Source organism: Saccopteryx bilineata, chromosome 7, assembly GCF_036850765.1.
Source record: "Saccopteryx bilineata isolate mSacBil1 chromosome 7, mSacBil1_pri_phased_curated, whole genome shotgun sequence".
In the NCBI taxonomy this organism is placed as follows: Eukaryota; Metazoa; Chordata; class Mammalia; order Chiroptera; family Emballonuridae; genus Saccopteryx; species Saccopteryx bilineata.
The window spans coordinates 85,950,237-87,103,669 of NC_089496.1; the positions used below are offsets into that span (position 1 = coordinate 85,950,237).

A 1,153,433-nucleotide genomic window follows, 5' to 3' on the forward strand; every position below is an offset into this window, starting at 1 on the left:
GTGCTCTGGTGGTGGGGGCCCAGCAGGAAGATGGGGATGCTTACTGGTTCCTGGGACTGTTTGGAGTCCATGTTGTGAGAATACTGAGTCTTCCAGACAAATATATAACCCATCTAATATCACATAGGTATGCAATGATGTTATTACATATTACCTATTCTACTAATATTAGAGAAAAATGCAAACCATCTGTATAAAACATTGTTTTTTAATAAAACAAAAGCAGTTTATTCATGAAGTCACGGGTACAAGATTAACCAGTACTGAATGCAACTTCAATGTTTTTTTCTGAAATAGTCGCTTGAGCCTTGTGGACTGTCTGCTTCAAGCCCTAGCCTGGGAAGATGACCCAAAAAGCTCAAGGGCGAGTTCTTCTTCCTGGGTCCGAGTCATGTGCTCTTGAGGTCTCCGAAGACCACACGGGCTGCATTGCGTCCAGCTGCTCCCATGACACCTCCTCCTGAAAGGGAAGCTCCTGTGAACCAAAGCTGTATTCCCCTGACGCCCCACTCAGGGAGCGGCAGGTCAAAGCTCGCAGAGCGTGGGCGGCCAAGCAGAGGGGGGCTGTCTGAGGGAGGTGGTCCGGCCGGGGGCAGGAGAACCACCATGAAGACCATGAAGACCAATTCTGGGCACCCCGGCAGGTGTCCTGCCTCAGAGCTCTGGGGAGGGGGCTGGGAGCGCCATCCAAGCAAGTGTTCCCTGTCAGCCGGAGAGCCAACGTGCTGGATGGCGAGACTCTCAGCCCAGGAAACCAACGGGAGACCGAGGGCTGGAGGGGGGAGATGTGGAAGCACAGAGTCTTCCTGGGCGGCCACTCCCGCACAGCGCCGAGTGTCAACATGAAACAGCAGCCTCAGCTGATCCTGGGGCGGATCAGCCTCAGCAGTGTGGACAGATGGGAGGCCAGGCTTGTGGGCAGGTCAAGACAACAAGACCAACATCTGGGGGCTGTCACCAGGGGGATGTCTTTCCAGCCAACCCTCTCAACACGTCTCAAACTGATCTCGTCCTCATCCCTGTCTCCTCTCCCGTGTCCCCTGCTTCAGAGGACGACGCCACCCCCTTCTCCTCGTCCTGTGAAGCTTGGGGTAGGGTCGATACAGGGAAGATTTTTTAAACTGAGAAACTTCCCTGATCCTTACTGGTCTAAACTGTGGCGGGGGAATTCAGGGACATGGATCTCGCACGATCCCAAACGAGAGTTTGGAGAGATGCCTCTGGGACAGGCACCCTCAGACGTCATGAGGAGGTGGTGGGCTAGCCGCCCTGCGGGCTCAGCCAGCCTGGCAGAGGCCACCGTGTTTACCGAGCTCTGAGGATTCTGCATATCGGAGTGGCTTGTTCTTGGGGGGGCTCTGCCCCAACCTCCCTGCCTCCCTCACTGCTCATTCCGTTCCCCTGTCTGCATGCCTCTGATGTCGGCCAGGCCTCGCCACCCACACAGGGCAGCTGGACCAAGGCCCACTCACCGGGATGGGCCCCACTTCCACAGAGATACAGGCCCGGGAGTGGGCAGCGGTAGCCAGAGTGCCGGGGCACGGGCCGGGCAAAGTAGAGCTGGTCCAGGGTCATGGCGCCGTGGAATATATTCTGCGGGAGCGGGGGGGGGGGGGGGGGGGCAGGGCCCCAGCTGTTATCACAGGAGCGCTGTGGGGCTTCCTACCCTCCCCAAAGCCCCTCCCCTGTTCTCGGAGGCAGGTTCTCCTTCCAAGCTGTTTTCTTGGTTCTTACCGTGCAGAAAGGGGAGGGGAAGAGAGAGGACAGGTGCATGTTCTAGGGCTGAGGGTGAAGTTTTCTGGAGACTTTTTTTTTTTTTTTTTCAGGAAGAAAGAAGGGTGGGGAGCGTCTTCAGAGTGTGAGGACTTGAATGGGAAATTTTAAAAGGAGATTCTAGATGTTCTACTTTGGACTATGAATCCTGCTCACGCTGTTTGAAAATAGAGGACTTTGACTTATTTGGCTGCTGACACATGTTTCTTTGACTAAGACACCCCTCTAAGCCTGGGCCCCTGGGTTCCAAGCTCCAGCAGAATCACAGTAAGTTGCAAAGGGCACTGGGACCCGAGCTTGGTTCTGCTCCAGTGGCCTGGGTCGGATCAGCCTCAGCAGTGTGGACAGATGGGAGGCCAGGCTCGTGGGCAGGTCAAGACAACAAGACCAACATCTGGGGGCTGTCACCATGGGGATGTCTCTCCAGCCAACCCTCTCAACATGTCTCAGACTGATCTCGTCCTCATCCCTGTCTCCTCTCCTGTGTCCCCTGCCTCAGGGGACGACACCACCGCTCTCTCCTTGTCCTCCAGACTGAGTCCTTCACGTCCCCGGCCCCGGCCTCCAGCTGTTACCAAGACTGCTCGCTTCGGCTGGCCCCGTGCCTTCCACACCCACCCGCCCCTTTCCCTTCCCGCTGCCTGGCCGCCTTTGGTCTAAGCTGGACAGTGTGGGCCAATAAAAATATAACATGGCCACATATGTAACTTTTATTTTCCAGTAGTCCCTTTAAAATTTTAAAAAGAGATGGGCAAAATTAATAGCAATCCATATTTCATTTATCCCAGTAGGTCCACAAGGTTATCCTTTCAGTGTGGGATCGACACAGCAATTACTGAGACTTTGCACAGTTCTTCACGCGAAGTCTTTGCGGTCCGGTGGCCTGCTACCCTTGCGACACGTCTCGTTTCGTCCCAGACCCACTGAAGCCATCAGTAGCCGCATGAGGCCAGTGGCTGCTGTGCTGGAATTGGCCTCCTCACTGGCCTCCCTGCCTCCAGGCTCAGTGAGGTTTTACTCTATTGAGTAGGAGTCTGAGGCATAGTGCCTTGGGGAAGGGAGCGCCCCTTGAAGAAATTCAGATGCGTAGGCTGACAGGGACGACCAGGAGGAAGGGCCACGATCTCAGCAGGCGCTGTCTCTTGTGTCTGTTTCTCCCAGCCCTTCCCCTACTCCCGAGGTTCTCGGTCCCCTCTCTGCTATGGTCTCGGCCGCTGTTCCCCCTTCTGATGAGGGCTGTGTGTGGAGGGCACACCAGGGAGTGGGGGCACAGAGAGAAGAACGTGATGAGGGACCCCCCCCCAGGTGTATTCTTACCCCTCCAGGAAGCCCAAAAATTCTCTCCAGATCAGGTGGCGTGAGGATGTCTCTGCCCACCACGGAGCCCTTGAAGCCCGGGGCGTAGGCCTCGACGCAGTCGAACACTGGTGGGGCGGAGTCGGGGGGGGAGGGGGCGTTACGGTGCACAGCCGGGCAAAGCTACTATAACTCATTAAACTGTACACTAAAAATGGGTTTATTTTAGCACATGTAGGATGAATCTCAATAAGTGAAAGAAAGAAAGAGAAAGGGAAAGGAAGGCAGGGAGGAAGGGAGGGAGGGAAGAAGGAAGGGAGGGAGGGAGGGAAGAAGGAAGGGAGGGAGGGAGGGAAGAAGGAAGGGAGGGAGGGAGGGAGGGAAGAAAAGAAAAGGAAAGGCAAAATAAAAGCAATCCACAGGCAAATACAAAGCCTCTGGATCCCAGGCTAGTCCAGCGCTCCCACTCTTTCCCACCTCCTTACCCCAACCTTAAACACAAAGGTATTTGTGTCCCTTGATCATGCAATGCTTTCTTCATCTGATTGCTTTGCTCAAGCTGTTTCTTCCACTCGGAATGCCGTTTGCTACAAGCCTAACTCCTAGGCCTCCTTTGAAGCCCAGCTCCAACGTCCCCTCCTTTGGAGAGCTCTCCTTGTCTCCCAGCTCCCAGCACCCTCCTCTCGCCCATGCACCACCTCGCACTGTAAGACTGGCTTCTTTAGTATTCAATCCACTAGCTATGAGCCAGGTGAGGGCAGGAAATGTGTCTTGCTGACGTTCTCAGCCCAGTGTCTGATCCTAGTAGGCATTTACTATGTTGACTTAGGTTTCCTTGGGTACCTCTCCCTTCTCAGAACAGAACCTGAAGGTATTCATCCCAAGGGGTGGTCAGAAGGAGACGGGTCCATTCAGACCACACAGCCCGCGGACCCTCTGGGGACAGGGCGGTCTAGCTTTCTTTTTTTTTTTTTAATATTTTATTTATTGATTTTTAGAGAGAGAGAAGTGAGAGAGAGAGACAGAGAGAAAGAAGAGGGAGGAGCAAGAAGCATCAACTCCCATATGTGCCTTGACCAGGCAAGCCCAAGGTTTCGAACCGGCAACCTCAGTGTTCCAGGTCGATGCTTTATCCCACTGCGCCACCACAGGTCAGGCCTAGCTTTCTTTACCTTTATCTGCGTAAGCGTTTTTCTCCTGCTCGTCCCAGACTTTGCCTCCAGCCAGAGTGTAGGGAGTGTACTGAGTGAAGAGGGAGATGACGTGGCAGCCGGGAGGAGCCAGGGTGGGGTCCAGGGAGGAAGGGATGCAGAGCTCAATCATAGGCCTGTGGTGGGAGAGACGGTCAGATCTGAGGAAGCAGCTGCCCCGAGCGAAGGGGCGGGGCCGCTCTGAGATGAGGGGACAGACGAAGGCATGGACTGAGATGACCCCCAGGCCGGGCTGATTGTCTATGGGAGGCCATGGTGGTCCTTCACCTGCATGGGTTCCGTGGCCACTAGGAGAGTCCACCTCCTCCTGAGGGGCTCCCCTAGCCCCAGGCCCCAGGGTCTCTGGTCCCACCCTGCCCCCACTCTGAATGTGTGGTTATTCCCTGCCTTCCTCAACCATACAGCCTGTAAAACAAGCAAGGTCTCCAATGTCAACAGGGTCCAGAGAGCTAACAGGTGTGAAGGGGTCAGGCTAAGACAGCACGTGCTCAGGAAGCCAGATTTCAACCAAGTTGACCCCTGCCTGATGACCTTTCCTGAGCAGGCCGAGCCAGCCAGCTGCTGGGGCTGCAGGAACTGCTTCCTGCCCCGCCCTGGTTTATACCACCTGTCCTACCTGAGCACCTTCCTCCTCTGGCCTCCAAATATGAGTATCCTTAAGGCCACGTGGAAAGCCCCTCCTCCCTGCATCCCTCGCTGGCAACATTTCATCTGAACTTGGATGTCCACTAGGCATCTGCAAAGTAACTCGTCCAAACTTGAATGCCTGGTGTCCCCTAAAACCTGCCCCTCCCTGCACCCACCATCTTCCCCTTTTCTTTTTTTTTTTTTTTTTTTTTTTTTTTTTTCATTTTTCTGAAGCTGGAAACAGGGAGAGACAGTCAGACAGACTCCCGCATGCGCCCGACCGGGATCCACCCGGCACGCCCACCAGGGGGCGACGCTCTGCCCACCAGGGGGCGATGCTCTGCCCATCCTGGGCATCGCCATGTTGCGACCCTCCTGGGTGTCGCCATATTGCGACCAGAGCCACTCTAGCGCCTGGGGCAGAGGCCACAGAGCCATCCCCAGCGCCCGGGCCATCTTTTGCTCCAATGGAGCCTTGGCTGCGGGAGGGGAAGAGAGAGACAGAGAGGAAGGCGCGGCGGAGGGGTGGAGAAGCAAATGGGCGCTTCTCCTATGTGCCCTGGCCGGGAATCGAACCCGGGTCCTCCGCACGCTAGGCCGACGCTCTACCGCTGAGCCAACCGGCCAGGGCCTTTCCCCTTTTCAACAAAGGGAGACACCATCTTCTGGTGGCTACTCTTTCTCACTCACGCCCTACTTCCTGCCCAACAGCAAATCCTGGCAGCTTTAAATACCCACTATTTGGCCACTTCTCATCACTTTCACTGCCCCACCCTGGTCCAAGCCACCATCCCTTTTCCCCTGAGTTCTGTAATAGTAATCATTGGCAACAGATGCCCTTTTCTCCATACAGCGGGCACAGTGATTCTTCTAAGATGTAAGTCATGCTCCACACACCCTTTCCTGAGCTAAAATCCAGGAGTGGTCTACAAGGCCCAGCAGGATGTAGCAGTTGCAGATCAGACCCCACTTTCTACCTTTTATTTCCAGGTTCTGTTTCTCCAGCCACTCTGGCCTCTAACACAGCAGCATCCTACTGCCCCAGGGCCTTAGCACCTGACTTTGCCTCTGTCTGGATGTTCTTCCTCAGATACTCCCCAAGACCTGTATTCTTGCTTCCTTCAGGTCTCTGTTCAGATATCATGTTATTAGAGAAGCCTTTTCTGACCCCCTAATAAAGACTAGCACACCCCTTGACCTATTTTTCTCCATCTCATCAGTGCATGTTTTTTGACCATCTTATCTTCTACCATTAAACATCAATGACCTGAGGGCAGAGACCTTGTTGACTCTGCTTGCTGCTTTGTGCCCATGTCCATGAACTAAGCCCGGCACAGAGTAGGGGCCCCAAAATATTTATGAACTAATAAATGAACTTTTCCCTCTACCCTCTCTCAGGGCACACATCCTCTTTACCTCACCTATACATATTTATGTGCCTGTCTTACGATGTTTTGTGTCTATTTCATGCCCCTACCTAATCCCTGACTTCCCCAACCTGAGCCTTTACAGAGCCAGGCACAGAAGAGGTTTTCAATAAGTTTTGGTGGACAGTTAACAGTAGGGAAAGATGCCTGCTCCTGCCACACCCGGCCTGCTCCTAGAAGGATGGAGGTGCAGCCGCCGTGTGGTGGGAGGTGGAAGAGGCTCTGACAAGGCTGGCATGAAGGCAGCTCATCAGAGACAAGAGGGAGCATAGAATGGGATGAGGGCGTGCCTTTGGACAGCCACTGACTTAGAGAACTACCCTTTGTCTCCCAGAAAGCATTTTCTCTGTTTCTCCCCACATGCCAGCACTGTTCTCTCTGCAGTCTTTGCTGCTTCTGCTCACCTGTGGCACGTGGCCGAACATGTTTGATTTTTCACCCCTTACCTGCCCCAGCCCACATTTTTCTTGCCTGGGATGCATTTCCTAGCCTTAGATCTAAGTATGGATTTAGGCAGATCCTACCTCATTGTGGATGTTTAACACCCGGAGGAAGAGGCAATCCCTAGTGTGTCTGGGCAGTCACCCCCACCGCCCCAGGGCCACATGTGAGAATATCCCAGGGGACTGAAAGCCCGGGACCACCCACCTGTGGGAGGGCTGGCCACCCATGGCGTCTTCAAAGGCTTGATGGAGCAGGTGGGTGTTTTCACAGTTCAGGTGGATGGAGCACTGGTGATGGGGCAGCGGCCGGCCCCCGGGGGCATTGGGGGCCGCCAGGAAGTCAGGGAGCCTGTCGGTAGCCACTGAGAAACCAAAGCAGGAGAGGGGTCAGGGCCCAAGGCTGGTGTCTTCAGACCCCTGGGAATCTTCCTACTCTACCCATCACCCAAGTGTTAGACTGGGGAGAGAAAGTATAAAAAAGCGTTTCACCTTCAAACTGAGGGACAGGCTGGAGGCCGGGGGATAGCAATGATGAGATAGGTTAGTTTTCCCAGACCTGGACATCGCTCACTCAGATGATATCAAAGAGATGGCTCTGCAATTGAGTGTGCCTCTTACCGTTGATCTTGGTGACAGGTGACTTGGTGTCCAGCTGAGAGATTCTCTCCACGAACTCTTTAGGAAGCCACTCCTGGAAGCAGAGGATTCCATAAAAAGCTTGTGGATGGCCAAGGCCCCAAGTGGCTGCCTTCTTCTTTTGTTCAGACTGGTCTCTTGACCTCTACTTCTGGAAACCCTCTCTACCCTTCTGAGTTCAGCCTAACCACCTCCTCCATGAAGCCCTCCCCTCCTGCTCAGCACTAACCACTTCTTTCTCTGTGATCTGCCCGCAGTCCTGACTGTAAACGGCCCATCCTAACACTTGCTGTAGACATGGCCAGTGGTCTGCAGGCCTCTTTTCTCCTTCAGTCTGCAATCTCTTGGAAGTCTTGATGACCTCAGAAGTGCTTTAATAATATGCTTTTGAACTGATGCTTGTTGGATTTTTATTAGTGGACTCGCTCAGAAAAAGTGGTGCTTGTTGCAAGAATAGCCCCAAGAGTGGTGGGGAGCTCCCTGCTCGTGCACATATTATCATTTATTGTAGAGACTGGGGAGGTGTGGTCAGTTGCAAAAATTGCTCCAAATCCTCCCCCTTCCCTGTAAGCATGCCCCTCTGTAATGTCCTCCCATTCAGACTCTGGTTGGCCACGAGGCAAGACCGATGTTGGTAAGCAGGATGCGACAGAAGTCTGAAAAGCACTTGCACGGTTGACTCCTTGCTTTTGCCTCCTGCCAGACGCTGAGACCATGCTGGAGGGTGAAAGACAGGTGGAGCCGAGTCGAGTCACCCAGTCCTTCCAGCAGAGACCGCCCTGCACTCGCCACCACCCACTGACCCCCTGGCGTGAGAGCGAGCCCAGCCACGGTCAGCAGGGCCCACTAGTTGACTCAGAGCTGATGGCAGGTGTACCAGCAAGCCCCAAGCAGCTAACTCTGCCAAGATCCACTGACTCCCCCAGCTCTCTGTGCTAAATCAGTATTTCTCATCACGGGCCCAGAAGTCATATGGCCGATCGTTGTGTGGCATTCATACGGAAATAGATAATTGACACAGATTAGGGATGGTGAGAAGGGAGAAACTGGGATAACAGGAAAGTTGTATAAGTGACTCTGGGCTGGAAGTCACACCTGGGTTCCAGCTCTGGCTCTGTCCATTGCCACCTGCATGGCCCAGGGTACCTCACCTCTCGGACCTTCCTCCTCACCTGCGAGCCTTCTTTCCTATTTGCTGCCTGCCTGGTACTGGCTTCCCCAAAGGGGGGCTGACTTGGCGCTTGCATCTGCCACTCGATATAGTCCTGGGCCCCTTGGTCAGCCCGTTTTTCAGCCCGTCTCGCAGACCCCTTCCCCTCTGCCTCCCAGGCCTCACCTGTGGCGTCAGCTTCAGGAAGGTGATCTGCGGCGATGCGTTGGACAGCACCACTCTGCTCCTCACTTCTGAGCCATCTTGCAGCACGACCCCTTGAACACGTCCTCCACTGCTCACCTTCACCTTCGCCACTGTCTAGACCCCAGGAAGGAAAACTAGCTTAGATCTCGAAGAGTTTTTGTCGTCCTGGCTGCTCCTAGGCATTCGCAGGTTCCTCATCCCTAGCCCACCCTGCGGGCTCTGCCGCCCTGGGTGAAGCTGTAGCCCGCCTCCTCCAAGCGGGGGGCTCAGCCCAAGTCTGGGTTAACGGTGGTGAATTAAAAGGGCAGCAGAAGGACTGGGGCTGGCTGACAGCTGCTAACGGGCTGCAGAACCCGAGCCCCTCGGCTCTGAGTCCCGCCTTGTTCATCAGTAAAATGAGGGAACTTCCGAATGAGGTTTTGTTCCATCTAGGACCTACCCAATAAGCAGAGTTGGGGGTAGAAAGGCCATTCACCTTTTCGGTGAAGATACTTGCTCCGTGCGCAGTGGCTGAGCTTGCGATGGCGTCAGAGAGGGCACCCATGCCGCCCTGGACGTAGCCCCAGGTCCCCTGCTCCCCCTCCAGGCCCCCCATCACGTGATGTAGCAGCACATACCTAAGAGCAGATCATCAGAATCAGCGGCCGGAGATGGGATTTAATCTCCCCAGAGTTCAAGGTGCAAAGATCTCATCCTGTCTTGAACCTCCAGCCTCCCCCTTCCCCAGCGGCCCTGGCCCTCTAGCCTGTCAGTGAGCTCTGGGCTCCTGCAAGAGCCCTTTGCTTCCCACGCTGCCTTCTCTCCCCATGCCAGTGTGTCTGCGAGCAGCTCTGGTACCAACAACGTGGTGGCAGTGCCCAGACCCACAGCGCCGGCTCTCTCCTGAGCTCCAGCCTGCTTACCCATCCACCCACAGAGAACTCCACCGGGTGGTCTCTTGATGGGCATCTTAAACCCATTCCTCTCTCCCATCCTCCAACCTGTTTCTCCTTCCAGCTTCCCTGTCCCAGTGAGTGGCATCTTCAGTTTCCCAAAGAAACCTGGGTGTCGATCTCGCCTCCGGCTAGTCTCTCGCCACCTGCACCCCATCGCATGCTGTTAACTCTGCCCCTGAAGCACTTCCCACGGCCTGCTCCCTGCTGCCCCCGTCCCCAGTCCAGGCCACTGTCCTCTCTTCCGGGAACTGCTGCAGTCCCGCTTTCTAATCGGACCACCTTCCCCCCCGCTCTTTCTTCCCTGCTGACCCTCCACCCTGCAGAACCTGGGCCTGACCTCACGGCCCAGCTGTGCTCCTGTCCCTTCTCTCCTTTCGAGGCTTCACTGGCCAGACTCTGAAAATGGTTCCCAGGGCCCCTGCCCCCTTGTCAGCCTCATCCCTCACCAGGCCCCCCAACAGCCTGCATGCACACTTTTACCCAACCGAACCCCTTGCAGTCCCGAGAATAAATCACATGGTTTCTCAACTCCCAACATTAGCACACACTGTTCTGGCGGCCTAGAGCCCCCTCCTCCCTCATCTTTTGCTGAACTAACTCCCCCTGTCCTTGGAGTCCCAGATTGAACACCTTCCTCCTGGAGGCCCTGGCCCGAGGGCCGCTGTGCCCTGCTCGGTCTCCCCACCACGCCACTAGGGGCGCTCCGCCACCATCACTCGCTCTGTGTCTGCCTCACCCACAGGGTTTCAGCTCCATTTACCGCTGTTGCCCAGCACCTAGCAGAGGCAAGTGCTCCATCAATATTTATTGAAAGAATTAATGAAGAAACAAATGACTTAAAGGCACATTTTACGACCTGAGCAGTAGCTAAGCCTCGTGGAGGTCCACAGAGAAAAGGAAACAAGGCCCCAGCTGCGAGATCCACACCGGCCGTTTGATCTGATCACAGAGCTTGGCCAAGGTGTGGCAGCTGCTGCCAACCCCTTTCTGCGGCCCTGGGGAACGCGGGGCTGGTTTAGTGAATGCTGAAAACCACTCCCAAGGGCTGCTCTCATCCCTTGAGAAAGCCACACTGACAGCTGCTAGCTGCCTCTTCTGGTGCATTGGACATGGCCCAACACCTGGCAGGATCTTCTACCCCAACACACACACACACACACACACACACACACACACCCCTTCCTGCTCCGACAGGCGCTCATTAAGTCACACCACAACTCCAGACTCCACTGTGTCTGACTGCCCCCTCTCGGATCAGGCTGTCAGCACAGCCCCAGCTGCAAGGGAAAGGCAGCTTCCAGCCCTTACAGAGATGTCTGTCTGCGTGTGAGTGTCCGGGACCCAGGAAGGATTGGTGGGAGAGGGAGGGGCAACAGGGCTTCTTGGGAGGGGAGGACAGAGGAAGAGAAGTGAATGGGGGAGAGGAGAGGAGAAAGTGGGAAGAAGATATATTTATGTGAGATGTAAGAGGTGGGTGAGAGGCTTTTCTTACTGAAGAATAGAGAGTAGTGGTTAAGAAGGAAAAATTCGGGGCAGGTGGCGGTTCAGACAACTTGGGCTACAAATCAGCTTAGCCACTTACTAGCTGTGTGACTTTGGGCAAGATACTTCTCCTCTCGGAACCACGTGCTCTTAGACATTAGCGTGAGGGTTAGATGTGGCGTGTGGCTCTGTGCCTGGCTCGCTGGGTGAGCTCCGTGGGTGACTGTTGTTAATGCTCTTTTGGGGGAACCTGCTCCACCTCCCGCACTCACCCACTCCCTGGAGTGTGGGGGCTTGTCATGGCTCCAATCACAGCATCCGTCGCTAGAGTGGCTTTTAGAGGCTCAGACTCAAACCACTGGTCCAGCACCTGGGACAGCAAAATGGCAGGAGAAGAGTGTAGGGGTCTCCGGGGGAGAGGACTCCTCCCTGCGAGGCTGGCCCGAGGCTGGGGAGCCCCTCACCTTGGTAATCGGAGCCGTGAGGACCTGGAAATACTGGGGCAGCTGGGCTCCCAGCGTGCGGCCTGCAAGAGAAGACCCACGAAACATAGGCGAGAAGGAAGCATTCTGACCTGCAGTGTCTGCACTGGCTTCTTTGTCTGTAAAATGGAGTCTGTCAGGCTCCCACAGCTATTGTGAGGGGTAAATGAGACATGTAGAACATTTGCAAGTTCCTAGGCACTTAATACATTTCAGCTGCTGGAATTATTTTTGGAAAATTTTCACTTGTACCTTATTCCCTTACGTTGAACTCTGTAGGGCCGGTGCCCTAGGAGGTGGCTGGCTTGGCTAGTCCACTGCTCTGATCAGTGGTGGGATTCAAATAATTTAGTAACCGGTTTCTGCCCTAATGACTGTTTTAAATATAAAAAAAATACACCAAAAGGTAGCTTATTTCATTCATTTAATACCCAAATAAGAACAATAAAAGAGGTACACAAAACTAGATTGTTATAAGAAAGTTTAAAATATTAATGAAAAAATATTAAATAATACCTGACAAAAAGTAATAAAACTGTTATTTAAGATATTCCCATATTGCTTCTTCTTTTTTTTTTTTTTTTTGTATTTTTCTGAAGCTGGAAACGGGGAGAGACAGTCAGACTCCCGCATGCGCCTGACCGGGATCCACCCAGCACGCCCACCAGGGGCAACGCTCTGCCCACCAGGGGGCGATGCTCTGCCCCTCCGGGGCATCACTCTGTTGTGACCAGAGCCACTCTAGCGCCTGGGGCAGAGGCCAAGGAGCCATCCCCAGTGCTCAGGCCATCTTTGCTCCAATGGAGCCTCGGCTGCGGGAGGGGAAGAGAGAGACAGAGAGGAAGGGGGGGGGGATGGAGAAGCAAATGGGTGCTTCTCCTATGTGCCCTGGCCGGGAATCGAACCCGGGTCCCCCGCACGCCAGGCCGACGCTCTACCGCTGAGCCAACCGGCCAGGGCCCATATTGCTTCTTGATTGGCATCCTCACTTCCTGCTGAAGTAACAAACGCGAGGGAATTAAAATGTAGTATTTAATCAAAGTTATAATGAGTTTTATGAAATGAATTAATAAATATTACAAGTATAGTTCTGTCAAGTTTTTTTTCACCTATGGACGGAATGAACATTACCATGGGCACTTAGTATATGCTGCTATGCCGATGAACATGAAAAAAGAGTCAGGAATATAAAATTATGATTTCCACATTGGATGACTGTCCAGGTGCCCATCTTAGAGGGAACCCTGATTACAAGTGCCATTTGAACAACCAGTTTGCTGAACTCAACAAAAAGGTATCAGGTTCTGCCGAACTGGTACAAATTGGCGGAATCCCGCCGCTGCCTCCGATACCGACTAAGAGTATTTCAGGGAGTGGCTGGGCAGTAAGACTATGAGGGCAGGGATCATGGTCTCTAGCTTAGTGTCCGGCACATAGCAGTTACTCAATAAACGTTCATCACATTAATATTTATTGCATGTTGATTGGACAAAACTCTTTGGACCATAATCTGAGAGGCAATGTTTGGCATCTGTGAGAGATTCTACCGGCTCTGATCCTTCACCTCTCCTATGTCCACTCACTTTGCCATGTAACTGCAGTGCCTCTCACCCTAGCTGGGTTGTTCCTGCCCTGCTCCTGGATTCTGGACTCATCCACATGGTTTGCTTGGCCAGTGGAATGTTTGAAGATGTGATGAAAATAGCAGCTTGAAACTGGCCTGCACATCGGGGCTTACCCTCTGTGCTTCTGCCGTTGATGTGAGAAGGCCCCTCCTGGATTAGCCTGTAGCTTCCAAGAGGAGGTTGAGAGGCACTTGGAGCAGAGCTGCCTTAGCTGGTCTGCCCCTGCCACAAACACATGCATGAGACCAGACCAGATCAGCTGAGCCTAGTTGAGTAAGCTAAGCCATGCAGATTTGTAAAAAATACATTTTTATTTTTATATGCCACTAGAGTGTGCAGCAATTTTGTGATCACAGCTAACTATTTCTTTTTTTTCCCCTGGAATATAGAAGCTTGATTAGTCTTTATACCCCAGAAATATAGTCAAAAAGAATAGCATGCTTACCCAAACTTTCCTTCTCATAGCCATGGCAGATATCACTAATTGATCACAGAATTTTTTCTTGCTGAGCCCAAGTCTACCATCCTCTCTGCATGGGGCCCCTATCTCTTATTCTAGCTGGCTATGGTGACAACTTCCATGCAGGCTTCGATCAGTTTCTCATGGTGCCACCAACAGCGGCTCACCTCACACCTGTAAGGTGTGCCTCTTCATTTCTGCCTTGAGGCTTCTCTAGCACCATAACAGGACACCCACAAAAACCCAGTTGGCACCCACGGATGCACAGTTCTATGTGGGAGTTAATATCCTATGGGGTAACCTTTGATCAATGGGAGCTAGAACCCAATGGAGAAATGCTTCTCCTTTCTCCTCTTGGGAATGGTCCTCACGTACATTTCATAAGCTGTAGAAGGTCCTCTCGGGACCCAGCACCTTGTTACCCACATGGTAGCCAGCACAGCAGCACACCCTGGCATTGATGCTCCCCCTTTCCAGTGTTACTCCTCCTTTCCCTGAGTCATTCTTCAAAATGAATTAGTGGCACACAAGCCTTTGGGTGGGGCTCTGGTTTTAGGGCACGCCAGGCTGAGACCTCCTCACCACATGCTCCAGCAGCCCCAATTGATGGATGGCAGTTGGCAGGCTGTCTTGGAGGTGCGAGCTTACGTGCAATCACGGGGCAAACGGGCTTAGCTCCATGAGGGTCACTCATTGTGCCCGAGGCCGGCACTTTGGACTCACCTGCCTGCAGCAGAGGTGTGAGGGTGGAGAGTGACTTGAGCCTCTGCAGCAGGGAGCCCCGCCAGAAGGCCTCCACGTCCACGGGGGCTGCGTCCAGCAGAGGGTCAACGGCTAAAGCCAAGTGATTCATGAAGGCCTCGTATTTGGGAAAAGCCTGGAACAGAGCCTCAAGTCAGGGCCCCACAGCCTCGAAGGAGACATGGTCCCCATGCTCGTCCCTCCGTGCTGCCCATGTGGCCTGCCACCCCCCGGCCGGGCCTCCGGGCCTCCTCTGGCCTGGTGCGGAGCCGTCTCAGCGTGGCTGTGCGGAGCTACTCCCTGTTCTAGGTCTGTGTGCTGATGTCCACACGAAGGGAGGCCATAGAGAGCCTGGGAAGTGGAGGAGCCACTGGGTGGTGGCAGGCACAAGGGGTTAATGCTGGTCAAGGCCAGTTGACAGCCACAGGACACAAGCAATTACCTAGGATGTGGTCTCTGTGATAAGCCAAAAGCCACTTAAAAGTTTCTTCTTTCTCTCCTGTCTGTCCATACAGTACTGATAAAAGTAAGGTCTCTTTCCCATATTCCAGCATGCTGACGGTCCCTTCCTGGTCTGCAGACCTCCCATATCCTCTCCTGACAAGCAGGAGCAGTAGTCCGCATCCGTTCAGCCCACCAGCTCCCACGACAGAATCCACTTGGACTCACGCCTCCTTCACTGCATGGGCGACAGGAGCTGGGACGGACGTCTACACCACTGGAAGCCTCATCTTTATTTTCAGCCCAGATTTTTTTATTCTTGTTTCATCTAGACTCATGGATATACCCATGGAATTTTAATAACTGTTACACAAAGAGAAGTTCTGTGTTGAAGTATATTTGACAAGTCTTGATAACAATGGAATTAAACAGCTTGCTCTGCACAGGCCTTTAATATGCAATGTACAGAGACAGAAGTCAGGCCCCTTACATTCCACACTGGGACGTGCGCCCCCTGCCTCCCCCTGCAGCACTCGAGGCCACAGCCACTGTCCTGTAGGTCCAGGGACCGGCTTTGTCCTGAATTTTCTCTAGCATATCTGAGACGGGCAGGATTTGGAGAACAGGGTGTAAACAGTGGTCTCCAACTTGCTGCACAAGAGTCACTTTGGGAGACTCTTGACAGTCACCAAGGTGATTTTGACTGTCAGCCAGGTTTGGAAGTTGCTGGTTGAAGAGATACATCGTGCGCCTGTGGTTCTCTTGGTTTTACCCAATACTAGATGAACACAACAAAAAACAACGCATATTGATTGTATTAACCTAGGTTCTTTAATAAAAAGGTCTCCACCAAGATATGAGTAAATGCTATGCCTTCAGCTTATATCTAGGTTCTGTACAAAAAATAGCCATTCAAGGACACTTCTTATATCTGCAAACCAATCACACCTGGCCCATTACCTTCAACAACTCATTAGACACAACCACCCAACAAATTCCCTACAGTGCAATCCCAGGAAAAACAAGCATTCGCTATCAGATGTGGGCACTTCATTTCATCAGACCTGCATGCCATTGTGGACAATTTCTTGCCTTGGGCTGTCAGGGGATTAATGCCCAATCGAATAAATATTTATTACAACTCTCCTGATTCAGTTCATTCTATCCTTAATTGTCTCTGATCTGCCCTTGATCCTTCTTTTTGGCCTTCATGTGCTTGAATATTGATACCCACTTGGAGTTCTGTCTGGAAGCAGGAAAGGCAGAAAGCACAGGCCAGTGGATTTCCTTTTGAAATTCAGCGGGCAGAGCCCACCCGAGCAGTGACCTCACACTGAACACGCACAGGTTGGAGGGGCTCCGGTTCCATGGGTCTTAACCGCTGACCTCCTTCCCCTCTCTTGGCAGTGCCCCAGGCTAAAGGCCAGCACAGGCTGGAGCCCTGCCAGGGCAGGTGGGTGGCCCAGGGACTCGTGCTCTAGGACGACCCGCCCCAGGCCCGTTTCTTTCAAGAGCCGCCCGCAGGCTGGCGTGGGAGGACATCAGCCGCCAGTCACTCTCCTACCTGGGCATCCTTCCAGGAGAACTGGGCAATCTGCTTCTGGTTTTCTGCCAGGTCTGTGCCCAAAAGTAGGGACCTGGGCACCCTGCTCCCAGTGCCTTCTTCCAGCATGGGGGTGAAGGAGTAAGGGTCTCGAAGATGGAGCCTCAGCCCATGTTTCTGTGGAACACGGACAGAACAAGCAGCACTTGAAGGGATTTGCGGCCTTTGCCCTTGACCCTTCTCTGATTATGTTTATGACCATTTACGTACCTGCATGCAGGTTCCCAACGCCTTGATTCCTACGTTTTAGTATGAGCCTGTGAGGCCCTCTCGCCTAGGCACTCTACGGCAGACCGTATCACACCACACCGTGCCACGCCACATCATGCCATCCGCACCATGCCTCCCTGCATCACATCTCCTCAGAGCACACCACGTCACACCCCACACATCACTTTACAGTACACCGTGCCACAGCACGCCACCCCGTGCCAGGGACTGCACCAGGGCACACCACGTCACACCCCACACATCACTGTACGGTACACCGTGCCACAGCACGCCACCCCATGCCAGGGACTGCACCAGGGCACACCACGTCACACCCCACACATCACTTTACGGTACACCGTGCCACAGCACGCCACCCCGTGCCAGGGACTGCACCAGGGCACACCACGTCACACCCCACACATCACTGTACGGTACACCGTGCCACAGCACGCCACCCCGTGCCAGGGACTGCACCAGGGCACACCACGTCACACCCCACACATCACTGTACGGTACACCGTGCCACAGCATGCCACCCCGTGCCAGGGACTGCACCAGGGTTCACAGTGGTTACCTTCAACAGCTCCGCGTCACTGCATTGTACAAATACAACAGTAAAGGCTCCGAGAAGTTAAATAATTTGGCTGAGGTCCCATGGGACGTGGATGTGGGTTTCAAAACCACTCTTCTGACTTCCAAGCCCTGGCTCAGCCCCAGCACTGACTCCAGGTGCCCTCAGTGCAGAAATAATTAAAATTTGGAAAGACACAATAAAGCAACAATTATGTGAAAATCCATACTTACAAGGTAGATAAACTATTCTCATTAAAAAATTTTATTTACTTTGCAGACTCATTTACCCCACGGTCACCGTCACTGAAGTCCCCTTGGTGCATTTCAACTATAACTTGATTTATTTGACTGGCACGTGGAACTTCTCAGGAGCACACTTTTTTTTTTTAATAAAGAAAATAATCATGTGAAACTTTCTATTCTGTGACTCTTAGTTTTCAGAAGCTAGATTTTTCAAAAGGAGGGTCACACACCCACACATCGGCCACTGATCATAACTGGTGCATCTGCAAACTGCCTGCAGCTACAGCCCGGTATGGGCTGACCAGAAAGCCATTTCCAGTCCGTGGCTAGGTTGTATCCAGCCCTGTTTGGTGACAGGCTCCCCACCCCTTCCTCTCTCATTCTTTCTCTCACTTTCTCTCTCTCTCAGGGGCTCAAAAAATAATTTCTCTAGTGGTTCTGTAGTTCTCTAGTTCGGAGAAGTCCTCTACATGGGCCAGTTCAAGCAGCCAGAGAGCGGTGACAGTGGCTCAGTGTCTTACTAACTTCAAACTTCGATTTAGAGCAGGGTCTGGGCTCCAGTGTGCGGCGGCTTCCTGTACAGATGGCACAGGGGGCCTTTTCTCTTGGGTGATGGAGACACCAAGCGGTAGGAGCTACGTGAGCTCCAGGGACGCAGTGGCCAGAGTTTATAAAAGAAGCAGTGAGGGGAGAAAGGGATCTGAAAGGTGGGGAGCGCTGGCCAAGACTGTGGACCAGGGTTAAGCTAAGAGACACCCACAGGGGCAGACTGGGGGGGTCTCAGACCCCTCACAGCAGCCCAGGGGCCAGAAGAGGTGACATTTCCTCCGATGTCCTGCTCAGGCTTCCAAGAATGGGGACGGTATCTCCAGTTCAGCTGGGCTTACGTCCTGAGGCAACTTTGCAAACTCAGAGAGGCTCAGGGCCCAGGCAGGTTCGCTGTGAGGGCCGGGCAACACCCCAGAAAGTGATAGGGCAGGAAGGACAGGGCTGGGACCCCCGTGCCACGTAGGGAAACAGACAGTGTTGCATTTAGAAACATTCGCCTGATGGTGACAAAGCTCATTCATCAAAAAGTCTGATTTTTATGTGAAATTTTCTAATTTTTAAGACACTGGGTGGGCTACACAAAATACTGCGTGGGACAGCCAAGTCCTCAGATGGAGGGGGGACCTCATCGGGGAGCACACACGGAGCCTCCACGCCAGGTGGGAGGTGGAACACACCCACACACACACCCACACACACCCAGGCTGCAGGCGGGCTCTACCTTCATCGGGGGTACACATGGAGCCTCCACGCCAGGTGGGAGGTGGAACACACCCACACACACACCCACACACACCCAGGCTGCAGGCGGGCCCTACCTTCATCGGGGGTACACACGGAGCCTCCACGCCAGGTGGAAGGTGGAAGGTGGAACACACACACACACCCACACACACCCACACACACCCAGGCTGCAGGCGGGCCCTACCTTCAGTTCCAGGTCAGAGTAAATCTGCGGCCTCAGCAGGCTGAGAAGGTAGGATGCTCGGGAGAACTTAAACCCTGAAACCAGATCAGATGAAGACAGGCACCAGTGGTCCCTGGCGGTCACCCCCTGCTCCCTGGCCCCACACTACCTCTAGGGCTCACCTGGAATGATCTCCTCGGTGACGGCTGCGCCCCCGATCACATGGCGCTTCTCAAAGACAGCCGTGCTCACCCCCAGTATCTGCAGGTAGGCCGCCTGGGGGGACACACAGGCCCTCCCTCATCCCTGGGGCCGACCTGCAGTCTCAGGTCCTCGCCGCGGGGCCAGCCTGCCACCCCTCAGCTCTGCTCGCCTGTTGTCCCCTCAGAGAGAGCGGTCCTCTTGCTGTCCCTGTAAACTCTCACTTTCCCAAATGTCAGAATGCTCAGACCCAGCATGACTGCTCCTTCCCCTCTACTTCCCAGCTGAAGGTGACCTTCCCTCCTGCCAGGCCCAGGTGCCTCTGTGACCTCAGGTCCCTCTCCTCCGGGCGAGGCCCGCTTACCCCTCCTCAGCAGCCCTGAGAGGCCAGGCAGCACCCGACCAAACGCCCTCGCCTGCCTGCGAGTGCTGAGCCAGACCTCCGGCTTCCACGCCTCCCGCCTTCTGCCAGGGCCACCTCCGCACCAGCCCACCTGGCCTCCCTCTTCCTGGCACAAATGGGCTGACCAAAAACAGTCCCCACCTTGCCTGCGTCATGGGCTGCTGCGAGGGCTCGCTGAGCTGACCCTGGCACACAGAGCATGCCCAGTAAATGAAGCTAGCTCCACACTACAGCTTTATTTGTAGGAACAAATGAGGGAGGGTTTATTAATTTTTCTCTAGTACTTAGTTGGAAATCAATACATATTTGTTAGATAGAATTAGTCGGATATTGAGTCTATGTTGGTCCTGTTACCACCACCCAGGTGACAACAGGGAGGGTGTAGTTCAGAACTTAGACTTAAGAAAAAAAATTTACCTGGCAACTGCTATGTGCCAAACACCAGACTGGATCATCTCCTTCAACCCACCCCCGTACCCTAGAGGTCGGACTATGATTCTTTTCATTTCACAGATGAGAAAAACCGAGGCTTAGTGAGATGAATCACTTTCCTCAGGCTCACAGAGGTGCTGGGAATTGAACCTGGCTGGTCTGGACCAGGATCTACGCTCCCGGCACATTTAGTGAGAAAGGGGAAAGGGCGGTCCTAACGTTGGGCGGCCAGCCTGGCTCTCGGAGGTGAGCCGTGTGGCTCTTCTGTTAGAATGACCACCCGACCAGGGTAGTTTGAGAGCAGGTCCCTTCACAAGCCTCCCTAAGCACAAACAAAAGCGGGGGCTCCGGGAGGTGCACAAAATACCAACCGCTCCCTTTCTGGGCCGAGTGACTGCGGCTTCCTCACCAGTTCCCGTTCCCGTCTCCCCTCCCTACGGACCAGGCTCATGGAGAGGCCGAGGCACAGAGCTGCCCCGTTTTCTGACAGTGTCTGAGAGCAAATCCCTGCCTCTTAGACTCTCCCTCATGTCATCCGACAACAGCGCGGGTCAGAGAATCAGCGCCCCTAGTGCCTCCTCCCCGAGCGCCCGGGTTCCCCAGGGCCTGTGGCTTCCTTGCTGCGTGGAGTCACCACCCAACCTGGCGAATGGCAGGGTGCCGGCGGCCCAGCGGGAACCGGCCGCAGTCAGTCCCGTCGGGGTAAGGCTGCACCTGCCGCACCCTCAGAGCACATCACCGGCTCCCTTCACAACAGCTCTGTGCGGCTGGGCATCGTCACTCAGGTTTTACTGGGGTCCGAGTGACTCGCCTCACCCTCCACAGGTAGAACGTGGCTGGGAGGCAAACCAGGTTTATATTGATATAAAATTGATGTTTTAAATTACTGATTGGTTGAGTTTCAGCATGACCCATGTAAAATGTTCAAGTAAAACTATATGTCAGGGAAAGTATTGAGATTTAACACACGTCCCCTTGTTCCCCGATGTAGCTAAGTCCCCTCTATTGATATTCTAGAGCTGTCACTGCTTCAGGGAGATGCTGAGTTTGTCCTGAATGCCCTCTGCACATCATGGCCTCCCAGGAGTACCTGGACTCGGGTGTGAGGAGCAGAGCCATAGGGTGACCGGCACAGCTCGGACAGGCCCTTCCTCTGCCACGCTGCTCCCTTGCTGTCTCCAGGGTGCACCTGGGACCACGCGGCTGCTGTGCGCCCCAGGTCGCTACATGTCCTAGACCCAGCCGGGAGCACAGGGCTCCCTACACAGGGCTGCCCATAACCTGGGGCCACAGGGCTGCCATAACCTGGGGCCTATAGCCAGCCGGGAGCACAGGGCTCCCACACAGGGCTGCCATAACCTGGGGCCTATAGCCAGCCGGGAGCACAGGGCTCCCACACAGGGCTGCCATAACCTGGGGCAGAGGGCCCCCCAGCCGGGAGCACAGGGCTCCCACACAGGGCTGCCCATAACCTGGGGCAGAGGGCCCCCTAGCCAGAAGCACAGGGCTCCCACACAGGGCTGCCATAACCTGGGGCAGAGGGCTCCCCAGCCGGGACCACAGGGCTCCCACACAGGGCTGCCCATAACCTGGGGCAGAGGGCCCCCTAGCCAGAAGCACAGGGCTCCCACACAGGGCTGCCATAACCTGGGGCCTATAGCCAGCCGGGAGCACAGGGCTCCCACACAGGGCTGCTATAACCTGGGGCAGAGGGCCCCCCAGCCGGGAGCACAGGGCTCCCACACAGGGCTGCCATAACCTGGGGCCTATAGCCAGCCGGGAGCACAGGGCTCCCACACAGGGCTGCTATAACCTGGGGCAGAGGGCCCCCCAGCCGGGAGCACAGGGCTCCCACACAGGGCTGCCCATAACCTGGGGCAGAGGGCCCCCTAGCCAGAAGCACAGAGCTCCCACAGAGGGCTGCCATAACCTGGGGCCTATAGCCAGCCGGGAGCACAGGGCTCCCACACAGGGCTGCCATAACCTGGGGCTTAGGGCCCCACCCAGCCCCAGTTACCTGCACCCAGGCTCGAACATGTCTCCCAGACTATGCCAGTTACCTACTTCCCAGCTTTTCATCATCTCATCTCCGAAAGTTCCCTGACTCTCCCGAGGACAAGGGCCAAATCCACGCGCATTAGGAGAGGAGAGGAAAGGGAGCCCTTGATAGCCATTCCATCGGCCGCTGGCCAGCACCAGGGAGGCAGCACTAGCCTGCCTTTCCTTCTCTCCCGTGGCTACTGAGAGCTGCACGCCCAGGGGCCAGTGAAGCAGGGCGGGGGGATGGTACTCACAGCCACCAGCCCGTTGTGACCTGCAACGACACAAGGAAGAGGGGAGGAAAGCAATACTGGTCAGCGGCAGACAGACACACTCCTTGAGTAGTGTGGTCACCCGTCCCTGTCCCCGTGCCTGTGCAGATGCTGGGGATGTAGCAGAAACGTGGGGGAGCCCTCTAACCCTGTACCTGGATGTTGGAATAGCATCTAGCTTGAGGCCGTCAAACACTACTGGTCTTTGGAGAGTCAGAAAACCCTGGATTTTGCCCTGGCTTGAAAGATATCCTTTCACCCTGGCTCAGCCAGGGAACCCCTGCTGGAGTGAAGTGTGAGGGGGAATCCATGGTCATCAGATGAAAGCTCTCTCACAAAACCTCGAGTTGCTGAGCGTATGTCACTTGGGGGTGAGCGGGTGACTGGTGGGTGAATGTCACAGTTTCCTTGGCAGGGAAGAGAAGGGAAACATGGCTGACACACAGACGCTGAGGTTCCTGCCTGACACAGAATCGGTGGCCGCCCAGCTGAGGTCTGGTCACGTGGACGGCTGCTGTCAAGCCTGGCTTCCTTGGCCGTGTGGTTCACAATAGTGCCCCAGGAGGCTTTAGGCACATGGGTTTGTCTTTGTCAATCCGCAGTGCTCCCGACATAAAATAAGCACAGTTCAAAAAGTAGCTAAACACACACAGTTCCCATGTATGCTAGAGTAGCTAGTATGCTTCAGGGGTGCCGGAGACTGGGCACACTCCCCTATCTTGCATATAGAGTTTCTTTCCAAAAATCTTAGGGGGGCTGACTTTGGGGCAGGAGCCCTGGACTTGGCTTGGGATCCCAGTTCCACCCCAAGCACCCTGGGAGCAAGCGCCTCTGCAGCTGTGAGAAGCTTCAGCATCACGAGGACTCGTGTAAATACGAGACTGCAGCGCCTCCCAGAGTCCGCACAGCAGGTTGTTGTTGGGGCCGGCAATGGGGTTTTCCACGAGCTCCCCCGTCATGCTGAGGCGGGTGGTCCCTGGGGCGGAGCGGCCCCCTCTCCACTCTTAGGAGAAGGTGCAGCGGCTGCTGGAGAGTCCTTGCTGGGCAGAGGACAGGCCCCAGTCCTTTTCAGGGAAGGAGCCCGGCTTGGTCTGGACCACTTGGCATGTGTCTGTCCTCGGTGATAAAACATCGTTCCGTGTCTTCAAAGATGTCAGAAGATGATTGTGTCAGCTGGGCACCAACCTGAACCCCGTGTTGACTCAAAATGCTCAACCGATAATTTCACAGACATCCATAAACAGGGAGCAGCATTGACCCACGTGATGGATTTTGTCTCAGCTGAGCTGCTTCTGTTTCACATTTTCCCCATAATCACCCCCAGTTTTAGAGGTCACTGAGCCAAACCCTGATTTACTAAGGAATCTCTACCGTGGAGTTTTCAAACCTCTCCAACCACGATCCACGGGAGGAAATGCATCTCACGCTGTGGCCTGGCACACCCCCCACACGCAAGTGTATTGCACAGAAACAAAAGTTTCACGAATTAATATTAATTCATCGTGTGACAAGCAGGTGATGATCTATTTAGTAATATTTTTTATTTTTTTAAAAGAAAAATGCTGGTGGATATACTATTTGTACAGATTTTTGAAAACTCTTTTAAGAAAATTTAAAATTATTGCTGGGTAGGACTCATGAATGGTTGCAACCTGCATTTGAAAAGCCATGCTCTCCAGTACACACAACCTAAAGGCCAGCTGTCCTGGGCTCAGTGGGCTTCTGCCACTTGCCAGGCATGGCCCTGAGAGAGTCCATTTAATGGACAGCCCCTCCCCTTCCTCATATGTGAAGCAGATAGGATGCTGGGGTCCTTGCAATGTTGCTGAGAGAATAACCAATAACATATATAAAGTACTGGCCCTTAGCAGACCCATAATACATGATAGCTATTTGTCCTTTAATTAGTGCTGATTAGAAATCCTGGACAACTAATAAAGGTTTCTAGGCAACTGGGCTTCAGTTCAATCATCAAAGATAAGCTCACAAATGCACAAACACACCTCCAATAACAAAGGTTGAGGAGCTGATATCCCAAGACCCTCCTCTCTCCATCCCTCACCTCCTTGCTGAGCCCTCCTGGGGCTTCTGGTGACCTCCTCTTGTCCCTTGAAGTGGCCCGAAGCTGCATGCTCTGCTAGTCTGCGGGCCTGACTCCCGGGACCCTTAGGTAGCAGGTGCACAGGGCCCTACAGAGAAGCTGCTCTGAACAGGGCTCCTGAACGTTAGGCTGCAGCTGCCTGCATTGGGTCTGCTCAGTGCTAGCTAGACACGCTGGTTAGACACGCTAGCCTCCAGAGTCACCTTCAATCCTGAGAATCCTAACCACAAGGTCCAGGGCCCAGGACCTGCATTTTCATAAGCTCCTGGGTCATTCTTAGGCATATTGAGTTAGATGACTAAATCAGGGTTGTCTTCTAGGTGGCTCCCACATACTGGTGTGAGTTCAGGGATGCAGAAATAAGACCTAATCTCCCTGCCAGGGGACAGCAGAGGGGTGAGCTGTCACCAAGGACAGAAAAAGGCAGGGGTCTGAGGCTGAGACCTGAGTACTTCCATTTACTGAGCTGTCAGTGGGGGCTAGAGCTGGCTTCCTCTGGCTGGGAGGTGTGTGAGCGGTTGTTAAAACAGCCATTGTTAAAGAATTAAGTTATATAAACTTAAAACAGGCCCTGGGTGGTTGGCTCAGTGGTAGAGCATTGGCCCGGTATGTGAATGTCCCGGGTTTGATTCCTGGTTAGGGCACACAGGAGAAGCGACCATCTGCTTCTCTATGCCTCTCCCTTTCCCTTCTCTCTCTCTATCTCTCTCTTCCCTTCCCACAGCCATGGCTCGGTTGGAGCAAGTTGGCCCTGGGTGCTGAGGATGGCTCCATGGCCTTGCCTCAGGTACTAAAATAGCTCGGTTACCTAGCAATGGAGCAATAGCCCCAGATGGGCAGAGCATTGCACCATAGGGGGCTTGCTGGGTGGATCCTGATCAGGGCACATGCAGAAGTCTGTCTCTTTGCCTCCCCGCTTCTCACTTAAGAAAAAAATAAATAAACTTAAAACAAAATAAATTATATTGAGAACAAAGATAACCAAAACTGAGCACTGTTGCTTCTTCATTATTATACTGTTTACTATCTCTATGCTCTTGCAGTAATTTACCTCTATGTATCCATATAGTGGCCACATCATACAACAGGCTGCTGTGTATCCTACCCAACTTCACATTCAGGCACGGCATGTGGGTAACGAAAACAGGCCATGGCGGACACCACGGACATCAGCAGGCATTAGATACCAGGTTTGATTTATTATTCTGTTGACAGACTTGAGAAAGTAATGAGAAAAATGCTAATAATGCAGATTAAGCTGAACAGTGTCTGCGTCCAGAGCTGTAACGCTGTGAATAGCACCAAAAACGGAGGAAATATTCTAGCATTCAAAAATATTGAGGAAAGTCGGCCCCATCATGGAAGGAGTGAAGTTCAGACATAAACCTTGTTTCACTTATTTCACTTTTGCTCCACTCTTTAAAGTAAATGAAAATATCAAACTACATTTTCTTGGGGGAACTATTGTCATTTGTTAATTGCAACCACAGATTGGCTACGGAGTTTGGCAAAAACCACAGAAATTCGGTGGGAGTCAATGGGCTCCCTGGAGTGTAGAGTACGGTCATTTTGTCTGTACTGTGTGCTGCACTGCTTGAACGTCAGCATCTCTACTGCACCGGTGTACGTACACACATCGTCCCCTGGAGGGGTCGCTGTTAAACGTTCCCTGCACACGTCCGCTCTCGGAGCGCACAGACATGAACGCCAAACACCAGGCAGCTCCAGAGCTGTCTGACGGGCACACTCTTCATTCAGTCCTGTCATGGTCTCTCTGTATAAGCGCGGGTGGAAATAATGCAAAAGCTGAAAATCAGGCCTTTTCTGAGTGTGAATGGCAGGCCCGGAGGAAAGGCAATCTGGCCCTAGCCCGCAGTCTCACGGTCACGCGGTAGAACTGGGTGCTTCACAGCAGGGGGTCCGTGGACTGTGGTGGGGCCGCGGTGGCAGATTCCACACCTCAGATGTGCAAGGCAGTGTGCACTGCCACCCTCTGCCACGTACGCGTGGAGCTCTGGGACTCACTTCTGTTTTTTCCTAACTCCCCTTTATGAAACAATTCCAGTTTCCTTTGGGGGTGGGTGACCTCAGTCTTGAGGTTGTGGTGACCAGAACTCAGGGCGCTTGGGGTGGCTGGACTTCCCCAGTCTGTTGTCCCAAGGCTCTTTCTAACCGTTACGTACCATGCGCCGCTCACGAATGTTGTGGCAACCAGCAATGTCACAGGAGATAGAACGGCCTAGTCCTCCCTCATAATTTTAGATGGGAAGACCCAAACCCACAGAGGGCGAGAATCTGCTCTAGACCACACAGCAAGTTGACAGCACAGCCAGCCCCAGAACCCTGGCGCCGGCCTGTGCTGCTCACCACAGCCCCTGTTCTCGCTTGCCCCGACTCCTGGCTGCTTGTGCCCGGGAAGCAGGGCAGGTTGAACAGGGGCTCCCCAGGCCTCCGAGCAGGGCTGCCCTCCCCAGCCCTCGGCACAGACTCAGCCCACTTTACCTGCTCCTATCACCACAGCGTCGTACTCAGGCTTCAGGCGGCCCCTGGCTTCCCAGTGAGCTTGTCTCCACGCAGGGCAGGGAGAGGCACTCAGGGCCCTGATGAGACCTCGGCCTCTTGCAGCCATTTCTGCCCAGTACTAGACCAATTTGCTTGCAATCAGCTTTTTGTACCTCCTCAGGCAGGGAAGGAGGAGGGAGAAAGCAGGAAGAGAGGAGGAGCTACAGTCCCGTGGCCACACTTGGCCTTGGGCCACGACTAAACAGAGGACGCTGAGCCGCAGAGTCCACATAGGGCAGTTGCAGGCGGTCACCTGTCCACCTGGAAGGAGTCATGCCACCTCCAGCCCCCCAGAGAATAATCTCTGAGCTCCTCATTCTCCAGGGCTCCCCTGTGCCAGGCACTGAGCTGGCCACAGCTGTGCCACCTCTCACGTGAGCCCCAGGACCCCCAGTTTACAGGCGAGGGTGCTGAGGCTCAGAGAAGGGTGTGTGAGAGCAGTGACTGCTCACTGTGCTGTCCTGCTTCCCACTAGGGAATTAAATGTCCAGGATGTGCTGGGTGGGAAAATCTGAGAGATGAGGGTCAGCTCTGCATCTCACTCCCCGTCCTGCCAGCCTGCAGGGTGGTGAGCCCTCCAGGGAGTCTGCTGGCTGAACACCCGTCAGCATTGCCCTGGCCAGGGCCCCAGCAAAGCTGCAGGGAGGCCACATCTGTCGCTGGGCCCTGGAGAGAAACAAGTTCTCCCCCAGATGCTCAACCCTCATGAGCTTGACAGGCTTGCAGCGGCCTGGAGGGCTTGGGGCCCACTCACTTGTCTGTAACTCTTGGGGTTCAGTTTTCTTTTGAAGGCCTGGACATTTCTGCCTTTTGGCATCTTTCCCAGGAATCCTCAGGGATTAAAGATCACGAGGTAAATATCGCGCCTTCTTGCTACCCTCTGGCCTGCTCTGAATCAGGAGCCCCTTTGTTCTCCGCTCCTTAGTTAGCAGGCTGCGCCCTTTGCAGGAAAAATGCAGCCAGGAGTTGGGAGTGTCCCTATTGCTCTGACGTTGGTTCTAGAAACCCTGGTTAGAAATTCATCTCAAAATTGGGAGACTACGTTTAGAAAGTGCTTCTGAGTAAGGGGGTGTCCCCAGGACCCTTCCCCTCTCAGAGCCTACTGCAAACATCATGGAACGTTTGCCCTGCCTGAGAAGCTTTGCTAAATCCCACTCAGGACACCCACCTGGTGTCAGAACAGACTCAGGGGACTGACTGGACCGAGCCTGTCATACCATGCACCTGCTAAAACTTAGGGGAAATATTAGGTGACTGAAGCAAGGACCTAGAGTGGGAGCGGCTTCCTGACTTAGTTTCCCCTTTGTGCTCTTCTGTATTTTCCACAATCTATGTTTTAAATTTCTGTCCATTAAATCATGATATTGAGGAGGAATGCAATTCCCATTACCTCTCGCGCCTTGTCCCTCACTGCCACCTTCTGAGGACACTGGCCTGAGGCATGGTCCTAGTTCTGTTAGTACCTAGTGCCCCCAGGCTGGCCCCTTAACCTGAAAGGTCAGTCTTGTTGGCATGGGTTTTGGCTCCAGACTGCAGACGCAGAGGGCCCAGCTGCTGTCCGTGTATCATGGACGAGCTCAGGGCTGTGCTGCGCTGGGGGCTGACTTCTGCCACGTCGCTTTTCCCCAGATCCAGTGCTCCAATGGTCTCTTGTGCTCGTGTCCCTCCTGGAGGGAGAGCTTCGGGGTTGGAGGTGGCCCCCCTCGGGTGGCAGTTCTCAATCCCGGGCACACCAGGATGAGCCGGGAGCTTTTACAAAACTCAAAGCCCGGGGTCCACGGCTGCAGTACGTGTATCCCTGGGTTGGGGCGAGGGCAGGAGTCGAGAACTGCGTGGGGCACCAGGCCAGGACTTGCCCGGGCTTCTAGGCACCAAGAAGAGTCAGGCGCCCAGGTGTGTTGTGGACAATATCAGTGACCGTAACCAGCATTTATTGAGGCCCTCAAAGACGCCCTGGGAAGGAGGTGTAGTTCAGGAAACCGCCCAGAGCCAGAGAGGAAGCGGCGGAGCTGGAATTCACACCCAGCCCACGGAGCACCTTTCACTGGGCAGGAAGACGACTTCCCGAGGCTCGGCCAGCGCGGGACGTCTGCCGTCTCCTGGGGACAGATGGAGGCAGCTCTGGAAGAGGGACTGCTCGGCACCCCGCTCACAGCCACGGCTGCGTTATGGAGACCAGAGCAAGCTCCTGGCCTCCCTGCGCCCCCAGAAAGAAGAACCCGGGGCTTTGGTCGCTGCCTGGAGTGGAGGCAACTCCGGGGGAACTATCTTTAAGAAATCCTGTGGGAGGGAACAGAAATAAACAAAGGGGGAAAAAAAGAGATTCTGGGGCTGTCCTGGGGACTGTCCCATCCTCAGGTGGCAGCCAGGGACAGGAGGCTCCTGCCACGGGGACGCCTGCAAGCGGGCGGGGGCGGGGGAACTGGGTGCCTAGAGCAGGGGCACGCGGGAGGCCTCCCACAGGCACCGGGCCAGCTCGCCCGCCTGCTGCACTAGCACGTCTGTGGGGATGACTGACAGGTGGAGGGCCAGCAGCTCATGGCACCTGACGGCCTCAGCTGGGTGGCCCTTGCTGTAGTAGCGGAGGAGCTTCCTGTGGGAGGAAAGGGGGGACTGGACTCAGCAGACGGCGCTCCCCCCTGGCACTGTGCAGGCACCGTCTCCCCAGTCCCCAGCACCGGGCCAGGGCCCCCGAGGCCTTCCCGGCCCCAGGCTTCCGTGGTCATCCCTTTGTCCTGAGCCCTGTGCGGGGCCTGCTGAGGGCTGCGTTCTAGCTAAGGGGCCACAGCCAGCGGGGAGCTCGGGGCCCCGGCCACGACACCTGCACACACTGCCAACAGCAAGATGGGCAGAAACCCCAACATGCTCCCCATGCACCTTCTCACCGGATGCCAGGCCGGGACGCGAGGGGCATCTATCAAGGGTTCCTAGGTTCTTGGGGGGCATCCTGGGTAAGGAGCTGTCCCCTATGGGGCAGCTGTCACTTATCACCCAACATCTGTGCACCCACAGCCCCACGCCTTCTGATGCGGCAGCACCTGTAGTAGTCTCCTCCCAGCATGCCCACGGGAGCCGAGTCATCGGAAAGGACAGGCACATCCATTATCTGGAGCTTGTACCCCTGAGGAAGGAGAAGAGGCTCTTGACTGGGGAGGCGGTGGGTGCAGTGGGAAGAACACTGTGGGTCAGACACACAGGTTCAGAGCCTGGCTCAACCCCGCCGGGTGAGTGCTTGGTGCTGGGAAAACCTGTGGGCCTCTTTTAACCTTGTTTTCTCATCTGTGAAGCGGGAATAACAATTATCCCGATGAACATCAGATAATGCACAGAAAGTTCCGAGCACTATGGAGTGCTCATCCCTATCAATGAATGGACCCAGGTCCCCATGTTCAGCAGGGCCACTGGGAGGGTGAGCCGGTGTCATGAAGAGTAAAGCATTACCAGAAGGCCCACATCTGTTCGAAAACACCGGTAATTCCAGGGTAGGAGCTGGAGGGGAAGGGACTCAAGACCCACGGGCACCCGCTGTGTGCCAGGCCCGGTCATGGCGCCTCAGAAAGTGCACGTGGGCCTGTGGGCTTGCCTGCAGCTGCGAGGGTGGGCCCAGCAGTGTCAGGTGGCTACTCAGGAAGGCACAGGTGCAGCCAGACCTCACACTTGGTCTGCCTCCCCACTCTTCTACTTGAGCCCATCACCCCGTGCAGCCAACCAAGCACACAAAGCCTGTCTTCCTCTAGAAACTGAAGTCAAGGTCACACACATATTGAGAAGTTCCGAGGACAGAAAGGACATGAGTTCCCAGGCCATATGCACTGCAATAACAGTGAGGTTTAGAGACGGGCCCGGGAGGCAAGATGCCTGGCCACACTCTCAGCTTTACCTCGGGCAGGCTGGTTAATTGCTTGAGCCTCAGTGTCCCCACCTCGACAGTGGGAACACCCATGTCAACGCTTTATCGGTGCAGTGGACTTGAGGAGGACCACTGAGGAAGCCCGTGGTCTGAGCAGCCCTTCTCACACAGGCCTGCGCCCCTCTGTTCACACGTTACCTGAACGCTGCCTGAACAGTGTGGCACGAGTGTTTCAGACAGCTGGTTGGGAGGGTCAGAGCCGGTGTAAAAATGGGACCTCAGAGTTCTGGGTCCCAGCCTGTTTTTCTCATCTGCCAGCTCCACCAGGGACAAGAACAGATGAAGAGACAGACTGAACACAATCCACCAGAAAGGAATCCAAGCGTTACAGGAAAGGAGAGCCACACCCACCGTCTCGTTCTGGAACCACAGGAAGTAGGAGCAGTAGAAGTCCCCCTCCTGGAACAGCAGCGTGGTGTAGCCCTTCTGCAGGTACCTGCGCGCCCGCCGGATCAGAGACCAGACCTGGGGGGAGAGGGGGGCCCAGCTCGGGGGAGCTCCTGCAAGGCCGGGGCCTCTCCCGCTCCCCTTCGCCCTCCGTGCCCAGGCACAGCCTTGGCTCCAAGTGGGAGCTCAACACCAAATCCACGTTGGAGGGATGGGTGGACTATCCCCACAGTCACCATGAAGATAACGCATATGTAAAAACACTTCATATAACTCATTGTGCATACAAGCTATGAATCAGTCAACTCATCGTTCAGACCAGAAACTAGCCACGGACAATGTTAACTGCTGCAGCAGGAGATGACGGGGTGGCCACCTGGAAACTCCTCCTGCCGTCTCGGGCCAGCTGCTCACCCGGGCCCCTTTGGGGATGGAAACCTTTGACACGGGTTCTAGGCCTGGGAGGTGCTGGGAAGGTGTTTGAACGTGTAGCACACCCTGATCCAGGCACGTCCCCTGCTCCAGGGGTTAAGTCCAAACTCGGCTCAGCAGGGTCCGGGAGGAAACGGTGCCGAGCACTAGTGACTCAGATCCCCTCTGCCCACGGCTGTTCTCTCGCCTAATTCAAGGACTTTCTGATGCAGACTGTGACCTGCCTGGGGGGAGGCAGGAGGCTCAGCTCCACTGCTCCGCTCCCAGGGCTGGAAAAGGCCCGCTGAGCCCCCTCTCCAAAAGCCTAAGTGGGTTCACTTCAAACCTGCCCGCGGTGTAACGTCTAATTCAAACGGCAAACCGATACATGGGCTTGCTATGATTTCAGGGAAGCAATTTGACAATGTGTATCAATAACCTCAAAAACATTCCTCCCATTTGACTTAGTAATTCCATTTCTGGGAATCTATGGTGAGAAAATAATCAGAGATGAGGACAGAGACGGATGCGCACAGGTGTACGCTGTGGAATTATTTATAACAGAGAAAGCCTGGAAACTAGCTCCATGTTCAACACCGGGGAAATGGCTAAGTAAATTATGCTACATTCACATGATGGACTATTGCGGAGCTGTTAAAAATCATGTTTATAAAGAATTAATGATGAGGAAATGTACCCGCTATGAAGTGAAAAGGTGGTAAACACAACTGCGTAGACAGAAAAGCTCAACTACGACAAAATGCACAGAAAGACAGAGGGAGGAAGGTGCCAAGAGAACCCCGCTCGCTGTCCTGGAGAGCAGAACGGAGATGGAGATGACGACGACGATGAAGGTACCAGCAAATACTCACTAAATTCTATCTCTGTGTTGCGCCGCACACGGTGCTGAATAAACTGCACCGCTGCACGCATCTGTCATCTCTGCAGTGATTCCGTGAGGTCAATGTTACGTCCTCTTTCACAGATGAGGGAACTGAACTTCGACCCCAGCCACACAGCTATCGAGAGCCAGAGCTCGGTTTCCAACACAGGCCCTCTGTCATCATCTCATTTTAACCATTATGACACTTTATTCAGATACAAAAGCGTGTGTGTCCCTGTGTGTATGCATATAGTTCAGAGAGTGGCAGAGGGTCTTCCCTCCTGGCAACCCAAAATATGTTTGTCATGAAGAAGAGTCAGTGAAAGCAAATAAAAGAATCCCAGAAAATGAATGTGTCCTTAGTAGAAATCACTGAGTTCTTTGTTTTGATAGTTAAACCGATTAATCTGTGTTTTCTCTTTCTTTTTTGTTTAATTCAACAAATACTTATTGGGCATTTGCTCATGCCAGGCACTGTGGTAGGCTCTGGCCATTTCTTCCCCTGACCTCACTGACCAGTCTCTGTTAATCCAGGACATCAGCACATACCCAGGAAGGCCCCCTGGCAGTGACCGAGGCCCACGTGGCCCCAGTGCTGGTCAGGGCCCTGGGCTGACAGAGACAAGTTGCTATTCTTAGGTGCCTGCAGAGCTGGGCACAGACGCTGACAGAGGAACCGCAGGGGTTAAGGCAGGTGAGCCAGAGCAGGGCACTGTCCTGCCCAGGCAGGGCCTGGCAGCATGGCCTGTGGCAGGCAGTGAAGGGTGCCCAGGCCAGGCAGCGGTTACCTTGGTTTTGATAAAGGCAGCCAGGGGCCCCTTGCCCAGCTCCGATGACGTCCTTTCACTGCTGCTGAGGGAAGGGGCCACCATCTGGCCGGTCGTGCGGTCCACGTAGATGAAATGCACCAAGCCTGGGAAGTCTTCCAGGTAGGTTAAGGTGTGAGTTAAGGTGCTTGCAAACCAGGAACCAGGGAGATGCTTCTCTGTCTCTGACCCAAGTTTCTACAAGGCTGAGCAGTGGAGTTCAGGCCAGGTCCACCGTGCCCCCTGCCCCCCGTAGGCTAACATTTCAGCCAACCCCCAGGACCCCTCTCCAAGATCTCCCTTTACCCTGCACTCCCAACCCGAGAAATCCTCAGGTGCAAGTACAAGGGACCCCTGACACTAGCACATTTAATACGGGGAGGTCTGGACGCAACAGGAACAGCGTATATTCACCTTTTATGATTTTCACGAGGGATGAGTTAAAATTGTGCACACGTGAGGCTGGTGGAGAAGAGAGCCACACAGGTAACGAGTGAGCCTAGCCGACCCACCTCCAGCCCGCGCACCTCACTGCACCTGTGCTCATCTCTACGCTCAGGAGGCTGGAAGGTGGGGAACAGACACCCATGGAAGGGCAGGGGCTGGTGGCTGTCACCCCTTTCACCTGCACACTGAAGACAGAAGTGTCAGGGGACTGGAGACAAGACCCTTTAGAAATTTTAATATAGGCAAAGTTCTAGAGTGTTCAATGAAACCAGTGTTTCATAATAAAAGGGTCTAGTAAGTCTTGGACATGGTTTTACAACAGGGATAAACACGTTAGTGCAGGCCTTCTCAGAGCCTTCATGCTCTGCTGTGAACTTAACCACTGAGGAGGACATGGCTCTCAAACCACCGTCCCCGGGACCTCGCCCCTCACAGAACGCCCTTCGCCACTTTGCTGGCTGCACAACACTGACATAATTGAATCCTAAGGCTTTTACGCAGTAACTTAGGGGCACCGGGACTTCAGCAATTCCAGCCTTGGTGTGGTCCTACAGACAGGACACTTCCTACTGCTGTGGCTCAGAGTAAAGCAGCTGAGGGGTAGAGGTCACTGGGCAAGGGGCCCCTGGCTGCCTTTATCAAAACCAAGGGAACCGCTGCCTGGCCTGGGCACTCTTCACTGCCCGTCCGACATCCTGTCCTCAGACTGGGCAGGGGGAGGACAGGCAAACATAAGGGCTCTTCTGGGCTGGCTCAGGGCTGAGACCTCAGGATATGACACCATGGTGACGTTCCTCCTGCTCTTCACCAACAGAAAGTCCTTCCAGTCCATCAGCTTCTCTCTGCCGGGAAAGCAGGGAAGCAGGGAAGCCGGCAGTGGGGAGGCGTGCCCAGCCCCACCCACCCTGGCCTGCAGGGGCCGGACCACACTCACTGCATGAGCATCTGGACCTGGTCCTGCAGGTGCTGGGGCAGCTGCGGGCCTCCCTGGCCCGGCGCCGTGCTCAGGAAGCTCAGGCGGTAGATGGCGCAGAGCTGCCGCTTCACCTTCCTGCACCCCTGCAGCAGCCTGGGCGCCAGGGGAGCGCGTCAGGCGGGAAGGGCCCAGCACGCCCGCCCGACCTGACCCTACCCGACCAGACCCGCACTGATGATTGACAGCTGACGAAGTGCACCTCACCCCCACGACCCAGAAGGTGCTTCCCCGTTCTCCCCCAGAGCAGTGCTCCGTGCACTTGCGATGAAGTTCATGGGGTTTCATCCAGTCCCTGGTTCGTTTACCAGGAACTGGGCAGTGACGTGGGAGGGGCCCTGACTCTGCTGGAGCTGCTGCAGGCGGCCAGCCCGTCCCGGTGTCGGGTCCTCACAGCCCTGCTGTCCCGGTGTCGGGTCCTCACAGCCCTGCTGTCCCGGTGTCGGGTCCTCACAGCCCTGCTGTCCCGGTGTCGGGTCCTCACAGCCCTGCTCCGCAGCTCCTAGCATCTCTGCTTCCCAACTTCCCTCCAGCACCTGTGGGCTGGGCCCCACTCTCCCAGGACCCTTCTCCCTTCAGAAATGCCTTCCTGAACATTCTCTCCCTCTTGGCAACAGCCCCTCTGTCCAAACTCCCCCCTCCCGCCCCTTGGTCCTCAGAACCCGTCACTCACTCCTGGGACGATCCAGGTTCACTTCTGGAGAAGGCCTTGGTCTTGAACTCCAGCCAGGTGCTCTGCGGGAGGACAGGACACAGGTCAGCCTCCCGACGACGCCAGGCTTGAGAGGGCGCCTCCCGAGGGCTTCCTCAGGCGCAGCACACGTGTCCCTGCACAGCCATGCCGGGGGTCTCTGGCGGGTACCCCCGATCTCTGCACCTGCTGCACACCACATCCTAGTCACATAGCAGGGGTTTACTTAAAAAGTTTCTGTGGGCCAAGTACCAGGCTCACTGCCTGGCTGGCACGAACAGGTACACTAATGCTATCAGAGTGACAGGTGAGTGACTCAAGGGAGGGTGGGCACAGGGCAGGCACTGGGCACTGAGGTGGAGCCCTGGGCAGTCCCCTTAAAAAGGAACTCTGTATCTCCTAACACAATGTCATTGCAGTGGCCTGAACACTGAGCCGTGCTGCTGGAGCGGAGACTCCGGGTCTGTCCCGTCTGGGGCTTCCGGCTGCTGGAGCGGAGACTCTGGGTCTGTCCTGTCCGGGGCTTCCGGCTGCTGGAGCGGAGACTCCGGGTCTGTCCTGTCTGGGGCTTCCGGCTGCTGGAGCGGAGATGCTGGGTCTGTCCTGTCTGGGGCTTCCGGCTGCTGGAGCGGAGACTCTGGGTCTGTCCTGTCTGGGGCTTCCGGCTGCTGGAGCGGAGACTCCGGGTCTGTCCTGTCCGGAAGTCTGGGTCTGTCCTGTCTGGGGCTTCCGGCTGCTGGAGCGGAGACTCTGGGTCTGTCCTGTCCGGGGCTTCCGGCTGCTGGAGCGGAGACTCCGGGTCTGTCCTGTCCAGGGCTTCCGGCTGCTGGAGCGGAGACTCTGGGTCTGTCCTGTCCGGGGCTTCCGGCTGCTGGAGTGGAGACTCTGGGTCTGTCCCGTCTGGGGCTTCCGGCTGCTGGAGCGGAGACTCTGGGTCTGCCCGTCTGGGGCTTCCGGCTGCTGGAGCGGAGACTCTGGGTCTGTCCCGTCTGGGGCTTCCGGCTGCTGGAGCGGAGACGCCGGGTCTGTCCCGTCTGGGGCTTCCGGCTGCTGGAGCGGAGACTCTGGGTCTGTCCCGTCTGGGGCTTCCGGCTGCTGGAGCGGAGACTCTGGGTCTGTCCTGTCCGGGGCTTCCGGCTGCTGGAGCGGAGACTCCGGGTCTGTCCCGTCTGGGGCTTCCGGCTGCTGGGGCGGAGACTCCGGGTCTGTCCCGTCTGGGGCTTCCGGCTGCTGGAGCAGAGACTCCGGGTCTGTCCTGTCTGGGGCTTCCGGCTGCTGGAGCGGAGACTCTGGGTCTGTCCCGTCTGAGGCTTCCGGCTGCTGGGGCGGAGACTCCGGGTCTGTCCTGTCTGGGGCTTCCGGCTGCTGGAGCGGAGACTCTGGGTCTGTCCTGTCTGGGGCTTCCGGCTAGCTCAGGCCCCTCCGGCCTTGTACCCACTTTCAGGCCAACACACACTGTGGCCCCCACCGTGCACCTCACCCGCTCCTCACACAGACCCGAACCCGCTGCGTACCCCAAGCGATCTACGGTTACTTCTGTAGGCTACAACTACCCTGTGCCGTTCCTACTGCCTACACACTGCCCCTCTGCACTGTCCCTTATCTCCTGGCTGCCAAGCCCTTTAGGGGAGCAGTGGCCTCTGGGAGACCTGCCATGCTGTGAGGATGTCAGGACTGACCATGGCTTTTACTGAGTCCCGGAGTCAGGCTCCGTTCGCCCAAGGAACCCTGGCCGAGTTGTGATCTAAGTCCTAGTTCCCTCCTTTAAAAAATGGGAATTATAATCTGTCCTGCCAAATTTACACAAAAATGTTCTGCAAATGTCATGTCGTTTTAGGTTGTGTTACAGTTTCCTCACCGGGAAACGGACCACACAGCTGCAGGCAGAGGCGGGCCCGGAGCGTGGGCCCGGAGCGTGGGCCCCTCGCCAGTGCGGACTGAGCAGGCCCGGCCGCTGCCTCCTCTCCCCAGGCGGGCGCACTGAGGATGCTGGCCTCACCTGAATCTGCTGCCCCCTGTGGTTCTTGACAAACTTGTCCATCCTCTGGCGGAGGTCCACCAGGAGCGGGTGGGACCGCAGGGAGCTCCGGGCCTCCTGCCCCTCCTTCAGCTTCTTCTCCACGAGGGAAAAGCCGTCCAGCAGCTGGTACAGGACCAGGGCCAGGGGCGCGCTGGGGCTCTAGAAGAAGCAGAGGCAGGGACGGGCAGCGTGGGGAAGCCGTCCCGGCCGCAGCGTCGCTGGGGCAGGTGGGGGCACTCGTACCTTGGTCAGGAGCACCATGTTGATGCCCGGCCACAGGGGCAGGCAGTACATGGTGTGGGGCACCATGGGGCAGTAGTTCTCTTTTATACTGGCATCCAGGAAAATCCTCCTGGGGCAGGAGGGGGCTGGGAAGCCAGGGATCAGCGTCTGGAGTGTGTCTTCAGCTATCTGTGGAGGAAGAGGTGCCGTTGCGGGAGGGCTGGGGGCCCTGCCTGGCCTCCTCTCCCCACTGGATCACCCACGGCTGCCCATTCGCCACCCTCGCTGAACCACAGGGAGCAAACATTTCAGCTCCCAGAAGTCCCAGCTCTCACTCCCTGCACTCTGCTGAGACTGTCCTAGCAGCTCCAGTCCTCAGCGCTGCCTCACTGGCAGCTTCTTCTGGGCAGTTCCCAGGGTCAGGACTGGATGCCAAGCAGGGCCATGGGTGGTAACAAAGAAACAGAAAAGGCAGGAAAAACAGACAGGGTGGAGCGAGGCGGAGGCTCCCTCCCCAGGTCGTCACATAGATAAAGGCATTCAAGTTAAATAACATGTCATGTCAACAGCATGACAGCCATTCCAGTGGGGGGACCTGAGAAATAAAACGACACATAATGACAAAATGAGCAAGCCTCCAGCCTCTCAGAGGCAGTGACTAAGAAAGCCTCTAGTGGGCAAAAGCAGAGAATTAAGGAATTCATTAGAGATGCCAACAAGACGTCTCTGTAAGGATGTCTCTGCAGTTCTACGATAACAGCAAAATGCTGTCCTAGCTGCTCTGGGGATTTGCTAAGCAGGTAACAACACAACTGCAATGGCCTCCTGAACAGCCGTCAGCCACACACTGAAGAGCGCCCAGTAAATGGGAACATGCTTAAGGAACCAAATGCAATAAAATACGTGAGGAAGCCCTGCCGGTTGGCTCAGTGGTAGAGCATCGGCCTGGCGTGCAGGAGTCCCAGGTTCGATTTCCGGTCAGGGCACACAGGAGAAGCACCCATCTGCTTCTCCACCCCTCCTCCCTCCTTCCTCTCTGTCTCTCTCTTCCCCTCCTGCCGCCAAGGCTCCATTGGAGCAAAGTTGGCCTAGGCGCTGAGGATGGCTCTGTGGCCTCTGCCTCAGGCGCTAGAATGGCTCTAGTTGCAAAAGAGCAACGCCCCAGATGGGCAGAGCATCGCCCCCTGGTGGGCATGCCGGGTGGATCCCGGTCGGGCGCATGCGGGAGTCTGTCTGACTGCCTCCCCGTTTCCAACTTCAGAAAAATACAAAAAAAAAAATACATGAGGACTCAGATTTGGTAAAAGAAAAAATATAGATGGAGTATATGGATGTGTCTACACACACACACACAATAGAGGGAAATTTTTGTTCCTTTACTTTACTTTTGTATTCCTCATTTTTCCACAATGAATTCATTTACATTTTTATTTTAAAAAAACATTAAAAATTAAGTTGGGCTTCCATTCCCATGACCAGTGAGAAGAGTAGGGATTTCTTGGGAGTTGAGGTCACCCTGTACGCCTCGCACCCCGGCCCCTGCGCTGCCAGCCCTGGAGGTGGCAGGAGGTGCTCAGTCCCCAGCGAGCCCTGCAGCGTCTCAGAGGAGCTGGTGCTCTGGCACAGGCTTCCCTCCCCCAGGAAAAACTCACCTGGACCAGGGAAGCATCGGTGGGTGGGGTTCCCTCGTCCAGCCAGACGGTGCTACCTGCAGGCCACAGGTAATAAAGTAACAACATAAATGATTGGGAAATATATAAATCATGGCCCAGGAGCACGTCAGAGCGGGAGGGTGGAGCAGAGATGGCCCCGCCCCGTCTACTCACAGCACTCAGTATGGGCTGGAGCGGTACCGTCCGCCCAGCCTACCCCAAGCTGGCAAGTACGGGCACACTCTGCAGTTCCAGGGTGAGAGCAGCCTGGGTTGGAGAGAGAAGCTCCCCCAGAGCCCGGTGCTGGGAGCGGGCGCCTGAGGATGCGGCTGGCAGTGTGGGGTCATGCTCCTCAGCTCCCCGCTTTGCCCAATCCTCCCCTTGTTTCTGCCGTTTTACTCCTGCGGGCCCCACCTGGCTGTCACCGTGCCTTTTCACCAGGAAGAGCACACAGGCTACACTTCCCCAGTTGTTTAGACAGTCAGCAAACTTTTACTGAGCACCTACTACGTGCTGGGAATTGAGCTAGACTTCCCTTTCTAGTTTAGCTTACAAAGGCCTACTGAACTCTTTAAAAGTTGGGGATGTTATATGTTTGTAATAAGTGTTCTCTCATGGTTTATTGCAAATAACTACCATTTATAACCATGTTTCTCTGGGGAAAGTCTGTTCTTATGTCTCAAACACCTGATTTACAAACGGAGGAGCGAGACTCGAGCCATTTGTAAGCTGTGAGTTCTGTGCACAGTGGAATGGCATTATTTACAGCTCCGAGGCATAAAAAAAATGCCCACTGTGAGAAAAGGGTGAGGAGGAGGACTGTGATGAATGAGGGACGGGAGCAGTGACAAGAAACGGGGACTTAAGCAATCACCCCAAACAGTGCTCCTCAACATGTTTCTGGCTCACGGAGAAGCTTCGAGAACAGCTAGGAACCCTGGCCTCAGAGAAACGTACAAGCATAAACGAATTGGCACATGACCCCAGGGGGGCCCAGGCTCCTCGCAGCCCACCGAAGGACCTAACATTAAGAATTTCTCACCCAGCCCTGGCCGGTTGGCTCAGTGGTAGAGCATCGGCCTAGCGTGCGGAGGACCCGGGTTCGATTCCCGGCCAGGGCACACAGGAGAAGCGCCCATTTGCTTCTCTACCCCTCCGCCGCGCTTTCCTCTCTGTCTCTCTCGTCCCCTCCCGCAGCCAAGGCTCCATTGGAGCAAAGATGGCCCGGGCACTGGGGATGGCTCTGTGGCCTCTGCCCCAGGCGCTAGAGTGGCTCTGGTCGCAACATGGCGACGCCCAGGATGGGCAGAGCATCGCCCCCTGGTGGGCAGAGCTTCGCCCCTGGTGGGCGTGCCGGGTGGATCCCGGTCGGGCGCATGCGGGAGTCTGTCTGACTGTCTCTCCCTGTTTCCAGCTTCAGAAAAATGAAAAGAAAAAAAAAAAAAAAAAAAAAAAGAATTTCTCACCCAGTGGCTTTTCCGTGTGGTTGCGCACGAGACCTTTTAAAGATCCTGATGCCAAGGCCACACCCCAGGCCAGCCCAGTCAGAATCTCTGGCACCGGCCCAGCTCTAGCGGTTCTGAAAGATCTCCAGGGAGCCCACTGTGCAGCCAGGGGCAAGAACCACGGCTCTAACCTAAATCTGCACGGCACTGTTCTCACCTGAGGCTCATTGGCCTTACAGGGAAACTTCTAGAAGTACTCACGTCTGGACTCCGGCCCTGGGACTACAGTTTAAATGGTCTGGCCGAAGCTGCCCAGGCCGTTACGCGGTCCAGCGGGGTTGAGAACCACCGGTCTAAGGAAGCGATGTTGTACATTCCCTTAAAAACTCAGTCCCTGCGAAGTCTTTCCTTCTGAAGCTTTGGCCTTTTTTCCTTTGTCAGACGATGTCAGCGGTCCCTTTCCCCAGACTTCAGAAATAAATGTGACGCCCACTCACAGTGATGACAATGATCTAGATTTTGGTTCCTCTATGTCTTTAAGCAATGTTGTCTTTCTTGTTTTGTTAATAGCATTTCAAATGCTTTGTTTATTTTTGTTGTTTACCCACATTCTTTGAAAAATCAGGTAAGGTATAAACTATAGAGACTGAATATTTATATTTGAAATCACTGTATTTGAAATCACATGATTACTACTTCATTTTGATTACCTGATTACTTATTACAAAAAAGAAAGGCAGAGAAAACACATGAGAGATGAATTTTTAAATGAAATCAACTTGTTATATAAAGTTGTAGCAATCACTTGAGTGGCCTAAGTCCTTGAATTCAAGCTGGAGCTGGCAGGGTAGACAGAGGGTCGCTGCGGACGGTGTCCGGTACCCTAGAAATCTGGACGTCTGTGCCTGGCCCGTACAAGGCAGGGGTCTACTGAACCCTAAGGCAGGCTCCCCAGAGCCGCTGCTCGGCATCTGTCTCCCTCCTCCGCCCTTCCCCCCACTCCCAGGTCTCACCTGAGCCTGAGCTCTGCTCCCCGGGGGAAGCAGCTGGGGTGAAGTACTCCTCAGGAAGGGAGAAGCTGTCTGTCTCCTGGGGGGAGAGGGGGGCAGCTTGGGCAGAGGGCTCAGCCCTGGGCCCCTCCCCTCCCTGTGGGGACGCAGCGCGGCACGTACAGTCCCTGCAGAACTCCGGGTGCGGCCGGAAGGAGGAGGGCTCCAGGCTTGCTGCAGGGGGATGTTCTGGCTGCTCCACCGCCTCGGTGGGGAAGGCTGCAAAGGCACAGGAGACCATGGTTAGGGCATGTCTGACCAGCTTGGACCTCCTGGTCCTCCACCTCCCAGCATCCACAGCATGGCCCTGGGGCGGAGGCACAGGCATGTGCCACTCCACCACAGAGCCCGGGCGGGTCCTCACTTTCCAGGGACATTTCAGTTCTAGCGGTCCAGTCTTTCTCTCAAACCACTGATGTTCCACTACACTGACTTCCAAACCACCACTGAAGATACTGGGGACGGCGACAGTGGTCGCCTGCACTTACTCAGCGTTCCCTGTGCCCCTGGACTGCTCGGCTCTATGGAACTGTCTCCTTCATGCCTCAAAACTACCCTGAGAGGTAGATGCCATCATGGTCCCATTGCACAGATACGGCAATCGAGGCTCAGAAGGGGCAAGTACCTGCCCAGCTCACACAGCTAAGTGGAAAAGCAGGGACCATCTGACCCTCCAAATCTGCACTGTTAACCACACGCATTCTAGAATTCTCCTTCTCTCTGAAGGCAGCAGGAAAAGTGTCATGCCCAACAACATGCTGAGAACTGTGACTCAGGAGCCACGGCATCCCCAGCAGCCTGCCGGCCACCCCACAGGGTTTTCGGGGCCGTCTCCCTGACGGCCTCCCGCAGCCCAGGGAGCTGCCCGAGACCTGTGTGTCGTCGTCTTCTGCGGAGCTCTCGCTGGGGTAGAGGTCCTGGGCCAGGAGAATGAGGGTGAGCAGGTCGGCGGGGCGCAGGGAGCTGGCACTGTGGCTGCAGAGAGAACGGGCGACGGTCAGCCGGTGCCCGCGACCCCGGCAGGCAGCGCTCGGGGACAGGTCGGTTAAGGGGGTCTAGAGCACCGTCCCTGTCCTCGGGTTTATGAAGGTGCCAGCTGACTTTATCCTTCCTGGAGAAAGGTGAGCTCTAGATAAAACTAGCTCATCAACTGTAAACAAAAACTCGGTTCTGTTAAAAAAGAAAATGACCGATGGGAAGCCACCAGGGACCGGTAAGAGCAGATCGGGAAGTCCTGAGTTCAGACTCTGAAACAGTATTCCAGGGAGAAAGAGTTCAGAGGAGTGAGCGGGCTGAGGGGCTGCAGAATTGAAGAATCTGAGAAGTCTCCATGAAAAGAATGGGGCATGGCCAGGGAAGTGAGGGGCGAGGGGCCTGGACCTCGGGCTCACCTGGAGTAGAAGGCCAGCAGCTTGGAGTGCACAAGGAGGAAGGCGTGCAGGGCCTCCTCGCCGGCCCGGGCGGGGCTGGAGTTGACAGCCTGGACCACATGCCGCTCCAGCGCCTCTATGCACAGCTCGCAGAGCTGAGGGTGAATCAGCCGCTCCACAGCCTGGCCACATGTGGGCGGGGAGAAGAAACCATGTCATCCACCACCCTCTCCTGCTCTAGGCCCTGGCTGGTGGGCACATTCATTCGGTCCACACTGAGCACAGACTATGTGCCAGACATTTGGGAACGGAGAGACTCAGACCTGCATGGTCCCAGCCTTCCTGGGGCTTATAGTCTGCTCACTAGAATCTAGTGGGTTATTCAGACACCATGCAAGGAAGCAGACAAACTAAGTGCTGTGTAGGAAATATGCAGTACTGGACGAGAGAAAGTAGCAGGCACCTACTTGAGTAGACAAAGAAAGGCCATCTGAGGTGACCTTTGAACTGATAGAAATCAGTTGAAGAACAACACGCAATCCTGTCAGAGAAAGGGGGGGGGGTAGAGGAAAGAGCATAAGCAAAGGCCCTGAGGTAGAGAGAGAGAGTTTTGAGCAGTGCTGTCCAACTAATATATTTATATAAGACAAGCCTTATGCACAATTAAAACTTTTCTAGTATCTATGTTAAAAAGTAAAAAGAAACAGGTAAAAATAATTAAAAATTTTATTTTATCCAATATATATAAAATATTATTTCAACATATCATATAAAATCATTAATGGATTGTTTGACATTCTTTTCTGTACTAAGTCTTCAAAACTCAGTGAGTAGGTTATATACACAGCATAACTCAATTTAAACTAACTACATGTCAAATTTTCAATGGTGTTGTATAGCTAATAACTACAATGCTGGACAGAACGAAACAGAATACTCAGGAGATGGAAAGAAGTCCCAGGTGTCCAGAGCACAGAGAGTGAGGAAAAGGAGACCTGAGACGCGGCGGAGGCAAGACAGGCAGTGGCAGATCATAAAGGGTCTGGTAGGCCTGGAAAGAAGTTTGAATTTTATTTTAATTGCATATCACCTACCAAAAGCCCTTCCTAATCTCTCAGAAAGAGTTGATCATGACATCCTTTGTACCACCACGGACTCTGATGAGAAATTCATTATGATGACACCCCCTCAAGGGCAGAGATTGTGTCTTTCTTTACCTCTGTATTCCCAGGGCCTGGCCCATTTCTGAGCATAGATGAGGTGCTATACATTTATTGGAAGAGTAAGTGGGCTTTGAAAATGAATTCCTTCAGCTCTACTTTCCAATTCACTAAATCTCTTTCTAGCTATGTCTCATCTATTATTTGACCCATCCCGTGAGGTTTTCATTTTAATAATTATATTTTCATTTCTATACTATCTACATGGGTTCTTTTCTAGCTTTTATGTTTTTAAATATTTCATAATTATTTTATATTCTGTGCCTAATAATTCCAGTATATCAAGCCCCTTGGGATCTAATTTTATTGGCTATTCACTCCCCTGACTCTCAGTCATGGGGACTTATTTCCTTAGGCACCTGACATTAACTGTAAACTTGTATTTGTTTGCTATTAATCTGTCATCCAAAGCAGTGGCTTTCAAAGTCTAGTTTCTGGACCAGCATTATCAGCATCACCTGGAGCCTCCACCTCCACTGAATGAGAAAAGTGACCCAGGCCCAGCAACCTGTATCTAATAGGCCTCCAGGTGATCCTGATGCACCCTGGGGTGTGAGAACCCCTGATATGGAGAGAATCTGCCATTGTCTATATAAAGGCCAGAAGTGCTGCTGACAAGGGTCACTGCGGCTCCTCAGGTCTGGGCTGAACAGGGCAGCCGCAGCCTCGCGCCCCTCGGGCCTGGTTTTCCGGCTGTAGAGTTGGTACTGCTGTCTGCACTCAGGTAGTCCTGTCCTCAGTGCTGCGTATTTTTTAGTACTTTCCACTCTAGTTTCAGCTGAATATAATTTTTTGGGGGGAGGGAGTCAGAGTTGAGGGGACTATTTTCAAAGATCTCTATAATTTTCTGTGAGCCCCAAAACAGCATTAAAAAGTCTTTCTCACTCAGGAGCTAGTGTTTCATTGTAGAAAGGCCTATCAGAGTACCCAAGCCATTACGTGGTCAGAAAGAGCAACCCTCTGAATGCCTGAGTTTGGGGGTCTGCCTGTGCCCTCACTCATTAGCGGGATCAGAACAAGGTCTTAAAGCTGCATGGCCCTTCTGACCTGACACTTCCACAGCCCGAGGACACACCCCATAGTCACCTCCACAGCAAAACACTGCTCCTGCTCCCGCAGGCGGCCGTAGGTCCACAGCAGGCTCTGGAAGCGCTCCCACACCTGGGCCCGCTGCTCCAGGTCTGGGGGCCGCAGCCTGGGGGCAGAGCAAAGAGAGTCATGACATTGCTGGATGTCCCCAAATTCAACCTGAGGAGCACAGTCCTAGATCACTGTCGGGGCCGGGAGCATTCATGTGACCTGACCCAATAATCGGGAGCGCCCACAAAGCACAGGGGGGCCGTGTTCGGGTTGTGAAGTGGAACGGGATGGACAGGGAAGCGGGAGCCAGGAGCTGAGAAAATCGCCGCACTTCTCAGTCTCTCTCACACAGACAAGTGACACGGAGTCAGCTAGAGACCCAGGAAGGTGCCAGGAAGGAGCCAGGGGCACAGTATGGACGGGCAGCTTCACAGAGGCTGGTACACACTGCCTGGCTTCAAAAGGGTGCTTAGCAAAGGATCGGAAGGGACCAGCCACGAGGACTCACTCCTTCCGGATGAGCTGGCTGTCCACCGTGACCAGCCCGAAGTGCACCTCGAACAGGTACTTGAGCACACGCAGCTTCTGCCGCAGGTCCCCCTCGCCCTCTGTGTGGTCTCCATTGATGGCGATGAACAGGCATTCTCCAAACTGTAGGCACAGTGGCTGATGTCAGCCATCCCTAGGGACTCCCCACCCCTGCCCTGCTCCCTGGGGACACTGAGGTGAGGATCATGTCCCATGGGATTATGATAAAACTTGGCTCCTGCCTTCTACAGGAGTGTAAAGTTCCAGATAAAAGAGAGGTAATGAGGGCCGCCCCCAGAGCCAAGGGAGGAGCTCGGGCCCCAGAACACGCTCACCAGGTGAAGGACGTAGAGGTAGTTGCCATTTTCTGTTGAGAAGCAGGTGTATGTGTCTGAGAGCTTCTCCAGCATGGTCATAGAGGAGATGATGACCGGGGCAAGGAGGGTGCTGAGCTGGTCCTCCAGGGCAGGGAGCTGTGGAGGGGAGGAAGTTACACTGCTCGAGTGTGCCAGCCACGGGGATGAAGAAGTGGACAAGATCCAGGTCTTGCCACCAAGGGTCTCCAGAGCTTTAGATCGGCCTGGGAGGGTACCACTCTTCTGGCAGAGAGGGGGGGCCAAAAGACATTGTCTCCAAGCCTTGAGTGGCAGTTAGGAAGGCTGGGAAGGGCTGGCCAATGAATTGTGCTGCTTAGGCTCCGATGATGGAAGGAAACGTTAAGGGGCTAGGCCACATTTCCACAGAGGCGTGCTCGGGGCTTTTAATGGCAAGCTGGCCAACTCTAGGAACATTCGCTACACGTACTGGAGTCCGTGCCCTCTGCAGCAGCAGGTCCACTGCGGGGGAATGTACCCTAAGAAACATGATCAGAGAGGGGGCAAAGGCACACGCACAAGGTGCTCACTACATCATTTACAGTAGTAAGCAACTGGGAAAATGTAAATGTCCACTCCCGGGGGAACAGTTAAACAAATAGGAGTCCATCTAAATGAGAGGAGACCAGACAGCCACTTAAAATAGCGGAGTGTTTCCACGGCATGGAACCTTCCTCTGATACAATGTTATCTTCAAAAAAGTGGTGGGAGGATGGGGGAGGGGGAGGGACATAAAGAGGGACAAATATAATATAAGGTGACGGAGGATGATCTGACTTTGGGTGATAGGTAATGCAGCATAATCGACTGTCCAAATGATGTGGAGATATTTGCCCAAAATCTATGTACTCTAGTTTACCCTGTTAAATTTAATCGTCTAAATAAAAATTAAAAAAAAAAAAAAAGTGGTGTGCATGCTCTGTACACTAAACTGCATAAAAAGAATTGAAAAATATTATGAATTGTTAAATTCCTTACTTCTGGACAGAGGGATTGTGAGTGATTTTCCCTCCTACTTTTTATATATTTCTGTACTTTCTCTATTTCCATAATAAGCATACTGTTAGAAAAACAGCTGTGTTAGCCTTGCTCACTTGCACTTTGCATGATTAGTGCTTGAGCACATGGCAGAGGCATGTGTGCATAGCCTATGTAAGGCCATGGGTGCTTTGGCTCAGGGTGGTGTTTGGCGGATTGCCTGCCTGCCTGCCACTGCAAGGGACCATTTCTCCTGCTCGTTCGCCTGCTGCCAGGAGAAGCGGTTTCCCTGCCTGTTTGCTCATCTGCTGTTGCTCATCTGTTAAACGGAATGGCCCAACGCTTTCCGGCTCTGCGGCTCCTCCACCGTCTGCCCGAATCCCATGTGGACTGCCTGGCCCCCCACCGGCAGTACACATACACTTTTCTAAGTCTCCCCATTCAGCCTCTCTGCCCTTCAAAATAAAGAACCAAACAAACAAAAGAAAGAGTCTGGACAAATTAGTTGAAAATCTGCAAATGAAATGGGATAAAGCCAGTGGGATGGTCATAGTTCAAGTTCACAATACTGAATGAAAAGAAAGGAGGAAAACGGCTGACCTTGCCCAGGCTGATTTCAGGAGACGTGACTGAAATACGGAGAAAGCGAGTCCTAACTCTGAGCCCGTGAGCGCTGCAAGCAGCTGGGTCAGACCTTGCCTCAAAAAGCTAAACAGGCCGCTGGCCTGGGGCTGCGTGCAGCATTTAGTACCCGCGCGGACACAGCGCAGGGCAGCTTTTCTTCCCATACGCTCAGCGCCAGGAACCAAGGTCTGCCTCCAGCTGCTGCAGAGTCTATCCAGCTCAAACAGTAGTCCCTCTCGCCACGCGGGTCCCGGCTTGGACGGCCCCTCACTGCCCACCCTCAGGCCACCCTGCCCCAGTCACTCCCCATCCCACAGCCCGGTCCACTTTTTCTGCCCATTTATTGATATCGCTCCCTGAACTCAGGGTGTTTATCTGGTTCACTGTATGATACCCCTCTTTCACCTCCAATGCCATGAGAGCAGGGTCCTATTCACTGCTTCACCTCCAGAGATTGGCACACAGTAGATTCTCAATGAATACTTGTTGCCTGAATATCCCTCCAGATAGGCAAATGTTTGTTGAGTTATTCACATACCATGATTTTCTGGAACTGTCATGAATGAGGTATGTTAATAGAAAAGTCACAAAAATCTAGATTATATATAGCAACTAATTGCAGAAGTAGTTAGTAGCTTTTCCTGCAGGTGTAGCAAGAATTTTTTTCTTTTTGGTCGGGGGAGATGAAAACATTGGGGTGGGCAGAGTGTAAAGGGACATTCTCTCATTGGTGGAATTATCAACTGGTACAGTATCTTTGCATGGCTTTTGAATTGATGCTTCTGTTTTTAGGAGTTGATCCTAAGGAAAGAGTAAGGTGTGGGGTCAAGTTCAAGCACAATGTTCCCTATAGCAACAGTCACAGAAAACTAGAAGTGATGAACAAGTCCAGTAGTAAGAAAATGGTTCAAGCCTGACCTGTGGTGGTGCAGTGGGTAAAGCGTTGACCTGGAACACTGAGGTTGCCGGTTTGAATCCCTGGGCTTGCCTAGTCAAGGCACATACATGAAGCAACTACTATAAGTAGATGCTTCCTACTTTTCACTCTCCTTCTCTCTCTCTCTCTCTCTCTCTCTCTCTCTCTCTTTCTCTTGCCCCCCTCCAAAAGTCAATAAATAAAATCTAAAAAAAAGAAAAGAAAATGGTTCAAGAGATGGACACATTTATTCATAGAATATGTTTCTGTTAACACCTATGCTTTTGAGAAGATTTAACAAAATGGAATCATGCTTTAGATATACTGGCAAGTGAAAAAAATTAGGAAACAAAACTGAAAATGTGGCACAATCCCAACTACTGTATATATAAAAGTTAAAGACCCAAAGAAAACATATTAAAGAGCTAATAGCTATTGGGTAGTAAAATTATGGGTCATTTAAAAACAATCTTTCTATGTTTCCAAATTTCCTATGGCTAATTCATGTTATCTATAGGATCAGGAAAAAGTGTGTTGTCTACATAAAAAAATAAAAATTTAAAGACTCTTTTCTTCACACCAGTCATGTAGACACTGAAAAGTCGGAGTTCGTTAGTATGTTCCTTTCCCAGATTTTTATTAGAGGGAAGAGAAACATTACCAAACAGTGAGTTGAAATAAAAGCTTAAGAACTGAAATACTTAAAAACTTCTTAATGCAAAAATTAGATGAGGCCCTGGCCGGTTGGCTCAGCGGTAGAGTGTTGGCCTGGCGTGCGGGGGTTCGATTCCTAGCCAGGGCACATAGGAGAAGCGCCCATTTGCTTCTCCACACCCCCTCCTTCCTCTCTGTCTCTCTCTTCCCCTCCCGCAGCCAAGGCTCCATTGGAGCAAAGATGGCCTGGGCGCTGGGGATGGCTCCTTGGCCTCTGCCCCGCCCCGGAGGGGCAGAGCATCACCCCCTGGTGGGCAGAGCGTTGCCCCTGGTGGGCGTGCCGGGTGGATCCTGGTCGGGCGCATGCGGGAGTCTGTCTGTCTCTCCCCGTTTCCAGCTTCAGAAAAATACAAAAAAAAAAAAAAAAAAAAAAGAAAAAAGAAGAAAAAAAAATTAGATGAGTTGACTGCTAAAAAATAAAAGAGCCTAACAGAGCTGCTTTTAGTTTCAGTAAAACCAGTTAAATGTCCATGATCTTGGATATTTGGCTTTCCACCTGCAGACAGTCACCAGAGTATCAGCGACACTGAGGTGAGTGACTTTAGCACACTGGCTCACCGACTGGCCCATTAGCGCGGGAAGGGTTCTGAGGCGGCCAGTCTGTGCTGCTGCGGAAACACAGGAACTCCTCTGCTCATCCCCAACAGAGTTTGCAAATCCAAAATAAATCTGGAAAAAATTCTCAGGTAAGTGACTCCTTTAAAATGTACTGTGGAAATTAAATGAGTGAAAATAACAACTATCTTTGAGTTATTATATTAGTGTTAAACTGGATGTCCACATGCAAAAAAATAACTTTAATCCATATCTGATACTACATAAAAAATTTAAGATGGATCATGAGACCTATTATAAGACCTACAACTATAAAATTTATGAAGAAAATAGAGGAGGTATCTTTGTGATCTTCGGTTGGGTAAAGATTTCTGAGATATGGCATCAGAAGCATAATCCATAAAAGCAAAAAAAAAAGAAAAGAAAAAAGAGGATAAATTGAAATTATCAAAATTAAAAATTTCCGTCTTTGAAAGATACTGTTATGTAGATACAAAAACAAGAAACATCTCTCCTTGGACTTATACACAAAAATACCTAAGAAACTCTCAAAACTATATAAAAATAAGAATCAACTTTATAAATTGGCAAAATATCTGAAAAGACACTTCATTAAACAAGATACAAAGATAGCAAACAAGCACATGAAAAGATGCTCAAATTCATTCATCACCCTGGCCGGTTGGCTCAGTGGACAGAGCGTTGGCCCAACATATGGACATCCTGGGTTTGAGCCCCAGTCAGGGCACACATGAGAAGCGACTATCTGCTTCTCTCCCCCTCCTTCTCCCTCTTCTTTCCCTCCCACCCTCGCAGCTAGCAGCTTGATTGGTTGGAGCTTTGCACAGGCGCTGAGGATAGCTCAGCTGATTGCATTGGCCCCAGATGGTGGTGGCCAGGTGGATCCCAGTGGGGCCACATGTGGGAGTCTGTCTCACTATCTCCCCTCCTCTCACTTAAAAAAAACTCATTCATCATTAAGGAAGTAAAAATTAAAACAGTGAGATTCTGTCATGAACAAATTATATTAATAGAAAAGTCACTTTCTATTAGGCAACTATCAAAATAACTAAATTTATAAAGATTGACCATAGCAAGTGTCAGTCAGGCTACTGAGGAAATGGAAGTCTCATATAATACTACTAGCAAAATACAAAATGCTATAACCTCTTTGGGAAAGTTGTGTAGTTTCTTAAAAGTGTAACATACACTGATATGATCCAGCCATACTATCCTCAAGTTTTCCATGAATAGTGAAAGCCGATGTCCATACAGAGAAAGGCCTGTATGTGAATGTTCACAGCCGCTTTATGTGTAAGTCAAAACCAGCAACAACCCGGATGTTGTTGTCGTCAACAGGTAAGTGGATGGACAAACTGTGGCGTACCGACGAACAGACGCTTGCACAGCAGCGAGAGGGAATGGACTACTGATCCACAGTACGAGAGGGGTGAGCCTCAGAACCCTCAAACTGTGTGACAGGAGCTAGACCAGACCAAAACCAAAACCCCCCTGCGTACCTACTGTATGACTTCATCACGTGGAAATCTGTAAAATACACACTCACCGTTGTGACCGAAACCAGATCAGGGTTGCCCGAGTCGGGGAGGGCGAGGAGGGTCACAAATGTGGGGGATGGTGGATATGTTCCTTTTATTGACTGTGATGGAATCACAGGTATATATAAGTATCAAAGTGTATCAGATTGTACATGGTATGTTCAGGTTATAGTATGTCAATTATACCTTAATATAGCTGTTACAAAAATTAATGCGTTAGGCTTATGCTAAGTTTTTAGGTAAAGAAACTGGTAACATCAAGTTTCTCTGCTGTGAGATTAGAATTCTACCTCTTCCTGCCCTCTTTTGACCAAGTAAGCCCTGGGTAGAGTATGGGGTGTGCTCACCACACTCCAGAGCATCAGGGGGCCAAGCCCCGAGGAGGCAGGGTGGGTGTGAAGGGCGCTCGACCACACTCACTGCCTTACCTCCTCGGGCTGGGCCAGGAGCAGGTGCACGGTTCTCCCGCCTCCTGGCCTCCCTGGAGCTCTGCGCTATCCCTGCCCGCCCCTCCCCCCCTCCTGTCCTGTACTCACCTCTTCTCCCTCAGTTTCTGACTGCCCAAACTTCAGCCGCAGACTCTCTTCAAACTCCTCGTCTGTCCAGTAAAAGAGGACTTCGGCGCCCTCCGTGGCCACCAAGACACACTTCATCTGCCAGGGAGAAGCAAGCTTCAAGGTCACCTCCCAGCCCCCAAATCCCCAAGTGTGGCCTGAGTAACAAAGAGGATCATAATCCCATCAAGCATCTACTGAGCCCTCCCTGTGTGCCGGGCACCACCGCGGGGCCCTGGCGTTACTTCCTCACATCCTTACAACAGCCTGACCAACAGGAACCCTCAGCTGCTCCCGTTTGTAGAGCACGATGGGTTATAGCTTGAAGTGGCAGAGCTGGGCTCCCAGCCCAGGCTGGCCTGATGTCTGAGGCTCTTTCTTCTGTGTCTTTGCCCCCTCTAGAGCATCACACCTACCACGGGCCTACTGGAACCAACTGTAAGAAGGACCCAGCTCTCGATCTGCACATGGGTCACCCGCACAGGGAGGCAGGCCATCTCTGGGCTCACAGCACAGTCAGAGCCTGGTCTGGAAAGGAGGGCAGCTGCCGAACCTCCCCTAGGCAGCCCTCCAGTCAGAGACAGCCCCACAAGATGAGCTTCAGAGCCCACAGCATTACAGGGACTTCACTCACGCTCCTCCTGCTCCGGGTGGAAAAAGAGGCTGCCTGACCTTGTCCACATTCCTTCTCACACCTGCTGGGCTGCCACATCCTCGGCCACACCCACCAGCATCTCTGGTCCTTCCAAACCTCCTTCCCCACCCCCAACACGGCTCCTCTGCGCCACACATTTTCACGCTTAATTATATAAAATGTGTTTTATTATTCACCAACTGGTAGATTTTTTTTTTTTAGAGAGAGAGAGAGAGAGAAAGGGAGTGACAGACAGACAGGAAGGGAGATGAGAAGCATCAACTCATCATTCCGGTACTTTAGTATATTGATTGCTTTCTCACACGTGCCTTGACCAGGGGGCTCCAGCTGAGCCAGTGACCCCTTCCTCAAGCCAGCGACCTTGGGTTCAAGCCAGAGACCTTGGGCTTCAAGCCAGCAACCTTTTCACTCAAGCCAGTGACAATGGGGTCATATCCATGACCCCACGCTCAAGCCGGTGACCCCATGTTCAAGCTGGTGAGCCTGCGCTCAGGCTGGTGACCAGGTTGACACTCTATCCACTGTGCCACCACCACCTGGTCAGGCCCAACAGGTAGATCCTTAATTCAGAGCTTCCCATGCTGTGTCTTGGCCCCCTGGGATATAACAAGACACTGATCTTCTTAACCTTGGAGAAGCCTGCCCAAGCCTGGTAAGACCAGAGCTCTCAGGCCAGCTGCATGCAGCTCAGAGAGCACCAGGCAGGAATTTCAAACATTCTTGTGTACCTCAGTGTGCGACACAGACACAATGATGTTGCACGTATGATAAGACATGACAGTGATTAGGAAACTCTGTTCTGACTCTTCCATGTGAAGGTCCAGTTTCAATAGGATCATAACATTTTGAGGTTTCTGACTCACTTGCACTCTCTAGGATGCCCTATGTGACAAGCGTAGTGGTACTTACTGAATTCCCCCCAAACCTCCAGTTAGTGTATCAACTCCAACTTAGAGCACCCGGCCTGAGGGTGTTCCTAGCACAGTGAAAACCAGAATGCAGCCACGGAATGGCTGAGAACAAGGCAGAGACCGGGAGAACAGCAGAGTGTGAAGAGGATGCTGGACGAGGGCAGGTGGACTGGGAGAGCTGTGGGACCCCCAGTGAGAGGGACACAGTTGGGGGCTTGCGGGGCCAGCCTGATGGGAAGGGGGTGTGGGTTGGGGCATGGTGGGCTATGGAATGGAGGTCGCGGTCAAGAGCAGAGCCCCTGTATACAGGCTGGTGAGGGTGTGGGAAGTGCCGTGCTGGCCCCAGATGGGTGAGGTTAGGTTGTGGAGACAGGTTAGCCTGGTGTGGGACAATGATGGCCCACTCCTTGGTGGAGGCCAGAAGTGGAGCTTAGAGACAGAGCAGGCCTTGGTGACTTCCTGGCTGCAAGGGAGGAAGGAGAGGACAGGCAAAGGTGACATCAGGACACAGAGCTGGGCAGGGGTTGAAGAGAGGGCTCTGCAGAACCCAGGAGAGCTCAGTCTACTCCCTGCCTCACTCGGTCCCCTCCCACAGCCCCAGAGCAGCTCCAGAGTGGGTGCTGCCTGCCCCCATCCACCCCATGCAGGGCGGAATCATCTACCTTGGCAAGGAGCACAGCAGAGCTTCCAGAGAGACACAGGTTCAGAGAGGGCTGCAGTGGGCGGACTCGGTGACCAGCTCATGGAGAGCAGCATAGCATCCCGGGTCCTGCAGATGCTTAAAACAGAGAGGTCATGAGGGCAAGCAGAAGTCCTCTTTCTGACTGTTCCTTGTTCTTGGACAAGGTGGTGAAGGACTGAGTGGTCAAAGGTCTGCCTCTAGCCCCGGGGTAGTCTGCTCAGAACATTCTCCCCACAGTCAGGAGCTGAGTGCCCTATATCCCTCCCATTCCCACCCTCAGACACTTAGAACAGGACCGCTGCCAACAGTCATCTGGCCATAGCAGGTGCCCACAAACATGAATTCCCACGTCCTGTTTCCTTCCAAGCACTCTCATTTCACCGTAGGTCACTCAGAGCCACGGTGCGGTCAGCAAACCCACCCTGAGCAGCCCCAGGCTGTCCGGAGACAGCACAGCATCTCTGATGGATAGGGGAGCAGGCCCAGGAGAGAGGAGGTGTCCTGGGATGATGGATGAGTGGCAATAAACCAACACAAGAGGAACCTGACACCTAGTTTCAGTTTTGGCTTTGCCTAGGCAGTTCAACTTCACTGAGCCACAAACTCCTGCTGTGAACGGCAGGAAAAATCCCTCTCCACCTCCCTATAAGGTTCGAGTGAGAGTCAGAGAGTAACCAGGCAGGAGAGCCAGCAGCAAACTGCTTCCTTACATAGACGGGATGTGTGTGGGGTGTGTGTGTGTGTGTGTGGGGGGGGGGTGTCTTTACTCTTATTTCCCAGGTGTCCTTCCTCAAACAGGATGAACTAAACTGGTTTTAGATCATTCACATTTTGATGATAAAAGGAAGAAATAATAGTAAAGCTTTAGCTTCATTAGGAAACCAAACACACTGTAAGCAAATTAGAGGCAAGAAAGGGTTTTTAGGGGCTCAGTAATTTTTTTTTTCTTCAAAATAACAGACTTAACTTCATCATCGTCATGACTGGCCTTAATGTCATATTAGCAGAAAAATGGGAACGCTTCTTGGTCAACATTAGGTTCTACTTTTCTTATTCCAAAAGGCTGCTCAGAGAACGTCACCGCGTCATTCCCCGTTCTGCCAGCCCGCGCTCAGGGGGAACACAGGGCTCATCGAGCTCCCGATGGCGCCCGCCCGCTGGGGGAACCCCGGAGCCCATTTTCACTGTGCTGCCCAGCAGGCTGCCCTGCGGCCGCCGCTGCGGCCCCGCAGCAGCCGCGCCCCGGGCCGGAGGACCAGGAGGGAGGACCCAGGGCACGAGGAGCCGCTCGCCGCCGCGGGGCTGGCGACCCCTGCGCGCTCCCAGGGTGCCCCGCACGGGCCGGTTGACGCAGCAGCGTCGCCCCCACGTCCCCTCGAACCTCACGGCCACCCCGGGAAGAAGGCGGCTCGGGGAACCCGCCCCACTTCGTAGCTGCCGACACTTGGGCTCCGAGAAGTGGAGTGACCGGCGCACGGCCACTCTGACGGGGCGAGGGGCCCGCGCCCCACTGCCCGGAGGCCCGCGCGGGGTCCCAGGAAAGCTCCGCTGCCCACGAAGGGGCAGCCGAGGGCCCCGCCGCGAGGGTCTGCGAGGCCCACGTACCGATCGTAGCCCAGCGGGTCCCGGGCCCTCGGGCGCGCTTCCGGGTGGTGCCACGTGACCTCCCACGTGATCGCGCTGCCTGGCGTCTCTGCGGGCGGTGCAGTGGGCTCTGGCTGGGTGGCTTGGCTCAGAGAGCTCTGACTCCTGCCGTCCGCGGTCACCTTCCTATTGTCGTTACGGATGGCTCCCGAGGTCCAAAGGCTTGGGGGGCCTCGCCCCCAGCCATCAGGGGCAACCGCTGCATCCGGCACTGTGCTAACCCTTTCCCTTGTGATTCCCCACGGAGGCACTGGGAACATCCCCGTTTAGCCCCATTTTACAGAAGCGGAAACTGAGGCCCAAAGAGAAGAAATAACTTACTTAGGAGGCCCAGTTAGGGTCCCCCTGTCTGGCTTTACTTGCTGAACTGCATCTCTGGGGCAAGCGCTGCGTGTGTCCCTGGCCTCCTGGGGATGAGACAGGCTGCAGGAGGGCGCAGTTGCCCCCCAGAGTGCCAAGGCCGGAATTTCTTTATAAATGCTCTCAACCCATGGGAGGGGAGAGTTGCACATTACGGACTTTGTTTTGAACTCCATGTTTGCAAGATTTTCTTAAGTTGTGTGCACATTTGTAGTGGCTGAAGGTAGGGAATAAATCCCCACCCAAGCCACCCCTCAGTGCCCTGGAGTCTCCTGGGAGCTTTGCGCACAGCCCAGTAGGGGATGACTTTCCAGAACTGCCTGGGATACAGCGGATGGAACACTCCCCCCACAACCAAAGGCAGAGGCCACGAATGAATGCCTCCACCTCCCACAGATGAAGGAAACAACAGCACCTCCCCTCCCCCTTTCACTGCCCACCCCTCCCAGCCCACCTTAGGGCCCATCCCTCAGCTCCCCATCTACAGCACACATCTCACCACCGGCATCTCTTTCCCGCCCATAGTTGAAATCTGGCTGTGCACCACTCAACACGTTTCTCTTTTGGGTCAGACTCTTCATAAGCATTAATTCCAGTAGTTGAATAAATTCCATCAAATGTATGCTGCTATTTACTTATCACTCCCCCACTAGTCCATTTCCCATCAGCAATGTATAAGGCTCCCAATTTCACCGCACTTGCCAAAGCTTGTTGTCTATTTTAACCTCGCCGTTCTAGTGGGTGTGAAGAGGTATCTCATGGTTTTGGTTTGCATTTCTCTAGTGAATAACGTTGTTCAGCATCTTTGCATGTGCTTTACAGTCATTTGTGTATCTGCTTTGGAGAAATGTCTAGTCAAACCCATTGCCCATTTTAAAATTAAATTAATTATCTTCCTTATCATTCAGTTGGAAGAGTTCTTTGTATATTCTGGATACATGTCCCTTATTGGATAAATAGATGATTTGCAAAGATTTTCTCCCATTATGTATTTTGTTTTTTCACTTATCACTTATAGCTCAAACGTTTTCAATTTTGATGTAATTCAATTTATCTATTTGTAATTATGTTAGGTTTTTTGTGTCAAGGTAAGTTTTTATTTCCCTTGGGAAATACGTAAGAGTGGGATGGCTGGGCCGTAAGCAAAGTGTGTGCTTAAGTTTGTACTAAGCTGTTGAACTGTTTTCCAAAGCCCATGCAGCATTTTACATTCCCCCTCGCAATATTGAGGGTTATAGTTGCTCTGTAGCCTCCTTAGCATTTGAAATAGTCTATTTCTAGCTTTAGCCATTCTAGTAGGTATGCGGTGGTTTTTCTGTATGTACCTCATTGTGGTTTTAATTTCCATTTTCTAATGACTAATGATGTTGAACTGCTTTTCATGTGCTTACATGTCATCTATATCTCTTCTCTGATGAAGTATTCAAATCTTTTGCCCATTTTTAAATTGGATTGTCTTGCTTATTATTATTTATATGATTTCTTTATATATTTGGATACAAATTCTTTATCAGGTATGTTTTACACTTTTTCCAGTCTGTGGCTTTGTCTTTTCATTTTGTTTACAGTGACTTTCAAAGAATAGAAATCTTCATGCTTTTTTTGTGTACTGTCTAGAAAATCTTTGCCTAAGCCAGGGTCACAAAGAGTTTCTCCTGTGTTTTCCTTCAAGAAGCTTTATAGTTTTAGGCTTTGCATTTATGTGTAGGATCCATTTCAAGTTGATTTTTTGTAGATGACGTGACAGAAGGGTTCATTATTTTGCATAGAGATGTTTTCTAACTCCATTTGTTGAAAAAATATTCTTTCTCCACTGAATTACTTTGACATATTTATCTCAAATCAGTTGACCATATATGTGTGGCTCTATTTTGGACTCTATTCTAGTCAATAAATTTGGAAGGGTTCAGGTCATATTAAGGGTTTTACTGATTTTCTCAAACAGCTTTTGGCTTCATGAATTTTCATTTCACCAATTTCTGTACTGGTATTTACTATTTCCTTTCTTCCATTTAGCTGGAACTTAATTTACTCTTCTTTTTTGTCATTTCTTAAGGTAGAAACAGACCTGATTTGAGACCTTTTGTCTTTTCTAACAATGAAGTTTACTGCCGTACAATTCCCTCAAGGTACTGCTTTGTCAGCACCTGCAACTTTTGATAATGTTATAATTTTCAATTAGTTTAAAATGCTTTCCAACTTTTCTTTAGATTTTTTTTTTTACCCATAGGTTGTTTAGAAATGTGTTATTAACTTCTAAATATTTTGAGGTTTTTTTTTTAGGTATTTATAGATTCCTAATTCAGTTCCATTTGGTCAGAGAATATGCTTTGTGTGACTTGCCTCCTTGTAAATTTACTGATGACTAGGATATGGTCTATCTTGGTGATGCCTGTAGCCATCTTAGGGGTTAAGTGCTGAAGATGGCAAACAACCCACCTAGTGTGGACCTCTAAAGGACTACACGGAATAGAACCCACCTTAGCCCCATTACCACCAACTGAATTTTACATAATCTATGAGCAAACATTAAACTTCAATTGCGTTAAGCCATTGAGATTCCGGGGCTTACTTGTTATGGCAGCTAATAGTTACTTTAACTAAAATAAACAATGACATCTAACTTGAATAATACAATTTAATTTCCATTTGAAGGACTTGAAGCAAAGCTTGAGGGGGAGAGGGAAGAAGCCGAAGACCCCAGCACGTGTTCGTTCAGCAGGCAGTCAGTCTTAAGGTCAAGGTGCAGCATGACAACAGTGACCCCCCTTTCCCCAAAGAACACCCCAAAACAGAGTTCGAGTATTCACATTTTATTACTTACAAAACATTACCTCAGTACAGAAACTACCTCCTGAACCTGAACTTTCTGCAATCATCAGGCTCATATAAACCTTAATATAATCTGTTTTCTGGAAGAAAATATTAACACCTGTTAAATCCCCTGCTCAGAGAAGACGCTTGCCCTGGGAGGTGTTCCCGCACTCATCTTGCCAACTTCCAGATCAATAAAACTAAGGTTTCTTTTTGCTTCTTCCAAAAAATATAATTTATCACATAACATTTACAACTTGAAAAAGACCTAGGAGATTTTCATGAATATTAACTAGGAGAGTAATGTTAGTGACGGAGGCTGCTGCGAGGAAGGGGCCTTTTTCTCTGCTGCGTGTGTGGGACGGGATTGAGTCACAAGCCAGTCGTTTGGAGCTTGGTCAGCTCTTCCCAAATGCTCGTGCTCTTCCCAGGGGCTGCTCTGGTGTTTGGAAGGAAGTGGTTCCAAAGCACTTAATTTGCTGTCTTTTGGTATTTGGGCTTTCTTGTTTTAGAGCGGTATTTGTGAACACTGCCCATAGGGCAACGAGGAATGGATTTTTAAAATTTAGTCTGGGAAGGTGAAGAGAAACTTCCAAACATGTGTGGGCACTAACTAGCTCTGCCACTTACCTGCAAGACTTAGAATATCAAGGGTCAATGTCTGTGGTGGGTGGTGGTGGTGAGAGTGGCCCTTTAAATTGTTCTCCAGGAAAACATGGAGGGGGAAGAGCATGCCAGGAGGGCCACTGGTGGGCCAAGGCTGGCCACAGCCTGACTCAGTACGCATTAGAGCTGTTAGCTGGCTTCCCCGAACCCAGCATCAAGTGTCCTGGGTGAAGGCACTACTAGGGATCTCTGTAGATACACCCAGGATGTTAAGAAAACTAGCTGTGGGCATCGCAGAGATGAGAAAAAGCTGGCATACCCAGGGCAATGAGAGGGAGAGAATGATATAATGAGAGCGGGCTTGGGAATCCAGCAGGGCTGGGGTCAAGTCCCAGTCCTGCCACTCTGCTTATCTGGATGGCCTCGGACATATGACTTCTCTGGTCCTCCCCAAATACTCACTATTCCGGACTGAGCTAGGAAGGCGGTTACGGACGCCTCTGTGTTTCTGTTGGTAGAACTGAGCGACAGTGATTGCAATCCTCCCGTTCTTTGGGCCTTATAATAACTGATTCTCTTTGAGAACCCCTTACTATCTTATCCCAATTGTGTTACATCTAAGAAAAGATTGCAAACATTTCTATAACCAAAACTCAGCCCCCTCTGTGCGCAGATGGCCCTGGGCTCCGGTGGAGGAGAGTGGCCGGAGGGTTGGGGCTGCGGGACTGGAGAGTGTTAGCGATGAGAGCAGTGTGCAGTGTCCAGGCTGGGGCAGTGGGGAGGCTGGGAAGAAGGGGAGTCGAGGGAGCCATGTTACCTAGACGTTCATGCCCACTCTTCCCTTGCCTTCTCCAAGCCATATATCTATTATTTTTGGGTTGCTCTATTGATATTTCAAAATTTTAAAGTCTTTCCCTGTTCCAATGTTTTTATCCACCTGGGTTCACCTTTGCTCCTGCAGTGATTAAACACTGCCCTTCTGTTTTCAGAAATAAAGCTGCTCAGAGGGGCTCTCCAAGGTGAGTCCTGCAGCTGTGTCCATCCCAGCACGGGGCCGGAGTGCACACGGAGGAGCACACCTGCAGGGGTCGGGCCGGGCCTGGGCCTCCGGTAGCTTGGCAGTGCACCATCCTGCCTCACCCCGGGAGGCCGCTGAGAGCCTGCGGGGGCATCTCAGGCAGAGCCCACCGACACCTCTGCCCTGTCAGAGATGCAGGGCATGAGCCCGCCTGCCTGGGGAGAGGCTGGGGCTGCAGAGGGTGAGCAGGCCTCGGGGGACTGTGGTTCTGGGCCCGTGTCTCACTGCAGCCCAGTTCTGGTAGTCTCAAGCTCTTCTCCATCCGGAGATAACGCTAACATCCCACAACGCGGCCTTCTCAGGCACTACAGAATTGCAGCACTCTCTCCAAAGAAAAATGCTCACTGGTCCTGAGCCTTTGTGATAAGAAAGGAGAAAGAAAATCATTCCTAGAGGCAGAAGGAACAGAAAATCACCTCAACAAAAGACACAGACATCTCATTACACATTATCAGGCTTTCAAACAAGCACTTTGGAAGCCCATTCTTTGGTTTAAAATAAAGTGATTCTTAAGTCTTAGGTTATCTCCGCACGTCTTGTTTTAAGAGGAGCTATCTGATCTGAGCCCAGTCAGGAATCTTTTGTCCCCTGGCCCAGCCTGGCAAGCTGCTCCCCTGACGATGTGGTGGGTGATATTGAATTTTGCCACATGCTGTCTTTTGTGGGACGTGTGATAGGGGAACCCACTGTACAGAGCCACCCCACTGATTTAGTCACCCCAAAACGAAAAATCCAGGATGGGTGCTCTGCACTAAAACCTCCACAGGATGTGATTTTATAGTGAGTTTCTTGGTTTCCTTTGAACAATACTTCTTCCGTGAGACAGTTTTAAAGTCAGAATTACAGGACTCCAAAAATAAATCTCAGTGATTCCATTCTCCCTTTTTATTAACCAAAAACATAACAAACCTCTTGGGAGCAGCAGTTAATATGCAGAGAAGGGCAGAAGAAGCAGGGACTGCCCACCTTCTGCACATGGAGAGGCTTAGGGGAGAGTCAGCACTGGCAGAGTGTGTCCACGGCAGCTTTGGAGGTCCTGGTTGTACTGAACTAGCAGAAACTACGAAGAGGCCAAGGGCCAAGTCTGTGAACTGGGCAGCCGTGAGCTTCACGGCGAAAGGAACAGGTTCTCGATTATTCCGAACTCAGCAACCCAGTGCCCTGGGTGACCCTGGGAAAACTGGATCCTCTGCCTGCCTTATAAAAAAAAGAGGGGGTAACTGTGTACCTAAAGCAAACTAGGCCGGGCCTGCAAGGACCTCCGATCGCTCCAGTCATTATCGGGGGCCCTGCAGCTCCGCTGCACCAGCATATGGAGGCGAGTTTGCGATCTGCAGAGTTGAAAAGTTTGCGGAAACAACCTCTGGGTCTTACATTTCTCTTTCCCGCTCTCTTCCTCACTTGGGCTGTCCTCTCACTTCTTTCTCCTCCTTTCTGTCTCCGCCCCTCTCAGAGCTGAAGCTGCGGTAGGAGGAGCCCGCTTCCCAGCAGAGAAGCTCACGGCTGCATGCCAGCGCCCGCTCCTCCCTCTCCAGCTGCTCCCGGGCTGAGCCACCCACTCACCGGGTCCTGCCGTCCCGGTGTCCCCTTTCCTGTCGCTCCGCCTGTGTGCTGTGCCTTCTGTACCTAATAATAAGCCTGTCGAAACCGCATCCACTCTCTTCCTTACACATAAAACGAGCCTGTCATCTCTCTCCCCAGCTCCCAGCTCTCCAAGCCAAGCCGAGAATCCTCTTTCTACGGCCCGTTGAAGCCTCTCCCCTCTCTCACCTTACCGTTCACTTGCAGGCTCGCCCTGGTGTGCTCAGCTCCTTGGCCATCATCGGCAGCCTCTGGCCTCAGCACCTCCCTACCCTTTCACAACAGCAGAAATTGTGTTGCTCCCTTAGCTGGAACTCTGTGATATTGTCAACATTCTCCTCCCCCCCCCCCTTTTTTTAAAGCATCATCCGTGTCATTTATCCTGAGAAAGAAATCACATCTACAGAAAAGGAAGTCATTGCAGTCACAGGTGGTTTGCCAAAACCCCATGGCCCATACGGAATTTCCTCATGGTGAACTTCGACTCACTCCACTTGCCCCCTGACAACTGGTCACTTCTAATGTACCCTTCCAGTTTCCCCATCAGTCCTGCCTCTAGATTCTGCCTTTCCCAGGATGGCTACCTGAAAGCTTTGTCCGCTGCTCAAGTAAGCCCGTGTGTGCCGAGACAGACCTGGTCACCTTGAGATTAGAGTTCTGCCCAGCAAACGCACTGAGAAGCCCACAGCTACTTGTGAAGAGGCAGAAAGATGAGAGTCAGTTGTGCCTTATGGTGAGGACCTTTGATTTACAACTCTATTTTTTTTTTTTTTTTGTATTTTTCTGAAGTTGGAAACTGGGAGGCAGTCAGACAGACTCCCGCATGTGCCCAACCAGGATCCACCCCACACACCCACCAGGGGGCAATGCTCTGCCCATCTGGGGCGTCGCTCTGCTACAAGCAATCAGAGCCACTCTAGCCCCTGAGGCAGAGGCCACAGAGCCATCCTCAGCGCCTGGGCCAACTTTGCTCCAATGGAGCCTTGCTGCCGGAGGGGAAGAGAGAGACAGAGAGGAAGGAGAGGGGGAGGGGTGGAGAAGCAGATGGACGCTTCTCCTGTGTGCCCTGGCCGGGAATCGAACCTGGGACTCTTGCACGCCAGGCTGATGCTCTACCACTGAGCCAACCAGCCAGGGCCACAACTCTATTTTTTTTAATGGTTTTGGCCAACCAAACCATTAAGGGCTTACCTTTAATAAATATTCTTTCAAATTTGAGGCAGGTCTAATGATTTGCTTTGTTCATTTGGGGTGTGTGTGCACGAGCGTGTGTGTACACGTGTGGTGATGGTTTGGTGTACTTTCTCTTCGTACTAAAACTCTTTGGCTCACAGCCACATGACGGATGATGATTGCTTTTCGTGGCGCCTAATACATTGCTCTCCACTCAATGCATATTGTTACCTGACTCCCATTCCAACCCTGGGGGAATGCGGATTCACAGAGGAATAGAAGCTTCTTATAAGATCTGGAGTATGATTGCAATTTTACTTTTGAAGCACCCGCTTCCCAGAGGACCAGCCAGTGATTGATGCCACTGTCAGACACGCAGATGCTCACAGTCATACATCAGCCAGGAAATGACACAAACAGCTCACCCAGCAGGCCAGCGCCGGCGCACCCACGTGCTCCCCTCTCCAGAGAGAGCTGACAGGAAACCCAGCACAACAGCAGGGAACAGACAAAGGAAGGGAGCTAGAAGAGGATGGGGTTCTCAAAGGCCCACCAGGATTTGTCCTCACTCATCTTTTCTTCTGAGGGCAGCGGCCCTCATCTGAGGTCTGCAGTGACACGGCTGTGCGACCAGGATTGTGGGCAGTTGTTCCGTTTGTCTGGGCAGTGTGCTTCAGCTTGGTGTCCTGGCAAACATACAAGGCTACATACAGCTCTACACACATACCTTCGTCCTTACATAGGTACAGATGACGGCCACTTTTTCCTTTGGGGTGGATGCGACCTACCTAGGCTAAGCTTGTGCTATCTTGGGAGAGCAAGTCTGTGTTCATGGCAGCAGGATGGGGCAGCAGAGACTGGTTTGTTGCTAAGAAGATGTTTGAAAAATAAGGATGCTATTGGGGTAGGAGAGTGGAAAGCAGTCCAGCAGGCCCGGTGGCACGTGGTGAGCATGAGGGTGGTTCATCGGTAGCGGCAGGCCAAAGCGTTGACATTCTTGACCACATAAAAGCCCATGGTGACTGGAGGAATGACCAATGTCCGGCCGGCCCGCAGGGGACGGGGCTTCAATTCTGGGAGGGTCCCATCGTCCACCATCACTAAGGGCTGGCCATTCAGCTGCACTGACCTATGGTGAGAAAAACAGCATGGGCCTCGTTAATGCATTATAAGGGCACGTGGCAGCAAAGCCTGGGCAGCCCAGACTGCTGCCTGTCTGTCCGATACAGACACAGCTATCGCTCACCCACCCTTGCTGTGCCCAGGGTCTCGCCGAGGGTCTTTATTTTGATCACATATTCTTAGCAACACTCTGAGAAAGACACTGTCATCATTCCCAGTCTACCTGCAGTGGCTAAGTGCCTTGCTCAAATCATATAGCTTGTAGGTCTGGGAACCAGGATTTGAACACAGGTCACCTAGTTCCACAGATACATCATTTAGGCAAATGACAAGTCTCTGTTAAAGCAGAAGCTGAAAAGTGTCTCATGCTTATATTTTTAAAAATCATAATAGCACTTTAGTTAGACCTGTGGAATGATGCTCCGGCTTCAAATGATTTCATAAATCTTCTATTTAACTTGAACTTTTCATTAATTTATTTGACAGCTTAGAGGATTGACATCATACTACTTGTATAGGATTGTTCTGAAGAAGGACAGAGCCATAGCTAACAACTCCCCTTTTTTTTCTAATCTAAGAATGAGTTTTCATATCTAATATCTAATGGATGTTTCCATGTTTAGTAACACAATGAAGTCTAAGGTGATAAAAGTGGGCATTTGTGATCCCCATTCACCTATCTTGCCTGCTTTCATTCTTCCCGAGAGGCAGCCATCTTCAGCCCTGAGGAGGGGGCCACATAGCAGTGCACTCAGGGAGCAAAGGGAAACAGAGCACCCCTCCCAGCCTGGGCCACAGAACCCACAGCTTCCCAGCTGTCCTGAGTGGGGAGCGATGTGCACAGCCACGACCCAGGGCGGAGCTTGGTTTTATGGGTCGGTAGAAGGAGCCGGAACCAGGCCACCAGCTAGACAGAAGGCTGTGAGTTACCCTCAGAAAGTCAACATGACACAGTGACGACTGTTTTTGGGCCTTGCCAACCTTCAATGTGATAACATTGCGGCGATACCATCTGAGCTGTAAAGAGAATAAAATGTTAGCAATTGATACGAAGGTCTTCGTTTAGTGTCCCTTCTGTGCTGTGAATGATAGACAGGTTTAGAGAGAGATAATCAAACCCATGCCCAATAGAGCAGTGAATTCCCAGAGATAAGTGTGTTGTAAATGGCTCCCAATGGAGAGTGAGGCAGAGAAGCAGCTCCAGGCCTGGCCCCCACATGAGTAAGTTTGGGCCCAGTCCAGATCTAACAGGCCGGGGGGCAGCCCCCCTCTTCTCATAGGTATGACTCAGGAAGGGATGAACGAGGAGGAGATGCCTGTGTAGAGAGCCAGGCCTGCCTCGGGAAGGTGTAGGGGTGGGAGAATCAAGATCTGAAGATAGGCGTTGACCTCATCAAATACGCAAGGAGCCCGTGCTCCAAATCTGAGCGATTCCCTGGTGAAGACAGCCTACTCGGTGGAGTGGGAGGCAGTGTGAAGACAGGTCTTTCTTTTGCAAAACAAACAAAAAACAAAAACCCAGACAGATCTTAACAGTGTATTTTTATTATTTTGTTTACGGTGGTATGGCTAACCATCAGCTAGACCTATGCACGATCAAATACAACTTCAATAATACTACTTAATCTTTCCAAAGCAGGCTCAAATGTATATCACGTCTGCTTGAGAACTCCAGTGTCCCTCTTACATACAGAATCAGATGCAAGCCCTCCCCTGAGGAATTAGGAATTGCCTCTTTAGATTCAGATGATGCCAGAGTACTGACATCTTTGGCTTCTAGACAAAGCAACATCAAGTATGACAGTCAAGCCTTTTAATTTTTTTTTTTTATAAATTTCATTTATTGATTTTAGAGAGAGGAGGAGGAAGGAGTAGGAAGCATCACCTCATAGTAGTTGCTTCTTGTATGTGCCTTGATCAGGCAAGCCTGGGGTTTCGAACTGGTGACCTTAGCACTCCAGGTTGGCGCTCTATCCACTGTGTCGCCACAGGTTAGGCGAGTCTTTTCATTTCTGTACTAACAACGGGTAATTATTCTGGAACAGGCCCCATTCCGATTTCCTTACTGGTTGGTTAAGAAGCTAACTTGGAGTGGGCGGAACCAGGGAGTGTGGTTAAGATACCGGCCTGATCTCTATCTAATTCAGGAGCCTGACAGCTAACTTGCTAGATGCTACCGCAAATCTCTCAACCACACTTCCTGCAGCGTTTGCATCTGTAAGAATGCTATACGGGCTGTAGTGTGAATGCAATGAAATAAAAATATGAAAGTGCCTTGAAAGCATAATGAGCCATGTAAGTGGGAAATGGTGTATTTGTTATTCTTTTTATTGCCTTTATGGGTAGATAAACTTTTTGGTCCTTATCCTTGACTGCTGTGGCGCTGACAGGTTTCACGGCACCCCGCCTACAGCCTTCTCTTCTGCTCCCGAGTTCTCTCTCTCTCTGGGTTTCCCTCCTGTATTTCCCTTTCAGGGGGACTGCTCCCCTCTACCTGCCTCTCAGAGGTTGGGGTTCCTGGTCTTTGTCACTGGACCCCTTCTTTTTTTCCGTACCACGTACTCCCACACCCAGGACTTAATTATCCACATGTCGCTGCTTCCCACACCTGCATCTCTAGCCTGGATCCTTGCCTTATGAATCTCCACTCAGCTGTCCCCACAGGAACTTCAAAGTCGCGGTGTCTGAAGAAAAGCTCTTCTACTCAGACCCTGTCCTCTGCTCCGCCTTTCTGCCTCCGTGCTGGCACTGCCGTCTGTCCAACCACCTGCGCCGGAAAGCTGGGAGTCATCTGCTGTTCCTCCCCCAGTTCCTGTATCAAGGGGCGCTCAGTCCAATCAGTTCTATCTCTGAACATTTTTCAAAGCTGGGAGTCATCTGCTATTCCTCCCCCAGTTCCTGTATCAAGGGGCGCTCAGTCCAATCAGTTCTATCTCTGAACATTTTTCAGTTCTGCTCCTTCCTCTCACTGCTATTCTCTTAGTTCAGACTCCGCCCCCACACCTGCCACATTGTTGGCCTAGTGATCTACTGCTGTCACTGCTTCAAGTTTTCCAGTGACTCCTCAGCCCTTCCACTGGAATACGGACAAGAAGCCCAGCTCCAGTTACCTCTCCAGCCTCGGATCGTGCCAGCACCCTTGCCCCAGTGCCAATTAACTGTGGGTCGTAGGCCTCTGGCTCTGTGTGGGGGGATGAGTTGGCAGTTATTGTAAGGATGTCACCAATTTATGCATAAACAAAGATTGTTTTACAATGAGAAACTAGTGAGTCTTGCACATAGATAATATTTCTCAAATGAAAATGTCAGTAGATACTGTTGGGATTAAAACATACAGGTTCATTTAAAAGTATAGTAAATATTTTTCAATGCCAGTAGACACTGTTGGGATTAATAAGACACAAGTTGATTTAAAACTGTAATAAAATTCCCAATTAGATTTTTTTGGAAGGATGAGGGCATCGTGTACTTTTTTTTTTCAAATGAGAGTTTTTGAAAAGACAAGTACTATAACTCTGACATTACAAAGGAAGCCTCCTGCTTCCCCCACAGGCCTGCACGTTGCCTCAGCGTGACCAAAGTACATGGCTGCAGCTCAGCTTCTGGTTGTCGCATGGGAGCTCTCTCTGTCGGGTCAGCTGCTTGGGTAACCGTCGAGCTTGCTCAGGTGTTACTGGCCCCTGGGAACCTTTTCTAACCCTGGGTTGGGAGCCCCACCTCCAGGCTCTCCGGTACCCAGAACTTACCTGTAATCATCCCACTGAATTGTACTGATTTACTTGCTCCATCCCTCACTGGACTCGGTGCTTCTGGAAGGGGATTGTGTCTTAATCATTTATTTATTTTTAATGTTTATTTTATTGATTTTTGAAAGAGGAAGGGAAAAAAGGGAGAGAGAGATACATTAATCTGTTCCTGCACGTGCCCTGTTTGGGGATCAAACTGGCAACCGCTGTGCTTCCGGACAGTGCTCTAACCCACGGAGCTATCTGGCCTGGGAGGGTGCACGCTCTTCTGTCCTTAAATCCTCAGTGCCTAACAAGATGTTTGGCACAGAGTAGGGACAAGATATTTTCTGAAGAACAAAATAGAAACAGAGGCAGGGTCGCTGGGAACAGATGGACAGCTGTCAGAGGAACGGGAGAAGAGGGGATGGGATTAAAGAAGGTGAAGGTATTAGCCGACGTCATATATATACAGTGTGTCCGTAAAGTCATGGTGCACTTTTGACCGGTCACAGGAAACAACAAAAGATGATAGAAATGTGAGATCTGCACCAAATAAAAGGAAAACTCTCCCAGTTTCATACCTATTCAGTGCAGTTCAATGTGGGCTCATGCACAGATTTTTTAAGGCTCCTTAGGTAGCTAGCCCGTAGAGCCTCTACAGACTCGTCACTGACTGATGGCCTACCAGAACGGGGTTTCTCCACCAAACTGCCAGTTTCCTTCAACTGCTTATCCCACCGAGTAATGTTATTCCTATGTGGTGGCGCTTCGTTATAAACGCGCCGATATTCACGTTGCACTTTGGTCACGGATTCGAACTTAGCGAGCCACAGAACACACTGAACTTTCCTCTGTACCGTCCACATCTCGACTGGCATGGCCGTGGGTTGCTCCGCTGTATACACGGTGTTCCGTCATCATCTGCGCATGCGCGCATGCTGACACATCATCCTACAGAAACTGGGAGGGTTTCCCTTTTATTTGGTGCAGATTTCACATTTCTATCGTCTTTTGTTGCTTTCCTGTGACCGGTCAAAAGTGCACCATGACTTTACGGACACACTGTACATAGCACACATATACAGACAACAGGGTAGCAACAGCCAAAGGAAAAAAGAGGGTGGAGGTAGGGGAAGGGGGGAGGTGGGGGGAAAAGAAGGTGGAAAGAGACTTTGCATGGGGCATGGGGGGCATGATGGGGTGTGTAGAGGGTCTTATACTGAGTGGGTCACTTGAAACCAAGTCAACACAATAAATTAAAAAGAAAAAGAAAAAAGAAATTACAATAAATAAATGAAAAGTTTTTTCTGAACAAGTGAATGGAGTTTTGAGGCCTTTTTGCATTATTTCTGGTCTTCCTGGGTTGAGCGTCTCCAGTTCTACAGAGGCTCCCTGGAGGCCCTCTGAGAGTCTTACCACGGATTTCATTACCACGGGGATTTTCAACCGTCCTCATCTCATGGCACACGTGAACTAATAATCACTGAAATTCTGTGGCAGGCACACACAAAATATATTTTTTGTCGTCGATCTGACAAAAAATATAGGTTTTAATAGATTCACTCACCCTGGTCATCTATTGTGTTGGCTGTAGTCATTTTTTTTTATTTGACAATCTAAGGGAAAAGAGGTCAGTGCCTATTTTAAAGATTCTTGTGGCACACCAGTTGCAAATTGCTGTATTAACATACCAATTACTCTGGCTCTCAGAGGCTCTGGAGATGTTGGATAAGCCCTGAATTGTCACTGATTCTCAGTCACTCACCAGGTAACCTTATCGCAACCTGAAACAAGGCCATTGATCATTGTTAGTGGTTTTTATCCTTAAGAAAGATCTAGATGACCGTCTATTAGTTAAGCCAGCATAAGTTAATTTTATGAGCCCTCAAGTCCTCATAGGTCCTCATCTACAAAGTCCCTTCATTATAAAGATGACCGTGTGCTTATCACCTTTATTCTATTTTTCCTCGCTTACATTTTTCTTTTAATATTTACCCTGTTATCCAGTGGCATCATATTTTGCTAAATATTACAATATTTTGTTTTTATGCATTGAATAATTTGCAAATTTGAAAAGACAGTCATGTTAATGATAAAAATCACTTATTATTGAGCACTGTCTATGCAAAAGCCAGTACACTAAGATTTACTTAGATTACTGCACATAGTCCTTACAGCTACTAACTGAGGCAAAAGTTAGTGTCCCTATGAGAAAGACAAAGCGTAGAGGGGTCTAAAGCTCACCTAAGTCACACAGCCAGGAAGTGGTAGGGCTGAGATAGCACTGCTGCCCTTTACCATGGTCCTATCTGGCCTTCCTTGTGTTTGCTAAAGAGCCCTGTGAAGTACTTAGGACAAGGATTACTATTATTATTATAATTGTAAGTTTACTATTGAGGCAAGGTCAGAGAGGTTAAGTGGTCTGGGCAAGGTCATGTAGCTAATAGGTAGCTGAGCTAGATCTCGAATTCAGGCCTCCTGACGCCTCTACTTCATGTTGCTCTCCAATTCCAGATGGCACTCAGCAGGATCGTGTTCCTTTGAAAACCTTTCTTACCATTTTTCATCATATTATGGGGCCTCCTCACAGCCCATGACTTTTCAAATCAAACACTGAATGGTCCGGCCTATGTTGAACTATTTCTCTTAATTCCCTAGCTGTTGAGAGCATTTAAACTATCCAAATATTAGGACAACTGGGTTTTATCACCATCTGTTTTTACAAAGTCTGAGTTACTTTGCAATTCCTAAAGTTGTTTTCTTTATTTTGTAAGCTATTTGAAATGGGATTCAATGTCTCAATTTGGAGTCAAGCGCTCTGGTCTCTAAGGGAGCCTCTTGGTCTGGCCACCCTCCTTCCCCTCCCCGGCCACCTGTCTACAACCTCTGGTCCTGATGTCTTACCATGTTTCTGGCTAGCAATGGACACTGGAGCAAGCTTTCCACTGTTCTGAGGTCTCAGAAGCCAGTCTGGTGAGCATGCCCTCTGACAGTCTTGAAGATAATTTACTAGACTCTGGTCTGGCCCCGGTGGGGTGGACTTTTGTAGGGGTAGAGACAAGGGAACCCTGTGTACTATTGGATCAGCCTTGGGATCCAGTGTCTGGTTCAGGCTGGCATATTTGGGGCCTTTAGTAGGAAGTGGAAGGACTTAGATACAACCAGTTCTGCCTCAGCCACTTTGAGAAAGTGATTTGCTTTCTCGGAGGCTGAGTTTCTCAATCAGTAAGAGAATAGATGAACACTGCTCTGGCTTGAATATTTTTCGGGTGGCCCGTAGCCTAACAGCTAGCCCGAGGCAGCGTTTAATGTCAAATTCAGAGTGATCCTGCACTAACAGAAATCTGATCATGCCATCCACCTACCTAGTTGTCCAGTGGCTCCCTGCTGATCTTAGAACATTGTCCAAAGTCCTTATCAGACCCTATAAATAAGGCCTTCTCCTCCTCCAGACCCTCAGAGACTCACTGTAGCTATTCCCCACCACCCACTACCTCCTTTCATTCTGTGGTGCAATTTCCCCAATCTCAATCTCTCTACTCTCAGGGGTTTTGTGCATGTTCTTTCTGCCTAAAACCCTCTGCATACTCTCTCCCCCCTTTCTAGCTTCCAATTCCTGGCTAACTCCTACTTTCTGCAGGCCAGGTGCCGCTTCCAAGTGCTCCCACAGTACTTAGTACTTCATGGGTCTCAGCACTCATCACCGCATTGGGATTTCTGAATGCTTGTGGGTCCCTGCATTAGACAGGAAGACCATGTGTCTGTCCATCATCCTGCGCGCTCCTGTTCACCAACTCACAAAGTAAATTCTGGATAAAAGAATTAGATTTAAATATGTAGGTAGGAAAAAAGTCACTGGACCGGAGGCCAGAGACCGACCGGAGTTTTAGTCTAGACTCTGAGCATGATGCATGCAGGCCTAGATACGCGTGTCATTAGTCTCTCTGGTTTCAGCTTTTGGATTGTCAAATGAAAAGGGAAAGGGAAGGAAGGAAAGAAAAGTGGAGGTTGAGGGAGAAGGGGAGAAAAGAGAACGAATAAGAGTGTGTGTGTGACTGGGGGTGAGTGGGAGGGTATCAACCCCCTTTGCTCTTCAGTAAGCCTCACACCGCCTCGTTCCGACACTTCCCCAGGAGCCACTAGAGGGCACTCTTGTTCTACACAACGGTGCCGGAGAGCCCGACTGGGCGGTGGCTCCCCGGAAGCCCGAGTGCGTGGGCCGGCCTGCCCGCACAGACCGCTCTCCCGTCCGGGGCAGGCTGGGAGGGGAACCCCGCGCTTCGTCTCCGGAGGAGCAAACCACAGAATCAATCAAATCCCAACAAAAACTTCTCTGCGGTCCACTTGGCAGGCGGTCCAGCTGGAAGGGGCTAATATTAAGGAAGCGTGCAAAGCCGGACTGAGATCCCTGCCAGGGCGCGGGACTCCCGGCCAGTGTGCGGGGAGGAGGTCCGCGCAGGTGCGGGCTGGGGGGGCCTGTGCGCTGCGCGGGTTCTCCCGGCCCCGGCCCCAGGCGCCCCGCCCGCTCGCCAGCCGCTCGCCAGCCGCGCACCTGCGTGCGCTTTACGGGGCCCAGAGGCCTGAGTGCCCCCGTGAGGCCCCTGGCTCAGTCAGAACGCTGGTATGTGCATTGCCCTCCGCCAGGTCAGGGGCAGGTTAGAGCCGCGAGGGAGCCCGGCCGGCGGGGTCTGAGGAGGGACCTTTGTCCCCTCCCCTGCCCTGGGAGGTGCTGTGCATCTGGGGTCACTTAGAGAGGAAGTTCGTTTGAAACAGCCGTGAGTAATCACAACTCCTGGGAGAGGGCTGCTCAGGAGCGGCCACTGCGGGCCAGTGTCCCTGGGCCCGTGTGCCCAGCTGCAGCAAGGGCTGGAAGATGTTCATGACCCTCTGTGGGTCGCTCCCACTCCTCAGGGGCCATGGGAAGGATGACTTCCTCCCAAGTGTGTCCTGAAGTTTTTCTCCCGTGTGCGTTTTGCTCTGCCTGGAATCTGGTGGAGTCTGTCGAAAAGCACAGCCTTCCTTCCAGGCCCCATCGGATGTGGCCTCCGCCTGGGGCCTTACCTGAGAGCCCCAGCTGGAGGAGAGGCACGGGCTCTGCCCTCCCTCTTAGCTTGCGTCCTTCTCAGCTCTGTTTTATCCAGGTGCCGGAGTCATTATGCTTGCTAAACAGAATTGTTTTCATTTCTTAATTTTCAATACCACATGGTTCAATGCTTTCTTGCCTATGATGGTAGTTCAAAGTAATCCTTGAGTTCTCCTCAGTCAACCTCTCTAGGAGTTCTCATGTGGCCGGTTAAACACTGTAATCCTTTTCTCTGTTGTTAAAGAGAGGAGACCAGCCTGACCTGTAGTGGCGCAGTGGATAGGGTGTCAACCCGGGCCACTGAGGTCCCAGGTTTGAAACCTGGTCGCAGGCTTGAGCGTGGCTCATCTGGCTTGAGCGCGGGCTCACCAGCCTGAGTGCAGGATTGCCGACTTGAGTGTGGGATCATTGATACGATCCCATGGTCACTGGCTTGAGCCCCCTGTTACTGGCTTGAGCTCAAGGTTGCTGGCTTGAGCAAGGGGTCTCATACCAGTCAAGGAACGCATGAGAAGCAATCAATGAACAACTAAAGTGCTGCAACTATGAGTTGATGCTTCTCATCTCTCTTCCTCTCCCTTTCTCTCACAAAGAGAGAGAGAGAGAGATCAGATGACACAGAAAAAATGGAGATAAAAGCTTTCTGTTTCCTTCACGCCTCCAAAAGCTCACACCATATATGAAGTTCCTAGCCACTGAGACACTGGGAGGCTGATGAGATCATTCACCCTTCTACTCCTTGAGGTCCTATCGACACAATGAGGAGTATGGATCCAGCTTCTGGATCACCGGGCAGAGAAAACACCAGGACTTCTTTTATGCAAGCAGAGCTGGGGGATTTTATAGGCAAGTTGTTAGGAACACAGGCTTTTCCTATTTGCAGTTAGGTTGGGGGTCCTGATTTGACCTATGTTCTATTCAAGTATGTGTAATAATTGTCCAAGCCATAATGAGATTCTACCATGTGCTTCGACTGGCTTAAAATAACAGTGCACTTGGCAAACAAGATGGGAGCCCAGCCTAGGAACCCAGGCTTAAACTGATAGTAACTTCTAGCAGATGAGAGAATTGTCGGAGGGCAGTTTGGGAAGATAATTTGATTCTGTGACCATCTCAAAGCTCCGTGGCATAGGCATATCGATTGCCCTCATACCACAGGACACTACAGGAACTGGCAATGAAACTCACGGGGACGAATATGTGGGTAAGTCTGCTCCCTTCACCGGCATTCGCAGTAGTGTGTCAGAGGCATTACTCATATTCCTACTGTTCTTTGTGTTGTACAGATTTAATTATAACAGATGTAGTCCTTACCCACTAAGACAGAAAACACAGGAACATGCAAATATGTGGTGAGACACATTATAATTAACACATTATACAAGGAGAGAGACAGAAGGAAGATCAGCTTCTGGGCCTGATTTTTGAAGCCTTCTGAATTCTGGCACTAATATATTTTGTGGCCTTTCCCTTCACCACACAAAACATCCTCTATTATTCCAGTCACCTGAGATGATGTGCCACATCCCCAAACAAAATGGCCATTGAACTTCTGTACTCCCAAACCTTTAGTAAGCTCTCCTTCCGGCCAGCATCTCCTAGACATATGGCCCATCCTTCCAGCTCCTGCTCGTGGCTCTCAGCCTTAAGGGTTTCCCGGATTCCCAGGGCCGAATTTATTCCCCTTCCTTACACTCCCACTCCCATATATTTACCCTCTTGTGGTTTGTCTTCAAGTGTCCTCTGTGGGGAGGGACCAGGTGTCCGAGCCCTAACTGTGGGGTCTGGAAGTGCGGCCAGGGGCGGGGTGGGGGCGGGAGCCCCCTTCACAGGCAGTCAGCAGGAGAGATGAAGAGTCAGGCGAGACGGCGGGTGTGTGTGTGTGTGTGTGTGTGCATGCACACATGTGCACAGATAGGCTTTTCCATATGAGATCGTGTCCAGAAGCCATGCCCAAAATTCATTTCATGACTATAAGGTCATGGCTCCTTAGCTATCTATTCAAATACGCTCAATCAAAGGGATAAATATATCAGTTTTATCAGATTTTGGCAGTGTTACCTATAATGTCAAAGTGCACTCTTGTACCCTCATTAGGGAAAAATAAGACAATCCCAAGCGGTACAGGATCTGTTTCAGGGTCCACAGATGTCAAAGTGCAAAAGAGTGTGGTGACTGAGAATCAGTCTTGCAAAGATGAGCAGGGAGAGTTCATCTACTAGGGATTGACAGTCAGTACACAGTTTGGTACTCCAGCTCTTGTCTGGAAAGAACCACATCTTGTCGTGGGCTCTCAAAGCTTGGCAGCCAAAGAAATACCAATCCAGGGCTCAGGCCCTGCTATAGGGATGAGGTGAGTTTGGATTTTTCAGTTCCTTGGGCCTTAGATTTGTCCATCACTCTGAAGGCTGTGGAGAAAGAAGAAGACAGGGACCACTTCTTTTCAGTCTACCAGAACTGCCTACATGTTCTGCTCTTGCCCCTCAGTTTGGAATCAACTGCTTGGAAATGTCATCTTTACCTTAAAGTGTGCATTTACCAGTGTTTCACCTGAGTCACTGAACAGAAGAGCGATGTCTGTAACAAGGGTCCCCGAGTGAGTGGAGGTGCAGAGGGGAGACCGCAGCCTTGATGGACAGCTATGCAGAGAGATTGTATCTGCTTGGAGTGGGCTGGGAGGAAATGTATTCCATAGCCAGAAACAAATGAAAAACCCTCAGAAAACAACAGGGAAAAAACCCTGGTTTCCTAAACATCTTGGTTTAAGATGTCTAGTCACTGTAAAAAATAAAAGCATTTTATAATCCTCTAATCTGCATTGTGATCTGTACATTACTAATCAGGGAGTTAAAACAAAACAAACAAGAAAACCTTGGGGAGTTATACACTCAGTCACAGAGAACTCCCGGGGGGCTGATGGCATGTTCACACCTTTGGCAAAATGGCTTAGTGCCTGAGTGAAGAATGGAATCTGGATGAAATGAAAGATGTAAACCAGCAGGGCTCTTGTTCCAGCATTGGAGGACAATGGTTTTCCATGTTGGCCGCATGTGTGAATCACCGGGGAGCTTTAAAAGTACTGGGGCCTGGGTCCAAGCTTAGAGACTTCGGCTTAATGGTCTGGGGTAAGGCTTGGCATTGGGGGTTTTAAACTCCCCAAGTGATTCGAAGTGCAGGCACGACTGAGCATGGTGGGTAGAAGGAAGAAGGGGAGTATGTTTGCAGCTGGGGGTGGAGGGGAACCAGACAGCTTTCTAACCATTCTGTCCTGAGTTTATTTGGAATAAAATAAGCTTTTCTTTACTCTTTTAGAGTGCCATGTTAGGAGGTCACATTTTTTTTTAACCTGAAAGGAAGATGTGAACTTTTGAAAAGCATGCTTTTTATTGAATAGTCTGAAATGAGCATTTTTGCTATTTCAATAGAACTGCTTTATTTAATGTTTCTCTTGTATCACGTACACTAGTAATAGGAACACGCTTCCCAACACGTACCCGGGGGTGTGTTTAGTTCTTTACAGCACAGAGTAAGAACCGAGTCAGATGAAGCATTCACAGAGCGAACAAACTAGGCATTTCTCTAGCACTGAAAGGGGAAAACTTTGGTTCTTTTCTTGAAGTTCAAGTTCTATAAAGTCACTTAGATCTCTCTCAAGCTGTTCACAGCGATTTCCCTACAGAGTGCTTCAAGCTCTTTAGACAAGAGGAACAAGGGGATTACATATATCATCCAGGACCCGTACTCTATTTTCTAGATATATATGTAATTATCTAGATAATGCTAGCTACCTTTGTTATAACTACCATCTCCTTAGCCACAAACACCTTCAAACAAGTGCAGAGTTAAAAGAACCCAAACTCCTATAAATTTCAGTGAGGAAGCTTACAATGACTGAAGATTTTAAAGGCTCATTTCTCTATATATTTGCTTCTTATTTTTTTCCTACACCTGACTAAGAGCCTTATGTATAAGTATTCTTATAAACAGTCTCATATATTATCTTTACTTTTTTTTTTAGGTGAGAGGAGGGGAGATAGTGAGGCAGACTCCTGCATGTGCCCCAACCAGGATCCACCCAGCAAACCCATCTGGGGCTGATGCTCAAACACTGAGTCATTTTTAGTGCCTGAGGCAGTCTCACTCCAATGAGTTATCCTCAGTGCCCACAGCTGATGCTTGAACCAATCGAGCCACTGGCTGTGGGAGGGGAAGAGGGAGAGAAGGGAGAAAGAAGCAGATGTTACTTCTCTACCCTCAGCTGACTAGAATAGAACCCAGGATGCCCATATGCTTGGCTGATGCTCTATCCACGGAGCCACCAGCCTGGGCCTATATCTCACGTTTACAGCATCTATTGCAGACTTTCTGAACTGGAACACTAACTGGAGTGTTGCTGGTTAAAGTAAATACCACCTTCCTGTTCCTTCCAGCAGCTCTGCTACCTTCCCCTCATGGGCACCTTCCTGCCCCTGACTGCTCCCAGCCTCTGCAGCTTGTCTTTGCTCCTGGGGGCTCTGAGTGGCCTTTCAGAAGGGCTGCAGCTGATGTGGCTGCATCTGCACCAGCAGGGCCTTTTCCTCCAGGTAAGGGGCCTCTATTCTAACCTTATTATTTTTTTATTTATTTCAAATGTCATTTGAAATCATCACCTGAAGCCCACATGTTACCAGGTTTCTGCACACACTCACAGCTGGAACAGCACAGCTGTCGCTGTTCTTTACGTCTTTCAGGTCCTCGAAACCAATTCCAAGCGCATTAAAGAAACACATAAAAAACACAACAGAAAAGAAACTAATAAGAAAATAAAGATACATATTTTTCTGATTCCAGAACTATGGATACATAAAAGATATAAATGAAATGGAAGAAGTCACAAAGCAAAAGATAAATAGATTTAACCATATAAAAAGGGAACACTTCTGTATGTCAAGATAATACTCTAAAAATTAAATAGTTGGAAAATAGCAAATAAAATACTGGAGAAAATATGTCAACACATATAACAGATAATAGAGGAGAAGTGCCTTATATTAAAAATACGGATGCATCATTAATAAAACAGGTAACACCCCAGTAGAAACATAAGCCAAGGACATAGAAAATGCATAAAAGCAATATAATACTAACAGTAAAATTTTCCACCTCACAAATACTCAAAGAATACAAATTAAATAAGAATACCATTTTTCATTATGAAGTTGATTTTAAAATAGTACTGTTTTTGTTGAGGTAAATTGTGAAAACAAAATGTTCTCATTTCCTATTTCTACTCAGACCTCTACAAATAAGCTTGTCTGAGGTAAGAAAATTGAACTGTTAATCATATGAAATAAGGTTCTAAAACTCAATGGATTCCAAGGCAAAGAGGATAGTGAGTAATTTCTAAACCAGAATGGTTGAAAGAGCTGAGAGTGTTTAGCTCAGAGACTAGAATTCTAAGGGGAGACATATTGAGAAATTGTTAAAAGGAAGGTACAGGTTTACTCTGCTTTATTTTTCTAAAGTAAGGGGAGAAATGGGAAGAAAACACCCTTTGGCCACATTTGAAGAGGATCTTTCCTACAATCAGAGCCGTCTAGTCCTAGAGTGGGCCAACTCATGAGGTGAGCAGTCTCACCAAACAGAAGCTGACAAGCTTCTGTCAAGGATGTTAAAGATGAAACATCTTGATCTCTATAAAGTCAAATTTCTTTCTTTTCTTTTTTTTTACAGAGACAGAGAGTCAGAGAGTGGGATAGATAGGGACAGACAGACAGGAACGGAGAGAGATGAGAAGCATCAATCATCAGTTTTTTGTTGCAATACCTTAGTTGTTCACTGATTGCTTTCTCATATATGCCTTGACCGTGGGCCTTCAGTAGACCAAGTAACCCCTTGTTCGAGCCAGCAACCCTGGGTCCAAGCCGGTGAGCTTTGCTCAAACCAGATGAGCTCGCACTCAAGCTGGCAACCTTGGGGTCTCGAACCTGGGTCCTCCGCATCCCAGACCAATGCTCTATCCACTGCTCAACTGCCTGGTCAGGCTATAAAGTCAAATTTCAATAAGTATAGGGCTTCCATAGAGTGCTTTATTTTACAAAGAAACTAATTTAAATCATCCGTACAAATGAAGGCAATGGAAACCTGTAGGGAGTACAGGTGGTTAACCAGAGTTCAAAAACCCCAGGTACCAACTAAAGTCAGCAATATAGAGACTCAACACTTAGATGTCTTGAGTCTGCTGAGACAAATGGGGTAATGGCCCTCTGGCCCAGAGAACAGGTCTCCAGCTTCTGTTGTGGGGTGTGTAAGAAGTCCTGGTAGGGAATTCTTGGGTGAAGATTTCCACCAAAGCCCCTTTTGCCAGATCTGTTCGTGTTCCAGAATAAATGTGGTGCCCCCAGGGATCAGCAGAGAGAGACCGTGGTGGGTCAGTTGGTGGCCAGTTCAGCCCGAAGCACTTTCCACACTAGCTAAGATCTGAATGTGGAAATGAAGTGTCAGAATGTGGTCTGTTCCAACATGGACATGAAGTTGTGTTTACAGTCTTAGCACCTAAGAGTTACTTGAGTATTTTCAGAACCAATTTGTCATTTAATGTTAATCAAACATAAAAGGACAACTCTCTAAAGATGCCAATGTTTTTCTTTTACATAAAATTTAATGGGGGTAAAATCAAAGCAAAAATTGTAACTCAGAGCAATGAGGGAAAAAAAAGTATGTAGAGTAATAGAAAAAAGAAGATAGTCATTTCTTCCCAGAATAGGCATAAGATTCTTTTTTTTTTTTTTTTGTATTTTTCTGAAGCTGGAAACGGGGAGAGACAGTCAGACAGACTCCCGCATGCGCCCGACCAGGATCCACCCGGCACGCCCACCAAGGGGCGATGCTCTGCCCACCAAGGGGCGATGCTCTGCCCCTCCAGGGCGTTGCTCTGCCGTGACCAGAGCCACTCTAGCGCCTGGGGCAGAGGCCAAGGAGCCATCCCCAGCGCCTGAGACATCTTTGCTCCAATGGAGCCTTGGCTGCGGGAGGGGAAGAGAGAGACAGAGAGGAAGAAGGGGGTGGGGGGTGGAGAAGCAAATGGGCGCTTCTCCTATGTGCCCTGTCTGAGAATCGAACCCGGGTCCCCCACACGCCAGGCCGACGCTCTACCGCTGAGCCAACCGGCCAAGGCCGACATAAGATTCTTGATTCATAGGATCCTTGGGATTCTTTCAGCTAAAATCAAAGCAGCTGAAGGAGAGGCTCCTGCAGATATGAAATTCAGACATTTAATATGGAACCTATTACCCCCTGGGCAGAAGTACTCTGCACCTCTCTCAAGGCACCGTCCACAGGCTGCTCCCTGCAAGTTTGTTTCTAATAATAGAGATGCACTCTTTCAGGGCAGAGACCTGAGAATCCCTTCCCCGCCTCCCCCAAACCTCCCACATTAAATAGCTTTGGAAGGCTGGGTGCTGACACGGCCTGTCATTAGGTTGATCAAGAGACATTCTGGTCTGAAGCATTCACATTAAAGTTTATGTTCAGACTTTTTTTTCTTAATTTGTCTACTTGGGATTCCTGAGTTCTTACAGTTATGGGACCACAATTCATTTACAAATTTAGCCCGATTAATCTCTATTGCAAGTTAGACTGCTGAAGAGGAAGAAGTTATGTCTGGCACCAAGTATGATCTCAATAAAAGTTGATGAATGGTTGAAGATATATATACTCTCCAGTGTCCCTGGGAAACCTTCCCTGCTCACATCTTTCCCTTGGAGACAGACCTCTGGGGTGGCTCTGTTAGGTGCAGAGAAGCTGCTAGTGTCTGGGTCTGGGTCAAAATATAATATGTTGAGAATGATTTTTTAGAGACCGCAAATTAAACCATTCTACAATGACTCCCAGTATTTAACAATCCTTTTGAGAAGAGCATAGAAGAAATAGAAGGGAATCACCCAATTTTGCTAAGAAAAAAATTTTGCTTTTACTAAAATTCTGTGACTGGGAAGCAGAATCGTAGAAGTAGCTCAGAGAATTTTACAGAAGAATCTGAAATCAGGACTGGTGGAGAAAATTTAATGGACTGGGATGAGTTTGGCCTCAAGGAGAGAACATTGCTGAGTAACCTAATACTTTAAAAAATTATTCATTATATAAAGAGCCCCAGATGAAATTAACCAGAAAGTACCATGGCAGAGTTCAGTTATCCATACCATTATAATTTTATATTACTGGACCCTCAGGGTGGTACAGTGTGAAGATTATGCCAAACGCGGAGTCAGAACTGAATGCTAGATGTTTCCTAGTGCTGTCACCTAATAGTTGTGTGACTCTCAAGTAAGTGACTTAATGTACTGAGAGCCAGTTTCTTCAACTCTAAAATGGGAGAGAGGCAGGAATCGTTCTGTTTGTTTCATGGTGGTGCTTAGAAGGTTAAGTGAGATAATGGCTATTAAAGCTCTTTATTACCTATAAAGTCCCAGCCACAGGCACAGCAGGCCCCAGTGTTCTTATATAATTAGGTGTTCTTATACAATTCAGACAGACTTGAAGCTGCGGGCACTCCTTCCCCAGAGGTTACTAAACACAGAACATCTTCTGGCCCAGATGTCCTAGCCACAGAATGTCTGACGGCAGGAAAACACCTTGAAATGTCATTCCACTCCAGGCTTCTTCGCATCTGCTGAGCCCCTCGGGTTAGTGTGTCACAAGAGGACAGCCAATGTGATCAAAGTTGTTCTCTTCCTTTTTAATTTTTGGATAGTTTTCCCTCCAAATGGAATTGAACAAGACACATAGGGAAGAACCCTGGGATCTAACCAAACACCTGCTCCTGGTTTGACTCCCCCCCCTCCCCCCAAAGTGAGTCCCTGTTTTTCGGTATAAGTTGACTTGTTTGGCCTGACTTCATGTTGCTTCTCTGTTGAAAGACATTGGAGATGTTTCCGTCTGGGGCAGAATTGATTCCATAGAGGACAATGTTCATTGATATGTGATCATATGAAGCCCTGGACAGATTCTCTCCTGTGCATATGGTAGAGCTGCCCCCAAAGGCCGACTTATCCAGAAGAGGAACTATTGGCTTCGGTGCGAAGGGTCAGTCCACCTCACAGAAAGGTCAGAAGTCAGGGAACAGGACAGGGAGGGCCCTGCGCTGATTTTTTGGAGAACTAGCTTGATATTTAACCCCCCCCCCTCCTGGCACAGTCTCTGTGTGTGGCCTTCTAGTGTCTTGAAGAACTACTTTGCTGCTGAGCACAGAGACAAATGCTCCACACGTGAAGTGGGAGTGGGGGGAAAGGAATGGGAGAGAATGGCAGAGTTTCAGAGTGTGATGGGAAGCAGTCATTGTTGACCTTGGCCTCCCGCGGAGTGAGGAACCGGAACCAGCGCACCTCCGAGAAGGCCGGGCGCTCGGCCTCTGGTCAACAGGCTGCGTTCTGAGAAAGCCCACCCGCCCCTGGTCAGGCGGGGCAAGCCTTGGGAAAATGAGCTCATTTTGTGGTGAAATCTTTCTCTTTTAAGTCGCACTCTCTGCTTTTCTGTCATTTTAGGGATTCTAGGCCAAATCTGTGCCCTTTCAGTGAGCAGTCTTTTGATTATTGAAGAAAGCCCTCATGACTTACCTAACTTTTCCTCTCTGAATCAAACCTGCCGTTTCCTCCAGTCCTCCCTGAGGACTATGTACTATAGATACAGGGAGTACCCACTTTTTGTCTGGGTCCTGGAATGAGAACTTTGTCTTATATAAAGAGTGGAGAGTTGATGGGTGGGTCTTATGATTTGTTCCCTCACTGAGATGAGAAACAGGAACCTTCACTGTGGACCTGGGTGCTTGGATGATGCCTGATCAGTGTCCCCAAAGGTGCCTCCTGTGCAGTAATACCAGAGGTGCATGAACCTGAGTTCACACGGAGATGTCCCATCAGAGATTCCAAATATCTCCAGCCCTGCTGGCAATTTTATGAGAAGGCAAATTCTCAGACGTTCTCTAATCAAAAACCTTTGCCAGTGTCTCCCTCCTCTTGAATCCCCAGGCCACAATGCCCAACTGGTGGCTCGAATGAAGCACTGACTTACTCTATATCAGGGGTCCCCAAACTTTTTACACAGGGGGCCAGTTCACTGTCCCTCAGACCATTGGAGGGCCGGACTATAAAAAAAAACTATGAACAAATCCCTATGCACACTGCACATATCTTATTTTAAAGTAAAAAAACCCCAAAAAAACCCCCCCAAAAAACAGGAACAAATACAATATTTAAAATAAAGAACAAGTAAATTTAAATCAACAAACTGACCAGTATTTCAATGGGAACTATGCTCCTCTCACTGACCACCAATGAAAGAGGTGCCCCTTCTGGAAGTGCGGCGGGGGCCGGATAAATGGCCTCAGGGGGCCGCATGCAGCCCGCGGGCCGTAGTTTGGGGACCCCTGCTCTATATCCTCTTCCAGGTTCCCCCCGACAGGAGCCACGCCTGGTTCCCCTGCTCCCAGAGCTTTCCATCCTACCCTGAGCAAACGTGGCTTCAGGCTGCAGCTAGGAATGAGCAGACACAGAACACGGAGTCTGGCCCCAGAGGCTTATAAAAGAGAGCAGGAGACACCACAGGCTGAGGTCACTTCCTAGCATTTCCTTCCATCTTGACTGCAGAGTCGCTGCGTCGGAGCCACACCCTTCCTTGCGAGACCCCGTCCCAGCACCAGCGAGGGCTCTTGCTCTTACTAGTGCGTAGTTAGCAGAGTGCTGGATGTGGCCCTGAACGTGAAGGTGGCAATCCCTTCCAGTCCGAGATGGCAGAGCACAAGGTCAGAGCCACTGAGGTCTCGGATGGAGAGGTGCTAGATTAGCAGTAGTTTACAGGAGAGAAACGGGTTTGGAGAAGTGAGTGAAGGGCCCAAAATTCCACTCTGGAGCAGTTGCAGGGTTATAACTGGAATCCAGTTCTGGTGACTTCCAATCTGCAACTGTCTTTAATATGAAATAGGTAAAATCATTTGTGGTATCTGTATTTATGCTTATACATGTATGTGTATGCATGGACGTATACAATTTTCTTTTGTATGAGGCTTACTTTGATTCTTATAAAAAGCCCATCTGATAGGTAAGGGAGCTGAGGTTTGGTCACACATGCAAATGGTAGCAACTGAGTTCTTTTTGTTTGTTTATTCAGTGAGAGGAAGGGAGACAGAGACAGACTCCTGCACGGGCCCTAACTGGAATTCACCCGGCAAACGAGCTAGGGGGCAATGCTCTGCCCATCTGGGATGTTCCTCCGTTGTTCAGTAACCGAGCTATTCTTAGCACCTGAGGTGGAGGCCATGAAGCCAACCTCAGCTTGGGGCCAACTTGCTCTAATTGAGCCATGGCTGCAGAAGGGAGGCAGAAAGAGAGAAAGAGAGATAAAGGGAGAGAGAGGGGGGGGGAGAGAGAAGCAAGAGGAGGAAGGGTAGAGAGGCAGATAGGTACTTCTCCTGTGTGCCCTGACCAGGAATTAAACCCGGGACTTCCACACACTGGGCCAATGCTCTACCACTGAGCCAACTGGCCAGGGCCTGCAACTGGGTTCACATCCAGGCCTTCTGATTCCAGTTCCCTTTTCTTCCAGTGGCGTGACATTGTTATTTGACCTCAGTAGGTCTGACCAAATTCTTCTTCAGGATCCCTGTGGAATGGCTAGGCATTTGGTCAGCTCCTTCTGCGTGGTACACATGGTCTTCCTGACCCTGGGCAGGCTCAGTGCCTAAGCTCTTTGGTTCCAGAGGACTCTGAACTGCCACAATCAGTGCTAAAGAGTCAGCCCCTCTGTCAGACCTGACCTTTAGGTCATTTCTGAATGACAGTGGGAGACTTACACAAACTTGTGGTCCTCAGACTATCAGAAAAGTATGAGAATTTTAGAGCTGGAAAGGGTCTTACCAAATATATAGCAACTCTTGAATCTTGCAGATAAGGAAACTGAAGCCTAGGGATTAGCATTAAAGGATTTTCCCAGCTCAGATGATTCTTTAGTAAACCAGAACCAAGTCTCCTGCCCAAGATGAAGACCAGGACTCAGCACCCCCGTCATGAACTACTGGGACGGTGAGAGGGAGGGGCTGAAACACGGAGGAGAGTTCTGTGATACACTATAGGTAGAACTGAGAGGAGAGAAAAGGAGACACAGCAGACACGTAGCCAGAAACCAGAGCCAGAATGTGACCCAAGACTGAAAACACAGATCTAGGGTGGGCTCACCAAACTCAGGAAGTGCCTTCCCAGATTGTGTTTTGTTCCATTGCACAGACAGTTGGGAGCCAAATGCAAACCACCAAGGTTGCAGTGCAACAGTGAACAATTAAAGCGCAAATAGTTGTGGGCAGCTGTGGGAGTGCAAGCCACCTGCTCCAAGTTTACAGCTTTGTTAAACTTGGTAAACATTAGAAATGCAACGGGAACGCTCCCAGTCTGAACAACATCCCATCCCCTTCCTGGGAGGCCTTCCTTGGGGAGCTGGGGTGGCTTTACCCTTGACCAGGCCCTTCTCACTGTGGCCCAGAGCTGCTTTCTGTTGATAGAGGTCACTGTTGTCAATCGTCTGTAGTAGAAACCGAAGGAGGTAGGGAGAATTGCAGAATCGTATATTTATATTTATAGTTTGAAAGGACGACAAAGGCCCCAGGATAAAATTTCTCTCCTGTTGTTCAGATGAGAAAAATGAGATCCAGAAAGGTGATGTGCCCAGAGTTACAAAGTTAGGGGCAGAACTGACTTTTTTTTTTTTTTAAAGATTTTATTTATTCATTGTACGAGGGGGAAGAGAGAGAGAGAGAGAGAGAGAAGAGGGGAGGAGCAGAAAGCATCAACTCCCAAATGTGCCCTGACCAGGCAAGCCCAGGGTTTCGAACCGGCAACCTCAGCGTTTCCAGGTTGACGCTTTATCCACTGCGCCACCACAGGTCAGGCAGGGGCAGAACTGACTTTTGATGTCTGAACGACCTTTGTTGAGTGCTCCATCCTCGAAGCTGCACAAGGTTTATAAACGATGACAAACAGGGAGGTACAGCATTGCAGAATGTTACTGCTGGAAGGGACATGGTTCTCAATACCTGGTTTTAGGTTCTCACATGTCTAGGGGTGCTATTGGCATTTAGTGGGCAGGGGCCAAGGATGCTAAAGAGCTTACAAGGTGATCATCCTGCCTAATGAAGAACTGTCTTGCTGAGACTCCTCGAATGACCTTGTTGAGAAGTATATATACTTTGTTACCATTTTACATTACAGTCGAGGGTTCCAAGCCCGGAGGCAGAGATGCTTGATGAGGGTCCCAAAGGGAGTCAGTAGTCCCCTGACTCCATCCCACTGAGCCCCTGAGTTAGTTAGCGGCACCCTTGGTGCCTTCAGCAAACGGGCGAGTCCAGCGCCCTCCTACCCGGCCCCTGCTGCCCTTGAACCTGAGGACTTACTTGGACTTCAGGCCCTCCTGTCCGTAGGGCTGCAGCAGATACTGGTGCACAAGCTTGTCCCTCAGAGTACCAGCCAGCTTGATTTTCTTTCTTGATCTGTGCAGGTTGATGATGAAAAGTGTAATGGACCCTCGGACATAGTTGTGGCTGAGATTCAGAGAGAGAGAGAGAGAGAAGGAAAAGATGGAAACAAAGTGGTCAGTTAAATGCTTCTAAATAATTTACAGACTGCACGAAACAGGACTACCTCAGGAAAGGGCACTTATTTTATGGGTCTTGGCCACCCTCGACCTTCAGGGACAGGAAGGGCTTGTCACTGTGGTTTCCTGCAGAGAGGATGCTAACTTCTCACCATGCTCCTTTTGTTTTTGTTTAAATGTACTGCAATCATTTGAGAAACAAAAAATGTTTTTCTGAGTATGGAAGTAAAACATGCTGATTGCCAAAAGAAAAGAAAAAAAAATATAGAAAAAAGCAGGAAAAAAAATTCCCATAATCCAAGTATTTTGAGATATAACAACATTTTGGTAAACATCCTTCCATTATTTATTTTTTAGTTTATTAATTGGACAAATACTTACTGAGTATGTGGCACACACATATATATATTTCTCAGTTTTTACATAATTGGGATCACATGGTTTACACAGTTTTTCCAGTTCATGAACATCTTAAACATGTTCCCATGTTATTATATAATATTGTACTTATAGAAGAATGCTCATTTTTTTTCAATCATAGAACTGTTAACAATTTATTTAACTAATGCCTTACTTTTGGGGACTTAGGTTGTTTTCAATTGTTTGCCATTATAAATTATGTGATGAAGCACTTCATTGTACTTAAACCTTTTGCACATCATGATTATTTCTGATGGTTAAAGTCTTCGAACTGGAGGCATTAGGTCAAGGGGGATGTGCACTGTGTGATTCCTCACCCAATAGTCTCAGTGATACCCTTTCTGTGGAATATTTTATGTCCCTGCCCTGTTGAGCCCTAGAGTGATCACATGATTAGCTTTGGCCAATGACATGTGGGTGGACATGTTAAAACCTCTAAGCAGAAGCTTAAAGAGCCAATCAGTGTTTTGCCCCGTCCTTTTTCTCTCTACCAGAAGACCAGCAATGTTCTTGACAGAGAGTGACTGTTGGTCTGCACCCTGGAATAAAGAAAAGAAAAAAATATAGAAAAAAGCAGGAAAAAAATTCCTAGACTATCAGATGATGGGGCAGAGGCTATCGCTGGGCCATGACGGACAAGTAGTGTGAATGAGAAATACATTTTCTTATTGAAAACCATGGGTATTTGAAGGTCCTTTGTTATAGCATAATCTCACTGATCCTGACTGATACACACATTTTGATAATATTAATATTAACTCTCTAGAAAGTTTGTACCAATTTGCTCTGACTGGCTATGTAATAAGAACAAGTATTTCCGTATTTCCTCATAACCTTAAGAACACTGGATATTAACTTTTCTCAGAGAGGTGATAATGCGATTTCAATGTTATATTATTTTATATTTTTTAAAAATTCATACTGAGGGGTAGCATTTTTTTTTTCATTTGCCTGTTTGCCATTTCATTTCTTCTTTTGTAAACTGACTATGTCCTTTGCCTATTTTCTACTGGTTTATAAAAACGGTTTGTTTATTAAAGATAGTGATCCTTTGGACCATGTATGTTACAAAATTTCCCCCAGTTTCCTTTGATCAGTTCAGTTTGTTTACATTGTATTTCATGTATAAAAGTTAAATTTTTCATGAAGTCAAAATAATTGATCTTTTTGACTTCTGCTCAGCTGTTTTACCTTCCCCTAGATTATAAAACTAGTCACCCTTTTGGAATCCTTTTAAACCAGTACAGGATGTTCAGAAGCCTGGGAGAACTATATGCCTACATAGCCTTTCAGCATGTATCAACAAACCTATAATGATTTCCTTCTTTCTTGTAGGAAAAAGATTTTGTTTCTAAGGGGTCCCTTAAGGCTCCATCTGGATGGGTTAATGAGAGGAAACAGAAAAAGTGACCTGATCCTGCCTTCAATGGAGGAGTTCAGAGAAATTCTCTGTCAACTTTGCCCAGAGAAAACTCTCATTCCTTGCAGAAGCAGCATTGTTAGATTCTAGCTCACTGTCTCTGCTCCTAAAGGTGATAATAAAGAGCTGAGTGCCCATGGGCAGGGCAATATGGTAACTTGGATTGTTTATTTGTTGTTGTTGGTTTTTTGTTTTTTTTTGCATTTTTCTGAAGCTGGAAATAGGGAGAGACAGTCAGACAGACTCCCGCATGCGCCTGACCTGAATCCACCCGGCATGCCCACCAGGGGCGATGCTCTGCCCATCCTGGGCGTCGCCATGTTGCGACCAGAGCCACTCTAGCGCCTGGGGCAGAGGCCAAGGAGCCATCCCCAGCGCCCGGGTCATCTTTGCTCCAATGGAGCCTTGGCTGCAGGAGGGGAAGAGAGAGACAGAGAGGAAGGCGCGGCGGAGGGGTGGAGAAGCAAATGGGCACTTCTCCTCTGTGCCCTGGCCGGGAATTGAACCCGGGTCCTCCGCACGCTAGGCCGACGCTCTACTGCTGTGTTTATTTGTTTTTAATAATATAGTTTTCAGGGCTCATCCCTGGATTTTTTTTTTTATTCAATCCATTTGTGCATGGGGCTTGGGAATCTATATTTTGATCTCTCTAGGGTATTTGGCAGAGATTTGGGTTTGGAAATCACTGCCCAGAGCAATCCATTAAGGTTATGAGGAGACTGACCAGAGTAAACCCCACTGGCTGTGTGTCATGATTTGTCTTGCATGTTGAGGGTCACATTATTGTGTTGAAAGCTTTTTGTTTGCCTACATTGATATTCTGAAGAATTATTAAATGACTCTTCTATGTGGTCCCCCCTCCTCGGGTCCTCCTTGGCAGTCCCCTGAAACATGTGAACTAGCTGGTGGAGCCAGCCGAGTTAGGTCGGAAGAGAATGCCATTGTATTTGAGCAGACTTGTATCACCAGAGCTCTGAAGCGAGATGCTGCTAGCCTGTCAGCATTTACCATCACTAAAGAACACCAACTATATTCCATTGATGGGCTTGAAGCTTAACTTGGCTTGTGCAGAATTGAGGAAGACACCATAACTGCTGCTACTCTGGGCTTCCGAGTGCGAATGGAGGCATGCCTGGGTACCCACTTGGCCAACTCTGGTAAGCCCTTTCATCACCAATCATCAAACAGTCTTCTCCAAAGCCAGCATGGAGGAGAGAGAGCCTCGTGCCTGCATTGATGAGAGTTTCTCTTCTGCAGAGCTAGGGCACAATGAGGCCGCAGAGACTACAGAGCAGAGGACTGGGAGGTGGGGAGTGGGAGTGGGGAGAGAGGCCTGAGATCCCAGCATTGCTTCAGGGAAAACTGCCTTCTCAAGCTGCTGGCGGTGGCCTGACTTCCATTTATGTCCGGTATTCTCCCGAGGGAGACAAACCAGCACCGAGAACCAGCCCGGAGACCAGTGCGCAGAGGCTCTGACAGGACCCCTGCAGCCTCCCCAGGTAGGGACTGGCTTGAAGACTGCCTAGCCTGACCAGGTGGTGGCGCAGTGGATAGAGCGTCGGACTGGGATGCGGAAGGACCCAGGTTCGAGACCCCGAGGTCGCCAGCTTGAGCGCGGGCTCATCTGGCTTGAGCAAAGAGCTCACCAGCTTGGACCCAAGGTCGCTGGCTCCAGCAGGGGGTTACTCAGTCTGCTGAAGGCCCGAGGTCAAGGCACATGTGAGAAAGCAATCAATGAACAACTAAGAAGTCGCAACGCGCAACGAGAAACTGATGATTGATGCTTCTCATCTCTCTCCGTTTCTGTCTGTCTGTCCCTGTCCATCTCTGCCTCTGTAAAAAGAAAAAAAAAGACTGCCTCAGTCAGACCTGTCCTTGCGTGGCTGAAGGTCAGGGGCATTAAGCAGAGGTCTTCTGGCCGTGAAGACACATGTTTGACTGGGTAGTTCAGCACTAGCTTGAAAATAATGTTGAAAATCCAGAATGGATATCCTCTGCCCACAGAAAATTAAGCTTGGAACAGTATCCGCTTCCTAAGAAAACGGGGTCTGATGGAAGGCATGGCCTGCAGGCAGTCAGTGCAGGTGGTTCTTGGTTCTCTTAATGAATGTCCCTTTTTGTCTGGTTAAACATCTGTCTTTCTCCATGTCTTTATCACAAGCAGAGAATCCACGGATCTGGAGTTCATCTTTCTGGCTGTTCTTTTGCTGTCTGACGTCTCGTGTTGCCATGGGAGGAGGAGGAAGTGAGTCGGGGAGGGAACGATGGAGACGGAATAGCTTGGATATAACAGGTGGGGAGTGTCATGTGGGGAGGTGCATCTTGACTTCCAGATAAAAAACAGTCACTGTTCTAGAAATGTCTCCAGTGAATCTAGGAGACTAGGAAAGGGAAGGGAGGGTGGGTCAGCTTTGGAATCACAGTCATTCTCATGGAAAGTCAATGTGCTTGAAAACTGGGTTGGTCCATTGTCTCCAAATCTAATTCAAAGTTTTTGGGTTCGGTAAAAGTCAGGCCATGTTTTGCCAAACATTTTTCCCCCTAATTTCAAAGCCCCTGTGTATTTTAAGGGAAATTTAATCCACATGTTTCTGATTCATTTACACTTAACTCATCAAAATATTGTTTTGTAAGAGCCATTTGATGTCCAAGAAGCCTCAGGAACCTTTTTTATGAGTCTTAAAAAAAAAGTCTTCTGAAAAACAGGAAGTCATGTTTTGCCAATAATAAGTGAACTTGAACCCCAAAAGGCTCAGTTTTGCTTCAGCATCCACCAGGTTCCAATTGGTTCTGAACTTGGCAAAGGACCGCAGCTCCTCCCCAGGAACACACAAAGCCTCAGCGGAATGGTTTAGAAAATGGTTTTCCCCACTCAAAACGTACCAGCTCTCTGACCACGGAGACCTACGGCGAGAATACCACACTGCCACTGTCCTAATCCGTTCATTAGGACTCCAAAGCAGGAAGCGGAAAAGCACCCGCTGCTGTTGGTATGAGCACCTAACTTTTGCTCCTAAATCTCCCGTAAGAGACCATGTTCTTCTAGGTCAGAAATGACCCACAAGGCCATGAGAGACAGTGAGATACTCACGGAGAGGTCGAATATCTGCCCGGGAGAGTGTAAAAGAAATTTCTGTGCTGTATAGGATGCTAGACCAAAGATCTCTAAGGGTTCTTTCCAAATGTACAACTGTTTGTATTATTAGTGGTGTTATTTGTATATAAGGGTGATGTCACAGACCTGTGGAATTCAATATAATGTAAGTGCCAATTGCGGGCAAGATTCTTGGCACATAGCAAATGTTTAACACATGCTGGGGTGCAGGAGTAGTGTTAATAGACACTTTCTTTGGGTTGTTCTAATGGTAAGTTTATACTTTCTCACCCAAGCCCTGATTTGACCAAGGATATATATTTTCAGAGTACTGGTCAGGACTGAATAGAGTGAAGTCAACATGCCCATTCTGGGACATTTTTGTGACCTTGGCCTTGTTGGCTACAGATAAATTAAGTGAGTCAGTGGTGTTTCCTCATGACTGTTGTGGAAGATGAGGGGGACTGACATGACACAGGGCTTCCGGAGAGATGGAGCAGAGACATTTCTCTCTTTGTGCCTGCCTGTCTGGGGTACCTGGCACCCGCTGCCATGGCAGAGACCTGCAGTCTCAGTGGTGCAGCGCCTTAACTGAGGACTTTATCTTTTCTAACAGGAACAAAGAGACCTTCACCACAATGACTATCGTTAAGATCGTGTGTGGAATGGATTCAGGCTTGGGGGCCTTCTTCTTTCTTTCTTCTTCTTTTTCAGTGGGGAGAAGGAGGAACAGCACTGATGGAAGCACAGTGGCAGCATTTTCCCAGAGAGGTTCTGGAGTGACTCCCCATAGAAAGTAGAGGAGAGCCGCGGAGGCAGAGAATATAGAAACTAGGTGATTTGAGTAACCTGTTGGAGGCCTCATTCTAGAGAATGTAGAATTATTAACCACTAACCACCCCTTCTCCTTCTGGCTGATGTAGTGATATCAAAGCAGAAGGGAGCTGAAACTCTAGGTCGGAAGTAAGGTCAATGCCCTATTTATGCATTCATCCATCCATTCATTCATTCATTCATCAAATATTTACTGAGAACTTCTTTATGCCAGTCACTATATTAGACACCAAGAATACAGAAACAAATGAGACACTGGCTCTGAGTTCATGGTATACGCTGAATATTAGTGACAACTTCCGTGAGAACATAAAGGAACGTCAGGATGAACGCTGGCACGAGACTAACTGAGGAGCCCGCTGGGAAGACAGCGGAGTCCTGGTGAGCCCATGCTGCTGACATTCTTTCCCCCGAGTCCTCAGACTGATGGTATAAAGGCCACAAACTGATGCGCTTCCCAAAAGAGACAAAAGGTGCCAAGAATAATTTTTCTCTCTTGAAGCCCGGAGTCCACCTTTTGGGTGGTTACTTCAGGGCCAGGGTGGAGACAAGGAACACAATGTTTCCTTGTGCGGGTGATCAGATAACTCCGGGCCAAGGCCATAAAGCAGTCACTCTCTGTCAGGTATTGGATTGAGCTTCCTGTTGAGCAAAAGGGACGTTGAAAACCTCTGGCCTCTGCCCAAACCATCCTCCCCTCATCCACAATAGGTACTTGTATCTAAAGACAAGACAACTGGCCCTTGGCCCCCTATGCTCAGAGTGATTCTTTGAAAAATCTTATCATGAGAAATTAATTGGCTTGGCTCCTCTCTCATCAAGGAAGGGGAAGGCGCGTCTGTTGTAACCTGACCGCTGGGCTCTTTGTGCTATCCACTGCCCACGATCAGCCCCTGATGGGCCTGCTGGAATGAGGTCAGGCTGGAGGCATTGTCCCCCCCACCCCGTTTCTCTGCATTAAGAGAAAGAGTTCTCTTTTCAGGGGCTGCCTACTCTACTCCTGAAACAGGAAATTATGTAAGAAAGCCGTTTATGGTCTGAAGAGTTTTGCCTTAGGCTCAATTTTTACCTTATTTTTATGTATTATTTTTGACAGAGACAAAGAGAGATAGTCAGAGAGAGGGACAGATAGGGAGAGACAGACAGGAAGGAAGAGAGATGAGAAGCATCAATTCTTCATTGCGGCACCTTAGTTGTTCATTGATTGCTTTCTCATATGTGTCTTGACCGGGGGGGCTACAGCAGAGCAAGTGACCCTTGCTCAAGCCAGCGACCTTGGGCTCAAGCTGGTGAGCCTTGCTCAAACCAGATGAGCCCACGCTCAAGCCGGTGACCTTGGGGCTTCGAACCTGGGTCCTCCGTGCCCTAGTCCAATGCTCTATTCACTGCACCACTGCCTAAGTCAGTTTTTTTTATAAACCTCATGTTTCAAAATATTTTATCTGTCAAGCTTTATTTACTGATAACTATTTTTCCTGTTTGTTTTAAAGACACCTCTAATGGCAACTACTGCTTCAGATCAAAATGAGGAGGATAACTACATGTTACCATGTTGAGTTGTTGTAGGTTCACCCTTCTAAAACAGATTTTGTTCAGCTTCTTAATCCTAACATAGCTGAAAAGATTTTTGAAATTGAATATGGCTCTAAAGCTGACATGACTATGTTTGGGCACACCTTTCATCCTGGGGACGCACTTGGTCTGGGGTTAAGTTTTCAGCATGCGGCTCTCTGGCGTGCGTCTTAGAAATGCTGACTGGTTTCCGCAAGCCCTGCTGGTGGAGCGCAGGCACAGATGTTACATCTCTCACCTTGGTTTAGCCAGAGGCGTACAAAAAAAGCCTCTTGAGCATTACATCAACTGGCACAGAGAAAAAGCTCAGTAAAAATTTGTTGGATGAAGAAGTAAATGAACAAACGGCATGTATTTTTATGGACCTTACATGAATAAAATCCTCTAAATGTGTGAGAAAGGGCTTACTTGGAGAAAAGCTATTTGTAAGAAATCAATCGAAATCCACAAAGAGCAAACAGAATGGGTAATTCCAGAGGCACTTTGCAGTAAGTGTTGAAAAGAAGCCACCAAAAGTGAGGAATCCGAAGAAGGCCCCCAAACCTGAAGCCCCTGGGTGGCTTTCTGTGCCACCTCTCAGAAGACTTACTTGTGGTGGTTTGTGCAGTGAGCATAGATCCTTAGTTTGTCCCGGATCACCCGGCCTGGCCGTGGCTTCCTCTGGAGCCCTGCCACGTGCACAGCCAAGACTTTGGGGCCGATCAAGCGCTTGTAAAGCAGAGAGAGCCAGTAGTCCTGAGGAGAACAGAGAGATGGAGAGTCAGGTATTGAGTGCCCATGACAACAAGTTCTTAGCAGGGGAAACCTTGACCAATGCAGCTAACCCCCTAAGCATGCTCACCCTGAGGAGGCGCTCACCCGGAGTTGAGAGTGAAGCCAGCACTGTCTAAAGTGGCCTTTCAGCTGACCTAGTGGGGGAATATCAGTGGAAGAGGGGCCTCAGAGCCACATACAAACAAATGAATCAAAGTTTCATTTGAAATAATAGTTAGTTGGGGCCTTAAAATTTCAACTTTATTTTCTGATGACTATACTTTCATACTGGTTTATAGCTTCTTTTAATTATAGGATAGAAGATTTCCAATCATAAGAATTGCCACCAATAAGAGACTCCAGAATGTCATTCTCTGACTATTGTCACTGAGGACGCCTAGTGCGGTGCAAGGGAGACAAAGCTCTTCCAGGTCAGAGACCAGAGTCCTGGATTCAAGGGCAGTAACAAAAACAGAAGAAGCATGTTTGCAAACCGTGGTGCTGATTCTGGGTCATCCTCAATAATTCTAAAATAAAACAATAATTTTAAACTAAAAAGAACGTGACTTTTTTTTAACTATTCCAGGGTCCATTTGGAACTGATTAATAAACATTCAATTTGTAACCCACACATGTAGTTGAACTTACAAAACCTATTCATTAACACCTTAATTTGTATGGTATTTGCTATTACTATATTTTTTTGTATTTGATACAAACATAGAATTTGCATTTGCATTATGTAAGTGCTTATCACCTGTTGGGCTAATGGCTTACGATGTAACACAAGACTTTCTCATTGCTGTCAAGGGGCTTCCCCACCACTGCAATTCTGGGACTTAGTGAGCATAGTATTCAGTGCCTGCTATTCAAGGTCTTGAAGACATCAACCATGTCTTCTCAGCCTTCATATTTCCAGGAAGAAGCCTCTTAATAATCTTTTTGTTTTCTTGTGTAGTCACCTATAATATCAGCTGCTTAAAAACATCTGATGAGTTGCATGAATCAGAACAAAGTCTCCAAGTCCCTTTGCCACTGGAATAGATCCAACTCTGCCTTGTGTAGTGGGCTCTACACTTTGCTGGACCATTTACCTTAATTAACTTTAAGTGGCCTTAAGATGGCTATTAAATATAGTCTCCTGTTATTGAAACTGGCAAATATTTCATCATGTCCCTCATATAGATAAAAAAATCTTATTGGTTCCATTTGTTCTCACTTGATTACAATGCTGTGTTTTGATTATTACTTTGTGATGTGTTTATCACAATCACCCATATTTCCAATGAGAGAAATGTCCACCTTTTCTTTGCTGATTTGTAATGCATTTTTAAATGTGAGTGGGAAGAATTCTTTTGAATGTACGTAGAGCAAATGTTCTGTCCAAGTTTGTAGTTTGCCTATTATTACTTTTTATAATTTTTTGACATGAAGAATTTAAACAATTTTTACAGGAAAATATGTCAATCCCTTTTTCTCTCAATTTCTCTCTTTTATTTTTAGAAAGTCCTTCCTCACACAAAGATCAGATAAATCTTCAATTATATTTTTCTAGTTCTTGTTATAATTTTAAATTTTAACCTTTTAGTTCATTGAACAATATTTTAGTGTATGATATCAACTTTATTATTTTCTGAATAATTTACTGGTGTTTCAGCATCATATAGTGAATAATCTATCCCTAAGTCCATCTTTATCAGAGACTAAGTTTTGTTTTTTGGTTTTTTTTTTTAATTTTTTTTTAACTTTTATTAACTTTTAGAGAGGAGAGAGAATGAGAGAGAGAGAGAGAGAGAGAGAGAGAGAAGGGGGAGGGAGGAGCAGGAAGCATCAACTCCCATATGTGCCTTGACCAGGCAAGCCCAGGGTTTTGAACCAGCAACCTCAGTATTCCAGGTCGACGCTTTATCCACTGTGCCACCACAGGTCAGGCTAGAGACTAAGTTTTATACATGTGGAAATACATAGAAATATAAATAGTATTATATATTATACAGAGTTATTCTATATAATGTATGACTAACTTATATATAATATCATACATGATACATTTAATTTTAATATATTACATTTACACATGTATTTATAGAATATGTGCATTATATTATATATGTAATACAGATTAAATACATGTAAATATATGAATATATTATATAATGATATTTTATGAAATGTACTGATAAGAAATGCTATATATAATTCTGCATCTGGATTTTCTATTCTCTTCCACTGAATTCTCTACTTCTTTATCAGTTTCACATCAATTTAATGATTAAAATTTACATTTTAATATCTACAGGTTCAAGTCCATTTCATTATTTTTCTTTCTTTGTTCAAATTTTCTTAATTAGTCATATCCATTTACTTTCCCAAATAAACTATGAAATCACTTTTTACAGTGTTTGATGTTTCAGAGAAGTTTGAAACTAACATAGATTTTATTGTTTGGTTAGTCTGTTTATTTTCTATCTTTTGTGTTCTGCCAGGATGCTCAGAGGAGTCACGTTTTTTCCCCTGATATCTGAACTTTTACCAGGAATGTATCAGTCTGGGTTTCTGCATTAGTTTGCTGCTATCTGGGAGTGCTTTTGATAAGCAAGACTAAGGACTTTCTCCAGCCTGTGTGAATGTTCTTTGCACACAGCCTTAGTCTTATTATTTCCTGTTTGCTCTAGCCTCTGTTTCAAGAGTCTGTTAGATCTCCATCCTCAGTGCTGAGCAAGTAGCATCTCTTTTCTCAATGTTTTTTAATCTTTCTGTTTTCTCTCTTCAAGAAGAGGTTTCAAATTTGTCCTGCACACTGCATATCTATTTTCTCCAGGATCTTTTCTGTCATTTACTAGTTTCCTTGTAATATTTCCTTATCTCCTTTAGGTTACTTGATTGGCACTCATTTAATATATGTTTCCGTTTTATGTGCACTATGTATAATTTCCATATAAGGAGAATACATGTAACTTACATGACAATTCTGAACCTGCCTTAAAAGCTAAAGTCATACCCACACTGTTGTATCTAGCTATGGGATTATTCTCTTCCCCATTTTTGTGCTTTTCATTCCATTGGTTCATATTTTAATTTTCTCTTAAACGATATATTATTTAATTTGTTAGCTGTTAAAAAATGGTATCATGCTATATGTAATTTTCTATGACTCACATTATGCTTCTAGGATTCTCCAGGTTGTTCCACCTACGCACAGTTCATTTTTGTATACTTCATTGTGTGAACGTACTACAATTTATTTATCTATTTTTCTGCTGATGGATGTTTGGGTTGTGTCCAGATTTTTGCTATTATGAACAATGTGGCTTTCAACATTCTTGTTCCTGTCTCCTCCCAAGACACAGGTGAAGAAATCTGGAGAAACATGACTCCAATTGTGATTCGAAGGCAGCGGCAGCCTAGGAACTTGTGTGCTTTGTAGAAATGCAAATTTACAGATTTTATCCCAGACTTACTGAATCAGAATCTCCAGAGGTGGGACCTCCGAGCTGCCTGGCTCTTCAGGTCACTGTGTTGCGTATTAAAGTCAGAGAAGCACCGTAGCACCATTCTAGAGTAATACCCAAGAGGGGAGTTGCTGTGTCCTGTGCAGGTATACAGACATTCAACTCTATAGGATACTGCCAAATTGTTTTCAAAAGTGATTCTAATGATTCCAAAGTATACTTCCTTCAAGCAGGGTCTGAGTTCCCTTTGAGCCACATGCCAACACCTGTTATTTTCACAGTTCATAATTTTTGTCAATCTAGGGGGGTATGTTAAGAAGTCCCTCTCATATCTAGTTCATAAAAATATTTTATATTTTCTTTGAAAACTTTTAATTTTTTTTCATAGTTATATCTTTAATCAATCTAGAATTGTTCTGGGATATGGTGTGAGGTAAACATCCAATTTCATATTTTTCCATATGAATAGTCAATTATACCAGCGTCCTTTATAAACGGTCTCTCCTCTCTTCAGTGATCTACATCACCCTCTGCATCATACATCAAACTTCCATATACTCATGGGTTTGTTTCTGGGCTCTCTATCACATCCCATTTTTCTGTTCTGCACCAATAACTCTCTGTTTTAATTACCATTGTTTTATATGTGTCTTGAAATCTCATAGAGGAAGTCCTCCTGTCTTATTCTTCAGTAACGGCTTTGCTAATCTTAGGCCTTTACTCAGTCATAGACATTTCAGAATCAGAATATCAAGTACCTAAACAAAATCTACCGTGACTTTGGAATTTCATTGAATTTACAGATTAAATGAAGAGAATTTATGTTTTTAATAATATTGAGTCTTCTTACCAATTCATATAAAAGGAACTAAAAAAACAAAAAACCTATTCAGGGATCTTTCTTCCTTCCTTCCCACTGTCCCTTTTTCTTCCTCTTTCCTTTCTTTGGAAGTGAAGGTTCATAATCATGTAGTTTTCTTTCTATCAAGAAAGTATCCTAGCTCTTTTATAATGAAAGCAAATCTTGAAAGAAGAAAACATGGGAAACTTTGCAATTCAGAGACTGAAATCAGAACACATTTTATGTTTAGAAATTTTTATTCACCATTTAGTAGTAAGCATAGCAATAAAGAAAATACGGTATTAAGCCCCCAAGTTTTCTGTTGTTGGATTCACTGATTTTCCAATTCTAGAGAAAGCCCGTCCAAAGTGCTTTTACATCCTTTTCCCTCTGCCCATCCTTTTGGTACTATATGAAAATGATTTGTGACAGATTGCTTCCCTTCCACTCAGTGGACACAAAGCCTTTATTTCCCTTTCCCTTTCCTACCCCCTCCCAGAATTCAAGGACAGTGTGTTCACATGAAGCATGTTCTAGGTTAGGCCAGGGGTCCCCAAACTACGGCCTGTGGGCCGCATGCGGCCCCCTGAGGCCACTTATCCGGCCCCCGCCGCACTTCCGGAAGGGGCACCTCTTTCATTGGTGGTCAGTGAGAGGAGCATAGTTGCCATTGAAATATTGGTCAGTTTGTTGATTTAAATTTACTTGTTCTTTATTTTAAATATTGTATTTGTTCCCGTTTTGTTTTTTTTACTTTAAAATAAGATGTGCAGTGTGCATAGGGATTTGTTCATAGTTTTTTTTTATAGTCCGGCCCTCCAACGGTCTGAGGGACAGTGAACTGGCCCCCTGTGTAAAAAGTTTTGGGACCCCTGTTCTAGGCAATAGTTGTGTTTCTTGTATGGTGTAGGCAAATGTGTGCTTTTTTATTTTAAATATATCTGTTCACTTTTAGGTCAGATATGTTGTTTAAGCACACATACATCTGTAATAAAATTGTGTGTTTAAGCCTATAAGCAATATGTTGATAAACATGAAATTTGGGATAACAGTTCCCTTAAGGGGAGCAAGAGAAAGTAGGAAAATAGGATATGAGAGAATTTATATTTTGGTGGGCATTATCAGCAATGTTTTAGTTTTGGGGTTGGGTGGTGGATTCACAGGTGCTGGTTATATTATTTTTGCTTAAAAATAACATGTAGGCATATAAATACTCTTTTGAATGTCAAATAAAATATTTAAAAAGATAGTAAAGAGTAATTATGACTGCATTTGTTAATCAGAGCTTCCTGTCTGAAGATGACATTATCAATCGCCCCATAGATGACATCTCTTTGAATTATTTTACCCAGAGAGAGATGGACTTATGGTGACTTCCTTTTAGTTTGTCATCTCTCCCCTCAGGGGAATGGTGGATTGTGGTTGGTAAGTCAGTTGATGGTAGGTTAAAACCCAGGTGAGTGTAAAATTTTCATGTTTACTGAGCTCTGTGCACCATTTGTGGTCTCCTCTCTCACCTGTGTTCTTTTCTCAATATCTGATTTAACATCCTCCTCCTCCTTCTTCCAAAATCTCCATCCTCCTTTTCTTATCCTTATTTCTCCCTCATATAAATGAGCTCTTAGCTGACTCAAATTGTATTTCCTTCCTCCCTCTCTCCCTGCTTCGGTCCCTCCCTCTTTCTCCTTTCTATTTTATTTTACTATGAATATGTGTCATTTATATAATCATAAATAATTAAACAAGTAATATATTTTCTAAATATCTTTTAAGAAAATAACATGCAAAAGCAGAAAAAAATGATCATTATGAATAGAACAGATAGTTAAGAAAAAAAGAATGCACACACCTCTCTAACAATATGAAAAAGGACATTGTGTGAAAGATGGAATACAGTGAGAAGTTTTCAGACAATAAGCACCATCAGGAAGGAAGGCATACAATGGCTTTTTATGTCAATAATAAAATAATTCACAGCAAAGAATGCGTTGCAATTTTCAAGGGACAAAGAGAGACACAAAAGACATTCTTTAAATGTATCAGACATGAGAAGAGATTGAAGGAAAATAGTGTCCATTTATTACTTGGAGAGGGGAAACTAATAACACATGACACTGAGAAGACAGAGGTTTTAAATCTTTTCTTTTTCTTGAGTATTTGTCAAAAAGTCAATTGTCTGAAAGCTAGACAGTGCGGTATATGGAGTAAGTAGAACCAAAATTAATGGGAAAAGAGAAAGAAGCTGACAGAGGGTTGCAGAATTTACTGGATTAATCGCTGAGCCACGTGTTCCTCGAGGACTAAAATTATTTACCCATTCCTACAGCCCGTGCCTAGTGGAGTGCCTGGCCTATAGCAGGTGCTAGAATTCAATTATGAAATGCGGACTGTGTTTAAGGCTCTGTGCTAGGCGGCATTGGGGATAAGGTGGTGAATAAGGCACATACAGTTCTTGCCATCATGAAGAAAAGAGTCCTTAAACCAATGAGTTAGGCAATTAATTAATTTTAATAGTACTAATGGTAATAGGTGGAATCTTTGAGATCATATAATAGAAGATATGACCTAGTCTGGGGGTAGGGGACAGTCAGGGAAGGAGTCCCTCAAAGAGTGACATTTAAGATTTGAGGAAAAGATGGAGGAAACAGGAAGTGTGTTGGGCAAGAGAAAGAACTCGTGCAAAGGCCCTGACATGGGAAGGTGTTTGGAATGTTTGAGAATTGGAAAGCGGACCAATTCAGCTTAGAGCTCAGCAACTGAACACAAGATGAGGACAGTAGGGCCAGGTTGATAATAGACCTCAGGGTTTTAGAACGTCTTAAAATAAATGGGAAGCCACTTCAGAATTTTCAGAGATAAAGTGACATTCAATTTACATTTAGCAAACTGACTTTCGCAGCTGTGCAGAAAATGGATTGAAGAAAAACTATTTAGGAAGTTAGTTAGTAGAAAGATGATGATAGTTTGATTAAGGTGAGGAAATTAAATTAGAAAGAAGACAAGAGATTTGAGAAATATTTAGGAGATAAAATTGATTGGACATGGTGATTGACTAGATATAGAGATTGAGCATTAAACAGGATTCATAGCATTTAAAATGTTCAAATCCTTAATTCCAGAGGATGGGGTGGCTTCTGGCAGCACATCAAGGACTGTATTTCCCTTCTGTCCTCAACATCCCCTCTTCCCAACCCAACCCCCAGCCCACAAAAGATCAGTGACATCAAGTTCTGCCAGGATAAGTAAAGAACATACCTAAAAGAAAACAGAATCAATCAAACAGCAGCATAGTAATAACTAACAAATGTGCATTGGTAAATCTTTCCTAACGTGTCCCCGAACTTTAGTTCTGAAGTTTCATTTTGTCATTTTTAGTACGTATGAATTCAGTGCCTATTTTTGAAATGTTTTGTCTTTATACACTCACCACACTTGTTATTTCTCATGTTTGCTGTTTCCCCTAATCTAAGAGCTGGCAGGCGGCCCTTGGTTGAGAGAGCCAGGCTCTGCCCTCCCTCAGCTGCACCCCTCTCCACGGGGTAAGAAGTCCACAGAGCCAAGGACCTCTGCCTCTTTCCAGATCATGTCCTGAGTCCCCATGAGCTCAGAATTCTCTGCTCAGATACTCCCTCACTTGTTGCTAGAACCTGTGTGGACTTGACCTGGAGTCTGACTTCCTTTGAGTGGGCTGTAGCTCTGGACTTTGCACCACTAGTCTGGAAAGGTGACAAGGGGACACTACTTATGGAGGTGTGAGCAGGCTGGGGCTTGCCAACTAGGTTTTCATGCTGCATGGCCAAAAAACCCTTGATACATTATACTACAGAGCTAGGGGTGGGAAGGGGGTGTTTTGCTATGACCCTAGGCTCTTATCAACCCAGCGAAAGCTGTGAATACATTCTCTCATTCTATAGGCATCTTATGAGCACACATTAGTGGTATGCAAGGCATTCTGTTCAGCCTATGTGACACAAAGATGAACAAGACATCTTCCTGTCCTCAAGGAACTTAGGGGCCAAGATACATGTAAACAACTCTTTGTAAAATGAAGCTCACTAAAGTAAACACCACATGAGCAGGAACCACTTATATTCAATACTTTGGGAATTAAGAAGGAGAAACAATCAATTATCACTGGGGGATTGGAGAATGCTTCACAGAAACAAAAAAGGAAAAATAATTTGTTTACAGTTGAAAGATATATACTCAAACCCTAGGAAGTTATTATATCCAAACTTTAGTTTCTTCATAGGGCTTTAATGAGATAATACACCTGGAAGCATCCATCATAGTGCCTGATATATAAAGTTATTTAACACATGTTGCTTATTCTTCTCTTTATTCCTTAAAAGAGTGTTTTAGCCTCATGAAGATAGTAATGCCCACAGTTATGCTTCAAGTTACCCGGAAACATAAACTTAACTGGTGTGTGCATCTGCATGTATGCATGATTTAGAAAGTTTAATAATTGTTGGAAGGAGCTGAGATCAGGGCTTAACTCTGGATCCCTAGTGCTTGTGAATGAGAATACTGGTATTCAGGAAGTGTTCTTTGATTGAATAAATGATCAAATAAAGATTCATCTCCCGAGGCCAATGGAAGGGGCTCCAGAACTGGATGAGAGTGAAATGATAACTGTGGAAGGTTTGAAGGCCCTGGGCTTCCTGAGCACTGGCAGGCCTTACTGCAGGCACCTAAACTTGTTTAATTTCACTATTTTCTGTTTGTGGGAAATATACATGTACTTTGAAGTCATGTCAGCAAAAAGGACAATTTTTCTTTCATAGACTCTGACTTCTAAAGTTACAAGAACCTGGTTAACTCTAGTGGGTACAGATGCTATACCATTAGCCACTCTCCATCTAGATGTCTGACCTTAGAGAGCCACAGGGAAATGAAGTGGAACGTGATCGTGCGTTTTTGCATTGGATGTGGCGGTGTGCCTGAGCTCACATGTGAGGGAGGGAACTCTACTGCTCTGCACAGATAGGGAGCTGCACCCCCCAAATTTCCATGTGACCACAGCATCTTTGGAAATACTAAAAGCTACAGTATGCCTTGCTGTACTTTCTATAGGGAATGAAGTCCTCTAATTCCCATTGTTTGACTACTTTACTTAAAACTGTCAAATGGCTTCCTATTGCTCAAATGAAAGAAACCTGAGATCAATGGTTTTAATCCAAATTAGGCCCTGAACACCTTGCCTTTCATGCTCAAGGACACAGATTCTTTCCCTCCCACCTCCCAGATTTCCTTCCCTCCCGGGCAAGAACCTCTTGCTTCTCTAATTACTTCCCACTCTGATCCCACACACACCTCTCCAACATGCTTGTGTGTACACACACACACACACACACACACACACACTTAACTCTCATCTCAGATGCTACCTTTAGGGTCACTTTCCCAGCGATGGCTTGCTGGACTGCCGCCATCCTCTGCTTGAGCTAAATCCCATTTTTGTGGTACGTGTTCTCAGAGAAGCATCTCTTTCTCTTAGGACGCTTGATTTAGTCTGCGTTTGCACATTTACTGGTAGGGTTTCTGATTCATATGTCTCTTCCCTTCTAGAGTATGAATGTCATGACATGGGACTGTGTTTTCTCACTAGTGTATTCCCAGAACCTAACACAGCACCTATTTTCCCTTTGGCCTGGCCCCTGTCCCTAGATGGACTTTAGGCAACCTACCTGAAATAAAAAAGTTACGGAGTTTTTCTGTACTCAGCCCCATCAATCCCAGACCTAAGCAAACGTGGAGGGGTGACGGCTCAGCTGGGGCTCTGTGGAGCAGCCAGTGAGGAACTTCCAGTCAATACAATGGGATAACGCCCAGAGAACTGAGTGAAATTGCAGCCCATGAAGCCCCCAGCCTAGAAATGCAGGCCAAAGTGTCATCACACAAAAGGCACCAGAAATACTGGTGCGTGAGGTCAGGATTCCAGACATATTGCAAGTACAAGCAGTCACAAGCTTGCACAAAGAATCTAAAAGGCTTGCCTTCATTTGCTCACCGGGACAAGGTAGGTGACGTTGTCAGGCTTCAAAATGCCAGGGGCAGAATTGAGGTGTGTTGTAAAAAATGCCAAGCTATAAGGTTTTAATGAGAGTTATTTTTGGAGAGCATTTAAACTATTCTTGTTCAACAATTTGGATAGTCAAATCATGATGGGCTAGCATGCCGATGAAACATTTCTTAGTTTAGTATTAAGAACGGATTGCCAGATGGTGCGGCCACTGTGGGAAAGCTGGGCAGCACCACAGAGAGTTAAACAGACTCGCCATGCGACCCAGCAATTCCGCTCCTGGTACATACCCTAAAGCAGTGGTCCCCAACCCCCGGGCCGTGGACCAGTACCAGTCCGTGGGCCATTTGGTACCAGTCCGCAGAAAAGAATAAATAACTTACATTATTTCCGTTCTATTTATATTTAAGTCTGAATGATGTTTTATTTTTTAAAAATGACCAGATTCCCTCTGTTACATCCGTCTAAGACTCATTCTTTTTTTTTTTTAGGAGAGCCCTCACGGTCATGTTTTATTTTTATTTATTTTTTTAATAAATTTTTATTAATGGTAATGGGATGACATTAATAAATCAGGGTACATATATTCAAAGAAAACATGTCTAGGTTATTTTGTCATTAAATTATGTTGCATACCCCTCGCCCAAAGTCAGATTGTCCTCCGCCACCCTCTATCTAGTTCTCTGTGCCCCTCCCCCTCCCCCTAACTCTCTCCCTCCCTCCCTCCCATGTCCTCCCTCCCCCCACCCCTGGTAACTACCACACTCTTGTCCATGTCTCTTAGTCTCGTTTTTATGTTCCACCAATGTATGGAATCATGTAGTTCTGTTTTTTTCTGATTTACTTATTTCACTCCGTATAATGTTATCAAGATCCCACCATTTTGCTGTAAATGATCTGATGTCAGTATTTCTTATGGCTGAGTAGTATTCCATAGTGTATATGTGCCACATCTTCTTTATCCAGTCTTCTATTGAAGGGCTTTTTGGTTGTTTCCATGTCTTGGCCACTGTGAACAGTGCTGCCATGAACATGGGGTTACATGTGTCTTTAGGTATCAATGTTTCTGAGGTTTTGGGGTATATACCCAGTAGAGGGATTGCTGAGTCATAAGGTAGTTCTATTTGCAGTTTTTTGAGGAACCACCATACTTTCCTCCATAATGGTTGTACTACTTTACAGTCCCACCAACAGTGGATAAGAGTCATTCTTGACGCTTGTCTCGGTCACGTGATACATTTATCTGTCCCACCCTAAAGGCCTGTCCGTGAAAATATTTTCTGACATTAAACTGGTCTGTGGCCCAAAAAAGGTTGGGGACCACTGCCCTAAAGAATTTAAAGCAGGAAGTCCAAGAGCAGCACAGCATATTCACAATAGCCAAAAGGTGGAAACAATCCAGGTGGTTATCTGTCTCTACCTTCAGTTCCTGCTTATATTTGGTTTTACTCAAGTTCCTGATACAGAGCTCTAAAATCCCTTGGAACTTCCTGGATAACAGGAGTAGCTCTTGTTCTAATGAGGCTCCTCTTTGTTGAGTTCCTGGGTCAGGACTGCTCCTCAGAAAGACAATGCATGATTAGAAGCTTGGGACTTTCAGCCCCACCTGCTTTATTCTTTAAAGAGGAGAAAGGCTCTGGAAATTGAGTTAATAATGGATTGTGGCTACATGAGATAGCCTCCATAAAAACTGCAAAAGTACCAGATTTGGAGAGCTTTTGGGTTGGTGAACACAGTCATGTGTTAGGAGGGTGGTGCCCCCAACTCCACAGGGACAGAGACCTCACCTTGTGTATCTCTCTATCTGGCTATTCATTTGTATCCTTCATCATACCCTTTCTTATATAACAAATCAGTAAACTGAAATAAGTGTTTCCCTGGGTTCTGTGAGCTATTCTAGTGAATTATCACACCTGAGAAGGGAGTGCTGGGGACCCCCATCTATAGCAGGTAGTTGGTTGGAAGTGCAAAAGTGGGTGCAGTTGTTGTGGACTGAGCCCACAACTATGGGATCTGACACTATCTCCAGGCAAATAGCGACAGAATTAAATTGAATTGTAGGACACCCAGCTGGTATTGGATAGTTGGTTGGTATAGGAAAAAACCCACACATCTGGTGTTAGCAGTGTTGGGACTGAGCCCACAACTATGGGATCTGACATTATCTCCAGGCAAATAGTGACAGAACTAAATTGAATTGTAGGACACCCAGCTGGTGTTGGATAGTTGGTTGGTAAAGGAAAAAACCCACACATCTGGTATTAGCAGTGTTGTGAGTGTGGCAATAGTGTAAGAGTAAAGGAAAAACAATGAGTTTTTCTTAGATTCCTGGTTCCAGGCACAGTTTTTATCCGGGATGCAGGGAAATATACTAGGGACATTTCCTTCTCTAGAATCCCAGGCTCCTAGGAGAAAGTCTAGCATTTGTCTGATTCTAAAACCACGGGCAGGGACTTTCAGCCGCAGCACTGTGGGTAGCTTGGGCCTGACAGCTCTCTGCTGTGGCTGTCTGGCTGTCCTGTGCATTGTAAGATATTTAGCAGCGTCCTTAGCCTGCAACTACCAGATGCCAGTAGGTCTCCCTCCCTCCAGTTGTGACAACTAAATATGTCTCCAGACGTGGCCAAATCTCCCCTGGGGGTCAAAATCACCTCTCCTTGTTCGGCAAACCACTGACTTAGAGTGGGGCAAGTGGTAATAACCGACGAGTCACTCTTCCACATGTCATAGAGCACCTCATAAATATACATGTGGACATACATGTTTTGTTGATTTATGTGAGGTGGAAATAAAGAGTATCCCATTAACCTAACATCTTATCTTTGATGGTGATATGTAAGAATGTCTGCCATCTTGGATTAATGATTATTTAAGAACTTTCCTTCCAGTCACCTCAGTCAACTCAACTAATGTCTCTGAGCACAGAAAATGTGTATGACAATCTTTGCTTTTGACATGGAACTGGCTCCCTGGATCATTGTGGATTTCTGGACACTTGTGTATGCTCCTAGCAGAGGCAGAAAAGCATGGGTTTTGGAGTTAAAACTCACTGATCTGGCCTGACTGGTGGTGGTGAAGTGGATAGAGCATTGATCAAGGATGCTGAAGACCCAGGTTCAAAACCCTGAGGCTGCAGGCTTCAGCATGGGCTCATCCGGCTTGAATGCGAGGTTGCTGGCTTGAGCCCAAAGGTCACTGGCTTGAAGCCCAAGGTTGCTGGCTTGAGCAAGGGGTCACTGGCTCAGCTTGAGCTCTCCAGTCAAGGCACATATGAGAAGCAAGCAATGAACAGCTAAAGTACAGCAATTATGAGTTGATGCTTCTCATCTCTTTCCCTGCCTGTCTCCCTCTCCCTCCCTCTCTCACATGCATGCTGGTGTGCGCGCGTGTGCGCACACACACACACACACACACACTCATTTATCTTAGAGTCAGACAACTGTTCTAAGCCTCAAGTTCCTCAGCTGTAAAGACCTGCCTTGCTTGAATATGGTGACCATGAAGTGAGACCTGGTAAATGCCTGGCCCTAAAAATCCTGGTCAATAGAACCAATTCCTGCTCAAAATTGTTTTCTTCCTTTGGTGTTTGAATATCACCCAAGAAGTAGGAGAAAGGGAAAGCTTCCCTCCCAGTGTCTAGTGCCCAAGAATATTCCTTCAGCTCTTCACAGTGCAGGCAGGTGGCAAAGTCAAGGTGCAATGATCAGGGAAGGTTCTTGAATAGGACTTAAAGCTTCCCCTGGAGTTGTCTGGAAATAACTCGGGAGGCAGTCAGTAAGGACTGGCTTGAGTGGGTAGAGCTTTGTCAAGGTGAGTCCTCACAGCTGGGGGGGACTGTGGGCACACAGGCTTTGTTTCACTCAGGAGGCTTCTTCAACGACCTTTGCAAATTATATGTGGACGGCAGTAACTGAAGTCAGACAGGTTGAGTTACACTTTACCACCTCCAGGGTGAGACTACCATAGTGGACAAGTTACTTTCCCTCTAAGCCTCAGAATTGTCATCCATAAAATAGGATAGCACTATGCCTACTACATGAGGTTGTTGTGGGAATTAACAAGGGATTAAAGAAAAGGGAGACACTGAGAAATATCAGCTGAAATAACTATTAACAATCATCTGTAAATGCCTGCGCTTACATGTATTATAGCTGAATACATTAAAAGGATGAACAATGAGGCAAACGAGATCCAAGGTAGATAAGACAGAACTCAAACAACTAATCAATTAAAAGAGAACAAGCAGAGGATAAAGTATATATGGGAGAAAATGCAAGAACAAGATAGAAAGAAAAAGTAGGTAAAAAGACAAAGTTAGAAATGGATAGTGGTACTTTTACTTTTATGTAAAAGCTAAGGGCAGTTACACGGTGCAACAAAGTCTTAGAGAATCAGGCTAGGGCCAGGGCCAGAGCCAGGGCCAGAGCCAGGGCCAGGGGAGGGTCCTGACTTCAACAGAAGTGAATGGATAAAGACTGGAAGGACTTTTTGTCTACATATCATCATCATCATAAGTCATCATTTTCTGAGCACCGGGGATGCACTGAAAAAACCGAAATAACCAAGACGGTCTCACATTTTGTTCTGTTTTTTTTTTTTTTTCAGAGACAGAGAGAGAGAGTCAGAGAGAGGGATAGAAAGGGACAGACAGGAATGGAGAAAGATGAGAAGCATCAATCATCAGTTTTTCGTTGCAACACCTTAGTTGTTCATTGATTGCTTTCTCATATGTGCCTTGACCGTGGGCTTTCAGCAGACCGAGTAACCCCTTGCTCCAGCCAACGACCTTGGGTCCAAGCTGGTGAGCCTTGCTCAAACCAGATGAGCCCGCACTCAAGCTGGCGACCTCGGGGTCTCGAACCTGGGTCCTCTGCAGCCCAATCCGACGCTCTATCCACTGCACCACCGCCTGGTCAGACCGGTCTCACATTTTGAAGAGCTCATAGTTTAGTTGACCAACAGCCAGTGTGGTCTCTCAGAAGTTCCTGAGCTAACTCTGAGGTCCCACCTCTTCTCCCCTAATTGACTCATCCTTTGGGTGTTGGTAAGCAGAAGGATGCCAACTCCTAAAGGTGTAAGCAGGTCTCCCCCCCCCCCCCCATCCCCAATCTTGCTTCCTATTACCAAAGTTTTTCGGTACAAAGAGTAGTTGAGAAAGTTGTGAAAGTTCAGTGCACGTGCGGTACTTAGAGAAGAGGCTTTATAATAACAAATTTCTAGGCAGGCTACAGAAGCGGAGTTAGTGGAGACATTTCTGGAAGGACATTTGGAGAGAAATTGATTTATTCCTTTGTCCATGGTGGTAAAATGCTAACACCTTTCAGATTACAAAGAGTAGACTCAAGTCTGAAGTCAGCCACAGTCAACAACAGTTTCAACAGGCCAACAGCAGGGTCAATCAACCCCAGAGGAGACATTTTCTTGACAGCTTCTGTGACATTCAGGGGATTTAAAACACAAAACTGAAGGTGGTCTCCAACCAGACAGCTCAGGAAAGCCTGTGGGGCATTGCATTGCCCACACGCTCTTCTGCAGCTGCTTCAATTAGAGACTTAAACTGTATCTGAGTAGCAACAACATCCGTGAGAGCCAAATTGGACTTCTCCTTGGAAAACAAGCTACAGACCACATCTTTATTGTGCAGACACTCATTAACAAATATGTAAAAAAAAAGAAAAAACAGTCACAGAAAGATGTTTTCCTGCTTTGAAGGCTTTTTATTTTATGTTATTTTTAATTGAGTTTATTGGGGTGACATTGGTTAATAAAATTATATAGGTTTCATGTGTACAATGCTATAACACATCTGTATATTGTACTGTATGTTCACCACTCCCAAGTCAAGTCTCCTTCCAACACCATTTATCCCTCCATAACCCTCTTCTACCTCCCCCAGCTCCCGTCCCCTCTGGTAATCACCATGCTGTTGTCTGTGTCTATGAGGTGTTTTTTTTTCCTTAATCCTTTCACCTTTTTAACCCAGCCCCCTCAACCCCCCTCCCTTCTAACAGCTGTTAGTCTGTTCTCTGTATCTATGGGTATGTTTCTATTTTGTTTGTTAGTTTATTTTGTTCATTAGATTCCACATATAAGTAAAATCATATGGCACTTGTCTTTCTCTGATTGGCTTATTTCACCTAACATAATACTATCCAGGTCCATCCAGGCTGTTGCAAAAGGTAAGAGTTGCTTCTCTTTAATGTCTAAGTACCATTTCATTGTGTAAATGTATCACAGCTTTTTTTTTTTTTTTTTTTTTTTTTTATCCATTTATCTACTGATGGGCACTGGGCTGCTTCCAAATCTTGGCTATTGTAAACAATGCTGCAATGTACATAGGGGCGCATATATTTTTTTGAATTAGTGTTTCAGGTTTCTTCAGATATATTCCCAAAAGTGGAATTGCTGGGTCATAAGGCAGTTCTATTTTTATTTTTTTGAGGAATCTCCATTCTGCTTTCCATAATAGCTGCACCAGTCTGCATTCCCACCAACAGTGCACGAGGGTTCCCTATCAACACTTGTTGCTTTTATGGATTTATTATTGATAGCCATTCTGACAGGTGTGAGGTAATATCTCATGGTTTTAATTTGCATTTCCTCTTCATTTTGTTGATGGTTTCCTTTGCTGTGCAAAAACTTTATAGTTTTATGTAGTATCATTCATTAATTTTTTTCCTTTGTTTCCCTTGCCCAATGAGATATATCAAAAAAAATATTGCTGCAAGAAATGTCTGAGGTTTTACTGCCTGTGTTTTCTTCTAGGATTTTCATGGTTTCAGGCCTTACATTTAAGTTCTTAATCCATTTTGAGTTTATTCTGTGTATGGTGTAAGAAGATGGTCTAGTTTCATTGTTTTGCACCTGTCAAATTTTACCAACACCATTTATTGAATAGACTATTCATTACCCCATTGTATGTTCTTGCTTCTTGTTTATATTAATTGACCATAAAGGTGTGAGTTTATTTCTGGGCTCTCTAATTTGTTCTATTGATCTGTATGTCTGTTTTAATGCCAGTACCATGCTGTTTTGATTACAATGGCCTTGTAGTCTAGTGTGATACCAGGCAAGTAGCATGATTTCTCCAATTTTCTTCTTCTTTTTCAAGATTACTGTGACTATTTGGGGTCTGCTATAGTTCCCTATAAATTTCTGGAATATTTTTTTCTAGTTCTATGAAATATGCCATTGATATCTTGATAGGAATTGCATTGACACTACAGATTGCTTTGGGTAGTATGGACATTTTAATGATGTTAATCCCTTCTATCCATGAACAAGGTATATGCTTTTATTTATTTATATCTTCTTCAGTTTCTTTCTTCAGTGTTTTATAATTTTCTGAGGACATTTGTCTTTTCCATTCTTTGTTTAATTTATTTATAGGTATTTTTTTTGGCAGCCTCTCTCTTTATAGTAATTTTAATTTGACACTTAATGTTGTTCTAAGTAAAAAAAAATTAAAAATTTAATAATTAGCATGAATTTTGCCATCTTTATACTGTGCATGTGAGATTTAAAAGCTAATATAGTCAATTATGTTGTATGTCCAAAGAATGTGAAGATGTTTTCTCTAAATCCATGTACTCTGATTGACCAATATCACCCTGTTAAATTTAATTGTCTAAATAAAAAAAATTAAAGCTAATATAAGAGTATAAGTTGTATGCATATTACCAAAATTATGCAATTTGTATTTCTTTGCGTTTATATGCACGTGCATTTTGTTCTTACCAGAACTATGGAAACACTGCCCAAAACCAACTCAACTGTTTTTATTTCACTCCTGCAATGTGCACGTTCTACCAATACTCTTTACTCTTGGGTTATTGATAAGTGAAGACTGAAAAAAAAGGAACTATGTGTTTCTCTACCCTTCCCTTTCCTTCTGTTACCATTTTCAGCAGAAGTCGTTGGCTAATACAATAGAAAAGGATATGATAAGGTTCTTTTATATATTTTTAAAATGCTATTGCCTTCTTTCTGTGTTCAAACATGTTCTGGTGTGAACAGAAAGTGTGGCCTTTCAAAGCTGTTAGCTCCTCCATTCTCCCTACTTTACACACGCTCACCTTGCATTCAGTTTGAGTCTCACTGAACTCCTACATAGCATGCATCCACCCGAACTCGGTGCTCACAGGCATCACAAACACTGTGGGTTACATGAATAGCAGAGAACTGCAGACCTCCATATTATGCATGTCCCCTTTGGTTAGCGCATGCTCTATTGTCTCTTTAGACTTCAATTACAAAACAGAAGTTCAAAACAAAATTATTAAGAATTTCAAGATGGCATCAGTAAAGCATTAAAGCCAAGTGCTGTTTTCCTGCTTTGGAGGCTTTTATAAAAATCATTTAATTCAATCTGGCACAGACGGCTGAACCTGAAATGGCTCAAGTGTGTCGCTGGTGGGAAAGCATGACTGAAGCAGTTTTGTGGTCAATGTGCCCTCTACAGGGCAAAGACACTCAGAACGCCCCTGGGGTTAGGAGAAGGGCTAGCTCCCTTCACTTTCCCTGAACACCAGGAAAGGGTTTTTTTTCTATCTTGCCTGAGGAAAAGAAACGCTGGCTGAAGGTAGAGGGTAGTCTCTCCATCTCTCTCTTGCCCCCTAGAAGCACTTAAATTTCTGGGCAGGTCACACGAATAGACCCTAGAACCATCTAGGGTTTTAAAAACTGATTTTCAGGAAATAGTCCCAAATAACCGCACATTACTTTTTTAAGTGTAGAATATGAAATATGCTGTCTGTGCCTTATGGGGCCCATTAAAGTTGTCTGCTCTCCAAATCCTCCCTACAGGCCTGTACGCAAGTGGATCTAGGCTTCCCAGCAAAGTGGGCTTTAAGATGGAAGGCAAGATTCGTTCTGTAATAAGAAACTCTATATAATGGCTTTTAGGATATGTTCATTGATATCAGGCTTTATGTGATTTTAAAAGAATATTTAACTTTGCACAACAAAGTGAATTTATTGTATCTCAAAGCCAGGGAAGGTGTTAAGAACTTTGTTATTTCTAAAAAGCAAAGAAGTGTACGAGGTGTGAGGCATTTCTAGGATGTGAGAAAATAGGTCTTGTGGAATACAGTCCACCTCCATCAGGGAAACTCAAGGAGGAGACAGAGGCAGTTGGGAGGAAAGGTAGAGGACCTACACCATCCTGTGCCCTAAATAGAGTTCTCATTACGGTGACCATTCTTATTGACGCCAAGTGAAGAGGAGGACTGGCTATTAAATGGCAAACCCACACTGCCAAACCGAATCATTCCAAAAGAAACTATATGAGAAACAAAATTAACCAAGGGCTCATCCACACATAGGATTTTTCTGGATTGTGGCTCAATTTTTCCTGTATGAACGCTGTCCTATGACCAGGGCCACACACAGTTGTCTTGGCTGGTCATTGGAAAAGGTTTGTATTTTCAGCCATCACCTCATCCTTACTATTCAGCGAATAACTGAGGGTTAGTGACAGGAACACTCTGGAGCAGGTACTTGGACAGTATATGTTATTATTTTTAATAAGTGCAAACGAGAAGCCACAATACAAACTCATAAGTACCTTTGATACTTTTGTATGTAATTCCCACATATTGGAAATCAATCATTACAAATCCGAAGAGCGTCATTTACAAGGTTTTATAGACTTTGCATGAAGAAATATTAGTTTATGGAGAAGCTGGAAAGAACAGCAACGTTGGCACAGAAATTCAGTATGAAATAGAAGGCGAATTCTTTGAAATGTATACAAATTTTCAAAGTTCAAAGGAAAGTCCAATTCCAGAAAACTGCCACCTGGGAAACAGCTTATTGAATCTTAAATGGAGACATTATTATAAATCTCACTACATAATTTGCTAATTCTGACATTTGCAAAAGTACACTGACATAAGTCTTGATTCTCACAAAGTCAAATTCTCCACACAAAAGAGCTGGTGGGAAATTTTATCCTAATTTTGCTTTGATCAGCATTCCTTGGTTTTAAGTGACAATAGTTGCTTTAAAAGTATAAGTGGGACACTGACAATGCATTTTAAATTGTTCTTTAAGGTTAGGAAACAAAGTCTGTGGCATGCAGGTTCACTACCTGGCCTATCAGTGAAGTTGCCTTGTTAGCTCAATAAAGACAGGCAGAGCTCCTTTTATCTTCTCTACCCCCTTAAGCAAAGATAGAAACAAAATTTTCTAGTGTTTTTGATGGAAACTAGACCAGAAACTCCAATAGGTTCAAGGCCTGTCATAATGTAATAAGGAATTTTTTTTTGGCACAGTCATGGTTCTGTTTTGCCTACTTTCTCCCAACCACCCAATCTCAGTCTAACCCTTTTTTCAGTGCCAGGGTGGGTTGTGGGCATGCAACCTATGCAACTGCACTGGACCTGGTGCTCAGAAGGGCCCTGCCTTCGGCTTTAATACTGTGCTGTTGCCATCTTGAAATTCTTAATACTTTTATTTTTGAACTTCTGTTTTGTAATTGAAGTCTAAGAGACAATGGAGCGTGCACTGACCAGAGGGGACATGCGCAATATGCAGGTCTGAAGTTCTCTGTTATCCATGTAACCCACAGTGTTCGTGATGCCTGTGAGCACCGAATTCGGGTGGATGCATGCTATGTGGGAGTTCAGTGAGACTCAAAGTGAGTGCAAGGTGAGTGTGTGTAAGTAGGGAGAATGGAGGAGCTAACAGCCTTGGGAAGCCACATGTGTTCACACCTGAACGTATTTGAACACAGGAAGAAGGCAATAGCATTCTAAAAATATAAAAGAACCCTATCATATCTTTTCCTATTCGTGTTACTTTCCTGTATTTGCCAACGACTTCTGCTGAAAATGATAACAGAAGGAAAGAGAAGGGTAGAGAAATCCATAATTCCTTTTTCTCAGTCCTCACTTCTTTATCAATAACCCAAAGGTAGAGAGTATTGGTAGAACGTGCCCAGAGCAAGAGTGAAATAAAAATAGTTGAGTTGGTTTTGGGCAGTGTTTCCATAGTTCTGGTAAGAACAAAATGCATAGGCATATAAACACAATGAAATACAAATTGCATAGTGTTGGTGATTTGCATACAACCGAAAGGTTCTTATACAAGCCCTTACGGCTCACATACACAACATAAAGATGGCAAAATCCATGCTAATTATTTAAATGTTTAATCTTCCTTTACTTAGAACATTAAATAACAAAAATAATGTAAGTGGAGAGAGACTGGCAAAAAGGAAAAATGCTTTTCATTTTAGTTCTTTTCATGTCAATTTTTTGAAGTTGAGGTTCCAAATTTTCATTTTGTATGGGGCCCTACAAATGACATAGGTGACACGATCAGTTCTTGCTTATCTTAACAACTCTAAAGAATCGCAATATCCCCTTCCAGTCGTTTGCTTCATAGGCATATATCATAAAATAAGGTGAGAGTCCAAGAAACAGAGAGAGCCTGACTGTACAGACAGTTCTAAGGGAGAGCCAAAGTGGTTTTTGGCTCTAAAAGGAAAAGCTGGAGAAGAAAAGATGGCAGCTGCTAATTAGAGAACTAGAAGGTCCTTCCTCTGGTGAAAGCTGTTTGATGGGTGAGACCCACAAGTTCCAGAGAAAGCAGGGCAGGCTGTAGGCTGCTGTAGAAACCGGTATCTGACCTCTATGGCCTCTGGAGCCTAAGGGCAGGAGGTAAAACACAGGGGTGGGGTTGTCCAGGAACATGCGAACTCAGAAGGGCGAGACTGGTAGAAAGATTCAATATTTTATCTCCACAAAAGAATCTGGGTATTTGGCAGCTTTTAACACCAACCATGAATAATATTTCAGTGTAACCTTTTCTGACGTAACTCTCCAGTGAGAGTACCTATGTGGTAGGTTAATCCTCCCAGTAGTGCAAGGCAACATTATATGAAGTTCTGTCTAAGAATGCATCATCTAAGATGTAATTTTCCAACATTACACAGCCTTAGTCACCCCACAGAACAGGGACATAATGACTGCCATTGTACCTCAGGCAAAATCCACAGTCTCAGCCCTGGCTGGTTGGCTCAGTGGTAGAGTGTCGGCCTGGCGTGCAGGAGTCCTGGGTTCAATTCCCAGCCAGGGCACACAGGAGACACGCCCATCTGCTTCTTCACCCCTCCTCTCCTTCCTCTCTGTCTCTCTATTCCCCTCCCGCAGCCAAGGCTCCATTGGAGCAAAGTTGGCCCGGGCACTGAGGATGTCTCTGTGGCCTCTGCCTCAGGCACTAGAATGGCTCTGGTTATAACAGAGTGATGCCCCAGATGGGCAGAGCATCGCCTCCTGGTGGGCATGCGGGTGGATCCTGGTCGGGCGCATACGGGAGTCTGTCTGACTGCCTCCCCATTTCCAACTTCAGAAAAATACAAAAAATAGAAATAAACACCCCCCCCCAGGCTCAGAAGCTAGAGTTGCTGCTATTTCTAGCCTTCTTGTATGGTTAGATGTAGAAAACAGCTCTGTGTGCTACTGAAGGACTGGGGGTAGGGAAGGTGTGGGAGACTCATGCAGCAAGGGGAATGTCAGCTCTGTGAGTACGAGGATTAGAAATATGGTCCAGATAGAATCTTTGTCTTTCACTGTGAGTTGTTTGCACGGGGGACAGAAAATTACTGACCGTTCTTATAAAGAAAACTACAGCTTTGGTGTGGCTGTGAAACAGAAACGTGCATAAATCATTTATACAAATGTCATCTCTCTCAGAGCATAATAAAATCACATGCATCAGATGTATCAGATCAACTCTGATGTTTTGATTACAACATCAACTCCAATATGAAATTAAGCTCTATAGTATGAAGCTTAGCACTAGTCATGGGGAACCAGTCTCATTCTAAAATTGCATTTCCTTGGTTCAAATTTCAGTGCCTGTGCTTATGCAGCATGGCCATCTGCTCACAACTTCAAAAAGAAATCCAGAGAACATTGTTTCTGAAGGACCTGGAGGCTAAAATACAGAACATGGTCATCATTAAGTTTATAGATGACACTAATGGAAAGAAGGGTGGGTTAGGAATTCCAAATAGGAATAAATGCAGGGTAGAGGCCTAGAGAGAAAATCCTACTCATAAAAGTCAAAGCTGGTGAAGGACTGCTGTTCTGTCGTCATGACTAGATTAGGATCAGGGCTTATTGGGGGTGCAGAGATGAAGTAGGTAAAAATTTCTGGGGTCTAGCATTCTGTAAGAGTGCAGCTAAGCCAATATCAATTCAGGTCTCTTGAAAAGATTTTCAGCCAGCCCACCCTTGCTTAGAAAGGAGCAGAGAGCTCAAATCAACTTGGGAGTTTGTATAGTATTGATGTGGTTTAGGATGATACTGTCTGAGGGTTTGTATAAAAGGAGTTAGAAGATAAAAAGTGGTTTCTCTCTTCTCCTTACTCCTTCCCACATGTCCCTTCATCTCTACCACCTACCATATCTCTCAGCTGTCCCATCTGCCCTCTTCATTGCCTTCACCCTATTCTGAGCCATCGCTGTTTCTCATCTTCTCTGCAACAGGTTTCATTTAGGCTCCCTGCCTTTGCTCTTTACAACCCTTTTTCTACAGAGCAGTTAAAGCCATCCACCTAAAACTTATATCCGATCATCTCAGTTCCTTGTTAGATCCCTTCACCGGCCACCCAACATTCTTAGGCTCAGATCTATGCTCACTGTGGTGCCCTGCATGCTCTGCATGACCTGCCTCTTGCTTAGCTCTCTAGCCCCATTCCCATCACTCTTCCCCAGCTCAGCGCAGGCAGCTCTCTTTCCTGTTCTTTGAACCCTGCAGACCCTCTCCCTCCGAAGGCCCCTGAGCAGAAGGAGGCCATTTCATTCTCACCATCCGGGTCTCCTTCACCAAGATTATCCAAACCTTGTGTGCATTTCTCACACTCTGTACTAATTATCTAATTGATCAGGTTACTTATTATTGTCTCTCTCCTGGAAAGACTCTGAGCTTCTTGAGTGCAAGAGGTTATGCCTGTTTCCTCATGGCTACCTCCTCAGAACCTAACCCAATGTTAACACAAGGATGGTGCTCAATAAGTATGTACTGAGTAACCAAACTTGTCTCTGGTCACAAGGCGACTGCTGTACCCAACATATTCTAATGGTGGATCTCTGGATCCTATTGTCACATCTGGGGAAGGTATCTGCACCTCAGAGCTGAGGGATGTACCTGGGAGCCACATTTCCAGCTCCCCCGTTGTTATACTGAGGTCCTTCAGGGGTGGGATAGAGGAGCACTGTGCACGCCGGGTGATCTCTGAACCTTCTAGTACAGCAGTGGTAGCTTTGGAAAAACCATTTTCCTCTTTTGTGCACTTTTCACCTAAATTTTCTATGCCCCGGAGAATGCCTCCAATTTAGCATCACCTATATTCTCACTGAGGTGGCTTTTACATCTGCCTTCTAGATCAAGAAGGATGATGAGAGAGACGACAGTGAAAGGGCTCCTCCCCTGACCACCTCACGGCAGGCATCCCCCCCGTGCAGCCGGAGTCGTCATCACTCTCCTGCCTTTCTCTCCCCCCAGCCAGCTTGAGTTCATTTGACTGGCTACAATTCAACACACTTAAGTTTTGAAAGCTAAGTTTATGAGATATAATTCCAGATACTTACATCCTCTGAGTCATGTCATTTTTATCAAAAAAGCATATGATGCAAGTTTTAGAGGGCATTTCCAGAGGCACAGCTGGAGTTAAGGAAAGAAGAAAGAGAGAGCAGGAGAAGGAAGGGTGCTTTGATCCACTCTCATCCCCCAGGCCACATGGTGATTCCATCAGTGGACCAAGTGTGTGCAGATCAAACCGTGAGAGCCAGTGGAGGACAGACACCCAATTAGTTATAATGACCTTTGACTGGTAAGTGGAAGGAGAAAACTATGGAAACGTGGACACCCAGAAGGAATTTTGGGACCAAACCACTCTGAGTTTCCCATCTAACGCGTCGGCGGAAGAGCAGTCCCCCTGAGTGATGTGCTGTGTGTTGACTAGAACTCGGGGAGCCAAGTGATTGGGAAGCAGCAGCCCCAAATGAGCTTTACAGTGATTGCAAATGAAAAAGGGAGGCCATATATTTTTAAGAGAAAAAGCCATGTAAATCTGACAGCTCCACCCCAACTCAGCAAAATTCCAATCATGTCTAGCCAAACCACTCTATTTTCCTGACAGGGACTTAACAGTGGCAAGACATCATGAAAAATAAGTACAAACAACCGCAAACCTCTAACGGTGCACTCCGGGCTCAGTTATAATATCCTTGGGCTCATTCAGGGGAAGGTAGATAACCTTCCCTTTTAAACACACACACACACACACACACACACACACACACACACACACACACACACCCCAAACCATTACTCAACTAACACACATTCAGCAACAATCTTATACACACAAGATGAATTATGCAAGTAAATATTTTGTTTCTCTCCTTAAATTGCATTAAACTTTTCTGTATGTTTTGAAAATTCTGAGCTATTGGTCTTCATAATATTATTATTTAGTGAGTGCTTTTGTTTTTGTTGTGTTAAAAAAAAAACTAACAGGGATGAAAACAGGTTTTTAAAAAAAGTTTCCAGCTAAATCAGCAATATATTGATTGAAAATAATATCTATCAATGATTAGTTCCCTTGAATCAGCAATTTTATTTCTAGGCATATTCACTACAGACTTACAGCAATACATAGACACCCATCACTGCTCTTCTTCCCCATTTTTGTACCCAAGCAGCAGATGTGACCAGACAAGAGCACACAGCAGGCAGAGAAGTTCACTGTGAATAGGATCCCACGCCCAGCTGTGCTCTCAGTCCTACCTATCGTGCAATCCTATGATGTTCTCTCCTTTCTTCATCGAGCTTGTTTTCCTGTTCTCTGAAATGACTATTTCGTACATTTGTTTTCTGCTCAAATCTTCTTCTCCATTCACTTCCCTTCCTCTCAGTCAATGACCTTGTCTTATGCTTCAAGCAATACAAGAAACCATGATATGGGAGCTCCTTCTCTTCTCATCTCCCAGTCTCTGCATGGCTGCCTTTGTGCCCTACACTCACTCTCTTTCTGCCCAAGTCAGAAATGCTGTATCTTCTAGGGAAGGTTAGTCTCCTTCATCTTCCATCCTGTTTCTCTCCTGCACAGTCAATCCTCGTACTTTCACATGGCTTTAAATATGCTGACAAATTTAGATCTTCACGCAAACATCTTCTTTGAGCTCCAGACTTGTGATTAATCTGCATACTGATACTTCATTTGGATGTCTCCTAAGCATCTCAAAATTAACATGTTCAAAGTGTACACCTGATTTATCCTCCCTACAAACTTATTCTTCCCCTGGTGTTCCCGATGCAGTGAACAGCTCCACCACTCAGTAGTTGTGCAGGTTTTTCTTCTTCTGTCCCCACATCCATTTCTGTTATCCATGCCAGTTCTGCCTTTTAAATATATCTTGAATTCCTCTTATCTTTATAGCTACCACCTGGCCAAAACCATCCATCATCATCTTGCCTATACAGTATTGCTGAAATTGTGTCCTTCTTGGTCTTAGCCTTACCCAGTTACAATCTCTACAGCAAGCCAAGCAGTCCTTAAAATATATGTATTTATACCTATATCTGTATCTGTGTATCTATACCTGTAATCTACTCACATTATCTCCCAAATAAAATTCTCCAGTGGCTTCCCCTAACACTTCAGATAAAACCCAAACTTCTTACCATGACTTACAAGATATATTATGATTGGTTTCTGCCTACTCCTCCAATGTTATTTCTTTTTTTTTTTTAATTTATTTTTATTTTATTTATTCATTTTAGAAAGGAGAGAGAGAGAGAGAGAGAAAGAGAGAGAGAGAGAGATGGGGGGAGGAGCAGGAAGCATCAACTCCCATATGTGCCTTGACCAGGCAAGCCCAGGGTTTCGAACCGGCGACCTCAGCATTTCCAGGTCGACGCTTTATCCACTGCGCCACCACAGGTCAGACACCAATGTTATTTCATGTGACTCTGTCATCCATCACCTTTTAGCTATATTGGTTTCCTTTTAATTCCTTGAAAATGCCAATTTTCTTTCATTCTAGGGTTTTGTAATGCTCTTCCCTATGCCTGAAACGTTCTACCGTTCCTGGGTCCCAATTTAAATATCAAGTTTTCAAAAAGTCCTTCCTGGCTCTGCTGTTCACATAAGTGCTCCCAGTTAACTTCACATTAGGATACTTTACTTCCCTCATAACATTTATCACAATCTGTAATTATATTACACCTGCTGCTAGACTGTGCGCTCCACAAGGTGAAGGGTGTTACTCAGGTGTGTATGCCTAACCTTTCCCATAGCAGGTCACACAGAGAGACGTCAGTGAATATTAATGAATATTCAAGTAAATGAATGAATACACGAATGTTATAATAGCAAAAAAATAAATGACTTAAGTATCTATTAATAAGTGAAAAGTTATATGAACGATTGCAAAAATCTTAGAATATTATTAATACATAGAACAACTTGCAATGAGACAGAAATCTGTCTAAGATATAATAAGAGGAAAAAACTGCAGAACATGGCATTTAAAAAGGTTTATGCTACACATAAATATATTAGTGCATATACACACAAAAATTTTAAAACTAACATGAAAATCTGTTATATGACAAGCTGATATTTCTGTTTAGAGGGAATCCTTTATGTTTTCCTATAGAGCTTGAATTTCTTAACATAATTACGTTACTTTTATAATTAAAATATTTTTTTCTTTTTGAGAGAGAGAGAGAGAGAAAGGGAGAGAGATGAGAAGCATCAACTCATACTTGTGGCACCTTAGTTGTTCATTGATTGCTTGTCATACATGCCTTGATCAGAAGACTCAATCCAAACCCATGACCCCTTGTTCAAACCAGCGACCTTGGGCTCAAGCCAGTGACCTTGAGCTTCAAGCCGATGACCTTTGGGCTCAAGCCAGAGACCATGGGCTCATGTTGAGGATGTTACATTCAAGCAGAGGACCCCTCATTTAAGCTGGTGAGCCAGCGCTCAAGCCGGAAACCTCAAAATTTCGAACCTGGGCCTCAGCATCCCAGGTTGACACTCTATCCACTGTGCCACCACCAGTCAGGCCAAAAACAAAAAAGAAACTTTTAAAATTAAAAATCCAAACACAATTAATTAACAAAAACTTAGCCAAATATTATGTTCCTGCTCCAAGAGCTACTATGCCTTGCTTGCTAGAAGTTACCAGGGTAGAGAACTCATGTGTAAATAACCACTTCCATTAATTGAGAGCAAACTGCTTTGCCTTGATCCAAAGAACTAAGTTGAGGTGGCTACAAATAACTGTGTTCAGTGTGACAGCTAGAAACTGAATTTTTAAACAGACCAGAGAAGCCTTGTATGCAGAGCATGTAGTCTGCATTTAGATAGACAGAAACTAGGAGGTCGTAGGAGACTTAGAGCTTTAAAAAGTCCAATGTGGGCATCTAGAAGATTAATCTACTGGAGTAAATTTAGCTTCTTAATAACATCTTATTATTTAAAAACCATGAACCAGATAACACTCCCATTGCTCCTCTGTTAACAGTAATAAGATGGAGTTGCCTTTGATTATAAAGTGCTTAGGTGATTAGAATCACTCCTTATTCCTCTGGGTCAGATCTCCTTAAACCTCACCAGTTGCCAGGGCTTCATCTTATTTGCAAAACCTGCAGTCCACCCTGGTGCCCACTGGCTCCTTCTGGCTGCTTCATCTGTATCTTTGGACAGACATAATGCAGGGGTGTGCAGAGCTGGTAGCGTGAATTACTTGCTTTCTCCTGCTCAGAGCTACGAAACCCAGCCAGACTGATTTCGGTTCACTTGTGTGCTCCGTCCCTCACCTGGAGGCCTTACATCCTCATGTGACTGTCACATTTTAGCAGGCAAACAGAATCACCTCAGGGCTTGTAGAATCCAGATTCCTGGGCCAAGGCCCCCAGAGATTCTGACTCAGTAACACTGGCGTGGGTGTGAGTATTAGCATTTCTAACAAGCTCTCCAGTGATGCTGGTAGTCTAGGCACTCTGTGTTGAGATCACTGCTTTAGGGGAATACCCGATCCTCCTTTCTCTGTACACAGAGGTTCTGAGGCACGTGACATGACGTCATACAGGGGCGCACCCATCCCTTCTGTTACTGTTCAGTCCAAAGCCTTGATTTCCCTGCCTGACAAACTCCCAGCAATCTCTGCTCTTGGAGACTCTTCCTAAGTCACATCAGCTCATTTTAGCCTCTCATTTCACCTTTCAGAGGGCAGGACAATAGCCTTCTCTCTCTCTGGAATTCAGAGAACAGACTGAAGACCCTAGAAAAGCTTCTGTTTGTTTAGTTTGACATTTATCACTTCTGGCCTTAGTGATTTTCAATGACAAGGGCTGACCTGGTTCTTTCTCTCTCATGAGTCTGAGTCAGTTTTCATTTCTGCAGATGTGCTGGATCGAATCCCTCGGTATCTTGATATCCACTGAGGACCTAGGACCAGGTACGGCTCCTTTGTGGAACTTCCGTGTTCTCAGTTGTAGGGACTGGATGCTCTTTGAGTTCTCTTCTAAACCCAGTGTTCAGTAAGTCTGCAGATCTCTCCTGGTACCCTTTCTTCAGTGGATGCTTGGCTATGACTGCTACAAACTGGATGCATTCAGGGCAGTGTAGGCAACAAAGATTTCAGCCAATGGGCTAGACTGCAAACGAAGCAGCTGTGATGTCAAGAAGCATTGCCATAATTTGAGGCTCAAACAGTGTAAAGTAGAATTTTATAGAAGAAGGTAGGTTTTCAGAGGTATTTATGGGAGTCACAATGGGACATTTTGAAGGTATAATAATGCCTTAATACAAAATTTCCTGGCTTTCTTCTGAGTCACTGGAACACAGTGTTTATGTTTCGTAATGTTAATCACATGCAATTCTTCTAAATCTGGGATCTAATGGATGCAAAAATTGGTCCAAATGTCAATTTTAAACATATGTGTTTTATATTGAATAGACCTGTATGGTTCTAAACACCAGTTAACTCTTTGATGAAAATAGGGTTTGATTTTTCAGAGATGGTTCTGATTGGCATGCAGGATGGGGAGAAATCCTTAGCTCAGTCCAGCAACAGGGTCAGCAGAGGAACTGGAAAGATACTTCCTGAAGTTACATGCAAGGCATAATGGCCTTGCATAGCTCGGTGAATGGGGCTCCATCTGAGAAATGGAGGGAATTAGGAAGCTGTCCGGCAGACTTTGGAAGGATCTGGAAATTTCAGAATTGGACAGAACAATGAAATCCAATGTGAGAACCCTTTCATGGGGACTTTAAATACAAATGGAGAACACACTGATTTTGTTGGTCATTAATAGTCATTCTGAATTTCAAAATGACCATCTTCATTTTTTCCAGTGATGCGAAACAGTTTCCCTTGGTCCTCAGAGAGCAATTAACCAGATTGTTCACTGGTGTCCAACAACTGTGCGTGTTGTTTTGTCTGAAAAATGGGGGCTGGGAGACGAATTAGCTTTATAGGACAAGAGGAAAATTATAGTCAAAAAATAACAGAAACAGGGTTAGACGTAAGACTTTAAATGCCAGGACATCCAATTATAAGAATTGGCAAAAACCATACCGAAGGGTGGGTGACATCTGCTCTGAAGATTGACACCTGTTTTGTCCTACCAGGAGACTCAGGACAATTGGATTCCGAAAGCTAAACGCCAACTTGATCATGTGGTGCTTCCAATAACACGCGATGACACAACCATTTGGATACTTAAATTGAATTCCCTTTTAGGCCAGTAAAAATCATGGGAGAAATCCACTTCACAGTCATGACCTGGGATTTCTTTCACCTCATGTAAAATTTCTCAGTTAAATTCTCCACTCTATTCATTTGGTTCAAAATAACAGTTTGTTATTTCTGAATATCTAACCCATACCCAAAGGATAAAGATTAGCTATGGGTAAGATATCAAAGAATGTGCCATAAACTCACAAAACAATTTGTAAAGAGACGTTTCACAGGTATTTTGAGGAAAGACATTATCCGTAAAAGAACTGCAGAGTCTTGTGAAGTGACTGTCTCTTAAGAGAAATCCCTTCATTTGGAATTATAAGTTCTGAAAGTTTCAATAAAAAGGATCGTGTTATCTCCTAAACTTACTTCATATGTGAGGTAGTTTTTTGCCCCCTTCCTAGCACATTAGTTGTTAAGAATAAAGGTATAATGATTTATTGAAAGGGTTCAACTTGGTACGATATTCACAGAAAACAACTTTACACTTTTTTTTTTTTTTTTTTTTTTTTTTTACCATTGCTTTCAAACCCACTTTCTTGAGTGTCATCTCAAAGCTGATTTCTTAGCTTTTGGATATTAATGAAAGTTTTCATTATCAGGTATTAAAAAGTCCAAAACAATCTTATATCAAAACTTCAGGTTTTCTTCCAATTCCATTCACATATTGGCCAGTTTAAGCTTCTTGACATCTGGATCAGAAAACTAGTGAAAGAAGAGAATACATATTTTTGTTTGCTTGCTTTTTATTTAATCTTTTTCTCTACCAATAAGGAAAGAAATGGAGGCATTTCTGGTGTTACTGGAATCTGGCTTTGGTGCACCCTCTAAGGGAGATGCCCAAGTCACGGGTCCTCCTCTTGTGGGACACATGTCAAGTACTCCTGGGAACTCTCCTTATAGTCCTCTTGTAGTGCTTCAGGCCGAAGAGGCAGAGATGCTGGGGAAGTCGGCAATGAAAACAGTGGGCTTACAATCCCAAACTAATGGATACCTGGTCCACCCTCTTACAATCTCAATCCTGCCTTCCAGAGTGTATTTTAAAATGACCATGAATACAGGCAAGTCCATGCAGGGTCACTATCTAAAGAAAACCTAGCAGAACTAAGCATTGATAATAGCACTGAGTAACTCAGCCAGATGCTCCAGCCTCTGCATGTTCACTGCAAGTCACCGCCCATCTCCAAATTATACAGTTGTCATTTTAATAGTAACCAATAAAGATAAATGTTGTCATAATTGGGAGGAAAACAGAAGTTGCTTTCAGGCATTCCTGACAAATATTCTGGATGTTACGAGAAGTTATTTTGAAGTTTAATATGAATGCTCATATCAAATGGATATGAAATTAATGTTAGCAAGAACAGCTTAATAGAAAGGAACACAATTATAAGAACTAACTGAATGACAGAGTCAGATGTAATGTTCAACTATTTCCTTTGGCTTGCTTAGACCTAGCCTTCTTTGTTTCTGCCCTGTACCTATACTGTTCACATATGTGACAGCAGTATACTATTAAAACAATAATGACATCAGAGAAGTGGCATTATACTTTTAATCAGAACCCTATAAGTATTGATATAGTTTTAATAAAAAATGACACATTATGGTATTGACTTAAAATATATTGATACTTAAAATAAAGGTCATTTTTACTCAGGCTTAATATAAATTAAGAGATTCATTTTCATCTGACATAAATAACCAAGAAGTAGTTCAATATTTGTGAAACATGCACCATAGAAGGTAGGCCTTTACTTAGGCTGTGGTTCCTAGGCTTTGAGTTTTAAACATCCATAAATTTGCAAAAACAATTTGGAGTAGAGAGGAAGAACCTTCTTCCTGTCTCTACTGCTAGGCTGATACAACTCTCTTCCTCAGACACAAACACAATCTTCCCCTCATCAACCTCCCAGTCCCCACTTACATGTAGACAAGAAATGAGCAAAAGATCCTGTTTGGTTTGGGTCCAGAACTGATGTGAGAAGTCTTGTGTGGGTAGTATAGCTCTAACCTCTTTAGATGTATGGCACTTTTACACCGATTGACCTTAGCTTTGGGGCCTCGGTTGAAATAGACAAAGATAAGTCTAATTTGTTATAAAAGCAAAGGCTCAAGGAGAATCAAAGCCAAAGCAGAGCTGAAATAATATTCTCAGTTTATTCATTAAAAAATTCATTTCATATGTTAGTATTTCTTTATTGCATTATTATTGGTTGGTGGAGAACCCCAACAAAACTGCTAAAAAAGCAAGTCTGGTGGAAATCACTGAGGTGATGCTGGAAAGAGAGAGTGCTTCTAATGTAAGCAGTGAATACTGAATGTCCTTCCTAATGAAGTATTAAGGCAGAGTAAAGTAGAGATGGATCTGGTTACCAGAGAGGCAGAAGAAGAGGGAAGGTCAGCGTTGGTGGTGAAACATCAGGAAGTAAGGTCAAGAGCGTAAGAGGCAAGAATCAGGTTTGTTATGCCAAGGTCAAGAAAAACACAGATCAGAGTCTGGTAGGGCAAGAGAAGGATTATTATTCTGAAACAAGAGATTAGTTCTGGTGAATTAGCTCACTATGAGGGAGGAGAACATCTGAGGCTTTAAGTGACTAAAAACATATTCAATCTCTCATGCACACATACTCACAGGCCACAAGTGCTTCCTGGGTTCTTACTGTGTCAGGTACTATAGTAAGGGCTGGAATTACAGCAATGAACACAACAGTTTACCCAGCGATGAGAAAGAAAGAAACCACTTTCAAGGAACTACAGTAAAAGAAATCCAATTTGGCTGGAGCACAGAGAGCAAGAAGAAGGGTGTCAGGAGATGGGGCTGGAGTTTCAGGTAAAGACCAAATTATGCTTCCTGGGCCTCATTTTAGTGAATCTGAATTTTATTTCAGAGGCAATGAATTAAAGGGTTTTAAGCAAGTGTTAACAGGCATTATATTTTAGCAAACCACTTTGGCTGTAGTATAGAAAATAGGTTAAAGAGAGGAATGGCAGAAGGTCAGGGACAAATTAAAGAGGTGGGGATTGAGATGAAGAAATAAGTCAAGGTTTGTAGCTCAAGCAGTTGGGTGGATGGTGGTGCCATTCATTTATACATTTAGATACTTAGAAGGACATTCAAACTATAGCTAGGGAATGGAAGAGTACGGGAATTGAGATTTTGAGTTTGCATTTGGATATATTTATGAAACAAATAGTCAGATATATCCAGTAGGAAACTCAAAGTCAGGAGAGAGAAATGGGCTAGATGTATGTGTTTATAATTGTCAGACGGAAGTTGGAGCTATCTGAGTGGTTGAGCTTACATAGGGTCTATGTAGAATATGAAAAGAAGCAAGCCTTGGACAAAACCCTAAAGAATATTAATATTTATAGGATGGGTAGAAAAAGACTTAGTTCCCCTTAAAAGGGAATTAAGTGTCTCAAACGAAGAATGGTGTCTCAAAGTCAAGCATCTATCAGCCCCCCTCCCTCCACTGGGCTTTCTTCAGCTTCCTGTGGTCCTGACAGTGATGAATCTTACGGAAAACTGGTTTACCTAAGCTTACCAGTAGATTTGGGAATGTATTTATTAATGGTTTACATTAGTTTCTTGGGACAGCTGAGAGAGAACAAGGCAGATTATTTATCCTCCAGGACTCTGTAATGTTCCCTAGTATAGCTCATTAAGAAGGCCCAGGTCAATCGTTCTGAACCATGGTTGTACACTGGAATCATCTGGGGAGCTTTAAAAATACTGATAAATGGGTCCTATCCCCCCAAATTCTGATTTAATTGGTCTAGAATGTTGCCTAAGAACTGGAATTTTTAAAAGCTCCCAAGTGATCATAAATGTGTAGCCAAGGTTGAGACCAACTGACCTTAATCACGATGGCTTCTGATCTTGCATCAGTGTTTCCTAATAAAGTCCGTACACTCATCTCCAGAGAACTGCTTGGTTGAACTGAACGGTGTAAGTGAAAAGCCTGAGCAGGCATCTGAGGAACGCAAATGAATGGAGTGAGCTGCCTATTTGTGAGGACGGTGAAGGCACTGGTGGGGCCACAGCAGATGGTTTCTTTATGTACTGCCAGGTACTTTGAAAATCTTGTCTAAGTTGTCCATAGTTGGCCAGCGACATGGGCTGCTCCTTCTAGTAGCACCAAACAGAGAACTAGAATATGGTTCTCCAGAATCACTGACCCATTGCATCAGGAAAGCAATAGAAGATTGCTTAACACTAGGCTCAGGAAAGGGGCGAAGAGGTTGAAGTCAGTTTTTGGTGCTCTTGTCAAACCATTTAATTAACAAATCAACTCCACAATATTTAAGAGCATGGTGCTTACCCTTCTTTAAAAGGTATGTTAAGAAAGCTGTTTGCGATCCTATTTTAAACATTTTACTCTTATTTTTAGAAGAGTGTGGGTGGCATTCTACTTCAGCAGCTTCCCCACCTACAGTACTTCTTTCCTGATAGTGCTGCATCTCCTTTCTCGGTTCCGGCTCTCTCCCTCCCACACCTCCTCTCCCTCTACTTCACTCTTTCCTTCTCTGTCTCCTGCACACCTGCCTGTTCCAGTTTTTTAGCAAACTGCCCTATGCTCTTTGTCTCATTTTCATGTTTTAACATCCATATTCATTCCTGGTTTTACTTCCTGTTAACATACCTTTCTTAGTTCTGTCTCCCACAATTCTCCCGTACTCTTGAACAGTCTTCCTACATTTTTTTTTGTAGTTCTCTGAAGTGAGAAATGGGGAGGCAGAGAGATAGACTCCCACATGCACCCAACTGGGATCCACCTGGCATGCCCACCAGGGGGCGATGCTCTGCCCATCTGGGGCATTGATCCATTGCAACCAGACCCATTCTAGCGCCTAAGGCGGAGGCCATGGAGCCATCCTCAGCGCCTGGGCCAACTTTGCTACAATGGAGCCTTGGCTGTAGGAGGGGAAGAGAGAGATAGAGAGAAAGGAGAGGAGGAAAGGTGGAGAAGCAGATGGGCGCTTCTCCTGTGTGCCCTGGCTGGGAATCAAACCTGGGACTTCCACACACGGGCAGACTCTCTACCACTGAGCCAACTGCTTCCTACATTTTTGAAAGAAGACATTTTGGGAGAAAAGCCCTTGAAGGGAGAAGTATGAAAGTTGAACTTTGGGCTCCACTCTGATGGTTACATTACCTGGAATAAGCCTCAGTTTACTCATCTGAAAATAAAGTTGGTGTGGATCAGTGGTTCTCAACCCTGACTGCATAGAGTAGCATCATCTGGAAAGCTTTTTTTAAAATTCCAGTGTCGGTACCAACTGCAGATCCGTGAATTCAGAGTATGTGATAAGGGAACGGTGGCCAACCCTACTTCTCTGCCAGTCAGGGGCATGTGGAGACTGCTCTCTCCTTCAAAATTCTGTCCCATCTTGACATAAAAATAAGACTCAGAGACATGGACAAGAATGTGATGTTAACAGGGGGTGGGGTGGGACGGTGGGGAGGGGGCGAGGAAGGATAGAGAGGGGGTGAAGGGAGGGGAGGGGCACAAAGAAAACCAGATAGAAGGTGACGGAAGACGATTTGACTTTGGGTGAGGGATATGCAACATAATCAAATGTCAAAATAATCTGGAGATGTTTTCTTGGAACATATGTACCCTGATTTATCAATGTCATTGCATTAAAATTAATAAAAATAAGATTAAAAAAATTCTGTCCTATCTTTTTTTTTTTGCCTGTATCAAGTCTGGCTCTCCTTTGGAGAATCTTTTTATTTTTATAGTTCCAAGGTCTAGGTTTTTAAGGCTGAGTTAAAACAAATGAGAAAGAGCAAATTGCACTACGGATGCAGTTTAAATGGAATCTGAAAGAACTGGCTGGAGGTCACATTTAATTTAACCACATCAATAATGACTTGTGTGAGGCAAATGTCACACTAGAGTCTAGGTATGTGCATGGAGAAATTTCAATAAGGGATGGTAAAGTACTAATCTAAGTGCCAACCAGATATGTTAACATGAATAAAAAGATGAAAATGTTAAATAAAAACCAAGAATTTCAGTTTTATGGAATTATTAATACAGAGACCTGGACGAACTGCTATGGACAGTCCAATTCAGCAGATTTCAAAATACTCCCTTTTCCAACTACATGTCTGTACAGGTGTAGATTTTCTTCATATAGTTCAACCAAAACAATATATTGGCACAAATTAAATACAGAAATAGATGAAAATACAGCTAACTTCTATTAAACTAGGGAAGAGATTTGCAAAACTATAAAACAATACCACTCTTTCAATTACTTTTTTGTTTTACAAAACAGAGCTATTTTTATAAGCTATGCTATTTAATTAACATGTAATAGAATTTATTGTCATTTTTGAAATAATACATAAATATTTTAAATGTTTTCTCAGTTTTAATTTCTATAAGGTAAAATATTGATAGATATAACCCACATATCTTTGGGTACTTCAGTAAATTTTAAGAGTGTACAGGGGTTCTAAGACCATAACTTTGAGACCCACTGGTCTAATATGACAAGCTACTGGAGGACAGGGGATGTGTCTGTTTAACTTTACATATCACACTCAGCCTTAGGGGTTTGGTACAGTATTATGTATGAGCTTTATGATTAAATAGGGGAAAAAAACCCTGAAGAGTCAATTAGGCAATTAATTCTTTGATTCAACAAATATTTACTGTTCCAGGCACTGGGAATCCATTGGTGAAGAAAATAGAAGAAAGTCTCTTTCTTATGGAGCTTTCATTCTGGGTTCTAGTCCTAATCCTGTTCCTAATTCATTGTGTAACTTGAATAGATCATTTGATATTCTTAGGGCTTAGTTTTCCCACAGGCAAAATAGAGAACTTGGAAAGAGTAATGTCTAAGGGCCTCCTGTGATATTATCATTTTGACTGGGCTTCTTGATGTGACCCTACTGATTCCCTTGAAATACTGCCTATCATTGTCACCTAGCCAACTCTTTATCCATTACATCTCATTTTAAATGCCATTTCTTCAAGGAGATTTTAGGACACTGATCAGACTGGTAATTGCCTGTTCATGATCTGTCTTAACTACTGGACTGTGAGCTCCCTGAAGGCAGGAACTGTTTCTACCTTTTCACCATATGTATAGGACACAGCAGATGCCCAAAAGCTATTCACAGAGATGTCACCCTATTGAAAAATTTACTTTTCTCTCTAATACTTCCTAACTATCTTACCTGCTTTTTTAAAAAAAAGTCCTTGGCAACATTATACCTTATGCAGTTATCATGTTTATTATCAATGATGGGGTTGAGGATCTGTAATAATGAAAATCCCTTGAGGGCTAGAATAGTTGTATCTCCAGTAACTAAAGGAGTACATGAAACATAAGAGGAAGTCAATAATTTTTTGTTGAATAATTGAATAAGTGCTGCTTGAATAAGCCATTAGAGGTAGAGCACATACACTGGACAACTGTTTCAACAGTGGGGTTAGATTTGGATTTATTTGTCCATGTTTTCCCCTAGTTTCACTTGTGCCTAAAAATAAACATATGTGTGAATTTGGAACAAAGTCCTGAGCAAGGTCTGCGATCTGTAAACGATGTGACATAAACTGACCTATGTGGTAAAAAGCTAGTAACCTTGACCATTGTTAGACCATGAAGATGTAGTTGCCAAATGCAATTATGGTTGGCTTACCTATTCTCTAAACCCATTTAAAAGTATGTCTTAAAACACATATTTGAGGAAATCAAGCACATATGAAGAAAGCAATTTTTTAAAAATAGGCTACACAAACAAAGAACAGAGTACACAGGGTTTTGTAGCAATAAACTAAAGACATAAAATATAAACTCCTTCAAAAGCACATAAATAACTTAAATAGATAATGCTTTCTGAAAATACAGTTTTCAAAACTGAGGGAAAGTTAAACTTCAAGAAAATTAAATAAGCAAAGGCAACTAAATCACAGCACATTAAGAGTTATAATCACATAGGAAATAGCACATTTGAAATGCACAGCCATTTCAGATGCATTCACTATGGTATAATTGGATTACAGATGTAAAAAAAAAATAAGAATAATTAAATTTAAGATTGTATAGACTAAGGGTTATAACATAAATAGCAAATTATAAAGCAGAAGCAAGAGCAATGTGAAGAAGATGAATAGTTGTTCTTTTAGGAATAATCTTTATTTAGGACTCAGATGATTCATTAGAAAAAAAGAATTAAAAAAATAAATATCCTTTATGTAATTAAAAGGCAAAACTTTAACATAATAATTTAGTGTAGAATTAATGTTTAACATCATTGTAGTCAGAAAAAGTTTTCTACTGTTCAATTATAAATTAAAAAGGCTTTAAATGTCAGGATATCTTCATATTGCTACATCAGAGTTTAATTATTTAAATTTAATTTTTTTAAAGTTAAACTTTACTTCCCTGAATTGTGCTGGATACATCAAATTTTGAACCATAGAGAAGCATTAGATTTATTAAAACATTGCAATGATCTCCACAAATTACTTAAATAAAAACCAAAGTGAGGATATTGGAACTGACTTGTCCATGTGAAAGAATTCACTTAAATTCAGACTTATTCAAATTAGACATGATTTCCAAGTTGGGCAAGAGGTCTTTCTCCTCTACAATAATTCAATTTAAAGACATTATTTATTTATGAGATTCTAGGCTCTGGAAATACAAATATGGACAACACACAGTCCCTGCCTTCCAAGCTGATGGTCTCATAGGGGACAATAAACACCCACAGATAATGAAATTTATGTATTTCATAAGAGGAAAAATCACTAAAACCATAGAAAAGATGCATCACTCACATCTAATAGCTCTTATAAAACTTTGGCCATAATCTTGATTCTCTGATGACTTAGTGAATGGTGTTGACAAAAAAGTATATTGTTGACAAAGGATGGACAAATTTCCTTTCCCCTCTCTCTTCTGGTATGATTTCAGAGATTCAGAGATGGATACTTATTATTTTTAATCTTCAGTGATAAAAGCTCCTTTGAACACTGTCATAGGCATACAATTGTAGGAATCCCTTTTAGCAAAGTGAGAAGCTGAGATGTTAGACCCATTCCCCCACCCATAGTTCCATAATAAAGTAGTTCAGCATCTGGATCCATCTTGGAAAGGTCAAGAAAAACAAGCACAAACTTAATTGTACTGTGATACTCATTTTTCTCTCATTATGATAGGTAAGAAGGATACAGGTCTTTTGATGCACTTCTTACTAGATTCCTACCGAATTTCTTAAAGTAGATTCCTAAACCAACCCTGTTCCTATAGAGTTCCTAACTCACCTTCTTTTGCCCACCTGGGACAGATGACTTCAAATCATTTTACTGAAGTTTTAAGTCACCTGACACACATGTTCTAAAGTCCCATCCTAGCAACCTGAAAACCTTTATAATCTTACAGTGTACTAACTGTTTTAGAGTGATTTTGGATCAAGTTACTTGGAATTAAATCTTGCATACACAACTTACTTGCTTTGAAACCTCAGACAGGCTGTTTAAAACTCCAAGCTGGGCCCTGGCCGGTTGAGTCAGTGGTAGAGTGTTGGCCCGGCGTGTGGAAGTCCCGGGTTCGAATCCTGACCAGGTCACACAGGAGAAGCACCCATCTGCTTCTCTACCCTTCCCCCTCTCCTTTCTCTCTATCTCCCTCTTCCCCTACCACAGCCAAGGCTCCATTGGAGCAAAGTTGGCCCAGGCACTGAGAATGGCTCTGTGGCCTCTGCCTCAGGCACTAGAATGGCTCTGATTGCAGTGGAGCAACACCCCAGAGGGGCCGAAAATGAGAAAAAAATAGTTCTTATCTTATAGAATTTTGATAAGGTTACATTAAACACTTATAAACTATATATTTAGAATAGTTCCTGATACTTAGAAAAAGACCAAAGTAACAATACTTGTATTATTATTATTATTCCTTTGCAGAGAATGAAGTGTTCTACTACTTGTTCAGGATCCCCCTTCCCGCCAGTTTCCTTCAGAAGCTGACTCCTCTGATTATCTACATCTCATATCTTGACTTATTTCCATTAAGTCTCTGCCCTTGCTACTTCAAAATCCCATTTAAAGAAATCTATTTCCTCATTCCTGTGGCTCTCCCTCAAAGGATGGACAATTTGAAAATAACATCTGCAACTCCTGATTTCTTATAAAATCACCTACCTACTAGTTTCCTTCTCATCAATCTAATGCAAGTATTCTTCGTCATCGCCAGTGAGCTTCTCATTACCGAACATGAGGGCGTCACTTAGTCATTATTTTTCTCTACCTCTGCATTTAACATTGGCAATTTAATACTCACCAACAACCTCCTTCTTTTTTTTTTTTTTTTACATGGACAGAGAGAGAGTCAGAGGGAGGGATAGATAGGGACAGACAGACAGGAACGGAGAGAGATGAGAAGCATCAATCATCAGTTTTTCGTTGCGACACCTTAGTTGTTCATTGATTGCTTTCTCGTATGTGCCTTGACTGCGGGCCTTCAGCAGACTGAGTAACCCCTTACTTGAGCCAGCGACCTTGGATCCAAGTATCCCAATCCAAAGAACCTCCTTCTTGAAGCTCTCTTCTTTGCTTTCTTTGACCCTCTACAGTTTGAGTCTTCCAACCTCAGACTGAGCCTTCTCCTTTATCTCTCTTACATGTGGTTCTTTCTCAAGTTGTCCTTAGCTTGCTGGTACTAGATCTCCTTCTCAGCGTTATCATCTACCCCCATGGTTCAGCTCTGCACCTGACTCCCAAATCAATATCCCTGGCCTGATATCTGCCCAGGTCCATTATACTATTGTTTCCAGCTGAGTACAGGATATTTGCACCTGCATTTTTTGTGGTACCTAAAACTCAACGGGTCCAAGTTTAAGTATTTTTCTTCCAGTGGAAATCTTTTTTGACTTTCTTATCCCTGTTGGTGTTTGTTACAGAATGAATGTTTGTGTCCCTTCAAATTAATATGTTGAAGCTCTATCCCCATCCCTGGAATATGATGGTATTTGAATGTGGGCTCTTTGAAAGTTATTAGATTTAGATAAGGTCATGAGGGCGGGGCCCCATGGTGGAATTACTGTCCTTATAAGAAGAGGAAGAGAGAGCAGAGGTCTCTCTCATCATCATGTGAGGACACAATGAGAAGGCAACCATCTACAAGCCATGAAGAGGGCTCTCACCAGGAACCAAATTTTCTGGAACCTTGATATTAGACTTCTCAGCTTCCAGAACTTTGAGAAATGAATTTCTGTTACTAAAACCACCCAGTCTGTGGTGTTTTGTTATAGCAGCCTGCACTAAGACCATGGTTCTTCCTGTCTTTTAAAACCTGTATTCTCTCTGTTTCCACCCCCACTTAGTTGACAAGTATTGTAGATTCAAGTCCTGTAGATTCACAATGTCTCGTGCTCATCTTTTCTATTTTTGCACTTATTAGCTATGTCCTTGGTCAAGTCACTTAACTTCCATATAGAATAATGAAGAAGGAGGAGGAGGAGGGGGGGGGAGGAAAAGGAGGAGGTTACTTTTCATAGGGTTTTTAGGACACTTAATATAAAACAGAATGCTGACTAGGACGTGATAGTTACATAAGTGTTAAATAAATGAATGAAATAAAGTTAAATTAATGAGTGAAAGTTTAAAATAAATGAATAAAATAAAGTCAGCTATCAGGGCCTGCATTTAAGGAGAGAAATTCTGGCAGGAGATGCAGATTTATGAGTTATGATCCTAGAGGGAATGACTGAAGTCATGTGCATGATCAAAGAAAGTGTGTAGTATATAAAAAACAGAAGGACCCCTGCTTGGTGGTCTTTTTCTCTTATTTCAACTTGTCAAAATTCTTCAATGACCACATTTCATCAACTCTAGATGATTTTTTTCCCCACATTTTAAATGTCTCTAGAACATGGATACCTCTTATAATCAATAATATGTCATAGTTTAATTATCACAGTTCCTTTTTTCTTAGTGGTGCATAAAATAAAGGTGTGTCTTTCAACTGACAGCATCTTAGATTTGATGAGCTATGAGAAATGTGATCTTTCTTTCTTTGAGCCTCCGAAACATCCCACATAAGCTTCCCCTGTAACATTTATTTTCTGCCTATATTAGTAATATCTGTCAACTACTACATTGTAAAGTCCCCAAGTGTCAAGAAAGCTTTTGATTCTTTTTGTTTCTCTATGTGCACACTGACCAGTTCGGCCTATAGAAGGACATCAATACAAATCACTTGAATTAGATTGGGTTCCAAAGCAGGATAGCAATTACTTTTAGAATTTCTGGTATTTTGTGATTAGCCTCATCACTGTTCCCATCCCTAATCTGACATGCATAAACACAATTTGTTTTCAGATTACTGTACTAACATTACAACTGATTCAAAGCAACTGTCACATGAATTCATGTGGAATTGATCGCATGAACTATTTAAAAAAAAACAACACATTGCTGGCATTCCTTAGGAATATCTAAAAGTTATATCAAGAACAGAGAACAATGTTCACATATATATTGATTAGTAACTATAGAACTGCAGTAGATAGTTATTCTTTCTGAGTGATCTTGGTTTGCATTATATTTTCCTCTGTGTGTTATTGAAGATTTACTCCTTTTCCTGTTGACAGGTAGAACTTTGGGTGGCCCCTACCTGTGCATTAATCTCTCAAGATTCTCAGGGGTCAACGACATGCTCAGACACGCACCCTTGTTCATATAAAGGGCTCACCTCTTCCCCAAGCCTACCCTTTGTGCAAGGATACCATCTTGGCAATAGCCAGGTAATTCTCTTGGTTTTCCCTAGCTGATCTTTCTATCATCCTTCTCTCCACCACTGCTAGCCCTGCCATCTATTGCTTAAGCCCTAATTTTACCTCTTACCTTCTAGATTCTCAGATCACATGAAGTTATTAACCCTCCTTCTTTTCTAAGGCCAGAGGTTGCTGAAACCTCTGTGGTGTCACAATAAGATAGAGAAACTTAACTGTTCTCACCAATGGTTTCTAGTTTGTTTCTCTCTTTTCTGTGGCTCTTCCTGCGCTGATTGAGGAGTTGCTTTTCATCCCCATTGGGACTCCTTTCCTCCAGGTATGTAGTCACCTTTGTCTCTGTCTTGTAGATCCTCTAACCCCTGTTTCTTTTATAGTACAATCTGGCATCATGGTTTGTTCATCAGTGCCCTCCCCACCTCACAACTCACCAAGGACTCAAGAGTACTCTTAGTGTCAAGTAAGTAGAGATATAGGCATGTAATAGTCACTGTAAGAATATGTGATTCCTCGGTTCCATTACCTTTTTCCATCATCTAGAAAGTAAAATACAAATTTCTTGGCACTGTATCCAGTGCCCACGGAAACTCAAGACTCATTCCATCCTTGAAGCCTTACCTCTCAGAACATCTCACTCACTGCCTCCTCTACCTAGTCCCTCAGTCTTTGTTCCTGCTGTTTAACCTGAGCCTGAAATGTTCTTCCTTCCTTCTTTTTCCCTCCGATTTCTTTTATTGTAGTAAAATAACACATAACATAAAATTTTATGATTTTAACCATTTTAAGTGTACAGTTCAGTGGTACTAAGTACATTCAAAATGTTGTACAACCATCGCCACCATCCACCCAAAGAACTCTCATTTTGCAAAATAGAAACTCTATACCCATTAGACAATAGCTCCCTATTGCTTCTCTCCCAGACTCTGGCAACCACCAAGTACTTTCTGTCTCTAAGACTTTGACTTCTTGAAGTACCTCATTTAAGTGGGTTCATATGGTATTTGTCCTTTTATGACTGGCTTACTTCATTTAGCATGTGTCAGAACTTCCTTCCTTCTTAAAGCTAAATAATATCCATAGTATGCATACACCACATTTTATTCATCCATTCACTTGTTGCTGCAACTGGGTTGCCTTCACGTTTTAACTCTAGTGAATAATGTTGCTATGAACATGGTGTACAAACATCTTTAGGTGAACCTCTCCTTCCTTTCATGCCCATTGAAATCCTAGTCATCCATCCAAGCCTAACTCAAGTAGCACCTTCTTCATGAAGTCTCTCAGTCACCATGTGGAAATAATTGTCTTCTCTTCTTATACAAGTATCATCTTGTATTGCTATGTTTAGCAATTGCTATCTTACTTTATTGTGCCTTGAATAATTATTTGTACTTAAACATATCATTCCTCATAAAATTTAAGTTCTTTGTGGTCAAGAACCCTATCTTCTTCTTCTTTTTTTGACAGAGAGAGAGAGAAAGAGAGAGAGAGAGAGACAGGGAGAGAAACAGATAAGGACAGACAGAGAGGAAGGGAGAGATGTGAGAAGCATCAGTTCTTTGTTGCAGCACCTTAATAATTCATTGATTGCTTTCTCATATGTGCCTTGACTGGGGGACACAGCAGAGCGAGTGACCTCTTGCTTAAACCAGCGACCTTGGACATCAAGCCAGCAACCTTTGGGCTCAAGCCAGTGACCATGGGGTCATGTCTGTGATACCACGCTCAAGTCAGAGACCTCATGCTCAAGTTAGTGAGTCTGTGCTCAAGTCAGTGACCTTGGGGGTCTCAGACCTGGTCATCTGTGCCTTAGTCTGACGCTCCATCCACTGTGCCACCACCTGGTCAGGCAAGAACCTTATCTTCTTATCTTAGTTTTCCTTACATCCCTTCTTACAATGCTTTGTTTGCAATTATACAAATATCATAGAGGTAAGTGGGCAGCCAAAAGGGTAAATTAAATATGTAGAAACTCTTCCAAGTTTGAATTCTCTTAAGTTAATTAAGAAATCTTATTGATTGCAAAAGAAAGCACACTGATCTGGGAATTAAGAGATTTAGGCATTTGTCTTGGTTCTGCCTTTTGTAGGTCATAGCTCTTCTCTAGCTTAGTTTCCTCTTAGTTAAGATGAGGGGGGTCTAGATCCGTTCCCAAATCATCATCTTTTTTTTCAATATCAGTGCATAATTGTTTTTCTTTAAATCAACTCAGGCTTAACATTCCTACCAACTTTAGACTCATCCTAAAAAGGGATATCTGTGAAATTGTGGTTTCAATGTGTTAGCAATAACTCTTTTCTAACACAAAATAAAATATATATGTAACTATCCCAGTAAAAATATCTAGGTAATATTAAAAGAACTTCCTATGCCAGTAGTGGCACAGGAACCATGCTTTGGAAGTATTGGTTTAGAGTTTCCCTAAGGTCCCCTCCAGCAATAACAGCTCTGTTTTCTCTGGGGAAGTCCTGTCCCCTCTCGAGCCATTTAGCAAAATGCATTAAATGAAACTTTAACTGGGAATGGTTCAGCATTAGCCCCAGGGAATGGAGTGTAACTTAATAAGCCTTCCAGCACCTCTAATGCCTGGGATTCCACCCTCTTTATGCCTCCCTTCTGAGCGGTGCTGTTTTCACATTCTGCCTTTCCTGCAGCCTCTGCTTTCCTGCAGGGCCTTGTCTGTGTTTGCCTGCCCAGATCGCCCCTCTGAGGGCTGTTTATGTTTGCACACTCGGCTTGTCTTGTGGACTTGTCTAACTAAACTCCCCTTTGAGGGCTGTATATTTTGGCACAGTCTGACTCTCTAAGGGATTCTTTTGTCCATTAACACCTCTTGTCTTGCAGTTTTACCAAATCTTTGCTGCTCTTGCCTCAAGCAAATAAGCCCACATTATTCTATTAACAATTCTTTTGTGTGTTTCTATTTATTTTCTATACTTTCTACAATAAAAAACAAAACTTTAGTTTTAAAAAAATATAAAGGGACATCTGGTTGCAGATGATGTAATAAAGGCATTTTAACTTCACTCCTCTTCTTCAAAACCCAGTTGAAAACTACAAAAAGAATGAAAAGCAGCATTAAGAAGGCACATTATCAGTGAAATAAGGAAATAGACACAATACACCATAATTAGCACCCTTACCAGGTGTCTGGTCTGCTTGCTTGAGGCAGAGCAAAGAGCCACATTTTTCAAAGCTACTCTTGTTAGCACTAAGAAATCTAAGAACATAGGTGGGATATCAGAGAAGTAGAGAATGTTCCTACTAGACACTTAACTGCCGACCACCGAAAAGATTGACTTGAATAAGAAACCATGTTGATTTCCTACTTTTATTGTTTATCACATGCGCTTGTAGCCAAAAGAGACTGCTGGTAATACAAGGAGGGGCAAGCTTACCAGGTAGTAACAGAGAGTCTCTCCTTGGATGCAGAGAACAGAGGAAGGAACACACTTCCAGAGCATAGGAAATATGAACTTAATGGAAGGAGTGTATATGAACAACTCCCTCTACAAATAGCAGATTGCCCTGGTAAATATACTTCTTTAGCAAATAGATGGCCTCAATCAAAGATGAGTAATTATCAGAATAGGAAAAATAAAACTTTTTATTGGCTAACAATGTTATGTGTATGTAGGAAAATCCAAGGAAATCTACAAACTATTAGAATTAAGTGAATTTAGCAAGATCACTGGATATAAGGTCAACATACATAGAAAATAGAATTTTACAAAGATATAACTTAACAAATATCAAATACCTAGGAATATATCTAATGAAAAGTAGGTAAGACCTCCTCCCTGAAAACTATAAAACATTATTCAGAGAAACTGAGAAGTCTAAATAAATAAAGAGATTTACCATATTCATAGAATGAAAGACTCACTGTTGTAAAGATGTTAATTCTCCCTAACTTAAAGTACAGATTTAATGCAATTGCTATAAAAATTTCAACAGGTCCATCTTCAGAAATTAACAAGCTAGTTCTGAAATTTATATAAAAATACAAAAGGCTAAAAATATCCAATGTAATCTTGAAGAAGGAAAACAAAGCTGGAAGAGACTTATACCACCAGATATGACGACTTATTATAAAGCTATAGTAATTAAACTCTGAGATTTTGGTGCAATAATAGACAAACTAACAAATGAAATGCAATACGGAGTCCACAAACAGGTCCTCATATGCATGATAAGCTGATTTATGACAAAGACAACATTGCAGAGCATTGGGGAAAGAATAATCTTTTTCAATAAATGGTGCTGAGACAATTGGATATCCATATGGAGAAATGTTTATTGACCTTACCTTCTACCATACAATAAAACAATTCCAGATGGGCTGCATAACTAAATATGAAAGGTAAAACAATAAAGCTTTCACAGGAAACATAGGACATCTTTGTGACAGTGGAGTATGCAAATATTTTTTAAACAGGACGCAAAGAATGTTGATCACAACGAGAAAACTGATAAATTGGACAATGTTAAAGTTATGGACTTGTTTTTATCAAAAGACACAAAGGAGTGAAAAGACGGGTGACTGAGTGGAAGAAGATATTCATAGTGCATACATGTATCTGTCAAAGGATTCATATCCGGAACATATAAAGAAAAGGACAGACAACTCAATAGAAGAAAAATGAGTGAAAATAAATCGGTCACCTCATAAAAGAGGCTATCTAAATGGCCAAGAACATAAGCCAGGGAACAACACTACCCATCAGAGCAATATAAGTCAGAACCACTATGCAATACCAACACACATCCATGAGAATGGCTAACGAGAAAGAAAATCAGTGCTGACAAGGTTGTGGAAGAACTGGAACTTCCACGCACTGCTGGTGGGAAGGCAGACCTGTGCAAACACACTGGCAGTATCTGTTAAAGTTGGACATGCACATATTTTATGATCCTGCTTCTTCATTCCTAGGTATATATTCAGTGGAGATTTGCACATACGTTCACTAAAAGATGTCCTTAAAAGCACTATGTGTAATAATTAACACCAAAATGAAATGTCCTTCAGCAGTAGAATGGACATATAAATTACGGAATATTCACACAGTGGGACATATACAGTAATGAGAATGTGTAATCCACTCCATCCAATACTACAAAGTTTCTCACAAGCAGAATGTTGAGTGAAAAAACCCAGACACACAAAAAATTAAACACTCAATGGTCCCATTTATATAGACTATAAAACTGGCAAAGTTATTTTATAATATTAGAAGTCAAGATAGTGGTTACTACTGAGACATCAAGAACTGGAAGGGAGCATATGGGGACGTGCTTCTGAATGGATAATATTCTGATACTTGATCAAAGTACTAAATGCATGGGTGTATTTAGTTTGTGAAAACTAAATGTATCACTTAGGATATGTGTACGTTTATGTGTCTGTGTTATATTTCTATAAAATCTTTTAAAAACCCAATTAGTTTGTAAAATTTCACGAATGGGACATTTCACCAAAAAATACATATTTCTGGATTTTCTTGAAAATATTTCAAGATCTGTCCTCGGTGGCTCACAAGCAGAATCTGCTGGAGCTGAGAAGAGGCCCTGGCCTTCAGAGGATACGTGTTACTCCCTACTCACTGCACTCACTGATCCTCCCCATCCAGCACCTGTAGTGATCTGTTGATTTATTGTATTTTCATACTTAATCACTTTAGACTTGTTTCTTTAAATTGAATGACATTGGTTAATGAAGTTCATGGGTTTCAGGTGTACCATTCCATAAGCCAGGGGTCCCCAAACTATGGCCCGCGGGCCGCATGTGGCCCCCTGAGGCCATTTATCTGGCCCCCACCAACACTTCTGGAAGGGGCACCTCTTTCATTGGTGGTCGGTGAGAGGAGCATAGTTCCCATTGAAATACTGGTCAGTTTGTTGATTTAAATTTACTTGTTCTTTATTTTAAATATTGTATTTGTTCTCATTTTTTTTTTTTTACTTTAAAATAAGATATGTGCAGTATGCATAGGGATTTGTTCATAGTTTTTTTTATAGTCTGGCCCTCCAACGGTCTGAGGGACAGTGAACTGGCCCCCTGTGTAAAAAGTTTGGGGACCCCTGCCATAAGCCATCATCTGTACACTGTACTGTGCACTCACCACCCCAAGTCAGGTCTCCTTTCGTCACCATCTATCCCCCTTTCCCTTCTTCTACCTGCCCCCATCCCCTTTTCTCCCTATAATCACCACACTGTTGTCTGTGAGCTTTTTTTCTTTGCTTAATCTAGTTTTTTTAGCTCAAGTCTGAGTCCCCAAGATAGAGCTCACTCTGTGCCTCGCACACTTTCTTCCCCTCTGCCCACCCTTGCTCCCCACCAGGCTCCACGCCATCTGACTGCACCTCAGCACTTCTTTAGCCATCTCACCTGGAAGCCTTCTCCTCTGGCCCACACCGGCACTTCTATTCCATTCATTCATCCACCACTGATTTAACAAACATTTATTGCATACTTATTAGGTACCAGACTCTGTCAGAGGCAGGTGAATTAAGGCACAGTCTTGCCTCTGAGAGGCCTACACTGTGGGAGAAATAAAGACAACCTTTAAAAGTCACTATACAGGTAAAGAACTATATGTACTCTGGCAAGTCTGAGATTAATTCTGTTTGGGAAGGAGGGCGTAGGGGTTCTGGAGAGTCATTGTGGAAGAAGTGGTTTGTGAGCTGGGCTTTGAAAAGCTGGCAGTTATTTGGACACACAGAGAGTAAAGAAGGTAAATCCAGATAAGGGCTGGATTCTGGTTGAAGTTGGAAGACAGTGAACACTTCAGCGTGGCTGATGTAATGAAGGGGAGCAATGAGAAGCAAGGTTGGAAAATTAATCGGGGGTCCGGCCATGGAGGGTCATGGGTGCCTCACTGTAGACTGCACGTATAGGTAGTATAGGCTATTGAACGGTTTTGAAAAATGCAGTGCAGAGCTGAGGTTATAAAGAATCTGTTTCATCCATGCTCACCTCTCCCACACTCTCTAAATCCCTTGGGCACGTCCTTAGCTCTACCTTTCCTCATTTCCAATAGCATCCCCAAATCTCCTTGAAAAATCTCCTCCCCTAACCACCAGAGCAATCCTAAGCACTGGGGATGATGGTCACAACCTACTTCTTTCTCCCTCATTCTTTAAAGTGTAACTGCGTGTGCTGCTTGCTTTTCCCAACCGGGTTTTATCCAGACAAAGAGCAAGTGGAGGAAGGGGCAAGGCCACACAGGACTCGTCTCTGTCCTGAGACGCACCTCCTGCACCGGTCCTGGGCCCGGCGCTCCCTCCGTGGTTACCGAGGAACCCGGAGCAGCCAGAGACCAAAGCCTAGCGCTGTCGCGTGAAGGCCCGCCTTCCTCTTTGCCTCTCAGGCCTTTTCTTCTCTACTTAGTGTACTTTCCTGGTTAGGCTCAAGAAGACTTTGCCTCCCTGAGTGCACTCTTTCCTTACTGAACAGACAGTTACAGTGTATAAAACACTTGATTTGGCCCTGGCCGGTTGGCTCAGCGGTAGAGCGTCGGCCTGGCATGCGGGGGACCCGGGTTCGATTCCTGGCCAGGGCACATAGGAGAAGTGCCCATTTGCTTCTCCACCCCCCCCCTCCTTCCTCTCTGTCTTTCTCTTCCCCTCCCGCAGCCAAGGCTCCATTGGAGCAAAGATGGCCCGGGCGCTGGGGATGGCTCCTTGGCCTCTGCCCCAGGTGCTAGAGTGGCTCTGGTCTCGGCAGAGCGACGCCCCGGAGGGGCAGAGCATCGCCCCCGGTGGGCAGAGCATCGCCCCTGGTGGGCGTGCCGGGTGGATCCTGGTCGGGCGCATGCGGGAGTCTGTCTGTCTGTCTCTCCCCGTTTCCAGCTTCAGAAAAATACAAAAAACCCCACAAAAACAAAACAAAACAAAACAAAAAAACCCACTTGATTCCATTAGAGCCTCATGGACACTCTTCAAGACAGCCTGGAAAGGCAGGGATTAGATCTTCTGACTTCAAATCCACTGGTTCATTCTTTTATATACAGATCCTCAAAAAATATTTGCAGTATGAACAAATGATACAATGATACAACGTATACATATCAATCTTTCTTGAGGATTGGTTTCTTATTTTTTTCTATTTTTCTCTTTCTTAGTTGGATGATTTAATGTTTTAAGAGGCTTGACATGGAACATCTAATTTTAAAATAATCTTCCCTGTTCCAACTATCATATAAGTGGTTCCTGAGGCCCTGGCTTTAAAAATACTTTAGAGAAATGAAAACATGTGTGCACACAAACACTGTACATGAATGTTCATAATAGCTAAATAATACACACAACTCAAACAGTCATCAACTGATGGGTGGATAAATAAAATGTGCTATATCCATGTAATGAAATCTTATTTTTCAATAAAGAGAAATAAGGTACGGATACATGTTACAACACGAATGAACCTTGACAACATTGTTCAGTGAAGAAGCAATTAACAAAAGACCATATCTTATATAACTCAGTTTATATGAAATGTCCGGAATAGGTTATTCTATGGAAACAGAAGACAGATTAATAGTTATTTAGGGCTGAAAAAATGGGGGGTAAACAGAGAGTGACTGCTAAGAATTATGGGTTTTCTTTTTCAGGTGATGAAATGTTCTAAAGTTGATTATGGTAATGGATGGTTGCACAACTCTGTGAAGATACTAAAAATCATTGAGTTGTACACTTAAATGGGTGAAACGTATGATGTGTAAATTAAATCCAAGTAAAGCTGCTACAACAATGACATTCATTAGCAAAATTCAGAAAATACAGCAATATATACAGAAGAAACAAATTACCCATTTATGAACTACCCAGAGACAATCACTGTTGACATTTTTGCTATACTTCCTTTCTTATACTTTTTCCTATAAAATACACACAAAATAAACTAGGGTCATTTTTTAAATTCAAGCCCGCAGCCTACATGTTTGGCTTAATAGTTATCACAGACACCCTACACAGATGTTCAGCACAGGGGTTCCAAGCTAAGACAGGGTTCCTGAGTCAGAATCTTGCTTTTGCTCTTCACTTACCGTGAGTCCTGGGCAAACTCCTTAACCTCTCTAAGCCCTCACTTCCCTTAACTGGGGAATGAAGACAATGATACCTACCTTCCATGGATGTCGTCAAGATCAAACATCAAGTTCTATTTCTCTCTTTTTTTATTTTCTTTGTATTTTTCTGAAGCTGGAAACGGGGAGAGACAGACAGACAGACTCCCGTATGCGCCCAACCAGGATCCACCCGGCATGCTCACCAGGGGCGACGCTCTGCCCACCAGGGGGCGACGCTCTGCCCCTCCGAGGCGTCGCTCTGCCGAGACCAGAGCCACTCCAGCGCCTGGGGCAGAGGCCAAGGAGCCATCCCCAGTGCCTGGGCCATCCCCGCTCCAATGGAGCCCTGGCTGCGGGAGGGGAAGAGAGAGACAGAGAGGAAGGAGGAGGTGGGGGTGGAGAAGCAAATGGGCGCCTCTCCTATGTGCCCTGGCCGGGAATCGAACTCGGGTCCCCCGCACGCCAGGCCGACGCTCCACTGCTGAGCCAACCAGCCAGGGCCAAAGTTCTATTTCTCTTAAGGTTTACAAACATATATACTATTTTTCTTCATTCATTCCTCAGTGAGGATCAGTTTGTTTCCCTCAGTTGCAAGAGTCTGTTCTCAACAGTAGGCAGCTCAGGTAAACAAGAAACCAGGTGGTGCTGCTGTTCCCATCTCATTCTAACTAAAACGTTCTCTTCTTCTGGGGAGCATTAGTGGTGGAAAGCACAGGTTCTAGATCCAAACAACCGGGGACAAACCGTGACCCTGACTCTAACTTGAGCAACTTTCTTAACTTTCTGTGACACAATTTTCTCATCTGTAAATATGTATCTTAGCACTAAATTCACAAGGTTGTTTTTGAGGATGGAATGTGTTCATATCTATAGAGTACCTGGCACATTGCTAACTATTATTAAAATATTCTTCCCTAAAGTAGTAGTCTACAGTTTTATTTCAAACTTTTTGTTGCCAAATAATTTGTTAACTTCCAAACCTACAGGATCTTTTTTCTACCATCTGAGGCCTAATAACTGGCACTACATTCATAATGGTTGCTCAACCATACCCACTAGCCCACAGCACAAAGTCATTTTTTTGTTTGGCAAATTGAGTAGTTAAAAATGTTGTTCCCATTACTTTTACTACCTACGTACCTCCTGGAGGCAGGGCAAGGCAGTTTAGTTAAACCAAACCAAACAAAGCTTTTTAGGGGCTTATAAATGAGTACTTACTTCCAGTTGTTCTAAATCAGCCCAGCCAGCTGGGCATGTTTTAAATATTTCCAAAGAGTAGATTTCACAAGCTCTCTTAGAAACCTGTTTTAATGCTTCCAACCCACATTGAAAGTTCTGAAAATCTAATGTCTGGGGCAGCTCAACAATTTATTATCCAAACTGGGACATTTTCAGAACATTAATAATTACCACAGGAACAAAGTGGAACGATTCTAGGCAGACCGCTGGGACATGCCGTCATCTCACTTACGGCAACCCTTCCTGTGAGGAGTGCTGCCCACGTCAGTCTCCTTGGTACTTGGTGGGGAAGAGCCACTGGTTCTCATGGTCTCTGCCATAACCTTATATTCCTAAGCTTTCATTTTTTGTCAATTTATGGAATAGGAACAAAAGAAAGAGAAGGCCAAAACTTGAAGAATTTCTTTCCTTGCCCTCTTCCCAGGCACTCTTGTGAGTGCTTGATATGTATTATTTTATTGAATTGTCAGAAAAACTTATGCTATCATCATCATTATTATCATCCTTGTTTTGTGGATGAAGAACTCACACGAAGAGGGAGTGCCTTGCCAAAGGGTATACGGCCAGAACCTGCCCTCGTAGGAGTCCAGAGGCTGGGCTTTTCACCAAGATGCCCAACAGCAGCCTTCTGCAGGACCCTCGCAGGTCCAAACCTCTTACTTCAAAGTCCCGCCCTGACTAGCTATACTGGTCAAGTGGGTGGATCCGGTTCTCTGCTTTCTGAGATAGGACACACTGGGTCTGTGATAGATGCTCTCCATTGGTAGGAAGGTGACTAAATCCCTGTGGCTCCAGAGGAAAAAGACAAATGGGAAAAAAAGTGGATGATGATTATAGAAGGTCAAATTCAGCCTAATAAAAGAGAGCTTTTCCTTCGTTATAGACATCTCACACTAGACTTAGCTGCCCAAGGAAGTAGGTGGGTTCTACGTGACAAAATGTACTCACACAGGAGTAGATGGTTTGTTTCTTGGGGCTGTCACAGGGAGTCTGTTGATCAGAAACACCTACTGGGGAGCTTTTGAAATGCAGATTATAGGCTATGTCCCTGTAATGCTGAACCCAGGAATCTAAATTTTTATTATTTTTTTTTATTTTTTTTTCTGAAGCTGGAAATGGGGAGAGACAGTCAGACTCCCGCATGCGCCCGACCGGGATCCACCCGGCACACCCACCAGGGGCAACGCTCTGCCCACCAGGGGGCGATGCTCTGCCCCTCCGGGGCGTTGCTCTGCCACGACCAGAGCCACTCTAGCGCCTGGGGCAGAGGCCAAGGAGCCATCCCCAGCGCCTGGGCCATCTTTGCTCCAATGGAGCCTTGGCTGCGGGAGGGGAAGAGAGAGACAGAGAAGAATTAGGGGGGGTGGAGAAGCAAATGGGTGCTTCTCCTATGTGCCCTGGCTGAGAATCGAACCCAGGTCCCCCGCACGCCAGGCCGACGCTCTACCGCTGAGCCAACCAGCCAGGGCCGGAATCTGAATTTTTAACAGGTTTCCTCCCTGACTTTGAGCAGGTAGCCCAAGCAAGACTGCTGTAAAGGATTCCTGCTGGGAGTGCAAAACAAGATGAAGTGGAAGGCAGGGTGAAGGGATAGAGAGAAGGGCTGACACATCCTTTCTGAGCTGAACCATATGGTTTGTGTGAACTTTACTCTTTTAGTCTCTCTAATATTAATCTTCTTTTTGGATGTTTATTCCTTGGTTTCCTGACAGAGAATGCTTGAGTGACATATGAGGTGAGAGATCTGGGGTGTAATAATACCATGTCATGGAAACACTCATAAAGCCATGACCCTATGGCATATGAATCCTACGTGGGGTTTGCGCAGGTATTAAATGTTCTGTGGTTGGCTTTTGGAAGCCTGCTCTATCCTGACACCAGGATTTCTAAGCTGGCCTGGAGGGAAGCAAGCCTGCAGCTTCCTGGTGTTTGGAGCAGATGGGGAAAGAGTCTGAAATATTCCTTGTCATCACCTCCAGCTGACAGACCACAGGCAAAGGAGGCAACCGGGAGAAGTTAGACCAGTTGATCTGGGAGAAAAGAGAAATCAATGGTGATGTCTTGTGAATGTTCCCTTCTTCGTGTTCCTCTCCAAATGGGTGGTGGTGTGCGTGTGTGCGTGTGTGGGTGTGTGGTATACCAAATTGTGGAGCACTTGTCTCTGGCTAGTGACAGTAATAAATCAGGGGCTACAACTCCACTAGCCACCTCCTGCAAGCCCTGTCAAAGAACAGGCCTTCTCGAGCACAGCTGAACTGGCAGGATCCCCAGTACTGTGGCCCCATTGCATGGAATGAAAATAACACATCTGGGATCCAGTGTGCCAGATGTGCAAAGGGCTAACATAGCAAAGACACTGCTGGGAAGACCACATCGCTCTCAGAAACATCAATGATGCATTCAAAGATTTTAATAACCTTTCTCATCATAGCGCTTTTATCAGGCTTTGGTGTAGACTTTTTCTTCTGCCTTGGTTCTCTGTCCTGGGGTATCAAGAAGGATGCAGAAGGATATTGATCCCACGGAGGCAGTCACACTCAAGATCTAGCAGCTAAATGAATCCTAACTGGAGTCTTAAGTTTGAAATCCACTCGGCACTTACCAGGTGTATGACCCTGGGCAAGTTACTTGAACTCTGTGAGCTTTAGTGTATCAATCATCAATCTCCAGGCTGGGGTGGGCCAGCCTCACTCAAGGGCAGTACCAGGCCCTTCTGAGGTGTCTGACCCAGAGCTGAGTTTCCAACCTGGTTGGCAGGTCAAGCCCTATGGATGATGCGAACACACCTAAGAAAAACTGAGAAACAAGCTAGAGAGAACCTAAAAATGGTGTTTTAGAATGAGCTTTAGTGATTTTCATATTGTGTATGTCTTTCCTAAGATGTTAAGACATTGTTAGAACTGATATATATATATATCTCATATATAATATATATATATATTTATATTAGGCTTGTCATTTTTCTTTAAATATTTAGAAGTGTTTTTAATAAATTTGCAACCAATGTTTTAAAAAAAAAGTGATAGCCATACTTACCTCACAGGGCTGTGGTAGAGAGTAATGACCTCAGTGAGATAACACAGAGAGTGTCCCTAGCTCAGGGCACGGCACTAGCAGCAACATGGCAGAAAGCGGGAGGGAGATGAGCATTCTCAACTGCTCCAGGGAATACAGGTAGATAAGGCAAATGACTTCCTGCTCAGGCAGCCGGAAGGTCTGCGATAATAGAACAGTTGCAAACCTGTCCTGTAGGATTCTCACATTACTAGGGCTTCTGGGAGAAGTGCTGCTTTCTTATCTGCTCCACAGCCTTGACCCTGGTCGGCTTCTCTTTTCCTAAGAGCCCAACAACTCCCTTTCCCTCCCTATAGAGCAGGGGTCCCCAAACTTTTTACACAGGGGGCCAGGTCACTGTCCCTCAGACCATTGGAGGGCCGGACTATAAAAAAAACTATGAACAAATCCCTATGCACACTGCACATATCTTATTTTAAAGTAAAAAAACAAAACGGGAACAAATACAATATTTAAAATAAAGAACAAGTAAATTTAAATCAACAAACTGACCAGTATTTCAATGGGAACTATGCTCCTCTCACTGACCACCAATGAAAGAGGTGCCCCTTCCAGAAGTGTGGCAGGGGCCAGATAAATGGCCTCAGGGGGCCGCATGCGGCCCACGGGCCATAGTTTGGGGACCCCTGCATAGAGGTTCTAAATCCTTCCTTTCTGGGATCCAGGACCTTTTGTCCCCACCCTCTCCAGCGTAGCCACATCGGGATGTTTTCTTCAGAGCAGCAGTGACATGGAACTTGAAGATTAATGAGAGTCATTTAAGGTTTCTACCCAGCTTAGACAAAGAATTCCTGGCAATCAGACCTCCCGTTCACATTGTATTTGTGAGTTCAAAATTGAAAATAGGGTTCCTTTTGGGAGTGTTGAAATGTTCTAAAATTAGAGAGTGGTGATGGCTGTACAATTCTGTGAATATACTAAAAACCACCAATTATATACTTTAAACAGATGAATTTTATGGTATGTGAGTTATATCTCAGTAAGGCTGTTATAAAAAAATAGGTTAGTTAGCTTTTCATTCTTCTGCCTTCTCTAGTTTTAATTGAAATATAAATTGTCATTTAATTATTAATTTAAGTTATAAAATGTAAACTCAAACTATACATATAAAAAGCCATAACATACCATATAGTATTATGCATCAAGATTAAATACTACCTCGACTGCAAATCTATAATCCTTCTCATTCTCTCTCTCCTCCCAAAATACTATTGTACCTGTCAAAATTCACTCATCTTTCCAAATTTATCTCATGAAGCTCTTCCTGGTTCCCACCAGCAAGTCCCCTCTCTCTAATCAGCACCAAATCTGTGCTTTTTTACTGCTATCCATTCTGCATGGGACCAGGCTCCAAAGTGCAGAGATGAGGAGGTGAAGGAGGAGTTGGACAGGATCACTCTTGGGCACTCTTCCACCCAGAAGTCTCTCCCATTCACCCATTCTGGGAGAGCTCCTAGATCTCTGATTCAGACCAGGACTGATGCCCAAAAGACCTCTCCTCCTCCTTGGTCCTCCCATTCCACTGACTCCCAAACTGCGCCACAAAGCGAACCTCCTCACATGCCAGTTCCATTTACGCTGCTCTTTTAAGAACTCAACATGATCGCACTTGTTCACTGAGTTTGTCCGTCTAAGTGCTAAAAGGCCTCTGGACCAGCTGCTTTATATCTCACTGGCATCTCCTGCCACTTGCCAACATGCCCACTTGCTGTCTTCACAAGGGTTCTTCCTGGCAGGTGAAATCCTCTCCCCAAGCCACTCCCTCCTTGTCCCTCAACTCTTTCCAAAGCCAGATCTGAACCGTCCTTGTCCTTGAAGGCAGACCTCCCCTAATGAGTGAATTCCAGTTACCTGACCTTCCTTCATCCAGCTTATGGTCAATTCTTTTGCCATTACTGACAGTACCTGTTGGCATGGTTTCTATCACTTTTATGCCCTCATTACAGTACACTGGACCCAGTCAGTACTCAAGAATTCATTTGCTGACCTAACTTTTCTTCTTTATGAGGAAGCTCCCGACTGCTTAAGAGCTCTTCCTCTAGACCAGGGGTAGTCAACCTTTTTATACCTACCACCCACTTTTGTATCTCTGTTAGTAGTAAAATTTTCTAACAGCCCACTGGTTCCACAGTAATGATGATTTATAAAGTAGGGAAGTAACTTTACTTTATAAAATTTATAAAGCAGAGTTACAGCCAGTTAAAGCATATAATAACTACTTACCAAGTACTTTATGTTGGATTTTTGCTAAGTTTGGCAGAATAAATCTTTATAAAACAACTTACTATAGTTAAATCTATCTTTTTATTTATACTTTCGTTGCTCCACTACCACCTGCCATGAAAGCTGGAACGCCCACTCGTGGGCAGTAGGGACCAGGTTGACTACCACTGCTCTAGACTATGAAGAAGTTTGTTTTGTTTTTTAACAATAAACTGTTAATTAATGAATTGTTAATTGTCCATGTGCTAGGCACTGTGGGAACTATCTCTTTCCTTTTTTGACCCAGTCATTAGACTAGAATGACAAGCACTTAGTGGTGACCTGGTAGCTGGATTCATTACTCTGTCTGCTCAGCCCCTACTTACTGGCTCCCTGACCTTACACGTAAAGCAGAGTCACCACATGGCAGGATCCCCAGTACTGTGGCCCCATTGCATGGAATGAAAATAACACATCTGGGATCCAGTGTGCCAGATGTGCAAAGGGCTAACATAGCAAAGACACTGCTGGGAAGACCACATCGCTCTCAGAAACATCAATGATGCACTCAAAGATTTTAATAACCTTTGCTATGGTTACCCCAGCAGCATCCCTTTGTACAACATGACCCTGTGGTCACAGATGATGGCTCCAGGGCTAGACAACTAACTAGGATAAACCAACTGGAGTTTCTCCTTTCAAACTGCACCTTGAATCTTCTAAGTCTGAGGCTTAAAATAATCTATGGTGTATAATTTAAAAGGCACTGTTTCTTTCCAGATTCTGTTTTCAACCGTACAGTGTTAATTATTGCATGTTTAAAAGTTCTAGTACTGTATAGTGTAAAATCACAAGTGTATAAATCTAATGAAATATGCTTGTTGAGGGCAGTGGGTCTGCAAAACTTTCTTTTTAAAATATAATTCAGGCAAATAAAGGCATTAAGTTATATGAGTGCAATGGAAGATTTATAATCTAAACTTGGAAAAGTCAGGCAATTTCAGACTCGGATTCCAAGAGAGGTATTTCTAGAAAAGAAAGTGGATAAGACCTAATGTGTGTCAGTGCTTGGTCCACTTGCTGCCAGGTAGAATAATCCTGTGGACTGAGCATGGGGACCACGTCGCACAGACTCCAGCCCTGTATCTTACACAAAGGAAACCCACACCTAATGAATGATTGCTGAATGCGTTTCAAAAGAATAAAACAATTTTACATTTTTAAAAGCATTTATTTTGAGGTAACTGACCAATAAAACTGCATTATCTCCATTACAAAAGGAAAAATTGAGGAACAGAAAAATGAAGTAACTGACTCATCTGTCCTAACATACCCATAGTAGCCTTAGGGCTGTATAATAATATAATATATTATATTAAAAGTAACAATAATAATAATAACAATCACCATTTATTGAGTGCCTAGCCACTTGTGCTAATAAATTTTCACAAGAACCCCCATGAGAAAGGTGTCATATCTGTTTATAATTGAGGAAAATAAGGTTAAGTAACTAGCCCAAAGTCATCCAGATTTGTTGCCCCAATGCCAATGCCCTTTTTACTGCATTGTGTCTTCTGTGTATTTAGCCTTGAAGATCATGCTAAGGATCTAAGAGCTCTTTGAGGTCGGAGGCCTTACTCATCAATCTCTGTCTCGTGCGCCAGAGACTGGACTCCAATTCTGAAGTTGCAGTGTTCATGAACTGTTGATTTATTTCATGAGATGAAGAAATAGCAGAATCAAGAGCATTCAGGGGCGTCTCCAAACCAAAGTTCCATACAAACCTCACACAAAATAACTGCTGGGCAAGGGAGGGTCCTGAGGCCCCGCCTGATTCATTTCAGGCACTGGCTGTTGGGACAGGCTCATTTTCATAGCTGTCTGTCTCGTGAGGACTTTTGTTTATCTCCACTGGCCTCCAGGTCCTAGACCTCTAACCCAAGGAAGAGAATCCTCCATCTCCTTTCCGTTCTCATCTGGTCTTACCTCTAACCTCAAAACAAAACTGTTTTCCAAATATAGTATCTCCCTTCCATTGAAGCAAGAACATATAATTGATATACATATACATACATATATATGTATGTGTATGTGTGTGTATATGTAGGTATATATATGTATATGTATATATATGTATGTGTATATATGTGTGTATATATATACAGAAATGTGAAAAAATATATATACACAGAAATGTGAAATATATAGAAATGTGAAATCTGCACCAAATAAAAGGAAAACTCTCCCAGTTTCATACCTATTCAGTGCAGTTCAATGTGGGCTCACGCACAGATTTTTTTAGGGCTCCTTAGGTAGCTATCCCGTATAGCCTCTACAGACTCGTCACTGACTGATGGCCTACCAGAACGGGGTTTCTCCACCAAACTGCCGGTTTCCTTCAACTGCTTATCCCACTGAGTAATGTTATTCCTATGTGGTGGCATTTCGTTATAAACGTGCCGATATTCACGTTGCACTTTGGTCATGGATTCGAATTTAGCGAGCCACAGAACACACTGGACTTTCCTCTGTACCATCCACATCTCGACTGGCATGGCCATGGGCTGCTCCGCTGTATACACGGTGTTACGTCACCATCTGCACATGCTGCCACATCATCCTAAAAAAACTGGGAGGGTTTTCTTTTTATTTGGTGCAGATTTCTTATTTCTATCATCTTTTGTTGCTTTCCTGTGACCGGTCAAAGTGCACCATGACTTACGGACACACTGTATATGTATATATAGATTTGTCTAGAAATAGTAGCTGTGTTCCAGAGGTCATTTTATTTTTTTGAATTAATTAATTGATTGGTTGATTGATTTTTCAAGTGAGAGGAGTGGAAATAGTGAGGCAGAATCCTGCATGCACCCTGACCAGGATCCACTAGGCAACCCCATCTGGGGCTGATGCTTGACGCAACCAAGCTATTCTTAGTGCCTGAGGCTGATGCTCAGACCAGATGAACTATCTTCAGTGCCTGGGACCATGCCTGAATGAATCTAGCCACTGGCTATAGCAGAGGAAGAGGGAAAGAACAGGGAGAGGGAGGAGGGGAGAAGTAGATGGTTGCTTCTCCTGTGTGCCTTGATCTGGAATTGAACCCAGGGTGTCCATATGCTGGGCTGATGCTCTATCCACTGAGCCACTTGGCCAGGGCCCATATTTTTTTCTATGAACATGTAGCCATATCTCAATGTGAATCTTTCTGTTTTGGCCACTGCTCTAATTTTCTCCTTCCCTAATCTGATCCACACATGCTCATGTGCATTTGGGATGACTGGAATGGAGTTTCTTCCTTCTGAAGGTACTTTGTTAACTCTTGTACCTGTCATGTGTATCCTGCCTATTTCATCCTCCCCATCTCTCTCCACTTCTCTGCTTTCTTGAGAATGAACTCACCTTCCATGACTAATGCAATCCGTAAGCAGCCTTCATGCCGATTCCACAGATTTTAATTTCCTAACATTTCCCTTTAGACCCTTCTTAACATCCTCTTTTTCAAAAGAAAAACCTTGTCCTGAAGTCAGAGGCTGCACATGGCCTCCTGTGTGAACCCGCCACAGGGAGCTCAGACACCTCAGGTGGTACATGGCTGTGCTCAGACAAGACCTCCAGATGCACTAAAGCAGAGGCTCTAAGGATGCATTGCTCCTGACCTGCACTAGGAACCAGCTGTGTGCTGAGCACCCTGCTAGGGGTGGCGCACGAGACAGAGATTGATGAGTAAGGCCTCCGACCTCAAAGAGCTCTTAGATCCTTAGCATGATCTTCAAGGCTAAATACACAGAAGACATGATGCAGTAAAAAGGGCATTGGCATTGGGGCAACAAATCTGGATGACCTTGGGCTAGTTACTTAACCTTATTTTCCTCAAATATAAACAGATATGACACCTTTCTCATGGGGGTTCTTGTGAAAATTTATTAGCACAAGTGGCTAGGCACTCAATAAATGGTGATTGTTATTATTATTATTGTTACTTTTAATATAATATATTAAAATATATAATATATATAATTAAAAAATATATATATATGGCAGCATTTACTAGGGCCCTAGAGCCAGAAATATAAAATCTGAAACTCGACTCTATTGTAGGAAAGCCCTCAGAGATGCCTTCAGTTCAGAGAAGAAAGGAACCGTTCCAGCTCATTGGTGAGCCAGACGCTTGAGGCCAGCATAGGGAGCATCTTTCTACTCCCAAGAGGAGGGCCCATTTTTTATAATCAGGCAACTGGAGGAGGACTCCTTGGGAACCCCACTCTGGGAAGTGTTGTTTATTCCTCAGGACCGCAGATGAAAAGGAAGACACTGAATCTGCTGTGTTGCATTCTAGATTCATGGTGAAATGGGGAGAGAGCAGACTTCTCGCTTGACTCTTGCTCTCAGGATAGATGACGGAAACCGCCAGGTACTCTGCACTGCTCAGCCCACCTACCTCTCCCCTTCCTTTTCCCACAAAGGTCAAAGGTTACATAGGTCCTGGCTCAGACCTAAAAAACATCAGCTGCTAAGGAAATTGTACTTGTCACAGAACATGCTACTTGCATAGATGAGGAACTGAGGTTAAAAACCACCAGTGTTATTCAACAGTTCCTATAACCTCTAATTTAATTATTCCTGGTAAAGCAAACCTAATGAGATTACTACTACTTTTTCTTTTATACAGCTTTATTGAGATGTAGTTCACACACCATACAATCCATCCATTAAAGTGTACAATTCAATGACTTTTAGCACATTCAGAGTTGTGCATCCATCACCACAATCAATTTTAGAATATTTTCTTTTCTTAAAAAGAAACCCTGCACCCTTCAGTCATCACCTCAAAACACGACTCTTCCTTTCCATCCCCAGCTCAGGAAACCACTAATCTACTTTCTGTCTCTGTGGATTTGCTTATTCTGGACATTTCATATAAATGGAATTATATAATATGTGGTCCTTTGTGACTGGCTTCTTTCACTTAGCACTACGATATTTCTTGATGGCAGAGGTATCTCCAATGTTTGTCAAAGGGGAAGTGCTAAATAAACCAGAGTGCAATCAAACTGTGCATTACTACAGCACTTAAAAAATTATATATATATATATATATATATATATATATATATATATATATATATATATATAAATGTCCCTAATATATGCATGCAAGTATAAAATCTAGGAGAATACACATCAAAATAATAAAAGTAGAGAGTTGGAGAGTGCAATCAAACTGTGGATTACTACAGCACTTAAAAAATTATATATATAAATGTCCCAAATATATGCATGCAAGTATAAGATCTAGGAGAATACACATCAAAATAATAAAAGTAGAGACTTGGAGACCCCCCGAGTAGGACAACAGAGGAATAAGAATATGGATGGAACATAAAAAAGATCCTCCTGCCTGACCAGGTGGTAGCACAGTGGACAGAGCATCAGACTGGGATGTGAAGGACCCAGGTTCAAGACCCCAAGGTCGCCAGCTTGAGCGTGGGCTCATCTGGTTTGAGCAAAGTTCATCAGCTTGGACCCAAGGTTGCTGGCTTGAGCAAGGGGTCACTCAGTCTGCTGAAGGCCCACGGTCAAGGCACATATGAGAAGGCAGTCAATGAACAACTAAGGTGTCACAACAAAAAACTAATGATTGATGCTTCTCATCTCTCTCCATTCCTGTCTGTCTGTCCCTATCTATCCCTCTCTTTGACTCTCTATCTCTGTAAAAAAAAAAAAAAAAGATTCTCCTTATTTGTAATATATTAATTTTTAAAATATAACTTATTCATGCATTACTTAAAAATTAATTTAAAAGAGAACATGAAACTTCTGATTTCCAGTTCTGCAGGTAAGAAGCTTGGAAGTAGTCACTCATCCTAACAATAAGTAAAAACCTGAACAGACTTAAAGAATCAACAACTCTTTCTGTATCCATAAGAGAGAAAAGGACACAGTGCAACTTGCCTCCCGATCAGAGTCAGACAGGTGAATACAGGTTATCACCATTAACGGGAACAGAAACCCGGGAGCAGAAACTGCCGTGGGAACTAGCGCCCAGGGAGGGAAACCCGAACTTTATTTGTTTTTATTTTTTTTAATTTATTTATTTTAGAAAGGAGATAGAGAGGGAGAGGGGAGAGGAGAGAGAGAGAAGGGGGGAGGAGCAGAAAGCATCAACTCCCATATGTGCCTTGACCAGGCAAGCCCAGGGTTTCGAACCGGCTACCTCAGCATTTCCAGGTTGATGCTTTATCCACTGAGCCACCACAGGTCAGGCCTGGAAACCCGAACTTTAATTTAGAGTTAAAAACTCCAGGGACCCATTCATGGGGGTTCTCCATAATCTGCTCCCAGGAGCTTGATCAGGTTCCCACAGTAGCTATCAGAGACAAATCGCCTCGAGCTCCTGGCAGGGGACAGAGAAGGCGCCGGAGCACTCTGGTCTTCTCAACAAGGCCCGCCTCAGAGGAAAAAAGTTAACCAGAACCTAACTGTGGTGTTTTATCAGAGCCTAACTGACCTGGGGAAGAAAAACAGCCAATCCCAACTCACTCTAGCCATTCTGTCCCCACCTAAGGGGAGGAAAAAAAACCTGGGACACAATTTGAGTTCACAGTCCAGAGGCACAGGCTCTCCAAAAGAGACCTAACCATAGGACTGCAGAGCTGCTCACTCCCCACCCCCCATGCCCTGTACCTCCATATTACTACAGGCCTGTTTAGGACGGTTCCCTTTGCCCAGTATGTACATCAAGTCCATCTGACTAGGAAGAAATGACAAAGCATATCAAAAGTAGAACAACACAAAAAAACACAATTTGAAGAGGCAGAGCAAGAGGCAGAGCACCAAGACCAGACTTGGCAGGGATGTTGAAATGATCAGACTAGGAATTTCAAACGTTTATGATTAATGTATTAAGGGCTCTAAGGGATAAAGCAGATAGCATGCAAAGGCAGAGAGGCCATGCAAGTGGTGAGACGGAAATCCCAGGAAAGAACCAAAAAGAAATGCTAAAGATAAAAAATCCACTCTACAGAAATGATGAATGCTTTTGAGGAGTTTAGTAGTAGACTGGACACAACTGAAGAAAACAATCTCTGAGCTAGCAGATGATACAGCAGCAGAATCTTTGGAAACTAAAAAGCAAAGAAAACAAAGGCTGAAAACGAGAACATCAGAAATGATAAAGAGATGCAGAAGCTTTCCTTGGAAAGCCCCAGAAGGAAGCTAGACAAGAAGTATTAGGTGCCTTGACACCCCTTGAAGAACCTGGAGCCTTTGGGACATCACAGCCCCATCCCGTTGACCCAGTGTGCACACAAACTCCTTGGATGAGACTAAGGCCCAAAGCAGAGACCAGGCAGGGATGATCTCTTTCATGCACTGGAGTCAGAACAAGGTCTACTTCCACCTCAGTACAGGGTTAAGTTGTCCTGAGTGTCCTACTAATTTAAAGGGGAGAGGGAGACTGGGCCTGTGAACACAGAGACTGTCAAGCTCTGGAAACACTGTGAGGGAGACAGGAACATATCATCGAGCATGGTTACTCAAAGGCCAGAATCTAATTTCTAGAACTTTGGGAACTGCCTCAACCTTCGTAGTCTCCACAAAGATTAGTGTCTCAACAGAGACTCTTTTTTTCTGTTTTCTGGGATAGCGGGAAAGAGAGAGGCTAGGCTGGCTAATCTGCAGCCAGTCATTGCCGGGGAGGATCCTTTTTTTTTTTTTTTTTTTTTTTTTTTGTATTTTTCTGAAGCTGGAAACGGGGAGAGACAGTCAGACGGACTCCCGCATGCACCCACCGGGATCCACCTGGCACGCCCACCACAGGCGATGCTCTGCCCACCAGGGGGCGATGCTCTGCCCCTCCGGGGCATCGCTCTGCCGTGACCAGAGCCACTCTAGCGCCTGGGGCAGAGGCCAAGGAGCCATCCCCAGCGCCGGGCCATCTTTGCTCCAATGGAGCCTTGGCTGCGGGAGGGGAAGAGAGAGACAGAGAGGAAGGGAGGGGTGGAGAAGCAAATGGGCGCTTCTCCTATGTGCCCTGGCCAGGAATCGAACCCGGGGACCCCGCACGCCAGGCCGACGCTCTACCGCTGAGCCAACCGGCCAGGGCCCGGGGAGGATCCTTAATAAAACAAGCTGAGCAGCCTTGAAAAGGGAAAGATATCAGATAGGCTCCTGGGATTAAGCAACTAACTATGGATCATGAGAAGAATTTAGGTTCATTTTTATTAGACTCTGATGTTTCTGAAGATCTAAGTATGATTGAATTTGCTTATATAATAACCTTAGAAGGAATGCCATCTATCTACCTATCTAGGGAGACAATACAGGCCAGCATACAGTTGTGATAGTCCATGGTGGATCTTAGGTGGAAGAGAGCTGAATTAGAGTGTCACATAAAACAGGGATAAGATAGAACTCATTTATTCTAATATGCACAAATAGTAAAGTCACTTGCTTAATGGTAAATTAGCAGTAGCAATAGTCATAGGCACACTAAGAATAAAATAGTTAATATTTATATTTAAGTGCTTACTATCTGAAAAGCCCCATGCTAAGTGTTTCGTACTTATTATTTCAATTATGATGTAGATGTTACCATTATTCTCGTTTTATAGACTACAAAATAGGAGCTCAGAGAGATTAAGAAATTTGTTTAAGGTCACACAGCTAGTCCATCTGAAGCTAGAACTACACCTCCTGTCTTCTTCTAGTCTAATATTACTGCCATACCATAATGCCAATTCTTTACTTTCTCACCTGAGGCCTCCTACAACCACCAAAATCTATAATTCCCTATAGCTCCAGGTTACTTAATCTTTTCTTGTAATTTTAAATTGTATATGAGCTAAATTAATCTGAACTTTATATTATTGTTACTGTGTGTGTGTGTGTGTGTGTGTGTGTGATAGAAAGACAGAGAGGGACAGATAGGGACAGACAGGCAGAAGGAAAAGAGATGAGGAGCATCAATTCTTCATTGCAGCACTTTAGTTGTTCATTGATTGCTTCCTCATATGTGCCTTGACCGGAGGGCTACAGCAGAGCAAGTGACCCCTTGCTCAAGCCAGCGAAGCGACCTTGGGCTCAAGCTGGTGATCCTTGCTCAAACCAGATGAGTCTGTGCTCAAACAGGCGATCTCAGGGTTTTGAACCTGGGTCCTCCGCATCCCAGTCTGACACTCCACTGCGCCACCGCCTGGTCAGGCTGATTTTTATTATTAAAGCCAAGACTTTTTTTAGTAAATAATTATCCAATAGGATTTTGCTAATCTTGTGCGAACCTCCCCTTAGTCTTTTCGTATGCTGACACTTATAATCTAGGTCAGTGGTCCCCAACCTCTGGGCTGCGGACCGGTACTGGTCCATGAGCCATTTGGTACCGGTCTTCAGAGAAAGAATAAATAACTTACATTATTTCCGTTTTATTTATATTTAAGTCTGAACGATATTTTATTTTTAAAAAATGACCAGATTCCCTCTGTTACATCCGTCTCAGACTCACTCTTGACGCTTATCTCAGTCACATGATACATTTATCCGTCTCACCCTAAAGGCCTGTCTGTGAAAATATTTTCTGACATTAAACCGGTCCGTGGCCCAAAAAAGGTTGGGGACCACTGATCTAGGTGATGATTGTCACTGTTTACCTAAAAATTGAAAGTGAATCTTAAGAGTGTAAGGGAAATGAAATCCCTGCTTCACTGTTTAGTGGAATAAATATATGTGAAGGTCAAAATGAGTTCAGAATAATTTGAATATTATATGCTAAGCTACAAAACCTATAATATCACAGATAAAACCTTTAGCAGGTTAAAATAATCAGAGGTGTCATAGAAGAGCACAAATCACCTGGGAAACAATAAAAATTCTGGCATATGAGAAGGTGGATTATATTTACTCAAGGGAATAGTGTAGGCTGGGAGGAGGGGGGAGGGGCGAGTCTTTCAAGACCACTCACCCACAGAAAAAGTAAACCGAAGACCACAGAGAAATAAAAAGCAACTCAATTTGGTTTAATTTTTTTTTCCTGAGAAACAGAAAATGTTTAACTCATCTGCTTTTTCAATTATGAACAGGAAACATAAAACTATAGTCAATAAATACACCATAACTTGCAATAACGCCTCCAGGCCTGTGTTACAGCCGGGAAAGAGGAAAGGGCAGTGGAGAGGGAGGGCGTGTAGGGGAGAGAAGAGAGGATGCTCAGCCGCGTCCCAGCCACCTCTGCATCTGTCAGTGCCAGACCCCTCCGCTCTCCCAGAGTGCTCTCCTCAGAACCGTTCTATTTCTGTTCTCTTGCTGCCTCCACTTCTAGAACACTCCTTAGCTTCCAATTTCTCTCCTCTCCCAGGTTCTCCTCAACTCCCCCAGCACCACTTGGAGAAAACTTGGAGATGGTCGATGACCCCTTCTCTGAGAAAGCCCTTGCTCTCTATAGTCTTTCTACCACGGTTTCACTGGCTAATTAGCCCTGCCTTCTTTAGCCTTTTTTTAAATTACGAAGTAATATATATTCACATGGTTAAAATACCAAAAGGCATATAACAAAGAGTGCTGCCTCTCCCACCAAACATATTACTATTTCTTAATTATCAATTTAAAATCTATCTCCTGATGTGAGAATTTTAGCTCTTTTAAATCCCAGACCCTCTATTCCTTCCTTCTCCCAATAGCATTAAATTATATTCTCACTTCCTCCACTATTCACCTCTGTAATTTCAAACCACATAGTTAGCAACCACACAGTTACTTAGTGATATCCAATGAAGAAAGAAACCAGCTTCTGTCTTTGTTATTTCACTGTCTTCATCTGTGTTAGACAGTTAGACAGACATGAGCAAAGCAAAAACGATGGGCCAGGTACAAAGGTAACCAGGGCAGAAAGCTCCAGGTGCCTCGCAATGGGTAAACAGAAAAGGGCGAGCTTTCTTCCCCTAGCATATTGCTGGTCATGAGGTTCAGACCCCCTGACCTTTCATCTCCTGGCATGTTGCTAGTCACGTGCTAGACCCCCTTTAAGGAGGAACAAGGGGCTGAAGAGTGGCCTCATGTTGAAACAAAGAGACTTTTAGCACAACTTAAACCAGGGGTCCCCAAACTTTTTACACAGGGGGCCAGGTCACTGTCCCTCAGACCGTTGGAGGGCCGGACTATAAAAAAACTATGAACAAATCCCTATGCACACTGCACATATTTTATTTTAATGTAAAAAAACAAAACGGGAACAAATACAATATTTAAAATAAAGAACAAGTAAATTTATTTTATTTATTTTTATTTTTATTTTTTTATAATAATTTTATTTTTTTAATGGGGTGACATCAATAAATCAGGATACATATATTCAAAGATAACAAGTCCAGGTTATCTTGTCAAAGAACAAGTAAATTTAAATCAACAAACTGACCAGTATTTCAATGGGAACTATGCTCCTCTCACTGACCACCAATGAAAGAGGTGCCCCTTCCGGAAGTGTGGTGGGGGCTGGATAAATGGCCTCAGGGGGCCGCATGCGGCCCGCGGACCATAGTTTGGGGTCCCCTGACTTAAACTTTCTCTAAAACAGGGGTTGGGAAACTTTTTGGCTGAGAGAGCCATAAACGCCACATATTTTAAAATGTAATTTTGTGAGAGCCATACAATGACCCATGTACATTACGCATTATCCAATAAAAATTTGGTGTTATCCCGGAGGACAGCTGTGATTGGCTCCAGCCACCCGCAACCATGAACATGGGCGGTAGGAAATGAATGGATTGTAATACATGAGAATGTTTTATATTTTTAACGTTATTATTTTTTTTATTAAAGATTTGTCTGCGAGCCAGATGCAGCCATCAAAAGAGCTGTATCTGGCTTGCAAGCCATAGGTGCCCGACCCCTGCTCTAAAACAAAAACTTTTAGCAGAACTTACTTTTTCTAAAAGACTCCTTATCCCTGGCCTTGGGGCTAGTTTTGCAGGCTGTGTGGCCTTGGGTAGTTTTGCAAGGTTGCAGATGTTCCCAGAATGTTTCTCTCTGAATTAATCTTATAGATAAACATTGTAACTGAGTTTGTTTCACTGCTTAGTTTTACTGCTAGGCTTCCCCTCCTCCTCATACCCTGGTCAGAATATAATTTTGCCTTTAAAAACTTGCTCCTGAGTGTGTTTGGGGCCACGAGTTTTTGCAACAAGTTTCCCTTATTGGTCCTCGGTTTTTGAAATAAAGACTCCTTAATTGATTATTTAATTGTGTGGCAAACGACTGTTTCTTGCTGTTCAAATACGACAATGTATTGCCCATGCAGGCCCTTGCACAACTGCTTCCTTAAGCAGTAAGAAGACCCCAGGACAATGAGATTCTGACCCACATCAAGTAAATCTAGACCTCAGTTGTGTTCTAGCTCCAGGCCCAGAGAAGCAGCAAAACCAGACAAGAGATGACCAAAGCTGACCTCAGAATCATCTAGCTGCATTAAACAATGACCTCTGCCTTGGTGCTGACCAATCCGTGGAGACTATACCCTGAAAAGCTGCACTTGGAAAGCTGATGAATATTCTATCGAGATCTTTCACTTGGACCTCCTCTAAAATCCCCACCCTTAAATACACTCATACCGGTCACGGTGTGGCTTTCTCTAGGAGCGTACCAGCGTCTCTCCCCACCCCCTTCCCTCCAGGTACGAGTCCCTTGCTGCTTTCTCCTAAGCTTCACGGGCCCTTCTTTTGCCCTGGTAACTTGTTTCCTGAGCCCACTTCTTCTCCCACTCACTTCTACCTCTGTGAGTTTCTAAATAAATTTCCTCTTATAGTTTGAGTATTGGCTCTTGATTTTTTTCCTAGCCACAGCTCAAACACTGAAGTTACTGAATCAAGGTCTGGTCTGACCTCACTGGCCTAACACCTGGTGTTGTTTTTACCACCAACACATCAATATGATTTCTGTATTCCAGGAAGCTCTTGACCAGGAAGATACAATTTGAGATTAAATTTATTGTTTGTTTCAGGAACTTCCTGAAAACCAGTTTAAGCAACATCAAACTGCTCAAGTTTTCTATAAAGAGTACCAAATGACTTTTCTTCTCTAAGACTCTTTGAAACTGCCAAAATTAATGACTGAGACTTTTTAAAATTCTTATTTATAAATTACTGCATTATTTTTAATAGAATGTATTGTGGTGACACTAGCTAACAAAATTATACAGGTTTCAGGGGCACAATTCTACAGCACATCTCCTGGAGGCTTTATTCTGTGTTCACTCCATGACAGACTTTAAGGCAGCGATCAGGAAGGCCTGTTGGCAGAGCTCTCATACCCTATATTGGTCACAAAAGCCCCAGGAAGAACTCTATGGTTTTAACACCCCACACACTTTCTCTTCCTGTCTATAAAAGAACTTTCTCTACTCTGTTTTGCAGGACTTGTATGTGGCTCACTATGGCAGTATATATCCGATTGCAATCCTTTTATTCACAAATAAACCTTTTTTGCTAAAGGAATAGTTGGCCAACTTTTTGTACGTAGTCAACAAAATCCTTGTATCAAAACGTTTGCTTTGCTGCATCCACCAATTTTAAACTATTATGTCATACTTACCCAAATCCTAATCAAGCCTACACACTGAAAGACCTACTTCAAATTAAACTTTGAAAAACCCTCATAAATATCCAGACTTTGTCCTTACCTTTCTGAGATGCTACTAAGACTTGATCAAGGTATTTTCTTACTCTGGTAAGCAATAGACTCAATCTTGCTTTATCAACAGGTCCATGTGTGGTATTTTGGAGCCAGCCTTCAAGAGTTTTGGCAGTGCCATTGAGATCCGACTGAGACTTCTTCTTCATCAGGACCCAAGGCTCTCAATTCAAAAACAGTGTTCCACAGAGTTTCTCGGCCTCCTGCTGGGATCTCTTCAACACTGACCCTTAAATTTATAAATCCTGCATTGGGCATGGCTCTAATTTATTTATTTGTTTTTATTTTCTTGAGCTCCTCCAATACTGAGTTTATTTTGTACCCTGGAATTAAGAAACCCATTTTAGGAATCCTTTGAATATATATGATCAGAATGGAAAAACTTTTACCTGTGTTGTAACTGCCTTATTAGTAAAAACACTACTATTTGTTTCTAACTGTTCTTCCCATTTCTTATTGTGCATCTTTAAGATAAGAATTTGAAGGGGAGAGGACAAAGCTCTGAGTTTATTCCTCAAGGTGGCCTCAAGGTCTAAGAATTTCAGGAGGTTTTGTCAGAGAGGAAAATTTTCCTTGACTTTCTTAGGTTCCCTGGCTAGATCTGAAAGTTAAACTAAGACAGATTAACAGGAAAAAAACAAACAAATTTGTTAATGTAAGTTTCTACATTAATACTTACACAGTGACACAGAAGCCTTATAAAAAAAATGAAGACCCAAAGAAACGTTCAAACCTTAGTATTTTTATGCAGGTTTGATAAAGCTGTGGAGAAATCTGACGGTTTAAAGCAGGGGTCCCCAAACTACGGCCCGCGGGCCGCATGCAGCCCCCTGAGGCCATTTATCCGGCCCCCATCACACTTCCAGAAGGGGCACCTCTTTCATTGGTGGTCAGTGAGAGGAGCATAGTTCCCATTGAAATACTAGTCAGTTTGTTGATTTAAATTTACTCGTTCTTTATTTTAAATATTGTATTTGTTCCCGTTTTGTTTTTTTACTTTAAAATAAGATATGTGCCGTGTGCATAGGGATTTTTTTTTTCTTTTTTTTATATTAATTTTTAGAGAGGAGAGAGAGTGAGTGAGAGAGAGAGAGAAGGGGGAGGGAGGAGCAGGAAGCATCAACTCCCATATGTGCCTTGACCAGGCAAGCCCAGGGTTTTTTTTTGAACCGGCGACCTCAGTGTTCCAGGTCAACGTTTTATCCACTGCGCCACCACAGGTCAGGCTGCATAGGGATTTGTTCATATTTTTTTTATAGTCTGGCCCTCCAACAGTCTGAGGGACAGTGAACTGGCCCCCTGTGTAAAAAGTTTGGGGACCCCTGGTTTAAAGGTTATGAAGTGTAGGACAGGGGGAAGCTTAGCCAGGCCCTTTTGTTTGGCTTCCTTGCTCAGGAAATAAGGTGGGAGTAGGGGAAAAAAGTGTTCTGCTGTTGTCTCAGACTCCTTCAGCTTAAAATATTCAATACGACAAGGTGCCATATTTGGGGATAGTGTGTTCTGAATCCTGTCAGTTTCTTCTTTAGCACCATCCTTTGGAGAAACTGTTTTAGGTAAGTTTTCAAAATCTTGTAAAAACTTGGTCTCACTCTTACTGTCTTGTCTGTGAGATTGATTCTGGAAGCGATCTCCTCTCCAAACTTTCTGTCCTATGGGAACTGGAAATCCAAGTTTTCCAATGGAGATAGCCCAGACATTTGGATGGGAATCTAATCCTGACGTACACAGTGACATGCAACCATTTTCAGCCTCTCAGGGGTTTGTCTCAGTCTAAATGTAATGATTCAACTTTCTGGGCTATAATCTTGTTTCTTACCTGTACTTAAAAGTCCAAATTCAGTAACTTATTTTTTAAATGGCATAATTTCACCAAGGATGATTTAAAATTACAGATTTTTTACATGAACAAAAAGTGTTTGTATGAGAAACATCTTCAAATAAAAGGAAGTAAATATTAAATGGTCTACATTTTTTTGGTTGATATGAAGAGCGTCAAGAAGAATCTCAAATTCCACAATTGTTTCTTTAAGCAATTCCTTGGCCAAACCAAAAGAAAAATGTGAAGCACTTAAAATGATAATTTAGACACTCCCCCCCCCCCCCCCCACACACACACCTCACAACCTGGAACAAATGATGCTCACCTTACAATTTCTCCTCCCCTATCCTGTCTTCCATTTCTCTTCTTTACCCACTCTCTTTCTCTCCTGGCTGGTCAGAAACCCTCAAAACTCAATCACCTCTTAAAGTTAAACCCCTTTTAGAACAAGACTTTTAATTCCTGGTCTCAGCTTGAGGTAAGAACCATTGAAAAAGACCTTCCAAAATCTAGACAAGACAGTGAAGTTTGCATAGAGATTCAGAAGAGTTTTAGTTGTGCATTATCTAGGGCTCCCAAATCTGCATCTTTTAGTTCATATCTTAGTGGGAACCTCAGATACAAACAATCACATGAAGAAGGCAGAATGAAAAGGCCCTGAGAATGACTTAAAAGACAACCCAGAACTGCATCAGAAGCTCCTATTCAGCAGTCCTATAAGAAAGAATGAGTCCATCTGAGACTTCAAGGATAAGCTTTAACACCTTTGGACAGCATTCTGAATAGATTTTGAAGCTGAAATTACTCTAGCTCTCTCCTCACTTTTTGTGAATGGCCTTAAGCCAGAAACAGGGGATTTAATATGCAAGGAAAATCTAAAATGGGCAAGAGTCCTATTGGCAAACCATCAATACCTCACTGTATATTTAAAAAAGAGTCTGAGAAGGCCCTGGCCGGTTGGCTCAGTGGTAGAGTGTCGGCCTGGCGTGCAGAAATCCCAGGTTCGATTCCTGGCCAGGGCACACAGGAGAAGCGCCCATCTGCTTCTCCACCCCTCCCCCTCTCCTTCCTCTCTGTCTCTCTCTTCCCCTCCCGCAGCCGAGGCTCCACTGGAGCAAAGATGGCCCGGGCGCTGGGGATGGCTCCTCGGCCTCTGCCCCAGGCACTAGAGTGGCTTTGGTTGCAACAGAGCGACACCCCGGAGGGGCAGAGCATCGCCCCCTGGTGGGCAGAGCGTCGCCCCCTGGTGGGCATGCCGGGTGGATCCCGGTCGGGCGCATGCGGGAGTCTGTCTGACTGTCTCTCCCCATTTCCGGCTTCAGAAAAATACAGAAAGAAAAAAAATAAATAAATAAAATAAAAAAATAAAAAAGAGTCTGAGAATAAGAATAAAATAAGATTTTCCTAGGCAGTGCCCTCGATTACTGCAGGAAGTGATACCACTCATCTTTGGTATATTAATAAGCTATTTGGGTGGTATTTTCAGGACACTCAACTCCACTTTGTAAAAGAAGGTCTTTAGTTCTCCCATCATTTCCTCCACTTCTCTCCTCAACTTCCACCTCCCAACTTCTGTAAGCTATGCCCTGACTTTTACATTTTCCAAGGCTGACAATATCTATGGTCTATTCTATAACCATGGTTATCTCCCATTATTTGTTGACGGGTGTATTCTAAATACTGAAACCACCTGCTGAAAGTCACATCAACTTTTAATTTGCTCATATTTGAATCATGATTTTATTTGGTCTTCTTCCCCATCCTCATGTTTCTACTCCATTGTAAAATGCCTTTCTTTTATTCTTGAATTGTATGCCTTTATCATATTCTCTGTTTTTCTGAAAATTTCCAACATTCTTCCTGTTTCATCAAATTGCCATTTTTCTCTCTTTAAGCCTTTCTCCTGGAGTCCTCTATCTTTCTGTTTCAATCTGCACTTTCTGTTCTATAAATTTTCTACACAACTGGTGCTTTCTGGGTTTGCCATGTCTAAAATTTTTTGAATTTGTCCTCGTATTTGATTGAAAAATAGATGAAGTGTAGATTTCTGAGTTAAAAACAAACTTTTCTTAGAACTTTGAAGGTATTGTTCCTTGTATTTTAGCTTCCCATTGTTGCTGATGAGAAATTTGATGTCAATCTAAGCCTTGTTCCCTTTCTCTCTGGAAGCTTTTTAGTATCTTCTATTGATTCTTGTTTTTGTTTTTTGAAATTTTACAATGATTTCTATAGCTGTAGATTATTTTTCTTTCATTCTTCTCAGAATTTTCTAGACCCTTAAAAATATCAAAATTTCGGCCCTGGCCAGTTGGCTCAGTGGTAGAGCGTCGGCCTGGCGTGCAGAAGTCCCAGGTTCAATTCCCGGCCAGGGCACACAGTAGAAGCACCCATCTGCTTCTCCACCCCTCCCCCTCTCCTTCCTCTCTGTCTTTCTCTTCCCCTCCCGCAGCCAAGGCTCCATTGGAGCAAAGATGGCCCGGGTGCTGGAGATGGCTCCTTGGCCTCTGCCCCAGGCGCTAGAGAGGCTCTGGTCGCAACAGAGCGACCACCTCGGAGGGGCAGAGCATCGCCCCCTGGTGGGCGTGCCAGGTGAATCCCGGTCGGGCGCATGCGGGAGTCTGTCTGACTGTCTCTCCCCGTTTCCAGCTTCAGAAAAATACAAAAAAAAAAAAATCAAAATTTCATCTCCCTTCAGTTCTAGAACATACTCAGTTCTGGGATATTTCTTTGTATTATTTCCTTGATCACTTCCTCTCTTCCATATTTGCTTTGTTCTCTTTTCCAGGAAACTTACTAGTGAAATTGGGGGCCTCTAGTTCTCTCTACTTGATAAGTCTTAGCTCATATTTTCTGTATTTTTTTTTCTTTCTGTTCTATATTTGGGTACTTTTCTCTACTATATTTTTTAATATTATAATTGCTATTATTTTTGAGAATAATACTTTTAATTTTGAAGAGGCCCATATATTTTAATTATTCCCTTTTTAAATATATAATAATATAGCCTACTGTTTTTTTTTCTGGAGCTGGAAACGGGGAGAGACAGTCAGACAGACTCCCGCATGCGCCCGACCGGGATCCACCCGGCACACCCACCAGGGGCGACGCTCTGCCCACCAGGGGGCGATGCTCTGCCCCTCCGGAGCGTAGCTCTGCCCCGACCAGAGCCACTCTAGCGCCTGGGGCAGAGGCCAAGGAGGCATCCCCAGCGCCCGGGCCATCTTTGCTCCAATGGAGCCTTGGCTTCTGGAGGGGAAGAGAGAGACAGAGAGGAAGGAGGGGGTGGGGGTGGAGAAGCAAATGGGCGCTTCTCCTATGTGCCCTGGCCAGGAATCAACCCGGGTCCCCCGCACGCCAGGCCGACGCTCTACCGCTGAGCCAACCGGCCAGGGCCTGTTTTGTTTTTTTGTATAATACACTAGAGACTGTCTTAGCTAATTTCCATCACCCAACTAGCTGGATTAATGGACACATTCCCTGCCACCTAAGAAACACAATACTGGTGCTCATGACTTACTGCATGCTCATGGTTATTAGGCCACTCACTGGTTTGCTCACATTCCTACTCCCATCAGTCAAGTTGAATACCTATCAAGATGAGATGTGTTTTTTTCCCCAAAATCTGTTATGCCTATGGTGGTTGATTTTCATATACTGTAATATATATGAAAACTAATGAGATATAAAGAGAGTTGTTATTTCCATGAACACTGAGTTGAATGTTTTGGAATGACTCGATATAGGAGAGGCTTACTAAAAAGAAAACTGCTGTTTATCTAGATGTAGACAAGAACTGGGGAAAAATATCATAAAACTATATAAAAATTCTGGTCTCAGATTTTTCTAAAGTATCTTAAAATTTGGCTCTAATTTAAAGAAAATGAAATTGGAAAAGGACAAAAGGAGTTATGTTCACTTTGGATCAGCAACTTTTGTGTTCTTTTTCAATTGTATAACTACTGAAACTATAAAAATGATAAGCAAATACACTTTGACCTGCAGATTTTTCTGAAGAAAACACAAAAATACTTTGAGACCTTCAATTTTTTAAGCCCTAAAGCTCCAGATATAACTAGTATAGGCTTTTATAAAGATCCTGAGTTTAATCTTAATATTCAAATAGGTAATTCATGTTATTTTGGCTCTATAACATTTTTGTCTATATAAATAAGGAATTAATTTTACAGAACTACAAATGGTTATTTCATAAGATGATGTACTATCTAGTAAATTCAGGTGGTTAAAACTGTCAATTGAATAAGCCATGTGAAATTCACTAGTAAAATATGAACAGAAGCTTAAGTTTCTGGCCTTCACAGCTAAGCTGGTTCTACTAAAACCCAGATGGAAGAGCACTAAAATTGGAAGAGATGGCCCAGTTCCAGAATCACCTTAGCCATGTGGCTGTAGGCAAGTCAAAACCTTTTCTGAGACTCAGTTTCCTCATTTGTAAAATAGGGATAAATATCAAATACTTACATGCCTAACAAGATCATTAAAAGAGTAAGAAAAAAAACTCACTAATTTTTATATATTTTGAAATTATTAGAGATCCTTAGGAAGTTACAGTACAGACAGTATAGACTGGTCTCATGTATCCTTCACTAAGTTTCCACTAATGGTTATACCTTAACTAACTAATACAATATCCAAACCAGGAATGTGACAGAGGTATAACGTGTGCATAGCTGGATGCCATAATACTTCATGTGTACATTTGTATAACCACCACCACAATCAAGATATAGAACTGATCCACTAAAAAGATCTCCTTCATGCTAGCCCTTCATAGTCATGCCCATCCCACAGCCCGTGCCACTTCGAATCCCTGACAACTATAAATCTGTTTTCCATTTCTATAATTTTCTTATTGCAAGAACATTATGCAAATATAATCCTACATGACTTAATACTGGCTTTTCTTACTCAGAATACTGCCCTTGAAATCCGTCCGAGCTATACGCGTCAATCAATAGTTCATTTCTTTTTATTGCTCAGTTATAGTTCATGGTATGAATGTGCCACAATTGAACCACTTACCCATTGAGAGACATTTTGAATGTTAACAGATTGTTAATTATTACTAATGAGGTTTCTGGTTTCTGTGAATAAGAGTATGTTTTAATGTGGACAGAAGTTTTCTCTGGGATCAATCCCTAGGAGTACGATCACTGTTTTGTAGGGTGTTGCAATGCTGGTGGCTGAGGCTGAGCGGGTCCACACTGGATTTGAGCAGACAGTAGGGAGACTGTGGAGCTGGGAAGCCTCGGGCCATTCTGTTTAATAAAGTCTCACAACAGCGGACAAGCACACAGGCAGGGGCACTGCCTCTCAGGCAAACAAACCGCAAACTGGCCCCTCACAGTGGCGGACAATCTGCACAGCCGCGGTCCCCACTCTCTCTTGAGCGCAAGCACCCATGGCCTAGGCTATGCACACATGCCTCTGCCACATGCTTACCCACTAATCAAGCCAAGAGCTTGCAGCTGGCAAACCAGCGAGCAAGCCTAACACAGCTACCCCACAGGTGTGCATTTAGTTTTCGAGAAACTGCCAAACTTTTTCCAGAGTGTCTGTGCTGTCTCACAGCAGAGTGTGAGAGATCCTTTCTCTGCAGCCTCATCAGGAGTAAAAAGCTTTTACAACAGTAAAAGGTAAACAAATCAGAGGTAGGCTGTTATTGTTAACAGATTGTGGAAGTGCTAATTTTTCTCTCTGTTCTAAGCTCTTGAAATTTATGAGTATCGGACCATTTTCCTAGGTTGACCAACAGGAAAACTAGAATGACAGGAGACCGTGGTTATGTTGAAGCCAGGTGGATAATGGGGCGTGTCCTGCTGAGTAGAGTCAGGAAGTGGGAGGTGGAGAAGAGTGCCCAGTTCAAATCCTGGGGTGACAGTCTGACGGGTGGGGTTACCTTCAATCATTCACATTAGATTCCCTTTGCAGCTCTAAGGCTCCCAGCCCCATGAAAGCACTATACTACCAGGAGGGGCAGAATAGCTCAACTAGCGCCCACTCACCAGCCTCAGATGTGAACACAGAAGGCATGAAGAAAAGAATTTAGGTGACATTTGCCATTACAGTGTGTCCTACTTAAATTAACCAGACACAAACCTAGAAATATAATAAAATATTTGTCATGCAGATCCACATTCTAGGTCATATGGATTTATAAGTTAATAGTATCAGTTTAATTAAGAAAATGTTAACAAAATAATTACAGGAACCCAAAGGCTGAAGACTAGAACCAGCTGGAGACACTTTTACTCAGTGATCTGGTGGCTAATGTTAGCTGTTAGCTGGGACCTCAGATGGCCTGTTGGTTGAAACATTTACGTGAAAGTGAAAGCTCACCAGGTGGTCTCTCTGTAGAGGCTAGTTTGTGCTTCCTTGCTGTATTGAGGCTGGAACACAAGAGTCAGTGTCCTGAGAGAACAAAGCAGAGTCCTCATATGTTAATGAACTAGCCTTGGAAGTCGCATGGTGTCTCTTCCGCTGTTGTGTTAGTGGAGGCAGCCACGGGGCTATGCCCAGATTCTGGGAGAGGGAACACAGCACTTTCTCTACTTTACACCAGGTTACAGCCTAAGAAGAGCATTGAGATGGAAGATAGAGTTGTGGTAGCTGAGAAAACAAGGCACAAACACACTTCCGGATTGAGTGAATTTTCATTAAGTCCATGTGGGAGCAGCTCTCTTTCTGAGAAGCAGCAGCTCTCCTTTTCTCAACTGTCTGATTTTGCTGTCGTTGGAAACTTCAGGGGCTGGCAAGGTAGCCTTTAGATGGGCCAGAGAGCGCTTCTTCCAATGAGGCTGAGCAGACCTCTGCCCTGAAGAAAGGGGGTATTTCTGAGGAAAGGAAGTGCAAGGGGTGTACAGGTTGGGGGTCGGGTGGTGGAGGTGCTTCCCTAACCCTGTTCTCAATGCAGATAAGCGGGGCAAGCAAGTGTTATACCCCAAGTCATGGGCTATTAGAATTAATGGGACCCCTTAAACCTGAAAGATGAAGATGGGAGAAAAATAAAGTACTACTTGTCCAAAACTCACTCTTGTGTATAGAAGGTAAGAATTCAAATTTATGAAGATCCTATCTAAGTGAGCTTGACAACCTGCTCTATAAAATCAGTTAATGATTTGTAAACTGTCAATAATCCAGGAATTTCCTGTTAGTTGACTGTTGCACATATGAGGTACTCAGAAAACATTAGGAATAAGTTTTTAAATCACTTCAATTTAAAATTGAGGAACAGTAGAAGAAAAAAGTAAAATAAGTCTCAGACTCTGACTGTAGAAAGTCTTTGCTCTGCTCCCCACACCCACCCTACGCAAGGACGTCACCACCTGGAACTCTTTCTCAGCTCATACACTCGGTGTGATGTCAGCTCCCGGACAGAGTTTCTCTCTGCCCACACCGAGCTCATCACCTCTTTCTTGGTGCTCCTGCACCCCTCTGTACGTTCTTATACTGTAGCACCAAGCACACTGAATTATCGTTCAGTCATCTGTGTGTCTGTCTTTGCCACCAGACTGAGAGACTTTTGAGGGCAGAAATAATACCATTCATCTTTGCAATCCACAAATCACAAACCTGTCTGGGATAGAAAAGAACTGAATGCAGAATGAAAGCAATTGGAAGTAAAGAGGGCAGAGAGCCAGGCAGGAAGGAAGGGAAGAGAAGGTATGGATAGGTGGATGGTGTATTTTAGTTCTCCAAACTTTAGATCTCAAATATATGAGTCGATTATACACAAAGTCTCTAGAATTCTTAATGATTTATATTTAGTGTCAATTGGTTTTGTTTTCATTATATATAGTTCTCTTATATTTCACAGCACCCTTCTGTTGAAAAAAGAGTAAACCCAGACAATAGGCCATTACAAATTGTAGTTTCAAATGCTTTTATATAGTATTGTTGTAATTGTTTGCTTATTATTATTTTTCCCCTTTTCATGTTCTATTTTCTTATATTAAGAGTTTCAACAATTAAAAACAATATGTGTTGGGTGCCCCAAGAACACAACATCTGGCTATAAGTAATTTATAAGTCAGTCTTTTCTTCTTAATGAAGAAAATTGATTTTTACCTTGAGAAACTCATTTTAACTTATTACAACTAAGTATGGGCTTTAGAGCCTCCATGAACTCAGAGGTTTTATAAAAATTAACTTTTTAATTCCAGTGCTAGGATTATATAACAGACTTAGAGCAAATTTATATTGTAATGACAGTTTTTTACTTTTGGGTTAACATATTTTATTTATAGTAATTATGGGTGTTAGACTATTAAAGCATCATTTACACATGATTATGCGACTTACCGTCAGTGGTGTTCCATATGTAGGGTGGTGGGGGAGTCTGCCCTAGGTACAGGCATCGAGGGGGTTCATTATGTGTAGAGATTTAAAAAACAATAATGAAACCAACTACAAATCGGTCTGCTTTTTATTATCACCATATGCCAACAATTCTAAACATAGCCAGTGATAAAATACTCCTCCCTGAAAAAGTCTTTTGTTGGTCTAACTGAAACAAACTGCAGTGGTTACTGTTAAGTTTTAATAATCTATATGAAAGCTTCAAATTAGCACATTTATATAATTTATTTGTTAGTAAACACTGTATTTTACATGGACGTTAATCCTCCTAACTCCGTTATTCGTTCCCCACATAGAGCCAGCCATACACACTCCCGAGACTGTCCCAGTGCGCATGCCCGCTTCCCGCCAGCACTTCCCACCTCTGCTCCCGTGGGACTCCATGGTCCTGAATTTAAACCTGAGCTTTTAAAGAAGCTGTGACTGTTTGGGATCTTACAGATGAAAAAACAGAACTAGTGCTATTTTAATCCTGTCATTTTATGTGATCACTTGAAGCTTTTATGTTTAAAATTTAAACAGTAAAACAGAGCTGTGAGGTGTACTATTCCTATTTGACAAATGCACATTTTAGTTTATATTTAAATATTTTACCGAATTTTTTAAAATAGAAATAGCTTTAAAATAGAAATGAATTTACTTTAAAAATTTTTAACTATTTAATACTAAAAACGGAATTAAGAAAATAATGTTATTACTGATTGTCACTACAAATAACTGTCACACTGAAGAATGGAAACGTTATAAATGATCTCGCTCTGGGTGCCATATGCGCGGAGCATGCCCTGTGAGGCGTGGCTGCTAGGGCAAGCCCAGGCCCTGTCTGCACCAGGCAAGGGCAGCTGTGCCCGTTCATCCTCTCCACAGACACCTCCTCTTCCAGGACCTCCCCTTCCCAGTCCCTGTCCCATTGTTCCCCAATCCAGGATTCCTTTTCTGAGGTTTTGCTCTCTGCCATCAGTTAATGAGTTAATGGATTCTCTTATAGCTTGACTCTAATTAAAAACTATTTACATATTATGGGAACCTTTTTCCTGCCCTTCCTTCCTTCCTTCTTTCCCTCCCTCTCTCCTTCCCTCCCTCCCTCCCTCTCTCCCTCCCTCCCCCTCCTTCCCTTCCTTCCTTCTTTCCTTCCTTCCTCCCTCCCTCCCTCCCTCCCTCCCTTCCCTCCCTCCCTCTCTCCCTCCCTCCCTCCTCCCTCCTTCCGTTCTTTCCTTCTTTCCTCCCTCCCTCCCTCCTTCCCTCCTTCCTCCCTCCCTCCCTGCCTCTCCCTGCCTCCCTCCTTCCTCTTTCTTTCTTCCTTCCTTCCTTTCTCCCTCCCTCTCTCCCTCCCTCCCTCTCTCTCGCTTTTCTTTCTTTCTTCTTTCTTTCTTTCTTTCTTTCTTTCTTTCTTTCTTTCTTTCTTTCTTTCTTCCTTCCCTTCCTTCCTTCCTTCCTTCCTTCCTTCCTTCCTTCCTTCCTTCCTTCTTTCTTTCATTCTTTTTCTTTCCTTCCTTTCTTTTCTTTTCTCCTTCCTTCCTTCCTTCCTTCCTTCCTTCCTTCCTTCCTTCCTTCCTTCCTTCCTTCCTTCCTTCCTTCCTCTCTCTCTCTCTCTCTCTCTCTCTCTCTCTCTTTCTTTCTGTCTTTATTTCTTCTTTCTTTTTCTTTCTCAACAGCTTTATTGAAATATAATTCCCGGGCCTGACCTGTGGTGGCGCAGTGGATAAAGCATTGATCTGGAATGCTGAGGTCACCGGTTCAAAACCCTGGGCTTGCCTGATCAAGGCACATATGGGAGTTGATGCTTCCTGCTCCTCCCCCTGTTCTCTCTCTATCTCTCCCTCTCTCTCTCTCCCTTCTCTCTCTAATAAAAATGAATAAATAAAATCTAAAAAAGTAAATAAATAAAAAAATATATAATTTCCATATCATACAATTCACCCATTTAAAGTGTACAATCCAGTGGTTTTTAGTATGTTCACAGAGTTATACAACCATCATCACAATGAATTCTAGAACATTTTTATCACCCCATAATGATTAGTAGTCACTCCTCATTCCTCCAAATTCATCCTCTTTTTCCCACTCCAAAACTCTAATTTACGTTCTGTCTCTATGGAATTGCCTATTCTGGATATTTCATATAAATGTAATCATATAATATATGGTCTTTTGTGACTGGTTTCTTTCACTTAGCCTAACATTTTCAATTTCATCCATGTTGTAGTATGTATAATAATTGGTCCTTCTATTGCCAATAATATTACATTGCATGAACATATAACATTTTACTTATCCATTCGTGAGTTGATGGATATTTGGGTTATTTCTACTTTTTAGCTATTAAGAATAGTACTGCTATGAACATCCATGTTTCAGCTTTTGTGTGAACATATGTTTTTAATTCTCTTGGGTAGATACCTAGGAGTGAAAATGCTGGGGCATATGGTAAATCTATGTTTAACATTTTGAAAAACTATAAAACAGTATTCCAAAGTGGCTATAGCATTTTACATTCCCATCAGCAATGTATAAAGGTTCCAATTTCTCCACATCTTAACAGAAGCCTTTGAAAGCAGGGAGAGGAAAAGGAAGGTAAACGGAATGATCACTTACTGAGCACTATGCTATCCAAAATATATCCACTCCAAAACCTGGGAATTTCTCATTGCGCTACCTTGAAAGCCAAAAAGCCTTCACCAGGATGGATCTCCTGACACATAAGGGCCGAAACAAAGAACCTGGTGGTTTTAGTAAGAACTAAAACTTTCTATACCTACAAAGCTTACTGTCTACAGCAGGGGTCCCCAAACTACGGCCCGCGGGCCGCATGCGGCCCCCTGAGGCCATTTATCCGCCGCCGCTGCACTTCTGGAAGGGGCACCTCTTTCATTGGTGGTCAGTGAGAGGAGCATAGTTCCCATTGAAATACTGGTCAGTTTGTTGATTTAAATTTACTTGTTCTTTATTTTAAATATTGTATTTGTTCCCGTTTTGTTTTTTTACTTTAAAATAAGGTATGTGCAGTGTGTATAGGGATTTGTTCATAGTTTTTTTTATAGTCTGGCCCTCCAACGGTCTGAGGGACAGTGAACTGGCCCCCTGTGTAAAAAGTTTGGGGACCCCTGGTCTACAGGAACCCAACTTTGCCATTCCACTATCTTCATCAGTATGACTTTACTGATCCAAGAAATTCTTGTTCAGAAATGACAGAAGTTGGAAATAATTTAATTGTGTATTCCAGGCCTGGAAGACTTATCAACCTGTCAAGAGAAAACAGCAAACAACAGGTTTATACCCCAAGACTCCTTTGAACCTCTCACCTTAAAATCCTCACCTGGCTTTGGAGATATTCTGGGAAGCTAGCATGCAACAGTGGATATTTGTGAAAGGAAGCCAGAAACCCCAAGTTTATATATAAACAGGTATCTTACCTTTCTACCTGAAAGGCTTGATTTCAAGACCTGCCTTGGAATGAGTAATAAAAGGCTCCCCTATTACTAAGGAGAGTGTAAAAGATGTCACAAGCCCTGGCCGGTTGGCTCAGTGGTATAGAGCGTCGGCCTGGCGTGCAGGGGACCCGGGTTCGATTCCCGGCCAGGGCACATAGGAGAAGCGCCCATTTGCTTCTCCACCCCCGCCCCCCCCTCCTTCCTCTCTGTCTCTCTCTTCCCCTCCCGCAGCCAAGGCTCCATTGGAGCAAAGATGGCCCGGGCGCTGGGGATGGCTCCTTGGCCTCTGCCCCAGGCGCTAGAGTGGCTCTGGTCGCAGCAGAGCGACGCCCCAGAGGGGCAGAGCATCGCCCCCTGGTGGGCAGAGCGTCGCCCCTGGTGGGCGTGCTGGGTGGATCCCGGTCGGGCGCATGCGGGAGTCTGTCTGACTGTCTCTCCCCGTTTCCAGCTTCAGAAAGAAAAAGAAAAAAAAAAAAAAAAAGATGTCACAAAATACTGTGGTAGTAAAATGAGAAAAGCAAAGACAGAAAACAAAAGTCTTCTATAAGAATACAAGTTCTCTTAGAGATCTCCAATACCTCTAATGGCTCTCAATACCCGAAACAAACAAGCAAACAAACAAACAAAACTGCTTGCAGTTTGGTCTGAGGCTACTGAGTGGTGGTAGTGTGACAAAGCCATGAATAGAATGCCTTAAGTCACATGGTTCACCCTGAATTTTGGGTTGTTACAAAAAAAGTTATCACTAGCAAGAAAGGTGACAGATTGTACTGTATGCACTTCTTTTTTTTTTTTTTTCTGTATTTTTCTGAAGCTGGAAACGGGGAGAGACAGTCAGACAGACTCCCGCATGCGCCCGACCGGGATCCACCCGGCACGCCCACCAGGGGCGATGCTCTGCCCACCAGGGGGCGATGCTCTGCCCCTCCGGGGCGTCGCTCTGCTGTGACCAGAGCCACTCTAGCGCCTGGGGCAGAGGCCAAGGAGCCATCCCCAGCGCCCGGGCCATCTTTGCTCCAATGGAGCCTTGGCTGCGGGAGGGGAAGAGAGAGACAGAGAGGAAGGAGGGGGGGGTGGAGAAGTTAATGGGCGCTTCTCCTATGTTCCCTGGCTGGGAATTGAACCCGGGTCCCCCGCACTCCAGGCCGACGCTCTACCACTGAGCCAACCGGCCAGGGCCGCACTTCTTTTTTTTTTATTTAATTGTTCTATTTTCCGTATAACAGACTCACAGCTGTCAGAGGGGATGGGAGATGGGGAGGTGGTTGAAAAAGGTGAAGGGATTAAGCAAAGAAGAACACACAGACACAGACAACAGTGTGGGGATTACCAGGAGGACGGGAGTGGGAGGAGGTAGAAGAGAGGAACTGGGGGATGAATGGTGATGCGAGGAGACCTGACTTGGGGCGGTGAACACACACCAGATGATGTGTTAGAGAATTTTACATCCGAAATCTATATAATTTTATTAATCAATGTCACCCTAATAAATTCAATAAAAAATGAAAAAGCTGTTTTAAAGCGGTGTCTTTTAAGAGGAACAATTACCTGATATTTATTTGATGATGAATGTTTATATAAAGAGGTATATTTTGTTAAGGGACAATTTGTTAATGATTATCGTATTTTTCGCTCTGTAAGACACACCTGACCATATAAGACACACCTAGGGTTTTAAGGAGGAAAATAAGAAAAAAAAGTATTCTGAACCAAATGGTATGTTAAAATATTTAACAAAAAAACATATTTTTTGCTCCATAAGACACATGGGCATTTTCTCCTCCACTTTTGGGGGGAAAAAAGTGCTTCTTATGGAGTGAAAAATATGGTAAATGAGGAGGGCAAAAGGTGCCACCACCTGGGGTGAAGTCATACCTCTGCTTTGAGCTTTACTGCTTTTTTAAATTATTTATTTATTTATTCATTATAGAGAGGGGAGAGAGAGTGAGAGAGAGAGAGAAGGGGGGAGGAACAGGAAGCATCAACTCCCATATGTGCCTTGACCAGGTGAGCCCAGGGTTTTGAACCGGTGACCTCAGCGTTTCCAGGTTGACGCTTTATCCACTGCGCCACCACAGGTCAGGCTTTACTTCTTTTTTTGTCCTCACTCTTGAACATGGCTCAGTAACAGTACATGGGGATATTATTATTTATGGCTTTTGCTATATTTCTTTTTCACCTCACCTAAGGAGCTTGAATTAATTAATTTTTTTTTTTTTTACTATTATTTTACTTGAAATAACTGAGGGTAGAGGTTTGGAGAAAGTCAGAAAATTTCCTAAAAATACATTTCTTCAAGGAGATGGGCATACCTTACTTATGGGAGCATATTTTTCAACCTAACAACAGCCTCATTCCTTTCTGAGAAATTTATGATAGGTCTTATTTGCTTACAAGGCATTTGTCGGGAGGAACAACTTGACCCTCTTTAGTTCAGCATCTGGGGGTTTGCAAATTAGACTGACAAAAGACAGACTGATGGGAGAAAGGCACACACGTTTTATTTGGTGTTAATATTTTAACTTTTACATGCATAGAGGTCTTCTTAGGAAAGAAGACCCAAGGAAGCATTTAGACTCAGAGGTTTTACAGGATTTTGACAAAGGGTGATACAGTTGTGGAGAAGTGGCAAGATTAAGGAAAAGGATATTGGGCTTCTAGGAGCAATAAATGGTGGAAAGGTAAGTATATATGGGAAACGAATGTATCTAATAGAAGATAAGGGTTATTTTAACAAGGCTTGCTTTGCATACCCTTCTAGGTGCTGACTTACTGTTTCCAGTGATAATCACTGTTTCTCTTCCTCCTGACGTGGGTGAGGAGAAGGGGAAGACCTTTACAAAGGGAAATTTATGGTCTGCTTTTAGGCCAGAGTGAGGCAGATAGTTCTTTCTGAATTTTTTTTTTTTTTGCTGCCTTTTAACTGCCGTTAGCCCCAAACAATTTATGCCAAAGTGATGTGTTTTGGGGTGACATGTTCTGATTCTCTGCATCTTCATCTCTTGCTTACCTACACAAAATGAAGCTTTTTCTAATTTTTAATCAAGATTATGGCACTTTTTTTACAAAAAGGAAAGGCGAGTTCACAATGGACAACAAAAAAGACAAGGCTGCTACTTAACATCAGTCACATCTCTATTATAAATGATAAGGTAAAGGATTCATGTATAGTAACATTACCTGTTTCGTGTCTCTATATCCACCATGCATATCTTAGCCCCCCATACAGTTCACTGTTCCCAAATAGACCATATTTTGACAAGCTTCTCATTTTATGAGCCGTTCCCTCTCCTTGGAGTGCTCTTCCCTTTACCACCAGCAATTTCCCACCAACAGTTTACCAGTGAGATACTCGGTAAGGTGCAGTGTGCCTTCACGTCCCAAACGTCACTCACAGAGGCCACTGTCACGGACTTACCATCCATCTGCACTAGTATTTTCCCAATATTTAAAGAATACTTTTTAGAGTAAGTGTATAAATTGGAAACCTCATATCAAATTTTGTAAAATTTTAAAAAGCACCATTGTCCATAATTATAAAGTAACTATCAAAATAAGTACAATGAAAATAAACCATATTAAATTCTAGCAAGAATGCTACCAAAGGCTCTGAGCCCAAGGCTCTTTGTAAAACAAGAGACTGGCAAGATTGAAGATGGTAAGAACGTGTTTCACCAAACTGAAACTTCCTCTCACATTTGAACAGAAAAACGAAATGGTAGTAATTCCCCCACTAGGGGATTCAATGTTACGTCCCGTTATGCCACGGTTCTCCTATTCTCATTCACAGCACACCCAGGTTCCTCCCTGCTATGGGAGTGTGGAAGTGGCGCCTGCCCACGTTTTAAACAGTGGTAGAGGAGAATGAAGGTGGGCTTCGGAGCCAGATTGTTCCAGGCTCACATCCGAGCTCTGCCATTTATAAATTTGGCCTTGGACAGGTCACTGAACCTCTGGGGGCTCTACTTTTTTTACTTCTTTCTAAGTAAACAAGATCTCTCTTCTTGGATGCTATAGACTAAATGTTTGTCTCCCCTCAAAATTTGTACGTTGAAACCTAATGTCCAATGTGACAGTATCAGGAAGTGGGTCCTTTAGGAGCTTGATTGAAGCTCTCATGAATGGACACACAGAAAAGACAGCCAACTAGGAACCAGGAAGAGGGACCTCATTAGAATTTTCTGACACCTTGATCTTAGTCTTCCTCGCTTCCAGAACTGTGAGAAACAAATTTCTGTTGTTTATAAGCCATTCAATCTACAGTATTTTTGTTACAACAGGACAATAAACTAAATGGGATATTTTGAGAATTCAAGACAATGTATATACAAAGTGGCTAGCACATGATAGTTCTTCACTAATGGTAATGTATATTAATATGTTTATCATCATTACCATCTTTCAGTGTATAAATCAAATGTCATCCCTCCACAAAAACGCCACTCTTTCCCCCTGCATTTCACAGTACTTTAAGCATACATTCATTTTGATAAAATAATTTTTCTGTCTCAGTGGTTGTTTGGTACGTTTTTCAAAGGCAGGGCCTCTTTTTCAGCCCAGCAAAACAGACATTGGTTGAAAACCTGTGTTCAAAGGTTTTGAGCCATATAATTTTTTGGAAAAAATTTGCAAATTTAGTTATCAAGAGAAAGAGTACTTAAAGTGGGTTATGGCCACATCATTAGAACAGTTGCTCAGAAAGCATTCAATTACATGCTGAACAGAGACACTGGTATATTTTCCCACTTATAAATTAAGAGAAACTTAAAACCTCAAAAACTTCCACTATGGTCCTAGCATGTCCTTGCTCCCACAGCTGTTCCTCTCTATTCTTAATAAAATTTAAATTGCCGAAGCAATGGCTGCTAACTCACAAATACAATTCCTCCCTCTTCTGAGAACTGTCTTGATCCAACTATTACCGAAACTAGCTGGACTTCAGCTAACCCTTCCTACTGAAGTCCTGTTAAAAAGTTCTGCCCTCCCTCCCCAAGATAGAACACTTCTTTCTAGAACCTTATTTCTCCTGGCAGTTTTGAAGAAAGGATTATGCTAATGTACTCTGGTTGGTTTCTTTATAGAGGGCAGTGAAGTACACTGTGAATAATATATTTTGAGATCTAAAACCAATGTATTTAAATTCTTTAAATTATAAAGCATTTCACTGAAACACAAGAATATATAAAGGAACCAATTTAACTTTCATTTTCTATAAATCTTGTTGCCCTTCAACTCTTTATATATTTGAATATATAATCAAGTACATTCAAGCTGCTTCTTTAGAAGATCAGGTACCACTTACAACAGAAGGGTCAGAGCTCAGCTTTGAGTTTCAAATCAGCTTCAACAAACTTAGTGAGGCAAAACCTTAGAAAATAGATTATATTAAGTCCTCTCTCCCAATTCTTAAAGTTTTTCTTAATGTAGCAACGCTTAGCAGTCTGAACACGTAGTTGCATTGAAAGCCTTACTATAGAGAGGATTGAGGATATTGACTGACACTGGGAAGGTTTGGAGGGGATAAGACCAGGGTTAGGAAGTTGCCTGGATCACAAAAAAGAATTCACTATTCAACCCCCCCTGCTCCCCACTCCCCTACATATGCAGCAGTTCTCAGGCCAGGAAGAGGAAGAAATTCAAAGATTGTACATGAGTCCTACTTTTCATATGGATCTCAGAAGGAGACATCACATCCAACCAAGGGCAGCTGCAATGGCACAGAAACAATGGCTTGGTGTGATTCTGCAAAGGGGGGGGGGGTCTCAACCAGTGCTTCCCATCTGCCACGGCCTTTGCTTTTCTGCAGGAGATCCACAAGTTCCCATGGGCTCTGTGAGGCCACAGAGAACTACTGAGGGGACTGGTGTTTTGGAATAATCTTGGCAACAGTACAAGAAAATACCAGAGTACGGGGAGCTTAACATGGAGCAACAATAATGCCCATGCTCAACAGCAGGTGCCAACACTGAAAAACATAGCCCAATTTCCAAGTCCAGAAGTTGCCTATAATGACTATATGTTAGTTTGGCCTATTCAGATGGATTGCCGACCTCTTTAGAAAGTATTTTCAAATGATAAGGAAAGATAAAACACTTCTAGGAAGGCCTCCTGTGGATGGCCCATAATGCACTTATATGACTGCAAACAAAGATTGTGTTCTTCTCGAGTATATGTTTCCATTTGAGCTTGAGTATGGGTTTCTCTTGCTTTAGAATTCGGACTCCATTTTGCCTCTGGACTCTATGCTCAAAGATGACAGTCTTGACTTTGGTCATTTATTTCCTTGTGTTATGTAGAAAGGTTAGTTTAATTTTAGCCAAACCTTTCTTCTGTGAGGTAAAGCTTGATATAACCAAAAGCAAAAGCTTTGTTTACATTCTGTGGGCCATTTCATATTAAATAGTCCAGGGCCTTTTCTCCTGCACCCTCAGGACTTAGAATGATCACCCTTCTATCACACGAGCCATGCCAACTAGAATTCACCCTTAATGTCTTGTAGTCTCCATAACTTTATTGGGTTTTCCCTCAAACAGAATCTCTCTGTTTCTGATTATTTTGCCCCAGATGTACCTAGAGCATACTTTCAAGCTGAATCTCATTTTCTTATTTCCTGACCGTATTTCTAACCTCCCCAAACCCCCTGGATAATTTATCTATTGCACTAATATTTGCAGTTAAAGAAGTAAGTATAGACCTGCTCCTTCTTAGTCTTTGGGCTCAAGGAAATATCTCCAATCATTTTTCAATCATTTCTGGTCCACAGAGAGCCAAAACATGCCTTTTCTGGGGAAATTTAATCCACGTGTTTATGATTAATTTATATGTAAGTCATTAAATTGGTGTTTCTAAGACATTTCATTTGGCAAGCTACCTCTCTCTCACCCCTCACATCCCCTCTCAAGTCTTATTTGAGTTGGTATGGAACCACTGCATCCAGGTGCTTTTCTGAGCTGGCAGAACACTTATAAAAGTAGTCCTGAATATAGCTAAGATTCCATTCTATTCATGCTATGGTTGATATACAACTGCATGAATGGTGGGTGTGTTTCAATATACAGAGTAATTAAAGAATTTATAATCAGTGTCCTTTTAGGCAGTAGCTATAACTGCTCCTTGGAGTTGGGGTATGGCCTCTAATGCCCTATTCACCCAAAATTCAAGTTCATCTCAATTTAATCCCAGCCAACTTCATAAGCTTTTCTTATGCACCTACTATGTGCTAGGCATAAGTCATAATATTCCCTATCTTCAATTTGTCCATTTTCTGAAAGGAGAAACTAACCTGTGTATTTATAAACATATTAGACAGCATTGTATAGTGAGAACCAAGTATAACATATAATCAAAATGCTACAAAAGAATAAGAGTGAGAGATTTCTGTTGGGGACATTCGAGAAAGTTGAACCAGGAATGGGCTGTGAAGCAAAGTATGGAGTTGGAGTAATAATGGGTCAGTGATTCCAGTGGAAGATATAATCTGGGAGTGACTAGTTGGAAATAGGACTAGAAAGGCAGAGCATGTCCAAATTATGGAAGGCCTTGAATGCAATGCTCAGGAGTCAGAGGAATAATGTAGGCAATGGAGATCCAACAAAGGTTTCTGAAGAAGGGCAATGGCATGACCATTCTTCAACTGATGCTGTGGAAGACTTCTTTGAAGTAGAAGAAACTACAGGCAGGGGAACCATAAAGAAATCACTGTGATGACTCAGACAAGAGCTAAAGAGCCTCTGAGCAATTGATTACAGGGACGAGAGTAATGACAATGGATGGCTTGGCTTCAAGACAGACAGTTACTGAGAGGGACTTTGAAGGGCTTAGAGATAAGCAAGGTATGAAGATTAGGTACCTTGTGAGTGATCTCTAGGTAAATTACCTAAACTCTCTGGGACACTATTTCCTCAACAGTAGATTAAACATAGCATCTCCAGTTGTTTTAAGGATTAGAAAATGTGCTATGAAATGACCTAGTTCCTGGCATAGAGCAGGCTCTCATTTCATGGTAACTCAAAAGATGAAGCTGATACCGATGTGTATGAACTAGGATTTCTAGAACAACTCAACACTCATGATTTTTGGATCTCTGAAAGTTTTGCTTATCCTACACACAGGTTTTTCACATGTATGCTCTCTATAAACATCTAGTTATTGGCTTATTTTAAAGGCAACCAATCATTACAGAGATGTATGGCAGTTAAAGTGGTCATTAACAAAAAGGCCGTGTTTCCTAAAAGAAATCCGAACTGCTAACTAATAATCAGAAACACCTTTAGGACCAGCTGTGGGTAATTAGCTAGCACATTTGCACCAGTGACTCCCTACCCTGGCTTGAGTGAGCCCAATTCCCCAGAATGGTTTTTACTATCTATTAGGTGCCAACTGTGCACCTGGTACTAGAGAGGATTTAGGGATCAGTATACCAAATTCCTACACTGAAGGACCTTATAATCTAGGACAGAAAATATGACCAGTTAGCAAAAGATTAAAAATATTTATAGCTAATACCATGCAACCAAATACATAAAAAGATACAGATTCAGAGTTAATGAAGTTTGGAAGCTGGAGAGAAAACATTATCTTAGGAAAATTCCAGAAAACTCTAAGAAAGAGTCAATCTGTGAGACAGATCTTGAAAGATAGCTAGGTTATTTTGTTGAATGGATTGAATGTAGATATTAGGGAAGGCAACTATGGAGGATTGAAGAGATCTGATCATGCACTCACACACTTAGCCCCTCTTTCATTCAACAGGCCTTTACTGAGTGCCTACTAGGTTTGAGGAAGACAGAGTTTATTAAAATAAAGTCTAAGCACCCAAGGTTTCACAATCACTTTCAACTCAAGTGTTTCTCCTCATCATGAGAGAGTAGGAGAAAGGGAGACGAACAGATGAAATGCAATACAATATGGTCAGTAATTTATAAAAGTCCCATGGATAGTAGCCTCAATTAAATGTTGTATGTATTAGTCAGGGTTCTCTAGAGAAACACACCAATAACCAGTAGGATACGTATGTTTACATCTCTATCCCTATCTTTATCTATCTATCTATCTATCTATCTATCTATCTATCTATCTATCTTACTGATTTTAAGTAATTGGCTCATATGATTATGGAAGCTAGCAGGTTCAAAATCAGCATGGTAGGCCAACATGTTAGAGACCCAGGGAAGAGGTATGTGATAGTCTAAAGGCAGTCTACTGGCAGAATTCCTTCTTGCTTGGGGGTCAGTCTTGTTTCAGTGAAAACCTTTAACTGGATGAGGCTCATCAATATTATGGAGGATAATCTGCTCTACTCAAAGTCTATTGATTTAAAATATTAATCTCACCTGAAAAAAACACCTTTGTTTAAAAGTTAAAAATAATACTTAACTAAGTATCTGCATACTATAGTGTAGCCAAATCGACGTACAAAATTAACGATTACATGGTATGAGACAAAGTTGGTCCCAGGCTCTGTCAGATTCATCAGAGTGGTTGATAGCATGGCACACTGGCACAGTCACGTATAAATATGAATTCAGCCAAGAACATATAGGGCCAAGGGGTAGATTGTTGGGAGAAGCAGCGGGCCACGAGTCCTCATTGTTCCTATACATTCTTGGTGTTTGTGCCAGACTGTGAGGCTTATCTGTCTTCTGATAAAAAGCAGTTTATGCAGTTAGCCACCAGGCAACTAAGTAGGTCAAAGTGACCACAGTGTGACTACCATATCATTGCTTAACCCTGAGGTGAGGAAGACTGGCTTGTTTGCAGCTTGCTACAATGTTTGTTGCTTGCTCAAAAAATGCTGGGCTTGGTTTTTAGTTCCTCAGCTACAACTCAAACCAATTATCTGTGTAGCATTCATTTGGGTTCATTGCATTACCCTAGTGCAACTTGGCTTCCAGAAGAACCAATGGAACTATGCTAATGCTGATACCACTTACTGTGCACGAGCATATAAAGTCTTTGTCTCTAACCCAGGAAGAAATCTTGTCTCTTCGGCCTACGTCTATAAATCAGCAAAAGCGAACACACTAGCTTGCAAGCAGGGTAAAATCTCAGGTCCTTCGCAGTTCTTGACAGCTTTGGCAATGAGCATGGGATGCTGACAGTGACGTGACTTTCCAGATAAGGAAGGGCAAGGGCTTTGCAGGCCAGGTTCGGGGATATACAAAGATTTCCCAGGATCAAGTAATGAGCGCTCTCACCCAAATAGTGGGTGAGGTTAGTTAATAAGAGTTCCCCAGTGTACTGATTGTTAACGAATAAATGTTGAATTACTGTGTAGAGGTTGAGCAGTGATAGGTAGATTGAAACATTCCACAAAAATGGCACCCTGACTGTTGTTTACACTCCACAAGTGGGTGAGGGAAAGGATATTAGCGTGACAATGGGGCAGCAAGCCCTGTGACCCGGACATAAAGTCAATGTGTCTGTTGTCACTGAGCCCACGAATTCCTAAAGCTGAAATAAATGGTGTCAGCAATAATGACCTTGCCACCTGATAAGGGGCTTGAAGTAACTGTAAACTGGAAGTTCATTCAGTTAGCTATGAGCAGCTGCTGTACCACCCCAAACTGAAAGTAGTAGCTAAAACAATCTTGAAAAATAAAGAACATTTTCTTTTTGGGACTCACACATCACAACTTCAATTTATTTTTATTTTATTTTATTTTTTTTACAGAGACAGAGAGAGAGTCAGAGTGAGGGATAGACAGGGATAGACAGACAGGAACGGAGAGATGAGAAGCATCAATCATTAGTTTTTCGTTGCGCATTGCGACACCTTAGTTGTTCATTGATTGCTTTCTCATATGTGCCTTGACCATGGGCCTTCAGCAGACCGAGTAACCCCTTGCTTGAACAAGTGACCTTGGGTCCAAACTGGTGAATTTTTGTTCAAACCAGATGAGCCCACGCTCAAGCTGGCGACCTCCGGGTCTCAAACCTGGGTCTTCTACATCCCAGTCTGACACTCTATCCACTGTGCCACCACCTGGTCAGGCACAACTTCAAAATTTACAGCGAAGCTACAGTGAACAAGATAGTAGGGTACTGGCATAAAGAAAAACATATAGATCAATGGAATAGGATTGAGAGCCCAGAAATAGACCCTTACATTTATGGTCAATTGATCTTCAATAAGGGTGCAAAAACAATTTAATGGGAAATAAATAATCTTTTTAACAGATGATGCTGGAACATAAAAAAGAATGAAATTGGAGGCTTACCCTCATTCCATACACAATATTAACTCAAAATGGACCAGAGATCTACTTGTAAGAGCTAACTATAAAACTCTTAGATGAAAACACAGAAGTAAATCTCTGTAGCCTTGAAATAGAGATCAAAAGCAAAAGTGACCAAAAAAAAAAAAAAAAGACAAATTAGATTTTGTCTAAATTAAGAAATTCTGTGCTTAAAAGACATCACTAGAATGAAAAGATAGAATTGGGGAATATGTTTGCAAATCACAGATATGATAAAGAATTTGTATTATAAAGAACTCTTATGGGCCTGACCTGTGGTGGCGCAGTGGATAAAGCATCAACCTGGAAATGCTGAGGTCGCCAGTTTGAAACCCTGGGCTTGCCTGGTCAAGACACATATAGGAGTTGATGCTTCCAGATCCTCCCCCCTTCTCTCTCTCTGTCTCTCCTCTCTCTCTCTCTCTCTCTCTCTCTCCCTCTCCTCTCTAAAATGAATTAAAAAAATAAAAAAGAAAAAAAGAACTCTTATGACTCAACAATAAAAAGAGGAATAGCTCCCCTTTAAACATGGCAAAGAATTCGAACAGACATTTTTCCAAACAAGATTCACAAATAGCCAATAAGCATATGAAAAGATGCTCAACATCATTAGTCAGTAGGGAAATGCATATCAAAACCATAATGAGATACCACTTCACATCCACTAGGATGGCTATAATCAAAAGGCAGACAATAACAAGTGCTGATGAGAATGTGAAGAAATCAGAACCTTCATCCATTGCTGGTGGAAATATAAAATGGTGAAATCACTATGGAAAACAGTTTGGCAATTCCTCAAAAAGTTAAACACTTGGCCTAGCAATTTCTCTCCAACGTATATACCTAGGAGAAATGAAAACATATGCCACATAAAAACATGGACAGGAATGTTTAATAGTGGCATTTTTCATAATAGCCAAAAAGTAGAAACAACTGTAATATCTATCAATTTATGAATAGATAAATAAAGTGTGGTATATCCACACGATGGAATATTATTCAGCTATAGAAGAGAATGAAGTTTTAATACATATTATTCAATACAATATGGATGAATCTTGGAAATATGGCCAGTCACAAAAGGCCACATATTGAATAATTCCATATTATGAAATATTCAGAATAGGTAAATCTATAGAGATGGAAAGTAGATTAGTGGCTGCCAGGGGCTGGGGGAAAGAATTGGGAATAACTGCTAATAGGTTATGGGTTTTCCTTTTCAGGTGAGTTTAAAATAAATGTGGTGAAGGCTGCACAACTCTATGAATATACTAAGTAGATCAACTGAACTATACACTTTCAAAAAGTGAATTTTGTGGTAGGTGAATTTTATCTCAATAAAATGGTTATTTTAAAAAAAACCTAAATTAATATAAGTGCAAAACCTTGCTTACTAGCATGAAGCTATCCTCTCCTTCACCATCCTGATTCCCTCCCTTCCCCTTTATCCCACCTTGAGCTGCTTTAAGGATAAGGATGACTAGATGTGGGGCTGAGGTCTCCTTCTCTTTCAGAGACCAGTGGCAGTTTTAATAGTGGCACCCATACAAGTATACTGAGAAAGTTCAGGGAGAAAGTAACCCAAACTTTTATGGCTCTATTGGATAGAGATGACCAACTCACCATCCTCCCCATTTTGTTGGAGAAGAGGCCTCCTGAATTTGTTTAATAAGGTTTGGGCAATGTTCTCAGTAGGAAAAATGGTTGAGAGCCCTTTGGAACAATCTTGTGGTTGAGAGCCCTTTGGAACAATTCAATATCCTCTTGTCATAGCTTCCAAAATACATTCCCTACTGAATGCATATTGGCATTTATGTTTTACATGATTGTGCTGTGAATGTTCATAATGTCCAGAGGGGATCTTCCTCATAGAGAAGGGTCATATGCAGAGAAGTAGTGGGGCATGTAGTGGAATGTTTACACAGAGGAGGGGTATTCACCCACCTCCCTATCTCATCTTGAGTGGTCCCAAGAATGGGAAGGGAAGTTACAGCATTGATTAAGGTCTAAAAGGCAGCAGAGATAGAGATAGTAAGGGACATAATATCCCATTATGACAGCACCGTATGTCCAGAAGAATGAGAACTGGACATGTACGGTGAATTCAGTTGTTACTCCCACAGCCTTAGATGTCCCAGACATTGCAACTGCAACTGAATCCACTGTACAGACTGAAGGTACTTGGTACGCACTGTCTTAGACATTGCTGACACCTTTCCTAGGCCACTGGCCCCTGAGGGCAAGAGTCAAGATCAGTTTGCCTTCTTGGCAAAGCCTCCACTATATTTGCAGTACCTCCCTGGAGGTAAAATTAATGAAGAGCCATTAATTATCCTTTGTCTTTCAGAGCACTGGAACCTTTCTCAAGAAGGGAAACGCCCTGGGGTGGCTCTCACCAACAACTGAATTGACTCCTGGATCTGTCATCCATCATCACAGGGCTAAACGTTAGGGGATGGTCCGGGGATGGTCCGGCTCCTGCGTACTCAATGTTTCTGGGGAGAAGTTCTGAGTGGTCCCACATTCAAGGAGGTAGACATATACATATATCAAAACAGGGGGAAGTGGTAACTGCCATAAGAGTGGGTGATACAGTATTTTGCTCTGTTAATATATTTAACTTATAAGCAGTGAAACCAACTTCTTGTTGCATGAGGTTGAAAATGTGTTCCTTTCTTCCTTTTGCTTTCATTATTCAGTGAAAATGTCAATGTACAAGAGTCAGACATGGTTACATCCCGGGTTTTATCTCCTGGATCATTATTTTACCCAATTTCCTGCTTCCTCGTGGCCATTTTTATCTGCTTTGGCTGCTATGGGATACAGATGACCTGAATTCTTGACTTGATAAAGCCGTGGCAGAACCCACCAAAGAGAATCCAAAGCAGTAATGAGGAATCATGGAACTCAGAACCACTGGCTCTGCCTTGCTATGTTGCCTTGAGTGAGCTGCTGGACCTCTCTGGGGCTGTTTTCTTCTTGCCTAAACGGAATGGGTGTCTTTATCCTACCTGCCTTATCAGAGAGCTGGAAAGGCCAAATGAGTTAATGGGATGGAAATAAGCTGTGGGAACTGACAGTGGAAACTAGAGAATAAAGTCAAAGAAGCCAAAGACAAAAACTATTATACAGGTTTGTGGAATATGAAACAAAATGGGGAGGAATTTGAAGGTTCTAAAATGATCTACATGTGCCAAATAGCATTACCGTAACTAAAATATTTACAGTATTTTACAAAATGTTGAGATGACTGTTTCCCAGGTGTTCCCATTTCCCCCCAAGATGTTGGAATTTCATTTAGTTGAAGGAGTAATTTTCATATATTTAGAATAGATAACAATGGTCACATTATTAAGTACTTAAGTGTCAAGCAGTGTCTTTAGCACTCACAGGAAGCGATAAGATATGGAGTATTATTAGCATCCTTATTACACAGATGATAGAAGATGAGGGAGTCTGGCCGGTGAGACCCAGCAAGGATCCAGGTCTGTCTGACTCCGGAGCCCAGTCTCGGAAGCACCTGGTCTACTTGGTACACTACCTCCCTGTACTCAGCGTGCACACAGGACCCGGCAGGGAAAGTCTGCCTTCCAGATTCCACCACTGAGCAGGCACTGCAGCCCCCTGAGTCCCAGTCACTGAGCATCCTTAGAGTTTTGTAACGATTGACTATGAACAGGCCATTATGGAAAACAGAAAGATAGGAGAGACGGCTTTTGTTTTTAAGGCGCTTACACTCAAGAGAGAGGAAACGAGATGTACCCGAACAACTTTAATAACCAGAGTCATCACACTGCAATGGGGCTACGAGAGCCTTGAGAAAAGAGGGGTTGCTTCCTGAATGATTGAAAAGTGAAAGAGCACAGTTTAATTTTATTTTTAAAGTTTGTATTAAGATAAGCTCAGCTGAGAAGTCTGTCTGAAGATACTGGCATGGAAACCTTGAAGATGAATCAGAGAACATGTCAGTAACGAAGGAGACCTCAGATCATCTAGTTTACCCCACACTTGGGATGGGCCCAGGGTCCTGTTTCAGGATGAGTGCATTGGCGGGAAAACCTGGAATCGGACCCTAGAACTCCTATCTTCCTTCTGTCCGCAGGCCCTCCTTCCGTGCTGCTGCTCAGCATGGCGGTTCCCTGGGGGCAATGAACTCCCTCAGGAGCAGGTCTTCTTTGAGTAACTAATATACCACTATCTTGTTGCACAAGCCTTTACCAATTCTCTCCTCTAGATCTTCCCCTCTAGCCAGTAGTAATATCCCCACCTCAGAGATCTAAAAACCCCAATGTCTATTGTTCATTTGGAATCCTTCCTTCCTCCGTTCTCTTAAAAAATATTTAGAGAGAACTTCCTATACAGGTGACTTCAGGTTTGGCTCTGGGAATACTGCTTGAATAAGACAGACCTTATCATGTATCATCTATTAGGTATCTCTCCAAAGCTCTATGTTTTTGTCACCTCAGAGAGGTTGTAAATATGGAAAGAAGGAACCTGGCTTTATTCCTGATATCCCACAGCACCTGAAAGAGTACTTGTTGTTAATGTATGTCATAACACCCTGTCATGGGGACCTTAAAAAAATATCATTGACATTTTTAAGCATACACAAAAATAAAATAATATGACCAACTCCCAAATATTTGTCAACAGCTACCAAAGTACTGTTCTACTATTCTTGTTTCACAGCTTGCTGAGAGGTGGCAATGGGTACACACAGAGACGGCCAGGTCAGTGATGGGGAAACGCAGAAGGCACTAGGCTCAAGCAGGGATCCCAGATGGAGGGCAGGCAGTGGGATACCATTATCTACACAAAAGGCAAGAGACAGGAAGCAAAGCAGTTTGCCAAGTGCTGGTGGCACCAGCTGGGTATCATCTACAGGCAGCCTTAGAGAAATAGTACCAACCAATTTGCCGGCCACCTGTGCGGATGCACCAGGCCTCAGGGGGGTTTGGGCGCCACCGCCTGGCCTCCCATGTGGGACTGAGTCTCCCCCTTGTGACCTATGCAGATGCTACTCCCTCTGAGAACTCTGCTCCTCACCAGCTTCCCCAGTGACTGCCTCTTCAGTGAAGTATTCCCTGGCCACATCTTATAAAAAGGTATCCTCTCCTTGTCACCCCTCAACTGAGTGGCCTGCTTGTTTCCTAAACAGCATTCTGAATTTTGTAATTCATTATTTGTTAATTTGCTTGTTAATTTTTATCTCCTCTTCCATACTGTCAACTCCAGTGAAGGCAGGGATCTTGTCTTTATCTTGTCTTCACCTGTATTTCCTCAGAAACTAGAACACACGTCTATATATGTCTGGCACATAATAGATACTCAAATGTTTTCCAAATAAATTAATGATAGACAGTACTGAATATTTTGTTAATGTCTTGAAGCAAGGATTGAGTACAATAGAGGGGGGCAAAAGGTAATTTCTAATATAATCAGGGCAAGTGAAAATCTCTAACACAATGGTTCTTAATTCTGGCTGCATAATCATATCACTTGTGGAGCTTTAAAAAATACCAGCACCTGGGCTCCTCTACAGACCAACTGAATCAGACTCCCTGGGGGTGGTGCCTCCATGTAAGTATTTTTTAAAAGCCCCCAAGGTGACTATAATACGCAGCCAGGTTTGAGAATCACTGTTTTAATGTAGAAAGGTTGTAAGGATTATGAACCCAAGATGAGGGCAGTGAGTTTGAGAGTAGAAGGCAGGTCTGCCCAATTCAGTTTTAGTGTGAGCTAAAACAGTGTGCTCCAGTCATCCTTCCAATGCTTGAAACCAAATCAGAGTTAGAAGAAGCAGAGACTGACAGTAGGGAATTAGAGAACAAGAAATCTAATACCTGATAGATTTCAAAAATTTAGTGTTTATAAAAACAAAATAACTTTGCTTTATTTCTATTTTAAAATACTTATGCTTTTCTTTTTAAAACTAACAAAGACATGATGTGTTAGATTAGAAGAAACGTAATGTATTCTCTTTGGCTTTCATCTCGCCTTCTGTTGGAGGTCTATGTGTTGCCCGCCACAGGGCATTCCATGTCTTCTCTCCCCACATTTTCTTCCTCCCCCCACCTTCCTCTCTTTCTTCTCAGACTAGTTTTAGATTATTTTCCAGTGTTTTCGGTGAGCTGAGGAGGTAAAGCTCCTCTCACTTCCAGAGCTGGCCTTGCTCCTCCCTCATCTGTAGGTGGCCTGGAGGATGGCATGCTCTGCTCCTGCAGTCACATCCAGTGAAGCTATAATTGCTTCTTCTCCTTAATTTATTTAGGTTGCCGCACAATGTGCTATAGCTGTAATCCCTCAGTGCTGCAATCTGGGAACAATATCCATGGTTGATGGCAGAGTAGATTTTCAATTGTTGCATCTCAGTGACTCACATAATGTGCTGTCATTAGCACTCTGGTTTGACATATCATGGTTTCCAGGGCTTAGCTGGCCACTTACAGATACCAAATGAAGGCATGGAGCATGAATTGCAGTGTGATTACTGCCTTAATTGCCTTCACTGGGAAAGGTTGGCAGTATCTTCTCTGGAGGAAAATAAAATGTAATTTTTAGTTTGTCTTCACCATTTGTAGTCAATTCCTCTCAAGTGCAGGAATCACAGCTTTCCTTTTTTGTTCTTTTAATTTTCTAGTAAAAGCATTTTTACAAAAACGATCTACTTTACTTTTCATACATTAGTTATAACTTGAATTGATTTCCAGATATCTGTGCAGATATTCAAATGTATATTATCTTGCCACAGTTATATTCAAGTTACTAATAATTACAATGACTATAGAATTTTATATTTTGTATTTTACAAAGTGTCTTTATAAATGATAGTAGCAGCTAACAATTATTTAGTACTTACTATGTAGTAAAAGCTACATATGCATGGGCTTAGTTAACCCTTTCCAGCTCCCCTCTGAGATCGACTATTATCGTCTCCATTTTAAGAAGGGAAATCAAAGTTCATTGAGGTTTAGTAATCTGCCCGGGACACAAAGCTTATAATTGGCAGAGCTGATTGGAAACTCAGGTCAGTCTGATTCCAGAGCTAATCTTACTTTCAAGCACTACATTAAAATACCCGCAGTGCCCAATCTCAGCACAGTTCACCCCGTTTTAGAGCTGAAAATGAAGACTCAAGCCGATGAAACCTCTTGGTGCTGCACTTCCAGCCCGCAGCCTCTGACTGCAGCCTCCCTCCCCAGGGGCTTCCATCAGGACCACCCCTTACAAATGGCTGATGCCTGTTGCTGACATCCCGCACACAACACTCAGGTTATTAAATAAGCAAAGGATGAGGACTGTAGTAAAAAATCAGAGGGGCTTCTATTTAAAGCATTAGGAGCAAAAGAGTTGCTTGTGTCAGATAATGCGGTCCCAGACTCTGAGCTGAGGAGCCAGGCTGTGGAGGCACACAGGAGGAAAGAAGCGAGTCATGCCCGCTGGGCAAGCAGCCCAGGAGCTCCAGCCAGCCCGAGTCCCAGTGATTGATCCTGCAGCCCAGGACGCCCTTCTCTCAGCAGCTGCGGGTCTCCACAAAGGAAGGCTGTGCACGGAGAAGTTTCTGTCAGGCCTTCTAATGAGAGGATTGGCTTTCACATCACAGCTATCCTTAAACAGGTACACTCTGCTTCTTTCATCTTCCTGATGGCTCCCACGGGAAAGAAAAGAAAGAGAAAGGAAGCTACACCAAGAAGCAGGTCACAGGCAGGTTTGGCTGGGTTTCATACCTCCCCTGCCTCGCCACCTCCAGCTTTGAAATCCTTGAATTTTCACTCACCCTGTGTGGCCACTGGACAGCAACGGGAAACGCTTGCCTAAGCAATTTTTCATAATTCATCCTCCATGATGCTCTGGAAAATTAACACTTCCATAACTTTGCACATGCTATTGCCTCTGTTTGGAAGATCTTCCCCAGACTCCAAACTATTCTCATTCTTATGGTTAACTCCTTCTTCCTCTTCAGGACCCAGCTCAGGGGTTCTCTTCTCCAAAATACCTTCTTGATGCCTCATACTAGCCCATCGCAGGCTGGTTTCTGCTCCTCTCTGTCCTGACAAAGTGCTTCTGCCACAGTTCCTGCTGACTTAGCTGTCTCTCATCCACACTATAAACTCCCTGAGGGCAAGAGAGTGCCTCTACTGCCCAGCACAGTATCCCTCTAGCACAGGGATCCCCAAACTTTTTACACAGGGGGCCAGTTCACTGTCCCTCAGACCGTTGGAGGGTCGGACTATAAAAAAACTATGAACAAATCCCTATGCACACTGCACATATCTTAATTTTAAAGTAAAAAAAAAAAAAACAAGATGGGAACAAATACAATATTTAAAATAAAGAACAAGTAAATTTAAATCAACTAACTGATCAGTGTTTCAATGGGAACTATGAGCCTGCTTTTGGCTAATGAGATGGTAAATGTCCGGTTCCATATTTGTCACTGCTAGATGTAACAAGTGATATGACGCGCTTCTGGAGCCCTGACGCGTGCATCCTGCATCACCGGAAGTAGTACTGTACGTGAGCGACGCTCTGCTTTGCAGTGCCGCCACATACAGTACTCCAGGAGCTCCTCTCACTGACCACCAATGAAACAGGTGCCCCTTCCGGAAGTGCGGTGGGGGCCGGATAAATGGCCTCAGGGGGCCGATGGGGACCGTGAGCCATAGTTTGGGGACCCCTGCTTTAGCATGTAGCACGAATGTAATAAAGTGTTTACAAATGAATGACTCAATGAATGATGAATGGACTAGACGGGGATAATATTTGCTGAACTATTTAAAGCACTTAATCTTTTCAAAGCATTCTTTTTTTTTTTTAATAGCCTTTACTTTTTCGGATTAATAAAAGCAGTAATGCTGATTATAGCAACTTTATACAAAAAAAAATCCACAAAGAAGAAAATAAAAAATACCTGCAATCCCACTACCCCTCCAATATTGCCTTTAACATTTGGGTGTAGCCTCTTCTGCGTCATTTTCTATGTGTACATGTATACACGAAATCAGAGGTTTATTGTCATATCTAATCTCCTCAAGGGTTGTGACAGCATCTTTCGGAGGTAGATGGAGGAGACATTTTTTATCACAACTGAAATGATGAGAAAACTGGAACCCAAAGATACACATCTGATTAATGGCAGAACCAGGACTAGAATCCCGAGTCTTGTCACTATTACCAGGCTCCTGCTGCTCCCCGGGAGCACTTTAATTAGGTGGTATTCTCCATACAAGAAGACATTTTGCATCAATCAGATATGGGTTTATAACTGGAAATTCTTCCTCAGCAAAGCGGCAGATTTAAACTGATCCTGTGTCCATGTCATGGCTGTACGGTGCATAAGGGGCACTAACATTTCAAAAGGAAACAAGAAGGAGCACCTAGGATCTTAGCCCTGTGATAGGCTAACTAGCGAAGCTAGGCAGGCACCATTAAGATTCCATTTCTTTCCAGTGGCCAAATGACATGCGAATAGTGGTGGCTTGGCCCAGATCCTGTTGCTATGGGAACCACAGCCATAGGTTTAATCCCACCATAGAATAGTAAATTGTACTACAATCCATGACCACTGACTTCATTCCAGAACAAGTACACAGTGAGTGTTCAATAAGTGTGCACTGGGCTGAACAGAATGTTTACTATTATTCAGCAGGGGCAGTCAGCAACAAAGAATGCTGACAGCAAATATAAATATTCCACCACTATGCTCAGTATAGAAAAGGCAACCCAGTGTGAACTGCCTTTCTATTTTATTCTAAATAGAGGATAAATTATAATCCCTCAAATACAAACACATACCAGATTGTTAGCTCTGCAGATGAGGGGACCATATCTTATTTATCTGCATGTCTCCAGAACACCTAGCCCAGAAACAGACACATCTGAAGTGTCAATGTTTTCTGAATTGAATTATATTTGTTAGGCTGGAGTGGGAGTTAAGAAGATGTTGATTAGTAATTCACCATTCCTTTCCCTGAGAGCTCTGTAAATCAAGTTCTTAAAAAAAAAGAAAGCAGAAAGCTAAATTCCAAAATCCTCTCTTAGGAGAATGCCCATGACTGGTGGGGTCTGGACTATGTCCACTGAATGTGCAGATCCCTTCTGCACAAACATCGCTGGCTCCCAAGGGAGCCCGCGACTGGCCGGCTGGCTGTGGAGGCTCACACGTTCCCTCTTTCCCAATGGTGCGGGGTCAGGGGAAATGGGTGGGAGGGAGCAGGGATGCGCTGCTGCACCAACTGTTCTCCCCTTCCCAGGAGAAGGGACTCTCACAACAGGAGAGTTGGCACTTTTCTGGAGGAAGAACCATAAAGAACATGGATGTAGTTGAAAATGACCTTTCTGAAAACAAGTTTCTCTTCTCTTCTCTTCTCTTCTCTTCTCTTCTCTTCTCTTCTCTTCTCTTCTCTTCTCTTTTCTTCTCTTCTTTTTCTTTTCTTTTCTCTTCTTTTCTTTCTTAAAGGGCCACCCTCATATTCTCTGGTGCCATGGGAATAGCCTTGTCAGAGCTGGGCTGGAATCCCTACAATGTTGACTAGGTTGGTGACAAGGTGATATAGGATATGGGTTGAGGAGCCACTCTGCCATGATCTTTACTTATTAAAAATTTATCCGAGAACATTAACAAAACCAAAACAGTATTTTCTGATAAAAATCTTTCCTGAAATATACTGAGCTAGGTTTGAAGGAGCTGGAATAGAAAATACGGGTTTTTCTGGGAGGCAACCAAAACAACTCAGTAATTCCCTAAACTCTTAACAGATTCTCTTGAAGATCTGATCACAACATCAAACCCACCCGTTTTTATTGGCAGTGCTTGGTTATCTACTGTATGGCTCTCTGAAGTGGCATCCTGTATAACTCCCAGGTCTGTCTCTATTACACATTCCAGGGGGCAGCTGCAAGGTCTGTCGGATTGGAGACCTGGTTTAGCCTAGTAAATTCTTTCCAGGGGACTTAGGACACACTTTCCCAGCTGCCACATTCTCGACTTATAAGGTGCAGAATTTATTAGTGTAAAGAAAGATAAAAAGGAAAGCATGCTACCTTTCTAAGTGTTCTTACATAAGGTTTCTTTATTAGAGCTTGGTGTTTACAGAAATACAGTTTCCCAGCTCATTTGTGCTAAATCAGTGGGATTGGTTTTAGCTTCCTATGCACTTCTGTGAGCTCTGCTGTCTCCATGCATCCACCGAGGTCTCTGTGCCATGCTTTCAAAGGAAGTCACCTACAGCCACTCTCGGGAGGGAGGGGGAAACAAAGCCAGGAAGACTTGCATCTTTAACTACACTTGGTCATGCTTTGGGATCCAGATTTGTCCAGTTCTGGAAATCAAGCTTGTCTAGTCACCCAAAGATAATCTTTTTCTAGCCTAGGTTTTCTTCCCTCCAATTCCTTAAAATGTCTGTATCCCTTTCCAGAACTATGCAGTTCTGAGGCCAAATCTGGCTCAGACCACAGCACAGAACAATAGAGTACTAAGAATAGTGCAGCACGGTGAAAAGAAAACAGAATTTGGAACTGAGAACCTAAGAATTCCAGCTCTTACTACTTGTCTGACCTTGGATAAGTCACTCAATAACCTTAGTTTTGAGGAAGGAAAGGTTCAAAGGGCTGACTGAGTTAGTTTGAAAAAGTAACAAACCATGACTGTGCAGCCCTTTATCAAGCTCCCTGAGATAACCTGCAACGCAGGCAGGAAAAACGGGATACGTGAACAGTCAAGGACGAAAGGTTCGAACCTCCTCTCATACCCTTCCCCTCCCAGAGACACAAAAGTGACCTAGGTCTGCAAACAAAGAAGTCAAAGAAAGCAGGCACTTGCCCCATGCAAACTAAAGCTGTAAAGGTACAGTGTGTCCGTAAAGTCATGGTGCACTTTTGACCGGTCACAGGAAAGCAACAAAAGATGATAGAAATGTGAAATCTGCACCAAATAAAAAGAAAACCCTCCCAGTTTCTGTAGGATGATGTGGCAGCATGTGCGCATGTGCAGATGATGACGTTACACCGTGTATACAGCGGAGCAGCTCACACGGCCAAACCAGTCGAGATGTGGACGGTACAGAGGAAAGTTCAGTGTGTTCTGTGGCTCGCTAAATTCGAATCCGTGACCAAAGTGCAGCGTGAAAATGTCGTGTTTATAACGAAGCGTTACCACATAGGGATAACATTACTCGGTGGGATAAGCAGTTGAAGGAAACCGGCAGTTTGGTGGAGAAACCCCGTTCTGGTAGGCCATCAGTCAGTGACGAGTCTGTAGAGGCTATACAGGATAGCTACCTAAGGAGCCCTAAAAAAATCTGTGTGTGAGCCCACATCGAACTGCACTGAATAGGTGTGAAACTGGGAGAGTTTCCCTTTTATTTGGTGCAGATTTCACATTTCTATCGTCTTTTGTTGCTTTCCTGTGACCGGTCAAAAGTGCACCAAGACTTTTCGGACACACCGTATATAAGACTCAGAAAAGCTAACTTCATGGAGCTCTGTTTTGTTGCCTTTTCTGGGTCACGGTGCTGCTGCTTCACCAGCTAACAAACCCTCCTTCCTCTAGCACTTGTCTGAGAGTCTTTGTCCTCCGGGAGTCGCTTCCTCTGTTTCCTGCAACAGTTTCTCTTCAGCAAAGTAAGTATGAGTTGTCCTACTTATCTACTCTCTTCAGAGCAATTATGTCAAGATGTAATTCTTTTGTTTGTATGTTTATTTATTTTCTATTTCTCAGTATGCCTCACCAGATTATAAGTGCTATGAGTTCCTTATCTTTTTGATTCATCACAGTGGCCCACTGTGCATGACCACAAAGAGTAGATAGAGAAGGAAGGAAGGAAGGAAGGAAGGAAGGAAGGAAGGAAGGAAGGAAGGAAGGAAGGAAGGAGAAGAAAAGAAAGAAAAAAGAAAGGACAGACGGAAGGGAGAACAGTGTTCAGAGCACTATTGACGCACCATATATAAAAGTCATCTGTAAATTAAATATTATCCATATTATTAAACAAATTATAACTCACATTTGATGCATTAATTACACCAGGGTGATCTTTTAAAAATGTTATGTTCCCTGCATAAAACCATCCAACAGCTTTTCATTCTACTTACAGAAAAAAATCAAACCCCTTGTGACTTAAAAAGCCCTCTGTGATCTGACTCCAGCAGAACCTCATGTCCAACCAGGCCCCCATCACTCCACTACTCTGTGTTTCCTCAAACACGTGTGCTGAGAAGCCTTTGTGCTAGCCTCGTCCCTTCTGGAAGCTATTCTGCAAAATCCGCATGGCTGGCTCCTTCTTGTCATTGGACTCTTAGCTTAAACATCACCTTCTCAGAGAAGACTTCCTTGTACACACACTCTAAAGGAGCCCTGACTGTTATAGGACCCTATTTATATATATATTCATTTAACTATTACTAGTCTCCTCCTCGCTACCTGATAATCCATAAATATCTTTGTGTGGCATTATATTTGTTTAAGATACTTTTCTAATTGTTATTTTATCTCTACAAGTTTATGAGCTCAAAAACCCCCCACAACATCCTATGGTTCTGCACTGAAATTTTCCTCTCCACCCCTCCATACCCAGTCCCACATACACTTTGAAGAGGTATCCTGACCCAGTGAATAAAAGTAGCTTATCTTTTTGATTCATCACAGTGGCCCACTGTGCATGACCACAAAGAGTAGATAGAGAACTGTGCCCGTAGATAGTAGACTGTGCCCGTCAGTTTTAGCATATGATTTAAGTGGAGTGAGGTGCAATCAGAGATACAATAATTGTTTATAACTCTTGACTAGAGGCATTGTTTTGAGACCTGGAAATGGTGCTCTTGGGTGCTAAGCTGTTCTCTGTTCTAGGTTCGAAGGCCTCTTTGCTCAGACCTGGGAACAGGCAGAGGGAAGCAAGTGGCAGGAACACTCACTGGTTCCATTGGGTTTGTTTGCTGTGCATCCCAGCGAAGCAGTACTTCTGCTGAAAGAACACTGGACCAGGGCACAGGGACAGTTTCTAGGGCTGGCTCTCCCGGCTCTCTTATTCCAACCCTGGGCTATCAGTCCCTGTTATGTGAGATGGAACTGGATCATCTTGAAGGGAGATCCTAGCTCTGGCATTCTCTGCATTAATGAGAGGAGTCTGACCTTGTATCATGACGCAGACATCTGTGAAAAGAATGGCCCTTGTAATATTTCTGATAAGCACAGCCTTTCTGGACTATGTGGGATTTCTTCGACTGCTCTGTCACCAAACCCAGACCTCTGCTTTTGCCATTCTTTAGTTTTTCGTTTCCTTTGCTTTGCTAGAGAAGTTGGTGCTCTGGGCAAATCCGCTCATTGTCACATAGGGACCAACATCTAACTGCAAGTGCACGTCATTCATCCACTCTCCAAGAGACGTTTCCTACTGTATCTGATCTTGGCCAGTGCTCTCCCATCTGCTTTCAACATGCTGCATCTGACATTAACTAATGTCTCCTATTAGCGTTAAAGAAAACAATCTGGAAAAATTCACTCTCAAGCAGAGTTCAAACAGGCCACAAGTAGATGTGGAATCTCAATTGCACAAGGTTTCTTCAAATTATAGTAGTAAATAAATGCATAAGTATGTTATATATAAATGTATAAGTGTGTGTGTGTGTTTGTGTGTGCATACATGCACATATAGGGGTGTGTGTAGGTGATGGTGGATATAGCCAAAAGTCTGTGAAATGGGTCAAGAATGCTTCGGTCCAACTTTATGAAATTAACTGGTAACAGAAAAAGAAAAATTCTCCCAGGGTGGAACAAGACACAGTCAAAAGAACTAAATGACATAAAAAAAAGGCTGGGAATCTTTTATCTCACACTTACTGGTAATGGGTTAAAATTCTGGTCCACGAGGTGATTGTATCCATGGTCAAAGAATGAGTGCCGTATCACCACATCAATGCCCTGATTGGCCAGCATTCCTAAGGTGTTCAACCATCTAAAAAGCAGGGGGGAAAAGCTACATCAATACATTTTTAAATGGCATATAACAAGCTGTACAGTGACTGGCTAACACACACACACACACACACATACATATAAATTAACTCCCCACTACCAAATTTACATCATTCCTTAAAGGGGAAGATTATTTTAAGTGTTGATTACACAGCTGGAAGAGATTTTAGAGATGATCAAATCTAACCTCTCATTCTATAGGAAAAGAAACAGAGGTTTAGGAGAGTAAAATGAATTTCCCTTGGTCATAAATGGATTGTTGCTAATGACTTATCTCTTATTCCTGTAATATTAAAAAGAAAACAAACACCCTAGCCACTTGTAAGCCTAATTGTTACCCCCCCCCCCGCCACAGGATACACAATCCCAGGAGCACACACACTATACTTTTCGTGACTTATACTCTCCTGCTTACCCTATCACTGTACAGGTACCTTTCATGTGTCTCTAACTCAGTACTCCTATGACCTGTGCAAGAGTGGTCCAGTCATTTGCATCCCTCATATATTACCAACAGTCGATGCAATAATAATTGTCCTTGGTACTACAACTAACTATAGAGGGATTCAAGTATGCTACCATCACACACACGTCACAGTGGAGGACCTGTATTGTTCACACGCTTATCACAGAACCTTCTATGCCCAACACTCACTTTCTAGCACATACTGTCCTTCAAAGTATGGTTCTCTTTGTTCTTCCAACCACCATGCTAACTTAGCCTTCGTTGTTTACAAATTTAGTTCATTCATTCATTCATGAATTCATTTACTTTTCTCTTTCTCCCTGTAGTCTTACTTCTGAAACTTATGGAAACTTCTTAATATATGTGTAAGAAACGTGACGGAGAACTTCAGTCTTCTCAGTATAAGAGACAAGGCATTTTGCAATCTTTCCTAAGCATATGTGTATAGTACTCTTGGCTGCCCAAATATACCATGCTTTCACAAGCTTTCTTGAGTCTTCACATATTTTAACTTCTGCTTGGTATTCCCTAACTCTCTTCCTCTAACCCATCCCATCTGGCAAATTTCTTTCCATCTGTTATTCCCAAGTCAAGTGTCGACTCCTTCTAACTTCTGCTGCCCCAGTCAATAGTGGCACCTTCCTCCTCCGTACTTCCCAGAACTCTTATTCAGAGCCCTTGCCAGCCCACTAAATGACAATCACTTGCTTATTTCTCTGCCATCTCCCAGTTGGTTATAAACTCATCAAGAACAGACATATGTTTTAGCTTTGTATCCCAAAACACCCATCACAGTTCCTAGTACACTGTAGGTGCTCAATATTCTTTATTATTTGAAATTGATCTGGATCAAATTAGATTCCAGGAACTTTAAGAATCACCATTCAGCATACTGGGACAAATTATGCATAGTTATAATTTCCCAAATCTGAAACCATGTGAATCTCCAAACCAGTGACTTAATAGAATTAAGGTTTTCCTTACTGGAATAAAAACCATTGCTAATTTTTATATTATGAATGAATATCACTGGTGTTTTCAAATACTTTTCACATTGACAATTACATTTTATTCTCATAAAATTAGCAAATATTTATTGATAGAGTTACAAACATAAAACAACCAAACAAAACAAAAGTTTTAAATGTAAAAAAAAAATTAACAATAATATATTAGAATATTTTGTGTTATTGTTGTTTAGATTGGGATGTTATAACCCAGGGAATAGAAATTACTTTTAGAATATCACATGCCTAAGCTACTTGCCTTGATTATTTTTATTAATTTAGCAACCCTGTGAAATCAGGATAATAAGTTTAGTTTTTCCTTTGAGACACACTATTAAATGTCTTATGGTAGAACTATAATATAATATGAATTCTGGGCAGATGCCTCCTAAATCAGTGTTCTTTCAATATGAGAATAGCACAGATATAATAGGGTCTATATCTAACAATTATTTATCTATAAAAACAAGTGTGTCTTACTCTCCTTTCTATACCTGTCCTTGTTGAATAAATGAAGAAACAGAATGATGAGTAAATATGTAATCACATATATGTGAGTCCCTATATCCAATAGGATCTGGATGTCAACACAGACCAAATTTTGTTATTTTTATATTTGAAAAGATCCCACTTGTTCACTCATTACTTATTCAAGAATACTAATAAACTATAAATGCAGGCCTTGTTCTCAGCAGTGAGTATTTTAAAAAAATGCTTACGTGACCATGTAAGTCATTTGTTGAACACTGGGTATGTGAATACCTATACATAGACTTTTATAGGCATAGTATCCAATTCCTACTTGTGACCTCTCAGTCTCACACAATCAACTGCAAAGATTGTATATATAAAATTAACAAATACATATTTATTAGTAAATCTGATTTTTTTGCTGGTATATGGGGAGTTTCTGAAGGCACTCTAACACGAGGGGGAAGAATATGCATCCTTCTCCCAAGCTCACACCCGATATGCACATCCCGACAGCGTTCAGAAAGGACTACAGCCAGAACTGCCGCTTCCCCACGGCTTTTCAGAGTGGAAGGTTAGTACTGAAGTTATCTTTGTCTTTCTTCTGTAGTAGTAAGTCCTCAGAGGGGGAAATAAATGATGTTCCAGCTCCCCCTTTTATGCTGAAGTAGAGAAAGGCAGTAAGCTGACTGAAATATTTCACTCAGGATGTTACCGTAGTCATTTTCCATTCCACAAAAGTTTACTGAATATCTTCTACATACCAGACACTAGGAGAAGCTGGAGACACAGTAGTATGCCAAGGGCACATTGCAATGCATCAAAGAATCTCAAAGCCCAGATGGGGAAAAGTACTTTTGAATAGTTGGCAGTAAATAACTCCGATTCATGATTGCATGATACTAGTAAGCTCACAGTTATGCTATATATTGAAAAAAAAAGCTAAAAAAGGCCTTCTTTTCAATGTCTTGCTAACTTTCTGAAACTTACTATAATGCTTTACTTTATTTCCCCTAGGAAGCAAGTTATGCCCCTTGAAGAGAACTGAACTCAAAGGGCACAATGCTGGGTAGCTGTCAGCGGAGTTGAGAGCAAATGGCTGATCAAGAGGTAAGTAAGGGCCCTGGCCGGTTGGCTCAGTGGTAGAGCATCGGCCTGTCGTGCAGAAGTCCCGGGTTCGATTCCTGGCCAGGGCACACAGGAGAAGCACCCATTTGCTTCTCCACCCCTGCCCCTCGCCTTCCTCTCTGTCTCTCTCTTCCCCTCCCGTGGCGAGGCTCCATTGGAGCAAAGATGGCCTGGGCACTGGGGATGGCTTCTTGGCCTCTGCCCCAGGCGCTAGAGTGGCTCTGGTCGCAACAGAGCGACGCCCCGGAGGGGCAGAGCATCGTCCCCTGGTGGGCAGAGCATCACCCCCTGGTGGGCGTGCCGGGTGGATCCCGGTCGGGCGCATGCGGGAGTCTGACTGTCTCTCCCCGTTTCCAGCTTCAGAAAAATACAAAAAAAAAAAAAAAAGAGGTAACTAAGAAGACCAGGAGCAGAGTGTGCCAACCAAGCAATGGGAGTCTGAACTAAACTCTGTTTATCAGTGCTCTACAGAATGACTGTAGAGATCTAGGGATATCTGGCTGACATGCATAAAAAGACAGGTCTGTCTCCAGCTCCCTCCATGAAGGTCTTTGGTATCTCTCATCGTGAAAACACTTATTGCATTTGGGCTGATTGCTGGGCCCTGCAGCAGGGTTCTTTAGCCACAACTGAGCTAATTAATGCCATTCCATTGATGATTACAAGAGGTCCTCTATGGTACTGACTGCCAATCTGGCTTCTTACCCTTGCCCCAGGGCTCAAAGTGACACCCAGTGAGGAGTATATTTTTGAAAGAAGACTCTCAGCAACAATGAGTCAAATGCTGATTCACTTCATTTCATTCATTTGAACCATGCTCACTGAACAACCACTCTGTGCCACGCAGTGTTAGGTGCCAAGGACCACAGATGAAAGACCCAGGGTATCACGGTGTATTACAATGACTCAGTATCTTCATCTGCACGTGCAGGATTCCATCTGTAAAGGCCATCTACTTGGTTGGTCTGATCTGTCCTCCACAAATGTATCAAAGAAGCTTCTTAGTAGGAACTTGTTTTCAGCCGAAAAGGCAGGCCCACAGAACTAGACGAATCCGTGGTCCTGAGGGTCTGTCCCTGCTATGGAACACTGGCAGGCCAGTCAGAGACCCTTATTTTTCTGGCTTACATTGTTCTCCAGACACTGCATGTATTTGAATGTCTCCCCATCCCTTGCCTCTCCAGACCCTTGAGTGTGCTATTGCTAAAGCCGACGTTTTAAAATACAGGTCAGATGGTGTCTCTCTCCTCCAAAATCTTCATTGGCTTGTGTCTAAGTATAGACAAGGCCTCATTTCCTCTGCCTGCTTTCCAAGGCCCTCCATGACTTGATGGTGAACCCCTCCTTCGTCTCAGCCCTCCTACATCCTTGTGGATGCTGAAGGGTCTGTCACACGAATCACTTCCTCTCCCCTCCTCCTTTGCCCATACTGTTTCTTCAGCCGAGGTGCTCCCCATCCCATCACCACCATGCCCCACCTACAGAAACTGGAGTCATCTCTCTACGTCCCATTCAAATGCTACTTTTCCCACCCAGCCCTCCCCGATCCTCCCAATCGGAGAAATTCTTGATTCCTTTGCAGGTCTATCACTTTTCTTTTCTAGACAGACCTTGTGAAGCAGAAAAAAAAGGTGGTCTGATGTAACAGCAAAGAGGCTGGACTCTGGCGCACACTGTCTGGGCTCAAGTCCAATCTCCGCTGCTAACTAATAACAGCATCTCTATCACTGAGTTGTTATAAAGTAATAGCATCTATTTCATTGGCTGTTAAATTAATAACTGCATATAAAGCACTTTATATAGAGCTCCACACATAGTAAACAACATAGAGGTTAAAATTATTATCATTATGGCACTTACGTGCTATGACTTTACTTATCTCTTGTCTTCCTCCATTTTTGCCCTGGAGGGCAAAATGCTTGTGTTACTCTTACCTGTCTCCCAGGACCATGGTGAAAATTAAATGAGAAGATGTATGTTGTCAGCACTATATTTTGCACTGGAGACATTATATAAACTTACTACTTTGATGATTACTGTTGCTGCTATGTTGTTCTGATGCCTGTGCCTGACACTTTAATATCTAGCCGATTCCCTAATTATGACTGTTTAATGGTTCAACACATTCACAAATCAATGGATGAAGATTTTTCAATGGGAAACAACCTCCCCCACCCCCCCACCCATGGGCAGAATACTGAGCAACTGGCACAGCTTCACCGTCCTGTTTCCTCAAAGCCCCTGGGAGTGAAGTTACAAGCGATACTCACAAGAACCCAGCAGCGTAGGAATCTGATAGGTTGTTTGTGCCTCCTGCTGACGTGGTTACTACACCTTCAAGCCAAATCTTCTTTCCCGGAGTGTATGTATTAACCACCTGTTCACACAACAAAAGGGGATAGTGACATTTTAAAAAGCAGTGCCCAGATGAGAAGATACACATATTCCCTTAAGGAAATGCCCCAATCTCTTGCTTCCAGGTGGTAATGACCTGTGCTTTGTTTATGTTGATGCCCTCCGTATAGTGACCTGACGCATACGCATACGCATACGCGCACGCGCACACACACACACACACACACACACACACACACATACGCGCGCGCGCGCACGCGCACACACACACACTAATATTGATACATGTCCACTCAAAGAAATGATCATTTTTTTTCCTGTGCAAATGCAACATGACAAAAGAACAAGTGCATATTCCAGAACATAAACTGACCGCAGCACCTTTCACTGGAAAACAATCTATGATATTTTTATGTTAACGAGCATTGAGAAGCAAATTTTCTTAATACTCTAGCACAGCTCATCTACAAATGAGTGCTCTGTTCATGCGTGAGAAGTTATGAATCATGAGAAAGGGCAGAGATCAATGTTTGGGAGAATTTTATAACTACCAGGGCATGTATATATATCACAACCACATTTTGAAATAACTGTAGTTAAATGTAAAAGGAAAAATCACTGACCCATAGGTGAAAGATCCTACACAGGGAGCAGTGTTCCAAGCAAAGGCAATGCCTCTAGTCAAAAGATGACTCCCTGAAGCTTTGAAATGGCCCAGTCTTTGATCCACAAGTTGGAGATTGGCCAAAGTACCCCGATCAGAGCTCAGATCCTTTCAAGAGCAATCTGGCAGTACTTAGGGATGATGTTGTACACTGCATAGCTTATTAAAGCAGAGCCTGAGACAAAGGCTTGTCTATAGGTAGTTCATTTGGGAAGTAATAACAGCAGGAATGAGGAGCGCGGAGACTGAAACAGAGGAGAAGGAACAACCCGCACAAGGAAGCATTTTCAAGTTGGCAACCAATGTTGGCAACTTGTACTCAATCCAACAGGGATCTCGATAAAAGTCTTATCAACCATGTCTGAGGAACTGTCACTCAAGAAGGAACAAGGGGAAGTATTAATCCCTTGCCTCATATCTTCCAAAGGTCAAGAGCAGCCTCGGAACTGTTGACCTCCTCTCCCCATGACCTCATTTTCTTGTGCAGGCACGAGTGTTGAGCAGGTTCCCTGCGTTCCATCTCTTTGCCTTAGAGAAGGCCCAGCACAGAAAACGTGGGGCGAGGCCCTACTGCACCACACCAACACCATTCTGGTTGTAGCCTGTGCGCCTGCCTATCTCTGGTCTCTGCAGAGATGGCTAGAGCAGAAGTTGGGACTGAGGAGACACTGGTTATGCACAAGAGGTGCTGGATAAATACAATCATATATTTAGTTAGGTCCTATGGCCCAGCAATTTCCCCTTAGGTTCTAAGGAGACAAGTATGAGAATGTTCACTATGTCTCCATGTGTGGCAGGTGTCCATTGCTAGAAGAAGAGAAAGGTAAAATGTGGTGGATACATGCCATAAAATATCACGTAGCAGTTAGAGCAAGAAATTCAATGTAAAGCCAGCAAGATGAACAGGTTTGAAAGCTTTAAACCTGTTAGTGGTAAGTTAAAAAAAGAAAAGCAACAGAATGAGATTTATTGCACAATATTATTTATGTAATTACTCATTCACACCCGATAATACTAAATACTGTAGTATATAAAGATACATGTCTCTTAAAGATATGTATCAAATACATAAGAAAGGCATGTATTTGAGGGAGAGGATGTGAGTGGGGATAAAAGATGAAGGTGAAAATGGAAACAAAGCAGGTCTCGGCACGAACTGATGATAATAGTTCACTGTAGTTCAGGATATGATTTTAATTCATTCTCTGTACCTCAGAACATATATAATTATATATGGGGCACAGCATATATGTCAGAACTTTCCTTCTCCCAAACCCATGGGCAGACAGCAGATTGTTTTTAAGTCTCTTCCTAGGTACAGTCCCTGCCATTTGCCCCCATCTACTAGAGCATTTGTATCATTTGAGACCTATTTTAAAATCCAAGCGGGCAAAGTTGTAAAAATATTTTAAAAATTTCAGATGCAAGTAAGATAGTGATCCAGAATGGAACAAAAATCTTGAGAATTAATAGTGGCAGTCAAATTAGAATGTTCAGGATTAAATAAGAATTCCCCTTTGCACCCAGAAAAAGAAGAGTCATTGAGGACACTACAGATCCTTCTCTTTCTCTTCTCAACACTACTCATAGTGCTTGACCCAAATGGAACTAAAAAATGACTAACTAAAGATGAATAATATGATGGTGTTTTATTTTTTGTCTTTAGCTTCTAGGATATTCAGAATTTTATTTTTGCTCAGACAGATATTGAAATGAGGCACTTGGAGAACAGGAGTTTGGTTAAACAAAACAAAACAAAAAGGTAAATACTACATTATGATGAACCTTGAATTCATTAAACTCAGTGAAAGAAGCCAGACACAAAAGGCTGCATATTATGATTCCATTTATATGAAATACCCAGAATAGACAAGTCCATAGAGACAGAAAGCAGATTAGTGGTTTCCTAGGGCTGGAGAAGGAGAAGGAGATGAGGAGGGGGAGGATGGGGAGTGACTACAATCAGGTATGGGATTTCTTTCAGGGGTGAGGAAGATGTTCTAAAATTAAATAGTGGTGATGGTTTCACAACTCTGTAAATATACTAAAAGCCACTGAACTGCACACTTTTAAAGGGCGACTCTTATGTGAGTAATCTCTTAATAAAGCTGCATATGTACATTAAAGGTGAAGGGATTCAGCAAAGAAAAAAAGAATGTATAGACACAGACAACAGCAGGGTGATTAGAAGAGGGACAGCGTCCCTGGCCAGTTGGCTCAGTGGTAGAGCGTCGGCCTGGCGTGCAGAAGTCCCAGGTTCGATTCCCGGCCAGGGCACACAGGAGAAGCGCCCATCTGCTTCTCCACCCCTCCCCCTCTCCTTCCTCTCTGTCTCTCTCTTCCCCTCCCGCAGCCGAGGCTCCATTGGAGCAAAGATGGCCCGGGCGCTGGGGATGGCTCCTTGGCCTCTGCCCCAGGCGTTAGAGTGGCTCTGGTCGCAACAGAGCGATGCCCCGGAGGGGCAGAGCATCGCCCCCTGGTGGGCAGAGCGTCGCCCCTTGGTGGGCAGCGTGTCGCCCCCTGGTGGGCGTGCCGGGTGGATCCCGGTCGGGCGCATGCGGGAGTCTGTCTGACTGTCTCTCCACGTTTCCAGCTTCAGAAAAATACAAAAAAAAAAAAAAAAAAAAAAAAAAAAAGAGGGACAGCGGGATGGGTAACAGGAGAGGTTAAAGGGGAGATAAACAGTGATGGAGGGAGACTTGACTTGGGGTGGTGAACACCTAATACAATATTCAGGTAACATATTATAGAATTGTTCACCTGAAACCTATAGAATTTTATTAATCAATGTCACTCCAACAAATTCAACAAAATAAATATTATAAAATTATTTATAATGCATTTGGAAAAAAATATCTAGTATATATGGCAAGGTCTTAAAGTAAAAATCAAAATGATCTAGACTACTCTCCTTGTCCAAAACATATATAATTATGTTTGGATCAATCTAACATTAGAGCTGGTCACTTTTCTTTTGGACACATGCTTGTAGTGGTAGGTAGTAGGCCAGATGCATGTTGAGTAGCAGAGAAAGGCCTATTTAAAATTTAAAAGGCAATCAACAGTTCAAATACTATGGAAATGTTTACCTGTAACCATTAAATTTACCATATTTTTCGCTCCATAAGATGCACCTGACCATAGGACACACCTAGGGTTTTAAGGAGGAAAATAAGAAAAAAATATTCTGAACCAAATGGTTTGTTTTATTTAATAAAATACCGTGTTTTTTGCTCCATAAGATGCATTTTCCCCTCCACTTTTGGGGGGGAAAAGTGCGTCTTATGGAGCAAAAAATACGGTAATTTCTAAATAAAAAGATATTGATAAAAAATTAAATGCACTTGGATCATTCACATTAGCATAATTAGTATTCAGAACAGTTCATTTATCTAGTGGTGACCTACAGTGTATCCGTAAAGTCATGGTGCACTTTTGACCAGTCACAGGAAAGCAACAAAAGATGATAGAAATGTGAAATCTGCACCAAATCAAAAGAAAACTCTCCCAGTTTCATACCTATTCAGTGCAGTTCGATGTGGGCTCACGCACAGATTTTTTAGGGCTCCTTAGGTAGCTATCCCGTATAGCCTCTACAGACTCGTCACTGACTGATGGCCTACCAGAACGGGGTTTCTCCACCAAACTGCCGGTTTCCTTCAACTGCTTATCCCACTGAGTAATGTTATTCCTATGTGGTGGTGCTTTGTTATAAACGCACCGATATTCACGTTGCACTTTGGTCACGGATTCGAATTTAGCGAGCCACAGAACACACTGAACTTTCCTCTGTACCATCCACATCTCCACTGGCATGACCATGGGTTGCTCCGCTGTATACATGGTGTTATGTCATCATCTGCGCATGCGCACATGCTGCCCTCATCCTACAGAAACTGGGAGGGTTTTTCTTTTATTTGGTGCAGATTTCACATTTCTATAATCTTTTATTGCTTTCCTGTGACCGGTCAAAAGTGCACCATGACTTTACGAACACACTGTATTTGGGAAGTAATAACAGCAGGAATCAGGAACAGGGAGACTGAAACAGGGGAGAAGGGAAGACCAGGACGAGGAAGCATTTTCAAGGTGGCAACAAAAGGAGCAATCCCGTCTTTTTCTAGAGAAGCCACATGAACAAAAACACACAGTGAAGTAGAAGTTTGATATAAAACCTAAACGAGTTACATGAAATGTTCTGTGCAAAAGAGAGCCCTAGAACGTATTCCTATGAAAGGTTCTGCGAGTAGTCACAGGTCCACAGGGATTTTCTGAGCACTGACTGGAACAGGGTGAGAGGCTTGATGAACTGAATGCCTGCCACAGGCGGAGAAATCTGTCGCGGTGATGTGCTGGGGAGGGACCGAGGCTGGTGCCTGCGGGGACCTGGGAGGAAATCCGTACAGGCAGAATAGGAGAGGAAAAAACCCACCCCAGATGGAACCACCTGCAAAATTCCCTTAGAAAGTGAAACTTGAAGAAACTGAAGGTATAGTTCAACACTGTGGTTTTCTCCGTAAATCTGATTCCCCCTGTGCAGGAAGAGAGAAAATTTCAGGATGGGAAAAAACCCGGGTATGTTTTTGGTGAGGAATGATGTGCCAGTGAAGGTCATCTTAAGGAACACGCTGTCTGGGGAAGAGAAGCGCAGTGCTGAGAGGACTGAGGCGAGGGTGGAGGGAAGGGGAGCACTGGCTCCCTTTCAGGAGCTCTTTGTTCCAGAAAGGCTTCCGCCATTGGGCGCACTCAGACAAGGGAGTTGGAAGCACCCACAGAACAGCTAGCTCACCAAGTGGCTCAGGGCTGATCAGAATCCTTGGGCCTGCTGTGGACGGGGTGGTATGGAGGAAACCCAGCACCCTTCCCTCACATTTCAGGGCTCAGGGCATCAGGACTATTTCATGCTGAAGGGGGAGGAATGAGAGAGAAGAGAGAGGTTAGGAAAAACAGCACTGATTTTTTTTTTTAAGTTTTATTTTCTCTACCTCTTTGAATGCTTTTATAAAGGAAAAAAAGGAAAAATACAAAAATAACCATTTACGTTGCACAGTTTCAAACCCGGACTTCCCTTTCCTGTTTCTCCAAAACTGTGACCTGAGTCTTTAAAAAAAAAAAAAAAAAAAAAAAAAGACTCCTGAGACCTGGTCTCAGCAACTGGCTGTGCAAGAGATAGTAGCCTTGTAGCAGCAGACATGTTGTTTATGGTTATCCAAGCCCAACACCTTCCTTAATGAGAAAGGAAGCAATAAAACAGGAAGAGTGGACAGGCCAGCTGGGCTAATCAGCCCTGGCAGGAGGCCCACCCTCCAAAAGAAGCTGGAGTCCATTAATTCCAGCATCTCATCTACGCAGAAATCATCCTTCCCCAGGACCTCGGGAAGAGTCGCTCTTTAATAAACCAGTACTGGTCCCCTGTATCATCAGTTCTAAGCTTCTGGGAGCTTCTTAAACCTTACCTACATACAGAGTTCCTCTCGGGCTACCTCTGCCTCACTGTTGCATATTATATTTATAAGAGGTCCTGGTTAGAGTTCGGTAATGTTCCTATGTTTCTTTCCATGTTTCCTATGTTTCTTCTAGTGTGTTTTTTACTTTAAGCTACCTACTATATTAGATGACGGGGTCATTCCATTCGCCTTCTCCTTCCTCACTGCCTCTCTCTGAGAGCTGGGTCTTAACATTTCTCTCGCGGTCTTCCTGCCAAGTCCACCCCTCTTTAGTTCACGCTCCACACTGCTGTGTGTAATCACAGAGAGAGGTCTGTGTGGTCAGTTAGGAGATGTGCTTACAGTAACTTGTTTCTAATGAAATCAAAAGCAGTACTCTGGAGAATGATTTACAAAAAGAAAAAAAAAAAAGAATTCACAGTTGTCACAGTAACATTCTTTTCATTTACCAGAATTATGAAATATTTCTTTATCTTGGAGAAAAACTAAGGAGCCAATAACTACACACAATCCATGGTCTAATTTACCCATTTGTTCATGGAGCATGCTAGACATCATGAAATGACAGTGAGAACCACTGACCCACTGGGATACAATGCCAACTGCTTTAGTTAACTTGGTATCTAAGATCCTTTATAATTCCCCTAGCTACCTCTTCTGCCCTTCCTCCCCACAACACCTGTGGTTTACAACATAGAATGGACTCACCTCTTCAACAACACAATCTTCTTTTAGGTGTTCACTGATTACCTTCTTCCCTATACATTCCTCGGCCATGTTGTCTGACCTTTTTTCATGGCTTAATTTGCTTGTTACCTCCTCTGTGGAACTTTGCTCAACCTTTCAGAAAATTATTTCTCTCCTCTGGGCTCCAAAGTTATTTGAGTCTGTCTCTGACCCTAACCTTCTTATATGAGTTGTAATTTCTGTTTGCCTATTTGTTTTCCCTCCTATACCATAAGCAGCTTGAGAAAGCCACATTTTTTTCTCACTTTTTGCATACCCTATAGAATGCTTATTAAGTACCTATAATGAGACAATAAAATAACTTATGTGTTAATAAGTGAGATGATATTTACTGATACAAAGGCTGAGTTTCAGAGACGATAGCTAACAGCCTCAAAACCGTAACAGCAAAAATCAAGTCCTTCCAGTTGCCGTTCAGGGCTCTGCCCACTTTCTAATTGAATTTTCCTGTTTGAGGAGACCTAGAAGCTTTTGGATGACTAAACTGCTTCCATATTTAATATGTCCTTCTGAGGTCAGACAAGCTGGGCTATTCTAAGCTCAGTCATTCCAATATCTCATCGCATTCTTCTTGATTTATTTCTTCTGTCTAATGTACTTCCTGTCAGTTTCATTAATTTTTTTTCTGTATAATTTCTTTTTATCATCTCCCTGTTCCGGAGTGCCACATTTGCCCATTTTCTTCTGGTATTAGATCAATTTTTAATTTGTGGCTTCAGTGTCATTTTTAGGATTTAAAATTGCATTCTCTGCTCTTGTTATCTCAAACCACAGAAAAGCAATTGAATGTAATTGCAAAAAAAACGTAAAATTAATAATAAGACATACATAGAAAAGATAAAGTCACTGGGGAGGCAAGGAAATTATGCAAGAAAAGAAAGAAGGAAGTTTCACAGAGTCTCAAAGCCATGTTCAAGAATGAGTGCTGGTGGAGATGACATTGGAAAGAAGCTATTTGCACGTAAATCAGTCTTCCTCCCTTCCCTAGTCCTTTTGTATCTAATCAACTCCTCAATCTTACTGGACAGCCTATACACAGTTTGTGTATAGGGTCCCATTGACAAGGGGTAGGTTCCGCCAGCCTCAGAGCTAATTTCCTCTCGCTTAGAACAAACCCTATAATCTCCCCACTCCCGTGTGGCAGCACATAGCTCCCTATTGTCATTGCCTTGCACATAAGAGGACCAAAAGCATATGAAACATATTAATGGAGTCTAGTGAAGAAATGCAAACCACTTCCTGAACAAGCCTTGTCCTCTTCCACTATCTAATTTTGTGGCAACATTAGATATTATCTAATTTTGTGGTTTTAGCTTTCATTCAATCATGATTTCTAGACATCCACCGTGGTTATATCAACTGATTTGGGGATTAAATTGCTATTCTTTCACTAGGAATAGTCAGTATTCTTCTTTAAAAGCTTTCCTAATCCTGGGTGGTTAGGAATATAAATATTATGTGGATTATAAAATAAATGCTTAACAAGTATGGGAGATGCAGATAAGAATGTGGGCTCTGCAGTTAGATGGGCCTAGGTTTGAATTCTAATTTTACTACTTAGCAAGTGTGACCTTGAGCAAATCACTGGTTTCTTCAATGGGTTAGTAATATATGATGCATTTCATAAATGGCATTTATAACTAAAAGTTAATACAATTATAATGTTGAAAGTTAATAATTCATTTTTTTACACTTTAATGGTTTTGAAATCAGGATGTTTTTCATAATATCAAAAGAAACTTGTCAGCTATTTACCTTTTCCCCCAACTGTTACAAAATTGATGGTATATTTTATAATTATTCGTGTTTAAGAATCAAGAAAATATGGCTTGTGAAATGACAATGACCTCAACTTTAAAGCTCTGTTGTGGTAAACATCCTTTCCAGCTAGTCCCTGATTTATCATTAGTGTCTTCCATGTGAAGAGCACAGCCAAAGCTTCCCCGGGTCACACTCTCCCGTTTGCAGATGCACAGCCAAGTGAAGTCACAGAGGCTAATTTGCTGGGAAGCTCATGAAGTTTAAACTTCCAGCTCTCCACTTTCACAGGCCTCTACTAATGCCCTAGGCAGCCCCTCGTAATGTGTCCATTTGATCAGATGTATTTCTGAAATGTGCAAATTTGTTTTTGTTTCTTTTCCCAATTGTATAAACTTCTCTCTGTATAAAAGTTAGAATCACACAGGAACGTCACTCAAGGAATTAGAGTGACATACAAGGAAATAAAAAATACACAGTTTGTGTCTAGGGTCCTCTGCCTCTCCTGAGTACGTCCTTGGCTATGTTTCTCCTCCCTTGATCAAAATGGATGCTTGGGAAAGCCCTCCTATTTAATATTAGCACCACTGTATCACTTTAAACCTGTGTAGTTTACCTATTCTTGGGTTATTTACATTTTATATCCTTATTCTACTGTAGAATAAAAGATTATTTTTCTAAAATAAAATATTCAGTATTAGCAAATAGAGCACAATATTATTTTGAGCCACAAAGAGACCATTCCTTCATCCCTAAACACATATCCAGAGGACAATCTCCCACTAATCCTCCGTGTAAGCATAGCCCACTTACAGCTGCCTAAATCAATTTCTATCTATTCAACACTATGCTAGAAAGTTAGGAGCAGATTAGAGTCTTCTGCAATTAGATCCAAATGTGAATGAGACAGACATTATTTACCTTCCATTACACTTCTTCCACTATTTGACCTTGCTCATTCACCTTCCCTCCCAGCCTGCCTTCCTCCCTCTAACATTTATTGACCACCTGCCAAATGATAAGGTCTGGTAGGACCTGGAACATGGAAATAGACACTGGATATTATTGAATGAATGAGTGAATCAGTGAACCAATCAATCAAATACTGATTTCTGTGGTGATACTATAGTTCTTACCTTAGTAATGTGTTTTCATTTTGCAGTTTGCTTTATTAAAGGTAAACATTGTTATTGTCCTCAGTTTTCCTTATAAATCTAGTTCTTGTCATAATCCTGGAGAATAACTATTTTTCTTTTACCCTCTTCCCCCTTGATATCCTAAGAAGCTCGAATAAACAGGTATATCAGAATGTTGGTTGAGAACAAAAGTTTCTTTTTTGGTCTGTTAATTAAAAGAATTAAATATTCCTCTACCTTACCTACTTTCATGACCCTGCAACTAAGATACACTGGGAAAAAGTGGCATAACATTACTGCATTTATTGGGACTTCAAAAGAGTTCATCTTTATTAAATATTATAAGCAATCATAAGCAATGATGTTAGTAATAAAAGAATGATCATGGTTATATTATGAACCATATAAACCATAACCTCTACCATGTACATCTATAACCAGGAGTCCTCTGATCACACTTTAGGAAGACCATATAAATATGAAGTTGTCTATCAATTAGGTGTTAGCCTAAATGTTACTTCCTCTGGAATGGCTTCTTATATTTCTCTTCCATTAGAAGGTAGGTTCTTCTCACTATGAGCATCTGTAGCAACCTATATGTCCCTATCATAGGAGACATCACATCTTATTACCAATGCTTGTTTCATTAACTGTTTTCCCATTAGACCAAAAGGTCAATGAGGACAACCACCACATTAGTTTGTTTACCATTTTATCTCAGGGGTCTGGGAAATACTAAGAATGCTATAATCAGTTGATAAATGAAAGAAGAAAGGGAAGAAAGAAAAAAGAGGAAAGAAGAAGGAACTTTTCAACTATTAGGGAAGCCAGTTGTTCAGTTTATTTAGTATTCAAAATGTAATCATATAGATAGTACTCTTGGAAATACTTCCCTTATGATTCAGATTTCACCAACTCCTTCCTGTGCTTACTGAATATAATATCAAAAAATATTATGCCGAAAATAATATCAAAAAGTGTTATTTCCTCCTCTGACTCCTCTAGGAGATGAAGACACAAATCACTGAGTCCAAGTGACTTCAGCCAAAGTGGTTCTTCTTGGTCCTTATGTCATTGTTTTGGAGTCAACCCAGCTATCCACATTATACCGTCTGTACTGTATCCTAAATATCTCCCAATTTCCCATCTGACTCCTACCTGTACAGTTTGATTCTCAACTCTTTTCCCTTGATTCATCTCCTAAAGTACAGATGATTACCCTCATTCTAATGGAATGGAGAAAGTCTGGATCATCCAAAGAAGGGTTGTTCAAACACTATCTCTGTTTAGTTTTCAAAAGCATCATGTAGATTTTCATATTACAAGAACTTGCCCACTGCTCAGAAAACTGATAATTCTTATAAATGGCAATTTAAATTTGGAAACCACAGCTGTTTTTAGCAATTGAGTTACTGCATTTCTGGTGCCAAAAATATCACCTACCATATTCTCCAGGGTTCAAAGAAAGAGGAAAGAGGGGAAAAGCAAACAACAAGTTGAGGATAAAGGTAGCATGAAGCTTTTCTAGTTACATAAATTATTAAAAATAACTACAGTAACTGAAACCACAATAATAATAGCCTTAAGAGCTAGCATTCAATAGCAATTAACAAACAGAGCTTACCATGACCTTCCTAATCTTCCTGAGAGGGAAGGAAGATGATGTTTTTAGCATCCTCCCTTTAGAGAAACAGAATCAGAGAAAGTAAGTAATGTCCTGAGGTCACACAACTAAGACTAAGCTCCAACCCAAGCCTCCAGATTTCCAATCCTGTATCCTATCTCTTATTCAAAGAGCTTTACCACTAATTTATCTAATCAATCCCACGTGAGTATGTTTTGGTGGGAATCTGTCTTTTTCCTTCATTGTGGGTCTGGGGGAAGACTTCTCTGAACTTGCCAAAGTACAGAAAAAACCCACAGATTTCATTTCTGTCTTTTAGATGAGGCTTCAAGTTATGTACATATTAAAATCTTACTTGGCTCATTTCTGAATTGTTTTGGGGGGCTCACAGAACAAAGTTTGGCCACTCTGCCCCATTAGCACCTTAGGCTCTAATTTCCCATACTCCCTTTCTATCCACAGGAGACTTCAGTAATAGGAAAAGCAACTTTTCAATTGGCAAAGTATGGTGACCCTTCTCTGGTCTTCTCTCAAACCTCATCTCCCTAGGGCAGGCCAGAACCTAACATACTCTGGGCTGTGGTGAATGGCTCATCTTGAAGGCCCTAACAATCGGGTCCAGGCTGCTGCAGCCAATGGAAGTCTAGCCCATGAATGTCAGGGAGTGTGATCCAGTAACACTTCCAACAGATGCCCATTGATGGCAATAGCTGGTAGGAACTTTGTAAAAAAGGACTGAAAAAAGAAAACTAGTGAGGGCAATCACTGAAGGGCTACTGAATGAAACAGGGAGGATGGAACTTTGGCAGACAGTATTTTCCAAAAATAACTGCAAAAATATTCCTGGTCCTATATGCTCATCCAGAACCTTACCACTCTCCCAACAAGAAGTATATTATGGCCCTGGCCAGTTGGCTCAGTGGTAGAGCATTGGCCCGGTGTGTGGAAGTCCTGGGTTTGATTCCCAGCCAGGGCACACAGGAGAAGCGTCCATCTGCTTCTCCACCCCTCCCCCTCTCCTTCCTCTCTATCTCTCTCTTCCCCTCCTGCAACTAGGGCTCCATTGGAGCAAAGTTGGCTCAGGTGCTGAGGATGGCTTCGTGGACTCCACCTCAGGAGCAATGACCCAGATTGGCAGATCATTGCTCCCTAGTGGGCTTGCTGGGTGGATTCCGGTCGGGTGCATGTGGGAGTCTGTCTCTCTGCCTCCCCACTTCTCATTTCAGAAAAATACAAAAAAAAAAAAAAAAAAAAAAAAAAGAAGTGTATTACCTTTCCCCTGGAATCTCTATCAGTCTTGTTGATTGTTTTGCTAAATAAAGTATAGTTGAAGTGACACTCTGTGACTTCTGAGAGTAGGTTAGAAAAGGTGGTCCTCTCTTGGGCATCTGACTTTAAAAATCTGGGAGGAAGCCCAGGCTATATAAAGAGTTTATATGTAGGTATCCCAGTTACCAGTCCCACAAAGGTGCTATTTGACAGCTGGCACCAACAAACTGCCACACACATGAGGAACAAGCCTTCTGATGATTCTAGTCACCAGCCTTTGATTCTTCTAGTGGAAGCTGAAGACATCATGGAGCAAAGACAAGCTGTCTCACAGTTCCCTGTGGAAATTTCTGACCCAGAGAATCCATGAGCGTAGTAAATGGCTGTTTTAAGCTAGTTAAGTTTTGAGGGTAGTTTGGTACACAGCAAACATAACCAGAACAGGAACCAAGCCCTAAGGGGATTCTGGGTATGTTCTACCAGGCCCTAGTGCTAATTCTGGCTGTCCCCTGTCTGTATGTAGGTCATCTTTCTTAGAGGTTCCACTATCCCTTCCTGCAGCTGTACTTTGCCCTCTCCATTCAAGTACATCAGACATGTTTTTATAGGACTGAATCTTAATTGTATACAGAGTTTGAGCCTTTTCCTCTAAGTTTCTTAGACCCTGCCTACACAAGTCAGGAGGCAAGCTTACTTATTAATTTGAGTCTTTGAACACTCTGTGATGGTGAAGCAGTACGCAGTGGTGGGGGCCTGGGTGGTGGAGGGAAAGGAAAGAACCTAACCTTTGGTTCTGCCTTAGAGTTTTTTGTTCTACTTTAAAAATTAGATGAGCACAACCAGAACCTCCACTGTCAGTGCCATGGCACCACTGAATCATGTCATTTCCACTTTGATCAGGTCAAAACCAGAGAGGGGAAAAAAAATGAGACCTATCTTGCACACAGTTGTAATACAAACACTTGAAATAGTGCCTTGAACACAGTAAGCACTCAATAAATACGATTGAAAGAAATAATGTACAAATAAGTAAATGAGAGAAATCCCCCCCCCCTATTTAGAGAGCAATACTGGATTAGCATAATGTATTTAGAAAACTGTAGTGTTTGATAAGTTGACATTGTATTGCACTAGATAATGTGTTTCTCAACCTGCTCAAAGTAAGCATTAAACCTTAACAGTGTGAGTTCCTCAAGGGTAGCCACCATGTCTTACTCCATTTTGTATCCCAGCACCTGGTACATTGTGTGATATGTGCTAAGTGCTCAGTAAATATTTAAGTATATTAAATATTTAAATATGAAAAACTAAACGAGTGTCAAACACCGGCAGATATATTTCAAGTCGTTTAGTTCTCCTAGGCTTTGCCTTGTAGAAGGCCGTAACAGATAAGGGTGCTGACCAATGCACCTCATTCTCAGAGAGATCAGACTGGGATGTACAGTGCAGAAGTCCTGAGACTTCCCAGTCTCTACAACCCTATGAGAACAAGGGACTCAAAAAGATATTTGTAAGCTGAGTATGACATTGGTATAAATGCAAAACAGGATACAGACTTCCACGTTAGCAGTCAAAAGTGCTCTCCTGTGATTGCTATAAATAGGGTTTTATTTCACAGCTAATTCTGTACATGAGCCGTTCATTCATCTGGTCACTTATTTATTCATCCCATATTAATGGAGGCCTACCTGTTGCTATTTTCCTGCAATAGTTGAGTGTTTAAAAGGTCCCTGTTCCTTAGAAAAGGACCTGACTAGGTAGCAAAAGATGTAAAATCACCATTTTTTAGAGGCAGATGGAAATTGTAGATGTAAGATCCTCATGATTCAGAATTAACTGATCCAGTATATTTCAAAATGTGATCTGCATTGGGTAGGATCACTTAACAGATGAGTATTGAACATAGAGATGTCTGGAATCCACTCCAGATATACTAGATCAGAATATCAGAAGTGAAATTGGAAACAGTCTCAATCTATCAAGTGGAAACTTGATGAGCAAGCTCTGGTAATTTTGACTATAGTAGTCAGTAGTTTGAGAACTACTGACCAAAGATATCTTGTTAATAGGACCTACCTGTAATTGCCTGATATAATATGGTTTCCTCACATCTCTACAAAAGTAAGATGTTATTTAACTGATTCTAAGACATACAGAAATAGTGTAAAGATGGCTCAGAGTTGCCAATTCCCCAAATCAAAATTTCATTGAAAAAATGTAATCATTCTCTTCTTAAGCTGACTCAAAATAAACCGTTGCAAAAAAAACCCCCAGAAAATAAAGTAAACCTATCCTTAAGAAACTCACAGTTTAGAAGCAAATTATTACAAAAGATTTGTTATTAAAATAGAGGCTTTTAAATATTGGTATATCACATTCAAACCCTTCTCAATTTGAAAAACAATTAACAATCATCAACCGTGAGAGGGAGCTCTGGACCATGCAATCTGGACTGTATGTTTTTCTCCCCAGTCCCACAGTGCTGATGTCCAACTGAGCCCCTGGGACTTTTCCTTGCCTTACCCCCAAACTGACTTCTTCCCAGCAGCCTTTTACTCACTTTCTGAATTTTCCTAATCTGGTCAGAGAGTGTATCTAACAGGCGAGTTTTCAGGAAGTCCATCACCTTGACCACCCGGCCATCAATGTAGCAACTAGAATAAAAATAAAATAAGAATCAGATAAAATCTTGAGCAGGAGACTACATACACTTCTCTAGCCAGAGGTCTCTGTTGACTGAAGAAACAGACCAGGGTTCCCTTGGGTTCTTATGTCCTAAAAAGTTTGACCCTGGGTACTTTTCAAATAAATAATATACTTCTTCTTTTTTTCTTCTTCTTAAAAATTTTATTAAATTTATTAGGGTGACATTGGTTAATAAAATTATATAGGCTTCAAGTATACAATTCTAGATGCATCATCTATATATTGCATTGTATGCTCACAACCCAAAGTCCAATCTTCTTCCATCTCCATTTGAGGGCTAATATTGTGATATTTTTCAACCTTTGTCACATGAAACTATATTGCCTGCTCTATAAAAGTAGACAGGAATCCATAAAACAAATTGGATAATGGAGAAAAGCTTACATTTCCCCTTAGGGAAAATAATTTAGTATCCATCCCATACCCATACCTTAAAGTGATAAAAGTATGATAGGTTTGAAAGAATACTCAACCATGTTTATACATCTCCACACCTTTAAATAAGAAATCAAACACCAACCACAAAAATCTGATTTAGTACAGTGAGTGAGTCTCCTCTCCTGCTCACCTCCCTGGGCAAAACACCTTGTGGTCAACCTTCTCCTACCACCTCCAAATTAGATGAAAAGTGAATGAATGAATAAACTAGTAAGTAAATCACACAGATTAAAGTCCAGGAGCCCTGTTCTAAAGTAGTAACAAGTTTGGAACTCATGGTTGTGGTGGTGTCCAGGTTTTGTTGTAGTTTCAGTGAAGTATCAAGTTGTGTGGATACTATGCTATGAACATTTGACTCAAACAGTTCCATTCAGCTTTGTGAGGACCCTCTTTGTGAATTCTTACTCTGAAGTCTAAGCTGAAACTGGTCCAGGGTTAGATGAATTTCATTACCTAAAACCTCTTTACCCCCATCTTTACAAAATTCCAAATTAAATCAACTTAAATCAATGCTTATAACTCACAGGTGCCTTTTTCAACCCATTCAGGTTTTCTTGGCAGATGGCTAATGATAAATTAATTCATTTTTAAGAAGACATCAACCCATCAATACACATTATAGAATTATGTGAAAATTCTTTTGTAATTTTAAATTCCCATACCAATAGATGACATAGACATTTTTTTTTTTATGGTAAAGCAGATGCTCTGGTTGCAGTGATGAACTTCACCCATGGGGGATGAACTGCACTCATTCAGCCTTCACTTTGGCCTCCTTTACTACCTAAGACATTTCCACAGAATACAACTGTGTTGTAAAAGAGCATGGGTTTTGAAGCCAGAGATATCTGAGTTCAAATGCAAAATCGGGTATTGCTATGTATGTAATCCTGCACGAGACAGCTGGCCTCTATCAGTCTTAGCTTTCTTATTCTTAAAGGAGGGGTAATACATCTATTTTGCAGTACTAACTAAAGCTTAAGCATACAAACCTAAAGTATCTGAACAGAGTAAGAACTCAACAGCTCTTAGGGTTTTTTTTTCTATTTTCTCTAATTTTCAACTCACAAAGATGGCATCATAAACAAGACAGGATTGATTAAATTAGTGTGAGCATAGAATTCTAAAAGTGGGATTGTATAAAAGGGTACATGCTTTTGAAAATTTTTGTGGTTACTTATATTGGGGAATAAAACAAAACAATGACATGACCTTTTACTTCATTCCTGGTACAATGCTAGACTCAGACTCAATAAACATTTATTATGTGCAACACAGAGTGCTAGGCATGTCCATTACCTCCTATTAGTACTTCATTATTAGCACCTCTAATTTTTTTTCAGGTGAGAGTAGGGGAGACAGTGAGACAGACTCCTGTATGTGCCCCAACTGGGATCCACCCAGCAACCCCCATTTGGGGCTGATACTGAGTAGCAAGATATTTTAAGTGCCTGAGGCTGACTTGCTAGGACCAACTGAGCTATCCTCAGCACCTGGGGCCATGCTCAAACCAAATGAGTCACTGGCTGTGGGAGGGGAAGAGGGAGAGAATGGGGTGGGGGGGGGGAGAAGCAGACGATTGCTTTTCCTGTGTGCCCTGATTAGGAACCAAACCCGGGATGTTGGGCCAACATTCCATCCACTGAGCCATCAGCTAGGGCCAGCACCTCTAATTGTTAAAAAAGTTGTGATTAGACATCATACTACATGAAAGCTAGGCATATTAAAATGCAGTATTAAAATAAAAAATAATTCATGCAGTATTAATCTAAAATACACTGAAGGATATCAATACTTGTCACTATTTTACATGATGACTAGGCATATGATAAAAATGCACTGTAATAATCAGGGTTCTTTTATGCTTTAATCAAATATATTATAGTTTTCTCTTTTCTCTTTGTTAGCTCCCACTAACTATTTTTAACATCAGAATTTATAAATTTTGCTGGCAACACATATAGTTAAATACTTATTGAGATAAAAAATGCCAGTTGTACTCTTTCATTATATATGATTCTCTGAGAACACAATCCCACACAATCCATGGTCCAGGGTTGAGGGTCCTTTCCCTCTCACCTCCTTCCTTTTGTTTCTTTTCTTAAGTATAGTGAACGTGGAGTTAGGAAACCTTACTTCGATCTCAGCTTGGCCAATTATTACTTATATAATTGGGTTTTTCCTTCTTTAAAAAGTTGACTTAAAAAGAAATTACAGTATTTTCACAGGGTTACTGTATGAATCAAATCATAAAAAATGCTAGGCACAGAACCTAGCACATAAAAGGAAGTCAATAACCAAATCTAGCCTCCAGGTTACTAAAGAGCCCAAGGTAGAAGTCACCTGGACTGAGAGCCTTGGGGTGGGGTGAGCAGGGTGGCATCTGTCTGGGGCAGGAGAGCATGCTCATCCACTGTAGAATTTGGAATGAGGAAAGTGTGGAGCAACAAGAAGACATTGCCAGTAGGTAGGAGGCAGAGAGTGTTGGGCTGTGATACATTGCAAAAATATGGAGCTTGAAAAGACCTTTACGGTCATGTGATCTAAAGCAGTGGTCCCCAACCTTTTTTGGGCCACGGACCAGTTTAATGTCAGAAGATATGTTCCATTATTCCATACATAGGTGGGACATAAAAGTGAGACTAAGCGACATTGATAAGAGTGTGGTGGTTATGGGGGGAGGGGGGAGAGGGAGAGGGAAAGGGGGAGGGGGAGGGACACAAAGAAAACTAGATAGAAGGTGACAGAGGACAATCTGACTTTGGGTGATGGGCATGCAACATAATTGAATGACAAGATAACCTGGACATGTTATCTTTGAATATATGTATTCTGATTTATTGATGTCACCCCATTAAAAAAAATAAAACTATTATAAAAAAAAAAAGAAAATATTTTCATGGACCAGCCTTTAGGGTGGGACAGATAAATGTATCACGTGACTGAGACAAGCGTCAAGAGTGAGTCTTAGACGGATGTAACAGAGGGAATCTGGTCATTTTTTAAAAATAAAACGTCATTCAGACTTAAATATAAATAAAACGGAAATAATGTAAGTTATTTATTATTTCTCTGTGGACCGGTACCAAATGGCACACGGACCGGTACTGGTCTGCGGCCCGGGGGTTGGGGACCACTGGTCTAAAGCATGTTAGCTTGCTACATCGTCCTCAGAAGTGATTATTTAGCACAAGGCACCCACTTGCATATACTACTAGTATTGTTCCATTCTACTACAACTTGAATCCATGAAAGGCTCTTCTAACATGGGTCTAAAATTTACTCCCTGTTACTATCCACTCAACACCTATTCTCTTAGACCCAAGAAATAGTCCAATTCCTCCATTTAGCAAGTAGGGGAATAATTCTCATTAAAACTTTGGTTTAAGCTTTTTAGAGCCTGTTCTTGGCCCCACATTCAACCTAACAAGTTGGAATCAACCATTCTCAGTTGGTCTCAGGCTTTTCTGTGGGCTGTAAATTATACAGTGTGTCTGTAAAGTCATGGTGCACTTTTGACCGGTCACAGGAAAGCAACAAAAGATGATAGAAATGTGAAATCTGCACCAAATAAAAGAAAAACCCTCCCAGTTTCTGTAGGATGATGTGGCAGCATGTGCGCATGTGCAGATGATGATGTAACACCGTGGATACAGCGGAGCAGCCTATGGCCATGCCAGTCGAGATGTGGACAATACAGAGGAAAGTTCGGTGTGTTCTGTGGCTCACTAAATTTGAATCCATGACCAAAGTGCAACGTGAATATCAGTGTGTTTATAACAAAGTGCCACCACATAGGGATAACATTACTCGGTGGGATAAGCAGTTGAAGGAAACCGGCAGTTTGGTGGAGAAACCCCGTTCTGGTAGGCCATCAGTCAGTGACGAGTCTGTAGAGGCTATACGGGATAGCTACCTAAGGAGCCCTAAAAAATCTGTGCGTGAGCCCACATTGAACTACAGTGAATAGGTATGAAACTGGGAGAGTTTTCCTTTGATTTGGTGCAGATTTCACATTTCTATCATCTTTTGTTGCTTTCCTGTGACCGGTCAAAAGTGCACCATGACTTTACGGACACACTGTATTAGAGCAAGGGAGAGTTCCAGGCAGGAAACGAGTGTGGTAAGGTTATCTTATCTCAATGGTGCAAGTAAGAAAGGGATCTGGGTCTAAGTAAGGGAGGTCATGGAAAGCAGTAAAAGCGAGAGCTTGTGAGGGGAGAACTAATAAAATAAAGCTTCTATGGAGTGTAAGAAAGAGAGGAAGGGAATTAGTGATGACAGTGCTGTTGCCACAGATATACAGGCCAGTCAGTCTAGGTTTTAGGTTTGTCAAAGAAGGATTCTGTTTGAAATATCAAGGATGCAGAGAGCACCTAGGAGGACATATACAACAGGCAGTTGGAGATATAAGGAGGAAGTACAGAGAAGAGCTGAGATAGGTATTACTACTGAGCTGGGTGTCTTTCTTAGTTTCTAAGCAATAAATGAAGCCATGCCTGCACCTTGGAAATGAGCTCTCCAAGAGAATGAGAAAAGTTAAGAGATGCCAGACACCCTCTAAAATGCTTTTTAAATATGGCCCTGGGCATTGCCTCTACCTTTAACCCAGCTACAAATCCCTTCCTTCCTCCACCTGCCCAACATGGTGTCTTTTTAATAACCTTAGTCTCACTCAAGTTTACATTTGGATGTCAAGGAAAGCCCCATATTATAGTGTGAAGTTTCAGCGACTTTCATTTGCACACTTCATTGCGCAACTTAAATCCACATTTCTATTGTATTATGGAAATAGGAACGTTGGTCCCCTAGAATTTACTATCACTTTTAAGGGGGGGATAATTTAACCATAGGTATGAATCTGATAAATACCTAAGCCCTTTTTCTGGGAACCTTGAACTTGCTGTACTTAACCCTTCACAAGCTGCTAACAAAACATTCAACGTCAACAATCTGTGGCTATTTTAACAATTCCCGCCTGTTCCAGAGCTTTGGTTCTCTGACGGTGGCTGCTTGTAGTAAAAGGCCTAGGATATCATTGAGATTTGGGTATGAAGGAGCTGGGATGGTCTGTGGTAAGCATTTGGTAAGAGTTAATAGTATTGGCCCTGGCCGGTTGGCTCAGTGGTAGAGCATCGGCCTGGCGTGCAGAAGTCCCAGGTTCGATTCCCGGCCAGGGCACACAGGAGAGGCGCCCATCTGCTTCTCCACCCCCCCTCCTTCCTCTCTGTCTCTCTCTTCCCCTCCTGCAGCCGACGCTCCATTGGAGCAAAAAGATGGCCTGGGCGCTGGGGATGGCTCCTTGGCCTCTGCCCCAGGTGCTAGAGTGGCTCTGGTCGTGACAAAGCGAAGCCCCAGATGGGCAGAGCATCGCCCCCTGGTGGGCGTGCTGGGTGGATCCCGGTCGGGCGCATGCGGGAGTCTGTCTGACTGCCTCCCTGTTTCCAGCTTCAGAAAAATATAAATAAATAAATAAAAAATAAATAAATAAACATGGAAGAAAAAAAAAAGAGTTAATAGTTAAAAATGATGAAGATGGTGATTTCTCACTAGGACTCGGTGAAAGAAGTAGACCTGGATTCCAACTGACTGTCCAGTGCCCTGGGGGCAACTCTCTTCTCTGCTTTTCTCACTGGGATGATAAAGATGATTCTTAACTGCCAACCAGTCTCGCCTCAAGTATTAGTTCATTTAGTAATGGCTACAAGGGTGTCATAAGACTAAATCAGAGAGGAGAGGAAGGATTGAGGAAAGAAAGAAAGAAGGGAGAGAGAAAAGAAATTCATCAATTAGAAGGGACTTTGAGCCCTGGCCGGTTGGCTCAGCGGTAGAGCGTCGGCCTAGCGTGCGGAGGACCCGGGTTCGATTCCCGGCCAGGGCACACAGGAGAAGCGCCCATTTGCTTCTCCACCCCTCCGCCGCGCTTTCCTCTCTGTCTCTCTCTTCCCCTCCCGCAGCCAAGGCTCCATTGGAGCGGGGATGGCCCGGGCGCTGGGGATGGCTCCTTGGCCTCTGCCCCAGGCGCTACGGTGGCTCTGGTCGCGACATGGCGACGCCCAGGATGGGCAGAGCATCGCCCCCTGGTGGGCAGAGCGTCGCCCCATGGTGGGCGTGCCGGGTGGATCCCGGTCGGGCGCATGCGGGAGTCTGTCTGACTGTCTCTCCCTGTTTCCAGCTTCAGAAAAATGGGAAAAAAAAAAAATAAATAAAAAAAATAAAAAAAAAAAAAAAAAAGAAGGGACTTTGACATTTTCCACATAAACCCTGGCAGAATGGTTGGTTCTAGAAACCCTAAGACTGACACTTTTAGGTAAACTGTAGTCCTCCTCCAAGCTGTCTTGAAATTTCAGAGTCTCTTAGGATCACACCATAGTGGCTGAGCTGTTCAATTAAGAGTTGAAGCCAGGAGAGACTGTGCAGAAATAACCTTTCTGTGAACTATTACAAATGCAATGAGGTTGAAACCTTTCTGTGTGGACAAATGGTCTGTCTGGCTCAATGCCAGCAACTGTCACCCGTTCTGCTGTCCTGCAGATTGGCAGGTCATATCAAGCATACATCTGGGGAGGCAGCAAAAATGGCAGAATATACAAAAAAAAATGAAATCACTTACCAATTTATTCACAAACTCTCTTGCCCTCCTTCATTTTAAATTTTATTTCCAGTTTATTTATTTATTTATTTATTTATTTATTTATTTGCATTTTTCTGAAGCTGGAAACAGGGAGAGACAGTCAGACAGACTCCCGCATGCGCCCGACCGGGATCCACCCGGCACGCCCACCATGGGGCGACGCTCTGCCCACCAGGGAGCGATGCTCTGCCCATCCTGGGCGTCGCCATGTTGCTACCAGAGCCACTCTAGCGCCTGAGGCAGAGGCCACAGAGCCCTCCCCAGCGCCCGGGCCATCTTTGCTCCAATGGAGCCTTGGCTGCGGGAGGGGAAGAGAGAGACAGAGAGGAAGGCGCGGCAGAGGGGTGGAGAAGCAAATGGGCGCTTCTCCTTTGTGCCCTGGCCGGGAATCGAACCCGGGTCCTCCGCACTCTAGGCCGACGCTCTACCGCTGAGCCAACCGGCCAGGGCTTTATTTCCAGTTTAATATCTTTCATCTTATGTAAAGTTTTGCCCTTTATTTATTACAAAAGAAATAAGGCTTATTATAGAGAAGTTAGAAAATGTACATAAAAAACATTAAAATATAAAAATGATTGGCTCAGCGGTAGAGCGTTGGCCTGGCGTGTGGGGGACCCGGGTTCGATTCCCGGCCAGGGCACATAGGAGAAGCGCCCATTTGCTTCTCCACCACCACCACCCCCTTCCTCTCTGTCTCTCTTCCCCTCCCGCAGCCAAGGCTCCATTGGAGCAAAGATGGCCTGGGCGCTGGGGATGGCTCCTTGGCCTCTGCCCCAGGCGCTAGAGTGGCTCTGGTCCCTGCAGAGCAACGCCCTGGAGGGGCAGAGCATCGCCCCCTGGTGGGCAGAGCAGCATTGCCCCTGGTGGGCGTGCCGGGTGGATCCCGGTCGGGCGCATGCAGGAGTCTGTCTGACTGTTTCTCCCCGTTTCCAGCCTCAGAAAAATACAAACAAAGAAAAAAAAAAGAAAAATCACTGGCCCTAGACGGTTAGCTCAGTTTGTTAGAACATCATCCAGAAACACCAAGGTTGCACGTTCAATCCCGTCAGGGCACATATACGAAATGACCAATGAATGCACAACTAAGTGAAACAACAAATGAATGTTTCCCTCCATCCTTCTCATTCTCCCTTCTCTCTCTGTCTCTTTAAAATCAATCAATAAAAATTATATATAAAATAAAAAATCACTGATAAGCCCAACACCTAGAGAAACCTATTGTTAACATTTTGCTGGTAGTTTTTCCTTGTAATACACATAAAATTTCCCATAATTAACCATTTAAAAAATCTTATTCCAGATCCATTCTATGAGCATATAAATTCAAAACTATTCCAGACTAGACTCCCAAATCCATCTCACTGGGATACTGACAGAAACATTAGAGACTCTGGGCATCAAATCGTCTTCTTCTTACTTTAATTCCATTATGTTCATTTAGGGACCCGCTGCCAAGGGCAGGTCTCATCTCCTCTCGGTCTCTGCCTGCCAGCTTTTAACCCTGGTGCGGCTTCTCTCTTTCTCCACGTCCCCAGCTTCAGTCTTCAGCATTGTACTACAATTAGCCACTTATGCCCATTAGCCTCTTAAAACATTTAACGAGGGGAGCTCGTTGGCTCCAGTGGCAGCTGGTTTTGTTTACCTGGCTCTTTACTTTAAAAGGAAAAACCTTTGCCCCTTATTATCTGACCCTTCTTTTATTTCAGGTAATTGCATTAGTGCTGGCTTTCCAATGCTCAGGAATTTCCGGACCTATTTTGCCGCCTGCTGCTTTTAGGGAGGAGGGGCAGTCTCCTCAGAATTCTAACACCCGGCCTGCTGACTGGGCAAGTCATTCCATAAAAATGGGGCCTTCCCCACTGAAGGGGGAAAGGCTTGAGTAATCATTAGGACAACCCTGTTGACCTATAAAACCTATTCTGACACCTGGAAGTCAAACACTGGAGAGGTTGACCTGAGTCTCTCTAAAGCTTTATAAATTATATTTGCCCTTCCTCCAAAGGCACTCACTCTGGTACCCTGCTGAGCACATTTTTGCACTTGCCTTTAAGTTTTCTTTCTGAGGCTACCTTATTTTTGATCTTTGCAATGGGTCAACTCTTCCATCTTGTGTTCAGAACTACTTTGGGCAAGTAAAGCTTGGATGGAATAAACACTGTTACAAAAAGAAAAAAAAATCTGACAGAATATAGATGTTTCCTTGGTTTTCTTAAACCAATTCCTATAAATTCATACAGGAGTCACCCAGCTAATTAAAAAGAATTGTGATTCAGGAATTCCCAAGAGTTGGTGCTCTAAAAAGATGTTATCATTGAAAAATGGTACAAGTAAAGGTCAGGGTTGTGGGCAATCTCACAGGCACATAATGGATGTTCAAAAAATTAATTTAATGAGCCTGACCTGTGGTGGCGCAGTGGATAAAGCGTCAACCTGGAATAGTGAGGTTGCCAGTTCAAAATCCTGGGCTTGATAGGTTAAGGCACATACGGGAAGCAACCATGAGTTGCTCCATGCTTCCTGCTCACCCCTCCTCTCTCTCTCTCTCTCTCTCTCTCTCTCTCTCTCTCTCTCTCTTATCTCTAAAATGAATAGATAAAACCTTGAAAAAATACATTTAATGAAATCATGATTGCCTTATAATTCAACCCATAATGAGCCAAAGGGTGGCCCTGAGGCTTAGGGGTTCTTCTAAGGGCCCCATTTTCCTGATCTTTCTCTCCCTCCTGACTCCTTGCACACTTCTGGTCCTGAGTCCAGGTCATTCTCCGACATGCACCCAGTCAGTGTGTGTGGAGAAACACTGTCTCTTGGCAGAGGCCCAAACACCTGGCCCTTTCTGATCCTTGCGGCGCTGAGGAGAACTCTATGGGGAGCACAGAAGGACGGGGTGGAAAAGCCACCTGCGACTCCGGCCACTGGAATGGGCTCTGAGGAGGGCACCTCTGGGGATTTTCAGAGTAATAGTGGGTGATGGTACCCAAAGTGTGGGCAGCAGTGAATCCATGTGTTTTGGGGCTGAAACGTAAGTTGTGGGACCCTCCTTAAGAAAAAGGAATCAAAAGTACAAAACACAAAATTAGGTTCAAAAGTAAGCATTTATTTAGGATGACAAAATAAATCACAACAAACTCCCAGAAACTTAGAGAATCAAGGTCCCTCCACCTTTTTTTTTCTGAGAGCTCTTCAGGCAAATTACCAGAAATGCTTACAGAACAATGCTACGTGGTAGCAACCTGCCCCTACTGCCTTAGCACCTAACTTCTGTTTGGAAAAAAAAATCTGCTTCTCTTAGTAATCTCAAGGGATACTTTCTGGTTCTAGTATGATCCTCAGAAAAGGTAAAAAATATGAGCAAATACAGTCATACTCCACATTGGTCAATGGAACACATATATGATGGTGGCCCCATAAAATAATGGAGCTGAAAAATTCTTATCACCTAGTGACATCGTAGCCAGTTGTAACATTATAGCACATTACAGTACTCATGTGTTTGCGGTGATGCTGGTATGAGTAAACCTATTGCACTACCAGTCTTACAAAGGTATAGCACGTACAATTATGTATAGTATGTAAAGGTTAAGAATAATATATGACTATATTACTGACTTATGTATTTACTCTATACTATATATTTTTTATCTTCTTTTAGAGTACTCTTTCTACTTATGAAAAGAGTTCACTGTAAAACAGTATGTAACAGTGTGCCATGTTACTCTGGCAGCAGCCTCTCACATCTCATGTTTAACGAGTCTCATGATCGCATTATTTTCTCTTATACTGGATTTAATCTTGGTTGTTTTGTACAGTAACATGCTATATAGACCTGTAACCTAGAAGCAGTAGGATATACCATATAGCCTAGGTGTGCAGTGGGCTATACTATCTAGGTTTGTGTAAGAATACTCTATGATGTTCATATAATTGTGAAATTGCCTAATGACACATTTCTCAGAACATATGTCTTTTGTTAAGTAGTGCATGACAGTACTTCATAGCCTTGTCTCCTGTAGGTAAAGTGCTATTTTCCTTGGGTTTCTTTCAAGATTTTCTCTTTTTCTTTGGTTTTCTGCAATTGGAGTATGATATTTCTAGGTATAGTTTTCTTAGTTTTATCATACTTGTTATCTATGAGCTTCCTGGATCTATGGGTTATTTTTTTATGTCATTAATTGTGGAAACTTTACAGCCATTGAATACTTCAATACTTGAATTACTTCAAGTCATGATTACTTTATTGTTCTTCTGATCTGTTCTCTCTTCTTTTTCATGTATTCATTTTCCAAATAGGTACGTTATATACTTTGAAAATGTCCCACAGTTCTAGGAAGTTCTGCTCAGTTTTCTTTTGTCATTCATTTCAGTTTGGAAAAATTCCTATTGATATATTCTCAAGCTCACTAATTCCTTAGATGTAACCAGTCTCCCGATGAGCCCATCAAAGGCATTCTTCATTTCTGTTACAGTGTTTTTGACTACTAGTACTTGATTTTGATAATTTTATAAAATTTCCATCTCTTGGTTTACAATATCCATCTATTTTTACATATGGTATACTTTTTCTATTAAAGCCCTTAACACATTAATCATAGTGATTTTTAAATCTTTGTCTAATAATTCCAACATCTGTGGCATATCTGACTCTATTTCTGATGCTTGCTTTGTTTGTTCAGACTGTGTTTTTCCTTGCCTTTTGGTATACTGTAATTTTTTGTTGAAAGCTAGTATGCTGAATTGGATAACAGAAACTGAGATAATAAGACCTTTACTGTGAGGATTTGGGCTAGAAATTGGGAAATATTATGTGTTTGTTGTAGTTGTGGGTATTAGAAGCTTTAAATTTTTCTAATATCCTTGTTTGTGAGTCATCTCTTGACTTTAGACTTCTCTAACTACTCTTCCTTAGGGAGAATCTGTGTCTTGCAGCTCTTTCAGCAATAATTCACTGTTATTGTATTAGCACCTGCTGGTATGGTGGTTGGAATGGAAGAAAAGTATTCCCTACGTTTATGATTCCACCTCAGTCTTTTAGTGGGTTTCTATCTCTGGGCTACGAATGTCACTTCCCGCCCTCCTCCAGTGGGACAGCTATTCCCTCTTAGGTGAGACAGGAAGGCTAAAGAGGTTACAGTGAAAGGAAAGCCTTTACCCAAAAGGAAAGAGACTCTGGTTATAACTTTTCCCTTGAAGAGTTGGCCTTTGTTATAGAGAATGCTCTGGTTTTATATTTCACAATGATAACTCTTGCCCTCCCTTGGTCAGAGCTACTAGTGGAAGGTGAAGGGCTAAGACTGAAGCCACCAGAATTTCCTCACTCTCAAGCTAGTCCACAACTGAGTTAATTCATCAAAATTACCATTTAAGTGTTCCTACCGGTTTATAACAAGTATTTTCTGTTTCAAGTAAGAAAAATTTGGTGGTGGTAACTCTGGATTTACTGGTTTTTCCAGATTTGGTTTGCCTGATGATCATAATTCTTTGAGACATCCAAGAAAATTTGCTCTTTTCCAAACTGTTTATGTTGTTCTTGCTGAATGAATAAGAGTAACAACTTCCAAGCTCTTTACATGTTGGGGTTAAAACCAGAAGTCCACTAAAAGAGTTTTGATTACGTATGCCAGCACTGATCTTTAGGCAGTAGTTGCATTAAGGTTGTGTTGAAAAATAGCCTTATCTCCACTGTGCATTGTCAATGAGTATATTAATGTGATCAATTAGTAATGTCTGTTATGGTAATGAGAGTAAGAAATGAAGGCACATGTGCCACCTATTTGCCATTTTTGAACAAAATAAGTTTTAAGGCCCCTTCCATATCCAAGGCTCAAGGTTTCCTCTTTGACACAGAGTCAAATGGCAGCATCAGGTATACCCTCAAAACCTATGACAATCTTATATTTTAGTGGGTATTAATAAAATTACATTTGCATATGATGTCTAACCGACGCACACAGGAATCTATACAAAGAGAAAAGCAAAACAAATGACTTGCCCAGAGGTCTCATGTAAGTTTCCTATGTGAACTTGATCTTCTACACTGTCATTTATACGAGATTGAGAAATTACTTTTATTTATTTATTATTTTAAATTTTTATTTATTTTTATTTATTCATTTTAAAGAGGAGAGAGAGAGAGACAGAGAGAGAGAGGAGAGAGAGACAGGGGGGAGGAGCTGGAAGCATCAACTCCCATATGTGCCTTGACCAGGCAAGCCCAGGGTTTCGAACCGGCGACCTCAGCATTTCCAGGTCGACGCTTTATCCACTGCGCCACCACAGGTCAGGCGAGAAATTACTTTTATTTTACGCTTCCTCACTCCCTATGTCATGTTCTTTCCTTAATGTGAATTTTGCACCCATGTCTTTGAAAGGCAAAATAAGATAGGCAAAAGCTGTCTATATTACATGTATGTGTGTGTTTGCATAAAATAGCATCTGTGTCATCATTCAGTAAATTTTTTAGAGGACTTACCAGAAAAATTCATTTCAAGGCTTATTGTCAGAAAAATGATGTCTCTTATAAAAACTTAGCTTTGTTTTTGACTTGGGGACACTAGATTTTATTTTCCTCTTTGCTTTGGCTACTCGGAAACATAGAACTAAATTTGTAGCCCATCTCTAATGAGAATAGAACAAGCTGATCAACATTTAGTGTTCATCTTTCCCACTGTTTCATTGTTCTTCTGACTCTATTTACCATTCACTCTGACTTCCTTATTTATTTTTTATCATTTTGCTATTGGACAGAAAAGTAACCAGAAGGAAGGCTGAAAGAAACTGTGGGGGGAAAAAGGCACTCAATAATTCACAAACTATATATTAAGTCCTCTATATATATGAAGCAAAGCTCCTTAGTCGTATTTCCTGTTTTATTTTGTCTCCAAAATCAATCTTTTATCTTATTAATATTTAAGAAAGCTTCAGGAAGTCATATTTACTTATCAAGTTTAAAAACACTCTTTTCTTTTTCAGATCAAATGTTTTAGTTGCTACAATATAGTTTAAGGTTGAATCACGGATCTGTTAACCTTTAGTCTATCATAAATGGATTTTCCCTTCTAAAAATCTTTAGACATTTTTATGTTTTCTTGGGGCTAGAATTGGCTCTCCTAAGTGGCACCAAGAGTTGGTAAGGACTAAATGAATATAATCAGAGTTACCTGATATTTCCAGAATATATTTCCCTAAAGATCACAAAATACTTCACAAGTAAATTTTAAACAGGAACAGGACAATTTTGCTTTCTTCTTTCAAAATGAAGAAGATAGTCCAGGGCTTCACTACAGAACATTTCATTGAGGTTTGTGTGAGTGTGTGTGCATGTGTGTGTGTTTGTGTTGGGTGTAGGGCGGAGGAGGTAAAGAAATAAACATAGCCATGGGGTTATGTGGTGACAGATAGGCCTGCACTGAGGCAAAGGCCTATCACCTTGCCCAGGGACCTACAAACCTTTAGGCCGTGGAGCTATGCGGTTTCTGCTGCATTTATTTTCTTTTCTTTATTTTTATTTATTTATTTATTTATTTTTGTATTTTTCTGAAGCTGGAAACGGGGAGAGACAGTCAGACAGACTCCCGCATGCGCCCGACCGGGATCCACCCGGCACGCCCACCAGGGGCAATGCTCTGCCCCTCGGGGCGTCGCTCTGCCACGACCAGAGCCACTCTAGTGCCTGGGGCAGAGGCCAAGGAGCCATCCCCAGCGCCCGGGCCATCTTTGCTCCAATGGAGCCTTGGCTGCAGGAGGGGAAGAGAGAGACAGAGAGGAGGGGGGGTGGTGGTGGTGGAGAAGCAAATGGGCGCTTCTCCTGTGTGCCCTGGCCCGGAATCGAACCCGGGTCCCCCGCACGCCAGGCCGACGCTCTACCGCTGAACCAACCAGCCAGGGCCTATTTATTTATTTTTTATTCATTTTTTTAGAGAGGAGAGAGTATGAGAGAGAGAGAGAGAAACAGAGAGAGAGAGAGACAGAGAGACAGAGAGAAAGGGGGAGGAGCAGGAAGCATAAACTCCCATATGTGCCTTGACCAGACAAGTGCAGGGTTTTGAACCGGCGACCTCAGTGTTCCAGGTCAACACTTTATCCATTGCGCCACCACAGGTCAGGCCTGCTGCAAGTTCTTAATGGCTACTATAATGCTAAAACAGTCATAGACAATTTGTAATATAATAAGCATAGTTGTGTTACAATAAAACTTTATTTATGGACACTAAAATTTAAATTTCATAGCATTTTTTTTTTTTTTTTTTTTTAATTTTTATGAAGCTGGAAACAGGGAGAGACAGTCAGACAGACTCCCGCATGCGCCCGACCGGGATCCACCCGGCACGCCCACCAGGGGCGATGCTCTGCCCACCAGGGGGCGGTGCTCTGCCCATCCTGGGCGTCGCCATGTTGCGACCAGAGCCACTCTAGCGCCTGAGGCAGAGGCCACAGAGCCATCCCCAGCGCCCGGGCCATCTTTGCTCCAATGGAGCCTCGGCTGCGGGAGGGGAAGAGAGAGACAGAGAGGAAAGCGCGGCGGAGGGGTGGAGAAGCAAATAGGCGCTTCTCCTGTGTGCCCTGGCCGGGAATCGAACCCGGGTCCTCCGCACGCTAGGCCGACGCTCTACCGCTGAGCCAACCGGCCAGGGCAATTTCATAGCATTTTCACATCACAAAAGTATTATTTTTTAATTTTTTTCAACCATTTACAAGTGCAAACAATATTTTGTAAGGTTTGCTGGCCATACAAAAACCCATGATGGGCTATATTTAGTTTGTGGGCCATAGGGTGTTAGTACCTGCCATACCAAACAATTAAAATTCTCTACAGCTAGAAATATATAAGCTATCCTCTTGAATTAAGCATAATCTGCAAGATTTTTTAGAGTTGATATAAAACTACCACTGGTTGTTGTATAGCTGTCTCTGGCATGTATCTGTAATGATTTCACACTTTAGTATATGAATCACCATCCTAGAAAGCACGTCAAATGTAGATTCCCTGGCTCTGGGTGGAGCCCTTGAATCTACATTTTTAATCAGTATCTCAAGTAACAGGATTTGTGAGTAGATCCAAACTTTGAGAGTTACTTACTGTAACTGACTTACTGTAAATTATTATATCCTTTGCTTATACAAAACAAAAACTCACCAGGTGCCCAGTGACAAAACCCAAGTGCTCAAAATCAGTTCAACAGAAGAGAAGGTGCTAAAGTACACGAGCTATATAAACCTCCGGGTCCCTCTGTTTCACTCTTCCTAGTCTAAATAGTTTCCTTCTCTGTGAACTCTTCTAATCTACTGTGCCCGCAATGATTTATAGTAATATAAAGTCATGAGTCCAGAAACAATCCAGGGCCATATCACCCACTCTAATCTAAACTGACTTCAGAAAAATGGAATTTGTACTTAAGTAAACACACATGACTGAGTAGATGCTAGGAATCCCCCATCCAATCATAAACATGTAGAAATGCAGCATAAGTGAAAGAAAGAGTATTAACTAAACTTGAAATGGAAGGACTTCTCCAAATAGTAGAAACAAGTAGGGATTCAAAATCAGAATGGTAACTGAATAGAATCAAGAGAATCTGGATCAAGCATAGACTTGGGTTAGAAGTGGGAGCTACAATTTACACTGCAAATCTCAGAGGGCCGCTCCATACACGGAACTGCGTATTCTGTGAAGCACATCTGCATGTCTTTTGTTCTTGTTAAGATGAAATTCCCTGTCTTTTGTAATTGATTAGTAGGAGTAGTTTATATATTCTGGATGCAACTCTTTTGTTGTATATATAAGGCCAATGTCCTCTCTCAGTTTGTGATTTTCCACTCTGGTGTGGCACATACATTTAATTTAATGAACACATACTGTTAATTAAAATGAAGTCCAGTTAATCAATCCTTTTTACAGGGTTAGTGATTTTTAGATCCTATTTAAGAAATAGTTGCCTACTTCAAGGTCATGAGAACACACTATGTTTTCTTCTGAAGCTTTCTGATTTTACCTTTCACATTTAGGCTTGTGATCTATCTTGAATTAACATTTGTGAATATCTTAAAAGCAGCCAAAGGAAAAATGGCTTTGCCTCCAAAGGAGTGACCATATTATTTGCATTTGACTTATTAACACAAACTATGGAAGGTAGAAGATAATAAATGACAGTTTTTCAATTGCTCATTATGTTTTTTAGCAGAATGACAATGATTTATCTCGGTGTGGTTTTCTTTTTCTCTCTCTCTCTCCTTTTTTTTTTTTTTTGTATTTTTCTGAAGTGAGAGGCAGGGAGGCAGAGAGACAGACTCCCGCATGTGCCCAACCAGGATCCACCTGGCATGCCCACTGGGGTTGATGCTCTGCCCATTTAGGGTGTTGCTCTGCTGCAACCAGAGCCAATTCTAGCACCTGCAGTGGAGGCCATGGAGCCATCCTCAGTGCCTGAGCCAACTTTGCTCCAATGGAGCCTTGGCTGTGGGAGGAGAAGAGAGAGATAGAAAGAAAGGAGAGGGGAAAAGGTGGAGAAGCAGATGGGCACTTCTCCTAGGTGCCCTGGCCGGGAATCCAACCTGGGACATCCACACACCGGGCCAACGCTCTACTACTGAGCCAACCTGCCAGGTTCAGGTATGGTTTTTTTTTGTATGTATACTTCCTGTAATTTGCTGAGCTTCTTCTCTAAATGTTTTCCAATTGAGGAAAAACTGCGTTAAATAAAATGAACCATTTTAAAGTTCAAAATTCATTGGCATTTGGTACATTCACAATATTAGGCAACTATCAATGCTATCTAATTCCAAAACATTTTCACCCCAAAATGAAACCTCGTGCCCATGAAGCAGTCTCTTCCCAGTCAGTCCTCTCCCAGAGCCCAGAAACGACTAATCCTTCTGTTCCTATGGGTTTATCTATTCCGGGCGTTCCATATAAACAGAAGAATATAAATTCAGTCCTCTGTGACTGGCTTCTTTCACGCAGCATAATGTTTTTGGAAGTTCATCCATGTTGTGTCATGTATCAGTACTTATTGCATTGCATAGATATACCATATTTTGTTTATACATTCATTCATTCATACACATTTGTCAATAGTGTCGCTATGAACATTCATTTTTAAGTATTTGTTTTTAAGAAAAGCCATTTCCAATTTAAAGAATATCTGTCTCAGTTCTTCGGAGTACATAACTAGGAGTGGAATGGTAATTCTAGGTTTAACTCTATGAGGATGTGAGCTTCATAAATTTGTGGCATTTTCTTGGTCATTTTGTCTTCAAAAATTGCTTCTGTTGCATTCTCTCTTATCCTTATGGTATTACAATTCTAAGTAACTGTATCTCACAATTTCCATATACTCATTTTTTACCATTATCTCCCCCCCATGCTTCATTTTGGATATTTCCTACTAATCTGGTCTACAAGTCAATTTTATTTTTTGCTATATCCAGAGAGGATATAAACATATCCAGAGAATTCTTAATCTCAGATGTTTTTGTACCTCTAGACTATCTACTTAATTTAGTAAAATAAGGCTCAAAATCCTCTATTTTTCACCTTTTATTCATATTTTCTAAACATACTTATCAGAGTAATTTAAAGTTCCCTCTCTGATAACACGCCAATGCCAGAATCGCCTGAGTGTGTGTGCCTATGTGTGCGGGTGCACACGTGTGTGTGTGTGTGTGTGTGTGTTTCTCCTCTGTTAGCTTCTGGCCACTTAATTCCATTTTTTTAGCATGCTTCATAATTTTCAAGTGGATTTAGACATTGTAAATGAAAATTTTTAAAGGCTATGGATGATTTGCCATTCTCCAGAGATGGTTATGATCTCTTCTGGAATATACAGAATACGAACAGATCACCTTGATTCTACATTGCTCTGTACCCTCCGGACTCCTCCCTCTACCTGCCATAGTTTAAGGCTGTGGTAGGTTTGGTCTATTTCAAATTTACCCCCACTTCTGAGACACTCTCCTTATTTCTAGAGCATGGTCATTATTCCTAGGGTTAGAACCTTGCAGAGTCTTAGCGGAAAGCTGGGAGAGTTTATTGAAGCCCCTTCACACGACCAGGACTCCAGCTCTTATCTCTGTCTCTCTATCACCATGTGGTTGCTGACATCTTTGTGCAGCATTTTAGCCTCTCGGCTGCTTTCTTTCTGCTTGGTTTCTAGGGGGTCTCATAATTTGTACATGAAGATGAGTTGGCCAATGACTTGTGGGAAATTTGTATTCATATTTTTGGAATCCTTCTCTGTGCTTTGTTTTTCTCTAGGATTTTACTCTTTAATACCTAGCTACTGGCAGCCCCAAATTCTGACTCTGTTGCCCTAGCCCAGTAAGGATGCTATTTCTGCTTAAACTCTATTCCCCTATGCTGTAATGTGGAAAATGAATTTAAGGGGGAAAAAAAAATCTAGGGATGGTGTTTATATGGGATTCATTTCATGAATTTACCTCTCTTTAAGGATCCTGGCCCCTCAAATCTCCCTGCATTAGTTATGGCTTAGCAAAGTTACTTTATAATGTGATCAGCTTTTAAAATTGTTTTTGGTGGGAAGGTCAGTCTAATACAAACTACTCCATCATGACCAGACCAAACAAGTTTAATGAATAATATCTATATTAAATACATTGTTGCAAAGAATAGACAAAGAAGGAAAACTACTCAAGTCATTCTATGATAGTAGAACCCCAATTCTAAAAGCCGTAGGGAATAGTACAAGAGAACAAAATTAGAGAATCATTTCACCTATAAATACGGAAACAAAAATCTTAAAATAAAATATCAGCAAATACAATTCAGTGATGTATTAAAAAATACTGCAGTCTAGATAAGGTTTATCTCATAAATGGAAGGATAGCTCGATATTAAAAACTCTGCCCTTGTAGTACACTATCTGAACGTTAAAGGAGAAAAAAAAGATGATAGATACAGAAAAGAAGGTGGATAAACACTGATACTTTCCATTACGTAACAAACATAGTAAAACAACTCTTTTAACAGGCTAGGAAGGTAAGATTTTAACCTGATAAAGGCCATCTACCAATAACCCAGAAAAAACACCACACCTAAAGTGAGAATTAAGTCATTCCCAAGGGATTAGTGAAATTATATATACATAACACAAACATACAGATAATAGGACAGCAAATCCCAGAGGGAAGAGGGAAGGGAGATAGGAGGAGGGGGCAAAGGGGAGTGTAATGGGGGACACAGGTGTGGGGGCTGAGGGTGTTATATTAAGTGGGACACTTAAATCCATATTAACACAATGAATTAAAATGAATAAAAATTAAAAATATTAAGTCATTCCCATTCAAGTCAAGAAGAGACAAGCATGCCTTCCATCACCCTTAGCATTTAACACTGTACTAAAGATCCTAACTAGTTAAAAAAAAATTAAAGGTACATAACTATTAAAAAGAAACTAATTTATCATTATTTGCAAGCAATATAATGATCTATAGAAAAGCTAGAGAAACTATAGAAAAATTTTGAGAACTAGTCAGAAAATTTATTACAGTAGTTACATAAAAGATGAACATATAAAATCTATAGTATTCCCAAATACTAAAAACAACTAGTTAGAACTGTATTAAAAGATGACATTTAGCAAACCTGTAAGAGTTTGGAGAGTTAATCTATTCAAATGTGCAGGAATTATATGAAGAAAATTATACAATCAGATTTCCAATTCACATCCATAAACAAAAATATATTCCAGATGGAATTAGACTTAAGTATTAAAAAACCCTTCAAAAGTCTCAGAAAAAAAGCAGAAATGTTTTTCATTATACTATATAGCATAAAAAATAAATGAAATAAATTTATATGTAACTATAAATATAGATCTTAAAACCATGTTGAGTAAAGGAAGTAATTTGCAGAATATGAGTATTATCATTTATATAATTTTAAATTATATACTTTATGTAAATGTTTACAGCATACAAAGCAATACAATTATAGGTTCTCATGGCTGTAGTAAAAATATATAAATAAAATATATAAATAACTATAGACTGGAACTATGCAATCGAAAGTTATATAAATGGTTATCTCTGGGAAATAATGGGACTAGATGGCAGAACAGATAGACTTCAATTTTATATCAATGACATTTTGTTTTATATCAATGATATTTTTTATATAAAATATCATAAGCAGAACCTAAAAAACATTAATACTTACAATGAGTTGGATGCCAGTATGTTTTTGTATAATTCTTTCTGCTGACATTTCTGACTTTGTAAAACAAGACAGTGGGGAAGTCCTATGGATGGTTCTTTTTAAGTCACCCTTTCACCTCAGGAAAAGAGTCAAGAACCCCTCTGAACAATTTTACATACATAAAACTTTAAAAGACAAAACAAACCCAGGCCTAAGGGAAACGAATTTTACTGGGAAATGGGTCCTGGTTCTAGAAGTATAAAGGAGAGCTGACAATACAGTGTGTCCGTAAAGTCATGGTGCACTTTTGACCAATCACAGGAAAGCAACAAAGGATGATAGAAATGTGAAATCTACACCAAATAAAAGGAAAACCCTCCCAGTTTCTGTAGGATGAGGGCAGCATGTGCGCATGCGCAGATGATGATGTAACACCCTGTATACAGCAGAGCAGCCCACGGCCATGCCAGTCGACGTGGACGGTACAGAGGAAAGTTCAGTGTGTTCTGTGGCTCGCTAAATTTGAATCCGTGACCAAAGTGCAACGTGAATATCGGTGTGTTTATAATGAAGCACCACCACATAGGAATAACATTGCTTGATGGGATAAGCAGTTGAAGGAAACTGGCAGTTTGGTGGAGAAACCCCATTCTGGTAGGCCATCAGTCAGTGACGAGTTTGTAGAGGCTACGGGATAGCTACCTAAGGAGCCCTAAAAAATCTGTGCGTGAGCCCACATCGAACTGCACTGAATAGGTATGAAACTGGGAGAGTTTTCCTTTGATTTGGTGCAGATTTCACATTTCTATCATCTTTTGTTGCTTTCCTGTGACCAGTCAAAAGTGCACCATGACTTTATGGACACACTGTAGATGCAAGAGTGTTAGCATTTTCCTCCCTGAGACTGGGGTGTGGCCGAGTTCACTGAGTACTTGTGAAGCATTAATGGTCTAAGAACGGGAAAGTTATGAATCTTTGTTCAATTAAAATTTGGTTGCAGCATCATTAAAACTAAGCTGTTCCACCTGCTACTAATTTCATTCTTGGCTACTAGGCGGGTTATTTATTTGACTGTCTGAATGAGGAAAGGAAGTGCTGCTGGTGGGGCAGATCAAACTGAAGAGCACAGGAGAGGAAAAAACGGTCATGTGTTAGCGAACAGGAGAGCTGATCTGGAGTGTTTCTCACTGCAAATTTACTGTCTAAATTCGATGACAGTTTGAATGCAGAATTGCACAAATGCCTGGGATTTATGTTTTCTTTTTTCAAGTTGTGCTAGGTAGTTTTCTTACTTTAGAATTGGAAGGGGCTATGTGGTCCTAAGGACCCTTATTTACAGACTTGGGAACCGAGACCCAGAGAGGTGAAATCATTGGTCCAAGGTCATGCAAGTCATTACTGGTCTCCTTCCAATGCCTCTGAAAATAATTCCATGTACTACTTCTAAAATTATTCCAGTCTGAATAAAAAAGGCAGCTTTTTAAAAGGCACCCTTCACTCACCATTACAGCTCTTGGCCACAGGAAAGACCTTGGCAAGGGCTGGCAAGTGAGCCCATGTGAACAGGGTAGGTCATTCCTGGCTGCGTCTCCAGACAGCTTCCCCAATGTCCTTTATACACTCAGGGAAAGGTTCCAGAGCTTGAAGAAGATATGGCCACTTTCTGCTTCCTTTATGAGGGACGGTGGTGCAGCCACCAGGAATAATGCTGCTTCATTGTCATTTTAGTGGATGCACCTGGAGCAATTTACTCTCTAACAACAAATCCCTCTCCTTCCACATACATGGAACCCATTGCATTTGCCAAGCACATTTTCATCTATAATCTCATTTGAGGCTCAAAACCTCCATGATACAAGTAAATTATCCCAATTTTCCAGAAGAGAAAACTGAAATGCAAGGAGGGAGTATGCTAATTTGGCATCACAGACCAGGGCTCATCTCACGATGTCCATCTTGAATCTGGGCTGCTAGCCATTCCCTGACCCCGCCTTGCCCACAAGCCTTCCTCCCAAGTTGCATTAAGCTTGGCAGACACATAACAACCGCAACTGATGCTCCACTGGGAATCACAAGCTTGTATTGGAGCTGAGAAGTGGGAGAGGCAGGAGAATGGAGGGGGGCATGTTATCTCTTTCAGAAGATGTAAAAGGGAAGTCACTGGAGGTAGCGTGGGGCAAAATTTGGACTAATAAAGTTTCAGAGTATTCTGGTCTAGGACAACACATAATCCAGTGTTTTCCAACTCCCTGACTCATTAGGATTACCTTATGTTGCTTTTTATTTCTTAACTAGCTGTACCTGGTCACACGTTGCTGTGACTCAGTCTGGTTAAATGGAAAAGAAAGAAAAGAGAAAGCGCACATTTCTAATATGTTTAATTTCACAATGCTTGTGGGTATACAATATTTTTTGTTGTTCTATTGTCTGTGCAGATATAGAGATTGTCTGGTTTGCCGACTCTAGAACACACAACATATAACTGTCCATGTGAGAAGCAATCTTTGTGTCGATCTAAAGCGCACAATTCTAAAGATTGGCCCTGAGCTTTGTTGATGGTGATTGCAAACACCAATCAAACTGGGAACTGCAATCTCTTAAACTGAAATGGCATATCCGTTGGAATCATAGGAATGTGAGGAATGAGGACATCTTCACCTTTGAAAGGTCCTGTCAAGACTGTTGCTTCTATGACATTGCTCATTAATTTTTTTACTGCAAGCTGTGTGCCGTTGCAAAGCTTTGGCTGGTTGATATTTCACATGATAATTGGTATGCCAATTTTCAATTGCAGTATGTGCCGTGGCATCCCTGGCACATCAAGTGAATTCAAAAATTCTATTGGATAATTAACCGCTTCATCTGCTTCCACCACAGTGTCAACGGACTTGTATGTGACTGCCTCGCTTTGAATGTTAGACTGAATAATATTGTTAAGTTCGTAGACGTCTTTGTTCTTGGCTGCAAGAATAGCTCATTCACTCAGCCAATCGTGATTCTTATAATTGGTTTGAATATTGGGAAATACTCTTTCAATCAATTCTTTTGATGTCACTAAGTTGCAGAAATTATGAGGCAATGAAATTCATTCCGAGGTCAGAAAAAACAGCATCCTTCTGTTCCCAATTTCCAGCAATTGAGGTGAGAATATCTCAGCTGATCGATTTGCAGCTGGACACACATATTTGTAGTTAATTTTAATGTCTTTATGTGTCGCCACAAAGTAGAGTATTTCAGGCAAGCATTTATTTCATCCACTGGTGTCGATGGAGGAATTACAGGTAATGTTTGCCTGATATCTCCTGCAAGCAATATTAATGCATTCCTAAATGGTCTGATGTTTCCACGCAAATCTTGCAATGATCAATCAAGAGCCTCGAGCAATTTTTTGTGTGCCATTGTGCATTCATCCCAAACAATAAGTTTGCATTTCTGCAATACTTTGGAAATGTTGCATGTGGGAGTTTCAATGAATTGCATGTTCAATGGCAATTTCAAAGTGGAATGAGCAGTTCTTCCACCTGGTAGCAATGTTGCAGCTATTCCAGACAACACAAGAGCTAAGGCTATGTCATTTTGGGATCAAATTGCTTCCAGGCTCAATCTATCAATAATTAGGAACCAGTTCCTCCTGGCGCATCTAAGAAGAAGATTTCTCCAACTCCGTTATTGACAGTTTGTATTATTTGATCATAAATGCCTTTTTGCTCAAGTGTTAGCTTAGGAATATTTGATTGCACATAAAACAAAAGACCGCTCATGTTATAATTTTGTTCACAACGCAATTCTACATCGAACAAAGCACCAGCAGATCGATTTGGTGATGGCATTTCCAATTGATTGAGAACTTTGTTTGCGATTTCTAAGCACAAATCTTCAACCATTATCAACGCTTCATTGTAGATTTCTGCTGTGAAATCCATGTTCATATTTGAATTTTCCTTGCGTATTCGACAGAAAATATCTTCAGCCATGTGCGATTTATATTTCTCCCATAACATTGAAATGAAATTGTGGGTATATAAAAACATAAAAACATGCACGTATTCGAATGCACCATTGTGTCAAAATTTCAAAGCAATTGGTGAAGAACTTTCAGAGATTTAAGATTTTGAACAAATGAACATTTACATTTTTATTTATATAGATTTTTTGTTTTTGATAGGTAATAGAGTTACCAGGTTCAGAAATCAAAAGGAACAAATGGTATACAGTGAAAAGTTTCCCTCCCACTCTCTATGTCCTAGTGAGTCTATTTTCCTTTAAGGCAAAAAATGCTGTCAATGACTTTCATTTAAGCACATATAAGCAAAACATATCTCCCCTCAACACATAATTTTTGTTCTTGACTTTTTTTTTCACTTAAATAATATATCTTGAAGACTGCATCATATTAATACACAAAAAGCTTCCTCTTTTCTTTTCAAGCTGCATGATATTCTTTTATGTACATATTCCATAAATTTTATTTAACTAATTTTCTCCTAATAAATCATTAGGTTATTTTCAATCCTTTGCTATTACAAAGTTGCAATAAATAACTTTGTGCAATGGATGTGTAAAAAAACTGAGTTTTAACTGTGGTAAAATACACATAACATAAAATCCACCTTCTTAACTATGACAGACAATAAACATGTAAACAAATAAGAAATAAAAGAAAACCGAGCTTTACTTTAAGCTCTATGCAATGAATGCAGGCATGTACCCTTGGGCAACCCAGTTAGGATTTTGACATTTTAGAAATGGAAAGACTTTTGGTCTAGCACAGAAATTTTCAACTGATGTGCCACAAGAGGCACACTAGTGTGCCACAAGAACTTTTAAAATATGCAGTATCTGACTATTTAGCCCAGGGCACTGACCTCTTTTCCCTTAGATTTTCAAATAAAACAATGACAGTAGCCAACACAGCAACAGTCATCCAGTATGAATGAATCAAAATTATACCTACTTTTTTTATTGTCAGATCAGTGAAACATATAATATATATTTGGTGTGTCACAAAATTTAAGTAATCAGTTTATGTGTGCTAAGAGATGGAAAAGGTAGAAAATTGCTGGTCCAGCATTTCCCAAAGTATGTGTTTGGAACACTTAGTCCCAAAGGGTACATACACACCCTGAAAATTTATAGTACATGTAAGACTTTGAGAAGACCACAGTGAACAAACATTAATTAATCCAGGGATTTACAAATTTATTTAATAATAGGGTCATTTTTTTCAGAGACTGTGATGGTTAATTCTATGCATCATCTTGAAGAGTATTTTTGGATGAGATTAACATTTAAATCTGTGAACTCTGAGTAAGCAAACTGCCCTCCATAATGCAGGTGTACTTCAACCAACCATTGAAAGCATGATTGAACAAAATGGCTGGCCTCGCCAAGTGAGACAGGGCAGAGATCGTCCACCAGATGTGTTCGGACTTCATAGTCACCATCAGCCTGCTGGCCCACACTTCAGAATTCGTCTTGCCAGTCTCCATAATCACATGAGCCAACTCCTTATAATAAATCTCTTCTGTATATATTCAGATCCTATTGGTTCTGTTTCTCTGGAAAACCCTGATTAATACAAGGGCCAACTATTCACGTGGTATGGAATTAATGTTCTTTAGGACACTTAAAATCAGGAACAAGACAAGATTGCCCACTCTCTTCACTCTTATTCAATATAGTTCTGGAAGTTTTAGCCATGGCAATCAGGCAAGAGAAAGAAATAAAAGGCATCTATACTGGGAAAAATAAGTGAAGGTATCACTTTTTGCAGATGACATGATCCTGTATATAGACGACCCCAAAGACTCCACCAGAAAGCTATTAGAAACAATAAATAAAGTTGCAGGATATAAAATCAATATACAAGAGTCTATTGCTTTCCTATACGTCAACAATAAAACCTCAGAAAATAAACTATATAAAAAAAAGAAATCCTTTTACAATTGCAAAAAATAAAATATATCGGAATAAACTAAACAAAGGATGTGAAGGATCTATATACTGAAAACTACAAAACATTATTGAGAGAAATTGAAGAAGACACAATGAAATGGAAAAATATTCCATATTCATGGATTGGAGAATCAACATAGTAAAAATGGCCATATTACCCAAAGCAATATACACATTTAATGCAATTCCTATTAAACCCAATGTTACTTTTTAAAGAAATAGAACAAAAATCACCAGGTTTGTATAAAACCATAATAAAACCCAAACTGCCAAAGCAATCCTGAGAAAAAAGAATAAAGCTGGAGGTATCACATTATCTGACTTCAAATTATTTTACAGAGCCACAGTAATTGAAACAGCATGGTTTTGGCAGAAAAACAGACATTCAGACCAATAGAACATAACTGAGAGCCCAGAAATAAAACCACATACATATATATGGGCAAATCATATTCGACAAAGGAGCCGAAACACACAGTGGATATAAGAAAGCCTCTTCAATAAATGGTACTGGGAAAATTGGAAAGCCACATGCAAAAGAATGAAACTTGAGTACATTTTGTCCCCCTGCACAATAGTTAATTCAAAATGGATCAAAGACCTAAATATAAGATCAGAAACAATAAATTACATAGAAAAAAACATAGGTACTAAAGTTATGGACCTTGGCCAAAGAGGATATTTTATGAATTTGACCCCAAAGGCAAGGGAAATAAATGCAAAAATAAATGAATGGGACTATATTAAACTAAAAGCTTCTGCACAGCAAAAGAAACTGTCAACAAAACAGAAAGGCAGCCAACAAACTGAGAGATGATATCCACAAACAACAGCTCTGATAAGGAGTTAATATCCAAAAGATATAAAGAACTCACCAAGCTAGCAACAATCAAGCAAACAATCCAATTAAAAAATGGGAAGAGGACATGAACAGACACTTTTCCTAGGAAGAAATACAAATGGCCAACAGATATATGAAAAGAGGCTCATCTTCGCTAGCTATTTGAGAAATGCAAATCAAAACTACAATGAGATACCACCTCACGCCTGTTAGATTGACTAATGTCAACAAGACAGATAATAACAAGTGTTGGAGAGGCTGTGGAGAAAAAGGAACACTCATTCACAGCTGGTGGGAATGCAAATTAGTACTATTATGGAAGAAAGTATGGTTTCTCAAAAAATTAAGAATAGGATTACCATATGACTCAGCAATCTCTCTACTGTTTATCTACCAAAAAAACCCTCAATAACATTGGTATGTAAAGACACATGCACCTCCGTGTTCACTGCAGCTTTATTCAGTGTGGCAAAGACATGGAAACAACAAAAGGGTCAGAGAATTGGATAAAGAAGATGTGATACATATAAACAATGGAATACTACTCAGCTGTAAGAAATGATGACATATTCCTATTTACAACATGGATGGACCTTGAGAACATTATATTGAGTGAAACAAGTAAATCAGAAAAAGCTATGAACTATATGATTTCACACATAGGTGGATATAAAATTGAGATTCATGAACATAGATGAAAGTGAAGTGGTTCCTAAGGGTAGAGGGTTGTAGGGGATGAGGGGGAGAGGAGAGTAAAGAGGAACAAATATACTGTGGTGGAAAGTGATTTGATTTTGGGTGATGGGCACACAACATAATCAACAGTTCAACTGCTATAGAAATGTTTACCTAAAACTTATGTAGTCTTACTGATCAATATCACCTCATTAAATTTAATTTTCTAAATAAAATTAAAACATAAATAAATAAATAAATAAATAAAAACTTGAGTTTAGTTGCTAAAAAAAAGTTAGAGGAAGTGAGATTTAATATGAATTACAAACAATAAACAAATTCAAAACAGAGGTATGAATTAGACATTCTAAGAATTCAGAAAATATAAGACATGTTCCAGGTATAGTGAAAACCAGTGTGATCAGGCCTTCAGTCATTACCAATATTCCTTTAGTTCTCTCATTCAACAATTTGTTATTGAGCACCTACTATGTACCAGGTATCAATTTAGTTACTGGGAATACAGCAATGAGTAAGACTGACAGTGCCTTTGCTGTAACGAAACATATTCTAGGAGAGGGAGAAGAAATAGAAATAATCTAAAAATGTATCAGATTGGGGATAAATACTATGAAAAAAATAATAAAGCAGGATGAAGGGGTTACAAGGATGGGGGGGATCACTCTTTTTATAAAAGATGACCATAAAAGGTCACTTTGGTTAGGTGACATTAGAGTCCTTAAAGAAATGAGAGTTGTGCAGATTTCCAGAGAAAGAACATTTTAGGCAAAGGGAAAAGCAAATGCAATGGACAGGGGCTAGGAGAATGGTAGCAGGAGATGAATGCAGAGAGCCAGTTAATGTAGGGCCTCAGTCCAATTTAAGGGCTCAGGTTCTTATTTTAAATCTGATGAAAAGATATTGAGGATTTTGAGCAGAGGAATGATAGGATCACTCTAATTGTTTATTGAAAATAGGCTATTAGGTGGGAGCAAGGAGATCAGTTAGGAGGATATTGCAATAGCTTGGGGAAGAAATGAAAATTGTTTTGAATGTTTGATGGCAGTAGTGGAAATGGTTAGAAGTATTTGAAATCATATATTTTGAAAGTAGAACTAACAGGATTTGCTGATGGGTTGCCTGATGGTAGTGCACAGTAAAAATCCTGGGTTCTAGTCTCTCTTGCTACTATTTGGTTATGTGACTTTGAGAAAGCCACACAAATCCTTTCGACCTTATTTACTCACCTGTAAAATGGGGTAATTAACTTCTTGTTTGGAGTTAAGGGGCCAAATCAAATGGTCTTATGAAGTGCCTTCACTTAATTTGGTTTAGTCTATGCCTCAGAAATAGCACTCCATTATCTACTCTTTTGTATTGCTCACTGTAGTTTCATGTAAAGAACTGTATCTTCCTTGCTACACTATAATTCTTTGGATGCTGGGACCTTGTCTCTTATGGGTATTATCCCTACATATCATCCAATGTTAACTGTTTGAGAACAACCAATCCTCAAATAATAACCTCAGTGAATTATAGTGCTGTATTTAGTTTGCTAATAGATTTTGCAATTCTTCACCCCCCCCATTCTTTTACTTTTCTTGTGAATCTTTAAATTTAGTGCTTCAGAACCCCAGTTTCAAAGGTCAAGAAAGGGAAGGGGTAGAGGAAGAGAATTACAATTCAATAGTTGCTATGTGTGGTAGGTTAGTTAAGAGAAGCTTAATAAAGAAATTAAAAACTTGACATGGGAGCTCAATTTAAAAAAAAAAGAGGTAAGTTTTTAAAGTCAGAGAAGGGAAAGAAAGGCATTGCAGGGAGAAGAAATAGCAGCAGCCTGGAAGTTTATGCTGTGGAAGAAGAACCATTGCCCCAGTGACACAAGGGTGAGGTAAGGAGGAGAGTGAACAGGGACAACACTGGAATGATACATGCCGTCCAGACTACGATAAGCTCTACATGTTGTTCGGAAGTGTTGCTATTACTGAGGGAGAAAAATGGAAAAGTAGTTTCTAGAATGTAATCACCATTGCAGCAAGTCCTTATGACTATCTTGTTCTTCATTGTATTCCTAGTGTCTATTATATGCCTGGCACATAGTAAGGGTCAATAACTAGCTATAAATGAATCACTGTTTTTAAATGAGAAAATGATATAATCGGATGTGTATTTTAGAAAAATAAGTGGTGACACTAACGAGAAAGGACTGGCAAGTGAGATAACAAGAGGGAAGAGGGAGGGAGACCTCAGTTAGCTGATTATTGACATTCTAGATGAGATTAAATTGGTCAGGTATACAATGGTCTTTATTATAATCAACAGGAACTTCATTGAATAAAATTTAAATAATCAAATGTTAATAACTACTATATTTTCTTTAAAGATATTAGCATGTAGGATATTCAATAAATATTTGTAAAATTAATGTAGAAAAGGTATCAATTCTACATTATCAAAGATGTTTTGTTTTAGCCTGACCAGGCGGTGGCACAGTGGATAGACTGGGATGCGGAGGACCCAGGTTCAAGACCCCGAAGTCACCAGCTTAAGAGCGGGCTCATCTGGTTTGAGCAAAGCTCACCAGTTTGGACCCAAGGTCGCTGACTTGAGCAAGGGGTTACTCGGTCTGCTGAAGGCCCAGGTCAAGGCACATATGAGAAAGCAATCAATGAACAACTAAGGTGTCACAACGAACCTATCCCTCTCTCTGACTCTCTGTCTCTGTAAAAAAAAAAATGTTTTGTTTTTCTGAGAAGTCAATCACTATGCATAATAATGATTCTAAAATTGCTGTAACTGATTAGTTTATTCTGAAGAATACTTTCTATCATGCAAACTAAATAGTAATTGCTATTCTGTAATGATAGCTGGTTTATATAATTTTTATTTATAAGATAATATTGAAGTCATAAAATTGCAAAAGGCAAAAGGGTTATTTGTTAAAAAGTTAAGGATATAGGGAAATTTATTTACAACAAAGCAAAATTTTTGTCTGACCAAGTGATGGTGCAGTGGATAGAGCGTCGGACTGGGACAAAGAGGACTCCGGTTCAAAACCCCGAGGTTGCTGGCTTGAGCATGGGCTCATCTGGTTTGAGCTAGGCTAACCAGCTTGAGCCCAAGGTCGCTGGCTTGAGCAAGGGGTCACTAGGTCTGCTGTAGCCCCACAGACAAGACACATGTGAGAAAGCAATCAATGAACAACTAGGGTGCCGCAATGAAGAATTGATGCTTCTCATCTCTCTTCCTTCCTGTCTGTCCCTATCTGTCCCTCTCTGTCTCTTTCTGTGTGCCTCTCTCTCTCTCTCTCTCTCTCTCTCTCTCACACACACACACACACACACACACACACACACACACAGAATTTTCATTAAAACCACTGAATGAGAGAAAAAGGGAAGTCCAGGTCTAGAAGGAATAAGAACTGAGGGAAAAAAGGAATGAGAATATGGGAAAAGAGAAGAGGTAAGCCAAAGGAAATAAAAAAAAAAACAAAGTATCGTTCAATAGATGACTGGATAAAGAAGATGTGGTACATATACAAGGGAATACTACTCAGCCATAAGCAAAGAAGAAATACTGCCATTTGTGACAACAGAGATGAATCTTGAGAATATCAGGCTAAGCAAAATAAGTCAGATGGAAAAAGTTAAGAATCATGTGATTTCACTTATACAGTGTGTCCCTAAAGTCATGGTGCACTTTTGACTGGTCACAGGAAAGCAACAAAAGACGATAGAAATGTGAAATCTGCACCAAATAAAAGAAAAACCCTCCCAGTTTCTGTAGGATGATGTGGCAGCATGTGCACATGCGCAGATGATGATGTAACACCATGTATACAGCAGAGCAGCCCACTGTCATGCCAGTTGACATGTGGACGGTACAGAGGAAAGTTCAGTGTGTTCTGTGGCTCGCTAAATTTGAATCCGTGACCAAAGTGCAATGTGAATATCGGTGCATTTATAACGAAGCACCACCACATAGGAATAACATTACTTGGTGGGATAAGCAGTTGAAGGAAACGGGCAGTTTGGTGGAGAAACCCCGTTCTGGTTGGCCATCAGTCATTGATGAGTCTGTAGAGGCTATACGGGATAGCTGCCTAAGGAGCCCTAAAAAAATCTGTGTGAGAGCCCACATCAAACTGCACTGAATAGGTATAAAACTGGGAGAGTTTTCCTTTTATTTGGTGCAGATTTCACATTTCTATCATCTTTTGTTGCTTTCCTGTGACCAGTCAAAAGTGCACCATCACTTTACAGACACACTGTATATGGAATATAACACTGAATATAACACATGAACACACAAGAAAACAAAAGCTCATAGACACAGACAATTGTATGGTGGTTACTAGAGGGAACGAGGGGTGGGAGAATAGTAAAGGGTAAAGGACATCAAATATATGGTGACAGATGAACATTTAGCTTTGGGTAGTGGGCACACAATGCAAAATAGAGATGATGTATCACAGAATTGTACACCTGACACCTATATAAGCTTATTAACCAATGTCACCTCAATAGATTTAATTAAATTTTTTTTTTTTAAAAAAAAGACAGAGGTCAGAATTGAGAGATATTTAGAAATAATTCAAATGGAACTAAATATTGGTCTTACATTAAAAATGAATCTTTGTGTAACTGGGGAAGAGATACTGGTAATACAAACAAATGAAACAAACAGACAGACAGACCTGGCTTGAAATACCAAGCAAGTTAGGAAGGCCCTCTGAGCCTTGCCTTCCTCACCATGATAAAGGTATAACAATACCAACCCTCCACGATTGTTGTGAGGATTAAACGAGGTGGTGCACATGAAGTACAAGATACAGAATAAGTATGTGACACATGTAGCTATTAATTCCATTAGGGAGAAGGCAAAGAGCTAGCTAGCTCTATAGTCAATAGGACTTGAGTAAGGTTAACCTGAGGTAATCTTCAGAAAGGGGCATTTGAGCATTTGACATTTTGGAAGTACAGCAGAATCACACTGAATCATGCTATTCCCTTCTTATTCCTTCTTGCCCCTTCCTGCACCATGTTAGATAGGTATTTGATGATTTTCCCAACAAAGTCAAGCATTTTCACGAAAATTTTCAGAAAAAAATAGCCTAAAAGTGATTATAAGGAATCAGGACTGGCTACATAATTTGTGGGGTTCAGTGCAAGATGAAAATGCAAAACCCCTTGTTAAAAAATCATTAAGAATTTCAAGATAGTGACAGCAGAACATTCAAACAAGTACAAGTCCCTTCTGAGCATGGAGCCCGGTGTTACTGCACCAGTCACATAACCAGGAAACCAGCCCTGTAAATAATAAACCACATTGGCATCCAGGTGGCAAAGATCATGTCTTCATGATCTAAAACCACAAGCATGGGGCTGCCCTTGGCAATGAGTAGGTAGGGGCGTGTCAATTAACTGTGAAGGTGCTGGGGGTCTTGAGACGCATGGCAAAGAGAAGCTAGTCACAGGACCATATAGCCCTCTGAAATGCGAGTTGATGGCCAATTGACATTAGAAGGTTGGCACTAATGGATTTTGAGACCTACATGAAATATAATCATTTCCTGCCTCCTTGATTTTTCACATTTTAGTTGATTAAATTACCACATGAAGACAGAAAGTAACCCACCGACGTAATGTTTAAAAAACTCTTCTAGGACATGTAAACTTTATTTTGGACCACTTGAGATGGATACATTTCAAACTAATTTGAGAGAGGTGGCTATTTCTCCCCAAACCTAATATCCCCTATAATGTACATACTGAAGGCAGGCTCAGCCTTGGAAAACTGGTCACATTTTAAGTTTGTTTTTATCTTTCTTTAACTGTCTTCCTAGTAAATGTTAAAAAATAGAAAATCCTTTTTAGAATAAGTATTATAATAGTCATATTAACTAAGTATATTAATTATTATATTATTAGATATAATGATAAAATATTAAATTATTTAATCTTTTTCAATGTATTTTTCATCATCTACAGAATAGAATGTTTTGACAAACGTCACATAGTTCCAGGAACATGATTCTTAATACATGTGCTTTTAATACATGTGCTATTCATAATTAAATAACTATATAACTTTGGCAAGGTTGTTGGAGGGTTAAAAAGTATTGTATTTAAGGTTATTATTTCCCGGAGGGCCTGAAAACCATCTCACTATCTTACACTATGGTCTTGAAACTTTTTGTACTTTATCCTTAGGGGAAGTTGAGATATGGAATAGACCTGAATCATCTCCCCAGAACTGTTAAGAGTGTTCTTCAGGAATAAAGCATGCTTCTTACTGTCTTATCAGGAAAGGTATCTGAAAAGCAGCCTTGTAATTATTATTGGTTCACTTTTGCTTCAGTTGAATCAGGTTCAGACTCAACATTTATTGCCTGTCTCCCATTTTCAATGGTCTCTATTTGACACTAGTTTGAACCACATGAAATTACCTTTTTTTTATGGGTCAAAACCAGTTGAACATTGGACATTTCATATAGTTTAAATAAATACTTTAACATATGTCAGCTCCCTTTTCTTTTAAATTTATTCTAGATGTTCTCTTCATTTTACATATGAAGAAATCAAGGCTCAGAAGAATTAAATAGACTTTCTAAGGCCCTACAACAGTAGAAATCTAAGATCTCTAAATTGTTACACCAGAGCTCTGGCAAATATCAGTCCAGGAAAAATAAAATCAAATAAAATGTCTTTATATAGTCATATGTGTCTTTTCTGTGGGTCATCTCCAGTTCTCTTTACAGTGATTTAATGAACATTAATCATGTATAAAACATTGACGGTAATAATGGAGGGGAGCCTAAATAACCTCTTTCTCCTGTTACCCACAATCTGTGTTTCTTGTTACACAAGAATATTAATTTACATTAATATTTTTGGGTCTTTATATATTCTACTTCAAAGATTTTTTTTTTTCATTTTTCCTAAGCTGGAAATGGGGAGGCAGTCAGACAGACTCCCGCATGCACCTGACCGGGATCCACCCGGCATGCCCACCAGTGGGGGCTGCTCTGCCCCTCTGGGGCGTCGCTCTGTTGCATCCAGAGCCATTCTAGCGCCTGAGGCAGAGGCCACAGAGCCATCCTCAGTGCCCAGGCCATCTTTGCTCCAATGGAGCCTCGGCTGCGGGAGGGGAAGAGAGAGACAGAGAGGAAGGAGAGGGGGAGGGGTGGAGAAGCAGATGGGCGCTTCTCCTGTGTGCCCTGGCCAGGAATCGAACCCGGGACTCCTGCATGCCAGGCTGATGCTCTACCGCTGAGCCAACCGGCCAGGGCCTCAAAGATATTTTAAAAGAGGACTTGGGGACATGGGAGTCAGTGTGGTATTAAGACAGGAGGATGAAATGCCCTAACCTAGTTCTTAACATGGGTGTCTTAGGATTCCTTGGGAGGTCCATGGATGGACTCTGGGAGATTCATAAAAACCTTGAATTCTTATGTAAAATTTTGTGTGCGTGTGTATTTCTGTATATACACATGCATTTTTTCCGAAGGAAATCAATGGTTTTTATCTAAATTGTAAAAGACTTGATTACCTTAAAGAGATCCTTAAACCCAAAGAAAGAGCAGTGAAGACTTGGCACCTGTGGCAAAGTGGAGAAGGGTCTGGGAAATCTTTTAAGACCCGGAGGTCTTTCCTGGGACTTTGAGTCCTACCAGCCCATGATCTGGCCACTCATGAAGCTGGTGATGTTACCAATTTTTCCCTGTCTGGAACAAAGTTTTTCTGCTCTCTTTATGGCAAAACTTGGTTCTTCATGAAATAAAAATGTCCCCTGAGCCACAGGGAAATCACTATCCTTTCACTTGGGGTATATCAAATATCCAAAAAGGAAGGGCATTTTCCAACTCCTTCTCTACCCCCTTCCCAGCCTGTATGGCTAACACCAAATTTACAAAATTACACAGAACAAGAAATACAGATGTTGAAGCACTCATAATGTTTAACCACATTTTTCATGTGATTCATTTTAAAGCATCGTATGTAAAAGTTGAACAAGCATTGTGAAAAACTATACTAATTACACACAATGTAGATTAATTTTTTTTAAATTATAGAAAGCCTAGATTCCTTGATTTCTATAGGCCAAGTGTAGAACTGAAGTGTTTGTGGATGGTGGTTCTTTTGTTACCCTTCACTTTGTTTCTTTTTATTTATATAAAATGAAGTGAGAAGAGAGAACAAAAAGGGACAAATGACAGGAAACAGCTATCCAGGCTCCACACCAAATACCAGCAAAAACCACAGTTATGCTGCCATCTAACAACAATATTTTCTGTTTAGAAAACTTCCTGATCCCAGAAACAGCCGTGTAACTCTAGACAATAATGAAATTACATCTTGCACATGCTCAAAACCATCCTCCATAGCTTCTAATGACATACATTTTTTTCCTCCTTTTTTTTTTTTTTCTTGAACTCTCTGAGATTTTGTTCCTTAGAATGGAGCCTAACTATGACTTTCAGAGAAGGTAGTAGTGGTAGTCATGATGGTGGGTGTAGCCGTGGTAATATAAGTTTAACAGGATCTCCAGTGTCAGCCGCCATAAATTTGGGAACTGGGATAAGAGCGTTTGACCATTTCTTACCAAAGACAGAAGAGAGCAGCCCCTTTCCTTAAGGAGAACAAATGTCCGTCAGGGTACATGATTCACTCAGAGTACTCAGCCCTTTCTTCTGCAACAGTACGTAGGCTCACTCTCAGTTTGTCATCAAGAGACAAGTCACTTCTAAACTTTTTAAGAGAAAATATTTAGCTGCTCTTGCAATCATACAAGTGTATTCCATTTTACTCTGCAAACCTTCACATGGTGTCTCTTGCTCAATTTTTCCAAGAAAAAAAATTAATACTAAATAATAAAGAACTTTTGTATCAAGTTTGAAAAGTGTTGCTCACAAAGACCACCTGAGATGATAATGTGGATTATATTACAGAAATTGAAAAATGGGCCCTGGCTGGTTGGCTCAGCGGTAGAGCATCGGCCCGGTGTGTGGAAGTCCTGGGTTCGATTCCCAGTCAGAGCACATAGGAGAAGCGCCCATCTGTTTCTCTACCCTTGCACCTCTCCTTCCTCTCTATCTTTCTCTTTCCCTCCTGCAGCCAAGGCTCCATGGGAGCAAAGTTGGCCCAGGTGCTGAGGATGGTTCCATGGCTTCTGCCTCAGATGCTAGAATGGCTCCTGTTGCAGTGGAGCAACGGCGCAGATAGGCAGAGCATCGCCCCCTGGTGGGCATGGCAGGTGGATCCCGGTCGAGCGCATGCGGGAGTCTGTCTGTCTGCCTCCCCGCTTCTCACTTCAGAAAACACACACACACACACACACACACACACACACACACACACAAAAGAAATTGAAAAATGGAGATGACTTTGACTATATGTATGATTTTCCCAGATACTCTCAGGTACCCTGGAAATCAGAGCTCTGATGGTGCTAAATATAATGGCAGGTCTCCGAGAACCTGGGATCTACTCACCTGTGAGGTTCCATGTTCTGTAATCCTAGAATCCAAACTCCCAAATGGCTATAATCAACATTCCATGTAATCTGAGGAATACAATCAAAGCACTCACTGCACAAACTAAGTCTGAAATTCAAACATCCACATTGAGATAATACAGCTCTCCAGGGGATCAGATGACACCAGGGACAAATGTATCAAGTTGTTTTGCAACAGATCCAAAGTGTGGTCCAGCTGTTCCCAGTCTGTTTTCCCAACATCAGAGGCTATTCACTCAAGGCAAACCATAAAAATACCTCCTTACTCATAAAAATAGACATTCCCTGATTTGTACGCCAGACTGTTCGTTTCCTCAGGCCATGGTCTGCCGTTACCCATTCACTCTTGTGTTCTGCTCATCAGAGTAGGATTTGGGGTGACTCTTGCCAACAGTTACACTTGAATTCCCTAGTTCAACAGAGAAGCAGGTTATCTTAGAAGAATAGGGAGCATATGACTCATTTACCTACAGTCACACACAAATTCAAGTATCATCTTCTAGGCCCACCTCTTTAAACTAGGTGTTTACACTCAGCCTCTCTGGGCAAAGGCTTTCAAAGTACCTTCAGGTGGAAGCTGACCTATTTACGGAGATAAACACGATTATTAAATACAGCTATTAAAAATACCTGTGAGGGATGTACTCATCCCTGTGTACAGATCTCAGTTAAATCCGGGATCTCTATTTACTAGCTGTGAGTACTTATACAAGTTACCTGCTCTCTCTGAAGCTTACTTTCCTCACTGAGAAAGATGGTAATGATGTTTGTCTTCGAAGGGCAGTTCTCCTCAGACTTTAATGTGCATATGAAACACCTAGGGGTTGTATTAGACTGCAGATTCTGACTCAGTAACTGGTCTTGGGTAAGGCCCAGGAGTCTGCATTTCTAACCATTCCCAGGCAGTGCTAATTCTACTGGTCTGGCTACACACCTTGAGAAGCAAGGCAGTCAGGTCTTTCAGGTACTTAATTTATATAAAATAGCCACGACAGTAATTGGTAGATGTAAAGTTTTCACACAATACATTACATTAAACATTAATTATGTAATCAGAGTTTCAATTCCTCCAGAAATTTGGAGTTAGAGATAGCCAAGAGTTTTATTTATTTATTTATTTATTTATTTATTTATTTATTTATTTAGTGGCAGAGGCAGAGAGAGTCAGAGAGAGGGACAAACAGACAGGAAGGGAAAGAGATGAGAAACATCAATTCTTTGTTGTGGTTCCTTAGTTGTTCATTGATTGCTTTCTCATATGTGCCTTGATCGGGGGGAGGCTACAGCAGACCGAGTGACCCCTTGCTCGAGCCAGCGACCTTGGGTCCAAGCTGGTGAGCCTTGCTCCAACCCGATGAGCCCACACTCAAGCTGGCGACCGTGGGGTCTCAAACCTGGGTCCTCTGCATCCCAGTCCAATGCTCTATCCACTGCGCCACCGCCTGGTTTAATAACCAGGTTAGCCAAGAGTTTTAATAACATAAAATTTCCCATTCTTTTCTTCAAAATTGCAAAGAAACATGGAAGGGAAAATTGTTAGACTGTCTGGAAATATTGGAAAGTCTCCCCCAGAGGTGGCTGTGTTTTGACTGTAGCAGCCTTTTAGATAACAACCACCGAAAGACAGCGAAGCAACTGAAGACCAGGAACAGTGGTTACAGCTCCAGTTTAGCTCAAAATAAATTTTATTATAACACAGTTTACACCTTTTTCATGACTCTTGCCAAAGAAATAGGTATTCAGAGATAATAAATGTATTTTTTCACCTCAAAGTATTATGCATAAATGTCAAGAATAAAAATAGCAATTTCAAAAGGCACCATTCCATTTAAGTGCTATGTGGATCAGCTTGAAAAGACTCTACAACAAACTGGACATTTAGAAATGTGACTGTAAAAACGATAATAATCAGCCTGATCAGGTGGTGGCACAGTGGATAGAGCGTCAGACTGGGATGCGGAGGACCCAGGTTCGAGACCCCGAGGTTGCCAGCTTAAGTGTGGCTTCATCTGATTTGAGCAAAGCTCACCAGCTTGGACCCAAGGTCGCTGGCTCGAGCAAGGGGTTACTCGGTCTGCTGAAGGCCCACAGTCAAGGCACATATGAGAAAGCAGTCAATGAACAACTAAGGTGTCACAATGAAAAACTGATGATTGATGCTTCTCATCTCTCTCCATTTTTGTCTGTCTGTCCCTATCTATCCCTCTCTCTGACTCTCTCTGTGTCTCTGTAAAAAGAAAAAGAAATGATAATAATCATAACTAAAACTTACTAAACAGAGTATTAAGTATTATTTTCAATGCTTTACATGCGCCATCTCCTTTATACTCACAATCCTATGTGGTGGGAACTAATACGACACCTTAGACCCACTCCTGTCTTGAGCTTTGGTCTAGCTGCTCCCTCTGCCTGTAGCACACTTGCTCAAGGTATGTGCTTAGCTAAGTCCGTCACCTATTTACATCTTTGCTCACTTCTCCCCTTTTTGAAGATAACTCCATTTAATACTTACAGACATTTACTTTATTCCAACTTCTGACCTTCTAACAGACTTCTTAATTTTATTATATATATCGTTTATTGTCTTTACCCACCCTTCTCCTTCTTGCCAAACCCCACCACAGTCACCCAGAAAGCAAGCTCCATAAAGGCAAGGACTTTTGTCTGTTTTGTACACTAATCTATCCCAAGCATGTGGAACGGTGCTTGTCACAGAGTGGATACTCTGTAAATATTTTTTGAATGAATGAATACCTATTTTACAGATGCATAAACTAGACTCAGTACAGTTAAATGACTTGTGCAAGATAATAAACATTAGCGTCAGAATTCAAAACCTGACAGTTTGACTCCAGACTAGCGCAGTAATTATTTAACAGAGGAATAAAGAAAATGAGGGTCAGGAATTTCTAAGTCTAAGTCAGTCAGACCCTCTGACTTTCCATAAAGTAACAAGATTAATGAACATAACTAACCAGCACTTCTCCAGGGTGGGCTCCAGGGTAATTAAAACAAGGACAGTTGGGACCTGGCACAAAGATAGAAGACACAATCTTGGGATTTCAAGTCTAGCAAGTCTTTAAAATGTGCCCCTTTAATATCCATACATTTAGCAGATGCCTTTGATATAATGCTTCTAATGTGCTTGAGCAACTTTAATTAATGGCAGATGCTACTAGCTATGTGCAAGACCTGGGCCAATGTTTCTTAAACTTTCCCTCCTTAGGCAGAGAAGACACCGGTGGAAACCTGCAGATGATGCCAGATTAACCATTCTTTGGGGTTTTGTGTGTGTGTATACACTTTGAAATGGAAACAGAGAGTTGCTTACTCTCTGGCCCAAATGAACAGGAGACAGCTTTCACAGAAATGACTGAGGTGAAGGGAGATACTAACAGAGACTATGCAGCATTCCGGAATAATCAGGCTGAGAGGAAAGCCACAAGAACCCCTGGGGCCAATGGTAAGGACACAAAAGAAGGCACCGAGGCTCTGTGAGGTACTGAGTAACCTGCCTGAAGTCACAGACAATCGGCGTTGAAGACTTAAACTCAGTCTGTTAGAGAACAAAACCTACGCTCTGGATCTCTTTTATAAAGAACTTGGCATAGTGCCTGATTCCAGAAAATGCTTGCTTAAAATGTGTTACACACACACACACACACACACACAAGCTATACACAGTATACACATACACACATATATGCATATTGGTGTGTGGATAGTCTTCTCTTTCTTAAAAAAGGGCTCTTCAATTCTTCTACCCATTTTTAGAAAATTCTTTTCCATTTTTAGAAAGTTCTTCTCTCTTTCTTCTTTTTTCTCAGATTTTTTTTTGTGCAGCCACACTCCACATGTCATTTATGGCTCCCTTCCCTCCTTAGCCTTTCGAGAGCCTCTGCAGCAGGTATCTGTGTAGGCATAGCTCTCTGGGGCCCACGAGGACTTCCTTTTTGTTGTGATTCTTACTTCCTCCACCAGGAGCCCCTCTCCTTTCCCACCTTCCCTCCGAAGCAGGAGAATAGCAGGGCTTGCAGAAATGATCACTGGAGGCATCAATTCCTTGCTAACTAGAAGCCCATTAGGTTCCCCAGGAAGAATCTTATCTCTCGCTCTCTCTCTACTTAGTTTATCTATAACATCTAGTACAGTGCCTGAATATATTTACTGTGCTCAATAAACACCCTTTGAATGAATTAATAAATAAAACATAACAGGTTTCCCCCAAAGAACCACCCAGTTTTATCCTTTGGCTGAAAAGACTACAAGCAAAAGCCTTGAAGCATCTGCAGAGTGCTATTAAAATATTCTGTAATGGAATATGTACTAAACATCTGTATATTCCATAGTGAGACAATTCATAAGCAGATTGGAAGGGATCGTAGAAGACAAAAGGAGAAGGGAAAGGGGAACATTTTGTGATGGCTCAGTATAGTGCATATACTTACTGAGCAGAGAGCTTTCCGTGTGTCACCTCACTGAGTCTTCACAGCAGTTCTGGGAGGTGGGCCTTTATCCTACTTTGCAGGTGGGAAAACTGAGTTGTGAAGGATTTACTTTCTCCCCAAGGCCACAAGTCTACTAAGGATAAGGATTCTGTCCAGGCCTGCTTGACTTTAAAGCCCTTTTTCTTTCTATCAAACCATAATGCACAGCTCTATGGGTTCTTTTCTTCAAAAACAGGGTTTAAAAATATGTTTTAGCCCTCTTGTGAATTACTTACATTGTTAAATCTTTTTTCCAATTTTTTATAAATAGGGTCCACATTTTGCTTGAACTCTTTTCTCTAAAATTGAGTATCTATGTGATGGATTCTTTCAGCTTTTCCTTTTAAGCAGAATCTCTGCTTAATAAGTTATTCTAATGTTCCATTACCCCTGGCAATGCTCATGAATTTTCAATAGAGGCTCTTTGCAGAGTCATTTGCTCACATTTACTTATATTGCAGGCAAATCCAGTTGCTCTTGCAATGGTTTTTTTTTAAATGTTCGTTTTTATGCTTTTAAATGTAGCTAAAATTCTAAATTTTAAAATTGATCTTTTTAAGCCTACGGCAGTAGAATACTGCCATATTTCATTTTTCTGCAACAGAAGTGAGGAATGATGTCTGTAAGTGTAGGCTAAGACCAAAGAGAGAAAAGTGCTGACTTTCTACGAGAAAGCTTATTGAAAATTAGATGACTTGAAGCTTTGACTGTGATTACAAGGAACAAAGAATTTCCTAAAGACCAATTCCCAGTATAATTTTTCTTAAATCTTTTCTCACATCCATATATCAATGAAGAAGCTACTAAAGGAAGTTTTATGCCAAAAATATAGTGATGAATGTATTATTAGAAATCAGATCCAGACAGTCCTCTTCCGTGGCTATGGCGCTCAAGCTTTAGAAAGATCGGAATCACCTGGAGTGAGTGTTAGAACACATCCTTGGGCTTGAGAATTTGTATTTCAAACAGGTCCCCAAGTGCTGTTGCTGCTGCTAGTTTAGAAGCCATATTGAGAGTGCTCTCTGGAGTGTACCTGTCCAGGGGTGGTCAATCAGAAGACCGTAGGCCTGTAGTTCTCAATCCTCACTAAATATCAGAATCACCTAATAAACGTCTTAAAAACACTGGTGTCTGGGCCACACAGCCATAGCTTTTTATTCTGTTGGTCTCTGGTTGGGGGTCAGGCATTGGGAACACCTACCTTTGCCTAACTTGACAAATATGAAATAAAAGTAAATTTCAAATATTTTGGAAATCAATTTTAAAATTTTGTCTTATTAAAAATAACCCTAGAGGAACAAAAAAAGCAGTCAACCGGATTTCAAACTAAATAAAGTGGTTTAAAACAGGAATTTACTAGGTTCCCTTCCCAAATCCCACTAAACAACGATAATGGACCAAAAATAAAAAGGCATTAACCTATAAGGTCCAAGAGAGTAGAACAAGAAAACACCACAATAAAAGTGTTGATATTAGAAAACAAGAAGGAAGAGTGGTAACTGACTTAGCTGACCAGATTGGGCTGAATTCTATATCTGTGGATTCTTTTAGGGAAGCCTGAAAGCAAGCTGCTTCTTGCTGGGAAACCCCAGAAAATCTCAGGAGCTTGAAGCACCATTCCCTGAGAATGGGGTGAATAGGTGGACTGACACAGGATTACTGAGAAGCAACTAGACCCTCAGATCCCAACCCCTATTCTATATCAGTGGTTATTAGAATGCAAGCCAGGAACTCCTGGGGGTCCCCAATACCTTTTCATGGATCCATGAAATCAAAACTATTTTCATAATAGCACTAAGACACTTATTTGCTATTTTAACTCTCATTCTCTCACAAGTGTACAGTGGGATTTTCCAGAGCCTAGATGACATGTGACAATGTCATTGTTCAGACAATTAATGGAATATATGCTTGTATATTCTTGTTTTCTAGAGTCTTCTAAGGTATGGTTTTGGGGTGTAAGTACGTGTGTTTTCAAAGGTTAACTCAGTTCATTCTTAATACATCTACTATGTTCTTACAAGCCTTTTCTATTATACCTGCTATAATTTGTATAACCCCATAAGAACCCAAAAAGTTATTTTGAAATTTTAATGTTTTTCTTATACCTGTATGAAAATAAGAACATTTTTTGTCTTATTTTGCAATAACATTTTAAAATTATTTTGAAGGTCATTGAACTTAAAAGAGTAGGTTATTGTACTACATTGGCTAGAAAGGTACATGAGGTAGCCAAAAGACTGGTAGAGTCTTCTATGGTTAACATTGTTGAATGATGCTGGCTGAAAACTCAGTCAAGTTGGTAGAAGAAATCACCCCAGTGCCACTTCCCAACAATACAGTAACTTAAATGAAAGATTTTTCTATAAGCATGAAGACAAAGTTAATATTTCAGTATATTAATATCTGAATAAATCTACAGACATAATTTCTTTTCTTGTATCCATTCAACATCAACACCAATTAAGATCTTTTATGTGAGTGGCACTAAAATAGTTGGTGTATTGGCACTAAATACAATGCTTGGCTTTAAATACAAATGGTGATGCAATATATAAAGAGTGAAATTGACTGGACTCACACAGTTTGCACAGGGAAGACTATGTTGACATTTGGACTGATGGTACAAAAGTAACAGTGGGGAAAGATGCTGGCAGCTTAGCACAAGGCAAGTCAGGTGTCAAACTGTCCTGGTCACTGGCACATCTTGCAATAAAACAAAAATGCCAGTTTTACTTAATAATTTTCCTGACAAAATAATAAAAATGATTAATTTTATTAAATTTTAACCCAAGCACACATTTAAAAAATCAACTTTAGCCTGACCAGGTGGTGGCACAGTGGATAGAGCATCGGATTGGAATGCAGAGGAGCCAGGTTTGAAATCCTGAGGTCTCTGGTTTGAGTGCAGGCTCACTCTCTGAGCTGTAGCCCCCTGGGTCAAGGCACATATGAGAAAGCAATCAATGAACAACGAAGGTGCCACAACAAAGAACTGAGGCTTCTCAGCTCTATCCCTTCCTGTCTATCCATATCTGTTCCTCTCACAAAAATCAATCAATCAATCAATCAATCAATCAACTTTATGACTAAATGAGGAACATACATAAAAGACTTCACCTCTACAGCAAAGTATGATAGTTGTCCTGATTAAGTGCAAACTGAATTGGTCATTTCCTTCATGAGACAATATTTTTTCTTGAAATAATGACTGACAGACCAATTGTAATTATTCAGACTTGACTATTTAAAAGATGTTTTCCTAAAAAATGAACAAGGTAAGCCTCACTGACAGAACTTGCTGATTATAAATTTTGAGCTGTTTTTTACTCTTAAACCAAAACAACATATTGCCACAGAATATAGACGACGATGTGAGAATCTATACATCTTCAGTTGAGCTATAGATACTGAACAATTAGGAGTCCCATAATGTAATAACTCAGCCAGGTCACCCTACATAAACCCCCACTAGTTGAGAAGAAATGTCCATGAACAACAACAAAAAATCCATCAGCTCTCATATCTCTCAAATATTAGTGGAGACCCAATGACCATTTGTCATTTAGGAAAATCTATAATGTAAAAGACAGAAATAAAAATAAAGAAATGGGAAAGGAAGAGCATAGAGGACCAAATGTTTAATTCAGAAACTGTAAGAAAACTATTAAACAGATAAAGAAAGGAAGACAGAGAGAATGGAGGGAGGAGAGAAAAAAAGAGCAAAAGAAACTATATAAACAACTCAAATTAATATCCCCAAAGAAACAAGGAAAGAAGCTATAATAAACCATAAAAAGAGAAAAATTTGAGGAATAAAAAGAGCTTTTGGAAATTAGAAATATAACAGAAATCAAAATTTCAACAAAAAATTTAAATAATTAAGGGGATTTATCAGCAAACAGAAGAGAAATATATATAAAAATTAGAATACTGTTTGAGGAGTTTGGATATCAGACTAGAAGTTTCAAAAAGAGAGAAATTAAATAGAAAATAAAAAGAAGAAAATTATCCAAGAAAAGAAATCAAAAAAATTTTTCTAAACTGAATATATGAATTTCACATTGGCATGGTCCATCACGTACCTACCAAACAGAATAAGAAGAGAACCGCATAAAGAATCACTTGGCACAAGAAGATATTAGAAGTACCAATATAGAAAAACAAACAAACAAACAAACAGGGCAAATAGAAGGATAGGAAATAAAAAGGTATCAGATTTCTCAATAGTTACAAGGAAAGCTAGAACAAAATGGAGCCAAAGCATCAAAATCTGAGGGAAATCTTTATGTATCCAAAATATAAATCAAACTCTAACACAAGATCTCAGTATGTTTACCTCTCATTTATCTTTTCTCAGGAATTTCCTGGAAAAAAAAAGTTCCACCAAAATAAGGGAGTAAACCTCAAAAAAAGGCATGGATCCAACAAATAAGAGAGTCAAATGAATCCCCATGTTGCTGGTGAAGGGAGATCCCCGGACAACAGCTGTGCAGGAAGCAGAGAGATCAGCTAGTCCCAATGGGACCATAGAAAGGCCTGCTCCCAGAGAGTATCTCCCAGGACAAGATGAAACTGATGGCTGCCCGGGGTGTTCGCATACAGAGAGATTTACCCCTCTGGTACAGAGCTGGGGATAGATTAATAGGAACCTAGGCAAATGAAAAAGACTGTTATTAACTCCAGGGAAAGCCAAAAAGTTGTGAAAGAAAATGTAATCATAGCGCACGACATACTCTGCTGTGAATCATATTTATATAGTAATAAAAATGTGAGCACTGAATTCTGATCTCACCAATACTTAGGATGTAAAATATTGGAAGATGGGCAAAGGTAAATAAATATGTTTCAGTGTGTGAGGAGTTAGGGAGGTAAGAGAGCTAAATTCTTACCTTCCATAGTAGGAAATTATATATAATATATGAATTGAAAGAAAAATCAAGAAACAGCAGCATCAGACTGTTATTTAAAAATATGGAAACAAGTATCAAAAGTGCTAAAATTGTGATGATTTTTTTCTAGCAAGGAGGAATTGGAAATGGGAAGGGTAAAGCTGGGTACTGATGGTTCGTATTATAAAGAAAAATGCATTGCATGTTTATTGCAGAAAAATTGGAAACAAGAGAAAAGTAAGAATGAGAGTAAAAAAGTCCTATACTTCATACATCTAAAGGTTAACACTATGAACCTATTTGTGCCTTTTCTTTGAGTTTATATGCATTTTATATTATTGAGGTAGGACTTGTATGAATTTATTTTTTACTTTATTCACTTGACAAAAGCTTCTCTTCCTTTATTATGTTTTTCATACATATTTTCACAGCAATATATTATTTCATGATGAATAATATTATTTATTTAGGCGTAACAATTTAGGCCTGTCTTCTAGTATTTTATTATAAAAATTTTTCAACAGAGACAAGTGGAAAGAATTATATAATGAAAACCAATATCCACCACTATGTTTCTGCATTTAATACTTTGCTATATATACATCTTCTATCACATATTTATCTATCTATCTATCTATCTATCTATCTATCTATCTATCTATCTATCTATCTATCTATCCCCTCTATCCATTCATTGATCTATTTTGTGTGTTGAAGCATTTCAAAGCTAGTTGCAGACTTTGGTATACTTTGCTCTAAACTTTTCATAAGGCATACTGTTAACTACAGTATCTGTTCATGGTTCTTTTTCTTAATTTTCACACTCAATGATATGCAAAAATATTAAGTGTATGATTTGATGAGTTTTGACAAATGCATCCTCCTGTGTAACCCAAATCCTCATCAAGATGTAGATTACATTATAATCACCCCAGAAAATCCCCTCACGCACCTTTTCCTCTCAATCCACATCCCTCCCCTCTAAACCCACAGAGGCAATGTTCTAATTTTTTAAATTTTTCTAGAATTTCATATAATTGGAATAATACAAGTGTGCTTTTTTATATAAGGCTTTTTACATTTAGCATAATAATTTTGAGATTATTTTTTTTTTTTTTTTTTCTTTCTGAAGCTGGAAACAGGGAGAGACAGTCAGACAGACTCCCGCATGCGCCCGACCGGGATCCACCCGGCACGCCCACCAGGGGCGACGCTCTGCCCACCAGGGGGCGATGCTCTGCCCATCCTGGGCGTCGCCATGTTGCGACCAGAGCCACTCTAGCGCCTGGGGCAGAGGCCACAGAGCCATCCCCAGCACCCGGGCCATCCTTTGCTCCAATGGAGCCTTGGCTGCGGGAGGGGAAGAGAGAGACAGAGAGGAAAGCGCGGCGGAGGGGTGGAGAAGCAAATGGGCGCTTCTCCTGTGTGCCCTGGCCGGGAATCGAACCCGGGTCCTCCGCACGCTAGGCCGACGCTCTACCGCTGAGCCAACCGGCCAGGGCTTATTTTGAGATTAATTTGTGGAGTGTATCATTAGTTTGTTCTTTTATCTTGCTGACTAGCATTCCTTTGTATAAATATACAACAGTTCATTTAATTTATTCTCTTGCTGGGCTGTTTTTAGTTTTTGCCTATTGTTAATAAAACTGCTATGAACCATTCTATAAAAGAATTAGTACAGTATTAAGTACACATTTTCATTTCCTTTGGGTAGATACCTATCAATGAAATTGCTTTGTCACAGGGTAGGTATATATTTAGTTATATGAGAATTTGTCAGATTTTCCAAAATGAGCCAGGTATATAGAGATATTAAGAATTTTTAATCTGTGTAATTTGTGATAAATTGTATTTTTAAAGGAATTTGTCCATTTCAATTGTCAAATTTATTGAAAAAAATTGTTTATAATATTCCCTTATTATACTTTTAATATCTGTGGGACCTACTCTGAGAATCCATCTTTCATTCCTAATACTGAAGATTTATGTTATTTCTCCTTTCTCCTTCTCTATCTCTTTTTTTTCCTCTCTTTCATAGGGCTTTAAAAAATTTGTTGAGCTATTCAAAGAAACACCTTTGGTTTTGTAAATGTTCTCTATTGTTTGTCTATTACATGTTTTAGAGATTTGTTTTCAGTTCTGTTATTTTCTTCATTTTACTTAGTTTGGGTTTAATCTATTCACTTTCCTAGCTTCTTAAGATAAAAACTAAGATCATTGATTTCAAATGTTTCTTCTTTTCTAATATAAAGATATTAAATTATAAATTTCTCTCTAAGCTCTGACCTTGGTGAATCCAGAATTTTTTATAAAATGTATCTTCATAATACTTCAGAATATTTCCTACTTTCCCTCATGATTTCTGCTTTGATCACAGATCATTTTAAAGTATGTTAAGTAATTTCTTAATATTTAGGTGTTTTACAAGTATCTTTGTTACTTAATTTCTATCATCAACAGAACATATTCTGTATAATTTCAATTCTTTCTAATTTATTGCGACTTTTTTTTACAGTTGAGCGCATGATGTCTTGGTGAAGGTTTCATGTACACTTGGGAAGAATGTGTGTTCAACTGTAGTCCACAAATGCTGATTAGGTCAAGACGATTGATAGATAGTGTTATTCAAAACTTCTATATCCTTCCTTTTTCTTTGTAGATACTATACTAGTTATCTATTGCTGCTCTAAACAAATTATTATTAACAGTGGCTTAAAACATCTCAAATTATTACCTTACAGTTCGGTAAAATAGAAATTAGCATGGGTCTCACTGGGTTAAAATCATGGCATTGGCAGGGCTGTCTTCTTTCTGGAGTTGCTAGGAAAGAATCCATTTTCTTGCCTTTTCCACCTTTAGAGGCTGCTCATATTCTGTGGCTCATGATCACCTTCCCCCATCTTCAAATCTGATGGTGCAGATTAATTCCTTCTCACATCACATCACTCTGACCTCCCTTTTTGTTGTTAGATCTGCCTTTCCTCGTTTCTGCCTCCCTCATTCACTCTTATGGTTACACTGGGTTCATATGAATTAAACTTCCCTACTTTAGGTCAGCAAACTCAATTCTCTTTTGTCATGTAATGTGACATATTTACAGGTTCCAGAGATTAGGACACATACGTCAAGGGGGGAGAATTCTGCCTACCACGAATGTCGATAGTTATGATTATTATGTCTTCCTGTTGAATTGACCCTTTTGTCATTATAAAGAGTCTCTCCTTGTCTCCTGTGATAATCCTATTTTGAAGTCTACTTTGTCTGATTTTAATGTAGCTTTGCCAACTTTTAATGATAACTGTTTGTGTAATTATGTCATTCCTATGCTTTTATTTTCAATTTATATATGTCTTTATAGTTAAAGTTTGTTTCTTATATGCAGAGTATAGTCGGGTCTTATCTCATCTAGTCTGACAATCTTTACCTTTAATTATATTGTTTAGAACAATTACACTTCATATATTTATTGATATGGTTATGGTTAGGTCTACCATTTTGTTACTTGAGTTTTTTTTTAACTTATTTTTTGTTCCTCTGTTCTTCTTTTATTGCCTTTTTGAAGTGAATTCAGTATTTCTTAGTATTCCATTTTATTTCCAATATGACTTTTTAGCTATACCTTTGTCTTATTTTTTTCTGACACACAGAGAGAGAGAGAGAGAGAGAGAAGAACAAATAGGGACAGTCAGGAAGGGAGATAAGAAGCATCAATTCTTCATTATGGCTCCTTAGTCTCCTTAGTTGTTCATTGATTTCTTTCTTATATGTGCCTTGATTGGGGGGGGGGGCTGCAGCAGAGATAGCGACCCTTTGCCCAAGCCAGCGACCCTGGGCTCAAGCCAGTAACTTTGGGCTTCAAGCCAGTGACCTTTGGGCTCAAGCCAGCAACCATGGGGTCATGTCTTTGATCCCACGCTCAAGCCAGCAACCCCGTGCACAAGCTGGTGAGCCCACACTCAAGCCAGTGATCTTGGGGTTTCCAGCTGGGTCCTCTGCATCCCAGTTTGACTCTCTATCCACTGTGCCACTGCTTGGTTAGGCTATATCTTTGTCATCTTTTAAGTGATTGCTCTAGGAATACATTTTGCAACCTTACTGATCATAATCTTCTTATAGTAAATACTGTACTACTTCACATTAAAAAATCTTGCACGTGTTTTTGTGTACCAAGTGTTTTCAAGATTTTTGGGTAGATACCTAGTAGAGGAATTTCTGGGCCATATAGTAATTCTATTCTTAATTTTTTAAGGTACCCCCATGCTGTTGTTCATAGTGACTGTACCAGTTTACATTCCTACCAGCAGTGAATGAGCGTTCCTTTTTCTCCACAGCCTCTCCAACACTTGTTATTACCTGTCTTGTTGATGATAGCTAATCTAACAGGTGTGAGATGGTATCTCATTGTAGTTTTGATTTGTATTTCTCTAATAGCTAATAAAGATGAGCATCCTTTCATATATCTGTTCACCATTTGTATATCTTCTTGGAAGAACTGTCTGTTTAGGTCCTCTCCCCGTTTTTTAATTGGATTGTTTGCTTGTTTGTTGTTGAGCTTTGTTAGTTCTTTTTTTTTTTTTCAGAGACAGAGAGAGAGAGTCAGAGAGAGGGATAGATAGGGACAGAAAGACAGAAACGGAGAGAAATGAGAAGCATCAATCATTAGTTTTTCATTGTGACACCTTAGTTGTTCATTGATTGCTTTCTCATATGAGCCTTGACCGTGGGCCTTCAGCAGACCGAGTAACCCCTTGCTCGAGCCAGCGACCTTGGGTCCAAGCTGGTGAGCTTTGCTTAAACCAGATGAGCCCGCACTCAAGCTGGTGACATTGGGGTCTCGAACCTGGGTCCTCTGCATCCCAGTCTGATGCTCTATCCACTGTGCCACTGCCTGGTCAGGCTATTAGTTCTTTATATATTTTGAATATTAACTCCTTATCGGAGCTATTGTTTATAAATACCACCTCCTATTTGGTTGGCTGCCTCTTTGTTTTGTCTCCCATGTTCATTGCAGCATTATTCACAATGTCCAAGATATGGAAAAAAACAAACAAACCAATGTGTCCCTCGATAGAGGACTGGATAAAGACAATGTGGTACATATATATAATGGAATACTACTTAGCCATAAGAAATGATGACATATTCTTTAGTTATTAGAGAAATGCAAATCAAAACTGCAATGAGATACCACCTCACACCTGTTAGATTAGCTATTATTAACAAGACAGGTAATAGCAAATGTTGGAGAGGCTGTGGAGAAAAAGGAACCCTCAATCACTTTTGGTGGGAATGTAAAGTAGTACAACCATTATGGAAGAAAGTATGGTGGTTCCTCAAAAAACTGAAAGTATAACTACCTTATGACCCAGCAATCCTTCTACTGGGTATATACCCCCAAAACTCAGAAACATTGATACGTAAAGACACATGCAGCCCCATGTTCATTGCAGCATTGTTCACAGTGGCCAGGACATGGAAACAACCAAAAAGCCCTTCAATAGATGACTGGATAAAGAAGATGTGACACATATACACTATGGAATACTACTCAGCCATAAGAAACAATGACATCAGATCATTTACAGCAAAATGGTGGGATCTTGATAACATTATACAAAGTGAAATAAGTAAATCAGAAAAAAACGAGAACTGCATTATTCCATATGTTGGTTGGATATAAAGCGAGACTTAGGAGACTAAGAGACATAGATAAGAGTGTGGTGGTTATGGGGGGGGGGGTAGAGGGGAAGGGGGAGGGGGAGGGGCACAAGGAAAACTAGATAGAAGGTGACAAAGGACAATTTGACTTTGGGTGATGGGTATGCAACATAATTGATTGACAAGATAACCTGGACATGTTATCTTTGAATATATGTATCCTGATTTATTTATGTCACCCTAGTAAAATTAATAAGAGGAAAAAAAAGAGTAACAAGTAAAACACAATGCAGGCTATAGGCTCATAATATGTAGCTTCTCTAATGATCCTCCAAGTTTTAAAATTTGTTGGACATAAAAGCGGTGCTAATCTGATTAGTAACTGTGATTGAATAAATCTACTGTAAAAATGGGGAAAAAAAAGAAATGATGATATATTGCCATTTACGACAACATGAATGGACTTTGAGAACATTATACTGCATGAAATAAGTAAATCAGAAAAAGCTAAGAACTATGTAACTTTACACATAGGTAAGATATAAAACTGAGACTCATGGACATAGATAGAAGTGAAGTGGTTACCAGAGACAGGGGCTTGGGGGGAGAAGAACAAAGAAGGACAAATGTATGGTGATGGAAAATGATCTGACTTTGAGTGATGGGCACATAACATAATCAACAGTTCAAATGCTATAGAGATGTTCATCTGAAACCTATGTATTCTTATTGATCGATGTAAACCCATTAATTTTAATTTCAAAATTAAAATTTTGTGGTATTATTGGCACATATTTTTACATCTATATAGGTTATAAACTCCATAATACAATGTTATATTTTTGCATTAAATAAGTTAAGAGAAAAAAATAGTTTTTTATGTTTATCTCCAAGTTACCATTCCTTACACTTTTTATTACTTTTTTGGGATTCAAGTTTCCTTCTGATGTTACTGTCTTTCTGTCTGAAGACTTTCTTTAGTATTTCTTGTAGCATAGCTCTACTGGCTCCATTTATCAAAAATGTTTGTATTTCAAACATTTTTTTTAAAAGAATTTTTGCTAGATATAAACTACTGGCTTTACTCTTTTCTTTAGTAATTTTAAAGATGTTCCATTATCTTTAGTCCTCCATCACTTCTGATGTCAAGTTAACCATCTTCTGTGTCTTTGTTCTGAAATGTAGAAACACCATCTCCCTGACCATAGAACGAGTTTTGCAAGATTTGCAGATGAGTAAATGAAAAGAGTTGTGTAAAGCCATAATGTTAGCTCTGTAAAGACCATTAATGTTCCCTGATGTTTAGATTCTGGACAAGCCCTCAGGATGCTGCCTTAACAACCTCTGTAAAAGGCCAAGATAACCAAGCACATTCTTGATATTCTTTTGCTTTTTGTAAAATGCTTCACTGAGCACTCTCTCCCTAGATTGTTCCAATGATAACCGAAAGCCTGTTTCACTTCTGTAAAACTGCTTTGATTAGGCGCCCCTCCCCACTTCTTTTTGCCTTTAAAACTAAACCCCTGAGTTCATTCAGGGCCGCATGTTTGGTAACTATAGTTCCTGTGCAGTAACCGGCATTAAAATAGACTCTTTGCCCTGGCCGGTTGGCTCGGTGGTAGAGCGTCGGCCTGGCGTGCAAGAGTCCCAGGTTTGATTCCCGGCCAGGGCACACAGGAGAGGCGCCTATCTGCTTCTCCACCCCTCCCCCTCTCCTTCCTCTCTGTCTCTCTCTTCCCCTCCCTCAGCCAAGGCTCCACTGGAGCAAAGTTTGCCCAGGTGCTGAGGATGGCTCTGTGGTCTCTGCCTTGGGCACTAGAATGGCTCTGATTGTGGCAGAGCGACGCCCCAAGATGGGCAGAGCGACGCCCCAAGATGGGCAGAGCATCGCCCCCTGGTGGGCATGCCGGGTGGATCCCGGTCAGGCGCATGCGGGAATCTGACTACCTCCCCGTTTCCAGCTTCGGAAAAATACAAAAAAAAAAAAAAAAAAAAATAGACTCTTTAATTTGCCTACTTAATTGTGTGGCAAAACGTCTGTTTCCTCACTGTCCAGATATAACAGTTTCTTGTATGTAAAATGTCATTTTCATCTGAATATTTTGAAGATTTCTTCCTTATAATTTTTTTCTCAGAAGTTTGACTATGATATATTGGGTATGATTTTCCTTATATTTATTCTTCTTAGGGTTTGCCTAGCTTCCTGGTTCTATAAGTTAATTTTTTTCTTTGTTTTACAAAATTTGGAAGAAGTTCCGCTTTTGTTTCAAAAAAAAAAATCTGCTCCCTCTATCTCACTTGTCCTCTGGTCTTCTAATTACTCAAATGTTAGACCACTTAATATTAGCAACGAAGTTATTGAAATTTCATTGTTTCCCAACATATTCTCTCTGCTTTAATTGTATAATTTTTTGATCTGTATGCAAGTTGACTAGTCCATTTTTCTGTAGTTTCCAATCTCTTATTAAATATATCCAGTGAGTTTTTCATTTTACTTATTCTTTTTATTTCTTTAAGAATTTCATTTGGGCCTGACCAGGCAGTGGTACAGTGGATGGAGCATTGGCCTGGGATGCTGAGGACCCAGATTCAAAACCCCAAGGTCACTGGCTTATGTGTGGGCACATCCTGCTTTAACACAGGCTCCCCAGTTTGAGTGTGGGATCATAGACATGACCCTATGGTAGCTGGTATAAGCCCAAACATCATAGACTTGAAGCCCAAAGTCACTGGCTTGAGCAAGGGGTCACTGGCTCAGTTGGAGCTCCCTGGCCAAGGCACATATGAGAAAGCAATCAATGAACAACTAAGGTATCACAACTATGAGTTGATGCTTCTCCTCTCTCTCCCTGTCTGTCCCTATTTGTCCTCCCCTCCCCCCTTTCTCTCACAATCTTGCTAAAAAATAAAAAAAGAATTTTATTTGGTTCTTTTATTTTTTTACATATATTGTTCCTATTTCACTGCTGATATTTCCCTATGTGGTCACTCAATATGAACATTTCCCCCCCTTAATTATTTGAATATATTTGCAACAGCTTCTTTAAAATCCTTGTTAGTGAATTCTATTATCTCAGTCATCTCAGGGCTTCTATTTATTGCTCATTCTCTTGCCTTGGGTCACATCTTCCTGTTTTCTTTGCATGTTTAGTAATCTTTTAATTGTATAATGCAAAGAGTGGATGACATGTTGTGGAGACAGAAAAGTGATGGTTTTGAATTTACAGGAGGCTGAGTGAATGGCTGATCATCTAGTTCTTGTAGCAGCTTCAGTTTACGCCTTGTTGGGGTAAGTCTGTTTTGGTCATACATCAGACTAAGAGCAAATCCTTAGTCTTGGGACACAGACTTTACTCATAACTCTTTTCATTTTCATTGGAAAGCACATGATGTTTATCAAACCCCTCTAAAATTTGCGATTCAAATTCTAATCTCTGTCCCTCAGGTGACAACAATTAAAATCTCTGTTTAACTTTCTCTAGCATTCAGCTGTTGCTTTTACCAGGCTCTTTTGAGTCTCCCTTGCAAATGCACATTTCAGGGGTCAGGCAAAGATCTGAGGCAAACTTATATGCACATGTAGCATTTTGCCCACAGGTCCTTCTTTCTGAGATTTCGGTCTTTTCACTGCTTCATCTGAAACCTCAAGCCAATATAACCATGTATTACATTTGGATTCTACTGACTTCTTCTGCATGGATTGTTAAGTAGCCACAGACATTACCAGCACCATTCACTTCTTTCAAGACTTGAATAATTTCTAGTTTTTGCTTCCTTTCGTTCAATCTTCAGTGTGTGTGTGTGTGTGTGTGTGTGTGTGTGTGTGTGTTTCTCCAGATTTTTCTTTGATTTCCGATACAAACTACTCCACCATTCCTGTAATTGCAACCTCATCTCACTAACTTTTGCCGAGTTTTCTGCATGGTTTGGTGGACAGTACCAATCATCAAGTCTTCAAGATCCAAGAGCCTGAACTTTCAAATATAAACTGTGGCTTCCATTTCAGTGGCTCTTTCCCTTCAATCACTTGCTTTGGGAGAAGTCAGTTTCCACTGTGTAAGTAGCCCTATGGAGAGGCCATGTGGCAAGGAACAGAGGTCTCCTGAGAACAGCCACATGAATGAGCTTGGAAGTGAATCCTCCATTCCCAGTCAAGTTCATGCCTTGACTGCAAGCTCATGAGAGAGCCTGAGCCAGAACCATTCCAATAAGCCATTCCCAGATTATTGACCTCCAAACTACATAGTAAATGCTTGTTGTCTTAAGGGACTAAGTTTTGGGATAATCTGTTACACAGCAATAGATAATACAAAGAGGTATACCAATAATTAGAGAAGAGAAGGGCAGCATTAATCTGTAAAAAAATGTTGGAGGATTTTGTAGGCTTTGCTCATTCTTAAGGCATTTCTCTTCTGAGATCCAATCTTTATGGAAAGAGGCTTTCTGCTTCCTCATCTGGAAAGAGACTGGGGAGGTTCCCAAAAAGGTAGCAAAAATATCACAATAACTATGTATAAAGCAGGTGGGTCCTTGAAATATTCGGGGGACCACTCTGTAAAGTATGTAACTGTCTCACCACTATGCTGTACATCTGAAACTAATACAGAATAATAGTGCATGTAAATTGTAATTGAAAAATAAAAGGATTTTTAAAGATAAAAAAGAGCCTAACTATATAGATGTTTATTTACAACTTCCAACTCAAAGTTCTAGCTATTCAAGCTCCAAGCTCAGCACCCCAGTATTGAATTGATTCTTTTGCATGCCCATAGATAGGGATATATTGACAATTCTGTTATTTTTTTTTCTTGACAGTGATTCTTGATTTTCTTTATATTACTAAGAAAATTTCACCTCAGCATTCCTCAGGCTTAGAGAAACATGGCATTGGCTCTCATTTTTACTGAGTCCTCCGGGCCAGCATTTTCTGGAATTGTTCCACGACCATTCCAAATCTGGACTGAAAACTACAGCTGGAAGGAACACATGGCAGGTTCCAGGTGCTAGTTGTTTTTCTCAAATGAGTTAAAAACTTCGGGGGTATTTTTAGAGTAGCTGAAAACATATGATCTCTATCTTGCGAGATGGCTAATATTTTTAAAGTTGTTAATAAACAAAATGTATTTATAAAACAATGTATTACTCCATTAAAAAACAAAAACAACTGTGCTCACATCATTCCATTACACTATGAAGAGTGCTCCACTAGGGAAGAAAAGCTTTCTCTGATGCCACCCTGTCAGCCATGATAATTAAGCAAGCCTTATACTCTTACCCATTAATATTTGTATACTTGTCTTTTATTTCTCCCTACAAACACTACAAATTCTTAAAGCCTCAGCCTTTATTCTACATTATCCACATAGCCTTTGGTGAGGGCACCAAAAAGGATCTGAATTCCCCTACTAGAATGTAATACTTTCAGTTAAGGATCATTTCTTGTTATCAAAGCAGTTAGAGTTAAGAAACTAGCCCTTAGAGTGAGACAGACCACACTTCAAGTGCAAAATCTGTCACTTTCTATGCAAATTTTGGATTTTCTACAACTTTCTGTAAACTGTACATAATTAGAGATAAAAATAATCCCTACCTCATTTGGTTGTCATGAGGATGAGATATGGTAAGGCATATAAAACTTTGTGACAGTTCCTGCCATATTGTTATTATTATTATCATTGTTGTTATCTTGTTCCACAGAAAAAGCCCAATAAACAACAACCTAATTGAGTGTGAAAAAAGCAAAGAGATTAAGAAGTACAAACTAGTAGTAATAAAATAGTCATGAAGATTTAAAGTACAGGATAGGGAATATAGTCAATAATAATGTAACAACTAAATATGGTGCCAGGGGCGTACTCAAAATATTGGTAGGATCACTTTGTAAATTATGTGACTGTCTAACGACTATACTCTACATATGCAAATAGCATAACATTGAATGTCAACTGTAATTAAAAATTATTTTTTTAATAAGAAAATTGAGTCTTATAAAGAGTTGCAAAGACCACAAAGACAATAATGAAAAGAACTGTGATTCAAACCCAGGTCTTCTGACATCAATGCCCATGTGCTCAACCACTAAACCATATGGATGTCTGGTTTTATCATACTTTCTTTGTTTTAGTTTGAATATGTCATTTCACTTTTAATTTCAGCAATTAATAAAATGCAAATGTTGTCTTAGAAGAAAAACAACTGCTTACATCAGCATTCATTGAATTATGTGCTATTTTGGTGGAAGAGAAAAACACAAATTATGAAAGCAAGTTATAATAAAAAATAATAATTATAAGAAGCACTATGAAAAAAAAGCTAAGAAAGAGAATCAGTGAGGAACCTGTTTTTGATAGGGAAGGCCTCTTGAAGATGATGACATGTAAGTTGAGTCTTAAGAGATGGGAAGCATTCAGTCACATAAAAAATGGGGAGAACAGCATTCCAGGCAGAGAAATAGCATGTATAAAGGTCCTAAGGTAGACAGGTATGTGAACCTTCTATGAACTAAAAGACCACCAATGTGTTGGTGCAGAATGAGTAAGGGTAGAGTAGCACCAGATTCAATCAGAAATAGCAGAGGCCAAACACAGAGTAGAAAGTTTGACTTTTTGTCTAAGTGCAAAGAGAAGACACTAAAGGGCTTTAAGCAAAAGAATGACAAGATCTTCAGACCTACTCAATCCATGACTCACAAAAACAATTTGAATTTGAAGGAGGATAAGAATTTCTGAAAATATCTGGAACTTGTTGTTTAGAGAAACTAAAAGTGTACATTGTAGAATAAAATACTTTCCATTATGACTGAAGTTATTGATTGCCAAAAAACCAAAAATCCTTTTGGCATACTTAAAGATTTCATCCATTTCTCTTCCTTTTGCACATGTCATGCATAGGTACGGAATACTGAGACCCACTTAAAACAGAAAAAGACAAGAGTCAGTGAGCTAGGGAAGAAGAGTACTTTGGAAAGATGGCATGATGACAGCTGTGAGGGCACATTACGGGAGTGCATATCTGAGCTATGAGGACCACATGAGATGAGAGATGATTTGGAAGATGTTGCAGGAGAAATGTCTTACAAAAAGCAAGGGCAGGATTCTAGTACAAGATCGTGAGATGTTGGACATTCTAACATAAATGCCATAAGGAGACTTAAAAAAAATGTGAATTTATATAACAGGTAATTATCTTTACAAGGCAATTTCCCCTAAGGGAGACATATCTTTGCCATTGGAAAGTTCTTCCTAGAATGTTGGGGCTTATTCTCTCTTGAAGCTGCTTCTCTCCCTTTATATTCTTTTTTTTCTTTCTTTAGTTGCTTCATATCAGTGACTCTCTTGGTACCAATTAAGGCCATTGTCATTAATATCATGAAGTGTTTCTATTTTCCCATGATGTACTAAATAATTAACAATATTTCCTCCCTCAAAGAAATTTACTCCTAAAGAAAAGCGTATGGAGAAGTGGTGGCATGTCACACAGCAAAGTCTTACTAGCAATTCCCCTTTACCTGTTCACTGATGACAGACTGCGTTAAAAGTCTACATAATAGCTGGGCTTTCCCAAATGTGTCAGGGTTGTTGTTTTTATGTTTTAAATTGTATTACTATGAGATAGTATGTGTCACAAGAACAGCTTTGGAGTTAGTTTTAACATTTTTTTCTTGAAGAGTGAATAGCTTATTAAATGTCAGCTATAAACTTTATGACAACTAATATCTTTCATTTCATAGCAGCTGATAATAAGTAAGAGCAAAAATGGTGAATACCTACTGTTGCCAGGTAACTGCATCCACTGTGCTTCCTGCCACCTTCATGAATCTGTAAGAAAGAAAAAGAACAGATATTGTGACTTGAAGTAAACCATATCCCCAGGGTTAAAATGAAATAAGCTAAGACATAGATCAGGCCAATGCCTCGGCCACTATGCTTTCTGGGAGGGTCCACAGCCACAGACGGCCTATGCACAGCTATTGAAAGTTAAACCGTGCAGAAAGTGAAGGTAATTACTTTCAGCTATTCACACATCTTCACCATCTGGAGCTTAACCCCATAGGATATTTCACCTATGTCTGTCTTCCCAAGACCATGCCTGATAGCTATCACAATGCTTTCCCTATGACCAAAGCTTACCTGTCCCATTTTGTGTTCTTGAAGAACTCTGAGATCCACTAGAAAATAAATAAATGATAACATTTCTCAAGGATGGCAATACAATAAATGCCTCTGAAATACCTCAGACTTTTCCTTTTGAAGAGAGCATAAGAAAGCCCAACTTACGTATACAGGTCTAAAGCGCTACTATCAGATATACCCCAGTGATGGTTGTTACACCTGTCTGAATGCAGACACCTGAGCACCACACAGAGAAATCTAACCATTTCTAGAGCAGCTGAGTAGAGAAGTGAGTGTCATCTGACAAGCATGCTCAGTTGAAAGGGAAATCAGACCTGTTCCCTGCAAAGCATACAGCCAAGTCTTGCTAACAGTGTCCCATGCTTCTGTGCTACTGGTGGTTCCATAGAAACCAAGGCCAAGGAGAAAGCACCTGAGGCCTCACAGATGTCACAGGGTATCATAAACTGTAAGTCTGTGAATAACTTTTTTAGTGAGCTGCCTCCTTCTCCCATCCACAGGTTGTGAGAGCATGCACTGACATGGCTATTATTATTTGAAAGAATTACCACCCAGACACAGGAAATCAAAAAACATCTTAATTCTTCAAGGTATTCCTTTCAACCCTGAGACCCTGAAGGAAACATTTTCTTCAGACAGAAACAACCTTCAACCAGTACTTCGTAATTAAAGAACTCTTCCACTAGGAAGGGAGATGGTGTTTTGTTAGGAAGGCCCTATATCTGTTTTACCCCAGGATAACCTTGCCAGGTGTACTCATGGGCAAAGGGGGTGCTGTATGTTGCCCACACAGAGGTTCTGCTTTGCTATGAAGTTAAAAGAGGACTGATTTTCTGTAGGACTAGGTGAGAGGTAGAGAGAGAATACCAGGACTACTCTTAGTATCAGAGTAGAGTTTATAAAAGAATCTGAAGAGGAATGAGAGGAGGGAGAGAGGGATGGAGATGAGGAAAGGGGAGAGGAGGAGAGAAGGGGAGGAGGAGGAGGAGGAAAAAGAAAAGGAAATGAAATGAACAGGAGGAGGAGCAAGAGAAGTGGAGGAAAGTCTTGTGTATTCTATTTTCCACTTTGCATTGCTGCCTCTGAGTCAGTAAGTATGCAATCAGCTAACTGCTTGCATGGTGGGGGGGGGGGGATGAAAGAACACAGGGAGAATCAAAACAGGTTAGCATCCAAAATGCTATCCCTGCCATATGTATATTCTCAGCAGTGGGGACCTGATAATAACCTACAAGTTGGATCACCCAAAAATGAAGAGGGGGAGATAAAATTGCACACTGCTTCCCAGGATTTTTTTTTAATTTTTAAATTTTATTTAGAAAATTAACTTTAACATGTTGACATTGATCAATAAGAGTACATACGTTTCAGATAAACATTTCTATAGCATTTGAACTGTTGATTATGTCAACAGTGTTGACCCATCACTCAAAGTCAATTTTCTGTCATCTTATATTTGTCCCTCTTTACACCCTTCCCCTCACATCCTCTTCCCCCTGGTAACCACTTCACTTTTATCTATGTCCATGAGTCTCAGTTTGCTATCCCACCTATGTATGAATCATACAGATCTTAGCTTTTTCTGATTTGCTTATTTCACTCAGTATAACGTTCTCAAGGTTCATCCATGTTGTCATAAATGTCACTATGTCATCATTTCTTATGGCTGAGTAATATTCTATTGTATATATGTACCACATCTTCTTTATCTAATCCTCTATCATGGGACATTTTGATTGTTTCCATGTCTTGGCCACTGTAAATAATGCTGTGATGAACATGGGAGTGCATGTGTCTTTACATACTAATGTTTTCAAGTTTTGGGTGTTTATACCCAGTAGAGAGATTCCTGGGTCATATGGTAGTTCTATTCTTAATTTTTTGAGGAACCACCATACTTTCTTCCATAATGGTTGTACTAATTTGCATTCCACCAGCAGTGAATGAGGGTTCCTTTTTCTCCACAGCCTCTCTAACACTTGTTAGTACCTGTTTTGTTGATAATAGCCAATCTAAGAGGTGTTAGGTGGTATTTTATTGTAGTTTTGATTTGCATTTCTTAAATAGTTAGCAAAGATGAGCATCTTTTCATATGTCTGTTGGTCATTTGTAAGTCTTCTTGGGAGAAGTGTCTGTTCAGGTCCTCTCCCCATTTTTAAATTGGATTGTTCACTTGATTGTTGCTAAGCTTGGTGAGTTCTTTATATTTTTTGGATATTAATCCCTTATCGAAGCTGTTTTTTACAAATATCACCTCTCATTTAGTTGGCTGCCTGTTTGTTTTGTTGTCAGTTTCTTTTGCTGCGCAGAAGGTTCTTAGTTTAAAATAGTCCCATTCATTTATTTTTGCCTTTACTTCCCTTGTCTTTGGGGTCAAATTCATAAGTAGTTTTCTATGGCTATTTTAAAAATTAAAAACCTAGACAAACTTATATATGAGTATTATTTTTTAAAAGAAATAAAATACTTAAATTATATTTACATGAGATTTACTCTTCCAAAATAATTTCTAAAGTCTCTGAAGCAATAATACTTTATGTAAAACTGTCTCCATTTACATAGAAAAATAACCATAATGAAAAATAACACTGACATTAATAGCGCTTTTTTGTTATGTTTTCAGCTTATGTGTATAATTTCACATAACTCTTAAAACAACGTTGGTAGGCACATATTCCTAATTTATAGTGGAGGAGGCTAAGACTTACAGAGGTCATGTGACTTGCTCAAATTCACAGAGTGAGTATGGACTAACCCAGGTTCTCTGATTCCAAACTCTACCCTTTCAAAGACCCTGTGCTACCTCCAAAGGTGTTTTCACTGAGGCCGCAAAGTATAGTAGAACTCTTAGATGTAAAAAATTAGTTGCATTTTTGTCTTGAGAAAATACTACCATATTTATCAGAAAAAGCAAAAAGGCCCGAGCACCTTCTTTGCTTGTTGGCTTCCTCTTACAGACTTGAGCATTTCAGTGCCTGTTTATAAGACAAGGTGCTAAAGCAGGTTTCGTTTTTTCTTCTCTTTTCTTATTATAAATTTTTATTAATTTTAATGGGGCAACATCAATAAATCAGGGTACATATGTTCAAAGAAAACATCTCCAGGTTATCTTGTCATTCAATTATGTTGCATACCCATCACCCAAAGTCAGATTGTCCTCCGTCACCTTCTATCTAATTTTCTTTGTGCCCCTCCCCCTCCCCTTCCCCTCTCTCTCCCTCTCCTCCTCCCCTCCCACTACCCCCCCCTGTAACCATGATACTTTTGTCCATGACTCTTAGTCTCGGTTTTTATGTCCCATTTATGTATGAAATCATGCAGTTCTTAGTTTTTTTCTGATTTACTTATTTCACTCCGTATAATGTTATCAAGATCCATCCATTTTGTTGTAAATGATCCGATGTCATCATTTCTTATGGCTGAGTAGTATTCCATAGGGTATATGTGCCACATCTTCTTTATCCAGTCATCTATTGAAAGACTTTTTGGTTGTCTTGGCCACTGTGAACAATGCTACAATAAACATGGGGCTACATGTGTCTTTACGTATCAATGTCTCTGAGTTTTGGGAATATATACTCAGTAGAGGGATTTAAAGCAGGTTTCAAAAGGTGACTGACTCAGGGCCTCTGCTGTAAGACAACCACAATAAAGTCAGGAAGAGAGACGCTGAGACCATTAGCTATCAGAGTCCCCGTATGCACACTGCTGCTGTGAACTAACTGCTGTGGAAGAGCAGTCCAGGGAGCAGGCAGCGCTACCTTCTGTGGCATTAGAAGCAGGCTAAGCATTGAGAAAAGCTTCACATCGCAGGTGACATTACAACTGTCACTGAAAGAAGAGTAGACTTTTGCCATGCAGAGCAGGTGAGATGTAGGAACAGCTTGAACAAAGCAAGGAAGAATCAAGGTGAGTGTATTCCCAGGAGACCAGCTTGTGATGCTAACATGTCTGGCCTTTATCCTGTGACAATTAAGTACAAGTCCACATTCTATTTATCTTTCTTTTACTAGCACTCAACATATAAATTATAAAATGTAGCTGGCTTGTCCTTCATGTATATTTGTTAGATATTATTCTGTGTTTAAACAAGAGAGGGAGTGTTAGGATCAGATACGAATTTTAGGAAGCTCATTCTGGTTAGGGTACAGGTGAAAGGTACTGGTGTGGACAAACTGGCAGGAGATGAATGTAGAAGTTGGGAAACTTTGAAACATGAGAATAAAGGACAACAACTGAGAAACACTATTGGAACACTTAAGAGGACTTGGCAGGTGTGTTTAAGTGGGGGAAGGTGTATAAGAGAGGATACTGTAGTTTTTTTAAACTTTAAAAAAATTTTAAATTACGGTTTACATTCAATATGATTCTGTATTAGTTTCAGGTATACAGCATAGTAGTTAGACAATCATACACTTTATAAAGTGTTTTACCAATATTTCCATACCCATCTGATACTATACATAGTTATTACAAGTATTATTAACTGTATTCCCTATGCTTTACTTTACATCCTTGTGTCTCTTTTGTAACTACCAATTTGTACTTCTTAATTCCTTACCTTTTCATCCAGTCCCCCAACCCCACTCCCCTTTGGGAACCGGACCCTGAAGTTTGAATTGCCATAGTGCCATTGCCCACATAGGCAACACACAAATAGACTTTTGAGGCTGATGTTGGTGAACTTATTCAAATCCTCCTGACTATGTCTCAGAACTTAAGGTAGATAGTTACTGATGATAAGCTATGTATTCACAGAAAATTAGGAGGAAAAATAATTATTAATGCTTTGTTTGGCTAAAAGGCTGTAGGCAGGCAATTAAAAATATATCAAAGGCAGGGTACAGGGAACAGATGGACAGCTGTCAGAAGGGAAGGGAAGAGGGGATGGGATGAAAGAAAGTGAAAGGATTAGTAAAAAATGTATATACATAACACATATAAACAGACAACAGGGTAGCAATAACCAGAGGGAAAAGGGAGGTGGAGGTTGGCGGAGGGGGGTAAAGGGGAAAACAGGCGTGGGAAGAGGCTTTGCCTAGGGCATGGGGGGCAAGATGGGGTGTGTAGAGGGTTTTATATTGAGTGGGACACCTGAAACCATGTCAACACAATAAATTAAAAACAAAAATTAAAAAAAGGGAAAAAAGATGAATGCATGAATAAGTGGAGCAGCAGAATAGGAAAATAAGAATATATCTAATTTGGCATTTTAGAAGGTGAAAAATGGTTCTTTATGGTACTAAATTCTGAAGATCTTCATATGCATTGGATAGTTTGTCCTGCTATAGGTTGACAATTAACTCCTTAAATAACCTTACATTATCAAATGTGGCATTATATATAGAATGAGAAAACTAGAGTTAAAAACATTTAAAGTAATGCTATTTTCTCCTCACATCCCTCAAAGAAAATCTATAAAATCTATAATTAAAAATAAAATTTAATGAACCCACATATAGAATACTATATAGTTTACAGAGAAATATTTTAAAATTGAATATAAGAAAAGACCTACCATTATCCTGGACAGGAAAATCAATTATTCTTCTTAAACTAATTTATGGGTTTAATAAAATTCTAATAAAAAAATCCCAGCAGATATTTTGAAACTTTATTAAATCATTCTAACATTCATCTGAAGAAGCCAAGAAAATTCTGAAAAACTGGAATAATGAAGGGACATCTATGTGATCTACCATTTATTAAAATATGCCATAAAAGTTGCAATGATTAAAATATCCCTAGCTCAGAAATTAGTACAGAGATCTATGGAACAGAATTTTTTTTTAAGATTTATATATAAGAATTTATTACAAGGAAGAGTTTAGTATATGAAAAAGTCAAAGCATTTTTGAAATATGGGACTGTGACTATTTGAAAAAAGTTAAAGTCATATCCTCACCTAATATCTTATTTTTTATAAAAATCAAAATAGTAAAATATAGTTTAGTTTCATTATATTTTAAAAAAATACTTCAATGATAACTTAATATTTTTAAACAAATGATATTATCTTCTTAACTTTAGTAGTATATTGCAGCAGTGAAAAAGCTGTTTTTGCTAACTTTGAGAAAACACCATAATTAGATGTGTTCACACGAAAATTGCTATAAACTATATTTTTGCTCTTTCCCTTTTAGCAAAATGATGAGACCAACTTCAAACATATGGAAAGATTTCTGCACTTATTACAAAGAGGAAAAATCTAATATGCAAATAATGTCAAAAAATATGCATGTCCAAGTACTACCAGGATGACCAGACAAACCCTTGCTTTCTGAGATGTATGAAAAAACTCATCTAAAATGGAGCAGATGTTTTGTTTTAAGACAGCCTCAAATGATATTAGTGAAACCCTAGAAATACAAAAACCAACCACAGAAACAACATATAAAGGAAACTGATCAGACAAAACTCCAACAAGTGGATATTATAGCCAAAGATTTTGAGCAAAGATTTTGAGGAATTCTCCACACCTACATTCTCCTTCCCTAAGAATTAAAGCTCTCTATAGCTACCCTGCATCTATATTGTTTCTATATTTTGTTTTCATTTTAAATTAAAGTATGGTTGGCATACACTATGGCATTAGTTTCAAATGGTTTTGTATCTATACTGGCAGTGTAGAGGACAAGTGCGAAAAGATCATAATTTTCTTTGTTCAAATCTAACATTGATGGATTCTTCTGCTCTCTAATTCTGCCTGTTTCTCAGAATTGGCCCAAACCACATAAATGAATAACTTCAACACAGCTGCAGAAAGCTCAGCAACAGTAATATTAGAGGTGGAATAACATGCACACTAGACTAGTGCTGTCAGAAGTAAAATACCATTGGGAAAGTGAAAATTCCATTTAGGGTCTGGTATTATCCAAGGATTTTCCACCATCCACTTTCATTCTAACCCCTAGATTTAGGTCTATGAAGGTACAAGTAAAAGATGACCCAGGATGTGAATAATGACAAGAGGGGAAGATCTTGGTTTTCCAAGGTTGGATGTCTCCACACCTGAATTATGAAGACTGACATTCTGGATGATTATCTCAGAGAACTGGCGGTGTTTGCCCTCATGCTGACATTCAGTTGTGCAAAGGAGGATAAGAGACAAGGGGCAGGGACCTGTATCAGAGGAAATTGGCCAGTGCCAGGCAGACCTTTCAGTATCGGGAAATCTTTCTCATTGGAGCCAATCTGCTGCTATGGAAAAGAACACAAAATATCCCCTTTCATTGTGAGAGTTCCTTTCCTCCCTCAAGAGACCCCAAATCTGGGAGAATTTCTTTCCTTTGTTATCCACCTGCACATATGACGCATCTGAAATACTGTTGAACCTTCTCTCCCAGGGCATATCACAGCTCTCTCTTATAATAAGGCACATCTTTATTCATGGTCTTTGGGGTTTGATTTCTACTTCTGGACCTCAGAGTGCAACCCTAAAAACTGGATTCTATATTTTTCTCCCAGGAAAGAGGATAAATCCTTCCCAGGGAACTAGATGTCTAAATGAGTACAAACTTCAATGAGAGGGGGCAGCTGATCTTCCTTCCCTTGTCTACAGGAGAATCTTTGGTTATGTAACTAACATGAATAAGATGTGGCAGCCATTCCACACAAAAGCCTAGAAAAAATTTGTGAGTAAAATATTCATTTAGAGTTAGAGAAAACCAGGCATCTTCCATTTGGTCCAAAGCCAGTTAGTTTTCCACGGCTAATTATATACTGAGCTACACTAGGTACTGCATTGAACAAATAAAATATTCACACCTTTCTTTCTCTTTCTCTTTCTCTCCCTCCTTTCAAGCCTCCCTCCCTGTTCCCTGTATTCCCCCTTCTTTTCTTCTTTTTTTTTTTTGTATTTTTCTGAAGCTGGAAACGGGGAGAGACAGTCAGACAGACTCCCGCATGCGCCCGACCGGGATCCACCCGGCACGCCCACAATGGGCGAAGCTCTGCCCACCAGGGGGCGATGCTCTGCCTCTCCGGGGCGTCGCTCTGCCGCGACCAGAGCCACTCTAGCGCCTGGGGCAGAGGCCAAGGAGCCATCCCCAGCGCCCGGGCTATCCTTGCTCCAATGGAGCCTTGGCTGCTGGAGGGGAAGAGAGAGACAGAGAGGAAGGAGGGGGCGGGGGTGGAGAAGCAAATGGGCGCTTCTCCTATGTGCCCTGGCTGGGAATCGAACCCGGGTCCCCCGCACGCCAGGCCGACGCTCTACCGCTGAGCCAACCAGCCAGGGCCACCTTCTTTTCTTCTTTTCCTACCCCTATTTATATATAATTGTATATTGGCAGGAGGTTGATAGGTTTCCCTTCTAGCTTAAATCCCCTTAATTTTATACATTTATAGAGCTGTTCATGTACAGGAACTAGAGATGGGCAAAGCTCTTCAACCAATCTCTCTTATGAATAAGTTACACCCATCTGGTTTAATTTAAGAAGGTTCTTGAATGAAGAAAGGAAAAAATAAGTTAGCTACCACTTGCCGACACACACTTGGTGAGCAGTTTATATAGTATAAAACCTTATGAGGTTGGTGTTGTCACTTTCCTTTTATAGACAAAGAAACAGTGCTCAGGATCATCCAGGTACAAGGCTGCAGAGCTGAGATTCAAACTCAGTTCTGATTCTAAAGCGGAGAGGACAAATTTGTGATATATGTGGTACTGCTCCCTTTTTCTGAGACCACAGTAGATAGTGGTAATAAATCCCAATACTCTCTCACTAATCTCAGAATTGGCCCAAAAATCCTTCCCAAGACAGGGTTCCAGGCACTTTTACCAGGAACTGGCCTCCAAGATGAAGCCTATTTGCTGCTAATGAGGGGGTGGTAGGAGAAAGGAAGCTACATAGGACAATGTCTGGAACTAAATGGAGGCAGATGTGAGACAATAATACACAAAGGACAATGGTTTACTTGATGAGAATGAAGACAAATGGCAGGGATGTGGGGGATGATGAGAGAAGATGTTGAAACAGCTCTGGAAGCAATGGCCGGAGCTGGAAGATGCTGGTTAGGGGAATATTTTGACAGACGTGTTCTGACAGTCTAAAATGCTCCTGAGGAAGTCATAAAGACTTGGATACAGCAAAGAAGGCTATAACTGACCTGATATGATTTGCCCTGGCTGTGGAGCCTGGTAGGAAGGGGGAAAAATGCATCAAGATGTTACGACAAATTTCACACGGAAAAGCAAACTTTCCAAAAGCTCAAGCCCTGTAATGAAGTTGTGTCTAAGAGAGTGAACACTGTGGAACTAAGGTGAGGAAGAATTACAGTTTTCTAGTTTGCTGGACTGAGTGGCTTCATTCAAGGATGAAGATTCAAACAAACAGCACCTCACACATGGTCCCAGAGTCAGACTGATGTCTAATTGAAGACCTGGCACCATAGCTTATTAGCTATGTGACCTTGGGTGAGTTGTTTAACCTCCCTGAACCATTTCAAACACAGAGAACAGCAACTACTTCCCAAAGGTTTTGTGAAGATGAACTAGATGACATACATGAAGGAACACAGGTACTGACAGTATATTGTTGGCACTCAATAAATGTGAGCTTGGTAAATAATTTAACGTCTGTGCATCTCCATTCCTTGATCTGTAAAATAAAAATAATAAAACCTGCTCTGCCTCTCTTACAGGGCAGTGGTTCTCACACTTTGATGTGCAAAGAATCTCTTTGGGTCCCTGTTCAAAATGCCAATATCTAGGAGACTCTTGTCTCCTAAATCCCATGTGACTTTGACATTAGAGGAAAAGAGGAGCAGCATCCTTAATCACAACGGCAATAACTGATAACTTTGGGCTTGGGTAAGTAATTAAGTTGTTTCTCTAATCAGGAAAGAAGTCCTTTCCAGAAAAAAAATATGTATATATGAAAATAAGTTTAGAAGTAGCCATTAACACAATTCTCAGCTAGGGAGCAGACCTCTGCAGTAGCCAGTGTCCTTTTGTTAATGAGCACTGAACAGCTGCTGGGAGTCTTTACTTCCCTAGAGCCTTAGATAAAAATTCTCTTCTTATGTACTAGGAAGAATAAATTGTTCTTTCCTCCTGTATTTGGTCAAATCATATAACTTTCATAGTTGAAATAAAACAACAGTTACTAGGTAGGACATTGTAATAATTTGTGCCATCAAATTGTCCCTAGCAGTACATCTTCCCACTACAAACTAGAATTTGGTAGCTAAGCAGGCTTCTAGGCAGGAGGCAGAGTGGTGATCACTCTCGTTATACTGACGTGTTATTGTAGCACATATTTCTAGTTTCAATCCTTTCTCAGTTCTCAGAACTACTTAAAAGGCTATATCAAGCCCTGGCCGGTTGGCTCAGCGGTAGAGCGTCAGCCTAGCGTGCGGAGGACCCGGGTTCGATTCCCGGCCAGGGCACACAGGAGAAGCGCCCATTTGCTTCTCCACCCCTCCGCCGCGCTTTCCCCCTCTGTCTCTCTCTTCCCCTCCCGCAGCCAAGGCTCCATTGGAGCAAAAATGGCCCGGGCGCTGGGGATGGCTCTGTGGCCTCTGCCCCAGGCGCTAGAGTGGCTCTGGTCGCAACATGGCGATGCCCAGGATGGGCAGAGCATCGCCCCCTGGTGGGCAGAGCGTCGCCCCTGGTGGGCGTGCCGGGTGGACCCCGGTCGGGCGCATGCGGGAGTCTGTCTGACTGTCTCTCCCTGTTTCCAGCTTCAGAAAAATGAAAAAAAAAAAAAAAAAAAAAAAAGGCTATATCAAATCATACTCCAAAAAAGCAGTTAGAAAAAACCAATCGTTTCATTTTTGAAATACATTTCTTAAAAATGGTGGCTAACATTTCTTTATGTGTCAACTGTCCCAGAAACTGTGCTGAGTTCTTTAAATTCGTTATCTCATTTAACTTCACAACAAGTCTAAGAAATAGGTAATTTCATTAGTCCCATTGTACGGCTGAGAAAACTAAAGTTTTAGAAAGATTAAGTAATTTCTCAAGATGACCTAGCAAGTGGCCAGCCCAGGTTTTCAAACTGCATGCCCTTCACCAATCTGCTTAGTTCTCTTCCCCCAATCCTGCTATATTGATTCACCACAGTAGAAAACAGAAGGCTGCTGTTTCAAAAGGTCTTTTTGGAGGAAGAGATCTATGAAGTAAAAAATCCCTATGGCCCACAAAAGTCACAAGGAGAGCCTGTGTATAGGAACATAATGAGTTTCCATTCTCATCCACCCATACAACCTTCATTATTATCTATGCTTTGGGTGTAAGTGGAGTCTACAAATCAACATTAGGCACTTAGTAGAAGTACTGGTAATTAGACACAACTGAAGATACAAATTCTGGATTAAAAAGCATTTTCTTTTCCATTTCTGGTTTATAGACGATTGAGCAAATAACAAACATCTGCGTGCTTTTTGTTTTCTCATTCCCTTCTGCTTTTATCTTCTCTGCCCAAAGTAGAATGCTTCCCATAGCTCTCTGGGCCATCATGGGAGCTAAAGGCCCTGTCTAGCTTTCTGTTCTAACACAGGTTCAGATTAGAATATTCCACTAGCAACTCTGCAATGTTAAGATAACTTCTATTATTCATTCATTTATTCAACAAATTTGAGCACCTACTAATACTAGGCTTTTTGCCAGCACTGCATATATATAGGCAAATACAACAAACAAATTTACCACCTTCATGGAGCTCATAATCTATAACCAACAAATAAATAATAAGTATGCAGTTACAGATTGTGATAAATGACATGAAGAGACCTGACCGCGTGAGCTGATGGAGAATTACGTAGCTAGCTTACTCAAGAAAGGACCCTGACACAGGAGGAGAAACCTGGCATGTGGCAAGCAGAGAGAATACTTTGGAGTCTAGGTAGAAAGAAGAGCCTATGGCAAGGCCCCCCAAATAAAGAGAAGCTCAGCACACACTAGGTCACTCGGGCCTGAGTGAACTAAGAGAAAAGGAAAGCTGGAAAAGACGAGAATGAAGAGTTGGGCATTGCAGAGCCTTGTCAGACATGGTAAGGAGATTACATTTCATTCTAGAAGTAATAAAAAGTCTTTAAAGAGTCTTCAACAGTGACTGACATGTGAATTATTTTATAAAAGATTTTCTGGCAACTGAGTGGCAAATAGATTGGAGAGGACAAGAATGGAAGCAAAAAGAACCAATAACGAAGCTATTGAAATGGCCCAGGTCGTGAGTTCTCCAAATTGTAATTCTTTTGTTGTTATCTGTTCTACTGCCTCCCCTCACGTAAAGCAGGGCTCATACTCCAACTCAATGTGGTACAAACATGTTAGTGAAACACTGGTTCTTCAAGATGGTCTCTGAAAATAAGACTCCGGTCAAATAAACTTAAGAAATTCTGCATGCTAAATCCCCTTCTTAGAGATTCATAATGTAAACCAGTGGTCCCCAACCTTTTTGTGGGCCACAGACCGGTTTAATGTCAGAAAATATTTTCATGGACCGGCCTTTAGGGTGGGACGGATAAATGTATCACGTGACCGAGACAAGTGTCAAGAGTGAGTCTTAGAAGGATGTAACAGAGGGAATCTGGTCATTTTTTAAAACATTGTTTGGACTTAAATATAAATAAAACGGAAATAATGTAAGTTATTTATTCTTTTTCTGTGGACCGGTACCAAATGGCCCACAGACCAGTACCAGTCCGTGGCCCGGGGTTTGGGGACCACTGATGTAAACTAATGTATTAAAAGTTCTAGGAAGCATTTCAGTCAATTTGTATATCCCAGTATTTCTCAAACTTACTTAATTATGGAATCTTTTATTTTTTCCCCTCCACATGTTAATATCCTACAGAACTGATGTTCTCCAGAGCACACTTAGGAAATGCTACTATAAGTCATTCTAACCAAGAGTTAACCCCATGTTGCTTGGTTTACTGGGCCTCCTCTTCTCCTCCTCCCTATTATTTCAATGATTTAGACAATATTTTCTGACTTCACATATATTACATGAGGACATCAGCCTTTGTATGTCTTATTTTTTCTCATTTGTACTATTTTCTGTCAACTGTTCCTTTACTTTTACATTATAAAGGTTCATGAAGCTCTAAATCTTTTCAGTAAGCATAATTTTCTTCCTCTATGGATTAATTCCTCTATGTCAGTAATAGTTTGTCTCAAATTTTCTGTCTCTGTCTAAGCTCTGTGTATAAATTTTCTTGATTTTATCTTCCAATTCTTTTATTAGACTTTTTCTTTTGAAAGTTTTTTGGAGATATAATTTTATACCATATAATAAACCCTTTTAAGGGTTTAAATCAATAGTTTTAACATTATTTTTACAGAGTTGTGCAACCAATATAATCTATTGATAATTCTAGAATATTTAATTTTAAAAAGAAACCCCATTATCGATGAGCAGTCACTCTCCACGTCTGCACAATCTCCACCGGCCTCAAGCAACTACTAATCTACATTTTGCCTCTACAGATTTGTCTATTCTGGACATTTCATATAAAGAGAATCATGCAGTATTAGGCCTTCTTACAGTTAACATGTTTTCAAGGTTCATCCATTTTGTAACATGTATTGGTATTTCATTTCTTTTTATTATCAAATATTATAATATCCTCTCCTGACTCAGAGCCTATCTGCTAGGCAGATTGGCTGTCTCTTCCTAGAGCCCATATTCTCTGGGTTGCTGTTTCCTTACTCTGCTTAATCTGTTGCCAGGCTTCCATGTGTTTAGCTGTCTTATAGAAATCTTTCAAAATCTCTCATCTGTTGATGATCCCTCTTTTGTGCGTTTATTATTAGAGTTTGTTTTTTTTTATCAGTTTTTAATAGGAATTAGAATGTGGTTTCGGGAGAAAGTGAAGGAGCGTGGGCTCAGATCACTATCCTGAACTTGAATACCTAATATATCTTAAAACCATCCTTTGTTGTTCCAGAGATACTGAGCTGAGTATGAATGTATTTCATTTTGGTGTAACTTGCTTTTGAAAAGCTCTTTTCCTCCTCCACCATAATGGCATTTGAAAGAGAGATAACTATCCAAAGGGTAGAAGTCTTCCTTTATTAATTCCTTCCTTTGTCTCATGGCACTTTGCTGAGATATCCAGCAATAAATCATGACTGCCTTAACTTTGCTCCTCTCTTCTGCCATTTACCTTAACTCAGTCCTCCATCATCTCCCAGTGAAATAGACTCCTTACTGAGCTCTTCGATCTCTTACTTTTGACTTCGAAATCTATCTGGCACACAGAGTAAGTTAAGTAGACTCTAGTATATGTGGCTACCCTTGTAAATATCCTATAAGGGCTTTCTATTGTTCATATAATAAAATACACAATTGCTTTACCATGGTATACATGGTCCAGTAATGACGAGGTCCTTGCTTGCCTTATCTTATCTCCTATTACTCTCCTTTCGCTCACAATACTTCCCCGTTTTCTATTCCTCTTCCTCAGATGCCTTAAACTTGTTTCTGACTCAGGACATTGACAGACATAACTTAAAACCTCTACCTAGAACGTTCCACCTTCTACTCTTTGAACAGCTAGGTCTATCATTCCTTTGTTCCAGGCTTAATTAAGTAACTTGTTCCTCAGAAAAGTCTTCTCTGATCACATTGTCCAAATAGCTCTCCTAACCCAGGGTACCCTGATCATTTCCTTTGTAGAATTACATGCAATTTGTAATAATTGGTTTTCTTATGTACTATGGCTCTCTCTTGGTTTTATTCATCAACATATACTCAGAACTTAAGCAAGGATCAAGCACAAAATAGGAGTTCAACAAATATTTATTGAGAGGGAATTTAGTACTCATCTCCCTGTGATTTAAAGTTCTCTTTAAGGGCCTCAAAAGGAGCCTTAGTAAACATGCTTTCAATGAATATTTGTTTTTCTTGACACTACTGCATCATCATCATAAAAAAAAACAGATTAGGTCTTTATTGTAGCAGACATAGCAATGAACTCCAAATAAGTTAAAAAAGCTTAACATTGAAAATTAAAACATTTAAAAAGTCTAGATGAAAAAGAAATAGTGCCTTTATCCTAACTGTGTAAAGAAAGAAATAGAAAAGACTATCAATAAGAAAGCAGACAAGACTAATTATAGAAGTAATAAACTTCTGAAACAATAAAACATGTTTCAAATAAGGAAGCAATTGATTAAGATAAAATTGTAATTACATAGATGATGCATAAAAGTTTACAAAGGAAAAACAGAGGAAACTGTTCTAACCCTAAAGAGCAATTCTTCATGCCTTTAGATAAAATCAATTACTAGTGCTAGTACTAGCCAGTTCCCAAATGAGGAAATGAAAATAATAAAACAGGAATTTTATTAAGTATTTCCCATATTCCAGGCAACACACTAGTCCCTGAAGATGCAAACATGAAGATTTTATCTCTGTCCTAGTGAGTTTGTATCCGAACTGGAAAGATAGTCCTGTTTGGTCCTGTAAAAAGCTTAGGTAAAAATTAGTTTGGCTCTATAAAACTAAAGCTAAACATTATGATTTATATAAGTAATCATAATTTAGTTAAATCACTATTTATACAATGATCTAAAATGCTTCACAATCACATTTATGCATACTGTTTTTGGGTCATATAAACTTAGAGCCAGTTGTTGAATAAGACAGTATTTATTCAACAAGCACTTTTAAGGCACCTATTGTATTCCTAGGTTTTAAGGCTACAGAATGAATAAAACATAGTTTTATGATATTAGTTCACAGTGTATTAGGGGAGGCAGATATGTAAATAAATAAATTACCATCAGTTTGATAAGTGCTAGAGCAGAAAAATAAACAAAGTGCCATACTAGGACAGAGGAGGTGATAAGAAATATTGCTTTAAAATATCAGAGAAAATCTATTGGAAAGAAGAAAAATTAGGGGAGAGGGTGGTATTCCAAAGAAAAGACCACAAGATAAAAAGATACAAAAGTAAAAAGTATATGGTAAATTCAAAATTTACATATACTTTGATAGCTAACGGCAGGTTGTGCAAAAAGATATAGCTATACACTAGCTTCAAAATGAGGCAGGCACCTGATCTTAAAGCCCAGAGGTACATGATAAAGGGTTTGGATTCCAAGTAGAAGTGATTTGATCACATGTTGTATTTTAAAAAAAAACACCAACACTCAGAAATCTATATAAAGCAATTATTAGAGTCTGAGACTAGATACGGAAAAATCATTTAGGAGGAAAAATGATAAGATTTAAAATTTAAAAAAATGACAGGATATGAGTGATACTAAGATGTCAGAAATAATAGAACTTAATAAGTAACTGATGGAGTATGTGAACGAAGGAGAGGAATGAATCTGAAATGGCCTCTTGGTCTGTGCCTAAGGCAAAATGGAATTGCGTCATTAACCAAACCTGGGATGCGAGAGAGGAGACAACATAAGGACTTGGAAAATGTTCAGTTCTTTTCATAGTTAACAGAATTCAACTTTAAACAACTATGAGAAATCTTGCATCAATTAAAATAAAGTAAATTAATAGAAATGATAATACTCATTGTTGTGGGCTATTGGGGAAAAATTCACTATACATTGCTGCCCTGCAACCTGATGAAATTGTTCTGAAAAAAAAAATCTGGCAACAAATATAAGAGTCATAAAAATTATCATATACATACTTTGTCCCAGAAACCCAACTTTTTGGAATATAGCCCAAGGAGGTAATTCAAAAGAAATAAAAAACCTATTTGTATAAAGATGTTTATAGCTGTGCTATACATTACAGAGAAAAACTGGAAAGAGTCCACATGCCCAACTCAAGGGAAGGCTTTGGTACATTACTGCAATGGACTATTTTATTGCTATTAAGAAAGACAAATATGAGAACTATGTAGAAATAAAGAAAGGTATAAATATAAAGCAATAGGTAAACCATGCAGAACTCAAAATGATACATATACAGTGATCACAACTATGTAAAATTATATCTGTATAATCAAGAGAACTGGAAAAGACTACAGAGCTGGTAATTTAGAGTGCTGACATTTTTGTTATTGTTGGTTGAGTTGCTGGGAACGTTTATGTGTTTCAAGTTATATTTCACTGTATAGTTAGTACATATACATTAAGAAAGATAAATCTTTATTTTTTTCCTGGCAGAGGATAAAATAAAGTGCTCACGAGGACCTTTCCTTGCCCTAAGTGATTTTCTCTAGTCTCTTGAGTATTGTTAGTTTTTGGATGTATAGGGAGGTGAACTCCACCCCTTGCTACCACAGCATCCAGTTACTGCTCATTTCTTTTATCTGTCACTTATTATTGTATCCAAATTTCCTGACTTATTCATAACAAACCAGCATCTCTGCTCACATTTACAGCATGTACGCAACTTGGATGCTCTAACTATACCTATTTATTGGGTAGAAGTGTCTCCTCAGTGTGACTTTTTAAACTCTGGTCTAGAGAAATATTTGTTTCTTACCTTCTGCTACCCTGGTGGAATTAATTAAGGCCAATCCTCTGGATTCCATTTCTTCTAACCTTAAAGGACTCCTCACTTGGTAATATCTTTGATCTCTGTATTTTCGAGCTCCACTCCTTGACCCCTGCATCTCCCTTAGCTTTTCTGCTCTCCTTCACAGTAAACATTCTGCTAAGGATTCTTGTCCATATTATTGTTTCCAATCTCTTACCCCCTGTTCACTCTTCAAACTATTGTGATCTGCCTTCTGTTCCCACCATTCCACTGAACTGTGTTATTCAAAGTTATTAATCTGCTTGTTGCCAAATCTAATGGCACTTTTCTATCTTCCTGTTATTTGACCTCCTGGCCTCCTAGCAACACTTTCCCCTTACTTAAAACTTTTGGTTCCTGTGACACCTCAACTCTCTCTTTTCTCTTACTTCTGAGGTCATTCTTTTTTTCTCCCTCTAAATGTGAGAGTTTCTCTGGGTTATATCCTAAGCCTTTATCTCTTCTCTTTCCACATTCTTTCTAACTGATCTCCTTCATTCCCAGAGCCTTAAATCCTATTTGTATGCTAATGACTTCCAAAATTAATATCGGTAGAAGAAATCTTAATCCCTTGACTCATTCAGTGATATACTTGACATCTTCATTTAGATTCAAATATAGTAACTATTATATAACATAAAAACTATAGTCATGATTTTCTTCCTAGATGTGTTACTCCACCAGTTTTCCCATCTCTGTAAATAATACCATACACCCAGTTGTTTACACATTCCTATGTCATATCACTATACTCTTATTCAATATATCAACACCTTTGGATTTTACCTCCAACAATATATTCTATTGCTGCCATCTTAGTCCACTGCTTCCTCTTCAATCTATACTGATCACAAAAATTATGGCATATTTCAAAATGAATATGAAGCGATAAAATATCCCCTAATTTTTGTGAGCAGTATATTTTGCATAAAGTAGAGATAACTTTTTTTTAATGAGAGAGAAAGACTGAGACAGAAACAGGGACACAGAGAGACAGAGACAGACAGGAATGGAGAGAGAGAGACGAGAAGCATCAACTTGCGGCATGTTAGTTGTTTATTGATTGTTTCTCATATGTGCCTTGACCAGGAAGTTCCAGCATAGCCAACAATCCCTTGCTCAAACCAGCAACCTGGGCTCAAGCCAGCAACCATGAGATTTTGTCTATAATCCCACACTCAAGCCAGCAACTCCGTACTCAAGCTGGTGAGCCTGCACTCAAGCCAGATGAGCCCACACTCAAGCTGGCAAGCTCGGGGTTTTGAACCTGGGTCCTCAGCATCCCAGGTAGACTCTCTATTCACTACACCACCACCAGTCAGGTGAGACAGTACACTTTTTGTATAATAAATCAAATTGTTTCTCCCCTTCCCCCCAGCTTAAAGACATCCACTATACTTAGAAGAAATTCAAAGTCCTTCAATATGCCCGTAAGTTCCTATATAATATGACCACTATAGTATTTCCCCATGTATACATATACAGTGATCACAAATAAGATGCACCTTATTTTGGGGGCCTGAAATTTGAAAAAAAGTATATTACATCAAGTTACTGAACTCAAGTTTTACTAATCATAAAGTTCATACAACTCCTCATCAAGCGCGTAAAAGTGGGAAGAGCAAGTAAAAAAATCTACAACCACTGTATAAGACACACCCAGTTTTTAGACCTCAAATTTTTCCCAAAAAGGTGCGTCTTATACATGGGGAAATACGGTCATTATTTCTCTAGCTATTCCTTTCTTTAGCCAACCTGGCCCTCTTTGCATCCTTGGGGGGCCTTGCACATGCTTTTCTTTCTAGCAAGAACACTATGTTAATTTCTTACTTTGTCTAGTTAACACCTAGTTATTTAGATTAGACTACAATGTAAATATCTCTCTTCCTATTATTTGTGATTTCATTAAGGAAATTTTTCCATGACCTCCCATTCAGTCAAGTCTCAGCCCTTGGATTTATTCATAGTACCATGTACCTTTACTTGGTATTGTCTCAGTTTTAAGATCAGTTGCTTAATGTCTATGTCTCTGCTACTATATTATAGACTTCATGAAGCAGAGAAAGTATCTGGTTTTTCTTTTAAAATTTTATTTATTGATTTTAGCTAGAGAGGAAGGAGGAGAGAGAGAGAGAGAGAGAGAGAGAGAGAGAGAGAACTTCAATCTGTTCTGTGTGTGCCCTGGCCGGGGACTGAACTGGCAAACTCTGCACTTCAAAGTTCTAACCAATCCAGTTATCTGGCCAGGGCAAAAGTATCTGTTTTGAGTATTACATATCCAGCTCCTAACATGGTACTTGTCACATATCAGTTACTCAAGAAATATTTCCAGAATGAATGAATAAGTGATACTGGGTCATGTTTCTGAGAAGATACTGTCAGCCTCATGACAATACATCAATCAAATCATTAAAGAAAAAAGATAATCCAAAAGCATTACTAGATGGACATAAATGACAGTTACTGGCTTTGCTTGATTATATATTATGAACTGAGAATAAAGTTCTACACATGTGATTTCCCTAATTATAACAAGTAAAAGGAAACCAACTTCTCTCTCTCTCTCTCTCTCTCTCTCTCTCTCACACACACACACACACACACACACACACACAGAGGTTCATTTTAAAGTTAATTTAAAGTATGCAAAGGGAAGCCCAGAGCTGCATTTGTGGGTGGGTGCCAAGGTCATGAAATTGTTCTGCAAGAAAAGAGGGAAGTTGTTACTGAGAGAAAAGGGGATAAAAGGATGGGAAAAGCACAGGAGTTGAAGTAAGGGCTTTAGGATTCTTTGTATAGAGGAAAATGTCTAAAACCAATTTCAGATTGTTAATGTTACTACGATGTAAATCTTTCTGCCTTTCCAAATCTTTAGTAATATCTGCTATGTTAATTAGCTTAGATCAACACTAATCCACCAAATAAGGGATCAGAGAGAGTCACAAGAGCCCTCAAGCCACAAAGCCCATCTGAGGGGTTGGCTAAAGGTTTCTTTTTCTTCAGATACCTGCATTTGTAATCACATGGCATTTATCAAACCTATCTTGGGTTGTGCATTTCACTGGAAAATGTCTTACTCATCTTTGAATTTGCAGGAATATCAATACCTATCCAAGAGTATAACAAGCTGCTACATAAAAGGTGTGCCTTGGTGCATACTCTGTTCCAGATGAAGTCCTGACTCTCCCAACTTCATTGTTCCTACCCTTCCAGCTGCAGCTGACTCTCCACTTTCGATCTTGGATTCAACACACGCTTTCAACTTTCCTCGTGCCATTCCTTCTGACACAGATGCTCACTATTTGATCTGGACCTGGCCTACCAGCAGTACTAGGAAGAGAGCTTTTAATATAGTGCTTCACCTATAATCAATGCTTCAAAAATGATTATTGGATTCAGTCAAAATTAAGTAAGTCACAGCCCTGGCTGGTTGGCTCAGTGATAGAGTGTTGGCCCAGCACATGGATGTTCTGGGTTTGATTCCTGGTCAGGGCACACAGGAGAAGCTCCCATCTGCTTCTCCTCCCCTCCCCCTCTTGCTTCTCTTTCTCTCTCTCTCTCTTCTCCTCCTGTAGCTATGGCTCGATTGGAGCGAGTTGGCCCCTGGCACTGAGGATGGCTCTATGGCCTCCGCCTCAAGCACTAAGAGCTCAGTTGCTAAGCAATGGAGCAATGCCCCAGATGGGTAGAGCATTGCCCCCTAGTGGGCCTGCTGGGTGGATCCTGGTTGGGGTGTATGCAGGAGTCTGTCTCTCTGCCTCCCCATCTCTCACTGAATAAAAAAAAAATCAATTAAGTAAGTCACATGACAGCAATTCTCCAGAATACCTGTTACTCTATTGGTTAAGTTTTGCTTTAATCTACAAGTAATTGTAGTGTATCTCAACTTTTTGAACCCAGCTCTAATGGCTAGGATTTTGTCAAGTTTTACTTTCTATAAGAGGACACAAGAATAAAGTAGATAATGTTTTGCTTTTTAAAAGACATAAAAGGATGCTATAAAATCCTGCAGTATTAACTGTGCCTTTAAAAATAATGCATGCTTTCCAACCTATCTTGGAGATTGTGATGTCGCTCCTCAACCCTACTGCCTTCTGCTGGCTGTGGAGGGTCTAGAGAGATGAATGTTATTCCACTGCTTGATGGAGAATCCCTGATTTACAGTGGGGGAAATCACTATGGAAAAAATCTCTCTGTCCTCTTACACACAAAATAACCACGAAAAATACAAATACATTAATTCATTACATTTAATGAACAATGTTATAAGAACTGCTAAATAATCTGACCTACCCATCTAGGAGGGCGATGACATTCTTCCTGGGCCGCCCAATATTAGGGCCATACAAGCTGGCTCTCGAGTAAATCCGGATGGGCTGCAACAGGCTCTTCAGCTGGATGTAATCCTTTCCCAACTGGCTGCCATTTACTGCCCGGCCATGCATGGTCCGATAATTATTTGGCTCTACATTAAAAGAAGACACACAAGTCAGAGTTCAGAGGGTAAGGCTCCGCCAACCCTTTCCTGTCCACAAATCTCTGCCTTTTTCTTAACAATGTGAATAAAATAATCAAAATAGGGTCTGAACTAGTTTAACTTGAGGAACCACCCAAGAACAAAGTCAAATGGCATCTTGCCATTCTATTCATTTTCAAACTAATCTTCACAAAATATCACCTAATTCACAACAGACAAACAATATTAATTTTCAGGTGATATTTTATAATGAGTGCTATACTGGGTTGAACAGTGTCTCCCTAAATTTATGTCTACCTGAAACTTCAGAATGTGACCTTATTCGGAAATAGAGTCTTAGAAGATGTAATTAGTTAAGACAAGGTGATGAGGGATTAGAGTGTGCCTTAAATCCAATAACCAATATCTTTATAAGAGAAAGGAGAGGAGGTTCAGGTACACAAACACACAGGGAAGAAAGCCATTGGGCAGCAAAGACGGGAGAGATGCGGCTGTGCCAAGGATTGCTGGCAGACCAGAAGCTGGGAGAGAGGCACAGAACAGATTGTTCCTCAGAGCCTTCAGAAGGAATCAACCCTTGCAATCCTTGGATTTCAGACTTCAGGTCTCTTAAATAGTGAGAGGATATATTTCTATTGTTTTATACTACCAAGCTCATGGTAATATCTTATGAATGGCCTAGAAAACTAATACAAATGGTAGAAAAGGAAAGTGTCATAAATATGGTCCTTGTACCAAAAAGTTAGAAAATTTTATTAATGTTTAATAATAATAAAATAGCCAAGTGAAGTAATTTAGAGAAAAATCCTCTCTTTTAGTTTTTCTTAACTTGGTAGTTCTAAAGGGCAAGGAAAGTCATAAATACCAGCAGCTCAACTGCAGGAGGGGGCTAACTTAATTTGGAATGAAGCACATAATCCAAGAAGATATATAGGCTAGATTGAGGTTTTGGTACCGGTAGGGGCAAGAAACAGACCAACAGAGTTAAAAGAAATGTATCAGGGAGATCTGGAGAACAAGACAGCCACAGTGGTTGATAAGCTCACATATACTCCTTATAGTCCAGAAGGCTGTGTATGCTTAGGAGAGACTGGAGAGGGCATTAGTTATCTATGCATTCCCAGATGAATGCGAAACCTGGTATGTTTATATAAGAGACATGAGAAGGTGTGTCAGAAAGTAAAAGTCAGACAGACTTGTAAACTGCCTAAATTTTTAATGTGTCCCCCAACCCACATACAGATCCATTGGAAAAGGGTGGAAGCTTTGCTGGCTCAATGTAAGCATAACCTCTGATGAATCATTGACACACTATTAAGCTATGTTGACTCAGAGTAACCCTTAGGAAGCTGGCCTTAAAAATAAAAAAAACGATTTAAAAATAAAAAATTTAAGTGATATTAGCAGGTACACAATGTAAGAAAGACAGACACTACAGAATTAGTCCAGACAAACAAAAAGAAACAATAAAAATTACCTCTGGGGTGGATGATTTGCAATTCAGGGTTGCTCTTCATATTATATAAAATTACTTTTCAACAACAAAAAAATTTATAGCATGCAAAGAAATAAGAAAATATGACCATACATAAGAAAAAAAAAAGCACTAAATAGAAACTCTCTTAGGAGGTCCAAATGTTAGACTTAGCAGATAAAGATTTCACAATTGCTATTATTAATACTTCATGTTCAAAGAACTAAAGGGAACAATAAAAATTAAAGGAAAGAGAGATTCCAAGATGGCAGTGAAGTAGGCAGATGCACAGACTGCCATCTCCCACCACCAAAATGGATTAAAAATTAATTTAGAAACAACCATTGTGAAAAACCAACTTTGGACTAAAAGAACAGGACTAAAAAACCAAGGAGCACAGAAGAATCCACACCAATCCTGGTAGGGAGTGTGGGGGCACAGTGGGGGCTCCCTTGCTCCCAAGTGTGAGGGGAGGCTGAGTTTGAGGTCCAGAGGGCTCTCATTACAAGGAGAGAGACCCTGAGAGGCGAGGGCACTCAGTCTCAGAACCGGAGACCCAGCCTAGAAACCCAGGGACTGGAGGAGACAGTTGGACAGCATCGAGTGGGGAGAAGAGCGAAAGTTCTATACGAGGAAAGTGGTTAGGGTGCCTTAAAGGAACAAAGCAGAAAATATCACTCACAGCCACTTGCCTAGGGCTCCGGAGGCGAGTAGGGCTGAGAGGATTGACTGGTCATGCATGAGAAAAGTGGGGAGAGCAAGACAAACGGTGATGGGGAGAAGAGTGCCTGGGCTGACCTGAGTTAAGCTGACTCATTCTTCAGTGTGGTGGTGGCCATAGCTGGGGGAGGGGCTGATTCCCCTGCCCAGCACAAGCTTAAATAGGATCCAGGTGTCCCACCTCCAAAAAGCTCTCCAGCTCCAATCAGCATGAAAATCACCACAAAAAAGAGGAAGTAAGGAGGGGCAGTGATTCAGGTTTCTGGGGAGAACCGAGCTACACTTCGCCCTTCATACTGACAACCAGCCCCACTCACAGAGAGTAACTGGTAGAACACACCTTCAGATTCACACCCACTGCATTCCTGGATACAGTTTCAACTAAGCCCCCTGCTGAGATCAACAAACAAGCTCCCTGATGAGTTAAGCAAACAGACGGCAGGCAAATCAAGACTTTAAAGTGGCTCTACTAGTTAAGAAGACCGCATCTCAAACAAGCCTGCAAACCACACACAGAAAAAATGGGAAGACAGAGGAACGTAAGCCATATGAATCAACAAGAAAAATTCCCAGAAAAAAACTGGATGAAATGGAATTAATTAAATTACTGGATGCAGAGTTTAAAATAATGATTGTTAGGATGCTTAAGGCTCTCAAAGCTACAATAGATGAACTTAATGAGCACCTAAATAAAGAAATTGTAAGCATCAAAAAGGACAGTGAAATTATAAAAAAGAACCACACAGAAAAGATAAACACAATATCAGAAATGAAGACTACACTAGAAGAAATTAAAAGCAGGATGGATGAAGCAGAGGATCAAATCAGCAACTTAGAGGACAAGATAAGCAAAAGCAGGGAAGCAGAACAGCATAAAGAAAAGAGGATCAAAAATGTCTAAAGAAACTCTAAAAGAGCTCTGTGACAACATGAAGAGAAACAATATCTGCATAATAGGGGTTCTTGAAGGATAACAGAAAGAACAAGGGATAGAGAACCTGATTGAAGAAGTCATAGCCAAAAATTACCCTGAATTGATGCAGGAAAGAGTCATACTAGATCAACTGGAGTTAATCGATATCTTCAAAACCTTTCACCCTAAAGCAGCAGAATACACATTCTTTTCAAGTGTTTATGGTACATTCCATAGGATAGACCACATGTTAGGGCATAAAATGAGTCTCAACAATTTTAAAAAGGTTGAAATCATATCAAGCATCTTCTCTGATCACAATGGCATGAAACTAGAAAATACTACAATAGAAAAACTGACAAACATTCAAACATTTGGAAACTAAACAGCGTGTATTAAATAACAAATAGGTCAACAATGAGATCAAGAAAGAAATAAAAAATTTCCTTGAAAAAAATGAAAATGAGCATACAACAACTCAAAATTTATGGGATACAGCAAAAGCAGTCCTGAGAGGGAAGTTCATAGTATTACAGGCATACTTTAAGAAGCTAGAAAAAGCTCAAATAAACAACCCTGCAACTAAAAGAATTAGAAAAAGAACAGCAAGTCAAGCCCAAAGGATGTAGAAGGAAGGAAATAATAAAGATCAGAGTGGAAATAAATGACATAGAGGCTAAGTAAACAATACAGAGGATCAATAAAACCAAGAGCTGGTTCTTTGAAAAGGTAAACAAGATTAATAAACCTTTAACCAGACTCACCAAGAAAATAAGAGAAAGGACTCAAATAAATAAAATAAGAAATGAAAGTAGAGAAGTAACAACAGACACAGCAGAAATACAAAGGATTGTAAAAAAAAATACTACAAAGAACTGTATGCCAAAAACTAGACAACCTAGATGAAATGGATAAATTCATTGAAACATATAATCTTTCAAAAATCAATTGAGAAGAATCAGAAAACCTAAACAGACCAATTACAACAAATGAGATTGAAACAGTTATCAAAAACTCCCAACAAACAAAAAGCTCTGGGCCTGACAACTTCACAGGTGAATTCTACCGAATATTCAAAGAAGAACTAACTTCTATCCCTCTCAAGTTCTTTCAAAAAATTCAAGAGGAGGGAAGACTTGCAAGCTCCTTTATGAGGAGACCATAATTCTGATTCCAAAACCAGGCAAAGACAATACAAAGAAAGAAAACTATAGGCCAATATCTCTGATGAACTTAGATGCTAAAATCCTCAACAAAATATTAGCAAACCAGATCCAGCAATACATGAAAAAAATCATACATCATGATCAAGTGGGATTTATTCTGAGGAAGAAAGGCTGGTACAATATTCACAAATCAATCAATGTGATTCATCACATAAACAAAAGGAAGAAGAAAAACCACATAATATCAATAGATGCAAAACAAGCATGATAAAATCCAGCACCCATTTATGATAAAACTCTCAGCATAGTAGGAATACAGAGAACATACCTCAAGATAATAAAAGCAATCTATGACAAACCCACAGCCAACATCATCCTCAATAAAAAAAAGTTAAAAGCAATCCCCTTAGGATCAGGAACAAGGCAGGGGTGCCCCCTTTCACCACTCTTATTCAACATAGTTCTGGAAGTCCTAGCTATAGCAATCAGACAAGAAGAAGAAATAAAAGGCATCCAAATTGTAGAAGAAGAGTAAAACTATCATTATTTTCTGATAATATGATACTGTACATAGAAAACTCTAAAGTCTCAGTCAAAAATCTACTGAACCTGATAAATTAATTCAGTAAGGTGGCAGGATATAAAATTAATATTCAGAAATCAGAGGAATTTTTATACACCAACAATGAACTGTCTGAAAAAGAAATTAAGAAAACAATCCCCTTCACTATTGCAACAAAAAAAAATAAAGTACCTAGCAGTAAATTTAACCAAGGAGGTTAAAGACTTGTACTCAGAAAATTATAAAACATTGATAAAAGAAATCAAGGAAGATACAAACAAGTGGAAGCATATACCATGTTCATGGAAAGAAAGAATAAACATCATTAAAATGTCTATATTACCCAAAGCAATTTGTAAATTCAATGCAATTCCTATTAAAATACCAATGACATATTTCAAAGATATAGAACAAATATTCCAAAAATTCATATGTAACCAAACAAGAACATGAATAGCCTCAGAAATCTTGAAAAGGAAGAATAAAGTGGGTGGTATCACACTTCCTGAAATCAAGTTATAGTACAAGGCCATTATACTCAAAACAGCTTGGTACTGGCATAAGAACTGGCATATAGATCAATGAAACAGAACAGAGAACCCAGAAATAAACCCGCACCTTTATGGACAATTGATATTTGACAAAGAAGGTAAGAGCATACAATGGAGTAAAGACAGTCTCTTTAACAAATGATGTTGGGAAAATTGGACACGTACTTGCAAAAAAATGAAACTAGACCACCAACTTACACCATTCACAAAAATAAACTCAAAATGAATAAAAGACTTAAATGTAAATCATGAAACCATAAGCATCTTAGAAGAAAATATAGGAAGTAAGCTCTCCAACATCACTCTCAGCAATATATAAATATTTGCTGATTTATCTCCACGGGGAAGTGAAATAAAAGACAGAATGAGCAAATGGGACTATATCAAACTAAAAAGCTTTTGCACAGATAAAGACAATAGAAACAAAATAAAAAGACAAACCACACAATGGGAGAACATATTTGACAATACATTTGATAAGGGGTTAATAACCAAAATTTATAAAGAACTTGGTAAAACTCAACACCAGGAAGATAAACAATCCAATCAAAAAACGGGCAAAAAAAAAAAAATGAATAGACACTTCTCCAAAGAGGACATACAGATGGCCAATAGGCAGATGAAAAAATGTTCAACATCACTAATCATTAGAATAATGCAAATTAGAACCACAATGAGATATCACCTCACACCAGTCAGAATGGTGCTCATTAACAAAACAACACATAATAAGTGCTGATGAAGATGTGGAGAAAGGGAAACACTCTTGCATTGCTGGTGGGAATGCAGACTGGTGCAGCCACTGTGGATATCAGTTTGGAGATTCCTCAAAAAATTAAAAATGGAACTGCCGCCTGACCTGTGGTGGCGCAGTGGATAAAGCGTTGACCTGGAATGCTGAGGTCACCGGTTCGAAACCCTGGGCTTGCCTAGTCAAGGCACATATGGGAGTTGATGCTTCCAGCTCCTCCCCCCTTCTCTCTGTCTCTCTTTCTCTCTCTCTCTCCCTCTCTCTCTCCTCTCTAAAAAAAAAAAAAAATGAATAAAAATGGAACTGCCTTTTGACCCAGCCATCCACTTTTAGGAATATATCACAAGAACACCACATCAATGATTCAAAAGAAGAAATGCACCCCCATATTTATGGCAGCATTGTTTACAATAGTCAAGATCTGGAACAGCCCAAGTGTCCGTCAGTGGACAAGTGGATTAAAAAGCTATGTTACATATACACAATGGAATACTGTGGAGCCATGGACAAGAAGGAAATCTTACCTTGTGCGACAACATGGATGGTCCTGGAAACTATTATGTTAAGTGAAATAAGCCAGGCAGAGAAAGAAAATTATCATATGATCTCACTCATTTGAGGAATCCAATGAACAATATGAATAGAGGAATGGAGTAGAGACAGAGTTGGGATCAGTGGGACCAGAGGGAAAGCGGACAGAGGGAAAGGGTATTATAAGATGGGATCAGAGAAGGGAAAGAGATTGGTATAATTATATACACATAACACAGCATTATAGAGAGCAGAAAAGCAAATCCTGGAGGGAAGGTGGTAGGGCGTTGTGAGGAGGGGGGCATGGTGGAAATTGAGGGGAACACGGGGGAGGGGATGCATATGAGGGGACACTAGAATCTATGTAAACACAAAAAATAAATATAAAAATAAAGAAAATTAAAGAAAAGTATAAACATATTGACTGGCCAAATACAAATAAAGTAATAGAAATTATTTTTAAAATGATCAAATGAAAATCTTGGTACTGAAATGACTCCTCACATAAAGAAAGACACAGTAAAATTATCAGCTGAATTTTTATCAGAAGTGATGGAGACCTGAAGACAGTAGAATGATTGAAGGAAAATTACTGCATTCAAGAATTCTATATTCAGCAATCAATCCTTCAAAACTTAAAGCAGAATTTATACCTTCGCAGAAAACTAAAGAGCAGAATTTGTTGTGAGATAAATCTGCCTTAAAAGAAATAAAATAAAAAATAGAAATCTTTTAGGTTAAAAGGAATGATACCAGATTGTGACTGAAAACTACATAAAGAAAGAAAGAACATTAATAAAGGTAATTACATAGGCAAATATAAAAACATTTAAAATAGTCATTGCTCTTAACTAAGTCAAATAATAGTTTCATAAAACAAAACCTATAAAACTGTATTGTTGGGCTTACAACATATAAAGATATATTTAGAGTAATAACAGTACAAAGGAAGTAGAAATAGAGGTTTATTGGAGTAAAGTTTGTACATTTAACTGGAATTAAGTTAGTATTACTCCAAAATATATTACAATGAGTTAAAATGCATTATAAAAAGAAACTACTAATAAAATAATTAAAATAATACTTTCCAGGGGTCTCCAAACTTTTTACACAGGGGGCCGGTTCACTGTCCCTCAGACCATTGGAGGGCTGCCAAATACAGTGGTCCTCTCACTGACCACCAATGAAAGAGGTGCCCCTTCCAGAAGTGCAGTGGGGGCTGGATAAATGGCCTCAGGGGGCCGCAGTTTGGGGACGCCTGCTTAGACAATACCTTTTTTTGCATAAATGGCAGATAGTAAATGAGAAACAATATGAAAAACAGAAAGTAAGAATTGAAAAAAAACAAGTTGACAAATGTAAATTCAACTATATCAACAACTGCATTGAATGTAAATGAATTAAACACTTCAAATTATAAGCAGAAACTATCAGGCTGAAAATAAATAATATCCAATTAAAATAAAGACACAATTTTAACATCAAAGGTACAAATAAGTTGAAAGTAAGAGGATAAAAAAGATGCTGTGCAAACACTAATCATAAGAGACTAGAATGACTATACTACTAGCAGACAAAACAGACTTTAAGACAAAACTGTCACTAGAGACAATGTGGGACATTTTTATAGTAAGAGTCAATTTATGAGAAAGATATTACAATTAGAAATATACACATACCAATAACAGAACATTAAAATACATAAAATAAAATTGAAATATTGGAAAGTAAAAAATTCGACAATAATAGATGGGGACTTTAATACCAAATTCTCAATTATGAATAGAACAACTAGACAGAAAATCAGCAAGGATACAGAAAACCTGACCAATGGTACCAGCTAACTTGACCTGATTGATATGTACAGAACACTCTTATCTAACAACAGCAGGATACAAATTCTTTTCTAGTGCATATATAATGTTCTTCAAGACAGACCATATGCTAGGCCATAACACAAGTCTTAATATATTTAAAGGAATTAAATCATATAATATATGTACCCTGACTACAACAGACTCAAATTAGAATTCAACAACAGAAAGAAATTTGAGAAATCTATAAATATTTAGAACTTAAAAAATAATCCAAGAGTCAAAGAAGAAATCACAAGGGGAGTTAAATACTATTTTTAATAAAGTGAAAAAGAAAATGTATAAAAACATATGGGATGATACCAAAGGCACAATACATGAAAGAAATAATAATCTGGACTTTATTAAAATTAAAAACTGCTGCTCTGCAAAAGACAATATTAAGAGAATGAAAGGACAAGTCACGGACTGGGATAAAATACTTGTAAAATACACATTTGATACAGACTACAATCCAAAATATACAAAGAACTCTTACAATTAACAAACAAGATGATCTTAACAGCTATCTCACCGAATAAGATACACAGATGGCAAATAAGTATATGGAAAGATGCTCTACATCATATGTCATTATGAAATGCAAATTAAAACACTAAAATATCAGTACTACTCATTAAAATGGCCAAAATCTGTAACAGTGACAATGCTGAATATTAGCTAGAATGTGGAGCAACAGAAACTCTCAGTCATTGCTGGTGGGAATACAAAATGATAGTCACTTTGGAAGAGTTCGGTGGTTTCTTACAAAACAAAACATTCTTACATAAAATTCAACAATCATGCTCTTTTTTATTTACCTAAACTGGCTGAAACTTAAAATCCACACTTTTGTCTGCACATGGATTTATAGCAGCTGTTCCATAATTGCCAAAACTTGGAGACAACCAAATGTCCTTCAGGTAAATGTATAAATAAACTAGTACATCCAGACAATGGAAATTATTCAGCATTAAAAAGAATGAGCTATCAAGCCATGAAAAGGCCACATCCTATATGATTCTAATTATATGACATTATGAAAAAGGCAAAAATATAGAGATAGTGTTTTTAAAGATCAGTGGTTTTCAGGGTCAGAGAGAGAAGGAGTGGGGGGGAGTGTCAATAGGTGGAGCACAAGGCTATGAAAATACTCTATATGATGTCATAATGATGAAATACATGTCATTACACATTTGTCCAAACCCAAAGTATGTGCTCTTGAAAAGTGAACCAAAATGTAGTATGGATTTGGAGTGATTATTATGTATTAATTTAGGTTCATCAGTTGTAACGAATGTACCACTCTGGAGAGGGATGTTGATAGTGGTGGCGGTTATGCCTGTATGGGAGCAGGAAATATATGAGAAATCTCTGTAGCTTCCTTTCAATTTTGCTGTGAACCTAAAACTCCTTCAAAAAACTCATAAAAATGAAGAAAACTTGGATATACATAGAGATACTAGGGTTGCACACACAAGGAAGGACATGGGAGGACATAGTGAGAAGATGGTCATGTACAAACCAAGGAGAGAGGCCTCAGGAGAAACCAGATCTGTTGATACCTTGATCCTGGGCTTCTAGCTTCCAGAACAATGAGAAAATAAATTTTTGTTGTTCAGGGAAAAAAGCAACAATTACAGAAATTTATAGCCTTAGACTCCTGTATTAGAAAAAAAGGAAGATCACAAATCAATAAAATGTTTCTATCCTATGAAATGAGAAAAAGAGAACTAAACACAAAGCAAGGAAAAGGAATGAAATAATAAAAATGAGAGTGGAAATCAATAATAAAAAATAGAGAAATTCAATAAAAGCAAAAGTTTTTTTATTGTAAAGATCAACAAAATTGAAATACCTTTAGCTAGACTGACCAAGAAAAAAAGAAAGAAGTCAAAATTAGGAATGAAAAGGAGAACACTACTAAGGACCTCACCTTAATAAAAGGGATATGGAATGACTGTGAACAACTTTATGCCAATAATTAACACAACTTAGATAAATTGAAAAACTTTCAAAAAAGACAAATTACTAAAACTGACTTAAAAAGAAATAGAAAATCTAAATAGACCTATAACAGAAAAAAAATTGAATTAGCCATTAAGAATATTCCACAAAGAATGCATAGACCCAGATGAAGTCATTGGTGATTTATATAAACTATTTAAAAAATAATAATACCAATCCTTCACAAACTTTTATCAAAAAATGGAAGAAGAGGGAACACTTGCCAGTTTATTTTATGAGGCTAACATTCCCCTGATGCCAAAGCTAGAAAAAGATATCATAGGGAAAAAAACCTATAAATTAATGTTCCTCATAAACAGAATAAAAAATTCCTAACAAAATATTAACAAACTGAATCCAGCAAGATATTAAAAAGTATTATAAACCATGACCAAGTGGGATTTATACTAGGAATAAAAGGTTGACTCAATATGAAAAGCCAACTAATATAAAATATTATATTAATAGAATAGAAAACCAAAAACACATTATCATTTTCAATATATGCAAAAAAAAAAAAAAAAAAAGCATTTGGCAACATCCAACACATATTTCTGATAAGTACTCTCACAAACTATGAATAGAAGAGAAACTCCTTAATCTTATAAACAATACCTAAGAAAAATCTACATACTTAATGGTGACACATACTGAATGCTTAATGGTAAAACATCATATTTAATGGTGAAATATTGACTGTTTCCTCCCTAAGCTTCAGAACAAGGCATGAATGTATGTTCTTGCCACTTATAGTCAACATTTGTATTAGAGGTACTAACCAGTGCAATCAGGCAAGGAAAAAATAAAATAAAAGGCATCTAAACTGAAAAGAAAGAAGTAAAATTGTCTTTATTCTGAGACACATCTTTTATACAGAAAATTCTAAATAATTCACAAATATGGGGGGAAATATTAGAGCTATAAAACAAGATTAGCAAGGCTTGACAATAAAAGGTCAATACAAAAAATCAATTCTATTTCTGAGCACTAACAATACATGATACAAATATGAAATTAAAAATAATTTCATTGTCAATTGCATCAAAAAAATAAAATACTTAAGAATAAACTTAACAGAAGACTAAAATTTGTACACTGAGAACTATAAAACATTGTTGGGAAAAATTAAAAATTAAATAAGTGGGGAGATTATGCTCATGTATAGGAAGACTCAATATTGCTAAGGTAGCAATTCTCTCCAAACTAATCTAGATTCTACACTATTTCTATTAAAATTGAAGAAATTACAAACTGATCCTAAAATTGATATAAAGATGCAAACAACTAGCCAAAACAATTTTGAAAAATAAGAACAAAGTTGGAGGACTTACACTTCCCAGTTTCAAAATTCATTATAAAGTTGTTGTAATCAAGATAACATAGTCCGAGTACAAAACTAGACATACAGATCAGTGGAAAAGAATTAAGAGTCCAGAAATAAGCTCTTTTATAGCCAATTGATTTTTGACAAACGTGTCAAGAGCATTCAAGAAATAGTGCTGAAACAAGTTGAGATTCACATACAAAAAGATAAATTTAAACTCTTACTTCATACCACAATAAAAAATTAACTCATAATGAATCTTATGCCCAAATGTAAGAACAAAAGCTATAAAAACTTTAGAAGAAAATATAGAAATTGTGATCTTCGGTTAGGCAAAATCAAAATACCAAAAAGCAAGATTCATAAAATTAAAAATTGATAAATTAAACTTTATTAAAGTTCAAAACTTCTGGCCTGACTACGTAGTGGTGCAGTGGATATAGCATCAAACTGGGACAAGAGGACCCAGGTTTGAAACCCCGAGGTCGCTGGTTTGAGTGTGGGCTCATCCGGCTTGAGCACTGGGTCACTGGCATGAATGTGGGATCACAGACATGACCCCATTGTTGCTGTCTTGAGCCCAAATGTAGCTGGCTTGAGTGCAAAGGTCAGTGGCTTGAGCCCAAGGTTGCTGGCTTGAGCAAGGGGTTATTCGCTTTGCTGCCCCCCCCCCACGTCAAGACACGTATGAGAAAGCAATCAATGAACAACGAAGGTGGTGTGACAAAGAATTGATGATGCTTCTCATCTCTCTCCCTTCCTGGCTGTCTGTCCCTGTCTGTCCTTCTCTCTGTCTCTCTCTCTCTTTCTCTCTGTCTTGCGCTCTCTCTCTCTCTCTCTCTCTCTCTCTCTCTCTCTCTCTCACACACACACACACACACACACACAGTTCAAAATGTCTATATTTCAAAAGATGCCACAAAGAAAATAAAAAGACAAGTTATAAACTGGGAGAAAATATTTGCAAATCATATATTTGATAAAGAATTTGTATCCAGAATATATTTAAAACTTTAACAATTCAATAAAATAAACCAATTAAAAGGGCAAAAAATTTGAGTATACATTTCACCAAAGAAGATGCAAGAATGGCTGATAAGTACACTAAAAGATGCTCAACATCATTTGTTTTTAGGGACGTGCCAATGAAAGCATATTAAGATATTACTTCAGGCCCTGGTCAGTTGGCTCAGTGGTAGAGCATCATCAGCTCAGTGTGTATATGTCCTGGGTTTGATTTCCTGTCAGGGCACACAGGAGAACTGACCATCTATTTCTTCATCTTTCCCCCCTCTCCCTTCTCTCTATCTTTCTCTTCCCCTCCCACAGCCAAGGCTCCATTGGAGCAAGTTGGCCCTGGTGCTGAGGTTGGCACTATGGCTAAATGGCTAAAATGGCTCCAGTTGCAACAGAGCAACAGCTACAGATGGGCAGAACGTCAGCCCCTAGTGGCCTTGCTGGGTGGATCCTGATTGGGTGCATGCGGGAGTCTGTCTCTCTGCCTCCATGCTTCTCACTTAAGAAAAATACCAAATAATAATAATAATAAAAAAATGATATTACTTCAAATTCACTAGAATGACTATTTAAAAACAAAACAAAATAAACAAACAAAACAGACTAAACAAATACAGACTCATAGAAACAGAGAGCAAAGGGATAGTTATCAGAAGAAGAGAGTGATGGGATGAGTGGTAAGGGGAAGGGGAATATAGTCAATAATATTGTGATAAGTTTACATGGTGACAGATGATTACTAGAATTAGTGGGGTGATCATATTGTAAGGTATAAAAATGTCAAAACACCATGTTATATGCCTGAAACTATACTGCTCACAAAAATTAGGGGATATTTTATTGCTTCATATTCATTTTGAAATATTCCCTAATTTTTGTGAGCAGTATCATAAAACAAATATATGATTGTGTACCAACTATACTTAAATAAAAAATACATTAAAAAAAGACAAATGTAAAGTGTTTCCAAAGATATAGAAAAACTGGGACTCATACATCTCTGTTGAAAAAGCAAGATGATACAGCTACTTTAGAAAGTAGTTTGGCAGTTTGTAAAAAAAAAAAAACAACAACATAAATTTACCATAAAAACTAGTAACTCCAATCTCCTTCAAGGTTATCTTCCTAAAAGATATAAAAACATATATCCATACAAAGACTTGTATGTGAATGTTTATAGCAGCATTATCTATCATAGTTTAAAAGTAGAAACAATCCAAATGTCCTTCATCTGGTGAATGGATAATAAGCAAAATGTGATATGTATTATATTCATATGTTGGAAAACTCTTCAGCAATGAAAAAGAAAAACTATTTTTACATTCTATAACATGGATAAACCTGAAAACACACTAAATGAAAGAAGTCAGATGCAAAGAAGCCATATTGTATATTTCTGGTTCTATGAAATGTCAAAAAATAAATACCTCTATAAAGACAGAAAGCAGTTCAGGGTTTCCTGGGACTGGAAATTGAAAACTGGCATGAGGGGTCTCTCTGGAGTGATGAAAATGTTTTAAATTGGACTGTGGAGATGGCTGTACAAGTCTGTGGATTTACTTAGAATCACTGAATTGTAAAATGAGTAGGAAGAAAAGGAGGGTGAAATGGAGGAATAGGGGAAGGGAGAGAGGGAGGGGCATATTCATTGTTAGAAAAGAAGACGGTCAAGTTGATTATTTCAATTTTAATTACTAAAGGTGAAAAATGTGAGAGACGATAATGATCAACTTTTTAAATCTTATTCATTATCTGTCTCTTTTACTAAGATGTAGGAAGGAATATTTATTATTTACTGGTTTATCTCTTGAAACAAAAATAGTATCTTTGGTATACACTAGGGAGTTAAGTATTTGTTGAATACAAGTTGAATAAAGTGAAGAAAGCCAAGAAGTTTTAATATCACTTTTTAAAAAAAGCAAAGGGTAGTAGAAAAAGTACCTACTTCCCTTTCAGTTAGAAGTCTCAAGTTCCTAACATAGATTTAGCACTTACTGTTGCCTTTAGAAATTTGCTTGATTTTTATCGATGTTTCCGCACCTGCACAATATTTACTTATTTAGCATTTTGAGGTCCAAATAGAAGAGTATTAGGAAGTGCTATGTAAACTAAATAACATGCAAATATAGGATGACAATATTGTTACTAATTACAAATGTAAACCTCTAAGGAAGTAAATCTAGGTCTTTCATCACCAACCAGTGGCAGGAAATATGCATTGCCTTTAAAATAAAAATAAAAAAGATCCTCACAACATTTTCTCTCTCTCTCTCTCTATCTCTCTCTCTCTCTCTCTCTCTCTCACATTCTCTGATAACAGCAGTTTTAAGATATAGTTGACATACTATAGAATTCACCAAGTTAATGTGTATAGTTCAATGGTTTTAAGTAATTCAGAGTTGTGCAACCATCATCACAACAAATTCTGGAACATTTTCATCAACCCAAAAGGATTATCATCCTTCAGTTACTGCTCTTCCTCAAAATCACCCCTATGGATAGATAACCATTAATTTACTTTCTGTCTATTTAGACTTGCCCATTCTGGACATTTTATATAAAAATAATCACACAATGTGGTTTTTTGCAACTGGGTTCTTTCATTTAGCATAACCTTTTCAAGGCTCATCAATGTTGTAGCATATATCAAAACTCCATTACTAGTTATGGCCAAATAATCCATTGTATGGGTGCAATGCATTTTATTTATCCATTCATTCAGTTGATAGACATTGTGTTGTTTCTGTTGTTGGCTATTATGAATAATGCTACTATGAATATTTGTGTAAACATTTTTCTTTCTTTTTCTTTTTTTAAATGAGAGAAGTAGAGATAGAGATACAGAGTGCCACATGCACCCTGACCAGGATCCACCCAGAAACCCCCATCTGGGGTCCATGCTCAAATCAACAGACCTATTTTTATCATCTGAGGCTGACATGCTCAGACAAACTGAGATATCCTGAGCGCCCAGGGCCCACGCTCAAACCAATCAAGCCACTGGCTGTAAGAGGGGAAGAAGGAGAGAGGAAAAGAGAGAAGGGAAGAGAATCAGATGGTTGCATCTCTTGCATGCTCTGACCAGGAATCAAACTCGGACATCCATATGCCAGGACAATGCTCTGTCCACTGAGCCATCTGGCCAGGGCCATGTGCAAGTTTTTGTGTGGACATTGTTTTTTTTTTGTTTTATGTATTTTTCCGAAGCTAGAAACGGGGAGAGACAGACAGACTCCGGCATGCGCCCGACTGGGATCCACCCGGCACGCCCACCAGGGGGCGATGCTCTGCCCCTCCGGGGCGTCACTCTGCCGGGACCAGAGCCACTCTAGCGCCTGGGGCAAAGGCCAAGGAGCCATCCCCAGCGCCCGGGCCATCTTTGCTCCAATGGAGCCTTGGCTGTGGGAGGGGAAGAGAGAGACAGAGAGGAAGGAGAGGGGGAGGGGTGGAGAAGCAGATGGGCGCTTCTCCTGTGTGCCCTGGCCGGGAATCGAACCCGAGACTTCTACACGCCAGGCCGACGCTCTACCACTGAGCCAACCGGCCAGGGCTGGACATTGGTTTTTATTTCTTATAGGTATAAACTAGGAGTGGAATTGCTAGGTCATATGTAATTCTATGTTTAACTTTTTGAAGGACTGCCAAATTATTTTCCAAAGCAGCTAACCATTTTATATTCCCACCAGCAGTGTGTGAGTCCAATTTTTCCACCTCTTTGTCAAAGTTGTTATTTTCCTTTTTTATTATTATGGCCATCCTAGTGGGTGTAAGTACTATTTCATTGTGGTTTTGATTTGTTTTCCCTTGATAGCTAATGATGTTGAGCATCTTTTTATGTGTTTAATAACCATTTATATTTCTTCTTTGGAAATCCTTTGCCCAATAGTATTCTTTTAATTGATTCTTATGTTGTCCTTAGTATGAAGTGAAACAACACATAAAGTAAAATTCATAGTTCCAAGAGGTAAGTTTATACTGTGGCTTCATATTCTTTTTCATTTTGTAACTAATAGACTTAATTTTTATCTTTTAGAGCAATTTTCAGTTTACAGAAAATTGCATAAGTAGTACAGACAGATCCTATATACCCCATCCTCCCCATCCACACACTCAATTTCCCCCATTATTAACATCTTGTCCTAGGGTGGCACATTTGTTACAATTTATGAACCAATAATAATATGTTATTATAACTCAAGTCTATGGTTTACATTAAGATTTGTTCTTTTTTTTTTTTTTTTTTTTTGTATTTTTCTGAAGCTGGAAACGGGGAGAGACAGTCAGACAGACTCCCGCATGAGCCCAACCGGGATCCACCTGGCATGCCCACCAGGGGCGACACTCTGCCCACCAGGGGGCGATGCTCTGCCCCTCCAGGGCGTCGCTTTGCCGCGACCAGAGCCACTCTAGCGCCTGGGGCAGAGGCCAAGGAGCCATCCCCAGCGCCCGGGACATCTTTGCTCCAATGGAGCCTTGGCTGTGGGAGGGGAAGAGAGAGACAGAGAGGAAGGAGGGGGTGGTGGTGGAGAAGCAAATGGGCGCTTCTCCTATGTGTCCTGGCCGGGAATCGAACCTGGGTCCCCCGCACGCCAGGCCAACGCTCTACCGCTGAGCCAACCGGCCAGGGCCTAGATTTGTTCTTTATATTCTAAGGTTGCATGGGATTTGGTAAATACATAATGTCATATATCCATCATTACAGTCTGATGCAGAATAAATTCACCCTCCAAAATCTTGTACTCCACCTAGTCATCCTTCCCTCCATTCCCCTGAACTCCTGGAAACCACTGATCTGCTCACTCTCTATAACTCTACCTTTACCAGAACTTTATGAGGTTGAAATCATGGCTCACAGTCTCTTAAATGGGATATGGAGTTTGCCTCATAGGCTGTGAACAGCCACTGCTGGTGCATGCCCAGTACCCATTGTCAAAAAACAACCAAAACAGATTTTCTAGCTTTGTCAACCTAATATGGACAGAGAAGTCACTGGTGTGTCAATGAAATGAGTCAGAACAACAGATTCCACCTTAGCTTTTACAAGTTACAGAAGGGACTTAAAGTATTTAAGAAGATCAGGCAAGAGAAAGAGTTAGAAGGTTTTCTTTCAGTATCCTGCTCTAAGCAAACAAAGGTGAATGTTTAAAAAAATGAGTAAAAGGTGATAGTTATTTGTTCTGTTTCTTAAAGAGTCAGTTGCACCTCAACGGTGGGTCATACCAGTGACAACAATAAAATAAATGACTTTGGTGGTATCAATGACTCATCCAATATCTACACATTTAACAGCTACCCCACAAGTGCTTTTTCCACTATCTAAATATAACACTGACCAGGTAAGCACGGTAAACTAGAACACTAAACCATGCTCATGAGAGAAATGGTTCTCCACACTGACAACAAACTCAAATAAAGAACTGATATAATTTAGACATCACTACGTTCCATCAATAATCAAAGAATAGAATTAAGTAAGCTATGAATTTATCACAACTTTGTGCATTATTTATATTTTTATCTTATATTATTTATTATTATATTATCTACGTCTCTGATTTATTCTATAATCCTTTCAAATTATAGTCTCCTTCTAATAATATATGAGGGTCCGGCGATTAAACAGTTGTAACTTTATCCTGCCTTTACCTTTAGATAACAAGCTCCAACAGACTAGGAATTCTTTGTTTTGTATAATTACTCTCCATCCAGTATTTTCTACCAAGAAATACAGTAGTGGGAAAAAAAGGACTTTAAGGATGTCCTCCAACTCCCACTTGAGCACTTGGCATATTTTGCATATAAGGTGTTCAGTAGTACATACATATTCATTGCAAGAATGAGTAAATAGCATGGAGATATGTATATGGTTGGCTGTATGCAGAGAAAGAATTGAGGAGATGAAGGTGATTAAGATCAGGAGCAGACAGGGGGAAGGAAAGGAGAAAAGTAAGCAGGTTTTAAAAAAACTACATATGATTTTTCATCTTCTTCTTTCCTCCTCTTCTATCCTCCTCTCCTTCACTAACCATCAAACTTTATCCTATAAAAATACAGTTCTCTAAAGCTGTGGGCTATTACCTACCCTCATAAACAATTCGCAATGTGTTTGAAAACAATGGCTCAACCCTATATTTGGTCTTCTCAAGGCTACACACACAAATATATACAATTGAAATGTATAAATGGCTATATATAAGTACATCATACAATAATCCACACAATCACAGACTGAAAGCTTAATAACTATTGAGTGAATGAACGACTAAATAAAGCTGGGCTGACAGAATCATCATCTCTAAGGAGCTAAATTTTACAAGGGCAGAAATTTGGTTTTATGAAATTGTTCGGTAGATATCAGATTCCAGGGAACTAACTCATGTAACTAAAATCATAAGAGAAATTGGTAAGTGTGTAGGTCAGGTGTAGGGGTGAATATATGATACTAATTAAGTAATTATAGTAGCTTTTGTTCACAGAAGTAGGCAGATCTATTTAGGGACTGCACTTAATTTGAAGAGCAATTCATAATGTAGAGTTCAGTTAGAAATGCTGCATTATTTTCAGAAGACTTGTGTTAAGAATAACACTTTAAACAAGAAACATCATGTCCTTGGAGCAGAATATATTCTACACATCCAGGGTTTGATTACCAGCTTCAAAATTTCCACAGTTCTTTTTTACTTTAGATTCGCCAATGATTAACAGAAGTGCAAATAATTATAATCATCACCTAGCATTAAGCAAATACAGAGTTTACAATTTATGACATTTAAGGAAACATTTTATATCGACAGAATATAGACAAAAATCTGTATCAAGAAGGTCCTCCTTTGACAGGTTTTGACATCCTAAACTTTGTAATTTTCACCTCTTAATATTGTGTATATCTTGCTTTTGTTGTCTATAGTGCACAATATTCACTAATTTCAAAGGAGTGAAAAAAAAATTAAGTCAGTCACTTGAAGTTTAGCTACCTTCAGAGAAATAACCAAAGAAATGTCTACTTTGGTTTTTCCAGTGCTAGATTTGCTTTAAAGATAAAATATTTGTCAACAGGGTGTGGGTATATGGAAGGATGAGAGATAAGAGGACTGACCAGTTCTGTTGTTCCTCCCTAAATCTGGGCAGAATGATTAAACTATTACCTCTGTCCCAAAAGATAAGGTTACAAAGGAGAAAATAGATAAAAGTTTGGAAAGACAAGTCTAGGCCAGGAGGATGACCGTGCAGATAATTTTTGAGGGGAAAGGGCCTGAATGTACAACACAATAGTTAAGAGACATTTAAAAAGATGATAATGAAAATAAAAAATTGTATGGCTACAGCAACTAAATAACATTTTAAAAATGTAATTAGTTCCATCTCCAAACTATTTAGCATAATTTGGAGTAAGAAGGTGGGTAGAAAGAAAGATTCAGTTGTCTGGAATAGGTGGGTATATATAGAAAGATGCATATACTCTCCTTCCCTACCCACCCCCACTACCAAATCACTGCTGTTATCCCAGTTAAAGATTTATTTAGTTTAGGGCCCTGGCCGGTTGGCTCAGTGTTAGAGCATCGGCTCAGCATGTGAAAGTCCCGGGTTTGATTCCCAGCCAGAGCACACAGGAGAAGCACCCATCTGCTTCTTTACCCTTCCCCCTCTCCTTTCTATCTCTTTCTTCTCTTCCCACAATGAAGGCTCCATTGATGCAAAAGTTGGCCCAGGTGCTGAGGATGGCTCCATGGCCTCCTCCTCAGGCACTAGAATGACTCTGGTTGCAACGGAACAATGGTCCACATGGGCAGAGCATTGCCCCCTGGCGGGCAAGCCGGGTGGATCTTGCTCGGGTACATGTGGGAGTCTGTCTTTCTGCCTCCCTGCTTCTCACTTCAGAAAAATATAAAGAAAAGAAAAATACTTATTTAGTTTAGCAAGCTCCCACATTCATAGATGCCAAAAACAATGAAAGAATTTGCCCATCAATCACTTATAAGAAAGTTTAACTGATTTGGGTTTATCCACAGCTAGCTGAGATTTTTTAAGAACCAATTTTATCTAGGTAGCAAAATATTTTAAAAAGAAAGCAAATAGCCTGACCTGTGGTGGCACAGTGGATAAAGCATCAACCTGGAAATGCTGAGGTTGCCGGTTCAAAGCCCTGGGCTTGCCTGGTCAAGGCACATATGGGAGTTGATGCTTCCTGCTCCTCCCCCCTTCTCTCTCTCTCTCTCTCTCTCCTCTCTATAATGAATAAATAAAATCTTTAAAAAAAAAAAAAAAGCAAATAAAGCCTCTAAGCAGAACATGTATTCACCAGTTCACCAGAGGCCCTATCAGTCCTTGCTGTCTTATTCTTACCCATTTTAAATATTATACATAATTGGTCCTTCAGAACAGTTCTGATGCCCTGTTTGGGAAATGCACTGTTTGAAGAATATTTTGATCTGGGGAAGAAAGCTAAGCTGTGTGGAGTCTGATGTTACAGCAGGTTAAGGTGAGGTGGGTAGTCATGAATAGATAACATAAGATACTAAAGAATGTGAAGGAGTATAAAATAGAAGATGGGAAGGGGAGAGGCCAGGAAAGGACTTTACCTACTATGTAATAATTTTCCTAGTTCTAAGCTGATCACAGCATTCTTGCTTCTGTCATGGAATGTACAATACCCAGACAGGATGGGAAGATGAAAAGCCTCACATTACCCCAGTCCATTCCCCTACAGCAAAAGCATCTTTGGTTCAGCTCAGTTGCTCTCTGTCTGGTTTCTATCTCCTCAAATTCCCCCAACTCCGGGGGAAGAAGAGAGAAAGGAAGGGTAAGGGAACTACATTTCAGTTAAAGGCTACAGATAGAAAAATAAGATACATTTCTATAAGGCCCTCGTTCCTTCTTATCTTATTATGAGGACTTCCAATTCCAGAGTGCAATAAATTCACGTTCATGAGTACATGCATGTGCTCCAAACAAATATAGGTTAGCTACTGATACACAAGGCCATGGACAAAAATGTTGACATCATTTTGTTACAGTAACTTTAGGAGAAGTCTTGGTTTATTAGACTCAATTGTCTTGTTCTAAGGTTTATCAAAATGTCTTTTGTTTAGAGAATCAGAATATTTTCAACCTTATACTATCCATAATTTCAACTAAAACTGATATTAATTGCCTCAATGATATTAGACAGTCATGGAATCTACAGAATATTACATATATCAGGGATTGGGAACCTATGGCTCGTGAGCCAGATGTGGCTCTTTTGATGGCTGCATCTGGCTTGCAGACAAATCTTTAATAAAAAAAATAATAACAGCGGCTGACGTCACGAAGATGGCGCCGTGAGCAGCGCGACCGACAGATCTCCCCAAAATCTCAACAAATTTGTCAACTAGAAACAGAAAAATTTATCTTCGGAGCATCCTAGAATTCCACACACACACTGAAAGCAAAAGGACTGTTGCTGAGGAGGGAATACGCCTGTGGTGAGTCAACCCACGCGTGCAGCTGCCCGCGCCCCGTCCTGGGGAGTGCCAGCAAACACCAGCCTGCTCTGAGAAGCCGCACGCCCCCCGCACTTGCCGTGTCCCGGGGAGTGCCCACAGCTGCGGGCGTGCTCTGAGAGGCCACGCGCCCCCCCCCCCCAACCGCGTTCTGAGGGGCCGCGCGCGCGCGCCCCGAGCGGCCACATCCGTGCCGGCGACCTCCGGAGTGCTCTGGGAAGCCGCGCGCGCGCCCCGAGCGGCCACATCCGTGCCGGCGACCTCCGGAGTGCTCTGGGAAGCCGCGCGCGCGCCCCGAGCGGCCACATCCGTGCCGGCGACCTCCGGAGTGCTCTGGGAAGCCGCGCGCGCGCCCCGAGCGGCCACATCCGTGCCGGCGACCTCCGGAGTGCTCTGGGAAGCCGCGCGCGCGCCCCGAGCGGCCACATCCGTGCGGGCGACCACCGGCGTGCTCTGAGAAGCCGCGGGCCCCGTGCCATAGTCTGGGAGGGGCGCCAAACCTGTCTTTCCTAGTCAGGAGATTCTCTCCGTGAACGGGGCACCTTACCCAGCCATTGGAGCTATCAATCAAGCGTTGGGCGAGGGGCGCGTAGGCAGCCTGAAATACTCTCTGGAGCACAGCTGCGACCCAATCACTGAAATTAGCTTAACCCATAAAATGTGCGCACCTTCGGTTCTAATTGATAAGATCTCTCTCAGTTCAGCGATCCAAGACAAGAGGCGTGATATTTTTTAAGTGCCTCTCGCTAAAGGGGCGGGGGCAAGTCCTGATTGATAGAGCCCCCATATTCAGGGATAAACGCTAACAAGAAGGACTTGGCAGATAATAAGGTCTATAACTACACTAGTCGCAAGCAGAGACTAGTGCCTCCTCTTCCCTGCAAAAACAGGCTACAAAGTTTGGAAAGCCTGGGTTGAGAGGTCCAACTAAATGATAGGCGCTGAACAGTCACCTTGATAACAATTGACCCCCACCCCCGCCTGATTACACTGGAGGCCCTGACTGTCAGAGCCTTTCCCAAAGCCTTGCACTGAGTGGGGATAGAGTGGGGATTTCCCAGCTCTTTGAGCCTCTTACTCCCCAGGCAGAAGCAGTTGCAGCCTTATAGCTGGATCAAAAGGCTGCTAATTCAGAAAGGGGGGACCAGGAGGGAGAATCCAGGAAAGCAAACTCTCTCATCGTTGGACCCTGCAAACGCCAACAAGCCTTTACTTCCAGCAAGACTAAAGCCAATTATATGACATTGCCATAGAATCCCATCAACTGCAAATCCCTACCTAAGAGTGACACAGGGGCAGAGCCTGGGGTACAGAGTCACCGACTAGGAAGAGGGAGAGAAAAGAAAAAGGAAGAAGTTAACCTCTCAAAATCAAGAAAAACCCACAGACTTTACAACTTGATCCACTAATTTTTTTTATTTTTTATTTTGTTGTTTGTTTCTTCTATCTTTTTGCCTTTATTTCCTCCACCTTGGTCCTTCTATTCTCTGCCCATCTTATGCTTCCCCTTTCTTGAACTCCAATACCCATGAGTGTTGCTTTTTTTTTTTCTTCTTCATCCTCACCCTCCTTTAAGGTTATACTCCAAAACACTTAACTCTCACTCTCTCCTCTTTTGTTTTTTTTTGTTTTTTTGTTTGTTTGTTTTGTCTTGCTTTATTTTGTTTTTTTCTCCTCCTATTTTATTTCTTCCTTCGTTTTTCTCTTTTTCTTATTTTTTCCTTTCTATTCGTTTTTTTCTTTTCTCATTTTACTTTCCTCCCATGTAATCCTCAATCACGAACAAATTAGTTAATTTGGGACTCAAGGCTTTTTTTTTTTTTTTTTTTTTTTTTTTTTTTTTTTTTTTGGCTTTATTTCTTTTTTTTGCTTTTGTTTTTATTTTATTTTTTTTTCTCTTGGTTGTTTATTTTTGTGGCATTTTGGGTCCTCCCAACCCAAGGTCTCCATGGTATTTAGTCTTCGCTCCACTTAATACAACAGATTTTTACTTATTATTTTTATTTTTTCTTCTTTATTATTCTTTTTTGGTCCTTTTTTCTGATTCCCTCTTATCCCTCTCATTATATCTCTTAGTTGACCATCACTTACAAGCAAATCATCTTATGCTTGTCTAAGATTTTCTTTCTTTTTTTTTTTTTTTTTTTTTTTTTTTTTTTTTTTTTTTTTTTTTTTTTGCATTTAGTAGGTCCCTACTCCCTTTTTTTTTTTTTTGCCCCTTGAACTCTCCACCCCAAATCAGGCCCTCCATTATAGGCATGATATTTCCCTGAGGAGGGGAGAGGAGGGAAAGAGAAGAGAGAAAAAAAGGGGGAAATAATAAATTATTACTGTTTTTTTTTTTTTGTGGGGTGTTTTACCCTTTTTTTTTTTTTTTTTTTTTTTTTTTTTTTTTTTTTTTTTTTTTCTCTTTATTAATTCTAATTAGTGCTATCAATAAGACCACCCTCAGATGCCGATAAGAAAGAGGAAATCGAATATTATGGATACAAAAGAAAGAGAGGTAACACAAATAGATGTGGAAAAATCTATGGAGAAAAGACTTAACATATTGGAAGCCTTGGAGCTAAATGACAGAGAATTTAAAATAGAAATCTTAAAAATACTCAGAGATATACAAGAAAACACAGAAAGGCAATATAGGGAGATCAGAAAACAACTCAATGAACACAAAGAATATATTACCAAGGAAATTGAAACTATAAAAACAAATCAAACAGAAATGAAAAACTCAATTCACGAGCTGAAAAACGAGGTAACAAGCTTAGCTAACAGAACAGCCCAGATTGAAGATAGGATTAGTGAAATAGAGGACAAACAACTTGAGGCACAACAGAGAGAAGAAGAAAGAGACTCAAAAATAATAAAAAATGAGAAAGCCCTACAGGAATTGTCTGACTCCATCAGAAAGAATAACATAAGAATAATAGGTATATCAGAGGGAGAAGAGAAAGAAAATGGAATGGAGATTATACTCAAACAAATAATAGACGAGAACTTCCCAAGCCTGTGGAAGGAACTAAAGCCTCAAATTCAAGAAGCAAACAGAACACCAAGTTTTCTTAACCCCAACAAACCCACTCCAAGGCACATCATAATGAAGATGACACAAACCAATGACAAAGAAAAAATTCTCAAGGCAGCCAGGGAAAAGAAGAGTACAACATATAAAGGAAGGCCTATTAGATTATCATCAGATTTCTCAGCAGAAACTCTACAAGCTAGAAGAGAGTGGACCCCAATATTTAAAGCCCTGAAAGAGAGGAACTTTCAGCCAAGAATACTATACCCATCAAAGCTATCCTTCAAGTATGAAGGAGATATAAAAACATTCACAAATACAGAAAAGATGAGAGAATTTATCAACAGAAAGCCCCCACTCCAGGAAATACTAAGGGGGGTTTTCCAACCAGATTCAAAGAACAAAAGAAAACAACACCACAAGTAACAGCTCCACCAAGAACACAATAAAACCAAACTTAAACTGTGACAACAAAGGAAAAAAAGGGGGGAGAAGATGGAGAGTAACAGTAGTGAAGGATGATGAAGTGCAGAAATACTTACAAGATGGGGTACTACAATGAATATGGTAGGTACCCTTTTCATTACTTAATGGTAACCACCCTTAAAAAAACCACCACAAAAACACTTGACTTAAAAAAGATAGCAACAGAGGAAAGAAGTATGGAACACAAACAAACAAAAACAAATGATAGAAAAACAAAAGAGAAGAATCAAACTAGATACAAAACTAACAGAAAGCAATTTATAAAATGGCAGTAGGGAACCCACAAGTGTCAATAATTACACTAAATGTAAATGGATTAAACTTACCAATAAAAAGACACAGAGTAGCAGAATGGATTAAAAAAGAAAATCCAACTATATGCTGCCTACAAGAAACACATCTAAGCAACAAGGATAAAAACAAATTCAAAGTGAAAGGCTGGAAAACAATACTCCAAGCAAACAACACCCAAAAAAAAGCAGGCGTAGCAATACTCATATCTAATAATGCTGACTACAAGACAGAAACAGTACTCAGAGACAAAAATGGTCATTTCATAATGATTAAGGGGAAGTTGAATCAAGAAGACATAACAATCCTTAATATATATGCACCAAACCAAGGAGCACCAAAATATATAAGACAGCTACTTATTGACCTTAAAACAAAAACTAACAAAAATACAATCATACTTGGAGACCTCAATACACCGCTGACGCCTCTAGATCGGTCATCCAAACAGAGAATCAATAAAGATATAGTGGCCTTAAATGAAATACTAGAACACCTGGATATGATAGACATCTACAGGACACTTCATCCTAAAGCGACAGAGTATACATTTTTCTCTAGTGTACATGGAACATTCTCAAGAATTGACCATATGTTGGGCCACAAAGACAATATCAGCAAATTTAGAAAAATTGAAATTGTACCAAGCATATTTTCTGATCATAAAGCCTTGAAACTAGAATTCAACTGCAAAAAAGAGGGGGAAAAACCCACAAAAATGTGGAAACTAAACAACATACTTCTAAAAAATGAATGGGTCAAAGAAGAAATAAGCGCAGAAATCAAAAGATATATACAGACAAACGAAAATGAAAATACGACATATCAGAATCTCTGGGATGCAGCAAAAGCAGTAATAAGAGGAAAGTTCATATCACTTCAGGCCTATATGAACAAACAAGAGAGAGCCGAAGTAAACCACTTAACTTCACACCTCAAGGAACTAGAAAAAGAAGAACAAAGACAACCCAAAACCAGCCGAAGAAAGGAGATAATAAAAATCAGAGCAGAAATAAATGAAATAGAGAACAGAAAAACTATAGAAAAAATCAATAAAACAAGGAGCTGGTTCTTTGAAAAGATCAACAAAATTGACAAACCCTTGGCAAGACTCACCAAGGAAAAAAGACACAGGACTCAAATAAATAAAATCCAAAATGAAAGAGGAGAGATCACCACAGACATCATAGAAATACAAAGAATTATTGTAGAATACTATGAAAAATTATATGCCACCAAATACAACAATCTAGAAGAGATGGATAAATTCCTAGAACAATACAACCTTCCTAGACTGAGTCATGAAGAAGCAGAAAGCCTAAACAGACCAATCAGCAGGGAGGAAATAGAAAAAACTATTAAAAATCTCCCCAAAAATAAAAGTCCAGGCCCAGACGGTTATACTAGTGAATTCTATCAAACATTCAAAGAAGATTTGGTTCCTATTCTACTCAAAGTCTTCCAAAAAATTGAAGAAGAAGCAATACTTCCAAACACATTTTATGAGGCCAACATAACCCTCATACCAAAACCTGGCAAGGATGGCACAAAGAAAGAAAATTACAGACCAATATCGCTAATGAATACAGATGCTAAAATACTAAACAAAATACTGGCAAACCGAATACAACAACATATTAAAAAAATAATACATCATGATCAAGTGGGATTCATCCCAGAATCTCAAGGATGGTTCAACATACGCAAAACGGTTAACGTAATACACCATATCAACAAAACAAAGAACAAAAACCACATGATCTTATCAATAGATGCAGAAAAGGCTTTTGATAAAATACAACACAATTTTATGTTTAAGACTCTCAACAAAATGGGTATAGAAGGAAAATATCTCAACATGATAAAGGCCATATATGATAAACCATCAGCCAACATCCTATTAAACGGCATAAAACTGAGGACTTTCTACCTTAAATCAGGAACAAGACAGGGTTGTCCACTATCTCCACTCTTATTCAACGTGGTGCTAGAAGTCCTGGCCAGAGCAATCAGACAAGACAAAGAAATAAAAGGCATCCATATCGGAAAAGAAGAAGTAAAGCTATCACTTTTTGCTGATGATATGATCCTATACATCGAAAACCCGAAGGACTCCACAAAAAGATTATTAGAAACAATAAACCAATACAGTAAGGTCGCAGGATACAAAATTAACATACAAAAGTCCATAGCCTTTCTATATGCCAACAATGAAATATTAGAAAACGAACTCAAAAAAATAATCCCCTTCACGATTGCAACAAAAAAAATAAAATACCTAGGAATAAACATAACAAAGAACGTAAAGGACCTATATAATGAAAATTACAAAGCATTGTTAAGGGAAATCGAAAAAGATACAATGAGATGGAAAAATATTCCTTGTTCTTGGATAGGAAGAATAAATATAATCAAAATGGCCATATTACCCAAAGCAATATACAAATTTAATGCAATTCCCATCAAAATCCCTATGAGATTTTTTAAAGAAATGGAACAAAAAATCATCAGATTTATATGGAACTATAAAAAACCCCGAATAGCCAAAACAATCCTAAGGAAAAAGAATGAAGCTGGGGGCATTACAATACCTGACTTTAAACTATATTATAGGGCCACGATAATCAAAACAGCATGGTATTGGCAAAAAAATAGACACTCAGACCAATGGAACAGAATAGAAAGCCCAGAAATAAAACCACATATATATGGTCAAATAATCTTTGATAAAGGGGCCAACAACACACAATGGAGAAAAGAAAGCCTCTTCAACAAATGGTGTTGGGAAAACTGGAAAGCCACATGCAAAAGAATGAAACTCGACTACAGCCTGTCCCCATGTACCAAAATTAATTCAAAATGGATCAAAGACCTAAATATAAGACCTGAAACAATAAAGTACATAGAAGAAGACATAGGTACTAAAATCATGGACCTGGGTTTTAAAGAACATTTTATGAACTTGACTCCAATGGCAAGAGAAGTGAAGGCAAAGATAAATGAATGGGACTACATCAGAATTAAAAGTTTTTGCTCAGCAAGAGAAACTGATATCAAAATAAACAGACAGCCAACTATATGGGAACTGATATTTTCAAACGACAGCTCAGATAAGGGCCTAATATCCAAAATTTACAAAGAACTCATAAAACTCAACAACAAACAAACAAACAATCCAATAAAAAAATGGGAAGAGGACATGAACAGACACTTCTCCCAGGAAGAGATACAAATGGCCAACAGATATATGAAAAGATGCTCAGCTTCATTAGTTATTAGAGAAATGCAAATCAAAACTACAATGAGATACCACCTCACTCCTGTTAGATTAGCTATTATCAACAAGACGGGTAATAGCAAATGTTGGAGAGGCTGTGGAGAAAAAGGAACCCTCATTCACTGTTGGTGGGACTGTAAAGTAGTACAACCATTATGGAGGAAAGTATGGTGGTTCCTCAAAAAACTGCAAATAGAACTACCTTATGACCCAGCAATCCCTCTACTGGGTATATACCCCAAAAACTCAGAAACATTGATACGTGAAGACACATGTAGCCCCATGTTCATTGCAGCACTGTTCACAGTGGCCAAGACATGGAAACAGCCAAAAAGCCCTTCAATAGAAGACTGGATTAAGAAGATGTGGCACATATACACTATGGAATACTACTCAGCCATAAGAAATGATGACATCAGATCATTTACAGCAAAATGGTGGGATCTTGATAATATTATAAGGAGTGAAATAAGTAAATCAGAAAAAAACAAGAATTACATGATTCCATACATTGGTGGAACATAAAAATGAGACTAAGAGACATGGACAAGAGTGTGGTGGTTACCATGGGTGGGGGGGGAGGGAGGACATGGGAGGGAGGGAGGGAGAGAGTTAGGGGGAGGGGGAGGGGCACAGAGAACTAGATAGAGGGTGACGGAGGACAACCTGACTTTGGGCGAGGGGTTTGCAACATAATTTGATGACAAAATAACCTAGACATGTTTTCTTTGAATGTATGTACTCTGATTTATTAATGTCATCCCATTACCATTAATAAAAAAAAAAAAAAAAAAAAAAAAAAAAAAAAAAAAAAAAAAAAAAAAAAAAAAAAAAAAAAAAAAAAATAATAACATTAAAAATATAAAACGTTCTCATGTATTACAATCTATTCATTTCCTACCGCTTATGTTCATGGTTGTGGTTGGCTGGAGCCAATCACAGCTGTCCTCCGGGATAACACCAAATTTTTATTGGATAATACGTAACGTACACAGGTCGTTGTATGGCTCTCACGGAATTACATTTTAAAATATGTGGCATTCATGGCTCTCTCAGCCAAAAAGTTTCCTGACCCCTGACATATATCATACAAACATATAGGTCATTAGGAAGAATACTGTAAATTTAAGCAATATTTCTCTAAAGTGTGTTCCATGGATTACTGTTCCATAGGATAATAGGTCACTTATACACACACATATTTCCATGCTTAAATTAGACTGATCCCTGTGAAAAAAAATGTGAGTCCCCTTATTAAAATATTAAGAATTTCAAGATGGTAACAGGAGAGCAGTAAGCCAAGCATGGGTCTCTGTGCGACTGTATGGATTGTCCACCCATGAAAGCAATCCTAGTTAAATGGCTTAAGAAATGATGGGTTAAAAAATGTTAAACAAATTTCATGGTAGCAGGACTTCTCAGCATTTTTATATGCTAATGTGCCCCCTAATATATTTGACTAAGCTCTTTGGAATTATTATAAGGATCATCTTGTAGGACCAGTGATCCATAGAACACACACTGGAAATGCAGCTCAGGCTGTGCAGACAGGTTTTATCTGGTTCAACATCAATTCAGTTACAAATTACATAGGATATTTCCTCATATTTGGAATGAGGTAACTAGAGATCACTAGAGATGAAAATGGTGTGAATTTACTAAATCTACTATATCGCAGGACAATTTATCTTTTTATCCTTTATTTTCTCTATTGGGAGAAATAATATCCTTACTTACCATTACCCAGTTCCCAAGAAATGTTGTACTTTTTGCTGGCACTGTACTTCAACAGACTCAGGGCACTAGAACTGTTCCAGGAGTTATTGGGATTACGACGCAGTGCATTTAGAGCAAATATCAGGTGGAGTCCAGAGCAATCAGCAAAGTTATAAAGTTTGTCTAGAGACCTGGCTGGGAAGAAGCAGAGAAAGGCTTGTAACTTTCAAATCAACATTCCAACAACAGAAAAAATGTTAGCTACAGAAAGCCTTTCTATGAGCTTCCTAATAGGATTTTCACAGGGCGGCATCTGAAAGCTACCATTACCTTTGGTTCAGGAGGCAGGTTCAGGGTGATTTTAGAAAGCAGCATACACAATTGCAGATAGAGGTTGCAAACTGGCAACCAAGTCTAGTCCACAGTATGTTTTATTTGTTAACCAAAAAAACTGAATTGCTAACATTTAAAATGGAAAGATATCACAAAGTAGCTAGATTTCTAGCTTTTCTCAAAAAGGTCTGGCACTGGTATGTCTGTAGTCCTTCATGAAATGATAGGAATAGTGTCAGAACGCAAGACCAGAAAAGGACTGGCTGGTGAGTCTTGGAAAACAGGTCAGCCTAGCAGCACCTCCAAAAAAAAAAAAAAAAAAATCACGCAATTCCACATGTTCAATATCTCTGAGAGTAAAAGTACTATAAACATTAGTAGTGATATGTTCATTGTCAGATTGATCCCAGATACCATCAGCTACTCACCATGTGTTCCATACCCATCCCATTCTACATTTCTGCTACCACCATTTTATTCTGGTTTTCATTTCCACTTGCATAAATGATCACAATATCTGCACTTGCATGTCTACTTCTAGATTCTTCCCATTCTGCCCAATTCATCTTCCCCCAATCACTCGTATCAGTTTTACTCGCATGTCAAAACCTTCGCCTTGGTTGGCAAACCATGGTTCGCGAGCCACATGCGGCTCTTTGGCCCCTTGAGTGTTTAGCAAAGGCCAGCTTAGGAGTACCCTAATTATGTTAATAACAATGTACCTACCTATATAGTTTAAGTTTAAAAAAATTGGCTCTCAAAAGAAATTTTAATCGTTGTACTGTTGATAATTGGCTCTGTTGACTAATGAGTTTGCAACCATTGCGGGATATTAAAGACCATTTTCTTCCATAATTCTCCCCCATCAACTTCAGTTTTCTATTGGTGTCAATGAGCTCTTTATTGGTGTCAGCTGGTTATATTTATTAAAGAATCCCCTATCCCACTGGCCTTTGTTCTAATTATTCTCCTCATTTGGCATGCCCTTTTCCCTCTATTAAACATATCCAGATCTTATTTGTCTTTTAGGCAGCATTTCCCAAGGTATGAATGGACATGACTTTTAAGTGGTATTCAGAATGAAAAAAATGTAGGTTAATAATTACAAACAGGTGTTCACATTCTCCTAGTATTCATTATTCAAGTTCCTAGAGCAGGGTTTCTCAAGTGGGGTTCTTGGAATACTAAAAGGTAAATCCATAAGATATCTCTAGGGTGTGTTCCACAGAAGATGATGCAGAGTGACCAAGGTGTCCCATTAGTAATTTCTTTATTTTTTTATTTTTTTATTTTTCTGAAGCTGGAAACAGGGAGAGACAGTCAGACTCCCACATGCGCCCGACCGGGATCCACCCGGCACGCCCACCAGGGGCGATGCTCTGCCCACCAGGGGCGACGCTCTGCCCACCTGGGGGCGATGCTCTGCCCATCCTGGGTGTCGCCATGTTGCGACCAGAGCCACTCTAGCGCCTGAGGTAGAGGCCACAGAGCCATCCCCAGGGCCCGGGCCATCTTTGCTCCAATGGAGCCTCGGCTGCGGGAGGGGAAGAGAGAGACAGAGAGGAAGGTGCGGCGGAGGGGTGGAGAAGCAAATGGGTGCTTCTCCTGTGTGCCCTGGCCAGGAATCAAACCTGGGTCCTCCGCACCCTAGGCCGACGCTCTACCGCTGAGCCAACCGGCCAGGGCATTTTTCTTTTCTTTTCTTTTCTTTTTTTCATTAGTAATTATTATAGGTCTTTTGGATCTATAAAGTGAGACCATGGTCATTTGATTGAGTCCAGTGTCTGTTTTTAAAGTGGGATATAGCCCTGGCCTGATAGCTCAGTTGGTTAGAGCATTGTCCCAATATACCAAATTGTGGGTTCCATCCTGGGTCAGGGTACATACAAGAATCAACTAATGAATGAACAACAAATTTATGTTTCTCTCTCTCTCTCTCCCTCCTTCTCTCTCTAAAATCAATAAATAATAAAATTAAAGTGGGATAGAGAGGGGCTTCCATTTTCATCTTATTTGTATGGGAAAATATTTTTAAAGAAGAATTAAGTCCAAAAACAGAAATTATCTCATTTCAGTTGAAAATAAAACCATAAAAACTTATCTCACATTCAACTCAGAATCAAGTAACTAGGCAATAACAACAAAAGGCATTGGTTTCACATTAAAGAAATAAAATCTATTTTAGTTTCCAAATGGCAATTAAAATTAAAATTCATTTATAGGTCTACTAAAATCATCATGAAACCAACATGTTTATATTAGTTTTATAATTATCTATGAGGCTGACCATGCCATTCAATAAGAAAATAATTTCAAAGTTTTATATAAATTTTTTCTTAGGCTAGATAATATTATTTATATTGCTTTGACATATAGCTTTAGTAGCTTTACTATTAAATATTGTTAATTTATTTTCATATTGAAAACAACATTAATTAAATTCATAAATTTTATTTAAATAAACCTAACAAGCCTACCATTAGAAAAAGTATATCCCATTTTGGCTTAAATCAGTTACTTAACAAAAACATATTTTGTTTGCCTTGTAAGTTTACAAATTAATAAAAAGGAAAGAAATGGATTAATTCTAAGAAACGAAGTTAATTGCTTATTTTTGTTTTCTTTTCAAGAAAGGTGCTTCAAAGAGTTACTTTTTAGCTTTAAATAGGAGCTAACAACCTATACCTCAATAGCATTTGTATAATATAAATTTGTGATAAGACTTTTAGCTCTACTCAGGTAAGGTATCCAAAAAAATTAAGTAATGCATTTTAAAAAGGAAAAACTGAAGTTTCTTTTTATCAATGCTACTGACCTATATGAAAGTTGGTATCCTTTGTGGAGAGGGGGTACCTACAAAAAGACAGGCTAAGAACTTGGCCAAACTAAACAAATCCTCAAAAAAATCACTCTTTTTAAAAGATCACTGATGGGGAGATGGAGGAGATTATGAGGAGATAGTGACGGACAAAGACTTGACCGGGTGGGGCAAGCACACAGTATGGTGTACAGAGATGTGCTGTAGAACTGGGCACCTGAAACCTATATAATTATGTTAACCAGTGTCATCCCAATACATTTAATTTAAAAAAGAAAAAAAATTCAAATGTAGAAATAGAGAAGATTCACAAAATAACAGATTGGTTAGTTAAAATTCTAATAAAATTAAAAATAAATAAATAAAATATAATATAGCATTGGCAATTATTATTGAACTATAATATCTAAAACTAAATTATCACACTGAAATACTATAAACTCTAAACATAATTTTTTATCTAGAGATTCCCTGAGACCTGGGAATTATTATTTCAAGTGTTTCTCCAGTATAAAAAGTTTGAGAAAGCTGTCATAAAGTTAAAGGATGTATAGGAAAATAAAATTTGTCCTAACACCAAGATATTCACTGTTGAACTGAGAACTGACTTAAATAATCCTCCCACTAATTAAATAAATGATGTTTTCAATTTCTTCAATATGATGCAAACCCAGTATAAATTTATTGGAAAGTCAGGTTACAAATGTGAGCAAAAGAAGCATAATTGCATGAGGTTAAAAAAAAATGATAATTGCTCAGATCACATGACAGTCCACTAACAAATTAGGATCTAGAAGGACAAATCAGCTACTTGAACAAGAGAAAACTCACAAGGATGAAAACTAAATAGATTGCTTATAAAATAATTTTAACATTAACAGGTCAAAAGAGGTCTATTTTAAAGTCTTTTAATATTTATGATTGTGTCACAAGTTAAATTATTTTATCAGAAAAATACTATTCAACTAAATAATATTTTGTTAATTCAAATTGTTCATAATTGCAACAACTTATAATTTGTTAAGTATGCAACGAAATACCTAGTTTCATAATTTTTAGTTTCATTTATAAATTAAAATCCTAATCAAACTTTTGCTTCAAAAATTAATATAAATAACTGATATTTTTTTAGGTAGATTGATTCCCTTTAAATGGACTTTTTGTGGCTCATCAATAGATGACTGGATAAAGAAGATGTGGCACATATACACTATGGAATACTACTCAGCCATAAGAAATGATGACATCGGATGATTTACAGCAAAATGGTGGGATCTTGATAACATATATGAAGTGAAATAAGTAAATCAGAAAAAACCAGAAACTGCATTATTCCATACGTAGGTGGGACATAAAAGTGAAACTAAGAGACATTGATAAGAGTGTGGTGGTTACAGGGGGAGGGGGGAAAGGGAGAGGGAAAGGGGGAGGGGGAGGGGCACAAAGAAAACAAGATAGAAGGTGACAGAGAACAATCTGACTTTGGGTGATGGGTATGCAACATAATTGAACGACAAGATAACCTGGACTTGTTATCTTTGAATATATGTATCCTGATTTATTGATGTCACCCCATTAAAAAAATAAAATTATTTTTAAAATAAATAAATGGTCTTTTTGTGGAACTTGAGCAGGTCCTCAATAACATTGTTTTGTTCAATGTCATTCTGTTATAACATTGATGAGATGTCACAGGAACTAAACTCTTGTTTATATAACTTAGTCTATGGTAAAATTGATTTCGTTATCGTAGTTTCACTTAAAGTCACAGAACCTATCAGTGATTAAGTGAGGTCTTACTGTAATTATCTCCATATAATAAGGATTTCCTGTGTTTGTCTCACGTAATTTAGAGAAACAAATATATAACAAACACAAAAGCACATTAAACATGTGGTTTCAAGGATTTGATCATTTAAAACAAGGCAAAAGTATTCCCCCCAAAATAAAAAAAGTGTCAGTGTAAAGTGTGAAGAAGTAATAATATAGATGGTTTTCTTAACATGGCAAAATAGAGAACTAGAGTTCCAGAAATTTTGGAAATACTTTGCTAAGGATAAATTAAGTCCTGCCTCCTTCATGAATTCATTCCTGAACACACCGACCTCCTTACAGTAACTTGAACCTTCTCTAAACTCAGCATCTATTACCACCTATTGGTATTTGAGTGCCTAGTGACACTGTCTTACCTTGGGATTTACCTTGATTTAGTCACTTCCTTAGAGTGAATGTCTTGGTTCTCAGTTACATTGTTGAATTACTTAAGGTTGATTCTGTATCTCATTACATCCTTCACAGCATCTATCAGAGAGCAATTTCCTGCCTTAAAATCATGCTGAAGAGTTCTTACAATCCGAATCCTTTTAGTTGCAAATAAGTGGTCTAGTAAGATATTAAAAGGTCCCAAAGAGAGATCTAATAGATATTATTGCCAGCTCAAGAGATGTACTCTAGAGTTTTTTAGAATATTACATGTTTGAATAGAGAGCATTTAGTACATGCTCAACAAATGTAATCTTTGTTGCAAAGATTCCGGACATCTGCTGTCCGGTTCCATCTTTAAGCAAGCAGACACTTAAAGATGACTTTCTACGCTCTCCAGCAGAGGGTGCCAATGCCTCTGTGTCCTATAGTCAGGTTCCCTGGCATCTCAAGAATATGATACTAAGGAGCCTTATCTAGTGAGTAGCTAAAGATGAAGAGCTTGTGCTTGAGATGTAAGATACAGTAGGCTTGGGAGTCCTGTAGTACAGTATATTGTGCTGATAGTTAATGCTGTAAAAGTTCTTGAGGCTTCTGAAAGACAAAACCTTAAGAAATGTATACAAATAAATATCAGGGAAAAGGAAAAGAAATGTATTCTTAAGGAACCAAGAATAATACAGTTTCAAGGAGATGCTGGTCAGTGACAGCAGGTATTGGTGAGAAACTGAGGAGAAAAAGGCCAGAGGCAAAAACATGGTGGCAGTTAATCAATAAGTGAATTTAGAAACTAGATTTAGGATGGGAGTATGAATTTAAACAATGAGTGGTAGAGAAAAAGGAATAAACTCTGGTACATTCAATTTACTTGTTGAAGCTCTGTGGCAATAACAGGAAGCAAAGAAATAAAATAGTTACTAAAGTAATACCAGAGATAAGTTTTTAAAAATCAAGATCTAAGACCTCATTTTGCCAAAAGGCCATTTCTTCAGTGAGAATAATCTCAGCTTTATGTTACAAATAGATAAAATCATTGAATTCATGCTAAGATATGAATGACAGTCATTTTACTTACTTTCCGAAGAACTTGGCACTTTAAAAACAAAGTAGCACCTGGTGGCTAGAATTTCTAGTAGGTTTCATTCATTCACAAATATTTACTGCAAATATTTACTGAGCACTTACTATATGCCAGGTAATATTACACACTCTAGGGTTATAGCAATGAACAAATAGAAAACAGGTCCTAGCCGGATGGAGTTTACATTTAGTGTAACTGTGTTGGGTGTTGATGGGATGGTAAAGCAGGGTAGAGGATAATAGAACCAATGGTTGTGGTATGCTCTTTTAAATAAGCCTCATGGATAAGGTAACATTTGAGCAGAAGGAGCCGAGGCAGAAGTCAGTGGATAACTACAAAAAAAAATTCCAGGTGCAGTTATAGCAAAGGCAAAGGCCCAAGACAGTTCTGAGACTGATGAATGTGAACAACAGAATGGAGCCAGTGTGGCTGCCCCAGAATGAGTGAAAGGAAGAGCAATGGGAGATGAGGTCAGAGTGGTAGCAGGGTCAGATTGTGTAGGACTTTATTGGGCACTGTAAGGACCTTGGTTTTCACCCAGAATTTCACAGGAAACTATGGGATGGTTTTGAATATGACCTGACTCACATTTTAAAAACATCATTCTGGCTACTGAGTTAAAAAGAAGCTAGAGGAGAATAGAGGGAAAAGGTGAAAGCAAGGAAAGTAGGTAGGAGTCTACAGCAATAATTTAGGCAAAAGATCATATAACAGTACAAACCAGGGTGGTAGCAGCAGAGTAGTGGAGGTGATTGGCGTTCTGGGATGTTTCACGGATAGAGCTGACAAGACTTGGTCAAGGGTTGGATGTGGGTGTGAAAAAAAGACTTCAAAGTTTTTAGTTTGAGCAACAGAAAGATGAACTTGACATTGATGCAGGAAATGTAGAAGAACAGGAGAACGGAGGCGGAGAAGGCAAAGATCAGATTTTGGTTTGGGGCATATTACATTTGAGATGCCATACAAGATATATTAAGTAAAGAATCTGAGTGGGCAGAATACATAAATTCAGAGTCAAGGGAGACCTATCAACTGAAGACATAATTCCAAGTAAAACATCCTGAAAGGCTGGGACAGGTACAGAGCTGTAAAGGAGGATGAGTGGAACTGTCACAGAGATTTTCTGGTTTACAAACATTCATGTGCGCAAAGCAGCCTATCCAGCCCTTCCCCCTGCTCATTTTTTGCGAGCACCTAGAGTTCTTTTATCTTATTTTTATTAATTTTAATGCAGTGACATTGATAAATCAGGGTACATATGTTCCGAGAAAACATCTCCAGATTATTTTGACATTTGATTATGTTTCATACCCCTCATCCAAAGTCAAATTGTCCTCTGTCACCTTCTATCTGGTTTTCTTTGTGCCCCTCCCCTCCCCCATCCCCTCTCTCCTTCCTCGCCCCCTCCTTCCCCTCCCCACCCCACCCCCTGTTACCATCACATTCTTGTCCATGTCTCTGAGTCTCATTTTTATGTCCCATTTATGTATGGGTTCATATAGTTCTTAGTTTTTTCTGATTTACTTATTTTGCTCCGTATAATGTTATCAAGGTCCATCCATGTTGTTGTAAATGATCCAATGTCATAATTTCTTATGGCTGAGTAGTATTCCATAGAATATATGTACCAAAGCTTTTTAATCCACTCGTCCTCTGACAGACACTTGGGCTGTTTCCAGATCTTCGCTATTGTGAACAATGCTGCCATAAACATGGGGGTGCATTTCTCCTTCTGGAGCAGTGCTATGGTGTCCTTGGGGTATATTCCTAGAGGTTTTTGATTCTTGCCTTCTTTCACTCCCGTCCAGGATTAGTTTCTCCCTCCTTCATCCTGATTTTGTATGATATATTTCCCCTGAAGTAATGGTTACCCTAATCTCTCCCTACCTATTCTTTAATAGGGACAATTAACATTTTGTTGAAATTAGGTAAAGTGTTTGTAAGGTTGGTGGATAATGGGAAAGGTCAGACCCATGAACTTTGGCTAGGACCGCCCACAACCAAGCGCGCCAAAAGAAACTTCCCAGGAACCCTTTGGAAAAAAAGCGACCGTCTGCCAGCCAGTGAGATTTCACCACGTCATATTAGCTCGACCACCCTAGGGACCCTTTAAATATCCCTCACACGGGTCACCCCTTGCAACTTCCCTGGCCTCCATCTCCTCCATCTTTTTTTCTTTGGGGCCAGGGAACCTTGCCAGGCGGGATGCACTGTACTCAATAAAGCCTTTTGTTATTCCACACTTGGTGGCTCTGGCCCCTCCTTCCTTCTCGGAGGGGAAAAATACCTTACAGTGTTATACAAACAAAGCTTATAAACATGGCCCAGTCCCTCACTTTCCAAACAGACATCATCTCTAAGTTCCTCTTCTAAACGCCAATCACTTCCACTACTCTGCTGCTACCACCCTGGTTTGTACTGTTATATGATCTTTTGCCTAAATTATTGCTGTAGACTCCTACCTACTTTCCTTACCCTCTATTCTCCTCTAGCTTCTTTTTAACTCAGTAGCCAGAATGATGTTTTTAAAATGTGAATCAGCTCATATAAGTGTCACCTGGGCATTAAATGGTGATTGGTTGGCTTCTACTTGTGCTTTTTGAGTTCAATAAAGGTAAGTCATTAAAACTTCTCCATAACTTCATACTCAGGAATAAATCCTCCCCCAAACAGACCCCTTTCCATTACAGTTGGTTCCTTTGGGTTGGGGGGTAGGGAAGCTACCTCAGATAACTGACACCACAGTATTGACTGAACGCTGCTCAAGTATGACTAATCTCTACATTTTGTTGTTTGTGTGATTTTATAATATGTTCATATTTTCATGTGCTCACAATCAAGACAAACTGACATTACTCTATGGTACTCAGCACCAACTTCTTTTGGAGTCAACAATAGACACTTTTAAGAACTAAGGGTAAAGACCATGTGTCCAAGTCCTCAGCCACACAGAAAAAGCACTTAAACACACACACACACACACACACACACACACACACACACACACACACTAGTCACAAAGGGGAAATTTAGCCCTTTTTGCCAGTTTAGAAATGAGTGAAATTGGACGAAGTCCTTAAAACAAATAAAAACAAATATGCAATATGCAATGTTTTCTGTGTAATATCTGCTTATACTTGGTCAAAAGTTTCTCAAACGCTAGTTTGATCAACTTTGGGCCACATTAGAATTCCCCATCATTTCTCAACAAGCACATTATTCCATGGCTCCCTGTTGTTCTAAGCTTTAAATCTTTGCATGGGATATCTTTTTTTTCCCTCTTTTCTTTACTCTTCATAGCCTAGATCAGTGGTCTCCTCTGTGAGGTCTTCCTTGACTCTGTAAGGTAGAGACATTGGGGCTTCCCTGCCTCTGGTCTCTCCCAGCTATTAATCAACTCCTGTATCAAGCAACAGCCAACTATGTTATCAATGTTCATCTCTGCCTCCTGTTCTAATGGCAGACTGGAGCAGCTGCCAAAGAGAAGGTACTATGTCTGCTTTTTTAGCATGCATTTCAGTGTCTGATACACAATAAGCTCTGATAAATGTGTAACTCATACAGGTGTTCTTTAGGCTCATTCAAGGCCGCTTAGGGACAATCTGTCTGTATCCTAAACACTCAGCCTCAATTATCATTATTCATTGTAACAAATTCCCTCTAGATTATGTTTATTACATCATGCTGTTAAGTACATTCAAATAATATCCTCATTGCTTTAACTATTCAGTTTAGAATGAATAATACAGGGGAGGCATAGGTTATGATCCAACAGAAACGGGAAAAACAGAAATTTCTAGGGGAAGCCAGAGAAGAAATGTAAGAGTGAAACAGGGTAAGATGAACTCTGAACCAACTTTGCCTCTTGTAGTTCAGAGAAACCATCAGTTAATGAGAAACTATTTAAATTACTGAGTACAACCAATAAGGGGGGAGCATTTTAATTGTAGCTATTAACAGAATAGTTTGAAAATCGCCTAGGAGGAAAACACAGACATTTTGTAAAGAGTGAAGATATCTCTAAGCTAATAGTGGATTTTAATATAAAGAGAAATATCTCCAGTCTAGTCAGGGCAATGAAACTTTAACTAGGTTATAAAGAAATCAGCATAGATGTCTATAATTTGACTGAAGCTGTTGAAGCATAACGAGACTTGAGAAATGTCTATGAATAAAAGTTACAGCACTATTGGAAGGTTCTGGACTAGAGACTAATGACTGCATTAATCAATGTAACTAGATTAAAGGGAAAATGAAATGCCAGTGAGTATACTGGGACCTCTGGATACCATCAGAAGTTGATCAAAATGGTGATAGGAAAAGAGTAAAAGAGACACTAACATTAGCAAACAGGCCAGGATTGCTTTAAGAAAGCAATCCTGCTTTAAGGCCAGGATGTGCCCTTAAGAAAGTGATTTTAAAAGATGAAAACAGGCTCTGGCTAGCTTGCTCAGTGAATAAAGCATTGTCTTGGCACACCAAGGTCACCAATGCAATCCCCAGTCAGGGCACAAATGACAAGCAAGAAGCAATAAATGAGTATACAACAATGAATTGATGCTTCTCTTTTTCTCTCTCTCCCTTCCTCTCCCAAAGGAAAATAATAATATTTTTTTAAAAGATGCAAATACTACTTTAAGAGAATAGTTTGGAAATATCTATAAGAAATTTAAATGTTTGTCCCTGGCCGGTTTGCTCAGTGGTAGAGTGTCATCCTGGTGTATGTAAGTCCTGGGTTTGATTCCCGGCCAGGGCAACACAGGAGAAGTGTCCATCTGCTTCTCCAAACCTCCCCCTTTTCTCTCTCTATCTCTCTGTCTCTCTTCCCCCCATCCCACAGTCATAGCTCATTCGAACAAGTTGGCCTTGGGCACTGAGGATGGCACCAAGGCCTCACCTCAGCTAAATATCTTAGTTGCTGAGAAACAAAGCAGCAGCCCCAGATAGGCAGAGCATCAACCAGTCAGGGGTTTGCCGGGCAGAGCTCGGAGGTCAGGACATATGCAGGAGTCTGTCTCTCTGCCTCCACACCTCTCATTTAATAAAAAAAAATTTTTAATATTCGTTTCTTTACACCAAGTAAGCCCACTGCTAGACACTTTTTTCCTATATAGATACTTATCACTACAAGATATATGTACAAATATTATCACTACAGTACTCATTTTAACAGCCAATAACTAAAAGCAATCTAAATGCCTATCAAATGGGGACTGGTTAAACCAAGTATAAAGAATCTGTGTTGCCCTGGCCGGTTGGCTCAGTGGTAGAGCATCGGCCTAGTGTGCGGAGGACCGGGTTCGATTCCCGGCCAGGGCACATAGGAGAAGCGTCCATTTGCTTCGCCACCCCTCCACTGCGCTTTCCTCTCTGTCTCTCTCTTCCCCTCCCGCAGCCAAGGCTCCATTGGAGCAAAGATGGCCCGGGCACTGGGGATGGCTCTGTGGCCTCTGCCTCAGGCGCTAGAGTGGCTCTGGTCGCAACATGGCGACGCCCAGGCTGGGCAGAGCATCGCCCCCTGGTGGGCAGAGCGTAGCCCCATGGTGGGCGTGCCGGGTGGATCCTGGTCGGGCGCATGCGGGAGTCTGACTGTCTCTCCCTGTTTCCAGCTTCAGAAAAAAAAAAAAAAAGAATCTGTGTTACAGAAACAGATTCCAATAATAAAGAGAGAAGGCTAGAATAAACCCTGTAGAACTGGATTAGAATTGGTGGTATCAATATAACTGATGGTTTTGAATATTGTACAGATGGATAGATGTAGTAATATAATATAGATATATATATGGGTGATATATACATCTATAGATATATAATATTGTCTGCTGATCAGGCCTGGAAGTAATGACATTCCAGTATTAATGAGCTCACCTAGCACCCAGATCTTGGGTTTCTAAATACCACTCTCTAATAAAAGGAACCAGGGCTCCTTGGATAAATGGTTGATGCCAGAGATAAAACACAGAAAAAGCCTAGAACATTTGGTACCAGAATATGAGGAAGGTCTCAAAAATGATAGAGACATGTCAAGAGGACATAGGAGCCAACCTCAGGGAGCTCCCAATGGTCAAAGCTAAGACAACTTGAACAACAACAAAAATAATGGTAGCAATACATTATAACCCACAGAATAGAATAAATATCCTAAAGTCATCTTGTATACATAAATAATTGCCTAAATAAATCAAAGGGAGAGAAAGAAGAGCTGTTCTTCACAGAATACCAATTCATATAATGTAGAAGAACAGACATAGAAAATCAGCATTAGGGCAATGCCTCAATAGTAATTGTTGCAGTCAAGACCATTAATGGATGCTAAAATTGTTATGTGAGAGTATGACAACAAAAAAAAATAGATATTTGGATCACCTCAAATTATCTCCCCACAAGATATTCATTAGTTACAAAGACAAAAATAGTAATTTTATCGAGAAGAAACCTGGCTGATACCATCTTACCCTTGTTATCAAAATTAACCTTAGTTTTGCTGAGCATGATATTCTCAAGATCCATCCATGTGGAGGGACAGTAAAAAATAAAGGGAGTCAAATATATGGTAAAGCAAGAAGACAAGACTTTGGGTAGTGGGCACATAATGCAATATACAAATGATGTCTCTTAGAATCATACACTTGAAACCTACATAATCTTATTAACCAACAAATGACACTGTATGGAGAAATACCCATTTCTTTTTAATTTTCCTTCTTTCTCTTTTCTCTCCCAGTCCTTCTACAGGGCTAGCCAGTGGAGAGTTTTATGGATGTGGCAATGATGACACAAGTACCTAAAAGTCTAAGAAGACTCATTTCTCTTGATAAGGAATTGAGAAACAGGCCTCAATTGCCCAAATAATGGGGAGGAATTCTGAGTTTTTGGAGGGTGGGTTCTTCCTTAACAGTTTGCCCATAAGGTGATAAAACCCTGAGAAAAAGCCATCATTTGGGACAAAAGGACTGAGGAAAAGAATCTTTTAGATCCAGCGCGCATGCGTGTGTGTGTGTGTGTGTGTGTGTGTGTGTGTGTTGTAAAGAAGGGAATTCCCAGAAGAAGAGAGTTGGAAAAAGAGATACACCTAGTTCTAGGTATGAAACAGCATAAATCCCAGATTACCCTGGCGTTTCAATATGTTAAAGAGACCTAAAGAAGCATAATAAAGTATTTTTTAAGAATAAAATATATAAATCATGACCCATGTCCAAAATAATCCCTACTGGCCGATGTACTGGGCAGACCCAAATGACAGATTTGAAAACTGAACTGACATTAAAACCACCACTCATGGCAGATAAGATAGAAATTATAGTCTGAATACAACCAGGTTGAATGTATGCCAAAAAAAAAAAAAATAGGACCCTGTGTCTCATAACATAAAATTCAAAATGTCCAGAATATGATTCAAATTAATCAAACACGAAGAAAACTAAAAAAATCAAACAAAAAAAAAAAAAGGAAAATCTGATCAATTCTCAAGAGACAAGGCAATCAACAGATGGCAATTCTGACATGCCCCAGACATTAAAATTATTAGAGAAAGCTTGGAAGCAGCTATTAGAGCCATCATCCATAAGTAATGATGAGCATGCTTGAAATGAATAAAAAGACAGGAGTTTTTGGACTACAGTCTCTCCCCCTGTACAAAAATTAACTCAAAATGGATCAAAGATCTAAACATAAGACCTGAAACAATTAAGTACATAGAAGAAGACATAGGTACTCAACTCATGGACCTGGGTTTTAAAGAGCATTTTATGAATTTGACTCCAATGGCAAGAGAAGTGAAGGCAAAAATTAATGAATGGGACTACATCAGACTAAGAAGTTTTTGCTCAGCAAGAGAAACTGATAACAAAATAAACAGAAAGCCAACTAAATGGGAAATGATATTTTCAAACAACAGCTCAGATAAGGGCTTAATATCCAAAATATACAAAGAACTCATAAAACTCAACAACAAACAAACAAACAATCCAATAAAAAAATGGGAAGAGGATATGAATAGACACTTCTCCCAGGAAGAAATACAAATGGCCAACAGATATATGAAAAGATGCTCATCTTCTTTAGCCATTAGAGAAATGCAAATCAAAACGGCAATGAGATACCACCTCACACCTGTTCGATTAGCTGTTATTAGCAAGTCAGGTAATAGCAAATGTTGGAGAGGCTGTGGAGAAAAAGGAACCCTCATACACTGTTGGTGGGAATGTAAAGTAGTACAACCATTATGGAAGAAAGTATGGTGGTTCCTCAAAAAACTGAAAATAGAACTACCTTATGACCCAGCAATCCCTCTACTGGGTATATATCCCCAAAACTCAGAAACATTGATACGTAAAGACACATGCAGCCCCATGTTTATTGCAGCATTGTTCACAGTGGCCAGGACATGGAAACAACCAAAAAGCCCATCAATAGATGACTGGATAAAGAAGATGTGGCACATATACACTATGGAATACTACTCAGCCATAAGAAATGATGACATCGGAACATTTACAGCAAAATGGTGGGATCTTGATAACATGATACGAAGCAAAATAAGTAAATCAGAAAAAAACAGGAACTGTATTATTCCATACGTAGGTGGGACATAATAGTGAAACTAAGAGACATTGATAAGAGTGTGGTGGTTACGGGGGGGAGGGGGGAATGGGGGAGGGAAAGGGGGAGGGGGAGGGGCACAGAGAGAACAAGATAGAGGGTGACGGAGGACAATCTGACTTTGGGTGGTGGGTATGCAACATAATTGAACGACAAGATAACCTGGACTTGTTATCTTTGAATATATGTATCCTGATTTATTGATGTCACCCCATTAAAAAAATAAAATTATAAAAAAAAAATAAAAAAAAAAGACAGGAGTTTTAAATAGAGAAATAGAAACTATAAAAGCGAACCAAATAAAAATTTTAGTTTGGAAAAAAGTATAATATACAAAATTAAAAATTCACTTGATAGACCCAATAACAGAATTGGGAGTTATATATGAAAGAGTAAGTTAATTTGAAGATAGAACAGAATAAATATACAATATAAAGACAGAAAAGAGAAAAAGACTTAAAACATGGACATACTCTCAGAAAATTGTGAGACAATGTCAAAACTTCTAACTTTCATGTCATTGATATCCCAGAACCAGGAAGGAAAAGTACATAAAAAACATATTTGAAGAAACAATAGTTTAAAACCTCTCAATTTACAAAAACAAAAAATAATAATAATAAATTTAACAGATTCAAGGTGCTCAAGTGAATCCAAAGGAATGTAAAGAAAACAAAATAGAGCAAAACTACCACATTACTGAAAGATTGGGAAGAAGTGACATTGATCAATAAGAGCACATAGGTCTCAGGTAAACATTTCTGCAGCATTTGAACTGCTGATTGTGCTGTGTTGGGGGTTAGGGGACGGGAGAGACTGGTTTCTTTAGTCATCAAGATATTTTCTTCTTAGGAAGAAATTTCTTTAGTTGCCATGATGATACACTAACCAGCTTTTTAGCAAAGGTCCCCTTGAGCCTGTGAGAAATCTTACTGTATGGCAGTAAGAAATATAACATTTCTTTATTGACTTAAAATCATTTTGCTCTAGGACAGACCCATCTCTCCCATGAGTGGCGGGGGTTGTGTACTAACTAATGCAGGGAAAAGAAATGATTATACAGAGATATAGGGCATCTCTCTAAAGATTGTGGTTCTAATGGGGAACAATAAAGAGCTGGTCTAAGAAAGACAGGAGAGGGTTAAGGAAAGAAGTCACTAAATACTTGTTGGCACTGAATTAGTCACTTGGGTATTGAGTGTAACCAAAGATGAGACATGGTCCTTGCTTTAAGGAATTTATAGGCTGAGATATAGTAATTTGGATATAACCAGCATATTATTAACAGAATAGAATAATGAGACCAAAACATATATAATAGTCATGTTGGTCACATACATAAACCACACTTATATTACATTATATATTTTTTGGATGTGAAGGTGAACTGTTGTTCAGCTTGAAGGCTATAGAAAAGTCCCTTTGTCAAAACCACTGAAATAGTGATAGAGCACATACTTGATGATTTATATGTCAAGGTGCCCAGGAGGAGTTCTGGTTGCCTCTCTTGGCTACAGGGAACTCTCAGTTTATAATCTTGCTGTGTTGCAAAGACATATCAGTCAGCTATGAGAAACTTGATACATATTGTCACATAGAAACAAAGACATGAATGGCAGGTCGTTTCTTTAGACTGACTAAGAAAGTTTGTACAAATCCATTCTGAATAAGAAATTATAAGCTAATGGTATGGTTGAGTCGATTCTTAGGTGTACTATCTGTGTGTGTATTGGTATATTTTGAATTTGCATCAGAGATACCAGAATCCCCATTCTTGGGATACAGCCCATCAGACACTCTCATCTGCTACTATTGCACATGAAGATTTATGGATCTTAAGCAATGACTGTGTGTGCACGCTCATGGACACCATACTATGAAATATGTCACGCAGAAATCCTGCGACAGGAAGCTTAACTGATTATTAGCTCTAGCTACTGCTCTTCCACATTCACCACTGTGTTCATGCCAAGGGCACACCTCCCATCGGCTGTTCCCAGTCAATGGCCAAAGGTACTAAGGCAAGTTTATTCCAGCAAGTTGCAGGACACCTACAAATTTAGCTTAAGGACTCCCCATCACCTGAAAGAATATTTTTTGGAACTGTGCTGTAGTCTAAGACTCCTCCTACCCTATTATTTCTTTCCTTTTTCCACAGACATTAGACTAGTCTGAAAACTTCCTTCACCTTTGCCAACTTCCCCATCTCCCATCAATCTCTGGCACATCTAATCCTATCCTCCTTTCTACTTCTTAGCATATGATGAGAACAGTTCAAGGAAGCAGGCAGTAAAATGCAGACCTGGGACTGACTCACTCACCACCCAGTGGAAAAAAAGGATACCATCTTGAGTGGGGTAAGTGGGTGCTAAAGATTTCAATGGTGGTGACGGGAGAAAACAGCCAGGTAGAGAGATACACTTGAAATAATTTTAAAGATATGGGGATGGGGGTATTCTACAAAGACAGCAGAGTGGCAGATTATTACAAATATGTATTGAAGTTCTGATGAAAAATAATGAGAAATTAAGGGCCATAAACAAGTAACTAATGGCTAAGTATGAGAGCCAGATGATTTCTCTGGTCATTTATAAAGGTGCCCTTATATCCTGTAGTGGACAGGCACACAACTCAGCAGAAGACTGAAGATCTGACCGTTTTAGGGCTTCACAGACATCTGAACGCTCAATCAATAAAGGTCTGTTATGGAAATAATCAAGGTTCTGGCTGGAGAAACCTAGTAAGTTGAAAAATGGGATGGAGACATCTGGATGAATGCCCAATTACTGGAGCTAAAGACCCCCCCGATCCCTCAGAGCTAACAATGTGGCCTACTTTTCTCTAGTAAGAGGTAGCATTTGCCCTGTGTTGGAAAACACTGCAGAAGCCTCTCCCTGCAAGATAGCAGGTGCCCTCTCAGGAGCTCTGACACCTCCTCTCCTGGCTACCAGGCTAATGTCCAGGACAAAAAACCAGCATTACCTAGTGAACAGACTGTGTAGTCAAGGAGTTGGTGATTATTTTTTTTTTGATATTTTATTTATTAATTTTTAGAGAGAGAGGAGAGAGAGAGAGAGAGAAGGGGAGGGAGGAGCAGGAAGCATCAACTCCCATATGTGCCTTGACCGGGCAAGCCCAAGGTTTCGAACCGGCAACCTCAGTGTTCCAGGTCGACGCTTTATCCCACTGCGCCACCACAGGTCAGGCAAGAAGGAGTTGGTGATTATTAGCTAGCATGTATCTTAGGAACCAGGAATATACCTCTGGAATCAGATTTTGAATATGCCTGATCAAGGGGGCCAGAATATAAGATGAGTAATCAAGAATTCATTGACTTGTGTTTGCTTTCTTGGGACAGGAGATTTAATATTCTGGCAATGATCCCAGGGGATGGAGAAAATTCACTGCTGGGATGACATTTAGAATCCTAGAAAAAGTAATAGCCATGCTGAGCAAAGTAGAAATGTCCAAGTTGCCCTGGAAGATGGTAGAGGAAGGAATAAAACAGACTGAGGGAAATGGCCATGCTAAAATGAATATATTTATAAGGCCAAAAAATTCACCAGAGGCTTATGGTCCAGAGGAGAACCCAAATGACACCATTTCATGAAGGCCATTAAAAATGTGCTGGTGAGAGGGGCCCAGCACTGGTAAGTTCAGTGGTGGCTCTTATTTGCAGCCAGGTTTGAGCTTGTCAATAACCACAAGGATGGGGTAATAGGGCCCAAAACTATAGAGATCAGTGGCAATGCTTAACTATAATAAGCCAAAAAGTTTCAATTACCATAATGGTCAGCAAGATTAGAGGGGTAGCTAAGTGGGCTTCACCAGCAGGGAGTTGTAGAGATGGATAATGGAGCATGACATCCTTAGAACAAACAGATGGGCAGCCACAGGAACGTTACTTAATAACCACAAGACAAAAATGGATAAGCAGGAGACTGAGAATGTCTGTTTCATTGAAAAGTCCTAATCCAGCCTGACCAGGCAGTGGTACAGTGGATAGAGCATTGACCTGGGATGCTGAGGGCCCAGGTTCAAAACCCTGAGGTTGCTGGCTTGAGCACGAGCTCGCCAACTTGAGCGTGGGATCATAGACATGACCCCATGGTCACTGGCTTGAAGCCCGAAGTGGATGGCTTAAGGCCAAGGTCACTGGCTTGAGCAACAGGTCACTGGCTCAGCTGGAGCCTCCTGGTCAAGGCACATATGAGAAAGCAATCAATGAACAACTAAAGTGCTGCAACAATGAATTGATGTGTCTCATCTCTCTCCCTCCCTGTCTGTCTGTCCCTGTCTATGTCTGTCTTTCTCTCTAAAACAAACAAAAAAAAAGTCTTAATCCTTTGCTACAACATTCAGATCCAGAACACATTGACTGAAGCAATGGCCATTTCTTTAAAAGGAATACTGTAGCATTATATATTATAACCCTTAGTCCCCAAACGAACCCATAGTCATTTGCTCAGGGACTATACATTGAGGGAAAGGGAACATCCAGATATTTGGAGGAATATTTTGCAGTGGGACCAGAGGGGAAATGATACCTGGAGACCAAAAGTGTCAGTATGACCTTCATATTAGAATGGAGATTATAAAGGTCAGATAATAAATGAAGTCCTAGAATTGTGCCTAATGCTAATTAGATGTCTACTATTTGTTGACTGATTTGATTTACTACAAGAACGGGTGTGGAAAATAAGAAAAAAAGTTCTATCCCTAGGACATAGCTACAGAAAGTAATCTTCCATGTATAAATTTTAGAGACAAAAATATCATTAGCAAAAAGTGCTGAGTATGAGAATTACTGCTCGGAGGTTGGAATTCTGAATAGAAATTTATTAAACAAAAGAGGTGTCTAGGAAAAATGAGAATTGCAAGAACAGTTCTTCCATTAATCTGCAGTAAGCTAATGAAGCCAGCAAAAAATGAGGATTGATTAGGAAAGACTTAACTCCTTTACTTGTGAGGGCTGTTAACTCCTACTTTGCCTTCTCTCCATTTGAAAGCTTATTTATGATAGCCTGTTTCCAAGACCCTAGCTAGAGGTATATAAACCCGCACTCGGCAGTCAAGGGTATACTGTATATCAGAATTATTTAATTCAGTGGACATAGCAAGAATCTATTCTTTCACAGTTTAATTATTTTTCTATTATACTATTATTTCCTTATATACAGTGTGTCCGTAAAGTCATGGTGCACTTTTGACCAGTCACAGGAAAGCAGTAAAAGATAATAGAAATGTGAAATCTGCACCAAATAAAAGAAAAACTCTCCCAGTTTCATACCTATTCAGTGCAGTTTGATGTGGGCTCATGCACAGATTTAGGGCTCCTTAGGTAGCTATCCTGTATAGCCTCTACAGACTCGTCACTGACTGATGGCCTACCAGAACGGGGTTTCTCCACCAAACTGCCGGTTTCCTTCAACTGCTTATCTCACTGAGTAATGTTATTCCTATGTGGTGGTGCTTCGTTATAAACGCGCCGATATTCACGTTGCACTTTGGTCACAGATTTGCATTTAGCGAGCCACAGAACACACTGAATTTTTCTTTGTACCATCCACATCTCGACTGGCATGGCCGTGGGCTGCTTCGCTGTATACACGGTGTTACGTCATCATCTGCGCATATGCACATGCTGCCACATCATCCTACAGAAACTGGGAGGATTTTCCTTTTATTTGGTGCAGATTTCACATTTCTATCATCTTTTGTTGCTTTCCTGTAACCGGTCAAAAGTGCACCATGTCTTTACAGACACACTGTACTTTTGGATTTTTACGAGACTCTGGGCTTTTAGTATTCTTTTTCTTCTTTTTTATTTAGAAAACTAAATTTAATAGGATGACATTGATCAACAAGAGTACATAAATTTTGGGTAAACATCTTCACATTTGAATAGTCGCTTATGTTGTATACGCATCACCCAAAGTCAAACCATCTCCATCACCTTATATTTGTCCCTCTTTATACCCCTTCTCTCAACCCCCTTCCCCACGTGACCTTCCTCCCGGTAACCACTTAAGTCTTATTTATGTCCCTGAGTCTCAGTTTTGTATCCCACCTATGTGTGGAATCATTTAGTTTTTAGCTTTTTCTGGCTTTTAGTATTTTAATATTCAGACACTATGAATTCATTTAGACATAAGCACTACATAGACATAGATGAGTGCACCATCAATAGAGAATCAGAGGCCTAATTCTCAAATTAGCTGTATTTCTCTGAGCCTCTCCAGAAGGTAGAGAGGACTTACTCTTGCTGAGTCTTCAAATAACAACTATCCTGATTAGTTTGGATGAAATACTTCTAGGATATACAGTAATAACCTCACTTGTAATGTGTAATCCCCTGCTCTAAGTCCCAATCTGTTTATTAAGATTTCAGATTATATAATCCTTATAAAACTTTAAAAGCTCCTCTGAAAAGAAACATTTGGCAAAAGATATTAAAAGCTTTAAAAATGCATATACCCTTGGACTCAAAAATTCCACTTCTAAAAATGGTCTCTGAAAAAAAATAAATAAATAAAAATGTTCTCTGAGGGCATATACAGAACTGGATGCAAAAGTGTATAAAACTGTTCATCATAGATTTATTTAATGGCAGAGGGAGAAAAAGAGAGAGGGACTGATTTTCCAATAGGAGTGTGAATGAATCAATCCATAGGATGGATTCAATAAATGTACTATAGAAAAATATTTTTGACATGAAAAAATATTAATATATTGCTAAGTGGGGCTCTGGCCCATTGGCTCAGTGGTAGAGCATTGGTCCAGCATATGGAAGTCCCAGGTTCAATTCCCAGCCAGCGCACACAAGAGAAGCAACTATCTGCTTTTCCCACCCTTCCTCCTCTCCTTTCTCTCTCTCTTTTCCCCTCCAACAGCTAAGGCTCCATTGGAGCAAAGTTGGCCTGGGTGCTGAGGATGGCTCTGCCTTTGCCTCAGGTGCTAGAATGGCTCCGGTTGCAACAGACCAACGTCCCAGATGGGCAGAGCATCACCCCCTGGTGGGCATGCTCGGTGGATCTCGGTGGGGTGGATTTGGTAGTCTGTCTCTCTGCCTCCCTGCTTCTCACTTCAGAAAAATACCAAAATAAATTATATATATATATATTGCTAAGTGGAAAATAACAGCTATAAAACTAACATAATATCTTGTCTCATTCCAGCCTAATGGAGATCTTTCAGGTTAAAATTAACATCTGGAAATCTGCATCATCTTTTGGATAACTATGTAAATATAGAGGCACAGTTATATACAGGAGAGGCAAAAGTAGGTTTTGAGTTGTGAGTCCACGATACACAGCAGTTATTCTTGTATTATTTATTAATTATTGCACTATTGTGCATACAAACTGTAAACCTACTTTTGCCAATACCTGTACATATATACACACTCATATTCTATTCCAGTTCTTAATGTCTTCTCTGCCTTCACAGTATCTATTTGGGTACATACACATGTATGTATGTATCTATGTACACAAAAAAATTACAGTGAAGGCAGACACGACATTAAGGACCAAAAGAGAAAAAAAAATGATTGAACATAAGTCCCCTGATCAACTTTTACAGTTCTCCTTGGCAAGGCCAAAATAATATTTAAGAGAAAAATTACTTTCTGCTCCACCTATCGAGCAATGTTGGTGATTCAAGAAAGCAGAAGCTAGATAACCATCATCAAACCATTAAAACCACTATTAAACCAGCAACACCAACAACAACCAAAGCAAAATGTAGCATTATGTTTAAATGACTGGGCCAGCTCTCACTCTTGCTTCTTGGTACTTGACTATATTATTAATGTGTGTTACTGTGGGGGAGAAACCTCTTAAGTCAGCTGCACAATCAGATCAGAACTCTCAAGAGCTTCCCACTCATCCCAACCCCCACTCAACTGCTAATTACATCCTCCTTTCTTTTAGCTTTCATGGGTCTGGCTTGTGAGGCGTAGGCCTGATCAGGGGAGAGAAGCAGGGCAGATGCTGCAGTTTTAAGTGAAATCAGGTGTTGCCTTCCCTGATGTGAGATCTGGAAAATGTCAGTGCGTAAGTAACAGGTATTGGCAACTGAATACTCAGCCTTCCCGACTGGGCTCAGCCTTCCCTTTTCCTGCAAGAAGTACTACTTAGGCTTTCCCTTTTCCTCTTACATCATCAAGCTCCTTCATCTCCTCTTTAGAGGCCATTGAATAAGAATTTCCATTGTGTAGATATTCACCTGACATGAGTCTAAGCATGTTGGGAATGGAAAGGTTTTTGGTAATAGACCATCAGTATCACTAAAGCACTGTCAAGCATTGCTGGTGGATCAGGTTTCTACCCATGGAGAAAATAGAAAAGATTTTTCGGAGGAGTGGGGAGGAGTAAATGACTCTCTTTTCTCCATATGCTGAGAGCTACAGGCAGAAACACAGCACACAATTTCAATAAAGTCAAAGCATTATATGGAGCTGGGAAAACATTCTTTGTGTTTCCTTTCTTTTTCTTCTGTTAGGTCAGTCTGGAACTATTTCACTGCAAATTGCAATCCAGATTGCAGAAACACACATGTGCATATGCACAGCTGATGTATGATCTTCTTGATTGTGTTTGGTTGATCTGCATAATGTGCCTCATGTTTCTTTGGTTGAACCAAATAACAATGGGGGAGCCTCCTCATTCAGCGCCCTTCAATCCCATCTCCATATTACAGTCCCATCTTCAATAGAGTGTGGCTCCTTTGGAAGAGACAGCCCCACACTTAACTATGGTACCTGGATGAAACATGGGTCATTATAAGTTTGCAGTCAGTGCCAGTAATTCTCTGGATTAGTTGGGACAAATGCAATTTGTGATGAGGGCCAGAAATTCTGAATTTAGTTGGTGACTAAAGACAAATCAGTGGAACAACCTAAAACTTAAAATGCTGAAAAACTAAACAAGAACTCAGGGAAAGAGCACTGAATTAGGAGCTATGGCTAAGTCTTAAAAAAAAAAAAAGCTCTATCACCCCATCATTCTTCACCTAATACTTTCTCTAGGTCATCTGATCCATCCCCATGGTTTCATCCCACTATCATTCACCCATATAACTGCCATAGTCTCCCCAGTTAGCACCCTTCAATCCTGTCTTCATACTACAGCCCAGGGAGTTTTCTTAAAAGGAGATATACATAACATCTATGCCGTAGTCTTGCCAAAGATATTTAAGCAGAATCTAACCATAAGGAAACAATCAGATAAATCCAGATTTAGGTGCATTCTACAAAATATCTGGCCTGACCTCTTGAAAAATGTCAGTGTCACAAGAGACAAAATATAGTTAGGGAATTGCTCTAGATTTTAAAAGATTAAAGAGCAAGAAAAATAAAGGTAAACACGATCCTTGTTTGGATCCAGGATTGAAGGGAAGGAGGTGAAAATAGCTACTGTGAACATTATAGGTATAATTAGGAAAAGTTAGAATGTGAACTGTGGCCCTGGCCAGTTGGCTCAGTAGATAGAGCATTGGCTTGGTGTATGGATGCCCCGGATTCAATTTCCAGTCAAGGCATACAAGAGAAGCAACCATCTGCTTCTCTTCCTCTTCCTCACCCCCTTCTCTCTCTCTTCCCTTCTTGCAGCCAGTGGTTTGACTGGTTCGAGTGTCGGCCCTGGATGCTGAGGATAGCTCAGTTGGTCCGGGCACATCAACCTTGGGTGCCAAAAATAGCTTGGTTGAATTCAAACATTGGCTTCAGATAGGGGTTGCTGGGTGGTTCCCAGTCGGAGTGCATGCGGGAATCATCTATTTCCCCTCCTCTCACTTAGAAAAAAAGAATATGAACTTGTATTAGATGATATTGAATCAATAAATGTCAAATTTCTTAGATATAGTAATACTATTGTGGTTATGCAGGAGAAAAATCTTGTACCTAGGAGATGCAGTCTAAGTTCTTTATGAGTAAAATGTCATGATGTCTGCAATTTACTCTCAAATGATGCAGCCAAAAATTACATAGGTTCGTAGGTAGGCAATAAAAAGAAAGCAAATGTGGCAAAATATAAACAATTCATGAATCTAGATTTGCAACTTTCCTTTGAGTTTAAAATTTTTCAAAATAAAAAGTTGTGGAGGATAAAAGAGGGAGAGCAGCCAGTCACTATTACTAAACTGTTCTTCCAGGAGACAACTTCCATGTTACAAAAAGAATTTGAATTTCTTGGAGATTAAAAAAAAATGATAGGGAGATCATTCAGGTTGAATCACTAAAACCATTTACCCTCATCCCCAGCACCTTGGGCAGGCTTAATTCCCAAGTTCAAGTTGACACAAGACTTAAAAGCTATATATAAAAGTTGCTAGGTAGTTCAACAGACAAATGGAATTTAGCCAGTCATTTTTATTTACACAAAAGAAGAGAAAAACAATTACAAGCAAACTCTCTTTAAATTCTCATAGTAAGTAAATGAGATACTTAGCTTCATTTTTAAAATGGGGAAAACCAGTTTGAATTATGTCCTAGAGTTTTTATAACTATCAAACCGAAAAGGCCATTATTATGTGATAGCAGAAGTTTGCAAAGAATAAACATGTTAACCTTTCAAATACAGGATAGTTGAATCATTGTTTTCTTTTTCTAATAGCATTACTAATTGGCTGTTTGTGTGTTATATTATAGTTTTCTTCTGCTCCACAAAAAAATGAAACAAAACTTAAAAAACCCTGATAAAATCATTGTTGCATTTAGAGTAGGAATCCGTGTCTCCCAGTCCTTTCTCTTCCCTGTCATACCCCCAGTTTACCCTCTATAGCCATATCTAATTACTTAGGCTTCTTTGAAGCATGGGTTCTCTTATGCCACCTGGATTTCAGTCAAGGGAAATATGATGTGCTCCTTCATGCTACAGTTATGCCAACTGCAAGCATACCCAACACAGGAACAGCTAAGACCAAATCTAAACAGAGAGGGAGTCAGGAGACCAGGATTCTGCTTCCAGCGGGGCTACTAATGTTGCTCCCTATCCTCGCTGAGCCTCAGTTTGTTCATCAATAAGAGCAGGTTGTTAAATCAGATGATCTCCAATGTCTGTCTGCTCTCTGCTCTCACTGTCTGTGAATCTATAAAGTTGCTCTAGAGAACTCACAAGGGAACTTGTGTAGTAGATTCGGGTACAGAAGCTTTCCTCCTCTTAAGAAAAACCATCTCAAAGAAGTTGCCAAAGTCAAATAAAGGATAAAGTTCCAAATCATAGTCAAGTTTAATGGATTTCAATCATGATATAACCAAAATCCACAACATGTCATTTTTGAGATTTATATCAAATTACACATGGAAATTTAAATAATATGGCAAAACAGATGTTAAGTGAGACATTAATTTTCAGCTGCAGAATGAGCTTTAGCTCCATTTTTATTACCGGGCTGAAAACAGGCTCAGGGGCAGTAAGTCTACGTAAATACATTTATATGAAGCCCACAAAGGAGAAAAGTTAGTTTCTTATGTCTTATTTTCCCTCATTTGTTAGATACAGTCATAAAAAGTGCTGAGGAAGCTCAGTTCCTGAAATCACTAACACAGGAATACCTAAAATTATTTACTCTCTCCCTTTCTCTTTCTTCCAGAGCTCCTTCCACACATTGAAACGGATACCTAGGTGGGCTGAAACCAACTGTAATAAAGCTAGAGGAAGAAGCACTCCTGTATTATTCAACCCACTGAACATGAGGAGTGGAAGCCCAACTGAGGGAAGAAACTCCTTTCCACAATTCCACTCCTTTATGCAGGGGGAGACTTCATGCAAGTGGTAACACACAAAAAAGTTGATGTTTACACACACTATGGCTCTGTTCTACCCTCCCACACCCTAACTGGGAATTATCTTGAGAATTAAAATATTAATATGTATTGTTGTTCAAAAAGTTTTATATTAAAATGTGTTTTAGGTTCAGAATCAAACCAGCAAGAATCTTTTAAGAAGGTTCTAATATTCATTTATTAATTCAGTCAACATTCAACATTTATTGACTACTTAGTCAAAGCATACACTGAGTGAAGTTGAGAGAATATCAAATAAATAAAACAAAGTCCCTAATCTTGAAAACCTCACAAACTAGAAATCAATCTTAATGCTGCCGATGTCTTTAAGGATATTATCTTCACTCATGTCCAAACCATTGGAGTTGACTTAGAAGGCTTTTGTCAATAAGTTGACACCAAAGGATAGTTTGGAAAAGAGCCAAAGACTAGTTGCCAAGCATGGGAGTCTCTGTGATATATATATATATATATATATATATATATATATATATATATATATATATATATATAACTTTTTTTCCTTTAAGGTAAAATTTTCTGAGCAAATTTTAAAAAAATTACATTTAATTAAAATCGTTTCCTCTACAGTATTAGGTTTCTCTGTTATAAAGCTAGTTTTCCCATCTCTTCATACTCCTTGTAGGGTGTTGCTCATGAGAGATTATTCTATTCACCCCAATTACTTAGTTGTTAAATAATTTATATCAGGCCCTGGCCAGTTGGCTCAGCAGTAGAGTGTTGGCCCAGGGTGTGGAAGTCCTGGGTTTGATTCCCGGTCAGGGCACACAGGAGAAGCAACCATCTGCTTCTCCACCCTTCTTCCCCCATCTCCTCCTGCAGCCATGGCTCTAGTGGTTCAAGCAAAGTTGGCCCTGGGTGCTAAGAATGGCTCCATGGCCTCGACTCAGGCACTAAAATAGCTCAGTTGCCAAGCAATGGAGCAGTGCTGGGTAAATCCTGGGTCGGGGCATATGCGGGAGTCTGTCTCTGCCTCCCAGCCTCTCACTTAAATAGATAGATAGATAGATAGATAGATAGATAGATAGATAGATAATTTGTATCAATATTAAAAATAAATGTTTCCTCTATAAGAATAAAAGTGGGAAAGGAAGGGAGAGTGAAAGAGGGAGAAATGGTATGTGCAGGAAGGCAGAATTAGAAAGAACGTTCTGAGAGCTATTTACAAAGTGCCATCTTTCTGGTTAGTTATAGGCTGATAGTTTAAAAACTGAGGGAAGCTCACCCAAGTGCTGATATAAAAAATGAAACCACAGTCAAACACAAACATAGAAAATCTCTAATTCTTAGAATATTTTTTATCTAACTGGTAATAACATAATTAGCTAGGTTTTTTATTAGAAAGGTATTTCATTTGTACTTGAGTTTTATTATTATCTTGCTTTTCATTAAAACTTTTAAGACATGTAAATAATAGTAAATAGTGGAAAAATCACAGATGCATGGTTGGGTTTCTTACATGATTAAAATATTTTTTAAGGGAAAAGAATATATCATCAGGATTTTTGCCTTAGAACTTTCACTTTAGCTGTGGCATGGAAGATGGGTTATGGGCTGGAGAGTGGGGAAGGGTTGTATATAGAAATGAAATATATGAGATTATTGCAATAGTATAGAGAAGAGTTAGACTTTTGATTGGTCAGACATAGAAGATAAAAGAACACAATACCACACACTTTCAACATAAAAGGGGCTGTGAGTAAATAATGTATTTGAAACAAACATCTTAAAATAGATAAAATAGTCTGAAAAAATTCCTTCAAGTCTTATACAAGTGTCACTTTTTCAGTGAAGACCTGTGTCAGGAAACAAAAGCAGTATGACCACCACACCATTCCTTTTCCTAGGCAGACTGGAGGGCATATCCTGGTTTTCCTTGTACTTAAGCGTGGGAGCATGTTACTTAGTTTTGACACGTGGGAATGTGGGCAGGAGTGATGTGTCACCTCCAGGCCAAGGCACCCATTGGTTACTAATCTATCTCTGACTCTCTCTGCCCTTAGAAAAAAAATATATATATATCTCAATGTGGCACCATCACAACATGGAGGAAACGTGGAATCCTGAATTGCTGGATGGAGTAATGAACCATCTATAACAGACGGCCTATGAGTAAAATCTAAAATTTTGTTGGGCTAAGTCATTGATATCTAGGTTTATTACTATAACAGAATATAGTTGATTTTGATTAATACACTTTCCCTGACCACTATATTAAAAATTTCATCTGCTCTGTCCTCCAACAAAAAACCCAAACACACATATACACACTTCCTATCTTCTTTCTTGCTCTTTTATTTTTTCTTGGTGCTTGTCACTCTATAACTGATATGCATTTCATCTATTTATCTTGTTTATCATTTGTATTCCCCAGTAGACTGCCCTCCATATGGCCGGATATTTGTGTGTTCCACTGATTGTTATAAACCCAGTGATACCATGCTCGAAACATGGTAGGCACTTGAGATATCTGTGGGATAGATAAATGAAAGGTCATTTCAGTTCTGTCTGGAAAACATCCAGACCTTCAAGCAGAGAGGTACTCTGAGCAGCTGTGACTTCAAATACAAGAGACACACAGATACATGTTTAGGAGACATCCACTCAGTTGGAGGGGTCACAGATGAAGTCATAGGAATGGGTTCTTGAAAAGGATGAGTTTTGCAGATTGGGTTCTTCCAAAGCAGAACCTGAGACAAAGTCTGGATATTTGGGTAAAAGAGAAGGAAGCAGATTGGGAAGTGGAAGAAGTCAAACTGCAATGCAGGCTAAAAACGCCTTGGCCAGTCTGATGGGGAGCTCTGAAGTCAAGACTGCCTGACAGAGTTGTCCTACATCAGACTCAGTTGGCTGCACTTTGTACCCCACTCCTTCAGTCACTGATGCGGGCTGCCCTGATAGGGGCTGACCCTGGACAAGAAAACACCTGAAGACGCTGACAGATGAAGGCTGTATGCTAACTTCAATCCCCACCCCGGGGCAATCCCTTCTTTGCAGGGAAATCTGAATAATATGCCTCCATATCTACTACCAGTGAGAAGAGAAGAGAAGGCTAATGGCTAGATTTAACAAAAACAAATAATATTTTTAACTAATATAAGCATGTCTCATGTAATATTTGAGATATACTTAGGCTAAAAAATTATTTGTTGCTTATTAGAAATTCAAATTTAAATGGGTATCCTGCATTTTATCTGGTAACTCTACTAAGGGCAAAGTTTTAGAGGAGAGTCACAGCTGTCAGAAAAGAAGTAAGTGGAACTGTCAAGAAGAGATAAGAGGAAGTCATAGAATGATCCAGAAACCAAGATGAAATAATAGCCATGAGATCCAATAAAAGCAGGTGATTTTTAAAATAAGGTGATAGAACTGAGCTTTGAAAAGAAAGAAGATAAAGACTGAGAATTACTGCAGTGACTCAGAAACTAAGGATATAAAAGTTTCAAAAATGGACTCCAGTGTCAAATGATACAGACAGGTAGAGCACAGCTAACATACTGAGCGGCATGATAGCAAGGTGTGTCAAATCAAATGTGGTAGGGCATGCCTTGCCACAAGATGGCACTCACAGTTGCTTTTTCTGAGTTTCTATCAGACATTATGCACATTGTTTATTGTCATAGAACAAAGAGAATATCTTATGTTCTTATATTACATATAGAATATTTTATGTTCTTCATGTTCTATCATTTCCCTGTAGCTTATAAATGGTTTCTTTTTAGAATGCAAAGACATAACGAATGTTGGAACTGACTGTGGTATTGGGACAGGCATTAGAACCTGGGGGAGGGAGCAAATGTAATGCCATTGCAGATACTCAGTACAAAGACCTAACAAGAAGCTGTTGAACTGGCCATTAGATGTTGACTGATGAGCTTCAAGCAAACTAATACTGTTGGAAATGGACGCCAGACTGCCTGGGTTTGAGGACTGATAAAATGCTGAGAAAGTAGACAGACTATGTGTTTGGCATACATGCTGTGAAAGATAGGGTTGCCTTAGAAGGAATCCCTTCTCAAAAATGATTTAGGTGCCTTATTCATAAGTTTCAAATAATTGACCAAAATACCTAATAAGTGGAAGTCGGCTTCACATAAAAAAATACCTTTACAAAACAAATGCGATTGTGTTTTAGAGACACTTCTACTTAATTAAATAATCCCCTTAGTTCCCCGATGTTATAGCACTTATTTCTTTTCAAAATAATTCCATACCTATTTCTCATATTATACTACCTATAGACTGAACGTTTGAACTGAAGTCTAGAGAGATCACAGAATTTGCCTAACATGCAGAGATAGAAAGAAACAGAGCCATGGGCCAAAGTTTTCTGATGATTAATTCCATATCTGTTCAACTGAATTCTTCTTCTTGTCACTTAATTTCTATCTCAGGTTTTACACTTATTTAATTTTATTTTTCTGGCATACATAATAGATAGTGGCTCTGAAATTACACTGTTTTGAATATTTTCCATGTTATCTCAGATATGAAAGAGTTAAAAATTACCTGTCTCCAGAATAGTATGGGAAAATATGTTCATTATCATCTTTCTGCTTCTTATACAGCTAAGTATAACCTTGAGATGAACTTAAAAAAAAACTTATAAATTAATGTCCCATTAAAGAGGTAAAATCCCATGCCTACTGTTTCAGGTATAAAGGTATCTCTGCTGGAATATGGTCTCACCACACAATCGAAAATAGTTTTCAACCAATAAACCCAAGTATTAGCCAGGCTTCCATGGGGAACAATTTTCTCACTGAGATGGAAAGAATAAAGGATATTTTTGAATTTATAAGTATTTGAAAACATCAGGTCTGCAAAGTGTGGTTGGCATTTTTATGCATTTTAAGAGTAAAGCCCAGTTCCTTACAAATTCCTACCAAAAATAAAGACAGAAAAATTGTTCCAGCCATCCAGAGGTCAGGGTAGTAGTTATTGTCTAACCAATTGTACAAAGGAGACCTGTCATTTAGAGATAGTTCCTAAGTCTTATGTTAGCAAGAACACATAAAGACTGGCCCTCACCCAAAGAATTTCTTCAGAGAGACATTTAATATGTAGTAAATAGAGCCTCAAAGAGAACAGCTTCGAAGAAAGGCTTTGAAAAGGTCATAAGAAGATGAAATGAGGGATGTTGTTACTCGGTGCCCTTATTAGACAACTGCTTGCCTCAGCTCTTCTCCAGCATGTCTCAGGATGTAGCAAAGAGCATGCCCATTCACGGACAAAAATACAACTTGGAATGTGAAATTTTTCATTAGAATGGTCCCTCAAGCCAATGGGTTATTCTCAAAAATGTGTGAATGCCTTATTTTCAAACAAATGGAGATCACTCTTCTCTCAGGAACATATCTACTGCTCTGTGAACAGTCCAGGATAGTTTGGATCTTAGATGTTCTCCCCTAATTGTTAAGTTTGAAAAGTCTGTTCTCCTCTATCTTTTATTTTTTATTTATTTATTTATTTTTTGTATTTTTCTGAAGCTGGAAACAGGGAGAGACAGTCAGAGAGACTCCCGCATGCGCCCGACCGGGATCCACCCGGCACACCCACCAGGGGCGACGCTCTGCCCACCAGGGGGCGATGCTCTGCCCCTCCAGGGCGTCGCTCTGCAGCGACCAGAGCCACTCTAGCGCCTGGGGCAGAGGCCAAGGAGCCATCCCCAGCGCCTGGGCCATCTTCGCTCCAATGGAGCCTTGGCTGCGGGAGGGGAAGAGAGAGACAGAGAGGAAGGAGGGGGGCTGGAGAAGCAAATGGGCGCTTCTCCTATGTGTCCTGGCCGGTAATCGAACCCGGGTCCCCCACACGCCAGGCCGACGCTCTACTGCTGAGCCAACCAGCCAGGGCCTCCTCAATCTTTTAATCAAGTCCTATCCCCTCAGGCCCTGGCTTTAGGTAGAAAGTAATCAGTCACTGCTATTATTGTAGACAAAACTTTAGGTATTAACCCTTTGGAGTTATGGGCACTTTCTATTATGAAATCAACTGACTCATGGAGTTGAATAAATTTTTTAGTTATCTATAACATCCCCCTACAACTGACTATTTTTTCTGCTGCTGTTTACCTCTAGTCTTTGTACATATAAATGCATTCATCCATTCAACAAGTGTAACTGAGTACGTGTTATGTGCCAGGCATTATTTGTAGCAGTCATCAAGACGGTCTCTGCTTTCATCGATCTACATTCTAACTATGTAAGAAAGGAAGAGTGGGAGCAAGGAGGTGACAAGCAAAAATAAACAAGACAAATTCAGAGAAACAGGTTAGTAATTGAGACTATGTGGAGAACTGTTTTTGTTTGAGTAGTTAGAGACTGCTGCACTGAGGTGAGGTGCTGACGTGTCACATTTGAGACAGGGTCCAACCATGACAAGCAGCCAGCCACGTAGTTAACTGAAAGGAGACTGCTGTACGCTCAGAATATAGAAAGTACAAAATGTTTTAAGGCAGACCAAGTATACGATGCCTGAGGAATAGAGAAGGCCAAGGCTGTTGAATCCTAGTGAGAAGAAACAGGTAGGACATGAGTTCTGAGAGACCCAAGAGGCGGGCAGGGAATGCTGAATCATGATGTTATCGGTCTGAGAACTGTGGAGACATTTTTAATACTCCTAAATAATGCAGTGCATTTTTCTTAAGATCAAGGATAATTATGAAAGTACAATGATCAAAATCAGGAAATTTTCACTAATATAACAAGTATAATTATCAAAACCAGAAAATAACATTAAAATATTATTATTTTAATGTTAAAATATTAAAAATATTGTTATCTAATTAATTTAAAATATTGTTATCTAATTTCTTTAGCCTTTTTAAATCTGGAACTGTTTTTCATCCTTTATCTTTCATGACATTATTTTTTTTTTGTATTTTTCTGAAGTGAGAAGCAGGGGGGGGAGGCAGACAGACTCCCACATGCGCCCAACCGGGATGCACCTGGCATGCCCCACCAGGGGGTGATGCTCTGCCCATCTGGGGCATTGCTCTGCTGCAATTGGAGCCATTCTAGCGCCTGAGGCAGAGGTCATGGAGTCATCCTCAGCATCTGGGCCAACTTTGCTCTAATGGAGTCTTGGCTGCAGAAGGGGAAGAGAGAGATAGAGAGGAAAGAGAGGGGGAAGGGTGGAGAAGCAGATGGGCACTTCTGTGTGCCCTGACGGGGAGTCGAACTTAGGACTTCCACATGCTGTGCTGACGCTCTACCAATTAGCTAACCTGCCAGAGCCACATTAACTTTGTTTTTAAAGTACTGGCTATTTGTTTGTAATAGGGTTTTTTTTTTTATTTTAAGTGAGAGGAGGGGAGATAGACTTCCATATGCACCCTAACCTGGCAACCCCTGTCTGGGGCTAATGCTTAAATCAACCGAGCTATCCTCAGTGCCCGGGGCTGATGCTCAGACCAACTGAGCAACTGGCTGTGAGAGGGGAAGAGAGAGAGAAGGGGGAGAGGATGGGGAAGAAAGAAAGAGAACAGGGAGAGAGAGAGAGAGGAAGAGAAGCAGATGGTCGCTTCTCATGTGGCCCTGATGGGGGATTGAACCTAGGACATCTGCACGCCAGCCTGACCCTCTATCCAGTGAGCCAACTGGCCAGGGCCTGTAATATATTTTAAAATTAGAGTTTGTCTGATGTTTCCTTGAGATTTGATTTAGACTATACAGGTTAAGAAAAGTTTATCTTTTTTAAGGAAATCTTACTTTTTGTGACAGCATGGATGTACTTGGTGATCATTATGCTAAGTGAAAAAGGCCAGTCAGAGAAAGACAAGCATGATATGATTTCATTCATATGTGGAATCTAATGAACAAAATGAACTAACAAGCAAAACAGTCAGACTTATACACAGAAAACAAGCTGACAGCTTATGAGGGGTGCAGGAGGGCTGGGCAAGGGAGGTGGAGGAATAGAGAAAAAAAGACACACACACACAAAAAAAAACCTTATGGACACAGACAACAGTGTGGTGATTGCCAGGAAGGGGGAGATGGAGGAGGGGATGGGGGCATAAATGGTGATGGATGAACACTTGACGTGGGGGGAGGTGAGAACATATAATACAGTGTACAGAAATGTGTTATAGAATTGGACATCTGAGACCTATATAATTATATTAACTAGTGTCACCCTAGCAAATTCAATAAATGGAAAAAAAATTTCTTATTCGATGTAGGATATCAGGAGGTATACAATATCAGTTTTGTTCCATTACTAATATGCTAGGAAGGGTGGAAAGAAAAAAAATATGTATGTTTTGCTAGACAGAGATCAATGTAAGTTTATGCATTGATGGTAACAAAATTATAATGTTAACTCTAAAAATAAAAGTTTTTTCCCTGGCTAGATGGCTCAGTTGGTTAGAGCATCATCCCAAAGCACAGAGGTTGCTGGTTTGATCCTCAATCAAGGCATATAAGGGAACAGATCAACATTCCTATCTCTGTCTCTTTCCCTTCTTATTTCTCTAAAATCAATAAAATTTTTTTTCTTCTTTTCCATGTGAGAGGAGGGTAGATATAGAGACAGATTCCTGCATGTGCCCCAACCAAGATCCACTTGGCAACCCCTGTCTGGGGCTGATGCTATGCCCATCTGTGGCCATGCTCACAATCAAGCTATTTTCAGTGCCTGAGGTGGAGGCTCCATAGAGCCATCCTCAGTGCCTGGGGCCAATGGGCTCAAACCAATCAAGTCATGGCTGCAAGAGGGGAAGAGACGGAGAGAGAAGGGGGAGGGGAAGGGTAGAGAAGCTAATGGTTGCTTCTTCTGTGTGCCCTGACCAGGAATCAAACCCAGGACATCCACACACCGGGCCAACACTCTACCACTGAGCAAACTGACCAGAGCTAAAATAAAATTTTTTAATAAATAAATAAAAATAGAAGTATAATATGGATTAATTGCTACAAATTAAATGTAAATGCAAGAGGCTTTCCCTTCTTATTCAAAACTATGAGTGTAGGACTTTAAAAAAAACCTCAAGGGTCACTAAAAATTAAGAAAACAAGAGATGGAAAACATAATGTGACTTATTAATAAGGACAAAGATGTTTATAAATTTCCAACAAATAAAAAGAACTGATTTTGAATATAAATCTATATAGCTTAAATGAAATAAACTAAATATATAGGTGAAAAAATTAGTTGCTTTTACAAAGGAAAAGAAATTGTTGAGCATTTATAAAATTGAAATTAGTTTAGGCACAGTGCAATCACAAGGGTCTACATACACTGCAGTGTAACTTTTCTTCGCCTGTAGTGTAGTATTGTTTGTTTTACCACAAATACTAGCTAAACACAAATGAACATGAAACATGTGGTTAGAAATGTTGTCACTAAGAATAATGAAGAAGAAACAAACCAGAGAACTCAGAGTCTGTATAGAAAATATAAAGAATGAGAGTGGGTAGAGACTGAACAAGAAGTTTTATAATATGAATTTACCTAGACCACTGGATCATAACAGTCTTTAGGGCATGTACTATGACTGTTCTCTGATTACATTTTTTTTTTTTTTTGTATTTTTCTGAAGCTGGAAACGGGGAGAGACAGTCAGATAGACTCCCGCATGCGCCCGACCGGGATCCACCCGGCGCACCCACCAGGGGCGACGCTCTGCCCACCAGGGGGCAATGCTCTGCCCCTCCGGGGCATCGCTTTGCCGTGACCAGAGCCACTCTAGCGCCTGGGGCAGAGGCCAAGGAGCCATCCCCAGCGCCCGGGCCATCTTTGCTCCAATGGAGCCTTGGCTGCGGGAGGGGGAGAGAGAGACAGAGAGGAAGGAGGGGGCGGGGGTGGAGAAGCAAATGGGCACTTCTCCTGTGTGCCCTGGCCGGGAATCAAACCCGGGTCCCCTGCATGCCAGGCCGACGCTCTACCGCTGAGCCAACCGGCCAGGGCTCTGATTACATTTTTTAAAATCAATGTCTATCTCCAAATACGGTATCCAGGAACTAAAATTAAAACTCTCTATATAACCTAGCACATACAACAGGACTGCTGCTTCCCTTTTTATTTCTATACCTCTACTTGTGCCTAAGTTATAGCCATCCAATCTAATCTGCAGAACTTTAGAGATGAAGAACCAAGACTGTCATTTAGTTCAGTTTCTTCATTTTAGTTAACTGACTTACCCAAAGTTACCCAACAGTTTACACTCCTAATGAGCTGACAGTTCAGTCTTGGAGCCCCAGAATAGTAAAGAGGTCATAAAGGCATCACTATCAAATAACAGCACCCAGGGAGCACAGGGAACAGAGCACTGGACTTGTAGTCAGAAAGCTTGTATTCAATAATTTGAATTCCAGGTCTGCCTCTTACAAGACCATGGGCAATCATTGCAATTTTCTGTAAAAGGGGAATGATAAGACCTACCTCAGAAAATGTTATATATAGATATATGCAAAGCAGAAGTTCTTTATAAAAAACATTGAATATTAAAACTATTAGGATGTACCATTAGATGATGATCTCATAGTCAGAATTTGGTTAAAAAGATGTAATGCTTCTCAAGTAAGTAAACTGTTATATGAATGTTGTACAACAGGTAGTTTATATACTCAATTCTCATGCTGCAGAAAAGATAATGTATACATTTAAATTTGGCTTTAAAGAGTCTTAATTTTTGAAACTTTTGATTATGGAAAATTTCAAACATACACAAACTAAATAGAATATAATGAATTGCCATGTACTTATTACCCAGCTTCAATATTTTCAAAATTCAGCCCTTCTTTTTTTTATTGTGGTAAAATGCACATTACAAGTTTATCATTTTAACCATTCTTTATTTATTTATTTTTTTTACGGAGACAGAGTCAGGGAGAGGGATAGATAGGGACAGACAGACAGGAACGGAGAGAGATGAGAAGCATCAATCATCAGTTTTTCGTTGTGACACCTTAGTTGTTCATTGATTGCTTTCTCATATGTGGCTTGACTGCGGGCCTTCAGCAGACTGAGTAACCCCTTGCTCGAGCCAGCGACCTGGGGTTCAAGCTGGTGAGCTTTTTGCTCAATCCAGGTGAGCCCGTGCTCAAGCTGGTGACCTCGGGGTCTCGAACCTGGGTCTTCCACATCCCAGTCCGATGCTCTATCCACTGCACCACCGCCTGGTCAGGCTCATTTTAACCATTCTTAAGTGTACAGTTCAGTGCTGTTAATTCCATTGACATGTTGTGTCTGCCATCCTTATATCATCTAATTCTCCACCTACTCCCTACCCATCTATGCCATGATTATGAGACTCTCATTTTTTAAATCAGACATCTACACTTCAAAATTCATTCAAATTCAAATGCGATTTTTTTTAGCCTTAAATAATCAGTTCCCACAGCCTGAGAATCATACCACCTCTTTCTCAACGTTGCAGTGAACGTTAAACTATGCACTGTAGAGGCAGGTAGAGAGGGGATAAACAGTGATGGAAGGAGACTTGACTTGGGCTGATGAACACACAGTACAATATACAGATGGATGATGTATTATACAATAGAATTGTACACCTGAAACCTATATAATTTTATTAATCAATGTGACCCTGATAAATCCAATTAAAATAAAAAGAACGCACTATAATGCCACATAGCAGGCACTCAAATGTTAGCTCACTGCTGGCACAATTCATGTGGTCTGACTGTTCCCAGAAAAGCTGTGCTGATAACAAAGTGAATTCTATTTCACTGATGTGATGACTCTCAAGTTTTATTTGGAGTATTTTCTTGACATTTCTTCATCATTCCTTTATACCTTATCTAGATGAGACATATAAACCTAATTAAGTTTCCAATATGATAATGGTCTTGGTAGAAAAGTAATGAAGTTCTTTATATCTTGGTGATAGTATTTAATTATAAAGGTAATAAAATAAGCTCCAGTAGCATAAGTGAGGAGTTTCTCAACTCCTTGCAGCCACTTACTCAAGTGTTTTGTTAGGCAAATCAAAAAGTTATGGCTTCTGAGTTACTTTGAAGGACACAGGAAAGCACTGACTACTCTCTTCTGGGTCACTGCTCTGACCAAGCTCTCTCATCTCTCTGCCAGTCTTGTCAGCCTCATTTTATCCTTCTGAAGTAAATGGCAAGATATTCTAGATCTACTCCTCAGCCTTGAGTTCTTTTACAAGCTCCAATAGACAACTCATTTATATGACCTCAGCCTACATCTCTACATGAGCTGCTCTAAAATCAACATCTCCAGCCCATAATTCTCCAATTCCAAGAATCTTCTGGACTCATCATCATCTTCCAAACTCTTTTTTCCCTCCCAAAAATCCTGTTTCTATTAATGGTACTATCACTCTCCTGGTCATCCTGTCTTAAACTAAAGCCTCATTCTTATATTTTAAAAATCCCTTTTTCCTTGTCTTTTTCTGCAAAGAGAGTGATTCCTCCTTAGAAGGATTACTTATTCCTCCACTCTTTTCCCAACTCCACAAATTGGGGACATTACAACTCCACAACCTAATTAATGCAATAGTTCATGTGGTCGATCAAATATAATATCTAGCATATAATACTTAATCAAGGAACCAGAATTCTGAACTCTTTCAGGAATTAAGTGAGAATCATGCTTCAGCATTCTTAAAACTAACACTTAGGAGAGTTTAAAAAGACATAAATCCTTTGTCTGAGCCAGTAAAACCAAAGTTCTCTTTATTGGTAAAGCATGTTATTTTTATAACTAGGTCTGAATAATGCAAACATCTGATAATGTTCAGAAAAATCACACAAAATCTGAGTAAAATCTGGGCCCTCTCAAATACAGCTCACATTTCCCTAATTTTACAGTCTCTCTATAAAACTTATACTCCCATTATTACATCTAGAAAGCCCTTCAAAGGTGCCATAAAGTTCCAATCTTGATAGCCTCCAATTAGTGCCCTCGCTGCATAGCTCTGAAGTTCCAGTTTACTAGCTTAACATGCAAGCTAGAGCTTATCTTAACTAAGAACATTTATTTCTAATGACTGGTTTCTGTTCCAAGTCCCCAACTATACAAAACAGCTAACTTCCAACTTTTAGTTTTCTTTTTAGTTTTTCTCTTGCAATGTAGTATAGTCCAAACCTTCCCATGTGAGTCTTCCATCAGAGAAGACAGTCACTCACTTCAGAGCTCAAAGTTTTAATAATATGCATGCCCAGATACATTTACAGATATATTCACTATAGTTTCATTTGTTTAGTAAAATCTTAAATACACCTTAGTGTCTATTTACAAGTAGGTAGAGAGTGGGTGAAGGTATAGATGAAATACAACTGCATGAGTTGTTAATTCTTAAAATCAAGCTATGGTTTTATTATACCATTCTCACTTATTGTTTCCTAGGTTTAAATTTTTTTAATAATTTTTTTTTAAATTAAAGGACATACCTACTGTGAATACAGGGTGTGGAAAAAGTAAATTTACAGTTGTTCATACAGAAAATAATATAATAATCAGTAAATAATACAAGAATAAACTGCTTTATGTACCCATAATTGTAAACCTCATTTTGCCAACCCTGTATAATGTAACACCAGAAATAATATCCATCTACCTGTACTCACAGAAATAGGGCTATGATATGCTGTTAAGTGAAAAAGAACAAGTTAGTAAACATAAACAGTAAGTAAAGTTTGGCTCCATTTGAGGGTTTTGAAAGCTCTGTGTGTTTATGAATAGTTTGCATACCCACCAGATAAAGGGCTGGACAGAGACCCACAAAACTAACCCCAAAATTAGGAAAAATAAGATTGGATGATGTGTCTTACTCTATATACTATCATAAGATTTGAATTTTTAATAGTATCTGCAAATTTAAAACATAAAAAAATAATAATATTAATAATATTAACAACTAAAATCTCTAGTGCTACAAAGACCTGGAAGCTGAATTCCTGAGAGTATTGAATATTAAGGAATCTGAAAGGGATACATCTATATTTTGAAGCATATTGAAAGTAAAATTCATTTATCTGATCTACTACTCTCTCAAGGCATTGACTTTATTTTATTTTATTTTTTACAGAGACAGAGAGAGAGTCAGAGAGAGGGATAGATAGGGACAGACAGACAGGAACGGAGAGAGATGAGAAGCATCAATCATCAGTTTTTTGTTGCTACACCTTAGTTGTTCATTGATTGCTTTCTCATATGTGCCTTGACTGTGGGGCTACAGCAGACTGAGTAACACTTTGATCAATCATCAGTTTTTCGTTGCTACACCTTAGTTGTTCATTGATTGTTTTCTCATATGTGCCTTGACAGTGGGGCTACAGCAGACCGAGTAACCCTTTGCTCGAGCCAGCAACCTTGGGTCCAAGCCGGTGAGCTTTTGCTCAAACCAGATGAACCCGCGCTCAAGCTGGCGGCCTTGGGGTCTCGAACCTGGGTCCTCTGCATCCCAGTCCGACGCTCTAGCCACTGCACCACTGCCTAGTCAGGCTCAAGGCATTGACTTTAATCAAGTGCTTTTCCTACCAACCTTATCTGAAACTACTTCCTGTTATGTCCTGGCGAAGTTTTAGGTAATTCTTTGTTCTTTCCTTGTTATAAGCAGAACAGATGGAGAAAAACCGTAAAAAATTTTCTTGCCTTTTAGTCTGGTCCAAATTCATAATTTTTTTTTCAAAAGCATGATCAGAATAAATTTTTGTTTCTATAGCAACTAGTAACTGCTAACCTTCTGCTTGCCCCTAAGACACTCCTACTAGTCCTCTATTTGTACTATAGGATCTGCACCTCTCTTGTTTTTGTCCCTATTAGTTCTTCTGACTGTCAGGTACTAGCTTTCCTGCCTTTCACTACATCCTCACACATGTCTGGGTCCGGTGCCTTCCTCCATCATAGCACTTGTCATATTACACTGAAATTGTTTACTTATCTGCCTCCCCTGTAAGACTGTGTAAGAGCTGCATCCAAGGATGGAGCCAAGTTTTGTGGGACCTGAAACTAATACAACTTATAGAGCCTTCTTTAAGAAAAGAATATAGGCCCTGGCCGGTTGGCTCAGTGGTAGAGTGTCGGCCTGGCGTGCAGAAGTCCCGAGTTCGATTCCCGGCCAGGGCACACAGGAGAGGTGCCCATCTGCTTCTCCACCCCTCCCCCTCTCCTTCCTCTCTGTCTCTCTCTTTCCCTCCCGCAGCGAGGCTCCATTGGAGCAAAGATGGCCCGGGCACTGGGGATGGCTCCTTGGCCTCTGCCCCAGGTACTAGAGTGGCTCTGGTCGCAACAGAGTGACGCCCCGGAGGGGCAGAGCATCGCTCCCTGGTGGGCAGAGCGTCACCCCCTGGTGGGCGTGCCGGGTGGATCCCGGTCGGGCGCATGCGGGAGTCTGTCTGACTGTCTCTCCCCGTTGCCAGTTTCAGAAAAATAAAAAAAAATTTAAAAAAATAAAAAAAGAAAAGAATATAAATACAAAATTGTTTACAAACATGTATGTTTATTTGTAAAGAGAAAAAAAATCACAACATATTACTGAAGTTTTAAAGAGTAAGATTCCCCTTTTCTGAGACTTCTTTAGACAATTTATTAGACATGACTGCATAGAAATGTATACTGTACTACTGCAATCTGGCTTTCCTTCCTCATTATTAGCACTCGGGGCTGTGAAAATAGTGAGTCCCAAAGTCTAAACTTCACTGGTTTTAGCATAAATCTATGTCTGGTTTCTTCACTGATGAATTCTCAACAATCAGATTAGTATGTTATACATATTAGGTCTTCAAATATAGCTGTGATGCATGAAACCAGGGATAGAAGGATCAATCCTCCTTTTACCAAATTCCTGTTGGCTTTACAAAATGAAAGACTACTGCATAATCTAGCCCTTGTCTTCCTCTCCAATAGCCTCCTGAATTTCTCTCTTCTTTCCTTTATATACCCGGTTATATTGGCCTTCTCTCACCACTCAGGACCTGTTCATAGGCAGTTCCTTCTGTCTCGCCCACTCTAGCCCGCCTCTTACCTCCGTTCTATTGCTATTCTGTCAAGGAAGATTCTAGCCTTGGTTAAATCTCCCAGTCATCTCACTCAGTATTCCCTACTTCTTCAAAACACCTTTCACAGTCGTTAATTATAGAGTTTTATAAAAAGTAATTTAATATATATTTTTGGAAGTAATGAAAACTTCCTGTAGGTAAGGGTCATAGTGTGCTTATTTATTTATTGTTTCCTCAGTTTACCTCAACCCTGTGCACATAGTAGGTGCCCAATAAATATTTGTAGAATGAATAAAGAAATGAATGGATGAAATGAATGCCAAAGAAGATACAACTCTTGATATTTATTAAAGGAAATGTAGTGTCTAAGTCTTATCAAACACATCCACTGACTAAAGGAAGCAATGCATAATAGCAGGTAATGTTTATTGATTACTGTATGCTAGGCTTTGTAGTAAACTTTTTTTTTTTTTTTCATTTTTCTGAAGCTGGAAACAGGGAGAGACAGTCAGACAGACTCCCGCATGCGCCCGACCGGGATCCACCCGGCACACCCACCATGGGGGGGCGCTTTGCCCACCAGGGGGCGATGCTCTGCCCATCCTGGGCGTCGCCATGTTGCGACCAGAGCCACTCTAGCGCCTGAGGCAGAGGCCAAGGAGCCATCCCCAGCGCCCGGGCCATCTTTGCTCCAATGGAGCCTTGGCTGCGGGAAGGGAAGAGAGAGACAGAGAGGAAAGCGCGGCGGAGGGGTGGAGAAGCAAATGGGCGCTTCTCCTGTGTGCCCTGGCCGGGAATCGAACCTGGGTCCTCCGCATGCTAGGCCGACGCTCTACCGCTGAGCCAACCGGCCAGGGCTGTAGTAAACTCTTTATATATAATTATTTAATTTGATCATCAGAACAACCTTATAAGCAAGTAAACATTAGAATGAACTTTTTAATTTCTATAAAAAGTCCTGGATTTTGATGAGTATTGCATTCTCTCTACAGATCACTCTAAAGACCAGACTGACATCTTAACAGTTAAGTATTGCAAACCATAAACACTGCAAATGCCCCATTTATTCAGATATTATTTGACTTAGTGCTTTATAGTTTTTTATTAACTTTAATGGGGTGACATTAATAAATCAGGGTACATATGTTCAAAGAAAATATCTCCAAGTTATCTTGTCATTCAATTATGTTGCATACCCGTCACCCAAAGTCAAATTGTCCTCCATCACCTTCTATCTGGTTTTCTTTGTGCCCCTCCCCTCCCCCCTCTCCCTCCCCCTCCTCCCCCCGTGACCACCATACTCTTGTCCATGTCTCTTAGTCTTGTTTTTATGTTCCACCTAAGTATGGACTCATGCAGTTCTTAATTTTTTCTGATTTACTTATTTCACTCCATATAATGTTATCAAGATCCATCTATTTTGTTGTAAATGATCCTATGTCATCATTTCTTATGGCTGAGTAGTATTCCATAGTGTATATGTGCCACATCTTCTTTTATCCAGTCATCTATTGAAGGGTTTTTTGGTTGTTTCCATGTCTTGGCCACTGTGAACAATGCTGCAATGAACATGGGGCTGCATGTGTCTTTACGTACTAGTGTTTTTGAGTTATGTGGGTATATTCCCAGTAGAGGGATTGCTGGGTCATATGGTAATTCTATTTTCAATTTTTTGAGGAACCACCATATTTTCTTCCATAGTGGTTGTACTACTTTGCATTCCCACCAACAGTGGATGAGCGTTCCTTTTTCTCTACAGCCTCTCCAACATGCAGATCTTACACATATTTTGTTAGCACTATATACAATTGTAACATGTTTTGAAATACTACTCTAAAGAATACTACTTATAAATATCAATTTCCAATTGTTCTTCATTAGGATATAGAAATAAAATTTTTATGTGAACCTTATATCCTGCAACCTTGCTAAACACATGTCAATTCCAGTGGTGTTTTTGTAGGTTCTTTAAATTTTTCTATACAATCATGTTTTCTGTGACTAGAGACAGTTCCTTTTTAATCTGGATGTCTTTTCTCTTTCTTGCTTATTGGCTTACTGAATCGAAGTGGTTAAAGTGGAAATTCTTGCTGTATTTTTTATCCAGGGGAAAATATTTAGTCTTCCAGTATTAAGCATTACAATGGGTTTTGAAGATTCTCTCTATGAGGCTGAAAAAAAAAATCCCTTGTATTCCTAGCTTGCTGAGAGTATTTATCATTAATGGATGTTGAACTCTATCAAATGCTTTTACTGAATCTTTTGAGATGACCATATGGTTTTTCTGATTTACACTGAGGAACATTGTTTTTTGAACATAGAACCAACCTTGCATTCTTGGGATAAATATAACTTGATCTTTTTTATGTTGTTGGATTCAATTTGCTAATACTTTGTTAATAATTTCTGATTCTATGTTAATCAGGGATAATAGTCTGTAGTTTTCTTTTCTTGTAATGGTTTTGTTTGATTTTTGGTATCAGGGTAATATTAGCTTCATAAAATGAATTGAGAAGTGTTTTCTCCTCTATTTTCTTGAAGAGTTGGTATATAATTTGTGTTATTTTTTCCTTATATATTTGGTTGAATTTTCCAAGGCAGCAATATGGGCCCAGAGGTAATCAATTTTTTCTTCAGTGAATTTTGGTAGTTTAAGTCTTAAAAAAATTTGTATAAGGTCTACCGGCAAGTTCTGTCCGTTTCTATCACAAAAAGTTTCAACACGTAAGCACATGTTTATTTGGCACATGTGTGCCTCTCTATTTTTATCACTTAATGTATACATACTGACGTAGCAAATTAACTAAAACAAAGTTGATTCATGTTAGTCTTATGTGTGAAACAATACTGTACCCATGGCTACTGATAAAGTTCATTTACGCCACTGTAATTTTTATGAATTTCAACAAGGAAGAAATGCTACAGAAGCATGTCTGTTGCATCCACCATATTCCCCGGACTTAGCACCCTCCGACTATCATTTGTTTTTGTCCTTAAAAAATTTTTTGAAGGGCAAAAAATTCAAAAATGAAGATGATATCAAATAAGCACTGGTTCAATTTTTCGCATCAAAAGATAAAACATTTTTCGGCCCTGGCCAGTTGGCTCAGCGGTAGAGCGTCGGCCTGGCGTGCAGGGGACCCGGGTTCGATTCCCAGCCAGGGCACATAGGAGAAGCGCCCATTTGCTTCTCCACCCCCCCCCTCCTCTCTGTCTCTCTCTTCCCCTCCCGCAGCCAAGGCTCCATTGGAGCAAAGATGGCCCGGGCGCTGGGGATGGCTCCTTGGCCTCTGCCCCAGGCGCTAGAGTGGCTCTGGTCGCGGCAGAGCGACGCCCCGGAGGGGCAGAGCATCACCCCCTGGTGGGCAGAGCGTCGCCCCTGGTGGGCGTGCCGGGTGGATCCCGGTCGGGCGCATGCGGGAGTCTGTCTGACTGTCTCTCCCCGTTTCCAGCTTCAGAAAAATACAAAAAAAAAAAAGATAAAACATTTTTCAAAAATGGGATATACAAATTGCCCTCACGCTGGCAAGAAATCATTAATAATAATGGCAATTATATTATTTAATAAAGTTTATTGACGGTAAGAAAAATTTGTATTTTGTTTTATTCCAAAAATGAACAGAACTTTCCGGTAGACCTTATATATTTCAAATCTAAGTTTTTGAGTTTGGAAGCATATAATTTGTGACCTATTTTTTTCTCTCTCTCTCTTTCTTTCTTTCTTTTTTTCTTTCTTCGTCAATCTGGCTAGAGATTTTTCAACTATACTGATGTTTTCAAAGAACCAGCTTTTGATTCATTAATTTTCTCCATTGTTTTCTGTTTTCTATTTCACTGGTATTTGTTTTATCTTTACTAGTTCCTTCTGCTTGCTTTGGATTTAAAACTTTTTCTTTTTATAGTTCTTTAATGCAGAAGCTTAGGTAAATTTTCCTCAAAGCACTGCTTTATCTAGCTCCCACAAATTTTAATATGTTGTATTTGCATATTTGTTCTAGTTAAAACATTTTAAAATTTACTTCGTGATTTTCTCTTTGACCTGTGGATAATTTAGATATGTGTAGTTTAACTTACAAGTACTTGAGGAATTTCAAATGTTTCGAGAATTATTTCAGATATCTTTCTGTTATTAGTTTCTAGCTTGATTCCATTCTAGTCAGAGAAGGTACTTCATTTGATTTCAGTCCTCTTACGTTTATGACGGTTTGGCCTGGGTTTATGGCCAGAATATGGTCTGTCTTGGTGAAGAGTCTCTGTGCACTTGAGAAGAGTGTGTATGGTGTTGCTGGTGGTTTGAGTAGTTCCAAAAATCTCAATAAAGTAAAGCTGGGTGATACTATTGTCAAGTATTCCAAATCCTCATTAATTTTTGGTTTACTTAGCTTACCAATTAATATCAGACAATCTCTTGGGTAATTCTTGCTCCATACTCAATCTACAAGGAATATTATTTAGGGAGGATTTAGTTACCAATGAGAAATTATCTGACAATAATCTAAATTGACCTGAATTGGACAATACATAAAGCCCAATATTCATCCAATTACCTACCAATTTCACTCCTAGGCATATACCCTAGGCATATACCCAATACTGTTTTTAATAGCCCCAAACAAAAAAAACCCATAAATTTTCATCAATAACAGACATATTTAAATAAACTTGGATACTCAAACAATAAAATACTATGTAGCAATGATAATGAATCAACTATAGCTATATGGAACATTAAGTCACAAAACTAATACTGAGTGAAAGAAGCCAAACATAAATGAGTATATACTATTTCCATATAAATAAAGTTCAAAATCAAGCAAAACTAATTATAGTATTTAAAGTCAGAACAGCAGTTATCTTCAAAAGATTAAGGTTCAGAAGAGTGGGCATGGTGAGATCAGCTCAGTGCTAGTAATGACCTACTCCCTGATAGGATGGTTGTAATATAGTTATGCTTACTGTAAAAATACACCTAGCTATTCACTAATGTACGTTTTAACTAAACAAAAATTTTATTTAAAGTAATTCAAAATATATCCCTTAATTTTTACTTTCTGTGGTACTTAAAGATTTTGTGTGTGTGCCCATGTCTCTTACTATCACAGAGACCTAATGAGGTGAACAAAGTGACTCTTCATTGACTTATCTTTAAAATTAAGGAGTTAATCATTACATGACCTCAGATATCCACCTCATTTCTAATCATTTATGATTTTATAAACTAGGGGAAAGATTCAGTCACATCCTGATTCTCATACTAAAATTATTTTATTCCCTTAACCTATTCATTTGGCCATCTGAAGACACAGTTAAGTGATGAGTATTGTCTAGAATATCAAAACTACTTCATGTGTCAGCTATGTTTCCAAGAAAACCCTTCAGGCAGAGTTAGTTGTTGTTATTTTTGCTTAAAACCATTTTAATATCTTCTTACTTTTAGTGTAGCTCTTAGCAGGCTGCATTGAAATTGTTGGCTTATTTCTCTATCCGCCTTAGGAGCTTGTATGTTTCTTAAGGATAGGAATTTTCTCCATCTCTCCTTCCCTTTTATTCATTCAACAAACATTATGGAACACCTACTATGTGTCAGGCACTGTGCCACAATATTATATTAAGAATATTGGAAAAAATTGATATGATAGTCTGTGTTCTTACATCCAAGGTATAGTATGAGTCTCATACACTACTCAAGTTATACTCAAAATCTTTGCTGTAATAATTACAACAAAAGAGAGATGTGTATCTTACAAAAATGCACAGTTCTTTACAGTTTATAAATCCAAGAAGGTTTGATCTAGTGTTTGGAAAGATGTGAGGTGGGGAAAGGAAAGAAGATTTTCCTGAAATCTTCAACAATGCTTGAGCTGAGCTTTCCTAAATAGAAAGCAGGTACTGCTATGATGAAAGAAAATAGAGTATACAATCACTGGGAGGGTAATAAGGAAAGGCTGAACTGGCTACATGCATAATTATTTGAGAAAAAGCTGAAGAATTATTAAAAGACATATTACACAGCTCCTTAAGAGTTTCCTTTTCCTCAAGCAAGGCTGGCTTCTTCCTGTCATTCAGATTTCAGTTTCAATGTCCTCTACTCAAAGAAGTCTTTCCTAACCTCCTAAATTAAACTTCAGTCACTGAAGTTAAAGGCACGTCTTCTTTGTTAACAAAACCCCAATTTTATTTATCCTTCCTCGAGTAGACAATGCTTGTGGGGAGACAGACACTATTTCTGGGAGATGAATCCTATTGTCTAAGTCCATTGTGGTGGTCTCATTACCATTATTAGGATTGGTCTAAGCATGAGCAAGTGACACAACTCTAGACAATAAGAACTCTACCTCTGGAAAAATTACCCTCACTTATGAGAAAGGAAGATGTGCATACACATCCCTTCTTTTTATCTTTTTATAATGGGACATAGTCATGAATGCATGTGATGCCAGAACAGATGCAGCATTTTGTAAGTATAAGAGTGGAAAGATGGAAAGCACCTGGGTTCTTGATGACGTCTCTGACCACTAAATTAACCAGACAGAACCACTCTACTTCCAGACTTATTATCTAAATTACTCTTAATTAATTGCAGCTGATACATGCAGCTGAAAGCATTCATTTTTAGTCACTATATCACATAATTATAGTTTAATTCTCTGAACAGTATCTAAAATTATTAGATTATCATGTATTTTTCCCCACTAACATGTATGTGTCAAAGAATTTGCAAAGATCTTGTCTCTGTTGTTCACCATTGTGTTCCAAGTGTTTAGAATAGTGCCAAATACATAGTAGATGCTCAGTAAATACCTGTTGAGTGAATAAATGGGAAAACTCTGAAGGATATTAACAGCTGGTATTGTGTAGAAGCAAAAAACCCAAAATGATTCTATTTTTAATGTTTTTAATACTCATTTTACTGCACTATAAATTTTTAAAATTCAAAATAGAAACTCTGAAAAGCAGGTAAAGAAAGACCCAACAACAAGATTTACAGAAGTATCTTTGTGGCAGATTTTAAACTTGGCCACAAGTTCTTTAACATTCCTCCCACTGAAAAGTGGAGTCTCCTCCTATCCTTTTATGTAGACTCTGTGACCATTTGACCAACAGTATTCTCCAGAAGTAACAATGTGTCAGTTTTTAGGATCAGGCCTCTTAGGAAAGTGGCAGCTTCCACTTCCTGTCTCTTAGAATGCTCACTCTTGGTACCAGCTATCACACCATGAGAAAGAGCCTGTGAAAAGATCCATGTGGAGAGAAACCGAGGTCCCTAGCCCCTCAGCTCCAGCAAGAATTGTGCTAGCTCCAACTTACTGGCCATGTGAGTCAGCAATGTTGGAAGTGGATCTGGCAGTCCACAGGATAAGCTGTGCAGCTGGTTGATACCACATGGGGCACAGATGAGCATTCCCTGCCAAACACTGGACAAATTAAAAACCTGATATAAATAATTATTATTGTAAACCACTAGTTTTGGGAGTGGTCTATTATTAAAAGTAATAGATAACTATAATAGCCTTCAAAAAAAGAAAAAGAAAAAGAAAAGAGAGATGCTTAGAGAAGAGCTGTTTAAATTTAGTTATAAAAGTAAAACAGTAAGAGTACAAGGGGTCCTCAGGTTACAACACAGTTCCGTTCCTATGATAGTGACTAACCCGAATTTTGGTGTAAGTTGAAATACACCCTAACCTAAGTCACCTACCTATCCTAAAACAGCTGTAAAATCATAATTTAGAACATAAAAACACAGCTGAGCCACAGAAAAAGGACAAATGTGCTCTGCACACTGTACTGCATATTCTTCTGGCGTGTGCAACAAAAGTAGTTCACCACGTAGTCTGTAAGTACAGCACTAATGGTATAAGCCGAAACACTCACATCTCGATTTTTTTAAGTTTTATGGGAGTGAGTGTCATAAACTCGAAACATCATATGTCGAGACTATCGTAACAGTCCCTGTAGTTATAAGTAATGGTAGTTAAAGGATAGGGAAATGAAAGGTAGAATGAATTATATATTTTATCATGTGGTAAAAATAGTTAAAAGCTGCTTTAAGATTGTTGGGCAGTGCTGCCACCAAGGAATCTATATTCCATCACATGTATCACCATGTGATGATTAATTTTATGTGTCAACTTTGCTAGGCCATGGTACCCAGATTTTAGGTTAAACATTATTCTAGATGTTTCTGTGAAAATATTTTTTTAGATAAGATTGACATTTAAATCAGTATACATTAAGTAAAACCGATTACCCTATATAATGTGGGTGGGCTTCATCCAGTTAGTTGAAGACCTTAAAAGGTAAAAAGACTAACCTTCCTTGAAGAAAAGGGATTTGCTTTTGAACCGAACTGGAACTCCTCTACAAGTCTTTAGCCTGCCATTCTTCATGGACATGCCAACCTTCATGCCAGTCAGAACCAATTTCTTAAAAATCTCTCTTTCTGGCCCTGGCCGGTTGGCTCAGCGGTAGAGCGTCAGCCTGGCGTGCGGGGGACCCGGGTTTGATTCCCGGCCAGGGCACATAGGAGAAGCACCCATTTGCTTCTCCACTCCCACCCCCCTCCTTCCTCTCTGTCTCTCTCTTCCCCTCCCGCAGCCAAGGCTCCATTGGAGCAAAAGATGGCCCGGGCACTGGGGATGGCTCCTTGGCCGCTGCCCCAGGCGCTAGAGTGGCTCTGGTCCCGGCAGAGTGACGCTCCGGAGGGGCAGAGCATCGCCCCCTGGTGGGCAGAGCGTCGCCCCTGGTGGGCGTGCCGGGTGGATCCCGGTCGGGCGCATGCGGGAGTCTGTCTGACTGTCTCTCCCTGTTTCCAGCTTCAGAAAAATACAAAAAAAAAAATAAATAAAATAAAATAAAATAAAATAATCTCTCTCTCATCATACACACACATCTCATTGGTTCTTTTTCTCTGAAGAACCCTAACACACACTGCTTCCTCCTTGCATAAAGCTCTGTTGTTTTCAAAAATATTCATATGTATTTTCTTATTAGATGCCCACAATCTTGAAAGGTAAGACCAGTGAAATTTTCAAGGATGCTGAAGCTTGGAAGGAAAAAATTTAGAACAAGTCATAAGGCTGCTAAGTAGTAGAGCCTTGGCTAAAAGTCATAATTATCTAATTCTTGGTTCACATTATTGGTGCTATATCATCCTGCCCTTTTTTGAAGTTTGACATATTATTATGAAAAAACTTCATGTACTCTTATAACTCAACAACAACAAAACAAACAACACAAGTCAAGAAAGGGCAAAGGATCTGAACAGACATTTCTCCAAAGAGGATATACAAATGACTAATAAGCACATGAAAAGCTGGTCAATATCACTAATCATTAGGGAAAAAGCAAATAAAAGCCAAAAGGAAGTATCACCTTCATACCCATTAAATGGCTATTATCAAACAACAACAACAAAATAAACACAGATAAAAGATGGCAAGAATGTGGACCAATTGAATACTCTGCACTGCTGGTAGGAATATAAAATGGTATAGCCATTATGGAAAACAGTAAGCAGGTTCCTTAAAAAATTAAAAATAAGAATTATCATATGAATCATCACTCTACTTCTGGATATATGCCTAAAGGCATTGAAAGCAAAGACAAATGTTTGTACACATATTTATAGCAGCATTATTCACAATAACCAAAAGGTGAGAGCAACCTAAGTGTCCATAGAAAAATCAATGGATAAATAAAAAGTGGTATAAACATACAGAGAAGTATTATTCAGACTTAAAAAAAAAGGAAGGACATTCCAATAAATGTAACATGAGTAAACTTTGAGGACATTTTATTAAAATGAAATAAGCCAGTCACAAAGGGTAAATATTATAATGATTAAAGTCATATAAGGTACTTAGAATAGTCAAATTCATAAAATACAGAAGAATGGTGGTTATCAGGAGCTAGTACAGTGTTACTGTTCAATGGGAAAAGAGTTTCAGTTTTGTAAGATGAAAACAAATTCTCTAGATGGATGGTGGTGATGTTGTACAATAAAGTGAATGTACATACTGCAAGTGAATTCTACACTTAAAATGATTAAAAACAGTAAATTTTAGATTATGTTTATCACAACTAAAAATAAATTTTTAAAAAGTGAAAACCAGCCCTGGCCGGTGGTTCAGTGGATAGAGCGTTGGTCCAGCATATGGATGGTCCTGAGTTCAATTCCTGATCAGGGCACACAGGAGAAGCAAACATCTGCTTCTTCCTCCTTCTCTCTCCCCCTTCTCTTCCTCTTCCTCTCATGCAGCCAGTGTGGCTCAATTGGTTCAAGTGTGACCCTAGACCAGTGGTTCTCAAAGTGTGCACCAGGGTGCACTGGTGCACCCTAGAAGATTTCCAGGTACACCTTATGGTATTCCAAAGAAATATGTGTCTGTTGGGGACTAAAAAACCAACAGGGTTTTTGGAGTTTAGATTTTTAGGGGACAGAGGTGTGGGGAATTGGCTGTAAGCTGACAGTCTGCCCAACCCCTACCTCACTTGCCTGATTAGGTTGCAAGAGGCTGTTAAGCTGTGGTGCTGGATTGTTTACATTACCCCCCATGTTCCTCAGAAAGACTGGAGGCAAGTTTCTTCTATCCTTTGTTTGGTGTAAAGTTAAGATGGTATGTATGGTGGAGGTATTCTGTGCTCAACACAAGAGTAAAAAGAGAGGAATTCTTCAATGTATTGATGAGGAAATGAGAGTTTGCCTTTCAAATATATACCCAAACATTGAAGAAATTGCTAGGACATATCAGGCTCATGTTTCTCATAAACACAAGAATGAAAACACTTAACACATTCATGCCAGGACCTGCCGAAATTACTAAATCTTACTAAGAATATATCTATATATATAAAAAGATAACTTTTGGTCATTTAAAAAAAAATTTTTAACCCCTCTTTTTTACGAATTCTAAAAAGCATAACTCAAAAAATGTAACATAAAATGTTTTTTTAATGTCAGAATAAATTTAATTTTGTCATATTTATTTCATTTAATTATCATAAAAGCATGCTTGGACTTTATATATTTTTTCTTTAATATTTGACTTAATTTTTATTACATATTTCTCAGAAATTTGTATATAGTGCACCTACAATTATTTGTAGGATTTTAAATGCTCCCTGACTTCAAAAAGTTTAGACCCACTGCCCTAGACACCGAGGATAACTCTATCAAGCACAACAGCCTCAAGTGCTAAAAATAGCTTGATACTCAAGCATCATCTCCAGATGGGGTTGCCCGGTGGATCCCGGTTGGGGTATGTATGGCCAGTGGCCATGCCATCACCACAGCCACCTGGCCCATGCTGGTTCACATTAGATTTGGACAGACGATAATGAAACAATGGAGCCAAGAACTGGTGGGCCATTAGCTTTAATCTTAGCTTTCACCCAGCGGGCAAGAAATACACACAGTGGGAAAACACTTCCCTTTTCATTCAGGGCTCCCAAAGCCACTGACTTATCCAAGTTTCCTAGAATCAAAGGTTTCTAACTTCACCAGTCTCATTCACCTCTGTTCCTCATCTCCTCTCTGCACAAACTCTGCACAAACTGGCTTCTTCCTCAGCTCTCCACCATCTTGGCTGCTTCTTCTGGCCTCCTCCACATGGCCTTTCTCTGCTCTCCTCTCTAATGCTAATCTCAGGAACCGAGAGAGAGCAAGCTCCCGGTCTGCCCCACTTTATAGTGTAGAAATTAAAACCTTTAATCCAATATACAAATAAGAAAGTCTCTGATACAAAGTCACTTATCTGAGGCATAATAAGATTCCTCATGAGAGTGCACCACCCCACATCAAAAAGGGTGGGAAAGCTACAAGGATCCTGCCTGCTCACAGCCTGCCCCCAACACACATTAATATAATCATGCCCATCCCAAGCAAGAAGGGCAATTAATATTATCACCTGGGCAACGGGCTTCCACGTGGGCAGCGCCGTCTTTAACAAAGTGAGCATAATATATTTTATCTTCCCAACAGGGTACGTGTGGAAGTCTGCCTCACTATCTCCCCTACTCTCACATAAAATAAAATAAAAATAAAATAAAAAATAAAATAAATTAATGAAATGAAATAAGGTAAGATAAGATAAGATAGTAAAAATCTACCAAACAAAACAAAACAACCCCCCCACCAAAAAAAAAAAAAATCTCATCTAGCCTTTAATATAAGCCGTGGTTCTCAAACTTTTTGAGGTGGGAGGTTGGGCAGACAGTCAGCTTACAGCCAATTCCCCACACCTCTGACCCCCAAAAATCTAAACTCCAAAAACCCTGTTGGTGTTTTGGTCCCCAACAGACACATATTTCTCTGGAATACCATAGGGCGCACCTAGAAATCTTCTAGGGTGCACCAGTGCGCCTGGGCGCATATTTTGAGAACCACTGAAAAGGGCTTGGATTGCATTTTCAAAATGATTTTCAACACCATTTTGAATTGTGAAATTTTTACCACTCGCTATTTTCCAATATCACTGGGAATTTTAAATTACTTGCTTCTGGATGTTCTCATTTATTTAATTAGGCAGTCTTTCAAATAGTCAATAAATACTGTCTCCTATATGTCAGGTAAAGAGGAAACAGCAGTGAATGAGGCAGATGCAATTCGTGTCCTAATAGAGACTACATTCTTATGGGGAAGACAGAAAACAATAATAATAAGTGTAATGGAAAAGGGGAGGAGGAGAGGGAGGGGAATTCAAAGGCCAAGGGGAAGATGAAGAAAAAAAAATCAGGGTAAGGAATAGGACTTAATAAAGAGACTATTTTTACTTCTCACTATTTTCAGGATCATGCCTTTCTCTACTTAATGGGCAAATGGGTAAAAGACACCTTTGATTCAGAAACAAAAGACTTCAGTCTGAAAACAGTAAGTTCATTGACTACCCTGAACCTCAGGGGTTAAACCCTACTAGGAGAAGGGAGAAGAATTTATAAAAGTTATTCTTGACAATTTTACTAAAGTAAAAGTGCTCATGTAGACATAAGTAAGGCTTATTAACAAAACTTCTGACATTATGAGAATCTTTTTCACTTTAAGCAAGACATTTTAAAAATAATCAGCCATTTCGTGTTTGGAAAAAAGATTTGTTGGTCTAAAATATTCTTTAATTTAACATCCCTTGGTTAAAAGCAAACACACATTTCAGCCCTAGAGAGCATGATTCTCCCTCTCCTAAGACTTGATGGGAAAAGCAGGACCATACATTTTCAATAGTGAACATAAAATTCAATTTGATTCACAATAGTCCATGCAGATTTTTTCCCAAGTTATTTTTATATTAAGGAATGCTTGAAAATTTTCAACACAGATTTAGGTTTAAGTTTCCCAGACTTAGTAAGTAATTGCTGCAGTAATGAATTCTTATGTCTTAATTTGGTCTGCTCCAGATGTTAACATCTAGATTGTTTATTTTCATTCTCCACCCCTCTGAATTTTCTTATAAAACAGTACATTTTCAAATGTTCTGATTTTTATATGGGAAGTGGGGGGAGGGGTACAAAAAAGCAGGAAGAAATAGGGTGAGCAAGAAGTTTAGAGTCTCACCTGTTATGCCACTTTGACCAACCTGTAGAGAAACTGGAGAAGCTGGGGAGGAACAGTTTTTACCTTCACAGAAGCTATATTGGCCTTTCTGTATTTGTAGGGTGGTGTGGTGCTAAGGAACATACATTCAGGGCTGATGGTATGCTTCCCCCAAGGCAAGTAACTATATTGGTGGTCCTCTTAGAGTGAGAAATAAAATCCCTGTGGCAGAGTTGGCTGTGCTATACCACAACTCAACTTACTCCCCTCCTCCCATATTTACTGAATCAGGGAATGAGTCCCATCCTATAAACCAGCACAACTGAATAACAGTTAAGAAAAACTTGGCTTATACATCCAAGCTAATAAAGTAATGTACTGATAGAATATGTTAATAAGAACCTGCATTTTAGACCCAGCTGGTGAGCAGCTGGATGGCAGCTGGGAGATCTGGGATTGTTCTCCAACAGATAAGGGGAGACCTTGCTCAAGGGCAGTAGTTCTCACATTTTAGTGCGCATGGGAGTCAGCTAGAGTGCTTTATAAAAATGCATATTCCATGGTTGCAGGCATAAGAATTCTGAACCCGAAGAACTTGGATAGAGCCCAGATGTATGCTTCTCAATAAGCAGCCTCAGGTGATTCTGATGCAGGTTGTGGGAAAACAGATTTTGAGAAGTACTGCTCCTCAGTGTTACTAATATTATCATTCAAGATCTTTTATAACTAAGAAAGATAAATATAGCTTTCAACCAATCTTTCCACTTGGTTTCTGACAGCTGAGTCCAATCCACAGCTGGTAAAGAGGTTGAATAATAACCATAGATAGGTTTGATCCCTTAGGATAGAATGCTTAAAATGGTTTAGGGACCTCTGTTTCTCTCCCATCAATAAGGAGGCTGGAAGGCAACCACAGACTGGGCTCAAAATCCAGCTGGCACAAAACTTGGAAGGCAATCCTCAATGAGGTCTGGGTTCAATATCTAATTACTAAAGAGCTTGGCTATCCGCCTTGTGGTGTGCAGTCAATTTTCAATTGATATAATGCTTTGATAACATATGAACAGCATGGGTTAAATCCAGAAACTGTAAAAAACTTAGATAAAAGTCCTAAGACCTAAAGTTTGGTACCCAAATGGCATGGAACATGGACAATATTTGGGAATGAATTTATCCTCAAATAGTAAGAGTTTTGGATGTCAGGAATGAGGTCTGCGTTCAATCTCTTGTCATTAAAAAGCTTGGAAGACCAGCTTGGAGTCTGGTTTCAATCGTCAGATGGTAAAGAGTTCAAATGACAACAATGGTTTCTAGGTTCAAGTGAAAGCTGACAAACAGCTTGAAATAAACTGCAGGATCTGGGTTCAATCTCAAAATGTTAAGGGTTTAGATAATTGTCATGAGGAATGAGTTCAGTTTGGAGGATTCTAAAAGTCTAGGTGAGGTAGCTGGGAATCTGCACCAGATGATTAGAGACAACTTGTGGTCATGATCCATGTGGGAAAAGATTTAAATAGTGGCTACTCTTTTCAGATTATGAGAAGAGAGGGTGCCCAGATACCATTGATCTAGGGCTTCATAGTTAGCTAATGTAGAAAGAAGCATGAATTCCAGCCATGAGGTAAGATAATGTATATACAAGTACTAGATCATGGACTAATTTTGCAAGAAATATTATGGGACTTCTCTATACCCATAACTATGGAGATGCAGGCACCAGGCCTGGGAATGTGATTCCTGAAATAATGGAGCTCTTTTGCCAGGACTTTTGCTGACAGAATGACTGTTTAATACAGCTAAGAGAGCAGATGTCTGAAAAGCAGTGAAATCTATGATGTGTGTTCCTAAGTGAGATGACAGCTGGCACCATTGCATAAAATCTTGTTCCTACTTTTACAGTTTCACTAATACTCTTCTTTCTGATTATTTTGACTTATCAACAAACAGCACTTTCTGGAACCTTTTAAAAGCATACTCAAATAGTCAAGAGGCAGACAGCTCTCCAACATCTAACACTCCATGAGGCTCTTAGAGAAACAAAAATGGAACCAGATCCCTTAGAGAAGAAGTAAAAATGAAGCCATGACTACCAACTAGTGTTCTTCATGGAGATATTTATTTTTTGACCTGACAATTCAAGGTGAATTTTAAAAGATGGCTTCATTAGAAAACTGGTTTAGAGCATGGATATATCTGCCAAATCTTTCTCTGCTTCTTGAATCTGAGCATGTTCTGAAGAATACCTTTTAAAGAATAACCGTGCTTCAGACTTCTGGAACATATTATGCATTTGTTTTAAGACATTGTTATTGAAAAATATTGTTATTAATAGGTAACATTTATTGAGCATTTATTATATGTCAGGTACTATATGAAATATTTTATATGTACTAACTTATTTAATCCTTAACATAACCCTATAAAGGAGGTCTTGTTATTATCCTCATTTTATAGATAAGGGAAGTGAGACCCAGATGTTAAGTAAGTTACCTAAGGTTACAGAGGCACTACTGTGCTCATCATACCACTTTTTCCTAGGCACAAAGAAAGACTACATTTCCCAGCATTCCTTGCCATTAAGTTGTAATCAAGTGATTAAAAACAGTCAATGGGGAATGTAGGTAGAAGTGACAGCACTTTGGGGCCTAAACTTTTAAAGTGACTGATAAAATCCTCAGATTTTTTTTATAACCTTGCCAACAGTAAACTTAGAGACCAGTGCTTCAGATACTGTAACAAAATGAACAAGGGCTGCTTAACATGCCTCAATCAATAAACCTTCAGTGTATTAAAGAACTTCAATAAAACTAAGATGTTACTGATTATATTATCCAATGTTTTATATATATATATGTATATATATATATATTTATGTTTCACGAAGGAAAAAAGTTGTCAAATAAATGATAACACCCAATGAACTGTAAGACACACTCGTATTTCAGAAATTTTGATTGTGAAAAAATGACAGTGTTAGATTCTTTATGATCAGGACTAAGGAGGTAATTTCAAGAGGTTCCAACTAGTTAAGATGAAGCAATATAAACTTCAAAAATAATAATTATAATTGTTTGGAAGGCACAACATATATTTATGTCATTAATCCAGAGTGGTATTTTAAAAACCAACTGGTCACCTTTGAAAGATACTAGATAATTATCTTGAAAAGTGGTAAATAAGGGAAAAGAATCACATAACCTACCTTTCCTGTATTAACTGTATCACTGAGTAACCAGTAGATGTGGTAAGCAGATTTTTATAAAAGTACTCCAACCAATAAATTAAAAATAAAAGATAGAATATCACCATTTTTGTAACCTCCAATGATTTAATGCATTTGAGAACTAAGCAACAATAGCTGCTTCATTATAAGAAAAGAGAGGCATCCAGACATCATGTCCCTCTTGATGAAAAAGACTCAAAACCATTTTTAGATCTGCCCAGATATTCTTACAGTGTAGTATAAAGACCCTTGAACTCCTTTTAAGGATCTGTGAGTTCCTTATATTTCCAACTACAAATGTGTGCAAGGCTAGGTTTTCTTCATACACTTCAAATGAAACAACATAATGCAATAGACTGAATTCTCAAAAGCAGATATGATAATCTAGGTGTCTTCTATTAAGCTTGACAATATAGGGATTTGCAAAAAATGTAAAACAATGTAATTCTTCTTGGTAGGCATTTTTCATTATGTAAAATAGTTATTTATGATTTAAAATGTTATTTATGTTAACATGTAAGGGGTTTATTAATGATACTTTATTACTCAAGTATTTTCAAATTTTTTCAGTTTTAATTTTTAATATGAAAAATACAGTGTGTCCGTAAAGTCATGGTGCATTTTTGACCGGTCACAGGAAAGCAACAAAAGATGATAGAAATGTGAAATCTGAACCACATAAAAGGAAAACGTTCCCAGTTTCATACCTATTCAGTACAGTTCAATGTGGGCTCACACACAGATTTTTTAGGGCTCCTTAGGTAGCTATCCCATATAGCCTCTACAGACTCATCACTGACTGATGGCCTACCAGAACGGGGTTTCTCCACCAAACTGCCAGTTTCCTTCAACTGCTAATCCCACTGAGTAATGTTATTCCTATGTGGTGGTGCTTCGTTATAAACACACCATATTCATGCTGCACTTTGGTCATGGATTCGAATTTAGCGAGCCACAGAACACACTGAACTTTCCTCTGTACCGTCCACATGTCGACTGGCATGGCCGTGGGCTGCTCCGCTGTATACACGGTGTTACATCATCATCTGCGCATGCGCACATGTCACATCATCCTACAGAAACTGGGAGGGTTTTCCTTTTATTTGGTGCAGATTTCACATTTCTATGGTCTTTTGTTGCTTTCCTGTGACCCGTCAAAAGTGCACCATGACTTTACGGACACACTGTACTTATAAACATGACTCAAACAAAAGGCTTTGGAGGGGGACTTCAAAAATTTTAAGAAATTAAGAAATTCTAAAATTAACTTGTTTGAGAACTGTTGGTCTTGCCAAAGAGATGGAACCTAAGTCTGATCAAACTTCTGGATGCAGCTGTCAGTTTTCAGGAACTATAGAGGACAGAGGAACATGTTGAACTCCAAACATAGGTATATTTATCAGCAAAACTCACATTGTGGAAAGCCCTACAGGTCAAATACCCTGGATTCTTCCACAAACTGTAAAGAACAGAAAAGAATGAAGGAAGACCTTAATAAGAAAGACTTTGGAAACATGATTTTTTTTAATGGGCAAGACTAAATTATAGTGTTTAGTGATACACACTTGAGTGATAAAAGTATACAGAAATACAAGAAATTGATTGTTATAGTGGTTACTTTGGAGAGAGCAATGGAGTTGATTGAAGTGGGGCACACTGAAGGGATTCAGGGTAGCTTAAAAAGTTTTAATTCTTGACTTCAGTGGTGGTTATAAAGAATTTTGCCTTATGAAAATTCATCAAACACTAAAGGTTCATTGTAGAATAAGATATGGCAAGTTTCTATGCCACTCGATCCTTTCCAATGCAGGAATGAGTGGAAAGCCTGTCTGCTTAACCATTATGCTATACTGGTGGATATGTTACAACTTGAAAAGATCACTCTTCAACTACATATTTAAAAGAAGATTAGATATTAGCTGTATGCCTCTCAAGTTCTTGTGTTTGTTATTCTCTAATCATGGGTTCTCATACCTTTTCTTTAGAATTTAAAATCATCTTTAAAAATGAAGCACAGTGGTACCTTGAGATACAAATTTAATTTGTTCTGTAAACGAGCTCATAAGTCAGTCAACTTGTATATTAAACTGCTGATACTGGACCTGTGCGCCAACATGCCAACTAGCGACAGCTTCCTGAATCACGACTCGTATCTTGGAATTTTGCTCCGTTCTTGAACAAAAATATGGACCAAGTCGCAGCTCTTAAAAAATTTGTATGTTGGTCTGTTCATATCTCAAGGTATCACTGTATAGTCATGTTCCAATTAACAATGGGAATATGTTCTAAGAAATGTGTCAGTGAAATCAGAGTAATGGCAGCATGAGAGATACTCCTGATCTCTCCCCTTGAAATTTCAACAAATTGAACAACTATAATGCTGTGAAGGAACCCCAGCTGGGCTCTCAGGCATGCCTGAAAGATCCATGCACCAAATGAATTAAAGGTGGGCCCGGAGTAAAAATGGGGGTGGAAGATAAAATGCATTCATGGTGGGCTTTGGAGAGGAGAGTAGACAAACATAGAGTGACTGGGTTTTTTTCTATGCTGGACTATGGGGAGGAGGGAAGATTGAGCTCTCCGGATTTTGTCTGTGGGGTATGGAGAGGGAAACTCAAAGTGACTGGCTTCCCTTCTGCTGGGAGGAGCAGTGAGATACAGGGGCAGAGGGGGAGATAAGCCAAAGCAGCCAAAGCGCTGGATCATGGCCAGTGTTCCCCTGGTCTGCCTTCAGTTTGCACTTGGCAGAGTAAGAGAAAGCTAAAGGTGGCCCCCTAGCCTTCCAGATCCTGCCTCCTTTACTTCGTGGTACCAAGAGTGTAAGAGACAAACCCCACAGCTAGCTCTCCAGAGCCACTCTCTACTCTGAAGAACAAAGGTGCTCCATGTCCAGTACCTAGGTAGTTCAGATGTGGGAAGGAGAGCCTGGAAGTCTGAGATCACCACTGTTAGAGCCATAAAGCTGAAAAGCTGAAGCCATAAAGCCAGAGCCATAATGTTGAAGCCATAAGGCCAAAGCCATAAAGACCTTAGAACACATGCCCCACCCACCAATGCAACTGATGCCCCACTTACATCATTGCCACAGCAACATCTCACCAGAGGACAGCCCAGAAATACTGCAGAGCTAAAAGTTATAATACAGTGACACCTACTAAAAGAAACCTCTCAAACCAAAATTTATTTTTCCTTTTTTCTTTTTTTTTCTTGTTCTTTTTTCTCTTTTGAATTTCATTTTCTTTATTATATTTTGGTTATTTTTTGAGTGTTTTGTTTTGATTTTTTTTTTGCTTTTGATCCTTTATCCTGTGGCTTTTCTTTTTTACTTGTCATAATTTTTTTTTATATTTTAATTGTATTTTTTCATTTTAATTTTTCATTTTTTAGTGTTTTTTTTTGTTAGAGTTCTTTTTTTAGATTTTATTTATTCATTTTAGAAAGAGGAAACAGAGACAGAGAGAGAGAGAAAGGGGGAGGAGCAGAAAGCATCAACTCCCATATGTGCCTTGACTAGGCAAGCCTGGAGTTTTGAACCAGTGACCTCAGCATTCCAGGTCAATGCTTTACCCATTGTGCCACCACAGGTCAGGCTGTTAGGGTTCTTAATGATACCAATCTCAAATGCCACCAAGGAAAAAGAAATCGAATACCATTGCTATACAAGACAGAGACATAATTAAGAAAAAAATGAAAAATACTTAGAAAAAGAATCTCAATCACATGAAAACCTTGGAGTTAAATGACAGAGAATTCAAAATTGAAGTTCTGAAAATACTCAATGAGATTCAAGAAGAAACCAATAGGCAACTTAATGAGCTCAGAAAACAAATTAATGAACAAAACAAATATCTCACCAAGAAGATTGAAATTTTAGAAACAGAGATAAAGAACTCAATATATGAATTAAAGACTGAGGTAGCAAGTTTAGCTAATAGAACAAGCCAGATAGAGAAAAGAATCAGTGACATCAAAGACAGGCAACTAGAGAGGGTACAGAGAAAGAAGAGAAAAGAGACTCATGAATTTAAAAAACTGAGAGAGCTCTACAAGAATTGTCTGACTCCATCAGAAAGAGCAATTCAAGAATAATGGGTATATCAGAAGAAGAAGAGAGAGAGAAGGAGATGGAGAGCCTATTCAAATAAATAATTGATGAGAATTTCCCAAGCCTATGGAAAGAATTAGAGCCTTGAATCCAAGAAGCAAACAGAATGCCAAGTTACCACAACCTGAACAGACCTACTCCAAGGCACATCATAATAAAATTATCAAAAATCAATGACAAAGAAAGAATCTTCAAGGCAGGTAGGGAAAAGAAGAATATAACATATAAAGCCCATTAGGTTTTCATCAGACTTCTCAGAAGAAACTCTACAAGCCAGAAGAGAGTGGACTCAGGCATTCAAAGTATTGAAAGAGGTATTACTAGCCAAGAATATTATATCCATCAAAGTTATCCTTCAAATATAAGGGAAAAATAAAAACTTTTTCAGACATATAGAAGCTGAATGAATTTATCACCAGGAAACCCCCAACTGCAAGAAATACTCAAGAGAGTTATTTGACCAGATACAAAGAACAAAACAAATTAAAACTACTATTAAAATCCCCAAAAGGCCACAATGCAAACAAAGATAATCTGTGACAACAATAACATAAAAGGGGACAGGATAAAGATCTGCAGTAGCAAAGGAGAATGGAGTGCAGAAGCACTTGTAAGACAAGAGAGTCTTGGACATATGAACATTTTTCTCTTAATAACTTTATGGTAACCATCCACAAACAAGCCACTACTGAAACACGCATCTTAAAAAAAAATAAACAGGGGAAAGAAGTATGAAATACCACCAAACAAAAACAACTGAAAGAAACAAAAAAGGGAAGAACCAAATGAGACACAGAGCTACCAGAAAACAAAACATAAAATGTGATAGGAAATCCTCAAGTGTCAATAATTACCCTAAATGTAAATGGACTGAACTCACCAATAAGAGACAAAAGTATCATACTGGATCAAAAAACAAACCCAAACATATGCAGCTTTCAAGCAACACACTTAGGCTGCAAGAGAAAAGTAGATTCAAAGTGAAAGGGTGAAAAATGATTCTCCAAGCAGATAATATACAAAGAAAAGCAGATGTAGTCATAATCATATCTGACAATACTGATTTCAAGACAACAAAGGTAACCAGAGACAAAGATGGACATTCTTAAGGATGAAGGGGACATTGTATTAATAAGACATAACACTTCTATATATACATGCACTGAACCAGGGTGTGCCAAGATATATAAGACATCTACTAACTGATCTAAAAATAGAAACAGAAAATAACACAATTATACTTAGAGATTTCAACACACCACTGACAGTTTTAGATAGATCATTCAAATAGAAAATCAATAAAGAAATATGGGCCTTAAACAACACTCTGGACCAAATGGAATACTAGACATTTATAGGATATGTCAGCCCAAAATGTCAGATTATACATTCTCCTCTATTGTGCATGGAACATTCTCAAGGACAGACCATATATTGGCCCACAAACTAATATCAACAAATTCAGGAAGACTGAAATTATACCAAGCATACTTTCTGATCATAAGGCATTGAAATTAGAATTCAATTGTAAAAAAGGAAGTTAAAAAACACACAAAAATGTGGAAATTAAACAATGTATTTCTAAAATATGACAGGGTCAAAGAAGAAATAAAAGCAGAGATCAAAAGATATATACAGACAAATGATAATGACAACACGACATATCAAAATTTCTGTGATGCAGCAAAAGCAGTAAAAAGAGGGAAGCTTATATAATTACAGGCTTATAGCAAGAAATGAGAGATCCCGAGTAAACAACCTAACATCACACCTTAAGGAATTAGAAAAGAACAAAGGCAACCCAAAGCCAACAGAAGAAAGGAAATAGTAAATATTAGAGTGGAACTAAGTGAAATAGAGAACATAATACTATAGAAAAAAATGATACAACAAAGAGCTGGTTTTTTGAAAATATCAATAAGATAGACAAACCACTGGCAAGACTCACTAAGGAAAAAGAGAAAGAATTCACATAAACAATATCTGATAACAAAGAGAAGAAATTACCACAGACATCATAGATATACAAAGGATCATAGTGGAATTTTATAAAAGATTATATGTCACCAAATTCAACAACTTAGAGGAAATGGATAAATTCCTAGAACTATACAATCTTCCTAGACTAAGTCACAAAGAAGTGGAAAAGCTAAATAGACCTATAAGCAGGAGGAAATAAAAACAACTATTGAAAACCTCCCCCAAAACAAAAGTCCAGGACCAGATTGTTATACTAGTGAATTCTACCGAACAAAGAAATTTGGTATGTATCCTTCTCAAAGTCTTCTAAAAAATAGAAGCAGCAGCAATACTCCCCAACACATTTTATGAGGCCAACATAACCCTCATACCAAAAGCAGGTAAGGATAACACACTCACAAAAAAAACTACAGATCAATATCTCCAATGAATACAGAATCAAAAACCCTAAACAAAATACTAGCAAATCAAATACAACACATTAAAAAAATAATACATCATGATCAAGTGGGAATCATTCCAGGAACACAAGGATGGCTCAACATATGGAAATCAATCAACGTAATACACCACATCAACACAACAAAAAACAATAATCATATGATCCTATCAATAGATGCAGAAAAGGCATTTGATAAGATCCAACATCCCTTTATGTTCAAAATACTCAATAAAATCAGAATAGAAGGAAGGTACCTCAATATAATAAAGGCCAAATATGACAAACCATCAGCTAATATCATACTAAATGGTGAAAAATTGAAGGCTTTTCCTCTAAAACAGTGGTAGTCAACCTGGTCCCTGCCACCCACTAGTGTGTGTTTCAGCTTTCATGGTAGATGGTAGTGGAGCAACCAAAGTATAAATAAAAAGATAGATTTAACTATAATAAGTTGTTTTAGAAAGATTTATTCTGCCAAACTTAGCAAAAATCCAACATTAAGTACTTGGTAAGTAATTATTATTATATGCTTTAACTTGCTGTAACTCTGCTTTATAAATTTTATAAAGTAAAGTTACTTCCCTACTTTATAAGTCACCATTACTGTGGAACTGGTGGGCGGTTAGAAAATTTTGCTACTAACAGAGATACAAAAGTGGGCAGTAGGTATAAAAAGGTTGACTACCCCTCCTCTAAAACCAGGAACAAGACAAAGATACCCACTCTCTCCACTCTTATACAACATAGTTTTGGAAGTTTTAGTCAGAGTGATCAGGCGAGAGAAAGAAATAAAAGGTATCCATATAGGGAAAGAAGTAAAGGTATCATTTTTTGTAGATGACATCATCCTGTATATAAAAAACCCAAAGACTCCAGTAGAAACAATAAAACAATACAGTAAAGTCACAGAAAACAAATTCAATACACAAAAGTCCACTGCTTTCCTATATGGCAATGATAAAACATCATTAAATGAACTAAAATAAAAATTCCTTTCACAATTGCAACAACAAAAAAATAAAATATCTAGAAATAAACTTAACAAAAGATGTGAAGAAACTATATACTAAAAATTACAAAACATTGAAAGAAATTGAAAAAGACACAATGAAATGAAGAAATATTCCATGTTCATGGATTGGAAGAATCAACATACTTAAAATGGCCACATTACCCACAACAATATACAAATTTAATGCAACCCCATTAAAATCTCAATGTCATTTTTTAAAGAAATAGAAAAAAAAATTACCAGTGGTTCAATTTGCATGGAACCATAAATAAAGCCAAATAGCCAAAGCAATCCTGAGAAAAAAGAATGAAGCCAGAGATATCACACTACCTGACTTCAAATTATATTATAGAGTTACAATAATCAAAACAGCATGGAATTGGCAGAAAAATAGACATACAAACCAATAAAACAAAACTGAAAGCCCAGAAATAAAGCCATATTTAAGGTGACCAATTGTCCTCCTTTAGGGAGGGCAGTCCTTTTGTAAGTTCCGTCCTCCCTTGAAATGTGTCCTTCTACATATCCTTCTTTTTGATATTGGAAGACTAAATTCCTAGAACTATACAATCTTCCTAGACTAAGTCACAAAGAAGTGGAAAAGCTAAATAGACCTATAAGCAGGAGGAAATAAAAACAACTATTGAAAACCTCCCCCAAAACAAAAGTCCAGGACCAGATTGTTATACTAGTGAATTCTACCGAACAAAGAAATTTGGTATGTATCCTTCTCAAAGTCTTCTAAAAAATAGAAGCAGCAGCAATACTCCCCAACACATTTTATGAGGCCAACATAACCCTCATACCAAAAGCAGGTAAGGATAACACACTCACAAAAAAAACTACAGATCAATATCTCCAATGAATACAGAATCAAAAACCCTAAACAAAATACTAGCAAATCAAATACAACACATTAAAAAAATAATACATCATGATCAAGTGGGAATCATTCCAGGAACACAAGGATGGCTCAACATATGGAAATCAATCAACGTAATACACCACATCTGTAATATCCATATTATTTACTAATCTGTAAATATCCATATTTGATTGATGCAGAGTCAATCCATTGCGTGTGATGTGACGTATTTGTATTTGACATGATGATTTGTCAAGGATCAGTACAGTGCGTTGGGACGCGATTATGAGACGCTTGCGCTTCGCATGGGAGACCTTGAGAGAGCTCATGATATACCAAGCATGCAAATGGCTTTGTGTACTTCTTACTGAAACATGACATGGCACATACGACATTGTAGAATCCTGATTATTTCTTTCTCAGTGAATATATAATCATAGACAGGTAAGCACAATTCACATTTTATTAATTCATGTCTATTTAATAATTTCCAAATACTTATAATTTTATTTACAAGTATTTTCCCAAAATTTGAGTTTTAAAGTGAAATCTAACTTCAAATCTGTTAATAATCTTTTTGTGAAGTCCTTCGGGTTTTCGGTGTATAGGATCATATCATCAGCAAAAAGTGATACCTTTACTTCTTCTTTTCCGATATGGATGCCTTTTATTTCTTTGTCTTGTCTGATTGCTCTGGCCAGAACTTCTAGCACCACGTTAAATAAGAGTGGAGAGAGTGGACAACCCTGTCTTGTTCCTGATTTAAGATAGAAAGTCCTCAGTTTTATGCCATTTAATAGGATGTTGGCTGATGGTTTATCATATATGGCCTTTATCATGTTGAGATATTTTCCTTCTATACCCATTTTGTTGAGAGTCTTAAACATAAAATTGTGTTGTATTTTATCAAAAGCCTTTTCTGCATCTATTGATAGGATCATGTGGTTTTTGTTCTTTGTTTTGTTGATATGGTGTATTACGTTAACCGTTCATTGCAGCACTGTTCACAGTGGCCAAGACATGGAAACAACCAAAAAGCCCTTCAACAGAAGACTGGATAAAGAAGATGTGGCACATATACACTATGGAATACTACTCAGCCATAAGAAATGATGACATCAGATCATTTACAGCAAAATGGTGGGATCTTAATAACATTATAAGGAGTGAAATAAGTAAATCAGAAAAAAACAAGAACTACATGATTCCATACATTGGTGGAACATAAAAACGAGACTAAGAGACATGGACAAGAGTGTGGTGGTTACCAGGGGTGGGGGGAGGGAGGACATGGAAGGGAGGGAGGGAGAGAGTTAGGAGGAGGGGGAGGGGCACAGAGAACTAGATAGAGGGTGGCGGAGGACAATCTGACTTTGGGCGAGGGGTATGCAACATAATTTAATGACAAAATAACCTAGACATGTTTTCTTTGAATATATGTACCCTGATTTATTAATGTCATCCCATTACCATTAATAAAAATTTATTTTAAAAAATCTGTTAATAATGCATTTTGATTAGATAGTTGCATAAAACAGACTTTTTTAATTAGAAAATTATAAATATACCCGAATATCACTCCCAATTTTGTTTGATATTTAGTTTTACTAAATGAGTACTTTTTTCTTACAATTATTATTAAAAATTAATAGGCACATAAGCATAATTACAATATAAAATATTACAAATGTTTTTATTATGCATTTATCATATTATAGTGCATTATTGTTACAACGAATAAAATGTTTCTTTTATTTACAATATTGTTTTCAATTTATTTCTGTCCTCCTTTACATTGTAAAAAAGTTAGTCACCTTAATATATATAAACAAGTCATCTTTAACAAAGGAGCCAAAAACACAATGGAGAAAAGAATACCTCTTCGATAAATAATGCTGGAAAAATGAAAAAGCCACATGCAAAAGAATGAAACTTGACTATAGTTCGTCTCCCTGCACAAAAATTAATTCAAAATGGATCAAAGACCTAAATATAAGAACTGAAACTATAAATTACATAGAAAAACACATAGGTACTAAGCTCATGGACCTTGGCCATAGAGAACAATTTATGAATTTGACCCAAAAGTCAAGGGAAGTAAAGGAAAAAATAAATGAATGGGACTATATCAAACTAAAAAGCTCCTGCACAGCAAAAGAAACTGATAACAAAGCAAATAGGCAGCTAACTAAATGGGAGGTGATATTTGCAAAAAATAGCTCTGGGGTTAATATCCAAAATATATAAAAAAAAAACTCACAAAGCTCAGCAACAAACAAGTAAACAATCCAATTTAAAAAGAAGGAGAGGACCTGAACAGACACTTCTCCCAAGAGGACATACAAATGGCCAACAGATATATGAAAAGATGTTCATCTTTGCTACCTATTTGAGAAATGCAAATCAAAACTACAACAAGATACCACCTCATACCTCTTAGATTGGCTATTATCAATAAGATAGGTAATAACAAGTGTTGGAGAGGCTATGGAGAAAAAGGAACCCTCATTCACTGCTGGTGGGAATGCAAATTAGTGCTACCATTATGGAAGAAAGTATAGTGATTCCTAAAAAAATTAAGAATAGAATTACCATATGACTCAGCGATCCCTCTACTGTGTATCTACCCTCAAAACTTGAAAACATTAATATGTAAAGACACATGCACCCCCATGTTTTTTACAGCAGTATTCACAGTGGGCAAGACATGGAAACAACCAAAGTGTCCCTTGATAGAGAATTGGTTAAAGAAGAGTGGTACATATATACAATGGAATACTACTCAGCCATAAGAAATGATGACATAGTGCCATTTACGACAACATGGATGGACCTGAGAACATTATATTGAGTGAAACAAGTAAATCAGAAAACGCTAAGAACTGTATGGTTTCACACATAAATGGGATATAAAACTGAGACTCACGGACATAGAAAAAAGTAAAGCGGTTATGAGGGGGATGTGGGGGAGCGGGAGGGGAGGTGGTGGGAGAAGCATATAAAGAGGGACAAATAATAAGATGATGGAAAATGATTTTAGTTTGGGTGATGGGTATACAACATAATCAACAGTTCAAATGCTATAGAAATGTTTTACCTGAAACCTATGTACTCTTATTGTTCAATGTCACCCTGTTAAAGTTCATTTTCTAAATAAAATTTAAAAGTTAAAAAAGAAAAAAATGCGTCATTAGGTGATTTTGTCATTGCACAAGCGTCATAGAATGTACTTCCACAAACCTAGGTAGCATAGCCTACCACACACCTAGGCTATGTGGTATAGTCTATGGCTCTTAAGCTAAAAACCTGTACAGCATGTTGCTATACTGAATACTGTAAGTTTTTGTAATATAATGCTAGGTATTTGTGTATCTAAACATAGAAAATGTACAGTAAAAATACAGTATAAAAGATTTTTTAAATGGAAAGCTAAAGAAGGCACTTACCATGAATAGAGTTTGTAGAACTATAAGACTACTGCTGGAGTTAACACAACACAATGTTTTAGAACAAATTTTTTTATAAGTAAAAAGAATACACTTAAAAATGATGATAAGAAAGTATAGTATAGTAAACACATAAACCAGTAAGTTATTTATTATAATTATCAATATTATGTACTATACATAGTTCTTCTATAAGTCTGGCAGTGCAATAGATTTGTTTAGATCAGCATCACTATAAATACATGTGTAATACATTATACCACAACATTACCAAGACTAAGAGGTCACAAGGCAATAGGAATTCTTCAGCTCCATTATAATCTTAAGAAACCAGCATTGTATATGAGGTCTGTTATTAAATGAAATGTTATTATGCAGTGCATATTTCACGTTTAGTCAGTAACCTGAATTATAAAGTGATCTCTTGCCTCCTTCAGACCCTTAAAGTACTCCCATGCAAATCTCTAGCACAGAACCTGGAATGCTTTGCTGTCTTTATCCATTTACAATCTATCTGCCTCCTTGAAGTAGATTAGCACAAAGCAGATTGTCACAAAACAATTATATAAGATCTGACAAACTTTAAAGTGGTTTCTTGATAGGAACTGCATTGAATCAGTAGATTGCTTTGGGTAATATATACATATTAATAATGTTAATTCTTCCTATCCATGAGCATGGTATATATCAGGGGTCCCCAAACTATGACCCGCGGGCCACATGTGGCCCCTGAGGCCATTTATCCGGCCCCCGCTGCACTTCCAGAAGGGGTACCTCTTTCATTGGTGGTCAATGAAAGGAGCACATTGACCATCTCATTAGCCAAAAGCAGGCCCATAGTTCCCATTGAAATACTGGTCAGTTTCTTGATTTAAATTTACTTGTTTTTTATTTTAAATATTGTATTTGTTCCCGTTTTGTTTTTTTACTTTAAAATAAGATATGTGCAGTGTGCATAGGGATTTGTTCATAGTTTTTTTTATAGTCCAGCCCTCCAACGGTCTGAGGGACAGTGAACTGGCCCCCTGTGTAAAAAGTTTGGGGACCCCCGGTATATATGCTTCTGCTTATTTGTATCTTCTTCTTTTTCTTTCTTCAGTGTCTTACAATTTTCTGAGTACAGGTCTTTTACATCCTTAATTAAAATTATTCCTAGGTATTTTAGTCTTTTTGAAGCAATTGTAAATGGTATTACTTTCTTAGTTTCCCTTTCTGATAGATCATTATTGGTATACAAAAATATAACTGATTTCTGGATATTTATTTTGTATCCTGCTACTTTACTGAATTCATTTATTAGTTCTAGTAGTTTTTTCATTAAATCTTTAGGGTTCTCTATATACAGTATAATGTCATCTATAAATAGTGATAGGTTTACTGCTTAGTTTCCAATTTGGATGCCTCTTATTTCTTGTTCTTGTCTGATTGTTGTGGCTAGAATATCTAGTACTATATTGAAAAAGCATGATGATAGTGGACATTCCTCTCTTGTTCCTGATATTAAGGAAAATGTTTGTAGTTTTGCTCATTGTGTATGATGTTGGCCTTAATTACACTGAGGTATGTTCTTTCTATTCCCACTTTGCTGAGTTTTTAATATAAATGGGTACTTGATTTTATCAAATGCTTTTTCTGCATCTATTGATATGATCATATAATTTTTATCCTTCATTTTATCTATGTGGTGTATATCATATTTATTAATTTGCAGATGTTGTACCAACATTACATCTCCAGAATAAATCCCACTTGAGCATGGAGTATAACTTTCTAAATGTATTGTTGAATCTGGTTTGCTAATATTGAGATATATGCAAAAAAAATGATACTAGGCCATTTTCTTACACCATGTACAAATATAAACTCAAAATGGATTAAAGACTTAGTTGTTAGACATGAGACTATAAAAATCCTAGAAAAAAAACATAGGCAGTAAACTCTTGGACATTACTTGCAGCAACATCTTTTCAGATCTATCTACTTGGGCAAGGGAAACAAAAGAGAAGATAAACAAATGGGACTACATCAAACTAAAAAGACAAAAATGAAGTGGTTGCCAGAGAGAGGAGAGTAAGGGGAAGGAAAGTAAAGAGGCCAAATATATGTGACAGAAAACAATTTAACTTTGGGTGATATGCGCACAACACAACGAACAGTTCAAATGCTATAGAGATATATACCGGAAACCTATGTGTTCCTATGGACCAATATTGACCTATTAAATTTAATTTCTAAATGATTCTTTTAAATGAAAAGACAACCCACTGTAAGGGAGAACATATTTGCTGATACAGCTGATAAGAATTAATATCCCAAATTTATAAAGAACTTATAAAATTCAACACGAAAAACAACAATCCAATTAAAGAAAAGCAAAGGACCTGAATAGACACTTCTCCAAAAAGAACATTCAAATGGCCAGTAGATATGTGAAAAGATGCTAAACATCACTAATCATCAGAGAAATGCAAGTTAAAACCACAATGAGGTATTACCTCACTCCTGTCAGAATGGCTATCATTAATAAATCAACAAACAACAGCTATTGGTGAGGGTGTAGAGAAAAAAGAAACTTTATGCACTGTTGGTGGGAATACAGATTAGTACAGCCACTGTGGAAAGCAATATGGAGTTACCTCAAAGAATTAAAAATTAAACTGCCTTATGACCCAGTGATTCCATTTCTGGGAATTTATCCAAAGAAACCCAAAACACTAATTCAAAAGAATATATATACCCCTGTGTTCACTGCAGTATTATTTATCATATCAAGTTTAAAATCAGCCCAAGTACCCATCAGTAGATCAGTGGATAAAAAAGCTGTGGTACTTTTACACAATGTAATACTACACAGCCATAAACTCATTTCATTAAATCTTTAATGAATGGACAGGACAGCATTTTGCTAAGTGAAATAAGCCAGTCAGAAAAAAAACAAGTACCATATGATTTCATTCATATGTGGAATCTAATGAACAAAATGAACTAACAAGCAAAATGAAGACAGACTCATACATAGCAGGCTGACAGCTGCCAACTGATTATGAACTTTACTCACACCTACACCATACCTTCACAGCAACACCTAGATTAGCATTTGAATAAATAACTGGGGATTTAGGATTACCAAATTGAAACATCAAAACACCACCACAGTATAAGAAAGCATTACCATTAATACTCATACTTTGGCCCAGTAACATTAAGAATATATGCAGTATTTTCAGTCAGTACTGACTCTTGAATTTTTGTCTTGAGACCTTGAGTTTGGTTAGAATGACAGCTTAAACAGTATTTACATTGTACTTTTACAAAAGGGAAATTATAATTGCCTATTTCAAAAAGTGGGCAGGTACCAAAATGTGATGGGGAGCGTTGAGGTCACCCTTCAAAGCCACCCCTTGCTCTAGTACATTTCCTATTTTCTAAGCATGGGAATAAAAAAAAAATCAGGATATTTGTTAACGCATGAGAGAGAAGAAATTGGATCTCAGAGGTGTATAAAGAAAACCTTTGTGTTTTTTTGGCTTATTTTTTAATTTATTTTATTTCTTATTAAGTGAGAGGCAGGGAGGCAGACAGACAGACACCCACATATGTCCCAACCAGGATCCACCTGGCAAGCCACCTACAGGGCGATACTCTGCCCATCTGGAGCTACTGTTCCATTGCTTGGCAATTGAGTTATTTTAGCACCTGAGGGGAGGCCATGGAGCCATCCTCAGTGCCTGAGGCCAACTTGCTCAAACCATTTGAGCCATTCTGTGGGAGATGAAGAGAGAGAAAGAGAAGGAGGAGGGGTGGAGTGGAGAAGCAGATGGTCACTTCTCCTGTGTCTTGACTGAGAATCAAACCTGGGACTTCCACACCCTGGGCCAATGATCTAATGCTGAGCTAACCAGTCAGGGCCAAGAAACCCTTTGTATATAAGATTTTGCTTCTAAAAATTCTGAAGCAGCCTGACCAGGCAGTGGCGCAGTGGATAGGGCATCAGTCTGGAAAGCTGAGAAGCCAGGTTTGAAACAATGGAGTTTCCAGCTTGAGTGCGGATGCATCTAGCTTGAGTGCAGGTGCATCTGGCTTGAGCAGGGCTTATCAGCTTGCATGCAGGGTTACCAGCTTGTGCGTGCGATCATAGACATGACTCCATCATTGCTGGCTTGAGCCCTAAGGTCTCTGGCTTGAAGCCCAAGATTGCTGGCTTGAGTCCAAGGTCACTACCCCCCCCAGTCAAGGCACATATGAGAAAGCAATCAATGAACAAGTAAGGTGCTGCAACTATGAGTTGATGCTTCTCATCTCTCTTCCTTCCTGTCTGTCCCAGTCTCTCTCTCTCTCTCTCTCTCTCTCTCTCTCTCTCTCTTAAATAAGTAAATAAATAATCTGAAGGAAATTTGATAAAATAGTAATATATAACAAATATGGATAACATATTCATATATATTCATTGTATTATTCTCTACATTAACTTTTTTAAATATCTGAAAAGTATATTATATAAATATATATATATTCCAGACAAATCCCTATAGAAAATAATTGACACTATCTATAAAAATGCAAGTTGGAAGTGTTTTCTTTTCCTCTCTAATCTTCCACAGTAGTTTCTACCTCTTACCTATGATTCAAATCCTATTGTAATCGACTTTCAAGTCAGACAGACCTAGGTTTAAATATTAGCCCATAGCTTACTAGGTTAGTAACCTCAGACAACTTTCTTTTATTTCTTTAAGCCTCAGTTTTCTCATTTGTAAAACAGAGATAATAGTGTATGTCTCAACAACCTGATTAGCCCCCACCTCTGTAGTCCACCAGAGATTTTTTTCAGGGGCTGAGCCTAAGAAGCAGCTAGCTGACCAAAGCAGAAGGAGGCAAATCTCAAGGAACCTTAGGTGTTTTGCTGACTTGCTCTCAATCCCAGTGTTGGTAAAAGCCAGCCTAAGTGTGTAGCTTGGTCATTCCATGTGCACCAAAGTCCAGCAGAGGCAGCCACAAAGTGTGGATTGTTTATAGCTCCAAAAAGGTTGCTAAGGGCTAGTCACAGACAGTGTCTTACATTAGTCTGGAACAGGTTCATTCTTAAGAGGCCCAGAACCAACACACCCAATGGTGAGTTACAGACAACATCAGAGCAGAATCCGACTAGCTTTACTACCAGCATATCCAAAGGAGAGCTTGTCAGGCACCAAACCCAGTTGAGATAAATTCTACTTTCTGTGGTCAGCACCTGAACAGCAGCTTGTATACACTGCACCAAATAGAGCCTCACAGGCAGCCAGTCTAAGTCCCAGACACCCTATCCACTGAGTTCCAAAGGGGGAGGAGTGAGAGGCTTAGAGCTCAGACATTAAAAATTCTTCTAACAGAAGTCTCTGCAAGGCCTGACCAGGTGGTGGTCAGTGGAAAGTGGCCTAGGACAAAGGTTTGAAACTCTGAGGTTGCTGGCTTGAGCTTATCTGGCTTCAGTGTGGGCTCACCAGCTTCAGCGCAGGGTTGCTGTCTTGAGTGTAGGATCATAGACATGACCCCATTGTCACTGGCTTGAGCCCAAAGGTCACTGGCTTGAAGCCCAAGGTCGTTGGCTTGAGCAAAGGGTCTCTAGTTTGGCTGTTGCCCTCCAGTAAAGGCACAGATGACAAAGCAATCAATGAACAACTAAGATGATGCAACAAAGAATTGATGCTTCTCATCTTTCTCCCTTCCTGTCTGTCTGTCCCTATCTGTCCCTCTATCTATCTACCTCTCTCTCTCGCAAAAAAAAAAAGACTCTGCAGGCAGCTGCAAGAGGAGGAGCAGCAGCTGAAAAGTGGAAACAAATCTTAAGAAACTTGGACCTTTTTATAGAGCTATTCTCAGCTCTAAGCAGAATAAAGTTAATCCTTATAGACAGGTTGGTCTCTCCCACACACATCCAGGCACAGAAAATGCAGATACAAAGAGTGAAGACAGTGGTAGTTACAGACAGGGAGCCCACAGTGTTTAGAAACAATGTCTGACATCAATCCATACTTGAACCCCGCCAAAGAGGACTCAGAACCAATGCAACTAGTAGTGAGTTGCAGAGCACACCAACACTAGACCCAATTAGCTATACAAGCAGCACGCCCAAAGTGACAGGCACCAGACCATGTTGAACATGACTACATACCAGACAGTAGACACTGCATAATGTTTAATATACGTGATCAAAGTTGACCCTCAGAGCCAGCCAACCCGAGGGTTAACTCCACCCATGAAAGGACCAAGAGCATTCAAGACACACATACAACAAGAGTGTAAATATAACACTCAAGACACATTCACAAAGAACTCAGGTGGCCTGGAGGTTGTTACCACTGAGCTCACTTTCTTTATAAAAGTACTAAAATAAATTTGGGAGTTAGAGCAGAGCTAACTAATACACAGACAGAATGGGAAGACAAAGAAATATGCCCCAAATTAATAAACAAGAGAAATCCCCAGAAAAAGAATTAAATGATGAACTAAGGTGCCACAATAAAGAACTGATGCTTTTCATCTCTTTTCCTTCCTGTCTGTCTGTCCCTCTCTCACACATTAAAAGAAGAAGAAGAAGAAGAAGAAGAAGAAGAAGAAGAAGAAGAAGAAGAAGAAGAAGAAGAAGAAGAAAAGAGTTAAATAAAATGGAAGCAACCAAACTACCAGACCCAGAGTTTAAATAATGGTTATCAGGATACTCAAGAATCTTAGAGTGAGATGGATGATCTCAGTGAGAACTTAAACAAAGAAATAATAAGCATTAAAAAGGACATTCAAACCATAAAAAAGAATAAGTCAGAAATGGTAAATACAATATCTGAAAAAGAGACTACACTAGATGAAGCCAATAGCAGGTTGGATGAAGCAGAGGATAGAATTAGCAATTTAGAGGACAAGATAAATGTAAGCACAGAAGCAGAGCAGCAAAAAGAAAAGCTTAAGAAGACTAAAGAAACTCTAAGAGACCTCTGCAACAACATCAAGCAAAACAACATCAGCATCATAGGGGTTCCTGAAGGAGAAGAGAATGAACAAGGAATAGAGAACTTGTTTAAAGAAATCATAGCTGAAAACACCTCTAATCTGGTGAAGAAAAAGTCACACAACTACACAACTTCAAGGAGCATGGAGAATCCCATTAAAGATGAACCCAAAGAGGCCCACACAAGACACATTAAAATTAAAATGCCAAAGAGACAAAGAAAGAATCCTAAAAGCTGAAACAGAAAAGCAATTAATTATCTACAAAGGACCCCTATAATGCTGTCATCTGACTTCTCAACAGGAACACTTTAGACCAGAAGAAATTGGCAATAAATATTTAAAGTAATTTTTTAAAAAAAGAACTTACAACCAAGACTACTCTATCCAGCAAAGCTATTATTTAAAATTGAAGGATGAATAAAGAGACCCCCCTCAAAAAAAAGGCTAAAGGAGTTCATTATCACCAATCAGTATTACAAGAAATGTTAAAGGCCTGCTATAAGAAGAGAAAAGGAAAAAGGAAATTAAGAGAAAGAGAATTAATTATAGGGTTAAAGAATAAAATGGCAATAAATAAGTACATATCAATAATAACCTTAAATGTAAATGGATTAAATGCTCCAATCAAAAGACATAGAGTAGCTGAATGTATAAGAAAACAGGACCCATACATATGCTGTCTACAAGAGATCCACCTCAAAACAAAGGATACACATAGATGGAAAGAAACAGTCCATGCAAATGGAAATAAAAACAAATAGCTGGGGTAGCAATACTTATATCTGACAAAATAGTATTTAAAACAAAAGCTATAGTAAGAGACAAGGAAGGTACTACATAATGATAAAATGAACAATCTAACAACAGGATATAAGCATTGCAAATATTTATGCACCCAATATAGGATCACCAATATATAAATAAGCTTTAACGGACATAAGGGAAAAATCAACAGCAATACCAGTAATAGTAGGAGATTTTAACACCCCACTGACATCAATGGATAGATCTTCTAGATTAGGGGTAGTCAATCTTTTTATACCTACCTCCCACTTTTGTATCTCTGTTAGTAGTAAAGTTTTCTAACTGCCCACCAGTTCCCCACAGTAATGGTGATTTATAAAGTAGGGAAGTAACTTTACTTTATAAAATTTACAAAGCAGAGTTACAGCAAGTTAAAGCATATAATAATAATTACTTACCAAGTACTTTATGTCAGATTTTCACTGTTTGTCAGAATAAATCTTTATAAAACAACTTACTATAGTTAAATCTATCTTTTTATTTATACTTTGGTTGCTCTGCTACTGCCCACCATGAAAGCTGGACTGCCCACTAGTGACCAGGTTGACTACCACTGTTCTAGATAGAAGACCAACAAAAAAACAGGGACCTTAAATGACACACTAGATCAACTGAATATAATTGACATCTTCAAAACATTTCACCCAAAAGCAGCAGAATATACATTCTTTTCAAGTGTACATGGTATATTTTCTAGGAGAGACCACATGTTAGGGTACAAAACAAGTCTCAAAATATTTAAGAAGACTGAAATCATATCAAATGACCACAATGGCATGAAACTAGAGATCAACTATAATATAAAAGCTGAAAGATTTCAAACACTTGGTGGCTAAATAGCATGTTATTAAATAACAAATGGGTTAACAATGAAATCAAGGAAGAAATAAAAAATTTCCTTGAAACAAATGAAAATGAGCGTATCACAACCCAAATCTATGAGATACAGCAAAAGCAGTCCTAAAAGGGAAGTTCATAGCATTACAGGCATACCTCAAGAAGCAAGCAAAATCTTTTTTTTTTTTTTAAATAAATTTTTATTAATGGTAATGGGATGACATTAATAAATCAGGGTACATATATTCAAAGAAAACATGTCTAGGTTATTTTGTCATTAAATTATGTTGCGTACCCCTCGCCCAAAGTCAGGGGCCACCCTGACTCCGCCACCCTCTATCTAGTTCTCTGTGCCCCTCCCCCTCCCCCTAACTCTCTCCCTCCCTCCCTCCCATGTCCTCCCTCCCCCCACCCCTGGTAACCACCACACTCTTGTCCATGTCTCTTAGTCTCATTTTTATGTTCCACCAATGTATGGAATCATGTAGTTCTTGTTTTTTTCTGATTTACTTATTTCACTCCTTATAATGTTATCAAGATCCCACCATTTTGCTGTAAATGATCTGATGTCATCATTTCTTATGGCTGAGTAGTATTCCATAGTGTATATGTGCCACATCTTCTTTATCCAGTCTTCTGTTGAAGGGCTTTTTGGTTGTTTCCATGTCTTGGCCACTGTGAACAGTGCTGCAATGAACATAGGGCTACATGTGTCTTCACGTATCAATGTTTCTGAGTTTTTGGGGTATATACCCAGTAGAGGGATTGCTGGGTCATAAGGTAGTTCTATTTGCAGTTTTTTGAGGAACCACCATACTTTCCTCCATAATGGTTGTACTACTTTACAGTCCCACCAACAGTGAATGAGGGTTCCTTTTTCTCCACAGCCTCTCCAACATTTGCTATTACCCGTCTTGTTGATAATAGCTAATCTAACAGGGGTGAGGTGGTATCTCATTGTAGTTTTGATTTGCATTTCTCTAATAACTAATGAAGCTGAGCATCTTTTCATATATCTGTTGGCCATTTGTATCTCTTCCTGGGAGAAGTGTCTGTTCATGTCCTCTTCCCATTTTTTTATGGGATTGTTTGTTTGTTTGTTGTTGAGTTTTATGAGTTCTTTGTAAATTTTGAATATTAGGCCCTTATCTGAGCTGTTGTTTGAAAATATCATTTCCCATTTAGTTGGCTGTCTGTTTATTTTTATATCAGTTTCTCTTGCTGAGCAAAAACTTTTTATTCTGATGTAGTCCCATTCATTTATCTTTGCCTTCACTTCTCTTGCCATTGGAGTCAAGTTCATAAAATGTTCTTTAAAACCCAGGTCCATGATTTTAGTACCTATGTCTTCTTCTATGTACTTTATTGTTTCAGGTCTTATATTTAGGTCTTTGATCCATTTTGAATTAACTTTAGTACACGGGGACAGGCTATAGTCGAGTTTCATTCTTTTGCATGTGGCTTTCCAGTTTTCCCAACACCATTTGTTGAAGAGGCTTTCTTTTCTCCATTGTATGTTGTTGGCCCCTTTATCAAAGATTATTTGACCATATATATGTGGTTTTATTTCTGGGCTTTCTATTCTGTTCCATTGGTCTGAGTGTCTATTTTTCTGCCAATACCATGCTGTTTTGATTATCGTGGCCCTATAATATAGTTTAAAGTCAGGTATTGTAATGCCCCCAACTTCATTCTTTTTCCTTAGGATTGTTTTGGCTATTCGGGGTTTTTTATAGTTCCATATAAATCTGATGATTTTTTGTTCCATTTCTTTAAAAAATCTCATAGGGATTTTGATGGGAATTGCATTAAATTTGTATATTGCTTTGGGTAATATGGCCATTTTGATTATATTTATTCTTCCTATCCAAGAACAAGGAATATTTTTCCATCTCATTGTATCTTTTTCGATTTCCCTTAACAATGCTTTGTAATTTTCATTATATAGGTCCTTTACATTCTTTGTTATGTTTATTCCTAGGTATTTTATTTTTTTTGTTGCAATCGTGAAGGGGATTATTTTTTTGAGTTCGTTTTCTAATATTTCATTGTTGGCATATAGAAAGGCTATGGACTTTTGTATGTTAATTTTGTATCCTGCGACCTTACTGTATTGGTTTATTGTTTCTAATAATCTTTTTGTGGAGTCCTTCGGGTTTTCGATGTATAGGATCATATCATCAGCAAAAAGTGATACCTTTACTTCTTCTTTTCCGATATGGATGCCTTTTATTTCTTTGTCTTGTCTGATTGCTCTGGCCAGAACTTCTAGCACCACATTAAATAAGAGTGGAGAGAGTGGACAACCCTGTCTTGTTCCTGATTTAAGGTAGAAAGTCCTCAGTTTTATGCCGTTTAATATGATGTTGGCTGATGTTTATCATATATGGCCTTTATCATGTTGAGATATTTTCCTTCTATACCCATTTTGTTGAGAGTCTTAAACATAAAATTGTGTTGTATTTTATCAAAAGCCTTTTCTGCATCTATTGATAAGATCATGTGGTTTTTGTTCTTTGTTTTGTTGATATGGTGTATTACGTTAACCGTTTTGCGTATGTTGAACCATCCTTGAGATTCTGGGATGAATCCCACTTGATCATGATGTATTATTTTTTTAATATGTTGTTGTATTCGGTTTGCCAGTATTTTGTTTAGTATTTTAGCATCTGTATTCATTAGAGATATTGGTCTGTAGTTTTCTTTCTTTGTGCCATCCTTGCCAGGTTTTGGTATGAGGGTTATGTTGGCCTCATAAAATGTGTTTGGAAGTATTGCTTCTTCTTCAATTTTTTGGAAGACTTTGAGTAGAATAGGAACCAAGTCTTCTTTGAATGTTTGATAGAATTCACTAGTATAACCATCTGGGCCTGGACTTTTATTTTTGGGGAGGTTTTTAATAGTTTTTTCTATTTCCTCCCTGCTGATTGGTCTGTTTAGGCTTTCTGCTTCTTCTTGACTCAGTCTAGGAAGGTTGTATTGTTCTAGGAATTTATCCATTTCTTCTAGATTGTTGTATTTGGTGGCATATAATTTTTCATAGTATTCTACAATAATTCTTTGTATATCTGTGATGTCTGTGGTGATCTCTCCTCTTTCATTTTGGATTTTATTTATTTGAGTCCTGTGTCTTTTTTCCTTGGTGAGTCTTGCCAAGGGTTTGTCAATTTTGTTGATCTTTTCAAAGAACCAGCTCCTTGTTCTATTGATTTTTTCTTTAGTTTTTCTGTTCTCTATTTCATTTATTTCTGCTCTGATTTTTATTATCTCCTTTCTTCGGCTGGTTTTGGGTTGTCTTTGTTCTTCTTTTTCTAGTTCCTTAAGGTGTGAAGTTAAGTGGTTTACTTCAGCTCTCTCTTGTTTGTTCATATAGGCCTGAAGTGATATGAACTTTCCTCTTATTACTGCTTTTGCTGCATCCCAGAGATTCTGATATGTCGTATTTTCATTTTCATTTGTCTGTATATATCTTTTGATCTCTGCACTTATTTCTTCTTTGACCCATTCATTTTTTAGAAGTATGTTGTTTAGTTTCCACATTTTTGTGGGTTTTCCCCCTCTTTTTTGCAGTTGAATTCTAGTTTCAAGGCTTTATGATCAGAAAATATGCTTGGTACAATTTCAATTTTTCTAAATTTGCTGATATTGTCTTTGTGGCCCAACATATGGTCAATTCTTGAGAATGTTCCATGTACACTAGAGAAAAATGTATACTCTGTTGCTTTGGGATGAAGTGTCCTGTAGATGTCTATCATATCCAGGTGTTCTAGTATTTCGTTTAAGGCCACTATATCTTTATTGATTCTCTGTTTGGATGACCGATCTAGAGCCGTCAGCGGTGTACTGAGGTCTCCAAGTATGATTGTATTTTTGTTAGTTTTTGTTTTAAGGTCAATAAGTAGCTATCTTATATATTTTGGTGCTCCTTGGTTTGGTGCATATATATTAAGGATTGTTATGTCTTCTTGATTCAACTTCCCCTTAATCATTATGAAATGACCATTTTTGTCTCTGAGTACTTTTTCTGTCTTGTAGTCAGCATTATTAGATATGAGTATTGCTACACCTGCTTTTTTTTGGGTGTTGTTTGCTTGGAGTATTGTTTTCCAGCCTTTCACTTTGAATTTGTTTTTATCCTTGTTGCTTAGATGTGTTTCTTGTAGGCAGCATATAGTTGGATTTTCTTTTTTAATCCATTCTGCTACTCTGTGTCTTTTTATTGGTAAGTTTAATCCATTTACATTTAGTGTAATTATTGACACTTGTGGGTTCCCTACTGCCATTTTATAAATTGCTTTCTGTTAGTTTTGTATCTAGTTTGATTCTTCCCTTTTGTTTTTCTATCATTTGTTTTTGTTTGTTTGTGTTCCATACTTCTTTCCTCTGTTGCTACCTTTTTTAAGTCAAGTGTTTTTGTGGTGGTTTTTTCAAGGGTGGTTACCATTAAGTAATGAAAAGGGTACCTACCATATTCATTGTAGTACCCTATCTTATAAGTATTTCTGCACTTCATCGTCCTTTGCTACTGTTAATCTCCATCCTCTCCCCCCCTTTTTTCCTTTGTTGTCACAGTTTAAGTTTGTTTTTATTGTGTTCTTGGTGGAGCTGTTACTTGTGGTGTTGTTTTCTTTTGTTCTTTGAATCTGGTTGGAAAACCCCCTTTAGTATTTCCTGGAGTGGGGTCTTTCTGTTGATAAATTCTCTCATCTTTTCTGTATTTGTGAATGTTTTTATATCTCCTTCATACTTGAAGGATAGCTTTGATGGGTATAGTATTCTTGGCTGAAAATTCCTCTCTTTCAGGGCTTTAAATATTGGGGTCCACTCTCTTCTAGCTTGTAGAGTTTCTGCTGAGAAATCTGATGATAATCTAATAGGCCTTCCTTTATATGTTGTACTCTTCTTTTCCCTGGCTGCCTTGAGAATTTTTTCTTTGTTATTGGTTTGTGTCATCTTTATTATGATGTGCCTTGGAGTGGGTTTGTTGGGGTTAAGAAAACTCGGTGTTCTGTTTGCTTCTTGAATTTGAGGCTTTAGTTCTTTCCACAGGCTTGGGAAGTTCTCGTCTATTATTTGTTTGAGTATATTCTCCATTCCATTTTCTTTCTCTTCTCCCTCTGATATACCTATTATTCTTATGTTATTCTTTCTGATGGAGTCAGAAAATTCCTGTAGGGCTTTCTCGTTTTTTATTATTTATTTTTTTTTCCTTTTTTTTTTTTTCATTTTTCTGAAGCTGGAAACAGGGAGAGACAGTCAGACAGACTCCCGCATGTGCCCCACCGGGATCCACCCGGCACGCCCACCAGGGGTGACGCTCTGCCCACCAGGGGGCGATGCTCTGCCCATTCTGGGTGTCACCATGTTGCGACCAGAGCCACTCTAGCGCCTGGGGCAGAGGCCACAGAGCCATCCCCAGCGCCCGGGCCATCTTTGCTCCAATGGAGCCTTGGCTGCGGAAGGGGAAGAGAGAGACAGAGAGGAAAGCGCAGCGGAGGGGTGGAGAAGCAAATGGGCACTTCTCCTGTGTGCCCTGGCCAGAATCGAACCCGGGTCCTCCGCACGCTAGGCCGACGCTCTACCGCTGAACCAACCGGCGAGGGCCTCGTTTTTTATTATTTTTGAGTCTCTTTCTTCTTATCTCTGTTGTGCCTCAAGTTGTTTGTCTTCTATTTCACTAATCCTATCCTCAATCTGGGCTGTTCTGTTAGCTAAGCTTGTTACCTCGTTTTTCAGCTCGTGAATTGAGTTTTTCATTTCTGTTTGATTTGTTTTAATAGTTTCAATTTCCTTGGTAATATATTCTTTGTGTTCATTGAGTTGTTTTCTGATCTCCCTATATTGCTTTTCTGTGTTTTCTTGTATATCTCTGAGTATTTTTAAGATTTCTATTTTAAATTCTCTGTCATTTAGCTCCAAGGCTTCCAATATGTTAAGTCTTTTCTCCATAGATTTTTCCACATCTATTTGTGTTACCTCTCTTTCTTTTGTATCCATAATATTCGATTTCCTCTTTCTTATTGGCATCTGAGGGTGGTCTTGTTGATAGCACTAATTAGAATTAATAAAGAGTAAAAAGTAAAAAAAAAAAAAAAAAAAAAAAAAAGGTAAAACACCCCACAAAAAAAAACAGTAATAATTTATTATTTCCCCCTTTTTTCTTTCTTCTCTTTCCCTCCTCTCCCCTCCTCAGGGAAATATCATGCCTATAATGGAGGGCCTGATTTGGGGTGAAGAGTTCAAGGGGCAAAAAAAGGGAGTAGGGACCTACTAAATGCAAAAAAAAAAAAAAATGGAAGAAAATTTTAGACAAGCATAAGATGATTTGCTTGTAGGTTATGGTCAACTAAGAGATATAATGAGAGGGATAAGAGGGAACCAGAAAAAAGGACCAAAAAAAGAATAATAAAGAAGAAAAAAATAAAAATAATAAGTAAAAATCTGTTGTATTAAGTGGAGCGAAGACTAAATACAATGGAGACCTTGGGTTAGGAGGACCCAAAATGCCACAAAAATAAACAAACAAGAAAAAAACAAAAACAAAAGCAAAAAAGAAAAATAAAGCCAAAAAAAGCCTTGAGTCCCAAATTAACTAATTTGTTCGTGATTGAGGATTAAATGGGAGGAAAGTAAAACGAGAAAAGAAAAAACGAATAGAAAGGAAAAAATAAGAAAAAGAGAAAAACAAAGGAAGAAATAAAAAAGGAAGAGAGAAAAACAAAATAAAGCAAAACAAAAAAAAAACAAAAGAGGAGAGAGTGAGAGTTAAGTGTTTTGGAGTATAACCTTAAAGGAGGGTGAGGATGAAGAAGAGAAATAAAATGTAACACTCATGGGTAGTGTAGTTCAAGAAAAGGGAAGCATAAGATGGGCAGAGAATAGAAGGACCGAGGTGGAGGAAATAAAGGCAATAAGATAGAAGAAACAAACAACAACAACAAAAAAATTAGTGGAACAAGTTGTAAAGTCTGTGGATTTTTCTTGATTTTGAGAGGTTAACTTCTTCCTTTTTCTTTTCTCTCCCTCTTCCTGGTCTGTGACTCTGTACCCCAGGCTCTGCCCCTGTGTCACACTTAGGTAGGGATTTGCAGTTGATGGGATTCTATGGCAATGTCATATAATTGGCTTTAGTCTTGCTGGTAGTCAAGGCTTGTTGGCGTTTGCAGGGTCCAACGATGAGAGAGTTTGCTTTCCTGGATTCTCTCTCCTAGTCCCCCCTTCCTGAATTAGCAGCCTGGTGATCCAGCTATAAGGCTGCAACTGCTTCTGCCTGGGGAGTAAGAGGCTCAAAGAGCTGGGAAATCCCCACTCTATCCCCACTCAGTGCAAGGCTTTGGGAAAGGCTCTGGCAGTCAGGGCCTCCAGTGTAATCAGGCGGGGGTGGGAGTCAATTGTTGTCAAGGTGACTGTTCAGCGCCTAGCATTCAGTTGGACCTCTCAACCCAGGCTTTCCACACTTTGTAGTCTGTTTTGGCTGGGAAGAAGAGGCACTAGTCTCTGATTGCGACTAGTGTAGTATAGATCTTATTATCTGCCAAGTCCTTCTTGTTAGCGTTTATCCCTGAATATGGAGGCTCTATCAATCAGAAGTTGCCCCTGCCCCTTTAGCGAGAGGCACTAAAAAATATCACGCTTCTTGTCTTGGGTCGCTGAACTGAGAGAGATCTTATCAATTAGAACCGAGGGTGCGCAGATTTCATGGGTTAAGCTAATTTCAGTGATTGGGTCACAGCTGTGCTCCCGAAGGTATTTTAGGCTGCCTGCGCGCGCCCCTCCCCCAACGCTTGATTGTTAGCTTGAATGGCTGGGTGAGGTGCCCTGCCCACGGAGAGAATCTCCCAAGTAGAAGACCACCCTGGTGCCTCTCCCGCTCGCCCTGCCGCTGGCGGCTGGATCGCACCAGGCGCAGGATAATGGGGTACCCTGGGTGTGCGGGCCAGTAGGGCGCTCTGGGCGTGTGGAATGCCCAGGGCACGTGCGCGAATGGGGTGCTCCGGGCACCAGTGGCTGGCGACTCTCACTCGCAGTGCGCGGGCCGCTGGGAACGTTAGCGGTGCTCGCTCTGCAACCGGACGGGGCGCGCGCCCGTGGCTGCTCGCGGCTCCCGAGTGTGGGCGGTGCTCGCTCTGCAACCGGACCGGGCACGCCGGTGGCTGCTCGCCGCTCCAGAGTGTGGGCGGTGCTCGCTCTGCAACTGGACCGGGCGCGCGCCCGCGGCTGCTCGGGGCTCCCGAGTGTGGGCTGACTCACCACAGGCGCACTCCCTCGCGGCTTGAATGAAGGTCCCTGCGGTAGCTTCCTCCACACCCTCGTCTCTCAGATTCAAGTGATAACAGTCCTTTCGCTTTCAGTTTGTGTGGAACTCCGGAATGCTCTGAGGATAAATTTTTCTGTTTCTAGTTGATAAATTTGTTGTGATTTAGGGGAGATCTGTCGGACGCGCTGCTCACGGCGCCATTTCCGTGACGTCACTCAAAATCTTATATAAACAATCTAATCCTCCACTGAAAAGAAGTAAAAAAAAACCAAAACAAAAAAAACACCGAACAAAGCCCAAAGGAAGTAGAAGAGGAAGGAAATAATAAAGATCTAAGTGGAAATAAATGATATATAGAATAAAAGAAAAAACAAAAGATCAATGAAATCATGAGCTGGTGTTTTGAAAAGGTAAACAAGAGTAATGAACCTTTAACCAGATTCATCAAAAAATATTTTATAATAATAAAAAAATAAATAAAAAAGAGAGGGAGACCCAAATAAATAAAATCAGAAATGAAAAAAGAGAATAACTGACATCACAGAAATACAAAGGATTGTAAGAAAATACTATGAAGAACTATATGGCAAAAAATTGGACAACCTGCAAAATGTATAAATTCCTAGAAACATACAATCTTCCAAAACTAAATCTGAAAAAAATCAGAAAACCTGAACAGCCCAATTGCAACAAATAAAGTTGAAACAGTTATTAAAAAAACTCCCAGCAAACAAGAGTCCTGGACTGAATGGCTTCACAGGCAAATTTTACCAAACAGGCAAAGAGGAACTAATAGCTATCCTTCTCAAACTATTCCAAAAAATTCAAGAGGAGGGAAGACTTCCAAGCTCATTTTTTGAGGTATGCATTATCCTAATTCCAAAACCAGGGAAAGACACTACAAAGAAAGAAAGTTATAGGCCAATACCCTGATGAACATTCATGTTAAAATTCTCAACGAAATATCAGCAAACTGAATCCAGCAATATATCGAAAAGATCACACATCATGATCGACTGGAATTTATTCTGGAGATGCAAGGCTGGTACAATATTAGCAAATCATTAAACATGATTTATCACATAAACAAAATGAAGGATAAAAATCACATGATCATATCAATAGCTACAGAAAGGTCCTAGCCAGTTGGCTGAGTGGATCGAGTGTCAGTGTGCCATATGGATGTCCCAGGTTGGATTCTTGATCAGGGCACACAGAGAAGCTACCCATTTGCTTTCTCCCTTCCTCTCTTCTCCTTTTATTTGTCTTCCCCTCCCATAGCCAGTGGCTTGATTGACTTGAGCATTGGCCCTGGGCACTAAGGATAGCTGGGTTTGTCCGAATGTATCATCAGCCTTAGGTGCTAAAAATAGCTTGTCTGATTTGAGCATTGGTCCCAGACAGGGGTTGTTGGGTGGATCCTGGTTGGGGCACATGCAGGAATCTATTTCACTGACTCCCCTCCTCTCACTTAATAATAATAATAATAATGTATATAAAGCCTGGCACATGCAAGGTGAATGTATTGTATTATTGCTGTCTACCTCATAATATAATTATATTTTTACATTTTCACCCTCTCTTTTAGAGAAGGAGCCATGCCTGATAAATTTTATATTCCTCATAGCACCTAACACAGGTTTAGATGTTCAAATGATTATTAAAAATGCGGGAAGGTGCACATTCCTTACTGGCCTCCTAAGCCAGAGCTCTCTTAACAATGATAATGAGGCACTTCTGCGGATCCAATATACAGTCTTCACCCAGCTACACCCAGCTAGAGTTTGAAAATTTATGATTTAATCTATATTTAAAATTCATAAACTATCTAGTGAAGTTAATGTAAAACTGTAATAGATCAGTTCTAGAAATAGGCCAATAAAAAATGATTCACATTTTACTAGAGTATGTCTTCACTAATTTAGCTAATGAGCCATATAAAGAACATTCATTTCATCCATCTAGATATAATTAAAATACAGAAACTTTATAAATTAAAGGCCAAATCAAAGCTATGCAACATTAAGACTAACAATTTGAATGCAGAAGTTAGGAGAAATAATTTTCTCCTTTTATTGACATCTGGTAACTCAACTCACATAGCACTGCTGTTGCATTTGATACCAGTTATAAGGTATCTTATCAGATACCTTGTCAGATTCAAACCCTTCCCAAAACCTCACCAGCAGACTATTCTTTTTTTCTTCTTTTTATTCAGTGAGAGGATGGAAGGCAGACTTCCACATGCACCTCCACTGGGAACCACTTGGCAAGCCCACTAGGGAGTGATGCTCTGACCATCTGGGGCATTGCTCCATTGCTTAGCAACCAAGCTCTTTTAGCACCTGAGGCCATGGAGCCATCCTCAGTGCACGGGGCTAACTTGCTCCAATTGAGTCATGGCTGCAGGAGGGGGAGAGAGAGAGAAGCGAGAGGGAGAAGAGTGGAGAAGCAGATAGGTGCTTCTCCTGTGTGCCCGGACTGGGAATGAAATTCAGGACATCCACACACTGGGCCGACACTCTATCACTGAGCCAACTGGCCAGGGCTCAGCACTCTATCCTAGAAAGATGAGATAAGGGTTAAAAAAAAGTATTATAAAAAGATGAGTAATTTTTCTATAATAATGAATTCAAATTCATCACTTATCCATTAAGTAGAATATCCATAATGTTCAAGACAGCATACTAAGTACTAGGAGGGACATATAAAGATGAAATGACCTGGAACCCAGTTCTTCAGATCCTCATAGTTTACTAGAAGAGATAGGACATACACACAAATAATTATAATAAATGGTATACATTAAAAGTGATCCAAGTAAAGTATAGTGAAAATCCTGTGGAGTTAAAAAAAAAGGGGGGGGGGAGGACTTAATTTCAGATACAGGAAGAGGTGACAACAATAAATTAAAATTTCCAAGAGTAGCATTTAAGAACATCTTTGGGAAGCAGAAATGAGAAGTACTAATAACAATTTAAAATATTTCACAAAGCATCTTAAAAATATATAGTCACTTTTAAAAATATATATTCTTATTTAAACCTATTATAATCTTCATTTATTTTTTTTTGTACAGAAGGACATTGCGCCTTGAAGAAACTCAGTGACTAGTTCAAAACCCTACAGCTGGTGACCTTAAATGCAAATTGTCTTATTTCATGTCCATTGTTTATTCTAGTTAACAAATTATTCCTTATTTAAGACTACCTCCTAATTAAAAGAAAAATAAAAGAAATAGAAAAGATCCTGGATGGGTGGCTCAATGGATAAAGCATCATCCTATTGTGCTGTCATGGGGTCAATCCCTGGTCAAGGCACATATAAGAAGCAACCAATGAGTACACAACTAAATGGAACAACTAAGTGAAAAAACGAGCTGATGCTTCTCTGTGTGTGTACGTTTCTCTCTCTCCTTCTCCCTTCACCCTTCTCTCTCTCAAATTACTGGAAAAGTTTTTTTAAAAAACAAAATGTCCTAGTATTGGAATAGGACAGGAAATCATTTACAAGAAAGAGTGAAATAATAGTTCAGCTGACTGAATTATATAATGGATAAAGGAGAAAAGTGAAAAATATGGTTGAAAATAGGCAGGAGCAGATGTCAGGTCTTAAAAGAGCAGGGCTTTGAATTAGAATGTTTATCCTTTGATGTTAAAAACTTTTTTGAGCAGAGGTGTGCCATGAAATATGAAAGTATGAAGGGGCAATAAACCTGAGAGTACACTGAAAATGAATGGCAGAGGTGATAGGCTATAAACAGTGACAGCATTTGGTAGCTTCTTTAATATTGTAGGAGATAATTAGGGCTTGGGTTAAGGTGAAGACAGTGGGGACAGAGAATAGGAAGGCGGGGAGAGACACTACAGCACTTGAAAACTGATTGGATTGAGGAGACGACAAAAGAAAAAAATAGGTTTCAGAGATTACTCCAAATTTTTAAGCCTGAGTGGCTCAGAGAAGGATGGCTTTATCAACTGAGTCATAAAATGCAGAGGAAATAATGTTTGGGGAAAAGAAAAGTCAGCTTTTAATCATACTGAGTTATATGAGAATGGTTAGGAAAGGAAGTCATAACACCCATGTTTATTTAAAGGTGGAACATTATTTTAATGTAGTATACACAGTATTGAATTAATCATAATACTTGGTTCATGACACAATCTAGTAATTGTTTAATTAACACATGAACTCAGCACTTCACACAAGTATAATACTGATACAAACATATACTTACCTATATGTTTTTTCCCTATCACTTTCCTTAACCTCTCTGACAATAATTACTCTAAGGTAACTACTATAGTACTTACCTTTCGTTTATAATTCCCTTAGCTTTTTTAAAAGCATAGGTTGAGCATATATATTCTATATTCCTAAAAAGTATATTTCTAGTTTTAGTTTATTTAGCTTTGTAAATAAGATACCATGACTTTGTATTCTCATGCTTTAAGTAACCTTCTGGAACTTACTTTTCACTCAATAGTATTGCAAAGACCGATCCTTATTTCTATGTAACTATAAGGCATGTGTGGAATCATATTCAGTCTTGCCCCAGAATTGTAACTGTAAGTGAAACAGAGGCAACAAGTATTCCCCCGAACATGTTTTTTGTGAAGATTCTTTTTTTAATAGCTCTCATGGAATATGCTAACAAGAGAGTTGTTAAGGATAAAACGAAAAATACATTGAATACATTGCCTTCCCCCAGTAAAGTATAAATTTCATGACTTTTTGGCAGGGATTAGTCTTACTGCTGTACCTTCTTGTCTGGCTCATAATAGAAACTGAAGAAATAACTACTCATTTACATTGAAGCAATAGGAACTAATATATAGAAACATTACTGGTCTAAAGACAGAGTAGGTCATTTATATGTGTTCACTTAGTTGCAACAACCCAGTGCAGACTCCAATTTCACCATGGCTGTGGTATGTGCCTTCATGAATCTACTCTTACGAGGGACAGTGTCCAGTTGGATGAACTGGTTCTGGTTGACATGTCAAACTATTTACTTCATTATATTATAGTCATGTAAATCATGTGAAGTTAGCTTCTTTGGGATTTAACATTGCTTCTATAAAATACTTAAAATTCAATGTTGGAATACAAAGAAATGGTTTATACTAGAAAGGAGAATCCAATATAGAACACAACACATTCTCAATTATGACAAAACTGGAGTGAAACAATGATATAACTAATTCAAAAGTTATTTATATTTGGCTTTAGGATTTAGGCACTTATGTCTGAATATGAAGAGATTTTTGGAACTACACTATATAAAGTTTCAATCCTTAAATTAAGTTATAACATAAAGATCAGTGGGAAAAAAAGTCCTTCAAATTATCTAACCTACTTCCTGCTAACAGCTATTCCCATCCCCATTCTCACTGTTGAAAGTAAAAATAACATCACCTCCCATGAAAAACTAACATACTACAAAAAACATTACAAATAATAAATCTTCATTTCTTGCTAAACATCTATATTTGTGCATTATTTCTTCCCCAGGTCGGGGAAAGGGTCTTCAAATGGTTTTCAAATGGTTTGGTTCTAAAGACTCCAAGTGATATGTTTACTGACTGGTGAGCCAAAGCAAATAAAATCCTGAGTCTTCTGATGTAATAGTAGATACATATATTTCTTCAATTTTTAGAAAATGTTATTACCTCAATCTAATTCTGGCTAAAGACAGATTCTCTTTTATCCCTAAGATGACAGTTTCATTGGAAGACAGGAATTTCTTGTTGCTTCTAAGGAGTTACCGATACTAAGGACTCATTTAAATTATGTATTAATTGACCTGGTTCTATTTCTAAGTTATGTGACCCTAGGCAAATCACTTTCCACCTCTGGGCCTAAGTTCTCTCATCTGTAAACTGAGAAAGTGGACTAGATGATTCCTGAGATCTCTTCCAGCTTTGACAGTCTCTGTGTTGATAAGCATAAAAGAAGCAGAGAAGAGTTTTCTCAGAAGGCATCTGCAAGGCTAAAGCTTCCAGCAAGAACAAATGAATGTGTATGAAGTGATCATTCTCCAGACTGTAAGAATCTTCATTTAGGCCTGACCAGGTGGTCGCACAGTGGATAGAGCATCGGACTGGGACGTGGAGAACCTAGGTTTGAAACCCCGAAGTCACTGACTTGAGTGCAGGCTCATCTGGTTTAAGCACTGGCTCATCTAGCTTGTGTGCGGGTTCACCAGCTTATGTGTGGGGTCGCTGGCTTGAGCATGGGGTCATAGACATGACCTCATGGTCATTGGCTTGAGCCCAAAGGTCACTGGCTTGAAGCCCAAGGTCGCTGGCTTGAGCAAGGGATCACTCACTCTGCTATAGCCCCCACCCCCCATCAAGGCACATATGAGAATGCAATCACGAACTAAGGTGCCATAATGAAGAATTGATGCTTCTCATCTCTTTCTCTTTCTGTTTGTCTGTCCCTATCTGTCCTTTTCTCTGACTCTCTCTCTGTCTCTGTCAAAAAAATAAATAAAAAAAATAATCTTCATTTAGAACTGCATACATTTTGGGGTTGTGGGTATGTTTGAGTTTATGACATTAAGTTATTCTTATGTAGTTTTGATAATTATTTAAATGACAGCAGTATATTTGACAATAATTTCTGTAGAACTAGAGAGTAAAAAATTCAGACCTTTGTCAAGTTTTGACCTGTACACAGGAGTTTCAGAGACAAAGAGAAATATTATAAAATGAAAAAGTCAAAATCGTAAATTAGCCATAATCACATATTCAATACATCAGGACATCAATCAGCCATTATGTAAATTTATATTACATGTATTTCTTTCTTTTTCTCTTTCTTTTTAGTGAGAGACAGAGACAGGGATAGAGGGAGGAACAGATAGGGACAGACAAGACAGGAAGGGAAAGAGATGAGAAGCATCATTTCTTTGTTGTAGCACCTTAGCTGTTCATTGCCTGCTTTCTCATATGTGCCTTGACGGTGGGGGGGCAGGAGGCTCCAGCTGAGCCAGTGACTCCTTGCTCAAGGCAGTGACCTTGGACTCAAGCCAGCGACACTGTGCTCAAGCTGGTGAGCCACGCTCAAGACAGATGGGCCCGCACTCAAGCTGGCGACCTTGAGGTTTCAAACCTGAGTCCTCTGTGTCCCAGGCCAATGCTCTATCCACGCACCACCTACTGTTCAGGCTATATTACATATATTTCTTTTTTTTTTTCAGAGACAGAGAGAGAGTCAGAGAGAGGGATAGATAGGGACAGACAGACAGGAACGGAGAGAGATGAGAAGCATCAATCATCAGTTTTTTGTTGCGACATCTTAGTTGTTCATTGCTTTCTCATATGTGCCTTGACTGTGGGCCTTCAGCAGACTGAGTAACCCCTTGCTCGAGCCAGCAACCTTGGGTCCAAGCTGGTGAGCTTTGCTCAAACCAGATGAGCCCGCGCTTAAGCTGGCAACCTCGGGGTCTCGAACCTGGGTCCTCCGCATCCCAGACCGACGCTCTATCCACTGCGCCACTGCCTGGTCAGGCTATATTACATATATTTCTAACATTTAATCTTAACAACAAATCCTGAAAAGCAGGTATTAATATTCCCATGGTACTGATGTGGAGTCTCAAAGTTAGAGTGGTAACATAACTTGAGAACACCAAGATTCTAACCCTGGCCTTCTGACTGAAAAGCCCAACCTCCTTCCAGTGCACTCCTCCATTAGCAAATTAAATAAAATCAAGAATATTTCTATTATGTTCAAGGTAAGCAGTTTTTAAATGCCATTACACTGTAATTTCCTGGCTGAAGGCACTGCCAAGTATGACACAAATGAAATGGAGGTAACTGCTGAAGTTGTAGCTGTGAGAGAGAAGGTGGTAAGGGAGGGTTAGGAACAAGGGAGCTGCCTCAGAGATGGCTGGAATGAGGAAGACTTGTAGAAAGGGAAATGCAAAGCAATCCGTCAAAGTTAGGAGCATGGAGTCAGGTCAGGAGAGCTCATTACTTTACTCTGCTCACCACACTCAAATCGATGGTGCAGTACTGAAGACTGGGTGTAGTCTAAAAATGACTTTCAGCATCAGTTTCTCATCTCCTTTTCCTGTGTCTAATGGGTGGTTGGTGGCAATGATGTATCTCTGGTGGTGTTTACCTGTATACAGATCTGTATAGCAAATCCCAAAGTTTTTTGTTAAAAGACCAACATGTGAGTATAAAGAAATAAACAAATTTCTTGAGAAGATCATAGTCTCTAAAGGCCATTCTCAAAGAGATATTCTAAAAGTATTATGAGCAATGGCAGCATTTTACGTTTTCCATGGTGACCACTTTGAGGAACAATCCTCAGTTGGATGCATAAATCCTGTTCTTGGTCCAGTTGTCATATTTTGTTTCTGAGTGAGCCTCATTACTTTCCAGTCACACCTGGTGTGTGTCTCTGATGTGGCTGCAAGCAGGCTGGACAAGGGACTTCCCGTCTACTCTCCAGTGTGTCCTGGCCAGTGCACAGGTGTGTCGTGGACTGACATAAGGTTGGGAACTGGGTCATTTGGAGGCTGAAGGCAGCTGGAGTCTTTAGCGCATAAGCTCCTACTGATTGTCTTGGGATTGCTCAGTAAAGGAATCAGATATTTTAATTACCAGTAGTTGTATATCCCAACCAATAGGAATGTTTTTCCATTCCAAGTATTTTCCCCTTGAACAGATGCAAAATAAAGGGCCTTAGGCCTGGCATGTGGGATTTCTGTTTCCTATCAAGCAAGATAACTTTACAGATTCTCTTTACAGCATGGGGTTTTGTAATGGCTGATTCGGCAGAGAAATATATTATAATAAACTTACTAATAGAATTTTTTTATTTTGTCTTTATACAGCTTAACAAGAAAATAAACTTGGTTTAAAAGCCTGTATCGCCCTTTGAGAATTTTAAAAAAGAAGCAAGTCAAAGTTGAAGTTTTTGATAGCTATATAATCCCTGGATGCCTACCTCCTAGGATGACTATACAAATCTATTTATCAGAAAGTACTTTGGAAGGCAAAATGTTCTGTTTAGATCCAAAATACAATTATTTGACTATGAAGAAAATTAAACCTAATCACTTTATTGACCATGGTCATGTCTGAGTCATTTGAAGCTTTTTTCTTTTCATAGTTACACTAAGAAATATTGAATTAAACTTTTCATCACTTTCAAGTACTGTAAAACATTCTTTGGCATTAGAAATTTAAAGGGGTATCTGCTATTTTATTTTCATATTTCATGTTTTGGAATACTAAAATAGAAAACATAGAGCATTATTTTAAGGGATGTTCTTGACAAACTTTGAAGTGCCAGTTGGTATAACTAAAAATAACAAAATTAACAAAATTTTTTTTTTAAATTTAAGAGTTCAAGGAGCAGAGACTAGGAGGTAAGCATAGAAAGGTATTACTGTCTGTAAACTAGCTCCTAGAAATCAGAAATTGTGTTATATTCACATTTGACATGACAATTTTAACAGATTCTGGCACCACTTACATGGCAAATAAATGCAAAAGAGGTATGAAATATCCAAAAAGTTTTACTTCTTAATTTTTTTAATAAATGAAATAGAGAACAGAAAAACTATAGAAAAAATTAATAAAACAAGGAGCTGGTTCTTTGAAAAGATCAACAAAAATGACAAACCCTTGGCAAGACTCACCAAGGAAAAAAGAGAAAGGACTCATATAAACAAAATCCAAAATGAAAGAGGAGAAATCACCACAGACATCATAGATATACAAAGAATTATTGTAGAATACTATGAAAAACTATATGCCACCAAATTCAACAATCTAGAAAAAATGAATAAATTCCTAGAACAATAACAACCTTCCTAGACTGAGTCATGAAGAAGCAGAAAGCCTAAACAGACCAATTAGCAGGGAGGAAATAGAAAAAACTATTAAAAACCTCCCCAAAAATAAAAGTCCAGGCCCAGATGGTTACACTAGTAAATTCTATCAAACATTCAAAGACTTGGTTCCTATTCTACTCAAAGTCTTCCAAAAAATTGAAGAAGAAGCAATACTTCCAAACACATTTTACGAGGCTAACATAATCCTCATACGGAAACCTGGCAAGGACGGCACAAAAAAAGAAAACTACAGACCAATATCTCTAATGAATACAGATGCTAAAATACTAAACAAAATACTGGCAAATCAAATACAACAACATATTAAAAAAATAATACATCATGATCAAGTGGAATTCATCCCAGAATCTCAAGGATGATTCAACATATGTAAAATGGTTAACATAATACACCATATCAACAAAACAAAGAACAAAAACCACATAATCTTATCAATAGATGCAGAAAAGGCATTCGATAAAATACAATACAACTTTATGTTTAAGACACTCAACAACAGGATGACGTCAGAGTAATGGCGGGGTAGGAAGCGATACCGATAATTCTCCCCCAAAACTCAACAAGATCTTCAACCAGAAACAGAAAAACCTATACTTGGAGCTTCCAGATGCTTCGCAATACACCCAAAGGTATGATTGAGTGAAAAATTGGCTAAATATATAACCAAACCCCGAAGGAAATAGGGAGCAAGAAATGCTCCTCCTTCCTCACTAACCTAAACAGGGCGGCTTTCTCTGGTAACTGTGAATATAGAAACTGAGGCGGGCAAAGGGGGTGAATAGATCCAGGCCGCCGCAGCACAAACGGCCGAACCAGGCTGTGGCACAGAGATCCAAGACTATACCCATCAAAGCTATCCTTCAAATATGAAGGAGAAATAAAAACATTCACAGATACAGAAAAGATGAGGGAATTTATCATCAGAAAACCCCCACTCCAGGAATTACTAAAGGGGGTTCTCCAATCAGATACAAAGAACAAAAAAAAACAGAGCCACAAGTAAAAGCTCCAAGAAGAACACAATAAAACCAAATTTAAACTGTGACAACAACAAAAAGAAAGAGGGGGAGAAGATGGAGATTAACAGTAGCAAAGGACAATGGAGTGCAAAAGTACTCACAAAATAGTTCGCTACAATGAACAGGGTAGGGACCCTTTTCATTACTCAAAGGTAACCACCATTGAAAAAACCACCACAGAAGCACATGAGATAAAAAAGATAGCAACAGAGGAAAGATGTATGGAATACAACCAAATAAAAACAAAAGATAGAAAAACGAAAGAGAAGGATCAAACAAGACACAAAACTAACAGAAAGCAAGATATAAAATGGCAATAGGGAACTCTCAAGTATCAATAATTACACTAAATGTAAACGGATTAAACTCACCAATAAAAAGGCACAGAGTAGCAGAATGGATTAAAAAAGAAAATCCAACTGTATGCTGCCTACAGGAAACTCATCTAAGTAACAAGGATAAAAACAAATTCAAAGTGAAAGGCTGGAAAACAATACTCCAAGCAAATAACATCCAAAAAAAAGCAGGTGTAGCAATACTCATATCGGATAATGCTGACTACAAGACAGGAAAAGTACTCAGAGACAAAAATGGCCATTTCATAATGGCTAAGGGGACACTGAATCAAGAAGACATAACAATTCTTAATATATATGCACCAAACCAAGGAGCACCAAAATATATAAGACAGCTACTTATTGATCTTAAAACAAAAACTGACAAAAATACAATCATACTTGGAGACCTCAATACACCGCTGACGGCTCTAGATCGGTCATCCAAACAGAGAATCAACAAAGACATAGTGGCCTTAAACAAAACACTAGAGCACCTGGATATGATAGACATCTACAGGACATTTCATCCCAAAGTGACTGAGTATACATTTTTCTCCAGTGTACATGGATCATTCTCAAGAATTGGCCATATGTTGGGCCACAAAAACAACATCAGCAAATTCAGAAAAATTGAAGTTGTACCAAGCATATTTTCTGAGCATAAAGCCTTGAAACTAGAATGCAACTGCAAAAAAGAGGAAAAAAATCCCACAAAAATGTGGAAACTAAACAACATACTTTTAAAAAATGAATGGGTCAAAGAAGAAATAAGTGCAGAGATCAAAAGATATATACAGACTAATGAAAATGACAATACGACATATCAGAATCTATGGGATGCAGCAAAAGCAGTGATAAGAGGGAAGTTCATATCGCTTCAGGCATATATGAACAAACAAGAGAGAGCCCAAGTGAACCACTTAACTTCTCACCTTAAGGAACTAGAAAAAGAAGAACAAAGACAACCCAAAACCAGCCGAAGAAAGGAGATAATAAAAATCAGAGCAGAAATAAATGAATTAGAGAACAGAAAAACTATAGAAAAAATTAATAGAACAAGGAGCTGGTTCTTTGAAAAGATCAACAAAATTGACAAACCCTTGGCAAGACTTACCAAGGAAAAAAGAGAAAGAACTCATATAAACAAAATCCAAAATGAAAGAGGAGAAATCACCACGGACACCGTAGATATACAAAGAATTATTGTAGAATACTATGAAAAACTTTATGCCACTAAATTCAACAACCTAGAAGAAATGGATAAATTCCTTGAAAAATACAACCTTCCTAGAGTGAGTCAAGAAGAAGCAGAAAGCCTAAACAGACCTATCAGTAGAGAAGAAATAGAAAAAACCATTAAAAACCTCCCCAAAAATAAAAGTCCAGGCCCTGACGGCTATACCAGCGAATTTTATCAAACATTCAAAGAAGACTTGGTTCCTATTCTACTCAAAGTCTTCCAAAAAATTGAAGAAGAAGCAATACTTCCAAACACATTTTATGAGGCCAACATAACCCTCATACCAAAACCAGGCAAGGATGGCACAAAAAAAGAAAACTACAGACCAATATCTCTAATGAATACAGATGCTAAAATACTAAACAAAATACTAGCAAATCGAATACAACAACATATTAAAAAAATAATACATCATGATCAAGTGGAATTCATCCCAGAATCTCAAGGATGGTTCAACATACGTAAAACGGTTAACGTAATACACCATATCAACAAAACAAAGAACAAAAACCACATGATCTTATCAATAGATGCAGAAAAGGCTTTCGATAAAATACAACACAATTTTATGTTTAAGACTCTCAACAAAATGGGTATAGAAGGAAAATATCTCAACATGATAAAGGCCATATATGATAAACCATCAGCTAACATCATATTAAATGGCACTAAACTGAAGGCTTTCCCCCTTAAATCAGGAACAAGACAGGGTTGTCCACTCTCTCCACTCTTATTTAATGTGGTACTAGAGGTTCTAGCCAGAGCAATCAGACAAGACAAAGAAATAAAAGGCATCCATATTGGAAAAGAAGAAGTAAAGGTATCACTTTTTGCAGATGATATGATCCTATACATCGAAAACCCCAAAGAATCCACAAAAAGACTACTAGAAACAATAAGCCAATACAGTAAGGTCGCAGGATACAAAATTAACATACAGAAGTCAATAGCCTTTCTATATGCCAACAATGAAACAACTGAGAAGGAACTCAAAAGAATAATCCCCTTCACGATTGCAACAAAAAAAATAAAATACTTAGGAATAAACATAACAAAGAATGTAAAGGACTTATATAATGAAAACTATAAACCATTGTTAAGGGAAATTGAAAAAGATATAATGAGATGGAAGAATATACCTTGTTCTTGGCTAGGAAGAATAAATATAATCAAGATGGCTATATTACCCAAAGCAATATACAAATTTAATGCAATTCCCATCAAACTTCCAATGACATTTTTTAAAGAAATAGAGCAAAAAATCATCAGATTTATATGGAACTATAAAAAACCCCGAATAGCCAAAGCAATCCTAAAGAAAAAGAATGAAGCTGGGGGCATAACAATACCTGACTTCAAACTCTATTATAGGGCCACGACAATCAAAACAGCATGGTATTGGCAGAAAAATAGACACTCAGACCAATGGAACAGAATAGAAAGTCCAGAAATAAAACCACATATATATAGTCAAATAATTTTTGATAAAGGGGCCAACAACACACAATGGAGAAAAGAAAGCCTCTTCAATAAATGGTGCTGGGAAAACTGGAAAGCCACATGCAAAAGAATGAAACTGGACTACAGTCTCTCCCCCTGTATAAAAATTAACTCAAAATGGATCAAAGATCTAAACATAAGACCTGAAACAATTAAGTACATAGAAGACATAGGTACTCAACTCATGGACCTGGGTTTTAAAGAGCATTTTATGAATTTGACTCCAATGGCAAGAGAAGTGAAAGCAAAAATTAATGAATGGGACTACATCAGACTAAGAAGTTTTTGCTCAGCAAGAGAAACTGATAACAAAATAAACAGAAAGCCAACTAAATGGGAAATGATATTTTCAAACAACAGCTCAGATAAGGGCTTAATATCCAAAATATACAAAGAACTCATAAAACTCAACAACAAACAAACAAACAATCCAATAAAAAATGGGAAGAGGATATGAATAGACACTTCTCCCAGGAAGAAATACAAATGGCCAACAGATATATGAAAAGATGCTCTTCTTCTTTAGCTATTAGAGAAATGCAAATCAAAACGGCAATGAGATACCACCTCACACCTGTTCGATTAGCTGTTATTAGCAAGTCAGGTAATAGCAAATGTTGGAGAGGCTGTGGAGAAAAAGGAACCCTCATTCACTGTTGGTGGGAATGTAAAGTAGTACAACCATTATGGAAGAAAGTATGGTGGTTCCTCAAAAAACTGAAAATAGAACTACCTTATGACCCAGCAATTCCTCTACTGGGTATATATCCCCAAAACTCAGAAACATTGATACATAAAGACACATGCAGCCCCATGTTTATTGCAGCATTGTTCACAGTGGCCAGGACATGGAAACAACCAAAAAGCCCATCAATAGATGACTGGATAAAGAAGATGTGGCACATATACACTATGGAATACTACTCAGCCATAAGAAATGATGACATCGGAACATTTACAGCAAAATGGTGGGATCTTGATAACATGATACGAAGCGAAATAAGTAAATCAGAAAAAAACAGGAACTGTATTATTCCATACGTAGGTGGGACATAATAGTGAAACTAAGAGACATTGATAAGAGTGTGGTGGTTACGGGGGGGAGGGGGGAATGGGGGAGGGAAAGGGGGAGGGGGAGGGGCACAGAGAGAACAAGATAGAGGGTGACGGAGGACAATCTGACTTTGGGTGGTGGGTATGCAACATAATTGAACGACAAGATAACCTGGACTTGTTATCTTTGAATATATGTATCCTGATTTATTGATGTCACCCCATTAAAAAAATAAAATTATAAAAAAAAAAAAGACACTCAACAAAATGGATATAGAGGGAAAATATCTCAACATGATAAAAGCCATATATGATAAACCATCAGCCAACATATTAAATAGCATAAAACTGAGGACTTTCCACCTTAAATCAGGAACAAGACAGGGTTGTCCACTCTCTCCACTCTTAAATAATGTGGTTCTAGAAGTTCTGGCCAGAGCAATCAGACAAGAGAAAGAAATAAAAGGCATCCATATCGGAAAAGAAGAAGTAAAGGTATCACTTTTTGCAGATGATATGATCCTATACATTGAAAACCCCAAAGACTCCACAAAAAGATTACTAGAAACAATAAACCAATACAGTAAGGTTGCAGGCTACAAAATTAACATATAAAAGTCCATAGCCTTTCTATATGCCAACAATAAAATATTAGAAAACGAACTCAAAAGAATAATCCCCTTCACAATTGCAACAACAACAACAAAATACCTAGGAATAAGCATAACAAAGAATGTAAAGGACCTATATAATGAAAACTACAAAGCATTGTTAAGGGAAGTCGAAAAAAATACAATGAGATGGAAAAATATTCCTTGTTCGTGGATAGGAAGAATAAATATAATCAAAATGGCCATATTACCCAAAGCAATATACAAATTTAATGCAATTCCCATCAAAATTCCTATTAAAGAAATGGAACAAAAAATCATCAGATTTATATGGAACTATAAAAAAACCCCAATAGCCAAAGTAATCCTAAGGAAAAAGAATGAAGTTGGGGGCATTATAATACCTGACTTCAAACTCTATTATAGGGCCACGACAATCAAAACAGCATGGTATTGGCCGATAAATAGACACTCAGAACAATGGAACAGAATAGAAAGTCCAGAAATAAAACCACATATATATGGTCAAATAATTTTTGATAAAGGGGCCAACAACACACAATGGAGAAAAGAAAGCCTCTTCAACAAATGGTGCTGGGAAAACTGGAAAGCCACATACAAAAGAATGAAACTTGACTACAGCTTGTCCCCTTGTACAAAAATTAATTCAAAATGGATCAAAGACCTAAATATAAGACCTGAAACAATAAAGTACATAGAAGAAGACATAGGTACTAAAATCATGGACCTGGGTTTTAAAGAGCATTTTATGAATTTAACCCCAAAGGCAAGAGAAGTGAAGGCAAAGATAAATGAATGGGACTACATCAGACTAAAAAGTTTTTGCTCAGCAAGGGAAACTGACAACAAAATAAACAGAAAGCCAACTAAATGGGAAATGATATTTTCAAACAACAGCTCAGATAAGGGCCTAATATTCAAAATTTACAAAGAACTCATAAAACTCAACAACAAACAAACAAACAATCCAATAAAAAAATGGGAAGAGGACATGAACAGACACTTCTCCCAGGAAGAAATACAATTGGCCAACAGATATATGAAAAGATGCTCATCTTCATTAGTTATTAGAGAAATGCAAATCAAAACTGTTAGCAAATCAAAACTACAATGAGATACCACCTCACACCTGTTAGATTAGCTATTATCAACAAGACAGGTAATAGCAAATGCTGGAGAGGCTGTGGAGAAAAAGGAACCCTCATTCACTGTTGGTGAGACTGTAAAGTAGTACAACCATTATGGAAGAAAGTATGGTGGTTCCTCAAAAAACTTAAAATAGAACTACCTTATGACCCAGCAATCCCTCTACTGGGTATATACCCCCAAAACTCAGAAACATTGATACGTAAAGACACATGTAGCTCCATGTTCATTGCAGCATTGTTCACAGTGGCCAAGACATGGAAACAACCAAAAAGCCCTTCTATAGAAGACTGGTTAAAGAAGATGTGGCACATATACACTATGGAATACTACTCAGCCATAAGAAATGATAACATCGAATCATTTACAACAAAATGGTGGGATCTTGATAACATTATACGGAGTGAAATAAGTAAATCAGAAAAAAACCAAGAACTACATGATTCCATACATTGGTGGGACATAAAAACAAGATGAAGAGACATGGACAAGAGTGTAGTGGTTACCGGAGGTGGAGGGGAGGTGGGGGCATGGGAGTGAAGAAGAGAGAGGGGAAGGGAAGGGGGAGGGGGAGTGGCACAAAGAAAACTAGATAGAGGGTGACGGAGGCCAGTCTGACTTTGGGTGATGGGTATGCAACATAATTGAATGACAAGATAACCTGGACATGTTTTCTCTGAATATATGTATCCTGATTTATTGATGTCACCCCATTAACATTAATAAAAATTTATTTAAAAAAAGAATTTGATGGTTCAACTAGGCTGAGAGAAAAATACGAATCAGCCTATCAGTTTCTGAAATGTTAACAAGCCTTTTACATTAGCTAGATGTTTTCTGTGCATATCATTCAAAATATAATCCAGGTGAAAAATAGTCTTGGATAAACACTAAGTGAAGCAGACTTGTCCACAGCTAAGGAAGTTAACCTTGGAAGTTATTGAGAGTAAAATGGCAAATAGACTTATCTGGAGGTAAGCAAAGCAATTAAAAACTAAGAAAAGCCAAAGAGCAGCAAAGTTAGAAAAAACGAGAATCAGATCAAAACTGGAAACTCATGAAAGCCAGGTCCTGCTATAAAGAAAGGATTACTTACTTACTGCCTATGCTCTGGCAATTTTTATCACTCTTCTAAAACATGTGGGTCAGAGTTAGCATTTGGATACAAGTAAAGAATCATATATTTCAGAGGCCACGGAAAAAGGAGAATGTTCTAAGACAATGGCAAGGAAGTGAAGAAACTGTTAGCATTTTTTTTAGCTGCAACAGTCTCTCCTGCTAAACTCAACTAAGATGAGAAAGTACCAGCTGCACTGAAGATTTTCCTCCACCCTCTCCGTTTCCTCTTAACTGTGTTCTTTTCTGTTTTTCCCCTTGCCACCCTGTCCTCCCTTTCTTACTCTCTCTTTTCCTTCCTCTCACAAGATATTGTTGAAGACGTGCTATATTCCAAGTACATTAGGTTTACACAGTGGATCAGATCCACTCTCTGGCATTTCATGGCCCACAGTTCAATGGGGAGGAAGAAAAATAATCCATTATAATTTGATAGCACTTCATAAAGAACAAGGCAAAGAATTACTATCTCCATTTATAAATAACTGAAGCTCAAAGAGGTTAAATAAATTGTCTAATATCAACTCTCTAGTATGGGTTTTAGTAATATGGGTTTCTCCCCCTGTTAATTAAGTTTCAGTATTGGCTGCATAATTAATATACATATACTTTTGTTAGTGTAGGTAGCTAGATAGTAATAAGGGAAGGAAGCAAAGGGAATCAGATATTAAAAGGCTTGCTTGCTTCACTGGCAAATTACATTTCACAACCTACCCCACTCAGGGGATTAACATTGTGTAGGGAGGCTTTTCAGTATCTCCAGGGTGCAACTGGTCCATCCCCAGGCTATGGAGGAAGTGCTTCTGTGCTTCTACTTTAAGGCATCGCAAGTAAAAGCAAAGATGGTGACCATAGAGCCCTGTCAGTCTAACCTAGAAGAAGGATCTCATTGGTCAGTGGGAGGAACCAAGCCCAAGAAAGATTAAGAAGCTGATTGGTTGGTTTGAAGAAAAGCTAGTCTTTCCTAACCCAAGATAATATAAACCCAAACTTAACAAAGAGGCTCTCTCTCTTTTCTCACTTGGAAACACACACTACCCCATTCATTTGCACACTCTCCAAATAGCCATGCAGTTCTAATGGCTGCCCGGGGTGGGGGGCAGCAGCAACCAGAACTCCAGGTGGAGGCTCCAAACCTGGGCCTCAGCACACCACCAGCCTGAGTATAACAGAAAGACTAGTGAGATAAGAACAGGGACAAACTGAGTTAAACGATGGCACAGAATATACAGACTCTAATCTTTGTACAGGGCTTTAGTGAAGACAAGATTGGACTTTTTCCTTGGCCAGACAGGCAGAGATGAGATACTGGGAGCCTGTGGCCAACCTTCTATTTCAACTCCAAGTAAATCTTAGGACAGAAGTCTCACCTCTTCCATACGTGGGTCTTTGAAATGCTTTCCTTACAACTCCGTGGACAAACACCATTGTCACAGGCATCACTTTGACACAGGTGTATACACATATGTACACATAAACACATACTCAAACATGTGTACAGGATAATACTAGAAATATATGAAAGTACTCTGCACCTTGCAAAAAATAAGCAAGTATAAGTTAGCACTCTTATTACATAGAATAAGAGTAAATAAGTAAAATAGTAAGATAAGATTTGAAATATATGACAACTATTCTTCTGTTTGCAAAAAGCAATACATTTCAAGGTTCAGAATGAACTATTCAAAAAACCTAGCTGGGATGAAGAAGTCAAAATTAAATTAAAAATACACAAACAAACAAACCAAGGTAGAAAAGTACTGATTCATCATCAGAAAGTTAAGAAACAGATTCACCAAAGGCTTTTGAAGTGAAAGTCAAGGCTTTAATATAACCATAAAATCTTCTAAAGAGAGAAGAAAAACAAGGACTCCAAAGTGGGAATACTCATTCTTCTTTCTCAATAGATGAATAGATATAAAGAAGTGATATTTAGTTATAAGTTTGTTTTAAAAGGTAGAAATAAGAAAACTGAATTCAAAAATATTTGTTCTATATAAATTTCAATATGCCAATGAAATCACTTTTGTAAAGAGAGCTAGTTTTATACACCTAATGAAAGAGAAGTTTCCTGACAAAAAAGCCCTCTCTGTACCACACAAATTATCCCATATGAAGGGGACTGCCCATTTCATGTCATTTTCATATTGTTCAATGTATGTCCCAAGCCCTTACATAACTGAGAAATACAGTTTAGAAGTGATAAGGAAAGAATGAAAAGAGTTCTAGCAACATTAGAAGTAACTATTTGAAACAAATCGGTGGACTCAAGTGCTTACTGGGATCTAGCTATTACGCTGAATGAATTAGAGTCATTACTTTAATCCTCCTAACAAGCCTGCAAAGTGAATATTCTTGTCATTTCATAGGTGAGAAATCTCAGAGGTTAAATAACCTTCCTAGACAAAACCAAGTAGATACTACTTTTCTCTTATATAGTCTTCCAAGACAGCTGAGAGAAATGATGTTTAATTCGCAGATGAACACTAGAAATTACTCTACAGTTTAGGATTCTTGTGAATCCACGTCAATTGAATTGGCAATATGACTAAAATTAAACATATCAAACTAACATAGTCTATATTTTCAGATTGTTCTACATGGTAATATGACAAATAGTCAATCATACGTGTTGAGTAGAAGTAAGTTTGAAAGGGAAGAGGTACCTCAGGAGAGATATCATGTGATCTGGATCTTATAAAATCTTTGGAAGTGAAACCCCTAAAGGTTTTGTTAATAGAGGCAGGAAGTTACCTGAGACTTAGAGAGCCTGGTGTAAGAGAGGAAGCCTTGAATTTTAGTGATGCTATGGTTGCTGCTATTTCTCTCTGGAATACCTCAATGCCCCCCCTCTTCCCACTTGTCTTTAAACTCCTACTGCACAGGTTTTTTACAAAGTGAAAAGGTTTTATTTTTCTTTGGCATAAAGGCAGAAAGGTATTCCTCAAGAAAATATGTCCCATAAACAACTCATGCCTCTTTCCAGATTCTTCTGCTCTTCCTCTTTCTGAAAAGTGCAAGTTTCTCTGATATGGAACAACCCTTTCTATGTAGTTTCTCCCTGGCTTTTCACAAATTGGATTTTCTTTTCCAGATTCCTTTACATTTTTAGGGATTCTTTCTTTAAAAAGTTCTCTAATCTTACACTTACCTTCTTTAAAACTGAGCAAGAATGCTGGCTTCTTGAGATCACTAAGACAAAGAATAAACTAGTTTTTAATCATGCTGCAAATAAGCTCACTTCTACCTCCCAGAAAGCTTCTATATGGAATCAGACCAATTATTTCCAGAGTTCTTCGCTCTATCATGTTTAGCCCTAAGTAATCAGAATCATCTAGACAGAACCAGGTTGGTGATGCTTTTCCTTCACCTTGTATTCTGAGAAAGCTGGGAGAAGTTGATGCTGTAATTAAGAGGTACACTAGACAAGACTAAAATACCTCAAAATTGAGGATTTATCATGAACCCACTATGTAAGCAAGAGTGGTGTCCAACTATAGTAGGCTTCATTTTTTTAAATAAATTTTTATTAATTTTAATGGGGTGACATCAATAAATCAGGGTACATATGTTCAAAGAAAACATGTCCAGGTTATCTTGTCATTCAATTATGTTGCATACCCATCACCCAAAGTCAGATTGTTCTCAGTCACCTTCTATATGGGTTTCTTGTGTCCCCCTCCCCCCCCCGTTACCACCACACTCTTGTCCAAGTCTCTTAGTCTCATCTTTATATCCCACCTATGTATGGAATCATGCAGTTCCTAGTTTTTTCTGATTTACTTATTTCACTCTGTATAATGTTATCAGGATCCAACCATTTTGTTTTCAATTGCATCCAAAGAACTAATCCTCTTTAGATGAAGATTTCACAAAATTTATAACCCAGAATCTTTTCAAACAATGTGCAAATGAAAGAAGAAACTGAAGAAACTGGAAAGGCAAGATGATCTTTTCTCCCTACCTGCCATGAGAGAGCTTCTGACTTCCTTGAACAGGAGCTGAGAAGTTTCCTATATGCATAAAACATTCATTGGACCATTTATTTACTTGTTTACACAATTTCAAGGCCCTCTGCTGGGCTGTAGTAGTCTGGCTGAGCTCCAAAACAAAACTTTTAACATGTAAATTCAATGCAAATGTCAAAGCCACATATCTGAATAGTTACAAATGAAAGTCACAGAGACATTTTTATAAATATCCTTGTCATTAATCTTCTCTGAAAAATTCTTATACAATAGGCAATTTATGAAAGGTCAAACCATTTTATTCTCACAGCTAAATGAAGAGGTATAATAGCATAACTTCCCCTAAAAGTTATGAGCATTTATAGAGAACTTTTAAACACACACACACACACACACACACACACACACACACACACTTTTCCTCTTATGTTTGCCTCTTATGATTTCCCTCTTAGGTTTGCCATAAACCAAATAATGCATTCAGGTAATTTCTTCCATTCTTCTCCAGAGAAGCAAGATGCTTCAGCAAAGAAAAGCTCCCCAAGATTTGAGTTCTAATCCAAGTTTTCCCAATGTTATTGCCTTGATATTGATGATAGAAAGAATAAAAAATAGAATTTTCTTCTTTCTTCTCTCTCTCAAATCAATGAAAAAATTCTTTAAAATTTAAAAAGCAATCTGGAGTAATATAACAAGAAAAAGTTTCCCCTTTTTCTTTACTCTGGGAATTGAGAGTTTAAAGACAAAAATGGGAATTAAAAAATGAAGGTTTCATGATGTCCTCTGCTCTTTCTCTTAATTTCCTCTAGACTGATTTCCTCATATTGCACATTTCATGCACACTTTGCATTATAATGACTATTTTATGAGTTGATGATTCTTTTATGAGAAATGGTTTTCTGTGTAATCAAGCAGATAGAGAACTGTCTCAAGGTTCACTTACAAGAAATTCAATTATGAATTGCTAAATGTACTGTTCACACAGAGATGATTGAAACCTGTTTTTTTTGTTTTGTTTTAATGTATCATTAGGTATTGATGTCAGCATTTCTTTGTTTGTCAAGGTCAACCTATGACATTTCAACTTTCCATTCAGGGAATAAAATGACTCTTAAAGACCCAGTAGTCTAATGATCTGTAATTGAGGCCACTAGATTAAATAAATTTCTTTAATTGGAACTTAGCAAACATATATGAACCCACTACTACATATAGGCAGCATGCTGGGGGAGGTGGAGAAGGAAAAATATGAATAATGGATATCACTGCTACCTTCAAGGAGCTGAAATTCTAGGAGGTAGAAAAGCAAAGGACACACTACATGTAAGGAGAATACGGAGAAACATGAAAACTAGGATTTATGAGCACTAAAGAAGGAGGACGCTTACTACTAGTGAGGGACAAAAAAACCAAGCCTTCTATTCTAAACCACTGAGGTTCCTTATAGATAATATTAACTTATTACAACTAATAAGATTAATAAAAAGAGAGAAATTAATCTATTCAACATCTCTAAAAATTCTTGTGTCAACTCACTGGACTTTTGATGTCTTTTTATAGTACAAGAAGCTTCACTTCTACCCTAACAACAAGAAAAAGCCAGATAATCTATAAAGTTATTTCTTGAACTTATCAGAGACAATTGAAAAATCTCAGAGCAAACAACTAGCCCGAATTCTAAGGAAAGGAAAGCGCTTTCAAGGAGCGATGGGATGCCTACACTTGCTTACCTGGGGCAGAGCATGGGAGCAGAAGATGCCTATAGATACCATACAAACTGGTAAGAAGAACCCAGCTAAAAAGTTCAATAAATTGAAAAAGGCAGAGTGTGGGCCAGCATGAAAGCATAGAATCCCTGGGAGTCTGAGATACAAATCTACATCAGGAGTTTTGCGTTTTGCATCTACTTGCAGGCTCTTCCCCAGACCTCAATGGGCATGCATTAACATGACTGGGTGGGTGACAGGGAGGGTGGAGCAGGAGACTAGGAGACTGAGGTGCACTCTACTTGGTGGTTCAGGCCTGGAAGAGGTAAACGGAGTGGAGGAAAATAACAGTCATGCTGGGAAAGGAACAAAGTCTGCCCAGGGCTTTCTTCCCTATCTTCTTTAAGGTATAAAAGCTCTAAACTGCTAATGGATTGGAAGCACACCATATCACTCTCAAAGCACAGTTGGAAACCAATTGCAGTTAAGGAATAGTATGAGAATAAAACTCCTACCCCTGTGAGTGGGGCAGAAAACAATTCTGGGTTCGGATTATCAGAGATTCTCTATCATCCAGGATAAGGCTGAACCAGGACAACATAGAACAAACCCACTGCTCCTTGCCTTTCCCAACTGAGCTAGCAAGCACACAGCCACCCCACATGGAGCTGTTCATTGTCTCCAGTAAAAATCAGAAATATTGAAATAGAAACTACTTTAGCGTTATTCCCACAAAAGAACCCTTGCTACTCAAGGAAGCAAAGTATGGCCAAGACTGTGACCCAGCAGCTACTCTAGTTTTCCACACCCATATAGTTAACATCTCCTTCCCTTCTCTATCACTTCCTCACATTCAGCCTCTCCTCAGGTAACTCATACCTCCAGGCCAATGTCCACCAAGTCTTGATCACAGAATGTTATGATTAGTAGAGTCACTCAGACACATCATCTCTCAGGAGATATCAGGCCAAGTATTTGCAGTCAGCTCCCTTTCTGGGACTTTGTGGCAATTCATCCTCTTATTGTTGGACCTTCTATTCACCTAATTATTGACCATTCCTTCCTATATATTCCAGGATCATCGATTTTACTTACAGTCCCCTTTGAGTATCATACTTGCACAAATAGAGAGAATTTCATAGATGTACTTTGTAACCAGACATATGTAATAGAAAAATAAAATATGTTGATATGTTTATATAAGCTAGAATATAACTCACTGCAATGTGAAGGCAATTCAGCCCTTCAATTGCTAGTTAGAATAGGAACAGTATGATCTTTTTGGAGCAAAAAAAAACCCATTTCTTTATTGGTTGAGGACATTGAACACCATAAATTTTAAATCATTCTCCAAAGTATGTTAATACAAGTACAATATTTACAACAGAAAATACAGAAAACTAAACATACGTACACACACACCAAGTAAAGTTCCAAAACAAGCAAAAAATCTATAGCTCAGATCTCAATGCAGTTGTGTCTTACACTAGAAAGAGAATTATATTAATGATCAGAAGCAAAGATGAGACTTAAATGTACATTAGTTTTAGTAAACATGTATTAATATTGATGTTACCCAGGGAGCTGTTCTAGGATAGTTTTATTTAGCATTTTTATGCATTATCTGAAACAGGGAATGCAAAATGGAAACTTTACATTTGTGGAATATAGAATCTCTTCTAGATTGTAAGATGTCAAAGAAATTGGGAGAAAATATAATATAATATGATTTAACAAAACATTGTGAGTAGAAAAAATTGTGAAGACTGAACTATTTGATAAAGAATTTATAAAAAGCACAATACTAGTCTTAAAGGAAAGTAATAATAATAGCTATCAAATAATAATCATAGCTATTAATAGTTATCAGGTATAAAATATATCATCTCATTCAATATTTTTTTAAAATTAATTTTAATGGGGTGACATTGATAAATAAGGGTACATATGTTCAGAGAAAACATCTCTAGGTTATTTTGACATTTGATTATGCTGCATTCCCATCACCCAAAGTCCAATTGTCTTCAGTCACCTTCTAACTGGTTTTCTTTGTGCCCCTCCCCTTCACCAACACCCTCCCTCTCCTCCCCCCCACCCTGTAACCCCCACACTCTTGTCCATGTCTCTGAGTCTCATTTTTATGTCCCACCTATGTATGGAATCATACAGTTCTTAGTGTTTTCTGTTTTACTTATTTCGCTCAGTATAATGTTATCAAGGTCCATTCATGTTATTGTAAATGATCCGATGTCATCATTTCTTATGGCTGAGTAGTATTCCATAGTATATATGTACTAAAGCTTTTTAATCCACTCATTCACTGAGAGACACTTGGGCTGTTTCCAAATCTTTGCTATTGTGAACAATGCTGCCATACACATGGGGTTGCATTGCTTCTTTTCAAACAGTGCTATGGAGTTCTTGGGGTATATTCCTAACAGTGGTATAGCTGGGTCAAAAGGCAGTTTGATTTTTAATTTCTTGAGGAATCTTCATACTGTTTTCCACAGTGGTTGCACCAGTCTGCATTCCCACCAGCAGTGCAGGAGGGTTCCCTTTTCTCCACATCCTCACCAGCACTTATTCTGTGTTGTTTTGTTGATGAGCACCACTCTGACTGGTGTGAGGTGATATCTCATTGTGGTTTTAATTTGCATTTCTCTAATGATTAGTGATGTTGAGCATTTTTTCATATGCTTATTGGCCATCTGTATGTCCTCTTTGGAGAAGTGTCTATTCATTTCTTTTTTTTTTATAAATAAATTTTTATTTTAATGGGGTGACATCAATAAATCAGGGTACATATACTCAAAGAAAACATTTCCAGGTTATCTTGTCATTTAGTTCTGTTGCATACCCATCACTCAAAGAGAGATCGTCCTCTGTCACCCTCTATCCAGTTTTCTTTGTACCCCTCCCACTCTCCCTCTCCCTCTTCCCCTCCCCCCACCCCCTGTAACCACCCCACATCTGTCCATGTCTCTTAGTCTCGTTTTTATGTCCCACCAATGTGTGGAATCCTGCAGTTCTTGTTTTTTTCTGATTCACTTATTTCACTCCGCATAATGTTATCAAGATTCCACCATTCTGCTGTAAGTGATCCAATGTCATCATTTCTTCTAGCTGAATAGTATACCATGGTGTATATGTGCCCCATCTTCTTTATCCAGTCCTCTAATTTTTTTTTACAGTGATTAAAAGCCTTTAAGCAAACTCTTGGCCAATACAGCAAGAATCCATAAAAGAATATTGTCTTTAACATGTTCACCAAGTCCAAGTTGGCCCCATCAACATGCCAAATTCCTGAAAAATGCAACCCAACCACAGTTTAGTCTATTAGGAGCTGTCACAGGGAGCAGGAGTCCAGGAAAAGTCCACATCCAGGAAAAGTTCTCATGGCACTGGAATGATTGTCACCATTCTATACTTTGCAGCTCATGTCCAAATCCCAATGACCACTGCTTCTAGCTGGTAATGATTCAGTTAGACTGCAAAAGCCATTTGTGGCATGCGTGGATATGGAGCTTCTGTTCTCCTCTGCCTGGAGAGATGAGACCAGGTTGCTTTTCCCTGGAGCTCTGTGACTGTGGCATGGTAAAGAGAACCTTGGGATATACTAAGCTAGGTGGCAAAGGTAGATTCATAATAGAAGTTGGCAAAAGGGGGAAAGAGAGCTCTAAATTAGGAGTAGGTTCCAGCCTGAAATATGAGTGGGGCATTGAGGTAGGAGGGATAAAGGAAACACTATATATTAAGCAAAGCAGCAGAAAATAGGACTATCAACACCCACAACAGAGATCTTTGAGGGAAGAATAAATAACCTGACTATTCAGGCAAAACATAGTTAAGTAGCACTTGTGCAAATGAGATCAGTTTACCTGCTTCTTGGAAGAAATACCCTAGGCTCGTCCACAGTGTCATAGATGGGGCCGACGGCCCTGGGCACCTTCAGCCTTCAGTGGCTAACCCCAGCATTCTGGGCAAGGTTAGGTCATAGGTGGCTGGAGCAGGGCTGGAAGAGACTGAACCCTCCCTTAGAAAAGCGAGGGGGAAGCCTACCTTCCAGTGTCCCTGTTTCCTCACAGCAGAGGCATGTAAGCCTGGCAGGCTTTAGCTCAATGACCTTCCTTTCCACTATTGAAGCAGGACCCAGATGGCATCCTATGAGACCCTTTTGGGGTGTTGGAGCCTTTAAGGGTGTATCCTAAAAGCTGGTAGTTCCCCTGATCTCTATTGGGCATTTTCTGCCTCTTGGTATCTTAAAAGCCATGCTCAGAAGATCTTGCTGAGGGGTTTGAGGATCCCCATCTGCCTATATAAATCTTTTCCATATATCTGGAGCTATTTGGAAAAAGACAAAACAGTGTTATTAGCTGGATCTAATAAAGAAGGTAGTAGTTTGCAGGTGAAAAAGATTTGGTGTCTCCTGTTCATCAGCATTCAAAAGAAATGTAATTTTTTTTTTTTTTTTTAAGTAAGAAGCATGATATGGTAGACCTGTAGGAGTTCCAGGATATGACTACCCCCTTTTAAATTTTTTTTAATTGACCTTAAAATGTTTGCTGAGTACACTTTAATAATACCTTAACTTATTCATTTCTTTTGCCCAGTTTTGGATTGGATTGTTTGTCTTCCTGGTATTAAGTTTTACAAGTTCTTTATAAATTTTGGTTATTAACCTTTTATCAGATGCATTGCCAAATATATTCTCCCATTGTGTAGTTTGTCTTTTTATTCTGTTCTTATTGTCTTTAGCTGTGCAGAAGCTTTTTAGTTTGATAAAGTCCCATTTGTTTACCCTGTCTTTTATTTCACTTGCCTGTGGAGACAAATCGGCAAATATATTGCTGTGAGAGATGTCAGAGAGCTTACTACCTATGTTTTCTTCTAAGATGCTTATTGTTTTACGGCTTACATTTAAGTCTTTTATACATTTTGAGTTTATTTTTGTGAGTGGTGTAAGTTGGTGGTCGAGTTTCATTTTTTTTGCAGGTAGCTGTCCAATTTCCCAACACCATTTGTTGAAGAGGCTGTCTTTACTCCAATGTATGCTCTTATCTCCTTTATCAAATATCAGTTGTCCATAAAAGTGTGGGTTTATTTCTGGGATCTCAGTTCTGTTCCATTGACCTATATGCCTGTTCTTATGCCAGTACCAGGCTGTTTTGAGTACAATGGCCTTATAATATAACTTTATATCCGGAAGTATGATACCTCCCACTTTATTCTTCCTTTTCAAGATTGCTGAGGCTATTCGTGTTCTCTTTTGGTTACATATAAATTTTTGGAATATGTGCTCTATATCTTTGAAGTAAGTCATTTTAATTGGTATTGCATTGAATTTATAAATTGCTTTGGGTAATATAGACATTTTAATGATGTTTATTCTTCCTAACCATGAACATGGTATATGATTCCACTTGTTTGTATCTTCCCTGATTTCTTTTATCAATGTTTTATAATTTTCCGAGTACAAGTCATTAATCTCCCTGGTTAAATTTATTCCTAGGTACTTTATTTTTTTGGTTGCAATGGTAAAGGGGATTGATTCCTTAATTTTTCTTTCTGACAGTTCATTGTTAGTGTATAAAAATGCCTCTGATTTCTGAGTATTAATTTTATATCCTGCCACCTTGCCTAATTCATTTATCAGGTCTAGTAGTTTTTTGACTGCGACTTTAGGGTTTTCTATATACAATATCATATCATCTGCAAATAATGATAGTTTTACCTCTTCTTTTCCAATTTGGATGCCTTTTAATCTTCTTGTCTGATTGCTGTGGCTAGGCCTTCCAGAACTATGTTGAATAAGAGTGGTAAAAGGGGGTACCCTTGCCTTGTTCCTGATTTTAAGGGGATAGCTTTTAATTTTTGCCCATTGAGTATGATGTTGGCTGTGGGTTTGTCATAAGTGGCTTTTATCATGTTTAGGTATGTTCCCTGTATTCCCACGTTGCTGATAGTTTTGATCATGAATGGGTGCTGGATTTTATCAAATGCTTTTTCTGCAATTATTAAAATTATCATGTAGTTTTTCTCCTTCCTTTTGTTTATGTGATGAATCACATTGATTGATTTGCAAATATTATACCAGCCTTGCCTCCCAGGAATAAATCCCACTTGATCATGGTGTATGATTTTTTTTGTATATTGCTGGATCCAGTTTGCTAATATTTTGTTGAGGATTTTAGCATCTAAATTCATCAGGGACATTGGCCTATAATTTTCTTTTTTTGTGTTGTCTTTGCCTGGTTTTGGAATCAGAACTATGCTTGCCTCATAAAAGGAACTTGGAAGTGTTCCTTCCTCTTGAATTTTTGAAATAGTTTGAGAAGGATAGGAGTTAGTTCTTCTTTGAATATATAGTAGTATTCACTTGTGAAGCCATCAGCCCCAGGACTTTTCTTTTTTGGGAGTTTTTTGATAATTGTTTCAATCTCATTTATTGTAATTGGTATATTTAGGTTTTCTGATTCTTCCAGATTAATTTTTGGAAGATTATATGTTTCAAAGAATTTGTCCATTTCATCTAGATTGCCTAGTTTTTTGGTGTACAGTTCTTCATAGTATTTTCTTACAATATTTCTGTTGTGTCAGTTGTTATTTCTCCACTCTCATTTCTAACTTTATTTATTTGAGTCCTCTCTCTCTTTTTCTTGGTGAGTCTGGTTAAAGGTTCATCGATCTTGTTTACCTTTTCAAAGAACCAGCTCCTGGTTTCATTGATCCTCTGTATTGTTTCTTTAGCCTCTATGTCATTTATTTCCACTCTGATCTTTATTATTTCCTTCCTTCTACTAGCTCTGGGCTTTACTTGCTATTCTTTTTCTAGTTCTTTTAGATGTAGGGTCAAGTTCTTTATTTGAGCTTTTTCTAGCTTCTTGGGCTTCTTGGGGTATGCCTGTAATGCTATGAATTTCCCTCTGAGGACTGTTTTTGCTGTGTTCCATAAATTTTGAGTTGATGTATGCTCATTATCGTTCGTTTCTAGGAATTTTTTAATTTCTTCTTTGATCTCATTGTTTACCCATTCGTTATTTAATAATATACTATTTAGTTTCCAAGTGTTTGAGTATTTTTCAGTTTTTCTGTTGTGGTTGATTTCTAGTTTCATGCCATTGTGATCAGAGAAAGTGCTCGATATGATTTTATATCTCATTCTATCTTTAACAATCCTTTTAAGTAGCCATTCTCTAAGTAGTTTGTCAAGTGTTACAACAATGATTGTTGAATGCAGTCTGTAAAAATCAAAAGAAAACCTGATGCATGATTATTATACTTTGATTCCTTGGAAACTTTAAATATCTAGGGCAACTAGAAATTTTTAGGGAAACTAATAGAAAACCAAATTTGACAATAGGAATTTTATTCCTGTACTTGTTAGGTTGACTTCCATGGTTGTAAAGTCAAAACCTTCATTAATAAATCAGCAGACTTGGTGGCAAGATGGCGATGGAGTAGCCGGACATACCAACTTCCACCTCCCAGAACCAAAGTGAATTACAACTTAAATTTAAGAACCATCATCTGGAAAAACCAACTTTAGACTAAACTAAGAGGACTCTTTAACCAAGGAACACCAAAGAAACCACACTGAGACTGGTAGGGAAAGCAGAAACACGGAAGGCTGCCCAGCTCCCCAGGGCGAATGGCAGCCTGGAGAGACTCATGTGGCGGGAAGTGAGTTTAGCAGAGAGGGGAGAGTCCTGAGCCCCAGAAACAAAGCTCCAGCCTGCAACCCCAGAGACTAGAAGAGGCGTATAGACAGTATTTAGCTGTGAAACAAGTCAGGATACTGTTTGTGAGAAAGAGACAGATTTCTCAGACTCAGGATTCTTTTTAAAGGAACCACACAGAAAACCTCTCTTTCACAACCCCCCCCCAGGGCTCCAGGGGACGGTAGAGAGGAGAGGACTGGAGCAGTGGGAAGAGAGTGTAATCTAGGAGGCACAGGGAGAAACACTTTGAGGGACAGCCACCCTAACCCCTGGGCTGAGTCACTGCCCAAATCTGAAGCAAATATTTCCCCTGGAACCAGCAATACCAGCAAAAGGAAGCAGGACACCAGCCAAAAAAGCTCTCCCGCAGCACTCAGAGCAGAGTTGCTTAGAAGGAAGGAGCTTTCGGGACTACAGTATGGAGTGTTAGGGTCTGAGCTGCAGCACCCCAACCCACATGGCTGAGGGCTTTCTGGAAGGTGTGCAGTGGCAGGACATGAAAGTGTGGTTCCATCAGCAAGGGCAGAAGCCTGCCGGCCATGCCTGAGGCCTGGCGTGAGCTCAGTCTAGCTAGGCGGCAGGGGCAGAGGAGACATGCAGAAGTGGTCAGGCCCTGCTGTGGCCTGCCTGCAATCCCACTTGCAGGGGAAGGGCAGAAGCCCCAGAGGGGTGAAGACCCACCACTGAGCAAGGGAGCACAGGTGCACAGCCTCCCCGGCCTGCGGAACCCAGGCTTGCGACCTGCAACCCGAGCTGGCTCCTCACACGGGGGTGAGGAGAAAGCCCAGAAGAGGTGGAGTCCCACAACTGAGTGCAAGCAGGCTCCTCCCACAGGAGCGGGATGAAAGCCTGGAAGCAGGCAAAGACCCACAGCTGAGCAAAGGTGCTCACCCCTATCTGCAGTGCTGAGACTTGCAGCCTGGGCAGGGCACATAACCCCACATGTGGGGGTGGGGCAAAGGCCAAGGCCATGAGGCTTGTAGTTCCAGGCACATGATCATGGCCCCTCCCGTGGAGGAGAGGTAGAAACCGCAGCAACAGTCTCAGCAGGCTGGCATCAGCAGTGCTTATATCCGAACACCCTAGGCAGCAGTGGAAGAGGGGGTGGTGGGCCTGCAAACAGACCACAACTAGGGATCACAGAGGCCACACCCATTGGACTCCAGTGACCAAAACATCCTTACACACAGACAAAATGGGAAAGCAGACAAATGCAACACAAATGAATTAAGAGAAATATCCAGAAAAAGACCTGAATGAGTCAGATATAACCAAATTACCAGATGCAGAGTTTAAAATAATGATTGTTAGGATGCTCAAAGAACTCAGAACAACAATAGATGGTCATTACTAACACCTAAATAAAGACATAGCAAATATATATAAAAAGGACATTGAAATAATAAAAGGAAAGAGTCAGAAATAACAAATACAATATCAGAAATAAAGAGCACAATGGAAAGAATTAAAAGCAGGATGGATGAAGCTGAGGATCTAATCAGCAAGTTAGAGGACAAAAAATGAAGGCACGGAGGCAGAGCAGAAAAAAGAAAAGAGACTCAAAAAGTCTGAGGATACTCTAAGAGAGCTCTGTGACAACATGAAGAGAAATAACATCCAGATCATAGGGTTCCTAAAGAAGAGAAGGAACAGGGATAGAGACTTTGTTCAATCATATCATAGCTGAAAACTTCCCTAAATTAATACAGGAAAATGTCTCACAAGTTCAAGGAGCATAGAGAACTCCACTAAAGAGAAACCCAAAGAAATCTACACCAAGACACATCATAATTAAAATAACAAAGCTAAGTGATAAAGAGAAAATATTAAAAGCTGCTAGAGAAAAAAAGGTTATCGCCTACAAAGGAGCTCCATAAGGATAACATCTGACTTCTCAACAGAAACACTTGAAGGGAATGGCAGGAAATATCCTTCAATAGATGACTGGATAAAGAAGATGTGGCACATATACATTATGGAATACATTATGGAATACAGCCATTAGAAATGATAACATCATATCATTTACAACAAAATGGTTGGATCTTGATAACATTATATGGAGTGAAATAAGTAAATCAGAAAAAACTAAGAACTGCATGATTCTATACATAGGTGGGACATAAAAACGATACTAAGGGACATGGACAAGAGTGTGGTGGTTACGGGGGGGGGGAGGAGAGGAAGGGAGAGGGAAAGAGATGGAGGAGGGACACAAAGAAAACCAGATAGAAGGTGACAAAGAACAATCTGACATTGGGTGAGGGGTATGCAACATAATTGAATAACAAGATAACCTGGAGATGTTCTCTTTGAACATATGTGCCCTGATTTATTGATGTCACCCATTAAAATTATTAAAAATGTATATATATATAAAAAATATTCAAAGTAATGCAGAACAAGAACCTACAACCAAGACTACTTTATCCAGCAAGGCTATCATTTAAAATTGAAGGAGAAATAAAAAGCTCCCCAGAGGAAAAAAAAACAACTCAAGGAATTCACTACAACCAAACCAATGCTGCCAGAAATGCTAAGGGGCCTGCTGTAAACAGATCAAAGGGAAAAAAGAATATAGCAAAAGAGAAATACAGCTTTAAAGAATAAAATGGCAATAAACAACTACATATCAATAATAAACTTAAATGTAAATGATTTAAATGATCCGATCAAAAGACATAGAGTAGCTGCGTGGATAAGAAAACAGGACCCATACATATGCTGTCTACAAGAGACACACCTTAAAACAAAAGATGCATATAGACTGAAGGTAAAAGGATGGAAAAAAAACATTTCATGCAAATGGAAATGAAAAAAAAGCTAGGGTAGAAATACTTATATCAGACAAAATGGACTTTAAAACAAAGACTATAGCAAGAGATAAAGAAGCCACTAAATAATAATAAAGGCAACAATCCAACAGGAAGATATAGCCATTATAAATATCTACAAACCTCATGGCCCTGGCCGGTTGGCTCAGTGGTAGAGCGTCGGCCTGGTGTGCGGAAGTCTCGGGTTTGATTCCCGGCCAGGGCACACAGGAGAAGCGCCTATCTGCTTCTCCACCCCTCCCCCTCTCCTTCCTCTCTGTCTCTCTCTTCCCTTCCCTCAGCAAGGCTCCATTGGAGCAAAGATGGCCCGGGCACTGGGGATGGCTCCTTGGCCTCTGCCCCAGGCGCTAGAGTGGCTCTGGTTGTGACAGAGCGATGCCCCGGAGGGGCAGAGCATCGCCCCTGGTGGGCAGAGCATCGCCCCCTGGTGGGCATGCCGGGTGCATCCCGGTTGGGCACATGCGGGAGTCTGTCTGACAGTCTCTCCCCATTTCCAGCTTCAGAAAAATACAAAAAAAACCCCAAAAATCTACAAACCTCATATAGGAGCACCTAAATATATAAAGCAGACTTTGATGGATATAAAGGGCAAGATCAACAGCAATACTATAAATAGTAGGGGATTTCAATACCTCACTAACATCACTAGATCCTCAAGAAAGAAAATTAACAAAGAAACAGCAGACTTAAAGGACACATTAGTTCAACTCAATTTAATACATAGCTTCAGAACCTTTCACCCTACTTTCTTTTCAAGTGCTAATGGTACACTCTCTAGGATAGACCATATGTTAGGGCACAAAAGTGGTCTCAACAAATTTAAGAAGATTGAAATCATATCAAGCACTTTCTCTGATCACAATGGCATGAAGCTAGAAATCAACCACAACAGAAAAACTGAAAAATATTCAAACACTTGGAAACTAAATAACATATTATTAAATAACAAATGGGTTAACAATGAGATAAAGAAGAAATAAAAAAATTCCTAGAAACGAACGATAATGAACATAAAACAACTCAAAACTTATGGGACACAACAAAAGCAGTACTGAGAGGGAAGTTCATAGTATTACAAGCATACCTTAAAAAGCTAGAAAAAGATGAAATAAACAACATGACCCTGCATCTAAAGGAACTAAAAAAAAAAAAAAAACAGCAAGTAAAGCTCAGAGCTAGTAGAAGGAAGAAATAATAAAGATCAGAGTGGAAATAAATGACATAGAGGCTAAAGAAACAATACAAAGGATCAATGAAACCAGGAGCTGGTTCTTTGAAAAGGTAAACAAGATCGATGAACCTTTAACCAGACTCATCAAGATAAAAAGAGAGAGGATTCAAATAAATAAAACTAGAAATGAGAGTGGAGAAATAACAACTGACACAACAGAAATACAAAATATTGTAAGAAAATACTATGAAGAACTGTATGCCAAAAAATTAGACAACTTAGATGAAATGGACAAATTCCTTGAAACATATAATCTTCCAAAAAATTAATCTGGAAGAATCAGAAAACCTAAACAGACCATTACAACAAATGAGATTGAAACAATTATCAAAAAACTCCCAACAAAGAAAAGTCTTGGGCTTGATGGCTTCACAAGTGAATATTACCACATATTCAAAGAACAACTAACTCCTATCCTTCTAAACCTATTTCAAAAAATTCAAGAGGAAGAAAGACTTCCATGTTACTTCTATGAGGCAAGCATCATTCTGATTCCAAAATCAGGCAAAGATAACACAAAGAAAGAAAATTATAGGTCAATATCCTGATAAATTTAGACGCTAAAATCCTCAACAAAATATTAGCAAACTGGATCCAGCAATATATGAAAAAAATCATACACCATGATCAAGTGGGATTTATTCTTGGGAGGCAAGGGTGGTACAATATTTGCAAATCAATCAATGTGATTCATCGCATAAACAAAAGGAAAGAGAAAAATCACATGATAATATCAATAAATGTAGAGAAAGCATTTGATAAAATCCAGCACCCATTCATGATCAAAACTCTCAGCAAAGTGGGAATACAGGGAACATACCTAAACATGATAAAGGCCATCTATGACAAACCCACAGCCAACATTATACTCAATGGGCAAAAATTTATAGCAATCCCATTAAGATCAGAAACAAGGCAGGGTTGCCCCCTTTCATCACTCTTATTCAACATAGTTCTGGAAGGCCTAGCCACAGCAATCAGACAAGAAGAAATAAAAGGCATACAAATTGGAAAAAAGAAGTAAAACTATCATTATTTGCAGATGATATGATATTGTATATAGAAAACTCTAAAGTCTCAGTCAAAAAACTGGACCTGATAAATGAATTCAGCAAGGTGGCAGGATATAAAAAAAAAATACTGGATACTCAGAAATCATAGGCATTTTTATACACTAACAATGAACTGTCAGAAGATAAATTAAGGAAACAATTCCCTTCACTATTGCAACCAAAAAAATAAAGTACCTAGGAGTAAATTTAACCAAGGAGATTAAAGACTTGTACTCAGAAAATTATAAAACATTGATAAAAAAAGTCAAAGAAGATACATACAAGAGGAAACATATACCGTGTTCATAGTTAGAAAGAATAAACATCATTTAAATGTATATATTACCCAAAGCAATTTATAAATTCAATGGAATACCAATTAAAATACCAATGACATACTTCAAAGATATAGAAAAAATATTCCAAAAATTTATATGGAACCAAAAAAGAACACAAATAGCCTCAGCAATCTTGAAAAGAAAGAATAAAGTTGGAGGTATCACACTTCCTGATACCAAGTTAAACTACAAAGTCATTGTACTCAAAACAGCCTGGTACTGGCATAAGAACAGATATATAGATCAACGGAACAGAACAGAGAACCCAGAAATTAACCCATACCTTTATGAACAACTGATATTTGACAAAGGAGGTAAAAGCATACAATGGAGTAAAGACAGCCTCTTTAATAAATGGTGTTGGGAAAATTGGACATCTACCTGAAAAAAACAAAACAAACCTAGAACACCAACTTACACCATCCACAAAAATAAACTCAAAATAGATAAAAGACTGCAATGTAAGCAGTAAAACCATAAGCATCTTAGAAGAAAACATAGGCAGTAAACTCTCCGACATCTCTCGCAGCAATATATGATATTTGCCAACTTATCCCCACAGGCAAGTGAAATAAAATACAAGATAAACAAATGGGACTATATCAAACTAAAAAGCTTTTGCACAGCTAAAGACAATAAGAAAAAAATGAAAAGACAAACTACACAATGGGAGAACATATTCGACAATACGTCTGATAAGGGGTTAATAACCAAAATTTATAAAGAACTTGTAAAACTCAACACCAGGAAGACAAACAATCCAATCCAAAAATGAGCAAAAGAAATGAATAGACACTTCTCCAAAGAGGACATACAGATGGCCAATAGGCAGATGAAAAAATGTTCAACATCACTAATCATTAGAGAAATGCAAATTAGAACCACAATGAGATATCTCCTCACACCAGTCAGAATGGCGCTCATCAACAAAACAACACAGAATAAGTGCTGGCGAGGAGGTGGACAAAAGGGAACCTTTCTGCACTGCTGGTGGGAATGCAGACTAGTGCAGCCACTGTGGAAAACAGTATGGAGATTCCTCAAAATTTAAAAATTGAACTGCATTTAGACCCAGCTATCCCACTTTTAGGAATATACCCCAAGAACACCACAGCACTGTTTCAAAAGGAGAAATGCACCCATATGTTTATGGCAGCATTGTTCACAATAAGAAACAGCTCAAGTGTCTGTCAGTGTACGAGTGGATTAAAAAGCTTTGGTACATATATACTATGGAATATTACATAGCCATAAGAAATGATGACATCAGATCATTTACAACAACATGGATGGACCTTGATAACATTATACTGAATGAAATAAGTAAATCAGAAAAAACTAAGAACTATATGATTCCATACATAGGTGGGACATAAAAATGAGACTCAGAGACATGGACAAGAGGGTGGTGTTTATAGGAGGTATGGGGGAAGGCAGGGTGGGAGGGGAGAGGCACAAAGAAAACCAGAAAGAAGGTGACAGAAGACAATTTGACTTTGGGTGATGGGTATGTAACATAATCAAATGTCAAAATAACCCAGAGATGTTTCCTCTGAACATATGTACCCTGATTTATCAAGGTCACCCCATTAAAATGAATAATAATAAATAAATCTGCAGAAAGTCAGAGAATATTAAGTTTGGAGAAGGAACAGTGGTCTAATATCAGAATGAAAGCTGAAGATGGAAAGTTACTGAAAAAACCTCTCTGGAATTATGTGGAAGGATTCCAAATTAAGTGTTACTAGTAAATGTGAGTTGGTATTACAAAGTACCGTATTTTTTGATCCATAAGACGCACCTCACCATAAGATACACCTAAGGTTTTAAGGAGGAAGATAAGAAAAAAATATTCTGACCCAAATGGTATGTTAAAATATTTAATAAAATACCGTATTTTTCGCTTGATAAGATGCACGGGCATTTCCCCCTCCACTTTTGGGGGGGAAAAGTGTGTCTTACGGAGCGAAAAATATGGTATTTGTTAAGGGGAATGAATTCCTGAGAAACCCATTCATGATAACATACTTGTGAGTAAAATTAACCAGCAGAGGGGGCTGTTAAAGGAATATACAGTAGAGGCTACTTAGCCCCTACCTTACCCACAGGTTGTATTACAAAAGTCTTTCTAAGTCAATTGTATAAAAAGCAGAATTCATTTCACCAAGGGAACAATGTTCCAAATCTGGGATCTGCACTATGGCCCTCAAGCCAAATCCAGCCCACCACCTGTTTTTGTATGGCTAAGAATGTTTTTCACATTTTAAAAGGTTGAAAAAAAATTAAAAGATGACTACTATTTCATGACACATGAAAATTACATGAGATTCCATTTTCAGTGTCAATAGGTAAAGTTTTATTGTAACACAGCCACACTCATTTGTTAATGTTTTGTTTATGGCTACTTTGCATGTAACAGCAGAGTTGAGACAGAGAACATATGGCTAACAAAGCCTAAAACACATGCACTCACACAGTCCATGGCCCTCTACAGAAGAAATTGGCCAGTGTTCATTACAAGTGATCATGACATTTCAAGATTAGCTGGCAAAAAGTGGTATCATTTAAAATGTGGTTGTGCTGTGGTGTTAACAGCATTCCCAAGTCTCTGCCTGGAGCTCGGCTAAGGCTGAGCACTCTGGTGGTGGCATTCCAGCTGTGAAAGCAATGAATAGCAAAGCAGATCTTTCAAAGTCATACCATTTTAACCTGTGCTCATGCTGTCCAGTCAATTTGGACTACCATTCACCCAACAAGAAAAACAACAACAAAAGGTAACATTTATGAGTTAACAAAATTGAACATTTTCAATATGTTTTAAGTATTTTATATGCATTGTTCTATTTAATTGTCACAAAAATTAAAATGGAACAATTGCTATTAATATGCCATTTACAGATGGAAAAACTGAGACCAAAAGAAATTAAATAACTTGCTCCAAGTAACACTTCTAGTAAATGATAGAGCCAGGATATAAACCCTGGCAATCTAGAGCAATGCTGTATATTGTGCTATTAACCACTAACCATAAAGCTATCTTTCTTTTTTTAAGTTTTGAAAGCCCTTTCAACTTTTAAGATTTAATTTAAATGCCAGCTTCTTCATGAAGCCCTGCTCCCAGATTCCTTATGCCCACAAGATCAAAATAATTACTTTATCAGCCCTCTGCATGTCTATAAATGCATACAGTTCAGTTTACTCTGTATTCTAATTTATATGCCCCCTCCACATCCTTAGGCACATATACAAACAAAATGTAAATTTTAGGCTTATTGGGGCAAGGAACACGCAATTCACTATATCATACATAACTGGTGCTTCATAAATGCTTTCTGGTTGCGTGGATGAATAGAAAAGCAACTAACTTTTGATATGAAAAAAAACAACACTCTAATGAATAAAAGTCTTCAACTGGTAAAGATATTAAAATATCCTCCTTATGAAAGGTAGGGAGTTTGGTTTCATTTGCTGTTCAAAATGAGTCATAATTAAGACATTCTTCTCTGACCCACATAACCATCTGAAGCGACCCTTAAGTATAAGCCAAATATTGACCTTAAAAAAGCCCTTTTCTTTATATTCATCTCATTTTGGGATTAAGAAAGTGCTCTTCCAATCTTTTTTATTCACTGAATATTTTATTTAATGAAATCCTACATGAAAGTTCAAATTATAAAGCAGATGAAGCTTAAAATCTTATGACTAAAGCAGTAGAAGGAGGAAAGGTGGGAAAAGGAGGAATCTAGAATCCTGTTATTTCCAAGGGACCCTTGGAGCACTGCCACAGAACATCTAGGGCACAGGACACAATTTGGTTTTGGAAACCATATTGAAATAATGTTAATGTATTCATGCATTTTCATCCATTATTAGTTTATTACTTACTAGATCACTAGTTATCCCTAGAACAAGACAGAGTCTTGGAGAAACTGGCATTTGATATCGGCCTGCTGACATAATGTGAAGAAAAATTTTGATATATACAAGGTCAAGAAAGAATCTTGATGAATGCAGGAAATAAAATACATAAGATGAGAGCCATATCAGAGGGTTACTGGGCACTATCAAAAGGGGGATGCAGAACAAAAAGGCCCTGGAGGGCCACATCTCAACTTTGCAGCAGGCTGAGCCTGGTATCACTAGAGGTAGAAAACATGGTGTTACTCATGACTCCAAGATATCTCATGATTTAAATACACCTGTTGGGGTGCATTGAACCTTTGAAAAACTTTGAAGTGTTTGTAGAAATAGTGAGTTGTCTAGTATGATATCAAGGTGAAAATCATGCTTAAATTAAAAAAAATTAATTATGTGCTCCTAATTAAGTATTGGTTGATAGACATATCAAGAAATTATTTTATCTGGTTCTTTTTTTTTTAATTGATTTTAGCAAGAGAGGAAGGGAGAGCAAGACAGAAAGGAACATAGAGCTGTTCCTATATGTACTCTGGGGATTGAACCAGCAAACTCTGTGCTTCTGGATGATGCTCTAATCAACTAAGCTATCCAGTCAGGACTATTCTATTTGATTTTATAACAACAGTACTAGCTGAGGCGAGGCAAATACTCAGATACACATGCCACTGTATGGAACTAGGTGACATCTTTAGTCCTCTAGTATCAGAACTCCAAGGGCACTAGAGATCAGAGCCACAGCATGAAAGCCCCAAAAAAGCATCAGCAAGCTAGCTTACAGAAAAAGTATAATAGAAAGGAAGGGAATTAAAAGAACAGAGAGAGGGACAGCTATAAAAACTTTTAAAGAAATTGTGGAAAATTATTAAAACTTTCAAAATTGATTAAAAAAACAGATCCAAGAAGTTGAAAGATCTGAAACTTACTTAATTTTGTTGACCAGTGTCACCCCAATGAATTCAATAAAAAGGAAAAAAAATTTAAAAGAAGTTCAAAGAATCTCAAACATAAGACATAAAAGACTCTGGCCATGGCTCAGTGAATGCATACAGCATTGAGGTATGGAATCCCGGGTTTGACTCCCAGTTAGGGTACACAGGAGAATAAACCATCTGCTTCTCTCCCTTTCCCCCTTCTCTTCCTCTTCTCCTCCCATAAACAATGGCTTGATTGGTTCAAGTGTGGCCCTGAGTGCTGAGAATAGCTCGGTTTGGACTAAGCACATAAACCTCTGATGCAAAAAAATAGATCAGTTGATTTAAACATTGACCCAAGACAGGGGTTGCCAGGTGGATACTGGTTGGGGCACACGTGGGAGTCTGTCTATCTCCCTTCCTCTCATTTAAAAAAATAAAAAAATAAAAATGAGGACAATTTAAGGAAGAAAATTGTGTGTCAACAGAAATTACATTGCCTAATTGTGAATATTGAACTCTAGTTCAGTTAATTGTATTCAAAGTTTGCTTTTCAACTAAAATTTTTTTTCTAACATTGCTCTGTATAACCCACACAGAATTTACCTAAGCACCTAATGACATCACTGAAGATGTTTAAACTACAAATAAGATTCTATCAAATTGTGGAGACTAGGGGCTCTGCGGCACAGCCAGGATGGATGTGGTATTGCTATTGTTTAGGGGGTTTTGGAGTGCTGTGTGAGCATCCAATCTGGCTGTTATTACATGCAGTTCTCTGGTGAAGCTACTCAATACCTGTTACAATAAGCGGCTACATTCACAGGATGTGCACTATGGGTCAAAAACGAAACCTACAACCTTGATGTGATGGGATGATGCTCTAACCAGCTGAATTATTTAGCCAGGGCATCTATACAGACTTTCTTATACTTCAGTGTAAAATAGGGATAATAATAATAATAATAATAATAATAATACCACCTACCTCAGAGAATAGATGTATGTATCAAATAAGAATATTTATGCCTGGGGAGAGAGAAAATGGAGATGGAGTAGGCGAATGTTTCAACACCCACCTCCCAGAAACAAAGTGGATTACAACTTAAGAAAAATCATCTTGGGAAACCTGAAGATGGCAGTGGAGTATGCAGATGCACAGTCTCCTAGCTCACACCACCAAACTATATTACAAATTAATTTACAAACAATCAGTGTGAAAAACCAACTCTAGACTACAAGAACAGCTCTAAAAAACCAAGGAGAAAGAAGAAGCCACACTGAGCCTGATAGGGAGTGCCGAGGAGCAGTGAGTCTCCCCAGCTTACAAGAACGGAGGGTGGGAGAAGCTGAGAGCCCAGAAGGGCTCTCATGCCAAGGAAAAGAGCAGAAAATATTGCTCACAGCCACTTGCTTGGGACCTGGGAATGAGGCGTATTGAAAGGGCTGGCTAGTCTTCCAAAAGGAAAGGGGAGAGAGAGAGAGACAGACAGTGAGGGGCAGAGGAATACATGGGATGACCTGAGAAGCTGACACATCCAGTGCTGGAGGAGGTTATAGCTGGGGGAGGGGTAGATCCTTCCACATAATACAAGACTAAAGTAGTTCCGAGTGACCCATCTCCAGACATCTCTCCAGCTCCAATCAGTGCAACAAGACACAGCTAAAAACAAGAAGTGAGGAGGAGGGGCAATAATTCAGGTCTCCATGGAGATCTGAGATACACCTCCCCTTACTGAAGCTGAGAAAACACCACACCCCTGAAGAGAGTAACTGACAGATCAGGCCTTCAGAGTCTCAGGTTACATCCATCGCATTCCTGGATACAGTTTCAAATAAGACCCCTGCTGAGATCAGTAAACAAGACTTCCAGGTATTAAGAAAACTAAGAAGAAGACAAACAAATCAAGACTTCAAAGCGGCTCACTAGACAAGCCAAATCCAACAGTGGATTACAAATAACAGCTGATGCCAACCAAGAAGACCTAGAAATAACACAACTGAAAATTGGAGACAGAAAACACCAAGCCTAGACAAAACCAGCTCCACAAACAATACACCCAAACACACAGGCATAATGAAAAGACAGAGAAGTGCAACCTAAATGAAACCACAAGAGAAACCTCCAAGAAATGAACTGAGTGATATGGAAATAACCAAACTTCGAGATACAGAGTTTAAAATAATGATAATAAGGATGCTTAGGGATCTTAGAACAACAATGGATGGTCATTACAAACACCTAAATAAAGAAATAGCAAAAAAGGGCATTGAAATCTTAAAAAAGAATCAGTCAGAGATGACAAATACAATATCAGATATGAAGACTACAACGGAAGAAATTAAAAACAAGATGGATGAAGCTGAGAATTGAATCAGCAACTTGGAGGAAAAGTTGAATGAAGGTAAGGAAGCAGAGCAGAAAAATAAAGAGACTCAAAAAGTCTGAGGAAACTCTAAGAGAGCTCTGTGACAACATGAAGAGAAATAACATCTGCATCATAGGGGTTCCTGAAGAAAAAGAGAAAGAACAAGGGATAGAGACTTTGTTCAATCATATCATAGCTGAAAACTTCCTTAAATTAATACAGGAAAATGTCTCACAAGTTCAAGAAGCACAGAGAACTCCATTAAAGAGAAACCCAAAGAAATCTACACCAAGACACATCATAATTAAAATACCAAAGCTAAGTGATAAAGAGAAAATATTAAAAGCTGCTAGAGAAAAAATGGTAATCACCTACAAAGGAGCCCCCATAAGAATGACATCCGACTTCTCAACAGAAACACTTGAGGCCAGAAGAGAATGGCAAGAGATATTCAAAGTAATGCAGGACAAGAGCCTACAACCAAGACTACTTTATCCAGCAAGGCTATCATTTAAAATTGAAGGAGAAATAAAAAGCTTCCCAGACAAAAACAAAATAAAACAAAAAAACCAACTCTAGAAATTCACTACAACCAAACCAATGCTACAAGAAATGCAAAGGGGCCTGCTGTAAACAGATTAGAGGAGAAAAAGAATATAGCAAAAGAGGAATTACAGCTTTAAAAACGAAATGGCAACAAACAACTATATATCAATAATAAACTTAAATGTAAATAGTTTAAATGATCTGATCAAAAGACATAAGGTAGCTGTGGGGATAAGAAAACAGGACCCATACATATGCTGTCTACAAGAGACACACCTTAACACAAAAGATGCACATAGACTGAAGGCAAAAGGATGGAAAAAAAATTTTCATTCAAATGGAAATGAAAAAAACGCTGGGGTAGCAATACTTATATCAGACAAAATGAACTTTAAAAAACAAAGACCATAGTAAGAGATAAAGAAGGCCACTACATAATGATAAAGGGAGCAATCCAACAGGAAGATATAACCATTATAAATACGCACCTAATATAGGAGCACCTAAATATATAAAGCAGACTTTGATGGAGAAAAAGGGCGAGATCAACAGCAATACTATAATAGTAGGGGACTTCAATACCCCACTAACATCACTATATAGATCCTCAAGAAAGAAAATTAACAAAGAAACAGCAGACTTAAAAGACACACTAGATCAAATCAATTTAATAGATATCTTCAGAATCTTTCACCCTAAAGCAGCAGAATATACATTCTTTTCAAGTGCTCATGGTACATTCTCTAGGATAGACCACATGTTAGGGCACAAAAGTGGTCTCAACAAATTTAGAAAGATTGAAATACTATCAAGCATTTTATCTGATCACAATGGCATGAAACTAGAAATCAATGAAAACAGAAAAACTCAAAAATTCTCAAACACATGGAAACTAATAGCAGAGGCCCTGGCAGGTTGGCTCAGTGGTAGAGCATTGGCCTGGCGTGCAGGAGTCCTGGGCTCGATTCCCAGCCAGGGCACACAGGAGAAGCGCCCATCTGCTTCTCCACCCCTCCCCCTGTTCTTCCTCTCTCTCTTCCCCTCCCGCAGCCAAGGCTCCATTGGAGCAAAGTTGGCCTGGGCACTGAGGATGGCTCTATGGCCTCTGCCTCAGGTGCTAGAACGGCTCTGGTTGCAACAGAGTTACGGCCCAGATGGGCGGAGCATTGCCCCCTGGTGGGCATGCCGGGAGGATCCCGGTCGGGCGCATGCGAGAGTCTGACTGACTGCCTTCCCATTTCCAACTTCAGAAAATACAAAATAAATAAATAAATAAATAGCAGGTTGTTGAATAATGAATGGATTAACAATGAGATCAAAGAAAAAATAAAAAAATTTCTAAAAACAAATGATAATGAGCATACAACAATTCAAAATTTATATGACACAACAAAAGCAGTACTGAGAGGGAAGATCATAGCACTACAGTCATACTTTAAGAAGCTAGAAAAAGCTCAAATAAAAAACTTGACTCTGAATCAAAAAGAACTAGAAAAAGAACAACAAGTAAAGCACAGAGGTAGTAGAAGAAAGTCAATAATAAAAATCAGAGTGGAAATAAATGACATAGAGGCTAAAGAAAAAAATACAGAGAATGAATGAAACCAGAAGCTGGTTCTTTGAAAAGGTAAACAAGATCAATGAACCTTTACCTAGACTCACCAAGAAAAAACAGAGAGGACTCAAATAAATAAAATTAAAAATGAAAGTAGAGAAATAACAACTGACACAACAGAAATATAAAATATTGTAAGAAAATACTATGAAGAACTGTATGCCAAAAAACTAGACAACCTAGATGAAATGGACAAATTTCTTAAAACATACAATCTTCCAAAAATCAATCGGGAAGAATCAGAAAACCTAAACAGACCAATTACAACAAATGACATAGAAACAATTATCAAAAAACTCCCAAAAAAGAAAAATCCGGGGCCTGATGGCTTCAGAAGTGAATTCTACCAAATATTAAAAGAAGAACTAACACCTATTCTTCTCAAGCTATTTCAAAAATTCAAGAGGAAGAAAGATTTCCAAGCTCCTTTTATGAGGCAGCATATTTCTGATTCTAAAACCAGGCAAAGACAACACAAAGAAAGAAAATTATAGGTCAATATGCCTGATAAATGTAGATACTAAAATCCTCAACAAAATATTAGCAAACTGGGTCCAGCAATATATGAAAAAAATCATACACCATTATCAAGTGGGATTTTTTCTGGGGAGGCAAGGCTGGTATAATATTTGCAAATCAATCAATGTGATTCATCACATAAACAAAAGGAAGGAGAAAATCTACATGATAATTTCAATAGATGCAGAAAAAGCATTTGATAAAATCCAGCACCCATTTATGATCAAAACTATCAGCAAAGTGGGAATACAGGGAACATACCTCAACATGATAAAGTCCATCTATGACAAACCCACAGCCAACATCTTACTCAATGGGAAAAAATTAAAAACAATCCACTTAAGAGCAGAAACAAGGCAGGGGTGCCCCCTTTCACCACTCTTATTCTACATAGTCCTGGAAGTCCTAGCCACAGAAATCAGACAAGAAGAGAAAATAAAAGACTTCCAAATTGGAAAAGAGGAAGTAAAACTATCATTTGCAGATGATATGATATTGTATATAGAAAACCCTAAATTCTCAGTCTAAAAACTACTGGACCTGATAAATGAATTCAGCAAGGTGGCAGGATAGAAAATTAATACTCAGAAATCAGAGGCATTTTTACACACCAACAATGAACTGTCAGAAAGAGAAATTAAGGAAACAATCCCCTTCACTATTGCAACCAAAAAATAAAGTATTTAGGAGTAAATTTAACCAAGGAGATTAATGACTTGTACTTGAAAAACTATAAAACATTGATAAAAGAAATCAAGAAAGATACAAACGAGTGGAAGCATATATCGTACTCATGGTTATAAAGAATAAACATCATTAAAATGTCTATAATTTAGCGACATTTTATAGACATGTCTATAATTTATAGACCCAAAGCAATTTATAAATTCAGTGCAATACCAATTAAAATACCAATGACATACTTCAAAGATATAGAACACATATTCCAAAAATTTATATGGAACCAAAAAAGAACATGAATAGCCTCAGCAATTTTGAAAAGAAAGAATAAAGCAGGAGGTATCACAATTCCCGATACCATGTTATATTACAAGGCCATTGTACTCAAAACAGCCTTGTACTCGCATAAGAACAGGCATATAGATCAATAAAACAGAACAGAGAACCTAGAAATAAACTTAGACCTTTATGGACAACTGATATTTGACAAAGGAGGTAAAAGCATACAATGGAGTATAGACAGCCTCTTTAATAAATGGTGTTGGGAAAATTGGACATCTACCTGAAAAAAAATGAAACTAGACCATCTACTTACACCATCCACAGAAATAAACTCAAAATGGATAAAAGACTTCAATGTAAGCCTTAAAACCATAAGCATCTTAGAAGAAAAACATAGGCAGTAAGCTCTCCAACATCTCTCACAGCAATATATTTGCCAATTTATCTCTACGGGGAAGTGAAATAAAAGACAGGATAAACAAATGGGACTATATCAAACTAAAATGCTTTTGCACAGCTAAAGACAATAAGAACAGAATAGTAAGACAAACTACACAATGGGAGAACATATTCAACAAGACATCTGATAAGGGGTTAATAACCAAAATTTATAAAGAACTTGTAAAACTCAACACCAGGAAGACAAACAATCCAATCCAAAAATGGGCAAAAGAAATGCATAGACACTTCTCCAAAGAGGACATACAGATGGCCAATAGGCATATGAAAAAAATGCTCAACGTCACTAATCATTAGAGAAATGCAAATTAGAACCACAATGAGATATCATGTCACACCAATCAGAATGGCACTCATCAACAAAACAACACAGAATAAGTGCTGGTGAGGATGTGGAGAAAAGGGAACCCTCCTGCACTGCTGGTGGGAATGCAGACTGGTGCAGCCACTGTGGAAAACAGTATGGAAATTCCTCAAAAAAATAGAAATTGAACTGCCTTTTGACCCATCTATCCCACTTTAAGGAATATACCCTAAGAACACCATAGCACTGTTCCAAAAGGAGAAATGCACCCCCATGTTTATGGCAGCATTGTTCAGAATAGCGAAGATCTGGAAACAGCCCAAGTGTCTGTCAGTGGACGAGTGGATTAAATAGCTTTGGTACATATATACTACTTAGCTATAAGAAATGATGACATCGGATCATTTACAAAAACATGGATGGACCTTGATAATGTTATACTGAGTGAAATAAGTAAATCAGAAAAAACTAAGAACTGTATGATTCCATACATAGGTGGGACATAAAAATGAGACTTAGAGACATGGACAAGAATGTGATGGTAACCAGGATGTGGGAGGAAGGAGAGGCAGGCGGTAGGGTGAAGGGAGAGGCACAAAGATAACCAGATAGAAGGTGATGGAAGACAATTTGACTTTGGGTGAGGGGTATGCAACATAATCAAATGTCAAAATAATCTGGAGATGTTTTCTCTGAACATTTGTACCCTGATTTATCAATGTCATCCCATTAAAATTAATAAAAAAAACCCCAAAAACAATCATCTTGAAAAACCAACTTTGGACTAAACTAAGAGGAATTTATAACCAAGTATCACTGAAGAAATCACACTGAGACTGGTAGGAAGGGCGAGATATAGAGAGGGCTTCCTCTTTCCCAGGAGTGACCAGTTGCCTGGAGGGACTCTCACAGCAGGGTGGGTTGCTCAGAGAGTTTTGAGTCCTCAGCCCCAGTACCAGAGACCCAGTCTAGAGGTCCAGAGACTAGAAAATGCATACAAATAGTATTTAGCTGAGAAAAGAGACGGGTTACTGTTTGCGAGAAAGAGAACTCTCAAACCCAGGCTCTGTCTTAAAGGGACACTGCTGTAAACAGTTCACAGCCACTTACCTGGGACTCCAGGAGCGGAGAGATCTGAGACAACTGGAGTTACGAGAGGAGAGTGTAATCTTGGAGGCACAGGAAGAGACACTGTGGGGGACAACCACTCTAACCCCTATGCTGAGTCACTCCCCAAATTTAAAGTGGTCCTTTTTCCTGGGAAAAGCAACACCAGCAAAGGGAAGCAATTGCCCCATCCACCAGAGCCTTTCCTGCTCCAGTCAGAGCAGAGTTGTTTAGAAGCAAGGGGTGCATCAGGGACACAGGTTTTGAGTGCAGAGCTCTGAGCTACACCCCGCCCCCCTGCTGAGTACTTGCCAAAGGGTGGGTGGGCCTGGCTGTGGTGGCATTGGCAGAGCCTGTGCCCAAGCACCCAAAGAGGTGGTGGCAGCGGGCTGGTAGGTAGACTACATCTTGGGAACACAGAAGCCATACCCACTGGCCAAGAGTAGATAAAAGCCAGCCAAGAAGTGCAACTGATATTTAAAATAGCACCTGGTCCCAACAGAGGCAGCCACAAATTCTGGATTGCCTGTAGCTCCAAGAAAGTTGATAAAGATCAGTCATAGGCAGTGACCCCCACTGGTCTGCACCACATTCCAGCCAGGGAGGTCCAGGGCTGGCACATCCAGCAGCCAGATATGGAGAACATCAGTATAGGATGTAGCAACACTTGTTAGAGTGGTGTCTTAAGGAAGGGCTCTTCACACCTGACCCAGCTAGCACATAGAAAACGCCAACACAAATAGCAAAAAGAACAGTAGCATCAGACAAGTAGCCCACAGCAGATTTCAAACAACATCTGATGCCAACCCAAGAAGATCTAGAAACTACACAACTGGAAGGTGGAGGCAGACAACACCAACCCTGTACTCAGCTAGCTACACAAACAGCACACCCAAAGGAGGAATCTATACACAAACAAAATGAGAAGACAGTGAAATGCAATCCAAATAAATCAACAAGAGAAATCCCCAGAAAAATAACTGAATGAGAGGGAAATAACCAAGATACCAGATGCAGTTTAGAATAATGATTGTTAGGATGCTCAAGGATCTTAGAGCAACAACGAATGGACATAATGAACACCTAAATAAAAACATAGCAAGCATCAAAAAGAACATTGAAATCATAATTAAGAATCAGCCAGAAATGACAAATACAATAACAGAAATTAAGACTACACTAGAAGGAATTAACAGCAGGCTGGATGAAGCAGAGGATTAAATCAGCAATTTAGAGAACAAGATAAACAAAAGCATGAAAGCAGAACAGAAAAAAAAAAAAGAGGCTCAAAAAGTCTGAGGAAAATCTAAGAGAGCTCTGTGACAACGTGAAGAGAAACAACATCCACATAATAGGGGTTCCTGAAGGAGAAGAGAAAGAACAGGAATAGAGAACCTGATTGAAGATATAATAGCTGAAAACTTTCTGAAATCGATGAAGGAAAAAAACACACAAGTTCAAGCAGCACAGAGAGTCCCATTAAAGAGGGACCCAAAGAGTCCTACAACAAGACACATCCTAATTAAAATATACCAAAGTTAAGAGATAAAGAATACTAAATGCTGCAAGAGAAAAGCAATCACCTACAAATGACGCCCCATAAGGATGACATTCGACTATTCAATAAAAACACTTGAGGCCAGAAGGGAATGCCAAGAAATACTCAAAGTAGTGCAAAACAAGAGCCTACAACCACGACTTCTCTATCCAGCAAGGCTATCTTTTAAAATAGAAGGAGAAATAAAAAGCTTCCCAGACCAAAAAAACCCAAAAACAACAACAACAACAAAAAACCTCAAGGAATTCATTACAACCAAACCAATGCTGCAAGAAATGTTAAGGGGCCTGTTGTAAACAGAACAAAGGGAAAATATAGTAAAAGAGAAATGTAGATTTAAAGAATAAAATGGCAATAAACAACTACATATCAAAAATAACCTTAAATGTAAGTGGATTAAATGCTTCAATCAAAAGACATAGGGTAGCTGTGTGAATAACAAAACAAGACCCATACATATGCTGTCTACAAGAGATCCACCTCAAAATAAAAGATACACATAGACTGAAAGTGAAGGGATGGAAAGAAATATTTCATGCAAGTGGAAATGCAAAAAAAGCTGGGGTAATAATACTTATATCAGACAAAATGGACTTTAAAACAAAGGCTATAGTAAGGGATAAAGAAGGTCACTACACAATGATAAGGGGAACAATCCAACAAGGAGATATAATCATTATAAATTTCTATGCACCTAATATAGGAGCATCTAAATACATAAAGCAGACTTTGATGGACATAAAGGGCAAGATCAACAGCAATACTATAATAGTAGGGGATTTTAATACCCCAGCAACATCAATGGATAGATCCTTAAGAAAGAAAATTATCAAACAAACAGCAGCCCTAAAGACAAACTAGATCAACTGGATTTAATAGATATCTTCAGAATCTTTCACTGTAAAAGCAGCAGAATATACATTTTTTCAAGTGCTCATTGTATATTCTCTAGGATAGACCTGTTAAGATACAAAACGAGTCTCAATAAATTTGAGAAAATTGAAATCATATCAAGGATCTTCTCTGATCACAATGGCATGAAACTAGAAATCAACTACAATGGAAAACTGAAAAACATTCACACACTTGGTGACTAAATAACATGTTATTAAATAGCAAATGGGTTAAAAATGAGATCAAGGAAGAAATAAAAAATATCCTTGAAACAAATGAAAATGAACATACGACAACTCAAAATTTATGGGACACAGCAAAAGCAGTACTGAGAGGGAAGTTCATAGCATTATAGGCATATCTTAAGAAGCAAAAAAAAGCTCAAATAAACAACCCTTCATCAAAAAGAACTAGAAAAAGAACAACAAGTAAAGCCCACAGGAAATAGAAGAAAGAAAATTATAAAAATCAGAGCAGAAATAAATGACATAGAGGCTAAAAAAAAAAAAAAAACTGAAGATCAATAAAACCCAGAGCTGCTTCTTTGAAAAGGTAAACAAGATTGATGAACTTTTAACCACACTCACCAAGAAAAAAAAAAGAAAGGACTCAAATAAATAAAATTAGAAATGAGAGTGGAGAAATAACAATTGACACAGCAGAAATACAAAGGATTGTAAAAACATACTATGAAGAACTGTATGCCAAAAAAATTAGACAACTCAGGTAAAATGGACAAATTCCTTAAAACATATAATCTTTCAAAAATCAATCTGAAAGAATCAGAAAACCTAAACAAACTATTACAACAAATGCAATTAAAATAGTTATCAAAAAACTCCTAACAAACAAAAGTCCTGGGTCAGATGGCTTCACAGGTGAATTTTACCAAATATTCAAAGAAGAACTAACTCCTATCCTTCTTAAGCTATTTCAAAAAATTCAAGAGGAAGGAAGACTTTCAAGCTCCTTTTATGAGGCAAGCATAATCCTCATTCCAAAACCAGGCAAAGACAACACAAAGAAAGAAAACTACAGGCCATTATCCCTGATGAAATTAGATGCTAAAATTCTCAACAAAATATTAGCAAACCAGATCCAATAATACATGAAAAAAATCACACATCATGATCAAGTGGGATTTATTCTGGGGAGGCAAGGCTGGTACAATATTCGCAAATCAATCAATGTGATTCATCACATAAACAAAAGGAAGGAGAAAAATCACATGATAATATCAATAGATGCAAATAAAGCATTTGATAAAATCCAGCACCCATTCATGATCAAAACTCTCAGCAAAGTGGGAATACAGGGAACATACCTCACCATGATAAAGGCCATCTATGACAAACCCACAGCCAACATCTTACTCAATGGGAAAAAATTAAAAACAATCCCCTTAAGATCAGAAACAAGGCAGGGGTGCCCCCTTTCACTACTCTTATTCAACATAGTTCTGGAAGTACTAGCCACAGCAGTCAGACAAGAAGAAGAAATAAAAGGCATCCAAATTGGAAAAGAAAAAGTAAAGCTATCATTATTTGCTGATGACATGACACTGTACATAGAAAACCCTAAATTCTCAGTCAAAAACCTACTGGACCTGATAAATGAATTCAGCAAAGTGGCAGGATATAAAATCAATATTCAGAAATCAGAGGCATTTTTATACAGCGACAGTGAACAGTCTGAAAGAGAAATTAAGAAAACGATCCCTTTCACTATTGCAACAAAAAAAAATAAAGTACCTAGGAGTAAATTTAACCAAGGAGGTCAAAGACTTCTACTTGGAAAATTATAAAACATTGATAAAAGAAATCAAGGAAGATACAAACACGTGGAAACATATACCGTGTTCATGAATAGAAAGAATAAACATCATTAAAATTTCTATATTACCCAAAGCAATGTATAAATTCAATTAAATTCTTATTAAAATACCAATAGCATACTTCAAAGATATAGAACTAATATTCCAAAAATTTATATGGAACCAACCACAAATAGCCTTAACAATCTTGAAAAAGAAGAATGAAATGGGTGATATCACACTTCTTGATATCAATTTATACTATAAGGCCATTGTACTCAAAACAGTTTAGTACTGGCATAAGAACAGGCATACAGATCAATGGAACAGAACAGAGAACCCAGAAATAAACCCACTTCTTTGTGGACAAAAGATATTTGACAAAGGAGGTAAGAGCATACAGTGGAATAAAGACAGTCTCTTTAACAAACTGTGTTGGGAAAATTGGACAGGTACTTGCAAAAAAAATGAAACTAGATCACCAACTTACACCATTCATAAAAATAAACTCAAAATGGATAAAAGACTTCAATTAAGTCATGAAACCATAATCATCTTGGAAGAAAACATAAGCAGTAGGCTCTCTGACATCTATTGCAACAATATATTTGCTGATTTATCTCCACGGGCAAGTGAAATAAAGGACAGGATGAACAAATGGGACTATATCAAACTAAAAAGCTTTTGCACAGCTAAGGACAATATGAACAAAATAAAAAGACAAACCACACAATGGGAGAACATATTTGACAATATGTCTGTTAATGGGTTAATAACCAAAATTTATAAAGAACTTGTAAAACTCAACACAAGGAAGGTAAACAATCCAATCAAAAATGGGCAAAAGAAATGAATAGACACTTCTCCAAAGAGGACATTCAGATGGCAAATAGACAGATGAAAAAATGTTAAATGTCACTAATCATTAGAGACATGCAAATTAAAACCACAATGAGATACCACCTCACACCTGTCAGAATGGTGCTCATTAACAAAACAACACATGATAGGTCCTAGCGAGGATATGGAGAAAGGGGAACTCTCCTGCACTGGTGGTGGGAATGCAAACTGGTGCAGCCACTGTGGAAAACAATATGGAGATTCCTCAAAAAATGAAAAATGGAACTGCCTTTTGACCCAGCTATTCCACTTTTAGGAATATATCCTAAGAATACCAAATCACTGATTCAAAAGAAGAAATGCACCCCATGTTTAATGCAGCATTGTTTACAATAGCGAAGATCTGGAAACAGCCCAAGTGTCCATCAATGGAGGAGTGGACAAAAAAGCTATGGTACCTATACACAATGGAATACTACGCAGTTATGAAAAAGAAGGAAATCTTACCTCTTGCGACAACATGGTTGGACCTGGAGACTACTATGCTAAGTGAAATAATTCAGGCAAAGAAAGAAAAATATCATATGATATTTTCACTCATTTGAGGAATCTAACGAACAATGTGAACTGAGGAACGGAATAGAGGCAGAGGCGGGTTTAAAGGGACCAGAGGGAAAGTGGACAGAAGAAAAGGAGATAAAAGGATGGGATCAGAGAAGGGAAAGAGATTAGTGAAATTATATAAATATATACATAACACAGCATTATAGAGAACAGGACAGCAAATCCTGGAGAGAAGGGGGGGAAGCCTAAAAGCCAAGGGAGATGTCAAGGGGAACACGAGGGTGGGGAAATATATTCGGCAGGACACTTAAATCTATGTAAAGACAAAAATTAAAGTCAATAGAAATTGAAAAAAGAATCTAATTGTAACTGCTTGCTTTTGTTCCAGCAAAAAAGCCTTGCTTTTGGAAGTCTTCTCAGCTAACAGTCTTATAGACTCAGAAACTAGTTTATCATTTGCTATGTTCATTAACTTTTGTGTTCTTTCTTCCATTTTCATAACGAGTTTGCCTATGACCTTACTTACCTAATTGCTCATTTACATAGTATAGACCTCACTTTAGAATCCCATCTGCATTACCATCTCCTGAAATGAGACTCACTAACCTGGTTGAATTGACTTGTCAGGACTAAATGATTCAGCTGATGAAAGTATAAAGCAGTCTATCAACTTCACTTAAAATTGCTTTCCTTTTTCTGCTCAAGTGGTTTAAATTAATCTTACAATGTTACTTTTAGCTTTATGTGGCACACCTCTGTCCAAGGAAGCCACTCCTCCAACCTATCTGAGACTGTGAAATTAGTATCTCTTATTACCAGGTTTTTACCTCTCACTAGACCTTTAATTGCTATAGATTTTCCTCAGTTCTGGACCACGTCTTTTAACTCTGTCAAATTAGTCATCTCTAGAATATGACAATAATATCAGTTTGTCCAGAATCACCAACCACTAGACATTATGTATGACACCTTCTAAGAACAACACCACACCAACTTTGCAAAAATCCCTCTCCCTCATGTAAATTCTCTTTCCTTTTAACCCCTTTCTTTCTTTAGCAGATAGGAAGACCCTCTGGGCTTGCGGATAGGCAGGGCTATGCCCCTTGTCAGCAAAAAACAGCTATAAAAGATGAGACCTCCATCCATTTACCTTTGTAAGATCACAAAGGGCCTAGGAGTCTCAAGAGCGGGGCAGGAATGTTAAAACTGTAGGCGGGTAGCTAGATTAATAGGGAAAGAGAACAAAGGAAATTGGACATTATATTTTATTATAATTTGGAAAGCCTTCTTCAGTAGTAAACTGTAACATCCCATTTAGCTTAATTTGCTAGAAGGCTAAAAACATTCATAGCCCCAACTGCACTTTTCAGGAATCCATTGTATGCTCAGAAGTTCACTGTACCCTCAGCCTTGCAAGACTCAGGTTTGGGAGGGGTTTCCTCAAAGCACTGATGGTCCAGTGCTGGGGGAAGCATGAGGAAAATTCTTCCATTTTAGGACATGCATAATTGAAGTCAAAATTGGAGGAGAGGCATGAAACATAGGGAAATCCAGAAACTCATTAGTTAGTTGGCTTGAAGGAAAGCTAGTTCTTCCCAGCCTAAATATATAAACACTGGTAAAACAGAGATCCAGCCCTTTTTGTCTCTTGCCCTTCTCTCTACCTTCCTGCTGAGAGAAATGAGCTGGCCACATTTGCAGACATGCTACATGGGCTGGCAGCCGGACTATCTCCCAAGTACAGGTTTTGAGCAGCGCCTGGACTGGACTGAGCTTTGATATGGGCTAAACCATGACACAGACTATCTTGGACTTTGATCTTTATACTGGACTTACTAAATACTAGACTGGACCTTTCACTTGGCAAGACTGAGGGAGATGAGACATTGTGAACCTGTAAACAACCTTCTATTTCAACTATGAATAAATCTTACTGCAAAAGTCTAAAAAAAACAACTTTATTCACTGGTAACAAGGTTATCTAGGTGAAAATTCAATGGAATCTACAAAAAATAAATGCTAAAACTAATAAGTCACTATAGCAAATCTGTAGGATAAATATCAATATAAAAATCTATTTTATTTCTATATACTGTCAGTAAACAACTGGAAATTGAAATTTTAAAGGTATTATTTAAAATATTATATTATCAAAATATAAATTATTTAGGCATATATTATTAGTCTGCTAGGGGCCATAGTAGAATACCACAGGCTAGATGGCTTAAAAAACAGAAATTTATTTTCTCATAGTTCTGGAGACTGAAAGTCCAAGATCAATTTCTTTTCTTAGGAGGCTTCCTTTCCTGGCTTTAGACAGACACATTCTTGCTACGTCCTCATATATTCTATCTTCTGTATACAAACTGCTGGTTGTCTCTTCTTTTCTTATAAGGACACTGGTTACATTGGATTAGGGCTCCAGTCTTATGGCCTAATTTAAACTTAGTAATTACCACCTTAAATACCCGATCTTCAAATACAGTCACAATATGGGGCAGAGTTTCAACATATGAATTGGAAGAGGACATACATTTCTGTCCCTAACAGGGTAAATCTAACAAAAACTATTAATGACCTGTGCACTAAAAACTACAATATATTGCTGGGAGGAATTAAGGAAGACCTAAATAAATGGAGAGATATTTATTGAGTCAGAAGACTCAATACTGTTAAGCAATCAGTACTCCTCAAATTAATCTATATACATAAAACAATTCCAATCAAAATCCCTATAAGCTTTTTATTTAAAAAGTTTTTTTAATGTACTGACTGATTTGATAGAGAGAGAAAGAGAGAAAGGGAGAGAGAGAGAGAGACATTGATTTGCTGTTCCACTTACTTACGCATTCATTGGTTGCTTCTTGTATGAGGCCTAACCCAGGCTCAAAACCACAACCTTGATGTAGCTGGATGATACTAACAAACTGAGCTACCCAGCCAGGGCCACAACAAGTTTTTTGTAAAAATAGACTAGTTGATTCTATAATTCATATGGAAATGCAAAATTAGCTAAAACAATTCTGAAAAATAAGAACAAAGTTGGAGGGTTAACACTGTCTGATTTAAAGAATTATTTTAAAGCTACAGTAATCAAGAGAGTGTAGGCAAACATATTAATGGAACAGATTACAGTCCAGAAATAAACACACATATATGGAACACTGATTTTTGGCAAGGCACAAAAATAGCAAGCAGTGGAGAATGAACAGTCTATCAGCAACTAGGGGGATTAACCAAGGGGCATGAGGAAACTTCTGGGGGTGACAGGTATGTTCACTACCTTGAGTATGGTGATGGTTTTATGAGCGTACATCAAAAGTTATCAGATCAAACGCTTTAGATATATACAGTTTATTGTCTGTCAATTTTGCCTAATAAAGATGTTTCTAAAAAAAGATAAATTGTAAATAAGTAACTCAATCTGGGTAAGAAGAATACATAAATAATTTAAGAAACAGATAAAACCATTTGCTAATGGGAGTGGTGATGCAGTTTAGTATTTCTTATCTCAGAAGACTTGTTCACTTTCAGAATATTAATAGACATTTGTGAAGTAGAAATTATTTGTATGTGTTGTTCTAATAAAACCAATCAAAAAATTGAAAAACAAAATAGAAACCAGTTTAGTAATATTTAAATGGAAAATTGCCTTACCACAAGTCTTTAGAGCAAAAACTGTGGTATCCAATGAATTTCTTCCCTATAAATGGACATTTATTGAGGGCAATTGATCCTTCAGGATAAGATTTGATTTTTTTCTCTGAAAAAATTGGTTTCACATAGTGGATTGTCATTGACAAGAGAGTTTTTGGTTGCTTCATTTTTTGTTTTGTTTTGTTTTTTCCCTTCACTGTCTTCTATTCTAGAAGTTGGGCCCAAAAAGAAGTCATTTCTAGGAGGTAGTTCAGAAGGCTAAGGTTCTGGAAAACAATACCCTGTTTTAATTGGAATTCTATATAAATTGTATTTTGTGTATTAAAATTAAATCAACTGAAATTTTAATTTGAAAAACACAAGAGATATAAATGTGAAACACATTGTTCATTATGTTTGTCATTTGTGATACATTGTAATATTTTGTTAAAAAACATCAAAGTTTTATAAAAATAGTTATGTAAAGGAGAAGTATCTTCTTTCTAAGTGACTAAAGTGACACTGCCAACCATTCCTAGTAAAAACAAACAAACAAACAAACGCACAGGGTCACAGAAAGGTCAATGGTTTCCAATAGGCAACCAGTACTATACCTTGGATGCCAACAGAGTTACATATGCCAGTCAGTATTTAGTAAGGATTAACTATATAATTGATAACAATAAAAGCTGACATGTTTGAGGATTTACTATAAAGTAGGAGCTATGATCAATATTTTGTACCTATTATATCACTTAATTTGTCAAGGTCATTGAGTAATATTATTATTATTCTCCCCATTTTACTGATGAGCTATCTGAATCTTGAAGACATTAAAGAATTTGGTCAACATCATACAACTAGCAAATGAAAAAGCTAGGCATATAAAGCCAGGCAACCTTTGTTTATGTGTGTTTGTGTGTATCAAGCTCACTTATAGTTCTGATTGAGAAAATGTGTAATAATAAAAAGCCTCTCCAAATTCACTATGCTTACAGCAATACATATATTCAAAAAATCAGTTCTCACATTTATATGAGAAGAGGTTTGTTTATTTAGTGCATAATCTAAAAGAAGTTTTATGAGGGAGACTCTAAAAAGATATAATACAATGAAACTGAGGTGAGGTATAACTGGCACCCTTACAGCACATTTATCAAAGAGATCATCTCAAGTATTACCTCCTTCAAGTGTCACATTCTTTTTTTTTTTTTTTTTTTTTTTTACAGAGACAGAGAGAGTCAGAGAGAGGGACAGACAGGGACAGACAGACAGGAAGAGAGAGAGATGAGAAGCATCAATTCTTTGTTGCGACACCTTAGTTGTTCATTGATTGCTTTCTCATATGTGCCTTGACCATGAGGCCACAACAGACTGAGTAACCCGTTGCTCGAGCCAGTGACCTTGGGTCCAGGCTGGTCAGCTTTGCTCAAACCAGATGAGCCCATGCTCAAGCTGGCGACCTTGGCGTCTCAAACCTGGTTCCTCCGCATCCCAGTTCAATGCTCTATCCACTGCGCCACCGCCTGGTCAGGCTCAAGAGTCACATTCTTAAGTGTTTCCATGTCATATGTTACTTCCTTCATATACCCACTAATTATATGGCATATCTTTCAAATTTCAGATGACATTTTCTATAAATGGGAAGTATGACATAATGAATAAAAGATGAAGCTCCAAAAATCAACTGTATGGATCCAAATCATGTCTCTGTACTAGTTGTGTAACCTTAGACAAGTAATTTAAACCTCTCTTTTTTTATTTCTTCTCTGTAAAATGTGAGTATATGCTTCAGGAATCTTATAATGATTAAAAAAGATAATATAACATGAAATATTTAACAAAGTGCCTCATACATAGTGTGCATTCTGTAAGTAGAATAGAATATTATTTCTTTTATTGCACTTAAAGAGAAAAAGAAATCAAGACTAGTATGCTTTATCCTTCCTGATGTATAGTTTGTTTCTCCTGGTAGAACCTGAGGCTCATTCATTTTTGAATTACCTTCAGTCATGATATAGTGCCATGTGTACAATAAGAGTTCCATTTTTTAAATCATTGAGTTAAGCATTTCCATTTTTAGATAGTCTGGAAAAAAATGCCTTAACCCCAAGATGTAAATTAATATGTAACAGGAAAACTGAAGAAGTGTTTGGGGCCTAAACTACAGCATTCATCTTAGACCAAGCAATAGTTCTTCTCCAAGACTTCTTTTTCATTTCCTTATTACCCTTGCCATCACTGTAAACATTCTAAGAAACATCCCCTATAAACATAAAAGAACTGACTAGGATGAAACAGCTGTAGCAATTGATGGTTCCAGTGTCCCTTCTCTCTTAATGCAATGTCCTCACTAAAATAGAATGTCTTTGTTTTCTTTGAAAGTATAGAAAAATATCAGCCATTACATATATTTCTTCTGCACTGTCTTCCCCTTCTTCTCAGTCCAAATTCTAATTATATTTATGTTAGAGTGTTTGATATAACCCTCAGTTCTCAGATGCTCTGCTCTATTTTTACTAAAAAAATTGTTTTTTCTAACTGAGTTTCAGTTTGGGTAATTTCTATTGGCATATCTTTAAGTTGACTAGTTCTTTACTTGGATTCATGTCTACTGATGAATCCATCAATGGCATCCTTCATCTCTGGTACCATCTTTGTGTTTTGGGTTGTTGTTTTTTTTTCTAGCCTTGCCATTCAACTCTTTATTAGAGTTTCTATCTCTACTAAAATTCCCCGTTTAATGCATGCTATCCGCCATTCCCAATTAAGACTCAGACATAATAATTATATGTATTTAAATTTCCTGTCTGATAGTTCAAACAGCTGAGTCTTCTTGAATCTGGTTCTGTTAACTGATTTGTCTCTTAACAGAGAGATGTTTATTCCTTACTTATGTGTGTTTCATACTATTTGACATTGAGAACCACCTGAAATCTACCTGAACAGAAGTCGTACAGCTAAGGAATTTGACATTGTGTGAAGAACTATAGAGACCGAGGTAAACAGTATTTACACTTGGAAATGGGTATGTCTTTCTTTGCTAGGATATTGTGGGGGTCAGGGGTGAGTTACTATGTAGTAAGGAACTGAGTTGAGTTGGTGTTTTATTATTGTTGTGGTTACTCTCAGGGTGAAACCAGCTTCAAGTCACTTCAGCTTTATATTATGGTTCGGGTGGGGCTAATCTGCTGGAGAACTTTTCTCAATGTTCCTGTTTTGCCCATAGGCCTTCCCCTGTGTCCCTATGCCTCAGAGAGTTTCTGGAGAGTCTCTCCAGATAATGGCCCCATCTTCTTCCTGTAGATTGCTACATGTAAGCCAATGCACTCTTGAAGTCACCTGTCTCTCCTCATATTTCATACTAGATGGTTTCCCTGCAACCTCAGCTCACTAATGAGTTCATTGTTGACTCAAAGTTATGACTTTTTATATTATCCAGCTTTTTCTTGTTAGGATAGGAATGATCCTTTCTAGCTTTCTACGTCATAAGTAAAAGATGCCCACATCATTGCCTCCAAATATTCATGTGAATGTTGATGTTCATCAGTATTTAATTTTATTTCAACAAAGAACCAGTATGTGTATTTGTATGAGTTGTCATTTATATAAGGAGAATAATCAGTTGAATTTGCTTGTTTGTTATAAGAATGCAATTTTGTGTTAGTCTCTCTGCAGGTATAAATGTTTACCTTTTAACTGAAACTGGAGTCCATCATGTGAAACATAGAACAGGAAAGTTCTCTGCTACTGAAGTACCTACAGAAACCTCAAATCCCTTTTCTGGCTCTTTTTGTTGTTGTTGTTTCTGTTTTTGTTTTTATAAGTGAGAGGAGGGGAGATAGTGAGACAGACTCCCACATGTGCCCTAACTAGAATCCACTTAACTACTACCCCCATCTGGGGCTGATACTTGAATCAACTGAGCTATCTCCAGTACCTGAGGTCTACATTTGGAACAACCAAGCTATCCTCAGCACCTGGGGCCAACATTCAAACCAGTTGAGCCACTAGCTGCAGGAGGGGAAGAGAGAGAGAAGGGGGAGAGGGAAGGGGAGAGAAGCAGATGATCACTTCTCTTGTGTGCCCTGACTGGGAATCAAACGTGGGACGTCCATATGTGGAACTGATGCTTTATCCACTGAGCAAACCACCCAGGGCCCCCTTTTTTGGCTTTTAGAATGATCTTCTAGCAAAGAATATGAGCCAAAGTACTAGATACAGAAAGTAGGTGCAGCATCATTACATTCTGAATTAATCAAATCTGAAAAAGTTTAATATAAAAATAGAAATGAAATTTCAGTTTAGGAGGGCTTCTGGTCTAGATGGATGGTGTGGGTAAATGTGGTACTCAGAACCTCCCACAACCACATCAAAATTACTACTAAACTATAGAACAACCATCATTGAGAACCACCTGAAATCTACCTGAACAGAAGTCGTACAGCTAAGGATAAAAAGAAGCCACATGTAGACTGGTAGGAGGGGCAGAGATATGGAATGGGCTGATCCCACACCCATGTGTGGTGGTTAAAAATCAGTTGAGATCTTTTTCAGCTGTGGAAGTCTTCTCTGAGGAGCCAGGGATCCCAGCCCTATACTAGAACCCCCAACCCAGGGTTCCAGTGCCAGAAAGAAATGTCCCCATAACTTCTGGCAATAAAAATCAGATTGTGGCTGATGAGACATAGGGCTCCTGGAGTCCTAGGTGTTCCTCCTAAAGGACCTGCACATGAACTTACTTGGACTCATTTGTTCTGAGTTCCAGCACTGGGGTAGCAGCTCAAAAGGCACCAGGGACAAAGAAGAGAAATGGAATTGCCTGGCTTAAAGGCAAGGACTGGAGGGGCAGATTTCTCCGAGACAGAAAAGCTGGCAGAAGCCATCGCTCTTTGCAGAACCCTCCCCCCATAGAGGTGGGCACTATATCTGAATCTCCATCAGCCTGACATGTATACTGTTCATCCTTTCCTGGTGACTCTTTGAGACCCTGCCCTTCCCAACTTGTAGGCCCACCCAAACCATTTCCAGGGACCTTTACAAATGGCCTCTCTTCACTCATGTTTCAGACTTTCTTAAAATCTCTTAAACAAGCAGGATCTGGCTTCTGCATACCCCACACCCCTTGTTAAGTGGTCCTAGGCCTGGCACCAGTAACAGCCAGCCTCAGACTGCAGCATTGCTTTTCCCAGGCACCTCCAAGCTCAGTAGAAGTTGCAGCCATTTGCAGAATGCTCTATAGTTTATGTCAGGTGGCCCTGGGAAGAACACAGGTGGTGGATGACCTTGGTCTGCACCTCTCAAGAGGCTCCAGAGCCTGTGCATCTAGTAGATAGCTTCATATCAGAGCAGATTTCAACCCAAACACCTCCACAAGCAACATATGCAAGAGGTAGTCTTGAGGGGTAAAAGCCTCATTGAAGTGAGTACTACTCTATAGTGTTGGCCCCCACACAGCAGCTCCCCCATTGTAGTCACAGACAATCCTCCCAGTCAATTGGCCTGAGGGTCAATTCCTCCCACTTATGTGCCAACAACAATCAAAGTTCACCTATAGGAGGGGGTTCACACTGCCCACAAGAGAAATACATTTGAAGCACCCACCTCAAGTAACTAGGGAGGCTGTCCCACTGGCCACTATAGGACTCCTACTACATAGGCCATTCTACCAAGACCAGGAGATATAACTGTTCTACCTAATATGTGGAAAAAATAAAAAAGAGAAAAACAGAGAGAAGCATATAAAATGAGGAAACAAAGAAACAGGTCCCAAATAAAAAAAAACAACAACAGGAGAATTCCCCAGAAGAAGAACTAAATGAAATAAAATGAAATGAAGACAAATTATCAGATACAGAGTTCAAAACAATGGCTATAAGAATGTTCAACTTAGTGAGAATTTCAACAGCATAAAAAGGATATGAAAACCATACAAATGAACTAGTCATAAATGGAGAATACACTAACTGAAATGAAGAATACACTGCACCTAATCAACATTGGAGTAGATGAAGCAGATGATCAAGTGAGCAATTTGAAAAATAAGATAACACAGAACACCCAATCAGAATTTCAAAAAGAACAAAGAATCGAAAAAAAATAAGGATAGTGTAAGGAACCTCGTGACAATTTCAAGCCTAAAAACATTTGTGTCATAGGGGTGCAGGAAAAAGAAAGCAAGAAATTGAAAACCTATTTGAAAAAGTAATGATGGGAAACTTCCCTAACCTGTGAAGGAAACAGACATACAAGTCCAGAAAAAGCAGAGAGCCTCAAACAATGTGAATCCAAAGAGGCCCACACCAAGACACAGCATAACTAAAATGCCAAAGGTTGAGGCAGATGCACAGACTCCCAGTTCACACCACCGAACTGAATTACAAACTAATTTAGGAAAAATCAGCATGAAAAACCAACTCTGGACTACAAGAACAGCTCTCACAAACCAAGGAGCAAAGAAGAAGCCACAACAAACCTGGTGGGGATCACCAGAATCACCCCTGCTTACAGGAACAGGGGCAGAAGTGAGGCTGAGAGCCCAGAAGGGCTCTCACTCCAAGGAAAAAAGCAAAAAATACTACTCACACCCACTTGCCTGGCAATCAGGGAATGAGGTGTGTGAAAGGGCGGGCTTGGCCCTGGCCAATTGGCTCAGTGGTAGAGCGTCGGCCTGGTGTGCAGGAGTCCCAGGTTCGATTCCCAGCCAGGGCACACAGGAGAAGCACCCATCTGCTTCTCTACCCCTTCCCCTCTCCTTCCTCTCTGTCTCTCTCTTCCCCTCCCGCAGCCAAGGCTCCATTGGAGCAAAGTTGGCCTGGATGCTGGAGATGGCTCCATGGCCTCTGCCTCAGGCACTAGAATGGCTCTGGATGCAACAGAGCAACACCCCAGATGGGCAGAGCATTGCCCCCTGGTGGGCATGCCGGGTGGATCTCTGTGGGGCACATGTGGGAGTCTGTCTGACTGCTTCTCTGTTTCTAACTTCAGAAAAAAAAAAGAAAGAAAGGGCCAGCTTGTCTTCCAAAAAGAAAGGGGAGGGAGAGAGACAGACGGTAAGGGGCAGAGGAATGCAGGGGATGACCTGAGAAGTTGAATCATCCAGTGCTGTAGGCTGCTATAGCTGGGGGAGGGTCTGATCCTTCCACAAAACAAAAGACTAAAGTGCTTCCGGGTCACAGATCTCCAGACATCTCTCCAGCTCAAATCAGTGCAACAAGACACAGCTGAAAACAAGAAGTGGGGAGGAGGGGCATAACTCAGGTCTCCATGGAGATCTAAGATACACCTCCCCCTACTGAAGCTAAGAAAACACACTGCCCCCAGAGAGAGAAGCTGGCAGAAGAGTCCTTCAGAGTTTCAGGTTACACCCACTTCATTCCTGGATACAGTTTCAAATAAGCCCCGTGCTGAGATCAGTAAACAAGACTATCACCTGTTAAGAAAACAAACAAATCAAGACTTCAAAGTGGCCCAAATCGGAAAGTGGATTACAAATAATAGCTGATGCCAACCCAAGAAGACCTAGAAATATCACAATTGAAAAGTAAAGGCAGACAAAACCAAGCCTAGACTCAACCAGCTCTACAAACAAAACACCCAAACACACAGACATAATGAGAAGACAGAGAAGTGCAATCCAAATAAAACCACAAGAGAAACCTCCAGGAAATGATCTGAGTGATATGGAAATAACCAAACTTCCAGATGCAGAATTCAAAACAATTGATTGTAAAAATGCTTAGGAATCTTAGAACAATGGATGGTCATTACAAACACCTAAATAAAGAAATAGCAAGTATAAAAAAGGATATTGAAATATTAAAAAAGAATCAGTCGGAGATGACAAATACAATATCAGAAATGAAGACCACAATGGAAGGAATTAAAAACAGGATGGATGGAGCTGAGGATTGAATCAGCAAGTTGGAGGACAAGTTGAATGAAGGCATGAAAGCAGAGAAGAAAAAAGAAAAGAGACTCAAAAAGTCTGAGGAAACTCTTAGAGAGCTCTGTGACAACATGAAGAGAAATAACATCCACATTATAGGGGTTCCTGAAAAAGAAGAGAAAGAACAAGAGATAGAGACTTTGTTCAATCATATTATAGCTGAAAACTTCCCTAAATTAATCCAGGAGAAACTCTCACAAGTTCAAGAAGCACAGAGAACTCCATTAAAGAGAAACCCAAAGAAACCTACACTAAGACACAGCATAATTAAAATACCAAAGCTAAGTGATAAAGAGAAAATATTAAAAGCTGCTAGAGAAAAAAAGGCTATCACCTACAAAGGAACCCCCATAAGGATAACATCAGACTTCTCAAAAAAAAAAAAACAACACTTGAGGCCAGAAGAAAATGGCAAGAAATATTCAAAGTAATGCAGAACAAGAACCTACAACCAAGACTACTTTATCCAGCAAGGCTATCATTTAAAATTGAAGGAGAAATAAAAAGCTTCCCAAATAAAATAAAATAAAACTCAAGGAACTCATTACAACCAAACCAATGCTGCAGAAAATGTTAAGGGACCTGTTGTAAACAGATCAAAGTGGAAAAAGAATATAGCAAAAGAGAAATACAGCTTTAAAGAATAAAATGGCAATAAACAACTACATATCAATAATAACCTTATATGTAAATAGATTAAATGATCCGATCAAAAGACATAGGGTAGCTGCCTGGATAAGAAAACAGGACCCGTACATATGTTGTCTACAAGAGACACATCTTAAAACAAAAAATGCACATAGACTAAAGGTAAAAGGATGGAAAAAAATATTTCATGCAAATGGAAATGAAAAAAAGCTGGGGTAGCAATACTTAAATCAGACAAAATGAACTTTAAAACAAAGGATATAGTAAGAGATAAAGAAGGCCACTACATAATGATAAAGGGAGCAATCCAACAGAAAGATATAACTATTATAAATATCTATGCACCTAATATAGGAGCACCTAACTATATAAAGCAGACTTTGATGGATATAAAGGGTGAGATCAACAGCAATACTATAATAGTAGTATTATAGTACTACTATATACTACTATATACTATATACTACTATATACTATAGTAGTAGTATACTATATACTACTACTATAACATCATGAGATAGATCCTCAAGAAAGAAAATTAACAAAGAAGCAGCAGACTTAAAGGACACACTAGATCAACTGGATTTAATAGATATCTTCAGAACCTTTCACCCTAAAGCAGCAGAATATACATTCTTTTCAAGTGCTCATGGTATATTCTCTAGGATAGACCACATGTTAGGGAACAAAAGTGGTCTCAACAAATTTAAGAAGATTGAAATCATATCAAGCACTTTGTCTGATCACAATGTCATGAAGCTAGAAATCAACCACAACAGAAAAACTCAAAAATTCTCAAACACATGGAAATTAATAGCAGGTTGTTAAATAATGAGTGGATTAAGAATAAGATCAAAGAAGAAATAAAAAATTTCTATAAATGAATCATAATAAGCATACAACAACTCAAAATTTATGGGACACAGCAAAAGCAGTACTGAGAGGAAAGTTCATAGCACTACAGGCACAATTTAAGAAGCTAGAAAAAGCTCAAATAAACAACCTAACCATTCATCTAAAAGAACTAGAAAAAGAACAGCAAGTAAAGCCCAAACATAGTAGAAGGAGGAAATAATAAAGATCAGAGCAGAAATAAATGACATAGAGGCTAAAGAAACAATACAGAGGATCAATGAAACTAGGAGCTGGTTCTTTGAAAAGGTAAACAAGATCGATGAACCTTTAACTAGACCCATCAAGAAAAAAAGAGAGAGGACTCAAATAAATAAAATTAGAAATGAGAGTGGAGAAATAGCAACTGACGCAACAGAAATACAAAATATTGTAAGAAAATACTATGAAGAACTGTATGCCAAAAAACTAGACAACCTAGATGAAATGGACAAATTCCTTGAAACATACAATCTTCCAAAAATCAATCTGGAAGAATCAGAAACCCTAAACAGACTGATTACACCAGGTGTCCCCAAACTGTGGCCCCCTGAGGCCATTTCTCTGGCCCCCTGCTGCACTTCCAGAAGGAGCACCTTTTTCATTGCTGGTCAGTGAGAAGAGCACATATGTGGTGGCCCTCCAACAGTATGAGGGACAGTGAACTGGCCCCCTGTGTAAAAAGTTTGGGAACCCCTGGATTATACCAAATGAGATCGAAACAGTTATCAAAAAACTTCCAACAAAGATAAGTCCTGGGCCTGATGGCTTTAGAAGTGAATTCTACCAAATATTTAAAAAAGAACTAACTCCTATCCTTCTCAAGCTATTTCAAAAAATTCAAGAGGAAGGAAGACTTTCAAGCTCCTTTTATGAGGAGAGCATAATTCTGATTCCAAAACCAGGTAAAGATAATAGAAAGAAAAAAAATTATAGGCCAATATCCCTGATGAATATAGATGCAAAAATCCTCAACAAAATATTAGCAAACTGAATCTAACAATATATGGAAAAAATCATACACCATGATCAAGTGGGATTTATTCTGGAGAGGCAAGGCTGCTACAATATTTGCAAATCAATCAATTTGATTCATCACATAAACAAAAGGAAGGAGAAAAACCACATGATAATTTCAATAGATGCAGAAAAAGCATTTGATAAAATTCAGCACCCATTCATGATCAAAACTTTCAGCAAAGTGGGAATACAGGGAACATACCTCAACATGATAAAAGCCATATATGACAAACCCACAGCCAACATCATACTCAATGGGCAAAAATTAAAAGCAATCCCCTTAAGATCAGGAACAAGGCCACTCTTATTCAACATAGTCCTGGAACTCCTAGCCACAGCAATCAGACAAGAAGAAAAAATAAAAGGTATTCAAGTTGGAAAAAAAGAATTAAACCTTCATTATTTGCAGATGATATGATATTGTATATAGAAAACCCTAAAGTCTCAGTCAAAAAACTACTGGACCTGATAAATGAATTCAGCAAAGTGGCAGGATATAATATTCATACTCAGAAATCAGAGGCATTTTTATACACCCACAATGAACTGTCAGGAAGAGAAATTAAGGAAACAATCCCTTTCACTATTACAACCAAAAAAATAAAGTACCTAGGAGTAAATTTAACCAAGGAGACTAAAGACTTATACTCGAAAAATTATAAAACATTGATAAAAGAAATCAAGGAAGATACAAACAAGTGGAAGTATATACTGTGCTCATGGTTAGGAAGAATAAACATCATTAAAATGTTTATATTACCCAAAGCAATTTATAAATTCAATGCAATACCAATTAAAATACCAATGACATACTTTAAAGATATAGATCACATATTCCAAAAATTTATATGCAACCAAAAAAGAATATGAATAGCCTCAGCAATCTTAAAAAAGAAGAATAAAGTGGGAAGTATCACACTTCCTGATATCAAGTTATATTACAAGGCCATTGTACTCAAAACAGCCTGGTACTGGCATAAGAACAGACATATAGATCAATGCAACAGAACAGAGAACCCAGAAATAAACCCACAACTCTATGGACAACTGATATATGACAAAGGAGGTAAGGGCATACAATGGAGTAAAGACAGCCTCTTTAATAAATGGTGTTGGGAAAATTGGACATCTACTTGCAAAAAAATGAAACTAGACCACAAACTTAAACCATTCATAAAAATAAACTCAAAATGTATAAAAGACTTAAATGTAAGCCGTGAAACCATAAGCATCTTAGAAGAAAACATAGGCAGTAAGCTCCCTGACATCTCTCGCAGCAATATATTTGCTGATTTATCTCCGCAGGCAAGTGAAATAAAAGACAGGATGAACAAATGGGACTATATCAAACTAAAAAGCTTTTGCACAGCTAAAGACAATAAGAACAGAATAAAAAGACGAACTACACAATGGGAGAACATATTTGACAATACGTCTGATAAGGGGTTAATAACCAAAATTTATAAAGAACTTGTAAATCTCAACACCAGGAAGACAAACAATCCAATCCAAAAATGGGCAAAAGAAATGCATAGACACTTCTCCAAAGAGGACATACAGATGGCCAATAAGCACATGAAAAAATGCTCAACATCACTAATCATTAGAGAAATGCAAATTAAAACCACAATAAGATATCACCTCACACCAGTCAGAATGGCGCTCATCAACAAAACAACACGAAATAAGTGCTGGCAAGGATGTGAAGGAAAGGGAACCCTCCTGCACTGCTGGTGGGAATGCAGACTGGTACAGCCACTGTGGAAAACAGTATGGAGATTCCTCAAAATTTAAAAATCGAACTGTCTTTTGACCCAGCTATCCCACTTTTAGGAATATACCCTAAGAACACCATAGCACTGTTCCAAAAAAAGAAATGCACCCCCATGTTTATGGCAGCATTGTTCAGAATAGCGAAGATCTGGAAACAGCTGAAGTGTCCATCAGTGGACAAGTGGATAAAAAAGCTTTGGTACATATATACTATGGAATACTACTTAGCCATAATAAATTATGACATCAAATCATATATAATAACATGGGTGGACCTTGATAACATTATATGAAATGAAATAAGTAAATTAGAAAAAACTAAGAATAATATGAATCCATACATAGATGGGACATAAAAATGAGACTCAGAGACATGGACAAGAATGTGATAGGGGTGCAATGAGGAGAGAGATGGGGTGGGGGAAGGGAGGGGCACAAAGAAAACTAGATAGAACGTGACAGAAGACAATTTGACTTTGGGTGAGGGGTATGCAACATAATCAAATGTCAAAATAATCTGGTGATGTTTTCGGTGAACATATGTACCCTGATTTATCAATGTCACTGCATTAAAATTAATAAAAAAGTAATAAAATCAAAAATAAAAATAAAATGCCAAAGATTAAAGACAAGGAAGGAATCTTTTAAAAAGCAAGAAAAAGCAGTTTGTTACCTACAATGGAACTCCCATAAGTTTCTCAGCTGATTCCCTAACAGAAACACTTCAGGCCAAAGGTATTGCCAAGAAATGTTGAAAGTGATAAAAAACAAAGACCTACAACAAAAACTACTTTAACCAGAAAAGCTATGATTTAATATTGAGAAAGAAATAAAGACCTTCACAGATAAGAAAAAGCTAAAGGAGTTTGTTACCACTGAACTAGTATTACAAGAAATGTTAAAGAGCCTGGAAGAAGAAAGAAGAAAGAAAAAGAAAGAAGAAGAATCCCTGGTCAATTGGCTCAATGAATAGAACATTGGCCCAGCTTGCGGATGCCCTTGAATTCAAACCCCAAAGAGGGCACACATTAAAAGCAACCATCTGCTTCTCTTCCCCTCCCTCTCCCCCTTCTCTCTCTCTTCCTCTCTTGCAACCAGCGGCTTGACTGGTTCTAGTGTCTGCCCTGGGCACTGAGAATAGCTTGGTTGGTCGAAGAGTCAGCCTCAGGTGCTGAGGACAGCTCAGTTGATTAAAGCATCGGTGCAGATGAAGATTGCCACGTGGATTGTGGTCAGGCACATGTGGGAGTCTGTCTCTCTATCTTTCCTGCTCTCACAAAGAAGAAGAAGAGGAAGAAAAGGAAGAAGATCAGGAGGAAGAGAAGGAAGAGGAAGAAGAAGGGGAAGAAGGAGAAGAAAAGATAGTTAAAAGAATTAAGTGACAATAAATACGTACCCATCAATAACACTTTAAATGTAAATGGATTAAATGCTCCAGTCAAAACACATAGAGTTGTTGAATGTATAAGAAAACAAGACCCATTTACATATATGCTGTCTACAAGAAAAATCTCAAATAAATAATCTAACCCTAAACTTCAAAGAATTAGAGAAAAAACAACAAACAAGGCCCAGAGTAAATAAAAAGAAGGAAATAATAAAGATTAGAGTGGAAATAAATGGTATAGAGACTAAAAAATAATAGAAAATATCAATGAAATCTAGAGCTGGTTCTTTGAAAAGATATACAAGAGTGACCCACCTTTAACCCTTTGAGTAGTAAGTGTTTTTCATGCACGCTGAGCCCTGGAAGTGAGTTTTCCAAAAAATGAAATTAGTTCCAGTTACAGTTTTATTAACTTAAAATTGTGTTTGTTTGATAACCAATTTATGGAAACAAGAAGAACATACATTTGCCTTTTTTTAATGTTGCCTTACACATTGTTAAAATAAATTGATCGTACTCTGGATGGTCAGTAGGCACAAGGATGTACATGAACGTTTGTACTACTCAAAGGGTTAACTAGATTCATCAAGAAAAAACAAGAGGGGACCCAAATAAATATAGAAATGAAAGAGAAGTAACAACTGACACCACAGATACAAACAATTGTGAGAAAATACTATGAGCAACTATATGCCAACAAAGTGGACAACCTGGCCAAAACAGATAAATTCCTAGAAACATACACTCTTTCAAAATTAAATCAGAATCAGAAAACCTGAATTGACCAAGTACACTAATCAAGAAACTTCTAGTAAACAAATGTCCTAGACTGGATGGTTTCACAGGCAAATTTTATCTAATATTCAAGGAATAATTAATACCTATTCTTTGACTATTTCACAAAATTCAAGAGGATGGAAGACTTTTAAGCTCTTTTTTTACGAGGTCAGCATTATTCTAATTCCAAAAACAGATAAAGAGACTACAAAGAAAGAAAATTAAAGGCCAACATCCCTGATAAACATAGATGCTGAAATCCTCAACAAAATAATAGCAAACCAGATCCAGCAATCCATTAAAAAGATCATACATCATGATCAAGTGCGATTTATTCTGGGGATACAAGGTTGGTATAATATTTGCAAATTAATAAATGTTACCTATCACATAAACAAAATGAATAAAAATCACATGATTATATCAATAGAGGAAGATTAAAAAAGCATTTATGGTATGAACTCTCAGCAAAGTGGGAACAGGGGGATCATTCTTCAACATAATAAAGACCATATATGACAAACCCACAGTTAACATCATACTCAATAGGCAAAAACTATAAGTGTTTTCCTTAAGATCAGGAACATGATATGATGTCCACTTTCACTGCTCTTAATCTATACCAGGGGTCCCCAAACTATGGCCCGCGGCCCCCTGAGGCCATTTATCCGGCCCCACTGCACTTCCGGAAGGGGCACCTCTTTCATTGGTGGTCAGTGAGAGGAGCATAGTTCCCATTGAAATACTGGTCAGTTTGTTGATTTAAATTTACTTGTTCTTTATTTAAAATATTATATTTGTTCCCATTCTGTTTTTTTTTTACTTTAAAATAAGATATGTGCAGTGTGCATAGGGATTTGTTCATAGTTTTCTTTATAGTCTGGCCCTCCAACGGTCTGAGGGACAGTGAACTGGCCCCCTGTGTAAAAAGTTTGGGGACCCCTGATCTACACAATACTGAAAGTCCTATCTACAGCAATCAGACAAGAAGAAGAAAGAAGAGGCATTGGAATTGGAAAAGAGGAAGTAAAATTGTCATTATTGGCAGATGACATGCTAGTGTATATAGGAAACCCTAAAGACTCCACCGAAAACCACTAGATCTAATAAATGAATCCAGCAAAATAGCAGGATATAAAATTAATATTCAAAAATTGGTGGCATTTTTATTCACCAATAATGAACTATCTATCATAAAGAGAAATAAAATAATCTCACTTACCATTACAACATAAAAATAAAGTATGTAGAAATAAATCAAGAATGTAAAAGACCTGTACTTGGAAAATTATAAGATACTGAAGAAAGAAACTGAGAAAGATACAAATAAGTAAAAACATATATCATGTTCATGGATAGGAGAATTTAACATAAAAATAATAAAATAAAATAAAATTGACTTTGTGATTGTAAAAAAAAAGGAATTAAGAAGCTTTTGCATAGCAAAAGAAACCATCACAACATAAAAGGGAACCTACTGAGTGGGAGAACATAGTTTCCAATTATATATCTGATCAGGGTTAATTTCCAAGATATATGGTAAACTTGTACAACTCAATACCAAGAAGACAAAAAAAATTTTTAAATGGGACAAGGACTTGAATAGACATTTCTCCAAACAGAACACAAAGTTGGCCAGTAGACATAGGAAAAAATGCTCAATGTCACTAATCATCAGAGAAATGCAAACTAAAACCACAATGAGATATCGCCTCACACCTGTCGGAATGGTGCTCATCAATAAATCAACAAACAACAAGTGCTAGCGAGGATATGGAGAAAAGGAAACCCTTGTGTACTGTTTGTGGAAATGCAGACTGATGCAGCCACTGTGGAAAACAGTATAGAGTTTCCTCAAAAAATTAAAAATGGTACTGCCTTTTGACCCAGTAATCCTACTTCTGGAAATATATCTGAAGAAATCCAAAACACAAATTTGAAAGAATATCATTGCAGCATTATTTACACCAGCCAACATCTGGAAACAGCCCAAATTCCCAACAGTAAGTGAGTAGATAAAAAAGCTGTAGTATATTTACATAATGGACTACTACTCAAAGCCATGAAGAAAGAGAAAGAAGGAAGATGGAAGAAGAAGGAGAAGGAGGAGGAGAAGAAAGAGGAGAAGTAGGAGGAGAAGAAGAAAGAAGAGAAAGAAGAAAGGAGGAGAGCCTGATCAGGCAGTGGCACAGTGGATAGAACATCGGACTGGGACATAGAGGCCCCAGGTTTGAAACCCCAAGGTCGCCATATTGAGCACGGGTTCATTTGGTTTGAGCAAGACTCACCAGCTTGAGCCCAAGATCTCTGGCTTGAGCAAGGGGTTACTCAGTCTGCTGTAGCCCCCCGGTCAAGGCACATATGAAAAAGCAATCAACGAACAAATAATGTGCTTCAATGAAGAATTGATGCTTCTCATCTCTCTCCCTTCCTGTCTGTCCCTATCTGTCCCTCTCTCTGTCTCTGTCACACACAAAAAAAAAGGAGGAGGAGAAAATCTTACCTTTTGCAACAGGACAGATGAACCTAGAGATTTTAATGCTAAGTTAAATAAGCCCATCACAGAAAGACTAATACCATATGATCTCACTTACATGTGGAATCTAATGAACAAAATAAACTGACAAACACAATAAAAACAAAGGCATGGATACATGGAACAAACTAACAGCTGTCAGAGGACAGGGGGGTTGAGTGGCTGGACGAAAGAAGGTGAAAGAATAAACAAAACACACACACATATATATTTATAACATATAGACACAGACAACAGTGTGGTAAAAGCCCGATGGAAAGGGTTAGGGTGGGTGGGCAAAGGGGATTAATGGGATGGAGAGAGACTGCTTTGGGCAATGGGTGAATGATGCAGTGTGCAGATGATGTTTTGTCGAGTTGTATACTTGAAACCTATATAGTTTTGTAAACCAATGTCACTGCAATAAATTCAATAAAAAAATAAAAATAAAACAATTATACAAAAGATAAAGAAGGACCTAGCAACTCCTCTTCTGGGTATTTATTTGAAGAAACCCAAAAAACTATATTAAAAGACATATATACATCCATATGTTTATTGAAGTGTTATTTACATTAGCCAAGATAAGGAAGCAACCTAAGTGTGCATCAATAGATGAAGAAGAATTGGTGCATATATACAATAGAATATGACTCAGTCATAAAAAAGAATAAAATCTTGTTTTCTGCAACAACATGGGTGAACCTAGAGGGTATTACGCTAAATGAAATAAGTCAGACAGAAGACAGAGAAAGACAAATGCTAGATAATTCCACTTTTTTGTGGAATATAAAATAAATAAATAAATATACAAGCAGAACAAAAACAGACTCATAGACAGAAAAAGGTTGCCAGATGGAAGGCAGGTTATGGGGAGAGCAGAAATGGTGAAGGGATTTAGAGGTATAAATTGGTAATTACAGAAGAGTCACAGGGATGTAAAATACAGCATAGGGAATATAATCAATAAATTATAATAATTATATATGGTGTCGATAGGAACTAGATTTATTAGGGTGATAAGTTATATAAGTTATATAAATGTCTAGTCACAGGGTTGTGCACATGAAACTGATATACCATTGACTGTCAACTGTAATTTAAAAATAAGAAAATAATAAAAAAAGGAATAAAGCTTCAGTCTATGTGTAAAATTTGGGGGGGATTAGAAAACACAACTTTACATATGGCAGGTCAATTGAATTATAAACAGTTTATATTTGCTTGTTAGTGGTGTCACTTAAGCTAATAAACAGATAGACCAGCCATTGATGTCAGTAAGGTAAGTGTTCATGTGCATTAAAATTTGGGCAAGATGTTTTGGTAACTACTGTGCAGTTATTTTAATAGTGGCCATCTTTGCCATTTAAGATAATTTTTACTTATAACAATGCTTTCCCATCACTCACTTACTAGTGAAACTTGTATTCACAAGTATACTCAAGAAAATTAGATCTGATAAAATGCCATGAAGAATGCTGCACAACCACCACAGTCTGTCATGCTGCTAATTTAGGAAAGTGCAGTTTCTCCTGAGTTACTTCTATTACATTTGTGATAACATTTGAACAAAAGCATCATTAAAGTCAAAAATTTTCATGATTACAAGGTTTCACATTTATTTCTATGAGAGATTATATTATTAATTCTGTGATTTTAAATATATAAGGACTTCAGGAAGCTATCCCTCTCATAATTTCTTGTAACAAGTGCATTTTTGTGTGTGTGATGGACCATGCCACTCAAGCATAGCAAGACACACCTACTCAAAGCAAGTGATATTTCTACTCTAACTGTGTGAGCCTATCAACAGCCTTTGTTTATCACATCACAGAACATACTGCTGGGCAAGAAAGAATTCCATGAGAATTTGGAATTTATTATCAGACATATTTTAGCATATTTTCTTATTAAAATGTATGTTTTAGGACTTGAAGCACGTAGTAGAAACTTTGAGCGCTATCTATAGTATGACTTTTTTATTTTAATTTTCAACTTTAGACTTAAGTTTGTCACCAAACCCAATGGAGAAGGTGAAAGAGCAGAAGCAGAGTCCTATGTATTACCTAGACAATGCACAATCATACTTGGTTCTGCACACTTACTTCTTGCATACAGATGAGTTAAAAAAAGAGATCGAACAACAGTGTCAATTCTGGATGCATAAAATTACTTTTATTTTTTAAAATAAACAAACAGTAAATCTCTAAATTCTTCATATTTAATATATAGAATCCCATAGTATCAGAGCCAAGCTGAAAGTCTTTAGAGAGTATCTAACTTAAAACCACCCATTTTACATGGGAGGAAAACTGAGCTCCAGAGTGGGAGAAGTATGTAAGTTGGTGTTTAATGAATTGAAGTTCAATGAACTGTCTTTATACCTCACTGTCATAAATAACCCATGTTTAAGTTATCTGTTGCACACATCTGGAATATTATAAAATGGGGCAGGGCTGACTCAGAGCATGACATAAGATTCTTAATTATTAGCTAGCGCTAAAATTTTTAGCCATTTTAAACTTTGCAAAACTCTGATTTACTACTGCTGGCAAAGTTTTTATTAACTGAGAGTGAATATCCACCTTTAGAACAATTTATGTTTTCATATAATTACAGAACTTTTTGGCTGGAAGGGTTCTCTAAGTTTCAATCCTCTTTCAAGCTAACCTATTTCTCTATATATGATATTGGAATCTTCTCTGTAACATCCACGCCCAGTGGTCACTTAGGTATCTGTTTGGATACATTCCATCTTTGAGAACTCTTGACTGTTAAAAGGATTTTCTTTAATTGTACCCAAATTTATATCACTTTGATCTCTCTATCCACTATCCCTACCAGGGGTACTACATTTTGACAACACATAAAACATATCTTATCTCTCTCTTCCATATGATAGGTTTTCAGAGCAAGGAGGATGGTGAACATATGGTTTCTCCTCTCCAAGCAAAGCAGCTCTGTTTCCTTTAGACACTACTCATATGACATGTTTGGGAGAAGGGAAAGCATAGGGATAAAGAGTACAGTCTTTGGCACCACACTCTGAGGTTCAAATCTCATAATCATAACCTGTTGTGTTATATTTGATACTGATATCCTCTCTGTATCTCAGTTTCCCCCATCCATAAAAAAAATAGTAATGCTATTGATTCCATAGTATTGCAAAGAATAAAACAAATTATGTATGGAGCACTGAGGCAAATTGGGTGATCATTGTTTCCGACTTTTTATATCCTCCCTGTATTAGAAGTATACATTCATGCTTTTTGCCAGGTATGCAGAGCTACTATGGGTGGAGCATACATCCCCATCCCAGTGATGTTGGGTTTAGACCAATGACTTGCTTTAGCCAATGTAATGTTAGCATAAGTGATGTAATCAGAAACTTTAAATGTACTTGTGTAGTTTGCTTGCTCTCTTTTGCTGTGATGATCTGCCTTAAGAATATGCCCTCAGGGAGTCACCAGTCCAAGAAAGATAAGGAGACACACAAAGCAGACTTGAATCCAATCTGAATTCTAAAGTCAAGCTTAGCCTATCTCAACCAAGTTCAGCAGAGCCACAGTGGATGCACAGACTTTTAGGAAAATTTTTTTTTTCTGTCATAAGCCATTGAGTCTCTAAGGTTGTCTGTTACAATATTGGTTGACTATTGCTACAATATGTTGCATAAAAAACTACCCCAAAACTCATGTACAATAATAAGCATTTACTTCTAGCTCTCTTGCCTGGTTGACTGGAATTCAGCTGATTTATGCTGGTCTTGGCTGTGAATCACTTCAAAAGCCACAGATTGGGTCAGGGTCTGCTCCAAATACATCCTCCTCAGCCCAGAAGCTATTCAAGACATATTTATCTTATGGTAAAAAGAAAGAGTGCTAGAGGGCAAACCCAACTAAAAAAACATAAAAGAATAAAAGCTGTATTTTTGCCTATCACATCAACTAGCTTACCACTGGTCTAAGAAAACCATGTGCCCAAGTACGAAGTTAATAGGAGGAAAAGTATACTTTGTGGACCTTAAGTCCAAGGAAGCACACAACCATGTTCAACCTTAATGGGGTGGGAAAGTTTACTTTTCTAATGGATTTGAGGAGACGAAGTGAATATTTAACTAAACCATAATCTAATCTACCAGTCATTCAGCAAAAAATAACACAAGCTCTCAACAAAATGTTTGGTATATAGAAATTGGTAAACAAATTCTAGCTATCATAATTAAACATCATCACAATAATTTGGTTCCTTTCTATTTCTGTTAGTCTCCTATAAATGAAGTTTGTTACTATCCTTCTCAAAACTAAGATGTTAATACAGAAAACAATAGTTATAAATGGTCTAACTTGGTGAAATTATAATAGTTCTCATTCTAGGTATTTTTCTTATTCTAAAATGACCTGAGCATTAAAGATTTTGGTAGTCCATCACTCTCATCTAAAATCATAGTTCTCTTTCATACAGACTGATGTTTAAACATTGCTTTCCATTAAGTGATAGATCATTTAGTTGCAAAGCCTATTCAGATATTTGGGGGCCCTGATTTTATCACCTTCGCATCATACATGTATTCTCTATCTTCATCCAAATCATTGAGAAAAGTGTTTCACTGACAACAACATAGGAGGGAAGGACTCAACTAAAGCAGAGAAGCTGTGGAATCCCTACCCATAAAAACAAGGCTGACTGCTTCCGGGAAGAGTAGACCTCCTGAAAACCCTGACAATTCTATGAGTTCATTATTCTTTCCATGTTCTTCCTGAGCAGCTGCTTGCAGCCTGTGCTGAGGCTATGAGTCTGTGGGGAAAGGAGGGTGGAGGGCCAAATCTGGAAGCAAAGAAAACTATGCTGCTGGACAGGAAATAATGGGTCCTGCAAGCTGTCCTCAAATAAAGGAACAACACCATGGGGTTGAAAGAGCAGCAACAGTAGTGCAGTACAAATCCTTTGCTAGAATGGCAGACTTTTCATTGACAATAAAGACTGACCACTTAGGCTGAGGAAGGCAATCTTAGGAATATTTGACAAGACAAACTCCAAGAACAGAAAATATTTATCACAATTCAAAATATAGAGACTTGTATTCATATTATTAACTTTGCTTTGCTGGTTTTAAAAAAAGTAATAATTGGCCCTGGCTAGTTGTCTCAGTGGATAGAGCATCGGTGGCATATTGATGTCCCGGTTCTATTCCCAGTCAGGGTACACAAGAGAAGAGACCATCTGCTTCTCTCTCCTCCCTCTCCACCTTCTCTCCCTCTTCCCCTCCAACAGCCAGTGGCTCAACTGGTTTGAGCCCAAGAGCAGAGGATAGCTCAATTGGAGCACATCAGCCTCGGGTGCTAAAAATAGCTTGGTTGATTCGAGCATCAGGCCTAGACAGGGGTTGGCAGGTAGATCCCAGTCAGGGTGCATGTGGGAGTCTGTCTCACTGTCTCCTCTCCTCTCACTTAAAACAAAAAAAGGCAATACTTGAACATGAAAAAAAAAATCAATGATACAAAAGGATATATAGTAAAAAATGGTCTCCCTCTTACCTCTGGCCAAACCCTAGAGGCAACAGTTGTTACTCAGGTTCTGCCATAGTTCTGCAGAGGTATTTCCATATAATTGCAAGCATATTTAATATATAATATTTGATAATCAAAAGGAAGCAGAGCATATAGACTCATTTAATTTTGAATATTTATTTTGTACCTAGCAAGAGTAGATCATCTGAGTTACACATATGAGGTTCCTGAGGTCACAAGGCTAATTGATTTGTCAAAGTCATAATAAGTCTATTAAGTGTCTGAGCTGAAAAGCCAGACCCAAGTAAAACCTAAGCATAATAGGCATGAATTCACATAAAGGAAAACAACCACTACACTATTTAGAGAAGATTTTCCAAATCTTCAAATAGGTTGTAGTCATTTAAAGGGGGCAAAAAGAGTTGTTTGGTTGCGACTATGACCCAAATCCATGCCCTGCAACATTAGCCACACCACGGCAGCTTAAAAGAGTGACAGATGATTTCTTTTTTTGCACTTTGTGAGTTGGGGATCTGGTATTTCTCAAAACCCAAAAATATTCTAACCAAAAACTGTCCTAAGGAAAAGGAAATGTTTCAATTTGAAATCTTTAATTAAAACCACATTCATAATTCTAAGTATTTAAAAAGAAAGTAAAAGAAGAAATTTAGTTTTGCACATCACAGAGATCATAATAAACACAGAACTTTGCCAAAAGACATGCCTCCAGCTGCACTGAAGAAACATCAGCGTGGACTAGCACTGCAGCTTTAGCAAGAGAAAGACTGCAGGCAGTCATGTACGGAAAGGCAAACAACCGTAATGTAAAACTCATGTTCCCTGTTGGAACAGAATTCTGCAGAAATGCATCTTACAGAGAGAGAGAGAACTGCAGTTGTTCCCCAGTATTAATTCAAACACTGTCAGCTGTAAGTCTATTTTCTTGAGGTCCACCATGGCCACAGACGGTTGCTCCATAAAACCATTGTCATTTTGGGACAAGCCCAATCAACTTGTGCCTGAAAATAATTCTCATGGGTCTTTATACTGCAGAGCTCATTACTTTAGGGATTTCCCAGGGCTCCACATGCCTGGCTGCCTGATCCAATAAAGGGAATGCACGTTCATTTTGCCAGAATACACATTATAGTAGAAGAAAAATCCTTTAAAATTCCTGTAATTCCTAAGAAATCTATTGCCTCGAATATGGAATGATATATCTGTTAGAGAGAAAGTGGGTCCTTACCAGTCACCAGAATAATGCTTTCTAGTTTATCTATCAAAAATGTTTATGGTTAAACTTTTTATAGAAGTTTACACCAGAAGCTTGAAAGAGTAGCTGTACTATAAAGGAAATCAAAGATTAGGAGTATCTCTTACAGAACACAGATGTGTGAAACACCTTAAAACAACTACTAAATAAAGAGAAGTAAATAAAAATGCTTGGGATCAGGGATACTTATACCAACTTCCATAGCTTTTATTACCATCTACATGCTGAAGCCTTCCAAATCTCACTGGCACTCTCACCTGTGCTCTAGACCCGTGTATTCCCTACTTTGACAACTTCACATTTCATAGACATCTCAAATGCAATACACCCAAAGTCAATCCTATCTTGTCCTCCTCCAAATATGTTCTTTTTAGAAATCTCTCTTCAGTAGAGAACAATATTCTCCCACTTGCTGAACAAAGAAACAGAAAAGTCATCCCTCACTTCTCTCTCTTTCTTTCCTCCCTCCCCAGACATTTAATCTATCACCCAATCCATCTCACTCATCTACTTCTTTCAGCCCCACTGTCACACTGTACTCCAGTCTCTACAGCCACCCACTGGGGCATCTACATTAGCCTCCGAACTGTTCTCTCTGCCTCTTGCCCATTTCAATTCATTCTTATCTTGGAGTCAGAGTAATCTCTTAATAATACAAAATTGAGTAAATCTCTTCTTTGCTTACAAAACATCAGTGCTTTCCCATTACTGCTGGGATAAAGCATCATAATCTTAACATGGCCTACCTACCTCTGCCAATTTCTGATCTCTGCATCATTCTCCAGTTTTCTCATAGCTCCTCACATGGCAACTCCCTCTAGTTCCATTCTAATCAAACTAAATAAACTGTTTAATCAACTGGACATACTAGTATCTCTCTTACTTCTGGGTCACTGAACTGTCTCTTTCTTCAGTCTGGAATATTTTGTCACTTTTAATCACCTTGTCCTGTTTATCTCTTATTCATCCACCAAGAAATAAAGTCCATGAGAGCCAGTTGCCTACCTTGTCTGTCTTGCTCAGCTTTGCCACCTTAGTTCCTAGGGCAATGCATGTATATGACAGATGTTCAATAAACATCTGTTGAATTACTAAATGAATCTTTCATGTCTTAGCACAAATATCACTTCCTTAAGGAGGCCTCCAAGACAAAAAATTAGATCCTTTTATTATACACTCCTAATTGCATCCTGTACATGAGCTGTGACCTATTGTAGAAACTACTTCCAGACAATAAGTTGGAGATGTTTGTTTCCCTTTTCTTAGTGATCACAGTCTTGTGTTGCCTATTGTCCAAAATCTAAAACGTGTCTATATGTAATGTGTCCACCTTTTTAGTTGTTTAAGTCAAAAGCATAATTCTGGTTCCTTTTATTCCATCTTGGCTGGAAGTGAACATTTCAAGTCCATTTTAAAGACTAGAACTCACATAGTTTACTTGTAATTCCTATTTATTAGAATTCTCTGTTGTTTAGAATCTATTTCTCCCCTGAAGCTAACTAACCTTTTTTCCCTTGATACCCTCTTGAACCTACATACTAGTTTCCATTGAGCTAAGACTTTATCTTGTTGATTTTTATTTCTAAATCTCCAGAGACCAGAACAGCACACGGAACATATAGACACTGAATAAAGTAGAAGTTCAATGAAAACTGTCCCAGAACACCCTCACTCGTATATCTGTCACCCAGCCTAAAGTAGGACATAGACCTTGAAATGTCAATCCTACAAATAACTGGTGCATTTGTTTTGGAAGTGAACATATTCACATTTAATTTTTAACTATTTCACTTCTTTATCAGTTAATTCTTCATAATGATTAAACCCTACTGATTATTTAATTTATCACCTATCTACTTTTGAAAAACAACTAGCATTTATTTTCAGTTATGATTCACAGCCACTATACTAAGCACTAACTGATTTAATTCTCTCATCAAACTTATGAGATGCTGTGTATTATTATTCTCATTAAATTGATGAGAAAATAAAGCATAGAAATATTAAGTGAAATGTCAAGATAACATAGCTGGGACACAATGGAGCCAAGGTTTGAACACATACAGTTTGAGCATGTGTACTTTATCCTGCATAAACTTCCTCTTAATACTTTCCAGTTCTAAATAGAATTACAGATGGCTTAAGATATGAAATATTTTGTTAAAATAGAAATTTAAAATAAAAGTCACAGTGACAGGAAGCTTGTATTTCCTTCAAAATCTAGGTTAATATATGTTATTGTAAAACAACATTAATTTTAGTTCTAAACTTTTTATCACTTAAAAGTCTAAGGGAAACTCAATGAGTGTGCCAAATAAATTTTATTTTGTTATAAAAGGATGTTAATTCATCTTCTAAAATGCAGCAAGTTCTTATATAATAGGTATTTCACAACAAAATAAAGTTTTTGAGGATGGTTTCATAAAATATTCAATAGCATTTCCTAAAATAAAGCCATGTCCAATTAACTCCAGAAGTATAACAAAAAACTCAATGAAAGCATATATGCAGAATAAGAAGTCATGAGATTCAGACAAATATTCATCTGTTAACTAGTATGAAAATAGAATTTGGAATTCATAGAAAGGTAGAGCAAGAGTATTCTTGTGCCCAGCTTCTTCAATTCTTAATGCTCTCAGCTAAGATTGTGGCAACAACTATATAAGTAACATTGCAGGAAAAGCTCTCTAGTGAGAGTCTAAAGTGAAGACATTCTATTGTGGCTGCTTGTGAAAAGATCCATATGCTTTGAATATGAACGTACTGTTGACAATGTTACCATTTTATTATTAAAATAACTAGAAAATTTCACCTTAAATCTGCTTAGAAAATAACTACAGGGTGGCTGATAAATGGCTCAACATTTTTCTCAAAAAGTGAAATACATAGAAAAAGTGAGTTTTGGCCAAGGAAATTCTATTAGCTTATGTACCAGTTATCTGCATTGATTCATTACTCAACAAATAAGTATAGAGTTCTTGCTATGCGCCAGGCTATGTGCAAATCCACTGGTCACAGTCTTTGGAATAGTTTCATGCAACATTTGATTTGGGAAAGAATGCCTCTTATGACTTTATTAGAACTGGCTAACTCACTTGTAACTAACACCATAGCATAGTACAGGGGTCCTCAAATTTTTTACACAGGGGGCCAGTTCACTGTCCCTCAGACCGTTGGAGGGCCGGACTATAAAAAAAACTATGAACAAATCCCTATGCACACTGCACAGATCTTATTTTAAAGTAAAAAACAAAACGGGAACAAATACAATATTTAAAATAAAGAACAAGTAAATTTAAATCAACAAACTGACCAGTATTTCAACGGGAACTACGGGCCTGCTTTTGGCTAATGAGATGGTCAATGTGCTCCTCTCACTGACCACCAATGAAAGAGGTGCCCCTTCCGGAAGTGCGGTAGGGGCCAGATAAATGGCCTCAGGGGGCCGCATTTGGCCCGCGGGCCGTAGTTTGGGGACCCCTGGCATAGTACTTTCCAGTACTTAGTCATCTACATTCATGATTTTGGCTATAGCCTCCTACTGCCTACTCCAGTATTTATTTAGTATCTTTTCTATGTTGACCATTTTTATAATTCTCAACTTTTATTTAATGTAAATTTAATCTCCTACTACAATGGAAAATTATTATCAATTGCCAAATTAAATACAATAGCTAACACTAATTGAATATTTGCTACTATTTGGTACTATTTTAGTGCTTAACATGTATAAGCTCTATTTTAAATTTATTTAGAAATTAAATTTAGTGGGGTGACATTGATAAAAATGAATACGTAGGTTTCAGGTAAACAACCTCTATAGCATTTGAGCTGTTGATTGCGTTGTGTACCCATCACCCAAAGTCAAATCACTATGTCACCATATATTTGTCTCTCTTTACCACCCACCCTCTAACGTCCCCCCAGTAACCACTTCACTTTCACCTATGCCCAAGAGTCTCAGTTTTATATCCCACCCATGTGTGCAATCATATAGCTCTTAGTTTTTTCTGATGTCCTTACTTCACTTAGTATAATGTTTTCAAGATTCATCCATGTTGTCATACATGGCAATATATTATCATTTCTTATGGCTAAATAGTATTCCATTGTACAATATATATATACCAAATCTTCTTTATCCAGTCCTCTATAGGGGGACACTCCGGTTGGTTCCATGTCTTGGTCACTGTGAATAGTGTTGCGATGAACCTGGGGGGGCGGCGGTACATGTGTCTTTGAGTACCGATGCTTTTGAAATTTTTAGGTAGATGCCGAGTAGAGGAATTGCTGGGTCATATGGTAGATCTATTCTTAATTTTTTGAGGAACCACCAAACTTTCCTCCATAATGGCTGTCCTAGTTTACATTCCCATCAGCAGTGAATGAGGGTTCCTTTTTCTCCACAGCCTCTCCAACACTTGTTATTACCAATTTTGTTGATAACAGCCAAACTAACAGGTTTGAGGTGATATCTCATTATAGATTAATTTGCATTTCTCTAAAAGCTAGAGAAGATGAGAACCTTTTCATGTATCTGTTGGCCATTTGTATATTTTCTTGGGAGAAGTGTCTGTTCAGGTCCTCTCCTCATCTTTTATTTGGATTGTTTGCTTGTTTGTTATTGAGCTTTGTGAGGTTTTTTTTATATATTTTAGATATTAACCCCTTTATCAGACTGTTCTTTGTGAATATATAATTTCCCATTTGGTTGGTTGCCTTTTTGTTTTGTTGTTGGTTTCTTTTGCTGTGCAGAAGCTTTTTAGTTTAAGATAGTCCCATTCACTTACTTTTATTCCTTTACTTTCCTTGCCCTTGAGGTCAAATTCATAAATTTTCTATGGCCAAGGTCCATAGTGTAATATTTATGTTTTCTTCTATATAATTTAGATCTTATATTTAGGTCTTTAATCCATTTTGAATTAATACTGGTATATGGGGACCAGGTGTAGTCAAGTTTCATTCTTTTGCATATAGCTTTTCAATTTTTCCAGCACCATTTATTGAAGAAGCTTTCTTTTCTCCACTGTATATTTTTTGCCTCCTTTGTCAAAAATTACTTGTCTGTATATATGCTGTTTTACTTCTGAGCTCTCGATTTTGTTCCATTGGTCTCTATGTCTGTTTTTTTGCCAATCCCATGCTGTTTTGATTATCATGGCTCATAGTATAATTTTAACTCAGGTAGTGTGATACCTCTGGCTTCATTTTTTATTCTCAGGATCGTTTTGGCTATTCAGGGTCTTTTTTGGTTACATATAAACCTGGTGCTTTTTTGTTTTATTTCTTTAAAAACTGGCATTGAGATTTTGATGGCGGTTGCAGTAAATTTGTATATTGCTCTGGGTAATATAGTCATTTTAACTATGTTGAGTCTTCCAATCCATAAACATGAAATATTTTTTTCCATTTCATTGTGTCTTTTCAATTTCTTTCAATATGCTTTTTTAGTTTTCAGTATATAGGTCCTTCACATCCTTTGTTAAGTTTGTTCCTAGGTATTTTATTTTTGTTGTTGCAATTATAAAAGGAATTCTTTTTCTTAGTTCATTTTCTGAAGTTTCATTGTTGGGGCATATAGAAAAGCTGTAGAAAAAAAAAAGAAAATAAAAAAGCTGTAGACTCCTGTATATTGATTTTGTATCCTGCAATTTTACTGTATTGATTTGTCTAATAGATTTTTGGTGGAGTCTTCATGGTTTTTTATATACAGGATCATGTCATGGTAAAAAGTGATAGATTTACTTCCTCTTTGCCAATATAGATGCCTCTTATTTCTTTCTCGTGCCTGACTGCTCCAGTTAAAAATTCCAAGACTTTGTTGAGTAAAAGTGGAGAGAGTGAGCAGCCTTGTCTTGTTCCTCATTTTAGAGAAAAATTCTTCCTCTTTTTTCACCATTTAGTATAATATTGGCTGATGTTTTGTAATATATGGCCTTTATTATGTTGAGATACTTTCGTTCAATACCCATTTTACTGATTGTTTTATACATAAAGGGATGTTGTATCTTATCTCATGTCTTTTCTGAATCTATTGATAGGATCATATGATTTTTGTTCTTTCTTTGGTTGATGTGGTGGTGTATTACATTGAATTTATGTATGTTGAACTATTCTTGTGTTGCTGGAATAAATCCCACTTGATCATGATGTATTATTTTTTTTTTTTCATTTTTCTGAAGCTGGAAACAGGGAGAGACAGTCAGGCTCCCCGCATGCGCCCGACCGGGATCCACCCGGCACACCCACCAGGGGCGACGCTCTGCCCACCAGGGGGCGATGCTCTGCCCATCCTGGGCATCGCCATGTTGCGACCAGAGCCACTCTAGCGCCTGGGGCAGAGGCCACAGAGCCATCCCCAGTGCCCGGGCCATCTTTGCTCCAACGGAGCCCCGGCTGTGGGAGGGGAAGAGAGAGACAGGGAGGGAAAGCGCGGCGGAGGGGTGGAGAAGCAAATGGGTGCCTCCCCCGTGTGCCCTGGCCGGGAATCGAACCCGGGTCCTCCGCATGCTAGGCCGACGCTCTACCGCTGAGCCAACCGGCCAGGGCCAATGTATTATTTTTTTAATGTATTGTTGTAATCAATTTGCTAGTATTTTGTTGAGGATTTTTTCATCTGTATTCCTTAGAGATACTGGTCTGTAGTTTTGTGTGTGTGTGTGTGTGTGTGTGTGTGTGTATTGTCCTTGCCAGGTTTTGGTGTCAGGGTTATGTTGGACTCATAAAATGTGTTATGGAGTATTGTTTCTTCTGGGTTTTTTTTATTTAGACAATTAATTTTAATGAGGTGACATTGATCAATTAGAGTACATAGATTCAGAGAAAACATCTCCAGATCATTTTGACATTTGATTATGTTGTATACCCGTCACCCAAAGTCAAATTGTCCTCTATCACCTTTTATTTTGTTTTCTTTATGCCCCTCCTCTCCCCCCACCACCCTTCTCTCCTCTCTTCCCTTCCCCCTGGTAACCACTGTGCGCTTGTCCATGTCCATGAGTCTCAATTTTGTGTTGGACCTATGTATGAACTCATACAATTAATTTTATATGATTTCCTTATTTCACTCAATATAATGTTCTCAAGGTCCATCCATATTGTTGTAAATGATCCTATGTCATCATTTCTTATGGCTGAGTAGTATTCCATAGTATATATGTACCACATCTTCTTTATCAAATCCTCTATTGAAGGCCTTTTTGGTTGTTTCCATGTCTTGGCCACTGTGAACAATGCTGCAATAAACATGGGGCTACATGTGTCTTTACATACCAATGTTTTTGAGTTTTTGTGGTATATACCCAGTAGAGGGGTTGCTGGGTCATATGGTAGTTATATTCTTAACTTTTTGAGGAACCACCATACTTTCTTCCATAATGGTTGTACTACTTTACATTCCCACCAACAGTGAATGAGGGTTCTTTTTTCTCCACAGCCTCTCCAACACTTGTTATTACCTGTGTTGTTGATAATAGCTAATCTAATAGGTGTGAGGTGGTATCTAATTGTAGTTTTGATTTGCATTTCTCTAATAGCTAATGAAGATGAGCATCTTTTCATATATCTATTGGCCATTTGTATTTCTTCCTGGGAGAAGTGTCTGTTCATGTCCTCTTCCCATTATTTCATTGGATTGTTTGCTTGTTTGTTGTTGAGTTTTGTGAGTTCTTTGTATATTTTGGATATTAGGCCCTTATCTGAGCTGTTGTTTAAAAATAACATTTCTCACTTAAATGGCTGTTTGTTTTGTTGTCAGTTTCCTTTGCTGTGCAAAAGCTTCTTATTCTGATGTAGTCCCATTCATTTATCTTTGCCTTCACTTCCCTTGCCTTTGGAGTCAAATTCATAAAATGCTCTTTATGGCCAAGGTCCATGAGTTTAGTACCTATGTTTTCTTCTATGTAATTTATTGTTTCAGGTCTTATATTTAGAGAAATTTTTCTTTTATACCTATTTGTTGAGTGTTTTAAACATAAAATGACATTTTATCTAATGCCTTTTCTGCATCTATTGATAGGATCATATGGTTTTTGTTTCTTGTTTTGTTGATATGGCGTATTACGTTAATTGTTTTACATATGTTGAACCATCCTTGTGATTCTGAATGAATCCTACTTGATCATGATAAATTATTTTTTAATGTGTTGTTGTGTTCGATTTGCTAGTATTTTGTTTTGGATTTTAGCATCTATATTCATTAGAGATATTGGTCTGTAGTTTTTTTGTGTGTGTGTTGTCTTTGCCAGGTTTTGGTATGAGGGTTATGTTGGCCTCATAAAATGTGTTTGGTAGTATTGCTTCTTCAGTTTCTTGGAAGACTTTGAGTAGAATAGGAACCAAGTCTTCTTTGAATGTTTGATAGCATTCACTAGTATAGCCATCTGGCCCTGGACTTTTATTTTTTGGGAGTATTTTTTTGATAGTTTTTCTATTTCCTCCCTGCTTATGGGTTTGTTTAGGCTATCTACTTCTTTGTGACTCAGTCTAGAAAGATTACACTGTTCTAGGAATTTATCCATTTCTTCTAAATTGTTAAATTTGGTGGCATATAGTTTTTCATAGTATTCTATGATAATTCTTTGTATATCTATGATATCTGTGGTGATTTCTTCTCTTTCATTTTGGATTTTGTTTATATGAGTCCTTTCTCTTTTTTCTTAATGAGTCTTGCCAAAGGTTTGTCAATTTTGTTAATCTTTTCAAAGAACCAGGTCCTTGTTTCATTGATTCTTTCCTATAGTTTTTCTGCTATTTCACTTATTTCTACTCTGATTTTTATTATTTCCTTTCTTCTGCTGGTTTTGGGTTGCCTTGGTTTTTCTAGTTCCTTAAGATGTGATGTTAAGTTGTTTACTTGGGCTCTCTCGTTTGTTCATATAAGCCTGTAGTTATATGAACTTCCCTCTTATTACTACTTTTGCCGCATCCCAGAGATTCTGATATGTTGTATTGCCATTTTCATTTGTCTGTATGTATCTTTTGATCTCTGTTTTTATTCTTTCTTTGACCCACTCATGTTTTAGAAGCATGTTGTTTAATTTCCACATTTTTGTGGGTTTCTTTACTTCTTTTTTGCAGTTGAATTCTAATTTCAAAGCTTTATGGTCAGAGACATTTGCTTGATATAATTTCAATCTTTCTGAATTTGTTGATGTTACAATAGTTTTCTGAGCCAACATATGGTCAATTCTTGAGAATGTTCCATATACACTGGAGAAAAATGTATCCTTTGGCATTTTGGGAAGAAATGTCCTGTAGATGTCTATCATATCCAATTGTTCTAGTGTTTTGTTTAAGGCTCATATTTCTTTATTAATTTTCTGTTTGGATGAATGATCTAGAGCCATCGTTGTATTGAGGTATCCAAGTATGATTGTATTTCTGTCAGATTTTATTTTTAGATCAATCAGTAGATGTCTTATATACTTTGGTGCTCCTTGGTTTAGTGCATATATATTAAGAAATGTTATGTCTTCTTGATTCAATGTCCCCTTTATCATTATAAAATGACCATCTTTGTCTCTGATTACCTTTGCTGTCTTGTAGTTAGCATTGTTAGATATGAGTATGGCTATACCTGCTTTTCTTTGGATGTTATTTTCTTGGAGAATCATTTTCAAACCTTTCACTTTGAATTTTTTTTTTCCTTGTAGTTTAGATGTATTTCTTGTAGGCAGCATACAGTTGGATTTTCTTTTTTGATCCACTCTGCTACTCTGTGTCTTTTTATTGGTGAATTCAGTCTATTTACATTTAATGTAATTATTGACACTTGAGGGTTTCCTATTGCCATTTTATATATTGCTTTCTGATAGCTCTGTCACTTGTTTGGTTCTTCTCTTTTGTTTTTCTGTCATTTGTTTTTGTTTGATTGTATTCCATATTTCTTTCCTCTGTTTCTTCTATTTTTAAGCCATGTGTTTCTATAGTGGTTTTTTCAGGAGTGGTTACCATTAGGTAATAAAAAGGATATATATCATATTCATTGTAGTACATTATCCCATGAGTGCTTCTACACTCCATCCTCCTTGGCTACTGTTAATCTTTGCCCTCTTCTCTTTTTTGTTTTTGTTGTCACAGATTAATTTTGTTTTTATTGTGATCTTGTTTTGTTTTGTTTTTTGTAATTTTGTTTTGTTTTGTTCTTTGGGTCAGATAATTCCCTTTAGCATTTCCTGAAGTGGGGGTTTTCTTGTCATAAATTCCCTCATCTTCTCTATTTCTGTGAATGGTTTTATTTCCCCTTTGTATTTCAAGGGTAGCTTTGATGAATATAGTATTCTTGGCTGGAAGTTCCTCTCTTTCAGTACTTTAAATATTGGGGTCCACTCTCTTTTGACTTGTAGAGTTTCTGCTGAGAAATCTGATGATAATTTAATGGGCCTTCCTTTATATGTTGTATTCTTCTTTTCCCTGGCTGCCTTGAGATTTTTTTTTTTTTTTTTTTGTCATTGGTTTGTGAAAATTTCATTAGGGTGTGCCTTGGAGTATGTCTGTTTGGGTTAGGGTAACTTGGTGTTCTGTTTGCTTTCTGTATTCAAGGCTCTAATTCTTTCCACAGGCTTGGGACTTTCTTATCAATTATTTGTTTGAATATTTTCCCCATTCCTTTTTCTCTCTCTTCTCCTTGATATACCCATTATTCTTATGTTGTTCTTTCTGATGGAGTTAGACAATTCCTGTAGGGCTTTCTCATTTTTTAAAATTTGTGAGTCTCTCTCCTTTTCTCTCTGTAGTATCTCTCTGTAGTATCTCAGCTTGTCTTCTATGTCACTAATTCTCTCCTCTATCTGGTCTTTTCTATTAGCTAAGCTTATTACTTCATTTTTCAGTTCATGTATTGAGTTTTCCATCTCTGGCTCCTCTCTATAGTTTCAAGTTCCTTGGTGATGTATTCTTTTTGTTGATTAAATTGTTTCTTGAGCTTTCTTAATTGCCTTTCTGTGCTTTCTCGTATTTCCTTGAGTATTTTTAGGGCTTTAATTTTTAATTCTCTGTCATTTAACTCCAAGATTTCCAAGCAATTGAATTTTTTTTTCTATAGAGTCGGCCTCATCTATCTGGGCTACCTCTCTGTCTTTTGTATCCATGATATTTGATTTCTTTTTCCTTAATGGCATTTGAGAGTAGTATTGTTAATAACACTAATAAGAGATAATTTAAGAAATAAAATAAAAATTGAAAAGATACAGAGTAAAAATGAAAATTCTATTATGATAACTGGAGCAAAAGGTATAGAAAACAGGGAGCCAAAACTGAGGGAATATGACAAATAGAAAAAGGAAAAAAATTTTAAGGTTTTTGAAATGTAACCCCATAAAAAAACAAGAATGAAAATTGTAACAACTATGGATAATGAAGTTCAAAAGGAAATGAAAAGAATACAAAGGAAAGAAGATAAAATGACCAAAGTGGAAAAAAAAAGAATATAAATTGTAATTTTTTCCTGGTTTTGAGAGGTAGCTTCTTTTTTTTCAGCAGGTGGTGCTGTACTACAGGTTTTGCCCCTGTGGGACTCTTGAGCAGAGGTTTACTGTTGTGTCACTATGGCAATGACATAGGCTGGGCCTCAGTCCCATTGGTAGGCAGGGCTTGTTAGGGTTTGCAGGCTCTGATAATGGGAGAGTCAGTTGGTTTTCCAGGTGCCTCTTCCCACATCTCTCCCTCCTGATCTAGCATCCTGGGGACTTAGCTGTGAGATTTGCCCCAGCCACTGCTTGCAGAACAAGGGCTCTAAGAGCAGCTAGGTCCTTCTTCTAGTACTGCTCAAAGCACGGTTCTGGGTAAGGCTGTGCCAACCAGAGCCACCAGCATGAGCAGACAGGGCTGGCAGCTGATTGCAGATCAGGCACCTTTCTAAGGGCCCCCAGGCATGTCTAATATGCCTCAGCGCTCCTCAAGTCTAATCTCCACAGGCTTCTCCCTTGTGCTCTATTTTGTAGCCTGCAGCAAGTCACATGTGTGCCCAGCCCCCAAGAATTCTGCAATGTACACAGGGGTCTGCTCCCACCTACTTAGGCCACAGTGCCTGTGATCTCAGTCAGAGCCGGGAATGCAGGAATGCGCTTTGAAACCTGTATCGGTTTGCGGAGGTGCTCTACCCAGACAGGTCCAAGCCTAGGGATCCTGGCCCTTGTGTACTTCCTGTGCTGTTGGTCAGGGAGGCAAGACTACACAAAAGTGCTGGCTACAGTCCACACAGATATCCACCACTGATAATCTCAGGCTAAACCCTCCAGCCCCCAAGTGCATGCACCCACACCAGAGGCGCCAGGTGTAGCCACTCGCACAATGCCCATGATCACAGACCCAGGAGTGTGCAAAACCACTAGTGCCTGGTGCCAGCTTCTGAGGGCACTCCCCACCAGCAAACTTTGTCAGAGCCTGCTGCCCATGCTCGCCCCATGTCTGCAATCTCAGGCTAAGCCAGTATGCTCTCTCCTCTGCTTGATCATCCACCCTAACCCAGCTTCTTCCCTCTGCCCTGGATCCTCCACTTCTCTCTGTTAAAAATGAAAGCGGCCCTTCCTCAGATCAGTGAGGAAAGTGAAATACTCCATTCTCCATCTTATTTCTTTCAGAGTGGATTATATATTCAGCTACCTTTTCACCCAATCATACCTTTGTCCGGTGTGTGTATATTTCAGGTTCTCCTGAGTTTTTTTCTCTGTCTTTAGTTGTTGAATTTGTTGAAATTTCAAGGGGAGATATCAGGAGCTCCCCACAGCACCATTTCTCTGATGTTACTTCCAGTAATATTCTTTTTCTTTTTTTTGAAGACGGAGAAGGATAGGTACCAAATCTTCTTTGAATGTTTGGTGGAATTCACTAATGTAGCCATCTGGTCTTAGATTTTTATTTTGGGGGAGGTTTTTAATAGTTGTTTCTATTTCCTCCCTGTGTGTAGATGTATTTAAGTTTTCCACTTCTTCATGACTTAGTCTAGGAAGATTGTATAGTTCTAAGAACTTATCTATTTTTTTAGGTTGTTGAATTTGGTAGGATATAATTTTTCATAGTATTCTAGTATGATCCTTTTATGTCTGTGATGATTTCTCCTCTTTCATATCAGATTTTGTTTATATGAGTCATTTCTCATTTTTTTCCTAGTGATCTAGCTAGAGGTTTGTCAATTCTATTGATCTTTCCAAAGAAACAGCTCTTTGTTGTATTACTTTTTCTATAGTTTTTTTGTTCTCTATTTTATTTAGTTCTGCTTTAATTTTTACTATTTCCTTTCTTGTGCTGACTTAGGCTAGCCTTTGTTCTTTTTCTAATTAAGATGTGATGTTAGGTTGTTTACTTGAATTCTCTCTTGTTTTTTGAAGTAAGCCTGTAATGATATAAACTTCCCTCTTATTGCTGCTTTTGCTGCATTCCAGAAGTTTTGATATGTTGTGTTGTCCTTTTCATTTGTCTGTATATATCTTTTGATCTCTGCTTTTATTTCTTCTTTGACCCAGTCATTTTTTAGAAATATGTTGTTTAATTTCCAAATTTCTGTGGGTTTCTTTACTTCTTTTTTTGCAGTTATTCTAATTTCAGAGCCTTATAGTCATAAAATATGCTTGGTATAATTTCAAACTTCTTGAATTTGTTGATGTTAGTTTTGTGACCCAACATGCAGTCTATGCTTGAGAATGTTCCGTGCACACTGGAATATAAAGTATAATTTGATGTTTTGGGATGAAATGTTCTGTAAATATCTATTATGTCAATTTGGTCTAGTATGTTGTTAAATCAATATTTCCTTATTGATTTTCTGCTTGGATGATCTACCTAAGCTGTCAATGGTGTACTGAAATCTCCAATTATAATTGTGTTGTCTGTTTCTTTTTGTTGTTATTGTTCTGTTATTATATATTTTGACACTCCCTGATTCAGTGCATATATATTAAGAAGTTTTATATCTTCTTGATATAGTGTCCCTTTTATCATTAGGAAATGTCCATCTTTGTTTCTTGTTAACTTTGTCTTGAAGTCAGCATTGTCAGATATGAGTATGGCTACACCTACTTTTCCTTGGGTTTTAGTTGCTTAAATAATTGTTTCACAAACTTTTGAGTAAACTTTTGTCCTTGCAGCTTAGATGTGTCTCCTGAAGGCAGCATATGGTTGGGTTTTGCTTTTTGATCCAGTCTGCTACTCCATGACTCTTTATTGGTGAGCCTGGTTCACTTATATTTAGGATAACTATTGATGCTTGAAGATTTCCTATAGTCATTTTGTGTTTTGTTTTCCAGTAGCTCTGTATCTCTTTTGGTTATTCTCCTTTGTGTTTCTGTCAGTTTTTGTTTGTTTTTTTGCTTGGTGGTATTCCATACTTCTTTCCTCTGTTTTTAAGCTATGAATTCAGTAATTTTTTTTGAGGTGATTACCAATAGGTTACTAAAAGAAAAAATTTCATATGTACAAGAGTCCTTTGTCTTATGAGTGTTTCTGCATGGCATCCTCTTTTGCTCCTGTGAATCTTTATCCTCTCCCCTTTTATTTTATTGTTGTCACAGATTACTTTTATTTTTATTGTAACCTTGTTGGATATTTTACTTGTAGTTTTATTTTGTTTTGTTCTTGGTATTTGGTAGACTAACCCCCTTGAGTATTTCCTGCAGTGGGGATTTTCTGGCGATAAATTCCCTTAGGTTTTGTATGTCTGGAAAAGTTTTTATTTCTCCTTCATATCTGAAGGATAACTTTGATGAATATAGTATTCTTGGCTGATGATTTCTTTCTTTCAGTACGTTGAATGTTTGGGTCTACACTCTTCTGGATTGTAAAGTTTCTACTGAGAAGTCTAATGATAACCCAATGGGCCTTTCTTTATACATCAGGTTCTTTTCCTGGCTGGCTTGAGAATTCTTTCTTTGCCACTGATTTTTGAGTTTTATTACAATGTACCTTAGAGAGGGTCTGTTTGGGTTGAGGTAACTTGACATCTGTTTATTTTTTGGGATTGAAGATCTAACTCTTTTCATAAGATTGGGAAGTTCTCAATTATTTGTTTGAATAGGTTTTCCATTTTCTTCTCTTTCTCTTCTTTTTCTGAAATGCCCGTTATTTTTATATTGCTTTTTCTGATGGAGTCAGACAATTCTTGTATAGCTCTCTCACTTCTTTTAATTCTTTAGCCTCTCTCTTCTTCCCTGTGTATCATATCATGTTGCCTGCCTTCAATGTCACTGATTCTCTCCTCTATCTGGCTTGTTCTAGTAGCAAAACCTTCTTTTTTCAATTCATGTATTGAGCTCTTCATCACTGTTTTTAAAGTTTCATTCCTTGGTGAAGTACTCATTTTGTTTTCTGAGCTCATTAAACTTCATATCAGTATTTTCTTGCATTTAAAGTTTTTTTTTAATTTTATTTAGAAAATTAACTTTAACATGGTGACATTGATCAATAAGAATACATAGGTCTCAGGTAAACATTTCTATAGCATTTGAACTGTTGATTATATTATGTGCCCATCACCCAAAGTAAAATCATTTTCCATCACCTTATATTTGTCCCTCTTTATACTCTTTCTCCTACCACTCCCTTATCCCCCTCCCCCATACTCCCTTCCCACTGATAACCACTTCACTTTTATCTATGTCCATGAGTCTCAGTTTTATATCTCACCTATGTGTGAAATCATACAGTTCTTAACTTTTTCTGATATACTTATTTTATTCAGTACATTGTTCACAAGTTCTATTCATGTTGTTGTAAATATCACTATGTCATCATTTCTTATGGTTGAGTTGCATCTTATTGAGTATTTTCATAACTTCAAATTTGAATTTTCTATATTTTAACTCCAAGGTTTCCATGTGATTGAGATTGCTCCCTGAAGATTTTTCATTTCCTTTCTGAATTGTGTCTCTTTTTGGGTAGCTATGGTATTATTTTTTTTCTGCCTTGATGTTATTTGAGAGTGGTATAGATAAGAAATCAAACAAAAAACAACTTTAATTGATTTGATTCATAGAGGTTTCCAAGTAAGCCTGCAAGCCCAGCTGGTGTTACCTGAGTTACAGTTGTTCAATATGTTGAAATCTCCAGGGGAGAGATCAAGGGTATCTCTTATGTCTATAAACTCTTTTGATCTTCATAAGAACCCCATGAAGTACCATCTTTAGATCTTTATACAGTTAAAAGCAAAGAGAAATAATCTACTCAAGGTCTCAAAATCAGTAGGTAGCAGACCTGGTATTTTAATCCAGGATGAGTAACTCCAAAGCCTGTTGCCTAACTACTGTAATACACTTCTCTGTAAACACAGAGACTAATGGAAAACAAAACAATGCTATTAAAATATAATTATATATTGTTGCTTGCTTTTTGGAATATTTGAGATATTTAATTAGTGCCAAATTAAGACAGTGTACTTGATTTAAAAAGCATTAAAGGAAGCTTGAAACTAAAATAACTTCCTCATTATGTGATTCAAATCTCATTTAATGCCATGTTATGAACCATGCAAAATCAATTCATATACCACCTAAAATTGTCCTAAACTCTGGGAAACAAAACTCCAGCATTAAAGTGAGGTTAAGTAGGGACTCCTTTGACCATGATGGCACTAAGATAACTAAGAGTGGTTAAGTTTAAGCTTCTGTGGTTAATCTACATGGAACAAACAGATGCTACATAGTGTCTCTTCAATGGAAGCCCCACTTTGAAATTTTCTAGATAAAAGAATAAGAAGTAAACAAATCCTTGGGTCTTCAATTATCCATAAGTTCATTCATAAAAGTTTATTGAAAATCTATCTCATGCTATAAACTGTAAGGTACTGGAAAACAGCGATGAACAAGACAGCTTCATACTCCAACAGGGTAAGAAATAATATCTACAACTTGTTGTAATTTTCTTACTATTTTCAGATACCATTTTCTTAGATATTCTAGTCATCAGTGTCAAGGGACAGCAATGAGTTGAAATTACCACTGCTCAAAATGTATGGATAATATTGGTGGCTCCTGAGAAGATTCTGGATGATAAACTGGCAAACTTCTTAATTTTACTGTAAATTTAAAAACACAACTAGAATATCAAACCTCATATTTTACAAATATATTTACCTTAGGTAAGGCAAATACAAATATTTAAGTAAAAAGTGTAAGTTGCTATAAAGAAAAATAAAGTCAACAATTGAACAAGTGGTGAGTACATATGGCAAACATCTTGAAGATGGTGGAAATGACTGAAGTTTGGAAAATTCTGGCTCAAAATAATGCTGGGATTGTATATCTCATGGTCACCCCCAGAACTGGGCCTAGTAGTCTCTATATAATAGAAAAGAACAGGGAATAGTCATTTTACCCATAGGGCTGGACATAGAGTAGAGCAAGATACCTTGCATCTCAGTACTTTTAGACTAATTTGATTTCTTAGTGGAGAATACCCTCTGTGAAGACAGTTCTCCCTTGGCATCCAGGCTGTAAACTTCTTTCCTAAATAGTCCTTAATCTCTACCCATAGATTGGAACCTAAACAAAATGCCTAAATAGTTGATATAAGGGTAAATAAAAGAGAAAAAGAATTCATCTTAGATTTTTAATTTTTCTCTCCTGCATACAGGTAGAGGAATAAAGACAGGGAGAGATTGGTAGATTTTATTCCTTTTGGCATTTACCATATTGCATCTTCAATGAGTTCCTATGAAATTGTAAGGTTTTCAACTTCTATAGCTGAGATTATTTTCAAAATAGAAAGTCTCCAAAAGGCACAATGGATTACTGCTCAAAGAGGTATCAACTCTACCAAAGGTATTTAACATTTTACCTGCTTGCATATATAGCAGCCAGTTTTCTGGAATCCTTTGCTCTACCTCATTTTCTGCTTGCAATGACCTACCTTCCCTGGCCAGATCGCTCAGTTGGTTAGAGCATTGTCCCAAAGCTCAGAGGTTGCCAGTTTGATCCCTGATCAGGGCACATACAAGAACAGATAGATGTTCCTGACTCTCTTTCCCTCTCTCCCTTCCTCTCTTTCTAAAATCAATACAATAAGCATTTTTAAAAAATTAAGAAAAAATAAATGCCCTGCCTTACTAAATCTGCATGTCTAAATCCTTACTTAAAGGTGCTGATAAAATGTTACAGTATCATATTTTCATTATGAATTTAATAAATATTAGTTTAAGCAATGAATAAATTATCTTAAATAAGAATATAATTACATAATATAATTATCTTAACTTTGAAATACTTTTTATTAAATGTCATTAAATTATAAGTAATATTATATACCATTAAATTATTCTAACATATCTAAGAATCTAAGTTATTCTATCTAAAAAGTACAAAGGGTTTTTGTTTTCTTTTTTGAAGACCAAGACCCAGTGATACCAACACTTATGTGAATGTAGGGTGAAAGGTATCTGGTTCTGTCTAACCCTGCTGTAAAAGAGTAAGGACCTCATTTGTGTGCAGCTGCTAACTGCTTTCCATACCACCACTTCTGGGGAATATATAGCTAAGAGGGTTATGTTCTACCTGTCCTTAACCACTAGTAGAGGTATGTAGATTAGAATTATACTTCCAGAAGCCCCAAAGAATAACCTAGGTACATGATCAAAATCCTATTTATTGAGGGTCTATGATTTGCATACACTTATCATGACAACAACAGTACAAAGTAGGTAGAATTAGTCCCATCACATGGATATGGAAGCTATGGTTGAGAGAAGTGAGATCACTTTCCTAAGGTCACTTTAAGTGTCAGGGCCAGGATGCAAACCTAAATCATATCAGTTTCTAAAGCTTGTCTCCACTATCATTTCCTGCTTCTGAGATGTTCTCAGGGACACTATGGCTTCAGCCCTGGCTCCTGCTTAACAGGTATTCTTATAACCAGCTCCTATCTCTTATGAGGATATCTTAGATGCCTTGCTTGCCAATTAAATTATTCATTTAACTTTGGGTTTTGATCACTAAAAGACAATGTAACAAAAAATACAGCTCAGGATTCCTAAGTTATACTTCAGTTTCATTCAAATTCAAAATTAACCATTTAGTCATTAGATAGTTCATTCCTTTCTAAGGGCCTTTTACATAACAAAACACTTACAGTCTACGGCCATACCACCCTAAACAAGCCCGATCTCATCTGATCTCGGAAGCTAAGCAGGGTCGGGCCTGGTTAGTACTTGGATGGGAGACAAAACACTTACTTTTACCTATACAATTTAAACCTGCCTCTCCTAATAAAATGACAGTTACAAGAACTATTTTTCCAAATTTAAAAAGTTAAAATTTAAATTTATGGCATTAAAAAACAAGCAAAAGTATATTATAAAATAATACTGCTAATGAACATTTATTCTCTTTTCCCTGTTTTGAAGCTCCAACTTAGGCTGCCCTAGATCCTGGCTTTTATATGCTATCGATTTTCTATGTACAGGAGCATGTCAATGTTCCTGTCTCTCCCTCTCTCCTTTCCTCTCTTTCTAAAATCAATACAATAAATATTTTTTAATTAAAAAAATGTTGTCATTGATAGTGTCCCCTTCAATATCCAAAAGAAGAAAACTGACGCCAAGAGGGGAGAAATGACTTGCCCAAGTTCACACAAATTTTTAAGAAATGGTATATTTATCCAAATTTGCTGTCATTGATTCTCCTTGGACTTCTGAGCCTATGGCACATTTTTGTAAATAAACACTCTTACTGGTGATAAAGCAAAAGCAATTTGGAATTAGTAATTTTGTGACTAAACTACCTAATTACATTGAATAAAAAACAATACTTAATTACATTAGAGTGAAATTCATTTTCTTCTGATGAGATCTTAACATAACTGCCTACAAGCTAATTTCTCTGGACAAAAACATTTAGCATGATAAAAACACTGTTATAGTATGTGTCTGATCTTTAATAAGAACTACTTTAAAGAAATTAAAACTCATTTGGACATTAGAGTTCTAATGTATCATCTTTGAAAAGAGTTTTGCATATAATTTTAGTTTGGTATCTAATAAAATTTACAACAATAAATAATAAACAAGTATAATAAATAACAATAAGAATAGGCAGACACTGCACTTACTAACTGTTGTCTTATTTAATACTCCCAATGGGAATTACTCCACAACATCTAATATTATACTTTGGACAAAATTTCAGCAGATTTTTGTGTATCTTTCCTTTTCCAATGAATATATTCTAAAATATGTTCAATTTAAGGCACTCATATTAGAGAGATCAGGCATAACAACAATATAGAGAATTGTTTATTCTCTTAGAAAATGATGACAGCTTCTTTTGAGGAAGTCACAGAACTTAACTGAAATATTTTATATGCCTAGAGTTTGGAATAGGAACCCTCATGTAATAAAAGAAAATCATGCCTCTTAAGTAACATAGATCCTACCACTGAGGGTACTGTGGGGTTTTCTTGATTTGTTTTGTTTGTCTCATTGAGCCCTGTGATGGACTTAGATATACAAATTTGCAGATAGGAGCTAGAACTAACCTCAACTGTATAATAAGTGATGAAAAACTGAGAATTTCTTATAGTAAACCTGGTAGAGAAAGGAGCCTAGAAAGCTGAGTAGTGCATGAAGTAAAAATGAGGAAAGAAAATCCTTGATAGTTGCAAGGCTAAGGAAAGGTGAGGGATTCAACAAAGAAAAACAAAAGCTCATAGACAGCAGTGTGGTGCTTACAGGAGGAAAAGGGGGTTGTGGAAAGCAGAAGAGAATAGAAGGGAACAAATGGGGGTAAAAGGAGACTTGATTTAGAGTGGTGACTATGTGATGCAGTGTACAGATGATGCAGTATGTGGTTGTGCACCTGAAACTGTGTAATTTTATTAACCAATGTCGCCCTAATACTTTCTATTTTAAAATTAATTAATTAAAAATTTTTAAACAGTAGAAATATCTGATGAGTTTTAAAGGTGTCTGTGGAATAAATGACACAAACTTTCTCTTCTGCTTCTTCAGGAAATCTGCAACAAAGTCTACATTATTTGCTGGTGCTTTAGAGAAAATGAAGTTAGGAGAGGTGATGAGAAGGTTCCAATAGGTGTTAAACAGTTATATTCATAACTAATCAGAGATTCAAATGATAAACAGCTGATTTGGGGTTACTCCAGAAAAAAGAAGGATAGTATTGGGAATTTTTCAAAAGTAAAACTGTTGGCAGAGCAGGAGCAGAAATTTTTGCCATGCTGCCTCAAAGCACATAAAGGAAACAACAGAAGGTAAATCCAGGACTTAAAAACTTTTTACTTAATTTGTTAAGAGAAAAAAAAACCTGAAATATATAGAATAGAGGCTAAAAATATATACTTTAGTATGGAAAGAGCTAAAATTTAAGAGAATTGGGAAATGGCTATTCAGTTCCACAGAGTATATTCAATTAAATCGATCTGTAGTTTAAAAAAAATGTGTGTATATGTGTGTTTCTATTCAAAGTATCAAAATTATTTTAACCTCTGGAATCATGGTGAAACCTGAAGACAGAGCATGCAACCTGAAAAGTTTAGATGAAAGACCAGCTATAGAAAAATAAATATCATCTTATTATCCATATTATCTGTGAGAAAAGCATAATCAATTTATAAGTATCTTGTTAAACTTTAGAATAAAAAGAATCTAAAAAGCTTCTTTTGAGGCATTAATATTAAAATATACAAAATAAAGAATTTTATTGACATTTATAGATGAGTTCAGTCCTTTTAAGACTATTTTTGTCATGAGTTCTTATACTTGATCACAAATCTCCTGCCATGTGGTTTTTCAAAAACAAGACTAAAGAAGAAATATTACAAATACTTGTATATTCTATACACAAATTACATACATAGATGTATCCAAAACCTATAAGGGCTTGGACTAAATAAAAGGCATGACAATATAATATATAGTTAATATATTTAATAAAGATTTATTACTTTCACTTATGCCCAACCCCATATAAATGTATAGAGCATCTATTATGTATGATGCCTTAACACAGAGAAATACATAATATCTAGGCAGAGGGAGTTAAAGGTCTACTAAGGGGACAGAAGAGATGCAAGCCAATGACTCAGATACAAAGCCTACTAAGAGAAGAGCACCACAGGGAAACTCCTGCAGAGTTAAGAAGATTTAGGGAGAGAGATAAAAGGATTCCTTAGGGGGATTTTTAAAATTCATCCATTTAATAAAGGGTTGAATGAACATGAGTTCCTAACATAATCCAGGTTTAGTGGTAGATACTGGAATAGCTGATGAGTAGATGTATTAGGAATAAGAGACTAGGGAGAAGGAAAGGGTTGAGAGGATCAGAAAAATACAAGAAAAGATGGAGGTATTTAATCAAGAGCCAGACAGGTATGGCTCTTAGAGTACTTTTCTTAATTCAGCAGAAAATAGAAAGCTAGAATTTATTTTAAATGGGGAGACCATCATGATTTGGAAGATATAATAGTATAACTAGCTGCTTAAAAATGGTTTCCAAACCTCAGTGGGTCTAATTTGCAATTAGTCATATTCAAATAAAATAAACAATATCGTCAAATCCTCAATCTTCTGTTTTCAAAGAAGGCAAAGCAGAGACTATGGTTTGGAGTTCTCTGTAAATTTATAGTGATAGCAAAGGAATGTCTCAGTATTGACTATTTAAAAAAATCACACATTTCAAATGATTACAATGTTAAACAATGAGTTTTCCTGTATCACAAAATGTGCAAAATGACCTCTGATAATGCTCTATAGAACACAAACATATGTTAATTTTTTTTTTTAGGTCAAAGTTAGGAATCATAATATCAGCTTTAATACTACATGAATTCCAGGGTTAGGTCTCAATTTATCTCCATTTCTTCAGGTCATTAGCCCCTTCTGTTTGTGCAGTGGGAAAAAAAACCCGATATTAACCACTAGCTCTGTTGTTGTGTGTAAAAACTAAATAACATGGCTAAAGAGGTCTAAGACATGGAAAGTGCTAAATTTAATTATTTATTAATTAGCATCTCCTCCCCATGCAGATGTTTCTGGTTTAAAAAATGTGAACCATGTGGACAGCACGAGATCAGCGAGTCTAGTAAATGGGGAGCAAGAGTAGACAGAGAGGCATTATGAAAGCCATGGGGTCAGGAAAGAAAGCATCAGAGGTGGGGCAGGAGTTCAAAAGTAGATTAGGATTAGTCCAAGAAATATTCACAGGGAAAAGCTTTAAAGAAAAAGAATTCGGCAGACCGGAAGCAAACAAAAAAAGTAAAAAGGGAGGAAGCACAGAAAGTATACAATCTTTAAGACGTAAAAGGGAGAACCTACCAAAGGAAGAGAAAGAGGAGCTGCGTGGGGGAGAGATAAAAGACAAGAGTGTGCCAAACCTGGTGCAAATGTATCCAAATGTAAGCCTGGGTGAAAACAATATGACACCAAGAATATACAATTGAAGCCATTTTAAAAGAAAGATGTGAACACACAAAAAGACCAGTTGCAGAAATTAATAGAGACAGGCCTTGAAACACACATGCACACAGCACACACAAACATATACACATTAAGATAAATTCCAAAGAAAGCCCAGAAGAACATGGTAATCAGCCCTGAAAGAAATTTAGGAAACAGATTCATTTTTCGATTATCTCAACATTTCTTTTCCATTGAAGTCTGTTGGTGGAGTCTGATCACTTACATTCTCATAGTTAAGGAAATTGCTTCAGAATAACTCTTAGTCAGAACCAATATTCAGAAATCACCTTTTCTAAAGTCAAAGAAGGCCAAATATTTTTGTCTACTTAAAAATGGTCCTTGTAATTGTCTATCTCAGTTTCTGTACTAGGAAGCTAAGGGAAAATATCCATTAACTTCAATGAAAGAAGAAACCATGGTGGAGTCAGGCAGATACCATTTTACTTTTAATTATCTGTAGTGACCTAACCGCTTTCTCTTCTAAAACAACAAGGCTTTTTGTTTTAGATTCTTTTTCCCTCTTCACCCTTCCCAGTAAAAATGAACTGGAAATGAGGATAATTCAGTCATATAGCTGGATTTACTTTGGTTCTTAAATTTTTATCCCTGGGCCTGCTTTGCAAAATTAATAGTTGGTAGGTGTGGGTGAGGACCAAGTGAGAACAAGAAGGAGAACACAGAAGGAAGACACTAACAGCTGGATGGCAGCAAAGAACACTGCCAAAGGCACTAGCCCAGGGAAGCAAGTAGCCCAAGTTGGTCTTAGACAAATTACATCATGCCTCTGAACCTCAATTTGGTAATCAATAAAATAATATTTCATGAGTTCCTTTCCAGTTCCAAAATTCTAGATTATTATTATTATTTTTTTTTTGCATTTTTCTGAAGCTGGAAACAGGGAGAGACAGTCAGACAGACTCCCGCATGCGCCCGACCGGGATCCACCCGGCACGCCCACCAGGGGCGACACTCTGCCCACCAGGGGGCGATGCTATGCCCCTCCGGGGCGTCGCCATGTTGCGACCAGAGCCACTCTAGCGCCTGAGGCAGAGGCCACAGAGCCATCCCCAGCGCCAGGGCCATCTTTGCTCCAATGGAGCCTTGGCTGCGGGAGGGGAAGAGAGAGACAGAGAGGAAGGCGCGGCGGAGGGGTGGAGAAGCAAATGGGCGCTTCTCCTGTGTGCCCTGGCCGGGAATCGAACCCGGTCCTCCGCACGCTAGGCTGACGCTCTACCGCTGAGCCAACCGGCCAGGGCTAGATTATTTTTGAGATATATTTTGCTTTTATTAAATTAACAAAACTGATAGGAGGGTGCAGTGAGGAGGAGTGAGAAAGGAATACATAACTTTTTCTAAGGTTAACAGCTTGCGTGAACAGGACAGGGTAGAGAACTGCTTATAAATTAATATAACTCATTAGAAGAGCAATTTGGTAAAATGTATCCAGAACATGAGACTCACATAGTGGTTCAAGGTTACACTCTCTAGTTTCATTCACATTGGCAGGGTTTCAATGCCCAGTTATTTAAGTTGTTTAACACAGTTATCCACTCTTTAAAATAAAGATAATAATGTAGCCATCTAATGGGTTTATTGTAAAGATCAAATTAAATTTAGGTAAAGACTTGCTCCAACTGCTATATGGGAAGAACTGAAGACATATAAGCTATTATTTTTAATAATATGTTGAGCCAATAAACTCACTTCTGGGTATTTATCCTTAAGAAATAATTGTGAAAAACAGACAAGGTATTTGTAGAATGACTGATAGATTGTGTAGTAGAAAAAAATGTAATAAACCTAAATGTTAAAAAATTGAAAAGTGGTAAAATATCTAATAGAGAATTAAGAAGCCATTGACATTATTATAAGGGGTAGATGATATTATGGGAAGAAATGTATGACATAATGCTAAGTGAAAAAGCATGACCCAAATTGCTTGTGCATTATGATTTTAACTACACAAAAATGTGCACACATGTACATAATCAGGATTAGAAAAGAACAGAGAAAAATGAGTTGATCTATTTGGATAAATTGAGTTACCTTTTTTTCTTTTTAAAAACTTTTACAAATATTAGTGAGTTATTGTTATATAAAGCAATTAAATACTAATTCTGTAGATGAAAATAAATAAATAAATGAATTATGAAAATAAATAAATGAAACAAAAGAAAAAAACCTTCCAGGTAAAGAATAATTTTAATCAATGATAGTTCTGGCTCATTTGAGTTGTAAAAGGGACACCAAGCCCAGGGCATTCTAATAGCTAGAACATCTTTATACTGTGCACACAGGGTGATTAGAGAGAGGGTATGATATTGACATGACTATTTTACTGACAGGACTACATTTTAAACTGCTCTGGTCATTCCAACAAAGTATTTACTCTAAATATCAATTGAAGTCAGAAAAAAAAACAAACAAAAAAAGAGAACCATATCCAAATCAGGAGCAACAGTCAATGGAAACTATTTTGAATTTCACAATGACCCCATAACCAAGGAAGGATTAAGAATAAACTGAGTAAATAATTAAAACCATATAAATCAGTACAGGTGAAACCCATAGACATAGAACATTTACTTCTAACTGATTAATGGAATTAAGTAATAAAATTAATAGCTGTTACATTCTTAATTCGAGAGTGTGGATGAATCTTTCAGACATAAAACTAGGAATGGGGAACATAAAATAAAGATGAACAAAACGTTGAAAATTATTCTTCTCAAAATTAAGTGAAAGGAAATAAAAAAAGGAAGAAAAACTTAGCTAAAATAAATGTTATCAGAAAATGAGAGGCTCCCGGGATTAGGTGCACTGTATCTTTGTCGCATTATCCAAATCCTTGACTGTCAAAGGTCAAGACCTAATATGACAGCCAGGGCTCCATCAAAATCCCAAGCATCCTAACTGAATTTTGGAATAAATCTAGAATAAAATTATTCAATATATCCTGTTATCACTAAATCCGTCTGCTACTTAATTCAGCAAATATTTACTAAATGTTTATCCTGTGCAAGGCATAGCAGTAAGTATGGGAAATCTACCAGAAATAAACAAATTTGAACCTTTCTCTTGCTCTCCCATATATGAACTCTCAGATGTTTCTTGAGCAAAACAAGTCTCTATTACCCTTTGTAGACAAATATAGGAATAAACAAGGTATTCACAACTGAGTTGAATTTCAGTGTTAACTTCCAAAAACCACAAACTGATTCATCAACCAGTTAACCGACAATGAAAATAAATTGCCTTATGACAAGTCTCTTGCTCCTCCTGAATGATTTTAATTATCCCTGAAGCCAAGAACTGTGGCTAACTTCTGTGACAGATGTGAGAAGTACAGTATTGAAAAAGCCAGTAACCCTTTTATTTTTGTTGTTAAACCTCTGTGTATCTGTCTTCTCTCCTGGAGCAGGGAGGAGGTGAATACTAACTAAATGCCATACACTGATCTAAGTTCTTTCTGTATAAATAAGAATTATCTTATTTAATTCTTATAAACAATACTAGGTAGTAGGTATCATTTTCATCCTCATTTTTAGAATGAGGCTTAAAAAGATTAAGTAACTGCCAGACAGTCACAAAACTAGTAAAGATATCCCTTTTTTCTGAAGATGAAAGATATGCATTCCATGCAAACATTTGTATTTAGAGTCAAGTTATAAGAAAGTCATGAACTAGAATACAAAATATTACAAGAAAATGCCTGAATTGCATTTCTAGTTAGACAGCAAATTAGATATCCTGAGCATTACTGAGCTTGCATAAAAAATTAAATTCTGAATAAATTATAAAAGTATCTTGTAAAATTACTGAGCTGGCAATAAAGTAAGAAATCAAAGAAGTTAGAAAGTAGAGAATCTAGAAATTTGGAATCAAAGAGTATACAGCCTTTTCAGATTGGCTTCTTTTACTTAGCAATATGCATTCAAGATGCATCCATGTCTTTTGTGGCTTAATAACATTTATTTTTATCACTGAATGACACTTTACTATATGGATGTACCATATATTTTTTTTACACAATCACCTACTGAAGGACATCTTGGTTGCTTCCAGTTTTGAGCAATTATGAATAAAACTGTTATAAACATTTATACACAGGTTGTTTTTGTAAACAGAAAAGTTTATATCAGTTGGGTAAGTACCTCTAAGTGCAATCATTGGATTCCATGGTAAGACTATGTTTAGCTACATAAGATAGCTGCCAAATTGTTTTTCAAAAAGAAAGTATATTTTGCATTGCTTTTCAATATCCTAATAACAAATAATGCTGAGCATCTTTTTATATGCTTATTTATACCTGAATATTTTCTTTGATGAGGTGTCTGTTCATATATTGTAGGTAGAGCGCAGAGCATTTACCTAGCAGCTGTGGCTGACGCAATGCTGTGAGAATACTCCAGCTCTTGGAACCCTCCTGGGCACACCCAGGAAAAGAGCTTGCCCACTATATGGAAATGACTCAGCGCCAGCCAGACAGCCTCCTGACCTTTTTTTTTTTTTTTGCCATTTGTCCTACTATAACATCCTATTGGCTGAACCCATGTATATAAATAAGCTAGTTTACTTCCTGAATAAAGTGGATCTGCGTCACTGAACCTGGTCCCCAGAATTGGGTCTCTGCATCTCCGTCGTCCTCACCCCCAGTGGGCCTTGTCCACATACTGGTGCCTCAAACAGGGACCTAATTAGCATCCAAGGGATAGGTGAGTGACCCTCTGCAAGGGGAAACCTCCCTTACTCCCAAACCCCACAAGCTCGAGCCCTCTATGCCCTATTACAGAATAGACAAGTTAAAGTTAGTGAAAAATATCTTTGTACCTACTGGGAAATCCTCTCAGGTTTCAACCTTTGGCTCCGGGATGTGCCTCTTTGGGACCCCAATACTTGGCCCCGAGTTTTTTGGTGCGTCCATTCGGCCAAAGTACATGAAGGACAAACCTTCCCTCTCGGCCTCATTCCTGCCCTGTTAGTGATACATGCCTGCCTGACCGGTGCTCCTGCTGAGGACCCTCTGCAGATTCCTAAGGTCCTAGAGGGTACTCCTCCTTCAAAGAAACCCCTACCTCCATATTCGCCTCCCCCTATAGAGGAAAAGGGTTGGGCCACCGAGTTTGATGGACTTGCAGCCGAGCGTGCAGAAACGAAACTAGATACATTAGAAACCATGCCATCAGCTCCGTCACCTGAAGAAGCAGAAGTCACTACTTCCACATTCCCTGCCGGGGCTCAATGCCCCACCTCAGCCTCTTAGACGCCATTTTTTACCCCAGTTTTAATTCCAACACATGTTCCTGCTGCAGACCCATGTGCCAGCCTATATGCCCCCATGTGTCTTTTTTCTTTCCCCCCCTCATTTGTCTGTCTTGTCTATTTTTCTGTATCTCTCGCTCTCTCTCTCCCCTTCCCCTCTCTCTGAAATGACGCTGAAAGGACCCAGCCATGGAACAGTGACAGGGATCACACCCTCTTCTAACACAAGGGAGAGGTTATGCTTGTGTTTTTCAGCCAATTTGGATCCCAGGAACTCCCCAACCTGCTTGACCAGGGTTTCTTGGGCACCTACTAAGTGGTTCAGGCTTCACCCATCCAAAGCCACAGCCCTGGCCTCCTCCACACCAACTACGCCTGAGGGGAGGAGGTCCTCAGCACTCCAGAAGAAGACCTAGTGGCTGGCGTGCATGCCCCATCACCTGGGGGGATGTGGAGGCTTTGGCCGGGCGGGCCCAGAGAGTGGCCCCTGGTGGGCCCCCAGGCCCTGGTACTCTGTTCCTGCTTATGTGTATTATAGTAACTGCTAACTCCCAGACATGGGCAGACCCCCACATCTGGGCTGCTTTTCCCCACCCTGGCATAATTATGCCTGTTGAAGTTAATAACCCACAGTTTCCAGCAGTATATTCCAGTAACTGCTCCCTTAGTCTCCCTTGTGACAATAGTGGCCGGAAATCCCAACAGTGGAATGGCACTATATGGGGTAACCTCAGTGACCCAATGCTACTTAAGTTTACTCTGAATAATAACACTGTCCCATCAGAGGGGTGGGTCCTCCTTCAAAATCATACTACGGGGGGACTTTGCTGAAAATGGTACTACCAACCAAGGCTCAGTACTTGGCCTACAAGTCCTCCTCCCCCTAGCTACCAACAGCTGGGTCCACCTGCTAACCTTGCCTTCCCAAGGTCACCTCTTTGCCCGTTCATGTATGACAAACATCTAAGAACAGTTCAGAGAGAAGGAATTCCCTGGAGAGACTGCCATATTGCCTCTGGCCCAGATGCGCAGACCATCAACCTCAGAGTTTGGCATTGGAAGCTGAGAGATGGAATGCAACCATATGCAGCACGCAGCCTGTGGCAAGCCATCCGTTCCATGTTTGGATGCTGGGACCTTTTTGGGAAGGGGGCATGCATGGATCTACATCCATTTTTTACAATCAAAATGGAACTGTGTTTAATGGCAACTGGAAGGTCTCTGTAACAGAATGGGAGGGAAATAACATCCCAACCTCTAGAAGAAATCCCCTGTTTAAGACCCCCATTCCATTTCCTAACTAGTCAAATATTACAGAAGCTTGCCTCATTGTTTAATCCAGCTAATCTATTAGCATATAATATAATAGGTATTATAAATGTTTTAGTTCTACTAGGGTTCTGTTGCATAATGTGTAGCATTCAGAAGATACAACAACAGCAAGCTGTTATTCATCAAGTCCAATTGGCCCTAATTAAAAGAAAAGGGGAGGCCCTGGCCGGTTTGTTCAGTGGTAGAGCGTCGGCCTGGCATGCGGAAGTCCCAGGTTCAATTCCCAGCCAGGGAATACAGGAGAAGCGCCCATCTGCTTCTCCACCCCTCCCTCTCTCCTTCCTCTCTGTCTCTTTCTTCCCCTCCCGCAGCCAAGGCTTCATTGGAGCAAAGATAGCCCGGGCGCTGGGGATGGCTCCATGGCCTCTGCCTCAGGCGCTAGACTGGCTCTGGTCGCAACAGAGCAACACCCCGGATGGGCAGAGCATCGCCCCCTGGTGGGCATGCCGGGTGTATCCCAGTTGGGTGCATGTGGGAGTCTGTCTGACTGCCTCCCCGTTTCCAGCTTCAGAAAAATACAAAAAATAAAAAAAGAGAAGGGGGAAATGTAGGTAGAGCACAGAGTGCATTCCTAGCAGCTGTGGCTGATGCAATGCTGTGAGAACACTCCAGCACCTGAAATCCTCCTAGGCACACCCAGGAGGGAGCTTGCCTGCTATAAGGAAGTGACTCAGCGCTAACCAGGCAGCTCCTTGACCTTTTCAGCCATTGGCTATGAAGGACACGCTGTAACACCCTATAGGCCAGGGGTCCCCAAACTACGGCCCGTGGGCCACATGTGGCCCCCTGAGGCCATTTATCTGGCCCCCACTGCACTTCTGGAAGGGGCACCTGTTTCATTGGTGGTCAGTGAGAGGAGCATAGTTCCCATTGAAATACTGGTCAGTTTGTTGATTTAAATTTACTTGTTCTTTATTTTAAATATTGTATTTGTTCCCGTTTTGTTTTTTTACTTAAAAATAAGATATGTGCAGTGTGCATAGGGATTTGTTCATAGTTTTTTTTATACTCCGGCCCTCCAATGGTTTGAGGGACAGAGAACTGGCCCCCTATGTATAAAGTTTGGAGACCCCTGCTATAGGCTGAACCCATGTATATAAGGTAGTTTACTTCCTGAATAAAGTGGATTTGTGCCACTGAACCTGGTCCCCGGAGTCGAATCTTTGCGTCTTTGTGTTAAGATAATCTTCCTCACCCCCAGCAGGACTTGTCCACAATATATTTCACTTGTTTTTTAAACTAGGTTGGGTTTTTTTTCTTATGTTCACTTTTAATTTCTTTTATATTGAGTACAAGTCCTTTTTCAGATACATGCTTTGCAGACCTTTTCTTCCAATTGGTGGCTTGCTTTTCATCCTCTTAAAGCTATCTTTTGCTGAGCAGAAACTCTTAATTTCAATAAAGCTTTAGTTATCAATTTTCTTTCCTGAATCATGCTTTTGCTGTAATATCTAAAACCCATCACTAAACCAAGTTCTCATAGATTTTTGTCTTATGTTTTCTTCAGAAATTGTACAGTTTTTATTTTTCATTCAAATATATGATCCATTTTGAGCAATGAAATAAAGTGGTATTGAATTGTACCCCAAAGTACAAAATAAATCTCCAAAAGTCCATACTGATATAAATAAATGATTGCATAAACAAGTGGGAGAGGAGACAGATCTCTCCTTCAGAAGACTTACAAGTAATTTATAGAGATATTCCACTTTCATGGAAGTAGAGCATAACTCCTCATTCTTTAAATGTGGGCTATAAATAACAACTTCTTTCCAAAGAGCACAATATGAATAAGGGGGGGGGGGTAATTGTAATGTGGAGAAACCTGACAAATATCACCTCAGCCAGGTGATCAAGATCAACAACAAGGCTAAGTTATGTTGATAGTATATAGCTTTGATATTATGTGATATAAATGACACTCTACTTCTATGGTCTTCTTGTCAAAAACATATAAGCTCAGGTTAATCATGAGAAAAATATCAAACAGATCCCAAGTTAGGAACACTCTACAAAATACCTGATTGCTGTTAAGAAAATCAAAAACAAGGAAAGTCTAAGAAACTTACAGCAAAGAGCCAAAGGAAACATGACAATTAAATGCAATGTGGTGTCCTGGATGAGATTCCAAAACAGAAAAAGATCATTAGGTAAAACCTGACAAAGTCTGAATAAAGCATGAACTTATGCTAACAATAATTTATCAGTATTGGTTCATTAAGTGTAACAAATATACCACTCAAATATAAGATTAATAGTAAGAGGACTGGGTGCGATGTACATGGGAACTCTCAGAACTATTTTTGCAAGTTTTCTGTATATCTAAAACTGTCTAAAATAAAAAGTTTATTTCTAAAAAATGTGTTCAGGCCACACATTTTCTTCCCTGAAAGACAAGAAAAAATTGAGACTGTATAAACTAAAAGAAAGAAGAATTAATAATTAATATAATGTTTGATCCTGGAAGAGAAAAATAATATTAGTAAAAATATCAGTAAAATTTGAATTGAATAAATGTTCATTTCTTGGTTTTGATAACTGTACTTTGGATTATGTAGGATTTTAACATAAGGGGAAGATGGATGAAGAATATCCAAAATTCTTTGTATTATTTTTGCAGGATTACTTATAAGTGTAAAATTTGTTCAAAATAAAAGTAAAATAAAATCATTTGGGCATAATCATGTGAGTCTATTTCTGGGTTATCTATTATGTAGCATTGATCTATGTGTTTATCCCTCTGTCAGCAGTACACATCTTTGATTACTGTAGTGATATAACAAAACTTTAAGTTAGGCAGACAAATTCTCCTCTATTTATTCTTCTTTTCCAGAATTGATAGCTAAATTCTATCCTTTGCCTTACAATATAAATTTTAGAAAAATATCTTGTTTATATATATAAAAAATCTCCCTGGGATTTTGGTAGCAACTGTGTTTTAAACCTGTATAAAAGCAGTAATATAATATCTAGGAAATTCTCAAAATATATGGAAATTAACCCACTTCTAAAGAATTCACTGGTTAAAGAAAAAAAGGATAATTAGAAAATATTTTGCATTGAATAAAAGAGGAAACAAAATATGCAGATAAGGCTGTCCTTAAGAGAAACTTATAGCCTTAAATGTTCTTATCAGAAAAAAGGTAAGAAATCAATGATGTAAGGTTGTATCTTAAGATGATAAAAAGAGCAAATTAAACCATAAGTAGAATAGAAATAATAATAACAGCATAAATGAATGAATTTTTTAAAAAGAAAAAAACCATAAATAATTAAACCAAAATGTGGTTCATTAAAAATATAAATAAATTTCTTAAATTAGACTAAACATAAAAAAGAAAAAACTCACATGTTATATCAGGAAAAAAAGAGAAATCATCACTAATATCTTAGATATAACTAAAAGGGTAAAAAGGGAATAGTTTAAATAATTTTATGCCAATCAACTTGACAATTTAGATAAAATAAAAAATTCCTTGAAAAAAATTGTCAAAACTGACTCAATAAGAAATTGGAAATCTGAATAGCCCTATATCTATTAAATTATTTTGTCATTTAAAACTTTTCTACAAGGGAAATTATAGCAATATATAAAGCAATTATATATCATGACCAAGCAAGATGTAATCCCAGAAGTACAAGGTTGTTTCAATATTTGAAAAACAATCAAATGTAATTAACCATATCAAAGGATCAAAAAGAAAATCATAAGGTTAATTGCAGAACTAACTTAAATTTCAATACCCATTCATGAAAACACTCATAGAATAATAGGAATAGAAGGAAACATTCTCAATTTAATAAGAAAATACCTATACATAATCTATAGCAAGCATCATGTTTAATGATAAACTGCAAATACTTTCTCCTTAGTACTCAGAGCAAGGAAAGTTGCCCATTCTTACCGTTACCCTCAACATTGGATTGGAGGTCCTAGCCAGTGCAATGCACCACGAAAAGAAGGCATTCAGGTTGAGAAAGAAGCAACACTTTTTTCTTGGATTATATAATTGTTTATATAAACAAGCTGGAGAAATCTACAAAAATGTTACTGGGTTGCAAGATATAAATATACAACAATCAATAGTATTGCTATGTACTAGTAATGTAAAATCAGAAATTTAAAATTTAAAAATACCATTTACAATGCCATCAAATACTGAAACACAAGAATAAATATGAGAAAAGAAGTGAAATTATTTGAACTGAAAACTATAAGACATTACTGAGAATTACAAAAGACCTAAATAGCTAGACACTATACCATGTTTATGGGTTGGAAGACTTAGTATTGTTAATATGTCAACTCCCCGAAATTAGATCACTGATTTCAATACAATTTCAATAAAAAATTCAACAGGCTTAAAAACATAGAAATTATTACATATAATGGATTTAGAATAGTTGAACAAAGAAGGTGAAAAGATTTGCCAAAATCATATATATTTATACATAGCACATATGTACAGACAACAGCGTAGAAATAGCCAAAGGGAAAAGCAGGATGGTGAAGGAAAGGGGGGGGAAAAGGAAGGGAAATGGGGGTGAAAAAGATTTTGCACGGGGCATAGGGAGCACAGTGTCGTGTAGAGAGGGTGGTATATTGAGTGGGACACTTGAAACCATGTCAACACAATAAATTAGAAATAAAAAAATAAATATTAAAAAAGAATAGTTAAACATTTTTGAAAAAGGAGAACAAATTGGAGGACTAGTATCTTATTTTAAGACTTATTGTAAGGCTAAAAATAATCAGGAGAGTATGGGATTTGTGTAAAGATTGACAAATGGATAAATGGAACACAACAGAGAATTTGGAAGTAAACTAATATATATATGGAAAAATTCTTTCAACAAAAGTATAAAGGCTTCTGGTTGGTTGGCTCAGCAGTAGAGCATCGGCCGAATGTGTGGAAGTCATCGTTCAATTCTCGGTCAGGGAACACGGGAGAAACAACTATCTGCTTCTCCCCATCCCTCTCTTTTTCCATACTGCAGCCATGGCTCAAATGGTTAGAGCAAATCTGGCTTCGGGCACTGAGGATGGCTCCATGGCATTGCCTCAAGCACTGAAGTGGCTCAGTTGCAGAACAACAGAGCAGAGACTCCAACAGGCAGAGCATTGTATGGTAGAGGGCTCGCAGGGTGGATCCCCTTTGGGGTGCATACGGGAGTTTCTCTCTGCCTCCCTGCCTCTCACTTAGGGGGGAAAAAAGTATAAAGGCAATTCAGTGGAGGAAGAATAGTCTTTGCAACAAATTTTACTGGAACATATGTTCATGTGCAAAACAACATACTTCAATCCACAGCTCCAGTCATAAAAAAATAAATGTTATTGCCATGTTAAGGGACTGCCTATGGATCATAGCAGCCTCAATAACTAAGGTCTGGATGACAACATACCGTATTTCCCCATGTATAAGACGCACCTTAGTTTTGGGGTCCAAAATTTGAAAAAAAAATGGATTACATAAAGTTACTGAACTCAAGTTTTATTCATTATTAAACAATGAGCACAAAGACAACAAATGCAAAAACGCGGGACATGCAAGTAAAAAAATCTGCAACCACTGTATAAATAAGATGTACCCAGTTTTTAGACTCCAAACTTTTTGAAAAAAGATGCGTCTTATACATGGGGAAATACGATAAGTCAAAGTGTGCTAAGTTGATGTTCTATTTTTCCTTTGATTTTGTGCAAGCAGTCTTTTCCTTCTTACACTTCAAATCATATTGATCCTATACCCACCTAGCACATAGGAAGATTCTCTTCCCTAATCCTTTCAGCATAGTTCCTTAGTCCCTCCCCTATATAAAAAACAAGACTAATAAAAAGAAGATGGGCCTTGGCCACGTGTCTCATTGGATAGAGTGTTGCCCCTGCAAGCCATGGTCGCAGGTTTGATCCTCAGGGCACATAGGAGAGGCAATCCAGGAGTGCACCACTAAATAGAACAATTAATTGATGTTTCTCTCTCTCTCTCCCTATCTCAAATCAATGGAAAATTTAAATGACAATCACAAATGTTGACAGAGATAAACTGAAACTCTCATTTACTGATGGGAGAAATGTAAAATAGTGTAACTACTTTAGAAAACATTCACACAGTTCTTCAAATGGTTGAACATAGTGTAACCACATGATCTGACAATTTCATTCTTAGAAATATACCCAAGAGAAATAAAAACATATGGCCATATAAAAACTTGAACACAATGTCCATAATAGCATTATTCTCAGTAGCCAAAAAGTGGAAACATCTTAAATGTTCATCAACTGATGAACTGAATGGATAAACAAATATGGTATATCCATACAATGAAATATTATTGAGCCATAGGGAAGAATGAAATATTGATGCATGATACAACATGAATGAAACCTGAATACATTAGGCTAAATGAAGACAGTCATTCAGATATATACTATATAATTCCATTTATATGAAGTGTACAGAATAAGTAAATCTAGACAAATAGAAAGTAGGTTTGTAATTCCCTAAGGATAGAGGTGATGAGGGTTTGGGGGTAATGGCTAATGAGTGCAGGTATTCTTTTTGGGTGACAAAAATGTTTAAAAAAATTAATTGTGGTCACAGATACACACCTTTATGATTACACTAAAAGTTACTGAACTGTATAGTTTCAATGGGTGAATTGTATAGTCTATGAATTATATCTCAAGAAAACTGTTAAAAATTTTAAAAGTCAAGTAAAAAAAATTCATCCCATTTCTCTCTAGTCTCTTGGTTACACTGACTGTCTTATTTCTTGCTTTAGAGGCACTTAAAATCTTCTTACATATACCTGGAATACTGTTTCTCAAATTCTCTTTTGGAGTTTTATTTCACCTGTGTTCTTGTACTACAATAATTTGATTTGTGAGGCTTTCCTTGACAATTTATAGAGTAATTTACAGAGTAATTATGTCAAGTCAGACACTCTATTAAGCACCTAAGGTATAAAGTAAAATAAGACCTGGTGTCTGCCCTCAAAAAGTTTATAGTCTAGTAAGGGAGGCAGATACGTAAACACATAATTAAGATACAAGTAAACATGCACTACAATTGAAGTATGTAAAAGTGCTAAGGGAAAACAGACTTTGACGTCAGACTTAGGGTCTGAAAATATGGGTTAAATAAAGTAGTCTTAATAGCTTTGTGATCTTAAACAAGTTATTTAATTACCCTGAGTCCCAGTTTTTAAACTGTAAAATAGGGAAAATGCCACCCCCTGGGTTACTAATATGAAACTACTTGGTAAACTATATATTATAGTACACTGTGACATATCAATATTTTAGAAACAAGTGTTGCTTTATCTACTTTCTTTGTAAATCAGTGAGAATAAAGTTAAGTAATGTGCTCTAAGATCTAAGAAAATAATAACAATATTTTTTCTTGTAACTGAGAGTAACAGATGGAATTTTAATAGTTTCTGGAAGAAAAGGAAACAGCTTGAAAATGTAATGATTTCAAAACTGACTGAGGAGGTGGAGAGTAACATGGAGGAAGGGTTAGATCATGGTTGGAAGAGACAAAGGCCAAGTGGATAGTAAGCTTAAATAGAACATAAGTGTGTCAGAAAACATGGTATAGGAGGCGGAGCTTTTAAGGTGAGGAGAAATTTTAGTGAGAGCTATGAAACTGCCATACCCTTATCAATCATATGCATTTTCTTTTAAAAGGTAAAAGTGAAGTTCTCTCAGTGAGGACAATATCTTCTTCCAGAATAATTTAAACAGGAAGTTCTACTGTAGAACTTCTCACAACAATGAGGACCTAAGCAGCCACACACACAGGCATAAAAACAGCATGTTTTCTAGTTGATTTAATATTTGCTTATCTGTACATGGATGGCTTTTAGTGAAAATCGTAGATTCTCTGTATATTTCCTATCCCTCCCTATCTTTAAAAAAAAAACTATGGAGGAAATTATAAGCTAAAGAACAAGTTAATCAATAAATCCACATAAAGTCATAAAATAATAAAAATAATGGTAAAAGGTAGCTCTTTGAACTGATTGTTTATATTAAAGACAGGCAAGCAATTTAAATTATACTCCCAAATAATACTCAGGATAATATAGAAGAGTTAATTGTACTATTTGAGAATAGTATTTTAATTTCCAACATTTATATACATATATTTCTATCTTAATGACACAAAGTTCAGGATATTTTCAAAAAAATCTTTAACACTGCCTGACCTGTGGTGGCGCAGTGGATAAAGCGTCGACCTGGAAATGCTGAGGTTGCCGGTTCAAAACCCTGGGCTTGCCTAGTCAAGGCACATATGGGAGTTGATGCTTCCTGCTCCTCCCTCCTTCTCTATCTCCTCTCTCCCCTCCCCCTTTCTAAAATGAATGAATAAATAAATAAATAAATAAATAAATAAATAAAAATTTAAAAAAATCTTTAACACTTAATACTATTGCCAGTTCTCACTTATCTGTGCATAATAAGAGACAAGAGTAAAATACAGACCACAAATAACATCAATCATATATATAGGTTAAATGCTTGCATTTTTTCTTGTTTTACTTATTATGGTTACTGACAAGTACTTCTGATTGGAGCCCAGAAAGTGATAGATGAGAGGGAGGAGAAAACTAAACTTAGGAAAAAGGAGGCATTTTAAGAGAAACACTTAAATGTTCAAGCCCCAATTATTCCTATCCAGCCAGCCTATAGGTATGAAGGCAGCAACTATTATCCACTGCATTTTAGTGGCGCTCCCTTCCAGATCAGCATTAGAAACAACTGGCTATAAAGATTGTTTTCAATGAGTTGCTACAAATAGTACCAACATGATAATATTCAGCAAAGGCTGGAAAGGACTAGGTTGAGTTACTGGCCCTGGAATGAAAGCCCTTTGTTGTGTTTAGAAGCACTGTTTAAGTTCCAAGGCAAAACCAGAAGGACAAAATTGTACACTAAAAAAATGATATTCAGCAGAGAAAATGAAGGACAATGCCCTTTAGGATTACGGGAGACAACTGTACAAAACAAGCAATAGTGAATGAACACTATGTTGCACCCACAAGATTCCTCTTCAGGATTTAAATGACTCACTCCTCCAGTGCCAGCTGACAGCCCTCTCCAGGAATTTCCTTTTGCTGAGAAAGGTTGCTTTTTCCAAAGTCATGCAGTCTGCATCCAATGACTGGTCAATGACAGGATCTCACACTCTGATTCCCTCACCTCTACTCTGAAAGGCCATCCCAGCTCCAGAGCTTTGGCTGAACATCCTGAGCCTTAGTTTGGAATGTATTTCATATCAACTTCTCCCTAGGCCCCGTTCTGCCTCCTTCCACTCCCGCTAAAGTGTTGATTCTGAGAGCACTCCCCCCACCAAAAAAAATCCCTCTATGCTAATTATGCTAAAGAATCGTTTTCTTTCTTTTTTTTTTTAACTTGCTCTATGTCACCATTTTATTTAAGGATGGACCTATTCTATGTAATGATGGGTGGGAGGCACTCCTTTTCTTTTTTAAAATTAATTACAGACACTTAAACATCATTCTAATTTCCTTGTAGAACATTCAGATTAGAAATGTGATTTATAATAATTTAAATTATAATAAAAGTCCAAAGCAAAACATTTTAGAAATACCTTAACATGTATAATAATGGTATTTTACTTACAGGGGAAAGAAAACACACATTAGTTGAATGCCAAGTGTATACCAGAGCTTCTCACATTAATCAAATGCCTATCTGACAATTCGACTTAGTTGTCTAATAGGACATCTCCTGGTCTTCCCTCCCAAACCTACTCTTTCCATCATCTTCTCATCTCAGTCAATGGTAATTCCATTCCTCCAGGTACTCAGGCCAAAGACTTTGGAGTCACCCTTAATTCTCCTACATCTCATATCTAACCTATCAATAAATCATTTTGCTTTACTTATAAATATGTCTGGACCTGACTATATCTTCTTTATTGAATTTATTAGGGCAACATTGGTTAATAAAATTATATAGGTTTCAGGTGTACAATTCTATATGGTGGGGTGGTCAGCAGTGGGGGACAGTCACATGAGGAACCTAGACCTGGGAACTTGGCTAGAACCGCCTATATCCAGGCACGCCAAAAGAAACTTCCCAGGAGCCCTTTGGAAAAAAGCAACTGTCCGTCAACCAGTGAGATTTCACCACGTCATATTAGCTCAACCACTCTAGAGACCCTTTAAATATCTCCCACGCGGGTCACCCTAGGCAACTTCCCTGGCCTCTGTGTCCCCGGGACCAGGGAACATGGTCGGGAGGGATGCGCTCTGTACTCAGTAAAGCTTTTACTATTTCACACTTCGTGGCTATGCCCTTCCTTCTTCCTCAGTGGGGGAAGAATATCTTACATATATCATCTGTTTATTGCATGTGTGTTCACCACCTCAAGTCAAGTCTCCTCCTATCACCATTTATCCCTCCTCCACCCTCCTCTACTCCCCCCCCCTTTCCCTCTGGTAACCAACATGCTGTAGTCTGTGTCTACGTGTTTGTTTCCTTAACCCCTTTAACTTTTTCACCCAACCCTTTGAACCACCTCCCCTCTGACAGCTGTCAGTCTATTCTCTATCTATGAGTCTATTTCTATTTTGTTTGTTAGTTTATTTTGTTCATTAGATCCCATTTTTTGAGTGAATTCATACAGTACTATTCTTTCTCGGACAGGTTTATTTCACTTACATAATGGTCTCCAGGTCCATCCATGCTGTCATGAAGGGTAAGATTTCCTTCTTTTTTTCTTTTATTTTTTTTATAGCCAACTACTCCATTGCATAAATGTACCACAGCTTTTTTATCCACTCATCTACTGATGGAGATCTGGGCTTCCAAATCTTAGCTACTGTAAATAATGCTGCAATGAACATGAAGGGGCATGAATTCTTTCTAAGAAAGCCAAGCCAAGAGATACTCAAACACTTCCATGAAGTTTTTATTTTATTTTATTGATTGATTGATTGATTGATTGATTTTAGAGAGAGAGAGAGAGAGAGAAAGGGAGAGGGAGGGAGAGAAATGTCAATTTGTTTTTGCACTTATTTATGCATTCACTGGTTGATTCCTGTATGTGCCCTGATTAGGGATCAAACCCGCAACCTTGACCTATGGAGACAATGCTCTAACCAACTGAGCTACCTGTCCATGCTGCCATGCAGTTTCATTGTGAGGAAATTATATCAGGGACATCATAGGGCTCTAGGTAACTCAGGACACCAAGCAGTTGATCAGATTCTTGCTCAGTTATGCTGTTCAACTCAGTACTTGACAACTGCATAAGCTACAGAAAACCTGGAGAGTTAGAGTCAGTGGTACCAAAGGAATATCAGAGAAAAATGAAGGAACTGGAATTATTTCAGAGACAAGTGAAAGGAAGAAAACCAATAGTATCAGAATAGAGAGTAAAATTTTAGTATAAAGGTTATAAATTAAACATTTGCCAATAATTATAAGAGCTAGAATATTATAACAACTTAACAATGAAGGTAATTTATGCATTTATTATTTATAATAACAATGATTTCAATTTACTCTATGCTAAGCAGTCATATACTTCATTTAAGTATTTAATTATCACAACAATGCTATGAGGAAGTATCATTATTATGCCCATTTTATAGATAAAGTAATTAAGGCTTTCAAAGATAAAGTAACTTGTCTAGAGTTACAGAGCCAGGAAATGATGAAGTGAGGACTCAAAGCCAGTGCTTTCTGACTCTAAAACTCATGCTCTAAATTACTGCCTATTTGTGTATACCTGCTGTATACTGTGTTGGAATCTGAAAAGATGAAAGGACCTTTTCATCTTTTCATTCTTCTTTCCGGATTAATTTTCCTTAATCCAGAAAGAAGAATGACTAATTTACATAGATTGTGACAAATCATAGACACTTTCGCGACCTTTTAGTGTCTAAGTCAAGTAGAGACAGAGATGCCCTTGTTGCATTCCAAAAAACAAATGATTGCCTGAGGATCCTCTTATCAATAAAATCTAAGATACTATAATTTTTGTTGAATAGAATAAAATTTTTCAGAATAGTATATGCTTTTAAGAAACTAACTGCATTATTCACTTATAGGAAACTACTGTGGGTGATTTCAGAAAACTTGGGAGCAAAATAATGTTCTTATATGCAGTCCATTTAAAAGGCAAGTCTTAATACTTCTGGAGAATAGAGATGATCAAAATAGTAGGTTTCTGAAATCAGAGTAAATTAGGCTTTAGCAATGGGATGTGGAAGTTCCCAGAAAGAAATGTACTTTGAGATAAAGATGAATATTGGAGGGCTGGTAGAATCAGAATAGGCATGAGGTAATCTGCAGATCTTTTAAGCAAAACAGAGTAACATGAACAAGATCAATAATAAGCATGGCATGTTTGATGAAGGTAAGTCTTTGAAAAAGAAAGAATAACTCTCATCCATATAGAATAACTTGACACAATCTTTTTATGAAGGCTAAAAAATAGCTCAGATCAGCGCTTCTCAAAGTTTTTCATTTCAAGGCACAAGTGCAAATTTTCCATTTGTTGTTGCACACACCCAGAAGGTTACTAGACCACTAAAACAACAACAACAATGTACTTTATGCACTGACTAGTTGGGATATCCACAATGTATTGCTGAACTGGAAAAATACTGTAGATATATATTTATATATATTTATGTATATGAATCTGTATGCATATTTGTGTGTATCAACAGCGTGAAAACTTTCATCTAGACAAAGATTCACGTTCACACACAGAGGGAACACATATATATTCTACCGTTAACCCTTGAACAGATGGCTTTGAATTGCACAGGTCCATTTATATGCAGATTTTTTCCCAATAAATATTGTAAATGTATTTTCCTTATGATTTTTAAAATAATTTCCTTTTATTTTTAAGAATACAGTATATAATACATGTAACCTACAAAATATGTGTTAATCGACTGCTTATCGGTACAACCTCTGGCCAACAGTAGGCTATTAGCAGTTTAGTTTTGGGAGAGTCAAAAGTTATATGTGAATTTTTTACTCCATGGGGGTTGGTGCCCCTACTGTATATTACTTTAAACATTTCTCATATACATGAATTACTCACAAAAATATAAAAATTTAAAAAATAAATGTTAAAATGTAAAAACAAAAATTTAAAGATCATTATCATTTTACTTCCCTTTCTAAATGAGGAAATAGACAGAGGAAGCTTAGTCTGGGACTAAAAGTCAAGACTCCCTAGTCCAGGGCTAGTGATTGTCCCACTATGTCATATACTCTGTTGTCTCTGTGAGGGGTTTTTCCATAGACTGATCTGACGGAGATAATCTAGATGAAGTGTCAGTACATATTTTTCTGTAGAAAAGTAAATGTTTTAGGCTGTAAGGATGACCCACCCCCCAAACCCCCAAACTCTTTAAAAATGTAAAAACTGTTCTTAGCTATCAGGACAGTGCAAAAACAGACTACAGACCGGACCTGGTCCACAGATTGACCTAGGTGAAGTAAAAGGAAAAATAAAAAAGAAAGAACAGAGGCAAGGAGACCTGCTAGAAGGATATTACAACAGTCCATAGTGAAGATATAGAGACCTCAACTTAGGGTAGTATGAGTATAACTGAGAGGAAAACTGACAAGACTAGAAGTGGGAAAGAAATTTAAATAATAATTGTGCTCAAACCTCCACAAGTTTCTGTTTCATCTAGAATGTGTTTTAAGTGGGCAGAAAGGTAAATAATTAATATATGAAATTGGAGGGGAATCTGGATTTGTGTTTTGATATGTCAATACATTCATAACTGAGGTCTCAGGGCAAGGTGACAAAATACACAATAAACAATGTTCTACTTTGTTTTTTAATACTAATACAGTGCTTGAAAGTTTGTAAACTAAGCTCAGAGCTCTTTCTAGAGCTCTTTCTAGTTCTCAAAATCTGAAAGAGAAAAAAGTAGATGGAGAGGTAAAGAAGCAACTCTCAACTTTAAAGGATTTTCAAAAGTGCTTCAGGTTTCAATGGGTGGCAGGGGGCTTAACAATAGACACTGTAATTGTTCTGACACATCTTGGCCTAAAAAGTGCACAGTATTCCATATTAACATACCATGAGTGCAACAGAGAAAACAGAGTATAGGAGGTACCATGGAATGAGAGAGACTTTGATGCAAGGCAGATCTGGGTTTAAATTCTGGTCCTACTATTTATTAGTATTTGGGATCACAAATTAATTACCAGAACCTCACTTTTTAACCTAATCAACCAGGATAATAACACCTGCTTTACAGAGTTCCAGAGAAAATTACATGAGATACAGTATAAAAGTACAAAACAGTGCCTAACATACAGTAGGTGTTAAACTATAATTTCCTTTCCCTCCCTGCATCCCCAACAACCACTCAGTACTTAACAAAAATCTCTTTCACCACTGTAGTTAAACTTATTTTATAGAGATTACCTCATTTTGTGAATCAAAATCACCTAAGAAGTGCTTAAAACACTCAATATCAAATGCAAAGGTATGCGGAATGTATCTAAGATACCAAAATAAAAGCACAAAACTGAGAGTGGACTTGGGTATTTCAAGTCTCTTCATACAATAACTAATAATAGATAACATTTGCTGAGCACTTACTCTATACTAGATACTACTTTAAGTTCTCTACCTGCACTGAGTTGTTAAATATTCACAACCATATAAAGCAGGTAGATGAGAAGGCCAAACAGGTTAATCAAGACATGAAACAATAAAGAACCATACAAGTCACTTAACAGTGCTGATGTCAAGTTTTTGAAAAACAATTTGTCATTATACACAAAGAGCTTTAAAAATATTTAAAGCTAGATATTTAATAACATAAAAATGCTCCTAAGATCTTAGGCAATAAATAATGAATGTAAAATACATATGCAAAGTAATTCCTACTTTTTTTAATATTCACTATATCTACATAAAGAGATTAAAAGGAAACATATCAGCATATATTGTTTTAGTCCATTCAGGCTGCTATTAAAAAATACAATAAACTGCCTGACCAGGCGGTGGCGCAGTGGATAGAGCGTCAGACTGGGATGCGGAAGACCCAGGTTCGAGACCCCGAGGTCGCCAGCTTGAGCGTGGGCTCATCTGGTTTGAGCAAAAATTCACCAGCTTGGACCCAAGGTCGCTGGCTCCAGCAAGGAGTTACTCGGTCTGCTAAAGGCCCGCGGTCAAGGCACATATGAGAAAGCAATCAATGAACAACTAAGGTGTCGCAATGTGCAACAAAAAAACTAATGATTGATGCTTCTCATCTCTCCGTTCCTGTCTGTCCCTGTCTATCCCTCACTCTGACTCTCTCTCTCTGTCTCTGTAAAAAAAACAAACAAAAAAAACAAACAAACAAACAAAAAAAAACACAATAAACTGGGTGGCTTGTAAACAACAGAAAATTATTTCTCAATCTGGGGGCTGAAAGTCCAAGATAAGGTGTTGGTCTGGTTGGGTTCTGGTGAAGACCCTCCCCCAGGTTACAGACTGCTGACTTCTCTTTGAATCCTTATATGGTGGAAGGGGTGAAGGATCTCTCTTGAGTCTCTTTTAAGTCACTAATTCCATTCGGCAGGGCTCAGCCTTCATGACCTACTCAATTCCGAAAAAGTCCCATGTCCAAATGCTTTCACATTGGGCATTAGGTTTTCAACATATGAATGGAGGTGTGAGGGTAGGGAACATAGTAAGTCCAGTATACATTAACACAAGCTACTATGGAGATAGAATGGTAGGTAATATGCTAAAAATAATGCTGGATATTCTTCAAGCCATTTCATTTTCCTCTTGTTGTAAAAGGAAAAATGTTCTGCCTTAAATACCCCTTACCTTACAACATTTTAGCTTCCTTGCCCAGGGAATTGAATTCGGTCATTGGAAGGTGGGTAGCAGTGAGATACTTCAATTCTAGGCCTAGATCTATGTGTGTTCTTCTACACTTCACTTCCTTTTCCCTTGTCAGCCTGCTGTAACACCAAAGTGACTTTGAAGTCACAAAGAGAAGTATCCTAAGTTCCTGATGTTTGAAAGAGTCGCATAGGAGAGAACTGATTTACATTTTTCTAAAAGAGAAGTAAATTACTAATGTGGTAAGCCACTGACATTTCAGGGTTTACCTGTTACTTCAGTAACTGACACAGGCAATTTTTTTAATCTTCTTTATTAATTTGCTCTTCCAATAGAGAACATGCAAATACTTCTACAATTATGAAAATGTTATATATTGAAATGTATGCCTTTTTTTTTTTTGTATTTTTCTGAAGTTGGAAATAGGGAGGCAGTCAGACAGACTCCCACATGCGCCCGACTGGGATCCACCCGGCACACCCACCAGGGGGCGATGCTCTGCCCATCTGGGGTTTGCTCGCAACCAGGGCCATTCTAAGCACCTGAGGCAGAGGCCATGAAGCCATCCTCAGTGCCCAGGCCAACTTTGCTCCAATGGAGCCTTGGCTGCGGGAGAAGAAGAGAGAAAGAAACAGAGAGGAGAGGGGGAGGAGTGGAGAAGCAGATGGGCACTTCTCCTGTGTGCCCTGGCCGGAAATCAAATCCGGGACTCCTGCACGCCAGGCTGACACTCTACCACTGAGCCAACCGGCCAGGGCCAGAAATGTATGCCTTTTAACTCAAAAAAATAAGTATGGGGAATTTAGCTAAAGCCAATAAACTAAAATTCAGACAAAAATAAGGATATGCACAAAGGTGTTTATTGAAAGATTACTTTTTTTTTCTTCTTTTCATTTTTCCGAAGCTGGAAACAGGGAGGCAGTCAGACAGACTCCTTCCTGCATGCGCCCGACCAGGATCCACCCGGCATGCCTACCAGGGGGTGATGCTCTGCCCCTCTGGGGCGTCACTCTGTTGCACCCAGAGCCATTCTAGTGCCTGAGGCAGAGGCCACAGAGCCATCCTCGGCGCCTGGGCAAACTTTGCTCCACTGGAGCCTTGGCTGCAGGAGGGGAAGAGAGAAACAGGGTGGAAGAAGAGGGGGAAGGGTGGAGAAGCAGATGGGCGCTTCTCCTGTGTGCCCTGGCCAGGAATTGAACCCGGGACTCTTGCACGCCAGGCCGACGCTCTACCACTGAGCCAACCAGCCAGGGCCTGAAAGATTACTTTTAACATTAAAAAAACAAACAAACCCAACTTAAATATCATTCATAAAAGAATGGTTTAGTAAAGCATAGCCATGTGGTACAATATCAGGCAATCATTAAGATGATTTAAATGAAGAACTTTAATGACATGAGCAAACACCAATAATATCACATTAAATGAAACAAACAAAATTAAAAGTTGTTCGAATACAAAAAAATAGTCAAGAGAATATAAGCTATTTCTGCATAATGACTTAATAGTTCTATCTACACTTTTTTTCTCAAGTTGTCTAAAAGGAGATCCTAATTCTTTCATAAGAAGAAAAATGTACTCATAAATATACATCTAATTCTGCTGAGAGAGAGAAAGGCACCAGCAAGATTATTGATACACTGGAGCAACCAGGAAGAGCATTTCTGCTTACTTTCCCAACAATAGAGGAAAGAAGCTGATGGGTTTGAGGAGGAGGAGCAGCAGTGCCAGGTGCCCACAGAAGAGTTGGCACGATGAGATGGAGCTGCTTTATTAGATACAACTTTGCCCTGTCAGATGCCCTCACTGTCTCCAGTACAGCATCAGGCCCAAGGAGAGTTCTGGGTCACTAGGAAAGAAAAGTTTCAACTGAAGAGGAAAAAGACACCATTGCTAAAATTTGAAAAATCAATAAAAGGACACATAAGGTGGGGGTAGGGAGGGTCAGGAAGTGACAGCAATGTTGTTTCTTAACAGTTACATGAGGTTTCATGTATAACTATTTGTTAAACTGAACATATATGTTTTTTGCATCTTTTAGTTCGTATGCTCTATTTAATAACAAAATGTAAAAAAAAAAAAATCAGCAACTGTATCCTCCTAGATAAGACAAAAGGAGGCTTTAGAGCAGGGGTCCCCAAACTATGGCCCGCGGGCCACATGCGGCCCCCTGAGGCCATTTGTCCGGCCCCGCCGCACTTCCGGAAGGGGCACCTCTTTCATTGGTGGTCAGTGAGAGGAGCACATTGACCATCTCATTAGCCAAAAGCAGGCCCATAGATCCCATTGAAATACTGGTCAGTTTGTTGATTTAAATTTACTTGTTCTTCATTTTAAATATTGTATTTGTTCCTGTTTTGTTTTTTTACTTTAAAATAAGATATGTGCAGTGTGCATAGGGATTTGTTCATAGTTTTTTTTATAGTCCGACCCTCCAATGGTCTGAGGGACAGTGAACTGGCCCCCTGTGTAAAAAGTTTGGGGACCCCTGCTTTAGAGGAAGAAAGGGACAATGCCTACTACAGGCCTGAGGAAGGGCACAGAGGAACAGTAATCACTCAATGTCAGTGTATTGCTTTGTAGTTCACAAAGTGCTTCTATAATGCATACCACATTTAAGACTGAGCATAACCCAGAACAGAGAACTTGACTCCAGGTCAGCTGATCACACCCAGTAATCTTTGCACTAGACCGAATACAATGCAAAATATAGTTATGGATTGACATTTTTGTTAAAGGTCTTAAGACATGAGTTTGCAGTCTTCCTCTAAGACCTTGATTAACTAAACATAATTGAGATTTCTGCCTGTTCAGCTTTACCTGGCCTCCCTCCAGGAAGATTAATGCCTACCCCAATTGGTACTAAAACTGTGTGGGTTTAAGAAATTCATAGTGGTTTTTTGTTTTGCTTTGCTTCTTCTTTTCGTTGAAGAAATCAAACTAGGTCTCTCTCATTTTCACCTACTAAAATTTTATTTCCCTCAATGATCATATGGGAAAGAGAAAAATATATATATATATATTAGCTGTTTATTCTTCTGAATTATTTGTGGATTTGAGGTTCCACTAGTCATTGTGAAAAAGCTTCTATCTCCACAAGAAAATGCAGAATATGAAAAATCAGAAAAGAAAGACAATTAAACCAGAAGAAAAGCAAAAAGAGCTTAGCCAAGAAAGAGAGGGAAATAGGAGAAAGTATCAGACAGCGATAATAAACAAGCCTATTGGGTATAGAAAAAGTAGTTTGGAGGGCAAAGAGGACTTTAACAAATATTGCTTTCGTCTTTGGACTGTATTTCTTTAACCCAGATGAACTGTGGTTACTAGTGTTTTAGGAGTAGTACATTAATTGGTGCCACAGCCAGACTACTGGCTAGGAGCTTCAGGAGATAGTATAAAGACTAAGACTTTAAAACCCAGGTAAATGAGTTTAGTACCTATGTCTTCTTCTATGTACTTAATTGTTTCAGGTCTTATGTTTAGATCTCTGATCCATTTTGAGTTAATTTTAGTACAGGGAGACAAACTGTAGTCCAGTTTCATTCTTTTGCATGTGACTTTCCAGTTTTCCCAGCACCATTTATTAAAGAGGCTTTCTTTCCTCCATTTTATGAATTTGACTCCAAAGGCAAGAGAAGTGAAGGCAAAAATTAATGAATGAGACTACATCAGACTAAGAAGTTTTTGCTCAGCAAGAGAAACTGATTACAAAATAGACAGCCAACTAAATGGGAAATGATATTTTCAAACAACAGCTCAGATAAGGGCCTAATATCCAAAATATATGAAGAACTCATAAAACTCAACAACAAACAAACAAACAATCCAATAAAAAATGGGAAGAGGACATGAACAGACACTTCTCCCAGGAAGAAATACAAATGGCCAACAGATATATGAAAAGATGCTCATCTTCTTTAGTTATTAGAGAAATGCAAATTAAAACTGCAATGAGATACCACCTCACACCTGTTAGATTAGCTATTATTAACAAGATAGGTAATAGCAAATGTTGGAGAGGCTGTGGAGAAAAAGGAACCCTCATCCACTGTTGGTGGGAATGTAAAGTAGTACAACCATTATGGAAGAAAGTATCATGGTTCCTCAAAAAACTGAAAATAGAACTACCTTATGACCCAGCAATCCCTCTACTGGGTATATACCCCAAAATCTCAGAAACATTGATATGTAAAGACACATGCAGCCCCATGTTCATTGCAGCATTGTTCACAGTGGCCAGGACATGGAAACAACCAAAAAGCCCATCAGTAGATGACTGGATAAAGAAGATGTGGCACATATACTCTATGGAATACTACTCAGCCATAAGAAATGATGATATCGGATCATTTACAGCAAAATGGTGGGATCTTGATAACATGATACGAAGTGAAATAAGTAAATCAGAAAAAACCAGGAACTGCATTATTCCATACATAGGTGGGACATAAAAATGAAACTAAGAGACATTGATAAGAGTGTGGTGGTTACAGGGGGGAGTGGGGAGAGGGAAAGGGAAAGGGGGAGGGGGAGGGGCACAAAGAAAACTAGATAGAAGGTGACAGAGGACAATCTGACTTTGGGTGATGGGTATGCAACATAATTGAACGACAAGATAACCTGGACATGTTATCTTTGAATATATGTATCCTGATTTATTGATGTCACCTCATTAAAAAAATAAAATTATTAAAAAAAAAAAGACTAAGATTTGGCTCCTGCTCTTAAGGACTTCATAGGCCTGTGAGGGGAAACAGACTCAAATAATTAAAGTGCTTTACACGTGTAATAGAAGTACAGAGGTCATAGTGACCAATTCTGCCTGACAAAACTGAGAAAGGCTTCACAAGGGAAGTAACACTGGAGCTAGTCTAGGAAGATGAATAGGAGTTCACAAACTAAGAAGAGTCAAGTGGAATGTGTTTTAGCCACAGAATTGTGTAAGTATAGGAAACATTCAGACAATGCCTGAATCAGGGCAAATAAAATGAAATTAAAGCTTTCACTGGGGGCATGTAAGATAGATCTTCAAAAGATTTAAAACCAATTTCTTGAAAGAAAAGAATTTAAGAACTTAAAAAGGAAATGATTTCTTTGTAAAAGTAAGCAAAGTACCATACTGAATGTCTGGTGGAGTCTCAAGTCCACAGATAATTGAGGGGACTAAACTAAACAATTAACTTTTTTTTCTTTTCTCATAAGATTGGTGAGAGAAATGAAATTTTAGTAGGTAAAAATGGAGGACATAAGCATTATAAGACCTAGTGCTATCTCTTCAACAAAAATAAGAGGCAAAACAAACAGAAAACACTGTAATTTCTCAAACCCACACAATTTAGTGTCAGTTGGAGCATTAGTGTTTCTGGAAGGAACCATAAAATAAAAATTAAGATTGTTTCAATATGTTGCCTAAAGGCCAAATAGCAATCCAGGGCAGCCACACTTAGTAACTTTCTGTAAATCAGATATTTGTCTGATCTAGTGTCTTTTTACATAGAGAATGAATGTTTAATAAACAAAAGTTACACGGGTCCCATGAAAGAAAACACCCTAACAGAAGTTGAGAAATCTGAACTGTAGCGATATTATGATACACTCCCTCCCTCCACATTCAAGAGCAAAAGGAGAAGAGCTGAGAAGACGGACATCTACTACCAAACTGAAGCCAATTTCATCACATTCCGATGCCTTGCCTAGCTCAACATTCAAAGAATAATGGAAGGGGAGCTATGTGGAAGACTTTACCCGAAGGCCAGGCCCCTACATCAAAATCAATTTAAAGAAATAAAACGTTTAAAAGCTTTTCAAGATTAAAAAAAAAAAAAAACCCAAAATGGATGCACTGTATAATTTCAACAATATAGAAAGTATTACATACTAAAAAAGATTGAAAGGAAATATGACATCATTCATTGTTTTTATCTTTGATGGTAAGATATTTTTCTATATACTTCTATAGACCTTGCTAAGCTTTAATATAATTTTGGGGTTTTTTTTATACTTCTCTAAATTTTTCATATTTTCTACAATGAACAATCATTAGTTTTACAGCAAGAATATGAATGTTCATTTTTTTTTAATAAGAGGAAAAGAAAAGCTTAGTTCTAAGGGGATAATTCTAGAATCTTCTTTAGAATCTCATCATCTACTCTGAAAGTTAGCATCACCAAAAGTATGTGATCATGGTTTAAAAACATAACCCGCAGGCTAACTCTTCATGTGCCCCAGTCTCTGGTCTTTCTGTGTTTGCTTTTCCTCTGGGCAAACTCAATAAAATGTTAGCAACAATCCCATTCCATGAAAAGTGTAATTGAGAAGAGAAAGAAAGAAACCAATTTGCATTTGGGGAAAGGAAGAGTATTTGGAAAAGGTCACTAGGAGGAATGTCTGAAACGTTTAGAAAAATATTCACAGGTAAAAATGCTTATACATAAAACTCCAAATGAGATACAATGGAGGCTGGCCTTACCAACAGGGAGGAAAAGTATGAAAAAATTACAATTGACAGGACTGACAGAGTACGAAAAGAATAGCAGGAAACATACAAACTTTGTATGTGTTGGGGTTTTTTTCACATAAGATTCACAACATTCCTCAGAAAATTCAATTTAGTTGCCCTGTTCTAGCTTGCTAACCAGAACCAATTTAATTTTAAATCTACACGCAGAGCCAAGGGGGACAAAATATTTTGCAATTACTTTTAGCTCCCTCTTGGAAGGCAGAATAAAATTTAACCAGTTCTGCTCCAGCTGTGATAACCATCCAGGTTTGTCAGAGATCTAAAGAGTCCTTTGGATGAAGATTAAAGAATAGAAACTTCTGTAACACAATTACTTGCTTTATTTAACAACTTAATGGGAATAAATTTTTGAGAATGTGACAAACTGCTTTTGATTTATCTGCGTAGGGCATGAAATACTGATGCAAAAGAGCAATTTGTTACATAGACAATGTTCTACCCCTTGCTATAAATCTGCTCACTGTCATACTCTATTTGACATCCAGTTAGGTGATTTTTGAAGAACTAGTTTATTATTGCATTTAACAAAGAGCAGAAAACTGATATATGACTCTCTTGTTGCTTCTCAGCTACCAGGAACACGTTTCTCAGATATCAGTCTATGCAAACGTTTCTTGATTTTATGCTCTATTGTGACAGATAGGTAAACAAGCTGATAAAATCAAGTGCTTTCAAAAAGGAAAAGTTATCATATTCATGTATGCCCTGCTTGTCACAAAACTTCAAACAGTTTCTGGTTCTGCTTACCATCTGCACAGATTTATTCCAAATAACATAACCAAGTTTGTTTCTTGATTTCTTTAAACATAAATAGAACCATTAAGTTTTGGGAGTGTTTATATTTCTGGAGATAATCAGATCATCTATTCTGATTAGCCTTAACACATACGCCTGGTCCCTGCCTTTACACAGAGCTCACCCTGATTCCCTCCTCAGTCAGCCCATTAGCACTGTTGTATCTCTAGTCTAGAGCATCTGTCCTCCCTGTGTCTCCTACTGGGAGGATATGAGGCTGCTATCAGTCTGACTGGAGTTCCCCTTGGAACTACAATATAGTCTGTCTTTCTTAAAAGCAAAATATAAGCCTTACGTGGGAACTTGGCAACTATGTCAGATTGTGCCAGGTTTTTCGATTCTTGCTTTTTTGGTGGGGGAAATAGGGAAGGAAGAAGTCTTTTTTTTTCCTTTTATTACGACAAAAGTTTATTTAACAAAAAAAGTTCAATATGCAAATGTACATAACCTAATTTTTATATTGCAAAGCAGGTGTTGTGAACAGGAGACGTGGAAACAGCTTATTTCTCTGATAAACATAGCCATTCTTTACATTCATTGCAAGGTTTCTATTATAAAATGATGATAATGTTTCCTCATAATACCACCATTTCAACATTGTTATGTTGCCCACTAGTTGCCATCTTCACACATTCATCTATCACAGATACATAAAGGGATTAAATTTCTACAGTTTCCTTGGGCACGTCTATCAACATTTAATTTCAGTGATAACTTCCTGTCCATAAATATTTTTAATTCGGGAGTATAAGCTTTACTAATGATGTCTACTCAGTAAACCCAAAGATGCCTCTAAAAAGAATTCCTCTCTCATGCTTGGAGGAAGCCATTTATAAAAGTTACACAAATAGCTTGACCAGTGGTGACACAGTGGATGGAGCGTCGACCCAGGATGCTGAGGACCTATGTTCAAAACAAGGTCACCAGCTTGAGGACAGGCTCACCAGCTTCAGCACAGGCTCACCAACTTGAGCATGGGATTATAAACATGACCCCATGGTCGCTGGTTTGAGCCAAAAGGTCACTAGCTTGAAGCTCAAAGTTATTGGCTTGAGCCCAAGGTCACTGGCTCAGGAGCTTCCAGTCAAGGCATGTATGAGAAGCAATCAATGAGTAACTAAAGTGATACACTATGAATTGATGCTTCTTATCTTTTTCCCTTCCTGTCTGTGTGTGTGTGTGTGTCTCTCTCTCTCTCTCTCTCGCTGGTGAAAAAAAAAAGGTTACACAAATACAGATCCACCCAAGGCTATTTTAATATCGTCAATTTAAATGCAGACACCCTCCCACCATCCTAATTCACTCTTAGCTGGTTGAAAACTGGAAGAATTTAAGGAAGAACTATTAGTATTTTTAATAGAAACAATTCTTACAGACAAATTAAGAGCTGAACTATAAATGTTCTAACTATATACATTATATGTTCAATAAATATGATGGAAATTCAGAATTTAATTCTGTATGTCATCTAATATGAAAGTTGGTATCATAAGATTCCTGGATTGAGTGGAAAACAACTCAGCAATGTAAATTATATAAGCAATGTTCAAGTGAGTAGATGGGAGTGATTCTGAAATCGATCCTGAAATAGAGCTATTCAAAGCACTAACTCCTACTCTCAAATCTTACCTCCATCAGTTAACTTCTCTGAACATTCAAATGAAAATAATATGTCCTACTACCTCATAGAACTGTTCTGAGGATTAAGTCTCCTAATTTGATCCCTGAATGAACACTCAATAATTGGCATCTACTCTTTATTTTCTTTCCTCATGGATTGTTTTTATCTACCACTATAAATTGAAATATAAATGAATGAGTAAATGAATAAAGGAAATGATAAATGAAGAAACAAATAAATATGTAGCAACACTTATAAAAGAGGGACACTTGTAGGCTTCTAACAATGAAGTCTAATTTCTTTTTTGTTAGTCTAATGGCAGAACCCACAGAGCATTTCAATGAAGAGAAGTCACACATTACTAGTAACATGTTCCTGAGGATATAAACCCATATAATTGTTCAGGTACAGGCTATATGAAAATGAAAATGATATGCCAGGGCTGTGTTTGCCACGTAACTCAGACTCTAAATTCTTGCCTACTGCATCATCATATTTATATAAACATATGTGATACACATATGAATGATGTTGACCCATACATAACAAGACAAGTAAGGCAACTGCTCTCAAGTAATGAAAATCGGTAAAATGTAAACATTCTCAACAAGTACAGTTAATGAATACTGAAATTGAGGTTTCTTAAGCTTCCTTAAAAACATTTTCATTTCATTCATTTACATACCATTTCATAATTAGTTTTTCAAGGAGACTCAGTGGGCAATACACAGGATGTAACTTTTCAGTTCATTCAGTTCAAATATTAGTTCAGTTCACCAATATTTATTGAGCACCTCTCATGGATCAAGCACCCTGCTAGGGGCAAGGATTGTAAATAAAAATAAGATACAACCTGGTCCATTAAGGAAAGGGTACAAATAATTATAATTCAAAACATGGAGCTTGCAATTACAGACTGGCAGGAGATTCAATAGGAATACAAAAGATGAAGAGGTCAATTCTGAACAGAAAACCAGAGAAGCTTCAAAGAGAATGTGATATCTGACCAGGTTTTTAGCAGCAGTGTGTCAGGTAGACACAAATGCGTAGTCTAGACAAAGAAAAGCATCTCTACACAGGCAGACAATGTGCAGAAATATAATTGGTTTCACAGCACTGGAAGAGAGAACACATGGAGGGTAATCGAAGGAGATAAGGTTAGCAAGGTGAGTAGGGATAAGTTGTGAATTGCCTCACTTGTCATGCTAGAGAGCTTGGATATTTTCCCTCTAAATGCTAATAAGCCATGGAGGTTTTCTAAAAAGGTCACATTTGTCTTTTGTACCTGTACTGAAGGTAAGCCAAACATTGACAAGACAGAGGCAGAGAAAATAGATGGAAATTTAAAAAAAAACAACCAGTAACCCAAGGAAGTGAGAATAAGGGAACTGTGCTGATCTAATAAGCATGGGGAATGGAGAGAAAGAACAAATCTTAAATATATTCAAGAGACAAAATTATCATTTTAGATTAATCAATATTTATAGAAAAGTGAAAAGTAAGTACAAGAGTGTTCTTCCTACCCATATCAGAACATAAGTTTGAAGCTTTTAGAAAAATTATTGGTTGGCCCTGGCCGGTTGGCTCAGTGGTAGAGCGTCAGCCTGGCATGCAGGAGTCCTGGGTTCGATTCCCGGCCAGGGCACACAGGAGAAGCGCCCATCTGCTTCTCCACCCTTCCCCACCCCCCTTCCTCTCTGTCTCTCTCTTCCCCTCCCACAGCCAGGGCTCCATTGGAGCAAGGTTGGTCCAGGCGCTGAGGATAGCTCCATGGCCTCTGCCTCAGGCGCTAGTTGCAACAGAGAATGGCTCTGGTTGCAACAGAGCAATGCCCCAGATGGGCAGAGCATTGCCCCCTGGTGGGCATGCCGGGTGGATCCCAGTCGGGCGCATGCGGGAGTCTGTCTGACTGCTTCCCCGTTTCCAACTTCAGAAAAATACAAAAAAAAAAAAAAAGAAAGAAAGAAAAATTATTGGATACCAAAATGAAAAAGCTTTTGCTAGCAAATTCCAGAAAAAAATAAAAATAAAAGGCCAGATAGTTGAATATGGTGTCTAGAAAGAATGGGATGAGGAGGTTTTATTAGACAATGCACTTTGTTACCAAGGGGTTTATTTTTAGGAGAAAATATTACTGAAATGGAAAGTCTATTTCTTGGTTCATTTGCCACTACTAGTAAATTTTAGAAAAGTACCCAGTTTAGATCACTGTGGCAGAAATGAATATGGCCCACCCAGCCCTCCTCCCTTCAAGAGAACCTGCTGCTAGAAGCATAACTTTCTGACAGCCTCCAGCTGTGGTACCTTTAGATTTATTGCACTGTTCACTCTCCCCCCCCCACCTTCTACCTTCTGACCCCCTGTTGCTCCCAGGCAATGACTAAGCACAGAAGGTGCAGTAGAGCTAGGCCATCCCCACCCTCAAATTTCTTTAATGGAGGATGTTTGCCTAAAGACTCCCGTCAGCCTGGCCAAGACTTTCTCAGAACTGCATTGTGGTCTGAAGCTATTCCTGCTCAATTTTCTTTCCTTCTGCGCCTTTCACAACTGTCAGACCTGTATCACTGTCTGAAGGCTCTCCCTGCCTACCGCGGCTCCCTCCTCCTTCACGAAGGGTATTTTCTCCAAATAAAACCCATACCTGTCTAATTCCTGCCTTGGTGTCTGCTCTCAGAGGACCTAAACTGACACAGTAGTTTAAGTAAGTTTATGAAAAATAAGAATCACAAGGAAACCTAAGGCCCTCTGCAGAGAATTTCACACCTAAACCACCACTGGGAGACAGAAATGTAGCTGGTCTTCGATATTTCCCAGAGATTACATGGCTCAGTGTTTAACAGCCCCCACAGTCAGACATTTTATTCCTAATGACTTACCCACCTCCCTTGGGTTGTATGTTTCATTCCAACTTCCAGAACAACTTTTACTAACATTTCATATAATTGAATTAAGTTAAATTAAACTTCCCATAAAAAAATGAATTGAACTAAAAATAGTGAAAACTCTATCCATAAGAATTTTGTCTTGAACCAAGTGAGTTCTCAACTTAAATAATCATAGTCTCCTCTTTGAGCCCCAAGGGCACAAGCAATTCAGGCACACAACAGTCTTCTCTGGAGTATAATGTTCATCCACTTCTCGGGAGAATTTGCCTTCCTGCTGCAAGCAGCTTCAGCCAGCTGCCAGGAGAATATTTGGATGACACTGCCTCAAAGTCAACACACAAGAATTCTAGTCAAGGGAGGTAGTCTGGCATGACAGTTAAGTGTACAGATTCTGTACTCCTACACACTTGCATCTAAATCCTGGTTATACTAGGTGCTCAAACTGGGTACCTTAGGCAAGATTTTTCTCCTTTCTGATCCTTGGATAACTTCATTTGTAAACTGATTATAATAATAGTACCAACTTGTGTGCTTGTGAGAATTAAATGGGCCAGAGCAGATAGAGCATTTAGCACAGTTCCTGGCACATACTGAGAACTCACTAACTGGAAAGTGCTATTATTTATGTCATTTTCATCAATGGGGAACATCTGCTCTGGGAGTGGCTAGAGTTGCTCTCTACATTGGAGAAGCCAGTGACCATATAAAGTGATCTGGCCTCTGTTTTGACTTGAAAGCTGAGAAGCTATGTAAGTGGCCACACATTAAGGCTCAGTCTTCACTCACATCAGCGAAGGGGAAGCTGGCCTCTCTCTGAATAAGGGGCAGACAGCTGGAGAGGGCCAAAAGAGGGATTACCAAAAGATTACGATGGTCAGGGGAAAGCTGAAGTAACTATTTTAACAGACAATTTGTGCTCCAATTACCATCTAAATGTTCATGGTAAATAAGGATCCATAAAAACACATCTGTAAAACACAAACTTTAGTGACTGGGGCTTTGCATGGTTCATTAGCACATGCTGTTTTGCCCAACTGTGACATCACTTATCAGTACAGCCCTCTCTTTTCAAAGTCTATTCTCCAGCAGTTGGAGGCAGTGTCCTATGAGGAAATGTTCTAAAATCAGTGTAATCACAGACTTCCTCCCATGGGTGCAGGAGAATCTTAGTATTTACTAAATATGTTTCATGATTATCTGTTACCTACCTTCATGCTCCTCCATTAAGGTAAGGGTTATTAACTATAAATTAGTAGGTGATAATTTGGGGAAGAAGACTTGTGTGCTAGATACAAGTGTTAGCCACAAGGAAAGGGCTAAATCGAGGACCTCTCTGGTATTCCCAGAGATTCTGTGAGCTACCTAATATCCTTTATTTAATTCCCTTTATGCTGAAACTAGCTAGAATGGGTTACATAGTTTCAACCATGAATCCAAACTGATAAAGAAATCTAGATAATGTCCTATCTAGATCCTGATATATAGACAAGGGTTCAAGTTCCAGCTCTGCCATTTACTAGTCCTGACACTCTGAGCAATCCATTCAGTCTCACTTCCTCATCACTATATGAAGGAACAATAATACTATATTCCATACAGAGTAGTTGAGAAATAATGGAAATACTGTATGTCATGTTCTTAACACAGGTCTTGATACACAGCATAGTTTGTGCTCATAAAAAGTGCTCAACTGTTATGATTATCAGGAATGACAAGATAGAATACTTTATCTACTCCTTTGTAACCTATCCTCATTCCCTGGAAAGTAGGGTGCCCAAGAGCTTAATAAACTGAAGTTAGCTACAAAAGTTAAGCTTACCAGCAGGCTAAGCAAAAGAGGTGTGTTTGCCTTTACCTTGGAGGCATTCTATTCTAAAACAGGATGAACACAAATGGAGAGGAGTCTCACAATCGTTGAGCACGAATGTGGCAACAACATGACATACTACGAGAAGGGGACAGGGAAAGAAAAGGGGGAAGAAGGGAAAACAAATGAAAGATGGAGCACCTATCTGAATCATATTCTATGAAATAAAAGAAAAACTAAAGGGAATAGAAATGACTTGCCCTCCTTAGGGCTTTTCCTGCATCTGCGATTGACAGAGTAAGATTATTTAGTTCTGGTGATGAACTATGTCTATACAACAACAAAGTTACATTGTAATTCTACTTGCTATATTATAAATAAAATTCTAGGAGAAGAGTGGGAAAGCTGGATCTACATAATGCAAAACAAGGTTAAGTTTATGAACAGAATTAGGATTTACTCTATGTCTATGTGCCTAGACAGGCACTAAAAATATAGATGTAAATTATAAACACTGACTTTGTTTTCAGGAAACCTAGATTCTAAGGGCAGACAATATATAAGCAGTTAATTGTAAATATTCCAATCAAGCTACTAATTACGTTGGCTGCTCCTATATCTGAATGGGTTTTTTTCTCCTAGATAAGCACGTGGTTAACTACCCAACCTCTTCAAATCTTTATTTAAATGGCACTGTCTCAATTAAACATACTATGACCACTCTAAAATCATACATCTTCCCTACACATCTAGAATTCCCAATCCCCTTTACAATGCTCTATACTTTGTTTTTCTATAGCATTAATTAATTTTAATTAAAGTTTTATTGAGATAATTGTAGAATCACATGCAGTTTAGAGAAATAATACAGAGTTCCCATGCCTTAATGGTAACATCTTTCAAAACTATAGTACAATATCACAACTAGGACATGGTCATTGATACAGTCAAGATACAGAACATTTCCATCATCAAAAGGATCCTTCACATTTTCCTTTTACAGCTGGGTCCACTTCCCTTCTATGCCATTCCTCTCCCAATTTAACACCTGGCAACCACTAATCTGTTCTCTGTTTCTGTGATTTTGTAACTTCAAGAATGTTGCATAAAGTCAATATGCAGACTTCGAGGATTAGCTTTTTTTCCATTCAGCATAATTATATGGAGACTCATCCAAGTTGTGTGTACCAACAGTCCTTTCATTTTCACTGCCGGGTAGTATTTGCATGGTTTGTGGCAACACTTTGTTTAACCATTAAACTACTGAAGAACACCTTGGATGTTTCACATTTTGGGCTATTACTAATAAGGCACTACTAACAATCATGTACAGGTTTTTGTGTGAACATGTTTTTCATTTTTGTGAGATAATTTCCAATAGTGCAACTGCTGGGTGGAGTGGTGGTAACATAATATTTCTAAGAAACGACCAAAATGTTTTCCAGAGTGGTTGTGTCATTTTACATTCTCACTAGTAACATATGTTTCTTCACATCCTCATCAGCATCTGTTGTCACTATTTTTAATTTTAGCCAATCTGACACGTGTGTAGTGGCACCTCATTGTAGTTTCCATTTGTATTTTCCCACTGGCTAATGGTACTGAACATCTTTTCATATCCTCATTTGCTATCTGCATATCCTCTTCATGCAAAGTATTTGTCACACCTTTTGTTAGTTTTCTAACTAGATTTGGATGGTATGGCTTTTATTGTTCAGTTTTCATTCTTTGTTAAAAATTTCCTCAGTATCCATAGGAGACTGATTCCAGAAACCCCTGTGGATACCAAAATCTGGAGATGTTCAAGTCCCTTATAGTATATAAAATAGTATTTGCATATAGGCTACAGAAGGGTATGCCTACACATCATTTCACTCATGTGGATTTAACATGGTGCTCAGTGTGTAGCAAATTCAAGTTTTGCTTCTCGGAACTTTCTAGGATTTTATTTTTCAAATATTTTTGATCCACAGTTGGTTGAATCTCTAGATAAGAAACCCACAGACAAGGAGGGCAAGTTGTATATTCTATTTTGTCAAATATATGATTTGCAAATATTTTCTCCCAGTCTGTAGCTTGTCTTTTTATCATTTTAATAAGACATTTTTAAAAGCAAACTAAATTTTGACAAATTCCAATATATTAATTTTTCTTCTTATAAGTCATGCTTTTGGTGTTAAGTTGAAGAATTGTTGGCCTAGGCCTCCTAGATCCTAAAGATTTTTTCTGGAAAATTTACAATTTTATATTTTACGTCTATAATTCATTTTGAGTTAACATTTGTATAAAGTCTGAAATGTAGAATGTACAACTGCGCCAATACCACTTGTTGAAAAGGCATCTTTCCTACTTTGAATTGCCTCTGTGTCTTTGTCAAAAATTACTTGAGCATATTTTTGTGGGGCTACTTATATGTTCTCTATTCTGTTCAATTGATCTGTGTGTCTAGCCTCTGCCAATACTACACGTTCTTGATGACTGTTACTACCCAATAAGTCTTCAAATTGGTAAACTGATTCTTCCCACTTTGTTTTATCCCAAAATTAGCTGTTCTACTTCCTTTGTCCTTTCATTTAACTTTTAGTCTTTCCATACCTTCAAAAATCTTCCTAAAATTTTGATAAAAATTCTTTTAAATATGTATATTAATTTGGGGAAAATTGACATTTTATTATATTGTCTTCCAATCAACAAAAATGGTGTATCCCTCCATTTATTTAGAACTTTGTGTGTGTGTATGTGACAGAGAGAGAGACAGAAGGAGAGACAGACAGGGGCAGACAGGAAGGGAGAGAGATGAGAAGCATCAATTCTTCATAGCGGCACCTTAGTTGTTCATTGTTTGCTTTCTCATATGTGCTTTGACGGGGGGCTACAGCAGAGCGAGTGACCCCTTGCTCAAGCCAGCAACCTTGGGCTCAAGCCAGCGACATTGGGCTTCAAGCCAGCAACCTTTGGGGTCAAGCCAGCAACCATGGGGTCATATCTATGGTCTCACACTCAAGCCAGAGACCCTGAGCTTGGTTGAGAACTTTTGTTGTTGTTTTCATCTGTATTTTACAGTTTTCAGCATATAAATCTTATACGTGATTTGGTAGATTGACACCTAAGCACTTCATTTCTTTTGAGTGACTTTAAATGTAATTGTATTTTTCATTTCAATGTTCACTTGTCCATTGATAATATACAGAAATATAATAGATTGTTATATATTGATCCTGTATCTTGCATCCTGAAACCTTGCTGAATTAATTTTTCAGTTCTACTTTTTGTTTGTTTTTGGTAAACTATTTAAGATTTTCTAAAAAGGTAAGTATGTTATCTACAAATAGGGACAGATTTATTTCTTTTTGTTCTGTATGGCTTTTATTTCCCTCTTGCGCCTTATTGCAATGGCTAGAACATTCAGCATTACCTTGATTAAGAGTGGTGAGAACGGAATTCCCTGCCTTGTTGCCAATCGTAGGGAGAAAGCATTTAGTTTTCACCATCAAGTACAATGCTAGCTAATATTTTTATGTAGATGTTTTTGATCAGTTAAGGAAGTTCTCTGTTCCTATTTTTCTGGGTTTCCATCAGGAACAAGTGGTGAATTTTGAGAAACATTTTTCTACATCAATCTTATTCTTTTTTAGTCTATTAATATGGTGGTATAAATTGATTCCTTTTTGAACACTAAACCAGTCTTATATCCCTAGAATAAAACCCACTTGATCATGGTGTATAATTCATTTTTTATATTGCTGAATTCTATTTGTTAATATTTTGTTAAAGATTTTGCACCTATATTAATGAGAAATATTGGTCTCTAGTTTTCTTTATTTGTACTGTGTTTTTCAAATTTTAATATCAGAACAATATTGGCTTCATAAAACAAATTAAATAGTTCCTTCTCTTTTTTATTTTCTGGAGAAACTACATAGAATTACTGTTAATTCAATATAATACTCTGGTGAAACCATCTGAGCCTGAACATTTTCTTTTTAGGAAGTTTTAAAATTACAAATTCAATTATCTTCATAGTTATAGCTATTTAAATTAGTTATTTCATATTGGATGAAGTATGGTAGTTAATATTTTATAATTTGTTTTAGTTAAATGTATTGAGGTAACATTGGTTTATAAGATTATATACATTTCAGCCCTGGCCAGTTGGCTCAGTGGTAGAGTGTCAGCCTGGCATGCAGGAGTCCCGGGTTCGATTCCCGGCCAGGGCACACAGGAGAAGTGCCCATCTGCTTCTCTACCCCTCCTCCTCTCCTTCCTCTCTGTCTCTCTCTTCCCCTCCTGCAGCCGAGGCTCCACTGGAGCAAAGTTGGCCCGGGCGCTGAGGATGGCTCTATGGCCTCTGCCTCAGGTGCTAGAATGGCTCTGGTTGCAGCAGAGCAATGCCCCAGATGGGCAGAGCATCACCCCCTGGGGGCATGCCAGGTGGATCCTGGTAGGGCGCATGTGGGAGTCTGTCTGACTGCCTCCTTGTTTCCAACTTCAGAAAAATTAAAAAAAAAAAAGATGATACACATTTCATGTGTACTTTATAATTTAATATCTCTATACTCTATTGAGTGCTAACCACCTGTAGTCCAATTTCTTTCTGTTACTATATATTTGACCTCCTTTACCCAATTCACCCTCTCCCAACTCAGTTTTCTCTCTTGTAACCACCATTCTGTTATCTGTATCTATAAGTTTATGTCTTTTGAGAAATTGGTCATTTAGTTTGTCAAATTTATATGTGTAGAATTCTCTTATTATACTTTGGATGTTTGCAGGGTCTATGGCAATAGCTTATTTCACTTCTGAAGGTAATTTGTATTTCTCTTTTTCCTTTTCTGTCTTGCTAACCTATCAATTTTATTGTTTTTTTTCCAAGAATCAGCTTATTGTTTCACTGATTTTTTTTCTACTGTTTTTCAGCCTTTAACTTCATTGATGTTTTTATTGCCAATTAGTATTTTATAATTTAGAAATAAAATTTAATGGAGTGACATTGATCAATAAGAGAATATAGGCTTCAGGTAGACATCTGTACAGCATTTGAACTGCTGATTACATTGTGTGCCCATAACCCAAAATCAAATCATTTTCTATCACCGTATATTTGTCCCTCTTTACTCCCATCACCTTACTCCACTCCCCCCTGGTAACCACTTCACTTTTATCTGTGTCCATGAGTCTCAGTTTTATATCCCACCTATGTGTGCAATTATATAGTTCTAAGGTTTTTCTTTATTTCCTTCGTTCCTTTATTTTGCTCTTTTTCTGTATTCTTAAGATGGAAACTTAGAATATTAATAGGAGATTCTTGTTTTCTAATGTAAGTATGCAGAGCTATAAGTTTCCCTCTCAGTTCTGCCTAAGCTATCTATGTGCCATATATTTTGATATGTTTGCATTTTTCATTTTCATTTAGTTCAATGTTGTTTTTTATTTATTTCCCTTGAGATTTCCTCTTTGACATATGAATTGTGTAGTGTGTTGCTTACAGTTTAGTTTACAAGTATTTGGAGATTTTCCTGCTATCTTTCTGTTATTGGGTTCTAGTTTATTTCCATTGTTTGGATAGCACACTCTGTATGATTTCAATCCTTTAAAATATTTTTTAAGTTTGCTTTATAGCCCAGGACATGGTCTTTATTGGTATATATTCTGTGGGCACTTGAAAAGAATGTGTATTCTGCTGTTGTTGGGTGGAATGTTCTATAATGCTGATTAGATCCTCTTAGCTGAAGTTATTATTGAGTTCTATATTCTGTTAATTTTCTGTGTGGTTGTTAAATATCACTTTTTTCTGGTTGATTTCAAGATCGTCTTTAGTTGTCAGAAGTTTAATTATGATGTGTCTTGATGTAAATTGGGGGAGGCTAGCCCTGTTTGAGGTTTATTTAGCTTATTAAATCTATAGGTTTACATCTCTTGCCAAGATTTCAGCCATTATATTTTTGAGTACCTTATCAACCACACCCTCTTTATCCTCTCTTGTCAGGAGTCTAATGACAGGAATATTAGTTCACTGTTATTGTGCCACAAGTTCCCAAGGGTCTGGGGTTTTTTAAAGTCTTTTCTTCTTTTTTTTCAGTTTGAGTATTTTCTATTGTTTATTTTTCAGCTCGATGATTCTTTCCTTCTGTTTTCTCCATTCTGCTCTTGAGCATATCCACTGAGCTCTAATTTGGTTATTGTACTTTTCAGTTTTAAAATTTAATTTAGTTCCTCATTATACTGCCTATTTCTTTATCTAGACTTTCTATTTTTGTTTCATGTATCTTCCTAATTGCTCACTGAAGCATTTCTATCATAATTAAACTCTTTGCCAAATAATTTCAACATTTCTTTTTTCTGAATGTTAGTATCTGCAATAGGTTAAGTGTTTGTGTGTCCCCAAAATTCTCATGTTGAAACCCTACCCCCCAATGTGATGGTATAAGGAGGTGAGACTTTTAGAAGGTAATTAAGTCATGAGGGTGGACCTTTCATGAATTGGACTAGTGGGCTCATAAAAAATTAAGATGGCTTAATGCAGTGGTTCTCAAAGTCTGCGCCAGGGCGCACTGGTGCAGCCTAGAATATTTCCAGGTGCGCCCTATGGTATTTCAGAGAAATATGTGCCTGTTGGGGACCAAAAGACCAATAGGATTTTTAGAGTTTAGATTTTGGGGGGACAGAGATGTGGGGAATTGGCTATAAGCTGACAGTCTGCCCAACTCCCATCTCACTTGCCTGATTAGGTTGCAAAAGGCTGTTAAGCTGTGGTGCTGGATTGTTTACACTACCCCCCATGTTCCCCGGAAAGACTGGAGGCAAGTTTCTTCTATCCTTTGTTTGGTGTAAAGTTAAGATGATATGTATGGTGGGGGTTTTGGATTGATGATTAAACATAAGGAATTGTCTCTTGAAGCTTTTTGGATTTCTATAAAAGAAGACTATGTGGTAATATCTAAAAAAGCTTTGAACATTTTACTACAATTTTCAACATCCTATTTATGTAAATTAGGATTTTCTATCCTCAACACAATTAAGAGTAAAAAGAGAGAAATTCTTCAATGTATTGACGAGAAAATCAGGGTTTGCCTTTCAAATATATGCCCTAACATTGAAGAAATCGCTAGAACACATCAGGCTCATGTTTCTCATAAACACAAGAATGAAAACACTTAACACATCTGTGCTGGGACCTGCCGAATTTACTAAATCTTACTAAGAATGTATCTATATATATAAAAAGATAACATTTTTTTTGTCTTTTTTTGTTTTTAACCCCTCTTTTTTACAAATCTAAAAAGCATAACTCAAAAAATGTAACATAAAAAATGTTTTTTAATGTCAGAATAAATTTAATTTTGTTGTATTTATTTCATTTAATTACCATAAAAGCATGCTTGGACTTTTATTTTCTTCTTTAATATTTGACTTAATTATCATAACATATTTCTCAGAAATTTGTATATAGTGCACCTACAATTATTTGTAGGATTTTAATTGTGCCTCAACTTTAAAAAGTTTGAGAACCACTGGCTTAATGTAAGCCCATTTGTTATTTGTCTTTTGTTTCCCTTGCCTGAGGAGATATATCAGAAAAAATATTACTAAGGGAAATATCAGAGATTTACTGCCTATGTTTTCTTCCAGGATTTTTATGTTTTTGAGTCTTATATTTTATGTTTTTGAGTCTTAATCTATTTTTAGTTTACTCTTGTATACGTTATAAGAAGGGGATCCAGTTTCATTTTTTGCACACATCTGTACAATTTTCCAAGCACCACTGATTGAACAGACTGTCATTATCCCATTAAATGTTCTTGCCTCCTTTGTCAATAATTAATTGACCATATAGATATAGGTTTGTTTCTAGGCTTTCTGTTCTGTTTCATCGATCTATATGTCTGTTTTTATGCCAGTACCATGCCATTTTGATAACTATGGCCTTGTAGTGTAGTTAGATATCAGGTAGTATAATACCCCAACTTTATTCTTCTTTTTCTATATTGTTGTGGCTATTCAGGATTATTTGTGGTTTCATATAAATTTTTGGATTTATTCTAGTTTTGTGAAATACAATATTGATATTTTAATAGAGATTGCATTCAATCTATAGATTGCTTTGGGTAGTAAAAACATTTTAATGATAGTAGTTCTTCCTATCCATGAACATGGTATATGATTCCATTTATTTGTATCTTCTTTGCTATCTTTCTTCAGTGCCTTACAGTTTTCCTGAGTACAGGTCTTTGTATCAAACCAAAAAGTTTTTGCACAGTAAAGGAAACTATTTTAAAAAACTAAAAGAAAACCTACTAAATGAGAGAACATATTTCCCAATGATACATCTAGTAAAGAATTAATATTCAAAATTTATAAAGAACTCATACTATTCAACACCAAAAAATCCCCAAACAACCCAGTTAAAAAACGGGCAGAGGATCTGAATAGACAGTTCTCCAAAGAGGACATACAGATGGCCAACAAGCATGAAAATATGCTCAATATCACTAATTGTCTGAGGAGTGATCATTAAAACCACAATGAGATATCACCTCACTCTTGTCAGCGTGGCTATCATCAATAAATTCACAAATGATAAGTGCTGGTAAGGATATGGAGAAAAAAGAACCCTAGTACACTGCTGGTAAGAATGCAGATTGGTGCAGCCACTATGGAAAACAGTATGAACTTTCTCCAAAAGATTAAAAATGAACTTGCTTTATGATGCAGGGATTCCATTTCTGGGGATTTATCTGAAGAAACCCAGAACACTAATTTGAAAGAATATATATACCCCTATGTACGTTTCAGCTTTGTTTTCAAAACTATGGAAGCAACTCAAAAGTGAGCCCATCAATAGACAAGTAGATAAAAAAAGTTGTGGTACATATACAGCATATAATAAAATATTACTCACCCTTTTTTATAAAAGGAATAAAATCTTACCATTTGCAACAGCTTGTCACTGCTTGGTGAGGTGTAAGTGCAAATTTCAGCTCCTTGTAGACTTCACTGGCACCAGTAAAGGAGGAAAGGAGCACCGAATTAGCAGTCAGTAGGGATGAAAGTCCAGGTTCCCTACTGTACTTATCCAACATCACTAACAAGGGTATTGGGGAACAGCATTAGAGCTTTATAAAAATAGAAGTTAGGCTCACCACTCAACCTTTGGTAGCATGATGAGGTAAGGACACAATTTTCTGTGTGTTTTTTTACTGGAGTAGAGCAGTCTAAAAGTTTCTGTCTTGCTAGGTTGCTCCTTTACTCGTCCTTTGTCTACAGAGAACTGGTTTTTGTCAGGGCTTTGGCATTTATAGGTTGCTGGCCTTTTCATCTCTAAGTCTAGGGTATGTGAGATAAAAAGAAACCCAGGAACTCACCAGTAGATTATTCCTTGAGTCCTGGTTTGCTTGCTTATTACTACCTTTCAGTGTGTGTGTGTGTGTGTGTGTGTGTGTGTGTGTGTGTGTGTATGTGTACACACTATGTATTGGATTTTAGTTGTACTTAGCAAGAGAAATAGGGAAAAGTACATCTACCCTATCTGCCTGGAAATGGAATTAGGCATCATTACCTTTGAAAATACTATATTTATTCAAAAATAATGTTTATAATTTGTTGTCTGTCTTCCCTTGTTAGAAAGTAAGTTTCAAAGAGGCAGGCTTTTTGACTGGCAAAACTATCTTGATAATGAAGGACTTTATGAAACCATAAAATAATTGCTCTCAGGAAAAAACAAAACAAAAGACTTCTGATTTTTTAAATTGGTTCTGAGCCATTGAGATGTTTGAAGGTGAATAGAAAGAATTAAAAAAAGGTCTAAATAAAAACTAAAAGTAGGAAACAAAATTCAAATCAAGTACGACCAGAGAATAGTGAAACATACAGAGTACACAGAGCTGAATTGAGGGGGAAAGATGGTGTATACAGCTAGGATTATCCACTCATGGAAACAGATCCTGTTTTGGTGTACCCATGATCAGCAAGCACTGCAAGAGCCATGAGAAAAAGGAGGCATGTTTCATATTAGCTGTTTAGGTAGTGGAAAAAGTTTGGTTTATTTAAATTGTCACAAATCTACTGTATTTGTCTAAATACATTCTCGTTGCCTGATCTCCTAATCAGCCAATGTTTCCAGCATTGACAACAATGGTTATAACAACAAAATATTAACATGTCTTCAAGGTACCACTAAATCTGAGACATGCATCTCCTACCAAACCCACAAGGTAAATAAAGAAAAAAAATGCAGTTATTAGGACACATTAAGTGAAAGTTATAACACATCTCCCTTACTCATTTTTATTCTTTCCATGAAACTGAAACCCTGCCCCCCCAAAAAAAGTCCAACCAGACATACAAACTCCATATTTCTGCCACAAACCCACCCCTCCTTTGAGTGCTCCCTGGCCTCTGATGCTCCCTAGCAGCATCAACATCCTGCCATATTCCTATTAATATCCATGCTACATTGAACATGCCTTTGTAAACATGCACAGCAGACATAAAGTTCCAGAAACACACACCACTGTCATTAGCCAGGCAAAGGAAGGAGAAATTGGAAGCTTCAATGACAATGGACATTGCAGATCCTATCATTTTCCATTTTCCCATTGTTTATGACCTATATCAAAATAAGGTTTTCCTTGGGTAGGGCTATAGTACTAGCTCTACCATTAATAAAATAAAAGTTTAAAAACCTCTATACTTCAGATTACTTGCTTATAAAATGGAAAAAGAAGTAAGGAGGTAGATGTGATGATATCTAAGGTCTCCTCTGGCTGTACTGATCTAAGATACTACACACTAAGTTTCCTCATCTGAACAAGGGAAGGAAAAGCCCAGCTTTGTAAGGAAGTATGAGAAGTTGAATAGCTACTGAATACCTAGAGTTGTTGCCAGAAAAATTTCCAACAACCAAAAACTGAGATACTACAGATGAGAGGTTTGCTCTAGAAGGAGTAACCCTAAATTGTTTAATATCCTTAATGGAGAAAAAATAAGACTATATATTCATATTTGCTTATATTTGCATAAAGTTGGTAAACTGCTGCTAGGAGGCAAATTCAGCCTGTCTTAATACAACCTACAAATTAAAGATGGTTTTTTCATTTTTTTAATAGCTAAAAATACCAATCAAAGAATATTTCATGACACAAAAAAATTTAATTCAAATTTCAGTGTCCATAAATAAAGTTTTATTGGATCACACACATGTCCTCTTGTTTACTATTATTGTCTATGGTGCTTTTCATGTTGCAACAATATACATAGTTAAGTAGCTTCAACAGGAACTGGATGGCCCATAAAATCTAAAATACTTACTATCTGACCATTTACTTAAAAATGTTCCCAAACTGTATTCTAAATTAATATACAAGAAACTCTTTAAAATGGTTACTGTGGGAAGGAGGAAGAATGGAGTCAAGAATAAGTCATATGCCCCTTAACTGACAGGGATACATTCTGACAGAAAAGTCTGTAGGTGGTTTTGTCCTGCAAACATTATAGACTGCACTTACACAAACCTAAATGGGATAGCCTAGCACTGTAATTGTATGCACTACACTTCTTTATGACTGTCAGCACAGTAGATTTGTTTGTACCAGCATCACCACAAGTACATGAGTCATTATAGTGTGAAACCTGACAGTAACTTTTCTTTTTGCAGTGCAAGTGCTTGCTTAAGCTTTGATTGCCCAGGCATCCACTCCAAAAAGGCATCCCTTCAAAGAAAGCCATCTCGAATAAACACATGGACAGCCATCAGACTAGATAAAGATTCAGGCCACCTCCCCCCACTGAGGTTTCTTTGTTTCAGAGATCTTGATTGATTTCAATAACTGACCATTTGGGTCACTTGTTTTCTTTTCTTTCTTTCTGCACTTTACATTCCCCTTCTTATGTTTTAAATTCACCAATAAAAAGTGAGCCCACAAAATGCTAAGCCCGGCCCCATCCTGAATCCACCCAAATAAAAGCAGAACTCCAGGCCTACTCTCACATGCCCACCCCCACCCATGCCTTGCATATTCCAGGGCCTGTAAGTAATAAACTCTTTTTTTCTTCAAAGGTTCTAATGGTTGCTGCTGAAGGGTGGTGTCTTTCAATCATAATAAAAACCACAAGGATAGATCCATTGTAACACTGGTTAGAGAGGGGAAATATCTGTGAGAAGCTCACCAGGGCCCAGGTGAATGACCACAGGCAAATCTAGCCAATAGCAATAACATTACTTATGATAGAAGAAGACCAGCACGAAACAGTAATGTGTGTTGCTATGCTTTTAGGACAGCTACAACACTAGGTGATAGGAATTTTTCAGATCTATTATAGTCTATGGGATTACTGTCATATGCGGTTTCCCATTGACCAAAACATGATCATACAGTGTATGACTGTATTTTAATTTTTGAACTGCATGAATGCAAACTCTATTAAAATAATTTTAAAATAAATCTTAGCCTGACCAGGTTGTGGCGCAGTGGACAGAGCATCAGACTGGGATGCAGAGGACCCAGGTTTAAAACCCCAAGGTCACTGGCTTGAGCACGGGCTCATCCAGCTTGAATGTGGGCTCACGAGCTTGAGCGCAGGGTCGCTAGCTTGAGCATGGGATCATAGACATGGCACCATGGTCACTGGCTTGAGCCCAAAGGTTGCTGGTTTGAGTCCAAGGTCACTGGTTTAAGCAAGGGGTCACTCACTCTGCTGTAGCACCCTGGTCAAAGCACATATGAAAAAGCAATCAATGAACAACTAAGGAGCTGCAACAAAGGATCAATGCTTCCCATCTCTCTCCTTCCCTTTCTGTCCCTGTCTGTCTCTCTCTCTCTGTCAATAAATAAATAAATAAACGAACAAACAAAAATCTTAATTACTTCTGGTCTGCCTCACTAAAGAGCACTCCTGTAACCTTGTTGTAGACAGCATCCAACATGGGCCACAATGATCCCCCTCCTGGTATTCACACTCTGCGTAGTTCCCTCTCTTACTGCACCAGGAAGGCCTGTGTGACAAATAACATGCTGCAAATGGTATGTCACTTCTCAACTTTGGTTATAAAAGACAATGGCGTTCGCTTCCTCTTGGTTTCTCTTTTTCTCTGTCTCTTATCTCTGCATAAAACAAGCTTCCATGTTGTGAAGACACTCAGGCAGCCTATAGAAAAGCCAATGTGATGATGAACTAAAGCCTCTGGTCAATAGCCAGTGAGGAACGGAGGCTGGTCAACACCATATGAATGAGTTTGTAAATGGATCCTCCCCATGTTGAGCCTTCAGATGAGACTGCAGCCCCAGCCACTTATCTTGACTAAAACCTCGTGAGGAAACCTGAACCAGAACCACCCAACTAAGCAGTTCCCAGGTTTCTTTCACAGTAGAACTGAGATGATAAATGTTTGTAGTTTTTGGCACTTAACCACACAGCAATATATACTAATGAAACCACTACCTTTGGCTTTCTAAGAGCAAAGAAAAGAATGGGATAGCGGCCTTGGCTGGTTGGTTCAGTGGATAGAACATCGGTCCAGCGTATGCACATCCTGGGTTCAATTCCTGGTCAGAGCACACATGAGAAGCCACCATCTGCTTCTCTCCATTTCCTGCTCCCCCTTCTTCCTCTCTTCCCCTCCCATAGCCAGTGGCTCAATTGATTTAAGTGTTGCCCAGGGTGCTCAGGATAGCTCAGCTGGTCTGAGCAAGTCAGCCTCAGGCATTAAAAATAGCTGGATTGGCCCTGGCCGGTTGGCTCAGTGGTAGAGCGTCGGCCTGGCGTGCAGAAGTCCTGGGTTCGATTCCCGGCTAGGGCACACAGGAGAAGCACCCATCTGCTTCTCCACCCCTCCTCCACTCCTTCCTCTCTGTCTCTCTCTTCCCCTCCTGCAGCCGAGGCTCCACTGGAGCAAAGATGGCCCGGGCGCTGGAGATGGCTCCTCGGCCTCTGCCCCAGGCGCTAGAGTGGCTCTGGTTGCAACAGAGCGACGCCCGGGAGGGGCAGAGCATCGCCCCCTGGTGGGCAGAGCGTCGCCCCCTGGTGGATGTGCCGGGTTGATCCCGGTGGGGCGCATGCGGGAGTCTGTCTGACTGTCTCTCCCCGTTTCCGGCTCCAGAAAAATACAGAAGAAAATAAATAAATAAATAAATAAATAAATAAATAAATAAATAAAAAAAATAAAATAAAAAATAAAATAAGGCCCCGGCCGGTTGGCTCAGCGGTAAAGCGTCGGCCCAGCGTGCGGGGGACCCGGGTTCGATTCCCGGCCAGGGCACATAGGAGAAGCGCCCATTTACTTCTCCATCCCTCCTCCTCTCCTTCCTCTCTGTCTCTCTCTTCCCCTCCCGCAGCCAAGGCTCCATTGGAGCAAAGATGGCCCGGGCACTGGGGATGGCTCCTTGGCCTCTGCCCCAGGCGCTAGAGTGGCTCTGGTCGCGGCAGAGCAACCCCCCCCCCCCCCAGAGGCAGAGCATCGCCCCCTGGTGGGCAGAGCGTCGCCCCTGGTGGGCATGCCGAGTGGATCCCCGTGGGGCGCATGTGGGAGTCTGTCTGACCGTCTCTCCTCGATTCCAGCTTCAGAAAAATACAAAAAATAAAATAAAATAAAATAAAATAAAATAAAATAAAATAAAATAAAAATAAAAATAGCTGGATTGATTCAATAATCGGCCCCAGACAGGGTTGCCAGGTGGATCCAGGTTGGGGCACATGCAGGAGTCTGTCTCACTATCTCCCCTTCTCTCATGTAAAAAAGAAAAAAAAAGAATGGGATAGTGTTGAGGAATAAAATTCCAGACTGGAAGCAGTGAGGGATGCATAAATGGCTTCTCAGCTGGCCTCTACTGAGAAGAGAACAAGAATGAAAATCAGTCTGAAAGGCAAAGGATGGAGATAGAAAATGAGCTCCGGAGTCATTGAAGGAAGTCCATTTACATCAAATAAATGTATTAAAGAACTTGTTTTGAAGCAGCTGAGGCAGAGAACAGTAGGACAGGAAGGAGGCAGGAAAAGCTTTGCTGAACTAGGATCTAAGAGACTAGCATTTCATAAAGCAATTGTGCTTCTAATTAGCTATGGGATCCTGGACAAGTCTCCTTGGGGATTCAGTTTCCTGATCTAAAAAGGAGAGTTGGATAAGATGTCTGTAAACTCTGTCATTGGAGTATGCTCTTTGCACAATGCTAGAGGCAGTGCACTGCTTTGGGCAAATTATAATTTGTACTGTTTCTGTGGTCTTGAGGGAGGGACAGAGGTATTGACAAGGTATCTTCTCAGGTTGGAAGGCAACTGTGTTGATGCTTTCACATGTATCATTTACTCAATAATTGTTTACTAAGTATTTTCTCTGTTTCAGGCATAATGTGCTAAACTTTAGGAATGAAAATGGATTAAAAAGGTCAATGAGACACAATACCATTCCTCAGGAAACCCATAACACTCATTCTGCCTGGTCTGACACTATCCCAACACCTTCTTTTTGGCTTAAGTAAATAGAAAGGTTTCTTTTTCATTCATCCATTTCTAAAATCCTTAGTTAGCTTCAACTTTTTCATCCCTAAGTCTTTTAAGCTCAAACATCTATTCTTTTATCTTCTCCACAGTACGAGCTTTGGACAAAAGGGCATCTGGTGAGCCAAGGACCTTCCTGAGCTCTATTAATTTTAATAACCAAGGAAACAATTATTTCCCTTTTAATGACCATTACACATCTATAAATGGAGCCCAAGGTTGCTTCGATTGCTGTCACAGCACAGTAGTTGCTCAATCAACTGAAAATCCACTCAAATACAAGTTCATCATATTAGCTACAAGATGTATGACATTGGAACTTTTGTAAATTAATTTGCTGAAATCAATATACCCTTTATATTTGGAATTCTACAATACATCAAGCCACTAACCCCACTCAGAAAGGAAGCAAATTTACCTTTGCAGTGTTTCTTAGCAAACATACTTGGCTCTCACTGACCACCACTTTTTCTTCTTAATGTTCACAAAGTTTATAATTCTCTACATTGTTTTTACATATAGTAGAAACATATAAATCACTGTCTTGTTTCCAAAGTTCACTCCGCCCCCCAACTGACCTTTTGTTCATATTTGATCCTCTGATAGCTATCCCTACTTATCACATTTTGGATGACATAGATTCTCTCATTGTTTTCTTGCTTTACTTCTGAGATGTATAACAGTCAATCAAACAAGAAAAGAATTCATAAGATGTGCTGCTGCCTTTAGCAGACACTAGCTTCCAGCAGCCATCAAGATAGTTAAGTTGCTCACAATTACCATCATTTGCTCTGTTCAGCTTTGTAATCTGTAGTAGGAAAGCATTGTTCACATCATCTTTCTGGTTAGACTGCTTGTTCATAGTTGACGTCAGACAATAAAATAATTATTCCATTTGAAAGGAACATTAGAAATCCTCTAGAAACTGAGGTTCTGGAGAGTGAAAAGGGTTTGTCCAAGGTCATAGAGATAGGCAGATAAAGAAGTAAAAGTTTTTACTACCAAAAGCATCTAATATTGTAACACAAGATCTCTCCCTACCACAACAATTTCAAGTGCACATAATTTTCCTTCTCCTTTTATCTTCAGCCAAATGCTCTTTCCATGTTAAAGTTTGCTTACTTCCATGAAGCACATTTTTTGACATGATTCATGCATAAAGTATTTATTGAACACTTAAGTAGTCTTATAATTGCCTATCTGTGAACAACTTTTTGCTAGTACAACCAACTTTAATCCAGTACACTACTAAGAATCTACAATACATCATTAACAGCCAAAAACAGTTAAATGATCTTAAACTGAAAAATCTAAACAACAAAGGAAAAGTACCGCATGAATCATGACCCATCCACATAAAGGAATGGTATATAGCCATTATGTTATTCTGATTGCTACCTAGAAAGGTAGAAAATAGTTATTACATAATATTAAAAGCAGTACATAAAGTACAGGTAAATACAATTAAAACTCTATAGATATTTTAGGTGTGGAAGGGAATTATGCAAAAATACATTAAGTAAACGAGATTGTGGGTATTTTCCCTCAAAGTTTTTCTTTAATCTTTTACTGACTGTTTTCAATGTCAAAATCTTTTTTTAGATAAAATTTAATAGTACATTATAAGAGACAATTAGATAATATTAACCTCCTGTTTTATATTTACCATTCACATTGTAATAGTTCATACTCAGAAAATAATAACACAAACCAAGTACTTTAGAAGAATTTAATTTCTAACTTTCATAATAATCCTTCAAAAAGGTATGATGCCCCCACTACACACACACATACATTCTAACTAAGTAGTTTTGTTGAGAATTGCCAAATATATGTCTCTGTCTTGTCCCACAACTATAAGAACCCAAAGTGAGCCAATCAGTCTTTTCTTGGCATTTATTAAATTAGACCTTGGGAAAGAATTTCAGTCTCTCTCTGGTGAGCAAAACTGTGTCAAAGATGCAAGAAATAGGAGCTTCTGGTAACAAATTTACAGCCATGTGAACGAAATCAGTCTGAGAAAATAGTAGGGTTTAGAGATAGAAAGGACAGTTCTTATGATATTGCAATCCCTGACGTCAGTATTCCCTGAGCCTCAACTGTACCCCTTTCTGGAGTTATCTCAAGCAAAAAATTTTTACTTTTACTGCTTGCCCAATTTAGTCTGAGATGGGTTTTTCTCACTTAAGAAGGTCAGGCCTAATATAGCAGATATTATTATTTTCCTTTTATACATAGGAAACCTAAAATTCAGAAAAATTAAGTAAGATTACAAAGTCAGTAAGCTTTGGCTTTGAAGCACTTTCTTTTCTATAAAGAGAAGTTGCATTCCATGGGAGAAAAAGAGCAGCTAATGGAAAAAGGAACAGAAAGGGAAAACAAAACTGAAATGCAGAAGTATGGCAAATGGAGAAAAATACAAGTTTTAAAAAAATTGGACCAAACCTTTTGTCTGTAGAGTTGCTCATGGTTTGTGATTACATGTTTCTTCCTTCAACTGTGTTCTCCCTGACATTCAGTGATGAGAGGGAGGTAGCGGCAGAGGAAGGCAGGAAGGGAAATCTCCCCATAGTAGCCTCAACCTGTGCTTTTTGTGCATTATTCTTAGAATAAACTTGTTTCAAACAAGTAAATATGTACACACACATATACAGGATTTATGTCTAGTTTAAACTGAGAAAAGATCAAGTGTTTCCAATATAAAGTTAGGAAAACAACTCCTATTCCATCTTAGCTCTTTCTTTTTTCTTTTTTATGTATATTGTATCCAGAAACAGTTTAACTAGGTCTTCTGCCTCAGGGTCTCTTACATGGGACTCTCCACATAGCACATTACAACAATGTGTCAAAGAGGGAAAGTCATAGCAAGAATAAACTCATGGTTTTTAGTCATAAAGTGATACCCCATATGTTTTCTCATATCCTATTCTTTAGAAGCAAGTTACTAGGTCCAGCCTACACTTAAGAATTACCCAAGGACATGAATTTTAGGAGGTGGAGATCATTGGAATCCGTATCAGAAGCTTCCTTCCATTCTAGTGTTACCTGAAATGACCAGACATCTTATAATGGACAATCTTAGATTCACTGAAATATAGTAGGAGAAATTCAGCAAATGTTTGTCAAATGATTAAAATGAGTGAAAAAGATAAAATGATACTATTCTTTTTCACAGAATCAATTATAACTTTCCTGCTAAGTTACCAATATTTCCAAATGTTTCTGACCATCACTGTGACTATACCAACTTCCTTCAAAGTGATTTTCCAAAAACACACAATCACAAAAACAATAGAACTAACCTGGAGTTTCATATATGATGGCAGAATGTACCAGCACCTTTTCCTTTCAGTACAATAGTGACATGTGCTCACTCAATAAGCAAATCAACATTTCCATCTCAAATAATTCATTCAAGAGGCTGAGCAATTCAAAAGATAAGTCATGAGCTGACAATATGCTCCTTCTTCCAAAAACCATAAAGAACCAACCACTGTGCTTTTTAGCTCCCTTTACTTGTTCTACTGTTGGCATCACTGTTTATACATGCACTGACATTTGTCTAGCTTCTGTGTCATCTTATATCAGAGGCTGTAATAACAGAAAGTTCATGGGAAGGCATCTAAGCCAGGCCTGTATATAAAAGGGACAAGAAACTGTGGGTAGCCTCTTTTGCATGCTACTAATTTAACTAGAGAAGGAAGAGGGGTGCAAAATGAAGAAGGTGAGAGAGTCATTTATAAGCATTAGGGAGACAAACATGAGCTCCTTTTCCTTTTCAAACCAAAGCACACTGCAATAACCCTGTCTAGACAACAGTGTAACTAAGAAATACTGCAGCTCTGGTACTAATGAAGAAGAGAAGCAAAGTGTTTTTATTCTAATTGGTACCAGTAAGATATGCATCCTTACAGAGCTATTTTATTTGTTTTTATTTTATTTTTCAAGAAAAACATACTGTCTTTGTGAAGAAATGACAAAGTCGTCATTATGTGATACATGGAGTCTTTGGACTAGATGTTCTTCCAAGGAAGTCTCCCTCCTTTGTATGCAAGAAAGGGGTCTGCTTTGGAGAAGCACCAGGGAAGTGACAGAAAATAATAATACATGAGGTATAATATTTGGCCACATTGTGCACAGGGCTAGGAGGAAAGATGCAAAATAGGCGAATGCAGCTGACTTCAAAAGGCTGAAGAAGACAGATAAACTGCGTGTGCAGAAAACCTGACAGTAGCTTTACTGGAAAACGGGGATTTTGAAGATGTTTTGAAGGACTTGGTGCCTGTGAGGGTCTCTTAATCTCATAGGAATTTTGCATGCTGTTTTTCATACTTGTAAGAACCCCAAGGTCAGAAATAGCATTATAGCTCTGTGTATTTCCAAATACAGTGTCCTTTCTAAGAGGTGCTTAGTAAATTATATTATTGCAAATTATATTTACTGTCTACTTAGAAAACCAGATTCTCTGATATAAGCTTAAAATACATTACTCAATTAAATCTCTACATTCTTTTGAGTAATTATTCTCATAAACAGCATCTTACAGATGAGGCAATGAAGGATTAGAGGTAAAGTGGCTTGCCCAAGTTCATATAGCTATAATCAGTAGAGCCAAGAGCCAAGCCCAGGTAGCTGATTCCAAAGCCTGCACACCAAATAACTGCTGCCCTTGTACTGCTATTCTTAGTTACAGAGAGGGATGATTGACCTTCCTGATTCTGTTTTTATAAAATTTTGTTCTCCACAAGTCATGGACAGAAAATAAAAATCTATTGTCAGAAGTGAGCTCCTTTTCACATGTGAGATGCTAAGATCACTTCTTTTTCCCATATGCCACCATTCCTATGTATGTAAAAAAAAAAAAGGGAGGTCAAGAAAGACAAGTGTGGCCCTAGCCAGTTGGATCAGTGGATAGAGTACCAGCCCAGTGTGTGGGTATCCCATGTTCTATCTCCAATCAGAGCACACAGGAAAAGTGACCATCTACTTCTCTCTCCCTCCTCTCTCTCTTCTCCTCTCACAGCTAGTGGCTTGATTGGTTTGAGCATCAGCCTGAGGCTCTAAGGATAGCTCAGTTGATTCCCCAGACAGTGCTTGCAAGGTGGATCCCTGTTGGGGGACCGGAAAGTCAACAGGATTTTTGCAGTTTAGATTTTTGGGGGACAGAGGTGTGGGGAACTGGCTGTAAGCTGACGGTCTGCCCAACCCCTACCTCATTTGTTCTGTGAAGTTTCTAAAGGCTGTTAAGCTGTGGTGCTGGATTGTTTATACTCATCCTCCCCCCCCATCCCCCAGAAAGATGGGAGGCAAGTTCTTCTATCCTTTGTTTTGTGTGAAGTTAAGATGTTATATATGGTGAGGGTTTTCTGCACTTGATAAAATTCTTGGGTTGGCATGGAAATATGATCAGAGATCTCATTGATTTGCTAATGGTCCCTTTTGCCCTATAAATAAAGGAGGAAGCGGTTTTTGAGCGTACTCTGTTCTTGCCAGCAGCTTTTCAGAGCCCTCCGGAACCCATCCCTTTATTCTTTAAGTGTATTTTCTTAATTCTGCGCCGTTCCCACTCAGGATCTGGAACTACTAGCCGTGCTGGTTCATGACAGATCCTGGCCAGGGAATATGTGATCTCTATCTCCCTTCCTTTCACTTAAAAAAAAGAAAGAAAATAAATAAAAGAAAAAAAAGAGAAAGAAAAAAGAAAAGATGGAAGGAAGGAAGACAAGTGCCATTGAGGAAGTATTCCTTGCTCATGGTTTACACAAAGAAACTTGTTCTCTCACAGTTCTAGAGGCCTAAAGTCCAAGATCAGAGTGCCAGGATGATCAGATTCTTGTGAGAGTTTTTTTCCTGGCCTGCAGATAGCCTCCTTCTCTTGTGTCCTAATAGCCTTTCCTTTGTATATGTGTGTGTGGAGAGAGAGAGAGAGAGAGAGAGAGAGAGAGAGAGAGAGCTCTCTCCTGCTTATAACATCAGCACTATATAGGATTAGAATCCCACCATTATGACCTAATTTAACCTTAATTACCTCTTCAAAGCCCTCTCAAATACAGTTTACACTAGGGGATAGAGCTTCAACATATAACTCTGGGGTGAGGGGACACAGTTCAAACCCCAGCTGTAGTGGTAGTAAGCTCTAACAAAGAATATTGACTCAAGATACCTAACTTATCCTCCCCCTCCCACATTTGCCAGAGCCCCAAATAAGTCCAAGGCACTGTTATAGCTAAAAAAAATTGCCAAAGGCTCCCGGTGGACAAGGGTTATACTTTTTAGACAAGAGAGCAAAGCTTCCTTTTGGTAGTAGGGTTGACCTGGCAGCTCTAAGATACCCAATAAAAGGCTTCGGTTGGAAGATCTCAGTGGGAACTAGAATCCATTTGGTGCTTTCCTTGGGACATAGGATCAGTCTTTCCTCATGACTGGAACCTTGCTGCCCTGTCCTTATCCCATCCGGGCCTGTCTAATCCAGTTCTGCTGCTATGACTGTGACCTTTGGGCCTTATCAATGCCAGGTTACCTGTTCATGTTTCTGTATGACACAGCAGGGACCAGGCAGGCTCACTGCCCCGAACTGTTTACATTACCAAAGTGTGCTCACCTTACCTGGCTCTGGACTCTTCTACCCCCAACCTAGGTCTGTGTACTGTAATATCCTATATTATCCAACTAGCCTTGCTTGATGCTGGTAGGCCACACGGTTAAAAGCAAAAGGACACAGTTCCACTTTGAGGGAGTGGAAAGGATAGCCAATTCGGAACCTGAGGAATTGGGGGAGATGAGTAAGACATCTGAATGATACTTACCTGGATCATAACTAGGGAGAGAAATAACAGGCATCAAGGAGGTAGCATCACATGCCATATGATAGAACAACTGGTTAAGAAAACAGGCTTTGTGTCCAATAGACCAGAGTCCTCATCTCAGCCCTGTTAACTGGTGACTATACAACATTGAACACTTTACTTAATTTCTTTAAGCCTCAGCTTCTTCATCTCTAAACTGGGAATAAAGTTCCCAAATTCACATGGCTTTTTCCAGGGTTAAAAATGTAATGGAAGCAAAGGGCTGAGTATAGCATCAAATCTATACTAAGCACTCAATAAACAGTAATTATTAGTTTAAAAGAACATAGAGTTGTAGGAAAAGGGCACTAAGAGTTTGGAAAGGGCTCAGGCTGTAAAATGGGAAGGCCTAAAATTTCATTCCCTTTCCCGTTCTATTGAGAGCCCTACTGACACCAGATGTTACTAAAAGTCTTTTTGTTTAAACATCTGTGATAGTCAGATACCAAGGATGCCTAAAATGTAACAATACCAGCAGCATTATGGAGAACATAATGAGCACTAAGCTTTACCATCACCAATTGGTTGAAATTACTTCCTGACATTTCTGAAGGTTATTTAATTCCTAAGTACTTTTTTTCTGTAATAAAAAGAAAATCTTCAAATTGATTTTATCATTGATAGTTTTCTATAGCTTTTGTAACTTTGATTTAGAAAGCATATTGACTCACATGAAGAAATATAATCAAAGAAACCGCTTCCTTCATTTTGAAACATAAGATGAGGCACAGTGTTGATGGTGCCGACACAGAGGAGACAAGCTATTCTTTTTCTACCCAGTTTACCATTTACTGAGCACCCCTCAGTGTAAGTCCTATGGAATGCTGAAGAGCTTTCTGGGGGAGAGCTGTGCTCTTCAGCTCTGTATTTGGAGTAATAGCTTCCTGCATTCTCCGTAAATGTCCTTCTATTCTCCTAATCTTACTTGTGACACCCTTCACTCCAACAAAACCATGCAACCTCTTTATCTTTCAAAATCTACCCTCACCATGATGGGCACAGAGATCTCATTCTCACCTCTATGGGCACAGGGCATCATATTTTATCTCCTCTTCTCAGAGACTCCTATATATACTAGTACCATTTCATCCTGAGTAGTTTCCTCATTTTCTTCCCTTAAAATATGAGAAATATTTCGAAGTTAATAAGTGTCCCTTGGTTTCCCACTACTTGCAAAGTATTCTGAACATTATTGTCATATCAGCAATGGTTGCTTTTTATACACTTTTAGGGAGATTAAATGTGTTTGTTTGAATAAAGAAATAAACGAGAATTTCTAAATTCTCATTTAGAAATAATTGTTAAAAAATACCATGAAGATAAACCAGAGAATAATGGAATGACAGAGTATGGCATGTGCATGCAAGACAGGGATACTTTAAATTAGTTTGGCATAGGTTTGGTTGAATACACACACAAATAACAGTGGCTTAACTGAGATAAAGTTTTTCTCTCTCGTTTAAAAGAAGCCCAGAAGTAGACAACCCAACACTACTTTAGACACTCAGAAATTCATTAAGGACTCAGGCTTTACAGATCTCTGCTCCATCATTCTTAGAGAATGCCCCTTTCCCTATGATTCAAGATAGCTGCTAGAGCCCAATTACTACTTGATATTCTAGGGAACAGGGCAGAAAGAAGAAGAGAGGATGCATGTCTTTCATTTTAGGAATTGTTTCAAAGCACCACTTCACACTTGGACTTGCATTTCATTAGCCAGAATTTACATATAGGGCAACAGCCATCTGCAAGGGAGCCTGGGTAATAATATAGTTGTTTGATTGTGCCAATATGCCTAACAAGGAAAGAAATGGAAATGGGATATTGGGAAGCAAACAGCATTTTTGCTGAAGGTGATCAAGGTACATAGTTAACACTGGGCCTGAAGCCTCAGTGATGAAAAGGAGACAACCATGAAAAGATCTGCAGCTAGAACATCTCCATCAGAGGAAAGGACAAGCACAAATTTGCTGAAGTGGGAATGAACTCTGTCTTTGGAATAAAAAGAAAGCTAGGACAACGGCTAGAACTAAATGAGAAAAAGAACGTTACAGCATGGAGTCATGGGATTAACATGTTAGACCTTTTAACAGGCCACAGTAATATGTTCAGTTTGGAGTATTTTCAGCCTTCTTGAAAAAGCCATCTGCATTGTAATAAGGATAAACAGGGTCAACTTTGCCTGAGACCATTGAACATCTGCTTTATCCAAGTTCTCTTGTCATAAATATGGTTTTCTAAGTCTACGTGCTTCTTCAATAATATGGCTTCTGATTTTTGAGTCTTGCTCCTTCTCCCCTCACTTCCTTAGCAGCTTTTCCCAATTGTTGCATTGGAGTACTTGGGCTTTAAAATGATCATGTAGGCATGTCATGAACAGAGATACAATTCAAGGTAGTTAAATCTAAAATTGCCTCAGAATAAACATACTGGTCAAGTAATATAAGATTTCATTCTTGGCTTCCAAGAAAAATATTCAGAAAAGACTCTCTTAACCTTTGTTTGCAATAAAATAAACAGCTCAACAGTTTCCCTTCTGCTTCTCCCAGATTTCATGTAGGGGTCTGTGGGAAGTGTTTCACATCTGCAGAGAGAAGAAAGGGAGCAGCTGCAGGGGCTACCCCTTCTTCCAGCATGTTGTCTCTATAAGCTTTGACATTCTGAGTCACAGATCTTCCAGAAAGTTTAGCTGTTTAAATATTGATCTGGATTCCTAAGAGGAGATCACTAAGGTTGTTAACAAAACAATGCCCTATAAGACTGGTGTTTCAGAGGTCTCTTACTGTCTATATATATGTTACAAAATCACACACTCAAACACACACACATTTATATACGTGTGTGTGTGTGTATATAAGTACACACCTCTACTAAACCAGGTCAAGTAATTTACATATGATATATTTTTACCACAATTATAGAACCAGGCTGGGCATTGAAAATAACAAGTTCAAGTCAAGAATTAGTCAAACAGATAATGGAGTTTTAAAAAATATTCAAGGAACAAGAGGTCACACAGAGAACTATGAAACAAAAGAGAATGCAATAGAAAAAGTCAAACTTTGACCTTGGCTGGATAGTTCAGGTGATTAGAACACTGTCACAAAACACCAAGGTTGTGGGTTTAATTCCTGGTCAGGGCACATCTGGGAAGCAACCAATGAATGCACAACTAAGTGGAACAACAAATGAATGCTTCTCTCTTTCTCTTTCTCTCTCTCTCCCTTTCTCTCACTAGGTCAATCAATAAGTAATTTTTTAATAAAGTCAAACTTCAATTAAAAAATTATGATAATGATTATTAGTTGTGCTACATGTTATTGCATATTTATTACATGTTAAGCAAAGTGCAAATTTCCTTATCCTATTTAATAACCTCAAGAGACAGGTACTATTATTACACCTAATTTACAGTTATTACACCTAATTTACAGTTAAAGAAATTGAGTACTAGAGAGATTAAATCTCTTGCCAAATGTGAGAATTAGTAAGTGATGGGGCTGGACTCAACCCAGATCTTTCTCACTCTCAGTGCTGTGCTCCAATAGCTTCATAAGCTATGTGATGCTCATGTGCCACAGAGAATAAAGAGGAGGAGGAAGGAAAATGTAAACTTAAACTTCATTAGTATTATAATATTTCTACTAGAGTTTATAATATTTCTACTAGATTATATTCCTATTACACCTCACCTGGAGATCACGTCAAATTTAGAACCTAATTTAAAGGCACAGACTTGCCGAGTTAGGAGATAGCAGTTCCTGCCACTTCTAGCTACATGACCTTGGTCAGTTCCATAAGAACCTCAAGTTCTCCATCTGAAAGTAGGAAAAATATCTACTTTACAGAGTTGCTATGAAGAGTAAAGATAATGTGTTTGAAGTGAAAAATGATGTCTGGCATATTATAAGCAAACACTCTAAATGAGGCCTCTAATAAATTTATTATTATTCCAATAGGAGAGTGACTAGGATATTGATCAGATTATTGTGAACATTAGAGTGAGATTTGAGTTTATACTTTTTGAGGGGGTGGTTTCATTATTACTGTGCATTCTGCTATAAATTATAATCCCTAGACAGGTTAAAGTTGGGCTCTCCTAAAGCAAATAAGATAAATATTGTAAATCTAGTATTTTTACATTCCCCAGAGAACTGAGAGGGATTCTCTCCAGTTTCTTGTCAAAATTATCTCTGAAAAAAATGGCCAGTGGGAAAGGAGTCACAGTGGCTGCTGATGTGCTGCCAAGTCCAACACCCGTATCTCTTCAAAGGTCTAGCCCATAAAGAAATAATCACTTTCTGTCTTGACTGACAGCATTTATCTTGGATTTCAAAGCATCAAAGAACTGCTGGTGCCCAAGATGTTTTGTGAAATGATACTAATGTGTTCAATGATCTACATTTGAGAGATTGTATTTCTAAAGCTGATAAAATCCAGCAAACCCCACAAGTGAAGTCCATTTTCAGTATATAAACGTCGTCCGCATTTGAAAAGACATCCATTATTCACATCTGCAGAGGCATTTATAGTCTAAAGCAGACTCACAGATGATTGGGGGTGGAGACCTTCATCTAGATGGAGACAACTAGAAAGAAGGGATTAGAAATACAGGATAGCTGTTGTTCGGCCCATACTCATGTCTAGACCCAAAATGAGTTCTGGGGACAGAAAAATAAGACTAAAACAAGAGTATATCTTCTCCTCTTTCTAACATAGAAACCACTATGTTTCTATGAACAGTTTTTCCATGGGAATATCCTTGCCTCTGATTCTGCCAAGCAAACGCCTCAGACAACATTTCTTCCATGACATTTTCCTCTTTTCCACTAAGATCATTTCCATCAAACCTAAAATCTGGACGATTGGTTCACCAAAGTACTTACAAAGAAGTGAGACTGGTACCATGATTGGGAAGAGAAGTCATCATATAGCACTGAATCACAGAGTGAGAAAGTCATTCCGTTTTCAGTTCTGTCCTTGATTTTCTGATTTAAGAAGCAAGTCTCAGTGTCATGCTAATATGTCATTAGCATCTCTCCAACACTTGCTAAACTTTCTTTTTATAAGGATTGTCTCAGAGCCAAGGAACAGGCAACACCACCTAGATAGAATTTAATAACACTATTTTGTTTATACTGTCTTTATTTTTAGTTATTGTCTTTTTATGGTAAGTGAACTGGTCTCCCATTTATAGTACTAAGATAAAGTTTACTTTCTTAATGCATTATTTGAATTATTAAAGTTAAAAAGATGGGTTCACTATAAAATGGTATGCAGATAGAAGAAAATTATAAAGGTGGGTTGAAAGTGAGTAAATTTGGAAGATACTAGTTATTATACAATCTGAAAAGAGAATGTTTAAAATATATCCCACTATTATCCGAAGGAAGAGCTCCTCTCTCCCTCATCTGTAGAACCAACCACCGCTCTGCTTGTACATCCACTATAGCATAAGTTTATCCTCTTTGTATTGTAGTCAGTTATGTACATTTCTCATTTTCCCTAAATGGAGTGTTAGCTCCCTAAAGTCTTGCTCATCTTTGTAGATCCCCTTTATGTTACACAGAGCACATTCTCTGTGAATGTTTGATGAATTGGGAACCTGATTTACTTTCTTCATACCTGTAGAAGAATAATAAGAGTCACTTTTAAGGATTTGCAGGACCCAGACAACATAATTTCTCTGCAGCACACAATTTTTATTCCTTTCATTAACAATCAAGGTAGATTTATTAAACTTCTATCGTGTTAAAGCTCTTTGGAATATTCATAAAACTGAAACACTTTTATCATTTTTAAATGATTTTGAAAGTTAAAATATAATAATTGCAGAAATTTAGACAATATAAAAAGCAAAAGGAAAAAGGTATAAAAATATAAAAATAAAGAAGCCACAATTCCCACACCTGTAGATAACCAGTATGAACATTTTAGAGTGTTTTTGTCATCTCCATTCTTTGTTTGTTTTCACCATTGAGAATGTGTTTGTGTTATAAAACTGTGTTCCCAACTTCCATGTCACTCATCCTCACATTCACTCTTGTGCCACCTTGATTGTACTTGGTTTTTACATACCAACCATGTGAATGACTAGAAATGTTAAAACACTAAGAAATACACAAGTATGGCTATGAATGCCCCCTTGTAGACTTTTTCCCAGTAGAAGCATTCCGTGACCTAACAAAAAACAAGGACTTTCAAAAGGATGCGTTAAAGGTTTCTTTAGATGGAGACCATCAATGGTGGCAGTTTCCAATTAAGGATAAGTCACAGAATCATAGATTTGTGGGCTGGACAACAGCTTCAGAAATGACTTTATAGATTAAGAACCAAAGGTCAAGATAAAGTTAGTGATTTAGCAAAGAATACTCATTATGAACAACAGCAAGATCTATTATCTAGACTCAATGCCAGATAGAGATATTTCACATCATAATGGAAGTTAGTGGGAAACACAGGTAAATATTCATATAACTTGAGAAGAAAAGCATGTCTATTACTAAATGAAGAATAGCTACATAGTTCAATGAAGCCACACAAGTTTTTTCCCACTCCAGGAACTTGTAACCTTTACCTTCTTAATTTTGATTTTGTTCTTCAACTGCCTCCCCTTTCCCAATTTTGTGTATTTTATTTTATTTTTCAGTTATTTACTATTTTCCTTCCCATTAATGTATAATATAAAGAATCCTTATTTAAAATTTTCTGTACAGAGACCTAAGCTCTTTAAAGAAAAATAGCTATTACACATTAAAAATAAGTTAGTTTGCGCCTTGGCCGGTTGGCTTAGTGGTAGAGTGTCAGCCCAGCATGTGGAAGTCCCAGGGTTTTATTCTCAGTCAAGGCACACAGGAGAAGCGCCCATCCGCTTCTCCACCTTCCCCCTCTCTTTTCTCTCTATCTCTCTCTTCCCCTCTCAAAGACAAGGCTGCATGGGAGCAAGTTGGCCCAGGCGCTGAGGATGGCTCCATGGCCTCTACCTCAGGCACTAGAATGGCTCTGGTTGCAGCAGAGCAACACCCCAGATGGGCCGAGCATCGCCCCTCTGGTGGACATGCCGGGTGGATCCCAGTCGGGCACATGCAGCAGTCTGTCTGCGAACCCCCCCTCCCCACCTCTCACTTCAGAAAACTACAAAAAAAAAATAATAAGTTAGTTTGCTGAAAATGTAATTAGATTAAGCTGTTTGCTCTTCCTTGTCATTATTTTCATGTTGTCCCTTTCCCTACTAATAATTTGATTTTGTTTTAATAAGAACTTAGAAACCATGTTATCTGCAAGTATCAAGCATTTAAAACTGCCACAATGCCAATTACACTTAACGTCTTAAAGCACCTTCCTTCCTTTTCATAGTATTCCTCTTGCCCTGTTGTCCCACCCTCTAACACTCCACTATCTCTATTTCAGGTACTTTTTCTCCTCTTTTTCCTCTAAATGTTAGTATTCCCCAAGGATCTGTCCACAGCCCTCTGCTCTTGCCTCTATCAAAACCCTATAATCCTAAAGATTCCATCTGCATTTATGACATCTGCCACTCCATTTATTAGTCAACTATTAATTAAATCTGAAACCCTGACTTACCTCCCAAGTCCCATTTATTTCTTCTTAAGGTGCCTGCAGAACTTCTCCAATTTTATATTATATTATATTATATTATATTATATATTATATTAATTATATTATATATTATATTAATTATATTATATTATATTATATATTATATTATATATTATTATTATATTATATTATATATACATATATATATATCTTGCTAAATTTACATGCATAACCCACTTTTATTATATTTCCCTCAAAATATATAATGGTTTCCCTTTTTCTCTTAATGGTGGTAAATCATTCTCCTAGATGTCTGAAAACCTTGAAATCACTCTTGGCTTCTCTTTCCTCACCAATTTCTGTTGATTCTTCTTTGATCCTCCTCCTAAAACTCACAACTTGCTTCCCATGTTTCCAGTTTCCAGATAGGGTTACTTGTTACTTCATGCCTAGACTACTACAATACCTTCCTTCTTTACCGATCTCTCTGTCAACAGTCTCTCCCTCGTCTCCCCTATCCTGCACATGCCCACCAGAATAATCTTCCTAAAATATTATTTTCATTATGTAAGTCCCCAGATTAAAATATCATTAATAGGTATTTTTAACTTAAAAAGAAAGTTCAAACTTTTTAGATTTCTCTACAATCTGTTTCTAAACCGAAATTCTTATTTTGGGACTATTTGTAAGAAGCAGCATGGAGAAATAGAAAGAGTACTAGATTCCAAGAAAGGAGATAAGGGGTTAACGCCAGTCTCTGCCACTTGCTAATTGTGTAATCTTGGGCAAGTCACTTAATCTGTATGAATCTGTTTCTTTACCTAGAATATAAAGATAAGTAATAATGTTTACAGATACTGTGGTAAACATAAATTAATTTTAAAAATATTAACATGCTTGATACATGGTAGGCATTCAACTGAAGTAATTTAAATCTGAATATAAGGTCTCTTCCACCTCCAAAGTTCAATAGTTCTCTTTCCTAATCAGTCTGCCCGCTCCAATCCAATTTCCATACTCATTTCTCTTCAAAACCTACCCTACTCTATGAAGCCTATAACAAAATCCTCAGCTAAAAACAACTGCTGCCTCTTCCAGGCACTTAGTTCTCTTAACTGTCTTCTATCATGAACTTTTCATGTGTTCAGATTGTATTACTATAGCAGCATTACATGCTCCTTCAAGGCTACTACTCTGCATTTGTTCCTCTTTGTATCCCTCATTCATTCACTCATTCATGGGAAGTTTTTTTGATAAGGACTGAATTACACTGAGTTCTAAAGGATCAGTGGAAGCTGGCCAGGGAAAAAGAGGGAGGAAGAACTCCCAGGTAGAAGGAACAGCTTGTGTGAAAGTCCTAAAGCCAGAGATAGCTTGGCAAATCAAAGTAACTGAAGAAAGAGCTGAGGTAGGTTGTAAAAATAGAAAGGGATCAGACTGAAGTAGAGCAAGGTGGTAGAGAAGTAGTTCCCTCCCCTGAGCATATTCTACCAAAATGCCACATTTTAAAATAGGTACCAGTAATATTTCGAATTACATCTCTTAGTACTATAATGAAAAGACTTCAGGGGGTAGCAATATGAAAGTTGCTGGGGTGACAAAAAGAGAAGATAGTTCAATAGTGGTGTGTGTCGTTTTTTTTTTAACTGTAGTTTTTCTACTAGGTTTCCTTGGTCAACTCCCTCTCTGACCCTCCCCCTTCCACTCCGCTCTATTTGCACTTCATACTTCTAGGATGTGGTTCAGATTATGCAGGGCTCTTCCAGGTTCCGGGGTAGGAGGGAGGAAGTTAGGGTTTTATGCAAGGGAGAGCATGATCTGGTTTGTATTCTAGGAAGATCATCCTTTATATTATGAACTATGCTTTAAAAGAACGAGCAATTAGAAGAATGTGGCAGATTCCATTTTTTTTTTAAGTTTTTAATTTATTGACTTTACAGAGAGAGGAAGGGCGGTGGAAAGAGAAAGAAACGGGAACGAAGATCTGTTCTCATATGTGCCCCGACAAGGGATCAAACTAGCAACCTCTGAGCTCCAGGAAAACATTCTAACCAACTGAGACATTTGGCCAGGGCCCAAAATGTTTTGTTCTGAGCTTTTAGCTAGGAGTGTCCTTGGAGGTGTAAGCTCAAAAAGATGATATGGATTCTGAAGCTGGTTTAAGCTAAGAGGCAACAGAATATCCCCCAAACATCTTAGCACAGACTACTATCTAGCCCCACCCTCGTCATGTCCCAAATATGGTTCTATATTGGAGTTTATGATACTGTAGAACACTACAACACAGACATTAAAAAGTCACATTTTTTTAATCTCCACTTAACCCAGTGGAAACCTTCCTTCCATTGGTTTCCCGTTTGTTCCACAGGTTAACCCTTCGGCTACTGCAATATGAACTGTTTTCAAACCATCTGAGATTGCAACTTCCCTGTGCTTTGTCTCAACAAAAATACAAATTCTTTCTGGAATAGTCTGAGAAAAGCTCATGAAATATTTGTATGTTTTATTTAGTTTTTCAAGTGGAAAAAGAAACAATAGACATTTCCCTGTTTAAAAAGAAAAAAAAACAAATCTGTCGACTCTTACATACAAATAACTCAAACAGGCTGACCTTTAAAATGTCAAACTTCACATGTGGTCAAGCCTCAGACGAACTCCAAGCTATGTTTGGAAAAAAAACATTTAAAAAAATTTTTTATTTATTAGCTTGAGAAGAGAGAAGCATCTATTTGGGTTCCACTTATTTATGCATTCATTAGTTGATTCTCACATGTTCCCTGATCAGGGACACAACCCACTACCTAGGCACATCTGGACAATGCTCTATCAATGAGCTACCTGGTCAGGGTAGAAAAAAATAATTAAAATAATAAACTGGTAAAGCAAATAAAGTAAAATATTTGGATGATGATTCAGTTGAGTAACTACTAGTGACTCCAAACTGCCACTTGTTTTGGATAGATGCCTCATAATATTTTAACTTGGGAGAGTTCAGAAACAATTCAGTCATGTTGGGTGTCTTTCCAAAATGACCAGGGGCTGGAAGCAAAAGGAGAGGGGGTGTCTGATCTACTCAAGATTGAAATTCTGAGGCTTTAGAAAATACTAGAAACAAAACACATATGGCTCATTTATTCCTGGCTTCAATAATGATTTTTTTCAGGTTAAAATGACTAAAACTTTTATAAGACTGAAAAATTAGGGACTTCCCCTCTGTACACATCTTCTATCATGTAATTCAAAATAAAAAATATACTAAAAATAAAGTGTAAGAAATCCCAATAAATTTCTGGTTTTCTCCATGGTGGCCACTTTTATGCCTTTTTTTTAATACTCTTTTCAAAAATTCTGGTGCACCTAATTTTGCTAGCACTCAAAGCATATGCTTAGTTTACCTGTATGGATCTCCATAGCTACCATCATTTGGATTTCTTATAATTAACATTCTCTGACTTCTATAAAGTTACTATTGTGGAAAGTCTTATGCAAGTACTTTTATTTTTTTTACCTAAATCAAAGTCCCTTCACATTACTAGGTAATTGAATGGCTATCTGGACTAAAGAGAGCAAGCTAGTGATAATATGACTATACAATGAGACTCATATAACACTCTACTCAAGGCTAAGCATAATGTATATGTTTATGCACCATGAACAATGTATCTTGGCTTACAGAAAACTATATAAAGTTTATGTAAGTCAAGTCTTAGCAACCCAGTATTATACAAATCCTCCCTTTTCCACTGCTCTTCAGTATCAGAAAGGAAATGTCCAATGTTCATTCCTAGTTCAGATAATTAATACTTAAAGCCCAATACCAACTATTTTTGCTCAGACTTCCCCTACACTATAGGAAAGGAAAAATCCCACAAGTCTGAAGGTGGCAAATAGACAAGTCTATACTTTAACCTTCTCTCCTTTTTTGTTTCTGGTTTTACTTTTCATGTTGGGATCTTACTTGAGGTTAACTAAGATGCAACATGATATAGTCTAGAAAGTACCCTCAACTGAAGACAAAATGTGTTGTGGCTTTAAGCCAGTTATTTCTCCCTACTGCCTTCAGTTCCTAACCATTGACCAGAAGGTTTGCACTACAGTAACGTTAAAGCTTCCTTGCAGCCCTGGCCAGTTGGCTCAGTGGTAGAGCACTGGCCTGTCATATGGATGTTCCAGGTTTGATTTCCAGTCAAGGCACACAGGAGAAGCGACCATCTGCTTCTCCACCCCTTCTTCTCTCCCTTCTTTCTCCTTATCTCTGTCTTCTCCTCCTGCAGCCATGGCTCCATTGGTGCAAGTTGCCCCAGGCACTGAGGATGGGTCCACGGTCTCGCCACAGGTGCTAAAATAGCTCTGTTGCTGTGCAATGGAATGACAGCTCCAGATGGGTAGATCATCGCCCTGTAGGGGGCTTGCGGGATGAATCCTGGTCAGGGTGCATATGAGAGTCTGTCACTCTGCCTCCCCACTTCTCACTTAAGGAACAAAAAAAAAGGCTTCTTGGAACCCTGACATTTTATAATCACAGAACCTTCTCTGGTTCAGTGAAGGCAAGGATAGGGTTAGATTAGTCGAAAACTAATGACCTGACAACCCTACTCAATCAAAGTTAATAATTACTAAGAAACACATTAACTTAAATATATACCCTTTTCCCTTGATGCCCAAACAGTGTTTAACATTAATAACCAGCCTAAAACAGACTTTGTGATCATACCAGGATCTGAAACCAGCTTGTGAGTTTCTGGGTGTAAGAGCATTATTCCAGGATCAGAATGTGTAAAGGCAGTCATCAAACAACATGTCACATTTGTGAAATGAAAGAGTTCCCTATGTCATGAAGTTCAGGGTGCTTAAAGAAAGAAATGAATCACACAAATGTAGTCAGAAGTCAAGTTATGTGCCTGTTAAGTCTTTAACAAGTCATTTTCCCCCAAAACAGTTTAAATGGGGCCAAAAAATATTTGATCATGGAAGTAATCAAATTTGTATTTTATAAAGATGCCTCTGAATTAATCAAAACAGTTTGTAATATGGTGCACAAAGCCATCAAAACTGGAAAGGCTCTATTTTTTCCCCTAACTCAGAGCAGATTAAAACTTGGAGATAACAACTGTAAGGAACACAAAATTACTAAAAAATAAATAGTTGTATTCATTCATCCATTCCTTTTACTCATTTAATTAACAAAAATTTACTTAGCACTTACTACTTACTGTGTGCCAGGCAGCAAAATTACAAAAAGTAACAACAACAAAATTCATTATTTCAAACAATATATCCTTTGTAGAGGAATTGTAGATAATCTTTATTTTTAAATTATTAGTTATCTAATTTCTGTTGTTGTTATAGCATTATTTTGTTGTTTGTTTTGCTTGTGATCTCAAGTACAGAGGTAGAATTAATACTGAGTTCATGACACATCACTGATTTTTGCAAAGCCTCTTTTATTGCATTTATTTTTTTATTTCTCTTCATATCCATACCACATACAAGTCCCCCATTTCTGAAGAAAGACAACTACTTAAATGTTAAATATATTTTTCTTTGCATGTGCTTTTATAAATGTGCATTATTTTGTAAGAATCTATTTTTATTTCATGTAGATCAGTGGTAGTCAACCTGGTCCCTACTGCCCACTAGTGGGCATTCCAGCTTTCATGGTGAGTGGTAGCAGAGCAACCAAAGTATAAATTAAAAGATAGATGTAACTATAGTAAGTTGTTTTATAAAAATTTATTCTGCCAAACAGCGAAAATCTGACATAAAGTACTTGGTATGTAATTATTATTATATGCTTTAACTTGCTATAACTCTGCTTTATAAATTTTATAAAGTGAAGTTACTTCCTTACTTTATAAATCACCATTACTGTGGAATCAGTGGGCAGTTAGAAAATTTTACTACTAACGGAGATACAAAAGTGGGCAGTAGGTATAAAAAGGTTGACTACCCCTGATGTAGATGGTGTTGTATTACATATGGTTGTATGCTTCTTTCACAATGGTTTTATGATCCATGTTGCTAATATAACAACACATCAGTTGCTTTTAATTTTTGCATAATACTCCTTGCTGTGTAATTACCACATTTTATATACACATTCTTCCAGCAATAAACACCCAGATTGCTCCAACTTCCTCCAAGAAATAAAGCTACAATTAATACCCTTTATTTGCCTCTTTACGGACCCACATGAGTATTTCTATGGGAGTAAAATACATGAGTGGAATTTCAAAGTCCAAGAGTAAGGATATTCTTTATTTGCTCGGCAGAATTGCTGTACTAGTCTACGATTCCACCAGTAGTGCATGAGAGTTCCTATATCTCTCACGCTTGCCAGCACTTGCCACTGTCAAACTTTATTATTTTTTATTATGACAGAAAGACAAACAGAGAGAGGGCCGACAGGGACAGAAGGACAGGAAGGGAGAGAGATGAGAAGCATCAATTCTTCGTTGAGGCTCCTTAGTCTCCTTAGTTGTTCATTGATTGCTTTCTCATATGTGCCTTGACTGGGGGGCTACAGCAGAGCAAGTGACCCCTTGCCGAAGCCAGCAACCTTGGTCTCAAGCCAGCAACCTTGGGCTTCAATCCAGTGACCTTTGGGCCCAAGCCAGTGACCATGAAGTCATGTCTATTATCCCACACTCAAGCCCGTGACCCCATGCTCAAGCCAGTGATCCTGCGCTCAGGCCGGTGAGCTTGCACTCAAGCTGGTGACCTCAGGGTTTTGAACCTGGGTACTCTGCATCCCAGTTCGATGCTCTACCCACTGTGCCACCACCTGGTCAGGCAACACTGTTAAGCTTTCTAACTTCAATAGTCTAATAGGTAAAAAGTAATATCTCATTGCTTTTACAATGTGTATCTTCAAAATTACTAATGATTTTGAGTGCACTCTTGTTAGCTTTTAAGGTTTTCTCCTAAGTAAAATTTCTATTCCTATCCTTTACCTGTTTTTGTTGTTGTTGATCCCCAAAGTTCTATATATACCCAAGAAATTAACCTTTTGTTGATTATAGGCATTACCAATATTGTCTCTCCTTCTGTTATCTGTCTTTAATATTGGCACTAGAGGCTTCATTACACAAAAATCCTTCATTTTAGTTTATCAGTGTTTAAAATTTTATTGAGAAGTCATTTATTGAGCCCACAGCTCACACACATATTCACTTACATTTTCTTCTATTAAGTTTATAGACTTATATTGTACATATAGGTCTATTGATTTGTGGTATAACTTACTATTTGTAAATAGTACACATACATAGATATTTCTTTGAGATCTCTATTCATTGGGCTGCTCATCTGACATTATTTTTATAATTATTTATGCAATAAATAAAAGTCTTTCCTTCTTCCTCTCTTCTGTTATCTAGCTCAAACCACCCCATCAATCCTCATTCCCCAAAAGTTTAAGATTTTCAAAATAAGAAAGACAAACTAGTTCTATTTTTTAGAACAAGTCATACCCTTAATCATCAATACAGAAAACATTTTAATTCCCATAAATGTAGTTGCATTTAATGCAGTCATCTCTCAATATATCTATAAGATAAGTATTTTAGGGGACAACTCCACGTGGGCATGTTCCTTGTTCCTTGTTTAGAGATCAAAAACACTTTGACACAGGTGATTTTTTAAAAGATGATAAATTGCATATGTTGATTCCCTTTATATGACATGCAATAGTAACACCATTATGTTGAACTGTGTGTGTATTGTTCTAGATTTCACTATATAACTAAAAAAAAAGTATTTTTTTCTTATAAGGATTGTAGTAGCTTCCACTGTACAATATAATTTTGCAATGATTTGTGTAAGTCAAGTGGGAATGATAATAAACTATACTAATGAACTACACCATTAAGGCTTATTGTACCTTCTTCCATCAATTAGAGGTAATGGTAACTTTTGCCAAGAAAACCTTCAGCAAATAGTAACACAAAATTGACAGTGTTTGCAATTTTCTTTTTTGAGTTATATAACCATGATTATAGGTATGTCAAAATTTCTTGAATAAATAAGCAATCTTCTGTCTAAAAGTCACAACTTTGACATAAAGAAACTTTTCAGAAAAGAGCTGTTACCCAAGTCAAAATACCAAGTTAATTCACTAACTTCAGAATATGTAACTATATTGTATCACAATCTGAAAATGCTCAGAGAATTTCTTGCCTACACACACTTTTGTCTCTGAATGTAAATTCTCATGTAAGTATACTGAAGATGCTATCTAGAGTAAAACACTCAGACCTACAAAACTTAAAACATCATCTGCTGTGTAAACAGTAATCTGAACTAGATGGCCTTGATGATCACATCTCAGTTATAACAAAATGTAAATTTTGGAATTGTTTTACTAAATATGAACAACTTCTAATAAAAATAGAGCTTTGTATTTACTTGGTAAACATGTTCCTGTTTTTCATGGAATTTTCCAGCAGTATATTTGGGTAATGTTTTTAACTTTCCTTTCTACTGGTCTATATTGTGCAAATTGTTTATAAAGAGAAAAATAGGCAAAAATGAACTAAGTTTGTTTTTTTAAATATATTAATCCTCATCAGACCCATATCCCTATGTAAAACCAGTAGCCACAGCCACCATCAGAGCCGCCTGGCCCATGCAGGTTTGCATTTGATTCAGACAGATGGTAATGAAACAATGGAGCCAAGAACTGGTGGGCCATTACTTTTAATCCTAGCTCACAACCCGTGGGCAAGAAATACATACAGTGGGAAAACTCTTCCCTTTCCATTCAGGGCTCCCAGAGCCACTGACTTATCTGAGTATTCCTAGAATCAAAGGTTTTTACCTCACCAGCCTTATTCACCTCTGTTCCTCATCTCCTCCTCTTTGCACAAACTCTGAATAAACTGGCTTCTCCTTCAGCACTCTGCCATCTTGGCTACTTCTCCTCTGCAATGCTGATGACAGGATCTGAGCAAGAGAGCCCCTGGTCTGCCATATTTTATAGTATAGAAATTAAAGCCTGTAAGCCAATATACAAATAAGGAAGTCTCTGATACAAAGCCACTTATCTGAGGCATAAATGGGATTCCTCATAAGAGTGCACCACCCCACATCATGCAACAGTCAAGGATGTGGAGGAAAGCTTAGTTTTGAAAAGATCTTAGTATTAAAAGGGCGGAAAGGCTTAGTCTTAAAACTAAGCCTTATAGGCTATAAGGACCTTGCCGGCTTACAGCCTGTCTCCCACACTTAATGCAAACTATAAGCAAGCAAACATATACATCATATTTACAAACTTATTTGACCTACACCCTACTACCAACATCACCACACACATACACAGTGACAAGGAGAGGTTCAAAATACAGGGGAGCTTGAGTGAGCAAAAAGAATGATTTATAATGCCAAATAAAATATCTTCAATGTGGGGTTTTAAAAGACTACAGCAACTTTACAGACACAACAATTACTTGTTGATCATAGAGATTGTGAAAAATTGAGTTATATGTTAGGCATGGTAATTCAACTCTAAGCACCAATATATTCATTATAAAGTAACTACAAACCTTACTGCCTTGTTACCTTTTACTGTTAATAAGTATCTCTCTAGCTATTAACCACTAACTGCAGATTGACTACAGAAGTACTATTTTTGGAAGCAGGAAACTGATACTTAAGAAAGATAACATCAAACCTTGATTAGTGAGAAAACAATGCTATTAGTTTTCTTATTTTAGTATTCAGCGTAGCAGTTTTGTTATTCTGTTGGTCAATATAGGAGATAAAATTGTAGACTCACCTTCTTTAAATTAATAACAACTATATAAAGGCTGAACTATGAAAATAAAATAAGAATGTTCTTCTAATTTGGTTTTAATTTTATCTTCTTCAACTGAATCTCTTAAGTGAGTTCCTTTTTCACTTTTGTTTGGGTGACTGCTTTTCATGAACTTTTATTATATTTAACAGAGAAACTGCAACATAAAATGTTAATACATCTGGCAGAATCAGGATATACTCTGGAGCATACTTACGAAGTAGAAAAACTACTGTAAGATCACATTATTCAAAGAAAAGGAGCATCAGCCACCTCTTTTTACAAAACTTTTGCTCTTTTTTCTTCTCAGCTATTTCTCTGTATTTCCATCAGAGGAATAGAGTGGGGCGGGGGGAATAAGTATGTAAAGAAAAACATAAGCATAGACAATTTATTCAGAAAGTCCTCTATTATAGAAGGTGTTGGAGAGCCAGCTCATGTGCTCAAGAGCTCTAAGAGTAGGAGTGAGTGAGAGTAAGGGTAGATTATTCAGCAGAGAATAATTCAGACAACAGTAGAGATTGGAACTAGGATAGTTAGGCTTCTGGCACTCCACCAGAACATATTGCTGGATTTAGGGGATGCCTTAAAAAATCAGAAGAGTAAATATTCAGAAAACTTGAGCTCTAGAAGAGATCTTATTAATTCATCTTAGAGAAGAAGTCTAACCAATAGTGGTTTTAGAAATAGAATGGAATTAAGAAAAGGATTGTTTCACCCCGTCCCATCCCCATAACAAGGTAGAATAAAACTGCCAGGTCTTGGCCTACTTTTCTTTAAAATGCTTATTTTATCTAACCTTTTTACTCTATTTATAGCTCCACATAAGGCCTCCTTATCTCACAAGATTTGCCGTAACAAACTCTGAGACAGACTTCTTGATTTTGGTTTCTCATCCTACAACCAGAGTTCATCCTGTTATTTGCCAGAATGAACATAGTTCATCCTATGTTAATCCTGTTATTTGCCAGAAGATTTTCTCTCAATAGAATTTTCTGTATTTCCCTTAAGGAAAAGGACCATGTCTTATATTTCTCCTGTATCCTCAACAAAGACAAATACAATAGCTAATAATAGTTTCTATGCATTAGCTAATTGCTTACTACATGCCAGGCACTGCTCTAAATGTTTTGCAGGTATTAACTAATTTAATCCTCACAACCCTATGACATAAATACTATTATAATTCCCATTTTACAGGCAAGACATTTCCAAGACCACTTGCCTAGTAAAAATGATGGGGGGATGCTAAAAGATTTAGAGCGAAGCAATTTGGTTCCAGAGCCTGTATTTCACTATCTTCCTGGGAAAGGGTAGACTTCATATTAAATCTCCCAATAAGAACTAATATGGGTGGTTAGGAAGATATTCAGAACTTACTATATTTTAAAAAGATAAACTTTAAGCATGACTGAGCTGTGTTTTGTACATACTGCCATCTCCCTGTTTATAGTTGTCAATATAATCATTTCTCACACCTGAAGTAAGAGACTGTACCCTCATTAAAAAAAAAAAGACTTGAAAGTGGTTGCTATCTGTGGTAGACTAAAAAAATGGCCCTTAAAATATCCATGTCAAAACTCTGAAGTCGTGAATGTTCCTTATTTGAAAAAAAGGTAGAGCCAGCATTTGAACTAGGCTTATTCCACAGTCTGAAATTATAACCACTACATCATACTTGTTGTGCAAATGTTAAAAATTCACAGGAGAAAATGAACATGGAGACAAAAACCAATAAGTGGTCATGGAGCTGCGAAGAGCAAATGCAATAACAAGACAGAATTAGTTCTTCCTGACAACTTGAAATTGCCTGCAAACATTATAAAGATCAGCCTGTGAAAAGCAGACTCACAATGACCACTGGATGGTGTAATGTTTGCAATTTGTCTGGACACAAATTTAGAGAAGTCAGAGGGATTTAACCTAATACATAGCTTTTGGATTATACAAAGCTTTTAAAGTGAAGGCTCAAAATTAGTTTCAATTAGGATTATTTTTTTCCAGGAATCTTAAAATCACTAGAACTAAAATCAGTTGATTAGTCATTTCTCCAATCTAATATTTATTGCTTTTTTGCTCTCCTAACAATGTATTGTAAGAAGTCTTGGGAGGGAGGAGTTTCAGTGTCTTGTTTCCTACTGAATAAAGATTTGTGAATTGCAAAAAAAAAAATGTTAGATAAACTCTTGAATATGTATTTGTTAAATAAACATGTACCTTTGACAAGGTTAAGAAATAAAGAAAAAAAGGCTATAGTCTCAAAGAAATCATCTTTCCTCAATGGGCCCTCAAAAAAAGAAAGGAAAAGAGGAGGGAGAGGGTAGTACCAACAGAAGTAGCAAGAATAACATGGAAATCTGGTCTTACTTTTGTCGCAGTTGCATTTTCACTAATCAGTGGCCTATTTTATGAGTTGAAAATAATCACTCTACTTACTTCAGCTTCTGTTCATCTAAAAGTAACCTGATAATAAATTCAAAATTCTCGGAGATGAAGTCCGAGTAATGGCGGAGTAGGAAGCGATACCGATAAATCTCCCCCAAAACTCAACAAGATCTTCAACCAGAAACAGAAAAATCCTATACTTGGAGCCTCCAGATGCTTCACAATACACCCGAAGGTATGGTCAAGTGAAAAATTGGCTAAATATATAACCAAATCCTGAAGGAAATAGGGAGTAAGAAATGCTCCGCCTTCCTCACTAACCTAAACAGGGCGGCTTTCTCTGGTAACTGTGAATATAGAAACTGAGGCGGGCAAAGGGGGTGAATACATCCAGGCCGCGCACAAAAGGCCGAACCAGGCTGTGGCACGGAGATCCTAGTGGAGGAAAAACTGTTCCTGTGGCAAGCCGGGCAATACAAGCTAACACTCGCGCCAAACCCAAACAAAGAAAGACAAGCGGGGCAGCCATTTTACCCGTTCTCCTGGTTGGTGCGCAGTTAGTGGGCGAGAGATCTCTTCCTAAGCCCCAGAAGTGGGTGTCCGTGTTGCCCCACAGAGAGGCAGGGTCAGAGGCCTTTCTGTGGGCCGAAAGCAGAATCTCTGGGCAGCCCCAGCGCCCTGGGAAAGCCGCACACGGGAGGGAGCGAGAACTAATTCCAATGGTGGAAATTTTCCGCGCTGGTGAGGGTTTCACTCAGGGAAATGCGGCCGGCCTCATATCCTGGTGTGCGCGCGCAGATAGGTAGTGAGTGATTCCTCCGAGTGCCTCGGCAGTGCGCGCCCGTGTTATCGCACAGAGGGGCAGAGTCAGGGGCCTTTGTGTGGGCAAAAGCAGAATCTCGGGCCGCCCCAGCGCCTTGCAAAAGCCGCGCACGGGGACGGAGCGAGAGCGAATTCCAGCGCTGCAAATTTCCATGCGGTTGGGGGTTTCACTCAGAGCGTGAGACTACTGGCCGGATATCCTGGTCTGCGCACGCAGATAGTGAATGAGAGTTTCCTCCAAGCACCCCGGAAGTGGGTGCCCGCCTGTGTTACCGGACAGAGTGGCAGAGCCAGAGGTCTTTGAGTGGGCGGAAAGCCCACCTGATTATGCTAGCAGCTCTGACTGACTGAGCCTTACCCAGAGCCCTGTGCTGAGTGGAAATAGAGTAGGGAGTTGCCAGCTCTTTGAACCTCTTACTATCCAGGCAGAGGCAGCAACAACCCCATAGCTGGATTATCAGGCTACTAATTGAGGAAGGAAAGACTAGGAGAAAGGCTCCAGGAACACGGACTCTCTCACTGTCGGAGCCTATGAAAGCTAATGAGCCTTGACTCCCAACGAGACTAAAGCACAATACATGACATTGCCATAGAGACTTATCAACTGCAAACCTCTACCTGAGCGTGCCAAAGGGGCAGAACCTGGGGTACAGAGTCACCGACCAGGAAGAGGGAGAGAAAAGAAAAAACAAGAAGATAACCTCTCAAAATCAAGAATAATCTGCAGACTTTATAACCTATCCCATTTTATTATATTTGTTCGTTTGTTTCTCTTATCTTCATTCTTGATACTTTTTTTCCTCCTCCAATTTGGCCGATTAACTCTCTGCCGGTCTTACTCTCTCCTCTCCTTGAACTACACTACCCATAAGTGTTACATCTCCCATTATCTTTTTTCTCCTCTTCCTTTCTCTCTATGAGGGTTGCACTCCAAAACCCTTAACTCTCTCTCTCTCCTTTCTTTTTTCTTCTTTTACTGGTTCCCTCTTTTTTTCTCTCTCTCTCTTTCTTTTCTCCCTCATTCAAACCTCAATAACAAACAAATTATCTTATCTGGGACTCAAACTTATGTTTGTGGCATTTTGGGGGTTTTTTACTTCACCTTTTTAACTCACTAGCAGTGCTCCCATCCCTGGCTCTCCATTTTATCTAGTTCTTGTTCCACTAAATACAATAGTATTTTTTTAATTTGTCCCCCCATTTTTCTGTTCTCTTATTCCTCTCATCATAACTCTTAGACAACACCAACACCTAAAAGCAAATCATTTTATTCTTGAACCAAATTTTTTCCTTATTTACTTTTTGTGGGTCCATACCGCCCCCCCTTTTTTTTTTCCTTTTTTTTTCTTTTTTTTTTTTTGCCCCTTTATTACTTTTCCCCAATTCAGGACCTCCATCACAGGCATTGTTTGTTATAATTCACAGTTCACCACAAGATTTTCTCAAGAAAAAGGGGAGAGGAGAGGAAAAAAGGAGGGGGGGAATAATTTCCTTTTTTTAAAAATTATTATTTTATTTTTCTTTATTTCATTATTAATTTTTAAAAAAAAAACAACTCTTTTTGATTTTTTATTTTTTTTAACTTTTTATTTTTTATTAAATCTCATTAATACTATCAACAAAACCACCCTCAGATGCCATTAAGAAAGAGAAAATCGAATATCATGGATACAAAAGAAAGAGAGGTAACACAGCTAGATGAGGAAAAATCTATGGAGAAAAAATTTAATATATTGGAAACCTTGGAGCTAAATGACAGAGAATTCAAGATAGAAATCCTAAAAATCCTCCGAGATATACAAGAAAACACAGAAAGGCAATTTAGGGAGCTCAGAAAACAACTCAATGAACACAAAGAGTATATGTCCAAAGAAATTGAAACTATAAAAACAAATCAAACAGAGATGAAAAACTCAATTCACGAGCTGAAAAACGAAGTAACAAGCTTAGCTAATAGAACAGGTCAGATAGAAGAGAGGATTAGTGAAATAGAAGACAAGCAACTTGAGGCACAACAGAGAGAAGAAGAAAGAGACTCAAAAATTAAAAAAAATGAGATAGCCCTACAAGAATTATCTGACTCCATCAAAAAGAATAACATAAGAATAATAGGTATATCAGAGGGAGAAGAGAGAGAAAATGGAATGGAGAACATACTCAAATAATAGATGAGAACTTCCCAAGCCTGTGGAAAGAACTAAAGCCTCAAATTCAAGAAGCAAACAGAACACCGAGTTTTCTTAACCCCAACAAACCTACTCCAAGGCATATCATAATGAAATTGACACAAACCAACAGCAAAGAAAAAATTCTCAAGGCAGCCAGGGAAAAGAAGAATACAACATATAAAGGAAGGCCCATTAGATTATCATCAGATTTCTCAGCAGAAACTCTACAAGCTAGAAGAGAGTGGACCCCAATATTTGAAGTCCTGAAAGAGAGAAACTTTCAGCCACGAATACTATACCCATCAAAGCTATCCTTCAAATATGAAGGAGAAATAAAAACATTCACAGATACAGAAAAGATGAGGGAATTTATCATCAGAAAACCCCCACTCCAGGAATTACTAAAGGGGGTTCTCCAATCAGATACAAAGAACAAAAAAAAACAGAGCCACAAGTAAAAGCTCCAAGAAGAACACAATAAAACCAAATTTAAACTGTGACAACAACAAAAAGAAAGAGGGGGAGAAGATGGAGATTAACAGTAGCAAAGGACGATGGAGTGCAAAAGTACTCACAAAATAGTTCGCTACAATGAACAGGGTAGGGACCCTTTTCATTACTTAAAGGTAACCACCATTGAAAAAACCACCACAGAAGCACATGAGATAAAAAAGATAGCAACAGAGGAAAGATGTATGGAATACAACCAAATAAAAACAAAAGATAGAAAAACGAAAGAGAAGGATCAAACAAGACACAAAACTAACAGAAAGCAAGATATAAAATGGCAATAGGGAACTCACAAGTATCAATAATTACACTAAATGTAAATGGATTAAACTCACCAATAAAAAGGCACAGAGTAGCAGAATGGATTAAAAAAGAAAATCCAATTATATGCTGCCTACAGGAAACTCATCTAAGTAACAAGGATAAAAACAAATTCAAAGTGAAAGGCTGGAAAACAATACTCCAAGCAAATAACATCCAAAAAAAAGCAGGTGTAGCAATACTCATATCGGATAATGCTGACTACAAGACAGGAAAAGTACTCAGAGATAAAAATGACCATTTCATAATGGCTAAGGGGACACTGAATCAAGAAGACATAACAATTCTTAATATATATGCACCAAACCAAGGAGCACCAAAATATATAAGACAGCTACTTATTGACCTTAAAACAAAAACTGACAAAAATACAGTCATACTTGGAGACCTCAATACACCGCTGACGGCTCTAGATCGGTCATCCAAACAGAGAATCAACAAAGACATAGTGGCCTTAAACAAAACACTAGAGCACCTGGATATGATAGACATCTACAGGACATTTCATCCCAAAGTGACTGAGTATACATTTTTCTCCAGTGTACATGGATCATTCTCAAGAATTGACCATATGTTGGGCCACAAAAACAACATCAGCAAATTCAGAAAAATTGAAGTTGTACCAAGCATATTTTCTGATCATAAAGCCTTGAAACTAGAATTCAACTGCAAAAAAGAGGAAAAAAATCGCACAAAAATGTGGAAACTAAACAACATACTTTTAAAAAATGAATGGGTCAAAGAAGAAATAAGTGCAGAGATCAAAAGATTTATACAGACTAATGAAAATGACAATACGACATATCAGATTCTATGGGATGCAGCAAAAGCAGTGATAAGAGGGAAGTTCATATCACTTCAGGCATATATGAACAAACAAGAGAGAGCCCAAGTGAACCACTTAACTTCCCACCTTAAGGAACTAGAAAAAGAAGAACAAAGACAACCCAAAAGCAGCCGAAGAAAGGAGATAATAAAAATCAGAGCAGAAATAAATGAATTAGAGAACAGAAAAACTATAGAAAAAATTAATAGAACAAGGAGCTGGTTCTTTGAAAAGATCAATAAAATTGACAAACCCTTGGCAAGACTTACCAAGGAAAAAAGAGAAAGAACTCATATAAACAAAATCCAAAATGAAAGAGGAGAAATCACCACGGACACCGTAGATATACAAAGAATTATTGTAGAATACTATGAAAAACTTTATGCCACTAAATTCAACAACCTAGAAGAAATGGATAAATTCCTAGAACAATACAACCTTCCTAGACTGAGTCAAGAAGAAGCAGAAAGCCTAAACACACCTATCAGTAGAGAAGAAATAAAAAAAAACATTAAAAACCTCCCCAAAAATAAAAATCCAGGCCCTGACGGCTATACCAGCGAATTTTATCAAACATTCAAAGAAGACTTGGTTCCTATTCTACTCAAAGTCTTCCAAAAAATTGAAGAAGAAGCAATACTTCCAAACACATTTTATGAGGCCAACATAACCCTCATACCAAAACCAGGCAAGGATGGCACAAAAAAAGAAAACTACAGACCAATATCTCTAATGAATACAGATGCTAAAATACTAAACAAAATACTAGCAAATCGAATACAACAACATATTAAAAAAATAATACATCATGATCAAGTGGGATTCATCCCAGAATCTCAAGGATGGTTCAACATACGTAAAACGGTTAACGTAATACACCATATCAACAAAACAAAGAACAAAAACCACATGATCTTATCAATAGATGCAGAAAAGGCTTTTGATAAAATACAACACAATTTTATGTTTAAGACTCTCAACAAAATGGGTATAGAAGGAAAATATCTCAACATGATAAAGGCCATATATGATAAACCATCAGCTAACATCATATTAAATGGCACTAAACTGAAGGCTTTCCCCCTTAAATCAGGAACAAGACAGGGTTGTCCACTCTCTCCACTCTTATTTAATGTGGTACTAGAGGTTCTCGCCACAGCAATCAGACAAGACAAAGAAATAAAAGGCATCCATATCGGAAAAGAAGAAGTAAAGGTATCACTTTTTGCAGATGATATAATCCTATACATCGAAAACCCCAAAGAATCCACAAAAAGACTACTAGAAACAATAAGCCAATACAGTAAGGTCGCAGGATACAAAATTAACATTCAGAAGTCAATAGTCTTTCTATATGCCAACAACAAAACAACTGAGAAGGAACTCAAAAGAATAATCCCCTTCACGATTGCAACAAAAAAAAAAAAATACTTAGGAATAAACATAACAAAGAATGTAAAGGACTTATATAATGAAAACTATAAACCATTGTTAAGGGAAATTGAAAAAGATATAATGAGATGGAAGAATATACCTTGTTCTTGGCTAGGAAGAATAAATATAATCAAGATGGCTATATTACCCAAAGCAATATACAAATTCAATGCAATTCCCATCAAACTTCCCATGACGTTTTTTAAAGAAATAGAGCAAAAAATCATCAGATTTATATGGAACTATAAAAAACGCCGAATAGCCAAAGCAATCCTAAAGAAAAAGAATGAAGCTGGGGGCATTACAATACCTGACTTCAAACTCTATTATAGGGCCACGACAATCAAAACAGCATGGTATTGGCAGAAAAATAGACACTCAGACCAATGGAACAGAATAGAAAGTCCAGAAATAAAACCACATATATATAGTCAAATAATTTTTGATAAAGGGGCCAACAACACACAATGGAGAAAAGAAAGCCTCTTCAATAAATGGTGCTGGGAAAACTGGAAAGCCACATGCAAAAGAATGAAACTGGACTACAGTCTCTCCCCCTGTACCAAAATTAACTCAAAATGGATCAAAGATCTAAACATAAGACCTGAAACAATTAAGTACATAGAAGAAGACATAGGTACTCAACTCATGGACCTGGGTTTTAAAGAGCATTTTATGAATTTGACTCCAATGGCAAGAGAAGTGAAGGCAAAAATTAATGAATGGGACTACATCAGACTAAGAAGTTTTTGCTCAGCAAGAGAAACTGATAACAAAATAAACAGAAAGCCAACTAAATGGGAAATGATATTTTCAAACAACAGCTCAGATAAGGGCCTAATATCCAAAATATACAAAGAACTCATAAAACTCAACATCAAACAAACAAACAATCCCATAAAAAAATGGGAAGAGGATATGAACAGACACTTCTCCCAGGAAGAAATACAAATGGCCAACAGATATATGAAAAGATGCTCATCTTCTTTAGCTATTAGAGAAATGCAAATCAAAACAGCAATGAGATACCACCTCACACCTGTTCGATTAGCTATTATTAGCAAGACAGGTAATAGCAAATGTTGGAGAGGCTGTGGAGAAAAAGGAACCCTCATACACTGTTGGTGGGAATGTAAAGTAGTACAACCATTATGGAAGAAAGTATGGTGGTTCCTCAAAAAACTGAAAATAGAACTACCTTATGACCCAGCAATCCCTCTACTGGGTATATACCCCAAAAACTCAGAAACATTGATACGTAAAGACACATGCAGCCCCATGTTTATTGCAGCATTGTTCACAGTGGCCAGGACATGGAAACAACCAAAAAGCCCGTCAATAGATGACTGGATAAAGAAGATGTGGCACATATACACTATGGAATACTACTCAGCCATAAGAAATGATGACATCGGAACATTTACAGCAAAATGGTGGGATCTAGATAACATGATACGAAGCGAAATAAGTAAATCAGAAAAAACCAGGAACTGCATTATTCCATACGTAGGTGGGACATAAAAGTGAAACTAAGAGACACTGATAAGAGTGTGGTGGTTACGGGGGGAGGGGGGAATGGGAGAGGGAAAGGGGGAGGGGGAGGGGCACAAAGAAAACAAGATAGAAGGTGACAGAGGACAATCTGACTTTGGGTGACGGGTATGCATCATAATTGAACGACAAGATACCCTGGTCTTGTTATCTTTGAATATATGTATCCTGATTTATTGATGTCACCCCATTAAAAAAATAAAATTATTTAAAAAAAAAAATTCTCCTTTATGGGGCTACTCAGAGGAATATACAGTAATAAAGTATGTGATAACTTATAAGATGTTATCTTAATCTTCTAAATTCATTCAAAATGTCATGAAATGCCCTGGCCAGTTGGCTCAGTGGTAGAGCATCGGCCTGGCATGCAGGAGTCCTGGGTTCGATTTCCGGCCAGGGCACACAGGAGAAGCGCCCATCTGCTTCTCCACCCCTCCCCCTATCCTTCCTCTCTGTCTCTCTCTTCCCCTCCTGCAGCCAAGTCTCCATTGGAGCAGAGTTGGCCCGGGCACTGAGGATGGCTCCATGGCCTCTGCCTCAGGCTCTAGAATGGCTCTAGTTGCAACAGAGCAAAGCCCCAGAGGGGCAGAGTATCGCCCTCTGGTGGGTATGCCGGGTGGATCCTGGTCGGGCGCATACAGGAGTCTGTCTGACTGCCTCCCCATTTCCAGCTTCAGAAAAATACAAAAAAAAAAAAAAAAAAGTCATGAAAGTCTTGAAAAATGCATGCATAAAAATGTGTGGTTTATAATAAATCCAATTACAGTTGATCCTTTTTTTTTTCACTGATTCTGTATTTGCAAATTTGTCCACTTGCTAAATTTTATTTGTAGCCCCCAATTTCAATAGTCATGGTGCCCTCATGGTGATTCACAGGCATGTCCAGAGTGGCAAAAAAAAAAAAAAATTGACATCCAACTTGAATATTCTCAACTGAGGTCAAAATAGGTAACTTCTTGTTTCAGCTTTCAAATTGTAAACAAGAGTTTTTTTTCTCATCCTTACTTCATGCCACACTTTTCACATTTTCGTGCTTTTTGTTGGTGATTTTGCTACTTAAAGTGGCCCTCAAACATAGTACTGAAGGGCTGTGTAGTGATCCTAGGTGTAAGAATGATACAATGTGCCCTACAGAAGAAATACAGATCTAATGGACTAAACAAAACCTCCTTGCTAGCCATTTCCCTTCACACTGCTCACTTGTTGGCCTTAAGTTCAATGTTAATGAATCAATAATACAGTTTCTCCAGGAAAAGGAGGCCTCTCCAAGCAGCACTAAACAACATCTATAGCATATGCTGAAGTTATGGAAAAGATGAAAAAGCTTCATTTCTGGATTCATAAGATGATGACCAATTCTTTAAAAAAGCATACAAGACAGCATTTCTGTGAGTCAGGAGAATGTTACGTCCTTCTCAGGTAGTGTTTTATTATAAAGAAATACTAAATACAATTAATTATTTGTATGAAGTACATACATATTAAATATGGCCTCTATAAATGGAAATACATATAAAACACTATGTATTAATTGGTTGATGAAAAATGTGACCAGAAGCTCACTGGAACCTAATCTTGTATTTTCTCCAGGAGCAATGACTCAGTATTCCCTAATTCAGTGTTTTTGGAAACTTTATAAAACATAACTACTACAGTAGCTCATTAAAAAAGAAACAATGAATAGAAAAAGAAATCCTTCCTTATAAATAGGCTCTTTCAAACATCCTCCTTGTTTGCCAGAAGGATATTTAAACAAAAGCAGAAAGGAATCTGCAAGGCAGAGAAAAAAAGAAAAGGCATATTGGATTGGCCTCAGAGTAGTTACTTTAAACTTGAAGCCACATTAAGAAGGTACCTGCAGCTAGAGAGGCAAGATATCCATTTCTGCATAGCTTAATTAAAATGCAAATAAAATATTCCACATGAGATAAATACCATAGACAGCTATTATTCCTATAAGTGTTTTTATTTTTATAGCTCTCCATAAGGAATCAACCTAGTATACTGAAAGGCAGGGCACTTATAATAAGAGATACATCAAATATGAATTCTGCTACCTTCCAATCTATCTGCCTGTGGACAAATCTTAACCTTTTTTTTTAGCATTATTTTATACTTATTATTGTACTCAATCTTTTAAAAAACTCTCTTAGCATTTCTTAGCCTCATATCCAAAAGGAGGAAATAGTATTTATCACATGGTTTGCTTTCAAAATTAAATAAGATAATAATGATAAGCATTTAGCACATTATAAAGATTTATGATCTTTATGTCAATATAATATTTATGATGTATAATGTCAATAAATTATTGCTCTTATTATTTTGTTACTCTTGTTGTTAAAATGGTAGAATATTGACAACTCCATATGGCTGTACCTAATATTATTGCATAGCCCAATATTTAATGTTAAATAAACAGGACAACATTTTTGTCTAGTAGCTATATTCTGGTTGAGAAGTCAAAATGTTTTTCCTCTAAGGCTCAATCTCTGTTGTGGTTTGGCTGATAATTTGGAGTGTGATGAAATATTATAATTAGAACCTTTCCAAATTTTGACAATTTCAGTAGTTATTCCTCACAGAATCTTTAGCCAAAGAAGGGGATATGTTTATGTTTGGTGGGAATATTCCATATACTGTATTGAGTATATAAAATATTGAGAGAAAAATCTTAAGCCAGTCACCAATTGAAAAAAAAAATCTCAAATAGAATCAACTCCACATTTATATAATCTGGTTCTGGATAAAATATAATCAGATTCTCATGCTGCCTAAGTCACTCCCTGGTTTCTTTCTTAGACAACGATTTCATGCTCTCCATCTGCCCTCTCATTCCCAAATTATTTGTGTATTTCTTAATCCCTATCCCCAGAGTTTCCTTCCTGTTTTCCTCCTCCTAGGTGGAATAAATGGGAAGTGATATAAATGGGAAGACCATGAACTTTGGAAACAAAATACTAGTTTAACCCTGGCTCTACCATGTGCTAGCAAGTCCCTTAAGGTTCTCATCTGGAAAATGAGACACATAGCCTCACAGGGTTAGTGTAAGAGTCATTGAAATAACATTTATGAAAGGTTAGCATAGTGTCCAATTTCTAATGATTTCAAGAGATGTTCGTTTCTCCTGGTCTCTCTCACGTGAGCTCCATCCTTTATTTTTTATTTTATTTTTTTCATTTTTCTGAAGCTGGAAACAGGGAGAGACAGTCAGACTCCTGCATGCACCCCACCGGGATCCACCCGGCACGCCCACCAGGGGCGACGCTCTGCCCACCAGGGGGCAATGCTCTGCCCATCCTGGGCGTCGCCATGTTGCGACCAGAGCCACTCTAGCGCCTAAGGCAGAGGCCACAGAGCCATGCCCAGCGCCCGGGCCATCTTTGCTCCAATGGAGCCTTGGCTGCGGGAGGGGAAGAGAGAGACAGAGAGGAAAGCGCGGCGGAGGAGTGGAGAAGCAAATGGGCGCTTCTCCTGTGTGCCCTGGCCAGGAATCGAACCCGGGTCCTCCGCACACTAGGCCGACGCTCTACCGCTGAGCCAACTCCATCCTTTAAATAAAAGAACACTAGACTACTAAAAGTTCAAAACTCTATTTCCAATATTGATATCCCTTCTAACTTCCTGTTCAATATCATCACCTGCCTAGTGGCCACTGTGCCCTTCTCCCCTCACCCCCTCCAATACATCTAAAACTAGTTTGCCCTCTTCAATGCCTTCTGTCTACAGCTCTTATTTCTTAATACTTTTCAAAAATAGTCAATCTTATCTTTGCATTCGTACCTTATCTCCTCTTTCCCTAATACCTCTTTAACACTAACACCTGAGTCCTGGATTAAACAACAGCCTTCTTGCTGGCTTCCTTCCCTCAAAGTCCACCTGACTGGTCATACTAATTTTAAATCACTGCTCTCAAATTATCACTATGAAAAATACCTCTTGTATTTTTTTCTCAAAAATTATGCTTTGTTTCATTTCTATCAATGTTTATTTTTAGCAGAAATGTGTTAAATATCATAAAGGAAAATCTACATGTACAGTATTACTTCACTATTTATCAAAGTGTTGTTCCCGACTACATATAAATTCCTCAAATTCTTTCATAGATAACATTTAGTGCAAAGAACAAAGCTACATACTATTTCTCGAAATAAATGAGTTGATTTCTCTATTCCAAGGAAGAACTATACCTAAATAAATCTGATGAATTATTGTCTCCACTTCTTATGTCTCCTTGCCTTCAATATAAAGGAAAGCCTTTGTCATATCCAATCCTGATCTTTCATTTCTCAGGTTAAGACCATTTTCTTTTTAAACAAAGATTAATAGATTTTTTCCTGTTTTCCAAGATTTTTTAGAAGAATGTTCTCTAAATTTTATATCCATTTTACTAAAAAAAGTTATGTAGGAACAAAATTAATTTATTCATGAGTTACATACATATATTAGTTAATGATATATTATATACTTTATAAAACATATGTAGACTAGAAATTAACATAGGCTTAAATAAGATGAAAAAATATTTAAAATATTTTATTTATTTTGTTTTATTTATGATGCTCAAACCTGTTTTGCTCCCATTAGTGAGAATGTGTGATTTTATATGCTTCATTATTTTTTTATAAATTATGGTTCAAAACTTTGTAGTGAATCCAAAATCTGGTTCAATTTTAAAATTTTTTTTTTTTTTTACAGAGACAGGGGGGAGTCAGAGAGAGGGATAGAAAGGGACAGAAAGGAACGGAGAGAGATGAGAAGCATCAATCATCAGTTTTTCATTGCGACACCTTAGTTGTTCATTGATTCTTTCTCATATGTGCCTTGACCATGGGCCTTCAGCAGACCGAGTAACCCCTTGCTCAAGCCAGCGACCTTGGGTCCAAGCTGGTGAGCTTTGCTCAAACCAGATGAGCCCATGCTTAAGCTGGTGACCTCGGGGTCTCAAACCTGGGTCCTCTGTATCCCAGTCCGACACTCTATCCACTGCACCACCGCCTAATCAGGCAAAATCTGGTTCAATTTTTAAATTTTTATCTTAAAAAGATGCTTCATAAATATTAGCAGATCCAAATGAAAAGAACTCATCATTGGCTAGGCTTATTAAATCATGACATTTATTTTCCTATCCTATTTTTCTTTGCTGTAACCTATCTTATTTTTTGTTTTTACTTAGAAATTAAATTTAATGAGGTGACAATGATCAATAAGAGTAACAAGTTTCAGGTAAACATCTCTATATTGAACTGTTGATTGTGTTGCATGCCCATCACCCAAAGTCAAGTCATTTTCTGTCACCATATATTTGTCCCTTTATACATGCCTCCCCTCCTGCCCCCCCCCAGTAACCTTTTTACTTTTATCTATGTCTATGAATCACAGTTTTATATCTCACCTATGTTTGAAATCATATAGTTCTTAGCTTTTTCTGATTTACTTATTTCACTTGGAATAATGTTCTCAAAATCTATCCATGGTTTTTAAAGTATGTGTTAAATTTTTATTTACTAATTGATTTTAGAGAGGAAGGGAGAGTGAGAAAGAGATTGAAAGAGAAAGAGAGAAACATTGACTTGTTGTTCCACTTTATTTATGTATTTACTAGTTAATTCCTGCATGTGCCTTCACCAGGAATCAAACCTGCAAACTTGACGCATTAGTATGATGCTCTAACTCAGCGGTTCTCAACCTGTGGGTCTCGACCCCGGCGGGGGTTGAACGACCAAAACACTGTGTTCAACCCCCGCTGGGGTTGCAACCCACAGGTTGAGAACCGCTGCTCTAACTGATCTATTTGGCCAGGGCCTTGATGAATATGTTTTAACATATTATATTTTAAGGAAAAAGGCTTAGCCCCCATCAAAAGTTCAGATAAAGAGATAAAGGGTCACTTATAATTTAAAAATATTCCCATTGAACCTAACCAGTGGTGGCACAGTGGATAGAGTGTAGACCTAGAATGCTGAGGTCCCCGGTTCAAAACCCCGAGTTCACTGGCTTGAGCACAGGGTCTTAGATTTGAGCATGGGCTTGTCAGCTTGAGTACAGGGTCACTAGCTTCAGCACAGGATCATCAACATGATCCAAAGGTTGATGGCTTGAGCCCAAAGGTCACTGGCTTGAAGCCCAAGGTCACTTGCTTGAGCCCAAGTTCGCTGGCTTGAGCAAGGGGTCACTGGCTCTGCTGGAGCCCCCCAGTCAAGGCACATATGAAAGCAATCAATGAGCAACTAAAGTGAAGCAATTACAAGTTGATGCTTCTTATCTCTCTCTCCTCCTTCTCTCTTCCCCTTTCTCTCAAGAAATAATTAATTTTAAAATAAAAAATTCTCTTTGATCTGAATAGTGTAATCTAAAGCTTTTTTGGCTTATACCCACAAAAAAAAAAAATGCTTTCTTAAGACAAATCTGGGGAAGTGAGAAGAGAGAGGGAAATAAAACTGCCAGGTTACAAAATGTTTAAATTAATTACAAAACAACAATAACAACAAATAAAAGAGCTGGGGGCAGGAGAGCATTCTTCTGGAGAAAGTTTCTCTATGAACTCAATATTCCCTAACACTTAAGAGACTTTCATATAGACAAATGAATTCCTGGCTCAATTTTTAGGGTAAAGTCACTAAACATATAATATCTGAAAGCAAGAGAATACATTTGGTTTCTTTTGACAAGAGGAAATAAAAGAAAATCAAGAATCAGGAAAAAAGAGCTATTAAGCACCTAAAAACAGATGTGGCTTTCTAATGTCAGAGTTGCCAGTAACCCAACCAGGCAAAGGCTAAGAGGCTAAGATAAAGTTATGGTAAAGAAATTCATTATGCATTCTAGATAAGAATATAATCCTAATTAAGCAATCAACTAGGTATAGTTCTGTTTACACTTCTGTTCCATTGCATTTTAATCCAAAGTATAGTTATTTACTTCAAATAGAATAATTTTTTATTAATAGTTAATCAATTAAGGAGATAAATAATCTAAATCTAGAGTCTGTCTTAAACACTTAATCTCTTGAATTACTTCTTGTAAAGGAATTATAAAGAACAGTTGCCAAAAGTCTAGAGTTGGGAATCATTCTGTTGGATGACTTTCAGGTAAGTCACTCAAATTCTTTGGAACTTGTTTCCACTCAGCAAATAATGTTCATAAAACAAATATTTACTGGCTCCTAAATGCCAGACAATGTGCTAAACAATGGTTCTTGCCATGAAAGCACTTATAGCATCACGGTAGTAGTTTAAACAATATGTCAAATGTATCTTCCAGCTCAAAAATGAAAATTAATTAAAATCTGTTCATATATTCCAAAATAAGGCAAGCTTCTGGAGTTCTAGCAAAAGCGACACTGGAGAGATTGTAAGCTTCCAGGGGATGTGTCTAATGTATTTTTTTAGTAATAGGAGAGATACACTCCATTCTTCTAAAACCTGTAATCACTTCACATTATCTACATATACAAATAAAATACCTTAGCTTGTTTTTCAGAACTTTTCACAAGATACCCCAACATAACTTTACAAATTTTGCCTTACCATTTTTCAATTCAAACCCAATGCCCCAGTAATATTAGTCAACTCACTATCTCTATAATTAATCATATTCCTACCTCTCATTTCCTTAAACTATTTTCCTAACATGTAATGACTTTTCTAGCCTTCATCTCTGAAATGTCTACTCCTTTTTCAAAAGTCTACTTCATTTATTTATTCAAAATTTATTGAATATCTACAACATGTAGGCTCTGAGAATATAAACTCAGAACAAAACAAAAGTTCCTTACATTTAAGTGAGAAGTGGCAAACACGAGACAGACAGATACAGATATAACATAGAGAAACAAAACAAAATAAGGGGGTAGAGAGTGCTGAGGTCAGACTGGGATTAACATTCCATGTAGGTGGCCAGGGAAAGCCTTTCTGTCATTTGAACAGAGACCTCTAGAAGTCAGAGACAAGCCACACAAGCATCTGAGGGGAATTTCCAAGCAGAATAGCTAGCTAATGCAGAAACTCGTACATAAGAGCACACTCTGTATTTTCAAGGTAGAACAAGGAAAGCAGTGAAGGTAACAAATGGGAAAGTAGTGGGAGAAAGATCAGAAAGTAGGCAGTCAGTTGGGGTGGGGTGAGGTGAGGTAGAGGGTGAATGGCAGACCACAGTAAGAACTGTGGCTTTAATCAATGGGAGGTTTTTGAGAAGAAGAGTCAAATGGTCTGATGTAAGTTTAAAAGGATCCATGTTTGTATGAAAGTAAAGGATAAATGAGGGGAAAAGAATTGTAAGTTTTGAGGAGAGAAGATAAAGAGAGAAAAATAGGAGAGCAAATGGACCAAAAAAAACAAAAACCAGTAAGATTGCTGCACATCACCATGGCCTATTTCAGGTTATTGAAATTCAAAAAATTGAAGTAAGACTAGTTCGTTTTCCCCCAGCCACACAAAACTACTTGGGAGCCGTTCGAAGCAGACTGCACCCAGGTAACTTCACTGTCTCCCTAACCCTAACCATTCCAAATTTCAATCACCTCTTCTACTTCATCAGTTTGAAAAATATTTCTCTAAAGCCATAAGGCATTGACTCCTTTCTACTAATGTAAAAAAATAAATCAATTGAATCTTTATCAATTTTATCTTGTTTCCAAGATTTTAATTTTCTTAAAGATACAAACTGTTACTGTATATTCCTAAATATAGGATAAACTCACAGTAAGGCAAAGTTACTTTTTAAAAATAAAAGTTTAACATGAGAAAAAAATTTTTACTGTATAAAATATTTTATTGTTCCCTTGGGCTTTAGGAAACTAGAACAGCCCCTTTGCCCTTTAGATTTCTGCCTTCTTTAGGACTGATTCTATAATTTGAATAGTTGTTCTTTCATAGTAACTAGGTTTTTCTAAACAGAAAATCTTTAATAATAAGTCTCTAAAGGGCTAAAAAATATTTTTTTTAAAATAGAAAATGTTAATATATTCCAGAACACAAGCATGAGATTATTTTGCTACCAATCATTTACTGGGGAAATGAGGGCTTCTGTGTTGAATCATTGTAGTATAGTAAGATATAATTCAATTCAGTAAGTTTTCATTAAGCACCGCCTATGTGCATGACACTCTTCTAGATCTATGGTGGCAATAATAAAGAATAAGAAAAGCCTTACAGTCAATAAGATTATTATACAAGACCTGTAAGGAGGCCCAATGTAGTTAAGGAAAGGTGTAACCTCTTCCCTACAGGTATTCTCAGTGGTAACCAGGTGTAGAATGAATTAAAACATGATAGGATAGTACTGGGTTCCTATCCTAACTATACTTCTTGGCAGCTGTTTGACCTTGGACAAATTATTTAATGTCTCTGAGCCTTAGTTCAAACAGGGATAATGCTTATGGTGGGAATCACTGCAGTTAACCAATATCTAGTTTTCTAGTTCTGGATTCTCAGGAATATTGCATATTCTTGTCCCCTCTTTGATCTCTTTGACCTCAGTATTTGCCATCCAGTCATTCATCAGTGAAAATTTAGGTTGTAAGATTGCCTAAACACTGTAATTGGCACTAAAATAGAAGAGATTACAAGGAGAACAGAGCAGGGAATAACTGCCAGGAAATGTTGGGTAAGGCTGCACAGAAGAGGTAGGTGTCTTTGAGGTGAGTCTTTAAGAATGAAGAGGGCTAGGGCATATGAGCCAGAGAGAGCTGCACTTACAATAACATAAAAATAGTGTCATATTCTGGAAAAGGCAAGTTGTTCAGACATCTAGAATATCCCAGAGTTTTACAATGCAATCTGTTAAAATTGAATAGAGTTGTCCTCCTTGACATCACCTTCAAACCTCAGGAGTGTCTCTGTGCCCTCCGTGTCACAGGCTAGCTCCCCTAAATAACTCATGGAACTGCCATTCCTTAAAACTTTCAACTTTCCACTGAATATATTTCTATTTTTTTTACCCTTCATTACCTCTTCAGTTACTAAATTCCATTAGTTATGTAAAAGAATTCTTCCTTTTATTTTACTTAAGCTTCTGTCACTTACAGGAAACTTCAATGATGGTCCAGGATCCTATGCTACAGTCCCATTTTGCTATAGCTCTTGGTTTTCATGTCCATAGCCACACACACCAAAGTTCACTGATTCTCTCTTTGTCTGTCAGAATGGTGCAGAAATTAAACCTGCAGGTCTGGAGTCAGACTACCTGGATTCTAACCTTGAATTCATCATTTTCCAGCTGTAACTTGAACAAATTATTAAACTGCTTTAAGCCTTGATTTTCTTACCTTTAAATGTGGATAATACTGTAGTAATCCTACCTCACAGGATAATGTGAGAACACAATGAAACAATGCTTATAAAGCAATAATCAAAAGCTTTGCTACATACTGAGCATCCAACAAGTATTAGCAATTACTACTACTACTTATTATTATTATTATTATTAGGCCCACCCCATCAGGTTTATACTTTAGAGTGCAGACAAAGTTAGTTCAACCTGCCTCTCTGAAGAAGTCCTAATATGTACTTCTCTTCAGATTAATTTCAAACATATTAAATCTAGTCCTCCTTATGATCCATGGGAACTCTAACTTCCCTCTTAAGATACATGTATCTGACAATAGACCCATATCCAGAACAAATAAGGAGTTTAAAAAAATTCATGCTAAAAAGGCAAAAAAAAAAAAAACCCACACAAAAACAGGCAAGACTCTTGGATACTTTACAAAAGAAAATCTATAAATGGCGAAAGAACACATGAAAAAATGATTATCATTAGTCACCAGAAAAGTGCAAATTAAAACCATAATGAGATTAAATACAATGTGGTTTCCTGGAGTTGATCCTAGAACAACAAAAACAAAAAAGAACATTAGTGGAAAAATTGAAGAGATTCAAGTAAAAGCTGTAGATTAGTTAACAGTATTATAAAAATGTTAATGTCTTAGTTTTGATCAATGTACCAGGATGTTACAAGATATTAACATTAAGGGAAGCTAGGTGAAGAGTTTATAGGAAATTTCTAATCCAAATTTACGGAAGTTTTAAAACTTCTGTAAAGCCAAAATTAGAAAATAAAGATTTAAGAATAATGAGGTACCACTCCCTCTCTGTCCACTAGAATTTGTAAAATGAAAAAGAATGAACATTGGAGAGGATGTGGAATAACCAAAACCCTTGTAACTTCCTGTTGGGGGTGTAAAATAGTAGAAACACTGGAAAATAATTTTGGCAGTTTCTTAAAACATTGAACATCTAACCTTCTACTTTATGACTCAGCAATTCCATTCCTAGGTATTTATATGAGAAAAGTAAATGTTTATGTCTAAATAAAGCCTTGCATGAGAACTCATAGAAACTTTATTCATAACAGCCAAAAACTGGAAACAATCCAGATATTCAGCAACAGGATAGTATATAAACAAACTGTGATATATTCATATAAGAGAATAGTACTCAGCAACAAAGAAGAGGGTCAATCTTAAAAATGTTATGCTGAGCGAAAGCAGCTAGACGCAAAATAAGTACATGCTGAACAATTCTATTTATATGAAGTTCTAGAGTAGGCTAACTCAATCTATGATGATACAAATCAGACCCATGGTTGCTTAAGGATAGAACAGGGTGAGCACTGACTTGGGAGGGGCATAAAGAAACTTTCTGGAGGTGATGAAAATGTACTGGGTGCTGACAAGGATGGGGTTGCACTAGAGTATGCATTTTTAAAAACTGATCAATCTATTTACTTAAGTCCTTTTGACCTCACTCTATGTAAATTATACCTTAATAAAACAATCTTTAAAATAACATAAGTATGCATTATTCCTTCCTTTTGTTTTCTATTTCTAAAGTCCTAACTTCAGTCAAAATGAGACCCTTCTCACTTCAAAATCAATGCCTACATTTTAAAGACCTTTGATTAGAAACCTTGTTATAGATTTTTGAAGGTCTAAATAGATTATATCCATGTGTTACCCTCAAAATAGCTGGCAACTTATCTTCACAGTCAGGAGACGAAGGGACTCTAGTATTTATACCCTTTATAGTGTACAGTTTGGCACATTTTTCACACGCAATTTAAGAATATACAAATAGCCCTTTATCTGAAGGAATCCTAAGTGTTTTACAAACCTTCAAAACAGATTTTTAAACTATCTAATATTTTATAGGAGGAACATTTCATGCACACTAAAGTGCAGCGACATCTGGCCTGCAACATGGCAGCTGTTTAACAGCCATGACACCTCACAAAAGTTTAGGACAGGAAGTGAAGAATTCTACAGCCAACCAAGGCAAAGAGGAGGAAGGCTGCAGAAGCAGAAGGCTGCAGTGGTTTGCGCTGGAACACAGCCAGCACGATGTGGTTAACACCTCTGTTGTAATGAAAAGCACAAGTGTCATTAGTGGTCGGAGCCCCATCTCACAGAAGGCATGTCCCACAGCACAGTGACCTTTTCCTTCCATCAAGAGCACTGGTTTATTTCTAATACAACAGGAAAAAATACTCCCACTGGTCATGTCCAAACCATTCTTTTCTGAGGTCTTCTTTCCAGGTACTGTGCTGCACATGAACTTTTAACTCTGCTAAAATTTGACAAAGTCTTTATCCTGATGTCAGAAGGTAAAACCAATCCTTACTTTGTTATATTTCATCACAGGCAAATGGAACAGAGAAAGCTGTGATTTGGGTTGAGGGAGTACAGGCAATCATATTGCCATCCAAAACTCTGCTTTTAGGTATTTTTTGATAACTTTTATTTTATTTGTTTAATTTTGCCAAATTAAATGAGAAAATTTTTAGTGATTTTTTTTTCCCTGTGATAACCTTCAAGTAACTTCCTAATGAGAAACTCAGCTAGTTTTTGTTGCACCTAGAGAAGTAAGTATTCTAGATATACAAGAGATAAAAGAAAGACCACAGATTTCTTCACGTGCTTTTGCCCAGTACTATCTGCCTATGAAAGCTTCTTGTAAGAAGGGCATGAACATGTCTGTAAATAATCATCACACCTTGGCCTTAACTCCCTGGAAACACAGATTCTCCTTTGTTTAGCTCCAAACTGTTTTGGATGCTAGACCTCAAATCACTTTTTCCGTATGCGATAACTGAACCAGATCACCTTCCAGCAACATCCCCATGGTTACATAAGGATTTGTGCCTTGAATTTCAATGCTTCCCCCTGATAGCCAATCATGCACAATTTAAAAGGCCAGATGAAGACAACTCAGTATTCAGAATTTCATACTACAGTCAGAGGTCCACTCATGCAAAAGGTATGGACTACCCTTCACAATGCATCTAAGGTTGTAGTGACACCTCCTGGATACCAGAAGACACTAAAGAGACTAAAGAGCCTTCTAATCTCACCCATCATTATCAAAGGACAAGTTCTTATTCTCCTTCCACTCTTCCCAAAGGGCAAAGCAGGTCAGAAACAAAATTCCAACTGAGGCTGGAATTAGATTTACTTATTTTTGCTTGGATCCAAGTAAATGTTTCTATATATATGGGGATGGGAGTGGTATTTGGGGATGACTGAGGTTAGAGGAAAAGGAAAGAGAGAGATGGTTACAATTAAATTCTGTGACATCAGGTGAAATAGTATATGTCAATATTCACTGACCTCATGCTATGCTATGACCAAAGCACTCTGTTAGGTGTGTGTGTGTGTGTGTGTGTGTGTGTGTGTGTGTGAGAGAGAGAGAGAGAGAGAGAGAGAGAGAGGGAGAAAGAGAGAGATATTGAGAGAAAGATGTAATGCAAAGGGAGGGGAGGGGGCTGAAGGAGAAGAGAAGGGAGGGAAAGACAGGAGAGGAGAGGAAAAGAAAGAAGAGAGGAAATAGATATTTACAAAGACAAAGCATCATCATCATAGTAAGGTAGTAAATCTACAGAGGGGAAAAATGACTTGTGCAAACAATTCCACCACAATTTAGCTTTGGACACTCAGATACAACAAACAATTGTGGGCAATTACTATGTGCCAGATACTATGTCTGGAGAGTTTACATGCCTATTTATTTCATCCTCCCAACATCCTTGTAAAGGTAACAGTAGCCTCTAACTTTCACAGATTATGAAACAAAAATTGGATAGCCGAAACAATATGTTCAAAGACACCCAGAGGGTGAAGTCCTCTCAGCACAAATCTCATTTCTCCTGTCTGCCATGCCACCACCTTTTAATGCTGCCTTTGTACTCACATAATCTCATTGGAAATGAGATGTGAAGTGGGACTTGAAGGATGTGCTGATTTCGCTGTGGAATGGAATAGGGAAGCCATCTTAGGCAAGCCATCTGTGACACTACCAGAATTTTCAAAAGAAAAAGCCCAAACAAAAGGTGAGTTTAGTGGATTATTAGGAAGCTTGCTTTGGAGGAAAGGGGATTATATAGAAAAGAAGAAGGAATTGAAACTCCAAAGACAAACATGGTTCAAGCTGTGGAAGAATTCTACCATTGAGCTTAGGAGTTTTACCTCATTCTCTTTGTAGGAAAGAACCACTGTAGTTCTTTGAATGACATTATAGAATTCACTTTTAAGAACTGTTGTCTGGCCTGACCAGGCAATGGATAAAGCGTTGGACTGGATGACTGGGACATGGAGGACCCAGGTTCAAGACCTCGCAGTTGTCAGCTTGAGCATGGGCTCATTTGGTTTCAGCAAGGCTCACCAGCTTGAGCCCAAGGTTGCTGGCTCGAGCAAGGGGTCACTCAGTCTGCTGTAGCCCCCCCGGGTCAAGGCACATATGAGAAAGCAATCAATTACAGCTAGGGTGTCGCAACGAAGAACTGATGCTTCTCATCTCTCTCCCTTCCTATTTGACTGTCCCTATCTGTCCCTTTCTCTGGCTATCTCCGTCTCTGTCACAAAAAAAAAAAGAAAAAGAAAAAAAAGAATCGTTGTCTGGCATAGGGTATGATAGATGGATTAGTGTAGAAAGAATAAAGCAGAGAAGCCAGTCTGAGGTGGTTACTGTAATAGTGATGTGTAGTGGTAAATTAGAATAAAATGGACCTGACACATGGTGAACAGTACTTAGTAACTATTTACAAAAAAGCAAAGGGGGGGGGAATGCAATGGGAAAGTCATTAGAACTTGTTGACGCAATGGCTATGGAGAACAAGATAACAGGTATACTAAATTATCAAATGTCACTTCAATGTCAGACCCAGGCAACCCTGAGAATGGTGAGATTATTAAACAGAAATTTAAGAGAAAGGAACCGAATTTAAGAAAGAAAAATGCCAGATTAAAATACACTGTATTGTGGGTTGGAGTGTCAACCCTGAGCATGCAGGTTGCCGATTCTATTCCCTGGTCAGGGTATATATAGGAGCAGCTCAACGTTCCTGCCTCTCCCCCCACCCTTGACTCTCTGTCTCAAAAAACAAACAAACAAACAAACAAACAAACAAAAACTGCATTTGACATGATCGAAGACACCATGTGAAAATGTTCCCAGGAGAGAGATCAGGCTGGAGATTTAGATCTGACCATCAACTATATAGAGGTGGAGCCAAAGTGGAAAACAAAATCACTAAGAAAAAATACACAGTGACAAAAGCTAAGATCTAAAAACTAAACTTAAACAAACAAACAAAAAAACATCTGACTGGTGGTGGCACAGTGGATAGAGTGTCAACCTGGGATGCTAAGGACCCAGGTTTGAAACCCTGAAGTCAAGAGCTTGAGCGCAGGCTCACCAACTTGAGTGTGGGGTCACCAGCTTAAGTGTGAGATCACAGATATGGCCACATAGTCACTGGCTTGAGCCCAATGTTGCTCGCTTGAGCAAGGGGTCTCTGGCTGAGCTGGAGCCCCCTGGTCAAGGCATGTATGAGAAAGCAATCAATGAATAATTAAAGTGCCACAACTATGAGTTGATGCTTCTAATCTCTCTCCCTTCTTGTCTGTCTGTCTTTCTTGAGCATACATGCACACACACTAAAAACAAAACAAAACAAAAAATACACATACATATGCACTGAGGTGCAAAATAGTGCATGCAAATCAAGGAAACTAAGGCTAAGAAAAGATGATTGGATTTGGCAATTAGGTCATGGCGACCTTCAAGAGTTCTAGTTCAGCCTGGTTTTTTGTTTTGGTACAGTGGATAGGGCATCAACCTGGAATGCTGAGATCACTGGTTTGAAACCCTGGGCTTGCTCGGTCAAGGCACATACAAAAAGCAATTAATGAACAACTAAAGTAAAGCAACTATAAGTTGATACTTCGGGTTCTTCCCCCCCTCCTCTGTATAATCAATAAACAAAATCTTAAAAAAAAAAAAAGAATTCTGGTTCAGGCAAGTAATCAGAGAAAAAGGCAGATTTCAGAGACCTAATGAGACTGTGGATTCAAAGTGGAGGCTATGGGATGACTAGATATTTGAAAAGATTGGAAGTGAAAGAATAAGGAAACAAGACTTTATATTATGTGCTAAGCTTATTGTACCCAGGAGAACTTGAACTTTCTCAGTACATTATATTAACTTTCACTTATATAGTAAAATTCTAAAATAGAGCCTCACTATGCTATAATCTGAATTAAGCCATTCTATGAGGCAAATCCTGTCCCTTGTGTGCATGGCATTACTTAGGATACTGTCTCAACACACCATTAAAAGCATATGAGGCTCAGTGGTAGAGCGTCGGCCTGGCGTGCAGAGGTCCCAGGTTCGATTCCCGGCCAGGGCACACAGGAGAAGCGCCCATCTGCTTCTCCACCCCTCCCCCTCTGTCTCTCTCTTCCCCTCCCGCAGCAAGGCTCCAATGGAGCAAAGATGGCCCGGGCGCTGGGGATGGCTCCTTGACCTCTGCCCCAGGCGCTAGAGTGGCTCTGGTTGCAAAAGAGCAATGCCCCGGAGGGACAGAGCGTCGCCCCCTGGTGGGCATGCTGGGTGGATCCCGGTCGGGCGCATGCAGGAGTCTGTCTGTCTGTCTCTCCCCGTTTCCAGCTTCAGAAAAATACAAAAAAAAAAAAAAAAAAAAAAAGCATATGAGTAGCCCTGGCCGGTTGGTTCAGTGGTAGAGCGTCGGCCTGGCCTGAGGAAGTCCCGGGTTTGATTTCCGGCTAGGGCACACAGGAGAGGCGCCCATCTGCTTCTCCACCCCTCCCCCTCTCCTTCCTCTGTCTCTCTCTTCCCCTCCCGCAGCAAGGCTCCATTGGAGCAAAAGATGTCCTGGGCGCTGGGGATGGCTCCTTGGCCTCTGCCCCAGGCACTAGAGTGGCTCTGGTAGCGACAGAGCGACGCCCTGGATGGGCAGAGCATCGCCCCCTGGTGGGCGTGCCGGGTGGATCCCGGTCGGGCGCATGTGGGAGTCTGTTTGCCTCCCTGTTTCCAGCTTCAGGAAAAAGAAAAAAAAAAGCATATGAGTATTATCCATGTCCATTCTACTCCTATCTGTGTTATTACAGATTTGAACTGTAATCTAAATTTGTAAAACTAATGTTGCTTCATTGGAACTTTAATAATACACTTATTATTTAGAAATAAATCACCTCATTTCTCTAATCACTCTCTATTAACAACTTTACTAATTTGGTGAGATGATGATATTAGAGTGTGAAACCAGGCAGAATTAAGATTTATGTCTAAATCTAGATGTTTAGACATATTAAACTATTATGAAACCTGATTATTTACTCTCAGGACTGGTCAGAACATATGACTTAGAGAACACTTAAGAGAAGTGGGCTACAAGTGTCTGTCAGTGGACAAGTGGATTAAAAAGCTGTGGTGCATATACACAGTGAAATACTACATAGCTGTACAAAAAGGAGGAAATCTTACCTTTTGTGATGGCATAGATGCACCTGGAGAACATTATGCTAAGTGAAATAAGCCAGGCAGAGAAAGACAAATATCATATAATCTCACTTATATGTGGAATATAATGAACAAAGAAAATTGAGGAATGGAATAGAGGCAGAGGCAAGGTCACAGGGAGCAGAGAGACAGCTCTCAGAGGGAAGGGGGATGAGGGGATGAGATCAGAGAAGATGAAGGGATTAGTGAAATTATATATATAAAAAACACATAGATATAGATAACAGAACAGAAAATCCCAGAGGGAAGGGGGGAAGGAGTTAGGGGGAGGGGGACAAAGGAGGTATAATGAGGGACATGGGGGTAGGGGTGAGAGTGTTATATTGAGTGGGACACTTGAATCCATGTTAACACAATAAATTAAATTAATAAAAATTTTTCAAAATGAGAAATGGGCTAATACATTCATATTTCATTTTTTGAATCTTTGGTTCTAATGTGAATAAATTCACTAATGAAGTAGGCTTGATGGACTTGCACAAAACTCCAGTTAACATTTTTCACATTGAATTCTCCCCCTATAGGACCTGGCTGGTTGGCTCAGTGGTAGAACGTTGGCCCGGTGTGTGGATGTCTCAGGTTCTCAAGTTCTATTCCTGGTCAGGGCACACAGGAGAAGTGACCACCTTCTTCTCCTCCCCTCCCCCTTTCCCCTTCTCTCTCTGTCTCTATTTCTCTTTCTTCCCCTCTCACAGCCATGGCTTGAATAGTTTGAGCCAGTTGGCCCCCAGCGCTGAGGATGACTCTGTGGCCTCCACCTCAGGCATTAAAAATAGTTGGCTATGAGCAATGGAGCAATGCCCCAGAGGGACAGATCATCTCTGGGTAGAGGTCTTACCAGGTGGATCCTGGTTGAGGTGCAAGCCAGAGTCTGTCTCTCTGCCTCCCCCCCTCACTTAATAAAAATAAATAAATAAACAAAACAAAAACAATTCTCCCCTTATCTGCCTCCATAGGGCAGACCTAATGTTACCAATAAGAAATTTCTCAAGTACAAGCCACTAAACTCAGACCTTGTTTATATGAATTCTTTTAGCCCGAGCTAGTAGAAGAAATAATGACACAATAGACCTTAGCTTTGAACTTTTCTTCCCATTAAAAAAACTGCTTATTCTGTGTTGTTTTGTTGATGAGCGCCATTCTGACTGGTGTGAGGTGATATCTCATTGTGGTTTTAATTTGCATTTCTCTAATGATTAGTGATGTTGAACATTTTTTTATAAGCCTATTGGCCATCTGTATGTCCTCTTTGGAGAAGTGTCTATTCATTTCTTTTGCCCATTTTTGGATTGGATTGTTTGTCTTCCTGGTATTAAGTTTTACAAGTTCTTTATAAATTTTGATTATTAACCTCTTATCAGACATATTGTCAAATATGTTCTCCCATTGTGTAGTTTGTCTTTTTATTCTGTTCTTGTTGTCTTTAGCTGTGCAAAAGCTTTTTAGTTTGATATAGTCCCATTTGTTTATCCTGTCTTTTATTTCACTTGCCTGTAGAGATAAATCAGCAAATATATTGCTCCGAGAGATGTCAGAGAGCTTACTGCCTATGTTTTCTTCTAATATGCCTATAGTTTTAAGGCTTACATTTAAGTCTTTTATCCATTTTGAGTTTATTTTTGTGAGTGGTATAAGCTGGTGATCTAGTTTCATTTTTTTGCAGGTAGCTGTCCAATTTTCCCAACACCATTTGTTAAAGAGGCTGTCTTTACTCCATTGTATTTCCTTACCTCCTTTGTCAAATATCAGTTGTCCATAGAACTGTGGGTTTATTTCTGGGTTCTCTGTTCTGTTCCATTGATCTATATGCCTGTTCTGATGCCAGTACCAGGCTGTTTTGAGTACAATGGCCTTGTAGTATAACTTGATATCAGGAAGTGTGATACCTCCCACTTTATTCTTTTTTAAGATTGCTGAGGCTATTCGTGTTCTTTTTTGGTTCCATATAAATTTTTGGAATATGTGGTCTATATCTTTGAAGTATGTCATTAGTATTTTAATTGGTATTGCATTGAATTTATAGATTGCTTTAAGTAATATAGACATTTTAATGATGTTTATTCTTCCTAACCATGAGCATGGTATATGCTTCCACTTGTTTGTATCTTCCTTGATTTCTTTTATCAATGCTTTGTAATTTTCCAAGTACAAGTCTTTAGTCTCCTTGGTTAAGTTTACTCCTAGGTACTTTATTTTTTTGGTTATAATTGTGAAGGGGATTGTTTCCTTAATTTCTCTTTCTGACTGTTCATTGTTGGCGTATAAAAAATGCCTCTGATTACTGAGTATTGATTTTATATCCTGCCACTTTGCTGAATTCATTTATCAGGTCCAGTAGTTTTTTTTACTGAAACTTTAGGGTTTTCTATATACTATATCATATCATCTGCAAATAATGATACTTTTACTTCTTCTTTTCCAACTTGAATGCCTTTTATTTTTTCTTCTTGTCTGATTGCTATGGCTAGGACTTCCAGGACTATGTTAAATAAGAGTGGTGAAAGGGGGCACCCCTGTCTTGTTCCTGATCTTAAGGGTATTGCTTTTAATTTTTGCCCATTGAATATGATGTTGGCTGTGGGTTTCTGGCGAGGGTGTGGAGAAAAGGGAACCCTCCTGCACTGCTGGTGGGAATGCAGACTGGTGCGGCCACTGTGGAAAACAGTATGGAGATTCCTCAAAAAATTAAAAATCGAACTACCTTTTGACCCAGCTATCCCACTGTTAGGAATATACCCCAAGAACACTATAGCACTGTATGAAAAGAAGAAATGCAACCCCATGTTTATGGCAGCATTGTTCACAATAGCAAAGATCTGGAAACAGCCCAAGTGTCCAACAGAGGATGAGTGTATAAAAAAGCTTTGGTACATATATACTATGGAATACTACTCAGCCATAAGAAATGATGACATCGGATCATTTACAATAACATGGATGGACCTTGATAACATTATACGGAGTGAAATAAGTAAATCAGAAAAAAACTAAGAACTATATGAATCCATACATAGATGGGACATAAAAATGAGACTCAGAGACATGAACAAGAATGTGATGGCAACGGGGGTGGGGCAGTGGGGGGAGGGGGGATGGGGCGAGGAAGGAGAGAGGGGTTGGGGGAGGGGAGGGGCACAAAGAAAAACCAGATAGAAGGTGACAGAAGACAATTTGACTTTGGGGGAGGGGTATACAGCACAATCAAATGTCAAAATAATCTGGAGATGTTTTCTCTCAACATATGTACCCTGATTTATCAATGTCACTGCATTAAATTTAATAAATAAATTTAAATAAAGTGAAAGAAAAAAAATTAAATAAATAAATAAATAAAAATTTAAAAAAAACTGTTAACAGAAAAGGTACTTTACAACTATGCAAATACCTGGGCAAGGAAGCAGTCATAGCCAAAGGAATATAGCCACCCAAACCTATGAGTATTTAACAAAGGCTTGTTGATGGTACCATTGGTGATTAAACTTTAGGGTCAAGATCATACTCTAAGAGGGAAAAAAATGACAAAAGTAAATCTGAAAAGCCTAGAAATTATACTCCATGAAGTTACAGTTACAGTGCATTAATAGAAAAAAATAGGCAATGGTCTAAATCAAGAATCAACAGCCAGGCCTGAGGTGACACAGTGGACAGAGCATTGACTTGGAACTCTGAGGTCATATGTTTGAAAGCCTGCCTGTACAATACAAGCACATACAATCAAGGCACATACAATCAATGAACAAATAAAGTAAAGCAAATATGAGTTGATACTTTTGATTATCCCCCCATAAAATCAATAAATAAAATCTTGGGTTTTTTGTATTTTTACGAAGTTAGAAGCAGGGAGGCAGTCAGACAGACTCCCACATGCGCCTGACTGGCATGCCCACCAGGGGGCAATGCTCTGCCCATCTGGGGCACCGCTCCGTTGCAGCCGAAGCCATTCTAGCACCTGAGGTGGAGGCCATGGAGCTGTCCTCAGCACCCAGGCCAGCTTTGCTCCAATGGAGCCTTGACTGCGAGAAGAGAAGAGAGAGATAGAAAGGAAGGAAAGGGGGAAGGGTGGAGAAGCAGATGGGCACTTCTCCTGTGTGCCCTGACCAGGAATCAAACCCAGGACTTCCACACACAGGGCCAACGCTCTACCTCTGAGCCAACCGGCCAGGGCCTAATAAATAAAATCTTTAATAATAATTTAAAAAGACTCAGCAATCTTTTTCTGTAAAGTATCAGAAAGTAAATAATTTAGGTTTTGCAGGCCATATAATCTCCATTACAGTGACTTAATTCTGCCTTTGCTGTGCAAAAGCAGGCATAGAGAATATGTAATAGAATGACTTTAACTGTGTTATAATAAAACATTTTTTTTAAAAAGGTGGCAAAAGATAACACTCAAAAAAAAATCCAGTGATGAAGTATGTCAAAGGGACAAGAGTCAACTGAAAAACTCCTAATGGCCAAAGCTGGGACAATTTTAGCACTGAAATAAAGTAATACTGTATTATAACCAAAAGAATAAAATAAATATCTGAGTCCAACCTGACCAGGTGGTGGCGCAGTGGATAGAGCATTGGACTGGGATGTGGAGGACCCAGGTTCGAAACCCCAAGGTCACTGGCTTGAGAAAGGGGTTACTCGGTCTGCTGTAGCCCCCCGGTCAAGGCATATATGAGAAAGCAATCAATGAACAACTAAGGTGCTGCAACGAAGAATTGATGCTTCTCATATCTCTCTCTTCCTGTCTATCTGTCCTATCTGTCCCTCTCTCTCTCTTTCTCTGACACACACACACACACACACACACACACACACAAATATCTGAGTCCATACTGATACTAATAAATGAATAAATAAATAAGTAGGGAAGAGTTAAATCCCTCACGTAGAAGAATACAAATAATTTGTGTTGATACGCCATCCTCAAAGATGTGTATTTTACCTTTCCACTCCTTAACTGTGGGCTGTGCATAAGGATTTCCTTCCCAAAAATGCAGTATGGAAAGGGGAGGAAAAAGAGTACCTTTACAGTGCAAAAATCTGACAAACACTACCTCATTCAGGTGATCAAGGTCAACATCAACAGTTATAAGTCATATTGATAATAAGTACCCTTAATATGATGCAATAAGAATTGTAGTTTACCTCTGTGGCAAAGTTTTTTACAGGTTTTTCTTTTCAAAACCTGGCGGCCCATTCTAAACATGAGAAGAAAACATTAGTCAAACTCCAAAAGAGAGACATTCTATAAAATACTTAACCAGACTTCTCAAAACTAACCAGGTCATCAAAAAGAAGGGAAGTCTAAGAGACGATCACAATCAACCGGAACCTAAGAAATGCATGACATCCAAGAGAAATATGGTATCCTGGATACTATATTCCTAAACATAAAAAAAGAACATATGTAAAAACTAAATAAATCGGAATAAAGTATGGACTTCTTTAGTTAATTTAAAAAATAATAATAGATGGCAGTTCAGATTTAGCCCAGGCCAGCCTGGGTTAATTACTATATTCACTATAGGTCATGGTGGTCTTCCAGAGGACTAAACAAAACACAGGTATCTGTGACAGAATGAGAGCAGGGCCTTTGGAGACTATTCACTCTCGCCCCTTACTTTACAGCTGAGAAAACAAGAGCAGAGAGGTTGTTTTACCCAAGGCCAACCAGTCTATAACTGGTAAATTTAAAGCTGGGATTTGGGGTCTAATTTCCTACTTAATGCTCTTAATGCTACACTTGCGCTGCTGCCCTCTCCCCTTTTCCTGTGGACATAATTCCAAGTAAGAAGAGGAAATAAAAAAAAGAGCACTTTGGCAAATTGTCTGATATGCCCTCCAAAACAGAAAATCCTGCTATGCCTTCCTGTTTCCTTTCCAGATAAAAAATTTTCCCTAAATTTCTACAGCTGAAAGCTAGAACCCACAAAGCACCAGAGCCCAGAGACTGACTCTTCACTGCTTTCAATCTCCTAAACTTGTTTATATGTGTTTGTCTGCAAAAACTTTAATGGAATAAGAGAAAATGAGTGCTTTAATTTCCCAATGAAATCTGTGCTGCAGTATGAGTCACTATGTTCTTTTTTTTACACTAGCCAGGTTAAAGCCTTCTGGTTTTAATAACTAATACTGCTGAGTTCAATAAAAAGCACTTAATTTAATTTAATCCAAAACTTGATCAATGCCAGCTTCTCCTGGAATTTTATCTTTGTTTTGAGTCTCCATGTTCGGAAAAATGAGAGGCCAAGGGGAAAGGAACAGAAGTTAATTAGCTTATAAGCTTATTTCTAAGCAAAGGACATGAAAATACAAGATTGACAGGTAAACTCTATGACTAAAATTTCTACCTGCTGGTCAAACATTTTCTGGCAGAATTAATGTTTACTTTAGTCCTGAATAAAGAAACTGAACAATTCACAACCCCATTTGAAAAATATTTTTAAATAAAATATCCCAAAGCCAATTAGTATCAGATTTCTAAGCCAGAAATATATTGTTTTAATGTGTTAATAATCGAGAGAGATGGCTACTGTAAAATTAGAGACAGAAAGCCTCCAGCTTGTTTCAATACTAATGCAGTCAGACTCAGAGCTTAGGGTAGAATGGAAAATGGAACTGAAATGGAAATAGAATGAAGCAATATCAACAACATTTTGGCAACTTTTAAATGCCCCTTTATTATTGCAATAGAATTCAATTCTATGTATGAAAACATGCATCATTTTAGAAGAACTTCCATTTATTATTAATGACATCACTTCCTGAACTTATACCTGAAACTTTCTATTACCCTATCAAGTATGAACCAAAAGTTTTGAGAGTAACTATGAAAATCTCCATTTTGATTCAATTATGTAGTTATTCAGTGCAAAAGCTTTTAGAGCTGTTCTGAAGGATCTTGCAAGAAGACCCAGCACAAGCTCTAGCTTTCAATCTCCCCCTCGAGCAGGTTTCTAGCAGCCCCATAACCTTGCCACCATCCTGAAGTTCTAATTTAGCAGTGGACCATAGTGATAAGGCAGCCAGTCCCATGGAGAATTCCAAACTTCAGTTCCTGTAGCACCTGGATTCTCAGTAAGGGTTTTGTGTCCAAGCCTGATCCAACTACATTTGACAGACTATTGAATGTTAACCCTGGAAAGAGACTTGGAGAGCATCTAAGCCAGTGATTCACATACTTATGGATTTCATAAACCAGCAACATTTCCAAAAAAATTAATATCGAGGGACCAAAATAAGGTTGCTCATTTTCTCATGGTCATTTGCTTTAACAAAACAGAGACAGTTTAAAAAGGAACTTCCATCAATTATCAGCACCATTTCATGACATTCATCTATAGACCATTGTTTGGGAAACAATCAGCTAGTTCAACCCTTTTACTTTACTGATAAGAACACTGACTTCTTGAGAGGTGAAGAGACTTGCTCAAAGAAATCAAACTGACTAATGGCAGAGATTACACCCAGATCTCTAAAGTCTGAGTATTTTGCTTTTCCTTTGGTAGCAGATTATATTATTTGCTCAGCAAATATTTCCTGATTCCTGACTACTTGGTTATGGAAAAGTTAAAAGAGAGACCTCTCCTTAGGACTTATGTTCAAAGTGGAATAGGAAAGTAGATGAAAGTATGGAGAAAAGATAAGTAAAAACTCTTTATTTAGAGAAGAATATACTTGCAGGGAGATGTAAATTGCTGTCAGTTTTAGAAAAATAAGAAGTCACTTAATAAGTAAGAACTTCCTGATGTCTTTATAGAAGAGGCAACATTTGAACTGGGTCTTAAAGAAAAAAGGCAGTATGGAATCCATCGTCAAGTGAACGGTATGAGCAAAATTAGTAGGAAACTATGATAGAATATCAAGTATTAGAATGTGGACAAAGCCTAAGAGTAGATAATAAGGAAAGAGCAAGAAAAGTTGTTAAGGCATTTCAGGAGATGTTGACTGTAAGTATAAGAAGTTATTACCCACACATATCAAACTTTACTGTGCATGAGAGTCCCCTTAAAAATTATTAGAATACAGTTTTTTTGGGACCAGAAATTCTGATTCAATATGCCTGGGTGGGGCTTGGGAATTCAATTCCAGTAAGTTCCTATGTTATGTTGAGGCAGCCCATTTGTGGATCACACTGTGAGTAGTGACATTCGGCAATTTGGCAACATTTGTCATATATGGAAGATAGTCATGGCAAACTGAAACTTTTTGAGCAGAGAAGTAATATGCCCTGTTATTGTCTATATGTTCACTTATTCTGAACTGAAAATGGAATTATCCAAAGACAAATTATTAATGGCAGACCTTTAGAATCCTCTCTTATGACCACGACTGTTCTCTCATAAAGATATAATCCAACACTTAGCAAGTTTTTTGGGGAAATGAGATTCTTTACTCTGCTTAAAGAGGACATTAAATGGAACTTGCCTACAATTGAAAATAACAAAAAACATAAAGAAACCATCATTTTAGAAAGCCAAGAAACTAGGAATGTGTTTATTAACTACTGCTTTGAAAATCTTTAAGCACAAAATATTATAAAAGGTAAGTGAGATGTACTTGGGAAGAAAAATTATCCTGAAACCAAGCTTGGGAAAAAACAGACTCATGAATTATAGTTCCATGGAAAAGGGATTAGACTTGACTCTTATGATTTAAGAGATAAAAACTACCATCAATGAGTAGAAATTTTAAAGGATGTAGAATATTGCTAAAAATAAGAATTTTTTTAAATTTTAATTTATTATTTTGAAATTAAATTTAATGGGGCAACACTGATCAGTAAGAGTACAAAGGTTCCAGGTGAACATCTCTATACTATCTGAACTGTTGATTGCACTGTGTACCCATCACCTAAAATCAAAGCATTTTATGTCCCCATATATCTGTCACTCTTTAACCCTTATCCCTACACCCTCCCTCAGGTAACCATTTCACTTTTGTCTTTGCCCATGAGTTTCAGTTTTATATACCATCTATGTGGAATATATATATGTCCCTTTTTACTGCCTTCCACCCAATCCCCCTCTTCCTGGTAACCACTTAACTTTTATCTATGTCTATGAGTCTCAGTTTTATATCCTACCTATGTGTAAAATCATATAGTTTTTAGCTTTTCCTGATTTACTTACTTCATTTAGGTTCTAAAGGTTCATCTATATTGTTGTAAATGGCAATATGTCATCATTAGTATGAATTTATTTTTAAAGGCATAACTTTCTAAGTCTGTCAGAAGATGAGTGGACCACCTAATGGTATGAGGAGCTGCCCCGTTCTAAAAATACTTTAAGCAAAACCTGTTTAACAATTGGGCAGGTTTATTGCAAAGAAAAATCAAGCGAGGTTTAGATAGTATACTGGCCTAGATGACCTCCAAGAAGCCATCAAACTCTAAAATCTCAAATTCCTGTCTCATCTCAACCCCCACCAGCCAAGAATCAGCAAAAGATTAGTCAAATACTTCAAAATAGATAAAAAATAAAAATTAAAAAAAAAACTCAAGAGGATAAATGTTAATTGCACAATTACAGAATAGAATACTGACTACTCAGCAATCATCAGTCATATTTGAATAAACTACTATTAGTGTTAGGAATCTGAACTCTCAAGTAAAATGTTCTTCCTTCAAAAGAATGTAACTTTTCATTAGATCAGAATCCTTAAGCACCTACTTCATGACAGGCACTATGCCAAGGTGCTGTCCTAAAATAAACACACCTAGATATTACATATAATGAAGCCTCTTTAATTTTAAAGAGTCTTACTCCCTAACAGAGATGTTGGTAGCAGTAGGAATAATCATCTACTTGAAAAGCTTCCCTATCCAGGAACGGCACTCCACCACCTGAAAGTCTATAACTCCATCAATAGGAATTCTTTCCCTTGGTTCTTGAAGATTTTATGTTAGAAGACTTTTCTTTAAAAGCAAACACTTCCCGGGAACAGAAATAGCTTAAAACTCTAGTAGCTTAATCACCTCCCATCTTTGGACTTTAGTTTCCCTACATGTAGAATAAGTGGTTTTGACCAAATGATCTCTGTGGACCTCTCCAGCTATGGAAATCTGGGACTTATTAGGCCTACAGAAGCAGAGAATGGGAGCAGCTCATGACTGGGTTTTCAAGGCTGCCTAGAAATGGAGGTTGGAATCATAAGCAGTCCAAAGTACTTACAACGATCAAACCCTCTCCTAAACCCTGAAGTTATAGGGAAAGATTTAAACATGCTTCCAAGCCTCATGGGAAATTCACTCCCTCTAAGCTGTTAGAAAACCTTTGGCTAATAAAGATTAAACAAATAAATATAAAAAATGGTTCTATCCAGCATCCTGAGAGGCCAATTTGCTGTTAATGGTGGTGTTTAGGCCCTAAAAGGGTATTAACTTACAGAGTAGTTAAGTCTCCAAACACAGACCAGAGCTTTAAAAGATGTACAGGTGCCAAAATTAAAGGCCAAATTACCAATCTGTTTTAAATGATGGTCTGGGAATGCTCAATATGACAAGGAAAATGTATGACAAATAATATCTTCACTACAAAGAAAAAGTTGCTTGAATTTATTAGAGGAAATGTGCTGCCTCTTGGGAGTTCTTTTTTGCCCACTCCTCAAAGAGGTGATTTTTCAAAATCTACTTGAAGACACAGGTAATGCAAAATGACCCTTTAAATACAAAATAAGCTCATTTTTAATTAAAACAATTTCCATGTCAGTATTTGCCAAAACCTTTGAGAACTCAGGAATCCTTTCCTCAAGGTACATTCCATTAGTATCAAATCTAGGTGCTTCCATGATATGCTAAATGCTTGCATTACTCAACATGTGCAAAAGCTTTAGACCAGAGTAAAGCTGGCTGCCTCTCTACTCACCGAGTTTAAAGAAATGCATTGGCAGCCCTGCTGGATGACAGCAGAATGACTTCCTGTTAAGTAACCTCCATACTCTAAGGTGACAGGAAATGGGTTTAAACACTGGTAATATCACTAATCAATTTGAGGGAGCATATGTTCCCAGCCTGCAATTGTGAAGTTTGGGTGCAATGTGTTAAACACTGCTTGCTGGGCCATGTGATTCAGCATAATGACAGATGAAAGGAAAGGTCAGATTTACTAAGTGTTGAAGAGGTGTCATCAAGAGTTGCATATTACTTCAAGATGCCCTTCGCATCAGAGGCATCTCACATACAGGAGGCGATTTCTCTTACAGAATTCTTCAGTTTCCCAATAACTTTTATGGAAGCTCTCAAATTCATTTCAACACATGAAGAATTGGACTTTCTCTTATTCCTGATTGAGACCAAATAGTCCAACGTAATGGTCTTACTTTTATATAATCCTACCTTGGCCTTAAGATAAATGGATGCAGAAATATACTTTCAAGCTTTGCCAAATCCACTCATGTCAAGTTAAAATAGCCATATTTTCCTCAAAAGTTCTTTCTAGTGCACCCATTATTTTGATGCTTCAGAGACCAAGATGGTGTCCCTCCTCAAATATTATATAATGGCGTTTGTATTTCCTCCCAAAGAAACACTATTTATGCAGTTTTTACACTAAGGAGGACATGGGGATATTTCCCCTTTATTAATAGAAAAAGAAGGGACTTCTCCCAGAGCATATTCATATTATAGATTCATTTCTTCAGTCATAATTATTTTGGAGCACTTATTCTAAGTCAGGAATTGTGCTACCGGTTATAATAACCAGTAGAGTCAGATATGGTTCCTGATCTCTTGGAGACACTCAATTAAATAATAAAACATTAACTAAATACTTATTCAAATAAATGTACAAATCATTAATTAAATATTCATAATTATTAAATAAATAACTCTTCAATGAATGTACAGTTATTAAGTAGGGATGAGTAAACAGACATTAAAAGGTAAAGTGACTTCCTAAGTAAATCTGTTACAGAATACCGGTCTCCTGGCTCCCAGCCCAGTCCTCTTTCACTGTATCCCCCAGTGCATTTCCCTGTATTTCCCCTGGACTGAAAGATGATCTGATATTCTATTTCCAAGGCAGTCTCATAGCAGCTTCTCTAGAACAGAGCTTTTCAAGATTTTTACCTCCTCCCACAACTATAAAAATGCTTTGTTCTTTGCTGAGGCATACCAGGAGGAAGAAACCCTGTGGTGAGAGGGCAGGGCAAGTAGAGGTAACACTATGATGGAGGTCTCCTAAGCTTATGAAGAATAGACAAGACTACCATAGTGAAAATAGAAAACAGCAGTGCTCTCATGGCTTTTCTTTAGGGGCCAGGGATAACCCATTCCTAAAGAGAAAGAGATATACCTGGAGGAGGTGAAGAGAGGCATTCTAAGTGATTTTCTAGAATAATCACCAGCTTCTGTCTTAAATACTGGCTGAAAATGGTACTCACCTCAGTTTAAAGAGCCAGGGAACTCAGAGGTCATGGACACGACTTGGCCAAGTAGAACAACCAGCTATGGCATAGGAGGATCCTTCAGGGCTAAGAGAGGGGAGTCAGGACCTCTAAAGCATTTTCTCAAAATTTCAGGGTAGCAGAATCAGGTAGTCCATGTCCCAAAAGTATACCTCCTTTCACAGTTTAGATTTCTGTCTCCAGAGAAGAAAGCTATTCTCAAAACTCAACCCACAGGCTCTGGCCAGTTGGCTCAGTGGTAGAGCGTCGGCCTGGCATGCAGGAGTCTCAGGTTCGATTCCCGGCCAGGGCACACAGGAGAAGCGCCCATCTGCTTCTCCACCCCTCCCCCTCTCCTTTTTCTCTGTCTCTCTCTTCCCTTCCTGCAGCCAAGGCTCCAATGGAGCAAAAGTTGGCCCGGACACTGAGGATGGCTCCATGGCCTCTGCCTCAGGTGCTAGAATGGCTCTGGTTGCAACAGAGTGACACCCGGAATGGCAGAGCATCGCCCCCTGGTGGGCAGAGCGTCGCCCCCTGGTGGGCGTGTCAGGTGGATCCCAGTCAGGCGCATGCGGGAGTCTGACTGCCTCCCCGTTTCCAACTTCGAAAAAATACAAAAAAAAGAAACCTCAACCCACAAACTATGTGCCTAATCAATATTTGTTGAATGCACAAATGGTGTGGACAGTGGTATCAATCTGAATTTGCAAACATTAATACATAATAGGGATTTATTGAGTACTAGTTTGTGACAGATACTGTGTTAAGGATATGAAGGCATTATTTTATTTAATCCTAATAATCCAATAAAACAGCTAATATTATTATTCTCATTTCATAGGTGAGAAAACTTAGGTTAAATATATATATATATATATATATATTTTTTTTTTTTTGTATTTTTCTGAAGCTGGAAACAGGGAGGCAGTCAGACAGACTCCCGCATGCGCCCGACCGGGATCCACCCGGCACACCCACCAGGGGGCGATGCTCTGCCCATCCGGGGTGTCGCTCTGTCCTGACCAGAGCCACTCTAGCACCTGGGGCAAAGGCCATCTTTTGCTCCAATGGAGCCTCTGCCGCGGGAGGGGAAGAGAAAGACAGAGAGGAAGGAGAGGGAGAGGGGTGGAGAAGCAGATGGGCGCCTCTCCTGTGTGCCCTGGCCAGGAATCGAACCTGGGACTTCCGCACGCCAGGCCGACGCTCTACCACTGAGCCAACCGGCCAGGGCCAGGTTAAATTTATACAAGATTAGTAAACTGATAAAACAAGAGCTAAGCTTTAAATATAAATCTGTTACACATCAAAGCCCATGTTACTGATTACCATATTTATTGCCTCCTTGAGGATAAAGACAGGGCAAGGTATAGAACTTCTCACTACAGGGTCCTACTTTCAATTAATTGGGGCACATTCAGTAGCAAAGAACAAGAAAAAAAGTAATTTAACAATACATAAATATATCTCACATAAAAAGGACAGTTTTGAAATAAGGTATTTTTAGGGCTGATAAATCCAGTGGATCAGTGATATCTTTAATAATGAAAATAAATTCTTTCCAATTTCTGCTCTGCTGTTCTTAGAGTGATGGCCTCTAAGCATGTCTCTTAATATCAATAGTAGCAAGATGGCTGCAGCAGCTGTAGGCCTTACCTCCTCACATATTTGTTTTTCTCAGTGCATTTCTTTTAAAAGGGAAGAAACTGCCCTGGCCGGTTGGCTCAGCGGTAGAGCGTTGGCCTGGCGTGCGGGGGACCCGGATTCGATTCCCGGCCAGGGCACATAGGAGAAGCGCCCATTTGCTTCTCCACCCCTCCTCCTTCCTCTCTGTCTCTCTCTTCCCCTCCCACAGCCAAGGCTCCATTGGAGCAAAGATGGCCCGGGCGCTGGGGATGGCTCCTTGGCCTCTGCCCCAGGTGCTAGAGTGGCTCTGGTCACGGCAGAGCGACGCCCCAGAGGGGCAGAGCGTCACCCCTGGTGGGCATGCCGGGTGGATCCTGGTCGGGCGCATGCGGGAGTCTGTCTGACTGTCTTTCCCCGTTTCCAGCTTCAGAAAAATACAAAAAATAAATAAATAAATAAATAAATAAATAAATAGGAAGAAACTTTTCCTGGTAGACTTTCTTTCTTGTTATTTATTTATTTATTTTGACTATTCCTAAATCAATAACTGGTTAAGGAGAAAAGAACTACCATGATTGACTTAAAGACATGAAATACACCTACATAAAGTTGGGAAGGAATCAGATTCACATGAAGTCAACAGTTGCCTGTTCCTGAACAAAAGTGAGGCCCTTTTACAAAGGAAGAAGGACTGGACTGGTTGTCAGGCGAGAAACTAATAGTAACTGCCACATACCCAAACCAAATCATAAGTGCAACTAGAAGCTTTATCAACTGAGGCATTTTCTAACCACTGCCGAACACTAGTTGACAAGTGCTTTCAAATCCAGTTAAGTTTGAAGGCAAAGTAACAATCAATTCCAATCTTTTACGTTTTGAGAATAAGAGGAAATTATAGAAGCAACCAAAAGAGTCAGTTCTCCACCCATCTGATGTCAAAGAAAGAAATCTGCAGTTCTTCTCAGAGTCCAAACTCTAGAAAGAGAGAAAGAAATATGTAGAAGCCATTCTTTCAATGTCCCTGCTCTTGAACAGAAGACAAAGTATGACTTTCTGCACTGAGAATACATGGTAGTTCTTGAGCATTTACCTGTATTGCAGAATTTCTTCAACATTAAGTCAGTGGGAAACCATTCTTGTCTATTCATGCCTAGAGAAAGTTAACCTGGGATTGCTACTTCATGTCTCTGATGCTAATTTAGGGATGCTAATCTCTGTTTATATTAATAAACAGTTTTGAAATAACATATGTAAAAATTCTTTGTAATTTCATTTTGCTGAGCAAATAGAAAGGACTTTTCAAAGTTCCAATTTTAGCCAGGGGTGTGACTTACATGGTGGAAATCAAACTATTTGGCTTTTTGGAGAGCCTTTGCTAATAACTCACTCTCCTATACCTCCATGAGTCAAATGTACTTCCCTGTGCCTTGATCCTAAGTTTGGCAGGCCACGTGACTTTCTGTGGCCAACAGAATGAGGCTGAAATGACAGTGGCCTATTTCTGAAGCTAGGCCTTAAAAGGCCTTGAATGTTTCCCTCTGCTGTCATGCATTCTGCCATCACTACAAAAATATGCTCAGGTTAGTAAACTCACTGGTCCGTAGAGCAGAAATGCCTAAGCCAAACCCAGTCCAGATAAGCCTATCCCCAGGCAACTGATCCTCAGACTATAATAAATATTTGTTGCTTAAAGCCACTGAATTTCAGGGTCATTTAAATTTTTTTTTTAATTTTATACTGAATTTATTGGAGTGTCATTGGTTAACAAAAGTATACAAGTTTCAGATGAACAACTCTACAATGCATCGTCTGTGTATCGCACTGTGTGCTCATCACCCAAAGTCAAGTCTCCCTCTAACACCATCTTTTTGCCAGTTTATTGGGGGGATGAGACCTGTGGTGCCTCAGTGGATAAAGTGTTGACCTGGAATGCTGAGGTCACCAGTTTGAGACCTTGGCTTCCTGGTCAAGGTGTATATGAGAGTTGATGTTTCCTGCTCCTCCCCCACTTCTCTCTGTCTCTCTCTCTCTCCCCCTCCCTCCCTCTCACTCTCTCTCTTTTGCTCTCCTCTCTAAAATGAATAAATAAAATCTTTTAAAAATTTATTGGGGGGACACTGGTTAATAAAATTATATGGGTTTCAGGCATACAGTTCTATAAAACATCATCTGTATACGGTATTGTGTACTTACCACCCCAAGTCAAGTCTCCTTCCAGCACCATAGTGCTCAAAATACAACCATGTTCAGCAGGGAAAACATGAATAAATTGGGCAATCTCCTAAAACAAGTCCTCAAGCACTTTGCCCCAATTTCTTTCTACTACCAACACACTCAAGAATGATTTTCAGTTATTTTTATTCTTTAGAACAGGGGCAGTCAACCTTTTTCTACCTACCGCCCACTTTTGTATCTCTGTTAGTAGTAAAATTTTCTAACTGCCAACCAGTTCCAGAGTAATGGTGATTTATAAAGTAAGGAAGTAACTTTACTTTATAAAATTTATAAAGCAGAGTTGCAACAAGTTAAAGCATATAATAATAATTACTTACCAAGTACTTTATGTCTGATTTTTGCTAAGTTTGGCAGAATAAATCTTTATAAAACAACTTACTATAGTTAAATCTATCTTTTTATTTATACTTTAGTTGCTCCGCTACTGCCCACTAGTGGGCGTTCCAGCTTTCATGGTGGGCGGTAGGTACCAGGTTGACTACCACTGCTTTAAACCATGCTGCCAGGAGAAGGTATGCTTTCTTTATCAGATCTCTCGGTACCCTCATCCAAAACCAGTCACCTGCATTGCATACTTATTTGCTCATTTACGTAAGCTCCTGTAGAACATGTGTTTTGTCTTATACTGAACATATCAAGATTAACAAAGTTACATAAGACAATGTCTTACATGTAAGAAGTGTTCAATAATGTCTGTTTAATTAAATTTTGATTCTATATTTAATTACAGTGTCTGATGATCTAAACCAGTGGTAGTCAACCTGGTCCCTATCGCCCACTAGTGGGCGTTCCAGCTTTCATGGTGGGCAGTAGCAGAGCAACCAAAGTATAAATAAAAAAATAAATTTAACAATAGTAAGTTGTTTTATAAATATTTATTCTGCCAAACTTAGCAAAAATACAACATAAAGTACTTGGTAAGTAATTATTATTATATACTTTAACTTGCTATAACTCTGCTTTATAAATTTTATAAAGTAAAGTTACTTCCCTACTTTATAAATCACCATTACTGCGAAACTGGTGGGCAGTTAGAAAATTTTACTACTAACAGAGATACAAAAGTGGGCGGTAGGTAGGAAAAGGTTGACTACCCCTGGTCTAAACTAAATGATTTTCAAGTACAGAATGTGACTACCTAAATCAGCCTGACAATGATGAATACGCTGATAAGATTTTTATAAGCTATTAATTGCTCTCTTCATTCTATACCCTTGCTTCTACTCCCAACCAACTCCCAAGTCCAGAGAATATTAAACCTCAATGTTTTCATGATTACTTAAGAGTAAAGATCTTTTTTATCTTATTCTTCCAAGACCTGTCCTTAAATTCATATCAAGATGCATTACTGGTTGTCTTAATGACCCTCCATGGAAATTTCCCTGTGTGAGTCTCTCTTTCCCCAAGTCTTCCTGTCTACCTAAAGGTGTTCTTTGTGACTGTGTGACTGTCTTTCCCTCACTTCCAAGTGTTTTCTAACAGATTTGCTACTACTATAGTATATAATCTTTATCTTCATCCATGACAATTTATTAATATTATTAACAGCTAATGTGTATTGATTGCTTAGTACCTATCAGGTATGATATTAACTGATTTATATACATGATCTTTTTTCATCCTCAAGAGCAGCTCTTTGAGGATGGGATAGAAGAAAGACAGGAAATAATTCTAAGTAGAGAGAAATATAGAAAGAAAAAGGTACAACTAGTTCTGGGGACCAAAAACACCCAATTTTAATATATTTGGGTTATTTATAAGGTACATTGAAAGGTAAAATATGCAAAACAGTGAAAGTCCTCATGACATCGTGGCAGTGAAAAAGGAACAGGCTTGCACTTTAAGGCTGATGAAGATAATGCCAGAAGTTTAGGTATAGCAAGCTATTAGTGATTTTCCTTTTCTATTTTTTCTTTTTTCCAAAACTTCACTTATTCACCCTAGGGGGCTGGGAGAGAGAAAGAGAGAGAGAGAGAGAAGTGGGGAGGAGCAGGAAGCATCAACTCCCATATGTGCCTTGACCAGGCAAGCCTAGGATTTGGAACTGGCAACCTCAGAGTTCCAGGTTGACGCTTTATCCACTGTGCCACCACAGGTTGGGCCAAGTCAGTGCTTGTCATTCCTGAGATTGCTACTACCTTATTAAATATAAGAAAAATCACAACATTCACAAAATATGCACAAATCAACCTAGACTTTAGTGTTGTGTTCTTTTGGTTACAAAACATGTTTCTTTTTTTTTTATGCAGCAATCTTACTTGCATTTTTTATTGATTTTAATGGGGTGACCTTAATCAATCAGGGTACATAGGTTCAGAGAAAACATCTCCAGGTTATTTTGACATTTGATTATGTTGCATACCCATCACCCAAAGTCATATAGTCTTCCGTCACCTTCTATCTGGTTTTCTTTGTGCCCCTCCTCTCCCTCCACCCCCTCCCTTCCACTCCCCACCCCTGGTAACTACCATACCTTTGTCCATGTCTCTGAGTCTCATTTTTATGTCCCACCTATGTATGGAATCATATAGTTCTTAGTTTTTTCTGATTTACTTATTTCCCTCAGTATAATGTTATCAAGGTCCATCCATGTTGTTGTAAATGATCCGATGTCATCATTTCTTATGGCTGAGTAGTATTCCATAGTATATATATATACCACATCTTCTTTATCCAATCATCTATTGAAGGGCTTTTTGGTTGTTTCCATGTCTTGGCCACTGTGAACAATGCTGCAATGAACATGGGGCTGCATGTGTCTTTACGTACCAGTGTTTTTGAGTTATGGGGGTATATTTCCAGTAGACGGATTGCTGGTCATATGGTAGTTCTATTTTTAATTTTTTGAGGAACCACCATACTTTCTTCCATAGTGGTTGTGCTACTTTACATTGCCACCAACAGTGAATGAGGGTTCCTTTTTCTCCACAGCCTCTCCAATATTTGTTATTACCTGTCTTGTTTATAATAGCTAATTTAACAGATATGAGGTGGTACCTCATTGTAGTTTTGATTTGCATTTCTCTAATAGCTAGTGAAGATGAGCATCTTTTCATATATCTGTTGCCCATTTGTATTTCTTCCTGGGAGAAGTGTCTGTTCATATCCTCTTCCCATGTTTTTATTGGATTGTTTGTTGTTGAGTTTTATGAGTTCTTTGTATATTTTGGATATTAAGCCCTTATCTGAGCTGTTGTTTGAAAATATCATCTCCCATTTAGTTGGCTGTTTGTTTTGTTCTCAGTTTCTTTTGCTGTGCAAAAGCCTCTTAGTCTGATGTAGTCCCGTTCATTTATCTTTGCCTTCACTTCCCTTGCCTTTGGAGTCAAATTTATAAAGTGCTCTTTGTAACCAAGGTCTATGAGTTTAGTACCTATGTTTTCTTCTATGTAATTTATTGTTTCATGTCTTATATTTAGGTCTTTAATCCATTTTGAATTAATTTTAGTATAAAGGGACAAACTGTAGTCGAGTTTCATTCCTTTGCATGTGGTTTTCCAGTTTTCCCAACACCATTTGTTGAAGAGGCTTTCTTTTCTCCATTGTGTCTTGTTGGCCCCTTTATCAAAAATTATTTGACCATATACATGCGGTTTTCTTTCTGGGCTTTCTATTCTGTTCCACTGGTCTAAGTGTCTATTTTTCTGGCAATATCATGCTGTTTTGGTTATCGTGGCTCTATAATATAATTTGAAGTCAGGTATTAAAATGCCCCCAGCTTCATTCTTTTTCCTTAGGATTGCTCTGGTTATTCAGGGTTTTTTATACTTCCATATAAATCTGATGATTTTTTGTTCCATTTCTTTAAAAAATAACATTGGAATTTTGATGGGAATTGCACTAAAATTGTATATAGCTTTGGGTAATATAGTCATTTTGACTATATTTATTCTTCCTATCCAAGAACAAGGAATATTTTTCCATTTCATATCTTTTGCTATTTCCCTTAACAATGTTTTATAGTTTTCATTATATAGGTCCTTTATATTCTTTGTTATGTTTATTCATAGATATTTTATTATTTTTTTTGTTGCAACCATGAAAGGGATTGTTTTTTATTTAGCTTGTTTTCTGATGTTTCATTGTCGGCATATAGGAAGGCAATGGGCTTTTGTATATTAATTTTGTATCCTGCGACCTTATTGTATTGATTTATTGTCACTAGTAGTCTTTTTGTGGAATCTTTAGGGTTTTCGATGTATAGGATCATATCATCTGCAAAAAGTGAAACCTTTACTTCTTTCCCAGTATGAATGCCTTTTATTTCTTTCTCTTCTCTGATTGCTCTGGCTAGAATTTCCAGCACTACGTTGAATAAGAGTGGAGAGAGTGGATAACCTTGTCTTGTTCCTGATTTTAGGGAAAAAGTCCTCAGTTTTATGCCATTTAATATGATGTTAGCTGATGGTTTATCATAGATGGCCTTTATTATATTGAGATATTTTCCTTCTATACCCATTTTGTTAAGTGTTTTAAACATAAAATGATGTTGTATTTTATCGAATACCTTTTCTGCATCTATCGATAAGATTATATGGTTTTTTTCTTTGTTTTGTTGATATGGTGTATTACATTAACCGTTTTAGGTATGTTGAATCATCCTCGTGATTCTGGGATGAATCCCACTTGATCATGATGAATTATTTTTTTAATGTGTTGTTGTACTCAAATTGCTAGTATTTTGTTTTGGATTTTAGCATCTGTATTCATTAGAGATATTGGTCTGTAGGTTTTTTTTGTGTGTGTTGTCCTTGCCAGGTTTTGGTATGAGGGTTATGTTGGCCTCATAAAATGTGTTTGGAAGTATTGCTTCTTCTTCAATTTTTTGGAAGACTTTGAGTAGTATAGAAACCAAGTCTTCTTTGAATGTTTGATAGAATTCTCTAGTATAGCCTTCTGGCCCTGGACTTTTATTTTTGGGGAGGTTTTTAATAGTTATTTCTTGCCTGACCTGTGGTGGCGCAGTGGATAAAGCGTCGACCTGGAAATGCTGAGGTCGCCGGTTCGAAACCCTGGGCTTGCCTGGTCAAGGCACATATGGGAGTTGATGCTTCCAGCTCCTCCCCCCTGTCTCTCCTCTCTCTCTCTCTCTCTCTCTCTCTCTCTCTCTCTCCCCCCTCTCTCCTCTCTAAAATGAATAAATAAAAAAAAAATAGTTATTTCTATTTCCTCCCTGCTTTAATAGTTATTTCTATTCTCTATATGCTTCTTCATGACTCAGATTGTATTGTTCTAGGAATTTATCCATTTCTTCTAGATTGTTAAATTTGGTGGCATATAGTTTTTCATAGTATTCTATAATAATTCTTTGTATATCTATGATATCTGTGGTGATTTCTCCTCTTTCATTTTGGATTTTGTTTATATGAGTCCTTTCTCTTTTTTCCTTGGTGAGTCTTGCCAAGGGTTTGTCAATTCTGTTGATCTTTTCAAAGAACCAGCTCCTTGTTTTATTAATTTTTTCTATAGTATTTCTGTTCTCTATTTCATTTATTTCTGCTCTGATTTTTTTCTTTTTTAAAAAAATTTATTCATTAAATTTAATGCAGTGACATTGATAAATCAGGGTACATATGTTGAGAGAAAACATCTCTAGATTATTTTGACACTTGATTATGCTGTATACCCCTCCCCCAAAGTTAAATTGTCTTCTGTCACCTTCTATCTGGTTTTCTTTGTGCCCCTCCCCTCCCCCACCCCCTCACTCCTTCTTTGCCCCCTCCCCCCTCCCCCCACTCACCACCCCTGATGCCATCACATTCTTGTTCATGTCTCTGAGTCTCATTTTTATGTCCCTTCTATGTATGGATTCATATAGTTCTTAGGTTTTTTTTGGATTTACTTATTTCACTCCGTATAATGTTATCAAGGTCCATCCATGTTATTGTAAATGATTCGATGTCATCATTTCTTATGGCTGAGTAGTATTGCATAGTATATATGTACCAAAGCTTTTTAATCCACTCGTCCTCTGACGGACACTTGGGCTGTTTCCAGATCTTCACTATTGTGAACAATGCTGCCACAAACATGGGGGTGCATTTCTCCTTTTGGAGCTGTTCTATGGTGTCCTTGGGGCATATTCCTAAAAGTGGGATAGCTGGGTCAAAAGGTAGTTCGATTTTCAGTTTTTTGAGGAATCTCCATACTGTTTTCCACAGTGGCTGCACCAGTCTGCATTCCCACCAGCAGTGCAGGAGGGTTCCCTTTTCTCCACATCCTCGCCAGCACTTATTCTGTGTTGTTTTGTTGATGAGCGCCATTCTGACTGGTGTGAGGTGATATCTCATTGTGGTTTTAATTTGCATTTCTCTAATGATTAGTGATGTTGAACATTTTTTTATAAGCCTATTGGCCATCTGTATGTCCTCTTTGGAGAAGTGTCTATTCATCTCTTTTGCCCATTTTTGGATTGGATTGTTTGTCTTCCTGGTGTTGAGATTTACAAGTTCTTTATAAATTTTGGTTATTAATCCCTTATCAGACGTATTGTCAAATATGTTCTCCCATTGTGTAGTTTGTCTCTTTATTCTGTTCTTGTTGTCTTTAGCTGTGCAAAAGCTTTTTAGTTTGATATAGTCCCATTTGTTTATCCTGTCTTTTATTTCACTTCCCGTGGAGATAAATCAGCAAATATATTGCTCCGAGAGATGTCGGAGAGCTTAATGCCTATATTGTCTTCTAAGATGCTTACAGTTTCACAGCCTACATTTAAGTATTTTATCCATTTTGAGTTTATTTTTGTGAGTGGTATAAGCTGGTGATCTAGTTTCATTTTTTTGCAGGTAGCTGTCCAATTTCCCCAACACCATTTGTTAAAGAGGCTGTCTTTACTCCATTGTATTTCCTTACCTCCTTTGTCAAATATCAGTTGTCCATAGAACTGTGGGTTTATTTCTGGGTTCTCTGTTTCGTTCCATTGATCTATATACCTGTTCTTATGCCAGTACCAGGCTGTTTTGAGTACAATGGCCTTGTAGTATAACTTGATATCAGGAAGTGTGATACCTCCCACTTTATTCTTCTTTTTTAAGATTGCTGAGGCTATTCGTGTTCTTTTTTGGTTCCATATAAATTTTTGGAATATGTGGTCTACATCTTTGAAGAATGTCATTGGTATTTTAATTGGTATTGCATTGAATTTATAAATTGCTTTGGGTAATATAGACATTTTAATGATGTTTATTCTTCCTAATCATGAGCACGGTATATGCTTCCACTTGTTTGTATCTTCCTTGATTTCTTTTATCAATGCTTTGTAATTTTCTGAGTATAAGTCTTTAGTCTTCTTGGTTAAGTTTACTCCTAGGTACTTTATTTTTTTGGTTGTAATTGTGAAGGGGATTGTTTCCTTAATTTCTCTTTCTGACTGTTCATTGTTGCTGTATAAAAATGCCTCTGATTTCTGAGTATTGATTTTATATCCTGCCACTTTGCTGAATTCATTTATCAGGTCCTGTAGTTTTTTGACTGAGACTTTAGGGTTTTCTATATACAATATCATATCATCTGCAAATAATGATAGCTTTACATCTTCTTTTCCAACTTGAATGCCTTTTATTTCTTCTTCTTGTCTGATTGCTGTGGCTAGGACTTCCAGGACTATGTTAAATAAGAGTGGTGAAAGGGGGCACCCCTACCTTGTTCTTGATCTTAAGGGTATTGCTTTTAATTTTTGCCCATTGAGTATGATGTTGGCTGTGGGTTTCTCATAGATGGCTTTTATTATGTTGAGGTATGTTCCCTGTATTCCCACTTTGCTGAGAGTTTTGATCATGAATGGGTGCTGAATTTTATCAAAAGCTTTTTCTGCATCTATTAAAATTATCATATGGTTTTCCTCCTTCTTTTTGTTTATGTGATGAATCACATTGATTGATTTACGAATATTGTACCAGCCTTGCCTCCCCAGAATAAATCCCACTTGGTCATGGTGTATGATTTTTTCCATATATTGTTGGATCTGGTTTGCTAATATTTTGTTGAGGATTTTAGCATCTATATTCATTAGAGATATTGGCCTATAATTTTCTTTCTTTGTGTTGTCTTTGCCTGGTTTTGGAATCAGAATTATGCTCGCCTCATAAAAGGAGCTTGGAAGTTTTCCTTCCTCTTGAATTTTTTGAAATAGTTTGAGAAGGATAGGAGTTCTTCTTTGAATATTTGGTAGAATTCCGTTGTCAAGACATCGGGCCCCGGACTTTTCTTTGTTGGGAGTTTTTTTATAACTGTTTCGATCTCATTTGGTGTTATCAGTCTGTTTAGGTTTTTTGATTCTTCCAGATTGATTTTTGGAAGATTGTTTGTTTCAAGGAATTTTTTCCATTTCATCTAGGTTGTCTAGTTTTTTGGCATACAGTTCTTCATAGTATTTTCTTACAATATTTTGTATTTCTGTTGTGTCAGTTGTTATTTCTCCTCTCTCATTTCTAATTTTATTTATTTGAGTCCTCTCTCTCTTTTTCTTGGTGAGTCTACTAAAAGGTTCATCAATCTTGTTTACCTTTTCAAAGAACCAGCTCCTAGTTTCATTGATCCTCTGTATTGTTTCTTTAGCCTCTATGTCATTTATTTCTGCTCTGACCTTTATTATTTCCGTCCTTCTACTACATTTGGGCTTTACTTGATATTCTTTTTCTAGTTCTTTTAGATGCAGGGTTAGGTTGTTTATTTGAGCTTTTTCTAGCTTCTGAAAGTGTGCCTGTAGTGCTATGAACTTCCCTCTCAGTACTGCTTTCGCTGAGTCCCATAAATTTTGAATTGTTGTATGCTCATTGTCATTCGTTTCTAGGAATTTTTTTATTCTTCTTTGATCTCATTCTTAGTCCATTCATTATTTAACAACCTGCTATTTAGTTTCCATGTGTTTGAGAATTTTTGAGCTTTTCTGTTGTGGTTCATTTCTAGTTTCATGCCATTGTGATCAGAGAAAGTGTTTGATATGATTTCAGTCTTCTTAAATTTGTTGAGACCACTTTTGTGCCCTAACATGTGGTCTATCCTAGAGAATGTACCATGAGCACTTGAAAAGAATGTATATTCTGCTGCTTTAGGGTGAAAGGTTCTGAAGATATCTATTAAATCGAGTTGATCTAGTGTGTCCAATTAGTCTGCTGTTTCTTTGTTAATTTTCTTTATTGAGGATCTATCTAGTGATGTTAGTAGGGTATTGAAATCCCCTACTATTATAGTATTGCTGTTGATCTCGCCCTTTAAATCCATCAAAGTCTGCTTTATATATTTGGGTGCTCGTATATTAGGTGCATAGATATTTATAGTAGTTATATCTTCCTGTTGGATTACTCTCTTTATCATTATGTAGTGGTCTTCTTTATCTCTTACTATATCCTTTGTTTTAAAGTCCAATTTGTCTGATATAAGTATTGCTACCCCAGCTTTTTTTTCATTTCCATTTGCATGAAATGTTTTTTTCCATCTTTTTACCTTCAATCTATGTGTATCTCTTGTTCTAAGGTGTGTCTCTTGTAGACAGCATATGTATGGGTCCTGTTTTCTTATCCACGCAGCTACCCTATGTCTTTTGATTGGATCATTTAATCTATTTACATTTAATATTATTGATATGTAGTTGTTTATTGCCATTTTCTTCTTTAAAGGTATATTCCTTTTTTGCTATATTCTTTTCCCACTTTGATCTGTTTACAACAGATCCTGCAGCATTGGTTTGGTTGTAATGAATTCCTTGAGTTGTTTTTTGTCTGGGAAGCTTTTTCTTTCACCTTTGATTTTAAATGATAGCCTTGATGGATAAAGTAGTCTTGGTTGTAGGTTCTTTTTCTGCATTACTTTGAATATTTCTTGCCATTCCCTTCTGGCCTCAAGTGTTTCTGTTGAGAAGTCCGATGTCATCCTTATGAGGGCTCCTTTGTAGGTGATAACTTTTTTTTCTCTTGCAGCTTTTAATATTTTCTCTTTATCATGTAGCTTTGGTATTTTAATTACGATGTGCCTTGGTGTAGGTTTCTTTGGGTTTCTCTTTAATGGAGTCTTCTGTGCTTCTTGGACTTGTGAGAGTTTCTCTTGCATTAATTTAGGGAAGTTTTCAACTATGATATGATTGAACAAAGTCTCTATCCCTTGTTCTTTTTCTTCTTCAGGAACCCCGATGATGCGGATGTTATTTCTCTTCATGGTGTCACAGAGCTCTGTAAATTTCCTCTGACTTTTTGAGTCTCTTTTCTCTTTTCTTCTCTGCTTTCATGCCTTCATTCCAGTTGTCCTCCAACTCGCTGATTTGATCCTCAGCTCTATCTATCCTGTTTTTAATTCCTTCTATTGTGGTCTTTATTTCTGATATTGTATTTGTCATCTCCATCTGATTCTTTTTTATACTTGCTATTTCTTTATTTAGGTGTTCATAATGACCATCCATTGTTGTTCTAAGATTCCTAAGCATCCTTACAATCATTATTTTGAACTCCGCATCTGGAAGTTTGATTATTTCCGTATCACTGAGTTCATCTCCTGAAGATTTCTCTTGTGGTTTCATTTGGATTGCACTTCTTTTTCTTCTCGTCTGTTTTTGGGTGTTTTATTTGTAGCGTTAGTTGAGTCTAGGCTTGGTGTTGTCTGCCTCCAGTTTTCAGTTGTTTTATTTCTAGGTCTTCTTGGGTTGGTATCAGCTGTTATCTGTAATCCACTTTTGGATTTGGGCAGTTTTGAAGTCTTGATTTGTTTGTTTTCTTAACAGGTGATAGTCTTGTTAATGAGCTCAGCAGGGGGCTTCCTTGAAACTGTATCCAGGAATGCGATGGGTGTAACCTGAGACTCTGAAGTCCTCTTTAGTCAACTAATCTCACTGAGGGCAGGGTGTTTTCTCAGCTTCAGTAGGGGAAAGTGTATCTCAGATCTCCATGGAGACCTGAGTTACTGCCCCTCCTCCCCACTTCTTGTTTTCAGCTGTGTCTTGTTGCACTGATTGGAGCTGGATGGATGTCCGGAGATCTCTGATCCGGAAGCAATTCAGCTCTGTTTTGTGAAAGGTTCAGTCCCTCCCCCTGCTATGGCCGCCTCTAGCACAGAGTCAGCTTTTTTAGGTCATCTCCTTCATTTTTTAGCCCCTCACAGTCTGTCCCTCTCTCTTTCCTTTCCACTTGGGAGATAAGCTGGTCTTTTCAACACACCTCGCTCCCTGGTCGCCAGGCAAGTGGCTGTGAGCAGTAGTTTCTGCTCTTTTCCCTTGTGTGAGATCTCTTCTGGGCTCTCAGCCTCACCCCCCCCCCCTCCGTTCCTGTAAGCAGGGGAAATTCAGGTGCTCTCTACCAGGTTTGTTGTGGCTTCTTCTTTGCTCCTAGGTTTTTGAGAGTTGTTCTTGCAGTTCAGAGTTGGTTTTTCATGCTGATTTTTCCTAAATTGATTTGTATTCCAGTTTGGTGGTGAGAGCTGGGTGTCTGTGTGTCCGCCTAATCCGCTACCATCTTTTTTTTTCTCTCTGCTCTGATTTTTATTATTTCCTTTCCTCTGCTGGTTTTGGGTTGTCTTTGTTCTTCTTTTTCTAGCTCTTTAAGGTGTGAAGTTAAGTGGTTTACTTGGACTCTCTCTTGTTTGTTTATATAGGCCTGTAGTGATATAAACTTCCCTCTTATTACTGCTTTTGCTGCATCCCAGAGATTCTCATATGTTTTATTGTTATTTTCATTTGCCTGTATGTATCTTTTGATCTCTGTGCTTATCTCTTCTTTGACCCACTCATTTTTTAAAAGTATGTTGTTTAGTTTCCACATTTTTGTGGGTTTGTTTACCTCTTTTTGCAGTTGACTTCTAGTTTCAAGGCTTTATGATCAGAAAATATGCTTGTTATAATTTCAATCTTTCTGAATTTGTTGATGTTATTTTTGTGGCCCAACATATGGTCAATTCTTAAGAATGTTCCATGTACACTGGAGAAAAATATATACACTGGCACTTTGGGATGAAATGTCCTGTAGATGTCTATTATATCCAATTGTTCTAATGTTTCATTAAGGCCAATATTTCTTTATTGATTTTCTATTTGGATGAATGATCTAGAGCCATCAGTGGTGTATTGAAGTCTCCAAGTATGACTGTATTTTTGTGGGTTTTTGTTTTTAGGTCAGTCAGTAGCTGTCTTATATATTTTGGTTCTCCTTAGTTTGGTGCATATATATTAAGAAGTGTTATGTCTTCTTGATTCACTGTCTCCCCTTTATCATTATGAAATGATAAAACAAATGTTTTTGTCTTGGATTTCCTTTGCTGTCTTGTAGTCAGCATTGTTCAATATGAGTATTGTTACACCTGCTTTTTTTGGATGTTCTTTGCTTGGAGTATTGTTTTACAACCTTTCACTTTGAATTTGTTTTATCGTTGTAGATTAGATGTGTTTCTTGTAGGCAGCATACAGTTGGATTTTCTTTTTTAATCCATTCTGCTACTCTGTGTCTTTTTATTGGTGAGTTCAATCCATTAACGTTTAGCATAATTTTTTTTTCTTGCATTTTTCCAAAGTTAGAAACGGGAGGCAGTCAGACTCCCGCATGCGCCTGACCGGGATCCACCCAGCATACCCACCAGAGGGTGATGCTCTGCCCATCTGGGGCGTCGCTCTGTTGTGACCAGAGCCATTCTAGCACCTGAGGCAGAGGCCATAGAGCCATCCTCATCACCTGGGCCAACTTTGCTCCAGTGGAGCCTTGGCTGCGGGAGGGGAAGAGAGAGACAGAGAGGAAAGAGAGGGGGAGAGGTGGAGAAGCAGATGGATGCTTCTCCTGTGTGCCCTGGCTGGGAATCAAACCCAGGACTCCTGCGCACCAGGTCGACGCTCTACCACTGAGCCAACTGGCCAGGGCAGCATAATTATTGACATTTGAAGGTTTCCTATTGCCATTTTATATATTGCTTTCTTATAGTTTTGTATTTTGTTTGGTTCTTCCCTTTTATTTTTCTATCATTTTTTTGTTTGGTTGTAATCCATACTTCTTTTCTTTGTTACTTCTTTTTTCAAGCCATGTACTTCCGTGTTGGTTTTTTTGGGATGGTTTCCGTTAAGTAATGGAAAGCATACATATGTTCATTGTAGTATATTATCTCATGAGTGCTTATGCACTCTATCCTCCTTTGCTAATGTTAATCTTTGTCCTCTCTCCTTTTTTGATTCTTTGTCACAGATTAATCTTGTTTTTATTGTGATCTTGATGGAGATTTTACTCGTAGTTTTGTTTTGTTTTGCTCTTTGTGTCTGGTTGGAAAACCCCCTTTAGTATTTCCTGAAGTGGGGGTTTTCTGGTCATAAATTCCCTCATCTTTTCTGTACCTGTGAATGTTTTTATTTCTCCTTCATATTTGAACAATAGTTTTGATGGGTATAGTATTCTTGGCTGGAAGTTCCTCTCTTTCAGAACTTTAAATATTGGGGTCCAGTCTTTTCTAACTTGTAGAGTTTCTGCTGAGAAATCTGTTGATAATCTAATGGGCCTTCCTTTATATGTTGTATTCTTTTTTTCCCTGACTGCCTTGAGAATTTTTTCTTTTGTCATTTGTGCCAATTTCATTATGATGTGCCTTGCAGTAGGTCTGTTAAGATAACTCGGTGTTCTGTTTGCTTCTTAAATTCAAGGCTTTGGTTCTTTTCACAGGCTTGGGAAGTTCTCACCTATTATTTGTTTGAATATGTTCTCCATTCCATTTTCTCTCTCTTCTCCTTCTGATATACCCATTATTCTTATGTTGCTCTGATGGAGTCAGACAATTCCTGTAGGGCTATCTCATTTTTTTAAAATTCATGAGTCTCTCTCCTCTTCTCTCTGTAGTACCTCTAGTTGCCAGTCTTCTATGTCACTAATTCTCTCCTCAATCTGGCCTGTTCTATTGGCTAAGCTTGTTACCTCATTTTTCAGTTCATGAATTGAGTTTTTCATCTCTATTGGATTTGTTTTCATAGTTTCTATTTCCTTGGTGAAGTATTCTTTCTGTTCATTGAATGTTTTTTGAGCTCCCTAAATTGCCTTTCTATGATTTCTTGTATATCCCTGAGTATTTTTAGGACTTCAATTTTAATTCCTTGTCATTTAACTCCAAGGTTTCTAAGCTATTGAAAATTTTTTCTATATATTTTTTTCTCATCTATCTGAGCTAGATCACTGTGTTTTGTGTCCATGATATTCAATTTCCTTTTCTTTAATAGCATTTGAGAGTGATATTGTTAATAACACTAATAAGAGTTGATAAAAAATATTTTCTGAGAAAATGCAGTGAAAAACTGAAAATTTTATTGTGCTAAGGGGAACAAAAATATGTAGAACAGAGGGCCTGGGTTGGGCAGGAGTGACAAAGAGGCAAAAAACGAGGCAAGAACCCACAAACTGCCATAAGGAAAAGTTTGAATCAAGAATAAAATAATTTGTTTGTAAATGATGGTCAAATGAGAAAAATAGTGTAAGAGAAAAGAAAAATAGAAAAAAAATACAGTGAAAAATAAAAATTCTATTGTATTTAGTGGCAAAAAAACTATAGAATGGAGAGCCAGAGTTGGAGGAAATGCTAAAGAGATAAAAAGCAAAGTGAAATGCACACAAAATGCCACAAAGAAAAAAATCTGAATTCAGAATAAAATAATTTGTTTGTAGGTGAGATTCTAATGAGAGAAAAAGTGAAAGAGAAAAGAAGAAACAAAAAGAGAGAAAAAAAATTGAGTTAAGTTTTTTGGAATGTAACATTCATAGAAAAAAAAAAGAATGGAAAATGTAACACCTATGGGTAATAATGTTCAAAATGAAAAAATAAAATAAAACCGTTATAGACTATGGATTTTTCCTGGTTTTGAGAAGTTATCTTCTTCCTTTTTCTTTCTTCTCTCTTTTTAGCTGGTGGCACTGTACCCCAGGTTCTGCCCCTGTGGCACTCTTAAGCAGAGATTTGCTGTTGTGTCACTATGGTGATGACGTAAACTAGGCCTCAGTCCCATTGGTAGGTGGGGCTTGTTAGCGTTTGTAGGCTCCGACAATGGGAGAGTCCGTTTTCCCAGGGCCTCTCCCCAAATCTCTCCTTCCTGAACCAGCAGCCTGGAACCCAGCTGTGAAGTTGCCCCAGCCACTGCCTAGAGAGCAAGAGGCTCTATGAGCTGCCAAATCCCTCCTCTATCCCCACTCAACACAGGGTTCTGGGTAAGGCTTTGTGAGGCAGAACCACCACCATAATCAGGCAGGGCTAGGAGCCAATTGTCTTTCAGGTGTCTTTCTATGAGCCTCTAGGCATGTCTAGTATGCCTCAGCACTCCGCAGGTCTCCCCTCCAGAGGCTGTCTGCAAGCTGCCTGCGTGTCCTTCTTCCACCACTTCCGCAGTTCTCTAACCCAGGAGTGTGCTTTGTTAGCCTGTATGGCTGGCAGAGGTGCCACGCCCAGACAGGTCCGGGTGTAGGGAATCAGGCTTTCATGCACTTCCCATGCACTGTTGTTTGGGAAGCTGGGATTATTCAGAAACTCTGGTCACAGCCCACATAGAGGGTCACTACTGACAGTCTCCAACTCAGCCCCTCTGTCTGGGAACATAGGCACCTATGCCCAAAGCACCAGCTGGGTCCACTTGCACACTGCCTGTGCTCACTGATCGGGATACTGGGAGTAAACAAGGCAACTGCTCACCTACCTCTGCTGGGGTCTTCTGCTGGCATTAGCTCTGCGTGGGCTGATCCATGGGCACACTTTCTCCTTGGCTTGAATGTCTCTGCCCTAGCCCAGCTTTTTCCACGCCCCAGCCCTTGCTTTCTCTCAGTTCCAAGTGAATGCAGCCCTTGCTCAGGTCAGTGAGGAAAGCGGAATACTCTGTTCTCCATCTTATTTCCTTCAGAGTGGGTTATATATTCAACCACCTTTTGCCCAATTGTACTCTTTTGATGTATGTGTATTTCAGATGCTCCTAAGATTGCTTTTCTGTCTCTAGTTGTTGAATTTGTTGAAGTTTCAGGGAGAGGTATCGGGAGCACTCCTCACTGCACCATTTCTCTGATGTCACTTAAACACCAACTTTAGTCTTAGTTTGAATGTCTGCACCAATCACACCACATAGATATGGCTCAAGCATAAGTACAATAATCTTAATCTCCACTTGCCACATCATAAATAAGACATTTTAAAGGTGTTTTTCATAGATACTGTTGAATATTTGAAGCATATCATAAGAAAGTGAGAAACAGCTGTCATATCTAGATTCAGCAGACAAATATTTACACATAGAGCAATGTCTTCAACCTGGGTTCCATTAGTTCCTGAGATCATGAGGTCCCCCTTCTGTTCACCCACTTCTTGAAGAAATAGGTGAAGAGAAAAAACTATGAGTCTACAAAAGCATAAAAACATACCACTATTCAATCATTAAAAATCAATAATCTTCCAAATGAATATCACAGAACCCTAAGGAGTCCACTAAAGTACCTCAGGATTTCCATATAATCCCTCGGCTATCCCTTTAATAATCATTGTTTTCTAATTTATCATTTATTTATGTTCCTGCTTTTAAAAAATATTTTTTAAATCTTATAATAGATAAACACTGGTGCAGAAGAATTATCTGGGCACATTAGTTTTTCTATTGCTGTTGTAATAGGTTACCATAAATTAAATGGCTTCAGTAATATAATTTTTTTGTATTACTAGCAATAAAAAGTATGAAATGGGTCTCACTGAGCTAATGTTCAAGTATGGGGAGCGCTGAATTCCTTTCTGGAAGCTCTAGTAAAAAATCCTTTTTCTTAACTATTTCAGTTTCTGGAGGCCACTCACATTCCTTGGTTCATGACCTCTTTCCTCCTTCTTCATATCAAATAACAGCAGGCCAAGGCCTTTTCATATCACATCTACATCTCTCCGACTTACTCTCTTCTGCTTGGGTCTTCCATTTTTAAGGATCTCTGTGATTACAATGGGTCTACCCAGACAATTAAGAATGATTGCCCTATCTTAAGGGCAACTAATTGGCAACCTTAATTCCATCTACAACTTAAATTCCCCTTCGTCATATAACATGACATACTCATAACTCCAAGAAAACCCAACAGTAAACCAAACTAAAAATCCAATTAGAAAACATAAGTATAGATGGGTGGCAAATAAGCACATGAAAAGATGCTCAATATCAATAGTCATTATAGAAATGCAAGTAAAAATCATGATGCTATCACTATATGCCTATTAAAATAGCTAAAATAAAAATAGTGACAACACTCTATGCTGGCAACTATGAAGAGAAACATTGCTGGTAAGAGTATAAAATGATAGTCATTCTGAAAAATAGGTTGGCAGTTTCTTTAAAAATGAAATATATACTCACCATACCACCCAGCAATCACACCTCCGGGCATTTGTCCCAGAATAAAAACTACGTCCACACAAAAATCTGTACACAATTTTTTCATACACTAGTTGCAACAGTCAAAAACTGAAAAGGACCAAAATGTCCTATAATAGGTGAATAATTAACCAAACTGTGGTACATCCATTATGGGGGTGAGGGAGTAGGGCAAGGCGTTGTACATAGGAAATCTTTACAGTGATGTTACAGTTATGTACCTTGATTGTAGTGGCAGTTACACATATCTACTCAAATGATAAAATGACACTGAACTATACATACACTTCACATCGATTTCCTAGTTTTTATATTATACAGTAAGTCAGCAATTTTCAACATATTTTATCTTGTGGCACACATAAACTAATTACTAAAATTCTGTGGCACACCAAAATATATATTTTTGTCAATATGAAAAAAAATGAGGTATAATTCTGATTTATTCATACTAGACAGCTATTGTTGTGTTGGCTATTATTATTTTTTATTTTTATTTTGATAGTCTAAGGGAAAAGAGGTCAGTGCACCTGACTAAAGAGTCAGCTATTGCATGTTTTAAAAATTCTTATGGCACAATAGTGTGCCACAGCACAGCAGTTGAAAACAGCTGCTATCAATTATGCAAGATGTAGCTAATGGGGGAAACTAGATGAACCTGAAACTTCTCTGTACTATCTTTGCAACTTCCTGTGTATTGTTAATCCCCAAAATGTTCCCAAAGAAAAAGATTTTAAAATCAAATTGTATTATAAATTCAATATCCTCTGCCATCTACTTCCTTTATTTTCAAATCATTTTCTATACTACAAAAAGAATAATATAATTTTAGACCATTTTACATTACCACCAGCAGTCTCCATTTTATACACAGTCACCATTTTTATCTTCTATATTTCATATTCATTTTCTTCAATCTGTTGTTCATCTTTTAACTTTATAGAGTATTTTGTTAAACAGAAGTATATTCTGATGTAGTCAAATCTGCCACTTATTTCTTTCATTATTAAATTTAATGACTTACATATTTATATCCGAAATTGTAAAGCTATGCTCTTATGTTTTTGTAACACTTATATAGTTGGAAAAGAAGTTAAATTTAGATTTTTAATTCATAGAGAATTTATTTTCATACATGACATGAAGTAGAAAATAAAATCTAAATTTATCTTCTTAAAGTTGCCTAGTCAAGTTTTCAGCATAATTTATTGAATTTATCTCTCTTTATTAACCTGAAATGTCACAAAAGTGAAATAAGACTATCAAAGAAAAACAAAAAATATGATTTACTTATGTATATGTATAATTTAAAAATAAAATGAAAAACAAAATAGAAACAGACTCAGGTACAGAGAACAGACTAACAACTGTCAGAGGGGAGGAGTTTGGGGAATTGGATGAAAAGGTGAAGGAATTTAGCAAAGAAAAAATACTTAGAGACACAGACAACAGTTTAGTGATTACCAGAGGGAAACGGGGTTGGGGGAGGTAGAAAAGGGTAAAGCAGGGATAAAGGGTGATGGAAGGAGACTTTAATTGAGAAGGTGAACACATGATAAAATATATAGATGATGCATTATAAAATTTTATACCTGAAACCTATATAATTTTATTAACTAATATTACCCCAATAAATTCAATAAAAAAGGTTTTTAAAAGAAAAATACAGCATTAGAAAATACCATGATTTAAAGCCTCAAAAAAATTTCTATATATACTTCTTTTTCTAGACTCATTCTTCTATGCCATTGATCTATTCACCAATTCAGTGTTTTAAAAATAGTAGCATTGGCCCTGGCTGGTTAGGTCAGTCAGTTAAGAGTGTAATCCTGAAATAAGGTTGCAGATTTGATCCCTGGTCAGGGCACACATGAGAAGCAACCAATGAATGCAAGACTGAATGGAATGACAAACAAACAAACAAACATTAGTATCACCTGACCAGGCAGTGGCACATTAACCTGGAACATTGAGGACCCAGGTTTAAACCCCAACATCGCCTGCTTAAGTGCAGGCTCACCAGCTTGAACACAGGGTCGCTGGTTTGAGCATGGAATCATAGACATGACCTCTTGGTCTCTGATTTGAGCCCAAAGGTCACTGGCTTGAAACCCAAGGTTGTGGCTTGAAGCCAAAGGTTGCTGGCTTGGGCCCAAGGGTCGCTGGTTTGAGCAAGGGGTCACTGGCTTGGCTGGAACCCCACCAAGTCAAGGCACATAAGAGAAATCAATCAAAGAACAACTACAGTGCCACAACAAAGAATCAATGATTCTCATCTATCTCTCTTCATGTCTGTCTGTCCCTGTCTCTCCCTTTCTCTAAAAAATATATAATATTTATCTCCAAAATTTCTTGGATACACTCACATATGTATTATTGTAAATTAACTTTAAAATCAATTTACCAAATTTCATCCCTCCATAACCCTTCTGGGATTCAGATTATATGGTGGAACATATGTTATGTGTCACCTGATATGATAAAAGATGAAATAACATAGCATTTGGGAAGAAATAACATTTAGTTTTCCTGAACTGCAAAAATATGGTATGCTTTTCTATTTATTCAAACATAGTTCTAGAAACATCAGTAAAACTTTACTTTTTTGAATTTAGATTTCATGTCCTTCTGATTAAATTTATTTTGATTTTAGACAAAATTAATTTTAAAAGGCTTATATCTAGAATATTCTAGTTTGAAAGTGAAACAATAAAATCCCTAAAATCAAGCAAGAACAAAATTATATATAAAGGAACAAGAGTCATATATATCTTCTCTATAATACCAATGCAAGACAACCATATATGATAGAATTTGAGAAAATAATTGTGATCAAAAATTTTTATACCAAGCCAAATTGTCATTCACATATAAATAAAACAGAAAGTTATTCACAATTAGCCCTGGCAGGATAGCTCAGTTGGTTAGAGCATCATCCAGAAGCACAGTGGTTGCTGGTTCAATTCCTGGACAAGGCACAAACAGGAGCAGATTGATGTTCCTGTATACATCTCTCTCTCTCTTTTCCTCTCTCACAAAAATTCATAAATAAATGATTAAAATGGTAATTTTGGGCCCTGGCCGATTTGCTCAGTGGTAGATCATCGGCCAGATGTGCAGAAGTCCTGGGTTCGATTCCCAGCCAGGGCACACAGGAGAAGCACCCATCTGCTTCTCCACCCCTCCCCCTCTCCTTCCTCTCTGTCTCTCTCTTCCCCTCCCGCAGCCAAGGCTCCATTGGAGCAAAGTTGGCCCGGGTGCTGAGGATGGCTCTATGGCCTCTGCCTCAGGCACTGGAATAGCTCTGGTTGCAACAGAGCAACGCCCCAGATGGGCAGAGCATCGCCCCCTGGTGGGCATGCCAGGTGGATCCTGGTCAAGCGCATGCAGGAGTCTGTCTGACTGCCTCCCCGTTTCCAACTTCAGAAAAATAAAATAATAAAATAAAATAAAATAAAATAAAATAAAATAAAATGGTAATTTTGGCCCTGGCCAGCTGGCTCAGCAGTAGAACATTGGCCAGGCATGTGCATGTTCCGGGTTCAATTTCCAGTCGGGGCACATGGGAGAAGTGCTCATCTGCTTTTCTACCCTTCCCCCTCTCTCTTCTACCTCTCATTCTCTCCCTCTCTTCTCCTCCCTTCCTGCAGCCATGGCTCAATTGGAGTGAGCTGACCCTAGGTACTGGGCATGGCTCCATGGCCTCCACTTGAGGCGTTAAAAAATGGCTCCACTTGCAACAGAGCAAGGGCCCCAAATAGGCAGAGCATCACCCCCCTAGTGAGCTTGCTTGGTGGATCCCAGTCAGGATGCATGCGGGAGTCTGTCTCTGCCTCCTCCTCTCACTAAATTTAAAAAGAAAAAAAGAAAGTTATTCACAGATATTTATGGGCTCATATAATAATTCATTCAATTACCCACTTTTAAAAATTCTTTCAGACATATGCCTATAAAATAAAAGAAGACTGAAACAAATTCAATAATATGGATCAAGAATCTCAAAACATCAAAACAAGTGTAGCTTCCAGTTATGTTAGGTCAAAGAGATCAGCAATACTCTCCCCCAAAAGCAGTTTCACTAGGTACAAGTGACAGACTAGCCTGAAACTGAATAGGGCAAGCCTGGAAACGAGAGACATAGTTAAGAGCTACACAAGCTCATCACAAATTCTTCACTGACAGGCATGAGGAAACCAGAAAGAGCTAGGCAGAAAGTGAAGGCAGATTTGTGATGTGGCTGCACTTTGAATACATTCTCCAAGCTTTATCAGTAGAAGGTAGAAACTACTTATGAGACTAAGGAAATTTGAGCACAACTTCTTCTGAAATGACTAGTAACCACTAACCATGCAGGCACAAGTCAACCCTTTGAATGACAAAAGAAAAAATGAAAATAAAAAAACTAAACAGAGATATCAATAACTGATATTAACACTACAGGGCACACAGATTCATCTGTGTAGGTACAGAAAGTGACTAAAAACAAGTGTAAAATAAAACACACACAAACTCTTAATGAGAAAAACATCAGAATCCAGAGCTGTTACAATATCTAATATCTAAAATATCCAACTTTCAACAACAACAATGATAAATCAAGAAGCATGCAAAGAAACACTTAAGGAAAAGAAAACAGACAAAAGAAACTGAGAGGATCTAGATGTTAGATTTAGCAGCCAAAGACTTTAAAGTAACTATTGTAAATATGTTCAAATAATTTTTTTAAATAGTTTATTAAGAAAGTTCAAGGGAAATGAGGATAATGACTTAACAAAGAGGAACTTCCAAGAGAGAGAGAAAATATATTTTAAAAACTAAATGTAAACTCAAAGCATCAAAAGTATAATAACTGAAATGAAAAATTCATTAAATGGGCTCAAAAGCAAACTGGAGACGGCAGAAGTATGAAAGAACTAAAAAAGGATCACTATAAGCTATACAAAATAAAGGAGAGAGAAAAATAAAAGGTTGAAGAAAAGTGAACAAAGCTTCAAACACCTGGTAGACAACTTCAATCCCACCAATGGACTATAAAGGGAATTTCATAAGAAGAGCAAAGAAGAAGGGGAGAAGAAAAGTATTTGAAGAAACAAAAACTGAAAATGGCTCCAAAGTGACAAAACGCATTAATATAAATATAATCTAAAAAAAAATCCTCAAAAATCTTTAAGTAGGATAAACACTAAGAGACCAAACCTAGATACATCATAGTCAAATTCTGAAAGACAAGGCAGAAATTTTTTAAAGTATCAAGAGAAAAACTGCCCATCACATATAGAATAATAATCATTAAAAGCTGACTTCCAATCAGAAATAGTAGAGAACAAAAGGTAGTAGAATGACATATTCAAAGTGGTGGTGGTGGTGGTGGTGGTGGCAAACCTATCTGAAAACTTTCTAAGGTGAAATAAAGATATACTGAGTGAAACAACCATAAAAGAAAAAAGTTTGATTACAAGGATTTCATCAAATAAAAACTTGCTCTTCAAAGAAATCTTCAAGAAAATAATTCTTCATAAACTACAGATTAGAAGGTATTCTTTACAAATTACTTATCTGATAAAGGACTCATACCTAGAATATATTAAACAATTCTCACAACTCAAAAAGATGAACCCAATTTAAAAATGGGTAGAGAATCACCATATACAAATGGCTAATAAGGACATGAAAAGATGCACAAAATTATTAGTCATATGGAAACGTAAATTACCACAATGAGATACCTTACACCCACTAGAAAACAGACTCATGGGAGATAATCAGATAGCATACTTATTTTTGGCTCCCACTATCCCTTCATTTTTTAATTGAATTTATCAGGGTAACACTAGTCAACATAATTATATAGGTTTCAAGTGCCCAATTCTACAACACATCTCTGTGTTCCGTATTGTTGTCCATCTTCCCATTGTCCCTTTAAAATACACTTTATTACAGGGGAAGCATTTCCTATGCCTCTGGATAAAAGCTTGGGCAGTTCCATGGCTTTTAATTCTCACTCTCAGGTAGCAAATGTTTTATGATTACCTTAAGATTCAACCATCATCTCAAGCTTCAGAAAATGTCTAATCCCAGCTTATAATCAACCTTCATACTTCATTCAAAATTACATCTACTTCCTGCTCACGGGTTGCACAAGGATAAGGGAAATGTAAAGAAAGCAAGAAATCTCTAATAGTATGTTATAATTTCGTTTCATGGTCTCTGAGCCTGGTAGAAGCTTAAAGCAACTCTTTCTCTGGTAGATGCTTTCACAGATTTGTCAAAGCATCACATACACCCAAATGCTGATAGTCTGTCACATTCATTTCCCTCAACAATTTTCAACCTTTTTCTCTCATGGCACACATAAAATAATTGCTAAAATTCAATGGCACACCAAAATACAGTGTGTCCATAAAGTCATAGTGCACTTTTGACCAGTCACAGGAAAGCAACAAAAGACTATAGAAATGTGAAATCTGCACCAAATAAAACTCTCCCAGTGTTATACCTATTCAGTGCAGTTCAATGTGGGCTCACACAGAGATTTTTTTAGGACTCCTTAGGTAGCTATCCCATATAGCCTCTACAGACTCGTCACTGACTGATGGCCTACCAGAACGGGGTTTCTCCATCAAACTGCCAGTTTCCTTCAACTGCTAATCCCACCGAGTAATGTTATTCCTATGTGGTGGTGCTTCGTTATAAACACGCCGATATTCACGTTGCACTTTGGTCACGGATTCGAACTTAGCGAGCCACAGAACACACTGAACTTTCCTCTGTACCGTCCACATCTCAACTAGCATGGCCATGGACCACTCCGCTGTATACACGGTGTTACGTCATCATCTGTGCATGCGCACGTGCTGCCACATCATCCTACAGAAACTGGGAGGGTTTTCCTTTTATTTGGTGCAGATTTCACATTTTTATCGTCTTTTGTTGCTTTCCTGTGACCAGTCAAAAGTGCACCATGACTTTACGAACACACTGTATATACTATATTTGTTGCAAATCTGACCAAAAAGTAAGTATAATTTTGATTCATTCACACTAGACAGCTATTGTTGTGTTGGCTGTTGTCATATTTTTACTTGGCAATATAAGGGAAAAGAGGTCAGTGCCCCTGACTAAATAGGTCAGGTATTGCATGTTTTAAAAATTCTTGCAGCTCACCTGTTGAAAATCACTGACTTAGAGCAATGCACTCTGTTCCAGCTGTCATTTATTCCTTCCAAAGGCTCTGAGGACTAAGTAGTCCACCTATGCTGAGGCCTGTTTGCCTTTCTGTGAACTTCTGCTTAAGGGGATCTAAGATGTTCCCCAAACTGGCCCTCATTCATATGACCCCATTATCTCTGACCTACTAAAAACACTAATGGATTCTTTCCCCAAAAATACTCTGAGATGTGCTAGCCAATTCCAATGCAGTAGCATAAAAATAACTAGGCCATTTATCTTTTAGTCTCTAGATTATCTAAGAAGTCAGCTCACTGCATTCTCCCATACCAGTGGTAGAAAATGTGTATCAAGTGCCCTACATAGCCCTTCTCTCTTGACTTTAGATGAAGAGGGAAGCACCATCCCAGCACACCTGGGAGAAAGGTGTGGAGAAAAAGATATACAGTACCACCTTCTCCAAATAAAGTTTCTTTTAAAAATCATCCTTGAATGCCTAAGAATCCTTGCTTTAATACTCTATATGAGTGAGGAGTTTTTAAGATTATGTGACCAATTTCCAGGTATATTCTTCTACATCTTGGACTGGCACTTTGTTTTAGTATATGACATCTATTGGATATCAATACCTTAGTAGAAATTTCTAATTTAACATCTTGCTACACTTTCTTACATTGAAATGTAAAAGTATAGTTTAATCTCCATATAGTTCCAGTAGTCCACTAGCCAGGGCTTTTAATCAATCATTAGAATATGAAGCAACTACAGGAAGTTGGAAATTCTATAATAGTTCCTGGGCTATTTGGCCCTTCCTTTAAATACTTTCATTCATCTTCAAAAGGCTAGTTGGCCAGAATTCACTTGGTAATTAATCTAGTGACAAGTGGGGCAGAATCCTACAGCTGGTTCTTGGAGTTACTATGCCCCATGCCTTTGCTGGCAGCATTCTGTGTGCTCATTACCATTTCTGATGAGAGCCTTCTAAAACACCAAGCTCTTCAAGAACTTTTTGCCTTAGCACCACTTTGTTTTCACAGAAAATATTCTATTGTGCTTAATCCCTAATGATCTAAAACAAAAATTTTGGAACTATATGACCTTCTATCATTGGTCATCGACGAATATTTAATAGTAATGAATTTTCTTCAAATCCTTAAAACAACCAGTTTGAAAATGCTTAGCATTTGTTCATAAAATTTGGAATTCCATGGAAATTATCCTCCTGAAAATGCCAACTGCTTATTTATTTTTAAATGATAACTTCATACATTTCTTATTTGATGACAAATTTCTGTGAGGAATTAAGCTAATACGTGCCATAGCATGCTAAGTGAAAACTGAGAAGGGCTGCTTCCAAACACATGCAGCCAATTATCATGATGTAGACTCCTCATTTAAAAATGAATAAACAAATAAAGCTTTCATTTTCTTCACAAATTTCAAGACCTTACAAACTTTTTAGAGCTCTTAGAAAGAGTTTTCTCATGTTCTGTATCTGCTAAGACAGCTGTTTCTTTGCAGCTATAGGCATTTGTGGCTTCATTTTTAAATTTTCAAGTAAAATCTATCATTTTGAAAAGAGAGAAAGAGCAAGTACTAGGCTTCTCACATGTCTTTCCATGGTGAATATTTGGAAAGGTCAGGACACTAACCAATGTCGGAATATGGGGAACTATTTAACTTTCTACAAAACAATATATATATAATAAGCTCTTTCTCAGCTTGCTGATTCAGTTTTGCCTAATAATGTGGTTGTTGCCTAATACTTCAGAATCACCAATTAGCATTTTTTTCAATAATTATGCTTTGAAGGTTCATAGAAAGCACTAGCAAAGTCTGAAGTGAGAAATGAATTTCAAATTTACCCTTAACACAATCTGTGAAGTAGGATTTGAAGTAGGTTAGGAAATAGAAGGTAGTTAGAACTTGTTATTCCATTGAAAGGTTGGCAAGCCAATTTCAACGAACAGGGTCTGAGTCAAGGACAAGCACATTAAAAGATTTTATAATATATGTAAGGCCAGTAGCCAAGGCCACCATCACAGCCTCCTGGCCCATGCAGGTTCGCATTTTATGCCTTTATAATTCAGTTGCTATAGTCTATACTGTTTCTGTGGTGTAATGTATCTCATTCCTTGCACAGGGACCATTATGGAAGATACCTGTCATGTATATTGTGAGGCAAGCAACCCTAGAGGGGTGGAGTGTTGGGAAAACAGCTGTGTTAGGCTTGCTCACTTGCACTTGGCATGATTAGTGTATAAGCGTGTGGCAGAGTTGTGTGTACAGCCTATACAAAGCTACGGTTGCTTTCCCTTGGCGTGGATTGCTTGCCCGCCACTTCAGGGGGCCATTTTCCTGTTCGCTCACCTGCTGCTGCTAAAAGAAATTTTCCCCAGCCTGTTTGCTCCCCCACTGTTGGGAGAGTCTAATAAATGGGAGTAGCCCAACACTTTCCAGCTCCACAGTTCCTCTACCATCTGCCCGAATCCAGTGTGAACCAGCATTACAGTGTTCATCTTTTTATTTCTTGTTAAGATAGTGTGAAGATGCCTAAGCTCTTTACATGCTGGATCAGAAACCAGAAGTCAAAATGTTCATTTTCAATTCTAATTGTTTTCCCAATTCTTCTCTATAAAATAAGGAAGAACAATACCTCCACTCCACCATACACACACACAGGATTTTATGATGATTATGCCAGATGACATATAGGAAAGACCCTAGTATAGTGGCTACTTTATGTAGATACTTAATCATTTGTTGAATCTAAATTTGTTGACAATTAATCACTCCAACTTATAAGAAGGTTGTTTTATAAATGTCCATATATAGACTAAATGTTCAGAGCTTAATAACAATTCCACAATGAATCAATTTATACATAGTAATACAATTCTCAGATTTTCCAAGAAGCTTATTCTTATTTAACCCGTAGTAGAATAATGATATTTCTCTAAAAATTTCTAAGAAGGGAGCTATGACTTTGAGGTCAACAGAACTGAACACCTGAGAGCAGGAGGAAAAAGAGAAAAATAGAAATGGCTGTAAAAGTAACAAACACGTCTTAATCAAGTGCCATTATTTCCACCAGATATGTGAGATTTCACAAAGCTGCTTATCTGAGCAGCTTACAAAGAAAAGTATCTTTTCCCATTCTATTATCAAACAGAAAGGGGAAGTGCACACACTCTTCAGGGTAATCCTGTTTATAAACTGGATATAGGTGGCTCAATGATGTGTGGTGATAGAATGTTCCTAATTTTAGTATTAGCAATCTATCATTGCCAATCATTTCCCAGGCCAGTCATAGAAGAGCAATATAGGCTTGTCACCCTGACGGAATGTGTACTGGCGCAACTGTTTTTGTTTTAACAAAAGTCTCCTTTTTTTTCTTCCATAAAACATTCATTCAGTCCATAAACAGAAAATGGAAGAGCAATATACAATAATTTATCAAATAATCTATTCAGGGCATTCCCCAATCTTTTCAAAATAGAGCAGAAATGGCCAAGGCAGAAATGACTCTGGGGTTAGGAAAGAATCTTGAGATTGTGATAAGAAATCCAAGAGAGAGAGAGAGAGAAAAAAAGCCACTAAAAAGGAAGCTCTCAAAACTAAGTATAAATTCTAAGCATAAAATTATAATCTAAGTATAAACTGACCATTGAACTGTGAGATTCCAAAAAGTCTGTCAGAAAGCAACAGATGGAAAGTTGAAAAGGCCGAGCAAAGATTTCAGTTACCCCCCAATGCAGAAAATGAGTGTTTTGAATTTGAATTCTGCTGAGTTAGAGAGGCTTGAAAATATCTGAACTCTTGAGTAAAACTGAAAAAAAGAAGTAATATCATAGGAGTAAAGACTAGATCTCACTCAAAGATTAAAAGAAAAACTAAAACAGACCTGCTCTATCAAAGTATAAAATGAAACCTAACACTAGTTTAAGGTGATCAGCCAATACCTGACCCCTCTGCTTGAATTTTTAAAAAAGAACTCTTCAGAATAAAAGAACAAAATTCAGATTCTCTACAATGTATCAAACATAAATTTCCAGAAATAATTTAAAAAATATCTAGATATGGGAATAGAAAAACATGAACCACAGTTAAAAGAAAAAGCAGTCAATAGAAAGAAACCCCAAATAATGCAGATGTTGGAAGTAGCAGAGAAGGATTTTAAAGCTGTTTTGATAAATCAAGGAATAGAGTAAAAGATGATTATAATGAATGAAAAGATAGAATATTTAAGCAGAAAAATAAAATTAATAAATGGGCTTAACAAAAGATTAGAGCCATCTCAAGAAAACAGATCGCCCTGGCCGGTTGGCTCAGCGGTAGAGCGTCGGCCTAGCGTGCGGAGGACCCGGGTTCGATTCCCGGCCAGGGCACACAGGAGAAGCGCCCATTTGCTTCTCCACCCCTCCGCCGCGCTTTCCTCTCTGTCTCTCTCTTCCCCTCCTGCAGCCAAGGCTCCATTGGAGCAAGGATGGCCCGGGCGCTAGGGATGGCTCTGTGGCCTCTGCCCCAGGCGCTGGAGTGGCTCTGGTCGCAACATGGCGGCGCCCAGGATGGGCAGATTATTGCCCCCTGGTGGGCAGAGCGTCGCCCTGGTGGGCGTGCCGGGTGGATCCCGGTCGGGCGCATGCGGGAGTCTGTCTGGCTGTCTCTCCCCGTTTCCAGCTTCAGAAAAAATGAAAAAAAAAAAAAAAAAAAACAGATCAATAGAATAAAACTTGACTACAATTTGTCCCCCTGCATAAAAATTAATTCAAAATGGATCAAAGACCTAAATATAAGATCTGAAACAATAAATTACATAGAAGAAAACATAGGTACTAAACTCACGGACCTTGGCCATAGAGAACAACTTATGAATTTAACCTCAAAGGCAAGGGAAGTAAAGGCAAAAACAAATGAATGGGACTATATCAAACCAAAAAGATTGTGCATAGCAAAAGAAACTGATAACAAAACAAACAGACAGCCAATTAAATGGAAGATGATATTTACAAACAACAGTTCCAATAAGGGGTTAATATCCAAAATATATAAAGAACTAAAAAAGCTCAGTAACAAACAAGCAAACAATCCAATTAAAAAATGAGGAGAGGACCTGAACAGACACTTCTCCCAAGAGGACATATAAATGGCCAACAGATACAGTGGTACCTTGAGACACGAACAGACCAACATACAATTTTTTTAAGATATGAGCTGCAACTTGGTCCATATTTTTGTTCGAGATCTGAGTGAAATTCCGAGATATGAGTCGTGATTCAGGAAGCTGCTGCTAGTTGGTGCATTGGCGCATGGGTCCAGTATTGGCAACTTGATACACGAGTTGACTGACTTATGAGCTCGGTTACAGAATGAATTAAATTCTGTCTCAAAGTACCACTGTATATGAAAGATGCTCACCTTTGCTAGCTATTTGAGAAATGCAAATCAAAACTACAATGAGAAATCACCTTACACCACTTAGATTGGTTATTAGTATATAAACAAGACAGGTAATAACAAATGTTGGAGAGGCTGTGGAGAAAAAGGAACCTTCATTCACTGCTGGTGGGACTGCAAATTAGCATAACCATTATGGAAGAAAGTATGTTGGTTCCTCAAAAAATTAAGAATAGAACTACCATGTGACCCAGCAATCCCTCTATTGAGTATCTATCCCAAAAACTTGAAAACATTGGTATGTAAAGACACATGCACCCCAATGCTCATCGTAGCATTGTTCACATTGGCCAAGACATGGAAACAACCAAAATGTCCCTCAGTAGAGGACTGGATAAAGAAGATGTGGTACATATATACAATGGAATAGTACTCAGCCATAAGAAATGATGACATAGTGACATTCATGACAACATGGATGGACCTTGAGAACATTATATTGAATTAAATAAGTAAATCAGAAAAAGCTAAGAACTGTATAATTTTCACACATAGGTGGTATATAAATCTGAGACTCATGGACATAGACAAAAATGAAGTGGTTACCAGGGTGAGGGGGACAGAGAAAGGACAAATATAAGGTGATGGAAAACTATTTGACTTTGGATAATGGGTATACAACATAATAAACAGTTCAAATGTTATAGAAATGTTTACCTACTTGTTATAGAAATGAAATTTATTTACTCTTACTGATCAATGTCACCCTATTAAAGTTGATTTTCTAAATAAAATCCTTAAAATTTTTAATTAAAAATTATCAACACAGAATTTTATAGCTCAGTAAAATATCTTTCAAAAATTAGAGAGAATTAGCCTGACCAGGCGGTGGCACAGTGGATAGAGCGTCGGACTGGGATGCAGAAGACCCAGGTTCGAGACCCCAAGGTTGCCAGCTTGAGCGAGGGCTCATCTGGTTGAGCCCAACATCGCTGGCTCAAGCAAGGGATTACTTGGTCTGCTGAAGGCCCGCGGTCAAGGCACATAAAAAAAAATAGAGAGAGTTAAAGACATTTTCATATTAATGGAAATTGAGAGAGTTTGTCTTTAACAAACACACTTAATTCTAAAAGAAGTTCTCTTGCTGAACAGAAACAACATTAGATGGAAATTCATACACACAAGAAGTATTAAAGGGGACTGGGAAAGATAAATACATGAAAATTTTAACATGATATTTTCTGCCTTCTATTAATTACTTGTGAAAAAACAAACTATATGTATATATACACACTTAATACTACTTAATTATATACTTAAAAATGGTTAAGATGATAAATTTTATAATGTGTTTTTACCACAATAAAAAAGCTATTTAATGAAAAAAGTATAATTTTCTTTTTTTTTTTTTAATTTTTTTAAATTTTTTATTTATTCATTTTAGAGAGGAGAGGGAGAGACAGAGAGAGGAGAGACAGAGAGAGATAAGGGGAGGAGCTGGAAGCATCAACTCCCATATGTGCCTTGACTAGGCAAGCCCAGGGTTTCGAACCGGCAACCTCAGCATTTCCAAGTGGACGCTTTATCCACTGTGCCACCACAGGTCAGGCAGTATAATTTTCTATTGTGGTGATTATAATATATATAGATATATTGATAAAATGTTTAACAACAACATCACAAAGCATAGAATATAAATTAGTGTTACAAACCTTTACATTATTAGAAATTGTACAATATTAATTCTAAGTAGAATGTAACAAATTAAAGATCCATATTGTAATCTCTAGTGCAATCACTTAAAAATAATGCTTCAGGTATAGCTAGAAAGTTATAAGATTAAAATAAAACATTAAAAATCTAGTTAACTCAAAAGTAAACAGGAAAAAAGAAAAATGTAATAAAAAAGGACAAATAGAAAACAAATAGCAAAATAGTAGACTTAGAATTCTACTTCTAACCATATTGGAGTAACTAGTACTAAAACAACCTTCCTGACATAAATAAATATAAAACCAAACAAATTACTTTAGATCACCTTTTTCAGGCAGTGGACAATAGATAGCACATCATGACTGCAAACCTTGAGAGAAAGAAAACTCATGGGGTAAGCCTCATATTCACCCAGCAATCTCACTGGAAACAATTGTCCAACTGCTGGGCATAAAGTTGGGGTCTGAGCAGATCAAGATGATCCCACTTGTGGGAGACTGCAAGCTGACAGAGTCCTTGCAGTTTATATTTGTGGGAGACAGAGGTGTGGGGGACTGGCAGTAAGCTGACAGAGTCCTTGCTGCCCATCCCCCCACCTCACTTGCTTACGTTGCTAGAGGCTAAACTGTTCCACACAACCTCTGATTGTCTGATTAAGTTGGTGAAGGCAATTCACATGCCCTTCCCCACACCTCCATGTTAGCTGTAATGCTGATAGTTTCTACTCTCCCATCCCCCATGTTCCTCAAAGAGACTGGAGGCAGTTTTCGTTTTGCAAATGAGTTTGCTTTACACCATAAAAATAAAGCTTTTGGAGTGAAGGCGTTTTTTGGTAAGTCATCAGACACCAGAAGACCTCCCCATCCCATCCTTTTTCTTTCTGTGTTTATTTTCTAATCCTCCACCGTTCCCACCCAAGACCTGCAAAATTACGAGTTGTGCTGCGATATCCACTGACCTAAGGAGGCAAAAATCAGAGTTCAGATTGGTTAAGGCAAGTCATCAGAGAAAAAGTGATTTGCAGAAAAGTAGGCCCCTGGAGTCCATGTGAGAGGTACTATGTGAATATCTGACTGAGGACAAGGCTCTGTATATGTTCGGAGAAAGAGCAAGCAAGGTTTACCAGATAGCACTATGAAATTGACATGGGAAGAGATATTAGAGGACAAGTAATATTAAAGGAAAAGCAGAATTCCTAGCCCTTTCAGAATGGAGAGACTCACTAATTCTTTGACAATATCCCTGGCATTCTGTTGAGATACCAGAGAGCCATACCACACAAGTAAGGACCCAGCTCTAGTATAAGAACTATTGTAGATCCACCCTAACAAAGCCTGAAAACAAGACCACAAGGGAGAAGGAGTTTGAATTTTAAGTGTTGCCAAGATATAGGGGCTTGAAAAACAATCTTGTCATTTCACAAATCTGAACAAAGCATAAATCAAAGCCTACAAAAATTTAAGGTGACCAGCCAGTAATTAAGCTGCCTATTAAAATAAGAATCACTACTATTCAGATAAAAAAGATAACCGAATCCAGAAACTCTACACTATTTTTATTTGCAATGTCAGTTTTCCATTAAAAAGTCACCACATACATAAAACACAAAAATGTTATCCAGTCAAAAATGAATAAATAATTAAAATCAGCTAATAGAAACCAGACCAGAAAAAGCCCAGATGTGACTTAGCAGACAGACTTTAAAGTGCCTATTTTAATTGTAAAGAAAAATATATATGTAGTTTTAATGAGTAAACAGATAAGGAATCTTAGTGGAGAAATAAAAATTAAAATAAATTAACACATGCACGTGTGTGTAACTGCACACACACACACACAATAGTAATTCTAGAACTGAAACAAAAAATTCACTAGATGGGCTTAAGAAAACTATAAAAGAAAGAACACTAAACTTGAATACTGATGAATAAAAATAATTCAATTTGAAGAAAAAAGGAAAGAAATTTATGAAAAAAATTAATAGAGCCTAATGGATCTTTGGGACAATATGATATAACCTAATGTACATATAACTAAGTCTTGAATGAGACTGGGACAGAAAAAGTGTCTAAAGAAATAATTGCCAAAAGTGGTGATGAAAAATATCAACTGTAAAACTAAGGCGATAAAAAAATAAAAACTTACACAGTATAAGTTGGATAATAAAATTAAATTAAAATCTATAGTATTAAATTCTTATATTAGAGAAAAAAGAAAGATTTAAAGTCAATTATCTAAGTTTTCACCTCAAAAAGCTAGAGAAAAAAAGAGCAAATTAAATGCAAATTAAGTAACAGGAAAGAAATAAGCATCAGAGTAGAAATCAGCAGACAATAGAAAAAATTAACAATGCCAAAAGTCTTTTTTTCTTTTAAATAATTAATAAAACTAATGAACATCTACCAAGAATAATTAAGAAAAAGGGAAACACAAATTAACAATATCAGAAATAAAAGAGAAGCATCACTACAGAGCCTACAGACCTTATATGGAAAATAAGATTATATTATGAACAACTTTATGCCAATATATTTGACAATTTAAATAAAATGGGAAAATTCCTTTAAAAAACAACTTAAAAATAGCTCAAGAAGCAACAGAAAATCTGAATAGCCTTAGATATATTTTTAAAATTAAATATATAATAAAAATGTCCCATGAAGAAAGCTCCAGGCCCAGTTGAGTTGACTGGTAAGTTCTGTCAACCTTCAAGGAAGAGAATATAAATATTACACATACTCTTTCAGAAAAAATAGAAAAGAATGCTTCCACCTTATTTTATGAGCCAGCTTAAATTAACCCTGATACCAAAATCAGACAAGGACATTGCAAAAAAAAAAAAAAAAGTTACAAAACAATAGCCCAAATCCTCAACTGTATAATTAAGTATGGCAAAGGATAGTGTTTTTAACAAATGATGCTGGAATAACTAGATAAACATATTGAAAAAATGAACATTATTTTCTCCCTGACACAATGTGAAATGAATCATAGACTTCAGTATAAAAACTTAAAGCTATAAAAATTTTGTGGCCTTGGGAGTGGACAAGTATTTCATATATGGGACAAAGAAAGAATTAAACATACAAGAAAATTTTGCTAAATTGGAATTCCATAATTACAACTTTCTGCTCTACAAATTATAAGTCCATTAATAGGAGAAAGCATAAAAAATTGTGGGATAGTGATACCATGGAGAACAGTCAGAAGTTTTTTAAATGAACTACTGAAACATAACATGGATGAGTACTAGACACATGTTAAGCTTACAAAGCCAGACAGCATAAAAATTAATGAAATCTTGCCAGCCATGTGCAACAATACTGATGGATATAGAGAGTATAATGTTGAATAAAATAAGAGGGACAAAGAAAGACAAATACCACGTGATTTTCACTCACATGTGGAATCTAAAAAGAAAGACAAATGAACAAATAAACAGAAACAAATTCATCAATCCAGAGAATAAACTGATGGTTGTCAGAGGGAAGAAGGGTGGGAAGATAGGTGGAAAAGAGAAAGAGGATTAAAAAGCACAATCTTCCAGCCCTGGCCGGTTGGCTCAGCGGTAGAGCATCAACCCAATGAGTGGAAATCCCGGGTTCAATTCCCAGCCAGGGCACACAGGAAAAGCAACCATCTGCTTCTCCACCCTTTCTCCTCTCCTTTCTCTCTATTTCTCTCTTCCCCTCCCACAGCTAAGGCTAAGAGCATCGCCCCCTGGTGGGCACGCCGGGTGGATCCCAGTCAGGCACATGCGAGAGTCTTGTCTGCCTGCCATCCCCCACTTCTCACTTTGGAAAAATACAAAAAAAAGGGGACAATCTTCCAGTTATAAAATAAGTCATAGGGATATAAAGTATAGTCTAGGAAATATAGTCAGTAATAACATTAGAATGATATGTAGTATATGTACTGATGGGTGATAAGTAGACTTATTATGACGATCACTTCATAAGGTATATGAATGGTAAATCGCTGTTGTATACTTGAAACTACTATGATATAGTATGTCAACTATAATTAAAAATAAATTTTAAAAAGGGGACAGACACAAGAATACATATGAAGTTTAAGAACAGGCAAAATGTTCTATGATGATAGAAATTAGAACAGTGGAAAATTAGCCTTTGGGAAATGGGGACTGACTGTCAAGAGACAAAAGAAGACTCTGAATGACAGAAATTTCTAGATCTTATCTGAGGTCTGCTTTTATTAAAACTAATCAAATTGTACACTTCAGAACTTTGCATTTTATGAAATATAAATTTTACTTCAATTTTTTAAAGTGACAACATGAGAAAAAAATTTTCAGTTTCTGTCAGTTTATGTAATTTTCCATCTAGACTTCCGAAGGTAACAAGTACCAGGTAAAATTAAGCTCAAGTGACCTATGCATCTTACTTAAACTCATTTATGGACTATAACATACCTAAAATCGAAGGTTACAAAATTCATCCATTTAATATTCTACAAATTAGGTGTAGTCACAATACAAAGATACAACAAGGGCAGCAGGTAGCCAACAGCATGGGGTTTACCTTGCCATCTGATTCTTCACCTATGATAGGTGAAGCGAACTTCCAAGAAAAGCCCACCTGAACCCTCTGGAAACCAAAAAATGTCCATAAACTTTCAGGCTTTGTCACCATAAATGAGGCATAATGACTCCAGACACAAAAGTTATCATCAAGACAACAGCCAGGGCCAATTCAAAAGTAATCATTCCTTTGGTAGACCCATCAAAGTCACTTGAGTTAGTGAGACTGACCTTACTCAACATTAACCCACGATTCTAAGCAAGCTAACGTGGAGATGAACTTTTTTGTCCGGCTGGCTACAAAAACACATGTATGAATTCCTTCTTGCTCCCCCTCATGCTAGCCTGTGCTTCTTCCTGTTTCTTTTCTTTTTCACACATGCACAAATAGTCACGTCGTCATATGAGACAAGTGAACACTGAGTCTTATGGGTAAAAAAAACAGATGTTTTGCAATTTTCCTTTTCAAAACCATATTTTATATCAAGTTCTTCTATGGATTTACAGCCAATGAAGAGATATTACTACATTAGCTCATGAAGGGGGATGATAAAAACTGGAAAGGAAGACACAGACAAGGCAAAGAGAAGCTATCCAGAAGGCTGCAATTGGAGAAGCATGACAAATGGGCAGCGCAGTCTTAGAGGGTTCCGGCAGAACGGCAGATTGCCTGACTGGGAGAGATTCTCCACAGCTGGAGCATCACACACACCATCTGGAATTTTTTAAATTTGCTTTCCCCAGGTGATCTGATTCTCAGAGTGTCAGTGGAGATGAGAAAAGGAGTAATTGTATAGCTCAGAACAGCTCCAAATGCTCCCCAAATTAGTTAATAAAATCTTGTTTTGAATCAGTTTCAGCCTCTCCTCTAAATTGAACCCCTAGTTTTGTGTTGCTGTTTCTCCACAAAGGATGAAATGATAGGAGCTTAACCCCTGAAGGTTTTCTGTACAGTGGAACAAAACAGGATTCCCAGCATGGTGGTCAAAAATGATGCTCCAACTGTCGGATCTGGTCCAAATATCCCAATACAGGCCAACAAAGCTTCATTTTCAGTCTCCCACCTCTTGACTAGTCTTAGCACGAGTTTCAGTTGTTGCCAAATGGAGAGCCTACACACTGAGATCCCCAGTTTTCTTTTCCATGTGGTCCAAACTCCAGATTTAAAACAATAAAGGAAAATATAATCTTTAAAAATACACACAACAGCAAACTTTCAGAATAATGAAAGGCTTTGGTTTTCTTGCTTTTGCAGCATATCTATCTACGTCTATAAATACATAACTAGGATGCAGTGGTGAGTGGGGATATGAAATATAAAAAAGAATTAGAACTTGCTGGGGAAGCAATAAAAGGTAGCAGGAAAGGGATTGTGCTTTATCGTCTGTCTTCATTTCTGCCCCCACCCCACTTATTTTTATATACCAGAAGAATGAAAGCAAACTTTTCCTGTAACAGGCCAGATAGAAACTATTGCAGGTATTGTGGGCCATGCAGGTTCTCTCCCAACTACTGAACTCAGCCATTATAGCAAAAAACAAAAACAAACAAAAAACACCACAGACATTATGTAAATGAATGAATATGGCTTTGTTTCAACATATGAAAACGGAAATTGGGATTTCATATACTTTTCATATATCACAAAATGTTCTTTCGATATTTTTTCAACCATTAACTATTTAAAATTTTAAAAATCATTCTTATCTTGCAAATTATACAAAAGCAGTCAACAGACTAGATTTGGCTTATGGGTCATGTTTTGCCAATCCCTGTCTAATACCAATAAAGACCATTATTCAAGGTTCAGTTCCAGAACTGTGCAATGATTATAGCAAGAAGTCTCACATGACTCCTCAGAGTAGATTTTTAATTATTTGTTTCATCCTACCATGAGGAACTGTGGTAAATGCTTCATTCTCAGATCAACAGATGCCAGAGGTCCAAATAAATGTGTATCTAATATAAATTCCTTCTTCAATTTTAAACTTTCAAAAATTTTTTACTTTACCTATTTTTAATGTATCTTGTTCTATTCTTGCTGGCCTCAAGAAAGGGTAGTCTCTCGATGATCACAGTTTCAAGTATCTACTAGTGCTTTACCAGTACATTTCTTTTCCTCTTCTCTTGTCTTCTTCTCCTCCTTCTTTCTGCCTTCTCCCTCTTTCTTCTTCCTTCTTTCCTCTTTCTTCTTCCTCCTCCTTCTCTTCTTCCTCCTTTTCCTCCTTCTCCTCCTTCTTCTTTTTCATCATCTCCTTCTCTCTCTCTCTCTTTCTCTCTCTGTAAACACTAACATGTGCACCTAAATAAGCATACTTACTATGGTAGGCTTCTTTGCTAGAAATAATAAATTCATATGACATTTTTTTAATTTTATTTTTTTTAATGGGGCGACATCAATAAATCAGGATACATATATTCAAAGATAACAAGTCCAGGTTATCTTGTCGTTCAATTATGTTGCATACCCATCACCCAAAGTCAGATTGTCCTCTGTCACCTTCTATCTAGTTTTCTTTGTGCCCCTCCCCCTCCCCCTTTCCCTCTCCCTTTCCCCCCTCCCCCCGTAACCACCACACGCTTATCAATGTCTCTTAGTTTCATTTTTATGTCCCACCAACGTATGGAATAATGCAGTTCCTGGTTTTTTCTGATTTACTTATTTCGCTTCGTATCATGTTATCAAGATCCCACCATTTTGCTGTAAATGTTCCGATGTCATCATTTCTTATGGCTGAGTAGTATTCCATAGTGTATATGTGCCACATCTTCTTTATCCAGTCATCTATTGACGGGCTTTTTGGTTGTTTCCATGTCCTGGCCACTGTGAACAATGCTGCAATGAACATGGGGCTGCATGTGTCTTTATGTATCAATGTTTCTGAGTTTTGGGGGTATATACCCAGTAGAGGGATTGCTGGGTCATAAGGTAATTCTATTTTCAGTTTTTTGAGGAACCACCATACTTTCTTCCATAATGGTTGTACTACTTTACATTCCCACCAACAGTGGATGAGGGTTCCTTTTTCTCCACAGCCTCTCCAACATTTGCTATTACCTGTCTTGTTAATAATAGCTAATCTAACAGGTGTGAGGTGGTATCTCATTGCATTTTGATTTGCATTTCTCTAATAACTAAAGAAGATGAGCATCTTTTCATATATCTGTTGGCCATTTGTATTTCTTCCTGGGAGAAGTGTCTGTTCACGTCCTCTTCCCATTTTTTTATTGGATTGTTTGTTTGTTCATATGACATTTTGATATATGAGCTGGGTGCAAAATAACTGGGTAAAAAAAGAACAATAGGCAAGGACAGCTTGTAATTTATAACTAACTTTTGGCACAGTATTTGTCACAAAGTTTGCACTGAGGGAACCATTCCTAGATAAAGGTGCCATGTTAGGATCTAATGCTACAGATATAGTCCTGCCCTCAAAAAAATTTACAACCTATTTGGAGAGGTATAAGAGACATATAGAATTGTTTAAAATTCTACAGAAAATGCTAACATGGGCAACAATAAAGAATTCAAGGTAATTAAATGTCTGGTGGCAGGTACAATTGACAAATAATCCAGTAACTCAGAGAAGGCTGAGGACTGGAGTAGTGGTTTACAGAACACAGTCCTACACAGAGAGCCCTGCCAAAGAGAAACCTGGATGTTGAGAAAGGAGTGGTGAGAGATAGGATGATGATGAGAAAGAATTAGAGCATTAAGAAAATCTGTCTGCCCATGGCAAAGGGAGCCCATCAGTTGAAAAATAATCCAAAACAGACCCAGACAGCATAATGTCCAACAATCTAACATCTCTTTATAATCTATCTGTGGCAATAATCAATGAACATTGAATCACGAAATTCTTTTGAGATGATCTAATCCTATACATTAATTGTTTAGATAAGTCTTCAATCCACAGGGGTAAACTAACTTACACAAAGTCACAGAATGAGAGAGTGGCAGAGTCTAGGACTCCAACCCTAGTAACTCTATCTCCCAGATGGTCCAGTATGCTATCCATCATACCACACTGCCTTTACATTAAGACATTAAGTCCTCTCAAGTGATGTGTATCCATTCATTTTACTCTCTTAGAAATTTTCAAAAATTGCCTTTCAGTATCTGAACTTATAATTTTAGATTTGAAAGTTCGATACTTAAAAGACAAATGTAGCAAGGTTTTGTTGTTTATCAGTATAGAAAATAGATATCATCATAGGTCCTGGCATCAGACAGATCTACAGGTAAATTCTAGCATTGCCATTACTGATTGCATGGCCTTGAGCAAGTTATTTTACCTCTCTAACCTCAGGTTTTACATCTTTAAAATAGAGTAATAGCGCCTCCCACCAATGACTGTCGTGAAAATTAACATTTTAAATGTAAAGTATGTAGTACAGGTCCTGAAATATAATAAACACTCAATAAATGTTAACTATAATAAATGCTCACTATTGTTAAAGAAAGCCTTCAAAGCACTCACCGCCTCCCATACTTTCTGACCATGAGGGCATCATAGCATAGTATAAAATGGTAAAATAGACTCTGGGGACTCGCCTCTACCACTTACAAGCTGTGGGAGTTTAGGCAAATTACTTGAGCTATCTATTTCTCAATTCCTTACCTGTAAATAGGGCTGCTGGAAGATTAAATGAGATGTTTATCTTTAAAAACTGGAAATGTTTCAAAATAGAAGTATTTGTTAATAAAAATTAACTTACAGAAATTTCCATTTACTGAGAAATATTAGAGAAAATTTTTGGCTTTTTCCCATGGTCAGAAATGAGATACTGATTATATAGGTTTAAAAAGTAAACTTATGGTAGCAGTGTGAAGAGGTAAGAGAATAAGTAGAAACTGCTCTAAGACTTCTCTCAATTTACCACCAAAACCCTTATCAGGAGGTTTTCTGCATCAATTAGAGCCAGAATTGGATTTTATTGATTATAAGATAGAATCCTAACCAATACTCTAAGGTAGTGTTTTATTTTATAATAATAAGATTAAGCTATGCACAATGTTTTTTATTTGACAATAACTTACTTTCCAGATGTTAGATTAGCTAGGAGGTACATGCCAGTTACTTCCAGTCTCCCTGCTCCTATCAAACCCCAGGTGACAGAGTGATAAGGGAGAAGTTATATGACTTCAATCTGTGTGAGAAAGTAAACTGCACATAACTAGTTCTTTCTAGTCAGAAAGAAGAATAAAATATACCACTCTTCCAACCCACCCTTCTTTCCTCACAGATACTTGGTATCCAGTAGCTGAATTTTCTCATTACACTTTTTAAGAGCATTTTTAAATAAAATGTTTTTCTGTTGCATTTTCCCCAACTTTCCATCCCTCTGTTAACCACCAATACAAAAGCCTAAAGGCCCAGTCTCAGCACCACGGCCTTCAAACAGGGTGAAAATCATAGATCTGGAACCAGGGGACCCACTGAGATTGCTGCCAATAATCTGTCCATAGGCACAGCCAATGGTCAGAGCCAGAAGTCATGAAATAAGCAAAGTTAATATCCAGGATCTGAGCCAAGGGCCATAAAACAAAGTTGGCAAGGAAAGGCGAGGAAGGGAAATGGGTGTCAAATCTAAGCCAAAGGAGTTACAAACACCTCATATCACCAGAACCACCAAGAGGCCATTGCAAAACTGTAACTGCTGCTTTAGGTATAGCCTCATTAAAGAATTCTGACCAATGGTTGGGCCCTGAGAACCAGGCAGCTTAGTTTAGAAGGGAACATTCTTTGTTCTGTGACTCCTCCTTTGTTCTGTGGTTAGCCAATTCACCTATTTTTCTATAGCTTGTCTTGTCATGGTGCATTCTAGCAAGATAGGCTTAGATGTGAGTCCATTCCTCCTGGGATTCTATAAACCTCAGCTAGCTCATTCATACAATGATGATAGTAGTTATTTTCTTTCTTTCTTTCTTTCTTTCTTTCTTTCTTTCGAAAGTTAAATTTAACAAGGTGACATTAATCAACAAGAGTACACAGATTTTGGGTAAACATCTCCACCTCATTTGGACAGTTGATGATGTTGTATACCCATCACCCAAAGTCAAATCATCCTCTATCACCTTATAATTGTTCCTCTTTACCTTTCCCCCAACCCTCTCCCCTTCACCTTTATGGATTTAAGGATTGTATGAGAATACATGTGAAAATCTTGAAGATCTGACAAAATAAAAATAAATTTTTGTAAGACACACTATAAGCAAAGTTAAAAGATAAAATATAACATTTAACAAAAATGTTAATATCCCTAAAATTCAAAAACTTCTACAAATATGAAAAATACAAATAATACCCACACAGAGAAAAAATGGCAACAGGTACATAAGGCAATTCACTTAAGACAGATAAGATGTTCAACCTCACTAGAAATCTGGACATTGCAAACTGAACAGGGAGATTCTGCTTTGCAGCTTGGCAAGAATTCAAAAGGTTGACAATACCCATGTTGGCAAGAGTGTGGGAAAAAGGAAACTCACATATGTAGCTGGAGGAAGTATAAACCTTTTAGGTAGGCAATTTGCCTGTAACATTTAAAATGTGAATAACATTTATTCTATCAATTCTACTGCTAGTAAACTATCAGTCAGAAATAGTACTATATATTCATAAAAATACATACGTAGGATGTACAGTAAAATAACTAGGTTAATTTTGCATAAATGTGGACCCATATATAAATGTTATACTTATACCTCTGCTATATATATATATATTATATATACACACAAAAATATGTTTAAATGTGAATAAGAAAAGGTCTGGAAGTTTATACAACTGTTATGGTATCAATTCTTGGTAAGTAGGATCAGAGAACATAGGATTTGTGAAGATATGTTAAATGTATATATACACACACACATACAGTATATACTATAATTTTCTCTAACCAAATAAACTTCTTTCATAATTTTTAAAGTTTATTTTCAATTACTAATACAATATTATATTAGTTTCTGGTGTACAACATGGTTATTAGACATTTATATACCTTACAAAGTGATTACCTGATGAAATAACTAGTGTTTCATAATCTTTAAAGAAAAAATGTTTACAGATTACAAAGCAAAATATAAGTGTTATTATTCTTATATTTTATCAACCAAAAAAAATTTAAGGTGATTATATATGTAAAGTGTTATTATGCTTTATCAAAAATTTCTTACCTAAAATTATTTTTGAGTCAAGGAAAAACAACAAAAGAAGTTGTGTTAAACCTTCAATATGCATTAAAATGAGGCAATTCTGGCCCTGGCCGGTTGGCTCAGTGGTAGAGCGTCGGCCTAGTGTGCGGAGGACCCAGGTTCGATTCCCGGCCAGGGCACACAGGAGAAGCGCCCATTTGCTTCTCCACCCCTCTGCCGCGCTTTCCCTCTCTGTCTCTCTCTTCCCCTCCCGCAGCCAAGGCTCCATTGGAGCAAAGATGGCCCGGGCGCTGGGGATGGCTCTGTGGCCTCTGCCCCAGGTGCTAGAGTGGCTCTGGTCGCAACATGGTGACGCCCAGGATTGGCAGAGCATCGCCCCCTGGTGGGCAGAGCGTCGCCCCTGGTGGGCGTGCCGGGTGGATCCCGGTCGGGCGCATGCGGGAGTCTGTCTGACTGTCTCTCCCTGTTTCCAGCTTCAGAAAAATGAAAAATAAATAAATAAATAAATAAAATGAGGCAATTCTAAATTTAAAGTGTAGAATGATAGCTCTCTTTAGAAATAATATAATCTGAAAAAATTTTCTTATAAATTTTAGAAAGTCTTGCCTTTTTACTATTATTCTCATGCTTAAAGCATATTAGGCATTAATATTATTCCTAGAAAATTACTCCATCTCTGACCTATTTGTCTTCTAAAGCAATTACCCTAAACTGAAATGTACTTCTTTTTATATCTTCCCTGTGCTCAGTTTGTCAGATCATTTTAAATTTGAACATATTTCTTTCATGTACAAGATCACCAGCTCAATTTTGTGAGATAAGCAAATTAAACGTACATTCTTTCTACTTCATCATTGAAGGTAAATAGAAATGGTACAAGTTTATCAAAAAACAAGAATTCCATGCCCTGGCCAGTTGGCTCAGTGGTAGAGCATCGGCCTGGCATGCAGGAGTCCCAGGTTTGATTCCGGGCCAGGGAACACAGGAGAAGCTCCCATCTGCTTCTCCACTCCTCCCCCTCTCCTTTTTCTCTGTCTCTCTCTTCCCCTCCCGCAGCCGAGGCTTCACTGGAGCAAAGATGGCCCGGGTGCTGAGGATGGCTCTGTGGCCTCTGCCTCAGGTTCTAGGATGGCTCTGGATGCAACAGAGTGATGCCCCAGAGGAGCAGAGCATCGCCTCCTGGTGGGCATGCCGGTGGATCCCGGTTGGGCGCATGCGGGAGTCTGTCTGACTGCCTCCCCGTTTCCAGCTTCGGAAAAATGAAAAGAAAAAAAAAAAAACCAACAAGAATTCCAATAAACCGTGTTAAGCTCAGAGGTAACTAGAGCCTTTAGTGTGCCCTTTGTCCCTTTCTATATGCCCAGTTCTCCTTTGGTGCTGCCTCCCAAGGTACCTCAAGCTCCCTCCCAACAAAGCCTGCTTTCAGGAAAAAAAATCTTAAAAAATGTATGTTAATTAGCAAAAAATATACAAAAGAATAAAGCTGTAACTGCTACATTTTAGAAACCTTTTTTTTTTTTTTTTTAGAGAAAGAGACAGAGAGGGAGAATAGGGAGGAGAGATGAGAAGCATCAACTTATATTTGCTTCACGTTAGTTATTTATTGATTGCTTCTCATATGTGCCTTGACGGGGGGACTCCTGTCAAGCCAGTGACCCCTTGCTCAAGTCAGTGACCTTGGACTTTAAGACATCAACCTTTGGGCTCAAGTCAACAACCCCATGCTCAAGTCAGTGACCTCAGGGTTTCAAACCATAGATGTGAGCGTTCTGAATAGACATTCTATCCACTGCAACACCACTGGTCAGGCCAGAAATCAACTTTTTAAATTCCACATGAGTGTCCAATATTGCCAAATACTGTATATCATGTGAACCAAATTGCTGGGCTCTGTCCTCAGAGAAGATGGAGAATACTGAAATAAACAAGCAGTACACTAAAGTATGGTAATTGCTACAGTAGAGTTAATAAACAGTGTTATTAGAGAAGGGGTCTAACCTAGTGCAAAGAACCAGGGAATTACAGGAGAATGAATATCTAAGCCAAGGATTAAAGAATGAGTGGACATCAACTAGATAAAGGTAGGTAGAAAGAAATAAAGACATGAAAACATCTTCCTGACACCTCTAAAAATCACATTACCCCATTCATCCAAAATATATGTCTGACTCTACAAGCAGTGAAGTTGGGAACAAAATTCAAGCCTTCTAACTTCTAGTTCTTTTCATCATTTAGAATACTATTTCCCTCACTTCCTCCCTTCTCTTCAGCTTCAAGTGATTATAAAAAAAATAACTGAAATAGTAAAGTAAAAATTCACCAAAATCACAAATGCAAGGCAGGAAGTAAACAGGTGTAGGCAGGCAGCTGGGGAAATGGCTTTGTAAAACTTTCTCTAGAGAACAAATATTTGGGACAAAACAGAATTCCCAGCAGCAGTATAGATGCCCCTAAAGATTGTAGCTTTGGCAGGGCAGTAAATATTCAACCCCAATATCCAAATAGAACAAATATCTAAATAGTCTCTGCCAAACCAAGATTATAAACTTCTACTCTAGCTTCTGAAGTAAAAAATAGCCAGCAATAAATTTATCCATTTTCAGCTAGGCAATACTTAGAGGGAAATATATAACTTTAAATGACTCTGCTAGAAAAAAGATCTCAAATCAATAACTTAAGCTTTCACCTTAAAAACCTAGAAAATGAAGAAGAAACTCAACCCAAAGTAGAGAAGACAGGAAATAATAAAGATTAGACTGCAAATCAATTAAATGGGAAATAAATACAAACAAAAACGCTTCCCAGAAAAAGTAAAAAAAAAAAAGTCAAAGTTTTAGCAACACTCAAAAGAAAAACAATGAGAAGACAAATCATCAAAATCAGTAATGAAAAAGAACACATCCCCACTGATCCTACAGAAACTAAAAGACTTATAAGAATAAACAATAATTTTATGTCAAGACATTAGACAACTTAGATAAAATGAACAATTTTGTAGAAAGACACAAATGACCAAAATTGACTCAAGAATAGAAAATTGACAGGAATAAACAGAAATTTAAATAGACCTATAATGAGTAAAGACTGAATTAGTAATTTTTAAAAATCTTTGCTAAAAAATAAAAAACAACACTATACCCAGCTGGCTTTACTGGTGAATCTTATGAAACTTTTAGGAAGAAACATTGCCAATCCTTCATAAATTCTTACAGAAAATCAAGGAGTAGGGAATACTTCCCAACTCATTCTATGAGGCCAGTGTTTCCTGGGGGATACACTCTTAAACCTGAGCTAAACAAAACAGGATCACAGAACTCAGTTAGCTCTGCTACCTCTGAGTTCCATATGGATTGTTAGGGCCAATTAGAAACCTGAACATGTTGTCCAACTACAGGTTAAGAAAGCTCTAGAACAGGGGTCCCCAAACTTTTTACACAGGGGGCCAGTTCACTGTCCCTCAGACCATTGGAGGGCCGGACTATAAAAAAAAAAACTATGAGGCCCTGGCCGGTTGGCTCAGTGGTAGAGCGTTGGCCTGGCATGCAGAAGTCCCGGGTTCGATTCCCAGCCAGGGTACACAGGAGAAGTGCCCATCTGCTTCTCCACCCCTCCCCCTCTCCTTCGTCTCTGTCTCTCTCTTCCCCTCCCGCAGCCGAGGCTCCGTTGGAGCAGAGATGGCCTGGGCTCTGGGGATGGCTCCTTGGCCTCTGCCCCAGGCGCTAGAGTGGCTCTGGTGGCGGCAGAGCGATGCCCCAGAGGGACAGAGCATCGCCCCCTGGTGGGCAGAGCATCGCCCCCTGGTGGGCATGCCGGGTGGATCCCGGTCGGGCGCATGTGGGAGTCTGTCTGACTGTCTCTCCCCGTTTCATTTTAAAGTAAAAAAACAAAACGGGAACAAATACAATATTTAAAATAAAGAACAAGTAAATTTAAATCAACAAACTGACCAGTATTTCAATGGGAACTATGCTCCTCTCACTGACCACCAATAAAAGAGGTGCCCCTTCTGGAAGTGCGGCGGGGGCCGGATAAATGGCCTCAGGGGGCCGCATGTGGCCCGCGGGCCATAGTTTGGGGACCCCTGCTCTAGAACCAACCTGGATCTCAAAAGTCCTTTAAATATATAAGGCCATCTCATAGGAAAAGTGAGAACAGCTACCTAAAAATATCATAAGAGAACTTTTTGTTTTCCTATCTCTGCCTAGAAAGGTTAGTAACTGAAATATTTTGGCTTATAGGGCTATACTGGGGGACCAAGTCATAGCTAGGTCTCTCGGTTCCCTAACCTATAGATTTTGGACATCCTTATTGGTTTAGGTGATATCTCATATGGGAGGTTACTACACCTGTGGAAAACAAGTGATTTTTCCAGTTAAGAAATAAAAACATATTTAAAAGTATGTGCCGAAAAAGAACTTTTTCTTTTCCCTCTCCTTTTTTATGTACTTACATGTATTATATGCACACTATAGTTAAATCTATATAATACTAATACTCAACTTCACACTTGTGAGTGATGATGAAAAGTGTTTAGCTAAATCGGCATAAAATGGCAAAGATAGTAACAGCCATATTGAGAATTTACTTAGTACTCAGAGCTGTCACGGATCATCTCATCTGTTGTTCACACTGCCCATGCTTGTTGCCATCTAAAGAGGGTAATGTAGACACTGCAACTACTATAACTGTAGCAGCTTCTTATTTGGTAAACTGGAAAAAAATAACTATTTCTTTGGACAAATTACATTGGAATATTTTGTCCATAATAAAGACAGGAAAAGTGGTGTAGAGGCAGAAAAACAAAGGAATCCATATGTCTAGGTACTGAGCAGATTTCGGGAAAGTATAGAGAAAATTCTTCCAGTACTATTGTCCAGAGCAATTTAGAGAGACATATTTAGAGATTTTTAAAAAACTTTTTCTATGTATTAAGAATGTAACAACACCAAAAGCATAATCTATAAAGGAAAAGCAAAACGATAAGTGAAATTCATCCAAAGTAAGAATTTCTGCTCGCCTGACCTGTGGTGGCGCAGAGGATAAAGCGTTGACCTGGAAATGCTGAGGTCACCGGTTCGAAACCCTGGGCTTGCCTGGTCAAGGCACATATGGGAGTTGATGCTTCCAGCTCCTCCCCCCCCCCTTCTGTCTCTCCTCTGTCTCTCCCTCTCCTCTCTAAAATGAATAAAAAATAAAAAAATAAAAATAAAGAATTCCTGCTCTTTGAAAGACACTGTTTAAAGAATAAAAAGGCAAGCCACAGACTAAGAGAAAATATTTCCAAATCACATATCTGATAAAGACTTTTACCTAGAATATACAAAAAACTCTCAAAACTCAATAATAAATAAACAAACCAATTTTTTAAATAGACAAAATAATTGAACATATACTTCTTCAAATATAATATACTGACGGCAAAAAGCTTATGAAATGATATTCAACACATTTTTTCATTAGGGAAATGCAAATGGAAACCACAATGACTATCGGCCCTGGCTGGTTGGCTCTGTGGTAGAGTCTCAGCCCAGCATATGAATGTCCCTGGTTTGATGCCAGGTAAGGGCACACAGCTTATCCACGCCCTCCCCTTCTCTCCCTCTCTCCTCCTCCTGCAGCCAGTGGCTCAATTGATTTAAGTGCATCAGTACAGGCGCTGATGATGGTCCCCTGGAGCCTCCACTTGAGGCGCTAAAAATAGCTCAGTTGCAAGCATAGCTACAGGTGGGCAAAGCATCAGCACCAGATGGGGGTTTCTGGGTGGATCCCGGTCGGGGCACATGTGGGAGTCTGTCTCTCTATCTGTCCTCCTCTCATTTGGAAAAGAAGAAGAAAAAAAGAAAAGAATATAACCATTAAAATGGCTAAAATACAAAGACTAATCAAACCAAGTATTAACAAGAATGTGAAGCAACTAAAACTTCCATACAATACTGGAAAGTAAAGTGGAAAGTAAAATGATTATAACCAGTATATATAGAGAAAAAGGAACCCTCATTCACTGCTGGTGGGAATGTAAATTAGTACAACCGTTATGGAAGAAAGTGTGATGGTTACTCAAAAGGTTAAGAATAGAATTACCATATGACTCAGCAATTCATCTACTGGGTAACTACACCCAACTCTCAAAAACATTGGTATGTAAAGACACATGCACCCCTATGTTCATCACAGCATTATTCACAGTGGCCAAGACATGGAAACAACCAAAGTGTCCCTCTATAGAGGATTGGATAAAGATGTGGTACATATATACAATGAAATACTACTCAGCCATAAGAAATGATGACATAGTGACATTTACAACAACATAGATGGGTCTTGAAAACGTTATACTAAGTGAAATAAGTAAATCAGAAAAAGCTAAGAATTGTATGATTTCACACATAGGTGTTATATAAAACTGAGACTCATGGACATAGTGAAGTGGTTATTAGGGGGAAAAGGATGTGGGGATAGGGGAGAGCATGGGGGAAGGGTGTAAAGAGGGATAAATATAAGATGACGGAAAATGATTTGACTTTGGGTGATGGGTATACAACATAATCAACAGTTCAAATGCTATAGAAATGTTTACCTGAAACCTATGTACTCTTGTTGATCAATGTCACCATATTAAAGTTAATTTTGTAAATAAAATAGAAAAAGGTTTGGTAGTTTCTTTAAAAGTTAAACATATACTTGCCAAAGGAATAAAAGTATATATCCATACAAAGATTTGTACAAGAACATTCATAGCACTTTTATTTGTGATTGTCAAAAACTTAAAAAAAAAAAGATGACCATCAACAAGTAAAAGGATTACTGAATCATGGTATACTGATAGGATAGATTATTATTCAGCAATAAAAAGCAATGAACTATTAATATGTACGACAACATGGATGAATCTCAAAATTATACTGAGTGAAAGAAGCCAATATAGCACAGTACATATGGTATTATTCCATCTGTGGTAACTTTTTAAAAATGCAATCTGAAGTATAATGACAGAAAACAGATCAGTGGTTGCCTGCCAATGGGGGAACCAGGATGGGGCAGAAAGATGGCATTACAAAGGGGCATGAGGAAAGTTTTGAGGAACACACATGTTCATTACCTTGATTGTGGTGAAGGTTTCATTGGTATATATAAACGTTAAAATGTACTAAATTTTATGCCTTAATATGTGCAGTTTATTGTATATCAGTTATATATCAATAAAGCTATTAAAGATTTTACTTTGTATTTTAAAGACTAAATATCTTAATTCTTTCAGTAATGTTATTTTGCTGAACTGCTGTTTCTTTGAAAAAGATACTACACAGAGACTAGTCACGTGGAACCCATGTTACATTTGGGTGTCAGCTGTCATCCTCATTTGACAGATAATAAACTGAAGACCAAAGTGGATAAACAACTTGACCAAGCCCACTGACACTGTAGATGACAGAGTCAAGAATTGAATCCAGATCTGTCTGGCTCCAAAGCTCATGTTCTTCACATTGTTATCATCTGTGGGAAAAGTAGAAAACACAATGGTATGGACACAATATTGTAATTATCTAAAAAAAGCAAAAATGAAAATACTTGACTTAAGCTGTTAAGATTAAAGATAATTTCTTGTTGTAAAAAGATTTCATTTGGGTTTTAGGTTGTTAGCCTCATGATCCTTGTGACACTACTTCAATACACCTAGTTTAAAATATCTTGGACAAAAAACTAATAATACCAATTAAAATGCTTTTGTTGCATTTTTAAATTTGAACTTATTGGGGTGACACTGGTTCACAAGAGCATACAGGTTTCAAGTGCACAGCTCAACAAAGCATCACCTGCACACTAGATCGTGTGCCCACTGTCCCAAGCAGTCTCTTTCCGTCCCCATTTTCCTCACCTTTGCCTTCCTCCACCTACCCCCCACCACCTTTCCCTCTGCCAGTCACCACAATGTTGTCTTTGTCTATGTGCTTATTTATGTATGCATCTATATATATATATATACATATTTTTGATTAATCCCTTCATCTTTTTTTATTCATCCCTCTAACATTCCTCCTTCCAACAGCTGTCAGCATGTTCCCTGTGTCTATGTCTTTGTTTCTGTTTTGTTCCTCAGTCTATTTGTTCATTAGATTCCACTATATAAGAGAAATCATATGGTATTTGTCTTTCTCTAACTGACTTATTTCAGTTAGCACAATAATCTCCAGGTCCATCCATGTTGTCACAAAAGATAAGATTTCCTTCTTTTTTTATGGCCAGTTAGTATTTCACTGTATAAACGTGCCACACCTCTTTTATCCACTCATCTATTGTGAGGCACTTGGGCTATTTCCCGGTCTTGACTATTGTAAATAACATTGTAATAAATATAAGGGTGCATATATTCTTTCAAATTAGTGTTTTGGGTTTTTTGGATATATTCCCAGAAGTGGGATTGCTGGGTCAAAAGGCAGTACCACTTTAAATTTTTTGAGGAAACTCCATATTGTTTTCCACAGTGCCTACACCAGTCTGCATTCCCACCAGCAGTGTACATGGGTTCCCCTTTAGCTACATTCTCATCAGCACTTGCTGGTTTGGGAATTCCTGTGTGGGGTTGAAACTCCTCACTCCTGGGAGCCAAATATCCTTCTGGCTTCTCAGCAGCCACATGTGTGTACAAGGGCAAGCCCTTTCCATTTCTCTGCCCTTCTTACCAGTCTCTCCATAGCTCCTCTGTAAATCCTTTCCTTGGTTATAATATTTCAGTTCAGCTAGTCTTCAGCTGGTTAGTCAAGTTGATTGCTCTAAACTTTAGCTATAAATCCAGTGTGGTGCCAGAAAGGTTATTATAGCTTCCACCTACACTGTAGCCATCTTCAAATCCCTTTTCTCCCTTCATAATTATCTAGTAAACAGTATAAAACAGGCCTATGGGATGTGGAAAATAATGGCTTTGAGAACAAACACCATAACACATTTCCTTATTAAAGCCATAAAGTCTATCAGGGTGAGGTATCTTTAGCATTGACTCTGGAGAGCCTGGAACAAGAGTACTCTTAGGTATGTGAGAAAATAATGTGTAGAGTTCATCACATTGTTTTACTTGGCATTATCCTGACACTGCTCAATCATTTTGTACATCTGAGTGATGCCAAGTCTACATGTTTCTGATTTAGTTCTACTTAGCAAATCAAAGTGCTGTTTTATGAGTGCTGTTTGATATTTAAGGCAATACTCAAGTGGTATCCTTTGAAATAAGGAGACTGAGTCAGAAGCCATCTCTCAAGTGGCAGATGGGTTAAAGATGCTTTATACAAACCAGCTCTATCAGTTTCCATTGAAGTCTGTGCTCTTGCCAAATGCATTCTCTTAGAATATACAATGAGATTTTTTTCACGTTTATAGGCCAAAATTCCTTTTCCAGCCACATCTTGCTTCAGTTTATTTAGAATAAGTTTCTATCTCTTTTATATAATGCTGGTTGTAGAATATTTGAAGCCATGCTTCTTGAATTCTAGAATAGTCAAGAAATATAGTAGAGTTGACAGAGAAATCAAGTGCAGAGAACATGAGACCAGGGGTACTTGAAGTGGTTATATTCAAAAGAAAATAGATAATAAAAAGGAAGAAATGGAAATGTGTACAGTCACAGATATTTCTCACAATGAAGATGAGGCTGAAATGGAGTAAGTAGAGATAACCTAAACTTGGAATTTTAAAATATTGCAATAAATTCACTCAGCTAAATGGAGAGGTAAACGTTAATTCCACTTTCTCTCTTCCTCTGTCTTATCAACTTCCATGTTTCTCTCCAATGCTAAATTTTTTCTCCTATTCAATGAGAAAAAGTGTGGCACGATGAATGTTTAAAAAATAAAGGAAGAGGACAAGAAAAAGAGGAAGAGGAGGAGGAGGCAGAGGACAAATGAGAAAGAAAGAACTAGATGGGAAGAAATGAAAATGGAGAGGATAGGAAAAAGAGAGTTTGAAAATATCTGAGCACCTGATAAATTTTAAGCACTGAAGCAGTTTTAAAATATAGTCCCGGCCTGATCTGTGGTGATGCAGTGGATAAAGCGTCAACCTGGAATGCTGAGGTCACCAGTTCAAAACCCTGCACTTGTCTGGTCAAAGCACATATGGGAGTTGACGCTTCCTGCTTCTCCCCCCCCTTTCTCTCTTTCTCTCTCTCTCTCTCTTTCTCTCTCTCTCTCTCTCTCTCTCTCTCTCTTTCATTCTCTGTCCTCTCTAAAATGAATAAATAAAATTTTAAAAAATATATAGTCCCAATTTTATTTTACTCTTTCCCATCAAAAAGTGGACATGTACCCCTTCTCCTTGAATCAGTGTTCTTTTGACTGCTTCTACCAATAGAGGATGGCAGAAATGATATTATGTGATAGTTAAAATTCAGTTGTCACAGGCAAATGGTTTCAACCTATTTCTTTTAGAGTATTTGCCCTCTAATAGATCCGTCTAAGGCAGGGGTCCCCAAACTACGGCCCACGGGCTGCATGCGGCCCCCTGAGGCCATTTATCTGGCCCCCACCGCACTTCTGGAAGGGGCACCTCTTTCATTGGTGGTCAATGAGAAGAGCATAGTTCCCATTGAAATACTGGTCAGTCTGTTGATTTAAATTTACTTGTTCTTTATTTTAAATATTGTATTTGTTCTCGTTTTGTTTTTTTACTTTAAAATAAGATATGTGCAGTGTGCATAGGGATTTGTTCATAGTTTTTTTTATAGTCCAGCCCTCCAACGGTCTGAGGGACAGTGAACTGGCCCCCTGTGTAAAAAGTTTGGGGACCCCTGGTCTAAGGACTCTACCACGTGGTGCCCAACCACCACATTAGGAGAAACTCAATTCACCTTGAGAAGCTATATGTAAGTGTTCTAGTCAACACTTCCCCCCCCACAACCCTGCTATCGTTTGCCACCCCTTTCATGTATAGCCTTTATGCTGCTAGTCTTGTTTTGTTTTGTTTTTAGAGAGAAAAGAAGGGAGAGAAAGAAATACCAATTCACTGCACCACCAACTCATACATTCATTAGCTTATTCCTGCTCATACCCTGACCTGGGATCAAAACCACAATCCGGGCACATCGGGACAACGTTCCAATCAACTGAGCTACCCAGCCAGGGCTATGCTGCTATATTCTTAGGCCATATAAACTTCAAGTGAAAAAGTTGTAGGAAAGAGAAATTCTTCAGTAGAATGTTGATTCCAGGAGGATAGAGATTTTGCCATCCTTGTTTACAACTGCTAAATGTCTAATGCTTGCAACATACCAGATATGTTATTTGTTTAATAAGTGAAAAAATAAGTTCATGAGGAGTATAAACACCATTAATTATGCCATTACTTTCACCCTATTCCCTAGGAGCCTCAAAGTTCATATTTTCCCAGATTCTAAATTAAGGTCTTATCATGCAAAACAGAAAACTTTTTGAAGGTCAATAAAGTACATTATGTCATTCAGTAGCTTGTGTGTGTGTGTGAGAGAGAGATTGCTATATGTAGAAACATATATTAAAGAAGAGAACAGCAAAGAGACAAATTCAACTCCCAGCACTGAGCATGCCTTTAATTAGAGATCTTTACTTTGGGGTTCTACAACTAAAACAAAATTTGGGGAACTGAGAAGATGTTTGAACAATAAAGTTTTTGAAAACATAGGCACTAAATAGAAAACCTAAGAAAACATATATATTTCACCCAGAGAAGTTGAGCTTTCAAGAATTAAAAATATATATATTACATTAATAATGTCCTGTTTTCATTGTAATGGGACAAAAGAAACAGCCTTAAATTATAGCAGTGGAGCCTTAGATTTAAAATTAGAATTCATATCACATGGGGTATGAGACACTGAAAAAATACTGCAAAAGAAGATACGGATTCTTCTCTACGGACTTTTATGAAAAGAGTCTCCATTGTTCTAAGATTATTAAGTGGACTTCTGTCTTCAAAAGAAAGTATTACCTAGATAACTTCAAGGTCACTATTTTAAAATTTTTTCATCAAAAGCAACTGTGAAAAACGGGGCATTTCCAAGTATCTTAAGTAAAACACATAATAGGTCTTTTATTTTTAAACCCTCCCTTTCATTTTTTATAACATCTTACATTAAAATAGAATTTCATGATTTATAGTGACTTTTCATATATTTTGTCTCTTTATTTTTATTATGACATGGTACCACAGTTTTCCCACCTGGTTGAAGTTTGGTTTTAAATACAAATAGACTCAGACACTCACAAAAGCTTCATACATGATGAACAGTATGGCTTCACACAGTAAGAGAAAACAAACGGAGAGACTACAAAGATAGATAGGCCAGGGCACAGATAACACTAAACAGCAGTAAAGGTCTTTTCTTCCTCCAACTAGACAGCAGTATTCCTGAATACAGTGAAAAGTCTTCCATCCTTCTCAACTATCTTGTCATTTAATTTTCTTGGCAAGAGATGTTCATTGAGAGAAGCCCTGAGTTTCTTTTCCTCCAACAAATATGTTTTGGGGGTAAATAATAGGGAAAAAAACTTAAAAAACAGAAAAAACAACAATGAGAATTTTGCAAAAGGCTGAAAAAATCCTGAACTAGATAGAATGCATTGTTCATCTGAAAATCTGACCTAAAGGCCTAAAAAAGCTTTATAGGAATCTGGGAAAAGCTTTTTTTTTTTTTTTTTTTTTTTTTTTTTAGTAACTGCTCCAGGTTCTCTCCCAAGAAAGAACAGTTACCATTTTCAATCTGAAGCAAAAATTACAACTATTGGAAAAAGGTCACAGCCAGGTCAGAAGTCTAAGATTTGTTTGGCTTGTGCCCTTTTCAAAGAAAACCATAAAACTCAATTCCTCCTTATCCTGAAATAAATGCTAGGCAGAATAATGTTTCCATAATGTCAACAGAATGCCACAGAGAAGCATTTGCTTTTCTTGGTAACCAGTGTATTTAAGGGCACTGAAGTCCATATTTTCAATTCCAGGGAACTAAGGACAATGACAATAATTTCAAGCTTTTTTCTCTCTAAGGAAAATGCTGGAGGAAATTAAGATGTAAAGTGGCCTTTTTTCTTTGCAAATATGTACTGGCTCCTTTCCCTAACAAACCACTTGGTGCATATTAGTTCCCAGGTAGGTCAAAGGTCCTCACAGAAAAAGGATCCAAATGTTCTCAGGGAATGAGTTTTCCCTTATACTCATGGGGTTATTTTTAAAAGTTAGACATTTCTGCAAACAAGCCAACACTAAGCCTCCCTGGGGAACCACTCTTGATGGACAGGTTGGCTCCACTGGTTAGAAATCGATTTGAATAAGGCCAATGATTTTAATTTTATCCCTCAATGGACAAAATTCTAAAAAGCAGAAATAGAAATAAAAATAACCTGGTAAGACTAAAGATAAGACTTCTTGTAAATGCATGCCCCTGGTTGCCAGCAAACAGAGTGAGTGAATCTGAAGAAGTTTAAGAGGAGAACCTGCAAAAACAAGACAGACACACAGAAGGCACATTAAAGTAACAAATTCAGCAGTGAGAAAGTTCAGTTTCACCTATTTTGTAGTCCTGCCTCTCTTGGTTCATACCCTTCATAATTCTCACTCAAAGTAAACCTAAATTGCTAGCTTGGCTCTCTACCTCCAGCCCTCTCATCCCCATCTCCGGCACCACCCTTCATTGGGGCTGTAGGTTTGAGGCCAAGTGAGGGAGCAAAGCAAGACAGATGCAGGACTCTGTGAGTGCATCCAGAGTGAGAAACTAGGTGTCTCAGCACTGGCCAGCAGCAACAACAAAAAAAAAATCCAAAAGTGGGGTCTCTCTTGCTAAGTTGAGCTGTGACTGCTCAATATTGATCATGAAAGAGAAAGAGAACTTGGAGATTATTTAGACCAGAGGTAGTCAACCTTTTTATACCTACCGCCCACTTTTGTATCTATGTTAGTAGTAAAATTTTCTAACCATCCACTGGTTCCACAGTAATGGTGATTTATAAAGTAGGGAAGTAACTTCACTTTATAAAATATATAAAGCAGAGTTACAGCAAGTTAAAGCATATAATAGTAATTACATACCAAGTACTCTATGTCAGATTTTCGCTGTTTGGCAGAATAAATCTTTATAAAACAACTTACTATAGTTAAATCTATCTTTTTATTTATACTTTGGTTGCTCCGCTACCGCCCACCATGAAAGTTGGAACGCCCACTAGTGGGCGGCAGGGACGAGGTTGACTACCACTGATTTAGACCAACTCTTTATTTTCAAAATAAGTAACACGAGGTCCAGAGAAGTAGACTAATTTGTCCAAGTTTGTATACTAAGGCTAACACAGAAGCCCAAGATTATTTCCCAGCACCAAAGTTTGCCAGGCTGGGACTAGTTGCATACCTGTGCCAATTACATACATCATCTATAAGCAAGAGAAAACTATGAGAAGATAACAACTGAAAGCTTCAAGTGTCTCCTTCTCACCCAAAGATTTCACATCACCCTTTTCCAACTTGAATCCTTTCTATGATAACCATTATATTGGTTCATAAACCTATTTATTCAATATTAAAACTTTCCTGAATGGGTAGAGAATAAAATTTATTAAGAGTGTAAAGAAAGTGAAAAAATAAAAACTGCATGTGCGTATAAGAGGCTTAGAGTTAATATCTGTAAAACCTGTTTTGTGTGTGTGAGAGAGACACACAGACAGACAGATAGGGACAGACAGACAGGAAGGGAGAGAGATGAGAAGCATCAATTCTTCATTGTGGCTCCTTAGTTATTAATTGATTGCTTTCTCATATGTGCCTTGACAGGAGGGTGGTAGGGGACTACAGCAGAGTGAGTGACTCCTTGCTCAAGCCAGCAACCTTAGGTTCAAGCCAGTGATGACCTTGGGCTTCAAGCCAGTGACCTTTGGGCTCAAGCCAGAGACCATGGAGTCATGCCTATGATCCCATATTCAAGCCAATGATCCCAACTTCAAGCCCATGTTCAAGTCAGCGACCTCAGGATTTCAAACCTGGGTCCTCTGTGTCCCAGTCTGATGCTCTATCCACTGTGCTACCACCTAGTCAGTCTGTGAAACTATTTTTTTTAAGATAAATGATTGGAATTTTACCCTGATATGGACTGAGATTGGACAAAAACACCAATAAATACAAAGTGCCTTCAGAGCAAAATCCAAGTTCCTCAGCTTAGCATTCTAGGGCCAAAAGTTGGTCCTATTTTACCCCCACTGTTCTACTCAATGCACTTTATTGTCTAACCACACCAGACACCAAATTGCTTCCCAAACCATACCAAGCACTCATCTCATTCTTTTTCTCAGGCTTATCACTCCACCTGGAACACTGTTCTCATTATTCCATCTACACCTGTGCCACCAGTCAAAACTATACTCATTTTCAAAGTGCATCACAGATGATCAGGGCTACTTGGGGCCTTTCCAAAACAGCAGACAGATTTGAATGTTTTCTCTACCATGTTATCCTCTTCCAGAATTTTGTTTATGTGTATATTATATAATTTGTTCCACTCTGTCTTCTGTGCTTAGCGTAAGCTCTCTACTCTCATCAATAGATGTTAAGTACCTAGATAACTAGGACTAAGTTTTAGCACTGAGTACCAGCCCTGAGACTACCTTAAAGGAGTCACATCGTAAATGTTTCCTTAACTGAACTGAAGTTTGGGGGAAAGGAAATATTATTGCTATTATTAGCATTAAAGAACTTAAATGTGGTAATACACAAGAGTACTTTCATCTGAAGATTTTAAATGATGACCTCTCTATAAATTTGAATTGGATTTCTCACAGACAAATTTTCCTACTCTCATCTTTCATTCAAAGGACAAATGTGTTTTCATTACTGTGTCAGAAAATGAAGACTCCCTTGTATTTACTACTATGCATAAAAAGAACCAGTATCTCTACTTCTGAGGATTGACAAGCTCCCAAATGAGAAGATCATGCAAAGGATCATTTTCCCATCTGCTGAGTTCAAAAGATTCATAGCAATTCTCAAACTTTAGACACCTTCATTGTGGCAAATGCATCCAATGGATGAAATGTAGCTAGTTTGGAGACTGTTTGGTTTTCTCTGTATTATTCCAAGTCTAAAATTATAGAATGAAAGTGATTTTGGAATGTTAGGGTTTAGATTTAATTCCACTGCATTTAAAAGTATACAACAGGGAAAGGATTAAAATTTCACTAGAGCCATCTCTTGCATGTTTGACAAATCATGTGTACTCATGTACTCTTGAAAACACATTTGCAGATCACAAATGTTTGTAAACTTAAACAGTAATGGGCAGAACCCATATTTTGCATCCGTGGGACATCTTAATACATCAGTGTTGACATTACCACAGAGAAACTTCCCCTTTCATGGTTAGTAGCTCGTCCCTCTCAGCAGATCTGTGATACTTTCTGGCGTCCCACACAGAGAATTATTTAATTTAATTTCTAAGGGCCAGATCCTGCCCTTGGATACATGTAAGCAATAAGTACTGACGTCAATGGAAATTCTGGGTGTGCATCTGAGGGCAGACTATGGTCCTCTGCATATTCCTAACATGACTGCTGAAATTCTCTTTGTTAAGACTGGTTTAATTTGGCTCCCTTTCTCTTGTGTGCACACAATCCCAGAAGTGATACATGAAGCCCTTGATCTAATGAAGAGTTTCACATCTGGATGGGATCCTGTGTGGCTTTTTGACCTGGGGCAAAAAAATTAATTTTTTAAGTCCTTTATGTTCTTTGGTCTGCTGAGGCCCTGATGAGCAGCCCAGAGCAAACTTCTCATTTCCAGATCCATCTCATAGTTAAACAGAAAATAAGACTGAGCCTTCAATTAATGTTGGTCATTTAAAAACCACTTGCTAAGAGTATTAGAATGAAAGCTGCACGCAATTCCCAAACAACTTGACTGTCTACAGCCACTACATTGTTGTATTTTTTCTTGTTTTTTACTTGTTGTTTATCACTGAATTGAACTATAAACTCTAATAATTACAAATACTTATGACCTTGCTACAAATGGAGACAAATTGGTCATGTAACAATCTAGAACTACCTGGAAACACAAGCCTCGTCCTACACTCCTTCTTCTTCGCCGGTTCTCTACCCCACCTTGCCATACACACATACACAAATACATATATATACACATCCAGTCACCAAGACCGCTCAATTCCAGCTCCTTAATAACTCTTGAGTCTTTCTCTTTTTCTTCATCCCCACCATCGGTCGCCCTGCTCATTTTTTCCCAGACAATTGCAATAGTCTCATTGTTCTGGTCTCCTGTTCCCTTATCCTGAATACTATTCATTTGCCACAAAGGTGGCAAAATAATCCTGTAAACTCTAAATCTAAGAATGATACTCTCAATATAATCTAATAGCTTTCCAGTGGCTTAAAACAGTATCTAACAGTCCATTACCTCAACTGTCCCAAAATCACAAATTCAGTCAGGTTATCTAGGTCCCTGTACTAACCCATTCATCAAGTTTAGTAAGATTTAGAAACTCTGAATTAAGTTCTGATTTCTTTTCTTTTCTTTTTTTCTTAAATGAGAGGAGAAGAGATATTGAGAAAGACTTCCCCACATGCACCCCAACTGGGATCTCCACCCAGCAACCCTGTCTGGAGCTGATGCTCAAATCAACCGAGTTACTCTCAGTGTCTGAGTCAGATGCTCAAACCAGTTGAGCCACTGGCCGCAAGAAGGGCAGAGAGAGAGAGAGAGAGAGAGAGAGAAAGAGAGAGAGTTGGGAGAGAGGAGGGGAAAAGAAGCAGATGGTCACTTCTCATGTTTTCCCTGACCAAGGATAGAACCTGGGACGTCAGCATGCCAGGTGGATACTCTAATCCACTAAGCAAACGGCCAGTGCCAGCTCTGATTTCTTTATAATTTATAAGTCACAAACAAACAAAAACTAGAAATTCTGAGTGATAATAAACATATTATATTTGGTAGAATAGATGCAATGCATGATTTATAAAATGAAAATATACACAATTCATTTCCATTTAAAAATTACTGAGAACAGAGATGACGTCAGAGTAATGGCGGAGTAGGAAGCGATACCGATAAATCTCCCCCAAAACTCAACAAGATCTTCAACCAGAAACAGAAAAACCTATACTTGGAGCTTCCAGATTCTTCGCAATACACCCAAAGGTATGATTGAGTGAAAAATTGGCTAAATATATAACCAAACCCCGAAGGAAATAGGGAGTAAGAAATGCTCCGCCTTCCTCACTAACCTAAACAGGGCGGCTTTCTCTGGTAACTGTGAATATAGAAACTGAGGCGGGCAAAGGGGGTGAATAGATCCAGGCCGCCGCAGCAAAAACGGCCGAACCAGGCTGTGGCTCAGAGATCCAAGCCGAGGAAAATCTGATCCTGTGGCAACCCGGGCAATACAAGCTAACACTCGCGCCAAACCCAAACAAAGAAAGACAAGCGGAGCGGCCATTTTACCCGGTCTCCTGGTCGGTGCGCAGTTAGTGGAAGAGAGATTTCTTCCTAAGCCGCGGAAGTGGGTGCCCGTGTTGCCCCACGGAGAGGCAGGGTGAGAGGCCTTTCTGTGGGCTGAGGGCAGAGTCTTTGGGCAGCCCCAGCGCCCTGGGAAAGCCACGCACGGGAGGGAGTGAGAACTAATTCCAACGGTGGAGATTTTCCGTGCTGGTGAGGGTTTCACTCAGAGGGAACCGCGGCCGGCCTCATATCCTGGTTTGCGCGCGCAGATAAGGAGTGAGCGATTCCTCCGAGTGCCTCGGCAGTGCGCGCCCGTGTTATCGCACAGAGGGGCAGAGTCAGGGGCCTTTGTGTGGGCCAAAGCGGAATCTCGGGCCGCCCCAGCGCCTTGCAAAAGCCGCACACGGGGACGGAGCGAGACTCAATTCCAACGCTGCAACTTTTCCCTGCGGTTGGGGGTTTCACTCAGAGCGTGAGACTGCTGGCCGGATATCCTGGTTGCAGACAGTGAGTGAGAGTTTCCTCCAAGCGCCCCGGAAGTGGGCGCCCGCTTGTGTTACCGGATAGAGTGGCAGAGCCAGAGGTCTTCGAGTGGGCGGAAAGCCCGCCTGATTATGCTAGCAGCTCTGACTGACTGAGCCTTACCCAGAGCCCTGTGCTGAGTGGAAATAGAGTGGGGAGTTGCCAGCAATTTGAGCCTCTTACTATCCAGGCAGAGGCAGCAGCAACCCCATACCTGGACTATCAGGCTACTAATTGAGGAAGGAAAGACTAGGAGAAAGGCTCCAGGAACACGGACTCTCTCACTGTCGGAGCCTATAAATGCTAATGAGCCTCGACTCCCAACGAGAATAAAGCACAATACATGACATTGCCATAGAGACTTATCAACTGCAAACCTCTACCTGAGCGTGCCAAAGGGGCAGAACCCGGGGTACAGAGTCACCGACCAGGAAGAGGGAGAGAAAAGAAAAAGCAAGAAGATAACCTCTCAAAATCAAGAATAATCTGCAGACTTTATAACCTATCCCATTTTATTATATTTGTTCGTTTGTTTCTCTTATCTTCATTCTTGAGACTTTTTTTTCCTCCTCCAATTTGGCCGATTAACTCTCTACCGGTCTTACTCTCTCCTCTCCCTGAACTACACTACCCATAAGTGTTACATCTCCCATTATCATTTCTCTTCTCTTCCTTTCTCTCTATGAGGGTTGCACTCCAAAACCCTTAACTCTCTCTCTCTCTCTCCTTTCTTTTTTCTTCTTTTAGTGGTTCCCTCTTTTTTTCTCTCTCTCTCTTTCTTTTCTCCCTCTATATTAGTTTCTTCCTTTCTCCTTTACATCTCCTCTCATTCAAACCTCAATAACAAACAAATTATCTTATCTGGGACTCAAACCTATGTTTGTGGCATTTTGGGGGGTTTTTACTTCACCTTTTTAACGCACTAGCAGTGCTCCCATCCCTGGCTCTCCATATTACCTAGTTCTTGTTCCACTAAATACAATAGTAAGTTTTTAATTTGTCCCCCCATTTTTTCATTTTCCTCTTATTCCTCTCATCATAACTCTTAGAAAACCAACACCTAAAAGCAAATCATTTTATTCTTGACCCAAATTTTTTCCTTATTTGCTTTTTGTGGGTCCATACGCTCTTTTTTTTTCTTTTTTCTTTTTTTTTTTTTTTTTTCCTATTTTTTTTTTTCTTTCTCTCTTTTTTGCCCCTTTATTACTTTTCCCCAATTCAGGCCCTCCATCACAGGCATTGTTTGTTATAACTCACAGTCCACCACAAGATTTTCTCAAGAAAGAGGGGAGAGGAGAGGAGAGGAAAAAAAGAGGGGGGGAATAATTTCCTGTTTTAAAAAAATTTTTATTTTATTTTATTTTTCTTTATTTCATTATTAATTTTTTTTAAAAAAACAACTCTTTTTGATTTGTTATTTTTTTATTTTTTTTAACTTTTTATTCTTTATTAAATCTCATTAATACTATCAACAAAACCACCCTCAGATGCCATTAAGGAAGAGAAAATCGAATATCATGGATACAAAAGAAAGAGAGGTAACACAGCTAGATGAGGAAAAATCTATGGAGAAAAAATTTAATATATTGGAAACCTTGGAGCTAAATGACAGAGAATTCAAGATAGAAATCCTAAAAATCCTCCGAGATATACAAGAAAACACAGAAAGGCAATATAGGGAGCTCAGAAAACAACTCCATGAACACAAAGAATATATGTCCAAGGAAATTGAAACTATAAAAACAAATCAAACAGAGATGAAAAACTCAATTCACGAGCTGAAAAACGAAGTAACAAGCTTAGCTAATAGAACAGGTCAGATAGAAGAGAGGATTAGTGAAATAGAAGACAAGCAACTTGAGGCACAACAGAGAGAAGAAGAAAGAGACTCAAAAATTAAAAAAAATGAGATAGCCCTACAAGAATTATCTGACTCCATCAAAAAGAATAACATAAGAATAATAGGTATATCAGAGGGAGAAGAGAGAGAAAATGGAATGGAGAACATACTTAAACAAATAATAGATGAGAAATTCCCAAGCCTGTGGAAAGAACTAAAGCCTCAAGTTCAAGAAGCAAACAGAACTCCAAGTTTTCTTAACCCCAACAAACCTACTCCAAGGCATATCATAATGAAATTGACACAAACCAACAGCAAAGAAAAAATTCTCAAGGCAGCCAGGGAAAAGAAGAATACAACATATAAAGGAAGGCCCATTAGATTATCATCAGATTTCTCAGCAGAAACTCTACAAGCTAGAAGAGAGTGGACCCCAATATTTAAAGTCCTGAAAGAGAGGAACTTTCAGCCACGAATACTATACCCATCAAAGCTATCCTTCAAATACGAAGGAGAAATAAAAACATTCACAGATACAGAAAAGATGAGGGAATTTATCATCAGAAAAACCCCACTCCAGGAATCACTAAAGGGGGTTCTCCAATCAGATACAAAGAACAAAAAAAAAACAGAGCCACAAGTAAAAGCTCCAAGAAGAACACAATAAAACCAAATTTAAACTGTGACAAAAACAAAAAGAAAGAGGGGGAGAAGACGGAGATTAACAGTAGCAAAGGACGATGGAGTGCAAAAGTACTCACAAAATAGTTTGCTACAATGAACAGGGTAGGGACCCTTTTCATTACTCAAAGGTAACCACCATTGAAAAAACCACCACAGAAGCACATGAGATAAAAAAGATAGCAACAGAGGAAAGATGTATGGAATACAACCAAATAAAAACAAAAGATAGAAAAACGAAAGAGAAGGATCAAACAAGACACGAAACTAACAGAAAGCAAGATATAAAATGGCAATAGGGAACTCACAAGTATCAATAATTACACTAAATGTAAATGGATTAAACTCACCAATAAAAAGGCACAGAGTAGCAGAATGGATTAAAAAAGAAAATCCAACTGTATGCTGCCTACAGGAAACTCATCTAAGTAACAAGGATAAAAACAAATTCAAAGTGAAAGGCTGGAAAACAATACTCCAAGCAAATAACATCCAAAAAAAAGCAGGTGTAGCAATACTCATATCGGATAATGCTGACTACAAGACAGGAAAAGTACTCAGAGACAAAAATGGCCATTTCATAATGGCTAAGGGGACACTGAATCAAGAAGACATAACAATTCTTAATATATATGCACCAAACCAAGGAGCACCAAAATATATAAGACAGCTACTTATTGATCTTAAAACAAAAACTGACAAAAATACAATCATACTTGGAGACCTCAATACACCGCTGACGGCTCTAGATCGGTCATCCAAACAGAGAATCAACAAAGACATAGTGGCCTTAAACAAAACACTAGAGCACCTGGATATGATAGACATCTACAGGACATTTCATCCCAAAGTGACTGAGTATACATTTTTCTCCAGTGTACATGGATCATTCTCAAGAATTGACCATATGTTGGGCCACAAAAACAACATCAGCAAATTCAGAAAAATTGAAGTTGTACCAAGCATATTTTCTGATCATAAAGCCTTGAAACTAGAATTCAACTGCAAAAAAGAGGAAAAAAATCCCACAAAAATGTGGAAACTAAACAACATACTTTTAAAAAATGAATGGGTCAAAGAAGAAATAAGTGCAGAGATCAAAAGATATATACAGACTAATGAAAATGACAATACGACATATCAGAATCTATGGGATGCAGCAAAAGCAGTGATAAGAGGGAAGTTCATATCGCTTCAGGCATATATGAACAAACAAGAGAGAGCCCAAGTGAACCACTTAACTTCCCACCTTAAGGAACTAGAAAAAGAAGAACAAAGACAACCCAAAACCAGCCGAAGAAAGGAGATAATAAAAATCAGAGCAGAAATAAATGAATTAGAGAACAGAAAAACTATAGAAAAAATTAATAGAACAAGGAGCTGGTTCTTTGAAAAGATCAACAAAATTGACAAACCCTTGGCAAGACTTACCAAGGAAAAAAGAGAAAGAACTCATATAAACAAAATCCAAAATGAAAGAGGAGAAATCACCACGGACACCGTAGATATACAAAGAATTATTGTAGAATACTATGAAAAACTTTATGCCACTAAATTCAACAACCTAGAAGAAATGGATAAATTCCTAGAAAAATACAACCTTCCTAGACTGAGTCAAGAAGAAGCAGAAAGCCTAAAAAGACCTATCAGTAGAGAAGAAATAGAAAAAACCATTAAAAACCTCCCCAAAAATAAAAGTCCAGGCCCTGACGGCTATACTAGCGAATTTTATCAAACATTCAAAGAAGACTTGGTTCCTATTCTACTCAAAGTCTTCCAAAAAATTGAAGAAGAAGCAATACTTCCAAACACATTTTATGAGGCCAACATAACCCTCATACCAAAACCAGGCAAGGATGGCACAAAAAAAGAAAACTACAGACCAATATCTCTAATGAATACAGATGCTAAAATACTAAACAAAATACTAGCAAATCGAATACAACAACATATTAAAAAAATAATACATCATGATCAAGTGGGATTCATCCCAGAATCTCAAGGATGGTTCAACATACGTAAAACGGTTAATGTAATACACCATATCAACAAAACAAAGAACAAAAACCACATGATCTTATCAATAGACGCAGAAAAGGCTTTCGATAAAATACAACACAATTTTATGTTTAAGACTCTCAACAAAATGGGTATAGAAGGAAAATATCTCAACATGATAAAGGCCATATATGATAAACCATCAGCTAACATCATATTAAATGGCACTAAACTGAAGGCTTTCCCCCTTAAATCAGGAACAAGACAGGGTTGTCCACTCTCTCCACTCTTATTTAATGTGGTACTAGAGGTTCTCGCCACAGCAATCAGACAAGACAAAGAAATAAAAGGCATCCATATCGGAAAAGAAGAAGTAAAGGTATCACTTTTTGCAGATGATATGATCCTATACATCGAAAACCCCAAAGAATCCACAAAAAGACTACTAGAAACAATAAGCCAATACAGTAAGGTCGCAGGATACAAAATTAACATACAGAAGTCAATAGCCTTTCTATATGCCAACAATGAAACAACTGAGAAGGAACTCAAAAGAATAATCCCCTTCACGATTGCAACAAAAAAAATAAAATACTTAGGAATAAACATAACAAAGAATGTAAAGGACTTATATAATGAAAACTATAAACCATTGTTAAGGGAAATCGAAAAAGATATAATGAGATGGAAGAATATACCTTGTTCTTGGCTAGGAAGAATAAATATAATCAAGATGGCTATATTACCCAAAGCAATATACAAATTTAATGCAATTCCCATCAAAATTCCAATGACATTTTTTAAAGAAATAGAGCAAAAAATCATCAGATTTATATGGGACTATAAAAAACCCCGAATAGCCAAAGCAATCCTAAAGAAAAAGAATGAAGCTGGGGGCATAACAATACCTGACTTCAAACTCTATTATAGGGCCACGACAATCAAAACAGCATGGTATTGGCAGAAAAATAGACACTCAGACCAATGGAACAGAATAGAAAGTCCAGAAATAAAACCACATATATATAGTCAAATAATTTTTGATAAAGGGGCCAACAACACACAATGGAGAAAAGAAAGCCTCTTCAATAAATGGTGCTGGGAAAACTGGAAAGCCACATGCAAAAGAATGAAACTGGACTACAGTCTCTCCCCCTGTACCAAAATTAACTCAAAATGGATCAAAGATCTAAACATAAGACCTGAAACAATTAAGTACATAGAAGAAGACATAGGTACTCAACTCATGGACCTGGGTTTTAAAGAGCATTTTATGAATTTGACTCCAATGGCAAGAGAAGTGAAGGCAAAAATTAATGAATGGGACTACATCAGACTAAGCAGTTTTTGCTCAGCAAGGGAAACTGATAACAAAATAAACAGAAAGCCAACTAAATGGGAAATGATATTTTCAAACAACAGCTCAGATAAGGGCCTAATATCCAAAATATACAAAGAACTCATAAAACTCAACAACAAACAAACAAACAATCCAATAAAAAAATGGGAAGAGGATATGAATAGACACTTCTCCCAGGAAGAAATACAAATGGCCAACAGATATATGAAAAGATGCTCATCTTCTTTAGCTATTAGAGAAATGCAAATCAAAACGGCAATGAGATACCACCTCACACCTGTTCGATTAGCTGTTATTAGCAAGTCAGGTAATAGCAAATGTTGGAGAGGCTGTGGAGAAAAAGGAACCCTCATACACTGTTGGTGGGAATGTAAAGTAGTACAACCATTATGGAAGAAAGTATGGTGGTTCCTCAAAAAACTGAAAATAGAACTACCTTATGACCCAGCAATCCCTCTACTGGGTATATATCCCCAAAACTCAGAAACATTGATACGTAAAGACACATGCAGCCCCATGTTTATTGCAGCATTGTTCACAGTGGCCAGGACATGGAAACAACCAAAAAGCCCATCAATAGATGACTGGATAAAGAAGATGTGGCACATATACACTATGGAATACTACTCAGCCATAAGAAATGATGACATCGGAACATTTACAGCAAAATGGTGGGATCTTGATAACATTATAAGGAGTGAAATAAGTAAATCAGAAAAAAACAGGAACTGTATTATTCCATACGTAGGTGGGACATAATAGTGAAACTAAGAGACATTGATAAGAGTGTGGTGGTTACAGGGGGGGAGGGGGGAATGGGAGAGGGATAGGGGGTGGGAGGGGCACAAAGAAAACAAGATAGAAGGTGACAGAGGACAATCTGACTTTGGGTGGTGGGTATGCAACATAATTGAACGACAAGATAACCTGGACTTGTTATCTTTGAATATATGTATCCTGATTTATTGATGTCACCCCATTAAAAAAATAAAATTATAAAAAAAAAAAAAATACTGAGAAAAAGACATATCTTTTATCCAAAAGGGATATTTTTGTGAATGTGTAGGCCATGAATTCATCTGAGGACCAAGAGTTCACATCAAGAACTGATTATCAAAATTTGAACTTAGGCATTTATTATCAAGACAGACTTGCACATAATTTCTTCTAAAAATTCTTAATGTGGACATCTCAATCCCAACCCCATTTCTAACAATTCATTTCAATATATGTATATTAAATGCTTACTTTCCAGGCACTGGATTTTCAAAAAAGAGTAAAACATTTTCACTGCCCTCAAAAATTATTTTATCTTGTGTGGCAACTCTTAACCAGATTATTAAAACCCAACTTGGAATGCAGTGATGCTTTCTAGTTATTTTAGGATTATTCTAATATGAAAAAAAATCCCAAGATCATCTGCCTCCCCCCATACCATACTTTCCAATCCTCGCTCTTCATAAATTCTCTGAACACATCTCCCTATTAAATGCCTCTTGCTCACACCTCTCCAGCCACACCAGGCTCCTGGCTATCTTAGGAACAGCAGACATGCTCATCGCTCACGGACTTTGCCCACAAAACTCCAACAGCCTCCTGGAATACTCTTTCCCTACTAACTTGCTCCCCAACTACTTTAGGTCTTCCTCAAATGTTCTTTCCCAGTAAGCTCTTTCCTCAACACACTACTTAAAATGAAATAGCTATTGAGCACTCCTACCACCCTTTCTGATTTTATTTTTCTCCATAGTACTTCTTACTATCTAGCAGAGTATGCATTTTATTTATGAAGTTTATTTTCCAAAATGATCATTGTTATATTCTGCAGCAATTAAAACAGTGCCTGGTACATACTGAATTCCCAATAAATATGTTCTGAGTGAATGAGGAAACTTTCTGTAGAAGAACCAACTGCAACAAGACTTCCCCAAAGCAGAAAGTCATTATCAGAATACTCTCTTTTCACAAGTATAAACTTAAGTATCTATAAATGCTAAATAAAATTAAGGTATATATGCTTAAATGGAAAACACATAAACCAGTAAATAGATGAGTAAAATAACATTTAAAAGAATTGAACATTGTGATCAATTATGTAAAAATATTAATAAATTTTCTAAATGATTCTTTCATAGGTATGTTATTAGTATATCTTATTTCATTACTATTATGATAGTTTTATATAGATTGCAACTCAATTTTTTCAAATTGTGACCAAAGATTTATCTGCATCAAGAACATCTGAGATAGCCCTGTCTGGGTGGCTCAGGGGATAAAGCATCGTCCTGGCACACTGAGGTCATGAGTTTGACACCCAGGTTAGGGCAAATAGGAGAAGCAATCAATGAATACATAACTAAATGGAACACTTAAGTGGAACAACAAGTTGATGCTTCTCTCTTTCTCTGTCTCTCCCTACCTACCCGCCTCCCTTCCTCCCTCTCTCTCAAATCAATAAAAAATTAAAAAGAAAAATCTGAGGTGCTGATTGGTAAAGCTGGAATTTCCTGTCTTCACTGAAAAGCTATGGGGTTGTGGCCAATAAATCTGCATTTCTTCCTAATAAGTTCACCAAAAAATTCTTAACACTTAAGTTTGAGAACTATTGTTTTAGTCCATCAGTTTTCAAAACCCACTGCAGACATATCTGTCTAAGCCTCCCTTCCACAGGACTCTCCTTGGGTCCAGATAATCTTTTAATTCAATCACTTGAATTTTAACTAGATTTTTTTAAAACTAAGTAATCAGAGATGTTATTTACAGACCAACATTCCAGCGGTGACAAAAGTATTCTTTTGAAATTATTAGTCCTTACCAGCTTCTTGTAATAGCATCCCACAAAATTAGAAAATAAAATAGTTCTAAAATATGCTAACCTTCTTTTATGTACTCAAAGAGACAGAGCTACAACTAAATGTATTAAGCTCCTACTATGAAGTACGTTCACTACCTCATTGTAGCCTGACCCCTGGGAAATAGGGTAAATAACATTATTTGTCCAGAGCCACTTAGCTGGTACCTAACAGCAAGAACTCCAGACTCTTCATCAATCTATAAATAGCTGAGGTCTTTAAAGTCACAGCAACTACTTGCTGTGATTTTGGCCCAAATCATTGTTTCCTTAAAAAGTGGAGTTGCTCTGATTAAAAGAAGAAGAAGGGCACAAAGTCTCCTACACATGTTCCATTTGGTATTCTGTGCTCCATTCCCCACTGTGGTGTTTCTTGATAGCTCTGCCAGCATATTTTTCTGCCCCAGCTGCTCTTAATTTACTTTTTTATGGGGGCATGAATGTCATTACTATGTCCCCTAATTCAAATGTTCTTGATGTTACAGTTCTGCTACGTCTTTTTTTTCCTAATCCTTTTACCATAGTCTCTTTTAATAAAGGACATGTTACTTTGTTCATTAATTTAAAACAAAACTCACTATGGGTTTTTAATTCTCTATGAGCTTTCCTTTCAAAGGCTCTTTAAATTAATTATCTTTGTTATATGAATGAGCTCAAATGCTAAGAATCCTGAGGTTTCCAGACAAATCCTTTTAGATGTTGTTTTCAAAAGTATATTCTTCAAATCATCCCAATCCCAAAACACACAGAGGAAGTGGGGAGGAAGAGAGAAGAGAAAGGGTTACTGGTTAAATAAGGTTGGTAAAAACCACATTCTCTATCTGTCTCATTGAAATTCACAAGAATATCAGGATATTAAAGGCTCTGATAAGTACCTTTAAAAATTGTTTAAACTCAGTATTTCCCAAACTTGCTTAACCATTTATCTTCCCTCCCATCTCCGCCCCACTCAACACCTAATACATCCCATAGAATTTACTACATGGTAAACAAAAGACCAAAAAATGTATAATGCCTACCAAATAATAAGTGTTCAATAAATATAGCTATTATTGTCTTTATCATTAATAAGGTCAATAAATGTCATTACTCATAATCCATTACTGTTCAGATGGTAAGCTATGGTCCTAATGCACTCAATCGAAAGCACTTCCGCTGACCCTTCCAAATAATGTCAGTTTACTATTCCCAATGGAAAATTCATAGGGGAAAAATATTTAGTACATCTCTTCTGATCAAACTTTTGCATTTTGGGACAATCCCTACTATGGGACATAAATATTTTCCAGAAATTGGGTTTTCTCTGAATTGTGGAAACTAAAAATGTTTTCTTTCCCCAGGGAAAAAAAAAAGCATCCTTCTTTTGATTAACAAACTTGTATATCTCCTCAATCTCTAAAAGCTAATTAGCAAAGTCTATTTTACAATTTTAAGAGGCACTTGGTTATTTTAGTAATATTAGAAAATTCTGTGTGCCGTGATATGTTTTTAGGTTTCTCTAATAAATCTGGGAAATAATGAATCCATTCCAATTACTTCTATACCGCTTTTTTTTTTGTAGTAAACTTGAGCAGTTACTTCTCATAATCTAATTATCTCCATTAACAAAATAAAAAAGAGGTCAAAAATATTTATTTTGCTGCAACTTTACAAATACTGCCTCATAATTAAGCAAAGTTTTGGTTTTATAATTGAGGGTTTTGGTTTTACAATTTGCAAAGTACTTCCAGGTATATTATTTCATTTATTCTTGAAACCAATCCTATGAGGTAGCTTGAAATCATTATTTTCATTTTACAGATTAGAAAGTAGGTTCACAGGAATTAAGCAACATGTCCTAAATCAAAATGTTAGTAAGTAGAAGAACTAGGACTGAACCACAGGGCTTCTACTTTTCAAAAATGTAAATAGAAAGAGTAACTATCCCTGACGAAGTTGTCAAGACTATGAAATAGCCTGGGGTGGGGACAGGGGTGGAGTCTTCTATGGCTATAACCTATCATTAGAGGTCTGTTCCTCCCACTGAGCCTGTCTTTCTCGAAGGTTCATATTTTCCATTTCCAAATTTAATTCAATTTTAACCCTTTGTCATTAAATTCTGACACAGGTACCAGTAGTCAAAAGCATACACGACATTTAAGAGGGCCTATACATTTTGCAAATATGTTGAAATTTAATTCCAGTTTTTGTATCTTTCCTTTCACAAAGCTTGAATCTTTCTTATGATTTTCTTAATCTGATATAATAAATACTGGATAAGTGTTTCTTATATGCCCCTTTTATTCTTAATTCTATCTTATTAGCTTTCTCATTAAAGAATGCTAAATAATCTGTTGTACCGGTATTTAGCTTGGTAGAAAACTTTAGTACTTAACAAGTTCTTAAAATAGCCAACCACTCCATTTATCGCATTTAGAAAATCTATTCTGAAACCTCTAGAAGAAGAAAAATCTTATAATTATCTCTCCTTATAATAATTATTTTGTTGCTGTAAACTTTAATACTGTTTGGGGGCAATTTACATGTGGTTAATGATACTGTATCAATAATATTTCACTAACTTTTTTTTTAAGTTACTGAGAGGAGGCGAGGCAGAGACAGACTCTTACATGTATCTCAACCAGGATCCATCCAGCAAGCTCACTATGGGTGATGCTCTGCCTATCTTGGGCCCTTGCTCTGTTGCAACTGTAGCCATTTTTTTAGCACCTTAGGCAGAGCGCCAAATGGCTCCAATCCAGCCATGGCTGCAGGAGGGAAGGAGAAGAGAGAGAAAGAGAAAGAGAGAAAAGAGAGTAGGGAGGGATGGAGAACCAGATGGGTGCTTCTCCTATGTGCCGACTGGGAATTGAACCCAGGACACGCTGGGCCAACGGTCTACCAGTGAGCCAACCAGCCAGTGCTCATTAACTGTTTTTTAAAACCTACACCACCTGACTAAAGTACTAGGGTTCTCATGAACTGCTATAAGAAGAGCAATTCTGATTTTAATATAAAAGAAAAGCAGTATAAAATTTTTTAAGTAATATCATTATATTTGAAACCCCTACTATTTTTTCCAAGCTGTAGTTATATAATATTTATAATTGTTGTCACTTATTTGAAGCTTATTATAAACTGGGCACTGTGCTAAATCCTAAACATACCTATTACTTAATCCTCACATCAACCTTATGAAATAGATACTATTATTAGCCACATTTTATAGCTCAGGAAGCTGAAGCTTAAAGAAGTTATTTTCCAAAGTCCACTGTTGATGGTGAAATCAAAATACTAGTACTGTTGGCCTTTTTGAATCCTAAGTTTTAAGTATTTACTACTCTTCATTAATTTTTCTAGGACACATTCTATGTCATTTTCTCTGACATTAATCTTATGATGGTTCAGGAATCTTTTGAAACACAGTATTTAAACTTTGCCTTAAATAGATCTGTTAGTTCTGCAAGATTAGAAATACCTTACATACTAATCAGTTTCTATTCTGACATTGTTTTTTTCCTTTTGTCATTGGGCCCTGGCCAGGTTGCTCACTGGTTAAAGAGTCAACCCAGCATGACAGAGATTGTGCGTTCAACCCCCAGGCATGTACAGGAAGCAATCAATGAGCCTGACCTGTGGTAGCACACTGGATAAAGCACTGACCTGAAATGCTAAGGTCCTGGGTTCAAAGCCCTGGGCTTGCCCAGTCAAGGCACATACAGAAAGCAACTATGAGTTGCTCCTTCCCCACACTTTCTTTCTCTCTCTCTCTCTCCCTCTCTCTCTCTCTCTCTCTCTCTCCTCTCTCTGACTAAATAAAATCTCAAAAAAGAATCAATCAAAAAATCAGCGTGAAAAACCAACTCTGGACTACAAGAACAGCTCTCAAAAACCAAGGAGCAAAGAAGAAGCCACAAAAACCCTGGTAGGGAGTGCCTGAATCTCCCTGCTTACAGGAATGGGGGGGGGAGGCTGGGAGCCCAGAGGGGATCTCACTCCAAGGAAAAGAGCAGAAAATACTGCTCACAGCCACTTGCCTGGTGACCAGGGAGCGAGGTGTGTTGAAAAGACCAGCTTATCTCCCAAGTGGAAAGGAGAGAGAGAGGGACAGACTGTGAGGGGCTAAGGAATGCAGGAGATGACCTAAAAAAGCTGACTCATCTGTGCTGGAGGCAGCCATAGCTGGGGGAGAGACTGATCCACAAAACAGTACTGAATTGCATCCGGATCAGAGATCTCCAGACATCTCTCCAGCTCCAATCAGTGCAACAAGACACAGCTGAAAACAAGAAGTGGGGAGGAGGGGCAGTAACTCAAGTATCCATGGAGATCTGAGATACACCTCTCCCTACTGAAGCTGAGAAAACACCCTGCCGCCAGAGAGATTAGTTGGTGGAAGAGGCCTTCAGAGTCTCAGGTTATACCCATCGCATTCCTGGATACAGTTTCAAGGAAGCCCCAGGCTGAGATCAGTAAACAAGACTATCACCTGTTAAGAAAACAAACAAATCAAGTTCAAACCTGCCCAAATCCAAAAGTGGATTACAAATAATAGCTGATATCAACCCAAGAAGACCTAGAAATAACAAAACTGAAAACTGGAGGCAAACAACACCAACCCTAGACCCAACCAACTCTACAAACAAAACACACAAACACAGAAAATGAGAAGACAAAAAAGTGGAATCCAAATGAAACCACAAGAGAAATCTTCGGGAGATGAATGAGTGATATGGAAATAATCAAACTTCCAGATGCAGAGTTCAAAATAATTAGAACAACAGTGGACGGTCATTATGAACACCTAAATAAAGAAATAGCAAGTATAAAAAAGAATCAGACGGAGATGACAAACACAATATCAGAAATAAAGACCACAATGGAAGGAATTAAAAACAGGATAGATAGAGCTGAGGATTGAATCAGCGAGTTGGAGGACAACTGGAATGAAGGCATGAAAGCAGAGAAGAAAAAAGAAAAGAGACTCAAAAAGTCTGAGGAAACTCTTAGAGAGTTCTGTGACAACATGAAGAGAAATAACATCTGCATCATAGGGGTTCCTGAAGAAGAAGAAAAAGAACAAGGGATAGAGACTTTGTTCAATCATATTATAGCTGAAAACTTCCCTAAATTAATGCAAGAGAAACTCTCACAAGTCCAAGAAGCACAGAGGACTCCATTAAAGAGAAACCCAAAGAAACCTACACCAAGACACATCATAATTAAAACACCAAAGCTACATGATAAAGAGAAAATATTAAAAGCTGCAAGAGAAAAAAAAGCTATCACCTACAAAGGGGCCCCCATAAGGATGGCATCCGACTTCTCAACAGAAACACTTGAGGCCAGAAGGGAATGGCAAGAAATATTCAGTGTAATGCAGAAAAACAACCTACAACCAAGACTACTTTATCCAGCAAGGCTATCATTTAAAATCGAAGGGGAAATAAAAAGCTTCCCAGACAAAAAACAACTCAAGGAATTCATTACAATCAAACCAATGCTGCAGGAAATGTTAAGGGGCCTGTTGTAAACAGATCAAAGTGGGAAAAGAATATAGCAAAAAAGGAATACAGCTTTAAAGAAGAAAATGGCAATAAACAACTACATATCAATAATAACCTTAAATGTAAATAGACTAAATGATCCAATCAAAAGACATAGGGTAGCTGCGTGGATAAGAAAACAGGACCTATACATATGCTGTCTACAAGAGACACACCTTAGAACAAAAGATACACATAGATTAAAGGTAAAAGGATGGAAAAAAAACATTTCATGCAAATGGAATGAAAAAAAAGCTGGGGTAGCAATACTTAGATCAGACAAATTGGATTTTAAAACAAAGGATATAGTAAGAGATAAAGAAGGCCACTACATAATGATAAAGGGAGTAATCCAACAGGAAGATATAACTACTATAAATATCTATGCACATAATATAGGAGCACCCAAATATATAAAGCAGACTTTGATGGATTTAAAGGGCGAGATCAACAGCAATACTATAATAGTAGGCGATTTCAATAACCCACTAACATCACTAGATAGATCCTCAAGAAAGAAAATTAACAAAGAAACAGCAGACTTAATGGAAACACTAGATCAACTCGATTTAATAGATATCTTCAGAACCTTTCACCCTAAAGCAGGAGAATATACATTCTTTTCAAGTGCTCATGGTACATTCTCTAGGATAGACCACATGTTAGGGCACAAAAGTGGTCTCAACAAATTTAAGAAGATTGAAATCATATCAAGCACTTTCTCCAATCACAACGACATGAAACTAGAAGTGAACCACAACAGAAAAGCTCAAAAATTCTCAAACACATGGAAACTAAATAGCAGGTTGTTAAATAACCAATGGATTAAGAATGAGATCAAAGAAGAAATAAAAAAATCCTAGAAACGAATGACAATGAGCATACAACAACTCAAAATTTATGGGACACAGCAAAAGCAGTACTGAGAGGGAAGTTCATAGCACTACAGGCACACTTTCAGAAGCTAGAAAAAGCTCAAATAAACAACCTAACCCTGCATCTAAAAGAACTAGAAAAAGAACAGCAAGTAAAGCCCAAATGTAGTAGAAGGAAGGAAATAATAAAGATCAGAGCAGAAATAAATGACATAGAGGCTAAAGAAACAATACAGAGGATCAATGAAACTAGGAGCTTGTTCTTTGAAAAGGTAAACAAGATTGATGAACCTTCAACTAGAATCACCAAGAAAAAGAGAGAGAGGACTCAAATAAATAAAATTAGAAATGAGAGAGGAGAAATAACAACTGACACAACAGAAATACAAAATAGTGTAAGACAATACTATGAAGAACTGTATGCCAAAAAACTAGACAACTTAGATGAAATGGACAAATTCCTTGAAACATACAATCTTCCAAAAATCAATCTGGAAGAATCAGAAAACCTAAACAGACCGATTACAACAAATGAGATCGAAACAGTTATCAAAAACTCCCAACAAAGTAAAGTCCGGCGTCTGATGGCTTCACAACGGAATTCTACCAAATATTCAAAGAAGAACTAACTCCTATCCTTCTCAAACTATTTCAAAAAATTCAAGAGGAAGGAAAACTTTCAAGCTCCTTTTATGAGGCGAGCATAATTCTGATTCCAAAACCAGGCAAAAACAACACAAAGAAAAAAAATTATAGGCCAATATCTCTAATGAATATAGATGCTAAAATCCTCAACAAAATATTAGCAAACCGGATCCAACAATATATGGAAAAAATCATACACCATGATCAAGTGGGATTTATTCTGGGGAGGCAAGGCTGGCACAATATTCATAAATCAATCAATGTGATTCATCACATAAACAAAAAGAAATAGGAAAACCATATGATAATTTCAATAGATGCAGAAAAAGCATTTGATAAAATCCAGCAACCAGTCATGATCAAAACTCTCAGCAAAGTGGGAATACAGGGAACATACCTCAACATAATAAAAGCCATCTATGAGAAACCCACAGCCAACATCATACTCAATGGGCAAAAATTAAAAGCAATACCCTTAAGATCAGGAACAAGGTAGGGGTGCCCCCTTTCACCACTCTTATTTAACATAGTCCTGGAAGTCCTAGCCACAGCAATAAGACAAGAAGAAGAAATAAAAGGCATTCAAGTTGGAAAAGAAGAAGTAAAACTATCATTATTTGCAGATGATATGATATTGTATATAGAAAACCCTAAAGTCTCAGTCAAAAAACTACTGGACCTGATAAATGAATTCAGCAAAGTGGCAGGATATAAAATCAATACTCAGAAATCAGAGGCATTTTTATATGCCAACAATGAACAGTCAGAAAGAGAAATTAAGGAAATAATCCCCTTCACTATTACAACCAAAAAAAATAAAGTACCTAGGAGTAAACTTAACCAAGGAGACTAAAAACTTATACTCGGAAAATTACAAAGCATTGATAAAAGAAATCAAGAATGATACAAACAAGTGGAAGCATATACTGTGCTCATGGTTAGGAAGAATAAACATCATTAAAATGTCTATATTACTCAAAGCAATCTATAAATTCAATGCAATACCAATTAAAATACCAATGACATACTTCAAAGATATAGATCACATATTACAAAAATTTATATGAAACCAAAAAAGAACACGAATAGCCTCAGCAATCTTAAAAAAGAATAATAAAGTGGGAGGTATCACACTTCCTGATATCAAGTTATACTACAAGGCCATTGTACTCAAAACAGCCTGGTACTGGCATAGAACAGGCATATAGATCAATGGAACAGAACAGAGAACCCAGAAATAAACCCACAGCTCTATGGACAACTGATATTTGACAAAGGAGGTAAGGAAATACAATGGAGTAAAGACAGCCTCTTTAACAAATGGTGTTGGGAAAATTGGACAGCTACCTGCAAAAAAATGAAACAAGATCACCAGCTTACACCACTCACAAAAATAAACTCAAAATGGATAAAAGACTTAAATGTAGCCCGTGAAACCATAAGAATCTTAGAAGAAAACAGTAAGCTCTCCGACATCTCTAGGAGCAATATATTTGCTGATTTATCTCCACAGGGAAGTGAAATAAAAGAGAGGATAAACAAATGGGACTATATCAAACTAAAAAGCTTTTGCACAGCTAAAGACAGTAAGAACAGAATAAAAAGACAAACTACACAATGGGAGAACATATTTGACAATACATCTGATAAGGGGTTAATAACCAAAATTTATAAAGAACTTGTAAATCTCAACACCAGGAAGACAAACAATCCAATCAAAAAATGGGAAAAAGAGGCCCTGGCCAATTGTTTCAGCGGTAGAGCGTCGGCCTGGCGTGCAGGGGACCCGGGTTTGATTCCCAGCCAGGGCACACAGGAGAAGCGCCCATTTGCTTCTCCAACCCCCCCCCCTTCCTCTCTGTCTCTCTCTTCCCCTCCCGCAGCCAAGGCTCCATTGGAGCAAAGATGGCCCGGGAGCTGGGGATGGCTCCTTGGCCTCTGCCCCAGGCGCTGGAGTGGCTCTGGTCACAGCAGAGCGACGCCCTGGAGGGGCAGATCATCGCCTCCTGGTGGGCAGAGCATCACCCCTGGTGGACGTGCCGGGTGGATCCCGGTCGGGCGCATGCGGGAGTCTGTCTGACTGTCTCTCCCCGTTTCCAGCTTCAGAGAAATACAGAAAAAAAAAATGGGAAAAAGAAATGAATAGACACTTCTCCAAAGAGGACATACAGATGGCTAATAGGCATATGAAAAATGCTCAACATCACTAATCATTAGAGAAATGCAAATTAAAACCACAATAAGATATCACCTCACATCAGCCAGAATGGCGCTCATCAACAAAACAACACAGAATAAGTGCTGGCGAGGATGTGGAGAAAAGGGAACCCTCCTGCACTGCTGGTGGGAATGCAGACTGGTGCAGCCACTGTGGAAAACAGTATGGAGATTCCTCAAAAAACTGAAAATCAAACTGCCTTTTGACCCAGCTATCCCACTTTTAGGAATAAACCCCAAGAGAACCATAGAACGATTCCAAAAGGAGAAATGCACTCCCATGTTTGTGGCAGCATTGTTCATAATAGCAAAGATCTGGAAACAGCCCAAGTGTCCGTCAGGGGACGAGTGGATTAAAAAACTTTGGTATATATATACTATGGAATACTACTCAGCCATAAGAAATGATGACATCGGATCATTTACAATAACATGGATGTACCTTGATAACATTATACGGAGTGAAATAAGTAAATCAGAAAAAACTAAGAACTATATGAATCCATACATAGATGGGACATAAAAATGAGACTCAGAGACATGAACAAGAATGAGAACAAGACATGAACAACGAGGGTGGGGGGGTGGGGGAGGGGGGATGGGGCAAGGAAGGAGAGAGGGGGTGGGGGAGGGGAGGGGCACAAAGAAAACCAGATAGAAGGTGACAGAAGACAATTTGACTTTGGAGGAGGTGTATACAGCACAATCAAATGTCAAAATAATCTGGAAATGTTTTCTCTCAACATATGTACCCTGATTTATCAATGTCACTGCATTAAATTTAATAATAAAAAAGAATCAATCAATGAGTACACAACCTAATGGAACAACTAAGTGAAACAAGTTGTTTCTCTCCCTCTCTCCATTCCCTCCTTTCTCCATCTCTTCCTCTTTCTCAAATCAATGGAAACATTCTTTTAAATTTGTCATTGGTTTTCCAGCCCTTTATCACTTCTCAGCTAATTTAGAAAATGAGTTAATTTCCCAAAAGAGCCATGTCTTCTTCTAGTTCAACCAATACCATGAATAAATTTTCACAATTTAATTTCACATTTGCTATTAACTTTGTAATTTTAAGTTATATTTTTACACTGACATTTATTCTTAGCTCAATATTTAAGACTTTGTTTTAGAGCTGGAAATCAAGAACATACATTCAACTTATTTTTCTCCATGTCTCCCGGCATTGTGCCTAATATAAATTGATTTTTAGTTAATAAATGATTGATTGATAAGAGACCATTCGAAATCTCAGCAACATATTATTGGAATTGTTGTCGAACTTCTAGATGAGCACTCAACCTCTATGTCCTCGAGACTTGCACAATGAGCATATTTGGTTTTCTTGGAATGAAAGAGGGGAACAAAATGAATACCAAGTATCCCTTGGACTCATCTTTTTAAGAAAGCATCTCACTAGCCTTCTGAAAAGATTAATATTCCATGGAGGAGCAAGATAGGATGAACTATAAGGAGACCTTATTAGCAGCTTAAATGTTTTGCTTTCTCAAACAAGGCATAAAAACATAGATCTAACTTCTATAAAATAGAACAAGCTCCTTTCTAGATTAAGGAATTATAAATAGCTGACGCAGACAATGACATTGCATATCTCCTCTTTAAGAGATAGTTCAGAGCTACTGGAGAGTTAAAAGAAAGATAATATTATTTTGAGCTACAAGACAGAAATGACATAGAACAAAAAAATACACACAAAACTAGGCAGCTGGTAAACAGACTTGTGCTGAGAGGATGTGAGAGTCTGTTAAAAAGTTTATTTTGTGCAGAGAAATGAGCAGAAAAGTACTAACCAGGTATTTCATAACTTCAGACTAACAGACATAAACTAAACAGACATAGCATAGTGAAAGTGATATATGGCAACCCACAAGTAAGAGAAAGAGGAGACACTGTTTAGAGAAAAAAAAATCATAATTTATTATTTATTTACTTATTTAATTTTTTTAGGTGAGAGAAGGGGAGATACTGAGGCAGACTCCCACATGCACCCTGACTGGGATCCCCCTGGCAACCCGTCTGGGAAGATGTTCTAATCAACTTAGCTATTTTTAGTGCCTGAGGCTGACATTTGGACCAACCGAGCTGTCCTCAGGGCCTGGGACTGCTGCTTGAACCAATGGATCCACTGACTGTAGGAGGGGAAGAGGAAGAGAAGGTGAAAAGGGAAGGGGAGAGAATCAGATGATCGCTTCTCCTGTGTCCCCTGATCAGGAATCAAACCTGGGACATCCATACATCAGGCCAATACTCTATCCACTGAGCCAGCTGGCCGGGGCCACTCATAGTTTACTTTAGTAACAGTATTCTCCTCATATTTAGGAATCTGTTTCTTCAGATTTCTCTGTAAATATATTTCATGGCTGGCACTGGCCAACTGGCCCAGTGGTAGAGTGTCAGCCTGGCATGGAAGTCTCGGGTTTGATTCCTGGTCAGGGCACACAGGAGAAGCACCCATCTGCTTCTCCACCCTTCTCCCTCTCCTTTCTCTCTATCTCTCTCTTCCTCTCCAGCAGCCAAGGTTCCACTGGAGCAAGGTTGGCCCGGGCGCTGAGGATAGCTCTGTGGCCTCCGCCTCAGGCGCTAGAGTGGCTAGTGAAGCACCCTGCCCCCCTAGTGGACATGCCAGGTGGATCCTGGTCAGGCGCACGCGGGAGTCTGTCTGTCTCCTCCCCCGCCACTTCTCACTTTGGAAAAATACAAAAATAAATAAATAAAATAATATATATAAATTTCATGGCTAATTTATATTATCACCTAGGTAGCTAATTATAATTCCATTAAAAATATAAGTATATAACAAAGGGATATCATTTTTCTCTATTACCTATACCTAAAAAACTTATCATTACCCTAAAAAGAGACCATACTAGCAACTACCACCCAGCCACTAAAAATAAAGATAAAAGACCTAAAGAGAATGAAAACGTCACTCTCTAATTTCTCCTGTAGCCTTAATCTTCTTAGGCTGAATTGACTTTTTAAATTGCTGCTCTTCTAATTAATGCCTTTACTATAAGGAATTGGAAGTCTCTATAAGCCATAAAGGAGCAAATGATATGTCCCATTTTAAATCAAATTAAACTGTATCCCCTCTCACATTTTATAATTCATATTCCTCCTTCAAGATTCAGATAAAACAAATGAAAAAAGATTCAGGAAAAATGTGCACTTCCCTATTCCCAAAGCAGAGTTACTCTGGGTCTCCACATCTGAGAGTAGAGCACTTAATCTCTTTGCAGTAGTGTGCTTCTGTCTGTCAACAAAACAGACAGTAGGCTCAACTGGTGCTAAATCACCTCCATATTGCAAGTGCCTACCTTTGCATGAGACAAGGCAGTCCCTCAAAAGAACTTGGGAACTATATATGTTTATATATGAATTACTTAATTGTATAATTCCTTTTCAATTGGACAGAAGTTGTTTCATTTCCAGGAGAGAAAATGTTTTGCAGTGTAATAGGAAGAGCAATGAACTCAAGAATCCAAAGCCTGGCCTGAGCAGATGGTGATGAAGTGGATAGAGCATCAACTTGGGATGCTGAAAACCCAGGTTCAAAACCTGAGGTCATCAGCTTGAGCACAGGCTCACCTTCACTGCAGGTCTCCAGTTTGTGCATGGGATCATAGACATGACCCCATGGTCACTGGTTTGACTCAAGGTCACTGGCTTGAGCAAGGGGTCAATGGCTCGGCTGGATCCCCCTGGTCAAGGCACCTATGATAAGCAATCAATGAATAACTAAAGTGCCATAACTATAAGTTGATGCTTCTCATCTCTCTCCCTTCCTGTCTATCTCTGTCTCTCTCTCTCTCTGTCTCTCCCTCTCACTAAAATAAAAAGAAAAAAAAATTTTTTTTCAAATCCAAAGCTTGGATTTTAGTCCAACCTAGACACCTGTGTGACCTTGAACAAGTTTCTTATAGTGTGGTGGGGTTGGATTTGATCCCTAGTAACACTTTCAGCTATAAATTTATATTTAATTTGAAAAACTTTTTTACCTGGTTAGCTTTATACAAGTTTCTTGAAATTCTTGCCTAGAGTGCTAAATGCTAAAATGGCTTCAGCCAGGCAAACAAAAGTTAATCTTAACTGGCACAGGGGTAAATGGATTATTTTTCAGCCAAAATGGGGTGCCTCCAAGAATGGAATGATAATGCTGAACCGGAAGCTTATGTGCTGTATAGGGCTGGCTCTTTACTGTCTCTTCTTCTCAGAAGAAAAAATGAAAATGGAACAGAAGTGGCAGCACATTCCAGAATGTGTTTCGGCTGCATAGCAAATGTGGGCTCTATTCTTCTATTTGCCTCTTCTACAAAGATGTTAAAATGGGGGGAAAAAAAAAGATGTTAAAATGAGATGAAAAACATTTTCCATATGCTGGGTTGGGTTTTGCCAGTACACACACACACACACACACACACACACACACACACACACAAAAATTGAGCCATCACAGATACAATTAAGCTGGAAGAAATAAAAGTAGTAAACATCATTGTTGAATATCATATGGTTGTATGAGATTGCATGAACATTGGGTTCTGTGACTCTACAAATATTGGCCTGGAGAAGAGTGATGTGATGGAGATAGGAGGAGTACAAATAAAAAATCTTTAAGGAAGCAGACCAATTTGTTCTCCAGACATAATATGTTAGCAAATAAGTTTGTGTCATATACAAACATCTTTTACACATCATAAACAGAATTACCTAACTCAAAGACAGAAGATGCTAGTTTGGGGGTGTCTTCTCCTAAAAAGAAGAGAAATACACACACACACACACACACACACACACACACACATACACACACACGTAAAATCTTGAAACTGTTTTGAAACAAAAAGACATACAGCCCTAGGTAGGTGGTTCAGTGGATAAAGCGTCATCCCAGTGCACCGAGGTTGTGGGATCGATCCCCAGTCAGGGCACATAGAAGAAGCAATTAGCAACTGCACAACTAAATGGAACTAAGTGGAACAATGAGTTGATGCTTTCTCTCTCTCTCCCTACCCCCCCTTCCACTCTCTCTCCCTGTCTCTCTCTCTCACATCAATGGGAAAAAAAATTCTTTTTAAATAGAAAAAGAAAAGGCATGTTCCTTAGCATTACCCTAGTTTTCACTACTGCTTCCTGCTTAGCACACACTCCTCTGTTCTCTAGGCCCACTTGAAAAGGAGACCTCATTTTCAGCTTCTGGTCAGCTCTTCAACCCTGAAGAAAAAAGTGTCCACACCACACATGTGGAAACTGTTCTGCAGGGTCTGTGCAGAAGCTCCACCATTGAAAGGTATGCCATATGTCTTCCTTGCCTTAGAAGCACAGATGATAAGCATCCTTTTCCCTTCCAAAATAAAATAGGACTTCAGTGCATTGGAAGGGAAAGATTTATAGAAAAGATTCATCTATATGAAGAAATATAGAGTCTCATTTTTATAAAATGTAAAGAGAAAATAGTAATCCTGGAAAAATATGTCAAGAATAAGTGGAAAACGGCAACTGAAAATATGGTTTTTATTAGATAAAATAAAAATTTTACTTAAATCCTGATGATAGAAAATAATTTTTTTTATTCCATCTCTCCTTAGTGGATTAGGAAATCCATAAAAATGTATTAAAATTATCCCAAAATTCATAAAATCATTCAAATCTTTACTGTAGGTCATTTTCTTTTTTTTTTTTTTTGCATATTTCTTTTTTATATATAATTTTATTTTTTTAATGGGGTGACATCAATAAATCAGGATACATATATTCAAAGATAACAAGTCCAGGTTATCTTGTCTGTTGTTCAATTATGTTGCATACCCATCACCCAACGTCAGATTGTCCTCTGTCACCTTCTATCTAGTTTTCTTTGTGCCCCCCTCCCCCTTTCCCTCTCACTCTCCCCCCTCCCCTGTAACCACCACACTCTTATTAATGTCTCTTAGTTTCATTTTTATGTCCCACCTACGTATGGAATAATGCAGTTCCTGGTTTTTTCTGATTTACTTATTTCACTCCGTATAATGTTATCAAGGTCCCACCATTTTGCTGTAAATGATCCGATGTCATCATTTCTTATGGCTGAGTAGTATTCTATAGTGTATATGTGACACATATTCTTTATCCAATCATCTACTGACGGGCTTTTTGGTTGTTTCCATGTCCTGGCCACTGTGAACAATGCTGCAATGAACATGGGGCTGCATGTGTCTTTAAGTATCAATGTTTCTGAGTTTTGGGGGTATATACCCAATAGAGGGATTGCTGGGTCATAAGGTAGTTCTATTTTCAGTTTTTTTGTTTTTTTTTTAATAAATTTTTATTAATGGTAATGGGATGACATTAATAAATCAGGGTACATATATTCAAAGAAAACATGTCTAGGTTATTTTGTCATTAAATTATGTTGCGTACCCCTCGCCCAAAGTCAGATTGTCCTCCGCCACCCTCTATCTAGTTCTCTGTGCCCCTCCCCCTCCCCCTCTCTCCCTCCCTCCCTCTCATGTCCTCCCTCCCCCCACCCCTGGTAACCACCACACTCTTGTCCATGTCTCTTAGTCTCATTTTTATGTTCCACCAATGTATGGAATCATGTAGTTCTTGTTTTTTTCTGATTTACTTATCTCACTCCTTATAATGTTATCAAGATCCCACCATTTTGCTGTAAATGATCTGATGTCATCATTTCTTATGGCTGAGTAGTATTCCATACTGTATATGTGCCACATCTTCTTTATCCAGTCATCTATTGAAGGGCTTTTTGGTTGTTTCCATGTCTTGGCCACTGTGAACAGTGCTGCAATGAACATGGGGCTACATGTGTCTTCACGTATCAATGTTTCTGAGATTTTGGGGTATATACCCAGTAGAGGGATTGCTGGGTCATAAGGTAGTTCTATTTGCAGTTTTTTGAGGAACCACCATACTTTCCTCCATAATGGTTGTACTACTTTACATTCCCACCAAGAGTGTATGAGGGTTCCTTTTTCTCCACAGCCTCTCCAACATTTGCTATTACCTGTCTTGTTAATAATAGCTAATCTAACAGGTGTGAGGTGGTATCTCATTGCAGTTTTGATTTGCATTTCTCTAATAACTAATGAAGATGAGCATCTTTTCATATATCTGTTGGCCATTTGTATTTCTTCCTGGGAAAAGTGTCTGTTCATGTCCTCTTGCCATTTTTTTAATGGATTGTTTGTTTGTTTGTTGTTGAGTTTTATGAGTTCTTTGTATATTTTGGATATTAGGCCCTTATCTGAGCTGTTGTTTGAAAATATCATTTCCCATTTAGTTGGCTGTCTGTTTATTTTGTTATCAGTTTCTCTTGCTGAGCAAAAACTTCTTAGTCTGATGTAGTCCTATTCATTAATTTTTGCCTTCACTTCTCTTGCCTTTGGAGTCAAATTCATAAAATGCTCTTTAAAACCCAGGTCCATGAGTTGAGTATCTATGTCTTCTTCTATGTACTTAATTGTTTCAGGTCTTATGTTTAGATCTTTGATCCATTTTGAGTTAATTTTAGTACAGGGGGACAAACTGTAGTCCAGTTTCATTCTTTTGCATGTGGCTTTCCAGTTTTCCCAGCACCATTTATTGAAGAGGCTTTCTTTTCTCCACTGTGTGTTGTTGGCCCCTTAATCAAAAATTATTTGACTATATATATGTGGTTTTATTTCTGGGTTTTCTATTCTGTTCCATTGGTCTGAGTGTCTATTTTTCTGCCAATACCATGCTGTTTTGATTGTCGTGGCCCTATAATATAGTTTGAAGTCAGGTATTGTAATGCCCCCAGCTTCATTCTTTTTCTTTAGGATTGCTTTGGCTATTCGGGGTTCTTATAGGTCCATATAAATCTGATGATTTTTTTGCTCCATTTCTTTAAAAAATGTCATTGGAATTTTGATGGGAATTGCATTAAATTTGTATATTGCTTTGGGTAATATGGCCTTCTTGATTATATTATTCTTCCTAACCAAGAACAAGGAATATTCTTCCATCTCATTATATCTTTTTCGATTTCCCTTAACAATGGTTTATAGTTTTCATTATATAAGTCCTTTACATTCTTTGTTATGTTTATTCCTAGGTATTTTATTTTTTGTTGTTGCAATCATGAAGGGGATTATTCTTTTGAGTTCGTTCTCAATTGTTTCATTGTTGGCATATAGAAAGGCTATTGACTTCTGTATGTTAATTTTGTATCCTGCAACCTTACTGTATTTGGCTTATTGTTACTAGTAGTCTTTTTGTGGATTCGTTGGGGTTTTCGATGTATAGGATCATATCATCTGCAAAAAGTGATACTTTTACTTATTTTTTGATATGGATGCCTTTTATTTCTTTGTCTTGTATGATTGCTCTGGCTAGAACCTCTAGTACCACTTTAAATAAGAGTGGAGAGAGTGGACAACCCTGTCTTGTTCCTGATTTAAGGGGGAAAGCCTTCAGTTTTGTGCCATTTAATATGATGTTAGCTGATGGTTTATCATATATGGTCTTTATCATGTTGAGATATTTTCCTTCTATACCCATTTTGTTGAGAGTCTTAAACATAAAATTGTGTTGTATTTTATCAAAAGCCTTTTCTGCGTCTATTGATAAGATCATGTGGTTTTTGTTCTTTGTTTTGTTGATATGGTGTATTATGTTAACCGTTTTACGTATGTTGAACCATCCTTGAGATTCTGGGATGAATCCCACTTGATCATGATGTATTATTTTTTAAATATGTTGTTGTATTCGATTTGCTAGTATTTTGTTTAGTATTTTAGCATCTGTATTCATTAGAGATATTGGTCTGTAGTTTTCTTTTTTTGTGCCATCCTTGCCGGGTTTTGGTATGAGGGTTATGTTGGCCTCATAAAATGTGTTTGGAAGTATTGCTTCTTCTTCAATTTTTTGGAAGACTTTGAGTAGAATAGGAACCAAGTCTTCTTTGAATGTTTGATAAAATTCGCTGGTATAGCCGTCAGGGCCTGGACTTTTATTTTTGGGGAGGTTTTTAATGGTTATTTCTATTTCTTCTCTACTAATAGGTCTGTTTAGGCTTTCTGCTTCTTCTTGACTCAGTCTAGGAAGGTTGTATTTTTCTAGGAATTTATCCATTTCTTCTAGGTTGTTGAATTTAGTGGCATAAAGTTTTTCATAGTATTCTACAATAATTCTTTGTATATCTACGGTATCCATGGTGACTTCTCCTCTTTTATTTTGGATTTTGTTTATATGAGTTCTTTCTCTTTTTTCCTTGGTAAGTCTTGCCAAGGGTTTGTCAATTTTGTTGATCTTTTCAAAGAACCAGTTCCTTGTTCTATTAATTTTTTCTATAGTTTTTCTGTTCTCTATTTCATTTATTTCTGCTCTGATTTTTATTATCTCCTTTCTTCGGCTGATTTTGGGTTGTCTTTGTTCTTCTTTTTCTAGTTCCTTAAGGTGTGAAGTTAAGTGGTTCACTTTGGCTCTCTCTTGTTTGTTCATATATGCCTGAAGCGATATGAACTTTCCTCTTATCACTGCTTTTGCTGCATCCCATAGATTCTGATATGTAGTATTGTCATTTTCATTTGTCTGTATATATCTTTTGATCTCTGAACTTATTTCTTCTTTGACCCATTCATTTTTTAAAAGTATGTTGTTTAGTTTCCACATTTTTGTGGGATTTTTTTCCTCTTTTTTGCAGTTGAATTCTAGTTTCAAGGCTTTATAATCAGAAAATATGCTTAGTACAACTTCAATTTTTCTGAATTTGCTGATGTTCTTTTTGTGGCCCAACATATGATCAATTCTTGAGAATGATCCATGTACACTGGAGAAAAATGTATACTCAGTCATGTTGGGATGAAATGTCCTGTAGATGTCTATCATATCCAGGTACTCTAGTGTTTTGTTTAAGGCCGCTATATCTTTGTTGATTCTCTGTTTGGATGACCAATCTAGAGCCGTCAGCGGTGTACTGAGGTCTCCAAGTATGATTGTATTTTTGTCAGTTTTCGTTTTAAGGTCAATAAGTAGCTGTCTTATATATTTTGGTGCTCCTTGGTTTGGTGCATATATATTAAGAATTGTTGTGTCTTCTTGATTCAGTGTTCCTTTAGCCATTATGAAATGGCCATTTTTGTCTCTGAGTACTTTTGTTGTCTTGTAGTCAGCATTATCAGATATGAGTATTGCTATGCCTGCTTTTTTTTTGGATGTTATTTGCTTGGAGTATTGTTTTCCAGCCTTTCACTTTGAATTTGTTTTTATCCTTGTTACTTAGATGAATTTCTTGTAGGCAGCATACGGTTGAATTTTTTTTTAATCCATTCTGCTACCCTGTGCCTTTTTATTGGTGAGTTTAATTCATTTACATTTAGTGTAATTATTGACACTTGTGAGTTCCCTATTGCCATTTTATAGATTGCTTTCTGTTAGTTTTGTGTCTTGTTTGATCCTTCTTTTTTGTTTTTCTATTTTTTGTTTTTATTTGGTTGTATTCCATAAATCTTTCCTCTGTTGCTATCTTTTTTAAATCATGTGCTTCTGTGGTGGTTTTTTCAATGGTGGTTACCTTTAAGTAATAAAAAGGGTTCCTACCCTATTCATTGTAGTGCACTATTTTGTGAGTACTTTTGCACTCCATTGTCTTTTGCTACTGTTAATCTCCATCCTCTCCCCCCCTTTTCTTTTTGTTGTTGTCACAGTTTAAATTTGGTTTTATTGTGTTCTTCTTGGAGCTTTTACTTGTGGCTTTGTTTTTTTCTTTTTTTGTTCTTTGTATCTGATTGGAGAACCCCCGTTAGTAATTCCTGGAGTGGGGGTTTTCTGATGATAAATTCCCTCATCTTTTCTGTATCTGTGAATGTTTTTATTTCTCCTTCATATTTGAAGGATAGCTTTGATGGGTATAGTATTCATGGCTGAAAGTTCCTCTCTTTCAGGACTTTAAATATTGGGGCCCACTCTCTTCTAGCTTGTAGAGTTTCTGTTGAGAAATCTGATGATAATCTAATGGGCATTCCTTTATATGTTGTATTCTTCTTTTCCCTGGCTGCCTTGAGAATTTTTTCTTTGCCATTGGTTTGTGCCAATTTCATTATGATGTGCCTTGGAGTAGGTTTGTTGGGATTAAGAAAACTCGGAGTTCTGTTTGCTTCCTGAATTTGAGGCTTTACTTCTTTCCACAGGCTTGGGAAATTCTCATCTATTATTTGTTTTAGTATGTTCTCCATTCCATTTTCTCTCTCTTCTCCCTCTGATATACCTATTATTCTTATGTTATTCTTTTTGATGGAGTCAGATAATTCCTGTAGGGCTATCTCATTTTTTTAAATTTTTGAGTCTCTTTCTTCTTCTCTCTGTTGTGCCTCAAGTTGCTTGTCTTCTATTTCACTAATCCTACCTTCTATCTGACCTGTTCTATTAGCTAAGCTTGTTACCTCGTTCCTGTGTCTATCTCTTTGTTAAGCAATCCTTAATTTCTCAAACAAGTGCTCACCAGAATTTTAAGGGTGGCAAACTTAGAGATCATTTGCACCACTTCTTTCATGAAAACCCTTCTGATTCTCCTAAACTAATTCAGACTCCTGTTTCTCTCTCTATTTATTTATTTTTTTAATTTATAAAATTAAGTTTAACAGGTTGACATTGATCAACAAGAGTACACAGATTTCAGGTAAACATCTCCACATCATTTGAGCAGTCGATTATGTTGTATACCCATCACCCAAAGTCAAATCATCCTCCATCACCTTATATTTGTCCTTCCTCATACCTTTCCCCTAACCCCTCCCCCTCTCCCACACTTCCCTCCCTCTCCCAACCACTGCTATCTTATCCATGACCATGAGTCTGTTTTGTTTCCTACCTATGTGTGAAATCATACAGTTTTAAGCTTTTTCTGATTTACTTATTTCACTCACTATAATGTTCTCAAGGTCCATCCATGTTGTCATAAATGATATTATGTCATCATTTCTTTTTCTCTTTTTTTTTTTTTTTTTGTATTTTTCTGAAGCTGGAAACAGGGAGAGACAGTCAGACAGACTTCCACATGCACCCGACCGGGATCCACCCGGCACGCCCACCAGGGGCGACGCTCTGCCCACCAGGGGGCGATGCTCTGCCCCTCTGGAGGGTCGCTCTGCCGTGACCAGAGCCACTCTAGCGCCTGGGGCAGAGGCCAAGGAGCCATCCCCAGCGCCTGGGCCATCTTTGCTCCAATGGAGCCTTGGCTGCGAGAGGGGAAGAGAGATACAGAGAGGAAGGAGGGGGTGGGGGTGGAGAAGCAAATGGGCACTTCTCCTATGTGCCCTGGCCAGGAATCGAACCCAGGTCCCCCGCACGCCAGGCCGACGCTCTACCGCTGAGCCAACCGGCCAGGGCTATGTCATCATTTCTTATGGCCAAGTAGTTTTCCATTGTATATATGTACCACATCTTCTTTATCCAATCTTCTTTTGAGGGACACTGTGGTAGTTTCCATGTCTTGGCCACTGTGAATAATGCTGTGATGAACATGGGGGTACATCTATCTTTACTTATCAATGTTTTTGAGTTTTGGGGGTAGATAGCCAGAAGAGGGATTGCTGGGTCATATAGTATTTCTATCCTTAATTTTTTGAGGAACCACCATACTTTCTTCCATAATAATTATACTAATTTGTATTACCACCAGTAGTGAATGAGAGTTTCCTATTCTCCACAGCCTCTTGTTATTACCTGTCTTGTTAATAATAGCCAATCTAACAGTTTTGAGCCAAGCTTAAAACTGTATGATTTCACACATAGGTAGGAAACAAAACAGACTCAAGGTCATGGATAAGATAGCAGTGGTTGGGAGAGGGAGGGAAGTGTGGGAGAGGGGGAGGGGTTAGGGAAAGGTATGAGAGGTATGTGAGGTGGTAACTCATTGTAGTTTTTATTTGCATTTCTCAAATAGCTAGTGAAGATAAGCATTTTTTCATATATCTGTTGGCCATTGTATTTCTTCTTGGGAGAAGTGTCTGTTCACGTTCTCCTGTCCCCATTTTTTAATTGGATTGTTTGCTTGTTTGTTGCTGAGCTTTGTGAGTTCTTTACATATTTTGGATATTAACCCCTTATCAAAGTTGTTGTTTCCAAATATCATCTCTCATTTAGCTGACTGTTTGTTTTGTTGTCAGTTTCTTTTGCTGTGCAGAAGCTTTTTAGTTTGATATAGTCCCATTCATTTATTTTTGCCTTTACTTTCCTTGCTTTGGGATCAAATTCATAAATTGTTTTCTATGGCCAAGCTCCATGAGTTTAGTACCTACGTTTTCCTCTATGTAAATTATTGTTTCAGATCTTGTATTCAGGTCTTTGATCCACTTTGAATTAATTTTTGTGCAGAGGGACCAATGATAGTCAAGTTTCAATCTTTTGCATGTGGCTTTCCAATTTTCCCAGCACCATTTATTGACGAGGCTTTCTCTTCTCCATTGTGTATTTTTGGCTCCTTTGTCAAAGATTACTTGCCCATATATATGTGGTTTTATTTCTGGGCTCTTGATTCTGTTCCATTGGTCTATGGGTCTATTTTTCTGCCAATACCATGCTGTATTAATTATCGTGGCATTATCAAAAATCTCCCCAAAAATAAAAGTGCAGGACCCAACAGCTACACTAGTGAATTCTACCAAGCATTCATAGAAGATTTGGTTCCTATCTTTCTCAAAGTCTTCAAAAAAATCGAAGAAGAAGCAATAATTCCGAATACATTTTATGAGGTCAACATAACCCTCATTCATACCAAGACCTAGCAAGGACAATACAAAAAAATAAAACTACAGACTAATATCATTAATAAATACAGATGCAAAAATTTTAAACAAAATGCTATTAAATTGAATACAACAACACATTAAAAAAAATAATACAGTGTGTCCGTAAAGTCATGGTGCACTTTTGACCGGTCACAGGAAAGCAATAAAAGATGATAGAAATGTGAAATCTGCACCAAATAAAAGGAAAACCCTCTCAGTTTCTGTAGGATGATGTGGCAGCATGTGCGCATGCGGAGATAATGACATAACACCATGTATACAGCGGAGCAGCCCACGGCCATGCCTGTCAAGATGTGGATGGTACAGAGGAAAGTTCAGTGTGTTCTGTGGCTTGCTAAATTAGAATCCGTGACCAAAGTGCAATGTGAATATCGGCGCATTTATAACGAAGTGCCACCACATAGGAACAACATTACTCAGTGGGATAAGCAGTTGAAGAAAACTGGCAGTTTAGTGGAGAAACCCCGTTCTGGTAGGCCATCAGTCAGTGACGAGTCTGTAGAGGCTATTCAGGATAGCTACCTAAGGAGCCCTAAAAAGTCTGTGCGTGAGCCCACATCAAACTGCACTGAATAGGTATGAAACTGGGAGAGTTTTCCTTTTATTTGGTACAAATTTCACATTTCTATCATCTTTTGTTGCTTTCCTGGGACCGGTCAAAAGTGCACCATGACTTTACGGACACACTATATATCACGATCAAGTGGGATTCATTCCAAGAGCATAAGGATGGCTCAACATACATAAATTGATTAATGTAATACACTATATCAAACAAAATTCATATGATTCTATCATTTGATGCTGAGAAGGCATTCAAAAAGATACAACATCCCTTTATGGTTAAAACACTCAATAAAATGGGTATAGAAGAAAAATGTCTCAACATAATAAAGGCCATATATGACAAACCATCAGCTAATATCATACTAAATGGGGAAAAACTAAAAGCTTTTCCTCTAAAATCAGGAACAAGACAAGGCTGCTCACTCTCTCCACTCCTATTCAACATAGTGCTGGAAGTTTTAGCCAGAGCAACCAGACAAGAAAAAAAAATAAAAGGCATTTAGATCAGAAAAGAAGAAGTAAAAGTTTCACTTCTAGCGATAACATGATCCTGTACATAGAAAACCTCAAAGACTCCACAGAAAGACTATTAGAAACAATGAACCAAAACAGTAAGGTTTGCAAGATGCAAAAATCAATACACAGAGGTCTATTGTTTTCATATATGCTAACAATGAAACTTTGGAAAATAAACTCAGAAATATAATCCCTTTTATAGTTGCAGCAAAATAAATAAAATACCTAGGAGTAACTTTAACAAAGAATTTAAAGGATCTATATACTGAACACTACAAAGCATTATTAAATAAAATTGAAAAAGATACAATGAAATGGAAAAATAACCCATGTTCTTGGATTGAAAGAATCAACATAGTTAAAATGGCCATATTACCCAAAGCAATATACAAATTTAATGCAATTCCCAACAAAATTCCAATGTCATTTTATAAAGAAATGGGACAAAAAATTACCAGGTTTATATGGAACCATAAAAAAACCCAAATAGCCAAAGCATCTTGAGGAAAAGAAAGAAGTGGGAGGTATCACCCTACCTGACTTCAAATTATACTATAAAGCCATGATAATCAAAACAGCATGGTCTTGGCAGAAAATCAGACATACAGACCAATAGAACAATGGGGGTTAGGAAATATGGGGGAGGGATGGGAGGAAGGGTGGGGGAATGGGGGTAAAAAGGGACAAATATAAGGTGACAGAAAATGATTTGACTTCCGTTTCTCTGATATAGCTCTAATCACAGTGAGCAGTAATTGTTTGCATGTGTATCTCTTTACTAGACTATATTTTCAGGGAGGGCAGGAATCAGAACACATCTTATCATCTACATATCCCTAGTGGATAGCACAATGCTAGCACATGACAGGTTTTAAAAAGGCAGATATTATGATTCAAAATTTATGAATTGAAGAAGATAAGTCTTGCCCCAGGATGCAGGTGTAGTAAATGGCAAAGCTGAAATCTAGGTTTCTCAACTCTGAAAATTTCTCACTAATAGATTAACCATCAATCACTGTAACAATAATATATTTTACAACATGAGCCACAGGAGAATAAAATGGCTATTCCAAATGCACAAAATGTTATTTTCCCCTGCTGTGTAGTACAATTTATCACTTCCTATTCCCACCATACTTCCACACTCACCCAGCTTATGTGTGAGATTACAGATCTTTATCTGCAGAGCTATAAATTTTCCTCATACTAAGAACAGCAACATGTAACCTGTAACAGCTGAAGCCATTACATTCAAAGGAAAGACAGGCCAAAGACTAAACTGTTGAATGATTGCATTTCTCCTCTTCAGAAACCTAACAGAGACAAGAGCTGATCTTGGAAAGAAATGCAGCAAGTACATTCATGTACCTGTGACCCTATACTCTCTATAATAAACTCTCTATGTACTACAAAGCCCAGACCCTTACACACACACATGCACATGCGCAAAACTAATGCAGGGAAAATTTTAGTGCTGACAATAATCATGAAACTTAAGAACTTACTTCTTTGTAAATCTACTTAGCTCTTTTTCACTCAGCATTGTGACAGTATCTGAGACAGGAGCTAATTTATGAAAGATTCTCTAAAAGACAGGCAATTTCTTTACTAATAATATAATAATTATAGCAACAACATTCATTGAGTGTATATGGCTTTGTGTTAAGCACTTCATAACATTAGTTAATCTGATCTTCACAAACAATGTAAGACATTATTTCCCTATTGTATTAATAGGAATGAGACTAAATACAGTGTGTCCATAAAGTCATGGTGCACTTTTGACCAGTCACAGGAAAGCAACAAAAGACGACAGAAATGTGAAATCTGCACCAAATAAAAGGAAAACTCTCCCAGTTTCAGACCTATTCAGTGCAGTTTGATGTGGGCTCATGCACAGATTTTTTAGGGCTCCTCGTCACTGACTGATGGCCTACCAGAACGGGGTTTCTCCATCAAACTGCCAGTTTCCTTCAACTGCTTATCCCACCGAGTAATGTTATTCCTATGTGGTGGCGCTTCGTTATAAATGCGCCGATATTCACGTTGCACTTTGGTCACGGATTCTAATTTAGCGAGCCACAGAACACACTGAACTTTCCTCTGTACCATCCACATCTCGACTGGCATGGCCATGGGCTGCTCCGCTGTATACATGGTGTTTTGTCATCATCTGCGCATGCGCACATGCTGCTACATCATCCTACAGAAACTGGGAGGGTTTTCCTTTTATTTGGTGCAGATTTCACATTTTTATCATCTTTTATTGCTTTCCTGTGACCATGACTTTATGGACACACTGTAGTTTGTCAAAGGTCTTCACAACTATACATGTCAAATATGGGATCAAAACCCATAGCTGTTTAACGCTTAAGTTCCTGTTCATATCTATTGTCTTATACTTCTTTGAGGAACAAAGGATTTTATTGATTGTTGGTCTCCAAAATTTTTTGATTGTATATCAGTAAAACATTTTATCATAAACCATCCATGTCATCCATGTATAATTACATATAACTACATATATATAATATATATAACACATGTACCTCCTTTTGCAGTGATATTTAAATTGCATTGTAAAACACAGGTCAAAATAAAAAATTTTAATTTATCAGCTAAAAATTAAATAAACAATATTTTAAAATGGTTTTATTTTTATAATGGTTCAAAAACTTCTTTTATCCTATTTTTAAAATAGTATTAATAATGTCTGGGCATTATATCAATGTTCCATAAGACACATTATTAAAAATAACATGTAAATTTTCAAATAGTTTTCTTGATAATTCCGACATTTTTGGACAACTTCTTGTCAGATTATTTTTACCACATTATGTGACAAAGACTTTATACTGAAGGACAAGTTACCAGTTTTACAATTTTCTTATTGATCCTTAGAACTATATTTAATCATTTTGGGTTTTTTTTAAAAAAAAAAAAACCTTTAAATCCACTTAACTGGGAAAATGTGAAAACTGCAATATATTCAGATACACTGAAAATAAACGAATGGATGATGGTACATTGTCAATTCATCTTAATTATGAAAATTCTCACTCTATTCTGAGAATTAAAAAAATGTAAAAAAAAATTAATACTCTTTTAACAAGATGACTGCATAATTAATTATTAGCAAAACTCCCCCACTGAATGGATTTCCTTGCACAGCTCTTGGAGTGTTTCCCACAGCTTCCTGGATCACAAAGATCACTGACCTAAGAACTCTAAAAAACATTGTGACTACAACCAGACCTGCAGAGACAACTGTCTGCATTTAATTAACTGGCCAAAGTATTGATTTTATCCAATTACATTTTGATATGATGGCATCAGCCTAAGTAACCTATGAGAAACTGCTTCTCATAGTGAGAAAACAGGAGAGAGCTAAAATTAAAATGAATTCAGGATTCCTTCTTATATCACCTACCAGAGAATGGGTGAAAAGCAAGAAGTATCATCTCTCTAGGTCTCCTAGCACAAGAACTCCTGAAAACAGTTAAGTTCATTTGGTGAATCATAAAGACAAAGCATGCATCGACTTGGTAATCAATCAATGCTCTTAAGTCTAATTTTGAGAGAAGCAGAATATGAGTACTTTTAAAAAAACACACACACACACTTTGGTGATTCTTTATACTAATTGCCAATACAATGCTTTTAATGTACAAAATGTACAGTCTTTGTAATTATACCCTTTTCTCTTATGTTACCTCCTTTCTGATCTTATTATTGAAAGGTAATTTTATGTGTTGAATCTAATAACAAATTGAGTTTGCAAAAAAATCTTCACTTATATGATGGTTCATAAGAGGACTTACAAACAACAAAGTATATTTTTCTCCTTAAAACCATAAAGCAGTGAAGAAAAAGGTAACTTCTAATCATGTGTTATTTGACCTCGTGACTGTGCACTTGAGAATGGCCACTGACTTTCACACAATTAATTTTGTTGATAATAGCATTAGGCTCATTTTAATCATGTAAAATAGCATCTGATTTCTTTTCTGCTCAGCCTCAGAGCTTTGTATTAGGGTAATCAGGGAGAATTCTAATACTAAGTAATAGTCCTCTAATTAGTATCATGTCTTAAGGAACTCAAAATGCTTGACCAAAGAATTATAAGCAATGCATCCCACATGACACATTTTCAAACCTTTATTTTCTAGGGAATTGAGCAACTCTTTGTGCTTCATTTTACTAATCCTTACACACATCCTAGATAACTGAGAAATCCAAGGTTCAGAGTGGTAGAAAGATTTATGAAGTTACCATGACATTAAGAGCAGAGCTCAAAATGGTTTCTGATTGGTTTTATCTTACCAAAATGTGTCAACTGAGGTTTTAAAAGCAGAAAGATTTCAATACCAGAAAAGAAATTTAGCTACCCAAGAGTAATATTTGCATTTGAAAGCACAGTAAGATAATAAGATTAATCACAATAATAAATCTAACATATACTGAATACTTACTGTGTACCAGGCACTGTGTTGAAGTATTATGTACATAACTTCACTTCTCATTTAATCCTCAAATAATTCTCTAAGGTAGGTAAGATACAGTCACCATTTTATACCTAAGGGCATTAAAGCTAATGAGAAGACAAAAATTAAAACAAAAACAAACCTTGCCCAAGGTGAGGGAGGCTGGTAAGCGCTTAGTCTAGAGACCAACTCAGACTATCTGATTCCAAAATTTACATGTTGAACCAACACACTAGGCGGAATTAAAACCTGCCTAACCACTTGTGTATGTCTGCACCCAGGGACCACTATGATTCCCTCTTTATAAAAAAATTAAGCAGATCTCTTAACATTTATAAAGCTTTTTTTCACAGTCATTATCTTATTATTCAAATTCTAGAACAAAACAGTATTACTCTAGTTTTGACACACTCTGTGACTATGATTCCCAAAAATAATCCTAAAATAAAAACAATGCACATATTATTTCCCACCTATTAATGATGGGAACATCGAGGTTTAGAACATACTAAGAATTGATTAACAGATGGAAAGTCTCAGCTAAGAAAGCCTCCCCTGACTGCCATATCTAAAGTAGACCCTGCTCCAAAACTGTCAAACCTCATTACTGTCATAGTGACAGCCAGTAGTTTGACTGCTATGAGATAATGCAGATAAAAGTGCCCTGAGAGAAATGGAAGACCAGAGCCAGACTTTCTAAGTGGGGTGGGTGGGATGGGAGGCACTGCTGGCCTACTGCCAAGGGCAACAACTGGTGGGAAGTGGCAAAAAGAAGGGGTGAGAGGGACGGCAAGATACTTAGAACTGAGGCAGGCCACGTAGCCCAGGGACTGGATGTGTAACACCCCAAATATCACCACTGAGTAGAGCCAAACACCACTTATAAAACGTGGTTCTGGAGTAGGAACACCAAGTGGAGGACAGAGGCAATCCCTAAACTGCTAGTCAGGCAGAGTGAGCACAGCGGAAAAGAGAGGGAGAGAAGGAAAACAAAATGCAAAGACTACTAAACTCTATATACAAAAAAAAAACAAATTTAAAACACCCAAGAATAGAGTTTTGTAATATACATAACAAAAGATGATTATCCCTAATATATAAAAAGGTCTTATAATTCAATAAGAAACTGACCAGTAGCCTAATTAAAAAGTGAAATAAAGAAATGAACAGCCCGACCAGGCGGTGGTGCAGTGGATGGAGCGTCAGACTGGGATACGGAGAACCCAGGCGCGAAACCTCGAGGTTTCCAGCTTAAGCGTGGGCTCATCCTGTTTGAGCAAGGCTCACCAGTTTGAGCCCAAGGTCGCTGGCTTGAGCAAGGGGTCACTCAGTCCGCTGTAACACCCCGGTCAAGGCACATAAGAGAAAGCAATAAATGAACACCTAAGGTGCCTCAACAAAGAATTAATGCTTCTCATCTCTCTTTCTTCCTGTTTGTCCTTATTTGTCCCTCTCTCTGTCTCTGTCACAAAACAAAAAAAAGAACAATTCACAGGAGAAATAAAAATGGCAAAGAATGTAAAAAGATTGTTAATCTCACTAGTAATCAATGAAATATAATTAAAAACAATGCCATATCAATTATTATGTATTACACTAACATAGATAAAAGGATAAAAAATAATAAGCACTAACAAAAGACAAGATAAATGAGTTTTCTCATGCATTGTGGTGTTAGTATAAATTGGTCTGACCTTTCTGGAAGGTCATATCATTCTTTTGACTATTAAAAAGAATGCATCAAAATTTTAAATGTTCATTATTTTGACATATCACTCATCCTTTAGGAACTGTACAAATATAGTGTGTCCGTAAAGTCATGGCGCACTTTTGACCGGTCCCAAGAAAGCAACAAAAGACGATAGAAATGTGAAATCTGCACCAAATAAAAGGAAAACTCTCCCAGTTTCAGACCTATTCAGTGCAGTTTGACGTGGGCTCACGCACAGACTTTTTAGGGCTCTTTGTCACTGACTGATGGCCTACCAGAACAGGGTTTCTCCACCAAATTGCCAGTTTCCTTCAACTGCTTATCCCACTGAGTAATGTTATTCCTAGGTGGTGGCGCTTCGTTGTAAATGCGCCGATATTCACGTTCCACTTTGGTCATGGATTCAAATTTAGTGAGCCACAGAACACACTGAACTTTCCTCTGTACTGTCCACATCTCGACTGGCATGGCCATGGGCTGCTCCGCTGTATACATGGTGTTATGTCATCATCTGTGCATGTGCACATGCTGCCACATCATCCTACAGAAACTGGGAGGATTTTTCTTTCATTTGGTGCAGATTTCACATTTCTATCGTCTTTTGTTGCTTTCCTGTGACCGGTCAAAAGTGCACCATGACTTTGCAAACACACTGTATATATGTTCAGTGATACTCCTCAATCATTGCATACAATCATAAAAAAAACAGAGACAACCATGATGTCCTTCAATAGAAGACCAGGTAAATAATTATAATATATCCATACAATACAATCCTAATGTTTATTTTAAAGGGTATGAACCTATATTCTTTCACATGGAAAGATGTCCACATAGTATTAAGAAAAAAGAAGTTACAGCCTGACCAGGCGGTGGCGCAGTGGATAGAGCATCAGACTGGGATGCAGAGGACCCAGAGTTGAAACCCCAAGGTCACCAGCTTGAGTGCAGACTCAACCAGCTTAAGTACAGGCACACCAGCTTTAGCATGGGGTCGCTGGCTTGAGTGTGGGATCATAGATATGACCCCATGGTCGCTGGCTTGAAGCCCAAAGGTTGCTGGCTTGAAGCCCAAGGTCACTGGCTTGAGCCCAAGGTCATTGACTTGAGCAAGGGGTCACTAGCTCAGCTGGTGCCCCCTGGTTAAGGCACATATGAGAAAACAATCAATGAACAGCTAAGGTGCTGCAACGAAAAATTAATGCTTCTCATCTCTCTCCCTTCCTGTCTGTCTGTCCCTATCTGTCCCTGTCACTGACTCTCTCTCTCTGTCTTTGTAAAAAAAAAAGTTACAAAATAATAGACATGTATTATTACTCAATTTGTATAAAATGTATTTGTTCCCTATACGTTTATGACTTGTGTATACGTATACTACATGGAGAGATGTCTAAAAAAAGAACAAGTAAAATATTTTATCTCTATTATAATTATAAATAATAAACAAATCATTCCACTTTGAAAAAATATATTTTGACTCTAAAGGTGTTGATTTTACTGAATATACAAATGTTTATGTACAGTAAAGTTTTTTTCATTATAATCATGTGAAAAACCAGCTATCACCATTACTTTTCAATATTGTTTCAGAGACATATAGAAATTAAAAAGAAAAATAAATGGTAAAATTTTAGAAAAGGGGAAAATCTATCTTTGCCTTAGATCAACAGCTCCTCTCTACACTGGAAATAAGATATAAGAGAAAGAAGTTCACTCTTAATATCACCAAAAGAATAAATTATTACAGAATAAATTGAACAAAAAAAGGTATAGGAAAAACTATAAAATATTATCAAATGATATAAAACAAGAACTAAACAAGTGAAAAGATATTCCAGCCCTGGTCGGTTGGCTTAGTGTATAATGTCAGCCACGTGTGCAGAAATCCTGGGTTCAATTCCTGGTCAGGGCACACAGGAGAAGTGACCATCTGCTTCTCTTCCCCACCCTCTTCCCCTTCTCTCTCTTCCCCTCGCACTCGGAGGCTCAGTTGATTTGAGAATCAGCCCCAGACTGGGGTTGCCTGCTGGATCCCAGTCGGAGGGCATGCAGGAGTCTATCTATATATCTCCCATCCTCTCACTTGAAAAAAAGAAAAGATATTCCCTATTCTTAAGTGGAAGATGTAATATCAGAAAAAAAATCAATCTTTCTCATATTAGGATATAAATTGATTGTAATTCCATTAAGAATCCAGTAATGAATTTTCTTTTTCTTTTTCCTTTTTGTTGAATTTATTGAGGTGACTCCAGTTTAACAAAATTTCACAGGTTTGGGGTGCATAATTTTACCACGTAGCATCTGTACACTATATTTTTCATTCAACACCCCATGTCAAGTGTCTATCCAGCACCATTTATTCTCCCATATACCCTTTTCTACCTTCCCCCACACTCTTTCCCCCAGAAATCACCAAACCTAAATTTTCTTGGTATTGTGTTTGTTTAATTTCTCTCTGTCCCACTGGCATACCTCTTATGAATTTTCTTGAACTGGAAAAAGTTTAAAATGCATTTCAAAAAATTATGTGACAATAGTCATGGAAACCTTGAAAAGAAAAATGGGTAAGTGATTAATAAGCCTTACCAGATTTCTTTTTTAAAAAAAATTTATTTATTCACTTTAGAGAGGAAAGGGATAGAGAGAGAAGGGGGAGGAGCAGGAAGCATCAATTCCATATGTGCCTTGACCAGGCAAGCTCAGGGTTTGAACCAGCGACCTCAGCATTCCAGGTCAACACTTTATCTACTGCGTCACCACAGGTCAAGCCCTTACCACATTTCAAATCAGTGTAGCATTGGCACAGAAATAAAGACTAGAAAAATGATAGAGAATAAAGTTCAGAAATAGGTATAAACATATGTGAGAATATAATATTCATATATGATGTTTCAATTTAGTGGCAAAAGAATGCTTTATTTTAAAAACAATATATGCAAAGCTGGCTAGTTACTTGGAAGAAAACAATGCTATATACTTACATCACACTATATATAAACAAATTCCAGTCATAGTTAAAGATTAAAGCTCTTAATTAAAAACAGTCAAAAAATAAATGATATCCAGAGAGGAAAATGCTTTGCAATACATATGACAAAAGATTAACATTCCAAATTCACAAAGAGTACTTATGAACTGATAAGAAACAGATCAACACCCAAATTTTTTTAAAAAACAAAGTACGTATATGAGTAGGTAATTCACAAAACAGAAAATACAAATCACCAATAAATATGCAAAAACATAATTACCCTGGTTTAGCCAGAAAATTGCAGTAAGATAAAATTCTCACTTGTTATACTGAAAAAGATTGAAAAGAGCATTAATATCTAGTGTGAATGTGAATGCTAGGAAATACTTGTTATCATACACTGCTAGTGGAAATGGAAATTGCTACAACCTATTCTGAAGATTATCTGACAAGATATGCTAAAATTTTAAATGGAAACCATAAAAGAAGGCCCTGGCCAGGTAGTTCAATTTGTCAGAGCATCATCCCAATACATGAAGACTGTGGGTTCAATCCCCAGTCTGGACACATACACAAATCAACCATTTAGTGGAACAACAAATCAATGTCTCTCTCTCTTTCTCCCTCTCTCCTCTCTGTCCCTTCTTCTCTCTCTCTAAAATTAATATATATATTTAATATATATTATATATATATATTTAGACAGAGACAGAGACAGATGAGAAGCATCAACTTGTAGTTGTGGCACTTTAGTTGTTCACTGATTGCTTCTCATATGTGCCTTTACTGGGAAGCTCCAGCTGAGACAGTGACCCCTTGCTCTAGCCAGTGATCTTGGACTCAAGACACAACTTTGGGCTTAAGCCAGCGACCTTGGCCTTCAAGGCAGTGACCTTTGGGCTCAAGCCAGTGACCATGGGATCATGATCTCATGCTCAAACCAGCAACCCTGTGCTATAGCTGGTGAGCCTGGACTCAAGCAGGATGACCCCACACTCAAGCTGGTGACCCCAAGTATTCAAAACTGGGACCTCAGCATCCCAGATTGATATTCTATCCACTGAGCCACCACCAGTCAGGCAATAATAAATAAATAAATAAATTTTAAAGAAACCAATATCTCTAATGAATACAGGTGCAAAAATCCTAGACAAAATACTAGCAAATCAAATACAACAACACATTAAAAAAATAATACATCAAGATCAAAGGTATTCAGCCTGACCAGGCAGTAGCGCAATAGATAGAGCATCAGACTGGGATGTGGAGGACCCAGGTTCAAGATCCCGAGGTCGCCAGCTTGAGCGCAAGCTCATCTGGTTTGAGCAAGGCTCACCAGCTTGAGCCCAAGGTCGCTGGCTCGAGTAAGGGGTCACTCAGTCTGATGTAGCCCCCTGGTCAAGGCACATATGAGAAATTAATCAATGAACAACTAAGGAACCACATGAAGTATTGATGTTTCTCATCTCTCTCCCTTCCTGTCTGTCTGTCCCTATCTGTCCCTCTCTCTGACTCTCCCACAAAAAAAAAAAAAAAAAAAAAAAAAAAAAAAGATCATGTGGTATTCATTCCAGGAGCACCAAGATGGTTCAGCATATGAAAATTGGTTAATGCAATACACCATATTAAAAAAAAAAAAAAAGAAAATCATATAATCCTATCAATCGGTACTGAAAGGCATTTGATAATATACAACATCCCTTTATATGATCAAAACACTCAATAAAATGGGTATAGAAAGAAAGTACCTCAACATAATAAAGGCCATATATGACAAACCATTGGCTAATATCATACTAAATGGGAAAAACTGAAAGCTTTTCCTCTAAAATCAGGAACAAGACAAGGTTGCCCACTCTCTCCATTCTTATTCAACATAGTGCTGGAAGTTTTAGCCAGAGCAATCAGGCAAGAAATAAAAGGCATTCCTACTGGAAAAGAAGTAAAGGTATCACTTTTAGAAGATGACATGATCCTGTACATAGAAAACCCCAAAGACTCCACAGAAAGACTATTAGAAACAATAAAACAATACAGTAAGGCCAGAGGATACAAAATCAATATACAAAAGTCTATTGCGTTCATATAATATGTCAATAATGAAACCTCAGAAAATAAACTAAAAAAAAAATCCTTTTTACAATTGCAGCAAAAAAATAATAATAATAAAATACCTAGGAATAAAGTTAACAAAGAATGTAAAGGATCTATATATAGAAAACTACAAAACATTATTAAAAGAAACTGAAAAAAGGAACAATGAATTGGAAAAAATATTCCATGTTCATAGATTAAAAGGCCATATTACTCAAAACAATATATATATTTAATTCAATTTCCATTAAAATTCCAATTTAATTTTTTAAAAAACAGAACAAAAAAATCACCAGGTTTGTATGAAACCATAAAAAAAACCACATAGCCAAAACAATCCTGAGAAAAAAGAATAAAGCGGAGGTAATCAACACCTGACTTCAATTTATACTAAAGAATGACAATAATCAAAACAGCATGGTATTGGTAGAAAAATAGATCCACAGACCAATGCAACAAAATTGAGAGCCCATAAGTAAAACCACATAAATATGGATAAATCATCTCCCACAAAAGAGCCAAAAACACACGATGGAGAGAAGAAAGCCTCTTTAATTAATGCTGCTGGGAAAATTGGAAAGCCACAAGCCATTGGTCCCTCTGCACAAACATTAATTCAAAATAGATCAAAGACCTAAATATAAAACCTGAAACTATAAATTACATAGAGGAAAACATAGATACTAAACTCATGGACCTTGGCCATAAAGAACAACTTATGAATTTGACCCCAAAGGCAAGGGAAGTAAAGGCAAAAATAAATGAATGGGACTATATCAAATTAAAAAGCTTCTGCACAGCAAAAGAAACTGACAACAAAACAAATAGGCAGCCAACTAAAATGGGAGATGATATTTGCAAACAACAGCTCCAATAAGGGGTTACTATCCAAAATATTTTTATATAAAGAACTCACAAAGCTCAGCAACAAACAAGCAAACATTCCAATTAAAAAATGGAAAGAGTTTCCAGGTCCATCCATGTTGTCGCAAAAGGTAATGTTTCTTTCTTTTTAATGCAACATGGATGGACCTGAAAACTATTATGTTGAGTGAAATAAGCCAGGTAGAGAAAGAAAAATATCATATGACCTCACTCACTTGAGGAATCCAAAGAACAGTGAGAACTGAGGAATGGAATTGAGACAGAGGAGGGATCAAAGGGACCAGAGGAAAAGAGGACAGAGGGAAAGGGGATGATAGGATGAGATAAACCCGAAGGGAAGGGGGGAGGGTATTGTGGGGAGGAAAACAAGGGAGATGTTGAGGGGAATATGAGGAGGGGGATTCATTCAGGGTGACCCTAGAATCTATGTAAACACAATTAATTAAATAAAAATTAAAAAATAAAAAAAAATGGAAGAAGACCTAAACAGATATTTCTTCCAAGAAGACATACAAATGAACCACAGATATATGGAAAGATACTCATCTTCACCAGCTATTTGAGAAATGCAAATCAAAACTACAATGAGATACCACCTCATACCTCTTAGATTGGCTATTATCAACAAGACAGGTAATAACAAGAGGTAGAGAGGCTGTAGGGAAAAGGAAACTCTCATTCACTGCTGGTAGGAATGCAAATTAGTACAACCATTATGAAAGAAAGTATGGTGGTTCCTCAAAAAATTCAAAGTAGAACTACCATGTGACCCAGCAATCCCTCTACTGGGTTATCTACTCCAAAAACTTGAAAACATTGATACATAAAGATACATGCACCCCAATGTTCATCGTAGCATTGTTCACAGTGCCCAAGACATGGAAACAACCAAAGTGTCCCTCGGTAGAGGATTGGATAAAGAAGATGTGGTATATATATACAGTGGAATACTACTCAGCCATAAGAAACGATGACACAGTGTCATCTACAACAACATAGATGGACCTTAACAACATTATATTGAGTGAAATAAGTAAATCAGAAAAAGTTAAAAACTGTATGATTTCACATATAGGTGGGATATAAAACTGAGATTCATGGACATAGATAAGAGTGCAGTGGTTACCAGGGAGAAAGAGATGTGTGGGAGGGGAAGGGCATAAAGAGCGACAAAAGGTGACGGAAAATGATTTGACTTTGGGTGATGGGTATATAACATAATCAACAGTTCAAATGATATAGAAATGTTTACCTGAAACCTATGTACTCTTGAGGATCAATGTTATCCTGTTAAATTTAATTTTCTAAATAAAAAAAAGAAAACATAAAAGAAAAAATTCATAGATTGGACTTCATCAAAATTGTTTCTACATTTCAAAAAGAACCTTTAGAAAATGAAACAAAGGGCCTGGCCAATTGGCTCAGTGGTAGAGCATCAGCCCGGCATGTGGATGTCCCAGGTTTGATTCCAGGTCAAGGCATACAGGAGAAGTGCCCATCTGCTTCTCCACACCTCCCCCTCTTGCTTCTCTCTCTCTCCCTCTCTCTCCCCATTCTGCAGCCATGGCTTGCTTGATTGGAGTGAGTTTTCCCCAGGCGCTGAGGATGGCTCCATGGCCTCTGTCTCAGGCACTAAGAAGAGCTCAGTTGCTGGGTAATGAAACAATCGCCCCTTAGTGGGCTTGCTGGGTGGATCCCTGTCGGGTGCATGCCGGAGTCTGTTTCTCTGCCTCCCCTCCTCTCGCTAAATAATTAAAAAATAATAATAATTTTAAAAGTCACAGAAGAAGAAAATATTTGTAAATCACATATCTGATGGAGGGCTTATAGCCCAAAATGTATACAAAATTCTCAAAACTCAATGGTAAGAAAACAAAACTTATTCATATTTTTAAAATGGTCTGACCAGTGGTGGCGCAGTAGGTAGAATGTAAATCTGCAACACTGAGGTCCCAGGTTCGAAACCCCAAGGTCGCCAGCTTGAGTTTGGGATCACCAGCATGATCCTATGGTTTCTGGCTTGAGCCCCAAAATCGCTGGCTAGAAGCCCAAGGTCACTGACTTGAGTCCAAGGTTGCTAGCTTGGCAAGGGGTCACTGGCTCAGTTGGAGCCCCCTGGTCAAGACATGTATGAGAAGCAATCAATGAATAACTAAGGTGCCGCAACTACAAGTTGGTACATTTTATCTCTCCCTTCCTCTCTCTCTCTCTCTCTCTCTCTCTCAAATTAATTAATTAATTAATTAAAATAAGTAAAAGACTTAAATAGACTCTTCCCTAATGAAGATCTATAGATGATAAATAAGCACATGTAGAGAGATGCTCAGTATCATTAGTCATAAGATAAACTACAAATTAAAACCATAAGATACTACTATATATTCACTAGAATAGCTAAAATTTTTAAAACAGACAATACTGATTGTTGGCAAAAACGTGGAGGAACTAGAACTCTCACATACTATTTGTGAGATGTAAGATAGTACAGTAACTTTGGAAAGTAGTCTTGAGTTTCATATAAAGCTGGACACCATAAAATCAAGCAATCCCACTCCTAGGTAACTACCTAAGAGAAATGAAAATCTATGTCAGTATAAAGATATGAGAACAAATGTTTATACTAGGTTTATTCAGAAGCACTAAAAACTAGAAATAAATCAAATGTCTAGCAACAGATAAATAATAAACACAATTGTAGGATAGTCATAACAAAATATTACTCAACAATAAAAAGGAATGAAATGCTGATATATACAAGATGAATGAATCTCAAAAAAATATGCTAAGTGAAAGAAATCATATACACATAACCACTTGTTTACATGATATTTAGGGCCAAATATCAGATCAGATATACACCAAAGGACTGGAGGTGGGAAAAGGACATGGACTGCACAGGAAAATAAGAGAATGTTTTGGTGTAACAGAATCTTGTATATCTTTGGTGGTTGTGGTTATATGACTATAGAATCTTTATATTTGTCAAAATTTATTTTTCCTGCATATCAATTATATCTCAATAAACCTGAATTTATAAAATCTATAAATACATATCTTTTGACCCAGGCATCCACTTTGAGATGTCTACTCTACAGAAATAAATGTGTCAATATGTATACATTAATAGACATTAATAAGAAAATGATTAAATAAACTTATATTTCCTACTATAGAATATGATGTAAATAATTTTAAAGGTCTGAAAAGAGTCCTTTGAGCATTATGATAGTAACTGAAAGAAGAATTCTTGTTCCACTGAGCTGAGCCCTTTTCCTTAATTGAAGTTTGAAGAATGGGTCACAACAGGGTACTATGAGCCTCTTTTGCTCAATTTATTTGTCACAGTAATGTAGTATAGCGACCACAGAATTCCCAGTCCACTTTGGAATCTTATGAGTCAAAGAAGAGGTAAAAAAAAAAAAAAAAAGGCAGCCAATTACATGAAAAGAGACCTCATAAATGAATACAGTATTGGAAAGCATCTTGAATAAAGCCATCCATTTATAATGGCCATAGCTCGCACTGCCTGGTTATTCCTTGCCCTCCATGAGTTTATGTCCTAAATGAAATCCTAGAAAATGTATTGCCCCTTAAAGCTGACTTTCAACTTTTCTGTTTTTCATCTGATTACAGTATAGGCATCTGCCACAAAAGTTCAATTTATACCTTAAAAGGGGAAGTGGTAAGGTGAGAGAAGACAAATAACTGATTCTAATCATGTGAAGTTATTTAATAGATGTCAAAATTATTTTTAAAAAATCTTCAAGTGAATTCATCCATATGTACACAGCAGAACACTATCAACAAATTTATAGGACATTATTAGATTAAGAATCATGACAGCACATGTGCACACACAGACAAAAAAAAATCATGAGAGCACAAAGAAATGGTAGACATGATCCCTGTTCTTTCTTCAAGACTCCTACCCTACTCCCCCTCTCATTTGTCACTCCTTGAGTAACTTGCAGTGACATTAACATTCTCAGGCCCAAGTAGTTATAGGACAAGCATACACTCAGATGTTGGTACGTCAATGTGATTAGTGTAGTATACGACTCACCACCATTTAAAGTAGTTCTATCACTGATGTTCTACTGGAATTACTCCTTCACCTTCCAGTAACCTTAGAGTTTACTTCAAAATCCTCTACTTTAGGTAAGGCTAACATTATTTCCAATACCATGTAAATCATTCACATTAAAATATTAAAACATGCTTAATACCACGCAAAAATACAATCTACTTTTCTAGGAATATGATATAATGAGGAACACTTCAATAAGATATATGCATTAAAGAATTATTATTAGTTTCCATTAACTGGGCTGTCAGTAGGACTGTAGAATTGTTTCCTTTTATTAAATGGTCAAAAGACCCTCAAATCTCAAGCATCATTTGCTCTCACCTGAAAGGGCTCTGTTTAAGAAACAAAAGAAAGAAAGATGATAAAGATGATGAGCTGAAATGCTGAATATGAAAGCATGCTTCTCACCTTAGTGGTCACAGTCACATCAGATAGAAATGAAACATCTAAGAATAAGGGCTTGCTTGTGACGTAGAAGACAACAAGCAATATTTTTAACATGTTTGTAACCATCCTTCATTTCAATCACTTCATTAATTTCTTACTATACTGACGTTTCAATCATTTTATTAATTTCTTTCCTATACTGTGATCTTGTCCAATTTAAAAATAAAGAATATACCATTAACTAACCAGGAAGCAACTATGATACACTGCTACCCATATACATGAAAATTAAAAATCATTGGGAGAGGTGCTAAGGGGAGGGCAGAGGTGTGAAAAGTGATCTCTTTCAGAGATTTTGGAGACCCAGCTTCCACATCTTGTGCTCACTTAAATACTTTACTACAGATATTTCAAACAATGCCAAAGTTACCCAAAATAAGTGGAACATCATCAAGCATAGCTCCTAGAGTAGGTGTTCTGAACATGTTGGTATAGAAAGTCACTTCATTTGAGAGGTCTCTGCCCCTTCAACCTTACCCTCCTTACCAATATACATTCATCACTGAAAAGGGAAATATTTACAAAAGTTAGTTTAGTTATGTTTAAATATTATGTTTAGCTGTCTGGAGACCATGTTCTCAAAATTTATACAAGAAATCAAGGATTAAACTTCATAACAATTAGAAAACCATGCTGTGTAAAATCAAAGACTTAGTTAAAGGACATTAAAATAGTTTTACCATTGGTGCTAAATTGAAATGACTCCATCTCTTCCCAACACCTGGCACCAAAACCTTTTGAACTTTCATGTAAACACACCAGGGCACACCAAGTGCTCTGTCTCTGGCAAGGTACCACCTCTGCACAGGCATTTGGGTGAAAAATGTGGAAAATGCCTGAAGACTCTTTGAAGCAGTTTGGGAGAAGTGAGAGCAGGAAAGAGGCTCTTCACTAGGGTAAGTTTGTTTAGCGGAAAGTAAGCAAGTTGTCAGGGTAAAAGTTGACAATGTTGATTCCAACAGTTTGAACTGTGAATAAACATCCAAAGGGATTATGTTACTGAGAATTAGAAAAGATTCCATTGAACTCAATAGAACACTTGTATTTTTTCAAAGATAATATGCCTTTGAGCCACACTCTGTATCTACAGTTTAGGGTTAGAATTACTCTAAGCCCTTTCTATGCCACATTAAAGAACATGGGGTCTGACCTCTCTAATATGTATTTAAAATATTAGAGTAAGGATGGAATTAAAATATTTCACTTCCAGTCACTGAATTGGAAAACATTAAATATATGCACATTTGTACATTTGAGGTAGACTGGATAAATCTGGAGAGAAATCTGTGTTCTCCCCAAACATCTATCATTAAACACAGTTTCATTAACCAATTTAGGGAAATACATGCATTAGCTATAAATCACTTTTAACTTTTCCCTCTTTAATGACTTATCAAAGAGCAAAAAACAGGGCCTATACTTACAAAATCCAAAAAACTCCTCTCTGCTCACCAAAGCTACATTTAAATCTGGTTTTCATCTCATACTATTGGGTCTTCCACTAGGTACAAGATAAAAAAATGAAAAAGACTTGTGCTTTTTAAAGCAGAACAATTTGGTTGTTACTCAGCAATTCCTGGTGAAATCCAGGAAGGCTGTTAAAAAAAAACAAAAACCAAAACTTAAAATTTTCCTAATTGGACTTTACAAAAATAAGTGTGAGATGTTCATAGCCTTTCAGACAGTCCATTTTTTTATTTCTTAAATATTCATAAGCAAGAAAAAATATACACTTTTGGTTTGTTAAAGTTTATTTGGATCAATATAATGCAAGTCTGCCTTGCATGCCCTCAAGAAAACGGAGGTAACTTGAACTGCTCTTGTTAGTTCATCTCAAGTCCTTCATGATTCTCACATTAGAGCCTGCTATTGGGATCTTTTCCAAAGCTTGAAAAAGGCATGCAACTTGCATGTTCTTTACCAGGAAAGTTTGCAGGCAACCCTGTAAAAAGTCGTTTCTCCTTTGAGCTCTCATACATATTCACTTTCCTCCTAGAACCAAGGGTGTAAAAGAGAATGGCTCAGTCTCATAGCCTTTTTGCTCTTAAAAAGAAAATCAAATTCCCTAGATATTTTCAAACTCTACCACGAACAGAACATTCTCAGCTCTGCCTGCGGATCATTATCTCTTTTACATTTCATCTTTATATTCACTGGGTTCACAGAAAGGACATACACAGAAAGAAGAAAATAGCTGCTTCTTAGACACCAAATTTAGTAATTCTCTCAAATCTACTGGCACACATCTAAAAAGTCATATTTTTATAAGGCTTCATTAGGTTTTCATTGGGTCTGTCTTTTAAGAACACACATGCTGAATCGCCCATAACCTCAAGCCAAAAGACATCTGCAAACTACAAGAAATGGTTTTTATAGGAAGACAAGAATCATCACAATTAAAAAAGGGATACAGTGAATAAAGACAGACAGATGTGAGCTCATCTGGATCCCACTTTAGTGTCTCCCAAGCATCAAGTTGCTAACTGATGGAGGCCATCAATCTACAAAGCTCTAAGATTTTAGCCGATTCCAATAGCCTTACCTGTTAATATGAGATTACTGTAAGTATTGGAGAATTGTTCCTTTAGAAGAACCAGATGCATCTGAGCTGCCTTCTCCCGCTGGAGCTCCAGCATAACATCAGGGTGCTGGGCAATCTTGCAGCCTTTCTGCTTATCCAACGCAACATCACTTCGAACAATGTCTACAATAAGAAAGAAAAAAGAGAGGCAGCACAAATGAAAAGCAAATAAAATAAAAAATAAACTAACTAAAAAAAGAAAACCATATACACAAGTCCTGTTTCACCCCAAAATGACAATTTATAAACTACCAGTATTTTCATCAAAATGAAGAAATTCAGAAGTAATAAACCTGAGGGTCTCCAATTTCATGATACATTCTTTTTAAGTTTCTCTGGTCATTCCAAATTCTTGGGAGATTTTTTGCTTCTTATCTCTCTTTGAAATCATTTAAGATTGTCACTCCTCTACTCTCCTTTCTAAGCTCATCTCTAGTACTTATTTACCTCCTGGGGCCTTTTCTGAGCAGCTGTTAGCATTCTCCATGGGAAAAAAAATACAACTTTGAACACTAGTAACTAGTATTCTAGGACCAGGTGATAGCTACAACATGTGCATTCACGATGCTTGGCCTATTTTCAAATTTACCACCCGGCCAGCCTACTCAATTCAAACTAGGGCTGCCATTCTGTGAGTTAGCTACAGAATTTCTCCTGCCCTTTTTTCATATACCTCTGGGTACATTCTGACTCAGTAATCACTCTGGAATCCTAGAAGTATTTTGTGAGTCACTAAAGAAAGCAAGAGAAGGGCTAGAGTCACTTTTCAGATCTCCCTCTTTCCCAATTACTTCCCATTACTCATAGGCTGCTTTGTATCCATTTTATACAGTATAACTTCCACTCAAAGCAGAAGTATTCTCCAGAAAACAGCCTTCCCCAAAAAATAAATATTCATCTATAATGTGTCCCAATTAACAAAGAGCTTTCCTGCCCTACAGTTATTTGTTTTATTTTTATAAGTTAAAATATAACTCAGTTAATTATCATAGAAAGAAATGATATTATCAACAGCAATCTGGATGACAACTCTAGAAACTTTCATGTTTTACACAGCAAACTAGAAGATTTTAAGAGAAAATGCCAAAAAAAATAATCACTCTGACATTGTTGACACCAATGGTTTTGAAGGGAAAAATATGAATGTCCATGTTGATAGTACCAGTAGAAAGATTTAACTCTTAAGCAATGTACAATGACATTTAAGAAAAAATTGGGCCGGAGGTCACAAAGGGTAGAACATCACCATGGACAAATAATCTTCAAATCCATATTTAAAGCCCCAAAAAAGAAGCCCATATATAAATAAAACCCATGACAATGAGGATTAAGATGTGTGGTACACAAAGATTAGTCAGGGCCTTGGCTGGTTGGCTCAGTGGTAGAGTATTGGCCCAGTGTACGGAAGTCCCTGGTCCAATTCCCAGTCAGAGCACACAGGAGAAATGACACAGGAGAAACGACCATCTGCTTCTCTACCTCTCCCCCTCTCCCTTCTTTCTCTCTCTCTCTCTCTCTCTCTCTCCCCCTCTCTCCCCCTCCCACAATCATGACTCAATTGGTTCAAGTGAGTTTGCCCCAGGCACCGAGGATGGCTTCATGGCCTCTGCCTCAGGTGCAAAAAAATAGCTCAGTTGCAAGCATGGCCCCAGAAGGGCAGACCATCAGCCCCAGACAGAGGTTGCTGGGTGGTCCCATCCAGGATACTTTTGGGAGTCTGTCTCTCTGCCTCCACTCCTCTCACTGAAAAAAAATTAGTCAGATGTGGTTATGGTCCTCACTCATTCTTACATGAAAAAAGGGGAGCTGGTTGGAAATAATACAGTATTGTGCCTAAACATATTTATACAAATTTCTAAAATATAGGCAATAAAGTGAACCCATTTAACATTCAAGTAACTAATCTCACAGATTTTTTTAAGGCTTGAATACAAAATTAGAATAAATTAAATCAAAGATACACTCAGGTTTTTAAGACTAACAATAGAAGGCAAGAGGAATAATAAATGTAGTTTACATTTATTTAATTATATTATATCATTAAATCCTTCCAATAATCCTATGAAACTATGTGGCAGACATTGTTGACTAGCTGACACAAACCCTAAATACACTCCCTTACCTTTTGCCTTCAATTACTGTAGAGACTGAAAAGCTAAACTATATAATTTCCCAGCTTTTCTTGGAGCAAGGTGTGACCATGTAACATGGTTCTGGCCAATAAGCTGCAGGAAGACACACCTAGAAGGAATTCCCTTGCCAAATTAAAAAAGATAAAACTTAATTAAGAGAAAACCAACTTTTTTCTTTCTTTTCAATCTTTCTGTTCTCCTATTCTTTATGCCTGAAACATAGACATGAGGTCCAGAGTTATAGTAGCCATTTTGTTGCAATGAATCAAGAAGTAAGAGGACAAAGGACTTTACACTAAAGATGGTGAACAGAAAGACGGAACAAGCCTAAGTCCCTAATGTCTTTACTGAAATACCATAACTATCATTCTTGTTCTAAACTGCCCATCTCTCAATTTCTTATTATGTAAGACAAAGCACTATTTGTACAAACCATTAATAGTCAGCTATCTATATTTTTGAAATCCTAATCTGTTTTTATAATCTTAAGTGATAAGAAATAATATTATTATCCCTTCTGTACATATGAGAACACTGAATTCACAAAGCTAAAGTGACTTGCTCAAGTTCATCAATCCAGGAATTTTTAAAGCTAAGTCCAGTGATCTTTCCAGAAGTTATTCCTACATAGAAACTCATGAACCTAATGGTAAAATGTATTAGACAATAAAAGTCAGGAACTAAAAAGAAAAATCTAATTATACTTTTACAATAGCATACTACAATCTATTCAGATTTTCAGTCTCTACAGTAATTGAAGGCAAAAGGTAAGGGATATAGATGATACTTTCCTAGAAAACAAAATATTACAAAACTTGTAAAACAAATGGAGTTTTAATTATCCTTATATCTTCTGATAAAAGTCTAATTCAAAGAGCAGAACACCTATGAAACTCTTTACTTCCTATATAATAAAATTAATTTCTCAGAAGTCAGAGGAAGTAATAAGTATAACTAATATCCTCAACATCATTCAACCAGAACCTTGAAATAAAGAGACCATATTATCTTAATATTAATAATACTAAGAAAAGAGCTAAAATGTTTTTGCACAGGAAAAGAAACCATCAGCAAAATGAAAAGACAACCCACTGTATGGAAAAGCATATTCATGGAAAAGCATATTCACCAAACATCTGATAAAGGGTTAATAACCAAAATTTATAAGGAATGTATAAAACTCAACACCAGGAAGACAAACAATCCAATTAAAAAATGGGCAAAGGACCTGAATAGACACTTCTCCAAAGAGGACCTAGAGACAGCCAACAAGCATATGAAAAAATGCTCAAGGTCACAAATCATCAAAAAAATTCAAATTAAAACCGCAATGAGATATCACCTCACATGTGCCAGACTGGCTTTCATTACCTGTACTGCTGGTGCAATGCAGACTAATGCAGCCACTGTGGAAAGCAGTATAGAGTTTCCTCAAAAAATTAAAAATGAAACTGCTTTATGATCCAGCTATCCCACTTCTAGAAATATATCCTAAGAATCCCAAAACACTAATTCAAAAGAAGATATACACCCCCATGCTCACTGTATCATTATTTGTAATAGCCAAGATCTGGAAACAACCCAAGTGTCCATCAGTGGATAAGAGGATGAAAAAACGATGGTACATTTATATAATGGAATACTACATAGACATAAAAAAGAAGGAAATCTTACCTTTTGCAACAGCATGGATGGACCTAGAGATTATTATGTTAAGTGAACTGAGCAAGGCAGAGAAAGACAAATACTGTATGATTATACTTATAGATGGAATCTAATGAACACAAACTGAGGAACAAAATAGAATGGGAGGCACAGACACAGGAAACATATGGATATCTCTCAGAGGGAAGGGGGAAAGGGGACTAGATCAAAAAAGGTGAAGAGATTAGCAAAATATATATATATATATATATATATCATACATAACACAGAAATACAGACAACAGAATGACGACAGCCAGAAGGAAATGAGGGGGTGGAGACAAGGGGAGGAGGGCAAAGGGAGAAAAATGGGGGTACAAAGAGACTTTGGGGCATGGGGGAGGCATGATGTGGCATGTAGATGGTGTTATACTGAGTTGTACACTTGAAAACTGTATAGTTTGGTGAACCAAGTCAACCCAATAAATTTAAAAAAAAAGGTTTGACATCTTAAAAAAACAAGAAAAAGAAAACCATGGGCATGTCCTAGACCAGCAGCTCTCAACCTGTGGGTCGCGACCCCAGCGGAGGTGAAATGACCAAAACACAGGGGTCACCTATTCATATGGCTTTAGGGGACCCTGTGTTTTGGTCATTCGACCCCCGCCGGGGTCACGACCCACAGGTTGAGAACTGCTGTCCTAGACTTTAGAAACATATGTCCTAGACTTTAGAAAAGTACATTTCAACAATGTTTGGAAAATAAATATGCTATATGGACTTTTTATTTATTTTTAATCTGTTTGGTATTGTATCAAAGAGTAGATAAAACACAAAGCAAGAATACTTATCAAAGTTGCACATGGTTATATATCTGGAGGAACAATCAGCATCATAAATGATATGTTCAAGATGCAAAATTATCTTGGCAATCTAGAAATTTAGGATTAGATCCCCAAAATATAAGTAAAGACATGAACACAAAGTCCTCCATTTATACTGAAAATTAATTACATAAGATTATATGGGAAAGCCAAACCAGACAGAAGTTCAAATATGTAAGGTTTTATTGAGATTTGTAGATTTTAGTTAAATACAAGCCTAATATAAGCCAGTGGTATGCTACCAAATATGACCTTGCCACCAAAAACATTAATGCAGTCTTAGACTAAATTAATAAAACTAAGACATCCAGAATATAGGAGATAGCATAGCCACACTGCATTCTATGCCAGTGAAAGGGAGCAGAGCGAAAAGACGGAGTTAAGCAGACTTCACTTCAGATTCTGATTTGGTGTTTACTAATTAGTTGCAGAAGTGACAGACAAAAGCACTTCTGTAAGCCTCAATTTCTTCATCTACTGTTATTGTAAAGAGACATGAAAGGCTTAGCACTATGCATGCCACCTAATAAGAGTTCTATAAAAGGTAACTTTTATTTTTGTTTTAGTATCCTACTTGTGCTATTATATTTATTTCCAGCTGTAACAGTGTCAGCAAGATACTAATCGTCAGGATAGCACCCAAAGAAAAGTACCAAGATGGCAAATATATATTTTTTAAATAGCTGAAAAAATTATGTGTTAAGCTTGGCAAAACAATAAAAAAGAAAACTTGTTTTCATATAGAAGGGGTAACTGACTTATTTCATGTAAGTCTCGAAAGTCAAACATTATGGGAATAACCAAAAACATACTCTACAGTTCCACATGAGAAAACTGTAACAACAGAAGCTGTCATATAAGGAAAAGAGCTAATTGAGGATGGAATGAGTTTCCTGTCCCTAGAAATATTCAAGCTGAGACTGGATGACACAAACACAATAAAATTACTTCAGTATAGTCATCAAAGCCTGCTTAGTTAGTACAGAGTTAGGTACTTTCTCTGACATTATGTGAAGCAAAATAATAGATAAAGGCACAGGCCTTGTATTCAAACAGACATATCATTAAGAAAATAAAAAGACACATACAGAAAATATGTGAAAATAATATATACAATAAAAATATAAAGAAAATTTTACAACTTAATAAAAAGGCTAATAACCCAATTTAAAAACAGATAAAATATCTGAACAGACATTTAACCAAAGGAGATATACCAATGGCTGATAAGCACATAAAAAGAGGCAAGACATCATTAGTCATTAGGAAAATGCAAACTCAAAGCACTAGAATGACTATAATCCAAAAGACAAACAATACCAAGTATTAACAAGGATATAGAGAAATCAGGAACCTAATCTCTTTAAAAGAGATTCACAGATGTTAGAATCTCTGTGATGAGAGCCTATAAACTCTTTTTTTTTGATAAATTTTTATTAATTTTAATGGGTGTCATCAATAAATCAGGGTACATATATTCAAAGAAAACATGTCCAGGTTATCTTGTCATTCAATTATGTTGCATAGCCATCACCCAAAGTCAGATTGTCCTCCGTCTGTCACCTTCTATCTGGTTTTCTTTGTGCCCTCCCCCTCCCCCTTCCTCTCTCCTCCCTCCCCCTCCCCCAATAACCACCACACTCTTGTCCATGTCTCTTAGTCTTGTTTTTATGTCCCACTTATGTATGGAATCATGCAGTTCTTAGTTTTTTCTGATTTACTTATTTCACTCCGTATAATGTTATCATTTTGTTGTAAATGATCTGATGTCATCATTTCTTATGGCTGAGTAGTATTCCATAGTGTATATGTGCCACATCTTCTTTATCCAGTCATCTATTGAAGGGCTTTTTGGTTGTTTCTATGTCTTGGCCACTATGAACAATGCTGCAATGAACATGGGGCTACATGTGTCTTTACGTATCAATGTCTCTGAGTTTGGGGGGTATATACCCAGTAGAGGGATTGCTGGGTCATAAGGTAGTTCTATTTTCAGTTTTTTGAGGAACCACCATACTTTCTTCCATAATGGTTGTACTACTTTACATTCCCACTGACAGTGAATAAGGGTTCCTTTTTCTCCACAGCCTCTCCAACACCTGCTATTACCTGTCTTGTTGATAATAACTAACCTAACAGGTGAGAGGTGGTATCTCATTGTAGTTTTGATTTGCATTTCTCTAATAACTAATGAAGATGAGCATCTTTTCATATATCTGTTGGCCATTTGTATTTCTTCCTGGAAGAAGTGTCTGTTCATGTCCTCTTCCCATTTGTTTATTGAATTTTGAATTGTTTGTTTGTTTGTTGTTGAGTTTTATAAGTTCTTTGTATGTTTTGGATATTAGGCTCTTATCTGAGCTGTTGTTTGAAAATATTATTTCCCATTTAGTTGGCTGTCTGTTTATTTTGTTGTCAGTTTCTCTTGTTGAACTCTTAAACAAAGTACTCATAACCTACTCTCTCCTTCCAATTGACCTGCCCTTTCATTTCAGTGATTTATTCAACCACATAATTTCCCTAATCCTCTCGTTTCTGACCCCTATCATCTTTCATTCCTCTCTCTCTTCCTTTCCCTTCAAATCACCAATTTTACCCACTGAGTCTTTAAAATGTCTCTTATTGCCAACTTCTTTTCAACTTAATACTATGTACCCCTTATCTGAATAATTTATACAGTACAAGCCAATATCCACAACTCCAGACTCATGGCTCTCCAAGGCATTTAGCATATCATATTTAGAAAAAATTCTTCAGCTTTACCTTGTTTTCATTATGTTTCAAACAGAGAAACATACAAAGACTACCCACCCACAACCATGTACCCTTACTCAGCTCTATCCTTTTATAACATTTCACCATAGTTGCTTCAGACCTGCTTAAAGAAGAAAGTTCAGAAACACTTGAAGCCCTCTGCTTAACCTCTGCAATGACATTCCCTTCCCTCTTTCCACCCTCAGAAAGACAAACCATAATCCTAAATCCTGCAAGTAATATACTTATATGGATGGAAGGATGGATGGATGGATGGATGGATGGATGGATGGCTATGGGTGTATGTTTTTATTAAATACATAAAAAACATATTAGTTTACTTTTTTATAACCAAGGAACAATTATCAAAACTAAGTAATCAACATTGCTATAAATATAATTAAATAAACTACAGACTTTCCTATATTTTACCACTTTCTTTAATAGTATACATTTTGTGTTCCAGAACCTGATTCAGGATTCCACACTGCATCAGTTTTCATGTCTCCTTAATCTCCTCTGAATTGTGACAATCCCTCAGTCTTTCCTTGTCTTTCATGACTTTTACAATTTTTGACAGTACTAGTCAGGTACTGTCGAAAAGTGTTCAGACTGTCTCTCATTTGGGGTTGGTTGAAGGTTTTTCATATATTTTTCAGTTTTTTCATAAGTTATGGATTTGGAGAAAGAATACCACAGAAGTATTCATAGGTCTTATTAATGATGATGTTAATACTGTTCATTTAATTAAGGTGGTCTCATAGGTTTCTCCACTGTGAAGTTACTATTTTGCCTATGTAATTAATAATATTTTATGGAAGAAACTTTGAAGCTATATAATACCACATTTTTCTGTAAATTTCTACCCACTAATTTTAGCATTCATCAGTAGATCTTGCTTACACCAATTAGTCCTCTGGTATTCTAATGGTGATTTTCAACTTTTCGCATTCCTTCTATATTTATTAACTAGAATTCTCTGCACAGGAAAAGCTGTCCTTTCTACATTTATTTATTCATTCATATGGACTTATTGGTATTTATTTTATTCTTTAAGTCATCGTATTTATCTATTTTGTTGCATAAATTATTCCAGCTTTAGCTATTTGGAGCTCTTTCAGGTCAGCTTCTGTGTTCTTTAGACATATTCCCATCATTATTTAGAAGCACTTCCTTACTTTAATACTTTACTTTAGCACTTCTAATACCACAAATGTCCCAGGATCATCTTATATTTTCCCTGTCCCAGTGCTGGAATTATTTTGTTTAAGAATGGTATTTAGCCCTACCCAGACAGCTAGGTTGGTTAGAGCATCATCCTATTATGCAAAAGTTGTGGGTTTAATCCCAGGTCAGGACACATACAGAAACAGATCAGTGTTTCTGTCTTGCTCTAAAATCAATAAATACCTTTAAAAAAAAAAAAAAAGAATGGTATTTAAATGTTACAGTCCAGTGGCAAGAGGAAGGATAGAGCAGTGTTTTCTCATGGCAATTTAGGTTTGGGGGTTTTCTGTGTTTGTTTGCTTGGGGTTCTGTTTTGTTTTGTTTTGTTTTGTTTGAGCCACAGTGGTATAAAAGCACAAATATGGAAAGGGGCCATCAATCCTAGCCTTCTTTCCTCCAAATTGCGACTCCCTGTCCAATGGCATTCTTTTGGAGGTGTAAGGGCATTCATGGCCCAGAAAGGCTACCAACTGGCCATCATTTCCAGAAATCTGCAAGTGGCCAAACCTGCTACCAGTGACCGAGGTGGTGGTCACTTGACATTTAGCTGTGATGTTGCCAAAGAATATAATATTCAAAATACATTTGAAGAGCTCTGACCAGGTAGTTCAGTGAATAAAGCATTGACCAGGCACAACAGAGGTCACTGGTTCGACCCACAGTCAGGGAACATAGGAGAAGCAATCAATGAGTGCACAACTAAATGGAACAACTAAGTGAAATGAGTTGATGCTTTTCTCTTTTTCCCTCTCACTTGCTCTTTTTTTTTTCTCTCTCTCTCTCCCTCTCTCAAATCAATAGGGAAAAAAATTTAAATACATTTGAAGAGATGGAGAAAAATTTAGGTTATGTTAATTTCTTGGTAAATGCAACTGGAATTAACAGGGATAGCCTTTCAGTAAGAACAAAAACAGAAGGTATGATATCTCAGCTACATACTAACTTTTGGGTTCTATGCTGACCTCTAAAGCTGCCATGAAAACTAAAATTCAACAACAGAGAGGGTCTATTGTTAATGTAGGAAGTATTATTGGTTTAAAAGGCAATGCTGCCCTGGCCGGTTGGCTCAGTGGTAGAGTGTCGGCCTGGTGTGCAGAAGTCCCGGGTTCGATTCCTGACCAGGGCACACAGGAGAAGCACCCATCTGCTTCTCCACCCCTCCCCCTCTCCTTCCTCTCTGTCTCTCTCTTCCCCTCCCGCAGCCAAGGCTCCATTGGAGCAAAGATGGCCCGGGCGCTGGGGATGGCTCCTTGGCCTCTGCCCCAGGTGCTAGAGTGGCTCTGGTCGCAACAGAGCGACGCCCCGGAGGGGCAGAGCATCTCCCCCTGGTGGGCAGAGTGTCGCCCCCTGGTGGGCATGCCAGGTGGATCCCTATCGGGCGGATGCAGGAGTCTGTCTGTCTCTCCCCGTTTCCAGCTTCAGAAAAATACAAAAAAAAAAAAAAAAAAAAAAAGGAAATGCTGGCCAGTCTGTGTATAGAAGGACTGGTTGTATTTCCCCTTGTGAAATTTGGAGAACCTAGTGATGTGGCACATGTGGGTTGTGTTTCCTTTTAGAATCACTATCTATTACAGGAATATTCTGGTAGTGGATGGGGAACTACAAATCAGGATAGAATTTACAAATCATTCAGTTATAATGACTATTAGAATCAAGGGCACACTTTTTTGATTAGACAATCATAAATACATGTGTGGCATTTGGTAATCAAATTCATTCATGCTACAAATGTTGATTTCCATCTTTATATGTATATATCCAAAAAGAACAATGTGTGACCAATTGTGTTTTCTAAATAGTATATGTACTTTATACACTGTAGCAATTTTAGTATATAGACATTTTCCAAGTGATATAAAAAGGTATGATCTCAATTTATATTTTTTATTTCAAAAGTAGAAAAAGTTATATAGTTTAATTTTCATGAGTTATTTCATTGTGTCAGGCTGAAATCTCTAGAAGTTAACTGAGGGCCATTGCCAAAATAAGCATATTTTCAGGGCATTGGTTAGCTGTCAATACTTTAGCAACCATGCTAAAGTTAAACACTGTATTCCTTTTTATAATATGCCATGGATGATCAGTTTTTATACAGGTTGAAATAAAAACAGTACTGTATTAGTTTGATATAGACAAGAAAAAGATGGTATTTAAAAACCAAGAGCTTGGCACCACATGTGCTCACTGCTACTGGGATTCACTGCTTCTAGGCCCACTGACAGAGCTATGAAAAGTACCGTATTTCCCCCAGGTATAAGATGCTCCCATGTATAAAACGCACCTTAATTTTGGAGCCTGAAATTTCAAAAAAATGTATTACATAAAGTTATTGAACTCAAGTTTTACTCATCATAAAATTCATAGAATTTCTCATCACTGTCAAAATTCCTATCCACTAGCTTATACACATCTGTGTCTGATGATAAATCACTATCTTCATATATTGTCTCATTCTCAGTTCCATCTATGGCATTTGAAATGCCACAACCACTGTATAAGATGCACCCAGGTTTTAGACCCCAAATTTTTTTTGTAAAGGGTGCATCTTATTCATGGGGAAATATGGTATACGTATATACTAACTGGTATATACATACATATCTGTATTTATATCTGTATCTATTTACCTGTGTATCTATTAAAAGGGGGAAAATACACATTAGTTCATTTTGGTGCCTCCAACTCCAATCCAGTACAAAAGGATTCATTCTAGCATTCCCATTTGCTTCTCTGCAATTTCTTTCCCTGAAAATGAGAAACCTGCTTATCAACAACACATATACTTATTTGTTCAACAGCAGTATACAATACAGAGAAACATTTATCATTTACAGTACAGTGCTGCTCTTCAATTTTTTCATTAGCCTAGAGTATCCAGTAAAAATAAAGCGACTTGGGTCAGCTTAATTTCTTCTCCAAGCCTTCATTGTAATTGTGTCATTCATTGTAATACAGTTAGATTCATTTGTAAATATACATTCCATCTTTGGTTTTCCCAACATCCTGGTTGATTTTTTAAAATCTGAAGACAGTAAAATTCACTTTGTGGTATAACAATTCCATGACTTTTGAAAATTTCATTGAATCAAGTATCCACTAGCACATTACCACAGATAACAGTTTGATCACACAAGAAACTCCCTCAGGCTACCCCTTCACTAGTAACTCCTTCCTCCATTCTCACCAGCAAACACTGATCTGTTGTTTTCTTGTTCAGGGTTTTTGTCCCTGTAGATAACTTCGTCATTTTCAGAATGTTGTATCAATGGGATCATACAATACGTAGCCTGTGGGGTATAGCTTCGTTCCCATAGCAAAATTCACCAATGTTGCTGTGGATCAGTAATTCAGTCTTCTTTGTGATATGACATTGTGAAAAACACAAGCTATCTACATAGATCCACTGAAGGAAATCAGAAATCTGGGTGCTTCCAATTTGGAACAATGAAAGCTTCTACAAACATTCACATACCAGTTTTTCCTTTAAGTTTGCAATTGACTTGGGTAAACTTCTAAGAGCAAAATAACAGGGCAATATAGATGTACAGTGGTCCCTCGTCTATCGTGGGGGTTAGGTTCCAGGAACACCCCCCCCCCTCCCCGCAATAGGTGAAAATCCGTGAAGTAGTGACCTTTATTTATTTATTATTTATACATATTTTAAGGTTTTATAAACCCTCCCCACACTCTTATAAACCTTTTCCACACTGTTATTTAACCTTTCCCACATTTATTTTACTGCAAAAATAATCAAATAATAAATATATAAAAAATACCTATGTACCACAAAATCCCATGATATAGTGAAAAATCCACAATACAAAATTAGGTGTATATAATTTAAAAATCCGCGATACAGCAAGACCATGAAAAGTGAACCACAATACGGCGAGGGACGACTGTATGTTTAGCTTTATAGGAAACTGCCAAACTCTTTTTCCAGAGTAGTTGTACTAATTGGCACTCTCACTAGCAATGTATGAGAAATCTAGTTACTCCACATTTACAACACCATTCCATATTGTCGGTTTTGTTTGTTAGAATTCTAATAGATTTGTAGTGGCATCTCATTGAGGTTTTAATTTTCATTTCATACTGACAATGATATTGAACATATTTTCATACACTTATTTTCCATCCAAATATCTTCTTGGGAGAAATGTTTGTTTCTATCTTTTGCCCAATTTAATTCAGTTTTTAATTTTTAGAGTTCTTTATAAATTCTGGATATAAGTCCTTAATCATATTTGTGATTCTAAAAATATTTGCTCCTAGTCTGTTGCTTCATTTTTCATTCCCTTTACAGGGTCTTTCATAGAGCAAAAGATTTTAACTTTGATAAAGTAAATTTATCAATTTTTTCTTTTATGAATCATATTTTTGATATTGTATCTTAAAATTTGCCAATTCAAAGGTCACACAGATTTGCCTTTTGTTTTGGAAGTTTTATAAGTTTTGTGTTTTATATTTATCTATAGGAGTATTGAGTTAATTTTTGTAAAAGTATGAGGTCTGTATCAAGATTCATGTTTTCACAATATTTTCAAACTGTTCCAGTGTCATGTGGTGAAAAACTTCCTTTCTCCATAGAACAGCCTTTGCACCTTTGTCAAAAACCAGTTGACATTATCTGTGTGCATCTATTTCTAAACTCTCTGTTCTGTCCCACTGATCTATGCATTTTTACTTTACCAATCTCACATTCCCTTGATAATTGTAGCTTTAAGTCTTAAAATCAGGTAATGTAAGTTTTCCAACTTTGTTCTTCTTTTTCAAAATTGTTTTACATATTGTAGTTCCTTTGGGTGTATGCATGTTTTCTGTGGTTTTGATCGGGATTGAATTGATTCTATAAATTACATATCAGAGAGGATTGATAGTTTAACAATATTAAATCATCTAATTCAGGAATTTGTTATACCTCTCTTCATATGGTTTCTTTCATCATGGTTTTGTAGTTTTCAGTATAAATATTCTGCATACATTTTGTTAGCTTTATACCTTTTAATGCTATTGTAAATGCTTTTTGTAAATTTCAAATTTCAATATTCATTGTAAGTACATATATAGAAATAAAATTCACTTTTCTTTGTTAACATGGTATCCTTCAGCGTTGACAAACTATTAGTTCTAGGAACTTTTTTATAGATTCTTTAGGATTTTCTAATGTACATTATCATGTCATCTGCAAATAGAGACAATTTTATGTTTACTTTCTTATACACATGCTTTTTATTTCTCTGTCTTACCTTATTGCACTGGCTAGAATTTCAAGTATAAGTTGAACAGGAGTGGGGAGAGTGAATATCCTAATGTCTCAGTCTTAGATAGATACCGGTAGATTCAGTCTTTCATCATTAAGAATAATGTTCTGTAGCATTTTTATAGATACTTTTTATCAGATTAGAGAAATTCCTTACTCTTCTTAGTTTGTTAAGAGTTTTGATCATGAATAGATATTAATTTTACCAACTACTTTCACTGTACTTATTGAGATAATCAGCCTGTTAAGTAAGTTACAGAGAGAGAGGGAGCATGCGCGCTAATAGTAGTTTGAACTACACTGAATTTATAAATTAATTTGGAAACAGTTTCAAGATATTTAGTCTTCCTATTCATGATATTATGCATTTCTATGTAGGTCTTCTTTAATGTTTTTCAATTAAAGTTTTACAGTGTCTTCTATTAAAATGTAATATAGTTTTTAGATTTATTCAAAGATACTATGGTTTTTGCTGTTATCATTTTTTTTATAATATATTCTAAATTATTACCCATAATTTATAAAAATGCCCTGGTTTTGCTATATGGAGCCTGAATTTAGCAATCTTGGCAATCTCTCTTATTATTTCTAACCATTTGTGACTAGATGTTCATGAATTTATTATGTAACCAATTATACATCTGCTAATAAAAACAAGTTTCTTCCTTTCTTCTTAATCCTTATATATTTTATTCACTTTTTTTTATTTGTGGGAACATATAGGACTCTTGCATTTCTGCTTATCTTTCAATCGGAGACAGTGGCTGCCTTAGTTCTAAATATTTCCAAATATGTTTGTATACTAAACAGTCTTAGAAGATAGAGATAGTACCTCCCTGCAGAGCAAAAGGCAGGTATGCTTAGTATCCAATATAATAAAGGTAGTATTTTCCTCCAGCATAAAGGGCAGGCCTGTTTACTTTTCATTATAAAAGATTCAAGTTCCTTAATCTCAGGGTTCCCCTCCTATTATAGAACCCACTGAATGTGCAAGTATCTCTTAGCATCCTTCCCATTGTCCTATGAGAACGAGACTCAGAAAAACAGTTCAAAAACTGCTGATACTCTGCCCACATGTATTGCTGTAAAAAATAAACTTTTGTGTCTGACACAGGCATCTCATATCTTCTGCCAGCATCCATGCAACTCTGGCAGACTACCTTGTTAGTTTGCAAGTAGGGTAAAACCTCAAACACTTCACAGTCCTTGATATTATTTTTTTAAGATTGTATTTCTTGATTTATTAGAGAGAGGAGAGAGAGAAAGGGGGTGGGGGAGAACAGGAAGTATCAACTCATAGTAGTTGGTTCTTGTATATGCCTTAACCAGGTAAGCCCTGGGTTTTGAACCAGCAACTTCAGCATTCCAGGTCAATGCTTTATCCACTGCACTACCACAGGTCAGGCAGTTTGCTGACCCCTGCTCTAGAAGGATGAGTAAAGAGTAGAATACCCTCAAATTTCACAGATAAGGAAATGGGTCAGGGATGAAGTTATTAGCTCAGTATTTTTAAATTTTATTTGATTTTATTGGAGTGACATTGGTTAACATAATTATACAGGTTTCAGGTGCCCAGTTCTTGTACTAAGCAAAGGCAGAACCCAGGCCTCCTAACTGCCGGTGCTCTTCCCCTACATCACCCAGCAGAATAAACGATACCCTGTCAGAATCTGCCTCTGCAAGTATTTTTAGCCATTTCTACCAAATGTATGTAAATATATATGGATCTTTGGCAGATTTCCATGAACATTCAATTCTTTGCTCCAGCTCCCTCCTCTGAAGTCTGCAATATTTCTCTAGTTTTACATCATTCCCAGATGAAGACACCATTGTTCCATCTCAAGAATGTAGATAAAAACAAGCAATACAATTGGGTTGGAAGCTGAATCCAGAAGCATAGACTTCCCACAACTCAGCATAAATCATTCATCTGCTAAATATTTCTAAGGCTGTTCTTACAGTATTGACCACAGCCCTGATTTTTCATCTGTACACCATGACTCATACTTGATCAGCCAAACTGGTCTATTTGCAAGTGGCAGTTTCTGCAAAACAGGATCTAATACTAATCTATTCAAAATAGCAGAATATATCACATCTACATTTTGTGTGTGTGTGTGTGTGTGAGAGAGAGAGAGAGAGAGAGACAGAGACAGAGAGACAGAGAGGAAAAGAGAGAAAAGCAGGAAGGGAAAGAGATGAGAAGCATTAAATCATAATTGCATCACTTTAGTTGTGCATTGATTGTTTTTCATATGTGCTTTGACTCCGGGTTCAAGTGGAGCCAGTGACCTCTTGCTCAAGCCAGTAACCTTGAGTTTCAAGCCAGCAATTTCTGGGCTCAAGCCAGTGATGATGGGATTATGTACCCATGCTCAAGATGGCAACCCCATGCTCAAGCTGGTGAGCCTGCACTCAAGCTGATGAGCCCACACTCAAGCCAATAACCTGGGACCTCAGCATCCTAGGTTGATGCTCTATCCACTGCACCACCACCAGTCAGGTATACTTATTTTTTAAAAAAAAGATTTTAATTACTGATTTTAGAGAGAGGATAGAGAGAAAGAAGGGGCAAGGAGTGGGAAGCATCAACTTATAGTAGTTGCTTCTCATAGGTGGCTTGAACAGGCTATCCCAGGGTTTAGAACCAGTGACCTCAGCATTCCAGGTCGACACTCCATGCACTGTACCACCACAGGTCAGGCTACTTCTTTTCTTTCATCTGCAATTACTGAAATTCCACCCACAAAGATATTTTTGTACTGACTGAATTTTCATAAAAGTGCAAAATAAATTGCTTCATAGAAAGACTGTCTAACTGTTAGTGATATACACAGCTTGAATCAAGCATTAATTCTTAGAAGAAGACGGTTCAGACAAGAACAGTTATATAACCAGCTTTGACTAAAACCAATCCATTTGCTGTTTTACTTAGTGTATCTGAGGCCATTTTTACCCACAGTTGGTGGGATTCACACACTAGGTAGAAGACCAGACTACAAGAACTAAATTATTTCCAATTCTAAGATTTAGTTAGTCTGAATTCAGAAAAAAAAAAAAAAAAAAGAATGGTACATCCTGGAGAAATCCTCATAGAAGATAAACTCATCAAGAAGAACCAGACAGAATTCGGATGTGGAAAAAGAAAACAGCGATACATAAAGAAATAAAGGTAGCTCTGCATCAATGGGTTCCTTTCTTTCTCCTCATATCGGAACAGTAAAAACTACTCAGAAGCTCTAGGGTTATCTCATTATCAAGAGGCTCCTAAAGAGATAATCTTGTAACAAATGTTTTAGAATTTATTTCACCAAAGTAGCAATCATGAATGCCAATTAGAGCCAATGACCTGACAGCATATTTGGTCATTGAACAGCAATAATCTTACATGGTTATTTCCACTGGAATCTGATATATTCAAATCTTTTGGAGCTAAATAAGTAACAGGCAAAAACAGCAGCCAACAATTATACTTAATAAATGCTTTTTGATGAATAAGAGAAAAGATACTTAAGCACTGGATTAGTCAGTAGTACTTCACTTCATTCTGTGCCTAAAAAAACTAACAGGTTCTTTGAGAGTTATCTTTCCCTTATTGTATGAGTAGACTGGTTAGGACTAAAATGTATTTATTTCTGACTTAGTGTGTCATTTAAGAACACTGTTAAGTTTTCCAAAGGACAATGTGTAATACAAATCTATTAAATATCAAAATGAACTAAAATATAAAGCAGAATTTAAAGAAATTAAAACCAAAGTTTAGACATCTGAACTTTTAATAAGGATTTGTCAAGCATCATCATTGCCTTGCCTAATCTGGAAACAAAACAAATTTCCTCATGTGGATGGCTTTGGAGCCTCCTAGTGGCAGCCTCAGGGGACCCACAGAACTAGGAGTCCTGGAAAGGACCAGGCTTTCAAGAGAGTTTTAGTTACATTATGTTAGTGATAGTTCAAACAAACATAATAGGACATTCCAAATGTCCAATATGGTGTGTTGAGCTCCTACAATGTGCTCAACACACTATACTGGACATTAGGAATGCAAAGTTGAATAAATCTTGGTCTTTACCCTCATGGAGCTCACAAACTACTATAATAAGAAGAAGAGAAATAAATCTAAAACAATTTAAGCATATATAATGCACATATATAGAGAAAGGAGATGAAGTCAGAAGTGTGCAAAAAAGGAGTTTGAATTCTTAGCCAAATCTTTATTAAAAGATAAGTAAAAGAAGTCTATTTGATGGAGACTCCAAGCACATTATATATTTTCATGCCTTTGATAATTATGCTTCCTGTTTGAAATATTCCCGTTTCCACATACTATAATTAGAATACTAAGACTAGAGTACAGTAGAGTGAGAAGAAACCTGGAGAAGCAAGCTGGGAGCAAACATACGAGCGCCTTTATGGTTTGATCTTTATCTTCCAGGCTCTGAAGAGATGTCAGAGGTTCTGAATCAGAGAAGTGACCTACTGAAGACTATATACAAGAATAACTCTACTAGCAGTATGAGGAATATATTAGGAGAGCTTGGAAGCAGAGAGACCCATTAATCTGATATTAATAGTCCAAGAGAGAGGTAAGATGGGCTGGTAGCATCGCAGTAGCAAGAAAGAGGATACCAGAGTTAAGGACAGCTGTACCTGACAGCCAACTAAATATGGGAGATTAGATTCAGAAAAGAATAAAAAATAATACAAAGTTTTCCTCAAGAGACAAGGTAAACAATGATGCCATTAACCATGGTAGGGAATACAGGAGCAATCAAAGTAATGAGCAACAATAAAAAAAACTTTAGTAAATTTTATTTGGGATAATATTATTTTTTATTTTATTTTTTGCATTTTTCTTAAATTGGAAATGGGGAGGCAGTCAGACAGACTCCCGCATGCGCCCGACCGGGATCCACCTGGCACACCCACCAGGGGGCGATGCTCTGCCCATCCAGGGCGTCACTCTGCCGCAATCAGAGCCATTCTAGCGCCTGAGGCAGAGGCCACAGAGCCATCCTCAGCGCCCGAGCCATCTTTGCTCCAATGGAGCCTTGGCTGTGGGAGGGGACGAGAGAGACAGAGAGGAAGGAGAGGGGGAGGGGTGGAGAAGCAGATGGGCGCTTCTCCTGTGTGCCCTGGCTGGGAATCGAACCCGGGACTCCTGCACGCCAGGCCGACGCTCTGCCACTGAGCTAACCGGCCAGGGCCTGGGATAATATTAGAACTGGGATTTGTTTAAGAAACACTGGGGCCTGACCAGGCAGTGGCGCAGTGGATAGAGCGTCGAACTGGGATGTGGAAGGACCCAGGTTCAAGACCCCGAGGTCACCAGTTTGAGCACAGGCTCATCTTGTGTGAGCAAAGCTCACCAGCTTGAACCCAAGGTCACTGATTACTCAGTGCTGAAGGCCCACGGTCAAAGCACATATGAGAAAGCAATCAGTGAACAACTAAGGTGTCACAACAAAAAACTAATGATTGATGCTTCTCATCTCTCTCCGTTCCTGTCTGACTCTCTCTCTCTGTCTCTCTAAAAAAATTAAAATAAAATAAAAAATAGAAACAGAGAAGTATCTGAAAACCTTGAAAACCTCAAAACTCTGGAAAAAAATTATAACCATCTCTAAATAATTACAAGAGTTATAACCACTATTAAATTATTGTTTTTATTGATATAGGAAAAAGAACAATTACTTCCATTTTTTTGTATATCATACCATAAAACTGACCTAGTATCAGAAGACTAAACTCTCATTAGACAATGAGAATTTTCTAATAAAAGTGAACATCTTATTCTCCTTCCCTTTGTCCCGTCTGGCTTATTCAAAAATATCAATCCTTCAAGAACACCTTGATTCCTATCTTTGCACAAAGCTTTATCTTACCCTTGTAAGGCTTTATATGTTCATTTGTTAGGTTAACATATCTGAACTCTCAGAGCATTTAGATAATATTTTACTACATTGTACTTTATGATTTGCTGGAGTTTTAAGGAAATTTAGTTGTGTTTCTCCAACTATATTTAAGTTCCTTAAGAACTAATACATGCACTTACTGCCCTCAGCCAGAGGGTCAACTAATAACCCTTTCTTCCTCCTTTGTATTTTATAAATGGTAAAATTGGGCCCACTCAACTCAAATAACTTGGCCCGAGTTCATATAAAACTTGTCATAGATTTCAGACTGAAATCAGGTACTTGGAGTCCCAGTTCTATAATATTTCTATGCTTTCAGATGTCCCATAAGTACTATATTTAGTAAGCTATTTGTGTGGCTATACTTCCTTTCCTATAGGGCACTTTTGCATTCTAATAGGATATTCAAATACCGAAAGACCCAAATTAATGATTATTTAATAGTGGAATTATAAGCACCTTGGAAGGCAGTAAGAAAGATATTTGGGAACAGGGAGACATTCTAGGAAACTTAAAATTATATCACAAATTTTAGCATCCAGTCTTGATGAAATAACAGAAATCAGATTAACTCTGCAACCATAAGTAACTTAAAAGAGAACCAATGTACATGAAACAATGGTTTCAGACAGAGAAAAACAGAAAGCACAGGATAGTGATCACTGAAGAAGGAAAAACAAACAAGGTGAGCCCAACAAGGTAAGCCCTGTGATATCCTCATCTCACTGTCTGGAAAGAGCTTTCAGACTGTAGTACAGGGAAGGAGAACCCAAACAGAACTCAGTAGTATTACTGAGGTGAAGAGGCAGAGTTCAGAGTTAGGAGAGGCCAAAGAAACCAGAAGTTAGAACAGAATATAGGAGAGGCAGGAGCAATAAAAAGAGCAGGAGATCCAGAGATTTGCAGCAGAGTTACCTGACATCTCAGGGTAATGATCTGCCATATGTAAGAAAACTATCAGGGCAAGGAAAAGAACAATTGGAAAAGAGTAAGTGAAACAATCATCACAGTTTACACAGGACCAGAATTGTTCATATTCTGGGCAGCCAGACTGAAAATATAACCAGGCATACAAAGTAGCAAGAAAATATGACCCACCAACAGAAAAAAAATCAATAACTATAAACGGACACAGAAAGTACATAAATGATGGAAGTAGTAACAACAGATACGAAAAAGCAATCACAAATATATACTATATGTTCTAGACGATAAAAGGGGGAAAAAGAAGATAAAAGCACAAGAATGAAAATTAGAAATGTAAAAAAAATTAAATTGAGCCTGTATTAATTATGTTAAGCCCAATAAATACAATTAAAAAATAAAAAAAATAAAACACAATTTCTAGAAATAAAAAATATAACAACTAAAATGAAAGTATAGTAGTTTAGATTAACAGTAATCTAGACCTGGTACAAAAAAACCTGATTAATTGAATTAAAGACATAGCAATAGAAACTGTCCAAAATGATAAATATGGAGAGGAAAAAAGGCTGAAAATTTTTTGACAGAGCATCACTGAGCTATCAGACAATATTATGAGCATAACATATGAGTAACTGGTGCCAAAAGGGTTGGAGAAGGAAAAAACACTTGAGAGAATAATGGTCAAAACTTCTAAATTACAGTCATGTGCCACATAATGATGTTTCAGTCAACAGAATGCATATACAGTAATGGTCCCACAAGATTATAATGGAGGAGCTTGGATGAAAAATGGATACTGTAATAAACCTGACAAGTCCAGTGACTGCAAGCAATCTCACACAGTGATCTGGTCATATCTTAACTAGGAAGGTCATGGTAGTTAGTCATGCCCAGGCATATAACTTCTTTAGTAAAAAGTTAATCTTTGCCTTAAGCAAGCCCTGTCCATTGTTCCTGTGAGTCTAGGTTAACATAACTTTGAAATGCCTAGTAATCTCCTTTTATAGATCTCCCAGAAGCATAACCACTCATTAATTATCCCATCTCCCACCTTCCTTATATTCTCTCCTTAATTTCAAATGCATAAAAGAAACTGCAAACTGCCATTCTCTGGAACACTTAAAATTTTGCTTCTCAACAATTGTCTTCAGTTTGGAGCAAATTTATAAAAATTTTCTAAAAAGTTTGGATGTTTCTTTATTTTATTTTATATTTTCTGTATTTTTCTGAAGTGAGAAGCTGGGAGGCAGAGAGACAAATCCTGCATGTGCCTGACTAGGATCCACCCAGCAAGCCCACTAGGAGGCGATGCTCTGCCCATCTGGGGCATTGCTCCGTTGCAACTGGAGCCATTCTAGCACCTGAAGCAGAGGCCATGGAGCCATCCTCAGTGCCCAGGCCAACTTTGCTCCAATGGAGCTTTGGCTGTGGGAGGGGAAGGGAGAGATAGAGAGAAAGGAGAGGGGGAAAGGTGGAGAAGCAGATGGGCACATCTCCTGTGTGCCCTCACCAGGAATCGAACCTGGGACTTCCACATGCTGGGTTGACACTCTAACACTGAGCCAAATGGCCAGGGCCTGGATGTTTCTTAAATCAATAGGAGGTACATATACTATTAAACTTCAGTTTTTCTCTTGTTAATCTGTCTTTTATTACAGGATGTCTCAGCCAACAACCCAAAATTTTGGTAAAATTATTTTTCCTCCCCTACAGAGCAGTAGGCTACACCATTGTGGATGAAAAGGGGTTCTGTGGAAAATAACCAGACAGGGTGATCTAATCATAAATTCCTAACTGGGCAGGTTGTGGTCTGTAATCATGTCCCAACCATGTAACTTTTTGGTAAAGGGTTTCTTTGTCTTAAACAAGCCCAAGCCCTGTCCATTGTTTCTGTGCATCCAAGTTAACACACCTTTCAAATAAGCATTTTTAAGAGAGCACATAATATTGTTAACTGTACTGTAATCCAACACCTGCCTTGCTTTCTCCCACCTCTATGTAATCTTCCTTAATTTCTCTCCTTAACTTCAAATTAACTTCCTTAATTTCCCTCCTTAACTCCAAAGAAGATTTTTAAATCTTCAATTTGAGATCTTGTTCCTGGCATATGTCATCAGTTTGGCTCCTACAAACTCATATAAAATTTTTCTAGGTTTGGATGTTTCTTAAATGACACTATATAACCTAGGTGTATAGTATATTCTATGTTGTTTACACAAAGATTAAATCATCTAATAATACATTTCTCAGAATATATTCCCATTGTTGTGACTACAGATTAAAACTATAAATCCAGAGAGCTCCCTCCAAAAAAAATAAATCCAGAGAGCCCCAAGAAGAAGAAACAGAAATAACACAACACCAAAGCACATTATAATCAAACTTCTGAAAACCAGAGATGAAGAGAAAATCTTTAAAGTAGACAGGCAGAAAGACACATTAGGTATGAGTGTGTGTGTGTGTGCATATGTGTGTGTGTGTATTTATATATGCAGACTTTTTGTCAGAAACAATGCAAGCAAACAAGAGAGGACAGGTCAAATAGAGATTACCTAAATGAAATGCAAAAAGAAAAAAAATAATTAAAAAGAAAACCAGAACAGAGACCTCCAAGAGCACAGGAATAATATCAAATAGTATATTATGTGCATAATTATAATCCCAGAAGGCAAAGGAGAAAAGGGGTGAAGAATTGCAATTAGCAATTTTCCAAAATTAGTAACAGATAACAAAACTCAGATAACACTAAACAGGATAAATAACAACAACCAAATGAACACACACTCATGTGCATGCACACACACATATACACACAGGTATATCAAAGTTAAAATGCTAGAAATGAAAGACAAAGAGAAATCTTGAAAGAAGTCAGTAAAAAAAGAAGATACACTGCCTACAGAGGACCAAGAATAAGAATTAGAGCAAACTTCTCATCAAAAACCATGGGAAAAAATGAAGTGACATCTTTAAAGGGTTAAAAGAAAAAATCTGGTCAACCCAGAATTCTATACTATGCAAAAATATCCTTCAAATGTAAAGAACTGCTTTCTTGAACAAATAAATTCATTGTCAGCATACGTACTCTCTAAGAAATGTTAATGAAAGTCATCATGCAGAAGGAATATGATATACTCAGAACCTTGGAGGTAAAAAAAAATACTAAAGAATGTCAGAAAAGGAATAAATAGAGGAAAAACAAAATCTTTTTCTCATTTTAATTACTCAAGTACCTAATGATTCGAGCAAAAATAGGAACAATGAATTTTGTGTATAGATATGTTAAAATGAAATTATATTATCAATGGCATAAAAGATGGGAGGGAGAATGACAGTACTTATATTATGCATCAAACTGTATAAGATGAACTGAAAGTAGATTCTGGCCCTGGCCAGTTGCCTCAATGGATAGAACATCAGCCTGGCATATGGAAGTCCTGGGTTTAATCCCCAGTCAAGGGACACATGAGAGACAACCATCTGCTTCTCTTCCCCCCCAACCTTCTCTCTCTCTTCCCCTCTCACAGCCCGTAGCTCAACTGTTTCGAGAGTCAGCCTCAGACACTTAGAATAGCTCACTTGGTCCAAACATTGGCCTCAGACACTGAGAATAGCTTGGTTGATTTGAGCATCAGCTCCAGGTAGGGGTTGCTGGGTAGACTCTGGTTGGGGTGCATGCAGGAGACTGTCTGTCTACCCTCCTCTCACTTAAAAAAGAAGGAAGGAAGGAAAGAAGGAAGGAAGGAAGGAAGGAAGGAAGGAAGGAAGGAAGGAAGGAAGGAAGGGAGGGAGGGAGGGAGGGAGGGAGGGAGGGAGGAAGGAAGGGAGGGAGGGAGGGAGGGAGGAAGGAGAAGGGAAGGGAAGGAAAGGAGGGAGGGAGGAAAAAAGGGAGGGACTGAGGGAGGGAGGGAGGAGGGAGGGAGGAAGGAACGAAAGAAAAATAGATTGATTCTGATCATTTAAAAATATATTTTGTAAACCCTAGAACACCAAAAGCACAAATTATATTTTTAAAAGACACACTGAGCATCATCAGAGTTAAAAAGTTTTTCAAATGCTTATTAGCACAATGCCTATCATGTAGTAAGCACTCAACAAATGTTAGTATTATTACCAGGTGCAGTACATGCATGTTGAAAAGACAAACACAAACTAATCCAGCCCCTGCCCTCAAAAAGCACATAAATCATACCAAAAAGTTAAGAAAAAGATGGCTTCCATCTTTTAACAAAAGATGGCTTACATTCATTTAACAGTGAATTTGGAGCTGAGCTTCCTTTTCTGCCAGAGGCAAAAGTGGAACCCTACCCAAATGATGATACATAGCTACACTTGCCTAATGTAGAACAAACACACAGCTTTTTTTTTCTTTTTTACTATTGCTGGTTTTCTTGTTGTTGTTGTTTTTGTTTTTTACCTTTTGATCCCCTTTACCTTTTAACTTTAAAAAACACATTTTTAATAAATAAGGTCCAGGCTGGTTGGCTCAATAGTAGAGCATCAGCCCAGCATGTGTAAGTCCTGGGTTTGATTCATGGTCAGGGCACACAGGTACACAGGAGAAGCAAGCATCTGCTTCTCCTCCCCTCTCCCTCTCTCTTCTCTCTCTTTCTCTCTTTCCCTCCTGCAGCCATGGCTCTGTTGGAGCAAGTTGGTTCCAGGCACTGAGAATGGCTCTATGGCCTCCCTCAGGCACTAAAAGAGCTCAGTTGCCAAGCAATGGATCCAGATGGGCAGAGCATCGCCCCAAAGGGGGCTTGCCAGGTAGATCCTGGTTGGGGTGCATGCAGGAGTCTGTCTCTCTGCCTCCCCACTTCTCACTTCAGAAAAATACAAAAGTAAGTAAGTAAATAAATAAATAAATAAATAAATAAAACACAAACTAGATACAAGGGGAAAATAGTTACAAAAATATATAGATTTGAGAAAAGGTTTGCATCCAGAATATATAAAAACTCTTACAACTTAATAATAATACAACCTAATTCAAAGGTGAAGAATTTAAACAGAAATTTCACCAAAGAAAATATACATGGCAAATAAGCTCATGCATGAAATAATTCTCAGTATCTATCATCAGTCATTAGAGGAATACAAATGAAAACAATGAGATACCACTATACACTCACTAGAATAGCTCAAATGAAACAGACTGAACATAACAAGCTTTGATAAGGATATGGAGCAACTGGAACTCTCATAAACGAGTGGTGGGAAGCCAAATTGTCCAATCATTTTAGAGAAAAGTTTGACAACTTCTTAAAAAGTTAAACTGACGCTTACCACACAATCAGGCAATTCATCTTCTAGGTATTATAAAAACATGGCCATAAAGAAATAAGAATTTTTAATATATCAATAAAACTTTATAGTAGACCAAAACTGGAAAGAACCCAAATTTCCATCAGGTGGTAAACAGATAAGTAAATTGTAGCATATTCATTCAATGAAAATTACTACTTAACAATCAAAGGGAACGAAACACTGATAAGTGCAACTGCATTGATGAATCTCCAAAGTATTGCATTAAGTGAAAGAAGTCTTTCATAAAAGGCTATCTACTGCATACTTTCATTTAAATAAAGTCTAGAAAGTGCAAAAATATTGTGACAGAAAACAGATTGGTAGTTTCTGGGCAAGTGAGGGAGGAGTTGACTACAAAGGTGCAAGAAAAAACTTTTCAAAAAATATTCTAAATCATGATTGTGGTAGTCGTTAAGTTATTATATTTGTCAAAATTCATCAAATCGTACACTTAAAAATGGCAAATTTTATCTGAATAATGCTGATAGGTTTTTTAAAAAAGATGGAGAAGAGGTAGAGGAAGAGGAAATTTTTTTATAAAACCATTTGCAAATGCTATCCTCTCACAAGGTAATTCCTCACTTACATTTAATTGAAATCTACTAAATACACTTGAATACATTGGAAAAGAGCATGGTTATTATTTCCTAATGTTTTAGAACTTCAAACAAGAGAAGACTTAATAAAGTCATTGAATAAAAGAAAGTTTGAGCCCTAACCAGTTAGTTCAGTTGGTTAGAGCATCATCCTAACATGCCCAGGTTGTGGGTTTGATCCCCAGTCAGGGCACAGATAAGAATCAAACAATGAATGCATAAATAAGTGGATCAATGGATCAGTGTCTTTTTCTCCCTTGTCCCCTCTCTCTCTTCCCCCTCTCTCTCGTCAATAAATAAAACAGGGCTAGGAAGGCAGAGTAAGTCTGGGATTTAAAATAAAAGAGCCATTGGACACATGAAATAACTTGTTTAAATATTTCTAGACTACTGAAATAGAAATTCATTAGCAGAGATGAAAAGCTATTCTTGGAAAAAGTCCGATTCCCATACTGATTTATATGAACTAGTCTCTGTGCTCGTGGCTTCATAATTCTGAGAACTGGAAATTCCACACTCCTTTCTCTCTGCTTCCCCACATGACTTTTCCCCCTTTTAACACAAGAGACATCTAATTAACTTTTCTGCCACATGCAGCTGGCACCAAAGCAAACCAAGCTGTGGGGTGACTGACCCAGAATTACTGATGAATGTTCAAAGTAAACATGCTTTCAGCCAATCTGGAATGGTATATTTCTAAGAGGACAGAGAGCTCTTAAAATTAATTAACTCATCTGAACAAACTGTCCATCCAATGGAAGTTTTTCAGTAATGAATATCAGACCACAGATCTTCCTGCAGCTGAGCTTGTTTATCACTCAAGGAGGCTGCTTCTGCATGTTTCATGGATAACTTCATGATTTTTATTTTTACTGGCTTCTGGTTTCTTATATTTATATAAACAGGCCAAGAAAGCAAAACACACAAGTTCAAATGGAATATCCTACAGTTTCCCAAAAGGCAAAGATACCTACTTTCCTCTCCTTTTCTACATGTCAGAGTAGACACAATTAAAGGGAAAAGACTCCATGTCTGGGAGAAAAGGAGGCCTCATTAAAAAGTATGAGCTTATTTAAGCGGTTTTTGTCATTTGTGGAAATTCTAATAAAGTGCTTTCTGAGGCAAAGATAGAATGGCTGTCATATACAAAATGATTATCAGACCCACATGAAGATTGCAGCTTAACCCTAAATTAAAAAGTGCCAAAGTCAGTGTCCTGAACAACTCACTTGATTGCCTGGTCTATGTCAAGCCTGGTTCATCTGTTGTTTTGACTGTTTATTTCTGTTTACATAGAACATAATCTGAATGAGCTCTGACTATGGCTCTGAAAAGGGCAGTGCATCTCATGTGGATCCTTTGGGAGATAAGAGAAACCCTTGAAATACCCTAGAATGTCTTGTCTTCCACTGAACCAATCAACAACACTGCCTGATGGGAAATTCTTACCGTCCTCTTAGTTACAGGAGGTTCAAGAGATGCTCTAGACCAGTGGTAGTCAACCTGGTCCCTACTGCCCACTAGTGGGCATTCCAGCTTTCATGGTGGGTGGTAGCAGAACAACCAAAGTATAAATAAAAAGATAGATTTAACTATAGTAAGTTGTTTTATAAAGATTTATTCTGCCAAACTTAGCAAAAATCTGACATAAAGTACTTGGTAAGTAATAATTATTATATGCTTTAACTTACTGTAACTCTGCTTTATAAATTTTATAAAGTAACTTCCCTACTTTATAAATCACCATTACTGTGGAACCGGTGGACGGTTAGAAAGTTTTACTACTAACAGAGATACAAAAGTGGGCAGTAGGTATAAAAAGGTTGACTACTCCTGCTCTAGACAGCTTAGGAAGCAGATAAAAGTGCTTCCAACCCTCTGCGAACTAGCCTAGGTAGGTCCTTTGTTACCCCACATGAATCTACCCTACTGCCTGCCTCCCTATAGACTTTTTCTAACTTCACTCAGTATAAAGGCCTTCTTGCCACAGATCACTTATGGGGCAATCATGTAATGATTCAATTAAAACAAGAGAATAACTACCATTTATTAAGTATCCACTATGCACTGGCACTGTGCTATAACCTTATGTGTAGCATGTCATTTAATGTCATGACATATATCATGTCATTCTACAATAATAAATGTGGCAGTATAGAGTAATAAGAGCACAGGTTCCAGAGTCAGACAACCTGAGTTAGATTTTTTTACTTCACCACTTATAACTTCAGTAACCTTGGAGAAGTTACAGTACCTTTTCGTTCCTTAGTTTCCACATCTATAAAGTAGAGACAATGTGAGAATCTATTTCACAGAATTTCTGTGAGGATTAAGTGTGCTCATGTGCTCAAGAATTTTTATCCATTTATTATTTGGTTTACAGATCTAAAAACTGACAACTAACAAAATTAAGTGACTTGCCCAAGATCACACAGTTAGAACTCAAAATATACCAGTAGGTCTGACTCTAAAGCCAATGTCCTTAAACTACTCTACCATACTGACTGAAAAAAAATTTCAGACCCAGTGTTTTTCAAAGCATGTTTTAAGGAACACTATTCTCATGAAATACAAACTTTATCCTTCTTTTAGAGATTTATACTGCTTATTAGTACATTAAAAGCTCCTTTAAGAAACCTGTTTAATTTGACTTCACCTAATGTTTCACAAACATATTTGATAATTAAGATATATTTCATAGACATTCAGGATCATGAGAACATCTTTGATTTAAAAAAATAATCCAAGGAGTTAACCCATCATAAATAAAATGTGGGTAATGTCAAGAATTACATTTATTTGTCCTGACTCCTATAATTGGTATATACAGCAATCTTTACGTACAACCCTAGTCTGAGTGTACTGTAAGGGAAAGCATAGTTATAAACCTGTTTACAGAAGAAAAAAACACCTAGAAATTGAGGTTTTATAAATAAACAGAAGCCCAGAAATAATAAATTGCTTGACCAAAGTAAAAGAGCCAGGTATAGAACCCAATCTTCTCAATCTTATTCTAACATCTTCTATACCAGCAATGTTGAAAATGGGTTATGTGTGGTGCACCAGGGGATGCGAGGAGAAAATAATGTGACATCTATTGTATTTATCTATTTTAACCTATGATAATCTACACTTTTATAGCTATAGTACACCAGTACATGCTATATTAGTATAGCATATAACTACAATAAAACAAGTATATAATTTATAAATAAATATACAAACAAAATTTGTGGGTGTGCTTAAAAGTTTTAACTAACTGAAGTACACTGCCAAAAAAAATTTAAAGTCCACTATTTTAATCTGTAGACCCAGAGAGGTATACTGCTATAATAGATGACACAATAGAATATTATGATGTTGTGTCTTTCAGATATGGCTCTCCCTTTAAAGACAAAGAGAGATAAGCAAATGTTCATGGACCACCCCCAAAATTAAAACAAAGTATTTTTATCATGTTATTTAAATAATTAAAAGTATAGCTCTGGCCAGTTCACTCAGAGGTAGAGCATCGGCCCAGAATGTGGAAGTCCCAGGTTCAATTCCCGGTCAGGGCACACAGGAGAAGCAAACATCTGCTTCTCCACCCCTCCCCCTCTTCTCTCTCCTCTCTCTCTCTATTTCTCTTCACCTCCTGCAGCCATGGCTCAAATGGTTCGAGCAAGGTGGCCCCAGGCACTGAGGATGGCTCCATGGCCTCATCTCAGGCGCTAAAATAGCTCAGCTGCCAAGCAACAAAGCAGCAGCCCCAGATGGACAGAGCAGCGGCTGGTAGGGAGCTTGCCCAGTGGATTCCGTTAGGGTGCATGCGGGAGCCTATCTGCCTCCCCATCTCTCATTTAATAAAAAAAAAGAAATTAATTAATAAGTACAAAAAAAAACAGCTTTTACCTATAGTTCTTAAGCAACTACAAAAAAACTGAACAAATTTGTAAATAGAAAAAAATCTATAAAAGTTAGATTACCATCATCAATTCAATGAGATGGATAGTGTCATTTTATTAAAATACCAAACCACCACTAATGACCACTCATGACCTGACTATAGCTAAGACTTATGGCACAAAGCATGGCTCAGTTCCCTCATATAGAAAATAAGAAAATAAAAATACTCAGCTCATAAGGTTACTTTGATAAGTCAATGAGCTAATACCTGTCAAGTGCATAGTGCCAGGTACATAGTAAGCACCCATACAATATTAACTATCACCATAGTCAGTTTCATCACCTTCGTCATTGCCGTCACCATTATCATCATCATTTTTCCATGCAAACTATTTCTGAAGTTTTGTTCCCAGAGTCCTCTCTGACCTGCTTTTGTCTTCATTTAGGTTAATCACACCATTTATGTATTAAACTTGCCTCTGCTATTTCCTCACAAACCTGAGACAATTTATATATATTTGATTATCATTAGAATGAAAAATAAAAATGTTTAATTCTACTAAAGAATTCCTAGACAACTGAAGACATTGGTGGATGCACATAACTCCCCAAGAGTCCTCAGATTCCAGTTAGAGAAATACTGCAATACAAATAATAAGGAATAATGAAAATTTGTATTCCAACTGAGCATGATTTAGTTCTTCATGCTTTCTTGCTAACATCAGACACTGTACATGTCTCCAGGTTAACATTAACATTCTATTTCACGTGCTATGTGCGCATCTGTCTTTCCTACCACAAAAGTTCCTTAAAAGCAAGCGTGGTATTATTCATTCTCTGAATCACTAGCATTAGCAAATTGCCTTTTTTCCAACTCCGAAAAAGCCCTACTAACTTTAATAGTTTACAGCAATAAAAGTACCAAACATAGAGTTAAAAGTACCAAGTTCAAGTTCCCATTCTGACCCATATAATAGCTGTTTGAACTTGGGCAAGCCACCTAATTTCTAAGTCTTTTTCTTCTTTGTTGAAATAAGAACAAGAATATACACCTGGCCTGACCAGGCGGTGGCGCAGTGGATAGAGCATCAGACTGGGATGTGGAGGACCCAGGTTCGAGACCCCAAGGTCTCCAGTTTGAGCGTGGGCTCATCTGGTTTGAGCAAAAGCTCACCAGCTTGGACCCAAGGTCGCTGGTTTGAGCAAAGGGGTTACTCGGTCTCCTGTAGCCCCACAGTCAAGGCACATATGAGAAAGCAATCAATGAACTAAGGTGTCACATTGAAAAACTAATGATTGATGCTTCTCATCTCTCTCCATTCCTGTCTGTCTGCTATCTGTCCCTATCTATCCCTCTCTCTGACTCTCTCTCTCTGTCTCTGTAAAAAAAAGAAAAAAAATACACACACACACACACACACACACACCTGACAGGTTGTCTGAAGACTAAATGACATATATATACCATGTAAATGTAATATAGAATTAGTAATGTAAAACATAACTCTGACAAAGATGAAGGATATAAAGAAGAGATGTCCTTTTGCATAGATTCAAAACTACCTGGGCATAACACTACTAAAAATGTACACTTAAAAGTGATTAAAACAGCCAAAAATTTTTCCCAAGGTCACAATAATTTATTAGTAACTAAAAAGATATTTTTGGACTAAGAAACAAACACTCAAAAACAGCAAAGACCTGATTTCAAATCCTACTAACCATAATCTGTCACACAACTCAATTATGTTTCTGAATCTCGGATACTTCATCCCTAAAAGATTAGTAATAATTTTCTCACAGGGTTTTATAAATATTTAAATGAAATAAAATATACTAAATATTTAGCACAGTGTCTGGCACATAGTAAATGTTCAAATATAACAGTTCCCATCAGTTTTAATGTCCTTACTTTCCTCATAATTAATACAGTGATCCATGAATCAAAGTTTTAACTATCTACTGTATGATTTTCTACCATTTTAAAGCACAAGGTATTAAAGAAATAAACTCTACTTTCATAGACTCTGAGTTAGGACACCAAATATAGTCACAACTGAACACTTTAAAACATTATTTTATTCATTTAATAAGCTTTAGAGTTTTAAAATGTTATGATAAAATCTTTATTGCAGTAAGAATACATGATATATTTAAATTTTTAAGTATACAATATAGTGTTGTTACAGCAGACAGGACACAGTGTTGTATACCAGTGGTCCCCAACCTTTTTTGGGCCACAGACCGGTTTAATGTCAGAAAATATTTTCACGGACCAGCCTTTAGGGTGGGATGGATAAATGTATCACGTGACCGAGACAAGCGTCAAGAGTGAGTCTTAGACGGATGTAACAGAGGGAATATGGTCTTTTTTTAAAAAAAAAAATAAAACATCGTTCAGACTTAAATATAAATAAAATGGAAATAAGTTATTTATTCTTTTTCTGCGGACCGGTACCAAATGGCCCACGGACCGGTACTAGTCCGCAGCCCGGGGATTGGGGACCACTATTGATAGCATATATCTCTAAAACTTAGCATAATGTCTTCAAAATTCATCCATATTGTTACATAGTACAGGATTTTGTTTTTCATTTTTCTTTTTTTTCTTCTTTTGAGAAAGAAGCTTCAACTCATAATTCTCATAGCTCCACTTACTTGTGCATTGGTTACTTCTCATATGTGCCTTGAGCAGGGATCGAACTAGTGACTTTGGGCTCAAGCCATGGACTTTGGTGACCCCAGGGTGGAGCTGGTGACCCCATACTCAAGCTGGTGACCTCAACATTCCAGGTCAACATTCTATCCACTGCACCATCACCAGCCAGGCAAGGATTTCTTTTTTAAGGCTGAAAAATATTTCTTTGTATGTATATATTGATATTAACATTTTCTTTATCTACTCATCTGTTGATGGACATTAAGGTTGTTTCCAGACATTGGCTACTGTGAAAAATGTGGCAATGAACATGGGAGAGCAAATATCTTCAAGATTCTAATTTTAATTCTTTTGGATATTCAGAAATGGTATTTATTGCTGAATTATATATTTCTATTGTTAACTTTTTGAGAAAGCTTGATACTGTTTTCCATAGCAGCTGTAGTATTTTATATTCCCATCAACACTGTATAAGGTTCCAATTCCTCACCAACATTTATCTTGTTTCTTTGATAATAGCAATCCTAAAAGGTAAAAGGTGTTCTCATTGTGGTTTTGATTTGCATTTCCCTGGTGACTAGTAATATTGAGCATATTTTCATGTACCTGTTGGCCAATTATATGTCTTATGTGAAAATGTGTCTATTCAAGTCCTTTGCCACGTTTTAAATTGGGTTTTTCTGAGGGGGGGGGGTGTTTGCAATTGAATTGAAAGAATTTCTTATATATTTTGGCTACTAACCACTTATCAGATATATATAATTTGTAAATACGTTCTCCCATTCCATAGGTTACCACTTTACTATTATTTCCTTTGCTGTGTGGGAACTTTTTTGTTTAATATAGCCCAAATTGTCTTTTTTGCTTTTGTTACCTGTGCTTTTGCTGTTATAACCAAGAAATTATTTCCAAGACCATTGTGATAAAGCTTTTTCCATTTTCTTCTAGTTTTACACTTTCAGATCTTAGGTTTAATTATTTATTTTTTTAAATTTTATAGATTGATTGATTTTAGAGAGAAAGTTAGGAAGACAGAAAGCGAGATTTGTTGTTCCACTTATTTTGCATTCATTGGTTGATTCTTATATGTGCCCTGACAGGGGATCAAACCCATAACCTTGTTATATCAAGACAACTCTGTAACCAATTTAGCTACCTGGCCAGGGCAAATATAATTTATTTCTATTCTATTTTTTGCATGGTATAAGTTAAGGGTTCAATTTCATTTTTTTGCCTAGATAACAGATACCCAGTTTTCCCAACACCATTTGCAAAAGAGGCTACCTTTTTCCAGTATTCTTGGCACCCTTGTTGCAAATTAGTTGATTGTATATCCATAGATTTATTTCTGGGTTATTCTGTATCATTAATCTATATGTCTGTTTTATGCTGGTACCATACTATTTTATTACTGTAACTTTATAATATATTTTGAAACCAGAAAGTATAACGTTCCCAGCTTTGTTATTCTTTCTCAGAATGGTTTTGGCTATTTGAGCTCCCTTGTGATTCCAATTAATTTTAGGACTGTTTTTCTATTTCTGTATAGAAATAGAGGCCAGATGCCATTGGGATTTCAACAGGGATTACATTTAATCTGTAGATTGTTTTGGGTATTATGAATATTTTGACAATATTGTCTTCTAATCCATGAACACAGGATGTCTTTTATTTGTCTCTTCTTTAATTCTTTCATCAGTGTTCTGTAGTTTTCAGTGCACTCAACTTTTACCTCTTTAAATTATTTTTAAGTGGGGTTTTTTTGGTGTTATAATAAATGGAATTATTTTCTTAATTTCCTTTTCATATAGTTCACTGTTAGTGTATAAAAATGTACCTGACCAGCTGTGACTCAGTGGATAGAGCATTGACTTGGGACACTGAGGTCCCAGGTTCGAAACCCTGAGGTCACCAGCTTGAGCACGGGCTCATCTGGCTTGAGTGCAGGTTCACCAGCTTGAGTACAGGGTTGCTGGCTTGCATGTAGGATCATCAACAGGATCCGATGGTCACTGGCTTGAACCCAAAGGTTGCTGGCTTAAAGCCTAAGGTTGCTGGTTTGAGCAAGTGGCTTGAGCCCCCTTCTTGTCTCTCCCTCTAAAAAAAAAGAAAGAAAAAGAAAGAAAGAAAGAAAGAAAGAAAGAAAGAAAGAAAGAAAGAAGAAAGAAAGAAAGAAAGAAAGAAAGAAAGAAAGAAAGAAAGAAAGAAAGAAAGAAAGAAAGAAAGAAAGAAAGAAGGAAAGAAAGAAGGAAAGAGAGAAAGAGAGAGAGAGAGGAAGGGAGTGAGGGAGGGAGGGAGGAGGGAAAAAGAACTGCAACTGATTTCTGTATGCTGATTTTTTGTCTTGCAACTTACTGAATTCACATATTAGTTCTAAGATGGTAAATTGTTTTGTTTGTTGTATGACTTTTTGCCACAATTTAAAAAAATACCTACCTGGGCAGACAGTGACTCATTACTACTAGTCATGGACTTATCGAAATGTTTTCAAAATGATAGGTACCTGGAAACATGTTATCAAATATTTTGTAAATAATTCTTAGCCCCTATAATCAGATTTATCTTTAGGAGGTACAATATTACACTGTTGATTTTTTTTAATAAATTTTTATTAATGTTAATGGGATGACATTAATAATTCAGGGTACATATATTCAAAGAAAACATGTCTAGGTTATCTTGTCATTAAATTATGTTGCATAGCCCTCGCCCAGAGTCAGATTGTCCTCCGTCACCCTCTATCTAGTTTTCTCTGTGCCCCTCCCCCTCCCCCTAACTCTCTCCCTCCCTCCCTCCTGCGTTCTCCCTCCCCCCACCCCTGGTAACCACCACACACTTGTCCATGTCTCTTAGTCTCGTTTTTATATTCCACCAATGTATGGAATCATGTAGTTCTTGTTTTTTTCTGATTTACTTATTTCACTCCGTATAATGTTATCAAGATCCCACCATTTTGCTGTAAATGATCTGATGTCATCATTTCTTATGGCTGAGTAGTATTCCATAGTGTATATGTGCCAAATCTTCTTTATCCAGTCTTCTATTGAAGGGCTTTTTGGTTGTTTCCATGTCTTGGCCACTGTGAACAGTGCTGCAATGAAGATGGGGCTACATGTGTCTTTACGTATCAATGATTCTGAGGTTTTGGGGTATATACCCAGTAGAGGGATTGCTGGGTCATAAGGTAGTTCTATTTGCAGTTTTTTGAGGAACCACCATACTTTCCTCCATAATGGTTGTATTACTTTACATTCCCACCAACAGTGTATGAGGGTTCCTTTTTCTCCACAGCCTCTCCAACATTTGCTATTACCCGTCTTGTTGATAATAGCTAATCTAACAAGGGTGAGGTGGTATCTCATTGTAGTTTTGATTTGCATTTCTCTAATAACTAATGAAGCTGAGCATCTTTTCATATATCTGTTGGCCATTTGTATTTCTTCCTGGGAGAAGTGTCTGTTCATGTCCTCTTCCCATTTTTTTATTGGATTGTTTGTTTGTTGTTGAGTTTTATGAGTTCGTTGTAAATTTTGAATATTAGGCCCTTATCTGAGCTGTTGTTTGAAAATATCAGTTCCCATTTAGTTGGCTGTCTGTTTATTTTGATATCAGTTTCTCTTGCTGAGCAAAAGCTTTTTATTCTGATGTAGTCCCATTCATTTATCTTTGCCTTCACTTCTCTTGCCATTGGAGTCAAGTTCATAAAATGTTCTTTAAAACCTAGGTCCATGAGTTTAGTACCTATGTCTTCTTCTATGTACTTTTTTGTTTCAGATCTTATGTTTAGATCTTTGATCCATTTTGAATTAATTTTAGTACACGGGGACAGGCTGTAGTCGAGTTTCATTCTTTTGCATGTGGCTTTCCAGTTTTCCCAGCACCATTTGTTGAAGAGGCTTTCTTTTCTCCATTTTGTGTTGTTGGCCCCTTTATCAAAGATTATTTGACCATATATATGTGGTTTTATTTCTGGGCTTTCTATTCTGTTCCATTGGTCTGAGTGTCTATTTTTCTGCCAATACCATGCAGTTTTGATTATTGTGGCCCTATAATATAGTTTAAAGTCAGGTATTGTAATGCCCCCAGCTTCATTCTTTTTCCTTAGGATTGCTTTGGCTATTCGGGGTTTTTAATAGTTCCATATAAATCTGATGATTTTTTGTTCCATTTCTTTAAAAAATGTCATAGGCATTTTGATGGGAATTGCATTAAATTTGTATATTGCTTTGGGTAATATGGCCATTTTGATTATATTTATTCTTCCTATCCAAGAACAAGGAATATTTTTCCATCTCATTGTGTCTTTTTCTATTTCTCTTAGCAATGCCTTGTAGTTTTCTTTATATAGGTCCTTTACATTCTTTGTTATGTTTATTCCTAAGTATTTTATTTTTTTTGTTGCAATCGTGAAGGGGATTACTTTTTTGAGTTCGTTTTCTAATATTTCATTGTTGGCATATAGAAAGGCTATGGACTTTTGTATGTTAATTTTGTATCCTGCGACCTTACTGTATTGGTTTATTGTTTCTAGTAATCTTTTTGTGGAGTCCTTTGGGTTTTTTATGTATAGGACCATATCATCAGCAAAAAGTGATACCTTTACTTCTTCTTTTCCGATATGGATGCCTTTTATTTCTTTGTCTTGTCTGATTGCTCTGGCCAGAACTTCTAGCACCACGTTGAATAAGAGTGGAGAGAGTGGACAACCCTGTCGTGTTCCTGATTTAAGGTGGAAAGTCCTCAGTTTTACGCCATTTAGTATGATGTTGGCTGATGGTTTATCATATATGGCCTTTATCATGTTGAGATATTTTCCTTCTATACCCATTTTGTTGAGAGTCTTAAACATAAAATTGTGTTGTATTTTATCGAAAGCCTTTTCTGCGTCTATTGATAAGATCATGTGGTTTTTGTTCTTTGTTTTGTTGATATGGTGTATTACGTTAACCGTTTTACGTATGTTGAACCATCCTTGAGATTCTGGGATGAATCCCACTTGATCATGATGTATTATTTTTTTAATATGTTGTATTCGATTTGCTAGTATTTTGTTTAGTATTTTAGCATCTGTATTCATTAGAGATATTGGTCTGTAGTTTTCTTTCTTTGTGCCATCCTTGCCAGGTTTTGGTATGAGGGTTATGTTGGCCTCATAAAATGTGTTTGGAAGTATTGCTTCTTCTTCAATTTTTTGGAAGACTTTGAGTAGAATAGGAACCAAGTCTTCTTTGAATGTTTGATAGAATTCACTAGTATAACCGTCTGGGCCTGGACTTTTATTTTTGGGGAGGTTTTTAATAGTTTTCTCTATTTCCTCCCTGCTGATTGGTCTGTTTAGGCTTTCTGCTTCTTCATGACTCAGTTTAGGAAGGTTGTATTGTTCTAGGAATTTATCCATTTCTTCTAGATTGTTGTATTTGGTGGCATATAGTTTTTCATAGTATTCTACAATAATTCTTTGTATATCTATGATGTCTGTGGTGATCTCTCCTCTTTCATTTTGGATTTTATTTATTTGAGTCCTGTGTCTTTTTTCCTTGGTGAGTCTTGCCAAGGGTTTGTCGATTTTGTTGATCTTTTCAAAGAACCAGCTCCTTGTTTTATTGATTTTTTTCTATAGTTTTTCTGTTCTCTATTTCGTTTATTTCTGCTCTGATTTTTATTATCTCCTTTCTTCGGCTGGTTTTGGGTTGTCTTTGTTCTTCTCTTTCTAGTTCCTTAAGGTGTGAAGTTAAGTGGTTTACTTCGGCTCTCTCTTGTTTGTTCATATAGGCCTGAAGTGATATGAACTTTCCTCTTATTACTGCTTTTGCTGCATCCCAGAGATTCTGATATGTCATATTTTCATTTTCATTTGTATATATCTTTTGATCTCTGCGCTTATTTCTTCTTTGACCCATTCATTTTTTAGAAGTATGTTGTTTAGTTTCCACAATTTTGTGGGGTTTCCCCATTCTTTTTTACAGTTAAATTCTAGTTTCAACGCTTTATGATCAGAGAATATGCTTGGCACAATTTCAATTTTTCTAAATTTGCTGATATTGTCTTTGTGGCCCAACATATGGTCAATTCTTGAGAATGTTCCATGTACACTAGAGAAAAATGTATACTCTGTCGCTTTGGAATGAAGTGTCCTGTAGATGTCTATCATATCCAGGTGTTCTAGTATTTCGTTTAAGGCCACTATATCTTTATTGATTCTCTGTTTGGATGACCAATCTAGAGCTGTCAGCGGTGTATTGAGGTCTCCAAGTATGATTGTATTTTTGTCAGTTTTTGTTTTAAGGTCAGTAAGTAGCTGTCTTATATATTTTGGTGCTCCTTGGTTTGGTGCATATATATTAAGAATTGTTCTGTCTTCTTGATTCAGTGTCCCCTTAATCATTATGAAATGACCATTTTTGTCTCTGAGTACTTTTTCTGTCTTGTAGTCAGCATTATCAGATATGAGTATTGCTACACCTGCTTTTTTTGGGTGTTGTTTGCTTGGAGTATTGTTTTCCAGACTTTCACTTTGAATTTGTTTTTATCCTTGTTGCTTAGATGAGTTTCTTGTAGGCAGCATACAGTTGGATTTTCTTTTTTAATCCATTCTGCTACTCTGTGTCTTTTTATTGTTAAGTTTAATCCATTTACATTTAGTGTAATTATTGACACTTGTGAGTTCCCTATTGCCATTTTATAGATTGCTTTCTGTTAGTTTTGTATCTTGTTTGATTCTTCTCTTTTGTTTTTCTATCATTTGTTTTTGTTTGTTTGTATTCCATACTTCTTTCCTCTGTTGCTACCTTTTTTAAGTCAAGTGTTTTTGTAGTGGTTTTTTCAAGGGTGGTTATTACCATTAAGTAATGAAAAGGGTATCTACCATATTCATTGTAGTACCCTTTCTTATGAGTATTTCTGCGCTTCATCGTCCTTTGCTACTGTTAATCTTCATCCTTTCTCCCCCTTTTTTTCTTTTGTTGTCACAGTTTAAGTTTGGTTTTATTGTGTTCTTGGTGGAGCTGTTACTTGTGGTTTTGTTGTCTTTTGTTCTTTGAATCTGGTTGGATAACCCCCTTTAGTATTTCCTGGAGTGGAGGCTTTCTGATGATAAATTCTCTCATCTTTTCTGTATTTGTGAATGTTTTTATATCTCCTTCATACTTGAAGGATATCTTTGATGGGTATAGTATTCTTGGCTGAAAGTTCCTCTCTTTCAGGGCTTTAAATATTGGGGTCCACTCTCTTCTAGCTTGTAGAGTTTCTGCTGAGAAATCTGATGATAATCTAATAGGCCTTCCTTTATATGTTGTATTCTTCTTTTCCCTGGCTGCCTTGAGAATTTTTTCTTTGTCATTGGCTTGTGTCATCTTCATTATGATGTGCCTTGGAGTGGGTTTGCTGGGGTTAAGAAAACTCGGTGTTCTGTTTGCTTCTTGAATTTGAGGCTTTACTTCTTTCCACAGGCTTGGGAAGTTCTCATCTATTATTTGTTTGAGTATATTCTCCATTACATTTTCTTTCTCTTCTCCCTCTGATATACCTATTATTCTTATGTTATTCTTTCTGATGGAGTCAGACAATTCCTGTAGGGCTTTCTCATTTTTTATTATTTTTGAGTCTCTTTCTTCTTCTCTCTGTTGTGCCTCAAGTTGCTTGTCTTCTATTTCACTAATCCTATCTTCTATCTGGGCTGTTCTATTAGCTAAGCTTGTTACCTCGTTTTTCAGCTCGTGAACTGAGTTTTTCATTTCTGTTTGATTTGTTTTTATAGTTTCAATTTCCTTGGTAATATATTCTTTGTGATCGTTGAGTTGTTTTCTGATTTCCCTAAATTGCCTTTCTGTGTTTTCTTGTATATCTCTGAGTATTTTTAAGATTTCTATTTTAAATTCTCTGTCATTTGGCTCCAAGGCTTCCAATATGTTAAGTCTTTTCTCCATAGATTTTTCCACATCCATTTGTGTTACCTCTCTATCTTTTGTATCCATAATATTCAATTTCCTTTTTATTATTGGCATCTGAAGGTGGTCTTGTTGATAGTGTTAATTAGAATTAATAAAGAATAAAAAGGAAAAAAAAAAAGGAAAACACTCCACAAAAAAAAAGTAATAATTTAGTATTTCCCCCTTTTTTTTTTTCTTCTCTTCCCCTCCTCTCACCTCCTTAGGGAAATATCTTGATGACCTGTGAATTATATTATGCTAAATGGAACAAAAACTGCCTATAATGGAGGGCCTGATTTGGGGTGAAGAGTTCAAGGGGCAAAAAAAGGAGTAGGGACCTACTAAATGCAAAAAAAAAAAAAAAGGAGAAAATCTTAGACAAGCATAAAATGATTTGCTTGTAAGTGATGGTCGACTAAGAGATATAATGAGAGGGATAAGAGGGAAACAGAAAAAAGGAGAGTAAAAACAATAATTAAAGAAGAAAAAAATAAAAATAAAAATGATAAGTAAAAATCTGTTGTATTAAGTGGAGCAAAGACTAAATACAATGGAGACTTTGGGTTGGGAGGAATGCTAGTGAGTTAAAAAGCAATGTAAAAAGTACCCAAAATGCCACAAAAACAAACAAATAAAGGAAAACCAAGAACAAAAGCAGAGAGAAAAAAAAAAGAACAAAAAAAAAACACAAAAAAACTTGAGTCCCAAATTAATTTGTTCATGATTGAGGATTAAATGGGAGGAAAAGTAAAAGGAGAAAAGAAGAAATGAATAGAAAGGAAAAATAAGAAAAAGAGAGAAACGAAGGAAGAAAAAAAGGAAAGGAAAAAAAAACAAAAGGGGAGAGAGTGAGAGTTAATCCTAAAGGAGAGTAAAGATGAAGAAAAGAAATAAAGTGTAACACTCATGGGTAGTGTAGTTCAAGAAAAGGGTAGCATAAGATGGGCAGAGAATAAAAGGACCAAGGTGGAAGAAACAGAAATAATAAAGGCAATAAGATAGAAGAAAGAAACAACAACAACAAAGAATTAGTGGAACAAGTTATAAAGTCTGGATTTTTCTTGATTTTGAGAGGTTAACTTCTTCCTTTTTCTTTTCTCTCCCTCTTCCTGGTCGGTGACTCTGTACCCCAGGTTCTGTCCCTGTGTCACTCTTAGGTAGGGATTTGCAGTTGATGGGATTCTATGGCAATGTCATATAATTGGCTATAGTCTCGCTGGTAGTCAAGGCTTGTTGGCGTTTGCAGAGTCCAACAATGAGAGAGTTTGCTTTCATGGAGTCTCTCTCCTAGTCTCCCCTTCCTGAATTAGCAGCCTGGTGATCCAGCTATAAGGCTGCTACTGCTTCTGCCTGGGGAGTAAGAGGCTCAAAGAGCTGGGAAATCCCCACACTATCCTCACTCAGCGCAAGGCTCTGGGTAAGGCTCTGGCAGTCAGAGCCTCCAGCATAATCAGGTGGGGCTGGGAGTCAATTGTTGTCAAGGTGACTGTTCAGCACCTACCATTCAGTTGGACCACTCAACCCAGGCTTTCCACACTTGGTAGCCTGTTTTGGCTGGGAAGAAGAAGCACTAGTCACTGCTTGCTGTATAGATCTTAATATCTTCCAAGTCCCTCTTGTTAGGTATATCCCTGAATATGGAGGCTCTGTCAATCAGAAGTTGCCCCCGCCCCTTTAGCGAAAGGCACTGAAAAATATCACGCCTCTTGTCTTGGATCGCTGAACTGGGAGAGATCTTATCAATTAGAGCCCCGTGGGTGCACAGATTTCGTGGGTTAAGCTAATTTCAGTGATTGGATCCGCAGCTGTGCTCCAGAAAGTATTTCAGGCTGCCTGCGCGCCCCTCCCCCCAGCGCTTGATTGTTAGCTTGAATGGCTGGGTGAGGTGCCCCACCCATGGAGAGACTCTCCCGACTAGGAAAGACAGCTTTGGCACCCCTCCCAGACCGCGGCACGGGGCGCGCGCCTGGTTTCTCGGGCACGCTGGTGGCCGGGGACTCTCCGGACCGCGGCACGGGGTGCGCGCGCGGTTTCTCAGGGCACGCGGCAGCCGCCAGTGCCCAGGCTGCTGCTCCCCAAGTGTGGGCGGGCAGTTGCACGCGTGGGTTGACTCACCACAGGCGTACTCCCTCCTCGGCAACAGTCCTTTTGCTTTCAGTGTGTGTGTGGAACTCTGGAATGCTCCGAGGATAAATTTTTCTGTTTCTAGTTGATAAATTTGTTGAGATTTTGGGGAGATCTGTCGGACGCACTGCTTACGGCGCCATTTCTGTGACGTCAAGTCCACTGTTGATTTTTAGCTCTAAAACTGATGCTCCCCTTTTGTCTGCTGGAGATGTCTTTGGAAGTTTTACCAGATATTAAAGAGCTTTGAGATCTAAGTGATCTTGAATTCTGTCCTAGCTCTGTCAATTACTAGCTGTATGATCTTAAACAAGTTATTTAACATCTCTGGGCCTGAGTTTCCTCCTCTGTGCAATAACAAAAATGGTACTTATCTCATAAGATGGTTATGAAAATTAAAATAGTAGGTATAATGTAGGCACAAATGTCTGGTTCATATGAAATGTTTAATAAAAGTCATAAATAATAAAAACAGTGCCTGACCAGGTGGTGGCACAATGGATACAGCATCATCCTGGGATGCAGAGGACCCAGGTTCAAAACCCTGAGGTCGCCGGCTTGAGCGTGGGCTCATCCAGCTTGAGCATGGGCTCACTGGCTTGAATATGGGATGTAGACATGACCCTGTGGGCTCTGCCTTGAGCCCAAGGTCCCTGGCTTGAGTAAGGGGTCACTGGCTCAGCTGCAGCCCCCCAGTTAAGGCACATATGAGAAAGCAATCAATGAACAACTAAGGTGCCACAATGAAGAACTGATGTTTCTCATCTCTCTCCTTTCCTGCCTGTCTGTTCCCATCTGTCCCTCTCTTTTTTACTTTGTCTCTCCCACCGAAAAATAATAATAATAATAATAGCTATATGATGATGACAATGATGATGATGATTAACTGGGGCATCCATTCATTCACCTATTCCCTATTTATAAGCAAGAACATACAACTGTACAAAAATAGGGCAGGGTTAAGGGTGCAGTACTAGCTACAGGAAAGATTTTCTTTCCCTCTATGTGATAACTAGATTCATATATCTGTCATATATTTATATATGACAGATATATCTGGGGAAGTCTCAAATACAAAAGTGTTTTCTGCTCATGTACTAAGAATTTGAAAACCCCCATCCTCCACTATTAACTCTACTATTAAATTGTCTGGCTTTATTCTGACTTTTGGGAGAGGAGTCAGTCAACAACAACCAAAAAAATTGAGTAGAGGCCCTGGCCAGTTTGCTCAGTGGTAGAGTGTCAGCCTGGCGTACAGGAGTCCCAGGTTTGATTCCCGGCCAGGGCACACAGGAGAAGCGGTCTGTGGGCCATTTGGTACCAGACCGCAGAGAAAGAATAAATAATTTACATTATTTCCGTTTTATTTATATTTAAGTCTGAATGATATTTTGTTTTTAAAAATGACCAGATTCCCTCTGTTACACCATCTGCTTCTCCACTCCTCCCCCTCTCTTTCCTCTCTGTCTCTCTCTTCCCCTCCCGCAGCCAAGGCTCCATTGGAGCAAGATTGGCCCGGGCACTGGGGATGGCTCTGTGGCCTCTGCCTCGGGCACTAGAATGGCTCTGGTTGCAATGGAGCAATGCCCCAGATGCGCAGAGCATCGCCTCCTGGTGGGCATGCCAGGTGGATCCCAGTCGGGCGCATGCGGGAGTCTGTCCGACTGCCTCCCCGTTTCCAACTTCAGAAAAAAAAAAAAAATTTTTTTTAAAGAGTAGAAAAGGGGGTTGTTTCCAATTGAACTGAGCGAGCCAAAAACTTGCTCGGCACTGACTATATTTTTGTTAAAAATTAAGTTTGACTCATGCCGGTGCTATTAATCCCTCAGTTTATAAGCATTGTCTGATCCCAATGAATTTGCTTAAAAAAAACAAAAATAGCCTCCCTTTTCATGTTACAATTGGGAACAAATTGCAAAGGATACTACTCATATCAAATCAATTACTATGTCCTGTCGATTTTTCATTTGTAATGACTCTAACAATCCTTTTGTTTCTCACTACTGATTCACTAATATAATCTGTCCTCATCTCACTCCTGGATATCTTCACTAGCCTCTCTTTGGTCCCTCTGCAGCTAGGAGTCTACCACTGTCCTCTTCTGTCCTATGAGCCACAAAAATAAAAATTAAAAAAAAATCTAAAATATCGTATATAATTTTCTTAGCTGCAATCCTTCTTTGACTCTCTAAAGCAGTGGTCCCCAACCCCCGGGCTGCGGACCGGTACCGGTCCGTGGGCCATTTGGTACCAGACCGCAGAGAAAGAATAAATAACTTACATTATTTCCGTTTTATTTATATTTAAGTCTGAACAATGTTTTATTTTTTAAAAATGACCAGATTCCCTCTGTTACATCCATCTAAGACTCACTCTTGATGCTTGTCTCGGTCACGTGATACATTTATCCATCCCACCCTAAAGGCCGGTCCGTGAAAATATTTTCTGATATTAAATCGGTCCATGGCCCAAAAAAGGTTGGGGACCACTGCTCTAAAGGACAAAATCCAAACCCTTTAATTTATCTCTCAAATTAACTCTCAGATTATCTTCCACAAACTAATCCCAAACCTACCCATTTTCATCTCTCAAGGAAAGCCACCTACAACTGGTTCTCAAATGACATTGGTATGTTGGAAATGGGACTGACCCAAATGCACATGATTATTATCTTTAACTCATCAATTCCCAAACATTAAGCAGTTCGGGGAGGAGGTATAAAAGAGTAGCATCCCTTTATTTCCAAATATTCCTGAACATGACTAAAAACCCCAGAAAAGGGATTAAAGATTAATATATATAAAACAAAAACCCACCCTAGAGTCCTTAATTCCCCAAAAAAGTTTTCTTCTTAGCCTAGGCTTCCAGTTTATTCCAGAGGTCTTCCAGTTTCTAAGAAACCAAGACTGCCAGAAGATAAGCATAATACTGGTCTCCATGACAGTAACTCATCAGCCTAACAATGTCATCAAGTTTTCACAATGCTCACTTCCATATCATCACCACAGAAGAGGACTTCTACACTAGTAGAGCAAATGAAGCTACTAGAGCAAAGCAGGAGCTGAAAGTGGAGGAATAAATCAGCTGCCAGACCGGGAACAAATGTCAGAAATTTTACTCTCTCCTCATGCCCAATTACTACAAGTTGTGTATTTAGTTTTAGTCTGTTTTTAGTTTTTCCCTGCATTTTTTTCCTTCTAAATAAACAAACTAGCTTGAAGACAGCAAGATTGTCAAGATGTGAGAGCTCTGTCTTTACATGCAAACCACAGCTTCTCAAGACCTCTGTTTTCCACAAGAAAATATATTATAATAATAGGCTCATTGGTTCTCTATAGACACTGGGGCTCTTTTGGTTAATGATGATCACAAACAAAGATCCAGAAACAGACTGCTACCTTCAAGGTAAGTGAATTAAAGACCTTTATTTTCAATTTGGATGGATTCCAGACCACCACAACCTAGCCCATTATTTTTTCAACAAATATTTATTGAGCACCAACTATGTTCCAGACCCTATGCATGACATATAATATATAGTGCTTTAAAAAAATACCACCACAGGCTCTGGCCAGGTGGCTCAGTGGACAAAGCGTCATCCCTGTGCATTGAGATTGCAGGTTTGATCCCCAGTCAGGGCACATACAAGAAGCAACTAATGAGTACACAACTAAATAGAACAGCTAAGTGGAACAAGTTGATGCTTCTCTCTTTCTCTCCCCACCCCTATCTGTCCCTTCCCCCCTCCCTCTCTTCTCTCTCTCTCTCTCTCTCTTAAATCAATGGAAAAAATATTTTTTAATAAAAATAAAAAACACAACCACACATTCAAGTGTAAACATACCAGAGGCAGAGGTCTACTCTAAGAAAAGTGTTCAGTGGGTCCTTAAACATCATTATTTTATGGTAAGAGAATCATTAGTCCTGGCTTTTAAATGTAACTGTGTGTTAAAACAGGAATTCAACATAAGTAAGAATTTTTGACCACCCCAGTATGTACTCTAGATGTGATAAAATTCTAAAATGGACTAGAAGTAATCATATTGTTGAAAAAACAGATTTTAGAATCACCTCTGACTCTGCTGCATCCTAGCTGTAAAGCTGAGAAGAGTTACTTAACCTTCTTGAATTTCAGTCTCATCTTTAAATGGTGGTATTTGGAAAAACTGCCTGGTATAGTGGTTGTGAGGACTAAATGAGATATATTAAAAAGTGCCGACCCTGGTCAGTTGACTCAGCGGTCAAGCATCGGCCAGCGTGGAGGTCTTGGTTTTGATTCCCAGTCAGGGCACACAGGAGAGGCGCCCATCTGCTTTTCCACCCTTCCCCTTTTCCTACCTCTTTGTCTCTCTCTTCCCCTCCTGTAGCCAGGGCTCCATTGAGACAAAGATGGCCCGGGAGCTGAGGACGGCTTCATGGCCTCCGCCTCAGGTGCTAGAAGGGCTTTGGCTGCAATGGAGCAACACCCCAGAGGAGCCAAGCATCACCCCCTGGTGGGTTTGCTGGGTGGATCCCAGTCGGGCACATGCGGAATCTGTCTGCCTCCCTCCCCGCTTCTAACTTCTAAAAAATAAAAAAATAAAAATGCCTTACAGAAAGTAGGTGCTCAAGAACTGTTTATTTCCATCTTTCAAAAGAATTAGGGCCACTGACACCAGTTAAAAGGTTACTATTTTAGTAGAAGGCCTGGGATAGGATAGTAACAGTAAGACCGAAGAGAAAATGAGAAATACAGTTAAACAGGTGAAAAAGAGAATTGGCACTGCATCCAAAAAATTTCATTATACCCATGTACTAAAATAAACATTCTTTTAAGAAAAAGGCTAGGTCTCAAAATAAGAGTGAATTTTTTCTTTCTTAAGAAAAATTAGACTTCTGGGAAAATCTAAAAAGCAGAAAAAATAAAAAAGATACCCTTAGGGTATCTTAGGTCATTATTAGGGGTATTTTAGGTCATTATACTTCAGTAAAAAGAAAAAAAACTAAAGAAGGAGAAAAAGGTCAGGAGGAGGTAGCAAAGAGTAAAAGAAGTCAAATATATGGTGACAAAAGTACACATACAATATACAGAAGATGTATCAAAATTGTATACTTGAAACCTATATAAATTTATTAACCAATGTTACCCCAATAAATTTAATTAAAAATGTAAAGAAAAAAATAAAAATAAAAAGGTCAAAAGTAATGAATTCCTTTATAAACAATCTTTGATAAAGAATTATATAATAATTTTAAAAATCACTTTAGCCATGGGCTTCATCCCTCTATGGCCCAAGATCATGGTGTCCATGACTAAAGGCAAGCATGCTATTTCATTGAGTTTTGGCAAAGGAAAAAAAAAAACTACTCCTTTTGAGGCAACCCTCCCCCCATATATAACTTTGGTTTGAAAGAAGTACCTTACATAACGTCATTGTCAATAGCCAGAGCCAATAAAAGAGGCTTAGGTTTTTATTTTCTTTTTTGTTTGGTGGCTGAGTTCACTTTTTTAGAAAAAGTAATCTGAAGGAAGCATTAGGAATCAAGTGCTAGAGTCAAACTGCCTTCTAGTGGTGGGGTGAGGGGTGTAGGTTGGGTATAAAATCCTGGCTCTGCTATCTACTAGCTCTGTGAACTTATCTAAGAGATTTAACCTCTCTGAGTCTTAATTTCTTCTTTCCATTCAATGAAATATCCAGAATAGACAAACCCAGAGAGACAGATGGTATAGGGTGGGGGCTAGGGGATAGTTTGGGGAAGATAACTAAGGGGTGAAATGTTTCCTTCTAGAGTGATGAAAAATGTTCTAAAATGGATAGTTGTTATGGTTACACAACTCTGTGAATATATACCAAAAACCACTGAAGTATATACTTTAAATGGTATTTAAATTGTATGGAATGTAGCTCAATTAAGCTGATTTTAAAAAGGGAAGATTAAATGAAACAATGCTTGTAGCACCTTGGAAGCGCTCAATAAATGTAGGCTGATGTTACTGATATTGCTGTTTCCAGAAGAAAATACATTTAATCTCAATTTCTTTCATGCATGTAATTGATAAGAATCACCTGAACCTTTAATTTCAAAGTTATAAAACCATTCTGTAATACAGAGGAGACTTTAAGAAATTTTAGCAATGGTCTATAACCTAAACAAACAGTTACAACAATCAGAAATAATAATAAGAGTAAATTTGTTTGATGACACCTATAAAATCTTCCTCAACTACTTCAGGTAAAGTTTACTGCTTCTTTCTCTGTAATTTATCTATTTATATTTCTACCACATCATTTTCTGTCATTAAAATAGTGTTAGTTCTATCAGAGCAAGGACTATATCACATTCATTTCTGTCTCCTATAGAGAAAGAATATTGCAATGTTAACAAAATACTATGTTATATAGCAGGTGCTTAATAAATTGTTTATTGAAATATTTAACTGAAAATCTATGGATTTCTTGTAAATTCTCATCTATCTGAACTCCTGTTTCCGCCTCCTTGAAGAAAAGGAGGAGTTTTGAAAGCTGACGCATTTAGCAACTACAGCCCATATCTCTATTTGACTAACAGATGAAAACACCTAAACAAGTGAAGTTTTACTAGTTTTGCCAGTCTTAAAGTTCTAATGGTTCTTAGAACAGAAAAATAATCTGAAATAGGTTATTTAGCCCTAGGAAGACACTGAGAACTTTATATAATCAACCATGATCCCTGCTATCATCACTAGGTAAAATGGATGAGAAGCCCCTCCTAGTTCCTCATCTTGCTGCTTGCTGCCTTTCAGTGAACATTTCCCCTTCTGGCTACCATAGATAATTGATATTAGTATCGAGTAGCAAAGCCTACTATTCCAAGTATGGTCCCCAGAGTTTGTTAGAAGTTTGTTAGAAATGCAGACTCCCGTTTTTAACTAGGTCCCCAGGTGATTCACATACACATTCAAGTTTAAGCTGCATTATAGTAGAGGTGGCTATGTCTGGGCTCTATATTCAGACTGTCTAGATTTGAACTCCACAACAGACTAGCAGGAGTACTTTACACAAATCATTTCACCCAGAGGTTCTTACCCTGGTGTGTATTTTAAAAACACGTGGGGAGATTTTTCTTAACATTAATGCCTCAGCTCTACCCCAGAGATTTATTTAATTGGCATAGCACCCAATATTTTTTAAAGCTCCCCCACTAATGAACCCCTTCTATCAAATGGGACAATTAATAGTACCAGCCTCATGGGGTTATAAGGAGAAAATCTGATCATCTTTACAAAACTTTTGCAATGTACAAGTGTTCAATAATTGGTAATTATTATCATAGCTGGAAACCTGGAAATAATTATCCTACAGCAGGGATCAAAGAGAACAGGCTCACATGTACTCCTCTGGCCCCATCTTACAGGTAGATACCTGCCAAACTCATGAGGTACAAAAGAAAAGGACACAATCAAAGAACACATTATCCCCAGGATGAGTTTTTCCTAGCAGCAAACTGTTGATTGAAGCTTCAGGGAAACTACAGTGTGTCAGGTAAGGGGCAAACCATCTCTGCAAGGTGTCAGAAAAGGCCAGCACCTTCATTTGGAATGTGTTGATAGAGGGTGGGTGAGCACTATTTCAGCAGTTCTGTAACACAGGAAATCCCCCTTACCACACCTTCCTGATTTACACTGATTTTTGATACACACCACATGTATCCTCAACTTTTTTTTCCTCTCCCCCAAGTTTTCAATCGTTCTGTTCCGCATTTAGGTGATGAAAACTTAAAACCTGTGGTTATAACTTCTATGAGAAATTTCATTTTGAAAGCTTGCTAAATTTCAACTTTATTGCCACGAGGAAAACAAGAAACAAAAGACCACAGTCATCCACTAACATAAAAACCCCTAGTGAAGACATTTAATAAGTGTAAGTTTTCTGCTGCAAGTTGTTGAAAATCCTGACCTTTGACTGGAGGGCCATTCATTTGCTTCTACAAATGTTCTATGAAACAATAGCACTTATTTTTCTAATGGTTTTAGGTTACGTGTTTAGTTTCACCTATGGATTTTAACTTGGCTAAGCCTGACTTGTATGTAGTTCCTTTTGAATCTATACCCCACTAGACTTAGCCTGGGTCTACTCTTCCAAGAGGACTCATAATGGCTGGGCAAATAAGTCCACAACCTGGTTTTTCAACCAACTGTAAGGAAATAAACACCCAGATGAAAAGAGCGTACCTATTAGGACACTGACTGATACACAAAGATTTATCTCAATGGTGATTACAAATATTTTTTTACGTGTGCATGGTTCAGTGACTATGTCACCAAAAAGCTCATGTTCTATTTCCAACTCCTCTCCTTACTCATGATAGGCCCCCTCTGTGGTAGATGAAATAGACTCCTCCTGTCTCTCACTAGTTGCACTGTGATAGCTAATGAATGTCGGCATTTAAAAGGCTTTGAAATTCTTTGTTGGCAGTCTCTTCAGTTATAGTAGCCTCCCACCCAGTGCTTTCAAAGTCCCCTCCATCCCATTCTCTGGGCCGGTTCTAACCTCACTCTGGGAATGGAGCCCAGTCCTAAGGGAGTCTGGGGTTCAGGTGCTAGATCTTGAAGAATGGCATTCTGCAGCCTGTTCAAGAGTTTTTCAGTGAAGAACACTTAAAAAAGACACAAGAATCTGATACTAAACTGAACCGCAGCACATCTACAAACAAAATGGCCTCTCACAAAATCCCACTCTAGCTTCCCAGAGAACCTGTTTCAGATTGGCCCAACCACCACAGAGTAAGAGTACCCACCTGGTTCATTGCAGTAAAATGAAGGGATTATTAGCTGCAATACCTCATTTAAAAGTTTCCGGCTTGCCTGACCAGGCAGTGGCACAGTAGATGGAGCGTTGGACTAGGATGCAGAAGACCCAGGTTCAAAACTCCGAGGTTGCCGGCTTGAGTGCAGGCTCATCTGGTTTGAGCAAGGCTCACCAGCTTGAGCCCAAGGTTACTGGCTTGAGCAAGGGGTCATTCAGTCTGCTGTAGCCCCCCAATCAAGACACATATGAGAAAGCAATCAATGAACAACTAGGGTGCCACAACAAAGAACTGATGCTTCTCTTCTCTCTCCCTTCCTGCCTGTCTGTCCCTATCTGTCCCTCTCTCTGTCTCTGTAACACACACACACACACAAAACAAAAAATCAACAACAAAAAAAAACAAGTGTCAGGCTTGAAGGAGCAGTTCTTGAGTTCTAATTCCAGCTATGCCATTTAAAAGCCATGTTACTCTGAGCAACTTCTTTTGAAGTTTTTTCATTTGTAAAATGGAAATGCCAAATTTTAAAATAAAACTACACACAGTTTCTCTAGGGATCAGAGGACTTTTTATAATTTTTAAAGAGCATTACAAATATAAAATGTAATTCTTTTTCTCCTGCAAACAACTGATTAAGATCTATTCAAAAATGACTACTTTTTATGTTTTTTAGTCTGTTTCTAACAAAACATATGCCAAGTCTTTTTTATAAATCTCTTCTTAAGCTGACTAGTATTTAAATTCACAAAGTAGCTTTAACAAGATGAGTGACATTCAAAGAGAATCAAAAATCCTCATTGAGGATTTCTTTCAAATCACACAGTGATATACTATTTGAACAAAAAGCCAAAATAATACATATACTATATTTTTGTGCCACTTTTTCCATCTGTATCCAAAACTTTACAAGGCAATTGTTTTACTGAAGGAAAGCACACTTGGATGCACAGGGTTAGTTTTTCTGTGGCTGTTTTCTTGACATTTGCTCAAAGAATATATTATAGCTAAAAGGATTAAAATGAATAAGGATGTTTAAAAAGATGCTAGGGAGAAATAAATAATTTAGATCAAGTTCCAATTTGGAGAAAGAAATACAACACTGCAGCACTGCTTTGTTAGAAACTAGAGACAATTAGCAAACAAAGAGGTGCTTGCTAAAAAGTACCAATGAAAGGAATCAGAAGGATTAAATTATAGCTCACCCATACATGGAGTATTCTTTGGCCACTGAAAAAGACTGTACGTAATTACTGACCAAAGGTTATCTAGATAAGCAAGTTGTACAATATGATCCCACTTATATATTTAAAAACTTATATAAATCTGTATGCATAGAAAAAAAGTCTAAAAAGATACATGCCAAACTGTTATAAGTGGTATGGAGTGGGATTGGGAGTTAGTGAATATATGTATTATTGAATTTATATTAACAAATATGCATTACACTGGTAATTAATACAATAAATAAAAAGCATAAATCTTTAAATTAAAAATATATTAAAAAGTTAAGCATTAATCAAAAATATTCTATGAATTTTTTTAAAAGCAGAAACAATAAATGGGAAAGAGCTTATTCCTTTTGGCATATTGAGCTACCAAATAAATGGCAAATAATCAGCCAACAAGTATTTACTGAAGAGCTACTATGCAAAAAGCCCTCTACAAGATGTTGTAGGGAAAATAGAAATGTTATAATCACTACCCTCACAGTTACCTAGGAGTAGAGGAAAGTTTATGTGAACATACACAAAAAGATACCTGAGAACATATGGCAGAATATGAAAATAATCAAAAAAGCTGATTTTTAGACAGGTGTCTTAGAAATTTGGGCTCAATAAATGTTTCATGAATAAATGAATAAAATAACTTTGAGCAGAGACAGTGAAGAATTCTTAAAGGAGGACAGTTTTGAGCTGGACTTTGAAAGAGAAAGAATTCAGAAATGGTTAGGAAACAGGCAGATGAATGGCAAAGTGGAGGATTCAAAGGGTTGGAAATTAAAGAGAATAGCAAAGTAGAAGCTTTGTGATAGGAAGCTATGTCATTTGACTGTGAATAGACTCTGGCTCCTAGTGGTAGGAGGAAAGAAGCTTGCCAAGGAGGGTAGCTGACTCTAGAGAGCATTGGAAAGCTGGAGGAGAGGGACGGGGTCTTGAGGTAGCGAACAAGAGATATCCCTAAAGGTTTCTAGCTGGGCAATGACAGGAGGACAGTAGAGCTTCAGAAAGATTAATCACACAGCAGGATGGAGAAAGGCTGGTGATAGGGAACCCAGTATCCTGAGAGAGAAGTGACTGAATAGATGTGAGGTGATGAGCGCCCAAACCATATGAAAACAGCCACAAGGAAAACAGTAATTTTCATTTAGCCTCATTCTCAAACTTTCAAATCAGACTCAACATAAACCCCTAGAGAAAAGACCTTCGAAGCTGTCTTAGTAGAAGAATGAGGAACACTGCGGTTATGTTATGTGTGTGTGTGTGTGTGTGTGTGTGTGTATGAAAATCACCAATTTTGGAGTGAGACTGTCCTAAACCCAATCACAGCTCTGCCACTTACCAGTACTGTTACTTAAACAACCCCTGGAGTGTAGAATATATGGTGTTTTTCAACCACCCTCCGCAAACTGGTATTCGTCTGCCAGAAATTTCGTGCCCATCCGCAAAAGAGTTAACCATCCTGATTTTGTATGAAGATTATAGTCTGCTAACTCTTTCGCAGACTGGCACAAAATTTCTGGCAGACCAGCAGTTGGAAAACACTGGAATATATAACTTCTTTGCTCCTTGGTTCCTTCATTTTAAGTGGCAATAAAAGTGTTCTCTACTTGAATTTAACAAAATCTCAGTTCAAAGAGAAAGATAAGGGAGGGAGAAATTAAGGAAGGGTTTTCTTGAAATCTCACCCTTATCAGTTCCCCTTACCCCTCACAAGATTTCACTGGACACACAACTTGAAGGAAGAAGGTGGAGTATGGTTCCAGTTTATAAATTTTTAAAAAAAAGTAATTCTAAAAATGCCCAACAATTTGATGGTAACTTTCTAACTTTTTCAAATATTCTTTTTTTATGCTTTTTGTCTGCCACTTCCATCAGTAACACTGTTGATATCTTTCTATTATTCTTTTCAATGCTTCCAATACATACCTCCTTCTCAGAGAAACTAAGTTCTATCTCACTCTGGATCAGTTGTTCAATTCCTTCACTGTGTCATAAAGAGTGACAACCATCTCTTTCAACTGTTCATATGTCTCTCTATGATTATTATTTCATTATTTTACATAACAACTATTTAGTGTCCTGACCCACAAAAAAGACCTTTGAATATGCTCATGGGAAGGCCTACAGCACATATTTTTTTAAATGCTCCACTATGCTTAGTATAGGGCTTTTGAGTGCCTAATAGATGAATAAATGAAATAATGAATGAATCAAAATGGATTCCTCTCTTATCTAAGTATGGTGAAGAGAAGGTAAGACTGGGTTCTAATTCTGGTTCTACCAGCTATTCATCTGTATGATCTTGAGCAAGTATCAGTTTCTTCACACATACATTTCTCATCGGATTGATTTAAGAATTAAAGGAAGTAACATGTCAAACACAGTAACTGTTCAACAAACAGTGGCTATTATTGGCAGTATTACTATTCAGCCTTAAAGCCAAGTCAAGACCCTTCCTCCTAGACACCTGTCCTGACTATTACAGCTCTCATTTAACCCTCAACTCTGAACTTCTATAGCCCTTGGAGCTTTCACATCTTTAACCTTTGAAAATAGCCTATCTTGTTCTCATTGCTGTTATTTCCTGCATGTCTCATGTGTTTGAGGAAATATTTACAGCAACTTACAGAATTTTACAATTAGATGCTACATGTAGACAAGTTAGTCAATTCTCTTCACTTTACAGATAAGGAAATCTTTAAGAGGGTGAACAATTTCCCCGATGGCATACAGTTAATAAAAGAATTAAGACTAATACCAAGCCTGACCAGGCGGTGGCACAGTGGATAGAGCGTCAGACTGGGATGCGGAAGGACCCAGGTTCGAGACCCCGAGGTCGCCAGCTTGAGCGTGGGCTCATCTGGTTTGAGCAAAAATTCACCAGCTTGGACCCAAGGTCGCTGGCTCAAGCAAGGGGTTACTCAGTCTGCTGAAGGCCCACGGTCAAGGCAAATATGAGGGAGCAATCAATGAACAACTTAGGTGTCGCAATGCACAACGAAAAACTAATGATTGATGCTTCTCATCTCTCCGTTCCTGTCTGTCTGTCCCTATCTATCCCTCACTCTGACTCTCTCTCTGTCTCTGTAAAAAAATAAAATAAAATAAAATAAAAAATAAAAATTTAAATAAAAAAGAAAAAGACTAATACCAAAATCTCCTTGTGAAGTTCATAGCGGAGTCCCATTTAAGCCTACAGAGTTAATGAATGATGTCACCGGAGTTCCTGTTTCACACCACTTTAGCAGGATGGTTTTAGGCAAGCTACTTAACCACTCTGTGTCTCCATTTCCCCATTTGTAAAATGAGGCAAATAGTATTTAGGGTTGCTAAGAGGATTAAATGTGTTAATACATGCAAATTGTTTAAAATAGTACTTGGCACATAATAAGCACTCAATAATGTTAGGTAACATCATTACTCTTATTAAACTGCAGAAAAACATCCATTCCTTCATAACATTTCAGAAAAATGCCTCAAATCTGGGCAATTTACGTTTTCCAAGCTTTCCAATCTCACCAGTGTTTTTGCCCTTCCAAGAGTAAGTGAAAATAAGATACTGATTTAATCCCCAACTCCTTCAATACAAACATATAGATACAGATATGTACTTCCATCTTTTATAAATACGCAGCTTATAGTTTTCATTCTTCATTCTTTGCCACACAAAAAGTAAAACACATGAATTAAGATTTATAAATAACATAAATATCATACTTTGACTTAATGTGTCTGTTCTATGCAGTGTGGTGATAATTATCTCTATATGAATTTTATGTTATGTCAATGCCAGTGTGTTTTCTTTTTAAGGACTTTATTAATTTTTCAGAGAGAGAGAGAGGGAAAGAGGAAGAGAGAGAAGGGGGAGGAGCAGGAAGCATCAACTCCCATATGTGCCTTGACCAGGCAGGCCCAGGGTTTCGAACCGGCAACCTCAGTGTTCCAGGTCGACGCTTTATCAACTGCACCACCACAGGTCAGGCAATGCCACTGTGTTTTGATTATCAATTCCTAAAGACAAAAATTGTCTGCTTAACTCAATCATACATAAATTCTGGGGCACTTGCAGTAAATTGAATCAAGTACTCAGAGAATTTCGGAAAACTTCAGAAAATGGGAGGGGGTAATGGAGATTGGCTTAGCAGAAGACTTGATGAAAGAGGCATCTTGGGTAAAGCTTAAAGGACAAGCAAAATTTTGTGTGAGAGTAGGGGAGATACAGAGACAGATTCCTGCATGCGCCTGACCCAGGATCCACCTGACACCTCCTCCCCCATCTGGGGCTGATGCTCTGCCCATCTGGGGCAGTTGGCAATCAAGCTATTTTTAGTGCCTGAGGCAGAGGCTCCACAGAGCCATCCTCAGTGCCCCAGGCTGAACTGTTCGAATAAATGGAGCCATGGCTGCAGAAGGGGAAGACAGAGAGAGAAGGGGAAAGGGGAGGGTGGAAGCAGATGGTCACTTCTCCTATGTGCCCTGACTGGGAATCGAACCCCAAACTTCCACATGCCAGGTCAGTGCTCTACCACTGAGCCAACTAGCCAGGGCCAGCAAATTTTTAATTCAAGAAGGAAGATGAATGTTCAAGGAGGAGGGTATTGTATGAGCAGAGTAGAGGGACTGGGCAAAGATTAGTCTAACTAAAGTAGAGCAGTGATACTAGAGACCACTGTGAAATTCTGTTAAATATGTAAGGCCAGAGTACTTTGATAGTACAGCCCATGTTTTATTTCTCTTGGTAGCCCCAATATCTAGTACTAAATTTTAGATACAATTGATAATCAAAAAAATGTTTATTGAATTAAGCAAAATTACACTGTTTTTCACCTTACTAAAGTGAAGAAAACTGAACAGAACTGAACTCATCTCAGATCATGAAAGCAAAGGATAAAAAGAAATTCAACAAGTATCTATAGCTTCTACACCACTGGCCAATAGTCTAGAAATGTATTTTTACTTTGCCTACATCACTATCCATGGATGAGTGCAAAAAATAAAACACACCAAATTCGCTCATGCTCCTATATCCATATTCTCTCTCTCTCCCCACCCCCACCCCCCCACACACACCTCAGAGTTCCAATCCATTGCCTCATAGACTGAGATAGCTGAAAACTTGATTAAGGCACTAAGAAGCACTGAAGTTAAGATTCTTAATATCTCATCCATTTTCTTTCTTTTTTTTTTTTTGTATTTTTTCCGAAGCTTGAAACGGGGAGGCAGTCAGACAGACTCCTGCATGCGCCCGACCGGGATCCACCTGGCATGCCCACCAGGGGGCGATGCTCTGGGGTGTCGCTCTGCCGCAATCAGAGCCATTCTAGCGCCTGAGGCAGAGGCCACAGAGCCATCCTCAGCGCCCGGGCAAACTTTGCTCCAGTGGAGCCTTGGCTGCGGGAGGGCAAGAGAGAGACAGAGAGGGAGGGGTGGAGAAGCAGATGGGCACTTCTCCTGTGTGCCTTGACTGGGAATCGAACCCGGGACTCCTGCACGCCAGGCCGACGCTCTACCACTGAGCCAACCGGCCAGGGCCATCTCATTCATTTTCATGAAGGATTCTCAGAAGAGACTCCTGACTCCAAGAGCCTAGAGACCATGTGATTGGCAGGCCAAGGGAATTTTAAAAGAAACTTCTCTTCTTCATGAAATACCCATCTCAGCAGTATTTGGGAGAACAGAAGAAAGACTAAACAAATTTGGCAAGACAAATAATGATATCTGGTACTGGCAACAGTAGCACAATTTGTATTGTACAGGAACACACAACTGTGTGTAAATTACTTTTGGCCTCAATGATCAGTGATAATTATACAAATGCAGTTGAGACTGAAAGGTTTATTTACTGAACTTTTTGATTCACTCAAATTAATTAAACCACCTCTACAAACAATAAATCAGAGTACCCTGATTTCTACTACTTCCTGCACTATGCAGATTGCCACAATGACTAAATTGAGACTGAATGATATGCTGGCAATATCTTTGTGAGATACATTAAAATTCACAGGGTACAATGAGCTGCAGCTAACACTCAAGACCTAGGTACCAAATTTCAAACATTACAGAAAATGCATTCTTTAATACAATATTAAATTGTGTCAAATCCTAGAGTTGATGGCAGACAAATCATAAATGCCAAATGATGAAGTTGGGATGGAGGCTTTCCTTGGGCCTAAAAATGTCCAGAAACTGCTTTTAGCTGATGTTGCATAAGTAACAAGAGGTCACTAGTATATAATGTGACAGTAGTACCTAGGTCTCATTCACCTTCCCAGCCTCAGTGTCAAATAAGAATTTGGAACTAGATGCCTGTTCAATGAGCAAATTCATAAGTAAATGAATATAATAAAATACTAGGCTATTTTTACCTTATAAAAGTAGGAAGAGTAACAACAATTATCATGCCAATTCTAAAACCTTATTTTATATACCCTATAATATGAGAATTAAATTAATAACTCCATTTTAAATCTTTCAAACATGCTTCATAACTCAAACATCACCAAGTACAGCTATAACACACTAGTTAGAGTATGTAATGTGTGCAATGATTTGGAAAAGGATAATGGGAGAGGGCAAGGATTGCTGCTCAGGCTGAAAATGTCCTTCCCTTCTCCAATGGAGTAAAATAACTTATAATGGCCTTTATTTTCCTACAGGGTCAATTCCATTTTACTATGCCTAAAATGCAAGATTGTCATAATCTAATCTGAATTTACCCAACCAACCTTTTCTCTCACACATGTGCTGTTCCCTATTTAAACTACATATTTGGGAGCTAACAAAAATACATTAGAACTTCTTAAAACCAAATTTATACATAATTCTAACAATATGAGCTTTTCTTGGTATAATTTCTAATGTGTACTTTATTTTTATATTTTTTAATTATAAATATTTCTGAATTAACAAAAAATGTGCAAATGGGCTTCTACAAAAAAGTTTGACATGATTCTAGCAAAATGAACTGAAGCTTAGGGGGTCTCCTTACTGCCCACACACATACTTAGGCTTTGGTTCATGCCCTTTCTTTTGAGTTAAATGTTCTCTCTTCTAGTCTCTTCTTCCAAAATCTGCCCATCTTTGAAAAGGCTAAACCTCACTTCCATGTAAGTCTGGCTTGTATTCATCTCTACTTTTCCTGTTATACCCTGGGAAACTAGTATGTTCTACTTAGCACTTTATTCTATATTATCTTTGTGTTACTCTTCATTTTTATCAATATAACTATTATCACACTAAGTAGAATCAACAGTTCATTGACAACGGGACCAGTGTATTTTGAAAGGTCAAGTCAGGTGTTTTACAAAGTGTCCTTCAATTTAGGTTTTACTAGTATTTTCTCAAATTTACAGTTACGGATTTGGGGAGAGAGTATCACAAAGATGAAGTGTTCTTCCCATCACGTCCTATCAGGAACTACAAGATTTTAACATGACATATCTGCTGATGCTAATTTTAACCTTGACCACTTTGCTGAAATAATGTCTCTCAGTTTCTCCCCCTAAAGCCAACATTTGCCCCTTTACAGACTTGCTTCTTTAGAAGCAGTCATGAAATCCAGTTTTCTCAAAAGGAGAGAAGTCAATCACCATATCCTAAAGGAAGAACATATGCTAAAACCACCACAATAATTCATTAATTAATATTCTCTTTGAGGCTATGCAAATATTGTTTTATCTCAAAGTTTCCTCTAGTTATTTTAATACCAATTAGTAGATCTTGCCTATAGCAGTTTTTACTCTTGTGTTCTAATGGTGATTTATGACAGTATCTTTTACTTGTTTGATATTCTGCCATTCTTTGTCCAAACACAAAGTCGATAATCAATAAATGTTTGTTAAATGTAATTGAATTTCAAGAAACATTTATGTGAAATAAAACAAGATAATGAAAGGTAGATAAGTTCAAGGCAAATATGTATTTTGGCAATTACGCTGTTCTCATGTCATATGTCCTGATTAATGGTATGAAGTTAGAAAGAAAAAGAATTATCTCACCTCTGCTAAAACTGGGAAAAGTTCCTGGAGAAAAGAGAACAATAATAATAGCTACATAGTGCCTTAGAGATTACAAAGTGTATTCACACACTGATTGATCAATTAGGATTTCAGAAGCTTTCTGAAGATAAAATCTTCAGGAGAGGGAGATTAAAAAAACACATTTAAACTTGTTAAAAGGTACTATTAAATCAGGAATTGGAAAGTTAGGCATAGAAACTATATAAAGCTAAAAAGGAAAAGCAAAAGGAAAAGCAAAGAAGAAACAGATACAATAAAAAAAATAATGTGGGTCCAGGTAGTAAGGTTGATTTAATGCAGAACATAAAACCAAGACAACTTAGACTACCAAAGATAAAGAGTACATGGTTTTAAAAATTAATAATGTTGCCCTAGCCAAATAGCTCGGTTGGTTGGAGTATCGTCTTGAAGCACAGAGGTTGCCAGTTTGATCCCTGGTTAAGGCACATACAGGAACAGATGGGTGTACCTGTCTCTCTCTCTCTCCCTCCCTTCCTCTCTTGCTAAAATCAATAAATAAAAGAGAAAGATAGAAAAAATAGAAAGAAAATCCTTTAAAAAATAAATAAATGAATGAATGAATAATGTCATTAAACTAAGCATTAAAAACAGACTTTATGGGAACATGTAGTGAAGATGAAAAATGAATAGAATCATGTTTGTGTTCATTAATTTCTTCATTGGTCACCTCCATTTTTCCCATGCTTTTAACAGTGCTCTTAACCTATTATGTATCCAAAATTATTTTCTGAAGCTCTATTATGTTTCATACATAATGTTAGACATTTTGGGATACACAATTAACAGATATGATTTCTTCCTATAAAGAATGTGCATTCTAGTAAGAAAGGTAAAACAAATATATCATATTTTTTGCTCCATAAGACATACTTTTTTCCCCAAAAAAGTAGAGGGGAAAATACCTGTGCATCTTATGGAGCGAAAAATATGGTATTTTATTAAATATTTTAACACACCATTTGGTTCGGAAAATTTTTTTCTTATTTTCCTACTTAAAACCCTAGGTGTGCCTTATGGTCAGGTGCGTCTTATGGAGCAAAAAATACGGTGCATGTGAAGAGTTAAAGAGCAAAACAAGGCAGAAGAGGCCAAAAGAACAGCATAAAGAGTAAAAGCTACAACAGTCCAGAGAAAGAAAAATCACTATGAAATGACCTGTTCAGGAAAGGTTCTGAAAATAAGGGGCATTTGCAATAGGCCTTCAGGAACTGGGCACAATAGGAGGTGAGATTTGAACAAAGCCATGAGAAAGGCAATTAGATCAGAGATATACTGGCTAAGCAAAGGTATGGGGTTGAGACAGTGCTTTAAGAAGAGAGTGAAATCAAGTAGGGTTGTAAATAAAAGGTATATGAAAATATAAGGTACAAAGGTAAGCTAAGATTGAAATGTGAAAGTCTTTGAATGCCAAGGTGAGAAGTTTAAACATTTTCTGAAAGCAACCCAAAAATAATCAAAGTTTTAGAGCAAAAGAGTGACATAATATGCCTGAAACTAATATAATACTGTTATGTCAACTGTAATTAAAAAACAAAAAAAGTTTTTAAAGAATTACATGATAAATGTGATATTTTAGAAATATTAAGCTGGCTTTTGATGTGCATAATAAAGATATAAATACCTTGAGTAAAGAGAAAGGTATACAAAGAAAGTACACTGAATATGCAACAAAGAAGGGCAGACTGGAGCAAAATAAATTTATGAACAAAAGATTAACCCAAGATTTCTTTGTTGGGAGCAAGAAAAGCATAACATCACAGAACAGAGAGGAAGTTAGGCAAAGGGTGAGATTCCAAGGTATAAAGAACAATCCAATTTTTATTTGTATGAAGTTTAAATTGCCTAAGCATAGAGTGTATTAAAAGAGTAACCAAAGAGGCTCCCAAAGTGATAAACAGTGGCTTTAGAAAGAGAAAACAGAGTTACATTAAAGTGCTTAAAAAAAGTATTTGGAAAATAGAAGCCATATGACTTTTTGTTATTATACAATGTTATGTTAAAGTCAGTACATCTTTTTTTTTAATAAGGTGCTTATGCCTAAGTGGCTATTACAGGGCCATTTACTAAGAAGACCTAATTACTTTAAGATGCACATGCTGATGACAATTATCACTGAATGAAATGTAACAGCTGAAGTATAATTTTTCAAAATTGCTGAGACTATACCAAAAACAATTTTGCCTTGAATTCTGCAATGCAACAAAAAGACAACATGGATGATTTAAGGATATGTGAGCATCAAAGGGCAGAAATAGGGCATTCCCACTCTCTTTAACTCTGCTAAGGCCTCAAATACTGATCTAGTTCAGAGCATCTTATTACCAGAGAGACATAAATCAAAAGGAGTTCAGCTAGGAGCAATAAAACAGATTAGTGTCTGGAAGGACTGACTTTAAAGAAAGTTTTAAAAGAATTAAATTCAGGTAGTCTAGATTAAAAAAATAACAGCTATGAGTAAACATTTCTTGAAGCTGACACATCAAAGACAGAAATTATTTTGACAGTAGACATGTAAAAAATGACAAAAAGGAATAATCATAAATATTTAGGAGATATTTATAAAGGAATAATCATAAATATTTAGGAGATATTTATAAAGGGAAATATCAGGTTTTGCTGGGAAAACCCTATGAGAGAAGAACTCTTTCCCACAGAAGTGGTAAAAACTACATTCCTAGAGATATTTAATGCCAGTTTGGACAAAACAAGAAAAGGATTCCATATGGAATGATCCTGTACTGGCCCCTGAAGTGGTGGGAGGATTGAAGCTAATCTTAGATCTTTAACAATTCTGATTTTTTTAGTTCTATGAAGTTTTATGGGGCACAATCTTTTGCCAATTTCCTTTCTCTCAGTGATGCCCACTTTCTCTTTTTATGAAGGAAAACAAATTGTATCCTTCATTTGAAGATGATCTCATGTTCTCAATGAATCAGTAATATAATCCTAGGTTCAAGTTTGGGAGAAAAAGGCCAATTCCTATAATTTATAATGGTCGTTTTTCACCCCAGTGGTTCCTGGTACTCTTATAAGTTTTCTTACAAACTCAAGAGGAAATAATTCAAATGGTTTCAAAGAAGAGCTGTTTCATCAGGAAAACATTAATATTTTCTTTTCTTGTATCTGATCGCAGAGCTGACAGTGACCCTGAGAGCTATAAGACCCTGGGTCAAATTACCAACAGTGCTGCTGTTCAGGATTATTTTTTACCTTTCAGCATTCTATGCTGAGTGACAGCAAAATCTACTTGCAATCTACTTTTTATGGCAATGACATTTACCTTTGAAAAGATGTCGCCTTAAATACCTACACACTTTGGCAAATGTTATAAAAGAGGAAGTTCTATTCACACTTCAAACCCATGAAGCCTCAGCCTTGCTCTCTTCTCTCTCTATTCTGGCACTTAAAAAAAAATGTTTCTCAGCCACACTTGAAATAAATCCCAATACCTCTCCAGGATTCCCATTCAGTGAAAGTCCCAGAAAATACAGCAACATTTCCTCATTTTGCTGATTTACCAGGACAAGATGTAACAAAATCCAGGGAACTCTGAGAAACTGTCCCTGAACCCTTTAAAAATAAAACTGTAGCTCACTTATAAGGAACAGCAGGACAGAGATAGCACTCCAAGAATGGACACTAATGCCTCTTGTATCCAATCTAAACAACCTCAGTGGCTGAGGACCCATCTTGCCTATATAAAAGAACATTCCCTTAGCCACATGGAAAGTTAATATATAGTAACACCAAAACCTCTAAACAAAAATTTTTAAATACCATCTTCAATATTTTCCTAGTAAAAATGAGACTGTTCAAACCTAAAAAGACTTCTCACGCTGGAAAAGGATTTGAAGTTTTCAAAGCCCAAGGTTTAACTCATCTGATCCTGGCAGGAAAGAAGGCTGGCATTCATAATCCCATTTTTTAAATGAGAACAGGCAACTCTGAGATTAGGCAGTCTGGAGAAGGACCTGCTGTGGAGATTTCTGAATCTTCCCTAACAAGGGACCAATCCAAAAGGGATTAGTCCAGAAAACTTTAGAATGTGTTTCAAAAAATGGCTGGATCTTCATCTCAAAAAAGCAAGAAATAAGAAAAACAATAGCCACTTTTTTTCCTAGAATTTTGCTATGAAACGTGAACCTGACCCTTTAATAACCTATGAACCTGCCTGTATTTTCTCCAGAAACCCACTGCATCTTCTCTCCACAGAACTAGCCTGCCACAAGTTTTGACTACCTATTGGTGGCCTGGGACTCAGCAGCCCAGCAGAAGGCCAGCCGCCGCCAAGACCTGGACAACCTGGGAGACCCTTTTGCGTAACCATGTCAGGAGTCCCACACCCCCGTGCCCTTGTCTGCAACTATCAGCTCTTCAGGGGAGCTTCTACCAGACTCCCTTCAAATCTTTCCTCTACACAAATACACACCCCTGTTCGCTTCCACTCCCTGAACTTCACCCACCCAGCAAGAATAGGAAGCAAGTTCTCACCATCCTCGTAGTTTTTGAGATAGTAATCTGGGCCGGGGCCCCCGCGGCTTTTCGCCGGGTTCCTCAGGTTCTGGAACTGCAGGAAGTCCGTTCTTTTGCCCCCGAAGCGCAGAAAGGCGGGCGAAAGTCCCCGGGCCAGCGTCACCAGACGCTTGGAGCTGCAAAGATAAAGAAAGAGGAAAGGATCCCGAGGGGAAAAGGCGGGAGGCCGCGGGCCACCCGGCAAGGCTCTCTTGCCACTCTTTTCGGGCGACCTGGCCCACGCTCGGGGACTTGAGAGCTCTGTGTCCGTCCCAGCCCGCCGAACGCAGGCTCTCTGCGGCCTCTCGCGTGAGCCCGGCGTCCATGCCCGCCCGGCTCCGGGGGTCTACGCCTCCTGTGCCAAGCCAGCAGCGGCCGCCCCCTGCCCTCAGGCACCTCGACTTTGCTCGCTAAAGGTACTTATGTGCCCAAAGGGTTAAACTGTGTTTGTTCACAGTGTGTATGGGATGGGGGGGGGGGGGCACACTTCTGAGAACACGCGGCTAAGGCACAGTTGCGGGCTCCGCCACTGCCGGGAAAGCGCTCCTGAAGGAGACGCGCGGCGCGCACCGCGGGGCTCCGACTTTTGCCAAACTTCAACGCTGAAACCCCGGATCTGTCTCCTCGGCCCCAGGGGCACCACAACCTCATTAGAGAAGGTGAAACCTGTCTTCTTGCTCTCAGACCAGACATCTGAGGTCAAGTTGACTCTGACGTTGTTTAATGCTAAAGTTAATTTTCTTTTCCCACAACTTTATACCAGTCGCGTCCCTCTCCCGAATCTCTAGGCAAAGGATTCCCGGGGTTAATCCTTGCCTTTCCGAGAATACTCCCCACCCCCGCCTTGCACAATAAAGCCAATGTCTCTTTGACCCCTGCAGTAATTCAGCCTGATGTCTCCGCATCCCCCCACCCCCACCCCCACCCCACCGCCCGCCCGGAGCTGGGCTCAATCTTTTCTCCTTCCCACGTGGGGCCATTTAGAAGCGATGCGGAAAATGAACTTTGCCGAAATGTGGAACCTGCACGTCCTAGGAAACTCGAGGAGCACCAGAACAATAGCATTGACCTCTATTTAGGTTCAGGATTTCCAGAAATAGGTTTTTTAAAAGCCAAGCACTGCTACTTCGGAAAGGGGTGGGAAACCAGCAATGCAGACGCTCTTAATGCTAAGGAGATCAGCTGCTGAGTTCCGGGATCTGTAAATTATTTTTAACGCTTTGCTGTTTCAGGTTTTGAAATTCCAAATCCAAATGTTGAAACTAAAGAGTCTCATAAAGGGTTGGATACAAGAGGGGGGAATCCCGGAGATTCCGCTGAGGCACTTTCTGAGAAGCCGTGCCCGCGGGGAGCAGTCTGGCGACGGAGGACCCCAGGACTGCGTCCAGGGCGGCACGGTCCGGGCGTCGCGCGAGGCCACGGCGGGCAGAGAAGACGTCGGTGCCGAGTCCGGCCCTGCGGAAACGGCATTTCCAGCAGACGTCCGTCCGGAAGCCTACACAGCCAATGCAAACGCGCCCCGCCACGGCTTCTTCCCCCAATGCCGCCTTCCAGAATCTTTTCTGTGGCAACCAGGAGGGTTTTTTAAAAGAGAATCCTGAAGGAGTCTGCGCAGCTGGAGAAGTACAGTGCGAGTGGGGCGTGTATTTCGGCAAAGCCCTGTTGTCCGCCCCCACCCCCAACCTGGGGACGAGCTGAGACGCGCTCTGCAGCACGGAAGAGCTTCCGAGGAGGACGCCGCTCGACGCGGAGCTGTTCCCGACCTCCCAGCGGAGGCGCGGGCGGCAACCGGAACGCCGGCGGCAGCCGGCGCTCAGTCCTCATGCAACGCTCGCTCCACGTGGAAGGAGCGCCGCACGTGGCGCCTCGCGCTACGCCTCCCGCTACCTGCCGCGTCCGCGGACCGGCCGGAGACCCGGGTCAACACAGAGGGCTGAGGACCGGGTAAGCCCGAGATGCAAAACTCGAATTTCGCAAGGAGTGAAAGCTACTCACGAAAGACGCGCGGCGGACGCGGCCTCAGGGCGGAGAAACGGGACTGAGAGCGCTCAGGGCTCTTGGGGAGAACTTACAGCTAAGGCACAGATTTGGAGGGAATTTTTAAAAATTCAACAATTGGATTCGACATTGCAGACGATTAATTTCTCTTTCTTTTCTTTTCTTTTCTTTTTTACACTGCAACTCTGTCCCTGATGAGAAGATATCGTGAATACCTAACTGCTGAACATTAACAATCGGGGAGAAGGTGAACCCAAGTCGATTCCAAGCGCTAAAGTAAAGGGGTCCGTGAGCACAAACCTCCAGCCTTGCTAATCCGCCAGTGCCGGCTTCAGACTTCGAAAACATCCCCGGAGTATTTCCAGAACCTTTTCCGCTTTCCTTATATACTCTATGCCTGGAGAGAGGATTTTTTTTTCTCTCTCTCTCTAAAGAAAAACTAAACTATGCAGTTACCGCAGGAGATTTAAGGAGGAGGGGCTGGGGGGCCATTCAGTCTATTAAAAAGCGTCTTACAAAGTCCTGAACTCTGGAAACGACAGTGGAGGATATAAAATAAAAAAGTTTAAAGTCCGATCCAACTTGCCCACTGCTCAAGCCCCTGTTTAAATTCGTTTTCTGTCTGGGACTGGGATAGAACTGATGAAACTAACTTTCCGTGGAAAATTCCACTTTCGTGCGATTCCCCGCCCGAACACATTCATAGACACACAGGCAGACACGCACTCTCTCTCTCTCACACACACACACACATACACTTCGTCCTCTCGGGTCTTTGTTTTTCGAGACCTTCTCTTCACTTTTGTAACTACCCTGAACCTCTTGTTTCTTCTTCAGAAGGGGACGGGGAGGCTAATTGTGGATATATGTAAGCACAACATTTTTTCAGTCATAACTGATAAGTTTCTGAAATGCCTTCTGCATTGCAAACATGTGCATCTTAATAGAAAACATTGCTTTTCTCAATCACCAGTTACAGCCTCACAGCAAATATTCCAGGAGAAGGAAAACCTCCTTTCTTCTCTTTGAGAAATCCTCTTGGTTTATTTTCTTTTTCTTCTTCCCCCTTTGGAATGGGAGATAGGAAGGGGTGGGGGTTCTTACTTTAAAAAAAATATGATCCATCGAAGCCCCTGCCTTACCTTAAGAAATCGAGCCAGCCATCATGAATGATGGACGGATCCAGCTGCAGAGAGAGGAAGTTCTCATTGACTGTCCTGATTGGGTTCTTGGTGCTCACATCAAGTAGGATCAGGGTCTTTTCCTTCAAACCTGGAGCTCTGTCTACAGGCAAGGATCTCCTGTCTCCAGCTTGGGAGGAAAGGAAGAGATGGAGCAACAGAGCCAAGAAGAGAGCCACCGGGGCTAGGCATGCGGGGGGGCGAAAGTCGCTGGAGGGCATGGCTTCAGGGAAGGCACAGAGCACCCTCATTAAATCCCTCTGATTTAAACCTCTCTTCCTACAGGGTCTCACTGGTGACTAATTGTCCTTATCTAAAGTGTCTGTCTGTCTGCCCCCCCATTTTCCCCTTCCTCCCCCCTCGCTCTGTCTTTCTCCCCCCCTTTTTTCCCTTCTGTGTTTTGGTGCTTGGTGGAGCGAACTCACGCCCCTAGCCAGCCTTCTCAGCAACTCGTGCCAAGAGTACTCGTTCACCAGCACCGCCCCTTTAAGAGATTTCGACTGCAGACATTTTTTAACTTTTTAAAGGTAAAGGGGTGGGTGGGGGGAGAGGCGGGAAGTAGGAGGAAGGGGTGGCGTTGTACCCTCCTGATTTAACCCTCTAGGGTCAGGAAGTGGAGGGAGGGAGCTAAGCAGTACTGTTTTAAATTTCGGGTGGGATGTCTTGTTTTTACTTCCCTCCGTGCGAGTCTGGGGAAGGCAGTTCTAGCTCCAGCCGGGACAAGAAAGCCCAGCACCAGCCCTGGGCACCGTGGGGTAAAAGGTCCGCAGGGGCCCGCGCCTGTTTGTCCTGACAGCCTCAGGTATTTCCCCCTCTCCGGGCCCTTCCCTTTGGGTTAAAGCAGCAAAGCAGAGGTGGTTAAGTTGCTTAAGGGTCCTGATTTCCTGCAGTGACTAATTTCTGCCAAAGCACAGGGTGAAAAAGAAGACTCTATGGACATAAGTGGGGACCTCTGTGACCCACTGGGCAGCACCTAGAAGCATCCTCTGACCTCCATAGGGCAAAGAGTGGCCAGAAGGAATACACACAGTGACCAGGTCAAAGGGCTTAACCGTCCCTAGGGGCGTAGGAGTCCAGGCTGCACCCCATTCTGCCTACAGTTAAGTAAGTATCTTAGGGGCTTCAGTTTATGCTAGCTTAGGCCAAGTTAAAGCAGCCTGGTCTGTTTGTTTAGTTTGGGTGGTGCTATGTCCATCTGAGCTTGGTCATTCTACTCCAATGCACAAGAAGAGCAGTCCCTCCAGCCCCTCCTTGAGGTCAACCTTGGGCTTACCCCTGCTGTGGGGAAGTGGAACAGAATGACACACTTGGGTTTTCAAATTCAACCTGAAGTCAGCCAGAGTCTGCCCATAAGTAGCCCCTGGTTGCTCAAGAACAGCTCAGAACCATACAGTGCACCACCTGCTCTAACAAATCAAGCCTGGACCCACAGCACCTCTCCACTTCAACCTTGGGTCTCAAACCAAAGAACAGGGGGAAGACCAGGCCAGTTTGTGCAGTCAGACCATTAGGCTCCACTTTGGGTTTCTTTCTGGAACAAAATGAGCCTTTTACTTAGCAGATGAAGAGACGTACTTGATGCAATGTGGGTATCCATGAGCATCCCAGGGCCTCCTGATATCAACCAAGCAAAACTCTAAAATGCAGGTCAAGGGTTTTCCCCAAAGGTGGTGTGGGAACCCACAGACAATGAAATGGCAACCTGTCTCCCTTCCCCTTCCTGAGATTAAGGAATTTGTAAAGGGCTGGAGTAGATGACTTTCAACTGAGGTTTCCTAAGGAGCTTCTACCAAAATAAACAACCAGGAAATCCAGAGGTTAGGCTGGGTAGGACTGGGAAGTGCCATAAAGACCTCATTCTAGAAGTAGGACTACATAAAATGAGGCCAAAGGAGAAAGAAAATCCAAGGCATATTACTTAAAGATGATTTCAAAAATCAAGATGTTATATACTGAAGTATTAGATATGAATCTAATAGATGTGGGTCCCTAAGACAGTGGCCCCAAACTTTTTACACAGGGGGCCAGTTCACTGTCCCTCAGACCGTTGGAGGGCCGCCACATACAGTGCTCCTCTCACTGACCACCAATGAAAGAGGTGCCCCTTCCAGAAGTGCAGCGGGGGTGGGGGGCACGCAGATAAATGGCCTCAGGGGGCTACATGCAGCCAGTGGGCTGGGCAGTAGTTTGGGGACGCCTGCCCTAAGGCCTGCTTCCTTCAATTCCTGAAAATTTCTCATACACTTCGATACTTTAAAATATGTCTGTGTTTCTGTGTGTGGATGTGTGGGTGTGTGGTATGGTGTTAGTTCCAGGAGAATTTATTGTAATTTTAAAATGTTCCACTGGGCACCTCTTCTAGAGATGATGACAATGGAGTGAGCAAAACTTTTAATTTGGACCTTTGTATCTTCAGACCCAGGCACTTAGTAATCATTCATAAAAGTATGTGAAACTAATGCTGCCCTGGCTGGATAGCTCAGTTGGTTAGTGCATCATCCCAAAGCACAGAGGTTACCAGTTCAATCCCAGTTCAGGGCATGTACAGGAATAGATGTTCCTGTCTCTTTCCTGCTCTTTCCCTTCCCCACTCTAAAATCAATATAATAAGCAAACAAAATAATTAATGCTAATTCAAATCATGCTCAGCACACTAAAATCACATGCTGTTCTCAGGAAGAATGTGAAAACTAAATAACTAAATATTTTTATTTGTCACAGTAAACTTTGTCTTAGGTCTCTGTTCAGTGATTTGTTTCCCCAGTTATGAGCATTTTCCTGGTCATCTCCTCCAGGAAACACTTAGCTTGCAAATGCGAAAGTCATTAGTTCATTTGCTCTATTCAGAATTAAACCCAATTATATATTTTTAACAGGAGACACATTTCCAAAGGGCCAATAATGTAACTTACAAAAATACCTAATCTGCTTAATCATGAATTTTAACCACAATTTTTGCTTGCTGATCCAACTATCTGTAATTGTTTGGTGGCCTAATTACTTTAACCAGCATTTAATGTTTTCATCAGAACCTGTATGTAATATAAAAATAAAAAACAACCAAATAAAGTGTGTTTTTCTTAATTCCTGATTAAAACCATCTCTGGCAGTGTAGCCATTGAAATTCTATAGTCATGCCAAACCTCAGGAAATCAAGGCAAAGAAAGCAATTCAGTAATATTTAAGGAGTTCCAGATAGTCCTGGTTGGCTCCAAGATGACCTGATTAGTTCTTTGGTTTAGTTTGAGTATAGATCTGCACAGGGCTGTTCCTTCCAAATAGCCCCTACTCCCTGTATCGTGATTTTTGTCTTGCTTCCTATCTAATCTTAAATTATATGCTGTAAGTAGCTCATTCTTAATCTATATATTAAATTGAGATTTCTATCCTTCCTTCTGTATGATGCTGTAGGACAACAATATGCATCTCTGTTTTTAGATTGTAATTTCCTAGGGGACAAAATTGGGCCTCTATAAAATATTAATTACTGGGAACTAGATAATTTAAGTCTCCTTGGAAATGTTCTGCCTGGTGTCACTGAATGGTCCTAATAAATAAATTCCTTTGAGATCTAGGAGTCTAGGTTCCCAGATCTGTAAGAAATCTTGAAGATTAACTGCTCAGTGATTTCTGGGCTATGAGAATTCAAAACAAATATTAGTTAGTGAGGGAAAGCTGACCATATATTTGCCAAGTTTGTTTTTTTTTGCCAAGTTTTTATTTTGTCTAGTGAAGACCTTAAAAATATCAACTACTTATCACTATTACTTCCCCAAAGAAAAGAACATTTTAACAGCCAAAAAGTTGAAATTATATGAGAATAAAAAAGAGCAAGGGTTTATACTGAATAAATTTAGCTTCATGAAAAATCACTATGATATTTTTATTATTTCATGTCAGACCAGTGGGAACATGCTAGTGACCAACATGAGTACTAGGACTGATGACTAAGACTAATGATATATCCTGTGTATATGGCCAAATTCTACAGTGTTACTGCAGTTTGTACATACTTTTTAAAGATGTACATACTTTTTAAAGTCAATTTTGTCTTGACTACAATAATTTCTTACCACTTTTCCTATGCTTTTTTCCCCTCGCTTTTAGCCTGTCACAAACTCATGGACTCTATATACCACCTCCTTTTGCTTCTACTAAACATTCAAAGCCATAGTTATTTGTTTTTTGTTTTTGTTTTTGTTTTTGTTTTTTTTTTTGAGAGAGAGAGAGACAGGAAGGGAGAGAGATAAGAAGCATCAACTCATAGTTGCTGCACTTTAGTTCATTTATTGCTTCTCATACATGCCTTGACCGGGAAAGGGGGGGCTTAAGCAGAGCCAATGACTCCTTGCTCAAGCCAGTAACCCCTCACTCAAGCCAGAGACCTTGGGCTTCAAGCTAGTGATCTTTGGACTCAAGCCAGCAACCATGGGGTCATGCCAATGATCCAACACTCAAGTTGGCAACCCTGTGCTCAAGCCAGATAAGCCCATGCTCAAGCCAGAGACTTCTGGGTTTCGAACCTAGGACCTCAGTGTCCCAGGTTGATGCTCTATCCACTGTGCCACCACCAGTCAGGCCATATTTATTTCTATGCCTGTTTTTTCCTTATGAGAAAACTACACCTAGATGTTTAATAGCAAGAAATAATAATTCTTTCCACCATAACTGGGACCAGGAAGCATGAAGCTATAGCAGCCAGTCCACTGTCTGATCACTGTCTGTTTACTTATCCATGATGACTACTATTTATAGAGATCTTATGGTCAGGGCTATTCCTCTGTTAACTTATTAACCTTCTTAAATAACTCTGAAAGTTAGATATAACTCATTATTATACCTAGTTTACATATAAGAACATTGAGACTCAAAGATGTTATTCAAATTTCTCATGGTACACAGCTAATAAGTGGCAGTAAGGATGGAAATCCAGGGACACCTGACTCCAAAGCCTATGTCTGTGTTCTTCACCATACTCCACTGTAAGTGGCTAAAATAACGCATATCCTCAAACAACTTGTAAATGTATAATGGAAAAAACTTTGACTAGGAATTGAAAGACCTGCATTTGCCAAATCCCAGCTTTGTGACCTTGGGTAAATTTTCAAACTGTTCTAAGCCTCAGCTGTCTACTATGTAAAATTAATATAATATCCTAGAGTAGAATAAAAATAAAATAAGGTTATTATGGAGAATGTACTTTATAAATTCTAAAATACTATGCCAATTGTGTTGTTTCATGTTATTTCTTATTCCCTCTCTCCCATACTTGCCACAAATAAATCCTGTCAATTGATAATTGAGACAAGAATTAAATTATATACAAATAACTTTGTGATAACCTTGAAACAAAAAGTAAACTCTAATAGATGTCAATAAACACAGTAATAAAATATAATAAAAGTACATACCATGTATTTTAACTACGCAGGCTCTTCTGCCTATAAGTAGCATCTGAAAAAAGAAGAAAAGTTAAGTAGGTTTTATAAGCCCGCTTTAATTTTCCATAGGAGAGGGGAGATAGGAATGGGCAAAGAACAGTGCTGAGGGATAAGACTGTATCTCTCGCCTGCTAAAAGGAGCAACAGAGGCCCTGGCTGGCTGGCTCAGTGGATAGAGTATAAGCCTGGCATATAGCCATCCTGGGTTCAAGTCCTGGCAGGGCACACAAGAGAAGTGACCATCTGCTTCTCTCCCACACCCTCTCCCCCTTCTCTCTGACTTCCCCCTTCACAGCCAGTGGCTTGATTGGTTCGAGTGTTGGCCAGGGCACTGATGATAGCTCAGTTGATCCAAGCATCAGCCTCAGGCACTAAAAATAGCTCGGTTGATTCAAGCATCAGACCCAGACAGGGGTTGCTGGTGGATCCCTGTTGGGATGCATACAAGAGTCTGTCTCACTATCTCCCCTCCTCTCACTTAAAAGAGAGAAGCAAGGAATGGCAACACTTTCTCCATATGAGAATCTGAAGGGGAAAGAAATTTATAACTTCATGATTGTTCTTCCTCATTATATAAGAAAATTCTATCTGGATGGGTTTTTGTTCCACTGTTGCCATCAAGCAGTAAATGTATGTGGCGAAGATCATAACCATAATAAGTGTAGTTGACTCTCTTGAGTACAGTTTAAAAATCCCTTAGCATGTTTGGGGTTAGGTATGACAGCTATTTGAAGAACTACTATTAGTGGAAAACCAAGTGACAGTAAAAGAATTAAAAATATTCATGTCCTTAATCACATTCATTGATGAGTCACTTTACCATCCTAGCCCATTTTGCCTTTTGTACATTGAGGTAAGTCCTAAAAAGCATATTATACTACAAATTGCATGGGCTTTGGAGTTCAGTAGACTGATTAAAACCTAGTTCACAATCTACTATCTGCTCATGTGACTTTTGTTGAGCAAGTCATTTATTCTTGCTGAGCTCCACTTTTCCAATCTATAAAATATACATAAGTATCCTGTTCTCTCTCTTTTTTTTTTTTACTTATTCATTATAGAGGAGAGAGAGAGAGAGAGAGAGAGAGAGAGAGAGAGAGAAGGGGGAGGAGCAGGAAGCATCAACTCCCATATGTGCCTTGACCAGGCAAGCCCAGGGTTTTGAACCAGCAACCTCAGCGTTTCCAGGTCGACGCTTTATCCACTGCGCCACCACAGGTCAGGCAGTATCCTGTTCTCTACATGTGTTCTGAAAATTAAATGAAGTAATATCTTGAGTTCCTGGCACACAGTTACTACTCAACTATCATTTTCACTATTGGATTTCATGGTGGAAATAAATGCAATTTCCATAGATAAGGTAGGAAGAAATTTAAACACCAGAAACAAGGTGTTGAAATAGTATAATAATAACCTACATATATGTACATGATTCCACTTTATGCTCATAGCATAGATCAGTGATTTTCAACCAGAGTGCTGCAAGAGGCACACTGATGAGCCGCAAGAATTTTTAAAACAGGCAATTACTATTTAGTCAGGGGCACTGACCTCCTCTCCCTTAGATTTTCAAAATAAAAAATTACAACAGTCAACACAAGAATAGCCATCTGGTGTAAATGAATCAAAATTATACCAGTTTTTTTTTTTTTGGACAAATCAGCCAAAAAAATTTGGGGGGGATGTGCCACTGAATTTTAGTAATTAATTTATGTGTGCCATAAGATGAAAAAGTTTGAAAATCACTGACATAGATAGGACAAACTTTATCCTTTCAGGTAAGGAAATCAACAGTCAAAAAGTTCAAAATGCTATTTCTTAAAGACCCTGAGACTAAAGACAGTTCTGCTAACTGATAATTAGACTCCTTTTGCTATGTTTTTAATTGAAAAACCTGAGAACTTTTACAGATAAAAGTTATATGTATATATGTTGTATGTCCCAGGGCAAAAATTCAGATTGCTTTTCACATGTTCTACAGCTTCATTAACTATAAATTGCTTATACATAACTTCAAACAACTATACATAGTTTATTGTTTCCACCATACCAATTTTCTAGTCAGACAATTCTAAGCTTTAATTAACATTAAAAATAATTTCTAAGAGCCTGACCAGGTGGTGGCGCAGTGGATAGAGCGTCGGACTGGGATGCGGAGGACCCAGGTTTGAGACCCCAAGGTCTCCAGCTTGAGCGCGGGCTCATCTGGTTTGAGCAAAGCTCACCAGCTTGGACCCAAGGTTGCTGGCTCGAGCAAGGGGTTACTCGGTCTGCTGAAGGCCCGTGGTCAAGGCACATATGAGAAAGCAATCAATGAACTACTAAGGTGTTGCAATGCACAACAAAAAACTAATGATTGGTGCTTCTCATCTCTCTCCATTCCTATCTGTCTGTACCTATCTATCCCTCTCTCTGACTCTCTGTCTCTGTAAAAAAAATTAAAAAAAAATAATTTCTAAGAAATGAAATATAAAAACCATACATTTATCTCAATATATCTATTTTAGTCTCAACAGTGAGAAACTGGACCTATAATAAAACATCTGGCTGGAAGAAATAAAAATAGTTTGAGAGTCTATGTCAGTGATTCTCAGCCCTGAGGGCACATTAAAATCACCTGCGGAGCTTTTTAAATTAATCATGCCAAGGGCCACCCCCCAGATAGTCTTCTGATAATTGATTTGGAGTGGGGCCTCAGAGTATCCTGGATCCCATGCTATACACCTCTATTTGGTTTCTAGATTACAGAGAACAAATTTAAATGACAAGGGATATCATGTTATATGAATCCATTTGATTCCTAGGTTTCAGGAAATGAGAAACTGGAATTAAATACAAAGGGATACCTCAAAAAATTATTAGAATCTACTCTGTTCCTAAGTTTAAATAATGAAAGTTCAGATAGTCAGGGACCGCTCTCAAATTTGGAAAATTATGCAAGTAAATATTAGCTTTAATAAATCCTCAACTGATTATTCTGTCATTCAAAAAATGTCTTCACTTTACACCATCTGACTGGCAAATTTTGAATATTTGATAACACTAATTGTGGATGTGGGGAGATGGTACCCTTCTTACATGCTGATGGAAGTATAAACTGGTTGAGCCATTCTAAAAAGTGATGTCAATATTTAGTGAAATTATGTATGTGTGTTCCCTAAGACCCAAAAATTCCACAATGGGCATAAACTCTCAAGCATCTCACAAAAGGTTCATAAAGGACTTGAATGAGAATGGTCAGTAATGCACTGATTTTAATAATGAGGACTTGGAGGCATGTAGCTGTCCATCATAAAGGAAATGGACCCATAAACCAAGGAGGGGAACAGTTAGAAGCTATGAATTAAATGTACATACAACATGGATGACCTTTTACATGTGTGAAAACCATGAAAAAACAGAATGAGATCTATAGCATAACATAGTGAAATAAAACACAACAAAACAATGAATCTTAAAAGAATACAAAAATATCAAAGGACATATCAAACATATTAGAGTCAATGCCTAAAAAGTAACTGTTGAAAGGGAAAAAAACCAAAAGGTCTTGCAAGAACTAATGCTCATAAACATTCTCCTGAATTCAAGGCAATACTTACCCAATTTGGGGGGGAATGGAAAGGAGAACTATTTATTGAGTGCTGACTATGGGCTAGGTAGTGTGTCTGTCTGCCTACTCATCCACTCTCTTTGGGCTCCAAGGAATAATCTTGCCCGTAGAAACCTCCCAGTCTGGCTGGGGAAATGAACAAGTTATATTAAAATTAAAATCCATTTGATAAATACTACAATAGAGGATGGTGAAAAGTGCTATGGAACATAGTAAAGGGCTATAAATTAATGTTAATTTGTATATATGGGGTCTATTACTTGATACATATGTAATTTTCCATCTCAGTTATAACTGAAATATTTCATACTTCAATGAGTTAGTGGGTTTTGTTTGTTTTGTCTCCAGTTTGCCTAGACTTTCCAGGCCCAGGGGAATAGCTCAGGGTTGCCTGCTGAGAAATGTTGGAGTGCCATCTGCTGGTAGAAATGTTTCAAGGCCTCTCATTTATCTCACAATTCATTTCCATAAATAAAAATATCATATATATCATATATTTGGGCTTGAAGAAATCTATTTCAGGCCTCTGGTTTTACAATATTGCATCTCATTTAAGGAAAATCTACACACACACACATCTTCCATCACTACTATAAACTTCACAGAATTCTATTAAGACAAAGCTAAACTCTCTAAAATTTCCCAGCTAAACATATAAACTCTTTTGGAGGATTCCATAGACATTTTTAAACATTTATATGAAGCCAATTTCCCAGAAAAACAGTCTAAGAAAGTAGCTTACTACCACAATGCCAAATGAATGAGCTTTGAGGTCAAACCTAAGTTTATCCCAGCTTTACTATTTACTAAGAAACCTTAAGGAAGTTATTTAACTTTCTTGAATCTCATTTTATTTATATGTAAAATAAGAACAGTAATCTAATTTACAGGGTTGCTGAAATAATTCATGTCATAAATTCATGAAATAACATATTAAAGAAAGACTCAGCAATGTCAGAATAAATCTAATTGCTAAACTAAACCACTAATACTAATTTAAATATGCTTCCTAATCCATCCTCAATGAAACTAAAACCTGTAAATAGATCTTCCTCTCATTTATCATTGATATTAATATTTAATATAAATAATTTGCCAGTTCTAAAATATTTCCACAATTAATTCCCATAAAAATGTAAATGGAAGGCAAAATGTATGTCTGGTCATATCATGCTTCGGCTCTAAGGTCTTGCTGTTCCATGCTGTCCACAGATCTAGCAGCATCAGCACTAACTGGCTGCTAGTTAAAAAGGCAGAATCTCAGGATTCCACAAAGCCTACCAACTTAGAATCTACATTTTAATAAATTTCCCTAAGTGATTAAAATTCAGATTTAAAATTTGAGAAGCATTACTTTAGAAGACAGCAAGTAGAACCTGCGCTCCACTTTTTTAGAAATTTCTAGAACTAGTTCCACTCAGTTCCTTTTAACTAATTTACCTAAGTTTTAGCAATTAAGTACCAAAACTTCCTCAGTTCTTTAAATTTTTTGTGAAACTCATCTTTTCATTACATGTAACACTTAACATATAGCCCATGTGTTGAGAAAATAGCTGTTAGGTTTACTCGATTGCACTTTGCATGATTAGTGTGTGACCATGGCAGAGCCACGTGTGCATAGCCTATGTAAAGCTATGGGTGCTTTGACTTAGGGTGGGTTGCAGATTGCTTGTTTGTCACTGTGAAGGTCCCTTTTGCTGTTTGTTCGCCTGCTGCATGAGAAGCAGTTTTCCCCTGCCTGTTGGCTCATCCACCATTATGAGAATCTAATAAACGGGACTGGCCCAATGCTGTCCAGCTCCACAGTTCCTCTGCCATCTGTCTGAATCCAATATGAACTTTCCTGGCCTTGATTACCAGCATTATATCTGGCATTGTTGGCAAGATTCAGATCACATAGGTATGGAGCTGCAAACACCTTTGAAGGGTGGGATAGGGGAATGAAGGTTGTTCTCCAGCATTTGGTTCCCCTGTGGCTATCCTGTTGTGGGCCATGGGCTGCATATTTTTTACAGCCCATTAAGAAGAAACTGAAAGTCTATGTGAGAGGCAGCACAAGGTCAAAAGCTCTAGGATGAGCTACAGACTGAGCACCAACAAAGGCATGAGCTAGAACAATCACTGGAGAAAGAGTTGCAGACTCAAGAACTCCAGTTTAGGCTACAGGTGAGAATCAATGATGGCTTGAATTGGAATGAGTGCTAGAGAAGGGGGCCAACTGCTTTTGAAAGCTTCAGTTTGTTTTGTTATTTTTCAACTTTATTAGAAAATTAAATTTAACAGGGTGACATTGATCAGTAAGAGACCATAGATTTCAGGTAAACTTTTCGATAGCATTTGAACTGTTGATTATGTTGTATACCCAAGAGAGCTTTGGTTTAAAATGAAGACGCAACACCAATGGCATGAGGAATTGGAATGGTCACTAGAGAAGGAATTATGGGTTCAAGCGCTCCAGTTTGCCCTAGAAGATGAATGCTGGCACCAGAAGTTGTTAGAGGCACTGCTGTGAGTTCAAGAGCTCAAATTTCAGCTTCAGGCTGAGAGCTGGAAGCTGCAAGAGCTGAAGCGGTTGCTGAAGGAGGAGGTGCTTCAGGCTGAAACTGGCATTGGCAGACTCAGAGCCTGGCCAGTGGTCACCCAGAAGGTAAAAATCCAGTAGCCAAAAGTGCTTCATGGGCAAGCACAACCCCCTTCACAAGTAGTTGAGCATTGTATGTCCCAGTCCTACTCCCAGAGTTAATGGAACTAGAGACAAAATTCAGACAGAAACCTACTGAGTCCCTGGCAGCTTGGATGCTGCGGGTGTAGGATATAGGAGTAGATGGCATCATGCTCTCTGCAACAGAGATGTGGAAATTAGCTGCCATTACCATGAATTTACCTTTGAGGCAGCATCTTCAGAACTGCCATGGCAACCCAGGAAACCATACCCTATTAGAATGGGTGGTGGTGGCTGCCATTCTTATGATCTGGCAGAATTCTGGAGACTTGCTGGGGGCAATGAGTTGGTGGCAGCCAAAATACTGTGCTGCAGCAGATCCTCATAGAACTAGGTATGAGAAATGTTGCTTTCAACCTGAGTTCCCATGGGCCAGATGAGAAAGTATTTATGGGAGAAATGAAGGACCTTATTCTCTATAGTGCCTCATCAGCCCTTTTTGGGTTCCGAGTGACTATCTTAAGCCCCTATGTGGGGCAGCCCATCCATGCGGTTATACAGATAGTGGCAGATTTTTGGGAGATGGAGTCAGTACGGAACCATAAGAATGTGCAGGCTACTGCCTGTGCTGCCCGCCCCCCTTCCAAACTAACAAGAAAAACGGGCCTGTAAAGCTTACCCAAACACAGATGTGGGTAGATCTGATTACTGCCGAGGAAGAGAGAGAATTAAATGGCAGGTCTAACAGAGTCCTGTTAGAGCTTTGGCTGCAGCTTAAGCCAGAACAAAGGTTTTAGCTGCTGAAAGAGCAGAGGAGTGGGTGGCCCCAGCAGCTGCCAAGAAAATGGCTGGCATTCAAGTTGCATGGTTGCAAGATTACTTGTTGGAGACAGCTGAGAAAGAGGATGATCCCCAAGACCCATTGTTCAAGTTTGAATAAGGGGAAGGCCAAGGAGCCTAACAGGTGGGCAGGGGCTGAAGACCCCATGTAAAATTGGCAACCCACTAGTCCCCTTCTAATGTGCAGCAAGTATTATTAGCCTTAGCCAGCATGAGGTGCTTTTGCAGCAGCTAAAAGAGCTGTCAAGGCAGCACAGGCCTTGAATGTGTTTGACCCCACCAGGCCCTGTGAGCTTGCTGAGGTGTTTGGATAGGGTTTGTGGCAATGGACAGAGTGCTTATGGAAAGGTGCTGAGGTCCAATATCAGAGAGCTGTATGGCTAGTTGCCTGTAATGGACTTTCACCTTGGGTGGTTTGCACAGACAGCTGCGCTATCAAGGACTGATCACTGAGGGGGTATAACAGACTATTGAAGCAGGGACTGCAACAAGAGGGGAGCACTGGCTCCCTTGTTGGATAGACATGCCACTTTTAGAGAGTATGAGAGAGCCTGATGGGGGGGACCGCGGCACCTGTGGAGGCCCTCTGCACTTGGAAGCTGCTCTCACCCAGTTTCACAGACACATCAAGGACACTTTACAGCTTCAACGGACATAGTCCTGGACTATACAGGCCCTCCCATGTGCCCTGGGGTAGGGGGCTAGAGGTAGGCCTCCAGTTAACTCTCTGGGCAGGGTGCCCAGGAAGGAAGACATCTTGAAGGGCACCTTTGTAATGACTGTAATTTTGGAATAGCTTGTGCCTTTGTAATTCGGTTGCTATAGTCTGTACTGTTTCTGTTTATGTAATGTACCTCACTCCTTGCACAGGGACCATCGCAGAAAATACCTGTCGTGTAGATTGTGAGGCAAACAATCCTAAAGGGGTGGACTGTTGGGGAAACAGCTATGTTAGGCTTGCTTGCTTGTACTTTACATGAATAGTGCATGACCATGTGGCAGAGCCACGTGTGCATAGCCTATATAAGGCTAAGAGTGCTTTGACTCAGGGAGGATTGCAGATTGCTTGCCCGCCATTGTGAAGGGCCATTTTGCTGTTTGTTTGCCTGCTGCTGTGAGAAGTGGTTTTCCCTGTTTTGTTTGCTTGTCTGTTGTTGTGAGAATCTATTAAATGGCCTAGTGCTTTCTGTCTCTACAATTCCTCTACTGCCTGCCTGAATCCAGTGTGAACCTTCCTGGCCTCAACCACTGGCATTACACCATGGAAAGAAAAGATAAAGAAAAACATTACTATGTCATTGATAAAATAATGTTCCAAAGCCAAAGAAAACAGAAATTTACTGGGTAAATTAAAAGGAATACATAGTTATAGTGTTTCTATTACTGATGGAGAATAAGCAATTGTAAAACACAGAATAGCTCAATCAGAAACATTATTAAAATTAATGTCCACAGATGTGTCTGTATAATTTTGTGAGTGTAATGGTAGATGAAGCAGCAACAATAAACCTAGCAAGAGCCAGCAACAGCTAGAGAAACAATCCCCAACTGCTAGGAAGTCTGAAAATCCAGGGGTTGAAAAAGCATGAACTTTATGAAGATAAAATCGGGCATGGCACACATGAACTTTACAGATTACCTAAAAGCAAATAATGTGTTACTTGTATTCTATAAAGACAAAAATAGCTATCAATTACTTAGTTAAAACCCAATGTGTGTAAGGTATGATGGGATCAAAATAAAGTCACTATTAAGAGAAAACATAAGCACACAATACCAAACAGTCAAGCAGGCAAAAACTGTTCTTCCAGGGGAAGACACAATATGAAATTAAAGCTGATGTCACCATACGCCCTTCCTACATTATCTCAGGTAGGAAATCCATCTACCTAACCAGGTTGACAAGGAATAATACTTAAAAGAACCAACTTTCTTGAGGACGTACTAAGTACCAGACACCATGTAAAGCATTTTAATGCATTACTTTGTTGAATCTTCACAGTAACTCTAATACACAGGTTCTCATAACTTAATTTTAAAGAAAGAAAAACTGAAGTTTAAGTTGTTGCAGGAAAGTGACCCAACAGAGGATAGACACTCAGATAACTTTATTAGAGGAAAAGAGAATTTATTAAAAAGCCGGCAGAGCACACGCGGCTAGTAGCTCCAAAGACACGTGCTCCCCAAAGTTAGATTTCTTACATCTCATATGCCCTTTACAGAACACTGGTTTGCATGCCAGGGGCTCATGATCCCTTTGTCTAGAGCAGTGGTCCCCAACCCCCAGGGCCATGGACCGGTACTGGTCCGTGGGCCATTTGGTACCGGTCTGCAGAGAAAGAATAAATAACTTACATTATTCCGTTTTATTTATATTTAAGTCTGAATGATGTTTTATTTTTTAAAAATGACCAGATTCCCTCTGTTACATCCATCTAGAACTCACTCTTGATGCTTGTCTCTGTCACGTGATACATTTATCCATCCCAACTTATAGGCCGGTCCATGAAAATATTTTCTGACATTAAACCGGTCCGTGGCCCAAAAAAGGTTGGGGACCACTGGTCTAGGGGTACACATCACTCACATCATTTCAGGTGGGAGGAGGTTTAGGTGAGGTCACAGAATAAGCACTGGAAATCACCCATTAAGGTCTTAAAAACATTTAAGGAAAGGAGAGAGGAAGGGGTTCTTCAGATAATCTCCTGTGGGCTCCCTTCCCCCTGCATTCCTCCTTGCTTCTTCCTCCTCAAGCAGGAAGGTTATTTGCAATTTCACTGACCACTTTTAGCTGGTGTTGCCTAGCCCTCATTGTAAATCACAGACAAGCATAAAAATCATGTTTTACAAACTTATTTAGCTAACATTCTACCCTTTTTGCTTGCTTTACTATCTACACCACAGACATTCCAATGCAGGGAATGAAGTACATTACACAAACTACAGTAACACTACAAGTCATACAATTTCAACAATTACAAAGGTGCCCTTTTCAAAATCCGAGTGCTTTGTCTAAAACATAAAATGTCCTTGAAGCTTCTTTCCACCAGGAAGAAAAGCTTCTTAGTTCAGGGGGGCTTCCTTCCTTAAAGTAAAATTAAGTAACTTGCTAATAAGAAGTAGCCTGGTGTTGGGCAGATAAAATATATTATGCTCACTTTGTTAAAGATAGTGCTCCCCACGTGAAAGCCTGTCACCCAGGTGATAATATTAATTGCCCTTCTTGCTTGGATGGGTGTGTTTATGTTAATATGTGTTGGGGGAGGGCTTTCGCGCCAAAAGGTTTTAAAAGGAAGAGAGATCACATTGTTCCAAGAGAAGAGTGATTACGTTCTAAGAGGAGCTTATGCTGTAGGAGAGCAGAGAAAGGCCTTGTGGAGGAGGCCAGGAGAGGCAGCCTTGATGGCAGAGTGCTCAAGGAGAAGCCAGTTTGTGCAGAGTTTGTGCAGAGAGGAGATGGAAAACAGGTGAATAGGCTGGTGATGTGGAAACCTTTGATTCTAGGAAACTCGGATAAATCAGTAGCTTTGTGAGCACTGAATGAGTGGGTTTTGTAGCCCACTGTGTGTTTTTACTTGTCTTCTGGGTGCAAGCTAGGATTAAAGGTAATGGCCCACCAGTTCATGGCTCCGTTGTTTCATTACCGTCCGTCTGAATCAAATGCGAACCTGCACGAGGCAGGCGGCTGTGATGGTGGCCGTGGCTACTGGCTTTACACCTGGGGATTCAAATATAGGTCTGTCATTCCAGAGGCTAACCTTTTAATCACTGGGATATTCTGAGCCAGTCCCTGGAACATATAGGTAGACCCTACATTATATTTAATTAGTTAATAAACATTTAAATGGAGCATGTCTTTTAACATTAACAGCTTTCTCTCTTCAATCTAAATGATAATCCCTTTTGTATAACAGATTATATTGTGCACAAAACAAATTTTATTTTATTTTTCAGCAATAGTGACAATTTGGTTTTCTCAATAGATTTTAAATTTGATACGTAATATTTATTAGTATGTAAAGACTAAGTCTATATCCGTGATTTTTTCTGTGGTTAGAGAATAAGGCATAGAAGCTCTGGCTCCTGAAACCTTTTCAGAAATCCCCTAAAACTCATCTGTGTAAATGTAGGGAATCACCCACTTAACCTTGAACCCTCTATGCCTTGGATTGGGGAACTTTAGTTTCTGTAAAAGCCTTGAGTGAATGTCTCTTTGATGCAAACACCAAGAAAGTGTGAGTGAGTGACCTTTGTGCAGACACAAAGGAATGCATGTGAACAGGCTTTAGAAAATTAGCCTAGAGGTTCTGGATTGCCCCTTCCTTTGTGCTTGTTAATTAGCAAAAGAAAAGAATGTTCTGATCAATGTAGCCCTTTCTCCATGTCAGCAAAACAGCCACTAATCATTCTTCCCCTTTCACCTGATCTCCCTCCCTTGTAATCCTGTTACCTCTATTCTGCTTCTGATAATAAAAGCTAAGGGAGAAGGAGATTCAGGAGGTCTTTCTTCACCTCCCTTGGCAAGCCTGTCTCTCTCTTCCTCTTGACATAAGTTTGTGTCTTGAGTAGGTTTTTTCCACGCGACACCAGTAGTTCCCAGCAGACTGGAGTACTACATGTAAATTCTTGTTCATTCATATTTATTTATTCATTCATTCATTGTTTCTCTCTCCCTATCTCCCTCCTCTTCCCTTTCCTCTCTCTCTCTCTCTCTCTCTCCCTCATACTTACTGAGAAGACCATCAGACATTTGAAAACAACAGAAGAAAACTGGAAAGATTTTTTTTTTTTTTTTTTTCTGAAGCTGGAAACAGGGAGAGATAGTCAGACTCCCGCATGCGCCCGACCGGGATCCACCCGGCACGCCCACCAGGGGCGATGCTCTGCCCACCAGGGGGCGATGCTCTGCCCCTCCGGGGCGTTGCCATGTTGCGACCAGAGCCACTCTAGCGCCTGGGGCAGAGGCCACAGAGCCATCCCCAGCGCCCGGGCCATCTTTGCTCCAATGGAGCCTTGGCTGCGGGAGGGGAAGAGAGAGACAGAGAGGAAAGCGCGGCGGAGGGGTGGAGAAGCAAATGGGCGCTTCTCCTGTGTGCCCTGGCCGGGAATCGAACCCGGGTCCTCCGCACGCTAGGCCGACGCTTTACCGCTGAGCCAACCGGCCAGGGCCTGGAAAGATTTTTATAATCCAACTTGTAGGTGGAATCAAGCATCCATGTGTAAAGCCAGTAGCCACGGCCACCATCACAGCCGCCTGGCCAGTGCAGATTCGCATTTGATTCGGACAGACGGTAATGAAATAACGGAGCCACGAACTGGTGGGCCATTACCTTTAATCCTAGCTTGCACCCGGTGGGCAAGTAAAAACACACACAGTGCTCACAAAGCTACTGACTTATCCGAGTTTCCTAGAATCAAAGGTATCTACCTCACCAGCCTTATTCACCTCTGTTCCCCATCTCCTTCTCTCTGCACAAACTGGCTTCTCCCTCAGCACTCCACCATCTTGGCTGCCTCTCCTCTCCACGTGGCCTTTTTCTGCTCTCCTTTCTCTAATGCTAATCTCAGGAACCGAGAGGAGCAAGCTCCCAGTCTGCCCCATTTTATAGTGCAGAAATCCAAACCTTTAATCTACTATACAAACAAGGAAGTCTCTGACACAAAGTCACTTATCTGAGGCATAATGGGATTCCTCATGAGAGTGTACCACCCACTATCATGCAATAGTCAAGGATGTGGGGAAAAGCTTAGTCTTAAAACTAAGACTTAGGCTATAACAACCCTGCCAGCTTATAGCCTGTCTCCCACACCCAATACAAACTATAAGTGAGCAAACATATATATCATATTTACAAACTTACTTGACCAACACTATGGGAATTCTGAAGGGCCTGAAGCACTCTGGGCCCAGTGAACTCACAAAACCAAACAGCTGAAACTCTCTTTCACAAACAAAAACCCAAAATGAGGAGAACACACACATACACAATAGCTCTAGAGATATGAAGCTAGGAAAGCTCTAACCTACCTCTCCTTCCCAAAAGTTCAGGAAAACTAATTTCGCATTAAAATGAGCCACAAGAAAGAATCAGAATCAACCTCATACAAAAATGTAAGAAAAAATCAAATAGAAGTTGAATAATTGTATGGCCAGAGGCTGCCATTGTGGCCATTCACATGCAGGCTCTCATTGAATTTGGACAGATGGTAATGAAACAATGGAGCCAAGAACTGGTGGGCCATTACCTTCAATCCTAGCTCAACACCAGGCGGGGGAGAAATACATACAGAGGGAAATACTTCCCTTTCCATTCAGGGTTCCCAAAGCCACTGACTCATCTGTGTATTCCTAGAATTAAAGGTTTCTACCTCACCAGTCTTATTCACCTCTATTTCCCATTCCTTCTCCTAATCCGCCATTCTGGCTGCCTCCTCCACATGGCTTTCCTGCCCTGCCTCCATGGGCTCTTCCTAGAACATAATCACTCTTCCCCAGAACAACATGATCTCTCTTCCTTTTAAAAACTTTTGGCATGAAAGCCCTCCCCCAACACACATTAGTATAATCACTCCCATCCCAAGCAAGAAGGGCAACTAATATTATTACCCCTGGGCAACGGGCATCCACGTGGGCAGCACCATCTTTAACAAAGTGAGCATAATATATTTTATCTGCCCAACAATAATTCTCTAGAATTTTTTTTAAAAATTATGCCAGAAAAGTCATGGCCATGAAAATTATAACCTAGTATTTCAAAACTCATTTGGTAAAGGAAACAAAGAAAATAATAAGTAATATGAAAGAAAAGCATAAATCATAATTAGAAAAACTAAAGTAAGCAGGCAATAGAACTCAGGAAAGAATTAAAAATAAAAGAAAATCTTCATTTCCAAAAAGAAGATCCCAAAGACATGAAGACCAAAGAACTGAAAGATGGAATAAGCATAAAAGATACTGCCTTAAAATAGGCAGATAAAAAATAGAAAAAGAGATTTTAAAAAAGTAAAATAATACAGTTTAAATAAACAATTTCATAGAAAATGACAAATACAAGAAAACAGTTTTGAAAAAAGATCTAGCCAGGCCAGAAGGTATTGGCATGAAATATTCAAAGTGATGAAGACCAAGGACCCACAACTAAGATTACTCGACCCAGCAAAGCTATCATTTAGAATTGAGGAGCAGAGAAAGCACTTCCCAGATAAGAAAAAAATAAAGGAGTTAATCACCACTAAACCAGTATTACAAAAAAATGTTGAAGGGACTTCTTTATGAAGAAAATGAAAAAAGAGATACAATAGCCAAGAGATGGAGGCAGCCTAAGTGTGCATTGATAGACAGATAGATAAAGAAGAGGTGGTACATATATATAATAGAATATTACCAGTACTTAGTCAAGAAAAAGAATAAAATCTTGTCATTTGAAACAACATAGGACCTAGAGGGAATTATGATAAATGAAATAAGTCAAAGATAAATACCATATGATTTCACGTGTGCATGGAATCTAAAAAAACAAAATAAAAAACAAAACAAAAACAGACTCATAGATAGAGAATATTTTGGTTGCCAGATGGGAAGGGGAGGTGCAGATATGAGTGAGAAATGGAAAGAAATTAAGCTATGCAAATTGCCAGTTACAAAAACAGTCAAGGGGAAGTAAACTACAGCATAGGGATTATAGTAAATAACATTGTAATAACTACGTGTTGTCAGATGGGTACTAGACTTATTGGGGTAAGAACACTTTCTACGTTGTATAAATAATCCCTGTTGTATATCTGAAACCAATATATTATTATATGTCAACTGTAATTGAAAAATAAAAGAATTAATTTTTAAAAAATCTAGCAAATACATAACAAGCATTATGGAAGAAGAAAACTATAATACAATAAAATTTTATTTAAAAACTACATTTTAAAAGGGGCCATGGCTGGTGGCTCAATGGATAGAGCGTCGGCCAGGCATATGGACGTCCTGGGTTTGATTCCCAGTCAGGGCACACAGGAGAAGCAACTATCGGCTTCTCCCCTGCCCCCCTCTCTCCGTCTTCCCCTCCCGCAGTCAGTGGCTCAACTGGTTTGAGCATGGCACTAGATGCTGAGGATAGCTCAGTTGGTCTGAGCACAGGAGCCTCAGTACTTGAGCATCAGAAGCAGACAGGGGTTGCCAGGTGGATCCCAGTCGAGGCGCATGCGGAGGTCTGCCTCACTATCTCCCCTCCTCTCACCTAAAAAAATAATTAATTAATTAAAAATAAAACAAACTACACACTAAAAGAACACATTGCATCACAAAATGCTCCACATACTTAGACATATTCTAGTAAAATAATGGATAAAGAAAGTATCCTTTGGCTCAATAAAGCTGGCAGAAAAAAAGAAAATATCCTTCAGTCATAGGTAAAAAAAACACACAAGTTATTTATAAGATAAAGGAAATTAGATTTATCATTAGTTTTCAAGAGCTACACTTTAGGCTGAAAAATAATAAAATAGCCTATTTAAGAAACTCAAGAACAGAAAATATTTGCCAGGGATTTTGTATCAAGCAAACCTGACTTTCAGGCAAGCCACAGAAAAACTGTGAGAGACACATAAGAACTCAAGGAAAATTATTCTCCTGAATGCTTCCAGAGAAATCTATTAAAGAATAAATGTTAGACAACCCAAACAACTGGTGAGATATCTATGTAAGAACTACATTAACAATAAACTTACTTAAAGAACTAAGACTAAATGATAGTTATAAGAGAGAGAATATAGTAGGCAATGTTTACATGCTCTAACAATGTAGATACAATAAAACTATCAAAAAAATAGGAAAGGATGATAAAAGTAGAATAAACTTGCTGATTAACTAGGAGTAAAAGGATATTACTTGAAATCAGATGCTGGGGGAGAAGGAATGGGAAAGGAAAGAAGATAACTGGCTAATTTTAATACTGCTTCCATTGGTAGCCAATAAACAAAAATCAAAGTATGAGTGGACTAAGATATTATATAGATATATTGAACTTTTAAAACTAGCTTGTTTTACTGATTTAACTTAGAACCATGCAAATATTTTACTTAATTATAAAAGAAAAAATTCAAAGCAGCCCTTAAAAACTTAAAACCAAATGAAATACAGCAACCTAAATATAATATGTATCAAAGTAAGGCCTTTAATTACATGCAGAAGAACTAGGTTCAAGTGACTTTAAAGCAGAGTAATGTATACATCTCAAATAATCATAACTTAGTGGTAGTGTTGGTATTATTATTCTTAGACTGTTAAACTGTTGTTATGTGTGTAATTCGGGATAAAGAAAATTAAATTTTGTGTAATATTCTATTTTATTCAATAATATCCAGCATTCATGAAAAGCAGTTATCTGCATAGAAGAAAGAATTAAAATAATATATAATATTAAAAACAAACAAAGGATGAGATTAAGTAAACATCCTACTAGTACTGAATTTGAATTGGAAGTACTACTAAGAATCCAGATATATTTTATCTTTTAAAAATATATCCTAGTTCTAGCCAATGAAATAGCTTAGAAACAATGGCCAACCCAGTAGCAATGAGCACTCTTAATGCACAGATTTCCCTACTAAGAACAATCACAAATTCTTGGGTAAATAACACTGCAAAAAGACAGACCATCAGATATGCTGCATCTCCTGGTGAAAGAACGCAGGATTATCTATGAAGAAGTCTTGACAGGAAAAAAGAAGAAAGAACCTAAAATCTCTAAACTCAACTCTCAATTTACAGGAAAATCAAGACTTAGGAAAATTTTACGGGACAAATGATCTAGTTTCTTTCACAAAAAAAAACTGCAGGGTATACTTCAGATAAAAGGAGACTTGAAAACTTTATCAACCAATGACAACATGATTAAAATAAAATTAGAGAATTTATGAGAAACTGGAAATTTGGTCATTTAATGATAATAAGGATTTATATGTTCTTATATGTGATATGGTTCTATAAGTGATATAACTATATGATTATATAATAGTTAACGTTTTTTAAAAAGCCTGTATCTCTGAGATGGTACATAATGAAATATTTATGAAAATGTCCTCAAGCTCTGAACCTGTGTTGGGAAGCCCTAGAAAAGCATCTGCTTACAAGTGAGATTAAATAATTATCTGTAACATGACAATATCAGGGGTAGCCAGATAGGGTCTGAATCATCTGTTCACCTGTATCTGATTTAAAAAGAGGGATTAAAATTCCCTTTAACAATAATTCTAGCCTTCACTAGGTTTCTATGCCCCCATATACACACCCTAATTTCCCCTTCATTTCTTCCTTATACTGTTCCCATTATCAAAGCTCCCTTAAGCAAAAACTAGAACATCAAAGATTGAGAAAAATCAGGCTGTCATTATAATGTTTAGAAAAAAGAAAAAGTCCTCAGAGTTAATGATGCATCCTAAAGTATTTATAAGCAAAATTACATGTTGAAATTTGCTTTAAAATACTCTAGGGAAAAAAAGAGAGGGAAGATACCTGAAAAAAAAATTCAAAATGTTGTAATTGCCTGACCAGGCAGTGGATAGAGTGTTGGACTGGGATGCAGAAGGACCCAGGTTTGAGACCCCGTGGTCGCCAGCTTGAGCGCGGGCTAATCTGGCTTGAGCGAAAAAAAAAAAAAAGGCTCACCAGCTTGGACCCAAGGTCACTGGCTCAAGCAAGGGGTTACTCGGTCTGCTGAAGGCCCGCGGTCAAGGCACATATGAAAAAGCAATCAATGAACAACTAAGGTTTCGCAATGAAAAACTGATGATTGATGCTTCTCATCTCTCTCCGTTCCTGTCTGTCTGTCCCTGTCTATCCCTCGCTCTGAATCTCTCTCTGTCCCTGTAAAAAAAAAAAAATGTTGTAATTATTTAATCTAGGTGACAGCTACATAAGGTTCATTATATAATTCTAATTGGGGGGGGTCTTTTGGAAATTCTTCATAATAAAAGGGTTTTCTATTTTGGGGGGGATTCAACAAATATTTATTGAACAAATGAATAAAATAAGCAAAATAATTAAAGCTGTGATAAGTACTATAAAAGAAACAAGCTAATAACAGAGGCTGTCAAACTTGGTTACACATTACAATTACTGGAAGAACATTTTAAAATACAGGTAATCTGGGCCTTATCTCAGAGATTCTGATTTACATGATATAAAAGAAACTTGTTGATGCTTTTAAAAAATGTTCTCTAGGTGATTCTCTATTTTTCTGTCTGTGTAATTTAAAATTTTACTTTTATTTTTTTAATTTTAAATTTTATTTAGAAAATTAACAGGATGACAATGATCAATAAGAGTGCATAGGTTTTAGGTAAACATTTCTATAGCATTTGAACTGTTGGTTATGTTGTATACCCATCACCCAAAGTCATATCATTTTCTGTCACCTTATATTTGTCCCTCTTTACACCCTACCCCCTACCCCCTCACTTATCCCCCTCCCCTATGTTCCCTTAACCCCTAGTAACTACTTCACTATAAAAGGGTTTTTTTAAGTAAAAAACAAAATTATGGCCTGAGAATTTTCTTCCTCCCTCTGCCTTTGACCCAAACATAATGACTGTAAAGTGGATTAAAGGTAAATGTTCAACAAATTATAGGAAAGGAAAACAGAATCTAAGAAAATAGGGTTCTAAATCTAGGCACTAAAATCTGGGAGAATCAAGTTTCACAAATAAAGCTCCACTATAAGATTGAAACTTTTCAAAAGAAAATGTGCAAGTCTTCTCTCCTGGAATTATTTGATACAGGCAGGGAACATATAAAATGAAAAGACAGAGGAATATGCAGATGAGATAGACAGATGGATGGATGGATGGATGGATGGATGGATGGATGGATGGATGGATGGATGGACAAAGTGACAGATACTGAGAGACACTAAAAAAATGAATGCTCTAGAGAGAGGGAGTGGCCATTAACAATGGCAAGAACAAACAGGAAGCCATACTTCTCTGGCCAATGAGGATATGTGCACTATTGCTGATGACAGAAAGTCTTCTAAGAGCCAATCTAAAGCAAACCCTTATAGAATTTAAGGGTTCCTCAGGTTGCGACAATCTCAACATACAACATTTCTAGTTTAAGATGCTCACTCCTATAAAAACTTTAAAAAATTGAGATGTGATTCGGCTTACATCATTAGTGTCATATTTACAGACTACATGGGTGAACTAATTTGGTTGCACATGGGGGAATACACAGTATTCTTTTTCTGTAGCTTAGTTGTGTTTTTATCTTCTAGGTTATGATTTTACAACTGTGTTAGGACAAGTAAGTGACTTAGGCTAGGGTGTGTTTTGACTTACACCAAAATTTGGGTTACATCACTGTCATAGGAACAGAACTGTGTAATAATCTGAGGACCCCCTGTAATGCCAAATAGATCAGCAACCCATCTGTGATCATGTAACTTCTCTGATACCATTTGTATAAATAAAGAATAGCTAAATGCCTGTCAAAAGTGTGAGAGAAGAACTCCAAGAAGACAGGAACAGAAACTAGGGACTAAGCCTGAAGCCCTGGAGCTATAATCTATCAATCAATGAACACAGAAACAGAAAGTGAGCTTTCTGATACCTCTTCAGAACTGCCTTGGCAAAAGATAACATCTCTGTGAACAGATGAATGTTTTCAGAGCTTCCCATTTTGAGATCAATTCTTCTTTTTTTTAATCTCCCCTAGTTAAGAACCACTGATTTATTTTTATTTTATTTTAATATTTTAAGTGAGAAGACAGGAGATAGAGGACTCCCACATTCACCCTGACCAGGATTCACCTGGCAACCCCCATCTCGGGCTGATGCTGGAATCAACTGAATTATCATCCTTGATGCTTGAACCAATTGAGCCACTGACTGTGAGAGGAGAAAAGAGAGAGAAGGGGGAGAGAGAGGGGAAGAGAAGCAGATGGTTGCTTCTCATGTGTGCTCTGACTGGGGATGGAACCAGGGATGTCGTCAGCGTGCAGGGCTGACACTCCATCCATCGAGCCATCTGGTCAGGGCCAAGATCACTTCTTAAAAGGCTATAAATGTAGGCAATGAAATTCTCTAAAAAGGATGGCATTACAGCTATCTAAAAATAATTTTTTCTCAATTTTCACAGGGCAAGCTGAAGCAAGTCTTCATGTAGTATAAAACAACCACATAACACTCAGCTGGAAAACACTTCACCAACAGTACACTTGGTGATCTCACACAGATAGAACTTTTAAAACTATATAAAACGAAATTCTCAAGAGAACTCTTTTCCAGTCCACTATTCATGAAAAAGAATTAATATCAGAATTGCAAGAGACCTAAGAAGTAATTTAATTCAGTTCTCCATTTTATACATGTGGAAACTTTGGCTCTTGCAGAGCCAAAGAGGAAAAATCATAGAGCAAGTTACTGACAATAGATCTAAATTTCAGTTCCTTAGCTTCTAATTTTTCCTTATAAAATGAAAAAAAAGAAAGAAAAAGCTAAAGTGAAATCTTTAAAGTTTACCTTACTGTTTGCAGTTAATTCTTTGTTATCATTTCCCCTCAGGTCATGTAGATGGTATAAGCCAGGGGAACTTTTTCTTAATTGAATTTATTGGGGTGACATTGTTAATACAAACATACAGATCTCAAGTGCACAACTCTGTAACACATATCTGCATACTGCATTGAGACCTACCACCCAAAGTAGGTCTCTTTCCATCACTATTTATCCATCTTTTGCCCTCTTCCACCACCTACCACCCCCTTTCCCTCCAGCAATCACCATATTGTTGTCTGTGTCTGTTTATTTTTAATCATTCATCTTTGTCACCCAGCCCCCCAACATCCCTCCTCTCTGACAGACTGTTCTCTGCAAGTCTGTTTCTATTTTTTGTTTGTTTATTTTGGTCATTAGATTCCACATATAAGTGAAATTATACAATATTTGTCTTTCTCTGACGGGCTTATTTCACTTAGCGTAATACTCTTCAGGTCCACCCATACTGTCAGAAATGGTAAGATTTCCTTCTTTTTCACAGTCAGGTAGTATTCCATTGTGTAAATATGCCACAGCTTTTTTACTCACTCATCAACTGATAGGCACTTGAGCAACTTCCAAATCTTGCTTATTGTAAATAATGCTGCAATGAACATGCAATTATTCTTTTGAATCAGTGTTTTGGATTTTTTTGGATATATTCCCAGAAGTGGAATCACTGTGTCATATAGCATTTCCACTTTCTAATTTTTTGAGGACACTCCACACTGTTTTACACAATGGCTGCCTTCCCACCAACAGTGGAAAAGGCTCCCTTTTTTCCACATACTTGCCAACACTTCTTTGTTGATTTATTGATGATAGCCATTCTAACAGGTGTGAGGTGATAATCTCATTGTGGTTCTAATTTGCATTTCTCTGATGATTAGTGATCTTCAGCATCTTTTCATGTCTATTGGCCATCTATGTGTCTTCTTTGCAGAAGTGTCTATTCAGGTTCTTTACCCATTTTTTAATTGTTGAGCTGTATAAGTTCTTTATAAATTTTGGAAATTAACCCTTCATCAGATGTACTATTGGTAAATATGTTCTCCCATTCAGTGGGTTGTCTTTTCACTTAGTTGATGGTTTCCTTTGCTGTGCAAGTTTTTTAGTTTGATGTAGTCCCATTTGTTTTTATTTTTACTTTTGTTTCCCTTGCCTGAAGAGATATACCAGAAAAAATATTGCTACAAGAAATGTCCAAGATTTTACTGCCTGTTTTCTAGGATTTTTATGGTTTTGTGACTTAAAGTCTTAAATCCATTTTGAGTTTATTCTAGTGTATGGTGTAAGAAGATGCACTAGTTTCATTTTTTTTTTTTTTTGCATGTATCTGTCCAATTTTCCCAACACCATTTATTGAAGACTGTCTTTACCCCATTGTCTGTTCTTGCCTCCTTTAAATATTAATTGACAATAAATGTGTGGGTTTATTTCTGGGCTCTCTATTCTATTCTACTGATTTATATGCCTATTCTTATGCCAATACCATGCTCTTTTGATTACTATGGCCTTGTAGTATAGTTTGATATCAGGTAGCATGTTACTTCCATTAAACTTAATTTCAAAATAAAAACAAAGAGAGAAAAGAAAATAGGATAATGCTGGCCTTGTAAAATGAGCTTAGGAGTCTTCCCTCCTCTTGAGTATTTTTTTGAATAGTTTGAGAAGACTAAGTGTTAGTTTTTCTTTGAATGTTTGGTAAAATTTGCCTGTGAAGAAAATCCAGTCCAAGACTTTGGTTTAGTGGGAGTTTTTTTTTATTACTGCTTCAATTTCATTAGTTATAATTGGTCTACTCAAATTTTCTGATTCTCTGATCCTCCTGATTTGGGGTTTTGTTTTCTTTTGTTTTGTTTTGTTTTGTTTTTCAGAGACAGAGAGAGAGAGTCAGAGAGAGGGATAGATAGGGACAGACAGGAATGGAGAGGGATGAGAAGCATCAATCATTAGTTTTTCGTTGCAACATCTTAGTTGTTCATTGATTGCTTTTTCATATGTGCCTTGACCGCGGTGGGCCTTCAGCAGACTGAGTAACCCCTTGCTCAAGCCAGCGACCTTGGGTCCAAGCTGGTGAGCTTTGCTCAAACCAGATGAACCCGCGCTCAAGCTGGTGACCTCAGGGTCTCGAACCTGGGTCCTCCGCATCCCAGTCCAACACTCTATCCACTGCGCCACTGCCTGGTCAGGCCTGATTTGGTTTTGGACGTGTGTATATTTCTAAAAATTTATCCATTTTCCCCAGGTTGTCCATTTATTAGCATATAGTTATTTGCAATATTTTCTTACAATCCTTTTGTGTTTCTGTGGAGCCAGCCAGTTGTTACTTTCTCTCATATATAATTTTATTTATTCAGGTCTTCTCTTTTTTTCTTGATGAGCCTGATTAAAGGTTTGTCAAACTTATCTTTTCAAAGAACCAGTTCTTGGTTTCATTGATCTTTGTTGTTATTTTTTAGTCTCTTTGTCATTTATGCCTGCTCTCATCTTTATTATTTCCTTACAGGAGAACTTTCTTGCCTCCTAACACCTTAGTATACTAAGGATAAGGTGACCATATAATTTATCATCTAATATGAGACATTTCTGAGAACTAAGTCCACAAGAACCAAGGTATAAACGGGCCTTTTCTAGACACACTAACATATTATGGCCACCCTACTTAAGTATTATACCAGCTTCAACTGTCTGGACTAGAAAGGATCCCAGGATAGCTCTCTCCTTTCCTTCCTTTTTTTTTTTTTAAATGTTTTATTTATTTACTTTTTTAGACTTTATTTATTCATTTTTATTAGAGAGAAAGGGGAGAGAGAGGGGGAGAGATAGAGAGAGAACAGGGGGAGAAGCAGGAAGCATCAACTCCCATATGTGCCTTGACCAGGCAAGCCCAGGGTTTTGAACCGGCGACCTCAGCATTCCAGGTCGACGCTTTATCCACTGTGCCTCCACAGGTCAGGCCTCCTTTCCTTCCTTTTTAATTTAATCCTGACCCACTTACTGAATCCTCCCTCCCTCTTCTGCATCCTCCCCATTTTTACCCCCACCCCCTGCTTTAGGGCCCACCCAGGAATACATAAATCCTACTCACTTTGAAGTCTCCCTTTTTCCAGATGTAGGTCTCATCCTTTCAGGGTCTTCTCTTTTTCTTCTCCTCCAACAAATTGCTTGTAGTGTTGCCCTTAGGACAGCCAATATCATTCCAGCTATCAGCCCAAGACCAGGTTCCCTCAGACCAGAATACTTCCCAGGACATAAGACTGTTAAGAGAACCTTTCTATTGGGAGTGAGTGAAGAGAAAAAAATTTAACAGGAGGGTACGTGGAAGGAGGCAGATACTGGTAACATTAATGACTAAATAATAGTACAATGGTATCATAAACATGGATATGAAAACAAAGCAAAGGAGTTTTTTTTTAATTTGGCCATTTTTTATTAAGGCAGATATGGAAAAAGGACTTACAAAAACATAAAGCAATGCTACTCTTTTCTCTAAACTATATTATTTCAAAAAATATAGTCTTTTAATATAAGAATGTATAATTTATGCTAACATGTTTATATGTTTAATATGTTTCTTATTAATATTTTAATAAATCTTTTTTAAAGTTCTTAGTTTTAACTTCTAATTCAGTAAAAATCAATACATACAAATCACATAAAAGATCTTGGGGTCCTTAATTTTTTTGAGTATCAAAGGGACTTGAGACCAAAAATGTTGAGACTTTCTGGTTTTTTACATGTGAGGACAGATGATAGACATGATAGAAAGTGTGAATTAATAGATCTGTTTGATGCCAAGGATTATAGTCTTTTTCCTGTATGAAAAGCAATCATTGTAATAGCCCTTTGTTAATGTCAGCAAACACCTAATACATAAGTAAAAATAAATTCACACATTTCTTTGGTGTGTGAAATTAGTTTCAGTATAATTTCTTGTAAATGACTTTATGAAAATATAACTTATATACATAAATTAATTCATTTTAAGATTCAATGATATTCTAAAGCAAATCCAGAGAGTACTGCAACCATCACTAAAGTCCAGCTTTAAAGCATATTTATCACCCTGAAAAGATCCCTTATGCCCATTTATCATTAATCCCTGTTTCCCTTGTAGGCGCTAGGCAACCACTACCTTGTTCCTATCCCTACAGATTTTTGTTTTCTGAACATTTTATATAAATGGAATCATATAATAAATTATATTTGCCCATCTGTCTTTCACTTAGCATAATTTTTTGAGATTCATCTATGTTGTAGCATGTATCAGTAATTTGTTCTTTTTATTTTTTATTAGTGTTAATTTGTTGTGTTTACATAATTACATGTGTACCTCCAAATATATCTCCCTCCACCCGTTGTTCTCCTTGATACTCCTTTTGCTCCCTCCCCCCACTGACTTCCCCCCTTTATTCAATAATTTACTATCCTGCCCTCTATCTCTCTGTGTTATGTTTATACACTTTTACTAATGTCTTTCCTTTCTTTGATCCCCTCCTCTCTTCCCTTTTCTCTCTGGACTCTTTGACCCCTTCTCTTTCTCTCTTCTGTTCTTCAGTTCTCATTGTTCATTGGATTCCTCATAGGAGTGAAGTCATATGATATTTTTCTTTCTCTGCCTGGCTTATTTAGCTTAGCATAATAGACTCCGGGTCCATCCATGTTGCCACAAAGGGTAAAATTTTCCTTCTTTTTCACAGCTGTGTAGTATTTCATTGTGTATATATACTACAGCTTTTTGATCCACTCACCTACTGATGGACACTTGGACTGTTTCCAGATCTTGGCTATTGTAAACAATGCTGCAATAAAAATGGGGGGTGCATTTCTTCTTTTGAATCAGTGATTTGTTATTCTTAGGATATATTCCTAGAAGTGGGATAGCTGGGTCAAAAGGTAGTTCTATTTTAAACTTTTTGAGGAATCTCCATATTGTTTTCCACAGTGGCTGCACCAGTCTGCATTCCCACCAGCAGTGCAGGAAGGTTCCCTTTTCTCCGCACCCTCACCAGCATTTGTTATGTGTTGTTTTGTTGATGAGCGCCATTCTGACAGGTGTGAGGTGGTATCTCATTGTGGTTTTAATTTGCATTTCTATAATGATTAGTGATATTGAACATTTTTTCATATGCCCATTGGCCATCTGTATGTCCTCTTTAGAGAAGTGTCTATTCAGTTCTTTTGCCCATTTTTTTTTTTTTTTTTGACTTTTCTGAAGCTGGAAACAGGGAGAGACAGTCAGACAGACTCCCGCATGCGCCCGACCGGGATCCACCTGGCACGCCCACCAGGGGCGATGCTCTGCCCACCAGGGGGCGATGCTCTGCCCATCCTGGGCGTCGCCATGTTGCGACCAGAGCCACTCTAGCGCCTGAGGAAGAGGCCACAGAGCCATCCCCAGCGCCCGGGCCATCTTTGCTCCAATGGAGCCTTGGCTGCGGGAGGGGAAGAGAGAGACAGAGAGGAAAGCGCGGCGGAGGGGTGGAGAAGCAAATGGGCGCTTCTCCTTTGTGCCCTGGCCGGGAATCGAACCCGGGTCCTCCGCACGCTAGGCCAACGCTCTACCGCTGAGCCAACCAGCCAGGGCCCTTTTGCCCATTTTTTGATTGGATTGTTTGCTTTCCTGATGTTGAGTTTTACAATTTCTTTGTAGATTTTGGCAAATATGTTCTCCCATTGTCTGGGTTGTCTTTTTATTTTGTTCATGTTGTCTTTAGCTGTGCAAAGCCTTTTAGTTTGATATAGTCCCATTTGTTTATCCTGTCCTTTATTTCACTTGCCCGTGGAGTTAAATCAGCAAATATATTGCTGCGAGAGATGTCAGAGAGCTTACTGCCTATGTTTTCTTCCAAGATGATCATGGTTTCATGACTTACATTCAAGTCTTTTATCCATTTTGAGTTTATTTTTGTGAATGGTGTAAGTTGGTGGTCAAATTTCATTTTTATGCATGTATTTGTCCAATTTTTCCAGCACCATTTGCTAAAGAGACTTTCTTTACTCCATTGTATGCTCTTACTTCCTTTGTCGAATATCAGTTGATGATAAAGGTGAGAGTTTATTTTCTGGGTTTTCTGTTCTGTTCCATTGATCTGTATGCTTGTTCTTATGGCAGTATCAAGCTGTTTTGAGTACAATGGCCTTGTAGTATAGTATAACTTGACATCAGGAAGTGTGATATGCCCCACTTTATTTTTCTTTTTTTCAAGATTGCTGAGGCTATTCATGTTCTTTTTTGGTTCCATATAAATTTTTAGAATATTTGTTCTATATCTTTGAAGTTTGACATTGGTAATTTAATAGAAATTGCACTGAATTGGTATATTGCTTTTGGTAGTATAGACATTTTAATGATATTTATTCAAACACAGTATGTGCTTCCACTTATTTGTATCTTCCTTGATTTCTTTTATCAATGTTTTATAATTTTCTGAGAACTGGTCTTTAACCTCCTCGGTTAAATTTATTCCTAGGTACTCTATCTTTTTTTTTTTTTTTTGCTGTAATAGTGAATAAAATTGTTTCCTTAATTTCTCTTTCTGATATTTCATTGTTGATGTATATAAATGCCACTGATTTCTGAATATTGATTTTATAACCTGCCACCTTGCTAAATTCACTTAACAGTTCCAGTAGTTTTTGACTGAGACTTTAGGATTTTCTATGTACAGTATCAAGTCATCTGCAAATGGTGATAGTTTTACTTCTTCTTTTCCAATTTGGATGCCTTTTATTTCTTCTTCTTGTCTGATTGCTGTGGCTAGGACTTCCAGAACTATGTTGAATAAGAGTGGTGAAAGGGGGCACCTCTCCCTTGTTCCTGATCTTAAGGGGATTGCTTTTAATTTTTGCCCATTGAGTGTGATGTTGGCTGTGGGTTTGTCATAGATGGCCTTTATCATGTTGAGGTATGTTCCCTGTATTCCCACTTTGCTGAGAGTTTTGATCATGACTGGTTGCTGGATTTTATCAAATGCTTTTTCAGCATCTATTGAAATTATCATGTGGTTTTGCCCTTCCTTTTGTTTATGTGATGAATCACATTGATTGATTTGTGAATATTGTACCAGCCTTGCCTCCCTAGAATAATTCCCACTTGATCATGATGTATGATTTTTTCATGTATTGCTGGATCCAATTTGCTAATATTTTGTTGAGAATTTTAGCATCTAAGTTCATCAGGGATGCTGGCCTGTAGTTTTCTTTCTTTGTAGTGTCTTTACCTGGTTTTGGAATAAGGATTATGTTCGCTTCATGAAAGGAGTTTGGAAGTTTTCCCTCTTCTTAAATTTTTTGAAGTAGCTTGAGAAGGATAGAAGTTAGTTCTTCTTTGAACATTTGGTAGAACTTGCCTGTGAAGCCATCAGGCCCAGGACTTTTGTTTGTTGAGAGTCTTTTGATAACAGTTTCAATCTCTTTTGGTGTAATTGGTCTGTTTAGGTTTTCTGATTCTTCCATATTGATTTTTGAATGATTATATTTTTCAAGGAATTTATCCATTTCATCGAGGTTGTCTCATTTTGGGGCATACAGTTCTTCATAGTATATTTTTACAATCTTTTGAATTTCTGCTGTGTCAGTTGTTACTTTTCTCATTTCTAATTTTATTTATTTGAGACCTCTCTCTTTTTTTCTTGGTGAGTCTGGTTAAAGGTTCATCAATTTTGTTACCTTTCCAAAGAACCAGCTCTTGGTTTCACTGATCTTCTGTATTTTTCTTTTTGTCTCTATGTCATTTATTTCCGCTCTGATCTTTATTATTTCCTTCCTTCTACTTTCTCTAGGTTTTACTTGCTGTTGTTTTTCTAGTTCTTTAAGATGCAGGGTTGTTGTTTATTTGAGCTGTTTCTAGCTTCTTAAGGTCTGCCTGTAATGCTATGAATTTCCCTCTCAGTATTTATTTTGCTGTGTCCCATAAATTTTGAGTTGTTGTATGTTAATTTTCATTTGTTTCAAGGAATTCTTTTATTTCTTCCCTGATCTCATTTTTAACCCATTCATTATTTAATAGCATGCTATTTAGTCTCCAAGTGTTTAAATGTTTTTCAGTTTTTCTACTGTAGTTGATTTCTAGTTTTATGCCATTGTGGTCAGAGAAGGTGCTTGATATGATTTCAATCTTCTTAAATTTATTTAGACTTGTTTTGTGTCCTAACATGTAGTCTATCCTAGAGAATGTACCATGAGCACTTGAGAAGAATGTATATTCTGCTGCTTTGGGGTGAAAGGTTCTAAAGATTAAATCCAATTGATCTAGTGCAGTGGTTCTCAACCTGTGGGTCGCGACCCTGGCGGGGGTCGAACGACCAAAACACAGGGGTCGCCTAAAACCATCGGAAATTAACACAGGGATCGCCTAAAACCATTGGAAATTAACACAGGGGTCACCTAAAGCCATCGGAAATTGTATAATAAATATGTATTTTCCGATGGCTTTAGGTGACCCCTGTGTTTTGGTCATTCGACCCCCACCGGGGTCGTGACCCACAGGTTGAGAACCGCTGATCTAGTGTGTCATTTAAGGCTGCTATTTCTTTGTTAATTTTCTGTCTGGAGGTTCTATCCATTGATGTTAGTGGGGTATTAGAATCTCCTACTATTATAGTATTGCTGTGGATTTCACCCTTTTTGTCCATCAAAATCTGTTTTATATATTTAGGTGCTCCTATATAAGGTGCATATATATTTATAATAGTTATATCTTCCTGTTGTAATGCTCCTTTTATCATTATGTAGTGACCTTCTTAAAGATATAGAGATATCTTTGTTTTAAAGTTTATTTTGTCAGATATTAGTATTGCTACCCCAGCTCTTTTTTCCTTTCCGTCTGCATGAAATATTTTTTCCATTCCTTTACTCTCAGTCTATGTGTATCTTTGTTCTGAGGTGGGTCTCTTGTAGACAGCGTATGTACGGGTCCTGTTTTCTTATCCATGCAGCTACCCTATGTCTTTTGATTGGATGATTGGAGCATTTAATCCATTTACATTTAAGGTTATTATTGATATGTGGTTGTTTATTGCCATTTTATTCTTAGATCTATAATCCTCTTTTTCTCAATTTCTTTTTTCCTTTGCTTTTTCTACAGCAAGCCCCTTAACATTTCCTGCAGTACTGGTTTGGTTGTAATGAATTCCTTGAGTTTTGTTTTGTTTTGTTTTTGTCTAAGAAGCTTTTTATTTCTCCTTCAATTTTAAATTATAATCTTGCTGGATAAAGAAGTCTTGGTTGTAGGCTCTTGTTTTGCATTACTTTAAATATTTGTTGCCATTCCCTTCTGGCCTCAAGTGTTTCTGTTGAAAAGTCAAATGTCATCCTTATGGGGGCTCCTCTATAGGTAATTGACTTCCTTTCTCTTGCTCCTTTTAGTATTTTTTCTTTATCTCTTAACTTTGGTATTTTAATTATGATGTGTCTTGATGTAGGCCTCATTGGGTTTCTTTTTATCCGGACTCTCTGTGCTTCTTGAACTTGTGTGACTTTTTCCTTCATCAATTTAGGAAAGTATTCAGCTATGATTTCTTCAGTTTCTCTATCCTTTGTTCTTTCTCTTCTCCTTCAGGAACCCCTATGATGTGGATGTTATTTCTCTTCATATTGTCACAGAATTCTCTTATAGTTTCCTAAGACTTTTTGAGCCTCTTTTCTTTTTGCTGCTCTGTTTCTGTGTTTTTATTTATCTTGTCCTCTAATTTGCTGATTCGATCCTCTGCTTTATCCAGCCTGTTGATTCCTTCTAGTGTAGTCTTCATTTCTGATATTGTAATTGCCATTTCTGATTGATTCTTTTTTATGGTTTCAGTGTCCTTTTTGATACTTGCAATTTCTTTATTTAGGTGCTCATTAAGTCCATCCATTGTAGCTTTGAGATCCTTAAGCATCCCTACAATCATTATTTTAAACTCTGCATCCAGTAATTTGATTACTTCCATCTCATTCAGTTCTTTTTCTGGGGATTTTTCTTGTTGATTCATATAGTTTACATTCCTCTGTCTTTCCATTCTTTCTGTGTGTGATTTGCAAGCTTGTTATAGAGTTGTGGGTCTGAGGTTGGCTTATGGAATGCGGCTTCTTCTCCATGACTTTGTTCCTCAGCCTCACTGGTTGCTTGGATTTTAATTCTTCTTAACAAGCAGAACTGCTTAAAAGACTTAATTTCCCTGCTGTTTGTTTGCTGAGTCCAGCAGAAAGCATCTATGTTTGGTTATCCCAGCAGGGGGCTTCTCTGTCTAGTAGAGGGGAAGTAGGCATATTTGTATTTTTATTTGTTTTTTGGCCCCAGTAGAAACTGTATCCAGGAATGTGGTAGGTGTGGCCTCTGAGAAACTAAAGGTGTGTTCTGTCCAGTGCCTCTCCAGGGGTGGGGCACATACTTAGTATGAGGGAGGTGTAACTCAGGTCTCCCTGGAAACCTGGACCACTGCCCCTCTCCTTTACTTCCTCCTTTCTGAACAACCTTTCATGCTGACTGGAGATGGAGAGCTTTTTGGATGTGGGTCAGCTGGTTCCACACTAGACTTGTGCAGGGCAGAGGGAGCGACCCCTCCCCCAGCTATGGCTGCCTGAGCACTGGAGAATGACTCAGCTCAGGTCAATGTTCCCATGTCTGGATCTCCCTGCTCTCCTCATGCACAACCAGTCCTCTCAGCCCTCCTCACCCTAGAGCCCCAGGCAACTGGCTGTGAGTGATATTTTCTGCACTGGCCCTTTAAGGCTGCACTTTCTTTCACTAGTCACTTCCCACAGACAGAACTCTCACTTTTCTCCCCACTCAATGCTGTCAGGCTGTCTCCTCCAGTCTCTGTGTTTCTAGGCTGGGGCTCCAGTCCTGGGACTGAGGACCCCTGCCTTTCAGGGTCTCTCTCCTTGCAATGAGAGCCCTTCTGGACCCTCAGCCTCAGCCTTCCCTCACTCCTGGGAGTGGGGAAGCCCCCACCATGCCTCCACACTCCCTACCAGGATCAGTGTGGATTCTTCTGTGCTCCTTGGTTTTCAAGTCCTGTTCTTTTAGTCCAAAGTTGGTTTATAATGATGATTGTTCTTAAAATAATTTGTAATCCAGTTTGGCTGTGGGAGGTGGCAGTCTGTGTATCTGCCTACTCTGCTGCCATCTTGGAATCTCACAAAGGAGATATTAAAATTGTGTTTTTTGAGTAATCTTTATAATGCAGCAGTTCTCAACCTGTGGGTCACTACCCTGGCGGGGGTCAAACGACCAAAACACAGGGGTCGCCTAAAGCCATCGGAAATATATATTTTATTTAAAAATGTATTGTATAATAAATATGTATTTTCCGATGGCTTTAGGCGACCCCTGTGTTTTGGTCGTTTGACCCCCGCCGGGGTCGCGACCCACAGGTTGAGAACTGCTGTTATAATGATAGTTTATATGTCCAAAATAACTTTTTTTTTCTTTAGCAAGAGCAAGAAGGACAGACAGGAAAGGAGAAAGATGAGAAGCATCAATTCATAGTTGTGGCACCTTAGTTGTTCATTGACTGCTTTCTTATATGTGCCTTCACCCAGGGGACTCCAGCCAAGTCAGTGGCCCCTTGCTTAAGCCAGTGACCTTTGGGCTCAAGCCAGAGACCATGGGGTCACATGTATAATTTCATGCACAAGAGCCAGCAACCTCATGGTTTTGAACCTGGGTTCTCAGCAACCAAGGCTGATGCTCCATCCACTGCACCACCACCTGGTCAGGCCAAAATACCACATTTATCTCATTATCATACATAATACTTTGCCTACAGTAAATTCGTAATATTTGTTGAAAATGAATAAAACTAATTTTTGAACTATTTTATCACATATGTAACTATATTGCTACTTAGAACAATCAAATCATAATAGCTCTACTTACTAACATCTACAATGAGCCAAACCCAATGTTCAGTGCTTCACATACATTTTCTTTACTAATACATATTTACTTACAAACAAGTCACTAAAAGTCTTATTTTATTAGCATATAAAACTCTATAGAAAATTGTTAAACATTTCATAGTTGGTTACTTGTGAAGCATGGTTATCTAGTCATAATTTTTAAAGAAATTTTGCTTCCAGCCCAGGATTTTTTCACTATAAACAAATCCCTTTAATATACATGTATCTTATATAACCTATTAATCCCTTCTCTTCTCTGCTTTCACCTGAGCATTCATAGCCATACCAAAATTATATTTATCTTTTATACAGTCTAGAGATATTTTTTAATTTGTGTTATTTTTGTGATCTGTGCTTACAGAATTGAAAATCCTATAACTGGCAAGTAGGATAATTGCTATTAGTAACAGCAGTCAAGAAACAATATTGAGTTCTAATCTCTGCAGGGGTTATTAAATCAGTGACAGTGGTACATGTACTGACAGCTGGAAAAACTAATGACTGCAGCCATTTGTACACTATCTTAAGATTATGTGTTCAGAGTAGAAATATTAAATCATGGTGCTGTATTAACCAAGAGTCATAATCTTTAAGTTACCAGGTCAATTCTGAAAGAATAAGACAAAGAGAAGAAAATGTATAGTGACTGTCATCTGGTAGGTTTTTATCTAATTATAGAGAAAATACTTAAAGCAAACATGCTGGAAAACTTTTGGGAGTGCATTCATTCCCCATTCAAACCAAGATATCTCCCAATGTGTGGAAGGAGAAATAGCATAAAAACAGTCATCTCTATCATTTTATGGCATTAGAAAGTCCAAATACACACATACTTCTATACACACACACACACACACACACACTTGCACACACCCAAGGCTTACAGACAATTTTAGTAATTTTTAGAAAGAATGTGACAAAGGAAAAACCAATTTTTATAGGGTCTGGGAAGAAAGTAAACCCTGACTTTACACCAGTAAAATGTTTCTATACTCTTCTTCAGAGAATCTGCTGGTCTGCATTTTTACATCATGGGTTGGCCCTGGCCGGTTTGCTCATTGGATAGAGCGTGGGCCCCGCACATGGATGTCCCAGGCTCTATACCCATTTGGGGCACTCATGAGAAGCAACCATATGCTTCTCCACCTTTCCCCCTCCTCCTCCCCTCTGTCTTCTCTCTTCCCCTTTTGCAGCCAGTGGCTCCACTGGTTCAAATGTTCACCCCAGGTGCTGAAAATAGCTCTGTTGATCTGAGCATAGGCCCCAGACTGGGATTGCCGGTGGATTCCAAAGGGGGGTGCTGCATAAGGGAGTCTGTCTATCTCACCTCCTCTCACTTAAAAAAATAATAATAAATAGATAAATTAAATCATGGGTAATCAACACAAGTCTGCAAATATTAGGTTTCTTTTTCCTTATTCCTACAGAGACAAAGTTTATTTATTTGTTTGGGACCCAGAAATTAAATCAAGGAAAAGGGTCTTTAGCAAATAGCAAATATATAATGTTCAGAACAAACAATGTGCAGAGTAGACAATATTCAGTGCAATATGAATTTGAGAAAACAATTAGAACACCAATTAAAGAAATTAAAAATAAAAGAACAATAAATTTCATGTTGTCCATCTAATTATAAAGCATAAAATAAAACATTAATGCTTAGGAATATAGCTAACTTTCTCCAAGGTTATGATAACTGGATATTCTCATCTATTTCTAGTGGAACAATGAAGTGATAATATCGTTCTAGGGGCAATTTGGCAATATATAGCAAATGCCTTAAAATATTGGTATTTATTAACCAAATAATTCTAATTAAGAAGTTATCCTAGGGAAATAATCAGAATGATACAGAAGAATTCATGTACAAATATGAACAGAGAGTATTTACAAATTGGAAAACCTAAATGTCTACCAATAAAAAGATACTTAAGTAACTCATGGTGCAGTGTAATATCAGAGATATCCTCACAAAATGCTCTACCTGCCTAGGCCACATCTTAAATGATGCTGATAAGCTAGGGAGCTTCTGGTGAGATAAACCAGGTGACAGAAAGCAAAAAAAAATATCTTAGAAAGGTCATCTAGAGAAAGGCTTCAAGAGACTTCTTAGCTGAAAAAGGGACCATAAAAGAGAGGCTTCAGATATTAGAAAGATAAAATAGGAATCTCCAAACCATTTTTCTATCATATTTTAACAGCTCAGATATGCATTATTGACTTAATACATTAACGCATTAGTACAATAAAAATTCACAGAAACACATAACATAAAGGTAAATCATTGTATTCATTCTGCTGGGAAACTTGCACCCCTCTTTGAGAAAAACAGAAATAAGCTTGCATATTTTGTTATGTTTTAATTTGGAGAGCAGAGCTAGAACCAACAGGTAGAAATCAAAGGAAAACTAGGTGGGCTCAGTTTAAGAAAAATTTACCAACTAAAGCTGATCAACAAAAATTAAATGGATGCCTCTAATAACATGAGTTCAGCCCGGCTGGAGGAAGCCACAAAAAAATAGGGGCACTGGATGGTGTTGATTCTCCACCAGGTGATATCTCTAGGAACCATCTCACCTTTGATGGTATTTTAGATACCACCTTGTCCTCCATGTCAGAAGACATTTAGTAATAGAATTACTTAGCATTTGTGCATTCTGGTGGTTTGGGGAACAATTAGCTAACACTCTTGGCAGTATAAAGACCATATGCACAATATCATGAAATAAAAATTCTCAAATTTCTAAGAAGAGGATAGAAATTTCAAGATGTCCATTATATAGTATAGTTTAATATGTGTATACCTCACTTTAAGAAAAGAAGATGAGTAAAACTCCAAACTTAATAGGACAGCAGGACTTTTCATAATACTTTGACAATGAATGTGTCAGAAAATATGACAGAAAATTTTCTGATGGTAAATACAACTTTTCTGGGTTTACAAGAGAATTTTTGTTAATCTTTATAGTTTTTTTCTATGTTTCCAAAACATTCTGTAATAAATACATATTACTTATGTAATCAGAAAAAAATAAGAATAGTTTTAAGAAATAAAATTTAAACGATAAGGGCAAGAATGGTAATCAGGAACTTCAAAACTGCAAGATTTATTCTGTGTATTATTACTACTTTATGAAAATTCAATTAAAGAATTTGGGAAGAGCCTGACCAGGTGGCGTAGTGGATAGAACATCGGGTTGGGATGCGGAGCACCCAGGTTTGAAACCCTGAAGTCACCAGCTTGAGCGTGGGCTCATCTGGTTTGAGCAAGGCTCACCAGCTTGAGCCCAAGGTCGCTGGCTTGAGCAAGGGGTCACTTGGTCTGTTGTAGTCCCCCAGTCAAGGCACATATGAGAAAGTAATCAATGAACAACTAAGGTACCACAGCAAAGATTGATGCTTCTCATTTCTCTACCTTCCTGTCTGTCTGTCCCTATCTGTCCCTCTCTCTGTCACACACAAAAAAAATTCTGAAATAAATAATGCTATTAATGCCAATAATAACTGATGTAAAAATAGATAATTTAACATTATTGTATTCTTACATTTATTACATAATTTGTTTTAGTATATTAAAAATTTGTAAGGGCATTTCATTTAAAAAGAGTGATTTGGCCTTGGATGGTTGACTCAGTGGTAGAGCATCAGCCCAGGGTATGGATGTCCAGGTTCAATTCCCAATCAGAGCACACAAGAGAAGTGACCATCTGCTTCTCCACCCCTCCGCCTCCCCCTCCTCTTGTCTTTCTCTCTTCCCTTCCTGCAGCTAAGGCTCAATTGAATCAAGCTCATTGGCCCCAGGCACTGAGGATGGCTCTGTGGAGCCTTGGCCTCAGGCACTAAAGATAGCTGGGTTGTAAGCATGGCCCCAGATGAGCAGAGCATCAGCCCCAGAGGAGGGTTGCCAGGTGAATCTCAGTAGGGGCACATGCAGGAGTCTATCTCCCCTACTCAGAGGTGAACTAAGGTCGGTTCAGGCCGTGGGCACAGAAGAAATATTGGGCCCCTTACATTAGAAAACAGTGTAAAGTTGGTATTTTGTGGGGCCCTTCAGAAGTCGGGACCCAGATTGCATGCTCAGTGCACTCGCCATTAAATCCGCCTCTGCCCCTACTTGGACAAAAAGAGAAAGAGAATTCTTACCAAAAACTACACCATGAAATTGCTTTAAATACTTAAAAATGCAGGTTCTAGAATCTTAAAGATTTGACTTCAAGTCCCAGTTTTCCCATATACTACCTGTTTGAGAGTGAGTTACTTAAACACTGACGTATGGTTTCCTCACTTGTAAATGTCAATGATAATTATCATTATTATACCTTATCCATTGGATTATTTCATGAAATATTGTACTAATTAAAGTAAAATGCTTAAGCCAATGACTAGCACATAGATGTAAGAAAAAATAAAAATACTACCCCTCTGTTTCAGTATATTTAATATGATCTAATTTTCAAAACTTTAGTTGGTCCACTGTCATAAATACATCAGCTGAACAAATCAAGTACACTTGTTATAACTGTACTTCATAGAATTCATTTTCTGTTAAAAACATCTTGTGACCATAAGGCAACGAGTGTTTCTCAAAATTTAATAAGCATACAAATAACCTGGGGATTTTGTTAAAATACATATTCTGATTGCATAGGTCTATGATAGTGCCTGAATGATGCAGTTTTTACAGCTCCCAGGTAATGTTGCTGCTGCTCGTCCACCCTCAATACTTTTAATAGTAAGACATTGAATTACATTGAACTTAAAAAGTTAGTCACCCAGCTATTCAAAATATGGCAGGCAGGCCAGCAGTAATAAATGTAGAATGGTTCTTGAAATCTGTCTTAATTAGGTACTGCTTTCAGCTGCTTGTTATACAGATCTTACAAATGGGGTTTTCCCACCCCCCTCATTAACATAAAGTCTGAAGATAGTCAGTCCAAGGCTGTTATAGTGGGATCACATCATTTTCAAGGTCTCAGATTCCTATTTTTCTACTCCACCATTCTTAGCATTGGCATGTAGTTTCCATTCTCAAGGTTCCCTCATGTTCACAAGACAGATGCTGGAATTCCATCTGTCTATCTAGACAGGAACAAAAAAAAAGAGAGAATAAAAGATAACTCCAAGTTGAGTCATTCCTGGAATTTCCACTTATATCTCATGGCCACTCCTAGTTGAAAAGAAGGCTGAGAAATAGTCTTGCTGCCTCAAATAAAATTGGGGTCTGTTTATAAGAAAAAAGAATGAATGAACATTGAATAGGCAATTGGCATTCACCACCACAGAAGTCAAAAAACCTGGGTTTACATCCTGGCTCCACCACACTAACTGTGTGACCTTAGGCAAATTACTTGGACTTTCTGACCTATTTCTTCATCAGTAAAAATTAGTTTAAAAATACTCGCTTCGCCTGACCTGTGCTGGTGCAGTGGATAAAGCATCAACCTGGAACACTGAGATTGCTGGTTCAAAGCCCTAGGCTTGCCTGGTCAAAACACATATGGCAGTTGATGCTTCCTGCTTCTCCCCCCCTTCTTTCTCTCTCTCTCTCCTCTCTAAAAAGTGAATTAAAAAAAATAATAATAATCACTTCATAAAGTTGGTTTTGAGTTTAAATAAAGTTATAAAAGTAGCTGTCATATAGATGTTCATTAAGGTTCAGATCATTCCACTAGTGAAAGAACCAAGTGGGTATTCTATAATGGAAAAGAGAGTAATAATGAAGTGTTTAAAAGAGACTATGATCCAGGTATATTTTTCCCTTTAAAGATGCCTGTTCAGATTCTAGACTTCAAAATACCAGAGATAACTGATTAAGTCATCAAAATCACAATATATAAAAACCATTATTTTTCTCCTACTCATTGAGCTTGTATATATTCCCTAGATCTTCATTTATCATCAGAAAAAAAAAATCTCATTTCAGAACAAGAGTTGCAATTGTTGTTCTCTTTGATAGATGACAGAACCAATTAGGAATGAGGAGGAAATGGTTTCTTTTCATGAAAAGGTTGCCTTGTTCTTTATTGATACCATAGAAAGTGATAATATATAAATGAGCTATCTCAGAGAAGTGCTACAAGCAAATTACATACAGAAAGGCAGGATGCTAGATTTTTTGGGCCAAGAAAATCCATTATAATAAAGAACATGTTAGCACAGAGGTGAAAGAACTTATAGTTCTCAATACAAATCAAGGTTTTTATTTATATATATAAATTTTATTTATTGATTACTTTTAGAGAGAGTGGAAAGAGGAAGAGAGATAGAAACATCAATTTGCTGCCCCACTCATCTATGCATTCATTGGTAGATTTGCGTGTGCCCCAACCAAGCATTGATAACCTGCAACCCTGGTGCATCGAGATGATGCTCTAACCAACTGAGCTACATGGCTAGGACTCAAAGCTTTTATTCTTTACCTAAGGGAATACACTTAACATAGAAAGATCCTTAAATTGTAAATAAAACTCAGGTTCCATTTTTTTACACTAAAAGACCAACTTTCCTTTGTCAAATACTGTAATTCATCAGAATACCCAAGAAACTAATATGAGTGGTAGAATTTGGCAAATTCTAAATTCAATGCATGAAGGAACTTCATAAGTAAATTATAAATGCCCAATGTACACAAGTCAGAAACATTTAATAATCTCCAGCTTTGTCCCATATGAAGCTACCCAGGGCTGTTTTCATTATGGGAAATCCAGCTATGACAAACAAAACCCATGGGAAACAAAATGTTTTCCTCCCCTCTCAGAAACTGGCAAGTCACCAGGGCAGGCAGACTAAATAAATTCTATATTTGCATATTGCTGTCAGGACTACACTGAGTAAATAAAACAGACGTTACTTTCTTGAAAAATCCCATATTCTATATATGAAAATTCACACTGGCACATATTTTAAAGTTGATGTCAGAAGAGACCCAGAGGCCCTCTTAGCGCATCCTTTAAAGACTGCTCCTAACAACACAAAAGTGAGGCAGAGTGAGACTGTGCATAGAGCTTGTAACTACAAATTTAGGAGAACTGGGTTCTTTTTTTATTATTATTAATTTTGAGAGAGAAAGAGAAAAAAGGGAGAAGAGGGAAGCATTAATTCATATTAGTTGCTTCCTGTATGTTCCTTGACCAGAAAAACCCAAGGATTCAAACTGGCAACCTCAGTGTTCAAGGTCAATACTTGATCCAATGCGTCACACCACAGGTCAGGTGAGACCTGGGTTCTTGACTAGTTTTGCCATTAAATGCTGTGTCACTTTAGATAAATCTCTTAAGCTTTCTGAACCAAAAGTTCTTTAAATTCCTTTCCATCTTCAAGAGTAAGTTTGTGAGTGAATATCTCAGATGTATTTACAAGAGGATATAGGTTTTGTTAGACAAAACCTCAAAGGAGAGAAAGTGAAAGGTCTATTAGATAGTCAGTGAATGAACCAGATCATGTTAAGAAGTATTCAGTATGGGTAGTAATGGGAGAAAAAGTCAAAAAGGAAAGTCTGTCCGCATCGCAAAGGTCTTTGAATGCCTCTACATCTTTTTTTATTCTTTTTTTACTTATTTATTGATTTGAAAGAGAGAGGAAGGGAGAGAGAAAGAAGAAGAAGAGAGAGAGAGAGAAACATCAATCTGTTCCTGCATGTGCCCTGAGCAGGGGTGGAACTGGCAACCTCTGCATATTGGAACAATCCTCTAACCAACTGAGCCATCTAGCCACGGCAGATGCCACTACATCTTTTAAAACACACCTGTATTTATTTAACATCAGCAGTATATTTAAGCCTCAAATGTCCCCAGATATAGAGAAAAGAAACAAAATGAACATTTGAGATTCATAAGCATTCCCCAAATTTCAACTATCTAATAATTACTTCAACCTCACTTTCACACTTTTCATCACAGCAATTAAACAATGACAAAAATTTCTTCTCTTTCTCAGACTTTGGGGAACATTGAAATAGCCACAATTTGAAGCATAAAAGGATAAAACAAGAAATTTAAATTCCTTGAGCCTGTTTATCTATTATATGAAATTTCATTTATTTACTCAACAAGTACTAATTAAATATATGTGAGGTGCAGTTCTAGATGCCAAAGGTAAAAGAGTGAAAAATACGAGGTCCTTATGCTCATGGACTTTATATTATAATGGGGAGACAGACAATAAAAAAGTAAACAAATAACTAATTCAGTGCTATAAAGAAAACAAGCCCTGGCCGGTTGGCTGAGCGGTAGAGCGTCGGGCTGGTGTGCGGGGGACCCGGGTTTGATTCCCGGCCAGGGCACATAGGAGAGGCGCCCGTTTGCTTCTCCACCCCCACCCCCTCCTTCCTCTCTGTCTCTCTCTTCTCCTCCCGCAGCCAGGGCTCCATTGGAGCAAGGATGGCCTGGTCGCTAGGGATGGCTCCTTGGCCTCTGCCCCAGGCACTAGAGTGGCTCTGGTCTCGGCAGGGCGAACCCCCGGAGGGGCAGAGCATCGTCCCTGGTGGGCGTGCCTGGTGGATCCCAGTCGGGCGCATGTGGGAGTCTGTCTGACTGTCTCTCCCCGTTTCCAGCTTCAGAAAAAATACAAAAAAAAAAAAAGAAAGAAAACAAAACATGGCAAAATGATATAGTCTAAGGCAAAGAGGGCAACATTAGATGGAATGGTGATATTTGAATGAAGATCTAAATGTCAAGAAGTCAGCAATTCAAAGAATAGAAAGAACTGCAATTCAGGCAGAAATTAGAGTAAGTACGAACAATTACAAGCTTGGTGTGTAGGAAAAAAACAAAAGAAGGCCACTATTTGCCCTGGCCCAGTAGTTCAGTTTCTTAGAGCATCACCCCAATACACCAAGGTTGCAAGTTCCATACCCAGTCAGGGCACATACAAGAATCAACCAATGAATGCATAAATAAGTGGAACAACAAGTCAATGTTTCGCTTTCTCTCTCTCTCTCTTACCAATCAACAAAAAATTTTTAAAGAAGGCCACTGTTTTAATATTCTCATATCTACTCTTTTCTCTCTGTTCTAATAAAATCCTATGCTTAGCTTTGAAGCTATGGTCCCTCTACTTAAGAAGGAGGTCTCAGAAAGACAGTACTAAAGTATTCTCTCTTACCATATAACTGCAATAAAAGAAGGCTCTATTCTAGTGATTTTCAACCAGTACACCGCAGAATTTTTAAAACATACACTACCTGGCTAGTCAGGGTCATTGATCTCTTTTTCCTTAGACTGTCAAATTTAAAAATGGCAACAGGTTATGGTTATTATCAGTGCGAAGGGAATGGGGGGAGGTAGAAGAGGGTAAGGGGACATAAATGGCGATGGAAGGAGACTTGACTTGGGGTAGTAAACAAACAATACAATATATAGATGATGTATAATAGAATTGTAAACCTGAAACCTATTCAAATTTTTTAACCAAAGTCACCAAAAAAAATTCAATAAATGAAAAATATTTTAATGTTATTTTTATTCATTTGGGGGGGGGGGGAGAGAGAGAGAGGAGGAGGAGGAGGAAGCATCAACTTCCATATATGACTTGATTAGCAAGCCTGGGGTTTCAAACCAACAACCTCAGCATTCCAGGTTGATACTTTATCCACTGGGCCACCACAGGTCAGGCAATATTTTAATATTTTTAATGACAACAGCCAACACAATAGCTGTCTGGTGTGAATAAATCAAAATTATAACTATTATTTTTTTTCCAGATCGCAAAAAATACAATATATACTCTGGTGTGCCACCGAATATTAGTAAATTAGTTTATGTGTGCCATGAAATGAAAAGGTTGAAAATTACTGCTCTAGTCTATAAAAGCTTTACATTATACTATATTTGAGTAGCAATACCATGTACTATTAAAAGCATGGACTCTGGAGGCACACTGTCTTGGATCAAATTCTAACCCTACCACTTACTAAAGGTAACTGAGGCAAATTACTTAACCCTTTTGTACTTCAATCCAACCAACATCTATAAAATGGTGAGGCCAACAGTACCTACTTCATGAGGTACTGGAAGGATTAGAGTTAATAAACATAAATAAATTAAAATAGTGCCTGGCACATAGTATAAGTAATATGTTACTTAGTATTGTAATTTGTATAATTATTGTATTTAATAAGATATTACATTGAGAACATTCACAAAATATCCCACTTACTCTGCTATTTGCTTTGAGGACACGAATCAACACATAATGTTGATCTGTTTTCTGCTATAAAAGTGTCATTTGTAAAAACATAAGAAATCTGCTATTTTTTGTTTAGTCTTGTCAAAGTAACTCATAAGTTCTAATAGTCTCTATTTCTAATCAGTTGTTTCATTTAATAAGTTATTACCCTTGTATGACTATCTGAATTGTTATCTATAACAGTGGCCCCCAACCCCCAGGCCGCAGACCGGTACCGGTCCATGGGCCATTTGGTACCGGTCCGCAGAGAAAGAATAAATAACTTACATTATTTCCGTTTTATTTATATTTAAGTCTGAACAATGTTTTATTTTTAAAAAATGACCAGATTCCCTCTGTTACATCCATCTAAGACTCACTCTTGACGCTTGTCTCGGTCACGTGATACATTTATCCGTCCCACCCTAAAGGCTAGTCCGTGAAAATATTTTCTGACATTAAACCGGTCCGTGGCCCAAAAAAGGTTGGGGACCACTGATCTATATTCTGAGAAGTATAATACTTGGGAAGTTCTTTGTTAATTAAAAAAAACAACACCTTGGAATTTTTAAAAGATTTTATTTATTGATTTTACAGAGGGAGGAGTGGGGAGAACGAGAAGTAGTTGCTTCACCCTAGCAGTTCATGGGTGGCTTGTTATATGTACCTTGGCCAGGAAAGCAAAGGGTTTCAAATCAGTGACCTCGGCATTCCAGGTTGCTAGAACACCACGGTCAGTACACTATCCACTATGCCACCATAGACCAGGCATGAATTTTTCTTCCCTTTATCATTAAAGGTGTAATAAATCTTGTGGCTCAGTTGGATTCCCTACAAAAAGAGCTAACCTCATTTAAATTAATATTGATAAGCAAGAAACAGACTGTAAAACCTTGGAGACCATGGTAAAGAGTTTGGACTTTTGTCTACATATACCAGAAAGTCCTTGAAGAGTTTTAAAAATAAGAATGACATAATGTTACAGACATTTTTTAGAAGTTCATGATGGCTGCTGTGTGGAGAAAGACGATGTAAGTAGGGAGATCAGCAGGTCACATAAGAAATTATTGGACTTGGGCCCTGGCCAGTTGGCTCAGTGGTAGAGCGTCTGCCTGGCGTGTGGGGGACCCGGGTTTGATTCCCGGCCAGGGCGCATAGGAGAGGCGCCCATTTGCTTCTCCACCCCCCCCCCTTCCTCTCTGTCTCTCTCTTCCCCTCCCGCAGCCGGGGCTCCATTGGAGCAAAGATGGCCCGGGCGCTAGGGATGGCTCCTTGGCCTCTGCCCCAGGTGCTAGAGTGGCTCTGGTCGCGTCAGAACGATGCCCCAGAGGGGCAGAGCGTTGCCCCTGGTGGGCATGCCGGGTGGATCCCGGTCGGGCACATGCCGGAGTCTGTCTGACTGTCTCTCCCCGTTTCCAGCTTCAGAGGAATACAGGGGGGGGGGAGGAAATTATTGGACTTGGACTAGAGGTGTAGCAGTCAAGGCACTGAGAAGTGGACTGAAATAAGATATATTTTAGAAGTAAATCCAAGACTACATAGTTGATAGAGTGAGAGAAGAGAACAATAACTACTAATTTCAGGGTTGTTGTAAGGCAGGGGTCCCCAAACTTTTTACACAGGGGGCCAGTTCACTGTCCCTCAGACCACTGGAGGGCCTGACTATAAAAAAAACTATGAACAAATAAATCCCTACGCACACTGCACATCTTATTTTAAAGTAAAAAAACAAAACAGGAACAAATACAATATTTAAAATAAAGAACAAGTAAATTTATTATTTTTTTCAACTTTTTTAATAATTTTATTTTTTAATGGGGTGACATCAATAAATCAGGATACATATATTCAAAGATAACATGTCCAGGTTATCTTGTCATTCAATTATGTTGCATACCCATCACCCAAAGTCAGATTGTCTTCTATCACCTTCTATCTAGTTTACTTTGTGCACCTCCCCCTCCCCCTTCCCCTCTCCCTCTCCCCCCTCCCTGCGTAACCACCACACTCTTATCAATGTCTCTTAGTCTCACTTTTATGTCCCACCTACGTATGGAATAATGCAGTTCCTGGTTTTTTTCTGATTTACTTATTTCACTTCATATAATGTTATCAAGATCCCACCATTTTGCTGTAAATGATCTGATGTCATCATTTCTTATGGCTGAGTAGTATTCCATAGTGTATATGTGCCACATCTTCTTTATCCAGTCTTCTATTGATGGGCTTTTTGGTTGTTTTCATGTCCTGGCCACTGTGAACAGTGCTGCAATGAACATGGGGCTGCATGTGTCTTTACGTATCAATGTTTCTGAGTTTTTGGGGTATATACCCAGTAGAGGGATTGCTGGGTCATAAGGTAGTTCTATTTTCAGTTTTTTGAGGAACCATCATACTTTCTTCCATAATGGTTATACTACTTTACATTCCCACCAACAGTGTATGAGGGTTCCTTTTTCTCCACAGCCTCTCCAACATTTGCTATTACCTGTCTTAGAACAAGTAAATTTAAATCAACAAACTGACCAGTATTTCAATGGGAACTATGCTCCTCTCACTGACCACCAATGAAGAGGTGCCCCTTCCAGAAGTTTGGCGGGGGCCGGATAAATGGCCTCAGGGGGCTGCATGCGGCCCGCGGGCCGTAGTTTGGGGACCCCTGTTGTAAGGATTAAATAAACTCCCATTTTAAATGGTTTAACATTGTGCTTGTCTTTGCTGAACAAATGGTGGCTGTCATCTTATTTTGTATCTTCTATAGCTAAACACTATACTTTATAAAAGTACTAAAAAAATAATCATTTAAAAATGAAACCTTAAATAACTGCTTTTTAAAGAATATTCTACTTCTCTTGAAGACTATTTAACATTTGATAACTTATCTTTCTCATCTTGGTACTGATTCATATAATGTATATACATTCAAAGGTTACTTTAAAACCATGATTTTTCATTTCATGCACAATTTAAGGCCTATCAAGGAATTGAGGAATAAAATGCATACTTGTATGACACACTGAAAAGAAATACCTAAATGGCAGAAGTAGGCCCTTCCTTATCAATAATTACTTTAAATATATAAATGAATTAAACTCTAATGCAGCGGTTCTCAACCTGTGGGTCGCAACCCCGGCAGGGATCGAACGACCAAAACACAGGGGTCGCCTAAAGCCATCGGAAAATACATATTTCCGATGACTGAAAGAGGCCTCACACTGAGGAATCTGCTGTGCGGATTCTGCAGTGTAAAAGATCTGCCTCCTATAGAAGTCTATTGGGGGTAGCAGATTCCACCTTTGGAATTTTTCTGCTCTAGGAAAAGTTCTAGTGTGGAAAAAATTAAGCAACATGCTCTATATTTGAGCGGAATCTGCTGCGGCCTCCCATTGACTTGAATAAGAGAGGAAGAAATGTGTCAGAAACTGTCATTTCTGCCGTACAGGGGATCTCTCTTCTGTGGAATCCACGAGTCTCCCATTGAAGTAAATGAGATGTGGATTCCACCACAGAAACCACTGCTTTATAGTGTGAAAGAGCCCTGAAAGATACCATGCTGTGCAGAAACTGCAGTGTATCCTATGACATAGTTCACACTGTTCTATATAGAAAATTGCCACTAATCTGGAAAAAACTGATCCATTAGTTAAGCAGCTATTTACGGAATGGTGCCCCAATACACTAGGTAAGGAGGTCCATTAGTAATAAATATTTCTCAATATATAATTAAATATTGTTTTTGTGATTAATCACTGTTTAAATTATGTTTGATTTGTAGCAATGAGAATACATAATGCATATCAGGTATTTACACTCTGAACCATAACTGTAGCAAAATTACAGTTATGAAGTAGCCACCAAAATTATTTTTTGGTTTAGGGTCACTGCAACATGAGGAACTGTATTGTGGAGTCACAGCATTAGAAAGGTTGAGAACCACTGCTCTATTGAAAAGGCAGAGACTGGCAGGATGGGTTCAAAAAACATGATCCATCTCTATACTATTCAAGACTTGTTTTATTTTATTTTTTATTTATTTCTTTATTTTTAATTGAATTTACTGGAGTACAGGTTTAGGTGTGCAACTCAATAAAACATCTTCTGCACACTACATTGTGTGCCCCTTGTCCCAAGCAAAGTCTGTGTTGTCCCCATTTCCTCACTTTGCCCACCTCCATCTGTCCCCCACTTCCGTTTCCCTCTGGCTATCACCACATTGTTAACTACGTCTACATGCCATATATTTTTTTTTCGTTTGTTTGGTGGGTTTTGCTTAATCCCTTTACCTTCTTTCTACACAAATGCACAAAAGGCTAAGGTAAAATTATGGAAACTATATTCCATGCAAACAGTCACCAAAAGAGAGCAGGAGTGGCTAGCTATACTAATAGACAAAATAGATTTAATTTAAAAAAGAAAAAATTACAAGTGCCTGACCAATGGTGGCACAGTAAATAGAGTGTCAACCTGGGACACTGAAGTCCCTGGTTCAAAATCCCAAGGTTCTTGGTTTGAGCATGGGCAGTTTGAGCCTCTGATGAAGCCAGCTTGAGCATGGGCTTGCCAGCTTGAGTACAGGGTTGCTGGCTTGAGCAAGGGGTCACTAGGTTGGCTTGAGCCACCCACCCCCAGTCAAGGCACATATGAGAAGCAATCAATGAAGCAGCTACAAGTTGATGCTTCTCATCTCTCTTCTCCCATTCACCTTCTCTCTCTCTCTCTTTCCTAAAATCAACAAAAAATTTTTTTTAATTTTTTAAAGATTACAGGAGACAATGGGTTCCAAGATGGCCCTAGAGTAGGCGAACGCTCCAACTCCCACTTCCCAGAACCAAGGAGGATTACAACTTAAATCTGAGACACTCACAGTGAAAGACCAACTTCAGACTAAACTAAGAGAATTCTATAGCCAAGGACCACCAAAGAACCCACACAGTGAGACTGGTAGGAAAGGCAGAGACACAGAAAGGGCTGCCCCACTCCCAGGAGCAAGCAGTGGCCAGGAGGGACTCTTCTGGTGGGGAGGAGTGCCAAGCAAGTTGTGAGTCCTCATCCCTAAAAACTGAAATCCCAGCCTAGAGCCCTGGAGCCTGGGAGGGGCTTATGGACTATATTTGGCTGAGAAAAGAGCCTAGACACTGTTTGAGACGAGGCAGAACTCTTGGACCCAGGCTTCATATTAAAGGGACTGCACGGAGAGCCTTGCTCACAGCCACTTTCCCAGAGCTCCAGGAGCGGAGAGCACTGAGAAGACTGGAGTCGCCAGGGGTCAGAGTGGTCTCAGGAGCACAGGGGAAGACACTTTGACAGATAGACACCCTAACCCCGGGCTGAGTCACTCCCCAAATCTAAAGTGAACATTTTTCCTGGGAACAGCATCACCAGCAAAGGAAAGAAATTACCCCATCCACCAGAGGCTCACCTGTCCCAGTTAGAATAAGGGCACTTAGAGCCAGGCAGCACATTAGGGACACAAATAGGAAGAGCAGAGGTCTAAGCTACACCACCCCTATCCCCTGCACTGTTGAGTGCTTGCCAGAGTCAGGCGGGCGGGAGGCGGCAGGGCACAGCTACAGAATCCAGAGTACTTCAAGCCAAGTGCACACAAGTTGGCCAGTGGAGGCAGGAACCGCCACTGTCGCTGCAGAGGTCCAGGCTCACACACAGTCCTGCTCACTGCATGGGCCCACCCTTGGCAGGGGCAGAGGCCAGAACAAGAGTGGAGGGGATACACATGGGCACGTGCATGCCCGCCAGTGAGGGCAGAAGTCGAGGCGGCCACTGCGGAGGTCCAGGCCAGTGAACAAAACTGTCTGTGGTGCAGGTGCTCCCTCAGTGGCAGTAGAAGCTGGGCGCATGCAGGCCCCTCTGTGGCGGCTGCTGAGGTCTGAGCCAACATACAGACCTCTGGTGACGTGGACCAGTCCTCTGCAGCAGTGGAGGCCGAGGCAGCCCCGGAAGTACTCCAAGCAGGCGTGCACGGGCCCACCCACAAGGGCAAAAGCCAGGGCAGATGCTGTGGAGGCCCAAGTCCATGAGCAAAAGTGCCCACACTGCAAGCCGGCCCCCAGCAGCAGCAGAGGCTGGGGCGGCCACAAAAGCATTCCAAACAAGTGCGTGTGGGCACGTGCGAGCCCACCCAGGGCAGTGGCAGCCACGGAGGTGGGCTGGCACAGCAGCAACTGAGCCCAAACACCCCAGGCAGCAACAGCAGGGGGCCTGGTGGACAGACCACACAATGGGAGCACAGGGGCCACACCCACTAGACCCCTGTGACTACACCATACTGAGTGCTAAAAAAGAAGAAAAAAACTAAATAAAGTAAAATAAATAAATAAAAAGTCTGGATAGAATGACACCTGAGGCTAAGGACTAGGCCACATACAATACCATACCAAATCACTGAATTACAGTACTGAGCCCAACAAGTAGCCAGCAATAAGAGGAAACAGAAAGAGAATCTTATGGAAACTTAAACTTTTAAAGAAACTTCCCCCCAGCCAAGAGTAGACAAAAGCAAGCCTAGGAGTGCAACTGATATTTACAACAGCACCTGGACCCAGCAGAGGCAGCAACAAGATCTGGATTGCCTGTAGCTCCCAAAAGGTTGATAAGAGCCAGTCATAGGCAGTGACCCCCCACAAAACTGCACCAGCCCCTGGGCAGGGAGGTCCAGGACAGGCACATTTAGTGGCCAAATACAGAAAGTACCAGGTCAGGATCTAACAACCCTTGATAGAGTGGAAGCTTAATGAAGGGCTCCTCACACCTGACCCAGCTAAGACATAGAAAACTCCGACACAAACAGCAAAAAAAACAGTGATAGCAGATAAGTAGCCCATAGCGGATTATAAACAGCTGATGTCAACCCAAGAAGACCTAGAAATAACACCACTGAAAACTGGAGGCAGACAATACCAACCCTAGACTTAGCTAGCTTCCCAAACAACACACCCAAATGAGGAGTGTATACACAGACAAAATGGGAAGACAGAGAAGTGAATCCCAATGAATCAATAAGAGAAACCCCCAGAAAATGAACTGAGGCAGATGGAAATAACCAAACTACCGGATGCAGAGTTTAAAATAATGATTATTAGAATGCTCAAAGATCTTAGAGCAACAATGGATGGACACAATGAGCACATAAATAAAGAGATAATAAGCACCAAAAAGGGGCCTGCCCTGTGGTGGCACAGTGGATAAAGCGTTGACCTGGAAATGCTGAGGTCGCTGGTTCGAAACCCTGGGCTTGCCTGGTCAAGGCACATATGGGAGTTGATGCTTCCAGCTCCTTCCCCCCTTCTCTCTCTCTGTCTCTCCTCTCTCTCTCTCTCCCTCCCTCTCCTCTCTAAAATGAATTAAAAAAATAAAAAATAAAATTTTAAAAGCACCAAAAAGGACACTGAAATAATAAAGAAGAACCAGTCAGAAATGACAAATACAATATCAGAAATGAAGACTACACTAGAAGTAATTAAAAGCAGGCTGGATGAAACAGAGGATTGAATCAGCTATTTAGAAGACAAGATAAACGAAAACATGGAAGCAGAGCAACAAAAAGAAAAGAGGCTCAAAAAGTCTGAGGAAACTCTAAGAGACCTCTGTGACAACCTAAAGAGAAACAACATCTGCATCATAGGGGCTCCTGAAGAAGATAAAGAACAAGGGATAGAGACTTTGTTTGAAGAAATCCTAGCTGAAAACTTCCCTAAATTGATACAGGAAAAAGTCACACAAATTCAAGAAGCACAGAGAATTTCATTAAAGAGAAACCCAAACAAATCTACACCAAGACATATCATAACTAAAATACCAAAGCTAAGAGATAAAGAAAAAATATTAAAAGCTGCTAGAGAAATAAAGTCAATCACCTACAAAGGAGCCCCCATAAGGATGACATCTGACTTTCCAACAGAAACACTTGAGGCCAGAAAGGAATGGCAAGAAATATTCAGAGTAATGCAGAACAAAAGCCTACAATCAAGACTTCTTTATCCAGCTAGGCTATCGTTTAAAATTGAAGGAGAAATAAAAGCTTTTCAGACAAAAAAAAATTTTTTTTCAAAGAATTCATTACAACCAAACCAATACTGCAAGAAATGTTAAGGGGCCTGTTGTAAACAGAAAAAAAAAGGGAAAACAATATAGTAAAAGAGAAATGTAGCTTTAAAGAATAAAATGGTGCCTGACCAGGTGGTGGTGCAGTGGATAGAGTGTCAGATTGGGATGTGGAGAACCCAGGTTTGAGACCCCAAGGTCATCAGCTTGAGCACAGGTTCATCTGCTTTGAGCAAGGCTCACCAGCTTGAGCCCAAGGTCGCTGGCTCGAGCAATGGATCACTCGGTCTGCTGTAGCGCCCTCCCCTCCCCCCATCAAGGCACATATGAAAAATCAATCAATGAACAACTAAGGAACCACAAGGAAGAATTGATGTTTATCATCTCCCTCCCTTCCTGTCTTTCCCTCTCTCTGACTCTCTCTCTGTCTCTGCCACAAAAAAAAGAATAAAATGGCAATAAACAACTACACATCAATAATGACCTTAAATATAAATGGATTAAATGATACATATGCTGTCTACAAGAGACACACCTCAAAACAAAAGATACACAGACTGAAAGTATAAGGTTGGAGAAAAATATTTCATGCAAATGGAAATGAAAAAAAGCTAGGGTAGCAATAGTTATATCTGACAAAATAGACTTTAAAACTAAGACAGGAAGATATAACCATTATAAATATCTATGCACCTAATATAGGAGCACCTAAATTTATAAAGCAGACTTTGAAGGATATAAAGGGCAAAATCAACAGCAATGCTATAATAGTAGGGGATTTCGATACCCCACTGGACAGATCCTCAAGAAAGAAAATTAACAAAGAAACAGCAGACTTAAGGTCACACTAGATCAACTGAATTTAAAAAATATCTTCAGAACCTTTTACCCTAAAGCAGCAGAATATTCATTCTTTTCAAGTGCTCATGATACATTCTCTAGGATAAACCACATGTTAGGGCACAAAAGGGGTCTCAACAAATTTAAGAAAATTGAAATCATATCAAGCATCTTCTCTGAACACAATGGCATGGAACTAGAAATCAACCACAACAGAAAAACTGAAAATATTCAAACACTTGAAAACTAAATAGCATGTTATTAAATAACAAATGGGTTAACAATGAGATCAAAGAAGAAATAAAAAAACTCCTAGAAACAAATAATAATAAGCATAAAACAACTCAAAATTTATGGGACACAGCAAAAGCAGTCCTGCGAGGGAAGTTCATAGCATTACAGGTACACCTTAAGAAGCTAGAAAAAGCTCAAATAGACAACTTAACCCTACATCTAAAAGAACTAGAAAAAGAACAGCAAGTAAAGCCCAGAAGTAGTAGAAGGAAATAATAAAGATCAGAGTGGAAATAAATGACATAGAGGCTAAAAAAAATACAGAGGATCAATGAAACCAAAAACTGGTTCTTTGAAAAGGTAAACAACATCGAAGAACCTTTAACCAGACTCACCAAGAAAAAAAGAGAAAGGACTCAAATAAATAAAATTAGAAATGAGAGTGGAAGAAGACATAGGTACTCAACTCATGGACCTGGGTTTTAAAGAGCATTTTATGAATTTGACTCCAATGGCAAGAGAAGTGAAGGCAAAAATTAATGAATGGGACTACATCAGACTAAGAAGTTTTTGCTCAGCAAGAGAAACTGATAACAAAATAAACAGAAAGCCAACTAAATGGGAAATGATATTTTCAAACAACAGCTCAGATAAGGGCCTAATATCCAAAATATACAAAGAACTCATAAAACTCAACAACAAACAAACAAACAAACAATCCCATAAAAAAATGGGAAGAGGATATGAACAGACACTTCTCCCAGGAAGAAATACAAATGGCCAACAGATATATGAAAAGATGCTCATCTTCTTTAGCTATTAGAGAAATGCAAATCAAAACTGCAATGAGATACCACCTCACACCTGTTCGATTAGCTATTATTAGCAAGACAGGTAATAGCAAATGTTGGAGAGGCTGTGGAGAAAAAGGAACCCTCATACACTGTTGGTGGGAATGCAAAGTAGTACAACCATTATGGAAGAAAGTATGGTGGTTCCTCAAAAAACTGAAAATAGAACTACCTTATGACCCAGCAATCCCTCTACTGGGTATATACCCCCAAAACTCAGAAACATTCATACGTAAAGACACATGCAGCCCCATGTTTATTGCAGCATTGTTCACAGTGGCCAGGACATGGAAACAACCAAAAAGCCCGTCAATAGATGACTGGATAAAGAAGATGTGGCACATATACACTATGGAATACTACTCAGCCATAAGAAATGATGACATTGGAACATTTACAGCAAAATGGTGGGATCTAGATAACATGATACGAAGCGAAATAAGTAAATCAGAAAAAACCAGGAACTGCATTATTCCATACGTAGGTGGGACATAAAAGTGAAACTAAGAGACATTGATAAGAGTGTGGTGGTTACGGGGGGGAGGGGGAATGGGAGAGGGAAAGGGGGAGGGGGAGGGGCACAAAGAAAACAAGATAGAAGGTGACAGAGGACAATCTGACTTTGGGTGACGGGTATGCATCATAATTGAACAAGATACCCTGGTCTTGTTATCTTTGAATATATGTATCCTGATTTATTGATGTTACCCCATTAAAAAAATAAAATTATTTAAAAAAAAAAAAAAAAAAGGCAAATTAAAAGAAAAAAAAGAAATGAGAGTGGAGAAATAACAACTGACACAACAGAAATACAAAGGATTGTAAGAAAATACTATTAAGAACTGTATGCCAAAAATTTAGACAACCTAGGTGAAATGGAAAAATTCCTTAAAACATATAATCTTTAAAAAATCAATATGAAAGAATCAGAAAACCTAAACAGACCAATTACAACAAATGAGATCGAAATAGTTATCAAAAATCTCCCAACAAACAAAAGCCCTGAGCCAGATGGCTTCACAGGTGAATTCTACCAAATATATAACTCCTATCCTTCTCAAGCTACTTCAAAAACTACAAGAGGAAGGAAGACTTCCAAGCTACTTTTATGAGGCGAGCATAATTCTAATTCCAAAACCAGGCAAAGACAACACAAAGAAAGAAAATTATAGGCCAATATCCCTGAGGAATTTAGAGGCTAAAATCCCCAGCAGGATATTAGCAAACTGAATCCAGCGGTACATGAAAAGGTCATATATCATGATCAAGTGGGAATTATTCTGGGGAGGCAAGGCTGGTACAATATTTACAAATCAATCAATATGATTCATCACATAAACAAAAGAAAGGACAAAAACCACATGATAACTTCAATAGATGCAGAAAAAGCATTTGATAAAATCCAGCAACCAGTCATGATCAAAACTCTCAGCAAAGTGGGAATACAGGGAACATACCTCAACATAATAAAAGCCATCTATGACAAACCCACAGTCAACATCACACTCAATGGGCAAAAATTAAAAGCAATCCCCTTAAGATCAGGAACAAGGCAGGGGTGCCCCTTTCACCACTCTTATTCAACATAGTTCTGGAAGTCCTAGCTACAGCAATCAGACAAAAAGAAGAAATAAAATGCATCCAAATTGGAAAAGAAGAAGTAAAACTACCATTATTTGCAGGTAATGTGATATTGTATATAGAAAATCCTAAAGGCTCAGTCAAAAAACTACTGGACCTGATAAATAAATTCAGCAAGGTGGCAGGATATAAAATTAATACTCAGAAATCAGAGGCATTTTTATACAACAACAATGAACTGTCAGAAAGAGAAATTAAGAAAACAATCCACTTCACTATTGCAAAAATAAATAAATAAAGTACCTAGGAGTAAATTTAACCAAGGAGATTAAAGACTTGTACTCAGAAAACTATACAACATTAATAAAAGAAATCAAGAAAGATACAAACAAGTGGAAGCATATACCGTGTTCATGGATAGGAAGAATAAACATCATTAAACTGTCTATACTACCCAAAGCAATTTATAAATTCAATGCAATACCAATTAAAATACCAATGACATACTTCAAAGATATAGAATTCATATTCCAAAAATTTATATAGAACCAAAAAATAACACGAATAGCCTCAGCAATCTTGAAAAAGAAGAATAAAGTGGGTAGTATCATACTTCCTGATATCAAGTTATACTACAAGGCCATTATACTCAAAACAGCTTGGTACTGGTATAAGAACAGGCATATTGATCAATGGGACAGAACAGAGAACCCAGAAATAAACCCACACTTTTTTGGAGAACTGATATTTGACAAAGGAGGTAAGAGCTACAATGGTGTAAAGACAGTCTCTTTAACAAGTGGTGTTGGGAAAATTGGACAGCTACCTGCAAAAAAATAAAAGTAGACCACCAACTTACATCATTCGCAAAAATAAACTCAAAATTGATAAAAGACTTAAATGTAAGTCGTGAAACCATAAGTATCTTAGAAGAAAACATAGGCAGTAAGCTCTCCAACCTCTCTCACAACAATATATTTGCTGATTTATCTCCACGGGCAAGTGAAATAAAAGACAGGATGAACAAATGGGACTATATCAAACTAAAAAGCTTTTGCACAGCTAAAGACAATATGAACAAAATAAAAAGACAAACCACACAATGGGAGAACATATTCAGAAATGTATCTGATAAGGGGTTAATAACCAAAATTTATAAAGAACATGTAAAACTCAACAACAGGAACATAATCCAATCAAAACTGGGCAAAAGAAATAAATAGACACTTCAAAGAGGACATACAGATGGCCAATAGGCAAAAGAAAAAATGTTCAACATCACTAGTCATTAGAGAAATGCAAATTAAAACCACAATGAGATATCACCTCACACCAGTCAGAATGACACTCATTAACAAAACAACACATAATAAGTGCTGGAGTAATAAGTAGATGTGGAGTAAAGGGAATCCTCCTGCACTGCTGGTGGGAATGCAGACTGGTGCAACCACTGTGGAAAATGATATGGAGATTCCTCAAAAAGTTAAAAATGGAACTGCCTTTTGACCCAGCCATCCCACTTTTAGGAATATATCCTAAGAACATCAAATCACTGATTCAAAAGGAGAAATGCACTCCCATGTTTATGGCAGCCTTGTTTACAAGATCTGGATACAGCCCAAGTGTCCTTCAGTGGACGAGTGGATTAAAAAGCATATACACAATGGAATACTATGGGGCCATGAAAAAGAAGGAAATACTACCTTTTACAACAACATGGATGGACCTGGAAACTATTATGTTAAGTGAAATAAGCCAGGCAAGAAATAAAAATATCATATGACCTCACTCATATGAGGAATCCAATGAACAATGTGAACTGAGGAACAGAATAGAGGCAGAGGAGGGATCAAAGGGACCAGTGGTAAAGCGGACAGAGGGAAGATCAGAGAAGGGAAAGAGATTGGTGAAATTATATATACATAACAGCGTTATAGAGAGCAAAAGAGCAAATCTTGGAGGACAGCAGGGAAGGTGCTGGGAGGAGTGGGGCAAAGGGGATGTTGAGGGGAATTCAGGGGTGGGGGAGGATGTATTCGGTGGGATACTTGAATCTATGTAAACACAATAAATTTAAATCAATAAAAAAAGAAATCGTAAAAAAAAAGAAAATGAAATCACATGATCGTTTCAATTGATAAAGAAAAGGCATTGGAAAAATTCAATACCCTTTCATGATAAAAAGACAACAAAGTAGGAATAGAAGGAAGTTTCCTCCACATAATAAAACCCATATGTGAAAAACCAATGGCAAATGTAATACATAATACTCAATGGTGAAAGACTGAACACTTTTTCTCTAAGATCGGGAACATGACAAGAATGTCTGCTTTCTCCATTTCTATTCTACATGGTACTGAAAGTTCTAACCAAAGCAGTGAGCAATTAGTTGCACATCCAACTTAGAAAGAAAGAAGTAAAATTATCTCTGCAGATGATATGCTCTTATATGTAGAAAATCCTAAAGACTCCAAAAAAAAAGAAGCTATTAGAAAAGTAGCAGACAGGATACAAAGTCAACACACAGAAATCAGTTGCATCTTCTTTTGCCAACAATGAACAACCTGAAGAAGAAATTACAAAAATAATTCTATTTCCACTAGCATCAAAAAGAATAAAATATTTAGGAATTAACTTAACCAACAAGGTTATAGACCTGAGCAATGAAAACTATAAAACATTGCTGAAAGAAATTAAAGATATAAATAAATGAAAGATGCCCTGGCCAGTTGGCTCAGTGGTAGAACATCGGCCCAGCATGTGGATGTCCTGGTTTCAATTTCTGGTCAGGGTACACAGGAGAAGCGACCATTTGCTTTTTCACCCCTCCCTCTCCCCCTCCCCTCCCCTCCCCTCCCCTCCCCTCCTCTCCCCTCCCCTCCCCTCCCCTCCCCTCCCCTCCCCTCCCCTCCCCTCCCCTCCCCTCCCCTCCCCTCCCCTCCCCTCCCCTCCCCTCCCCTCCCCTCCCCTCCCCTCCCCTCCTCTTCTCTTCTCTTCTCTTCTCTTCTCTTCTCTTCTCTTCTCTCCTCACAGCCATGGCTCAATTGGTTCCAGTGCATTGGCCCCAGGTCCTGAGGATGGCTCCATGGAGCCTCTGCCTCAGGTGCTAAAAATAACTCGGTTGCGAGCATGGCCCATATGAGCAGAACATCGGTCCCAGATTGTGGCTGCCTGGTGGATCCTGGTCAGGGCACATGCAATAGTCTATCTCCCCTCCTCTCACTTAGAAAAGAAAATAATAAATAAATAAATAAACAAACAAATAAACAAAATGGAGAAAGTGAGGTACCTAAATTAAATTGTCCAAGGTTATACAAACAGCTAAAAAGTAGTAAAACCAAGATTAAAATATAAATAATCCATAGTTTGTGCATTTAACCATTATACTGTACTGCACTCAGTAGAATGAAATTGTTGTATCTACTCAATGGAATTTCAAATAACCATTAAAATTAGGTTTATGAATAGTTTATTAACACTTTGAGATGCTTGTATTGTAATGTTAAATGAAAAAAGCAAGATACAAATAATACACTCAGTTATTTCAACAATGTAAAAAAGTCAAGAAAAACAACTGGATTTTAAAAATTAGTTTTTTCTCTTCTTTTCTATAATTTTCAAATTCTTTATAATACTGTATTTAAATTTTTATTTGAAACAAGGGACAACTGGAAAGTACAACCATACTTCTTCTGACAAGAAATGGATCCCAAAGACAAACTTTGTTTTTGAAACCTTGTTTATAAAAAAATAAACAAATAAATAACAATAATAAGGCAGCCAAGTGAAACAGATAAAAACTATGAATCTGGAACTGAAAGACTTGGGCTGAAACATGCCACTTAACCCCTTTAAGATGGCATAGCCTCATCTGTAGAATGGGGATACAGTATAAACAAATCCTTTGATTACTGTGAAGATCAAATAATATGGTTCAAGTGAAAATAAATTAGAAAGCAATTTGTTATTATTTCCCAGCCTTGATCAAGATACTCCTTCCCCTCTAGGAAAGCCAGGCTGCAAGTCTCTCCCCTCTTCCTCTATGTGAGCCTGTTTTTACTTCTCTAGCCCAGTGGCTTCAGGATCCAGGAGATATCTCTCCTGTATTCAGATAATTCCCACCTCTGCCAATCCTGTGAAGTGATCCATACATCAGTCAAGCTAGAGCTGTATTCATATCCTACAGTTCCACTGTTGCTTTCTTCTCACACCAACCACTAGCAATATAGTGTTAGGAGAGCCAGAAATCCCCTAGCCTGCTCTGCAGCCAGGCTGACTTAGATAAAAGGTGTTTTATCCCCAGTAGAAATCAAAATATTTACCCCCTCCAAAAAACAAAAGAAAAAACTTAAATATGGTCACTTTAAAATTTACAAACACATAATCTGTATTCATTTTTTTAAAATAAAATACTTTCCTACAGAAACTCAAGAGGACAATTAAATCCCAGTTGATCCATATTGCTAAAATTGTAAATAACTGCAATAAAAACTCCAACAAATATAAGATGGTTTAAGTCTACAGAAAGACTCCTTGGAAGAGGAGATAAAAGATGGGATAGGGAAATAAATGGTGATGGAAGGAGATTTGACTTGGTGTGGTGAACACACAATACACAGATGATGTATTATAGAATTGTACCCCTGAAACCTATATAATCTTATTAACCAATGTCACCCCAATAAAGTCAATAAAAAAAAGAAAAAAGTCTTCTTAATAAGTACCTTCTAGAAACAGATCTCTAGCAGTACTGGCTGAGCCAACCTATTCAAACTTAAAAATCAATTGATAAAAAATCAAACTTTGGTCTAAAGTAGTGAGAGATGCACTAAAAACATTTTATCTATAGAATGGCAGACTAAAAGAGCTATAATAAAAGTAAATCTGCTCCCCATGGGGTCTAAAATATTCTGAACACCAGAGCACCTTGGGCCTACTAAGGACACAAAGGACAGCCTATCATTGTCCCTTAAGCAGTCCCTTATTTTCTCTGAGCTGTTTTACACTAGTAAATGCCACACTTACTTCACAAGGTGAGCATAAAGTAAGAAAGTACATAAAAGTGTTTTATAAGTGTTGATGGGCTACTTGGTTATAAAGATTGCTATGGTTCCTTTCTTTGGTATCTACAGTGAAAGACTAAAACTGAGAAGAGAACAGAGTATAAAAAGGTTTGTAGCACTAAATTTCTTAATGACTTCACAACTTTACTTATGACCATCCCAGTTAACTTTTAAGGATGGAAATATGTACACAGCTTTCTGAATATACAGAAAAAGCCAATTTACAATAAAATCTTCCCAGCTAACATGTTCTACTTCATAGCCTGGAGTACTGTAAAAACATTTTTCACTCTCTCAGGTTGTTATAAGAAATTCTATCCTCTCTAACGTAGCGCTGGTCAGGTAAGGAACCTTAGCAAACCTTCCTTTCCTTTATCCTGGTGTCCTATGAAAGTGGATTTACTCCACTGGAAAATAAAATTCCTTTAAAATAATGCTACTCCAGGCTGGTAAAATTAGAACCCAAAGTTGGGATCCAGATGGCAGATCCAACTTAAAATGCACTCTTTCCAAGAACCTAGAATCTAAATTTATGTGGGATAATGAGAATTTTAGGAAAGGTGGGTCAACTCTGAAGGGTATATATGAAGTATGTAAAGGGCACATCCATACCTCAGGATATACAGTTTCTAAGTACTTTGGACTGATCATCTGGAAAGTCTAAGGAATAGGCCAGGTGCAGTCTGCCATCTCAGAGAGAGATTCCAAGAAAAATTCTAAAAAATTTGCCTACAACTATGCATGACTAACTCCTGCTTAACCTTTAGGTTACCACATTAGACAACATTGCCCCCAGAAAATATCCCTGCCTCTACAAATCTAGCTTCTTTAATGTTGTCTTAGGTCATATTTACTCCCTGAAACATGTCACACTTACTGTCCTGCAGTATTGTCTATTTAATCATTTTCTACTTTGGTGATCTTCAAAAGGTTGTTCACATAGCCCTCCATAAGATTTTTTTAGCAAGAGAGACAGACAAGAAGGAAGAGAGATGAAAAGCATCAGCTCATAGTTCTTTAGTTGTTCATTGATTGCTTTCTCATATGTGCTTTGACCAGAGGGCTCCAGCTGAGCCAGTCACCTCTTGCTTAAGCCAGCGACCTTGGGCTCAAGCCAGCAACTTTGGGCTTCAAACCAGTGACCTTTGGGCTCAAGCCAATGACTATGGTCTATAATCCCACGCTCAAGGCAGCAACCCCACTCTCAAACTGGTGAGCCCATGCTCAAGCCAGATAAGCCTGCACTCAAGCTGATGACCTCGGGGTTTTGAACCTGGGTTCTCAGCATACCAGGTCAACACTCTATCCACTGTGCCACCATCTGGTCAGGCAAGACTTCTTTTAATATATGGACCTCTGAACACTTATGTTTCTGTGTAGGATGGAGTAATCTGATGCAGGTAAACTTTGCCACCTAACAACAACTAAATATGGATAAGTTACAAAAATCATGTATTAAAAGGTATCAAAGAGCTATAAAGGCAATAAGAAATTTCAGGAACAAAATTCCAGAGAACATAGGTCCATTCAGAAGTAATCTAAGGGTCCACGTTGTTGTGGGGGCATTTATCATTTCTGGGCACAGATCAGCAATAACACTGCTATAGGACACAGAAATGAGCAAAATTTTTGACAGTTGTTTGTGCTGGAGTGACAAAATTGAAGATCTGAGAAGCCTCAAACACAAGGCCGGTCTCCTCTTCAAGGTATTTGCTAAATTCTGATGATAAGCCAAAACTTCAAAAAAGCAGGTAGAATTTCCCAGAATCTATGAATACTTAAGAGACTAAGTCAGGCTAAGTAAGGAAAAGGGCCTTGAATACAGCCCATGAGAGGTGAAAGCCCTGGAGGGAATGATGGATTAAAACCACATTTTTTTTTCCACATGTCATTTGCCAATATGGGCACAGCTAGAGGCTGAGAATCCAGTCTTGTCAGAAGGCTGTTTCTGGAGAATAGAGTACCCTTGGCAGTTATCTTAGAAGTAACAATAAGCCAATAAACCAGTAGTTGTGGCAGTATAAAACTGGAGACCTAGGGGGTGGGGGGAGGGGGGAGGGGGCAAGGAAGGAGAGAGGGGGTGGGAGAGGGGAGGGGCACAAAGAAAACCAGATAGAAGGTGACAGAAGACAATTTGACTTTGGGTGAGGGGTATACAGCACAATCAAATGTCAAAATAATCTGGAGATGTCTTCTCTCAACATATGTACCCTGATTTATCAATGTCACTGCATTAAATTTAATAATAATAAAAAAAAAATTTTTTTAATGGAGACCTAAAAGACCTCAATCCTACAGCTAGTCTCATCTTCAAAAGATGTGTGATATTTTGAAGCTTCATGGGGTAAAAGTCTAAAAAGCTCATCCAAATACCTCTTCAAAGTAGAGTGAAAATTGCTGCAGTCTTGGTTCTAAACCAAGGACACCCCTGACCTCCATGCTCTTATTGAAAAGCCATGAAAGACCATGTCCTAAGAATAAGGAAAATAAAGGTGGATTAGATATGACCAAAACTGCAAACCAGTCTTGACTTCAGTAAGTCAGTACCTGGATTAAGATGATCAAACCCCCATTCTACCTTCTTAGAATCTTACTGTCTCTGGTGAAAGATACCATTATCTAAATACTCTAAAGTTGTTGATGTTCTTGTTGTTGTCGTTGTTGCTACGTGTGTTCTTAACATAAAACATCTTACACTTCAACAAAGATTAACTAGGTATAAAAAGACAGAACCACTTGACAGATAACCAATAAACTAGACCCATAGGTGATCTAAATATTAAAGTTAGCAAATAAGGACTTTAAATTATTCATATATTAAAGAAAAAAAAGGAAAAGATGGGCAAAAGAGATGAAAAGAAACAAAATTTCAACAGAGAAGTGGAATTTATATAAAGAATCAGATGTACATTCTAAAACTGAAAATATATAAAATTAAGAACTCAACAGATGTACCCCCAAAATAGACCAATTTAGCAAAAGACAGGAAATGAACTCAAAGAAAATTCAATAGAAAATAATGCAAACTGAAGCACGAAAGGAAAAGACTGCTGCGGGTGGGGGTGATAGAGGAGAGAGAGAGAGAATATTAAAAAGAGTGAGAACAAAGCACAGTTATATGAGACATAGTCAAAATCTAACATCCATGTAATGATTTCCAAAGGAAAAGGAGAAAGAAAATGGGGCAGAAGCAACATCTGAAGAGATAATGTTGGAGGATTTTCTAAAACTGATCAAAGATCCACTGGATTAAATAGTTTGAGTGCATTTTTGGCAGTTTTCTTTTTACCTTCTTGCCACACCAATGGGCAAGCCAATAAGAGAGCCTGCATGCTTCCTCCTTTGGCAATGGCAGGAAGTCCAGCCCACACAAGCCCTTGCCCATGTCTGACTACTCTCATCCCATTTCTGCCATCTTTCCACAACAAAAGCTAAACCTAGTCTCTCCTCCTTACTCTTTCAGGCCATTCTTGGATGCTTGGGAGCCTGCCCTGCTCTCCTCCAGAAATTCTAATTATGCAAACAAATCCTTTTCTATCCTCTTGGTTCATATGTAGTAAAAATCAGTCTCAACATCTAAATAAAATCTTTGGTGGAGAGGACTGATCCTGTACCCTACGGAGCAACCATAACAGAATAGGTGCTATGAGCAGGATATTGAGATGATGACCACTGCCATTAGGGGTCTTACTTCCCTTGCATTAGCCTGAAACTGGCTCTGTGACTGCTAGAGAGTATGTACTTTAACGTGCTGTCTGCTGAGGAGCTTGCACTTGGAGCTGTACTGCTTTGTGTTGAGTTTGTTGATTCCTACCAAGCTTCTGTTAGAGATTCAACTGGTCTAGGTTGGGAGTTTCAATACTGGCATTTAGAGGCAAAACGATGGGAATAGGTCCCTACTTAAAGTGGCCTCGGGTCATGTGTCTTACCCAGGACCTATCTTTGTTTCTTCTATTTAATTGTGTGTCTCAATTCTGCCATAAGCCATCACTGACATCAAACTTGGAAAAATGACTCTTACTCTGTGACCAATATTTATGTATCCAAACTAGGTGTTAGTTCCTGTTCTATAGAACACTCAGGGAAAAGACTGATACACTGAGCAATACACAGCCCATGTCATCACTTGTGTGGAGGAAAAGCAATCACCAAGCTAAGGACGACTCTCCTAAGAGCATATATCTCACTAGCACCTCATGCCTTAAATACCTCTGCTCTGCTGATGCCAACTAAGCCTTTGTTTGAAAAAAATGAGTCCTGATCCTTAGGTTTACAAAGAAAAACATCCATGGAATCTCCATGGTACAGCCAAGGAGTTAATTCTAATTTGAGTTAAGCCCAGGATACATAGACCCAATCAAACCACCATTGCCAAGAGGTAGGTCCCTAACCCTTATGATACAGATCTGAGAATCTCTGGAAGATGAAAATAATAAATATGATCAGAGTAGAGAGCCCACCTCCCAATAAATATATTCAGTAAATCTACACCCAGACAGTGCCAGAGGGAAGAAACAACAACCTGAAAGAGAAATTCATAATATAATCCAGTTAGAAATACAAAGTTTACTAAAAGAACCTAACCCAGCAATTTTCAACTGCTTTGCTGCAAGAATTTTTAAAACATGCAATACCTGACTATTTAGTCAGGGCACTGACCTCTTTTCTCTTACATTGTCAACTAAAAAAATGACAACAGCCAACACTACAATAGCTGCCTGTGTAAATGCCCTGTCTTGAACCATAACTGTATAGGTCATATAATAGAGATGTATCTTACTGGTCATGTTGCATAATAAGGTTTCAGCTGATTAGTTAATTATTATTCTTTTTTTTTTCTTTTTTTTAAGTGAGAAGAGGGGAGATAGACAGACTCCTGCATGCAGTCCAACCAGGATCCACCCAGAAAACCCTGCCTGGGGCCAGGGCTCGAATCAACTGAGCTATCCTCAGTGCCGAAGGCCAAAGCTCCAATCAAGCAAGCCACTGACTGCAGGAGGAGAAGAGATAGAGAAGGGGGAGAGGGAGAGGAAGAAAAACAAATGGTTGCTTCTGATGTGTGCCCTGACCACAGATCGAACCCGGGATGTCCGCAGCCAGGCCGACGCTCTATCCACTTAGTCAACCAGCCAGGGCCAATTAGTTAATTCTTGGTACCAGAAATCTTTATATACAAGTATAGGCACTTGATTTTTTAAAAAGTTGCTTTGGAGCAAAAGGAAGGTAATTACTATTATAATTCTTTTTTTTAAAGTGAGAGTAGAGGAGATATACAGACAGACTCCCGCATGTACCCCAACTAGGATCCACCCAGCAACCTTCATCTGGGGCCAATGCTCTGCCCATCTGGGACCATTCGCAACCTGGCTATTTTTAGCCACTGAGCCAGAGGCTCATCATAGCCATCCTCAGCAACCAGGTCAACATGCTCGAATCAGTCAAGCCATGGCTGCAGGAGGAGAAAAGGAGGAGAGCGAGAGAAGGGGGAGGGGGGGAGAAGCAAATGGTAGCTTCTCCTGTGTGCCCTGACCAGGAATTGAACCCAGGATGACACACTGGGTCGATGTTCTACTGCTGAGCCAACAGGCCAGGGCCCTATTATTATTCTTTTGTAAACCAAACTTATACTTATTTTTTGTCAGATCAGGAAAAAATATATGTTTTGGTTTGCTGCAGAATTTAGTAATTAGTTTATATGTGCCATGAGACAAAAAATTGCTGATCTATATAACAAAAATTAAAAAGAGCGCTAATTGGTTTTTGTGGCTCTACAACACAGGTTCCAAATTAACATTAACATGTCGAAATATGTCAACTGACAAATCTCCATGGCCTTAATTGATACCAAAGCTCAAATTATAGTTATACCTAGTAGTACCGTTAAATTTAAAATGGATACTCCCTATACCCCTAGGTTAGAGAAATTATAAAAAATATAATAGAGGTCAAAAGGATAAACAGCTATGCCTCCATTCCTGACACTATCAAGAAAGAGCTACTGATCCTTTCAGGACCCACAACATTAAACAAACCCAACATATTTTAGGTCTTTTTGGGTCCCGGAAGCAACATATTTCTCATTAACTAATTTTACATAAATTCATTTATGCTGTTGATCACAAATAGCCTCACTTAAAATGGAACTCCCCACAACACAAGGCTCTAGTCTGTCCAAATGTCAATACAACAGAGATTACTTCACAATAGAGATGTATTAATTTTCTAACACTATTGTAACAAATTACCAAAAACTTGGTATCCTAAAACAACATAAATTTGTCTTACAATTCTGTAAATCAGAAGACCAACGTAATTCTCAACAGGATAAAATCAAGCTGTCAGCAGGCCCACCTTCATTTTTTGGAGGCTAAAGAAGTGTCCATTTATTTGACTTTTGCAGCTTTTGGAAGCTGCCCACATTCTTGCACCTGTTTGGCCAGTCTTCCAGAATTAAATCTCTCTCTGATTACAGCCAGGAAAGGCCTTCTACTTTTTTTTTTTTCAGTGAGAGGTGGAGAGGCAGAGACAGACTCTCGCATGCGCCCTGACCAGGATACACCTGGTAAGCCCACTAGGGGGTGATGCTCTGCCCATCTGGGGCACTGTTCTGTTGCTCAGCAATGGAGTTCTTCTTAGCACCTGAGGCGGAGGCCATGGAGCCACCCTCAGCACTCAGGGCCAGCTCGCTCCAATAAAGCCATGGCTGCAGGAAGGGAAGAGAGAGAGAGAGAGAGAGAAAAGCAAGAGGGGGAGAGGGGAAGAAGCAGATGGGTACTTCTCTTGTGTGCCCTGACCAGGAATCAAACCCGGGACATCCACACACAGGGCTGACACTCTACCACTGAGCCATCAGCCAGGGCCAAGTACCTCTACTTTTAAGGACTCCTGTAATAAGAATGGACACAGTCAGATAATCCAGGATAATTAAGTCTCTAACTTAATTATATCTGCAAAGTCCTTTTTGCCATGTAAAGTAACATATTCACAGTTTCCAGGGATTAGGACATGCATACTTCTGGGGTCATTATTCTGCCAATCACAAGAGGCTTTAACAACTTCCTCTCATAGGTCCTAGAGCTCTGGACCACCCATGATAGCTATAAACTGTCCATAGGTTTTTGATGCAAGAAACTGCTCTCCTCAATCCCACACTGGGCCCTCTGACATATCCCACTTGTAGAAGGAGGTGACCTCAGCTGTCCTCAGTCACTTGAAAGATGCCGTGGTGCTGGAGAAAGTCACTTAACTCCCAGATGCCAGGGGAACCCCTGAGATCAACTGAGTGAACAGCAAAGGGAGTTTATATACATTATAGAGAGCAGTCCCAGTATCAGACATTATAAAGATAAATGGAGAAACATAGAGAAAGATTCCCTTTGAAATCAGAAATAAATAAGGATGCTAACTAGAAACATTCCAGTGCCAATGCAATAAAACTAAATTAATTAACTAATTTTAAAAGGTAAAAAGAAAAGTTTAAAAGAAAGAAATAATGTTGTCATTATCACCAAGTGATTGTGATGTACAAAATGTAAAGGAATTTATAGGCAAATTACTAAAATTAAGTAAATTTAGAAAGATGACTGGATACAAAGTCAATGTTTTAAAAATCAACTGTACTGTGTCTCAGCCCTGGCAGCCCCCAGCAGTAGAGCACTGGCCCGGTGTGTGTGGAAGTCCCGCGTTCAATGCTTCTTATTTCATAAAAAAAAAAATCAACTGTATCTCTATATGCTAGCAATAAGCAAATAGGTCATGAAATTTTAAGAAAAAAATATTATTTATAATAGTATCAAAAATGACAAATATCTAGGAGTAAGGTTTTTTTTTTTTTTAAGACAAGCAAGGCTTTTACCTTGAAGTGGAAGAAAATAACTTATTCATTAGTTAGAATTATTATAATGTTAAATTATCAGTTCCCTCCAGCTTTATAGATTTAATGAAATTCCAATTAAAATCCTAGCCAGTTTTTTCTTCTTCTTTTTTTTTTTATTGAGAGGAGGGGAGGCAGAGAGACAGATTCCCTTAGGTGCCCCGACTGGGATCCACCTGGCAAGCCGTCTAGGAGGCGATTGCTGCCCATATGAAGGTGTTGCTCTGTTGCTCAGCAACTGAGCCATTTTTTTAGCACCTGAGGCAGAGGCCATGAAGCCATCCTCAGTGCCCTAGGCCAAATCACTTGAACCAATCAAGCCATGGCTGTGGGAGGAGAAGAGAAGGAGGGGTGGAGAAGCAGATGGTCGCTTCTCCTGTATGCCCTGACCAGGAATCAAACCCAGGGCAGAGCTGATGCTCTTCCACTGAGACAACAGCCAGGGCCACCTATTCTTTTTGTTCTTGTTTTTTCAATAATAGACAAGTTGACACCACAATTTATAGGAAAATACAAAGGACCAATGATAGCCAAGGCAATCTTGAAAAAGAATAAAATTAGAGAACCACCAGATAACAAGGCCTATTATAAAACTACAGGAACTAAGACTAGGATAACGTTGCAAAGATAAATAAAAACTAATGCAACAACACATGTTACAATGTGGATAAAAATAGAATACACCGTGCTAAGTAAAAGAAACCTGACATAGAAAGTAACATTCTATAATTCAATTTATATGAAATATCCAGACTGAAACCATAGAATAAATCCATACGTAAATTCATAGAAATAGAAATCCACAGGGTAGTTGTCAGAACTGGGAGTAAAAAGAAAATGGGCACTGTCTGCTTTAGGGGTTTGGGGTTTTATTTTGAAATGATGAAAACGTTTTGGAACTAGAGAGGATTAGAACCTGTAATATTATAAATGCACTAAATGCCACTGGACTGTTCACTTTAAAATGGTTAATTTTATATTATGTGAATTTCACCTTAACTATAAAAACTATAACAATGGTTTTAAACTTCAAGTAGCTATGAAATAATACAAAAAGTGAATTGAATGCATAGAGTTTACATTTCTTTTCAATACTGCTGATACGTAATAGCCCAGAAACATATCCACAAATATGTGGCCACCTAACAGTCCAATAAATAAAAGTGAACTGGACATCCACATGAAAATAAAAGTAATCCTGACATCTTTCAATTCTGGATAGATTACAATCTAAATGTGAAAACTAAAACAATAAAGCTTTCAGAAAGAAAAAAAAATTGGAAAATATTTTCATAAAACACTAATTCAAAAGAACATATGCATCCCCTATATTCATTGCAGCATTATTATTTTTTATTGATTGATTGATTTCAGTGATATAGGAAGGAGAGAGACAGGAACATCAATCTGTTCCTGTATGTGCGCTGACCAGGAATCGAACTGGCAACCTCTGTGCTTCGGGACAATGCTCTAACCAACCGAACTATCTGGCCAGGGCCATTGCAGCATTATTTACAACAGCCAAGATATGGAAGAAACTCAAGCGCCCATCAGTAGACAAGTGGATAAAAAGCTGTGGTACATTTACACAGTGGAATATTGTTCAGCTACAAAAAAGAACAGTCTTACCATTTGCAAGAGCATGAGTGGACCTAGAGTATTATGCTAAGTGAAATAAGTCAGATAAAGACAAATACCATATTATTTCACTTACATGTGGAATCTAAAGAACAACACAAACAAACAAAACAGAAACAGACTGATGCATAGACAGATGAAACAGAGAACAGAGTGGTGGTGGCCAGTGGGGAGGGGTGTGGGGGACTGGGTGAGAAAGGGGAAGAAATTGAAAAGTACAAATAGGAAGTTACAAAATAGTCATGGGGATGTAAAGTACAGAACAGAAAATATAGTCAATAATATTGTAATAGCTACATATTTTGGCGGGTAGGTAGTGGAAGTATCAGGGGGAACATTTTGTAAAGTATATGACTGTCTAACCACTATGCTGTACACCTAAAATTAATACAAAATAATATTAAATATAAAGGGTAATAGAAAAAAAAAATTTTTTTTTTTCCTGAAGCTGGAAACAGGGAGAGACAGTCAGACAGACTCCCGCATGCGCCCGACTGGGATCCACCCAGCACGCCCACCAGGGGCGACGCTCTGCCCACCAGGGAGCGATGCTCTGCCCCTCTGGGGCGTCGCTCTGCTGCGACCAGAGCCACTCTAGCGCCTGGGGCAGAGGCCAAGGAGCCATCCCCAGCGCCCGGGCCATCTTTGCTCCAATGGAGCCTTGGCTGCAGGAGGGGAAGAGAGAGACAGAGAGGAAGGGGGGGGGGGGGGGTGGAGAAGCAAATGGGCGCTTCTCCTATGTGCCCTGGCCGGGAATTGAACCTGGGTCCCCTGCACGCCAGGCCGACGCTCTACCGCTGAGCCAACCGGCCAGGGCCTTAAAAGTAAAATTTAAAAAATAAAATACTTGCCTGACCTGTGGTGGCGCAGTGGATAAAGCGTTGACCTGGAAATGCTGAGGTCGCCGGTTCGAAACCCTGGGCTTGCCTGGTCAAGGCACATATGGGAGTTGATGCTTCCAGCTCCTCCCCCCGTCTCTCTCTCCTCTCTCTCTCTCTCTCTCTCTCTCTCTCTGTCTCTCTCTCCTTCTCTCTCTCCTCTCTAAAATGAATAAATAAAATTTGAAAAAATTAAAAAAATTAAAAATAAATAAATAAATAAATAAAATAAAATAAAATACTTGTGAAAATATCTTTAAAATAAAAGTACTCAACAACCTAACCTGTGATTGCACAGTGGATAGAGCGTTGACCTGAAATACTAAGGTCTCAGGTTCGAAACCCTGAGGTCATCAGCTTGAGCACCAGCTCACCAGCTTGAGCACAGGGTTGCTGGCTTGAGCATGGGATCATCGACATGATTCTTGGTTGTTTACCTCAGCCCAAGGTTGCTGGCTTGAACAAGGGGTCACTGACCCCACTGGAGTATCCAGTCAAGGCACTTGTAGAAGCAATTAATGAACAACTAAAATGACGCAACTACAAGCTGATGTTTCTCATCTCTCTCCCTTCTTGTCTCTTTCTTGCACATGTTAAAAAAATATATGTTTAAATAAAAGAAATAAAAGCACTCAACAAACAAGGAGTAGAAGGAAATTTCCTCAACAGGATAAAAACGTGTCTACATAAAACCCACAAATAATATTATATTTAATGGGGATAGTTTAAAAGCTTTCTCCCTAAGATCAAAAAGCGGACAAAGAGGTCTCCTCTCACTGCTTCTATTCAACATTTTACTGGAGGTTTTAACGTAACCAAGGAAATTAGCAAAGAAAAAGAATTCAAAGGAATAAATAAAACCACCTCTTCACATATGACATGATCTTATATATATAGAAAATCCTTCCTGACCAGGTGGTGGCACAGTGGATAAGAGCATCAACCTGGGACACTGAGGACCCAGGTTCGAAACTCTGAGGTTGCCAGCTTGAGCACAGGCTCATCCAGCTTGAGCATGAGCTCACCAGCTTGAGCGTGGGATCACAAATATGACTCTATGGTTGCTGGTTTGAGCCCAAAGGTCTCTGGCTTGAAGCCCAAGGTGGCTGGCTTGAGCAATGTGTCACTGGTTCAGCTGGAGCCCCCTGGTCAGGCACATATGTATGAGAAAGCAGTCAGTGAACCACTAAGTGCTGCAAGAATGAGTAGATGCTTCTCATCTCTTTCCTTTCCTGTCTGTCTGTCCCTGGCTGTCTTTTTCTCTCTCTCCCTATCTCTCTCTCACTTAAAAAAGTTAAGTAAAATAAAAAATACATTTAAAAAGAGAAAAACATCCTAAGAAACCCACTTAAAATAATTTGAAGTAATAAACAAGTTCAGCAATATCATGAATAAAAGATTGACACAAAAACAGATTGTATTTCTATACACTTGCAATGAACATCTAAAAATGAAGTTAAGAAAAAAATTAATCTACAATAGCATTAACAATAATAATATACTTAGAAATAAATTTGCCTGACCTGTGGTGGTACAGTGGATAAAGCGTCGACCTGGAACACTGAGATTGCCAGTTCAAAACCCTGGGCTTGCCTGGTCAAGGCACATATGGGAGTTGATGCTTCCTACTCCTCCCCCTTCTCTCTCTCGCTCCCTCTTCCTCTTTCCCTCTCTCTCTCTGAAAAATTAATAAAGTCCTTTAAAAAAAAGTAAAAAAAAAAAAAAGAAATAAATTTAACAAAAGAAGTGCAAGATTTGTACACTGAAAAGTACAAAACATATTTGATGGAAATTATAGAAGCCCTAAATAAATGGAAGGACATCCCTTGTTCTGATGTCTAGGGATTGACAAACTTATTATTGCTAAATTGACAATACTCTCCAAAATGATCTATCGATTCTGTACAATCTCTATTAAAATCCCAGCCATCCTTTTTCCATTACTTGACACAAGAGATCCAGAGTGGCCAAAAATTATCTTGAAAATGAACAGAGTTGGAGAATTAACACTTCCAAACATCAGAACTTACTGCAAAGTTACAATAATCAAGAGAGTATGGTGCTGGCATAATGACAGACATATAGACCAATAGAACAGAATTAGAGTCCAAAAATAAAACCCCACATGATTTTCAACAGTGGTACTAAGACCATTCAATGGGGAAAAAACAGTCTTTTCAAAAAATGTTGTGACAATTGGATATCCACATGCAAAAGAGTGAAGTTAGGCTCTTTAACACCATATACAAAAATTAACTCAAAATGGATCAAATATCTAAATACAAGATCTGACACTATAAAACAGAAGAAAAATAGATGGAAATCTTTGTAACCTTGGACTAGGCAATGGTTTTTTACATATGACACTAAAAGCCCATGTGACAAAAGAAAATATAGATAAATCAGATTTCATCAAAATAAGAATATTTTGTGTTTCAAAGGGCACCATCAAGAAAATGAAACAGCCTGACCTGTGGTGGCACAGTGGATAAAGCGTGGACCTAGAATGCTGAGGTCACTGGTTCAAAACCCTGGGCTTGCCTGGTCAAGGCACATATGGAAGTTGATGCTTCTGCTCCTCCCTACTCTCTCTCTCTCTCTCTCTCTCTGTCTCTCTCTCTCCTCTCTAAAATGAATAAATAGTCTTTAAAAAAATAAAATTAAAATAAATAAAGAAAGAAAGAAAATGAAACAATAACCCAAAATATGGGAGAAAATATTACAAGTCATATATAAGATAAGGAACTTGTATAAAAAGAATCTGATAACTCAATTTAAAAAAGGACAATTCAATTAAAAAGTAGAGAATTTAAATAGATATTTCTCCAAGGCACATATACAATTGGCCAGCAAAAAACATGGAAAGATGCTCAATATCACTAGTCATTAAGGAAATGCAAATCAAAACTACCTCATATCTACTAGGATGGCTATAATAAAAAAAAAAGAGAGAGAGAGAGAGAGACAATAAGAAGTGATGGTGAGGACATGAAGAAACTGGAATCCTAAAGGCACTGCTGGTTGGGACTGTAAAATGATTCACCTGCTTTGGGAAAGAGTTTGGCAGTTCTTCAAAATGTTAACATAGAGGTATCATATTACTCAGTAATTCCACTCCTAAGTAGATATCCAAGAGAATTAGTAACATATATCCCATAAAAACTTTACACAAATGTCCATAAGCAGCATTATACATAATAGCCAAAACTGGAAACAACCCAATGCCCACCAACTGACAAATGGATAAACAAAATGTGGTATATCCAATACATTCCAGTATTATCTGACTGTAAAAAAAAAAAAAGAATAAAGTACTGATACATGTTACAACATAAACTTTGAAATCATTATGCTAAGTAAAAGAAGGAAGACACTTACATGAAATGTCCAAAATAGGCAAATTCATAGAGACAGAAAGTAGATTAATGGTTGACAAGGCCTAGGAGGAGAAGAAATGGACAGTAATTGTTCATGGATATGGAGATTTCTGGAGGGCAAATGACATAAAGATGCTATGAAATTAGATAGTGGTGATGGTTACACAATTCTGTGAATATACTATTGACCACTGAACTTTATATTTTATTTTTTTTATAAATTTTTATTAATGTTAATGGGGTGATATTAATAAATCAGGGTACATATATTCAAAGAAAACGTATCCAGATTATGTTGTCATTCAATTATGTTGCATACTCATCACCCAAAGTCACATTGTCCTCCATCACCTTTTATCTAGTTTTCTTTGTGCCTCTCCCCCTCCCCCTCTCCTCCTTCCCTCCCGCGCCCCCCTTCCCCCCCACCCCCCCGTAACCACCACACTCTTGTCCATGTCTCTTAGTCTCGTTTTTATGTCCCACAAATGTATGGAATCACGTAGTTCTTGGTTTTTTCTGATTTACTAATTTCACTCCGTATAATGTTATCAAGATCCCACCATTTTGTTGTAAATGATCCGATGTCATCATTTCTTATGGCTGAGTAATATTCCATAGTGTATATGTGCCACATCTTCTTTATCCAGTCTTCTATTGAAGGGCTTTTTGGTTGTTTCCATGTCTTGGCCACTGTGAACAATGCTGCAATGAACATGGGGCTACATGTGTCTTTACGTATGAATGTTTCTGAGTTTTGGGGGTATATACCCAGTAGAGGGATTGCTGGGTCATAAGGTAGTTCTATTTTCAGTTTTTTGAGGAACCACCATACTTTCTTCCATAATGGTTGCGCTACTTTACATTCCCACCAACAGTGAATTAGGGTTCCTTTTTCTCCACAGCCTCTCCAGCATTTGCTATTACCTGTCTTGTTGATAATAGCTAATCTAACAAGTGTGAGGTGGTATCGCATTGCAGTTTTGATTTGCATTTCTCTAATAACTAATGAAGATGAGCATCTCTTCATATATCTGTTGGCCGTTTGTATTTCTTCCTGGGAGAAGTGTCTGTTCATGTCCTCTTCCCATTTTTTTATTGGACTGTTTGTTTGTTGTTGAGTTTTATAAGTTCTTTGTAAATTTTGGATATTAGGCCCTTATCTGAGCTGTTGTTTGAAAATATCATTTCCCATTTAGTTGGTTGTCTGTTTATTTTGTTGTCAGTTTCTCTTGCTGAGCAAAAACTTTTTAGTCTGATTAGTCCCATTCATTTATCTTTGCCTTCACTTCTCTTGCCTTTGGAGTCAATGAATTTTATATTTTAAAAGGATGAGTTTCATGGTCTGTGGATTGTATCTCAAACTGTTGTTTTTAAAATGAACAAAACATTGAAACAGGCACTTCACAAAAGAGTACATCTAAATAGTCAACACCTGAAAAGATATTCAACCTCATTAATCATCAGGGATATGGAATTGAAAAGTATAATGAGATACCATTACACATGGACTGGAGTGGTTAAAATGAAAAGGACAGAAAATACCAAGTGTTGATGAGAATCTAAAACGAGGGTCAGCATACTAGGACCTACCACTTATTTTTGTACATAAACTTTTATTGGAATGCAGCTATTCATTTAAGTAATGTCTATAACTTCTTTCATGCTACAATGAGGGCTGAGTATCTGACAAAAATCTATATGGCCTATAAACCCTAAAACATTTACTATCAAGCTATTTAGTATCTAGCCCCCAACCCTTGATGTACAAGAATTCTCATACATTGCTACTGGGAGTGTAAACTGGTACAACCACTGTGGAAAACTATTGGGTAGTAGCTACTAAAACTGAACATTTATACATGCTATACACCCTATGTATTAGCTGCTGTAACAAATTACCATAGCCTTGATGGCTGAAAATAACTGAAATTCATTCTCTCATAGAGAGGCCAGAAGTCCCAAGTGAAGGTGTGACCATAAGCCTCAGAGTATTAAAAAAGTTCTTCTGAATTAATCTATCATTATAATTGTATTAGTACCCAATTGAGAAAATCAACATAAACATAATAAAATTTACATAGATATTATAAAAAATTTTACTGGAATTGTATCTCTTAATGAGATTAATTTTATTTTATGAATCTATGTATGTACTGATAGTATTAGTCAATGCACAAAGTCAATCCCTTTTATTTATTTTTAAATATAAATTTCAAGAATAAGTAGACAGAAATAGTGACCATTTTGTTATGGCAAAATCACATAATTCTTTTACCTCCTCCAGAGTTATATGCCAAAAATCCCACACTGACTTAGTAAAAATTGCTTTTAGTTATCAATTAACAACTACATTAGGTCCTCCTTCAATTTTGTTGAAAGAAAGCGGAAACTACTTATACATTGGAAAAAAGTTTGTGGCCCAATGATTTGGGTCATTCACTTTCTCAAGATCAGTATCAATTTTTCTTCTATGCACCATAGTAAGATTAGGAATGGATAAGAATTATAATTACCCAAATATTTTTTAAATTAGTGATATAGTATTAAACATTTCAATGTTAATGCACTGAAGTAAAGATCAGGTAATGAGTCAAATAACTCATAATTTCACAGTACTGAGCAAAAATATTTCTAAATACCATAACGTGAATGTCGACATCTGTGATTTCTATGGTCACAAAGGTACAGGTACTGTAAATGCTCCGTGATTTACATGGGGGCCCAGTCACACGGGCTGCTAATACCTCTCTGCTTTACAATTAGTTCCATAATTGATGAAGACGCAAAAATTTTACTTAGATGTTAAACAAAATAAAGATATGATATTCTTTCCATCCTAGTTAAACTAGGACAGCCCACGGGAATTGCAGGGTTAAGAACTCCTGGGTCACAGGAAGAAAGAAGGGAGTAATGAGAAAGAGACAAGCTAGGGGAGAAGTGAAACGGGAGCAGAGGAAGGAAGGAGGGTGGCACGAGGAATGGGATGAGGGCAAGCAAGAACTATACGTAAGTCTCTGGGCTAGGGCTAAGCACTAAGCTCAGAAGTCCACTGCCAGTGCCCTTGTTACTTCTAAGGTGGCTTTACCTGAATAAATCTTTATTATATGCAGCTTAAGTGTCTGTCACCGATAGCTTATTGGTTGCTTGCGTAACTGTACTAGCCAGTGGGGTGAAGTTGCCACAGCATTCAAATAGTCCCGCCTTCTGGCATGCCACCTCACAAACTGAGGTTAAAGATTGGAGCAATTATTATGCTGTTAAGAAATCTTAACACCAGAAGGGGTCTTTGCAATGGTACAAGACTAGAGGTTCTCCAATTGAAAAATAATGTCATAATAGCTAAGTCTTTGACTGGCTCCTCTAAAGGTGAAATACATGTCATTCCAAGAATTGATTTGGCTCCATCTCAAACAGGGTTGCCGTTTCAATTGAGACATAGACAATTTCCTGTAAAACTTGCCTTTGCTATGACCATCAATAAGTCTCAGGGCCAAACGCTTAAGCGTGTTGGCATTTTTTTACCTGAGCCTGCATTTGGACACGGTCAACTTTATGTTGCCTGTTCAAGAGTTCGTGAAAGAACGGACGTAAAATTAAAAATAATTAATGGTCCTCTGCAAGGCGAGCTTAAAAATGATGGAAAGATCTACACAGGAAATGTTGTGTACAAAGAGATCTTTGACATGTGAATTAACATTTTATTATTTAAATCACCTTTATTTATTGAGCTAGCGGTGGCTCTTAAAAAATGTACCGCCAGTGGTTTCCTTCATTGCACTCTACTTTAAGCAATTAATCAAGTAGAAGGGGGAAATCCCGTGGGGCAGTAAGCAAAGGGGCGTCCTCGCCGCCTGCCCTGGGTAATTCAGTTTGAATTAGCAGACACCTTTGCACAAATCATTTTAATTACAATTTATAATATCTAGAACAGCGGTCACTTCGTATGACCGCCGGGCTTTCTAGTGTTTCATAACAAGCCCTTCAGCGGAGCCTCACTGGCTACTCCCTTCCTCAGCCCCGTGGAGGGTCGTCCAGTGGTAGCAGCTGGGGGTGCAGACACAACCAGCATCCTCGGCGGTCTTCCCGGACGGGATGCGCCTGATCCCCGCCGACCACAGCCCCTAGTGCGTAGGGGGCCCTTCCGTCCTCCGGACCCCATCCGTCAGTCCCTGCAGGCGCCCTCTCTGTGGCCGGGCTCCCTGCGGCCCCTGCGGTTCTCCGCCCTCAGCCCCGCGCTCCTCCGCTCCTCCAGCGCCCGGCGCTGTCCGGCCGGCCTCCCGCCCTCGGCCCGCGGCCCCGGCGGCTCTTCACCCCCGCTTCCCCGTGCTCCCGATGGCGACGGCGGGTTTCCCTTCCACTCCCCCGGCCCTCTGCCCCGGCGGCGGCGGCGCAACCCCGGGCGCGCAGGGCGGCTCTTCCTCACGAGCGAGCGGAGAGCTCCCCTCACAGGAAGCCCAGTGGGCGCCCGCCTGGGGCAGCTTCTGCCGGCGCCTGTCTCCCTCGTGTGCGGGCCCCGGGAAAGATGTGCGCTCACGTGCTGGGACACGTGCTGAAGGGGCCGCTGCACAGTCGACGACCAACGAAAAGTTCCTGAACTTTCCATGGCCCGCCGCGGGAAATTCTCCTTCGGGAACGTTCTGGGCCCGCGCCGAGGCTCCGCGATCCCGTCAGTGGTTGGGAAGCATCGCGATGTTACTGGCTGTGAGCGGGCTGGTCGCCGAGAGGCCTTCTAGGGGCTCTGGACGCCCCGGAGGGACAGAGGGACGGGTGACCCAAGCCAGCCGGGGAGCACGGATAAACCTGCGGAGAAGAGCCCCGGAGGTGAAATCCTGGGAGCACAGCGGCACCAGCTCACATCCACCCCAGACCTCCATCTCTGTCTCTCCTGAGCCTCTCAGCAGCCTTTGAGTTCTCTCTAGGTTGTGCTTTGAATCACCCCCCACCCAAGGGAACCAAAGTAACCTCAATATTCCCTTCCCAACCCCTAGTGTTAAGTCTTAAAAACTTACAGAATAGGGGAATGTTCTGTAAGGATTTTTAAGGCTTCTGTTAATTTATGCAACAAATGTTTCCAATACCTGCTGGGGATTAATGATGCATAACATAATCACAGCCCCTAAAATCACAGAATCCAAATTCTTGTCAAGAAGGTACACTGACAATTGTAATGAAAGAGTTATATGTCAGGGGAAGAAAAAGAATTTATAGAAATATAGGCCAGGGGCTTCTCACCCTGCCTTGGGAAATCATGTAAAGCTTCTTAGAGAAAACTTCCAAGCTTAGCTGTGAAGGATAAATAGTGAGAGGTTTTTCTAAGCCCAGAGAGTGGACAGAGAGAATTCCAGACACAGGCAATAGCAGGTAGTAAAGCCTAAAGAGAGGTCAAAGCAGTGTGGCCTGTGGTGGCACAGAGGATAGAGCATCTACCTGGAATGCTTAGGTTGCTGGTTTGAAACCCTGGGCTTGCCAGATCAAGGCACATACAAGTAACAAGCAAGCAATGAACAACTAAAGTGAAGCCACTGTAATTCTCACTTCACCCTCCCTCCTTTCTCTGTGAAATCAATAAATAAAATCTTTTAAGAGAGTTCAAAGCATAATTCATAATGAAAGCTAATGTAAAAAATTCAATATAACTGTTGGGACAATGCAAGGAAGCAATTAGGAATATTGGCTCTGGAAGTTGATTATCTGAGTTTAAATCCCAGCTCTGCCACTTACCACCATTGAGAAACAAAGTGATGTGATACAGCGAGAAGGCAGCTCATGAAGGATGTTGATAAGCCATAGTAAAGGATTTGTACTTTATCCTAAAAGCAACAGAGACACATTGGAAGTGATTGATGTAATCAGATTTCTGCTTCATAAATATTGATTTCTTCCCAAACAGAAGAATGAGGGAATTCATCACCACTAGGCCCTTCTTACAAGAATTGCTAAAGGGAGTTCTTCAAGCTGAAACAAAGGACACCAATTAGTAACCAGAAAATACATGAAAATTTAAAATTAACTGGTAAAAGTAAATATACAGTCAAATTTGCAGAATTACAAGCCTGTGATGATGGTGTATAATTCACTTTGAAGTCCAGTGTAAAGACTAAAAAACAAAAGTGTTAAAAGTAACTATATCTATAGATTCTTTCAATAGGTATGCAACATGAAAAGATGTAAATTATTACAAAACAACATAAAATATGCCAGGGGGAAGGACAATTAAATATGTGGAGCTTTTTTATGCATTGAGGTTAAGCTGTTATCAATTTAAAGTAGACTGTTTAAGATATATTATGAGCCTGACCTGTGGTGGTGCAGGGAATAAAGCATCATCAACCTGGAAACTCAGAAGTCACTGGTTCAAAACCCTGGGCTTGCCTGGTCAAGGCACATATGGGAGTTGATGCTTCTTGCTCCTCCCTCTTTTCTCTCTCTCTCTCTCAAAATGAATAAATAAAATAAAAAAACTAAACATTAAAAAAAGTATTATGAAAACCTCATAGAAACCACAAAGCAAATCCTATTACATTAAAGATAAAGAGAAAAGAATCAACACATACTAGTACAAAAAGTCATTAATTCACAAAGGAAGATAACAAGAGAGGAACAAACTACAAAACAAACAGAAAACAACAAAATGGCAACAGTAAGTCCTTATCTACCAGCAATTATTCTAAATGTAAATGGTTAAATTCTTCAGTCAAAATAGAGAGGCTGGACAGATTAAAAAACACAAGACCCAGCTATATGCTGCCTATAGGAGACTCACTTTACTTTAAGAACAGTCATGGACTGAAAGGGAAGAAATGAGAAAATAGGTATCATGCAAACAGAAACCAAAGCAAGAGAAGGGATAGCTATACTTAGCTATATTTGTATCAGGCAAAAGCCAAAACAAGAGACTAAAAAGATCATAACATAATGATAAAATAGTTAATTCACCAAGAGCTACAACAATTGTGAACTATAACTGCTCACAAACATTAGGAACTATTTTATTACTTCATATTCATTTTTGAAATATCCCCTAATTCTGCTCACAAAAATCAGAGGATATTTTATTACTTCATATTCATTTTAAAATATACTCTAATTTTTGTGAGCAATATATATATGCACCCACCATCAGAGTAGCTAAATATATTATACCATTAATTATTAACAGATTTAAAAGCAGAAAAAGACAGCAATAGAATAATAGCCAAACCCATAGAATGTACAACACTAAGAGTGAACCCTAATATAAACTATAGACTTTGGGTGATTACAATGTGTCAATGTAGGTTCTATTACATTGGGGAACAAAATTTTTGTTGCATCCACAAAAACACTTGTTCTTATCTAATTCGAGTGTGCTGATCTCAAATCTGACATTAGTTTTTCTCTATAAGCTACAGTTTTTTTGAAATTCAAGATTTTAGGTTTTCATCCTATTGTAAAATTTTCAGCATTTAATTTAACATAATGAAGTAGAATGTCTTCTTGGACATCATCTTTGTGAAAATATAATTTATATAATGCAGTAAATATACTAATACAGTAAAAGATATGATTGCATCAGAATTTGTCTGCAATTTCAAAATAGAACATATTAAAACACTTATTTTAATCATAAAATTTGTGCAAAACTTATTTAAATTCTATTAAGGCAAAAATTTGTGTTTGTAGTTCTTGCATTATGTACTTGTTGAGGACAATCTCATTTGATGCTCCAGCAGTAGTTTGCTCGTCACTAACAGCTCCAAGATTTTCTGGAAACTTACCAAGGTGACTGTTCAGGAAGTGAATCTTAATGCTCATGTTCCATCCAATGTCGCAGAAAGCCAACAGCATCCTTTGAACCAGAAGTTCATAATTTTCTGCTTTTTTGTTGCCAAGGAAGTTCTTTGTAACTGCCACAAAAGACTGCTATGCTGCTTTATCCTCCTATTCATCTTCCTGGCAAATTCTTCGTCACGTGTGAGGGTTCAAATTTGAGGTCCATCAAATACACCTGCTTTTATCTTCTCAAAAGACAAGGCAGGAAAAGCAGAAATAATATGTTGAAAGCATTCACTTTCTCTATTCAAAGCCTGAACAAACTGCTTCATTAAGCCAAGTTTGATGTGAAGTGGGGGGAAAATGATCCTGTCTCGATTAACTACAGGTTCATTCACAATATTTTGCATCCCTACTTCCAGAGCTTCACTTTTGGCCACTCCTTCTGTGTCCAGTGTTTCTCCCGAGCTCGGCTGTCCCATAAACACAGAAAGCAAGGATACTTCGTGATACCTCTCTGTTGTCCTAGCAAGAAATTTATCATTTTAAGATCTACACAAATGATCCAGTAATGCTTCTCATACTTCAGAAAGTCAAGGACAATTTTTATATCATTCTTACTAAGTCATTCAATTCGAGTTGGCTAAACTGCTGAAGGGCTAATGACTGCTTAGCATCAGAAGAAGACCCTTCAGATTCTACCATTTCCTCATGCATCTTATCAAAATACACTTGATCACCATGTTCACTTTCTTCGTCCTTAGAAGAAATAACACCATTGAAAACTGGAACTGGGAGTGTCTCAGAGTGTGGGATAGGTTGTATTGCTGAAGGAATATTAGGATATGCGATCATATGCTATTTTTTCTTGCTGATGCCCTTTGTATGGATCAGACAGAAATAACAGTCTCTGCTGTGGTCCTTAGGTTCACACCAAACCATGGGAATACCAAAAGGCATACCTTTGCGTTTTCCTTTTGTCCAGTCACGAAGCATTTCCTCACAATTATGACACACAATATGAGGAGCCCAATTTTTGTCTTGATCGCCAAAGGGAACTTGAAAATAGGCAATATATGCACGTGTCACAAATGATGAAATATTGCGCCTTTGACCTTGAAGTGTGTAACAGCCACATATATAACGGAAGGTGTCAGGACTATTCTTACATTGACGCCTACTCGAAGAAGCCATGATTCAATCTTAAAACAAAATAAGAGAGTGTTTTTATCAGATAATAATTTTTTACATGTAAAAACAACTACAATTATGTAAAAGTGATGTTTGTAAAACATTAATTGCCTTGTGGTTATGTTCAATTCAAGAGTCGTTGCCCTTTAACTCCAATTTAAAAACCAACGCATACCATTAACTGTAACAAAATGAAATTAAAATTGCATAAAAACTAGAGCATGCATCAAAAAACAGACTTCAGATTTGGAATCAGCGATGCAGAAATATATAGAAACAGTTCTAAAACCTCATGCAGCAGAAAAATGAAAAAAAAAAGTGTTCCCCAGTGCTATATATAACAAATGTAACACCCTGGTAGGACCATTGATAATGAAGAAGTCTATGCATATGTGAGTCAGAGGTTATATGGAAAATCTCTGTACTTTCATCTCAGTTTTGCTGTGAGCCTTAAACTACTCTAAAAAATAAAGTCAATTTTTTTTTTTTTGTATTTTTCTGAAGCTGGAAACGGGGAGAGACAGTCAGACAGACTCCCGCATGCGCCCGACCGGGATCCACCTGGCACGCCCACCAGGGGCGACGCTCTGCCCCTCCAGGGCGTCGCTCTGCACAACCAGAGCCACTCTAGTGCCTGGGGCAGAGGCCAAGGAGCCATCCGCAGCACCTGGGCCATCTTTGCTCCAATGGAGCCTCGGCTGCGGGAGGGGAAGAGACAGACAGAGAGGAAGGAAGGGGGGTGGAGAAGCAAATGGGCGCTTCTCCTATGTGCCCTGGCTGGGAATCGAACCCAAGTCCCCCGCACGCCAGGCCGACGCTCTACCGCTGAGCCAACCGGCCAGGGCAAAAATAAAGTCAATTTTAAAAAATGAAATTTTAACAAAGATCTAGCTCTGTGCTGAAAATAATAGAGAAACAAAATAAGACTGGAGTCAGGGAAAATAGAGTCAAAGAAGCCAAGGCCATCATGAATGAACCAATGAAGTCCCTTGTGTATATGTTTTCAATCTTGTTAATGAAGCAGTTAATTTCAATATATCATCCCATGCTTGCTAAAAAATTTTCAGTTTTGACTGGATGCTTGGAAATTTGTTTTCCTTGATTGCAGATAATCTGCAAACTGAGAAAACGTCCTGTTGGTTCCTTCATCTAAATATGTTTTTCTGATTTTATAACACACAGTTGTCACTGACTCCCACATCCTTGGTTCCATGGGTTCAAAGAGACTGAGTCACTTGGATGCCCAATACAAAAGGCCTTACACACTTTGTTTAGTCTATTTGGTCTAGCAGAACAGATACATATTTCTCAATCTTCTCTCCAAAATACAGGGTTATATAGGTCTTGTTTTGGCCCATGATAAGTAAGTTCCTATCAAGGCACGTGCCCCCAGTTCCTCTTATACCAGCCCAGTTCTCTGCCTCCTAGTGGCCCAAAAAACATGTCCTTGTTTTCCTTCCTCTTGGCTTCCTTGGTCTTTCCCAACACTGTATAGTACAAAAAGCTCAAATCTTGTTCCATCATGTTTTTCCTCCTGCTTTTGTTTCTCCTCCCTTTCCAAATTGTCTCTTTTCCTCATTATTCCCAAAAGGAATGACTCAAGATCACACATTCTCAAATATGGAGACAAATCTTTATTAATTAGAATTTCTCACAAAGGAAAAGGTAACACCATATTTCCCCATGTATAAGACGCACCCTTTTTCAAAAAAACTTGGGGTCTGAAAACTGGGTGTACCTTATACAGTGGTTGTGGCATTTCAAATGCCATCTATGGAACTGAGGGCGAGGCAATATATGAAGACAGTGATTCATCATCAGACACAGGTGAGGACAAGCTAATGGATGAAAGTTTTGACAGTGATGAGGAGTTGCATGAATTTTATGATGAATAAAACTTGAGTTCAATAACTTTATGTAATACATTTTTTTTTCAAATTTAGGGCCCCCAAATTAAGGTGCATCTTATACCTGGGGAAATACAGTAGCTCATAGCTACCCATGTAATTAATCCACTGCCTGTTCTCCAGGCAGATGAACACCAGGAAGCTAGAAGCCCTGGATGCTAGCTTTGGCTCTTAGGTTAATTTCTCAGACCCCAGATAAATAACACTGCTGAGATTCAAATCCCCACTCTACCACTTACTTGCTGTTTAACATTGGGCAAGTTAAACTTAGCCTCTTTGTATTTTGTTTCCCCATTTGTGATGTGTAGATAATCAGTCCTGTCTAATAAGGTTGCTACGAGGATTAAGTGACTTGATACATGTAAAATACTGAACAGAATCAAGAATCTGGTAAGAATTCAATATGTGTTAGTTCCTACTTCATGAAAGGCACTTGAACTATAGGACTGAGTGAATTAGAAAAGGCCCTTGTTCTCCTGTACACTTTACATCTTAAAAAGGGAAAAAGATAATGCACAAGTAAATAGAGTTAATTACAGATGTGATAATGTTATAAACAGAATGATGGAATGGGAATGGTGACATTAGATAACATGGTTATATAAGGAAGAAAGAGGAGAAGGAATTAATATTGCAAGGATCTAGACTAGAGCAGGATAGTCAACCTTTTTATACCTACCTCCCACTTTTGTATCTCTGTTAGTAGTAAAATTTTCTAACTGCCCACCAGTTACACAGTAATGGTGATTTATAAAGTAGGGAAGTAACTTCACTTTATAAAATTTATAAAGCAGAATTACAGCAAGTTAAAGAGCATAATAATTACTTAACAAGTACTTTATGTCAGATTTTTGCTAGGTTTGGCAAAATAAATCTTTATAAAACAACTTACTATAGTTAAATCTATCTTTTTATTTATACTTTGGTTGCTCCGCTACCGCCCACCATGAAAGCTGGAACGCCCACTAGTGGGCGGTAGGGACCAGGTTGACTACAACAGCAAATGCAAAGACTTTGAGGCTGGGAAAGTGTGGAGCTCTAGAAATGGGGAGAAGGCCAGAGTGGCTGAAGATTGGTGAGCTCAGAGGAGAGCTATAGAAGCCAAGATTCAGGCAAAAACCTGATGATGTGCGCCCTGTTAAAAGGCTAAATTTATTCTAAATACCATGGGAATTCATTGGGGAACTTTAATTAGGAGAATATCAGATCTATGTTTTTAAAAGACCCTTGCTAGATCTCTAAGGAATGAACAGCTCAAGGGCAACCTGCCCAGTTTACAAAACTTTAGCACTGCCCAAGAACTTAAAGGTCATCAAAGTTCATCTCCAAAATCCCTCCCAGCTCTAACAATCAGTGTTTCTATGCTGAAATTGAAAAAAGAGAACCTTGATTTCTTTAATTTCTCAGTAACACAATCAAAGAACATAGTTTCATTATTCCTCTTTACCACTGTGACATTGGTTTTGAACAGTTGAGTTCTGTCAAGTAAATGCTTTTAATTGTTCTCATTTCTTGCTTCCAAATTCCCAATGTTAATCAACAATATTCCACTAATAAAGTGTCCAACACTAAAAACAGCATCCCAGGTCCTATCTCATTAGGGCAGTGGTAGTCAACCTGGTCCCTACTGCCACTAGTGGGCGTTCCAGCTTTCATGGTGGGCGGTAGCCGAGCAACCAAAGTATAAATAAAAAGATAGATTTAACTATAGTAAGTTGTTTTATAAAGATTTATTCTGCCAAACTTAGTGAAAATCCAACATAAAGAGCTTGGTAAGTAATTATAATTATGTGCTTTAACTTGCTGTAACTCTGCTTTATAAATTTTATAAAGTAAAGTTACTTCCCTACTTTATAAATCACCATTACTGTGGAAACAGTGGGCAGTTAGAAAATGTTACTACTATCAGAGATACAAAAGTGTGCGGTAGGTATAAAAAGGCCGACTACTCCTGCACTAGGGCCAAACAAAAAGAGACATTATCTTCCTGCTTTGTGACAAGAGGCCAGTGTCATACTTTTCTCGTAATATTATGCAATAGACCTATATCTAATTTGCCATTTAGCATAATCCTTGGGTCTCTAATAGCTGTTACTATTTTTCAGGTGTTGCCCTCCCCATAAAAATTTTTCTTTCCAATTACTTTTCTCCAGATGCCTCTACTTGAAATTTTTCCAAGTTGAGTGTCATTCTCCTTGCCATATTGTTTATGCTTTATATAATTTCTTTGGCTTTCCTGGTGTTTGCTGCATATCCTCTTTTGGGGTCATCTTCGAATTTCATTTATATGTTTGTGGACAGGATGTAGCTGGAGGGAAATTGTTGAGGGATTCATCTTCTCTGCTCTTTTATTAGTTAGGAGCTGGTTCTAGAAATGGAGACAGACCCCTTCATCAAAAGTAGAAATCACCTCTGCTCTTTTTTATGCACACACACCTGTATACACGTGCATGCCCAAAAATGTTCTCAATTCTCTAAAACTCTCTCTTTAAAACAACTAACAACAGCAACAACAACAAAAACTCCTTGCCATAATATAGAACAAAACCTCTATATCAGAAGTTCCTAACGTAAGGATCATAAATATGATGCCAGTGTGGTTCACGTGTAATTGTATTCACAACATATTCACATTATCATGCCCTTGAGTACATGTGCAGTTTTCTAGCAAAAAACCTCAGAGCTTTTATTAGAAACTCCCAGGAGTGTGTAAATCCAAAAGAGATTAAGCATACTTTTTTAGCCTGACCTGTGGTGGCGCAGTGGATAAAGCATCGACCAGGAAATGCTGAGGTCGCCGGTTCGAAACCCTGGGCTTGCCTGGTCAAGGCACATATGGGAGTTGATGCTTCCTGCTCCTCCCCCCTTCTCTCTGTCTCTCTCTCCTCTCTCTCCCTCTCTGTCTCTCTCTCTCCCTCTCTCTCTCCTCTCTAAAAATGAATAAATAAAAAAAATTTAAAAAAAAATAAAAAGAATACTTTTTTATGTCATTGTTTCTCAAAAGGTGAGTCAACTGTATTGGAATCACAGTAGAAGCTTGTTAAAATGCAGATTCTTGGGTCCTGTTCCAGATCCATAGAATCAAAATTGACACAGGAATGTGCCTTTTTAAAATTAAATGTAAATTATTTTTAATAGAAGTTTATGTTAACTATATCCATTTTAAAAGATCAAAAGGAGAAAGTTTCTCTCCCACCCTTGTTTCTCAGGTACCAGTTTTTCTTCACAGAGGCAACCTAGTCATCCAATATTACTAGTTTCCTGTGTATTCTTTTGGAATCTATTTTAAAAGATCAAACCTCCTAGTTATTTTTATGCCTAATAAAATTTGAGAATCATTGCTTTATAAAGAAAATAATGAATATTCGCCTGCATTAAAAACTGTCTTAATCAGATTGACTTTCCCCTGCCCATCCAAGAAGCAGATTATCCTAAAATACAGCACTCAAGCCAATCACATATGAATAACTTTGAAAATTTCTCCATCTTCTCATGGTAAAAAAAAAAAATCTTCAATATTTTTAATTGTTTGGCTGGAAGTTACCACCTCTGCTTCCAGCATTTTGTGACCAAGTCTGGTACCCCACACTGGATTTAGTTTAATAATCTGATTAGCTGGTGACCAAAGTGGGATTCACTTTCTGACTGCCTAGATGCTGGGGATTAATCATTACCATAGAAAATTCTTGATCTTTTTTCGGGAGAAGGGGGACCTCCCTGCCCTAGGCAGGAGCTTCACTTACTAACTGATAGAAATGCTTGTATCTCAGAAATATTGTACACACAATTAATGGTTTATTGTAAACATTAATAAGTCCAGAATGCCTTACTCCTGCTTGACTGGGGAGGATGCTCTATCTCCATGCTTCTGTCTGAGTGGGGTCCACGGCTTCAAGCAGAGTAAAGGAGGGGGGATAGTGTTTTCAGATATGAAGCATGTTTGAATATATGTTCATATAAGAGCAGATGTACTTTAGATGCCAGCTCAAAACTTTAGCCCCATTTCACCCCATTTCACACCTGAAAGGCTAACAAATAGTGAAAAGATAATCAAAGTTGTTAGGAATAAGAGACATTCAAATTTTAAAAATGAGATAGCACTTCATACTCATCAACTTGGCCAAATTTGGAAATACTAATTTCAGGCTAGGATATGGGAAAACAGGAAACTTTAGGCACTGCTGGTGGAGAGTATTCTGGCTATACCAAGTGAAATTAGGTATGTGTGACCCAAGAATCTCATCGTGGGTACATCCCAGAGAAATCCCTCACAGGTCCAGTAGGGAATGGTTAAGAATTTCACTGTGGCTTGGTGGTGGTGGCAAGTTGATTGTAATCTAACTATTTATCTCTAAGGGAACAGATGAAAATAAAATTGTGGCTATCCACTGTGGAAGACCACCCAGAATTTAGAAACATCAAACCAAGCATATGTTCAGCAACACAGACAGATTTATAAACATAGTGTTGAGTGAAAATGCAAGAAACAGAACAAGTTCTATAGCACATTTTATGAAAATTAAAAGTATGTACATAGACCAAAAGTATATAAATGGTTGCTAAATGCTGGAGCAGGGGATGGGTTTTCTTTGGGGAGTGATAAAAATATTCTAGCCTGACTTGTGGTGGCACAGATGATAAAGTGTTGATCTGGAATGCTGAAGTTGCCAGTTCAAAACCCTGGGCTTGCCTGGTCAAGGCACACGAGGGAAGAAACTACTATGAGATGATGCTTCCTGCTCCTCCTCTCTCTCTCCTCTATCTAAAAAATCAATAAATAAAAATTTTTAAAAATATATTCTAGAAGTATATAGGATGATGATTGTACAACTTTATGCATATACTGAACACCACTGAATTATGTAATTCAAAGGGTGAATTTTAAGGTATGTGAATCACATCTCAATAAAAGAAAAACAAACACAAACCAATACTGTATATTTTACAAAGATACTTAGCTATAGAAAAGCATATCAAAATACAGGAGTGGCTGCCTGAATGAGAAGGAGATAGGATTAGGGATTTGGATGGGGAGGAGGCCTTTCCATAGCCCATTAACTGAGAAAGATGATTAACTCAGTCCTCTATGCCTGTAGTAAAACCAATGAACAACAATAACGATAATAACACAGGGTAAGAAGAGGAAAGGAAAAATATATATACAGTTTTAATAAGGGAAAATAATTGCACTATAGTGAGGAAGGAAAGGAAGCAGTATTTTAATTGTAGAAATGTTAGAAGTACAACTATGTAGAATCATGTATGTAAATGGGCAAAAAGTATAATAGCTGTAGTGTAGTGTACTGTGATGTTGTGGCAGCATTTCTGCCACTGGTTGTATAATCTTGGCCACCAAAGTACTTAATTTCTCTGTAGCTCAGCTTCATCAATTAAAGTGGAAATGATAATCATAATACCTACTTTCAAAGGTGCTTATGAGAATTAAGTAAGTTAATATACACTGATATAGAGTGGACCTTATATAAGGGTTACCTGGTATTACTGTTTTTCTAACTTTTTATTTATTTATTTTTGATTGATTTTAGAGAGAGGGGAAGGGAGAGAGAAAGAGAGAAAGAAACATCAATTTGTTCTTCCATTTATTTATACAGTCACTGGTTGATTCTTATATGTGCCCTGACCAGGGATCAGACCCATAGCCTTGGCATATCGGGATGATGCTCTAACCAACTAAACTATCTGGCCCAGGCATATTTTTCTAACTTTTTAAACTGTAGACTCTAGACTCAGACTGTGTGTCTAATTAGGCCCCACTATCCATTAATGATATGACTTTCACAAACTTACCCAGTTAGAGTCTCATTTTTCTTTCATCTATTGTGAGGATAAAAACAGATATTTGGCACATAGTAAGCCCTCAGTAAATGTTAACTGATTATATTATTAAAAATATTATTAATACATTGTCATAGTTTTAAAAGTAGTACAAAAAGAAATAGAAGACACAAAATATGACATTTTTATGTTCTTCTTAATGTATAATTCTTCCATTTACATTAAATTTCATTTTGGGGTCTAATCTTCCCAGATCTTCTTCTCTAGTTATATGTGGCACTTTGAACATGTCTTTCATAGGAATAATTAATTAATTAGGTAGGTAAGCAATTTCTAGTTCATCTCTGTCATCCATAGTAGAATGAAGGCTCCATGAAGTCAAGGATGATATCTGTCTATGTCCAATATCTAGCACATGGCTTGGTACTTTGTTGACTAACAAATATTTGTTGAATCAATGAACAAGCAATGAAAAAAAAACCATTTTAACATATGCTAAAATAGCAAAGTCAGGAGATTAGAGGCAAGCTTCATTCCTCCATCTGTCTGGGACTTGAGGAGTTGCTCATTTTGTAAGCTTGGAAGACGGTCAACATTCCCATTCTGGGGAGCTATTTTGGCATCTCTTCCGTAGTCGAGTCACACTGCCTGAACCTGTAACTGAGCCCTTTCAGTTACAGCAGAACACTGGAAACCCAGTACTTTTCCAGAATTTCCTGTTCACTAAAGGAAAAGTACTCAGTCTCTCCAGATTATCTTCAGCCAGCTAATTCACATTAGCCCCTACCCACTGACTCATGAAAAGGTAGTGACCTTAAAACTGTCTTTCATTTCACAGTTGAGGAAATGGACCCAGAAAAGTGGATCGACTTTCCAAAGCCTAACACTTGCTAATAACTGGTGCTAGAGCTGGTGCAACTGGAAGTAGAATCATTCTTACATTCTTTCTCTCACTCTCTCTCTCTCTCTATAATACATATATATGTAATAGTATCATTCTTTAAAACTATCTTTATGAAAGAATTTTTATTATATTAGGGAAAATGTTCTTGATATGTTGTGACAAAAGCAGACTAGAATTGTATGTATAACATATATTTAAATATAAAGTATACAAATACATGTGTGTATTTCTCAGTTATCTGTCTATGTAGAAAATTTTAAGGATGCCATAATATTAACAGTGTTTATTTTGAGTTAGTGGAGTTACAGTTTATTTTTACTTCTGCTTTTCTGCATCAAAAATGTACCTTCAATGAGCTTGGAGTTTTTTTTTGTTTGTTTGTTTGTTTTTGTTTTTTTGTATTTTTCTGAAGCTGGAAATGGGGAGAGACAGTCAGACAGACTCCCACATGCGCCCAGGATCCACCCGGCACGCCCACCAGGGGCGATGCTCTGCCCACCAGGGGGCGATGCTCTGGCCCTCCAGGGCGTCGTTCTGCCGCGACCAGAGCCACTCTAGCGCCTGGGGCAGAGGCCAAGGAGCCATCCCCAGCACGCGGGCCATCTTTGCTCCAATGGAGCCCTGGCTGCGGGAGGGGAAGAGAGAGACAGAGAGGAAGGGAGAGGGGGGTGGAGAAGCAAATGGGCGCTTCTCCTATGTGCCCTGGCCGGGAATCGAATCCGGGTCCCCCACACACCAGGCTGACGCTCTACCGCTGAGCCAACTGTCCAGGGCTAAGCTTGTAGTTTTTTATAACCAAATTTAGCTTTTAAATTCCTGATCTGATACTTTTGAAAGGTTTTATTTTGATACTGGTCAGCACTGCAGGGTGAGGGAGCATCAACCTCGAGTTCAAAGACATTTTACTGGTCATTTAATATAATCTGTAAAATGGGGTGATTATATTGACTTCACAAGGCTATTGTGTAAATGAAATAATAAATATGAAATTCGTTTGTAACTCTAAAACTTGATAAAGGTATTAGGTGGTATTATAATGATGATAAAGTCCCTTGGCCTAAAAGGGGTGAGAAAACCCTTACGATTACGTACATTTGTGCTGAGAAGCTTTGGGTTGAGAGAAGAGAGAGATCTAACTGTCAAGAGAAAAGTGAGAGCTTTCCCCCCCCAACACTTAAGGGAAACAATCACATGCCTGACCCCACTTCTCTCTTTCCCCTATTCATCAAATAAATGCCTCAATGTTCCCCCTTTAAATTAAATCATCCATCTATCGCATAAGCAGCCCATACCAGAGGCAGCTTGTAGTGGACAAGATGTAGTGTATTTTAAGGCAATAGCAGACTGTGACCAGCAGCCTACAAAGGTCTCTATAGTCCCAAACAAAAAAGGAGCTATTTCCACTCTGTATGATTAGCTTGTTATGAAGAAAAGGTAACTTTTTTTTATTTTTCTTTAGCAAGAGAGACAAACAGGAAGAAAAAGAGATGAGAAGCTGGCTCAAGCCAACAACCTTGGGCTTCAAGCCTACAATCATGGGGTCATGTCTGTGATCCCATGCTCAAACTTGTGACCACAACGCTCAAGCTGGTGAGCCTACACTCAAGCTGGCAAGCCCACACTCAAGCTGGCTACCTTGGGGTTTCAAACCTGGATCCTCATCATCCCAGGCCAACGCTTTATCTCTATCTACTGCACCACTGCCTGGTCAGGCAAAAAGAAGGTAACTTTTAACTGTGGCCGTTTGTATTGAGCTTTATCCTCTGCAAGGTTTTCTTAATAAATATCTTTGGGGTCTCACACATTCTATGGAAAATAAGATTTCAACAAAGCAAAGATGTCTTAATTTAGTAAGAGGTACCAAAGGTAATATGCCAAATAAATCTTACTTTTATATTTTAAAAAGTAATACAGACTTATGGTAAATTTAGTCAAGAGAAATGAAATGTATGTTCACATAAAAACCTGCACATGAACATTTATAGCTGCTTTATTTGTAATTGCCCAAAACAAGAAATAACTCAAATATTCTTTAACTAATAAATAGATAAACTGTAATACAGGGGTCCCCAAACTTTTTACACAAGGGGCCAGTTCACTGTCCCTCAGACCGTTGGAGGGCCGGACTATAAAAAAAACTATGAACAAATCCCTATGCACACTGCACATATCTTATTTTAAAGTAAAAAAACAAAACGGAAACAAATACAATATTTAAAATAAAGAACAAGTAAATTTAAATTAACAAACTGACCAGTATTTCAATGGGAACTATGGGTTTGCTTTTGGCTAATGAGAAGGTCAATGTGCTCCTCTCAATGACCACCAATGAAAGAGGTGCCCCTTCCGGAAGTGCAGTGGGGGCCGGATAAATGGCCTCAGGGGGCCGCATGAGGCCCGCGGGCCGTAGTTTGGGGACCCCTGCTGTAATACATCCATATAATGGAATACTACCCAGCCATAAAAAGGAATGAACTCTTAATAAACACAATATGGATAACTCTCAAATGCATTATGCCAACTAAGATAAGCCAGATCCAAAAGGCTGCATTATTGTGTTATTCCAATATATGACATTCTGGAAAAGGAAAACTATAGGGGAGGCCAACTCGATTGTTGCCAGAGGATGCGATGAAGGGAGGATTGACTGCAAAGAGACAATGAGGGCAAAAATTGGGGGGTAATGGCACTATTCTTGATTGTGATGGTTATATGAATATGCATTTGTCAAAACTTACAGAATAGTAAAGCAAAAAGTGAATTTTACAACATAAATTTTAAAAATAAATGCACAAACGTGAAAATAAAGTAACAGGCCCATGGTGAAATCAAACAATACAAGGAATTCAGTAAAAAGTTTTTCTCTCAGATATTTGTGGTGATAGAATAATAGTTTTGTATTTTCATATCAGTGATGGTTAGAGAAATCTACATGTGTGATAAAATGTCAGAACTATACCCAGATTATACCAATATCAATATCCTATTTTTGGTATGACAATATAGTTAAGATATAACAATGGGGACCTAACTGGTGTTGGCACAGTGGATAGAGTGTCCGCCTGGGACACTGAGGTCCCACTTTCAAAACTCTGAGGTCGTGGGCTTGAGCATAGGCTTATCTGGCTTGAGCTTGAGCTGGGGTTATCGGCTTGAGTGTGGCATCATTGAAATGATCTCATGGTTGCTTGCTTAAGCCTAAAGGTTGCTGGCTATAAGTCCAAGGTTACTGGCTTGAGCAAGGGGTCACTGGCTCAGCTGGAGTGTGTGGTCCACTCTCCTCCCCACCAAGGCATGTATAAGAAGCAATCAATGAACAACTAAAGTGCCGCAAGTTGATGCTTCTCATCTCTCTCCCTTCTTGTCTCTCTCTCCCTCTAAAAAAAGGTAAAAGAAGAAATAACCATAAAGGGGAAACTGGGTAAAGGGTACTGGGATCTCTATATTATCTGCAATTTCCTGTGTGTGTGTGTGTGTGTGTGTGTACATGCGCACGTCTGTGTATTTTAAATACCTTTCAGCTAAGCTTCCAGACTCTAGTCCTGCTCCCCAGAGGTGAACACTATTACAAATGTATTTCATATCCTTGGCATATTAAATCTAATATCTTATATATGTGTGTGTACATATAAAATTGTACATGAATACTTTTAACACAAACAGTAGCATATTGTATACATTGTTCTGCACCTTGCCACTTTTCAACTCCGCAGATTTTTCCATATCACAAACATGTGGATACATGTTCTTTTTTCCTGCTGCATAGTATTCTATCGCACAGTGGTATCATGATTTACTACAACAGTTTCTTACTAATGTACAATTGAATCTTAAGGCATTGAATTTAGGTAATTAAGAAAACTTTAAATATCCAAGATCAGCTGGAGTAGAGACCAAATACAAAGTTTTCAAATTCAAGGCTTAACTCCAGAATATCTTTTGACCAGAAGGGGGAACGCTAGTGGCAAAACAAGCAAAATGATGGGAAATTTCCCGGGCCAATAGGGAAGCAGAGGGTCCAGCAGGGAATTATTGCCGGGTATGCCTTGGAGCGCCCTACTGCTTAAGTAGGAGGCCATGCTCCAAGCCAAGATTTCTCCAGGCTGCAGCTCAGATATACCAAAGTGCGTCGGCGTTACGCACCGTGAGATGATAGATGACCATCTCCACCCTCCGGCCGGGGCCTTCTACCCAGGCAGGGTTTGAAACCCCACCACCACCAGGCCACGAGCGAGCGCAGGGGGCGTACACGTGGTGACCTGCCTGGGGCCGGTTCCCGGCTCTGGCTCCTCCTCCCTCCTGCTCTCGCTCTGCTTTCTGCAGTATCACGTGCAGCCGCGCCGGGTGCAGGATGGCGGCAGCGGCAGCTGCGCTGGGTGTAAGACTACGGGACTGCTGCAGCCGGGGAGCTGTGCTCCTTCTCTTCTTCTCCCTGTCCCCTCGGCCCCCGGCCGCCGCCGCCTGGCTGCTGGGCCTAAGGCCCGAGGACACCGCTGGAGGCCGCGTATCCCTGGAGGGGGGTACCCTACGCGCTGCAGAAGGCACCAGCTTCCTCCTGCGCGTCTATTTCCAGCCCGGGCCCGCTACGCCCGCGGCGCCGGTGCCCGCACCCACCCTTTCCCCGGGGGAGAACGGCACCGGCGACTGGGCTCCGCGGCTCGTGTTTATTGAGGAGCCCCCGGGCGGGAGCGGCTTGCCGCCCAGTGCTATCCCCACGCGCCCGCCAGGGCCGCAGCGCTGCCGCGAGCAGAGCGACTGGGCGTCGGACGTGGAGGTCCTGGGGCCCCTGCGCCCCGGAGGCGTGGCGGGCTCGGCTCTAGTCCAGGTGCGGGTGCGGGAGCTACGCAAGGGCGAGGCAGAGCGGAGCGGCGCGGGCGGTGGCGGGAAGCTCTTTTCCCTGTGCGCCTGGGACGGGCGCTCCTGGCACCACCACGGCGCAGCTGGCGGCTTCCTGCTGCGCGTCCGCCCGCGACTCTACGGCCCGGGCGGGGACCTGCTGCCCCCCGCGTGGCTGCGGGCGCTTGGGGCGCTCTTGCTGCTCGCCCTTTCTGCCCTGTTCAGCGGCTTGCGCCTGAGCCTGCTCTCGCTGGACCCGGTGGAGTTACGGGTGCTGCGGAACAGCGGCTCGGCCGCCGAGCAGGAGCAGGCGCGCCGCGTGCAGGCGGTGCGCGGCAGGGGAACCCATCTGCTCTGCACGCTGCTTCTGGGCCAAGCCGGAGCCAATGCTGCCCTGGCCGGCTGGCTGTACACCTCGCTGCCGCCGGGCGTCGGGGATCCGGGGGAAGATTACGGCGAGGCGGGGATTCACTTCCCGTGGCTGCCGGCACTCGTGTGCACTGGCGCCGTGTTCCTGGGTGCGGAAATCTGCCCGTATTCGGTGTGTTCCCGGCATGGGCTGGCCATCGCCTCGCACAGCGTGTGCCTGACCCGGCTCCTGATGGCAGCCGCTTTCCCCGTGTGTTACCCTCTGGGCCGCCTGCTGGACTGGGCACTGCGCCAGGAGATCAGCACTTTCTACACGAGGGAGAAGCTGCTGGAGACGCTGCGGGCCGCGGACCCCTACAACGACCTGGTGAAGGAAGAGCTCAACATCATCCAGGGTGCCCTGGAGCTGCGCACCAAAGTTGTGGAGGAGGTCCTGACCCCTCTCGGAGACTGCTTCATGCTGCGCTCTGACGCCGTGCTGGACTTCGCCACGGTGTCCGAGATTCTGCGCAGTGGCTACACTCGCATTCCCGTGTACGAGGGCGACCAGCGGCACAACATTGTAGACATTCTGTTTGTCAAGGACTTGGCCTTCGTGGACCCCGACGACTGCACCCCACTCCTCACCGTCACCCGTTTCTACAACCGGCCCCTGCACTGCGTCTTCAATGATACTCGTCTGGACACGGTGTTGGAGGAGTTTAAGAAGGGTGAGCAGTGATCTATCTCCCTCTTCAACTTCTACCCCCATCGGAAATAGTACCTTTTCCTAAGCCGGTGAGGCTTCAGGTACCCAAAGCAGTTCTCCTGTGGTACCATAAAACTCAAGATAGACCCCATCTCGTGACTCCCTGCTCTTTTCATTTCACTTCTCCCTACTTCCTTTGCAGCTGACTGAGCTCCAAGCCTCTTCCCCCTGACTTGATTCATAAGATGCCCTATATTTCTCCTCATTTCATTCCAGTATTTTTCAGGGTCTACCAATTGTCAGGTATTGTGCAGGATGGTCTTTGAAGATAGTGCTTGGAGATCATTGCATACAGCTCCTCGCCCATTACAGGAGGAATCTCTCTAGGTTCCCATAGCAAGCAATTTTTACTTGAAACTCCCAGGGCTGAAAGCTCACTTTTTCCAGGGCAGACTCACTACACTGCTGGACAGCTCCAGCTGTTGACTAGGGCCTTCTAACATGGAATAGAAATTTGTTTTTCCCAAGCTTCTCTCTGGGTCCTAGTTATGCCCTTTAAATTGCAGAGTAAGCCCCAAACTCCTTAGACACTAACCCCCGTCCATTTAATTTTCCATCAGCTGTTCACTCCACACATCAAGTATCCAGGTTGGAGATTAAAAATTGACTAAAACAGTGAAGTCCTTGTACTTCTGGATACTGTGGTCCTATGAAGCAGGATAGATCCAGACCTGAGGAAATATTCTGGTAAAGGGAACCACTAGAAAACTTGTATGTCTGCTTGAAAAGAAAATTTGTTTATTTTCTTCAGAGCAGTCACCATCCCCCACCTTCCCTGATGTCATGCTTATAACATGTTCACTACATGTCTGGTGTTTGTCTTTAGAAACTGTCTTCTGGGTTAAATACAATTCATTCAAGAAACATCAGCCTGGGTACTTTGGGGTCAATCCTCTTGGCATTCCACAGTTTGACTAGTTAACTGGAGTTGACCCAGAAGGACCCTCGGTTGTTTTTGAAAATCAAATCCACCTTCAAGAGTCACCGTGGAGAGCATTCAGAAGAATCACAGACCCTAAAAGCAGTTCAAAAATGATTTGAGAAAAGTAGCATAGTTAGAAAAAGGTAAGGCCTTCCAGAATGACTGTTTTGAAGGAAGCCCTCATCTCTCTACGTTTGAGTTGGCATGTTTATTACAAATTGAGCTGAACAAAAATTAATAATACAACTGTTTTTAGAATCAGGCTTCAAATGTAGCTACTATGTGACCAGCAGAAATCTCATTTGACTGTGTGTTTTTTATTTTGTTTGTCAGAAAGTCAATTTCATTGCCTTATCATCACAAGTACTCTTTAGCTCTTTGCATACAAAGGGATAGCTAAGGTCTCCCTTCTGCTACCAAAGGGGGAAAAAATAAGTCAAAAAGCTGCTCTCAGTCTTATTTGGGGAAAGAATAGCCCTAGACTTTGTGTTGGTACATGAGAAGAGGAAGTGTGTGTGTGTGTGTGTGTGTGTGTGTGTACGTACACATCAGCTGTTTTAGCCCAGTTTGGGCTACTGTCTCACCTTCTGTCTCTCCTAGTTCTTACATAACCCATTCCCACTGCACTCTTGAGGTTCATCCATCCCATCTTAGATTATTCTTCCACTTTGTGTACCCTACAGAAGGGAGTCTTGTATCTGGGCATAAAAGCTGTGAAAATCTGCATAAGTTTGTTAATAATGCCATAACAAAAATACCAAACACTGGGAGGCTTAAACAACAGAAATTTATTTTCTCGCAGATTTGGAAACTGGGAGTCTAAGATAAGGTGTCATCAGGTTTGGTTTCCTCTGAGGACTCTCTGCTTGGCTTGCAGATGGCCACCTTCTCGCTGTGTTCTTATCCCTAGAATCTCTCTGTGTGTTCTAATCTCCTCTTTTTATAAGGACACCAGGCAAATTATATTAGGGCCCACCCTATCAGCCTCATTTTAATTTAACCACCTATTACATGTGATATTTAAGGTAGAATGCAGTTTAAGAGTGTCTCATTGTCATGTACTACAAAAAGACATTTTTAATGAAACTACTATGAACTCATTGATTCATTCATTTAGTATTTATTGAGTATCTGCATAATGTTAGGCCTTAGGGAAGACAGTATGGCTTCCCCCAGAAAGTGAACAGTCTGCAATGGCATACAGTATTAGAATGAAGGCAGTCTTCAGAAACCTTCATTCTACTACTTCATTCTGTTTTACTAACCTGTGTATCCCCAGCACCTTACACAAAGTAGGCTACTCAGAAAAGTCGGTATTGATCTGAAATGAGTCCTGTTGTAGACTTTCTAAATCTGGTCTGAAAAAGGCTTGTTACTGTTCTAGTAGTTCGTTTGTAAGTAGGTAGGTCACGAGGAAGAAGCAGGCCATTACAGTGAACACCATGCCAAGGAAGATATGTCCACGTTCCTGCAGAGTCTTGCTCCTTCCTCAAAGTGTGGCCCATGAACCAGCAGCATGGGCCTCACCTGGGAGCTTTTAGAAAGGCAGAATTTAATGCCCCACTCTAAATCCACATAATAAAAGTCTGCATTTTAACAAGCCCCTAAGTGACTTATGTTTACATTAAAGTTTGGGAAGCATTGCCTTTGGAGAACCCTTATTAAACAGTGATTGGTAGCCTGACCAGGCAGTGGCAAAGTGGATAGAGCATTGGCCTGGACACAGAGGACCCAGGTTCGAAACCCAAGGTCACTGGCTTGAGTGTGGGATCCTAGCCATGACCCCATGGTCGCTGGCTTGAAGCCCAAGGTCGCTGGCTTGAGCAAGGGGTCACTCACTCTACTATAGCCCCACAGTCAAGGCACATATAAGAAAGCAATTAATGAACAACTAAAGTGCCACAACAAAGAACTGATGCTTCTCATCTCTCTCCCTTTCTGTCTGTCTGTCCCTATCTTCCCTCTCTCAGCCTCTCTCATTAAAAACAACAACACCAAAAAAAAAACAAAAAAAAACCCAGTGATTAGTAGATTTACTTAGATAGAATAGATACAGCCCTGGCCAGTTGGCTTAGTGGATAGAGCATCAACCTAGTGTGCAGACATCCTAGGTTCAATCCTCTATCGGGGTATACAAGAGAAGAGACCATCTGCTTCTCGTCTCTTCCCTCTCCCCCTTTTCTCTCTCTTCCTCTCTCACAGCCTGTGGCTTGGTTGGTCCAACTCGGCCTCAGGAGCTGAGGATAGCTCAGTTGATTTGAGCATTGGCCCCAAAGGAGGGGGTGTTGCTGGGTGGATCCCTGTCAGGCGCATGTGGGAGTCTGTCTCTCCATCTCCCCTCCTCTCAAAAAAAAAAAAAAAAAAAGAATAACTACAAGGAATAATTATCAAGATGGATGTTCTGTGACTCCAAGCAAAATAATACAGAGGTCATTTCTACAAGGGTTTTGTTTGTACCCTAGATTAGGGGAAGAAAGCCAAATTGAACTACTCTTTTTTTTCCCCCCCTTTAAAAATAACTTTTTAAGTAAGCCATAAAAGCCCTTCCATTTCCCTCACTTCTTGGCATCTCAGATTACTTCACTACCTACACAAACCCCTTAGGAAGGAGGGGAGGAAAACAGTAATATTTTAATAGGAACAACAGTTACCATTAATTGAATGGCAAGTCTGCCAGGCACCATGCCAAGCCTTTTACGTACTCAGAACAACCTTCCCTGGTAGGTGTTACTAATTCTATTTTACAGATGAAGAAACTCAAACTCAGATCAATTATAGGACATGCTCAATTTTCCATAGCTAATAACTGACTGAATTGTGATTTGAGCTATGTCTGGAGGACCCCAAAGCCTGTTGTTGTATGTCCCACTGCCTCAGTCTACTCCCTCTCCCATCTCAGAACTCCTACCCACCCACAGGGTTCAAGGCCGGCCTTTCACTTCTGACTTGCTGCCCATGGCTGATTCACCTCTAGGTTCCGCAGGTTAGACATGTACCTTTTATAATGATGATAATTGCTAACATGCATACTGCATTTACAAAACATTTCCCCTACCTTCTCCTCTCGGATCTTTTTTTTTTTTAATAATTTTATTTATTTATTTATTTATTAATGGGGTGACATCAGTAAATCAAGATACATATATTCAAAGATAACATGTCCAGGTTATATTGTCATTCAGTTATGTTGCATACCCATCACCCATTGTCCTCTGTCACCTTCTATCTAGTTCTCTTTGTGGCCCTCCCCCTCCCCCTTCCCTGTCCCTCTCCCCCCTCTCCCCCATAACCACCACACTCTTATCAATGTCTCTTGGTCTCACTTTTATGTCTCATCTACGTATGGAATAATGCAGTTCCTGGTTTTTTCTGATTTACTTATTTCACTCCGTATAATGTTATCAAGATCCCACCATTTTGCTCTAAATGATTCCTCTCGGATCTTAAAACAATTCTGCAGTTACAAGTGAGAACCCTGAAACTGCCCATGATCATTGCTCAGCTAGTATATTTCAAGGCCCATATTCAGATTCAGTTCATGTGACTCCAAAGCTATTGTCCGTATGGGATTTTACCTCTGCCCTTCTGATGGTCTCCAGGTCTTTAAAGTGGAGAAAAGGAAAATGGTCTTTCCAGCTAGCATGCTAGCTTTGCAAACGGGAGCAATAATTCTCTCTAATGGATGACTGTGAGTTCCTTGAAGGCAGAGAGTGAATTTTAAATTTACTTAGTATTTTCAGGATAAGCACAGTGGCTACCATGGTTTAGGGATGAATAAACATTTATTGAAGAAATGGTTTTAAATAGCTAACTTCTGTATTTCTATGTTTGAGTGAGATAAACCCTGAGTTCAGAAAAATCAGTGGTGTTTGTTCCATTGACCATAACTAAGCTCTCCTCTTCCTGTTGCTGGGTTCTCTACCCCAATTACTGGCACCACTGCCCCTCTAGTCTTCCAGGCTACATCCTGTTCTCCACCACCCACCTGCGTCCTACTAATCACAGTCAGTCTGCTCCAGCTGCCATAAGAATCTCCGTACATTCGGTGGCTTAAATATGAAATTTATTTGTTCATAATTCTGTAGTCTGGAAGTATAAGATCAAGGTTCCAGCTGTTTTGCTTTCTGGTAAAAGCCTCTTCCTGGCTTGCTGAGGGCCACCTTCTCACTAGTCCTCACATGACCTTTACTGGGGCAGAGAGAAGGAGAAAGAGAATAGAAAACACACTCTGGCCTGACCTGTGGTGGCGCAGTGGATAAAGTGTCGATCTGGAAACGCTGAGGTCGCCAGTTCAAAACCCTGGGCTTGCCTGGTCAAGGCACATATGATGCTTCCAGCTCCTCCCCCCTTCTCTCTCTCCTCTCTAAAATGAATAAATTTTTTTAAAAAATTAAAATTTAAAAAAAAAATAAAAAAAAGAAAACACTCTGGTTTCTCCTCTTCTTACAAAGACACCTAACTGTTGGATCAGGGCCCCACACTTATGATCTCATTTAACCTTAATTACTTCCTTAGAGGCTGCAGTAGGGTTTAGGAATTCAACATATGAATTTGAGGAGGGCTAACATGAATTTATGGATATTTAGTCCATAACAATCACCAAAGTCCGCAAAAAAACTTGCCAATATTGCATCTAAAATCTTTTCTGTATCTATACACAATTTATTCCACTATTTCTTTCACTTAGGTTATTCATTGATTTTATTCAACACATACATAGTTACTGTGTATCTTTTGTGTAAGCACAGTGGAAAATCCCACCAATGTGATCCTTGTCTGCATGGAGCTTTCATTCTAATGCAAGAGACAAAAATTAAACAAATGAGATAATGGTTAAAAGTATAAGCTTTGCCTGACCAGGCAGTGGTGCAGTGGATAGAGTGTCAGACTGGGACGCAGAGGACTTAGGTTCGAGATCCCAAGGTTGCCAACTTGAGCGCAGGTTTATCTGGTTTGAGCAAAGCTCACCAGCTTGGGCCCAAGGTTGGCTTGAGCAAGGGGTTACTCGGTCTGCTGTAGCTCCCCGGTCAAGACACATATGAGAAATCAATCAATGAACAACCAGGTGCCGCAAGGAAGAATTGATGCTTCTCATCTTTCTCCCTTCCTGTCTGTCTGTCCCTATCTATCCCTCTCTCTGATTCTGTCTCTGAAAAAAAAAAAAAAGTACCTGTATAAGCTTTGGTGCCAGATATAGCCCAGGTTGCATCCTAGCCTTGGGCAAGTTACTTAACTGTTATCTGTTTTGTTAGCTATAAAATTACGATGAGACAAAATTGCATTATAATGCTTATTTAATAACTTTCATTTAATAAATGCTAAGTAGATGTTGGCTATGATTATTAAATATAAACAATGAAATCTATTAATCATTAGTGCAAATGCCTCCTAAGGAGTTTTGCTTTTTCCTATTTTTGTCTCCCTTAAAATTGTCCTTCCCAATGCTACTAAACCTCTAGGAATGTCATCCCCTGCTTTAAACTCTCCACTCACCACTGCCTGCAGGACGAAGGCTAAGCTCTGCCCTCATCACCTGCTCCCTGTGATCACCCCTGTGGCTGCATCTCTCACCACCCCTGACTCAGCTGTGTGCTTCAGCAACATTCAACTTGTGGCCACACTGTCCTATTTCCTGCCTTTGTCCCTTTACTCATGATGTACTCTTTGTCAGGAACATGCATTGCCTGGCTGACCCCTGCCCCAGTTCCTCCCTTAACACTCAGCACATGGGCTACCTTCTCCAAACCCCAGTGTTGGCCAACCTAATCGTTCTGTATCTCTGTTATTGAACTAATTGGCTCTATTACTTGTATTTGTAGCATCCTAGCAATGAATATGACACATAGTAAGTTTTCAATACATTTTGTGGAATGAATGACTGAAGGGCTCATACTTTAATATAATGGAAGGGATCTGCAGAGCCCTAGTAAATGAATCATTAAGTATCTCCAGCCCCATCATTTGGGACCATGCAGCAGGACAAAGTCAAATTTTAAATGCTGGAAGATGAGTGTTGAATGTATTATTTCTTTGCTTCTTTAACTACTTCTATTTATGATAGCAATTACCTAGCCCTTTTCATGTTCAAAGCAGTGTACTAACAGTTGGTTGTATGAAATTCAATCCCTGTTTCCAAACACTCTACGGCCTAATGGGAGAAAGGTAGTCCACTTTGTAAAGGTAGAAGGCAGGCTGGACTCACCTTCCACCCCCTATGCCTCCACCTCAAACAGTAGTGCAATTGTCAAGTCACATGTTAGCATACAAGTATATGGATAAGGCAGACTTGTACATAAATTATTAAAATAAAAGTGCTCGCCTGACCTGTGGTGGCGCAATGGATAAAGCGTCGACCTGGAAATGCTGAGGTCGCCGGTTCAAAACCCTGAGCCTGCCTGGTCAAGGCATATATGGGAGTTGATGCTTCCTGCTCCTCCCTCCTTTCTCTCTCTCTCTCTCCTAAAATGAATAAATAAAAATAAAAAAAATTTAAAAAAAACTTTAAAAAAAAAGTGCTCTAATAGAATTATAAAAATGCATTGAAAACATGGAAAAGAGAATAACTATGGTTAGGCCTTTTGTTTTGTTTTTATAAAAATTTTTACTGAAGCTTATAAGTTTCTGTACTGAGTATTTATTATAGAAAATTGAAAAATATAAAACAGTAGGAGAAGTATGAAACCACCCTGAAGATATTCATCCCACTATCTTGGAATAGTAACTCAATTTCTTTTTAAGTGAGAGGAGGGGAGATAGAGAGACAGACTCCCGCATGCACCCCAACCGGAATCCACCCAGCAATCCTCCTTTCAGGCTGATGCTCGAATCAACTGAGCTATCCTCAGTACCCAGGCGGATGCTGGAACCAATTGAGCCACTGGCTGAGAGAGGGGAAGAGAGAGAGAGAAAGGGGAGAGAGAGGAGAAGAGAAGCAGATGGTCACTTCTCATGTGTGCCCTGATCAAAAATCAAACTCAGGACGTACGCATGCCAGGCCGACAATCTATCCACTAAGCCAGCTGGCCAGGACTCAGTATTTTTATCATGTTAAAAATATATTGCACAGGCCCTGGCCAGTTGGCTCAGTGGTAGAGCGTCGGCCTGGCGTGCAGAAGTCCCGGGTTCGATTCCCGGCCAGGGCACACAGGAGAAGCGCCTATCTGCTTCTCCACCCCTCCCCCTCTCCTTCCTCTCTGTCTCTCTCTTCCCCTCCCGCAGCCGAGGCTCCATTGGAGCAAAGATGGCCCGGGTGCTGGGGATGGCTCCTTGGCCTCTGCCCCGGGCGGCAGAGCCCCCCCCCCCCCCCCGGGGCAGAGCATCACCCCCTGGTGGGCGTGCCGGGTGGATCCCGGTCCGGCGCATGCGGGAGTCTGTCTGACTGTCTCTCCCCGTTTCTAGCTTCAGAAAAATACAAAAAAAAAAAAAAAGAAAAGAAAAGAAAGAGAAAATCCATGGTCTTACCTTCTTCCACAAATCAAATATCCCATTCTAATCCCAAGAGTAATTTTTTTTTTAATTTGATGGTGTTTTTTTCACTATAGTCTCCTTGGGATTGAGTTCTGTAACTTGGGAAGACTCATTTACAAAATGGAGCCTTAGAGATTTATTGAACTTAATTTCTAAAGTTAACTACTCATTTGTTGGATTGTTTTTAAAAGAAACTATTGCTATATAGTCAACAGGAGGAAGGAGAGAAGCTTTGTTTTGAAGCTGAAGATCTCTGGCACTGCAGCTGTGGTATTTAACTCAATGAAACAAGTAGCTCTGCTGGGTTAGTAACACCGTCTTCCTAAACAAGAGGCAGCATACCCACTAATGTTAGGTCGCTCTATCTGTAGACTATCATAGCCCTGTAAAATTATGTACAATGGCCTATTGCCGTTTTCATACTCAGTCTTTGCTCATTCATTGAGTCATTCATTCAGTCAATATTTATTGAATTTTTGCTTTGGGCCAGGCACAGAGGTAGGCCCTGGGAATACAGCTGTGAACAAGAGAGACACTGAGCAGTCAGTCATTACAAAGCTGAGTGGTAGCCACTTTAATCTTTGGTCCTACTGCATGTGGTTTCTTGACTGAAAGTCCATCCAAACAGCCAGTAAGGACTCAGTAACATTTTCACCGAGGAATAATCTAGTTGAAAAGTCAGTGTTGGCCTGACCTGTGGTGGCGCAGTGGATAAAGCGTCGACCTGGAATACTGAGGTTGCCGGTTCAAAACCCTGGGCTTGCCTGGTCAAGGCACATATGGGAGTTGATGCTTACTGCTCCTCCCCACTTTCTCTCTCTCTCTCTCTCTATCTCTGTCCCCTCTAAAATGAATAAATAAATTTCAAAAAAAAGTCAGTGTTTTGCTTTATCACTCCAAAGTCTTGTAAGAGCTCTTTCATCAAGAAGAGTAATCATCTCATAGCTAAGTGTTTTTATTTTTATTTATTTATTTATTTTTTGTATTTTTCTGAAGCTGGAAACGAGGAGAGACAGTCAGACAGACTCCCACGTGCGCCTGACCAGGATCCACCCGGCCCACCACGCCCACCAGGGGAGACGCTCTGCCCACCAGGGGGCGATGCTCTGCCCCTCCGGGGCGTCCCTCTGCCGCGACCAGAGCCACTCTAGCGCCTGGTGCAGAGGCCAAGGGGCCATCCCCAGCGCCCGGGCCATCTTTGCTCCAATGGAGCCTTGGCTGCGGGAGGGGAAGAGAGAGACAGAGAGGAAGGGGGGGGTGGAGAAGCAAATGGGCGCTTCTCCTATGTGCCCTGGCCGGAAATCGAACCCGGTCCCCCACACACCAGACTGACGCTCTACCACTGAGCCAACCGGCCAGGGCCTAGCTAAGTGTTTTTAAAAGCTGCCAAAATATTAGTGCTATATTTTTTGTCTTGTCTTGGTTTCTTGTAAAATAAAAAAAATTATTTTCACTCAAAGTTCAATTTATCTGGTATAATTAGATGTAATGTGCTTTAAATTTTGTTAAATGTTGCTAAATAATAATTAGTAATATTTAGAATGAGATGCTTACCTTTTAAACAATAATTAGAGTGAATAGTAAACAAAGCAGTCTATTATGTACATGGAGGAAGAAAAAAGGAAACAAGAAAAAGTAAAAATAATTACACAAGAAGCTAAAATAGTTAATATTTCTTTACAATTTTTTGTTATGATTGTTGTAATACTGTTCTGCAACTTTTTTTTCTTAGCCTGGCAAAAGAAATAACAGCTAACAATAGACCCTAACCTGGAATGGGCATTGAAAAACCTGAGAGAAAATCTAATTCACACTCTTTTTTAGATTTAGTTATCTTTTCTAGGATATAACAGCCTTTATTGTCAGACTATCTTTTTATCTAATCTAAATCCCACAAGCTGCAGTTAAATTCTATTTCCTCTTTGTGACTCCTCTTGTATTTGAAGAATATAATACCTCTCCTCAATTCCATTTTTTAACAATCAAATACATTTAGTTGTGTTCCTGGCTCTCTTAAAGCATTTGGGTGACTCGGGGTGAGGAGGGCTGTCTGTGGATTTTGCTAGTATTCTCTTAAACTGGTTTACCTCTGGGCCCACATTTTGGACCCCTGGACCTTCAGTAACAACTCTTGGTTCTCCTTTTATTTTCTGCTGTCTGTTCCTTTCCAAATTGGGGTTTTTCCCCATTTAATTTTCCCTCCCCTCCCCTCCCCTCCCCTCCCCTCCCCTCCCCTCCCCTCCCCTCCCTTCCCCATCCCATCCCATCCCATCCCATCCCATCCCATCCCATCCCATATGATTTTATTCTGTGTCAGTCCTCCTGCCCTCCTGGTGCTTGCATTCAAGTAGGGAGATACACAGTAGCCAATAAATAATTACAAACGGTGACAAGTGATTTGAAGAAAAAGGATAGGGATCTATGAGAGCAGATAGTAAGGGCCCTGACCTGGTCCTGTGGATAAGGATACACTCCCCCTTCTTGAGTGATATTTGAGCTGAGTCCTGCAGCTGGTGAGGCACGTACCAGAGCAAGAGCTCTCCAGGAGAAGGGAGCAGGCATGCAAAGGCTTGATTGAGGAAAGAGGGCCAGTGTGGGTGCCATGTGGGGTTCCTGGGCCATTTCACATCCCTGAGAGAAAACGCCACCTCCGCCAGCCAACCCTCCCTCAACCTCAAGTGACTACTGTCAGTGTTGTCTGGACATCTGAATGCAGTAGCATTCACTGAGTGGGCTCTGGGAGATGGATGTGGATGTAAATGAAGAAAAGACCCTGTCTCCCAGGGACATAAAGGGAGGAAGGACCCTAATGGAAATTATACAAAGCAGCCTAGAGGACAGGCAAGGGCATCCAGACAACATCTGTGGGGGACGGGGGAAAGGAGAAGTAATTCCCTGGAAGGATCTGGGGAAACTTCTCTGAGAAAGTAAAAAGAGAGGGACTCTGATAAGCAGTTATGATGGAACAGGCATTCCATCTGAGGAAGGAGCTTGAGCTAGAAAAATAAAGGCAGAGAGCCAGCACTACATTAGAATGCTGGCAAAGCGATGAGCGTAATGCTGCCTGTCTTCAAGCGAAATGGGGAACTAGGTAGGATTAGGTATTTGTCAAACATAATTTGTTTTCTCCAAATGCCAAAAGTGTATCTTTTAATCATATTTTGGTGGTATTTCTAAAATGTTTTATACCCATTTCTGCCTTCCTGAACAAAGGATACTAAATATAATTTAATCTTTTCTCGAAGACACAGGAGCATGTCCCTGAGAATGTAGTTACTTTATGCAGTATTATGAAACAGTTCTCTGTCTACGCTTTTATTTCTCTCTGTCCTCTGGATATCAGCTGCTGGTTCTCCTTGAGCCGGCCTCCAGCAAATCCCTGCCCCACTCATCACAAAACCACTCTGAGCCTATTGGAGAGCTTTTATTTAACTGAGAAACCAAGTAAACACACATGTTGGGAATTGTGTGCCTGGTGTACAATAAGCTTCAATAAATATTTGTTGAATAAATGATTAATTAGGCTTGAACTGGGAGTTTGGGGTATGAGGTTGGTATACAAACCTGGGATAGTTCCTTCTGGGCCCAGATTCAAAGCTGTGCAAAGTCAAACCTCCAGATAATGGGTCGTCACACTGCTATTTTTGTAGTGTTGCTTAGCAAGCCGAACTGCCAATCAGCTTAGATTCTAGTGACTAACAACTATTTTTTTATGCCCTGGTGATGCTGGTTACCATGGTGCTCTGGGTGGCACAGTTGGCTTTTTTATAATTGCCTTTCAGTGGCTCAAGACATTTTTTGTGTGATAAATGCATTGATTACTCTATTTCCAATTAATTGGAGCAGGATAATTACTACAAAAGACAGCCTCTTTTTTGCTGTTGTTTTAAGTAATAACTAGAGAGAAGGACTTCTGTTTTTCCAATCTGTAGGACTGATATGATAACAATTTTGTCTTTCTCTTTCTGATTTGATAGACAGTGATTCGGTTTGATTGTACAGATTTTTAAAAATATCTAGCATGTGGTAAGGCAGCTTTTCCTCATCTTATTTCAGTGGAGTTCTTCAATATTAAAATACAAACATTAGGAATTTGCAGCCCTTTGTAAACTCAAGAGGCTGTAACTGTTGGCACTGTTAAAATTCGAGCATATTATATATAATCACAAAGAAGCATCCTGTGAAGCAAAGCTGTTTTTGCAGTCCAGGGCTGTTTCAGCTTATTCAAGTAGAGAATTTTAGAGCCAGAAAGGGCACCTTGGAGATCGCCTAGACCCATCCATTTTTTTAGGTGTAGACAACTGAGACCCAGAAAAGACAAATAATAAAAATAGGATTGGCCCTGGCCGGTTGGCTCAGTGGTAGAGCGTCGGCCTGGTGTGCGGGGGACCCGGGTTGGATTCCCGGCCAGGGCACATAGGAGAAGCACCCATTTGCTTCTCCACCCCCCCCCTCCTTCCTCTCTGTCTCTCTCTTCCCCTCCCGCAGCCAAGGCTCCATTGGAGCAAAGATGGCCCGGGCGCTGGGGATGGCTCCTTGGCCTCTGCCCCAGGCGCTAGAGTGGCTCTGGTCGCGGCAGAGGGACGCCCCGGAGGGGCAGAGCATCGCCCCCTGGTGGGCAGAGCGTTGCCCCTGGTGGGCGTGCCGGGTGGATCCCGGTCAGGCGCATGCGGGAGTCTGTCTGACTGTCTCTCCCTGTTTCCAGCTTAAAAAAAAAAAAAAAAAAAAATAGGATTGATAAGCCTTTATGGTTGCTAAGCCTTTAGACTGGCAAAGATCTTTTCCAAAACAGTAGCTTGTGTGCTCACAGTGCATGTGAAGTCAGTAGAATTTATCCCCATTTTGTACATGAGGCACCTGAGATCTGGAGACATATGTGTCCTGCTCAATGTTAGTGACTGGGGCAGAACCAGAAGTTACATCTGTGACTTGCCATCTTAGACTGTGGAGCCATAGACACAGAGTTGTAAACACCTGGGCTCAGATCCCAGCCCCTTCGTTTACTAGCTTTATGACTGGGAGGTCCTTTCACTGCTTCAAATAAGGTTTATCTTCCTTCTTCCAAAAATGGGAATAATGATACTACATTGTAAGTTTACTGCAAAGGCTAAAGAAAATACCTGTATAGTACTCAGGACATTCTACCATTTACTTCTTACCTTACTGATGTTGTTGAATGAATAGTATTTAGTTAGACATTCTGTATATCAAGTGCTGATCCAGCCCAAGTAAAAGTTATTGTATATAATAAACAAAACTGTGAGCTATTTACTTTGGATAGGGCCCAGGAAACCAAAATTGAGTTCTGGCAATTTTCTTACATTTCTTTTATTGTGTCATCAATTAGCATTAGGTTTCTCCACCCATTACTCTGCCCTTCCTCAGGCATTTCAGGCAAATAAAAAACATCAGGTCAATGAAACCCCTCAAACTCAAAGCAATCCATTAAAATGAAATACCAGGCTAGACATAAGAAGGTTGGACCAGAAGGCAGAAGTATATGGTAGGTAGGTAGGACTGTGACTCCTTTCTACTTCCCTGTTCTTTTTATTATTATTATTATTATTATTATTATTATTATTAAGTGAGAGGCAGGGAGGCCAAGAGACAGACTCCTGCATGTGCCCCGGCTGGGATACACCCAGCAAGTCCCCTACAGGGCAATGCTCTGCCCATCTGGGGCTGCTGCTCCATTGCTCGGCAACCAAACTATTTCAGCACCTGAGGCAAGGCCATGGAACCATTCTTAGTGCCCGGGGTCAACTTGTTCAAACCATTTGAGCAATGGCTGTGGGATGAAAGAGAGAGAGAGAGAGAGAGAGAGAGAGAGAGAGAGAAGGGGAAGGATGTGGAGAAGCAAATGGTTGCTTCTCCTGTCTGCCCTGACTGGGAGTCAAACCCAGGATTTTCAAAGGCTGGGCTGATGCTGTTACCTCTGAGCTAGGGCCTCCCCTTCCCTGTTCAAAGCCCTCCTTCCTTGCTGATTCACTAGTGAGGTGCTGGGCATTAGCTCTACATACTTTCCTCCAGGCTCTGGACATTTTCAAATTAAATTTCATTGTTCTTAAACACACTCAAGATAGGAAACCTGAGATTTGACCTGAAATGTGGAGTCTACAAGGTGTGTTGGAAGATCACAGGCTGTGGACAGACTTGGGTATGTTTCCTGGCTCTGTTGCTTACTAACACTGGGCCTGAGGCAAGTCACTTTATTTTTCTGAGTCTCAGTTTTCTTGTTCACAGATCAGTAATAACAGTCCCCGTTTTGCAAAGATATGATGAATGTATGTACCCGGTGAGCACTAGGTATGGCAGTCACAACAATGGCAAAAACTGGAAAATTGGGTCATTGTTGACCTGTTCTCTCAGGTCAACTTTGTTTAGATCAGAAACAGTATGGAGATCATTGGAGTAGTTGTAGGCTGTCTTCACCTGAAACGAGAACCTTCAAAAGGATTTTGTCTGTTTTACTTCAAATAGAACCCCGAGAGTCATATCTCTCTTCTCCCAGGGACCAGCCAAGTTTGACCATACCCCCTGGGCTGTCCAGAACTAACTGATCTGTGGACAACTAAGACCAGTCCTTTTTCCTTTCAATCTATTTTTCGCATTGGTTCATGACCTGAGAATGTCTCTATCAACCAAAGCTTAGCCAGATCACTCTGGATCATCATGGTGATTTTTTTTTTTTTTCATTTTTCTGAAGCTGGAAACAGGGAGAGACAGTCAGACAGACTCCCGCATGCGCCCGACCGGGATCCACCCGGCACGCCCACCAGGGGCGACGCTCTGCCCACCAGGGGGCGATGCTCTGCCCATCCTGGGCGTCGCCATGTTGCGACCAGAGCCACTCTAGCGCCTGGGGCAGAGGCCACAGAGCCATCCCCAGTGCTCGGGCCATCTTTGCTCCAATGGAGCCTTGGCTGCGGAAGGGGAAGAGAGAGACAGAGAGGGAAAGCGCAGCGGAGGGGTGGAGAAGCAAATGGGCGCTTCTCCTGTGTGCCCTGGCCGGGAATCAAACCCGGGTCCTCCGCATGCTAGGCCGACGCTCTACCGCTGAGCCAACCGGCCAGGGCCATGGTGATTTTTAAGCAGGGGATTCTGGTTATATTTAGCTGAAACTGGACAGAGACAAACTGGCTACATGGGCAGCTCCCAAGACCAGTTCTGAGTCTGAGGGGCCTGAGGTTAAAGTATCCAGTTTTATTTCGATGTGTCTTGAGATTTTCCACAAATACCAGCTAGGGCGGGTCCTATTTAATTCCCTGAATTCAAATACTGGCTCTACCATTTATTAGCTGAGTATCCTTAAACCTAAACCAATTTTTTCTTTAGTGGGGAATAAGCATAATACATTGTGAAAGAGTAGTGGTAAAGAAAGCAAGGCATATACGTACTAGAAAACTACAGAGGCCTTTGATGGCAGCAAGAAAACTTCAGAAATGATCCTCCCAGTAACTGGTACATGTACTGAGATGAGAAATAACCTCATAAATGCAGTGTTTGGGAACAATCTGATTTTGATGGACAGGATAGGTTGGAGCTGGAAAAAGTGGAAGGAAGATTGTTAGGATATTAGTACAGTTGGATGTGGTGGGACATAGAAATCAAGGACTGTCCACATGCAATTGGAAGAGGGTAAAAACCTCTGAGACTTCATTAACTCTGGATGCTCCATCTCAATCTCTTTTACTGCTTCCTTCTATATCATATCCACAAATATATCCTCAGCACTTGGAGTAGGTCCTACCAGGTGCTCAAATATTTGTTGCATTAACATTGCATTCCTATGACCTGTAAATGTTGGTATTCTCCAGGACTCAGCAATGAATCTCTTTGTCTACTCTCACTCCCTTGGCTATTTCATTCATTCTCCCAAAGATATGATCAACTTGAGACTTCTATTTCTAGCTGTTACTTGGCAACTCCACTTGGAGGTCTAAAAGACATCTCAACCTTAAGCCTGTCCAAAACTGAATTTTTGCTCTCTTTGCCAAACAAACCTACTTCTCACATCATATTCCCAAATCTGTAAACTGTGGTTCCATTCTTGCCATTGTTCAGGCCCAGTGTTCTCTTTCTTTCTTGCCCTTCATTCATTCCCTCACATAGGCTCTGCTTTCAGCATATCTCGAGAATCTGACTACTTCTCTCACCTCACTGCCACCATCCCTGTCCAAGCTACCACCCATCTCTCACTTGGATGTCTGCTATAGCTTCATATGAGGTCTTTCTTCTTCTACCTTTGCCCACTTTATGTCTATTCTTAGCAAAATTGCTAGAGGGATCCTTTTAATACATAAGTCATATCATGACATCTTTTTGCCAAAAAGCAAATACATACAACCCCCCCACACACACACACACACACACAAAACTCTATAATGGCTTTATCTCATTCAGAGTAAGAGCCAAAGTCCACACAGGCTTGATCATAGGTGCATCTACCCCACCCCACCTCTACTTTCCTGACCTCAGCTCCTACTGTTGTCCTCTCCACACTCTGCAGCCACCCTACTGGCCCCCTTGCCATTCCTTAAAGCCATCAGTTCTCATTCCATCTCAGGGCCTTTGCATCTTGTTCTACTGCAGAGGTGTGCCCCAGATATCCATGGGGCTCCCTCCCTCACTGCCTTCAGATCCTTATTCAGATTTCCCCTGCTCAGAGAGTTCATCTCTGGCCTACCCTACCTAAAATGATAACACCTACTTCCACACACTCCCGCGTCACCCTTCCCTGCTTTGCTTTTCCCCTTAGCACTCTACTATAGATTGTACATATTTATCTGGTTTATTATCTCTCACCCTCATTTACTAGAATGTAAGCTGCAGGAAGAAAATTATTTGTCCATTGTGTTCATTGCTGCACTTCTAGTGCTTAGAATAGAACTTGGCATATAGTAGACATTCAATAAATACTGCTGAAAAAATGAAGGAAGGAAAGACAGATTGGAAGAATGTGAGGATTTCTTTTAAATAGGAGCAAAAGAGGCCTTCGTCGGTTGGCTCAGTGGTAGAGCATTGGCTTGGCCTGTGGAAGTCCCAGGTTCAATTCTTGGTCAGAGCACATAGGAGAAGCGACCATCCTCTTCTTCACCTCCCCCCTTCTCTCTCTCTCACTCCCTCTCCTCTCCTCCCACAGCCATAGCAGCCACGGCTTGAATGGTTCAAGCAGTTTGGCACTGGGCACTGAGGATGGCTCCATGGCCTCACCTCAGGTGCTGAATGGCTCGGTTGCCAAGCAATAGAGCAGTGGCCCCAGATGGGCAGAGCATTGCTTTGTAGGGGGCTTGCCAGGTGGATCTCGGTTGAGGTGCATGCAGGAATCTGTCTCTTTGCCTCCCTACCTCCCCACTTCTCACTTAATAAAATAAAAAATAAAAATAAATTAATAGTAGCAAAAGAAAAGAAAGTTAAAATGAGTCCTGGACTATGAGTCAGTGATTAGAAAGTTGATGGTGCCACTTGCTATAGCAAAAAGGGAGGAAGAGCAGGAATAGGGGGTCTTGCAGATCACGTGTTCCTATTTGGGTAAGTGATTTTGATGAGACAAGGGGACAGCTCAGGCAAAATGTCTAAAACAAGATGTGAGAATTCAAAATAGACACTGATATTAAGACCCTGGGGCCGGGTAGCTCAGTTGCTTAGAGCGTCATCCTGACACGCCAAGATTGCAGGTTCAAATCCTTGGTCAGGGCACATACAAGAATGAAACAGTGCATGCATAAGCAGAACACAAATCGATGTTTGTTTCTCTCTCTTCTTCTCTCCTCCCTCTTCCTCTCCCTACTTTTCTATAATCAATATATTTTAAAAAAAATTTTAAACATTGATATGAAGATATAAATTTAAGTCTCGGGAAAGTGGTAATGGTGCTAATTAAAGTGATGAGCTCTGCTTAGATCCTTAACTGAGAGGAGAGAAAAGAGCAGGGAATCAATGATTAGAGCAGAAGTTCTTAACTGCAAATGCCCATTAGAGTCTCCTGAAGAGTTTTCAGACATTCCAGTGCCTGGACCACATTCCAGTCCAATTAGATCAGAACTTTTGTGGGTAGGACACAAATAGCAATAGATTTTAAAGCTCCCTCATGATTCCCACATGCAGCCAGAGTTGTGAATCACTGAGAATCTTTGAGATACCATATTTCCCCATGTATAAGATGCACCCTTTTCCAAAAAATTTGGGGTCTAAAAACTGGGTGCATCTTATACAGTGGTTGTAGTTTTTTTACTTGCATTTCCTGCGTTTTCACACTTGTCTTTGCACTCATTGTTTTGCACTTGTTGCTGGTATATTATAATACAATAGGTTACGTTTTGCCACGTCTACCCAGAAATGGCTCGGAAAAGATTTTCATACAGTTCTGAATTCAGGTTAAAAGTGATCCAGTTTGCAAAAGTGAATGGAAATCATGCTGCTGAATATAAGTTTGGTCCTCCTCCAACTGAGAAATCAATCCAAGACTGGGTATGGGAAGAAGAAACTCTACTGAAAAGGCCATGGCAGAAGAAAGCCATGAGAAGCAAGTCAGCAAAATGGCCTGATTTAGAGAGGAAATTGAAGATATGGATTGAAGAACAAAGGGCAATTGGAATTCCTGTGTCCACAAAGATGGTTCAGCACGAGGCAAGAAGAATTGCTGATGAAAAAGAAGTTACTGATTTCAAAGAAGGACACAATTGGTGCTTCAGGTTAATGAAACGGAATGGACTAAGCATGCGTACATGCACCAGACTTTCCCAAAAGATGCCTAAAAGCTATGAGCAGAAGGTCTTTGAATTTCATTGTTTTGTCATTCAATGTCAGAGGACACATCAGTTTGGGCATGACCTGTGGTGGCACAGCAGATAAAGCATCAACCTGGAATGCTGAGGTCACTGGTTCAAAACTCTGGGCTTGCCTGGTCAGGGCACATATGGGAGTTGATGCTTCCTGCTCCTCCCCTTTCTCTCTCTCTCCTCTCTAAAAAAAAATAAAAAACTGACCCGTGGTGGCGCAGTGGATAAAGCGTCGACCTGGAAATGCTGAGGTCTCCGGTTCGAAACCCTGGGCTTGCCTGGTCAAGGCACATATGGGAGTTGATGCTTCCTGCTCCTCCCCTTTCTCTCTCTCTCCTCTCTAAAAAAAAAATAAAAAAGAAGACACATCCGTTTGAGTTGGGACAGATTACAAATATGGATGAAATCCCCCTTCAATTGACATCCCAAGTAACAGAACTGTTGATAAGAAGGGGGTGAAAACTGTAACTGTGAAGACAAGTGGACATGAAAAGAGCCATTATACTGTTGTTCTAGCTTGTTGTGCCGATGGAACCAAGCTGCCCCCTACGCTGATTTTCAAATGCAAAATAATGCCAAAAGAAGACATTCCTCGAGGAGCGATTGTCCACATTCATGACAAGGGTTGGATGGATCAGGATGGATGAAGATCTGGTTTGAGAAAGTTTGGAGAAGGAGAGTAGGTGGGCTCTTACGCAAACCTGCCCTATTGATGCTTGATCAATTCAGGGCACACATAACAAAAAACACGAAGAATATTGCTGCAGAGCGAAAGACAAAACTTGCCGTCATACCTGGAGGCTTGACATCCCAGCTCCAACCACTTGATGTCAGCGTGAAAAGATCCTGCGATGATGTCAAGATTGAGATCACTGTCAAGTCATTTAAGAAGTGTGGCATTTCAAATGCCATAGATGGAACTGAAGATGAGGCAATATATGAAGACAGTGATTCGTCATCAGACACAGATGAGGACAAGCTAATGGATGGGAGTTTTGACAGTGATGAGTTGTATGAATTTTTAAAAAAATTTATTTAGACAATTATTTAATGGGGTGACATTGATCAACTGGAGTACATAGATTCAGAGAAAATATCTCCAGATCATTTTGATATTTGATTATGTTGTATACCCATTACCCAAAGTCAAATTGTCCTCTGTCACCTCTTATTTGGTTTTCTTTATGTCCCTCCCCTTCTCCCACCCCCTTTATATCCTCCCTTCCCCGCCCCCTGGTAACCACTGCATTCTTATCTATGTCCATGAGTCTCAATTTTGTATCCCACCTGTGTATGGAATCATACAGTTCTTAGTTTTTTCTGATTTACTTATTTCACTCAGTATAATATTATCAAGGTCCATCCACGTTTTCGTAAATGATCCTATGTCATCATTTCTTATGGCTGAGTAGTATACCATATTATAGTGGTCGGCAAACTCATTAGTCAACAGGGCCAAATATCAACGGTACAACAATTGAAATTTCATTTGAGAGCCAAATTTTTTAAACTGAAACTATATAGGTAGGTACATTGTTATTAACTTAATTAAGGTACTCCTAAGCTGGCCTTTGCTAAAAATGTCCTCAATCCGATTGAGGTATGTTGGCTGAGGTCGACCTCTTCCACTTCTCCCTTCCACACTCGTCTTGTATACTTGTTTCGTCTATCTCCTTTCGTTCATCCTCTTTATATGTCCAAACCATCTCAAAATACCTTTCTTAATCCTCAACACTATATCTTTCACTCCACAATGCTCCCTAAAATTAACTTAATAAACTTTACTTAAAATTTTAAGTCTTAGTTAAACTATAGGTATGTTGAATAAAACTTGATATACTTAATAACAATATTATTTATTGATAAAAATTAAATTGTAAGGTATTCATAAAATTAAATCATAACAGTGACTGACAAACACTAATGTGAACAATGGCCTTGCATCTCCTTGCAAAGTTTGAGTAAGCCAGGTTTGTATGTTGTTTTTAATTTTAGGTATGATTCCAGGTTCTCATCAATAAGACGACTTCTCAGTTTTACTCTTGATAAGGTTCATGCTTGAAAATGATTATTCACATGAATATATAGACCCGAATAAGGAAAGAACAGCAAACGCTAGGTTTTTCAGCTGATTACCTGAGTCAGGAATACTATTCCAGATGTTAAAAATCAACATATCTTCCTTCTCCAGGTCTTTCAAAGCAGACCACTTGTCCTGTGAACTAAGTTCACATTTATTTTTCTCCAATATTTCTATATCAGCACAAAAACGTTCAAATTTCGAGCTCCACAATTCTTTGTTATTTAAATACAGCAATTGCATTTCAAAGTTGCCAATGTCAATATTAAAGGGAGAAAAATTTAATTCTGTTACAGTAACATTAAGAGGTTTTTTAACAAAGGCTAACATCACTTTGCTGTTTCTGAATTCCTGAAACCTGTTGGGAAAAGCTTCCCTCATCTTTAAAAGTGTTGTTTTGAAATAACAAACGTCAATTTCAGAATTATTTTCTTGGCGATGTTTCAACAGGCTTGGAAAGTGAATCAAGGTTTCTCTTTCAAAATCTTGAGTAAAAAGAGAGAATTTGTTTTTGAATGAAATAACTTCTAATATTGAAAAAATTGTGTTTCCTTTCCCTGTAGTTTTAAAATTAAGCTGATTTAGATGAGACGTAACATCTACCATGAAATAAAAGTTTTGGATCCACTGATCATTCGTTAGTTCTGGATAGTGAACACCCTTCTCAAGGAGAAATGCTTTAATTTCTGTTAATATGGAAGCGATACGTTTCAAAATGTTTCCTCTTGATAACCAACGTACCTTGTTATGCAGCAGAAGATCTATGTATTCACTCTCCGTTTCAACCAAAAATTCTTTAAATTGGTGATGATTAAAAGCTTTAGCTATAATGGAGTTGATCATCTTAATCACCCATTCCATAACTGCAAATTTCTTCTGGAAATGTCTGCACACAAAGCGCTTCTTGATGAATGATGCAATGGTAAGTAAGTATCTCGTGATTAATTTTTTTCTTTCAAAATAGCAACAAACTCATTTCTTGTGTTGGTCATACTTTTCCCTCCATCTGTTGAAATTGAGACAATTTTATTGAGAGGAATATGTTGTTTTTCAATGCACTCAGTTACAGCATTTGCTATATCCTCTCCACGTGTTTGACATTTGAGCAGCAATAATCCTAAAAGTTTTTCTTTAGGACCTGTAGATGAAATAAATTGTAAAAAGAAGTGAAACTTGTGCTGTATCATTTATGTCACAAGACTCATCAACTGCTATTGATAAAGCTGAAACCAATTTAAGATCTTCGACTTGCTGGTTGGTTATATTCAAAGACATTTTTATTTATTTATTTATTTATTGTATTTTTCTGAAGCTGGAAACGGGGAGAGACAGTCAGACAGACTCCCGCATGCGCCTGACTGGGATCCACCCGGCACGCCCACCAGGGACGATGCTCTGCCCACCAGGGGGCGATGCTCTGCCCCTCCAGGGCGTCGCTCTGTCTTGACCAGAGCCACTCTAGCGCCTGGGGCAGAGGCCAAGGAGCCATCCCCAGTGCCCGGGCCATCTTTGCTCCAATGGAGCCTTGGCTGCAGGAGGGGAAGAGAGAGACAGAGAGGAAGGAGGAGGGGGGTGGAGAAGCAAATAGGCTCTTCTCCTATGTGCCCTGGCCGGGAATCAAACCCGGGTCCCCCGCACGCCAGGCTGACGCTCTACTGCTGAGCCAACCGGCCAGGGCCTTCGAAGACATTTTGACTGTTCTGTCGTTCACTGTTTTAGCATACAATGGTAACTCTTTAATTTTTTTAAGATTATCTGCTTTGCTCTTAAAATCCCGAAGTAGCTCTTCAGATGCATTTATAAAACAACTTTTTATGTATTTGCCGTCTGTATATGGTTTTCCTCTCTTAGCAATCTCTTGAGTAACCACAAAACTTGCAATATTAACTTTGTTGGAAGATTGCATCCAGTAATTAAATACAGAACTTGATTTTTCTTGACTCTTTTCAAGTTCCTCAACTGCTTTCTTCCTTGCATCACCGACAGGATATTTAGTACTAAATGACACGTGTATAGTTGTAAAGTGTCTCTCCAAATTTGATTTCTTGTTATGCGCCAACTTTTCCTGACAAATAAGACAGGTTGGAAGGCCATTTAAGTTTTGAATAAATGCGAAAGTCTCGGTCCATTTAACTTTAAATTCACAGTTTTCGTCTTCCGTTTTTCTTTGCTTCTTCTTTGTAGCCATGTCAGACAGGGCACCTAAAAAAGGTTTCATTTTACAATAATAAAGCCAACAACACAAAATAATTACAATTCTTAAATTGATGACAAAAATACCTGTAGGATTTGCAGCTGGTTGGAAAAATACAGGTAACTTTATGCTTCAAGTAGGTATTTTTGTCACACGTGCTCGATTTGCGGAGGCGACTAGCACTAACCACTGCACAACGAGACTGCTGACTGCCTGGCTCGCTCAACTCGTGCATGAATAGCGCGTCACCCCCCGCACTGCGTATCCCATGGCCTGCCTGTACCGTGTCTCCTGTCGCCTGACCCATCGACACCCCTGCACATACCTGCATGCCCACACGTGGTATTTTGTGGAAGAGCCACACTCAAAGGGTCAAAGAGCCACATGTGGCTTGTGAGCTGCGGTTTGCCGACCACTGTCATAGTATATATGTGCCACATTCTCTTTATCCAATAATCTATTGAAGGGCGTTTTGGTTGTTTCCATGTCTTGGCCACTGTGAACAATGCTGCAATGAACATGGGGCTGCATGTGTCTTTACGTACCAATGTTTTTGAGTTTTGGGGGTATATACCCAGTAGAGGGATTGCTGGGTCATAAGGTAGTTCTGTTCTTAATTTTTTGAGGAACCATCATACTTTCTTTCATAATGGTTGTACTACTTAACATTCCCACCAACAGTGGATGAGGGTTCCTTTTTCTCCACAGCCTCTCTAACATTTGTTATTACCTGTCTTGTTGATACAAGCTAATCTACAAGTATGAGGTGGTATCTCATTGTAGTTTTGATTTGCATTTCTCTAATAGCTAGTGAAGATGAGCATCTTTTCATATATCTGTTGGCCATTTGTATTTCTTCCTGGGAGAACTGTCTGTTCATGTCCTCTTCCTATTTTTTTATTGGATTGTTTGTTGTTGGGTTTTGTGAGTTATTGGTATATTTTGGATATTAGGCCCTTATCTGAGCTGTTGTTTGAAAATATCATCTCCCATTTAGTTGGCTGTATGTTCATTTTGTTGTCAGTTTTGTTTGCTGTGCAAAAGCGTCTCAGTCTGATGTAGTCCCATTCATTTATCTTTGCCTTCACTTCCCTTGCCTTTGGAATCAAATTCATAAAATGTTCTTTATGCCAAGGTCCATGAGTTTATTTAGTACCTATGTTTCTTCTATGTAATTTCTTGTTTCATATCTTATATTTAGGTCTTTGATCCATTTTGAATTAATTTTGGTACAAGGGGACAAACTGTAGTCGAGTTTCATTCTTTTGCACATGGCTTTCCAGTTTTCCCAGCACCATTTATTGAAGAGGCTTTCTTTTCTCCATTGTGTGTTTTTGGCTCCTTTATCAAAAATGATTTGACCATATATATGTGGTTTTATTTCTGGAGTCTCTATTCTGTTCCATTGGTCTGAGTGTCTGTTTTTCTGCCAATACCGTGCTGTTTTGATTGTCGTGGCTCTGTAATATAATTTGAAGTCAGGTATTGTAGTGCCCCCAGCTTCATTCTTTATCCTTAGGATTGCTTTGACTATTCGTGGTTTTTTTGTTGTTGTTGTTTTTTTTTTTTTTACAGAGACAGAGAGAGGGATAGACAGGGACAGAGAGACAGAAACGGAGAGATGAGAAGCACCAATCATTAGTTTTTCATTGCACATTGCGACACCTTAGTTGTTCATTGATTGCTTTCTCATATGTGCCTTGACTGTGGGCCTTCAGCAGACCGAGTAACCCCTTGCTCGAGCCAGCGACCTTGCATCCAAGCTGGGGAGCTTTTTGCTCAAGCCAGATGAGCCCGCGCTCAAACTGGCAACCTCGGGGTCTCGAACCTGGGTCTTCCGCATCCCAGTCTGACGCTCTATCCACTGAGCCACCGCCTGGTCAGGCTATTCGTGGTTTTTATAGTTCCATATAAACCTGGTGATTTTTTTGTTCCATTTCTTTAAAAAGTGACATTGGAATTTTGATGGGAATTGCATTAAATTTGTATATTGCTTTGGGCAATATGGTCATTTTAACTATATTTATTCTTCCTATCCAAGAACAAGAAATATTTTTCCATTTCATTGTATCTTTTTTTATTTCCCTTAACAATGCTTTGTAGTTATTATTATATAGGTCCTTTACACTCTTTGTTATGTTTATTCCTAGGTATTTTTGTTGTTGTTGTTGTAACCGTAAAAGGGATTATTTTTTTGAGTTCATTTTCTGAAGTTTCATTGTTGGTATATAAGAAGGCAATAGACTTCTGTATATTAATATTGTATCCTGTGACCTTACTGCATTGGTTTATTGTTTCTAATAGTCTTTTTGTCTAGTCTTTGGGGTTTTCTATGTACAGGATCATATCATCTGCAAAAAGTGAAACCTTTACTTCTTCTTTCCCAATATGAATGCCTTGTATTTCTTTCTCTTCTCTGATTGCTCTGGCTAGAACTTCCAGCACTATGTTGAATAAGAGCAGAGAGAGTGGGCAGCCTTTTCTTATTCCTGATTTTAGAGGAAAAGTTTTCAGTTTTTTGCCATTTAATATGATGTTAACTGATGGTTTATCATAAATGGCCTTTGCTATGTTGAGATATTTTCCTTCTATACCCATTTTGTTGAGTGTTTTAAACATAAAATGATGTTGCATTTTATTGAATGCCTTCTCTGTATCTATTGATAGGATCATATGGTTTTTGTTCTTTGTTTTGTTGATATGGTGTATTACGTTAACTGTTTTACGTATGTTGAACCATCCTTGTGATTCTGGGATGAATCCCACTTGATCATGATGAATTATTTTTTTAATGTGTTGTATTCAATTTGCTAGTATTTTGTTTAGTATTTTAGCATCTGTATTCATTAAAGATATTGGTCTGTAGTTTTCTTTTTCTGTGTTGTCCTTGCCAGGTTTTGGTATGAAGGTTACGTTGGCCTCATAAAATGTGTTTGGAAGTATTGCTTCTTCTTCAATTTTTTGGAAGACTTTAAGTAGAACAGGAACCAAATCTTCTTTGAATGTTTCATAGAATTCACTAGTATAGCCATCTGGCCCTGGACTTTTATTTTTTGGGTTTTTGATAGTTGTTTCTATTTCCTCCCTGCTTATGAGTCTGTTTAGACTATCTACTTCTTTGTGACTCAGTCTAGGAAGATTGTATTGTTCTAGGAATTTATCCATTTCTTCTAAATCGTTGAATTTGGTGGCATATTGTTTTTCATAGTATTCAATGATAATTCTTTATATATCTATAATATCTGTGGTAATTTCTCCTCTTTCATTTTGGGTTTTGTTTATATGAGTCCTTTCTCTTTTTTCCTTTGTAAGTCTTGCCAAGGGTTTTTCAATTTTGTTGATCATTTTAAAGAACCAGCTCCTTGTTTTATTGATTTTTTCTATAGTTTTTCTGTTCTCTATTTCATTTATTTCTGCTCTGATTTTTATTATTACTTTCTTTGACTGGTTTTGGGTTGCCTTTGTTCTTCTTTTTCTAGTTCCTTAAGTTCTGATGTTAAGCTGTTTACTTGGGCTCTCTCTTGTTTGTTCATATAAGCCTGTAGTGATATGAACTTCCCTCTTATTACTGCTTTTGCTGCATCCCAGAGATTCTGCTATGTCGTATTGTCATTTTCATTTGTCTGTATATATCTTTTGATCTCTGCTTTTATTTCTTCTTTGACCCACTCATTTTTTAGAAGCATGTTGTTTAATTTTCACATTTTTGTGGGTTTGTTTACTTCTTTTTTGCAGTTGAATTCTAGTTTCAAAGGCTTATGGTTAGAGAATATGCTTGATATAATTTCAGTCTTTCTAAATTTGTTGATGTTAGTTTTGTGGCCCAACATATGGTCAGTTCTTGAGAATGTTCCATGTACACTGGAGAAAAATGTATACTCTGAAGTTTTGGGATGAAATGTCCTGTACATCAGTGGTCCCCAACCTTTTTTGGACCATGGACCGGTTTAATGTCAGAAAATATTTTCACGGACCGGCCTTTAGGGTGGGACGGATAAATGTATCACATGACCGAGACAAGCATCAAGAGTGAGTCTTAGATGGATGTAACAGAGGGAATCTGGTCATTTTTTTAAAATATTGATAAAACATCATTCAGGCTTAAATATAAATAAAATGGAAATAATGTAAGTTATTTATTCTTTCTCTGTGGACCAGTACCAAATGGCCCATGAACTGGTACCAGTCCACGGCCCAGGGGTTGGGGACCACTGTTGTCGATGTCTATCATATCCCATTATTCTAGTGTTTCATTTGAGGTCCATATTTTTTTATTGACTTTCTGTTTGAATGAATGATCTAGAGCCATCAGTGGTGTATTGAGGTCTTCAAGTATGATTGTATTTTTGTTTGTTTTTATTTTTATATCAGTTAGTAGATGTCTTATATACTTTGGTGCTCCTTGGTTTGGTGAATATATATTAAGAAATGTTATGTCTTCTTGATTCAATGTCCCTTTTATCATTATGAAATGACCATCTTTGTCTCTGATTACCTTTGCTGTCTTGTAGTCAGCATTGTTAGATATGAGTATGGCTACACCTGCTTTTCTTTAGATATTATTTGCTTGAAGAATCGTTTTGTAACTTTTCACTTTGAATTTGTTTTTATCCTTGTAGCTTAGATGTGTTTCTTGAAGGCAGCATACAGTTGCACTTTCTTTTTTGATCCACTCTGCTACTCTGTGTCTTTTTATTGGTGAGTTCAATCCATTTACCCATTTACATTTAATGTAATTATTGACACTTGAGGGTTTCCTATTGCTATTTTATATATTGCTTTCTGATAGCTCTGTATCTTGTTTGGTTCTTTTCTTTTGTTTTTCTGTCATTTGTTTTTATTTGGTTGTATTTCATACTTCTTTCCTCTGTTTCTTCCTTTTTTAAGCCATGTGTTTCTGTAGTAGTTTTTTCAGGGATGGTTACCATTAGGTAATAAAAAGGATATATATCATATTTATTGTAGTACATTATCTCATGAGTGCTTCTGCACTCCAGCATCCTTTGCTAGTGTTAATCTTTGTCCTCTCTCCTTTTTTCTTTTTGTTGTCACAGATTATTCTTGTTTTTATTATGATCTTTCTGGCGCTTTTACTTGTGATTTTGTTTTGTTCTTTGTATCTAATCAGATAACCACCCCCTTTAGTATTTCCTAAATTGGGGGTTTTCTGGTGATAAATTCCCTCATCTTCTTTATTTCTGTGAATGTTTTTATTTCCCCTTCATATTTGAAGGATAGCTTTGATGCATATAGCATTCTTGGCTGGAAGTTCCTCTCTTTCAGTACTTTAAATATTGGGATTCACTCTCTTCTAGCTTATAGAGTTTCAGCTGGGAAATCTGATGATAGCCTAATGGGTCTTCCTTTATATGTTGCATTCTTTTTTTCCCTGGCTGCCTTGAGGATTTTTTCTTTATCATTGGTTTGTGATCATTTCATTACAATGTGCCTTGGAGTAGGTCTGTTTAGGTTAAGGTAACTCGGTGTTCTGTTTGCTTCTTGGATTCAAGGCTCTAGTTCTTTCCACAGGCTTGGGAAGTTCTCGTCAATTATTTGTTTGACTATGTTCTCATTACTTTTTCTCTCTTTTTATTCTGATATACCCATTATACTTATGTTGCTCTTTCTGATGGAGTCAGACAATTCCTGTAGGGCTTTCTCATTTTTTTTAATTCATAAGTCTTTCTTCTCTTCTCTTTGTAGTATCTCCAGTTGTCTGTCTTCTGTGTCACTAATTCTCTCCTCTATCAGGCCTGTTCTATTAGCTAATCTTGTACTTCATTTTTCAATTCATGTATTGAGTTTTTTTTTTATCTCTGTTTGGTTCCTTTTTATAGTTTCAATTTCCTTGGTGAAGTATTCTCTTTGTTTATTAAATTGTTTTTTGAGCTCTCTAAATTGCCTTTCCATGCTTTCTTGTATTTCCCTGAATATTTTTAGGACCTCAACTTTTAATTCTCTGTCATTTAACTCCAACATTTCCAAGTAATTGAAATTTTTTCTAGCAGTTTTTGTCTATCTGAGCTACATCTCAGTCTTTTGTATCCATAATACTTGATTTCTTTTTCCTTAATGGCATTTGAGAGTGGTATTGTTAATAACACTAATAAGAGATAATTAAAAAAATAAAATAAAAATCAAAAAGATACAGTGAAAAAATGAAAATTTTATAATGATAAGTGGAACAAAAACTACAGAAAAGACAGAGCAGGAACTGAGGAAAAATGACAAAAGAGATAAAAATGAAGTAAAAAACATGCAAAATACCACAAAGAAAAATATGAACCCGAAATATAATAATTTGATGATAAATGATGATCAAATGAGAGAAAAAGGAAAAACAAAAAAAAAGTAAAGGTTTCTGAAATGAAACCCTCATAAAAAACAAGAATGAAAAATGTAACAACTATGGACAGTGAAGTTCAAAAGGCAAAGGAAAGAATAAAAAGAAAAAAGATAACCAAAATGAAAGAGAATTATAAAAATGCAATTTTTTTCTGGTTTTAAGAGGTAGCTTCTTTCTTTTTTTGGCAGGTGGTGCTGTACTACAGGTTTTGCCCCATGGGGCTCTTGGGCAGAGGTTTATGGTGTGTCACTATGGCAATGCCGTAGGCCTCAGTTCTGTTGTTAGGTGGGGCTTTTAGGGCTTGGAGGCTCTGACAATGGGAATCTCAATTCCAGGTGCCTCTCCCCATGTCTCTCCCACCTGAGCTAGCAGCCTGGGGACTTAGCTGTGAGGTTGCCCCAGCCACTGTTTGCAGAGCAAGGAGGCTCTAAGAGCAGCCAGGTCCTTCCTCCAGTATCGCTCAAAGCACAGTTCTGGGTAAAGCTGTGCCAACCAGAGCCACCAGCCAGAGCAGGCAGGGCTGAGAGCTGATTGCAGATCTAATGCCTTTCTAAGGACCTGCAGACAGGTCCTGCATGTTTCAGCATGCCATGGGCTGGGAGCTGATTACAGATCTAGCCCCTTTCTAAGGGCCCCCTGGGCATGTTTAGCATGCCTCAGCGAGCCGCAGGTCTAATCTCTACAGGCTTCTCCCTCATGCACTTTTTGGTAGCCGGCAGCAAGTCATGTGTGAGCCCAGCCCCCACTACTCCAGCAATGCACACAGAGGCCTGCACCCGCCTACTCAGGTGCACAGCGCTGTGGTCTCGGTCAGAGCCGGGAATGCACTTAAAAGCTTGCATCGGCCCCATGGAGGTGCTCCGCCTAAAGGATCCTGGCCCATGTGCTCCTGGCGCTGGTGATCGTGAAGCCTGGAATGCACAAAGACGCTGGCAACAACCACGCAGATGCATATCGCTGATAATCTTGGGCTAAGCCCTCTAGACCGCATGTGCACACTCACGCCAGTGGTTCCAGGTGGAGCCACTCACACACCACCAGTGATCGCAGAGCTGGGATGCACAAAGCTGCTGGCACCAGCTCACACAGGCATTCTGCACCAGTGACCTTAGGTGGAACCCGCTGCCTGGGCGTGCGCCCTGCTTCCGCAATCCCAGGCAGAGCTGGTATATTCTCTCTTCTGCTTGAGCATCCACCCTTATTCAGCTCCTTCCCTCTGCCTCAGACCTTCTGCTTTGCTAGGCTCTAGACAAAAGTGCCCCATTCCTCAGATCAGTGAGGAAAGCAAAATGCCCTGTTCTCCATCTTATTTCTTTTGGAGTGCATTATATATTCAGCCACCTTTTGCCCAATCATACCTTTGTCTGGTGTGTGTATATTTCAGGTGCTTCTGAGATTTTTTTCTGTGTTTAGTTGTTAAATTTGTTGAAATTTCAAAGGGAGAGACCAGGTGCATCCCTCACGGTGTCATTTCTTTGACATCACTCTCCGAGTTGTATGAATTTTATGATGAATAAAACTTGAGTTTGGGCCCTGACCAGTTGGCTCAGCAGTAGAGCATAGTCCTGGCGTGTGGAAGTCCCAGGTTCAATTCCTAGCAAGGGCATACAGGAGAAGTGCCCATCTGCTTCTCCACCCTTCTCCTTCTCCTTTCTCTCTATCTCTCTCTTCCCTTCCTGCAGCCAAGGCTCCATTGGAGCAAAGTTGGCCCTGGTGCTGAGAATGGCTCCATGGCATCCACCTCAGGTGCTAGAATGACTCCAGCTGCAACGGAGCAGTGCCCCAGATGGGGAGAGCTTCGCCCCCTGGTGGACATGCCTGGTGGATCCTGGTCAGGTGCATGCGGAAGTCTGTCTGACAGCCTCCCTGCTTCTAAATTCGGAAAAATACAAAAAACAAAACAAAAAAAAACACTTGAGTTCAGTAACTTTTTGTAATACATTTTTTTTTCAAATTTTGGCCCAAAAGTTAAGGTGTGTCTTATACATGAAGAAATACGGTATATGCAGTGGTGGGATTCAAATAATTTTAACAACCAGCTCTCTGCCCTAATGACCATTTTAAGTATAAAAAAACCATTTTAAGTATACTGAAAGGTAGTTCATTATTTCACGCATTTATACTTAAATAAAAACAATAAAAGAAGTACACAAAACTAGATTATGTTATGAGAGTTTTAAAATATTAATGAAAAAATGTTAATACCTGAGGAAAAAAACAGTAAAACTGTTATTTAATATATTTCCAGTGACAGCTTGTCACCCTCTGGTTGTTTGGCAGTTTTTCTCTTTAGGTCATATGTTTATTTACTGAAGTACCCAACCAAGGGAATTTAAATGGAGTATTTTATCAAAGGTATAATGAGTTTTATGAAATGAATAAGTAAATATTACAAGCATAGTTCCATCAAATTTTTTTTACCTATGGACAGAATGAACATTACAATGGGCACTTAGAATATGCTGTTGTGCAGATGAACACTTAAAAAGAGTAAGGAATGTAAATTTGTGATTTCCATATTGGGTGGCTGCCCAGGCACCCACCTGGACAGAGAGAACCCTGATTACAAGTGCCATTTTAACAACAGGTTCGCTGAACTCAACAAAAAATTAGGTATCAGTTTTTTCAAACCAGTGCAAACTGGCTGAATCCCACCATGGGACATATGTATCTTTAGGTGAGGATAAAGTAAAGGAATCCACAGTGGGAACAGAAAACTATCAGTCATAAATAAGGATGGGAAGAAAACCAGGTCGTCTTGACCAGTTCTCATACTCAGATGTGCATAAGAATTACTTGTAGACCTTGAGGAAATGTAGATTCTGACTCAGACTGCTGGGGTGGAGGCCGAACTTCTGCAGCTGTCTCAAGCTCCCAGGTGATATCAATTCCTGTTGTACCAAACGTCAAGAGCAGTGCTTCTCAAACCTGAGTGTGCATAAGAGTCACCTGGGATATCATTAAAACAGCTGTTGGCCCTGGCCGGTTGGCTCAGTGGTAGAGCGTCGGCCTGGCATGCAGGAGTCCTGGGTTTGATTCCCAGCCAGGGGACACAGGAGAAGTGCCCATCTGCTTCTCCACCCCTCCCCCTCTCCTTCCTCTCTGTCTCTCTCTTCCCCTCCCGCAGCCAAGGCTCCATTGGAGCAAAGTTGACCCGGGCACTGAGGATGGCTCTATGGCCTCTGCCTCAGGTGCTAGAATGGCTCTGGTTGCAACAGAGCAATGCCCCAGATGGGCAGAGCATCGCCCCCTGGTGGGCATGCTGGGTGGATCCTGGTCGGGCACATGCGGGAGTCTGTCTGACTGCCTCCTCGTTTCCAACTTCAGAAAAAGTTTAAAAAATTAAAAACAAAAACAAAAACAAAAAAACAGCTGTCTGGGCCCCACCTCACCACCCAAGATCTGGATTCTGTAGGTCAGGGTTGGATCCAAGAATCTGCATTTTGAACAAGTACTCAGGTCATGTTCAATGCTGCTTCTCCAAGGAACCTACTTTGAGAGGTAGAGGGTTACCAAGACCAAGGTAAGAAAGAAAGACATGCAATACTATCTACCAAATGAATAAAAAATGCTGCAGGGACACCAGGGAGCATAAAAAGCCACTGTGTATTACAAGGTGAAGGTCATAAGTGAAGCAGAAACCATAAAACCATAAAATGATTTCTTCTTTCGTTAATTCTCTATTTCTAGGCAATATGTTTTCCTCCAAGCTTTATATTTTATCTTGGGAACACTTAACCTTACTAAAGTGCTGTAGCTATTTTTAAAAGAGAGAGGAAGCAAATCAATTATTTGCCTTTTTTTCTTCCTAAGGCATAGGAGGTATGCTAACAGAATCCCTGGGAGCTCTTCTCTGTGGACATGCCTAAACCAGCTGGAGGCTGTATTTATTAAAGAACCTTCAGAAGATATTTCAGTTTCTTTAAATACTGAAATGCAGTTGTGATGTTTCTGCCACTCTCTAATTCTCTCTCTCTCCCTATCTCTCTCTCTCTCTTTAAGTGAGAGTAGGGGAGATAGAGAGCCAGACTCCCACATGCACCCAAACCAGGATCCACCTGGCAACCCTTGTCAGGGGCTGATGCTAGATTCAACCAAGCTATCCTCAGCACCTGAGGCCAATGCTCAAAGCAGTCAAGCCACTGGCTGTGAAAGGGAAAGAGGGAGAGAAGGGGGAGTGGGAGAGGAAGGGAAGCAGATGATTGCTTCTCCTGTGTACCCTGACTGGAGATCGAACCCAGGACATCCATATGCAGGGTCAATACTCTACCACTGAGCCAACCGACCAGGGCCCAAGAACCACTGCTTTTAAAGCAGCATCTGAAAACCCAGTTGCCCTTCTAAGAAATCTGACTTGTAGTTTGGGTATGCATGTTGATGCCAGGTGGTGGTGAGTTAAAGCACCCTTTAGATTCTTGAGGCAACAGAAAAGACTACTTTGACTATCAATAATGGGAAATTTTCTTGACCTCAGATGCACCAAGAGCCTAATAGATAGTGTAGTACCTCAAGCTTATTTTAGAGGTGATTGGTACAAAAACTACGAGAAACCTCTTTCCAAGCTCAGTATTTAACAGTCAACAGCCACTCTCTTCCCATTGTCAACAAGATACCTAACTACCACATCATATGAGAGAGCATTCATCAGCTCGCCACTATAACTACTCTTTGTTACAAGAGGTTCTTTTCTTTCTTTTCTGTCTTTTCATGAGTACTTAGCATCTTGTGACTTAAACCAAGTTTACCAAAGGGACCAGGATTTAACTAGTCACCTCAGTGCTTGTTTCTTTCTTCGTCATTAATAGATCATCAGACATAACCAGAATGCCCCAGAGCTTACCCATAAACCAGTAGTTTTCAAACATTAGCCTGCATCAGAACCATTTGTAAAACATATTAAACCACAGATCACTGGGTAGAACCCCCTGACATTCTGATTTACTGGGTCTGGGGTGGGGCCTGAGAATTTGCATTTCTAACTAAGTTCAGGAGAGATGATTGACAAATTGTGATGTTCTATATATAAGGTCTACCGGAAAGTTCTGTCCGTTTTTGGAATAAAACAAAATATAAATTTTTCTTACTGTCAATAAACTTTATTAAATAATTGCATTATTAATGATTTCTTGCCAGCATGAGGGCAATTTGTAAACCCCATTTTTGAAAAATGTTTTATCTTTTGATGCGAAAAATTGAACCAGTGCTTTTTGATATCTTCTTCATTTTTGAATTTTTTTGCCCTTCAAAAAATTTTGTAAGGACAAAAACAAGTAATAGTTGGTATTATTCCTTCACCAAACACTTTCAATAAATTTCTACATGCTTCTGTAGCATTTCTTCCTTGTTGAAATTCGTAAAAATTACAGTGGCGTAAATGAACTTTATCAGTAGCCATGGGTACACTATCGCTTCACACATAAGACTAACGTGAATCAACTTTGTTTTAGTTAATTTGCTACGTCAGTATGTATACATTAAGTGATAAAAATAGAGAGGCACACATGCGCCAAATAAACATGTGCTTATGTGTCGAAACTTGTTGTGATAGAAACGGACAGAACTTTCTGGTAGACCTAATAAATGTTAATGATCATCACATTGTTAGCCTAGATTAATTCACAGGCACCCTCCTTTTCTAGTAAGTTGGGAGGAAACTGAAATTAATGAACTAATAGTTGTGAGAAGACACTTGAAAAATTCTGCTAGTCTGTAGAGGGACAACTCAACAGTAAAGACCACAGTTCTCATTTGAAGAAACTCATAGGACAGAAGAGGGAAATAGCCAAAATTTAAGCCACATCCTCATCAACATTTATTGCTTATTGGCCAGTTGTAAATCTTCTTGCATAAATTATCTGTTTACGTCCTTTACTCATTTTTTAATTGAGTTGTGTTTTTGTGAGTTGTAAATTTTCTTTATGTATTCTGGTTACAAGTACCCTATCAGATATATGATTTGCAAATATTTTCTTCCATTCTGTAAGTTGTTTTCACTTCCTTTTGATGGTGGCCCTTTTCAATTTTGATCAATTCCTGTTTGTATATATTTTTTCCCTTGGGATTGCTTGTGCTTTTGGTGTCTTATTTAAAAAGCCATTTCCTACTCCAAGGTCACAAAGACTAATTCCTCTTTTCCTCTGAGAGTTTTATAGTTTCCACTCTTACATTTAAGCATTTGGTCCATTTTGAATTAATATTTGTGTATATTGTGAGATAAGCATCTGAATTTATTCTTTTGCATGTAGATATCTATCAATAGTTATCATCCATTATTTATGGAATTCTTACTCCATGCCAGGTGCTGTTCTAGATTCTGGGGGGAAAGATAAGTAGAACATAGCTGTTGCCTCTCAGAGAACTCGCCGTCTTAGTGGGAGGGTCACATATGAATGGAGAACGACAGCGCGGTGAAATAATGTGTGGATGATGCTTAGCACTGTGCCTGGCCTCTAGAGTATGATAGTAAATGGTAGTTGCTATAATAATAATACCTATTATTGCCCTGGCCGGTTGGCTCAGTGGTAGAGCGTTGGCCTGGCATGCAGGGGTACCGGGTTCAATTCCCGGCCAGGGCACACAGGAGAAGCGCCCATCTGCTTCTCCACCACCCCCCTCCTTCCTCTCTGTCTCTCTCCTCCCCTCCCGCAGCGAGGCTCCATTGGAGCAAAGATGGCCCGGGCTCTGGGGATGGCTCCTTGGCCTCTGCCCCAGGCGCTAGAGTGGCTCTGGTCACGACAGAGTGACGCCCCGGAGGGGTAGAGCATCGCCCCCTGGTGGGCAGAGCGTCGCCCCTGGTGGGCGTGCCGGGTGGATCCCGGTCGGGCGCATGCGGGAGTCTGTCTGACTGTCTCTCCCCATTTCCAGCTTCGGAAAAATACAAAAAAAAAAAAATACCTATTATTATATTTATTATAAATACCAGTAAAGAGGCATGTTAAAGTGGGGGGGAAGTGATTAACTTTCCCCACAAGTGTCTCAAGATCGGCTTTACTTGGAGCCATCCCTGTCACTTCTGGGCTCAGGAGGAGGGGGGTTCAAGGAGGTAGGTCTCTCAGAGGCCAAGGTTTTTGAGAGAGGAGCGACCTCGGGTATGTGTGTCAGGGGAACATCTGGTTTTCTTGTCCTTGTGAGTGTCAGCTCAGAACAGGGTTATGTGATTGCTGATTCCTGCTACTCTCTGTACCCAAGAAGGCATGACTTCTTCATTTGTTTGTAGGGCTCTACAGGCACTTGAGGGAATCATATTGATTGTGGATTACAAAATGTTTCTAAATAGATTACAGTGTCTTGATATTATATAATTAGGATTTAAAATCTCTATTCCCTGATGGTTACATTAGTGTGTCCTCATATTGACCTTATGAAGTATAGAACAATGGTAGATTTTCACATGAAAGTTATGGTATTTTGTGTGAAACATCATAAAATGTTCATTTATTTAATCCCATCATATAAACCAATCTCTTAATGGCAGGAAGTATGGTTGTATGATGTATATATTTTCTGGGCTCCACATTACAAAAATTATTGAATTATAGAAAATAATTTTTACAAATCACTTTTTCAAGTTTTCTCTTGCAGTAGTCATTTGTTTTGTCATTGCTAGCACATGTTAGCAGAAAAGTACAAACAGGCGCCATAAGTGTAAGACCACGCTGACCTGGGGGGGAAAAATGTATAAATTGAGCACATTCTAATAATCAATATACTGTAATTTAAGCTAAGCTACAAAACCCTTCAATCCGTTTGGATAGGATGCAGTTGTTTCAAAGATAACTAATTTTAGAACCACACTTTTTATTTTTTAAAAATTGTATTTTTTTCAAAAAGTAAAAGTTTTAGTGTCTGGTATTCATATCATCTATCCACTATGGTTTTTTTTTATTAAATTTAATGCAGTGACATTGATAAATCAGGGTACATATGTTGAGAGAAAATATCTCTAGATTATTTTGACATTTGATTATGCTGTATACCCCTCCCCCAAAGTTAAATTGTCTTCTGTCACCTTCTATCTGGTTTTCTTTGTGCCCCTCCCCTACCCTAACCCCTCTCTCCTTCACCCCCTCCCCCCTCCCCCGACCTCCCGCCCCTGTTGCCATCACATTCTTGTTCATGTCTCTGAGTCTCAGTTTTATGTCCCTTCTATGTATGGATTCATCTTAGTTTTTTTTTTTCTGATTTACTTATTTCACTCCGTATAATGTTGTCAAGGTCCATCCATGTTATTGTAAATGATCCGATGCCATCTATGAGAAACCCACAGCCAACATCATACTCAATGGGAAAAAATTAAAAGCAATACCCTTAAGATCAGGAACAAGGCAGGGGTGCCCCCTTTCACCACTCTTATTTAACATAGTCCTGGAAGTCCTAGCCACAGCAATCAGACAAGAAGAAGAAATAAAAGGCATTCAAGTTGGAAAAGAAGAAGTAAAACTATCATTATTTGCAGATGATATGATATTGTATATAGAAAACCCTAAAGTCTCAGTCAAAAAACTACTGGACCTGATAAATAAATTCAGCAAAGTGGCAGGATATAAAATCAATACTCAGAAATCAGAAGCATTTTTATACACCAACAATGAACAGTCAGAAAGAGAAATTAAGGAAACAATCCCCTTCACAATTACAACCAAAAAAATAAAGTACCTAGGAGTAAACTTAACCAAGGAGACTAAAGACTTGTACTCGGAAAATTACAAAGCATTGATAAAAGAAATCAAGGAAGATACAAACAAGTGGAAGCATATACCGTGCTCATGGTTAGGAAGAATAAACATCATTAAAATGTCTATATTACCCAAAGCAATCTATAAATTCAATGCAACACCAATTAAAATACCAATGACATACTTCAAAGATATAGAACACATATTCCAAAAATTTATATGGAACCAAAAGAGGACACGAATAGCCTCAGCAATCTTAAAAAAGAAGAATAAAGTGGGAGGTATCACACTTCCTGATATCAAGTTATACTACAAGGCCGTTGTACTCAAAACAGCCTGGTACTGACATAAGAACAGGCATATAGATCAATGGAACAGAACAGAGAACCCAGAAATAAACCCACAGTTCTATGGACAACTGATATTTGACAAAGGAGGTAAGGGAATACAATGGAGTAAAGACAGCCTCTTTAACAAATGGTGTTGGGAAAATTGGACAGCTACCTGCCAAAAAATGAAACTAGATCACCAGCTTACACCACTCACAAAAATAAACTCAAAATGGATAAAAGATTTAAATGTAGGCCGTGAAAGCATAAGCATCTTAGAAGAAAACATAGGCAGTAAGCTCTCGGACATCTCTCGGAGCAATATATTTGTTGATTTATCTCCACGAGGAAGTGAAATAAAAGACAGGATAAACAAATGGGACTATATCAAACTAAAAAGCTTTTGCACAGCTAAAGACAACAAGAACAGAATAAAAAGACAAACTACACAATGGGAGAACATATTTGACAATACGTCTGATATTTGAAGTAGTTTGAGAAGGATAGGAGTTAGTTCTTCTTTGAATATTTGGTAGAATTCCGTTGTGAAGCCATCGGGCCCTGGACTTTTCTTTGTTGGGAGTTTTTTGATAACTGTTTCGATCTCATTTGGTGTAATCGGTCTGTTTAGGTTTTCTGATTCTTCCAGATTGATTTTTGGAAGATTGTATGTTTCAAGGAATTTGTCCATTTCATCTAGGTTGTCTAGTTTTTTGGCATACAGTTCTTCATAGTATTTTCTTACAATATTTTGTATTTCTGTTGTGTCAGTTGTTATTTCTCCTCTCTCATTTCTAATTTTATTTATTTGAGTCCTCTCTCTCTTTTTCTTGGTAAGTCTACTTAAAGGTTCATCAATCTTGTTTACCTTTTCAAAGAACCAGCTCCTAGTTTCATTGATCCTCTGTATTGTTTCTTTAGCCTCTATGTCATTTATTTCTGCTCTGATCTTTATTATTTCCTTCCTTCTACTACATTTGGGCTTTACTTGCTGTTCTTTTTCTAATTCTTTTAGATGCAGGGTTAAGTTGTTTATTTGAGCTTTTTCTAGCTTCTGAAAGTGTGCCTGTAGTGCTATGAACTTCCCTCTCAGCACTGCTTTCGCTGTGTCCCATAAATTTTGAGTTGTTGTATGCTCATTGTCATTCGTTTCTAGGAATTTCTTTATTTCTTCTTTGATCTCATTCTTAATCCATTCATTATTTAACACCCTGCTATTTAGTTTCCATGTGTTTGAGAATTTTTGAGCTTTTCTGCTGTGATTCATTTCTAGTTTCATGCCGTTGTGATCGGAGAAAGTGCTTGATATGATTTCAGTCTTCTTAAATTTGTTGAGAGCACTTTTGTGCCCTAACATGTGGTCTATCCTAGAGAATGTACCATGAGCACTTGAAAAGAATGTATATTCTGCTGCTTTAGGGTGAAAGGATCTGAAGATATCTATTAAATCGAGTTGATCTAGTGTTTCCAATAAGTCTGCTGTTTCTTTGTTAATTTTCTTTCTTGAGGATCTATCTAGTGATGTTAGTGGGGTATTGAAATCCCCTACTATTATAGTATTGCTGTTGATCTCGCCCTTTAAATCCATCAAAGTCTGTTTTATATATTTGGGTGCTCGTATATTAGGTGCTTAGATATTTATAATAGTTATATCTTCCTGTTGGATTACTCCCTTTATCATTATGTAGTGGCCTTCTTTATCTCTTACTATATCCTTTGTTTTAAAGTCCAATTTGTCTGATATAAGTATTGCTACCCCAGCTTTTTTTTCATTTCCGTTTGCATGAAATGTTTTTTTCCATCCTTTTACCTTCAATCTATGTGTGTCTTTTGTTCTAAGGTGTGTCTCTTGTAGACAACATATGTATGGGTCCTGTTTTCTTATCCACACAGCTACCCTATGTCTTTTGATTGGATCATTTAATCCATTTACATTTAAGGTTATTATTGATATGTAGTTGTTTATTGCCATTTTCTTCTTTAAAGGTGTATTCCTTTTTTTGCTATATTCTTTTCCAACTTTAATCTGTTTACAACAGGCCCCTTAACATTTCTTGCAGCGTTGGTTTGGTTGTAATGAATTCCTTGAGTTGTTTTTTGTCTGGGAAGCTTTTTATTTCTCCTTCGATTTTAAACGATAGCCTTGCTGGATAAAGTAGTCTTGGTTGTAGGTTCTTGTTCTGCATTACTTTGAATATTTCTTGCCATTCCCTTCTGGCCTCAAGTGTTTCTGTTGAGAAGTCGGATGTCATCCTTATGGGGGCTCTTTTGTAGGTGATAACTTTTTTTTCTCTTGCAGCTTTTAATATTTTCTCTTTATCGCTTAGCTTTGGTATTTTAATTATGATGTGTCTTGGTGTAGGTTTCTTTGGGTTTCTCTTTAATGGAGTTCTCTGTGCTTCTTGGACTTGTGAGAGTTTCTCTTGCATTAATTTAGGGAAGTTTTCAGTTATGATATGATTGAACAAAGTCTCTATCCCTTGTTCTTTTTCTTCTTCTTCAGGAACCCCTATGATGCGGATGTTAATTCTCTTCATGTTGTCACAGAGCTCTCTAAGTGTTTCCTCTGACTTTTTGAGTCTCTTTTCTCTTTTCTTCTCTGCTTTCATGCCTTCATTCCAGTTGTCCTCCAGCTCGCTGATTCGATCCTCAGCTGTATCCATCCTGTTTTTAATTCCTTCCATTGTGGTCTTCATTTCTGATATTGTATTTGTCATCTCTGACTGACTCTTTTTTAATATTTCAATATCCTTTTTTATACTTGCTATTTCTTTATTTAGGTTTTCGAACTGCCCCTCCATTGTTGTTCTAAGATCCCTAAGCATCCTTACAATCATTATTTTGAACTCCACATCTGGAAGTTTGATTATTTCCATATCACTCAGCTCATCTCTCAAAGGTGTCTCTTGTGGTTTCATTTGGGTTGCTCTCCTTTGTCTTTTCATAATGGTGTTTTATTTGTAGACTGGTTGAGTCTAGGCTTGGTGTTGTCTGCCTCCAGTTTTCAGTTGTGTTATTTCTAGGTCTTCTTGGGTTGGTATCAGCTATTATTTGTAATCCACTTTCGGATTTGGGCAGCTTTGAAGTCTTGGTTTGTTTGTTTTCTTAACAGGTGATAGTCTTGTTAACTGATCTCAGCAGGGGGCTTCCTTGAAACTGTAACCAGGGATGCTGTGGGTGTAACCTGAGACGCTGAAGGTCTCTTCCACCAACTAATCTCACTGGGGGCAGGGTTTTTTCTCAGCTTCAGTAGGGGGAGGTGTATCTCAGATCTCCATGGAGACCTGAGTTACTGCCCCTCCTCCCCACTTCTTGTTTTCAGCTGTGTCTTGTTGCGCTGATTGGAGCTGGATAGATGTCTGGAGATCTCTGATCCGGAAGCACTTCAGCTCTGTTTTGTGAAAGGTTCAGTCCCTCCCCCAGGTATGGCCGCCTCCAGCACGAATGAGTCAGCTTTTTTATTTCATTTCTTGCATACCTTAGCCCCTCACAGTCTGTCCCTCTCCTTGTCCTTTCCACTTGGGAGATAAGCTGGTCTTTTCAACCCACCTTGCTCCCTGGTCATCAGGTAAGTGGCTGTGAGCAGTAGTTTCTGCTCTTTTTCCTCTGTGAAATCCTCTCTGGGCTCTCAGCCTCACTTCCCCCCCCCCTTCCGTTCCTGTAAGCAGAGGAGATTCAGGCACTCCTTACCAGGATTATTGTGGCTTCCTCTTTGCTCCTTGGTTTTTGAGAGCTGTTCTTGCAGTTCAGTGTTGGTTTTTCATGCTGATTTTTCCTAAATTGATTTGTATTCCAGTTTGGTGTTGAGAGCTGGGCGTCTGTGCGTCCACCTACTCCGCTGCCATCTTCCCCTATATCCCACTATAGATTTTTATCCCTTCTTAGTTCAATTCATCAGGCATTTGCTGACTGCCTGTTGTGTGGAAGGTACCCTACTTAATTAAGTCTATGTCCTGAAGGAGCTTCTAATCTGAGGAAGAAACAGGGTCCAGTAGAGGACACACACATTGCTAGTTATAAGACACAGTAAATTGTGTGATAAATACTCTAATGGAGGTATCAAGGTCTTAGAGACACAGGCAAGGAGAGGTTGGTTCGCATTCAGACTGGGGAAGATCCAGGAGAGCCTTCTTGAGGAGCTGTCACGGGAGCTGAACTCAGAGGGCCATGGGAGATGGAATGGCAGTAGGAAACAGTGTGAGCTAAGACATGGAAAGTAGACATGAAGGCAGAGTGGCAATGATCAAATCAGTCTGGGAGTAAGTCAAAGGAGAGGTTGAAGGTGGAGAAGAAACTACAGACCATTATTGAGCGATACAAATGCCATCTTTTCAATTAAAAAGTCTCAATAGGTAGCTTCTTATGATTAGCAGTATTTGACACAGAAGCTCATGGTTTAAGTTGTAATGGTTAATGATGCTTCCAGCAAACTGACTATTCCTCTTATCTGATAACATTGACCAAGGAAAAGCTTATAAAAAGTAACACTGATAAAGCATGAACTTCCCTTTTTTTTTTTTTTGCAAGAATGACATTCTAGTCAGTACCCTAGATTTTCTCCATAAATGTCTGTTAGACAAGGAAAAGAACCACCCAGATTTTCATTTTAGAAACAGGACCAGAAAATGTGTTTATCAGCAGATGAAAACAAACCAACGTGAAGCAAGACTGTTATGTAAGACTCGGTCCCTGGGTTAGGACTGAACTCAGTTACCTAGGTTTGCAGGCCAGCTCTGCCATTTATGACTGGCTCTGTAACTTTTGGCATTTGCCTTAACCATTCTGTGCCTCAGTTCTTTCATCTGTAAAATGGGGATAGTAATAGCATTCATCTCAGGGGTTGTTATGAGGATTAAATGAATCAGTACATGTAAAGTGTTCTGAATAGTGCCTGGCATGTAGTTAGAGCCCAGAAGATGTTAATTATTATTATTCAATTTTGGGCCAATAAAAATGAACTGCCTATGACACATTACAGTTTACAAAGGGCTTTCACATATCCACTAGATCATTTGGGTTCCACCAACACCTTATGGGTACCATTTTATTATGCTTGTACACAAACCTCATATTTTAAGGAGGTCCTGGGATAGGTTCGGTCCTGAGATTAGTCAGAAAAAGCATGTTTGTTTAATTTTTTCATAAGGAAAGTTCTTTGAAACTGACCCAGATGGTTAATGCAACTTCGTTTGTTTTCTAGGAAAATCTCACCTGGCCATTGTCCAGCGGGTGAATAATGAGGGAGAAGGGGACCCCTTCTATGAGGTGATGGGCATTGTCACACTGGAGGACATCATAGAGGAGATCATCAAGTCAGAAATCCTGGATGAAACTGACCTCTACAGTAAGTGCGTGGCCTTGGCTTTTGTCCAAGGTCATCTTATTTTCCTCTGTGACTCTCAGAGCTGGCTCAGTTTGCTATACAGTGTGAAAGAGTGTCGTGACAAGGCTATGCATTGCATGTGTCAAACTCTAATGCCAGGTGCTGGCATGCCCTGGCTTGAATTACCCCCCGAGTCCCTGGGAACATGCTAGCTAAATGTTTACCAGGAGGGAACCTTCAGGAACCAAGACTGTGAAAGGAGACCTGCCTATGGATGAAAAAGGAGCTAAAGGAAACAAAGTCTACCTTAGACGGCCACTCTGCCCTGGTTTCTGTCCCCTGGTTGTTCCTGTTGTGTCTCTGTCCATCTAGACACAGACCCCAGCACGCCCTGGGGCTCCACTCAACATCACACACGAAAACATCATGTGCAATGGGGACTCTCCTGAGATTGCACCCCCAACCTAAGCGCAGTCTGAGCTGTCCCTTCTCCCACACTGCTCTTCCTCCCTGTGCTTTCTCGGCCCACCAGCTGGTTTCCCCCTCCCTTCCCTCCCGCTGGCTCCTGTCCCTGCTTCTGTCCTTGCTCTCTTCTTTCTGGTCTCCTCACCCTCCTACCGACTCCCCCTCAGGAACAATATGGACCTCTCCATACAGATAATGACTGCTTTTGCTTACTCAGCTTTATCAAAGCTTTGCTTGCTAATGTTACAAAGACAGTACTTTGTCTCTAGGACAGGCATGTTATCTAAATCCAGGGGAGGCCCTAGGCCAGCTGTTTCCTCTGCATTTCACCTCATGGGACAGCAATCCCTTCTCCTCCCCACCAGTAGCCCATTCCAGACCCCTGTCCTTAGTTTTCTAGCAGCTGCCATTCAAAACTAGCTCCCAGTAGAAAAAGCTTTGATGCTGTAGGGCAGTGACAGTGCAGAAAGGGTACCTTCCCTTCAGTCTAACGAGAGATCCAACCTGAAAGGTGGGCCAGGCCTTAACAAACTATACCCAGTCTGTCAGAGTATCTGGTATTGCTGTGATGTCCCGGCCAGGCCCGTCTTCTTCATGTAGGGACTGACCTGTCCCTCCCCCGTTCCCTTCTCCCTTCTCCACCTCTGCCCACCACTCTTGGTTTAGAATTCCCAAGTGTCTCCATAGGTATGTTGGTTAAGACATTCTCATTAATATATTCGTGGCTGATAGTAGGGACAGTAGTCTAAATGAGTAAGCTCTTCCTAAGGCATTTGTTTTAGCAGCCTTAATGTTCCATACTCACTATTAAAATAAAAAGAAAGAAGAAGGAGGTCAGAGAGATGGTTCTCCCTGATGAAATGCTTAGTGGCATTCCGATGGAGGAGGGAGAGGGATATTTTGACAAACATATCATGCAAGTCAGAAGGTCGCTCACTAGTGAGAGTAAAATGACTGGCCTCATCCAAATACTTGCTACTCTTTGGCTGAATTGATTCTCTTCCTAAAAGGGAGAGTTCGAGTTTTCCCACCCTTGTAAATAGGCGTCTGGCCTGTTTTTTTAAGAGCTCTGAGAAGTCCAAGGAGCCAAGAGTGTGGGTTGCTTCTCACCTGACCCTGACCCACAGGAAAGCTGGGTCTGGGTCTCGCCACTGTTGCAGCCTGAGAAAAAGGAGTGTTAAAGCGGGGCCCGGCGTCCACGCAAGCCCAGGGAGCTGTGGGGTGGAGGGCCCCTCCCTCCTTCCAGGAGACCCAGATGGTGTGGTTGAGACGAGCAACAAAAGGAGGTGGACTCTGGGCCCTGTTCCTTGTCCCTGGGGTTCATCCCTCCCATTTCCATGGAGTCTGCTCAGCTACCCTGAAAGTTCCTTGCTGCCTTGTTTTTCTCTAGGCTAAGTTTGGGGAAAACCCTAACCTCTTTCCCTGCTCCCCACAGCACAAGTCAGATAGGCTGGAAGTTTCCAAAGTTCACTCAAAACTGAGAGAAAGCAAAACAGAAAAGACCAAAGAAAACATTTCCTTTATTCTCCCCCTGCCCATATATTTTTAAAACAAACTTAAAAAAAAAAAAAGGGAAGAGCCTGACCAGGCGGTGGCGCAGTGGATAGAGTGTAGGACTGGGATGCGGAAGACCCAGGTTCGAGACCCCGAGGTTGCCAGTTTGAATGCGGGCTCATCTGGTTTGAGCAAAAGCTCACCAGCTTGAGCCCAAGGTCGCTGGCTCGAGCAAGGGGTTACTCAGTCTGCTGAAGGCCTGCGGTCAAGGCACATAAGAGAAAGCAATCAATGAACAACTAAGGTGTTGCAACGTGCAACGAAAAACTAATGATTGATGCTTCTCATCTCTCTCCATTCCTGTCTATCTGTCCCTCTCTCTGACTCTCTCTCTCTCTGTCTCTGTAAAAAATAAAAAAAATAAAATAAAATAAATAAAAATTTAAAAAGGGAGAAGAAAAAAATATAAATTGGACAACAAAAAACAACATGGTACTGGATTTTTATTCGAAAATACCCACTTTTATTTCCATTGATTCCAGCTTAGTCGCTCACTTTTCACCTGGATGGCTGTAACCTTTTTTTTTTTTTAATTGAATTTATTGGGATGCCATTGGTTTACAAAAACCATACAGGTTTCAAGTGTACAGCTCAACAAACCGCCATTTTCCCACCTCATTACTGCGCCCCCTCTGTCCCTAGCAGACGTCTCTTCTGTCCCCATTCCCCCCACGTCTGCCCAGCTCCAGCTAGCCCCCAACTCTCTTTCCCTTGGCCATCACCACACCGCGCTGCTGACTGTGTCTATGTGCTATGTTTGTTTTTTGGTTAATCCCTTCACCTTCTTTCATCCAGTCCCCCTCCCCCTGTTCTAGGGAAATAAAGATCACTTAATACAAGTAAAATAAATAAGTAAACACATACACACATACATCGGAAAAAGCAAATTTTCTCAAACAATAATCACAGGCTGTCTGGAGTTCTTCCAGGTCCTGCAGGGGGCCCCTGTCCAGAGAACCCAACTTTGGAGGTTGTAGGGCTGTTCCCATTTTCTTTTCTTACTTCTCTCATTTATTTCACCTAATTCTCTCCCCTTCAAGGGGCCAAGGTTGAAACGGGAGAATTATAAGTGGGGAAAGGAGATGACCACCCAACCCCCTCGGGTGGCATCTCTTGAGCTCTCTGCTCAGCCCACGGTTAAAATCAGCAGGAAGAGACCAAATGAGCTCAGCTCTGGGGACAGAAAAGGGACAGAAATGGAAACCCCCTGGGACCTTCAAACCCCTTGATGCTGAAAATGCAAGTCCCTGATGTTTGATTGCCTTTTTGTAAATACTTTGCAGACAGTTTCTGGTTGGAGTCTCATAATAACTGCACGAGATGAGTGGAAGATTTATTAATTATTAACCTCATTGTATAGATTACAACAGACACACACTCTGACATTGAGAAAGGCTGCACAGCTCATAAGTAGGGGAGCTAGCTCTAGAACTTGGTAGTCCCAGGTCAGCCTTTCCCCTTTTCCATCATGCACCACCTTCTGTAAACCCTGAGATGACTAGAGCACCTCCATTTTCTGTTGCTTATCAACATCCTTCCACTCCTGGCAGAGGTATTGTAATGGCACAGTTGATACTTTGCAGAAATTCAGGTGGTCTTAGAGGATCTGTCTCTCCCGTGTAATACTGGGACAGCGTTCAAAAGCCAACAGTGATTCTGAGATAGCTGCCATCTGTCCCCTGTGATCCGCAGCCGACAATCGGAAAAAGCAGAGGGTCCCACACCGGGAGAGGAAGCGGCATGATTTCTCTTTGTTCAAGCTTTCCGACTCGGAGATGAGGGTGAAGATCTCTCCACAGCTTCTGCTGGCCACGCACCGCTTTCTGGCCACAGGTATGACTCTGCCTACCCCTCTTTCCACCTCAGACAGGTAAAGCAGAATCTAGAGGGTGATAGCCAGGCAACAATCATTTCTCATACCTTGTGACCTAATTCCAATGTGAGACTGAGAACCACTGTTCCAAGAGAGGAGATTGCCTTAGATAGGATGACAGTTTGCCACATTCTGTCAGTTCCAGCGCCAGGCCTGATCTTCTAGGGAGGGAATGAATACAACTTACCTCTGCATGGCTCTCCTCTACTCAAGAACAAAGCTAAACAAACCACTGCTTGGAACTCTGAGATCACCGGTTCGAAACTCCGGGCTTGCCTGGTCAAGGCACATATGGGAGTTGATGCTTCCTGCTCCTCCCCCACTTCTCTATCTCTCTCTCTCCTCTCTATAAAAATGAATAAATAAAATCTAAAATTAAAAAAAAAAGAAACCACTGCTATGCTTTTCCCTCCCTGCACTCACTTCCTGGTGGAAGGCCGAGGCCAACCTCCATCTTGCTGGAGTTGGAGTGCCCAGAGGGGAGGGAAAGGCACCGACCTCCATCCTGCTGGAGTTGGAGTGCCCAGAGGGGAGGGAAAGGCACCCACCTCCATCCTGCTGGAGTTGGAGTGCCCAGAGGGGAGGGAGAGGCACCCACCTCCATCCTGCTGGAGTTGGAGTGCCCAGAGGGGAGGGAGAGGCACCCACCTCCATCCTGCTGGAGTTGGAGTGCCCAGAGGGGAGGGAAAGGCACCGACCTCCATCCTGCTGGAGTTGGGGTGCCCAGAGGGGAGGGAGAGGCACCGACCTCCATCCTGCTAGAGGTGGGGTGCCCAGAGGGGAGGGAAAGGCACCGACCTCCATCCTGCTGGAGGTAGAGTGCCCAGAGGGGAGGGAAAGGCACCCACCTCCATCCTGCTGGAGTTGGAGTGCCCAGAGGGGAGGGAAAGGCACCCACCTCCATCCTGCTGGATTTGGAGTGCCCAGAGGGGAGGGAAAGGCACCCACCTCCATCCTACTGGAGGTGGAGTGCCCAGAGGGGAGGGAAGGGCACCGACCTCCATCCTGCTGGAGTTGGAGTGCCCAGAGGGGAGGGAAAGGCACCGACCTCCATCCTGCTGGAGTTGGAGTGCCCAGAGGGGCGGGAAAGGCACCGACCTCCATCCTACTGGAGTTGGAGTGCCCAGAGGGGCGGGAAAGGCACCGTCCTTCCCAGCAGGAAGGCTCTGGGGTTCAGTACCATCAAGAGGCCAGATACACCTGAGAAATGCAAGTTCTTAAAATACAGAAGTGGATTGTGAATCTTGGGATCTTTAGAAAGAAAAAAGAAGGGAGAGGATTCAGAGATAAACTTGTAAAGAAGGTAAAATATATCTTTGAAACTTCTGACCTTCTGACCCATGCCTCGTTAATGTGCTGAGCTAGAATGACCCTTTACAAAGTTCAGTATTTAGTTAATCTAGCATATGATTATTGAGTATGTAAATAGTACTAGTGCTATTCCAGGTGTTAATAAATAGAAAAGTTTATGTTGCGGTTCTTTAGAGTTTTTAACGTGTTTCCTAGTTCTGAATACAGATTTCTTTTATCTGCTGTTGGTTTCCTTGAGCAAAGAAGCTGTATCTTTGAATATAATAATATTATAATATGATATGGTATAACATAGTACCTGTTAATATATAAATTTGATGGAAGGATGCTTCAAATTATTGAGAACATATCACTTAAGAAACTATCATTTCTATTAACTTGGAATTTTATTCAATAGCTATATATCATATAATAAGTCAAATTACATTCTATTTCAGTTGAGTATAGTAGTAAAGGCTTGTTGTTCACATGGCTTACTTATCCATGCTCAGCTCTGTTTTTAACTCTTTTTTAAAAACACTTCATTGAGGTATGATTGACATTCAAAAGTGGTACGTATTTAACGTATACAATTTGATGAGTTTGAAGAAAAGTATATACCTGTTAAACCATTACCACAATCAATGCCAAAAATATATCCTTCACCTCTAAAAGTTTCCTCCAGCCTTCTTTATTTATTATTATTTTTGTGAGTTAACATTCAGATCTGCCCTCTGAGCAAGTTGTAAGTACGCAGTACAGTATTGCTAACGGTAGGCATGCTCTGCAGTAGCTCTCCAGGATTTATCCTTCTGGCACAACTGAAGCTTTGTATTCTTTGACTAATCCCGCCCCTTGTTCCCCCTCCCACCAGCCCTGGCAACCACCCTTTTACCCTCTGCTTCTGCAAGTTTGACTATTTTAGATTCATTATATAAGTGATATCATGCAATGTTCGTCCTTTTGTGTCTGGTTTATTTCACTTAGCATAATGTCCTCCAGATTCACCCGTGTCACAAACGGCAAAATTGACTTCTTTTTTAAGTCCATATGCAACTCTAAATAAAATCCAGTAGGAAATTAATAATAAAGCTGACATTTCCAAAATAATGACCTAGTTCCCCTGAGGTGCCAGGGCAGGGACACGCATCCCCAGGGACGATGGGGAAGACCAGAGATGCATACTTGGGTATCAGACCCCCTCACCCGAGAGAGTCGCTGAAGCCCTTCCAGCCGGGTGCCTGGAGCTCTAGACACATGCCATGGTTGTGCCCACCTTGACTCCTTCCAGCTGCCAATTCCTCCTGCCTCCCACTCTCCCCTAGAAGTGGAGCCCTTTAAGTCTCTGTACCTTTCGGAGAAGATCCTGCTCCGGCTCCTGAAACATCCCAACGTGATCCAGGAGCTGAAGTTTGATGAGAAGAACAAGAAAGCCCCAGAGCACTACCTCTACCAGCGCAACCGCCCTGTGGACTATTTTGTGCTGCTTCTGCAGGTGAGTAAATGAGAGACCCTCTAAGGGCAAGTCAAGGGCATCCCTAGCCTGGAGAGGGACGGCCATGCCTCCCCAGTGACAGGTTCCAAGGTTCCTCTGGCTGCCTTGAAAGCAAGTTGGGCTAGAGGTTTGTTAGTGACCCACAGACGGGGCCAAGTATGACTGGTTGGTGTCCTGGGAGTGGTGGAATTTTGATGGCTTTTAGTCTGACCACTCAGGGATGTTTGTTATGGAGTGTGGCAAGTACCTCTCCAGCAGAGGGGTTCTCTGAACTTCCAAAACTGCTGTCCTGTGGAATCTTTTAACACTTCCTAGTCTCTGCTTAGACATGCCCAGAAGTGGAACTGTCCTGTGCCTTCTCGCAATCCTCAGACACTTCTTATTTAAAGCTTTTTCCTGTGTCGATCTGGAATCTTACTATCTCTGACATCCACCTGCTGATCCTTGCTCTGCTCCCTGGAGGTGCACAGAACATACATCCACTCTCTGTGTGAAACCTCTCAGCCTCTGCAGACCCTTGACTCTTGTCCTCTGTAAGAGGACCAGGAAGGAAACTAATGACTGAGTAAGAGGCGTGGCATCCTCCCGGTACGCACATAAGTATGATCGCCTTCTGTCTTGCCTGCCTGGATAGGCCTGTAAGACCGTGTCGGGCATGGTTCCGACACTGGACACTGCTGACACCCTGGCCTGGCTCCACTGGCTCTGTCACCATTCCGTCTCTTCCCAACAGAATCTTATAAACTCTAAACACAGTGATTTAAAATCTTAATTAAACTCACAATAACTTACAAGTGGCCTCTGTTTTGTCACTGGCCACCTGCCATCTGTCTGCTCCGACAACATTAGTGTACCTCACGCCCATCCCTCCAAATAGCCTCAGTGACCTCCCTTCTTCAGAACTGGAGTCACATTCTTCACTGTTGAGAATCAAGAAGGGGTCTGTCGCGTTTCTTAAAATAAAATAAAGAATATACAGCCTACTGTTGTGTGCTTCATATAAACTTAACCGTTTTCAAATCAAAGTCGGAAGAAGTAAAATAGAGAGTGGCAAGAGTGTAAATTCAGAACGGGAAAAATCTGGCTTAAAATTCCAGTATTGCCACTTCCTAACTAACCTTGACCGAGTTATTTAACCTCACTGAGCCTCAAAATCGATTCATCTGTAAACTGGGGGTGAAAGCAGTGTGGTTTCGGAGGGTCGTGAGATCAAACGAGAACCCACGCGTGCACCTAGCGCGGCGGCAGGCCCGTAGATACACACCGTTTGCTACAATTATGAATGAAGCAAACTCGCACAGAGTCACATTTTACCTCAACTAGAATTAGAGGTAGTTTAATCTCAGATCAAACCAGTGAGGGTTGACAGGACCCTGGGCCAGCTGGTGCCCGGACCTGCATCATGAAAGGGCCATTACAGTACGAAAGGAGAGTTTGGGAGTATTCATGACTGGATGCAACTTCACAAACTAAACAATTTACTGCAAAGGGCTACTGAAGTTGGAAGTGCTATTTCTTTTTTTTTTTTAATTTAGTGAGAGGACAGGAGGCAGACTCCTGCATGCATCCCAATCAGGATCCACCCAGAAAGCCCACTAGGGGGCGATGCTTGCCCATCTGAGGTTGCTGCTCTGTTTCAACCAGAGCCATTTTTTAGTGCCTGAGGCAGAGGCCATGGAACCATCCTCAGTGCCCTGGGCTAACTCACTCCAATCTAGCCACAGCTGCAGGAGGGGAGGAGAGAGTTGGTGGGGGGTGGAGAAGCAGATGGGTGCTTCTCCTGTGTGCTCTGACTAGGAATCAAACCCAGGACATCCACATGCCTGGCCAACACTCTACCACTGAGCCAACTGGCCAGGGCTCTTTTCATTTTTTTTTTTAAATGAGAGGAGGGGAGATAGACTCCTGCAAGTACCCTGACAGGGATCTACCCAGCAACCCCTGTCTGGGGCCAAAGCTTGAACCACTGGCTGCAGCCACTGGCTGCAGGAGGGGAAGAGAGAGAGAAGGGAGAGGGAGGAGAGGAAGGTGGTGCGAAGCAGATTGTCGCTTCTCTTGTGTGCCCTGACTGGGATGTTCATACTGTGCACTGATGCTCTATCAGAAGTGCTATTTCTAAAACATAAATCTGGACAGAATTTACATTTCCCTGTGAGAAAGTCTTAAGTCCACTTGTTATCCTGACAGAAGCTTAGGGTTGTAGTCATTAATAGGACTGGAAGTGCACGTGCACACCCTTCTTACACTTTCTTCTTTCTCCAGGGGAAAGTGGAGGTGGAGGTTGGGAAGGAAGGCCTTCGCTTCGAGAATGGAGCCTTCACCTACTATGGTGTCCCAGCCATCATGACCACTTCTTGCTCAGGTAGTCCAGCTCCCAAGCCACAGCTTATTGGGGAAGCAATGGGATGCAGTAGAAAAAAATCAACTGGCTTCAAGTCTTGACTCCTGTTAGGGACCCTGCACAAGCCTTTTAACTTCCTGGGCTTTAATGTTCTCCTCTATAAAGTGGGAATAAGACTCATTTTTCATTCAGAGAATTTGTATGTGGAATTACGTGGTAGGTGGTAATGTTACTGAGTGTTAAGGATGGATAGTGATATTTTTTAGTATGAAAGACAATTTTATTTTTTCTTTCTACACTTCCATTTGATTGTCTGCGTTTGTTTGTTTTTTTCAGGGTTCATTGGTGCTGGGATGGGGTGGAAGGGGGAGAATTCCCAGTAAAAAGTGTACTTTCTGAAGTACCCCTGAAACACATTACATCCTTCTGTCCTTAGATAACGATGTGCGGAAGGTGGGAAGTCTGGCTGGATCCTCTGTCTTTCGTATGTATTTCTCAAATCCCTCCCTCGTCCTCCCCACCGTAGTCCTGCCTCAGCCCGCTGTGGGGACCTGGACCGAGCACTGAGCCTGGGCTGGGGCTAACACAATGCTGGCAGCACTCTCTAATGCTATGCCAGGAACACTGCTGCCCGCCAGGTACCCACAGACCTCAGGGGCTTCGTTTTTGTGTTTTGTAGTCTGAAGTGCTTTCTGCTGCTTCTCTGCTCGTGTACAGGCGATGAATGGCAGGGAGGGAGGTTGTGAGGGAGGCACCGTTAATTGCCACCTGCCAGGGAACGCGGTGATTTGTGTGCTCTGGTGGAGGTTCCGCCTTTCCTTCTTGCTGATAATTCACCCACTGGCCTTTACTTGAAAATCTAATATGCTGTGACTGTGTCTGTGGGGTTACTCGGAAGTGACTACAAGAGCTTGGGATGTGAGTCCCAGGCTGGTGCAGTATGTTGCTTATCTGCTTCTCTGTCCTTGTTCGCCGTATCTCAGCTGGTGGAGAGGTGTCTGCCAGCTGGCCGTGCATGTGGACAGTGGGGGCTGGCACGGGGCTGCTGGCTGGTTTGCTTGGCCTCTCCTGTGCTTTACCAAGACTTGCTGTTTTCTGCATAGAATTACTGCACTTCTGTTTAGAAGGCATGGCATTATTGTGATGTAAGTGTGATCCAGAAAGAATTATTTCTCTAGAATTACTTTAACTCACTGATCTGATTTTTGCATCGCTTTCAGCTGTTATTGTTTAAAGTGGCTATTTTAATGCCAAATGAGGTGTTTTCCCTTATTATAAGAAAGTTTTTAAATAGCACTTTATATTAGATTTCTCAGAGGGTTCCAAAGCTTGATATCAATCCCTGGCACACGAATGATAGATACCATTTTAACAGGGAGAAACTAAAGAAACGACTTGCTCCAAATCACCCAGCAAGCGGGTGACTTACACAGATGCATTCCAGTGCCCTGACTAGTTCACACAGCACCGTGAAATACAGATCTGACATCCACCGTGTCCCAGAATGCAATCTCTATGTGGGAATATTGGAATATAGTATGATTTCACATCTTAGCCCAGGGCTGAAATGAAACTGGAGTAGCTGCCCACACCCAAAGGGTGGCCCAACATGAGTCGAAGGAGATCTGTAAAATAAAAAACCCTGGTCCATTAGTATACTTACATAAACCAGCGAATCTCACGTAAGGTTGGTGGGGAAAGAGAGCATCCGTGCTCAAAACGAGAACTCTGGATGGGTGAGGGCTGAGCGTCAGGACAGGGTGAACTTGGTTCTCTAAGGGAGATTTCCATCCATCCCATCGCTCAACATAGAGTGACTTCTGGGATTCTCAGTCTTACCTAGTGTTGGCCCTGTTCTGGCTCTTCCAGAAGATCGAGAGAGGTAGGAACTCTGGGGAGGAAGAGCTTCATAGGGCTCCTTGGCCCACCTAGTTTAGATGACCTTCTTTTAAAAGTAGTAAGAAGATGTTATCTTGTTTCCTCCTTTCCTTCCTTTCTGTCTCTAGTTGTTTTTTTTTTACATTGGAACCCTTCCGTTTTACCAGTGAGACAGGAGTAAACTTGCAGCACCGTTCTCTCCTTCAGAACCGGTTAATGAAAAGGAAGCACTGCACTCTCTCCCTCCCCCCACATCAGAGCATCCCTAGAAATCCTTAGGAGGAAGAAAATTGAATTAGTCTGTAGGGGAATAGAGACATTGTCCTCTTCCATCCTCCCCCAAGCCTTCCCCACTTTGTGAAATAACTGCCAGTACCGCCACAGTTGTCCCCAGTGGACTTTCAGCCCAGGGTCTGGCCACCCAGCATCTTTCACTGGCCAAGAACCGCTGTCGAGGGAGAGCTTAAGGCTGAGCCACAAGGCAGTCAACTTGTCTAGGGTCTCACTCTAGCAAACTGCCCTGTCCTTGAAGCCAGCCTTGTAGTTATGTCGGTCTTTGAGGGTGACAAATGGGATGACAAGTCTGCCAGAATGCTGGCCCTGGGACCAATGCCTTGAAGTTGAACTTGAGGTTACAAATAAGTCTCTCTGGCCTTTTTGTACAGAGTAAAGGGAACACAGCCAGCACTGTCTCCTTTATCCGGGTCCTGATTGCCAGGGAACCCCGGAGGACGATGGAGAGCCTGGCGTTCTGGAGGAACTGAGCCTGAGCTCGGGTCAGCCAGAAAAGCAGCCCACGGGGCTGTGCCGGGGGGAGAGCACAAGTCCCCTTTTTGCTTGGCAGGGTATACATTTAATTTGAAGCCCAGAAGGGCTAAGATTTTTCTTGAGACTATGTGGTTTCTTATTCTGGTGTGGCTCACAACATCAAGAACCTGTTCAAGTATTCTTTGATATCTCATGTCAGAGCAAATGATTATCAGGTATAAAGCTCCCGACACACACTCCCCTGCATGTGTGGGTCCTTGCGGTAAAATCATCTGACGAGGAGGCAAATAAGACCTGAGAAGCTGCCTACTTCAGTGTGCCGTCCCCTGCGGTCTGGCTCCATTTAGCTCCTTGGAAGGGATTCGGAATGATCACATAAGAGATGATGACAGATTCTCATGCAGAAACACCACGATCAGGGTCAGGATTGGGGAAGGGCTGGAGTATTGCTACCCACCTCACCCCTCCAGGCCCCAAGTGATGGCCAGCGCCATTTCAGACCCTGTGGGGAAGGAAAGAGAAGAGAAAGGGGACAGGAAAGAGGTGCTCTGGAATACTTGTACTGGCAAAGAATTGACTGTGACTTAATTCACCAAGTTGATTCACATTAAGTTTGCTGGAAATGGCCCTGACCGGTTGGCTCAGTGGTAGAGCGTCGGCCTGGCGTGCAGAAGTCCCAGGTTCGATTCCCGGCCAGGGCACACAGGAGAGGCGCCCATCTGCTTCTCCACCCCTCCCCTTCTCTTTCCTCTCTGTCTCTCTCTTCCCCTCCCGCAGCGAGGCTCCATTGGAGCAAAGATGGCCCGGGCACTGGGGATGGCTCCTTGGCCTCTGCCCCAGGCGCTGGAGTGGCTCTGGTCGCGGCAGAGCGACGCCCCAGAGGGGCAGAGCATCGCCCCCTGGTGGGAGTGCCGGGTGGATCCCGGTCGGGCGCATGCGGGAGTCTGTCTGACTGTCTCTCCCCGTTTCCAGCTTCAGAAAAATACAAAAAAAAAAAAAGATTGCTGGAAATGCTGCCTACCCTTCCTGTTTCCCAAGCCTCTAACAACACACAGTTCCTCCACGGCACTATGACCACAGGAGGAGCTCCCAGGGGACTGAGGCAGGGTCCAGCTTCCTCAGGGATGCCCTAGCAAGAGCACGAGCTTTGCTTTCAGCCCTCTGGTTGGTGAGCAGATACGTGTGGCAGCTGGGAGAGCCCAGGGGGGGTGCAGTGCTGACCCCCAGCAGGTCTGTGGGCCTCAGAGAGAATGTGGCAGCATATGCGTGCTCCCCACAGGGGCACTGCCTGTTCTTGTCCTTGGCAGGTCTGACTTCCTCTAAAATTATTATGCATCTTTTTGGAAGACCTTCAGAAAAGTCTTGTTTTCTTCTTTCTGGCGAGTGACTTTGTAAGAGGGTGTGATTTCAATGTTTTCAGAGGCACGATCCCTTTTGCTGAGAAATGTGATGCTATGAAGATCCAGGAACAGACTGTCTCATCACACTCTTTGTCTCTCTCCTTTTGTGTTTATCTTCCCCTTCGCCACTCACAAATCCTTGGCCCTTGACTCTTTAGTGCCCGTCTCTGTGTCTCGTACCTTCGCTTTCAGCAGAGGGGACTCCCTGGCAGGCTCCCCAGGTAAACATGCATGGGTGTCTTGGGTCCCCATAAATGCAGTGGGGTTTACAAGAGGCCTTTGGTCCCTGTCACTGTTCTGCATAAGAAGGGTCCCTCCCAACAGGCATTCCCATGCCTAAGGTGTAAGCACAACGCACAGATAACACTCATTTGTGAGAGATGGTGTGAGTTCTTATCATTTGTCTGACTGCAGAATGGAGGGGTGAGAAGTGTAGCAGGAGAAAAATAGGAAGAAACAATGGAATATTATGCTTTATTCCTATGGTTCTTCCACCTTTCTTTCTCTGTGGTTTCTGCCTTTAGCTAACCACTAACCCATCCTCATTATCTTCCTCTTAATATTACCATGTGGTGACCATATTCCCTCTGGCTCCGTTCACACAAAGGATGCGCTATGTAAAAAATTTCCAAACAACTTTTCATTAGGTTTAACCTCTCTTGTTAATTAAATATAACTTACTGGGTTTTTTTTCAGTGGGATAAAGCAGCTCTCCTAGTGCTACTCAGTAATTCAAGGATTGAGTAGAATGTAATAAATCTGAACAATCAATGAAGTGTTTGTATTGTTTTCATCTCTAGAGGTTGGCCTCTTAGGCTCAGAGAATAAGTAATGACCAAACCAAGAATGTATTTGTTAAATTGCTCTGAGCGTGGAACGCCGTTTCCCACACCCTCTACATCTGTCTCCCTTATCCCAACGGTAAGTAAGGTAATGAATCCGTGGCCCCACCATATTCTCAGTCATCAAGAATCCAGTTATGTTTCGCTCTCTGTAGAGTAAACCCTCAACATTTAAAAAGGCTATGTGAGACCTCAAACTGCCAAGTTTGCAACTTCAGAAGCATTTATGTTGATGTTGACTTCTACTTTCTCCCAAATCACATTTTCCCATGGAAAACCATCTGGTTCCCATGTTTATCTGTACAAGTTAACCACATTCTCAAATTTCACCAAATTTTCTCTCTCACTTGATGGTGATTTTCCACCAAGAAATAAAATTTTTCTCACCTTATGAGAGCCCATGCTTGCGTGGTGACCACAGGACAGTATGGTCAATGTGAGATGCCAAGCTGAGGCCCTCACCAGCTAATTGGTCTACTCCTGCATGCCAGTGAAATTAGAAATGACCACATCATGGACCTTCAAAATCCTTTAGATGTGGGAATCCTGGTGAATGAAGAATGTGCTATGAGTTTCAGCAAGAGGGAAGATGCCCATTTAATAAAATTTTCAACCGAAAGGTTCAAAGCATTAAAAAAATGATGAAAACAGTATATTTTCCTTTTTAATTAACCATCAGTTAACCAGACAACCTAGTTCATTGTAACTTCCCAGTTAAACTAAAGGTTAATTCTAGTTCATTGGCGTGTATTATGAAAGCCTTCATGGTAACCCAGTGTCAGAGATGGTGACTCTTTCTTGCTGGGCAGCCCCTGGAAGCTCTGAGAATTCCCATCCAACTGTCTGGTACTGTGTGCTCCTGGGAGCTCTTCTAACCATGGCTGGTACTGTGTGTTCCTGGGAGCTCTTCTAACCATGCCCCCCACCCTATTTTCCATGACTGTGGGTGTTCAACCCAGAAGCAAAGAGGTGAGAGCAAGGCCAGCTTATTCCAATCCTTGGTTTATCTCTGCAGAGTGGAACCCTGACCCACACAGTAGGAGGAAATGAGAGGCAGGGGGCCTTGCTTCTCTTTCACTTCTTCCCTCCCTCCCCTTTGGTCTGGTCTTTACCCAGGCATTCCCCAGAAGTTGGGTGACATCCTCAGCACCTATATTATGGTATTTCCACTGTCACTCTTGCTTCTCTTCCATATCAGCAGAAGAAAAAGCCTCAGTGATAGGAGTATTGTGGAAAGCAGTCTTGGGCTCCTTCTGGCCCCATACTTGACTTATAGTCAGATAAATATTATGTATATTATGTCTTACTCCTGTTTTTCACAGGGAAGAATATGAACCCTGGAAATTAATAGGGCTGTTAAGGTTAAAAGGAGGCCCTGGCCAGTGGCTCAGTACATAGAGATTGCCTGGCATATGGACGTCATGGGTTTGATTCCTGGTCAGGGCACACAGAAGAAATGACCACCTGCTTCTCTCCCCCTTCTCTCCCTCTTTTTCTTCTGCAGCCAGTGGCTCAATTGGTTTCAGTGTGGCCCTGGGCACTGAGGATAGCTCCATTGGAGTTTGTCAGCCTCAGGTGCTAAAACTAGCTCAGTACTCGAGCATTGGCCTGAGATGGGGTTGCTAGGTACATCCTGGTTGGGTTGCATGTGTGAGTCTGTCTCACTGTCTCCCCTCCTGTCACCTAAAAAAATGTTTAAAAGGACTCCTGTCATTTTATTTGATCCCTACAACCACATTAAGAGATGGGCCAGGAATTATTGTTGGAAGACGATAGGTAAGAATTAGGCTCTGAGGCCCTGGCCGGTTGGCTCAGTGGTAGAGCGTCGGCCTGGTGTGCAGGGGACCGGGGTTCGATTCCGGCCAGGGCACATAAGAGAAGCGCCCATTTGCTTCTCCACCCCCTCCCCCTCCTTCCTCTCTGTCTCTCTCTTCCCCTCCCGCAGCCAAGGCTCCATTGGAGCAAGGATGGCCCCGGCGCTGGGGATGGCTCCTTGGCCTCTGCCCCAGGCGCTAGAGTGGCTCTGGTCGCGGCAAAGCGTTGCCCTGGGGGGCAGAGCATCGCCCCCTGGTGGGCAGAGTGTCGCCCCTGGTGGGCGTGCCGGGTGGATCCCGGTCGGGCGCATGCGGGAGTCTGTCTGACTGTCTCTCCCCGTTTCCAGCTTCAGAAAAATACAAAAAAAAAAAAAAAAAAAAAGAATTAGGCTCTGAGAAATTAAGCCATTGGGTCAATGTCACGGGTGTAGTAATAAGGTAAAGGGATGAGGACTAGAATTAAGGTCCTGCTCTCCTATAGCCCTGGACCTTGCTGCCCCTTTGAAGTAGGCATTTTGTGCCCACAAGAGGGTTACGACTTGTTTGCCTTTTGAAAGCAACCGTGTTAATGAATATAGTACTCACACTGGACTGAGATCAATGGTCCCTGCACCAAGTATTGCTACCAATATCCACAGGGAGTTTCTGTCTATTTGTGCCTCAGTTTGAAATAAGGAGAGCAGAGTGGTCTGAAGATTACCTCCAGACTGTGGTGTAATTGGCTAGTTTTGCAGGTGCCTTCACTTAAAAGTGAAACTTCTGACCAACCCACTGAGAGTATGCAGCCTGCTGCAGTTTCCATTCCCTCTCCCTAGATTCCTTCCTTCCTTTCTTCTCCCAACAGCAGAGATGGTTTCACTGTCCTTCCAAATCCACAGAAGCACAGAGGCAAGAGAGAAACTGGGAGCAAGGGTTCTTTTTCAGTGCTCGATTTTCCATCTGTATTGTGCTTTGAGGTCAATGAGGATAGAGTGTTCTCCCAGAATATATGAGAAGTCCCTAAAAATAATCTTCTTACTTTGTGAAATGTGGTACATGGAAATATTCCTTCGGGTTGGCTCTTGCGTCGTCAACATTTGGGAACCATTAAAGCTCCTTGTAACGTGAGCGAGTTCATCTGGGCTCCTAACTTGGGCTGATTTGCAGAGTCCACATTGTAATTTTGATGGAGAGCTTTTGACATTTGGTTGTCTGATGTTAAATCTTACCCCGGAATGATGCATTTTTATAACCCTAGTTTGTACTCTGAGAATACTCTGTAATTAAACACCCCCTTGCAGTTGGGAGAACGCAGATGGCCCAACGCACAGTGACTATGAACAAAGTTGCCCGTTCCCTCCTGTCCCTCATTGCCCCAAAAGATGTCAGCAGGCAGCCACAGAACCCCACTTTCCCCTCAAACCCTCAGACTGAACAGGGGAATGGGGATTCTTCTGTATTGTGGGTCCTCCTCCCAGAACAGGGTTGTGACTGCTCCCCCAACACCGGTGTCACAAGGGAAGCAAGAGTCCCAGAGCTGTGCCTAGGTTTTCAGGGCCCACCTGTCAGTGCGGAGTGGAAGGAAATATCATCCATCCCCAGCCACAGTGGCAAGGTCACTCCTGCCCCGCCCACGATTTTACCCCAGTGTCTTCTCCCCCCCGACCTTGGTGACTCCAGTTTGCCATCTGGGGCAGGTATGGTTTGCAGACTGACCAGGCCAAGTCTGCAGGAAGGAAGTCCACCACGCTTCTCCACATCACTCGGACGTCTAGAGCACCAAGCCCTGTCCCTCTACCACCCCACCTCTCCAGAGCCAGCTTGAGAGGATGCTGAGCAAGAGTTGATAAGGGGATATGTTGGCTGCTTGGCCTCCCTCCTGCTGAGGGGTCCTGTGGTCAGTGTCAAGCATCCCTGTCTGGTCTGTCCCCTCTTAGACCTCCTTGTACCACAGTTAGGATTTCCCTCCTCACTTTGCTCCCCCAAGCTGTGCCTCTGTGCTCTTAGGAAATGCCAAGGGGAATTATACAACTTGAACTAGTTTGCCATGCTGCTGGGACACTCGTCTGTTACTGATTTCTTCTCTTTTTTATTAAAAGCATTTCCATTTTCCTTGCTCAGAAACCTCTGCGTGTTTGGGCACAATTACCAAAATGCCAAGTCATCAGCATCCCACCTAGTGAGGAATGTCAGGCTCTGGGACACACAAACACTGATCTTGCACAGCACTCGGATGAGCTGGGGCTTTCTTTGTCATGAAATGAGGGTTCCTTTTCCTTTTAAAGATTACTTTTACAGACCCGGCCTTTGTAAGGTGATTGTATCTTTTGGTGTTGGGAATCCTGTGGGATTTTATGAATAAACCTTCACAATAGCAGTGTTTTTATTTTAAAATAAAATAAAATAAGCCACGTTTCTCATCCCAGCACAACAGTGATGTTGCTTGTGAGTGACAACAGGGTGGCATGCGTGTGCTTGGTGTCAGTGAGGAGGAGAGCTTGGGGTGGACAGGGATGGAGTAGCTGTTGCCGCTCTTCCATCCGGAAGTTGAAGTGATTCCGGCAGATCACTCTATGGATGGAATTTGTTTAGTAGATAAGTTAGGGCTGTGTCTCCCTGTCATCTTCCTTGAATGTATCTTGAGTTGTGACAGAAGGAATGAGGATGTGGCACAGCAGATGTAGGGTGTGTGAAGCACATGTCCGACCAGGCAAAGGGAGGATTATCAAGGAGCGAGGGCTGTTTCTCAGGGTAATTGAAGCCACAGCCCTGCTCACATTCTCTTCCCTTGTTCCAAACTGAACTGAGGAAAGGAAGCACCAGGTCAAGGTACGGTTTTCCAAATTCCACTCACATGCCGACGAAGCCCTCTCCTGCAGGACTCCCTGCGTTTGCAAAAACAACTAGCCCCCAGGAAGCACCATCCACTGACTTAAGCAGCTACCACCTTAAAACAGCCCCAAATGGGTCTGGCCAAACCAAACTCATCAGTTTGTTTTCCGGGGACCAGGACCAAAACAGAAAATCCTAATGCTCCCTGTGGCCTCTCCCCAAGCTCCCAGGCCAGTGCCGAGGCGCATCGGTGCCCCTTGATTCCCCTTGCACATGGGCTCCCTCTCCGGCTCCGCTTTGGGGGGTCCTGTTACCCACTCCTAGCTCCCTGGAGCTGTCATCTTTCTCAGAATGATTTTAGGTTGCAGAAGGGGGGGGGTTCTGATTCCAAGATGATTTGAGTGTTTTGAAACCTTTCTTAAAACAAAATTTATATTTTAAATAAAAATCTCTTTAAGGGACTCTTACGTGCCAATTCGTTCATTCTACACATTTTTCTTGAGCACCTACCTACTCTAGGCCAGGCACTGTGCCAGGTACTCAGCGTATAGTGATGGCCACAACAGACAAGGTCACTGCCCTCATGGAATTTAGAGTGAAATCCAGTAGATATAACAAAGAAGTACAAATGTGTAATTAAAACTTGGAAATGGCCTGACCTGTGGTGGCGCAGTGGATAGAGTGTTGACCTGGGGCGCTGAGGTCACTGGTTCAAGGCCCCGAGTTTGCCTGGTCAAGGCACGTGTGGGAGTTGATGCTTCCTGCTTCTCTCCTCCCCCCTTCGCTCTTACTCTCTCTCTCTCTCTCTCACCTGTCTCTAAAATAAATAAATAAAATATAATTTTAGAAGAAAAAAACAAACAAAAAAAACTTGGAAATGCTTTGAAGGAATGAACAGAGGAAAACGAGATCTTCTTGGGGCGGCCAGACCAGGTCTACAGAGAAGGTGGTGTTTCAGCTGAGACCTAATGACTGAGACGTGAGAGCGCTGGGGGGGGAGGAGATGAGCGTGGGTCGGGTTGGGGGTATCGTGGGGGTCGGGGCGGGAGAAGAGGAGAAGGAGGAGAAGGGGAAAATGATCATCTACTGAGGCAGGAGCTGCTCGCATGATTGAGGCTCCCGGATGCGGCCAGTGGAGCAGAGCAAGCGGGGGTGGGGAAGGGAGTCCTACGATGAGTTGATGAGTTCCGAGGGGAGAGCAGAGGTCGGGTCACGGGAGGGCTTCAGGGCCACAGCAAAGAGTGTGGATTTTATTCGGATTCAATAAGCAACTGATGTGTGTTTTTAAAACGTGCTTCTGGCAACTGAGGTGAGAACTGATTATAAATAAGATTGTAAGTGGGGAGAGCAGCCTGTGAGCCAGGGGAGAGTGATGACTCCGACTGAGCAGAGACAGAGATAGAGGCAGACGGGCTTATGATGTCAGCGGTAGAGATAAGAGGACTTGGTGTGGGACTGATGGAGCGGCAGGAGGCAGGGTGGCTCCCAGGCTTCTGGTGTAAACAACAATATATGTCAACGACATTTACTGAGAAGAGGAATTCCTTTGCTCCCTGAAGGAATAAATATCAATGGGGTAGCTGGGCATCTTCCTGGGCTCAGATGCGAGGGGTGGGGTCCTGGTTGCACCAGCCAGCATCACCATTGCCTTAAAGTCCTGGAAGACCTGAGTAAACAACACCTCTCTCTCCCTCTCTCTCTGTCTCTCTCTCTCTCTCTGCCTCCCTCTTTCCTGTCTCCTCTCCTCCTTCCACACCCACCCCCTTGCCTTTCCTCCCTCCCCTGTCCCTCATCATCCGCAGTAAACCGCTCCCCGTCTCGCTGCAGTGGATTAAACCGCTCAGAGTCTCCCAACCGTGAGCGCAGTGACTTTGGGGGGAGCAGCACCCAGCTGTGCAGTAGCAGCAACAACCTCTACACTCCTGACTACTCAGTCCACATCCTCAGCGACGTGCAGTTTGTGAAGGTAAGCCTCCGGCCGGCTGGCCCTTCCAGCCTGCTGACAGAGCGGGCTGGGGAAGCGGGGCTGGGTGTGCATCCCTTTCCCCGCCTGATCCTGGACGATGTGCCCATGAGGTTAAAACTCAGAAAGCCCGAGCCCATGGTTCTTCTCCTTATTGCTGCGAGCCCTGAAACCCTCTCCCTGCAGGCCTTCCTCAGAAGCGGGGGTAGGAACAAAATGGGAGGAGAGAGCATCTACTATGCTCTTACTCAGGGGTCCCCAAACTTTTTACACAGGGGGCCAGTTCACTGTCCCTCAGACCATTGGAGGGCCGGACTATAAAAAAAAACTATGAACAAATCCCTATGCACACTGCACATATCTTAAAGTAAAAAAACAAAACGGGAACAAATACAATATTTAAAATAAAAAACAAGTAAATTTAAATCAAGAAACTGACCAGTATTTCAATGGGAACTATGGGCCTGCTTTTGGCTAATGAGATGGTCAATGTGCTCCTTTCATTGACCACCAATGAAAGAGGTGCCCCTTCCGGAAGTGCAGCGGGGGCCGGATAAATGGCCTCAGGGGGCCGCATGTGGCCCGCGGGCTGTAGTTTGGGGACCCCTGCTCTTACTGGTTCATAGTGCTGGCCATGTGGTCTGTAGAAGAGAGGGAAAGTCACAGCGTAAGTGGTTCAGATGTTTACTGAATGCCTGCTCTGCGCCTGGCCCTACTGAGGCATCCGTGAGTCACCGGGGAGAACAGGACAGCCAGCTCCTCCTCTCTGCACCTTCCATGCTAATAGAGGGAGAAAGATGACAAACGGTAACCACACGGATGAAACCTAGGTAATGTCAGGTAGCGATTCGGCTGTGAAGGAAGTGAACGGGGTGGTGGGATAAACGGGGAGGCTGCTTTAGAAATGGCTATCAGAGCAGGCCGAGAAAGGGACATTTTTGCTGAGACCTGAAAGGAGAGGTGAGGAGGATGTTCAAGGCCAAAACAACAAGCAGGAAAGAGCTTGGGGGTTCAAGGCTCTGAGTGCAGAGAGGCTCGTGTGAGGCGAGCGGGGCGCCAGCTCAGTGTCACTGTAGGCCCGAGCGAAGCATTCGGGTTCTGTTGAAGTGGATTTTTTTAGGTTGGTTTCTCAGGTCTTTCCATTTGTCTTAGTCTATTCGGGCTGCTCTAACAGACTGCCATAGACAGGGTGACTTAAACAGCAAACATTTCTTTCTCACAGTTCTGGGGGCTGGAAGTCCAAGTTGTAGGTGCCAGCAGATCCGGTGTCTGGTGAGAGCCCCCTTTCTGGTTTGCGAATGGAAAGCTCTGACTGGAACCGGTGGTTCTATGGGAAGCAGTTTGACAGTTCAAGCCCTTGTTTTAACACGGTGTTTGTTTTATTTTGCTGTTGGTTTTCTCTTTTTTTTTTTTTTTTTTTTGTGTGTTTTTTTTTTCCCCATTTTTCTGAAGCTGGAAGCAGGGAGAGACAGTCAGACAGACTCCCGCATGCGCCCGACCGGGATCCACCCGGCACGCCCACCAGGGGCGACGCTCTGCCCACCAGGGGGCGATGCTCTGCCCATCCTGGGCGTCGCCATATTGCGACCAGAGCCACTCTAGCGCCTGAGGCAGAGGCCACAGAGCCATCCCCAGCGCCCGGGCCATCTTTGCTCCAATGGAGCCTTGGCTGCGGGAGGGGAAGAGAGAGACAGAGAGGAAGGAGAGGGGGAGGGGTGGAGAAGCAAATGGGCGCTTCTCCTGTGTGCCCTGGCCAGGAATCGAACCTGGGTCCTCCGCACGCTAGGCCGACGCTCTACCACTGAGCCAACCGGCCAGGGCTGTTTTGTTTTTTGATGTAAGTTAAGATGACGCCTTAAACTAAAAATTCCCTTCTCCTGATTTAATGGACTTGTTCGAGTCATTTTGTGCACTGCTCTTTTACTGGAGTTTTGAGGTAGCTAAAGGGAAGTCTATATGAAAGGGGTGTTTTTAGGGGCTAATGCTCCTGTGACAGGCTGTAGGACGAGCTAGTGAGGGCTTTCCATGTCCAAATAGAATGATGTCCCAGGACTGTCTGTTAAGTCCTGGAGTAAACTGACTTCACCATAAATTACAAAATTAGATAGAAAAGTATACCTAGTGATTATCTGGGAAAGTTACTAAAACTGTGCTTAATAGTAGTTAATAAGTTATAGAGTACCAAAGAATCCTTGTGCCCTTTTTTGAAGTGTGTTCTATAAATATCATTATTAAACTAAGACTTTGGCAGATGCCATAATCTGGCTTATGTCACTGTGACCAAGATGCCCCATCACCATCTGGTGGCAGAATCCCTAAATTGCAGGATCATGTTTTTGAGGGATGAAAGTCATAAAATGATAGAAGACGTCATGCTGGTTAAAGGTGCCTTCTGCATACATTGGCTGCTAAGTCAAAATGCCCAAAAGAGTGCCCTTGTGATTTAGTGAGTATTTGAGTTTTTAACTGGCTAAAGTATAAAAGAAGGTGATTTTAACTCAAGCTTTTGCTAAGAAATTGTTCTATCTGCAGTAATAAAGAAAGAATAGGCCCCAGTTGGCTCAGTGGATAGAGCATCAGCCTGACTGGGTTCAATTCCCAGTCAGGGCACATAGGAGAAGTGACCATTTGCTTATTTCCCCACCCATCTCCCCCTTCTCTCCCTCTTCTCCTCCTGCAGCCAGTGGCTCAGTTGGTTAAAGCATACCTGAGTGCAAGTGCCTCTGCCTCAGGCACTAAAAATAGCTCTATTGACAAGCATCTGTCCCAGACGAGGGTTGCCAGGTGGATCCCGGTCCGGGCGCATGCAGGAGTCTGTCTCACTATCTCCTCTCAAAAAAAAAAAAAAAAGGAAAGAAATAAGAAAGGAAGGGAGGGAGAAAGTAAGGGAGGGAAGGAAGGAGGGAAGGAAGGAAGGGAAGTAAAGGAAAGGAGGGAGAAAGAGAGGGAGGGAGGAAGGAGGAAGGGAGGGAGGGAGGGAGGAAGGAAAGAAGGAAGGAAGGAAAGAAGGAAGGAAGGAAGCAAGGAAGGAAGGAAGGAAGGAGAAAGAGAAAGAGAAAAAGAAAGAATATAAAGATGTCTTTTGAACAGTGATTTGATTCTCTCAATGAACCAATTAATACGTATATGTGTAAGTGTTAACAATGGTTCTAGACACCATGAGCTATACTAAATAAATATGAAACATATCCTCTGCCTGATAAGTAGATTAAAAGCTAGTAAGGAGAAGAAACATTAAGTTGAATGACAGTAACCAATGCAGAATAGTACCTAACGGATTACAAAGTTGTGTGGTACTTTCTTTAAGTACTTTATTGTCTGGAAAATGTGCTTTACCTTTAAGAATTAGGAAAGAATAGGATAAGGCGATGCCATCAGGGTGAGGGTGCACCAATAAATGGGTATGGAAGGTAAATAAACACGATACATTCAAAGACCTATGAATACAGAAGCTGAGGGGGACCAGTGGTTCTGTGCTGGCAAGCAGCGGGGACGCTCATGGCCATGCAAGGCCCCGTTATCCAAACTGGGCAGAGAAGTGTAAGTTGATTCGTTCGACTTTCACTGTCCAGTACAGCAACCAGGTGCCACAAAGTGGCTACTGAGCACATGAAACGTGATTCATCCAAATTGATGTGCTATAAATGTAAAGTATACGTTGGATGCCAAAGACTTGGTACAAAAGAGAACGTATAATTCCTCATTAATAATTTTTTATTGATTCCATGTTGAAGTGAAATTATGTGGGATACATTGGCTTAAATGAAATATTAAAATTAATTTCACCCATTTGTTTTTGCTTATTTTTTTTTTTTTTTCCATTTTTCTGAAGCTGGAAACAGGGAGAGACAGTCAGACAGACTCCCGCATGCGCCCGACCGGGATCCACCTGGCACGCCCACCAGGGGCGATGCTCTGCCCACCAGGGGGCGATGCTCTGCCCATCCTGGGCGTCGCCATGTTGTGACCAGAGCCACTCTAGCGCCTGGGGCAGAGGCCACAGAGCCATCCCCAGCGCCCGGGCCATCCTTGCTCCAATGGAGCCTTGGCTGCGGGAGGGGAAGAGAGAGACAGAGAGGGAAAGCGCGGCGGAGGGGTGGAGAAGCAAATGGGTGCTTCTCCTATGTGCCCTGGCCAGGAATCGAACCCGGGTCCTCCGCACGCTAGGCCGACACTCTACCGCTGAGCCAACCGGCCAGGGCTGTTTTTGCTTATTTTTAATGTGAGTACTAGTGCATTTTAAATTACCTATGTGACTCATATTCTATTTCTACTGGGCAATACTGTGCTAGCCAGATGGAAGGAAGTGCTCATAGGTTGTTGAACAAGCCGAAGAAGGCCCGGTGACCTGTCATCTAGAAAACATGGTGTGAAACACACTGCTTGCTCAAGACAAAGGTTCAAGTCCCAGTTTTCCCACTTCCAAGCTGGGTAACCTTGGCCAGCCCCAGACTACAAAGTAGTTATCAGGGCATTTCCCCTAAAGGACTGTGAAAGGCAACCTCAGTGGGCATGTGAAAGGCAGCCTAATGCAGCCGGGGATGTTTGCAGTGTACAGAGCCCAGGCTCGGATCATTTTCCCCAGAGAGCAAGGGTTAAGGCTCTTTAAAAATCCATATTACAAGGCATGCCATCATTAGACTCTGGAGTTTCCTCTCTGAGAACTTGGAGTTCCACCTTCCCACTTCACCTTCCATCTCCCTGGCTCCAAAGAGTGAATAGCAACCTCCCAGGCAAAACCCACACCGTATGAGATAGTACACTGGCCAGGACTCTGCAGGCCTGCTAACTCTCAAACCTTAGGCAAGTTCCTCAACCTTTCTGGACCTCATTTCCTTAGTTGTAATACGGGGAGTAGAAGAACTTTCATGCCTACCCCACACATTCAGTATGACCAGCAAAGGTGAGATAACACATACCCTATGTGCTCTGTAAACCACAATGCACTATGCAGATGGAAGGGTCCATCCTCGTATCCCAGCCTCTACCTGCAAAAGCATGCCCTTCTGGGTAACACTAGCACTAGAGCTTTCACCAGTGTCTGAAACCTAATCCTTAGTTCCATCCCTTTAGGACATTTATAGCACTTCCAGTCATATATATCATATAATTCCCACAAATAAATAAATCACCCAATTATGTGTTGTTTTTTTTTTGTTTTGTTTTGTTTTGTTTTTTCCTATGTGCCCTGACTGGGAATTGAACCCAGCACTTCCACATGCCAGGTTGATGCTCTACCACTGAGCCAACTGGCCAGGGGCCCAATTATGTTTTAATTGGTTAAAAATTGAAAAGAGATTATAAACAAATTTGGTGGAAAATCTATCAGAAATGAGTTTGATACTGCAAGTAAATAGCAAATTTATCTGTGAACTTCCTGGTCAAAAAGGGGAAACAGTGGATCTTTGAGTTCTCATGCAATATAAGGAAGTATATAATTCACCTGGGAAAAGGAGCTTCTTTCTGGCAGTAATTTCTTGAAAGATTTATCAAATGTATTCAAATATACTATGGAAGGCACCAAAAATAATAATAATACATATTGGTTTTATCTGTGGTTTTGCCAGAGTTTATGTTCTTCATATGGAGGTTTCTTATTTCAACCTTCTGCACATGCTGGGGCTCTCATTCTTGCCAAGTCTCCACTGACTGAACCTTCGGAAGAGGGCCGTTAACAGTAGTATAAGCCTGGATGGGTTTTTTTGTTTTTTTGTTTTGTTTTTCTGAAGTTAGAAGCAGGGAGGCAGTCAGACAGACTTCTGCATGTGCACGACTGGGATCCACCCAGCATGCCCACCAGGGGGCAATGCTCTGCCCATCTGGGGTGTTGCTCCGTTGCAGTGGGAGCCATTCTAGCACCTGAGGTGGAGGCCACAGAGCCATCCTCAGCGCCCGGGCCAACTTTGCTCCAATGGAGCCTTGGCTGTGGGAGGGGAAGAGAGAGACAGAGAGGAAGGAGAGGGGAAAGTGTGGAGAAGCAGATGGGTGCTTCTCCTGTGTGCCCTGGCCGGGAATCAAACCTGGGACTTCCACACACCCGGCTGACACTCTACCGCTGACCCAACTGGCCAGGGCCAAGCCTGTGTTTTAAACTTCCTTGTGGGCAACCACGCTGCTACCTGAAGATGCCCTCTGTGCTCTCCAGGGTCTCAGGGGAAGACTTAGCTCTTCAGGAGCACTTTAAGAGTCAGGAGCCAATAAAAATGACAAGGAAAGGGTCCCCTCATTGTCTGCAGCCCCTGGCCTGGTAGAGCTTGGGTAAGGTCCCAGTTCATGGGTCCCAGGCCACAGAATCCTGGGTTCCAAAGCACCCTGGTGGGGCTCTGCTGAGCTTGGGAAGGCTGGCCACATCTAGGGAAGACTCTGGCCGGCTTCTCCAGAGCTTCTGCACCCTCTGCCTCCTCCTTCCAGATCACACGGCAGCAGTACCAGAATGCACTCACCGCCTGCCACATGGACAACTCGCCGCAGTCCCCGGACATGGAGGCCTTCATTGACGGAGACTCCACCAAGGCCCCCACCACCCGCGGCACACCCCAGACCCCCAAGGATGACCCTGCCGTCGCGCTCCTGAACAACAGGAACAGCCTGCCGTGTGAGTCAGTCGGGCAGGTGGGCTAGGCTGCCTTCGGGGGGGGGTGTGGGCAGCCCTGCCTTCCTCCTCATGGCTGTCCAGAGCTGCATCTTGTCCTCACGGAGCCCCAGGTCTTCTCCAAAGCAGAGAGGTGACGCACTCACTGTCCTCCCCAGGTAGCCGCTCGGATGGGCTGAGAAGTCCCGGTGAGGTCGTGTACCTGAGGATGGAGGAGATGGCCTTCAGCCAGGAAGACGTGACAGACTTCGAGGAGCACGGCACGCAGCAGCTCTCACTGTCCCCTGCAGCTGTTCCTGCAAGAGCAGGTCAGGGAGGGAAACTGGGTCGAGGAGCCAGGGGCATCATCGCTGTTGTACTGGGTGAGGGGAGCCCGGGACCCCAACCCCCATGTAAAATTACCCACCTCCTGCTGCCAAGGAAGGATATAAACCTCTACCGATCCACTACCATGAGTCAGACCCATCTTCATTCATTCTCCTGGGAAGACGGTGTGTCAAGGGCAGTGTGAGGAGCTAGGCTTCCGCCTGGGTTCAGAACCTGACTCCTTCACTTAGGGGCTGTACAGTTTTAGGCAAGTTACTTTAAGTGAAGTTTCGGTTTCTTTTGTCTTAATAAGTAAGTTTCCGTATGTTAATACAGGGGTAGTCAACCTTTTTATATCTACCGCCCACTTTTGTATCTCTGTTAGTAGTAAAATTTTCTAACCGCCCACTGGTTCCACACTAATAGTGATTTATAAAGTAGGGAAGTAACTTTACTTTATAAAGCCGAATTACAGCAAGTTAAAGCATATAATAATAATTACTTACCGAGTACTTTATGTCGGATTTTCGCTAAGTTTGGCAGAATAAATCTTTATAAAACAACTTACTATATAGTTAAATCTATCTTTTATTTATACTTTGGTTGCTCCGCTACTGCCCACCATGAAAGCTGGAATGCCCACTCGTGGGCGGTAGGGATCAGGTTGACTACCACTGTGTTAATAGATACAAATTGTGATAACTGGTTCATAAGGTAATTTGGAGTGCAAATAACATATATAGAGGGCACATTCCAGTCTTGGTACCATGCTCTGTAAATATTACATAGTTGTTAGACCTACTTTACAGATTAGGACATTGAAGTCATTCATCATTGTCATTGTCAGGGCTTGTTCCTTCTTTTGAGGCCCAGAGACCAGAAGTAATCTGTAGGACTTGTCCCGAAGTCTGAAATCGTATCACCTCCCTGCAAGACACGGGAACACCTCTGTCTTGACGGTGGTGTTGCTCCAAGCTCCGTTATCCCAGCAGTTCTGAGATCCTTCTGTTCTTGCCTAAGATGTACTTCTCCAAGATTTCAGCAGTCCCCACACCCACTCCCTAGGTTAGCAGTTACTCCTCCTGACCTTCTAGATCTTCTTCGGGCCCCAATCTGAAACCCTTCAAGTTCAGAGCCATGACCTGACGAGTGCTCATACATAAGATTTTCAAAGTCAGTGAGACAACTTGTTTGAACTTGTAACTAACTCAGAAAACCTGGGACATACGTCATCGTTGCTCCAGGACCTGCATGTAGAATTGAGGTTCTTTTTCTCCCACCCACATTGAATATTTTTTTTCACCCACTCTGAATTTAGTAGCTAAAACATGTAGCAAGGAATTGTATCAAAGGACTAAGAATGGAGGAGATAAGATAGTCGTTGGAGGTTATCCAATCCATTTACCTCTATGACACATAAGGACCCCGAGAACAAGAGAAGGGAAATGACTTACTCCGTATATTGCATTACAAGAGGGCTCGTCCACCACACCATTTTGCTTCCTGGGTTAGATTCTTCCTGCATTGGCAGTAGGAGCCAGGGCCCCCTCCTGGCTCTGAGATTCTAGGACTTCTTAAATTCTCGCTGGGGCCCTGGCCAGTTGGCTCAGTGGTAGAGCGTTGGCCTGGCATGCGGGGGACCCGGGTTCGATTCCCGGCCAGGGCACATAGGAGAAGCGCCCATTTGCTTCTGCACCCCCCTCCCCCAGAATTCCTCTCTGTCTCTCTCTTCCCCTCCCGCAGCCAAGGCTCCATTGGAGCAAAGATGGCCCGGGCGCTGGGGATGGCTCCTTGGCCTCTGCCCCAGGCGCTAGACTGGCTCTGGTCGCGGCAGAGCAACGCCCCAGAGGGGCAGAGCTTCGCCCCTGGTGGGCGTGCCGGGTGGATCCCGGTCGGGCGCATGCGGGAGTCTGTCTGACCGTCTCTCCCCGTTTCCAGCTTCAGAAAAATACAAAAAAAAAAAAAAAAAAAGAAAAAAATTCTCGCTGGGGTCAGTGGGAGAAGACCTGGCAAGTGCTTGATTATAACTGAGCCCTGTGATTTTCCAGGGTCTGGACATATAGAGAAAGGAGACGTCCACACCCATCAAATGTGCTTTTTGTCTGGCAAAGATGCTGAGTGAAGAACACTTGTTCTCTTCTCTCTCCTGCCAAACAGGGTTTAAATAGTTAACTCCATTCATGTTCTTGGTCTCTTTGTTCCTTTTCTGGCACTAAAGGGCCCCTTGCTAAAGGCTTCCTGGGCATCCCTCTGTTGATAGGGCCACCGCTGCGTTAGCTCTGGTTTTGAACTTTTACCTGCTAAGAAACGTCAACCAGAATCATTCTGCCTAGATCTCTGGGAGGGTGGGTTAGAAACACGGTGTTCTTTCTTCTGTCCTTGCAGCATCAGATAGTGAGTGTTGTCATATCAACCTGGATGCAGAGACCAGCCCCTGCAGTAGTGACATGGAGGGAACTGTGGGCAGGAAGCTGCTGAGAACCCTGAGTGAGTAGCTCTTCACCTAGACAGAAGCCACCCACCAGCTGCTTGGTAGAAAAAGCCTGTTAGGATCTTGTGGAGGAAGAGCCATTGACTCCTTTTGGGAACCCTAATGAGGCACAATCATAGGAGTCCATCGTGGGGTTTGGGCTGATACCGCACCCTTGATAATTTGGGCATCTGTCCATTCAATTGATAGTTATCTAGGACAGAAATCTCAAACTGTGGCTGCCATGGGCCAATCCTGACCACTGCCCCCCTCCCCGCCTGTTCTTATGTATAAGGACTTATTGGGTCATTGACAGACCATTTGTTATTTAAGGTTCGTAATGGCAGAGTTCAACAATTAATTGCAAGAGGAACCATAAGGCTGGCAAAACCTGTAAGATTTACTATCTGGTCCCTTAAAGACAGAATTTATGTCCAGGAGGCACAACTGAAAGGAATGAAATATCTTTCACAGAAGGAAGTTAATGGCATAGAAAAGGTGAAAAATAAGGTTATATATAAAAACAGCAGAGCCGAGAACAGATTGCCCTAACATCCTTGAGGACAGTTATGTAATTACTCCACCTGCTCAGTGCAGGAGGGTGCTTCAGAGCTACAGAATGGAGGTCCCCAGGAATGGTGCCCAGCTATACCCACCACCCGTGGCTCAGGGGACATCAAAGGTGTGAGACCAGTCCTTCCTCAGAGGATAGGCAGTCAGGTGGGCTGAGGCCTTCAGGGATGGAAAAGGCATGATCCTGAGGCCTCACATGGCTTTATTCAGCTCCCCGGGAAACCTCCGTCCCGTTGGCACTAGCCTGGGATTGTGGCTTTTTAGAGCTGTCATCTCCAGTAAAAGGTGCATCCTGGTCCTTCAAGATGTAAATACGCTGATATCAGCCCCAGGATACAATGCACATGATTTCCTGCCAAACTGTCTCCACATTTCTGCTTCTATTTTGAAGAGGGTTTTGACCACTAAGAGAATGTGAATGACCTCCCAATCTTACAGGCTGATCCTCACAAACTGTTTTTCAGGTGGTCGAAAAAAGAAGAGGTCACCCGAAGGAGAAAGAGCCTCTGAGGAGAACTCCAATTTAACGCCCCTGATCACATGACAGGGCAAACGCCGTGTGCTGGGTGCGTGAGATTCCGGAGCTTTGGGGAAGAACCCACCCTCCCATCATCTGCTTCTCCCCAAGGCCTCCCACAGGTGACAGAGCGTTCTGCTTCCTTTACCACCTCTTCACCCCTGTCAGTTTGGCAGACTTTCCCTCCTTGCCTCCATTTTGACTCAGAGCCTCGTCGTGGCCAAAATGGAAGGAGTTGTCTCCAGCGGAACACTCTAGAAATGGTCTTGTCCACAGCATAGTCCGGGAATGGAAAAGACATGACCCCAAGCTGACAATGCCACTCTGGGACCCCCGGATGTCTTTTTTGTTCTCTGAGATCCCGTGATGCCATATTTCATCCTTAGCTTAGCACAGAGGAGGCTGGAGTAGCAGGTATGAAGGTTAGTTCAGGAGATGCACCAAGAATACCTCCAGAACTTCAGAGCAGTGAGACTCAGCCATTGTAGACATGTGAAGTTACAGTACAGAATACTGTTGGTGACTGGTTTCCTGTTAGACAGTGGTTCCAGAGGCCTGGAAAGTGTGTCTCGGCTGCAATGGAAAGAATGTGAGTTGGAACCTCGAGTCACTGATTTTCCCAGGGACACATCTGCTTTGGCTCCTGATCAGCACTTATCAATCCACCGGCAGAGAGATCCAATTGGGAGCCAGAGGATGGAACTTCAGGTTTTAAGTTCAAATCAGAGCATATATATACACATACATACACACACATGTGAAAAAATTGTAAGTGGTTGAAACAAGGTTAGCCATGACAAACCAAAGAGCGCCCAGCCAAGAATGATGCTAGCTCTCATGGGACTTTGAACAAGTTTTGGGGTTTTTTTTTTTTTGGTTGATTGATTTTAGAGAGAGAGGAAAGGGGAGAGAGGGAGAGAGAGAGACATTGGTTTGTTGTTCCACCCATCTATGCATTCATTGGTTGATTCTTGTTTGTGCCCTGACCAGGGATGGAACCATCAGGATGACCATCTGAGCTACCTGGCCAGCGCCAGTTCTCATGGGACTTTAATGTGCATTACGTAGTAACAATGAAGAGTCACTCCTCTTTCTCACCCATTCCCCTGACTGCTCCCCAGCAGGTCAGCTATGTGTACTGTATTCTGAGAACATACTAGGTGTCCAGTGTTGCACCTGGATGTAGGGACAGATGCAATTCCAAGCATAACCATCAGATGGCAGGGTAACTGCACATACCTACTTGAATTAAAAAGTTCTGATCAGGACACAAAGCTAGCCTTAGGGGAAATGTGGAAGTGAAGGTGGTCTTTGGGATTCCCTAACTGTCCCCTGGGGTACACTACCAGGCTGATGTCCCCTTCCTCCACACTCATGACTCCCATGTCCCCTCACCCATTCAATTAGTAATCACATGGGGAGGGTAAACACATGGTGATTCCTCTGGGTTATTTGCATCAAAAGAAAATGCTCGCCCACAGGAACCTTTAACTCAGGGGTTCTTAACTTGGGGTCCATCACCCCAGGAGGTCCATTGTTGGACTTCAGAGGGTCTATGAAACCCCTAACAGTGTAGGAATTTAGTGTATGTGTTCTTAATGTGTGTTTTCTGGAGGGCTAAAGTTTTCATAAGATTCTCAAAGGTCTCAGACCCACAAAGGGTTAAGATAAGAACCAGTATTTTACCTGAAAGTGGAACTTTCAGCCCAAAGTTTCTGCAATGCAGAGTGAAGTAAATGTTGGCAGTTTGAGACAGATTTTAAGTTGTGAGTGGTCTTCGCAAGTGTCCTTGAACTCGATGGGGGAAGCTGGCACCCACCAAGAAGGAAGTCCTCAGAAACTTTTGGCACACCCTAAGCTGTTGTACAGCCCACACCCCACATACTTCATCCCCTTTCCCACCGAACCAGAGCAGGTGTTGCAGACAAGAGGGCCACAGCACGTGGAAGTCAAGACTTTCCGGCTGCCGATGCCTTTTCCACCAGTGTATTATTGACCTCACAGCCCTTGCCTGGCTCTGCCTGCCTGAGGCTCAGCAGTGCATGACTTCCTGTAGATAGCTCCACAGCTGCCCCAGCCCCAACACCTGCTCTTGCCTGGTAGGGATAGGTAACATGTCAAGCCCCCTCCCCACCCAACCTAAACTCTCTTCCCCGCCCACACCCCATGCTGGGTCCCTCAGACCCAAACCAGAGAACTGTGAGTTTCAAGTAAGAACTGTCATCATGCAGTCTTGCCTAGGGGCCACTGGCCCAAGGGGGCCCGCCTGGCTGGTCTTCCTTACATTACACTTAGGCCACAGGGCTCGGGCCACTGCTGTTGTGTTACATCCATTCCTTTGCAAAATCCCTGAGGAGCCTGTCACCAATCTCTTCCCTATCCCCACCCCCAAGATTTTCTTCAGGTTAAAAAAAAAAAGGTTTAAAAACAGATTTTAATTTTAAAGCATTTATGAAGGCTTAAAGAATTGTAAATAATTTTTAAATAAAATGAAAATGCTTTTCCTGGAATGTGACCATTTTCCTTGCCCCTGAATCTCAAGAGTTCTCCAATGAAGTGGCTTTATTGGAGACCCAGGCTGGGTGGAGTTCACACGTGATGATCTCATCTGGGGCCCACCTGCCTGAAGAGGCGCGCTCTAAAGGCCAGGTGTGAGGCTGTGCCGAAGGGTACAGGAACGCGCCGGTGCTCTACTTTGGGAAACCAGATGGCTGAGATTTTGCAGGAGCAAATGCCAGAAATAGAAAGTAAAAACCAAACGAGGCCCTGGCCGGTTGGCTCAGTGGTAGAGCGTTGGCCTGGCGTGCAGGGGACCCAGGTTCGATTCCCGGCCAGGGAACATAGGAGAAGCGCACATTTGCTTCTCCACCCCCCCCCTTCCTCTCTGTCTCTTTCTTCCCCTCCCGCAGCCAAGGCTCCATTGGAGCAAAGATGGCCCAGGCGCTGGGGATGGTTCCTTGGCCTCTGCCCCAGGCACTAGAGTGGCTCTGGTCACGGAAGAGCGATGCCCCGGAGGGGCAGAGCATCGCCCCCTGGTGGGCAGAGCATCACCCCTGGTGGGCGTGCGGGTGGATCCCGGTGGGGCGCATGCGGGAGTCTGTCTGTCTATCCCCGTTTCCAGCTTCAAAAAAAAAAAAAAAAAAAAAACCAAACGAGAAGCCAGAATGTGAAGAGGACAAGAAAGAAGCACTAAGACAATAATTATTTGTTGAATCCAGGTGATACATGAGACACTGGTGGGCACCTTTCAAGTTCAGTCTTAGGAAAAACACTGAAAAGTAGAGGGAGGGAGGAGCTTCACACAGAAAAGCAAAAACTAGGGATAACAAGTAAAGGTAATCAGTTAGCGACAGCAGACCTGGTGTCTGAAGCTTAAAGGAAGGAAGAGGAACCAGGGGAGTAGGAGATGGATGGAGATCAAATTCTGGATCAAGGTAAATGATTTTTTTTTTTTTTTTTTGAGAGGCAGGGAGGCAGAGAGACACTCCCACATGCAACCCAACTGAGTTCCACCCAGCAAGCCCCCTACAGGGCGATGCTGTGCCCATCTGGGACCACTGCTCTGTTGCTTGGCAACCAAGCTATTTCAGCCCCAGAAGCAAGGCCATGGAGCCATCCTCAGCACCAACTTGCTCTAACCTCAGCGCCATCAGCAGCCAGCTTGCTTTAACCATTCAAGCCATGGCTGTGGGAGAAGAGAGAGAAAAAGATGGGGGAAGGGTGGAGAAGGAGATGGTTGCTTGTCCTGTGGGCCCTGACCGGGAATTGAAACCAGGACTTCCTCACCCTGGGCCGACGCTCAACCGCTGAGTCAACCAGCAGGGCTGTAAATGACCTCGTTAATTAAGGTGCTCCATCAACAGAATGGGATGCTTGACCAAGTACTGAAAGAATACACACACACACAGCTGAAAAGGACAAGTCAGGGACAAGATGGAAGAGACTATAGCACTCGGGGAGAAGGCTGGGGTTGATTTCAAAGACTCCAATCAAGACTGTAGGATTTTTATAACAAATCAAAGGCCTTCTACAAAGGGGCATATGCTGTAAAAAAAAAACAAAAAAAAAAACAAGAATTATCTTTCAATATTTCCGAATTCAAGACTCAAATTCAACAAATCATTATGGGGAGAGTCCCTTGGACTCTATGGAAAATGCTATTTATGTTCAAGTGGCTCTAAGACTAGGAGGCACTTGACTGCAACTGGTGGGGCTGTATTCTACAATCACCCTGAGTGATGTCAACCCTTCTACGAATCCATGAAGTCCAGGGTCTTAAGTAGTAAAAGACTGCTGGCCTCTGCAGGACAAGCCCAGACAACTGGTAAAGGGCTGTGTTGCAAGAACATGTGTTAGTTTTTCTTTAGCAACTAGTACATCCCTCTAGAGCATTCATTTTAAACCAGGTTTACAACCCACTAAAAGGTCACAAAATCAATTCCACAGGGTCTCAATCAGCACTTTTATTTCTTCAGTGAAATGGAACATAACAGATGGACTAGAAAATATCAGAATGCACTACACGGAGCAAGAGTAAATACCGTTTTATGAAACTTTTGTTTCTGTTCAATGTATGCATGTATGTGTGTGATGTAAATACACTTCTTACCTTGGCTGCCCTAGAGAACTAAAGCTTAGGGCTATAGACACAACCATGCAGAAGGAACAGGGAGACACTCTGGATAGAGATGATGAGTTTTAATGACACAGCCAACACCCACAATCAAACATACCTCATCAGACAACTTGATCTTTAGGACTAGACTACATAAAGTCAAGCAACACACAGAAGCACAGGAGTAACAGGAAAGACTCCTGCTTCTAGCGAGGGGGGAGGGTATCTACGTCGCTTGATCAAAGTACCATTTTATTCTTAAATAGAAAGCTCAATTTGTTCTGGACTCCAAAAAGGCTCTAATGCCAGGCCCACATTTCTTTTCAAGGGACATTCTCTCCACATGGGGCCAGGTTAAGCTGAGGCCACCTCATCAAAGCAGCCCTTCAGTCCCACAGTCGTCTAATCGGTGATGTATACAACTAGGTCTGTGCAGGCAGGGAGCACACATGACAGGACTGCTTTGGTGGTGCTGGTTTGGGTGGCGCTTCTTCACTGGATCTTGGTGACTGCTTCATGGATGGAGGTGGCCACATAATCTAGATTTTTGGTGGTTAACCCACACATGTTGATCCGACCACTTGGCAGCAGATAGATGTGCTTTTCACTGACCAAATATTCAACCTGTTTAGCTGTTGAAAACCGAAAGAGATATAATCAGAGTAGTAGGAATCCTTTATCAGGGGTCTCAAACTCGCGGCCCGCCGAACAATTTTGTACTGATTTTTTTTTTGTTTTCAACTGCAGTGAGAAAAGTGTTGCGTAACAGTTGCCTTTTGTAGACCTAGTGCGGCCCGCCGAACGGCTGTGATCTTGCTCTGCGGCCCACATGCTGAGTTGAGTTTGAGACCCCTGCTTTAAGTCATGGAAGTTCAGCGATTCCATGACAATTACACTTTTCTTTCTTTTCCCTGTAACACAGAGAAGCAAAACAAAAGGAGCTATCTTGTCCAATTGGTACATAGGGATATATGCTCATAGATTCTGGAAACTAGTCTTGTTAGCTAACTATCTAATCCCCAGAAAGTTTAATATTGCACCTCCTCATGGGATTTTTAATCTGGGACTATGTCCCAAACAAACCCTACACATCCTATTCACTGGGACACCCTATCAACTGAAACAACCTTCGGACTTAAAAACATACCATTGATATAAAAAAACTGGTTATGAAGTGCTTGCTTTATCTCTTCCTTAACCTCTACTGGCTTATCCCTGAGCATCTAGCAGCAACCTCCCCTTCACAGTACATTCACAAGGCCCTGTGCATGAGAGGAGCTGGATAAACGCTGTGTGCATGAGCCAACGAGCTGAAAAGCTGCAGGCACTTCTCTGACCTGGCACTTCTCAGCTCTCTCTCATTCAAACCCAAGAGAAGGGCTTTCCCATGTGTTTGCTGAAGGTCTCATGCATGAAGTAGGAAAGGACTGCCTGTACTTCCTGTATGCCATAATCTCTAGAGCTTTTTTGCTTTACTGCAAAGCCAAATGAGAATTTCAGCAGATTTCTGTCTAATTGGTACCCTAAGACACCATCAATTTGAGGGAATGGAGTAATAATATAAATAATTGTTATAGACTGAATGTTCGTGTCCTTCCAAACTTTTTGTTGAAACCCTAATGCCCAGTGTGATAGTACTGGGAGGCGGGGCCTTTGGAGGTAATTAGGGTTAGATGAAGTGATGAGGGTGGAGCCCATGATGGGAGTAGTGCTCTTTAAGAGGAGACCAAAGACCGCATGCTCTCTCACCATCCTGTGAGGATAAAGCAAGAACACTGCCTCCTACAGGCTAAGAAGAGAACCCCCACCAGAACCCCATCATGCTGGCACCCTGATCTCAGACTTCCTAGCCTTCAGAACTGTGAGAACTAAATTTCTGTTATTAGGCCACCCAGTCTATAAGATTTTGTTTTAGCAACCCAAGCTAAGATGGTAATAAAATCATAACAATCAGAGAAGCAAATATACCAGGCAGTGTTCTAAGCACTTTATATTAACTCAGTTCATCTTGATAAAAACCTCATCCTCATTTTACAGATGGTGTAGAAGGGACTCAAATGACCTTCCCAAGGTCACACAGCTAGTCAGTGGTGGTTCTGGGATTTCAAGGCAGGCAGTGTAACTCCTAACTCGGAATTCTCAGCCAGGACACTAGGCCACCTCTGCAGGGAAGTAGAGTCTTTGGACCCTGTACGCTGGGCTACCCGTGGGCCCCTCCAAGCAAAGGGACCTTCAGAAGCAGCCATCGTGGCTTTAACTGTACAAGTGACAGTGATCCAGGGATCACTAACCTCAGAGCGACACAGTCACAGGCATACCACTGTGATAAAGCCTGGGTCCCAGAGGCAGATGTGGTGACAGAGCTCCCACTCTGATTTTTTAAATAAAATTGAAACTGTGCTACTCTTGTGGGGGAGGGGAGCATCACAGCTAAGAAGCCAGTAAGAGTTATGGACTCCTAGCCTGGAAGAAGGCCAATGTACACATACACAATTCAGAAAATAGTTCAGGGGCTCCACAGATGCCCCATGGACTACCGGCGGAAAGCCCCCGTCCCGGTGAGCCGAACGTCATAAAGGAAGGACTAAGACGTGAGACCTGCAGAGACGGGGCGGTGGGTGTATGGAAGTCACTGTACAATTCCTCAAACCCTTCTGTATGTTTACATTTTTTCCACGGGTCTATTCTCAGCATTCTTTAAATACATGATGAAACTGCTTTCCTCCTCTGGAGAGCGGGAGGACATGGGCGGTTTATGGAGAGATAGCCTCCTCGTGGGAGCTTTTAGAATATTACCACTAAACACAATTTCCACTACACTTAGTATCATAGAAATGACAGAAGGGTGCTTTTACATCTTCAAGTGAACTAATTCCCCCAATCCAGAATTATGAGGACATCTATGCTTCATTGAGCTCTCCCTTTACTTTCTGGGGTGGCCTTTGAAACCACAACCTTGGCATGGGACAGCACTCTAACCAGCTGAGCTACCCAGCCAGGGCTTTTGAGTACCTCGTTTTAACTCCGAGTATTTCAAAGTGTCTATAATACACACTCTCTACCACTTTTTTTGTTTACATTTATTTCCTTTGGCTTTTTCTGAGCTCATTTCACACAGGCACTCTGGAGGCCCTGGTTTACTGGACCTTCTGGCACCTCTGAGGATGCACTTACTACACAAGCCAGGCCCAGAAGCTCCACATGCAGGTGAGTAAGCACGTCGGCACCACGAGACCAGAGGCTTGGCCAGTAAGTGCTCAAGAATGACTTGTTAAATGAATGAGCCCCTCTGTTACTGGAAGGGACAGCCAATTGCAAATAAGCCTTACTGACAGCTGACCAAGATCATACATGGCTGCCCACTGGACATGCAATTGTCTTTTAACTCCAACTACCAATCTTAAGTTCCTGTTTATGAAATGGAAAGATAACTTTGTAACCTCTTTTTCAGGGCAACACCTAGAAACTAAGAAAGACCAGTTACGCAATTAAGTCCCTGAATAACCATATATAATATTCATATTTAGGGTTAAAGAAGAGCCAAAGGTACCTGAGCATTTATGAGAGACTTTTCATAGCTCAAGGCTCCAAGCTATAAACACGTCTCTTTCCAGCTACCTCTGAGCCACTTCCCAGCCCGTATAAATGAAAATATCTTAGTTACGAGAGGCAGGACAGACCACAACAACGCTTTTCTGAGACCCAAAGGGTCCAGGAGATGGGTGGGGCACACTGAAAGAACCTAACTTGTTCTGGTCCAAAGTTCTGGTTGACCAACTGGTGACAGCTAGTGCAGCCAAGCCCGAGAACAGAGATGCTGTGTCCAATAGTGTACATTCAAGGTGTGGGGGCCACGGGCCACTTACGGTTCAACCCCGTGAAGCTGAACATTCCAATTTGGTCAGTAATGTGGTTCCAGGTTCCAGGGGTCTTGAGGGCTTCTAATCGTGCCCTGAGTTCAGATCTCATGGTCAGAATCCGGTCAGCCATTGTCTTCACATTACCTGTCCTGAGTGGATAGTAACAGAAATACCAATACAGACGGGAGAGACGGTACAGGAAAATATGGAGGTTTAAAAACCACAATTTAATCTACAACATAAAAATGGGATCACGACCTGCCCATTAAGGTATGTGGGTGCCTAGATGGGTAAGCAGACCAGAGAGATAGACTTAGCATGCAGATGGAGTTCAGTGCTAGTTTTGGGTATACTAGCGGTAATAGCACCTATAGTTTAACTCAGACTTTACCTAGTTGCTGAGGACAGAATAATATGTTTTATCAGGCCTGATTAAGTAGAGATAGAAGATCTAGCTACTACGTAAAAATTACTGTTTCAAAATAAGATAAAATATATGTAAAGTAGTGAAGAATAAAAGAGCCCTCAAACTATCACACTAACTTGAAGTTGGACGTTCTATTCTAACAGAAATTCCTTCCTGTTTCCCAGCTTCAAGGGGATGAAGCCTAGGAGGAGGGAGAGTGGGGTAAGCTCTCATTCGCCAGGTGTCTGCTCTTACGTTCCAGGTGCTGTTAGGCACATGTGCTGTGTTAACCACGTGAGGGCAAGTGGCAGCCCTATTTTATAAAAATATCTGAGACTCACAGAAGTTAAAGCAATCCTGCCCTGCCTCTACCAAAATAATAGGAAGAGACAGGTGAATGGAATGGGACAATTCCTGTTCTGCACTCCCACCCTCTCCCATCACGCTGTGAGCCCCTTACCATTCCTTAAAGAGGTCAGGGTTAGAGAGCGTAGTGGCCACGATTCGTGCTCCCTGAGCAGGGGGATTGGACCAAGTGATTCTCACAATCTTCTCCATCTGGGAGAGGACCCGCAAGATGCTCTCAGCGTCTTTGGCAACCACGGTCAGATTCCCGACTCGTTCGTCTAGAAGGAGGGATGAGAATCAGTCCGGGTGGCCCTGTTGGGGGCAGGGGGCAGTGGGTGGGCTGGAACTCAGGAGAGCACTCACTGTAGAGCCCGAAGTTCTTGGAGAAGGACTGGGCACAGAAGAGCTCGAAGCCTTCAGACACAAAATAGCGCACAGCCCAGGCATCTTTCCCTAGGTCTCCAGATGCGAAGCCCTGATAGGCTGAGTCAAAGAAGGGGAACAGAAACCGGTGCTGCGAGGAAGAAAGGTAAGTCAGGGCAGGAAATCCCTCTGCCACCAACTGCAGACACTGGCTTTCCTTCCCTGACTGTTACCTGGAAGGAATTTCTAACACTGCCCATTTCTCCTCTTTCCCTTCTTTCTGCATCCAACCACCACTCTACATCTGTTTCTCAGTTCAGCTAAATACCATCCCCCAAATCTACCAATTTCAGTAACCCTGCTTTTTCTGAAGTATATTGCCCCAGAATATCATGATGCCACCTAGAGAACAGGGCTTATTTTTGAGGCATGGAGGTAGTGTCTGATCTACATTGGTGGATTCTTTCCCATGAATTTCTTGTGTGATGAGCTTAGTCAAATGTCAGCTTGGTATCCCCAGGGCCTCTTCACAACCTCAGGGCTATTCTACTGGGTACTCAAGACCAAGGGGACTGCACGTTCTCTATTCCTATCACTCCAGTCTCCTCACAGGGCTCCCCACACTGACCTTGCTCCCCTACTGGCCTCACTCCCTACATGGACATCACCGCCCTCACCCCAACCATCCAAGCCAGAGGCCAGGGTGCATCCATCACTCCTGCCTCTGCAGTTCATCCCCACATCCAACCCCCTGCAAGTCTTATCACTCCTGTCTCCTGAGAGCTCTAGAATCACGTCTGTCACTGCCACCTGCTGCACTCAGGTCCCCATCGGCTCCTACCCAGACTATAGCAATGGCCTCCTAACTGCTCTCCCAGCCTGTCTAATTTTAACTCCCTCTGACCCATTCCCTGCTATGTAGCCAAGGTGACTTGAAGATAATGCACATCCAATCATGTCACTCCGTGACATCAAAGATTTCCAGTGGCTCCTCACTGCTCTCAGAAAGCAGCCCAGAGCCTGAGCACAGGCTCGGCCCCCACTTACCCCTCTAGCCTCATCAATCACACTTCCTTAAATGGGCCATGACCTCTCACCTTGGGCTTTTGGTCATGCTCTTCCCCTAGAAGGGAACATTTCTGCCCCTGCAACCCTAACCTGCCCACATCCTTCAAGTCTTAACATGGAAACCATTTCTTCCTCGAAGGCTTCTTTGCTACTACCACCCCTCCCGACACACACACACTTGCCAAAGTCTGGGCTATGTGCTCCCTATAACCTCACCAACACAGCTTCTCACCCTACTCGCTGTCTCCCTGAACAGGCCGTGTACGCTCTCTGAGGGCCGGGACCACCCCTGCTCTGTTCACTAGTGACTAGTGTATCCCCATGCTGCTGGTCACATAAGAGTTTCTCAAAGAGTAGTCTTTAAACATGTTAATGAAGAACATAAATACACTGTAAGCTAGAAATTCCAATCTAGAAACTTATCCCAAAGAAATAATACAACGGAGTTTTATTACCAATTGTTTATAAGCGCAAGAAACCTGAGACCTTAATGTCCATCAAGTGATTTAGTCAATGCCTAATATGACCTATCCATGCATGGAAAACAATGCTACAAACATTTAATGGCATGTAAAGGAGATCAGATGAAAGACAAAGTATGTTATAAAAGAGTATAGATAAAATGATCACATCTTTGTAAATAGATAGATGAATATATATGACACTAAAAACTTACATTCTGTACTAAGAGAGTAACAGTGGCCTTCTTTGGGTAATAGGATTTACAGTTAATATCTACTTTCCTCTTCCGGCTTCTCTCTGTTTACAAATTCTCCGGTAAATAGGTATGGCCTTTGAATGCATCTGATTTTTAAGACACGCCCTGAAAAGGCAGTTAGTTACCTTCATGACGGCGGCGATCTGCTTCCACTGCTCCGGAGTTGGGTCGGTCCCCGTCGGGTTGTGTGCACAGGCATGGATGACAAAGATGGAAAACTCGGGAGCGTTCTGAGGAGAAGGAAGCGACGTCAGCTCTGACGCCAGCAGGGATACGGGGAGAAAGAGCTGGTGGCACGCTGGTCAAGGGGCAGCATATTCCCTCCTACGTGCCAGCTCAGAAACCATCTGGTTGGGAGAGGATCTCGCACACTCTCCCTTAACAACGGATCCAAAGCTCTTCCCTGCTCCTCCTGACACCACTGGGTTCTGTTTACTTTTCATCTCGTCACCTACCTCCAGATCATTCAGGAAACCCTGGAGGTCGAGTCCTCTCTTCGTTGCATCCCAATAGTGATAGGGCCGAATGTCTTTAAATCCAGCGGCAGAAAACACAGCATTATGATTCTCTGCAAGTGAAGGGGTAAGACATTAAATGCTTTCATAAATACAAGAAGGCATAATTGGAAAGAATACAAGTCAGCTTCTAGGGCCCTGGAATGTCCACTGGGGGACATTGAGGTGAGGGTTAAGATTCAGAAAAAACTATTAGCCTGACCAGGTGTTGACGCAATGAATAGATCGTCGACCTAGGATTGCTGATGACCCAGGTTCGAAACCACAAGGTCGCTGGCTGAGTGCAGGCTTATCCGCTTGAGCATGGGATCATCAATATGACCTCATGGTGGCCTGACCTGTGGTGGCGCAGTGGGATAAAGCGTCGACCTGGAACACTCAGGTTGCCGGTTTGAAACCTTGGGCTTGTCTGGTCAAGGCACATATGGGAGTTGATGCTTCCTGCTCCTCCCTCCTTCTCTCTCTTTCTCTCTCTCTCTCTCTCACTCCTTTCTCTCTAAAAAATCAATAAATAAAATATTAAAAATATATATATATGACCTCATGGTTGCTAGCTTGAAGCCCAAGGTCGCTGGCTTGAGCAAGGGGTCACTGGCTCGGCTGGAGCCCCTCCCCCCATCAAGGCACATATGAGAAAGCAATCAATGAACAACTAAAGTACTGCAACTATGAGCTGATGCTTCCCATCTCTCTCCCTTCTTGTCCGTCTTTCTCTCTAATAAATAAATAAATAAATCGATTTAGAAAAATGGTTGCAAGCAAAAACAAATTCAACCAGTCTTATATATGCTAAACTTATATCCTCCTCTGGGAAGTTTCAACATACATGAAAACACAAGTCAGGGGAAAACTATTCCTAACATGAATTTGAGCATCAGGTTACTCATGTCCTGCCATAATCCACTGCTCAAGCCATTCCCAAACGTCAGTTGGTCCAGAGCTGAATTGCATAACAGGTAAGCAGTGAGAGTCATGAAGATCATTGCCCCTGGCTTCTCTGTTTCTCCTCTTAATATTCCTAAAGAACTCACCCCAGGTTGGTGAGGATACGTAGACAGGTGTGTCCTTGTTGTTTGTGCCATTGTACCATCGTGCTAAGAACTCGGCTCCAATTCGAAGGGCACCTGTTCCCCCCAAAGCCTGTATGCCTCCTACCTGAAAAAGAAGAAGCAGTTCACTGGTTGATAATGACGAAGTCAGAAAATATTGGGAAAAATACAATAATGATGAGTCCTTACTTTATGCCTGTTCTGTGCTAAGCCTTTTAAATGTACTATCTTTTTTTTTTTAATCAGGGGAGAGCGCAAACACAGTCCCCCACTACCACAAATTATGCAGTCGAGTTTCCCACATTTGGGGAAATCGCAGGGGTCAGCGCATCCGGAGTGCAATAGATAAGCCTCACCCTGGGAAAACCACCTTCGTGATCATGGTATCTCCCCTGCCAGGTATTAAATGTACTATCTTATCAAACCTCACAACTACATGAAGAAGATACTGTTATTTGCCCATGTTTTCATATAAGGAAGCTGAGAATAAGAAGCAAAGCACCTTGCTCAAAGTGACTGGCTACTGAGCAGTATGGCCAAGTCTTCAACTGAGGAAGTCTGAAGTCTGACACTTAGAGGTGCTTCCCTTTTGAATACAGAGGTAGAGGACATACCTGGGCCACATTAGAGTGTCCCTGGGAAGGCACACCAACAGTGCTTTTGGCATACAACCCAAGAGCAAAACTGCCCTCCAGCAGAAGCCTGGAAAAGAATGTTTCTAGCTTGCCATCAATATCCGTCTGTAGTACTCCTTTCTCCTTCTATAATGCAGCTTATTAATCCTTGGAAATACGTTCTAACACAATCAAGGTGACATGCATACTACTTTCCTTCCTTGGGCTTTATCTCATCCTAACACAGGGGTCAGGAACCTTTTTGGCTGAGAGAGAGCCATGAACACCATATATTTTAAAATGTAATTCTGTGAGAGCCATACAACGACCTGTGTATGTTATGCATTATCCAATAAAAAATTCGGCGTTGTCCCAGACAGCTGTGATTGGCTCCAGTCACCTGCAACTATGAACATGAGCAGTAGGAAATAAATGGATTGTAATACATGAGAATGTTTTATATTTTTAACACTATTATTTTTTATTAAAGATTTGCGAGCCAGATGCAGCCATCAAAAGAGCCACATCTGGCTTGTGAGCCATAGGTTCCCGACCCCTGTCCTAACACATTGTTGACTGCTCACGAGTTAACTCGTGTTTGCGCTTGCATTAGCTATTTCAATTTTTGGAACTCGGGTAATATAGGATTATTGTATTTGTGACTCTTCACCCTGAGGGTCGAAATTTGAAAAACAGCACACCATTCTATATTCTCACGCGGACTCCTTTTCTTCCCACTCCTCCAGGCATAAGACCGTAAAATCGAAGGTACGGTGAACAAGAACAATCACAGTGTCCAACCGTCTAAACTTGCACTACCTTCTAACCACTTGCAATTTGAACACACATATCAAGGATATTGTAAAAATCTTTCTTTGTCATGTTTAATTGTGTTCAGTTTATTATAAAAGTGACTTTCTTGATATTTAGGTTTTTATTGCAATCATAGTATTACAAAAGTTTCAATTAAGACAGATAATGAAGGTGAAGAACTTTTCAATGAATTATATGCAGACACTTTATCTGATTGTCTGAGTGATTTTGAAATATATTGTAGTGATGTAGAAATTGATAGTTTATCGAAAGACAGTAACGAATCAGATATTCTACCACCAAAATGACAAAAAGGAAATGTAATAAGATCTGATAGTGAAAGTGACTTTGAAGAAGAGTGGACTGAAAATGATATTACACCAACGTTGGAGGATTATTCAAATATTTTGGGTGTCACTGCCGACCTTGGTGATCCACGGAGCATCAGGGAAGTGACGGAATTACTTTTTCGTGATGGTTTTTTTTATTTAGTTGTTTCTCTTTTTTTTAATTTTTTTTAAATTTTATTTATTCATTTTAGAGAGGAGAGAGAAAGGGAGAGAGAAAGACAGAGAGGGAGAGAGAGAGGAGAGAGAGATAGAGAGAGAAGGGGGGGAAGAGCTGGAAGCATCAACTCCCATATGCGCCTTGACCAGGCAAGCCCAGGGTTTTGAACCGGCGACCTCAGCATTTCCAGGTCGACGCTTTATCCACTGCACCACCACAGGTCAGGCATTTAGTTGTTTCTCAAACCAATTTATACCACCACCAAATGGAACACTTTCACAAAAAATCTACTAAAACTGTAGCATGGGCAAAAGTTACCAATACCGATTTAAAGAAGTTTCTCAGTTTGTTGATATTGATGGAACAAACAAAAAAATCACATTGGAGGAATTACTGGTCAACAGACCCTTTGGTTGAAGCTCCAGTATTTCCTAAAACTATGAGCAGAATGAGGTTTGAAAAAATTCTTATATTTTTCCATCTTAGTGATAATTCACAAAATACATCTAATGAAGCCATACTGTATAAAATTAGGCCTCTTTTGGATTACTTTCTTCCAAAATTTCAGTCTTTGTATGTACCTAAGTAGGAGTTATCCCTAGATGAAGCAATGATACCATATAGAGCAGCGGTTCTCAACCTGTATAAAATATGTACTTCTGATGGCTTTAGGCGATCCCTGTGTTTTGGTCGTTCGACCCCCACCGGGGTCGCGGCCCACAGGTTGAGAACCGCTGATATAGAGGATGTATCAACTTCAGAATATAAAATCCAACAAAAATAATAAAATATGAAATTTTAGTGAGAATGCTTTGTGAAAGCAAGACAAAATACATTTGCAACTTCGACATTTATTCGGGTGTAGGCAAAAGGCTGCAAGAAACTGTATTATCTGTCTTACAGCTGTATCTTGATTCTTGGCATCACGTATACCAAGGTAAGTACTACATCAGCATTTCTACAGTTGAAATATTATTAGAAAAGAAACATTAATCTGTGGTACCACAAGAGAAAACCGTGGCTTGCCAAAGGTACTAAAAGAATAGTCAAAGAATCTTCAGAGAGGGCAAATGATGTTTTATCTTTCCATGATATAAGGACAATGGGTCCTTAAGGACCCATTGTCCTTATATCATGGAAAGATAAAAGACTAGTGAATATGATATCAACTTTCCACGCTGCCTCTATGAAAACTGGAAAGCGAAAAAGAAATTCTATGGAAGATAAAATTAAACCTGCGTGCATATTAGACTACAACAAATACATGGAAGGAGTCGATCGAGCAGACCAATATTTGGTGAACAGCAGTATCTTTTGAAAAAGTATAAAGTCGCCCTGGCCGGTTGGCTCAGCGGTAGAGCGTTGGCCTGGCGTGTGGGGGACCCGGGTTCGATTCCCGGCCAGGGCACATAGGAGAAGCGCCCATTTGCTTCTCCACCCCCACCCCCTCCTTCCTCTCTGTCTCTTCCCCTCCCGCAGCCAAGGCTCTGTTGGAGCAAAGATGGCCCGGGCGCTGGGGATGGCTCCTTGGCCTCTGCCCCAGGAGCTAGAGTGGCTCTGGTCGCGACAGAGCAACGTCCCGGAGGGGCAGAGCGTTGCCCCTGGTGGGCGTGCCGAGTGGATCCCGGTCGGGCGCATGCGGGAGTCTGTCTGACTGTCTCTCCCCGTTTCCAGCTTCAGAAAAATACAAAAAAAAGAAAAAGTATAAAGTGGTCTAAAAAAGTGGCATTCTTTCTGATCAACTGCACATTTATTCAATGCATTCAAAATTTACTGTAATTACAATAGACAAAATAAAATAAAATATAAAAAATTTCTACTTGAAGTAGCTAGGGAATGGCTATCTGCTGGTTCAAATGAGTGCAGCTCAGAACCTAACACTTCCTCTGATACTTCTAAAAGAGCTCCTTCCATGGATTCACCTGTTGGGCTTTCACGCAACTAAAAGACCATGTTTTAGAAAAAATAGTCACTGGTATAAAAAAAAAAATCCAACTACACTGTATAAAGTGTGTGTTCAAAAGGAAAGTGCAGCCCTGGCCGGTTGGCTCAGTGGTAGCGCGTCGGCCTGGCGTGCAGAAGTCCCAGGTTCGATTCCCGGCCAGGGCACACAGGAGAAGCGCCTATCTGCTTCTCCTCCCCTCCCCTTCTCCTTCCTCTCTGTCTCTCTCTTCCCCTCCCGCAGCCAAGGCTCCATTGGAGCAAAGATGGCCCGGGCGCTGGGGATGGCTCCTTGGCCTCTGCCCCAGGCGCTAGAGTGGCTCTGGTCACAACAGAGCGACGCCCCGGAGGGGCAGAGCATCGCCCCCTGGTGGGCGTGCCGGGTAGATCCCGGTCGGGGACATGCGGGAGTCTGTCTGACTATCTCTCCCCGTTTCCAGCTTCAGAAAAATCCAAAAAAAAAAGGAAAGTGCAGCAAAACCAGATACATTTGCAAAACATGTTGCATGCCATTACACAGTAGGTGATTGCTACACAGTATATATCACACAAAAAATATTACTAAAATATATAATGTGTATAAAATATAGTATGTAGCAGATATGTACAAAGTTTCATTTAAATTCATTATGTATAAATAAAGTAAACTGAAGTTTATTTAGATTGTTTCACTTTCATACTTAATTACAAAAAAATAGTTGGTGACATGAGATAACTTCTGGGTAAAATTGCCAGTCAACAATGTGTTAAAATTATCTTACATGGGAAATAAAAGTCCTAAGTTTTACCACTTATAACATTTCTTCACAAACATTCTTTTTATTTTTTTGAGAGAGAGTCAGAGAGAGGGACAGATAGGAACAGACAGGAAGGGAAAGAGATGAGAAGCATTAATTCTTCGTTGTGGCACCTTAGTTGTTCATGATCTTTCTCATGTGTGCCCTGACTGGGATGTGTGGCTACAGCAGAGCAAGTGACCCCTTGCTCAAGTCAGCGACCTTGGGCTCCAGCCAGTGACCTTGGGCTTCAACCCCGCTCTCAAGCTGGAGAGCCCACGCTTAAGCCGGCAACCTCGGGGTTTTGAACCCAGTCCGATGCTCTAGCTACTCCGCGGCCGCCTGGTCAGGCCACATACATTCTTATTGATCCTCAAACAGTCCCATAAAGTAAGTTCTAGATTCACAATTTACACGAGGAAACTGATTCAGAGAAGTGGTTTGCCAAAGGATACGCAGCGGGTGAGTAGCAATCCAGGTCTGCTCAGCCCAGTCGCTATGCCATGTGTATGTTGTTCTGCCTATACATCTCTGATTCATAAATTATATGTCAATTTCTATATTTACAGGATTAAGGAAAGAAAGGAGAAGATCACATGAGAAAGCCTATCTAAATAAAAGGAAGGACACACACCAATCTAGTAACTGTGGCCACCTCTGTGGAGGGGCCCAGACCATAGGGACGAATGGCTACAGGTCTGCGGCCTAACCTGTAAATTGTCTTTTAAAGTCAAGGAGAATGTATTCATGTATTATTTGTAATATTTTAAAAAATATATTGTGATGTCTGGGATCTGCTGTGAAATAACTCAGCTTTGGCCAGGGTTGGAGGATATGGAAGACTGACCAAATACAGATTGTTACTGACTCTAGTGACAGAGGCACGAAGTCTGTTCTTCCACTGTTTAATCTCTTGTTGTATATACTTGAACTTTTCCACAATAAAAGGTGGAAAGAAAAAAAAAACCTTCCTGTATGAAGAAGAAAAGCTTCCAAAATCTTTTTTAGGAAACTAGCATAACATTAGTGCTAAAAGATGACAAAGAAAAACAAATAGAAGAAAGGGAGAGACCTAGCTTGTTCATGAATATCAATAACTCTTCAAATAAACGTTAATAAACAGCATGAATCCATAGTACATTTAAAAATACTCCTTTGATTAAGTGAGAATCATTCCATGAATGCAGATTAAGAAATACATTATAAAACTTGCCATGCTGCTAAATAGAGAAAACCCAGACGATCACCAGAACAGCTGAGAAAAGCAGTCCAGCCATTTCTGATATAAATGCTCTGATATTAAGACAGAAAACAGTGCATACATCCTGATAAGAACTGAAAAGAAAAATTCATTCAGCCACGATGAATAAGTGAGCCTCATGATAAACAAGAATCATTAGCAGAAATCCCCTTTAAGCCATGAACAAGGCAATGGCACCAATTATCACCAGAATAGCTGTACATTGCGGGGAGAGCCAAGAGCAGCGGACTGGGGTGAAAACAGTCAGATTCGACACACTATTGTCCCTGGTCTTCAGTGACTCCCCACTGAGTACCGGTCCCTTCCTATTATGTTCAAGGTTTTGCCTTCACAACGATGATCTACATGCAAATGTCTATCAAGGTGATGCAACTTAAATGTGCATTTATTTCTTATGGATTTGTCACTAGCTAAGCTGAATGTCAACTTTATTCACTACTTCACTATTTCAAACACAAAGCAATTCTGGAATGCTAGTATAATATTCCCTGTACAAATGCACAAGGTTTTAAGTTATCATTGGTATGTGACAGGTGCATGTGGATATCAGAGAAAACATTCCCAGGAATAAGTTTTTTCTCTCCTCTGCTCAACTTTTAATTTTACCCTTTCCCACTCCAGAAAGCAAATTCATTAATTAAAAGGCATCAGAGCCTGACCTGTGGTGGCGCAGTGGGATAAAGCATCAACCTGGAATGCTGAGGTCGCCAGTTCAAAACCCTGGGCTTGCCTGGTCAAGGCACATATGGGAGTTGATGCTTCCAGCTCCTCCCTCCTTCTCTCTCTCTGTCTCTCCTCTCTCTCTCTCTCTCTCTCTCTCTCTCTCTCTCGTCTCTCCTCTCTAAAATGAATAAAAAAAAAAAATTAAAAATTAAAAAAGGCATCAGAAAGTCAGTAGATAAGATTGAAAATGTTTGGAAGAGATAAACCCACTCCACTAACATGAACTGATCCCTGATAGTCATGATGTATTTAAATGCCTAGCATATCAAATCTCAAGAAGCTAGCACTCCCTAAAATATATATTGAACAATGGATGGCTTCAGTGAAATACAAATTGCTCTAAACTACATCAGCCTTTAACAGAAACAAATTTTTGGTGAATTGATAATGTACCAATTTGGTCATTCTGTCAATTGATTTTTGGCAAATTGCTCTAGAGCCCAAGAAAGTCCTGCGTTTGGGATGAAAGAAAACCATCACATCAAAGGAAGTAAGTACAAATGACTTCTGAAGAAGAGATGTCCAGAAGAGAAGTCCACTGTGATTTGCTGCGAAGCTTTGTCAGTAGACCATCTGTACTCCCGGCATGGCCACACTGCCTGAAGAAACCCTGCTAGGCTCTTGAATATTTGTCCGGATCACAAATTGCTGATGTGATAAATTCACTCTGAGAAGCAGAGAGTTGAGCAGGAACTGCCTTCAGCCAAGGCCATGTCGCACTGACCTGGGTGCCCAGAGCGATTCACACAGTACCTGGCACATGGTACTAAATAAACATGGGCTCAACTTGGAGAAAAAGACAGTGAGTGATGAGAAGATGTGAGCCACAGCCAAAGCCCCAAGTCTCTCAGATGCAACGGTCAAAGCCAGGAACTGGGATATCATCACATGGCCCAAACGCCCTCCTACCTACAGTGGCTCAGTAATTTCAGAAGCTGAAACATTACCATCCAAGAGATGAAAAGTAGACTTTTTGTCTAGATTCTAAGGTCCTAAGGCCTGAAGATGCAAAAGCAGTAAGAGGCAGTGAGGAATCTAGATAATAGCTCTTCTCCAAATGGTTGATGGACCTGGTAATGTTAAATCTTAAGAAGAAAAATCTAAGGGAAGACGATTACTGCTTTTCTGATTCATTCGTTCTTTCATTCATGCCTCAACTTCTTCAAGTCTTGGCCCAATGTCATTTCTAGTCCACCATGACTACCCTACTTAAAACGGCATCCACCCTCGCCTGACCAGGCGGTGGCGCAGTGGATAGAGCATCAGACTGGGATGATGAGGACCCAGGTTCGAGACCCTGAGGTTGCCAGCTTGACTGCAGGCTCATCTGGCTTGAGCAAAAAGCTCACCAGCTTGGACCCAAGGTCTCTGGCTCGAGCAAGAAGTTACTCAGTCTGCTGAAGGCCTACGGTCAAGGCACATAGGAGAAAGCAATCAATGAACAACTAAGGTGTCGCAACGAAAAACTGATGATTGATGCTTCTCATCTCTCTCTGTTCCTGTCTGTCTGTCCCTCTCTATCCCTCTCTCTGACTCTCTCTCTGTTCCTGTAAAAAACAAAACAAAACTGTATCCACCCTCAATCCTACCCTCAGACTTCTAATATGACTTCCCCTGCTCTATTTTTATTGCTTCATCATCTTTTAATATGCTATATCATGTCTATTATGTTTATAGTCGGTTTCTCTCCACAGAACTGTAAACCAGGACAGGGGACTTTGAGGGTTCTGGTCACCACTGTGCTCCAGCATCTGAAACAGTGTCCAACCCTGGTGCTGAACACTCCTCTGCTGACTGAGTGAACGAGTCAATTCAAACATCTGAGAATCTCTGAGGTGCCAGGCGAGACGCTAAATGCTGAAGATCTGCAAGATAAATAAGCCCTCGTCATCCCTGCCCCAGGGAAGCTATGGTCTGGTGGGAGGGACAGGCTTATAAAATCACACAATTAATTATATTTATAAAATTAATAAGCACTGTTATTCCCAAGCTGTGAACAAAGTCTTATGATTAACTCAGACTCCAACAACTAGCTCTGCCTGAAAGAACAAAGGATTCAGCATCGAGGTGACTTGACCAGACCCTGAAGAACTTGGGAGGTAGCGAATGGGGTGGGACAGAGTTGGGGACATTCGCAGTAGAGGAACACCTGAGACAAAGGCTCTAAGTCATAATAGGGCCTGGTGAGTCTATAGAACACAGACTCTTACAATGACGGACTCCATGGGGGAATGAGGAGAGGGGTAAATGACTAGAAAAACAGGATGAAGACTAGCTACCAATATGCTGCTTGCCCAGTTCAAAGTTGCAATTCTACCTTGTAGATAATGGAGGAGCTATGGTGCGTGAGAAAGGAGCAGTAATATGATTAGCTTTTTTTGCTGAGGAAGTAACTCTAGCTGCACCATGCAGAATGTACCAGAATGGGGGAGAGACTAGAGACAGGAGACTAGTACAAGAATCCGAACGACAGGGTGGTGGGTTGAACTGAGACAGAAGCCTGGGCGTCGTGAAGACATCCGGGGACAGAGGAATGGCTCAGAGCTCAGTATCGAGTGGTCCCCAGGGTGATGTAGATGCCATTCCTCCAAAAAAGAAAGTCTTCAAAGACTGCCATTTAAATTTGTTTTATGACCAAAAACAACACGGGCTGATCTAGAGTAAGAGGGAGGGCTGTGTTCCACAAGCAGCCCCCGTAGTCTTACGGCGTTAAGTGAGCAAACTTGCGGGACCCTGGGCAAAGGAACGAGCACCTGCCCCACACAGCTAACACCTGTGTAAGAATGTAGTCTTAGCGGAAGCAGTTCCCCGGAACAGGATCTGTTTTTCTTCGTCAGCACAATTCCGACCATCGATAGCATCTCAGAAAAGAATCCCCGGCCCTGGCCGGTTGGCTCAGCGGTGGAGCGTCGGCCTGGCGTGCGGGGGACCCGGGTTCGATTCCCGGCCAGGGCACACAGGAGAGGCGCCCATTTGCTTCTCCACCCCCCCCCCTTCCTCTCTGTCTCTCTCTTCCCCTCCCGCAGCCGAGGCTCCATTGGAGCAGAGATGGCCCGGGCGCTGGGGATGGCTCCTTGGCCTCTGCCCCAGGCGCTGGAGTAGCTCTGGTTGCGGCAGAGCGATGCCCTGGAGGGGCAGAGCATCGCCCCCTGGTGGGCAGAGCTTCACCCCTGGTGGGCGTGCCGGGTGGATCCCAGTCGGGCGCATGCGGGAGTCTGTCTGACTGTCTCTCCCCGTTTCCAGCTTCAGTATTAGAATTTATAAAAAAAAAAAAAAAAAAAAGAAAGAAAAAAAAAGAAAAGAATCCCCATTGCCAAAGTTCCTCACTTTCAAACTTCATCAGGACACCCCCTTCCCTCTGTGGAAACACTGGGTTGTCAGAGGAATTTCCCAATGCCACCCACCATTTCTAAACGCCACACTTCTACGAGTATTCATTCCTCTTCAGTTCCTTGAAGCACGGAAGTCAGAGTCTCACACATCAATCCAGACAAAACCCTAATTAAGTTAATTACTTGTCTAAGCCCTGACCTGACTTCCAAGACCTTCACTGGAGCCTCCCTGCCTCCTGATACACATAAGAATGTACCCTTGTGTATGTGACCTTCACTTGATCCTGCTGTCCTGTTTATCAGGGCACATGGGTAACAGCAGGTGGGGATAAACTGAGGGACACTAAGATGTGGTCCCTTCACGCCTGAGGGCTGCACTAGACAATGGCCAGGGGAAAAACAAGTGCCACTGGTTTAAATTGCATAATACCTAACTGGACTATTGCAAAAACCTGAGCTCTTTCCCTTCTTACTCCTCCAGCCAAGTTTATCTTCTTCAAATACTCATATTGGGTAACTCCTCTGCTCAAACCTGCCCTGGCTGCCAAGCCTGCCTGATCTATCCAACATGTTCCCAGCTCTAATCAGATAGTTCTCTTTACACCTGGGCCTGCTTACCTCCAACCTCTGGCCCTGGACTCACACTACCCCCGACGAATACCATCCCTCTGTCCCGTGTGGTTCTTACCCTGTTGTACTTTGGAATCACCTGGAGGGCTATTAAAAATATGCCTGTGGAGGGAAGGGAATGAGGGGGAGAGGTGGTTAGGGGGGTAGTGAAAGGGAAGGATAGGGTAGTACCCTCCAAGATTCCGATTTGATTAGCCTGGTATGGGATCCAGCCATCAGTATGTTTTTAAAAACTCCGCAGGTGATACATACAGCCAACGCAGAAAACCAGTGTTTTGGCCTCGTTCCCCAAGGTTCAGCTGAAATCTCGGCTTCAGCCATTCCCAGCCTCCCTCTTCTCTGAATGCCTACGACACTGAGAATGCCCACCATACCTCTTCCTACCACACAGAGCCTCTCTCCCTGGCTTTCATGTGTCTCTAATTATACACAGACTATGTACCAGAAAGCACTTAAATGAGATAAGCCAGACCAAGGCTAGAAGAATAAAAGGATATTAGAATTGACAGGAACTACAGAGAGCCTCTAGACTAGTGGCTCTTGAACTTTTGGAGGCCACAGCCTCCTTTAGAATATCTGATAAAATCTATGAACCCTCTCCCCAGAAATACACACAGAATTCTGCGTAAAACTTTAGGAGATTGAAAGGCAATGTTCCTTACGAGACCATGGACCACAGACTAGTCTTTCATTACCATGTAGATGAGATATAGGGGCTAGAGGGTTAACTGACTTGCCTATGATCAAAAACAGTGGCAGAGGCCCTGGCCGGTTGGCTCAGCGGTAGAGCGTCGGCCTGGCGTGCGGGGGTCCGGGGTTCGATTCCCGGCCAGGGCACATAGGAGAAGCGCCCATTTGCTTCTCCACCCCCCCCCCTCCTTCCTCTCTGTCTCTCTCTTCCCCTCCCGCAGCCAAGGCTCCATTGGAGCAAAGGTGGCCCGGGCACTGGGCATGGCTCCTTGGCCTCTGCCCCAGGTGCTAGAGTGGCTCTGGTCGCGGCAGAGCGACGCCCCGGAGGGGCAGAGCATCACCCCCGGTGGGCAGAGCTTCGCCCCTGGTGGGCGTGCCGGGTGGATCCCGGTCGGGCGCATGCGGGAGTCTGTCTGACTGTCTCTCCCCGTTTCCAGCTTCAGAAAAATACAAAAAAAAAAACACAAAAAAAACAAAAACAAAACAAACCAGTGGCAGAGCTGGATCCAGACCCTGGTCTCTTGATCATGCCATTAAATACCCTGGGCTTGGCATTTCCTCTGACTGCTTCAAACCCAGCAGCTAACTATCTGATCACCAACTGGGCAAAAATGAACAACAGAAGAAGTTCATCCTCACCCAAAACTCACCCGCTTCTCCCGGAGAGCCGGGCTGTCATCTCCAAGGGCAAGGCGGGAAGCATGGGCCCGGAACTCTGGTAAGCCCAGGATTGGCAGATACTCGTGATTCAAGCTGCTATCATTAGCAATCTTCTGCTCCACCTTCCTCACTACAGGCAAAACCCAGGGCTGGGAGTCATCCGTGCGGTAAGCTGGAAAATAGGAAAGTGTTGTACTAAGGAAATTGTCTGAGGCTTTGTCCAAGTAAAAGGTTGGAACTGTGAACAGGGAAAGTTCTACCACCATCTGATCAAAACAGACCTGTGAAGGAAACTCAAGTTCAGTCACTTACTGACTGCCCACTTTGGGCCAGGCATTGGACTAGGAGCTGGGCAAGCAGGGTAGACACGGTTCCTAACCCTCACTCAACTTATAGTTCCTAAATATATGACCATCAAAAAATAGGATGCCAAAATAAAACTTCTGGTTTTTGGTTTGCTTTGTTTTTTTAGCAAGAGAGAGAGAGAGAGAGAGAGAAAGGGACAGATAGGAACAGAAGACAGGAAGGAGAGAGATGAGAAGCATAATTCTTCGTAGTAGCACCTTAGTTGTTCACTGACTGCTTTCTCATATGTGCCTTAATGGGGCGGGGGGGGAGCCCTCCAGCAGAGCCAGTGACCCCTTGCTCAGGCCAGCAACCATGGGATCATGTCTATGATCTCACACTCAAGCTGGTGAGCCCATGCTCATGCTGGATGAGCCTTCACTCAAGCTGGCGTCCTTGGGGTTTTGAACCTGGGTCCTCTGCATCCCAGTCAGATACTCTATCTACTGCATCACCGCTTGGTCAGGCTCAGTTTTATTTTATTTATTCTCTCAGAGCTTGATTGAGGGAATGCATGTGAAAACACTCAGTGAACTAAAACAATATACCTTAGAAATGCTATGTCAGTATTACTAGTGCACTGAGGTCTCTATAGCCACTGGCCCAGCAATCTGCTTCTGCAGGTCCCCAAGAGATTTCTAGAAAAGGGCTAGATCAGGGGTCTCAAACTCACGGCCCCGAACAATTTTGTGCAGCCTGCAGACTAATCCACGAAGTTCAAAATATTTTGGATAAAATTAAGTAAGCCTAGGGGCCTACTTGTATTTTTCATTTCTCTAGCATCCTAGCTAGATATTAGCTTAGTTAACAGCAGTTGTGATGTGAACTACAGTTTCTAGTCGTTTTGTGACACTGAGTAAACTGCATGTACGATTGTGCTTGTTGTACTGATTTTTTTTGTTTTCAACTGCAGTGAGAAAAGTGTTGCGTAACAGTTGCCTTTTGTAGACCTAGTGTGGCCGCCAAACGGCTGTGATCTTGCTCTGCGGCCCACATGCTGAGTTCAGTTTGAAACCCCTGGGCTAGATGTTACTTCAGATGAATGCTGAACCTTCAAATGTAAACATGGAGAGGGGGTGGAAGAAGACCCAGCTCCTCCTCTTGTCCTATAAGAACAGAAATGCAACAAATAACAAGCAAACACCCTGTGACTGAAGATTCCAACAACTGGTTACACAATCATCCAGCAACCCGCTGAAACACCTGTGTCCTCCCTCTGTGTTCTGAGATCATTTGGTATTTACCATTTTAACAGTTCCTCCCACTTCACGTGCTTCATACTTTTATTGATCTAAATGTATCTATTTCATAACATTTAATCTTGCTTACAAGCAAATTTTTAAGCACTTCCACACTAAAAGTATTTTTTGTCCATTTTGAGTTATCCTATAACTGATTTCCCCACTATGCTACCCTCTGATTACTTTAGGATTAGAGCCTCAGAGGGCAGCTGCTCTGGCCTGCTCCCCAGCCAGGGATCTCTCTGAGTAGGAATCCTGACAGGGACCATTTGCCTTCCTGCTTGAATGTTTAGGTCTCCAACAAGCCTATACTTTCTCAAGTGATTTTAAAACTGGAAACTTTAGGCCCTGGCCTGTTGGCTCAGCGGTAGAGCGTCGGCCTGGCGTGCGGGGGACCCGAGTTCGATTCCCAGCCAGGGCACACAGGAGAAGCGCCCATTTGCTTCTCCACACCCCCCCCCCTTCCTCTCTGTCTCTCTCTTCCCCTCCCGCAGCCAAGGCTCCATTGGAGCAAAGATGGCCCGGGCGCTGGGGATGGCTCCTTGGCCTCTGCCCCAGGCGCTAGAGTGGCTCTGGTCGCCCCTGGTGGGCATACCGGGTGGATCCCGGTCGGGCGCATGCGGGAGTCTGTCTGACTGTCTCTCCCTGTTTCCAGCTTCAGAAAAATACAAAAAAATAAAAATTAAAAAAATAAAATAAAAAAATAATAAAACTGGAAACTTTAGAGTAGCTTTGTTTAAGTTTTATCTGGTTGATTTCTGCCCAATATTAATCCCTAACTTTTTAAAAAATCACTTTGTAGGTTGGCTGATCTTGTTTACACACGTTGACTGTAGAAAATTTAGAAAAGCTCAGAAAGTAAATAATAACATTAACATGTAATCCCAGCACTCAGGGATGAGGAGTATGAAAATTTTGGTGTACAACCTTCTAAGCTTTATTTTACATGAGGGTGTGTGTGTATTTTTTTTTTAAGTGAGAGAAGGGAAGATAAAGAGACAGACTCCCACATTAGCCCCAACTGGGATCCACCGGGCAACCCCCGTCTGGGCTCAATGCTTGGACCAACTGAGCTATCCTTAGTACCCAGGACCGACACTCGAACCAATTCAGCCACTGGCTGCTAGATGGGAAGAGAAAAGGAAGGGGGGGAGTGGGGGAAAAAAGCAGCTGGTGGCTTCTCCTGTGCTCCCTGACCAGGGATCAAACCCCGGATGTCCAGACTCTGGGCTGACACTCTATCCAGTTATCCAATTGACCAGGGCTCATGAGTATATTCTTTTATAAAACATGGATCAGATTGTATACAGAATTTTTAAATGCTTTTTTCCACTTATTAAATATATGAATAGCATATATTTCACTGACATTAACTAGTCTTCTAAAAGATGATATATTTGCATGTCCTCAACCCATCTTGATCTTCCATCTGCCTACTTCCAAATACTCTCCCTCCATAAATAACAACTGTTCTTAATTTTTTTTTTTGATCTGCCCAAAGTTCTCTAGGCATACACAAGCAAATACAGCCATGTCCCTGCCTTTTTATACAAAAGGTAACATATAGCATACTGTCCAGTTTTGTGCCTTGCTTTTTCCATGTGAAGATCTTTTTGTATCTGTGCATACGCCTTTGTTCTTCTCTTACAGCGCAAAATTGATGAATGAACCATAATTTTTGGCCAGTCTCTTACTTATGAACATTTGAGTTTGTATGACAGCTAGCAAAGTAGGTGAGTGAAAAACTGGATAATATTAACGGAGAACTTATAAAGAGATGGTCTCTTATGTGAATACAATCTGCCTTCGAAGGCCATTGCAAGAAGGTTGCCAGAAATCTTTGAGAATATACACTGCTCACAAAAATTAGGGGGTATTTCAAAATGAATATGAAGCAATAAAATATCCCCTAGTTTTTGTGAGCAGTGTATATAGTAGTATATGTGGACTGCACTACACAGAGAGGATGCTACTTAGATATAAAAGAGTTTGGCTATTCATAGAAACACCACTTCTATTATGCTTTACATCTGTGTTTGGTGGTTATATATGGAATTATATATATATATGTATTGCATGTATTTATGCTATACACATTAAATTTATGATGTCATTTGTAAATCATGTACTCTAAATAAATAAAATATGAAAGCTAAAGAAAAAAGCACAATACTACTGCTCTTACCAGTTCTGTATACTCTGCACAACTCTAAGAAATACTGTATGTAATACAACTGGTGTCAGAGGGGTAGTATATCTATATTGTGACAAAAGAGAAATTGGTGCCTGACCAGGCAATGGCGCAGTGGATAGAGCATCAGCCAGGGATGCTGAGGACCCAGGTTCGAAACCCCAAGGTCACCGGCTTGAGCACCAGTTCACCAGCTTGAGTGTGGGGTCACCGGCTTCAGCGTGGGATCACAGACAGAGCCCATGGTAGCTGGCTTGAACCCAAAGGTCCCTGGTTTGAAACCCAAGGTTGTTGGCTTGAGCTCAAGGTCACTGGCTTGAGCAAGGGGTCACTGGCTAGGATGGAGCTCCCTAGCCAAGGTACCTATGAGAAAGTGATCAATGAACAACTAAGGTGCCATAACTATGAGTTGATTCTTCTCATCTCTTCCTCTCCTGTCTGTCTGTCTCCTCTCCCCCTCTTTTTTCTCTCTCTAAAAAGGAGAGAAATTGGCAAACTTATACCTCCTTCTTTGTTTTTTTTCCTTTTCTTAGTGATGGGGAGATAGTGAGGCAGACTCCTACATGTGCTCCAATCTACCCAGCAACCTTGCCTGGAGCCAATGCTCAAGTACTTTTAGCATCTGAGGCTGATGTGCTCTAAGGGAGCTATCCTCAGCGCCCAGGGCTACACTTAAACCAACAGAGCCACTAGCTGCAGGAGAGGAAGAGAGAGAAAGGGAGGAGGGGAAGCAGATGGTTGCTTCTCCTGTGTGCCCTAAGAATAGAACCCAGGACGTCCATATCCTGGGCCAATGCTCTAACCACTGAACCACCAGCCAGGGCCACTTCCCTTCCTTCTTCACTGCCCAGTTTCCCCAGGTTCAGTCCCAAAGCCTTGCCTGACTGGCCTAATGAGGCAGAATTACAGATTCCTCTTGGGTGACTGGAGCAGTAAGATCAAGCATTATCAATAGCCACTATTGTTGCCCTGGCCGGTTGGCTCAGTGGTGAGCGTCAGCCTGGCGTGCAGAAGTCCCGGGTTTGATTCCCGGCCAGGGCACACAGGAGAAGCGCCCATTTGCTTCTCCACCCCTCCCCCTCTCCTTCCTCTCTGTCTCTCTCTTCCCCTCCCGCAGCCAAGGCTCCATTGGAGCAAAGATGGCCAGGGCGCTGGGGATGGCTCCTTGGCCTCTGCCCCAGGTGCTAGAGTGGCTCTGGTCGCGACAGAGCGACGCCCTGGAGGGGCAGAGCATCACCCCCTGGTGGGCAGAGCATCGCCCCTGGTGGGCGTGCCGGGTGGATCCCGGTCGGGCGCATGCGGGAGTCTGTCTGACTGTCTCTCCCCGTTTCCAGCTTCAGAAAAATACAAAAAAAAAAAAAAAAATAGCCACTATTGTTGTTCTCCAGGGGATCTTACTCCTGTTTCTGGACTCATGAGTTTTTCCACTCATTTTTTTATTCACTCATTCATTTCACAAGGACTTACTGCATCTACCATGAACTAGGCACTGGCTAGAAGTAGCTACACAGAGATAGATAAGATAAAATAAGACAATGCCCTCCAGAAAACATAGAGCATAGAACCCTTAATTCTCCTGTGAGGGACCAGGGAAGACTTTACAGACAATGAAGTGTGAAAGGGTTTAAAAGATAAACAAGGAAGCCCTGGACGGTTGGCTCAGCGGTAGAGCGTCGGCCTGGCGTGCGGGGGACCCGGGTTCGATTCCCGGCCAGGGCACATAGGAGAAGCGCCCATTTGCTTCTCCACACGCCCCCCTCCTTCCTCTCTGTCTCTCTCTTCCCCTCCTGCAGCCAAGGCTCCATTGGAGCAAAGATGGCCAGGGCGCTGGGGATGGCTCCTTGGCCTCTGCCCCAGGCGCTAGAGTGGCTTTGGTCGCGGCAGAGCAACGCCCCGGAGGGGCAGAGCATCACCCCCTGGTGGGCAGAGCGTCGCCCCTGGTGGGTGTGCCAGGTGGATCCCGGTCGGGCGCATGCGGGAGTCTGTCTGACTGTCTCTCCCCGTTTCCAGCTTCAGAAAAATACAAAAAAATAAAAAATAAATAAAAGATAAACAAGGAAAGAAAGGCATTCCAGACAGAGGGGAACACCTGTGCAGATCCCCAAGGCTTGGAGAAATGAGGTTTTGGAGGATCTGGGTTTTCATGGCTGGAATGTAGGCTCCATGGAGGAATAGCAAGACATGACTCAAACATCTTAGAGTCTCTTCTAGAAGAAACTTCATCTCACTGGGCAAACCAACGAAATCATTTAAGCGAAAAAGTGACATGGACAGCTGTACATTTAAATAGGATCATTTGAGTAACACAATGGAAAATAAACTGTAGAGGAGGACAAAGACAGATAAGACAGTAAGTTACTGCAAAAACCCCAAAGGAAAATAATGAGGTCTTGAATTAAGGCAGCAACAGCAGGGATAAAAAAAAAAAGGAGAGGTAATCAAAAACAGATTTATGAGGTAGAAAAGACAAAAGCTAGTAGTGACCAAGTAAACAGATGTGGGGTCCAGGAAAGAGTCACCGATGAGTCCAAGGTCTTTCTCTAGTTTGGATAATGGCTGATGGTGGTGGGGTGACCACGACATAAGGAAAAGAGAGAAAGAAAAGGTTGCGGGGAAGGTAAAAACGATGAGTTGTTTTAAACATGTTGAACCAGAGGTGGTTGTAGGGTAGGTCCGGTAAACTACAGTAAAGATGGGTCAGGGAAAAAGACCAGGATACCAAGAAAGATTTCATAACAATAGACATCGACAGCAGCCAAAGCCACTGTAATAACAAGAGCTTACTTGAGTACTTAGAACTCTCTCCATTCTCATAGCAACTCACAAAACAGATACTGTGATCCCTATTTTAGGGATATAGAAACTGAAACCAGAAAAGTTAAATAATCTGCCCAAGATCACAAAGATTGTAAGAGCTAGGCTTTAATTCTATTAAGTTCATAGATCCATGTGCTTTTTTTTTTTTTTTTTTTTTAGTGAAAGAGAGACAGATAAGGACAGACAGATAGGAAAGGAAAGAGATGAGAAGCATCAACTCATAGTTACAGCACCTTAGTTGTGCCTTGACCAGGGGGCTCCAACTGAGCCAGCGACCACAGTGTCATGTCTATGATCACACAATCAAACCAGTGACCTTGTGGTTTCAAACCTGGGTCCTCAGCATCACAGGCCGATGTTCTATCCACTCACCGCACCACTGCCTGGTCAGGCTCCATGTGCTTTTTTTAAGACCGAGAGATGTCTAGAAAAAGCCCAACGCAAGCAGGTCCTAGAGGATTGTATGAGTAATCTTTCATCAGCAGGCTCCCACCTCCATGTACCACTGCCTGCTCCCTGGGTATAAGCCCTTTTAGAGGAGTCACACAGGTTTCAGGTGAGTCCAGCAATCTTGCTTTCGAGAAGAAAAAGAACAAGATAGAGAATTAAATGATGAAACCATCACCTTCTCCTCCTCCTAAGATTTCCACTTCCCTCACCCATCCTCACCCAGGAGCCCATGCAGGTATACTCTGAGCTCTTCTCCAACTAGGGTCCCAGAGGGCCGGGTGTACTCAGAAACACCTGAGATAGCACATCTCTCCAACAATTTTAAATGAAGATGCCAGAACCCACATTAAAAACAACAAATATTAATGTAAACGCAATTTGAAACAAAAGAAAGCTAAGTTTACATGATAAATGGGCTGGAATCTATGAAGAAATGTCTTGTTTCAAGCTGCATCAGGCTGGACCTGTGTCTCCCACACCTTTAAAAGCCATTTGTATCCTGGCTGGGCAGCTCAGCTGGTTAGACTATCATCCCAATGCACCAAGGATGTGGGTTTGAGCCCCGGCCAGAGTACATACAAGAATCAACCAGTGAAAACATAAATGGGTGGAACAACAGATCGAAGTGTGAAGCATCTGTCTGTCTCTCTCTCTCCTCCTCATCAATTAAAAAAAATGACAGTCAACTCAGAGAGCCCCATACTTAACAGTAGAAAATGTAAATGTATTGTGCTGCTCTAACTATAAGGAAATACTATGCAAATAATCACAGCAAGAAGAAACTCTCTGGGAAACTATCTGCAAGTAGAAACTAGCTAATAAGATTATGGTTGCAATTTAGTCTAAATATGTCCAATGTCAGTAGAACTTGATCTGGATAACCACCATTGGGCTTTATCTTAACTTGGAGGAAAAAGAGTATCTTCCCCAAAATCAGTGACTAATTACATTTCCCTCACAAAGAATATATAGTGGGATGTGTACAGCTAGAAAATACAAAAACTGGAAAGAGACCCCTTATTCTATTCTACTTTATTTAGAGCCTTATCCAAGCACCTGCCATCCAAAAAAAAAAGACAGGTCACAGTGACCATCAGAAATAACATTTATATAACATTTTTCATTTACATATCACATTTCACATATAATTATTCATTTAATCCTCAGTCAACTGAAGAGGCCAGTAAAATTAGGCCTACCCTAATTTTAGAGTACAATTTTAGAGAAAGGGCATTCTGTCCTGGCTTCTCATTTAACCAACTGAATCTGTTAAATAACCCACCAAAGGTCACATCACTGGACCTGTACCCAGGTCTGCTGGCTCCTCCCACTACAGTGCACTGCCTGCCTCTGGGGCACCTGAAGATATCCAAACCAGAGGAGCGGGCAGAGACCCAGCAGCGTGCGAGACCCGGCCTGGAATCCCGGCTCCACACCAACGGCCGTGCCGTCTGAGGCAAGCTGCTTCATCAGTCAGGACTTTAGCTTCCTTACCTCTAAAACAGTAATAGTAACACTGCAGAGTCATTGTAAGCATTAAATGGGATTAAAAGCACAAATCATTTGCCCGTAGTAAGGAGCTGGAGTTCCTGGAAAACATGACAAAGGTAGTGTCTCAGCAGAAATAAACTTCTGAGCTGCAGACTGTGTCTGAACTGCAGACTATGTGTTGTCTGAGCAGATCACTTCTGGCCTAGGCTGGCAGGGCGCTTTTTCTCTACATGACCTCTTTATTTCTGAACCAATGTCAGAAACTTTTTCATTCTGTAGCCTTTAGCTGAAAGTTTTTATTCAACTAAATTTTTATTTGACCCATCCATAGAAATGCCAAAACAATAATAGTAATAGCTAATCCTTACATAACTACTACTTATGTGCCAGAAACTGTTCTGAGCACTTTAAATGTACTTAATCCTGATAAAAAAAAAAAACCCTGTAAGACAGTTCAAAGGTAACTGAGCCAATGGAATCTCAGGTTTTAAAAAGATACATTTAGATCAATATCAATATTAGTTCTTCACTATATATTTGGCCTTAAAGAAATACTTGATAGTTTTGGATTAGGTTTATATAAGAGCTTGAATGGTACCCACTCCAACTCAATTTAAGGCAATCTTTCAACATTACTCTCACTCTGCTGCCTGCTAAAAATATCACTTTCCCTCTGTGGGTGAAACTGTGTAGTACTGATTTTAAAAAATGCTTTATTATGGAAATTTTCAAACATATACAAGACTGCAAGAATAATATAATGGACCCATGTACCCATTTCCCAGTTTCAACTAATTACCAGCTTCAACAAACCATCATTTTTTAATGTTTTCTTCTCACCCCTCCCCCATAATCCTTGGTGAAGACTTTTTAACAGGTCCTATGTACAAACACAAAACAGTCACAGTGGGAAGTCTGATTCTGAACCTCCTTCTCACCACCTTCTGCTACAGAGCAGTTCAACCTTCTCTTTTCAAAATGTTTAGTCCTTTTAGTCTAAGTCTGTTCCCCAGCACAGTGCCTCACCCTATTCATTTTCTTCTTCCTGGCCAGTCTCTGTACTTGGTCGAGAAAGTGTCTGTGGAGTTTTAAACACCCAAATGGCAGTGATAGAAATTTAAAGTTCACCAGAGATTAGATTTAAGGAATTTCAGAGCCACTCATTCCAAATCGCTTTCATGACAGAAAAGAAAACTGAGGCCCATGCTCTAAACCAGGGGTAGTCAACCTTTTTATACAATACCTACCGCCCACTTTCATATCTCTGTTAGTAGTAAAATTTTCTAACTGCCCACCGGTTCCACAGTAATGGTGATTTATAAAGTAGCAAAGTAAATTTACTTTATAAAATTTATAAAGCAGAGATACAGCAAGTTAAAGCATATAATAATAATTACCAACTATTTTATGTCGATTTTCGCTAAGTTTGGCAGAATAAATCTTTATAAAACAACTTACTATAGTTAAATCTATCTTTTTATTTGTACTTTGGTTGCTCCACTACCGCCCACCATGAAAGCTGGAATGCTCACTAGTGGGCAGTAGGGACCAGGTTGACTACCACTGCTAAACTGTCCAAGGTCCAAGAAATATAAGCTAGAAGGAAGACAAGGATGCGATGCGTGGAAAATGAGCTTCTAATGTTCACCGTCTTTCCACTCCTTGCCACCATCTCTACCCACTGCTACTGCATCTGAGGGCCAGAACATTCTTCCCACGTTCCCCCAGGAAGCATTAACTTGTCACAGAAGCATTTTCTATCTCTATTATCTCACTTAACACTTACAGATTTTAAACTGCTTGAGGCCAACACCAAACCTCAGTGTCCCCCCACAAGGTTTGGTAAAGTATCTGATTGATATCTGATTGTCCCTCATATGTTTACCGACTCAGAACAGAGCTCTGGGGCTGAGCTCTCCTTTATCCATTTCCCATCAACTAGGACTCCAAGCCTATATCAGGCTTCTTATTTTCCTCCCTCTCCTTACAATTTCTGATCGCTCTATTTCTTACGAAGTAAAAGGATGACGTCTAAAGAATACAGAATGGAGAATTGGAAAAACCGAGTTTGTGTCCTGGCTCCTACACCTGTTCTGTGTGACCTTGCACACACCTCCCTTTTCTAGGTTTAATTAAGCCTCGAGGACCTTTCTGGGTCTCAGCCTCTCTTACAGTCCCCACGGCCCGACTTCGGTCCGCTCCGCTCCCCAGGCAGCTCCAATCCTGGGCACTGCATCTTTACCTCCTACTCCCAGGTTGACCTTGCGGGGGTCCGGATCCTCCCGGAAGTCGGCAGTGAGCTTAAAGACAAGGACCGGCTGGGCCTGCGGAACCTCGGCAAACACTGACGGAGGCGCCATAGCGAGAGAGCTGGAGTCGGCAGAGAGCTTCCGCAGAGAGATTCCACTGTGAGCCTTGGGCTGCTCGGTCCGGTCCAGCCGCACCGGCTGGAGGAGACTCTCACCTTCAGCTAGTGGGCGGGGCGGCCCCGCGGTGTCCAATAGTCGAAACGCGTCCGGAGCTTGGCAACGCGGTTAACCAATCGCGAGCTTCTGACGCAAAAGGAACAAGGGGGAGGAGGTGTTATTAACCAATCCAAGAAGAAGAGCTTATCGTAATAATAATATAACCAATACAATGTACTCCGGCTGAGATGGGGCGGGGCTATGGTTGATTGGCAGAGTGTTCTCCTATCGCTGAGGCAATTGTTCTCTGGGCGTCCCGGGACTGAAGGGAGGCATTGAGCAGCTAGTACCGGTATGTCCCGGAGGCTACCTCTTCGACCTTTGAAAGCCACCAACCTAGGGAGTAGTGACCGGCGGGAATTACGGAGGACCGGCCTTCCGGCACCAGTGGATCAGGTGTTCTAGCTGCCAGGCCCAGGAGCGCGCACGTTCCTGGCCCGGCCTGGCCCGGACCGTCCCGGGGCGGCAGCCAAAACTCCCGGGACGCTCGTCCGCGGGCCAGGACGTGCAGCTCCGGAACCCGCGCAAGCGACCTTGACCGTCAGCCAGCTCTTAGTTCCTGAGGGAAATGTGGGTAGGCCGCCCGCCTTGGTCTCAGACAGGGGATGTCCTAATAAGAATGAGGGCGAGACCAGGAATTCCTTTTCACCGCGCTTACAGTTTGAGATTCCTGTTCCTCTTTCCTTCCCGAGAGGGCCTGGTCCTCAAGGACCTTCAGGATCTGGCCACGGCCTACCTCTCCAGCGTGCCTCCCGCGCACGTACGCAGCCAGCTGGCTGGTACCCAGACTGCCTCTCCTTTCATTCATGCTGTTTCTGCACCCTGCATATCCCTTCAAAGTAATGAACACAAGCCAAAAGAATTTTGTGCAACACATGCCAACCTTTGATTGCCTGCTTCTTTTCAGAAATGTTGCCTCTGGTTTTTAAAAGTAACTGCCCACAGTGTTTCATTAACAACAAACACCTCTAAGATTGCAAGTTTAAAGGTGAAATGAAATGAACTTTCCCCAGCTCTCTCCACTCCCAACCTGGTGACCTTCAAGACCCAGAGCAAATGCCTCCTCCATAAAGTGTTCCCTTAACCCTCACTCTGGTCAAAAATCCAGCTGTTTTTCCTTTACTAATGTACTTTTTAAAGAATATTACCATTTTAGAAAATGCCCTAGTTAAGAACCTATGCTCTAGTTTAGATTCTGGCTCTGCCACTTACTAACTTGGGCAGGTTTAGGCAAGTTACTTGACCTCTCTCTGTTCCTGCATTGTAAACTGCACATATTACTTTCCTCAGCGTTGTGGGGATTATAAGAGATAATACATATAAGTGTTTTCTGCATCTAGTAAACACTCCCTAAATGTTAGCTTTTGTTATCATTGCTCATCTGCCACACCCCTTGTAGATAGATGGCAAGCTTCTTTTGTCTAGGGATCTTACCTTGTGTAAGTCTCCCTCAGTTTCTTGCACTTATTAAGTATTTAGTAAATGACAGGAGGAGGAGTCAATTCTCTTGGTGTGTCAGAAGAAAACAATACCTCCGCCTCTATTCATTGGCTAATACAACAAATCCCCAAATGAATTTTCCATTCAAAGTAATGAACACAAGCCAAAAGAATTTTGTGCAACACATGCCAACCTTTGATTGCCTGCTTCTTTTCAGAAATGTTGCCTCTGGTTTTTAAAAGTAACTGCCCACAGTGTTTCATTAACAACAAATACCTCTAAGATTGCAAGTTTAAAGGTGAAATGAAATGAACTTTCGGTGCTTCCGAAAGCACAGGCAGAGGGCAACTGCTGAGCCTGCCTAAAGTTTGATTTAGAGATTCAATCTTCACAACATTGGCCAACAACGTCAGGGTTACTCCTTACGTCATTCCCTGGAGGGAAAACAACCCTAGGTTCACCAAACACTATCAACTTAGCTAAGTCCAAATAAATATTTATTGACAACCTAAGCAGCTCTGTAACTGAGTCAGTACTGATAGGGGCAAAGAAAGTGCCATTTGCATGCAGTGTTCCTCATGTCTCCGTATCTGTTCTGAATTTTAGGAAGAGGAAAACAATTATGGGAGTGGGGGAGAGGTCTCGGGGGGGGGGGGGGTAAGACAACATATGTGGAATCCAAGTCGCAAATGTTTTTCCCTTGGGAATATGAGGTTCTTGGAGATTGCTTTAAGTTCAGTACCCTTCTGTCTTGAGCCCTGCAGACTGCTCCTCTAAGCAAAATGCCAATCTTAAAATAAACAGAATGCTTTCCAGGCCATTGCTAATTTTAACACTTTGACTTAGAATTGATGCAACACTGCCTCCCTGCTGAATGGATAATTCAAGCAAAGACTCTTGAGAGGCGAACACTGCCCAGACAATTAGGCAGCCAGGTAAGGTGAGTGTTCAGGGGAAGGGCAATGGGGTCAAAAGAAAGATAGGCTAGTATACGCCCTGCCTCCTCACTTTGCTCTGGCTTTCTGTTTAAGCACTTAATCATCCTCCCTACCTCGTCCTTCTGCCTTTACTTTTTTTCCCTCGTCTCCTCAAAGGAATTGTAGGAAGAACTGGAAATGGCATCATTTGGAATGAATCCCTTTAGAATATACTCTCTTGGAAATCTGAAACCTTTAGGGCTGAGCAGCACTGCCCCATAGCATAAAAAGCAGGCCAGGCCAGGGCGACAGTGGGCACTGCATGGACCTCTAAGCAAACCCACACCTGCTTATTGACTGCAGTCTTGACCCTGATACCCAGAAGGTCTAAATTTAAGGACAAGTCAGAGAAGGAAAGAGTTTTTCACACTTTGCATTCAATTGCAAAATGGTTGAAATGGTTATATTTGGCTGTATGCTGTCATTAAGAGTAGGATATTTTTTAGCAGCTGAGCTGTGTGCTGAATAAATGTTTCCTTAAAAAGCAAAGCTGTAGCTTCCAGTTCCTGGCACTTTGAGAGCTACAGGCTTTGGCACAGATATTACCAAGTCCAAGAACCACACCATGCACAACTAGTTCCAAAAATAGCACAGAAACAGCCTCAAGAAACCCTGATCACAAAGATATAAATCTCAAAGGGGTAGATCCCAAGTTCCTGAGGAACATGTGCTTCACCAGAAAAGCGCAACATGAAGGGCCTGGAGAAGATGCAGGCCAATGATGCCAAGTCCAGGAGTGCACATGCCAAGGCTGTCAAGGCCCTCATCAAGCCCAAGAAGGTCAAGCCCAAGATCCCAAAGGGTGGCAGCTGCAAGCTCAACTGACTTGCCCACATAACTCACCCCAAGCTTGGGAAAGTTGCTCATACCTCAATTGCCAATGGTCTCAGGCTCTGTGGGTCAAAGGCCAAGGTCAAGGCTCAAATCATGGCCCAGGCTGTGGCTGCAACTGTAGCTGAGGTTCAGGCGCCCGAAGATGTTCAAGCCCCAGAAAGGCTCCAGAGTTGAAGCCTCTGTCTGCTGATGTGAGCACAGAAGGACTGGTGTGGCCCCTGGGCCGTTGTCTGCATGGGGTTGGTATCCTCCTGTGCTATTTGTACAAATAAACCTGAGGCAGGATCTATAAAAAAAAAGAAAAGCACACCAAAAACCTATAAGAAGAAATCTGTTCCAGAGTCCCTATGTGGCTAAATAGTGAGTGATAAGCATAGAGTCCCTACAGTGGTATGGTTCTCACACTGCGTTAAGTGACTTGCTAAGGAAAGAGATTGCTTATCAACCCCATTAACTGGCTTGTTTTCTGGGTGGGTTTTGGTGGAACCATCTCCTCTTGCTTCTCTTTCGCTGCTTCTCTCCTTCCTTAGTATGACTCCTTGCCCCACCAGCTCACAAGTGAGGCTCTCTTGCTGCTCCCTGTCTTAGGAGAGCATGTCCAGTGGAGCCTGGAGTGGACAGGGTCTAATATTAGTTCCTGAACCAGGCACCCACATGAGCAGAACTCTTTTATTTTTTTAGAAAAATTAATTTAAAAGGATGACCTTGATCAATAAGAATACATAGGTTTCAGGTAACCATCTCTATAGCATTTGAACTGTTGATTGTGTTGTGTACCCATCACCCAACATCAAATCATTTTCTGTCACCATATATTTGTCCCTCTACATTCTTCTTCCCACCTCTGTACCAACATCCCACTTCACTTTTATCTATGTCCATGAGTCTCAGTTTTATATCCCATCTATGTGTGAAATCATATAGTTCTTAGCTTTTTCTGATTTACTTATTTCACTCAGTATAATGTTCTCAAGTCCCATCGACATTACTGTAAATGTCACTATGTCATCATTATTTATGGCTGAGTAGTATTCCATTGTATATATATACACATCTTCTTTATCCAATTCTCTATTAAAGGACACTTTGGTTGTCTTCATGCCTTGGCCACTGTGAATAATGCTTCAATGAACACAGGGGTGTATGTGTCATTACAAACCAATGTTTTCAACTGAGATCTTTATATAACAGAGATATCAACAAGATAACAACTATTGGTGGCTTTGTCTACTGTTGAAAGTTATTAAGTTCCAGGGTACCATTTAAAAAATTGTTCTATATAGTTACTTAAAAAACAGCATAGCATAATGGTTAAAAGCATGGCCTCTGGAACTGGATGGATATCCTCTATGCCTCAGTTTCCTCATCTGTAACATGGAGATAATAATAGTTCTACCACGTGGGCTTGCTCTGAGGCATAAATGAGTTAATTTAATTAAATAATTTAATGCAAAATGCTTTGAATTGTACTTAGTAAATACTCAGTATGCTAGCTGTCACCACCATAATCATCATCATCACAGATGTCTATAAGCACTTGCCTTTGAAATTTATTTACTTTGTTCATTGAATGATGAGCTGCATAGCAAAAGAATGCATTGGCCTTTTATCCTCAATGAAATTGTAGTTTTGCCTCTTACTATGAGTTATTTACTTAATGTGTCTAACTTTTAGTATTCTTAACTGTAAATTGAGGCAAAAATAATAATACTCACACACCTTTAACATAGTTGTAAAAATTAAGATTGCCATAGAGATATACTTTAGTTCCTGGGTAACTAGGATAATGATTAGGCTAACCTCTCTTTGAAGTCTTTCTGCTCTGTCCTCTTGCAGGCATATACGCTGAAATTTTTTTAAATGGAAAAGAAAGCCAAAATCACAATTTTTAAAAAATATTTAAAGTTCAAGAAGCCTTTGTGGTGATCTGTAAAAATCTCAAAGCAATTTAAAGGTAACAAGATTATATATTTAATAATTAATTTAAATGAAGCACTGTTAGTAATACTCTTTGTATTTCCATATTATCTTTTTTGAAAAGTAGGAGGTGTTTTAGAAACACTATTCTTCTACTCTCTCAACATCTCCAGGTAACTGTCCTTAGGTCTAGTTGAAAAACAAAGGAACTGGATTGACTTAATAAAGCAAATGAAGACACTCAGATGACAGAAGGACTGTGAGGCTACAGACCTTAATTAGTGTCAGAAGATAACACCGGGGAACAAAATTTTTGTTGCATCCACAAAAAACACTTGTTCTTACCTAATTCAAGTATGCTGATCTCAAGTCTGACATTAGTTTTTCTCTGTAAGCTACAGTGTTTTTGCAATTCAAGATTTTAGGTTTTCATCTTATTGTAAAATTTTCAACACTTAGTTTAACATAATGAAGTAGAATGTCTTCTTGGGCATCATCTTTGTGACAATATAATAATTTATATAATGCAGTAAATACACTAATACACTAAAAATATGATTGCATCAGAATTTGTCTACAATTTCAAAATAGAACATATTAAAACACTTATTTTAATCATAAAATTTGCACAAAACTTATTTAAATTCTATACAGGCAAAAATTTGCGTTTGTAGCTCTTGTGTTTGTGTATTTGTTGAGAAAAATCTCGTTTGATGCTCCAGCAGTAGTCTGCTCATCACTAACAGCTCCAAGGTTTTCAGGAAACTTATCAAGGTGACTGTTCAGAAAATGAATCTTAATGCTCATGTTGCATCTAATGACGTGGAAAGCCAACAGCATCCTTTGAACCAGAAGTTCATAGTTTTCTGCTTTTTTGTTGCCAGGGAAGTTCTTTGTAACTGCCACAAAAGACTGCCATGCTGCTTTCTCCTCCTTATTCATCTTCCTAGCAAATTCTTTGTCACGTATGAGAGTTCGAATTTGAGGTCCATCAAATACACCTGCTTTTATCTTCTCGAAAGACAAGGCAGGAAAAGCAGAAATAATATGTTGAAAGCATTCACTTTCTCTATTCAAAGCCTGAACAAACTGCTTCATTAAGCCAAGTTTGATGTGAAGTGGGGGGAAAATGATCCTGTCTCGATTAACTACAGGTTCATTCACAATATTTTGCATCCCTACTTCCAGAGCTTCACGTTTTGGCCACTCCTTCTGTGTCCAGTGTTTCTCCCAAACTTGGCTGTCCCACAAACACAGAAAGTAAGGATACTTTGTGAAACCTCTCTGTTGCCCTAGCAGGAAATTTACCATTTTAAGATCCACACAAATGATCCAGTTATGCTCCTCATATTTCAGAAAGCTGAGGACAATTTTCATGTCATTATAATCTTCTCACAGATGAGTTGAATAACCAATTGGAACCACTGAAAATAGGCAATATATGCACGTGTCACAAATGATGAAATATTGTGCCTTTGACATTGAAGTGTGTAACAGCCACATCTATAACAGAAGGTGTCAGGACTATTCTTACATTTACACCTACTCGAAGAAGCCATGATTCAATCTTAAAACAAAATAAGAGGGTGTTTTTTATCAGATAATAATTTTTTACATTTAAAAACAACTACAATTATGTAAAAGTGATGTTTGTAAAACATTAATTGCCTTGTGGTTATGTTCAATCCAAGAGTTGTTGTCCTTTAACTCCAATTTAAAAACCAATGCATGAAAACGGATTTCAGATTTGGAATCAGCAATGCAGAAATATATAGAAAGAGTTCTAAAACTTCATGCAACAGAAAATGAAAAAGATTGTTCCCCAGTGTAATTTTGTCTCCTTTCCGTTTCTCCCTAAATGCATCATAAATACAACCTCTTACTTCTAGAATAATGTGTTAAGCATTTCCCCCCAAGTTGTGATGTCCTATGCTTTGGTACAAAATGAAGGTAGATGAAAAGATAATGAAGGAGACAAATTCAATGTGTTTGACAAGAACATATTTATTTTAGACTAAAACAATGTAATAGGCTGTCTTAATCCAGTGGTAGTCAACCTGGTCCCTACCGCTCATTAGTGGGTGTTCCAGCTTTCATGGTGGGCGGTAGCAGAGCAACCAAAGTATAAATAAAAAGATAGATTTTAACTATAGTAAGTTGTTTTATAAAGGTTTATTCTGCCAAACTTAGCAAAAATTCAACATAAAGTACTTGGTAAGTAATTATTATATGCTTTAACTTGCTGTGACTCTGCTTTATAAATTTTATAAAGTAAATTTACTTCCCTACTTTATAAATCACCATTACTGTGGAACCGGTGGGCGGTTAGAAAATGTTACTACTAACAGAGATACAAAAGTAAGCGGTAGATATAAAAAGATTGACTACCCCTGTTTAATCTATTTCACATAGCTAGCAGTGAAATAGAACTATATTGTCAACATTTCAATATCCAACAGTAGAGGGCAGCACTGCCCTTCTTTTGCAAAATATGTATTGAGTGATCATATGAAAATAAAAGCAGTCTTGATCACTGTGTCTGTGTGTTTACTTTTACCTAATGCTGTTTTAAAGTGTTCTTCTTATTGTGTAGGTGATTATGTAGAACGAACGTCAGAGCCTGTATTTCCTTGAAGGACCTGGTGGAAAACGCAGAAGCTTTCAGGTACTCGGTTCAGGATATGAGTTCTGTCTGGCGTAGATAAAGAGCAGCTCGACCCTGGACAATCAGATTAGGGTTATTGTGTGAACAGAGCTAATGCTCCTGCACTTTCTGGGCAGAATTCAATCTACTGAACTAGAAGGATGTGGTTTTCAAATGTGTGTAACTCACACGGTCTGAGCTCTGATAACTGCTTTCCATTATAATTCACTGACTTCATTGTGCTGTCTGTGTTAGTTTTTTCCTATCACACCTGAGTCAGATCAGACCTATCTTCACAATACCACGTGTATTGTGACTTTAAAGAATGATGTCAGGCATGATGCGGAGGAATGTCTTTAATGGGGTTGCCGTGGGCTGAATGGCTGTGTGTATATAGAGGAGAAACTGAAGCCTTGAATGCTAGTCCTCATTCTACTGCAGTATGATTTTCCTATGCAGTAAATAGCCAGAAAAATCTGTTGTTTTGTACTAAAAATTCTATGATGCTCTTGGGCAGAATGATAGAGCAGAGAATAATCCTAATTCTAGCAAATATAAACCACGGCATCCTTAGTATATTTGGATTCTGCTCTAACCCTCAAAACTTTTTTGGCAGCAAATCTTCAGTGCCAATTTTAAATAAATCCCACCAGGAGTAAGAGCTGGAAGACACTGAGTCTAGTTCCCAGCTCTGCCTTATGAACTTGGGAAACTTATAACCTCTGAGCCTTTGTTTTTTCATCTGTTAAATATAGATAATGCCTCCCACATCTAATAAAAGGACCCAATTTGGAAAATATATATTAAAATGCTTTAAAAGCCATTTAAATACTGAACACATATTTCTATTGCTGTAGCTCAAAGAGATACTTGCCTTTTCTAAACTATAAGACTTTGTGTCGCATCTCCTCATTTAATATCATTATATTGCCTGAGATTGTTAATTTTGATGGGTATTTAACTTTTTCTTCCAACTTGATTGTTTGTTGAGAACTGAAACCATCAATTATGCCTCCACAGCAACAAGATAATTTATACAGAGCAGGTACTCAAATATTTGTTGATTGATTAAAAACATAAATACCTGTGCAGAATTAACTATTTAAATTTAATTGTGGCAATAAATAAATAAATAACATAAAATTTGCCATCATAACCATTGCAATGTATATAGAACAGTAGTGTTAAATCTATGAGCATTGATGTGCAATGGATCTCTAAAACTCTTCTACCAGAATTAATTTTAATAGCTGTCTTCCACATCCCCGTTTCCAATTCTCTTCTTTGGTGAGCACAAACAGGAGAAAGATACAGGACTTGCACTCTGTAACTAGGGATGTCTGGAGAAAGCTCATCAAAGATATCTATTCTGTTTTAAGTTCTTCCCCCCTCATAGAGGTTCTGCCCTGTAACTCAGCCATTTTATGTAAAATTATTTTCTTTTTTTTAATATTTTTTATTTATTCATTTGAGAGAGGAGAGGGAGAGACAGAGAGAGAGAGAGAGAGAGAGAGAGAGAGAGAAGAGACAGAGAGAAGGGGGGAGGAGCTGGAAGCATCAACTCCCATATGTGCCTTGACCAGACAAGCCCAGGGTTTTGAACCGGGGACCTTGGCATTTCCAGGTCAATGCTTTATCCACTGCGCCACCACAGGTCAAGCCCTAAAATTATTTTCTTAATGCCAAAAAAGAAGACACCTTTATAAAGTGCTTTTAATAATATGTCAAGCATATAATTAAACATTTATATGAAGGAAACCATCACATTAAAATATAAACTCACTTGCCAATTATTTGATTTTCAGAGTATCTGGCTTTTGTTAATTACTGAAGGTAAGTGCTATTTTTAATCACTAATGCTATAACAGTAACATTTTTATTTAGCTTCTTTGTGTGAGGACTGGAGCTAGTATATGGAAGTAAACTGTCCCAGAAGAAGATCCTGCTGTAGCTGTAGATTTATATGCTTCTGGAACTCTCTCAGGATAGCATGATCATATTTAACTCTCCACGTGTGCCGTTAGAAACAATGTACCTTTTCAACCACAGACCTGCATCTACTATGATTGTCAATCATGTCAAGTTTATTCGGGATAAAAAAAAATTGACTTTCTCCTTTGCATCAAGCACAAAATAAACTTTAGATAGATTTAAGACTTAAATATTTTAAACTATAATTTCAATAGGGAAAATAAAGGAGATTTTTGAAACAGTATTAGGATAAAATAGATTTTCCCAATCATGACACAATATCAAAAGCCATAAAGAAAAAAATTGACTTTGTATGGTGATACACACCATAAATAAAAATATGATAACCTGGAAAAAACATTTACAACATGATTATCAGATGCATCTAGTATATATTCAAAGCTTCATTGTATTGATAAAAAAATGATTTAAGGATATAAAGAAATCAATCAGAAAAGAATAAATACAAATCACCAATAAATGTACTAAAAGTCATCCTCATTATATTGAAACCACATCAATTTTTCCACTTTTACCCATCGGATTAACAAAAATAAAAAATACTATTAAAATAGTGTTGTTGCGAATGCAGAAGAAAAGGCATTTTCATGCACTATTGGTGAGAGTGTCTATTGATAAAACCTTCTCAGAGTGCATTTTGGCAATATCAGCCAAAATTAAAATGCAGACACCATTTTAGCAACCAAATTGCTCCTCTAGGGATCCATTCTAAAGAAATTTATACAAGTTTGCTGAAATATATAGTTAGGCATAGAGGTATAGAGTTATGCATTGCAGCATTGCTTTAATAGAAAAATAATAAACAATGACATACTTCCCAAAAAATGTGTTATTCATAACCTAAAAATCAAGATTTTATTGAAAAGATACAAAATTTGAAAGAAACTTCACAAGAATACAAAATTAAGAAAACCCCTAACAATGATAATTAAATAGAACAGAGGGTGGAAGTAGTTCTTCAAAGCACTACAAATGTAGTGCTTTGAAACTTCAGAAATCATGAAGACTGTTTTGATAAAGAAAATGTAGTGTGCTACTGTTTAAAGCAGATCTGGAAATTGAGGGAGTTATTAAAAAGCTCTTGATAGTAAAATAGTGATTTACAAAAATAATAATAAATTCCTGGATGCTATATCCCAGGACCTAAACCAGCTCCTAACATCTAGTAGACACTCAGTAAATATTGGCTGAAAGAATGATGAGGATGACATCTCCACCAGGGTTGTCATAAAAATTGATGTAAAGTGCCTAAATACAAGCACTTGATGCATAGCATGCATTAAGTAGTTCATTACTTTTTGGGGAGCCTGTTGGTGCCTCATACCTGCCTACCATATAACAGGAGTTTGTTTATTTAAAACCATGTATATTGTGCTATTATTATATGTCAGGTACTGTTCTAAGTGCTTTACAAACACTGAATCATTTAAATTACAAGAATAACTGAAGTACATGGTTTTCTTATCCCACTTAACAGATGAAGCAATTGAGGCAAAAGCAATTGAGCAATTTGCCCAAGATGACACAACTAAGACAATGGTGGGCCCTGCTCCACTGCGCCACATTGCCTCTGGTGTGATCCAAATTTATTGAATGAAAGAATGAATAAGATTGTACTGTTTTTATATTGTGCTTTTATTCCAGAGAGCTCAGAATATTTTCTATTAAATCATACCTGAAAATCAATACCACAACTTCCCTTTTGAGGTAAAGCATATTTTTAAAGCATTTTAAATGTATTACTAAGTCATTAATTATGTTTTAAAAGACCATGGGAGGTTCTTATTTTCATGATGAACTCACTGCATTTGCTTTCTGACATCATATTAATTTCCATACAACAGTTCCAAGTTCTGAACAGAGACATCCTGCCCTAGAAGTGGGAGAGGCATTAGGGTTTACAGGGGCTTATAAAACAATGTCAAAATTATTGAAAAGGGTAAGGTATTGTGTATGAGTTTTAATCTTCCACATGACTGAAGCAATGGATCTCCAATTTTTCCTATCAGGACTCTTTCTTCTGTAAGCTAAGCTCTGTAGACTTCTCGAGAGTTGATTTTTAGTTTTAGTTTTAATTTTAGTTTTAGCCTTAGTTTAACTTCATCTCCTAACATAATATCATTCTGTTTCTTTTTCTTTATGACTTATTCATTCATTTGATTAATATTTATTGACAATCTACTGTGAGCCAGGCATTGCACTAGGGCAGTAGTCCCCAACCTTTTTTGGGCCACAGACCGGTTTAATGTCAGAAAATATTTTGACAGACCAGCCTTTAGGGTGGGATGGATAAATGTATCATGTGACCGAGACAAGCGTCAAGAGTGAGTCTTAGATGGATGTAACAGAGGGAATCTGGTCATTTTTTAAAAATAAAACATCGTTCAGACTTAATGTAAATAAAATGGAAATAATGTAAGTTATTTATTCTTTCTCTGCGGACCCGTACCAAATGGCCCACGGACCGGTACCAGTCCGCGGCCCCAGGGGTTGGGGACCACTGCTCTAGGGGTAAGGATAACAGGGTGAACAGAAAGACAAAGTCCTTATCCTCATGATTTCTATAATTTAATGGGGAGGATAATAAGAGCATTAAATAAACACAATTACTAAAATTATAGCCATGTTAAGTGTTACATATACTTTCATGGAAAAGACACATGAAAGCATATAATAGGGGGAAATTATTTAGTTGAGACCTGTTCTTTCCCCCTCTGAAAGTTCCCTCCAGCATGGCAGCACTCCACTTCTAACTCCTCCCCCAGTGGTGCCTCCTGGGTCCTACAGCCCGCATATACTAATCTTCAGTTCTTGGGATATATATTGCCAGCCAATGTCTTCAAGAGAAAATAGCTCATTAAAAATAATGCTTTAAATTTATTATTTTATTATGACTTCTGGTTCTTTGTTTTAAAAGATAAAAACACAAAAAGATCATTTTTAAAAGTAATTTCCATTAGTAAGATAAAAATATTTTTTATCTTTGTGATTCAGTTGAGAAACAGGAAGCAAGAAATTTAAGAGTAATAGAGTTTTATTACGTTAAAGAAAGAAGTATCAAGAGAAGAGAGAATCAGAAACAGTTACTTGTGTGTTTATTATTCTTATCCAACATAGGACAAGAATCTCTAATGGCTGAGAGGAAAACTGAGGACAGGCACTGTCCAAAGAGGCCAGCCGTGTCATCGAGGATGAGTAGATATCACTCACCTTCCTGTCTGATGACCATGGAAGCCAGTGATAGGTGCAAAGTCTCTTCTGGAAGACCATTGACCCAGGAAACGAAATGGTGAGCCGAGACAAGCCAAGTTCAGAGCTGGGGCCTCTGGTTCCACGTGGGAGGATTGGGCATGAGAGGCAGTGGAATGAATACTAAGGGCCCCATGAGCTCCCCAAAAGGCAAATTATAGTCAGAGAAAAGAAACAGTATTGGGCAAGCTTTAGAATTATAGGTAGTATGACAGCCAATAAGCTTAGAATCTTTTTAGTGCTATATTCAGGATATATCTCTGTGACAACCAGTTTCTTCTGTTGAATTCAGTTCTTCGTTACTACTTACTACTTTTCATCCGAGTGCTTACTAATCAGAGCTTGGTCCTCAGACCAGCAGCATCAGCATCAGCTATGTGCTGTTCAGAAGTACAAAATTTCAGGCCCCACCCTAAGTGTCGCAAGGCAACATCTACATTTTAAGAAGATCCCCAGATTTTTCCCTAAGCACATCAAAATTGAGAAGCATCACTTTACCCCCATCAGCTTCTAAAACTGTTAAATAGAAATGGTCATTCCTGGCTCAACTTGCTTATGGCTTTGAACTGTATATGCCCTGAGATTAAAAAATAATAATAATAATAATAATAATAATAAGCCCTGGCTGGTGGCACAGTGAATAAGGCTTGATCCCAAGATTGATTCTGAGGTTGCCAGTTTAAGCCCCCATCAGGGCACCAGTGAGAAGTGATTGATCAATGGGTGCACAACTAAGTGGAACAATGAGTTAATGCTTCTCTTTCTCTCCCCCTTCCTATCTCTCAAAATCAATGAAAAAATAGTAATAGTAGTAGTAGTAGTAGTGGTGGTAGTAGTAGTAGTAGTGGTAGTAGTAGTGGTGGTGGTGGTGGTAGTGGTAGTAGTAGTAGTGGTAGTGGTGGTAGTAGTAGTAGTAGTGGTGGTAGTAGTAGTAGTGGTGGTGGTAGTAGTAGTAGTGGTAGTAGTAGTGGTGGTAGTAGTAGTAATGGTAGTGGTGGTAGTAGTAGTAGTGGTGGTAGTAGTAGTAATGGTAGTGGTGGTAGTAGTAGTAGTGGTGGTAGTAGTAGTAGTGGTAGTAGTAGTAGTGGTGGTGGTGGTAGTAGTAGTAGTGGTAGTGGTGGTAGTAGTAGTAGTAGTGGTAGTAGTAGTGGTGGTGGTAGCAGTGGTAGTAGTAGTAGTAGTGGTAGTAGTAGTAGTAGTAGTAGTAATAAGTAAAAAGGAAAGCATTTTCAAGAGAAAAATGCTATACAACTATTAAGCATCAAATTTATTTTCACCTGGACAACTTGATTTACTGAAGCTCTTCTCAGAGTAGACAATCAGTGACTATTTGACTGACTCAGTTTCCATAGGTGTTGTACTATCTTAAAGTGCTCTAGAATTCTATTCTGCTTTAATGTATAAATCAATGATTCTGCATTTTTGCCGCACATCAGAATTTTCAGATTTTTTTCCGTGACAGTCCAAAGCCTGAGCCTTTTCCCAAAGATTCTGATTCAGAGGGTCTGGGGTGCAACCTGGGCATATGTAATTTTTAAAAAGTTCCTCGGGTGAATCTGATGTACCACTGGGGTTGACAACCATTAATAGAGACGAATCGAGAGATGAACAGAATTAGACATATCGTGCAGTAAACAAATGTAGAAGCGGTAATGAAACCAAAAAGTGGCTTGAACTTTGCCCTTGATCTTGCAGTTCTGTGTCCAGGAATCTGTTCTACAAGAATATGTGTACACAGAGGCTCCCTGCAGCACTGTTTGCAATAGCAGACATACTGGAAGCAATTTATTTTTTATTTTTTATTTTTCTGAAGCTGGAAACGGGGAGAGACAGTAAGACAGACTCCCACATGTGCCCGACCGGGATCCACCTGGCACGCCCACCAGGGGGCGATGCTCTGCCCATCCTGGGCGTCACTATGTTGCGACCAGAGCCACTCTAGCGCCTGAGGCAGAGGCCACAGAGCCATCCTCAGCGCCCGGGTCATCTTTGCTCCAATGGAGCCTTAGCTGCGGGAGGGGAAGAGAGAGACAGAGAGGAAGGAGAAGGGGAGGGGTGGAGAAGCAGATGGGTGCTTCTCCTGTGTGCCCTGGCCGGGAATCAAACCCGGGACTTCTGCGCGCCAGGCTGACGCTCTACCACTGAGCCAACCGGCCAGGGCCCATGGAAGCAATTTTAATATCCTCCAATTAGTGAGTGATTTCATAAAATGAATGAGGAAAATATATCTACTTCCACAAAAATATCTCCAACATATATACTCTTAAGTTTTTTAAAAGTTACATAACGATGTGTGACATATCATTTCATTTTTGTGAAAAGGTAAGTACGCATACATTTAGAGAGATGACTGAGGATACTCACCACACTGTTGATAGTGGTTACCTCTGGGAAAAAAAATGGGAGGGAAAGGGACTTTTTTGCTGTGTAAACCTCTAAATATTTTACAGCAAGAATATATTCACGCACTACTTGTGTAACTATCCAAAACACATTCCAGGGCTGTTGGCTGTCATGCCCTCTGTAATCCTGGATTAGAGACTGTTTAAACTAATTATTATTTAAATATTATAATCTTGAATGTGTAATTTTATATTAAAGTATATTGGCTGACAAAAATAAAATAAATCTATAATACCTACACAAAACCAAAACTGCTAGGACACCCAGGTTTTTTAAGCCTGTCACTTCTGGACTCTGCCAACACTGGAACTGTGTTGCTCTGACGCCCCCAGACACCCTCCCTTATAGAGCTCTACTGGGCATCAACTCTAACAACCTCTCCGGTTCCTCTGATAACATCTCTACAAGCAGATCCCACCTCCAGAAAGATCCCTGCCTTAGCACTTTGTAAATTCTCCCTTGTTCCACCCCTAAACGTCACTAGGAACAGAAGGCCACCTACAGCTCAGCCTAGCTGAGAATCAGGTCGCCCCCAGTTTGAGCAGTTAAGAAAAGCAGGCTGCTGGTTGGCTCAGTGGTAGAGCGTCGGCCTGGCGTGCGGAAGTCCCGGGTTCGATTCCCGGCCAGGGCACACAGGAGAGGCGGCCATCTGCTTCTCCACCCCCCCCTCCCCTTCCTCTCTGTCTCTCTCTTCCCCTCCTGCAGCCGAGGCTCCATTGGAGCAAAAGATGGCCCGGGCGCTGGGGATGGCTCCTTGGCCTTTGCCTGGGCACTGGAGTGGCTCTGGTCGCGATAGAGCGACACCTCGGATGGGCAGAGCATCGACCCCTAGTGGGCGTGCCGGGTGGATCCCGGTCGGGCGCATGCGGGAGTCTGTCTGACTGCCTCCCCGTTTACAGCTTCAGAAAAATACAAAAAAAAAAAAAAGGCTGATTAAGTTGCAGTCCGGAGGGTTGGGCGTCCTTTCCAGGGCAGAATTCTCCAAGGCTGCTCTGATGGCTCTTCCTCTTTGAAATGGTGATTAAGCGCTGGAAGTGTATAATGAGAGAAATTACTTATGAATCTGCACCTCTCAGCCCCAGGCCACTTCTCTTTCTCTGAGAGAAACTCAAGGATTTTACCCTAATAGCACTGGAACGAAGTCAGGGCTGAGGCCAGCCCACAAAGAGGGAGGCTTCCAGCCCTCGGTGGGGCCCTGCTGACAGCTCATTAGAAACTGTCCCTCTCCTGCTCCTCCCTTTCATTTCTTCAAGTTACAAAGCCTGACAGGGTTTGATGGGAGAACCAAGGAGGTAACACCCCCCGCGGCAACCCGGTCCCTTCTCATCTGTCTTTGTTTGACAGGTAAGGAGAGTGGATGTCACCTACAAAACGCTTCACTCACCTGAGCCAAGTGTTCCAGGACAGTCCTGTTGCCTACAGGACCGTACAGGAGGAATCTAGACAAAGCCCACCTACCTCCATTAAGATTTCGCTCAAGAGAAAATTATTTTAACTAGACAACCTGAAAACCAAATGCCCACTGTAGTTGTCCTCAGAAAAGTACATAACACCTGATAACTGAAAGGGAGTCGTGCTTTGATTCACAGAAGTCTTTTTCTGGTTTATACTCTCCACCTGGTCTTTGATGGCTGGTGACCGTCTAAGGTCTGACAAATCAGACTGAGGTTCCAGGTGAATGTCTGGGACTGCAACTTGGCCAGAATACCAGGAAGGGGAGTGTAAAAAAACGAAACTAAAACACCTCCCTGCCCCAGATGGCCGCCGAGGCACACCAGTATCTCAGCTTTCTGCCAGTGGCTCTTTGATTTTAGCACACCTCAGAAAAGTCTGGGAAGCTCATTTAAAATGCAGACCCTGCCCTGGCCGATTGGTTCAGCGGTAGAGCATCGGCTTGGCGTGTGGGGGACCCGGGTTCAATTCCCGGCCAGGGCACATAGGAGAAGCGCCCATTTGCTTCTCCACCCCCCCCCCTTCCTCTCTGTCTCTCTCTTCCCCTCCCACAGCCAAGGCTCCATTGGAGCAAAGATGGCCCAGGCGCTGGGGATGGCTCCTTGGCCTCTGCCCTAGGCGCTGGAGTGGCTCTGGTGGCGGCAGAGCGACGCCCCGGAGGGGCAGAGCATCGCCCCCTGGTGGGCAGAGCGTCGCCCTGGTGGGCATGCCGGGTGGATCCCGGTTGGGCGCATGCGGGAGGGAGTCTGTCTGACTGTCTCTCCCCGTTTCCAGCTTCAGAAAAATACTACAAAAAAAAAATTTTTTTTTAAATAATAAAATAAAATGCAGATCCTGACTTGGTAGGTCTGGAGTAGGAGCAAGGAATCTCTGAGTGACTCTAGAGGCAGGTGCCCTGGGGTCCCACTTTGAGAAGCACTGCTGCTACTTGGGTTCGTGCCTCCAGCAAGGACTCTTACTGGCATTTCCATCATATCCTTAGCAAGAGTTCCCTCAACAGGCCCAGAGCCAGTTCTCCGCAGTTGTTCCTGTTAGAGGTAGATAGAGTCAGTTGTCTCTAGGATTCTCCTGGTGGTAACAGTAATCCCAGAGGCCACATCCAACAGCAGAGGCATCTGCCAGAGACTGTTCTCTCAGAACCCTTTTTAGAAGGCAGCTCCCGGCATTGAGCCCGGTGCTGCCACATGGTCATAGTAGCTGTTGATTTTAACCAATTTCTTTTTATCAGATTACAGGTTCTTAAACATTAGTATGCATCAGAATCATCAGGGAAGCTTGATAAAGTCTGTGGACCCAGGCCCATCCCAGAACCACCTAAAAATATGACAATAGTTTAACAAGCTACCAGACGATGCAGATGCACACCAAAGGTTAGGAACTACCATCAAGAACAAAAGCAACAATCTTAAAAACACTGCTTTAAAAGTCCAACTACTGCATTGCAAAAACAAATCTAGAGAGCATTGTTAACATTGAACACAATCGGTTCTCCTTGCTCTCTTACTGTCCCTCATAAGTCCCCACCCAACTGTTCAAATACTTTCCTAGAGAGAAAAGCTACTAGACTAGCTGACTTACTAAGTACGGATCTTCTGTGGTTTAAGAAATCTATACTCGGAAGTCTAAACTTTTAAAATTAGAGATCTTTATCACTATAAGAAATTAAAGCGATAATAAATATTTACTATGTTCTTATTATGTTCCAGGTACTGCTCTAAGAATTTTTTTTCTTTTTTTCTTTTTTCTTTCTTTTTTTTTTTTTTTTTTGTATTTTTCTGAAGTTGGAAACGGGGAGGCAGTCAGACAGACTCCCGCATGCACCCAACCAGGATCCACCCTGCATGCCCACCAGGGGGCAATGCTCTGCCCATCTAGGGCATTGCTCTGTTGCGACCAGAGCCATTCTAGTGCCTGAGGCAGAGGCCATGGAGCCATCCTCAGCACCCGGGCCAACCTTGCTCCAATGGAGCCTTGGCTGCAGGAGGGGAAGAGAGAGACAGAGAGGAAGGAAAGGGGGAGGGGTGGAGAAGCAGATAGGTGCTTCTCTTGTGTGCCCTGGCCGAGAATCGAACCTGGGACTTCTGCATGCCAGGCCGATGCTCTACCACTGAGCCAACTTGCCAGGGACAACTCTAAGCATTTTTACGTGTCAAAATAGTTAATATTTATTGAGCACTGCTTTGTAACAAAAAAGATTATTTTGGTTAGTCCTTCATTTCTTCTAAGCATTTTAGATGGTCTAACAGATGATGAAACTAAGGCACAAATAAGTTAATTTACTTGCCAAAAGTTTCACTAGTGTTAAGCAGTAGAGGCCAATTCTTAACTATTATGTCACCTCATTCATGTTAATAACAAACAATAATGCTTTATCATCAACAAACATCTAAGATGATTAAGTAACAGTATTGGAGGTTATGTTCTAAGTATTGGGGGGATTATGTTTTATGTATACAGTGACAGACAGGACAAATATGCTCCCTGCTTTCACAGGGCTCATGATCTAGTGAACAATCCAAACACACTGCTCACAAAAATGAGGGGATATTTCAAAATGATTATGAAGTGATAAAATATCCCCTCATTTTTGTGAGCAGTAAACAAGCCATCCAATGCAGTGAAGAAGGCAGAACCAGACCAGGGGAAGCAAGGAGGGTTTCCCAGAAAAACTGAGATATAAGATGAGATCTAAAGGATGAGTGTGAATTAATCAAAAAGGAGAATGAAAAAGGAGGCTCAAGGCTGAGAGACAGTAGTGGAAAAGGCCCAGAGCTCAGAGAGTATGTAACATAGTTAAAGAAATGAAAAACGGTTTCATGGCCTGGAGCAGAAAGAGAGGAGGGGGTGTTTAAGTGATGAGATTAGAAAGATAAACTGCAACCAGATTTTGAAGGGCCACGTAAAGGGCTTTAGCATGTGGGAAATGAGGATCCGTTAAGAGGCACTGGGCAGAGCATGTAGCTGAGGAGAGGGACTGGCCTGATCCATTGACTTTGATGTCACGGCATGGGTGGTAACTGAATCCTGGAGAAGATAATGGTATTGAAGGACGGGAGAAGTGGGCCCCCGGACAGCAGCCTTGGGAACACCAGCATTTCAGGGTTGGAAAGGGAAGGAGGAGCCTCACCAAGAGATTCATAAGGGGTAGGAGGAAAACAATGAGAGGTGACAGACAGTAAGTCCTTACTGGAGGTCGTTGATAGGTTCCATCACTACATCCAATGAAACCAATTTTACCATAAGCTAATCAATAAACAAGAGTTAAGTTCCTAGGCATCTCATCAATGTTATAACCAAATGATATTGAAAGAAACCACCTTATTTGAAGACCTGCTGTAATTTGCTGAAGATCGCAAAGCTAGTAAGTAGCAAACTTTGAATTCAAAATGTCTCTATCCTTCTTCCAAAGCCATGTTCTTACCTTCAACATCTCTTAAATGTTGTTTTCACCTACTGCCAAAAATTATGGTTGACATATGTAAAGCCAGCAGCCAGGGCCAGGGCCACCATCAGAGCAGCCCTGTCCATGCAGGTTCGCATTGGATTCGGACAGTCGGTAAAGAAACAGCGGAGCCAAAATCTGATGGGCCATAGTCTTTAATTCTAGCTTGCACCCGGCGGGCAAGTAAAAATACACACTGGGCTCCAAAACCCAGTCACATTCAGTGCTCACAAAGCCACTGACTTATCTGAGTTTCCTAGAATCAAAGGTTTCTAGCTCACCAGACTTATTCACCTCTGTTCCCCATCTCCTTCCTTATCCCAGATACAAACTCTACACAAACTAGCATCTCACTCAGTACTCCATCTTGGCTGCTTCTCCTGGCCTCCTCCACGTGGCCTTTCTCTGCTCTCCTCTGCTCTCTCTTCTAATGATAATCTCAGGAACCAAGAGCCAAGCTCTTGTTTTGCCCCCATTTTATAGTGTAGAAATCCAAACCCTTAATCCAATATACATAATAGGGAGGTCTCTAATACAAAGACACTTCTGAGGCATGATTGTATTGTACCGCCCCACATCAAAATGGGTGGGAAAGGCTTAATCCCAAAACCAAGCCCCAGGCTACAAGGATTCTCAACACACATTAATATCACCTGGGCAATGGCCTCTTTAACAAAGTGAGCATAATACATTTTATCTGCCCAACAACATAAAAGATTGTATTTGCGCATATTTTTTCCAGGAGTTCATTTATACAACAAAAAAATTTTGTCAAGGGAATTTTGTTCAATGCATCCTTGAGTTGCATTAGGGAAGCAAACTCATGAAACACGCTTCTAGCCGCCTCCTCCTCTCTCTCCTTGGTTACCCTGCCATATCTTTGGCTTAGATATGCTTTTGTGCTAGGGAAGAGTATGTCCCCTACGGCAGAGCTGTACCCATACACAGTCCGTTGGTAAATGTGTAGGATTTCTCTTCAGAATTCTTCCCATCTGGCCCGAGGACACTTACACAAATTCAAGAACCACTCTGGGTATCCATAATTCTCCAAGAAGCAAGCCAAACATTGGTGATGATCTTGTTTCCTACAACATGCATGCCTTCTCGGAAAGACAGATTAGTGAAAACTATGGCTGCCTTTGTTAACTATTTATTGTCTTATTAAATCAATAAATGATTGTTTTAAATACATATGTGTATACTGTTCACAAAAATTAGGGGATATTTTATTTCTTCAAAATTAGAGAATATTTTATGATGAAGTGATATTTTTATAAGCCGTATATATGTATCTAATTAAGTGCAGGATATACAACGGTTCAGAAGTTATAAAGTAGAAATAAATTATTAAATTCCCCTGTCTCTGGCCTGACCAGGCAGTGGCGCAGTGGATAGAGCGTCGCACTGGGATGCGGAAGGACCCAGGTTTGAGACTCTGAGGTCGCCAGCTTGAGCGCGTGCTCATCTGGCTTAAGCAAAAAGCTCACCAGCTTGGACCCAAGGTCGCTGGCTCGAGCAAGGGGTTACTCGGTCTGCTGAAGGCCCACAGTCAAGGCACATATGAGAAAGCAATCAATGAACAACTAAGGTGTCACCAAGAAAAACTGATGATTGATGCTTCTCATCTCTCTCCGTTCCTGTCTGTCTGTCCCTAGCTCTCCCTCTCTTTGACTCTCTCTCTCTGTCCCTGTAAAAAAAAAAATCTTAAAAGTAAATTCCCCTGTCTCTGTTCCCCACTCCATTGCCCGTAACCCCACATAGAATTTCCCAGAAATATCATTGTTAACAATTAGTATATATCCTTACATGCATTTTTCTGTACACATATAAATATAGATTTTTAATGAAAAGGATCATTTTATCTGTATTGTTATGAGACTTACTTCTTAAACAATGTAGTGGCCATCTCTTTACATCAGTGTATGTAGTGTTACCTATGTTATTCTTTCCACATACCCATTTACTATATGAAGTTGCCATTATTTCTTTAACCAGTCCATTGGTATTGTTTCTGAATTTTTTGGAAGATGAGGGGGAATACTCTTATTCTACAGAATAGGAGGAATCCTAAAGAATGTTGATTGGGCTGAGGTTTGGAATGAGCATTTTTCTGACTGCTATTGACTACCTTTACCTTTCCTCCCCTTTTGAGTGTGTTGGATGTTTCTTCCTGCTGTTCACTATGATCTTGCCACTACTCAGTTTAAGGCATGTTTGTTGCTTTAAAGATCTCCTTACAGAGTCTAAGGCTCTTTGGAGGAGGTAAGTTCAGCAAATAAACAAACTATTGTCCTAACTTTACATTCTTATTTTAGAGGATTTCAGAGGCACTGGAAGAAGTTTTCTTGTTATCTGGGAAGCAGCTTAAAAACCTCACCTTGTTTGAACTGTGTTTTTCATCTCCTTTTAAAGAGCATCCTAGATAGAGATTGACTGAATATATTTAAAGAGAAGGCATATCCTATAACTTCAAAGAGTTTACTGTCTCCTACAGTCTGTTGGGAGGCAAAATTAACATTAGGGAAACAATTAGAGAGCAGTTGAGTGGTAAATTATGCATTACAAGCCCCTGGGCAAGAGGAGTTCAAGGAATAGAGACCTTGGAGGCGTTCTGTGCCTCCGAGGAAAAGGTGGAACTTGAGCAGGAGGTAACGCTGGGAAAGTCTAGGCAGAAGGTGAAAGGATTTCAAGTATCTGGTAACTTTTCATGCCTTTTTATTTTCTGACATTTTAAATTTTTGTTTAGGGTCTGCCTACCCCCATAAGAACAAAAGTGTGATGAGGGCAAGGACCATGTCTGGTTCACTGCTGACTCCTCAGTTCCTGGTATATAGTGGATGGTCAACGGATATATGAAAGAATGAATGAATGAATCAGTCAATCAATCAATCAAAGAACAAACTACCTTGAGGTGCGTGGGGAACAGTGATAAGACTGGCCTGTTTGAAAAGAAGTATCTCCCTGGAGAAGTAGAGGACTCCCCAGCAGACTGCCAGAGGGGCAGCTATGTGGGCCTGTGTGAGATTCAAAACACAGGAGTAGGTGGAACCAGCTGAACAGGGAATGGGGACCCCTGACAATTGCCAAGGTGAACCCTGAATACAATAGGGGCTTGAATCTGAAATGAAATTAAAGCACAAACACAAACAAATAAGACAAAATTGTTATGTACAGCCTCCTGAGTTCTGTGCTTGGTCATCTGATAGTTATATTAAAATAAAATGAAATGGATTTGTTCAGTCCTACTCTCCCCTTGTTAAGAACATAGTAGAATGTTAATACTTTTATTAATACTTACTATGATTATATTCACTATTAAAGCAGATTGGTTCCTTGTTATCTCACATCAAACCAGTTGTTGACCAAAAAATGTTTTGGTTGGTGTAAAGCCAAGAGGCACGGCCAGGGCCACTATCACAGCAGCCGCCTGGCCCATGCAGGTTCGCATTGGATTCGGACAGTCGATAAAGAAACCATGGAGCCAAAAACTGGTGGGCCATAGCCTTTAATCCTACCTTGCACCCGGCGGGCAAGTAAAAATACACACTGGGCTCCAAAACCCCAGTCACATTCAGTGCTCACAAAGCTACTGATTTATCCGAGTTTCCTAGAATCAAAGGTTTCTAGCTCACCAGACTTATTCTCCTCAGTTCCCCATCTCCTTCCTTATCCCAGATACAAACTCTGTACAAACTGGCATCTCACTCAGCACTCCGCCATCTTGGCTGCTTTTCCTGGCCTTCTCCACGTGGCCTCCTCCCGCTGCTGGCTCTATTCTCTCTGCTCTCTCATGCTAACCTCAGGAACCAAGCGCCAAGTCCCGTTCTGCCTCCCTTTTATAGTGTAGAAGTCCAGACCCTTAATCCAATATACATAATAGGGAAGTCTCTAATACAAAGTCACTTCTCTGAGGCATGATAGGATTGTACCACCTCACACCAAAAAGGGTGGGACAGGCTTAATCCCAAAACCAAGCCTCAGGCTACAACAATTCTCAACACACATTAATATCACCTGGGCAATGGCCTCTTTAACAAAGTGAGCATAATACATTTTATCTGCCCAACAGTTGGTTTTTCCACATAAAATGTTGTTTTGTAGATCTTTCCATCCTATACTTATACAACTGGATTAATGAATCAAAATGTGGTGCTGCACATTACTGGTGCATCCTGTCTTATTGATTTTAGGCCATCTTTCACCTCCCAGAATTCATTGTAAACCTTAATCCTATCGTTAATCACAGTAGTTATTCCTCTTAGCTTGGTGTCATCCATATATATGATCTGCAATCCTCCAGAGGTTTGGATGCCTCAAGGTAACGAGGTAACGTGAGGAGTTCTAAGGGGCAAGGGTGTTTACCAGCTGATACACCACCAGCCTTGGGAAAAAAAGAAATAACGTTTGGCACCAGGACTTGGGTGCACAGTGCAAAATATAAGCGTAAAGTTGAGAAAGGAGAAACTGTTGGAATTCCAGGAACCCAAAAAGATTTCTTCTAGTGAGCAGCATTTTAGAAATGAAAGCGGGGAAGGTAGCTTGACAAGTTTTGAGGCAGGCAGGAAGGGGAAAGGGGCATGTTGTTCAGTTTAGAAGTAAAACTGGGGCGGGGGGCGGGGTGAGAAAGAAATGACCAGCCCACCTAAGCTGTGGACCTCATTCCTGGGCAGGCAGATATAAAATATTCTTAGCACCGCGGACTACTTTGAATATTCCTCCGCTCTAGCGCTCGGGGGTGAATCCCACTGTGGTGTTTCAAGATGTTGCTCCTCTTTTAGCCACTCTCCAGGTTTTTCACGGGACTTCCACGTCATAGAGTCACCTTTGCCCCTCTCCTCGCGCTCTGCGTCTGCTGTAAAATCAATTACAATTGGCTTACGCCCCCAGTTATGGCTACATTTTCCATCTGCTTCAAACATGCACACCCATCGACTGCACCGTTCCCCGCTCCTCCCACCTCCCCCACCCCATTAACTTTATCTTCTTAAGCAGCTCAGGAACACAGATGTTTTCACCCTGTCGCTCCAGCGCAAGGGTATTTTCTCAGTGTCTCTCTGTGTGTACGCTCCAGGCACTGACTCTCCAGGGAGGGAGAGAGTAAATGTTTTCATTCCAAACCCTCAGGGTCAGGTCTTGTTTGTCTAAACTGTGTTTGTTGCCATAATTATCAGATTAGCTGATCTCTGGCAGCAAGTTGGGGGGCAGGAGTGGGGGGAGTATTAACCCTTTGAAGGATGGTTGCTGTGCTTTGTCATGGGAATACGGTGGGAAGAAGCTGTCATTTCTCTGCTAACCGGGAAGATTTGGCTAGAATTCTTTTTGCCAACCCTAATAGACCTCAGTTAACAGTCGGCTCTGAGTCAATCCGGCCATCCAATGGGCTTCACTGCTGGAATCCAAAAGGCATTTAGCAGAAATGGAGGGTTGATAGGGCATCTCTCCAGGGATCTGCTGGAAAAAAAGAAAGAAATGGCGCTTAAAGAGGATCTGAATAAGTAACTCAACAAAGGGTATGGGTGCCTCCCAAGCCAAATAAGGAAACCAGGGGTATGCATTGGAGGTCTTCAGTTTGTCCATCAACCCTTCCCCCTCAGCATAAACACTGTGAGACTACCAGGCCCCGTTTAGGTTTGTTTGGGGATTTTCTGTTGCTCCAAAGAATATTAAGATCATTTTTCACCACTGCTGTTTAAAAAAAAAACAACACAACAAAACAAAAAACACCAGTTCTCCCCTTATTAAGCCATTTGTAAATCTTTGTCATCAGATTCAAATGGCTGGTCATTTCAAGATTTTCTCATCTGTCTTTGCCTCCTACCCACAACACCATTGAACTTCTTTCGTCTGGTCTCCAAAGAACCATAAATGCAGAGATAGCTCTTGCCTTACAAGTCAAGAGCAACTCTTTCGCCTTTTACTTATCTCTTTTACAAGTGAATAAATCTGGTCTCCTCAAAAGGTTCTTTGAGGATAAGAACTATGCTTGAGTCTCATTCATTGATTACCTGATGGAGGACCTAAACATTTATACAGTGTTTGGTAAATACTTGTTGAGGAACATTTCTCACCTCTGTTCCTTTCTGTTTTGTGTTTGATTTTTTTGTTTTTTTGTTTTTTGGTTTTTTTTTAAAGATACCTTTTTCTTTTTTTTTTTTTTTTAAGAATTTTAAATTTTATTTATTCATTTTTTTAGAGAGGAGAGAGAAGAGGAGAGAGAGACAGAGAAGTGGGGAGGAGCTGGAAGCATCAACTCCCATATGTGCCTTGACCAGGCAAGCCCAGGGTTTCGAACTGGCGACCTCAGCATTTCCAGGTCGACGCTTTATCCACTGCGCCACCACAGGTCAGGCTGTTGTTGTTTTTTATTGTTTACAGATCCTTTATTTCTGGAATGGTCCTACAATTTCTCCTCTTCAACTCAGTCCCTCCTCTTCACTCCAAACACACACACATGCGCGCGCACACACACACACACACACACACACAGGAGCTAGCATTTACGGAGGGGCTCTACTGAGTGAGCACTATGCAAACATATTTCATGTGCTTTTCAAATGTCTTATTTGAAACCCACATTGGCTCATGTAAGATAAGTGTTATCACATCTAAGGAAGCAGAGACCTGGAGAGTTAAGTCACTCTGGAAAATATACAAGCTCCCATGATTCTTAGTGGAAGAATGAAGATTGAGCCCCAGTTGTGTGTGACCCTAAAAATCCATATAAATTCCATCTGTCTAGTTACTGAAGAGAAGTTCAAACAATTAAGGAAAATATCCCTTTTGCCCAATTAATGAGTCTCTCTTCAGTATTTTTCTTCAACCAATTCAACTATAATAATGTGTATTTTTTAATTTTTTTTTTTTTTTGTATTTTTCTGAAGCTGGAAACGGGGAGAGACAGTCAGACAGACTCCCACATGCGCCCGACCGGGGTCCACCCGGCACGCCCACCAGGGGCAACGCTCTGCCCACCAGGGGGCGATGCTCTGCCCCTCCGGGGCGTCGCCCTGCCTGCGACCAGAGCCACTCTAGCGCCTGGGGCAGAGGCCAAGGAGCCATCCCCAGCACCCGGGCCATCTTTGCTCCAGTGGAGCCTTGGCTGCGGGAGGGGAAGAGAGAGACAGAGAGGAAGGAGGGGGTGGGAGTGGAGAAGCAGATGGGCGCTTCTCCTATGTGCCCTGGCCGGGAATCGAACCCGGGTCCCCCGCACGCCAGGCTGACGCTCTACCGCTGAGCCAACCGGCCAGGGCCTGTGTATTTTTTAAAATCTAAAACCCAATAACAAATTTTGAACAATATTTTGTACAATAAGAAAGTTTAGGAATTGACTTAACATTAGTTATAAATTGAATTGGACTATTTTATGTCCATGTCCATACTGTTTATAAAGCTGTCATTGCTTGAAGGCAATTATGACTTTAAAATAGTCTATGTAGCCTGCACACTCATGTACCAAACTCATATTCAAAACAAAAACAAACAAACAAAACAAAACAAAACAAAAACCAGTTTCTTATGTAGAATAAGCCTGTGTTCTGAAAGGACAAGTCTTTTTTCTCTACTGATGTTTGCAGTCCTGGTTCCAAATGTGGATAAGGCACAGACAGAGGTCCTTAGGAAGAAACGTTCACAACCAGAACTGGGCAGGCGTTTCCATGTTGTGTTGCTGGCCTGTCCCAGGATTCAGGTAGATTTTCTTTTTTTTCTTTTCTTTTTTCTTTTTTTTGTATTTTTCTGAAGCTGGAAACGGGGAGAGACAGTCAGACAGACTCCCACATGCGCTCGACAGGATCCACCCGGCACGCCCACCAGGGGGCGACGCTCTGCCCACCAGGGGGCGATGCTCTGCCCCTCTGGGGCGCCGCTCTGTCGCGACCAGAGCCACTCTAGCGCCTGGGCCAGAGACCAAGGAGCCATCCCCAGCGCCCGGGCCATCTCTGCTCCAATGGAGCCTCGGCTGCGGGAGGGGAAGAGAGAGACAGAGAGGAAGGGGGGGTGGGGTGGAGAAGCAAATGGGCACTTCTCCTGTGTGCCCTGACCGGGAATCGAACCCGGGTCCCCCGCACGCCAGGCCGACGCTCTACCGCTGAGCCAACCGGCCAGGGCCAGATTCAGGTAGATTATCATGGAAGCAAACAACCAGCCATCTCCCTTTTCTCCTGCCACAGAGGTGTTCTGTTCAACATGCAGCCACTCACTCTGCCCAAGGTTCACCCCTCCCTGACACCTGCTCTCCCACTGCCTCTCACATCCTTCACCACAAGCCACGTAGGAGGAAGGTCCAGCGGATCCTGACTAGGTCAACTGAACTGTGCTGGTCAGTTGTTCAGATAAGGGAGTCAGTGGCAGAGAAGTTTCAATGATTGTTTTATTCCCGATCCGGAAATCGAACTCTAACTTGGAAAGAAATTCAACTTGGCTAAACTAGAAAAGTTTTTAAATAGACTGAGAAATAGGAGAGGACAAAGTGCCTGGAAGGAAATTCAAAGAAAAGCTTATTTTAAAAGATAAAGATATAGGCCCTGGCCGGTTGGCTCAGTGGTAGAGCGTCGGCCTGGCGTGCAGAAGTCCCGGGTTCGATTCCCAGCCAGGGCACATAGGAGAAGCGCCCATCTGCTTCTCCACCCCTCCCCCTCTCCTTCCTCTCTGTCTCTCTCTTCCCCTCCTGCAGCCGAGGCTCCATTGGAGCAAAGATGGCCCGGGCGCTGGGGATGGCTCCTTGGCCTCTGCCCCCGGCGCTGGAGTGGCTCTGGTCGCAGCAGAGCGACGCCCCAGAGGGGCAGAGCATTGCCCCCTGGTGGGCAGAGCATCGCCCCCTGGTGGGCGTGCCGGGTGGATCCCGGTCAGGCGCATGCGGGAGTCTGTCTGACTGTCTCTCCCCGTTTCTAGCTTCAGAAAAAAATAAAAATAAAAAAAATAAAAAACAAAGATAAAGAGATGTGAAAAACAGAACAGTGATTTGGGCACCTGTGGCAGAGTATCAGCCACATAAAGAGCAAAACAAGGCAGATATTTTACAAAAAAAAAAATTTCAAGTTCCTGAAATATTAAACTTGAGCTTGGCTATGAATGATGAGTCTTGTTATTATGTCATTTGAGATCCCACTCTACCACTAATAACTGTGTGACATAAGGTGAGGCATGTACCCTCCCTGGGACTTAATCTGGAAAGTTGGAGATTGGACTAGATGACTAGATTCCATCTTTTGTTGATGTGCCATTATATTCTGGACCCCTGTACAGAAGCAAATAGTAAAAGTTATTTAGAGAAATCATGTTTTCTTAATTTAATAAATGAAAAATGCTTGGAGCAATGCCTGGCATGTGGTAATTCTATGGAAGTGTTAGCTATTACTATTATATGTGATTATGAGGTTGATGAGGAAGGATCCATGCAGGACAAACACATTTTTACCTCCACATCTGTAAACTTTAAAAAAAACAAATAATCCGCCTGACCAGGCGGTGGCGCAGTGGATAGAGCGTCGGACTGGGATGCAGAGGACCCAGGTTCGAGACCCCGAGGTCACCAGCTTGAGCGAGGGCTCATCTGGTTTGAGCAAAAGCTCACCAGCTTAGACCTAAGGTCGCTGGCTCAAGCAAAGGGTCACTCGGTCTGCTGAAGGCCCACGGTCAAGGCACATATGAGAAAGCAATCAATGAGCAACTAAGGTGTTGCAACGCGCAATGAAAAACTAATGATTGATGCTTCTCATCTCTCTCCATTCCTGTCTGTCTGTCCCTGTCTATCCCTCTCTCTGACTCACTGTCTCTGTAAAAAATAAATAAATAAATTTTTAAAAAATTAAAAAAATAAATAAATAAACAAGTAATCCAGTATTCTGATCACTTGAATGCCCTTTCTCTTGCAAAGATCTTGATAGGAGGGGAATGACCTGTGGCTACTGAAAATTAAGAATAACTATCATTCATGGAAAGATAGTTTGCTAGTCAAACAACCACCATGACCAAGCATAAGAACGTTTTCTTTAAAAATTCAGCTTTCTTATTTGGCCATGTAATGAATTTGGCTGCCTTGGGAGTAGTAAGTTTCCCTTCCCTGGATTCAGGGACGTCAGGTGACTGAATGGACAGCACTGATTTTGAAGGACTTTCTGCAAAGTCTCTGTAATTCTAAAGCGAGGCCTGCTCAGAATTTCTAAATGTCCCAGTGCCTGTGGGCAGTACAGTGGCAGAGGCTGGGGCTACAGTCAGGATACTGTCCTGTAAGAGCTTAATGTCAGCCTGGAACATCTTGTACTTCAAATTGTGAAGCTGTGTCTTCTAACCTTCTAGTCAAAAGGCACTCTGTGGAGCATGTTACCGGCAGTATCCAGTTCATTCTCTCTTTCCAATGCTGATACTAAGATTGAAAAGACTGGGGGGGAGGGGGGGACAGAGCCACATAATGAAAGAAGAGCCAAAACCCAGAGCTTTGTTTTGTTTGTTTGTTCTAGCTTTTCCTCCTCATGAAGAAAGAGATGGAGTTATCTTGGGTTGAAGATGTAGAGCTTAATAGGAGTAGAAACTCATATGCAGTATTAGAGCAAGATGAGTGAAAGTAAAACAGAAAAGGAAATAAATAATAATAATAATAAAAGAACAGAAGGTCAAAGGGGCAGGAGATAGAGAATTGGAGAGGCAGAGGAAGAAAAAATAAGGAAATGAAGGGACTTTTTTTTTTTTTGCGATAGAGAAAGAGAGAGTGGAACAGACAGAAAGGGAGAGAGATGAGAAGCATCGGTTCTTTGTTGTGGCACCTTAGTTGTTCATTGATTGCTTTCTCATATGTGCCTTGACCAGGGGGCTCCAGCCAAACCAGTGATCCCTTGCTAAAGCCAGCGACCTTGGGCTCAAGCCAGCAACCTTGTACTTCAAGCCAGTAACCTTTAGGCTCAAGCCAGCGACCATGGGGTTATATCGATAATCCACGCACAAGCCAGCAACCCCATGCTCAAGCTAGTGAGCTAACGCTCAAGCCGGGAACCTCAGGTTTCAAACCTGGGTCCTCAGCATTGAAGGTCAATGTTCTGTCCACTGCCCCACCACCCAGTCAGGCATAAAGGAACTTTAAAAAAAATGTTTATACTCTGAATGAAAGAGAGCTATAAAGAGACAACATTTTAAAAGGACAGAGATTGCAAAGGAAGAAAGATGGTAACCTGCATCAAGTACTAAGAAAGCTAAGTGAAAGAGAGAAATTAGGGTTAAAAAAAAGAAGTCTGTTGTAATTTAAACTAGGTTGTCTACAGAAGATAATAGCTACTTCTTTGCAAAAGAGATTCTCAGCCAGAGAGCTGTAGACAGAGATCTTGTCTATTCCCCAGGGATCTCAGGGTATCCAATATAACATTGATCAGTTGTTAATGTTGTAACTAGAAGCAAAGCTTCCATTGAACCACCTTAGAGCCTTCTACCCCTTCCTTTCCTTGGAGGGCTCCCTTCCTTCGTCCCTTCACTTCTCTCCAGTTTCTTCTTGACATCACCATTACCACTCTTAATTGAGTGTGGGATGGTTGCTTCAGAGAACCTTCAATACCTTCCAGTCCTCCAAGTCAACAATTCTCTACCTGTGCTTTCATATCTTTCTTTCTTTCTATGCTGTCTCCTTTATTGGGATCTGAGGTTCAGGAAATAATGTAAGGATATGCGATGGGAGCTGGGGCAACTCACATGGCAACTTAACTGTATTGCTATGGCTCAGCTATCTGCTTTTTCTGGCTTAAAAAAATAGAAGAGTTGGTGTCAGGTTCCTAGAGAAGTTGGTTGGGATTAGTTTTAGACATCATTGGAAGCAGAAAGAATGTTTCAAAATAGACGAATGTTACTTTATTAACAATAGTATGATAATGAACTAAGTAATTTAATGAATAAAGGTAAAACCATAGAACCTGCCCTTGAAGAAGTCACAAATCAAAAGTGGTAGCCTCGGGTCCTTCCAGTTCAGTAATAATAATCACCACATGGTATTGAGCACCTAGGTGCTGGGTACAGTGTTGGGGCATGTGACATTCATCTAGTTATTTAATCCTCATAACACCCAGTGAGGCAGATAATGTTGCTGCCATCCCCACTTTACAGATGAGGAAGTGGAAGCCTAAAGGTTAAATGATTTACCAAGATCACTCAACCTGTGACAGATTGGGATTCAAATAGCTTGGAGGCACCTTACTAGACTGCCTTTGAGAGTCCCCTTTCTGAATTAGTCAGAATTCATTTAATGACTCAAAATTGACTGTGAGAGGAATGAGGTCCCCACATTCATCTCACTCCTATTCAAACACTCATTTTGAGGATTCATGCTTGGGAGTCACTCCCATGAGCCCTTTCTCACTGTGTCACCTGTGGTCCAACCTGCTTTAACCTGTCTGTTATCATACCTGTCTGAACCTGCCAGTGCCCACCTGGAGGGATCCCTGGCCCGAGGTTTCTCCCTCTCTACTCCCGCCACCCCTCCCACTTCTCCACCAATCCACCTACAACCCTAACTGCATCAAACCTTCCTAGCAGTGCTAGCGGTACTCCCAATTACCCAGGCATGCCTTTGACCTTGGCACGCCTTTGACCTTGGCTGCTTGTCCCCTTCCTAAACCAAATTAATAACTGTCCAGCAGCATGAACCTCCTTCAAGATATGAAGTCCAGCTCTCTGGACTCTTGTCCTCCAGTCCAAGGCATGGTATCTTCTTTTCAAGTGCTTTCTGCCCATAACAACAGTCCAATAAAAACCTTTGCTTGGGCTCTGCAATTTTGGAAGTTAAAATCACTAGTTTTGGGAGATTATGCTAAGTATTCATGTAATCAGGATTTAGGGATAGAGTAGAACAAAAATGTTTTCACACAACAACTACTAATGTGGTTATTACAAACCATATCATATGATCAGTTTTTACTTTCTCTAACAATACTATTTTTAGCCCCGTTTGAGGATTACAATTAGCTGAAAATAATAAAATAATATTAAAAATAATAATTCAGACTTTATTTTGTTTGGACCGACCTCCCCATTCCTTTAAATCCTCCTACCCTGCCTCCCCCAATCCCTCCAGGCATCCTAGTACAATGTACATGAATAGGGCTGGGTATCTTATGAACACTCAGTAAATATTAACTAGTTGTCGAAATGAATTAATCTATTGGCCTCTGGTATAAGTGCTTTCTCTGTCTCTAATTCAGATCACTTCCTCTCCTTTTCCTAACATGGGCATTCATGCATTCAATTCAAACAGCCATTTACTTAGGGCTGCTCTGGCCTCTACAATGCACAGCCTGGTAACCATGCAAGACAGTATGAGAGCAAGTCCCCACGTGAGGGCTGCAGCAGTGGGCAAATGAAAAGAACACGGGCCTTGACCACCCCAGACCTGGGCCCAAAGCAGGCCTCATCTGTGAAGTCGAGTATTGACACCCGGCTCATAAGGCCGTTGATTACAGTGAACATTTTGGGAAGTTGTTGAGTCCTGTTCATTTACCTCTCAGGCTTCCCTGATGCTCTACATAAGAGGGAAATGGCACTTGGAGAGGCAGAACTATTTGCCCAGCCTGAGGCCTCATAGCTAGTGGGGGAGCTGCTGGAATTTGAGCACACTCCTAACTCTTCCTTATAATACCTGGTTTGTGGGATGGCCTGGAAAGTTAGACCGTCAGTTCCTTTCACACTGTGTTCAATGTGTCGGTGTTCTCTCGCCCTTGTCAGGAGAGAATGACATTAGGTTCCAGGTATGGAAATCTATCATGTTACTTAAATGCTGGAGAGATGTGAAGATTCTTTCTCTGGGGGCAATCATCCATTTGGTCCCCAGACCATTGTTGGCCCAGAAAGAATGAAGAAATCAGGCCTGACCAGAAGGTAGCACAGTGGATAGAGTGTCAGACTGGGATGCTGAGGATCCAGGTTCGAGACCCCGAGGTCGCCAGCTTGAGCGCTGGCTCATCTTGTTTGGGCAAAGCTCACCAGCTTGGACCCAGGGTCACTGGCTTGAGCAAGGAGTTACTTGGTCTGCTGAAGGCCCACGGTCAAGGCACATATGAGAAAGCAATAAATGAACAACTAAGGTGTCACAGCAAAAAACTGATGATTGATGCTTCTCATCGCTCTCCATTCCTGTCTGTCTGTCCCTATCTATCCCTCTCTCTGACACTCTCTGTATCTCTAAAAAATAAAAATAAAAAATTAAAAATTAAAAATAAATAAAATAATTTAAAAATTGGTTTAAGAATGAAGAAATCAGGATTCTGCTTCTTAATCCTAAGAGGTTTGGGGGTGCAGCCCCCAAATGGGACGGCAGCCAGAACCAACCTGTCGCCCTCTGGAAGGACAGCAGCTGAATTACAAAGAGGATTCTCCCTGTCAGGGCACCTGCTCTAAAGCTTTTATCTTTCCTGGTTGCAGTTTGACTTGACTTCCTCTTATGTTCACAGTCAACGTTCCTTTACTTTTGAAAAGTGCTCTCCTTGTTTCTGTTCGACTCAAGGAGAGGATTGAAGCATCTGTCCCTTGGATTAGGTGACGTCAGTGGTGGGATTCAAATAATGTCACAACTGGTTCTCTGCTCTAATGACTGTTTTAAGTATAAAAAAATGATATACCAAAAGATAGTTTATTATTTCATGCATTTAATAATTAAATAAGAACAATAAAAGAGGTACACAAAACTAGATTATGTTATAAGAAAAAGTATAAAAATATTAATGAAAAAATATTAAATAATACCTGACAAAAAACAATAAAACTGTTACTTAAGATATTTCCATATGGCTTTTTTTTTAACCCAAGCTATAAATATTTTTTTCTTTTTTTTTTTTGTGACAGAGACAGAGAGACAGATAGAGGGACAGATAGGGACAGACAGAAAGGAAGGGAGAGAGATGAGAAGCATCAATTCTTTGTTGCAGCACCTTAGTTGTTCATTGATTGCTTTCTCATATGTGCCTTGACTGGGGGGCTCCAGCTGACTGAGTGACCCCTTGCTCAAGCTAGCAAAGTTGGGCTCAAGCCAGCGACCTTGGGCTTTAAGCCAGTGAGTTATGGGTTCAAGCCAGCGATCATGGGGTCATGTCTATGATCCCATGCTCAAGCCAGCAACCCCGCGCTCAAGCTGGTGAGCCTTTGCTCAGGCCAGATGAACCCACTCTCAGGTCGGCAGTCTCAGGATCTCGAGGTTTCGAACCTGGGTCCTGTGTTCCAGTTTGACGCTCTATCCACTGCACTACCACCTGGTCAGGCTCCATATTGCTTCTTGATTGACGTTCTCACTTGCAATTTTTTTCACCTATGGACGAAATGAACATTACTACAGGCAATGAATACGCTATTGCACAGATGAACGTTAAAGAGTAAGGAATGTAAATTTGTGATTTCCACATTGGGTGGCTGCCCAGGCGCCCACCTTAAAGAGAGCCCTGATTATAAGTGCCATTTTAACAACTGGTTTGCCAAACTCAACAAGAAATTAGGTATTGGCTCTACTGAACCGGTACGAACCAGCTGAATCCCTCTACTGGGTGAGGTGATGGTTGTGAGAGAAGAAAAGGAACTGAAGGGAACAGGGCAGATGGAGGAGACAGAAGGTGGGAGGTGAGTCATCTCTTATTGTATCTTATTTTAGGATTAGATGAGGTCATGGGAGTTCCCTGAATACCTTTAAAAGAAAGAACACCAAAGAGTCTCTTTCTCTCTCTCTCTATCCCTCTCTCTCTTTCTTGGCTATGTTAGGACATGGCAAGAAGGAGGCAGTCTGCAAGCCAGAAAGACAGCCCTCACCAGAACCTAACCATGGCATCCTTATACCTCTGAAATGGTCTTCTCACAAGCAGGCTAACTTCGGGGGGCTCTGAGAGTGGCAACATCACCTAAATAAATAAAGACGAGGAAGAAATCCATGGAGGAAGGAGAGGGAAGAGGAGGTGAGAGGCAGCATGGTGAAGAAGAGCATTACTTCTCACTTGCTTCCACCAGCACAGCAGAGAACAATGAAGCACACCGTCAGAAAGACTGGGGACATGGCCAGAAACATCTTTGTGCTAATATCTTGGAAGTCTTTTATTTTATCATAAAAAGTCATGCAAATTCTGCATCTTACATTATAATGTGACTTTACACTTTTATATCGAAATGTTTCTCCCAAAATATTTGCAAAGTCCCATTTTATGCTAAACCATTAAAATAATCTCCTGGCCCTGCCTGCCTATCCTGGCTTTACCCCGATTTGAGCAAAACAAGTGCATCAGAAAGAGCACGCGGGACTGGGAAATTTAAATCAGGTTCTTTTCTGATTCCATTTTTCCTAGCCATGGGACCTCACAAGATCACTCGCCTTCTTCAAGCTTCTCTTTTCCCATGAGTAAAAGGGAAGAGGGCACCATTTCTACCATTTTTAGAGGGTTGTCAATCTCCAAGAAGTTAATGCAAAAGAAAGAATTTGGAGACCAGGAAGTTCTGGCTCCTTGGTCCTGTAAGGTGGCATCAGTATTCCAAGACCATTCTGGAAGTTTCCCCAGCCCAGATTAATTGATTCTAGGACTAACCTTTTCTATTCATTCAGATATCTTTTTTGTCCCAGTCCTTGCTAGGAAGAGGAGTACAGGGGTCAGAAAGGATGAAGAGGGGCTATTTAAAATCAGCCGTCAATGGGGATGAGAGAGAAGTCAGATGCTAATCTCATGTGATGCAACATCTCTCAGTTCCCCTCATTTCTACATCTTCTGTTTATATTATAAAATCTCAAGTTTCACTACTCAGAGGAATTTCAAGCCTGTACCTCTGTACTTGCCTATGAACAAATCACCTAAGATATAGGGTAGAACAAGAAAGACAAGTTGGTTTCATCTTCAGCACCAGATCTGATGATACACTGCTTTCTTGGAACACTGTATTAAGGAAGTAAAAACAGCTCAATGGGAAAAATTATAGAGATCGATTTGAGATGTCTGCCACAGGCACTAGGAGTAAGATCTGGCTACCCCTGGTTCAGAGCTTCAAGATGAGTCAACTCTAAAAAATGCAGCAAATATTGAAAGCTGGAAAGTTTTCAGAAAAAATCTCAAACATGGGAGTTTTCACCCTGGGTTCTTAGACCCCCTAGGATATTTATAAAGTCAGAATTAATGGCTATGTCTATTTTTAATAATATGAAGGGCCAGCTCCTTATCTGTAAAAGAGTTGATGAGGTTAACTAAATGTCAAGTTTCTTTCCTTTTGGATAGAATAGTATCAGCTCCATTCACTAACCCTGGGTGTATCATGTTAGTCGCTATGACTTATACTTGTGGAAATTATAGATGTTTTTGGAATGTTATTGGTCAACCTGACAGTCCAGCATCAAACCCATGAGCAACTGTGGACACGAATATAGAGCGAAGACCTAAAATAAATAACTAATCACGGGGAACAATTAAGAGGTTGGAAATCACTGTTCTAATGCAATCTGTTGTCAATCTTAAAGTAAGTGCTTCAAATCCTACCCCATATTTCTGAGAACTCTAAGGGTTTCAGGTTTGGATGAACACTCTACAAGTTTATTTCAAAATGCTTATTTCTATTTTAGTATGTGTTACTTGAGACTCTTTAAAAAATAACAAATAGCTTCCATTAAATAATTAAATGTCTTTTTGTTGTGGAATTCTAAAGGGTGAGCACTGTGTGCATGCATTGAATTCAAGCTTTTAGGAATTCATTTTAGCACTTTAATGCTTTCAGTTTGCTTGAGAGCAGGCCCTTGTGGGTGAAAGGTCCGGTGGATGTTTAAAAGCTGTCAATTTGCCTTCATCTGCTCATTCGGCCACTAGACTTCCTGGCTGTGTAGAGTGTGTTTGTTTAGTTTTAGTCGTGTCCTATTGTGCGACAAGAAGCCACACAATAACAACAAAAGGCATACCGATTAAATAATTTTGGAATTTCTTATTTTATGTTTTATTTTTTCTGGATGTCTTTGGGGCCTACTTTTATTTCTATGTTCTGAGCCTCCCTTGCAAATGAATTCCTGTATTTTAAGTAAGAGCCATGGAAGATAGAGCTGTGAGATGGCTAACATGTTACAGAAAACTCCCTCGGAGAACGCCATGGGGGGTTGGGGAGGCCTTTAGTGGGAGACAGGCAGGAAGGAGCTCTCAGGCGACGGGGTCTCTCCTACAGGCCGGGGGGAGGCAGTTCTAGTAGCAAGGAGCCTCTCGATTGGTTGTTTCCTGCTCCCCACGTTCTTTTCCTTGTTCTTTTTAAATTTTCCTCCCTCTCTTTGCATCCCTTTCTCCTTTCCTTTCCCTGATGTCTTTCTGTCCTTTCTCTTATTTCTAATATCCCTTATGTTTTTATGCTTTCGCCTTCCCCCCACCCCCTTCTTTCTGTCTCTCCCATCCCTTCTTTTCTGTCCTCGCTCCTATATCCTTCCTTCTCTGGAAAAACCATTTTCCACTTAGGGCATCAGACTGTGCTTCTCAAGTGGGAGAAATAAAAAAGATGTGGGCATGGGAGCTGGATCTGTGGTTAAGTGAGCTGAGGAAACATCGCAATCCACACACACACACACACACACCCCTTGGAGGGTCCCCACTGGCATTTGACAGGTTCAGAGAAATCCTGCTGTGAAGAGAACGGTCTAGTCTAGTTTATCCCATTCTTCCCAAAATGTCCTTGATCTCAGGGTCTGTTTTCTCCAAATAAACAAATCTCATTGAGAATACCGAACAGACGAGATCGGGCACGGACAGGGTAGTATGGCCGTAGATGTCTATTTGACTTTGGGTGATGGGTATGCAACATAATCAAATGTCAGAATAACCTGGAGATGTTTTCTCTGAACCTATGTATCCTGATTGATCAATTCACCCCATTAAAATTAATTTTAAAAAAAATTTCATGCAGGACAAAAAAAAGAGAGAGAGAGAATACGGTACATTTTGAAATCCCCCCCAGGGTAGAGCCTCTTGTCTGGGCTCCCTAGGGCTGCAAAGCACTGACTGTATCCAGCACATACGGTGTCAAGGGGTCTTCCCACGTGTCTCAGCTTTTCTCAAGACTGTCCCAGCCAGCAGCTCCTTTTCCGTCTGTCCCCTCCACTGCCCCGTGTTGCAACCACCTACCGCTCAGGCTGGCGAAACTTCCACATGTCTTGTGTTCAATGTTTATGGATGGTGGCTCTTTCTTTTTCCCTAACAAATTGTCAGAGGACATTTTTGAAGAAGACTGTGCAGCATGGCCGAGGTACAAACAGGGGACTGTTTTGATTCCCTGCTGGCGGCAATGGAAGTTGGTATAATCATTCTGGGGGTAATGTGATAACATGTAGCCAAAAATCTTCAAATTCTAAACTTGGGACTTTATCCTAAGAAAATAATTAAGAATGTAAGCAAAGATCTAGCTATAAGGATTTTTTTTTTTTACTGGACTATTGTTTATAATAGCAAAACCCTGGAAACAACCTGAATATCCAATAGTGGGAGCTGTGGGAGCACACTGCAGCATATTCATATGACGGGGTGGCATGCAGCCCCGATAACTAGTATTTAGGAGGTTTGCCTGACCTGTGGTGGCGCAGTGGATAAAGCGTCAACCTGGAAATGCTGAGGTCGCCGGTTCGAAACCCTGGGCTTGCCTGGTCAAGGCACATATGGGAGTTGATGCTTCCAGCTCCTCCCCACCTTCTCTCTCTGTCTCTCTTTCCTCTCTCTCTCTGTCTCTCTCTCTTTCTCTCTCCTCTCTAAAATGAATAAATAAAATAAAATTAAAAATTAAAAAAAAAAGAATACAAACATTTAGGAGGATATAAAATAGATGCCCAAAATTAATTCTATGTAAAAAATACACAAATGTACAGTGTGAATCGTTTTTGCAAAATCAGCATTCACTGAGTGTGATACCTGCACATAAATATGTAAAAGCTAGAAAGAGTATTTACCAAAAATTTGCAGTAATTATATCTTACTGTAGTGGAATTTTAGTAGTTTCTTACTGATCTGTACTTTTTGATTTTTACATAAAGAGCATGTGCTTTTTGTATATTAAAAGGAAACAATAAATTAGAAAAATTAACAAAAATGATTGGTGATCCGGTTGAACTCCCAGATTACTCCAAATAGGGCCCCATCAACACCAACTGGGACTTCTCTGCCTCCTGGGGGGTAAGTGCTTCATGAAGAAGGTCAGAGAATGTCAACCTTCCTTCTGCTATCTGAGGAAATCTGGATACAAGAACTGGCTTCTATGTTGTGATGCAGCAATTTACTGGGGGGGAAAAAAGATCAACACACCCCACCAACTATTTATTTAATATTAAAAATAATATTTCACTGAGTTTGGCTGGCGTCGGCTCGAGCAGTTACTCATACAGGAATTCAAACAAAAGCAGCATTGGCGCCAGGCCAGTGGGCTGGTGCTGGGTGGTCCATGTCCATCCTGAACCCAGAGTAGCTCCTAGGCTGCTTTCAGACCTGCTTCGGGTTGGGAAAATGATGTATTCATTTATTTATTAGAAATGTTTTAACAGGAAATGCTAATAGTTTGCATTTAGGGAAAATTGCCGTGGAGACAGCTGGCGGAACCCGGCAGACGTGGCTGGGAAGAGACTGTTGCTCTTGGCCTTGCGCTAGATCAGGGCCTGTTGTAGGCGTCTGCAGTGCAGCCCAGCACATCAAGTTCACCGGAGAGATTCTGGTTGCTTTGCGCCAGAAGCAGGGCCATTCTTTCAGGCCCTTGATTTCCCTTCTCTGTTGCCATTTGTTTTTTTTGTTGTTGTTGTTGTTTTGTTTTTTTCTTTTTTTTTGTATTTTTCTGAAGCTGGAAACGGGGAGAGACAGTCAGACAGACTCCCGCATGCGCCCGACCAGGATCCACCCGGCACGCCCACCAGGGGGCGATGCTCTGCCCCTCCGGGGCATCGCTCTTTTGCGACCAGAGCCACTCTAGCACCTGGGGCAGAGGCCAAGGAGCCATCCCCAGCGCCTGGGCCATCTTTGCTCCAATGGAGCCTTGGCTGCAGGAGGGGAAGAGAGAGACAGAGAGGAAGGAGGGGAGGCGGGGGTAGAGAAGCAAATGGGCGCTTGTCCTATGTGCCCTGGCCGGGAATCGAACCCAGGTCCCCCCGCACGCCAGGCCGACGCTCTACCGCTGAGCCAACCGGCCAGGGCCGCCATTTGTTTTTTAGAAGCCTCTTTAGGCTTTGTACGTTTCTGATATGACTGTGAGCATAGATGTTGGCCCCACTGGGGAAGAACAGATCCTGTGTGCACAAAGCTCCAGGTGGGAGCCCGGGAGCCCAGGTGTGAGCAAGCACGTGTGTAACTCGAAGCCACTTTTAGTGGGACTGTGGGCTGGTGGAATCATGTATGAGTTCAGGGGTTATATGTGCTCATCCTTTCTGTGTATGAGGAAGAACGAAAGACAAGTGCTTGCAGGGGATTTCGGGCGTGTCTTCAAGCTCCAGGGTACATTCCTAAATTCGAGCCATTCATGAGTGATTCTGTGGAGCCCCGAGGGAAAATAACTGCAGAGGGGCCTAGGAGTCAAGCTCAGATGTGTGTATGAGAGGAACATGAGCAGGTCTGTGTGCTTTTAAAAACTCTCTTCCAGCTGTTTGGAAGAGTGTAGAGCTCCACTTGTGGGGGAAGGGTGTGGCTATAGTGCAGTGGGGAGCGGGGCCCAACGTCTAACCCCGTCTGGCACGACAAAAGGGCTGTTCCTGTGTTTCCAGATAACAATGGAGGTAAAGCCTGACCCTGGAAACCAGTCAAGATTCCCAGAGATAAACCGTGGGGTAGCAAGAACACTGTCAATGAAAAGAAACTGACCTTTCGCCTTCTGGAGTCACAGAATTCCCACAAAGGCTGGGTCCTCCTCGGCTCTGGCAGACCTCTCCAGCACAACCCCAGACTTCGACGCCAATTCACAAACAGCGCACAGGGTGCTGCTGGAGTCTCCAAGGAAGAGGCTGTGCTAGAAGTCAGGACCTCTCCGCTTCAGGGCCTTGAAATGCAGGACCCCCCTCCCCATTTTCCTCCATGCTCACAGTTCTGAGAGAGCCCCTTAAAGGGTTTTACATGGACGGTGTGGTCTGGTCTGCTGCTGCTGCTGAAGGTACCTCAGGTTAGCCTTTCACCTGACAGAAGTGTGGTGTTCAAAATCTGAACTGAGAGCCTTTGGAGGGATTGCACAGCCCTGAACCAGAGGCAGGAAGGGGTGGTAGAAGTCTTGGGGTCCAGTGAGAAAGAGCAGGGTGAGAGAAGTTTATGTCTCTGACAGTAAGGGTAAATAGGAGGTTGAAAACTCATTAAATTGCTTGTTTAAGGTCACAAAATTAATCTCTTTGAGCCCTGGGTTCTTCAGCAAAATGAGAATCTTAGAGTTTCTGTTTTGATTGATTGATTGATTTGAGAGAGAAAGAGACAGAAACAGGTCTATATGTGCCCCTGACCAGATATTGAACCCATAACATTTGCATTTGGGGATAATGCTCTAACCAACCCAGCTATATGGCCAGGGTGAGTTTCTGGTTTTTAAATCTAATAATTTATGACTTTATTCCTTAACAACTGCTTTCCCACACAATCCTAAAAACCATCAAGCATCCCATAAGCTGCTAGAACAATGGCTTTCAACCCTGGCTGCATGTGGAACCACTTGGGAAACTCTCGACAACATTAATACTCAAATCTCACTTCAGAGATTCTGTGGAATCAGTCTGGATGAGGCCTGCACACCAGGATTTCTTTCTCCTTCCTCAAATCCTTTCTCAGCTCCTACCCTACAATATAGGTATTTTCTAAACTGTCCTTAACTCATCTTTCTCTATATTTTTTCTATATGTCTCTTCTCATTCATCCTCACATCTTTGACTATCACTTCTTTGGGTAGAATGGTCAAATCTGTCTAAGTCTCACTTACCTGGCTTTCTTTTGTCTATCTACACCTGGAATGATGCTGTGTTCCAAACTCAACATCTTGACCCCAGTTTTCTTGTATTCCTAGGCTTACCTATGTCTGTAATGATAGTTCTTCCATTCTCCTATTACCAAGGCTCAAATCTTAGTGATGGCTGATGGTGTAAAAAAATGCATTACACAAAGGGCTAACACATAACCTCTCTGTCACCAACCCCTCCCTGTGAAGAGAATTTTGTCTTTGACAGCTTTGGGAAACCTCTCCTCTAAGGAGAGTGCTGCCTTTTTCCAGGATGGCTCCAGGTTTTGTGATCCAAAACCAGGAGAGTGGATAAACAGAGACAAAACTGAAGAGGCAGAAGGAAAGGAGGAGGGGACTAAAGACCAGCCCCCTGTGGGCTGAGGTTGTTGAGAGTTTCGGGAGAGAAGAAATGGAAAGTGAGGGGTGAATAGAAATGAGAAGCTCCCAGAGCTGATGAGATATAAGAATTACAGAGGAGAGCAAAGGGGATTAAGAATTGTTCCTAAAGCTTATGAAATGAATGCTTTTTAATGTTGTTGGAGAATGGCAAGCTAAATTTTGAATTAGTTCTAAAATAGTTTGGATTGTTAGACTTCTTCTTTTTAGCTCATCATTGCTTTGAGACTAGGCCGTGTGGAGCTCATATTTCGGTTATATATGACACCTCCTTCCCCTCATTTGCCAAATCTAAACAGTTGCCAAACCCTGCGATTTCTTTCCCTTCCAGCCTTATCACTCTCTACTGTTCAGCAACACCATACATGCCAGCTAGATTTCCACATATTTTCAACTTTTTTTCTTTGAACTTTGGCTCATTCTGCTTCCTACTCCCAGAATCACTGCCCATTTCCATTGTTCGAAGTTCTTTCTAAGATTAAAGCCCAGCTCAGAAGGTACCTTCTTAAGGAGACCTTCCCTGCTGATGCTCTCTATACAGTCCACAATCCTTCCTGTCTCTGTGCATGCAATTCTCCAAAGCAACAGTAATAACGATGATGATGACGATGATGATACTGATGATTAGCATTATATTGAGCTCCTTATGTCCAGGCACTTTCTAGGCTCTTTGCACATATTATTTTACTTAATTTTTGTGTGTGACAGAGACAGAGAGACAGACAGGAAGGGAGAGAGATGAAAAGCATCAATTCTTTGTTGCAGCTTCTTAGTGGTCCATTGATTGCTTTCTCATATGTGCCTTGACCCAAGGGGGCGCTACAGCAGAGCGAGTGACCCCTTGCTCAAGCCAGTGACCTTGGGCTTCAAGCCAGTGACCTTTGGGCTCAAGCCTAAGACCATGGGGTCATGTCTGTGATCCCACGCTCAAACTGGTGATCCTGTGCTCAAGCTGGTGAGCCTGCGCTCAAGCCAGCAACCTCGGGGTTTCAAACCTGGGCCCTCTGCATCCCACTCTGATGCTTCATCCTCTGTGCCACTGCCTGGTCAGGCTATTTATTTTATTTATTTATTTATTTATTTATTTATTTATTTTTGCTATTTTACTTAATTTTTATAACAACCTTATGAAGTAGTACTGTAGGAACTAACACAATGAAGAATCAGTGACATCCCCCAAGGTTACATAGCTCTAATTGTTACAGAGCAGATTTGAAGCTAGGCCCTGGAGTCGGCATTATTTCCATAGTGTACTTACACTTTAATAGGTTGATGCGTACCTGAAATAGCCTTGTCGTCCTTCTCTGTCCACAGGCTGTGTTCATTTGTTATGACCTCCCATTTTGCACCTCCTCCATTCAACATTATCAAATAAATGCTTGTTCTTCACTGTCGTCAGATTTACATAGTCACTTAACAATTCCCACTGGTATCCAAATAGACGACATCAGCATGCGTATGATCAGGATATTGACTTACAAAGATCCACTTTAGGTGGAAGTCTTCAGGGACACTTAATCTAAGAGCAGGGAGCATATGTTTATAAATCTTACCTTTGAGTTTCATCTTCTTCCTCATAATGTCTTTGACATGTCAGCTGTAAAGCAAACCACAGAATCGCTGTACTTGAGTGAGGTGAAGATTTAATGCTGCTGCTCTAGTTCAAGTGGCTCTACCTAGAACTACAGTTGTGTTTTGCCAGTCACTGTGAAGTACACACACAGTGATTTAATGCAGCTTGGTTTATATTCAGATGCAGCTCTGCTCTAACATCTTGGAGTAAGCGGTGGGGTTGCTATTAAGACAAAGGACAATTCATGTAGTCACGAATAGTTTTCAGGTGAAGAAAACTAGAGTTTTCATTGAGAAATACATAAATCAGTTATTTTTAATTCTATAAACTATATAAAGAATTTTTATGATAGAAGTGTGCTTTAAATTTTAAATATAGACTTCCATTCAGACCAAGATGCAGGCTTGGTCTACCCCTCAACCTGAAACAACCCCCAAAATAGACAAAATATCTAAAGCAACAGTTTGAAAGGCCCTGGGCATTAGGCCAAGAAGGACAGTGATCCCTGAGAGAGGTGAAACAAATGAAGTAAGCACTACAATTGTCCTCAATTCCTGCCTTGAGAGTTTCTAGGTCATAGTATGGAGAAGGGGGACTCAGGCAGATCTGGGCAAACTCAATCAGTTGAGAAAACAAAGCTGATACAAGATCAACATGTGAGAATTACTGTAATGTTATTTCTATATACTGGCAATGGATAATCAGAAATCAAAATGACATAAACAATGTCATTTATAAGAGCATCAAAAGATGTAAAACATGTAGGTATAAACTTAACAAAAAATATGAAAGAATTGTACGTTGCAAACTATAAAGCAATATTGAGAGACATTAAAGATGTAAATAAATGGAGAGATATACCATGTTAATGACTTGGAAGACACAATACTGCTAAAATGTCAATTCTCCAAAAATTGATTTATAGATTATATGCAATCCCAATAAAAAATCCCAGCAGGCTTCTAGAATTTGAAAAGCTGCTTCTAAAATTTATATAGAAATGCAAAGGACCTGGCACTGTCAAAACATCTTTGAAATAGAAAAGCAAAGTAGAAGGACTCACACTATTTGTTTTTTAAAGTTGCAGTAATTAAGACAATGTATCACAGTAAAAACAGACCATTAGATCAATGGAACAGAATAGAATCCAGAAATTAATTCACACATTACAGACAACTGATTTTCCACAAAGGTTAAAATACAATTAATAGACTGTGTTTTCAACAACAACAACAACAAAAGATGAAAAAATTGGATTTCTATGTACAAAAAAAAATGGTTCATAAATTTAAATGTAAGACCTAAAACTATAAAATTTTTAGAATGCACAAGAAAAAAATCTTTGTGATCTTGGATTAGGTAAAGATTCTTAGACACAACCCCAAAGCACATTCCATAAAAATGAAGATTGATAAATTATCTTCATCAAAATTAAAACTTCTCTTTGAAAGACTCTACTAAGAAAATGAAAAAACAGCCACAGATGATCAAAAGGAAATATTTTCAAATGATACATGTGATAAAAAGTCTTACATCCAGAATAAAGAACTTTTAAAACTTAATAAGAAAAAATTCAATAATAAGCATTTAACCCACACAATAAAAAAATGGCAAGAGATTAGATTTGGATAGATGCTTCATTGAAGAGGATGTATAGATGGTAAATAAGTACATGAAAAGATGCTCATCTTCATTAGACATTAAAGAAATGCAAATTAAAACCACAATGAAATACTACCACATATCTATTAGGTTGGTATAAAATTAAAATACAGACCACACCAAGGATTGGTAAAGATATGGAGAAACTTGAACCCTCATCCACAGTTGGTAAAATGTAAAATGATCCAACCAATATGGAAGATACTTTGGCAGTTTCTTAAAAATATAAACATAACTCTCACATGATTCAGCAATTCCACAATTCCACTCCTAAATATTTACCCCAAAGAAATAAAGGTCTATGTCCATACAAAGACTTGTACATGAATGGTCAGTCATAACAGCTTTGTTTGTAATAGCCAAAACATGTAGTCCCTGCACCGGCACTATCAAGATCACTTGGGAACTTGTTAGAAATGCAAATTCTCATACCCCACCCTAGACCTACTGGATGAGGTTGGTTTATGGGTTTACCAGTTTCCCTTTGAACTGGGAATTATCCGAGCAATCTGAGATTAACAGACTTTTTGGGTAATTCTGATACAAGTGTAAGAATCACGACCCCCAACTTTATCCCATCACTTACCTCAGATGATGCTGGTACCCAAAACACACTTTGAGAACAACTACTTCAGAACAGTGCTTCACCAACTTCAATGTCCATGAGAATCACCTGGGATCTTGTGCAAATACAGATTCTGATTCATAAGTGTGGAAGGGTGGGGGCTTGAGATGATTCTGTATGTCTGATAAGCTCCCAGAGCTTATTGATTCTGCTGGTCCTGGAAACTGGTGAAGACCATCCTTGAAAACGCCCTAATTTCTTGAAAGCAGAGCACACAACCTCTCCTCAGTTCTGTCACAGAGAATTCATCAAATGTTACAATAGAATCTAGCCTTTCTTATTTTCTTCTTCTCTGGTACCTATGCAGTTTTAGAAGAGAACTAAAGCTCTTCCCTCTTCAGCAAAAAGAGATTCTGTTCTGGAATGTTCTCTTCTAAAACATTCTGACATTCCTTTAGAGCAGGGGTCTCAAACTCAACTCAGCATGTGGGCCGCAGAGCAAGATCACAGCCATTCGGCGGGCCGCACTAGGTCTACAAAAGGCAACTGTTACGCAACACTTTTCTCACTGCAGTTGAAAACAAAAAAAAATCAGTACAACAAGCACAATCGTACATGCAGTTTACTCAGTGTCACAAAACGACCAGAAACTGTAGTTCGCATCACAACTGCTGTTAACTAAACTAATATCTAGCTAGGATGCTAGAGAAATGAAAAATACAAGTAGGCCCCTAGGCTTACTTAATTTTATCCAAAATATTTTGAACTTCGTGGATTAGTCTGCGGGCCGCACAAAATTGTTCGGCGGGCTGCATGCGGCCCACGGGCCGTGAGTTTGAGATCCCTGCTTTAGAGCCTAGCCCAGAGGTTCCCGACATTAGATTCACCTATGAGCTTTTTTTTTTTTTTTTCCTGAAGCTGGAAACAGGGAGAGACAGTCAGACAGACTCCCGCATGCGGCCGACCGGGATCCACCCGGCACGCCCACCAGGGGCGACTCTCTGCCCACCAGGGGGCGATGCTCTGCCCCTCCAGGGCATTGCCCTGTCGCAACCAGAGCCACCCTAGCGCCTGGGGCAGAGGCCAAGGAGCCATCCCCAGCGCCCAGGCCATCCTTGCTCCAATGGAGCCTTGGCTGCGGGAAGGGAAGAGAGAGACAGAGAGGAAGGAGGGGGTGGGGGTGGAGAAGCAAATGGGCGCCTCCCCTATGTGCCCTGGCCGGGAATAGAACCTGGGTCCCCCGCACGCCAGGCCGACGCTCCACCGCTGAGCCAACCGGCCAGGGCCCACCTATGAGCTTTTAAAAATATTGATGCCTGAGCCCCATCCCAGAGACTTTGTTTTGCTTGGTCTGGCATGGGACATTCGCATCACTACTTGTAGATTCTCAATACATAGTAACTGAATGAAATATCTCTGTTGTAGCCTGGGACATTCACACCGCTACTTTTAAAGCTCCCCTGGCGACCTAACTGTGAGCCAGAACTTAGACTCCAGCTGATGAGCCTTACGTGTATCCCCAGACTCTCCCCTCCCTCTCTAATACCCATTCCACAGCTATTGAAAGTCACCTTCTATTCCCCAGACCCTAAGCCAATGTTCTGGGGATACCAAGATGAGTAAGTCTGCCCTCAGGAAGTTTATATTCTGGTGGGAGTGACAGACAAGTCAATACACAATTTTTACACCTATGATAACTACTACAACAGAGCTATTTCATTCAGTAAATATGTATTGGGAATCGACAAGTTTTAGGCACTAGGAATATTACAATGAACAAGACAGACATAATCCCCACCTTCATGGAACTCATATCCAATAGAAACCTCAAGTCACAAGGAACACAGAAGAGGGGCCCCAATCCAGATTAAGAATAATCAATAAAGGTCCCTCTAAGGTCCTGAAGCTTCTGTTGATTTTTACAACCTTGTATCATTCATGCCTGAGAAAAGGGGAGTATACTCCAGGCATAAGAGCAATATGGCAAAGGCACAGAGGCATGAAAGAACATTCAGAGAACTGACAATACCTTTGCTGAGGGTCTTCCCATAAGCCCAACCCTTGGAATCTAACAGCTTCTCCCTCCCTCCACCCCCATGCTTAAGGCATCATTCCCTCCTTTCCTTTAACAACACTCTCCAGGATTCCATCAGACATGCAGTTTTCTACTAGCCCATTCTATCCACTCAGAACTCCACAATTCTGGCACTGTTTGTGAGGGAGTCTCAGGCAAGAACCTGCCTCGTCCCTTCAGACCACGGCCTAGACACCCTCAGCCTTTTTTCTGCTACCTCCGCCAGAAAAGGCCTCCAGGTGGAGCCCTTTCACTCAAATCGCCTATTTGCAGACTCGCTCACCCATTTTCGGTTCCCCTAATTTCCTCTCCCCTGAATTTCCTCCCCACAAACCCCTGGACTGGAAGTATAACCATCTTTGCTCTAAGGAAGAGGATTATAGGAAGCATGTTCAAGTCACAAACCAGTTGAGTTGTGCAGTTTGCACCTTTCCCTTCGTTCAAGCAGCGCGGGTTCATTCTCAGTTCTCTCCGCCCCTTCCACAGCTCCTGTTGAAGGCCTCTGTCCTCCTACAGTGAGACTTCCCAACTCCACCCACCATGAAACGGATGCTCCCCACTCCCTGGTAAAGATTTCTTTTCACCCAGGCAATGCATGCGCAAAGAATTGTTTCCCGGATAATCTGACACCTGGATACATTATTTTAGAAAAAAAATTAAGATCCAACATACCAACCCTCTTCCTTTGTTCTCTGCCTACAAGAACAAGAATGATGTTTTCCTCACATAACGTGTGCATCCCCTCATGGAACAGCCATTTGAACCTGTTTTAACCATCACAGCAATCATTTCCTGACCATTTTCCTCGCCACCGAGGGCATCTCCATTTTTCCAGTCATGCTTAACACTCAGGATGGAAAATCAGCAGAAAGGTGGGGAGGAATTGTTACCAACATTCCTGAGAGCAGGAGCCATGCAAAGTCATCTTGGTATTCCACGTAGCAGTTAGCACAGTGCCTTGTCTAGTTCAGACAGATTAGTTTGTAACAGGCACAAATATAGCCAAATAAACAAACAAATAAATAAAACTATGGATTCTGATCTATTTGAAGAATGGACGCTGCAGCAAAAGAAGGCCAATTCCCAGCTTTCCCCTATAGTCCATAGAGATATTCACTACTTCCTATTGATTTCCAGTTACTATGGATGGGTTGAGAAGGTGATTCAATTGCTCTATCAGACAACATCTATTGAGCATATGCTGCCTAATGGTGCTATGGCACTGTAACCAGATGAAAAGTCCCATAGGGCCAATTAGACATAAGGGCTTACCCTACAAACAACATTTCTAACGAAGTCTTCCTTAACATGCCTATCCACCAACCTACAGGGCAATTGTGGTGGATTAATGATAACTGTCAGATTTTTGGTTCTATTTTTCCTTGTATCTGGCTGGCTAGAATGACTTGCTTGACCAATAGAATGTGATGAAAAAGATATCCCTGGACTTTCAAGACTAGGTCATAAGAAGCCTTGCTGCTTCCCACAATCCTCTTGGAAGAATTGCTCTGGAGGACGCCAGCCACTGCGTGATTACCTGAGACCACCCCGCTGTCCGGAAGCTGGAGCCGCGGAAGGCCACTTGGAGAGAGATAACTTACCAGCCCAGCTCCACAGGAGGAAAGAAACTTTCAGGTGACTCGAGTATCAGTTGTCATCTGATGGCAACTGAAAAAAAGATATCACAGGAGAACCAACTGAGCTCATCAAGCCCTGGAACCACCATAGATAATAATAAAGTATTTGTTCTTAGATGGTACATCTAACAACTATGATCAGGTAAGAAATCATCACTGGGGGAAGCTGGGGGAAGGGGACGCAGAAAGTATATGTACTATTTTACAACTAAATGTGAATTCTAAATTATGTTTTGCTATTAAAAATAAAGCACTATGCTCCCGTCCCCTCTGCCCCCCCCCCCCCCATCTGAAAAAGAGCCATTTTGAAAGAACTAAAGGCAGCTGGAGATTTCCCGAGCCATGTTCCAGATGCTGACAGAACCAGCACTGGCTGCCACCAACATTGGCTGGCTTTAAAAGCTCGGGGAAAGGCTATGATTTCCCACCCTCCCAATGCCAGTGACTCAGCTTCTGTCCTAATGCTTCTCTCATCACACGTGGGTCTCCTACCAAGGAAACACCCAACTCTTCTTTTTGTCTAACGAGGAAGGAGACTGCTTTAGCTTTTCATTTTTCGAAGACTGACATAATGATATGAACAGGCATGAAATGTCACTCAGCCAAAGGAGAGAGCTTTTCTCTGCTAACATTTTTTTTAAAATACCCCTTTTCTTTTGTTCAAAAAAAAAAAAATCTCATAACAAACAAGTGAAATCATGTCCTCATTTTGCTGTACTATGGAGCTGTTTCCCCTCTCCAGCTCTCCAGGGAGGCTGTGCCTCTCCCAGACAGCATCCCCAGAGAACAGACCTTGGCCTCACTCCCCAGATATGGCTTCCATCCCCTGTGATGTCCACTTGCAGGCTCATGGGTCATGGCAAGCGGCAACAGCCACTTTGAGTTAGAGAAGATGGGACATAGGGGGAAAAAATGAAGGTCTGATGAGGTCAATAGAGCAATCTACAAATAATTATTGGAGTGTCTAATTTTTCTCAACTCTGAACTAGTTACTGCTGGCATACAGAAGTGCGAGATAGAGACAAAAGACTATAGTGGAACAGCTATTGACTTCCAGGCCCTGGGCTGACATGCCAATTTTGTCATTTGCAATACGGCATTAGGCTAGTTTTTCTTTCTCTCTGAGGGGACAAGAATATTTTCCTTACCCATCTCAGGAGCTTACAAAAAAAATCACAAGTGAATGCAGTGCTTTGTCAACCACTAATAGCCAATGAAGGCTATTATTATCACATGCCATTGTGTAGTAGGAGGTCAGAGAAGGAAGAGGGAACTGGGCAGGAGCTGTCAGGGAGGACTTGATGGAGAACACTGGTCTAAAGTGGACCTTGGAGGAAGGAAAGGATTGGGAAAGGCAGAAAAGCCATTCCTCCCAAGGGGATTCAAGGGATTTGTATCCTGTGGGGGAGGGATGAAAGTAAGGAAATTTAACCTAACCTGGGAGAGGGGTTTTGATTGAGGAACCGCATGGAAAGTAAGTTTACGGAGATAAGGGAGCATCTAATTTTGAGGGATCCAGAAAAAGTAAAGACATAGGAAAAGGTGAAGATGCTGAGGGAAAGATGCTCATCAACTTCTTCTTACCTGCACCACACGACTAAATCTATCAGTTTCATTCTTCTGAAATATATATTGTTCAGGTCTATATTGAAAAATGCCATAGAAAACTACATTGGACAATGAAAATTATGACAATAATAATATAATCAGTTACATTGACAGATGTTATACATAGAAGAAGGAGCACTTTGAAAATTATTCTTTATATTCTCAGAAACAAAATGATCTTTATTCAGTTGAATGCCTTATAAAAGATGCAACAAAGCATCTTCCTAATTATAAGTTTCTAGGAAAGAAAACTTGCATCTCTCTCTTTTTCTTTTACACACTGATCTACCCCAGTACTAAATCAGCACAAGAAGAAAGGGCAGCATGTGTCCCTCCAAAGTCCTTCACCCAGATTGGCTAGAACCCCACAACCCCAATCTGTCATTTCCCCTAATCGTGGAACTATTTTTGGATGGGGGTATTCTAAGGTGGGAAATAAATTCCCTTACAGGTTAAAGACTATGAATCATGAAAGGATCTCTTTTTTTCTTGTACAATTATCCCTAATGTTTCTTTGGCATCATACTACTTTGGGGAGGGAGGGAACTCCTTTCATTTAACCTGTATTTCCTCCTCATGGAAAGAAAATCTCCAGAAAGAGTCTGTTTGAATGCTAGAGAAATGCAGGGATAACAAATGTAAGAGTGATCCAACCATATTATGGCTAATGACCATTTGAAAAGAATCACATAAGACTTCCAAAGCTGCTGATTCTTATGGCCCTTGCAAGAATAATCTGACAATGTTTCACAAAATTATGGCTATTCTTGCTAGTCAAATTACTGCTTGCAAACAACTACAAAGCCAAAATAAATCAAATGCTTTTAAAATGAGGAAAACTTGGTTGATGCCTCAAGACCTAAAGTCTGAGATTGTGTCTTGTTCTTTTTATATTCCTGTTACCTAGCACAATAAACATTTGTTAAATGAATACACAGAGTAAAATCTATTGATAATGGTAAATACATATCATAAAAATAAGAAAAGGTGATGAACTTCTGCATCCAACACAAAAAGCAAATGAAAATGATTAGCGAAGAAATCCCGTGTACGCGATGTGAGTATAATCACATCACCACTGAGAGCAAACATCAACTAACTTCCCACAATCCAAAAATAACTATGCTAGCTTCTTAGAGCAAAGTATATTTCCTATCCTGAGGGAGCTTACACATTATTGGAGAAAACAATACATGAACTTATTCAACAGAGATATTTGAAAACAATTATCTACATGCTGGCGTGAGAAAGGTGGTATGTCAGAAATTGTGCTGGCAAGTTGAAGACTAGGTGGGGTTGCTCAGGAAACATGAAATTCCTTACCATCAACTAGTGTTTATTGAAACTGATTCTTCCTGATCACAGGGAGAGAAGAAGATGAAGTTAAGACTAAGGTTGAGATTGAGAATAAAGTTGAACATAAAATGGCAATGAAGATGGATAATGAGGGTGGAGGCTGAAGAGAAGAGAGTAGAGAATGAAGCTGAGGTTAAGAAAGACTAGGACTTGGTCATCCATACATTCTGGGATATTCTTATAAAAGGAATAGTGAATAGATTTCTCGCCAGTACTTTAAGCAAATAACTCATCCATTTGAAATCCTGGTTTCCTTTTTTGTAAAATGAGATAAAAAGTCATTCCCCCATGTAATCACAATCCCATGCACTTTCTATGACCTAAGATGTGTTAGTATACATAAAGCACCTCCCACAGTGAATGGCAAAGAGTAGGTACTCAATAAGTTATGGCTCTCTTCCTCAAATATTTGTCTGATGAATCCTTTTAAGATAATTCTACAGGTTTTCTAATCTGTCCTTTGTCTCATTAATTGTCCAAAGCTGTTGGTCGCATGTGTGTGTGTGTGTGTGTGTGTATGTCAGAGACAGAATGAGGGACAGATAGGGACAGACAGACAGGAAGGGAGAGAGATGAGAAGCATCAATTCTTCGTTGCAGCTCCTTAGTTGTTCATTGATTGCTTTCTCATATGTGCCTTGACCGGGGGCTACAGCAGACCCAGTGACCCCTTGCTCAAGCCAGCGACCTTGGGCCCAAGCTGGTGAGCCTTGCTCAAACCATATGAGCCTGTGCTCAAGCTAGTGACCTCAGGGTTTCGAACCTGGGTCCTCTGCATCCCAGTTTGACGCTCTATCCACTACGCTACCGCTTGGTCAGGTTGGCTGTTGGCCCTTGCTCCAATTCCACCTCTAATTCACCAGATGACCTCAGGCAAATCTCATGTCTTCTCAGAGGTTGGGCTTTTCACTGATGAAATGGGGACAATAGCTTCTGTTCAATATACCCTTCAGGCTTATGAGGATAGCATATGTGAAAGTACCATGATATATATCAAGTACCCAACAAATCTAAGATATTATTAAAATTAGGTCTGTATGTGATATTCCTCAAAATAGTATGTCCATCACCCAGGGCTGAAGTGAGGCTAGAGAAAGACTAGGTAACTTTGGTGAACTAATTATTGCACAAATTCCCTGGGATTGTATCACCAGCTCTTCATGCTTCTGTGGGGACATTTGCACACCAAAGATGTTTAACTGAGCCTTTTAAATATTAAGTTGTAATTATAATTTGACCTTAGAAGAACAGAGGGAATCAAATAGTTCACAAGTATTTATCATACATATTCATATTATTGTTGTAAAAATGAACATAGCCTCTTACCTCAAAGAGTTTAGCAGTGGCCCTGGCCGGTTGGCTCAGCGGTAGAGCGTCGGCCTAGCGTGCGGAGGACCCGAGTTCAATCCCGGCCAGGGCACATAGGAGAAGCGCCCATTTGCTTCTCCACCCCTCCGCCGCGCTTTCCTCTCTGTCTCTCTCTTCCCCTCCCGCAGCCAAGGCTCCATTGGAGCAAAGATGGCCCGGGCGCTGGGCATGGCTCTGTGGCCTCTGCCTCAGGCGCTAGAGTGGCTCTGGTCGCAATATGGCGACACCCAGGATGGGCAGAGCATCGCCCCCTGGGGGGCAGAGCACCGCCCCTGGTGGGCGTGCCGGGTGGATCCCGGTCGGGCGCATGCGGGAGTCTGTCTGACTGTCTCTCCCTGTTTCCAGCTTCAGAAAAATGAAAAAAAAAAAAAAAAAGAGTTTAGCAGTGATTCCAAGTTAGTAGAAAAGATAAGGCCACCAATGATAAGATACATGCACACAGACATCCATATTTGGGGACACAGAGAGGCCAGGCTTATTTGCAGGTTAACAAACTGATTCATGGCCCAAGGCCCCAGGAAAATATTCTATCAAATTCCCCAAGAGGAGGGGGATTCAACAGTTACGAACATAGAATTCAGCTTTTGTTCACTTCCCCCAAACATGCTGAGAACAAATAATGGAGTTGATTTTTTCATGGGATAGTTAAAGGTTTCTTTTTTCTTGTTTTTGTTTTTATGTTACAGAGGTCTTTTATTTTGTTGTTGTTTGTTTACACTTCTTTTTTATTATTATTCATTTTAGAGAGGAGAGGGAGAGATAGAGAGGAGAGACAGAGAGAGAGAAGGGGGAGGAGCTGGAAGCATCAACTCCCATATGTGCCTTGACCAGGCAAGCCCAGGGTTTCGAACCGGCAACCTCAGCATTTCCAGGTCGACGCTTTATCCACTGCGCCACCACAGATCAGGCTGTTTGTTTACACGTCTTATGCAATGAATTCATAGAGAATAGGCTCTGGCAGCTCAGGCTCCTATCCCTTGGTTCTCACAAAGTGCTTCGCTGGGTGGAGCAGGCTGGCACTCCAGTTGAATCTGGGCACCCCTCTTTTTGGCATCCTTCTTTTTCTGGTCATTTTCTTTCATACTTTTCAGGAAGCTATCTCAGCCCTTAGACTGCTTAATATGTTCAATTAGTACATTAATTCTTCTGGCAAGAATCTTGCCCTTAACTTGATGTAGAAAATAAAATAAAAGAAAAAAGAGAATCTTGCCCCTAACTTGTTTATTTACAACAATGCCAATAGCATGCTGGGTAACACTGTAGACTCCTCCGGTTTTACCATGGAAATATATGTGGGACATTCCTTTTTCAAGAGTGCTCATTCCTTTGATGTCAACAATATCACCTTGTAGATTTGCATGTATGTGGCCAAAGGAACAACTCAATGTTTTCTAAAAGGCTTTGAGACCATGTAATGTGTGTTTCTTCTCTTTCCCTTGGGTTGGTCATTGGGTGAATTGCTAAAAGATGGCAGTTCTGGCTGAAAAAAGGCAGATAGTTACATTTTAAATTGAGCTTACATGGTGAAAATCATGTATGCTTGAAAAACTATGCTTGAAAATCCTTAAGTCAGCCATAAAGTAGATAGATGTGCCTCTTCTCTCACGTGCCTCTCTAAGACATCCCCATAACTCAGCCTAGTCAGAATCTTTATTGCGCTTGCAACACCTTAGTTGTTCATTGATTGCTTTCTCATATGTGCCTTGACCGCGGGCCTTCAGCAGACCGAGTAACCCCTTGCTCGAGCCAGCAACCTTGGGTCCAAGCTGGTGAGCTTTGCTCAAACCAGATGAGCCCATGCTCAAGGAGGCGACCTCGGGGTCTCGAACCTGGGTCCTCTGCATCCCAGTCCGACGCTCTATCCACTGCGCCACCACCTTGTCAGGCTAGTCAGAATCTTTAAACACCAGGATCATGCTCACTGCAGCAAAATGCTTCCAGTAAGACAGGCCCAGGGCACATGAGACCAAATGAGAGAAGAGCAGATTCACCTCTCTAGTCTCACTTCTTCTCCGAGTGGAATCACCTCATGCTAGTTAAGTTTTTGCATTTTAAGTCTCAACTCTCTTCTCAGGAAGAGTTTATTTGGCTCTTTGCAAAGAGGCAAGCCTTTTTCAAAAAGTCTCTTGTTAAAAAAAAATATATAATCTACAAACAATAAAACACATCTATCTTAAGTATATGGTTTGACGAGTCTGATAAGCGTATATACATCCATGGACTCATCACCACATGAAAGGGATAGAACATAACCGTCACTGCAGAGAGCTCTGTGTGCCCCTTTTGCAGTAAATTTCTACCCCTAATGCTAGGTAACTATTGCTATGTTTCTCTTTTCTACAACTTTCTAGAATTTCTTAGAAATAAAATTTCCTTTTCCTAGAATTTTATATAAACAGAATCATATAATATGTACTTTCATTTCTGTGGAAATGACCAATTAAACAAAGGTTTAACCTTTTTTTTTTTTTTTTTTTTTACAAAGACAGAGAGAGAGAGAATCAGAGAGAGGGATAGATAGGGACAGACAGACAGGAACGGAGAGAGATGAGAAACATCAATCATCAGTTTTTCATTGCAACACCTTAGTTGTTCATTGATTGCTTTCTCATATGTGCCTTGACTGCGGGCCTTCAGCAGACTGAGTAACCCCTTGCTCAAGCCAGCGACCTTGGGTCCAAGCTAGTGAGCTTTGCTCAAACCAGATGAGCCCGCTCTCAAGCTGGCGACCTCAGGATCTCAAACCTGGATCCTCCGCATCCCAGTCCAACACTCTATCCATTGCGCCACTGCCTGGTCAGAGATATAATACTTGCAGTAAGTGGCAAGGCCTTTGAATATAATATACAGGGAAAAAGGAACTTAGCGTTGCAATAAAGAAGGGAAGTTGCTCTATAAATATGGGACAATTTGCTTAATCCCATAAAATAGGAGAATCAATTAATAATCACACTCAGAGGACCTCAATAAGGTCAACTTTAGTAGCAGGACGGTTCAGGATGGGTCACTGTGGAAGATGAAGGCAGATAAAAACTATTAAGAAGGATGTGGAGGTAGGAAGTAGAAAAAGCCTGGGAATGAGTGTCAAACCTTATTTTCAGTCATGGTTGTATCACTGACAAAAAATATGACCTTAGATAATGCCTGTTCTGATCCTGATTTCATTGTCTATATAATAACTGGACTGCAGACGTGATTTATGTGTCGTTGCAGTATTAGACATAAGTTTCATGAGGGCAGGGGCTTTATATGTACTGTTGTGATCCTAGCACCTATCAAAATGCTAGCACTCAATAAATATTTGTTGAATGAATAAATAATCTAAGATCTCTTGTGACTCTGACATCTTATCACTTTTGTTAGAATCACTCGATATAATGTCGGTTCCTCAACTCTGGCTAGTCCCCCAATGAGTCTTGGCCCAAACTACACTTTTTGCCACACAACCTATGTACACATGGAGGCTAAAGGTTAGTCTTGCCCACCCATTAAAAGCCATTGAGACAAACACTTCCAATTACTAAGAAGCAGCAGCCTCCAGACTCCCAGAAGAGCCAGAGGTGCAGGACAAAATGGGAAATGATCTGGCCCTAGAATTTGTGGCAGTACAATTAATGGCATACAGGTCTTTTAATGTGGTACACTCAGTGGACAAATAGGGCTGAAAGATCAGGTGTGTGACCTTCTAGAGTTACTAAGATGGTTGTAAGTATAGTTTTCCCTGGCTTGACGGCTTTCATTATGAAAGTTTGGCAGGTTCTACCACATGACAAAAGCCCTATCCCAAAGGTCGCAAACTCCAAGACCTTTAGGGGCTGGATAAGTAAAGAATGAAGTATGTTAAAAAAAGTATGCCAATATGGAATGTGAGAAGTATGGTGATCTCAGCAGGACATGTTGAAACTAAAAAAATAAATAAATTGTATTCAGATTTTAAAATGATTTGCTGGGAAAAAAAATATTGCTTCCAGAATTAAGTCCCTGGGTTTGCAATTCAGGTGTTACTTCGTGATTGTATTCCTGATGGCAGGATCCTCGCCAGTGGCAGCTCTTTGAAAAGCCCGGGGCACACAGTTAGAGCTTAATGAATACTTTTTGAATTAACTGATGTGGTGATGGTCTGGGGTTTTATTGGGTTGGAAAATCTGATGGAGTGAGTCCAGTGGTGGGATTTAGCCAGTTCGCACTGACTGGTTCAGCAGAACCAATACCTAATTTTTGTTGAGTTCGGCAAACCAGTTGCTAATATGGTGCTTGTAATCAGGGTTCTCTCTAAAGTGGGCGCCTGGGCAGCCACCAATGTGGAAATCACAAACTTACATTCCTTACTCTTTTATAATGTTCATCTGCGCAACAGTGTACTCTAAGTGCCTGTAGTAATGTTCATTTCGTCCGTAGGTGAAACAATTGCAAATGAGGACGCCAATCAGGAAGCAATATGGAAATATCTTAAATAACAGTTTTATTATTTTTGTCAGGTATTATTTAATATTTTTCCATTAATATTTTAAAGCTCTTTCTTATAATATAATCTAGTTTTCTGTACCTCTTTTATTGTTCTTATTTAAGTATTAAATGCATGAAATAATAAATTAATTTTTGATGTATCCTTTTTTATATTTAAAACAGTCATTAGGGCAGAGAACCGGTTGTTTAATCATTTGAATCCCACCACTGAGTGAGTCTCTCTTATCATCTCTTCTCTCTACCTTGCTTCTCAGTAAAGTGCTAGTTTCGATGCCTGGCTGTTCATTCATTTCCACACTTTCAGCTTGGCAACCTTGAAGCAAACTTGACTGCAGTGGACTCAAAACACTCCAGTTCTCATTTGTCATCTCTGTCTCTCTGCCTCCTTCTCTCCCTCTCTCCCTCCTCACCATGACCTTATATTCTCAGGATAGAAGCTGGGTCATTCTATTCCTCATTCCCCCATTTTCCTTCATGATTTTTGACCCTTGTATTTCAACTTGATCTTTCTTTTTTTATTTACTTTTATTGATTTGAGAGAGAGAGAGGAAGGGAGAGAAAGAGACTGAGAAACATCGGTCTGTTCCTCCTCCTATGTGCCCTGACCTGGGCGGGATCCAACCAGCAACATCTGCGTGTCAGGACAATGTGCTAACCAACTGAGCTCTCCAGCCAGGGCTTCAGCTTTCTCTTTATTTCTTTTCTTTTTTTTTTTTTTTTTTTTTTGTATTTTTCTGAAGCTGGAAACGGGGAGAGACAAGTCAGACAGACTCCCGCATGCGCCTGACTGGGATCCACCCGGCATGCCCACCAGGGGTGACGCTCTGCCCACCAGGGGGCGATGCTCTGCCCCTCCGGGGCGTCACTCTGTCTTGACCAGAGCCACTCTAGCGCCTGGGGCAGAGGCCAAGGAGCCATCCCCAGCGCCTGGGCCATCTTTGCTCCAATGGAGCCTTGGCTGCGGAAGGGGAAGAGAGAGACAGAGAGGAAGGAGAGGGGGAGGGGTGGAGAAGCAGATGGGCACTTCTCCTGTGTGCCTTGGCCGGGAATCGAACCCGGGACTTCTGCACGCCAGGCTGACGCTCTACCACTGAGCCAACCGGCCAGGGCCTATTTTTTTTCTTTTTAAGACTTTCTTTGTTGATTAGAGAGAGAGAATAGTTGCTTCTCATATGTGCCTTGACCAGGCAAGCTTATTGTTTTGAACCAGTGACCTCTGTATTCAAGGTCGATGCTTTATCCACTGCACCACCACAGGTCAGGCAGCTTTCTATTTCCTTTTTTTTTTTTAATTTTTTAAAAAATTTTATCTATTCATTTTTAGAGAGGAAGCAGAGAGAAAGAGAGAGAGAGAAGGGGGGAGAAGCAGGAAGCATCAACTCCCATATGTGCCTGGACCAGGCACATACGTCCAGGGTCTCAAACCAGCGACCTCAGTTTTGGAGGTCAATGCTTTATCCACTGCGCCACCACAGGTCAGGCAACTTTCTATATTTCTTAACCCTTCAAGTTCATGCATTTCTTTCTATTAAAAAGAACTAGCCAGTAAATCTATTCACACAAAGGTATTCATGACTTAATGTGTTTCTTCTCTTAAGAATGTTTAGTTCCGAAAGGTTATGGCAATACTGAACGCAAAGTAATATACCCAGGTAACAACAACACAAAAAGCTGACCTTCTAGGTGACTCTTAGATCACAGGACCACTTTGACCTTACCAGTGGAATAAAGTAAAAAAAGAGCCAGGCAAACTTCCCATTATGGAGTAGGACGAACAAAGCTGACTTGGCGGAAAGTTTAGTAGCTATTTACTTAGGTTCGCATTCCAATTTTGTTTCTTACTAGAAGGTCTTGGGCAAATTACTTAACATGTCTTTGACTCAGTTTTTTTTTTCTTTCTTTCTTTCTTTGACTCAGTTTTACCGTCTCTAAGATGGAGATAATAATATGTAGTACCTACCTCATAGGTTGCTGTAAGAGTTAAAAGAGTTAATATATCAAAAGTCCAGGAAGAGAGTTTGGCACATACTAAGGATACATTGGGAGTTAACTATTTTTGTCTGCATACTAGGCAGTTCTTACTTCATAGTGTTGGAGAATTAGAAGAGTACTTGTATTAGCGCACTTAGCACAGTACTTAGCACGTAGTAAATGCTCAATAAATTCCTATAGGCTGAATTATGACCCTCAAAAATATCCAGATCCTAATCTCTGAAACCTGTAACTGTTTTTTTATGTGGAAAAGGAGACTTTGGGAGATTCCTCTGAATTATCCAAGTGGACCTTAAATGTAGTCACAAGTGTCCCATAAGAGGGAGGCAGAAACTCACTAACAGCAACAAAAAACAACCCATTCCAAAAATGAACAAAGGACTTGAAAAGACATGTATCTGAAGAAGATAAACAGCCAATAAGCACATGAAAAGATGCTCAACAGCACTGATCATTAGGCAGTCGCAAATCCAAACTATAAGATAGTACCTTAATCACACACCCATTAGAACAGTGACTATCAAAACAACAAAAAGTAACAAGTGTTGGCAAGGATATAAAGTAATTGGAACCCTTCTGCAATGTTGGTGGGAATGTAAAATGTGCAGCTGCAGTGGGAAACAGTGTAGCAGTTCCTCAATAAATGCAAAATAGAATTGCTATATGATCCCACAACTCCACTTCTGGATGTATACCCAAAAGAATTAAAAGCAGGGTTTCAAAAAGATATTTGTTCATCCATGTTCACAGCAGCATTCTTCATAACAGCTAAAATGTGGGAGGAACCCAACTGTTCATTGGCAGATTAATGGATAAGCAAAATGTGGAATATACATATAATAAAATATTATTCAGTCTTGAGAGATCAAAGGGACCAGAGGAAAAGAGGACAGAGGGAAAGGGGATGATAGGATGGGATAAATCTGAAGGGAAGGGGAGAGGGCTCAATGGAGAGGGGGGCAAGGGAGATGTTGAGGGGAATACGGGGGGAGGGGGATGCATTTGGGGCAACACTAGAATCTATGTAAACACAATAAATTAAAATCAATTAAAATATATTATTCAGTCTTAAAAACAGTATTTCTGATATATGTTACAACATGGATGAAACTTTGGGGACATTATGCCAATGATATAAAGTGAAATAAACTAGCTGCAAAATGACTGTATTATTCCATTTATATGAGATACTTAGAGTAGCCAAAATCATAGAGACAAAAAGAAGCATGGTGGTCGCCAGGGACTGGGGTGGGAGGAAATAAGGAGTTATTATTTAATGGGTATAAAGTTCCAATTTTTGCAAGATGAAAAGAACTATGGAAGGATGGTGTGATGGTTGCATAACATTTGAATATATTTAATACCACTGAACTGTAAAATACATATAACATATGTTATATGTATTTTACCACAATAAAAAAAACATTAGGGGAATAAAAGGAAGCAAGGGGAGATTAGACTACAGTGGCAGAGGAAAGCAGATGCAAAGCAAGATGCTATGCTACTTGTTTTGAAGATAGAGGAAGGGGCCACAAGCCAAGAAATGCTGTGAGCCCTCAGAACCGGATGAACCAAGAACACATTCTCCTCTGGAACCTCTGGAAAGAACAGCCCTGCTGGAATTTTGATGTTAACCCCGTAAGACTCAATTAGAACTTCCGGTTTCCAGAAATATTAAGAGAATGAATTTCTGTCATTTAAACCTCTAAAGTTTGAAGTTTGTTACGGCAGCCATACGAAACTAATACAGAGAGCTTGTTTCGTCCTGAATCTCCTTTGTTTATCTCCTTGGGGATAAACAAAGATATGAACACGTTTGGGAAAACACGTTTTTTGGATCTCTAGTGACCATTGGTGGAATTCAGTTAAACTTTCTTTTGCCTTAAGTTTGCCAGGAGGTAAGGAGCTGACACTTCCAATCTATTTGCAGCCACGCAAGAGTCAACAGCAAAAATTGTCATTTGTGCAGTTTTTTTTTAAACAATGAAGTTTATTTCTTTTCTAAATGCATCAGCAGGGCCAGTGAAGAAGGTCTGGAAAGCGATAGCTAAGATTAGCTTCCAACCTCCCCACTGAGACCTTGAGGGGCTGTCAGCTCTGCACAGAACAGCAGCAAACCCTCACGCAAATGGCCTATAAAAAAAGGCCTTGTCAGAGGCACCTTGACCTGCAGGGCTTCTCTGGTACTCGGATTCCCAGCGGCCCTCCCAGGGTTACGCTCCCTCGCATGATGTATTTCCCCTGCCTTTTTTAGAGCTGCATTATGCTTGCTCCAGGAAACAGCCTCTTCCTTCTCATAAACACAGCCTTGGGTTCCCAACCAAGCGCTCTGCCACTCCACGGCTCCTTGTCCATCCATCACACCTTGCTGTCACCCTGGCCATGATTGTGGAAAACTGGTCCAATTCCAGAGGTGAACCCAGGGTGGGGAGAAGGAAGGGGAAAGCCCTGGGAGCAGCTGAAGGTCACACACGCCCCAGTTCCAGCTCACTGATAAGTTCCCTGGAAGCGGCTGGCCTGCACAGTGAGCAAGCCTTTCCGATGACCCAGAGGGTATGATGGAAAATCTTGATAAGGTCACCACCAGAGCTAGGCTTGGCGTCTTCACTCCCTCAGCTGAGTGTGCCGTGTCCAGAGACAGGAGAGAAGAGAGACCCCATGAATAGCCTGAGAAGATGTAGTGAAAAACCCTGGCTCCTTGTAAGCAAGGTGGAAATGACTAAGGGTGTGTTTGAAAGGTCATCAAGACCCACCCCATATATGATATATGCTCCATTGCTTCTGGCAGTGCGGCTGGAATTACCACCAATGGCTTAAAAAGAGGTAATATTTTCTGAGTGCTTATCATGTGCCAGGCACTGTTCTCGGTACCTCATTTAATTTTCTCCATCATCAAGTAGCTACCACTTTGCCCTATTTTACAGGTGAAAAAAAACTGAGGTACAGAGATGTTCCGTAAGTTGTCAAAGGTCACGGAACTGAAATTCAAACCCAGGGGGTAGCCCGGTGTTCACATTTTTTCCCCCCATATTGTATCCTGCTTCTCAGGGACAGCTAAACATTGAAATCAGGTCTTCCCACCATGAGTTCACACCTGGAGTTGGAAGTCCTCTAAAATCACAACCAAAGACACTGAGAGCACTTTTAAAGTGCTGAGATGTTCTATACCAGGATGTGAATAGTGACTATCCAGGCATAGACTGTGTAAAAAATTTATTAAGCTGTATGCTAAAGATTTGTGCACTTTCCTATATGTATGCCACCTTCGTGAAACACATACTTGATCTATCTATCATCTATCTATCTATCTATCTATCTATCTATCTATCTATCTATCTTACCTTATCTATCTGTGATCTATGTATCATCTATCATTACCAAGATCTTCCCTATTAATATTTTGGAGCACACAGCTGTAGAGGGCAAAGAGTCTTGTATTATAACTTCTTGCCAATATTTTTATTTAGCAAGGTGGTTTAAATGAAAAATAGCAGATTTGAATATACTCTGTACTTGCAAGAGAATAGCAGCTGGGACTTGGAGCAGCAGGAAGAGAGGAGGGAGTGCCCCATTCCTTTGCTGTGGGAGTGAGCCAATTTCCTTGTAGAGGAACATAAAGTGATGATGGAGGGATTTATGCTTATTTTGTCTCTACTTGACCCCATTCATAACCCTTCAATGTGATTTCCACCCCTTACTCAGTTCAGTAGCACACTCAGCTCTCATCAACACCCAATGGCCCTTTCTCAGTTCTCATTCTTTTCTACCATCCTGCAACCTTTGGTCTATTGATTAGCCCTCTGCCTTTCTTGGTGGCAGAATCCCACCCATTCTCTATTCCCATTCTCTCTCTCTCTCTAGTGTTTCTCTTTTTTCTTTGTTCTTGTTTTTCTCCTTCCTTCTCTTGATGACCCTACCTATGACCTCATCTTTGGTCTTCTTCACTCTCTCTGTCTCCACCTATCTCCTACCATGGCCTCTATCTACCATCACTTCTACTTCAACAATTCCTAACTCTATAGCCGTACACATTCCATTCCTGAGCTGCAATTCTGAATCTCCAAATGACCACTTGACACCTCTCTCTAGATATTTTCCCAAGGCAATGTGCCAAACCATCAGGCACTGTCCTCTCTTCCCCATAATCATCCGGTACTGTCCTCCCTTCCCCCAAATCAGCTTTAAGCCCAAATTCTTCCTCTCAACTAAGCGCAAGTCTTGGCATCTTCTCTGATGCCTCTTCTTCTTTCCAAGTTCCAGAAAATTCCCAAATCATTTTAGATCTCCCTTTGCAAAATCTTCCCAAGAACTTCCTCCCCAAAAACAGTCCCTCATGTGCTCACCTCCAACTCCAGGTGGAACAGTCAGAGATTGGTCTTTGGAAAGGTAGTTTTTCCCAAAATAAATTTCTCTGAAGCCCAGAATTCCACATCACAATTCATCACTGTGGTGGGAGTATATATCGCTATAACCTTTTTTAAAATTTTATTTATTTATTTATTTATTTTTACAGAGACAGAGAGTGAATCAGAGAGAGGGATAGACAGGGACAGACAGACAGGAACAGAGAGAGATGAGAAGCATCAATCATTAGTTTTTCGTTGCAACACCTTAGTTGTTCATTGATTGCTTTCTCATATGTGCCTTGACCGCGGGCCTTCAGCAGACCAAGTAACCCCTTGCTGGAGCCAGCAACCTTGGGTTCAAGCTGGTGGGCTTTTGCTTAAACCAGATGAGCCTGCGCTCAAGCTGGCGACCTCGGGGTCTCGAACCTGGGTCCTCTGCATCCCAGTCCGATGCTCTATCCACTGCGCCACCGCCTGGTCAGGCTCACTATAACCTTTTTGGTGCATAATTTGGCAATACTTATTAAAATCTTAAATGCTTATAGACTATTTTTAAAATAAAAATTTAAAAGAAGAGGGGAAAAGAGTAGGAAATAAAGCCTTCAAGAGAAAAAGTAGAGATAAAATAACAAAAGATTTTCAATAGCAGATTGGTTGATTACCCTATGGTCTAGTCATACAGTGAAATACTATGTAGAAGTATATTAAACAACAGTAACAAAAAGTGCTATTGGATAGGGTGATGGGTGCAGAAGGATGTACAGAATACTGCCATCTGTGCAAAAGGCAAAAAGGAAGAAAAAGAATATGTATTTATTTGCTTGTATGTGCACAAAATAATTCTGAAAGAAACAGCATGAAAAAACGTAACATTGGTTGCCCCTAAGAAGGAAACTAGGGGAAAGAGTTGTACCTTTTGAAAACTTGTGCCTTTTTGAAATTTGAAAAACATGAATTTGATACTGGTTCAAGCAAATAAAAATTACAGTTAAATAAATGCAAAATATACTGAAACAGAAAAGGGATGATGTGGAGCCAGGTCAGTAAATTATCACCCAAGGGAATTTTTTAAGGGAAAGAGCAATCAGAATGACTTGTAAGCCTATTTTTTTCTCTTTTGTTATTAACTTTATTTGGGTGATATTGGGCCCTGGCCGGTTGGCTCAGCGGTAGAGCATCAGCCTGGCGTGCAGGGGACCCGGGTTCGATTCCCGGCCAGGGCACATAGGAGAAGCGCCCATTTGCTTCTCCACTCCCCCCTTCCTTCCTCTCTCTCTCTCTTCCCCTCCCGCAGCCAAGGCTCCATTGGAGCAAAGATGGCCCAGGCGCTGGGGATGGCTCCTTGGCCTCTGCCCCAGGCGCTAGAGTGGCTCTGGTCGCGGCAGAGCGACGCCCCGGAGGGGCAGAGCGACACCCCGGAGGGGCAGAGTGTCGCCCCTGGTGGGCGTGCCGGGTGGATCCCGGTCGGGCACATGCAGGAGTCTGTCTGACTGTCTCTCCCCGTTTCCAGCTTCAGAAAAATACAAAAAAAAAAAAAAAAAGTAAAATCATACAGGCTTCACATACACAACTCCATAAAACATCATCTGCACACCGCCTGCACACCGCATCATGCATGTTTCCCGCTTTGCCCACCTCCACCTCCCCCACCCCTTTCTCTCTGGCTAGCATCACACTGTTGACTGTGTCTGTGTGGAATGTATATATAAAGCCTATGATTCATATTCTTACAACGAGTCTACCCAGTGAGACTGCTGGGAATAACATATTTTGTATTGACTTACCTCGGCATGGGTTTTAATGATAGGTTTGGAAACTAGGGTTCTAGCTTTACATTGCCCTGGTAGGGCAATGGGAGGTGAGGTGTTCCTCCATCAGTCTTCTTTATACTCACTCTGTGACCCAATCTTCCAAGACCAGGCCTTTCCCAAATGTTTAAAACTTTATCAAAAAGGTCAAAGCTGATGAAGCAACTTGGATGCAGTTTGCCTTGGTGCATCTGTGAGTACATGATCCACTGATCAGATTGCCTCTGAAAGTAGCTTTTCCCTCAAGATCCAGACTTCTGGGCTTCCTCTCTTCCCTTGGGAGATGTGTGTTCAAGGATCTGGAGCCAGCTGTACATTAGGCCAGGCGAACACTGAGCTCAGAGAGTGCTTGCTGGAGCAAATATGGGGTGACTGGCTGGGAGGATTTTTTTTTTTTTTTTTTGCACATGACAGGCTTGAATAAGTTCCAAAGTGTCTTCCAGTTCTGTCATCCTGCTGTTCTGGATGCAGGCTTACCTCCATAGCTGGGGTGATTATGGAGTTAGCTGAACATCTAAGACATATGTAACTTAATTGATTTTCTTCATCCTCTTATACATGTGAGTCTTTTCTGAAATAAAAATTGACTGTTAAGATTCAGAATTTAAGCTCATACCATAGTCTTACCTTTGTTTTTTGTTTTTTAGTTTGTTTACCTCCCAATTATAAGAGTAGTGACACATAGCAGAATAGAGAAAGCTGAATCCCAAGATAGTGGTGGGGAAAGCTAAGAATCAATCCAATTTTTACCATGAAATCCTCAAAAATCTCAGAACGGGTAGTACCAGGCAGGAGACTGGAAGATTCTTTCCTGAGAATTTGAGCAGCCCAAGAGAAAATACCACATGATTCTGACATCAAGTTTCTATAACAAACAGCTCACTCAAATCACCATGTAGTGAAGGTCAGAGTCCAAAGTGCCACTCCTGCTCTCAGAAGTTTTTTTTGTGTGTGTATTTTTCTGAAGCTGGAAACGGGGAGAGACAGTCAGACTCCCGCATGCGCCCAACCGGGATCCATCTGGTACGCCCACCAGGGGCGACGCTCTGCCCACCAGGGGGCGATGCTCTGCCCCTCCGGGGCGTCACTCTGCCGCAACCAGAGCCACCCTAGCGCCTGGGGCAGAGGCCAAGGAGCCATCCCCAGCGCCCGGGCTATCTCTGCTCCAATGGAGCCTTGGCTGCGGGAGGGGAATAGAGAGACAGAGAGGAAGGGGGGTGTGGAGAAGCAAATGGGTGCCTCTCCTATGTGCCCTGGCCGGGAATCGAACCCCAGGCCCCCACACGCCAGGCAGATGCTCCACCGTTGAGCCAACCGGCCAGGGCCTCTCAGAAGTTTTTATCATCACTTTAGGTGCCCATTCTTAGTCATTCTAGTATTGCCAGACATCTGAGGAAAGCCATGATATTAAAATACAAAGGCAAAAAGAAAATGTAACTTGAAAAAAACATCAACTATGCAGAGAGAAGAAAACAAAACAAAATAAAATGATCAATATTACCTTCAGAAAAATAAGAGAAGTTATTGCAGAAATAACTTCTGCAATAAGTTATTCTGGAAATAAGAACAAGATTTGTATTACAACAGAGTAACATTCATAGGACAAAATTCAAGGGAACTTTTGAGAATTAAAAACATGGCAGCAACAATGTAAAGCTCAGTTATTAAGCCAGAGGATGCTGTGGAGAAAATCTCCCAGAACGATGAGCAAAAAGTGAAAGAAGTTAAAAAAAGAAAGAATGAAAAGAAAATAATGGAGAATCTGTATTAAAGATCCAATATTTAAATAATAGAAGAGAGAAAGAAGAAAACAGAGAGAATAAAAACCAATGAAATAATCCAAGAAAAAAATTCCCAAACTGAAGGACATGAACTGGTAGAGTAAAAGGGTGCACAACAGGCGAACACAGATCCACAGTAAGGCATGCTGTCACAGAATTTTATAACGATCGGGCGAAAAGAAAAGTTTCTACAAGGTTCCAGAGAGAGAACACAGGTGATTTAGAGAGGAATAAAACTTCTTTTTTTTTTACATTTATTTTTATTTTTTAGATCTTATTCATTTCTAGAGAAGGAAGAAAGGAGGGGGGGGAGAGAGAGAGAGAGAGAGAGAGAGAGAGAGAGAGAGAAGGAGGGAAGAGCAGGAGAAAGAGAAGGAGGGAAGAGCAGGAAGCATCAACTCCTGTATGTGCCTTGACCAGACAAGCCAAAAGTTTTGAACTGGCGACCTCATCTTTCCAGGTTGACGTTTTGTCCACTGTGCCACCACAGGTCAGGCGAGGACTAGGACTTCTTAACGCTAACGAAGAAGCTAGAAGACAATGAAGCAACATTTTCCAAATTTGGAAAATAATTTATTTTCCAAATAAGAATTCTAGATACATATAAATGATCAATCAAATATGAAGGTAAAATGAAACTCATTTTAAGATATTCAAAGTCTCAAACTGTTGAATTCCCACACACCCTTCCTTTAAAACAAACAAACAACAACAACAAAAATACCAAAACAAAACCATCTTGGAAATAGTGACCCTACAAAATAAAGCAATATGCCCTGGCCGGATAACTCAGTTGGTTAGAGCATTGTTCCAATATGCCAAAGTTGTAGGTTTGAACCCAGGTTAGGGAACATACAGGAACAAATTAATATTTTTATCTGCTCTCCCCCAGTGCCTCTCTCTCTCTCTCTCTCTCTCTCTCTCTCTCAAATCAATCAACAAATTAAAAATAATAATAATAAAGTAATAACCATGAAGAGAACATGGGATGCAGGAAACGATAAGCTAACCTAGGAGAAGGCCGAAGGGAATTCCTAAGAGAGCATTGGAGATCCCAAGGGAACAGCTTGCCCCCATTGAAGAGGACAGCCAGTTCAGACTGAGCCGTGAGATTCCCGGACAAGCCATCCTGAGAACTATCCTCACCTGGACTTCCTCCACCACTGCCCCATCTTCTAAATCTAAGGACAGAGTTCCCAGATAAGCCTGGCCCAAAACCTTTTCTACACTCATTTGCCCTGACAATGTGTGGCTCCAATTCTAGCACAGGCTCTCTCTCTCTCTCTCTGAAGAGAGATGTCTTCAGCATGCACCAACTGAAGACATTTATTTTACTCCATGGAAGTCTTTTTGAATCTACTCATGAATGTTAGAGGGACTCTAGAGGAGCTTAGAAGCAAAACACACAGAGCAGCGCATTCCCATTGCCCACATGTCTACTGACTATCCTGTCTCTGTCCCACACTACAGCCCAGCTAGTTTTCCGGGTTCCAGAGCCTTAGACTTGCAGACTTATCTAGAGTCTTGCCCATTGAGGTCTCCCAAATGGTTCAGGTGAACTCTCAGGAAAGCTGCAGTAGGACTATAAACCAGAGACTCTGTATACATACCCTCCTCTGGGCACCTCCATCTCATAGTGGCAATATTGTCCTTTCCTCACACAGTTAGTTTTGTGATTGACACTCAGTTTTTCCCCTCAAATTAAGCAACATGGTACTTAGGAATATATACACATGTTAAAAAAAAAAACCTCTAAAGACATACTTAGTACTAGCTGGGTGGGGAGAGAAGGCATACACTTGGGAAGGGTCATACAAGAGATGTCTAAGTACCAACGTTTAATCTCTTTACCTGGGTGATGAGTTCATAAGTGCCTATATTGTTGTTGTTGCTGTTATTATTAAAATAAAACAAATGTATTTTAGACATTTATATCTAGGTATTTAGTACACAGGCACATACACAATAATTTTATAGAAGAAACAATCTATAATCCAACACCTAGATGCAATGTGTTAGTATTTTAAATTATTTTCTGTCATCCGTTTTTCTGTGCATTTTATATCATTGAGATTATACTGACATATACCTTTTTTTGAGAGCCTGTTTAACATAAGCACATTATGTTCTTAAATACTTTGCATATTTATCATTTTAAGAATTATTGTAATATTGCACAGAAACTCTTCGCTGCTTCAAAGAGCATAGCTCCTGGTAATGACAGATTGAATCTTTGTGCTAGTAGAAGCTTGTACCTGAAATGCTTCCAGGGTAATCCAGAATTTCCTCCCAGCACCCGTTCACTCTGTCAAAATCCCACCCTACGGCAAGGCCCAGCTAAAATTCCACCACCTCCAGGAAGCCTGACTACCATTCAGGGAAACCTCCTTTTTTAATCTGTTATCTAGTCTGCCTCTTTTTATAGCTATTTGCATTCATTTATTTTTCCTCTGGAACACTATAAATTCTTGGGAACAGAGACCTATGTCTAGAGGCCCCAGAAAATACTAAGTGCTCCATAAGTAATAAGTAAATAAATTTGAAAGCTTGCTTTTTTATTTTTTGCTTCCATATCCTGCATTACCAGTAGTGTTTGTCTATATAATTAAGTCACTTATGGGCTTTCACCCAAATTGAAGGTTCTCAAATGGAAACACATTCTGTTTGTCCATAATTGCCACATCCAGAAATTGGGAACATGACCACCCCTGTTGTCCCTGTTAATAGATTTGATATGTGCTTTGAGGGTTGGATTAAAGAATGTTTGTGCTCTAAAAACAATTTGTGTTTATTGAGGGCCTATTATGTGCCAGACACCAGCTTGAGTAGTTTACATGAATCTGTGATTTAGTTCTCACTGAAACACTAGGAGAAAGAAAGCTATTTTGTTTCTTCATCTTACACCTGAAGAAACTGAGTCACTTGCCCAGAGTCAGCCAGGTTGTGTATGGAGGAATTAGGACTCCAGCCTACATCTGCCTGAGGCTCATGTTCTTCATTTCCAGACAAGGCTGCCTTCTCAGAAATAAAAGTGTAAAATGTAAATCTTGATCTCCAACTCTCACTTCCATATTGCAAATCTAGTTGCCTACCAAATAGCTAACACTTGTGAATATATATTTATTTTAAAAAATTTTTAAATTGATTTTAGAGAGACAGAAAGGGAGAGAGAGAGAAAAGAAGTCAATTTATTTTTCCACTTATTTATGCATTCATTGGTTGATTCTTGTGTGTGCCTGACTGGGAATCAAGCCACAACCTTGGCCTATGGAGGTGATTCTCTAATCAAATAAGCAACCTGGCCAGGGTTACATATGTTGATAAATACAAAAAAATAATGGATAATGTTTAAGAGAAAGATGTTTCTTTTAAACATCAAGATAATGTTTAAAAGAAATCCATAATTTCACACCTAACAAATACTATCATTTTAGAGTACTTTCTTCCAGTCTTTTTTCATATGTGTATACCTTTTTAAAAATTCTCAGACAGTTGATATGTGCTTTTAAGCAGAAGAGTCTTTTTAGTGGTAAAGACAACAGTGGCACCAATGACAAACATCAGCTGTCCCACAGCCTTCTGGGGTCCATCTTACATCAGATGGAAACCTGGAAGTATGACAAATATAAGTGTAATGAACAAGCAGTTGATTTCCTATACACTCAAACATAGCGTGTGTGCAGAAGGGGGCTCCAGAATGAGAAGAGGGGGTGGACCTGAATAGGTTTGTGCTTTGAGTTATCATATCTTATATCTATAGCTACTGACTATGCAGTAAAATGCAAAATATAATTTACTAGAAAATGTTGAACTTTATAGCTGATTTTTAATTCTTAACGGTTCAGTTGTTGGAAGTCCATTTTTCTGGGAAAGACATCAGGCAAATGTTTCTCTTGCAGGCAAAATAATGGTCTCAAAGATGCTTATACCCTAATCCCTGGAATTTGTGAAACTGGTACCTAACTTGGCAAATTTGCACTGTGATTAAGGGTACAGACCTTGCTATGGGAAGATTATCCAGGTGAACCCAAACTAATCACATGAATACTTAATTTCCAAGCTGTGGTCAAAGAGGGACTTGACTACGGGAAAAGGGCCAGAGAGGGAACCAGGGAGATGGCAGCCGAGAAGAACTTAGCCTGTCACTGCTAGCTTTGAAGATGGCACTTGGGGACTATGAGCCGATGGATGCAGGCAGCATCTAGACACTGGAGAAGGCAAGGAAATGTATTTTCTCTAAAAGCTTCCAGGAAGCCTAACACTTTGATTTTAGCACAGTGAGACCCATGTTATATTTCTGACCTATATAGAACTGTAAGGTAACAAATTTGTCTTGTTTTAAATCACTAAAGTGTATTGTATTTGTTACATAATAACTAGTTTTCTCTATTTCTATCTCGCAGCCCTTCCTCTTTCTCCATCAGTTGTGGTCCTTATTGATGGGTGTACGTGACTGTGCTGTGCTTGATTCTCCAGTCCAGGCTCATTCACTGCAACAAGTTCCTGGGTTTGCTCCAGATTCTCAAATCCACCCCCCCTTTTTTTTAATTAAGTGAGAAGCAGGGAGGCAGAGAAACAGACTCTCGCATGCACCCTAACCAGGATCCTTCCCCCCCCTCCCCCGGCAAGCACCCTACTGGGTGATGTTCTGCCCATCTGGGGCTGTTACTCTGTTGCTCAGCAACTGAGCTATTTTAGTGCCTGAGGTGAGGCCATGGTGCCATCCTCAGTGCCCAGGGCCAACTTGCTTCAACCGAGCAGTGACTGCCAGGGGCAGGGGGAGTTGGAGAAACAGATAGTTGCTTCTCCTGTGTGCCCTGACCAGAAATCAAACCCAGGACCTCCACACACAACAGGCCAACACTCTACTGCTGAGCCAACTGGCCAGGGCCAGACCCACTCATCTCAAAAAGAAAACAAGGAGCCCTGGCCAGTTGGCTCAGCAGTAGAGTGTCGGCCCAGTGTGTGTAAATGCCAGGTTTGATTCCAGCCAGGCCAGGGCATGCAGGAGATGTGCTAATCTGCTTCTCCACCCCTCCCCCTCTCCTTTCTCTCCATCTCTCTCTTCCCCTCTCACAGCCAGGGCTTCACTGGAGCAAATATTGGCCCGGGCACTGAGGATGGCTCCATGGCCTCCGCCTCAGGTGCTAGTATGGCTCCGGTTGCAGCAGAGCAACGCCCCAGATGGGCAGAGCATCGCCCCCTGGTGGGCATGCTGGGTAGATCCCAGTCAGGTGCATGCAGGAGTCTGTCTCTCTGCCTCCCTGCTTCTCACTTCAGAAAAATTTTTAAAAGAAAGAAAGAAAGAAAGAAAGGAAGGAAGGAAGGAAGGAAGGAAGGAAGGAAGAAAGAAAGAAAGAAAGAAAGAAAGAAAGAAAGAAAGAAAAAGAAAAAGAAAAACAGAAACTCTAGGTGTCACCCTTGGCACTGGCTAAAAGGACTGATGACAGAAATCTTGTCTGTCTTGTTTAGTGCTGATTCCCCAACACCCATTGCAATAGAACAGTGCTTGGTACACAGTACTAGGTCAATAAACATTTGTTGGTTGATTGATGGATAGATGGATAAATGGTCATTTAGAAACTTGTATCTTTTCTCCAAGCCATGTGCTGTTGCCATTTGCTGCTACTGACTCTCTGAGTTTTATCATGACCCCATCTTTACCAGGGTGAGGATGAAGGCAGTGGGCTCACTGAAGTAAAATTGAGGTTGAAATTAACATAAGAGTAGCCCTGCCTAGCCAATGAGAATTTTGTGTAAATATAGCTTATGCGAGGCTTTATGACATATATACAAAGCTTTCCTAATAATTCATTCAACCAAAATTAAGAGTCTGCTCTGTCCAGGACCCTCTGCCATGTGCTAAAGACACAAATATAAATAGGACACAGTCATTGCCATCCAACATCAACAACATAGAAGTGGTTGTTGGCTGCCTTACAGTGCAATGTAGTAGACACTCTTCTATATGCAATGATTTCATTTACATCTTAGAACAATGATCCAGAAAAATAGGTATTACTAGTCTCATTTTATGGATGAGAAAAGTGAGCCTGGAAAGTTAAATAACATACAAATGGCAAGTCAGTGGTTCATGCCAGGCTTGGCATCCAGGTCCATTTGGCTCCGAAAGCATATTGCATAGTGACTTACAGCTTAAGAAGCACTTTTATCATACATGATTTTTCTTACTTCTTCTAACAAGTGTATGAAATAGGCATAACTACACTCCTTTTACCAAAGAGAAAATTCAAACTCAACTATTTGCCTGCGGCACAAGTTTTTATGAAGACACACATTGGAATACAGTGAGACAAATGCTTCTGCTAGAGCTGAAGCTCATGCCAGGTGAAAATTTGTTAGTTAGAGCTGTGTTGACTCTGTGCATTCAATTATAATCACTTGCTTGATCTGGGGCCAACAATTTCATAATCATTGTAAGTGTCATGTTGGGTGTATCATGCACATTTCTTACATTTAGAAAAGCCCCACTTTGTTCAACACTTTAACATTAAAATGGTGCTCATCAAAGCTCATGGTCTAATTAGTCACCTTTTACAATAGAAAAGACAAGTTCCCAACTAATCAACATGCTACAAGCTCGTCCTCCCTTCCAACAAGTTTTCTGTTGCCTTTGGTGATTGTATAAACATCAAATCAGACCTGGTTTAAAATAAAAGAAAGCTTGATGCTTATCAGGGTTACTTAAGATTGACAGTGAGGAGCGAGGGCATCTGTGCGAATTCCATAAGGGTAGTGAACACTTTTTTATTCATTTCTGTACCTTTCAGAGTACCTAAAATAAGGTCTATTTCATGGTATTCATTGAGTGAATAAATGAGTGGATAAAAGTTCCAAAGGTGCCAACAGGGAAGAATTCTATAAAGGGCCTCAGAACTCAGAAGCACCTAAAAGCGAAAAAGAGACCAGTGCAGAATGCTGATGGAGAAGTTTACATAGGGCCATAGTGACATGGCTTGCCACTGACCATGTGCTGTGCCCTGAACTCACCACCAGGAAGTATGAGGGATTAAGCTCGACATTTTAGTATAGTGGACTATAGACCTACCTCTGCCACTAGCAATGTTGCCTTCAGCATTTCTCTTTTTATATATAAAATACAGGATCAAAGCAGAGGTGGGGACCAGTTAATTTTTGAAGTTTTTCCTGAGCCTCTGCTAGCACATGGGGACCCTTCACCAAAATGTCCCATTCCAGCTTCCTTCCATGGTGTTTTTCCATGCCCCAGCCTACTGTGCCCACCAAGTTCATGTGCACCACATCAGATCGGACTCCACGGAAGAGCTTCTGCCCAAAATTCCTGCTCTCCTACCCCACCCCCACATCTCTAAGGTGATATTCTCTTCATCATCCAACTGGCCAACCAAAATGATGATGCTGACCAGTGAAGTCCAGACAGAAGACATTCCACACTTTGTATGAAAACAATCCTTGGAGAATTCAGTTTAAAATGTAGTTTTCTGGGTCTACCCACAGAGTAGATCTTAGAAGGGGCCCTAGGGCTTTCTCACAAGCACTCCTAGCCAATTCTGATACAGGTGATCTGAAAACCATTCTTTGAAAAGTAAAGTGAATGAGATTTTGACCCTAGACCAGGGATTCTTAACTTGTAGTTTATGGGTTTCCAAGGTCTCTGAGGCTAGAATTCAAGGGTCTTTAAACTTGAAAGAGAAAAAGTCATCTTTATTTTTATTAATTCTAACTGTAATTTAACATTTTATTCACTTTTGAATGTTGGCAACAAACCCAGTTGTATTAGTAGTACCTGTGACTTTGTCATCAATTGAAATCACAGATATGTCACAGCACATTACTGTTCCTGCAGATACCTTGAAATCCCATTCACAGTCATTACTGCTTTTAAATGATGGTTGTTGTTAGACTTGCCATTGAATTATGTTCTTTAATTAAAAAGAAGCACATAGGCCTGACCTGTGGTGGCGCAGTGGATAAAGCATCGACCTGGAAATGCTGAGGTCGCTGGTTCGAAACCCTGGGCTTGCCTGGTCAAGGCACATATGGGAGTTGATGCTTCCAGCTCCTCCCCTCCCCCTCTCTCTCTGTCTCTCTCTCTTCCTCTCTCTCTCTTCTCTAAAAATAAATAAATAAAATTAAATAAATAAAAAAATAGAAAAAAAAAAAGGTTGGAGACCACTGATATAGAAGATTTTAAAAAAAAAGAAGCACATATATTATTATATTGTTATTTTTTAAAAGATTTTATAACTGTATTTTATCAAGAACACAGTATTTATTTTATGCATTTAAAGATATTATTCTGAGAGGGCATCTATAGGCTTCACCAGACTGTCAAAGTTGTCAAAGAGGTCCTTGGCAGAGGGAAAAAAAAAGATAAAAATTCCTTGCTCTAGGTAGAGCTAGTTATGCCAAAGGACCAAAAACAATTTCTGGCATCCTTCTGCTGTCTGTTTTTATTCTGTTTCCCTCCCCCAAAGCCAACACTTTAGCCAGGTGGAGGCCCTCACAAAACTCACTAAATTCTCGGGGCTAAAGAAGGAGCAGCCTCCCGTTTTCTGAAAGTGATCTTGGCAAAAATTAGGAGAGGTCAGCTCCTCCTGAAGCTTCTCATGGCCTGGAGAACAAGTCCTTTTGTTTCCTCAATCAAACTGAGCCGTTTTTCCTAGTTCATAATCCACTATTTTATCAATACACATATTGACTTGAGAGAATAAGAAAACCACACTCTATGATGAACAGAAACTTCCTGGAACAGGTCCCTAGATACTCATCAGAAACAGAAACTCAGAGGGGTGGAGAGCAAGAATGCTCTAATCTGCTGTGTGCCAGCACCATCGTCCTGACTTGATTTCATATATAGGCTGGCCCAGGGGTAAATTAGATGGGCATTTATATATTTTTTTCTTAATTTTTTTTTTAAGAGAAGCAAAAGCAAGGCCACACAAGCCAGCCAAATGACGACCCTAGGTCACAGGGCATTTTGGGCAGTGCCCACTGATTACTTCACAAACTCCTGTACTTCATAAACTCCTAAGTAGCTGCTGAAAGCACTATCCAGTTTACAAATGAGGAAGGAGCCTGAAACACAAGCATCCTGGCTGGCCCCTGGCACAATCTCCACTGGTTGTTCTCTGTTAAGGGTTTATCTGTACATCCACAGCCGGAAAGAAATCAGCATTCCTGGGCTCCTGACTTAAAGAAAATTAATGACTAGGCTAGACGAGTCCTGGGGACTCCCTACCCTCGCAGTCTTAACACCCAGGGCGGGATTTCTAGGCTCGGGGAATGCCCCACCTTCTGGTTTTGGTCAAGACAGGGATTTCTTAGAAGGTTGGGGGGCCAATCAGAGGCCATAAATCTTGGAGAACCTTCATGGTTTTACAAGGGAGTTCGCGGGGGCCCGCTCTTCTCCCTCTTGAGGTCTATTTACAACGCCAAAATCTCCGTGTTAATGGACCTGGGATAATGGTGTTTACTTTACTGCGATAAAGCGCTCAGCTTCCTGGGGAGCGGCTGTAAAATGTCCTGGAGGTAGGGGGTGTAGGAGAGCGCCGTTAAAGTGGGCGCTGGAAGAACCAGGGCACCAGGTTCTCTTCCAGGCAGGCCCCCGCCCTCCACCCCTAGACCCGGCTGAGCGGCCCAGGCCTCACGGGTGAGGACGGTTCCCACATAAATCACCAGCGCCAGAGTCTCGGGAAAAGGCGCATTTTTCATTGCTGGCTGCAGGGCAACTCCCGACAGCGAACGAGAAACAGAAGTTGTCTTTAGATAAACCGTTTACCGGAGCGCGCGTCCTGGCAGCGTGGCCTGCAGAGCACAGGGCAGCGGGGTCTCGTTGCTGTGCAGCACCCCCCTAGCCCAGCACCTTGCAGAGGCCCCAAAGAAAAACGCAAATACTCCCGAACGAATGGCTGGCTCCACGTTCTCCCATCGACGGAAAGTGAGAACCGAGAGGGAAAGAAAAGGAGAACTTCAAGATTTGGGGAGACTGGAGAAGTGGTGTGCCCACAAAAACTCTAGAGTCCTAAGACCTGAGAGCTCAACTCCACATTTACAGCTGTGTGGTCTCCAGCAAGTGACTTTACCTCTCTGAGCTTCAGGAATCCTCAGTTTAGATAACGGATGTAAAAAGTACTATCTTCCTAGTCTATGTTCAAAATTAAATTAAATGTGATTTGCATAACCTGTAAAGCCAACGTTATTTATCGGAGGTCTGTGTATGGGCCTAGGGGGTGTGAAAGTCTTAGAATCGTCAGTTGCTCAAATCCCAAAACGTTGAAGAACCACCACGCTCGTTCTGTAGCTAGTTCTGCAGCTGGACTGCAGAGTTCTGGCTTTGACACTAGCTGTGAGACCTTGCCGTGACTTAAACCTCCTGTTTCCTCTTCTGTAAATGAGATAATAGTTCCTAGGATTGTTGTGGAGAGTAAAAATGCTTAGCATGGTGTCTGGCACTAATAAAAGCTAACTGTTATTTTTACACATCAGCCCTAACCCTGTAGCAAAGACGCGTGGCTCCCACGCCAGGAATTCCAGGTCTAGTCCTTTTCAAGCTGGAGGCTGCTGCCAAGGTCCCAGAAACCTTCGCTGGCCCTGGGCGCCAGCGGGTGGGCTACCTGCTCGCTGGCGAGTGGCGGCCTTTCCATTGTGCGAGGTGGATGCAGAGGCCGCGTTTTGCTCCGGAGCAGTACGTGAACATGCAGGTGCGCACCCAGGGCCGGGTGCCGTGGGCCTCCCCAATTCAGGGAGCGTGGCGACTGCTGGGCGGCCGCCCTTTGAAGGCGGCTCTCACCTCGCGGACCGCCAGGCGCCCGGGGCTCAGCCATAATCCGGATTTGGAGGCCGCAGCACTACACTGACCGCCACCAACACGGAGAATCAAAGCTACCGCTATTCTAGTAGCTTCAGGTCTTGTTGACTTGTTGACATGTGCGAACCCGGGCGGGACGATCTCGAGTTTGGAAAACAGCCTTGAGAGAAAAGGAGCCTCCTAGGAGCAGGCACCTCCAGCCGCCACCCCACCGAGGCCAAGTTTCCTATCGCGGGCAGACACGTTTCCTTCCCTCCCGAGGTCAGAGGTCGAGCCCAGGAGAGGCCTGCTCGCTGTTCCCTCCCGGCCCACCCCGTGTGGCCGCCCGGAGCCCCGTTTCCAGCCTGCCTCCTCCCCCCCACCCCCTCCTAGCTCACCATCCATTAGTGTAATCCCCTGTCCAAACACTGCGGCTAGGACAGCCAGACGTTGGTGTAAACAGACCCAGGGGGACAATTCTAACGATATAAATAAAATAAGCATTAATAGCGCAAATTGTTCGATGAGCCGGAGGCCGAGCACTCAGGACTCCAGCCTTGTTGGAGTTTGTGTACACAGCGTGGACACTGCGCATCCCTCAGGTAAACCGAAGGTTCTTGCCTGGGCGGAAATCTAAAATCCACGCGCAGGTGAGGTCTCCGCAGGCGCGCCAATCCGGACCCGGGCACGCACAGGCCTGGGCACGCACGTGGCTTGGGACAGACGCACACGCGGAGACCGCCGCGCCACTGCGGTTGGAGTTGACGCAACCGCCTGAGCCCCCAGACACAGCGGAATCGGAGTTAACCCAACTCGTCTTCACAAAACTTGGCGCACCTGTGTGTCCAGCCACAGCCCACCGGCGCCACCCGGCCCCATCCGCAGCTTTAGCGCGCAAGGGACACGGCGCTCACACTCAAAACGGGGAGAATCAGCCTCTACTAGTCCCGGGGTTAATACTATTGATAATAAACTAACACGTATGGAGGGTTTATTGTGCTAGTCACTAAGCGCTTCACAGAGGTAATCTTTAATCCTCAGGGCGACCTACAAGGTCGTTACTTTTAGTATTCCCAGTTGTACAAATCAGAAAAGCAGGGCTCAGAATTCAGGAATTCGCCAGGAGCCAGAGTGGAGACAGTATTTGAACCCACCACTCTGCACCAAGAAGTGCATTGTGCACTCCTGAGGGGCAGGCATTTGCTCAGTTCCCACGAACCAGGTTTCCAAGGCCTGGAGCTTGGTTCCAGGGCGTCCCCACCACCACCACTACCACCCCACTCCCAGCTGCAGTCGATGGTTTCTAGGGAGAAGTTCCTTCTTCGGAGAGAGTAGGCAGAGTGGCTGAGAAGTCTGAACAGAGAGGGAGGGAACATCTACAAAAGCCTTGTAGGCCAAGACCAGGAGAGGGGGCTCCCGGCACTCCCAGAGCTAGACCTCTGGGCTCCTGGGTTAGGGCAGAGGCCCAGATGCTGGCGCTAGCGTGGTCTCCTTGGGGGCAGGTGGCCTTGGAGTCCTGTTCCCTGGAATCCGGCTGGCTGGTGTAAGACGTTCTCTACAGCCCACCCAGGAGGTGGAGAAGCAGGCAGGGGTCCCCAAACTTTTTACACAAGGGGCCAGTTCACTGTCCCTCAGACAGTTGGAGGGCCACCACATACAGTGCTCCTCTCACTGACCACCAATGAAAGAGGTGCCCCTTCTGGAAGTGCGGCGGGGCCGGATAAATGGCCTCAGGGGGCCACATGCAGCCTGTGGGGCGTAGTTTGGGGATGCCTGTAAGGACCCGGAAGTGTTGCATCCATCCCTTACCTGCTCTATGATCTTGGACGAGTCATTTCATTTTGGGGACCTCAATTTCCATGGCTTTAAGTTGAGAAGCAGAAGAGCAATAATATTTGTCTTAGGGATGTGACGATCGTGCATGTGGAACATTTTGTTTACCAGTGGGAAGTTTATTATTATAATTAATATTAACTTCATGGGGGCCACTTCAGAAGGCAGAGCCTAGGGTATAGCAGTATCCTCTTCTTTTTTAGGAGAAAGCAAAGAAGGCAGCTCTGAGTGAATGCCCTGGGGTGGGGGACTAGAACGGGGACTCCACATGGCTCCACCCCACCTCCCAGCAGTGTTTATCTTCAAGGCAGCTTCCAGCCAATCCCGACACCTGGGCACATTCTAATACATTCTTCTGGAGGGCTGTGGACAGCCACCTGGGCCCTACAGAAAGGTTTGTGGTGGGGGAGGATTGTCAAGCTGGAATTTGCTAAAACAGAGAGAACAGTGCCTGGGCAGATAGTCCGTGCATAGAGCTCAGCCTGGTAATGCTGGGGCTGTCCACAAAAGAGACAGAAGCAAAGAGAAGGGCTAAATGTGGAATGCAAGGAACTTAAACTTGGGCAAGTTACCTCACCTCTCTGAGCCTCAGTTTCCTCCTCTGTAAAATGTTTACGTGAGTAGGACCATAGACAAGAGCTGTTGCAAGAAGCAGAAACAATAACAGTGGTGGACACTTAGAGAGGATTTACAGCACTCCTGGCACTGTTCTCTGATCTTCATAGCCAGGAGTTTCCTAGCCCCCATTCCTACCGAGGTCACTTGCCAGCGGTCTGACAGTTCATGTGGGAGTTGAGAGTGAGGAGCTTCTTAATCACTGAGCTATACATGTGCTTGTAGGAAAGCTGTCAAAGGCAGCTAATGTTATCTATATGACCATTGTTGGTGGGAGTATTGTTGTTGCTATTGTTATCAGCAGTATTATTTCTATTATTGCTGCTGCTCCTTCCTCCTTGAGAGGTAGTCATCAATAACTCCTCTTTATGGAAAAGGAAATAGGCTTTAAAAGGGTAAGTGACTTGTCTGAAGTCACACGGTAGCTCTGGGACAGAGTGAAGAGATAAGAAACCATGCAAATCGGAAGGCCAGACCTTCTTACCCACAGAAGGAAAAGGAGAAAATGAAGAGTATGGGACATTGCACCAAGGCAAGGTGGGGAAAGGGACGCCCACCACCCACAGGCGTAGGTCCTGAGCAGCCAATTTATTTACATTCCAGTGTGGACACTAATTAGCCAGATCTTTATCTAAACACGCTAACAATGACGTGAGACTTCGGAAATTTGTTTACTGCAGCTAGAAGTGATGCATTTGTGGGATCCGAAAGCTGGGTCAGGGTGCAGGATTTGTTTGCTATGGCTGCGTGTGTGTGTGTGTGTGTGTGTGTGTGTGTGTGTGTGTAGGGGGGGTGATCCAGGAGGAGGCTGTCGATGGTTCCATATATCCTAAAGTATTAGTATATACTAAAACTCCAATGATTAAGAGAACTAGTCTCTTTTGGAGGGAGCAAAAAAAAAGTGCAAAATTTTATTTATAGTTAATAATGTTTGGGGGGGGTTTCTCCAAGTGAGAAAAAGGGGGACCTGAGAAGCCTGCTCCCTGATCTGCTCAGTGGAAGAGAGGTTCAGAGCCTTCCTCCTTGTACTTAACAATCACCCCTCTTACCCACCCTCAGACCCATCACAAAAACACTTAGCACATGCCCCTCTGTGCTGAGATCTATAAGCACTTTCCATCATTTTTTAAAATCCTTACTGCAGGCCCATAAATTCTGCACCCTTATTATTGCCTTTTCTAAGTGAGAGAACTGCTGTTTATCAAGGCTGAAGGACTGGCTCCAGGTTACAGGATTACAAAAGTGGCCCTGACTCAATGCTTTGGCCCAAGACAGAGACATGGGATGTGATTGTAATTTAGAGAAAGCCATGTCTTCCCAGTCCCTCATCTCAAACCCAGCCTTCTCACTCTGTGGGCTCTACGTGCAGAGAAGTGTGTTACAGCTGCCAACTCTTACACATGTGTGCTCATGAGATTTGGGTACATCCATTCATAGACATACTTACTGGTTTACTGGTGTGGGAGGTGTAAAAAAATCATATGTGCGCATATCTGTGCTCACTCAGGATGAGGTGTACAATACTTACACTCACATACACATAGACCCCCCCCCACTATACTAATGGGAAGAGGGGCACGTGGAGTTTTCAAAAGTCTAAATTGCAGAATAATTTCAATGTGGTTTTATTACTTACAAGAACACACACAGTCATTACAACTCTGGCAATAAAAATCTATTCCCTCTTCTCTGACTACAGCTTAGACAGGTCCTTATGGGACCACTTTGGACAAGACTAATTGTAATGATCCCATAAATTGCCTGAATGGAAATGGTGCATCTGATACTCATGAAACCTAGTTTTCATCTTGGATCATATAAACACTTTTATCCAAATCTCATGTCACTACCAGTAATTCACATTTTTTTTGTGTGTGGGGAAAAGGAAGGGAGGGTTTTTAGAATGAGTGTTGGCCCAGCCCTCCTGTTTTGGCCACACTCTCTGGAAGAGCAGAGCCCTGATGTGAGTCTACACTTATAGGAAGTATTGAGTGCCCTCTTTCTCATGCCTATCCACATATGCACACTGATGTGTTCACACAGGAAAGCACCTGCCTTTTTATTCAAGGAGAAAGATAAGTCCATAGAAACATACATGTCGGGTGCATCTCTTAGAAACCCAGATTTATCAGAGTGTGGCAACTGCCATCAGCCTCAGAAATGTGGTTGCAGATGGGAGGTAAAGAGGTAGAGACTGGTTGGCTGCCTACTATGCAGCTCGGGAGCCCAGTTCACAGGGTAGAAGGCTACAGGCTGTGCCTCCTCTCCAGAGGCCTGTGACTCAGAGTCCCCACTGGCTCCCTACCCAGCAGCTAGGAAGTTAGTAAAAGACTCTAGGTGGGCTAGGAAAAGCTACAGAGCGCTCAATCCTTGTCCCTCTGGCTGGTGTGAAAGCAGAGAACCCCACTTTCCTCTCCCAGATTTGGCCCTCTGTATTTTTTTTTTTAATTTAGAAAATTAAATTTAACAGGGCGACATTGATCAATAAGAGTAAATAGGTTTCAGGTAAACATTTCTATAGCATTTGAACTGTTGATTGTGTTTGGTCCCTGTGTTTTAAGGCAGTCTGAGAAATACTTCAACACTTCCCAGCTGGGGTGATCTCCAGGCTAAACAGCCCCCTCATCTAAAGTGGGGATGGCAGAAAAGAAAGAGAAGGGAAGGTTAGTCCTGGTGTGTGTGTGTGTGTGTGTGTGTGTGTGTGTGTGTAGTAGGGGGTGTTGGCTCTGGCCTGAGAGCCCCCATCGTGTTCTCAAGGGAGTCCTGGGGCCCAGGCCCTGCGGTCCCCTGTAGCTCCTCCGTGATCCTCTCTGTACTGCCACAATAGAAGGAAATGGAGGCTCCGCAGGATCTGCCTGGAGTGGGGATTTCCACAGGGAGGGTGGCCAAGTCTGCCACCTGGAGCCCCACAGATCAGTCAGGGTCCACAGCGGAGGCTGCTGCAGTTGTGGGGGCAGGGAGATGGGAAAGGTTCTACGGGATGGAGCAGGGTGCCGAGGAGAGTCCCTGTCGCACAACCAAGGGGCCTGGGCGTTTTTATGAGCAGCTCCCAAGACAAAGTAAGCAAAGGACTGAAATGGAGGACAGGGGTCTGAAGCTCAGGAGTGGGGCGAGGTTCCACGAGTGTGGTCCCAGCCTTCCCGGGCAAGGGAGGGGGATGCCCTCCACATCAAACACCTGCAGTGTCCAGGGACAAAAAACACGAGAGCTTCAGAGTGGAGGAGTGAGGATGGAGGGGGAGAGAAATAAAATAAGATGAGGAAAGGAAGGATGGATCGAAAAGATAAGGAAAAATGAAACAGGTGGGGAGGAGCGGAGACCTACTAAGAAAGGAGACGAGGGAGAGGAGAAGGTGAGGGGAGGAAGAGGGGGAAGGAAGGGATGAAGTGACGGAGCAAGAGATGGGCCCAGTGAAAGAGGAAGGGGCCGAAGGAGAGAGAGACTGGCTTTGAGGGGAAAAAAGAAGACTGCCACGGAAGTTTCAGGGTCCGGGACTCCGAGGCTCTCCCGTGTCTCTGTGTACCGTGGGCCGCCAGAGGTAAGGTTTGTCTTCTCGGTAGGCAGGAGTCCAGAGAGGTCGAGGGGAGCTCGAGAACCTACAGGCAGGTTCAAGGACAGAGGCCCAGCCGGCGTCTTCCGGGGCTCCTCGCTGGGCCCCGGCGTCTTGGCCGGCAACTGGAGAAAGACGCGCCAGGGAGAAAGCCCGCACTCAGTCCCCGACCAGCGCCGACAAAGAACGCCGGCTTGGAGACGCGCGCCGGTGGCTGCCGCGTGGAGTGAGGCCTGGCCACCTGACAGTCTCCGCAGCCTCGTGCCCTCAGACTCAAGATCTCTGACCTGACACGGCAGCGTCTCTGCAAGCTCTGCAGGCTGCGAAGTCGAGGCCCCGAGCGCCGTCCGGACCTGCCTCCTCCCGCGCGTCGTGCCTTTTGTCTTGACGGCTGCTGTGCGCCCTGGTGCCCTGCGGCTCCCTGGGACCACGATCTTCTCCAGGGCAGGTCGGGCGCCAAGCCTGTGCTGATCAAGGCCAGCAGTCTACAGCACCCGGACCTCCAAGACATCCTCTCGGGGTCAGGCAAGCTGGGGCTTTCGCCAGGGCAGTGCTAATTGTTGGTTGTTCCTCAGAGCTGCAGAGAATCAAGGGCAAGGTGGCGGCTTGGCCGGTAGACCCTGTCGCGCACTGACCGAGCCCCGGTCCCGCTGCACCTTGGGAACCGAACCGCTCTCCGTTTACGAACCAAAGACCGGGCCTTCCAGGCTGGACGCTGCGAAGAAAAGACAAGGAGTTGTTTAAGCGACAAGACTGCGGCAAAGATTTCTTTCCAAGTAAGAAAGGTCTTTTTCGTTCTCAAATGTTTTGACGTTATTTGCTCCAACTTGATCCCCACGGAGATTTGAGAAAAAGATTTCTACGTCCGTAGCCAAAGTCCCACCGCTTGCGGTTGAGAGCAGACAGGGTTGAGAAGATCGCAGTAGGAAGAGACACGAAGAAACTCTGCTTTTTGAAAAGTAATGACCACATTCCCCCACCTCCCACCGGGGATCTGCAGAGCAGGCAGATGCTCTGGTTTAAGGGAATTTATTTGCCAAAGACTGCAGCTGCAGTTCTGAAGTCAGACTATATTTTAAAAAGTCTATAGACATTGAAATTTCACTACAGGAAGTTACACACACACACACACACACACACACACACACAGTTAAGGAATGCATCCAGAATTCCAATTTAATCCCCAAGTTAAAAACCTCACTGCACTTCGAAACAGCAGACACAAATAGTACAAATACATGTCTGTGTTTAGGCATCTTTTATTTAGGCATTTTTGTTTGAAAAAAAATATTGCATTAATTTTCATTCGACAAAATGAACCTTTCCGACTTGTGTGTTTTATTGGTAGAATAAAACTTGTTAAGGTGACAAAAGTTGTATTTACCTTGGTATCTTAAATTATTTTGAAGTGGAGCAGATACAAATAGACGTGCAAGGTCCTCTCCCTGAGAAATCGAAACTCATTTCCTCAGCAAGGGCCTGTAATTTGCAAAGAATTACAGTGATTACCGAACCTGGACTGGTTTTCTCCCAGAGAAGGGAAGCGGTGACTTATTTAGAAAACTCAATTCCAAACACAAAAAGGAAAAATCTGGCCTTTACACGAGCTCATGCAACACAAGCGAAAATGCTCAAAACACCATTTTAAAATTGCTTATAAGATTTCCAAAATGAGGGGGAAATTTTCCTCTGAAGGAATTTAATCAGCTCAGTGTTTCCTGGCACTGACCTTCCAAGTTGTCGTTTCTTGAAAATTAGAAAATGTATTCAACACCTCACAAAACACTATTGCCTCTAGATTGCTTTAAATTTTTAAATAGCTTTCTAACATCTCTCAACAACAAAAGACAAACCAGAACATATGCACACATACACATCACCACCACCAACAACAAAATAACAAAAACCTATTTAGTGATACCGCTAAAGAGGACATTTTTCCTTTTATCTTATTTCTTGTTTATTTTTAGTAAGAGCCATCAAAAGTAAAATTTATAGGAAAGCGGTAGAAAATGAAAACATTCTATTAAAAAAAATTCTGCTGAAATATGCGGTTTTGGCTAGTCGTGAGTTCTCGTCACAGGACGGTTTTTCATTCTTCAACAGAAAACTCAACTCTAACTTTGGTGCAATGTTTAGGTTAGAAACCGTGATAACTTTCAACTTTTTTGTGGTCTTGATTACATAATTAACTTGTTATTCCGAATAGTTGGAAATTAACAACATAAGCAGTGGCATATATAACTAAAATGATTATCTGCCTATATTTATATGTATATTAATGAAGCAATTTTGGAGAATAATAACTTATGAGAACACTTTATATAGTTTTCAAAGAAGCATCACATTTTTATTTTATATATTTATTGTAATGATCAGCATGTGACCTATCTCAAAAAAAAAGATATAATTTTATTTACCACTCAGGCACCTATTTAGCACTTTTCCTTCATAGAACTTGCCGTCATTTTACTAAGCTCTTTAATCACAGACGGGAGGATGTATAATGTAAGTGTATATATATAATGTGACATGCGTATGTAGGCAGATACACTCAATTAAAATAAAATTAAATGCTTCCATGGATGCAATGAAATCTACTTCGTCTGATAGTAATTAGCTAAACTGTCTGAAACGAAAACCTATCATTAGTTGAGCACAGCTCTAGGATTGTAAAGATCCTCCTTTTAGACAAGAGAATGCAAATGTCCCAGAACGCGATCGTAACTGGATACTCCTTCGAACCAGATTCCACATTCTGATAAGTGATTCCGGAGAACCCACCAGGAAGGAGAACGAATGCGCGCTGTAATGTAACTCCTGCTCTGTCGCTTTCTTCCCGGACAGCGGCGCGCAACTGGTGGCGTGCGCTCTCGCGGGCTTCGGGGCGGCTGGCTGCAGGCGGGTGCCAGAAATGCAGATCATTTAGATGGGATTTACCTGGGAAGTTCCGCTTGGAAAGAACCAGACCCCACCAAAAACAACCTGAAGAACCAGGGGAGGACGGCCGTAGATGACCCGAGCCCCGGCTTAGTATAGAAGGTCAAGATCAGCTCTAGGTATCAGAAATCCCCCCGCCCGCTCGATCAGCCCTGCGCAGGGCTGTGTGAGAAGAGAAAAGGGCACAGAAACTGGCTGCTAGGCCCCTGCATCTGAGCTCCCCACGCTCCGGATCCTCACCTGCCTTCAGCGGCTCTGAACTGCGTCCCCACACAGCCAGCTGAAGAGCAACACGGTCGGGGGATGCAGGAGATAACCCACTGAGGCCTGGCCCGAGGGTATGTGGCTGGATAGTGGTGGCAGGGGCTTTGCAGGCGGACGACCGAGTGGGCTTTTCGGTGGAGAGGAGACAGTCTTCTTCATGCTCTGGGAAGAAGCAACCGGGTCGAATCCAGTGGAAGCAGCCGGTGTGTGTGATATTCCCAGCGGCACTGGACCACTGCCTCTTAAAGATAATAAGGGTTCTTAGAGATGGAGGCCTAGGAGCCAAGTACTGCGAAGTAAGAGAACGCAGTTTCAGGTGGAAATGCGAGAGATTGTTGGGGTAGCTTTTTTTCTTTTTCTTTCTTCCTGAGTCTTGAAATCACGTAAGAAAAGCACCTAGATAGGCGTAAAAATAATGGGGAGCAGAGTGGAGCAGAAACATTCCGCTCTGACGTCCAACCCTGGAGATGGGGGTGGAGGAGTGGAGCTAGAGTCCAGCTTCCTTCTTTAGGTTTGCCTCCCACCACGACGCACATACTCCAAAACCCCGAACCTGCAGCGTTGCGCACTCACCCCCACCTCATTCTCGATCCTTGCGCCCAGCATTCTCGATCTGCCACAAAACCAGGCGCGTCCTTTACTCTGCAACACCTTGGACTGGTTTGGAGACGCCGGCCCGCCTGGAGCGTTATAGCCTGAGAATTCAAAGCAGAAAGGCTCGGGTGCCCCTGTCGCTGAGGGATGGTCTTCCCGGCGCAAGGCCGTGCCCATAGAGGGTTCCCAACAGCCCACCGGCTACAGCCACCTAAGAACTTCCTAGCGCACGCACGTGGCTGCGCTGCCGCATCCCAGCTCCCCCGGCGCCCTAGGGGTTGACTCCCCCACCGTTTCCGCTCCCTCCTGAACAGCCCCGCCTCTCTCCCCTCCCGACTGACCGGCTGTTCCTTCTCTCCTTGCCTTGGACACCTACTCCTGCAGCCGTTGAAGGGGGAGGTGGACGAGTGAGGTACAGAGCAGCTCTCCACTCTCACCCCCCCCCAAAAAAACCCTCCCATTTCATGTCTACCACCGCCCAGGAGAGGAGGTCCCCAGCCCTGCACGGTTCACCCTGCTCCTTCCAGCTGAGACCAGTATCCCCCAGCTCCCCCTTCCCAGCAGCCAAGAAATGCTTGGGCCAGCTAGGGGCAGATCACCCGCATCAAGTTTGGGCGGGAACAGATCTCACATGGGTCCTTTTGTGGGCCTCATAGCAACACCAGCTGCTCCTCGCTAGGCTAGCAGTGCTGGCAGGCGAATGTCTATTGGAGGGAAGATGATTCCTACCGGCGAGGAGTTTCCAGAACCTCAGGGACCCCACAGACTGGCCCAGAAAACAACTAAGGCCGCACGGGGGCGCCAGAAGTAGTGGGTTGGAAAAATTAGATGCCTCCAAGGGTCAAGGACTATAATCAGGCGCCCAATTTCAATAGGCGGAAAAGACAGCCTCCACGGTTGGGCCACCTCCCTTCTGAGGACAGATCCTGCACTCAAGACCTCATGAAACCACCCCCTGTTCACGGCACCACAGCTATGTCATCACCAGGGCAGCCAACAAACACTGCTTGACCTCTGATATTGAATAATAGTAATTGACATGTATTCGAGTGTTTAACAGGGGAAGTGTGCTAGACCTTCCCCTAGCTCCTGGCATGTTTTGCCTCATTTATCTCTGGCAACAACCTTGAAAAGGGTATTACCGTCTTCTTTTTGTAGACAAAGAAAATGAGGCTTAGAAAAGCCCAAGGCCACACACTAACTAGGCGAGGATTCAAACCAAGAGTTGTGAGACAAAGTTCAGTAACTCCATCGTACTGTCTCACATACCTGCTTGGTGCAGCTGCTGCAAGGGCTACAAGGGCAAATGCAACCAGTACCCCACCCTCAGGGACTCATAGTTTAGCCAGGTGGAGCAGGTGGGCGATTTAGCTATAGTACTAGGTGTGAAGAAATAAATGACACGAATGTCCTTTACTAACACACACGCTGCAAGTTCAGATTCGAGAGAGATGACTTCTGGCTAGGCGATCAGGGCGCACGGCTATTTGAAGGAGGTGGTATTTGAGCAGAACCTTGAACAGATTTTTGACTCATGTAGACAAGGGTAGGGAAGACGTTCCAAATGGGAGAGAACAGCTTGAGCAAAGTCAACGAGTCAGGAATGGACACGTCGCTCATCCATAGATATAGAAAACATTCTGTCTCCTTGGGAATCCACTGCCCGGTATTTACAGGCCAGAAAGCTTTCCTGCCCCACAGCAGCTGGAAAAATCACGTTCCTGGGCCATCCATTCTTCCTGGGGTTGGTTTGCAAGACAGGAAACCTCTCAGAACTGGAGCTGGCCGGGAAGGTGTAGCAAGGAGGGGCGGGAATCGGTGTGCGGGTACCTGAGGCTGTGCAACTTCACCAGCAGCGACTCGGACTTGGAGATTCTGGACTAGTTCTTGTCTATTTCTGGTAGCGCCACTAAACCCCACTCAGTGATGCGGGGGCGTGGTCCACATGGGATAAAAACCAATGGGAAGGGAGGCCGAGGCGAGAGCCCCGCCCCCGACGTGACGCACGAGCTCCAGACACAGGCATCACGGCCGAGGCCCCAGTCCCTGCAGTGGCTGTAACAAAACCCAGACTCCCAGGTCCGGGCCAATGGAGGCGATTTAGACTGGAGCGGGATCGCGTCTGTCAAAAGCTCCGCTCGGCAGCAGCAGTGGAGTCCAGAAGGAGAACTGGAGCCGCCACACTGCCTCCCGCCCCCGCAGGGATTTATTGAGTATTTGGACTGGACAATTAAGTGGCCCTGATGATGTTACCAAGCCCGGTCACCTCCACCCCTTTCTCAGTCAAAGACATTTTGAACCTGGAGCAGCAGCAGCAGCAGCAGCAGCAGCACTTCCACGGCGCTCATTTGCAAGCGGACTTGGAGCACCACTTCCACTCGGCGCCCTGCATGCTGGCCGCTGCCGATGGGACGCAATTTTCTGACGGCGGGGAAGAAGACGAGGAAGAAGAGGGCGAGAAACTGTCTTACTTGAACTCACTAGCCACAGCCCACAGCCAGGGGGATGCAGGGCTCTGTCCCCAGAGTTACGTCCACGCAGTACTGCGAGACTCGTGCAGCGGGCCCAAGGAGCACGAAGAGGAGTCCGAGGTCGTGAGGGACCGGAGCCAAAGTGAGTAGAGGGGGAAAGGAAACGCGCCCGTGCATCTGGAGCAATGGTGGAGCTCCCGTAAACAGCTCACAAACTCGCCACCTCTGCTGCCTGCCCCTTCAGCCTCTGGCTGGGGTCGTGCCTCGCTCTGGCCACCGACAACTCCACAAAGAGCAGGTGCCTGAGAGGGAACCGGGGCGGAGGGGGAAGGACCAGATGAGCCCGACAGCTTCTCCTCCCAGAGAAGGGTCGATGCAGCCCCCGAGGGAAGGGAACGTGGCAATTGCTGCCCTGAGGCTAATAAGCCACAGGGGCTCAGCTGCTGGGTCCGGGCAACTCGCTGTATTTTTGCTCTTTGCAAGAGCTAGAGGGGCAGGAGCCTGAGTCTCTTCCACGTTCCCTCTAGGACAAGACAAATTTTCTGATGCCAGAGCAGTGGTCCCTCTTCTCAGAGAAGAGGGTCCGAGCAGGCTGTGTCCCCAGCGGGTTGTGTCCCCAGCGGGTTGTGTCCGCTTGGCACAGGAACTTCGGTAGAAACCAGCTGAGTGATTTCCTCACCTCTCTACTTGGAACTCAGCGTCCTCGCCCCGCAGCCCCCGGCAGAGAGGGAGGGGAGAGCCGGAGAGTGCGTGGGAACACAGTCTATTCCTCAGAGCACTCGCACCCCTGAGGCGCTGGCCTTAAAAAAAAAAAAAAAAAAATCATAACGTCCTGCTTTGTGTCCCGGGCTGTGCGGCTGCAGGCTGAGGAAAAACCGCCCTGAACTTAGTCCGAGGTCCTGGCCGCTCACGTCGTGTAGGAGATGACTTGGGTAGGAAAGTCGGATGACTGAATAATATATCCAAGAAAGCGTTGGTTTCTGAGGGGACACAGTGGAATCTCTTCCTCCAAGAGGTTTGATCTGGCCGAAGTCAAGGCCTGCGCTCTGACAGCTCCTCTGGGCCTAAAAATCAACGTGAAACTGTATAATCAGTCCATCAAATTTCCTTTTCTCTGTGAGGTAGCACAGATATCATAACACAGACATTTAGTCGTAAGTGTGTAAGAGCAAAATAGTCCCTGGGCTAGGCACGAGCGTTACACTCAGACGTTTCCTAAAAGATTTTTGCGCAACTCGCATTACCGGGCCCCAAATAGCAACATGCCTCACACCTTCAGCTATCCGTGACGGTGTGGAAGGCAAACGAGTTTGCAAATGCTGTAGTTATTATGTAGTTGCAAACTTGTATCCTGAAAATAGTCATTAGCACGCTGAGCCTCACATTTAATACAGGGTAATCTCTTCTCTCGCAGATGCTCAAGTTCTAAATAAACGCGCACTAACTACCCCTCCCAACGGAACGTGCCTCAAGGGCGTTCTGACTGTACTTGGGCGATCGCAGGGTCCCACGGCGCCAGGAGCCACAAACTTTCCAAAAACTCCAGGCGTTTACTACCGCACTCTCTGTGCTGCTACTAAATGGGGCCACAGTGCTCCGGGATCAGAGCTACGGTGAGGCCCGGGACATCTAAGTGACGCTGTTGTTTTTGCCTGTTCCGCAGAAAGCTGCCAGCTGAAGAAGCCTTTGGAGGCGGCGGGAGACTGCAAGGCAGCGGAGGACAGCGAGAGGCCGAAGCCACGCAGCCGCCGGAAGCCCCGTGTCCTCTTCTCGCAAGCTCAGGTCTTCGAGCTGGAACGTAGGTTCAAGCAGCAGCGGTACCTGTCGGCGCCCGAGCGCGAGCATCTCGCCAGTAGCCTGAAGCTCACGTCCACACAGGTGAAGATCTGGTTCCAGAACCGCAGGTACAAGTGTAAGAGACAGCGGCAGGACAAGTCCTTGGAGCTGGGCGCGCACGCACCCCCGCCGCCTCCGCGCCGCGTGGCGGTGCCGGTGCTCGTGCGGGACGGCAAGCCGTGCGTCACTCCCGGCGCGCAAGCCTACGGCGCGCCCTACAGCGTGAGCGCGGGCGCCTACTCGTACAACAGCTTCCCCGCCTACGGCTATGGGAACTCCGCAGCGGCCGCCGCCGCCGCCGCCGCCGCAGCCGCCGCCGCCGCGGCCTACAGCGGCAGCTACGGCTGCGCGTACCCGGCAGGCGGCGGCGGCGGGGGCGGAGGGGCCTCGGCGGCTGCCGCGGCCATGCCGCCCGCCTGCAGCGCGGCGGGAGGCGGCCCCTTTGTGAACGTGAGCAACTTGGGCGGCTTCGGCGGCGGCGGCGGCGCTCAGCCGTTGCACCAGGGCGCGGCGGCCGGGGCGGCTTGCGCGCAGGGCACCTTGCAGGGCATCCGGGCCTGGTAGGGTCAAGGCGGCCGGCGCCCCACCGCATTCTGGTGCCGCGGAACTGAAGCGCGAGCAAGGCTGGATTCAAGAGCCAGGTCCCCTCGTAAAAAAAAAAAAAAAAAAAAATACACGTCTCATTCCCCAGGGCGCCGGAGCGCAGCTCACACGAGGCCTGAGGACGGGGTCTCAGGGGTGAAGAGGATGCCCGGGACCGGCCGCGATCTGGGTGCAGGGCAGGACGATGGCCCTGAAGGGAGTGCGAGGGGCTGGGAATCTAGCTGCCGTTTGGTTCTCCCGAAGCGAAAAGGCTTCTCTCCCTCGGCTTTCCCATCGCCTTCTCCAGGCATTGATGGAGAAGCCAAGGACAAACAAACAAACAAAGCATGAAGGAGAGAAAAATGGGCGTCGTGGCTTGAGAAATCTCCAGGCCCGTATCGACCTTCTGTCCCCTTCGCGGGCCCGGAGCGTCACACTACAGTCGAGTTCCCTTTTTCCAACTGCTTCTCCTCAGCAGCAGATTCCTCGGCCGAATCGTCAGATGATTTCGAGAAAAACCAGCGGAGTGAGATATCAAAAGTTTGGGGGCTGAACAAATCCGGGACCTGGTGGCCCCCGGGAGGCGTTACCGGGTTCTTTTCTGTTTCGTATTCTGTATTCAGCACATATAATATATATAACCATACCCACACGCCATGTACACACCCGCTCCCATACACTACAGGAGTCAATAAACAAGGTGCAATATTTCCAAACGTTTGCCTGCTACAGACTGTGTGTAGCCCCCCAGAGTGGGAAGGGATCCTTTAAATAGGGCGAGCAGGGAAGGTACAGGTGGGTAAGGAGAGGCAGTACTCCTTGGGCGATCGCAGGCCAGGCTGCAAGTCTGGGCTCCTCGTGGCTTTGTTCATCAATTTCTTTTTACTCTAGTGGGGAGAACAGGTCGGAGACTCAGGACCTTTTAAGGTCCGGGACTTTGTAATCTCCCTAATTTTTACCCAGATGCTTGGGCTAGTGCTCGAGCCTGCGTTAGATCAAGGTTTAGACTCTGCCCCACCTCGAGGTTCGCTCGGGAAAAGAAAACCTTGTCTCAAACCCAGCCGGTGGCGCCGCAAAGGTGGCTGCTTCTTCGGCCGCCGCCGCCAGGGCTTCCAGCGCGCCCGGGAGCGCTGCGCCCCGCCGCGGCCGAGTTCTCCCCCTCGGCCGCCCTCCCTTCTCCCCCGGCGGCCGTGGCTTTATGCCGCTCCTTGTCACTTGCGGAGAATGCCTGTGCGAGGTCTGTGCTGCCACACGGCTGATTGTGAGTGTGCCAAGGCGGGTGAATGGGGAGGCCTCAGAGCGCCGCGCCATTGTGGGGCCGGGCCTCGCTGAAAGGCGGCTCCGGGCCGGGAAGGTGCGGAAAGAATGGCTTTTTATTGGAGTCCCGAACAAAAGGTGTGGTAGGAAGGCGAAGTCTCCTGCGCGAACAAAAACCCCAGCGCGTCGGGATTGACGTCCCCCCCGAGCTCCCCATTGCTTCTCAGAGCGGGGGCTTTGTGCAGCAGTCTGCTCGACAGAGGGACGGAGAAATGCGCGGGGGTTTTGTTCCCCACTTTCTGTGCGCTGGGGGAGGGGGCGGCCAGGGGGAACGGGGGCTGGGCGGGCAGCGGGGAGGAGCGCGCTGATTAGGCCCGGCCGGCCGGGTCGCCGAGGCTTTAAGCGGGAGTCGGCGGCCTGAAAGCAGGGTCATTATTGCTACAAGTTTAGCAATTTCTCCTTTACAGGAGGGGGCGGAGGCTGCTAGGCTGCTGCAGGGCTGCCGGGCTGGGTAGCAGAAGAGACCACGGGGAGGAGGAAGAAAATAAGGAGGGGAGGAGGAGAGGGGAGGCAGGCGAGGGAATCCTCCAAAACCCGCTGACCGCCCAGGATGAGGCTTGGACGCAACCGAAAAGCCTAGAGGGAGCTTGAGAGGTGGCGCCTGGGGAGCGAAAACCCTCCCTCCCCTCGCGTTTCTGAAGGCAGAAAGACCTTGGAGCCTAGCCTGAGTTACTGCACCAAACCGACGGTCCCTCAGTTCTTTGCTGCCAGTTTTCTACTTTCTGAAAAGACGCCCTGGAGCTGAGACACCGCTTCCCGCCACCGCGTTCACCTCCATGACGCCCAAAGCCCCGTTCCAAGCAGCCCTTTCTTTTGGAGCTATTATCTTTCCATGAGCTGTTTAGGCTAAGGGCTAGGAAAGGAATTCTCGCTTCTTAACACATTCCTCATTGCTTGCAGCTGCTAACGACTCATTCACTCATCCATCCATTCAACTGCGTTGACTGAGCACCTACTATTGTAAAATGGGGTCACTTACCCTGTTCTGGGTGCTGAGGACGATGGGGGGGGAAAGTGTCTGCCGGTGTATGAAGTTTATTTTCAGGGGTGTTTGTGGCAGAGAGGTAGACAACAAATAAATAAATGGAAGAATAGTAGATAAATTCTAAAAATGAAATAGAACCAAGTGCTGGAGGGCAGGTTCTTTTGGAGAAGGTGGACAAGAAAGTCACGTAAAGGAGATTACATTTAAGCTGATGTCTGTCTGAGTGACAAAGGAAGCCAGTCAAACAGTGCCTAGCTGCTGCGGTCTCCATGCCTCTGCACAAGGCCCTCCCTTCAGTCTGGAATGCCCTTCACCCCATCTATCTGGTGAACTCTTGCTCCTCCTTCAAGGCCAAGCTTCTTTCCTGAACCTCCCAAGTGGAGGTAATCACTCCCTTTTTTGTGCCACCAGAGTCTTAGGTACTTTCCAATATCACAACATAGAGTCGAGCAAAGATTTATTTGTCTCTCTCCCTCCACATGAGGTCCCAGTGAGGTGTGTGTGAGGGGGAGCAGGTTGGCATCTCTTTCTTCTGGGACAGATAACACAGAAGGAGATCATGGGGCCAGGCTTCCTCAGGGCCACCTTTCTCAGTGCCCTAGGGCCATGCCTATAGCCTCGGTGCTTTCGGGCTGTGCAGCATTGGTTGCTGGCTGCAAGGGAGATGCTTACCAGACTCTTGGCTCACATGGGCAGAGCCAGGAAAGCTGAAATCACTAGCGGAAGACATGCAATCCAACCAATCCAACAGGAATGTCCCCCCTGTGGTACCCTACGATGCTGCCTAGGGATATGGCTTTCCTGGGGGTTTGTTGCTTGCTCTACAGCACACTTCAAAACCTAGGAAAAGAAGCTAAGAACTTGGTAATGACCTTGACACCAGGATGCAAAGTTTAAGTCATAGTTTGCACACCCCTAAACTATGGCCTGCAGGCCCACATGCGGTCCCCTGAGGCCATTTATCCAGCCCCGCCGCACTTCCGGAAGGGGCACCTCTTTCATTGGTGGTCAGTGAGAGGAGCATAGTTCCCATTGAAATACTGGTCAGTTTGTTGATTTAAATTTACTTGTTCTTTATTTTAAATATTGTATTTGCTCCCGTTTTGTTTTTTTTACTTTAAAATAAGATATGTGCAGCGTGCATAGGGATTTGTTCATAGTTTTTTTTATAGTCCTGCCCTCCAACGGTCTGAGGGACAGTGAACTGACCCCCTGTGTAAAAAGTTTGGGGACCCTTGGTTTAAGTGTTAGGGATAACATGATACAGGGATACGGTAGAGTGAGGACTGGGGGTGGCAGTGGAGAGCTGAGATGTATAGGATAAATCCTGGGCCTACATCTAGGACTTGATTTGGCTTTCCCTTCATTCACTAGGTGAGTAGTATGGTAGGCAATCAAGATGCTACCCTTGCACACCCCCAGCTCGCTCTCTCCTCCTCCTCCTCCTCCTCCTCCTCCTCCTCCTCCTCCTCCTCCTTTTCTTCTGTATCATGACTTGATTCTCATCCACCTCCAACATGAATTTAAATTTCTGAATGTCAACGTGTCTTTGAAGTTCTGAATGTCAATCTGTTGGCATGGAGATAGAAAGAAAAAAAAAACCAGCACCAGGTGTTAATCCAGTGCAGTCAGACAGGACCTCAGCTCAGCAATCTCTGTACTTGCGTTCTGGCTAAGAAAGAAGTCAGAGACAAGACTCAAACTATAAGAGAACCGT

General features: G+C 40.4%; 6 protein-coding genes, 1 long non-coding RNA gene, 4 other non-coding genes and 1 pseudogene across 17 annotated transcripts; 3 read left to right on the top strand and 9 right to left on the bottom strand.

Annotated features, from left to right (window-relative positions):
* Window positions 1-211: 211 nt before the first annotated feature.
* On the bottom strand, window positions 212-27,391 carry PYROXD2 (pyridine nucleotide-disulphide oxidoreductase domain 2). The gene is made up of 16 exons (XM_066240417.1): window positions 26,976-27,391; window positions 22,355-22,374; window positions 19,207-19,300; window positions 19,046-19,119; window positions 16,501-16,656; window positions 14,478-14,631; window positions 11,652-11,713; window positions 11,460-11,557; window positions 9,246-9,387; window positions 8,750-8,884; window positions 7,396-7,468; window positions 6,983-7,139; window positions 4,242-4,396; window positions 3,091-3,197; window positions 1,473-1,593; window positions 212-460 (listed from the first exon to the last, which is right to left on the bottom strand). Exons 1-16 carry the CDS (start codon window positions 27,100-27,102, stop codon window positions 390-392), a joined length of 1,746 nt encoding a protein of 581 aa, XP_066096514.1. The 5' UTR covers window positions 27,103-27,391; the 3' UTR covers window positions 212-389.
* Window positions 27,392-28,910: 1,519 nt separating this feature from the next.
* Window positions 28,911-56,311, bottom strand: HPS1 (HPS1 biogenesis of lysosomal organelles complex 3 subunit 1). 3 transcript variants are annotated; one of them, XM_066240416.1, is made up of 20 exons: window positions 52,386-52,502; window positions 46,465-46,602; window positions 46,110-46,252; window positions 45,608-45,716; window positions 44,297-44,352; window positions 43,769-43,842; window positions 43,323-43,483; window positions 42,804-42,906; window positions 42,055-42,150; window positions 41,896-41,971; window positions 39,438-39,493; window positions 37,807-37,974; window positions 37,543-37,722; window positions 35,526-35,587; window positions 34,814-34,948; window positions 34,656-34,721; window positions 33,415-33,559; window positions 31,297-31,410; window positions 30,074-30,156; window positions 28,911-29,628 (listed from the first exon to the last, which is right to left on the bottom strand). In XM_066240416.1, exons 2-20 carry the CDS (start codon window positions 46,491-46,493, stop codon window positions 29,466-29,468), a joined length of 2,019 nt encoding a protein of 672 aa, XP_066096513.1. In that variant the 5' UTR covers window positions 46,494-46,602; window positions 52,386-52,502; the 3' UTR covers window positions 28,911-29,465. The 3 variants fall into 3 exon arrangements, with proteins under 3 accessions (XP_066096513.1, XP_066096510.1, XP_066096512.1); XM_066240413.1 differs by lacking the exons at window positions 43,769-43,842; window positions 44,297-44,352 and adding exons at window positions 54,632-54,747; window positions 56,257-56,311 and having other exon boundaries at window positions 28,918-29,628; XM_066240415.1 differs by lacking the exons at window positions 43,769-43,842; window positions 44,297-44,352 and adding exons at window positions 54,632-54,738; window positions 56,257-56,273 and having other exon boundaries at window positions 28,918-29,628.
* A 7,713-nt stretch (window positions 56,312-64,024) lies between these two features.
* Window positions 64,025-841,329, bottom strand: HPSE2 (heparanase 2 (inactive)). Of its 2 annotated transcripts, XM_066238978.1 has the most exons (12): window positions 841,040-841,329; window positions 837,879-838,036; window positions 772,079-772,240; window positions 343,731-343,904; window positions 312,383-312,554; window positions 290,286-290,333; window positions 229,123-229,216; window positions 213,833-213,939; window positions 208,356-208,470; window positions 95,384-95,529; window positions 87,255-87,401; window positions 64,025-65,036 (listed from the first exon to the last, which is right to left on the bottom strand). In XM_066238978.1, exons 1-12 carry the CDS (start codon window positions 841,327-841,329, stop codon window positions 64,871-64,873), a joined length of 1,779 nt encoding a protein of 592 aa, XP_066095075.1. In that variant the 3' UTR covers window positions 64,025-64,870. The 2 variants fall into 2 exon arrangements, with proteins under 2 accessions (XP_066095075.1, XP_066095076.1); XM_066238979.1 differs by lacking the exon at window positions 343,731-343,904.
* On the top strand, window positions 211,555-211,630 carry TRNAD-GUC (transfer RNA aspartic acid (anticodon GUC)). Its single transcript has one exon. It is a non-coding gene; the product is annotated as a tRNA-Asp (tRNA).
* On the bottom strand, window positions 236,715-236,790 carry TRNAS-AGA (transfer RNA serine (anticodon AGA)). The gene has a single exon. It is a non-coding gene; the product is annotated as a tRNA-Ser (tRNA).
* TRNAP-AGG (transfer RNA proline (anticodon AGG)) lies at window positions 345,653-345,728 on the bottom strand. The gene has a single exon. It is a non-coding gene; the product is annotated as a tRNA-Pro (tRNA).
* Window positions 841,330-941,454: 100,125 nt separating the features above from the next.
* Window positions 941,455-1,020,681, top strand: CNNM1 (cyclin and CBS domain divalent metal cation transport mediator 1). Of its 2 annotated transcripts, XM_066239450.1 has the most exons (11): window positions 941,455-943,072; window positions 987,105-987,248; window positions 990,939-991,079; window positions 993,735-993,904; window positions 996,167-996,266; window positions 996,682-996,729; window positions 1,007,561-1,007,724; window positions 1,014,133-1,014,316; window positions 1,014,472-1,014,621; window positions 1,017,005-1,017,106; window positions 1,018,127-1,020,681. In XM_066239450.1, the coding sequence occupies exons 1-11, from the start codon at window positions 941,509-941,511 to the stop codon at window positions 1,018,204-1,018,206; spliced, it is 2,847 nt and encodes a 948-aa protein (XP_066095547.1). In that variant the 5' UTR covers window positions 941,455-941,508; the 3' UTR covers window positions 1,018,207-1,020,681. The 2 variants fall into 2 exon arrangements, with proteins under 2 accessions (XP_066095547.1, XP_066095548.1); XM_066239451.1 differs by lacking the exon at window positions 996,682-996,729.
* A 1,946-nt stretch (window positions 1,020,682-1,022,627) lies between these two features.
* GOT1 (glutamic-oxaloacetic transaminase 1) lies at window positions 1,022,628-1,054,074 on the bottom strand. Its single transcript, XM_066240136.1, has 9 exons — window positions 1,053,846-1,054,074; window positions 1,043,059-1,043,240; window positions 1,031,104-1,031,227; window positions 1,030,013-1,030,125; window positions 1,029,683-1,029,787; window positions 1,027,772-1,027,922; window positions 1,027,521-1,027,686; window positions 1,026,661-1,026,803; window positions 1,022,628-1,023,426 (listed from the first exon to the last, which is right to left on the bottom strand). The coding sequence occupies exons 1-9, from the start codon at window positions 1,053,961-1,053,963 to the stop codon at window positions 1,023,287-1,023,289; spliced, it is 1,242 nt and encodes a 413-aa protein (XP_066096233.1). The 5' UTR covers window positions 1,053,964-1,054,074; the 3' UTR covers window positions 1,022,628-1,023,286.
* Window positions 1,031,365-1,031,528, bottom strand: LOC136311262 (U1 spliceosomal RNA). The gene has a single exon (XR_010726700.1). It is a non-coding gene; the product is annotated as a U1 spliceosomal RNA (small nuclear RNA).
* A 56,397-nt stretch (window positions 1,054,075-1,110,471) lies between the features above and the next one.
* On the bottom strand, window positions 1,110,472-1,112,651 carry LOC136310707 (large ribosomal subunit protein eL21-like; annotated as a pseudogene).
* Window positions 1,112,652-1,138,752: 26,101 nt separating this feature from the next.
* LOC136310369 (uncharacterized) lies at window positions 1,138,753-1,144,784 on the bottom strand. 3 transcript variants are annotated; one of them, XR_010726555.1, is made up of 5 exons: window positions 1,144,505-1,144,784; window positions 1,143,908-1,144,170; window positions 1,143,512-1,143,622; window positions 1,142,112-1,142,206; window positions 1,138,753-1,141,442 (listed from the first exon to the last, which is right to left on the bottom strand). It is a non-coding gene; the product is annotated as an uncharacterized lncRNA (long non-coding RNA). The 3 variants fall into 3 exon arrangements; XR_010726553.1 differs by having other exon boundaries at window positions 1,143,908-1,144,784; XR_010726554.1 differs by lacking the exon at window positions 1,143,512-1,143,622 and having other exon boundaries at window positions 1,143,908-1,144,784.
* A 1,802-nt stretch (window positions 1,144,785-1,146,586) lies between these two features.
* Window positions 1,146,587-1,150,122, top strand: NKX2-3 (NK2 homeobox 3). The gene is made up of 2 exons (XM_066238967.1): window positions 1,146,587-1,147,138; window positions 1,148,660-1,150,122. The coding sequence occupies exons 1-2, from the start codon at window positions 1,146,769-1,146,771 to the stop codon at window positions 1,149,394-1,149,396; spliced, it is 1,107 nt and encodes a 368-aa protein (XP_066095064.1). The 5' UTR covers window positions 1,146,587-1,146,768; the 3' UTR covers window positions 1,149,397-1,150,122.
* The last annotated feature ends 3,311 nt before the right edge of the window (window positions 1,150,123-1,153,433 follow it).

What these genes read in the sequence shown, in the direction of transcription:
- PYROXD2 (XM_066240417.1), bottom strand. Translation starts at nt 27,102, where the DNA reads ATGGCTGCAAGAGGCCGAGGTCTCATCAGGGCCCTGAGTGCCTCTCCC. An exon ending in CACACCTCTGCTGCAGGCAG is followed by an intron (nt 11,714 to 14,477) that starts GTGAGTCCAAAG and finishes CTTCTCTTGCAG; the next exon opens with GCCGCACGCTGGGAGCCCAG. An exon ending in CCCCACACTCCAGGGAGTGG is followed by an intron (nt 9,388 to 11,459) that starts GTGAGTGCGGGA and finishes ATCTGCTCTTAG; the next exon opens with GTATGTGCTGCTACATCACG.
- HPS1 (XM_066240413.1), bottom strand. Translation starts at nt 52,502, where the DNA reads ATGAAGTGTGTCTTGGTGGCCACGGAGGGCGCCGAAGTCCTCTTTTAC. An exon ending in AGCAGTGTTTTGCTGTGGAG is followed by an intron (nt 43,484 to 45,607) that starts GTGACTATGGGG and finishes ACATGTGGCCAG; the next exon opens with GCTGTGGAGCGGCTGATTCA. An exon ending in GAACCTGGATCGTCCCAGGA is followed by an intron (nt 34,949 to 35,525) that starts GTGAGTGACGGG and finishes CCTGGCGCCCAG; the next exon opens with GCTGCTGCAGGGGTGCAGGA.
- HPSE2 (XM_066238978.1), bottom strand. Translation starts at nt 841,329, where the DNA reads ATGAGGGTGCTCTGTGCCTTCCCTGAAGCCATGCCCTCCAGCGACTTT. An exon ending in GATGCAGTTACCTGGCAACA is followed by an intron (nt 229,217 to 290,285) that starts GTAGGTATTCAC and finishes TTTTTATTCTAG; the next exon opens with TTGCTACATTGATGGCCGGG. An exon ending in AGAATTTTAACCCATTACCA is followed by an intron (nt 95,530 to 208,355) that starts GTAAGTGTGAGA and finishes TGTTCTCCTCAG; the next exon opens with GACTACTGGCTCTCTCTGCT.
- CNNM1 (XM_066239450.1), top strand. Translation starts at nt 941,509, where the DNA reads ATGGCGGCAGCGGCAGCTGCGCTGGGTGTAAGACTACGGGACTGCTGC. An exon ending in GGCTGGATCCTCTGTCTTTC is followed by an intron (nt 996,730 to 1,007,560) that starts GTATGTATTTCT and finishes CATCATCCGCAG; the next exon opens with TAAACCGCTCCCCGTCTCGC. An exon ending in GCGACGTGCAGTTTGTGAAG is followed by an intron (nt 1,007,725 to 1,014,132) that starts GTAAGCCTCCGG and finishes TCCTCCTTCCAG; the next exon opens with ATCACACGGCAGCAGTACCA.
- GOT1 (XM_066240136.1), bottom strand. Translation starts at nt 1,053,963, where the DNA reads ATGGCGCCTCCGTCAGTGTTTGCCGAGGTTCCGCAGGCCCAGCCGGTC. An exon ending in GGTCAACCTGGGAGTAGGAG is followed by an intron (nt 1,043,241 to 1,053,845) that starts GTAAAGATGCAG and finishes CCTATTTTCCAG; the next exon opens with CTTACCGCACGGATGACTCC. An exon ending in CCTGACCTCTTTAAGGAATG is followed by an intron (nt 1,026,804 to 1,027,520) that starts GTAAGGGGCTCA and finishes CTATCCACTCAG; the next exon opens with GACAGGTAATGTGAAGACAA.
- NKX2-3 (XM_066238967.1), top strand. Translation starts at nt 1,146,769, where the DNA reads ATGATGTTACCAAGCCCGGTCACCTCCACCCCTTTCTCAGTCAAAGAC. An exon ending in CGTGAGGGACCGGAGCCAAA is followed by an intron (nt 1,147,139 to 1,148,659) that starts GTGAGTAGAGGG and finishes CCTGTTCCGCAG; the next exon opens with AAAGCTGCCAGCTGAAGAAG.